This window comes from Bos taurus, chromosome 14, assembly GCF_002263795.3.
Source record: "Bos taurus isolate L1 Dominette 01449 registration number 42190680 breed Hereford chromosome 14, ARS-UCD2.0, whole genome shotgun sequence".
Classification (NCBI taxonomy): Eukaryota; Metazoa; Chordata; class Mammalia; order Artiodactyla; family Bovidae; genus Bos; species Bos taurus.
The window spans coordinates 60142600-61262079 of NC_037341.1; the positions used below are offsets into that span (position 1 = coordinate 60142600).

Here is a 1119480-nt window from a genome sequence, read left to right on the forward strand (position 1 = left end):
TTGAACCTGGGTCTCCTGCTTTGCAGGCAGATTCTTTACTGTCTGAGTCACCAGGGAAGCCTAACAAGCTCTTGTCAACCTAGCTCCTCATGTTTCATTTGAGGAGCCTGAGAGGGACTTGTCCAGACTCACACCAGAAGCTGGCATCAGAGCTGGACTAGACTCCTGATTCCCTTCCATGCCACCTACCTGCCTTTCTATCACTGATTCAGGTTTAACCTCATTCCCCTGCCAGGGACTTTGATACCAGTGAGGGCCAGGCGACCAGGGCTGCCCACAGCTCCCAGCAGGGGCATACTGGAGATGCCCAGCTCTGCCCCACTCTCTCCTTGTTCACTCTGGCTCACACACCCTCATCATCTCCTCTTTCTGCCCCATGGACAACTTTTCCTCGAGCTGGAAACAACTCCCTGAAACCCCCTCATAGCCACAAGGGCCTGGAGCAGGAGTGAAGATGGCTCAGAAGAACAGGGAAAGCAAACTCAGGTCCTCCAGGGTTGTGGAGGACTTAAATATGCCTGAACCTGGAAGGTTTGTTTCCCCCAAAACCTGAGCTGCTCAGAAAAGGAAGTCACTCTTTGCTGCTCGGCCTTTCTATCCCTTGAGACCATCAGTCAGAACTGGGAAAGCCTTCTGACTGCTCTCACCTACACACTGGAGAAGATCCTGATGTTGGAAAGACTGAAGGCAAGAGAAGAAGGAGAGAACAGAGGATGAGATGGCTAGATGGCATCACCGACTCAATGGACTTGAACTTGCGCAAACTCTGGGCGATGCTGAGGGACAGGGAGGCCTGGCGTGCTGCCATCCATGGGGTCGCAAAGAGTCGGACATGACTGAGCGACTGAATAAGAACGTGTTTCTCTGGGTTAAGCATCCACAATCCTTGTAACCAACCCTCCTTTAAAGTGAGTCTTCTGAGGAGTAATGGTTCCTCAAACACACTTTAGTATATTAGCCAGTAAAACCGATTCTCTAGCAAGAAGAAGGCAAAACAGCAGGAATCTTGCTTCCTGCCGTCCTCCAGTGACAATGCCATCAAGTCTGGGGTTGCTGTTTCCTGTCCACTGCGGCCCACAGTCTGGGTGTGGAGGTGGCTGAGTAGGGCAGAGAAAAGGGAGGTAAGGGGTCTCTGGACAAGCTTCCCTTCTGAGAACACTGGCTCAGACTCAGCCTCCACCAAGCAAGATGGCGGATACGGTCCGGCATCTGGACAGTGGTGAGCAGGAGGGGGCTGCAAGCTGGCTTTTCTCCTTAAACTCACCCTCCCTTCTGTGCAGTCAGTGGCTCTCTATGAGCTATTTCCCCTGCTTCAGTGACATTCTACAAACCCCCTTTTCTGATACAAGTTTGAGTTAATTAAATGTGGAGAGTTTGCGTTGGGTTGTGTTACAGGGCGCTTTGTGGTATCAAGTGTCTGAGATAAAGAAACCTTTGAAGTCATTCATCTGAGTAGTTTCATAAAGGATGTCACAACCACCCTGACACCAACCAATCTTATCTTCCTAGATTGTTGTTATGTGGGTAGCTTGGTGGAGTTTCATTATATTTATAATCATTCTTTTCACCTTTCCACAATGGCCTTTTGATAAAAATTGCATTACCTTCTTGGATTTCTTGTTCCTGGCTTGACTGCCAAAATCTATGGCACTCTATTGATGTTTCCTAATTTTTAATCATTTTGAGGTGTGTGTAATCTGAGACTTGAGGTAATCTTGCATTCCATTATTAAAAATGCCATCTCCGAGGTCACATGTGACTACTTAGTGCCCAGACTCGAAGGGTCTTCCCTTTCTCTGTCAGCTGATGGTTGAAAATGACAAAAGATCCAAAGGAAACCCGCTGAAGCAAACACTGGAGAGTCTGAAAGAGGGGTCATCAGACATGGTTGGCTTCAGGAGTGCCAGCATGTCATGAGAACCGGCCCCTCTCCATCTCTCCTTCCTGTTGTCTGTGCTGGCTTTGTTCATGGGACTACTCCCTGTTGTAGTTGACTCCCTCCAGGATTCAAGTCCAGCAGGAAAGAAAAAGCTTCCCCTCTGCTCAGCAAAAACAAGTTAGGATCTGCTCTCACTGAGCAGATTAGTTAAGTTAGTCTTCTTGGGACCCACGTCATCTCTGAGCACATCACTGTGGCTGCGATGACTTCCTGCCGTGATCGGGAGCACTGAGGTAAGTAGATCAGTCCCAGAGCCTGAGGCGCCATCAGTTCCACCAAGACAAGTGTTCTGAGAATGCACGTGGAGGATTTCCTGCCAAAGAAACTCCACTGACTACCGGCAGAAGGAGGATGAGAATAGACGGCAGAACAGCGCGCGTCCACCACTCTCCACCACTTCCTTTATGAGGGCACTTGATCTTGGTGCCCTTGAAAAATCCCACATTGCTGTCTTTCCTCACACAGGGCTCCTTGGACTCCCTTCTCTCTGACTGTCCCTCTTTGGTCCCCTCTTCCTGCTCCTCCCCTGAGAAGAAAGGGCTGGTCCACGATTGTCCAACCCTAACCCCTCAGCTTAACCACATGGGGGTCAGACTCAGCTTGCCATCATCTCCTCTGTGCCTTTACCTAGCTTGTTCCTTCACCTAGAAAGCCACCCCTCTCCCCACTCCTCCTCTCTCCATTCATGTCCTCTATGCTAGAGTTCAGGCTTCCCTGGTAGCTCAGCTGGTAAAGAGTCTGCTTGCAATGTAGGGTCCCCAGTTCAATTTCTGGGTCAGGAAGATCCCCTAGAGAAGGAATAGGCTATCCACTGTAGTATTCTTGGGCTTCCCTGGTGGCTCAGATGGTAAAGAATCCGCCTGCAACACGGGAGACCTGGTTTTGATCCCTGGGTTGGGAAGAGCCCCTGGAGGAGGGCATGGCAACCCACTCTAGTATTCTTAACTGGAGAATCCCCATGAACAGAGGAACCTGGTGGGCTACAGCCCATGGGGTCACAAAGAGTCAGACACGACTGAGCGACTAAGCACAGCACAACACATGCCCGAAGTCAAATACTCTTTGTGAATCTTCCATCTCTAATTTTCAAGGCAGAAATAAACTCTCCCTTTCCTCTAAACTCATATATTTACCCTCTCTCAAAAGTAGAAACTTCTGGTTTATGTAGTTATAAATTGAAATATGTATGTGTGTTACTGTTGTCTCTTAGTTCCCTGAGGGTGAGGATGTCATTTATCGTTGTTCCTCACATAATTAAGAATATTTAAAACGAAATCCAGATCAAGTGGCTCTTCCGGGCATGGGTATTTTCACTGTTGCAGAGATGTCTGTCTATCTGTTTCCCTTCCTCCCTCCTTCTGCCTCTGTCTGTGTTTTGGTACAGACACATTTTTCATAAAGAGAAGAGATGAGGTGAATTTCTTTCCCCAGAGTGCCTTTTCTTATAAAGGAAAACAAATATCCCTCACCTTTAAAACTACCTCTATGAAAAGGAAACCCTCCTACACTCCATGAAAAGGAAACTCTCCTTACATTCCTACACTCGGGAGGAATGGAAACTGGTACTGTCACTATGGGGAACAGTATGGAGGCTCCTTGAAAAACTAAAAATACAGCTACCATATGAGCCGGCAATCCCACTCCTGGGCATACAGCCAGAGAAAACCATAATTCAAAAGATAGATGTACCCTAATTCATTGCAACACTATTTACAACAGCCAGGGCATGGAAGCCACCTAAACGTCCACCACAGAAAAATGGATAAAGAAGATGTGGTATATACATATATAGAGTGGAATATTAGCCATAAAAAAGAATGCAGCAATATGGATAGATCTAGAGATTGTCATACTGAGTGAAGTCAGAGAAAGACAAACATATGGTATCACTAATATGTGGAATCTAAAAAAAATGATACAAATGAACTCATTCAGTTCAGTTCAGTCGCTCAGTTGTGTCCGACTCTTTGTGACCCCATGAATTGCAGCACGCCAGGCCTCCCTGTCCATCACCAACTCCCGGAGTTCACTCAAACTCATGTCCATCGAGTCAGTGATGCCATCCAGCCATCTCATCCTCTGTCGTCCCCTTTTCCTCCTGCCCCCAATTCCTCCCAGCATCAGAGTCTTTTCCAATGAGTCAACTCTTCGCATCAGGTGGCCAAAGTACTGGAGTTTCAGCTTTAGCATCATTCCTTCCAAAGAAATCCCAGGGCTGATCTCCTTCAGAATAGACTGGTTGGATCTCCTTGCAGTCCAAGGGACTCTCAAGAGTCTTCTCCAACACCACAGTTCAAAAGCATCAATTCTTCGGCGCTCAGCCTTCTTCACAGTCCAACTCTCACATCCATATATGACCACTGGAAAAACCATAGCCTTGACTAGACAGACCTTTGTTGGCAAAGTAATGTCTCTGCTTCTTAATATGCCATCTAGGTTGGTTATAACTTTCCTTCAAAGAAGTAAGTGTCTTTTAATTTCATGGCTGCAATCACCATCTGCAGTAATTTTGGAGCTCAGAAAAATAAAGTCTGACACTGTTTCCACTGTTTTCCCATCTATTTCCTATGAAGTGATGGTGGGAATACTAGACCACCTGACCTGCCTCTTGAGAAACCTAAATGCAGGTCAGGAAGCAACAGTTAAAACTGGACATGGAACAACAGACTGGTTCCAAATAGGAAAAGGAGTTCGTCAAGGCTGTATATTGTCACCTTGCTTATTTAACTTATATGCAGAGTACATCATGAGAAATGCTGGGCTGGAAGAAGCACAGGCTGAAATCAAGATTGCTGGGAGAAATATCAATCACCTCAGATATGCAGATGACACTACCCTTATGGCAGAAAGTGAAGAGGAACTCAAAAGCCTCTTGATGAAAGTGAAAGTGGAGAGTGAAAAAGTTGGCTTAAAGCTCAACATTCAGAAAACGAAGATCATGGCATCTGGTCCCATCACTTCATGGGAAATAGATGGGGAAACAGTGGAAACAGTGTCAGACTTTATTTTTGGGGGCTCCAGAATCCCTGCAGATGGTGATTGCAGCCATGAACTTATTAACAAAACAGAAAGTGACTCACAGAAAATAACAGAGTTACCAAAGTGGGGAGGGAGGATCAGGAGACTGGGATTAACATATACACCTATTATATATAAAACAGACAACCAAGAAGAACCTATTGTACCGCACAGGGAACTCTACTCAGTACTGTGTAATAACCTATATGGGAACAGAATCTAAAAGCCTGGATACATGTATAACACTCACTTCAATGTAGACCAGAAACTAACACAATATTGTAAATATCTTACACTCCAATAAAAGTTCATATAAATATCAGTTCAGTTCAGTTCAGTTCAGTCACTCAGTCGTGTCTGACTCTTTGCAACCCCATGAATCGCAGCACGCCAGGCCTCCTTGTCCATCACCAACTCCCGGAGTTCACTCAGACTCACGTCCATCGAGTCAGTGATGCCATCCAGCCATCTCATCCTCTGTTGTCCCCTTCTCCTCCTGCCCCCAATCCCTCCCAGCATCAGGGTCTTTTCCAATGAGTCAACTCTTTGCATGAGGTGGCCAAAGTACTGGAGTTTCAGCTTTAGCATTATTCCTTCCAAAGAAATCCCAGGGCTGATCTCCTTCAGAATGGACTGGTTGGATCTCCTTGCAGTCCAAGGGACTCTCAAGAGTCTTCTGCAACACCACAGTTCAAAAGCATCAATTCTTCGGCGCTCAGCCTTCTTCACAGTCCAACTCTCACATCCATGCATGACCACAGGAAAAACCATAGCCGAACTATGACTATGACTAGACGGACCTTTGTTGGCAAAGTAATGTTTATATGAGTTAATATAAATAACTTTTATATTAAAAGAAGTACCCAATAAAAGTTCATATGAATAAACTTTTAAAAATAAATTAATAAAACTACCTTCAAGGTGTTTCCCTCCTAATGACCAAGACCAACACATACACCAGGATTCAGAGCCCAGAGTCTGAGTTGCACTGACTTTTGGTTGCAACACCATCCTTTGGGCGCAGGCCCGGCCCCGGGTTGGCTGGCGGGACTGTGGTTGGAGATGGATACGCCCCTTCTCCCCGCCCCACCCCGCCCCGCGGCCGAGTTGATAAACCTGGACGCGGGGCCCCGGGGCTGTCCCCAGTCACCGAGGAGGAGCGCGCCCCTCGCCATGGCTGCGCGGTCGCTCCTCCTGATCCGCGGGGGGTGCGTCGTCAACGACGACTCCTCGCAGGAGGCCGACGTGCTGGTGGAGGACGGCGTGGTGCAGGCAGTGGGGCGCCACGTGCTGCCGCCCGGGGACGCGCCAGCCGGGCTGCGGGTCCTCGACGCCGCCGGCAAGCTGGTCCTGCCCGGCGGCATCGACACGCACACACACATGCAGTTCCCCTTCATGGGCTCGCGCTCCGTGGACGACTTCCATCTGGGCACCAAGGTACCCGCCCCCGCGCGCCCTTACACCCTGGACGTCCGCCCAGCTCTCGGCTGCCTCTCCGGCGGTCCCCGGACCCCGAGGAGCGCGCCGGGGCGACCCCGCAGGATGTCGGCCCCCAAGCTGAGCTCCCTTCTGGGTGGTCCTCCTCGGGGTGGCGGGGTGGGGGTGGGGCATCAGTTCAGCTTCGGCCGAGCCAGACACCCGTCTGATCCTCTCTTTGGATAATCTGACTCGTTTAAAGCAACCTATTCCCTCACCCCTGTTTCTCTACTCCTCTCCCCCGAACCCCTCCTTTTCTCTGGGTGTTCTGTGAAACTCCGAAATTCCTCCTTAATATGTTAGACTCTTTGTAGTCGACGCTCTCAGCCAAAACCAAATGAAAAATCCATTCACCCAGTAGTTACCGCCTTGACTCAAAAGTTAGCAGCGCACGGCAGGTGATGGTGATGAGCCCACGACATTCACAATTTTTACTGCCACCCGCCAGCCAGCAGAAAAAGTATTCATGCAAGGCCGACGAGGGTTTCCAAGAACGCTGTTGTAGAAACGGTCTCCCAGCGCTAGCTCTCCACCTGACCCCATCCCTTCTCCGACCTGCTTGCCTGGGGACATCAAATTCAGACCCTGATTCTTGGTGATTGAGCGCCTGTGGCTTTCACAGCAGGGTCGAAGGATCAGATTATAGATCTCCCCAGGTGAGGGAGGCCTGGGTTTCTCTAGACAAAAAGGCCTAAAGACTCAGCCTATGAAAATAACTAAAACGAAGAAAAAAAAAAAAAATCAGAAGATGAACAGGGCAGCTTACAGGAACCTGAAGTTAAAACTGCACACAGCTACTTTGGCTGGAGCCTGACCTGCACCCTTCTCGAGGCTCCCGTTGGGGCTGTGGTGGGAGAGCTGGCGCCTTGGAAAATTCAAGTAGCGATATCCTGAAGGTCTGAGCTCTCTGTAGGGGTTCTTTCTCGTTGACCGTGCTGTGATGTGTATGAAGCAAATCCGGCCGTTAGTCCAAATACAGGCTGTGCAGTTTCAAAGCAGTTATGAGGATTTATCCATTACCCTACCGATTTCTAACAGCTTTACTCTCTCTACACCTCTCTTCCTCCACGTTCCCAATCCTCTATGATTGACCAAAATGTTTAAGAAAAAAAGAACTATCTGACCTAGGTCTGGGGCAGGCTGCTGACGCCAACATTTGCAAAGCTTCCTCCTAGTTACTAATTATCAGGACAATGGTCAAGGTCTTTTATAGGAAAGATCAGTATCTGTTAAAGAGTATTCACTTCTCTTTTGCTAAAATGTGAAATTTGCTAAACTTCAACAACTTTATGTTGACATGTAAAATACATTTTTTTCAGATATCCAAGCAATTCACGATTGTAGAAAGTTGGGGGAAAAAAATAGGAAAGTAGAAAGAGGAACAGTATTACCCAGAATCTCTCACTCAGTGACAATGTTTTGGTTTAATGTCTTTATGATTTTCATATGCTTTATTTTACATAACTGAGGTGGTGGTGTGCATGTGTGTATAAGTGCGTGTACCTGTATATAGAAATCATGCACCCTGTTGTATTCAGTTATCATACATGCACTTTCTGTTGTCACAGACTCACCATTCACTCGGTGCATTGCTGATGGCAGGGCATTTCATTGACACCTTAGGGAGCTGCTGTTGCTGATCATCAGTCAGTCACTAGGCCCACTAGCATCATTCCCCTTGGTTATTTCCCTTTCTCTCATCCCAGATGAAGCAGCCAAGAAGGGTTAGGATGCTGTGGGAAAGGGACGTTCCTTCTCTCTCAAGATGATTGGTGCATGCCCAAAGATCCAGGGAGGTGGTTCGCAGTTTTCTACATGTTCTTGTCCATTCTGGGATTCCAGTTTGGAGAGGTTTACGATTCCATTACGGTAAAGAATCCGCCTGCAATGTGGGAGACCTGGGTTCGAAAGATCCCTTGAAGAAGGGAAAGGCTACCCACTCCAGTATTCTGGCCCAGAGAATGCCATGGACTGTATAGTCCATGGGGTCGCAAAGAGTCGGACATGACTGAGCGACTTGCACTTTCACTTCACTTCACACTTCCATACTTAGAAGACAGCTTTTTGTAGCATACTATTTAAAGAACTTACTGGTTGATTCTTTAGGTGTTTCTCACTTATAGAGTATAGTGAAGTCGCTCAATCATGTCTGACTCTTTGCGACCCCGTGGACTGTGGCCTACCAGGCTTCTCCGTCCATGGGATTCTCCAGGCAAGAATACTGGAGTGGGTTACCATTTCCTTCTCCAGGAGATCTTCCCGACCCAGGGATCAAACCCGGGTCTCCCACATCGGAGACAGACGCTTTAACCTCTGAGCCACCAGGGAAAAACATTAAAGGAAAACATGTTTTTCATGAGCTTAGAATTGCAGCAGAAAATGATATGGTCAGAGATAAGGTCAAAGACTGAGCAAAGACTAAATGCATGTTGAACATTAAACAGTACTCACAAAAGGGCAAAGTTGCAAAAGTTTACTTTGAAATCGGTTGGTTGGATCCCAGGAGATACTCACCCTCCTACCCCCACTCCCTAAACAGATGAGACTTCATAACAGGGAACCAGACAGGTAAATAGAGATAAACATGAGCATTAAAGTATTGGCCTGAGTTCTGAAAGAAGGCCATTATGAAGTTATTTTGTCCTCTTTTCTAGAGTCTTCACGATAATTCCCAACGCAGGGTTGGTGGTTTTGGGTTTGGGGAAATAGGGACAAAGAAGTCTTTTGTAAATGCTGGTCATATTTTATACTAAACTTGAAAGACATGAGTACTGTTGAGCAGCCTTTGCTTCATCAATCTGTGCTATGTTTTAGGCACCTTGCTAAGCTGTGCTTTGTCTTCCAACAATCCCAGGTGCCACTGTCTACCCTTTGCAATTAACGAAGCTGAAATGTAAGTCACGTGGCCATGGTTGCACACCTAGTAAGTGGCAGAGTGGTTCTTCAAATTCAGGACCGCCTGCTTTCAATACTAGGTTCTCATCCTTTCTGAAATGATGACTTTAAAAAAAAAATCTAAGGTTTAGATTCACCAAAGTGGCAGTAGGTAGATGAAAAACCTATATAAGTAAGGGGTATGTTACTGTGAGATGTCTTTTGTCAAAGACAGAGCAAAGTCAACCTTAAGATATACAGTAGCCTTTCACCTTCCCAGTGCTGCAGGCAGTTAAGGTTGTCAAAATAAATATACACTGCAGGGAGTGGGTTTGTGAGACATTTGTACCTGCATTTATAGCCACATCATCTCTAAGGGTACAGAAATGGGTACCTTAAGTACAGAAAGCCATAAAGTAAGAATGATATATCATGCTTTCAGGAGATGGGCCCCAAAAGGTTAGACCAAAGTGTGCTTCCTGCAAGCACCAGGCTGATCATTTATAATATCTGACAAACAGAAGGGATACTGTTTGTGGTGTTCTACGTATTGATCACTAGGTTGTGATGGAGCCAAATTTAAAAACTGAAATATAGGTCAACCAAAGGTTACATATGTTGGAAATCTAATTCATGTCAGAGGTAGGTTTAAAGCTTATAATTGATTTACTTAATTACAGGTAAAAGCCTTCCATCTGATATAACTAATGGTAATGGCATTCTGCTTTAAAGAAATCACATTTCATTTTGTTATTCTGTACTAGATATACAGTAGTCTTCCAATAATTTAATATTTGTTGTGAAAGACAATGGGATTCTTTATTCAAATGGGTATTGTAAATTAGATAAACTTGAAGGAATTATGATTGCTTTTACAACATCCTGTGATAAGAAAGTGAATTAAAAGAACTCAGTCAGTTTTCAAATATATATATATTTGTATTCAGACATAGACACAGCTTGGAGTGGGTGGACTCACATTAAAAACCTGGCAGCATCAGTGGCTGGCAAAAATATCATTTTTTTTTTAATTGAGAGAATGCAGAATACCTTTTATGTGAAGGACAAAAAGTCCTCAAAATGACCAAGAGAGAAAATTATACTTTGCTCTGGAACTTTTTGGTAAAATGCCATGATGGTGATTACTTATAATAAGGGAGTGGAAGGTATATGATTAAGCACACATTTATGGTTGTATTTATAGAGCTTCCTCACCTTGTAGAACAGCTGTGATTCAGAGAGTTTGGTTGCAAACCAAACCTCTTTTCTGTTGCCTCTCTTTTGGAGCGCCAGGATGGGTTTCAGAAGCTGTGCGGGCAAGTCAGTTCCTCTCTTGGTGTTGTCAATGCTTCCTTATCTGTAAAACAAAGCAATAATAGTGAGAACATCTTTGATTAAAAAAAATTTTAAGTAATGAAAAATATATATTCATCATTCAGGAAAAGGCTGGAAATTATAGTTGCGTAATATATATGAGTTGAATGAAGAAACTGCTCTTTTAAAAAAAAATAAAAGGAAAATACAAAAGAGTATAAAGAAAAATATAGCTAGATCGCCTACAGTTTCAACATTTTCCTTTCAGATTTTTCTTTTCTGGGAGGGACAGATGAACTTTTTGCCTTGTACTAAATTATGCCTTTGAAATCAGCCTTATTCATGAAACCTTTCCCCAGGATCTTCACTGTTGTCAGAGAATATGATTTCTGTGTCCTGTTGTCTTGTCCAAGACTGAGTCCCAGATCTTTCTCTCTGGTCTTATATCTCTTCTGCATCAGGCTTCCATTTCTGCCCGTCTGAATATGTCCCATAAGCGCCTCAGACTTCAAGTCCTCAAATTTATCCTTCTCTTCTAGTGCTTGCCCCATTTTTCTTCCTATCTTTCCCCTACTGTTAACAACTCCACTCTCACCTTGTTCGTGTTGGACATTTTGGTGGTATCCAGCTTTTTTTGGCTTGTGTATAACAATATAACGTAATTCATTGCTCAGATGCTTGATGATTGACGTGGAAATCACCCCACAGGGTGAAATGCCTGGGCCAGCATTGGATCCATCTTAAAAGAGTCTAACACAGACATCCAGATTGCCTTTCAGTTTATGCCCCAGTCCCCACCCACCTCTGCAGCAGCCTCCTAATTCCCGTTTCACTGCATCCTAGCTAATTGTGGATGTTGACTTTTAAAAAATTGATGCTAATTTAATAGGAAAAGCATAGAATTTCTTACTGTTTTTAAACAAGCATTTCTTTAATTGCTGGTAGCAATGGCACCCCACTCCAGTACTCTTGCCTGGAAAATTCATGGACAGAGGAGCCTGGTAGGCTGCAGTCCATGGGGTTGCTAAGAGTTGGGAACGACTGAGCGACTTCACTTTCACTTTTCACTTTCATGCATTGGAGAAGGAAATGGCAACCCACTCCAGCGTTCTTGCCTGGAGAATCCCAGGGATGGCGAAGCCTGGTGGGCTGCCGTCTCTGGGGTCGCACAGAGTCGGACATGACTGAAGCGACTTAGCAGCAGCAGCAGCAAGGATGAGCTTTGAACATTCTTGTGTTAATAGCTTCCATGTTCCAGCTGTAAAAGTGTGTAATTCTATGATTTCCATCAGTGGCTATTTACTGGTTACACATTTAATCTTTGTACTAATCAGAAAACAAAAATAAAACCATCTCAAAGATTAATTTGAAGCCACTCAGTATGAAGTAGGGCTTTGGCTCTATTGAGGGTGTTGTGTGTTAGGAAGCCTTTCACTGAATTTTATAGACTCTGGGACTTGCCTTCTTTCAGTTTTCATATTTGTGTTTTGCATGCTTTTCACTTCCACTTGTTTTCTCCTTCATTTATCTGGACCTCATGTCTTCAGGCTCTGACAGAGGTAGTCAGGAATCATGGTTTCCTTGATACTGCTATCAGGAAGGAAAAGTTTTCCTCTAACCACTTATGTTTAGTTTGGTGGGTAGCTCAGTCAGTAAAGAATCTGCCAGCAGTACAGGAGACCCAAGTTTGATCCCTGGGTTGGAACGATCCCCTGGAGAAGGAAACCAAGGCAAACCACTCCAGTATTCCTGCCTGGAAAATCCCACGGACAGTGGAGCCTGGTGGGCTGCAGTCCATGGAATCGCAAGAGTCAGACATGACTTAGTGACTAAAACCACCCTCTCAAAATAAACTGACAAAAGATAGATTTGAAAGAGAAAAGATAGATTTTTAAAATTCATGTACATTCAGGCCAAGTTCACAGAAAAATGTGATTCAAGAAGGCAAGTTAGAATTAGGGGCTTCCATATCACTTTGGGGCTTCCCCATGGCTTAGTGGTAAAGAATCCATCTGCCAGTGCAGGAGACACAGGAGATGCAGTTTCGATCCCTGGGTCGGAAAGACCACCGGGAGGAGGAAGTGGCAACCCACTCGTATTCCAGCCTGAAAACCTCCATGGACAGAGGAGCATGGCCCGCTAGAGTCCAAAAGGTCACAAAGAGTCAGAAATGACTGAGCACAGGCATGCCTATCACCTTAACATGGGAAGGGCACCTATGAGAAAACAAATGGCTTTTAGGAGAGACCGACAGGCTCTTAGGAGAATAGATGGAGATACGATATTTCATGACAAGATCTATTTAGTGTGGTGCAAGCTTCTAGTCTCAAGTAGTAAGAGTCATCTTCCTGGAAGGGGATTTATGACAATTCAATTCTTTTTTGAAAGGCTCTGCTTTCAGGCAGATAAAGGAGTTCAGGGAGAAAAAAAAAGGCATCTATTCTCAGATGCCTTCAGCTCAAAATGATTTTTATGCCACAATGGCATATTCTGGACCTCATCACTGCCATTTAATATGGAATAACCTTAAGTGATGGATTTTTAAAGTTCATAATTAGGTTCCATGAATTCAGGCAACAAATAGTTCTTGGAAACCCCCTAAGTGCCAGGCATTATGGTTGGGGTTATAGAGATGAAACCGTGATCTTTGTTCTCAATGGCAGACAGACTGGAGGTATATGGAGCTCTAATTTTTCCTGGCTTTGGTAATAAATTATATGCAGTGAACTTTTGGATGTGTAGGCTTAACTTGAATTTTGTGTGACTGTTTTTGAGTGAACACTTGCAATCTGGCATTTTCCCTTGTGCTTAGTAAACCAGTCATAATTGCTGACATCACTGGGCTACATTTCTGATAAGTGAGCTTCAGCACCTGCCCAGAGCCTTCCCCTCAACACTGCTTTGTCCTCTTCTTTTCAGTTGTCAAGTAGCAATCGAGGAAGGACACCTAACTTTTTCTGTTACATTTCATTGCCTCCAATAGAGAAATTGTGTTACAGTGATAGTAGTCATGAGTTCTGAGTCCTGAGGATCTGTTTACCCATAAATGCTTAAAATAAAATGAAGCAAATCATAATCTTAAAAAAAAAAACAAACAGGAAATTATTGGAGGCATAGATATAAAAATAGACTGTAATTCTGTTTCATTAAAAGTCCTATTTAACACTGATTAAGTAACTCAGCAATGGCCACAGGACTGGAAAAGGTCAGTTTTCATTCCAATCCCAAAGAAAGGCAATGCCAAAGAATGCTCAAACTACCACTCATCTCACACGCTAGTAAAGTAATGCTCAAAATTCTCCGAGCCAGGCTTCAGCAATATGTGAACCATGAACTTCCTGATGTTCAAGCTGGATTTAGAAAAGGCAGAGGAACCAGAGATCAAATTGCCAACATCTGCTGCATCATGGAAAAAGCAAGAGAGTTCCAGAAAAACATCTATTTCTGCTTTATTGACTATGCCAAAGCCTTTGACTGTGTGGATCACAATAAACTGTGGAAAATTCTGAAAGAGATGGGAATACTAGACCACCTGATCTGCCTCTTGAGAAATTTGTATGCAGGTCAGGAAGCAACAGTTAGAACTGGACATGGAACAACAGACTGGTTCCAAATAGGAAAAGGAGTTTGTTAAGGCTGTATATTGTCACCCTGTTTATTTAACTTATATGCAGAGTACATCATGAGAAATGCTGGACTGGAAGAAACACAAGCTGGAATCAAGATTGCCAGGAGAAATATCAATCACCTCAGATATGAAGATGACACCACCCTTATGGCAGAAAGTGAAGAGGAACTCAAAAGCCTCTTGATGAAAGTGAAAGTGGAGAGTGAAAAAGTTGGCTTAAAGCTCAACATTCAGAAAACGAAGATCATGGCATCTGGTCCGGTCACTTCATGGGAAATAGATGGGGAAACAGTGGAAACAGTGTCAGACTTTATTTTTCTGGGCTCCAAAATCACTACAGATGGTGACTGCAGCCATGAAATTAAAAAACCGCTTACTCCTTGGAAGAAAGGTTATGACCAACCTAGATAACATATTCAAAAGCAGAGACATTACTTTGCCAACAAAGGTCCGTCTAGTCAAGGCTATGGTTTTTCCTGTGGCCATGTATGGATGTGAGAGTTGGACTGTGAAGAAGGCTGAGCGCCGAAGAATTGATGCTTTTGAACTGTGGTGTTGGAGAAGACTCTTGAGAGTCCCTTGGACTGCAAGGAGATCCAACCAGTCCATTCTGAAGGAGATCAGCCCTGGGATTTCTTTGGAAGGAATGATGCTAAAGCTGAAACTCCAGTACTTTGGCCACCTGATGCGAAGAGTTGACTCATTGGACAAGACTCTGATGCTGGGAGGGATTGGGGGCAAGAGGAGAAGGGGACGACAGAGGATGAGATGGCTGGATGGCATCACTGACTCGATGGATGTGAGTCTGAGTGAACTCCAGGAGTTGGTGATGGACAGGGAGGCCTGGCGTGCTGCGATTCATGGGGTCGCAGAGTCGGACACGACTGAGCGACTGATCTGATCTGATCTGAAGTAATAGGCTTGGGACAAAACTGAGCATTCAGCTTTCAAATGTGCTTAGAGTCTACATTCCATGTTAACATTTCATAGAAGGATCTTGAAAACAACCCAGCCAGGGCTAGCAATTTTTTTGAGAAATGGAATTGTGCATGAATATGCAATCTGCACAGCTTTCCCACTTTGCTATTGGAGAAGTGAATCATCTTAATTATTCTACCTCATAATTTCTGGGAGAAATTCATTGGTCTCTCTTCCTTTCTCCCTTAAACATTTAAAGAATATTTATGTACTATAACAGGCATGAGGCATATGGTGATGAAACTACATCAACTAAATAAAAAAAATCTCTGGAGGATGGGATAAAAGTTCCCTAAAGCAGACCAGTAGGCCAGCCAGGGCTAAGATCATGGAACTGGGGACTTCCCTGACAATCCAGTGGTTAAGACTTCATCTTTCAATGCAGGGGATGCAGGTTTGATCCCTAATCAGGGAGCTAAGATTCCACATGCCTCACAGTCAAAAACCCAAAACATAAAACAGAAGCAATATTGTAACAAATTCAGTAAAGACTTTAAAAATGGTCCACATTAAAAAAAAAAAATTCTTAAGAAAAAAAGTCACTGGATTAGAGAAGGGACAAGGAGAAAAGAATGTGGGTGACTTGACTCTCTGATATGGAAAGGAACTCAGATCATGCAGAGCTTTATGAAGCTGTGTGATAACTGTTTTCCTTCATCCTAACAGTACAGGGAAGTCAATAAAAGATGGAAAGTGGCTAGCGTGACTGGGGACAAGGTGACAGTACACAAACTAACTGCTCTGGTCTGGTCAAGAGATGCAGGTAGCACTCTGAGCAGGGCTGGAAGTATGGTGACTCAGGGTGTATGTTGGGGAGGGGATACGTTTGCTGACGGATTGGATTTGGTGATACCAGGGAAGAAGAGAGGTAGACATCAAGGGTGCCTCTTGAGTCTGTGGTTTGCCCAGTTGGATGGGTGATGGTGTGATTAATATTTCACACTTGGGGAGGCAAGGAGTATGGCAAGGTACTGTGGGACATTTCTTTTAAAGTATTTTTATTTATTTTAAATTTCATTTATTTATGTTTTATTTTTGGCCTTGGTAGATCTTCGTTGCTTCATTCGGGCTTTCTCTAGTTGTGGTGCGTGGGTTCTCACTATGGTGGCTTCTCTAATTGTGGAGCACCAGCTCTAGAGTGCATGGGCTCTGTTGCCCCTCAGCATGAGGGATCTTCCAGGACCAGGGATCAAACCCATGTAACCGGTACTGGCAGGTGGACTCCCACCCACTGGACCACCAGGGAAGTCCCTGTGGAGGACGTCTTTTTACAAAGCTGGTTATGCTTCTGAAGTTAGAATATAAACTGGAATCATGAAATTTGCTTTCCTAAGTCTTAGTGACTATGAGAAAGTTGAAAATTCAGCCAAGTGTTTTTCTCCCTAAGGCTCAAATGTCCTGTTGGATTTCTTTTTGATTCATTTGGGTTGAGCAAGTCCTGTAATAAATTTTAATGAAACAAAGTCACTTATTCCAAGATGAGCTTAGAAATGAAAATTCAGCAGGCCCATAAAAGAAAACACTTGAGATGCTTTCAATAATTATTTATACTCTAATACAGTCTTAAGTAAAATCTTGTGTTATGTAATATTATAACCCTACTGTTGGTTAGAGTTTATCCCAATTTATGTTCGGTCACAGAAAGGAGATCAAACCAGTCAATCCTAAAGGAAATCAACCCTGAATATTCATTGGAAGGACTGATGCTGAAGCTGAAGCTCCAATACTTTGGCTAGCTAATGTGAATAGCCAACTCTTTGGAAAAGACCCTGATGCTGGGAAAAACTGAATGCAAAAGGAGAAGAGAGAGGCAGAGGATGAGATAGGTAGTATTGCTAACTCAATGAGATAGTATCACTAACTCAATGGACATGAATCTGAGCAAACTCCGGGAGGTGGTGAAGGACAGAGGAATCTGGTGTGCTGCAGTCCATGGGGTCTCAAAGCGTCAGACACGACTTAGAGACTGAACAATAAGGTTTGCACATAAGACAGCAAGTGCATGCTCTTCTCTCCCTAAGAGAAGGTTTTAGACAAATTAGAAGGTTTTCAAGGGAGAACAGCCAAAGTAATGAGGCGCTGAAAGAACTGATATATGAGCCAAGATTAGAAGAGGTAAATGCGTTTTGTTTGGCTAACTGACAAATAAAGGTGAAGTCAATCATCAGTAAGTACAAAGGAAACAATTAGGTTTTGTATGAAAATATGAAAGGAATTTTCTCTTTCCTGGTTTTCCCTCCCCTAAACTCTCTTTATTCTTCAAATGTTGATTCTGGCGAACATGTTGTGAAATGAATGTAAAGCAACGGATGTTAAAAGTAATTCAGTGAATACTGACAATCTACAAAGTGAGCTAGGAATGCAATGTTCTGATGAGTTGATTTGCTGGATAAAGTTAATTATCCTGTGAATAGTAGCTGTGTGGAAGCAAAAAGCATCAAGATAGAGCTTTTCCTTGTAACTCTTTCAGGAGCACATTATTTCAGTGACATTTCTCAAAATGATGAACATGACATGAGCTTAATAAAATTTCATTTCCTTTGTGAATTTACAATTCATAGTTCAATAAGATTTGTTTTGTTTTGGTATGGTCTTGGGTTTCCTAAATGGTTGATTTATTTTACCAACCTGTGCATTTCTCCAAGTAAAGACTCACTGATGCACTGGGACAATAGGCTGGAAACCGTCACACTGAATTGAAGACTGGGTAAGGGGACAAGGCCTGCATGGGGTTGAGGCACAGAGTAGGCAGAAGGTAAGACCTCCTGGACAAAGCTGCAGCCTCCTCCGTGTTCCCAATGAGAATTGCCAACTGTGTGACCCTGGAGAGCCATTTGACATCTCTGAGCCTCAGTATCCTCAACTGTAAAATAAGAAAAGCAATTTCTATCTCTCAGGACTGTAGCAAGGCATCATTCAATGAGTTAATGTACATAAGATGCTTAACACACAGAGAACAAGATGGCGGAGGAGTAGGTGGACGTGGAGTACATCTCTCTCCACGGATACATCAGGGATACGCCTTCAGACACAGAAGTGCATGCAGAACACCAGCTGAGAGCAGGCAGGAGTACCTGACCAGCGGAAAAGAAGATATAGGACCACACAAAACTCAGTAGGTCGAAGGAACTGGGGGGGAAACAGGAGTATTAGCAGGACTGGACCTGCCCTCGGCGGGTGGGGGAACTGAAGCAGGGGTCCTATCCCCACAGCAGGGCAACTGTCTGAGTCAGAGGAGAAACATTTAAGGCTGAGAGTGAAATAGCTGATCTGTGGCAGCCTAAATGGAATGAGAATCAGACGGCTCCTGCCACAGCCATACATACCCCAGACAGGAACACTGGTCTCCCAGAAGGTGCAGCAGCTAGGAGCTGGAGGGATTGTGGAGCAATCCCAGGGTGAGGGCTGCTGTGAACTGCAGAGAGACAGGTTGAGGGGATGTGAGGGAGGAGACCGTGGTGGAAATGCCAGTGGAGGAAAGCCAGGCAGCCATGGAAGCAAGGCGAAACTGCTGAGTCATGCATCAGGGGTGGAGCCACCACCATAGCCTCTCTCTTCTCACAGGCCAGCATCAGCAGCTGAACAATAGGGAGGCTGGCCCATCAAATGCCTGACACACTGAGCTACAGAGAAGGACCCCACCCAGGATGCCCCTACTCTGGGGTCTACAGAGTAGGACCACAGCCAGGGAGGGGCCCTGTATGTGCCTGATATGCCAAACAACAGAGAAGGACCCCAGACCAGTTCAATTCAGTTCAGTTGCTCAGTTGTGTCCAACTCTTTGCGACCCCATGAACTGCAGCACGCCAGGCTTCCCTGTCCATCACCAACTCCCAGAACTTGCTCAAACTCATGTCCATTGAGTGAGTGATGTCATCCAACCATCTCATCTTCTCTTGTCCTCTTCTGCTCCCACCTTCAATCTTTCCCAGCATCAGGGTCTTTCCTAGTGAGTCAGTTCTTCGAATCAGGTGGCCAAAGTATTGGAGCTTCAGCTTCAGCATCAGTCCTTCCAATGAATATTCAGGGTTGATTTCCTTTAGGATAGACTGGTTGGATCCCCTTGCAGTCCAAGGGACTCTCAAGAGTCTTCTCCAACACCACAGTTCACAAGCATCAATTCTTCGGCGCTCAGCTTTCTTCACAGTCCAACTCTCACATCCATACATGACCACTGGAAAAAACATAGCCTTGACTAGATGGACCTTTGTGGGCAAAGTAATGTCTCTGCTTTTTAATGTGCTGTCTAGGTTGGTAATAACTTTCCTTCCAAGGAGTAAGCGTCTTTTAATTTCATGCCTGCAATCACCATCTCCAGTGATTTTGGAGCCCCCCAAAATAAAGTCAGCCACTGTTTCCACTGTTTCCCCATCTATTTGCCATGAAGTGATGGGACCAGATTTCTAAAAGGGATTTAGAAGACAAAAAAAAAAAAGTTGCTTAACCAGGACTGAGTGTTTGAACAAGCTCTTCCTTGAGAGGCAAATACTTAGTGGGAGGTACAGGTCTCCTTCCTACGTCTGAGTGTCCCCTTTAATTGAGATTACAGAATTGCCGCTGTGACACATGGCTCCCTGGACCCAGTGGAAAGAAGGGAGTATTTCAGCTCTTGAAATCGTGTTCATGGATTTGAGATAACTTTGGGCTGCCAAAGGACTCTGGGTGACTAGAGAGACCAAAAGAGGCTCGAGGGACACAGGGAGGGATGCTGATGGTGCCCGACCACTGTTGGCCAGGTCCCAGGGTAGCAGCTAGGATCCTTGTGGCAGATGGATGGATGATGCCCTAGTGGTTTGGGAAAAGACAGATTCTGTTTTCCATCCATTGCCCACTCTGGCCCGGGCTGTCCTCTCCTAGGCACTTTGCTCCCATTTTGAGATTTGAGGAAATGGAGGAAAGTGGGAAAGAGAAACAGAGCAAGAAGAAATGAAAAAAGACAAATGTCTGCTCCTTTTCAGTTTATTAGGGATGTGAAGCATTTGTGATAAATATGTATTCATGATTAAATTATAGCTAGCCCCAGGAATTTTAATTTGCTGTAGTTTTAATAAAAGTGGCTGTTTGACCATCACATCTTCAGTTTCATAAGAGACTCATCATTACTTAGTTTATATGGCATATATGCATATATGAGTTTGTATCATATTATGTAAAACCTATACTTAATATAATACACCAGGCTTACCTGGTGGCTCAGATGGTAAAGAATCCTCCTGCAATGTGGGAGACCTGGGTTCATTCCCTGGGTTAGGAAGATCCCCTGCAGAAGGGAATGGCTACCCACTCCAGTATTCTGGCCTGGAGAATTCCATGGTCAGAGGAGCCTGGTGGGCTATAGTCCATGGAATCACAAAGAGTCGGACACGACTGAACACTTTGACTCACACTAAAACCATGTAAAATCTATTTTTTAATCTTTCAAAAGTTAGGCTTTTTTGTAGAAAATATAGCAACTATGGAAAATAAAAGTTAACTAGAGGGAAATGAAGACCCGTAAGCACGCCATCCAGAAACAGCCACTGAAAACGTTTCGTCCTGACTCCGTCTAATTTTGTTCTCTTGCTAAAGGCTGGTATGTTCTGGAGCGTGTTGCTGTGGCTTCTCTCTCTCTCTGGTTATTTCTGCCAACCTCAGGACCCCTCTAGCATCCTCTCCATGGTCACTGCCACATCCTTCTCCTTTCTTCCTCATGAGTGTCGTTCAGTCTCAGGGCTGTGTCTTTCTCTGTCCACAGAGTGGACATGTGCCCGAGCGCCTCACACGCAGGCTGCTCTCCACGGAACCCATGCTCTCTCCCAGGTGGGCTGCCCTCCTCTGTCCCTCATCCGCCGTGTCAGTCACCCCAGACCCCCATCACCCTTGCAGCCTCCACCGCCCTGCCTTCCTCTGGGAATCACTGCTTCACACATCTTGGTCATCTTTTCAAGTGTATTTATTTTTATCTGGAGGATAATTGCTTTACAATACTGTGTTGGTTTCTGTCATACATCAACATGAATCAGTCGTTCGTGTACATATGTTCCTTCCCTCCTGAACCTCCCTCCCACCTCCCCCTGCTTTTGAAGTACACTTAGTTGATTTACAATTTTATGTCAGTTACAGGTGTACAGCATAGTGAGTCAATGCTTCTGCAGATTTCACTCCATTATAAGTTATCACAAGATAATGGCTGTAATTTTCCATACTGTACAGTAGATCCTTGTTGCTGCTCTAGTTTATACATAGTGTTTGATTCTCTCAGCCCTAACTGTCCCTCCCTGGTTCCTGCTCTCCTTAGATAACCACTAGTTTGTGATCTCTGTGAGTCAGTTTCTGTTTTGAGATACATTCGCCCTTTACCACTTCTCTGCTGATTCTTCCTTGCAGACCCTTTTCTCAGAACTTCTGCCTGCTCTTGGCTGTTCCCGAGAGCACAGGCTCTGGAACCCAATGCCCTGGGTCCAGTCTAGCCTTTGTCATTCTCTAGCTGTGAGAACTAGGCAGTTATTTCATGGTGCTGGTCTCGGTTTCCTCAACTCTAAAACGGGGTTAATGATATGCCCTGCTGCAGAGCTGCTAAGTTGGTTTAAACACTTCGAACATCAGAATAGTTCCTGGAACATAATAAGTAGTCTCTACCAGTTAGATCTTATTACCATTAGTGGCAGCTTCGAGTGTATGTCCTGATACTAATTCAAATCCCAGCCTCCTCTGATTGTTTCCCTTGGGATTTTCCAGCAATCTTTTCCCTCTACCTCTTCTAGCATGCATACTAAGTCATTTCAGTTGTGTCCGACTCTTCGCGACCCTGTGGACTGTAGCCCACCAGGCTCCTCTGTCCATAGGATTCTCCAGGCAAGACTAGTGGGTTGCCATGCCCTCCTCCAGGGAAGTCTTCCCAAGCCAGGGGTTGAACCTGCATCTCTTATGTCTCTTACATTGGCAGGTGGGTTCTTTACCACTTAACACCACCTGGGAAGCCCATCTTTTCTAGGAGCTTAGCAATGTTAGCTTCCTTTTCACAATCCCTATACTGTGCTGGATCATGGAAAAAGCAAGAGAGTTCCAGAAAAGCATCTATTTCTGCTTTATTGACTATGCCAAAGCCTTTGACTGTGTGGATCACAATAAACTGTGGGAAATTCTGAAAGAGACGGGAAATACCAGATCACCTGATCTGCCTCTTGAGAAATTTGTATGCAGGTCAGGAAGCAACAGTTAGAACTGGACATGGAACAACAGACTGGTTCCAAATAGGAAAAGGAGTTTGTTAAGGCTGTATATTGTCACCCTGTTTATTTAACTTATATGCAGAGTACATCATGAGAAACGCTGGACTGGAAGAAACACAAGCTGGAATCAAGATTGCTGGGAGAAATATCAATCACCTCAGATACGCAGATGACACCACCCTTATGGCAGAAAGTGAAGAGGAACTCAAAAGCCTCTTGATGAAAGTGAAAGAGGAGAGTGAAAAAGTTGGCTTAAAGCTCGACATTCAGAAAACGAAGATCATGGCATCCGGTCCCATCACTGCATGGGAAATAGACAGGGAAACAGTGGAAACAGTGTCAGACTTTATTTTTCTGGGCTCCCAAATCACTGCAGATGGTGACTGCAGCCATGAAATTAAAAGACGCTTACTCCTTGGAAGGAAAGTTATGATCAACCTAGATAGCATATTCAAAAGCAGAGACATTACTTTGCCAACAAAGGTCCGTCTAGTCAAGGCTATGGTTTTTCCTGTGGTCATGTATGGATGTGAGAGTTGGACTGTGAAGAAGGCTGAGTGCTGAAGAATTGATGCTTTTGAACTGTGGTGTTGGAGAAGACTCTTGAGAGTCCCTTGGACTGCAAGGAGATCCAACCAGTCTATTCTGAAGGAGATCAGCCCTGCGATTTCTTTGGAAGGAATGATGCTAAAGCTGAAACTCCAGTACTTTGGCCACCTGATGCGAAGAGTTGACTCATTGGAAAAGACTCTGATGCTGGGAGGGATTGGGGGCAGGAGGAGAAGGGGATGACAGAGGATGAGATGGCTGGATGGCATCACTGACTCGATGGATGTGAGTCTGAGTGAACTCTGGGAGTTGGTGATGGACAGGGAGGCCTGGTGTGCTGCAATTCATGGGATTGCAAAGAGTCGGACAGGACTGATCGACTGATCTGATCTGATACTGTGCTTACTATGAAAGTGTACTTGCTACCTGTTATTACCATCTGATTATTTTATAATTGTTTGTTCATATTTCTGTCTCCCCCTCTACACTGTTTGACTATTCGTGTGTCTGATCATTTGTGTATCACATAGGGGAGTGACCAGGTGAGCCACTAGGAGTCTAGTTTCTTCCATTCAGTTGCTTAGTCCTTGCTCTGTGTAAGATCAAGGAGTGAGCAATGTCTAAACACAAGAAACTGGTGATGTGCGTTGCTTCCTGGAAGTCAGAATTGGAAGGAAGATTTTTTCATTGCATTGTGCGTAACCACCCCTTTCACTCCATGAAATAGCTTACATAGGGTAGACTTCTGGGGGGTAACAATTTTATTAAAATGTAATTCACATACAATGATATTTACTTATTTGGAATTTGCAGTTTAATGTTTTTAGTACATTGACAGAGCTGTGCAAACATCACCACAATTTTAGAACATTTTTATCTCCCTCAAAAGAAACCCAGTACCCTTTAGCTCTCCTCCCAACTTTCCCCACCCCCTTAACCCCAACAAACCACTGGTCTTCCTACTGTCACTGTGATTTATCCCTTTTGCACATTTCATGTAAATGGGATCATAGGCTATGTAACCTTTTGTGACTGGCTTCTTTCACTTAGCATCATGTTTTCAAGGTTCATCCGAGCTGTAGCAGATGTATCAGAATCTTATTCCTTTTTATGGCCAGATAATATTTCATTGTATGAACACACCACCTTTTGTTTATTCATTCAATAGTAGATGGGCATTTGGATGGTTTCCACTTTTTGATTATCATGAATAATGCTGCTCTGATTATCTGCGTACAAGTTTTTGTGTGGACGTGTTTTCATTTCTCTCGGGTATATACCTAGAAGTGGAATTGCTAAGTCGTATGATAACTCTACGAGGAACTGCCAAACTATTGTCCAGAGTGGCTGCGGCATTTTATTTATATTCCCACCAGCACTGTATTTAGTTTCCCACATCCTGCATGTGATGAGACTTTTAATATGGAAAGAATTGTTCTTTAAGCTTGATTTTCTAGTTCAATAGACACGAAAAAGGTATTTTCTTTCAACACTTTAATTAACAGCACTTTCTATTAGAAAAATGCCCTTCATCCTCCAGGGATAACGGTGAGAAGACATTTTAGAAGGAAGAAGGTGAGAAGATTAATCTACATTCAAATAAAAATACAGAGCCTAAGGAATTTTTTCTGGTACTCTCATTATACCCATAGGGATTTCTTAAGAAATGCAAATATGTATTGTTTCACCATGCATAAAGCAATCGTTATCTAAAGATAGATATAAAAGTACAGAATCCTGTATAAATAGTGAGATTTTTGAGAGCAGAAAGAGTTGGAGTGGGACCGAATGACTTAAGGAAAAAATAAAAATCCACTGAAGTAAGCACAAAAAAAGAGATGGAATACAGCTGGTGTACCTGCTGGAACGTGGGAGCACTCCTGGGAGCACTCTGTGTCTGGGGAGGAAGGCTGTGGGGTGGGGGGTAGGGGAAGGTGACATGTGGGCATACCTGGGAGAGAAGCTGGTGGCACTCCCTTCTGTGTTGTAACATGACAACATGTAACATTGTTTCCTGGTGATGAGATCAACTAACATATGAAAAGTGGGAAAATGCCTAATTCACAAAGGCTCATTGTGAGTTGAAGCTTATGAAGCACTTACCATGAAGCAAACACCGTACTAAGCACTTTATATACATCACCTCAATTTAATCTTCCCAGAGACTCTATGGTTTAGGTAAAATCCTCACTTCACAGGTTAGAAATCAGAGGCACCCGGAGGTTAAGAAGCTGCTGTCTACTTTCCCCTGTTCATTGCAGGATTATTCACAAGTCAAGATATAAATAAATTTACATGTCCATCTATGAATGAGTGGATAAAGGAAATCTGTGTATATACAATGGAATATCATTTAGAAGGAGGGAAATTCTGCCATTTGTGACAACAGAGACGGACCTTGAGGACATTGTGCTGAGTGAAATAATATGAACTCGCTTACATGTGGAATCTAAAAAAAACAAACTCAGAGAACCCAAGGGTAGAATGTGGTTGCCAGGGGCTGAGAAGAGGGTGCGGTGGGGGGAAAGGGGAGCTGTTGATCAAAAGACACAGACTTCAGTTACAAGATGTCTAAGTTCTGAGGACATGATACACAGGGCAATACCGTACAAGGAAGGAGGTACAAATAAACTAACAAAGGAAAGAGAATTTCCCTACTGGTCCAGTGGTAAAGACTCCACCTGCCGATACAGGGAATGCGGGTTTGATCCTTGGTCTGGGAAGAGGCCACATGCTGACAGGCCACTAAGCCCACGAGCCACCAACTACTGAAGCCCACACACACCTAGAGCCTGGGCTCTGCAGGGAGAGAAGCCATCACAATGAGAAGCCTGTGCAGCACAGCCAGAGAGCAGCTGCCTCTCTCCAAAACTAGAGGAAGCCCGCCTGCAGCAATGAAGCCCCAGAGCAGCCAAAAAATAAATAATAAATAAATTTAATTTTAAAAAGGAAAGGAGGAAGGAGTGAGGGAGTGAAGGAATTACTCGGAGTGTAATGTTGAAGCTGAGCTGTACCCTGGAACCAGTAAACCTGTGTGGTCAGTGCCCTTAACCCACGCGCTAGTATGTCTCTGCCTGTGTGTTCTTCTTCACCTGCATCATTTGAACTGTGGTTGTTGTTCGGTTGCCCAGTCGTGTCTGACTCTTTGCAACCCCATGGACTGCAGCATGCCAGGTCTCCCTGTCCCTCACCATTTCCCGGAGTTGGCCCAAGTTCATGTTCATTGCATCGGTGATGCTGTCCAGCCGTCTCATCCTCTGATGCCTTCTTCTTCTTCTGCCCTTGATCTTTCCCAGCATCAGGGACTTTTCCAATGAGTCATCTGTTCGAATCAGATGACCAAAATACTGGAGCTTCAGCATCAGTCCTTCCAGTGAATATTCAGGGTTGATCTCCCTTAAGATTGACTGGTTTGATCTCCTTGCTGTCCAAGGGTCTTTCAGGAGTCTTTTCCAGCACCACAGTTCGAAGGCATCATTTCTTTGGCATTCTGCCTTCCTTACAGTCCAGCTCGCACAACGGTGAGTATTCAACCATTGTTTAAATACAACAGTTAAAAACATACTTAACCATCTTGTAATAAAATCAGTGTCAATAATTAGTCAAAAACATTTGATTTAATAACTTAATAGTTTTTAATCCAGTCATATTGTAACCTAGTATACACCAAAGAGACTATAAGTCTCAAGGCAGATGATTCAGGGCCTTGTAGACCACGTGAAGGTTAAAGGCTATCTCAGGGGCAGTGAGAAGCATTCAGTTTTAAGTCTTGGAGTCAAAAGGTCACACTTGTGCTTTGAAATTTCCTTCTAATTGCAATAAAGGGGTTTGTATTGGAGGACGTAATAGCAAAACTGGGGGCGTAAGGAGCAAGCCGAGGGCTGACACTAAGGCCAGAGCACTGGAGATGGATTAGAGGAGACAGCTGAGGATTAAGGAACGATTCAGGAGTTGCCCGAACAAAGACCAGCTGGGAATCACGTGAGTCTTCTGAGAGTCTGTGTGGAACCCAGTGTCGTTAGAGATACAGTTCTCGAGGCTGATTCTAATGAAGTGGATTTTACAGTGATGAATATAGTTCTCTTGAGAAGAAAAATGTTTGAATCGTCTCCGTTTTTCTATTTTGGCTTTTCTTTACAGCCTCCACTCTCTTTTTTTTGGATCAAAGCCATTTTCATTTCACCAGACATGTCATTCTTTTTGCAGAAGCCCTTCCAGCTCTTTTAATGCTTCAGACTTTAATTTATGGAACATCTATTCATGTCTCTCTAGATCTTTTACACAGGCAGCATCTTTGTGCAAATACCTGGACCCGTCAAATTTGCCCAAATGCTTATAAATGCATGCTGTTCAAGGAGATAAATGACTCAACTGGAAAACCGATGGCTAACCTGTTGAAACTCTCTTTGTCATTTCAGGCTGCCCTGGCAGGAGGCACCACCATGATCATGGATTTTGCTATTCCACACAAAGGCCACTCCCTCATTGAGGCCTTTGACACCTGGCGAAGCTGGGCTGACTCCCAAGTCTGCTGCGATTACAGCCTGCATGTGGCAGTGACGTGGTGGAGTGACCAGGTGAACCATGCAGGGGTCCAATTTCTTCTAGTTAGTCCTTTAATCATTGCTCCGTGCAAAGATCAAGGAACGGGCAACGTCAAAACATAAGAAACCAGTGATGTTGGTTGCTTCCGGGAACTCACAATTGGAGGAAAGACTTTTCATTGCATACTCGTCTGTACCATTTGAGTTTTGAATCCTGTGAAATATTATCAATTGAGAAAACTAAAAAAAAAAGCATATGAAGATAATAGGATAAATCCCTTATACTGATTCACAATAGTCTTTCATAGTATTTAAATCATGAATTGTAAATACTTTAAATGCAATTTTTAAAAGTACTTGACTTTTCAACTTCAACATCTCCGGGCACTTTTAAGCAGTCTTTTCCCACAGATTAGACTTCAGTTAGATAAATGTTTTTAATATCTGGAAAGAAACCAAGGAAGGGACAGACCAGGAATGTGTTCCAGGCCTTCTTCCAGCTGTGCACTAAGCTGGTACTCTGTTAATATCAACTCCTGGTCAGATCATTTCAAAATCGAATTTCCACAGTCTTCTGTATCTGCTCATTATTTAGACCATGGCAGAAATGATAACATGACTCAGATAGAAAAGAAAGTTTTGTGAGATGTTAAAATATGCTTAGTTTCCCCATGAAAACATGTATGTGTACTTTGGAAGAAACCTTTATCTGTGATTTAAATCAATAGCATGTTTTCCACCTTGGACTTAATTCAGAAATCTTTTTGCTAGAAAGGGCTCATGGGGTGACTTTATTTGAAGTCACCATGTAACTTATGTCCCTGCTTCCTCCCAAAATTTGGGTTGTAGACACTAAGTTAATATAAAACAAGTAATCAGATAGTTCAGCAAACATAGTAGCAAGGTTTAGAGTCCAGAGAAAAAGTTAATCTTTTTCCAGAAACTGCAAAATTCTGAGTGAGGCATCTGACCTCCGTTGTGCATTTAAGGTCTTCCTGCCTTCCTTCTTCTCTCCGGCCCCTCCTTCTTTCCCTTCTTCCTTCCTCCTTTCCTCTCACTCTTGTTTTATAAGATAGCGCAAAGGTGAAGATGCTTGCTCGTACCAGCGTTTCTCACATTTTAATATGTACATAATTCACCTGGTGAATACTGGTAAAGTACAGATTATGCTCAATGAGTGTGTTAGTTGGCTAGGACTGCTTTAACCAAGAAAACAAACTGGGTGGCTGGAACAGCTGTCTCACAGTTCAGGAGATGCACAGCCTGAGATCGAGGTGTCGGTGCGGCTGGTCCCTTCTGAGAGCTGTCAGGAATCATCTCTTTCAAGCCTCTCACCAACTTCTGGTGGTTTGCTGGCAATCTCTGGTATTCTTTGATTTGTAGGAACATCACCTGAATCTCTGCCTTTGTCTTTCCATGATGTTCTCTGTGTGTGTGTGTGTGTGTGTGTGGCTAAATTACCCCTTTTTATAAAGACACCAATCATACTGAATTATGGTCCACCCTAGTAACCTCATCTTAATTGATTACTTTGGTAAATGCCCTATTTCCAAATGTTGACCTGAAACAAGGAGACTGCCTGATATTTCTCCAGCAAAGATGGGCATATTTGAGATCAGTAGAAGAATTGCAGTTCAGGGTCTACAAACATGTTGAGCCATGTGCAAGTCCCCACAGGGCAAGGGAAGGCGCAGGCTTTCCTAGAGGGGAGAGGGAAGCTGGGAGGCTCCAGTAAACAGAGTCCATGACTTTCATTGTTCTGGTCCTCGCCGAGAAAGAGAACCCTTTCTTCTGCGCTGACATGCAGGTATGAGAGCTCCCCCTTCTGGTCTCTTGACTCTACTTAATTGAGTGAGTGAAAATCACTCAGCTGTGTCCTGACTTTTTGCAACCCCATGGACTGCCAGAGTCGTTTGTCCAGGGAATTCTCCAGGCCAGAATACTGGAGTGGGTAGCCGTTCCCTTCTCCAGAGGATCTTCCTAACCCAGAGATCAAACCCAGGTCTCCTGCACTGCAGGCAGATTCTTCACCATCTGAGCCACCTTCTACTTATTACTTTTTTTATACAAGTCCGAGGTGGTCCTGGGCTTCCCAGGTAGTACTAGTGGTAAAGAACGTGCCTACCAAGGTAGGCGACATAAGAGATCCCTGAGTCGGGAAGACTCCCAGGAGAAGGGCATGGCGAGAAACTCTAGTATCCTTGTCTGGAGAATCCCATGGACAGAGAAGTCCATAGGGTCCCAAAGAGTTGGATGTGACTGAAGTGACTTAGCATGCATGCACAAGGTCACATTTGGTACTGGGGGCTAGGATTTCAACCTATAAATTTAGGGGGACACAGTCAGCCCATAGCAGTAGGTCTGGGGCAGAGCCTGGGGTTCTGCATTTCTAGTAAGCTCCCAGGTGATGTTGCTGTGGCTGTTCAGGTACCACACTTTTGCAATAGCAAGGCTTAAACTGCTGTGCCGGACCGTCGTGTAGTGGGACTCACCCTAGAATGTGGATGTGGGTGACAGTGATGTTTAACAAGGTCATCTGCAGAAAGGCTCTTCTACTCTGGGAGTCATGGGTATTTCACTTGAGCTATGTGAGTTGTAATTGGGAAGCCCGTAGTGTGAGTTTCCTAACAGTCTAAAGTGGTTTTTCCCCCGATATAAAAATAATAGACTCACGGTAGAAAATTAGAACTTGTAAAAAAGTGTTTTAAAAATGAGGCACATTATACCAAGTTCTACCCTTGCGGTTGTCACTTAATGCATCTTGAAACTCATTCCATCATTTCAGTGATGTTCACTCTCAACATTTGGGTGTTTTCTGCTCCTTTGCATTCATTATTCATCCAACAGAAAGTTTTTGAGTGGCCACTATGGACCAGGCACTGTTCCAGGATATAGCAACAGATAAACTATACAAGCTTAGCTTACATGCATGCTCAGTTGTGTCTGACTCTTTGCAACCCCATGGACTGTAGCCTGCCAGGCTCCTCTGTCCACAGGATTTTCCAGGCAAGAGTACTGGAGTGGGTTGCCATTGCCTTCTCCAGGGGATCTTCCCCACCCTGGGATTGACCCGTCCAGATTCTTTACCCCAGAGCCGCCTGGGAAGCCCAAACTGTACAAAGCCGCTCCTCATATGGGGTGGAAATCCTAGAGGAGGAGGCAGGTCATCAACAAGTAAACATATTATATGCCAGCTGATAAAGTGCCATGGAGAAAAGTGAGGAAAATTAGTAAAAGAGTAAACAGTGATGGAAGTGAGTAACTTAACGTGTGATATTGTCATTTTTAAAACTTTGCTCATATAGAAGGAAAAGATTGCTTTGTTTTATTTTGCACTTTTTAATGAGTAGGAAGGTTAACATTTTTTCCATGTTTCTTAGTCATTTGAATTTACTGTTTGAACTGTAAATAACATTTTTCATCTAGAATGTTAGGGTTTTTCAAGTAGAAGCAGCAATAACTCTTAACATTTTTATTAACTAAGCGATAGTTCTATCCTTATTACATATTTTTTATGTTTTATTATATATTTTTGTTCTATGTTATATTTATATGTGTATATTTTTTATGTGTATATGTGTATTTTTCAACTTGTAGAAATTGAAGCAGTTTTATTTGGTCAAATCTTCTGACTTTTCCTTTGAAGTTATTCATCATTGTTGAGACTAGAAACGGACCTGCAAAGGCAATTACCAAACTAGTTTTGATCCTATCTTGTCTCTTATCATTGGTATGATATTATTGTTTATAAGAAGAAATTCACATCTGGTCTTTGTCCCCATTTCTGGCACAGAGCTCCTAAAACGCTTGGAATTTCCTACATGATGAGGGCAATGAAAAGGTCTAGTATGTTAAGTGAAGTGAAAGTCACTCAGTCGTGTCTGACTCTTTTCGACCCCATGGACTATACAGTCCATGGAATTCTCCAGGCCAGAATACTGGGGTGGGTAGCCTTTCCCTTCTCCAGGGGATCTTCCCAACTCAGGGATCGAACCCAGGTCTTCCGCATTGCAGGCGTATTCTTTACCATCTGAGCTACAAGGAATTAAAGAGGTGATTTTTAGACACCACCTAAGGACAGGGGCGGAGAAGGCAATGGCATCCCCACTCCAGTACTCTTGCCTGGAAAATCCCATGGACAGAGGAGCCTGGTGGGCTGTAGTCCATGAGGTCGCTAAGAGTCGGACATGACTAAGTGACTTCCCTTTCACTTTTCACTTTCATGCATTGGAGAAGGAAATGGCAACCCACTCCAGTGTTCTTGTCTGGAGAATCCCAGGGATGGGGGAGCCTGGTAGGAGGCCGTCTATGGGGTTGCACGGAGTCAAACACGACTGAAGTGACTTAGCAGCAGCAGCAGCAAGGACAGGGGCTGATTGACCCAGGAGCCAACTGTGTGATTAGATGGTTGAAAATTTCAGTCCCCCCCAACTGACCTGTGAGGCGGGGAGAGGGGCTGGAGGTTGGGTTAGTTGCCTGTGGCTAATGCTTTAATCAGTCATGCCCGTGTAATGAAGCCTCCACGAAACCTAAAAGGATAGGATTTGGAGAGCTTCAAGGATGTGACCCAGTGGAGGTTTGGGAAGAGCGGTGCTCTCAGAGGACACACAAGCCTCGTGCCCTTCCCCCATTCCTTCACCTATGAAGGACCTCTTCCACCTGATGTTCGTCTGTATCCTTTATCATGTCCTTTTATAGTAAACTGGTGATCCAGTAAGTACAATGCTTCTCTGAGCTCTGTGAACCACTCCAGCAGATTAATTGAACCTGAAGAGGGTGCTGTGGGAAGCCCCGATTTATAGCTGGTTGGTCAGAAGTGCAGGTGACAACCTGGATACCTCATAAGACTGAACTCTTAACCTGTGGACCATGAGGCAGTCTCCAGGTAGTGTTAAAATTGAGTTAAGTTGTAAGATACCTCCTGGCTGATGTCTGGAGAACTGCTTGGTGCTGTGAAGGAACCCCCAATCTCCCCACTCACACACTGGAATTGGTGATCAGAACGTTTGAGTTGGCAACCCAGAAGGCTCCTGGGGCTTCCCACTGGTTCAGAATCTTTCACCTCCAGGAGCTGCCAGTGGGTCAGTTCACATCTTCCACCACCTCCATCTTCTAACTCATCCTGTGGGGTTCAGATGTGACCCCAAACCTTACTTCACATTAGCTCTGATTCCTTCCAGAGACATGACTGCTTCTGTTGCTGCCAAATGGTTGTCTTTTCATGTTCTAGAATAATTTCTTCCCATCTCAGTACCTGTTTCTCTAGATACTGAGAATTTCATATCTAAGTGTAAAAGTGAGGTATTTGGGGGAGGGGGAGTACTATTAACTCTTTCATGATTTAAAAGCATCATAGCCACAACAGTTCATCAGATGATGAAGTCTGAGACGAAGTCTGACTTAGGGGAACGATCGAGGCCTTAATTACATTTTTCTGGAGTTCAACTGATGTCCTCATTTTGCTTTGTTTTCTTCTGAATGCAGCACTTTGGAGAATGCTGGTATTGTCTTTAAAGGGTGACATTTTGCTGTGATTGTGGTGCCCTTTTAGGTTAAAGAAGAAATGAAAATCCTTACCCAGGATAAAGGTGTGAACTCCTTCAAGATGTTTATGGCTTATAAAGATGTGTACATGGTGAGGGATGTGGAGCTGTATGAGGCCTTCTCTCGGTGCAAGGAGATTGGAGCCATTGCTCAGGTTCATGCCGAAAACGGAGACCTAGTTGCAGAGGTAGGTAATTGCCGTTCAGAGCTTCCACAGAAGGGAAACTGCCCATGATTTAAGGGGAAGATGACTGGCCACAAGTAGGTAAATTCATTCAAAGGACTGAAGAAAGGAAATCCAGGAACTAATTTTCTGTGACTTGGAAACACTTGACTCCATTTACTTGCTGTCCTTGCTGAGTTTTTTGGGGTGGTATATGCGCTGGAATGAGGAGTTCCCTTTTTCAGAGCAGCCATTAGATCTCAAACAAGGTTTATTCTAAAAGCACAGATATTTTTCTTTGTGTCCCCAGCACTTTTTTTTTTTTTTCATTTAAAGTATGCTCAAGCTGCTGGTTCAGAAAGCCAAAGTGTGGGCATCAGTGTAATCTGATGACTTAGGCAGAGCATTAGGTAGCTGTTTTAAGCCCCACTCTTTTCAGAAATTGGGTATTAAAATGTGCTCTGGAGGAATCTAGATGGTATTTATTTCTCATATTAACTCCATCATTAATGCCCGAAGGGTATACCATCTGTAAGATTTAAAGAGCTGTCTCTTACCCTTTCTATTGGTTGATCTTTCTCTCTCCCTGGGCTCAGTTCCCATTAAAGTCTGTGAGAAGGTGGCCACATGGCCAGAAGGTGGGGGAAATGATATGAGGAAAGCATGAGCTGTAAGCTCAAACAGACCAGGGTGTAAACTGGACTCTTCCATGTCCTAGCTGTATGACACCGGGCAAGTCAGTTTGACACTCTGTCTTGACTTCCTGACTTTCTTGTAAGGAAGAAATAACACTTTCGGAGAGGAGAAATACAGATCTAATATCATTCTGTGGGTTAGAGGAGAAGGCAGTGAAGAGTATGAATTGGTAAAGAATAGAACTAACTGCATAATAGCATGAGTCATTTCAAGAAGAATCGAATATGGGGGACTGGAATACTTTGTTTTGTTTGTTCTGAACCAAAGTCTTAAATACAGACACTACTTCTTTTCAAAGGGGCTTCCCTGGTAGCTCAGCTGGTAAAGAATCCACCTGGAATGCAGGAGACCCCTGTTTGATTCCTGGGTCTTTTCAAAGAATGTGATTAGAACAGACCTCATATCTTCTTCACCTTTCCAATCAAAATAATTTAATTGTGAAATATGTATATGAAAAGTTAACAACATGCTATCAGAGTACTGGGGTTCCCAGATGGCTCAGTAAAGAGCCCACTTGCCAAGCAGGAAACATGTGTTCTAACCCTTGGTCAGGAAGATCCCCTGGAGAAGGAAATGGCAACCCACTCTAGCATTCTTGCCTGGGAAATCTCATGAACAGAGGAGCCTGGCGGGCTACAGTCCGTGGGGTCACAAAGAGTCAGACACAACTTAGCGACTAAACAGTAACAAATCAGAGTAGTAGATTATTTTTTACCAAAAACACACACTGTATACCCACACGTTCACACACACTTATGCCAAACAGATCTCAAATAAAAAGCTGGCAGTGTATTTATTTCACATAACGATGGAATTTGTCATTAGCAAAGCTTTCTCCCATGTATGTTCCTGCTGCCTTTTCAGGGAGCAAAGAAGATGTTGGCATTGGGGATAACAGGTCCCGAGGGCCATGAGCTGAGCCGTCCAGAAGCGGTGGAGGCAGAAGCCACGCTGAGGGCCGTCACCATAGCCAGCGCCGTGAACTGCCCTCTCTACGTCGTGCACGTGATGAGCAAGTCTGCGGCAAAGGTGGTGGCGGATGCCCGGAGAGATGGTAATTCCTGAACTGTACCCTCCTTACGACTCAGTACTGTTAGCTGAAGAGTAAGGTGAAACAATGGCAACCCCTATGAGAAAGCTGTCCATGCATTTCCATAGTTTTTCTTCCTGCCTTTTTATTAGCATCCTTTCTGTTTTCTCCCAGTCTTGCACAGGTCTGTCTGTTTTTGCCCTCCTTCAGTCACAAGCTCCAACCTTCACACCACTAACTACCAGTTCTCTAGGGCTTTCAAGGTGGCGCTAGTGGTAAAGAACCCACCTGCCAATGCAGGAGACATAAGAGATGTGGGTGCCATCACTGGGCTGGGAAGATCCCCTGGAGGAGGACATGGCCACCCATTCCAGTATTCTTGCCTGGAGAATCCCATGGACAGAGGAGCCTGGTGGGCTACAGCCTATAGGGTTGCACAGAGTCAGAGCAGTTCTCTAGTGAACTTCAAAGAAGCTTTCCTGTCTCTTAGGCACCTCCATTAACACTTCCAATACCTGAATCAGGGTCATGCAAGGCACATAGTAGGTGCTCAACACATTTCTTTTGAACCAAATTAATCTGTCTCATAGCAACTTGGGCATTGGCACAATGGAAATAATCATCCAGATAGTGTTTTTATTATAATTATTTTAAGGTTTTTAATACAAAGGTATTTTTACTCCAAATTGTTTAATTGCCTCACTTCTATAATTTAATATGTGGTGGTGGTTTAGTTGTAATCGTGTCCGACTCTTGCAGTCTCGTGGACTGTAGCCGTTCAGGCTCCTCTGTCCATGGGATTCTCCAGGCAAGAATACTGGAGTGGGTAGCCATTTCCTTCTCCAGGGGATCTTCCCGACCCAGGAATCAAACCCAGGTCTTATGTAATCATTAATCTGCTTTTGGTAAGACTTAAGGAAGGAAATAATTTCATTCATTGGCCAGTACTGGGAAAGGAAGGATGAAAAACAAATAAGATATATTTTATTCAACACTTTAGACACTCCTGGGAGATGGTTGTGGTTTCTCTCACTTTTAGGAAACCAGATAACCAGAAAGAATTGTATAACTCATCCTGGCTGCATTTTTATAATATAGATTTTTAAAACCATGAAAATAGACTTGGCATGTCCATAATTGACACTAGGATAAATTTTGTCAACGTTACTTCTTGCTGCTTGAATTTCACTAAGAATTTTGGGCAAGCTAAATGCACTTTTAAATGCAGTACATCAAATTAAGAGTAACCTCAGTTTCACACAGGAGTTGATAAGATCTGACTACCATCTCTGTCTTCTCTGCACTGGGAGCAGCTCTCCTGAAACAGCCCTTCATTCCCTGAAAATGTACGCTTGTGCCAAGTTTGTCTCCACTCCCTCCCTGATCAGCTTCCCAGGTAGCACTAGTGGTAAAGAACCCACCTGCTAGTGCAGGAGACACAGGAGATGGGGGTTCAATCTCTGGGTTGGGAAGATTCCCTGGAGGAGGAAATGGCAACCCGCTCCAGGATTCTTACCTGGAGAATCCCGTGGATGTGGAGAGAGGAGCGTTGTGGCTACAGTCCATAAGCTTGCAAAGAGTCAGACACGACTAAAGCGACTTAGCACGCAGGCATGCCCTCCTTGATCAGGAGAACCTCTTCACTATTGAGCCGGTCACTGTCTGCAGGGGTACTAAAAAGACCGGCGACACTGACAGCTGAAGGCCACAGTAGCTCAGCAGCCCCATGTTCCCGGACCACTTCACTTATTCCTAGCCACAGTTCCAGACTGGTGCCATTTCAAGGGACATTGACACAGTGGTCAAGTTCATTGCAGCTGGGGCTGCCACAGTAGGGGTGGCTGGCTCCGGGACTGGAATTAGGACTGTGTTTGGGAGTCTCAGGCTTCCCTGGGGGGCTCAGATGGTAAAGAATCTGCTTGTAATGCAGGAGACCCAGGTTTGATCCCTAGGTCAGGAAGATCCCCTGGAGAAGGGAGTAGGAACCCACTCCAGTATTCTTGCCTGGAGAATTCTATGGATAGAGGAGCCCAGTGGGCTGCAGTCCATAGAGTTGCAAAGAGTCGGACACAACTGAGCAACTAACACTTTCTACTTTCCTTTGGGAGCCTCATCATTGGTTATGGGAGGAACCCTTCTCTAAAGCAGCAGCTCTTCTACGCCATTCTGGGCTTTGCCCTGAGGCCATGGGGCTCTTTTTGCCTGATGGGGCCTCTGTCATCCTCTTTGCCATGTGAAGGAGCCATTTCCACCTCCCATAGTTCTTTCTCCCGTGTCTCCTTTTCCTGTACTTCTCCAGGAAGCCAAGGGAAGATGGTTGGCTCAGGGCTTGAAAGAAGGAAGACAAAATAAATACTGTATTCATAAGAAAAGAAGATCTTAGTACCAGCCATTTCTGGTTGCTTTTTTCTGCCATACGTAATTTCAGTATTAAAGAACACAGCACTTCAAAAAGAACCTTTACTTCAATTTTATTAATCGTTATAGCTTTAGATTTTGCCACCAGGTGGCGCTGTTGCTAGCTCTATGAAATTGGTTTTCTCTATTTTCTGGTAAGTGATGTACCAGGTCCTATAGCTTGTCAGTGAGGTCTGTAATGTAAGAATATGATTTAAGAAACAGCAAAATCAGCAGAAATGGTCAATCTTAACCCACAAGCGATCTGTGATTTTGACCATTCTGTCATGAAATTGTTTCTGGATCCTGAGTATTTTGATTTGGGATAGAATTCCATTAGCCGCAGAATAAGCCTAGGAAATATTTTAGAATGTAAATCATAGGTAGAAAATTATTAAAATTAATTATGAATATCTTAATATTACTTTAAATATAATTTTATATTTTGAACATGTAAAACATTTACCTAGTCCAAAAGTCAAAGTGATACATCAAAAGATGTGTTCTCAGAGATGTCTTGCTTCCTTCCTAGCTTCATCCCACATCCCATAGTTAATTATTTCATTAATTTATTTCTGGGCTACCTTTGCAGTGGTTTTTGTTTTTTTTTTTAAAGAACATATGGTTCTTATTTTTCTTTCTCTTCTACTTGAAAGGTAAAATAACACAGTGTTCCCTAACATCCCATAGTTAATTATTTCATTAATTTATTTCTGAGCTACCCTTGCAGTGTTTTTGTTTTTTTTTTTAAAGAACATATGTGTCTTATTTTTCTTTCTCTCCTACTTGAAAGGTAAAATACACAGTGTTCTCGATCTTGTTTTTTCCTATTTGAAAATATGTCCTAAAGGTCAGCCCATGTTAGATATGGAGAGCTTCTTCATTCTTTTTTACAGGTGCAAAGCATGGCACTGTGTTTGTCAACTAGTCTCTAATGATGGATATTTGAGCTGTTTCTGACTTTTAGTTGTTACAGATAAAACCACAGTGATGGCCTTATGCACATGTTATTTCATATATGTGGAAGGTATAGTAGTCTTGTATTACTGCTGTAACACATGATAGCAAGTGTAATAGCTTACAACAGTATAAATTTATTGTCATATAGTTCTGGAGGGTGGAAGTCTGAAATAGGTAACACTGGGCTGAAACCAAGGTGTCAGAGGGCTGTGTTCCTTCTGGAGGCTCCAGGGGGATACCCTTCCTTCTCTAGCTTCTAGAGACCACCTATATTTCTTGGTTCCTATCTCCCTTCCTCTTCTTCACAGCCAGCTGTGGTGGGTGGAGAACATTCCTTTGTTCTGATCTCTCTTTAAGGATCCTTGGATTATATTGAATCCACCTGTTTAATCCAGGATACTCTCCCTATCTGAAGATCTTTAAGATCTTTGAAGTCTCTCTGCCATGTACGTAACATACTCACAGGTGGTAGAGATTAGGTCATGGACATCTTTGGGGTATCATTATTCTATCCTCCACAATAGGGTAGCCTCACTAGAAACGGGACTGCTAGTTCAAATACTTTTTGGACATTGCTAAATCCCTTTGCAAGGTGGTTATAAGTATGAAATACTTAAAATCTCAACCCAAATGCTCTAGTTGAGTCAGACGTACTGTAATAACACTTGTGAAGGTATTCCAACATGCAATTGTTAGGGGCAGCGGAGGTCCAGAATAAACTAGCGTGAGAGATTATTCCATCACTGGCATGTAACTTCTCACAGGTGACCAAGCAGTGTCACACCATTCACATGGTGACCGCGTCAGCCAATCCGAGGGCAGGTCCACGGGGAGTACAGAGTGACAAGAGCTGGCGGGCACAGTGGCCTTTTTCAGTAGATTCATTTACTCCGTCCTTATTATCTCACATAATTTCTGAATGTAAAAGAGCAATACACATCTATTCATCATTGTCTTGCTTAAAAAAGGAATGATTCAGCCTTACAGATTTGCAATATGAAGATTTCCTATCAGTAAATCCTTTTGCCAGCCCATTCTGTCATCCAGGGCCTTGCCGCTCAGGGTGTGGTCCCTGGAACAGAGCATTGACATCCCCTGAGAGCTCGTTAGAGATGCGGATCCTTGGACCTCGTGCCAGATGCACTGAGTTGGAATGTGCCCTTATAACTAGAACCCCAGGTGATTCATATGCATATTAAATGTGAGAATCATTGCTCCCGGAGGCACAAAAGAGATCCAGTTATTAATCGTCTCTATTGTAGTTGCTAGAAATACAACACTCTCATTATGTTGGATTTTATTGTTATGTTGCCAGCTATATGCCCAGAAGATAGCAACCTGAGGGTGAACGATTATAACAACCAACTTTGTTTGTTGAGTGCTTAATACGCACTTGGCACATATTTCAATATATCTTGTTTCAAGTTTTAGTATATGTTATCTCATTAATACACCCTAACATACGTTATCTTTTCAAATTGTCATAACAATGCTTCAGGCAAAATTTTTCACTGTTTTGTGATTGATGAAATTGAGGATTGGGAAAGTTTGGTAAATTAAGCCCAAGTTCACTTTACTAGTAAGTGCTAAAGCTGGGATTCAAGTCTGTTCAACCCTAAGTCCACATTTTTAATTACTCTTTACTCTGTTCAAGAAGAAATTGGGTTACAGTGTTGGAAAATGCAGATGTCAAGTTTATATTTGATTGGTTTTGCTTATTGGCCTTACATTTTTTAGAAACATATTTAAAATGTTACTATCATTCTGTTATTTATCATTGTTAAAAGAAAAAAAATGCCAGAAATAGAAATGATGAAGACTGTATTAAGTAAGAAGTAAGCATTCTCTCTCTCAGCTCAGTCTTGGAACTAGAATTTTTTAACCATATCTATTTTTTGTTGGTGGTGGTTTCCTCCAAAATCCTAAGCCCTAAGTTTGTAAGCAGTGACTTATTTTTTGACAGTATAACTTGATTCTAAGTGGTGAAAAAAGAGCAATCTAACTTACATAAATCTAACCCTCCTGAGTTTTGTTAGTAGTAAATGTCACTTCAAATAATGTTACTTAAATTTATGTGTTTTGGCTAATTTTTTGTGTGGGATCTCCTTATCATCTACTAGGTTCAAAAGAAACCGAGAGTCCCAGTATTACCCTCTCTGTCTCCTCCTGACTTCTGTCGGTTCCGTTATTATCTTCACGTGGACGGGAGTTCCAGCGTTTGTAGTTGGCTCTATAACTGGGCTTCCCGGGTGGTGCTAGTGGTAAAGGAGCCACCTGCCAGGGCTGGAGACGTGAGAGACATGGGTTCGATCCCTGGGTCGGAAAGATCCCCTGGAGAAGGGTATGGCAACCCACTCCAGTATTCTTGCCTAGAGAATCCCATGGACGGAGGAGCCTGGCGGGCTACAGGTCATGGGGTCACTAAGAGCTGGACAAGACTGAGCACTTAACACTTTTTCCTGGATTATCTCTGTTTCTTACTGAGTCAATTTTTCAGTGTGTGTGTGTGGTATTTTTTTAAACATCTTGGCCCATCTTTTTATGTTGTTTGTTTTTTCAAGTGTCTGGTGATCCTGGGCTGTCCGTGTTATGACTGGACCCTGCAGGTGGTTGAGCAGGGAGCTGGCGTGGACTTCCTCCACTGTTGAGCAAACTCTGCCCCTAGTTGAGAGCACCAGCAATGAGACTATGGGCTTAGTGAGTGTAAATGGGGCATGGTCACTGCTGAGCTTCAGTTTCAGGTGTTGGGGCTTCACTCTGTAGCATCAGCACCACCTTAGGAAGCTTAGTTCCCTGGGCAGAGGTGGGGACAGGGGCCAACTGCCCCATCTCATCCCCTTCCCCATGCTCACTGCCCTCCCCACCCCAGGAAAAATGTCCGTCATGACCCTTCTGCCCCTTTGAGCTCAGGCTGTTGCTGCCACTACTTCCTGTTATAAGCACTGCAATCCCGTCTGCTTTCTGTCTTCCTACAGTCTGTCAGAACCTCTGGTGAGCCATGGTCCCTCTTTTGTTCTCAGCACAGCCCTGTATTTTGTTCATCTGTTGTACATCTTCACCAGCGTTTGATGTGAGCTGGAAAGGAAGAGAGGGGAATACATGTTCAGTGAATCAACTTTCATTCAAAGCCTGCCGTTTCCCTTTGTTCATACCTTGATATTTCCTTTTAGGGTTCAGCACCTGCAATAAAACGTGAAAAGCAGGTTATAGGAAAAAGAATACAGCTTCCCCGTGCACGCCATTGAAAGCTTGAGTTGCCTTTGACAGTTTGCAAGGAATTTCGATTTCGTGTGTATTTCAAGTCTCAGTAATCCAAGTTGAGCAACTAGATCTAGGCTAGTTCCCATCCACTCGTGCAAAAATGAGGCAAGGGGGTCAGAAGGCTGTCCCTAGAGTGTGTTTCTTCCAGAAGTAGAATTCCCCCTCCGTTGTTCCATACCTCCAGTAAAATGTTGGGTGAACCAGCTGAAATCGTACCTCACCTAGGAGTTCCCATCTGCCTACTCTCAGATCTCTTTCACTCACTGTTCACTCTTTGTCTAAATGGTACGGGCGTCTGTATATGTCATGTGCTTCAGTGACAGAGGTACTTTTTACGTTGGTTTGAGTAGCTTTGGTTATCCATGTTCCTTTTTTTTTTGCCACATATTGACACATGGGATTATTAATAGTGTTTAAAAATCATTGCTCACCTCTCCTTCCCACCTCCCAGTAGAACATGGATGCACATGAATTTAGTATTTTTCTGGTGCTTTGCTTAGAATGCTGGTGATTTCTCTCTGCAACGTACTTGATGCTCTCTTTGGTGTATATCTGTTATAATTTGTTTACCAATTAAATACTGAAATTTTTAATACTAATTTCTCTATATAACTTGTTTCAATTTGTCTTAATAAAGCATAATTCTGTTTTACATCCATATTCATGTCTTTCAGGTATAAATATGACTCTCACTTGAACTTTTTAATAAAATGTTTTGTTTATACTTCATAAAAAATGAAGTTATTGGATGCCTAATATATGCTTGACACTGCTCTTGGCATTGAATTTGCAAAGATGATTAAGATAATTTTGATTCTCAAGCAGCTTACAATGAACTGGGCTACATTATGGTTGAGTTTTTTTTGTTGTTCGTTTGATTTGATTTTGGTTTGACATTTGTAGAAAGCTTTATTCTTCAGGCTTATTGCTGTAAAACACAAACTTCTCTTCCAGGAAGGTTTAGATGTCTTATTTTCCATTTTATTTAAACTCTACCTTCCCTTCCTCACGTATTCCTCTTGTGTTGGGGACTAAGGGGGAGAAAGGGCCACACAGAGGCCTCTCTCTGCCCATGTGTTCATGCTGCCCCCTGCTTTTTGGTGCTGAGTAGAGTGAACCAACAGAGAAGGCAGTGGCAGCCCACTCCAGTACTCTTGCCTGGAAAAGCCCATGGGCGGAGGAGCCTGGTGGGCTGCAGTCCATGGGATCGCTAAGAGTCGGACACGACTGAGCAACTTCACTTTCACTTTTCACTTTCATGCATTGGAGAAGGAAATGGCAACCCACTCCAGTGTTCTTGCCTGGAGAATCCCAGGGACAGGGGAGCGTGGTGGGCTGCCATCTATGGGGTCGCATAGAGTCGGACACGACTGAAGCGACTTAGCAGCAGCAGCAGAGTGAACCAAATCTCACTTCCACAAGTACAATGAGCTGATGCTTGGTAACCGGTGCTTTTCCTAAGAAAAGATGGATGTATGCCTGAGTCAAGATGGATTTGAATCTCAGACTTCCTTTATTCTTTCCTGAGCATGAACATCTGAACCCTCCTTGTCCTTTAAATTTAGAACATGGTGTCTAATTGCAAACCAATTCAAGACTGCCCAGTTTATTTTTTTTTTTATTTTTTTTTAAGACTGCCCAGTTTAAAACACTGAAAAAAAAAAAAAGGAGAGAGAGAGAATTGACCATAAGAAAACTAATGTTTGCTGCTGCAATAAAGTACTACAGACTGAGTGGCTTAAACAACAGAAATTAATTTCCTTACCATTCTGGGGGCTAGAAGTTTAAGATCTGCGGCTTGGCGATGTCAGTCCTTTCTGCGGCCACTGAAGGAAGGATGTTCCAGACCTCTCTCCTCAGCTTGTAATGCTTGCCTCTTCCCTGTGTCTTCACCTTGGGTTCCCTCAGTGTGTGTCTGTGTCCATATTTCCTGTTCTCACAAAAACCCCAGTCTTATTAAATGAGTGCTCGCTTCTAATGACCTCATTTTAACCTAATTAGCTCTTTAAAGCATCGTTATCTCCAAATATAGTCACATTCTGAGATACTGGGGGTTAGGACTTTAACATGTGGATTTTGACAAGGGACACAGTTCAGCTCATAATATGAAGTGATTCCAGGATCCCAGGAAGATGCCAAGTACTTTCATATATGTTAATTTATTTGATCCTCACCAAACTGCCACACTAGAGGGACACTACAATCCCATTTTGCAGATGAGCAAAACTGAGACCAAGAGCAATGACTCTTCTTGCACAAGGTCACCAACTAAAATGAACAAAATCAGAATTTGAATCTAATCTGTGTGATCTACTTTATTATGCCCCTTCTATGTGTTATCCTTCTCAATTATTTTTTTTTTTCTTTATAAGTGTAATGTTTTGAAGCTGAAGTCCAGTAAGGTTCTACTCTGTCTTTCAAGCTGGGACAAATTTTTTTCATGAATGTGTTTGGTCTTCTGTTTGGTAACCAATGCTTCCGCTCTTGGGCACCTATGCCAGCTTTTCTGCATCTTTCAACCTTTTCTAAAAGATGCCGTGACTTGATTAAATGCAGCTCCCAAACGTAGACAAGATGTTAACATCTGCTTTCTCACTTGCATTTAATAAACAGTGATTTTATTAGTGTTGTCTGGCCAGGGATGGGGGCAGTGTGGGTTGATCTGACATGTTTCATTATTTAGAAATCTTAAGAATCTCTCAGAGAGTAGAACTCCTTCAACTGGGAGATTGCATCATAAGTGCAGATTCTTTGTTGGTTTTGAGCCAAAGGATGGAGAAAGAAGGAGAGAACATGCATGGGGAGACAGAGTACAACATACTGTGAAGCTTGCTGAGGCAGTGGGAGGACATTAGTGATGGAGATGTACTATCTCCCAAGGGTTGTTGAAACCATCTGCTCTCGAATATAATCAAGAGAGAACAGATCTAAGACTTTTCATTACCAACCTGTTAAGTATAGTAAATCAAACCAGTAAGTGAAATTGGAAAATTGCTTAACCAAGTCCACAGATCTTATGGTTGACTTTTGAAAATATATATGCTTTTTACCAAGAAATGAAAAATAATACTTTTCCCTGCTAACATAGTGCCTACGTGTGGTATGTTATTAGTGTACTAGGGTTCTATAATTCTCATGTACCACTTACTCCTGTGTCATGGATGAATTAGTCTTATTGGGGGTCAATTTTTTTTCTTTCAATTTTTATGTGGTCTATTTTTAAAATCTTTATTAAATTTGTTACAATATTACTTCTGCTTTATGTTTTGGGTTTTTGGCCAATGACTCATATGGGATCTTAACTTCCTGACCAAGGATTGAACCTGTACCCCCTGCATTGGAAAGCAAAGCCTTAACCACTGGGCAGCCAGCGAAGTCCTGAATGTGCTTCTTTATCTGTCAAACCAGTGTTTGGGTTTCCATGAAGGTCAAATAAGATACATGATCTTCAGTCTACATCTGCAAACTCCAGAGAGCTATACATAAGTTATATTTTTTATTACTACTTTATTTTTGGCTCCCAAATAACAGAACCCACCATTATGCTGAATTATCTAGTTTAATTTTTCACTTTATAGATTACCTAGGCCCCTTGTTTTCTTTTCACTGCTTTCCTGCTGTTTAGCCTTTTGAAAGTGTCTTAGAACCATTGTGAAATACAGGGAAGAGTAATTAGGAATTTTTACTTTTTTTAAGTATTTAAAGATACTTAATGGGGAGTCAGTTGAAAATAGCCCTATTAATGGAGAGTTTGTTAAGTGGCATATCACATTTTAAAGGTGCTAAGCCCTTCCAAGGAAATGGCCTGTCATCTGGTTTCAAAACAACCCTGGCAGACTCCTGGTAGATGCTGACACTTTTAATTTTTCCAGAGAGCTATTAAAATTGTAGAACTTTTGGAACTATATTCCCATACCACCTTGATGGGCCAAATGATTGAACAGAACATGTGATAAGAATCTTTCCTCTGTGACGAAGCACCATGAAAAATCCTGAGTTGGCAACTTGTAAAGTTATTGCAGATCAAGTATCTGAGTTTCTCATTGTCTAAACTATCCGTTAAGAGTTCTCTTGGACTAGGAAGTTCTCTTTTACCTGCAAATAAAATACCCTGTCTGTCCTGTTATCTCTCCAATAAATAGTGCATTACCTCTTAGTTTAGGGCTTTCCCAGTGGCTCAGCAGTAAAGAATCTGCCTGCAGTGCAGTACAGGAGACACGGGAGATTTGGGTTTGATCCCTGGTTCAGGAAGATCCCCTGGAAAAGGGAATGGCAACCCACTCCAGTATTTTTGCTTGGAGACTTCCATGTACAGAGGAGCCTAGCAAGCTACAGTCCATGGGGTTGCAAAAGAGTCAGACACGACCTAGTGACTAAACAACAGAAAGTTCTCAGAGGATAAATTTCATTGACCGTGGTTTGATACTGGGTTAGTTAAGAGGCAAAGTTGGTTAGGCTTCAAGCAGCTTTGTTTTCAGGGTTTTTCAAATTCCTAGGCTCACTGGAGGAAAATGGCTTGTTTGGGGGAGAAATGATCTGTGTGATAATAGTATGCTACGCTCCAATTCAGCACGACTCGGGCAGCTGGTGGCCATCCGCTGTCAGGACTCTCTGAGGACATCAGTGGATTTCAGTTGTATATCAGGATTTTAACTAAGGTCTGGCATCTGGTTAACCAGAGTGAAGTAACTGGGATGCCAGCCTTCTCTCTTCTCTGTATTCTCCTTCAAGACAGCTTGGATGTGATCAGGTGGATGCCAGAGAATCTATTATAGTGCTGACAAATGCTAATCAGAGATAGGCTTCTGATTTTAAATTTAAATTCACTATGCGCTATTAACTTTTCTAATATTGTGTGCTTTTGATAGTCTCATTTGCATGATTTTATAAATATGCATTTCTGGCTACAATTTATTATCTGAGTGTTCTTTTATTTAACGTTAAGCTTTTAGAGGAGGTTTTTTTACCTTTAGAGTGTGGAAAGATGATCAATCTATTTGTGGTTGGGCTCTATGTTGTCATTATCATCAGAGTAGTATAGTGCAGAGATTAGGATTGATGGAATGAAAACGCCTGGATTCAGATCCTACTTCCTCCCCCAACTTGTGTTGAGTTGTAGTTTAACTGTACAGAGGTTGTTTAACTCTACAAGCCTTAGCCTTGCCTTTTAAAATTTATTTATTTATTGAAATATAGTTGATTTACAATGTTGTGTTAGTTTCCAGTGTACAGCAAAGTAATTTAGTCATACATACATATATAGTATGTATGTATATTCTTTTTCAGATTCTTTTCCCTTCTAGGTTATTTTAAAATATTAAATATAGTTCCCTGTGTTATACAGTAGGTCCTTGGTGATTATGTATTTTTTATATATACTGGATTGGCCAAAAGGTTCATTCGGGTTTTTCCATAAGCTGTTAGGAAAAACCTGAATGAATCTTTTGGCTAACCCAATGGGAGTGTGCATTTGTTAATCCTAAACTCCTAATGTATCCCTCCATTGGTAACCCCTAAGTTTTCTATGTCTGTGTATCTATTTCTGTTTTGTAAATAAGTTCACTTGTATCTTTTTTTCTTAAGAGTCCGCACAGAAGCAATATCATATGGTATTTGTCTTTCTCTGTCTGGTTTACTTCACTTGGTATGATCATCTCCAGATCCATCCGTGTTGCTACAAATGGTGTGATTTCATTCTTTTCTGTGGCTGAGTAACGCTCCATTGTATGTATGTACCACATCTTCTTTCGTTTGTCAGTGGACACTTATACTGCTGCTATGCTTTGACTGTCGTTAATATCGCTGCAGCGAACATTGGGAATGCATATATCCTTCTGAATTATAGTTTTCTCTAAATATATGCCCAAGACTCTTCCTTTAATGGAGATAATAATAGCATTTTCCAGACAGGGTTTTTGAGAAGATTCCATTAAAATGGCATATATATCAGCCAGCTTTTGCTAGGTTATGCTCCAGTAACAAATTAACCTAAAATATCAATAGCTCACAGCAGCAGAGATCTGTATTTCATTCATCTGTCATCAGTTGGCTCTGCCTCTGCTCCATATTCTCTTCATTCTGAGACACACCTGAAGAAGCAGCTTCTACTGGTCTCATGACAAGACTCATTGTGGCTTTAATAGCTCCTGCCCAGAAGCAGCATGTGGCACTTCTGTTCATATTTAATTGGCCAAAGGAAGTCATGAGGCCAAGCCTAGTATCAGTGAGTGGGTGCAATCATCTACCACAAGCTGCAATGAACATTTACCATAGTAAAGGTTTTACTGACCATAGTAAAGGCTCAGTGAATAGGAGATTTTAGTTTTCAATCTAGAGCCACTGGAGAGGTCAAAGACAAAGGCACATGATGGTTTAGCTAGGACAGGGAGACTGATATTAGGTGTTTGTCAGTCAGATCTCTTAAGAGCAAATGGAGGTGCTGATCACTTCCTTTGAACTTTCCAGGGAAGGTGGTCTACGGAGAACCCATCGCAGCAGGTCTCGGCACGGATGGCACTCACCACTGGGATAGAGAATGGCTCCATGCCGCCCATCACGTTATGGGTCCACCCCTGCGACCAGACCCTTCAACGCCTGACTTCCTCATGAATCTGTTGGCTAAGTAATCAATTAGCAGATGACTGTGAAGTGTTTTGCCAAATTAAGATGTTTTTCAAGTCTTAAAATGTGAAGGATTTGAGTATAGGAGGTTGTGTGATACCAACTTCTACTTGACCTGACAGGCCCTGGGAAGTCCTGCAGTTGGGGACCAAAAAGTATTGGCTTCATTACGTTATGATGTGGTGTCAAAATCTCTCCTGACCACAGTGAAATCAGATCATTTTTCCTGAAGTTTTCCTCTGCTTTGATTTTTTTGTTGTCTTTTCTATCTCTTGTTGCTTAGGGCCAGGTCTCTTCCGTATGCCCTATTTTTATCAGACAGAATATTCTTAAGTATTTTCCATGTTGATATAACCCAGGAATTGGATATGCCTGTGGTAGAGATACAAAAGATGATGATCTAGGGAAGAGCCACAGGTAAAAGACAAAATCCTGCCCTCAGAGCAGGTTATCCCCATGAAAGACCATTCAGACCATTTACAGATGCTTTTTGGCATGGGGGGGGTGCATTATGATCATTTTTGTTGATGAATACACCATTCGTGGATATTTTGACATTCCCCATTCACAGATACTCAGATCTGAGTTAACAGAGAGCTTTTCCCAATAGACTGTACAAGAGTTCACTTGCCACTTCCTTCCAGCCTTGAAAAGCTGCTCATTCTCCATTGCGGTTTTCTGAGTTTCAGTTGAGAATGGGGTCAGGGTACCAGAGAAAGGTATGGTAGTTTCCTCCTGACATTTTCTATCTCCTCACCCACCCCTGCTCTCATGTGTGTCTCTTTTACAGCGATGACCTAACCACCACAGGGTCTGACAACTGTACTTTCAACAGCTGCCAGAAAGCTCTTGGGAAGGATGATTTTACTAAGATTCCCAATGGAGTGAATGGTGTTGAGGACCGGATGTCGATAATATGGGAAAAAGGCGTGGTGAGTGTCACGGAATTCAGTTTGTTTTGGTGAATTCTTCAATGAGGATCTGGTCTATTTTAGGACCAAAGTTCCAGAAGACTTCATGAGAAGCTTCTTGATTGTTTTCACAGAAGTGGCCACTGGGAATACTGCCGCATCACCACCTCCATGCCATCTCCCCAGATAATAAGGAAAAATACTTTTCTTCTCTGCATAGTTTAGAGGATGCTTTGCACCATGGTGCAGACATCAGAGTATAAGTTTAGATTGGGTACCAAGAGGATTGTTTTTGAAGTCTTTGAAATCTAATAGCCCTTCTATCTGATTTCCATGTTTGTGAATCCCAGTTCCTCATGTGTCACTGATATAAACACTTGGAATGATTGAAAAGACATGAAGGGTTTTTATTACATTTGTACCCCTTTTTCATATAAAAACATAAATGTCCCTTTTAAAGAACTTTTGAATATTATGGTTAAAAAGCTACTGTATGAGGTCACATAAATCATAAATCCAAAGCACAGACATTTTCTTTTAATTTCACAGTTTAGAAATTTCTACCTGAGGATGAAGAATAATCAAATGGCTAAATGTTCATACATGAGCCTATCCAGGTGGCTGACGAGTGTAGTTGTAAAGATCAGCAGTGAAGACTTGCTGGGTAGGACCTGAGGTCCCCAATGTCATGCCATCCTCATCCATCTCTCAGAACCCCTCCCTTCAATGATGTAGTAATCACATCTCTGGACTTTTTTTTTGAGGCAAAGACCCTTTGATAATTAAACAGACCTTAAGGATGCTCTTGCCATATAAGTGTGTATAGGGATAAACTCTCAACATTAAAAAAAATCATTTTAGAAGGATCACATCCCACTGAAATGTGTCCATATTAAAATCTCTTGCAGCAGACTGTCCATGACTGTTGGTTCATGTAGATTTTAGTAGAGCAAAAACTGAACCTCTTGGCTGATTTTTCTTTTTTTAAAAGTCTTGTCACCTGATTTATAGGCCTATCTTATTTTAATTCTGTAGTATTCTATATAATATCTACATGATTATCTTATACATCTTATCTATAAATCTTAGGTCTGCAGTAAATAATCCAGATCGTAAATGTAGCAGGTAGTGGAAGTATAAAGAATTGGAAGTCCTGTTACCAATGTTTAGCTCTTTTCTCTGTGATTCTGGGAAGAATGGGAAAAATTTGTGCAGATGTTTTGTTAAGCTGATAGGTTTTTGAAAAGTTACTTTCAGGCTTCCAAATTTAACCCCATTCATCCCCATCATTATCACAATGATTGTTTAAGATTTATCAGTATTCACAGATGTGTTTGGCCTCACAGTATACAAAATTAGGTGTGGTTCTATTTGGTTCTAAGAGATACAAGTCTCCTGCTTTTATCGATAAGAGATTTTTAGTGTTTTATGATTTATCAGAAAAAGAAATGTATTTTCTTCCTTGAATTGTTTTCCAGCACAGTGGCAAAATGGATGAAAACCGGTTTGTGGCAGTTACCAGCACAAATGCAGCGAAAATCTTTAACCTCTATCCAAGAAAAGGAAGAATAGCTGTGGGCTCAGATGCTGACATTGTGATTTGGGACCCAAAAGCCACAAGGTAAGCCTAAGTTTTTGTATTACTTGGCCTCTCCATGGAGAAAAAGCACTAACTTGCAAAGAAATTATTCATTGGCCTTAATCAGCCATTTCTTCTTCAGTGATTTATTTAGGCAGGCTCAGGTATTATAAGCACAGGGTACAGATTTGACTGTACAAACATTCTTTTGTTCTCTTTGGCATAGAAGATGCAAAAGTTGTGTTGCTTACCTTCTGTGGAAATGCATATGTGTATAAAACCAATGTGAATTTCCCAGTTCAGTGCTGGGCAAGCGCCTGAGTTCACAGGGAGGAAAGGTACAGAGCAATGAAGAAAAGGAAAGGCTTAGTTTAAAAAGGGTTGCATTGAAAACTCGAAATAATTATAGCCTTTTTCAAGCTTTCAGATAGAAAAATTCCAGCACAAAGGATGTCACTTTTAGCCACATTTTCCAGCTCAGTTCATCTTGAGCCTGTCGTTCCCAGTAGACTCCGGCTTTTTTGTTTCCAATTTCCATAATTCTATGTTAGTATGGCAGGTTTGGCCAATTCTACCAACTCAGAAAAGCATTCGGTAGAGACTGAAGCTTTGTTAATTTCTCCTGATAAGATGTTGATGCAGACAACATCTGCATCCTGATCGTGTTTTTCATAAACTCTGCAGCTGTTAATAGAGAAAACCCCACATACTTTCACATTGCACATGTGTGTGCACAAGTGCGTGTCGATGCACATGTGTGTGTGTAAATGGGGATAGGTAAGACCGTCTACTATTACCAAGAGACATTTGTTTAAAGGGTTTATGTGGTGGTAAACAAAAGTCTATGCAAACAAACCCTGTTTTATTGGACTTCAGACACGTGTTTTTAACTAATTGAGGGATTGTGGCAAACCTGCTTGGAGCAAGTCTGTTGGCTCCATTTTCCCAACAGTATTTGCTCAGTTTGTGCCTCTGCATCGTATTTTGGTAATTCTTGCAATATTTCCAGCTCTTTCATTATTATTGTGTTGGTTATGGTGATCAGTGGTCTTTGATGTTACTGTTGTAATTGTTTGGAGATGAGCTGAGCCAGTGTAAGACAATGAATTTGATACATGCTGTGCATGCTCTCACTACTCTACTCGATGGTCATTCGCTTGTATCTCCCCTGCTTCTTGCGCCTCCCATTCCCTGTAACACAACGGCATTGAAATTACGCCAGTTAATAACCCTATCAGTTCAGTCAGTTCAGTTGCTCAGTCGTGTCTGACTCTTTGCGACCCCATGAATCGCAGCACGCCAGGCCTCCCTGTCCCTATAGCAGCCTCTAAGTTTTCAAGGAAAGGGAACAGTTTCATGTCTCTTACTTTAAATCAGAAGCTCAAAATGATTAAGCTTAGTGATGAAGGCACTCTGAAAGCTGAGATAGGCTGAAAGATAGGCCTCATGCATCAAACAGCTAGCCAAGTGGTGAATGCAAAGAAAAAGTTTCTGAAGGAAATTAAGAGTGCTCCTCCAGTGAATACATGAATGATGAGAAAGTGAAACAGCCTTGTTGTTGATATGAAGAAAGTTTTAGTGGTCTGGATAGATGATCAGACCAGCCATAACAGTCCCTTAAACCAAAGCCTAATCCAGAGCTTTGCTGCTGCTGCTAAGTTGCTTCAGTCGTGTCCGACTCTGTTCGACCCCATAGACGGCAGCCCACCAGGCTCCCCCATCCCTGGGATTCTCCAGGCAAGAACACTGGAGTGGGTTGCCATTTCCTTCTCCAATGCGTGAAAGTGAAAAGTGAAAGTGAAGTCGCTCAGTCGTGTCCAACTCTTAGCGACCCCATGGACTGCAGCGTACCAGGCTCCTTCGTCCATGGGATTTTCCGGGCAAGAGTACTGGAGTGGGGTGCCATTGCCTTCTCCAATCCAGAGCTTTACCTCTCTTCAATTCTGTGAAGTCTGAGAGGTGTGAGGAAACTGCAGAAGAATATTCATAGTTTGAAGTTAGCAACGATTTGTTCATGAGGTTTCAGGAAAGAAGTTGTCTCCATCACATAAAAGTGCAAGGTGAGGCAGCACGTGCTGACGTAGAAACCACAGCAAGTTATCCAGAGAATCTAGCAAAAATATTTCGTGAAGGTGGCTACACCCCACAACAGATGGTCAATGTAAATGAAAACACATTATATATTCCTGATATCAGAAGAAGATACCGCCTAGTACTTTCATAGCTAGTGAGAAGTCAATACCTGACTTCAAAGCTACAAAGGGCTAATGCAGCTGGTGACTTTAAGTAGAAGCCAGTGCTCGTTCACCTTCTGAAAATCCTAGGGCCCTTAAAAATTATGCTAAACCTACTCTGCTTCTACTCTATAAATGGACCAACAAAGTCTGGATGACAGTACATCTGTTTGCTGAGTATTTTAAGTCCACTCATGAGACCTGCTTCTCAGAAAAAAAAAAATTCCTTTTGAAATATGACTGCACCTGGTGACCCAAAAGCTCTGATGGAGACTCATGCTGTTTTCATGCCTGCTAATCCAACATCCATTCTGCAGCCCATGGATCAGGAATAATTCCAACTTTCAAGTCTTATTGTTTAAGCAATACATTTGGTGAGACTATAGTTGCCCTAGATAGTGATTCCTCTGATGGATCTGCAAAGTCAGTTGAAAACCTTTTGGAAAGGATTCACCATTCTAGATGCTGTTAAGAACATTTTGATTCATGGGCTGTGGTCAAAATATCAACATTCACAGGAGTTGGGAAGAAGTTGATTCCAACCCTCATGGATGACTTTGAGAGACTCAAGACTTCAGAGGAGAAAGTAACTGTACATGTGGTGGAAATAGCAAGAGAACTAGAATTAGAAGCCTAAGGTTATGAAGTAATTGCTGCAATCTCATGATAAAATTTCATGGATGGAAAGTAGTTTCTCATGAGCAAGCAAAGAGAGTGGTTTCTTGAGATGAAGTTACTACGAAGGTGTTGAAATGACAACAAAGGATTTAGAATATTCTGTAAGCTTAGTTGATAAAGCAGAGGCTGGGTTTGAGAGGATCAACTCCAATTTTGAAAAAAGTTCTGCTGTAAGTAAAATTCAATCAAACAGTCTTGCATGATGCTGCAGAGACATTTTTTTTTTAATGAAAGGAAGAGCCAATCATTGCAGCAAACTTTATTGTTGCCTTATTTGAAGACAATTTCCAGACTTCTCTTGTGGTCCAGTGGTTAAGAATCTAACGCAGGGGACACGGGCTCCGTACCTGGTCAGGGAAGATCCCACATGCTGTGGGGCAGCTACTGAAGCCTGCACGCCCTGGAGCCCTTGTTGTGCAAGAAGAGAAGCCACCACAAGAAGAAGCTCGCTTGCCTAGAGAAAGTCCTCACAGAGCAGTGAAGATCCAACACAACCAGAAAGAAATAAATAATAACAAAAAAGAAGTTGCCACAGCCACCGAAGCCTTCAGCAACCACCATCCTAATCAGCCTGCAGCCATCCACATCCAAGCAAGACCCTCCATCAGCCAAAAGATTAGGACTTTGCTGAAGGCTCAGATGATGGTTAGGCCTTTTTTAACAATAAAATAATTTTTCATTAAGGTATGCATACTGTTTCTTTAGACATAATGCTATTGCACACTTAATAGACTACAATATGATCATGACTTTTATTTGCCCTGGGAAACCAAAAAAATTCATGTGACTTGCTTCATTGTGATAATCGCTTTATTCCAGTGCTCTGGAAGCAAACCTGCCCTCTCTCCAAGGTATGCCTGTATTCTTCCAGATTCATTATTCATGGAGTCTCCTCTTCAACCACCTATTCGACCCCATTTCTCACATTCTGCAGTTTTCACATTGAAAAAGATGAATAATGATAGTGCAAAAAATTCTGACTGTGGATTAGAGAAAATTCTTAAAGGGTTGGAGAAGTAAGATATAAGTCAAAGAAATCCAAAGAGAGCTAGATCATTTCAGTACATCCTGCCAAGTAAAGATAACATTTCTCTGTGTTTCAAAAGGACATTAAAATAAGAAAAGTTTGTTTGTTTTTTTAAGATTCTGAGAGTCAGAGAAATAGAACCCAGTAGTTCATCTGCCTCCCTGATCACCACAGGCAAAATAGCTGAGAACACCTAAAAATAAAAAAGTATTGCAAAGAATGACACCAGCCAAACTAGATAAATGTAAAATAACCATAGTAATACATATCTTATTTTGGTGTAACACTTTCTTAGGTTATAGAACGTTTTCGCATTTCTTATGTGATTCTAAAAAAAAACCATCTGAAGTAGGCATAATAATTATTATCAATATCTCATTACAAATGAGAGAGTGGACATTCAGAGACCTTAAATGATATGCCTGGGTCCTGCAGCTTAGCATTGATGACCTAGGATCAGACCTACACAGCAGGCTCTCAGGCTGTGCTGGTTTTCATTATGCTTAGCCTTTAGTTATATACAATAAGCAGACATCAAGAGAGAAGACTCAGAACTAGTAATCAAAGGCCAATATATAACCTTTCCCCAAAAGACACATATATAAAAATGTAAATATTTAATTTTCTGTTATCATTACTGTTATAAAGTGAAGGACAGGTATTATATAAGAAATATTAGAGAACTGATAAAAAAAAAGTGGTAGAGAGAAACTTAAAAGCACAGAGGCTTTTTGGCTTGACCTTAAGTTAGTTATTTTAGGCTAGAAATTAGGGAAATTAAGCAAGTAATATATAGATCTTTAAAAAGAATAAGAACTTAACATCTGGATCATTATAGGCTATTATTCTGAAACAAGTGAATAGGAAAGGAAGGACAAAGAATGTTATAGAAATCGGTAGCTAACACTGGTGAGAGAGTGGTCTAAATTTATATAGTCCAAAAACATGACTCAAAGAGACATAATCACAGCCTATAAATATCTTCCAAGCAACAATATATGTGTAAGTAAAGGAAGCGAATTATTCACAACCTGGAGTTCAGGTCGTTTTTCTTTGTCCACTTGTCTAAGGAAGACAGTGCTTTACACCTGAGCTGGTGTCATTCTCAGACATTGTAAGAACCAAGGAGACTCCTAAGGCTGGTACCACGGGAGATAGATATCCCGGAGAAGGGTTAAAGAGAAGATCCACAGGGACTGGCCTGCATATGGCTGTCCACATGGCTAGGAATTAGGACAGTCAACACGCAGAGTGTTTCCATTTCTCTCTTGTCTTTGAGGGGCTTCCTTGGTGACTAGACGGTAAACAATCTGCCTGCAATTTAGGAGACCCAAATTGATCCCAGGGTTGGTGAGGAAAATGGGAAAGATTTTCTTCAGCAAAGATTAAATGAGAGGAAAAGTGAGGAGAACATTATTTCCTCACACTTTTAACTTACTGCAAGTTATCAATAAATAATTGTTGAAAGAATGAATGAACAGAGATGAATAAAGGATAAAGGATTTTCTGAGCAAAGGAGGAGGAACTGGTTTACAGGTCTCCTTTTCCTTGTGTCCCCTTTAGTTTGAGGTTGGGAAGCAATTAGCTTTTTAAGCAACTCTTATAATAGGAAAAGAAAATGAAGTTAACAGAGAGCTATCTTCCTGGTTCATGCACGCATTCACTCAGCAAGGAGCGGCGCTGAGAGACAGGCATGAGGGTCAAAGTTATACAAGAGCCAGGCTCTGCCTTCGGGAAGCTGACAGTCTAGGAATGTGTTAAGAATACTGCATGCTAGGCAAAAACAAGGCACCACCGAAGTTCAGAGAAAGAAAGATCCTTCTTGTATTAGTGCAGTCATTGGCAAAAGACCTACAGGCCCACCATCAAGAGAGAGAAAACGAGACTTCTAATCCTGAGTGTGTGTCAGTCGCTCAGTCGTGTCCAACTCTTTGTGACCCCATGGACTGTAGCCTGCCAGACTCCTCTGTCCATGGAATTCTCCAGGCAAGACCCCTGACCTGAAAGTCGGATTAAACATGGAGGTCAGATAAACCGAGGCATGGATAGGAGGGTCTGTCTGGGTGGAGGCAGGTAAGGTTTGGGGTTACAAGGCAGAAAGAACAGGTTCAAGATGTGGAAGGGAGCAGAAGGATGAGGAGGCCGTGGGCTGCCTCTCTTCCAGTTTTAATTTTGTTTATTACAGTTTTAAATAGAGCTCATCTAGTGGGGAAACATTATTTAATTAAATGAACAAATAGATGTATCTATAGGTTTTTTCTTTTCAACATATCCCTTCTTATTTTACATGATTTTATTATTATCTGAAGGCTGGTGATGTGAAAGCTTTCTGTCTAACCACACCATTGGAGATTGGACAGAATTTTCCTTCCAAATTTCCTCAAAAGGTTTTAGCAAAAGCAATCGCCCCACTATGTCAAATGAGAGCAATGTGCATTTCTCCCAAGAGCCTGAAGGGGGAGCGCACAGCCCGCCCTGAGCTAGGGGCCCCAACGAGGCCAATCTAGCTGCTGGTTATGCAAGAACAAGCCAGCCCCTGGAGGATGGATGCACTTGCTAATGATTTTTGGCTTCATGGTACATAGATGTTTTCCTTTCTTTTTTTTTTTTTTTTAATTCTCATTACTTTTTAATGGCATGTGAGGTAAGTATGCTTGCAACACAATCTGTAACCTTAAAAATGGGTTGCATTAAAGTGACTGAGGGAGATGAGAAAGAAAAGCAGTACACCAAGCTTTTTTTTTTTCTTTTAAACTTGTAAAAAGCCAGATGATTCCAGAGTGAGGAATCTGACATGTGATGATGGATGTTGAGACAGGACTGGCAGTGGGAGTCTGTAGAGACGGTTTGGACATCCTGATGAAAGATTACCTAAGACGTTGCTAGCCTGTAAAAATTTCTGCAAAAATCAAGTGCAATAGCTCTTCTGTGTCATTGCACAATCAAAACAAACTGCATTTCGTGCTTATGGAGCATTCACCTTTTTTGGAAGTAAAAAAGAGTCTGCTGTATGCAGCATGACAGCCCACGGAGCCGGGGTCTATTGCTTGTTACAGAGGTATGTGTCCTAACACGTCACAACTTGAGTCAGAGCTTCAAATTTTGGACACGTTGCCAATCTAAATGTTTGGCCCATTTCTGCAGGATATCTTGGAACTTAGAATCAGGAGCACGAGATCCAGAGTGTGATTTTCATGTGATGTCAAGACAAAATCTTTCAGTATTACGTGGTGAAGACAGAGACCAGTCAAATTGGCCAACTTGTTAAAAACCTTATTAGTGAAGATGGCATGTAAGTTACTTGCAAGCCCATAGCAGCAGCAGTAACTCAGGTTCTGACAATTTAAGACTATCCTATGAGCTTCTGTTCTTCTGTATTCATTAAAGAGCACTTAGTTACTATGGCAACTGTCCCTTTTCAGTATTTATGAGCTGCAGGGTATCTCACAGAATCTCAAGCACACAAACACACAGCTAACCCATTGTGTACACTGGAACATTTCATGAAGACTCCTAGCCTGGACTGTGTTTTACAAAGCAGGCATACTTTGCTCACAGTTATTTGTGTGTATTATTTTTTAAATTCAATTATTGCAGGTTTTGACCTTGAATATGCCATTCTTGAAGGCATTGTGCTGTCTTTCCTGCTTAATTTCCTTCCCTTTCTCATTGAAGATAGAGATAAATGAATTTAACTATATTCAGAGAAGAGTAATGACTTGCAGCTTATGAAAGTGCCCTCCTAGATCTAGAGAGGGCCTTGTGTGTGAAAGAAAGCAGGATAAGAATGATGGTTTCATCCTTGGGCAGTGGGGATTGTGGGACTTGGGGAAAAACAAGAAATAGGGAGTAAGGTGCCCTTTGGTAAAGGGTGGTGACTGTGGTTGATTATTACAGCTGTGTCATCAGTGACTATTTCATGGAAGCTACCGGGCATTTCCCCTTGAGGTTGGACATTGTGTACCATTTAACTAATTTGTACACTATGCTTTTCCTTCTCAAAAGGAGTGTCAGCACGCCCACATACTAGCACACATTCACAGACACACAAACACAGCTACCGCGTCTCTGCTTGTAAACGCTGGTCAGCCTGAAGGCTCTGCTTTTAATGCCTGTTTCTAAGACTGTTTATAACTCACGCCTCCTCTAGTCCCCAAACCCACACTATTGCAGCACACATCCTGTGGGTGGAGGGAAGAGGGCCAAGCCTTGTACCAGATGGGCGATGGGAAACGAGGATGATTTACGCCATGATTGTTCACTGGGTTGCCTTGCAGACGTTCACGGGGGCAGCATGGCGTCCGGTGAAGGTCGTGCAGCCTCTGCTTTCGCACAGCTATCCAAGCACCCACAACGTAGTAGATCTACCATAGATTTATAGAGCAATTATGACAGTTCTCTGGCAAATGGTAGCAAAGTATCTTGAGGAATAAATGACTTTTGCTAGTCCACACAAAATCTAGCCTACCTGCTGCGGCAGGAGCAGAACCAGGTTGTAAAGAGAAAGCCTTGGCGGTTCGTTCCTTCTCTGTCTGCCACATACTGGGTATGACCTTGGGAATGTTATTTAGTTTTTCTGAATTTCAGTCTCTTTATTTGTAAAATAGGGATGATGATGATGTCTAATCTCATAGCATTGCTGTGTTTAAGATAGTGTACATAAAATGCTTGGTATAATAAACCAAATAAAAAACAAACTATTTGAAATGCTCTGTACATAATTAATGTTCATAATTAAATGCTGTGTACATAATTAATGTAGTGCCTGGCATGCAGGAGGTGCTCAGTAGTTGTAGGTAGTCAGTGGCAGTAGATGGTCAATTGATTAAATAAGTGGGAGCTAGTGTTAACTATAATTGTGATTCAAAAGCAGACTAAACAGTACTAAAATTATATGAGATCATATACCGTACAGTACTAATATTACATGAAATTATGCTAAAATCATGTGAAAGCTCAATCTCTTGTGTTTCTTACACACCTGCAACTCGCAGCAAAAAGGACTAAAATGAAGATGCTTAGATGGATTCTTTTGGCTAAGATAACCTGATTAAATCAGAACTCATGTGCCCCTAGAGCTGACTCCTTTAAGAGATTATTTGCAGTGAAACAGTTTCAACAAACCACTAAGATCCACTCTGTGACCTTCAGAAGATATTTGCTTTTAAAAAGTTTTGGACTACACGTGAGAAAAGCTAGCTTGCTGATTACATATGGATAAAATTTTCTCTACTATTTATTCCAGTTTGTTTATTTAAACATGTTCTTATGCAACTGAACCTTTCAAGTGAACTAGAAATGATTTCCAAGGACTTCACTACTAATAACTGCATTTTTTTCCAAATTATAAAATAAAAGCAGCTTAGAAACAGATCACAGTAACCCATCTATCACTGATGGTTTGCCTTTGCCAGAGTAAGCACAGTTTATTTTAAGCATTAGGATTTGGGCAAAAAATAAGCACCAAGGGGAGGTGGTTGTATGAAAGGCGTAGTCTTTTCTAACTAAGCACCTGCTATATTTTTCTTCCTACCACACATGTATCATACATTTTTCTGTCTTTGGCATTTGCCTGTCTTATTTACAGCTATATCCCTAGGTACCAAAACAGTGCCAGGAATACATAGCAGTTCAGTAGTTATTTGCTGAGTGACTAAACCAGATATTAATTGTCTTGGGCCAGTGAATAAATGTGACTTTAAATTTTTGGTTGGGCCTTGTTTATCTGTTCCTGAAACAAGTTCAAGATCCAGGTTTTACATTTTCCCATCTGAGTTGGAAAAAAAAGAAAGATCCTTGGCACTTCTGTCTTCTCCTTCCCCAAGGCAGTGCTCGACAAGGATACATTCCAGAGTCAGGGGCCAGTAGCATTGCCAGACCTAGCCTGGCCACGAATGTGGCTGAAGCCAGATTGGATTCTTTTATGGGTTAAATGATTCTGTGTTTTGGTCACAGACTCACCCCTGATTCTGGTTAGTTATCTTAAAAACATGGGCCCTTGGTTATGGAAGGGTCAGGAGACAGAGTGAAAATGGATGGGAGGAAATTTAATATCAGTACCTGCAAAGAATCCCAGGGGTCCTTGTGTTCTTAAAGCACAGCAAAGAGCCATAGCTTCCTACAAAAACCTTTAGAGAAAACATCAGTAACAATGCATTGTTCTCTGTGGAAGATGATCTCAGTGGAAGTCTATTTGGAGGCAGTGAGTCATTTAGGAAGGCAGTCTTTTTTAATGATCTGAGCAAAACTCAACCCCCCTCCCCGCCACACACACAAACCTTAATGTAAGCTGATTTACCTTTTTTTTTTTTTTTTAAATCTGGGGTCCTCAAAGTGTGGTCCCTGGACCAGCAGCATCAGAATCATCTGGGAATTTACTAGAAATGCAGATTCTCAGGTACCTCCTGGGCCTACTGTCTCAGAAACTGTGTGTGGAGCCCAGCAACCTGTGTTTTCACAAGCCCTCCAGGGATTTCTGATGCTTAGGTTTGAGCAGCACAGGTTCTCATCGTGTATGAGAAGACTTTGGAACTCAAAATCCAGTTAACTCCCCAGAGTTCTTTATAGCCCCATTTGATTATTACTCATTTTAGGGAACTTACTACCTAACCAAACAGCTTAATCTTTCCTGGGAAGGTTTTAATTGTTAGGATGTACTTACTTTGGTTGCATTAAAAAGTACCTCCTTCCAGTTCCTAACATGTTTGGCCTCTGAAGCTACAAGGAATGTGTCTACACTCTCAGATAATAGTCCATTCATTCATTTATTTAATCAAACACTTGAAGAAAGACATTGGCTCCAATAAGTCATCCCATCACCAGCTAAGCATCCTCAGATCCCTCAGTGGATCCTGAGGACCATAATTAGCAGAATCCCAACATCCTGGGCACACCTCTGCTCACCCTTCTCTTGACAGACACCTCTCCATATCCTACAAAGATGCAAGTCCCAGAACTGGATCTGACTCTGCTTGTAATACCACCAGAGCAGGAACTTGTGAAGATGACTGGTTTTATAACTAAGTAAAGAACTCTTCTGGAGAAAGAAATGGCACCCCACTCCAGTACTCTTGCCTGGAAAATCCCATGGATGGAGGAGCCTGGTAGGCTGCAGTCCATGGGGTCGCTAGGAGTCAGACACGACTGAGCAACTTCACTTTCACTTTTCACTTTCATGCATTGGAGAAGGAAATGGCAACCCACTCCAGTGTTCTTGCCTGGAGAATCCCAGGGACAGGGGAGCCTGGTGGGCTGCCGTCTATGGGGTCGCACAGAGTTGGACACGACTGAAGCAACTTAGCAGCAAAGAACTCTTCATTACCTTCATGACATTTTTCTAGGATATATTGTGGTGGCCAAAGGTTCATTTGATTTTTCCCATAACATTCTACAGTAAAAGCCAAACTAATCTTTTGGCTGACCCAATACCTTATGAAATTGCCATTTGTAGATTAAGAATATGAAATATGAGCAATTGTATGGAGTTTTAATATCTTATCACATTTATTCAGTCAATAATATAGAAACTTGTGTAGGCCTTCTCTGGTATTAATATTTATGTTAAGATGATAGGATTATACTGAATGGTTGTTTTTGGTATCACATTCTTAAGTCCACTTGAGCAGATAGTAATTTACAGTGTCCATAATCCTTCAAAGACACAATATTTAACATAAACAAAAGGTACAAAGAACAATGCAATGAACACTTGCATATTAACCTTCCCAAAGCCATCTCTCCCCTCCCCCAGTAAACACCTTGAATCCTGGATTTGATGTTTATTGCTTCCATGCATTTCTTTCTATTTGTGCAATACATAAATGCATCCCCAAACACAGTATATACACAATATATGTATTCTGTGTACTTTTGGCTTTATATGAATTGTTCCACATATGTACAGTGTATTATGTTTATGGCACTCATCTGTGTTGAAATGTGTAGGTGCTTCACGCATTTCCACTGCTGTATCATATTCTATTTTATGAGTGTAGCGTGATTGATTATATATGTGCCAATGCTGGAGGATGTTTAGGTTGTTTCCAGTCTTTCACTATTTCAGACGCTGTATCCATCCTTGGTACCCTGGGAGAGTTTCTACAGGACATCCATTTGTTTTATATCAAATGCTGTCAGATTTTTGCCAGTAGAAATATATACAATTGCATGATTCTTTGTAAGTAAACACAGAACTTTCCATTTGTCTGTAGTGCATTTTATCTTGTCCCACATTCATTTACTCAGTCATTAAGAATGGTATATTGGACCCCTTTGTTGTTCAGTCGCCAAGTCCTGTCTGACTCCTTGCGACCCCATGGACTGCAGCACGCCAGGCTTCCCTGTCCTCACTGTTTCCCAGAGTTTGCTCAAACTCATGTCCACTGAGTTGGTGATGCCACCCAACCATCTCATCCTCTGCCGCTTCCTTCCCCTCCTGCCCTCAATCTTTCCCCAGCATCAGGGTCTTTTCCAGTGAGTCATGTGTCAAAGACCACAGTAGGCAGCTGAAGACAAAAGTAAGACACAATCCCACTCTTTACTCGGGGGTAGGGGGAGCAGGGCAAGGCTAGTGGGGAGGTGGTGGCTTTTGCTTTTTTTGCTGCAGTTATTGTTTTCTGAACTGCAAGTGTGACATTCCAGGATCAGCCCTCACTAGCAGAGCGGGACAGAATGTGGAGCTGGGGTGTGGGTGGGAGGAAGTGGAGTTAGACAACTTGTGCTCAGGATCATTTCCTGTCCCTTGAGATGACGCAGCAAATATCCACCTTTAGACCTGGCCCTGTACCTATTTTGTTATTCTAACTTCATCCCTCATCCTCTTAGCCTTGATCCAGGACACATGCACACAGACATATAACTGTTTCCTATTCATCAGGGACTCTGGTTATAGCCTCACATGCTTTATGCAAACATACATGTTGGTCATGATTTCCCCACTCTCATCACGTATAAACTGAGATTAAATTTGTATTCATATATATACACACATGTATATGTATAGGTTCATGAAGAGCAGGCCACCCCAGACTTCAAGATCACAGCTTCTTCGCTGGGCTGTAGAGAAGCAGACTGCATGTAATGTCCTCAGTGACAAGTGTGTGCTTGGCCAGCGAGTGACATAGGTCCCTGCAAATCTGCCAGCGCTCTGGGACCGCACTTCCCAGCACATCCTGGTGGCTGGGGGATTCTCTGAACACCAGAGGACAGTTGACGTTTTCCATTTAAAAGGTTTCCTGCGCCTGCAGAAACTCTGCGCCCTCCCAGAAGAGTGGCCAGTGCAAAGCAGAAGCGAGCTGGGGAAGGAGAGTCAGGGTGCATTAGGTTTATTTTGCAGCTGCAGTTGGAGTCAAATTAAACCTACTGCCTAATTTCCTTTGTCTAACTTGTTTTCTCTTTGGCTGGAAGGCAAATGGATCAATATTGTTTTTTATGCAGAGATTATGTTGCCTGAAGGAAATTTCCCATCAGTTCCCTGTGCCTGCCTTGGGTCCTGTAATTGGGGCTGCATGCTGACCAGGCATCTGGGCACCCCCGGGCATGGACACAAGTCCCATCATCTGCATGGTGCCCACAGAGGGCGGCCTTCTGGAGGGGGTCACAGGAGCGGTGCCTCCAGGCAGAGCTTGCTGTTTGTGCCAGGCCTCTCTGCACATTCTCTGGCCATACGCTAACACAAACAGCTAATTTTATTTTTTCTTTTCTGTGAAGCCCTTTTCCCCTCTACCTTTTCTCTCTTTTCCTATATTTAGAATCCTCTTCGCCTCTCCAAAATTTCTTAAAGGTTGTTTCTTTACATTTCTGTGGTAATATTTTCTTCCTGTCTCCCTTCCCAACCCCGCCTCCAATGTGATTCTGTCCTTTTTTTTTTTTTTTGGTCACCAGGGAAGGAAATGTTTATACTACGCTCTGGGTTCTATTCTCCTACCCGGCATTTAAGAAAAGCTAAGAGTCTGGAGGCAGAAAAATGAGAAGGCAGTTTAGCCTCACACACAAAATTGGAGCACTCATCTGTGTAGAAGGGTTGCTGAATTCTTTATGCAGTGGAGGTGGGAGAGAAAGATAGTATTGACCAGTTATTTATAAACATGCATGTATTATATGCTCACTCAGTATAAGAAATGGCATTTGTAAACACTGCGGGGGACATAAATATAAGGTGTAACACCTGCCATCTAAAGCTGCATTCTGGTTGGATAGACAGATATAAACCTAGGAAAGGATAAGGGAGCTCTTGGAAGGGGAAAGTTATAACCTGTCAACACATCAGTTCCAGAAGAGGGCAGGGTCTCGTGCACTTGATTCCTACCAATGGATGGTTCAAATAACTGTCCTGAGTTGAGCACAGAAGATTGAGATGGGCTTGGGAAAGGCGTAGAACTAACTGAATCCTTGCGGGGAGGATCTGGACGAGTAGACAGGGGGCAGTAAAGCCCTCCAGATGAAGAAGTCTGGGCGAACTGAGGGAAAATGGAAAAGATAATTCAATAGGCAATCAAGAGACAGAAGAGGCTGGGCAGAGAGGGGTCAAGAGGGCAAGCAGCTGGAGACAAGATTAGTCCTGAAAACTGCCAAGGGCTTTGAGTGGTGGTTTAAGTCCAGCAGATTTTCTCTTAGGCAGCACGAGCTATTGAATGTCTTTGTGTGAGGATCTGAATTGATCTAAATCTGTGCCTCCCTATTTTTACATGGCATAAGTAGAAAATGGTTATTTGTAGAGTGCGTGGCAGTAAAGAGAAGGGGATCTGGAGACTGGAAGGAGAATACAGCAAAGTCGACTTGTCCTGGTTTGCCCGGAACCGTGCCAGTTTTCCAGTAACGCTGAAAGTCTCACATCCAGACAAAATCCTCAGCCTGGGCCTATGCCAGGACTGCTTGGCACTTGCGAGGATGCTTTTGGTCAAAGGTGACTAGCTTAGGAGCTCTGCCCACACTTGGTCACCCTGGGATCTCAGAGTTTCAATCTTGCATCTGGGCTCATCAGTTGGCAAACCTTGATTAAAGAGCATTTTAGGGTCATGAGTGTACAGGTGAGGTTGGAGTCTGGGCGAACAGTCAGAAGGCTATTGGTGGAGTCTGGCTTGAGTGAATAAGGCCTCAAACAAGTAATGGCAAAGAAAAGGAATGGAGGAAAAGGAATTGATTTAAGATATTTTTCCCTGGGGGACATAAAAGTCTCCTGACAACTTGGAGAAAGACTGAAAATTGAATGAAGTAGAAATGACTTCAAAACAACCGCAGCTTTTTTCATTTATGACCCAAGCATTTATTGAGTGCCATCTGGGTGCAAGACATCATACTCAAAGCTGAGTGAGAAAATGTGTTCCCCTTATGAGCTTAGAGCCTAATTGGACAGATTGAAACAAATCTCTTCATATTTACTATAAAGTAAAAGGTAAGGGTGTGTGGCACAGTAGTTAAGGGTCATGAGATTCAGAGCAAAACTGGGTCACTAGATTCAAATCTCAGATACTAGCTACATGACCTTGGATGAGTTACTCACCTCTTCAGGTCTCAGTTTCCTCTCAAACACAATAATGTAGATATGCGAATCATAGTACCAAGCTCTGGGGCTTGTTGGAGGAGGAGATAATACCTTTCACATGATGTGTGGCATAGGTAAAACTTGAAGCACGTTAATAGCTTTATCGGGCTTCCTTGGTAGCACAGATGGTAAAGAATCTGCCTGCAATATAGGAGACCTGGATTCAGTCCCTGGGTTGGGGAGATCCCCTGGAGGAGGGCATGGCAATCCACTCCAGTATTCTTACCTAGAGAATCCTCAGGGACAGAGGAGCCTGGTGGCGACAGTCTATGGAGTCACAAAGAGTTGGACACGACTGAGAAACTTAAGCACAACACAGCAATAGCTTTATCATTATCACATACAAAGTGATAAGAGATTTCTCAACTAGCAAAGAAGTATCAAAGTAAATGACTTTTATGATTCGAAAACCTATGGGAAATTTAAAAAAAGCTTAGAAGAATCAACAACGGTTTCAGAATTCCAGTTTGTTTCATCAATCATAGTTTCCATCCTGTTTACAAATCCTCTTCTGCACACTTAGTTTGTGATTGGCATGTCACTGGGGTGCAGTTGTTCCTGTGGTTTTTACGAAAAAACCCCCTTAGATGTCACATTGCAAAGCAGTATTAAGCAGCGATGGCTGTCTGACCATGTGGGGCAGTGTCTCCAGAGAAGGCTGTCTGGGTAATTTCTTTATGTTAGTTATAACTTGGAATACATTTACAGTTTTTAAGTCTTTCTCTCCCTCTCTCTCTCTTTTTTTTTTTTTGGTTTTAAATCCAAATTTCTGATTATTTCTATTGGCTGAATTACTAACAGCAGAATCACTACATCAAAGAATATATGAATTTAAGGATTCTCTGCATATGTGGTTACCTCCTCACTGTTCCTGACCAACTCTGAGCACAATCTTTTATTTTCTTTGATTTTTGCTACTTTTTTGGGTAAAAATTCTTACCTTTCAGCTACAAATTGCCTATGTTTGAACACTAAGGAAGTTGAATATTTTTTCATGTTTATTAGCCATTGGGCTTTTTTTTTTCCTTGTAAAGAAATATCTGTTCATGTGCTTTGTATATTTTTCATTTGGTAACATATTATTGTTTGTCTCTTCATTTAAATGGTCTGTCTTATTTTTTGAAAACTCTCCAAGTTTTCTTTTGAGAAATAAAACCTATAGTTACATGAAAGTGCTTTGCATAAACTGTAAAGCCCTATATGCACATTATTATTATTGAAAGATTGGCCTTGTTCATATGTTAGAGTCATACTTACAATAAAGAGGTCCTTGCAAATTCAGAAATAGGCTTGAGTAGTGTGAGCTTTATTCAGGTTGGAATTTTTGTCTGTTTTATTCGCTGCTGTATCCCCAGTGCCTAAAACAGTCCATGGCATGGAGTAGTGATCAGTAAATATATGTTAAATGAATGAGTATGAGATAAACACATAGATGGATAGAGATTTTCTACAATGTTCCACCAAGATGACTTCATTTTCTTTTTCGCCTCAAGCTGGAAGCAAATGGAGTTGTGGATAGCTGGCAGGTCAGGACTGTGAAATAGTATTCTTATCATTCTGGACTTAGGAAACTCATTTCTTAGAACCTAACTTTCTTTTTGGTAACATTGTAAGCCTAATTAGTAATTCTACCTCATTTATTTAAGTGATAAACCAGAGACAAGAAGAGTTTAATGACCCAAGCATGGCTTTCAGCAATATGATAAAAGACTCAAGTTGTTGCTTTGTTTTTATATAAGAGCATTTCTAATTCCTAAATATATGGCAAGCCTCCTAGTCTTCCCATGCCTCACTTGTTGTTTTCTGGCAATAATGAGAATAAACTGTTCACAAGGTCTAAAAGAAAACATGACAGAATGCCTTAGAATTGATTCATTCTTTGGTCGCCTAGTTTGGGGGAAAGGTTTTGCATAGAAATTTATGCTAATGAGTTTAATCTCCTGTATAGACCTAAATTCAACTACACACAGGTGCCTGGGACCATCTTCTTTTCTAAAGTTTCTCTGTTCTGTTTTTATCTCTAATTATCCTACCTCAAATTAGTTTTCCTTTTAAGGTGCTTTAGTGTTTCTGGAAGAACATGGGGTAAAATGTGCATTTTGCTCCAGACTTGTTTCCTGGATGGATCACTTACAGTGGGAGGCAGTACATGGTGGTTAAGTGCTTTGTGTTTGAGGCACACAGACTCTTATTTATGATCTTAGGTGAGTCACTCAGCTTCCCTGAGCCTCAGTTTATTCATTTACAAAATAAGTATTTTAAAAACCCTGCTCCTGTTGGATTGTGAGGATTAAATAAAATAGTGCATGTAAAGATGCTGGCATAGGGTCTGACAAATAAGCAAGCAGTAAATAGAAGCTGCAACGGAATGTTATTTATCATTGTCATGTTCATCATACATGGCTTGACCATGGCCCCTAAGCCACTGAGGTGCCATTAGTGACTGTAAGAAAATCAAGTGAAAATGTCAAAGCAAAAGCCAAGAGAGAGAGATCCCTGTAAGAAAAGATCCCAGAAGTAGCCCATCTAGGATATATCAGTCAGGGTTCAAACAGAGAAATGGAACCACCTGGAAATATAGATACAGATGTATACACACATGCATGTATACATGTGTATGAGCAATAGATATATGCTCACATGTATATATACATACATGGACTTCCCTGGTGGCTCAGTGGTAAAGAAGCCGCCTGCAATGGAGGAGATATGCATGCGATCCCTGGGTTGGGAAGACTCCCTGGAAAGGGATGTGGCAACCCACTTGAGTATTCTTGCCTGGAAAATCTTGTGGACAGAGGAGCCTGGAGTCAGAGTAGCTGATGGAGGCTGATGAAGACAGAGCAGGAGAACCCAGGGGGGCTTCTCACCCCTGGAGATGAGGTGGTAGATCATTTGACCCGCAAACTGGTTGCTGCTTCACTTCCACCCTCTAAAGCCTAGATGCCGTGATAAATGCGGGTGTCTGTTTTAAGATAAAAACACTGAGAGGTTCAGAGATGTTATTCATTAGCTTCAGACACACGGCTGAAAAGGGCAGAGCTGGGATTCAGAGCAGACCTGGTTGGCTTGTGTCTCATCTCTTTGACACTGCAAAGTGACAGCCTCCCTAGAGGGCAGGGAAGGAAGGTGCGCCTGCAGCATAGACGTTAAGACGTGGTCTCTGGACTGAGACCTCCCTGCACTCAGACCTCTCAGGTTTATAATTTGGCTTCTCCACTTACAGATGGTGAAATCTGGGTTGCGTTACTTAACCTTGGTTTGCTTCAATTTCCTCATCGTCAAATGGGCCTGATTATAATCCCCTAGTCAAAGATTATATGTAGAGTCAGGGCATTAATACAGGTGCATTCTCTGCAACAGTGCCCAGGGCTGTAAGCACCCTGTTGGCAGTTGTTACCCCAGTTTGCTCAAGTCAGCGGGTTTCTGCCCGTCTCTCTGCAGTGGCAGAGCGCTTGTCCGGCCGCCGCTGCCTTCGCTGCTTCACTATGGGTGAGCTGCCCTGAGGCGGCTCGGTGGCGGGCTCAAGCGCTGTCAGTTTCTCCCACAGCATTTTGTGCAACTTTTCAGCATCACCACCTTGGATTCTGAGCCTCGCCTGCTCGAGGAGGACAGAGGTGATGCTGCCGTGACCACAATTAGCCCCGGCGCCTGCTCCTTTGACCCGACAGTGCTCCCTTGAAGCAGCTGCCTTTTAGGTCCGGTCAAGTGGAAACTAGACTACTGTATTGCTAATTGGGACTTTGGGGTTGTGCTCATTCCTCCAAAATGCTCTATTTTTGGAGGGTCAATGAAACGCTCTGGTGCACCCGGACGGAAATAGATGATTAGCTGTCACCAGCATTCTTGCCCAGATGGAAAGCAGATACTCACTGTTGAAAGTCCCAAGTGTTCTAGTAACTTTGTCAATGAGTGAAGATTGTGATGCTCTCATCCTTGGGGCAGGGGGTGCTCATGGATGGTGGGGTGTGATGAAGGAGGGTGGAGAGGGAGGGGGTCAGTCTGCCAGTGTTTATTTCCTGCCCTGCCATATGTACTTCCTGTGCAACTCAAGCAAGTTTCTCAACCTCTCTCAGTCTCGGTGTCCTCAACTGTTCAACAGAGATAATAATCTGGGCTGTTGCGAAATGAGATAAGGCAGTGCACATGGAGGAAACTGGAATATAGTTTAATGGACACTGATCACACCTGGAATTTGCTGGATGGTCACAGTTGAGTCCCCTTCTGCCCACAAGTATTTGGTCACCCTTTTTGTCCTCCTTTGCACTTTTAAAATTATTATTTTCTTTACCCCTTTTCTTTCCTCTCTCTCTTTCTCCCCTGTCCTTCCATTTTTTCTTTCTGCATCTCTATCCCTTGTCAAGATTTTAGGTCTTTTTTATTTGTTTGTTTGTTTTCTTTTTGCTACAGGATGCATTTAGAGCTGGAGAAGGAAATGGCAACCCACTCCAGTACTCTTGCCTGGAAAATCCCAAAGACGGAGGAGCCTGGTAGGCTACTGTCCATGGGGTCGTGAAGAGTCCAACACGACTGAGCGACTTCACTTTCACTTTTCACTTTCATGCATTGGAGAAGGAAATGACAACCCACTCCAGTGTTCTTGCCTGGAGATTCCCAGGGACGGAGGAGCCTGGTGGGCTGCCATCTATGGGGTTGCACAGAGTCGGACACGACTGAAGCAACTTAGCGTCAGCAGCAGCAGCATTTAAGAGCAGAGGTCAGTGAACTCTCCTTTTGTAAAGGGCCAGAGAAAAAATATTTTAGGTTTTATGGTTGCTACTATTGTTGCTACCTCTGTTGCTACCATTCAACTCTGCCATTGTGATACAAAAGCAGCCACAAGTAATGTATAACTGAGTGAACATGGCTATGTGCTGCTGCTGCCGCTAAGTCGCTTCAGTCGTGTCCGACTCTGTGCGACCCCATAGATGGCAGCCCACCACGCGTCCCCATCCCTGGGATTCTCCAGGCAAGAACACTGGAGTGGGTTGCCATTTCCTTCTCCAATGCAAGAAAGTGAAAGTGAAGTCCCTCAGTTGTGTCCGACTCTTAGCAACTCCATGGACTGCAGCCTACCAGGCTGCTCCATCCATGGGATTTTCCAGGCTAGAGTACTGGAGTGGGGTGCCATCGCCTTCTCCAGGCTATGTGCTAGTAAACGTTATTTACAAACACAGGTTGTGGGCCTGATCTGACCTGCAACCTCTGATAGTTTTCCAAGCCCTGATTTAGGCTTTTGGGAGATTACAAACTCTTCTTAAACATCCAAGGTCAGCGCCTTCTCTGGACACCTGGGACTCTGGTTCACACCATGACACCGGGGAAGCCTCTGGTATCTGAGTGGCTCTTGTGGGGTATTATACCACAGCACAGCCTTTAGATAGAATCAAAAAAGTGATGGGGAAATGTTACTTTGTTATTCACAATTCATGTCTAAAAAATTTTAAGAAAATTCCCTTTAGATACTTGGATCATCAGTGACTCCATCCATTCAAAGCTGATTGATGGTGTTTGAGCAGTCAGCATGAGGGAAGACTTGCTAGCCATGGCAGAAATACATAAGCATAGCACTTTGCATAGTTAACGACCAATAGTCTCAGGCTACTTCTGAAAGAATGTGTAGAACCTGCATTGCCATTAAATCAAGCTGCTTTTCATCATTACGTGGAAGCCTTTTTACTTCACAGACTGAAGTTCAAGGTCTAGCTTTGTCACATGCTAGCTGTGTCCTGGAGAATTTAACCTCTTTTGACCTCAGTTTTCTCATCCGTAAAATGGGCGTAATGATAACACATCAATATCATAGACTTACTGCAAGGATTAAATGAGATAATGCTTTCAATGCCTATGACAGAGTAAATCCTAAGTATTTTGGTAATGGTTATTATAGCAGATGACAGTTTTGGAGTTTCTGAGGGCCCCTATTTGAAGGGACTTGGAAATGGAATCATGCGACATTCTATTTGCCTCAGGAATGCTGGAGGCCAGGGGTCCAATCTTAGGTTTGTGGAGCTGGAAATTCCCTCTGGCTTCTTCACATAGTTCACTGGCAGCCACGTCCATGGATCTCTTTCCTGGCTGTAGACTTTGCTCTTCTTTACTAACACATCTCACTCCTGGTTGTCAAGAAGTTATCTTCCAGTGTCATACCACATTCCATCTGCCAGCATTTCTGCTTACTACCTCTTTTTATTCGCTTCAGCAGGGATGGAGGGAAAATAGGTCATCTTTTTCCTTCCAAAAAAAATGTTGCGAAGTCCCTCTGACATTTCTGTTATCCAGCGTTCTCTTTTTCCATCCCTTTATTAAGAACCCTACTGTCTTCCCTTTATATTCCAGTAAACCTTTTTTTATTCCTAAAATATGTTATTAGAGCTGAATAATTATGTTAATCTTAAGGACCTGGCCTATTCTGATTTTCAGGAAGGATATTATGTGAATTTAACCTAGAGTATTGCTGTGTGGAAAACCTACACAGCTTCCCCAATGACTCAGCTATAAAGAATCCACCCATAATGCAGGAGATGCAGGTTTGATCCCTGGGTGGGGACAATCCCCTGGAGGAGAGCATGACAACCTACTCTGGTACTCTTGCTTAGAGAATCCCATGGACTGAGGAGCCTGGAAGGCTATAGTCCATAGGGTCACAAACAGTCGGACATGGCTATAGTGACTGAGAGAGCATGAATTGCTGTGTAGAAAAACCACGTCTTTTTCTGCCCAAGTTGCCCCCATAGTTAGTGTATCAGTGTCATCTTGCCAGGAGCAAGGCAGCTTCCCAGGAAGGGTAACAATGTAATTACAAGGCCAAGTCCACCCCCTCACCCCAGAAAGTTATTTCTGACTCAAAACCAATATGTTGAGCCCACAGCCAAGCCTTCTGAAAGCTAACAATCAAACCTCAGCAATAAGCACTTACCTGTTTACCATTCATGGGACATGCATCCTAGAATCATGCTAAACTTTTGCTGATTCACATTCAGCTCCTGTTCCTTTGAGACACTAAATTATTTTTAGTTCCCCACTTTCTGAAAACTACTATATAAAAGCATGAAATATTTATGTTAAGTAGTAATGTCAAAATTAGCTAATAACTTATTTTCGGATAAACAAATATGTATGCAAAGTGCCTTCTGTTTGCTCAGTGCTGTGTGAGGCACAGGGGGTGAAAGATGCAGTACCTCCTTCCAAGGTCAACTTGTTGTTGTATTTATTAGTCACTCAGTTGTGTCTGACTCTTTGCGACACCATGGACTGTAGCCCGCCAGGCTCCTCTGTCCATGGGATTCTCCAGGCAAGGATACTGGAGTGGGTTGCCATTTCCTTCTCCAGGGGATCTTCCCAGCCCAGTGATCAAACCCAGATCTCTCCCGAATTGTAGGCAGACTCTTTATCATTTGAGCCACCAGGGAAGCCCAAGGTCAACTTTCTAGAGTCTAAATCCAGTGTGTCTAAATGCAGTCTTTACCACTATCCATGACCTGTAGAATATAACTCCAAGGCCAAAATAGCTGGCTTACCTGATCAGTTTATTTCTGTAAGTCAATGTTTGGGCAGCATTTTTATGATTCTGCATTGAATGTTTTGTCATCCATGGAGCACCAATAGAGTTCCAAGTGATTGTCCAATTTAGATTTAATAACGTGGCTGAAGCAATTCCCATTTTCTCTTCTGTGGGAGGCGTTGCAGAAGTCTGCAGAGAGGATGGAAGATTGATGGGTGCAGTGAGCAGCAACTTTGCTTAATAATGAGAATGCACTTGAAGCAGCACCATTTAGCATTTCCAGAGAAGTGACTGCTTTGCTCCCCATTTATATAACTTGTCACATCCAAGAAATTGACAGAGAAGTAGTTTGAAATGGACAGTTGGAACACACATTAAAAAAAAAAAAATCTTCCACTGTGATCACCTGGAGAATGACCAATCTCAGTTTAAGGAATAGCATCCTAAACCTCTTGTGGCTAAACAGAAAACAGACTTAAGAAACACCAGGAAGTATGGGACAAGCTGCTTCCCATTTGTTTCTGGTGGAGGAAGAATGTTTTCATTGATTGCATGCTTTGCAAGTAACTTCTCATAGAGCTTTCAAGGGGCTACATTGTCTAGTGGTTAAGAGTCCAACTTCTTATCTCATGTGAGCTACATGAACTTACAAGCTGTGTAACAGAGCGTGAGTTACTCACCTTTTTGTGTCATCATCCTTGTCTATTGCATGGGAGAAAAAATAGTATCTACCTCATAGTGTTGTTCAGTCAGTCAGTTTAGTCGCTCAGTTGTATCCGACTCTTTGTGACCCCATGGACTGCAGCATGCCAGGCTTCCCTGTCCTTCACCAACTCCCAGAGCTTACTCAAACTCATGTCCATTGCGTCGGTGATGCCATCCAACCATCTCATCCTCTGTCGTCCCCTTCTCCTCCCACCTGCAATCTTTCCCAGCATCAGAGTCTTTTCAAATGAGTCAGCTCTTCGCATGAGGTGGCCAAAGTACTGGAGTTTCAGCTTCAGCATCAGTCCTTCCAATGAATATTCAGAACTGATTTCCTTTAGGATGGACTCCTTGCAGTCCAAGGGACTCTCAAGAGTCTTCTCCAACACCACAGTTCACAAGCATCAATTCTTCGGCACTCAGCCTTCTTATAGTCCAACTCGCACATCCATACATGACTACTGGAAAAATCATAGCTTTGACTAGATAGATGGACCTTTGTTGGCAAAGTAATGTCTCTGCCTTTTAATATGCTGTCTAGGTTGGTCATAACTTTTCTTCCAAGGAGCAAGCATCATTTAATTTCATGGCTACAGTCACCATCTGCAGTGATTTTGGAGCCCCCCAAAATAAAGTCTGCCACTGTTTCCACTGGTTCCCCATCTATTTGCCATGAAGTGATGGGGACAAGATGCCATAATCTTACTTTTCTGAATGTTGAGTTTTAAGCCAACTTTTTCACTCTCCTCTTTCACTTTCATCAAGAGGCTCTTTGGTTCTTCTTGGGAAGCTTTAAATGGTTAATATCCCTTCATGTTCAATATAGAAGGTGCCAGAACACAGTGTAGACAGATGAGGTGTATATATATATATTTTTAATTCATTTTTATTGGAGTATAGTTGATTACAATGTTGTGTTAGTTTCTACTGTACAGCAAAATGAATCAGCCGTACATGTACGAATATCATCTCCCTTTTGGACTTCCTTCCCATTCAGGTCACCACAGTACACTGAGTAGAGTTCCCTACACTATCCAGTACATTCTCATTCGTTATCTATATTGTACATAGTGTCAATAGTATATATGTGTCAATCCCAAACTCCCAATTCTTCCCACCCCTCCCTTTTTTTGAGATAAGATATATTTTTGAAGAAGCCACTAATAGACCTGAGACGATTCTTTTAACTTACTTTTGGTTCTCATGGTAAGAATCTATTCATGCCATGGACGAAGTAGCTGAGTTGGAGAAACGATAAGAAAACACCTACACAAGTGACTTCTCTGGGGTCAGGAAGACCCGCAGTTATTCTCAGGAATTCTCGTCCTCTCTCCAGTGTCCTCTCTGAAAGCACACGGACAGTGTTGCCATCTCCCGCAGGCTTTGCTTCAGTGATTTTCTCATCTGTAGGAGCACGCAGCTCTCTGATAGGAAGCTATTTGCAAAGGGACAGAATGTTTTTCTGTGGCTGTGATGTCAGTGGTATCAAAGTTATTGACTCAGTTGAAAAACAGCTTAATGTTATCTTCAGGGCTTCTGCTTTCCTGTCAGCTCAAGCCTTGGAGATGTGTATAATTGGGACTCGCTAAGACAACCTTGACACCCCTCTGCAGAGAGATGTGCCTGTTTGATACAGGCTCAAAGCTCGTTTGACAGAGAGCAGCTTTTCCCTTGGGGCAGGGTGACCACGGAGAATCTGCTAATGAAGAGTCAGTGGTCCAGGAACCCAGCCTCACTTCCCAGATGGGAAGACTTTAATCATTCTTATCTTTCCTGTCACCACCGGGACAGACCAAGAGCCTAGCCATCCAATCGATAATCAAAAAGAAGGTATTTCTTATAATTATTCCTCTCCTGAGCTGGCTTGCATATCATTAAGTTGAAAAAATGTTTGATGATGAATTTCACAGCTCTTTGGTTTGACTTACGAATGGAATCAGAGCACCACCCCACATTCACATCTATTCTGTGGACAGATGTGGTGGAAAGTAGCTTCTGATTTCTTTTTGAGTAATAGACCTTTTGAACTGTTCCTCAGACATCTTGGGCTTTTCATTACAGGAATTACTCTCCAAAGGCCAAAGTCTTTATCAGTCAGGGTCTTTGGCTGCAAACCAGAGCAAGTAACTTACACTCAGGTGAGTAAAAATGGTCTATGAGAAGGTCATGGGGAGCTCATAAATCAAAGGAATAGTCTATGGGCCAGGCTTTGAAAGAGCAGAGCCCAGAACAACCATGGACAGAAGAAGTTGATCTGTGTTCAGTGATGTACCCTCCAATCACTTTTATTTATTGGTTTATTTTGTCATCCTGCCAAAGATTCAAAGTCTTGGGAAACATTGAGTTTTCCCGTCTCTTAGCCAGGGAAGAACAGGGCACCATGTGTAGCCATCTTGCCAGATTAACTCCAGTGGGAGAGAGACATTTCTTTTTTTCTTTTTTCTTTGGCCACAGCATGCAGAATCTTAGTTCTCTGACCAGGGATTGAACCCACCACCCCTGCAGTGGACACACTCGGATTCCTAACCACTGAACCACCAGGGAATTCCTGAGAGGGTTTTCTTAAAGAAAAATCGGGGGTGGCTGAAACCACCGGAAGGGAGAGTGAATGTCAAGGGTTGAGACTACAGTGCTTGCTACACTGCATCTCTCGGAATAGGACCACGTGTGGCTGAAATACGCTGCAAAGCTCCCATTTGTCACCTGCTCCAGTTGGTCTCCCAGTGTTGCTGAACCTTAGGATGATGACATGTTCGTCCAATGACTGAATCCCTTTTAGTCAGAGCCCGGGCATGTTGTCCTTGCTTTCTTCTAAGATGGCTAAAAGAAAAAAGTGTATCAGGCAGGGTTCTTCAGCTGCAAGCAAAAGAACTCTAAGCTAGGTGGTTAAACAAAAGAGGAACGTGTTAAAAAAACTGGTGGCTCAGAGAATCTCCACGAGGGCCAGAAGACCAGGCTGAGAGGATGCGTAACTGGGACCCATGCCCCAGGTCTCCCACAGGATAGTGGAGAGCCCCAGGGCTGTCCCTGGGCTCAGTTACCATGGATGGTTTGACTGAAGCAGGGCTTGAACCCTAGTGCTAAACCTCTGTTACAGCTGGCCTGAAAAACAGGATTGATCCATCTCTACCTTCACCAACATGGATTCTGTGGCACCTGCTTCCTGAGCCAACAGCTTGCCATGCAAAGACTGGTGTGGGGGCACCATTTTGGAGGAGGCCAGGTCACGTGACGGGGTCAGCTGCAAAGGCGTCTGAGAAGTGTGTTGTGGCTTCTGCCTTAGAGCAGAAGGCCTCTGCCTTGGAGGAAGCATGTTCAAAGGGACAAGCGTCCTTACAAAAGCAATTGTGTGACTTTGAACTTATGCTTATTTCATCAGTGGACCACATCTTTCACGGTGGTAGTTTAGTTGCTAAGTTGTGTCCGACTCTTGTGACCCCATAAACTGTAGCCCGCCAGGCTCCTCTGTCCTTGGAATTCTCCAGTCAAGAATACTGGAGTGGGTTGTCAAGAATACTGGAGTGGGTTGCCATTTCCTTCTCCAAGGGATCTTTCCAACTCAGGAATTGAACCTGGATCTCCTGCACTGCAGGCAGATTCTTTACCAACTGAGCTATGAGGGAAGCATCTCCCATACTACACTGGTAATAAGTAGATTTTAAATACATTTTGTAATAATTTTATAAACCTTGTGATGATACTGTGTTGTATTTTTTTGTTTAAAACAAATATTGAAAATGTACCACAAGTTTTAAAATCTTCTTAAAATGGGGTTACAGATATACCAGTTTACTCAAAAAGAGGCAGTGATTACAACCTCTCAGAGGTTGCTTCAGTATCAAACTGGGCAAGCTCTTGCTGCTGCTGCTGCTAAGTTGCTTCAGTCGTGTCTGACTCTGTGTGACCCCATAGACGGCAGCCCACCAGGCTCCCCCTTCCCTGGGATTCTCAAGGCAAGAACACTGGAGTGGGTTGGGCAAGCTCTTACACAGCTGTATTTCAGTCTTGTTATCCAGGACATGAGGTGATAATACTTATCTATGGACTTGATCATGTTGACAATGTTGGTATTGCTAAGTATTGTTAGGTATTGATACACAAATGTTTCGCATAACTGGATACAATACAACTAAGAATGATAATTGTAACAATGTTTATTTATTTATTACTAATGAGCTAGTACAGTTCAGAAATGTTAAGTACACAACAGAACTGTAGGACTGGATGTTTACATTCCATTTAAGTCAGCATTCTATTTCCAAAACATACAAAACATAGTAACTGATTTAGATAATGCTAAACCACAGAGGAAAATGCCAAGTTTCACCCTGGGTTATCAGGGTTAGCTTCTAGAGGGACCAGTATTCTTTTTTCTTTCCTTTCCTTTCCTTTTCTTTCCTTTCCTTTTGTTTCTTTTCATTTCATTTCGCTTCTTTTCTTTTTCAGCTTTATTGAGATATAACTGACATGGAACCAGGATTTTTGAGCAGAATCTAGTTAGTGGAAGGTAAAAGAAGTTGGCATGGCAGGGGCAGGGAGAGGGCAGATGTGAGCAGTGAGAAGAGCACCCAGGGAAAGAGAAGATTCAGAAGTGTGAAAGCACAGAAGGAACTGGAGACTCTCAGCTCAGCGGGAAGGAAAAGCTGGGTGAGGAATGACACCCTGTCAGACACCTTCCAATGTGAGAGTGGAAGCACAGAGTTTTGCTGCTGGTGATAATGCCAAGAATTTACATTTTGTGTTAATTGGACCTCATTTACATAATGCCTTATAGCGCATCACTTAGATGTTGCCTAATTGCCCTCTTTCTCTTGCTAACCCCAACACTGAGAAAGTCAAAACCATGATCTTTATTTTGGCTGAGGCAGAGAAATCTGATTTGGTATTTTGCTGCCACAGATCTTTTGCTCTCATATTTACTTGTTTTTTGTGTGTTTGTTTTTCCTAGGCACACAAGCACTTTGTCTTGTATATTTCCTTGGCATTTGTCCACATGATATGTGTTCACCCATGCTTTCTGGGAAGTTAGGAAAACCCAACTTTTTTCCATTTAAATCTTTCCCAGTGTATTCTTAATTCTAGTCTTTCATAGATATGCCATATTCCATTGAGTAATCATTGGAAAATTGTTATGCTTCAGTTTTTCAATAGTTTAGATATTGTAATGGCAATTTTTGTGTATAGAACTTATTTCTTCTGTTAGATTATTTTCCTAACAGCATCTGTAACTCTTAACTTTCTGCTTAGAGAAATAAAGTTTTATAACTTATGGTTTTCTCTTTCTTGCCTCCCAATCTTGTATGTAAACAACCATTTCAGCATGAATTACTATGCATTTTATTTTCTCTCTACAGCAGCCTTACTAATGCATCAGTCTAGACATGCTTATGTAACATACAACAATATAAGCCCCAGAGCTTCTGCCATCAGTGTAACTGTGAAAAGCAGGAACCCAGTACCAGACTATGGCACTATCAGAGAGACTGTGTTGGTCATAAAAAAGTCACTGTAGCCTGAACGTCTAAATCTCCTTTATATTGTTTCCTAGATTTATTTTCTTTAAGTCTGCATCTTTTATCACCAACTCATAACTTATTCATAACTCATTCTATATCTACTAACCCTTTGACTGTTTTATTCATTTCCTTACGTTAATGACATCACTTGCTATTTGATCAGTACTCTTCCCGCCTCCTTAGTGTTTGAAATTATTGTTGTTGTATTTGTACCCACCTGCCAATCATTAGTGATCTTTTAATGTTTCTCTATATGAGGAAGTTGATTGCTAAGGATACTGAAAGCCGTTTTTTGGCAGTATACACTGGCCATATGACCCAGCAACGCCACTCATGGGAATATATAGTAGAGAAGAGCTCACAACAAATATGTACGTGAATCTTTATGACATCTGTATTCATAATCATCAAAAGTTGGAAACAACCAAAATGACCTTCAGAAGGTGAATGGAAAAGCACTCGGTAGTGCATCTGTACAATGGAATGCGTGCATGCTTGTGTGCATGCTAAGTTGCTTCAGTCGTGTCTGACTCTTTGCTACCCTATGGACCATAGTCTGCCAGGCTCCTCTGTCCATGGGATTCTCCAGGCAAGAATACTGGAGTGGGTTGCCATGCTCTCTTCCAGGGAATCTTCCTGACCCAGGGATCAAGCCCACATTTCTTCAGTCTCCTGCATTGGGAGGGGTTTCTTTACCACTAGTGCCACCTGGGAAGCCCATGCAAAGGAATACTACATGGCAATTAAAAAGAAATGAACTCCTGATACACACAACAACTTGGGTGAATCTCAAAACAGTTATGCCAAATGAAAGAAGTCAGATTCAAAAGGTTACCTACTCATTGATTCCATTTATATGACATTCTTGAAAAGAGACAGCTACAGTAACAGGGAATAGATCAGGGTTTTCCAAGAGTTATGGGGGAGGGGAAGTTGTGACTACACAGGAATGGTGTGAGTTATGGGAGGTGATGGGACTGTTTTGTGTCCAAAGTGTTGGGAGGATAAAGCTTCTATCCAGGTGTCAAAATTCACAGAACTACCACTAAAAAAGTAAATTTATTGTAGTTAATTTTAAAAATATAAAAAGGTTGCAGTTTCATCAAAGTAGTCATAGGTATTTTGACAAGTTATATAATCTCTCGAAGTCGCAATTTATTTACTTGTCAAGTGTAGAAAATACTCTCTATCTTGAAGCAGTGCTATAAAGATGAAATAGGATGTCATAAAGTATCCACCTGGCATAAGGAAGCTCCTCTCTTTTCCATGCTGATATTTCTCATTGGGAGCAGATTCTTTTTTGTGGTTATCATCATCTGGGCTTTTTAAACAGTTATTTGGCTTTTGGGGAACAGACTGGAGCTAGTGAGGGTTTCAAGCAGAAATGTGACCTGATGTGATACTCATTAAAAAAAAAAAAAATCATTTGAGCAGCTTTGTGGGGAGGGGTGAGGAGTGCAGAAAGGTAGGAGTTGAAACACGGAGGGAGCTCTCTGGTGGCCTAGTGGTTAGGATTTGGTGGTTTCATTGCAGATGCCCTGGATTCTATCCCTGGTCAGGGAACCATCCCACATGCAGCACAGTACAGACAAAATGCTAAAAAAAAAAAAAAAAATAGAGTGGAAACATGAAGAGGTGTTGAGGTTGTCCAGATGAGAGATGGTTGTGGTGTCACCGAGATGACTCAGTGGGACAACAGAGTGGGAGAAAAGTGGGCAGGTTTGAGATCTTTGGGGGAAGAGGTGGAATCAATAGGCTTGATGATGGTTAAGGATTGAGGAAACATAGTTGGAGGTAGCGTTTATTGAGATGAGAAATTCAAGAGAGGAGCAAATTCAAGTGTGTGGACTGTAGTCATCATAGAAAATCAAGAATTTGTTTGGACGTGTTAAGGAGTGGAAACCCAACAGGTAGTTGGGTACGGGGTTCTGGAACCCAAGACCAGGCCAGTGTGATCCCATTCATTTCCACTGGAAGTGGCTCTGTGAAGTTTCCCAGCTCTGACCCTCCAGATTAGGACTGCAGGGGAGCTGTTAGCTGCTATTCCTTCGACCTAACCTTGGGATTTTTTTTTACAAATCACTTTTGTTTAATCCATTCCTGAGAGCAAGCACTTGTAGAAACTTCAGGTTATGCTTGTATGGTCCAAATCCACTGCTGCCAGATTTTCTTTTTCATTTTCCATTTAATGTGATTTAGGGAAAGGAGACACCCAGCATTTCCAAATATCCAGCCTGGAAGTCATATTGTACATGATTGAGAAGTATTAATAAACTGCTGAGACAGCTGATGAATATGCAAACATGTGACAAAATATGCTAAGGGATTATATGCTAACATATTTTGTTATTTATATTGTGCTCAAATTTCCAGTTTTGCCACAGACAAGGGAAAGAAATTCAAGATATGATTTTCCTTGAAAGCTACCCTTTAACTATTACCTCTGGGAATGGAATGGAATTTGGGGAGAAGTATTGAGGAAGCCTCAACTGTGTCTGCAAAAAGTTAAAATTCTGTAGAGTTGGGTATTGGGTCAGTGTGTTCATCAGACTCATCTATTTGAAATATTTTATAATTAGTATTTTGTTCTTTAAACATATACATAAAAATAACTTAAAATCATAAACATGAGAGACAATGCCCTTCTTCCACCCACTCCACCTCTTTAATCACCATAAAGAGTGATCTACTGGGTTTTTCTCTCAGAAAATGTAATTACTTTGTAATGAAATGTTAATGCTATGTTCTATTCTTAAAGTCACTTGTTCCAGTAATAAAGCTATGGCTTAATAGAGTTGCTAAATTTTCTTCTAAGCCATTCTTTTAATATTTCATACTTGTCAAGTGAGCCAGGCATGATCAGGAGAATCTTTGTTTTTACATCAGGACCATTTCGGCAAAAACTCATCATCAGGCTGTCAACTTCAACATCTTCGAGGGCATGGTTTGCCATGGGGTGCCCGTGGTGACTATTTCAAGAGGCAAAGTGGTATACGAAGCTGGAGTTTTCAGTGTCTCTGCAGGAGATGGGAAGTTTATTCCTCGTAAACCGTTTGCTGAATATATTTACAAACGGATCAAGCAACAGGACCAGGTGAGTTTGGGCCTGCAGGGGCTGGACTGTCACGTGCTCCTGGATGTTGGTGCTGGTATTATCACATACAGTGGGGTAACATATTCCTGGGATGTCAGAAAAAGTTAGGGATACATAGAGCTTTCAAAGAAAAAATCATTACTGGATGGATGCATTTTCCTTTGCAGATTACTGCCTATTCAGGGTTTCCTAATGGACCAAGTCGTGTTTTCCTAGACAAGTTCAGGGCCGCTATGGACCTTTTGGCAATTGCTGTTAGTCAGGCTCGTCTCACAAGTAGCCATCCAGAAAGATAAAAGTGCCACCGTTTTACACCTGAGAGAAAAATGGGAGGGAAAGTGGGAAAGACTGTGGAGAGCCATCAGACTGCAACTCAAGCCCAACCCCAAGGAATGAGAGAGGGAGAAAAAACAGCGTGAGGAGCATCCTAGAATACCATCTCATACAAACTAACAAAGGTTGAGCAACCTACAGACAGCCCATGAGCCCGTTCCTGCGTCCAGCTACGTGGCGTGCTGTCATTGGCTGGGAGCAGCAGTGGGAGGCATGGCCTCCCCTACGAACAAAAACATGACATTCAAGCTCAACAACTGCCCCTTGAGAAACTACGCTCCCTGTAGTTGAAGGTCTGCAAGGTGCATCCTGGCTTCCCCGATAGCTCAGTTGGTAAAGAATCAGGCTGTGATGCAGGAGACCCCGGTTCGATTTCTGGGTCAGGAAGATCTGCTGGAGAGGGGATAGGCTACCCACTCCAGTATTCTTGGGCTTCCACGGTGGCTAAGCTGGTAAAGAATCCGCCTGCAATGCGGGAGACCTGGGTTTGATCCCTGGGTTGGGAAGATCCCCTGGAGAAGGGAAAGGCTACCCACCCCAGTATTCTGGCCTGGAGAATTCCATGGACTGTATAGTCCATGGGGTCACAAAGAGTCGCACACGACTGAGCGACTTTCACTTTCACGTTCAAGGTGCATTCACGGCAGGGTTTGGGGTCAAGTAAATATGAATTCTACCTTGACTTCACATTTCCTCGCTGTGTGGCCAAGCTTCTCTGTCGTCCCCGGGCTGCTTCCTCATCTCGAAATCGAGGATAGTGTTTTCTCCCCAGGAGATTGTAAGAGTCAAGTGAGATTGTAAAATATAAGGCACTAGTGGGAGGTCTATAAATATCAGTTCTGTCTCTTTGTTTTCCCCCTTTGATGACTGAATTTATAATAAAGTCTTTGTAATAATCCTGTTGTTACAAGAGAGGTATTAAAAGGTATGTTCTTTTACTATGTCTTGCATTTCCACGTTTGTTTATTTAGGTCATGCAGTGTTTTCAACAATTTTAAAAAGTCATTTCACTAAATACACTAACATATCAAAAATTTCAGATTAAAATCATCTAAACGGCTGGTTTGGAAGTGATGGAAGGCAACCAGTGCCTTCAATCTCACAGGGTAAGACTAGGCTAGAGCTGGGTGACAGAGCCCTGCAGAGGCAGCCTTTATGACTTTCATCTGCAGGCTTCACTCATTAATGTTCCCAACCTGACTACATAACCATTACAGTTTATAACCCTTGGATTAGTTCTAAGGCTTCCTTGTCTTTTTACATTTTAAAATACATTTCTCTTTTTCCAAAGTTCTCTAGCTGTTTTCTGATTCATTTCATTTGGATCTTGTAGTCTCTTTGATTTCTTCCCTAATGTCTTGTGAAATGTTTTTGCTTGTGGATTCTCAGACTTTGTTATAAATAAGATTCATCCTTTCTTCTTCTTCTTTAAAAATCACTTCCTAAAGCTTTGATTTAGTAAACAAGTACTCTGGAATGCTGTAAATTCTCAGAATGTTACAATTCGTCATCTACTGTATTCCAGTCAAAATATTTAAGGTTGCCATTTATTTTGTTAATTTGTAAATGTTGACACTGACAGGTGACAGGTAGGTAGAAACTATAAGGTTTCCATGTATTTCTAAATATCATATGGTAAATTACAGCAATACTAACATTTACTGAGCTCTTACTGAGGCAAAGCACAGTGCTAGGGGGTCTTGTCACTGTAACAACCCTGTGAGTGAGGGAGTATTTATTATTTTCCCCACTTTAAATATTAGGAAACTGAAGCTTCAGGAAATAAAGTTCGTAATGTCATACAGGTCATATGTGGCAGGACCAAAACATAAACTCTAGTTGTCTGACTCCAAAAGCTATATGCTTAAGCAATAAACCACATACTGTAAAACATAAAGGTTGACTTAAGTGAGTTAAGTAAGTAAGTGTTAGTCGCTCAGTCATGCCCGACTCTTTGCCACCCCATGGACTGTAGCCCATCAGGCTCCTCTGTCCCTGAGATTTTCCAGGCAAGGATACTAGAGTGGGTTGCCATTTCCTTCTCCAGGGGATCTTCCCAACCCAGGGATCAAACCTGGGTCTCCTGCACTGCAGGCAGATTCTTTACCTACTGAGCTACAAGGGAAGCCCTTAAAGTGAGTTCAGTTCAGTTCAGTTCAGTCGCTCAGTCGTGTCTGACTCTTTTCGACCCCATGAATGGCAGCACGCCAGGCCTCCCTGTCCATCACCAACTCCCGGAGTTCACTCAGACTCACGTCCATCGAGTTGGTGATGCCATCCAGCCATCTCATCCTCTGTCATCCCCTTCTCCTCCTGCCCCCAATCCCTCCCAGCATCAGAGTCTTTTCCAATGAGTCAACTCTTCACATCAGGTGGCCAAAGTTAATGGGAGGTAAATTATTCTGTACTAGGTTTGGGAAAAAATAATTAGAGACATTGATGGAAGCTAGTTCATTCATGACACTCGTAGTAGTAATACAAGGAATAAACAGAAACGTAGACTTAGAAGTGGTAGATCCAACAGAAAAAGTGAAAGGGTTAGTCTCTCAGTCATGTTGGACTCTTTGCGACCCCATGGACTGTAGCTCACCAGGCTCCTCTGTCTGTGGAATGTTCCAGGCAAGAATATTGGAGTGGGTTGCCATTTCCTTCTCCAGGGAATCTTCCTGACCCAGAGATTGAACCCAGGTTTCCTGATAGACTGTATTTAAAAGACTGACTTTGCCTAAGTCTTCCTCCTGTTGGGAAAATGTTTGAGGCAGCCAAGATCACCACATGATTGGCTTTATCAGTTCTCTATTTCAATTGTTGGGTGTTTTGTTGGCAAAATTAATGTCAGCGTCATTTTTTTCAGAGTTCACCATCAGTTTTGTGAGTTAGTTTCTTAATATTTTCTTCTGATCTCAATTTTGAAGGTATTTTAGTCCATGATTGCTTTTACAATAAGTAATAGTTGTCATTATAATATGTTGTTCTGAGTACTTATGATCTGTCAGGCACTGTACTTGGTATAATTAATAGTTTTTATTTTACTTAATCTGAACAGCAAGCCATGTGAGAGATAGCATCATCCCTGTTTTACAGAGTGGAAAATGACTCTCAGCAAAATTAGGTAAAATTTCCCTGGGCTAAGCAGTGAGGAATCATAAGAGCCAGGGTTTGTGATAATGCCTTCCAGATTCTCACTATACCATGGGATTTCAATAGAACAAGAAAAAAGAACATAATTGTGAAACCCAAATCATGGGGAATCCATTATTTTTAAAAGTGTTAATGTGGAGAAAGTATCAAATAAAGTGGATAAAAAGAGGTTTGAAGATTGTGTGGAGATGTTTCAGATCTTTTTTTTAAATCTCCATTAGGCAAAGATAATTTTATAGAAGAAACATATCACACTGAAGGTAAGAAAAAGAGCTGTTAAGAATCCTAGATTTTATGTTCACATGAAGTAATGAGAGCTTTTCCCTTGGTTTTCATTTAAAATGTTCAGACTTCTCCGTGAGTGAGGATAAGAGTTTGAAGGCAAGCAGGAACTGCGCACACCACTTCTCCTGCTCACCTGTTATCCTTCCCAAGAACATTAATCACTCGCCACTCTGGACTCCAAAGCACAGATTGTAGAGAAATGCCAGGGTTTCTCAGTCCCGGAACTCAGCTGGTCTCCTGGCTAGAATGTTAGTTCTTTGAAGAACTTACTTTGTTTATGCCCAATACTTGCTATCTAGTAGGTGTTTGATAAATAGACAAATTGCAAATGGAAGGAACAAAGACTATAGTTTCAGAGGCCATGGACAGGAATTTAGATTAATTTGCACAGAAGATTGTCCAGTGCCTTGTCCCAAACAGTGGGGTTATCTGTAAACTTGATTTCTATCGATGATTTTATGACTTAATAAAAAACTTAGTATCATGCTGTGCAGCTGTCACTGTTAACAGATATTAAAAGGAAGTCCAAAGGAGAGAAATGACATTTTAATGTAGTTTGACAGCTTCAGGAAATTGTTACTTTAACATTTAAACAGCGGATCCTTAAGGGAAAAAAATTAGATCAGGAGATGAAATATCAAACTTTATTTGATAAACATAATAATAAAATATATATTTCAATTCAATATAAAAAGTCACGTATGGAAGAGTACTGGGGGATTCAGGGAAATAAAAATAAAAGAGGAAGAAAAAAAGTACATTGTCCCTGGTATCTGTAGGGGTTTTGTTCTCAGAATCGGCAGGTACCAAAATCCACAGATGTTCTAGTCCCTTAGACTGTTGTCCCTTTCTATCTGTGCATTCAACCAATGATGCATATGGGGGCCACTGTAACAGCAACTGAGATGTTCGAGAACATTTTGAAAGAACAAAATCAATTCACATGTGATTCATTCTTTACCCCCCTCCAAAAGCTAGCTCTTTAGACTCAAATGGTTTATTATTTCTAGACTTTTTGTGTGTTTAGAGTGTTACATTTTTTTACCAAAGCTTGGAAGTATAGACATTTTTCCGATCATCCCCTCTTTTCTCAGTAGTAAGCAACCCAATCTCTTTTGTAAAATAAGAGTCATGTGGCATTTTCTGAAGAAGCAGGAATAGCTGCATGGAGTCATGCATGGTTTCAGAATACTGCTGCCCAAGCTTTTAAACTGGCTGTACCTTTGCATCTATACACATAATTTGCCATTTAGATACGATAAAATTGAGTGAATGGCTGATCTAATCTTTGAAATGGGTGTCCTCCATTTCTTAAATGACAGTTTTTCAATGTCTTTCTCAATGTGGTAGCTCAAGGAAAATATTAATAATTGAAGTCATCATCAACTGCCATATAATTCTAATTTTCCCAGATGGATGGCTAGTAATGAATAAAGTAAGTAGATCTCTTCTTACTTACACTTACAAAAGGTGAGCTGTATATTGGAGCCACATGTATGTATCCCACCCCAGCTCCTTATTCAGTGATGTTAGTTTGGTAGCTTGAAATCAGCCATGGTGGGAGCATTTACAGGACAGAAAGAGGCACGTGCATTAAGTCAGGGCTTTAGGAGTGACGAGAGAAAGGGAAGGTGGGTTGTCAACATTTACCAGCACATCACTGTGTACAGAGACTTTCTAAATGCTTTCTTTTCATATTTCATCTAACCATTTAACACTCAGTAAATATTTGCTGAAAACCAATTAGGTGTTCACGTTGTTCTGGAGAAATAGCTCACAGAGTATTTTGAACATTAAATAGAAACATTTGGTGGATTATAAAACATTATCAAAATGCGAATTTTCATTGTTATAGATCACCTCTGTTGAGTCTAGTGATTCACCATCCCTTGGCAAGCTCAGTTCCATAAGGACCTCTGAGAGCCTCGGCGTTCATGAGGTACTGAGTACCTGTCTAAATTCACCAGCCAGGTGTGGATTTTATTCTCAGACAGTCGCTGTTCCAAAGGAACAAAGGAGCTGCTTGGTGTTAGGTCAGCGTCTGCTTTTGGTATTTGGAAGTTCTGTTGTCTTTATTACTATTTTAATATCTTAGCCTCCATGGTCAGCATTGTATTAGGAACTCCATGGAATTCAAGATTCTTTTCTATGGTCTTGCTCATCAGAAAATCTAGCATCTTGGCATTCCACTCTCTGCAGACAATACAGTTAAATTTTCTATCAACTTTAAGTTTCCTCTTTCCCCTGATCAGCTAACTAAAATGCAGTTATGCAGGTATAATGATTACAATTAATATTTATTCTAGCACTGCATATTGTGATATAATTCTTTTTTGTCTTTCTATTAACTCATCATAGTAACAATCATCATTAAATACTGTGAACTCAAACTGAACTCTCATCTATGTGAGTAAACCACCAGCACCCTGCTGGGTGAGGTGCCATCCGTGTTTCCTGTATTACTTAGGATAGCCTTTCAAACTGTTTTACTCTCAAGCCCTTCTATTTGGTTGTGAATACATCAAGACAGGAAGAACTGCTGGCCTGGGCTGATCATCTAATTTTGACCAGCCTGTAACAGGGCGGAAAGATGCCACCACCCAGGTCAGTCTCCCAAAGCTGTACATTCAGAACCCTAGTCTCTTGAGGTGCTCCTTGAGAAAGGTGTCAAGTGATCATAGATAATGCTACCCTCAGGTGATTCTATCGCCCGATATCATCTACAAAGTTTGAGAAAAAAAAAAGTCCCGCAGTCAAGAAATCTTTCACTTAACAAATGTTTATTAAGCCCCAGATGCTATTTCATCTTCCATGTGTTGGGTATGATACAGGTACAACTAAGACAGCAGTTCCTAGGCTCAAAGAACTGTAATCAGCTATAGTTTGTTGCTGCTTAAGTTCTCATTCTGTTTGAGATGCTAGTTACGCCTCCCTGTGAGGAGGTCATTAGCCATTTGGATAAAGGAGTCTGGGATTTGGGAGAGATTGGGGCTGGACACAAGATTCAGAAATCCTGGCATATATAAGATTTAAAACCACAAGTCTGAGGCCACCAGAGAAGAAAGCAACCTTGAGAAAGAGCTCTGGGGCTGTCAACCTTCAGAGGTTGAGGAGGGTAAGAGCCAGCAAGAGAGCTGAAGAAAGCTGACGGGTGAGGCTGGAAGAAAGTCAAGAGAACACAAGAAGAGAAGAGACCTACTTCCTTTATTCAACCCAGAACCCTCTGATGCTTCATCCTGGCCTTTCTGTGAGCTTTATGCTGCATTAACATCCTCTAAGTAATAGGTGTGCCCTTAGTTGGGAGACTTGGGATGGAGTCCTGTCATTACTGTACTCCTCCTGGATACCCGGGAAAGAAACCCGCTTGATTTGGATTCCCACTCCTAGGACAGCCTCTGAAATTATGCCAGATGCTGGTGCCCCTTGGACAGTCTCCAGGACACCCCTAGGGCATGCCCTCTGAGGGCATGCCAGATGCCAGTGCCCATGTCCAGGCTGAGATGGAGACTTGCCGTTTGTCACCAGAGAGAAGCCACATGACTGCTTTTCCTGAGAGCTGCAGTGTCAGTCTACTTGGAAAACAAATGGGCAACTGAGCTCTGGAATAACGCAGGGACAGCTTCACATTCCGCAGCACCGGCACCGTCACCTTTCCATTTCATCAGAGTGAACATCACTGAGGTTCTAAAATGTACACAGAGTACAGTGCCCCGGGCGATAAACAGTACAAAGATGAACGAGACCTGGGTCTAGCATTAAAAGAGATTATGTAACCATGTCCGAGGATAAGAAAAGATGAAAAGGTTGAAAGGACTACAAGGCTTGAGATCAGAACTTTTCTTTGATCCCTGTCCGCTTGTCTATACAGGGGAAGGCTGTGACCTGTGGGGTGGCAGAAAACTCCCCAAAGAAGGTCAGTCTGTGCCGAAGTGGCCGTTGGCCATGGCCATTCTGGTGGGAAACCGGTCCCTGCCCATCCAGAGCCTCAGCGGCAGATGCAGAGGGAAGCTATGTGCAAGTGACACCTGGCCAGTCGGGTCAGAGCTGTTGGATGGGCAGTGTGACCACAGTGACCAGCCAGGCTGAGAGGGGCCTTGTGGCCTTGCTAGTACAGTGACTGAGCAGCTGGAAAGCAGTCTTAAGACAAGTGCAAAGGGCAAGTGCAACCTGGGGAGCAGCTCAGTGGTGAAGCAGAACAAAAGAAGATGAGGGAAACTGAGTCAGCTCTGGCCAGGACAACAGACGCAAAGAAGAGAGAAGCTCAGATGAGGGATCTTTTCCCACCAACACCCTCCACCCTCAGTAGGGACTTGTCAACTATTTACTGAATACTCGTTATGGAGAAACAGAGCAATACACTGTCCCTGAGTCTGCTGGAGGAGGCAGACTATTACACAAAACCAGAAAGTGGTAAGCAAGATACTCTGATGTGGCAGGCAGAGTTAAAGCTTCCTGGGCTGACGATTGTCTGGGCTGAGTTACTGAAGGTCCATTGCAGATATTTAGGTAAAAAAGAGGGTGGGCATGCCACAGTGGGAGAAGACATGTTCCTGGCAGAAAGATGTTAGGAAGGACCCTGATTCACCTGGTTTGAGTCATCCCTGAGCCTGCAGTTGGGTCCAGGGAAAGGATCCTTCAAGGGACCAGCAGCCAGCTTGTGGAACAAGCCCTCTCCTGAATGAGGATGGTAGGGCCCAGACTTGACAGCCCCATTTAAATCACCAGTGTTGTCCCTAAGGAGTCCAGGAGAGACCAAAAAGTACAGATGAAAACCACAGACAGAAAGGTTTCAAAGGAACTGTTGTGGGAACCGGGAGGTGGGAAGGGGAGCTGATGAGGAATACACAGCACAAAGGCAGGTGACACGGATTATCTGCCCACCGATGTCATTTTCTCCAAGGGCTGTGAAAAAGCTGATGATTGAACTGAAATATGCCACGGGTTTTGCCAAGTGCAAATAACCACTAGAAAAGAGAAAGACGTGAGACTTTAGATTGTCGGTAAGAGAAAGGTTGAAGGAAGGTGGAAACAAATCCTGGTTTGCTTGGACGGTCCTGGATTATGCCTGTTCATTATGTTTAGTACCCTTTACGCACTCAGAATGTCCCAGTTTAGATGGTAAATTTATGATCACTTTAGTTTCAAGTGTGCTTCCCCAGTGACTCAGGGGTAAAGGACCTGCCTGCAATGTAGGAGACACGGGACACTCGAGTTCAATCCCTGGGTCGGGAAGATCCCCTGGCGAAGGAAATGGCAGCCCACTCCAGTACTCTTGCCTGGAAAATGCCATGCAGAGAGGAGCCAAGAATTGGACAGAACTGAGCACACTCATGTTGCAGGTTGTGCTGCATGTCTTAGGTTTTTATACATACCGCTGGGCTTGGAAAGTGAACCAGGAGAAGGAAAAGCCTGGAGACTTAAGACCTGAAAGGGAGATTGTGATCAGAGAGTGGGGAATTACGTGAGTGTAAAGTTTCAGGTGTTGATGGGCTCCAAGTAACCATGATGTCCAGGGGCTGGGTGGCAGCCATGAGAGGTTGGTGTTTCATTTCTCTGTGTCGATGTTCAAGGTGATGACAGGATCCAGGGTGAAGGAAGGGACTTAGCTGACAGTGAGCCGAAGTGGAGGTTCAGCAAAGCATTCCATTGGACACAGGAAATGGACAGAGGCATGGACTTGTGTGCAGAGGTCAGGGGTCTTCCTATTCACTGAGTGATCAGCTTGCTTCAAATTCTGCAGCTGTAGGGATGGTCTCCATCTTGTTCTCTGCTTTATCCTCTGTGCCTGGGGCTCGTGTGTACTCAATAAATATCTATTGAATGAATGAAGAAAATGCTTTGTATCTGGGAAATCTCATGTGCCTGGGATGTGGGTTTTATTCCCTCCATTTCATAGGTGAGTAAGTAGGCTCAGAGGGGCTTATTAACTTGCTAGTTTCCTGTAGCCAGTAAATGGCAAAGCTATTATTCAGACTTAGACCTGCCTTTCTCTAAAGCCCACACTGTTGATCACTATCAGATATTAGTTTTGATGGTAAAAATAAGACAAACATACACACATACATACACACATACATATTTATTTGTTAAGAGCTTATTATACACTCGGCATTATTCTAAATGCTTTATTTACATATATTTAATCCTCTCAACATGTAATTCTCATAACCAACTTATAAATTAAGTGCTGTTACCATCCTCAGTTTACAGCTGAAGCACAGTAACGTGCCCAGGCAAGCTGGCTCCAGAGCCCATGCCCTTAATGATGGTGGTTTACAATTCACCTGACCTGTCAGGGAATTTGTTTCCACACTGATGAAGAATATAATTTACTTCTTATGAATCCCTTTGTTTAGATAGTCCTGATTTCAAAACTCTGGTCAAACACTGAATTAACTCTGGCTGAATCCAGGGTCCCGCTACCCAGTTGGCCAGCAGAGAGGTGTAGATCCAGATGGGAAATTCTGTGGAAGGCCCGTTACAAGCAGAGACGATCAGGAAAATGAGGAGACGTACACACAGATTGCTAGAATCTGCTAGAATCTGCCGCAAAATGCTGGAAGTCTTAAGACATGTACAACAAAGAACCCTGGGGACACAGACACCTGGGATTGAAGCCACGAGAAAAGATAAAACATTTGATAAGCCTGTACGGTGGTTATAGAACCCAGTGTGGGAGGGTATGGTAGAGGTCCCAGAGAAAGTTGCGGTGGAAAGAATGGTGTTAGCATGTGTTCCCTGGGCCTTTGTCTGATGCAGTTTAATCCCAGCCAGAGAAAGTGGGCTGACACAGGTACCTGCAGTCGCTGGGAATTTCTGTGAAAGGGTAAAGAGTACGAGGCACATGATAAATTCACTGCCTCGTTTTTGATCTCACAGTTCATTTAGATAGCAGAACTTAGCTTTGAATTCAAAAAGTCAATAAACCACAAGAGAAAAATGAAATGCTCTCTTTCAGACTTGCATACCTACCCCCGTGAAGCGCGAACCCTATAAAGGAGAAGTCATCACATTGACATCCAAAGAAGACTCCACACACGGGACCAGGAAGCAGGCCCAGCCCTGAGCCACGTGCTGTGGGTAAGGGACGGTGGGCACAGCAAGGTTTCCTGCAGCACAACATATGACATTGCTGCTGCTAAGTCACTTCAGTTGTGTCCGACTCTGTGCAACCCCATAGACGGCAGCCCAACAGGCTCCCCTGTCCCTGGGATTCTCCAGGCAAGAACACTGGAGTGGGTTGCCATTTCCTTCTCCAATGCATGAAAGTGAAAAGTGAAAGTGAAGTCGCTCAGTCGTGTCCGACTCTTAGCGACCCCATGGACTGCCTTCTCCAATGCATGAAAGTGAAAAGTGAAAGTGAAGTCGCTCAGTCGTGTCCGACTCTTAGCGACCCCATGGACTGCAGCCTACCAGGCTCCTCCGTCCATGGGATTTTCCAGGCAAGAGTACTGGAGTGGGATGCCATTGCCTTCTCCAACATATGGCCTTAGCCTATCTCTTTTTTCCTGAACGGTTGAAGAGTCCAAGATCAAGGTCAAAGACTTCCAAGTGACTTAAGATTCAAGGATAGTTTGGCCAAAGGGCAGACTGATAAAAGACCTCTTGACGCAGAACACTTGGGTGAGCCTCCCAAGTTGAAGAAGGCCTTGAGCTAGCTGGAGATTTATTCTCTGAGATGTTAGGGAACATTGCACAGAGGCTTGCAAAACCAGATATAAGCAAGAGGCTGGTAACACAGAGGGCCCTGCTGTTGAGGAAGGTTGCTACTACTTAATACCAAGAGTGCAAGTTTATAGTCAAAATGTATAAACTGATTAGGACTTTATCTGGAAGTAATGAATCTTCCTATTGTAAAGGCAACCATTTCTAGAAGCTAGAATGAGTGAAAAATGAATCGAATGTTGCTTTAGGTGTAATTTTTCAGGAAAATTATTTGATAGTATATGATAAGCTTTATTTCACACTTAGTTTTAGAATAATATTACAGATATGGTCATTAAAAAAAAAATTTGAGTGCTTCATCAGTTTTCTCTTTTTGCATTCAAATCTGTCCTCTTCAAGCACCTATGATCATCATCTTTGTCAATTTTCTTTTTCTTGTTTTTTTTTTTTAATTATTATTATTTTTTCAGTTGTTTTCTGGTCCCGCTCTGCCAGGTACCTATTTGGTTGGGCTTTGCTGTGATTTAAACATTTCTCTAACATCATTTCTATTGACTTCATGAAATCTACATGTTTTGTTTTGCAACTTCACTAGCCTCCATGTTTTTTTTTCTTTTTATTGTGTAATATAGATTCAGATTTGCAACATGTCACATCAGCAAAAGATTACAGAAGAGGTTGACATGACGGACAGGGAGAGGTGTTTGTGTTAATTAGGGACACTGTCTGTCAAAGGATTCATTTTACATACAAATCCAGTTAGGCATTGCTGGTTTGCACATTATGCTAACCTGTGCTTCCTGACATAAACCCTGAGACTGTGATGGGGTGCTGTGTACTCCCAGCCGTGTTCTCTTTCATTTGAATGTTGTTAAGTCTTTAATAATGCTGTGAAGCCAACAGTTCCAGCTTTGTTGTCATTTCCTGATGATTGGAATTATTCTTCCAATCCAAGAAAATTGTGTTAAAGGTTCAGAGGAAGATTAGCAAGAGGAAGACATTCTGTTGAATGGTGTAACATGCTATTACCAGCATTTGTAGGAGCAAGATTGGTGTTTACTTTGATTATAACATTTCTTGGGGGTTAGGCTTCGGTTCTGCATCTCTTTGTGAGGGAGAATGTTACACTCATTTCCTTTTATTCTGTTCAAAGGTAAAATCAGAGAAAAGGATGCTGCTGTTCCCATCCCAGTTAAATGCTGTCAACCCGTGGAGAAGCAAGCCTTATTTCAACTCCCTAAGATCCTTTTGAAAAAATAATCTCTCTAGGCTTCTTTGATTTCCTTTCAGAAGCAATTGCTGTCTTTCTTACTGTGACTTTGTTGCTGTGTAAGATTGAAGATATAAATGAATATTATTGTGAGATAAAAAGTCAGTGTGAAAATTCATTGACGATACTTTAAAATGTCATCTTTGCTTGTACCAGATTTCTTACTTTGAATTTTTAAAAATCACTTTCCCATTTAAAGTTTTATAATGACTACATTTATTTTAAAATAGCTAACTCTGTGATTTTACATTCTATTGTAATTCACAAGCATTTAGATCTTTAGTATAATTAATAAACATTTAGATCTTCATTTTATATCCTGTTATCCAGTCATGTGTATCTTCTCCTAACTAATGGGATTGGGAGTCTGGGAGGTTGGTTTTGATTCAAAAGCATAATTTCTTGAGAGACATCTGCTTCCAAACTCTTGGAAATCAGATTTCTCAGCAAACCCCATGTAATCAAATAGAATACTCAACCTTAGAATACCTCCAACGCAAATTATCCAATCACACCAATGAACACAGGATTTGAGGGCATTAAATGGAATCGGTGTGGCTGAAAGATGCTACAATGAAAACTTCCCTCCCCATGCTTCCTGGCCTATGCTGTGATCCTTCATGTATGCAGAGAAGCTGAGCTTATATTTCTTCCCCTGGGTAAATAGGCCAAGAGGGATTTTAAAAACATGTCGTAAAATCCAGGCACTTATGTTCTCAAGGCAGGCAAATCTGCCCCAACTTACTCACTTAGATGTGGGATGTATTCACACTTTTGAGAAAGGGTGGTAGAAATCCAGTTTTGTGCTGTTGTTCAGTTGCTAAGTCATGTGCAATTCTTTGCAACCCCATGGACTGCAGCATACCAGGCTCCTCTGTCCTTCTCTATCTCCCAGAGTTTGCTCAAATTCGTGTCCATTGAGTCGGTGATGCTATCTAACCCAGAGAACCATCTCAACCTCTGCCGCCCCTTGTCCTTTTGCCTTCAATCTTCCCCAGCATCAGTTCAGTTCAGTCGCTCAGTCGTGTCCGACTCTTTGCGACCCCATGAATCGCAGCACGCCAGGCCTCCCTGTCCATCACCAACTCCTGGAGCTCACTCAGACTCACGTCCATTGAGTCAGTGATGCCATCCAGCCAACTCATCCTCTGTCATCCCCTTCTCCTCCTGCCCCCAATCCCTCCCAGCATCAGAGTCTTTTCCAATGAGTCAACTCTTCACATCAGGTGGCCAAAGTACTGGAGTTTCAGCTTTAGCATCATTCCCTCCAAAGAAATCCCAGGGCTGATCTCCTTCAGAATGGACTGGTTGGATCTCCTTGCAGTCCAAGGGACTCTCAAGAGTCTTCTCCAACACCACAGTTCAAAAGCATCAATTCTTCGGTGCTCAGCCTTCTTCACAGTCCAACTCTCACATCCATACATGACCACTGGAAAAACCATAGCCTTGACTAGACGGACCTTTGTTAGCAAAGTAATGTCTCTGCTTTTGAATATGCTATCTAGGTTGGTCATAACTTTCCTTCCAAGGAGTAAGTGTCATTTAATTTCATGGCTGCAGTCACCATCTGCAGTGATTTTGGAGCCCCAAAATATAAAGTCTGGCACTGTTTCCACTGTTTCCCCATCTATTTCCCGTGAAGTGATGGGACCAGATGCCATGATCTTCGTTTTCTGAATGTTGAGTTTTAAGCCAACTTTTTCACTCTCCTCTTTCACCTTCATCAAGAGGCTTTTGAGTTCCTCTTCACTTTCTGCCATAAGGGTGGTATCATCTGCATATCTGAGGTTATTGATATTTCTCCCGGCAATCTTGATTCCAGCTTGTGCTTCTTCCAGCCCAGCATTTCTCATGATGTACTCTGCATATAAGTTAAATAAGCTGGGTGACAATATACAGCCTTCTTTTCAAATGAGTCAGCTCTTTGCATCAGGTGGCCAAAGTGCTGGAGCTTCAGCTTCAGCATTAGTCCTTCCAATGAATATTCAGGATTGATTTCCTTTAAGATTGACTGGTTTGATCTTGCAGTCCAAGAGACTCTCAAGAGTCTTCTCCGGCACCACAATCCGAAAGCATCAATTCTTCACCGCTCAGCCTTCTTTATGGTCCAACTATCACATCTGTACATGACTACTGGAAAAACACAGTAGTGTTTTTGATAATATGGATCTTTGTCGGCAAAGTAGTGCTTCTGCTTTTTAATATGTTGTCTAGGTTTGTCATAGCTTTTCTTCCAAGGAGCAAGAATCTTTTAATTTCATGGCTGCAGTCACCATCCACCAAAGAGATTTTGGAGTGCAAGTAAATAAAATCTGTGGCTGCTTCTACTTTTCCCCCTTCTATTTGCCATAGAGCGATGGGACTTCATGCCATGATCTTAGTGTTTTGAATGTTGGGTTTTAAGCCAGCTTTTTCACTCTTCTCTTTCACCCTCAAGAGGCTCTTTAGTTTCTCTTCACTTTCTGTCATTAAAGTGGTATCATCTGCATATCTGAGGTTTCTTGAGGTATCTTGATTTCACCTTGGGATTCATCCAGGCTCACATTTTGTATGATGTACTCTGCATGTAAATTAAATGTACAGCCTTGATGGACTCCTTTCCCAATTTTGAACCAAGCAGTTATTCCATGTAAGGTTCTGCTTGTTTTTGATCTGAGTACAGGTTTCTCAGGAGACAAGTAAGGTGGTCTGGTACTCCCAGCTCTTGAAGAGTTTTCCACAGTTTTTTGTGATCCATAGAGTCAAAGGCTTTAGCATAATCAGTGAAGCAGAAGTAGATGTTTTTCTGAAATTCCCTTTCTTTCTCCATGATCCAACAAACATTAGCAATTGATCTCTGGTTCCTTTGCCTTTTCAAAACCTAGCTCAGACATTTGCAAATTCTTGGCTCACTTACTGCTGAAGCCTGTCTTGAAATTAGTAATCATTCTCTGCTCTCCCACAGTAGCATATTGGACACCTTCCAATCCGGGGGCTCATCTTCCAGCATCGTATCTTTTTGCCTTTCATACTGTCCATGGGGTTCTCCAGGCAAGAATACTAGAGTGTGTTGCTGTTTCCTTCTCCAGTGGCCCACGTTTTATCAGAACTCTTCCCTATGACCTGTTCAGTCTTGGGTGGCCCTGCTTGGCATGGCTCATAGCCTCATTGAGTTATACAAGCCCCTTCACCACAGCAGGCTGTGATCCAGTTTACTCAAACTGTCATTTATCTTGACTGCAGAACAAAAAGGATGATGAACTATTGGGTTGGCCAAAAAGTTTGTTCAGGTTGTTAGTAAAACCGTACAGCTAAAGCTGAATGAACTTTTTGGCCAAACCAGTAAGAATGGATACTTTTGATTTGGGGTGCTGGAGAAGACTCTTGAGAGTCCCCTGGACTGCAAGGAGATCAAACTAGTCTATCCTAAAGGAAATCAACCCTGAACATTCATTGGAAGGACTGATGCTGAAGCTGAGGCTCCAATACTTTGGCCACTTGGTGCGAAGAATCTACTCATTGGAAAAAATCCTGATGCTGGGAAAGATTGAAGGCAAAAGAAGAAGGGGGTGGCAGAGGATGAAGTGGTTAGATAGCATCACTGACTCACTGGACATGAATTTGAGCAAACTTTGGGAGATGGTGGAGGACAGAGGAGCCTGGTGTGCTGCAATCCATGGGGCTGCAAATAGTCAGACACTACTTAGTGACTGAACAACAGCAACAATACATCTACAGAAGAATCACAGGGTTTTTTTTTCCTTGGGTGAAAGATACCTTAAAATATCTTACCACTTTTCTTCTCCATGTTGGTTGACAATAAAAAACTGGATAATATGATAACCAAATTCTCTGAAAAGAAAATATTGTTACTTTCTCATCTAGAAGCCAATTTTCACTCATCCTTTAGAATTCAGGTTAAATATCACCCTCACTCAGAGGTTTCCCCAGACCCAACACGGTAGGGTTAGGTCCAATTTCTGACCCTCCATATCAGGGCCACCATGTACCTGATCCCATAGTACCATGAGTGAGTGAGTGAGTGAAGTCACTCAGTCGTGTCCGACTCTTTGCGACCCCGTGGACTGTAGCCCCCCAGGCTCCTCCATCCATGGGATTCTCTAGGCAAGAATACTGGAGTGGGTTGCCATTTCCTTCTCCAGTACCATAGTGCCATAGCTACCTGTTTTACTTGTCAGCCTCCTCCAGGAAACTGAAAACTTGTTCAGGGAAGGACCATCTGGTCCACTGTTACTTCCCCAGCATCTACTAGAGTGTTAACTGTTGGGCATCTGATGGATCATTATTGGAGGACATGAAGGAGTTCCTGCTAAGTTCCTAGATTGATACTGTTAAAGTTAGTGTGAACTTTCTGTTACTTCCCCAGCATCTACTAGAGTGTTAACTGTTGGGCATCTGATGGATCATTATTGGAGGACATGAAGGAGTTCCTGCTAAGTTCCTAGATTGATACTGATGAAGTTAGTGTGAACTTTCAACAAAATAAGGATAAATGTTATGGAGTATTTTAGTGTGGTGGTGGTGATTGATTTAGTCGCTGTTATGTCTGACTCTTGGCAACCCCATGGACTGTAGCCCTCCAAGCTCATCTGTCCATGCGATTTCCAGGCAAGAATAATGGAGTGGGTTTTGTTTCCTCCTCCAGGGGATCTTCCTGACCTAGAGATCGAACCCAAGTCTTTTGCATCTCCTGCAATGGCAGGCAGGTTCTTTACCACCTGAGGGACCAGGGAGGGCTTTAAATGAAGAATACTGATTCATTACTAGTATTTGATGGATTTCTTTGGGAGAATGAAATAACCATAGGATCTGCAACAACAAAATAATTTGAAATGAATGTCAGGATCCCTTTGTTGCTCTCATTAGGTTTTGTCATGATAATGTTTATAGAAACATAGTTCTAAATAATGACATAAGGTGATGGAAAAACATAATGCCATGTTTTTCAGGATTGCTTCTGGTACACAAAATAAGGGTCCCTTACTCACTAAACAGTTACATTCTCAAGTCTTGTCCGAAGCCTAGACGGAATTAGTAGCTTTTTTTTTTCCAATATTCACTACTTCCTCTGATAAACAGCATGATATACTGGGATGCAAAAGTATGGGATCTAAACTTCTGTTTCCTAGTTTGAGGACTTAAGCGGTTTTTAAAATTAAAATACAAGATGAATTTATCAAAACATACAAAAGCAAAAAAAAATTGACATAATCACATTTATTTACCTATTATCTGTTTAAAAAATAAAAGTTTACAGCTGAAGAGCCTGTGTACCTCTCTATTCATTTCCCCTTCCTCCCTGAAGGTAACCAATATCCTGAATCTGGTATTTTACTCCCATGTACAACTTTTGTATCTTTGCTATATATGTATGTATCTCTAAGCATTGTTTTGTATGTAGTTAAATTTCATAAAAGCATTATAGGGACTTCCCTGGTGGTCCAGTGGTGAAGGCTCTGTGCTGCCAATGGAGGGGGTATGAGTTCAATTCCTGATTGGGGAATAAGATCACACATGTTGCTCAGCCAAAAATTTTAAAAAAACATTATATAGGATATATAGGTCTTTTCTAGGCTTTTTTTTTTTTTAGTATGTATTGTTTGGTTCACGTATTTGGAAGTTATTTGTTCTGATAGGTCTAGCGCTAGCTATTATCCATTTTATTGCTATCCAGTATTTCCTAGTATAACTGCACCCCACAGTCTACTTACCCACACTCCTACTGATAGACATTTAGGCTGTTTCCATTATCTTGCTACCACAAACAACACTGCTCTAAGCATTTTTGTACCGATTTCCTTGTGTTCACTGGACATTTCTCTAAGGTGAATGCCTTGAGCCAGACTGTTGGTTAGATACTGGCAAATTCTTCTTCAATGTGGAAACTTATGCCCTCCATAACAGGCTAAGGGTTTCTGTTCCTCCAGATTCTCACCAACATTAGATATTGTCCAACTTACCAGCTTTGCCAATCAAGAAAGTTATCTTATCCTGTCAAATTTATCTTATTGGAGATTTAATTTGCATTTTCTTGAGTGCTAATGAGGTTGAGTTCCTTTTCATCATGCAGTTTAATTGATCTTACTAAGCATCAGTTCCTTCATTTATAAGATGGAAATAATAGCATCTTCCTAATGCACATGGATGCTGTGAGGATCACAAAGCCCATACTGTGTGGTCAGCACAGGCTAGCTAGGACTACTGCTGATAGGAACATGATGAATTAATAAACAGCTCACTGCCCAGAGACTGCCAGAGTCTCGACTGTTCCCTTTCTGTGGGGAAGCTCACCAGGCTCAGGAGTGCCAGCTCCTCTGACAGCTGGAGGAGCATGGAAGCCAAGGCTGGAAGGGCGGAGTGAATGGGTACAGGGTGAGGGAACAGCGTGGGCCTGGAGAGAACTCTGAGGTCAGCGGGCATGCGGGCCCTGAGGCCTGGACCAGCTGAGAAATCAGCAGAGCTACAAGAGGACACACGGAGGATGAGCAGGGCCTGGCTCTCAAGCGACGCCTGCAGGTCCAGCAGATCCCAGGGCCGGCATCTGCGGCTCCACCTGGGACCCGCTTTTCAGCGTTTTCTCTTCCCCTCTGCCTGTCCACCGTAGGGGAGGCAGCATCCTGTGGGGGAGGGATTGTGGGCCTGTCACAGGCTTTAAAGTCACAGAGCTGGGTTTGAACCAGACGATCTAGATACTTGACCTTCCTGAGTCTGTTTCCCCATTGGTAAAGAGGAAAGAGTTAATAATACTTCCTCACTTGGGGCGCTTTTGAAGGGACTAATTGAGATGATATGGAAGGTGACTTCTGTGCTCTTTGCCCCTCCCGCCACCTGTTTTTACTCTTTTATTTGCCTTGTTTCTCATTTACCTGCTGTTGATTAGATTAATTAGATTTCTTTGTATCAAGCCCACTTTCTCCCTCTCCTTCTTTTTGGACAGTATCTATAGACATGTTAAAAGAAAGAAAAAGGCAGTGGGTCTATCATTTACCATTAAACGCCTACTGCTTATAGAACACAAACCAAACCCCTCAGTTTTTTGTTTGTTGTTGTTTAATATTTGTTATTTGCCCTGTCTTAGTTGCAGCCTGTGGGAACTTCAGGTGTAGCCTCTGTGGGTCTAGTTCACTGACCAGGGATCCAAGCTGGGCCCCCTGCATTGGGAACTCAGAGGCCTAGCTACTGGACCGCCAGGGAAGTCCCCCCAAGTCCCTCAGTTTTGGCTGCCACTGTCCCTCAAATGTACAGTGAGTAGCACAAAGAAGTGCTCAATGAATTCGTCTCAGGAAAAGAAGACAAAGAAGATGATGGTGATGGAGGAAGAAAAGAGAAATAATTCACAAATGAAGATGAACAGTATAGCAAACCATTATTTGTGTTCAGGGGTCAGGAAGGCATTTATCTCAGGAGCTATCCATAGGATATCAGGGAAGTTTATAAAATTAAAAATGACCAGTTGTGAAATACATTTGCCCACTTTTTAATTTAGCCTATACAATAATCTAGCATGATAAAATAGCTATGTTATATTTACTGTTCAAAGTATTTGCAACTGCGTTGTAATTGTAAGTTCCTCAAGGGCAGGGACGGTTTCTTAACAGCTCGTGCCCCAAACAACACCAATACAATGTTTTACTCAAGGCAGACCTTCACAATGGGCTTGGTGAACAAAAATTAAAGTACTGTGGCTGAGACAATTTAAAGGAAAATGTCTGAGTTTGGAAAGATTTGCTGAAAGACAAGGATTTTAAATCCTGTTGATGAAGACAGTCACACTTGGCAGAGGAGAAAAAGAAGGATGTTCTAGGAAAAGGAACAATATGGCCAGTATGGCAAGATCAGAGGTCAGCTCATCCAGGGCCATCCGCCATGGAGGTTCACTGGGGACAGGCCACTGTGGCTCTATGAGCCAACGGAGGTTTCCATAACAAGCTGTTGGAGTTAGGAAGCATTAACAGGGCTTTTTCAAGCATTGCTCTTCATCTTAGAATAGGATGTAATCTCCACAAGAACACAGAACCTTCAGCATTTTCTTTAATGATTTCTATAAACATGCTCGACTGACCATTAATGTAATATTTTTTAAGCCCCTATTGAAACCATGCAGGACCCTCTAGGGCTCCTGGGCGTAGAAGTCTTTCTGTGCTCCCTGTTTCTTGTTTATAGGGAATAGATTCCAGCCCCCATGACATTTCTTGATTTGCAAAGGGCAGATTGGAACTGTTGCTCATCAGGGAAGGGGGGGATGCAGAAACAAGGGAGGAGACCACCCGAGCCAGATTAAAGGAGTGTGGGCCCTGCACACACCCTGATCCTTATTAGCAACTCCACCCTTGAACCATTGCTATAAAACTCCACACCACATCCTCCTGGGTCGGGACACACAGTTTTTGAGGCATGAGACCGTTGTGTTCCCCTTTGCCTGGCCAACAATAACGCTATTACTTTCTAAGATTTGATTTAGGAACAGGTTCACAGATGAAGAGTTTTCAGCATCACTGTTAGGTGTCTAGACCACCATTGGAACTCCCCCATACCTCGTGTTTATGCCCATCCCATTCTCACCTAGTGAGACTCTGATGGTCAAGTCTCCATCTTGACCAGGTACAGCCCCCACAGGGCTGAGTGAGTGCCCACTCCACCCCCTCCAGGGGCATTTCCTCCCATCAGCACCCTGGGAGCTGTCCAAGCTCCACTCACAGCTTTGCAGACAGACATTTGGGAATTATTTATTCTCCACTCCCCCTTCTCTCAGGGCCTGTGTTCTTTTCTTAAGTGGTTTACAATTCTCTGAGTTGCTTTACACCTTATGGCCAGCTTGCCGTCAACTTGCCATAAAGCATTCTCTCGTCTGGGGAATTTTAGTAACAAGACCGCTTGCTTTCTCTTTTCTAAAAGAACACGCTGCACCCCCTCCAATCAATATTTACTGGGTGTAGGTCTGCTGAGAGGGAGAGAGGTTTACAGTGCATTAAGAAGATGTAGACACAGCCCTCAGGGAGCTTATAATGAAACTGTTATGGGGAAAGGAGTCAAAAAGTTACTAAGATTCTTAGGAGTGGATACTATGCCAGTAGTGCTGGGATTTTGAGGGAGTTGTCAAAAAAAAGGAATTTTCTTGCTATGTTTTTTTATTTTTTTCTTCTCCTCCTCCCTTTTCTCCTCCCCCTCCACCTTCTTATAGGCAACAAAAGAAAAATGAAGGTTTCTGAATCCTAGAATCTACCTTTATGTCACGGATCTAATTAAAGAGGAAAAATTGAAGATATTTCTCTTTATTGAAATTCGTTGGAGGACAATGGTTTAACACTAAGAAGGAAAGATTCTTAGAATAATTTGTGGGGGGGTAGGGGTGGTGAAGGCAAAGATTCAGAGCCCCAAAAGTTGTGCCTCATGCACCAGAGGGCACCTGACATGGACAAGGAGCCCAGGATTTGGGGTGAAAGGACAGCTTTCATCACAGTGTGCGGTCTGGGGCAAGTCTCTTTCAATCTCAATTTCTTGATCCATAAATGGAAATGGCAATATCTGCCCTGCTTACTTTATTGTGTTGAGCTGAGTGAAACTTGTGGACAATTAAACAGTATGAATGTAATGAGGATAATATGATTATAAACTCAATTTCAGGACCAAAAAGTCAGCTATTCTAGAAGTTGAAAAGTGAAAGTGTTAGTCCCTCAGTCATGTCCGATTCTTTGTGACCCCATGGACTTGTATCTGGCCAGGCTCCTCTGTCCATAGGGATTCTCTAGGCAAGAATACTGGAGTTGGTTGCCTTTTCCTTCTCCAGAGGATCTTCCCAACCAGGGATTGAACCCAGTATCCTGCATTACAGGCATATTCTTTACCATCTGAACTACAAACCAATTCTGAAAGTTGGTTTGTAGTAAAAAAAAAAAAAAAAAAAAGACTCAGAATGAGAGAGATTGTAAAGGCCATAGGAGACTTAAAAATAAACTGGTGAGATCACTGTCATAACAGAAGGGCACTTTTGAGGGGAGGGTGCTAAGAAAAGGAGAAAATAACTGAGAACTGAACAAGTTTAACAGGGCACAGAGAAGGAGGAGGTGTTGCTGGGTCCCACTGGAGGAAGCTGGAGGTATAGTTCACTGATATGCAGAGCAATTGGGGTTAGGGAAGAGCTTATAATGTGAGCATTTACTATGAGTCATTGTACCATCCCTATTGAGTGCCACATGCAAAAGCCAGATCCCAAAGGAGGCATGGCAAGTGGAGGCTAGGACGGCATTCAAGAACTCATGGAGAAGATGCACTGAGCTGGAAGAATCAGGACAGTGAAATGAGGGGGACACTGCAGGCAAGTTCTGAGAAAGCTCAACAGGAGGCCATGGGAGGGAAGAGGTTAGGACAAGCACGTGGATATCTGAGCCCAAAAGGCTGCCAGGAAGTACAAAGATCTGACGTAAGGATGGAGTTGGAAGCCAAGAAGATCAGTTCAGAAGGAGCTGGAATCCTAGGCGGCGTGACAAGGATGCTACTGGATCTGGAAGGAAGCTTGGCAGACACCCTGGGTTAGGACCAGAGCTGCCAGGCACAGAGAGGCTGGATTCCCAGGAACAGGACATGAGGACAGTGGTTAGGTCTTGTTCATCCAGAGACCTCAGTCTCCTTGTGACCTGGAACCACTGCTTCCTCCCTGTAGCCTCACCCACCCCGCATAGTGCCTGGCCTTCAGACTTGATCAATGTCTGTTGGAATGAACCAATGAATGAAAGACAAATGAGTAAAGTCAAGTTCAAAACACCCAACAAACCATGAATTTTATTCCCCTCTCTGGTGGCTTCGGGCAGCATCTGGCTCTCCTTCTAGTGCTACATAGTTCATGTGGAACCACCCTGTGATCCCTCCTGAGAACTCCTGACCATCTAGCATGTCTCCTTCCCTTCCCTTCACATGGTGTGTGCGCTCGAGATGGCCACGTTCCACTCAGTGGCTTGTCTCCATGGCAACTTGCTCCTTCATGATGCCACGCTCGCCCTGCCTCTCATTACCAAGCATTGCCGTATCCTTTTCAGATGTCTAACCCTGGCAGTTCCCAGTGTGTTTACATCCTGTCCGGATATAGAATGTCTTACATTAACAGAACATTGTCTTCTCAGAAAATTAACTTTAAAAATTGCATTTAAATACATTATGGCATGATTTCTTTTTTCCCACTAGAAGTAAAAATTTTCTCAACAACTTCTTTGCCAAGAAACAAGTTCCCTTGTCAGCCAGCCATGTTCATTGATTCCTTTCAAAACTTTTTTCTCCATGTGTATTGTAAAGCCCTGGAAAGAGTCTCCAGGAAAAGCATTTGGTTCCTGAAGTAACATATGGCTCTCAAACTCTCACCTACATCGGCAGACTCTTCCTCCTGCTGGTCATTGCCATGGGCAGACCGCAGCGACCTCAGCCTTGGCACTGATGAAAATCTGAACACCATTCCAAGAAAAAGGAGGTACAAAAGTCACAGTGCACGTAATGTTTTTCCCTTTTGTACCTGAGAAGGTCCATTTTTTAAAAAATTTATGTATATATATTTTTAATGTAAGACCACTTCTTCTACCTGTTTTTGGCCATGCTGGGTCTTTGTTGCTGTGTGCAGGCCTTCTCCAGTTGCGGTGCTCCAGCTTCTTGTTGCGGGCTCCAGCTTCTCGTTGCGGGCTCCAGCTTCTCGTTGCGGGTCTCCAGCTTCTCGTTGCGGGCTCCAGCTTCTCGTTGCGGGCTCCAGCTTCTCGTTGCATCGGCTCCTCTCATTGTGGAGCATGGGTGCTAGGTGTGTGAGCTTCAAGAGCTGAGGCTCAGGGGCTTAGTTCCCTCCCCACACCCACCCCAGCATGTGCAATCTTCCTGGACCAGGGATTGAACCCATGTCCTCTGCACTGGCAGGCGGATTCTTATCCACTCACAGTGCACATTTAATTTCATTTTATTGTGTCCTTTTTATTAGACTGGCCCATTTGTGTCTTAAGGCTCCCGACCTGCTTTCATCACTTTAATGAAGATGGATCTAGCCAATCTGTTCTTAGAATCCATCTCAGTCCCCTCGTAGCACGAGTCTCGACCTCAGTCTCTTTCTCAGCTGTCACCTATATTAAGAAACACTCAGAGGAGACCCACTAATGGTGGTTCAGGATCACATGATCTTTTCTTTTCCAAGGTGGATTTTTACATCTGCAAGGAGAACTGTCTACCACACACCTGCCACATGTTGCCAGTGTGGGTGGGCTTGTCCTTGGTGCAGCAGCTCATCCTGTTCCTCCAGTGGGGCCTTTCACCACTCCTTGCCTTCCTGCAAGATAACAGATGGATCGCTACACTTGGTGTCTCTCGCTTATAAGGTCCCTCAGCTCAGTGGATTGCTGGGATCTTTCATCTAGAGCTTTTCCTCAACTCCCAGTGAGCCTCTATTAGCAGACCATTTATTGTGGCTAAGATACAATTCCAAGTTCCATAGAGCAACTTTCCTCTGGCTGTACATCAAAAATTCAATTCTGAAGGACCTACTGTTAGGCACAAGGAACTCAATATTTTTCAATAACTGACATGGGAAAAGAATATATATATATATATATATATATATATATATATATATGAGAATCATTTTGCTTTATGCCCAAAATTAACACAGCATTATAAATCAGCTATGCTTCAATAAAAAAAAAAAAGAAAAAAATTTCAATTCTGATTTCTCCTAACTTCTTCGTATCTGAATTTAGCAGTAGAATGCATCAGAGGATAATGTAAAGTTTATCCTAAATGTGCACCTAAGCTATGACCCAGTAAGAGATATCTTTAAAAGTGTTGGTTCTGCATACTGTATATACCATACAAGGGGTAATTCCCTAAATGGGAAAGAGATTCTAAACAGAGCAAATGTATGTATATGTACAGTTGATTCATTTTACTGAACAGGAGAACTGAACACAACATTGTAAAGCAACTGTACTCCAACAAAAATTAATTTAAAAGTTTTTAAAGGCTTTAAAATAATAGTGAGCTTGCCTAAGCTCTGTGTGTCTAGCAGATCTGGGCAAGTCAGCTGACCTGGCAAAAGAAGGAAGAGCTGCCCTCTGTTTGGATGAGGTGGGCGTACATTGGTGTGCCCCTCCACCTGGTCAGCTTCCCTACAGATTCTCAACCTGGTCCCTGCCCGCCGTGGAGTCTGCCAGCCCTAGGAGGGGAGGAAAAGCAGGGGCCCTGAGCCCGAGCCCAAGTTCAAGGCCAGAGCTGGGATTGTTAATGGCAGGGGTGAAGGGAAGCCTACAAAGGAACCACAGGACAGGGAGGACCAGAGAACCTAGGTCACAGAAGCTAAGGTCTTGTCCAAAGATTCAGGGACAGAATTTTCATCTATTTTTAGATGAAGTAGCAGGATGTGGAAACCAAAAAAAAACAAAAAAAAATGGTCAGTTCTCCCATACTGCACAATGGTGATGACTTATGCAAAACATCCTCTTTTCCTATTTTTAACTAGATCACAGAAGCTGCGTCAAAGGACTGGCTGCTGACTAATCCTGTTGAGACACCTTTCTCTGAATTGCATAAATGCCATCTACGCTAGAGAACATTCGAGAAGGGGGAGAAAAACTGTTAAAGACTACTGCACACGGGGCATCCTTATAAATAGTCTTCTGAGTGGGATTGAAGTGTTCTGGGCCACAGCTTTCTGGGAGTTGTCTAGGATTTCATGGCTGAATGAGGCAGACATTCAAGGAGAAATCATTCATTTACTTAAGCTGAATTAATGGTCCCATGACTTTCTCACATTCCAAAGTACAGTGACGACTGTTTTTCAGTAGATTACCTGGAGAAGAATGCTGGTTTTTCAGAAAAACTATTATCTTGTGGTATAAATATCCCCACACCAGGAACAGATATTTTATTAGAGAAAAGGAGTCAGGAACGAAAGCAAAGGGTTCTCAGTGCTTTATGGATGAGAACCACGTCATGCCAATGGAGGCCCTTGAACATCAGCAGAGACCTGAGCCATCACGGAAGGCAGCCCTTCTCCACTGTACTGGAGGGGAGATGGCGCTGCTGGAGATGCTGTGGGGACCGGATTCCTCCTGCCTCCCCGGACTCACCACTTCCTCATGCTCAAGCAGACCCCCAGCGGCCAGTCTCTGCATCTCTTTGCCTGGGAGCTTTTTTCATAACTGAGGGAAGTCAGATGTGCCAGGGGATACACACCACCCAGAAGCAGCACCAGCCCACAATCAACAACTGGCAGGACTTGATGTATAAATACCCCAGGCCCTCACCCCTCAGTGGGGTAACCCCTAGGTATAGGGGCTCCAAGCTGCTAACACAAAGAGAAAGTGGGCTGCAGGCTGTGGTGGGTGGATGTTGGCTAGAAGTTAATGTAATAATGTTGGTTTGCTTTCAAGGTATGTATATGAGTCTCTGTGTATATCTGTATGGGGTGTGTGTGTGTATATATATATATGTATACACACACATATATGTATAGACATATTGAGTGTATTAATATATATGTAAGTGTATATATATATACATACAATAAATATTATATATGATGTTTATGTACGTTACCTTCTATTTACAGAAGGTGATACTGTTTTTCTGTTTGCAATGATATTACAAAGTTTCCCTTTAAAATAAACTTATTTAATAAAAAATGCTGGGTTGATTTAAAGCACATGTAAGTACATGATAGAACATGAATTATGCTAATATGATAAAAACTGGGGAAGGCTGTGCATGAATGACTAACGTTAGTCTGGTATCTCCTGCCTCAGATTCTGCTGGTGCTGCAGAAACTGTGGAGAGAAAGGAAAGCTGGCTTCAGGTCACCTGCCTCAGTTTCAAGCAGGGCAACTCTGTGTTTGTTGGGTTGGGAATCAGTAATTTAAAGATTGAATTAGGAATACAAGCTACTAGATATAAAACAGATAAACAACAAGGACCTACTGTGTAGCACAGAATTATAGAATTATATGCAACATCTGAATTATATCCAACAACAGAATTATATTCAATATTCCATTATAATAACCTATAATGGAATATAACCTGAAAAAAACCTGAATCATTTTGTTGTATACATGAGACTAACACAATATCATAAATCAACTATACTTTAATTTAAAAAATCCAATGTTGGCATTGAATTGTACATCTAAAAACTGTTAAAATGGCAAGTTTTATGTTATGTATATCTTGCCACAATACAAAAATATAACTTTTTTTAAAAAAAAGAATGAATTAGAGGAAGGGAGGTTTACTGCTTAAAGGAATATTAGTTGATACGTTTGCAAATTTCAGGAGTCCGGCATTCAGTTGATCAAGAAATTGGAGCCCAGAGAGATTAGATGACATTTCCTAGTTCCCACACAGAGGTTGTGAAGGGTGGGTTGCATTCTCATAACTCCCTCCCATGCTCTTCCCACTGTGCTCACTTCCTGAGGTAGTGGGACTTGAAGGATAGGAGGAAGTGAAAGAGGAGCAAAGACTGGAGAGCGCTTTACAGGTGGGGAGGTCCAAGAGCTCGAAGGTGTGAAGGCGGAATGCAGGTGACTCTTCCCAAGCCAGGTGGGAAGAGCTTTTTGACTGAAGGGAGGGTTGGGGCAGAGGAGGGGTGAGGAATAAGGTGAGGAAATAGGCTAGGATCAGACTGGAGGGGAGCTCAAATGCCTGGAGCTGACTCATTGGAAAAGACCCTGATGCTAGGGAATATTGAAGGCAAAAGAAGAGGGCCGCAGAGGATGAGATGGTTAAATGGTATCCCGGACTCAATGGACATGAAAAAATTTGAGCACACTCTGAGAGATAGCAAAGGACAGGGGAGCCCGGTGTGCCGCAGTCCATGGGGTCACAGAGAGTCGGACATGACTGAGTGACTGAACAACCAACAAGAAATGCCTGGTGTGTGTAAGTCGCTTAGTTGTGTCTGACTCTTTGAGATCCCATGGACTGTAGCCTGGCAAGCTCCTCTGTCAATGGAATTCTCCAGGCAAGAATACTGGAGTGAGTGGCCATTCCCTTCTCCTGGGGATCTTCCCAATGCTTGGGGAGGAGAATGTTAACTCCCCAGGATTTGTGATCCAAATCTCTGATCTGGGAATTGACAGATCAAAACCAGGCTATAGAATGCAGCATGGTAAAAAGTAACTGTGATCAAATATCGCTTCATGAACATACAATTTACTTAGCCTGTCTATGCCTTAGCTTTTTCATCTATGAAACAGCAACAGCATCAGAAGTTCCCACTTGAGATTTTGGTAAGGATTACTGGAAATTATATACCCCAAACAATGTCTGGTATCTAGTAAGGGCTCAGAAAATAATAGCTACCATGATCTCCGACTATGCCAAAGCCTTTGACTGTGTGTATCACAATAAACTGTGGAAAATTCTGAAAGAGATGGGAATACCAGACCACCTGATCTGCCTCTTGAGAAATTTGTATGCAGGTCAGGAAGCAACAGTTAGAACTGGACATGGAACAACAGACTGGTTCCAAATAGGAAAAGGAGTTCGTCAAGGCTGTATATTGTCACCCTGTTTATTTAACTTATATGCAGAGTACATCATGAGAAACGCTGGACTGGAAGAAACACAAGCTGGAATCAAGATTGCCGGGAGAAATATCAATCACCTCAGATATGCAGATGACACCACCCTTATGGCAGAAAGTGAAGAGGAACTCAAAAGCCTCTTGATGAAAGTGAAAGAGGAGAGTGAAAAAGTTGGCTTAAAGCTCAACATTCAGAAAACTAAGATCATGGCATCTGGTCCCATCACTTCATGGGAAATAGATGGGGAAACAGTATCAGACTTTATTTTTCTGGGCTCCAAAATCACTGCAGATGGTGACTGCAGCCATGAAATTAAATGACACTCCTTGGAAGGAAAGTTATGACCAACCTAGATAGCATATTCAAAAGCAGAGACATTACTTTGCCAACAAAGGTTCGTCTAGTCAAGGCTATGGTTTTTCCTGTGGTCATGTATGGATGTGAGAGTTGGACTGTGAAGAAGGCTGAGCGCCAAAGAACTGATGCTTTTGAACTGTGGTGTTGGAGAAGACTCTTGAGAGTCCCTTGGACTGCAAGGAGATCCAACCAGTCCATTCTGAAGGACATCAGCCCTGGGATTTGTTTGAAAGGAATGATGCTAAAGCTGAAACTCCAGTACTTTGGCCACCTGATGTGAAGAGTTGACTCATTGGAAAAGACTCTGATGCTGGGAGGGATTGGGGGCAGGAGGAGAAGGCTGGATGGCATCACTGACTCGATGGACGTGAGTCTGAGTGAGCTCCAGGAGTTGGTGATGGACAGGGAGGCCTGGCATGCTGCAATTCATGGGGTTGCAAAGAATCGGACACGACTGAGCGACTGATCTGATCTGATGATCTCTGAGGGGCTTCCCAGGTGGGGCTGGTGGTAAAGAACCTGCCTGCCAACGCAGAGGACGTAAGAGAAATGGGTTTGATCCCTGGGTTGGGAAGATCCCTTGGAGGAGGGCATGGCAACCCACTCCAGTATTTTTGCCTGGAGAATCCCATGGACAGAGAAGCCTGGTGGGCTACAGTTCCTAGGGTCATTCAAAGTTGGACACAACTGAAGCAACTTAGCATGCACACATGATTTCTGAGGTCTGAACTGACTCTAGAGATGGAAGTGCCTTGGCTGAGCTAGCTCATAGCAGAGCCAAAATTAGAAGTCAGATCCTATAATTTCTAATTCAACATTGTATCATATTTTAAAACAGTGGGTTATTTATTTTCTGATACAATTATTTATTTCTGATATGCATTAGCATTTCTACTTGCAAGGCATAGGGCTCTTATTCTTTGTGGGCAGTCACTACAATGGTTTCCTTTTAGAAAAAGAATTTTTATCAATATCTTTCATTCTCTAATTAATATATTACATTTAGAGTGAGTGCACTGTTTGCTTTGAAAAAGCCAGACTTTCCATTTTCAGCCAACTGATGTTGCAGCCTTACTTTAAACCTTATGAAATTATGACATTTAGAATATAATAACTATTCTGATTGTTTCTTTGTGTCTGTGGAGAAAACATTTATTTTGACCAAATGCTATCTTTTCCCTCTTTCATCAAATGGATCATACTTATGATCCAAGTGCATCTGTTGTTCTTTATGATTCATTGATCAACCATGAAAGAACAAACAAATCAGATGCTGAAACTTGGGTGGTAGGTTATCGGTGATTCTCTCCAGGAGACTGCAGTCTCCTAAAGAATCATAGACCTGAAGAGATGGCTTCTCACTGAGGAACAAAAGGTTTAAACTTCACAGTGGGAAGCCTCCACTTTTAAGATCTGCATCTAAGAGATGGGCTACCAAGACATCTAACTTTGAAAACCAATAAGGCTCTGTTCACAAGCCCCATGAGGCTATAGGGAGGTGGGCTCTTAAAGGGTTCCTGTCCTGGGATGCACCAGCCTGAAAGCTCAGGGTATAGGGCAGAGACAGAGTGCTTGGACTTTGTGAGAGAGAAGCCCAAGTGCTGATCTTGGAGTTGGCCTGGGGGCAGGCATCTGATCTGACACGCATTTGGGGGCCTGCTGGCACTCTGAGGGGGGAAGTTAGGGGTCTGGTGGCCACTGTCTTGGCTCTCACCACCTCTGGACCCTGGGATTCCCCCAGTGGAACTTTTATAGGCATCTGGCTCTCAGTCTTTGCAGCTGCTGTCCAGGGGCCACTCCTTGATTGCCTGGCTCTGATAGGCAGCCAGGCTTGCATGCCTGGATCCCAGGGCAATGTGGCAGTCTGCGAGATGGTTCTTGGTTGGTAGCCACCCGGGGCAGTGCACAGGTGGTGATCTGAGGTGCTCCCCCAAGTCCCACACGAGGCTCTCTGTCTGGGTGGCCTCTTGGCTGGTCCTGGAGCTTTGACCGGAAGGACAGGACCACCTGTAAGGCCCTGTGGATGCAGATGTGCTCTTGGGGCAGGTAGGCTATTGCAAAGCATCTCTGCGGCCTCCCACTGCCTCACTGTTGCTTGTGGATATCTCCCAGATGGAAGTGCATATGGTCATCTAGAGCCCCAGTTTGGGGGGTTGCTGCCCAGGGGACACCTCAAGATGATGGCCAGGGAGACATACCTTTGCAGTCCTGTAGCACTGGTATAGACTTACATGCTTTAAAGTTGCTGCCTGACAGTCTGGCTTCTTAATCACATACCACCACATGGCACGTTGATGCTGTTCAGTCACTAAGTTGTGTCCTACTCTTCATAACCCCATGAACTGCAGCACACCAGGCCTCCCTGTCCTTCATTATCTCCGAGTTTGCTCAAATTCATCTCCACTGAGTCAGTGATGCCATCCAGACTTCTCATCCTCTGTCACTCCTTTCTCCTCTTGCCCTCAATCTTTCCCAGCCTCAGAGTCTTTTCCAATGAATCAGCTCTTTGCATCAGTATTGGAGCTTCAGCTTTAGTGTCAGTCCTTCCAATGAATATTCAAGGTTGATTTCCTTTGGGATTGACTGGTTTGATCTCCTTGCTGTGCAAGGGCCATTCAAGAGTCTTCTCCAGCATGACAGTTGGAAATCATCAATTCTTCCGCCCTCAGCTTTCTTTATAGTCCAACTCTCACATCCATACATGACTACTGGAAAAACCATAGCTTTGACTATACAGACCTTTGTCAGCAAAGTGATATCTCTGTTTTTTAATACACTGTGTATGTTTGTCATAGCTTTTCTTCCAATGAGCAGCATCTTTCAATTTCGTGGCTGCAATCACCAACTGCAGTGATTTTGGAGCCAAAGAAAGTGAAACCTGAGACTGTTTTCACTTTTTCCCCATCTATTTGCCATGAAGTAATGGGACTGGATGCCATGATCTTCATTTTTGAATGTTGAGTTTTAAGCCAGCTTTTTCACTCTCCTCTTTCACCGTCAAGAGGCCCTTTAGTTCCTCTTCACTTTCTGCCATCAAAGTGATATCATCTGCATATCTGAGGTTGTTGATATTTCTCCCAGCAGTCTTGACTTCATCTTGTGAGTCATCCAGCCCAGCATTTCACATGAGATACTCTGCATACTAGTTAAATAAGCACGGTGACAATATACAGCCTTGACATACTTCTTTCCCACTTTTTAACCAGTCCATTGTTCCATGTCCAATTCTAACTATTGCTTCTTGTTCTGCATACAGGTTTCTCAGGAGGCAGGTAAAGTGGTCTGGTATTCCAATCTCTAAGAAATTTCCACAGTTTTCTGTGATCTACTCAGTCAAAGGCTTTACCTTAGTCAATGAAGCAGAAGTAGATGCTTTTATGGAATTCCCTTGCTTTTCCTATGATCCAGCGAATGTTGGCAATTCGATCTTCAGTTCCTCTGACTTTTCTAAATCCAGCTTCTTTATCTGGAAGTTCTTGGTTCTGCTGAAGCCTAGCTTGTAGACTTTTGAGCATAATTTTGCTAGCATGTGAAATGAGTACAATTGTATAGTAATTTGAACATTCTTTGGCATTGCCTTTCTTTGGGATTGGAATTAAAACTGACCTTTCCAGTCCAGTGGCCACTGCTGAGTTTTCCAAATTTGCTGGCATATTGAATGCAGCACTTTAACAGCATCATCTTTTAGGATTTGAAATAGCTCAGCTGGAATTCCATTGCCTCCACTACCTTCGTTTGTAGAATGCTTCCTACTGCCGACTTGACTTCACAGTCCAGGATGTCTGATTTTAGGTGGGTGACCACATCACCATGGTTATCCAGACTACTAAGACCTTTTTTACATAGTTCTTCTGTGTACTCTTGCCACTTCTTCTTCATCTCTTCTTCTGCTGTTAGATCCTTGCCATTTCTGTCTTTATTGTGCCCATCTTTGCATGAAATGAAAACTCTAAATATGAAAAATAATCTTCTACAATCTCACCAGCAATCACTGACTTTTTCATTCACGCCACTCTCTAATCTGTCCAGTTTATTTTCAGAATCTGTAATGACTTTCATTTTCTTATATGGTGATTTAAAAATACTATATTTGTTCAGTCAAAAAAAAACCCACCTCTCTTAAAAAGTTATGCATGTGCTTACTAAACACAGCATTAGTTTCTAATGTGTATGTCAGTGATAAATTTACGAATATCCTGGATTACCCTCCTTATTTTTTTCTTGTGCTCTCTTGCAATAGTTCCTGGACTGACTTTGCTAACTGGTGCTTGTCAAAATAGATATTTTATATTCACCTCTTCAATTCAAGCTTACTACACTTCACAGATATAGTGGTTCCAAACCATGATATAGTATAAATAACAAGCAATTAGCTTGTAATTTTATTTAAAAGTACAAAGTTCCAATTTCAAAAGTTTTGCATGCATTTTCCATAATTATATGAGAATCTTTTCAAAGCTGCTTTTTAATCTTTTGAGTTTCCCTGTCTAACTTTGCCAAATACATTGATAGTAGTAATAAATCTTTACAATAATTATTTTTAAACAAATTTGCTTAGATTTTAAGACAAGTTTAATTTTTGTAAGCAATTTTATAAATATAGAAAGATACTGGGCATTCTTGAAAGCAATGATTTAAAAAGCTGATCTAATAAATTCTCTGGTGTATGAACTTTGATGAATTTATATATGGTGTATGAACTTATATAAATGCACACCACTATATCTTATGTTATCATAAGGCTTAATGATTATGGTCTTAGGGTAACATGAAAGGTTTCTTTTAAGTAGTACCCAACATCTTTAAGCAGAGAAGGCAATGGCAACCCACTCCAGTACTCTTGCCTGGAAAATCCCATGGATGGAGGAGCCTGGTAGGCTGCAGTCCATGGGGTCACTAAGAGTCGGACACAACTGAGCAACTTCACTTTCACTTTTCACTGTCATGCATTGGAAAAGGAAATGGCAACCCACTCCAGTGTTCTTGCCTGGAGAATCCCAGGGACGGGGGAGCCTGTTGGGCTGCCATCTATGGGGTCGCACAGAGTCGAACACGACTGAAGCGACTTAGCAGCAGCAGCAGCAACATCTTTAAGAGAACAATTAACTGTCTTTACTTGGAGGCAGTGTGAAGGATTGGTGACTCTAATCATTTTTATCAGAGTAATTAAAGTAAATGAGTTAACCATATCATTAAAACTTATTTTGCCTTAAATGCAACAATAATAATAATTGACCTCAGTGGTCTTTGTCAGTATTACTGACTGGGTGAAAAAGTTAGTGCTTACTTCCTTAGACAAAAATGTATGATATGGGAAGATGTAAACATATCCCATATTATAATTTGGATTGACTAGGATCTAACAGAAAAAGCAGCAGATACAGAATCTAAGAGGAAACACAATATTTAACATCCTCAGTATGACAGTAAAAGAAATGTATTAGTATGAAGATTTTTAGAATTTTTGTATCTTATTGTCAAAGAGAAACACAACTGATAACAAATATGGAGTCAATGAGGGCATCATAATGACACTTATAGCAAAATATGGCCACCAAGTGCAGATTCATGAGATGAGAAAGAGTGATTTAGAACATGTGATACAGTTTATAAGCCATTAAAATTAGAGGTGAAAGGAAGTTGTATTAAATTACTTAGGGCAATATCTTTCTGCCTCTACAAGATTAAGAGAGCGCACTTCACAATAGATGTCTTCAGAAATTTAACTGACCATTCATTTAAATCTAAAGTGGATAAGCTGAAATTTAATAAGCATTTTATGTCCTATATTAGATTGGCCCTAATAAGCAAGTCTGAATCTTGTTTTCAAGAGGAAAATTGCCTTTGATGACCAGCACCTCTTTGCCTGTCTGTCCTTCCAGTAGGGACGAGCTCTTCAGAATAAGGGCAAGCATGCCTAGCAGATAATAACAGCAGGACATTCTCCAGGTGTCTGGCGAACTGTTCAAAGTCATGGTCCATTAGAAACAACAAAGGTAATTTGGTTTCAAGGAAACTGAGACCCCTTTACCAACGCCTCTAGTGCCCTTCTCCTAGAGAAGAGGGGTAAACAGAGCATTCAGTTTAGAGCGTTCAGACGAGGGCAGAGAAACAGGCCACTGTTCCCTGAAGGCACTGCCTGCTCCATGCCCTTGGGACTTAGCAAAAGCTACCACATATTATTGTTTATTGTCTAAGCATACGTCTGTCTTCCTGACTAGACTGAAATCATCCCAGAGGCAGGGACAAAGGTGAGTTATCTGGGCATCCCCAGCACCTTCTATGTGCCCTATGCAAATTTTTGCTGTGGATAAAGGTGATATTTTTAGGTAAATAAGTAAGCTAGTTAATTAATAGAATTTAGAAAGGATAAGGATCCAATTTTCTCTAAAAATTGAGTAGTAGTAGTAGTATTTTTAATTTTTCATTAAAGTATAATTGATTTATAATGTGTTCTTTTCTGCCATAGAGCAAAGTGATTCTGTGATATATGCACATTCTTTTTAAAATATTCTTTCCCACTATGGTTCAGCATAGAATACCGAATATACTTCTCTTTGCATACAGTGCATGTGTGCTAAGTCTCTTCAGTCCTGTCCAACTCTGCGATCCTTTGGACTGCAGCCCGCCAGCCTCCTCTGTCCATGGGATTCTCCAGGCGAGAATACTGGAGTGGGTTGCCACGTTCTCCTCCAGGGGATCTTCCTGACTCAGAGATCAAACCCGCGTCTCTACGTCTAAGCTGCAATGGCAGGAGGGTTCTTTAGCACTTGGCCGCCTGGGACGCCTGTGCTGTGCAGCAGGACCTTGCTTATCCATTCTATATAGAAGAGCTTACATCCGTCACCCCCATCTCCCACTCCTCCCCTCCCCAACGCCCTCTCCCTTGGCAACCACAAATCTCTTCTATCTGTCCTTGAGTCTGCTTCTGTTTTATAGATAGGTTCATTTGAGTCATATTTTAGCTTCTACGTAAGAGTGATATCATATTGTATTTGTCTTTCTCTTTCTGACTTACTTCACACAGTATGATAATCTCTAATTGCATCCACGTTACTGCAGATGGCATTATTTTGCTCTTTTTTATGGCTGAGTATTATTCCATTGTGCTGATATATAGGCACCACATCTTCTTTATCCATTCCTCTGTGGATGGACATTTAGGTTGCTTCCATGTCCTGGCAACTGTAAGCAGTGCTGCTATGAACATAAGGGTGCATATGTCTTGAATTATAGTCTTGTCTGTATATATGCCCAGGAATGGGATTGCTAGATCATGTGGTAATTCTATTTTTAGTTTTCTGAGGAACCTCCATGCTATTTTCCATAGCAGCAGCATCAACTTTCATTTCCAGCAACAGCGCAGGAGGGTTACCTTTTCTCCACACCCTCTCCAGCATTTGTTATCTGTAGACTTTTTAATGATGACTATTCTGAACTGTGTGAGGTGGTACCTTATTGTAGTTCTGATTTGCATTTCTCTAATCAACAATATTGAGCATCTTTTCATGTGTCTACTGGCCATCTGTATTTCTTCTTTGGAGAAATGTCTATTCGGGTCTTCTGCCCATTTTTTGACTGTGTTGTTTGGTTTTTTGTTGTTTGTGTTGTTGAGTTGTATGAACTGTTTGGAAACGAAGTCCTTGTCATTTACAAATATTTTTTCTCATTCTGTAGGCTTTTTGTTTTGGTTATCGTTTCCTTTGCCATGCAAAAGCTTGAAAATTTGATTAGGTCTCATTCGTTTATTCTTGTTTTTATTTCTATTGCCTTGGGAGACTGACCTAAGAAAACATTGGTACAATTTATGTCAGAGAATACTTTGCCTATGATCTCTTCTAAGAATTTTATGGTATCATGTCTTATGTTTGGGCCATTTAGAGTTTATTGTGTGTATGAGTGTATTCTAACTTTAGCAGATGATTTTTTGCCTTAGTTAATGTGGGGCAGATCCCTTCTCTAGGAGAAATAAGTGTCAAATGAGTAAAAAAAATCACATATCATATCAATGTATTAATATATATATTTGTTTAGAAAATACAGTAAAGCATAAAATCATTAGAATATTTATAAAATCCAAAACTACAAATTTATCTTCACCACAGGTCTTTTTTGGTCAAAAAGTTATGCTAATTAAATCAACACTTATCAGAGTTTGGGCTCTAGAGCTGGTCCTATGTGCTATTAATAGCTATTACAATTAAAATTGTACCAAAGTTTAATAATTTGAGAAAATTTGGGGTGAAACAAAATTATATGATATTCCTTTATTATAGGGTTTCTCAAAGATCTATTATTAAAGGGTTTCTTTTAATTCTTAAAAATTATGCCAACATGCTTTATGGATCTTCAAGGTTGGAAGGCAGCTGATACGGATTTATTAACATCATTTATCTCTTTTATGAAACAACTAAGGGATTAGTGGTTTGAGGAACACACTTTGGGAAATGCTGACTCAGACAGAATTCTAATGTAGGCTCCTTCTGCTAGAGAAATTTCACCATTGACGACCTGTATTTAAAGAACTGCAATGTAAAACTTCCTGGAATGATGGTTCTCAGCGCTGGCTGACCGTTAGAATCATCTGGGAACTTTAAACATGCGGAAGCCAAGACCCCATCCTAGGCAAGATAAGTCAGGGTTTCTGAGGGTAAGTTTCCCATCGAGAAGATAGAAATAATACTACCAACCTCACAGGATTATCATGAAACATAAATGAGATCATATGTGTAAAATGCCCACTCCAGTGCCCAAAACGAAAGTTGTCTTTGAAAAAAAAAAAAAAAAAGTTTCTTTCTAGGGATAATGTAGAATTTCAATTTAAAAATGTAGAAGATACTATGAAAATAGAAAATCACTATTTGGCTGGCACTGTTTTGCCTCCTTGAATGCAAAAACTAAAGGGTAAATGTATGATGAGAAACAGGATGTTTGCCTAGTCTCAAAGGATTTCCTCACGACATACTTATTCATTACAAAGGGAAAAGAGCGACTTCAACAGTGGAAGAATCTGCGGACCCCATCTTCATTAAGCAAAGAAAGGTTGCCTCACTAGTAAGGAGACATGTCAACATGACCTACCCCGATCTCGTGCATTGAGACGAGCATGTCAGCACTTCTGCAGTACCGTTGCCAAAAAATACGTCTCCAGGGTTTCCTTACTAGGAAACATCGGACAAACCCAAATCAAAGGACGTTTCACAAAATAACTGGCAGCACTCTTCGGAAGTGTCAAGGTCATGAAATAAAAAGAAAGACACACTAAGGAACTGTCCCTGATCAGACGAGAGTGAGGAGCTATGACAAACACCTACAATGTGTGAGGCTGGATTGGATCAAGGACCAGTCCTTGGGACATTAGTGGGATGTTAGTGGGACAATTGGTGAAAACCAATGAGTTTTGTAGAGTCTGCATTTTCCAAACGCTATTACCTGGTTACGACAATTGTGCTGCAGTTATATAAGATGGTAACTTTCGGAGATGAGGGGTGATAGGTAGGTGGAACGTGGTACTATTTTGCAACTTTTTTGTAAGGCTGAAAAATTTTCAAAATGAAAAGTTTTAATACATTTGATGTGTATTTCTTTCCTACTTGGACACTATATAGAAAACAGAATCAGTATTTTTTTTTCTTAGGTATTATAGAGGAAATATGTCTCTGTGCTCTACAGTGTATGTTGAGTATCGTGAAAAAGAGGCCCAAGGTGAACATTGTAACCAGTCTTTCATATGATGTTAATAAATGTGTTCTCTAAATAAATGTGGCTAGCGGATTTGGCAAAGAGGAAAAACCAAAGAGATCCAGGAAAGTAGAGGGTAGGAGAGAGGAGATGGTGGGAAGAAATTGGGAGCTGCTGGAACGGGTTTTGGAAACAGTTCTTGAGTAAGGCTGCAGGAGGCAGACAGACAGTTGCGAGAATAGGAAATAACCATGAAGGATATTAAGGAGGGCAGAGAAGGGACAGAAGCACTGAAAGATATTTTCCTGGCATCATACATGTATTTCTCCTTGATATTCGCTTGTGAGTCTATAGTAGAGATTTTTATTTTTTCTAAATTTTTCCTTTGAATATTAATCTGTGCTGAGACTCATCCTTGAAGGGCCTGGGTTATAGTCCTGTTACACTGACACACAGCCCAGACAGCGTGCCTGGTCTGTGAGACAGACAGCTTAACCGTTTACCTGGGAGCCCTTTATGGAAAAAGTAGCTTGACCCTGCAAACTTAAGCCGCTGAAGGATCCTGCTGGGCAGTTCTCTCTTGCTGGGGATGAGGAAGGGCTGCCATCTGTAGACTTGAGAAGGACTGCTGGCACAGGGTGGATGAAGAGCTGTGTGGGGTCTCTTCTGGGTTGTCTTCACTGGCAATGTCCATTTGTTTCTTCCCAATCATTTTCAAGACTGGAAGCCAGAAATGAATCTGAAAAGACACAAAGTTGGATGAATGAGCATTAGAATTATTTCAGCTGCCACTGACATAAACTTTTCAAAAGACTTTGAAAATGGCCAGAAAAACTTATCCTTAAGGATTGCCTTGGTCTTTCATTGTCTATGAAATATTTTCCGATTCTGTAAGTTGTAGATGGCTGATGGCAACAATGCAAATTATTCTTGTCCATAGGCATGCAAATGAATTTCACCCAGTAGGATACAACTCATCCTCCCATCCACCCTGTTGGAACAAGCCAGTTTTGCATCTATTAAGCAAATTAATTTTGGTCTTCTCAGTGGTTTGTATATATGTGTGTGATTTAAATTGTTCTTTGAATTGGTTGGAATTTCTTATTGTTCCCTTTTTAATTAATAAGCTGAATAAAGTCTTTGACAAGTGTTCATTTTATATGTGTGTGAAAGTCATTATGTCATCATACATATGTATAAATATACATATATCATATAAATATCATCATATATTTTTTAAAAACTTCAATGTTTATTTATGCGGCTGTACCAGGTCTTAATTGCAGCAGGTAAGATCTAGGTCCCTAACCAGGAATCAAACTTGGGTCCCCTGCATTGGAAGCTTGGAGTCTTAGCCACTGGACTACAAGAACAGTCCCTATGTCTTTTAATGCTGGACAATGAGCAAATTCTTTGGAGTTTACCAAGCTGTAGCAGATACTTCCCTTCTGTTCTTTGCTTACTCTGGTAAAATAACTCTGGGCATTGTCCTTTAGCAGCCATTAGAGGAGGCATTCCCAGTAGCTTCTCTTCAATAAGACTGAAAAACTCACTTGGAATCAGCGTTTTGAAGAATTATTCTTGCAGAATCTTCTGGAATGACCAGCATTATTGTATAATCTTCTGGACCTAGCCATGTGTGTCTGTTCCCCATCTTCACCCCCTCACCCCCAGGGTCTCCCCACCTGTTGCTGGGGATATAAGCCTTAACGTAAACCTGAAAGAGTGCTTTGAAATTCCATTTGCCCTTGAAGCTCAAAATTTCCCTAGTTACAGGTCACACCCCCATTTCAGCTTTACCTTTGTAAAGTACAGGCTCAGTTTCCCTTTTACTTCTCCCACTGGCCGCTTTGATCTTTTCTTCAGTATCTTTGCGTGGAGGTATTGCATGCGCTCCCTCTGCACGCTCGGGTAGAAGGATGCTGACACCAGGATTTTAAGTTGCATCAGGACGGAGGACAACAGTCCTAGCGTCACTAGGATCACGAGAATGATGCTGAGAGGAATCCAGGTCTTAGATAGAAGGAGCTTCGGTTTAGGGATGCAGGTCGGTTCAAACAGAGATATATTAAAGGAAGAAGCATGGATGATATCTTGAGTCCCTTGTTCCTAAAATGAAAGAATAAAAACATTAAGATCCATGCCATTTTCATACCCTGCCCTAGTCTTTTCTCTGTACTGCTCTGCAGCAGGTAGCATTTATCTTAAAACAGGCAGGGAGCTTTGGTGGAAGGAGCTATTCCAACTCCTTTTATGTGCAACGATTGGAGTAAAGAAGGGAGGAGTTTTCGTTGTAGCTACTGCAGTGTTTTGCAAAGTGGATTTGGGGAAATATCGATTTCTTTGAGAGAAGGATATCAGGTAAGTTTGTTTGCTCTGTCTCGTCTTTAGAGAGAAATGATGCCCACGAGACTGTTGAAGGCTCCAAGAAGAAAGCAGAGAAATTTGTTCACTTCAGCAAATCCTTCTCCTAATGATGTTTGAAAGGATTTTAAAATAATGTGTTATTTTCGTTTTGGCTGCACTGGGCTTTTATTGCTGCGCATGGTTTTCTCTAGTTGTGGCAAATCGGGGCTACTCTCTAGTTGCGATGCCTGGGCTTCTCATCGCAGTGGCTTCGCTTGTTGCAGAGAACAGGCTTTAGGCACTGAGGTTTCAGTAGTTGTGGCACACCCATGGGCTTAATTGCTCTGCAGCATGTGGGATCTTCCAGACCAGGGATCAAACTCATGTCCCCTGCACTGGCAGGCAGATTCTTAACCACTGGACCACCAGGGAAAAGAAAAAAGTGAAAGTCACTCAGTCATGTATGACTCTTTGTGTTCCTTGGACTATGTAGCCTGCCAGGCTCCTTTGTCCATGGAATTCTCCAGGCCAGAATACTGGAGTGGGTAGCTGTTCCCTTCTCCAGGGGATCTTAGCAAACCAGGGATCAAACCCGGGTCTCCTGCACTGCAGGCAGATTCTTCACCATCTGAGCCACCAAGGAAGCCCAGACCACCAGGCAAGTCCTCTTCTAATAATTTCGACCGCATAACCCACATATGGAACACCTGTTTCTATACTTCAGAGGATGTGGGATTCATGAAAAAATGGTTTTAGCTCAACTGGAAGAGATTTTTTTGTAGCAGAGCCCATCAAGACCCAGTCATAGACTCTGCATCTTGACAAATACCCCGTCAGCAGACCACAAGGTCATAACGATGTGGAGGCATTGAATTATGTTCTCAGTCACCCTTCTAGAGCTTGAAGTGGCAGGGATGGGGTGGAATTATTCTTGATGCAAGGATACTAAAAAGAGTATATTTACTGAAAGTAGTTCTAAAATCCTATTTATAGAGGTCTCAAAATAGGACAATTTCTCATCTCTCTTGGATGCTAGGAGGGGTACATTCCTTCCTGCTTGAAGGCAACAGAATAAACCAGCTGCCCTCATCAAACTGACCCAGAGGGCAGATGACATTGGGCCACCCAGACAAGCCACAGGCAGGAGATGTGTGTGCTGATTCAGCTCTTACTTTTCCCTGACCTGAGAAAGTCACATCATCTCTCAGTGGATCTGTTTTCCAATTTGGTAAAACAGGAATTAATGGACCAGATCCTGCCCACGAATAAACTACTCCCAGTGTAAATTAAGCACCTTGGGGATGGAGCATTAACCTTATAGACTGGAATACTTAGTAAGTTATTATCACCCCAGCGCCCCAGAGCCCTGGGACCCAAAAGCCGGCAATGACTTCTGAAAAGAACCCAACCACACCCAGAGAACACTGTGCACCTTGGATTCACCCCAATACCAGTGAAAAATCTGGAAACCCCAATCCTGGGACTTTAACACAAATGTCAAGTCCAATCTGCAATTTCCCCAGCACTGTAGCTAGGCGGGAGAAAGCCTTCTTGTTGCCTCTCCTTTTCTCTTTTTTAAAAAAGACAGTTTGCCTGAGATTAAGTAGAGAGTTTTCGGTCCCCAGAGCAAAGGCATGCACTCTTTTTAATACCGTTGAAGAAACAAACACATCGATTGAGTCAGTGATGAGAAATCCTGCAATAAAAAAACAGCGGGTGTCCGGTCTGGAAAGAAGTTATTTAGTTTAGGAATCTAACCGAGGATTTTGCAGTTGGGAATCAGGATTGAGTCAACACTTTTGTAAGGGCTTAATAGACGGTAGTGTGGAAGACAAACTCTCAAAATACAGAGCAATGTATTAAATGGTATTCCAATGTTTTAAAATGCGTTTGCCTCTCCCAAGTAAACAATTTGCCAGAATGGCATCAAGTCACAAACAAAAAGATTCGCTCAGGTAGCAGACAGTCCTAAAAAGTTAATGCAGAATGGTGTTGGGCACACAGTAGGCGCTCAATAAGTAGCGACCTAGTAGCTACTTTTTTCTTACAGTGCCCAGCCATCCAGCCAGGTCTAGTCACATCATCTGCCATCTTTCTTCTTTAAATAAATCATATGAAAGTGGGAGGAACCTTGAGCCAGTGTTTCTCCTCTTGCTTGCTGCTGCTGCTGCTAAGTCGCTTCAGTCGTGTCCGACTCTGTGCGACCCCATAGATGGCAGCCCGCCAGGCTCCCCATCCCTGGGATTCTCCAGGCAAGAACACTGGAGTGGCTTGCCATTTCCTTCTCCAATGCGTGAAAGTGAAAAGTGAAAGTGAAGTCTCTCAGTCCTGTCCAATTCTTCGCGACCCCATGGACTGCAGCCTACCAGGCTCCTTCGTCCATGCGATTTTCCAGGCAAGAGTACTGGAGTGGGTTGCCATTGCCCTCTCCTCTTGCTTGACTGCTTTGCAAATCTGCCCCACCTGAGGGACCAGAAATCTCCAAGGACATCCAGGAATAAGAGAGGCACTGCCAGTCACGTGGAAGCCAGCCGCTGGAGGCACGGTCTCCCAGGCTCCACAGCAGAGTCTGAGAGGAGCCGGAACAGCAGTCTCATACTCACATCTGTCCCAGCGCCCACTGCCCTGTTGTCCTTGTGAGTGTCTGAGTCGGCCTCCCCCTGCCAGATCATGAGGTGCTTGACGGTAGCCCTCACGCTTGAGACATCTTTGCATCCCCAGGACCCCCGCAACAACACCCAAAAATGTATTTGTCAGGACATTGTCACTGGGAAGTTTCTGGGCCTTTTTCAAAAGGCATAGATCACTTCTGTCTCCCACCGTCTCCCCACCCAACCCCCGTCTAAAACAGTGAGAATTCACAAACCAGGCATGGGTTTTGGCTGAGAGAGAAACAGATGAGAGAGGAGCAAAAAGAGAAAGAAAGAGAGGAGCTGGTTAAAAAAGGGACTACGAAGGGGATGGGGTGTGGGGAGGGAGGGAGGGGTTCTTTTACCAGCTGCCCCCCAGGATCCAGCCAGCCTGAAAAATCTTATTTGGCTTCCATCTGAGATGCTGCTTCCATTATCCACTCTGCTCCAGATATCTTGAGCAATAGGGGGTTCTTGTAATTAACTGAAGTCTTCAGGGGAAGGGAATGCTCAGAGTAATCAACTCTGAGAAGCAGCCCAGGAGTGGGAGAGACAGGGGCCAGACAGCACCTGCTGACCAGGAGAAAATGGAGGGAGAGTGTGGACACTGCAGGAGGAAGTGGGGTTTCAGAGGAGGGTTTCCAGGTCCCCTTCTGCCCTTCCCCTCTGAGATTTCCCCCGGCAGAGGCACAACCTCCTGTAGCTCCATAAAGAGGAAAGAGTCGGACACATGGAAACAGTGGACGGTATTTTCACCAGCCCAGGCTAGTACACACCACCCAGCGTGCATGACTTTCCTACACACGCGCATGTGCAAACACATACAGCCATACACATTGTGTGTGCACATGCACACAGACACATACACGAGACACACAAGTGCACATCCCACCTAGCTCAGCTCCACACTGACTGGGTTTAAAAACAAGTAAGACAAGTATCTGACAGCATGCAGATCCTCTGAAATGTCCAGAATGGGCTCAGTCATGTCTGACTCTTTGTGACCCCGTGGACTGTAGCCCTCCATGCTCCTCTGTCCATGGCAAATATTCCAACCAAGCATACTGGAGTGGGTTGCCATTTCCTACCTTAGGGAATCTTCCCAACCCAGGGATCTAACCCAAGTCTCTTGCATCTCTTGCATTGGTAGGTGGATTCTTTACCACTGTACCTGGAAAGTGGCAAGGGAAGCCCCCTGAAATGTCCACGTAATCATAAACTGCCACAGGGAAAAAATGGAAAAGAGGAAAGGTGGGATGAACAAAAACCATGGTCTTTTTCATTGGGACACAGCTGCCCCAGGAAACTAACGCAGTGATCAAAGACGTTCAGAACGTTATCATATAACACTGGGGTTTCAACTCAGTTTAACCAACTCATTTGGGGCTCTTCCTACATTCCAGGCTCCATGCCAGGCCCTGAGGATCCAGAAAGGAAATAAAACACTGCCCTTCCTTGGGATGTTCACGATCTTTTGCAAAGAGACAGCGAACAGCGAGGATACCAGGTGAGATGGGCCTGTGAGCACCTACCTGTCTGTGCAGTTTCAAGCGCACCTCGAGCCCTGGCAGGCTTTGGAAATGTTTGCTCATGGAGAAAATGAGCGAGTACAGCAGATAATCTATGGCTGCAAACAGCAGCCAGATATAGAGGTGGGTAAGAACCGGGAGGAAAAACAGGCCCAGGTTCCTCCTGTCTTTAGGAGTCAGCCAGAAAGACGGGATGACGACATACTTCTTCCTTTCCTGCTTATTCAGCGGGAGGACACAGGGCCTCTGTTCACGCCTCTCCCTTTCGTCCAGCTGAACAAAGTGCCTGGTGAGGTAGATGTTCTCAAACTTCCAGCCACAAGGGTCCAAGAATCGCTTCATGAAGAGGCCAGTGCCAAGCAGCACCAGCAGCAGCCCCGTGAGGGCAAGGAGCTGCCGCCCCAGGGAGCACAGCACCTCCGTCGCCATCACCATCTGGTACAAGACACCCAGGGCTTTGTCCGTGGTGTCGTTTAGCTGAGCCTCCAGGGCTTGGCTGGGACTGAAAAGAGAGACCTCCAGGGTCTGGTTCCAGGACACAAGATCATCAAATAGACTCAGGTGAGTGACAAGGCCGTACACCCACCGAATTGCTTCGATATATTTTTTCAAAAGTGGGAAATGGATGGCAAAGCTCTTTGCCCTCAGGTTGCAAGTCATACTGTCCAGGAGCCCTTTAAAGTTGTGAAAGATATTTTCCACGTGTCCGAAGATGACCACCCCTGTGCCCGCAGCGATCAAAGCGTTCCTGCCTTCACGGAGGCCGCACGAGAGGAAGAACAGCAGAATGAAACACCGTGCATGCTTGGAGCAGCACAGCAGAACGCACGTGGCCATCCAGGAGGTGATGAAGACAGTGAGTGAGGACAGGAACCAGTAGAAGGCCCCAGAGAGGAGGCCCACGGAAATGAAAGAGACAAAACAGCAGACACCCGCGTGCTGGGCAAAGGCCATCCATCCAGGGCTTCTTGGAGACACATACGTCCCCCAGAGGCTTAAGAAGATGTTGCCGCCTGAGGTCCAGACACCCATGCTCCCTGTGTCCCTGGAAATGAAAAAGAAACCAGGGTCAGATGCTGCTTTTAAGTGTCCTCTTTCACTTTGCAAAGGGCACGGTGATAGACTGATTGCAAAAAGAATGGCCATAATTCTTTACCCTTCTCAGTCTCCACACTGTTTTCAAACTTAAATTGAGTCCACTCGCCTGAACGTAGTAAAGCTAACCTACTGGCACCAGATTGTGGGGAAGGGAAGTACAGACTTTATCCCAAGGTCCCCAGGGTGGGGCCAAGCAGGAGAATGGGCAGCTTGAGTTCAAAAGACCCAAATTTGATATAAATGAGCTTATTTATGAACCAGAAATAGACTCACAGACACAGAAGACAAACATGGTTACCAAATAGGATCATGTGGTGAGGGGCGAAGGAGAGAGAAATTAATAGTTTATGATTAACATACACACACTTCATGTGTAAAAATAGATAAAAAATACAGACCTAATGTATAGCACAATTAACTGTATTCCATGTCTTTGTAATACCCTAGGGAAAAGATTCGGAAACTATATATATATATATATGTGCGTTTTCAGTTGTGTCTGACTCTTTGTGACCCCAAGGACCCATCCTACCAGGCTCCTCTGTCCATATGATTTCCCAGGCAAGAATACTGGAGTGGGTTGCCATTAAATTATGTATATACATACATATATGTATATAACTTAACTTGTATATATATAACTTAATCACTTTGCTATATACCTGAAACTAACACAACATTATAAATTAACTGTCAGTCAGTCAATTGGAGAAGACTCTTGAGAGTCCCTTGGACTGCAAGGAGATCCAACCAGTCCATCCTAAAGGAGATCAGTCCAGAATATTCACTGGAAGGACTGATGCTGAAGCTGAAACTCCAGTACTTTGGCCACCTGATTCAAAGAGCTGACTCATTTGAAAAGACCCTGATGATGGGAAAGACTGAAGGCAGGAGGAGAAGGGGATGACAGAGGATGAGATGGTTGGATGGCATCACTGACTCAATGGACATGAGTTTGGGTAAGTTGGTGATGGACAGGGAGGCCTGGCGTGCTACAGTCCATGGGGTCACAAAGAATCAGACATGACTGAGTGACTGAACTGTTAGTCACTCAGTCGTGTCCAATGCTTTGCTGAACCTCAATAAAAAACGTGGTTTTAAAAAAAAGGCCACAACTCCCCAGTGGCTTTTGGGGAAAAGCTGTTAAAGGCAAGATGGGGGAGAGGCTTGCAGGTGCTTGATCAGCTCATGTAGCTCTTAATTGCTTGGTGGTGAGTGTGACATTCTGGGAATGAGCATCATCAACCTGGTTCCAACAACCATCAGGTGGTTCCTGAGGTCCACCTGATGTGGTCAGCCTGCAGTTAACTTCTTTCACCTGATGGAGGTTTTGATGTCTACAAAACAACTCAAGGATATGGTGCTGAATATTATCTATAGCCTGTGAGGAGGAACTAAAGAGCCCTGACTTTGTTTTATGGCTAAACTCATTATTTTGTTTTTCTTGACTGTTTTCCTTCGTTTCTGTAGTTTCTCACTTTTCTGATTAAATTTTCTCTTTGGACTTGGAGAAGGTCTACGAGGGTGATGCTCTTCTACAGAGTTGGGGCACATGGGGCTGGTTCCTGGGAAGGCCCTGCAGAGTACTGCTCAGTTTCAACGCCTCCTTGCAAGGTGACTTTACTGCGTCTCCCATCAAGAGGTGAGAGAAATAGAATCCAGTGGTGGTGTTTATTTCTCTAGCCCTTGAGTTCTGGATGGCCTTGTGACAGCACTGGCCAGCAGAATGTGGCAGAAGTGACAGTGTGTCTCTTCTGAGTTTATGATTCCCTGCCGCTTCTCTTGGAACCCTGCTACGAACTTGTTGTTAACAAGTCCAAGTGTATTAGCCTCTATTACTGTTAAAGCAAATTTCCACAGCTAGTGGCTTATGAAAGTGTGAAAGTGTCAGTCGCTCAGTCATGTCTGATCCTTTGTGACTCCATGGACTATATATCCTTTGTGACTCCAGGCTCCTCTGTCCATGGAATTCTCCAGGCAAGAATACTGGAGTGGATGGGTTGCCATTCCCTTTTCCAAGGGATCTTCCCAATCCAAGGATTGAACCTGGGTCTCCTGCATTGCAGGCATATTCTTCACTGTCTGAGCCACCAGGGAAGCCCTTGTTAACAAGTCCAGGTGTTCAGTTCAGTTCAGTTCAGTCGATCAGTCGTGTCCGACTTTGCCTCTATTACTGCTATAGCAAATTTCCACAGACTTAATGGTTTATAGCAACACATATTTATTCTCATAACAGTTCTAAATTTCAGAATTCTAAAACTGGTCCAGAAGGCTGGAGTTTCCAGGGGAAAATTCATTCCATTGCCTTTTCCAATGTATAATGCTGCCTATATTCCTTGGCTCTTGGACTCTCCTCCATCTCAGAGAGAGCAATGATTCTTCCTCTTTTCTCTCCGACCTCTGCTTCCATCCTTATGTCTTCTCTCAGGACTCTGATCCTCTTGCCTTCCTCTTGTAAGGACCCCTGTCACTATACTGGGGCCACCCAGATAATCCAGGATAATCCCTCCATCTCAAGATCGTTAACTCAAGCACACATGTAGAATCTCTTTTGCCACGAAAAGATAACATAGCCACAGGTTCTAGGTATTAGGACATGGACATCTTTGGTTGGGGCTCGGGGTAGGGGGTCATTCTGCCTGTTATACAGGTTGGACTGCTGAATGACAAGAGGCACATGACCAGTCTGTTCCATCAACTCAGCCGATAGCCAGTGCCTGATATGTGAAGCAGGGTATCACATATCACATACCCACAACACACATCACATAGCCAGTCCTCAGCCCCCAGCTGATCGCAGATACTTGAACAATAATAGGAAATGCTGGTTTACTCTCAGGCCCCAAATTCTGCAGTGCTTTGTTAGGCAGTGGCTGTTCACTGCTAAGAGCAGTGGGACTGTGCCGTGGGTCTTATTAATTGAAACCAACCTTAGGTTGATGGACAGGCTGAAGTTTCCACAAACTGAAGTAAGATCACTTTCAGATAATCATCTATTTTCTTGTGCTCTAATTTTACAAAAAAGAGCGAACTGAAGGCATCCAAATTCAAACGTGGCATTGGACTGAGATCGATGTAGTCATCTCTGTGACACTGCCTTCCCTCCCTAGCTCTCACCCTCCAAGTTCAGCTCTCTCCTGAGAATCTTATAAGGAAAATGAGAATAATTTGTCACTGAGTTAATCATCTTTTCTTTTTTCCCAGATCTGGCATAATAAAATGAAGATGCTAAGGGGTTGCTACTGCCCTGACAGTCATGCAGATTTAGGTCCATGAGGCACTCAGACAGCCTTGGGTTCACTTGGAACAGTATAAAATAAATTTGAGCTCTCTTGATTGACATGAAAATATCTAATGAGCATTATACCGTATGTATGGAATTTTAATGAAGACATTGATCAATTATTAAATCCTCTCAAATAAATCCCTTTTCACATCAACTCTTGTGGGGCTGGATTTATGGAGTAGCTTAATATCATTCCAGCCAGTGAATTACACTCGCCATGTGAGAAAAGTGTCTGTGCATTGGCTGGAGGGCATGACCTGAAATGAAGAAATGACTTTCTTTCTGGGTTCAGGCAGAATGTGGTTAATGTAGGGCAGAAATGAGATGGGGAAATAGGCAGGTTAGGAACAAACCTGTGGAAATTGCTCCAGCAATAATATAGAGGCCTTGCAGCTCTTGGCAAGTAATCTGAACAGGAAAGTTCTGCGCAGAGAAGAGAAACAGGGAGACATTGTGTTGAAGAAGGGGCAGTACCATGTGGGACTGGCCTTCAGGGAGATTCAAGATCCTCCCCACGAGGGTGTTCTAACTCCATCTGAAGGAAAGCGGATGGGAGTAAATGATCATTAGAAGGGTAACCAGCAAAAGAACAGTTCTTTTTCCCCTAAGCTTGCTTCCTTTCAGAACTGGAGGTTGGTTTGGAGGCTGGCAGTGAAAAGTGGCACCCCACTCCACTACTCTTGCCTGGAAAATCCCATGGACGGAGGAGTCTGGTAGGCTGCAGTCCATGAGTTCGCCAAGAGTCGGACACGACTGAGCGACTTCACTTTCACTTTTCACTTTCATGCATTGCAGAAGGAAATGGCGACCCACTCCAGTGTTCTTGCCTGGAGAATCCCAGAGACGGGGAAGTCTGGTGGGCAGCTGTCTATGGGGTCACACAGAGTCAGACACGACTGAAGCGACTTAGCAGCAGCAACAGCAACAATGAACTTTCCCATTCAGATTACATGCCAAGAGCTGTAAGCCCTCTATATTATTGCTGGAGAAATTTCCACAGGCTTGTTCCTAACTTGCCTATTTCCCCATCTCATTTCTGCCCTACATTAACCCCATTCTGCCTGAACCCAGAAAGAGAGTAATTTTCTCATTTCAGGTTGCTCAGTTCATGCCAGTTTGGAGGCTGGAGGACTGATGCTGAAGCTGAAACTCCAATACTTTGGCCACCTGATGTGAAGAACCAACTCATTTGAAAGACCCTGATGCTGGGAAAGATTGAAGGTGGGAGGAGAAGGGGACAACAGAAGATGAGATGGTTGGATCGCATCACCGACTCAATGGACATGAGTTTGAGTAAACTCTGGGAGCTGGTGATGGACAGGGAGGCCTGGCGTGCTGCAGTCCATGGGGTCTCAAAGAGTTGGACATGACTGAGTGACTGAACTGAACTGAGTGATCCCATGCTTCCCTGGTGGCTCAGATGGTAAAGAATCAATCTGCAATGCAGGAGACCTGGGTTTGATCCCTGGGTTGGGAAGATGACCTGGAGAAGGGAATGACAACCCACTCCAATATTCTTGCCTGGAGAATCCCATGGACTTCAGAAGAGCCTGGCAGGCGGCAGTCCATGGGATCACAAAGAGTCAGACATGACTGAACGACTAACACACACACTTTGAGTGCTCCCATGCACCGACTCCATACCCACGCCTCTCTGACCCTCAGAAATCTTGTAGGGCCCCTGTGCTCCTGAACCGTCCCCAGCCTTGCCAGTGTGAGTCAGCCCTGCTTCACTGCTGGGCAGGAGGACTTGATCAGCCAGCAGTAAGCAGGTGGGCAGTTCACACAACGCCCAGCCCCAGTGCCATTGGGAGGTGCCGCCCCTCCTCCTAGGCCTGGCCCCAGTGCCTTCTTTTTTTACGGCTTTGGATTTGACCTCAAACCATTATGTGAGTAATTGGTGCACTAATGGGTATTAATTGTCTTTTGTGCCCTAGGGGCACTTTACAAATAGCCTCTCTGCATCCTCTCTGAAGCTTCTGGGGACAGATGTTCTTTGCATTTCACATAATGGACGCTGAGGCCCAGAGTGCTTCCTGAAATGTGTCAGTGACCACACAGAGCAGGTGGCACAGCGGGATTCAGGCCAGATCTCCCTGTCCCCCTGAACCATGCCCGGATTCTAAGGCTCTGGGCTCTGTTGTGTGACAGGGTGCTCAGTTCACTCCATCTGCTGGAAACTCATCACACTTCCTGTCAGTGATTCTTTAAGACATTGTTTGTATATCACAAACCCATTTCTAACTGCTAATTTTTTTTTTTTTTGCATCAAAATAGTTGACCCTTTCGGCTTTCCTGGTGGCAGAGACAATAAAGAATCTGCCTGCAATGCAGGTGACCTGGGTTCCATCCCTGGGTTGGGAAGATCTGCTGGAGGAGGGTATAGCAACCTACTCAGTGTTCTTGCCTGGAGAATCCCCATGGACAGAGGAGCCTGGTGGGCTGCAGCCCATGGGGTGGCAAAGAGTCGGACACGACTGAGTGACTAAGCACAGCACAGCACAGTTGTCCCTGTAAGCATGTTTCCCAAATCAGCAGATTTTTCTCTACAGCAAATCACAAATCCCAGCTGTTTTATGTTTTCTAATATCCTTTACGAGGTACCCTGTTGCTTGCTTCCTAAAAAATTAATAATGCCTATTTTACATTTGTTTTCCCCTTCTCTTGCCTTTATCCTTGTACAGTTTGTTCTTAATAAAGAGATTTCTCTGCAAGTGAGAAACAGATTTATGGATCCATTAAAATTTTAACATTTGCCAATAAAATCTAATAACAATTATATAAGATATATGCCTGCAATTTTGTCTTGTAAGAGGCACATGTTTTCTTAACAAGCAACAGATCTAATATTATTCCCATTTGTTTTGGGGTTGAAAACAGCACGTCACCAAAAGACACCAAAACTTTCTGCAGCAAGAGACCATATGCCTTCCCTCCTATTTATATTAATATCTCAAGCCACAGGGGAGAGCTTTGGACCACGAGCCCAGGACTGGTCTTCCACTCCGCCCTTCCCATCACTGTTGAATGTGGCCTTGATTTCTTCACCAATCTCTCTTCCTCATTTTCCCTACTTGAATAGAAGACATGCCTGAGCTCCTTCCTGGTGAGGTTTGAGAGGAGTTTTCACAAGCAGGTTAAGATGCCCTGGAGATAAGGTACCCAGTAAATGCAATCCGTTTCTTCTTGTTTCTTTGCTGCCACAGAAAATTGAACCTCTGTTCTCTGAAGCTCTTTAGGCAAGGCTTGAACACCTTGGATGGGAGGCTCAGAGGCAGGAGCTGGACTGCCCCGCCTTCCCAGGACTGACATTTGACACGGTGCCTTTATTAATAGACTTCTGTTCATTTCTATCCTCTGGTCCTGCAGAGGTACAGTCATTCTGTTCATCTTTCTTCCAATGGCCCCAATCCTTTCTTTTTAGAAAAAAAAAAAAAAAAAACCAGGGAATCAGGATTTGGACAAGCCGATTGCTTATTTTTTCTCAAAGACTTTTTCAGGCAGATACCAGATTTTTCAACTTTATTTTTAGAGCTGGAAGAAATCTTATAGGTCAGAGTTTCTTAAACTTGAGTATGTTATTGCTGGGGGAGTCGTGTCAAAACGCAGATTTTGATCCCAAATGTCTAGAATGGCACCTGAGCCCACATTCCTAACAAGTCTCGGGTGGTGCTGATGCTGCTGATCTGAGGACTGGACATTGGGTCGCGGTCTCTAGAATTCAGCACTGTCTGACAGCACCTTGAGTGACGATGAAATATACCGTACCTGAGCTGTCTGACGTGGTCAGCACTGGCCCTACGTGACAACTGAGCACTTGACCTAGAACTAGTGCAACTGAGAAGTTGCATTCCTAACTTTAGTTTTAATTCATTTAAATTTAAATAGTCTCATGTGGCTGGTGTCTGTGTACTGAACAACACAGCTCTAGATGACTAACACCTGGCCAGCTGGTTTCCACAGATGAGCAAATGAAAATCCAGAGAGGCTGCTGGACTTGCCAAGGCCATTCCAATTCTGGAGGCAGAGGTGGGAGGCAGACCCCAGTTTCCTGCCACAGGGTGACACATTTCCCATTCCATCAGCATCTCATTTCTGACTCTTCATGAAGCCCATTTTAAAATCCCTACCAGAGTTCCTAAGCAACAGAGTATCACATTTCCCACATACCAAATTTGCCTTCAGCTGTTACTAAATAAATAATTAGAAAAGAGGAACAAGCAAAATAGTAATAATAATAGATAATATTAATAGTGATCAGGTTGTTACCGAGAGTCTGGCCACTGTTATGGCATCTGAAATACATTATTCCCAATCTTCACAGCAGCTATGTATGATTATATTGATACGGTTTGGATGACACAACTCAGGCTCAGAGAGGCTGAATAACTTGCCCAAAGTCACACAGTGAACAAGCAAAAGAAACAGAATTCTATCTCATGTTTAAGTGGTACTGAGGATTCAGGATAGGCAAGCTTCTCAGATTCTCTTTCACATGATCCTCAAAGAGTAGTTTCTAAGTTGAATTGAACTTAAACCCCAAATCCCCAAAACCCCAATCTCTCAAGCATCATGAAATGCATATTCAACAACGCGGGTGTACGCTCTCCTTGCCTTGTCATCTACATTGGGTGTCCTCCGCCCTTCTCTGCCAGCACAAACGAGCTGAATGCTCCAGAGCCGACAACGGATTTCCAGCCAGGAGTCAGGCCCATCCTGGTCTGAGGTCCAGGCTCCCAGGCACTTGTTCTCCCAGGGTCAGGGGATGAGAGCTGCATTCAGTGTTGGCCCTGCCTTCTCTGTTGGGCTGGAGGTCAGGGTCAGGGTTTTCCCTGAGTTAGGGCATTAGGGCCCCGTGGGCAGCACTGAAGTTTTCAAATGCCTGCAGGGGTCAGACAGGCACCATAAAGAGTGAAGGAAATCAGGAGATAGAGACTTCCTGGGGTGGGCAGAGGTGTGGGGCAGTGGGTCTTGGGGGGTTATGATGCCCACGCCCCAGTTGAAGTTGCCAGAGCAGCAGTCCCACTCCAGCAGGTTTTCTTCGAGGTTGTACACAGACCCCGTGTAGCCAGATTTTCTGATTTTTTTCAAGAGAAGCCAGAAATCTCATTTCCTTTGGGTAGCATCTCCTGAGTTTTTCTCTTTTTTTAAAGTTAGCTCAATTTATTTTTAAATAGTCTGACAATGCTTTTGGACACTGGTCATCAGTTTGCAATCCTTGGCCTTTGGGGAATCCGCACCTGACTTCCTCCTCCTCTCTCTGCTCTGCCTTTCTCCTCCTCTTATCCTGCTTGTTCTCCCGTCATCTGAATTGCCTTTCTCTCTTTTTATCCCCTGAGACATTTTTAAAAATCATGCTGTAGGCCAGATTCCAGTGTCATGCATAAAGGTTTTTCTTTACGCCTTGGGAATATTTATTTCTGCCCAAAGATCTCCAGCCCTATTTCATTCCCTTCTCTTATGCTACTGGATTGAGCACCCCCTCTCCATTGCTTCTTCAGCAGGACCTAAAAGTCTCACCCGATCCCTTTAACCTGTGGTTCCCCTGTATTGTGCCTCTATTAGCAACAACGTTTATCTTCTGACTCAGTGTTTCCCCATGACCATGTTCCTGTTCTTTGCTTTTATCAACAGCAATATCCCAAAAATAATGACCATTTTTCTGCCTTTACCCCTAAACTCCAGTTTCACCACACCCTGGGGCCAGAAACCCACAGCTGTAGTCCACAGGAGACTATCGCTGAGGACCCATCTCTCTTTCGCGGGATGAAAGTCATTTTTGTGTGGTTGGGTTGCTGTGCTTAGTCGTCGCTCAGTCGGGTCCAACTCTTTGCGACCTTATGGACTATATAGCCCACCAGGCTCCTCTGTCTATGGGGATTCTCCAGGCAAGAATACTGGAGTGAGTTACCATGCCCTCCTCCAGGGGATTTTTCCAACTCAGGGATGGAACCCAGGTCTCCCGCATTATAGGCAGATTCTTTACTGTCTGAGCCAGCAGGTAGGAGGGAACAAGTTAAGAAGCAGGGGCAGTGATGAGAAGCACTTGATCCAAGCAGGGAGCCATGCAGAATGTGCAGTCTGTGTACGCAGCCTGAGCCCACAATTACCTGCTTCCATGCAGAGCTGAACCGTTGCCATGGGAAACAGAAGCAGCCAGGCTCCTCCATCAACCTGCACACGCCAGCAACCACTAGCGCAGAGGTGCATTCTCAATGGATTCGATGGTCTTTCCCAGGGCGTATATGTCAGGAGTCACAGCAAAAGCCCTGGCATGGAGGGCATGGGCTCCCAGCTCCCAGCCCCTAGCCCCAGAGCTCTGTTTACTCACTTTGTTGGGGTGTCAGGGAGATGAACATTCCAGTGTTGTCCTGTGATTCTTTTGGGCCCAGATTAACTCGAGAGGTGCAAGGTATGCATCATTGTTTCAGATACGAGGCCCAATCAATGGCCATGACAAAAACCATTAGAGCCTCTGAAGTGGCCCACCCTGGGAGTCTTCTGGATGGAAGGGTATTGAAGATGTATACATGTCACCAGTGCCATTCTGGGGCTGACAGACAGAAACACACAGGCTCTCTGCTTTTGCAAGTGCCAGAGAAACCGATGCAGGCGATGAGCACCTCAGCGTTGTTCTGTTTCTCCCCTCCTTCCCTGCGTGGGGAGCACTCGCCTGGCCTGATATCACAAGATCTCCAGTAAGGGAGACCAGCTCCATTGGCGCCTGCCCACCAGGCCCACTGCTGACGCACTTTCTCTGCTCCTCTAGCCCGTTCTGCTAATCCCCTGCGGAAACCTAATCTGCACCCATCGGCCTCTCGCTGACTTCAGGGCTTGGTGGGAATCTCATTCTAGAGGCAATCTGGAGAAAGGGCAGAGGAGGCCTAGAAAACAAGCGTGAGGCTGGGAGACAGCAGACCTGTGGCCTGGCCTGCTCCCCTGACCTCGCTGGGGACTGCAGAGGTGACATGGGCTGGCTGAGAAGCTCAGTTCTAAGGCTCCTCTAGCCCACAGTCTCTGGAAGGAAGGCAAAGGAGAGTGGCCGAGCCCGCCCTGGGCGCTGGCATTCTGCAGCCGCCCAGGAGCCCCCAGAGGGGGACATGAGGAGAATGGAGCATTTCTTGTCCTTTCTTTTTTTCTTTTTTTCCTTTTTTTTCAAACTCTTGCAAACTTCATAAATTGGTTGGGAACACACTGTTCTCTGAGCCTGCCAAAATAGCTCGAGCAGCGCCGAGAGGTGGAATGAGTTCCTCATCATTTTGTTTTCATCGCTCTTGCCTTGGGAAAGCCAGCGAACACCTTCCTCTCTGAAAGCAACCTTCACACAAGAAAGGAAAGATTAATGAAAGCTATCGGGATAAACCGAGCAGCGTCTACAGAACAATTCAGTCTGGCTCGGCATTGTCTGTGAGGCCTGGCAGCCCTTTCACAGCCAGTCCTGTTCCTCTCCTGGACCCGAGCCTTGGCTAACAGATCAATTCTTCAAAAGCCCGGGGTGGCGCAAGTCCATGCAGCTGTTCTGTTAAGAAGATGCTCAAGCTCCTGTCCTCCATGAGATGAGGGATTCAGATCCCTCAGACCATTGTTAACAAAAGCTTTCTTTCTGCCATTTCTGTTCATGGGTAAACTGTCAGGGATAGAAACAGGGACTTCAAGTTTCCTCTGGTCTCATCTGTTTATTCCAATTTTCTAATACTTAATTTTTTCTTAAAAAAAAAAAAAACAATTTCAAAGTCAAGATTATTCTGAAAGTTTACTTACAGGTTCCTCTCAGGTTCTCCTCTGGGTGCAGCAAGGCCCTTCCCAAGGGCTCTGAGTCTTGATATACAAGAGGGAAAAAGGAAGCAGAAGTAACAGGAGGGTCACATCGCCATGAATCAACCTCTTTAATTCCCCACAGAAGTGACTAAGTGATTTAATATTAACAAAGGGGTTAACTGATGCAAAGGAACTACTTATTTCTTTCTAGTGTTTTTCTCGGAATAGATGTTGCAGAAATCAGTTCTAGAAAATAATAAAATAGGGTATTTTCAAACACCAGGGAGTGAGTTATGAAAACTTGGATGGTCTCTTGCCTTTTTCCTCTTCTTTCATCACTCATACTCCCTACCTCCATCCCTACCCCAGAGAGGAGACCAAACATTCGCCATCCCCACTCCCATCCACAGATGAAGAGGCAAGAAGGAGCCGCCTCTGTTTTGAATGACCCAAGACACTGTAGAAATCTGTGTCATATGTCTCCATCTTGCTGGGACTTCCCAATGTAGACATTTAGATTCAATTCAAGAGAACCAGCTTGTGGGGTTGCAAGGAATTAGCAAAGCCCAAAACCCTTCCACAAAAGTGCTCTTCTCCTATTCACCAAAACCCGCAATATACCTGTAAGAACTTTTATCTTAAAAATGCACACATTCCAGTCAAAATGCAAGCATTTCTGAGAAGGGTCAATGCAAAGGAAAATCTAAAACAAGTAACTGTATAGCTGGGACATTGAAAACTCATGTCAAGTTCAGTGAAGATACACAAACATTTGATGTTTGGGAAACACAGCTGTCCATCAATAAGCAGTAGGGGATTCAGCAAATTTTGTGAGTAAATTAACATTACAAAAAGCCAGTGAGCCTCACTGGAGAGAGTTGGAGGGGAGTGAGTGAACGCAGGAACAGGCAGCTGAGTTAGGAGGTAGGACAGTGTATTAGTCAGGGTTCTCCAGAAAAACTGAACCGATAGGCTGTGCGTGTGTGGAAAGAGACAGGTTTATTTTGAGGAGCTGACTCACATGATTGTGGAGCTGGCACCTCTAAAGTCAGCAGGGTGGGCAAGCAGGCTGGAGACCCAAGGAAGAGTAATGTTGTAGCTGGGGTCCAAAGGTGGGTTGCAGGCTGAATTCTTTCTTCCTTGGAGGACCTCAGTCTTTTCTCTCCTAAGACCTTCAACTGATTGGACAAGGCCCACCCACATCCAAGAGGATAATCTGCTTTGCTCACAGTCTACTGACTTCACTGCCCATCTAGTCTTAAAAAACATCTTCAGAGTAATGTCTGGATTCATGTTTGACCCAATATCTGGGTACTGTGGCCTAGTCAAATTGAAACAGAAAATGAATCATCACAACCAGATTGAGTAATACTAAGGCAAGACAAAAACATAGGGCTCTGCTTGTTCACTTTAGATTGTAAAAGGTGAATGACAGAATTTGGTATCTGGGGGAGAGGGGAAAAAAGGAATCAGTGATGATCAGAGCTTCCCACCTGAGCCAGGTAGAGCATGGAAGCACTGGTTCCTAAGGAATGTGGCTGGAGAAACAAGGTCCCAGACAGATGACCAGATGGAAATATCCATCCTCTGAATGGGCAAGAATGTGGGCCTGGGCACAGGAGGGGACATGAGGCAGAAAGACAGAGCTGAGTTAGCCAGATGCCGGGAGCCAGTGTGAGGAACTCCGCCCATGGCAAAGGTCGTGAGGAAGGAGGCTCAGCATACGCAAAGGCGGGATTGAGCCTCAGGAGTCCCCCTGGAAATTCTCGAGCATCTACCCCCAAAACCAGAGTCTGCCTACTTTACTGCTTTATGCTCTCACCTACACCTCTGACTTTATGGGGGGTTGTCCCCCACCACCTCCCTCTGAAAAAGAGTTTACTTATAGCTCCAGTTAATAAAGTTCCTGGGTGTGACAAGAGTGTTTCAATCTACAAACTCCTTTGGAAGTCCTCCAGCCTGCCTGAACAGGTTCTTCTGGCCACATGTGATTGTTCACAGCCTCCCAACCGTGAGAGGCATGAGATGTTCTAAACTGTCTAAATACAGATTCCTTTGAGCTTAAAAGATTGATTAGAAATTGTATTGGTGAAGGGTTTTTCACTTGTTGGGCCAATGTTTGCTACCAAGTTTCCATATCCCTTACCTACTGTGTCCCTGGGAATGTACTGATTAATATAATTGGTGTAAGTAGTAGCTTTAATGTTTGTAACCTTGGACCCTTGAGTTAATTCTTTTCTTGTTATAGCCCACCACACCTTTGCCCTATAGGAATGCAACTTTATCTAATGCTTTTGGAGTGTGGCGCCTGACTTTAGAATAATCACCTTTAGAGAAAAATAAGTTTTCTGGATAAAGGATCTTAAAATGTCGACAGGCCCCCTGGCCAGAAGATGATGTAAATCACCTAAACTTTTGTATATGATAAGTTTGAAAGCCTGGCTCCGATAAGGATCAAGGACTGCTGACCTTCCCCCATTATCCTCTATGCATAACTTAAGGTATAAAAACTACTTTGGAAAAATAAAGTGCGGACCTTGTTCACTGAAACTTGGTCTCCCCATGTGTTCTTTCTCTCACCTTCTGGCTGAATTCTCATCTGGAACGTGGAGGCTTGTCAAGCCTACTAATTATGCCTGGGCTTCTAAGATCTGACGGGGGAGGCCTTAGTGTCTCCTCTCCTTCCGGAGAATGGGAGGATGCCTGCGGCCTACGTAGGTGACGCAAATTCCTTATTTTGGAACTTTATTAGCTTTCCACATAAACCAAGTTATTCAGCCTGTTTTCTCCACTGAATTTTCCTGCTGAGCTATCCTTATTCTATTACTCTTTATATCTCTCAGATCAGATCAGATCAGATCAGTCACTCAGTCGTGTCTGACTCTTTGCGATCCCACGAATTGCAGCACGTCAGGCCTCCCTGTCCATCACCAACTCCTGGAGTTCACTGAGACTCACGTCCATTGAGTCAGTGATGCCATCCAGCCATCTCATCCTCTGTCATCCCCTTCTCCTCCTGCCCCCAGTCCCTCCCAGCATCAGAGTCTTTTCCAATGAGTCAACTCTTCGCATCAGGTGGCCAAAGTATTGGAGTTTCAGCTTTAGCATCATTCCTTCCAAAGAAATCCCAGGGCTGATCTCCTTCAGAATGGACTGGTTGGATCTCCTTGCAGTCCAAGGGACTCTCAAGAGTCTTCTCCAACACCACAGTTCAAAAGCATCAATTCTTCGGCACTCAGCCTTCTTCACAGGCCAACTCTTACATCCATACATGACCACAGAAAAAACCATAGCCTTGACTAGATGAACCTTTGTTGGCAAAGTAATGTCTCTGCTTTTGCTATCTAGGTTGGTCATAACTTTCCTTCCAAGGAGTAAGTGTCATTTAATTTCATGGCTGCAGTCACCATCTGCAGTGATTTTAGAGCCCAGAAAAAGAAAGTCTGACACTGTTTCCACTGTTTCCCCATCTATTTCCCATGAAGTGATGGGACCGGATGCCATGATCTTTGTTTTCTGAATGTTGAGTTTTAAGCCAACTTCTTCACTCTCCACTTTCACTTTTATCAAGAGGCTTTTGAGTTCCTCTTCACTTTCTGCCATAAGGGTGGTGTCATCTGTATATCTGAGGTTATTGATATTTCTCCTGGCAATCTTGATTCCAGCTTGTGTTTCTTCCAGTCCAGCGTTTCTCATGATGTACTCTGCATAGAAGTTAAATAAGCAGGGTGACAATATACAGCCTTGACGTATTCCTTTTCCTATTTGGAACCAGTCTGTTGTTCCATGTCCAGTTCTAACTGTTGCTTCCTGACCTGCATACAAATTTCTCAAGAGGCAAATCAGGTGGTCTGGTATTCCCATCTCTTTCAGAATTTTCCACAGTTTATTGTGATCCACACAGTCAAAGGCTTTGGCATAGTCAATAAAGCAGAAATAGAATCTCTAATTAATATTTAATTAAAGCTATTGTATCCAGTTCGCTGATGCTGTCTCCACTTCGAATTTCCTGGATCCACCAGGGCTGGACCCCAGCAGCCAGACATAGGCTTGCAGGCTAGGTGGGCTTCTCAAGTGCCACAGTGACAAAGAATCCTCCTGCCAATGCAGGAGATGAAAGAGATGTGGGTTTGACCCCTGGGTTGGAAGGACCCCCTGGAGAAGGAAATGGCAACTCACTTCAGTATTCTTGCCTGGGAAATCCCATGGACAAAGGAGCCTGGTGAGCTACAGTCCGTGGGGTCACAAAAATTGGACATGACTGAGCAACTTAGCATGTGTGTGTGTGCATGCATGTGCACGCGCACACACACACGCACACACACACACAGGCTTTCAGGGTAGCACCCAAGCATATGGAAGCGGAGTGAGGATCTCTGTTTGTTGTGTGTTGGGTTACATGGTACCTTCCTGGTACTCAAGGGGCTGGGGCTGCTGCTGAGTCATTAAGCTCATAGAATACACTAGGGAAAGTTTTAGGAACGTGGCTGCCTGCCTCAAGGAGGAGAGGTGAGTGCAGTGGGAAGGGAGGCATTCCAGACAGAGGAGATGGCGCCTGCAAATGCAGGAGGACCAGTGAGAGGACTGCCGAAACTCTGGATGGGACTGAGGTGGAAGACGGTAGGGACAAGAGGCCACAAATGATGCAGGCGAGCCCACTAGGGCCACATCCTTGACAGCCCATCATGTCAGGGGGCCCACTTATTCCTGAAGGAAACGAGAGCCATCGAGGCAAGATGTTTTCATTCAAACAAGAAGGTCCAGACCGCAGCGCGAATGCCTGATTGGGTAATCCAGAAGCGATGTAGGGGTTCCAAGACAGGGATGCGTCAGGGAAGGGAGAATCGGAAGCTGGCTGGAGACTGTGAGGGCAGGAAGACCTTGAGGTCCCAGAAATGCCCCTTCAGTAGAAGGGGCAGGAGCCAGAGGTGAAGAGGGGAGGGGCAAGCCGAAGGTCATCACGTAGTGTTAAGAATGGAACCAGAGAGGTGAGGGCAGTAGTAGAGAGGCAATGATTTTGGTTTTTGGAAGAACAGAGAAAATTCAGCATATCAAGCTCACCAAGGAGATCAGATGTGGGGAAAAGGAAGAAAGCTGATGAGGGTGGTCTCAGCCCTCTTAGGGAAGGAGAAGAGGGGGTCTTCTGCTCAAGGAGGAGGGGAAGAAACAGAGGTTGCTGGCTTGAGCAGAGCAAATGTGGGAGCAGGTGCTGGAAAACGCCCTGGGAGGAGGGGGAGGGCCCCAGCCCCCAGGGGCATCACAGGGAGCCCGGGAGCATAGTTTGGAGAGCTGCCTGGCAATGCCCAAGCTAGGAGTGGGAGAAAACGGCCATCTGGGTTAGACCTTAGAGACTCCTAAAACTGGGTGCAGCTTGAGGTTGGGGGCCTGGAATGCAGGTGGATAAGATTCAGCTGTTGCTGCAAAATTTCTTCCTGGTGCATCCATTGAACTTAGAGAATAGAAAAGCTATGCTTAGCTAGGTAGTTCAACCTGATTCGGCTCATATGTTCTTCAGTGGCTTTGAGTCTGCAGTTGGTGGGCTGGACTCTTCGAGAGGGTCTGTACTCCTCAGATAAATGGCTTCAGAACAGCAATGGTATTGATATGCAGAAACCATCTGATTTCAATGCTGGGGCCGACTGGCCACCAGCTAACTAAGACTAGGGCCTGAACTTCCAGGGCCTCTCTAGAATTCTGGTTGGGATGGAACAGTCAGTCACTGCTGAAATGACTGTACAGTCCTAGAGTCAGGATCATCTCCTGTTCTTTCTCCCGCATCAGGAATGTCTGCCCCACAGAGGTGGTTTTCTTTTGGATGAGCCATGAACTCATCAAGTGAACTCCAGGGTTCACTTGAGATTCATGTGAGTCATCCAGCCCCGGGATCCCTCTGCAGAAAGAGAATGTGTTGTGAGGCTGCAGGGTCTGGCATGGACAAGTGCAGTCAATTTGTTCATTTAGTAGCTTTTAACCTCTTAAAAATTGTGGCAGTCTCTCCTGAACAACCTATTGAGGTAATAAGTTCCATATGTTGAATAAACAGAATTCTGTCCCATGAGGCCAGCTGCACTATCTCGGCTCTAAAACTCTCTCCTTTTCATTTCACAGTGATATTCCCAGGTCTATTTTTACTGCGCTTATCCCAATGATGTCCTTTCTAATTCCAGATCTCAATCATCTCTGCTGTTTCAATACTGGAGTCTTTCAGCATTTAGTACTCACTTCTGTAAGGACGCTGTTCCTCGGCCTCCACTTCCCACCCCCACCTTTGCCTTATATGTCCTCTCCGGGACCTTTTCTGGCTCCATCTGCTTTTTCTTCTATTCAAATTCACTTTTTCAAGGGTAACTGGGCTGGGACCTGGGACTCCCCTGATGAAAGAGGCATGATGCTAAAAGCTCACATCTGGCCGTTAAGACAGATGCAGGCATAAGGCAGTCTAGACAGAAGGACAATGATGTTATATAGAAAGACCTGCGGAAACCTGGATGAGCAACACTCTCAGGGGTAGAGGGTGGAGTAAGAGAGAGCCAGCAAGAGGAGGATGAGGCTGAGTGCTGCAGTTGGAGAAGTGGGAAGGGAACCAGCAGAGCCACGGTGCCCTGGAGGTGCCAGCAGAGCCCAGATGGATGCCCATGGGGAAACACTCCCCCTTCCCTTTCCCTGACTCCACACAGTCAGACCCTGGATATGGGACCCCACCTCAGCCAATGGGACCCTAGGAGAAATCTGCGAGGAGCTCACAGGAGAGTTTTCCTCTCTCTTAAAAAGACGTATGAAAGAAGAAGTAAGTTCGTCTTTACTAGACCTGGCTGGGCCTGCACGTGACATCTTGAAAAGTTGCATCCATTTTCATAACATGAGGGGAGACAGAGCCAAAGATAGGAGGAATCTGTGTCGTCAATATCATCTGCAGCCCCTGAACAAACCCTCGACCCCCTCTGCTCCCAGAGCCCTGATATGAGAGCCCAAACGTATCCCAGTTGTTCAAGCCAGTTTTTAAAAAGTAAACTTTACTTTTTAGGGCAGTTGTAGGTTTACAGCAAAGCTGAGCAGACAGTGCAGAGATTTCTCCTCTATACCTGGCCCCACATACCCCTGACCACCCCCACCGTCACCATCCCACCCCAGAATGGAAAATGTGTTACAACTGATGAATCTACACTGACACGTCACAACCACCCAGAGCCTGCAGGGTGAATTATGAATCACTCTTGGGTCCTGCATTCAATGGGTTTGGACACATGTGTCCACAATAACAGTGAACACTCAGTCAGACAGAACAGTTTCACTGCCCCCAAAATTCTCTGTGTTCTACCTGCTAAGCCCTCTCTCCCTGCAAACCTTTGGTGACCACAGTTCTTTCTATTGTCTCCATAACGTTTTGCCTTTCCACAACGTCATATAGCTATAATCACATAATAGGTCATTTTTCAGATTGGGTTTTTTCTTCACTTAGTATTATATACTTAAGTTTTTTCATCACTTTCCAAGGTCAGGTCACTTTTAACTACTACTTTATTGAGGTATAATGGACATACAACAAACTGCACATATTTAAACTGCATAATTTGGTTAGTTCTGATGTGTGGGGACACCTGTGAAACCATCGTCACAGTCAGGATAGTGAACACACCCGCAGCCTCAGAAGCCGCCTGGTGCAGCCTGTGAACCCTCCCGCCTTCCCCTCCCCACTCCAGCCCATTCCTAGGCCACCACGGATCTGCTTTCTATCACTATAGTTTGTATTTTCTATAATTTTATAGATGGAACTACACTGTATGTAGTCTTTATTTTTTTGTCTTTTTTCACGCAGTGTAATTATTCTGAGATTTCTCCATGTTGTTGCAGATAACAATAGTTCATTCCTTTTTATTGCTGAGTAGTATTCCACTGAATGGACACACTAGTTTGTTTATCCATAAACTGATTGATGGGCACAGGCAGTTTCCACTTGGAGGCTATTAAAAATAAAACTGCTATGAACTTGTGAAAATAAGTCTTTGGATGGACACATGCTTTCATTTCTTTTGGGAAGATACCTAGGAGTGGTATGACTGGATCATATGGTAGGTGTGTGTCTATCTTTCAAGTTTTCTAAAGTGGTTGCACCATTTTACACCCTCTCCAGCAGAGCATGAGGGGTCCAGTGGCTTCATGTCCTCACGAGCATTTGGTATGGTCAGTCTTTTTCATTTAACCCACTGGTTAAATGAAAAAGAAAACCCAGTGGTGTATCACTGTAGCTTTAATTTGCATTTGTCTAGTGACTCATGACATGGAGCATCTTTTCATGAACTTGTTTGCCATTCATATATCTATCTTTGGTGAAGTACTGCCACAATAACAATTTCTTTCTGTTAAAATATGAATCTTCTTTAAAAAATATGCACATTTATCATAGAAAATCACCCTTAACTTTACCATTCAAAGTAATTGTCTATTCATTTTATACATTTCAAATATTTTTCCAGTTTGCAATTTGCATCTTAATTTCATTTGCAGGTTTATTTTTTAATATATATAGATGTTTAAAATGCTACCACTCTTTGTCACTGAGGCCATAATTATAAATTCTACTCTCCCCGCAATGTATGTTTGTATGGTTTGCCTATTTAAATATTTAATCTATCTAATACTATTTGACAAGTTATAAACTGGATACTCATACTAGTTTTCTACAGATGTAGCAAATGGCCACAAATCTAGTGGCTTAAAACAATAGAAATGTATTCCCTTATAGTCCTGGAGGTCAGAAGTCTGAAATGGGTTTTAGGGGATTAAAATCAAGGTGTCAGAAGTGCTGTTTTTCTTTCTAGAGGTCCCAGGGAAGAATCTGTTCTTGCTTTTCCAATTGTCTAGAGTCTGCCCTCATTCTTTGGCCAGTGTCTGGGTTGATCTGCAAAGCCAGGAATCACATCATGCCAAACTCTGCTCCCATCCTTACATTTGTTCTTTCATTTTGAGCCTTCTGCCTCCCTTTACAACCCTTGTGACTACACTGGCCCCTCCTGGATAAACCAGTATAATCCTCCAATTTCAAAACCCATGATTCAGTCATATCTGTTTGCCATTGTAAAGCAACACACGCACAACTTCCAGGAATTAGGACACACAACTCCAGGGCGGGAGGCATTATTCTATCGCAGGATCTAATATTGCTTTGTATCCAAATGGTTCACCAGTTAGCTCAATATTCTTTACTAAATAATCAATCCATAATTCTCTACTGATTAGAAATGTCAGCTTCATCATAAAGAAATTCATAGGAGAAAACATATATTTATTTCAGAGCTTTCTATTCTGTTCCTCTGGTCATTACAACACATTTTTTCTAACATGGGTATATGGTCCCTATTGGTACAGGTCACATTTCAAACTCCTCTCACAACTCTTGAGATCTCCAGAGCCCACTTCTGTCCCTCTTCTCAGCCTCATTGCTGACCTGGGCTCCAGCCACAGCCAGGGGAGCCTAGTAACATAGTGACCTGTCTATCCTGTAGGTGATACAACTGTATAAGAGTACCGCCTTGTAAAGGGACACCAAAGTTAAAATACAAGATTTACGAGATGTGTAATGATGGAATGCCACCTCACACTCTGTGAAAAATAATGAACTGTATTTTGATGTTTTGCACTTCCCTGGTGGTACAGTGGTAAAGAATCTGCCTGGCAATGCAGCAGACAGGGGTTTGATCCCTGGTCCCCAACTCTTTTGACACCAGGGACTGGTTTCATGGAAGACCTTCTTCCACAGATGGGAGGAGGGCATGGTTTTGGTGCCCCCCACCTTCCACCACTCACCTCCTGTTACGTGGCCCAGTTCCTACCAGGCCACAGATTGGTCCATGGCCCTAGGGTTGGGGACCCCTGCTATAAAAGGAATAAGCTATCATCTTTGACTTCAAGGCATTCCCAATCTGATGGAAAGCTCAAACACATGAAATGAGAATTTTAGTACAGAGAGAGAGCTCTCGAGAGGAAAACAGCTCACCCACCAGGGTTGCGTACTTGTTTATCTTTTTCGATGTTTCCATTATGCTATCATTTATTAAGAACCACCACAGTACTCATTTTGTCAAACAGCAGAATCTGTCAAAATCACAGAGGGTTTTTACTAACATTGGGCTGTAATGATGTCCTTATAGTGGTCATTGGTAGAATTACTAATGAATGCCCTGAGCTCACATTGAGAAGCTGCCTGGTGTTTGCTTCCTCAGCCACAGAAGCTGCCTGGGGGCATAACGTCCAGCAGCCAGGATGAGAAATGCTAAGATCACTGTTCCAGTCATTGCAGATACCTCTGCCATTGACCGCCAAGCAAGACGCTCTGTGCTTCTGTTTTTCATTTGCAGTGTGGCAGGATAAAACCAGATGATCTCTAGTGTCATTTTCAGCTTTAAAATTCTATTCTACCAACTCTCACTTATTGCTGATGGAAGTGCAAAATGGTAAAGCAACATTGGAGAGCAGTTTGGCAGTTTCTTACAAAATTAGACATACTCCTACCATATAATCCAGCAAACACAATCCTTGGTATTTACCCAAAGATGTTAAAAACCTAAGTCCACACAAACACCTGCACAAGGATGTTTGCGGCAGCTTAATTCATAATTGCCAAAAACCTGGAGTCAACCAAGATGTCTTTCAGTAGGTGAACAGATAAAAAACCTGTGTTACATCTGGACAATAGAATATTTAGTGTTAAGAAGAAATAAACTATTTAGCCATAAAAAGGCATGCTGCTGCTGCTGCTGCTGCTAGTAAGTTGCTTCAGTCGTGTCCGACTCTGTGCGACCCCATAGACGGCAGCCCACCAGGCTCCCCCATCCCTGGGATTCTCCAGGCAAGAACACTGGAGTGGGTTGCCATTTCCTTCTCCGATGCATGAAAGTGAAAAGTGAAAGTGAAGTTGTTCAGTCATGTCCGACTCTTTACGACCCCATGGACTGCAGCCTCCAGGCTGCTCCATCCATGGGATTTGCCAGGCGAGAGTACTGGAGTGGGGTGCCACTGCCTTCTCCGTGAAAAGGCATGAGAGAAGCTCAAATACACACTACTAAGTGAAGCCACTCTGAAAAGGCTACATACTATATGATGCCAACTATATGGCATTCTGGAAAAGGCAAAACTATGGGGACAGTAAAAGATCAGTGACTGCCAGGGGTTAAAGAGGAGGGAGGCACGAGTAGGTGGAGCACAAAGAATTTTTAGAACAATGAAGCTATGTGATACTACAATGGTAGATACATGTCAATATGTTCAAACCCACTGAACGTACAACTCCAAGAGTAATTTATAATGGAAACTATGGACTTTGAGTGATCATGATGTATGAATGTAGGTTCATTATTGATTATAACAAATTTTCTCTTCTGGTGGAGAATGTTGTTAGTGGGGGAGGCTGTGCACATTTGAAGGCAGAGGGTATAGGGAAACTCTCTGTATTTTCCATTCAAAAAATGGAAAATAGTTTTGCTGTAAACCTAAAACCATTCTAAAAAATAAACCCTATTTTTAAAAATTCTGTTATTTCATAATCCCTATTACTGAGAAATCATGAAATAAATGGCTCTGAGTGACATCGAACTTTATGTTTATTTCCCAATATCTTTTCCCTGAACTCATAAGACTTTCGGTCTTGAAGCTCACTGACTTCTGAAAACCTGGTTTCTGCATATAGCAGGATAATTCCCAGATGGAGACAGCAATGAACCCAGTCCCATGGGAGGAGCTGAGGAGCCTTCCCTGCAGAAGGTCAGGACTACAGTCTGTAGAGCAAGCCAGACTGAAGCTGGGCAGAGACTCTGCAAACAGCACTCACGCAGGGTCAACCCTGGCATCTATCACCTCACTGCTGGTTATTCTCCAGCAAGAACCAACCAGCTCTTCAGCACTGGAAATTTACCCTAGACCCAGAAGATCTGGGCTCAAAATGGAAAGTTCACTTAGACAGAAGAGGAACTTTTAGCATAAATACATAAAATAGCAGAGTGGAGAAGCATTTGCCTCTTGAGATTAAAACATAGTTGAATTTAATATGTCATCTTCATATCATGGATCCATAAATAGAAAATGTGCCACCTCTTTATGCACTGAAGTGGAATGATCTCCAAGAAATACTGATTGGAAAAAAAATGAGGAGCAGAATGATATGGTATGCACCATTTGTATAAACAGGGGTAAAAAGAATAGGCGTATTATTTTTATCTATCCCGCTGTCTCTGAAAAGATACACAAGGAACACATTAGCCATGATCGCTCCTGAAGAGAGAAGGAACCTGGGTGGCTGAGGGACAAAGACTGAGGTGTGGGGACTTTTTACTGCACTCCTTTCGTATATTTTGAATTTTGAGTCAAATTCACTACTATTTGAAAAACAAAGAACACAAAACCTCAACAATAATGAAAGTCATCAACCGTAAAAGCATTTAATATCTTACACAATTTTACAAATAAAGCTCTGTTAATTATAGAAATATATTTACATAAGTATATGTCAATAACACTAAATACACTGTGAAAATAAGTAAACAATAAAGCAGATTGACTTGCATTTGAAGCCAGTTACTCGCTGGGTGCTCTTGGACAAGTCACTTACCCATTCTGAGCCTCTGTTTTGCTTTGAGCACAGTGATGTCTATTATTGTGCAAATTAGAGAATCTAGTGGACAGTTGGTGCAAGGGCTGGCACTGGGAACCCACGGGGAGCTGGTGGCTGGGATGTGGATCAGCCCCGGGACCTACTTTCTGTGGGGTGATGGGCAGAGGACCAGAGGGCAACAGAACACAGCCCTCCTGGCATGAGGAAAGCATCTCTGACCAGTGTTGCTACTCTGGGAAGCACTCCTTCTGGTTTCAAAGGCAGCTCTGGCCCAAATGCCTCAGCATAGGTCCGACTGTAGGACCTTCTTAGTCCCTGGCCTTCTCTCAGTCTTGTTCCTGCCAGCCATCAAGGTGATAAACACTTGAAATTTACATGCCCTTACGCACCTGTCCTAGATAAGGCAATGGCACTCCCACTCCAGCACTGGAAAATCCCAGTGGATTTTTGATTGCCTGGAAAATCCCATGGACGGAGGAGCCTAGTGGGCTGCAGTCCATGGGGTCGCTAGGAGTCAGACACGACTGAGCAACTTCACTTTCACTTTTCACTTTCATGCGTTGGAGAAGGAAATGGCAACCCACTCCAGTGTTCTTGCCTGGAGAATCCCAGGGACGGGGGAGCCTGGTGGGCTGCCGTCTATGGGGTCGCATAGAGTCAGACACGACTGAAGCGACTTAGCAGCAGCAGCAGGCACCTGTCCAATCCAGTCCTGACTGCTTCCTAGCTAGGGTGGGTGGGCAACTGAGAAGCCAGAAGGGTTGCTCAGACCCCCTCCCCATGGCCGAATTTCTCCTTCTTCCCACAGGAGTTGGGGCTCCTTCTTTTCCCAGTCGGACCCTCCCTAGGGCACAAGGCTGCCGGTGCCTTCCCAGCAGTTAGTTCTTCATTCTCCGGAAGGAGAGGGGTCATGAATCAACTCGTGGGTTGTGAGTTAGGGAAGTGGCTTCTTCTTTCTTTAGGTTTGGTCGTGGATAAAACTGAGACACCCAAGTCTGAAAGCAGGACAGGAAGGCTAGGCTGCAGGAACTCCAGCCTACCTCGACCTGTGCTGTCCTTCTAGTCCCTAACGCATCTGAAAAAAATCAAACTGCTCACAGATAGAACAAACCAGAGGTTACCGGGTGAGGGGGGGGCAACACAGGGGTGGGCAGTGGGTATCAGATAGGCTCAAGGATGCACTGTACAACACCAAGAACACAGCCAATATTTTGTAATAACTGGAAGTGGAAAGTAACCTTTTAAAACTGAATTAAATTTTTAAAATTAAAAACGTACAAACAAAATTAAGTAAAAGGAAATAAAAGATGGCTTGTTCTCATCTGGTCTCTGTATCCTCCCCCAGGCCTCCCCCTCACAGGCTCTTCCCCAATATAGTTGTTCAATTGAAACCACCAAGCTATTTATCAATAAGCAGTAGGAAGATGGATATGTCTTAATTTTTCCTTCTCTGTAGCATACCTGACTCACTCAGACTGGCCTCCCTTAGTGCCCTAAAGAGAGCTAGATTTAGAAGAAATATTACTTCAGCTCTCGGAATGGAAAAAAATCTAGCCAGGAGGCAGAGACTCTGGAAAATTGCTAATAAATTGTTATTGCCTGCTATTAAAAGGATCGATAAGATAAGGCCAGAAATAACTGATGGAAGGGACTTGTGCTCTGAGTACTAAGCGGGGAAGTGGTGCCTGGTGGCTCAGCACCTCTCTGGCGGCTCAATGCATGCCCCACCTTCTTCACCAGAGCCTTGGGCATCTTCATTTATTGCCTTGGAAATCAGTAGTTACTGATGGAGGTTATGAATAATTAAATCAAATATCACGGGGGATGGAAGTTCAGGTTTCAGGGAAATTGCCTACTTTATGAGTGTAGCATGGGAAATGCACCAGCATCCTCTTCTGTGATTTGATTTGGGATGTTCTCATGGGACAGAACTGGGATAGGCAGTGCTTGATCTTTGGGAGGCTTCCCCAGAACAGGAGGAGCCAGGGCATGCCACTGGCTCAGCGTCCCCTGAAGTCCTGCCTGCTGCTCTGCATGCCTGTCCATCTCATGTATCTTCTTCCTTGAGACTTCCCTGCCTTTCTGCAACCTTGGGAGAGGCACTATAGGCCCTACAACAGGACAGATGTGTGGTAGACCAGGCTTCTCTGTGGGACTAACCTCTCTTCCAGCCAGCACACCTCCTCCCAAGATCCAAGAGGATGAATCCATGCATTCAACAGCCCAATTTTTCAGTCACACACATCTTTGTTCATCTTCTCACTTTTTTTTCCCTGGTCACCAAGTGGGCCAGCAGAAAGGCCTATGGTGGGATTCCAAGGTGCCCCAGGAGCCTTGTTTGCTGGAAGTCCTGCCTGCCCCTTCCCCAATTCTTCCATAGAATTCTCATTCTTTAGAAGCTTCAGAATGCCTTGAACAAACCACATCTTTCTGGCAACCACCCTCCCAACACATGGAAGTGTTTGCAGTCTCAAGGATCAGCACAGGGAATCAGCTGTCCCTGCAAACAGCAAGGCCACGAAGTGCAAAGTGAGGGGCCAGGGCTACAGAAGGTGGGTGGTCAGGAGACTCCACAATCCAGAAGTTGCCTGAAGGTAAGCCATCTTTGGGCAAAAAAAAAAAAAAAAAAATCATTACGTTACGTGTGGCTCTCTTGCTATCTCCCCTTCACTTTCTTTGCCAATACTCTTCAATGTCTTGCTTTTCTGCTCCAGGGAGCTCTGGATAATTTTTTTTTCTTTGCTTTTTCAGGAGGTATCCAGGTTCATGGCCATTACCTTCCCTTTATCCCAAATTCAAACAAGTCCAGCATCCTTTCAGCAGAAGCCCAAGCTCACCAGTGGCCTGGGTGTCACAGGCATAATAGGAAATCATTTCACAGGCATCAGAGAAGCACTGAATGTATGCAGTGGCCTGGACTGGGGGCTCCTGGGTCATCACCTGCTCACATAGCTGTCACTCTCCTTACTGTGTGGGGAGCCTTCCGAGGGCTAGAATTATCCATTGCACAGGGCTGCTCAGCATCCCAGTTCTTGAGCCCAGATCAGGCCCCAAAGTCAGTCTCTGTCCTCTTACCTCACCCTTCCTCAGGGGCCTCAGGAAGATCAGTCTCTTAACAGGGGCAGAGAAGGCTCCAGAAGGGCAGGCTCATGACTTTGGGGCACAGATCCTTGACCTTTGCTGATAATGGCAAGTAAGACTCACAGGAAAGCCAGGACCTGAGGAGGTTGTAGCTGGGAAATGACCAACACCAAAGCCTCTGGCAATTCCTTAGATCAGTCTGGGGCTGCCTGGCCTGCCCGGAGCAGTGCTAGTAAACTCCTGATGGAGGGAAAGACAGCCTAAAACAGCCATTCTCCAGGCAATACAACCAGAGACTGACCAGGGAGAGACTCACAGGCAGACACAGGGCCTGGCCTCTCAGATGGAGGAGTCCAGGCCATGAGAGGCCCTATGTGGGGCTGGGAGTCAGGTTGCAGACGTGGATTTCGGATCACACCAAGGCTGAACACAGCCCTCAGGAGACCCACACTCCTGGGGTTCACCAGACCCACCTCAGCTTGCTAGAAGCCAAGTGCAGCCTGGAGCACTGACGTGCCCGCAGACTTCCAGTTGGCATTTCTACACTGTAGAGCAGCCAACTTGGGCAGCCGGCAAAGTGCCAAGAAAACGTTAGGAAAATGCCAGTGGGGATGGGGACAGGGGCTGACAGGGACAGCTGCACATCCTCCTGCCTGGGACCTCATGTGGTGGGGACAGAGGATTGATCCACACATGCCCACAAGCGAGGCCACTGGGCAGTCCCAGGGCACAGGCTCTGGGGTGAGGCTGGTGGCCCTGGCCATTGGGCAGGGGCACAGATCGGTGAGGCGTCTGATTCCATAAGGGTGGAACTGGTGGCCAGGCATTTCAGGAAGAGGCTCTGTCCTCCATGCTTGGCCTGAAGGCAGCAGCTCATTCTGTGTCTGGAGCAGTTGGGTGCTTCCTTCTTTGAGACCTTTAAAGTAGGCCAGCTTCTCGCTCCTGGAGCGTCTCCAAACTCTGGAGGTTATGAAACAGCCTTACTTCTGTTTTCAGAGATTCGTTGGTGGAATTAACGGCATCACCCAACACTCCACAGCCTGGAATGGCACAGAGTAGCCCCCTGGTAAAAGGGTCATCACCCCAAAGGGCCTTGCAGTCAAGCGTGTCCCTGGGGAGTCGAGCCAATGTCCATGTGAGCCCCTGAAATGCCACTGGCTTGTGGAGTGGCCTTGTCCCAGCAACTGAAACCTTCTGAGGATGAGAAAATTCCTGTGATTTCCTCCCTGCCTGCCTGCCCTGCTCAAATAAGTCATATTCCAGGAGTCACCAGGCCAAGTAGTTTGGAGGGATAAGGCTGGAACCTGTGAAGGAATGGAATGGAATGGAAGCACCCATTGGTCCAAGAGAATCCAGTATGTGGGTACAAAGCACCCAGTGGACGCAGCAGCGATGGCTGCCCCCCTCACACGCTGTGCTGCTGAGATGCAGGGCACACCCTGCTGGGCATTGTGGGAACTGCAGCTACAGCCTATGCATCCAGACAAGCCCCAGGCGAGACTAGTAACAGTAGTAACTAGACACCACTGCTGACAGGCTCTGCACCCCACACTCCTGCAAGCAATTTGTATCTTTATAAACTCACTTTTGGAGAAGACTCTTGAGAGTCCCTTGGACAGCAAGGAGATCAAATCCATCAATCCTAAAGGACATCAACTCTGAATATTCGTTGGAAGGACTGATGCTGAAGCTCCAATATTTTGGTCACTTGATGTGAAGAGCCGACTCACTGGAAAAGACCCTGATGCTGGGAAAGATTGAGGGCAGGAGGAGAAGGGGACAGCAGGAGATAAGATGGTTGAATGGCATCACTGACTCAATGGACATGAGTTTGATCACACTCTGGGAGATAGTGAAGGACAGGGAAGCCTGGCATGCTGCAGGCAGTTCATGGGGCCGGCCCCAAGCAAAGAGGCAGACACAACTTAGCAAATGAACAACAACAAATTCATTTAATGTCAACAACAGGCTTGTACCATTGGTACTCGATCTATAGATGATGAAACTGAGAAGTTAACAGAGAAGTTAAAGAACTTGCCCAAGGTCACATAGCTGGTAAGTGGCAGTTCTGAGATTCAAACCCAAGCAATCCAGCTTGGTTTGAGAAGGTGCTTTTAAGGACTAAACCAAGGTGCCTCTTAAAGACGCAGTGAGCACCATGGTCAACAGAAGCCAAGTGCAGATTCATGGAGGAGCTCGTCTTGGGGACCCAAGTCTGTTCTGTGTACAGAGCACAGGGCTCTGCACCAGTGCAGAAAGACCGCTCCAGAGACCAGGTGGCAGGCAGCAGAGCTAAAGGAAGCCTCCTTCTGGGGCTGGGAGGAAAGCGTCCATGGAGTGCAGCTTCCCCCGGATGTTGGGCCCCTCCTGTGCCCTTACATTGACCCTGAGCCCTGTTATTCTGCTCCATACCCCTCAATGGAGATGCACAGGCTCCTGACAAACCGCAAGGCCTGGGGAAGAATAGCAGCAGTTAGAATAATGGATGCCTCACTCCCAATTTGGAGCTACGTAAGCATTAGAATGGAAATTAAGTTGGAGAAGAGAAAGCTCTAATGGACTTCGGGAAATGTTGGTTTTCCTTTTTTTTTTTTTCCATTCCAGATTGCCTTTCAGAGAGAAAATTAAACATAAAGCAAATGTACAAGGGAAACGGGACTCTGTTTTCTGATTGGTCGCCCGATGCTCGGGGCCGGGCCTGCCTACGTGTCCCGGCCACTTTCTGCAGACAACTGTGGGCGTTGGGGGGTGAGAAGGGCATAGCTCTACAGAACCAACTTTCAGTGAACGGAGTGGGGGTGGGACGGCCATAACACATCAGCTGAAGCTATTAGAGCCACTAATGGCTGCCTGGATGAGCCGAGCTCTAAGTGGGGCTTTTATGAACCTGCGGCATCCCAGCGTCCTCCTGCGGAGAAGCGGCAGCCATTACACTAATCACCGCGTCCTCAGGCTGCGGCCCTCCCTGCCCCCGCCTCCGTGCAGTTCCCGGCCTCTTGCACCCGAATTATTCCTGGAGGTGGGAATGCAGAGGTTGGACTCTCATAATTATATTAAGGGCTTTTGACAGGACCAACCTTTCTGTCTTCTATTTCTGTCTTGTTGAAATTCTAGTGCACTGAAATAAATGTGAGGGGAAGGATCCATCAACTCTTTCTGGGCACAAGGACGACAGCCGAGTGTATTGCGTGCCCAGCACTCGCGTCCACGGGGAGATTTATGGCTTGTTCTCCTAACAGGAAGATTGCCCAGACTTAGGTCAGCTGGGGGTGGGAAACCACGTTGTCTCACTTAGACTTAAATTTATTGCATGCAGTTTTATGCCAATATCAAAATATAGTCTGAAAGGGACCCCCAAGGTGTCTCTGACCTAACCTCCTCATTCCTATTTCACGGGCTGGCTCTCTCCTTGCACCCCTGTTCTTGTCTTGACCTAATACTTGGTAGCTTGCCTTGTCAGGTATGAAAGAGTTAGTGCTGCCAAAGTCAAGGCCATTGGCCAGAACCTTCAACTGGCGAGTTGGCCAAGGTTCTGACTGCCTTCCATCCCCAACCACCTGCTTCTCTGATCTCAAGGGAGTTAACAGCTAGGAGCCTAATGGCCGGCACTGCCAGACTCCTGAAGGGAGCAGTGGAGCTGGGAGGCACGATGCTGAAAGGTCAAGAAAAGCACCCTGGACAAATAGTCACCTGCTCTCGCTGAAGACTCAGATAATAGCAATTATATGCCCTATGCTAGGTGCTGAGTTAAACTCATGGGCATCTCATTTAAGCTTCATCACAATGCCATGAATGAAGCATTATTAGCCCAGTTTAGAGATGAAGTAGAGGTTCAGAGGGTTTAAATAACTCATCCAGAGTCATATGGAGAGTAAGTTTCATGATTGGAATTGTATTCATAACTCAGTTGTGAACCCAGACTATCTGAAGGCTACACCCTTGGCCCCTGCGTTAAATTGCCAGTTATACACCCAACTGTTAAACAGAAGGGTGGAGGAGCAAGGAGGTGTGAGGCCCACCTTCCCACATCTCTTGGCACCCCCTGGTAAATATCTCTTGGGATCACAGCAAGGAACCACAGCCCCTGACAATTGTACTTCTTGGAGGTCCATCCATTTTAGTTCACATTCCGTGCTAGGTCCTTGATCTGCCCTTCACACATTTTAGTTTGGGAAATGAAACATCATATTTATCTGAGTCTATTAGTCATTTCCAAGAGTTTCATAGTCACATCTAAGAGCTTAATTCCTGGTAAATGCATGAATTCATATTTGGTACTTACTAATCTTTGCCAACAAAGGTCTGTCTAGTAAAGGCTATGGTTTTTCCTGTGGTCATGTATGGATGTGAGAGTTGGACTGTGAAGAAGGCTGAGCGCCGAAGAATTGATGCTTTTGAACTGTGATGTTGGAGAAGACTCTTGAGAGTCCCTTGGACTGCAAGGAGATCCAACCAGTCTATTCTGAAGGAGATCAGCCCTGGGATTTCTCTGGAAGGAATGATGCTAAAGCTGAAACTCCAGTACTTTGGCCACCTCATGCAAAAAGCTGACTCATTAGAAAAGACTCTGATGCTGGGAGGGATTGGGGGCAGGAGGAGAAGGGGACGACAGAGGATGAGATGGCTGGATGGCATCACTGACTCGATGGACGTGAGTCTGAGTGAACTCCAGGAGTTTGTGATGGACAGGGAGGCCTGGCGTGCTGCTATTCATGGGGTCGCAAAGAGTTGGACACGACTGAGCGACTGAACTGAACTGAACTGAACTGAATCAATAGATGCAACATGCCCAGGCCATCACAAGGTATGCTACTGCTCATTCTTGCCTATTAGGACCTGCATCAACCAAGAGTATGCTGGGCTGCAAGGGACAGAAAATTAGACTTACAGAGGTTTATACAAAGAAATATATATTTGTTGCAGACGCCAAGGAGTCTTTGGCAAGGTAGCTGATCAAGTTGATCCACTGATTCAATGATGTCAGGGTCAGCTGCTCTTGGCCTTTCTTACAAGGTTGCCGGATGGTTGATCAATCCCAGCCTTGACCTTGCTGATCTGGAACAAAGGTCAACAGAAAAGTAGGCGTGGGTTTGAATCCCAGCTCTGTCCACTTGGCCTGCCCTTTACCTCTTTGAGCCTGAAATTGTTTCCGGGCAAGGTAAGGATATCCTTTGGTTGCTGGCTACCTGGGGGAACAGGAGGGGAGACTTGAAAAGGACCGAACACAGAGCCAGGTGCAGAGGAAGTACTCAATACACTCAGTGTACTTTGTACCCCTGGCACATTCATCAGGGCTGCCAGGCTGTGATGTGCATGGCTTGAGGCACAGAGGTACTTAATATCTCTTCAGAAAGACAGCTGAGAGATTTCTTTGGAATTCTTTGACAAGGTGCATGCCTTATGAAATGGGACAGCACCACAGGCCCTGGGGCTCAGCCACGGTTGTGGGCCAATTAAGCAGAGAGGAATGGACGTGGGTGGTCACTCCAGCCCTGCCCTCAGGGGTCCGTGCTGGGAAGTGAAGCTGAGAGTCTCAGGGGTCATTGGCAGCCACACTGGCTCTGAAGCTCCGGCATTACACTTTATAAATCTTCCCACCGTGATCTGGGCCCCCTGTCAGTAAGGGGGGCAGGCAAGCAAGATGGTTTCTCTCTGAATCTTTTTCTGCACACAGATGAATTTTGTTCTATGGGTCAGGTAGGTCTCACTGTCATTCCCTGTGATTTAAAGGAGGAAGTGATGGGGGAAAATAGAGCTTTGCACCATTTAGCCAGAAACAGCAGTTTTATTCCTGGGGCTCAGTGATTTCTGCTGAGAGTTCATGGGATGACTCTTGCTGCCAGGACAGGACATTGGAGGACCCAAGGAGCCACCAGTCCAAGGAACGAGATACAGGTTTTGTTTGCACGATATAAAGGTTGAATCTGATGCTGTTTTATACCACCTCCTAGAAGCACTGTTTCTCAACTTACCCATTGTTATGCCTTGCTTCACCAGCAGTTAAAATGGACATCATTAGTGTCTGCAGTATTTGTATAAGCTAGGAGGAGTTAACAAAGGCCTTCCACCTCTGTTTTCCATCCAACATGCCCGAGGACTGGTTGGTAGTATGAATACTGGAAGAAATGAAGAAAGTGGGGTACAAAGAATTATTATAGAATATTCCTAAAGTCAAGTGAGGAAATTGAAGAAAGGGCTCCTACCTAAGTCCTCAGACCAGCTCCTTTACTGTTTTGATTTATTCACTAGCAAGTTTTGCCCCCACGCATGAGTAAGTCACGACTTGTCCCCTGTGCGTGCTTCGTCTTCTCCACCTGGGGCCTCACAAACACAGATTCCAGACTCAGCCCTGTGGTGGGCCTGCCACTACTTTGTGACCTTGGCACCGCACAGCTGCTTTCTGTCATCCAAATAGGGACAGTACCTCCCAGAGGATAATGTCACCAAGCACATAATAGGTGCTCGATAAATGGTGTCATTTGCCATTATTGTGGGCTTCCCTGCTGGCTCAGTTGGTAAAGTCTCTGGACCCATGGACAGAGGAGTCTCATGGGCTACAGTCCATGGTGTCATAAGAGTCATATGCAACTTAGTGACTAAACCACCATCAATTACATGACAGAAATAATACATTATTATCAATAATATCTCTGGAAAGTGAAAGTCACTCATTCATGTCCGACTATTTGCGACCCTATGGACCATAGAGTCCATGGAATTCTCCAGGCCAGAATACTGGAGTGGGTATTTCCCTTCTTCAGGGGATCTTCCCAACCCAGGGATGGAACCCAGGTCTCCTGCATTGCAGGTGGATTCTTTACCAGCTGAGCCATAAGGGAAGCCCAAGAATACAGAATACTGGAGTGGGTAGCCTATCCCTTCTTCAGGGGATCCTCCCAACCCAGGGATCGAACAGAGGTCTCCTGCATTGCAGGTGGATTCTTTACCAACTGAGCTATTGGGGAAGCCCAATAATAATATCTCTAATTCAGTCTTACTTAACTGGAATTAATAACTGTCAACAAGAATGACAGTGTTGTACTTTATGCATTTATTTAAATGAATCTATTTAAATATTAGATAATGACTTCATTTGAATGGAAGCCTCTGAAGTCAGAGATTCTCATAATTCTCTTTGAAGCCCACCCTCTCCCATTTCCTTATCTTCACAGCACCTGTCTTTTACATATTTATCAATTTGATCTAACTTAGGTCACAGACAGTTGAAACTGCTGAGAAGCATATGAATGAATGCAGTCAGTCCAAACAAATATCCACAAGAAAACCCACCAAAAGCTAGGTGAATTCATTCTAACCACTTCCGAGGAAAAAAAAAAAAAAGACCAGGTTGGAAAGCCTAGACCCAGTGGTTTTGATAAAGCCTTTTACTTTGGTCTGCAAGTTTTGCCCTCAGGCAAAGCCTGCAAACATTTCTGGCTGAATCTCTGTACTTCCTGGATTCTACAGCTGTGTCCTATGAAAAGGAAATGGTTTATCCGACAACCCAATAACCCACCTCCCACTGTTCTGTCTATAGAGTATCAGGCAGGCATGCATTTAGGCAGGCAGGGAGACAGCAAGCAGAAGTGAAGGCATTCCTCTTTAAGGATGTATCTCCTGGAAAATCATAATCAGGTCTTTGGAAGAAACCTCATTGGCACAGATGGTCCTGCCTAAGCCCCGCCAGCCTTTGGAGTGAGAGGTGAGACACACCTAACGTAACAGGACCTTCCACCAAGGTGAATAGGAGGTTGTGTTTCAAGGGGAAAAGATGTTTTAACCCTGAATATTCATATTCAAACCACTGGACTTCCATTGTATATTTTCCCCCTTCTTCTTCTATTGGATTCATTTTTCTAAGGTCTGCAGCAATTTTCTTGAAAGTGAATTTTTAAAACACTGCACCTTACTTGAGGTCATGGGGCAAGGACTTTTTTTTTTTTTTTTCTAAATTGGATCAACCATTTTGGATTATATTCGTCCATTATATTCATCCCTCTTGCCTCCAGACACCTCTCTCTCTCTCTCTCCCCACCAGCTCTGGGACAGGCCCAGAGACAACCACCCCCATAAGAAGCCATCTCTGGGTCAGCATCACTCCCTAGCACATCTCATTCTCATCTCTCCTTGTCAGTGATGGTGGAGAGATCTCAGGGCTGATACCCAAAGGATGGAAGGCACGGGGTGCACACCAATGCCGGGGTTTGTGTCCTGGCTCCCCGCTTAGAGCTGTGTGAGCTTAGGCAAGTTACTTAACCTCTCTGGGCTTCAGCTGCCTAGTTGGTAAAATGAGGAATGAGAATTAGGACAATTAAGAAAAACAAAGCATGCTTCCGACAGTGGCCAGCATGTGGGAAGTACTCAGTGAGTGGTATCTATTATTAGTAGCCATTATTAGCCATAGATTCATAACATAATCTCATAGATCTCCTTACATCATCCCAAACACAGATAGTGTGTTTGGGGATTATTACCTGTGGGCACAAGAACTGGGCATTGTACACTACACCATATGTACACACCATATCATGTATACACACTACACAGTGTGGGCATACCACACCATGAGATCTCAGAGAGGAGTTCCCTGAGGTCTAGAGGGACACCTTTGCTTGGCCAAGTGAGGCCAGAAGTGGAGATCAGGCAGCTTCATCCTCAGGCTGAAATTCATTAATTACCTTGAGATGTAAAAATTTTGGCCAGAGAAGAAGCACTCTCGAAATTCAAATCGCATGAAGCTGAGCCCGGGTATATGTGTTGTGCTTAAATGAAGCAGCTTATGACGTGGGTATTCAATTTCTATAATCTGTTCTAAATTTAATCATGCAAAATGTCAAGTTATCTCACTATTTTGTTTCAGTTAAAAAAAAAAAGTATTTAGATTTATGGTTGGATGTTACAAGAACTGCTGCTTCATTTCAAATCTTGGCAGGGCCCTCCAAAGCAGCAGTTGACCAAGAAGCCACTTCCTGAGCTGAAGGTCAGTGTGTTGGCCCTGGAATGAATATCAACACATCAATGGTAGGAGCCAAACCCTCTTTCTTGCCATTTTGGGATGGGGGTTGGGTGAAGGCCTTGAGGCTCCAGCTGCTCCTGGCACCACCTAGGCTCCCCATGTGGATCCCTAGCTCTTCCCACAAAGTGCTGCCGCAGAGCCCCATGGGGTACGCCTCCCAGACTTGGGATGCTCCATCCCCTTGCACTTGGTCCCTTGGCAAAGGTGTACCCATCTGAAAGGGTTCCCTGGACTTAGTGCTGGGGCCTAAGGGGCAGTACCTGGCTTGGGGATTCCAAGTGACTTTTAAAAAGTAATTAATTAGACCCAGGCCTCCTGCATTGGGAGCTCAGAATCTTAGCTACTGAACCACTAGAGAAGTACCCTGCAACCCAAGTCACTTTTAAATGTCCTTGCATGTCTTGGAATTCAAGAAGTTACCTATCAGGCTCCTCCATCCATGGGGTTTTCCAGGCAAGATTACTGGAGTGGGGTGCCATCGCCTTCTCCGCAAGAAGTTACCAGCATAGGTTAAATATGTATCTCCTGGTTTATGTTCCTAGGTATCAAATCGCTTATGATTATACAGTAGAAGTAGGAAATAGATTTAAGGGACTAGATCTGATAGACAGAGTGCCTGATGAACTATGGAATGAGGTTCGTGACATTATACAGGAGACAAGGATCAAGATCATCCCCAAGAAAAAGAAATGCAAAAAAGCAAAATGGCTTTCTGAGGAAGTCTTGCAAATAGCTGTGAAAAGAAGAGAAGTGAAAAACAAAGGAGAAAAGGAAAGATATAATCATTTGAATGCAGAGTTCCAAAGAATAGCAAGGAGAGATTAGAAAGCCTCCTTCAATGATCAGTGCAAAGAAATAGAGGAAAACAATACAATAGGAAAGACTAGAGATCTCTTCAAGAAAATCAGAGATACCAAGGGAACATTTCATGCAAAGATGGGCTCAATAAAGGACAGAAATTATATGGATCTAACAGAAGCAGAAGATGTTAAGAAGAGGTGGCAAGAATACACAGAAGAACTGTACAAAAAAGATTTTCATGATCCAGATGATCATGATGGTGTGATCATTCACCTAGAGCCAGACATCCTGGAATGTGAAGTCAAGAGGGCCTTAGGAAATATCACCAGCAACAAAGCCAGTGGAGGTGATGGAATTCCAGTTGAGTTATTTCAAATCCTAAAAGATGATGCTGTGAAAGTGCTGCACTCAATATACCAGCAAATTTGGAAAACTCAGCAGTGGCCACAGGACTGGAAAAGGTCAGTTTTCATTCCAATCCCAAAGAAAGGTGATGCCAAAGAATGCTCAGACTACCCCACAATTGCACTCATCTCACATGCTAGTAAAGTAATGCTCAAAATTCCCCAAGCCAAGCTTCAACAGTATATGAACCGTGAACTTCCAGATGTTCAAGCTGGTTTTAGAAAAGACAGAGGAACCTGAGATCAAATTGCCCACATCTGCTGGATCATCAAAAAATCAAGAGAGTTCCAGAAAAACATCTATTTTTGTTTTATTGACTATGCCAAAGCCTTTGACTGTGTGGATCACACATCTCTTCAAGAGATGGGAATATCAGATCATCTGACCTGCCTCCTGAGAAATCTGTATGCAAGTCAGGAAGCAACATTTAGAACTGGACATGGAACAACAGACTGGTTCCAAATAGGAAAAGGGGTACGTCAAGGCTGTATATTGTCACCCTGCTTATTTAACTTATATGCAGAGTACATCATGAGAAACACTGGGCTGGAAAAAGCACAAGCTGGAATCAAGATTGCTGGGAGAAATCAGTAACTTCAGATATGCAGATGACACCACCCTTATGGCAGAAAGTGAAGAAGAACTAAAGAGCCTCTTGATGAAAGTGAAAGAGGAGAGTGAAAAAGTTGGCTTAAAGCTCAACATTCAGAAAACTAAGATCATGGCATCCGGTTGCATCACTTCATGGCAAATACAAGGGAAACAGTGGAAACAGTGGCAGACTTTATTTTTTGGGGGGGTTCCAAAATCACTGCAGATAGTGACTGCAGCCATGAAATTAAATGACGCTTACTCATTGGAAGGAAAGTTATGACCAATCTAGACAGCATATTAAAAAGCAGAGACATTACTTTGTCAACAAAGGTCCGTCTAGCCAAGGCTGTGGTTTTTCCAGTGGTCATGTATGGATGTGAGAGTTGGGCTATAAAGAAAGCTGAGCACAGAAGAATTGATGCTTTTGAACTGTGGTGTTGGAGAAGACTCTTGAGAGTCCCTTGGACTGCAAGGAGATCTAACCAGTCCATCCTAAAGGAGATCAGTCCTAAGTGTTTATTGGAAGGACTGATGCTGAAGCTGAAACTCCAATACTCTGTCCACCTGATGCAAAGAGCTGACTCATTTGAAAAGACCCTATTGCTGGGAAAGATTGAAGGTGGGAGGAGAAGGGGACAACAGAGGATGAGGTGGTTGGATGGCATCACTGACTCAATGGACATGGGTTTGGGTAAACTCCGGGAGTTGGTGATGGACAGGGAGGCCTGTTGTGATGCAGTCCATGGTGTCTCAAAGAGTCCGACATGACTGAGCGACTGAACTGAACTCAACAGCCTTTTAGAATATCCCTTTTCCTTATCAAAGGTCTGATAAGAAATTTCCCGATGGCTAAAAATCCTCTTTACATAGACAAAGGAAATGGGACCAGGGAGAACTTTTTATTCATTTTTTAACCAGGTCTGGTTATACCTTCTGTCTGGTATAGATAAACAAACTTATTTACTTTTTTGTAACTTAGAGACAAGAGGGCAAAACTCTGTGGTGTATCTTGAACTTTCAGAGCCTAAGTAAAACTGTTGTCAATCACAAATTGTCAATTGCTCTTGAATCCCAGGAGTTGCACTCAAGGCCACCCTATCTAAAGCCATCCCTGATCAATTGTGGTCTCATTTTCCCATCTTATTTCTCAGCACGTAACTCCCTGATAGTTTTCTTGTTTGCTTATCTTCAGTCTCCAGAGCACAAGATGTCAACCTCAACTGCAGCTGTGTCCACAGATCTGTGTCCAGAGCCCAGAATGGTGAATTGTTCAACACTGAAGGCTCTTTGCTGCATTAACTCCTGTTATGAAAGAGAGACCAGGAAACAAGTGGAGAACCAGACGAGGAAGGAGAGCCCCATGGGGTATGGGAACATCTAGATATCTACAAAGTAAAGGAAGCTGCTTCCAGGGGGAAATTCCAGGAGGGAAAGGTCCAGAGCCTGATGACCATGTGGAGGTAGAAGAGGCTAGGAGAGCTGGCTTCCTCCTTTCTCCATCGCTGGACCTACAAAAATAAACAGTAGTTTCAAGTCTCAATGGAACACTTCAATCAAGCTTTTCTTCTGCAAGCTGCTTGATGTTCATATGATCCTCTTTTGCATTCTTGGCTCCCATAGTCTCCAACCAGCTGCTGGAATTCATCTTCCCTTCTGTTCCCATCGCCCCACATCACAGCCACAGATCCTGTGGCTATGCTAGGCAGTGTTGGGAGCATAACAAACTTGATGGTTGTCCATCAGATCAGATCAGATCAGATCAGTCGCTCAGTCGTGTCTGACTCTTTGTGACCACATGTATCGCAGCACGCCAGGCCTCCCTGTCCATCACCAACTCTGGGAGTTCACTCAGACTCACGTCCATTGAGTCAGTGATGCCATCCAGCCATCTCATCCTCTGTCGTCCCCTTCTCCTCTTGCCCCCAATCCCTCCCAGCATCAGAGTCTTTTCCAATGAGTCAACTCTTCGCATCAGGTGGCCAAAGTATTGGAGTTTCAGCTTTAGCATCATTCCTTCCAAAGAAATCCCAGGGCTGATCTCCTTCAGAATGGACTGGTTGGATCTCCTTGCAGTCCAAGGGACTCTCAAGAGTCTTCTCCAACACCACAGTTCAAAAGCATCAATTCTTCAGCGCTCAGCCTTCTTCACAGTCCAACTCTCACATCCATACATGACCACAGGAAAAACCATAGCCTTGACTAGATGAACCTTTGTTGGCAAAGTAATGTCTCTGCTTTTGAATATGTTATCTAGGTTGGTCATAATTTTCCTTCCAAGGAGTAAGCGTCATCTAATTTCATGGCTCCAGTCACCATCTGCAGTGATTTTGGAGCCTAGAAAAATAAAGTCTGACACTGTTTCCACTGTTTCCCCATCTATTTCCCATGAAGTGATGGGACCGGATGCCATGATCTTCGTTTTCTGAATGTTGAGCTTTAAGCCAACTTTTTCACTCTCCTCTTTCACCTTCATCAAGAGGCTTTTGAGCTCCTCTTCACTTTCTGCCATAAGGGTGGTGTCATCTGCATATCTGAGGTTATTGATATTTCTCCCGGCAATCTTGATTCCAGCTTGTGTTTCTTCCAGTCCAGCGTTTCTCATGATGTACTCTGCATATAAGTTAAATAAACAGGGTGACAATATACAGCCTTGACATACTCCTTTTCCTATTTGGAACCAGCCTGTTGTTCCATGGCCAGTTTTAACTATTGCTTCCTGACCTGCATACAAATTTCTCAAGAGGGCAGATCAGGTGGTCTGGTATTCCCATCTCTTTCAGAATTTTCCACAGTTTATTGTGATCCACACAGTCAAAGGCTTTGGCATAGTCAATAAAGCAGAAATAGATATTTTTCTGGAACTCTCTTGCTTTTTCCATGATGCAGCAGATGTTGGCAATTTGATCTCTGGTTCCTCTGCCTTTTCTAAAACCAGTTTGAACATCAGGAAGTTCACGGTTCACATATTGCTGAAGCCTGGCTTGGAGAATTTTAAGCATTACTTCACTAGCGTGTGAGATGAGTGCAATTGTGCAGTAGTTTGAGCATTCTTTGGCATTTCCTTTCTTTGGGATTGGAATGAAAACTGACCTTTTCCAGTCCTGTGGCCACTGCTGAGTTTTCCAAATTTGCTGGCATATTGAGTGCAGCACTTGCACAGCATCATCTTTCAGGATTTGGAATAGCTCAACTGGAATTCTGTCATCTCCACTAGCTTTGTTCATAGTGATGCTTTCTAAGGCCCACTTGACTTCACATTCCAGGATGTCTGGCTCTAGGTCAGTGATCACACCATCGTGATTATCTGGGTCGTGAAGATCTTTTTTGTACAGTTCTTCTGTGTATTCTTGCCATCTCTTCTTAATATCTTCTGCTTCTGTTAGGTCCATACCATTTCTGTCCTTTATCGAGCCCATCTTTGCATGAAATATTCCTTTGGTATCTCTGATTTTCTTGAAGAGATCTCTAGTCTTTCCCATTCTGTTGTTTTCCTCTATTTCTTTGCATTGATCACTGAAGAAGGCTTTCTTATCTCTTCTTGCTATTCTTTGGAACTCTGCATTCAGATGTTTATATCTTTCCTTTTCTCCTTTGCTTTTCGCTTCTCTTCTTTTCACAGCTATTTGTAAGGCCTCCCCAGACAGCCACTTTGCTTTTTTGCATTTCTTTTCCATGGGGATGGTCTTGATCCCTGTCTCCTGTACAATGTCACGAACCTCATTCCATAGTTCATCAGGCACTCCATCTATCAGATCTAGGCCCTTACATCTGTTTATCACTTCCACTGTATAATCATAAGGGATTTGATTGAGGTCATACCTGAATGGTCTAGTGGTTTTCCCTACTTTCTTCAATTTAAGTCTGAATTTGGCAATAAGGAGTTCATGTTCTGAGCCACAGTCAGCTCCTGGTCTTGTTTTTGCTGACTGTATAGAACTTCTCCATCTTTGGCTGCAAAGAATACAATCAATCTGATTTCGATGTTGACCATCTGGTGATGTCCCTGTATAGAGTCTTCTCTTGTGTTGACAGAATGTGGTCCACTGGAGAAGGAAATGGCAAACCACTTCAGTATTCTTGCCTTGAGAACCTCATGAACAGTATGAAAAGGCAAAATGATAGGATACTGAAAGAGAAACTCCCCAGGTCAGTAGGTGCCCAATATGCTACTGGAGATCAGTGGGGAAATAACTCCAGAAAGAATGAAGGGATGGAGCCAAAGCAAAAAGCTGTGGATGTGACTGGTGATAGAAGCAAGGTCCGAAGCTGTAAAGAGCAATATTGCATAGGAACCTGGAATGTCAGGTCCATGAATCAAGGCAAATTGGAAGTGGTCAAACAAGAGATGGATGGCAAGAGTGAATGTCGACATTCTAGGAATCAGTGAACTGAAATGGACTGGAATGGGTGAATAACTCAGGTGACCATTATATCTACTACTGCGGGCAGGAATCCCTCAGAAGAAATGGAGTAGCCATTATGGTCAACAAAAGAGTCCGAAATGCAGTACTTGGATGCAATCTCAAAAACGACAGAATGATCTCTGTTCGTTTCCAAGGCAAACCATTCAATATCACAGTAATCCAAGTCTGTGCCCCAGTCAGTAACGCTGAAGAAGCTGAAGTTGAACGGTTCTATGAAGACCCACAAGACCTTTTAGAACTAACACCCAAAAAAGATGTCCAGGGGACTGGAATGCAAAAGCAGGAAGGCAAGAAACACCTGGAGTAACAGGCAAATTTGGCCTTGGAATACGGAATGAAGCAGGGCAAAGACTAATAGAGTTTTGCCAAGAAAATGCACTGGTCATAGCAAACACCCTCTTCCAACAACACAAGAGAAGACTGTATACATGGACATCATCAGATGGTTGCCCATGCCTGCTACCTAAACTGAGAAGACAGCAACATGGACTTCACATGATTTTTAGAGCTGTAAGTCAAGAAACAGCCCATAGAGGGCAGGAGGGGGTGAGGCCTGAGGACGCTGCTCAGGGGCACAGCCAGATACAGACAGAAGGGGCTTTGAGCAGTGGATCGGTCAGCTCAGGCTGCATAACAATACACCACAGCTCCATGGGTTTAACAGCAGAAATTTATTTTTTCAGTTCAGGAGACCAGAAGCTGAGGATCAAGGTAGCACCAGGTTGGCTTCTTCTGAGGCCTCTGTCCTTGGCTCGCAGATGGCCACCTTCTCATGGTGTCCTTGCAAGGTCTTTCCTTTGTGTGTGCACCTCTCTGGTGTTTCTCTGTGTCTCCAAGCTCCCTCATTTCATAAAGACATCAGTCACATTGGATTATAACCCATCCTATTGAAATGGGAATCCGAGTTCTTGTTCTCGGAGCCGAAGAATGAACTTCAAGAACACACAAACACTCACAGTGGCAAATGAATAGGATTTATTAAAGAGAAGGAAAGTACAAACTTCTGAGCATAGACACTGAAAGGGGGTAAACAGTCCCCCAAAAGGTGGGAATTACAGCAGCTCTATATCTTTACCATGATTAATCTATACAATTTTGGTTGGCTCCTGTCCTTAAAATATGTCATATTTAACCAATCAGTTTAAAGGTCAAGATGCTTAATATCCTTTTGGCTTCTTTTCTCCTCAGATTAAGTCACCACTCTTTTCTTTGCCCCCTGGCCATGTTTCAGTGGACCAGAAGTATGGGTTTAAGATTAATGATCACCAGTTGTTTTTCCCTCAGGCATATGGAACAGAAGTTAATTACTGCCCTTCCCTGGATCTGAGTGCTAATTATTTATCAGATCAAGGGCACACTCCAGGAATTTGGGACAAAGGGTATACTTTTAGGCTAATTGAAAACAGATCAAGGTCTAAGAGTCCTACACTGACTGCCTAGCAATTCCTACCTCACTATTGACTTCATTTTAACTTAATCACCTGTCTAAAGGCTCTTCTGTCTCTAAATGCAGTCATCTTAAGGAGTATTGCTTGGAGAAGGAAATGGCAATCCACTCCAGTACTACTGCCTGGAAAATCCCATGGACAGAGGAGCCTGGTAGGCTACAGTCCATGGGGTCGCAAAGAGTCGGACACGACTGAGTGACTTCACATTCAGGAGTATTGAGGGTTAGGATTCAACATGTGAATTTAGTAAGGACATACTTTAGACCATAATAAGCAGTGTAGGAACATGAAACCATGCTGGGCACCACTGGCCTGGGAGGTTTGTTTGAAAGGATGGGAGATGAAAAGGAAAGATACAGTAGCAATTAGAATCAAGGGTGAGGTCTGGAGTTTAAAACCACTAGTTAGAACTGGGATTATTTTATGGGTTGATTTGTTCCTACTGCCCCTGCCCCCACAACTAAATATCTTGAAATCCTATCCTCTACAACTCCAGAATGTGACCTTTTTTGGTAATCAAGTTAAAATGAGGTTATTAGGATGGGTCCTGTGAAGAAAGCTGAGAGCTGAAGAATTGATGCTTTTGAACTGTGGTGTTGGAGAAGACTCTTGAGAGTCCCTTGGACTGCAAGGAGATCCAACCAGTCCATTCTAAAGGAGGTCAGTCCTGGGTGTTCTTTGGAAGGAATGATGCTAAAGCTGAAACTCCAGTACTTTGGCCATCTCATGCGAAGAGTTGACTCACTGGAAAAGACCCTGATGCTGGGAGGGATTGAGGGCAGGAAGAAAAGGGGACGACACAGGATGAGACGGCTGGATGGCATCACCGACTCGATGGATGTGAGTTTGAGTGAACTCTGGGAGTTGGTGATGGACAGGGAGGCCTGGTGTGCTGTGATTCATGGGGTTGAAAAGAGTCGGACACGACTGAGTGACTGAACTACAACTACTAATCAAATTTGACTGGTGTCCTTATAAAAGGGGAAATTTGAACACAGAGACACACAGAGAAGGAAAACTATGGAAATATGGAGGATTAGAGGGAGTGATCTATGAGTGTACTCAGTCATGAGCGACTCTGTGACTCCATGGACTATAACCTGCCAGACTCCTCTGTAATGGGATTTTCAGGGCAAGAATACTGGAGTGGGTTGCGTTTCCTCCTCCAGGGGATCTTCCTGACTCAGGGATTGAACCTGAGTCTCCTGCAGTGGCAGGCAGGTTCTTTACCACTGTGCCACCTGGGAATCCAATCTATGAGCTGCTGCTGCTGCTGCTAAGTAGCTTCAGTCATGTCCGACTCTGTGCAACCCCATAGACGGCAGCCCACCAGGCTCCACCACCCCTGGGATTCTCCAGGCAAGAACACTGGAGTGGGTTGCCATTTCCTTCTCCAACGCAAGAAAGTGAAAAGTGAAAGTGAAGTCGCTCAGTTGTGTCTGACTCTTAGCAACCCCATGGACTGCAGCCTACCAGGCTCCTCCATCCATGGGATTTTCCAGGCAGGAGTACTGGAGTGGGTTGCCATTGCCTTCTTCAAATCTATGAGCTAAGGAATGCCAAATATTGTCAGTAAACTACCAGAAGCTGGGAAGAACACAGAAGGATTCCCTTAAAGTTTTCAGAGGGAGCATTAGCTTGTTTTTTTGCCCTCACAATTTAGATATTATTTTTCATAACATCAAGGTTAGATTTTTCAAAATTTGGAATTAAAAAAAATTTTTACTTACCCTTTTTTCTTGTATCTCAGACCTATCGAGGATTCTTTCTCTCTCTCTTTATAGTATAGACTTTAGAATTTCAATTAGTAAGAGTTTGGAGGTCAACTTCCTCAGTGTTTATCTAAAAATGGCTTTATTTTGCCCTTGTTCTTGAGAAGTAGTTCTGTGAAGTATATCTATCTAGCGTGACAGCTGTCTTATTTTAGCATTTTGAAGATACTTTCTTACTATTTTCTAACTTCCATTGTTGCTGCTAAGTCAGCTGTCACTCTAATTATCACTTGTTTGTGGTTATCTTTCCTTTCTCACTGTGGCTGTCCTAAGGACGTCATTGCCTCTGATTTCTGCAGTTTTGCTATGATGTGTCTAAGTGCCTTCTTTTGTCCTCCTTCTTTTTAGTTATTCTGTTTGGAGGTCATAGGAATTCCTGAATCTGAGGATTTGTGTCTTTCATAGTATTTGGAAAATGACTTTGTCTCTCTCTCTCTTTTTTATGGGGGAGGAAATGTGCTAATCTAAGCAAAAAACTAAGAACATGTCATCTGGCCCTATCACTTCATGGCAAATAGATGGAGAAGAAATGGAAGCAGTGACAGACTTTAGTTTCCTGGGCTCCAAAATCACTGCAGATGGTAACTGCAGCCATGAGATTAAAAGATTCTTGCTCCTTGGAAGAAAAGCTATGACAAACCTAGACAGCATATTAAAAAACAGACATCACTTTGCCAGCAAAGCTCCATCTGCTCGAAGCTCTGGTTTTTCCAGAAGTCATATATGGATGTGAGAGCTAAACAGTAAGCAAGACTGAACACTGAAGAACTGATGCTTTTGAACTGTGGTGCTGGAGAAGACTCTTGAGAGTCCCTTGGACTGCAAGGAGATCCAACCAGTCAATCCTAAAGGAAATCAACCCTGAATATTCATTGGAAGGACTGATGCTGAAGCTGAAGCTCCAATACTTTGGCTACCTGATGTGAACAGCTGACTCTCTGGAAAAGACACTGATGCTGGGGAAGATTGAAGGCAGGAGAAGGGGACAACAGATGATGAAATGGTTGGATGGCATCATCACCTCAATATACATGAGTTTGCGAAAACTCTGGAAGATAGTAATGGACAGGGAAGTACCGGAGTCCAGCTCTAGCAGCCAGGGATTCAACCTGAAGAGATGGATGGTGTCGGCGAGAGAAATGAGGCAGCCTCTCAGTTTTCTTGGACTGCCTATTTATTTCAAGTTTAAGATTCTCTTTCATACTTTTACAAAAACATTAGGTCAGAGGTTTGACATTTTCAGTTCCTCACCCAGATTTATTATCTCCATAAATCATTGTTTCTCTTCAGAGTTCCTGCTTCAGGGATTCTCTAGGAATCAGCTTTACCATCTATTATCTACCTCCTCTAATGTGTCCTATAGTTAACTTGTGATTACATTGTAACTCATGCTACATTCCTCAGTTTACTACTTATCTTCCTAAATCCTGTTTGCCCCTAACATCCTGAGCTCAGTTCAGTTCAGTTCAGTTCAGTCGCTCAGTTGTGTCCGACTCTTTGCGACCCCATGAATTGCAGCATGCCAGGCCTCCCTGTCCATCACAAACTCCCGGAGTTCACTCAGACTAACGTCCTTTGAGTCAGTGATGCCATCCAGCCATCTCATCCTCTGTCGTCCCCTTCTCCTCCTGCCCCCAATCCCTCCCAGCATCAGAGTCTTTTCCAAGGAGTCAACTCTTCACATGAGGTGGCCAAAGTACTGGAGTTTCAGCTTCAGAATCATTCCTTCCAAAGAAATCCCAGGGCTGATCTCCTGAGCTCACTATGTCTTAAAAAGGCTTCTAGTTATAGTGTCTCTAAAAATTCCTAACTTCTATAAGCTATAGTAAAATACGCTAACTTTACAACATTCCTTAAATCTTTAACTTCTAACTGTTTTAATTATTTCTAAGCCCTCAATTCAGTAAACTCCTTTGCCATAAACATTCTCCTCACAAATAGGCTTCAGATAGCAATCCCTCCCATGGCCTCAAGCTACGGCCTATGTGCCCATCCTGGAACACTCTTTTGTAAAATCCTTGAACAAATGTCAGTGATTAATTTTATGAATTATTTTCTGAGCACAGCTGCAGAAGGCTTTGTGCCTTCTCATGCTCCTGTCAAGAACAATAAGCACCTTAATATTCCTTTTCAGTCAACTTAGCCAAGGAGAGGAAAAGACAAGTCAGAATTACAAGGCCTAACTCCTTCATCCCGGGACCGTGCCTACAGAATGAGGAGAGGGGTCTGGGGCCGTGCCTCCATTTTGTCAGTAATGCCTAATGTGGCTCCCGACAGGGAAGCCTGTCGTGCTGCAGTCCATGGAGTTGCAAAGAGTCAGACATAGCTGAGCAACTGAACCACAAAAACGTGCTAATAATTTTTTATTTTAAAACAGTTTTAGGTTTATAGAAGCACATAGATAGTGTAAAAATAGAAACTGGTACATCTACCCCACACCCAGTTTCCCCTATTATTAGCATTTTACATTGGTGAGGTGCATGCTCAACTGCTTTAAAATCTGCTTCTCATCAGTTCTTTTTGTCCTCTTCTCCTATAACTCTCATGAGATGTACATTGGCATTTTACTCTATCTTAAATGCTCTTAACCATTATTTCATAGTGTCTGTCTCATTTAATACCTGTCCTACTGTGTAATTTACTTAGACCTATCTTCCAGCTCACCAATTCTCTCTTCAGCTATGTCCATACTGCTGTTTAGCCCATTGATTAGTATTTTATATTTCATTTATAGTAGTCTTTACTCCTATAAGTTCTATTTGGATATTTTTCAAATTTTATCTGAATATTATTACTGACTGTTTGCTCTCTTTATTAGTATTTTTAAACCCTACTTTGTTTCTTTAAACATATTGTATTCTACATTTGATAATCCAAATACCTGAAGTCTTTGTCATTCTGGTCTTTATTTTTAATGCTGATTTATTCATAAAATATTGTTTCATTTTCTGTTTTGTGATTTTATTTTTCCTTTGTAAAAATATGTATATGCTATAAGTCTATCAATGACAATTAAGGCCTGGGTTGAGACTGCAACTAATGTTCACTTATGCAAAATGGAGGGACTACAGACAAGAATCACCTTAAGTGACAATACTTGGGTTGGGAGAGGAGGTTACTTGTCTCGGTCTGAGATAGACAATTGTCCCTGTTGTCTTTCTCTGAGTGCCATGAAGGGTTTTGTTTTTCTAACTTCCTCTTCTTCAGTGGGTATAACTCTTTTAAAAACCTATAAATACCTGTGATGGGTTTTGATCTGCCTCCTAGCTTTGAATTCCATCCCTCTGAACACTGATGTTCTAGATCGGTGGTCCCCAACTTTTTGGCTCCAGGGACTGGTTCCATGGAAGACAGTTTTTCCACGGATTGGGGGAGGTGGGGCAGGGGATGGTTTCAGGATGATTCAAGTGCATTGCATTTATTGTGCACTTTATTTCTATTATTATTACATTGGCTCCACCTTAGATCATCAGGCATTAGATCCTAGAGGTTGGGGACCCCTGTTCTAGACCAGTGCTCCTAGGGTGTTCTTGCTTCTCTATTGTGCTGACTTACCTTCCTGAATTCCTGCAGTTTTGTACCTGGCCACCACCACAATACTCTCTAAACCATACATAATGTATGTACTTTATATTTATTATAAAACAGCCCCTGCTGCTACTGCTAAGTCACTTCAGTCATGTCCGACTCTGTGCGACCCCATAGACGGCAGCCCACCAGGCTCCTCCATCTATGGGATTTTCCAGGCAAGAATACTGGAGTGGGTTGCCATTGCCTTCTCCTAGAAAACAGCCCCTAAAGTATATTTATCATTTATATTATATGTACATATTTGAATAACATATAACATATGTACATGTTTATGAATGAACACAATTGAGTGGTTATTAATGTTATGCTGAAGAGGATACGGAAGGAGAAGGAAAAAGATGGGTTTACTCATACTAGGGCAGCAATAGCAAAATAAGGGAAACAGTCATTTGTCCCATATATTTACACTCATGATGTAGGAACACCAGTGGGATATGTGTTTTAGCATTTGGCACGTTTTAAGGTAAATAAGAAGAAAAAACTTTCATTAAGAATTCCAAACATGCCAGCAATACTTTTTGGATGTCATGATTTTCACTCAAGGGAGGGGAGAGAAAGGCTGGGAGGATGGCAGGGCAGTTTCTCACCCACCCCCTACCTCCCGCCCCTCACTGCTCCTGACTTTGCCAGCACTTGAGCCCTGACAGGAAAGTAAAAGAAAGGTGATGTTAGCAACCTCAGGCACGTGACTTCTTAACCCAACACTTCTTAATCCACTCCTTAGCTCTGTTTTCAATCACACTTAGGAAAAGGGGCACGTTTACCTTCGCGGCTCATTATCTGAGCTGCCATTGTTTCTGTTTCTCTCAAAGTTGGTCTCCAGTTCTCAGAATCTCTCTTCTCAACTCTCCTGACAGTCCTTTTCACAAATATATAGACATATTTCTCTAGTTCTTCCTTGGATCTGTGTGCCCAAGTGACCAAGGCAGCACATGACTGCAGAATTGGCTGTCCCTGGAATGGGGTCAGACGATGAGAAAGGAGTGTGCTAAGGCCTCCAGTGCCTGGGGATACAAGGGCATCTTTATGTGTGATCTGAAGTCAGCTTGCCTTTGAATGAGACAGGTTTGAGCCATCGCTGGTGCTGAAATAAACTCTTTGTTTACTCCGAGCCCCAAAGGAACACACATTCAGCTCATCTCTGTTGAGAAGACTGCATCCCTGTGACAATCAAAGAGCCTTCACTGTTGGCAATGAATAGGAGGTTCTGTTATGGTGATGATGGTCCAGGACTTTTATCTTCCCTTTGTGGCATCTCAAAGCTGAAACCCTGGTGAACTTTTTCTTTCTTTTTCTAGGTCATAAAGAGGAAACCTGGATTCTAGATGACTGCAAAGAGGTAAAGTACCTCAAAAAAATAAAATTCTTTCTGAAAGATTTTAATCAGAGAATGGTGCTATGTTTTGTGAAATCATGTTACAAAATGAATTTTACCAAGATGGAGACACAAACAGACTAACAGCAATAAAAGCACAGGCTTACCTTGAAAGACAAAAAGATAAACCTTACTGGCCAATTGTAAACCTCTATAAATTCTCTGTTTATTTCATTTTTATCTTTTATTTTACTTTTTAAAAAAAGTTTGTTTATTTGGCTGCGCTGGGTCTTGGTTATCACACTTGGTTTATTTCTGGCCAAAATCTTGGCTTTCTCTGCTCACTGAAGCTGAATAAAAAGTACGGAGACAGAGTTTGGAGGAAGTAGAAAGGTGGCTTTAATTCTCAACCAGCGGAGAGGGGAACATAATAGACTCCTGCCTCAAGAACTGTGCCCCCTGCTTCCATGAGGAGTCTGCTGCTGCTGCTGCTAAGTCGCTCCAGTCGTGTCCGACTCTGTGCGACCCCATAGATGGCAGCCCACCAGGCTCCCCCGTCCCTGGGATTCTCCAGGCAAGAACACTGGAGTGGGTTGCCATTTCCTTCTCCAATGCAGGAAAGTGAAAAGTGAAAGTGAAGTCGCTCAGTCGTGTCCAACTCCTAGTGACCCCATGGACTGCAGCCTACCAGGCGCCTCCGTCCATGGGATTTTCCAGGCAAGAGTACTGGAGTTGGGTGCCATTGCCTTCTCCGTCATGAGGAGTCTAGGGGCTTACATAAAATAAGGGCTTGTAGTCAGGGGTCTATGACGAGGAACAAAGGTGTTAGAATTTTGATTTCTTCTTCTAGGATTGTTTCACAAACAGTAATAGGCTGGCATCAGTAACCCAGAAATTGGGTCTGGCAGCTTGGTGGCTCTGTGGTCTTCTTTCTGATGTATAACTACTAACTATGAGAGGAAGGGTGTTGTAAGGGTAAACACCAGATAGGGGATGTATTTAACATAGACTCAAAGGGAAATAGGTTTGAAGTGTAATTCCTGCAGAGTTAGGGGGCAGAAAAGCAAACTTACATACATGTTGCTGCTGCTGCTGCTGCTAAGTCGCTTCATTCGTGTCTGACTCTGTGTGACCCCATAGACGGCAGCCCACCAGGCTCCCCATCCCTGGGATTCTCCAGGCAAGAACACTGGAGTGGGTTGCCATTTCCCTCTCCAATGCATGAAAATGAAAAGTGAAAGGGAAGTCGCTCAGTCGTGTCTGACGCTCAGCGACCCCATGGACCGCAGCCTTCCAGGCTCCTCCGTCCATGGGATTTTCCAGGCAAGAGTACTGGAGTGGGGTGCCATGTTAGGAGCAGTTAAAAGTAAAAATAACAGAAATGTTCAGGCCTGCTTCTTGTTCTCTTTATCTTCTTTGTTCTCAGGAAAAGGAAAGAAAAACAAATTCATTCCTCTTTTTTTCCCTGTTTACTATTCAATCTTCCTGCAGTGTGGGGGATCTTTTTAGTTGTGGCTTATGGAATCTATTAGTAGTTCCCTGCTCAGGGACTGAACCATGGCTCCCTGCATTGGGAACAGAGTCGTAGCCCCTGGATCATGAGGGAAGTTCCTATGTCATTTTTAAATCTTTTTTTTTTTTTTTAGGTTCAGTTCAGTTCAGTCGCTTGGTCTTGTCCGAACCACCGCACTCCAGACCTCCCTGTCCATCACCAACTCCCAGAATCCACCCAAATCCATGTTAGGTTATCTTTTTTAAAATTCACCTCTCTTACTGATTTCCATCATTTGGATAATATTCTCCAACTTGGTGACTTTTTTTTTTTTTAAGACCTTTTTATTTTTTTACCAGAGAGGTTTTTAATTTTGTAAGCTCAAATCTGTCCATCTTTTTCTTTATGCCTCCAGAGTTTTTTGGGTTTTGGTTTTTCTTGTTTAGAAAGGCCTTTCTTATCTCAGGATTACAAAGAGATACTCTAATTATCTAGGTTTTCTTTTTGCACCTTAATCTTTAATCTATCTGGAATTTATTTTTGTGGATGGTATAAGGATCCAGCTTGACTTTTTTCCCTTTATGAATATCCCTCATTGCTCCTTACTGGCCTATTTGGCTGCCTTGAAAAGATAAGCCTGGGAATGATCAGCCTATTGTATAATCCTGAGGTCAGCGGCAAGAATCTGTTCTGTCCTCACTGCATAAGTGGTGGGGTTATTTTCAAGTAGAAAAAATGCAGGTGAAACCAACCATGGATGTTTAGTTGTAACAAACATGAGTAACTTGCTGTTTTCTTCCAAAAGATACTCTGACTATAGGACTCTACTGCTTCAAATTCATTTCCTTTCAGTTTCTAAAGGAATTATTATACATTTGCTTTGTGAATTGTGAATGATCATACAAGATAACAGCCCCTCTGCTCAAAATGCTTCAGTTCAGTTCAGTCACTCAGTCAGGTCCGACTTTCAGTGACCCCATGAATCGCAGCACGCCAGGGCTCCCTGTCCATCACCAGCTCCCGGAGTTCACTCAGACTCACGTCCATCGAGTCAGTTATGCCATCCAGCCATCTCATCCTCTGTCGTCCCCTTCTCCTCCTGCCCCCAATCTCTCCCAGCGACAGAGTCTTTTCCAATGGGTCAACCCTTCACATGAGGTGGCCAAAGTACTGGAGTTTCAACTTTAGCATCATTCCTTCCAAAGAAATCCCAGGGCTGATCTCCTTCAGAATGGACTGGTTGGATCTTAGTCTTATGGAAAAACCAACTGTATATCAATATCTGTATCTATGTAATATAAATATATACACATGCAGCTGAGTTGAATAAGCACTCTAAAGCAGTATATATTAATGCACTATGAGTGATCTAATGAATTCCTGTATCCCCTCCAAGTCCTCGAGAGGGTAGGATGGTGTCACTGTCATTTTCACCTGCCTGGAACAAAGTAGTAGGTAAGTAACTTTAGGTTGAATGGAATTGAAATAGTAGGTAGCATCAGATCTGAGACAAGAGAGAACTTCATGGTTTTAAAGGTCAGAAGATGCTTCCTAGAGGCAATGCTTTGCTAGCCTTATGGATCCAGGAAGATGGAAAAGAGGAAGGAGGGGCTGTCAAGGCCATCTGACCCTGAGTATTCCAGTGGTCATGTATGGATGTGAGAGTTGAACCATAAAGAAAGCTGAGTGCTGAAGAATTGATGCTTTGAACTGTGATGTTGGAGAAGACTCTTCAGAGTCCCTTGGACTGCAAGGAGATCCAACCAGTCCATCCTAAAGGAGATCAGTCCTAAATATTCATTGGAAGGACTGATGCTGAAGCTGAAGCTCCAATACTTTGGCCACCTGATGAGAAGAACTGACTCATTGGCAAGGACCCTGATGCTGGGAAAGATTGAAGGTAGGAGGGGAAGGGGATGACAGAAAATGAGATGGTTGGATGGCATCACCAACTCGATGGACATGAGATTGAGCAAGCTCTGGGAGTTGGTGATGGACAGGGAGGCCTGGCTTGCTGCAGTCTATGGGGTCACAAAGAGTCGGACACGACTGAGCAACTGAACTGAACTGAATTGTCTCCCTTGAAACCAATTTTCACTGTTCTCACATATTAGTTCAGGTTGTCTGGGAGGGAGCTGAAAAGCTGTGAACATGATGTTGATCTCCCTCAATCATCAAATGCTCCCAGAGCCCCGTAGCTTTTCAGACCTGTGGAAATAAATTCTCTGGGAGCAACTTCCCCACTGACTCTTCTCTCTGCAGGAGTGACCAGCCAAGCGTGAGGCTCATGGAGGACTCCATCTGTCACAGGGCATTAGTGCTGTGAGTACACATCGTGCTCACTGAGCAGAAGATACAAAACACCCTCCGCCGTCTCGGCACAAGCCTGAGTCTGACCTTTCCTCTCAGAGCCAGATCTAGTGTCAGTCACTCAACAGCAGCAGGCTTTCTGCCCAAGCACAGGAGCAACACAGCTGGCCCTGAAGATGCTGACCCTGCATGTCAGCTCTGAGGGAAGCAAGAAAAAGATGCTGAACACAACAGAATGGACCTCATGCCCTAGGTCAGAGCCCCCTGAATTTGCCCGGGACATTTCCTGGGACAGCAGGACCCTGGGACAGGAGGAGCGTGGCTGTGGTCTAAGCTGGGAGGATACAGGCCCATGCAGACCAATAGGCATCTTTCTCTGCTAATGAGGACCCTGTGCCCAGCCTGTTGGAGCAGGAAGGTGGAAAATGGGACATCCTCCTTATCTTAATTCAGATCATCATGGCCATGATGGCTGCTCTCCTAAGACCACTGGGGCTGGTCATATTGTTCAGCAGTATCGTTTAAGCTTCTCTTAAAAAAAAAAAAAAAAAAAACACCCAGAGCAGGCCCAGGAAAGTCTGCCCTCTGCCCATGGTCACATACGAGAAAGATTGACTTTATACAAATATTTGACCTTCATTTGCTAGAGACACTTCCATGCAAACACGCACACACACGCGCACACATAGCCAGCTACTTAAAATGTTTCTTCTAATACCTGTTTGGTTTTTTTTATGAGAAATTGATCTCAGCTTCAGAGATTCTTTTTTTTGTGTAAGTGGTTTTTTATTTATTTATTTGGTTGAGTCTGGTCTGAGTTGTGGCACACAGGATCTTCCTTGCATCATGTGGCATCTTTTGTTGTGTTGCGTGGACTCTCCGGTTGTGGCACATGGGCTTAGTTGCTCTGAGGCATGTGGATCTTAGTTCCCTGACCAGGGGTCGAACCCATGTCTCCTGAAAGATGGATTCTTAACCACTGGGCCACCAGGGAAGCCCCTCTTTCAGAGATTCTGCTTGCCACGGAGCACTCTGGCTCCAAATCTTTCCTTGGCTGATGCTTCTTGTCCTTTGCAGCTTCCCTGGTGGCTCAGATGGTAAAGAATATACCTGCAATGTGGGTGACTCGAGTTTGATTCCTGGGTTAGGAAGATCCCCTGGAGAAAAATTCTTGCCTGGAAAATTCAGCTTATATGTCACCCCCTTCTGAGAGTCCTTTCCTGTCTAGTCTAGGACATACCCTTCAGCCCAGACTCCCCACCCACCCTGAGACTTCATTTTTGAAGGAAAGGAAGAACTAGATATAATTTATTTCATTTTATCAGAACTAAATATAATTGGAAGTTATCTCTTTCACTCATTCATTCCTCTGCTCACTTGTTTATCAGACGCCTGCCTCCACTCGAAGATAAGCTTCGTGAGAACAGAAAACTTATCTTACTCACTTTCTCCCCAGCTCCTAAAACAGTGTTTGGCAAGAGTAAATGTTCAATAAACATTTGCTGAATGAACAAATGAAAACCTGTCAGACTCCATTTAGCAAAGCAGCTTTGATTTTGCTGCTACCTCAAGCGAACATCTTATTTCCCTTCCTTTTTTTTTCCCCCACAGCTCAGTGCTTTGTCTCCACTTTTGATAACTCCTTCCTCAGTCCGGCTTCATATCTGGCCCCACTGCCTCTGTAAAGCAGATCTTTTGAAGGTCACCTATGTCTCCTTCATGGTCAGACTCAGCGGCCTTTCGATGGCCTCTGCTTATTTGACTAATTTTCAGATTTGGCAGTGAGGACATTTCTTGCGAGGGTTTCCCAGGTGGCTCAGTGGGTAAAGAATCTGCCTGTAACGCAGGAGATGCAGGCAGACTCAGGTTCGATCCCCTGGTCAGGAAGATCCCCTGGAGGAGGACATGGCAACCCACTCCAGTATTCTTGTCTGGAGAATCCCATGGACAGAGGAGCCTGGTGGGCTACAGTCCTTAGAGTCTCAAAGAGTCAGACACAAGTGACTGAGCATGCACGCATACCCTTCTTGTGATGCTTCTCATGGTAGCCCTGGTAAACTGAGCCCTTGCTCTTCTCTGTGTTTTTATTTTGCCTGCTGTGTATCTGTTCTTCCTGAGTGCTCCTTTACCTTATGTCCTTATGGCTTTGTTTCCCAGTCTCTTTCTTTTTTACATCGTAGGTGGTATCTACTACTCTGTCTTCATCACAGGTCTCAGTTGCAGATAACACGTACAGGAGTCAGAATAGCAGTTCACAAATGGCATTTCTTTTACTCTAGCACATGGATGGTTGTCTTTCTGCATTCTCCTGAGCCCAAGGATGATCATGGGACTCACTTTTGCCAATGAAATGTGAAGGAAAGAAAGGCGCGTGTCACTTCCAGGCAGCAGTGTTCTGAACTGGCTCCTGATTGTCCATGTTCCCCTTGCCCAGTCTCTGTGGCCACTGAGAACACCCTAAAATGAAGCCACCATGAAACCACATCCCTGAGTAATTAGGGTGAACAGAGACTCCCTGCTGAATTGCAGTGGCCATGGAGTGTGAGTTATAAATAAGCACTGTTGTTTCAAGTCACTGGGATTTTTAGTGCTGCTTCTTATAGCAACATAACCTGGCCTATCCTGACTAATACAACAACTCAGTCTGACTTTTTGCGGAAGCTCAGTGCCCACTTCTCCAACTGCCTTCAAGATTTCTATCTGCTTTACTTAGAGAAGTATACACCTAAAATATCTGTATTTATAGTCATCATTTTTTTCCCCATCTCTGAAACATCCTTCTTCCCTGACTTTTCTTTTTTGGCTAATGGCACCAATACACTTCTCAAAACTTAAACTTATACAGCCAGTTGCCACGTGTTGTCCATCTTTTATTTACACCCTGCTGTGTTGTTCCCATTGGGCCCTCCCGGGTCTTAACCTTGGCTAGTACACAGCAGGGTCCACGCTAGACAGGCATACTACTGGATCAGTCCATCTCACTGTTTCCATTCTCTTTATAATCAACTCTTTTCCCTTTATCATTGGCTATTCATGAATATGATAAAAGTAAATATCCAGATTGTATTCCTTTGTTCAAAAACTTCAACGTGCCACCACTGTCTACTGAATCAACTCTCAGTTCTTGGTCTAGCATTTAGACCCCCTTTTTTCTCACCTCTAATCTGCTCTCTGACTACTCCTTTGCATGGATCTTACATTAGCAATAAAACACTTAACTCACTATAAATGAAATATACTCTGAGCTAGTTTGCCTCTGGTACACTTAGAATTAATTCCCTGCCCTTGCTTTTCTTTCCACATGTCTGTTGAAACCCAAATCCATCTTCAAAATTCTGCTGAGATGCCATTTTCTTCATAGAATCTTCTCTGATCCCTCCAACCAACAGTGACTCTACTCTCTTCTGAACCCTCAGGTACTAGCTTTGCTCAACTTCTTACTGTCACAGTAATTTCTGCAGGATTCTCAGCTCTCCTACAGTTACCTTTCCTCTTTGAACTCACCAAATCCTGAACACCTTTGACTTCCCCACAGAGCACAGTTCCTAACTTTTGTTGTTTTTCCATAAACACTAGTTGAGTGAAGAAGCTCCAGGACATGACCTCAATTCACAGAAAAGTTGTGTGACTAAGCGAAGTGAATGCATGTGGGACTTTCACAATTTGACAAAATGGAGAGCTGTATCAAGTCTAAGCAATAATCAGTGTTATTACTGTTGTCTTTTTGGGTCTGCATCTAATACAAAAATGGGCCATCGCTGGGCTATGAAATTTCATTTGATGTGAATTAGAGAAGTATTGCTGGTGGTAATGACCACCTAAATATTAGAAACATCTGTGGCTCACCATCATTAGCTGTTCCCAGTGTGGTTTATTAAAGAAATACTGTCAGATCCCAACTGTATACTTAAGGCTGTTTATTTATAGCACGGTAAGTACTGGAGAAGTAACTGGAAACCCTCAAATCTCCCTGCTGTCACTTGTTACAGGAAAAAAAAAAAAATCTTATTACTGAAATGACTCCTTTATAACCTCTCCTTGCTCTTGAATATCAGCTTTTCTCCAAACCCATCTGACCCTGGGAATATGGGTGGCATGTGTTGTAAAGTAATGAGTGACCACAGAGCTCATGACTCTCCAAAGGTGAGAAATACAAATACAGACAACCATGAACATGAACTTGCTCTGCGAACTCTCCACATCAGTGGCTCTTTAAAGTGTAGTCTCCAGACCAGTAGCACCAGCAGCACATGGATCCTTGTTTGAAATTCAGATTCTTGAGCCCATTCTCAGACCTACCAAGTCAGGAACTCTGTCAGTAGGGTCTAGACATTTGTATTTTAACAAAGTCTTCCTGTTAGATGGACACTCAAGTTTGAGAAGCACTGCTCTATACCATGTGTTAAGATCTCAAGTCAAGAGAACTGAGTAAAGTTCATTACTAGCAGGGTAAAAGATGTCTCTGGGTTTTAGATTATCTGTTCTTAATATATTAGGCCTATTACTGCACTGACACAGTTTGTGTGTATGTGTGTGCTTAATGAAAGTATTCATATGAACATTTTTGTGTTTTTTTCATATGAACATTTTTGATGAAAATACTGACATCACAGCCTAACAGATAATCTGAATTGTACATTATGTCACAGTTTTAGCTTGTCTCTTGGGTTAAATAGAGACTTATTCAAAGCAGCTTAAATTGGAGGGAGGAAATTACTGTGAGAAATCAGGTGAAGTGAGTAGGAGGTCCTTTGGATAGTTCAGAAGAGGAGATCTGAAACAGGGTGGAGCCTCACGCAGTCTGTAGCTGGCTGATGGCTCTGAGTTTAAGTTTGGTCAAAGTATCCTGGAAGAGCTGCAATACCACACCATGACTGTGATGCAATTGCAGTCTCATATGTTTGCTTTTTAAAAATCCCACTATCAACTTCCTCTGTTTAATCATGTTTTTTGTGCTCCACAATTGTGGGTTGTAGGGTTAATTCTTTCAGTGTTTTTCTTTTGAGAGAAAGAGTATGACAGGATCAACTTGTCTTTTGGGTCCCAAATTATTCGTCATTTTTGGTGAGAGTCAAATACTTACTTGATAACTTATACTGTACAGACCTAAACCAATCAAAATGGAGAATCAACATATTAGAAAAGATGCCAACCAATTAGAATGAGCACTGACTGTAAACACCTGGCTTGGCCATACCACTGCATACCTGCTGAATGTCAGGCTGAAAAAGAGCTGTTTAGATCTGTCCCTTTCGAATGGACTTTGGTCAGAGCAAAAGGATCAATATAAGCAGAAATTATAGGGATTTTAATGCTCAATAGCATAACCACAGAGCTCAGCACAGTGCCTGGCACATAGTAGACACTCATTAAATGCTTATCAGGGCTTTTAATTTGGAAACTATGCTTCTAAATATTTAAATAATACCTGTACTTAAAATTCAAGCTCTGAGTTAAATATTTTGTTCCTTTCTTACAATTGGCCCTTGAGTCTGCTTATCTATTCCTCTTGCCCTAACCCCTGCCTCACCAACATCGCATGGACCATTTCAACAACCTTCTAGTTCATCTTCTTATCTCTAGAATCTTTCTCTCTGATACAACTTCTATATTCTCTCCAAAGCATCCCTCTGTTGCAACATTTAAGTATTCCAGTCACTTATTCATTCTTCTGTTTGAGGATATGGTAACGAATAGAAAAAGTATAAAGACATACATAAAGATGACAAACAGAAATACAGGATTGTAGTTGCTTCTTGAGGTATAAGAAAGAGTTAGAGAAAGGTTCAGTCAGCTAATGTAATTCTTTATATGCTATCAATTTAAAATTAGTTTACATACTTATCCTTATAAAACACAAAAGCATTGATTTTTTAAATTTTATTTTTATTTTTTTATTTTTGGCTACACTGGATCTTGGTTGCTTTGCACAGACTTTCTCTAGTTGCAAAGAATGGAGGCTACTCTTTCTTGCGGTACATAGGCTTCTCAGTTGCAAAGGTTAGTTGCTCCATAGCATATGTACTCTTCCCGGACCAGGGATTGAACCTGTGTCCCCTGCATTGGCAGGCAACTTCTTATCCACTGTGCCACCAGGGAGTTCCAAAAGAGTTGATGTTATTGTGCTATTATTAGTAGTTCTACCATTAAAATCAATAAATAACATTTTAGCTGCAGATTTCTGCTTCTAGTCGTAGAAGTAATGCTGGACTTAACTTCCTTCTAAAAACAACTATAAAACTGAACAATATATATGAAGCAATGCTTTCCAGGTATGAAACAACGCTCAGTGTAGAACTGTGAGCTTGAGAGGAAGAAATTCATGGGCATTCTGGCTTTCTGTCTGGGGATACTTTCCTGGCTCAGCATAAGGAGGTGCAGACCAAGCACAGTTGTCATCCTGCTGAGCTAAGGAGTCAAGGAGCAGCATTCTGGGCTGCTGAAGCAGCTGGAATTTTTGGACAGGATACCTGAGAAAAGGAAGCTGTACAGAGAGGTGACCTTAGAAGTCAGCATGGTAATTCACCTCAGTTCCTTGGCTGAGGACACTACTGTGTACAGAAAGGCTAGACTTTAGAGATCAAATATTTTGAGGAGATTAGCTGAGACATGATGCTGGGAGATGTTGAATTGTAGATCAGCCAGAGTGGAGACTTCTCCTTGAGTAATTCGCACATTCAGTTGTTATTCTAGAAAAATCATGACTTAAGGAGAAGAGTCATGCTCTAAGACTAAACTCAAAACGGAAACAGACCCACCTACCATAGACTGAGACACATCTGATGTGACCTAAAGACTTTACCAGTGACTTAGCAGTAATTTAAATATAAAAAGAAGCACATCTAGGTAGAATGTAATCAAACCACTGAAAAACCAAAAATGAAGAGAAAAGCTTTAAAGCAGTCACATTTTTAAAAATGTGTTTAAAAATCAGGAAGAAGAGTACAAATAATGGCTGACTTCTCACCACAGATAATGGAGGCTGGAAGACAATGGAATGATATCTTAAAGTTCTACAAAACAAAACACAGAATTCCCACAATGTAGTTGTGATGGCAGGAGCTGTAGCTACCATTTTGTAACCAGGAAGTAACCTTGAAGAAAAAAATAGGCCTGTATTTTAAGGCTCCTTTTACTGGGGACTCTGTTACCTATGACAGAGCACAATATCTAATTAATATAGGAAGTAACTTTGGTTGAGCACTTATTATATACTGAGCTTTGTTGAATGTGGTCATTTCTTTTGTCATTTAAACCCCCAAAGCCCAGAAGTGGGCTTTCTATGCCTCTGTTTACAGATGAGTGCACTGAAACAGAAAAGTGAACAGTGAACAGAAAAGCTCGTCTCCTTTATGCAACCTTCCTAAAGAAAATTAACTAGTTCTTCCTCTGTATGCACCTGTCTAATATGTATCTTATCTAGCAACTGACATACAGACATAGAAGAAGATATTTGGGGCATTTTAGAGTATCGCTTTGCAGCCTGGAATGGTATCTGATTCACCATGGCATTGCAGGTACCTGAACAGAATTTAATGTATATTTTTTAAAAAGTAAAATCAAGAGAATGCACTGTCTTGCAGTATATTCTCTAGAGTTGTCACTGTTAAGAAGACCCAGTTGTGTAGTGGAGACAAGAACCAGTGGCAATCAGGGGAAAGTTTTACTACTGGGAATCTAAGAACTCAGAAGTTTTTACAATCTTTAGTCTCCCACCAGGACCACTGCTTGCTGATGTCTCAGTGCTTCTTAGACCCTTGAGTTCTATTCTGTTTCTACCAGAGTAATTCATTATATTAACAGAATGTAGGAGAAAAAAAAGCACAGACCTATCTCAGTTGGAAGGAAAAAGGCATCTGACAAAATTTAACATCCATTCACGACAAAAACCCTCAGCAAATTAAGGATAAAAGGAAGCATCCTCAATATGATAAAGAGCACGTGCAACAATCCTACAGCTAACATAGCACTTAATGGGTAAATATTGAATACTCACCCCTGCCAAGACTGGAAGTCTTGGGCAGGCCTTCCAGGAAAGCTTTCAAAATAGAAGTTTCTGCCACCATCACAAAGTAAAGCATTCCTATGAAATCTTATAAGCTGTAAAATGACTTAAAGCAAAGAAGCGATTACCTTAGGACCTGTCTTGCTAAGGGATGCACAGAATAAATGGAGGTAAAGCAAGGTGCTCACAGACACAGATGGTGAGTGCAGTTCCTGGGGAAGGAGCTTGGCAGGGTCGCTCTTGCTGCTTGGTGTGCTTACTGACTCTAGAAGTGAAAGTGAAAGTCGCTCAGTTGTTTTCAACCCCATGGACTGTACCAGGGAATTCTCAAGGCCAGAAAACTGGAGTGGGTAGCTTTTCCCTTCTGCACAGGATCTTCCCAACTCAGGAATTGAACCCAGGTCTCCCGCATTACAGGTGGATTCTTTACCAGCTGAGCCACAAGGGAAGCCCAAGAATACTGGAGTGGGTAGTCTATCCCTGCTGCCAGTGGATCTTCCCAATCCAGGAATCAAACTAGGGTCTCCTGCATTGCAGGCAGATTCTTTACCAACTTGAGCTATCAGGGAAGCCCACTGACTGTATGAGGGCTGCTGCTGCTAAGTCGCTTCAGTCGTATCCAACTCTGTGCGATCCCGTAGACAGCAGCCCACCAGGCTCCCCCGTCCCTGGGATTCTCCAGGCAAGAACACTGGAGTGGGTTGCCATTTCCTTCTCCAATGCAGGAAAGTGAAAAGTGAAAGTGAAGTCGCTCAGTCGTGCCCAACTCTTCTCGACCCCATGGAGTGCAGCCTACCAGGCTCCTCCATCCATGGGCTTTTCCAGGCAAGAGTACTGGAGTGGGGTGCCATTGTATGAGGGCACTGCAATCAAACGCTGAACACTATTTTTGCTTTCACTAAAAGTGAAAAGAGTACTAACGTAGGTTTTTCCTAAAGGTGAAGTGGTACCAAGTGGAGGACGCCTGTATTTCCCCACCTGACTGTGCCCTTTACTCCTCCTGAAGAACTAGATCTTCGGTTTTGTGAGTTTGGAATTATTTCTCTAACAGTCTTGAGGCACCAAGTTTGTACCTAAAGGTTGACTGCATGGTCAACCTTGAGTGCTCAGCACCTCTCAGAACTCAGAACATTCAGGATCAACCAGTCCTTCCTCTGGCCCCCATGTCCCCACATCATTGGGGATTTGAGGGGCTGCTTTGATTTCTGTTTGGTTAGTTTTGTTTACTATGTTACAAGCAACTTACATAAGCTTCCTGGCTGTTATCATCAGGGCCCCACTGGAGTCTTCAGGGATCCTGATGTTCGTGAGTAGGCACTCAAGAAATCTTTAGTCCATGGCAGCCCATCAGCCAGACTTATGACAGAGGGGAGCCCAGACTCTGGAGGTGAGACCCAGAAAAGAGCCTGACCTACTTCTTGCTTAGGAAGCATCCAGAGAAGCTGCATGAGCAGGAAAGTGAGGATCTGCCCACAGGGATCCTGAGGTCGCCCTGCTCCGATCTAGAGTTATCTTCCAAGAGCCAGGACTTCGCCTCCCATTGCGGATGCTCTGGGACACACAGAGCCAGCCCATATGGAGTGAACTCTCCCAGGGTATTTTTAAAGTCCTAGCTTTTGGATGACTGCCCAACTCTGCCTGGCCAGCTGCTCCCATCTGAGAAGGCCCTGAGCTACCTTCCTGCTTGAGATTTCTCACTGTCATCTTTCTCGTGTGCAGCCCTGACAGTGGGCTGCTGAATCCATTGGGAGAACCTTCATTTCCAGGAGGGGAATTGGACAAAGTCTGCTGTTAGCTCAGCAGAACTACCTCCAAATCCAGCAGTTAGTGCCCTGAATTTCCAGACAGACCTATTTGTCTCCTTAGGAGCACTTGTAACTTCAGTGAGACTGACCAGCTAAGAATGAAACACTTTTCAAGACATTTTAATTAATTGCTTACACTTAAAATAGTTAAGTTGGTGACGGACAGGGAAGCCTGGCATGCTGCAGTCCGTGGGGTCGCAAAGAGTTGCGACTGAGCGACTGAATTGAACTGATAATAGTTGAAATTTGCAAGCCCTTATTTTATACTTGCACGGTGCCGTGTGTTCTACATATGTACTCTCATTTAATCCTTATGACAAGCCAAAGCATTGGATAGTTTTACTATTTCTATTTTGCAGCAGTGGGAACTGAGACTCAGAATATAAATAATATTGTCAAGGACGAACACTAAGTAAGTGGCAGAACTGGGAACCAGCCAATAGAATGCAATTCTAAAACACAGAAACAAACAAAAACCCAAAACTAGTTTGTTGAGTAGAAGCTAGTCATTTACACTCTTGGGAGTAAGTCACTATTTCCACAGTGAGGAAGGAAGATACTGGTCATGATCAGACAGTGTCCTAGAGCTTTTAACTGATGTATTGAAAGATTAAGAGGATATAAGGATGGTTCCCTGGCAGGTGTGGTAATGGCCAAAGAAGCATGCAAAAACCAAGCAAAAACAAATCATCCTAATATCCCAACAAGAAAAAAGGGAAAGGCAGGTAAAACAGAAATATAAAAACCAAATATATAAGTGAAAAGTCTAATTACAGAGAGATGCCACTGATGAGCTCTGATGAGAAAAGGAAGAGGCAGGCGTCCATCAGTGAGGCAAGGGGCATCTGGGCGAGTATCTGTGGGAAGGGAGGCAGGGGCTGGAATATAGTGAACCGGGAAAAATGCTGATGGTAACAAAAATGGCTCTTTTAGTGCCGGGAGCCAGGGTGAGGAACTCCGCCCGTGGCAAAGGTCATGAGGTAGGAGGCTCAGCATACGCAAAGGCGGGATTGAGCCTCAGGAGTCCCCCTGGAAATTCTCGAGCATCTACCCCCAAAACCAGAGTCTGCCTACTTTCTGCTTTGTGCTCTCACCTACACCTCTGACTTTACAGGGGGCTGTCCCCCACTACCTCTCTCTGAAAAAAGAGTTAACTTACAGCTCCAGTTAATAAAGTTCCTGGGTGTGATAGTGTTTCAACCTACAAACTCCTTTGGAAGTCCTCTAGCCTGCCTGAATAGGTTTTTCCGGCCACATGTGATTGTTCAGAGCCTCCCAACTGTGAGAGGCATGAGATGTTCTAAACTGTCTAAATACAGATTCCTTTGAGCAGTTAAAAGATTGATTAGAAATTGTATTGGTGAAGGGTTTTTCACTTGTTGGGCCAATGTTTGCTGCTAAGTTTCCATATCCCTTACCTGCTGTGTCCCTGGCAGTGTATTGATTAATATAATTGGTGTAAGTAGTAGCTTTAATGTTTGTAACCTTGGACCCTTGAGTTAATTCTTTTTCTTGTTATAGACCACCACACCTTTGCCCTATAGGAATGCAACTTTATCTAATGCTTTTGGAGTGTGGCGCCTGACTTTAGAATAATCACCTTTAGAGAAAAATAAGTTTCTTAAAATGTTAACAGGCCTCCGGGCCAGAAGATGATGCAAATCACCTAAACTTTTGCATATGATAAGTTTGCAGGAAGAAAGCCTGGCTTACTGCATGACTCTACCCCTTCCCCCATTATCCTCTATGCATAATTTAAGGTATAAAAACTACTTTGGAAAATAAAGTGCGGGCCTTGTTCACCGAAGCTTGGTCTCCCCATGTCGTTCTTTCTCTCACCTTCTGGCTGAATTATTCAGCCTCTTTTCTCCACTAAATTTTCTCACTGAGCTATCCTTATTTGACCACTCTTTATATCTTTAATTACCATTTAAATAAGCTGTTGTTTCCTGATCGCTGATGCCATCTTCCCTTCGAATTCCCTGGATTCACCGGGGCTGGACCCCGGCATTTTAGGGCATTGGGGACAAGGAGTTTTCAAAGACCCACTGCTCAGAGGTAATGGTGGAAATATATGAAAGCATTTTCTAATTCTCTTTTGTTTCTTTTGTCTGAGACTGGGAGAAGAGTCTTTAATGGGAAATGGCAGGACAAAACAAAAACAAAAACAGCTGAAGAACAGGAGCCGATGCCCATGGTAAGGAAAGAGCTGCCATTAGTGAGTACCTAGTTCACGCCAAGCCCGTATCTACGTTCTCATCAGACTCAAATAATAGCTCAGAGAAGTAGGTACTATAACCAGCAATCCGCTCCTCCTGCCCCATCTCCCCTCCCACCCCATCTCCCCTCCCACCCCTGCGCTTTGCTAGCACCTTGCAGTAGGAAGCACATATAATAAAAGTAGTAAATCTGTATTTCAGCAAGTCATTTGAGAATGGCTCTGTGGATTGCCTGAGGATAAAGAGGGAAGATGCATGGTGGATGACGGTAAGGTGACATGGTCTCATAATTGATTGAACAACTCTGCTGTTAGAGGACCCCAGAGGTTTGCATCTGGATATACCACAATGGCACCCCACTCCAGTCCTCTTGCCTGGAAAATCCCATGGATGGAGGAGCCTGGTAGGCTACAGTCCATGGGGTCGAGAAGAGTCGGACACGACTGAGCGATTTCCCTTTTACTTTTCACTTTCCTGCATTGGAGAAGGAAATGGCAACTCATTCCAGTGTTCTTGTCTGGAGAATCCCAGGGACGGGGGAGCCTGGTGGGCTGCCATCTATGGGGTCACACAGAGTTGGACACGACTGAAGTGACTTAGCAGCAGCAGCAGGGCTTTCCTGGTAGCTCATCTGGTAAAGAATCTACCTGTAATGCAGAAGACCCCGGTCTGAATCCCTGGATCAGGAAGATCCCCTGGAAAAGGGATATTCCACCCCAGTATTCTTGCCTGGAAAATTCCATGGACAGAGTCTGGCAGGCTACAGTCCATGGGGTCCCAAAGAGTTGGACAAGACTGAGTGACTAAGCACAGCACAGCACAGCATACTCCTTATCAGATGGGAAACTTTGTTCACATTATTTAAACTCTCTGAGCTGCAGTTTTCTTATCTGCAAAATAAAGATAATAACACAATTTACTTCACAAGGATTGTTAGATTACATATATTAAAGACATCTTATGGCTCAGACAGTAAATAAAGAATCTGCCTGCAATGTGAGAGGCCCAGCTTCAATCCCTGGGTCAGGAAGATCCCCTGGAGAAGGGAATGGCAACTCATTCTAGTATTTTTGCCTGGAGAATCCTAAGGACAGAGGAGCTTGGTGGCTACAGTCCACAGTGTCACAAAGAACTGGACATGACTGAGTGACTAACACATTCGCTTTCTCAACTATAAAGTATTACATGTCAATAACTATTAATATCCAGCAATATTATCAGTAGAGGGTCAAAGCTTTGATCTTGACCCTATTTTAGTCAACATTTAATAATGGAAGAAAACAGAGGAAACACCTTTATCAAATTTTCAGGTAACCCGGAGCAGGTAGTGAAAGAAGATACATTTGATATTCTTAATAATTCAGAGTTTATGCTAAAGTTAGGCTGGAATATTCAACAAACCCAATAAGAGAAAATAACTTATCGGGAATGAACTTTTAGGGACTTCCTTGGTGGTCCAGTGGTTAAGAATCTGCCTGCCAATGCAGGTGACAGGGTTCAATCTCTGGTTAGGGAAGAAAGATTACAGCATCTGGTCCCATCACCTCCACTTACAGCAATTAGAGAAAGCTCGGGCACAGCAATGAAGACCCAGCAGGGTCTTAAATAAATAAAGAAGGTGGCTTCTGTGGTTGGCCAGAAACAAAATTCCACAAGGACAGAATGAGGAAGCTGTTCACTGAAGGAGGGCCTGGGAGAGTTGGTTGACCTCGAGTCCAGTCTGAAAGAGCTGTGTGAGGTGGCTGCATAGAAAAGCAAGAGAATTATAAGCTGTGTTTATACAAGTAGAGGCCATAGTATAGTATCCATACTGTTCAGCCAGTATCCATTTGGGATCCTCTGTTTAACTCTAGAGACCATTTTAAAGGACAAGCACTGATTTCTAGTCAATGAGAAATGGTTGAAAGGATTAGAAGTGCCTGGGAGAGAGGAGTAAATAGTGGTAGTGATAATTATAATCACCATCGCCACAGAATGGTTAATACTTACTGAGTACTTACTGTGTAGAATTAATATCTGTTATCTCATTTAATCCTCTCAAATACTTTGGGAGCTGGGTACCATTATCCTTGTTTCCCCATTTATTAGCTGATAAAGCAGACTTGAGAGGCTAGCAGCTCACCCGAGGTTATATAATTGGAAGTGAAGGAGAATATATTTGAATCCAAGCATTCTTATATAGAGTGGCTTCCCTAGTGGCTGAGTGGTAAAGAATCCACCTGCAATACAGGAGATATGGTCTGGAAAGATCCCCTGGAGAAGGACATGGCAACCCACCGCAGTATTCTTGCCTGAGAAATCCCATGGACAGAGGAGCCTGGTGGGTTACAGTCCATGGGGCTGCAAAAGAGTCAGACATGACTCAGCACGGAGAAGGCAATGGCACCCCACTCCAGTACTCTTGCCTGGAAAATCCCATGGACGGAGGAGCCTGGTGGGCTGCAGTCCATGGGGTTGCTATGAGTCGGACATGACTGAGCGACTTCACTTTCACTTTCATGCATTGGAGAAGGAAATGGCAACCCACTCCAGTGTTCTTGCCTGGAGAATCCCAGGGATGGGGGAGCCTGGTGGGCTGCCGTCTATGGGGTCGCACAGAGTCGGACACAACTGAAGCGACTTAGCAGGAGCAGCAGCAGCATGACTCAGCAACTTAAGAACAACAAAATTCTTATCTAGAATGTGTACTTTTAGCCAACTTGTTATGCTGCTTTCTAAGAGCTTGGGAAAATTACAATAGCTAACTTAAAATATTCTGTCATGTGGAATAGAGGTCAGCCCTTGGTTATATAGTTCTAGCATGCATACATGCTGAGTCACTTCAGTTGTGTCTGACTCTTTGTGACCCCATAGACTGTAGCCCGCTAGGCTCCTATGTCTGTGGGATTCTCCAGGCCAGAATACTGGAGTAGGTTGCATGCCCTCCTCTGGGGGAATCTTCACGACCCAGAAATCTCCTGGGGCTCCTGCCTTGCAGGCAAATTCTTTACTGCTGAGCCACCAGGGAAGCCTGTAGTTCTGGAAGATAATGCTAATACAGTAGGAAAGAAACTTTGTATTCTATCACAGGTTAATCACCAAAGGGATGTTGCCTATAAGCTTAAATTATACATAATGGCCCACGTCTGGGAACCCTGCCTCTCAGGTAATAAGCTTTAAGCTGAAAAGCTTTGTTTTGCTCACAAGAAACATCCCGACCAGGCCCACCTGTGAATGACTGCAGGGAGGAAGAAATTAACACATTCCCTGCAGAGGCTGATGGAAACTAGGAAGTGTTTGACTTTACATCCTCCCCTTTTAGTATGTGCCTGTGCTAAGTTGCTTTAGTTGTTTCCAACTCTTTGTGACCCTATGGACTCTAGCCCACCAGGCTTCTCTGTCCATGGGATTCTCCAGGCAAGAATACCAGAGTGGGTTGCTGTGTCCTCCTCCAGGGGATCTTTTAGACCCAGGTTTCAAACCCGAGTCTCTTTATGTCTGTCTTGGGAGGTGGGTTCTTAACCACTAGCCTCAATAAAAGAAGCCCAAGTTCTAACTCAGGCAAGATGGTTGTTGGGGGCATAGGTTCACCATCTTGCGGGTCTGCTGACTCTCTGAATCAAGTCACTATTCCTTGCCCCAACAGCTCGGTCTGTCATATGGCAGGCAGTATGAGCTTGGACTTGGTAACACTGAAGCCCAGCAGGTTTAAAATTCCAGAAGAGAGATTTAGGCTAGGTGTTAGGAAGGGGAGTCTAACTGTTAGAGACTATGTGATGGACTGCATTGCTGAGTTGCTCTCTCCAGTCACTTGTCAAGCAGAGGCTGAATGGCCAGCAGGGATTGGAAAATTTTCAGTTATGGCCCTAGCAGCTGCTGGGACCACTTGTCGTGAGGATCTTCACTCCAAAATTCCCCAAAGTAGCAGTGACTACTCCCATGTTGACACTTGGAGTGAGGAATCATTTGGTTGCTGACAAGCTCCGTTCAGCAGGGTAAGTCACTCCTGTGTGTACAGCTGGGAACTTTATGTTTGGGGTGTTTTTTTCGCTAGTATAAGCCAATTTGTTTTACATTTGAGTGGGGTGTCCTGTTGGAGAGAGGAAATAGTTGTTGGATTTCTACCCGATTTGTGAACCGGTTTGTTTATCTCTATGGAGGCTAGCATTTTATGTACGAGATTTGTGTTTTGTGTGTCTTGAATTTCCATCTTTAAAAATGGGGACTGTTTCGGCTGTACCTAAAGTCCTCTGGGCACTTTTTGGATAAGTGATCTGATTTGCAGCTGTGAGCCCATGGGTAAGAGGATCTCCACGAGGGGTTTAAGCAGGGTTATCTTGGCATCCTGTGCACCATGTGCTGCTGAGCTTGCTGTGTTAATTATGTAGTTTATGGTCTCCTGTGGTGTTGGTATGTGTAAAATCCCAAGCCCAAACGAGGTTTTACTTAGGATTGTCTGTTTGTCCTTTATTGTTTCTCCACTTACAGCCAAATCAGTTGTAATATTTAAAACTTTTACTAATGTCAAATGGAGGAAAGGAACAGAAAAAAAAAAAAAAGAAACCTGGTGGCTCTTGTCCAAGAGTGGGACATTCCCAGGAAGAAGAAAAAGGTTCCACTTGGTTCCTAAAATCACCAAAAGCTACAAATATAAATAGAAGTATCTTTTCCATAGATATTACTAAAAAGGGTTTAGTCATTCAGAAAGGTGACTTTGATTTGTCCCATCTGTCAGAAACCCAATTTTAACCCCGCTTCTTTAGTAACTGATAGGTTTTTCATTGTTTTACTCAATTCAGAGTTAAACTTTGGAACGGAAACTATGATGTCCTGTGTTTTTTATTTGTTTGTTTGTTTTTATTGGTTACTTTATATATATTTAGGTCCCCTGGTGGCTCAGACGGTAAAGCGTCTGTCTGTGGGAGACCTGGGTTCGATCCCTGGGTCGGGCAGATTCCCTGGAGAAGGAAATGGCAACCCACTCCAGTACTCTTGCCTAGAGAATCCCGTGGACGGAGGAGCCTGGTGCAGGCTACTGTCCATGGGGTCGCAAAGAGTTGGACACGACTGAGTGATTTCACTTCACTTCACTTATATATATTTATTTTAGTTTATAAAATGCAAACACAAAACTAGTTCATCTTCAAATATAGATTAATAAACATCTCAGCATCAGGGTATCATGCCTTGCATTTCCTTTGACATTCAATGTCAAATCATAAATGAACTTCTTTTAAGATGACTTTGCCCCTTTATATAACAAAATAGCTATTAAAATGTTTATGTTTTATGAAAATAACAACATATGTTAATGGCAAACAAAAAGATATAAAAATAAGACATGAATATATATTTATATGATATACAATATTTATATGATATATAATGTTTATATGGTATACAATATTATCTTCTATTTGGTATAAAGTTGTGTAAATTTTAAAAATGCTATTAATGTATATCAATCTTATATCTCACATTTTACAATCCAAACTTGGCTTGAACTCCAATTTTTTTTCCCAGTAGAAATGGGAAAAAGATTTTCCCTAGCTAATGGGAAATTCTTTAAAATATTGACATAATCTCTGTATGTTCTTCATTATGAAAATATATTTAGTATTTCCCCTTTGATCTCCACCCCAGCAATTTGATTAAAGCATCATCAGAATCCTAGTCTCCTGTGGTGCATTTTGTGTACTGGTATTGACCCAAGATGGAGAAGGCAATGGCACCCCACTCCAGTACTTTGCCTGGAAAATCCCATGGATGGAGGAGCCTGGTCAGCTACAGTCCATAGGGTCGCTAAGAGTCGGACACGACTGAGCAACTTCACTTTCACTTTTCACTTTCATGCCTTGGAGAAGGAAATGGCAACCCACTCCGGTGTTCTTGCCTGGAGAATCCCAGGGATGGGGGAGCCTGGTGGCTGCCGTCTATGGGGTCGCATAGAGTCGGATACGACTGAAGTGACTTAGCAGCATTGACCCAAGAGATTGTGTTTCTGATCGCCTCATTTTAGGTTTCTCTTCACATCTAGAGGATACATAAATACATTTTTTCTATGTAAATATGTTTAAAATGAAAATAGTCAACACTAGCCCTTTCATGAAGTCCAGATCTGTTTGCTTTCATGTTCATACAAAAATATTATGAGAACTCTCCAATACACAGCTAACAAAAAGGGTAATCATAATATCAATGATTCTAGTGCATTAACATAGCAGAAAACCTGTATTTCAATTGGAGTCCTTATCTTTATTTTGTCATCTGTAAAATGAAAGGTTATAGATCTGTCTGTCTGCTCATCTTTCTTCCTCTCATTAATTCTCTCTGCAGCCAACATCTTTAGAGAAAGATGCTCATTAACCGATGAGCATGCCCAAAGAGGAGTCCATAAACTCATTCCAAACTCCCTTGCTGCTAGGAAAAGACATGTTTCATCGACTCTGTCAAGTACATGTGCTCAGTCGCCCAGTCATGTCCAACACTTCTGTGACCTCATGGACTGTGGCCTTCCAGGCTTCTCTGTCCGTGGGAATTCTCCTGACAAGAATATTGGAGTGGGTTGCCATTTCCTTCTCCAGGCGGTCTTCTTGCCTTAGGGATCGAGCCTGTATCTCCTGCATTGCAGGTGGATTTTATACTGCTGAGGTACCTGGGAAACCCCTGTCAAGTACACATATGCATAAAAGAAAAATATGGGGAAGAACCTAATGCAGTTTATAAACTCATTTTGTATCAGAATGCTTAGAGCAATCAACTCATGTTTTTATATTTACTACTAGTTTATATCATACTTTCCAAATGCTCAAATTTTGGTACTTTCTGGGAGACAATCTTAAGGGCTTGGAATAAATGATCTGCATCAATAAAAATCTACAGTGACATTTTTTTCAAGAGTCAAAATATGTAGATTTGGAAAAGAAGGTGGAGAAGTATAAAGTATACCTCTATTAAAACTTCTGATCTATTCATCTATGAATAGGTGAATTTTTTTGTTCTTCATTGCAGCAATTTGGACTCTACTCTTTGTATGGTTGGGGTGTTTTTGCTCGGTTGATTGCTCAGTTTTCACTGCCTTGGCAGTAATTGCAGTTAGCTTAAAAGGTTTTTTTTTTTTTTTTTTAGTTTTATATTGGAATGGAGTTGATTTACAATGTTGTGTTTCAGATGTACAGCAAAGTGATTCAGTTATACATGTATCTCTTCTTTTTCAGATTCTTGTCCCATTTAGGTTACTACAGAGTATTGAGTAGAGTTCCTTGTGGTATGCAATAAGTCCTTGTTGATTATCTATTTTATATACAGTAGTGTGAATATGTTAATCCCAAACTCCTAATTTATCCCTTTCCCCCCACCTTTCCCCTTTGGTAACCAAAGTTTGTATTTAAAGTCTGAGTCAGTTTCTGTTTTATAAATAAGTTCATTTGTATCATTTTTAAGATTCCACATGTAAGTGGTGTATATGATATTTGTCTTTCTCTGTTGGATTTCGTATGATAATCTCTAGGTGCATGTTGCTGAAATGGCATTATTTCATTTTTTATGTCTGAGTGGTATTTCATTGTATGTGTGTACCATATTGTCTCTATCCACTCCTCTGCCGATGGACACTGAGGTTGCTTCTGTGTCCTGGCTATCGTAAATAGTGCTTCAGTGAACACCGGGGTGCATGTATTCACTTTGAATTATGATTTTTTTTCTGGATATGTGCTCAGGAGTACGATTGCTGGATCATATGGTAGCTCTATTTTTAGTTTTTAAAGGAAACTTCATACTGTTCTCCTTAGTGGCTGCTCCAATTTACATTCCCACCAACAGTGTAGGAGGGTTCCCTTCTGTCCACACCGTCTCCAGCATTTATTGTTTGTAGACTTTTTGATGATGGCCATTCTGACTTGTGTGAGGTGATGCCTCATTGTAGTTTGGGTTTGCATTTCTCTAATACTTGACAATGTTGATCATTTTTTTAATGTGCTTTTGACCATCTGTTTGTGTCTTTGGAGAAATGTCTTTAGATTTTCTGCCCATTTTTTTTTAATTGGGTTTTTTTGGTTTCTTTCTCTTTTTTTTTGGCACTGAGTTGCATGAGCTGTTTGTATATTTTGGATATTAATTCCTTGTTTGCACCATTTGAAAACATTTTATCCCACTATGAGTTATCTTTTCCTCTTTCATGGTTTCTTTTGTGCAAAAAGTTTAATTAGGTCCTGTTTGTTTATTTTTGTGTTTATTTACTTTAGGAACTAGGTCCAAAGAAATATTGCTCCGATTTATGTCAAAGGGTGTTCTGCTTATGTTTTCTTCTTAAGAGTTTTATAGTATCCAGTCTTTTTTTAATCCATTTTGAGTTTATTTTTGTTTATGGTATTAGAGAAAGTTCTAATTTAATTCTTTTTTGTGTAGCTGTTAAGTTTTCTCAGTATTACTTATTGAAGAGACTGTCTTTTCTCCATTGTGTATTCTTGCCTCTTTTGTCATAGATTAATTGATTATAGGTGTATGGGTTTATCTCAGGACTTTCTACCCTGTTCCATTGATCTAGATTTCTGTCTCTGTGCCAGTACCATACTGTTTTGATGGCTGAAGCTTTTAGTATATTCTGAAATTAGGGAATCTGATTCCTCCTGCTTCATTTTTCTTCCTCAAGATTGCTTTGTTTATTACGGGTCTTTTGTGTTTCCATACAAATTTTAAGGTTTTAAAAAATATATATACATTTTTAAAAAAACTTAAGTTCTTTTTGTTCTAGTTCTGTGAAAAATGCTATTGGTAATTTGGTAGGGATTGCATTGAATCTGTAGATTGCCTTGGGTAGTATAGTCATTTTGACAATATTAATTCTTCCAATCTAAGAACTTGATATATCTTTCTTTCCATTTATTTGTGTGTTCTGCAATTTTTTCATCAGCATCTTATAGTTTTTGGAGTATGGGTCTTTTGCCTATCTAGGTAGGTTTATTCCTAGGTATTTTATTATTTTTAATGCAATAGTAAGTGAGATTGTTCCCTTAATTTCTCTTTCTTTCATTATTAGCATATAGAAATGCAACAAATTTCTGTATATTAATTTTGCATCCTGCAACTTTACCAAATGCATTGATGAGATCTAGTAGTTTTCTGGTACCTTCATTAGGATTGTCTGAGTATATATTCATATCATCTACAGTGACAGTTTTACTTCTTTTCCAATTTGGATTTCTTTTATTTCTTTTTCTTTTCTGATTGCTGTGGCTAGGACTATGTTGAATCAAAATGGCAAGAGTGGGCACATTTTGTCCCTTTTCTGATTTTATTTATTTTTTGGCCTCCCCACATGGCTTGTGGAACTTCCTGACCAAAGATCAAACCCATGCCCTTTGCATTGGAAGCATGGAGTCTTAACCACTGGACCACCTGGAAAGTCCTTATTCCTGATTTTAGAGGAAATGCTTTTAGTTTTTCACTGTTGAGTATGATGTTTGCTGTGAGTTTGCTATATATGGCCTTTATTATATTGAAGTATGGAAAAAGCAAGAGAGTTCCAGAAAAACATCTATTTCTGCTTTATTGACTATGCCAAAGCCTTTGACTGTGTGGATCACAATAAACTGTGGAAAATTCTGAAAGAGATGGGAATACCAGACCACCTGATCTGCCTCTTGAGAAATTTGTATGCAGGTCAGGAAGCAACAGTTAGAACTGGACATGGAACAACAGACTGGTTCCAAATAGGAAAAGGAGTACGTCAAGGCTGTATATTGTCACCCTGTTTATTTAACTTATATGCAGAGTACATCATGAGAAACGCTGGACTGGAAGAAACACAAGCTGGAATCAAGATTGCTGGGAGAAATATCAATAACCTCAGATATGCAGATTACACCACCCTTATGGCAGAAAGTGAAGAGGAACTCAAAAGCCTCTTGATGAAAGTGAAAGAGAAGAGTGAAAAAGTTGGCTTAAAACTCAACATTCAGAAAACGAAGATCATGGCATCCGGTCCCACCACTTCATGGGAAATAGATGGGGAAACAGTGGAAACAGTGTCAGACTTTATTTTCCTGGGCTCCAAAATCACTGCAGATGGTGACTGCAGCCATGAAATTAAAAGACGCTTACTCCTTGGAAGGAAAGTTATGACCAACCTAGACAGCATATTGAAAAGCAGAGAGATTACTTTGCCAACAAAGGTTCGTCTAGTCAAGGCTGTGATTTTTCCTGTGGTCATGTATGGATGTGAGAGTTGGACTGTGAAGAAGGCTGAGCGCCAAAGAATTGATGCCTTTGAACTGTGGTGTTGGAGAAGACTCTTGAGAGTCCCTTGGACTGCAAGGAGATCCAACCAGTCTATTCTGAAGGAGATCAGCTCTCGGATTTCTTTGGAAGGAATGATGCTAAAGCTGAAACTCCAGTACTTTGGCCACCTCATTCGAGGAGTTGACTCATTGGAGAAGACTCTGATGCTGGGAGGGATTGGGGGCAGGAGGAGAAGGGGACAACAGAGGATGAGATGGCTGGATGTCATCACTGACTCGATGGACGTGAGTCTGGGTGAACTCCGGGAGTTGGTGATGGACAGGGAGGCCTGGCGTGCTGCAATTCATGGGGTCGCAAAGAGTCAGACACGACTGAGTGACTGAACTGCACTGAACTGATGTTACCTCTATACTTGCTTTCTGGAGAGTTTTTTTTTTAATCATAAATGGGTTTTGGATTTTGTCAAAAGTTTTTTCTGCATCTATTGAGATAACCATTTGGGTTTATTCTTCAATTCGTCAATATGGTGTGCTATACTGATTGATTTGTAGATACTGAAAAATCCTTGCATCCTTGGGATAAAGTCCACTTGATCATGGTGTATGATCCTTTTAATGGAATATTGAATTTGGTTTGCTATATTGTGTTGAGGATTTTTTGCATCTATGTTCATCAGTGATATTGGGCTGTAATTTTCTTTTTTGTGTGTTTTTTTTTTTTTTTTTCCTGATTTTGGTATCAGAGTGATGGTGGCTTCATAGAATGAGTTTGGGAGTGTTCCTTCCTCTGCAAATTTATGAAATAGTTTGAAAAGTTTGGTTGTTAACTCTTCTCCAAATGTTTGATAGAATTTGCCTGTTAAGTCTTCTGGTCCTGGACTTTTGTTTGTTGGGAGTTTTAAAATCACAGTTTCAATTTCAGTACTTGTGCTTGATCTGTTCCTATTTTCTATTTCTTTTTGGTTCAGCCTTGGGAGATTGTAACTTTCTAAGAATTTGTCCCTTTCCTCAAGATTGTCCACTTTATTGACATACAGTTGCTTGCAGTAAGTAGTCTCTTGAGATTCATTTTTGAGTTGTGTTTCTGGGCTCTATAGTGATAGGCAGGTAGGAGTGGTGTGCTCCCACTGAGAAGGAAGTGCCTGAGTGGGCCTTTGCAGCTGCTCAGCAGTGGGTGTGCTCCGTTGTCACCTTTCATCACTGTATGGGCTCACAAAGATGCACTGCCTGCAGCCCTGCCTCCGCCTTAGGAATGCCGGCATTGGCCCTGGTGTCCGTCAGGCATTGTTTTCATGAGGCCACCAGCACAGACGCACTGAAGTCCAGTTTCAGGACCACAGTAGTCATGCACTTTGACCTTCTGTGGGAGCTATGGAGGCAGTTTAACCCAAGCCTGGCCCTGCCCCGATGTGGCCCACAGCAGCCAGATTCATCTCAGCTGTGGAAGCGCCTATTGTCCATTCGGATGTCCTGCAGACACTGAATTTACAAAGCCGGTGGCAAAAGCGTGAGATAACGGCTCATGCAGTCGTGAGGAGAGATTTCAGCCCTACTTCCTAAGTCACCTGGCCTTGGGGCTCAGGTGTGATTGCAGCCCCACCTCTGTGCATGGACAGCCTGCTAGCATCTGGGGCCGCCCGGGTGGTGGCTGGGGCAGGGGCACTGGCGCAGGCCGTGGCTGGGGTGCATCCTCCTGGAGGCCGTGGAGGCTGGCAGGTAGAGAAAGAGGCTGCTGGGGGGCTCCTGCCCCTCCCTTCACTTGCCACTTAACAATGGTGCTTTGCTTTTATCGTGGGCCTGGCTTCTTCCACGAACACTCCCGGTTGTGACCGCACCATGCTCCAGCTCCTTCAGGCTGTCTCTGTGCCACCCACCCCAGTCCTCCCCACAGGTCTGTCCTGTAAACCACCAGTTCAGCCTCTGCTCACCCCAGCAAACATGTATCTCAGGCTGGGATGCCAAGGGCAGTGGCGTGACTGGCCGTCTATGCAGGTCACCCTCTGTTCTGCCTGCCACAAACCAATCACTGCACTCTCCTCTGAGCCTCTGAAGCCCCCTTCTCTGTCCCGACTGCTCTCCCTGCCAGTGAAGGGGCTTCCCGGGGGGCAGGGACATTTCCGCTTTTTCAGCTCCCTCCCAGGGGCACAGGTCCTATCTCACTTCCTCTTTTTTTTCCCCTTTTGTCCTACCCAGTTCTGTGGGAACTTTCTTGTCCTTTCAGGTATTTGAGGTCTTCTGCTAGTGTTCTGTAGGTGCTCTGGGAGAACTGTTCCATTTGTAGATTATTTCTGATGTATTTGTAGGAGGGAGGTAGCTTCCGTGTCCTTCTCTACCATTTTGATTAAAGCTCCTCCTGAATCTGATTCTCTAAGAGGACAAAGTCATCTTAAAATACTGAACTGCTTTTGGTAATTGTGAGTTTCATTGTTTAACTTATCTGCATTTGTCATTGAGATCTTTTATTATCATTGGTTAAAACTTTTGATATTTTGACAAACTTCCCCAAAATTAAATTATAAATAAAGTTTATTTGACCTGTAGCTAACTTTGAGGTTTTCCAAAGGGCCCTTGGAACATCTCAAATTATTTCCTTTCTCTCGAGAGGAACATTACTTAGGCTTTTTTAGTATGTTAAATTGAGTGGGAAGCATTGTCAAGTAAGTAGTGATAAAACTTCTTAGATTGTATCATATGGGTAAATATTATTAATGGACACATTCTAGAAATTATAACTCCTAAAATTCTGGTGTATCCTGGTAAATGGTATCATTCATAATTTTATTTTATTTTTTTAATTTAAATTTATTTATTTTAATTGGAGGCTAATAACTTTACAATATTGTATTGGTTTTGCCATACATCAACATGAATCCACCATGGGTGAACACGTGTTCCCCATCCTGAACCCCCCTCCCTCAACCCTCCCCGTATCCTCCCTCTGGGTCATCCCAGTGCACCAGCCCCAAGCATCCTGTATCCTGCATCAAACCTGGACTGGCGATTCGTTTCTTATATTATACATGTTTTAATGCCATTCTCCCAAATCATCCCACCCTCTCCCTCTCCCACAGAGTCCAAAAGACTGTTCTATACATCTGTGTCTCTTTTGCTGTCTAGCATACAGGGTTATTGTTACCATCTTTCTAAATTCCATACATATGCATTAGTATACTGTATTGGTGTTTTTCTTTCTGGCTTACTTCACTCTGTGTAGTAGGCTCCAGTTTCATCCACCTCATTAGAACTGATTCAAATGTATTCTTTTTAACGGCTGAGTAATACTCCATTGTGTATATGTACCATAGCTTTCTTATCCATTCATCTGATGATGGACATCTAGGTTGCTTCCATGTCCTGGCTATTGTAAACAGTGCTGCGATGAGCATTGGGGTACACGTGTCTCTTTCAATTCTGGTTTCCCCGGTGTGTATGCCCAGCAGTGGGATTGCTGGGTCATAAGGCAGTTCTATTTCCAGTTTTTTAAGGAATCTCCACACTGTTCTCCATAGTGGCTGTACTAGTTTGCATTCCCACCAACAGTGTAAGAGGGTTCCCTTTTCTCCACACCCTCTCCAGCATTTATTGCTTGTAGAGTTTTGGATAGCAGCCATTCTGACTGACGTGAAATGGTACCTCATTGTGGTTTTGATTTGCATTTCTCTGATAATGAGTGATGTTGAGCATCTTTTCATGTGTTTGTTAGCCATCTGTATTTCTTCTTTGGAGAAATGTCTATTTAGTTCTTTGGCCCATTTTTTGATTAGTAATTCTGTTGGATTTTGTACATCACAACAGTAACCAAATTTCTTTTCAATTGTACTGTAATCTTGGTTGGGATGAAAAAAGCATTCTGCTAATGGTTAGAGATGATCAGTTACTCTTTATGGCTTTATAGTGGCTTTTGATGACTCTGTAGCTATTTTGTGAAGAAGTAGGGAAGAATGATAAAATCCTTCGTGTGCAAGCACTTGTGGGAAAATAAGTACTTCAGGGAAAATAAGAAAAGGGAGGGATTGAAGTGAAGATATGCTTCTTCAGACCTCAACTCCGGCTGAGTTACCCTGCCCAGCTGCTCTGGCTGTTAGGCCAATCTATACATCCCTTCTCCCATTTTTCATTCTTTTCTAGGCCCAAATGCTGACACTGGAACTCAGGACTTCCCCTCCTTCTGGGGACCAATTAGAAAATCCTGGGTTAGTTTCTGGGGTGCAGGGACTTATTCTGGTATGGCGATACCATCTAGGACAGGACACGGCACTCAATTTGAGTCAGGAGCCACTTCCAGAGCAGGGCAACTTTCACTGCTGTTGTCTCAAAGGGGGCTAAATGCAAATGACCAGACAGCTAGCTTTTTCAGACTTCTTTAACTGGAAAGATCACAACCTTCCTTTAGAGAGAGGATCTTTTTACACCTGAAGCCCATTGGGCAGTACTCACATCTGGAAGAAATTGGGACCTCAGTGAGGAAAGAATGCCCTTAAAAAGTGAAAGTGTTAGTCGTTCAGTCGTGTCAGATTCTTTGCGACCCCATGGACTGTAGTCTGCCTGGATCCTCTGTCGTTGGGGTTCTCCAGGCAAGAGTACTGGAGTAGGTTGCCACTCCCTTCTCCAGGGGATTTTCCTGACCCAGGGATCAAACCTGGGTGTCCTGCATTGCAGGCAGATTCTTCAGCATCTGCACCATCAGTAGTGCCCTCCTGGAGTACTACTTATTAGTACATCTTTGCAAGGCAGGGGAAGGAAAGCAAAAGAGATTAAACAGAAGTCAAGAAATTTAGCCAAACAAATGAAGACTTCTCTGAATTTTTGTAAAGGATGTATCAGGCCTACAGACATCATACTAATGTGGATCCTGAAGCCCCTGAAAATATTATAATGATAAATTTGACTTTTTTTTTTCACTCGGGGAAATGTCCCAAATATCAGGAGAATGCTGCAAACATTAGATGATACATTTGGAATGAACAATTCTTAATTGGGAGATGTTGCCTTTAGTGTTCAATAGCGAACAACAACGGAAGAAAGATGATGCAAACAAAACACTTATTTTTGGCAGTGACATTGGAATTTCCTGAAGGAGAGTAACCTGAAGAGAGGTAAGCCATGATTGGGGAAGGAGCAATGTGCTTACTCTAAGGAGGAAGAACATTAGCAAACAAATTGCCCTAGGCTGAAACATAAGAAAGACAGTAAAAGACAGAGCCTCTCACCTCCTAGAAAGAGAGGAACACTTGATGAATGAATGAAGAGGTCCAGGGCCTCCCTTGGACTTGGGCTATTTCCCCACACCCAGAGCCCCAGGTAAAGTGGGGAATCAGCTGCAAGTTTGCTCGGCTGAAGTAGAAGATTGATCATCATCCTGGGAAAAAGCTGGAAGACGGCACCAAATTCTTGAAATCTGGTGATGCTGCCATCGTTGATATGGTTCCCAGCAAGCCCATGTGTGCTGAGAACTTCTCTGACTACCCTCTTCTTCTTGGACGACTTTGGTGGTGGTGACACGAGGAAGATGGTGGCTGTGGGTGTCATTTAAGCAGTGGACAGGAGTATAGGTAGAGCTGGCAAGGGCACCAAGTCTGCCCGGAAAGTTCAGAAGGCTAAATAAATACTATACCTGCCACCCCAGGCTTAATCAGTGCTGGAAGAACAGTCTCAGAACTGTTGGTCTCAATTGGTCATTTAAGTTTCATAGTAAAGGACTGGTTAATGACAACAATGGATTGTAAAACTGTCAGAAAAAGGAGAATGTTTTGTGGACTATTTTTGTGTGGCAGTTTTAAGTCATCAGTTTTAAAAATCAGTATCTTTTAATTAGTTGAAGGCCTTTTTAAGGCAATTCTCCCCTGATTTGGATTAAGGTATAGGAATTATATAAGGCTTCCCTGGTGGCTCAGACAGTAAAGCATCTGCCTGCAAAGTGGCAGACCCGGGATCGATTCCTGGGTTGGGAAGATCCCCTGGAGAAGGAAATGGCAATCCACTCCAGCACTCTTGCCTGGAAAATCCCATGGACAGAGGAGCCTGATAGGCTACAGTCCATGGGGTCGCAGAGTCGGACACGACTGAGCGACTTCACTTCACTAATGGCCCAACTCTAGGAACCTTGCCTCTCAGGTAATGAACGTTAAGCTAAAGAACCTTTGTTTAACTCTCAGGAAACATCCTCCCACCTGTGGACAACTGCATGCAGGAAGAAATCGACACATCCCCTTTGAAGGTTGATGGGAACTAGGAAGTGTTTGACTTTACTCTCTCCCCTTTTACTATAAAAGAAACCTGAGTTCTAACTCAGGAAGATAGTTCTTCAGAAAACAAGTTCACCACCTTCTCAGTCTACTGGTTTTTGAATAAAGTTGCTAATCCTTGCCCCAACAACTTGTCTATTTATTGGCCTGTCGTGTGATGAACAGTAGGAGCTCGAACTTGCTAACAGTGAGCCCAGGAAGTATAAAATTCCAAATGGGAGATTTAGGCTAGGTATTTAGGAGGGAGAGTCTAACTGTCAGAGACTATGGAATGGGTTGCTTTGCCGAGTTTCTGTCTCCAGGCACTTGCCAAGCAGAGGTTGGATGGCCACCTCTTAGATTGTTCTCAAAGACTCCTTCAAGATTCTATGATTCCATCAGCCTTGTCCTTGGCCAAATGTATTAATTAGGACTAATGACTTCGAATAGCAGACACCCAACTAATCAACAGCTAGAATGGATGGGCTTTCTTGGAAGAGCAAAGATGCAGCCAGTCTTCAACCATAATGGAACCAGGAACATGGAACCTGCAGGACTCTCTTCAATTCATACCTCCACTTAGCTTTGCTGACTTTTTCTATCAATGCAATTTCCATCATATAACAGAAAACATAGCCACTGATAGCTCTTGGTCTTTTTTTCCATGAAATCTCTGTCACGGGAGATGAGCTGCCTCTTTGGTGTCAAGGCAAAACAAGACAAAAGTAACAAATCTTCACAGGCAAGGGTATATACTGACCCCTTTTAGGAGTCTGCACCCTCTATACCACCATCAGTTGAAACCAGGAGAATGGGATTAGTTAGGAAATGGCAGATCTCTTGGGAACTCTGTGGATGGATCAGAAAAGGAGGCATACTGAACAAAATGACACCCTACTCAAAAGCACAATTACAGGGAGCTGGTGCTCAGGCGTTAAGAACATGACAGGTTTAGTCTTTCTGATTCAACCATATGCAAACTATTAACAGAAATTTAAGGACTCAGGAATTATTCATATTGATAACAGCAGTCTTTCCAAGAGTATCGGAAAGGGATATTCACTGTTACGTCTGAGTATCTGAGACCTGTAATCGCTTAGTGCTGAGCTAGGTCCTATGCTGGGTACAGAACTATAGGCTATGGTTCCTATATTCAAAGTTTAACAACTGAATGGAATTAGGACCGTGCATTCTGAGAATTATTTTAAACACAATTAAATAGAGGATTCCTGGGTAGGAAATGGCAACCCACTCCAGTATTCTTGCCTGGAAAATTCCATGGACAGAGGAATCTGGCAGGCTACAGTCCATGGGATTGCAAAGAGTCGGACATGACTAAGCATGCTGCTGCTGCTGCTAAGTCGCTTCCGTCGTGTCCGACTCTTTGCAACCCCTAGACGGCAGCCCACCAGGCTTCCCCATCTCTGGGATTCTCCAGGCAAGAATACTGGAGTGGGTTGCCATTTCCTTTTGGAGAAGGAAAAGACTAAGCATGCATGCATGCAAATAGAGGATTAGCCCTTATAGATGATGTCATTTACAAATAGTTCTCACATCAAATTTAGGTTATTCTTCTCAACAAAACTCTCAGTGGTTCAGAAATAGCTTAGGCTGCAGGAATCTGCATTCACTCATTTATTCTTCTGTTCACTCGTATGCATGTCTTATGAACTCACCTTTGCTTTAGCCACACTGTGTAAAGAAAATGGTAGAGCTGCAGTTCCTTCTCTCAAGTTCCTTAGCCGCTGTTCTCTGTCTGGAATATTCATCTAACTCCCACTCCCCAGGGCCACCATTACCTTGTGTTTAACTCCTGTCCGTTTTTATAGACAGGAGCCTTCCTTGTGGAGAAGGCAATGGCACCCCACTCCAGTACTCTTGCCTGGAAAATCCCATGGATGGAGGAGCCTGGTGGGCTGCAGTCCATGGGGTTGCTAGGAGTCGGACACGACTGAGCGACTTCACTTTCACTTTTCACTTTCATGCATTGGAGAAGGAAATGGCAACCCACTCCAGTGTTCTTGCCTGGAGAATCCCAGGGACGGGGGAGCCTGGTGGGCTGCCGTCTGTGGGGTCGCACGGAGTCGGACACGACTGAGGCGACTTAGCAGCAGCAGCAGCCTTCCTTGACTCTCTCAACTGGTTAAAACACTGCTGTATATTCCCATAGCTTTTTTGCCCTGGGAAAGGTATCTTATTTGTAATTTTTCACCCAATGTGTGTCTTCTTTATTAGAATGAAAGTTTCATGAGGACAGGGCCATGCTTTTTCTGTTTACTATAATGCCTAAAATTGTGTCTCAAAATAGCTGGACTAAATAGTCATTAACTTGGCAGATATTTATGAAGCACCTTTGTGTACAGCATTGTTTTTGGCATTGAGTATATAAAACAGGGGAGAAAATAGGTACGGTCTCATTCTTGAAGGAGCTTATAAAATAGTCAAAGTGTAGATTTAATGATGGAATAATGCCTAACTCAAACTCCTTGTGAAAGTCACTCAGTCGTGTCCGACCAGGGACTGAATCCAGGTCTCCCACGTGGCAGGCGGATTCTTTACCATCTGAGGCATCAGGGAAGCCCATAAATATGGGAGTCAGTTGTCACGCCCTCCCCTTTCCCAGATAAAGAACCGATTGCCAGAGAGACTCAGTGACTTAAGTCACATCATACAAAGAATTTGAGTGTCACAAATTGTTTTTGTTCCCTCTTACACACTGCTTCTCAATACACATTTCACAAACCAAAGGTGGATGTGTGAACTTCTATTCATTCGTGCATGGATGTTAGAGACTGTGTGAGTGGAGACAAACATTCAGAGAATGTGTTTTTATGTCAAAGGTTAAGGCACAGGCGGACGGCTTGGTGATTTCTTGGCCAGTTCTCTTGCGCTGGTGATCATGAAGTACTTTATCACTGCTTTTGAACCCTTGGTGTCTAGAGTCGCTGGGAAAATGAAGGTGTTGGTGCCAAGAGCATCCATGTGTTTAGGGTTTAGTTTGGAACTGCTATAAACTCAGTCTTCAGCTGGGAATTGCAGGGAGGGACTAACATGGATCACTTTTGAGAAAGTAGAAGGGCTTTTCAGGAGAAGGCATATAAAAAAGGCAAGGAGAGTTTTAGAATAGGAGTGTATGAATAGCAAAGAAATAGCTCACTAGAGCAGAGAGTATATATTAATGAAAAGATACTTTGGGCTAGGTATGGGGGACTGGGGTTCCTTGGAAATGGAAGAAATGGCTGGTTCAGAGGATGGAGAGAGGACTAAGTTTGGATTGCAGTTGGATTTCTTATTTATCAAGTGAAAGCGTGAGCCTCTCAGTCATAGCTGACTCTTTGAGACTCCATGGACTGTAGCCCGCCAGGCTCCTACATCCATGGGATTCTCCAGGAAAGAATACTGGAGTGGATTACCATTTCCTTCTCCAAGGGATCTTCCCAACTCAGAGACTGAATCCAGGTCTCCTGCATTGCAGGCAGATTCTTTACCATCTGAGCCCCCACGAAAGCCCATTCTAATTAATCAAACTCATTTTGCAGTTTGATGAATCGGCCTAGAAGGTATGGAGAGACCCTCTTCCATTCATATGTGACAGAAGCCAGTCTCTGGACTGGTTGTTATGTCAGTCATAGCTCAGTTGGTAAAGAATCCACCTGCAATGCAGGAGACCTGGATTGATTTCGGGGTCTGGAAGATCCCCTGGAGAAGGAAATGGCAACCCACTCCAGTATTCTTGCCTGGGAAATCCCATGGACAGAGGAGGCTGGTGGGTAACAGTCCATGGGGTCACAAAAGTTGGACACGACTTAGGGACTAAACCACCATATGTCAGGTTACCACATACAATTCCCCAACTGAAGATGCACCCCACCCTGGTCTCCCACGAAGCTGGACTGACACATCTGTGGAAACACAGCATAGAGCCAACTGTCACCTTGTCATCTCCTCCCAGGGAATGGCAGAGCTTGTACATGATTCTGACCCTGCTGTCAGTGGAGGCCACACTGACTCAGAAACCTCATTCATTTAAATTTGGGAGTTGCCAAGTCACTTCATCAGAAAGCACCTCAATGTGGAATGACCTTTTGAAAAGCAACAAGTTTAATGACGTGAGCTGAAATCCTTTGGCTTTTAAAAGAAGTGCTCTGCTGAGGGCTACATGCTAAGACCAGCGGTCTGCTTCTGTTACGGAGAGGCAGAAGATGATTTCAGTGTCTCTAAGTGATGTGTGGGTTCAGGAAAAGAGCTGCAGCAGGTTTGGGGATGCGTGGGGAGAAGAGAAGTCAGAAGGCCATGCATACAACGTCTGTAAAGAAAATGTTTTATTTAAAGTGTTAAATACCATCACCAGAATGAATTTGAGTTTTACATTAGTTGGTGTTCATCACAGGACTAATCTGCCCTTTTTAGTTTTTTCCAACTGGAATTCCCTTTACTTTTAAAACATATTATGTACAGGGCAGCAATGGTCACTGGCATAGTGCTATTTACATGACTAGGTCACAAGTTGAGGTGCAGACATGTGAAAATTAAAAAAAAAACAAACACCAACTTTAAAATAAATACTGCATAATGACAGGTATGTACAAATATTCCATACAGTCATGTCCTTCTTATTAAAATTAGAAATAATTTATATAGGAATATGCACAAAAGATTATGTGACTGCATCTTCGTATCAGGAAAATGTTAAACGTTTATTCTAAGGGATAGTATAGACGCCATAGGTCTATTAAATCAATTGTTGCTGGTACACAAGTGTCTAAATTATTTCAATAGTTTTATTCATTTATTTCGCAACTTTACCTGGGTCCATCGTAGGTCTCAGAATGTCAAGACACAGTCTCGGTGTATTTCATATTGCACCACATAAAGAGAAGGCATTTTTAGTGATACTCATTTTTAACTTTTGCACCATATCAAGCATGATAGTTTTTAATGGTCAGCATTGAATTTAAAAGGAACACAAAAGAGCAATTTTTGTGCATGGCATTAACTTAAACAAATGGTATGTATGTAGATTTCAAAAGTTGTTGCTAGAAGTTAAAATCAATCTATAAGAACATGTTATCAAAGTGTACAGAAAGAAACAGAAACTATGGGTGGCTTATTACATTACTCGGTGACTTTTCCTCTAAATAGGGGAACTTAAGAGAAATTTGACCTTGCAGCACCACCCAATGGTAATAACTGTCTGTAAAACCAAAAGCAGGGGTTTGATTTTAGAGCATTTGTGTGTAGACTTTTGGTGATGGCATCAAAGAACTGTTAACAGGCAGATTGACTTTCTTCGAATTACCTAAAAATTGGAGCTTTAAAATTATCTGTTGCAAATTTATGTTTGCTGTGTTTCTTTAGAAATATAATTTGTGAAAAATTGAGTTTTACTACAGAAAAATGAATTAATAAACTGCCCTGTCTTTCAGGGCTCCAAATTTTTAGCAGTGCTTCTATTCACATAGTAAATGGAAATTGGCTAAAGAAATTGCTTTTAATTAATTAAAAACAAAATCTAAAACCTTCTAGAAATAATACTTTAACCCCTGTATGAATAATGCTGGTGCTAAAAACAAATTTATTAGACATTACAATGGCCACATGATTTTAGGATTTTCCTGTAAACTGAACTTGGAAGGTGAAAATAAAATTACCATGCACTGTACAATAAATTGCAAAAGTTCAAATATCTTCTTTATCAAACACATGCTGACTTACTTTAATGTACTCCCAAGTCATGTTGCAAAATCCTTTTCAACATGCTTGAAATAAAGAAAGCTCTTAAATAGTTTTTTCCCTCCTTGAGAAATTCAGATGTATCTACAGCTCTGAATTGAACATGGGGTATTAAGAGAGTATCAGGTCAAAAAACTTGTCATTTTGTTTTTTAGCATAATGTTCACTCTGGTAGGGAGAAAGAAAATAAAAAGATTAAAAGAGGGAGAAAAGGAAAAGTGAGAGAAAGGAAGAAAGATGTGAACAATTTGCACATGTTGAACTTTGTAAGATTTGTATATTTACCATGGAAATAAATTGAATATATTATACTTATTTGTCACATAAAGAGAATTTTAAGTATTTTCTAGAAAGTATTTTCTTCTGCAATGTCTGCCAAAACACAGACTGTGATTAAAGAATAAACATGGTGTGTCTTTGTATCACCCTGCTGCATTCTCTCCCTTTTTTAAAACCATGCACTAGTGAAATTTATTTTTAAAAATAATATAAATTGTCAAAAATGGCTGATTTTTTTTTTTGCAAGTTGCAGCCCCAAGAAAATAATTTAAATATTCAGCTAATCTGTCCATGCAAAAAAAAGTTTAATTTCATTCAGTACAGTGTAGCCACAGAATTTTGTTTTTCAGAGTCCAACACAACTTGGCATTAGTGAATGACATGCCTGCTGGAGCTCCGAGGTCTGCCACTGCTCACGTCGTCACTTTGGACCGGCTGCTCCTGTCCAGTCCGGGGGAGGGCTGACGTTCTGCCCTAGACCTCGTCTTTGGTCTCTTGCTTTTCACCTGATGCTTCCCAGGACGTCAGTCCTTCACTTATAACATGGCTTAATGGCTGGATAGCTCCATTTCTGTGGCATCACAGGATTTTGGGGGTCAGAGAAATGAAGAAAAAGGAACAATAAAAATATAAAGGTGCCATTGAAAAGGGCTTTTGTTGCATGAAACTGACTGATTCTTTGATATTAATCCATGGCTTCAGATTGGACCAAAACTCGAGTGTTACTGAACCCCAAACCTGATAGTTCTTCATAGCTCCGCTCCTTCACCTGAGGGCCTCCTTTAGGGCACAATGTGTGCAACTTCCTCTGAGAACACAGGATCGCTTTGTATCCCTAGGAACAGGCTCAGAAGACACAACATTAAGCATGCAGTGTTACCAGGGTTTGCGACCTGTGATTTTTTTTTTTTTTTGTAACGCTGGTTGCTATGACAACAGTTTTACAGCTGCTATGAACGAGAGTAAGAAGGTCCAGTTGAACTTTCCAGAGATGATTGGGAAGCTCTTCTTGTCAGAGGGGCCAAGGTTGGATCTACTAGGGAGGAAGGGGGGAAGAGTTTGAACCAGCCGATCACCATGTTGGATAGCTCCAGTTCATCTAAAAGTATCTGGGCCACTCCCATAAAGGATTTGTGATCCATGCGGCCATAGTCTCCCCAGACAATGATCTGTTGGCAAAATTAAAAGAGCAATGTCAGTACAATCATGTATGTAAGAGCTTGTAAACCAAAATACAATCAATTAATGAAAGCTCAGTTGGCAAAAAATCCACCTGCAATGCAGAAGACCCCGGTTCAATTCCTGGGTCGGGAAGATCCTCTGGAGAAGGGATAGGCTACCCACTCCAGTATTCTTGGGCTTCCTGGTGGCTCAGCTGGTAAAGAATATGCCTGTAATGCAGGGAACCTGGATTTGATCCCTGAGTTGGGAAGATACCCTGGAGAAGGGAATGGCTACCCACTCCAGTATTCTGGCCTGGACAATTCCATACACTGTACAGTCAGTCCATGGGGTCGCAAAGAGTCGGATACGACTGAGCAACTTTCATACAATGTGTTGACATCAAACATCAAGTTATGTAGTTGTATTTAATTACTGGGATAGTTATCTTTACTGGAATTCAAAGGTATAGTCGGAAAACTCTACAGGAGTGTTAGGATCCTAAGCCGTTAAGGAAGATAAGAGCCAATGTGTGATGGGGGTTTACAAGTCTATAGTTCACTTTAAAGGAAACTGTGTTGGCTTTTTTTCATATTTTTTTTCCATTATGGTTTATTACATTCAGCATAGTTCCCTAGTGTGTACAGCTTTATAGCACTGGCCACTGCTTGGAAGTTCCCCAAGAATTTCAGCTGGGGAGAGGACTGGAAGAGAATGTTTGACTCCATGAAGACACCTTCTTAGGTAAGGAATATATAATTCAATAAATACCTGTAAAACCTTTCCTTGGGGACTTTCTTCAAAAGATAATAGTTGCTGGTAAAGGGGTTCCAGCGTTTTTCTTGCCACTTTTGTTTTCTTTTTGGCTATGCAGACTCCATTATCTAATAGATACACCTTTACGTATGGTGCTTGGGAAAGAAAACACACAGGAGAGTTAAGTGATGAGCTCTGGTTACAGAACACCCAACTTGTGGATGACACCTGCCACAGCTTAGTCACAGGTTAAAAGAGCCAGCAGTCAAAAATCACTGGCCTTTCCACATTATGTCAAAATTATTAGATAAACAATAGATAAATTAGATAACAATAGATTAGATATCAGTCATTCAGGTAGTTTTAGGCAGTTAACACAGCCTCTGAGTTGATTACTGTTTTGCCATCAACTGGTTTTATATACTGCTTTTAAAAGAGAAATCCTTCTGGTCCCAAACAATATCCAAGAAAGAGGTCTCACGCAGTTTTTCATGTGTCAATTCATAAATCTAGTTAAACGTTCTCAAAATCAAACTGTTTTACCCGTCCCCATGGAGCATTTATCACTCCAAAGGGCTTATTTATTGATGGTGTGGGTACAAGACAAGGGTGGGATTTGATGTAGTATGTTCAAATTAGCTGGAAAGAGGCAACTAATTATAAATACCATGCATTGATATTTTTCTGACAGACTCTTTATAAAAGCATTTTCATGCATGTACGAACCGCGGTATTCTTTCTAGCAATCAGGTGACTAACTCTGAGACCTTTATGAACACAACTGTCTTACTCAGCACTGCAAAGTTGTACAATAGGCAGCACCGGGTAAAAACGTGAACTTTTTAGGTTAGAGATTCAGAATTACAATTCGTTCAGTGGAGGTGCTGAGGTGAGAAACCAAGTTTCAGAACTGTTCTGTACATCAGGTCTGAAGTTGTCTACATCTCTGCACCAGGCATCTGGAATCTTTGGCATTCCCTATGGCTCTAAGCACCTTGGATTATAATATTTTGGTACAAAATGTGAGATTGCAATAAAAACTTATAATGGTGCCTCTCTATACACTCCAGGAAGTAAGAGTCTTCTAGCTAGAATGTCCTTCGTCTATGGGTTTATGCTATTTTGGGGACCTATATCTATCTATATTTATTCTAATTCCAGAATGCTAAGGATTTCTAAGGAGAATTCTGAAGCTCAGATAAACAGAATAACACAAAATACCAGCTAACAAGAACTTCTTAGGTAATTCATTTTGTGCGACATGTACATAAGTGTGATAGTTTTTATTTTGTAGGGTTTCTACCACATATGTACTTATTAGCTAATGACTTCTCCCCACCAGATCACCCTGACTGGGTGCTCACTCAGGAGAAATGCAAACTACTATAGATAACTGACTCATTTATCAGTACCCTTGGTTATCTAAAAACAAAGTTTTCAGCATCTCTTCAAAAACAAAGTCTCTGAATTGCAAAGTGTAGATGATGAACAGTAACAGAAGAAATCTCTTTTGTTCTTACCTGGCAGTGTCTTGGAACCTGGTTTTACAACAAGGCCACGGGCCCGAATTATTTCCACCTCCAGCTGTCCCTTTTTGTCCATCATTCCTACCTGAATGTCACCTAATAGGGAGTGAGGAAGAAACAAACAGGCCTTAACACACAAAAGCAAATGGAAAAATGCTTGTGTCAGATCTTGGTTTAACCTTGTTGGCTCATTTCCCATGTATTTTCCTACATTCAAATATATTTAAAAATGTATCAGTGATCTCTTACTTTAAAAAGCATATAAATTAAAATGGAAAAAGTTTAAGTTTATGTTGTTAAATATACTCATTCCAGATAATACTCCTAAAGATCTTATGAAATTGGGGAATGTGATTTTTCAATAAGCTAAAAGGGAAACAGCGAATCACATGACAGAAATTCTTACCCATGGCGGGTGTGGCCAGAGTTTGGCGCCCCACTAGCTGGGCAGGGCCAAGGCCATCCAGAAAATCACTGAATTGGCTATCCGAGGCCAAGCGGACACCAGGGAAGATCAGACTAAAAGCAAACAACACAGGATTATTTTGTGTTACCCTCCACTCCTGTTTCCATCTAACCCCTTGCCTGTGGCAGGAGAAGTTGGTAATCGCCATTTTGTCACATATTAACTGGATCCCAAGCGCCCCCTGCACCCCCACGGCCCTCCTTCCTTCTCCTCCAGCAGCCCTCGTCCTGCACAGCGCGCACACTTCTGTCTGTGTGCCTTTCTCTTCCTTGTCTGGAGGGCACGAGCTGTGAGTTCTACATACAGCACTCCTACACGCTGAGCACTTATTCTGTGACTGGCATGAGCATACTGAATCTCTCAGCTGCATTACGAGACAGTCTGTTATGTAATCCATTTTCATCAATGAAGAAAGCCTTCAGATTACTGCCATCAATACCCAAACACACTATTTCTTCCTCCTCAAAGAAATAAAAAATCCCTTTCCCAACACCCTTTCCTCTTCAGCTACAATCTCATTTCTCTCCCTGGAATTTCTTCAAAGAGATGTCTCTATGTACAATCTTTTCACTTTCTTTAATTTCTTTCTTTTTTTTCCTGCTGCACTGCACAGGCATGTGGGATCTTAGTTCCCGACCAGAGATCAAACCCGTGCCCCCTGCTTTGGAAACTCGATGTCAACCACCGGGCTGCCAGGGAAGTCCCTATCTTCAATTTCTTTCCTCTTATTCTCTAGTGAAACTGTACTCAGTTTTCCCTTGCTCTCTTCCAAGCTTTGTTTTTCTCTACTCCACCAAAACTTCTCTGATCAAGGTTACCTAATAACCAGAGTGGTAAATTTGATTGTTAATACTCTGTACTGGTCTAATTGAACATATTGGTCTCATTTGATCCAAATGATCACTCCCTCTCACTTGAAACACTTTACTTCCTGAACTCTGTAGTCTTCTGGTTTTCTTATGTAGCTATTTCACTGTTTCTTTTGCTAGTTCTACCACTAAATATAGCCACTCAATCCTTTGACCTCTTCCCTGTATGGCCCAATTCCCTTGGCAATCTCATCCCATCTCAAGGTTTTAAACATTGTCTGTAGTGACATTACCTTGACTGACATCTCCAGCTTGGGCTTCTCCCTTGGGTCCCAGACCTGTATTCTAACTGCTCTACTTACCTGCTTGAATGTCTAACAGGCAATCAAAACTCAACTTGTCCCACACTGACTCTCAACCCCCAAACAAACAGAAAACCAAACTCTGTTCTTCTCAAGAGGATTCTTATCTTAAATGGCAACTTCATTCTTTCAATTGCTCAGCCTTGCAATTGTCTTTCCTTTGGACAGACTGCTAAAGCTGTAATTCCCAGTTATGACTGTATTAGGAGGTAGAAACTTTAAAGGGATGGTTAAGGTTTTCTGGCCTCCAAAATCACTACAGATGGTGACTGCAGCCATGAAATTAAAAGACGCTTACTCCTTGGAAGGAAAGTTATGACCAACCTAGATAGCATATTGAAAAGCAGAGACATTACTTTGCCAACAAAGGTCTGTCTAGTCAAAGCTATGGTTTTTCCTGTGGTCATGTATGGATGTGAGAGTTGGACTGTGAAGAAGGCTGAGCGCCAAAGAATTGATGCCTTTGAACTGTGGTGTTGGAGAAGACTCTTGAGAGTCCCTTGGACTGCAAGGAGATCCAACCAGTCCATTCTGAAGGAGATCAGCCCTGGGATTTCTTTGGAAGGAATGATGCTAAAGCTGAAACTCCAGTACTTTGGCCACCTCATGCAAAGAGTTGATTCATTGGAAAAGACTCTGATGCTGGGAGGGATTAGGGGCAAGAGGAGAAGAGGACGACAGAGGATGAGATGGCTGGATGGCATCACTGACTCGATGGATGTGAGTCTGAGTGAACTCCGGGAGTTGGTGATGGACAGGGAGGCCTGGTGTGCTGCGATTCATGGGGTCACAAAGAGTCGGACACGACTGAGCGACTGATCTGATCTGATGGTTAAATGAGGAGAAGGCAATGGCACCCCACTCCAGTACTCTTGCCTGGAAAAACCCATGGACGGAGGAGCCTGGTAGGCTGCAGTCTATGGGGTCACTCAGAGTTGGACACGACTGAGCGACTTCACTTTCACTTTTCACTTTCATGCATTGGAGAAGGAAATGGCAACCCACTCCAGTATTCTTGCCTGGAGAATCCCAGGGACGCGGGAGCCTGGTGGCTGCCGTCTCAGGGGTCGCACAGAGTCAGACATGACTGAAGTGACTTAGCAGAAGGTTAAATGAGGTCATAATGGTGGGGCCCTAAGCTAATATGATGGTATCCTTAGAAGAAACGCCAGGGCTACATATGCAGAGGGGAAATACTATGTGAGGACCTTGTGAAAAGGTGGCCATTTAGGGGCCAAGAAGACGAGAGGTCTCAGGAGAAGCTAAACTTGTTGACATCTTGATCTTAAGACTTTCATCCTCCAAAACTATGAGAAAATAAATTTCTGTTGTTTAAGTGGTATTATTTCTGTGTTTTGTTTCTTTTCGTTTTTTTTAACAGTAGCCCTAACAAACTTCCCAGATAGCTCAGTGGGTAAAGAATCTGCCTGCAATGGAGGCGTCTCAAGAGACACAGGTTCGATCCTTGGGTTGGAAGATCCCCTGGAGGAGGGCATGGCAACTCACTCCAGTATTCTTGCCTGGAGAATCCCGTGGACAGAGGAGCCTAGCGCGCTACAGTCCATGGGGTTGCAAAGAGTCAGACACGACTGAGCTCAGCACAACAAACCAATACACAGTCTTTCTCTCACATTCGCATCAAATGCATTATTGAATCTTATTGGTTCTCCTGTCAATACCTCCAGAATTGACCTCGCTAATGCTACCATTCAGGTCCCAGCCATCATTTTCTCCTTCTGTGTTGCCGAGACAGCCTTCTGAACGATCCCCCTGTTGCCACTTCTACTCTCCACTCCCACAGCAACCAGATTGATCTGTTAGAGCTGAAGTCAGATAATGTCAGGTGTCTGCTCACTGTCCTGCATTGGTTTCTCACCCCAATCTGAGTAAAGCAAAGTCCTTGCAATGATATGTAAAGACAACACCAGCCATCCACCCCTGCCCACCATATCTCTAATTTCTTACCACTTCTGCCTCACTCCCCAGGATGCCCCCCCATTGTGGTTGCCAGGCAAGCTCCTACCTCAGCACTGCTTCAGCCTGATATGTTCTTCATATCCCCACAAGCTCACTAACTTCCTTCAGATTTTTACTCAGATGTGCCCCTTTCCCTGTCTGTCCTTCATAAAACCCTATCCTTAACCTACCATCTCTCTTCCTACCTTTATCTCCTTAGCACTCACACCACCCAGTCTATTATATATTTTACTAGATTTTCTTATATATGCACTTAAATACATTTTCTAGTTTATTGTCCATCTTATCTGTTAGACTGTGAGTTTGATGAGGGCAGGGTTTTTTTTCTTCTGTGTTTACTACTATATCTCCAGCACTGGAACCATGCCTGCAATACTGTATGTATTTATTAAACTCAATTAATGAATAAAATAAACGAATGATAAAAAATCAAATAAATAAGTGAATCTTAAAAAAGTACATAACTTGCCCAAATTTGTATAGCACCGAAAACAGATTAGCATTTAAGCCTATATGCTTCTAAAGCCTATGTCAAACCAGCAACTGAGTTTTGCTCCCTTGTGTGATTTATATCCCCAACTCATGGTGAAGCGCCTAGAACATTAGAAGGTATGGAAATACCTGTTGAGTGAATTTATGTGTATTAATCCCATTTCTCCAATAAGACAATAAGCACCTGGAGTGCAGGGGTCATAGTTCAAATGTTTAAAATCTCTAACAGTATCTAACACAGCACTTTGCAGTGATGAGTGCTCATGCACATTTCTTTTTTACTTGATTCTCCATCTCTTTTAAAACTTCCTTTATTAATGTCAAATCTGTTTCTTCCCCCAAGCTTAATTCCCAAATATATAATCTGAACATTTTTAATGCTTCCATAAATTATCACACATAACCTTATTTATAGATGTATGAAAACCATATACGTCTCTTGTATTTACATAACTATGCTACGCAAATGATTCCTAAGGCAAAATCATCAACACTCTGCCAGCCGCTCCCATGGCCACACATTTGTGAACTTGACTACACACTACGTTCCCTAAGCATCTGCTGCTTCCATAGTGATGACAGATGAGGTCACTAAACCCTCCTTTCCTCTATTAACGTCCTTTACATATCCATCTACAGCTCTGCAGTTGCTAATTACTGTTAATTCGTGGGTGACAGGGCTGTACAATCATTAGGAATGCCTTAAAAATACCTCAGACACAGTGGAGTCAAGGGAAAGCTACATGATAATTACATAAAGGAAAGGCTCAGCAAAGTTTGTGGCGTTTCTTTTTTGTTGTTACATTTATCCAAACTGTTACTGGATGCAACTAAGCATGTATCAGTTTTCTATATTTTTTAGTGATAACTGTTAGAGCAAAGATTTTCAAAATGAGCATTGTACATGTGGCATGGGCACTGGAACTTAAAGTGTTGCTGTGTTTTTATGTGTCATTTCAAGGTAGGGCAAACTTCCATTTGTGACAGCTATATTTTAGTATCTTGCCTTTAAAGTGAAACACTTTATCCCCAAACCTATGTCCATTGATATAAAAAGCCAGGCATGTCACATTTCTCAGTGGCAGGTAAGCAGAAGTTTTCTTCACAGCAAATCAGCCAGTGAAGGTTAAAGCAGTGCCCCGGAGCATGCGAGTTAGCGTCTGTGAAAGCAGAGAGAGGGGGAGAGAAGGAAGACTGCAGCGAGGCGTGGAGGAGACCACTGCTCGGCCAGCATCACTCACTTTCCTTCTGAGCTGTAGCTGTTCATGCTGCCGTCGGTAGATTCTCGGCTCGCTTGTCGAGTCATCCAGTTCCTCATTTCCACAGCCAAGCCTGTTTCTGTACTTCTCTGGACAGTGCTCCGTAGCTTTTTACCTCCGGTTTCTGCAAAGACAGAGAACAAAAGAGGTGATAGTTGTGTCATCACCATCAGGTAACAAATGTAGCAGCCAATGCACTGAGGTTCTCAGATGAAAGAAAAAAAACTGCGTAAATCTAAAGTGCTTTTATGAAGGAGACAGAAAAGGTATTTCAAATCTTGTCTTGTTGAGTGGGATGAAAATTTTCTAAAAAATTGTCAAGAAACACAAAATTCCATTGTTTTATTTCCATTTAAAACAGTGTTCAAATAGGTAACAAAAGGAACAAAAAGGTTCAAACTATGTAGAATAAAATAAGCTTTGTTTTCATCGTAATATTTAAATCAAGATTTAATTTATGCCTGTCTTTTTCTTTTTTCTTTCTGTCATAGTCAAAGAAGTAGGCCTTCACATTATTTCCAAAGAATAGGTGGTGAGTAATTCTCAATTCTACCTTCAACTTTCATAGAAAAACTTGTTTTTGTAGACTGATGAGTATTAGAAAGTATAGAGTATAAAGAAAGCTACACTTAGGAGACAGCTCTGCCTGAAAACACTTTTCACATCTGTTGGCAGTTTTCAGAGAGATTCTCATAGGGAATGCAAAACCCAGCATTCCCAAGTGAAAAAAGAGCTTTTAAGCTTTTGGTCATGGATAGTCATGTTCTTAGGGCTTCCCAGGTGGCTCAGTCGGTAAAGAATTCACAGAGACCCAGGTTTGATCCCTGGGTTGGGAAGATGCCCTGGGGAAGGAAATGGCTACCCACTCCCGTATTCTGGCCTGGAGAATCCCATGGACAGAGGAGCCTGGTGGGCTCCAGTTCAAGGCGTCGCAAAAGAGCCAGACACAACCTAGCAACTAAAGTACAATCACCACCAAGTCATGTTCTTAAGGATCTTTAACAGTCTGACTAGGAGCTTTGCTTATGGAAGCCCACTAGGAGGCCAAATAGGAAAGAAGCAGAGTCAAGACCGCAGATGTGACAGACGTACAAACTGCCATCTGCAGAGGACAGGAGGAAGGAGCTCCTGCTCACAGACGGGGTGGGATTTGAGACGGGCTTAAAAATTGGGCAGATTATGATCCAAGAAACAGCCCCAACTGTCAGAGACCTTACAGGTTAGAATGTGGAGCTGAGAGACAGCTAAAGCTGCAGCAACAGGGGGATGGCTCAAAATACTTAGATTAATTTACTCCCTGTCAGGCCTCACTATTTATCCACATTGACCATACATATCATCAGTATTTTGGGAGATGGTAAGCTCTTTTATTGCCTGGTATTAATAACTTCCTTTTAGATCAATAAATACTTGGTGATATTGCCAGTGACTTGTGGAAATCCTTTCCATCAAACCTCTTGAAATATATGCTCACCATTTTGAAACACTGCTTTAAATTTCATCTGTTCTCCACTTCCAACTTTAATGTACATCAAAATGCTTTAATAAGTACATATAAAACATGTAATGACTGATCTACAACTCAGTTCCATAGATCAGTAGATATGTAGAGTGATCTACAACTGAGGCTGATATTTTAGATAATTGATAGTTAAAACATGTTGTACTGATATGAACTATTAAGAGGAGATACATCACCGTCCATAGATGAGGGAAAGCACATCCTTCCAGAGAAATGATTAGTTAATATGTGTACAAAATGATAAAATGTTAAAATTACTCATTTGCAACCTCCAATGGAATAATTCAAATAAGACATATCAACGGATGCTAATGCCATTAAATAAAAGAATATTAACATAAGCCAAAAAAATCACCCTACAAATTAGTTCTAATCACTAAAGGAGAATACGTATTTTAACACGGGGAAACCTGGCTATCGCCATCTTAATCACGGGAGCCAACTTAGTGGCACTGATAGTGTGGCGATCGCTGTAGCACCTATCAGGTTGATCTGGACAAAAATGTACAACCTATTTCTAATCAGGTCTTGGTAACAATCTTCTAAGTTTTCAGAAATAGGAGAGAATAACAAGATAAATGATACACACACACAAAACCAGATAAACCCAGAACATGGGATTTTGTTCAAGAATCACTTAAAATTAATATCATAAAAACTAACAAGGTGGGAAAATTGTCCCAGATTTAAAAATATCACAGGATGTAACCATTAAATGCTATGAGTATACTTTGGTTTCTTAAAAAAAAAAAAGAAAGAAAGAAAGCCTAAAAGCAATATACTAAAAGGAATTTTAGGACAAGTAGGGGAAATCTGAATATGAATTGGATATTAGATAGGATAATAAAATCGTTAATTTTCCTAGGTAGATAATGGCATATATTATATAAAATTTCCTCATCATTAGGAGATACATGCTGAAGTATTTAGATCTCAAGACTTACATTGTTTGCAACTTACTTTCAAACAGTATAGCAAAAAATATGCATATTCATAAAACCAAGAATGAAATGTTAACAACAACAAAAAAAGGATGGGGATGAAGAGTAGATCTTGACAGTCATACACTCAATATTTATGATTTTATTTGAGAGTGATTCTCAGAATGGCCACATTAAATTTAAGTTAAGTCAAAGACAAATATCATATCACTTATATGTGAAATCTAAAAAAATGGTACAAATGAACTTATTTACAAACAGAAATAGAGTCATTACCAAGGAGGAAGAGGGGGAGGGATAAGTTGGGAGACTGGGATTGCCATATACACACTATTATATATAAAACATAATTAATAAGGACCTACTGTATAGCACAGGGAACTCTACTCAGTACTCTGTAATGACCTATGACAGGGAAAAGAATCTAAAAAAGAGTGGATATATGTACAGTATATATAACTGATTCACTTTGCTATACAGCAGAAATCAACACAACTTAAATTAATCAAAAGAGTAGGAAAACTTTGTACAGGTATGAGGAATCATGAAAGGTGCTGAGCTGGTGTGAGGGAGTCCTGGCCCCTCTGTGGAAGCTGCACTATTCGCTTCCGGTGAAGAATGCCTGAATGAAAAATCACCACCAACTAAGACATACAACTTCAGTGACATCTGAAAATTCAGAATGAGGGTATGCACAGAAAACATGACTTCCTAAAGGCCTCAGAACACAGCCTTTGCAGTGTCAAAAATCTACTATTTTTCATTTAATGCCTGACTCATCACAGCAAAAGTGACTTGAAAACCTGCTATTATAGGGTAAAGAGAACTAGCCACCATTTGACAAAAAATAACAGTACAATAAGCATGTAATCCTCTTGTTTACAGATTGCTTTTAACGTGTCCTCTTCAGAATTTTCACAATCCCCATTTTACAGATACAGTATCCCAGGGTCCCAGCTGTGACAAAATTCCCTGAAGCCATACAGAAAATAACCAACCGAACCAGAGTTTATACACAGTCTCCTGACTCCCAGTTCTCTGCTATTCCCTGATTTGTTGTCAGAATATAACTGATGAGTGGCCTGTAGCGCTGTTCAGGGAGAGGATACTGAGCTGTAAGAATATATGGAAGGCCCTACTAGAAGCAACTGCTGGGATGGAAAGAGCAGAGCACAGTGAAGAGGTTGGGCCCCGGTACACAACTGCTTCTCTGAATCCCTTAGAATCCTTACATTATCATGTACCAGCCGGCTGACATGAAGCAAGCTACTTTTTCTGTGACTCAGCTTTCTTAAACTGTAAATGGCAATGATAATAATAATGCCTACCTCCAGAATTTGCAAGGGTTAAGAAAAATACATTTAAAATGCTTAGGATAGTGCCTGCTATATAGAAAATCTTCAATTAATGATACTTAGTGGCCACAGGACTGGAAAAGGTCAGTTTTCATTCCAGTCCCAAAGAAGGGCAATGCCAAATAATGCTCAAACTACCGCACAATTGCACTCATCTCACACACCAGTAAAGTAATGCTCAGAATTCTCCAAGCTAGTCTTCAGCAAAATGTGAACTGTGAACTTTCAGATGTTCAAGCTGGTTTTAGAAAAGGCAGAGGAACCAGAGATCAAATTGCCAACATCCGCTGGATCATCGAAAAAGCAAGAGAGTTCCAGAAAAACATCTATTTCTGCTTTATTGACTATGCCAAAGCCTTTGACTGTGTGGATCACAATAAACTGTGGAAAATTCTGAAAGAGATGGGAATACCAGAGCACCTGACCTGTCTCTTGAGAAACCTATATGCGGGTCAGGAAGCAACAGTTAGAACTGGACATGGAACAACAGACTGGTTCCAAATAGGAAAAGGAGTTCATCAAGGCTGTACATTGTCACCCTGCTTATTTAACTTCTATGCAGAGTACATCATGAGAAATGCTGGGCTGGAAGAAGCACAAGCTGAAATCAAGATTGCTGGGAGAAATATCAATAACCTCAGATATGCAGATGACACCACCCTTTTATGGCAGAAAGTGAAGAGGAACTTAAAAAGCTTCCTGAAAGTGAAAGAGGAGAGTAAAAAAGTTGGCTTAAAGCTCAACATTCAGAAAACGAATAAGATCAGGGCATCTGGTCCCATCACTTCATGGGAAATAGATGGGGAAACAGTGGAAACAGTATCAGACTTTATTTTTTTTGGCTCCAAAATCACTGCAGATGGTGACTGCAGCCATGAAATTAAAAGACACTTACTCCTTGGAAGGAAAGTTATGACCAACCTAGACAGCATATTAAAAGGCAGAAACATTACTTTGTCAACAAAGATTCGTCTAGTCAAGGCTATGGTTTTTCCAGTGGTCATGTATGGATGTGAGAGTTGGACTGTGAAGAAAGCTGAGCACCGAAGAATTGATGCTTTTGAACTGCAGTGTTGGAGAAGACTCTTGAGAGTCCCTTGGACTGCAAGGAGATCCAACCAGTCCACTCTAAAGATCAGTCCTGGGTGTTCATTGGAAGGACTGATTTTGAAGCTGGAACTCCAATTCTTTGGCCACCTCATGCGAAGAGTTGACTCACTGGAAAAGACTCTGATGCTGGGAGGGATTAGGGGCAGGAGGAGAAGGGGACGACAGAGGATGAGATGGCTGGATGGCATCAGCGACTCGATGGACATGAGTTTAAGTGAACTCCGGGAGTTGGTGATGGACGGGGAGGGCTGACGTGCTGTGATTCACAGGGTCGCAAAGAGTCGGACACGACTGAGTGACTGAACTGAACTGAACTGAACTGATATGCAGAGTACATCATGAAAAATGCTGGGCTGGAGGAAGCACAAGTTGGAATCAAGATTGCTGGGAGAAATATCAATAACCTCAGATATGCAGATGATACCACCCTTATGGCAGAAAGTGAAGAAGAACTAAAGAGCCTCTTGATGAAAGTGAAAGAGGAGAGTGAATAAGTTGGCTTAAAATTCCACATTTAGAAAACTAAGATCATGGCGTCTGGTCCCATCACTTCATGGGAAATAGATGGGGAAACAGTGGCTGACTTTAGTTTTTTTGGGCTTCAAAATCACTGCAGATGGTGACTGCAGCCATGAAATTAAAAGACATTTACTCCTTGGAAGGAAAGTTATGACCAATCTAGACAGCGTATTAAAAAGCAGAGACATTACTTTGTCAACCAAGGTCCGTCTAGCCAAGGCTATGGTTTTTCCAGTGGTCATGTATGGATGTGAGAGTTGGACTATAAAGAAAGCTGAGTGCCGAAGAATTGATGCTTTTGAACTGTGGTATTGCAGAAGACTCTTGAAAATCCCTTGGACTGCAAGGAGATCCAACCAGTCCATCCTAAATGAGATCAGTCCTGGGTATTCATTGTAAGGACTGATGTTGAAGCTGAAATTCCAATACTTTGGCCACCTGATGCAAAGAGCTGACTCATTTGAAAAGACCCTGATGCTGGGAAAGATGGAGGGCAGGAGAAGAAGGGGAGGACAGAGGATGAGATGATTGGATGGCATCACCGACTCAATGGACATAGGTTTGGGTGGACTCCGGGAATTGGTGATGGACTGGGAGGCCTGGCGTGCTGTGGTTCACGGGGTCGCAAAGAGTCAGACACGACTGAGTGACTGAACTGAATGATACTGTCATTAATACTGAGGCTTCCCTGGTGGCTCAGAGGGTAAAGAATCTGCCTGCAATGCAGGAAACCCAGGTTCGATCCCTGGGTCGGGAAGATCCCCTGTAGTAGGGAGTGGCTACCCACTCCAGTATTCTTGCCTGGGGAGTTCCATGGACAGAGGAGCTTGACAGGCTACAGTCCACGGGATCACAAAGAGTTGGACACAACTGAGCAACTAACACTTTAACTTTTCATAAGTATATATATGGGCTTCTAGACAGGAAATTAGAAAACATGTTTTCCAGGCCAATCTCTACCACGGACTAGCTGGCTCTATGGTCTTCTCTGAGTCATTATCCCCCTTCTGAGTCTCAGATTCCTCATTTATGAAAAAAAGAGGAGGGGGAGGGTGACAGATCATCTCTGATCTCTTAGCTCTGAAGTCTGAGTTTCTATCATTCATTTATGACCATGACCATGATTAACAGCATATACTGAAGAGAAGGCTACTCACTGTCATTTGATGGAATCAAAGAACTCTAGGCATATGCTATGCATTTATAATAGCTTTTTAAAATACGCCTTCCAAATGTACTTTTATCTGATACATTCATAGGCTTATTTTAAAAATAAATGTATTTTTCAATACTGCAAATCCTTTACATCACATTCACAACAAAATTTAACCTAAACCAATTCATTATGATGAATCACATTTAATGTTTCAAATGCTTCATCATGTTATTCAACCTAAAAATCTATATAACAGAGAATGCCTATATAAAATATATTAGGCAGAATTCTAAGATGACTCCCGTGATTGTGCTACCTTACATGGCAAAGGGATTTTGCAAAAGGAAGTAAGGTTACTAGCCAGTTGACCTAAAGATAAGGAGCTTATCTCAGTGGGCCTAACATATCCACATGAACATTTTGAAAGCAGAGTGCCATCTCTGGCTGGTTCCAGAAGAGTCAACCAGGGAGACTTGAAACACAAGAAGGATTCAGTGTTCCTTTGTGTCTCGAAGATGGAGGGGACCATGTGGGAAGGACCTGAGAGTAGCCTTTAGCAGTGCCTAGCTGAAAGGCAAAAAGAAAATGGAGACCTCAGGCCAACACCTGCAGGAGTCTGTTCTCTGCCAGTACTCAGCCCAGCCAACATCCTAACATCAGCCATGTGATGTCCTGGGCAGGAACCCAGCCGGGCCAGACGTGTCCTACAGAACAGTGAACTAGCAAATGGGTACTGTTTTAAGCTGCTAAATGTGTAGTAGTTGTTAATTACAAAATGTAATTATTTAGATCATTTTTTTAATGGGATATGTATAAAAATAACCTGTTGTGACCACAGGAGTAGACCAATGGAAATTATTTGTAAGAACTCAACAGCCATAATAAGGAAAAATATATATTTTAAAACATATGTAAAAATATATACGAATGTGTACTTTGTCATGTCCGTCTCTTTGCAACCCCATGGACCGTAGCCCGCCTGACCCCTCTGTCCCTGGAATTCTCCAGGCAAGATACTGGAGTGGGTAGCCATTCCCTTCTCTAGGGGATCTTCCTGACCTTGGGATTGAACCCTGGTCTCCTGCATTGCAGGCAGATTCTTTGCCCTCTGAGCTACCAGGGAAGCCCCAGTATTAATAACATTATCCTCTGGAGAAGGGAATGGCTTCCCACTCCAGTATTCTTGCCTGGAGAATTCCAGGGACAGAGGGGCCTGGTGTTACAGTCCACTGGGTGGCAAAGATTTGGACATGATTAAGCACGCATTTGTATGTATATATACATTTATACACTGCACAACTGTCGTATACATGTATATGATATGTGTGGGGGGGAGTTAAAAGATGTTTAAAAATACTCAGGTAGAAAACTATAAAACTAAGGTCCAGATTATGTTGCTGTAGAGCTCTTAAACCATTCACTCTAGTGTTGGGTATTTTAAGACAGTGTATTTGGAGAAGGTACCTGTAGGTAAAAATCAAATTCTTGAAGTAAAAAACATCACAAGGAGAAAGCAACACAGGAGATGTCCCTGTTATTCTTCTTCGTGTAGTCTGATGACTCAATTGCTTGGTACCCTCTGAATTCAAAGAAAACCACTTGATTAAATAAACAAACAAAGTTTCAGTTTCCCCTAATAATAGCTGAAAACCAGGAAACCCTTTTCTGGTGACTTGACAACAAAAATCAAAAAGTCCTTTCTGCTGCAGATTTTAAAACTCTTCCAAGCCCCAAAAGGAGGCTCCCAGTCAAATGCCTAACAATCTCAGAGTGACTTTCCAAATCCTGTGTCCACAGAACCCATTCCTGCTTCCTCTTATCTGGAAAATCTCACCCCTTTTGGCAGACAGACTTATTTTAGAGTCAGGATTTTCCTGATGTTAATATGGAAAATGATTTATGGAAACAGGTTGAAGACAGATTGGTAGATCCTGAAAAATGACTTTAATTTTTGGTTTTGACCACAAGAGTTAATAAGCCTATTTACATATTTTATTGAAATATTTTGCAAGTATAATTTAGAGAATCCATTTGCATTTCATCTAGAGATTTAAAAAATGCATTAAAACATGAGAATTTCTAAAATTACTGATTTATAGAATTTCAAAAGCTATTATAGGGATCCAGTGTATCTTTGTAATTTTATGTACTCCCTTTCTATAGCAATGAGCAAGTTGAGGTTCAGAGTAGCTACTTTCTCTTTAATAAAAGATTTTTATCTTTAAAAACCAGCAATGATTTCAAATTGCACTTTAGCTGTCTTTTATTAATAACTTCTCTAATTTCTCAAAATTTCAAGTTGCCTCCAGCACTCTGGCTGGCTACTGTTTAGTAACTTCACATTGGTAGATATACCAGGATGTGAAAGAGGCTGGTTTATTTACGCACTTTGCCCAGCAAGACCTCAATATATGGATATTCCTAAGTAGATTACTATACGGTGTATAAAAGCTTGTGCACTCATATTTATGTTTGTTAGGGCTTCTTACTATAATAAACATAATTCAAGTCTCTGAAAGTCTAAGCAAAATAGGGACAAATATCTGACAATTTCTTTTGGGCTAATCCAGGATTTGCATTAACAACTAAAATAAATAGAAATTAACCATTGATTTTCAAAATTGTTTCAGAGTTTAACACAAATTCATTCATTTCATCAGCTTTGTCACAACTATTATGAAAGTTAAATATTAATAGCTTCAATACAGTAAGCTACAAGTAGAGGTCACAGTTATGGTAGACATTAGGGCTGTTAAAATATATTCACATTTCTCCCACTTATGAAGTTCAGTGTGGTCATGTGACTTTCTTGGCCAATGAAATGTGAGCAAAACTGGCCCATGTAACTTTAGGGCCAACAGAAGCTTCAAATACAACGATTTGTGAAAAAATGTACACCACGATGAAGAGGGATTTATGTCAATTATGCAATGCTGGTTCAATTTTCAAAAATCAGTTAAGGTAATCCATCATATCAACAGGTTAGAATAAAAATCACATGATATCAATAGGTATTGAAAAAGGATTCAACAAAATCCAGCACCTATTCATCATAAAAAACTCTCAATGATAAACAGTATCTACAAAAAGCTTACAACTAACATCTTACTTAATAGTGATAAACTTGAGCTTTCAAGATCAGATACAAAGCAAGAATTTTCCTTCTTACTACTCCTTTCAGCATCATACTGGAAGTTCTAGCTAATACTGTAAAAGAATAAAAGGAAATAAAAGGTATATAGATAGAGAAGGAAGAAATAAAACTGTTTTTGTTCACAGATGGCATGATTGTCTATGTAGAAAATCTGAAAAGAATTGACATTAAAAACTCCTGGAACTAGTAAGTGACTGTAGCAAGGGTGCCAAATACAAGTTTAATATTTAAGTCAACTGCCTTCCTATATACCAGCAATGAACAAGTGGAATTTGAAATTAAAAATATAATACCATTTACATTAGCATCCAAAAAATGGAATACTTAGGTATAATAGCTAACAAAATATGTACACGATCTATATGAGGAAAACTACAAAACACTGATGGGTAACATCAAAGAACAACTAAATAAATGGAGGGATATTTCATATTCCTGGATAGGAAGACGTAATATTGTTGAAATGTCAGGTCTTCGCAACTCGATCGGCAGACTGAATGCAATCCCAATCAAAATCCTAGCAAGTTATTTTGAGATCCTGACAAACTGACTATAAAGTTTACACGGAGAGGCAAAAGACTCAAAGAATAAAGTTGGAGGACTGACACTATCCAACTTCAAGACTTACTATGGTGTTCCAGTAATGGATCAATAGAACAGAATATACAGCCCCCAAATAGACCCACATAAATATAGTCATCTGATATTCGACAAAGGAGCAAAGGATTCGAATACAATGGGGCAGAGAGAGTCTCTTCAATGATTCAGCCAGAAGTACAACTGGATGTCCACATGCAAAAAAACAAAACTAGACACAGACCTTAAACCCTTTACAAAAATTAACTGAATCACAAGCCTAAATGTAAAATGCGAAACTATAAATCTCCTAGAAGATAACATGGGAGAAAGCCTAGATGACTTTGGGTATGGCGATGACTTTTTAGATACAACAATAGCATGATCCATGAAATAAAGAATTGATAAGTTGGATTTCATTAAAATTAAAAAGTTTTGCCTTGCAAAACACTCTGCCAGGAGAATGAGAAGATAAGCCACAGGCTGAAAGAAATAGTTGCAAAAGACATATCTAATAATAGACTATAGAGAACTCTTAAAACACAACAATAAGAAACCATACAACCTGATTATAAGATGGGCCAAACAGCCTGACATCTCACCAAAGACAAGATACAGATGGCAAATAATCATATGAAAATGTGTTCTAGATCATGTCATCAGGGAAATGCACATTAAAACAACGAGATACCAGGACACACCTACTGTGTGTGTGTTAATTGCTCAGTTGTGTCTGACCCTTTGCAACCCCTTGGACTGTAGCCTGCCAAGCTCCTCTGTCTATGGGATTTTCCAGGCATGAATGTTGGAGTAGGTACCCATTCCCTTCTTCAGAGGATCTTCCTGACCCAAGGATTGAACCTGGATCTCATGCATTGCAGGTGGGTTCTTTACCATCTGAGACACTAGGATTAGAATGGCCAGAATTTAGAACACTGACACCACCAAACGCTGCTGAGGAAATGGAGCAACAGGAACTCTCATTCACTGCAAAATGGAACAGACACTTTGGAAGACAGTTTATGCTTTCTTACAAAACGAAGCGATTACCTCAGAGAATCAGAACACTCAGCTCCCACTTGTTAATGTTGTTAATAATCATTAATCCTGATTTTAGCAAGAAATAAAACAAAGCTTATGACTTTTGCAGTAAGATCATTCTATTTTTTTCCCATAAAAGCGGAGGCTTACCACTTTGGTATTCCTAACACATTGAAGAAATTATAGCTCTCACTCTTACTCTTTTGGGAGTTGTCATTTCTATGGTACCTTCTCGTTCCCACTATCTGATGTTGCTATTATGACAAATGAAATTTATTTAGAAAATTGCTCCCCTTGCTTTTTTTAGCTGACAGGTCTGTCCTTGGTCACACATCAGTCCACTGATATTTTTGTGCCTGTTTCTCTCTGAAGAATGGACATGAAATATCATCAACCTCGTCTTAACTCTCAAGTCAGCTATTCTGAGGCAGCATTTTGTGGTGAGAAGAGCATGCCATTTTAGAATCAGATGATATGTGTTCAAGTTTTTATTTGATCATATGCAAACTTGAGATCAGATTTAGCCTATGTCACAGAATAAATGAAATGCAGTGGTATTTAATGAATAGTGATAAATAAGGATTGGATACTGTAATCTATGTGAAAGCGTTTTGAAAGCTGTAAAATGTTATACAAATCCTTCTTTGAAAAATGACTGGAATAATGTGAAATTATTCTAAACTTAAAGGGAGAAAAATATATATAAGTAAGTGGAGTCCTGCCATAGGAAGGAGAGCCTGCTGGCCAAACTGGATTTAGGAGTTGCTTTCTGGACGGGGGAGCCTGGTGGGCTGCCGTCTATGGGGTCACACAGAGTCGGACACGACTGAAGTGACTTAGCAGTAGCAGTTCTCCATGCAAACCCACTGTTTTCAAATGATACCAAGGCAGTTGCCATTAAGTTGAGAACAAAAGAAGTGGGCAGGGCACAGAGGCTGGAAACTATAACAGGATCTTGAGGCTAAAATCTTTGTCCAATGAGGTGTTTGGTTAGAGTCACTTACACTTGAAACTGACTGGAATCAAACAGCCTTCTGAATTTCTGAAGGATCTGTATAGAAAAAAATAATAACCAGTCCATTTATAATACAAAAGGTAACTACTTTTTTTCCTAATCTGTACTAGAGACAAGTGGGCTATGAAGTGGGCTATACCTTCTCTCTAATGCAAACCTTTGTGGCCATAAAGAATAAAGGACAAAGAAACACTTTCTGAAAACAGAAACCAGGGTCCCAGATATGTAAACCAAGAAATGTATTCTACTTTCAATCTTGACTATTCCCTCCAAATGGGATTTGAAAATTCCTGTGGATGACTGACTGATTGCTTTGTGTTTCTTATTCTCTCCTTTAGAAATGAAAATGTTTACTTTGGCTATCCTGTTGCTACCATTTAAACAGGATGTACTGGAGGCAGATAATATGTCTTACAGTTTACAGGTCACTATAACATGAAAAGCCATATGTGTTTATGAGGGAGAGGACTATACATCACTCAAAGATCCTAGACTTCAACCTTCAGGTAAGTGGATTACAGTTTAAGGTTGTCTTTCTTAGAGATTATCTATGTTCTATATGTAAAATTAGAATGTCCACAGATATCTGGTGGCTCACTCTGCTGGAAAAGTTAAAAGCCATACACTTCACCTTAGGTTTCTTCCATAGATTCTTTTACCATTCCTGTCTGTTTATCTTATTGAACAAAGAGGGAAATTACCAAATAACAAGCTAGTATTTTAAAAAACGACCCAGAGGGAGGGTATGGGGAGGGAAGAGGGAGGAGGGTTCAGGATGGGGAGCACGGGTATACCTGTGGCGGATTCATTTCGATGTTTGGCAAAACTAATACAATATTGTAAAGTTTAAAAATAAAATAAAATTTAAAAAAATAGGTAATTAGGCTGAGCTTAATAGTTTTTGTCCCCCACTGGTAATCATATCACTAGGTGGATATTTGTTAGTGTTTTGGGCTCACCAGCATTTGAACCTTCTTCCTGTGTTTGAGAAGCAACCCATCCTTTAACTGTAGAAGCTAATACTTTCACCTGTCATTTTCTCAACCTGCCTGTCAATGAGGACATGAGCAAATGGCCAAGGTTCTGCTGATCAGACATCATTGCTCCAGACTTACTGAATTTGGAGAGGAAGAACCAAAAAACTTAGTTTTACCGAATCACTGGGCTACTACAGGGCTTTGGAAGGTAGGGGAGCTAAACTGTAGGTAAGAACCAGATTGTGAAAGATTTTGAATGTCAGGCTAAAGGTTTTATTTAGTAGGAGATAGGAATCTACTAAAGTTTTTGTAGAAGGAGTAATGCAAGATTAAGATGATGCTTAAGACAATTGATCTGGGAACAATGAAGTTAGATTTGAGTGGGGAGATCAAGAAATGGAAGAGAGCAGGTTGGGAGATTCAGATGATTTCAAAGATGGACCAATACAGTCCTAAACTATCAAGGTAACAATGAAAATGGGGAGGAAGAAAAGACTGAGGAGCGCTGAGAAGGCAGCATCTCCTTTGTAGAAGGTGCCAGCTGGTGGCACACAGTTAAGCTACGCGTGGGCAACGTTGGCTCAATTATTGTTTAAATGTTTTCACTTAGGCACCAACATTTTAAAATGTAAAGGATTTAAGTAAACTGTCAGATTTATAGCTTCTCTTTGGGAAGAGAAGAATAAATTGCCAACACTGGGCTGATATTCAACTTGGCATCAATTAGCTAGAACTGAGTATTCACCATTCGTTTTTGGATGGATAAGCTTTCTCCAGCTTTTCAGAGTCCCTGCATTTTCCCTTTTGTATAGTATCTGGCCTACTTCACTGATGTATGTTACCTTCCTGGCCTTTGACTTACAGGAATAAGAAGAGAACAAGTGATCACTGGAAGAGCTAAAATAAATGTCCCTTTCATTTTAGTCTAATTAGGCATAATCTAAACCTTAAATGATTCTTCAAAACTAGAACTGATATAATCACTTTTGTGTTAGCTTTTTCAACTGGTCAAATAGTATTATACATACTATAGATATATATATATGTCACCTTGATATGTGTGTGTGTGTGTGTGTGTGTGTGTGTATAGCATTAGGTAAATCCCTTCCTCCCCAAATAAACATCATTGCCATATCTGAAAGATTATACGGAATGATCTTAGATCAATAATATGGCCTATGAAGACCAGCAGAGAGCACTTGACCATCGTTCTCGGCAGCACTGGGAAGCTGCCACTATGACTTTCTCGTGGGTTTCTTCTATAAGTCATTACACACAACATGTCTCAAGAGGGAAGCTTGTCCCCATTTTCTAGCTTTGAATTTAGTGAACCTGCTCAAGGATCATAGCAAATTGAGGTTTAACTTCACTTTTGTATTAAATTTAAACTACTTTAAGGGTATTATTTGGACACTTGGCAGTGAAAGATTTTTAATTTTTGATTAAAATGCAATATTGATAAGCATTGTGAGGGCACTGTTCTTTGATTTACCTTTTTAAATTCCAAAGTCTTTTGCCTCACTTTAGTCCATGGGGTCACAAAGAGTCAGACACAACTTAGTGTGACCTTAGTCAGACACAACTCAGTAACAATAAGCCAAAACATAAATCTAATATAAAAACTGTGCTATTGTTGAATATGATGTGGACTCATGTAAGAAGTGATTTACTATATAGAACCAATCACAATCTAGGGGACATTATATGTATAGTATCCTCTAAGAAAAGATATGTATTAGGACTGGTACTGTCTATTCATGTCCTGTCCTCAACACTGGCATTGTGAAAATACACAAAAGCTATGAACAGTGAATTTTAATAAGTCTAAATCACACATCATAATTTTAAAACAGTGTAAATATAGTGGCTAGCAGTCAGTTACACTGATATTCAGCTTGAAAAGAATGGTAAAACTATATACTGTTGTTATTAATAGTGGAATACCTACAGTGCTAGACATGATGTTTGTATTTAGGAGGATTATATTTAAGTGTATGAATAATTTTTTGTTCCAATGGAGCTTGAGTAAAGTGCTAAGCTCCATTTTAATCAAATGGGACTGCTTATTAAGAATTAAGTACACAGGGAACTACATTCAACATCCTGTGATTAAACCATAATAGAAAAGAATATTAAAGAGAATGTATATATGTATAACTGAATCACTTTGCTGTACAGCAGAAATTAACACAACGCTGTAAATCAACTATACTTTAATAAAAATAAAATTAAAAAATAAATATATCACTTAAGAATTAGAATAAGATAATGTCTTTTACCGATTGTACAGCCTCTTTAAGAGTGGAGGATAATTAAACAGGTCTTCTGAATACAGTCTATTTAGTTCCTTTTATATTAATTCCTCATAGCTTCTCTGTCACATGCAAAGACACTTTCCTCAGTTCTTCTGGTGATTTTTAAACTATTCTTATTTCTTGGATGGTTTTCCTGTAACTTAACTTTCAAAACAGTGGCATGTAATATAAATTTAATAAATTAATTTATTCTGTTAAATAATATTAAGTTGATAGGATCTCTCCTTCTGTAGGATTGCCAAATCAAATTTTAAACAAAGAAGGAAGAAGGCCACAAAATCAAGCAAATCAAATTCGTCACATACTATATGTATGTAATTGAACAAAAATCACTAGCCCAGAAACAAGTAACTTTAAGATATCTTGAAAAACCAGATCTAAAAATATTAGGATATATGCCATTTCCCTACATTACATGACCATAACCATTGCCCCTGGATCTACGGGTGGGAGACTTGCTTCTCCTACATGGAATGGTAACCATTTCAATGGTTTCTTCTTTCTCATAATTATTGTAATGTTTAAAAATTCTACAAACAGTAATATCCTATATTGGAGTGGTAGACTCAATGTTGGGGCCAAGGGGCTTACATAATGATGCTAATACTTAACTCAGAGAGTTCAAGGATAAATAAACATAATTTAGAAATAGTTAAATAACAAGTAGATGCTATTGTATTACTTTTATTTAAAATAAAACTATTCAGAGATTTGGAGAATAGTTATCTGGAATATATCCAGGGACAAAGAAGCAAAAAAAAAAAGAAAAGAAAAGAAAAAAGGAAAGCATACAAAAAAAGTAGTTACAAAGACCAGTTGACAATCTTATTTTATTTTGCTTATACTAATGACCCTTTCCTCCTCACTCAAGTCAGCCCTATTGAGATTTATAATCTGTGGCTAAGTTCCTTAAATATTCAGTCTCAGTTTTCACATGTATAAATTGATAATAATAATAAGTTCCTTGAAGAATTATCATGAAATCAAAGGAATGTGGCAAAGGAGAAGGTGCTCAATAAATGGTAACCACCATAATTGTTGTACTTGATTTTCAAAATATAGCACGTTGCAAGGAAATGCAGTAAAATAATGAAGAAACAATACACAGAATAGTTGGGATTATAAACTTCAGAGCCAGATTATGGGTTTTGATCCCAGCTCCACTTACTGGCTGTGGACTCTGGGCAAACTGCTCTCAAAGGTATGTAAGAGGCACTGAGAGCTATCACTGACACCTGAACCGACGTTTAACCCTCATTTCTCAGGATACCCTTTCTGTGAGTCCTCAGTTAGGCTTTCTTATCATCTTCTTATTGCACTCTGTACTTCACCTTCCTAAGCCCTGTCACAGTTTTAATTACATAGCTATTTCCTATTAATATCTCTCTCCATTAGACTGTGAGTTCTAAGAAGATAGGAAGCATATTCAGCTAATTAAGGACTACCACAGTGACTAACACATCTCAGAGCCTCAGGAAATATTTCTGAATGAATGAATGAGTAAATAGAATATAGTCTCTCCCTAAACATCTCAGCACTTCTTGTGTAAAATAATGCCTGGATGTGCTGTCCAAGAGAGAAATGAGAATATGGAATTGGAAGGCAGAGTACATTTGAGATTACTTAGCTGTTGCACTATTTCTGAAAAGACCAAAAAAAAAAAAAAAGAAGAGACTAGCTTTAAAATCAGACTGACTACTGAACTGATCAACTGAAAGAAGTGAAAATGTTAGTCACTCAGTCATATCTGACTCTTTGTGATCCCAAGGACTGTAGCCTGCCAGGCTCCTCTGCCCATGGAATTCTCCAGGTAATAATACAAGAGTGGGTAGCCATTCCCTTCTCCAGGGGATCTTTCCAACCCAGGGATGATTACTTTAGTTAAATCACACTGGCTGGTAGACCACTGCTCTCTTTTGAAAATCATCTGTTGTGATGGATTTTCTTTATAAATTAGTTTGGTTTCACAGTTATGACTATAATAACTTGGTCCTGAGTAAGCTTATGAGAGTATGTTATCCACATGAATTTTATGTGTCCTGTTGGGGTGTCTCAAGAGAAAAAAATTGCAGAGAAGCACCACTCCAGGCCAGTGATTTCTAACTTTTATAACTCTTCAGGGCATATTGAAAAACCCTCAACAATCTCAGCACTTTCAAGAGTGGAGTATAGCAGAATCAAAGAAGAAAGTTAGGATTTCTTCTCTTGGCAGTAAAATGACTATAACCCAGTGGAAAGACCTCTAATTTATGGGGAGTGCCTCCTCTCTGGTTACTTGTACAGAACTATATGTTTCATTTTAAAAATGCTGGCTTCCTTATGGAACATTTTGTCTTGGCAACTCAAGAAACCATATTATAGGACAGAAATCTATTCCAATTTCCCATGTGTAGATGTAGGAATTTCCTTTGGGATTAGTCTGTAAGAGTCAAGGTTAAGTCAATGTACTTAAAATTTAGAAAAATTTTCATTTACGTAAGTTTATTTTTTGTCTCAAAAAGGCTTTAGGATGGTATTTTGTTAATCCAATAATTGTAGCTACTACTTAAGAATGATGATAGCTTACCTGAAGCAAAGTCAAGACTGAAGACTTGGTGTAAAAATTCAAATTGAGAAATGAGTTTATAACAATGTGTCTTATTTAAATATGTATCTTTACATACACCTAGATTTGAGTTCTAGTTTCAACACTTACTAGGTATGTGATTGTGGCCAAGTGTATGCAAATAATAAACTCGTATAGCTTAATTTGGGTAAACAGGTTGTGTGATTGACTGGGCTTATATGCTGACTATTACCTACTATCTGGGTAACCTTGGGTAAGTTTCTGAATCTCTCTGCCTAGGTTTCCTCATTTGTTAACTGGGGATTATAAAAGCTCTGTCTCATAAGACTGCTGTGGGCCTAAAAGAGTACGTGAATGTCAGGTTTCTAGAATAGTGCCTGGCTAGTAACAAATACTGAAAGTTTTAGCTACAATTATGATCATTCCTTTTACCCAATTTGATTTTCTAATTTCTTGACTTGTTTATATCTCCTGAAATGTTAATCATTTAATAACAGAAAACAAGTAAAACATAAATGTACAAGAACAGTAAAAGATTAGTATGAAAATTAAAAGTTACATTTATATAGAGACATAGTACCATACCATTAAACCTGTATTAATCTAATGAAAACTGATACTGCAACAATAAGCTAGAAGAAACCTAGACAGCAATAATAGCAAGTTGTTCTGAAAAACACTTTTCAGATGTATTTTTAATCACCATTTTCCACCTCCTGTCCTCCACTGGGAAAAATGGAAAATAATTATTTCTACCTGTTCTCAGAGCAGGTAATTTCTTTCAAATTAGGGCTCACTGCAGATTTACAAATACGAAGTCATTGATTGTCACAGAATAAAAGCAAAGTAAATCCTAAAATAGAGGTAATATGATGATGATAACAGATCTACCCTGATATATGTGCAAAGATGGACAGTTTACAACTAGCTTATTAATAAATTGATAAACAGCATTTCAAATGTTGGGACACTATTATTTAGCAGCCAATTCTTACTTTGATTTACAAATTATGTTTCTAGTATTAGTTGTTAAATCTTATAGGAACGTTTTTCACAAAGAAAACCTATGTTGTGTTATTGAAAACTTCATGAAGGACTTCACATCACTTGGTGAAAAGTTTAAAAGTTGAGTCCCCTTCAGCTGTTTTTCTCATTAGCTCAATTAAAATGGCATCACTCAAACACCAGAGATTGACAACCAATGGTCATAGTATTGTGCCTGCCAACAAAGTTCAAGGGCCCACAGCACAAACCAGCCTTTTGTACCGTCAACTTTGACCCGTCCATTATATTACCCCCTTTCCTCATTCGGATCGTGTTTCAAAGCTCTGCTACTGCTTTTTCCTTTACTTTTTGATTATTTCTGTCCTTGAAATCAAATGCTAATACCAAGACGGCGGGAGGAAACGGAAACAAGACCAAGTGGGGTGCACCCAGTAGCGCCACCCTGCCACCCACCCCATCCTCATCCAACTCTCAGGCACTGTTGAAGTCAACTTCACTAGGAAAACCAAGTCAGCGCCTGTGGAGCTCTCCAAACCACCAATCAACAGAACTTCTCGGCCAGCCGGCGCTCTGGGGGTCTCTGGCCCCAGTCACGGACCGAGAGGAGAGGGTAGGAACACTGCTACCTGGAGTTCTCCAAACCCTGCCAACCCTCCAACCACCGACTTCTCCAGACGGGAGATGTACAGGCTGAAACCCCAACTACAGCCTCACCTTCTTCCTCCAGGGAGTTCATACAGGGAAAGTAGCCGGCCAGTGCCTCGAAGGAGGCGGAGAGGCTGCTCCGGCTCTGCGAGCGCTGCATGGAGCGCCCCGCGGCGCCGGCGCCCCCTAAGCCCTGCCGGCCCATCTTGGACGAAGACCCGCTCTTCCCGCGGTACAAGATACGAGGCGTCTTGGCGGCTGGGGCGCGGCGACCGCAGGGCTTCTAGGGCCGCGATGGTGCCGCGGGACCCCAGGGAACTGACCCCTGCCTCCCTGACCTGGTCTGGACCAGACGTGGCTTTCTTGGCTACCGAGGGTCTCCACTCTTTGGGGAGGCGGGGGTCGGGTAAAAGGAAGGGATCCAGGCAGTGGCGAGCGGGGACGCGGTTGCTCGATGGGAAAGTCCGAAGTCTCGCCAGGAGGGAGCTGAGGTTCCCGGAGGCTGTGGCTGCGAGTCAGTCTTGGCGCCCTCCCCTCTCCGGGAGATGCTGCTGATGCTGAGGTCCCCGCCAATCAGCAGCCGGAGGGGGAGGCAGCGGCGGCGGCGGCGGCTGCAGCACCTCGGAGGGCTGGCGGCTTGGAGCGCGCACCTCAGGTTCAGGACAACTGCGACCTCCAGTAGCTCCAGCTGTTTCCGCTTCTCTCCCCCCTCCCCGCCCCCAACCGCGTGATGAAGGCCAGAGAAGGGTCGTTAATTAAAACAATAGGTTAGGCATCGCAGATGGGTATTATCTCAAATTTTTGGTAGTCATTTTCCCTCTCCTCGGTCTCACTTAAAATTTATTAACGCTCCTAAAGAATAGACAGGGAATACTGAAATTTTCTCCAAATCATAAAACAAAGGCTCCCCAATTTTCAACAGGTTCCATAAAAGCCTACAATTAGCTTTCTCCTTTATCTGCTTTATTAAAAAGATAAAAAGTCAACAGAAGGTAAAAAAGGTTTTTAAAAAAAATCAAAAGCCTGAAAAAGCATCAACACAAAAAAATGGACTGTGATGTTTACCAATTTTGCTTTAATTTTAAGAATTTTTAATGCTTTTCCCCCCCAAATTAATGTGTTACCTATTGTTGCTAAGAATGATAATGAGCACTGTTAGGCTTTCAAAGGTAACATCCTCTTAACATAAACCTGGAAGCAACACAGACATACAGAAACACAACAGTTTGTAAGTGAAATAACATCCCATTCTGCAAATTGCAGATCTCTATTCCAGAACATAGAGCAACCGTGATTCCATTTTGCTGCTGCTGCTGCTGCTAAGTCACTTCAGTTGTGTCTGACTCTGTGCAACCCCACAGACGGCAGCCCACCAGGCTCCCCTTTCCCCGGGATTCTCCAGGCAAGAATACTGGAGTGGGTTGCCATTTCCTTCTCCAAAGCATGAAAGGGAAAAGTGAAAGTGAAGTCACTCAGTGGGAGAAGGCAAAAGACTGTCCTCCTTTTTGTAACCTTAGACAAGCCCCTTGACCTCTCAGTTTCCCCATCTAGGCAGGTGGGAAGTCAGGGAACAATGGTGATTCCAGACCTAACCATGTCACAGCTTGATTGCTGGCTGTGTGTTTTAGGGGATTTCAAAAGTGTTTGTAAAATGTAAATTATGCAATCTAAAATGGTTCTTTCATACCATAAGTATTTCCTGATTACTACATATGTACAAGTTCTTTGCTTGATATACTGGGAAATACAAGTAAAGTCACTCAGTCATGTCTGACTCTTTGCGACCCCATGGGCTGTAGCCTACCAGGCTCCTCTGTCCATGGGATTTTCTAGGCAATAGTCCTGGAGTGGATAGCCATTTCCTTCTCCAGGGGATCTTCCCAACCCAGGGATCGAACCTGGGTCTCCCGCATTGTAGACAGACGCTTTACAGTCTGAGCCGCCAGGTAAATACAAACACTCATTCAATTCATAGTAATTGAGCTCCTAGTGTATGTCAGGTACCTTTGTAAATACTGAGGGCATATGGTGACCCAAGCAGATAGAAATCCTTGCTCTCATAGAGCTTATAATCGCGTAGGGGGGAAAAGACGCACACACACAAATCAGTAAATTATATAGTGTTTATATAAGGGGTATAGGACAGCAATTCAAACAATAGTTGTCTGGGTGGATATCATTGACAAAGTGACATCTGAATAGAGGTATAAAGAAGCTGAGAAAGTAAGCCATTTGTATATGCAAGAGAGAGGGTTAGTTTGAGGCAAAGAGAGCCTCCAGGACAAGCTCCCTAAGATATGATGTCCTCATGTGTCCACAGAATAGCAAAGAGGCCAGGGTGGCTGGAGTGGAGTGAGTAGGAAGGAATGGAGGTCAGAGAGATGAGACAGAGAAGGGACAGGTTACACAGGGGTATGCGAACAACTTTGGCTATAGCACATCACAATTTAGACAGTACAAAACAATGCACTCATATAAGAACCCTCTCAAACCTTTCTAAGAATTAGGAAGCTTCCAGGACAACTAAGAGTGCTATCACATGACAACTTTTTGTTGCTTAGACTTAGGATCGGGCTTCCCTGGTGGCTCAGACGGTAAAGAACCCATCTGCAATGCGGGAGACCTGGGTCAGTCCCTGGGTTGGGAAGATCCTCTGGAGGAGGGCATGGCAACCCACTCCAGCATTCTTGCCTGGAGAATCCCCGTGGACAGAAGAGCTCAGTGAGCTACAGTCCATAGGGTCGCAGAGTCAGAACGACTGAGCAACTAAGCACAGCACACAGACTTAGGATCATCCAGGTTTCTTGCTTCTGTTTTTCTGATGGACTTTTTTTGTCCTTCCTGCTACTCTCTTAGTTCAATTTCCTATTCATTATTCACCTTCCTAAAATACCAGTGTTTCAACAGAACACTGATAGAACTAGGAACTCTATGAGTATTTTCTCACACCATATTGCTTTTATTCAGAGATAGAAATGTTTTTAATAAATGAAATTTTCATTAGAAGAATAAAGAGAGTCATAGCATTTTGAAAACTGAAAGGACTATTGGAAGTCATCTAATGTGTTTTTTAAAACTGGGGGTCACAAATTTTTGGTGAATCACAAAAATAACTTACTATTAGAATGAGCCCCATTCTAAAAAATAAAATCAGAGCGCAGTAACTAATACAATGCAGTTTTTGTAACAACAGGAGTATTAGGTCATGAATATGTGTGCATTTCTGTGTGTTTGTGTGTTTACATGTGTGTACTAAGTTGTGATCAAGAGAAATGTTTCAAGGAAGAGGGACTTAGTAGGAAAATCCCAGGAAAATAAATTGGCCAAGGGTGGAAAAGCTTTATTTTGGTATCCAGGACATCATAATGAGAGTTGAAAGTCATTTAGGAAGGGGGTTATCTTGGGTTCCTACCAATGACACCATAGTGATAGGAAATCTAAGACCTGGATCAGTGGTCACACCAGAGTTGCTTGGGTCCTGCCTTCTCTACATTAATAACCTGGCTCTATGCTCCAAGATGCTGAAGCTGAAGCTCCAATATTTAGGCCACCTGATGCAAAGAGCTGACTCATTGGAACAGACCCTGATGCTAGGAAAGATAGAAAGTAGGAGGAGAAGGGGACCACAGAGGAAGAGATGGCTGGATGGAATCACCAACTTGATGCACATGAGTCTGAGGAAACTCCGGAAGATAGTGAAGGATGGGAAAGCCTGGTGTAACAGTCCATGGGGTTGCAAAGAGTCAGACAAGACTGAGCGACTGAACAACGAATGGGCCAAGAAGAGTTTAGTCTGGAATAGCCCAGATGCATCTGTTTTTCCATGAGCATCACTTCTCTCTTGCAGATTCAGAACAAAGTTGTCCTGGGAAGCTTTTTGGTAATTTTTCCTATAGTTGGGATTTGAGAGATATAAGTAAGTCATAGAAGACTGACACAAGGAGAAACAGGAAGTATAAAGAAGAAAGAAGGAAAGCACCTTATTTCAGGGAAGGAAGCATCAAGGAGAAAGAAGACCATCGGCACACAAGTATCAGAGAGAGACAATAACGGCCAGGGACCTCTAGTCTTGAATGATAACATGTGGAATATATGGAACTTATTGAGAACATTCACAATTCCGCTTTTCTGGTCCTATGCTTAAATGTTTCCGTATATAATAAATATATAAATAATATTTCTGGTTTATATGTTTTTAAAAGTTGATTTACTATTCCTTATTCCATTCTGATAATATGTACTACCAACATACCAAAGGAATTTAAAATTTACATAAAAAGTACACTATTGATAAAAGATTGGAAATGTCATTTCCTCCAGAAAGGACATTCAAATGGCTTTGGATGTAGTTTTCAAATGATGGGCTACTATATTGTTTCATTATGTAAACTAAACCTAATTTCAGAATCATAATCTCGGAGAAGGCAATGGCACCCCACTCCAGTACTCTTGCTTGGGAAATCCCATGGATGGAGGAGCCTGGTGGGCTGCAGTCCATGGGGTTGCTAGGAGTTGGATACGACTGAGCAACTTCACTTTCACTTTTCACTTTCCTGCATTGGAGAAGGAAATGGCAACCCACTCCAGTGTTCTTGCCTGGAGAATCCCAGGGACGGGGGAGCCTGGTGGGCTGCCGTCTGTGGGGTCGCACACAGTCGGACACGACTGAAGTGACTTAGCATACTTATCACTTTCTTACTCATCCAAAGATAATCAGAGAAAAAGTGAGTCACAAATTTATATACTAATCACTTTCTAAAAGCAAATTCTGGCCTTGAAAAAAATACCACCAATATATATGAAAATTATATTTTTGAAGAAAAGATATATAGATTGATACAGCTTGCATGTGATATCATAACATTCTATTTGATGAATATGAAACATCACACCAATTATGCCATTTAATTCTTACATTAATCCAGAGTGTCATTATTTCTTTATAGATGAGTTAATGCTCAATAATATTGAGGTTCAATGCCCTATATACTGTATCACAGGTGTCTCACATATACATAAACACAGATGAAACATATGAAACAGAGATGATAGATACAATATGAACTATGTAGTAAATTATTTGGTTCAAAATAAATACTTAAAAATATATTTAAAACTATAATGTTTCTTCTAACAATATACTAATATTAAATCCATATTTGCTCTTTTAATCAAAACATTAATATCACATAGCCATATCAACCCTGAATATTCATTAAAAGAACCGTTGCTGAAATGGGAGCTCCAATACTTTGGTTACCTGATGCAAAGAGCCAACTCAAAGGAAAAGACCCCGATGCTCGGAAAGACTGAAGGCAACAAAAAAGGGCAGCAGAGAATGAAATGGTTGTATAGTGTCACCAACTCAATGGACATGAATTTGAGCAAACTCCAGGAGATAGTGGAGGACAGAGGACCCTGGTGTGCTACACTGCATGGGGTTGCAAAGAGTTGGACACCACTTAGCTACGAAGACAATAACAACAACATATGTATTTCCACTCAATTCTAATGGGACCAGAAAGTTACATGTCATTTATTTTATATATTTATTATTGTATACATTTATTATATGTATCATTTTTTATAATAGTTTCTCCAAAAAAAAAATCACCAAAATTTTAAAGAGTGTTAAATTAGCTTATTCCTGAAATAGAAGCTTGGTCACTGAAGTGAATGCATAAAGAGGTTATTATGCGAAGTAGTTACATAGTGTCTAGACCAAGGATTAGTTCAACTGGGAACACAGTTGTGCCTTTGGCAGCCTTGCTCTTTTCTATGCTAGAAATGATGTAGGCAATGATGATGAGAATGCAAACTACTAATAAAGGATAGGAAAGAGCAAGTAAGTCATTCTGGAAAGTAGGGAAAAAAACAAGTACTAAGGCCCAGAAATGCATATGCTAAAAAGACACAGAAATAGAATTCTTATTGTTGCTCCGTCACTATTTGGTGTATTCAGTCATCCCAGGAACTGCTGGTTGTTAAAAGAGATAGGAATTACTCAGAATAGGTATAAAGCCACATTGCAGACTGAACTAACCTATTTCTTCTTGATACACCTTTGCTCTTGATAATATAGGACTTCATCTCTACCTCAGTCTTCACGATAGATTTCAATTACCTTTGCCAATGTGGACCATTCCTCTCTGTGACCGCAAAGAATCCTATACCAAATAGGAATATTTGTGCATATATTTTGGTTTGTTTTATTCAAAACTAACTCTCAAAATATTTGCAAACAATGTGACCGACAAGGGATTAATCTCCAAAATATACAAACAGCTCATGCACTTCCAGTATCAAGAAAACAAACAATCCAATAAAAAAAATAGGCAGAAGATCTAAGTAGACATTTCTCCAAACAAGACATACAGATGGCCAAAAAGCACATGAAAAGATGTTCAACATCACTAAGTATTAGAGAAATGCAAATCAGAACTACAGTGAGGCATCACCTCATACCGGTCAGAACGCTGCTGCTGCTGCTGCTGCTGCTGCTGCTTAGTAGCTTCAGTTGTGCCCAACTCTGTGCGACCCTATGGACAGCAACCCACCAGGCCCCTCTGTCCACGGGATTCTTTAGGCAAGAATACTGGAGTGGGCTGCCATTTTCTTCTCCAACTAGTCAGAATGGCCATCATCAAAAAGTCTACAAACAACAAATGCCGGAGAGGGTGTGGAGAGAAGGGAACCCAATGACACTATTGAAGAGAACGCGAATCAGTGCAGCCACTATGGAGAATACAGAGGTTCCTTAAAAAACTAACATGTGAACCATCAATCCTACTCTTGGGCATGTATTTGGAGAAAACCATAATTCAAAAAGATACGTGTACCTCAGTGTCCACTGCAGCACTGTTTACAATAACCAAGACATGGAAACAACCTGAATGTCCATTGACGGAGAATGGGTAGTAGTATATACATACAAAGGAATAACTCTCAGACAGAAAAGAATGAAATGATGCCACTTGAAGCAACATAGGTAAACCTAGAAATCAATATACTGAGCGAATTAAGTCAAAGAGAGTAAGACAATATCATCTGATATCACTTACATGTGAAATCTAAAAAATTATATAAATGAACTTATTTACAAAACAGAAACAGACTCATAGACTTAGAAAACAAACAGTATTACCAAAGGGAAAGGATGAGGGAGTTTCCCAAAATTAGGAGTTTGGGATTAACATAGACACACTACTATTTATAAAATAGATAACCAACAAGGACCAACTCTACAGCACAGGGAACTCTACTCAGTACTATGTACTAACCTATATGGGACAAGAATCTGAAAAATAATAGATACAGGTATACCTGAATCACTTTGCTGTATACCTGAAACCAATACAACATTGCAAATCAACCCAGGAATCGAACCCGGGCCTCCCACATTGCAGGCAGACGTTTTACCATCTGAGCCACCGGGGAGCCCCTGTAAATCAACTACCTTCCAATATAAAATAAAAATTAAATTAAAAAACCCCAGTTCTCAGAGTCCATACATATATGTGTGCGTGTGTGTACATAGTCCTTTAAGACAATGGTTTCCAAGTTTGAGAAACTTCCTGTGCCAGTATTCTCTTCATTATTCCAACCAATGCTCTGGCTTTGTGATAAATTTAAACAGTCTTCATAGTAACATTCTCAAACATTTGAGAGAAAACAAGAAATATTTCTTACGAATCCCTTGAAATTCTAGATGAACATCATTTAGCTACTTCTCATATCATTATGAGATCAACAGCATCGAGATTTTGTGGGTATAAACATTCTGCACAAATACACAGCAAAATTTAAGAATTTTATGTACATTTCAGGTCCAATGCCAATAACTATACAATATTTATAAACTGTGTGCATTTCAGCAGCTTTATTCATTTATTATTCATTCATTCACTATTCACTTACTCATTACTCATTTATTTCTTAACCACAGTGTGATGAGAACAAATTAGGCATGCATGGAAAATAGAGGGAGTCTCTTAATCACAATGAAGTCTAATTCCTATTTGTTCATGTTTCTTCTTTTTCTTTATTGGCTAAAGCTTCACTTATTTATTTCAACATACATACGAGAAAAGGCTTCTGATTACCATTCAGTTTAACTGAATTGTACATTGATTGTACATCAGCAGTTATACACTGCTTAAACTGGTGATACCATGCTGACATAAAAATGGAAAATGGAACATCTTTCATAGAAATTTGGCTTAACTGTCTGGTTGACTTTTAAATAGGCATTTGGTTTTTCATTACATATTAAGGCATAAAATTTATAACAAAGTTACTTAAAGTTGTTAAAAATCAAAGGCAGTAAAGAAGATGAAGATTATCTTAAAGCAATAAAAATTGCAGGATTTTAAATAGTATATTGCAAAAAAAAAAAAAGCCCGTGAAAAACATTCATGGTATACAGATCCAGGTCAAACATCACCTAGATTGGGCATAAGTGAATTGCTGCCTGAAGGAAGTTCTATTTGGAGCTCTAGTACATTAGGTAAACAGTTCAGGCTGTGTGCAAAGTGGCCGACGTGGGTACCAAACTAAGCAACTCATCATCAGCTGACTCCCGTTTAAGGCACTCAGTGTTACAGACACCTTGAACGTAACAGTTTGTCTGTCTTGTTGATATGAAACTTCATAATAGGAAGTAACAATACAGATGAAACATGTTTTCCTCCTAAAATCCAATTCAAAATGGTTCCATCTAATATGCTTTAGTTATACTCCCCAAATAAGGTGAGAAGCTCAGATCTAACAAGACAGAGGCCTCAGGAAGAGGTCAATTTGTGGTGTCATACAGAAATTCTCTGAGATACAAGTAATTATAAAGAGGCAAATCAGTATGTGTTCTAGTTACAGGAATATTCTGTGATTCCTTGACCACTGCTTTATAACTTGGATTCTTCTGCTTGGCAACTCTTTCTGTAACTCAACCTAACAGAGTACTGTTTCAGATCTCAACCTCCTTTCCCATACTTGACACCAAATTGAGAAAAGACTTCCAGAGAGGACCCAAAAAGTCTCGATTAACAGCCTAAACAACAATTAAATATGCATATATTTACACACACATATGGGGCTTCCCAGGTGGCACCAGTTGTAAAGAACCCAACTGCCAATGCAGGAGAAGTAAGAGATGTGGGTTCGATCCCTGGGTTGGGAAGATCCCCTGGAGGAGGGCATGGCAACCCACTCCAGTATCCTTGCCTGGAGAATCCCAAGGACAGAGGCACCCAGCGGGCTATGGTCCATAGGGTCACAAAGAGTTGGACACCACAGAAGCTACTTAGCATGCATGCATGCATATATACACATATATATTTAAATTGGCAACACCATTCAAAAAGCCTTTCCAGAAATGTTTATTTGTAGTCCAGCCACCATTTATCAGCATTTGAACATAGAAAAAGTGGTGTAGAATTTCTGAGTTCCTTTATTTTCTGTTCTGCATTACTTTTTGTGTGTGATTATCTGTCATTTGATCTAACATCTAGAAAAAAGGCATTGCTTCATAATTCACTGTTATAAACTATTAATTTCATTTCAAGCAATACTGTATTTCACACTATGAAGGCAGCATTTTATGGGTTCTCTGGATGAGGCAAAAATACAAACTTTATGTCTTAATAAACCTTGTACTGCATCTGAATAAAGACCAAAAGATACATTTTCAAGGACAGTGATCTTAAAAAATGTAATTATTACATATTTTATCACAATTCAAGATAACTGCAATTTTAAACACATATAACATTTTGAGTACTATTTCTAATTTCATTTATTAAAAATGATTCATTTTTGTCCTCAATTTCAGATTATAGGTTAAGATCAGCTGACAAAGGGCACGTTTTCTGGCTTCTGTAACCACTTAGAAGGTGCTTGTCTTCTGGAGACCAGAGTTCTACTAGAAGAACTCTAGCACTGGGAAGTAAATAGAAAGTCACAGCATGAGTGAACAGTCCTCTGTCGACATTGTAAGCCACAGTGTGCTCCTGTACCCTGCAGAACCAGAGCTCCAATCACCCCCTTACTCTTAGGTCTGAGGCCCACCTCCATCCATAGTCTTAGCCCAGCTTTACTCTCAACCTCTCTCATTATTACTCTGACCCTGTGATTACCCCAGACTTACCACACTGTGTCTCCTTTGCTTACGCCTCTCTGCGGACGAACTTCTGACATAAATGACAGGAAGGTAATGTCCCCCTATGAATGAAGGTTCTTTTGGCCTCGATACATTACAGTACTCCTTTTGATATGAGGTCTCATGACAGAGAAAGATCAATTTTTTTTTCCTAATTTTTTTCCATAGTGGAGTATGTTGAGAAAAGTGTAAAACAACATTGGAGACTAAACAGCTCTATGAGACTATTATCAACATGTATTTCTCACTATAATGATCACAATAATTATAAGAGAAATTCTCTACATTATGTTTTCTGTAATGTTCTGAGTGTGCGCCAGTTTAAGAAATTAACAACAATGAAACAATTGTTGATGGTGTATCAAAACTACTATAAGAATCTCTATAAAAACTTTTCCTGTAAATGTCTTGCTTGTACTGGCCTCCATTCATTGTTTGTGTTCCATTTGCAGACTACTGCTTAGGATTTTAATAAGTTTCATGTTAAACACTTATTAGAACTCGTTCTTTCAGAGTCATTTTAGAGGGAGCAAGCCCCTATATACTCCTTGAGGTTACTAACATCATCTAGTATAAAAGAAAATAACTTGTTCCAGTTTTTAAGGGACAATCCAAGAAACGGAATAACTACTTTAGTTTACTGAAAACTCCATATGCAGTTCCAAATGCTCAGCTTCTGACATTAATTCCCCATGGTATAGTTTGCCCCAAGTTCTCCATATTACGTTTGTCTAATGCATAATACTTTTCTTTCATACAGTGACTTTCTCTCAAGTATTGCTTTCCAAAACCTATACATTCACGTCTAAAACATATCTGTGTAACTTGTCAGTGCTAGTCCCTATTTCATATGTGCTAAAGCATAAGGAAGATAAAAGGTTACAAATCCCTTAGTGATAGGATCTGGTGACTCCTGGGCAGTTCAACTATAGGTTTAAAACTCTGTTTACATTTCTGCACATGAATAATTGGTCACAAAAATATATGTCAAGGGTTAATGAATATGTTCCTATTAAAAGATAATCTATAGAAAACAGCCTAGTAGAACTAATTGACCACTCAACCATTTGATATTAAACAGTATTAAACAGATATCTATTGCCCGCCACCACACGCATGCACAGTGCTAAGCATGTAAAGTAGTAACAGTATCATTTACTAACTACTGATTACAGCTACTCATCCACTCATGTATTATTTTTCAACTGATAAATATAGAAACGCTAAGGAAATAGGTCAAGTAATGCTATGCAATTAAAAATAAAGACTGACATCATAGACTAGCATGTATTTGGAACATGTGTATGCAGCTCAAAAGCTTTTAACATATGAGCACCAAAGCAAAACAAAGACAGCTTAAGTACTCCTGTTTTGACTAGAGTAATGCTACACTTTCAAGATCATAAGACATTAAGTTTAAAAATTATAGTACTACCACATTCTAAAATACAAGTTTGGAAAAGCACAGTATTCAACAAGATCATGGGCTTCCCTGGTGGGTCAGATAGTAAAGAATCTGCCTGCAGTGTGGGAGACCTGGGTTTGATCCCTGAGTTGGGAAGATCCCCTGGAGGAGGGCATGGCAACCCACTCCAGTATTCTTGCCTGGAGAATCCCATGGACAGAGGAGCCTGGCGGGCTACAGTCCATGGGGTCACAAAGAGTCAGACACAACTGAGCAACAAAGCATAGCACACAGCACAACAAGAACACAGAACCAAAGGGGAAGTCTGGGAATAAATTACTTTGATTATTACACACACATATGCACACACATACACACATACACAAGCATTAAACTGTGGAGACACAAGTGACTCAGAAAGAATAAACTAACAAAAATATAATGAATTGAAAAAAAAATCTAAGAGCAGCGTTCTACCACTCTTACGTCTGAAAGCATTATCTTCTCTTGAATTCCATTATATTCTTAGAGTTTTACTCTCATTTCCCTTGCATCTCCTCATTAACCCTCATGGCTGACTATCAAATTTCTACCTTTAACATCTTTAACACATCCTGGGCCACCTTCTCTCATTATACTTGCTTCTTTTCTTATCGTCCCTCTCTAAATAAATTGACATCAGCCAAATGGCTGCTCAATCAGAAATTTGGACATCCTGTTTTATTCCTTACTTTCCCATACTGTATGTCTCTCTCATCCAATCATCACCAAATTCTATTGATTCTATCTTTAAAATAGACCTCATATCCACCCATTTCGCTAATCCTACTGCAAGCCACTTTCACTCTTACCATCCAGATATTATTCATAAAGCAGCCAGGATTATCTTTTTAAAATTATGTTGGGTCATGTCACTACCCTTCTAAAAACACATCAATGTCTTTTCACTGCAATTACATAAAACACAAACATATAGACTGACCTCCCTCAAGAATTCTATTAACTTCTTCATATCAAATGGTTTTATTTATTACCCAGTAAGACATCCATGTGGTGCCTGGTTTCTGTTATTTACTCCAAAAATCACTGAGTATCTTTCCCTACAGTGATTTTTCTTGTTTCTTTATAGTGATATCCACTACAGAAAGTATTCTGCAATTTAAAATAGACCTTTTCCTCCTTGTTTCTTATACTTCAGTTTAAAGGGAGCTATGTAAAGGTTAGTCAATTCCTACCAAACATTTCCCCAGGTCTCATGAAATGCACTGTATCTCTGGCCAGGAATTCTTCACAGCTGTATCTCAGCTTGGTGATTATTTAACACAACAATAACTTGTTGGAAGAGGATTTTGAAATTTGCACCTGCCTCCCTGAAGAACATGTGACTCATTTATGCAGTGAACTGCTATTACTGATGAGAAAGTACCCCATTCTTAAATAAAAAGCAGTGGCAGTAGGCTCAGAACCTCAGGACCATGATATAGGCCATCAAATATTGCATATTAATATTTAATATTAATATTTAACATTTCATGATTTAATAATATAATTATATTATTTGATCCCATCTACATAGCTATTAGGAATTCATTAGAATGAATTTTAACATTACAAATTTTTAAATTTCATCTCTCTTGTCCCCTCCAATGAAACTTGCCAGTCCCTCTGGGCTAGCTCTGCAGTTGGATGAAGAGGATGGTTATCCACGAGGGAAAGATGATTTGGTCTAGCACTAATGGTCACGCAGGCCCAGCTCTTGAAACTCTACAATGTAGAGTCGTCACCCCTTCTTTTAGGCGCTTGGCAGACATTTCAAGTCTCATGTCAAAACGAAGCCTGATTTTTATTCTGAAACTACAATTAAGTATCTCCTTAAGAAATGTGTAATTTTAGGCAAGTCACTGAATCTCTCTGTCCCTTAATTTCTTTCCTAAAAAGAGGTTAGATAATGTTTATATACTTTTATATACTTCTTTACACTGTTTAATAGAGATGGTCACAGAGCCCCCCCGCCTCCAGCTTTAATAATTTGAAATTTTACTTTCTGCTTTGTTCCATAGAGCACTGAGTCTCCACCCTCCTTCCCTCTTTGCACACTACATCCACTCCTTACTCAGAAGACATGAGGGCACAGTGGTTAATGGTGTGAACTCTGCAATTAGACAGGTTTGGGTATATAACCTAGCTCTTCCAGTTCTTAGCTGTATGACCATGGAGAATCACTTAAACTCTCTATGCTTCGGTCTTCTCATCTGTAAATGAGATATAATAAGAATGTCCTTGTAGGTTGTGAGAATCATCTCAACTAACAGTGAGCAGGAAGCAGAGGATGGGATGGTTAGATAGCATCACCGACTCCATGGACATGAATTTGAGCACACTCTGGGAAACACTGAAGGGCAGGGAAGCCTGGCGTGCTGCAGTCCATGGGGCTGCAAAGAGTTGGACGCAACTTAGCGACTGAACAACAACAACGAAGCTCATAAATTCCAAATCATCAGCTCCATATTTCTGCTCTTCCAATTAAGACTTCTATTCCTGAAGCACTGCAACCTTTAGGCTGGTTTTAAGATTAAAAGGAACTGGTGAAATATATTTGTCTTTCAGAGATATTTTCATTTTCAAACAAATGCTAAACTAATTCGTGAAACTTCAGGCAGTGCTACAAGGGATTTTTAAAAATACCTAGGCAAACCCAGGAAAGAACTGGTATGTTTTCTCACAGAGAAACAAGCCTCTCCTGAGATCTTTCTCTGGGCACAGTTCTATTGAGTATCAGCTTTGTTACAGCTTTTCTCTTCCCCCTAAAAGTGAACCAAGGTCAAATAATTTTTAAAAAAACATCAGGTGTTCTAGAAGCGTTCTACCAGTGGAGGTTGAGGCTTGTTTTTCAGACAGGCATTCTGTATGTTAAAGAACTATCTGTACATATATTTTTCAATATATTCAAATTTCATTAATACTACCTAAGAAATTTACCAGCAACCTCTGTGACGCACTCCTCTGAGGCAGAGGGAGAATGGCACACAGAAATATAACACATCAACCTAACAGCATTGTGTCAGACAAGATGGGCTTTTGATTCAACCGAGCCTGACAAAGCAGTCATCTCAAGGTGACTCATTCCACTTTCAGGATATAAGTGTATCATGTAGTTTGCATTTCCACATGACTGTGATGTGAACATCACAAAGATTATTAAAGTGTCACAAGCATTTACAGAAATTCAGAATTTCACCCTCACATTGTGTACATACAGAGACAGGTCCACAATACAGAACACGGTACAGTACATTTATTTATATTTTAATGTAAGTCCATACGTGAAAACTGCTCAGATTTTATTTTATTCAAGTGGCCAGATGGATTCAGGATAAATTTATGTCCCCAAATGATTCTGCTATGTTTTATCCAGCACTTTCTTGTGGGTGGAGTGAAAGGCAGAGGGTCTTACGCATCAACTACTCCTGCTGTACTGACTATGGAAGAACCTCAAAGACGTGGGAAGTGGCAATTCAAAAGATTCAAACTATTGGTTTTGTGTCTTCCCTTACTCAGTGAGAAGCAGTGATAGCTATTCTCTATTATAAATCACCAAACCAAAAAGGCGAAGTCTGAACTGAATGCTTCAGAAGTAGTTCCGAACAGGTGAATTCTTTCAATCATTTATTTACTGTAATTAAAAGTATAGCTCCTAGTTGCATGAAAAAAACTTGTACAACTTGTACTGAAAATTCAATTGCTATTGCATGGTTGAAAGTTGCTCTATTAACTTAGAACCCATCTGATCATTTAAATAGGTTTCTGCCTTTGGGTCACAATATATTTACAAGACATGATAACAGTTTAAGAAATTTACTATTTAAAAACCCTCTCACACACCTTTTCTAATATAATTGTTTTGAATATAACAGATATACATTACATAATGAAATTTTGTGCTATTAAAACTGTGTAAACTTCCATTCTCAAAATTAATTTGTTTCTGGCAAAAGAACTGGATAATAATATTGTGTGTTACTATCACAATTTTTTTATAGTGTCTAGACCTGATAAATAATTTTGTATTTAGGGGACTGGGAAGAATGATAGTTAACTTTAAGATCTGAAAATATCTTCAGAAGGTTCTTGTATAATTTCTGTCTGCAAGTACAACTTGACATGAAGCAATCAATTATTTTGTTGCTGTTGTTCATTTGTTTAAGTTGTGTCCCACTCTTTGCCACCCCATGGACTGCAGCATGCCAGGCTTCCCTGTCCATCACCAACTCCAGGAGCTTGCTCAAACTCATGTTCATTGAATCAGTGATGCCATCCATCTCATCCTCTGCTGCCCCCTTCTCCTCCTGCCCTCAGTCTTTCCCAGCATCATGGTCTTTTCTAATGAGTTGGCTCTTTGCATCAGTTGATTGGAGCTTCAGCATTAGCCCTTCCAATGAATATTCAGTACTGATTTCCTTTAGGATGGACTGATTTGATCTCCTTGCTTGTTCAAGGGACTCTCAAGAGTCTTCTCCAGACCACAGTTCAAAAGCATCAATTCTTTGGCACTCAGCCTTCTTTACAGTCCAACTCTCACATCCATATATGACTACTGGAAAAACCATAGCTTTGACTATACAGACCTTTGTCAGCAAAGTGATGTCTCTGCTTTTTAATACACTGTCTAGGTTTGTCATAGTTTTTCTTCCAAGGAGCAAGCATCTTTTTATTTCACTACACCAGTTATACTTCTAAATATTTGAAAAGATGCTTCCCAATCTCCTGTACCTCCAGGGTTATGGAAGTCTTAAGAGACACTATCCCTTACATTTCACACCAACCTTGGTCCTAGTAAATTGAAGAAAAAGTATTGTGATTCATATCTCTTATACATAATAGCACTACACAGGTGTTACAGCTGAACTGTGTTCCTGAAAAATTCATGTGTTGACATCCTGCCCCTAGTAGGTCAGCATGTAATTGCATTTGGAGATAAGGTCTTTAGAGAGGTGATTATGTTAAAATGAGGCTGTAATGAAGCAGTTAAACCTAATCCAGTATGAATGGTGTTCTTATAAGAAGAAATTTGGACACACACATTGACACAGGGATGTGTGTGCACTGAGAAAGGACCATGTGAATAGGCAGCAAGAGGCTGCCCTCTACAAGTCAAGAAGAAAGTACTTCCAGTCTTCAGAATTATGAGAAAATAAAAGTCTGTTGTTTAAGTCATGTCATCTGTAGTCTTTTATTATGGCAGTCCTAGGAAAGTAATATACTATCCCTTGAGATAAATTAAGTCCCCTATAATCTTTAGCTTTGCAGTGTTTTCAAAAGCTTTCATTTGTTTTCTAAAAAGTTAAGTTTTACTTAACATTATTTAGATCTATTCTAAATTTTTTAAACCCTTTGTACAATTTTGATGTCCCAATGAGCCAGGTCTCTTAGTATCTTAAAAGTTTAACTGTAAAGTGAATTTCCATAAATCAAATGGTATTTTCTAATTACTCCTGCTGTTTTAACAATTGTATATTTCACGCGATTTAAACAAAGGTATATTATTTACACAGTCTCTTAAAAAAACACACTTGCCAAAAAACTCACACACTCGTCACTACAATTTTTATATACATAAGACTTTTAAGTTTGTTAAGGGCAGAAATTATACTTTATTGATGATATTATTTGAATTCCTACCACAACGATCAAGGCCCAGCACACTGATTTGCTTCTAAGGACACTATTTATATAAATTCTGATAAAGGAGTTGTTCATTACTAACAGACATGCTCTAATTCTTATTTCATTATGTTAAAGAAAAGGGTTAAAATTAAAACTGCTAATACCAGCTCCTGTGGTGAATGTGAATGAATCATCTGACTACTATTACTGTGGATGTGGCTCTTGAAATTGATGTTTTTTCATTAGCATTCCAAATCATTACTTACAAATTAAATTTTTTTTAATATTTAAAATGCTCTACCAAATGCAATTATAACTTATTCAATCCACCAAAGTAAATGGATGCCCTGAAAACATCTTTTATTAGGAAGCAAATAAAAAGTAACATACATTTCTTACTTTCATCATCTGAGGTATTCAGTACTAGAAGCCAAGCTAATTTTTTAAGCACTGAATACATTAAAAATTAACTGTGTCATTTTCTACCTAGTTAATTAAGTATAATAGAAATGTAAAATCTTGCATTTCTACAATGTCTTAATTCAGTATCATCACTTACATGCGTGATGTTGAATTCTTTATACCCCTCCGTTGTTCACTTGCTTTCACAGCCATCTCTTTCTCCTAGACGTCATTAATGACATATATCAAATCGAAGTGAGTTAAAGTTTATTTTGAGACTATTTTGAAAATTTTGTGATAGTTCTAAAAGAATACAGAAACCCTGAGTGTTATTACTAAATTAGAGTTGGAATGCACTGATCTATCCATCTGTTTTGAAATTCTCATAAATTTAAGTATATATTTATGATCTTAAATCTATATCATGAATATATCTATATCTATATATATGGGCAAAAAATATATCTAATTATGTTCTTGAAATCATTTAAAAAATCAATTCTTATGCTAGGATTAAAACTTTGTTTCAGTGTGCATTGGCTAAGATAAATCAACTATAAATGCTGGTACCAACTCAGATTTAAAAGCAGGTACAATAAGCGTTTCTTCTTTTCAGCTTTCTGTTCCTATGCCCTGGCCCCAGCCCTTCTTACTTGTGTCTGGATCTTTCATAATCCATTCATTGGCATTCCTGCTTCCAGTCCCTCTCTTTTAATCCATTCTAAACATTTTTGCCAGGTTGATTTTCCTAAAAATATATTTATTAACAAGTATCTTATTAAGAAAAATAACGAACCAACCCTCAGTGAGTTGATAGGACAAAATGTATTCTACCAATCTTGAAATTCAGGGCTTCCAACCAAAAGAACATTCTAATTTTACTCATTTTCCAGATACATACAGTTTATCAAACTTTGCTATTCTATTTAGTGAGCCCCCAGCATACCTCTGCTTCTCATTTCTTATTTCCTTTCCTGTGGGACTGATGGTAGTGTGTGGAATTCATCTGCTTATCCAAAACCTCCTGTATGCTGTGCCAGAGCTAGATGGTCCTCTGACTATTCCTTTATCTCAGACCTGGAAGCTACTAGATTCCTTGTTCCCTTAGCCTCTAGATGCTCAGCATCATGACAGAGCTTCTAAGCCAACTCTGACTGTTGCAATCTCCAGGTAATTTCTCCTGTCATGCCCCTCTCTCCTTCCTTTTGCCAAGTGGGTCCCAGGTTCACTTCCCTCTTTTAGCAAGCACTTTTTGGACTGTGAGTCAGGGTGCTCAGGAAGAGGATCCAGCTCTTCAGCATCTCCAGGACCAGCCAGTTCAAGTCTCTTTCCTCCCAGGTTCCAGCAGCCTTGTAAAGTCAGAGCCTGTTAAAGCCACTACTGTGTGCTGGTCAGAATGCTCTCTTGCCTCTCTGTTTATATACACTGCCAATCTGTCAGGATTCAGTTTTATTCCACCAGCTCTCTGAATCCCTTGGTCCATAGTAATGCCTTCCTACTCTGAAATCCCTTTATCTCATTCACTCTTTGGGTTCTTATCACAGTCTACCTGCATTGTTGAATTTTTTCTTTTTCAACCACCTACTGCATATCTTTACTTGAAAGTTCTAGAGATATAACAGAACATCCCCAAACACCTCTCCTCCGTCTAACTTTCTAATTCTGTGTTCCTTCTCTTAGCTGGTGACAGGACCATTCATTCACTCAGTCTCTCAGGCAGAAGAGTGGGATCAACTTTGACTTTTCCCTTTTCTTCAAACCCCCATCCATCTCCAATCAATCATCAAGTCCTATTTCAGACCTAAATATCTATAATATGAAACAGATTCTTCTTCATCCCAAGTGAAGAGAAGTGGCTCAGTCGTGTCCAACTCTTTGTGACCCCATGGACTGTAGCCTACCAGGCTCCTCGGTCCATGGAATTTTCCAGGCAAGAGTACTAGAGTGGGTTGCCATTTCCTTCTCCAGGGAATCTTCCCAACCCAGGGATCGAACCAGGGTCTCCCACATTGCAGGCAGATGCTTTATCGTCTGAGCCACCAGGGAAGACCTGTTATATAAAAGACTCCTAATTTGTTGTTCTGGACTTGCCAGGTATCTCAGTGGTAAAAGAGTCTGCCTGCCAGTTCAAGAGCCACAGGAGATGTGGGTTTGACCCCTGGGTCAGGAAGATCCCCTGGAGAAGGAAATGGCTACCAACTCCAGTATTCTTGCGTGGAGAATCCCATGGACAGAGGACCCTGGCGGGCTACAGTCCCTGGGGTCACAAAGAGTTGGACTTGACTGAGCATGCATGCCCACAATTTGCTGTTCTCTCTTCACTCTAAGTACTTTTCAATCTATTTTTTCATGAAGCCAGATGATCTTATTTAAACAGCAAGTTAGTCCATGTCAACGCTCAGCTGAAAACTTTTCAGTGCTTTCCCTTCCCTTGGCCTCTATGGCAGACCTACTCTCCTTTATCTCTTGCTTCCTCCTGCCTCTCACTCCCAGCCCCAGCAGTACTGGACTGGGTGAGCTGCCCTGCACACTCCAGGCTACTTCGTACCTCCCCCGTGTATATGAAGGTAGGATCCCTGGAATTCTTCCTCCTACCTTTTCTCTTTACCTAGACATTTTCTGGGAAGCTACTTATATGTTCAGGTATTTCCTAGGGAACAAGTTCTAATCTTTTGAGGAAGCAAATGCTCCTCTGAGATTCCACAGTATCTGGAATCTACCTCTGCTACACAATATTAAAAGCAATAATTATGTTCATTCACTCATTCAAGTACTTACTGAATACCTATGATGGGTCAGACATCTTTTTGTGCTATGTAATAGGTATTCAATAAATGATTTTTGCTAATGAATGAGTGAATTTGCCCAGCTGAACTTTAAGAGCAACACTGTTATGTTTTATGTATTTGAATTTATTTCCACTTACCCTCATGTCCTTACTCTATGTCTATCATAGTATTTTATATATAGCAGTAGCTTAAGAAACACTTTTTTACATTTATTTTTACATTCAGTCTTAACATAAACATGTTTTTGAGAAAAAATTATCATTGATTACAAAACACCATGAAGATTTTGAAAAAGTATATAATCATACAAGTATAAATAACACACAATAACGTTTGTGAAATATTAACTGCTCATAATTTTGGTAAACTATGGCAAATTTTTGCAGAAAGCTTGCTTGCTCCAAAATGTGAATTTTGGAACCACAGTATCTGAAGATTACAGGGAATCATCTGTAACAAATAAATACAAAAGTAGAATACAGGAGCATTTTGGTAATATGAAAAAAGAAAGCTCTTAAAATATTGCTATCTGTTATGGGAATTTAATCTAAGCAGTCTGGGAAATACTGTAGCTATTGAAAAAGACAATTTAAACATCCTCATAGGCTTTAGGCCCTATGCCTATACTACCTCATGGTTAAGAGTCTAGATTTGAGGGGTTCTAGAGTCTTCCAGATTTTACCCCATCATATTCATAATGAAAAAAATCTTCCAGATGATAGATTGGGAGAACATTTGTGTAATATCTTACACTAAAAATGGAATTAATATCAGATACTCTTGAAAACCAAAATGATAAAGATTACAATCCCAACCAAAAAAAACAGCATAAGTTAGAAACAGACAATTCACGTAAGAGCAAACAAAAAGACTGATGTGCATAACGAGATGTGCAAACTCATTAGTTACGAGAGAAAAGCAATACAACAATGAGAAATCACTCATTGTTAATATCACTAATGCTAATCATCACTCACAGTGATATCAGAAATACTTGTATTAGCATATTAAAGATCAGGAAGTAATGCCAATTCTTGGCATGAATGTTGGGATATAGAGACTTTTATTCACTACTGTTTGGAAAGTAGACTAGGGCAGGAGATCTGGTGAAAAAGTTGGCAGAACCTGGCCAAGTTAATTAAACACACACTGAATAATTTGATAAATCTAGTTCTGGGTATATATAGATATATGTAAAAGAAGTTCTCACCCAGGCTCATAAGGAGACATATATGAGGATATTCATCTCATGTTATTTGTGGTGGCAGGAGTTGGAGTCTATCTGGATGTCCAGCATTGGAAGAACAGAGAGGAAAAATGTGGTAAATGCATACCATGAAGTACTACACGGCAACTAGAAATATAGGAATAAATGTACACACAGGTGCTCTGAAAACCACAATGCTCAATGAGAAAAGTAAAGAGGGAATGCAAATTGAAAATGCACAAACACATATATGTGTCTATAAAACAATAATGCACATTTTATAAGAGCACATACATACATTGAAGGTACACATTAAAACAGCCATTCTAACAGACGGAGGAAGGAGAATAGGATCAGAGGGCATTCAGTAAAGAGAGAGAGGGGAGAGGGAAACCCTTCTCTCAGCGTGGACGTGTATGACCCTTCTCCACCCTGTTTCTCAGTGTTTCCTTGCGTTGCCTCCTTTCAACTAGTCCACAGCATGAGAATAGGTTACATGTCTTTATAGCCAGGTCTTAATCCACATGCTGCTTGGTGCCATGTGTGTGTCTCATTCCTGCTCAGTACCCAGTACTATGCTTGCACACAGTAGGTATTCAAGGAATATTTGTTGAAAGAATGAATGAATGCACAATTTTATGTTGGCTGACCCATGTTACAATAAGAGAAAGAAAGCCAAAAGCTGAACTCACGATCTTGAAAAAAAAATTCACACAGATCTTTTCAGTGTTAAATTCCAGGCTTCATGTCAAGAAAGAAAAGTTCTTAGATTTCGTTCAAGTGAAGTGGATAGAGCAGCAGTTTTATTTTCAATGATACTCATATGTGGCACTGGCTGAACCACTTTCATATTAGGTAATACATTTAAAATGGAGAGAATAAAGATTTTTATCTTCAGCTTTTTTTTAATGTCAGCAAGGTAAAGAGATACTACTGTTCAAATGGCAAGAAATGCCTTTCTCTTTTAAAATTTAAAGCATGCATGTTATAATTTTCCTATCAACACAGGATTTTTATGTTCTTTTATATTGGAATTTCTCAGTGAGTTTTCCTTGAGCATGTAATATAACATTACAACCTGATTCAGAATCACACTTGACATACAAGTATGTGTGTACAATGTATTTTACTTATAACCAAATAATGTATTGCCAAAGAGATACTATAAAGGGCAGAACAAATGACCCTATCCTTTCAGTGCGGGTATTGTTGATCCTTGATTCTTCCACCGGAATTCATAAATGCCCATTCACCACTACCTGCAATTGAAGGAAGTCTTATCTATGAATAAACTTTCCAAACAATCTTTTAACAGCTTCAATACCCTAGCTTCTCTTTTATAGTAAAACTGTATTTTTTTGGCTCATACATATTATAGTGAAAATTTTCATTAGGCTTAATTCTTCTGGGAACAAACATTTTTCTAGGATAACTACTCTTATTGGGAAATGAACACATTTTCCATTTCTAAGATGTAAGATAATTTACTTAAATGGAAGTCTCTCATAGGGCTATGCTGATCAGCTCTAAAGTAACAAGACTGCAATGCACCATTTGATTGCTCATAAACCGATTAAAAAGAGTCAAATATTATAGGTTAAATACTAATTAATGCAAGATAATTTGTACTTAGATAATAGTTTCTTTGGAACTGCTAAAGCATCTAAATAATCTCTTTTGGCTTTTAAGTCATGTGTTATGTTAATACGCTTCCTTCCAAATCTCTCTATATTGTGGTCTTAAGCTCAATTCTTTCTTGGAAAAGCACAGAACTCACTCTAGTATGCATAGTGCCTCACTTAACTAGATCAGCTCTTTACTGATCTGAAAAGCCAGGGTCCTGAGATTGATATATGGGATTCCCAGGTGGCTCAGTGGTAAAGAATCCACCTGCGAATGTAGGAGATGTGGGTTCGATACCTGGGTTGGGAAGATCCCCTGGAGGAGGAAATAGCAACCCACTCCAGTATTCTTGCCTGGAAAATCCCATGGACAGAAGAGTCTGTCTTAGGCTGCAAGGAGTAGCAGCACAGGTTGGCAAAGAGTCAGACATGACTCCGAGACTGAGCAGCACACATGAGACTTATACACATGAAATAGGTAATTAGAAGAGGACTTGCTGCTGCTGCTGCTGCTAAGTCACCCCAGTCGTGTCCGACTCTGTGCGACCCCACGGACTGCAGCCCACCAGGCTCCCCCGTCCCTGGGATTCTCCAGGCAAGAACACTGGAGTGGGTTGCCATTTCCTTCTCCAAGAAGAGGACTTATTTCACTACAAAAAATATCTGTTAGGTAGAGTGTGCTGATTCATAATAATGGAAATTTACAAACAGGTATATTCTGTGCAGAAGCCTAGTCATTGCAAAGGCAGAAGCCAAGTCTTACAAAAGTAAGACTTCAAATGATAGGATTGATTGCCACTGTCTTGAGAAGGCCACCACAAATCCTACAGGAATACAGACTACACTTCACTTTACAGGTTAATTTGTTTAGTATCAAATAATGAAAATTAGATCCTGCTAAAAGAGAGACTCCAAAAAAAGCAGAATGTTTGTAACAAACTCTTTGTCTACTCCGGTTTTTAGAAGTCATAATTAAGAATTGATTGCATATCTTCTGCTTGATTCTATATACTACCACTTTTCCTACTCTTTCCCACCCCAGAAAAGAGAATAAAACATGCTCACAAGCAGGAAAAAGAAAGATTAAATGTAACATTTCTCAAATACTTGAGAAAGTGAGATACCTGAGGTATAGGCTTCTAAAATCACTGCAACTCTCTAGAATAACACAAAATCTGATAACAGCAACTGCTTCTTTCTTGATACTTCTTTGGTGGTTTGAAATAATCTATGAGATGGTAGGACTGTTAACTAGATGCCCCAAAAGTCAGTGTGCTATTAGGCTGCCAAAATATCTGCATAGTCTCAAACCTATAGAGAAGATGATGACATCATTGTCACTGTGCATCAGTGTAGTCACTGCACACTCAGAAACTTACTCACTTTTCAGTGCTAAACTTGAGAAATATAGGCAAACTTGAAATTCACTTGAAGGAGTAGAATCAAAGTACTTGGAGACTTGAATAGTAAAGGCAAAAAGGAGAAAGACTGAAAAGGAAACAGGCAGGATATCAGAACTGTCTTTGAAAATATGGAAAACCATCATATTAGAGTTACATGAGTCTGACGAGTAGAACTAGACCAATGGTTGGAAGCCACGGCAAGTAAAAAACAAGTCACAAAGCTCTCGGAAAGACGAAGTATGTATCCTTAACTTTTAAGTAGTGAATTCCCTGTCCCTGGATGTGGTTAGCATAGTACAATGACCCAGGAAACTGATAAGAGAAGATTCAAGCAACAAATGGGTAGTTGGATTAGATGGTACCTTCCAGTTCTGGCATTGTATGATCTCTAAAGCAAAGTGATGAATGAGTCTTTTATTTGTCTTCAAAGGGAGATTCATATTAAAAACTGGCTTGTTATGAAGCAGGGACCCAAAGCCGCTGCTCTGGGACAACCCAGAGGGACAGGGTGGGGAGGGGAGTTCAGGATGGGGGACACACATGTATACCTGTGGCCGATTCATGTTGATATATGGCAAAAAACATCATAATATTGCAAAACAATTATTCTCCAATTAAAATAAATTACTTTTAAATGGCTTGTTTCATAATTTAATAATTAATAAAAATATACTACCTTGAATTATAATTTTGCACCTATTATTTAGTATTACTTATATATGTGGATATATATACATGTAGAGCATACATTTCTTGCTTTTCATGTTGACATTTAGCCAGGACTTTCCAGAGTTTATGCTAGAAATCAAAGAATGTTATGATTTCATTCTTTTGGACCACTAGGGAAATAATAGGTCCAGTTCAACAATAAGGGGGTACCAGAGGTAACGGGAACACCCTTAGGGAGTACACAATACTGCCATCCCCAGGCCAGGAAGATGGACCAATGACCTTGTGACAAAAGCCCAACAATTTATCCCCCATCAAGACCTAAGCATGTACATGCTGGAATGTTTCTCTAATGCCAAAAGTTTTAAGAGGGAAGATGTTCTTTTCCAGTTCCTTTCTCCCATTTCTACTTCTGAAAACACACTGGAGGCTTCCTTTCCTTTCTTCGATTTTCATAGAAATAGCTATCCTGTAGAATAACTTATAAAAATTCTGGTTGTTTACTGTTCTTAAAATAATTATAAAAAAGCTGATTCACAGTTAACCTTTTGAAAGACAAAAATATAATTTAATTTAGAAAGCAACTAAAGTTAAGGAAGACTGAGCAATTTGTAGACATGGGCAAACCAAAAGAGGAATACTTAGGAAAGGCCAATATTTGTAATTCCCAAGACTAATTATGCTCACTAGCAATCCTATACAACTGTTCTTTTTCTTTTTCCTTTAAGACTGTAAAAGAATGCTTAATTTTAAAATATGATTTGTTTATTGTAGAAAACCTGGAAAATACTGAAAAGCCTAATGAAAAATAACCTTCATACTTTCACTACCTGAATGAAGGAAACTATATTTTGGTATATTATTATTGTTATCTATAATTAAATTTAATGAAAACTGAATCATGCTGTATAATTTTATGCCCTTTTAAAAAATTTACACATTGTGAGCCTTTTCTCAGGCAAACATTGCAAATTCTCATTTGGATATGATATTTCTCCACAATATCCACTGAGATTTTAATTATTTCACACCTCTCAGATTGGGCACATAATATATCTCACTTGATAGATTTTGAGTGTTTCATGCATGGGAAATATATAAATTTTATTTACATTTTGCAACCTAGGACTTCTATAATGCCTGGTACATAATGGATACTAGATATGTTTATTATTTACTCTTTATGAATTGAATACAAAAATCAACCTGAAATGAATACCGAGAATATTGAAGAGTTTTTAGCTCAGGATAGCTCCAGATTAAAAAAAAAAAAAAAAGATAACTACATACTTAGATGACTATACACACATGGAGACACATACCCTCTCTAAACAACTCAAAGTCCTGTATCTTTCATAAAACTTTCCCTGACAAATGGCACCCAAGTTGAAGTCCCCTTTCCGTAACTTTCATTAGCAACCAGTAAGCATTGTTCTATTGAACAGATGTGTTGCTGCTGCTGCGTTTTTCCATTGGTCATGTATGGATGCGAGAGTTGGGCTATGAAGAAAGCTGAGTGCCAAAGAATTGATGCTTTTGAACTGTGGTGTTGGAGAAGACTCCTGAGAGTCTCCTGGACTGCAAGGAGATCCAACCAGTCCATTCTAAAGGAGATCAGCCCTGGGTGTTCTTTGGAAGGAATGATGCTAAAGCTGAAACTCCAGTACTTTGACCACCTCACGCGAAGAGATGACTCATTGGAAAAGACTCTGATGCTGGGAAGGGTTGGGGGCAGAAAGAAAAGGGGACGACAGAAGATGAGATGGCTGGATGGCATTACTGACTCGATGGATGTGAGTTTGAGTGAACTCTGGGAGATGGTGACGGACAGGGAAGCCTGGTGTGCTGCGATTCATGGGGTTGCAGAGAGTCGGACACAACTGAGCGACTGAACTGAACTGAAATAACTGAAGCATTGTTCTATTTAACAGATGTGTTGCTGCTGCTGCAGCTAAGTTGCTTCAGTTGTGTCCAACTCTGTGCGACCCCATAGACGGCAGCCCACCAGGCTCCCCCATCCCTGGGACTCTCCAGGCAAGAACACTGGAGTGGGTTGCCATTTCCTTCTCCAATGCATGAAAGTGAAAAGTGAAAGTGAAGTCACTCAGTCGTGTCCGACTCTTCAAGACCCCATGGACTGCAGCCCACCAGGCTCCTCTGTCCATGGGATTTTCCAGGCAAGAGTACTGGAGTGGGGTGCCATTGCCTTCTCCGAACAGATGTGTTGGCTCTGCCAATACCCATCCTATAAATGATCATTTTTGATGACTCCTAAATCCTTCATACTATATATGCAACCCAACCCAATTCCCTAACTGGGGTATCAACTGCCTCCTAGGTTTTTCCATAGGAATTTCAAAACTCATCATTCCCAAGATGTAAATGGTATTTCTCTTCTTGCCCTCATTCCCTATTTTGATAAATGCTTCTACTATGCTATAGACTAAATTGTGTCCCTCCCTTAGATTCATATGTTGAAGCACCAACCCTCCAGTGTGAAAATACGGAGAGATGGGGCCTTTGGGAGGTAATTAGGTTTAGATGAGAGTGGAGCCCTCACGATGGAGTTAATGCCCTTATAAGAAGGGACAACAGAAAGTGCTTTTTCTCTCTCTCCCAAGCATTGGAGGACATAGTGGGTAGGTAGCAGTCTGCAAGCCAGGCAGTGAGCTCTTGGAGAATCAAATCAGCTGGCACCTTGATCTTGGGACTTCTCCGCCTCCAAAACTGCGAGAAACAAATTTCTCTTGTTTAAGCCACCCAGCCTAGGGTATTTGCTACAGCAGCCTGAGTAGACTACAACAGCTACTAAAGCATTCAGACATCTCAGATATGGAAAACTTTCTAGATTCTCCCTCACATTCACTTATCACATCTAATGTCTGAAGTTTAATGCTATTGTACCAATTTAGATTTCCTAATTTTGATATTATACTACATTTATTGAAGATATTACCACCAGGGGAAGCTGGATGAAGGATATATGAGACACTATACATTATTTTTCAATTTCCATAATTATTTCACAATAAAAAAGTTTTTAAAAAAACCCTTCTGTATCATTTAAACCCCTACTAAGAATTTCTGACAAAGAAGTGTGTGTGATATTGAAAGGTATTCACTGTTAAGGGAAGTGTGTTGGATTCAAGACTGATAAATGTTATCAAAGTGAAGACTTAAAGAATATGTCTGGCCTTACCTTTCACAGAATATCATAATTTCTAAGTAGTAAAAAATACACCTGAAATCTGATTACACTTCACTTCCTTAATTCCTCATAAAATCATTTAAAATAATTCAATCAAAATACAAGAAGGAAAGGAAAACCTTCAGCCAAACCAAATGGATTTCATGCCCCCACATAAAACTTTACGAAGTACACAGTGTTTTTCTTTTAATGTTGAAAGCAAAAGATTCAGTTTTCAAGTAGGTACGTATCTAAATAAAAATAAAGTTAATTCTCTATGCTAGGTTTGAACATAGTGATAGAACAAAAGACTCTAGCTTTGAAAAGTTTCAGTTTCACATACAGCTTTATTTTCTAAGGCTATTTTAACTCTGCATTGATATTTCACTAGCAGCAGGAAACTATTTTCCTGTCACATCACTGTGTTCTTTGAGATTTATTCTTAAACACACTATAGATTATCATCATTATTTTGTTCATATTATAAGCAATGAATAGAAATTCTTACAGTGGAGAGGAATAACAAACCACAGTACCATGTGTCTACATTTTGAATTCTTTTGGAATTTACAAGAACATATATTTTCTACACTTAAATTTCTGCAGAGGTGGCCTGCAGAATTCTGCATAGAGTTGGCCTCATGAAATCTATGAAATTTGAAAAGGCAAGAGTCATATAATGACTTTTGCATGGATTATCCTTTCTCCAAAGGCAAACATTTGACTTCTTGTAAGAGAAAGCATGTTAAAATCCTATAACTTAAGACCTGAGACTAATTATGGCTTTGTTCTATTTCTCAGTCTGTCACTACTGTCTTCTCATCCTTTCTTTTTCTCAAACCTTTTGTGAAAATAGTTCTTCCCTCTATTTTCCTTCAAGATATATTTTCCTTTTAATCATATTCTTTCCTGTACTTTGGAAAAACTAGTTGATTGCTGGAGTCATGCTAGGAGTATGGCCTTCTGAGGCTACAAGACCTTTCTTTTTTGACTCTGACTTGATCCTATAATAAGTAAAAGGACAAGGAGATGGAGTATCATATATTCTGTAATATAGATAATGAAAACTATCTGGCCTTATGTGGAGAAGCTTCCTGCACTACAACTCAGCAAACTGTGAGTAGGTGAGGCCTAAAAAACAAACATGTAGCTGATGGAAAGTATTAAAACAGAGGACCAGAGGTTTGACCATTAACATGAAGGGCCACAAAGAGCCCTTAGAGTTCTGAGACTAGAGTAACGTTGGTAGTCAGTGCTATAGACAAAGAGAATTATTACCACCCCAGCTTTTTCTTCCTCTTCTACTTTCAACCCTGGAAATGCTAGAAATTAGATCCCTGGGAGCAAAGAGTAGTAGAAATATAACTAAGGAGATCTTTAGTAAGGGAGAAAACCACGTCCTTATGTTTAACTTTTAGATGTTGATTACATTTAGGGTTTTAATGATAAATCGCTTTAATGTCTATTTATATCTCATAGCTGAAGGCTCTCTATAAGTATAATGTATAATAATGCAAATAATGCACTATTTGCATTAGTGCATTTGGTTAGGATTTGGGGCTACAGATAACACTGATCTAAGCAAACATAGAAAGAAAGACGACCTTAGGACCTCTGGAAATAACACCTATATATTATTTAGACATTCTAATTCTAATCAGAAAATTTAAAAAACTTAAAATGACAGCCTTGAAAGGTTACAGAGATCAGGGATACTAAAAAATTTATGTATAACCCATTACTAGCAGGAAGGAAAAACATAAAAGTTTAATGAATTATTTTTGTTTACAATAAATATAATTAATTACCAGCTTAAGCAAGATTTTATGCTTTATTCTCAGGGGTTACTGAGTTGAAATTAAGTTCCTGGTGTGAAATGTAAATGTTAACTGGAGAAATTTAAACATATTTTCATTTATTAATATGCATTAAAGAAATAAATATTCATTTTAATATGCATAAAATAAATTTTCATTTATTCATATGCATACATAAGGTAATTAGACTTTACACAAACCAGGGTTAAAGCTAAAAATACTTTACAACTCATCACTCAGAACAGATGCTAACCAGTACTTTTGGTGCACACAAAATGGCAGAAGTAAAACAAAAAACTATTTGACCACAGCTCATGAATTTTCTTTTTTTCTTCTCCACTATGAACTTCTGTGAGAATCTGACTTCTTATCATGCTACGTATGTACATGCCTCTCAACTAAAAAGTCTCTTAAACACAGTACTTTACAGAAGAGGTAGATGAGCCTCGACTGACTTGTTTTTGATTACTTCCAAAATCTATCTTTGATTTGGTAAAAATTTCTAGGAAGTATAGCACTTTATCTTAATTTTTACTGAATCTTTTAGGATTAACCAAAATAAAATAAAATAAAAAGTCATTCAGTAGCAACTACAAGAACATTGAAAATCTGGAAACAGTTCCCAACCTAGATATTGAAGAGAAATCCTAGAGGCTTAGGCCCACAGTCAGTGTGTACTTTCATTCTGATACTATCAGAAATAGCATTTATGACTAATCAAGTAAGACATATCTGTCATACTATCAAAAAAAATACCAGCTTAGATATGAAATAGGTAAAAAATTATAATAAATCATATTTTATTTCTGGCAGTTTTCTTGCTGGGTGACGAGTAACTCAAATTATATAAAAAATAATTACAAACAAGGTTGAGTATAGATGCTTTAAGAATAATAGTTTCTAAAGACGATAAAATCTTTGCACATGAGAAGCATATAATCTAATTCAGTACAAGCAATCTAAGGATAGTGTAGACGTGATAACCTTGAGAAAACACAGGCCATCAGAAATACTGTCTATCTAAATTTCATGTCATAGCACTGTTATCTTTTTTGTCCATGGTACAGAGAGAACCTGTTTTTAAAAAATCACATTATATACTGTTATCTACATAGTGAGGTAGAATACAGGTTATGACATAAACAGCACATTTTAAAAGTTTCTCTCTTTCCCCTTTCCTTCCTTCCTTCCTTCCATCCCTCCCTTTGGGAAACTTTCTACGTTTTCATAATCTTAGATGAGCCCATACCAAAAGCAAGATACTTCAATCCTAACTAAACCCTGAGGAGACCAAAATTGAAAAAGACACATGTACCCCAATGTTCGTTGCAGTACTATTTACAATAGCTAGAACATGTAAGCAACCTAGATGTCCATCAATAGATGAATGGATAAAGAAGCTGTGGTACATATACACAATGGAATATTACTAAGCCATAAAAGGAATGCATTTGAGACAGTTCTAATGAGGTGGATGAACCTGGAGTCTATTATGCAGAGTGAAGTCAGAAAGAGAAAGATAAATATCGTATATAACGCATATATATGGAATCCAGGGAGATGGTACCGAAGAATCTATTTGCAGGGCAACTATGGAGAAACAGACATAGAGAACAGATTTATGGACATGGGGAGAGGGGAGGAGAGGGTGAGATGTATGAAGAGAGTAACATGGAAACATACATTATGCAAAACAGACAATGGGAATTTGCTGTATGTCTCATGGAACCCAAACAGGGGCTCTGGATCAACCTAGAGGGGTGGGATCAGGAGGGAGGTGGGAGAGAGGTTCAAGAGGGAGGTGACTTATGTATACCTATGGCTGATTCATGTTGACGTTTGACAGAAAACAACAAAATTCTGTAAAGCAATTATCCTTCAACTAAAAAATAAATAAAAAAATAAAAAACAAAAATAGAAATAAAAAAGTAACAATATTTTTCTCCTTAAAGATTCCCATAATGTAAGACTTCTATTGAGTGTTATAGGAAGCTTTACCAAAAAAAAAAAAAAATGCTGTTTTCATAGTTTTTAGCTCTACTCTAGACTTCAGGAGATATCTGTACTGTCAGAACTTTGACTGCTTACTGCTTTCCCCGAAAGTCCTCCAGTGGTAAAAATACATATAATTAATGAGACTATCAGATATAGACTGTAGATTTAACTCTCTTACACATCATTAACTTGGTTATTGTAAGAGTGGTGGTGTTTGCATGCATGCTTCATTGCTTCAGTCGTGTCCAACTCTTTGTGACCCTATGGACCATAGTCTGCCAATCTCCACTGTCTGTGGGATTCTCCAGGCAAGAATACAGGAATGGGTTGCCATGCCCTCCTCTAGTGGATCCTTCCAACCCAGGGATTGAACCTGTGTCTCTTACGTCTCCTGCTTTGGCAGGAGGGTTCTTTACACTAGTACCACCTGGGAAGCCCATTAGATTAGGTGCCACTTTAGACCAAATCATTCCCAGTTAGATCACTGTACCTGTACTTCATACAAGTCTTTTTCTCTATCATTCATCGCACCTTTCTTCCTCTTACTACACCTCTCATCTCACTTATCAATGCAGCTAGTTCTGTGGTCTCTTCATGGTTCCGTGAAAAGAATGGAGAGACACATAAAACAGCTGAGAAGACTGTTATAGTCCTCAGTCATCAACTTAATGAAAAAATGTAACCAGAGATCTACAACTAGATAATCAAAGAAAAGTTTGTCCTCTGTTTCTTCCATCTCTATGTTTTCTTAGAAACATATGTTGCAATTTAAATTTGGGGATGTTCAGGTATTTTCCACAGTATTCCAAGGAATTAACTCCAAGATATGCTTCATAGACAAAGGGTTGGTCAAAGTGAGTCAGAAAGAAGTTACATATCCTTTCTTTATAAAAGTCACAAAGTATATAAACATAGCCAAGGGAAAAAACATATTAAAACTGTTTAACCCACATTTTCTAAACTTATTTGACCACAAAGCCCTATTTTTCTGCTTAACATCTCTTGGCATCCAGAGACGACTGTTCTGTGGTATACAATTCAGGAAATGCTACTTTGGGTGAAAACATTTTCCATTTTCATACCTGATATTGTCCATTTTTAACCAGTAACACATTTAAATAAACAAAGTTAGAATGCCACAGGCATAGAAACCTTTATTAAATATGCTTCTGATTACTTTTTCCCTTGTTCCTGTCACTTTGTTAATTCACTATTAAAACTTACTTTTTCATGTCTCTGAAAATACTAATAGCTGGAAATAGATCTTATATTGGCAAAAGACCCAATGTCATATCAATACATTAAACAGTGCAATGACCTTAAAAAGCAGTGAATCATAGATAAAAGTTTATGCTTCAAAGAGTTACACCGGATACAGTACAAAGGAAAACTGAATTTTGCTTTTTTTTTTGACAACATGAGTTATGTAAGCTTGGGGTTGGGAAGGAAAAAGTACAGCTTTTTCTATTCCCTCCTCTTTTAAAAAAAGCAGAGAGTCATATTGGTCTATTTTCTAGAGTAGCAGGGAACAAATGCAAAACAATTTCTGAACATATCTTAAGTCAATGCTCCAATTAATCTGTGATAGACCTAAGCAGATGTACCTTGAAAGTGCACCTGGAGGAGATGATTATTTTCAGAAGATGTGAGGTTATATTTAGGAAACCTGAAGAAAAAACTAGTAGGATTAAGCATTAACTAAGAATTAAGTATATGAGAAAAAAGTATTAAAATAAAGCAGAGTTCATTAGGTGGCATGATACAAGATTTAAATCACTATTTAAACCAATAATTTTAACAGAAGAATACCAAAAATAACCAGTTAGGAAATGTAATAGAAAAAAGCCATGGTATTTACAACAGTAATATAAGCTACAAAATGCCTATGAATAATATTAACAAGTTATGTCCAGAAGCTAAATGATGAAAATTATGTAATGTTACTGAAAGACTTAAAAAGAAGCCCTGAATCAATGGAAGGACATCTTATGAGTCTAAATAGGAAGACTCAACATTATAAATATGTCAGTTTGCCCCAAATTAGCCTAAATTTTGAGGCAACTTTAACTTGACAGTTTACCAAGTACAGAAAACAAGGGAGTTTAGATAAGAGAATATTGAAAATGAATAATAATTGTAGTCTTGCCTACAAGTTAGTAAAATGAATTAAAAAGCTAGAATAGTATTGAAAACTACTAGTATTTTAACTACCAACACTGATAGAACAGAGTAGAAAATAATCCAGGAAAAATAAAAAAGGACAATTTGATACATATAAAGGAAAAAAAGGGGGGGAAGGATTTAACAGAAATAAAGTTTGGATTATTCAATGAATTACCTAGGTCCAGCTATTTGGGAAAAAAAAATGTAGATTTCTAATTTTTTACTGTCTACAAAAGAAATTCCAGATGTATCAAAGATTTGAACTCATAAAAACTTTATACAAACATCTGAGAATAAAAATATAATGATATTTTTACAGTATTGGAGAGGAAAAGGGTTTACTAAATATGATGGCACAAAACTAGGAAAATGGGGAAAAAAACTATGAACAAATATTTCATAGGAAAAAAGAAATAAAAATGGTAAATAAACCAATAAGTGCACTGAAATATTTATCACCAATAGTCAAAGAATACATTCAGTGTTTATCAAATACTGAATAAAATAAAAATGAAAATTTATGCTAAAGTAGCAAAGATAAAAAAACAAACCCTAGTATGACCAAGAATGGGCAAAAATGAGCTCTCTCATACTCTCTTGGACAGGATATAAATAGTGAAATTCTATGGCAAGCAATTTCCAAAATTAATGAGCACACCCTTTTAGCAAGTTATTCTACTTGCAGGAATCACCCTACAGATAAGTTAGACAGCATATTAAAAAGCAGAGACATTACTTCGTCAACAAAGGTCCGTCTAATCAAGGCTATGGTTTTTCTAGTGGTCATGTATGGATGTGAGAGTTCGACTGTGAAGAAAGCCAAACACTGAAGAATTGATGCTTTTGAACTGTGGTGTTGGAGAAGACTCTTGAGAGTCCCTTGGACTGCAAGGAGATCCAACCAGTCCATTCTGAAGGAGATTAGTCCTGGGTGTTCATTGGAAGGACTGATGTTAAAGCTCAAACTCCAATACTCTGTCCACCTGATGCAAAGAGCTGACTCATTTGAAAAGACCCTGATGCTGGGAAAGATTGAGGGGACGACAGAGGATGAGATGGTTGGATGGCACCACTGACTCAATGGACATGGGTTTGGGTAGACTCCAAGAGCTGATGATGGACAGGGAGGCCTGGCGTGCTGCAGTTCATGGGGTCGCAAAGAGTCGGACATGACTGAGCGACTGAACTGAACTGAACTGAAGTTAGACATAGGTTGGATCTGTATAAGGATGTTCAGTGTAGCACAGTATAGAAAAAGCCTAAATGTCCCTCAGTAGGTCATGATGTTAAATCTTTGAGGTAAAAGAGTATTTAATAGAACTCCCTGAAAGATAAGAGAAATCTATACACAATGATGTGTGACGATTCCAAAATACATTTTTAAGTGAATAACCCAAAGCAAATTGCAATAGAACCTGGAGAATCCATACTGAAGTATGAACAGATGAAAGTTCAGATGATTAGATTATGCAACAAATTATTAACAGTGTTTGTCTTTTGAGATCAAAGGGAAGGATGTGGTTAAGTGAGGAAGCAACTTTTACTTTCTGTTATAGGTGTTTGTATTATTTTGTTTCTTAAAAAGGAAAAGCATTTTTTAAAAAGATAACACAGAAAAGCAAATATCTTTGATGCATGTTTTCCTGGACAGACAAGGTGATGATTATACTTGGTAGATGTATATTCATCAAAGATTTATAATTTGAAGATAATTTTCTATTATTTTATTATTATTATAAATAATATTATTTATTACATTTTCCTAGCCTATCCACTTACTTCAATGGCTCGGTTTACTTAACAACAAAATAGAAAGTTTTGTGTAATAAGTAATTACTGGTTACAAAAAATTCTGAATAAAATACTATATTTTATTTTATGAGGTGAAAATTGACTCTCCTTTACATTATTATTAATAAAGGCTAGTCAGATTATAGGAGAAATTTATCAGTACAAATCCAGAAAACATCTTCTTAGAATCCACTTCAATAAATATTAAGCACAAGCATGAACTGAGTAATTGCCAGAAGCTTACCATTATATAATAAAAATCCAATTATCTCATCACATTGAGGTCGCATATACACTCAGTATTACCAAACTATTAAAATGTAGGTCTGTTGTCTTTGAAATAAAAAGATAACCAAGAATATTCTGATTCTTAATTAGTAGGAGACATCTACTTTGCTTTTTGTATAGATTAACCTGAGCTGTTTTTATTGTTACGCGCAGCCTCCCCAGATCTCATGACACAACAGCAAAAATAGGAAGGCCATTAGTCACATCAGGACTATGGCTCAACAACCAAGAAAGCCTATTCAGGTAAGTGTCTAATAATTATCACACCATTTATCATGGTATTCCCTGCAAAGACACTAATGCCCTTAATAAAATAAAACCCCGGTTTCCCCAAACCAGCAATATTGTAAGAATTTCCACAGAGAGAGGCACATTTTGAGCACAGTTTCTCTTAGTACCGAAGAGCGTCTTTGAGATTTTCCTGCTAACTGCTATTGCTCGCCACCACACTGAACCTCTGCCAACTCTGTTTAAAGTATGTATGATTGAGTGTCCAGATTTTTCTTAACTCTGAGACATAGTAGAGAGATGACTGGAACAGTTAAATATGACTTCATAAATGCTTGTAATATCAACAACTAAATGTAGATTTTAACATAAAACTAGATAATCGCCTTTATAAAATATGACTCTGTTTCCAGGGTTCTGTGGTAAGCAGAATTTTAAAGATGTCCCACTAAAATTCCTACCCTGTGGTTTTTTAATCAAATATTAGCCTAGGTGCTGATGTTAAAACTAGGAGATTGTCCTGGATCGCCCACATGAACCCAGTGGAATTAAGTGAGCTCTTAAAAGAAGAGAAAGGCAGAAGAGTCATTTATAGAATTATATCAAAGGAGGGACGTGAAGGAGCGATGGGGCAGAAGGCGAGGTCAGAGAGACTCGGAACCTGATACGAACCGGACCAGCTGCTGCTGGCTTTGACAGTGGAAGCAGCTCTTCGCTAACCGAGGAATGCAGACGGCCTCCAAAGTTGAGCATGACCCCATCTGACAGCCAGCAAAGAAATGGGGACTTTGGTCCCACAGCTGCTTGGAATGAAATTTTGCCAACAATTAAAGAACCATGAAAGAAATGAGGCTGAAAGAGCATTCACGCCCAGAGCCAGCAGAAAGAAACAGTCCTGTGAACACCTTGATTTCGGGCTTGTCAGACTCTAAAGCAGGTAACCAGCTGAGCCACACTGTACCTGGACCCTAACGAAAGAACACATTTGAGAATAAATTTGTGCTGTTTTAAGCCTCTAAATTGATGGTAATTTGTTACGGTAGCCACATAAAACTAATATAATCTTCCAGGCTCTAGATCATTTCAGTTTCTTGCCTGCTTCCATGCGGGAGATCCCATCCATCGCTAGAGTTCCTATCTGTAGTTTTTATATCTTCCTTTAAGTCTGGAACCAAGAAAGCAAGGCCCAGAGAGAAACGCATCATGGAGACACAATTACCAAACACTGCCTTGCCTCAGTCTGTTACAACCTTATATGTGTATACAGTGTGTGGTTCTTCCTTCTTTGCCTGGTAACTAATTTGAAGAGATCTCCTTTAAGCATTATTAGTTTACCTTTACAATCATTTATGTTAGGAAACATTTTCAGAAGCACTTCATCTTGATTGACATGTAAAAGCTATAAATTGAGCATAAACTTGTGATATTAAACAAAGTTTCAATTTAGTTCTGAAAGAGGATTCACTCCCAGAGCCAGCAGAAAGAAACAGTCCTGGGAACACCTTGATTTCGGGCTTGTCAGACTCTAAAGCAGGTAACCAGCTGAGCCACGTTGTACCTGGACCCTAACGAAAGAACACATTTGAGAATAAATTTGTGCTGTTTCAAGCCTCTAAATTCATGGTAATTTGCCATTTTGATGTACTCCTTCTGAAAATAGCTACTATATAGACAATAGCTATGGATTTAAACAGAAATTTTCCTAGTAAAAAAGGCAACATGATCACATTATTAAACAACTAGTTTTGATCTTTTTGTTATTAATATCATTATGCGACCTTGAGAAAGTCACTTTTTTTTTAGCTTTAGTTTCATAATCACGAAAGGATCTCATGAATAAACATATTATAGTTGACTAACTCATACAATTTTTCTATGCACATGTGGATATTGGCCTTTCATATATCAATATAAATTCACTTGTTGAATTTGTGACATTTCTTACATACACTAAATAACCGTACTGCTTGTAGTTAAGCAAATATGTGTAAAGGTTACTAATGATAAAATAAGAGGAACACATAAAACCACATGCTTTCTGCCCTTTAGTTATTAGTTGAAAAGTATATATAACTTCTATATGGTTCAGAAATATTGAGAAAGTATGGTGCATGTAATATGACTATCACTTAATAATTTGATAAATTTATTTGTTTAAAAATAAAATTATCATCTAATGCTTATGTATCTCTTCATTATGCCTTACCTTGCCTCTCCACAGCTATGGTGAAACTTTACTTTCACTACGGAAATAGTTTCTAAACTTTTACATCAAAGAGGAGAGAATAAATAAACCAATAGCTTGAAGCAGCAGAATTAAAGCCAGAGTTAAGTTCCCATTATGTTACAAAGCCAGGCCAGGACTGGTATAATGGAATACATGGCAAATATGACGATGGTGGTGGTGGTAGGTGTTTAGTGTTATAGTTCAATCAGAGAAAATTTCAAAATTGTCCTTGATTTGGCATGTTATTACAATCAGAAGAAAAATGCTTAAGGAATCTACCTACTACCTTAGTTCTTTGGAAGAGTTTAGAATGCAAGACAGGAAAAGAAGCCAGAGCTGGAGATACAGGTAAGGACATGAATCAACCAGCCAAGAAGCCAGCAGGGAGGGAGCACACGCAGACAGCACAGCTGTAAGCAAGTTAGAGTAACAGATGTGACACTGTGGGGCCCAGGACTCGTGATACTGGTACATTTCCTGTCTCAGAACAAGATGAGAGTGAGAATGAATTTGTCATCCTGAGAAGCTGAACTGGTTTTGGAACACAGCTATGGATTTTATGCCTGTCCCACGACAAAGAGGAATATGCAGCTTGGCTGAGTTCTATTTCCCTTTCAGGGAAAGAAGAGAACATATATTAGTGACTGGCTGCCTCTAGAAACTGTGTCAGAACCTGGATGTATAGAAATTACCGGGTCTGCTCAGTGATGCTTCAGATGCTGCTATTTCTTCAAGCTTTACGGAAAGGCTTCCTGGTGTGAAAGCTTTACATGACTAACGATGGCACACTATTCTTTACTTGTTCTTTTTCCTCATATCTCTTCTTCAATACCCATACTGAGATATAGTAAGTTTATTGTACCTTAGAGAGATTTAATTTCTGATAATGTGGATAGAGAAGTCTCTGTGTTTGTTACTGCAACTTAAAAGTTACTGAAAAGTTGCTATGGTAAAACCATAATATTTTAGCAGATAACATATCTCCTGCTTAACAACAATGGCAGTTCTTCAAAGGTGAACTTGGGTATGGAACAGAAAGGAGGTTGTATAATCATCTTAGGGGTGATTTTGGAGATAAAGGGTGACTCTGCCTCCTCAAACTTTTTTCTCTGCTTGTTGATGCCTGAACTCTCACCATCACATTTTCACTATTTTGGTTTAAGACTTTCTAATTCTGAATATACAAATACTTGTAAAGGGCTTTTAAGCATTCTGAACTATTATTTTATATCCTAATTAGAATGAGTAGTCAATTATTTCCATTAAAAAAAGAAAAAAGTGAAAGAACCTGGAAATAATTAAGGAGGGGGGGGATCAGCTAGAGAAAAGAAGGGAGTCCATTCAAAGAGAATAGAAAGTAGAGACCATTAGTGAAAATTCTCCTGCTTCACAATTTTGAATATGACTTGGACAAGGCATTGTTCCTCTCCTTCCCCTACTATCTCCCTCACCATTGTTTTTATTGCCTCTTTCAGTTTCCTCATATAAAAAAATGAGAGGTAGGGATTATAATCCCCACTTCAAAAAGTAACTATGGGGATCAAAAGAGTTAATGTTAGGAAATGGTTGGTATTCCAGTAAATGTCTGTTACTTTCTTGCTGCTTCTCCTAGCTCTGTTTCACTTGGCTTAAGAAGAAAAGCATTTTCTCTTCAATGAATTTGACAGTAAACAAACAGATATCAAAAGGATGATATATTAACATTATTCCTAAACTTTTTTTTCTAGCCCTATGTGCCTTTTTAAGCCCAGACTCTTTCAACTTGCCATTCAACCTTCATCCCCACAGAGAGATTTCAGGAACCTATTATCAACCATCACAAGGCCTGCTTTAAATTTCACATAGTCAATTCCTTTTTGTCAAACATTTTTGTAATGGCTGAAATATTCCTTTGATGTTACCCATTATCTGTAATAGACAACGCATAATTTAAGAGCCCTAGAATCAGATTCAATTTTTAAAAATTCACAGAAGCTATAGCAGTAAAGATTTTAGGAAAGCAAGAGCTTGTACTTATTTTCTCATTAAAACAATTTTGTTTCACAACAATATATAAACTCATGATCAAATTCATACTAAAACATACTATTACTTCATTTTCATAATCTGATGTTCATTAAGGTAAACAATAGTGGTCAACATTAACCCACAATTATCCACAAAGAACAGAACTTCCCAAACTGCACATATCTGGAAAAGGCATAGTTAACTGCTATGATCATGTCATTTTTCTCAAATGCTGCCAAAATCCAGAGGGAATAATTCTAGGTTACAGGGTAAGAAACAAGATCTTCCAAACAGCATTCTGGACAAAGTGGAGAAATGATAACAAAGGATTTTTGCTATCCACTGCAAAGGATTTTTCTTTTAACATGTGAGTACTGAATTTGTTATATTTGTTTTACAATATTAAATGCATATGCTGTATTAGTCCAAAAAACAAAACGAGAAGATCAGAAGTTAAAGAAAGCACTGTTCAGTGAACCAGAGGCAGAGGTGGTAAGCAGCACAGTTGTTGATTTATGCAGTTGTTGCCAAGTTCCCAAGTTGCTAAGTCACTTCAGTTATGTCTGACTCCTTGTGACCCTATGGACTGTAGCCTGCCAGGCCTCTGTGTCCACAGGATTTTCCAGGCAAGAATACTGGAGTGGTGGGTTGCCATTTCCTACTCCATGGGATCTTCCCGACCCAGGGATTGAACCAGCATCTCTTATGTGTCCTGCATTGGCATCCAGATTCTTTACCCCTAGCGCCACCTGGGAAGCCCAATATGCAGGGCACACGACATGCAGAGCACCCAATAAATATGCTGGGTGGTAAATGTATGGACAATGACAATATTTTGAGGCTATTTTAGTGGAAAACCCCTTTCTCTCACAACAATGGAGCATTGTTTCTTGACTGGATAATCCTGGAGTGATCAGCTTTGCTAGAGTAGAGAACTCTTTTTGGAGTTCAAAAGAACTAAAAATTAAGCAGGAAAAAGAAAATTGGCTCGACTGTTATTTTTAAAGTCTTTTTATATTTGAGATTTTAAAATTATCCAATAAAAATGTTGGGGAGTCTCCTTCTACACTTAGTCATTTCCTCTTTTGTCTTCAGTTACTCCCTTCCCCTTATGTTTTGGGTGTGTGTGTGCAGTCATGTCTGATCTTTGCAACCTATAGCCCATCAGGCTCCTCTGTCCATGGAATTTCCCAGGCAAGAATACTGGAGTGGGTTGCCATTTCCTTCTCCAGCCTTCCCTTTATGTCCAAATATAAAGACTTTTTTCATCTTGGAGGGTCATCTTGGATCCCCACCTGTAACAAAACTAGAAAAGGGCTTGGTCAACTTTCCCAGTAAAGGACCAAATGGCTTTTTGGATCATATGATTTTCTCCGGCAACCACTCAGCTGAGCGGCTATAGCACAAAGTAACCATGGATAATACATAAACAAGTGAACTTGGTTGTATTCCAAAAAAACTTTATATTGAATGAAAAAAGTGATTTATCAAGAAAAAAGCAGCATGGCCACCTTGACCTGTGGTCTATAGTTTGCCAGCCTCTGAACTAGAACTTTTCCCCCTTTGCTTCTTTATAGCTGGTACCTCCAGATTTTACCACTCACTTCCTCTTTAAAGTCCTGATGATCTGGCTTTCTTTAAAAGCTAATATTTATTGAGGATTAAATTAGGTAATGTATTAAAGATGATTAATAGATAACGCATTGAAGATAGTGTGAATGAAGCTCTTAGCATGTGCATGCATGCCTTCTCAGTTGTTCAGTCATGTCTGACTCTTTGCAGCACAATGGACTGTACCCCACCAGACTCTTTTGTCCATGGGATTCTCCAGGCAAGAATACTGGAGTGGGTTGCCATTCTCTTCTCCAAAGGATCTTCCCAACCTAGGGATCGAATCCTGGTCTCCTGCATTGCAGGTGGATTCTTTACCATCTGCATCACCAGGGAAGCCCATGAAGCTCTTAGCACAGTGCCTGGCAAATAGTAAGTACTATTACAGAATTATATTTGTCAAAGTAACCTCATGGTTCTCATTGTCTGTCTCAATAAATAGCAAAACAGCTGTCTATCCAGTTGCTCAAGTCAGATTTTCAGATATTCGCTTTGATTATTCTTACATCTTCACCTCTAACTACCATCTAGTCCTATTGTTCAGTCACTAAAGTCATGTCCATCTCTTTGCAACTCTATGAAATGCAACACCTCAGGCTTCCCTGTCCTTCACTATCTCCTCGAGTTAACTAAACTCATGGCCATCGAGTTAGTGATGCCATCCAACCATCTCATCCTCTGTCTCCCCCTTCTCCTCCTGTCCTCAATCTTTTCCAGCATCAAAGTCTTTTCAATGAGTCTGCTCTTTGTATCATGTGGCCAAAGTATTGGAGCTCTAGTCACATCCATTCACATCCTCCCTCCCCATTACTCCCTGGTGGTCCAGGCCATTACCTGCCCTGAAAAGTCACTGTAAAGTTCTCCAGCAGCTTCTCCCCACCTCTAGTCTCCCTTTAGCAAAACTGTCAATAGGTTTAGGATAAAATTCAATTTCCTGAACATGACTTTTAAGATATTCCATGATCTGTCCTCTGCTCAACTCTCCATCCTCACATCTCAACTCTATCTCTTTTACTCTATGCTTCAGGCACCCTGATCATAGCTTAGTTCCTTGAGCATGTCATATTCATCTGTGAACACCCTTACAGATTACATTGCCTGACTCTTGCAAATATTAAAGGGCTCCAACTGCTTAGAAAAAAAGTTTAAAAACCAATGCTTGTGTCAAATTAGATCACTGACGTTTCTCTGATGCATACTCTGTTTTCCTGAACTTATACTACTAAATGTTTCTAGGCTTGATATGCACTCCTATATCATTTCATTCATCTTTAAATTCTGGCTCAAATTATAAATCTTTCAAGAAGTCATCCAAAATTTCACTCCAGTCAGAAGTGATCTTTCTGAAATCTTACAGTATTTTTTGCTACTGAAATGTTATATAACATATCTTCCCTAATAGATCTAAAGCTTTTTGAGGATATAGCTGTGATTTATATAATTTTTATACTTTCTGTAATATTTAGTTGTTCATAATACCTGCACAACACTCTTATTTTATCAGAAACACAGTTAATTATATTGACTGAATATTTTAAACATGTAACACTTTTAAAAAGTCAAAGTTTAGCACTAGTTTAATAGTCTATTTAAAATTTTAGGCAATAGATAAATGCAATGGAATTTTAACTGACCTTAGGATACTAAAATGTCTCACTGGAAACAGAATGAAACTTAATGGGGACTCTGATAAGAACAAAAATCAAATTATACCAAGAACAGATAAAGAAAGGATTAGCAATCATAAAAGACCAAAAAGATAAAGCAGATTAAAATTAAATGAACTCTGACAATTCTCTTATTCAAAGTGAATAGTCATGATAGATTTTAGAGTCACACAAATATTCCATAATAAAACCAAAAAAAGCAGTATTTTAATATAACATCTGTATAACTTTTTCCAGCTTGTTTCTAGTCATTAAGATAAATGCAGAATAAATACACCTCCAGGTATATTATTCAAGCATACTAAATATGCTTGAAAGGATTAAAAAGACAAATAGTCCATTACTCAGAGTCAGCGAAGAAATTTTACTGAAGTTAAAAGAGTTTATAACTGAGAATAAGAAGGTTAAATCATATCTAATATAGAAAATGTGAAGCACTTGGTCTTCATCACTATAAAATATAGAATAAAACAAAAAAGATTTGATTGTAAATGGGTTTAAATTCCAGAACATGATTCAAAGAGAGAGCCCTAAGTAGGTTTAAAATTGTACACTGTATTGTATGATTTAGAAGAAATATTATAATTCCTTGATGAAGGAAATAAACCTCAGCTTTCCATTTCAGTTGGAAATAAGAAATGGACTTTTAAACAAGAGTTATAGCTACTTAGTTATACGGTATGCCATCTCTCTCACTGTTCAGAACATCTATCATTTTGTTTCTAAAACGCAGATATTTTCATCTGTGCAAAAGGATTTCACTGTCCTTATTTTGGGGGGAGAAATTTTCAAATGAACAAATGAACACAGATTCTTACATACTGTTTGTATTTTTTTTAGGGAATCTATTTCAGCATATTGAAGTGAAACTAGCAAATTGTCATTTCCTATAAGATAATTTTACAACTGACCAGTTAAGTGAAGAAGTCAGCCTGGTTGACAGCAAGGCAGAAACCTCTGGTCACACATCTTCCCTTTGACACAGATAACTCTAGTTTCAGGAGAAATGACCACTGGCAGAGGAAGGAGGAAGGCACCGGGGGAGGCTTGTGGTGCTGTTCTACCGTTTGCTCCCACCTTTCCCTTGGAAAGGAGCGTTTGGATGAAAAGTGCTGAAGTAGAACGACTCAGTGATGAGCACATCCACTGCAGGTTTTCTATGGTTTTCTGCGATTATTTCCATGTCTCCACATATCTCTACTTTTTCTTACTTTCTTGCTGCCTCACCATCGATTTCCTCATCAGTATATTTCCTCCCTCATCTCAGACTCCATTATTAGTTATTGTCCCAATCTCATTTTGTAAGCCATCAAGAAGCTTGAAGTAAAAAGCAACGAGTTTCTCACATATTAGAACAAAATAAAAACTCAAACCCCAAACAAATCACTCTTTGGACTAAAAAATACAGAATTTACATTCTTATGTCAGTACCAAACTTTAATGCATAAGAGATTTATACTGGATCCATTTATCCACTGTTTCGAGTCCAAGCATATATCTAGGTTAAACTGGGATCTACTGCCTCTGTCCCTCAGAATATACACAGATACAAATTCGGATCTTATACAGTTGAAATCATATCACTTTTCAATTTGGCTTTGGTCATTTGGCTTTCAATTTTAAAAATTAATTAATTTATTTTCACTGGAGACTAATTACTTCACAGTATCATGGTGGTTTCTGCCACACATTGACATGAATCAGTCACGGGTGTACATGTGCCTCTCCGTCCCAAACCCACCCTCCCACCACCCTCCCCATCTCATCCCCCTGGGTCGTCCCAGTGCACCAGCTTTGAGTGCCCTGTTTCGTGGGTCAAACTTGGACTGGTCCTCTATTTCACATATGGTAATATACATGTTTCAGTGCTGTTCTCTCTAATCATCCCACCCTCGCCTTCTTTGCCATATGGAGATTATTTGTGGACCATATTTATAGATGCAGAGATGGCTGAATAAACCATACACAAAGGCAGAAGGGCCCTGTACATAAGTGCGTATCATTCAATAGGCATTTGTTGAAGCCCTACTATGTGCGAGAGACAGGGTGGAGGTAAAGACGAGCGAGACTAAGTTAGCATCTCCCATGATACACTTTCATGTTGCATGGTACTTTTCCATCAAGGAAACTTTGTAATTTTGACTAATTATTATTTTGTTAAGTCTTGTCTTTCCCACTGGAACATGAAAACCATGCAAGGAGGATCCCAGTTATTTATACAAACTCTGCTGTCTGCCATAGGGAAGAATTTTAATGCATGTTTATTAAATAACAATATAAGATACTATAAGACAGTGAAATAGGAGTGTCCGTTTTAAAGAAAGTCATACAATAAAAAGTTAGAAGGATCTGTCTTAGAGCAGCATCAGAGAGGAAATATGGATTCTGTCTTCGTGTTTTTCATTCTATAATGTCTGTTACAGCAAAGAGCTTTAAAAGTCCAAGGGGACAGTGAGTCAGCACTCCTACCTTCTTTCACATGTTGCAAAAACAAATGATCCTTACGCCTAGTAGAATTTTACACTGCTTAGCTTAGGGCTGTATTACATTTCTAACAAATACCTGCAACTGTCTCTTTGGAAGTCTTCCAGGTGGGTAATAGGAACAGGACCCACTGAAGGAAAGGCATACTGTAGCTCCACAGATCTATTCAGGGTGTGTGGGAATTTCATTAAAAATGGGCTTTACTTTAAATTACATTTTAATACTGTTTATACTCTGTGTTCAAAAACTATAAAGCACTTAATTTTAATAAAATTAAAAGATTTCTCTTCCTTAATATGTGCTGCTCAGCTTACAATTAGACTCATTATGGTTTAGCTGTTTACTAGGCCTTTACTGATTACTAGGATGTACAATCTAATTATTTGGCTATTTACATCTTCAAATTATGCCCAATTACATTAAATAAAACCTATATTAAATTAAAGTAGTTCCTTGAGAAACCTTTATTGTGAAGAGAACTTTTCCCTCCCCCTAATGAAACGGAGAAGGCAATGGCACCCTACTCCAGTACTCTTGACTGGAAAATCCCATGGACAGAGGAGCCTGGTAGGCTGCAATCCATGGGGTCGCTAAGAGTCGGACACGACTGAGCGACTTCACTTTCACTTTTCACTTTCATGCATTGGAGAAGGAAATGGCAACCCACTCCAGTGTTCTTGCCTGGAGAATCCCAGGGACGGGGGAGCCTGGTGGGCTGCCGTCTATGGGGTTGCACAGAGTCGGACACGACTGAGGTGATTTAGCAGCAGCAGCAGCAGCAATAATATAAAAAGAACTACTTATAAAAACATTATGTTAGCAGTGGGGCCACATAAGAGTGCCGGCTTTGGACTATATCTGTTCTCCATGCAAATTGTAAGTCTCAGTTTTCTAGTATGTGAAATGAGATGATAAATTATACATCTCAGGTTGTGAAAATTAACATGGTCAAACTACGCTATTGCTAATTACATTTTTTAAATGATAGACAGACTTTTCTTAATTTTCTATTGGGAAAAAGGCTGACATCTTTAATAACTGGTATGTGTTCTTTGGTCAGATACTATAAATTGTGAAAATTAACTTTTATTTCCCTTTTGCATCAACTCTCAGGAAGCACATAGGATGTAAATAATCATTTAAAAATATTTGCAGTATTTCTTGAATCTCCCCACTTATCTGTCTCCATCCACTATCATCATAGGAAAAATCACCCCTAAAGATGTCCATGCACTGTCCTCTGGAACCTAGAAACACGTCACATTATATTGCAAAAGGCACCCCGAGGATGTAATTAAGGTTAAGGAGCTTAAAACAGAGAGATGTCCTGGATCATCTAAATAGGCTCAGTCTAATTACATGAGCTTTTAAAAGCAGAGAACTTCATCTGGCAGCACATGCAGCTGAATGGGTATGCAGAGAGATAAGAGGCACAGGAAAGATTCAGTGTATGTTGCTGTCTCGACAAGGAAGGGGGTCAAGTGCCAAAGAAAATGGAAACCTTAGTCTTACAATGGAAAGGAACTGAATTCTGCCAACAACCTGAATGAACTTAGAAAAACAATCTTCTCCTGAGCCTTTAAATGAAAGCCCAATATTGGTGATACCTTGATTTTGGTCTTGTAAGACACACAGCAAAGAAACCAGCCCAGCTAACCTAGCCTTCTGACAGAATGGTAAATTTCCACTGTTTTAGGTAGCTATGTTCATCTGTGGTAATTTCTTAAGGTAGCAACAGAAACTAATACACCACTAATTAGGCCTGCATCATCTCTGCTCTAAACTAATAAAACTGTCTCTTATTTTTGATCTCAAGTCTTTACTGACAAAATCTTTTCAGCTGATTGTCATGCTGTGCTGTGCTTAGTTGCTCAGTCGTGTCTGACTCTGTGATCCCATGGACTGTAGCCCACCAGGCATCTCTGTCCATGGGGATTCTCTAGGCAAGAACATACAGAGTTGTCATGCCCTCCTCCATGTGATCTTCCCAACCCAGGGATCGAACCCAGGTCTCCCTCAGTGCAGGCGGATTCTTTACCATCTGAGCTGCCAGGGAAACCTGAGAATACTGGAGTGGGTAGCCTATCCCTTCTCCAGGGGATCTTCCTACCCAGGAATTGAACAGGGGTCTCCTACATTGCAGGCAGATTCTTTACCAGCTGAGCTACCAGGGAAGCCCCTGATTATCATGACCGTGCTTCAAACCCTGCAATAGCTCCCTACTGCCAACTGTATGGTTTAAACTCTTTCGCTTGGCTTTAAGTTTTTTGTAATCTTGCCCCAATCTATATCGCTCATGTAATCTCCCACTATATCAACTACTATTTGCTCTGCTCATACAAAAACTGCATTTTCATAGCTCTGGGTCTAATATTGACCATGTCTGAAATGTACCTGTTTATTTCAGCATCTTCATGAGTTTAAACAACATTAAAAACTCAAGGCTTAGATCAACTGTTATTTAGCATCAATGTTGAAAGTAATTTTCCACTAATGATTACATGATAATATTAATAATAACAGCTAAACTAATGTTAATAATATTAACAGTTGCAGCCTCCACTTATTGAGAACTTGTTGGACAACATTTTAAGTGCTTTCATAAGTGCTTATAACAACTTCATGAGGTAGGAAGATAGATTCCACTATCTATACAGCTGAGGAAGTAGAGGTTTAAAGAGGGTAAGTGACATGCCCAAGTAGCAGAGATGGGATCCAGTATCTAAAACTTTAAAATCTTTTTCTCCATTCTGCTACATGCCGTTATAGAATATTCTTTGTACCTCTTGCTTGTCTTTATCATGTTCCAACTTGTTTTATATTTATTCAGGCTTACAACTCATTTTTTTTCAACAGATTTTAAGAACAAATAAAAAAGCTATGAGAGAATAGGGACTCCACTTTGTGAAGTTTTATCTTTCACAGTGCCCACTAAGATGACCTTCCTTGCAAAGAGTGATAAAAATGTTTACTTAATGGGAACAGTAAGTAGCATAATAAATGTACAGTAATGTCTGTGGTTTAAGGAAATTATTAAAATACCATAGAATTCATTAGCAAATTTTTAATAATTTGATTAAGAGTATAATATTTATGCTTGGAAAGGGATAATGCAAGATAATTTTCATTTATAGATGTAAATGGATAGTTCCCTAATATCTTTCACAAATTCTGCTATTCTTTCCATAAATAATAACAAAACACTAGAATGTGAGATGAGAAATAAGAAATATTTCACATATATTTAATGATTATTTGTAGCTTTAAAAACTTCACTGCAATAGTTTAACATCTGGAGCAACATAGTTTTAAGTTATTTTATTAATATCTATAACAAAGATGTACTAAATCATTCATTCATTCATTCATTCATTCAAACATGTACTGAGTAGTTACTAGATATCAACTGTTATCTTAGGTACCATAGATATAAAAATGAATGAGATGGGTACCTACCATCAAGGATTTACAATCCAATGGGATTCAGAGAAATTTAAATAAGTTATATACAAAATGTTATTAATACACAAGTGACTTAAGAATCTAAAAACAGGCTTATATTTTTCTGCCATTAAAACAAAATAGTCCAATTAGAGATTGGGTTCCCTGTGTCATACAGCAAATTCCCCCTGCCTGGCTATATATGTTAATGTATAGGTTTCTATGCTACTCTCTTAAATCATCCCACCTCTCTTTTGGACTGTAACCAAAAGTCTGTTCTCTCTGTCTGCATCTCTATTGCTGCCCTATAGATAGGTTCAACACCAGACTGTATCCAAAAGCCTGTTCTCTCTGTCTGCATCTCTATCTCTGCCCTATAGATAGGTTCATCAACACCATCTTTCTAGATTCCATATATATGCATTAATATATGATATTTGTCTTTCTCTTTCTGACTTACTTCACTTTGTATAATAGGTTCTAGGTTAGACCACCTCATTAGAACTGACTCAAATGCATTCCTTTTTATAGGGGAGAATTATCCCACTGTGGATATGTACCATACCTTCTTTATCCATTCATCTGTCAATGGACATCTAGGTTGCTTCCATGTCCTAGCTGCAATGAACATTAGGGTACATGTGTCTTTTTCAGTTATGGTTTCCTCAGGGTATAGGCTCAGTAGTGGGATTGTGGGCCATATGGTAGTTTTATTCCTAGCTTTTTAAGGAATTTCCATACTGTTCTCCATAGTGAATTGTATCAATTTGCATTCCCACCAACAGTGCAAGAGGGTTCCCTTTTCTGCAGACCCTCTCCAGCATTTATTGTTTGTGAACTTTTTGATGATGGCCATTCTGACTGGTATGAAATGATACATCATTGTAGCTTTGATCTGCATTTCTCTAATAATGAGTGATCAGAGCAGAAATAAATGAGAAAGGAATGAAGGAGACAATAGCAAAGATCAATAAAACTAAAAGCTGATTCTTTGAGAAGATAAACAAAATTGACAAACTGTTAACTAGACTCATCAAGAAAAAAGGGAGAAGATTCAAATCAATAAAATAAGAAATGAGGAAGAAGTTACAACAGACAACACAGAAATACAAAGGATCATAAGGACTCCTATGAGCAACTATATGGCAATAAAATGGACAATCTGGAAGAAATGGACAAATTCTTACAAAAGTATAACCTTCCAAAATGGAACCAGGAAGAAACAGAAAACATGAACAGACCAATCACAAACATGGAAATTGAAACGGTAATCAAAAATCTTCCAACAAACAAAATTCCAGGGCCAGATGGCTTCACAAGCAAATTCTACCAAAAGTTTAGAGAAGAGTTAACATATATCCTGCTCAAACCCTTTCAGTAACTTGCAAAGGAAGGAAAACTCCCAAATCCATTCTATGAGGCCACCATTACCCTGACGTCAAAAGCGGACAAGGATACCACAAAATAAGAAAATTACACACCAATGTCACTATCACTGATGAACACGGATGCAAAAATCCTCAACAAAATTCTAGCAAACAGAATCCAACAACAAATTAAAAGGATCATATATCATGATCAAATGGGCTTTATCCCAGGGATGCAAGGATTCTTCAACATATGCAATCAATCGATGTGATACACCATATTAACAAACTGAAAGATAAAAACCATATGATCATCTCAAGAGATACAGAGAAAACTTTTGACAAAATTCAACACCCATTTATGATAAAAACTCTTCAGAAAGTAGGCATAGAAGGACTATACACGAATATAATAAAAGCCATATAGAACAAACCCATAGAAAACATTGTTAATGGTGAAAAACTGAAAGCATTTCCTCTAAAATCAGGAACAAGAAAAGGGTGCCCACTCTCACCACTATTATTTAACATAGTTTTGGAAGAGATTAACTCTTAAAAATTCTCACTCCAGGAAAAAAATTCTGTAACTATATAAGGTGATAGATGTTAACTAGACGTACTGTAGTGATAATCTCACAACATATAAAAAGACTGAATTTCATGTTGTGCACTTGAAACTAATATAATGTTATATGTCAATTATTCTTTGATTTAAAAAAAAATGGGCAAAGGACGCAAATGGACATTTCTACAAAGAAGATATACAAGTAGCCAATAAGCTCATGAAAAGATGCTCAATATCACTAATCATTAGGGAAATAGAAATCTAAACTACAGTAGAGACTACTTCACACCCATTACAATGGCTATTATCAAAAAATAACAAGTGTTAATAAGGATGTAGAGAAAATGGAACCCTTGTGTATCAATGGTGGTGATATAAAAGGTGTAGTTGCTATGGAAAACAATATGATGGCTCCTTAAAAAATTAAAAATAGATTTAGCATCAGATCAGATCAGATCAGTCGCTCAGTCGTGTCCGACTCTCTGCAACCCCATGAATCGCAGCACGCCAGGCCTCCCTGTCCATCACCAACTCCCGGAGTTCACCCAGACTCACGTCCATCGAGTCAGTGATGCCATCCAGCCATCTCATCCTCTGTTGTCCCCTTCTCCTCTTGCCCCAATCCCTCCCAGCATCAGAGTCTTTTCCAATGAGTCAACTCTTCACATTAGGTGGCCAAAGTACTGGAGTTTCAGCTTTAGCATCATTCCTTCCAAAGAAATCCCAGGGCTGATCTCCTTCAGAATGGACTGGTTGGATCTCTTTGCAGTCCAAGGGACTCTCAAGACTCTTCTCCAACACCACAGTTCAAAACCATCAATTCTTCGGCACTCAGCCTTCTTCACAGTCCAACTCTCACATCCATACATAACCACAAGAAAAACCATAGCCTTGACTAGACGAATCTTTGTTTGCAAAGTAATGTCTCTGCTTTTGAATATGTTATCTAGGTTGGTCATAATTTTCCTTCCAAGGAGTAAGCGCCTTTTAATTTCATGGCTGCAGTCACCATCTGCAGTGATTTTGGAGCCCAGAAAAATAAAGTCTGACACTGTTTCCACTGTTTCCCCATCTATTTCCACTGTTTCCCCATCTATTTCCCATGAAGTGATGGGTTTGGACCGGATGCCATGATCTTTGTTTTCTGAATGTTGAGCTTTAAGCCAACTTTTTCACTCTCCTCTTTCACTTTCATCAAGAGGCTTTTGAGTTCCTCTTCACTTTCTGCCATAAAAGGGTGGTGTCATCTGCATATCTAAGGTTATTGATATTTCTCCTGGCAATCTTGATTCCAGCTTGTGCTTCTTCCAGTCCAGCGTTTCTCATGATGTTAAATAAACAGGGTGACAATATACAGCCTTGACGTACTCCTTTTCCTATTTGGAACCAGTCTGTTGTTCCATGTCCAGTTCTAACTGTTGCTTCCTGACCTGCATACAAATTTTTCAAGAGGCAGATCAGGTGGTCTGGTCTTCCCATCTCTTGAAGAATTTCCCACAGTTTATTGTGATCCACACAGTCAAAGGCTTTGGCATAGTCAATAAAGCAGAAATAGATGCTTTTCTGGAACTCTCTTGCTTTTTCCATGATCCAGCGGATGTTGGCAATTTGATCTCTGGTTCCTCTGCCTTTTCTAAAACCAGCTTGAACATCTGGAAGTTCACGGTTCACATATTGCTGAAGCCTGGCTTGGAGAATTTTGAGCATTACTTTACTAGCGTGTGAGATGAGTGCAATTGTGCAGTATTTGAGCATTCTTTGGCATTGCCTTTCTTTGGGATTGGAATGAAAACTGACCTTTGCCAGTCCTGTGGCCACTGCTGAGTTTTCCAAATTTGCTGGCATATTGAGTGCAGCACTTTCACAGCATCATCTTTCAGGATTTGCAATAGCTCAACTGGAATTCCATCACCTCCACTAGCTTTGTTCGTCGTGATGCTTTCTAAGGCCCACTTGACTTCACATTCCAGGATGTCTGGCTCTAGATCAGTGACCACACCATCGTGATTATCTGAGTCGTGAAGGTCTTTTTTGTACAGTTCTTCTGTGTATTCTTGCCATCTCTTCTTAATATCTTCTGCTTCTGTTAGGTCCATACCATTTCTGTCCTTTATTGAGCCCATCTTTACATGAAATGTTCCTTTGATGTCTTTGATTTTCTTGAAGAGATCTCTAGTCTTTCCCATTCTGTTGTTTTCCTCTATTTCTTTGCATTGATTGCTGAAGAAGGCTTTCTTATCTCTTCTTGCTATTCTTTGGAACTCTGCATTCAGATGTTTATATCTTTCCTTTTCTCCTTTGCTTTTTGCTTCTCTTCTTTTCACAGCTATTTGTAAGGCCTCCCCAGACAGCCATTTTGCTGTTTTGCATTTCTTTTCCATGGGGATGGTCTTGATCCCTGTCTCCTGTACAATGTCACGAACCTCATTCCATAGTTTATCAGGCACTCTATCCATCAGATCTAGGCCCTTAAATCTATTTCTCACTTCCACTGTATAATCATAAGGGATTTGATTTAGGTCATACCTGAATGGTCTAGTGGTTTTCCCTACTTTCTTCAATTTAAGTCTGAATTTGGCTATAAGGATTTCATGGTCTGAGCCACAGTCAGCTCCTGGTCTTGTTTTTGCTGACTGTATAGAGCTTCTCCATTTTTGGCTGCAAAGAATACAATCAATCTGATTTTGGTGTTGACCATCTGGTGATGTCCATGTATAGAGTCTTCTCTTGTGTTGTTGGAAGAGGGTGTTTGTTATGACCACTGCATTTTCTTGGCAAAACTCTATTAGTCTTTGCCCTGCTTCATTCCATATTCCAAGGCCAAATTTGCCTGTTACTCCAGGTGTTTCTTGACTTCCTACTTTTGCATTCCAGTCCCCTATAATGAAAAGGACATCTTTTTTGGGTGTTAGTTCTAAAAGGTCTTGTGGGTCTTCATAGAACCATTCAACTTCAGCTTCTTCAGTGTTACTGGTTGGGGCATAGACTTGGATTACTGTGATACTGAATGGTTTGCCTTGGAAACGAACAGAGATCATTCTGTCGTTTTTCAGATTGCATCCAAGTACTGCATTTCGGACTCTTTTGTTGACCATGATGACTACTCCATTTCTTCTGAGGGATTCCTGCCCACGGTAGTAGATATAGCAGTCATCTGAGTTAAATTCACCCGTTCCAGTCCATTTCAGTTCACTGATTCCTAGAATGTCGACATTCACTCTTGCCATCTCCTGTTTGACCACTTCCAATTTGCCTTGATTCATGGACCTGACATTCCAGGTTCCTATGCAATATTGCTGTTTATAGCATCGGACCTTGCTTCTATCACCAGTCACATCCACAGCTGCGTATTGTGTTTGCTTTGGCTCCATCCCTTCATTCTTTCTGGAGTTATTTCTCCACTGATCTCCAGTAGCATATTGGGCACCTACTGACCTGGGGAGTTTCTCTTTCAGTATCCTATCATTTTGCCTTTTCATACTGTTCATGGGGTTCTCAAGGCAAGAATACTGAAGTGGTTTGCCATTCCCTTCTCCAGTGGACCACATTCTATCAGATCTCTGCACCGTGACCCGCCCATCTTGGGTTGCCCCACAGGCATGGCTTAGTTTCATTGAGTTAGACAAGGCTGTGGTCCCAGTGTGATTAGATTGACTAGTTTTCTGTGAAAAAAAAAAAAAAAAATACAATGGAATATTATCCAGCCTTAAAAAGGAAGGAAATTCTGACATATGCTACAACATTGGCGAACTTGAAGGACATTATGCAAAGTGAAATAAGCCAGTCACAAAAGGACAATCACTATACCATTCCACTTATATTATGTACCTAAAGTCATCAAATTCACAGAGACAGAAAATAGAATGGTGATTGTCAGAAGCTGGGGGAAAAAGCAAATAGGGAATTATTTCAGTTTTACAAGATTAAAAGAGTTCTGGAGATAGATGGTGATAATGGTAGCAAAGCAGTATGAAGGTATTAATGTCACTGAATTTAATGCCATTTAAAAATGGTTAAGTGGTCAATGGTAAATTCTATGTTATGTATATTTTACCACCATTGGGCTTCCCTGGTAGCTCAGCTGGTAAAGAATCCTCCTGCAATGCGGGAGACCCTGGTTCGATTCCTGGGTCAGGAAGATCTCCTGGAGAAGGAACAGGCTACCCACTCCCAGTTTTCTTGGGCTTCCCTGGTGGCTCAGATGGTAAAGAACCCACCTGCAATGTTGGAGACCTGGGTTTGATACCTGGGTTTGGAAGATCCCCTGGCGGAAGGCAAAGCAACCCACTCCAGAATTCTTGCCTGGAGAAGCCCCACCGACAGAGAAGCCTTGTAGGCTACAGTCCATGGAGTCTCAAAGAGTAAGATATGACTGAGCGATTGCTCAGGCAAAAAAATTGAAAGTTAAATTTTGTAGAACAAATGGTACTGCTGAACCTATCTGCAGGGCAGGGATAGAGACACAGACATAGAGAACAGGTTGTGGACACAGTGAGGGGAGATGGTGGGCCGTATTGGGAGAGTAGCGTTTAAACATAAACATTACCATATGTCAAACAGATAGCTAGTGGGAAGCTGCTGTCTAACAGAGAGCTCAACCCTGTGCTCTCTGACAACCTAGAAGGATGGGATGGGTGTGGGGTGGGAGGGAGGCTCAAGAGGGAGGGGACATATATATACTTGTGGCTGATTCACGATGTTGTATGGCAGAAACCAACACAATGTTGTAAAGCAAATATGCTTCAATTAAAAACAAATTTTAAAAAGATATGAAATTCAGTTTAAATTTAAGATATGTTAAATTAATTTCAGTAACAATAAAATTGCTCTTCCGCAGCCACTTGTTGATCCTAGTTTGCTACAGAAGTACTTTAACATAACTTATGCTAATAACAGCTTTCACTTATAAGAAATACTTTGTTTGCCTCATCTGTAACATTTGAACCACTTAAGCTTATTAGCAAATGACAAATAGTGACATGACTTTTAATTAATAATGGCTCGTAGAATTATAAGTGCTAAAGCATTATTATAATTTCAGTGGTGAGAAATATGCCTAAATTTAGTGTTAAAGTCACATTTTTTGTTAGCTTAACATGTTATGTATCCTTTAGTGTTAGTTTGGGATTTCTAATGGCATAAGGAGACAGTACTACTATTTAACATCTACATTATTCTTCATTATTACAAAGTTATCTCTTAATACACTTGTGAATTTAGCAAACATTCACTTAGAATTATTATATACTAGAACAGAGTACATCATGAGAAACGCTGGGCTGGAGGAACAAGCTGGAATCAAGATTGCCAGGAGAGATATCAATAACCTCAAATATGCAGATGACACCACCCTTATGGCAGAAAGTAAAGAAGAACTAAAGAGCCTCTTGATGAAAGTGAAAGAGGAGAGTGAAAAAGTTGGCTTAAAGCTCAACATTCAGAAAACAAAGATCATGGAATCTGGTCCCATCACTTCATGGCAAATAGATGGAGAAACAGTGGATACAGTGGCTGACTTAATTTTTCTGGGCTCCAAAATCACTGCAGATGGTGAGTGCAGCCATGAAATTAAAAGACACTTACTCCTTGGAAGGAAAGTTATGACCAACCTAGACAGCATATTAAAAAGCAGAGACATTACTTTGCCAACAAAGATCCGTTTAGTCAAGTCTATGGTTTTTCCAGTGGTCATGTATGGATGTGAGAGTTGGACTATAAAGAAGACTGAGCACTGAAGAATTAATGCTTTTGAACTGTAGTGTTGGAGAAGACTCTTGAGAGTCCCTTGGACTGCAAGGAGATCCAACCAGTCCATCCTAAAGGAGATCAGTTGTGGGTGTCCATTGGAAGGACTGATATTGAAGCTGAAACTGCAATACTTTGGCCACCTGATGTGAAGAGCTGACTCACTGGAAAAGACCCTGATGCTGGGAAAGATTGAGGGCAGGAGGAGAAGGGAATGACAGAGGATGAGATGGTTGGATGGCATCACCGACTCGATGGATATGGGTTTGGGTGGACTCTGGGAGTTGGTGATGGACAGGGAGGCCTGGTGTGCTGTGGTTCATGGGGTCACAAGGAGTTGGACATGACTGAGCGACTGAACTGAACTGAGAACAGAAGTTTTAAGCCTTTTGGAATTACACACTAGACAAGTTGTTTAAAATCTTTAAAATATTACATCCATTTCAGTAAAAAAATTAAAAGCAAATATATTTACTTTTTGAATACGTAAAATAATATACAAATATTTTAAAATACTACAATGCAATAAATATTTGTAAGTCATTATTCAAATGGCAAATTAATACTTTATCCTGTCAAGAAAAATGTTTGAAGTAATATTCATTTTAGTTTTTAAAAATACTGGTTTGCTTACAAAACTGTTTCTTCTCTTTCCTGAGCACTCCCTGGACTACATTTCCTAACCTCCCATTTTCCAATATCTTGTGACTGAGTTGCAGCCAATGAAATACAAGCAGAAGTGAGCTCACTATTTCCAGTTCTTGCTCATAAACACTTTCCCACGTGCTGGCTGAATACACAGGGCTCCAAGGCCCTACAAGAGGGTAGAGCCACGAGACGAAAAGAGCCTCCAACTCTGAACGACCACAGGGCAGGCCACTGCCCACTGGGAATAACTGATATTTGGACTGGTATCTGCTCAATGAATAAACTTCTTTTGTATTAAATTTTCACAGTTTATATTTTAAAGCAGCTGGCATTATGTTAGCTAATAAACAGAGCAATTCGAGGGTCTGGTTCCGAATTCAGGTTTCTCATACTTAGTTTTAATAATGTCATAGTTGAAAAAGAAACTTCATAAAGAAACACCGTAGATCATATAAAGTATAAATGTAAAGTTCATCATTAATAATAGTGGCTATAAATCTGTATTTTATTAATTTTCCTGAGAACTTACAATTTTTAGGGACTTGTCAGATCTTAGAGTGTCACTGCATTTGCTTCATCCGCACCTAATGAAAAGCTTGACATAAGGTTAGAATTTTCAGGTCTACCTTTTTCGTGTAGTCGCAGCATTGGTATTATACTCAATTCAGTTTCTTTGCAAGCCTCTTGCAATCTCTGTAAGCCTCTCGCCCACTTTCTCAGGGATAACGGAACTAACACCTCCAAAAAGGCATATGACACCTGACTTACACTCAGACCAACTGAGAAAACTAGGGTAAAGCCATATATTAAGTATGGTAGTGCTTAATTTCTTTTTCTGTCTTTTAGGCTAAAAGACAAAAATTAGTTCCACCATTTTCAGAGAACTTCATCATGAACTCCAAAGAAGTATATGGGCCTTTCATTGGAGATCAGTTTATTTGATATGAGCAGACACTGAGAAGGAGGTACAAAATAAGGAAAAAAAAAACAGTCTAGCCAAGAGATAAACAAATATACAAATGATTACAATTACTAAATGTTACAATTAGAGGAAATAAAAAGTACTACATGAGCTTAGAAATTACTACAAGGTGAAAAGAGTCGAGATCCCTGAGTGGCCACAGGTGATAACAGCTGATCTTTGCTTCAGCTCTGGATCTGAAACCCTCTCACCTACTCAGTATTCCCCAGAAGTATCCCCTCTGTTATTAAAAAGGCAAAAACTCTTCTTTGACTCTATTTCTTCCAAGCTATAGTCCTATTTTTTTATTTTCTTTTTTAAACCAAAATTCTAGAAATTGTTTTTATTTGCACCAACACAGTAGTCATCAGTCATATGTGCCTACTTAAATTAAAATTATACAAATTTAAAATGTATTAGTTAGTCACAGAAGCCACATAGAAAGTGATCAAGAGCCACATGTTGTATTGGATAAAGCAGATGCAGAACTTGCCAAAAAGCTAACAGTTCTATTTAACGGTGCTAGTCTAGACTATAACAGAATAATTAAGAATGAAGAATGAATATACTGCCTGCATTTCAATCCCAACTTTGACCCTCACCAGTTGAGTAAACTTGGGGAACTTACTCTTTTTGCCTACATTAGTTTCCTCATCTGTAAAATGAGGGTAATAGTAATTAATTCTTTCTTCATAACATTGTTGTGTGACTTACATGTAAAGTGCCCCCCAAAACTGCCTAACACGTGAAAGTGCTCCATAAGTATTAGGTGTTAAAAATTGCTTTAAAGGATCAGTCGCATTTGTTTATTTTTAATTGATTCTATTCACTCATTTTATTTTTGGCTGCACCAGGTCTCTGCTGCTGTGTGCAGGCATCCTCTCATTGCTGAGAACAGGGTCTACTCTGTCGAGGTGTGTGGGCTTCCCACTGAGGTGGTTTCTCTTGCTGGGGAGCAAGGGCTCAGCAGTTGCTGCACACAGGCTCAGGTGCCTGGCGGCATGTGGAATCCTCCTGAACCCACTGGCAGGTCAGGGAAGTCCATGTGTTATAACTTTTATTCTGGAAGTTATTCTCACAGTCTCTACCTCCTCTCTCATTTTTGTTAACCTGCTTAAATCAGGCTTTGTCCTCCATTGCAAGGTTTGTCAAGGTTTGCCAAATTCCTCCATCATGTGAAATCCAATGGTCAACTCCCTGTCTTCACCTTATCTGAATTACCAGAAGCACTTGACAGAGGTGATCATCTTCCTTAAGATAGTTCCTTCCTTTGGTTTCTAAGATACCATATTCTTCTTTTTCATTTTCTTTAATGGCTGCTCTCTCTTTAGTTTCCTTTAATGGACTCTCTTCCTGACTTCTAAATGTTGGTATATAACATGGCTCTGTTTTTATTATAGTTTTCTTCTTGATTCAAATTACACTAAGCAATATTATCTAGTGCCACAGCTTTAAATATTACCTGCTGATTACTCCCAAATTACATGTTTAGCTTGACCTACTAGACTACAGTTGCATATCTAATTAAACATATAACTGTACTTAGATGTTTAATGGGCATCTCAAAATCAACATGTCTAAAATAGAATTCCTGATTCCCCATATGAGGCTGAATTTGCTACTGATAGCTTACATCTGCAAAGTGATTTTTAAGTGCTGAAAGCACTTTCTTATACATTTAAAGTATGATCTTATAAAAACGCTGTTAGGACAGCAGGTGTTAATTCCATATGTCAGATGAACATTCTATGACTCAGATATGTTGGGTAGGTTTTTTTAAGAGGCCATATTTGATATCTTATATAACCCAGGGTAAGCAATAGCAACCAAGTCTCCTTATTCACTCCATGCACTTTCTACAAGGTTGTGATGTTTAGCAAGATATATTTAAGCTTTAAAAATGGTGAGTTTCCATTTAGCAGTCAAAGGATACAAAATAGCACGGGGATAAAAGAGAGATATGAGTTAGCTACTATGTGTATGAACCAACATATCTCTAGAAATGGTTTCCCCTTCACCAATTATTATTTATGTATGATTACTGATATAATTCAGAATAATTTCAACATTCTTTAGAAAGATACTATTTTGCTGAGCTTTCTACTCTTCAGAAGTCAAGCAAGCAGTCTTTATCTCATCTTGAAAATTCATACTGGTAAAATGATATTTAATTTTATGATGATAAATATCATTTTAAGAAGCTGAAGGCATTATGTATGATATATCATTCATTAAGTGATAACTCTACAACTTAAGTACATGCAGATTTCCACGAAGAGGCCAGGAAAATCAAAACAAAGGATCTAATGTAAGATCCAGCATCACAAATCCATTCATTGTTTTAGATAATGCTATCATATGATCAAAGTTTAGGTAATAAATTTGAAGATTTCAGTTTTAAACACTGTTAGAGCTTATTACTGTATTTTTAAAGAAAAGACAACATAAAAATCTTACTTGAAACATATACACATAAATACAGAATTTAGAAACCCAATGAAAGTTTGGAGTTCAATAATTACCAAACTATCTCTGTTGGCTATTCTACAGTTAAACTTGGGCTTTAAAGTGAGAGATACTCTGAATTCTATTGTCAATACAGGTCAAAGCTATACAGTGCGCAGATAGGAATAATTACACATTTTAAGATGATAAAAATTTTAACCATTACAATGTCACTGAATACCAATGAAGACCATAACAAAAAGAAACACGTTATTTTCTGCTATGCTATATATGTAAAAAGGGGCTATAGGATATAACAAGGAAAAACTACATTTTTAAAATCTGCCAGTATCACAGTGTTTCTGAAGATAAAAACCAAATCAGTGTATGGTCAACAGAGCTCTATCATTAAATAAAACACTGTCAAGGAAAGATATATGGGATATTAATGCCCAAACTACAAAGAATGAAATTGATCATTGAGAAATACTGACCATTTTCTCTTCAAATCTACATTCTTAGTTTCTGTGACACAGCTCTCTTCTAGTATTTGTTCTTTCTTCATGGTAATATCTCCTTGGTCTTCACCGGCTCCTCTTTCTCTGTCCAGTTCTAAAAAGTTAATCTTGCACAAAGTATTTTCTTCATCTACTGCTCTTTTATCTGTCGTGTTCTTTTTGGGCAATCTCACCCATGTTCATGGTTTCAAGCAACCTCTAAACTTTATGATTCTCACATTTATATCTCTGGTTCTGACATGAGCTTTAGAAGTATGTATTTAAATATGTTCTAGACATTTCTACTTGGATATTACATAGATATCTCAGATTCAAAGTGTCCTAAATTGAAGGACTCACCCTTCTTATCCCAACCTACTCCTTCTTTTATGCTTCCAATATCCGTTAATAGCACTATAACCATCCATCCGTGGATGCAAGCCAGAAACATGAGAATCACCTTAGAATCTTCTCTCCTTCACCTCCCCACATCAAACCCATCACTAAATTGTGTGACTGACTGGCCTCAAGGTATGTGGGATCTTAGTTCCTTGGCCAGGGATCAACACTGCACATTCAGTATGGGAAGACAGTCTTAACCACTGGGCCACAGGGAAGTCCCTGACACAGGATTTTGAAGTAATCTGTTTAAGTATATATCTTCTACTAGAGTATAAGCAATTCAGGTTATAAATGATTTCTGAATCATCTGTGTTCTCAATTTGCCTGGCACACAATAAGTGTTCAATATTTATCCAAAACCCTCAATGAACAGAATTAATTATTTAGTTTAACACCACATATTCTCTAGCTTGTAGTCTTATTAGAGTCTATTTTAGGTTCTTCATTTAAAACAATTAATAGACTTTATTTTTAGAGCAGTTTTAGGTTTACAAATGTAAGTTTTAAATAGAAAAATGCAATAAAGTTCTAACTGCTAGAGAAAGAAACCTCTCAACTTCAAAAGGCCAACATCTATCATTTTAGCACAACACAGTTAATTATGTATGTATAAATATTAGCAATTAAAAAAGTCATTTAGATATGATCTCTCTGTCCATACATTAAATCCCTAATTCTATATTAAAACACAAAATAACATTTTAAAACACTAAGTAAAAAATTAAACTCTAAATTAACATTAAACATAAATTAAAAATTAAACATTAAATAATAATTCTAACATAATCACAGTAAATATAGTAAGTTACAATCAGGATATAGGGAAGCCATCAAAATCTTATTTCAATATAATATTATTATATAAGGCTCAAAATCCAGAGTCACTGGTATAGTTTGTAAAAACAAGATTAGGCGGGTCCAGGAACTAACGTAGCCTTAAATTCTTCTGTGTTGCAGATTTATGTCCTGACTTCTCTGTACCAGAACCATAGTATTCAGACATAAATGAGATTTAATTCATTTGCCTATAATTTATTTGCTGTAAAAGAAACACCATATTACATGCTTTTGTTTGTGTGTTAAGTAGAAGATATGCTATTATTTCCCAGATACCAGGGACTGAATGTTTAATTATCAACACCCATTTGAAAAAAGACATTGCTTTGACTCACAAATAAATTCTTAATTGCTAACAGTGGTTTTTCTGAGTTAGGAGGGTGGTATCTAATTTATTTTTGCAGATGTGATTTAGAGACTGAATTTTCGAATAGCAAAGCTTTGAATATCTTCCCCATCAGCAGAAAATTCCTCCACCCCTGCAGCTGGAGAATATTGCTGCTTGAAATGTTAACTGGGAAAGTAAAAACTGCAGTGAGGAAATTGATACAACTGGTAAATGCTGCTTACAAACTGAAAAAGAAGTTAGGTTGTCAGCAATAAAAGAAGTATATTATTCACACAAAATATGTGGTGTCATCTTCATCGTGGTAACTTGCTGGGAGTGGAAATTAACTTGGTGGGTTCCAACTTGAGGAACCTAAAGAAAAGCAAATATCTCACAGATCAGAGCACCTTTGCAAAAGACCAGAAACAAATCAGGGGGACCACAGCTGAGCTCCTCCTTGAGGAGAAAAGACGTGAAGCGCATGTCAAGAACAGTAACCAAGGTTCACTTCCAAGCAGGTTCGCTCATCACTGAAAAACAAAGTCATGGTTATATTTTCAGAAAGGTCCACTAGCTTAAAACGCCCCTTTCCTTCTGGTACTTGTCATCATCCACACATTACTGAGGCCGAATGAGTAAGAGAAAAGATTATGTGTTTTAATTACAACTCAATTAGGAAGTCAACAGTAACATAAAAATGCCTACCCGTTTGGCTGAGCTGAGAAGCACTGCGGCTCTTCCGGGAAAGACCAACGATAGCTACCATTTTGGCCCCAATGCTAGAGCGTCGCTTCTTGCTGCTGGTGCCCAAGGCACCCACTGCGGTGTCCGACTGGCTGCCATCATTCTTCTCCAGCGAGCACATGTCTCCGCTGATGCTGGTGCTCTTGGTCATGTTCTTCCCTGAGATGCCCATTTGTCTGCTTTGCATTTTGGATGTAAAGACACTGTAGGCCCATGGATCATTAAAAGTGATGGCAAGAGCAAAAAGGAAAAGACAGAAAAAGGTATTTTAGATGAAATAGCTGGAGTATAATTCAATTATAACATTAATGGGACATGTTTTTAGGATTTAAAATTTTTCAAACACCATGGTCTTGAATGGATTTTACTATTCAGAGCCAACCTTAACATAAGTATCCAAAATCAGATATGTTTTCATTTCTGCTTTCAAAGAAGACACTGGTATGCATGGCCACAGTGGGGAGAAAAAAAGATCTGTGAAAAATAAGTGGGCTCATTTAAGAGAATACACTGTCTTACAAGTGCAATATGCTTTAAGGCAGTCATATAACAAAAAACAACAAAAAAAAGAAGTTTCCAAACCATTCTTCTCTAATTTGCTTTACTACAGCCATCAAAGAGAAATTTGACTGGGGAAATTTTACAAAAAAATGGCAAAAATGACAGCATCTACTGCTGAGTAGCTGTTTAATTTTCTCATTTTATTAATAAGATTTTTCTAAACCTTGTTAAATTTTCTAACAACAATTGATGTTTTCATTAGTTTTGATTTAAAAATAATTTATTTCACTTTACATTTTCATATTTATTGATATGTCTATATTCCAAAAATGAAGGAAAGATTTTCCTCTTGTATTCATTTGAAAGAAAGAAAAGTCATTTGCAGTTTTCTATACAATATGGTCCAGAGAAGGCAATGGAGAAGTACCCCACTCCAGTGCTCTTGCCTGGAAAATCCCATGGATGGAGGAGCCTAGTGGGCTGCAGTCCATGGGGTCGCTAAGAGTTGGACACGACTGAGCAACTTCACTTTCACTTTTCACTTTCATGCATTGGAGAAGGAAATGGCAACCCACTCCAGTGTTCTTGCCTGAAGAATCCCAGGGATGGCGGAGCCTGGTGGGCTGCTCTCTATGGGGTCGCACAGAATCAGACACGACTGAAGCGACTTAGCAGCTTACAATATGGTCAGAAGGCAATAATTTTTAAACAGTTTTTTTCCTCTATCTAGAGTAATATTTACTGAAAAGTAAGGACTAGGAATCAAACCTGGGCACCCCTGGCATGGAGTCCTAACCACTGGACTGCCAGGGAATACCTAACACGTTAGTTTAGGTATTAACCTATGTTCATTTTCTCCAAGTATTTAAGAGGGAAAAGACTCAGTGTGAATTTCTTAAAAAGACAGTAGAGTGTACTATTTTATCATTCATATTAATTTTAAGAAGAAATGAGGCACAAACAGACCAAGAGATAGCAAGAGAGGAGACAGTGTATACCCTTCTATGGTGACACAAACTAATCATTTTCAAGTTTGTTTGATTTTGCTATTTTTCAATAAGCAACTATAGAATAAAGTAGAAAGAGTTTGGAGGTAACAGATGGGCGCTACAATTCCAGCTTTATTGCTACTTAACTGACTTCCTTCAGAAAGTTTATTGCTTCTACTTGATCCTCAGGGTCCTCATTTATAAGAGAATATTTCACTGTAGCTTCTTATTTTAAAGAATAGACATAATAAGATTAAAATAAAAATTAAATAAATAGAAATGACAGCAATTAGGGAATATAGACAATACATAAAATAAGGCTAAAGCCCTTCAACATATATATGTAAATACTTAAAAGCATCAAAAAATAATCTTTATGATTATAAATTTTAAGACTTCGGAGAGTCAGATGTCTAAAATGGTTTTCATATAGCCAGCGTTAGGTGGCTATATGCAGGGTGGACTACACTGAGAGTCAGGAAATCTGGATTTGAATTTTGGTTTTACTGACTAATCTTAGGAGAGTTGTTTCCCTTTCTGGAACTTAACTTCCTCATTTAATAAATGAGAAAACTTAAGCACTAAGCAGAGTAGGAGACACATAAGAGCTCCAAAAATTATTCTCTTCCTCCTTCTTATTATCTCCACCACCGCTACCACCATCATCATCCATTAAACATCAATTAAACATGTTGAACTGCAATATCTATAAGGTCCCCTTTAATGATGAAACACTTTGCTCCCAGAGTATATCTTGTTTCATGGATTCTGGGCAAATGAACATAGAAATACAACATGATTTTAAGGTATGCCATCATCAGAAAAGGCATGGCATAGTCTAGAAAAGTCAAAGTTCAGTCAACACTAAGGCTTTCAAAATAATATATGTTCCATAGTCACAATAACTAGTACTCTCGTTTGTAGGAACTTTTATCCCAAGCATACTTTTCTAAAAGAACCACCTACTACTACCTACCAAGGAAGTTAAAGATACACTCTCAAAATATTATACCTTGTGACTTTTGCATTTTAATTCTCATGGTTGGATATTAGGGCATAAAGAACTTAGCCAAAACCAATCAGGATATAAAATACTAACTGAAAAGATAAACAAGTTTATAGATAAATGTTTTACTGATTATTTGGTTTTAAAGAAATGTACTTCTCTTCAATCTAACACCTTTGATAATGCATTATCTACAAGAAGGGTTATTAATAGTTTTGTAAGATGGATCTACTTCTCATCCCCTTAAAACAGAGATCATCAGGATGAGTTTGCGTAGTTGCTCTTCAGTGCCAGGTTTTGAAGGGAGGGTGACTGAGTCTAGGGTATCGCTATTGCTTTCTTCTACTTTCCTCACTTGGCCATCACCTTAAACTATATGCAAACAATACTGCAAGCAAACAAGCTATCAACCAACATATTAAAAGTCTTGTGACTCTTTACTTATAAAATATTTCATAGTAAAGAATCTGTAAACATGGGTGATCATTTGGAATACTTAGTGGTTAAGAAAACACAGACCCTATCATTATATTATTACTTTAAAAGAGAACATCTGTAAGGGTCTGGTAACAAGGTAAATTACCAATGTTGCTGGTGGGAGTATCAGTGATGTATCTCTGAAAGGCACCATGACAAAATGTATCAAAAGCGTTTAAAAAACATGCCTATCCTTTAACCTGTCACTTTTACTTTCAGGATTTACCCTAAGGGAAAACAGCAATGATCATAGATTTAGCAAGAATACTATTTACTGCAGAATTGATTGTAATAGTAAAACACATACATACACAAAGGCAAAACCCCCAGAAATGTCCAATGGTAGAGGACGTTTAAATAAGTCATGTTCATCAATAAAATAGAATATACCTTTGAAAATGCTGTTGTAAATAAATATTTATTAACATAAAATATGTTCTTGATATGGGAGAAAGGGTGAGAAAGCAGATATCTGCAGTTTAGGTTTGGCTGGCACACATACCAAATATGGATTCACTCTACCACTAGGGCACACAAGCAAATTCAAATCCCAGAGTGACACAGAGTCACAAACAGAAAAGAAAAGAAATTCATATAAATAGAAATAAACATATCTTGCTAAACTGGGTAGTTCAGGAAACCTAGATTCACAGATGACTCACTAGCTACCTGCACTAAAGGAATAAAGGGAATGTAAAGAAAAATAAAATATGTTTCAGATGTTTATGTTCTCAGGAAAAGAAGTACAAGTGTATACAGAAAGAAATCTAAAGGATGTACTGTGAACAGTGTAAAATGGTTTTAATTTTCTCTGGTTGGTATTATGCTTTTTAAAAATGTTCTTTTTTTTCTATTTTGTTTTTTCCAAAATGAACATAAAAGTTATCGGTAACCAGAAAAAAAAATTAAAACAATCAGACAAATGAAAAAAGCAAAGCAGGACTAAAACAACTCAATTTGCATAGTTCATTCCATAGGCTAAAGGCACAGCATGGCTTTCAAGCTAATTCCATGAGATTACTACACACTAATACTGGGCACTGATATAGGATGCTCAATTCCAGAAAGAAACAGTGTTTTCACATTCTGAATATGGTTTTATGCATGTTTCTGATTTTTGGCATTGGAAAATAATGAAAAAGTTTATATATGTAGTAGTCTTGAAATATGAAAAATTGTCAGTACAAGCAATTAACTGTAGTTGTTTAAAGTTGTATCCTGAAAGATTTTTTAAAGGGCAAATCTCGTATCACCTATAATTAGGAGAAAGGATTTCTTTGGAAGGAATGATGCTAAAGCTGAAACTTCAGTACTTTGGCCACCTGATGCGAAGAGTTGACTCATTGGAAAAGACTCTGATGCTGGGAGGGATTGGGGGCAGGAGGAGAAGGGGACGACAGAGGGTGAGATGGCTGGATGGTGTCACTGACTCGATGGACGTGAGTCTGAGTGAACTCTGGGAGTTGGTGATGGACAGGGAGACCTGGTGTGCTGCAATTCATGGGGTCGCAAAGAGTCGGACACGACTGAGCGACTGAACTGAACTGAATGAAAGGCGATGAAATACTTATAGTCTCCAAAGACTTAATTAGCATATTTAAGGGATTATAGGAGTTACTGATTAAACAAAATGTTTATAGATAAAAACTATTCATTAACAGGTTTAAATGAGTACAACTAAGTAGTTCGGCTGTTAAGATAACAAGCAAACACAGGACAAAGATAAACTCTTGAGTTTGTGAGAGTACAAACATAAGAGTAACATTGTAAATAAAATACACAGTCATGAAAAAATATTTCATCATATTGAGAGGTGGGAAGGTGATCAGGAGAGAACCTGCCCAAGGAATTAGAGACTGGAGTGACTCAGAATTGTTATGAATGAAGTAGAGAGGGCCTACCAGCTCCCAGAATGGAGTATGAGAACTGCAGTGCAGGGGCAGAAAAGACACTGGAATGGGACTATTTATAACATCTTAGGCTAGTAAGTGGTGCTAGAGAAGACTGCTGCTGCTGCTGCTGCTAAGTCACGTTAGTCATGTCCGACTCTGTGTGACCCCATAGACGGCAGCCCACCAGGCTCCCCCGTCCCTGGGATTCTCCAGGCAAGAACACTGGAGTGGGTTGCCATTTCCTTCTCCAGTTCATGAAAGTGAAAGGTGAAAGTGAAGTCGCTCAGTCGTGTCCAACTCTTAGCGACCCCATGGACTGCAGCCTACCAGACTCCTCCGTCCATGGATTTTCCAGGCAAGAGTACTGGAGTGGGTGCCATTGCCTTCTCCGCTAGAGAAGGCTGGGAGGATGTAAAAGTTAGAAGACAACAGGAATAATGATAGAGTAGGAAAAAAACCCCACAGAGATGAGCCAAAATCCCAACCATTATGCAACCTTGAAAGCCTTAATTCTCTTTCTTGTATTCTTGGAGGCATGTGCCAAGAGCTAACTGAATACCCATCACTACAACTCAGACTCGACTGCACCCATTGTGAGTCACTGAGTGGATATCTGGCTTTGGAGTGCCATTTCTTGATTCTGGCATATACCTTGTGGGGAGGGGGAAAGGAGGATAACAAACTCTGCTAAAACCCTGCTCTTCACCTCATCAAGTATTTTTTCTATATTAAATATTATTTCCTTCCTAAAATGTGGAATTCAAAATGATTATGATCCTACATTATAATTTAATAGACAATATTTCATTTACTCAAATGACCATCTACAATTTTAGGCTAGTGGAATAGTAACCATTTATTCAAATGTTTATTGCATATATATTCCCACAAATGCAGGGATACAAGAATGGTATGACATAGGCTCTTTTAATTAATGTACGCATAGATATATCAGCATGTAAAATGCAAAGATGGCTGCATGAGAATGTTTAGAATTAAGAGTCCAATGACCAGTTCTAATGTCATTAAACCTTAATTAAGTTAGATGATCAAGAAAAGATCTCTCTCTGAGGAGTATAAAAAAACTGAGTTCCTCATGCTAATTCGTTGATTCCTGGAGATGACCAGAATTTGAACATTTGGTATTTTTAACAATAATTCAGGTACTGTATATAAATCCATTCTATCAATGCACTATAATGTATCAGTATATTATCTAAGTGTACTTGAGTGTGTGTATTTGTCTATGCTACAAAGTTGATGTCTAGAGTTAGGGAGGAATATTTAGCTAATCAACAGATTGTTTTTTAGTCAAAACATCTTCCTTGACTATATCATTAGTAATGAAACTGTGTTTAATGTTCCTAAGTCCTGGATCTCAGGATAGGAAGCAGTGCCTTGCTGATTAAAGAGCTGATCCTTGCTTATTTGGAACGAGTGGAAATGAGTCCTATCACTTTTGGGCAGAAGCATTTGATTGGTTGTGTTCAACTCCAACTTCCCTTTCCCTCTGCTGCTGGGACTGTGAAAGGCAGAGCCTCTATCGGACTGAGCCCCTGAGTGACTATAATTTTTGTTGATTATGCAACTAAGAATTCAGGGTTGTTTATAACAGCAGCACAATTTAATATGTCTTGAATAGCAAAGTCAGGAGAGACTGCCTATGAAAAAATCAATTAGGAGTTTATAGCCTAGCAAATCCCATGGATGGACGAGCCTGGTAGGCTGCAGTCCACAGGGTTGCTAGGAGTCAGACATGACTGAGCAACTTCACTTTCACTTTTCACTTTCATGCATTGGAGAAGGAAATGACAACCCACTCCAGTGTTCTTGCCTGGAGAATCTCAGGGATGGGGGAGCCTGGTGGGCTGCCGTCTATGGGGTCACACAGAGTTGGACACGACTGAAGCAATTTAGCAGCAGAGCAGCAATAGTTCTGGGAAAGGAAATAGGAACTTAGGCTCCATTGCTACTACTAATGGAAAACAAAGCTAATGTAAAAGTTATCTAGAAGGAACCATCTATACAGCTTAGTATCTGGACCTAAGAATAAGATATAATCATAGCTCAAATTGATAAGCATTTATTATATTCCAAATGCTTGTCCAAGTGCTTTCTATGAATTAACTCATGTAGTTGTCTTAAAGAGGACTTTCATAGTGGCTCAGGAGGTAAAGAATCTGCCAGCAATGCAGGAGATCCAGGTTTGGTCCCTGGGTCGGGAAGATCCTCTGGAGAAAGCAATGGCAACCCATTCCAGTATTCTTGCCTGGGAAATTCCATAGACAGAGGTACAGTCCATGGGGTTGCAAAGACTCAGGCATAACTGAGAGACTAACATTTTCACTTTCAATTCTCTTAAAGAAGAGAAAATGGAGGCCCTTAGAGAGTATAGTGTTTGCCAAGTGGTACTGATTTAGGAAACAATAATCAACACTGGACCAGTGGAATTTCCTGATGGAGAGGTTCAGTGGAAGAACTAAAGAGCCTCTTGATGAAAGTGAAAGAGGAGAGTGAAAAAGTTGGCTTAAAGCTCAACATTCAGAAAACTAAGATCATGACATCTGGTCCCATCACTTCATGGCAAATAGATGGAGAAACAGTGGAAACAGTGGCTGACTTTATTTTTTGGGCTCCAAAATCACTGCAGATGGTGATTGCAGCCATGAAATTAAAAGACGCTTACTCCTTGGAAGGAAAGTTATGACCAAACGGGACAGCATATTAAAAAGCAGAGATATGACTTTGCCAACAAAGGTCCATCTAGTCAAGGCTATGGTTTTTCCAGTAGTCATATATGGATGTGAGCGTTGGACTATAAAGAAGGCTGAGTCCCAAAGAATTGATGGTTTTGAACTGTGGTGTTGGAGAAGACTCTTGAGAGTCCCTTGGACTGCAAGGAGATCCAACCAGTCCATTCTAAAGGAGATCAGTCCTGGGTGTTCATTGGAAGGACTGATGTTGAAGCTGAAACTCCAATACTCTGTCCATCTGATGCGAAGAGCTGACTCATTTGAAAAGAGCCTGATGCTGGGAAAGACCGGAAGGCAGGAGGAGAAGGGGAGGACAGAGGATGAGGTGGTTGGATGGCATCACTGACCTAATGAACATGAGTTTGAGTGGACTCTGGGAATTGGTGATGGACAGGGAGGCCTGGCGTGCTGCAGTCCATGGGGTCGCAAAGAGTCGGACACAACTGAGCGAATGAACTGAACTGAACTGAACTGAGGTTCAGTAGGAGCAGGCGGTACACTCAGGCCAAGTGCTCAAGGGAACAGTCAGGGCTAAACAGAGAGAACCAACAAGTATTTGAACAGGAGAGGACAGATGAAATTAGGATGGCCTAAAAATTAGGATGGAAATGGTCTTTCCATTCTTGAAAGTGAAAGTGAAGTCGCTCAGTCGAGTCGACTTTCCACCCTTCTTGGAGGAGGAAATGGAAACCCACTCCAGTATTCTTGGCTGGAAAATTCCATGGACAGAGCAGCCTGGTAGGCTGCAATCCATGGGGTTACAAAGAGTCAGACATGACTGAACAACTGAGACACGCAAGAACAAAGGCAGGCTAAGAGGGTAGAGAGAGAGAAATGAAAAAGATTGAAATGATAGTCCAAGGATTACTTATATTTAAAGATCAGGAAAAGAAGAGTGACTGAGGTGAATAGAGATGCATTTTTAGAAATAAGAATAATAGTATAGAGTCAAATTCCACAGAAGACAAGAATGAGGTTCAGGAAAGTTGTAGTGGTCAAATGATACAGAGTTAATTACCAGGAACATTTAAGAAAAGCTACAGATTTAGAGGTGTGGAGGACACAAACGACCCTTAAGAAAGCAGCTATTGAAATTCCTTCAAGATGGAGAAATACATGAGTTTAAAAACATGAATGTTTGATTTAGAACATTAAATTTTTATGCTGTGAGGAATTCTACTAAAGGGGAATAACAGGAATTCATCTGTGTATCTGTTAAATAAAACTGTCTTACCACAATTTCTAGAGGGTTACCAGAAATGTTTCTTTTACTCATTGGTCCTCTTTTTCCTAACTTAGCAAATGAGGTTAAAGATCATTGTTAAGGTACTTTTAAACTCTGGATTTTTATGACCATAATACCTCCGTTGAAGTGGTTTTTTAAATTAATCTCTTTCAAATTTTCATGGTTCTTTTTTTTTTTTAATTCAGCTTTGCCTATTGTTCCCCACAATTTTCCTTGATATATATATTTTAAGCAAAAACATGTCTCACTTCACAAGTTTTTAGAATAAATTTCATAATTCTAATCCATCAACTCACCATATATATAAAATCTCCTTTAATTTTTCTATTGGGCTTCTTTCATAGCTCAGTTGGTAAAGAAGTTTTCTATTATTTCATCTGAACTTTTCAGCTAACCTCATTATTTCTATATATAAATCTTTTAGGCAGAAGTATACTTCCCTCTGGCTTATTTTCATGTTAATTTGTTGTTGTTGTTGTTAACCACATGATTACATGGTACTTCTCAATAACAGGAAAAAGAAAAGCTCCATGATAAATTATCAGAAGGGACACTCACTGACCTATTACTTCAAGGATAAATTTACATTTTTTACCATTCTTACTAATGTCAAAGGAACACTAAGAGTTAAAATTTTGTGAAAAAAAGTGAGAACTTGATTTATTCTTGCTAATCATGCAGCTCTATAATCAGTGTATCAAGTTTTGTATTTAACAAATGATGAATATGCTGCACTATTGAAATGATTACAGTACATAAAAATTCACATTATGCTGCTAAAAATAGCACTGAAAGCTAAACTATAATATGAAAGCATTCTTGGACTATAACTAACCTATATAAAATCACTAAATATTGAGTTTCAAAATGTATAAAAATGTATAAAGTGAAGTGAAAGTCGCTCAGTTGTGTCTGACTATTTGCGACCGCATGGACTATATAGTCCATAGAATTCTCTAGGCCAGAATGTATAAATGGTTATAAATTAAGAATATTAATTCCTCAGACTTTAAAGTACAAAAGATATTAGTTCCATATTTTGAAAAATAGTGGATACTCTTGAGTTTTTTCTTTTGAAAACTTGATTGCAAATCAAATTCAAGTTAAAAAAAATCTACTTTGTATAATCACATTGCAACATTTCAGAGACTGAGAACATACTTTAAACCTACATCTTGATGAAATTTAATTACTATCTATAAATTCTTATATCTAATTAAAATTAATGTTTCAAGAAAAATCTACCAGATTTTCTAGTAGAAGAATAGAAGAATCTACCAGAATTTCTGGAGTCCTAAAGGATTAAAAAAAAAGAAAGAAATTCATTCTAGAATTATTTTCAAGAGGCCATATATACATCGTGTTTAGTTGCTCAGTCACGTCCAACTCTTTGTGACCTCATGGACTACAGCCAGCCCACCAGGCTCCTCTGTCCATGGGGATTCTCCAGATAAGAATACTGGAGTGGGTTGCCATGGCCTCCTCTAAGGGATCTTCCCAATCCAGGAATCAAATCCAGGTCTCCCGCATTGCAGGTGGATTCTTTACTTCTGAGCCACCAGGGAAGCCCAAAATATACATTACCTATACATTATACCTTTATATTTTGAAACAAGGATGCCTTGTTGGAAATTGTCTACATTTTCCTTATACTTGTCTGACAATAACTGAGACAAAGAAGTTGTTTCTTGCCCTTTTATCTTTCTGAGCATGTGTGGGAGTCAGGTAAAAAGATTTGTAAAGAACCAGAAATAACTTCCATGTTCCAAGTTCTTGGGATCTGTGGCATTTATATATATATATATATATATATATATATATATATACACACACACACACATTTATATATATGTGTGTGTAAATATATATATACACACATTATATAATATATATACATTTGTACAACTTAACACCAACCACAGCAACATATATTACATTATTCTCCTGGTGAGCTTTGCCTTGTTGCAGTAGTAAGGGCTTTCTTCTCAGAAAAGTTAGCCTTTTTCACAGAGAGCAGGGCTCAGGAGACTGGGCTATTGGACGTGGAAATGTCAGTAAAGAGGAGGAGCACACTGTGCTTCCTGAGACAGTGCTCTCGTTAGTTATCAGGTTTGCTTGCTTGCAACAAAATTAGGGTTCTGGTGCGAGCCTGTTCAGTCGCTTCAGTTGTGTCTGATTCTTTGCAACCCTATGGACTGTTCTATAGCCTGCCAGCCTCTTCTGTCCATGGGATTCTTCAGGCAATAATAAAGTGGGTTACCTCCAGAGGATCTTCCCAACCCAGGAATTGAACCCAGGTCTCCTGCATTACAGGTGGATTCTTTTAACACTAAGCCACCAGGGAAGCCCTAGGGTTCTGGGCTTAGAGGTCAAAAAAACAAGGAGCTTGTTCGTCAACAGAATGTACCAAAAGGCCAATGATTACAGATATTTAAAAATATCTAAACAGCAAAGCTCCAGGTGAAATTTTTTTGTATTTCTTAGTTCAGTTTTAGTGGATATTAAACAATTAAGGTCTAAACAGAGCGTGTATGTGCATATGTGTATCGATTATGTTCAGTTCAGTTCAGTCGCTCAGTCGTGTCCGACTCTTTGCGACCCCATGAACTGCAGCACACCAGGCCTTCCTGTCCATCACCAACTCCCAGAGTCCACCCAAACCCATGTCCATTGAGTCGGTGATGCCATCCAACCATCTTATCCTCTGTCGTCCCCTTCTCCTCCTGCCTTCAATCTTTCTCAGCATCAGGGTCTTTTCCAATGAGTTAGCTCTTCTCATAAGGTGGACAAAGTATTGGAGTTTCAGCTTCAGCATCAATCCTTCCAATGAATATTTAGGGTTGATTTCCTTTAGGATGGCCTGGTTGGATCTTGCTGTCTAAGGGACTCTCGAGAGTCTTTTCTAGCACCACAGTTCGAAAGCATCAATTCTTTGGCACTGAGCCTTCTTTATGGTCCAACTCTCACATCCAGACATGACTACTGGAAAAAACCATAGCTTTGACTAGACAGACCTTTGTCAACAAAGTAATGTCTCTGCTTTTTAATATGCTGTCTAGGTTTGTCATAGTTTTCCTTCCAAGGAGCAAGCATCTTTTAATTTCATGGCTGCAGTCACCATCTGCTGTGATTTAGGAGCCAAGAAAATAGTCTGTCTTTGTTTCCATTGTTCCCCATCTATTTGCCATGAAGTAATGGGACCAGATTCCATGGTCTTAGTTTTTTGAATGTTGAGCTTTAAGACGACAGCTTTTTCATTCTCTCCACCTTCATCAAGAGGCTCTTTGCCCCGAACCATCCTATGGCCTGTACCAGGCAACTAGAGACCACCCCTATAACCCAAAGCCCAGCTTGCAGAAATTATTCAGATTAGCCAATCTTAAACTTTATTCTGCCCTTTCTTATCTTTCTTGCCCCAATAAAGGTTCTGGCCTTGATTTTTCTCTCACTCCTGCCCCTTCTGCCTCCTGACCTTCCCAGTTGCTCTGCATGGTGTAGTATGCCTGCCTTCTTTTTCACGGGACAAAGTTTATTACAAACTTTGTTTTCCTGAGTCCCTCCTGTGTCCCCTCTTGTGGCCATACCTGACTGACCACCACACAGAACAAAGAACAATATGTATGTGTATGTATATAAAATAACCACACTTCTTGTCAAGGACCATGACTTATAGCCCTATTTAATAAATTTAGAAAAACTAATAGAGGGGATATGAAGCAAAACCCTCAGAAGCTTTAATGTGTAAATTACTTTGTAAGTATAGCATGGAATTAGGTTAAGTCTTAACTTGCATATTTTAAATCGAATTTAGGCATTTCATGTGGAAAACAAAATACTTTCTATAATAAGTAATTCTTTGTCATTAAAATATAACTTTTGTTGTCTCATTAAATGAATACTGGTAATTTCCCTTTGAAAAAATGCAGTGTTGATACATCTAATGTCTTGAAATGTCCGAGATTATCCCTTTATTCATCCTACAGAAAATTTTCATGTAAAAATGTGCAAATACATGATTTAGTTTAGTATATTTGCTTAGCTTGTGTTTGTGCATGTAGACAATGTTCCAGTCATCATTACCCAAGTATAAGCTTGCTTTTTACATGTCACTCAGAACTCATGAAGAACAGAAAGACTGTAGTCTGTTTCAGTGATTATAATGACAGTAATATTTTGACAAAATGCCCTGGGTCATATATACTGAATCTTCCTTGGAGCCATTTAGAGGAAAGCCTTCAGATTGTTAGAAATCTAAACTTATCTTTTCTTCTCAGATTTCAAGTCAGTCAGTTCTACAAAGATTGTGAATTTCTGTTCTGGAATGATGTCTTGGTACACACAACGCTAGTCTTTTAAGGCTGTTAGCATTTTTTAGTCTAGTGCGTGGTTTTTAAAGTTTCCCTTCTATTATGAGCAATTTGAAAGACAAAGACTAACATGATTAAACCATGAAGTATTATTTTTAAAAAGAAGCTAAATTTTTCTGAGCTAAAGTATGCTTTAATATTTAGGATATCTAATATAAATGTGAGGCATTAAGTATTGCATCTTTGGCCCCAATGAACAAATTAAAATATACAGTGAGAGTGTCAAAAATAAATCTATGGTTCTCTGAGTATCAGTATTTTATAAATTTCCTTTAGTTGGACTAATCAACAAAATGATTTTTTAGGTTTTTCTACATTTTGTTTGCCAAAAACAAGTTATTTTAAAGAGTTACTGTTCAACAAGCTTCAAAGAAAAACAAATTATATTTAAAATAGGCCTAATTCTTCATACTGGGGTGATGAGGGAGTTCTACTTCTCAGATTCTCTTAAGCTTAGGTCATGGTCTCTCACAGGAAAAGTTTTATACTTGATTCTTAGGTACTTGTACTTCAACAATATTAGTGATTTATTCAAGGCAACAAAATCTGATAAAAATCTGGTAAAATTAAAGAGGTGAAACATACATTTAGGTTCAAAGTCAGACACAGATTTCTATCCTATTTCTGTCATTTAATAGTTCATGACCTTGAGTTTACTTCTTAACTTGTTCTGAGCTGTTTCTCTTCTTTTTATTATATATCCTTCCACTTGAAGCTACATGGGGCAAGAACTTTATTTCTTTTGTTCACTGCTAAAGCTCAGGTTTCAAAATAATGTCCAAGAATCTACACTATAACCTGGGCACAAAGTCCTCACATGAAACATTAGACTATTATCTTCTAAGGTTTGTGTTGAAAACTGACAACAAAAATTAATTTAAGGATATTATGACTTCCACTGTGGTTAGCTACTTTATGAAACTAATACAGTCCCATTTTCTATTGATTTTGAGAAGCCAAAGGCTAGAAAATAACTTACATAATAAATATCTATTCACTATAATGAAATAATAAATGTGAATAGAATTTAAGTAGGTTGTAAATGTTGTCTCAAACATACTTCTCCTGCAGTGTATTTATAGGCTGCTTCTGCTTTCGTGGCTATTTATCTACTATAAGTTTTCTTTAATGAACATAACCTGCCACTTCTCTCAAAATCACAATGGTGATTTTAGATGGTGAATTTGGATGGTGAATAATGAATTGCACATACAAACGCAAATACAAAGTATTTTTTCACCTTAACATTTCTTATAGTATTCAATTAGAAGCATATAAAAAGCTTGATGTATTTTATGTTGCACTGAATATTTATAATATGATTTTGATTTTAAATGTTGAAACCAATAATGTTGTTAATTGCCATTAAGTGGAAACTCTAAATTTTAAATGTAAAAATGTAAATTTAAAATGCATCATTTATTCCATTCTATAGAATTAAAGGCTTTCTTGGTGGTTCAGATAGTAAAGAATCTGCCTGCAATGCAGGAGAGCCGGGTTCGATCCCTGGGTTGGGAAGATCCCCTGGAGAAGGGAACAGCAACCCACTCTAGTATTATTGCCTGGCGAATCCCATGGACAGAGGAGCCTGGAGGGCTACAGTCCATGGTGTTGCAGAGTTGGACATGGCTGAGCGACTTTCACTACTACTATAGGATTAAATCCTTACATTTAAAAATTCTTTTTTTTTTTTAAATTTTACTTTATTTTTAAACTTTACAATATTGTATTGGTTTTGCCAAATATCGAAATGAATCCACCACAGGTATACATGTGTTCCCCATCCTGAACCCTTCTCCCTCCTCCCTCCCCATACCATCCCTCTGGGTCTTCCCAGTGCACCAGCCCCAAGCATCCAGTATCGTGCATCGAACCTGGACTGGCGACTCGTTTCATATATGATATTATACATGTTTCAATGCCATTCTCCCAACTCATCCCACCCTCTCCCTCTCCCACAGAGTCCAAAAGACTGTTCCACAAATAGAAACTATAAATCTTCAGAATTTTTGCATGATTATGCTATAGAGTAATATACAATGAAACTATTAAATTGCCCAAGATTTATCATTAGTCTTTTAAAGTCAAATTTATATAAATCAACACAATTATGCCATATGTATGTGTGTGTGTGTGTGTGTGTATGTGTATATATATATATATATATATTTACAAATAGGCACATGTAAAAAGTTTAATGAAAAAAATTATGGTAAATATGACTATGGTAAAAGGATTGTTGATACTAAAAGAGACCAGAACTTTGTAGCAGTTTGAGCTTATTTACTTTTTAAAAAACTATTTTTCTAACAAGTAAGTATTTTTCCTTACCAGGATTTCTTAAGCTGCTCTCTTAGGAGAAACCCAGAGCTTAACTTTGTGTTATTTTGTTGAACTATACTTCCTGAAGTCTCTGGATCTGCACTGCCCAGTACTACTGGCACCGGCACATGTAGCTCATGAACACTTGAAATGTGCCTCCTCCAGATTGTGATGCACTGTGTCATACACACACTGGATACACTGCACACTGTAATATACACAAGGTTTAGAAGCCTTAGTACACTCCCCAAAATAATAAAATATGCATTAATCTTTTTGTGTGTGCTCAGTCGCTCAGTCGTGTTTGTCTCTTTGCCACCCCATGCACTGTAGCTCGCTGGGCTCCTCTGTCCATGGGGATTCTCCAGGCAAGAATATTGGAGTGCGTTGCCATGCCCTCCTCCAGGGGATCTTCCTGACCCAGGTTTCCTGCATTGCAGGTAGATTCTTTAAAGACTGAGCCACCAGGGAAGCCCATTAATCTTTTTCTATAGGTTAAAATTTGATATAAGAATATTTTGGATATACTGGATTAAATAAAATATATGATTAATTTTACCTGCTCCTTTTAATTTTTTAATGTCTATGCAAATATTTAAACTTAGAAATTTGGGCTTACATTATATTTTTCTTAGATGCTGCTGCTCTAGATGACTGATTTAAATGGCATATACAGATTCCAGCAAAATATTTGATATAAGATGTATTTTCCTATGTAAAGCATTATTTCCTTTTGATATTAATTACTGTTGTGCTGTGAATAGAGTGAACTAATGAAAAACTTTATAAAGGTAATTAAATGCTATCATATACAAAATATTAAGCTTAATACTAAAATTAACAACTATAATATCTGTGCATACTAAATGGCTTCAAGTTGTGTCCAACTCTTTGCGACCCTATGGACCGCAGCCTGCCAGACTCCTCTGTCCATGGGATTCTCCAGGCAAGAATACTGGAGTGGGTTGCCATGCTGTCCTCCAGGGAATCTTCCAAACCCAGGGATCAAACCTGCATCTCTTATATCTCCTGCACTGGAGCCACTTGGGAAGCCCCAACTATATAATGACACTCAAAACAAAATTCATTTGAAAGTGAAAATATAAAGCAGTAAATGAATATTTAACAAGTAAAATTAAAAAGATGAAGCAGACACATGCCCTAAAAATGAACAATCTATTTTTCTATTTTGATACTTATTTGGACATATGTATTTCAACTCTGTTAAGTATAATGATACCTTTCCTTGAACAAAGAATATCTATGATCTGCATATCTAGTAAGAAAAATAACTATCTACTGGGAAGTCAATTTAGTTTACTAGGAGACTCATATTCAAGATGCAGTGCATGACTCATGCTATAACTGAGCTGTCAAAATAGTTTGTGCCTCAGTTGCCCTCTTATGTAAAATGGGGAAAATAATACCCCAACCATATTCAGAAAGTTGCAAAGACGTTTTTCTATCTACTTTTTTTCTAGCTCATTTCATCAGCTATCCTTATTTTTAAATAATGTAAGACCTTTGATTTCTTCATTTTTTTCTCCAATTATCAACCCCCTCATCTTTACTTACATTTAACTTGACACTATAGCCCATCATTTCAATCACTCTTTTGCAAATACTCTCAACTTTTTTAGTATCCCTCCTCATGTAGCATCCAACTGGCAGAACCTTTTGATGAGTCCTACCATTTGTTTCTTCTGTGCCTACCTCTCAACGCTGCTGCTGCTGCTAAGTCGCTTCAGTCGTGTCCAACTCTGTGCGACCCCATAGACGGCAGCCCAACGGGCTCCCCCGTCCCTGGGATTCTCCAGGCAAGAACACTGGAGTGGGTTGCCATTTCCTTCTCCAATGCATGAAAGTGAAAAGTGAAAGTGAAGTCGCTCAGTCGTGTCCGACTCCTAGCGACCCCGTGGACTGCAGCCTACCAGGCTCCTCCGCCCATGGGATTTGCCAGGCAAGAGTACTGGAGTGGGTTACCATTGCCTTCTCCCTAAACAGCTGAGCACTGTTGAAAAAAAAGCAAAATTCAGTAGGACATATTGGTTCTATAATCCACTGTCACCAGCCTCAAGTTACTCTACACCCCTGCTCCCCACTCTCCACAATAGCCACATTTTTATTAGATGCTGCTGCTCTAGATGACTGGTTTAAAACGGCGTAGACAGATTCCAGTAAAATCTTATAGCGTTTTCTCAGACTTTTATGTCTCCATTATATAAATTATATCACTATTGTTTGCTTTCTTCTAGTGGAACTCAGTCTATTTTTCAGTGTATTTCAGCAGCCCCGGACCTGCTACTTGGCACGAAACAGCTCTAAAAAATAGAATTACCTGAATAAGTGAATTCAATAAATTCATGATATGAATGAATGCTCCTAGTAATGTAGGGATAATTAAATACTAATGTTTAAGCTGCATCTAGTAATTTTCATAAGTCATTTTGGTGCTCAATAAATATTTGCTCATGATAAAGAAAACAAAACTTCATAATAAATGCTTTAGAAATAGAAGTTAATTAATTTGTATATACACTATGCACAAAACACTGGAGTCAATACTATGGCAATTATAAAGAAAAATAAGACACAATATTTGTTCTAAAATCCAGTGTGCTAAGTGAAGCATAGAGACAACATATACCCTAGGCAACAGGGCTTCCCTGGTGGCTCAGACGGTAAAGAATCTGACTGCAGTGCAGGAGATCCAGGTTTGATCATTAGGTTGGGAAGATCCTCTGGAGAAGGAAATGGCAACCCACTCGTGTTCTTGCTTGGAGAATTCCATGGACAGAGGAGCCTGGTGGGTACAGTCCATGGGGTCACAAAGAGTAGGACACGACTGGAGTGACTAACACTTTCACTCTCATACCCTAGGCAAGTAGGGTATATCAAGTCTGTATCAAGTAAATCCTAAAGACACTAAATAATAAAGAATTTCAGATAATAAGTTAAGCAATGTTACTGATCTCCTCTGTCCATCTGTAAACTTCACAATAGTCCCCCGTCCCACGTCGACCATGCAGTTACTGGATGCTGCACCCATTTATGCTTCTATGCTGATACTGAAAGCATTGCACTAATTTGGAGAAGCTTCCTTCTTTCTCCCACTTAAAATAATCCTTGTGCCTTCCATTATATTTAGGTTACATCTTCCACAATGTGTGGATATTCAAAGCATTAAAAGAATCTAGTCTACACTGTTTTGCTTTGCTACTCGGTTGCTTTTTAAAGTAGGGATGTAAGGCATAATCTAAGGAAGAAATTGTATTTGGATCTAGAATGGAATAACACTCAGAATTGCTACATCAGATTACATTTTAGCCCATGGAGCCCAAGACTTTAAAAACAACAAATACATTTTTCCCTTTACAAACTGAAGACATTTAGCTAGGCTATTTAAAACAGGTGAAAACACTCTAATAAGACATTTAGCCACTCTGCTAAAATGCTACTTAGCCTAGTATTATCAAATAAACAATTTTAATGAAAGAGGGCACAGTTGACTAAATAGTACCACTGTTATGTCAGAGAAAGCTTATTTTTATATCTTAATTCCTCAAAGATTAGAAAATAAAATGACTTATACTTGAGTATTTCAAATGTAACCTTTTGGTAACATTTTGAAAAGCCAATTACTCTTAGAAATGTCCCTGGGAATTGATACTCCAATATCCAACTCACCATCACAGAGGAACTTCTAAATATTCTCCACAAAACAGAATAAACACATTCTTGCCTGTGTTAGCTGCATGATCCTTCTGATCAGATGGTAAGTGTAGAGACAGTAAATTCGGTGCTAGACCATTCCCACTCCTAAAACTGCCACAGCTGGGGATCTTCCCAGGTACAACCAATGAGTTGTCATTTCATTAGACTCAGAAGACCTTCCCTGTTTCACTTGTTTTAAACAGAGTGGCTAAATACCTTTTCAATTTATGAATGTTTTCTGTGGCTTATAGACTCTTGGGCTAGGTGGACTAAGATGTGTCCTGATGTAGCAATGTGTTAGAGTACTGTAGACTGGATTCAGAGACTCTCCCCCCTTTTCCAACCTGTGAAAGAAAGGCCTGCATATGATAGATATGGGCAGAGTCTGTATCAGTTGGCTACAACTGAATTATCAAGCTAGTCTTTATTCCTAGAAATTTTAAATTAGTAGTACACGACTTTAAATATTGGCATTTCACATATAACTTTTACCTTTAAAGTTATAGTTAATATTTCTTTTTTATTCTAGCATTTTAGGAAATAATTATCAGTTCTTAGTATGTGTCTCTGCTATACATGATTTGTTAATTTTCATTTACTTGATCTTCAAACAATCCAATGAGGAAACTGTTATTATTACAATTTTATAGATGAGAAAACCGGGCACTGAGAGGCTAAGTAAGTTGTCCAAGGTCTACGCACAGGCAAGATAGTAAGTAGTGGAGCCAGGATTCCCATCCAACTGTCTGATTCCACAACCTTCACTCTTACACATTATACTGTATCCCACACACAGTATTCTTTCCACTCACTTATCCATTCTTTCTAACATTCAGTGAGAACTTACAAGCACTGGGCACTGAGTAGGATACTCAGAAGATCTGTGTTGAATTAACGGTTTTACCTCAAGTTTATTCTACTCTTAGAAATCCTTAGGTGACTTCTGAAGTAACTGTAATTTAAATGAAAACAAGTACAACTTTAATTGTACTTTAAGGCAATATTTTGGCAATATTAGCCAAGAACAGACATATTTATAGAAAAAATTAATCTGAAAGAAGTGAATGTTACAAAGAGATAACACAACTAAAATTTTATATATATACATATACGTATATATGGTATTATATGGGGCCTCCCAAGTGGCTCATGGGTAAAGAATCTGCAGTGCAGGAGATGCGGGTTCAATTCCTGGGTTGAAAAGATTTCCTGGGTCGGAAAGATTCCCTGGAGAAAGAAATGGCAACCCATTCCAGTATTCTTGCTTGGAGAATCCCATGGACAGAGGAGCTTGGTGGGCTACAATCCATGAGGTCACAAAATAGTTGGACATGACTTAGGACTAACCATATTTTCCTACCTTTTACAAAAGCCACTGAAATAATTTAACTTGTTCTTGATGACTGGGATAATAATTATAAATATCAGTTATTATTCTATGTTTCAGATAATTTGGAATTTAGGGCTGAAGAGGCACTAGCTTCACAGTGATGAAAACAGATTTGAAAATTTGTACTTTTTCTTTGATCCCTTATCTCTGGAGGAAGTGTTGGTATATAAAATCAAAGATGAAAGCAACTTTATCACAGGATGTTTACTGCTTTAAAAAATCATATTTTCACTAATGTCATCAAAGTGCTTTGGATTTTTAGTTCCATTCAAAATATCCTTCTCATACTACTTCAAAAACAACAGCTTCTAACATCTAATATATTGAATGCTTACTCCATGCTAGCCATTGTGTTAAGCACCTCATGTATATTTTATCTCATTTTATATTCATATTGAACTTTAAGGTAGGAAATTACCCCCATGTTGCTGATAAAGAAACTTGATTATTTGGGAAGTAACTTGCTCATGCTGACAAGTTGATGAGTAGTTTTAATTAAAACCCAGGTTTACCTGGTTCTAGAGACCATTTGCTTCAGAACTGTCTTCTATTGCAGGTCTGATGTACCCACCAATAAAGCCTCAGAGCTTCTTCTAAGATCAGTTTATACCCATCACTTGACTTGATTGATTAGCACAATTTCTAGCCATCAAAGAGTGGAAACACACAAGTGAGTTTGGAAATTATGTTTCACTGAAGTTGCAAAAATGTAGAAGAACCAAACATTATTTTCCATTTATGCATTAACTTATTTATTTATTTATTGGTTTGGTCAGTCTTTTATTTTACATTCTGACAGTAATTTCTCAGCTTCCATACTTCTATTATTTTTCAGTAAGTAAAAGTTAGAATGGACTTGCATTTTACCACTTACAGTTAAGATATAAGGAAAATTGACCAAAGAAAATTCCAATTTCTCCCTACTAGAGAGAAAGGAATTTCTGGATCTGCAGGGGTCAAGAGAATACAAAAGTTGGCTTTTTTTTTGTGGCTGTGACACACAGCCTGTGGGATCTTAGTTCCCTGACCAGGGATTGGAACTAGGCCACACATTGAATGTGACAAGTCCCAACCACTGGACCAGCAGGGAACTCCCTAGAAGTTGGTTTTTATTAGGAAAATACTAGTTTTACTAGTATTTTACTAGTATTTAATACTGAAATAATTTCACTAGTCTACTTCCTAATTTCAAGCACAGAAACACTAAACTGTGCTTCTGAGGAAAATAAATTTTTAATACAAAGAGGGCCAGCAAAGATGAGTCTATTAAAATTTCACTTCTCACAAAGTTGGAAGAGACCCTCAAGATCAACAGCCATTCATTTATTCATCAAATATTTTGGAGCTGTGAATGCTTTTCCTCACAGATATGAAAGATTTTCATTTTTCAATGGTTAAATCTGTGACATTTTGGAAGGTCTAGGATTATAATTTTCTGACACTGGGATTGATGTACATTAAAAAAAAGATAATAAATTCTTATTTGTTTTCAAACTGGAGACACTTGGTTTACTGTCATGGTGGAAGTTGGCCATACTTATACATTATAATAATATCTTTATTCTCTAAGATTGTTCAGGAGATTTCCTGTGTTAATAGAAGCATTATTTGCAATGCCACAACATCCTTTGAAAGCTTTGACTGCTGACATTTTACTCAATTTACATAATTCTGTCTCTTAGTTTGAATAATAATAATGATAACAACAACCACTTATGTGCTATGCACTGTTTTATACATATCAAGTAATTTAAAGCTCTTAAAGGATCTATGATGTAAGTACTATTATTATCCCGATTAAAGAGGAGAAGACTGCAAAGTCATAAACCTTGAGGAAGATGAGGAATCACAGCTCCAGCAAAGGCAGTAGAACCCTGGAGCTTGTGCTGCCTCCCTTGAAGAGATGGAGCTCACCTTCTTAAAATACACGTCGCTCAGTCAACTGGCATTTAAAAGTGTTTAGACTTTCTACTTGACCAGAAGTAGAGACACTTTGTTTTCAACTCAATCACTCAGAGGTGATTGGTCTCCTGGTCTTGATTTATATATGTGCATAACCGGTCCTTTATCCAGGGGAGTACAAACTAATTTTAAGGAATGTTTGAATTTCAGTCTTTCCTTTGCTGCCAATTCTCCCCTCTGGGTGTCTGCTGCTGACCGGCTTCCACTGCCTCTGCACTGCGCCTGCAGCTACTCACCACTATCTTTAATTCAATCTCTGCTCCTGTCACTTCTTGGTTTTCATATTCAGTGACAAAGCATTTATAGACATGACCAGTCAGTCAGTGTTCCTTGTTGTCCATGGGTCAAGCTGACAAATCACAGAATGCTGACTGTAATCTTTGTAATCTTTTCAATTTCTTTTCCTGCAGCTTGGACAATCTGCTTCTCTTTTGGCAAGGCTTTTGGGGATAATTCCAGAAACTTGAAGATCCTTCAGGTGAGCCAAACAACAAGGCAAGCAGTAAATTTTGTTCTTGAATGATACTGTTCAATGGAAAAAGCATATGAAGTACACAATTTCCAGATGAATTAGATGAGCAGTTCTTATATTTTAGTTTTTTGCCAGAACCACCTGAAAGAGCTTTTCAGGAATACAATCTGCAGCCTAGTCCTGGAGATTTTAATATATTATTTCTAGCAAGAGAACCAGAACTCGCATTTTAAAGTTTCTCTGGTGATCTAATGCAGTGACCGTACAAACACCACAAAGAAACTCTGGTGTAGGCTAACAAAAAGTAATCTTATAAAATATCTTATTTAGGTAGTTTTGCCCTTTAGATTAGATAGAATTTTATGGTTAAATTCCCAAGTCTATCAGCAAGCAGACTGGATTACTGGATTTCTCCAGCTCAAGTTACTCACATTTTTGGAGCCATCTAACTAAAGGACTTCCCTGGTGGCTCAGATGGTAAAGCATCTGCCTGCAATACAGGAGACCCAAGTTTGATCCCTGGGTTGGGAAGATCTCCTAGAAAAGGAAATGGCAACCCACTCAAGTATTCCTGCCTGGAGAATCCCAGGGACGGAGGAGCCTGGTAGGCTACAGTCCATGGGATTGCCAAGACATGACTGAGAGACTTCACTTCACTTCTCTTCAACTAAAGGACATCTGCCTTATCTTTAATCAGTTCTTCGTATGCCTGGAGTCATGTTAGATGCCTCTTTGTGTTAAATTAGCATACACTTAAGAATCATTTTGGTTTGAAATGCTTGTTTTTCTTTCATGTATGGATATGATTGTATATCATTAAATATTTTTACTCTGGTTGATTTTAAATTTTGAGAAAAATAAAACAGTATTTTTGGTTCACCAGTTGGTATGATTGTACAAGCTTCATTTGGCTGACGGTGGTGGTTTAATCACTAAGTCATGTCTGACTCTTTGCCACCCCATGGACTGTAGCCCGCTAGGCACCTCTCCCCATGGGATTTCTCAGGCATGAATACTGGAGTGGTTTGCCATTTCCTTCCTCAGGGGATCTTCCTGACCCAGGGATCAAACCCTGGTCTCCTGCATAGTAGGCGGTCTTCTACATTGCAGGCGAATTCTTCACTGACTGAGCCACCAAGGAAGCCCAATTTGGTTGATAATTCCACACAAAAGGAGAAATCAACTTTGGAATTTTTTTTCATGTATTTATGTATAAATACTTTATTTGAAAATTAGCTAATTTTACTTTATATATTCTGTGTCTTATTAAATTTTTGACCTTACTATTTTCTTATGTTCCTGGAGTTAAAATAATTTTAACCACAGAAAGCTTTTAATATTTGACCATTTATATTTTGAGTTTTGAAAATAGTTTTAAGTTACTATGAAGAAACTTTAGACCTATATATTAAAACTGGTTTAAAAAAAAGTTAACCATCCTATGCAATTTTTCCCCCCCCATGGAACTGACTTTTATAGTCCAGTTTTTTTTTTTTTTTTTGAATTTTTTTTTGGAATTTTATTTTATTTTTAAACTTTACATAATTGTATTAGTTTTGCCAAATATCAAAATGAATCCATCACAGGTATACATGTGCTCCCCATCCTGAACCCTCCTCCCTCCTCCCTCCCTGTACCATCCCTCTGGGTCGTCCCAGTGCACTAGCCCCAAGCATCCAGTATCGTGCATTGAACCTGGACTGGCATCTCATTTCATACATGATATTTTACATGTTTCAATGCCATTCTCCCATTAAAAAGAATACATTTGAATCAGTTCTAATGAGGTGGATGAAACTGGAGCCTATTATACAGAGTGAAGTAAGCCAGAAGGAAAAACACCAATACAGTATACTAACGCATATATATGGAATTTAGAAAGATGATAACAATAACCCTGTGTACGAGACAGCAAAAGTGACGCTGATGTATGCAATTTTTTTGGTAATCTACCAGTGTTTTACATTTGGCTATATCCTATTCCTATATGAAATGTATTTAAGAAGTAACAGAAAGGTCTAGTTTGCATATCAAATGTTATTTTTTTAAATTAGCTACTATTATGTCTCAGTTTACGGTCCTCTTTCATTTCTATAATAAGAAATTTAGTGTAAATAATACCTGTCATACTCTTCAATTCTAAAGCACTACTTTAAAACTAGAGTAAATTTTTATTTCTAGAGGTTTTTATTTTTTAAATAGGAGAAATGTTGCCCAAGTAGAATGATCTGGGTGGCATTCCTCACTAATCTGTAGGACAGAGATGATTTTTTTGTGACTCAGATTTTTCAAAATTATTGCTTATAATAATTAGAATAAAAACTTTTTAGAGTTATTGAAACGTCACAAGGCCCCTTCATTTCCTATGATCCTACATTAAGTAAAATCAAGAAATACACAGGCGCTTCCCTGGTGGTCCAGTGGTTAAGAATCACCTGCCAGTGCAGGAGACATGTGTTCGATCCCTGGTCTGAGAAGATCCCATGTGTCACGGGGCAACTAAGCCCGTGCATCACAACTACCGAGCCCGTGTGCTGCTGAAACCCATGCACCGAGAGCCCGCGCTCCGCAAGAGAAGCCACCGCAATGAGGAGCCCGCACGCCGCAACCAAGAGCAGCCACTGCTCACCACAACTAGAGAAAGCCTCCATGCAGCAACGAAGACCCAGCACAGCCAAAAATAAATACATAAACATAAATAAAATTTTTATAAAAGAAATACACAGTGGAATGAAGGTTAGCATTATAAAATAAACATTTTATAAAAGGTAATTAAATGTATTTTTTCAGATGGCAAAAATCTAGCCACTCCTATATTCAAAATACAATATTTTCTTTGCTTAAAAATGTCATTCTAATTCACTCTAATTTATTGAACAGTTTCGTGAGATAACATTATATAAAAATAATGTGACAACAATGCAAAGGCCTTAACAAATTGAAAATTAAGATATCAAAATATAGTGTCATTTGGTAAATAATATTTTCTTTTCTTTACTCATCAGTACAAGAAACTTTCTTTAGATTCATGTTTCTTGGCATCCTGAAAGGAAAAGAGTAATTTTTTGATCGTTAACTACACTATTCATGAATTATATAGGGTAATAGGAAATTTACTGTCTGAGACCACAGGAAATTTAAATGTCTGCAGAGGAAATAGTTTAAAATAATCTGAAAGTGGTATACTTAATGCCTTATTTTTTATTACTATAGCTTTAAAAACTAAAGTTAAACATGAAGTTAATATTTATTTCAATGACAATAAGTGGATTGTTTCTTGTTTTCTTTTGACAGACTATACGTGTGAATCCAAACAGAAATATGCAAATCCACTCTCCAATTAGCTTCAAGCCAATTTCATGCCTTACTTTTAATAATTCAAAGTTTTACTCTCCATCTGTTAAAAAATACTAACCCTTTAAATTTCCCAACTTTGCTTTCAACAGTCATAGTTACTACATATGTGAACACTGAGGTTTCTGCATTTTCCTTTCCCTTTGCTCCCTACACTGGGGTGTAAGATCACCCCTCCATCACCACAGGCTTCAGGGAACTGGACCCTGGAACTCCGTGTGCTCCTGGTTAGAAACCCCAACCGCAGCAAACAGTCTCGCCCCCACTATCAAGATTAATCTCACTAACTCTACTTGTCACAATGTGCTTCCCATTTGTTAAAAATAGAAGTGCTTTACTGTGGTTAAATAAAAATGAGTCCCAAACTAGTCTTTTATTAAACATGACAGAATATCAGTCTCAATCAAAATATCTGTCCATATATGCACTGGCTTTTGCTGTTTAAGCAAAAGATACCAGTATGCCACTTTAGCGGACTCTAAGTCACTGTAATTTTTCAGTCACCAACTGTTTTATTTTGAGAAAGACTGAAACAATATGACAGGCAAGAATGGTTAAATTGCCCTTACTCAGCTTCAAACTGGGAGCACTTGATGCAGACATTAATCACGTAGAAACTGATTGCCAGAATAGACATGCTTTATTTGTATTATAAATTCTGTTCCAGAGAGAACACTGAGAAATCAAATTTAGAAGAAAATAAAAATGAATAACGTACCATAATTTTTAACTTAAAAATAGTTTTTTACAATTAACATTTAGACAATCTTACTCTAGTGAATAAGTGAACACTGGGGCATTTATAACTTATTTGAAAATTTTACTCTTCAAACTTATAGGTAAAGTGCATTTTGCCAAGTGGTTTAACTTCCCTGGTGGCTCAGCCAGTAAAGCGTCTGCCTACAATGTCGGAGACCTGGGTTCAATCCCTGGGTCAGGAAGATCTCCTGGAGAAGGAAATGGCAATCCACTCCAGTATTCTTGCCTGGAAAATCCCATGGCTAGAGGAACCTGGTAGGCTACACTCCATGGGGTCCCACAGAGCTGGACACGACTTCACTTTCACTTTCACTTCCCTTTTAACTGATACATATATATATACTGATATATATACATACTGTTGCTGCTGCTGCTGCTGCTAAGTTACTTCAGTCGTGTCTGACTCTATGCGACCCCATAGACGGCAGCCCACCAGCCTCCCCCATCCCTGGAATTCTCCAGGCAAGAATAGCATATTCTGTACAGAACTGCAATCCACTTCTACTGTGCTCTTGATATGATTCTAAACAATCTGTAGTCATAATACAAATGTCCCAGTAGGAAATTAATTCAATAATGCAAGAATTCCCTTAAAGTAAACATTTAGATATTTAAATGTATATAGACATTAGACAGCCTGCATGGAGCCAGAAACTTGATAACACTATATAGAAATTTCAGATTTCAGTATAAAAGAGGAGACAATATTCCACGTAACCAATTAATAGAAAATTTTAAATATTATTTTGCTCATAGTTACTCTCTGGAAGTTCTGAGATAAATTTTCTTTCAAAAGTGTATATTCCTAGAAAAAATTAAAATTCCATTACCCTAAAACTGTAAACTTGTTTGAAGGTATTATGAAATAGAGAAAATATGCCAATTTACACACTGTATGCTAACATATATCATTTGTATAATTTAAACATTAATATTACAGTGTGATGAACTTTGGATGAAGCTGAATTAAACTTGTGTAAATAAATAGCTGAGTTACTAGCTTAAAAAAAAAAGAAAAAGGAAGAAAGAAGGCAAAGCTGCGAACAGATTACCAAAGCATAGTTATTGATGTTACTCAGTTATTGAATTAACTAAGTTAATTCCAAGTTCATACAATACTTTATTATACTTAGAGTGATTAAGAAAAGGTCTTTATCATTTAAAAAGTAAATCTGAAATGTATATTATGATCCCTGTTTTTATCTGTTAGACCAGGTAGACCAGGTTTATACCTGTTAGAAAGATTAGTCTTTTTTTTTTTTAAAGAAATCTTATCTATCTATATAAATAATAATAAATATGCTATGCACATTTTGTTTTAGACACACATTTGATCAGAGTTAAAATCAAAATTGACTAAGTCACTTAGTCATGTCTGATTCTTTGAGACTCCATGACCTGTAGCCCACCAGGCTCCTCTGTCCATGAATTTCTCCAGGCAAGAATACTAGAGTGGGTTCCCATGCCCTCTTCCAGGGGATCCCCTCCAGGGATAGAACTAGAATCTCTGTCTCCTGCATTGGCAGGCAGGTTCTTTACCACTAGCGCCACCTGGGTAGCCAGGTAAATTAAACAGTATCTCCTAAATTCCAAAGATTACTACAAGTATCAAATTCAGCCTATCTCACTGTATTCCACATGAACCCTACAGCAATCAAGAATACTTACTTAATTCTGCATTTTAAAGAGCTGCTTTTATTAAAATCATTTTTAGAATTTAACTCTTCAATTTCTAGCAATTGCAATAAAGCTTGATTTACTTTCCCCTTAATCTAGTCATTTATTCATGTATTTTTTTAAATTACAAAACTCAAGTCCCTTTATTCACTTTCTAAAAAAAACACAAACATGAGAATAAAATAAACACACCCCACTTACTAGCCCTTGCAGGATAGGAAGCAGCCCTGGACAGATAGCCTGCAAATGTCTTTGCTTACACTTCAGTCTGCATCTCCTCAGGCATTCCAGGGGCCCGTGTTTTGACCCCTCTTGCAGGGGAAAGGAAGTGGAAACTAAAAAGAGTCACCTACAAGAGGGTCACAGTGACCTTACAGCTATTTGACGATGCTGCTACCAAGTCACTTCAGTCGTGTCCGACTCTGTGCGACCGCATAGATGGCAGTCCACCAGGCTCCCCCAACCCTGGGATTCTCCAGGCAAGAACACTGGAGTGGGTTGCCATTTCCTTCTCCAATCTAGTCATTTATAAAATAACAAAATACAGTTTTTCACATTGCCAACATCATTTATTTATACTTATTTAGCATTCTATAATTAGCTCCACTCTTGCACACTTAAAATCTTTTACAGAACTTCCTTTTGTATCTGTTATAGGCTTTATAGTATTATAGACAACAAGTCCACATAACTTGCTGTTATTTTGCTTATTAACTAGATGTCCATCGACAGATGAATAGATAGGGAAATTGTGGTACATATATACAATGGGATGTTCAGTTCAGTTCAGTAGCTTTAAAAAAGAACGCATTTAAAAAAAAAAAGAACGCATTTAAAAAAAAAAGAACGCATTTTTTTTTATTAGTCAGTTCTAATAAGGTGTATGAGCCTAGAGCCTATTATACAGAGTGAAGTAAGACAAAGAGAAAGACAAATATTGTATACGAACGCATGTGTATGGCATCTAGAAAGATGGTTCTGATGAACCTATTAGCAGGGCAGCAACCGAGACGCAGTCAGAGAGAACAGACCTGTGGACACAGCGCGGGAGGGATAGGTGGGATGAACTGAGAGAGTAGCATGGAAACGTATGCATTATCGTATGTAAAATAGATAGCCAAGGGAATTTGCTGAGTGACACAGGGAGCTCAACCCAGTGCTCTGTGAAAACCTACAGAGGTGGGATGGGGTGGGGAGGAAATGGAAGGGAGGTTCAAAACGCAGGGGACATATGTATACCTATGGCTGGCTCATGTTGATGTATGCCAGAAACCAGCACAGTATTGTAAAGCAATTATCTTCCAATAAAGATTAAAAATAAAATAAAAATTAATTAATTAGTTAAAAAAAAAAACTGGATTTTCTTCTGAGACTGTTTCCTTATCTTGGATAATGCTGAAAAGAGTCACTTGTCACTTCCTGCCTCAGTTCACTTATTCTAAATGTTTTACTGAAGGGAAATATTATCAAACCACATATTAAAACTACTTTTTTACACTTTTACTGTATATTGTAATCATTTATTTATTTGTCTATCTCTTTGACGGAAGGAATCAGGTCTTGTTATTCAATATTTTAGCACAGAATCCAAGATAGAGATGCAGATGATACCATTCTAAGGGCAGAAAATGAAGAGGAACTAAAGAGCCTCTTGATGAGGGTGAAAAAGGAGAGTGAAAAAGCTGGTGTGATTCTCAACATGAAAAAAAATTAAGATCATGGCACCCAGTCCCTTCACTTCATGGAAAACAGAAGGGGGAAAAGTAGAAGCAGTGACAGATTTTCTTTTACTGGGCTCCAAAATCACCGCAGAAGGTGACTGCCGTCACGAAATTAAAAAAATGCTTACTTGAAAGCTATGACAAACCTAGACAGCATATTAAAAAGCAGAGACATCATTTTGCTGACAAAAATCTGTATAGTCAAAGCTATGGTTTTTCCAGTAGTCATGCATGGATATGAGAGTTAGATCATAAAGAAAGCTGAGTGCCAAAGAATTGATGCTTTTGAATTGTGGTGCTGGAGAAGACTCTTTAGTGTCTTGGACAGCAAGGAGATCAAACTCCAGTCAATCTTAAAGGAAATCAACCCAGAATATTCATTGGAAGGACTGATACTGAAGCTAAAGCTCCAATACTTTGGCCACTTGATGTAAAGACTCATTGGAAAAGACCCTGATGGTGGGAAAGATTGAAGGCAAAAAGAGAAGGGGGCAGCAGAGGATGAGATGGTGAGATAGCATCACTGATTCAATGGATATGAATTTGAGCAAACTCTGGGAGATGATGAAGGACAGGGGAGCCTGGTGTGTTGCAGTCCATGGGGTCACAAAGAGTCAGACACGACCTAGGGACTGAACAACAACCGGCGTATAGAAGGTGTTCAAAAATATGTGCTGAATAAATGAAGACAATTTAAGGAATAAAATAATTTAAATTCCAAGACCATTAAAGGTCAAACTATGAAACATATCTCATAAAAATTTTCTAGAATCTCTACTACATTACTTTGTGAAATTTAATAAAATCTTTTCTATATTTCAGAAATTATTTTCTCCTGTACAAAGCATAAGAACAGTCTACCTTATTTTGAATTGTCATCTGGCAAAGTGTTATAGAAAAGTTGCTATGAAATATGCAGGTCTAAAAGCTAAAAAAAAGTGAGATTTTATAAACTTACTTTTCATCTCCTATCCTTTTCTTTTTCAACCCCTATTATATAACAACTTCTTGTCATGTGCCAGGAACGGTGTCAAAAGCTTTAAGGACATAATTCCATTGAATTTTGATGGCAACCCTGAAAGAATATTATTATTATTACCCCCAGTATATGGGTGAAGAAAGTGTTTTTTTCTTGCCCAAGTTTACATTATTAGGAACTGGAAGAACTAGGATTCAATACAGTTTTGTCTGAATAAAGAGCTAAGTTTTAATCATCATTCTATATTATCTCTCATGTATATTTTTGGAGGACTTTATTATTGCTTATTATAATACCAAAAATAAATTCTGGATGATGATAAGTGATATTATGCTTACTGTGAGTCAGTGTAACATGGCACCAAGTTCTTATTCACAACTTTGGAAAGCAAGCCATCTGAATCCCCAGTGTGCCAGACTGGAAGGCTAAGTCTCTGCACACGACAGGTGCACCATGAAATGTGCACTCATACTCCATGATAAACAAAATAGTAAAATTAAGTTGGTTAACTTAATTTGAAAAAGTTGGCTTAAAGCTCAACATTCAGAAAACTAAGATAATGGAATCTGGTCTCATCACTTCATGGCAAATAGATGGGGAAACAGTGGAAACAGTGGCTGACTTTATTTTTCTGGGCTCCAAAATCACTGCAGATGGTGACTGAAGCCATGAAATTAAAAGATGCTTACTCCTTGGAAGGAAAGTTATGACCAACCTAGATCGCATATTCAAAAGCAGAGACATTACTTTGTCAACAAAGGTCCGTCTAGCCAAGGCTATGGTTTTTCCAGTGGTTATGTATGGATGTAAGAATTGGACTGTGAAGAAAGCTGAGTGCTGAAGAATTGATGCTTTTGAACTGTGGTGTTGGAGAAGACTCTTGAGAGTCCCTTGGACTCCAAAGATATCTAACCAGTCCCATCCTAAAGGAGATTAGTCTTCGGTGTTCATTAGTAGGACTGATGTTGAAGCTGAAACTCCAACCCTTTGGCCACCTGATGCAAAGAGCTGACTCATTTGAAAAGATTCTGATGCTGGGAAAGATTGAGGGCAGGAAGAGAAGGGGACGACAGAGGATGAGATGGTTGGATGGCATCACCGACTCAATGGACGTGGGTTTGGGTGGACTCGGGAGTTGGTAATGGACAGGGAGTCCTGGTGTGTGTGCTGCGGTTCATGGGGTCGCAGAGAGTTGGACACGACTGAGCAACTGAACTTAAGTTGGTTAACTCTTAGTGTCCTGAAATATGTAGTTGCCTTTAAATAACTTCAGTATTAAGTGCTACATCTCATTCATTCCAATTATTTTGATAGAAAGTCTCAGAAGACTAATTTACAAGTTTCTTATTCTTGAGATCCCCAGATGATAGTCATTTCTCTCATCTTTGCACCTTTCAATAGGATTTTAGAACTTACTTTACACTATTTTTTGGGACACATTAAATTGGTATAAGTTTTTCTAATCTTTAAATACTATCTAATGAATGCTTTTATTTTCTTTTCATGTCTGTCTTCCCCCATTCTTGTTAGACTTTATGCAGGATTTGTATATATAAAAGGGCTTCCCTGGTGGCTCAGCTGGTAAAGGATCTGCCTGCAATGCGGGAGACCTGAGTTTGAGTCCTGGGTTGGGAAGATCCCCTGGAGAAGGGAAAGGCTACCAGGCTGGAAGAAGCACAAGCTGGAATCAAGATTGCCCAGAGAAATATCAATAACTTCAGATATGCAGGTGACACCACCCTTATGGCAGAAAGCGAAGAAGAACTAAAGAGCCTCTTGATGAAAGTGAAAGAGGAGGGTGAAAAATCTGGCTTAAAACTCAAAATACAGAAAACTAAGATCATGGCATCCAGTCCCATCACTTCATGGCAAATAGATGGGGAAACAATGGAAACAGTGAGAGACTCTATTTTCTTGGGCTCCAAAGTAACTTCAGATGGTGAATGCAGTCCTGAAATTAAAAGACGCCAGCTCCATGGAAGAAAACCTAGACAGCATATTTAAAAAGCAGAGACATTACTTTGCTGACAAAGGTCCATCTGGTCAAAGTTATGTTACTGGTCAAAGTTACGTGACAGTAGTCACGTATAGATGTGAGAGTTGGACTATTAAGAAAGCTGAGTGCCAAAGAACTGATGCTTTTGAACTGTGGTGTTGGAGAAGACTCTTGAGAGTCCCTTGGACTGCAAGGAGATCCAACCAGTCCATCCTAAAGGAAATCAGTCCTGAATATTCATTGGAAGGACTGATTCTGAAGCTGAAACTCCAATATTTCGGCCACCTGATGTGAAGAACTGACTCATTGGAAAAGACCCTGATGCTGGGAAAAATTGAAGGTGGGAGGAGAAAGGGATGACAGAAGATGAGATGGTTGGATGGCATCACCGACTCTATGGGCATGAGTTTGAGTAAGCTCTGGGAGCTGGTAAGCCTGGCGTGCTGCAGTCTGTGGGGTTGCAAAGAGTCGGATAAGACTAAGCGACTGAACTGAACTGAACCATATATATAAAATAATGATTCTCATTCATCATATATCAAATCAGTAAACCAACCCACCAACTAAATCTTTTCACACTAGAATACACATGTGTCATAAAACAAATTCCTCTGAGGTAAAAAACTCCACTGATTTCTGAAAGAAGTAAGTTTCTTTCCACTGAAGAAAAAAAGTGACTTCTTGGTCATTTTTGTCAAAGAGAGAGAGGAGCATGTTGGATACTGAACATGCCAGAAGCACTGTGATAGCAGCTCTTCACACCTCAAAACTGTCACTGCTTTATTACAATCTCATTTATTCATACATTCATCCTAAAACTTTTTTGAGTGCATACTATGTGTGAGGGATTGTAGATTTTGAGAAGTAAGACAGCAAAGAGATAAAAATAATAAATACATATCCTTAAGTGGTAACTAATGGTCAACAATCGTAGATTAAGTGGATACATAATTAACTATTTCACAGGGCAGGAAAATGAGCACCCAAGAGAAACTGTTACTGTAAAAGAATATTAGATAAATCATGAAGGAAGAGGAGAGATGGTGTCTCTTGGGTGAATCTGTACTTGACTTCGGAGAAGGCAATGGCACTCCACTCCAGTACTCTTGCCTGGAAAATCCCATGGATGGAGGAGCCTGGTGGGCTGCAGTCCATGGGGTCGCTAAGAGTCAGACACGACTAAGCGACTTCACTTTCACTTTTCACTTGCATGCATTGGAGAAGGAAATGGCAACCCACTCCAGTGTTCTTGCCTGGAGAATCCCAGGGACGGGGGAGCCTGGTGGGCTGCCGTCTATGGGGTCACGCAGAGTAGGACACGACTGAAGCGACTTAGCAGCAGCAGCAGTACTTGACTTGGGTGTTAAAGGATGAGCAGGTACTTTACTCAGAAAGAGAAAGAAACTGCGCTTCAGACATTAGAAGCAATGTGAATTAAAGGAATTATTTGTGAAACAAAGGAATTAAAGCAAGAGCCTTTAAAGAGAAGGGTAAGAGTAAGAGTGAAAAGCTGAAGTCAAGATAACACAAAACATTAAAGATTCCGATTTTGTCATTAAGGTTCTAAGGTCTCAGGCCAGGTGTTTGTGGATTTTCTTTTTTTTGAATTTTGCTTCCTTAAGATTAGATTCATCCTTTCTATATGGAAAATCAGAATCTGAAATGAAGTCTTACTATACCGTTCCACCCCATACTGATAAACTGGCATCTAACAGTGACACTCAACATGGGAATCCTTCGACTTCAAACTTGATCTTCTTTTTGTTATTTCTATAAAAATGTAACTTCTATATGTTAAAATTGTTCATCCTGAGGTATATCTGTGGTTCTATTAGGAGTCATTGGTTAGAATGTTGCATTTAATTTAGAATAACAGTTGTGGATTAATTGTCCTTTTGGCTTGTAAAAATAAATATTGAATATGACAGAAACTACTGCAGCAGTCTTTTCTAATGCTATTATTTTGTATGCTAGAAATCATTTCAATTTAATTATTTCTCTACTTTCACACTAAATTTATTTTACTAACATACAGCCTGTGTGGGTAATATTTTAGAAATAAAGTTAAAAATGGTAGAAATAAAAATGAGTTGAATCCATTACAGGAGACAAGTCTATATAAACATTATTTACCTATAATCAATAGTGGTGATGTCAGAAAACAAAAGTTTAATATGTAAATGAATGTCAATGATTATTTTAAATGTATAGAACCCTAAATTGTTACACTAACCAGAATGAAATTAATTCATCAGTAAAAATGAATCCAGGTAAGAATCTCAGGATAAGATTTCCCATGTTATAATAGGATAGAGTAACCAGTCACCACAGAAATACAAATTAACAGAAATTGCTAAAAATGATTATATAGTACAAAGTCGATTAAATTGTGTGCCTCTTAAAATTTATGTAAGATGTGGGAGTAAATTTTAATTAACACAGATCTCCAATTTCATACCCAAGTACTGAGATGTGGTATTGAATATAACTCTTTATGAGTCAGCTGTGAAGACCACTTGGAAAATATGGTGACACCAGCAAAAGCAAAAGCCAGGTGGTACTTTTACAAAGCTATGCCCTTACCACCTGTTCCCGGCCCTTTTCATTACCATCTGAACGGAAACCTGGTGCTTTCTTGAGCACTCTGCTTCTGCTGAAATCTTCTCTAGTGAGAAATACTTACCCTTCTTCATAGGTTGTCATATTTCTATCTACTGGCTACTTAAAAAATATATTTCTCTTCTACTTTAAAGTTAAACTTTCTTTGTTAAACTTTCTTTTCTTTTGACTTCTGGCCATGCTGACATATACTAACCGTTTTTTTCCCTTTCTTTCTGTCATCTGATGACCTCGTGGTCACTGACTCATTCACTGAAGTTTTAGAGCTGGCTTAGTTTTCTTTTCAATTCCCCAATTCTCATAGCCATATCAAATATAAGTATTCATCAAGAAGACCTATTAAATGGCTTTGTAATTCCAAAACTCACATATCTTGTTACCTTCACTTTTATTCTTTTCACCCACTCTGCTACTCACCCCAAATGCTTATGTCTTAGAGTTTGTCAATTAGTGAAAATAGCTCCACCACAAGATCTTAAGTTTCAACAGCATGCTCTACCTGCCCAACACCCTAAACTTCCTTTTTGACTACAAGGCCTAGCGTTCTAATTCTTGGATTTTCTCCGTATTTTCCTAGTCTCTAAGTTCCCATATGGACTTTTCCTCCTCCTTGTCTAACACTGACATTTACACAAGCACCCTCAGTTGCTTTCCACTGCTATTCTCCCAGCAACTCCATCCATCAAAACTCCCACTCCTCCACAAATGCTACAATCTGAATTGTGTTTCCACACTTGGATGGGCTCAGTGCTGCTAGGAATGATCACACTACTCTCCCACGCTGGTGTGTCTTGCAATTGCTGGTCTCCAACTTCTAGATCTGCAGAACTATTCATCAACTTTTAAATTTGTCTTTGGTAAGCTACTTTCTCCTATTTTCTTCAGTGATTATTCCAAATCTTCAAATTAAATCTCAAATTCAACTTCCAAACCCTTATATTCTCGCTTCTTATGTGTTTGAGAACATTAGGGCCAACAGGCAGTGACAACCAACTTCCCAACTCCCTGTCTAATAACTGATCTATTTTATTATCTGTCTTTTTTTCTGGTTTGAGCCAACCCAAAGTCCACCTTTGCTTCTGAACCAAGCCCCTCCTCCACCTCCAGGTTCTTACTCTAGAACCAGTGCCTTTCCTATCTTCAAATGCCCTTTCTCTTCAGACCACATACATGTTCAAATCTCAGATTTCTCCCTTTTGGTGACCCAAAACAGAGACTGGGAAGTCACAGCATGCTCAGATTCCCACACAAAGAAATTTTCCTAAATTTTTATGAAAATAGCTTATTTATGTATTAACTGAGGAATCTATCTATGTATCTATCTAGAGATAGATACAGAGACAGAGAGAGACAGACACAGAGAGGAGAGAATTATTTCAGAGTTTTAGGCTAACAACTAAATTTATGTGAAAAGGATAAATTTGAGGCTGCAAAAAAAAAGGAAAAAGAAAATTATCACCTTTTCTTGAGAACAAACCTGTATTTCATTCAACTTCAGTATTCTGGTGATATTAAAAATGTATACAAGAATTTAAAAAAGAGAGAGATGAAGATTTTATTGAAAAGTAGCTTTTAAGGAGTATTGGAATAGAAAACAAGACACGCTCAACAAACTTAACCCTAAACGAAGTATCACCTGCATTTTATCACCCCTATACTCATAATATTTACTGAAGAAGAAACACAGATCCCTCTTTTTTTTTTTTCAGAAGCCAAATGACCATTTTTAAAGTATATTCACATATCATAAAATTCATCCTTTAAGGGTATACAATTCACAAATAAACAACTTAAAAGAATTTGACTACTCATTTTTTATGCTATTAGCATAACGAGCTCAGATTTAAAGGCTATCATTTTTAAAAGATAAGATTTTCCTGTTAAACTAATCTACTGAACTAATCTCCATAAGAGATAGTAGTGTAGATAATGGAAGTAGATATAGAGTTAGGGAGAAATGGAATACTTCAGAGATAATTAAGTTTTAGGATCAATAAGACATGGTGACTGGAGGGAGGGAATTGTGCTCAGGGAAAGAACTAGTAAAGGGTGATGCTTAGGTTTCTGGTTGAGGCACGTGTGAGGATGCTGCTGCCACATATCGAGAGTACAAATGGGGAGTGGGTTACTAAATGTGGTCACCTGTTCTGTGAGAGGTATGATGAATTCAATTATACATGCTGACTTTGGTACATCCCCAGGACAGATAAGAAGATGGCCAGAAGAGGACTGAAAAGATCTGACAGATAAATAAGAATGGGACCTGGGTTGGAAATACAGATTTGGAAGCCATCAATCCAACCAGTCCATTCTAAAGGAGATCAGCTCTCGGATTTCTTTGGAAGGAATGAGGCTAAAGCTGAAACTCCAGTACTTTGGCCACCTCATGTGAAGAGTTGACTCATTGGAAAAGACTCTGATGCTGGGAGGGATTGGGGGAAGGAGGAGAAGGGGACAACAGAGGATGAGATGGCTGGATGGCATCACTGACTCGATGGACGTGAGTCTGAATGAACTCTGGGAGTTGGTGATGGACAGGGAGGCCTGGCGTGCTGCGATTCATAGGGTCACAAAGAGTCGGACACGACTGAGAGACTGAACTGAACTGCACTGAATACATAGATGCTACTGAAAGTCACAGAATAGAAAGCACCATCAAGATAGAACACGCAAAGGAAAGACAGCCTACTATGGGAGTCTGGAAATTATCAAGGGGCAAAGAGAACGCTCCCAAAGAAGACAGAAGTGATCAGAACGATGGATAGAAACCTAAAGGAGTGTACAATCACAAGAGTGCAGAGGAAAAAACATTTCAAGAAGAGAATGTAATAGGGCTGAATTCTAAAGGTGGAAAGGCTAGATGCAATATGAAAGCTCTTATGATTTAGCAGCATATACAATTTGAGACAGTTTTTTAGAACAAAGTTATATAACACAATTGTAATAAAACAGGTATAAGGAAGCAGAGTCTCAAAAAAGAGGAAAAGTAAAAATGTCAGTTATAGGTAATGATTTTAATACAATGTAGTTCAAGAAACTGATTAGAATTATCATGTCTTTGGCCATGAACTTGAACTTCCTGATAGACTAGATAAAGAAAACATACAATGGGCTACATTCTTTTTCAGTGACACAGACACATCTGTTCTTAAAGACAGCTACTCACAATTTTAAAATAAAGTTTTACACAGATTTTTTTTAAATGGATGATGACACAGGAGACAATGCCCTCAGAAATGCTTTTAGAGCTAATGTGTAATTCTATGTGGCTCTTTCTTTTCAAAACATTCCATGAGCATTTCTATTTAATATTGCAGTGATGGTTTCAGCCAGGTCAATTTGACAAGACAAAGAAACAAAAGGCATTCAGATCAGAAAGGAAGACATAAAATTATCTTTAGTCATAGATGACATGACCTCATATAGAACATCCTAAGGTATTAACTAAAAACTTTTAGAGCTAATAAGTGAATATAGCATGGTTGTAGGTTTCAAGATCAAGTTATAAAAATAAATTGTGTTTCTATATACTAGCAATGATTAGGCACAAATGAATTTAATAACAATTTCACTTCAAAAATAAAATATTTGGAATAAATTTAACAAAAGTAGTACAAGGTATGTATCCTGAAAACGATGAAACATCACTGAAAGAAAGTAACATAAGGGAACATCTTTGTGCTCATGGATGAGAAGACAACATTTTCTAAGATGGCAATAATCCCTAAATTGCTCTAATTAAACAATCCCAGTCAAAATCCTAGCTGCTTTTTTTCCCTTCGAAACTGACAAGCTTATCTCAGCATTCATGAGGAAATGTAAGCAACCCAAAAGAGAGGAAGGATACATCATAATCACGTGGTGGGGAGGGATTGTTTTTAAAATGCAAATTCCTGGGCCTTTACAGGATCAAAATTCTAAAAGTTGTAATCAAGCGTTTTTTGTTGTTTTGTTTTAAGTTCCCTTTTCATCACAATCATAAAACAGGATAGATGTTGCTTGGGTGTATAAGATTTTCAGTGGTATTAACTAGAAGATAGCTTCAATGAGAAGAGGAAAACACAAGCCATCAATAATCCATCAGCTGAACAGCATAATCCATCAGTATGCCCTCTGGGAGAGTTAGCACTGAGACATACTTCCAGAAAACAACAAAAACTCAACCTGATCAATGAAGTATTACAAAAGTCACCTAAATATTGGAATCATCTGCTAGGTGAGAGAAACATATGTTGAGCTGTTTGTTTTACTGGTGGTTAGCCACAGACCCAGTTATTCCTTGAATTCATGATGAAGACAAATCATTAGTATAACAGAAGATGCTTACTTTCCCTTTGCTGTGTATTACACTCATCTAAACGAGGAGTGTGAATCATTCATTCATTTATTTGACAAGTGAAAAAAGCCAGGCAAAGTGGCTAGGGACACGTAACAGAATCAGAATGAGAAAACAAGTATTTTAGATTCCTAATCCATAATTATTTTCATAAAACATACTGTTTGCCCTTTAAAGGTCTATAATATGAGTAAATACGTGGTAACATCAAGTTATATCACATAGTCAGGAAAATGTGTTATCACATTTTAACTCTGATCTATAAGTTAGCAGTAGTAAATATTTCATTAACAATTATTCTGCTTGCCCTTTTAAAGACTATAAGAACTTTTTTTGCTAGATAATTGAGATGGTTTCAGTTCGGTTCGGTTCAGTCACTCAGTCGTGTTCGACTTTTTGCGACCCCATGAATTGCAGCACGCCAGGCCTCCCTGTCCATCACCAACTCCCGGAGTTCACTAAAACTCATATAGAGTTAAGTTAAGTCTTAAGCTCATGGTTTAAGACTCTTAAAAACAGTTATTCATGAATATTTTGAATTGATGCCATCTTTTTCCTTTGAAAACTTTTCCTACCTCAAGAACATTTTCTTCAGAAAGAGAAAATATACATACCACTTATAGACATGCCTGAGAACTCATTTTCTTTTATTTTTGAAACTTTTAATTTATATTTTGGTCTTACAAATCATCATTTAAAATGACTCTTCTGTAAGAATGTAAAGCATAAAAATTTGCTAAATATCAGATAAATACAAATTTTCAAGGTTTTCTGTATAGTCTTCATTAAAACATGAATCTTTGTGTGAATGTTTCACTTTTACCTAAGACCTTGAACCCATTTTACAATAATGAAGCCATAAAGTTTTTACACAACTATAAACTATATCATTTGTATTAAAAGAAAGCTGAGTAATACAAAAATATGAGATCTGAGGAGCAGGCAATCTGTTGAGGTTCAGGATATCTTATTTAGCTATCTACACAAATTTGTAGATAAACGAGTTTCTTGAATTATTTTTTCTTTGGTCTTATATGCCCAGAACAGAATCTGGAGGGATGGATGAGTAATTTGATCACAAAGCTATCAGTGTTGTTAGTTTTGACAATACTGTACTTTTCAATATTTATTTTTCTATCTTCCACTGCAGATTTACTTAAGATCTCCACTTCTTATGCCAAATTCTTTCACCAAATATCCTTGTGAATATATTTATGCTTCTTGATGAAATTTTTTTGGATATGGAGCTATCCTTAAATATCCATCCACACAAGGCTAAGAAATTACTTGACCTTCAGACTTAGAAATTTAGAACTGCTTGATTTCACTTTTATCCCCAGTTCAAAGTACTCTGCCTGAGAAATTTTGTAAATAAACATTGGTTCATTGAATGATTTTTCATTACCTCTGAAAACTTTTTTCTGGGATAGCCTACCACATATATATATGGTACATAATCAGCAAATGTAGATAGCTATAAAATTTAAAGCATATCCAGGTACACAGATGGGAGAAAAATATTTTAAATGGTAAATCAGATTTTCTAGAAATGATTACTAGACAATCATTAATGATATATGGATATTTAACCAGACCAATCTACCTGTGTGGAAATACAAATAGCTAAATACAAATGTATTATTTATAAGCTACTTTGAAAAATATTATATTCAAATATTTAATGAACTTTTAAAAAATTTACTTTTTGCTATTCATTTTCTACTTGTACATTCAAAAGACTTTAATATGGTAACTATAACACAAACAATATAATTTTGTATCACACAATGAGATCCAATCACTATAATGAAAATAGCAACTACAATGGATTTGGTTCATTGCAGTTATTATGTTAATTTTAAATATACCAGCATTGCTATAGATATTAAACTCTGAATTCAGAAAATAATTTTTCTTTTACAAAACTTGGATTACAAGTAAACATCAATGGTGTACTATAGAATAAGAGTACTTTCAATAATGTTGCACAAGCATATTAAATTGTTTTTGTCATTTAAATAATCCATGATTATGTTCATCAACTACCAAAACAAAATGTTACTAGCAGTACTCAGACATATTTTCTCTCGGAATAAAGATTGCTCATTTTATTCTGAGATGTGAAAGCTAATTCAGGACCTTACGCTGCAAAAATTAATTAGTGGCACCAACATTTTCTCACAAATAACTGCAGTTGATACTTTTTGCCATCTTATAGAATATATGTTCCCTAAAGACATCAGCTGGGAGGGACTGGGGGCAGAAGGAGAAAGGGACGACAGAGGATGAGATGGCTGGATGGCATCACTGACTCGATGGACGTGAGTCTGAGTGAACTCTGGGAGGTGGTGATGGACAGGGAGGCCTGGCGTGCTTCGATTCATGGGGTCGCAAAGAGTCGGACACGACTGAGCGACTGAACTGAACTGAACTGAACTGAAAGACATCAGCCTGGCCCTGTGTAGTTTCCAGTTCTGCAAGTATTACATAGTTATATTTAAGCAGAGTACAGTGCCTTAAAAGACTCATTGCTAGGACTATACCATCCTTTTCTTTCCTGAATAAAATAATGTGCTTTTATCAAGACGAAAATGGTGCAGAAATTATTAAAAATCAAGAACTTAAAAATATAACCTCCAAACTTCTACCCACCAAGCCAGATATGCTAACAGAGACTTTGGCAACAGGCACACAGCAAGAGGCTCATATGTTCTGCTTTACACAATTTAAAGAAAGTAAAACACATTAGAGGCCCACATTTTGCTCTGCTTTTTAAAGAAAGGAAACTCTATGTCTCTTTCTAAGGAAATTTTCAAAAACTATTCTCTGTGAATTAATGATGAAATGACCCTATGCCAAATAAGTCAGAAAAATAGTCTTCATTAATAAAGCAATGTAAACAAAGAAAATAGACTTGAAATTACTAGTTCAGATTGGACTCACAAAATATGCCTAACTTAAAACTAACTTTTAGGTTTTGTGTCTGTTACATAGAAACCTTCATAGACCACAGATAGTTAAATATAGCAAACTGAGACAAAAATTGAAGTGTCATAGAATTAGACCACTGAATTGTATACCAAGGGGGTAAACATTTATGATGATTATCTTCTCATTAATTTTGAGTAAAGCATAAATTGAGATTGAATTTATATATAATAAAGCAAAATTTGGCTTGTAATTGGGTGTGCTTATTATGCCAACTTCATAAGAATACAAAATCAAATTCTGAATTGGCCACTAGAAACCCAAATTCCTCCAAACCATACATGCTTTGCCACTCTTAGTCTCAGAGAATTGTAGCTAGGGAAAGCTCATCTCCTCAGGCAGAGAGATGAAGTCTATGTGTGCTTGGGCTGATGCGACTTTCAGTACAGCACTGTGAAGACGGATTCATACTTATTAATGCATCACGTCATGAAAATGAAAACACACTTGGCTTTATGCCTTGCTGTTATGTTTTTTTCCATTTATCCTCTGTTCAAAGTTCCTTCTCTGGCAGTTTTCCAGCTGAATGAATTTCTAACCCAATATGTTTGCCTTCTAACAAGCCCTGAAGCCTCTATCCTTTCTTTTTAAAGGATCAAAGAACACTGTTCTTCACAATCTTTCTCAGGAATTAAAACTACACTAGAACCCACCAGAAAACTATAAGACAAAGGACTTGCTTTTTTATTCGAGGACAGAATAAAGCTTACATTTTGCTACCTATTTTGCCACTCGTTTTAAAAGTTCATTTCTAGTGTATAATATTTCTTGTAGAGCAGGCCACACTTTCCCAGCCCCTTCAGAACCTCATTTTAAAGATTTTTGACTCTACAAATTGGGAAGATATACAGTATTTCACGCTAAAAAAAATGGAAAGGGAAATTTACTTTAGATTTACCTAGTCAAAAAGGATTAAAAAACCCAATTAAATCATACTGAGAGCTAGTGTATACAAATTGAAGACAGGTTAATAAATCAATCTGTTTGATAGTAACTTGTCAACACATTAATTGGTTGTATTAGAAGCTAAATAGATAAAATGCAAGAAAATAAACCCAATGCAAATGGCAAAATAGGATTAAGAGAAAGGACATAACTAATGGGAAATGTCTATAAAAATAAGCAAATTTTACCTGTCATCATCTTGTGAGAATTGCTTTTGCAAATCCTCTTTATTCCACTGTTCTTTTTCTTTCCCTTGCTCAGGTATATCTGGTGTTTTTTCCTCATCTCCTGATTCTCTGTTTGTCTCCTTATTACACATGTTTGTAATGTTTTTCCCTTTCTCATTCTCATTAGTTCTTTCTTCCTTTACCTCTTCCTCCGCATGAACTATCTCTTCATGCTTATCCCCGTCTTTCCCTCCCTCTTCTAGTCCCTTTGGCCTTTTGAAAGCAACACAAATTGAAGGCATGCAAATAAACACAAAAAAGAAAGAAAATGTTAAGAAAAAAAATACATACAAAATTAAATAGAAAAGTAATGAAAATTACTAAAACATAGATAAAAATTACATCTTTTAAGCATCGAAAACGTTTTTTCCAGTGTATAACAGAGAAGCACTATGTAAGCAACAGTTAAACCAAAATTGCTTTTTTAAGTTGTGTTTTCCTGTTACAAAGTTGCCTGGAAAAAAGTTGTGGTCTCCCCATTACTGATTTTTGTTTTGTTTTGATCCAATAGGAGTTAAAAAAAAAAAAAAAAACTAATTTAGCTTAGATGCCCATAAAGTCTATAGATGAGGTGATAAATGAAAATTATACTAACATACATTTATAAATTTTTTGGAGAAACTTCCATACATTTATAAAAGTTTCAGGAGGACAAGAGAGCATCCTCCACAAAAAGTAATGTTGTGTTTTCTTAATCATTGAAATGTATTCATCACCTTCCAATATGATTTTTCATATTCCTTAGAATATTAAAAACATTCAAGTCTTCATTTAACCATCCCTTTAATCTCAGTAAAAATACAACAACAGAATTACTTTTTCAATAATAAACATGAAAAATAGCTAATGATACTATTTCAAATAATCTAGCAAGAAAATTATTATAAGTTCTACAAAACTTTTCTGTGTGAAAAAAGTATGAAATGTAGACCAAAATATTAAAAAAAGTAATCACAGAAGTTGTTTGTCTTCATGATATATATTAACCATTTAGAAGGAAAGGATTTTACATTTATCCAAAGAAAAATAAAGATATTCTAAAACATGTTTAGAATTTCCTTCTTAAAGCCCCCTACTCACCTGATTTTCTTGTTTCCTCTTGGCCGTTCTGATTGGACAGACATGTAGCTTGTGCTGCTGAAACGAGAAGCACTACTAGTCCTGGAAACCGCAGATATATCACTTACGTCACTGTCCGAAGATTTAGTGGAAATATTATCTGCCCCTCTATGAGGATCCCATCCCGATCGATACTGTTAACACAGATTGACAAACACGCAGAAGTTGTCAGTATTACCACACAAAGCAATTACTCGCTTCTCCTATTTCAGCACTTTAATTGTCCACAGAGGATACTGCAAAACCCCACTCAGTTGCATATAAAACAAAAGTGAATGGCAATTATCCTAAAAGAAAAATTCAATTTATATGAAACCCTTGTTTTCAGTAAAGTCAATTAGAGCTTTTTCACCACACCCCAATGAAGGCCATTAAAACAGTTTCACAAGAGCAATGGCCTCAGGGAAGAACATTTGGCCAAAATCTGGGAAATAAATATTTGGCTTAATATTAGGAAGCAAATTTTTTTAAATTTTTGAATAAAATTTTTTTAAAAGCATGATGAAGTTGCCACTGTAACTTATGAAAACCAATTTTAATAGCATAAATTTTCTCTTAAATCCATTATGCTTCAGTGAAAACCTAGAGGTAATACAAAATCTAATTATTAAAACACTAACTTTTTAAAGAAAGGCCAAGAGAAAAGAGAAAGTTTAATTTCTGAGTGGTTGCTGGAATTTTGATGAATCCTAGAAATACTAGAAAAAGTCATTATTATTTATGATAATTCAAACTTCCTGGAATTGAAATAATCAGATGATTATCTGACACAGCCAGGGTACAGGGTGTTCAAATATTCTGGTAGACTGAAAACCATCATAGAGGCTTTATGTTAATGACATATGGAATGTAAAAAAAGGATAGATTTTGAAGTCTTGAAAACCTGGAGTAAGGAAAACTATTACTAGCTGGGTAAACTTGAGCAAATTATTTCACCTTTAAAATCCTGTTTATAAAATAATAGGGAAAATAATGTCTTCCTTGCAGCATTGTTTTGTTCCTTGCGGCACTGTTTTGAAAATCAGAAATAATACATGCCTGGTATATGGCATAATACAAAATAATGCAGCCAGTACCTGATGGCTATTATTGGGCTAAGAGACTATTCGCTAATGGATTTTTCTTTGTTAATATCCACTTAAATATAATGGTAAAAATTCTTACCTGGTGAATTTCTTAATGGAGATTTTTTAAACCACAGATACTGGCAATATTAACAAATCATTACAATGATGATTATCTTATGCAAACCATTACTGTGACTTGAATAATCATTACCTAATAAATAATCCTATATGGGTAATAATTCACTGAAAATATTAGCTAGATAAAAATATTTTGGTAAAGCAAGTTGAATGGCAATAGTATATAGCATAAATAAATTAATTTAAATTTAAATCTAAATTAATTAGATCAATTCAACTGATCTGTTTCTCCCCCTCAACCTCTCCATCTCTCCCAGTATTCTGTTATATATTTTTGAGTTAATAACTGATCCATTTCTAAATGTAAAATATAAGAATTATTTCAAAGGTCCATAAAATGTTATAATCAAATCCTTTATCTGAAATATATAAATTAGGTAAAATATGGCCTTTCTAAATCCACTCTAACTTTTGACTTTGTTGGAATTCTTGATTATAAAAAAATACAGTAAAATTATTTTAAAAATCATTGTCTTTTTCCCAGGAAATATCTATGTAAATAGAACTATTATATTTGATTTTAAAAGAAAGTCTATTTATTTACAATGCATTTATTTAGAGAACATTCAGTCCATGATATTCTTTTTTCAAACTAAAGTCATTTTAAAATAATGAAAACAATTTACTTTAAATGACAATGTTTTCATCATTGCCCAGAATAACATTTCAATGGATGGATCCAACATTATCTATGTAAGCCAGTGTATTAAACATAAATAAATAAATAAATATATATATATACACACACATCCACACACAAATAACTAGTATATACTGGCTAGCATAGATAATGCTGGATACACACATATATGGATTTTTTTCCATGAAATTTATTAAAAGTAAATTTGACCTCAAATGGAAGAATTTCATTTTATTTATATATTTTTGGGACACTTCATATATATTAAAAATGGACAAAGAAACTTTTCAATATTATTAAATTGTTCAATAGATACTATATTATATTGGTGGAACTTTACTTTCTCATTCTTTTAATTTATAATAAAAAAAGAGGAACATACTGCTATTTATATGTTTAAAAATAATTTATCATTGAATAGAAAAGCAATTTTTTTTTGTTTTTACTTACGGGATTATTTATTATCAAAGTTCAAATGATAAGCCATAACTTTTAACTCAGGAACTATTAAGGTATAACCATTAAAAGCACATGCTCTGCAATGACATTGAATCACTAGTATGAATCCTGGTTACATAAATTATTAGGTTTGTGATCTTGGGCCAATTGCATCTATGAGTTTCAGCTTTTTATCTGTTAAAATATGGAGAACAATCACACCCAATTCCCAGGTTCCCCGCAAGGATGAAGTAAGATAATGCACATAAAGCACTTAGCGCAACACTGAACACCTAGAAGTGCTTAATAAGTGACAGATGATGACATGGATGATGATGATGGTTACAGAGCAGCTAAACACTGGCTTAGTACCAATTCCAGGAATATATTTACCAAAAGAGTTATCAGGTAAAATACCCAGCAGGAAGTTTATTATCTTAAAACTGCTCTAAGCTACAACAAAAATATAACTATTTCTATGTATAAGAGATTCATTTCAGAAAACATATTTATACAGCAGATGAAATATTAAATCAAACGTTCTGACTGACTCTTGGTATGTCCTCAGGCCTCATCTTTCACATTTGGCTGGGTTCACTTATATCCCATCACCTCACAGGGAACTACTGATTCTCAACTTATTTGACTTTTGTATTTTAGTAGTTAGGATTCTGACTTTGCAGCTTCTAGCCTTTGTCTCTTTAGGTCATCAAGGGTTTTGATCCTGATGTTATGATTCATAGGTGCAGACGGGCCAGCCAAAGGCTTGAAAAAAATTTTTTAAAACACATATGGTATACACAGCACATATCTTTGGCTAAGACCTCTCAGATAATCTAGTTTGCTGAGCTAAAATTTTGGATAAGCAAAATTTAAAGAAAGATAAGATTCCACACACTATAGTTTTATGCCTTTATATAATTCATCACAAGCTACCTTTTGTTATAGGTATGTGTGTCTATTCATATTTAATTTTCAAACCTTCTATTAGAATATGAGCTCTGAAAAGCCAGAATAATATCCTCCTTATCTTTGTAACTCTCTTAGCACCTAAGAGTCAAAGATTTCATTTAAAATCTAAGGTTTAGTTTTTTTAACCAGTAAAATAAGGATAAATCTCATTTTCAGAGTTCTTCTGAGGGGTAAGAGAAATAACATAATCAAAATACCCAATAGCATGCTTAGCACACAGCAGTTGTTCACTTCCAGCACCTAAAGCAGCAGGTCTAAATAAAAAAACACTGAATGGATTAGTTTAAGTACAGAAAGACTACAAATTAGCTAAGAGGTCAAGTTTGATGATGACTTTGCTGCCTCAATGAGGCCTGCACCAAATGCATTTCTCTATTCTAGTAACTGAGCATGTTTACCTTTGGGATATAGCTCAGGTTTCTATTACAAATAGACACATGATAAACAGAATAAGAAATTTGGAAAGTAAGAAACAATAGAAAAAAATTTATAAGTAAAACTTCAGAAGGACATATTTTTAATACATTTAGAATATAACATCTTCATGTATACAATTCCCCAAAACACCCAAATCATCAATTATTTGACCTATCACGGGAGTTTACTTTTAAAGTCATCCAATCTTTTTGCTTTTCCAAAAGTATGATAAATGAAAGTTATTTAATTTATATAATTTAAAAGTGAGACAGAAGCAGCCAAATTATTACACCAAGGTAATGAGTTATGAATGTGAATAAGTTCCTTTAGGAAATGGTTGATATTGCTTTGGCACTATACAATAAATAATGTCTTAAATGACCAGCATGTATTAGTTTACAGCTGACAGATGAAAAATAGATGACGTGCTCATCATTATCTTTAATGGAACAAAAACAAAGAAGGTTTCCTGCATAGGATTACAGGATCTCAGCTGAAAACTGTGCTGACTGGAGATCATTAAAGTCTTGGACTACAGTGAAGAAGCTTTTCCTGACAACATTTTGATGTTTTGTACAGTACTATTAAGCAGATCATAAACTAGAAAAATTTACAGGAAATTATTCTCCAGGATGTTCCAGACTCTAGAGTTCTTAAGTGGCCTGGAAAAGTTAATGTTCTCCCTATTTATCTAAATCAGTGGAAAGAAACAGAATATCAGCAGAGCTCTACTGCACAGAAAGTTATTATCAAATTTTTATAATAATATTCCTGAGGAAAAAACCCTCAAATTTCTAAGATGAAATTTTCATTTTCTCCAGTATATTCAAGTTCTTAAATTAGTAATTTCCTTGTTTGATTTCTCTGCAGCATCTCAGCAACTCATGTCATTTGAGCTTTGTATATGAACTTCTATGAGATTCCTGAAGCATTGCTTGTCTTCAGTTTATTGAATCTCACTGTAAAACTATAATCTCTTGTCCAAAACGCTAGCCTGAGAATTGGTTATGGCAAAATACTGGGAAGCAATAAAGTCCAAGCTTGAAGAAAAATATTTTAGATCATCAAGAAATATTTGGAGGAATATTCATATCATATTCAGAGATAAAACATGAATAGGTCAAATGGTAGGGAAAAATCGGGGCAAACAAAATCTGTGAAAGAGAAGAGGGAAGCTGAAGTTGTAGGCAGGGCTCTTGATACTGGTCGGGGGATCTAGAGGACACAGGAACAGAGTAGAGGAAATCTTGGCACTGTGGTAAATTAAGCAATCACAAGAGCAAGAAGATGCTCTTATTTGCATCACCTTATTTTCATTTCATGTAATAATTCAGAGTGGATGCTTTTGTTAGTACCACACCTGTAGGTACTCTCTTTTTAAGGAACTATTTCTAGATGTTCTTTTTTCTGTCCAAAGTTCTCATCATTGTCTGATTTGAATGTTGCACTGTGCAAAAATCAGTCAATAGATCATTTTGTTTATATAGGACTCCTAAAGAAGTTTGTGTGATAAATCCTCTGCTTTGGAGGGAGAAGACAATGAGGAAGGGCCAGAGAAAACTGAGCAATAATTTAAGATTTAACTTTGTAAACAGTACCCTGCAAATGAAATCCCAGCTAGAAAACTCTTAATTTCTTTCAAGAGAATTGGTCATTGCGTTGAGTGCTCCTAAACTACTTTATTCATGCCTTTCTTACACTTTTATCACATTTCTGTTTCTCCATGTCTCTGTCTCTTTCCTATCTATCTATCTACCTTCTACCTATCATTTTTTCTTGCTAGATTATAAATTCCTTGAGGAGAATTATTGTCATATTGATTTTAGTATTCCCATTATCTAGATCAGTAATGCCTAACTAGGAACTCAATGAATTTTTAATGAATAGAAGTGAATGGAATGGTTATTTTATCTGGGCTATATCCTGAGGTACTGTCTCCAATATAAAGTATCAAATTGGAGTATAAAGTGAAAAAGTCAAAGTGTTAGTTGCTCAGTCACGTCCGACTCTTTGCATCCCTGTGTACTGTAGCCCACCAGGCTCCTTTGTCCATGGGATTCTCCAGGCAATAATCCTGGAGTGGGTTGCCATGTCCTCCTCCAGGGGATCTTCCTGACCCAGGGATCAAACCTGGGTCTTCTGCATTGCAGGCAGATTCTTTACTATCTGAGCCACCAGGGAAGCCCAAATCAGAGTATAAACTACTGTAATGAGAGCTGAATAGAGTTTAGGCAGTTAATCCTTCATTCTCTTCATTCTCTGTAATGGGTATGGATAGGAAGTGGTGTGCTGATACATGTTTAACAATCAGCTATCCAAAAGGGAAAAATTCTGATTTACAGAGTTGGCTGACTTCTGAGAACAAATACTCCCACTATGGCTGATTTCCCCAGGTGGCGCTAGTGGTTAAGAACCTGCCTGACGATGCAGGAGACTTAACCCTGTGTTTGATCCCTGTGTCGGGAAGACCCCCTGGAGAAGGGACTGGCAACCCACTTCAGTATTCTTGCCTGGAGAATCTTATGGGCAGAGGGGCCTGGAGGGTACAGTCCATGGGGTCACAGAGTCAGACACGACTGAAGTGACGTAGCAGGCATGACTGATCTCAAGTTACCAACCAAGTGGTCACTGAATGAGAGGTTGGTGCATACCACCAGGGGTGGGGGTCTAGAAATAAATGCACTTTGTAGGACTCTCAAAGACATATAGGAGACAAGAAGTTAAGGACAATAAGATATCGTATCTGCAAAGTACTCGTCTTGTGAAAGATGGAATAAGAATAGCTTAAGGTAAAGAAACGCAGTTGTGGACAGAGTAGCCATTAGCTTGGAGGCCAAGACTTACTAAAGAGCCACTACTCTTGGTCTGAAAGAAACTGATAAGTTTCTTGGAGAATTTGTAGAGGAAGAATTAATACTAGTAGTCATGATGACTTTCCCAAAGACTTGGTTCTGTGAGAATTCTGTATCTGTTAGGAATCAGTGTTTCCTTGAGAAACCTCATCCTGTATTTACTTTCACTGATTCCTCACAATTTTCAGAGATGGAAATGCTAGTTCCGCGATGAAATCCAGGTGTAGAAATCTTATGTGGCTGTACAGCTTGTGCTTTTGCCTTTAACAAATGCATTTACCATTTTCTTTCTCAGGATCCGTAACTCTTCCCCCATTCTAACCTATTATTTATTAGAACTGTTCTCAAAAACAGACATCAAAAATATCCTAATTACCAGCCAGTAGTGTCTCTTTAGTTTTCTTTGTTTTTGATTTTGTTATTACATCTAATGCTATTGAAGTCCAGTCCTCTCTCTTCCTGAAGCTTTTCCATAACGGTTTCTCAAATAATGTCACTCATGGCTTCTCCCCTATCTCTCTATTCATTCTTAATCTCTTTTGCTGGCTTTACTTTTTCTTACTTGATTTTAAATTACACTTTTCAAAAAACGTCAATCTTTAGCCTTCTTTTCTTTTCACTATATATATTCCCACAGAATGATATAATCTATTATCTACTCAGGTAATGATTAAAAATCTTTATCTTTTACCTTTCACTTCTCTCCCAGGCTTCAGACTTGTATTTCCAGATGCTAACAGGACATTTCCCATATGTTGTTTTGTAGGTATATCAAATTTAATGTGGCCAAAACCAAATTTATTCCCTTTCACCCCTAACCAGCTTTTCTTGTATCTTTTATATTCCCTCTATTATTTAATAGGCTCAATAACCAACTAAAACCTAGAAATCTAGTGAGTTATCTTTGACTTCTCTTTGTCCAAAATTCCCCATTCTAATAAATCAGAATGTCTTGATATTTAGGTACTTGGGGCTTATGAATGGATCCTTGTCTTTTTAAAAAATTTTGTTTATTTTTAATTGGAGGATAATTGCTTTATAATGTTGAATTGGTTTCTGCCACATGAATCAGCCATAGGTATACATATGTCTCCTCCCACACCTTGAACCTCCCTCTCCACCTTCAACTCCTCTAGGTTGTCATAGCACCAGGTTTGAGCTCCCTGCATCATACAGCAAATTCCCACTGGCTATCTATTTTACATATGGTAATGTATCTGACTCAATGCTTCTCCAAGTCCTCAGATTAGAAGCTTGTAAGATCTAGCTAGAATTAATAAATAATCATAAGGAAACTCTTCTTAGCCATCAGAATTTCTGATATCTGTCCTTTGTACATATCTTTAAATATTACATGACTCATTATATAATTTTTTGCAGAATATTTATGTATTTTATTAGGACACAGGATATAGATATTACAGATACTGTAATCTGTAACATCCCAAAAGTTGTAACAGAAATAAGACATGAGAATTTAGCAGTAGGATAATGATCCTGGGAATCGGTAGCAGGAAGAAAAAATTTTTTTAAAGTAATGGATTGGAGATATGAAGCAGGGCTCCCTTTCAAATATTAATTAGGTCCTATCAGGGAGGGAAGCGGGAGGCATAAATTGGGAAACTGGGATACACATATAAACACAACTATATAGAATATATAATTAATAGCCTATTGAATAATACAAGAAACTCTATTTAATACTCTGTAATGATCTATATGGGAACAGAATCTTTAAAAAAGTGTATATATGTGTATATATAACTCACCCACTTTGCTACACAGCAGAAACTAACATAACACTGTAAATCAACTATAAAAGAAAAAAAAGTAAGTAATAAAGTAATTCAAGGTATTTGCCTTTTAAGAGAATCAGACTAAGTAATAGACTGAATAGTACTGAAAAAGCTAAAAGGGCTTGATAATTGCCTTGACTCATCAAATTTAGGCATGAGTGTGTGAGTGAGTGAAGTCGCTCAGTGGTGTCCGACTCTTTGCGAGCCCATTGACTGTAGCCCCCCAGGCTCCTCCGTCCATGGGATTCTCCAGGCAAGAATACTGGAGTGGGTTGCCATTTCCTTCTCCAGGGGCTCATCAAATTTAGGCATAGGGCAGATATAATTGCATTCTGTTGAAAATCTGGAAGAGGCCCACTACACGTATTTTTTTCTGTGAGAAGATAGTGAAGGATCACTTGGGTTTGGATGAAGATCATTTTAGATGGAGGCAACAATCAAACATGGGAAGGAATAACAATTATGTCTAGCTTGGACTATACCAATAGCCTCTGGCTGGGACTCCTTAACAAGGACTTAAATGGATCCTTTTCAAATCTGTTGTAATTATACCATCAGAGTTATATGCAAAAAACACAAATTTGTTTGTATTTGTGACTTTTTCAAAAATCTTCAAAGACCATAATTGTAAAGGAGAACATTCTAGATTTTTAACTGAGAGATTTAAAGCTCTCCACAATCTGGTCCCAAGCAATTTTTCCATTCTTACCTTCTAATATGTATCCCATTTTGTTTAATATTACTATTCTAAAGAACTATTAGCTGTTCCTTAAACATAGCTTGTGTTCATATGCTTTTTTTTTTAATTAATTTTTTTTTTTTTTACTTTACAATATTGTATTGGTTTTGCCGTACATCAACATGAATCTGCTATGGATGTACACGTGTTCCCCATCCTGGACCCCCTTCCCACCTCCCTCCCCGTACCATCCCTCTGGGTCAATGTTCATAGGCTTTTATGTTATAACTTTGCATAAGGACATGTCTGTCCTTCACCTCATATATTATTCTGTAATGTATTCCCAGATTTCTTTAAGCCAAATTAATATTTCTCTTTTTATTCTTCTTTTGCATGGTTTACTTTTATTATATTACTTAATATAACCTATTTTCTATGAGTAATACTTATGTCCATGTGATTCCCTGATTTGATTATGAACTCTTAGATGGGAAGGACTACCCCTGCCTGCCTTTGCCTTTGGAGAAGAAAATGGCAACCCACTCTAGTATTCTTGCCTGGAAAATCCCAGGGACAGAGGAGCTTGGAGGCTATAGTCCATGGGGTCACAGAGGGTCAGACACGACTGAGTGACTGAACACGCACACATGCCTCTGCCTCTTCTCCCACCCTCTATTTGTGTCATCCTCTCTCTTCTGTTTTTCATTTTTTCCTTCCTTTTTCCCCTCCTTCCATTATTCCTGCCTCCTTCACTTGGTCCTTGATTTTTTAAAAAATTATTATTTACTTGTTTCTCTGATAATTTTTTCTTTCAATGTTGCAAAACCAGAATTCACTTATAGCTGACCAGCTTTAGAAAACACCACAGGTATGCAGTTCAGTAACAGGAAAGAGAAAGTTTCTAAATGTCCCTTGAGATCACAAGATACGTTCAGACATAAAAAAGAGGACTCACACAACCACACTTTAAAAAAAAAAAAGCCCAAGAAAGGTATTTGATATTAAAAGCATACTTTTAGTTATTCACACATCACTGATTCATTCAAAAAAAATAACAATATTTTAAAGCTGGAAGTGACCTCAGAGAAGATGTAATATACTTTCCTTATTTTATAGATGAGAAAATTTAGAGACCAAGAAGTCAAATGAATTGACTAAGCTCATAAAACTTGTTAGTATTAGACTTTCTATTTTCATTAAAAAAAAATTTGCGAGCTACAATTTCACATTTAATAGGATACAAGGCAAGCATATTCAGAATCGAACCACTTAAAAAAATTCACATACTGTTTTCTTCTTTAAGTATATACTTTAAAATAAAGATTTTCTTTTCTGAAATTTTGAAAACTATATAAAATGACATGTAAAATCAGAATACAAAGCCAGCATGGAAATACTACAACACTTATAATTTATGTACTTATAACTATACTTCGATGAATTTTAAACAAGTAAAACTTTTAAATAATAAAAAATCACACAAACATATTTTATATCATATTGAAATAACACCTTCACATTCCATTGAAAATTCAAATAATTTTGTTTTTTTGGGGGCAAAAACTGAAAATGGGCTTAAGAAATAACTTGTTCTGTGATGGATTCATTTTGATATTTGGCAAAACTAATACAATTATGTAAAGTTTAAAAATAAAATAAAATTAAAAAAAAAAAAACCCCAAGAAACTTTTTAGGCAAAAAAAAAAAGAAATAACTTGTTCTAATGTGACTGAACCCTGAAGACTGTTAACCTTGGGGGGTGAATATGCCTAGTCATGAAAATGACCTGAAAAGGGCCAATCATAAAATCACAGACATTTTCTTTATTAGTACAAAAGTTATATTAAACTGGCGGGTAATGTTTTATCCATCAGAATGGAGTTCAACTGTCAGGTTTTTGTTATTACTCCCATCTCATTTGTTATAATAAATAACAAGAATAGCTACCATTATGGGCATTCCCACATGCCAGGGTGAATTCTGTATACTTTTACATATAATATTTCTACCTCATAAAATTATCACCAGCTAAAAGTTCCTTTTCTTGTATCAGTTACATTCTGAGGTTAGCTACATTATTTTTAGACTGGAGAATTATTTTATTATCTTCAAAAGTGATGAAATAGAAATTATCAAAATTCTATGCTTAGGAAAACATTAGTAAATTAATTTTGCTAATAAATAATATCTGTAATCCTCACAACTGATGAAAAATTATAAATTTTTGTGCTCATGAAGAAAGTTTTTACATAATAAAATTATAGATATGTTCAAATTATAATTAGCCAAATTAAACTGATATTAGAGATATGGAGGATTGCATGCTGCCCTAGCTAACTGAGTGCCTTAACTGAGTAAATGTTTTAAGTCTCACTTCAAACTTAGTTATAATTTATTTCATGTGAAATATGAGATAAAAACATTACACACATAACTTTATTCTCTAAATCATAATTATTACACAATAAGTTAGTTAAAAATTTCAATCATTTGTGAGAATACATTAAGTAAAGAGCCTGACACTGATCAGAGATTACTGAATCAATAAAGGAGACAACAGTAGATAAAGAAAATGAAATATAAAAAAAATCTAGTCCAAATCTAATTTTGAAGATTAGGCTATGAGATTAAATGATTTGCTTAGTTAGTGAGGAAGTTGCCTAAAACCCATGTGTTAATACCTAATGATTTTTTTTCTATGCAGCCTCCAAAGTACATTTACAGATAACAAGGTTCCCTCAATTTGTACAGAGGAAAAAGCTGGGTTGTGAAGAACTCTTGGGCAATTTACCCAATGTCTTAGCGCATAACTGGTAGAATCAAAATTAGAACCCTAGTCTTCCAAATTTTTCTGAGTATTCTTTTTCTATGATTAACTCCAGACAGAAACCAATAATCATATATCCATTAGAAAATTTGTTTTTAACTCTTAGGTAATAACCTACCCACACTCTCTCCAGAAATGTGTTTCTTGTCCCTGCTTTTCCGTGGAGAGTCTACAAAGATGAGTAAACTACATATCCATTCTTAAGAAGTGTATAGTTTAATAAAAAGGTGTGAAAAAAGCATCATATAAGACAGGATATATGTATTTTAAGAAGTGATAAGTGCCATGGTTGGTTCATAAGGTTTATATGTTTTCATATCTCTGTTGTTTTGAATATTCTTCTACTTGTAATTTTTATATGACTATACGTAACCCTTTTAAATTATATGAAATTTGAGTTGGAAAGAATGTTTTTGCCCTATTTGTCACATTTCCTTTTTTCCTTATTTCCCGTATCCTCCTTGATTCTATAGAGCAAGATCTCTCACCCCTTGGTGACCCGTATCTTTCATCCCTTGTATCCTCTGTAGGGCGTCCCGAGTTGTTCACAAGCCAGCAAGCCCGCAGGTCTTATGAAAGCAAAGGCATACATTTCTATTTTTGCTGAAGGTAAAAGAAAAATGTTTCCCTCTTGTGTTCTTTGGAAATATACTGAAAGAAATTATGCTCTTAGCAATAGCAGCTATTGTCCACAGGTTGACCCTTTTACCAGCAAGTAGCCAGATGCAATTTATTTAAAATTCTTTCTATATTTACTAAAAAAGGGAGAAATAAATGACAGTTCCTTCTGTAATCCTGTAGTGTTCTTTAATACATAAGTTGGTTCTACTCATCTCAAATGACTTCTTCATAATTAAAAAAAAAAATCTATTTTATACTTCCTGAACTGACATGTGGTTTTCCTGGCCTGACATGTGATTAAACAATAGGGGGTAGCAATTCACAAATAAAATGCAAAGAAAGAGGACACATGTTTAAATGTCTGCCTCAGAAAACATCTAAAATTTAAATGTGGTCTTATAACCAAAGGAAAATAATTTTTAAAATGAACTTGCAAACAGAATATTTCATATCCTAGGATGTGAGAAGGTAGTTGGAAAAACAGAGAACAGTGAACACGATTTTAAGAAATCAAAAAGTCTGAAACAAAATAGCTATAGTTTGTTGCCTAAAAACCCATATTTACATTACAATAAAATATGCTTTCATAATGCATTAAGGTAATAAACTAAATATTATTAACTACTTTGTAGAGATATATTATAACTAAACTGCATATCCTCAAAGTTCATATGTTGTAGTGCTAACTTCTAGTATCTCAGAATGTGACTGTTTTGGAGATAAAGCCTTTAAAGAAGTGATTAAGGTAAAATGAGGTCACACTGGTAGGCCTTAATCCAATATGACTGGAACACAGACACAACAGAAGGATGACCCTATGAGGACATAGCAAGAGGATGGCCATCCCCAACCCAAAGAGAAATAACTTGAAAGAAATCAAACCTGCCAATACTTTAATCTTGGACTTCTAGTCTCCAGACTGTAAGAAATTTAATTTCTGTTGTTTAAACAACCTAGTCTTGACATTTTGTTAGGGCAGCCCTATCAAATTAACATAAGATGTAAAGAAAAAAGAAACTTAAAGTTAGAAACTTTTACATTCAAAGATTATTCACAGATAAAAATATAAAAATTCTAAATTTCTACTATTAAGTTTTTAACTGTAGGTCTGTTAGATAAAGTGAGGTATATTGGTACCTATAAGATGAGGAAGAAATAAACAGTTGTTACTTCCATCAGTTAAAATATGGAGGAGAGAAATTTTCCTTTGGCTCAGAGCTTTAAGGATGTGTGTGTATGTATAGACATATACACAGAATTAAATTATCTACAAATGTAATTTTATCTCTCTGTTTTTAAAGTTGAAGTACATTCCAGCTGGCTAAAGAGTAGACATGACAAGAATAATAATTTGAGGCAGATCAAAAGTTAACTAACCTGATAAGAATGAGAGAACCCAAATCACTTTTTATGCTTTTTAGATTATCATTAATTTTTACACTTTTCCTTCCTTCCTACTCCCATATTTTTTGGGATTATTTTAGAGATATACTAATCTATATCTAGTATATTGTTGATGGCAACAAATATAGACCTGGGTAAGAGCAAGGTCTCTGTTGAAAATGATTTCTCTTTTTCTCTTTCTTCCCTATCACCATCATCATCATCATCCCACCATCATCATACTATAGCTAACATTTCCTTTTTCCTTAGGGCTTCCCTTGTGGCTCAGCTGGTAAAGAATCTGCCTATAATACAGGAGACCTGGGGTTTGATCCCTGGGTTGGGAAGATCCCCTGGAGAAGGGAAAGGCTTAAGAGTTATACATACAGATTCAATCTTGAAAACAACCCTTTGAGGTAGGTATTATTATTAGCACCCTGTGGTAATTTTGCTAAAGAGTGTGAAGCTAACTTATTGCAAGGTTATGCAGAAATGAGCACAACTAGAGAAAATTGAAAGTAGAATAGACATTTAGAGAAACGGTATGTTTTAGTGAAGAAATCCAGGTGCAGCCACTAGCATTCTCCCTGACATCTTCATCAGTAAGTGATAAGATTTCTTGACCTAGTTTGGGATGGAAACTTTAAGTAGGTGATCTTAATTCTGATTTTTAAAAAATGAAACCATTTTCCTGGACATCTGGCTAGACTAAGCCTAGCAGTTTTTTTTTTTTTTTAATGTGAATCCTACTTCCGTTTATAAAACGGTTGTACAGCTTATTCCAAGAAAGGATACTTCATTACTTCCTGTAAGACACCTTCACCTATTCCTTGAGGACCTCACAGAGTAGAGACTGGGTTACTAAAATCACTCTTAATTAGAATTCTCTTGCTCTATGTATCAGATGATTCCATCTAATGCTGGTACAATGGTGTCTGTTTCATACAAATATCAGGTTCTCTGTGTAGCTTAAGAATCAGTGATGCAGCAGCTCTTCTTCCAGTGGGCACCCAGCCCACATCAATTATACTATTGTTGGCCGGTGTCGTGTGCTACCAGAAACTCAACTTTTCCATTTATCTATAAAGAAAAGTTCCCTGTGATTTTATTTTAATCACTGCTATAAAATTATATCTTTCATTTCTTCACCTTCAATAAATATATGTATTTTCATATATCATCTTAGGGATTTGTATAAGGCTACCTAATCTACATTTTAAAATTTACTTTTTATAAATTTGGCTTTTCAGTTTTCAGATCCATTTATGTCACTGCTGTTACAGAGTATTTCTTTTAAAATACCTATAGCCATATTTCACCCATTAATCAACTTTCCAAGAACCAGTCAGGCTCATTCAAAGTCAACCTTGATAACATCATTTCTGAATTTCAGTAATTTAGTCTGTAATTTCTCATCATATGTTCTGTGCTCTTTTTGTCTATATACCCTTTGAAGATTCATAAATTATTTCTCCTTAAATTTTATTTTTTGGGGGGATCTCTGCTGCTTTAATCTATTTGAGAATAAAGGGAACATTCAATGATATGAGTTACACTAAAATCCTTTTCATTAGTTCAATTATTTCTTTACCATTTCCTTTTGACATTATCATATTCACACCTGGTGTCTATGAAACATTTGTTGTTATTATAAAATAATAATAACAAATATCTTTACCATTTATTAAGCAGTTTACTAAAAGCTAAACCATATATATACATTATCTTATTTCCTCCTAATCATCAACATATAAAATAGATAAGAAATAGATCTCAAAGCTTATTTAATAAAGAAACTGAGAAGAGAAGGTTAAACTACCCAAAGTCACCCAGGTGGAGTTTGCTTAACTCCAGGCTGGGTTCTCATCTTGGACACTGACCTCATTTTGATATTAGAGTCTTGAAGTACTCCTGACTCACAAACAACAAACATACAAGAATCACATATATGCCTCTCCTTACCAGCTCCTACCTATCTCCCCTCTTCTGGAGTCCCAACTGTTTGTGTGTTGAAAGTCAAATTAAAACATTTAAGGCTGGCCTTGAATGTGTATTTTCAGTGTTGAGAAGAGAATAAGGTCTAATAAAGGGAACAGCTTAGTTAACAACAACAATTTATTTGCCAAAAATATTTTGCCTTGAACTGTCTGAATTTTTTATATTGATACTGCCTACAACTTCATCTTGTGAGGTTTATTTGTATTTATAGATCTTTTCTTTTTTTTTTTTAAAGAAACTATCTCTGTGCTATGTAGTTCATATTGTAATGTAAATTACTTTCGTGGGCTTGCTTTCTTCCTAATATGCCTCTTTGAAACCAGTGAAAGTGTTAGTCACTCAGTTGTGTCCGACTCTTTGTGACCCCATGGACTGTAGCCCACAAGGCTCCTCTCTCCATGGAATTCTCCAGGTGAGAATACTGGAGTGGATAGCTATCCCCTTCTCCAGGGGATCTTTCCGACCCAGGGATTGAACCCAGGTCTCCCACACTGCAGGCAGACTCTTTACTGACTGAGCCACCAGGGAAGACCTGAAATTAGTGCACGTATCTTTAAAAGACAAGAAGCCTGGGAGAAGAGGTGTCAAGTGCCCCATTAGGTACATACAAAGAAGGATAAAAACTCTTTTCCTTTCTTTGCTCCATTGTACCCTGACCCCAGAACACTAAATGGATTAATATGAACTTCTGGTTCGCATCTGAAAAATTCTGGGAAATTTATTGACTATAATACTTAATTTTAGAGAGATAAACACCAAAAAAGAAAATTTTAGTTGCTAAAATAGGGATAAGATACTTTTGTGATAATTTTGTGAGAACATTAGCTCCAAAAGAGAGCATTTTTTCCTACAGGAAAATAAAATTTGATTTCCAAATAAACACAGTATCAATAAACTATAGTTTCCCTGTTGAAATCTTATGGACTACCCTTTAAAAAAAATCCTCTGAGTTCACTTAAAAACACTAAATATGGCTAATTTAAAAAGCAAACATCATGTTTAAGTATATGATGTTTGCTTTTTAAATTAGCCATATTCAAAAGCAGAGACATTACTTTGCCAACAAAGGTTTGTCTGGTCAAGGCTATGGTTTTTCCTGTGGTCATGTATGGATGTGAGAGTTGGACTGTGAAGAAGGCTGAGTGCCGAAGAATTGATGCTTTTGAACCGTGGTGTTGGAGAAGACTCCTGAGAGTCCCTTGGACTGCAAGGAGATCCAACCAGTCCATTCTGAAGGAGATCAGCTCTCGGATTTCTTTGGAAGGAATGATGCTAAAGCTGAAACTCCAGTACTTTGGCCACCTCATAAGAAGAGTTGACTCATTGGAAAAGACTCTGATACTGGGAGGGATTGGGGCCAAGAGGAGAAGGGGACGACAGAGGATGAGATGGCTGGATGGCATCACTGACTCGATGGACATGAGTCTGAGTGAACTCCGGGAGTTGGTGATGGACAGGGAGGCCTGGCGTGGGGTCGCATGGGGTCAGACACCACTGAGTGACTGATCTGATCTGATCTGATACACACTGTTTATCAATTATTGCTAATTATTGTAATCATATTACTCATGGAAAGGTAGTTGGCTTATGCTGAAGTATAACTCACATTGTTAAATGTAATAAATCACATTCTTCTAAACCAATGGGGAGCAGAGAATGTTGGTTTTAAGTTGATCCTTAAATTTATCTGAGAGTAGAATAGGTGAATCACATTTAAGCTGGGATAAAGAGAATGTAATAGGCATGAAAGGGTGCACAGGCTGGCTGCATAGTTAAATTCTGTTTTGAGGGGGAAAGCCCTGAGAATTCATCCACTGATGAAACAGGAATCATGTCTGCACCTGGATTTGATTAAATATTTAATTAATTAATTAGCTCTTATTAAATATAGGATGTCTACTTACAAATTTCCTAGTATATTTAAAATATACTTAGAAAGACAGTAACTTTAAAGGCACTGTTCTACAGGTACTTTCAAAGTGAATTACTAAGGAGATATTTTATAAATTAGTAATACTTGTTTACAACTATCAGTGCAGAACACTTGAGAAATTCAGGAAGGCAATGCCATTTAAAATATATAGTTTTTTAAAAAACTTCGTTAACAATTATATCGCATCAAAACTTCTTCATAGCTTCACTAGAATTTCAGGAATATAGCTCAGAGGTACAGCACATGCTCCATGGCTTTTGAACTTAATCTGTTATCTCAAAATTGAAAATGAGGTTAGCTACAAATAATACTTTCCATGATTTAATGTGAACTGGTGTAGATTACTTAATCTTTCTATCTATGGCTTAGTTCCCTTCCTTATTACATGATTTTTTCAAGAATGAGTTGTTATATTGAAAAGAATACTGGAGTGGGTAGCCTATCCCTTCTCCAGGGGATCTTCCCAACCTAGGAATTGAACTAGGGTCTCCTGCATTGCAGGTGGATTCCTTACCAGCTGAGCTATCAGGGAATCCCAATATATTGAAGCACATAGGTCAGCAGCAAATATTTAGCTGGTACTTGCTAATCAAACAAGGAAGAAAAGAATGGTAATATAGGGTAAATATCCCTAGTTAAAAAGAGAGGGATGTTGTTGAAAATTTTACTATAAAGAATTGTTAGTATGGAAATGAATAATAACTAAGTCTATACATGCACTTGACTGAAAAAGAATCCTCCGCAATTTTCTCTTTCATCCATGAGGGAGGTAGTCCAAAGTAGGGGTGATAGGCAGACAGATGATCCAGCAAAGACAGTTCCACATCAGGAAATTCAGAGTGGAACAAAATAGAGTCGTGTTTTGGATTCTTTTAAAATCTTAATGATTTGATTGCCTTTTTGGTTAGGCTGAATGCATAACTCCAGCAATTGAAAACAGATTTCTAAGTATTTGACATTCAATAGGTAGGATTCGTTAGAAACTGGAAGAGGGCTTGTAAAGATCAGATCACTTATTCTCAAAGGAAGTCTCCATTTTTAAGTGACATCATTCCTCATTGTCTTCTGAATAAAACCCTAAAAGAGGAAGTCAGTTACCTAGAAGTAAATTCTATAAGCAGCCTGTCTTAGAGCAGTGATGCTCAAACTATAGTCCACATCAGAATCACTTGGCAGGTTTGCTAAAAGACAAGAACCTCACTCCCAGAGTTTTGTTTAAGCTGTCTATGGGGTCGCACAGAGTCGGACACGACTGAAGCGACTTAGCAGCAGCAGCAGCAGCAGCAGCAGTTCTGGAGCAGGCCAGATAACTGATTTCCAAAAATTCTGAAGTGACGTTGATGCTATTGGTCTGGAGCTACAGTTTGAAAACCACTGCCTTAGCAAATACATAGGAAATTATGTTGCTTAGGATAATTAGTCTTTGCCAAGACTTAAATCTTCTCTAACCTAAAATAATTGGTGTCAAAGTTATAAAACTTTGAGGTCTCAAGCATTAATTTATGAACTGGAATGTAATCAAAACTTGGTTTTCTAAAAATAAATTTTGAGCCACACTTACAGTATTCCTTTGGTTCACTCTCTTGTAATAAATTTGTCAGGTATCCATAATAAGAATCATTGGCATTGCTTCTCAGGACTTACTGTATGAACAATGTAAATCCTATGAGTGATCCAGTTTCTCTTTCTGCCTTTGAGGCTTGTGAGGAAGCTCACAGTCAGAATATAAGCCCCACATGTAGCAGGCATAAAGCATCTTACACTATGCATTTTGTTCACAAGCTTTACTTCTGGTATTACCTTGTTGTGTCTTGACTTCATTTTCCCTTGATACTCATTTCTTCATTGACAATAGTATTATATGTATTTTAAAAATCACCTACATTCCTTCCTGAAGTACAGTGGGATATAAACAAACAAATGAAACAAATGTGTTATGCTATGTTTATGGAAGCTTTAATATCCTATTTTATCAGGACTTCATGCCTGATTTTTAGATTATACAAGATGAATAAATGAGAGATTAGGCATAGCAGATGCCACAAGAGATTATGCCTATTTAGCCCTGCTGCTGCTGCTGCTGCTGCTAAGTCACTTCAGTCATGTTTGACTCTGTGCGACCCCATAGACGGCAGCCCACCAGGCTCCCCCGTCCCTGGGATTCTCCAGGCAAGAACACTGGAGTGGGTTGCCATTTCCTTCTCCAATGCATGAAAGTGAAAAGTGAAAGTGAAGTCGCTCAGTCGTGTCCGACTCTTAGCGACCCCATGGACTGCAGCCTACTAGGATCCTCCGTCCATGGGATTTTCCAGGCAAGACTGCTGGAGTGGGTTGCCATTGCCTTCTCCGATTTAGCCCTAGACAGATATATTTTTAAAAGTACCTGGAAAGCATAGAAATCAGTTCTGATATCAAGCTCAAAAGGTTAGAGATGTATCTGAAATGTTGTATCATTACAAATCTATTTTCTATGAAATTTACTTTAGAAGTTTAGGGCCTGCAAAGCAAAGGCAAGGCTATTTTTTGTTGGTCTTAAATTTACCTTTCTCTTGGCTTTAGGCCTGTGCCATTTCCAGGACGACAGAACGCTGTGATGAATAATCCTGTATTCACCACATGGGTCAATATTCATGTAATTTGGAAAAGAGATCGCTGGTTTGGAACATGATGCTGATGTAAGAATATCTGTCTCCTCTAGGTCATATAATAGAGAAACTAAAAATGTGTGCTGCCTACCATATACACATATCCAGCATAGTCAGTTATGCTTTACTTAATAAATATTATTTTTACTGAAGAATGGGGTATAATTGAGAGAAACTGAACTTTCAGAAGGTAAGGATAAAACAGACCCAAGTACAGAAAAATCCAAACTGCTTTTCCCTAGTACACAGATAAATAGACCACAAATATTACATGACTATAATTATGAGAGTACCTAATAACTAAATGTTATGAATAAGCTTTGCTAGTTTCATCTTTTTGTTAAATCTTAAATAGGTACATTAGAGCAAAGTCTTTTCATGACTTTGGGAATGAATAATATGATAAACCTAAAAATGTTTTGAAAATATAAAGGCAATGAAGAACACGAACAATAAAAAGAATACTTTTTTTCCTATCTTGGAAGATTTCATACCTTAATTTATTACAAAAAAGTGGTTCAAAAAGATTCTCACTAAAAAACTTGTTGAATTCCTTACAACATCCCATGAGTATGTATTTTGTTTCAAAAACTTATTAAAAATCAGATCGAATTAAAATACTATAAATAATAACCTCTATATGTAGGAAAACCATAAGATGAAAATAGAAGTTCTTCCTATACATTTTAGAGGGTGTTAGGGCCTTTGTAGGTTTTATAAAATGAAAATTTCTAAAAGATTTGTTCTTTAGATCATTTAAGAGTTCCATTTCCTTAACCTCCTATATTATACAATGATTTTTTTCAAAAATTAAGGCAAATCTTTACCTAAAAGTTGGTATACAAACACATTATAAATTTTAGCATTTAATAATATCATGGGGCCATTGCACTATATGTTCGTTTCTGACTGATCTGCCTTCAGCAGTTTGAGAATCTAACGGTTTCATATGATTGATTATTTCACAACTTTTAAAAAGAAAAATGTCTTGCCTTTGCATGGTAATCTTGTTCCAGTCTGGGATCTGATCCGGCTACCTGTTTGTATTTGTTAATTTTCATTTGGCGATTTCTCTCCTCTATATCCATAGCACCTATCGAGTAGAAAAAAACCCATAAAATTAATGTTCAGTTCTTATTTCTGAGCCCTACTTACAGGATGTACCAAAAAAAAAAAAAAATGGTAGGCTGATATACCACTTTCACTCAAGGTAGTAGTACAAATTAAATGTATTATTTTTAAGATTTATTTAAGTATGCAATTTGGTGAATAAAAGCAGGATTATTAAATATGTAAAATAATTAAATCTGAATAAAGAGTAAAAACTTTTAAACAGAAGAGAACATATCTTCATTAGATAGATAATACTTTCTGGTAAATGTATGTCCAGGAGAATATATTTGACAGCACATAAACATGATAACAGTAATTTTATAAGATTTTTGGTCTGTAATTAATGCATCAAGATTAAAATTATTTACTGGAAATAGGCTGCAAGTCTAATAGTTTCAAACACGATTGTACAATTGCATTTTAAGTTATCAAAAAACCAGCTGATGTATCAAAGCAGGTTGTTCCAGCATCTACGTGAATGTAGCTATCAAGATCTTTGGAACATGGATTTTCTAGAGCTAGAATGAAGAAAGAAGCACTTGGAGTAATACTCTTGAAAACAAACCATGCCAATATAGGCACAAAGTATTACTGAAATCATTTCAGGGAAAAAAAGAATGTGAGGAGAAAATTTGAGATGGTAAGCTTATTACAAGATGAGACTAATGCTGTCTGTAAAAGGTGCTTCCTCAAAACACATCAACTATAGATATCAAGAGGGTTTTTAAAAACTTTGGTTAGAATAAGAACTAAATTCAGTGAACAAATCTTAGCAAACGTGAAAAAGCAAACATGAGAAATGAAAAAACATTTCTCATTAATATGCATAATGGAAAAACAAAATCTCAGTTGTATGCTACAAATCTACAAACTGGGAAAAATAATCATAATTTAGTAGGTTCAAGTGGTTTTCTCCAATAAAATGTTGCTAGGTAAATTCACAAACACTGAGTCTAGGTAAGACTGTAAACATACACACACTCCTTGCTTAAGATCATAATTGTAAAACTGTACTAAAGACATATGGACCATATTGTGACTATTCAAAAATAGGCATTTTAATACTCATCCTGGAAAAAATCTCACTGTATATTTGATAATTGCAAGCAAAATTTGTAAGTTAAAACTGATAACTAAACTAACATACAAAGGGAAGAAAATGTTTCAAAAAGGATTAAGAAAATCTTGACTAAAAGAATGTACAGAGTTTAGATTACATGACCTCTAAGTAAAAGTGCAAATTGAAGTCATCTAATCAGTGTGAGTCAAATTTTAATAATGATCTGAGTTATTCTGTACCAAATTATAAAATGGGGAATAAAAATATATTAATATAAATTGAGTGATACACAAAATGAATTGAGTGCTTCCATGATATGTGTTAAATATGGTCAGGTATAAATGTCTATTATTTATTAAAATACAATATTGGAATTGTTTGTACCTCAAGAGATAGTCTCAGATAAATATGTTTATTTCTCCAAAGTCAAGGGAATGAAAAAGCCATCCGAGCTTCAAAAAATTGTGTGCTAAAAAAATACTAGCTGTAAGTATTTGGGAAGGTTCTTTGAAGTTTTTTGACATTATAGTGGCAAAATAGTATTTTAAATATAAATAGCAACAATAGACAAAGTTTAAACACATTTTATACACATATATAGAAATATATATACACACATATATACACACATACACATATACATATATGCATTTTCTAATATCAAGACTACTTTCTGGACATCAACCTCCTATGACACGACAGTAAATCCTTCCTGATTACTGGATAATTATGGGATATATACTGACAGGTGTTGGGAAGCTTTTTCTGTAAAGAGCTCAACAGTAAACATCTTAGACTTTGCAGACCATGTGGTCTCTGCTGCACCTCTGACACTGTAATATGAATGCAGATGTAGACAACATATATATTTTATATACACAAAATGTATGTGTATATTCCAATAAAACTTTATTTACAAAATAGGCAATGGGCTGAATTTGGTCCATGGCCACAGCTTGCTGAACCCTGCATTGAAGCATTTTGGTAATTTTGCGATGAAGAGCTTTTTTCCTTAGTAATGGTTTGAAGATTTTGTAGAATCAGGTTTATGGAATATCATATACATTTAACAGATCACTGAGGGAATCTAAGAAGGATATTAATCTGTTTTCACTAAAAGAAAACAAAGATGCAAATAGAGAGAGTAATACAAACATTTAAATATATCAACTAAATTCTAATCTCAAACAAATCTTTCCAATCATCATCTGTATAGTCCTTAAATTGGAAAAATTCGTTAGAGTCTCTTTCCTTTTATTCCTTTTTTTCTGGCTAGGCTCTGGTATTTATTTATTTACATAATTTGTTTATTTTTACTTTGTTAGAGTCTTAACCAACGAAATCTCAAGGGACCATCTTAGTGAATATGCAGTAAACAAACTTGGGTAAGTATACTTTTAACTTAAAATTCTCCCAGGAACCTAGTCTGTAAGAAAAACAGTGCCTCTCTCCAATAGTATTTGAAGTCTTCCACTTCTTTTCTACATTTTTATCAAGCTATTTTCTTAAAGAAAACACTCCACAGATAATAATATCCTTAGAGAAGAAAGTATCCTGAGTAAAGAGAACTACTATAAGGGATTCTTCATCAACAAGATAATTTTTTGTTGTTCATTTTCGCTATGGGAAATAATTCAGAAATCATTGTTTTAAATACCAGTATTTTTTCAATCAAACTCAGTATTTTTTCTTTTTCCCATAAATGAAAAACCATATGGAGGAATCTATGCAAGTAGAGGAATTCTCAGCTGGTGCTAGTGGTAAAGAATCCATTTGCCAATGCAGGAGACATAAGAGACACTGGTTTGATCTTTGGGTTGAGAAGATCCCCTGGAGAGGGCATGGCAACCCACTCCAGTATTCTTGCCTGGAGAATCCCACATACAGAGGAACCTGGCAGGCTACAGTCCATGGGACTGCAAAGAGTCAGACGTGACTGAAGCGACTTAGCACACATGCACGCATGCAAGTAGAAGAGTCGCTTACTATCTGGTTAGGAAATAGAATATGTAATTTCTCAACTTTAATGTCCAAGGCTGTACTCTCCAAAGTACATTAAAATTAAATTAACGTGATAAGGCAGATTTCTCTCCATTTCCTTTCTCTCCTTCAAATCTACCCTAAAATTTGCATATACAAGGTCCTGAATATTCTGTAATAATGACTAATCATTTGATTGCAGATATCTCACTTTCCCACCTATTATCAAGAAATATCTTGCTGAAATAGTCTCAAAAATACATTTTGGGAAAGGCTGGTTCATAAGTTTAGAAGGTAAATTTATCTAGTAATCATTGAGTCATATTCTTATATGAGATGACACTATGCTTATTTGCAGAAGACATCTTAGTGGTTTGATATGATTTTGTAATTTAAGTACACTAAAAAACTTAGTCATTATAATGTTCAATATCAAATCAAATACCAATATATTTTCAAATTATAACAAAAGTAGATTAAAACGTTAATAAGACTATCAGTCTTCCTGGACAAACCCAATTCAACAAAAGTTTGCATATGTTTCTATTTATTAAAAATTATTAAAGATATTACACAGTAATATTCAAATTATCTCAAATTCTTGGTTATAAATTATTAAGTACACTGAGAAAATACTTCTTGTTTCAATGTCTTAATAATATAAGCCATCTAAGAAGTGTACTTATTCTTAAACCAGTAAACTAATTGTTGTGGTTACTTTTAACTTAAAAAGATTGTATTTTCCCAAAAAGTTAAAAAGTCATATTTATAATATTGGTATGGCAATTAAGTTTAAAAAGTTAAAGTTATAGGTGGATTTTGTAATCAGTGATGTATTGAATATGACCAGATTAACCAGCAGCAAGACAGTGGTTGCTTAGGTTTCTATATCTACAGTACCTCTTCAGTGATTTCTATAAGTTAAGTGTTAGTTGCTCAGTCGTGCCTGACTCTTTGCGACCCCATGGACTGCACCCCACCAGGCGCCTCTGTCCATGAGATTTTCCAGGCAAGGATACTGGAGTGGGTTGCCATTTCCTTCTCCAGGGGATCTTCCCAATCCAGGGATTGAACCCGGGTCTCCTGCACTGCAGGCAAATTCTTTACCAACTGACCTACAAGGGAAGCCCAGTGATTTCTGCAGTGCAGTGCAAACAATAGTTTTAAATTTGCTTTTCCAAGTGTGCAGGCACACACACACAGCTGTTGGTGTCCCAAAGCAGCCTCACACATCATACTTCTTTGAAGTAAGGACGTAAGTCTGGCAATACAGCAATCCATAATTAAGCTAAGTAGTGGTCAGAATATTGCAGGACTGCTGACTCAGGGACCCATCATGTATTCTTAAATAAAATACTTAAATCTGGGGATCTTAAGAGGGGAAACTCTTTTAAGTCCAACAGCAAAGCTCAAAGAAAGAAAAACCAAGAAAATAAATTAGAGAACCTATGATTACAACATCAAGGAAGTCTGTGCTGTGCTGTGCTAAGTCACTTTAGTGACGTCTGACTCTTTGTGACCCTATGAACTATAGCCTGCCAAGCTCCTCTGTCCATGGGGATTCTCTAGGCAAGAATACTGGAGTGGGTTGCCATGTCCTCCTCCAGGGGATCTTCTGACCCAGGGATTGAACGCGCATCTCTTATGTCTCCTGCATTGGCAGGCAGGTTCTTTTTTTTTTTTTTCAATTTTCAATTCATATTTTATTATGAGGCATTAAAATCTGGTTAGGAATAAACGAAATCAACAAGGAAGAAGGGAAGCAAAAAATGAAATACAAACAGAAACAAAGAAGGGCAGGCAGGTTCTTTACCACTAGCTCCACCTGGAAAACCCCATGGGAGTCAAAGACCATTTAAATACCAACAGTGTGGAAGAGGAACAGCCAAACAAAAGTAGCTTACAGACAACAATGATGACAGTGATAGAAACAACGTATTTCAGATGAACAAAGTTAAAAAGGCCAAATTCATGGACTCTCTAAATGCTGCAATTACCATTTAGGCATGTACCAAATTAAGAACAATAAAAAAAGATATAATCAGTGCATGCAGCTGTTTTCTCACTCTGAGGTAACAATGACACAAGAAAAAGCACAGCTATTGGCGTATTTATTTTCTAGATTCAGTAGGCAGACTATAAAAACAACTTAATGATGTTTTTCAAAAGTCAGAGGAGTAAGAATAGAAATTGTTAAAATGACTCATGAGATAAATAAGAATATGTAATATTTTGTCATGTTATAATTTTATTTTCAAAGGAGGTGCAATTCAAAAAGAAAGTATTCTCTTTAATTTTATTGAATATTTTAAGTACTTTTTCAATAATCTAGTAACAGAAAAAAATACATTTTAGATTGATAGTAATAAACTAGCTGTTGACAAAAAAATTCATGGTCATTTATATGAGTGTTTTCCAAAGTACCTTATGTATAAATATTAAAAGCAAGCTCCTTAAATTTTTGAACCTGAAATTTCACTTCCCAGGATCTTTCTTAAAGAAATAAATCAATGTACAAAGATATACATACATCTTCATTGCACTATTGTTTGATAATTTTAAAGACTGGGGAAAAGAACTCCAAATGTTCAAAACAGGGGAATAAGTACATGCATTTATGGCATGTCTACAGAATATTATACATTCACAAAAAATTATGTGAATAGTGCGTACATCCCTTCACCTATATAAATTATATAAAAGATATTATGAAATCTTAAATGATGGATATTGTACTATAGTTAGTAATTTTAAAAAACATACACTCATGAAAATATATATGCACATAACTGACACAAAAGACAAAGAGATGGAGTGAAAAAGATTTAAGATTTACACATCAGAGTACTTATCAGTTATCATTGGTTACCAGAAGTTAGTATAAGTGCTTTTGGCTTATTTGTGTTAATATATAGTTTATAAAGTATCCACAATGATCATACAAATACAGAAAAAAATATTATTTAAAAACACACAAAATATAATATTTATGTGAACAAAGACAAATTATTCAGTTTGAAAATATTTTGTCATGATTTGATAAAGTGTTTTGGAAATAAATATTAAGTAATTTTTAAAATGCAAATGTGCAATCATTAATTATTTATCTTAGGGACATACACTTCTGTTAAATAAAAGTATGTGGGTGTACTGATTAAAAGTGGTACAAAATAAGATATACTTCCAAATGTAATCAAGTGCACATCCTTCCAACTTTTATGTATATTAATACAAAAAGTGATTTGGCATGTTCTTAAATTTTCCATGTTTTTTTCAAGTGTAGGACCAAGAAACTGTTCAACAAAAACTTAAGTTCACTTTAAAATGATTTCTTCATAATCACTTGTCTGTAATGAATTTTCTCATTTTTTAAATTAAAACATTTATACTAGAGCCTCATAAAAAGTACACTTTTATTAGCCAAATTATTTACTAAAATAAATGTAATGCAGAGAATTAAGAAATATTGGAACAAGTTAAACTGAGAAAAGATTTGGAAATAAATACTGTGAAAAAATTATAAATTACGTACCTAATTATTCTGTACTAGTACTGGGGCAAATGGAAGCATTCTATTTTGAAGTGTAAACAAACATAATCTTAACATGAGTTTTGAGAAACAGTTATTTCCAAGTCAATCAATTTTGAGGATTTCTCCACTGTTGTCACTAGGAAGTAACACATTTGCAATGAAAGAAAGTATGATTTGGTTTTGCTTATATTGCATTTACTTATAAAATGATCTTGGCTCCTAGAAATGAAGGAAAACTGAACTTCATAAGTGCCTAAAAGTAACATATGGAATTAAATGAAACATAAGAATCCTAGAAACTTATATAATCGTTGTTCTACTGTGAGGTTCACAGTTATGGGCTATCGTCTCTTGAATTATGTTCTCAACTTTAAAGATCTGTGTTAGATATTTAGGTTACCTGTTACTGTGTATCTGTATGCTGTTTCTCTATTAACTGTCTACCATATTCATTAAATGATACTTCAGAGGAGATGCTCTAGACAAATTTCAAAGACTCCTTTCACTGTAGTCAAAAGAAACTGATATTCAAACCACTTTAGGACATATGTGATAAGGAGTGGTTTAGTGAGCTCAGGAAATACAGTATGTCTATTTTCAACATCTAAATTCAGTGAACAGACTTACTGAGATTTTATTATTCAGAGGACTTGGATTTTAGCACCATTTTATGCTTCAACGTGTAAAATCAGGATGTGCATGGAATCAGGGTAGATCAGGGTTTTGACCATGGAGAGTTCAGTGGAGGTAATCACCACAGTGTTGATAAGGCTTGGAACGACCCAGATTTAGGGTAACGAGTTTGTTTGTGTTATATGGGATTGAAGAAAATCTTAAAAACAGCACTAGTTTAAAAGCTAAGAGCCAAGGCTAGGGTTCAAGACTTAATTTCTCAAGCCTTATAACTGTCAGCACTTCATTTCACCTTTCTGGGCATAAAGTTCACCATCTGTAAAATAAATAATTTTGGATCAGATAGTCTTTACGATCCTTTCAGCTATATAGCTCTCTGACTGGTTAATTCTGAAGTCAAATAATATTTAAGTGCTTGTTCTTTTATATTGTAATACCTATTTCATCAACGTAGAAAATGTAAAGTGTTCTAAAAATTCTTGCTCTCTTTGCCCTGGCATTGCATTCATTAAAATTTCCTTTACTGAATCTGTGTGTGTGTTTGTGTGTGTGTGTGTTTGTGTGTGTGTGTGTGTGTGTGTATAGTAGCAGGGAGAGGAATGAGATGAAGGAATAAAGGGGGGAAGGAGAAAGGCAAAAAAGGGGGAGGGAGGGAGGCTGGGAAAGAGAGAGAGAATTGAAAAGCTCATTAAACCAAAAATTTTGTACAGAAAATAAAAAGATCATAAGGGCAATCTAATCTAGAAGCATCTTTCAGACTAGCTAAAATGTAACATTTTCTACAGTGTACATTGACATGTTTAGGGGGAAATGTTAGTAATCTAATAACTTAGTTACTTTAAACTTGTTAGTCAATTCCTTTATCTTTGAAAACACAAGATATATTTTAGAGGATAAACTAAATTTTAAAATGTAAGTCCCTCAAAGAAGGAATGTAATGATTATCATTACAATTGCTTTTAACAAAAAGTATAATAACCACGGATAAATGATAAAAACACGAGTCAGATTCATTAGGCTAATAAGGTATACCTTATACGTGTTAAGCACTTTGGAATGTTCTGACTTTTCATTATAGCTAAAATCTACATTATAGATGAGATAACCCACAGGGTAGTAAAGTCATAACACTACCATGAGTATGTCTTGTCCCCATCTTACTGTGTTTTGGTATGACATAATTATCATAGACCACACTGTGTCTGACATCTGGAGCCTAATTAACATATCCTTAAAATATACTTCAACTACATCCATTCACATATATCGAAGGATAGCACAGAAAGCTTGAAAGGAGTATAATAAAGAAATTTAAATACATCTTTACATTTGTTTGCTTAGAAACATATAGAAATTTAAATATACTTAGAAATATTGTGTTAATTTAAGAATCATAAACATATAAAAGTGTCCATCATATAAAAACTGGGATAAGACCTATGCTGGAAAAGACACCTATGTAATTTTTCTTATGTATATTAGTTTGGAAATTAATAACACCTAAATCTATATGCCCTTGATTGAAATATTTAGATATGTAGATTTTAAATAGTACCCATGCTTGGACATCAAGCTGTATTCTTTCTCCAAAGGTGCTAATAATGATTATTATTGGTCAATGGTGCAAGAATGACTATACAGAGTAATGTCACACAGTATTCAAAGAAATGTATCTTAAATGCCTTCATGAATAGGGACATTTTACGAAATATTCCTGTTTAGTACTGAGAAGAAAGACAATTTTAAAGTTAGGTGAGATCACTCTCAGAAAGAATGAAGAGGCACCAGAAGAGATTAACCTATGTTAATCTCTATGTTAGAGACTAAACTGAATTTCATTCAACTTTCCAAATTACACATGGGAATATCAGTTCCACTGAGGATCCTAAATCAACCCTGAATATTCACTGGAAGGACTGATGCTGAAGCTGAAGCTCCAATACTTTGGCCACCTGATGTGAATAGCCGACTCACTGGAAAAGACCCTGATGCTGGGGAAGACTGAAGGCAGGAGGAGAAGGGGGTGATAAGAGGGTGAGATGGTTGGATGGCATCACCGACTCAATGGGCGTGAGTTTGAGCGAGCTCTGGGAGATGGTGAAGGGCAGGGAGGCCTGGTGTGCTGCACTTCACACTGTCTCAGAGTTGGACACAACCTAGCAACTAAACAACAATCAGCACAGCGGTTTGTGGTAGGACTTTTTTTTTTAATTAGAAAATTTGTAAGATAACTGATTTGGTCTGTTTTCTAAAACTTATAATCTGAAATATTTAGTCATGAAATGACTCTCTCTTTCAACACACCACTCTCAGCTCGTTTAATTCTTTTCTCTTTTCCCAATGTTCTCCCTTTAAAAACGTCTCCTTTTTCTTTTCTAGCTACATCTCCTCTTGGCTAATTTCCTTTTTTGGCAATGCTTCTTCAGGCTATTTCCCTACAAGCCAACCTTAGACTGTGATATGGTAATTTTTAATCTGTAATCTTCTTTTTAGAGATTCCTTCTGGTTCTCTTTCCTATACTTTGAATTGGCCTATCAACCTCCTTTACATTCAGCACGACCTTATAACCTATGAGTAGGTTCTTCCTGTCAGTTGTGTCACATAATTGATTAATCCGATTGTTGTTGCTGTTCAGTTGTTAAGTCACGCCTGACTCTTTGAGACCCCTTGGACTGCAGCACACCAGGCTTCCCTGTCCATCACCAGCTCCCGGAGTGCGCTCAAATTCAGGTCCATTGAGTTGGTGATGCTATCTAACCATCTCCAATATTTCTATTTATTGTCATTTTGCTGTCCATTAAACTTTGGCTTTCCCATTATCAGTTCCCTTCTTCATCCCTCCCCTCATTTCCCATACCCCAGCCCTCAACATTTCAAGCAGACTGATAAAAGAAACTATTATCTGTCAAGTAACATTCTTCTCTCCAGTTAAACTATAACCTAATTTACATTCCCTTGGAAATTATCTCTTAATATATTCATGCTAACTTATTCTCTTTTATATGAAACCTATTTACTGCTCATACCAATCCATTTATACTACAATATTTTTATAGATATTAAACATACAACTTTAAATAAGCAAAGAGGAAGAAAGTTATCTGAATATATGCCTTTTTTCTGAATCTATTTCTGCCAGGTAAAAACTCTATGAGAATTTTAAGGCTCTTGGTTTATACTGAAAAAAACTGCCTTTTAGGAAGATTATATTAAACTATGCTACCACTCTTTTACCACACTCTCCCTAGTGGTTATGAAAGAAATAAAATATTTTTATATATTTATTGATCAATGAATTTCCTGTTTAGTAAAATTTCTGTATATGTCTTTTGCCCATTTTTTTATTAGAGCTTTTTGGAATATACAATTTATATTACAATTGATACTATTTGTTTCAAAGTGATTCAGATGTTAAGGCTCTTTATACTGAGTTGCTGCAAATACGTTTCACAATTTGTTGTCTGCCTTTTAATTTGTTTATGCTGATTTTGGTATTTTGAAGTTAATACCTGACACATTTTAGTCAGATCTCTCTTTTTAAATTTTTTCATTGCTTTTATTCTTAGAAAGGCATTCTCCCTCTAAAGAGAAACTCTTTATGCTTTCATCAAACATAATTAAGTCCTTAATCACATGCAGTTCATTTTGCTTAATAGGAAGTATAAGCAAGCAGCCCGAAGTCACATCTCTAGTGAGTGACAGACTTGGGTTAGAATTCAGACCTATATGGGTTCAATGTTCTTGCTGTTTCAATCCAACTCTCTTGCCTCAGAAATTATAAAATTCATTTCTGGTACAGCAGTCCTGATGTGCAAGTCTGTATGACAACAAGCTCCTAAACTGGTAGCCACAAACTAGTAATAAGACTTTTGCAATGAATACAACAAAAAGAATTAATGCTATCATTCTATCATATCATAGAAAGAATGTCTACACATCAAAATGCATGGGCTTCAATATAGTTGATCTAAAATAAAAACTGCTTTTTAATATGTTATATAATAATAAAATAACAGTTTCACTTACATAGTACTTACTATGTAACAGACAGTTTCTAGGTGCTTTACATAGTGTATATTAACTAATTTCATCACTATGAAAGCACTTTGACATGGTAATGTTATTATCTCCATTTTATAGGTGAGGTATCTGATAGCAACTTTCTCAGGATCACATATCAAATAAGTGGTGAAACTGATCAGGCAGTCTAGTACCACAGTCTTTGCTCTAATACTTCTTCTCAGACTATTTCTTACAGGAACACTATTCCCCCAATATCAGTACTTTTATGAAAGAAAATTAAAGTGACCAACTGGTCTAGGTAAAATTGAATATCATAGTATTAACAGTGCATGAAAACTATTTTGAAAATTTAGCAGTAACATCTTACAATCAGGATTAAGTTTTAAACTTAAAAACAATGCATTCTAACCCCCTTTTTAAATATGAAACAGCTGAAACCCAAAGACATTAAATTATGTCTGTAATCACAGCTTACTAGTAAGAATAGGACTAAAACTAAATCTCTTGACTTCTATCTAATAATCTTTCCAGTTTCTTCCACACTACCCACACAAGGAAGAAATGCTCAAGACCACGTTTATCCCATGTTTGGGTATTTTTGTTTCAAGCTCCAAGAACTTTCCTAACTCTATTATCTTATAGTTGAATATTTCTAGGCTTTAAAGAACTAAGTCTAAGTATTATACTCTATCTGTAGTAGTTTTCATACATGATGTGATGTTTTTATATATGTCTATATACATATATTTCATTCGAGACTTTTTGGTTAAAAATCACAATATTACTTAATAAAATGTTAAGCTTAAACTTACAGAAATTATTTCTCAAAGTTACCGTGTCTCTCATAACATCTGAGCTGTCTAACACAGTACTGAAACAGAGTTGACATCATGTGCCTCATTATGAACTGAGTGATTCACATTTTCTGTAAAATTTCACTGTAGTAACTAGAGTTACGTTTTCCCATGACTAATCAATCTTGTAAAATATTTTTTTTCCCCACGCCACATGGCTTTCATGATCTTAGGTCCTCCACTAGGGACTGAAATTGTGCCCTTATCAGTCAAAGTGCAGAGTCTTAACTACTGGACTGCCAGGGAACTCCCCAGGATTGAGCAATCTTGAGTGCCTGTGTCTTAGATTTTTGTTAATAATATTATGTCCATTAAAAACAGGATGTAACCAAGAATAGAAACTATCTATAAAATGGATAAAATATGTAAATAAAATGATTGGTAATAAATTGAAAACTTGGGGAAATTTCAAAAAGAGTTTATATGTACATTTAGATGTAAACACATATACACGTATGTCAAACTTCCCCTACAATGAATGTTACTTCTCTTACCATTTTAGGATACAACACAAGTAGAACAAAATGTCAAATGTAAGCTCATAGCACTGAAAATATGGTACATATGCCAAGCAAACATAATAAGAATTGAAGAGCAAATTTGAAATAATACATACCAATGAACAATATTCAGAATAACCAGATAAACAAAATGAAAAAGGAACCATTTTCATGCTTAGAATACTATAATTGAAATAATTTAGCTCAGACTTCTCTCCAGAGCTCCAGACCCATATATCCAAACACAGATATTAGATGAATATTCCAGAGAAACCTCAAACTAACCCATCCCCAAACTGAACTCTTTATTTTGCACCCTAAATTTTTGTTCAATTCATATTCCCTGTAAGATAAACTATACCATCACCTATCCAAACATTTCAGTCACCCAAGATTATTATCTTACTTTTTTCTTTTCCTTACAACAATAATGTCCAATTGGTAACTAAGTCTTATAGATTCTACATCTTTAAATAACTTCTCAGGAATCAACTGCCTCTACTGGTACCTTAATTCAGCCAATTTTGATCTCTCAATTGATTTACGCAGTATCCTCATAAATGGTATTTCTGCTTATATAGTTCCAGTCCATTTTTTACCAAGCCTCCAGGCAGTCTTTCTAGAAGCAAATATCTGATTGTGTCCCTCTCTTGCTTTATATGTTTCAGTAACTTACACAAAACTTCAGAAACCCTCCTCTGCCTACTTTTGTCTAAACAAATCTGAAGCCATTCCACCATATTGTTTCCTCTGCCTGATATATTCTGCACACATAAGGTCAACATATTCCTAGCTTTCAGTATTCAACTCAAGGATCACTGCTTCCATGAAGCCTTTCTTGAACTAATACCCACACTTCTCAGGGGGAAATGATAACACTATCCTTTGTGATTCCACTGTAGTCTACATATACATATAAATTATATGTATATATTTCTCATAGCATCTGTAATACTATTATGCTTATTTGTTAGACTCATACTAGAAAAAGTCCACAAGGAAAGGGGCTATTTTGTGTGCCCTGTGATTTCCAGCACCTAGAACAGTACCACACAGCGAGTACTCAGTAAATGAGTATTGAATAAATGTTCACTTTTTTCATGAAACTTTGTCTGGCCATCTATTCGAATCAGATTTTATTTGACTTTATACCTTTGTAGAACATATTGTTGAGTCATCCATTTTAGCACATCAACATAGCATGTTACCCACATATTTTAACTCCTCTGTGATACTGACAGCTTGTTTAGGGCATGTATTAGGTCTTTAATGATTTTCCATGTTCTAACACACTGCTGAACTCAAGATAGAAATAAAATACTTTTAGAATTATGTATTAAAAATTTTAAAATAAGTTTTAAGCCTAAAACAAATTGAAGTATGATTAATTTGTTAATTTAACCTACCTGACTATACATAAACATACATATATTTGAATCTGGAGTTAGTTACCCAGTTATGGAAAAAATGTATATATATACTTCTATGACATAAAATCAATAATTTAATTTTATTCATCTAATTGGAGCAGTTGCTGCTAAAAGATGAATATACAACTACCTAAAATAAAAATGCCTGCAGATTTAACATTTTGTTAATATAGGAAAAGAATGAAAAATTAGAAAATAAGTAAAATATAGTAAAAAAAAATTTCTAAGACAAGTTAGATAAATGAAAAATAGCAAAGAAAACAGTAGAAGAGACAGACCTGCATGTCTTCTCCTTGTGGCGTCCACGTCTTCTGTGATCACACCGTGTAATGGACAGACATAGACAAAGGAGACGGGTGTGAGTGGATGTACTCAAAGGTAAAAGTGACACTGAAGGAAAGGGCCTCAAACCATTTTGAGAAAGAATCCTGTGCACAGTTGTAGGGAAGACATAATCAAATACATACCATATTAAAAGAAAAAAAAATACGGAAGAACTGATGGTGAACTGGTTAAGCTACTATGGATTAGCAGAATCAGAAAAGTAAAGTTAGTATAGAAATAAAGAGGATTCAAATGTTGACAGTTATTTATGGACAGCCAATCCTGAACAGTGATGCTGAAGAAAGATATCATTAGTAAAAACAACAGTACTTGTAAGGCCATATTGTTTAAGACATTACTAAATCCATTTCAGATCTGTGAAAACGCTTTTAGAATTTTTAGTTATCATTGAAAGGAAATGATTTAATTGAATAATCTTCAAAAAGAGCAATAAAAATAATTTATTTCTATGCCCTTCAAGTTTCCTAAATTTGTCAGTACATATATGAAAATAAAGTATGACCATTAGGGCAATAATTCACAATACTTCAGTACAACATATTATGATAAAAATATCCTGCAGTAACAAATATAATAAAACTCATTATAACAGACTAGCTGAAATAAAAGGCTTTATTTAAATATTATAATTCAAGTTAATATTCAATTACAATAAATTTTCTTTGATCATATTCCCTTATAAGGCTTATTTATTCAGAAAATTCTTACAGACATCACAGAACAGATCATTGATGTTCGCATAGAAATTTGCCCATCCAAATCCAACACCTCCTATAGCAAATATGGCACGTATTTAGGAAACACTTCTTTATCCATTGATAGTGGAAAAGTTCAGAAGACATTTTATACAGTGTTGAAGCAGGAAATGTACGGTAAACTGAGCATTCTAAGAAAATTTTTTTTCAAAGATATTAAAGAGTTAGTATGACTGATACAGATAAACATTATAACACAAAATCAAAATGGCCTATTTTAATTACTTTCTTAGCTTCAAATCAGGTGATACAAATTCTTAAATCAAAACACCACACTCATTTCTGCAATACTTGTATCATGGTTTTTGAGTGATTTATAGAAAAACGTGTTTTATCAAAATATGTTTGGAATATTGATATACTGAAATTATAACTCTTGAGAGAAAGCATTCCTATAACAAATTTATCTTTTTGAATATTGGAAAATGAAAATTTTCCACTAGGAAAGAAGTACTGAGGTAACCAAAGCTTTATGTTTTAAGAGAGAAGAGAAATCCTGGTATGAATTCTAGAGATCTGAAAAAAAAATACACATTTTGAAACTTAATGTCATTTTGATTACTATGCAAGTACACTTTTGATCCAATCAAAAGTAGACAGTAAATCTCATCACAATTATAATACAAACTAGAGTTTGCCAATAGGATCGACCAATAGAAAAGTATTATCCTCTGAAATACACTCATAAATTATCATGCTATATACCATAGTTTGTTCTGCATCCCAGTCCACCCATTTCTCTAAGTAGATAAAATAGGAAAATATGAGCTATAGTAATACAATGGGTTAATGCTGAGATATATTAATATCATATTTGCATCATTTCCTACAGTAAAAACTTCCCTACATACATATTTACCACACTACTAAAGCAGCTTACACACACGTTAAAATGAAATTAGTATGAATTGGACAAAATAACCGCCTAAGTATATTCCACCTCTAAGAAAATATTTTATTTTTTTGCAGAAAACATAAAAGCAACATAAATAAGTAGAGCTTCTTTTGCTATCTAGCATTTTCCTGTATTTTGAGTATTTTATAATGGCATTAAAGCAATATTTCTCATGTGGTATGGATTCAAAACATTCAAAATTCTTTCTAACCCACTGAAGCATACAGACTTTGAGTGACTTACCCAAAGTCATAAAATAAGCTCAAGGCCAGAACCAGAAATAGAACACAGGTCTCCAACTACAGATCAATTTTCTTTCTACTAGATGCTATATGACCCAATAAAAACATGTGAAATAAAAAGTCAATTAAGAAAAAACTAATTTTTTTCATGGTAACACCTGAACTGGATATTTTATTATATTGTATTAACTAGATGCTTTTAAAAAGAGGTACATGGTACAACTAACTATGCAAGTAATTCACCAATGCTTTTTACTCTTGTGAAGAATATGGTAATACTTAGCACCAACAATTTCATTGTTTTGAGAAAATACTACAAAATTTATACTATAGAAAAGGATGAAATTGAAAGATTTTAACAATGACCTCACTATGAACTGAAAGTGCCTAATAATTCATTTTTACATTACTTATGTCAACATGATCACTTAATAAATAGATCTTAATCTTACATAAATATCACTTAACTTTAATTAGAAGACCGAATATTAATGTAAATCATAAAATTTCAATGAATAGCTTTCATTTATACCAAATATATTTTTTAAATGTTTGGCTTTCCTGTCTTCTTTGTGGATATAGCTTTAATTATATACTGTTTGTATTAGAATATCCACTTTTGCAAAGAGATGCTTATACTCTATATCCTTTAAACAGCTGTGTCATATTTCAATGGCAATAGCTATAAAAACTTATTTCACATATATTATTATAATAAATTACAGGCTTTTGTGAACCCTGAAGAAGCTAAAAGTACTCCCTTCACTTTTCCTTTAATCCTTACTTTGTGACAAACATTCTACCTTCAGTGCTGTTAATGGCAAGTCTAATCAGAAATCTTTCTAACACTTCATTTAACCAATAACCAGTTAGAGAGATTAAAGACAGTAAAAGTACACCCTCTCTTAGGGATCTATTACTGTCACACCATAGCTGGTTGTGATTAAGTAGATAGATCTATACAGATATAGATAAAATATACACTTACAGCCTTAAGACTTCAAGTGTATATTAGAACTTGCATGTAATTAAAAGTTAATAATAAGTATGAGGGCTTTTTTCTGGAGGAGGAAATGGCAACCCACTCTATGAATTCTATGAATAGCAGAGCCTGGGGGGCTATAGTCCATGGGGTTGCAAAGAGTCAGAAGTGACAAAGCATGCACGCATGAGGGTTTTTTAAAGGTCATAGGAGCCTTAGAATGTTTCCTTTGAGGGAAGGAGAGATATTTTTCAAAATAAAGCCTAAGCAAAGCATCTACTTAGTAGGTATCTCAACAATATAAAGATCAGGAAAGACCTAGAATAAAAAATCAAAATGTTTATCAAAGTTTACAGATTTCAAATTAAAATTTCCCTACTGTGACAAAAATATTGTTGAAAAACTCCTCAATCTAAGTGATTCAAATTTATTTTCTAAACTAGTTATTACTTTCCACAATTTTGCAACAACCTTCAGATTATTGAATATTTACACAAGTTTCTACCTACCTATTGGAATAAGTGAAGCATGATCTTTTGAAATATTAACATTTTTAAAGTTAACAAAAATATTTATCTTGTTTCTTATTCCTAGCTGTGCCAGTTTTTTTCTGATTCTATCCTTAGAGTCTTACTTGTAATGCAATTTTAAATGCAGAAGAAAAACATGCTTAGAGTACTTTTGAAGGAGTTTAAAATAATTGATTTCCAAACTATAGCATACTACTTATCATAAAAAAGAAAGTCACTTAAGTACAGGCTTGGCCTTATAATTTATCTGTATGTTTAATGAAAATGGAACCAACTTTAAATGAGCAAGTAAACTCATAAGTCACGAAATCTCACATTATTCCAGGAGAATATCCTTGTTAACAATGCTATATTTACATCTGAAGGTATCAGCAGTACTTAATTCTAAAATTCCCATCAGTTGATTTGCATTCTATAAAATATCTACTTAGTTTGTTTTATATCATGTTCTCCTGCCAAAATATATTCATTCTAAAACAATCCAGAAATAATTAGAAATTACCAGCCTGTTAATACTAACCAAGAATACAACCTTGATTCTTTTTCCCAGATAAGATGGATTAGACTAGCATTTAATTAAAGACTAAATTAAAACATTGATTTAGTCTGAAATATATTGTTTCTACTTTTAAGAAAGGTTAGAGTATTCAAGAATGAAAGAAAACAAAAGCACAAATATCAAAATAATCAAGGAAAAATTTTAAGTATGAAATTCACTAACATAACACACTTTTGAATATTTAGTTTGCCTCATGATAAATTTTATAAAGCATAACTCCAAAGGTTGAACTGAGTAAAAAAAAATCCCTGCCTTCACCATAGTTGCAGATCCATAAAAAATACAATATGGAAACTCTATTTTGGAAAAAACTAAAGGTTAATACATTAAATCATATAATGCTAAAACCAGGGGCTTATGAACAGAAAATGTTATAGCAAGTAGTAAAACATAACTTGTTACTTTGAATATTCTCAATTTCCAAAAAATTGTATCATCATACAGTCACCCAGGAAAGTGCTTCATTGCCCTCACTTTTCCAGAAAATCGTAAGCACTTATTTCCAGATAAGATACAGCAAGGTAAGTAGCACTGTCACGTTTCACGGTAATTATACAAAAAGTAGCTAAGTCAATTGTAGGTTTTCCTAGCTACAGCATACCTTCCACTTAGAAAAAGACAAATCAAGGTGGACAATCTTTTTTTATAGTTATCAATTAATCATCACATGTATCAGAAATCATTTATAATTACATCTCAAAGTATTGTAGATTCTGAACTATTTAAGTCCAAGAGTTTTTTATTCTGGAGAAAGAGAAATTTTATCAGTCTAAAACATTCATTAGTATAACTGAAGTTAGCTTTTGCAGCAAACTACTTTTGAATTTAAGTAAAATATAAGATAAAATATTTTATGTAAAACTATGCTCTTTTGCCATATATTATGCTAATTACTAGAAGAACAGATAACTCACAAAGTGAAAATAATAAATTTCAACAGATTAACTTTGTTTTCATCATTTAAAAACAGTATGTTATTGTAGGCATAGTATTCTAGTCTAGAATTGGATTGTTTATTGAGAAAATAAACAACAGATTTTACATGCTCGCGTGTCCTTGATTAGCATTAAGAATGGTTTGTTAACTTTACGGCCTACCCCAAATCTACGACACATTCTACATGAAGAAGATATTTAATGATTTACTCTGAAGATTAAACATAAAACCTAGGTTTTAAAATCATTTATAAAATTCTTGAATTTTATGATCACATCAAAGATACTAATTCAATAAACGTCATTATCCTTCCCAGGGATTTTCATCTATATTGCTGTTAGTTAAGTTAGATATACTGAAAATAAATCACACATTTGCTGATATTTCTCTCAGAACAACCTAGTTCAGAGATGTATTTTTATTTAAAGAAGCAGATACTAACCCATATTACTTAAAGTTCATCTAAGTTTTGTTAACCCATTTTCTAGTCTATATCATGCCATTTAGCACTCCAGATGCATAGTCATATTTAAAATAAAAATTTCAAGCAGTGTTTTAATTGTTAGTATACATCCTTAAAATGCAAAATTCCTAGTGTTGTTCTTGTATAAATTTTCGTAAGACAGCAAAAGAAAAAAATAACAATAAATGTGATTGATACATAGCCAACAATGCATCTCAGGTTTGGGTTCAAGCCTTTACAAATTTTTTCTAATGCCACAAGTTTACTACAATAATCCTTTGATTAAAAAACTTTGACTATTGATGGAAGATGATCTCTTAGATTTTAATGAATAAAAATTATATAGTAAACACTGATCATAATTACTGATAATTAATATGGTAGATATATTTAAATATAAGGAGTGAATCCAAAGAGGTCTTCTGTGAAGTCCAACTCATAAACAGGCTATTGAAATGCAATTAGGCCCACCTGATAATCAGCCCACTGTTTTCTACCCATCCTATCATTCCAAAGTTTCAATCATTAAAAATATTCTCAACATATTCTACCTTCCTTTTAGAAACAAAAATATTTATGAACAATAGAATTTAACATAGTATTTAATGCCTTAGCATATTGCATACTTACTCATGACATTTAGGGTTTGAATTCCCAGGAATTTCCCAGTATATAGGAAAATGCACAATTACCAAGGTAGGAAAATCTATAAACATTTTAAACCATGACATTAAGGCACTCTAACTGCATTAATTTTTCTCTACTGCATACATAGCTTATACTTAATTAAAGACTTAAGTAATAAAAATATATGCAATATATGAGAATATACAAATTAAAAATATCTAAAGGAAATTTAAGAAATTTCATTTGTGAGGCTTAAAAATATATTTGGCCAAATACTGTATCTTTTCATGATTTTAATATGAAATTAATCATGAAATTTTCATGATTTTTATGTAATTTATTTACATAAATAATATATGGCGACAAAGGTATTCATGACGGCAACCAAGAGAAATAAATAATAGTTTATGACCAAGGATAATCATATCACACAACACAACAAGAAGATATTTTTACACTAATAATGTTTGTTAAAAAATCATAACAAAATTATAACATAAATCATAATATAAATCATAACATAAAACCAATTTTATACTTTATTTTTTAAAGTCTTCTGAAATATATTAAGCTACTTGTTATTTTCCAAATAAACTGATTATTTACATATTTATTTTAAATTGAAAGATAATGATTTACAATACTGTGATTGGTATCTGCCATATATCAATATTTTGGTGATTCTTAGATGAAACAAGTGATTCTTAATTGAAGATTTGAAAAAAAGTGTAAGATATTTTTCTTACAACTTTATGAATATATTTAAATTCTCAATATGATTTCAGTTTTGTTTTTTTTTTAATTTTTAGAATTTAATTGTTTCACTAACAAAGAATTCACAGATTAAGCCTTTTGCACAAAGGCATTTTTTCCTTATGGGCTTTCCGGGTGGCTCAGTGGTAAAGTACCTGCCTGCCAATGCAGAAATGCAGGAGACAAGGATTCTGTCCCTGGGTTGGGAAGATCCCCTGGAGGAGGAAATGGCAACTCACTTTGTATTCTTACCTAAAAAATTCCATGGACAGAGGAGCTTGGTGGGCTACAGTCTATGCAGTCACAAAGAGTCGGACACAACACAGCACACATTTTTATCCTTGCCCGCCAGACTTATGTGACACAACACTTCTCAAAACATCCTATTCTCTTTAATAGCACTATCACAATTATAACTAAATCCTTAGTATAATTATTTTTAACTTATGTATTATTGCCAGAATGTAAGCTCTATGAGGGCAATTGCTGCATCTCTCTTGTCTACCCCAGGAACTGAGTGCTTACCATAATGTCAGGTGTACAACAACATAGCAATGAATACTTATTAATAAATTAGTTTTATTTATATATTGATATTTTATTTTAAGCCACATCTGTGGCTTGCAGGATCTTAGTTCCCTAACAGGGATGGAACCCAGACCCTCTGTGGAGTGAGTGAAAGTGAAAGTGAATGGGCGGAGTCCTAAACACTGGGCCGCAGGGAAGTTCCTATATTGACATATTTTAAACTACAGGTTTCAGAGATTTAACACGACCTGAACTTCTGCATAAAAATACATTAACCTTGTTACTATAAACATAATTTTTAAAGATGATAGTATTATAAAACACCATTAGCATTCTTAAATTTTGAATGAAATTTTCATTGTACTCTCATCCAATTACTGATTAAAAGTAGTGTTGATTATTCAGTTGACTTGTCTCTGCACTTTGCATCTCTTTCTTTTGCTTCTGGTTCAAGTTTTTGTCCTCTCCTACTTAATCATATCTCCCCAGAAAAAGAGAAGAAAGAAAGAAGAAAATAAAATCACTTTATTTCAATTTACTGGTAGAATTAATGGCTTGAAGAGACTATTGAATTCACATACTATGCCATCATTCTGTCTTGTTTGGGTTGCAATAATTTTAGCTCCAGAAGTTGTAAGTAAATCATTACCAATTGATATAATACCTTGATAGCATTTGCAATTAAATATAAGGAATGGCCTACAAAGACAAACTTAAAATATATATATACTGAGCTTTCTAGAGAACTTGTAAAGGGATGTAACACTTTTCATTTCATTTGGGTCTGAACAACCAAATATATGTTATTATTTGTGCTTAAGTTAGTCACCATTTCCCTAAAGAAATAATCTTAATAATAAAATTATTGCTTTTTTCAAAACATGTATAACTAGTTTTCTAAATAAATCTTGAATTGTTTTCACCATTCTAATCTAAACAAGCTCTACACTCTCTAACGTTCACACCAAAGTGAGAAAAACGAGGCACAACAGCACACACATGTTCAAAAAGCATGAAATGCAATGCTTATAGCCCCATGCTTTCAGCTGTTTTCCAAATCCTGACAAACCTGGCTCAGACTGGTGTTTCTTTGTCGGCAATAGTTTGTCATCACTTATTGTACCATTCACCTTTTTCTGCTGGTCTTCCCATGTAACTCTAATACAAATCAAAAAATATAATCAGAGTTGCCAGACATGTTAGATAATTTGTGTTCTAAAAACCTAAAAATACTTCAGGGATCTAATTTTAAAAAATTATTTTTCCTGTAAATTCTTCCATAAACTCTCAGTAGTATGCAGTTAATGTTTTAAATATAGACATATGACATTTAAAATTGTTTTATAGATTTCAAAATCCAAAGCACTTAAGTTTACTTTCAGGAAATTCTAAACTTTATTTTCAATAAAAGATTATTGAATGTATAAAGAAAATGATTTCAGTGATATATCAAATAAAGTTTTTTTAATACATATTGAATAATATTAATTTGTATTATAAATAAACATTTTGCTAAACATTAGTGTGGTAAACGAAATGTTTATATGGAACTAAAATACAGAGATTTTCATACAAATCAAGAGAAAATCTGTTACATTTAATATACAATAAGATAAAATGGTGATTTATTTACTACCATATTTAGTACTTTCATTCAACAACAGAAAAATACATGTGCTATGGAATATTATCTTAATAAAAATTAGTATCTTAATAAAAAATGAATATTAGGTTGGTATCATTGAATATGCATTATCTGGCTTACCTAAAATCATTTGGAATTATTTGTAGTATAATATAACATTCATTCATTCAACAAATATTTATTCAGCGCCTACTATAATCCAGGCATGTTTAGCCATTGGTGATATAACAACAACAACAAAAGACAAAAATCCATGGCTTCATGAAATTTATATTCTAGTGGGAGAAATGAATTATAAACAAGATAAATGAGTAAAATATGTTGTGACTTAGATACTGCTAAGTGCTAAGAAGACAAACATGAAGTAGGTAAGAAATAAGGGAACTGTGCAAGGTGTGATGCAAATTTGAATAGTTAGTCAAGGAAATTCTGATTAAGAAGGAAGGTTTTGAGTGAGGAACTTAAGGAAGTAAGGGAGTTATGCCTATGATTATTAAGGGAGGGCACTACAGGTAGAAGAACAGCACACACAAATGTCCTGAGGTGGAAGAATGTCTGATATGTTCTAGGAAAGCACAGAGGTCTCCTGGCTGGAGTACAGTGAAGAGAAAATGGAAAATCACAGAAGGTGAGGTTAAAGAGGTAGTGAAAAAGGAAGTGGAGGGAGTACGGATCACGTTGGGCCTTGTAGATCATGTTTCAAAAGATTCACTGGTCACTCTTCGATCTTAATCTCATAGTAGCATTCACACTTAAGTATACACACTTGCTTTTCTTTTTACTCACGTTTCTAAAGCTATAAGTCAAGTAGACAGTTACCATCTAAGGACATTTTAATCCCCAGGAGGTTTCACCATGCCATAAATGATCCTCTGGTACTTATTCACCTTTGGCCATAAATAATGGAATACTGGAATGAAATACTAACCTATTTTATAATATTAAGCTAAGGAGATCAGCCCTGGGATTTCTTTGGAAGAAATGATGCTAAAGCTGAAACTCCAGTACTTTGGCCACCTCATGCGAAGAGTTGACTCACTGGAAAAGACTCTGATGCTGGGAGGGATCGGGGGCAGGAGGAGAAGGGGACGACAGAGGATGAGATGGCTGGATGGCATCACTGATTCAATGGACGTGAGTCTGAGTGAATGCCGGGAGTTGGTGATGGACAGGGAGGCCTGGCATGCTGCGATTCATGGGGTCGCAAAGAATCGGACACGACTGAGCAACTGAACTGAACTGAACTGAAGCAAAATATAATCAGGAAGATAAAAAACACTATCAAAAATGAAAAAAAAATGCTATATTGCAACATCAAATATGGATGATTTTGAGTATACTACTATCTTCATTTACTTATATTGCTAGAATTGACTGCATTAAACATAAGGGTTTTTCAGTTCCTAGACCTGAAATATGTAAATGCTATTTAGTAAAGGCATTTTACTCTGGTCCAGCATAAATCAGCAGGAAATAAACTTCTTGCTTTGAGAGTATTTAATTTGTACTTTGGCATGTAGTTTACCCCCCTGATTTTCTAATTGATAATAATCTGATAAAGATGCAAAATAGCATTCCCAAATAGTAAACAATCTGGATAAAGACGCCATGTTTGAATCAACTGTTAGTGGAAAGAGAAATCTTAAAAGCCTTTTTTAAAGAATAAATTTTCTGATAAATTTCAAGACTCTAGTTAAATCCTCTTTAGTTAAAAGAACAAAGAAATGATGTCTTCTTAGTCAAAATTAATCTGTGGTTAACACAAAAACAACAGACTAATTTCCCTATGTTGGGGAAAATAATAAACTCATTTATAATACAATATTTCTTGATTTTGAATGACCAGCACTTTTGGTAATCTATCAATATATAAGATTTCACAAGCAATAAAGAGTTGGTTCTAAAATCAAATTTTCTAAAATCCTATACATTTGTCATTTAAAAAGCTATTTCAAATTTCACCATTTGGTAGAGTTTGTGATGTTCCAAAAAAGAATGATATGCTACCTTCTGAAGTAAGACAGTGTGTAGAAGTAGAAATAGCTTGTTTTGAAAATGGTTCAACTTTTCTATATGTTGGTAGAAAGCATATTCTGAAGTGTGAAGGAAAATATCCTAACACAAAACAGAGTTAGTTTTTAAACACTTTTTTGAGTTGACAAACATTTTAGTTGAAGAAAATCTATTACATGGAAGTAACAAAAAAAAAAATCTCATAACCATCCATTTATAAATACCAGACAATACAACAATGAAAGAAGACTTAGATCAAGGCTATCAATGATTGATAAAGGAGGTACCAGATATGTAACTGGACTAAGGTGGCTTTTAGGAACATTTCTGCCATTAACTAGGTGTATAACCTTAGACAAATTTTATAGCCCCTCTGCCTCTAATGTGTTACCTTCACAGTAAGGAAGTTCAAAGGTTAATGCCAGCTCTAAATTTATAGAGTTGCTCTGTCTTCTTACTACTGATTAGTCAAGATTTTGTGCGAGAGTACTTACACCAGAGACGATAAAATTAAGACACTGAATCTAGAAGATTTTCTAGAAGTTCTAAATGTGATTATTATCAAACCCTATGTTGAAACTCAAATGTCTATTTAAAACAGAACTAGTCATAAAAAGCACTGAACTGACTACCAAATAATTAATTCATCACTCCAGAAACAATGCGAAGTATTAGCCATACCTAGCCCTCTTTGAATTTATTGGTCATATAATTAAAATGAAATACTTAATGTCATTAAGAATAAACTATAGAAAATTTCAGGAAAATGTTCAAATTGTTTGAAAAGTGTTTTAGTTACATTAAAGAAAAATAGCAAAAAAGTGCTAAGCATGCAGCCCCTTAAAGACAGTCTTTTCTTTTGAAGGATTATTGAAGTATTGATTATTGAAGTATTGAAGAATTATTGTGGTAATTTAAAAAATAGTCTTCTTAATGTTAAATAATAAAGACCTTAAGATTTAAGTACAAAGTAGTAACCCATGATATTGTACATCTACTACCAAAGAGTAGAGGTGAAAAATCAGAGATGCATAGCAACTTAGTTGATAAGTATGAGTTCGAAAGAATGTCCCATTGCTCAGCTGCAAACTAGAAACCCAATCAAGTAAAGAAAACATTTTTTTCTAGGGGGATAATTGCATCAAGTAAACATTCAGTTATGAATTTAATTTGTAGATGGGGAAGCCTAAAGACTGACTTAATAACTATTAGATGATTTGAAGAAACAACTTACTCATGAAAATTAAACTGTGAGATATTTTTAAGTGATATTTTAAAAACCTACATGTCTACAGAATGCCTATATTCCAGCTAGTACAATCCTATATCAAGACAACAATTTAAAGAGCACAAATCCCCATGTTAAAAGACTGTATTTGTATGATACTATGCGTTTCAATGTACTTTCACATTCAGCATCATATCTGATCCTATAAACCACAGAAAGGACATTTTATCAGGTGTTCTCTACAGGTAAGAAAATAAAGAACTGATTAATAAGGATCAGAACTAAATAGTTGCCCAGGTTCACAAACAATTTCACAGGATTTACCTCATTTGATTTTCACAACAGCATATTGGGGATAAAAGATTATTCTCCAAATAGCATATTGGGATATGCTAAGATTTGCTTTTCTCAGATGAACTAACTTGACATAAGGACCTAGAGTCACAAGGTCGGCCCACTATAAAGGCAGGCCCTGAACCAAGGTTCCAAAACTTGTGGTCTTTATGTAGCACTGTCACCTTCCTAAGATTATGCTATTTTCACAAACAAACAGAAGATGGCTGTTTGTATTTAGGAAGCCAAAAATGGTGTGTTGTGGAAAAATGGCTGAAGTTTGCAGAAAGGTGTGAGGTAGGAGGGGTTCTCTCCCATATTAGATTAATTGAGGCTTTGGTAATCTAAAAGAAATAAAATGAGCAAAAGGGGAAGCAAACAAAAATAAGGAAGAATGGCTACCATGAAGGAAAGGGAAGATTAGGAAAAGAAATTAGAACATATTTGTTTACAAGTTAAGTAATAGAGGTCACCATATAGTTGCCTACTGAAATACCCTAAACAGTCACAAGTCCTCAGTCTTTCAAATCCATCTTGTTCACTGTCACCAAGCTATTATTCTATAAAACAGATGTAATTGAGTGAAATATATGATAAATTCCTTGCTATTTTAACGTATCCCTCAGTCTCTCCCATTTTATTTTTTGTCAAAGTGTTATTCATCCAAGTTAGCAGGGAATGCTGTCTTTAGGAAATATCTACCAATGCCATTATAAAATCTATTCCTATCTAGATATTATGCAAATTTGGAAATTAAGACATGGGTATTGGTACTCTCTTTACTCTAGAAGCATTTGTGAGAATACAGAGAGCCAGCAAAACGAAGCCTGTCCACACCGTCACCCTAAATGCTATCTGATTCCTTGAATACTTATAGAAGCAAGTATCCATTATGAAGACTGTAAAAGTTATTTTATTATTTTTGATTCCTTTGAAACCTGTATTTTTCCCCTCTTCTTCCCATCCTTCCTTCCTGTCTTCCTTTCTTATTTATATGGTTCTCTATATATGAAATGATGTAGGCAACTATACATTGAGACTCAAAGGAACAAAATATTTTTCCTTACGTCTCATTGTGTATCTTTAGGAACTTGACTGTGAAGGCAGTGTGGTAGAGTTTAGTTGATAATCCCACAGTGAATGGCTCACTAATGGACAATAGTAGGATATGGCCATTAAGTTTCCCAAAACAGACACAGTTAACAAAACACTAATAACATCATAAACTATAAATTAGGTAAAAGCTATTTGAGACTAACAATTTTTTAGCCACATCTCCAAAACACTTAGTCTCTGTTAAAGATCCTTACAGGTTAGTTTATTTACAGAAGAGGAAACTGAGGTTCAGAGAAATTACAACAAAAGCCTTGTCAGAGGTCATACGCATAAGAGTAGAAATGAGTTTAAAACCTGATGTATTGACTTCCAGTGGAGATCTCTAAACATTATGAAACTGGAAAAGTCCAAATGGTTTAAGCAATTTTAACTTAGAGAAAAGTATTCTAGACATTTGCATGTTGAGCTTTACATGTGGACTGAACCACGTACAAATGCTGCACAACATGCACCGATTCATACTGCAATTCAGGGAGTTTCTCTCCTCCTTGTACTGTTGCTTATGCAAATTACGTGACCAAGAACAGCATCAGGGCTACTATTTTCCTCAAAACCACTAAATAATACATATGAAATAATTGGTTCAGAGTGATCATAATCAGGTTTAGTTTCACCTGAAATCCAAATTTTCAGATTCTTGCTGAAAACACAAGATTATAGCAAGAAATAATAGTACTTACTTTGTGACAAGTATTACTGTAAGCAATTTAAATAAACTAAATTGAGAAGTTAATTTATAGCATATTTACATAGCAAGGAATGTTATTTAGAGTAGAAAGTGAAAGGGAAAGTCGCTCAGTCATGTCTGACTCTTTTCAACCCCATGGACTGTGTATAGTCCATGAAATTCTCCAGGCCAGAATACTGGAGTGGGTAGCCTTTCCCTTCTCCAGGGGGTCTTCCCAACCCAGGGATTAAACCCAGGTCTCCTGCATCGCGGGCAGATTCTTTACCAGCTGAGCCACAAGGGAAACCCAAGAATACTGGAGTGGGTAGCCTATCTCTTCTCCAGCGGACTTTCCCGACCCAGGAATCGAACCGGGGTCTCCTGCATTGCAGGTGGATTCTTTATCAACTGAGCTGTGAGGGAAGCCCATTCACAAGGGGCTACTTCAGGGCAGAGTTTATCATGATCACCCTCCCAAGGTACCAAATACTCATCCACATTTTCCAGCAGCTCTGTCCCCATACTTGACTTTCTCCATTCACAGGCTCTAACTTGTTTCCTTTGAAATTTCTATGTAATAATAACTCAGATCAGTCCCCTCAGGAAAATTTACATTTCAGTGTTCTGGAAATTCTGTTTTATAGTATTAAAATAATTAAGCCATTAAAGAATATCAGAATATGAAGTACTATCACAAGCAGTGGGAAAATATTTTGGCATGAAAACACACCCAGAACACTTCACAACTTACTTCCTCTGTATGTATCACAATCTTAAGAGACTCTATGTAAGTAATATGTTATAAATTTACCAACTATATTTTATTTGTTTTTATCATCAAATTATTATTGGGAGCTCCCCAAAGCAGGAAATGTATCTTATTGATCATTGCATTCTCAATGACTGCCTAGTACAACAAATTGGAAATAGCAGCTATTGGCTGAGGTGAACTTGACTAATATCTAAAACACACATACACACATGGTTGAAACACGTGCAAGGAAAATGCCATTCATCTGAAAAGGCATGGTATGTGCATGTATAACACAGGGAGTCATGACTAGAAATCTGCTCCTACGTGCACTGAAGAAAGCTAATCCTCTAGATTATGCTCTTTTATCAGTGAAGCAAAGCTGTTTTATCAGATTTATAAGGCTCCTTCCAAATCTAAGTCTTGATTCTAGATCTAGGAACAAAGCTACAGAACACGATACATATCTTGGCAAACTATAGGCAGATGACTCTAGAGAACAAATTAGCTGATCTAGATTTACAAGTCAAAGAATGAGCACAAAGTTTCCCACATATCTTTCATGTATTCTTGCTTGCTCCCCTGACTTTTCCCTTTAGTCCAGATTTTTATTTCCTTTCTTCCCTTTATAGCCAAAGGTGTCTATGTGGTGGTGGTTTAGTTGCAAAATCGGGTCTGACTCTTGCAACCCCATAGACTGTAGCCCACCAGGCTCCCCTGTTCATGGGATTTCCCAGGCAAAAAACCTCCATTTCTTTCTTTTAATCCACTCTAATCGTCCTTTTGGCTCAGAGGTAAAGATTCCACCTGCCAATGCGGGGAGCTTCCCAGGTGGTACTAATGGTTAAAGAACCTGGCTGCCAATGCAGGAGACATTAGAGAGGCGGGTTTGATCCCTGGGTTGGCAAGATCCCCTGGAGGAGGACACGGCAACCTACTCCACTATTCTTGCCTGGAGAATCCTATGGATAGAGGTGGGGTGGGCTACAGACCATGGGATCGCAAAAGGGTTGGACATGACCTAGCAACTAAACAACAACGATTGGCCGTTTACCCCTTACAACTCCACCAAAACTTCTCTAAAAAAAGGTTAACACAATGGTCTCCTATTTGCTAAATCGAGTGATTTTACCTTCTTGATAATTCTCTTTGCTTCAAGTACTTTATTTGCACTTAGGACGCTAGAATCCATGGCTTCCCCTCTACCTCTCCTCCTACTCTTTCTAAGTTTCTTGTTTCTTCAACCTTTCAACTTCTAAATAAGAATAGCTCAGTTCATAGTCCTCAGACTTCTTTTAGCTGTCTACACTTGTGATCTCTTGTGATCTCAATGGGCATCATGGTTTTAAGTCTCTCTTTATAAGGATAACTCATAAATCTAAAACTACATAGTCTGAATCTCTAAAGTAAAATCCAGAACACATTTCAAACTGCCTATTTGACATCATATCTTACATGTCTAACAACATATCTATCTTATATCTAAAATTGAGCACCTGATATTCCCACCAACTCTACTTTTCTCAAGTTTTTCCCTCTACCATTTAATAGAAACTCCATATCCTTCCAACTACTCCGGGCCAATACCTGGATGTTATCACTGCATCTCTCTTACCCCATCAGGTAACTCTGTTGGTTCTATCTTTGCACATCTATCCAGAATGGAATGACTCCTATTACTCTGGTATAAGTTAGCTACCATTACCTCTTTCCTGGGTTATTAGGAATTCCTCCTACTAGCTCTCCTTGTTTCTAATCTTCATTCTTTCGGGTTATTTTCAATCTAACAATCAAACTGATTTTTTTTTTTTAAAGAAACAGTTTTTGTGTCACTTTAATAAAAATCTTTCTTTTTCATTCTGTGAAAAGCAAAGTCCTACAGTGATCAATAGGTCATATATGGGTCACCTCCCCAGCCTTTCTGACCATACCTACCATCATTCTCCACCTTTCTCACTCTGTAGTACTCAGCTGACCTCTTTACTGTTCCTCGAACAAGTCAAACTTGCTCCCATATAGACCCTTCATGCTTGCTGTTCCCTCTGCCAGATACCCTTTTCTTACCTAGACCTTCACAATGGTAATTCAAGTCTCTGCTCAAATATGACATACTTCTCAGAAAAAATTATCAGGAATCATTTACCCTTACTCTCTAGAACACTACCTATTCCATTATCCTGATTTATTTTTTCTTTGTAAATGTCAGTATCTGAAATTATATGATACATTATTTATCACTTGCTTCCCCTAATAAATATAAGGACAATGAGGCAAGTACCTTGTTTTATGTGTACACTAGTATATCTCCAGTACTCCCAAAAGGAGACTGGAATATAATAGTTTTATTTGTAGAAAGAATGCATAAATTCTTTGTAGGAAGAATGAATAATGAAAAAAACTAGAAACTCGCCTCTTATTTTGTTCTTTGAGTTTTGTAGTATGATGCTACGGAGAAGGCAATGGCACCCCACTCCAGTACTCTTGCCTGGAAAATCCCATGTATGGAGGAGCCTGCTGGGCTGCAGTCCATGGGGTCGCTAAGAGTCAGACACGACTAAGCGACCTCACTTTCACTTTTCACTTTCATGCATTGGAGAAGGAAATGGCAACCCACTCCAGTATTCTTGCCTGGAGAATCCCGGGGACGGGGGAGCCTGGTGGGCTGCCGTCTATGGGGTCGCACAGAGTCAGACACGACTGAAGCGACTTAGCAGTATCATGCTATGGAATAAGCTGTCTCATTTTAACTCACTGGAGGTATGAAAAGCAATGTATCAAAAAGGATTGCCTTTAGGTAAATAATTATTTGAGAAAATTGAAACCAATTTCATGAACCAAAGAATTTGATTTTAATATAGGGTTAATGGAGAAGTTCTGGCTGATCATATATCTCGATAATCTGCAACATACACTACATCTATTCCAAAATGATATGTGGGCCCTTCACACCAAGAGACAGAATAAAGTTAGCTTCATTATTTCTTCCCTTTCCATACTAAATCAGAAGAGAGGATGGTGAAAGTCCATCAATGAGGAACTCAATGCTTGAGCATTTCTAACACACAGTTACAGCTGGAATTCACTATACCTGGAATCAACTATACTCCAACATAAAATAAAAATTAATATATAAAAACAATATTCACAGTCAATTAGAGGTCAGGAAACAAACAAAAAAGTCTGGTGAAAGTATTTCATTAGTTAAAATTCACTGTTTTCTCTTTCTATATAAGTAAAAGAACAAAGTAACAACACTTTAATTTCTATAAATTTCACTGATCCACAAACATGCTTTAGGCAATTAAAAAAACAACCTCCTACCTTAACCTTACTCATGAACTTTAATATGAGATTCAAAATAAACACTAAATTTGTCTCTCCCAAAAGAAATGCCAATAAGAAATATTAGACACCTAGACCTTAATTATAAGTAGAAGATGAAAAGATTAAACTAAATAAAAATGAGAGTTAGTCTTAAGTAAAATATACAGAGTTTTCATTTTTCAAATTTTCATCAATAACTCTTTCTAGGTCCAACTATATCATGAGTAGGATTGGTCTACATCACAACGGTGAGGTTTTGCAGTCAAGAGGCGTTTTATATAAATGATAAAATAAATAATGAACGTAAGTGACTGAGGTCCCAATAACCATTGTCACTAGAACCTTTACATGTAAGATTGAAAAGCTACAAATTTTAGTTTTAAACCTGTGAAAAATCTACAAATATTATAAATTTGTTTAATATTATTGAACTTATGATTAAGTTCATTTTTACTTTAAAATAGTTTTAAATAGTTCAATTTAAAAAATATTTCTGGATTGAAAACTATGTATGCTGTTTTTCTAAATGCATAATAATACAACCATCACTATTTCCCTCAGAATCTCCTTATTATTGGTCATAATTCCTTATTATGACCAATAAAGTAAAACTTTTTAATGCCATAAATTTAATAAAATAAGATTATACTAGGATCCAATAATAAGGTAGGTACTTCAAAAAAATTTTTGTATTCAGAAATATATTTTTAAAAGAGCAGAAAACGTTGGATAACTTAAGCTGGGACTACACTTGTATTTATACTTATTTAAGTAAAGAAAGCACATTCATGCACATCACAAATGTCAATACAGGATATTTAACATATATTAATGCACTATTAACTTCATATTAGACTTGCCTTTTTTTCCATTATTAGGTGGATTTGGTGTTTCTCCCTCATTGTCTTTATAACATTGAAAACAGACAACAGTGAATAATTAAGGTCATTAACAACCCAAATAAAATCAAGCACACCACAAAAGATGATATCACACACTAGAGAAACAAACCCATGCACTAAATATGACACCTTGCAGTACTGAGCTAAAGAGTAAAGTATACCCTTCCTAGCCTATAATAAAAATAAAATGAAGAATAACAAGTCATTTGATGTTAGGAAGATTACAGTTATGGTTTATTCTAATTTAAGAATGAATATAATTTACTAATTAAGTTGATTTTGAGAATCAAGCATAGGTGACAAACTGGCTCAATGAATGGGTTTCCTTATAACTAAGTTGAAAATAAATAAAAGTAAAATGAACTACTGCTGATGTCTCTAAACTAATGATAGCCCAAACAATGACTTTACTGCAAATGCCAATTCTTGAATGGTATTGAAAGACCTTCAGTATTTGTATGGACTAGTTTCAGAAATATAGCAATGGGCAAGCAGGGAAACTTTAACTATACAGCTGAATTAAAATGAAGCTCATTCTTACAGTATTCTCTTAAAAAAGTTATTCCTAAAGCACTTCAGGAAAATGGAAGATGTGTTACATTCTAGTAGTTAGTATCTGATATGTTCAGAACAGACATACTTACACTTTTCTATATCTAGGAATCTAAACTTGCCTTTGTTTTCATGACCAGATTTACACTGATAATTTTTCTCATCTTTATAACATTAAAAATCATTACTAAAAATTAGCAGTCGCAGCTTAAGGGGTTTTCTGCCTTAGACTACAATCACTACTGTAAGAATGCACCCATGAAAACGTATCTTATGCACAATATACGGAGTGGCACTGCTTTCACACAAGATAAAGGAGAGAACAAAAGGCACGTAGAGTCCACACTACTATTCATGAACACAATATACTGCTGAGTTAAATCCTTTCATAAACATTTTGATAAAGCAAAAATTATGATATGTAAACATAATTGAGGCTTAAAAATACCAAAATGAAGTGTCTTCATTCCATGTAGAAGGAGGACTCTTTGAAGAGAAATTAGGATTGTCAATAAATATTAGAGCAATACTGAGCTGGGATGAAGAGGAACCTACGGTTAATTGTTCTTTTTTTTTTTCCATTTGGATTAGTTGCCCCATGGCATGTGGGATCTTAGTTCCCCAAGCAGGCATCAAACCCACATGCCCTACATTGCAAGGCAGATTCTTAATGACTGGATCACCAGGGGAGTCCCTGACCTTATTATAGAGAAAATTTTATGGATAAATTATGATGGTTTCTAAAAGTTTCAAGAACTAAAATTTTAAAATTTATATTCTTCCCAAATTTACTTGTAATTTACCTCTAAAAAATCAAACTTGTTGAGAGGAGAATCTAGGACTTTAGTGTATCTGCACTCAATGAAACACGTGGCAAAATACAGTGTTTCAGTAGGTACTGCACGAACTGAATGTAAAGCTGGGGTAAAGGATAGGTATAAACCTTGGTCAGATGCATTGTCTATAATTTCACTTTGATTTAAACAACACGGAGAATGTTCAAACAGGTCAATTAAATATTCTGATAAGTTACTTAGCTCATGTACTATCTCTCCATCAATAAAATTAAGTAAGTATTTTAAAATTAGGACTGAACAATCTGTTCTCTATTCCAGATTATAAATCTAGAGCCTAACGTCTTCATGAAATAGAAAAGTCATACTTCTAAAACATTCGATTATTTATTTTAAACACACAGACAGACCTGCTTTGACCTCTTCACCCTGCTTTTCTCCCCCCTGCTCTTCCACATGTCTAGTTTCTTCATTAACTTCTGTATATGCACAAGTAAAGGAAAGGATAAGACCAGACACGTACATTTGTTACTCCTCAATAAAATAAAACAAAAACTTTCAAATTATTCATGATACAATGAGTGATTACAAGGAATTGAATAGATTATTTTTTAACAAGTTTCTGACATGTTAGGGAAACAAATAAGTATACTGTGAATAAGTTATCATACTGTCTCCTTTTATGATAACTTCGATTTGTAAAAGAAATTGTGGCCCATAAACATCTGTAATACATAATAACTGTAAGAAAGACAAAATACTTCATCTGTAAACAATATATTCTTAGAAAAATAATATAACTTTTCTTCTAGAGAAACAAAAAAATAACATTATAAACTCGTTCTTATTTTTATAAATTGCAGTACATCAAAGTTGGGGGAAATTAAAAATAATAATGTCTTACAGGATTTAGTACATTGTACTTTCTTTATATTGTTTCCATTTTCTCTCTCAGATTTTAACTAATATTGTACCACTGTCAAGACCAACACATATAAGGCTTTTAATTAATTTAATTAATAGATAAATATATTCCAAGTCAAAAGGAATTAAACTAGGACATTCTCATTTTTCAGCTATTGAACAGAATCAGAAGATAAACATGCCATTACTTTGATTCTAAAACAGTCACTGAATTATAATGTCTGACAACTTTTAAAGAGATAATCCAAACATAATCTAATTTAGACCATTAATCAATAGTCAACTTTGCATTATACCTTTACCTTCAGTTAGAAAAGTAGAATATATATAGCCATTAAAGCTAAACTAAATGATACAATCATGTATTTGCTGGAATCTTCATATTAATATTTATGAAAACACTGCTACAATCATCCACACTCTTAAGCAAAAAAAAAAACCAAACCCTCTCCAAAGCATTTTAATTTATACTGGAAAGAATAAAAGAAGTTTTTTTGCTCTCTTTCATTTATAAAAATGGAAAAGTCACAATTATGGACATTAAAGGAAAACTGTAGTTTTAACACATTCTATACGGCAAAAATAAGACAGTAAACAGAATGCTTGTTGACAAGCTCATTAAAAATGTCAAGTATCAGCTCTAATGTTAGTTTTCTGGTATATTTATTATTACAAAGCATGGAGCACTCATATTTCAAGAGAATATTGCTACTGAAGATATCAAAATTGAATTTAGAAAAAATTATGACATAAACTGTGTTTCTGACTTCATATGATAACAGATGATGCCAAAACTCTATCTTTAAAATTTGTGGGGAGAGGAGACGAATATTCCATATGTATTACAGAACTTCCCTTATGGAAAGTACTTTTAAAACTATATACTCCCATTTTTATGTAAATAATAGAGACTGCAGTAATGCTGCTAAAATATTTTCATCAGGCTGTATAACCATCACAATTGTGCTGAGTTGTTTAAAATTATAGTTCATAGTACATAGCAAATAAAAAGGACCACAAAATAGGAGTTGATAAATCATTCAACTGCAACTAACAAGAATACAGCCTGTTTTGAGTTCTGTAAGGCAATAAAAGTACTGCTGCCCAAATGCAATACACTTAAAAAAGTGTTACCAATAGGTTATAGAAATGTGAGTTTTACTACAAACATATATCGAATGACAAGTTTATTTTAATGGTACTTTCTATACTATTTGAAGTAGCTTTTCAATTTGTAAATAAATATTACATGCATTCATTCAACAAATATTTATTGAGCGCCTATAATGTGCCAGGCATTATTCTACGTGCTGGAGATTCACCAGTAAATAAAATAGCAGACAGTTCTTCAAAGTTACAACATCATCGGCAGAATTCTATAATCAGCAGAGGAATTTTTATTGTCTTGGTAAATGTATGACATTCCATATAGCAAGACTCAATATTTTTCCTCTTGAGTCATAATGTAGCATTGATAACAAAACGGTACATATTTAACTTTATTATACTATAAACAGTCTTGCTATAACATAAAAAAATGATGCAGGAAATATGAAGCACAATCACTATCTAATTAAAAAAACTTCCTTTTCTAGAAAGCCAAATTGAATAATTAAAAAATCATCATAAACACAAAATAAAATATATGATGATAATTATAACTAGACTAGGTGTATATCCTCAATGACATAAACACAGACTGCAATTGACATCTTTGGTTAAAGTCTTCCACAAAATATAAAATTTTATGTCAAAGCAAATTTAAAAAAAAAGCAAAATTTACCTTGTGATTGAAAAGGAGCTAAATTCTTTGTATTCTTACTTGACTGAATCAAAGAAATTTAACTCCTTTGTTTATTTTTGAAGTAAAACAAAAATTGAACACTTTATCAGAATCATAAAACAAAATAATTTTACTGTAATAAAAGTCTATACAGTGAAGGAACATCAATTGCAGTTGGGTTTATTTTTGCTCACATAGCCCCCCAAAAAGGCTATCAGCACAAAACAAACCCTCCTTTATGTACAGACCTTCATAAGGTTCTATCTCCTTGACTCCATTGTCTAGGAAAAACAAAATAAAAACAAAACAAAAAAAGGGAACCAAAGCACAGGGGTTAAAAACAACAGAAATTTCCAAAGGCACAGAATGTATCATCTATTAAAGAGAAGTTAAATGGTGACTTAAATATGCTTGTTGGTTTGTTGGTTTTGGCAATGCACATCCCATTACCAAATAAAGGGACCATTTAAAAAAATGACATTAAAAATCATTATATTCTATCGGCCATGCTTTTAGAGGTCCTTTATCCAAGACTTTATAGACCTTTGGGGGAGTATGTTTATCTGTGTATAAGCAAATAGGGTTTTCTTATGCAAAAATTTGAAAGTATTAAAAATATCAGTACAACATGCATCTTTCTTTGTATATTCATGATTACCTTTTTCTGGCACTCCAGTTTTGAGAAGGATCACCACTGTTGTGCATCAGCTAACCAGTCCTTTGCAGTGTGTGAAAATTGATTTGGCTAGTTACTAATAAACTTTATGTAACTATCAACAATTACATAAACTTAGTTGTAGCAAAGAAATATCATCCAACTGCTTATTTAAGATCATTAAATTTACTTCTTAAAACGCATTTATTAAAATTTGAAAAATGTGCAAGAGCAATGATGATAGGTTGCCTCCAAATATTATAGATTTTAAATGCAAAATATAGAATATTTATACATGTATTTGCAAATATAACTACTAAAAATGCAGCTAAGGTATTCAATTAACAAAAGAAGAAAGCTAATACAAAGGTAGTAAAAAAAAAATCTTGATTCACCTTAGCTTCCATGTGTATATCCTATATGACACAATTAGAAATAAAACTTACTTCTCTCCAATGTTCCCTTTGGTGGAAGCTGTGGGAGTTGTCGGCCCCTTCGTCCTGCCACTGGAGTACTTGATGGGCTTGTTTGGACAGACCCAGTACGAGGATGAGACCTACAAGATACATCATTAATACTCATTTTCAATAGAATTAGTTAAATATATTTAATATATTTGGTTCATATGATAGCTGTATGGTGCAATTTTAAAGGAGGTTTAGCTGCTGATTAAAAGGTTAGGAAAAGTAGGACAAAATATGGATATTTGAATGATTATCTAAATAGCAGAAGATGTTTATACTGTTATGTAATATGCATACATACACAGATACATGCACACAAAGTCTTACAGTAAAATCCATGGAATTATTAATGTAAACTGAAATTCTATCCATATGAAAGCAAGGAGAGAAGCCTACAGCTCAAAAAATAAAAGATAATGCTTCATATTTCTTTCTACCAGATTTCAAACTCTTTAACACTAACCTCCCTCCCTTGATCCTAAGAGATTTTTACTCAGGCTTATATTAGATATCCCTTTATTAGAAATTATCTCATGAAACTACAAGTAAAACCCTGAATAATTCAAAATTCAGCTAAAGAAGATATTGGTCAATACATATTAATAGTGATAGAAAGAAACTAAAAATCTAGTTTTAACTACTGTCATTAGGATGATTATCCAAAAGTGATGTCTAATGGACACAAACAATTTCTCATTCTGTAGGAGAAGAACATGATAGCCATGAGGTGTGTTATGTAGGGAATACCCAGGACTCCTGATAAATGAGAAATCACAAAACAAATGTGGTCAGGACAGTTAATAAACAAATTACAATGGTAGCCACACACTATTATATCCACGGAATATAAATAGTGTGCTTACACTGAAAAGGTTAGTGTCGATTGTTATTAGTGATCAGCCAAGGATGACAGAAGAGACCATTTAGCTGCTGGGAAAATAAAATGTGCTGGTGGGGCAAAGGGGAAGTTAGTCTGATTGATTTATCTTTCACCTCGATAAGGCAGGTGAAGGAGGGGCAGATCTTCCAGTCATTAATGAAGGCATCGACCTCATGAGGTTTGTATCAGGACGTTCAGTGGATCTGGAGCGGGTGGTGGTCCGCTCTAGGAGAGGCCGCTGTTCTGTTGATCTGGATCTGTGATATGGCTGTCTATCTGCTGCTTCACAATCCCTGAAACGTTAGTCAAAAAGCAGCTCAGTTGATCTTTAGTGCCTTTCTGCTATTTTGTTATGATGCATCAAACTGATTTTGAAAAAGGTAATTGTTTAAGATTATTGAGTATGGAAAAAAAAGTTCACTTCCCCAACATATGCTGCGTTAATTCTCACTAAACTCCGTAAGAATTCCTAAGGAACCAACATCTGCCTTTAATAGCAATTCCCAGTGAAGATAATAGGATTTGCTCTGTTATAATCAAAACAAAATTATCTGTTTTCCAAAATGAATTCCCTAAATGGAACATGTGAAATATGTGAAGTATTCTATTCAGAAAGAATTCAATGACTTCCCAACATTTGTAAAAGAGTAAAGAAAACCATAAAGGCACTAATTCTCAAGCTGCTAAGGCTGTTTATACTAATAAACAGTATACCAAGTAAAATTTAAAAAGGCTTTCAGCACAATTGTAGTATACTGATACATCTGAACGTTCAAATGACTGAATCCAAATGTTATGAGAAAACAGTGCAACTTTGCAGTCTGTAGCCATATTCAAACATAGTCCACAAGAAAAATCATTCTTCAGGAAACGGGTACACCAACCATTCTACATCGTTTATCTCATCACACTTTAACAATGCCAACCAATGCAATTCAGAATGAGCATTAATTGACTGAAATAATAACAGTCTGAAACAATGTGATTTCTTTGATGAGAAATAAATCCAACATCAAAATTTAAGCCTTCTTTAAAGAAGTATACTTAAGCAAGCTATCAGCACTAATTTTTGTATCCCTGGAGTCTAGCATAATGCTTTTACATCCAACATGCAATTTGTAAATGTTTCCTAAGATCAACCCACGATCTGCAGAATAGCCCCCAAAACAGTAGTTTTGATTCTAGAACTCCAAAGTATACCTCAAAAAAACTATTACCTCCCCATATAGTTGTAACAACAGTATTGGAAATGCTTATATATTATAAACACCAAAGAAAGCTTTAGTATCCCTCAAGACTAATGTACTAACGACTTCCACTTTACCTACAAATTCTCTCGATCTTATTTTTGATAATGAAAACTGCAAGTGCTTAAAGAAAAATAATATAAAGGACACAATTTTCCAAATGTAATTCATTACATGGCATACAATTTTGGACCAGCAGATATTAGATTAGGCTTCCCTGACAGCTCAATTGGTAAAGAATCTGCCTGCAATGCAGGAGACCCCAGTTTGATTCCTGGGTTGGGAAGATCTGCTGGAGAAGGGATAGGCTACCCACTCCAGTATTCTTGGGCTTCCCTTGTGGTTCAGCTGGTAAAGAATCCACCTGCAATGCAGGAGACCTAGGTTCAATCCCTGGGTTGGGAAGATCTCCTGGAGAAGGGAAAGGTTACCCACTCCAGTATTCTGGCCTGGAGAATTCCATGGACTATATAGTCCATAGGGTCGCAAAGAGTCGGACATGACTGAGCAACTTTCACTTAGATATTTAGACTTATGACTTTAGGAACTGAATAATAGATTTACTCTATAACATATTTTGTGATTATCTTACACTTTATATTCATATGGTAACATGAAGGCAAAAGATTTTTAAACTAGTTTTATGTTCATGTACTATAATATGATTGATTTCTTAAGATAAGTTTAGTATTTTTATATGTATATCCAAATATGTCAAAAAAGCTGTGTAAATACATACACAATATTCAATTACTTATCAAAGAGAGAAATGAAAAGGCAATTTGACAGGGTAAGAAATCATAATTCTATTTTTTCTTCCTGAAAGACTATTTTAGAGAGAACACTTCTCTTTAGAAATAAAAATGCTCAATGTCTATCAAATGTTGTTAGTATACATATCTTTGTATATCTTCAACACAATATATTTATATACTGCATGCGTGCTAATCCGCTTCAGTCATGTCCGACTCTTTGTGACCCTTAGACTGTAGCCTGCCAGGCTTCTCTGTCCATGGGATTCTCCAGGCAAGAGTACTGGAGTGGGTTGCCATGCTCTCCGCTAGGGGACCTTCCTGATCCAGGGATCGAACTCATGGTTCTATGCCTTCTGCACTGGCAGGTGGGTTCTTTACCACTAGTGCCACCTTGGAAGCCTAAATATATATTAATATGTATCTTAGATTCCTTAAACCTAGTTTTGAAAATACCAATCTTTACATTATTTTCATATTTCTTATTATCTGAAAATAACAATAATTTATTTCATTAAATAACATGTATTATGCAAAATCTAATTTATTCTGATTTCATTAGGCAATTTTTCCAAGTGGAAACTGAAATATTAGAATATACAATTTCACATCTTTGACACTATATTTTAATGATTGAAATATATAATTGTGAGTGAAATCTAGAGAATTATTTCAAATGTGTTGCTACATTCCATGTCCTTAAAAGAATACTATTATCTTTAAAATATTAATAAAGAAGTCACTCTTTAGGAAATATGCCTTAAAAAAAACTCTTTAGTAAAAAGTTGTATGAAGCTATAATCAGTGTTTTAAATTTTGCTTATATTTTTCTCACCATATTCATCAAAAGTATGAATTATGATTTCCATAAAAAATAAAAATGTTTAATAAGTGAAACATGAAAAGAACCATGGTAGAAGTTAGAAATGTATTGACATGCTCCACCACAATTAAGAAAGGGGAAAATCATCATATTTTAAACTTTGATAACACAGTAGAAGGTCAAGATAGACTTCTATTTCCACAAATGGCTAAAAATACGTCTTACTAGGTGAGAACTAAGATTATTGCTGAGAAAACTGAAAGCAGCAATGGTTAAGTCTCATATATAATACCCACTTTCATGGTAGGTTTTCTAAGGGATTGAGATATAAAACTCGACAGATCAGATCAGATCAGTCGCTCAGTCGTGTCCGACTCTTTGCGGCCCCATGAATCGCAGCACGCTAGGCCTCCCTGTCCATCACCAACTCCCAAAGTTCACTCAGACTCACGTCCATCGAGTCAGCGATGCCATCCAGCCATCTCATCCTCTGTCGTCCCCTTCTCTTCCTACCCCCAACCCCTCCCAGCATCAGAGTCTTCTCCAATGAGTCAACTCTTCGCATGAGGTGGCCAAAGTACTGGAGCTTCAGCTTTAGCATCATTTCTTCCAAAGAAATCCCAGGGCTGATCTCCTTCAGAATGGACTGGTTGGATCTCCTTGCAGTCCAAGGGTCTCTCAAGAGTCTTCTCCAACACCACAGTTCAAAAGCATCAATTCTTCGGCGCTCAGCCTTCTTCACAGTCCAACTCTCACATCCATACATGACCACTAGAAAAACCATAGCCTTGACTAGATGAACCTTTGTTGGCAAGGTAATGTCTCTGCTTTTGAATATGCTATCTAGGTTGGTCATAACTTTCCCTTCAAGGAGTAAGTGTCTTTTAATTTCATGGCTGCAGTCACCATCTGCAGTGATTTTGGAGCCCAGAAAAATAAAGTCTGACACTGTTTCCACTGTTTCCCCATCTATTTCCCATGAAGTGGTGGGACCAGATGCCATGATCTTCGTTTTCTGAATGTTGAGCTTTAAGCCACTTTCACTTTCATCAAGAGGCTTTTGAGTTCCTCTTCACTTTCTGCCATAAGGGTGGTGTCATCTGCATATCTGAGGTGATTGATACTTCTCCCAGTAATCTTGATTCCAGTTTGTGTTTCTTCCAGTCCAGCGTTTCTCATGATGTACTCTGTGTATAAGTTAAATAAACAGGGTGACAATATACAGCCTTGACAAACTCCTTTTCCTATTTGGAACCAGTCTGTTGTTCCATGTCCAGTTCTAACTGTTGCTTCCTGACCTGCATACAAATTTCTCAAGAGGCAGATCAGGTGGTCTGGTATTCCCATTTCTTTCAGAATTTTCCACAGTTTATTGTGATCTACACAGTCAAAGGCTTTGGCATAGTCAATAAAGCAGAAATAGATGTTTTTCTGGAACTCTCTTGCTTTTTCTATAATCCAGCGGATGTTGGCAATTTGATCTCTGATTCCTCTGCCTTTTCTAAAACCAGCTTGAACATCAGGAAGTTCACGGGTCACATATTGCTGAAGCCTGGCTTGGAGAATTTTGAGCATTACTTTACTAGCATGTGAGGTGAGTGCAATAGTGAGTTTTCATTTTATGGTGAAAGTGAAAGTGAAGTCACTCAGTCATGTCCGACTCTTTGCGACTCCACGGAATGCAGCCCACCAGGCTCCTCTGTCCACAGGATTCTCCAGGCAACAGTACCAGAGTGGGTTGCCATTTCCTTCTCCAGAGGATCTTCCTGACTCAGGGATCAAACCCAGGTCTCCTGCATTGTAGGTAGATGATTTACCATCATGTTGAATGACCATTTGCAAGGCATAAAGTATTTTAGTGCCTACCTGGGTTTCTGAATTTGGGGTCTGTATTTCAATATAAATAGTTTCCTTTGTAACCCTACCTATTTATTTTACTTTCTGCATTTCAAAATATTATTTGAAAAAGGGTAGACACAGATTTTATAAGATTGCCCGAAAGCAAGCCATATAAAACACCAGGAAACTCTCACCTGTAAATTTAAATTTTTGTTAGGTTAATAATTTGATTATCTTATAAAAGTGATTTAATATCTGTCATAACTCTATTTTTAGTTTACATTTTCTGGTATATATGCTTAAAATAGTTTAGAGTTTCTTAGAGTTTCTATGTGCCATTTACCTGGATAGATATGGATATAGTTCTGCTTATTTAGTGACTACTATTCTAAACTGCAAGCATTTGCACAGGATCCTCCACAGCTGAAGCTAATTCATGTTGACTGACAGTATTGTAACAAGACCTTGTATTGTATCAAGTCAGCTTTAAAATCATTTAATAGTATGTGCAGATTTTGATTTCTAAGGGGAAAATAATTTTATAATTATCTAGCAAAGTTGTCCATTTTCAATCATTTTCCCACTCATATAGTTGCTCTTAAAAATTTTTTTAAATTTTCAAGTATTTGGCACAGCTGTCTACTTATTTCACCATCCTTGTCACTTATTTCTCCCAGTCTCCAAGTACATGGAGTTATGCAGTGTCACAGAGAAGCATAGGCCAGTGAGCATTTTCTTTCATTTATATTCAACCATTGCAATAATGCAATTCCAGATCAACATAAACTCGATGTAGACTATCTCTTAAGTATGATAAAAAAAAATACCAAGATTACTAAAACAATGAAAAACAAACTGCACAATGCTTCAAAGTATTGTTCAGATATCAATGAAAATTGTCCTAGGACATAACTCAGGCCTTAGAATCTATGTTAAATCAGACAGATTTATTTTATATTTATATTGTAAAGATGTGGTAAGTAAATGTAATAGGGTTTCTTTCTCATAGGCTTACACAAAGTAAAGCTATTTAGGAATTATTTTTCTTCTTTATAAGGAAATAATTTCCTTGTAAGGTCGAAATCCTAATATTAAAAAAAAAAAATTTGGAGATATCTCCGAAGGACAAAAAGTATAATCTCAGATTTGGAGCAAGACATGACTTTCATAAATCTGTATTACATAATATAGCAAGCTGATTAACAGCAGCAGCATTATACTTTTCATTAAACACCTTCAATGTGTAGAGATTTTCTAAGCATTAACTACATAATTGAAGGAAGAAACAAGCACATTGTAGAATTTAAAAATGAGATATAGGGTAATTAATATGTTACATGCTGTATAATATATCAAGTAATTTAAAGCAATTATATAATTAAACTCTATAATTTTCTGGTACATCATATTGTGCGATGTATAAGTTTAACCTTTTAAAACCCAGTTTATATATTTTAGCATTGCTCCCAGAGTTAAGAGAATTGGAAGACCCAAAATACCATGGTAATAAATGAATATTTCTGAATATTTGTATCATGTGTATAAATAGAAATATTTTATTATTTTGGTGGAAGATAGATTAAATTTTCCTTGGACATGATAGATTTTTTATATCAGAACATTTCTGTTCAATTAAACATTAAATATGTATGTTAGTTAAAAGTAGATGAGGTTATAAAAAATAACAGTAATATCTAGAGTCAGCCAACTTAATAACAATCTAACATGTAAAAATGGTAATAATACACATATTGATGGGGAAAAAAACAAGACACTTTAATGTAGAAAAACATGTTACTATTACTCATAAACTTATTTTTATCATAAAAATAAAATGGTCCTTTATCTACAGAAGTATTATCATAAAACAGTCATTATTGTAAATAGCAAGAAGAAAAGATTATCGCAATTTTCTTAAGAAAACTAGGGACAAATACAATACTGAACAATAAAGATATATTAGTAAACATGCACACGCAAAAACATATAAAATATAAATGTTTGAGGATGTTTTGAGTATTTAAATAAGTATTCATAGTTATAATTCTCACTGTCACTTAATTTTTACTTTAAAAAACAACAGAAACAAAACCACAAACAAGCAAGGTTATTTACTCAGGAACAATTAAACACACAGTGAATTAATACATCTTTAAAATATGTATTTTTAAAGTCTTGAGAGATTATCACGTTCCATCTACAATATTCTTATTGTACTAAATAATTTTATTTTCAGTGGATGGTGAAGTATTAAAAGTGTTTTGTCAACTGTAAGAAATTCAAGCTATTTTGTCAAGGTATTAGCCCTATGGTTTCCTTTCCTAGGTCCTCAAAGAGTCCATAAAATAACAAACTTTTTAAAGATGCATAATGGTCATCTGAGTTAAATTCACCCATTCCAGTCCATTTTAGTTCACTGATTCCTAAAATGTTGATGTTCACTCTTGCCATCTCCCATTTGATTACTTCCAATTCGCTTTGATTCATGGACCTATCATTCCATGTTCCTAAGCAATATTGTTTTTTATAGCATTGGACTTTACTTCCATCACCGGTCACATCCACAACTGGGTGCTGTTTTTGCTTTGGCTCCATCTCTTCTTTCTTTCTGGAGTTATTTCTCCACTGATTTCCAGTAGCATACTGGGCACCTACTGACCTGGGGAGTTCATCTTTCAGTGTCCTATATTTTTCAGTTTTCATATTGTTCATGGGGTTTTCAAAGCAAGAATACTGAAGTGGTTTACCATTCCTTTCTCCAGTGGCCATGTTTTGTCAGAACTCTCCATGACCTGTCCGTCTTGGGTGGCCCTACATGGCATGGCTCATAGCTTCACTGAGTTAGACAAGGCTGTGGTCCACGTGATAAGATTGGTTAATTTTCTGTGATTGTGGTTTTCAGTCTGTTTGCCCTCTGATGGAGAAGGATAAGAGGCTTATAGAAGCTTCCTGATGGCAGAGACTGATTGAGGGGGAAAGTGGGTCTTGAAAGTTGGACTATAAAGAAAGCTGAGCGCTGAAGAATTGATGCTTTTGAACTGTGGTGTTGGAGAAGACTCCCTTGGACTGCAAGGATATCCAATCAGTCCGTCCTAAAGGAAATCAGTCCTGAATTCATTGGAAGGACTGACGCTAAAGCTGAAACTCCAATACTTTGACCACCTGATATGAAGAACTGACTCATTTGAAAAGATCCTGATGTTGGGAAAGATTGAAGGCGGGAGGAGAAGGGGACGGCAGAGGATCAGACGGTTGGATGGCATCACCGACTCAATGGACAGGAGCTTGAATAGGCTCCAGGAGTTGGTGATGGACGGGAGGCCTGGTGTGCTGCAGTCCATGGGGGTCACAAGGAGTCAGACACGAGGTGTGCTGCAGTCCACAGGGGTCACAAAGAGTCGGACACAACTGAGCAACTGAACTGAACTAAAGTTGTATCTCTGAAGAACCAAATTATGAATTGATATTGTTTGATAGGAGTAAATGTGATAAGGCATAGTCCTTACTCGAGAATATCTGAGTGTCGTGTTCAACACATTCATAGGTCAGCTTTGAACAATTCACTAGCATTCCTTTTGTTTTGCTAGTTTTACATGGATAGTGGAAGTTCCTCATATACACTGGTGCTTGCTGCCCTTCACTGCTACTTCATAATGTTAGTTCAAATCACATAGAATAGTGATTAGAAGACTGATTCATCCCCTCCCAAATACACAGACACACACACAGAACAAGAGGTGTGCACATTTTCAAGCATAATCCTCTTTGTCAGTCATGATATGATGTCTAACAGTCAAAAAAAAAATTACTGGAGACACCAACAAGCAAGAAAAACAAGGCCCACTGTCAAGAAACAAAGCCATCAACAGAGTCAAACTCAGATATCCACAGATGTTGGGACTATCAGGCAGGGAATTTAAAATATTGTATGACTGGTGTGTTAAAGACTATCTTAGAAAAGATGGAGAATATCTCTTGCATGAAAAGCTAGAGAAATATCAGCAGATAGATGAAGACTGTAAGAAATCAAATGGTAGACCTGTGGTGAAGAAGGATATGATGTGCTGTGGGGTCCTGGGCCTGGCAGACCGTGGGCAGTTGGAGGTGACTTTGGAGTAGCACTTGAAGGGCACAGTGAAGGATCCATCCATTGATGGAGTCCTGCTCACAGATTCACAAAGATTTAACCTGGCTTGCTGTGAGACCTAGTCAGATAAGCAGCCTAGCCCAGCAAGCAGCTAAGCTCACCTCTGACCCCACTGGTATTCCTGTGGTGTGTCTAGAATCAGACAATGGGAGTATCATTATCCAGAAAACATCAGCATCACAATGCTGTTGCACAAAATGACCTCCTGATATTTTGTATCAATCAGTTCTCCAGCAGCCTATCATAGGACTACAGACTGCCTTTGTTAATTATCTTAAAGAGTTTTTAAAGTTCAGTAGTTAGGCCTTTCATTTAATATGCATTGAACATTTTTCTATTAGCTTTACAGTAAGCACCTTTCAACATTTTATGGGATGACCTATCAAAATATTAATACAAAAAAGATTTTGCTTTGAAGCAACAGGTCTAGATTACTTTGTATATAGAATTTTCTTATGGTCAATAAATCTGGTTGGACAGGAAACACTAATCAAATGGAAATGTCAGAAATTATAGAAATTAGAATATGGCAAAATGTTGGAAAGTTTGAAGTTAGTTTATACAGATCTTAAATGTCTAGTTAAAAGGTTAAGATATGGTTTAATTTTCAATGACTGACCAAAAAGTTCTGAACAAAGGTAATATTTAAGTAATGAATTAAGAAGATGTCTTCAGGGGTAACATATGGAATAAATTAGAGTAGGAAGAGGCTGACTTGTAGAAAAAGGTTGGAAACAGAAGAAGGCATGGATGAGAAAAATAAACCACAATGTACAATATATGGAATTATACAAACATAATTTTAGGGCTAGAAGGAATCTCAGAAATTATTATTTTAAATTCCCTGCCTTATATTCCCAACATCTGTGCATCTCTGAGTTTGACTCTGTTGATTGCTTTGTTTCTTGCTGCTGCTGCTGCTGCTTGACAGTGGGTCAATCTCTCACATTTTTGAAATAAGCAAACTAAAGCTCACAGAAACTTGATAAAAGTCACACAATTTGTTATTTTTTGAGATGGAATTTGAATTGCTCTTTCTTGGTTCTAAAGCCTATTAACTTCTTTGGAAGCAAGGATAGAGTTTTCCCTACATGTAATGCTTGGCAAATTGCCATATGAATTAAGTGAAAGAAATGAATAAAGAAAGAAGCTGATATTCCCAGCTTCTAAAATGAAATGATGATATATTAACAGAAATAGAAGAATTCTTGAGAAGAAGGAGCCTAACTTCAGGTTTGGACCTAAATTTGTGAAGTGTTGCAATGATACTCTTCTATAGATATGTCAGATAAAGAAATCTGATAGTTTGAGAAGTCACTGTACTATATTAATACTTCACTGTTCATTGATTCACTAATTCTTTTAAAGGTATTTATTGTATGCATGTCATGTGCCAGGCATTATACTAGGTATTAGAAGTTCTGGACAAAGTCATAAAGATGACAGAATGTAGGATAACATACGGTCAAGAAGTTGAGAACGTGAGAAGTAGGAATAAAGTGAAGGAAACAGAAGAGCAGTCAAGGGGTAGAACGAGAATCAGGAGAGTTACTGTATTAGAGAGGCTAAAAAGATTAATAATGGCAGACACAAGGACATAACAAGGATAAAAGTGTAAAAAGATACAGCAAATGATAACCATGGAAAAAATCATTTAAAACAAATTGCTGGAAATAGATGTCAAACTGTAGAGGGTTAAAGCTTGGTAGCTGATGAAGCGGAGAAGGTGAAGGCACCCCACTCCAGTACTCTTGCCTGGAAAATCCCATGGACGGAGGAGCCTGGTGGGCTGCAGTCCATGGGGTCACGAAGAGTCGGACATGACTGAGAGACTTCCTTTTCACTTTTCACTGTCATGCATTGGAGAAGGAAATGGCAACCCACTCCAGTGTTCTTGCCTGGAGAATCCCAGGGACAGGGGAGCCTGGTGGGCTGCTGTCTATGGGGTCCCACAGAGTCGGACACAACTGAAGCTACTTAGCAGCAGCAGCTGATGAAGAAGCGGGGAAAGCATATGTGAAAATACATAGTCAAGAAACATGACCTAAGTAAGAGAGAGAAATCAACCATTCTCTAGGGAGCTTGAAGGTGTGGCAGATTAGAAAGAAGATATACTATTAAGGAGATATCAACATGTCTCTTTAACAACAATTTGAGGAAAAACAAAATGAGTAAAATAAGAAAGACTGAAATGTAAGAGAAATAAGACATAATTAACAGAAGTAAATTTCAGAGAAATTAAGAATAGTTATAGTCAGAAACACAAATAGATTACTTGTAATGTAATAGAAGATCACTTTCCTCTTAGACAGGCTTCTAAGAGGAAAGGAGAAAGTTGGTAACAATGCAAAGAAATTATGGCAAAAAGATGAGGAGGTAGATCAGGAAGTGTGAATTAGTTGGATTTGATCAAATTCATTAAGGGTTCTCAGTACTACTTCTCAGGGCATCTACGGGAAAACACTCTGTATTTCACACAAGAATCTCATCCTCCTGTGACTCCACTAGTTTTGTGAGAAAAAAGTGTGAAAGTGTTACTCGTTCAGTCATGTTTGACTCTCTGTGACCCCATGGACTATAGCCCACCAAGCTCCTCTGTTCATGTAATTCTCCAGCCAAAAAAACTGGAGTGGGTAGCCATTCTCTTCTCCAGGGGATCTTCCCAATCTAGGGATTCAACGTGGGTCTCTTGCACTGCAGGCAGATTCTTTACTTTCTGAGTCACCAGGGAAGCCCTTTTTTGAGTTTTGTGAGAATGCTTTCTCTGACTTGGGTCCTCATCATGACCCCAAATACCTTAAGATAAGACCACTCGCTGCCTCTCTCCAAACGTGATGGCATTTCACAGTACTACTCTAGCCCCAAGTCAGACCCTTCCCAGAACCTTACTCCATTCTGGCACCAAAACAACTTAGGATACATTTAGATGTCTTAGGTACATCACTTCTATTTAAGCATCTTATTTGTATAATTCTTAGTATCAAGTACAGAGAAAGCCCAGTTGTCCCTTGACAGCTTCTTCTAAATTCTTCATTTCCTCTATTATCTTCCGTACCATTTTAATTTTCTTTATTCTCTTAGCTGTATTTTCAAGAATCTTCATCTATTGTTAACTAACTTCCTTATGTCATCAGCTTTTCTGCAGAATAGTTTCTGCATATCCCTATCTCAAATAGCACTTAGCTCAACCCTGCAGATTCTCCTTCCAGGGTAACTCTCACCTGCAGAAGCTACTTATTCTTTCACATTTCATAGTCCATGGATTCAGGAGAGACTGGCTCCCTGGAGACACTCTGGCCATGTTCTTCCACTGTAATATACATGTCCTTATTTCTATCAAGGATGCCACTTGGCTGTAAGATCCATTATTAACTCAGGTCGCTAATAACTATCAACTTCCTGTCAATATCCCTTAGTCATTGATTATTTGGGGAATTTTTATCAGCCATTTTCTTTAGATAAATTCTATGGTGATTCCAGGAGATTTCAATGTACATGCAGGAAATCGTTCAATAATCTTGAACCATAATTCTTTGAAATGTCAATAAGCCTCACTTTTCCCCTGCATCAGCACTCCTTTCTGGGGAAATACGGTGAATCTTAGAATCCAGTGAAACTAGTCAAACCCTAAAATACTAAACTCTAATATCAAACTGATGACAATCATTAATTATTTCAGGTGTTTTATAATCTCACTTCCACTTTTCTTGATCTCCATTTGACACTTCATTCCATGAACCTACCAATTTCTGTCAGAATATAGTACCTCTTTACTTTTCTTCCTTCCTTACCCATCTTAGACTCTATGATTGATCATCTGAACCATTTCTATAACAACAGATTCCCTTCTATCCCAAATCTTCCAAACAGTCATCAAAACCCTAAAATTGGTTCAATGCCATAATGATTTTTCTATATTTAGGCAACTGGATATTTCTTAAGCAAAGCATGCATTCATACAGGTTCAGTTCAGTTCAGTTCAGTCGTGTCCGACTCTTTGCAACCCCATGAATCGCAGCACGCCAGGCCTCCCTGTCTATCACCAGCTCCTGGAGTTTACTCAGACTCACATCCATCGAGTCAGTGATGCCATCCAGCCATCTCATCCTCCGTCGTCCCTTTCTCCTCCTGCCCCCAATCCCTCCCAGCATCAGAGTCTTTTCCAATGAGTCAACTCTTCGCATGAGGTGGCCAAAGTACTGGAGTTTCAGCTTTAGCATCATTCCTTCCAAAGAACACCCAGGGTTGATCTCCTTTAGAATGGACTGGTTGGATCTCCTTGCCGTCCAAGGGACTCTCAAGAGTCTTCTCCAACACCACAGTTCAAAAGCATCAATTCCTCGGTGCTCAGCTTTCTTCACAGTCCAACTCTCACATCCATACATGACCACTGGAAAAACCATAGCCTTGACTAGATGGACCTTTGTTGGCAAAGTAATGTCTCTGCTTTTCAATATGCTATCTAGGTTGGTCACAACTTTTCTTCCAAGGAGTAAGTGTCTTTTAATTTCATGGCTGCAGTCACCATCTGCAGTGATTTTGGAGCCCCAAAAGATAAAGTCTGACACTGTTTCCACATCTATTTTTCATGAAGTGATGGGACCAGATGCCATGATCTTTGTTTTCTGAATGTTGAGCTTTAAGCCAACTTTTTCACTCTCCTCTTTCACTTTCATCAAGAGGCTTTTCAGTTCCTCTTCACTTTCTGCCATAAGGGTGGTGTCATCTGCATATCTGAGGTGATTGATATTTCTCCCGGCAATCTTGATTCCAGCTTGTGCTTCTTCCAGACCAGCGTTTCTCATGATGTACTCTGTGTATAAGTTAAATAAGCAGGGTGACAATATACAGCCTTGACATACTCCTTTTCCTATTTGGAACCAGTCTGTTGTTCCATGTCCAGTTCTAACTGTTGCTTGCTGACCTGCATACAGGTTTCTCAAGAGACAGGTCAGGTGGTCTGGTATTCCCATCTCTTTCAGAATTTTCCACAGTTTATTGTGATCCTAGGCTTTGGCATAGTCAATAAAGCAGAAGTAGATGTTCTCCTGGAACTCTCTTGCTTTTTCGATGATCCACAGATGTTGGCAATTTGATCTCTGGTTCCTCTGCCTTTTTTAAAACCAGCTTGAACATCTGGAAGTTCACGGTTCACGTATTGCTGAAGCCTGGCTTGGAGAATTTTGAGCATTACTTTACTAGCGTGTGAGATGAGTGCAATTGTGGGGTAGTTTGAGCATTAGCACTTTGCAAATTCATAGTTTCTAACATCTGCTGTGGTGGTATCATTAGCAATTTTTCTACTTATATTTAATCAGTTCCCATCAGTTTTTATACAATGAATATTAAAACTTTCTCATTTTCAATTAAACATCATATTCAACCTTCGGGAATTTGTCTCAAAAATAACCATATAATCTCAATTATAGCAGCAACAAAATTGAGGTTATCAAATATAATTACCTTCGATTAACATCCTTTAAAAATTTACTTAGTTCCAACTCTGTCATCTATTTCCCTCCTGTCTCAATGGTAAATAAGAACTTTTTATATTTAGAAACTCCATCTGTGTGGTTAGCCCCACACACTGCTCTAAGACTTTTCTTCTAGTCATCCTTTCTTTTTCCCTTTTTTCAACCTATTCTTTTTTCCCCAAAGGATTTTTTCCTCCAAGCCTATAACATAAGATGTATTTCTTACTCTGAAAGAAAGAAACCTAGTCTGACATCATATGCCCCTACCCAATATTTCTCCACACTCCTTTGATGTATTTATTATCTTCCAATCACATGATGTATTTATTATCCCCCAATCATGCCTCAGGCCCTGCAATCTGCTTTTCTCCTCTCATCATCTTTCCAAAATCACCTGAGTTGGAATCATCAATGACTTCTTCCTTGACAAATCTAATGGTATTTTTCATATACCTTTACTTTCATTTATTTTTACTGTTGATATTATCTCTTCCTTCTTCAAATTATTTTTTTAAGCTCTGTTCTTCTTACTTTTCTATTCTTCCATCACTATGTCCTTCAGAAGCTTCTCTTTCTCTGTCAATTTTCCATGGCAGAGGAAAACTCCTGGGCCTTCATTTGATGGGTAGTATCTCTGGCTGATTTCACTTTCATTTTTGTAGCTACTTTCCACGAGTAGTAAATTTACTCCTAAATGATTATACATAGCCTAAACTTCTTTAAGCTTTAAAATTATTTAATTTACTTCTTGCTAGAAGCTTCCCCCACCCTTCTCAATAATTCTAAAACCGAACTTGTCTCTCAACTAAACTGATTCCTCTCCGAACAATTCCCCCATCTCTGTTAAGGTACCACATGCACCCAGTTACTCAGCCAATAAAACTGGAATGTTTCTTGACTCTTGGCTTCCCCTCAACATCCAAATCTGATTATTTACCAGGTAATATTGAATTTAATTGATTGGCTCTCATCATTTATCTCTCCAGCCACTACCTTACTTAGTTCAGACCCTCAAAGAGCTTTTGTTGTCCTGCTGCTGCTGCTGCTGCTGCTGCTGCTGCTAAGTCGCTTCAGTCGTGTCCAACTCTGTGCGACCCCATAGATGGCAGCCCACCAGGCTTCCCCGTCCCTGGGATTCTCCAGGCAAGAACACTGGAGTGGGTTGCCATTTCCTAGACCAAGGCAAATACCTCAGTATGTGTTTTTCTTTTTCATACACTTTTCTCTCATCAACCATCCCCATAGTCTCTAGAGTGAATAAATGTACTACAGCCATCCTGAAACTAAAACTCTTCAAAGCGCTTCTATCACAGTCTTAGATTTAAGTTCCTTAACAGAGGATACAAGATTATTCATAATCGGGACTATCTTTATCATTACAGATTCATCCCTTGCTATTCCCTGCCTTGTAGTGAATGCTCCAACAGCACTAAAACACAGTGTTTATTACTCCAGTAATTTTGCTTATGCATACATGCATGCTAAATTGCTTCAGTCGTGTCCGACCCTTTGCAACTCTATGGACTGTAGCCCGCCAGGCTCCTCTGTCCATGGGATTCTCCAGGCAAGAATACTGGAGTGGGTTTCCATGCCCTCTTCCAGGGGATCTTCCCAACCCAGGGATCGAATCTATGTCTCTTTTGTCTCCTGCACTGGCAGGCAGGTTGGGAAGCCCAACTTTGCTCATACATTTCTTTAAAATTTCACCAAGATCCTACCTTACTCTACCTAAATATTTCTAATTCTTCCTTTAAGATATAGCCCACCTATTATCTCCTCCATCACATCTTTATGCAAAATGCCATGTCCACCATCAATGTTAGTAGTTCCTTAATATGCTATGTAGCTTTGCATGTGTGCATGCTACATCACTTCAGTCGTGTCTGATTCTGACTCTTTGTGATTCCATGGACCGTAGCCCACCAGGTTCTTCTGCCCATGGGAGTCTCTAGGCAAGAATACTGGAGTGCATTGCCATGCCCTCCTCCAGGGAATCTTCCCAGTCCAGGGGTTGAACTTGCATCTCTTACATCTCCTGCATTCGTAGGTGGGTTCTTTACCACTTGCACCACCTGGGAAACCCCATGTATAGCTTTAAGTAAAGATAAATACTTGGGGGGAAAGTAAGATATGAGGATAGATTTTAAAACATAAAAGATATATTTATTGAAATAAAGGATATATCTTAGAGGGATATCAGTAAAAGGTAACATGATATCCATTCCAAATATGTTTGTTTAAATTTTGAATGTGTTTTAAAATATGCAATGATCAAAGATAATTTTGCCCTGGTCAGTGTAACTTGTCCAGAGGAAAAAAGTCGTGATCCCTAATATTAGTTAAATATTTGTTCCCTGAAGTGATATAAAAGAAGTTTAGCAAACATTAAGCTTCTATTCATCTGTTCCAAAGAGACAGCATGCTGCTGCTGCTGCTGCTAAGTCGCTTCAGTCGTGTCCGACTCTGTGAGACCCCATAGACGAAAGCCCACCAGGCTCCCCCGTCCCTGGGATTCTCCAGGCAAGAACACTGGAGTGGGTTGCCATTTCCTTCTCCAATGCATGAATGAAAGTGAAAAGTGAAAGTGAAATCGCTCAGTCGTGTCTGACTCTTTGAGACCCCATGGGCTGCAGCCTACCAGGCTCCTCCGTCCATGGGATTTTCCAGGCAAGAGTACTGGAGTGGGGTGCCATTGCCTTCTCCGAAGAGACAGCATACATAATATCTTATTTTACAAATGTGAAGTAGAGAGGCCAGTGGTTCTGATTCTTCACATATTGAGGATGCCATGTTGAGTTAACTATTATACATTTATTCCATTCAGAAAATTCCAGATTTTATATAGCCAAACAGTGGTCCACTTGGAACTATTAACACATATTTATTCACAGAAGGGGAATTCCCAGACCATGACAGTAAATGCCACCTTGAAATATAGACTGGGAAACTGAATGCTTAGAAAGTTGGTGCCAATTTCTTTTTATTCTTTTCACAATCCTCAATAAAGAGGTCACTTTTCCTTTGGATGTTCAGTCATTTTTTTCTTCAGTAGGTAATTAGAGAGAACTTGGATAATTTAGATCAAAACCATCTGTCAAGAAAGAGATTACTCCAGACTTGGACTTCGTCAAAAATGTAAAAGAAGAACAATGAAGCAAGGCAACTGAACTGAGGATGTTTCCAAGAAAGGATTCAACCTCCAAATATGTAAGTAAAGTGGAGGCAAATTGGGAAAGGTAAAGGGTGGATAAAAACAGAGTGGATAAAAGAATCAGCGAGTTAACAGTAACTCAGTGAAAGAATAAGAAAGAACCATGTGTAGTTATTGTCCAAGACTGAAGCATTTGCAATAACTATAAATGGAAAGTAATCTTTAAAAGTTATATAAAAAATTAATTTAAAAAAAATTTCACAGGTAGAACAGTTTCAAGTGATGATAATATTCAGAGCATGGCCATGGGAGTGAGTAACTAAAGCAGAACTGAGAGTAAAGCTCACTAACTCCAATTTGAGATACTCCAGGAAGTGAGTGGGTGTTAAATAGATCATTCAGGTGAATGCTAACATTGCCAGGAGAAGGAAATGGAAAACTACTCCAGGATTCTTGCCTGAAGAATCCCAAGGACAGAGAAGCCTGGCGGATTACAGTCCATGGGGTTGAGAAGTGTTGGACATGACTGAGTGCACACACACACAACATCATTCAGGTACATGGCAGGAATTATGATAAAGAGGGAGACTAAAGCCACATGCTAAAATCTTCAGTAAATAAAATAGTATAATCAAGAAGTCAACAGATGATATCAACATGTAAGGGAAATGCATGGCTGTGTTCAGCTGCAATATGTACAAAAGTACAGGGGTTAAACAAGATGCATTAAACATTATGGTAATAAATAAAGGAGAAGGGATAGCTGACTAGAAGAGTTTTTGTATCTTCAATAATCCCCAGAATCTCATAGTGGACTAAAATGGGAATCAGAAGAACTAAGTAACTCAGAAAGTTAGGAGAGAGAAATCAATGATCAAAGTCACTTAAAAAAAAAACAAAAAACAAATGAAGGAAATGTTAAGCTGAAAATTCAATACAGCCTTTACTATTTCTGTGGAATACAATAGGAATGCAATAGGCAAGAAGCCTAGAGGTAGATGAAGGAATATTAACTATATATTCTGGTTCTTGGTATGGGTAGTAGATTCCTAAATGTTTATTTTACTACTATGCTTTGAAACATGCAGACATGCTTTTGTATGAATCAAACTAATAATAATAAAAGATAATATTATTGAAAGCAACTAAAGAACTGCATTCTTACAATGTCTATCCAATTTTTCCAGAGTAAGTATACACTAGACTCACAAATTTGAATCATTTAAGTGACAACAAATCTTAGAGTAAGTTATTTGACAATTTGTTTTCTAAAACTGATTTTCCTGTGTTTTCCTTTAATATAAACATCAGTGATATTGTGGGCCCTGACCACAAACTAAATTGTGGTACAAAAGACAATTCAGAAATCTCTCTTTCAAAATAGCCCAGCTAGGCTGAGGTTGAGAAAATGAGTAAGAATATGAAATTGATAATCAACCTAGAGCTGTTCAAGGACTGGCTCTATCTATGTCGGTTCACTGAAAGAATAAATAATATGAAGCAATCTACTTATTGATAACTAAGGAAAACATAGGGCATAAAAAAACTAATGTGATGCATGATTTTAATTTATGTTTAAGTGGAAGGATACCGGCATAAGAATTCCATAGTCAATAATATCTCATTCATGCCACCCACCTTCAAAAAGGTCTTACCCAATTATAAGGATAGGTATATAACTATTTTTCACACTTTTGTAAGATAAATGTATAACCATTGCAGCCAAAAAAGAGTTTGAAAGTAATATACAGCAATAAGAAAGATGACAAACACTAACAATAAAAAAACAAAAGCTATTTAGTATTGAAGCAAAATAATAGAAAAAGAGACTAAGAAATGTAAAGAAAACATAGCAATAACCACTACCGTATAGTAGCCTTGAAGGCACTAAATTTCAGATACACGTACAGAAAGACATCACAAAACTTGAATTATTAGGAATTTACTGTTGATACTATCTCTTATGTTTCCTTCCATATTTGTCTAAATGAATTCAATCTTAGGTATTTACCCACTAGTTTCAATTATTTTTTCTAAGCTCTTTCATTATCAACTCTCAATTAACTAAACTAATAGGATAAAAGTGGCCACAAAGAACCCAAATCACTCTGAAACTATAGTGAGAGTGAGTACAGCACATTAATTCCCTATCTGTATAGCTGAACCCACAACCACATTATCATTGCTGTTCTTTTCTCTGCCTACAGGGCCTCAAAATGTTGTCACTGAACTGGCTCAAATCCCTACAGCTATGTTTAGCCTTGAGAAATTGCAAGCTTTAGAGACCTTCTTTCCCTCCTAGATTTCCTTCTGGGAACAACTAGAGAGGTAATCCTCCTTTCTGTTAAATGCCAGGCAATTTATATTTTTCTTCAATACAAGGAGAATGGTGGGAGAGTAGAAAAGAACAAGGATGTTCTCACAAACTCAGTATTCTCCAGGGATCCAGATTCATCTACTATAACCAATGAGTAGATCACAGAAACCCTTGATAAAGTAACTGTAAACCTGAGTTCAGCCTCATAAACCTCTGTTCAATCTAAGCATTTTTCAAAGGCTGATTTGGAGAGAGGTAGAAGTGGGTTGTTATCAACTAGTGCTGTCTGGATATCTGATTATGAACTCTCCAGAGGAAGATGAGCTGTCAACTGTATTAATCTTTAAAAATATTGTTATTCTACTTTTCCATGTAATGATTCAAAAGCAATTTCTGGTGAATTACATTTTTAGAATCATCACAGAGATGACCCCAGCCCAATACAATTAAATTGTTTATATATGCTTTATTTTCTACTTTTTACAAGGATAATATTTCATCAATAACTACAAACATATATATATATAAAATAGAAGTGAGTTAATATCAATAGACAGGCACATGCAATTCTACAAACAGACTCAATTGTAAGAAAAAAATACCTGCCATCCCTGTGATGATGTTCAACGCTCTGACTGTATCTGGAGCGAGGTAGAGTAAGAAAATGACTGCAAGCATGGCAGAAACAAGAATATAAATGAGACTCAGGAAAGAAATGAAGACGGTATCGTTTAATTTTTAAAAGTGAGATTCAAAAAAGATAAGCAGAGAGCAAGCAAAGCAAATGAAAGTCGTTACTGGAAAGTTTGCTCCTTCTTCCCAATGTCCATTGTAATACGGCAGTGCTAAAGGTTAAAATGGTCTAAATATTCTAAAACAAAACACAACAGAATGTAACGAATTGAGATTTAAACAAATAATATTTAAAAATAAAACCTTATTGATTACCACAAACATCTTCAGCATCATCTATAAAATGTATTATAATATAGATGCTTCCTCATTTTGGGGGAGGAAAGGCAGGGAAAGAAAAATAATAAAATAACCAGAAAGCTTGAGAAGAAAATATTAAAAGAGATAATTTCTAATAGTTATCACACTTAGGGGATTTCATAAGGCAATGATTTCTTTTACAGTCATTACTAATTAAAAGTAACTGAAAGAGTTTATAAAATTTCATTTAGTAGGGAACAAACTGAATACTTCATTTGAATATTGCTTTATTTTAATATTACTTTATTTTGAATACTAATTATTTGAAATTAGTTTATTCGAATATTAATTTTATTTTTTAAATGTATTGGATGCTATTCCATTTTCCAGTCACTGTTCATTACATGCTATTGATTCTGCTGCACTTCATGCCTCATGACTTACCATAAGCCATCAAAGCAGTACATTTTCATTTTTACCCCTCTGTAGCTGATTCTCTTATTTCCATAGCACTAATATAATTTAAAAAAAATTTTAATCTTTCATGTCAAAACACTTAATTTTGGCAGATTATCATTACGCTTCAGTAAAAAATGGAAACTCACCTTGATCTCTCTCAACATCTCTAAAGAGGACATATACATTTGTATCTTCACTTGTCCTATTCTTCTCCAAAAAAGGAATAAAATTCCTCTACTTGTAATCCTACTTCCCATATGGCCTTGCTTCATTCATTTTTGTCTCATGCCTTCCCTTCCACAATCACATTTAATTCTCAAAATAAAAACTTCAACAACTTTGCCTTCCTCTCTCTTTTTTCATCAAAAAACATCTTTTAGATGTATCTACAATTCTTGCTATCACATTCTCACTTTTCAGTCATGCTTAAAGTTTACTGTAATTTGACTTCTGCCTCTACTATTCTCTTCAAGGTATTCTGTGAGTTTTATCTGTGAAATTCTAAAAAATCCTTTAATTTCTTCTTGATCTTCATTATGCTCCATTTATCTATGGCTTTAGACACTGATTTTCAACCTCTATTTCTTGACACTCCTCTTGGTTTTTGAAACACTATTCTCTCAGGCTATTACAAATTTGTGTGTGAGCTCAGTTAGTGTAGCCTGCCAGGCTGCTCTGTCCATGGAAATTTCCAGGCAAGAATACTGGAGTGGGTTGCATTTCGTCTTCCAGGGGATCTTCCCAACCCAGGGATCGAACCCTTGACTCTTGAGTCTCTTCCATTGGCAGCTGGATTCTTTAATAGTGTCTATTAACACTTAACTATGTGCCACATACTCCATTTAAGTTTTGTCTATGTCTCACTACTCATAACAACCCTTCGAGACAGGGTCTAGTACTCCCACAGTCAGAGAAAACTGGTTGTGAGTGCTTGCACACAACTGTAAAGTAAGGAGCACAACTGGCTTTTAAACTCAGGGCTTCCTTTAGCCAAAACATAGGCTCTTAACATGTACACATTGGCCTGGTCTCCTGCCTACTAACTGTTTCCTTATCCATTTCACTTACTGATTCCCTTTCTTTTATTCCTCAGAGGCAGTGGTTTCCCAAGATTTTTCCTTGACTTTCTTCATACTCAAACACATTCTTTCTGGATAATACTATTTGTTTTTATAGTGTAAATTCTCACTTTGGTTTAACCTTGATTTTTCTTTGGGTTTCACATTTCCAGCAGCTTCCTGAGATCTCCACATGGCTGCTTGAGTGTCACGTAAGCATTTCAGAAAAACACATGCTAATTGTGAGATGTGTAAGACATTGGCCAATTTGAACATCTGGAGCTGCAACTGTAAGTAAGACAGCTGGAGAAGTAGCTTTCCAACATTCTTTTTAAGCAGAAGACCATTTGTTTTTTCATACAAAATTCATGTCAAACCAATATTTAGGAATCCAATAAAATCAGAATGGCACTGTCTACAGAGGGAGGACGAAGCCTAGATCCTGCCCATTTGGCCTCATCCTTACCTCCCAGAGCAGTCCTTCACATATCTTTAGAATCTAGAACCCTATCATTTTAAAGGGCCTCCTAGTAGTTAACTATAATTCTTTAATCCTCTTTGGAATTTAATATAACACTTCAGCTATTTGTTTTCTTGTAATCTCAGTTTCAACTGAGAATTTAAATATTTAATAAACCAAGCTATAAAGTCTCAAAATTTAACTTATCCATTTTCCCTATTTTCTACATTCAACTGATTTATAACCATTGCTTATTCTAATCCCTAAATAACTCAGGTTTATCCCTTGTTATCCTTTTTTACTGCCACTATCAGTTCATTCAGTCGCTCAGTCGTGTCCGACTCTTTGCGACCCCATGAATCGCAGCACACCAGGCCTCCCTGTCCATCACCAACTCCCAGAGTTCACTCAGACTCACATCCATCAAGTCAGTGATGCCATCCAGCCAATTCATCCTCTGTCGTCCTCTTCTCCTCCTGCCCTCAATCCCTCCCAGCATCAGAGTCTTTTCCAATGAGTCAACTCTTCGCATCAGGTGGCCAAAGTACTGGAGTTTCAGCTTTAGCATCAGTCCTTCCAAAGAACACCTAGGGCTGATCTCCTTCAGAATGGACTGGTTGGATCTCCTTGCAGTCCAAGGGACTCTCAGGAGTCTTCTCCAACACCACAGTTCAAAAGCATCAATTCCTCGGTGCTCAGCTTTCTTCACAGTCCAACTCTCACATCCATACATGACCACTGGAAAAACCATAGCCTTGACTAGATGGACCTTTGTTGGCAAAGTAATGTCTCTGCTTTTCAATATGCTATCTAGGTTGGCCATAACTTTTCTTCCAAGCAGTAAGCGTCTTTTAATTTCATGGCTGCAGTCACCATCTGCAGTAATTTTGGAGCCCAAAAAGATAAAGTCTGACACCGTTTCCACTGTTTCCCCATCTATTTCCCATGAAGTGACGGGACCAGATGCCATGATCTTAGTTTTCTGAATGTTGAGCTTTAAGCCAACTTTTTCACTCTCCACTTTCACTTTCATCATTTCTAAGCTACATTCAATCTTCATCTCCTATTACTTCTCTTTTCCCATACCATGACTTTTTATCTAGGTTCAGCAGACTAAGATTGTCTAAATACATTCCATACTTTCCTGACTTTCAGACTAAGTTCATGCTCAACACTCATGCTCCACAGTCTGCCAAGAATGTCCTGTCCATCATCCCTCTCTGTCTCCACTTCATTGCCTTTCAAAATTCTACTAATTTTTAAAGTCCAACTTCTCTTGGAAGCTCTTTCCAATAGATTCAAGCAGGTCCTTTCCTCTCCAATCTGTTCTAATACTATTATGCTTAGGCCTCGTGGTCTTTTACGTTTTATAACTAGTTACTATATTGTATAATTACTTGCTATAATCAATTGGATCACGTGCTTATCTAGACCAGCATAATGCCTACTCTAAATCTTTGTGCAGAACGCCTAACCCACTCAATAAATATATTTTGAGTTGAACTCAAAAGTAAAGCAGAATTATGATCTTTTCATGTGGAACCTACTGTTTAAAGACAGCAGTCATTCATATAATCCCAGAAACACTCTAGAGCTGTAAACAAAAGATTAAAAACCTATGCAGTATAAGAAATAAGGAAAACAGTATCAAAAAGATTTTTCTGGCTTTACAAAGAGTAGAAAGAATACCCAACAGTAGTGATGTTGGGATTTACTGCATTAAAAAGGAATAGACTGTCTCTGAAAATTACTTAAGGGTAACAAAAATGTATAAAATTCAAAGCTGTTAAAATTTTCATATTCATAGAGCACATATATATATAATCACCCAACTTTTAATATTTTCCTTGAGAAGCTTATAATTAATTTCATCTCTGTAAAGCCAAAGAAAACACTATACAGGAATCATCATCATCACGCAACAGTTTGTTTTATTTCCCTTTTTGTGATGGTCAATTTTATGTATCAACTTAACTGGCCAAGGGGTGCTCACCTTAAACATTATTTCTGGGAATGTATGTAAAGGTGTCTCTGGATGAGATTCTCATTTGATTCAGTGGAATCAGTACATTGCCCACTCCAGTGTGGGTGGACATCAGGCATGAGCTTGACGTCTCATAGCTCTCTGGCCCTCTGACTGAGATTGATTAATGCACCACCGGCTCACCCGGTTCTCAGGCCTTGTACTCTGACTGAATTATACTACCATTTCACAAGTCTCCAGCATGCAAAAAGCAGACGGTAGATCTTTTCAGGTTGTATAATCATGTGAGCCAATTCCTCATAATAAATCTATCACCTATCTATATATTTATCTATCTATCTATTATCAATCTCTCTCTATCCAGCCTAACAATTCTGTTTCTCTGGAGAACAGTGACTATATGCTTTTCCATAGACATGTTATACCTCTTAACATAATCTGGTCATGATTCCCCTTGGAGTAATAGTATAAAAATGCATCTGTGAATATTACAGTAATTACCCATACTATTTTAGTAAGTCCCCTAAAATTCACCTAAGATACAGAATCATTTGCTGCATCCACTTACAGAAATTTAAAAACATTTTATTTATACTTATCCATTAAAGCATGCTTACTTTTCTCCCCAAATTAATGGACAGTATAAAACCTATGCAATAAATAATGTCCTAAATGTAAATGACGAGTTAAAGTAAGTTATTTTAAATATTGCATTTAATCCAATTTGTTTGAAAATTTTAAAAAATTGAGCAGAACTTTAACTCATTGCAAAATAATAAAACAGGAAACCAAAACATGACTCAATTTTTTTTTTTTTGGTCTAACCCCCTTTACTTCTTTAAAAAAATTACATTTATTTATTTTTAATTGAAGGATAATTGCTCTACAATATTGTGTTGGTTTTTGCCACACTTCAGCATGAATCAACCATAGGTCTACCTATGTTCCCTCCCTTTTGAACCTCCCTCCCACCCCTCTAGGTTGTTACGGAACCCCAGTTTGAGTTACCTGAGTCACAGCAAATTTCCATTGGCTATAAATTTTACATATGGTAATGTACGTATTTCCATGTTATGCTCTCCATACATCCCACCCTCTCCTTCCTCCCACCACACCCGTGTCCATAAGTCTGTTCTCTATGTCTGTGTCTCCATTGCTGCTCTGCAAATAGGTTAAACAGTACTGTCTTTCTAGACTCAGTATATATGCATTGATATACAATATTTGTTTTTATCTTTCTGACTTACTTCACTCTGTATAATAGGCTTAGAACTAACTGAACTGTGTTCCTTTTTATGGCTGAGTAATATACCACTGTATATATGTACCACTGCTTCTTTATCCATTCATCTGTCTATGGACATCTAGGTTGCTTCCATGTTCTAGCTACTGTAAACAGTGCTGCAATGAATATTGGGGTACATGTGTCTTTTTCAATTTTGGTTTCCTCAGGGTATATGCCTAGGAGGGGGATTAGTGGGTCAATGCAGCAATTCCATTGCTTTTATTCCTAGTTTTTTAAGGAATCTCCATACTGTTTTCCATAGTGGCTGCATCAGTTTACATTACCCCCCAACAGTGCAAGAAGGTTCCCTTTTCTCCACACCCTTTCTAGCATTTATTGTTTGTAGATTTTTTTTGATGATGGCCATTCTGACTGGTGTGAGGTGATATCTCATTGTAGTTTTGATTTGCATTTCTCTAGTCTGAGCGATGTTGAGCATCTTTTCATGTGTTTACCAGCCATCTGTCTGTCGTCTTTGGAGAAATGTCTGTTTAGGTTTTTGCCCACTTTTTGATTGGGTTGTTTGTTTTTCTGGTATTAAGTTGTATGAGCTGCTTGTATATTTTGAAAATTAATCCATTGCCACAAAATGTGACTAAATTTTAAAAAAAGATTAATAAAGGAACTTATAGATTCTCAAATCCTGATAAAAAATTGGACTATCCAAAGAACTAAAAAAGATTATTGATCTAATTTCCTTACACACTTTGATTCTTACTAAGAAATTTAATTTTTGAAGATAAAACAAAACTATATTTATAATGAATTATCCTTCCATTGTATTTCATTAGCCTGAATATTCCCTTTTCATTTCAGTTCAGTTCAGTCGCTCAGTCATGTCCAATGCTTTGCAACCCCATGTTCCCTTTTAGGAACTACCAGCTACACAAAAAGGACTGTAAAAAAAAGGGAGATAAAAATCTCACTCTTAAGTAATCTGCGGATTTTAAAAGCTAAATTTCCAACAATCTCAATTTAATACCAAACTGTCTTTAACATTGTCATTATTTTGATACTTTATAGTTCCTAAAATATACTATGATTTAAAAAGTAAAACTTTAATCCTGAAATATAATAAATAAAAAGTTGCATTAATTTGTAGGATGAGTTTTCTTTTTCATTTACTTTCTCTATGCTTTCAAACTTTCAGAGATATATTTCTCTCAAAGCTGATAACTGAAATGGTTTGGTAATTTCTGGTAGCTGACAGCCTGTTAAAGAATAGTGAAACAGCATGTATTTGAAGTATTTCAGAAATTCATATAATAGGGCAAATATGCCCTGTTTTATAAAATATTATAGAATATAAATGCATTAATTGAATGAACAGAAGAAAAAAGTTTATGAAGTAATATATCTTCTGCCAGTATTATTTTTATTCCTTATTAGGCTGAAAGTATACTCTATGGAATTAAATGCAACTAATATATTTCAGTCTCTATGATAGACATAAAAAATGTGTACTGTAAGATACCTATGACATATTATAGAAATAGCATCTAGTACTCTATACTTATTCTAGTAGTAAATTAACTCCTATAATAAATAAGCTCTTGAAATGATTTCTAATACTAAAGTCACATAGTTTGCTCCAGAAAATGATGTTCTTAGTTGTAGTAGTTATCAGGATTTCCCAGAGAAATAATGATACAAAAAAGTAGGAGGAATGAAAATGAAGATGACTATTAATCATTTTTATTTAATATCACTGTATGGAAGTTTCTGAATTACTTGTAATAAACCTTCTTTCTTTTCAAAAGAGAAAAGGAATTTGACTAGTACTAATAAAATGAGATGTGCAGAGAAATGAAGATCCAATCAAAATTCTATGTATAATTCTTCGTATATAATCTATAAGAAAAGGATATCTCTTTCTTACACCATGTAAGTTTAAACAAGTGTGTGTATGCATGTTTAAATCGCTTCAGTCGTGTCTGATTCTTTGTGATGCTAGGGACTGTAGTTCAACAGGCTCCTCTGTCCATGGGGTTCTCCAGGCAAGAATACAGGAGTGGGTTGCCATATCCTCCTTCAGGGGATCTTCCTAACGCAGGGATCAAACATGACTCTTATGCCTCCTGTGTTGGAAGACGGGTTTTCTACTACTAGCACCACCTGGGAAGCCCAACCAGGTATACAAATTAATGTCATACAGTATCATTTATTGGGGCTTCCCTGGTGGCTCAGACAATAAAGAATTCACCCACAATGTGGGAGACTGGGGTTCCATCCTTGGGTCAGAATATCCCATGGAGAAGGGAATGGCTACCCATACCATATTCTAGCCTGGAGAATTTCATGCACAGAGGAGCCTGGCAAGCCACAGTCCATGGGGTTGTATCATTTATCACCCAACGTGGCCGATGTAAAAGCCATTATCTTTTTTTTTTTTAAGCTATTATCTTTATTCACAATTTTCTAGTATGCCCCTAGTCTTTCATCCTTCTTACTGGGTCTTTCTGATAATATATGTATATTCTGGCTCTGTATCTTTTGTTGTTGCCTAAATAAACATGCTCATTTTTCAAGGTCCAACACATATCCTACATCCTCTACAAGCCACTTTAAAAAAACAACTGAATTGACTGACTTCTCTTTTCTCTGCTTAATTGATGAGCACATTAAAATGTAAATTATTTATAAGCTAAAAGATCCTTTTCAAATGTTAAGAGGTACTTTTTCTGAGTACATACCATTCAATTGGTGGCACTGTTTCACTTAATCTATCCAACAACCCTATAAAGTTGGTATTAATATTCTAATTTTATAGATAAGAAGTCAAGTAGATAAGGAAATCAAATCAAAGATATACAGGGATCAAGTAGTAAAAAAATTCTAAATTCAAGCCCAATGCCATTTGGTTCCAAATCCCATGAAAAAGAATACATTTCATGAAATATTCTAGTCCAGTGTGTCAATTCTTACTGACAAGCAAGATTAATGCACTACTCAAAATAACTATATTTTACTTATTATCTCAAAGGAAATTATTTTTTAGGCTTTTAAATCAACAGTATTATTTATCAATTCTATAAAATACAGTTCATGAAAATTCACTGTAGGAGGTTTAGAGTATTCTTACCATCTATTATAAATAGTACATAAAAATAACAATGCCTTCATATGCATTCTATTATGTAAAATCTTTTAGAATATTAGGATAAAACAGAAATTAAGAACCCATTGTTTAATAATGTGATAGACTATTTTCATGGATAATACCATGCTTTTCATTTTTGATTCCTCATGTTAATGAATAATGATTGCAAAAATACTCAAAATTTATATAGAAATGGTTTTATAGGCCTATTTAAATGAAATTCCATTTTATTTATTTCTAAAAGGATTTAAAACAGCTCACAATGAAGAGTAATTATGATCTGGTAATGTACAAGACTCAAAAACAGAAATGAAATCATGTGGATCAATTTCCCCACAAAATCTCTGAATTACTTGAACGTTTTTGCCAAATTAAAAGATTCATAATGTTATAAAGTAAACAATAAAATATGACATTTCAATTATGACTAATTCAAATATTAACTAATACCAAGGATTGAATAGCACTTTTCAGGTCATTAATCTTAGGGCTCTTTGTCTCAAAATATCAATAAAATATTATGTGCTTGTCATGACAGTAACTATTTTTGTTTATAATTCTGGAGGTCAATTTTATTCTGTTCTTCCCTGCAAGATTTAGCCCAGACCATACTGCCTTCAGAGAACATATCTAGTTCATTTTACATAAACTTGGAGGATTTAAAGTCATTTCAGACTTTCCTCCCTGATCATATGCTTAACATGCCTTCAATGTGAACAAGGAGTTTATGAGTCACTACATGAAAAATTTCAAGATATTATCAATTTTTAAAAATTCTACTAGGTAATGAAAAACTCATTCATCCATCCTAATATGATGCATTCCTAATCATTCTAATAGAGTTACCTTTTTCACAATTATTGTACTTGATAAGTATCCATTTTTGTAGGTAACATGCCTATAATTACTTTAAAGATACAAACCCCTATGAAAAAGTCAAATAAATTAAAAATAAATAAAACACTACACTAACTTTTATTTGACACTAAGATATTAATTTATTCACTTCCTATTTCTTCTTAGATCTCAGACACAAAAGCCAATAGCTGATTGACACTATTGAAGACTAAGATATTCCCTATATTTCTTTTGAAAAAGTGTACTCCAACACAATGTTATAAGCATGAACTGAGTTAGAGTTAGACTATATTTGGACAAAACAATTTATAAGTATTGACAAAAAAATTTCATATCAATTGATTGAATCTCCACCCTTCCCCCCAGTGTTTTTACTAAAATCAGTTTAGGATGCATATAAAGAAATTTCTGAGTTCCCTGGCTATTTCATCATAATATTCTCTGAACAGCAAATTAAGCTTTCTATTCTAATCCTTATCTTAAACCCACTTGGTAGTTTTGGGGAAATACCATAGCATTTTTCATTTCATATGTAATCAAATAATGTATTAGAGGATTAATCAATTAGCTTGTTAAAAAAATTATTAGTAATTAATGTATGTACTGAAACATGCCTAAGTATATCACATTTAATAGAGAAAATTCAGAGAAGTCTTCCAAGCACAGCAGTCAACAAGTATAATTCTTTAAGCTGTTTAAAAGGTTTACTGAAAGCCATGAGGAAAAACCTCTTCATGAATCAGTTTTTCTGTCTGTTTAAACAAACCAGACTTGTCTCAACATGACTATATATAAAAAGTCACACTGATTTACCAGATGAATGTAAAAGACTTTAAATCTACAGTCTCATGAAAGTATTTTTCAATATACTAATTGGTTATGATAAAGTAAAAATAACAAAACATCCTGTTTTCCTTATGATTGTCATTATAATTTCATGTGCAAGTTCACTAACTTAACTGGCTTGATTTAACAAAGTACCAAAACTGCAAGAGCAAAATGAATTTTTTTTCTTAGCAAACAAAAGGTTGTTTTTTGTTTCTTTAATTTTTTAAAATGATGTGATAGTCATAAGAATTAATGTAGATGTTGTAAACGAAGCACATGGTTTCAAAAACTAAGAAATACCCAAGTTCAGGATGAAAACATTTTATGGTAATCTTTCTTCCTGTAGGCAGCAATTATAATATGGTCTCACAGTATTTGATTAAATTTACCTGTCTCTGTCTGGAGAATAATGGTCATCCATGACACGGTGTCTATCCATTCGGCTAATTGTATTATAATGTCCTATAGCAGAGCGTGTCCCTCGAAGTCCCTGCTCCACATTTCGACTGAAATAGCAAGATCCATTAAATATCTTAATAAACCATAATCATATATTATACTAAAAAATAAAGTTTTTTAATAAAGACAGTATAAAAAGACAAAAGATCACTGTAATGTCAGCCTCAAGATTTTTGCTTTGTTTTAACTAATTGCACTTCTGGCTAAATCTATAAATTTCACATGGAGATTGACAATAAAATTAGGAGATTGCTGCTGTAACAGGTGTGTGCCTGCTAATTGCTTCATTCCTGTCCAACTCTTTGTGACTTGCATGGACTGTAGCCCTCCAGGCTCCTCTGTCCATGGGATTTTCCAAGCACAAATACTGGAATGGGTTGCCATTTCTTCCTCCAGGGGATCTTCCTGAGCCAGAGATGGAAGCCGGATCTCTTACCCCTCCTACATCTCCTACATCGGTAGGCAGTACCCACTAGTGCTGCACAGGAAGCCATAAGAGGTCCGGCATAAAATTAAGGCAATATCAATGGGAATGAAGATAGGGATTATGAAAACTATTAATGGATGACTCCCAGGTGTATGGGAGAAGGCAATGGCAACCCTCTCCAGTACTCTTGCCTAGAAAATCCCATGGACAGAGGAGCCTGGTAGGCTGCCGTCTATGGGGTCACGCAGAGCTGGACACGACTGAAGTGACTTAGCAGCAGAAGCAGCAGCCCAGGTGTATAGTAGTGATAATAAAATATGAAATATAGGAGGAAGTATAGATTTGTGTGGAGAAAATGAGTTCAGCATGTTGCTTATAGACAATATATTTGCCATCTTATTTTAGGGATAATAATTGTTTATTTTTTTAATCTAAACTGATATTTTTATAACCGATCAATGACTATTTTTTTAAGCTACCATTCTTGGCCTGGGTTGTTTACTAATCTTACGGGCTTCCCTTGTAGCTCAGTCGGTAAAGAGTCTGCCTGCAATGAAGGAGACCTGGGTTCAGTTCCTGGGTTGGGAAGATCCCCTGGAGGAGAGAATGGCAACCCATTCCAGTATTCTTGCTTGGAGTACCCCATGGACAGAGGAGCCTGGCAGACTACAGTCTATGCAGTCCCAAGAGTTGGACATGACTGAGTGACTAAGCACATTCTTTTCCATACAGGCTTTCTGTTAAGTGCAGGTGAATCTAATCTAAAATCCATGTCTATTTTCTACTGGTGTGTTCAAATATTCATTCTTTGATAAGTCAAGAATTCCTTTTTTTTTTATGAGAAACGGTTTAATTTACTAAAACTACAAATTTAAAATCTTATTCTCTCTTGCACTTTAAATGTCAGATTACAAATCTTATTATTCTACTGATAAGTCTACCACATTTAAAGTTACTTTTCAGAAGACTTTTAATAATTTTAGTCCCATTTACAATCTTACCTAAATCTTCAAATGTTTTTTTTCAAATATTTTAAACTATGTTTATAAATTTAATGTTAAATTTTCTCTTTAATTAATTGTCTAAATAAACATTTAAGTACTTAATATCCTTCTAATTAAGTTAAATTTATAAATATAGTAAATCTTGTTCTCTTAGACAGTCTAATGCCACGTATAAAATTAAGATGACAACCTAAAATTCTAAGTTTAAATGTCTAAAAATAACTCCATTACTCATTTAAAATAAGTGTTTTAAGATTGTCATTCTAAAGGTTCAAATTGCCTTAAACATTGCAAGTATATAAAATGTGAAATTATGCACATATTTCCTGTTCAGAAACATTATTTCCTTGGTTCTTACTCTAGTAAGCCTTTCTATAACTTAATTGGATTGATTCGGAAACATTTCCATGGTTCTTACTCCATTAAGCATTTCTATAACTTAACTGGATTGATTAGAGTTTTCCTCTAAATATAAGTCCTGGAATTGTAGATTTCCAAACAATTCTTCCCACTGCTCATGCATTTCCTTTTAGTCTTCTCATGATTGTTCTTAACTGTATTGCTCCAACAAATGTTTATTCTTTCCTATTTCTTAAAATGTCAATATCATTCATGAGTACAATTAGTTGGGTCTAACTAGATCTGCTCAATATATATATGAGACTGGAATTTGTATCTTCTTTATGACTATGAACTTAAAATAAAATCATATTTAGGTCATCCAAAGTTACAAAATAGCCCATATTTTGTATTACTCTCATTATATAGGCTATTGACTAGCACATATGTTTTCCCCTAAATAACTTTTTTCTGTAAGAACCTATCTTTATAAATTTCTAATAATATTTTAAGATAAATAGGCTTATAATATCATCCTATAAAATGTTATGCTGTCTTACCTCTGTGGAGGAGGGACACTGGGTGACCAAGATCTAGTCCTTCCTATAACATCTACTCGGTGTGGAGACCCTGACGGCGAACAGTGGTTGGATGACATTACTTGTTCTGGCACTGACAATGTTGAGCTTTGAAGATCCCGACCATTGTGTCGATAATCTAAGGTGGAAATATTAAGATTACAGTTATCCATACACTAAGATTTTTAGTATTTTGTAATTTACTGAAAAACATAAAATGTTAGTGAAAGGCTTTAAATATAGTAAATGTAAAGCATAATGAATAAAGCACAATGCTAACATAAAATAATATTTTATAAACACTTAAACTGAGGAGTGACAAATATTCAAATATTTAGACAGCTACTATGCTCACTTTTTTACACAGTTAGTAATCTTCATTAAAAGAATTAAGCTTATTCTAAAAACATTTTCATCTCTTCATTGACCAAAAGAGCTTCAAATAGTTCTCAACAACTATAAATATTTAGAATAATTAACCTGACAAAAAGTTCCTACTTTGTATAGTGCATGCATGTTCAGTTGCTTAACTCGTGTCCAACTCTTTGCAACCCCATGTACTGTAGCCCACCAGGCTCCTCTGTCTATGGGATTTTCCAGGCAAGAATGGTAAAGTTGGCTCAGTTGGTAAAGAATCTGCCTGTAATGCAGGAGACCCAGGTTCAATCCCTGGTTCGGGAAGATAGCCTGGAGAAGGAAATGGCAACCCACTCCAGTATTCTTGCCTGGAGAATTCCATGGACAGAGGAGCCGGGCAGGCTACAGTCCATGGGACTGCAAAGAGTCGGACATGACTGTGTGACTAACTTTCACTTTCAGGCAAGAATACTGGAGTGGGTGGCTATGCCTTCCTTCAGGTGATCTTCCCAAACCAGGGATCAAACCTGAGTCTCCCGTGCCTTCTGCGTGGGCAAGTTGGTTCTTTACCCACTGAGCAACCTGGGAAGCCCAATTTTTATAGTCTATATAGATACTTCTTTAAGAAATAAACAATATTAGAAAGCATTCTGAATATCACTTGAAATAAACATTTAAACTTTGATTCCAAGTATTTGAAGTTATCTCAAAAATTACACTTGATTTCAAAATAGTAACACAGAGGATATTATACAGCAGTATTTTTTTTCCCTCAATGGATTATTGAATGAATCACCATATAGCAAAAAAAGTTAATAATACTGAGATAAGAAACAATGATGTTTTATGGCGGTAAACAATAATGAGTCCAGGATAAACACTTTGTATTGTGTAGGCTTGCTAAATAATATTCTGCAATAGCAAAGATTATTCCAGAAAGTAGTAACCCAAATAATGAATGATTCCTGAAAAATTTTTTTCAAAAGATATATTCTTTAATAAAATGGAAAAAAAAAACAATATTTTTTTGTCATTCTGGAAGTAGAAAATAAAAGAACTGAGATATGCCCCAAATGACATCAAGACAAAGAGCTTTAATGACCTGAAGAAAAATATTTGGGTTAAAAAATCTGATGTGGCTAGATATTTAATAAAGAGAAGAAGTTGAAAAGTCAATTAATAAATGAATAGAATACAAGTAGGGGAAAATGCTAACAATCTCCAAGCAAGGTATCATGAGAAATATGACTTTATTAAGATTCAATTCACAAATGATAAAACATGAAAAATATTTTTGTAGTCTTAGTGAATTAATATATTATTCACCTTAGTGCAAAAAATAAAGGCTAAAAGGATTGTATTGAGTTTTTTAAATGCAGTACACTGAAAGCAAGCAAACTGACTCATACTGTATCAAAATTTGTCCAACAAAAATTATCAGTCACTGATGCAATTGTAGCACATCTTACATACAATAGAACATAAATATTTTGTTCATGATAAAATTGGCCATGCTTATGAAATTTGCTAGGCTAATTAACCTTTAAGCAGAAGAGAATCAAACATTTTTATAATGGAGTATATTATATTTAAAAACATTTCCAAAAATTATAAAAAATAGCTACTTAGCTAAATTATTAAATCATCAAATTTCTAGCCATAAGTGAGGCAATATTTTAAAACTACAATATCACAATTTCAAAATGCAGCTGTACCTGATACTTAACATAACAACAATGTACAAAATTTTCAAAAAGTGCATTCAAATATTTGATACATGTGGCTGTTTGTGATTGTAAAAAATTTTTTCCACATTGTTAGTGAAATATAAAGAAGCTTTAGTTATACAGTAACTTCTCAAACTTATAATGAAATCCTTATTATTTAGTAATTTAAAAATAGAAAATTGGTAAGTACTTATGAGACATCTTTCAGTAAGAATATTCAACCTAACAATCCATACAGATATTCCAGCAACTGGAATCATTCAGTTTAAACTGCCGAAAGGCTGTTTTGGGGGTGGGGGATAAACAGGATAGTTCTTTTGTAACTCATTATATTTATCTGTCTATCTATTTACATGTTCATTGGTAAATAACTTTACAAATGGAAGTGATTATACTTCCTTCTTATTACTATAAAATTCTTACCTGATACTACACCAATTCCATCATCACAGTCATAATCAGAGACCTCACTATCACTTATTCTCTTTGATCCTATGAAGCAAACAATAGCAATAATTAAAATCACTGATCATTTAAGGAAAAGAAAAATCCTCACCAACCTAAAAAGCGAATGAAAGGATTTTGAGGGGAACACTTGAGAATAAAAAACAAGAAGAAAAGTCATCATAAACTCACAAACACTCATTTTCACGTATATTTCATTATGTGAGGATATTATTTTTAAAAGTGTAAGATAAAGTTCCTAAAAGGATTAAAGTTTGAAATACTATTAAACATTAAATAATATGTTAGTGATTTCATGCTAATTGATAAAAATCTATTGAACAAAAAGCCAAGTCAAAAATAGCTCAATCAGTTTTAGATGCTTTTAGACAAATGCACTTAAATCTAGGCAAATTTCTAAGTACAAACAATGTTATAGTCAAAGACGTTCATGTGTCTTTTTCTAATATGCGCATGACTAATGAATTAAATATACCCAATTATTTATTTTTCACGTTTATGGAGAGGAAGAATAATTTAAGACATCTTAAACATCCTTCCTTTACTATTACTTTAGTTGTTTCTCTGTTGCTTTAAGAAAGATATGAGAAATAAATCATCCACAAACTAACTTATGCATTGTGAACTGTGTTATATTTTCTAGGAAACAACCTAAGATAGAATAATAATAATTATTATAAATCAATAGTCCTGTGCCTGTTTTCCTTACAAATCTGTAACAAAACTTTAAAAGTTAATCATGCTATGGCAAAAATCACATTAAACTGAATTAAGGAGAGTTTGATTGACTAAATGGCTAAAGCAGATTGCCCTTGCACTTAACTATGACATATATCACATATACAAATAAAAACATTATAATTTTGTAATCTTTTCTGAGAATCTTTTACTAAAGCACTTCTTTTTTTTTCTTGGTATCAGAAAATATTTAACGACAAATGAAGACAGTGTTTCTATTTCAAGAGGACTTGTTTTGTCTGTCTACTTACACAACACGTTACTCATTACATAGACGAAACTCTTGAACACATGTATACCTATGGCGGATTCATTTTGATATTTGGCAAAACTAATACAATTATTTAAAGTTTAAAAATAAAATAAAATTAAAAAAAAATAAAATAAATGCTTTCCTGTAAGGTTTATAAAACACTGAAAGCTCATGTTGTGTAAAATAGCAATAATTAAACTGTTCAGTCACTGACGCAATTCCTTTCAAGGAATGTCTTCCAACATCTGCAACCGCTCCCTAGAAATACACTCTCTCTATATTTTGCTTGTTTGTTGTCCTGCCCTCTTGGGAGAGGAAGAGTCTTTTTTTTTTTTTTTGATACGAACGGCAGTTCTTGTTTTTCTCCTTTTAATGGTTAGGTAGAAAATACCTATCTTTTTTGGTCATGTGGTCCCACTGAATTAACTCACCACTATTTTCCTTACAAATCCATATGTCATAACGTTTTAGACCCAATTGAATCTGAGGCTCTTATTGTTGCTTTGTCGCTAAGTCATGTCCGATTCTTTTGTGACCCCATGGACTGTAGCCCGCTAGGCTCCTCTTTCCATGGGACTTCCCAGGCAAGAACACTGGAGTGGGTTGCCATGTCCTTCTACAGAGGGTCTTATAGCACTGGTTAATATGGAAACCACAGTTATCTGACAACATCTCAACAGAATGGTCACAAAAGGAGTTATAGAATCAGGACAGACATTGTAAATAAACTTATGAGAGAGGAAGGATAACACAGATGAGGCTCTGGAGGAGAGAGTTAAGAACTGCTCTGCTGGTAGTAAGATTTCACCTTGTAAATGATCAAGGAAAAAGCAATGATTATTTTAATGCTACTGGTTCAGCATAGAGCATAAAGATTACATAATTTTTGTCTTGGTCAAGGATAAGATCTGCCTCTAATGTAAGATAAGAATGACACCAACATAAGAATGAAGCTCATTTTATTAGCCTTTGTGTGTTGTCCTGTGTGTGTGAGACAGTAGGGGTTGGAGTCGGAGGTAGGGCATACACGTGGCTTGTAAATGCTACTTCCTTTCAACTCTTGATCACTTTCCTGAAGGAAGTCTTGATTTATTTTGATATTAGTCCTACAGAAGTTAAATATATTGCAGTTATGTTCTCTCTATGTGGATCTTGTCTTTTCATATTCTGATGAATTCAAGTACTTAAGTTTAATGGCACTGAATATATCAATCTTTTCTTCTAAAACTGTTTTCAGGGTCTCCTTTAAGAAATTTTCTGAGCTTATATACAAGTACAGAGATACTCTTATTTCCTTCTGAAAGTTTAAAAATGTTGCTTTGTGCATTTATATCCTTGTCCATCTTGAAATGAGTTTGTGAATGACAGGAGATATGGATGCAAATTCACTTTTTCAATATGGATAACACATATCTCAGCATTGTTTATTTAATCATCCTCTTTCCACAATGATCTGCAATGTTACTTCTTCTGTTATAAATAAATGTATTCTATCTGCTAGGACTTGTTTGGTTCTCTACTTGTTTTCCTTGTACAAGCTGATTATCTATAAACCAATAACTCACTGTCTTTGTTATTACAATGTTATATATTGAAATGCAAATAATTCACCTAATTATTCATATCTTTGATCTTTCCCCTTCACTCTTTGCTCTTCCATTTAAATTTGAGATTCAGGTTATCAAACTGCACAACAAACATTCTATTGGGATTTTGACTTGATAAATACATTAAATTGAAACATCAATCAGAGAGAAATGACACATTTTACAGCATTGTTTTACAAGCTATGAATATGGCATTCTCTTCATTCAAGTTGCCTTTAGGATCTCTCTGAAATTTTTTAACTTTGGTCATTCAAATTTTCCTTTTTTGTTGGATTTATCCTTTGTATCTTATCATTTCTATTGATTTTAGAAATACTGTTAAAATGATGTTTTCTAACCTAATTGCTCATAAACAGAAATGCAGTTTTATTGTAAAACAATGATAATCAGCCAACTTGTTAAAGTCTCTTTTTCCCTTGTAGTGGTAGCGCACTAACCATGCGTGCATGCTCAGTGGCTAAGTCATGTCCGACTCTGTGACCACATGGACTGTAGCCCACCAGGCTCCTCTGTCCATGAGGTTTTTCCAGCAAGAATACTGGAGTAGGTTGCCATTTCCTCCTCCAGGGGATCTTTCCAACCCATGGGTCGAACATGCATCTCCTGCATGGGCAGGCAGATTCTTTATCACTGAGCCACCTCGGATATCCCTCCCCCCTTATTTTTAATGGTTTTGTTAGTATTTTCTTATGGAGACAATCTTTCTTTCCAGTCCTAAAGCCTTTTCCCTTTTTCTTGTCTTTCTATGCTAGTAAGTTCAATACTGGAAAGAAAAAGAACTTTTACATTTCTTTCTAATTCTGATTTTAAATAGAATTTTTCTAATATTTCTCCATTAAAAGTGATATCTGCTGAATTTACATCCTATCAGATTGAGGAAAATCTTGAAAGTTCAGTGATATTTCATAAATGATTTTCAATTTTTATTTACAATTGATTCTGGCCCATTTCCTTCCTTGTACTAACCTTTCGGCTTAAAATCAAAGTTACACTAGCCCAACTAAATATAGAAAACTAGTCCTATTTTAATCTCTGGGAGATTAATCTGTAGATTAAAAAATTCTGTTCTTTGAAATTTTGATAGAACTTATCTATAAAATTACCATTCCTTTGTGGGAATATTTTAAATTACTAATTCCATTTTGTAGTAGATGTAGAATGATGTATTAATTCAAGGTGTAGTAAATCATATATTTTAAAAGAATTTCTTCACTTTAAGTTTTCAAACTGTTTGCTACAACATTTCTAATTTTATTTTTTAATGTATTTTCTGATATATCAATCATATTATTATTTGAATACTAACTGTACCTTCTTTTTAATCTGCCATAAATTTCATCAGAGGTTTATTTTGTAATTCACTTAAAGGATTAAATTTTGGGCTTCATAATCCTAACTAGAAATTTGTTTCTTGTTTTATTGATTTTTGCTCTTACTTTAAGGCCTTCTTTCCTTGGATTTTTATGACAGAGGACAAGATGGTTGGATGGCATCACTGACTTGATGAACATGAGTTTGAGCAAGCTCCAGAAGTTGGTGATGGACAGGGAAGCCTGACGTGCTGCAGTCCATGCGGTTGCAAAGAGTCGGACAAGACTGAGCAACTGAACTGAACTGATTCTTTTTCCTAAAAAACTGGATGAGTACATTATAATTATCAAGCTTTGAACACTTTGTTAATGTAAGCATTCCCCTGAGTACTTCTTTGCATCACACAAATATTTGTATGTAAATATGCATTAAATTTTCTTCATGGGTCTAGAAGATATTTCCGTATTTGATTAAATTTAAGACACTATTGACTGATTTATCCATGGCAGATGCAGACATAACAGATTTTGAAAAAAATGTTCTTTATAGTATGTGTCTATTTTTAAAATTTATCAAGGGTATGGGTATAATATATCTCTTTCTTTAAAAATTGACATAGTTGATTAGCCTAAATCATATCAATTCTTTGAAATCTGTCAAAAAATGAATTATTGAATAGTATATTAATAATTCTTTAAAATGTTTCTTGTATATAAGAGAGGAATATGAATTCGTTAAATGTTAGGTTCAGAGTTCTTTAACCATGAGATAAATTTGTTAATTCCGTGGTTTATTTTGTATTGTCCCTAAATTTTTGTTTCCTTGACCAATAAATGGTTGAGAGAGAATTATACTGCACTTTCTTTTAATGCTTGTAAATTTGTTGATTTTTCTCTCTAGCTCTAATTAATGGTTACTGAAGCTGTTTCATTTATATACGCAAGTTTTAATTATTTTAATAGACATAAATAATCATTTAAAAAATTTTAACCTCCATTATGACAAAATGTCTCAGGAAACTAGTAAGAAGGAAACTTCTTAAAACTGGTAAGAGGTGTTTACAAAAAACCTGCAGCTAACATAACCCTTAATTATTAAATACAGAATGCATTCCCCCTACAAGAAAGAACAAGCCAGTGATGTCCACTACAATCCCCTTTGATTCAATATTGTACTAGTAAAATACAAGGGAAATAAATGAAAGGCATACAGACTAGAAAGCAAGATGTAACATGGTCATGTAAATTAAAAATCTTAAGGAAACTATAAAAAAGTTATTAAGACTGATTAATCAATGAATTTAGCAAAACTCTAGGATACAAAGTCAACATACAAAAATGATCGATGAAAAATTAAGAAACTTGTTTTCAAAACCACTATCATTCACAAAAATATCCAAACACATGAAATATTTAGGAATACATTTAACATGAAATGTATAAAGCATGTATGGCCCACACCACAGCACACCGCTGAATTAGTTTCATATTGCTGCTGTAACACAGTACCGAACACTGTGAAGTTCCAAACAACAGAAATTTACTGTCTCACAGGTCTGGAGAGTAGAAGTCCAAAATCAGGGTGTCAGCAGGGCCGTGCTCATTCTGATGTTGTGCTCAGTCTCTTCCTAGGGAGGAATACTTCCTGTTTCTTCTGGCTTCTCGTGTTCGCCCAAGCTTTGGCATTCTTTCGCTTGTAGCTCCATCACTCCAGTCACACGGTCATTTTCTCCCTGAATGTCTTCAGATTGTCTTCCTCTGTGCATGTCTGTCTCCATGTCCAAATTTCCCCTTTTTATAAGGTCACCAGCTGTATTTGATTAGGGTTTGCCCTCGTGGCCTCAGGAAAACTTGATTACCTCTGTAAAGACTCTATTTCCCCATAAAGTCACAGCTGAAGGTACTGGTTAGGACTTTTAAGAACATATTTGGGGAACACAATTCAGCTCATAACAACTGCTGAAAATTAAAGAAAATTTAAATAAATGAAGAGATTTTTCTGCAAAGTTGGAAACCAGAAGTTGTTAGAGTAACATTCTAAGGGGGCTAAGAGAAAACAAAAATCATTCTCGAATTTTATATAAAGCGAATCTTTCCACCAGGAATGAATAAACAAAAATACATGCAGAGAATCAAAGCCTGTTTCCAGTTCTTCATTGAAAGAACTTCTTAAAACATGTATACCTAAAAATAGAGACATTAATCCCAGAAGAAAGGGATGAAAAAAAGGAGAGCAGAGAGAGTTTTAAAAAAATAAATAGAAATAAACTCTGAATTAACAAAATGTCAGTAATTATAATAATTTCTAATGTAGAAGCAGAGGTAAAATCCTGGCACTAATGTTTTAAATGGTAGGAGTGTGGCTGTGAATCAGATTGATTTTTAAAAAGTTTTGATTTGGTTAGGAAAAAAGGTAGCAATGTTAGTATTACTTTGTTAAGGGCCCATGTTAGGATTTCAATAGTAATACTAAAAGAATAAAGATTAAAAATAAAAAAGCAAAGTGCACAGAATATGTTAGAAAAAATAATTACCTATATATGTATTTGTTTGTGTATGCACAGAACATCTCTGCAAAAATACAGATACTGGTAACAATGGTTCATTCAGGAAAAGAGAACTAGATGTTTGAAAAAATAAGGGCAATAGATTTTTCTTTTTTACTATACACACTTTTGAATTTATACCCTACGAATATATTAATTAAAATCAGTAGCAAAATTTTACATGTTTAATCTGTAGATGAAAAGCATTTATGTTCTCTATTTGTTGAGAATATGTTCTATTAATTCAAGTTGGTTAACTGTGTAGTTCAAATTTCTGGGAGGTTGTTACTATAACTTTGTTTTTTTAACTTCTCATTTCAATTTTTTCTGATTTTTATAATAGGTGTGACAACCAAGTCACCTCCTTAGGCTCCTACGGCTTCTTTGGCTCGTTTGGCTTCTGCCGCTTTCTGAAGGCCTGTGTCAAGCTCAGTTGCACACAAAAGACACCGGCTTCTTCAGTCAGTCACCCACAAGATCACTGTTAGAGACAGACACTGCTTCTAATTTGTCCTCATAGGTTCTAGTTTTCTTTGATTAACCTGGTTTTCATGCATGCTTTCTTTCCAACCTGACCTATGACCCACCGTAAACTTTGGGACCCCCTACTGGGTGAACTCTACTTTTCGCTAGCTCCACTTTGTGGTCTCCAGCAAATGATTCTACTCAGATTCTTCATTTATATGATTTGCAAATACTTCATTATCTTAACAGTGTCCTTTAAAGAAAAAAGACAAAAACTTTTTTTTTTCTTTGAGGAAATCCAATTCATTAGTTTCTAACTTAATGGAACACGATTTTGGGGGTCCTAAGATATCTCTGACTCACCAAAGGTGACAAAGGTTTTTCCTAGGAGTTTTATACTTTTAAGGTTTGTGTGTGTGTGTATGCTCAGTCGTGTCTGACTCTTTCTGACCCCATAGACTGTAGCCCACCAGGCTCCTCTGCCCATGGAATTTTCCAGGCAAGAATACTGGAGTGGGTCACCATTTCCTTCTCCAGGGGATCTTTGTGACCCAGAGATCCTGCATTGGCAAGCAGATTCTTTACCACTGCACCCCCTGGGAGTTCCATAATTCTAAGGTTTACGTTGATCTATTCTGAGGAAACCTTATAATGGTGTGAAATGTGGATAGAGGTTCATTTTTAAAATCACTTGACCTTTTGTACCTGGCACTTGATTCAGCACAATTGTTTTTTAAATTCAACCACATTGTTGCATGTATTGTACTTTCCCCCCTGTTATTAATAGTAATCTGCTGTATGAATACTACTTTTTGTCCATTATGAATAATGCTACACACTCATGTACAAGTCTTTGAGTGGATATTCATGTCACCTGCCTGTCAGTGAGTTGCTAGGTTATATGGTAAATTTATTTTTTTTTAATAAACCATCAAACTCTTTTCCAAAGAACTGTACCATTTCATATTTCTAGCAGTAAATATATTAGGGTTTCAACTTCTCAATATCCTGGCCAAATTTGTATTATTCTTCTTTTGTATTTTATTGATTCTAGTTGGTATGAATTTATAATTTCATGTGGTTAAAAACTATATTTCACTAGCAAATAATGATTTGGGGCATCTTTTCATGTGCTTATTTGTCATCTGTACATCTTCTTCCATGAAAACACAATACATATTTTTTTGCCCACTTTTTGATTGCATTATTTGTCTTGTTATTGAATTTTAAGTTTTGTTTATATATTGTGGGTGCAAGTCCTTTGTCAGATATATGATTTGCAAGTGTTTTCTCCAAAATACTTCGGAGTGGCTCATCTTTTTTACCTTCTTAATGGTGTCTTGAAACAAAACATTTTAAAATTTTATGAAGTCAAATTTATTTCTCATTCTTTTATTGATTTTGTTTTTGGTATTGTATTAAAGACATCTCTGCCTAGCCTAAGGTAATATAGATCTCTCCTATGTTTTTTATTAAGAGTTTTATAGTCTTAGCTTATAGTCAGGTCTTTGATACATTTTTAAGTTGATTTTTGTGGATGGTGTGAGATAAGTTCTAAAATAATCTTTTAACATATGGATATTTGATTGTTCCTGCACTATTAGTTATAAAGACAATACTTTTCTCACTGGGCTTCCTTTGCACTCTGTTGAAAATCAGTTGACCATAAATATAAGGGCTTATTTTTAAATTCTAAATTAGATCACATTTATTTGTAGTTTATCATTGGGCCAGCACCATACTATTATTATTACTGAAGCTTTATATAAGATTTCCAAATTTATATTTGTTTTGGCTGTTCAGGATCTTTTGAGTGTCTATATAAATTTTAAGACCATTATACAGAGTGAAGTAAGCCAGAAAGAAAAACACCAATACAGTATACTAATGCATATATATGGAATTTAGAAAGATGGTAACAATAACCCCGTATACGAGACGGCAAAAGAGATGTATAGAACAGTCTTTTGGACTCTGTGGGAGAGGGAGAGGGTGGGATGATTTGGGAGAATGGCATTGAAATGTGTATAATATCATATATGAAACGAGTCGCCAGTCCAGGTTTGATGCAGGATACAGGATGCTTGGGGCTGGTGCACTGGAATGACCCAGAGGGATGGTATGGGGAGGGAGGAGGGAGGAGGGTTCAGGATGAGGAACACATGTATACCTGTGGCAGATTCATTTTGATATATGGCAAAACCAATATAATTTTGTAAAATTAAATAAAATAAAATTAAAAAAAAATTTATTCCTAAGGAAAAAAAAAATCAGCTTGATAATTTAAGCAAAAAATATCCTGCTTAGATTTTGATATGGGTTACATTGAATCTAAAACTCAAACTCAGGAAAACTGCCATCTTAATAATACTGAGTCTTACAATCCATGAATGTGAAATATCTCTCAATTTATGTAAATTATCCATTAATTTTTCAACAATTTCTGTGACTTCTTTAGTATGCAAGTTTGCACTTATTTTTGAAATATATTCACAAGTATTTTAATTTATTTATTTTAAAATGAATAAAAATATGCTAAATTTCCTTTACAAAATGTTAATGGCTAGTATAAAAGATCAATTGAATTAAGATATTGTCCAATTATCTAGGAACCTTGCTGACATTGTTTATTAGCTTCCGTAGCTTTCTATGGATTCTTTACAATTTTCTATATACAGCATCATGTTGTTTGTGAATAAAAACAATTTCACTTCTTCCATCGCATTTTGAATGTTTTTTATTTATTTTTCTTGCTTCACTACTATTAACTAGAGTCTCCAATCCATTGCTGAATAGAAATGCTAAGATGAGACATCCTTGCTTTGTTAGGGGAAAAGCATTCAGTCTTTTTCAATTAAAAATGGTGTCAGCTGTAAGTTTTTGTAGGTTCTCTATATCAAATTGAGGACGTTCTCCTCTATTCCAACTTCACTGATAGCTTTTTTCATGAGTTGGTGTTGGATTTTGTCATAGCTACTTCATCTTTTCATAAGATTATATGGTTTTTGTCCTTTTTTCTATTTATATGGTGAATTGATTTTTAGTTAGTAAACCAACTTCACATTACTAGGATAAATCCTTCTCAGTTATAGTGTATAACATTGCTGGATTTGATTTACTAATATTTTGTTGAGGATTTCTTGTTAAGTTCATGGATCTTGACTTCTAGATTTCCTGTGACATATTTGTCTGACTTTGGTATCAGGATAATATTGACCGAATGGAATTAATTGGAAAATAATTCCTTTTCTATTTTTCTCAAAGGGTTTGAGTTGTATTGGTATTTATTTTTACACGTACCATAGAATTCATCATGCTTATCACTGGTAAAGCCACGAAGCCTAGGCTTTTATTTGTGGGGATATCTTCATTACTGATTCAACTTCTTTATATGTTATACATTTATTCAGATTTTTTAATCTGTTTCTGTAATTCATGAATCTACAAATTTTCCCATTTCATCTAGGTTGTTTAATTTCATAGCATAAAAGTGTTCATTATATTCCTATGTGATTCTCCAGAGTATTCCCTTAAAATTCGGTTAAATTAGTAGTGATTCCCAAAGCATTTCAGTAATCTGTGTCATTTTTCTTGGTCAATTTTGTTGAGCTATTCAAAAACCATAGTTAATTCCTTTTTTGTTTTTTAAAAATTAATCTAGTCTAACAATCTCTATAAATTTTCTCTAAGTAACTTGAAGATTTATTATTACATGTTTAAATGTTGAGAATTAGTATTATCTCTTGATCAATTTACCCTTTTATTATTATAAAATAAACATTGTCCCTGGTAATATATTTGCTCTAAAATCAAATTTGTCTAATATAATATAGATAATTCATATTTCTTTTAATTTATATTAGCATGCTATCTTTCCTATCCTTTTCATTAAAACCCCTTGTGTTTTATATTTATAATGGGTTTCTTGTAGGCAGCATATGGCTGGGTCTTAAAATCCAATCTCTGCCTTTTTATTGGGGTATTTTTACTATTTACACTTAATGTGATCATTGACTTTCTTGGCTTATATTGTCAACTTACTATTCATTTTCTATTTGCCCCTTTGTTCCATTTTCCCTCTTTTTCTGTATTCTTTTGGATGAAATGGTTAATTTTCTGGCTTCATTTTCTCTTTTCTCCTGGCTTATTAGCACTAACACTTTATTTTGTGGTTTGAGGGCTTACAGTGAAAGTGAAAGTGAAGTCGCTCAGTCGTGTCCGACTCTTAACGACCCCATGGACTACGGCCCACCAGGGCCCTCTGTCTATGGGATTTTCTAGGCAGGAGTACTGGAGTGGGGTGCCATTGCGTTCTCCAAAATTATTGCAATCTACATTTAATACATACACTCAGTAATCCATAAATACACTACAGTCATATACTTCTATTTCTCCTCTCTTTACCTTTCTGCTGCTATTGTCATATATTTCATATGTACTGCAAACCCTATACTGTATTGCTATTTGTTTAAATAGTCAATTAAACATATTTAAACAAGAAAAAAATCTTATATATTTATCCATGAAGTTACCATTTCTGATATTCCTCTTTGTTTTAAATACATTCATAGTCTGTATCTCTGGTATCATTCTTCTTCTTTTTGATTGTAGAAGGATTAAAGGGCTTTCTTTAACATTTGTTATGGTGCAAGTCTTCTGGTGATGAGCTCTTTCAGCAGTTGTGCGTTTGAAAAGATTTTATTTTGCTTTCATTTTTGTAGGAAATATGAATGGGCATGAATTCTAGATTGACATTTTTTGAGTATTCACACTGTTTCCTATGAAAAATCTGCAGTCATCTTTACCTTTATTTCTCAGTTATGTGTTGAGTTTATTTTCTCTCAATGCTATACGATTTTCTATTTGTGATTAGTTTTAAAGAACATAATTTTAAGGTGCCTTGATATATTATTTATGTTTCTTGTGTTTGGAGTTCAGTGACATTCCTGGATATGTTGGATTATGGGTTTCCATCAAATTGGGCAATTGATCAGCCATTATTTCTTCAAATATCTTTGTGCTTCCCCCTCTCCTCTCCTGTAGGGACTTAGGGACTTAAATTACCTGTGTATTAGATAGCTTCAAAGGTCCATATTGTCAAAGCTATGGTGTTTCCAGTAGTCATGTACAGATGTGAGAGTTGGACCATAAAGGCTGAGTGCCGAAGAATTGATGCTTTTGAACTGTGGTGCTGGGGAAGACTCTTGAGAGTCCCTTGGACTGCAAGGAGATCCAACCAGTCCATCCTAAAGGAGATCAGCCCTGGGTGTTCTTTGGAAGGACTGATGCTGAAGCTGAAACTCCAATACTTTGGCCATCTGATGCAAAGAACTGACTCATTTGAAAAGACCTTGATGCTGGTAAAGACCTTGATGCTCGTAAAGACTGAAGGCAGGAGGAAAAGGGGCTGACAGAGGATAAGATGGTCAGATGGCATCACTGATTCAATGGATATGAGTTTGAGTAAGCTCCAGGAGTTGGTGATGGACAGGGAAGCTTGGTGTGCTGCAGTTCATGGGGTTGCAAAGAGTCGGACACAACTGAGCGACTGAACTGAATTGTTATACCTCTTATTTAATTTTGGTTCATTTATGTCCTTTTAATGATTCTTTTTTTCCTTTTCTACATGCCTGGTAATTTTTAATTGGATGCCAGCCACTGTGAATTTTACATTGTGTGTTGGATGCTTTTATATTCCTTTAAATATTCTTAAGCTTTCTTCTACATGAAGTTTTCATAGAAACACTTCGTTCCTTTCAGTTCGTGCTTTAAAATTTTTTTAACGTTATACCGTGTTCTATAGCTAACTATTCTTCACTACTGAGGTCAGACATTTCTGCATACTCAACACAATGTCCTGTGAAACTTGATGTTTCCAGACTTACTGGAAAGGAAAAAAAAAAGACCCTATTCTCAGGTATTGTTACCTCTAATCGTTTTGGGTGGTTCTTTCCCCAGCATTGGGTAGATTCCTCCATTCATTCATTCATCAAACTCGTCTGAACACTTGAGAGGGATCTTCTGTGGATCTTTGCGTTACCTCTCTGCATAGTTCTCTCCTTTCCAGTAGTCTGTCTCCCTGAATTCAGCTCCATCGCCCTAACTCAGGGAATCTGTTGGTTCCATCTGGGCCCCTCACCATATGGTGTGTGCAGGAAATTCTCTCAAAGAGAATCAGGCAAGAGCAATTATAGGGTTCAGCTCATCTGAGTTCTCTTAGCAGTAGCCTGATGCCCAGTGTCAAACAGTTGTTTCTTGTACTCGTTCATTTTTGTTGTTTTAAGGTGGGAAGGAAAGTCCAGCCCCTTTTACTCGATTCTGGTTGTAAACAGTAAGTCTTTCTTCATTTACCTCGTTTTCATTTAGGGACTGAAAATTCAGTCCACTATTCCTGTGGTTTTAAATAACTTTTTTTCTAATCTTACTTAAGAAGTTAATTTTTTAAATATAAAAGTTCATTAGACTAAATTTAAAATGTTAACCTTATTAAAATTGTTAAAAACCAAGAAAGAGCTCAGTAACCAGTTAAAAAACTTACCATTAGTTTAAATAGCTTGGCATACACTCTGTGCATGTATGAATTTAAAAGTCATAAAAACCTAAATCTATTAAGTTTTCCTTAAAAGATATGAAAAAGGAGCTAAAATGATGGAAACTACAGCAAACATTTCAGTTTTAATTATATTTTAACATACTTAGAACATTTAACACTATTCCTTCATAAGTCAAAAATATAGCAAATTGCATCCATATATATTCAAAAGTTCTGAAATAGTGCACATGATAACACAATAATACACTAAAACATACTTCATTGATGAAATAATACCATACTAAATGAGACAAGAGCAGACACACTAAAATCACAAATCACTATATTTCCACAAAAGGTTTTTAATACCAAATAATAAAGATGTCAACATGGGAGATACTGGAAAAGCTCTATAGGTAGAAAAAGAAAGCTAGTGACATTTTGTTTAGTAATTTTACATATGCACAATAGCCAGACAAAGCACAAAACAACAAACCAATTAAACTGTGCATATGAATTCATGCATTAAACACTGTGCATGCTAAAATTTACCTGAATTATATGAACATAAGGCTTTATCTGGAAAAAAAATTAAAATGTCAAAATAAATTTAAAACTCTTTATATGCAAAAGGGATATTAAAATCTAATTTCTGCTTCACACTACAGACTCTGATTTAACATTTTCATTTAAAAATTTAAAAGGCCATACTAATCAGAATAAAATAATGAAGGAAGACACATCATATCTAAATTAGTAAAAATTTGAATTATAAATTTTAGTAGGAACTTTGAACACATGAAACTATTAGAGGCTAAGAGAGAAGCACAAATTAGAGAAGGTACATAAAATAAAAAAATTAATAATAGGCCTGCTCTGCATACTAATGATTATCAATTCTATTTTATATTATATGGCCATATAACATACCATTAAATGTAAGACATAACTGTTACACACAGAAATTTGGCACACAAGAAGAACTAATAAACTTAAATTGAAGAGATAATAGAGAAACATTATTAATTTTGGAATTTCTGATTTTGGAAAAAATATATCTTAAAACTGATTTCTTTTGTACAAATAAAACTGAAAATTTGTAAACAACAAGCTATTTTGACATTCTCATTCAATAAAAAATATAATTCGTAGAAATCATCACAGTTAAGCTGCTGCTGCTGCTGCTGCTAAGTCGCTTCAGTTGTGTCTGACTCTGTGCGACCCCATAGACAGCAGCCCACCAGGCTCCCCCGTCCCTGAGATTCTCCAGGCAAGAACACTGGAGTGGGTTGCCAATTCCTTCTCCAATGCATGAAAGTGAAAAGTGAACGTGAAGTCGCTCAGTTGTGCCCGACTCTTAGCGACCCCATGGACTGCAGCCTACCAGGCTCCTCCGTCCATGGGATTTTCCAGGCAAAAGTACTGGAGTGGGTTGCCATTGCCTTCTCACAGTTAAGTTAGCAGAATACAAATTTAGTTAGATTCATCTATTTCTAAATATTTACCAAGTTTCAAAAGGTAGCATAATATTAACAAATTGTTTTTACATTTAAAAGAAGAGTAAATTATCATCTGAATATTAAAGGAGTCTATGAACTAACATGCCCCCAAAATACTAATTAGTGAAAAAATGCCATATTATCTGGAAAAAAGTAAATATTTATCCTAACACATCTACGTTGTTAGCTGAAAGTCAATGAATCACAGGAGGACAAAATAATAGGTTCTCTAGTTGTTATGGAATTAGTTTCTAATGTTTAATTAAAAATTTTAATGTGAATGACAATTCTAAACTTTACTTAACAGATAGAGAAGTAGTACACTATCCAGTACCATCCATGATTAATCTGTCTCATTGGTAATCTATACATTGCTGGAATTATATATAGTATTTTGAGAAAAAAAACTTTATTCTGGACACTATAAAGGAATTTCATAAAACATAAATATAAAATTGTGGAAATCAGAAAATAGTAGTTAAATAATTTAAGTGCATTAGTTAAATAGTTAAATAATTTAAGTGTATTAACATTTTGTCAAGGGCATATTTTCATAAATGAACAAAAAACTGAATCAAGTAGATTAGGATTTTTAAAAAAATCAACACAAACTCTAATTCATTTTAGAAACACCATTAATCTATCTGGTTTCAAACTTACCTTACAATATTTTCAAAAAAGAAAGACTATATTCGCCATAAATTTTTGTAAGTTTGAAACCAGATGAATTAATAGTGTTTCTCATATGAATTAAAATTTGTGTTGGGTTTTTTTAAAAATCCTAGTTTATGATAATCTTCTCTCAGTTTCTTTCTATTACTTTCATATATCAGCTTGGTTAAATATTTATGTTTCCCAGTCCCTTAACATTTCAAATTTTTTAAATTCTGAAATTAATTGTAGTATACCATATAAGGCCGTGGTGCGCTGGTAAAGGTTAGACAACTATCTCTCTGGTAGAAAAAAAGCCTCGTAACACATGCCTATTTCCATAATGTAAAAACTCCCATACAGCCAGTTTCAAGCTACCAAAGTCACTGCATGTGAAGGGAAGAGATGAATATACAATTGGCTCTATCTCCAGCATACTACTGGAAAAGAATTGTTGACCATACTGAAATTAAAATATAATTGGAAGAAATAATCCCAGAGGACATTACTATGGTAAACAAAGTAAAAAGGCTTATAAAAGATTCTTCAAGATGTTTAAAATTCTTATTATACCACAAAGGAAAAAGACAACTCTGAGAGTAACAGCAATTTTTATCCAAAAAAGAAAGACAAAGAAAATAAGAAGAGATAAAATTCCAACAATTTTCTAAACAAGAAAAAAGGCAGAAGAAAAAGCAGTATTTTAAAAACTGTACAAAAACATATCACAAGTAAATAGCTGATATTTCAAAATTGTCATATAAAGAGGTAATCACAAAGCATGCAGCAAAAAATTGCAGGAAAATCGTAAGAGTTAATAAATAAAAATAACATGTTACTTTATAAAAGATTTAATTGCTACAGTGTATGCCTAGCGTTCTGCAGTCCATGGGATTGCAGAGTTGGACACGATTTAGCGAATGAATAACAACAACGAATAAAATTTTAAATTGTAATATGAACTGTTATATAATATTTCCTTAAAACATTGAACATAATTGTAAATCTAACTAAATATCTATATCAAAAAACTATTTCACATGCTGATACAATTAACATTTTCACTGGTTTTAAAATTCTCTGTAGATATCAGTATCACATCAAATACTGTTTATCAGATATTTAGAATGATGATATTTATAACCATACTTATTTGCCATATGCAAAATCATATTAATATATCCAAACCCTAGTATTTATAATGGATATATATTTACTAAAAAATATTTTTGAAATGTTTAGTAAAAAATAAAAATATATTTTTGGAATGTTTTCCCTTCTTCATGTCATTCTGCTGTCTGTGTTCTTCAAAGGTAACTTTGAATCTGAAAATTTTGTTCTTGGGAACAATATCCAGATGTAACAATGAGTCCTTGATAAAACTGAGAGTACCTGCACTGATAATATATAATGCCTTTTTTCTCAAGAACATGATGATGAAAGTATAATTTCATATCCTTTCTCCATCTTGAATCATCTGGACATTATGGGTTAATGACAGATTGAACTGATCTAAGTTTACTAAAGTGAAAGTGAAAATTGCTCAGTCTTGTCAAACTCTTTGCAACCTGGTGGACTGTAGCCTACCAGGCTCCTCTGTCCATGGAATTCTACAGGCAAGAATACTGGGGTGGGTTGCCATTCCCTTCTCCAGGGGATCTTCCAGACCCAGGGATTGAACCTGGCTCACCTGCTTTGCAGGCAAATTCTTTACAGTCTGAGCCACCAGGTGTACTGTGCCCTTCTTTCTTTCAAAGGTATTTGAGAATTGTCTGTGAAGCACTCTGCTGTTAAGAGGACCCCTCATAGTTTGTTAAGTCATTTACATCATTATTTCAATTATATACCACTCAGAGATGGTCTTATGTGATTTTCTCTTTTTATTACAATTGGTCTAATAAATATGCCCTTGGGAAGAAAGGAACAATGAAATAATCAGTCCAACTACCAAGAAGTATAAGGCTTAATTCATTTTTAGTTTATAGAAATGCAAGTGATTTCTGTGTATTGATTTTGTATCCTGCAACTTTGCTAAATTTACTGATTAGCTCTAGTAATTTTCTGATACTATCTTTATGGTTTTCTGTGTATAGTATCACGTCATCTGCAAACAGTGAGAGCTTTACTTCTTCTTTCCTGATCTGGATTCCTTTTATTTCTTTTACTTCTCTGATTCCTGTAACTAGGACTTTCAGAACTACATTAAATAACAGTGGTTAAAGTAGACACCCTTGTCTTGTTCCTAATCTTTGGGGGAATGCTTTCAGTTTTTCACCATTGAGAATAAAGTTTGCTGTAGACTTATCACATAGGGCCTTTACTATGTTGAGGTAGGTTCTTTCTATGCCCATTTTTTGAAGAGTTTTAATCAAAAATGGGTGCTGAATTTTGTCAAAGGCTTTTTCTGCATCTATTGAGATCATCATATGGTTTTTATCTTTCAATTTGTTAATATGGTATATCACATTGATTTGTATATATTGAAGAATCCTTGCACCCTGGAATAAACCCAACTGGGTCATGGTGTATGAACTTTTTGACGTGCTGCTGAATTCTGTTTGCTAAAATTTTGTTGAGGATTTTTGCATCTACGTTCATCAGTGATATTGGCCTGTAGTTTTCTTGTTTTGTGTTGTCTTTGGTTTTGGTATCAGGGTGATAGTGGCCTCATAGAAAGAGTTTGGAAGTATTCAATGTAAGTTTTCACTGTTAGTATTTAGAATGAAGCATTTTACAAGTTTAAGACAAATAATCAAAGGATTATACTATTTCTTAAAACTGTATAAAGGGCATTACTATAGTCAATACAGAACAAAAGACACTAAAGTTTTCAAACTCCAGCTCTTTCTTCACAAATATTGTAAAATACCTAATATTTTAAATGATTTCAGAGAGTGAATATGAGTGTTTTCTGTCAAGGATATAGTTCCTCTTTTTAAAATTAAAATTTATGTTCATTATTTTAAGAATCACAATTTATAAAAAAGTTTTCAAATAAGGAAAACAGATTAGATGTAAAAATATTGCAAGATACTAATTAAAGCTTACATTTTTATTGCAGATATTTTCATAATAAATAGACAAATAGAGAAAAGCCATTTCCCCCTAATTTTTTCACTGTAATTTACTGCTTTCTCTAATATTTACTACATTTAACTTCCTCCAATTCCAAAATACACATCTACATTTATAAGCAAGATAGACATTTGTTTGTACAATACAATGAAGAGAATCCCCTCCCCTCAAAGCACATTTTCCCCTTGTTGTAGCACATCAGGAGAAGTAATAAATCATGTTAAGATGCTATTCCTTTCATTCTTCTACCCTCAGGTTCTATTTAAAAATTAAAATCTCCTAATCCTTAGCCTGGTACACAATGCTTTCTGCAGTAAGTCTCATCATAATAAATTCCCTTATGTCTCTACTTTCCCAAACGTACAGTTCACTTCCCTTACCTCCATTTATTAAAATTCGACTTAGTCTTTCATATATAGCTAAAATGCTCATCACAACTTGCACTATTCTCATATTCCTAAATTACTACACCACTCCACAAAAGCTTACAGTTTTAATTTTATAACCCTCCTTCTTATATATGATTTTAAAAATTATACAAAGTTAGAAATTAATTATTGCAAGACCACATACAGGGATAGAAATTATGTTTTATTATAGACTTTTGTGTTTCTTTGAATTAGGGACATATATCTTTCAGGATGGAAAGCTATGAGAGATGAAGATACTACAGGCTTACTAATGAGATTATGCTAAAAGACAGAAACAAAGAGGAGTGTAGATGGCTAAAAAGAAGGCAAATGCCGCTAAAGGACATGATTTGGCAGAATCTGTAAGGAGACAATGGTTAAAGAGCCTTGTAAATAATAGGAACCCAGGCTCTAAGACTTCTCCAGAGTCCAGTGATATTTTAGGATTCCAGGATAGTAGCTACATGAAGTACCTCAGAAGTTGGATGCTAAGCACCATAGCAACCAGCATTAGTAACAATTTCTATGTGCAGACCTGGTTTCAGAAACCAGTGCACACTGGGACATACCAGTGAACTCAAAGGAATAAAAAGTAGTAGGTTTTTCCTGAATGTTGTCCTTTTTTAGGGTTTTCTAGAACCTCGGTTGAGAGTTGAGAGTAGGTAAGAAGAAGGAATGACTGCTATTTGACTACAAAAATGGGAACCTAAGAGTCAGATTAAATAAATTTTTTTAAAAAGTGTATTTCACAGACAAGTTTGTAAATAACGGTTTTGCTTGCTACTTAGGTATTATGTATCTTTGGATCAATCACAATGTCAAGCACCATAAGCATAACAGGTGACTATTTGTTGATGTCATTAAAATAATGTGGATCTTGAAAGAAAGTAAGAAGGGAGAAAAAAGACAAATCAAAATTAAATGATGTATAAAATATTAAGCAAAATTTATAAGAAATTACATGTTAATTTATAAACTATCCCAATAAAAGATAAACTTTTCCAGATGGATTTTAGAAAATAAAGTTTACATTGTTTTCAATAGACAAATCTTAAATACAAGTATACAGAGAGCTGAAAATAAAAGGATTGAGAAAGTTATACCATACCAAAAAAAAAAAAAGCAGCTGCAGCAAGAGTAACATCAAAGCATATCTTAAGGAAAAAGTATTCCTAAGAGAGGCATTATGTAATGGTACAATTATCAATCTATTAGGAAAAAAATATAACAATTCTAGTTTTGTAGGCACCTAATAACATATCCTGAAAATATATATAACAAATAGTGACAAATCACGGGTGGGGATTTTAATATACCTCTCTTAATCACTGATGAAGTAATCAGATGAAAAATCAAGGGAAAAAACCCAGAATATTTGAAAAATGAAGTTAATAAACCCAATAAACAACATATGTTGAACACATACCAAACTATGACAAGATAAACATTCTTTTAAAGAACAATTACCAAAATTGATTACATACTACACCATAAAGCAAACAGTTAATGTTAAAGACTGAAATTATTCAAAGTGAATACTCCTACAAGACGGTTATTATGCTCAATTTCAATGTTTTACAAAATCCTAGAAAATCCCTAAAGTTTGAAAATTTAACAATATATTCCTAAAAAATCCACAGGTAAATGAAAGTACAATAATATATTATAACACCACATTAAAAATTATCTATGTATCCTTCTGAAGAGATGACGAGAAACAAATGAAACTTAAAGGAAAAGTTTCCTATTAAGGAGAACTTAAGTAGGAAAATGGAGAAGGCAGTGGCACCCCACTCCAGTACTCTTGCCTGGAAAATCCCATGGACAGAGGAGGCTGGTAGGCTGCGGTCCATGGGGTCGCTAAGAGTCGGATACTACTGAGCGACTTCACTTTCACTTTTCACTTTCATGCATTGGAGAAGGAAATGGCAACCCACTCCAGTGTTCTTGCCTGGAGAATCCCAGGGACGGGGGAGCCTGGTGGGCTGCCGTCTATGGGATCACACAGGGTCGGACACGACTGAAGTGACTTAGCAGCAGTAAGTAGGGAAAAAAAATAATGGAAAAGAAAAGAAATATACAGCCTAAAAAGTAAACAAACAAAAAGTTTACTGTTTGAAAGACTAGTAGATTGATAGCACATCAGCAAATCTGACCAAGAACAATAAAAGGAAAAGGAACAAATTACCAATATAAGGGAAAAGAGGACATGACTACACACTCAATAGACATTAAATAGACAATAAGATGCTATTATGAACAAATTTAGTGCAAATTTTTTTTCAAAATTGGAGAAATATTCAAATTCCAAGAAGAATCCAACCTAACAAACCTGACACAAGAAAACATAAAATTTTGAATAGTTTTAAATGTAGTACAGAAACTGAAAATGTAATTCAGCACCTACAAAGAAATTGCCAACCCTGGTAACATAAATGGTGAATACTTCTAAACATGTACAGGAAAAAAATACCAATAATATACACATTCTTTCAAGCAACAGAAAATGAGGAAGAATTTATGAAGCCAGAGAAGGGCTGAAATAAAAGCTCAACAAGGATATTACAAAAAAGGAAAATAAAAGACATCAAATAAAGAAAGAAGTAAAATTTCCTAATATTTTGTATGAACCCAGCAGCAGAATATGGATAACAAAAGCAAATAAGTTGTTACAAAAAGAAAGAAAACTCTTCTCCCTTCTCTCTCTCTCAGGAATACAGATGCAAAAATTCTACACATATTAACAAACTGAATCCAGAGACAGATAAAATGATAATGCATCATGAGATACTTGGGTTTATTAAAGGAATGCAAGATAACTTTAACATTTAAAATCAATACAATTTACCAATTAGAACAAGACTATATATCATATATTTATATCCACATACACAGAAAAAAACTGATATAATTCAAATCCATTCATGATTAAAACTTTTCATTCAACCAGGAATTAAATAGAACTTTCGGAATCTCCAAAAGTAGCATAAAAATCTTATGAAAATATCAAGAAATATAAATGTAATATAAATATAAATAATCCAAAAGAAAAATGAGCAAGAAATCTGACTATATTCTCCATAAAAGAAGATATCTAAATAGTCAATTAACCTAAGAAAAGGCTATTAGAGAAATGTAAATTAAAGCCACAGTGAGGTAATACTACACACCCACCTGAATGAGTGAATGAAAAGAACTAAAAATACCAAATATAAAGTAAGCATATAGGAAAACTCAAACCCTCATTCACTGCTGTAAGAAGTATACATTTGGATAGTTTGGGGAAACTGTAACACAATGTCTATAGCAGTTGAATATATGTACAGCCTCTTACCTACCTACTCTATTATTAGGTATATCCAGAGCAAAAATGAACACATGTGATTACCAAAAGGCATGTTCAATAAGCACTCTCGGGAACAGTCAAAATCTGAAAGCAAACTGTCAATCAATTGTAGGCTTTTTTAATTAAATAAACAATTTAATTCCCCAAACTAGTGATTTTAACTAAATACCTTCACATTATAACCTTCTTAGAAGGCTGCTAATAAACAATAGAGTATCAAAATTTGTAAATAGTTTAAATCACACTTTAAAGCCAAGATAAGCAATTCCTTTGTATAGTTATTACCTCTGACCAAAGCATAAAACTCACTTAGACAAATAGCTTTCATAACCAACCTAAAAATAAGATATATTGGTGTATATTTATAGAAATAAATTGCATATGGCAATGAAAATGATAAACAACTTCAATTATATGCAACAATATTTATGAGTCATACAACATAGTGGTAAGGGAAAAAGTCACATATTATATATGTGATACAATATATAAATACATTGTGTAATCTCGTTTCTACAAAATTCATATATGTGTGAGTATTCCATTTATATGAAATTAAAAATAAGTGAAAGTATTCGGTCATATGTTATCTTGACAGTGGGAATAATTACTGGAAGAGAGCAGAAGAGAGGCTGGAAAGATGCAGATGATATTTTATTTCTTGATGTGGATGTTAGGTACATGCTGTGGTTTCTTACTCAAAATTGATCCATGAGTACATTTAAAATTTACACATGTTTCTATATGAATTCTATACATCAGTAAAAAGTCTATATAAAGATGTAGAGTTCTAGATTTATGGACACAGCGGAGGAAGGGGAAGGTAGGACGAATTGAGAGAGTAGCACTGAAATATATATATTACCATGTGTAAAACAGATAGCTAACAGGAAGTTGCTATACAATGCAGGGAGTTTAGCCGGGAGCTCTGTAACAACCTAGAGGGGTGGGATGGGGTAGGAGATGGGAGGGAGGTTCAGGAAGGAGGGGACATATGTATACCTGTCGCTGATTCATGTTTATGTATGGCAGAAACCGACACAACATTTTAAAGCAATTATCCTCGAATTAAAAATAATAATGTAGAGTTTTGCTTCTTAGAATAATTGGGTAGCTTATATCAAACTAACTCTCCTGTCAGTAATAATTCTAAATTCTGGAAAAATATTTTAATACAAAACTATTCAAAGACACCAGAGAACAAACTCAGGCAGAAATTCGCAATATGAGCCTTGAAATAAAAGAAAGAAAGTGAAAGTCACTCAGCCATGTCCAACTCTTTGTGACCCCATGGAGTATAGTTCATGGAATTCTCCAGGCCAGAATACTTGAGTGGGTAGCCTATCCCTTCTCCAGGGGATCTTCCCAACCCAGGGATCGAACTGGGGTCTTCTGCGTTGCAGGAGGATTCTTACCAGCTGAGCTACAGGGAAGCCCAAGAAAAGGATCTATTTAACCAGTTTTCTCTTAATGGCCTTCCCCATAAGGTTCACTGCAGAGAAATTACAGATCAGCAAAATACCTCAGTCTTACAAGGCTGAGAAGCCAGAGATCAGAATTCAGAATTGTGAGAGCAGCTGTGATTGCACAGAAATCCTGGAATGGAGGGAACCAGGGAAGGAGGAGACGAAAAACTTACACTTAATGGTCCCCAAAATTCTTGCCTAAAATTATAAACTGCAGAGAGAAAAACAAGAAGAAACCTAGCAGAAAGCCACAGTCGAAAGGCTAAACGGTCTGCAAGATTTCAGCAATGCCCTGATGTATAGGAAACGGAGTTTGGAGTTTAAATCTTATTAGTTATAGGTTTTGGCCAAATTTTGAACTCTGTCTAGAGTTCAGAACTTAGACATAAGAACCACAAATTAGACTAAGGATTATAACTTAGAACTATGCAAAGGATCAAAATAGAACAAAAATAAAAATGAAACACATCTTCCATTGATATTAAGTGATACTTTAGTAATTTCACTGTCTGCTAAAATAAAACACAATATTCTTCAAAATTCAGTCTCTAAAGTATATTAAACACAATGTCCAGTAATCTACTACTACAAAACATTAGTAGATATATAGAACATACAGAATGTGATCCCTAGGCAAAGAAAGAAAGAAAAATATTAATAAGCCCACATAAGACTAAGATGTTGGAATTAGTATACTTTAAAATAAATACTATATAGAGCTGGATGGCTGGATGGCATCACTGACTCAATGGACATGAGTTTGGGTAAACTCTGGGAGTTGGTGATGGACAGGGAGGCCTGGCGTGCTGTGATTCATGGGGTCGCAAAGAGTCAGACACGACTAAGCGACTGAACTGATAGATAGCTTAAAGAATTTATAGTATTATACATATAGATATAAATTATATATTATATGACATATGTATTTATATCCACATATGCGTATATATAATATAATCCTATAAATTCTTTAATATATCGACATACACCTACACATGGGCTTCACAGGTGGCTCAGTGGTAAAGAATCTGCCTGCCAATGCAGAAGATGCAGGTTCCATCCCTGGGTAGGGAAGATCCCCTGGAGAAGGAAAGGGCAACGTGCTCCAGTATCTTTGCCTGGGAAATCCCATGGACAGAGGAGCCTGGTGGGCTACAGTCCAAGGGGCTGCAAAGACTCTGACATGACTTAGAGACTAAGCAAGCACACATCTGCCCACACACATTTGTTTGTACATACATACACACATATAATAAAACAAAGGGAACAGGAAAGATACAGTAACTTCTAAGAAAACCAAATATAAAACTTAAAATGAAAAATGTAATGTATTTAATAAGATAATTCACAGAATTTTTTTTTCTGGAAAATTGAACACTGTAGAACGAAATATCAGTTAACTTGAAGATAGGTAAATAAAAATAATCAAAACTGAGGAAGAGAGGAAAAAATTATAAAACAACAACATAGACTCAGTAACCTATGAAAAACCGTCAGAAGATTTTATATATGTAATCCCCATCCAGAAAGGAGAGCAGGGAGGCAACTGGGTACAGAACTGAAAGAAATATTGACCCCACTGCCCCCAAATAGTTGGAATCCTGAAAGACTTTAATTATAAGGTCATGTCTCTTTTCTCTTATACCTTTCAACAGTATCGTTTTAGTTCTAGCTCTATGATTTGTTTGCATTCACTTTTCCATGAAGACTTGTGGTCATGAAGGTGAATAAAACTATAGTAGATATAATGCTTTCTTCTTTAAAGAGTAAAAGAGGTTTAACATTTGAGACATCAAAGAGAAGAATCTGGTTATTATGAGAGAAAAATAAGAATGAAGTACCAAATTAAAGAAAACTCTGATTGGATCTTTATGGTTCAAATTGTGATGAGAATAAGATGTTAATAATGTTAATAATGTTATTTGTTAAAAGATATTATTTCTCAAGAAATAAATAAGTAAAGGAAGATTTTTACCTTAAGATACTATAAAACTTTAAATAAATAAAAGTAAAGAATATAACAATAAAATGTAAATATCAAAATATATTTTCCAATCTCTTTATGTTTCAAGAAAGTTATGAATAGTTTCTCATCAATGAATCAAAAATAAAATGATGTGAATATGTGAGCTATTTTGCCAACCTCATTTCTCTATTGATGCATTTTAATTATTTGAGCTTGTAGCTTCAGTCTTGCTGACATATTTTTAAAGATGCTTAGTTAATCACTCTTTGAAATATCTACTGCTCTCTTCCCCATTCTTTGGTGTTATCAAAACAACAATGTCTGTGAAGGGAGTGGGCAACAGTAGCCTGAAGAAAAAGTGTTGTAAGAAATGTTAATTCCTCATCATTAAAGTTTTGACTCCTGACAGCCTAATTTCATTAGACTTTTGAACAACAAGCATGTAACCATTGCTATAAATTTTCTAAAACACAACATTCTTATTTTGCAACATGCAGGGATACCGGTATAAAAGGTCATCTATTTCAAATACTTTCACCAATCATTTGTGAAATCACTTAAAGCTTACAATCAAAGTTGTCTGGACAGCATCTCAAAAACATTTTTTCAGACTATTTAAACTAACTACAAATGCACGACACAATTATTTTTAGAAGAGCTTTCAGATTTTTAAAAATATATTATTAAATGATAAATTACTAATATCTTCTTAATGAGATACTGCTTTGAATAATCTGAATCTACAAATTTAAAATAGAAAATCATCAGAGGAAAGAACAGAATCCCAACATTATCATTTATTCACTTTAAAGAACAACAAATGTCCAGGTACATTTAATAAATTAATAGCTTCAGAATCCTATTCATAAGCTTCAGAGATTGAATTACCAAAACTTTTATTATGTGGATGTAGGGAATAAATAAGGTGTTATTATACATTTTTGATGGCTAGTTATTCATACATATGTGCATGCGTGCTCAGTCACTTTAGTTGTGTCAGATTCCATGTGACCCTATGGACTATAGCCTGCCAGGCTCCTCTGTCCATATGATTCTCCAGGCAAGAACACTGGAGCAAGTTGCCATGCCCTCCTCCAGAGCATCTTCCCAACCCAAGAATCGAACCCATCTCTCCTGTGTCTCCTGCATTACAGGCAGATTCTTTATCCACTGAGCCACCTGGGAAGCCCATTCATACATGTATGTTCCCTCAAATAAGTTAATCATATGATCCTTGACAATTTAAACATACTTGTAAATAATTTCCATATAAACCTTTCCATGGAGAAAAAAACCTAAAGGAGGTTCTATTCATCAATAAAATCTTAAAATAATTAATATACTTACTTACTAACACCCTAACTTGAACCTGTCATTGATGAGCAACATATACTTAGCCAATGGTAATATCTTTAACTTTCTGACTACCCCTGAGTATTATCTCCTAATCTTCCTTTAACACACCATTTTTACCAATCTTTATGCCTACACATTGCTAATAAATTATAATAAAATTTTAATGTAAAACACCAAATTCAGTCATATATTCAAATATTGAAAATTAATTTTATTAGAAGTTAATTGATAGTGGCGAGACTCATACAGTACAACATGGAGTTATTATTTCACCCAGGGGTTAATTTAATATTATTAATGATTACTTAACAGAAGAGCCATTGTAAGGATGGAAAATATTAATATCTGCAAAATTGATTAAATTAATTTCAAGAATATCCATGATTTATACAGATAACTAGAAAGTCCTCTATTATCATACCTCACATACACTATTCTTAGCTAGGGAGGGAAAAAATGAAAATTATTCATAGATTTAAGAGTTTCAGATACTAAGAGTCATCAAACCTACTCTTTATTACAATAACAACTAGAGTAAATAGAGAAGGGGCCAGTGCTGCAAGAAAGGGCAATAGAAGCTAGCATTAATAGCCTATAAACCTAATCTACAGGAATTAGTACAAAATGAATTATACTAGCAACCTTCATGCAGTAACTCATCAACATACATTGTGATTTAGAGACAATGTACTGAGTAGATTATAGGGTTAGAAAGAGCAGACACTCTAAATTTAGTCAACATAAATTTCATGATAATGTAGTTACAACAAACAATGTTGTGATGACAACTGCAAATAAAGATGTGTCGGTGTTCACTCTGGGGGGAATTGAAAAAAGTGAGTGCTGTAAAATTAGTGTTAAATTAATCCCCTCCAAGGGTAAGAGGTTGTATCTAATGGAAATAAAATTCCAGTAATTAGATTATTTTAAAAAGAAGTTAATACACATCTCTATGCTTTCCTATGACTAATTATTCCATAAAGTCAATGCTTTGCTCTAATTCTCTATTCAACAAACAACCTTCTGATATGTAATTTAGCCCTCTATTCATCAAAAAGGCTGTGATTCATTTATACAAGTTATTTGTTATATGGTCAAGTATCTTTACCATGATTGATGTCATGATGACATAGCATTTATGCTTATAAATTTGTACTTCTGAAATTTAGTTAATCTCAATCAGTTCTCCATTACTTGACAAAAAAGTTGCTAAACGTGAAACTCGATGGCTCCATGAATACTATCCAAAGCCAAAAGCATCCACTTCACCTATCACAAAGATTCATCAGAAAAAAGCAAATAAACCTGAGCTGCAAGATCAACAAACCAACAATGCCATTTTCCATCTTCAATGTGGAAAATATTTCTAAGTTTCCTTTAAGATTCTCTGAATAATCTATTTTATAGTTTGGACTATGCAAAATTCAGGATAAAATGCAAACGCTGATAACAACAACAATAATATCAGTTTATACTCCTGACATTAACTCTTAGAACTGTCCTGTGACGTATTATTTCCATTTTCTAAGTGAAGAAAGTGAAACAGAGAGAGATGACCTACCTCAAGTCATACAATAGTTAAACGAGAGAATTAAAACTTAAAGTTTATCTGAGTAATGTTCATAGACGTGGTTTCAACCACTATGCTATACTTTTATCCTACATATTCCTAAAAAATTTGGCTTAATGAAGGTAGAAATCATAATTTCAGATATCTACAGCTACATGACCAAATTCTACTACATTAACTATTTCATTTCAATATTTTAGATTCTAAGAGGCAAAGTTAAAACACTGTGAAGTTTTAACCCAGTGAAGCAGTGTGTCATACTGCGATACGTGAATACGACATGCATTCAGTTAAGTGTATCAGTTTAAAAGCTTTAAGAACAGCCGTGAAAACACTAATAGATACCTGCTAATACCCATAATGGTATCCTTAAATTCTCTGTCATATATATCATTCAAGATGTTTCAATAAATTTATGAAAAATTTTACTGAAAACTTACTTTGCAACCTCCGTGTTGGGCTCTCTCCATGGAGTTGTCGTCGTGGCATATATGGTGAAGGATGGGGAAGTGGCAATGAAGAAACATCGTGAGTCTGAAGTTTGTACCAATGTGGCTCATCATCTAATAATGCTGTTTCTAATTCAATTAAAATCTACAAAGCCAAGAGACAAAGAATTGTCATATGACAATAATATAGAATTTCTCTTAAATGATTTCATTATAATAGTAATATTGTTAGGTCAAAAGCAAGGTTATGCAATAGAATTGCCCATATGCTTGACACTAGTTAAATATATAAATATTTATAACTTATTGATGTAATAGCTTTATATACCTAAGACATTTATTTTGTAGATTTTCGAACTACTGGAAGCTGTAGGCAGACTCACTACTGCTGCTGCTAAGTCACATCAGTCGTGTCCGACTCTGTGCGACCTTATAGACGGCAGCCCACCAGGCACCCCCGTCCCTGGGATTCTCCAGGCAAGAACACTGGAGTGGGTTGCCAGTGCCTTCTCCAAGACCCTCTACTAGAGGCTGTTAAATATGACATTGATGAGATGTTTGGATGGCATCACCGACTCAATGGACATGAGTTTGGGTAAACTCCAGGGGTTGGTGATGGACAGGGAGGCCTGACATGCTGCAGTCCATGGGGTTGCAAAGAGTAGGTTGACTAAGCGACTGAACTGAACTGAAAGAGAACTTATTACTAAATGTCGGTAATTATAACTAATATATGTATACTGTTTTACAGTTTAAAAAGCATTTCACTTACATTCATTAGCTTAACCTTTACAAATTCTGAAATGGGGATATAAAAACAAATTAGAAATGCTTACTGTGTGTTAAGAACCATGTCATACATTATCTTAATTCTTGGGTAAAATCTACCAGGTTTGTCTTATTAGTCAACTTTTTACAGATAAGCATACGAAGGTTGAAAAAGATTAAAAAACTTGTTTAAGTCTGCATTGCTGGTAAGTGAAAGATATGCAATATAAATCAAAGACTGTCTTACTTAGAACTTTGTTTAATGTATCATGATACTAAGGATTCAAACAGGAAAGAAAAAAAGAATGGATTTTTAAGTGGCTCAGCAGTAAAGAATCTGCCTGCAATGCAGGAGATGCATGAGACATGGGTTCAATCCCTTGGTTGGGAAGATTCCCTTGGAATAGGAAATGGAATCTGCTCCAGAATTCTTGCCTGGAAAATTCCATGGACAGAGGAGCCTGGCAGGCTACCAGTCTATGGAGTTGCAAAGAGTCGGACACAACTAAGCACCCAACCACATCACATCATCACATATTATAACATGAATATGTAATACATTTGAAAAGGAAATCAGTCCATAGAAATAAATGATTCTTTTTATTATCTTTCAAAGTCATGCAAATACAACAAGGTCTGTGTCTAAGGATATGAGAACTGTTAAATAATAATAAATCGCTATATAGCTATGGGAGGTAAAAACGTTAAACAACTAAGGTATTCTTCATTCTTCCTAAACTGTCCCTAGTCATTTTCAAAATTATAGGCATGTGTTTTAAATGGTTACACACACACACACACACACATTTAATCCTCACTCTAGCCCTTCTCACTCTACTGAAGAGGAAACTAAAGCGCAAATATATTAAATAACTCGCTCAAGTACCAAAGTCAGGAAGTAGCAGTGTCAGGAATGCACAACCAGGGAGCAGAAGCTAGTCTCTGATTCTAGCAATTATGTTCCCCTTCTTTCCAACTCTTTGATTCCTTAGCTAACAACATTCAGTTGAATATTTCTATGGATTGTTGTTTTACCCATGATATTACCATTTAATTCACTCAGGAAAATCAACCATGCTGAAAAAAGCTGAAAGCAGTTATCTTGGTATGTTAATGGTGGGAGAATTGCCTCTCATCTGTTCCCTTCAATTCATCCTTTACCTTTCAGATAGAAATATTTTCTCAAGTATAAAGGAAATCAGGTCATGCTCTTTCCAACCTGTCATTTGTTCCCATTATCTACAGGATAAAATCCAGCCTCTTAATATGATACATGAATGGATACAATCAGACGTCAGTTTAGCTTTCAAGTCTAATTTCTTACCACGTTCCTTTCAAATTTCAATGCAGTTGTCCAAGAACCCCATAACTCTAGTATCCTGTATTCCCTCTGACTTTGCTAAATTCTAGTTTCTTTGTGGAGCCTTCCCTGGACCACCTACTTCCCCTTCCCTGCACAGCAATTTTGTACTCCTACTGCACTTTCCCATAGCACATCTGTCATGCTACGTTATAATTGTTCATTCTCTTATATGTATTCTAGTGGATTATAAATTCTTTAAAGAGAGGAATATACCTTGTCTGCCTTTGAAACCTCAGTCCCTAAATTTATCCATGGATAAATGATTGAATTACTATTGGTACAACTGGTTTAGTAAACTAAAACGATATACAAATACTATAAAAGCATCAATAAGTTTTTTTCTTAAAACAGCAGCTAAATTCGTTCTGTTAAATTATGTTTACTTTCTCAGGTATTCAAAATATAATATTTTACTGATAGTCATATAAGCAAAAGTATTCCGGATAACATGAATAGTCTAAGCTTTAAAATAGTTCCAGATACCTCTCCTAAAAATTCACTTTCTTCCTCTCGAACTCGAGCTTGATCCCAAAGGGTAATCTCCAGCATCCGTTCCCGAAACTCTCTTCGGTGGACTGGAGAATAAATGAATGTTTGGTTCCATTTGGGTTCCAAAGTTTTCTTCACTGTTTTAGTTCTTCTCTTGTTTTTGTCACTAAGAAGAAAACAAGAATATATGAACTTACATAAACCTTCATTTTAACTTTTTCCCTAAAATGTATTAATTTAAAATTTCGCAGGAAAGAAGTGAAGTTTTCCCATAAATTTGTCATATATTAAAAATATTGTAATCTTCAAAATTACTATTGAAATGTATAAGGCACATCATTATGTAACTTTGATTTAATAACAGACTATTACAATAAATATGAAAATTTTCCATGATAGATAATTAAAAACAGTCTTTCACAAATTCTAAATAAAACCAGACTAAAGAATCTTTAGCTCTCATTTTTTTTTTAACACAGTGCCCTACTAGAAACCTTTAAAATGGAAATCAACCTATTGGCTACATACACTATTACTTTTAATATTTATACATATGCAAATTCTATATACAGTATTTGCAACCAATATACTATTCACTTAAACTACAGAAATTCTTTGTATAATAAATCTAATAAATTGTTATGCTCATGTCTTTATATCCATGCAGTTAAGCAATGAGCAATTGTAATTACATATTCTCAAATTATTTTCTTATATATACACACTTGCTCATTTGACATTTATAGGTCTTTATAAACATAGTAAAATTATTTCTGTGTGAGGTAGCCGCTATAGTCTGGGCTGGAAATGCAAGTTGGCCATCCTGATGGACAGAACTTCCAGTTCAGAGGCTTTCGTACTTTTTTCTGCTGCATATTTCCATCAAATTAATGTTTTTGATTATGCATTCCATTATACACACATATATTTATAAATTATATGCATGTATTACTATACTGTTATACTAATATATTGCATTCATTGGTAAATATACAAAAATAGGAATAAAAAATAGATGAAAATAAAAATACAAACATTTCTTTCTGAACTCCAATAGATTGTTTGATACATTCCCTGGGTACATCCATTCTTTTTGGAGATCACTACTCTAGCTTATTAGGGAGGATCAATGGCTGAATAGGAACAAAGAAAATCATCAAAGAAAGTAATGTTAAGCTATCAGAAGAGGCTATTTGAAGTGAGAAGTGGCAATGAACAGAAAGTAGAACTGTATTAACTTCTTCAAATTCTCTCAGCACAGCACACTTATAAGAGTTTTGGGAAACAGGAAGCAGTTTGAACTAAGAAGGGATAGACTGCCTCTAAATGAGGGAGTCTTTGTGACTCCTCCTAGCTGAAAGCAGAGCTTGCTGTTTAATACAAGGGCTTCCCATGGTGTGAGTGGTAAAGAATCCTCCTGCCAATGAAGGAGATGCAAGAGATTTGACTTAATGAATCAAAAGCATGTATTTAATGTGGCCATTTAAAAGCAATGTGTCTTTATTAATTTCTATGGTTTCCCTAGGAAAATAACTTTGGAAACCCATGTAGGAAATCTTATCTCCATTCAAATTTATGAAAAAGAAGTGGCACTGTAAATTAGAACAACTAAATAATAGAGAAATAATGACAAGGACTATGATTTATGACTGTTACTTCCTCCTTCCAAAACTTTAACAAATATTTGTAAAGCATCTACTTTATATTCTATCCATAAAAGAATGAATTATGATACCCTGTCAGAGATAAAAATTCCTTCCACCAACATCAGAAAGAAAATATTTAGATGGAACCTTGCCATCTAATCCAAGAATGGTTTATAGTGCTTCCTATGACCTGTGGCTTTTCTTCCAAAAAAACAAATAATTCGAACTAAAAGCACAGTCCTTTATTCATGTGTAAAAACTTACGTCAACAGAATAAAGAAGGTTGAGATGATAAAGTAGCTATGTGAGTTAACCAGAGAATTCTGTTTTCCACTATGGATAAAATCCTGACACAATTCTATTAATAAAGTGAGCAGCAAACTTGCCTAAATATTCTTCAAATTCCTGATATCTGACAAGAAAACTCAGCTGAGAGATAATCTGAGAAAAAATTTCAAAACTTTCTCAATTTTTTGCTGTTGAGAAAAGATAAAAATTCTATATTGGGGAATACAAAGGAGTCTTTAAAAGAACTTTCTCATCCATCTGAGCTCTGTCTGCTCAGAAAGTGGGGAGAGGCATGAAAAATAAACTAAAACTAAACAGTCAACAAAAAAACAAATAATCTGAGAGACTTTTATCATCTTCAAAAACAAGAATTTTTCTTCAGAGCTCTGAATAAACAGAAACTTGTTGAAGTGAAGTGAAAGTCGTGTCTGACTCTTGCAACCTCATGGACTATGTCCATGGAATTCTCCAGGCCAGAATACTGGAGTGGGTGGCCTTTCCTTTCTTCAGGGGATCTTCCCAACCCAGGGATTGAACCCAGGTTTCCCACATCGCAGGCAGATTCTTTACCAGCTGAGCCACAAGGGAAGGTGAAGAATATTGGATTGGGTAGCCTATCCCTTCTCCAGTGGATCTTCCCGACCCAGGAATAGAACCGGGTTCTCCTGCATTGCAGGCGGATTCTTTACCAACTGAGCTATGACTTGTTATGTGCTTGCTTAAAATTGTGCATATGTGGGAATGCACAATTTTCTGCAAGTTTTTATGATGGCAATCTAAGGATGCTTAGACTAGTAAACTCACTGCACTCTTAGAAGCAAAGTAACGTGGCCTCCCTGTGAGATGGTAGATAATATGGCTGTGACATCTGTCATCCAACTGAAGTTTTAAGTTGGATTTACCATTTTAGCTATTGCATATCCTCATCTTCCCTTGCAGTTCAAAGTGTATCCCTCCCCAAAAGACAATCTAAGTTGTTACAGAACAATCTTCTCTAAGTAAACTTTATAAGATAAAATCATACAGCAGACAGTTTCTAATAGTTTAGGAGGCTGTGGCAACCTCACATATTTTCTGAATAATTTGTTTTACTAATTTTTTTTCCAAAATATGTATCAAAGTGTAAGGCCTTTGTTAACTGCCTACTTGTTATTTTCTTTGTTGAGGCTATTCTTCAGATGATACTGTGGCATCAATACTGATGACTTTAAGTTAAACCAAATAAGAGAGTGTGCAGAAGTATACAAATACGTTTAAAATCACATCTGTACCTGGCCACTTCCATCCTGAGAAAAATGATCAGACCAGCCCTAGAAACCAGGGATGCAGAACAGCTAGGGAAGGGAAATTAGTGTACTACTTTTTTCCTTTTTCATGATGTTTATTGAATAATTTCTTTCACTTGGCATGTGCTTGAAATTAAGAATGATTAGATGATTTTTGACAAGCTATTTCTCTATCCTGATTTCTCTATTTAAATCAGGGTAGATTAATAACATGCATACTGATCAGCATGGACACAAAGTAAATGACACTTTAGGGAGCTAAATCTTGGCCCAATGGTAGAGATTCCTTGATGATATGGGTAATTAAATATAAAGCATGTTCATTAATTTTACAGAATGTAGAGAAATAATATATTAGTAAGAGAAAGTAGAAATTGTAGAGGAACGTGATGAATATCCTTTAGTACCATTTCCAGCATTTTGTCTCTGTGGTTTATGTTTAAAATGTATTTGATTTAAAGGTGCACAATTTTTAATGAATTTTATAAGTAAAAACATACTTTATTTAAGAAGCAATCCACACAATATAAAATTGATATAGAATAAAATCATCTATATTATAAACATTTGAAATGGGTTTAAAAAAAATAGCAAAGCATTTACTGTCACTGTTTTGATTCCTAGGAATCATTATGCCTATGTTAAACTTTATAAGTATCTAACTGGTATGATATTTAAAAATAAATGACACAAAATCAAAACACGCCCTGCTATTAACATTTCTCATCTGTTTTCAAGAATATTTACTTTTGTTTCATATCCTTACCTTCTGTCTGGAAGAAAGTAAATTTTAACATAAGGATTCCTTGGCCTCCCATCTTCCCTGGAAGGGAGGTCTTTTGCTCCCAAAATTGTAACTATTAATTGGTGACCAACCTTGTCAAACCACAGTTTTATCTGAAAAGCAAAAATATTTATTTATCAGCTTAACCATTTACTAATATAACAGAATGCTTACATTCCCAACCTTTGGCCCATTCTCTTATCCTGATATTAGCACAGAATATAAACTTCACTTAGTAAATTGCAGTTAACTTAAAAGGATATGCTATAATAACTTCAATGAATGGAGAGTTTAATTCAGATATTTTACTTTGACAAATCTCTTGAAATTTTTATGATCTAATTTGATAGTTTATTAACATGCACATAATAATTACATTGCTATAATAAGGACTTTATATAGGATTGTTCTCTGTCTACATTTATGCAGGAATAACTGTAGTTCATTTTGGTTCCCCTACAATACTGAATTCAGAATAAGTGCTCAAAATGAACTGAACAGATAAGTTGCTCATACGGCATTCATGGGAATATTTTCAGCAAATGTTTTATGTTATATCACAGCAAAGATCTTTCGAAGATTATAAGTAACTAGGAATTACTAGAAGACTTGTAAACAGACTGCTTAAATTTGTATTTAAAACTATAATAAATTCATCTTTTAAAGTTTTTTATACATAGTCTCTTTTTCATTTGTGAAGCAAATGTATTCATCCTTAGAATAAAAGGGTATATTTTATAATTCAAGATGAGAAAATTAGAATAATTTGCCTATGTCATAATTAAGGATTAGATCTTCACATCCAGCTGTTGAATTCATTAGACTTAACAACTGTCACCTCCCACACACATCTCACACTCCCACACCTAGTTATGATGACTATGATTCTGATTCACATTTGGTTCAGAATTTAGCACATCCCTGGCCACTATCTTCAAATTGAAATTGAACTGGAAATTTGGAGATTGGGGAAAAGTTTTGTTTACGTAATATGCATATTTTATTTTCAATGGTTTGATTTTTTTCTTTTAATTTGGATGCACAATGTTTGCAGCAGCTTGGAAGACTTAAATATATATCTCATGTCAGTCCTTTCCTCTCCGCTCCAAAGCAGACAGTCAGGGCTGGGCCAAGCTCTAGGATATATACATAAGACCATCCACATAAAAAAATATACAGATAAATATATATATGATATGTTAGCAGTTCAGTTCCAATTTTAACACGGTGTTCTTGAGTCCCTCACTTCATATCCTAAGAGGATGAGAGGCCAAGCAAGAATTTTGAGTCAGAAGACTAATGGCCCAGAAAAGTATATAAAATTATTTATACACTTTTTTTTTGGTTAAATGAAATTAGTCCTCTTATAAGAATAATTATTAGAAATGTTTAAATTTTACAAATGGTACTACTACTCTTTATATTAAGTCCTTATATTTAATGCAGGTATTATTATCTTGAGGCTCTACAACAAAAAGTTTTTTGAATTGACTTGCTAAGTACAGACCCTAGTCAGGTGGTTTTCAAACTGTGGTTCATAAAACTCCTGCCACAGTATCATCTGACTCATCTGTTTAAAAGTTACAAATTCCTGTGGCCCACCTTTCAGCTACAGAACCAGAATGGGGCCCAGAAAATTTGCATTTTAACAAATCCTCAGGTGATTCTCATTTCCATTAAAGCTTGAGAACCACTGCTTTAGACTAGGGAAGCAACAACCTGGAAAAAAGCACCTGATATTTAAGTAAAAAAAAAAAAAGAGTTCAGCACCTGAAATTAACTGGAACATTCTAAACTATACTCCAATATAAAATGTTTAGAAATTACTATTAAAAAAAGAAAAAATTCAAGTATTTCTTGCCCGACAATACTAAAACAAAGATATAGATGAGAATAGATGGAAAAAAGAGACATTCAGGCAAAAGATATGAGCGGGAAGAAAAAAGTAGGAAATACAAGTGTTTCATACATGAGATGAAACAGATGTCAGAAAGATTCGAAGTTCCTCTAAGTTTGTGACCAAATCACACTACTTTCTGTATTCTTTATTTTCTATAGCAATAAGAGCTATGGCTTTATTTTCCATGAGGTTAAAAATCCTTCTCGGAGCATCATGACATCAATATTAGACACTTCAAAAAAGAAAAAAACTTCTGAAAGGCTACAAAATTGTTTTCCAATAAACAGTGCATTTAAATAACAAAGAAAAATAATAAGTAGTGTTAGACTAAGTTCATAATTAATTATTGGAGCAAATTACTGATTTCTGTGAGTACTTTTTTAGGGATTAACACTAAACCTTTGTTGTCATCTCCACAGGCAGTATTTTTGCTCTTTTAAAATCATTACAGCTAAATCTCCTCAAGATATATATTTCAAATGCTTGCTAAATAGTATTATTTTTAGATTTTCTTATGCCATGGAAAACCAAAAATATCATTTATTAATAATATTCATTCTTCACACAAACAGATATTAGGTACTAGCTTTCATATTTTCACATTAATACTTTACAGTTTATTAAATTATACTTAACAAATATATACATATTAAAATAATATAGATATGAAACAGGCACACTTTGTACTGATTTTTTGATGAAAATTATATGTTTTAATAAGCTGTCAAACTGGGCATTTGATCAATAGTCCTAATTTTCATTTTATATTATGGGACTTGCATTGAAGTTTTTAATAGATATCCAGCTCACAGTATCAAAACAAAATTATTTTATTTGCTAGATTATTAGTCACATTCCTAAATGTGCTTTTTAAATGAATGGTTGGAATATATCTGTTGATTTCTCAAAATAAAACAAATATATTTCCACAGTTCTAAATATGATATATTTATTTTACGTCATTTTCATTAATAAAAATACTGATATCATTTTACTTGCTTTAATACAATTTTCATGTGCCACTTTTAAGTTTCCCAAGCAGACTCTGAGCAGTCTAAGTAAATATTTTACACTAGATAGTGTTAACTAGAACAACTTCAATTTTTTTTAATTTAAATTAAATTAGCATTATTGAAAACTGATAACAATAACAACAACAACAAAAAAAAACCCATGCAGCAAAGCAAGGAAAGCATAATACTACTTTTTTAAAAAACACTATATTAACATTACCTTTCCATATAGGGATTTCCTAATGAAAAGTGGCAAAGAACTTGTACCCAAGTATTGCAGTAAAAGCAAATAGAATTATAATTACATAATGTAAACAAAATAAACCCAACACATTTTACTTGGATTGTGATTTTGTTCTATCAAAGTCCTATAGTTTTCGAAAGTTGAACTTTATATATAATATGCAGAAAATTCATATTTTAGATAAGGTACAAATTTATTTGCCAGTCTCCTCAAGGAGTAATTGCTTGGAAAATGCAAGAGAATGTAGATGTTAAGTGATATAATGAATGATTTAAAGAGACAGTAACCTTAGTGTAATAAAAATGTCAACAGTATAAAATCAGCTATTTGTGTCAATATTACAGATATAAGTGGAATCTACATTAAATGCCAACCTGAAACTTCTGAGTTTTAGTATTCAGTCCATATAAAATCACTAACAAAGATTGTCTCTTTAAATTTTTATTGTATTTTAATCCCCATGCAGAATTTTACAAGCTGGCTCATAAAATGATTTGGAAGTCAATAATATGGTTTGGAGCAACATACCAAATAAAGTTTTCCTACTATGCATTTTCCAAAAACATACAAATAAGGGTTAAAACACAATTTTAGATTCTATCAGGCAGACAAGGCCTTTACCTGAACCCTAGGAACAAAAGGCGTTGTTCTTCTACTAAGGCTTTGGCTCTGGTAAGCAAAATTAAAGAAAAAAGCAATAAAACAAAACCAAAAAGGACAACACGCTGGAACTAAAAGACCAAAAGTAAAAAACACATACAACTATCCCTTAAATCCATTTTTCCATGACAATATATATCTAAATTAAGTACTTCAACATAATGAATAATTTTCCCAAAATTATAAAACAGATTAAGAACCATATAAAATCTGAGAAGTTTTAAACCAAATTTTTTAATGTATCAACATAACAGGAATTAAGACTGAATGTAAAACAATATAATCGGGCTCATATATTCTGAAAGAATGAATGTAAACATAAAATACGAGAGTCAAGATATTTCAGATATCATCCTTAAACATGCTACATAGAAAAAAACATGGTCCAGGAAGAAGTTAGATAAAAATACATTAAAGAATTATTAGTGAAAAGTCATCTATAGAAGTAATTATATAACTTTCCAAAGGAATATGGCTGAAAAAAAGTCTAAAAAATATTAGCCAAGTCAGCTTTATCATTTCTTAAAAGAATAAACACAGAAAGATAAAAGTGTGCTGGAACACACTGGATTAATCCGTTGCTTCATACTTTAAGAATCTATACGAGGAACTACTATTTAACCATCATTTTCAGACATTTACTATGTGCCACCTGAGATAACACTATTTAGAGCTAATCACACTTATTAATGACAATAATAGTTTTCTTTTTATTTATACAATTCTTTATATATTTTCAAGTTTCAATAACAGTTTATTGCAAGTTTATTGCTTAAAACAATGCTAGAAGTAGTTGATGTTATCTCCAGTATGTAGAGGAGGAAACAGAGACATTAAAAAAAAAGCCTAGATGGACTTGTCCAATCTCAAAAAGTAAGACAGTTTTAAAGGTAAATAATAAAGCTCAATTCTGGTTAAAACACTCTTCCAAATTCGTAGAATAAAATCAAATTTCTTTTCTCTTCTAACTTTTTTTTTTTTTTTTTTTCATTTTGAAACAGCTTCCCAAAGATACCACAGCCACTGGGACATTGTGCCTCTATTAAGATGTGCCAACAGTTACAAGAGGAACAAAATCGGATTCAAGTTTCTGGGTTTGGAAATGGGTATCAGGGCATTTACTTTTTGTTCTTTCACCAAGATTCCATCCCATCTCTCACATTTTTCATGCATGTCTCTCGTTTAATTAACAGTTGTGAACAGTTAAATGTTTCAGACGTTTCCACTGCTATACGGAAACAGATAATAAGTACTAGGAAGACTGCTGTCCAGTGTAGCCATCATCAGACAAAAACCTGATGATAGTTTAAGACATAATCTAAAACCCAAAGGAAAGTGAATCTTTAAAGCAGACTTTCATTCAGCCATATGAGTCATCTTTATCTCCGAAAACCAAGACAGTCTCAAATCTCAGTTGTCTTCTCTTTCATGAGGGACGTTTAGATATGGAGTATGTTCCTGGTATCTGTCTGCATAACCCTAAATGGATAATTCTCCAGCCAAAGGGTAAGGGATGTGTGAAATTCACAGAGATTAGCTAGGCATGCTGAAGAAAAGGGCTAACAATACACTCAATTTAGAAATATATCTTACTTTTCTTGCCTTCCCAACTGTCCTACCTGTTGTTGACCAAAAATATCAAGGTAATGAAAGATTTTTGCAAGTAAATATTACTTCAAAACTAAAACATTTACTTTCAAAGAAATAGTCCTTTGAAATAAAGTAATCCTTTAAGGTCAACATTTTTCCATCTTTCAAAATGACCTCAAATGAGCAACTCATAGATTTTTTAAAGCAACTGTCTAAAATCTATGCCAGTTTAAACTTAACCTTTACCCGTAAGCTTATACATTAAACTTGGCTATGTAAATGTATTTTGTTTTGTCAGATTATTTTAAATTCAGATGAGATTAAAATAACATGCATTAACCATTTTAAAGTGTTGATGTATAGCAAAACCAATACAATATTGTAAAGTAATTAGCCTCCAATTAAAATAAATAAGTTTAAATTTAAAAAATAAATAAAGTGAACAATTCAGTGGCATTTAGAGAATCCACAATACTGTGTCACCACCACCTCCTTCAGGTTTCAAAACTTTTTCATCACATCAGAAGAGTCATGTTTCATCACATTCTGTATCTATTAAGTAATCGCTCACCATTTCCCCATTGCCCCAGTTTCTGGCAACCACTAAGCTGCTTTCTATCTCTATAGATTCTGGATATTTCATCAAAAAATGGTGAAGTATTATGCATCTCATTGCAATTTGTGATTAATACGAATTCATTTATTTTAAGCATGAAATGTCTGATAATATCTGTAACAATTCAGATTCATACAAATTAAGAATTTGACTTTGCACACTATGATTTATTTTGCATTTTTAATGTCCCTTCATACTTCATTCTGCACTACCAACTTCAGGACATTCTTCTTACATAATACTTCTAAAATAACAAGGTTGTAACAAAGAAATAGAAAAGATAAAAGCTCAAAGAAAAAATTTTCATTTATAGAAAATTTGAAAACAGCTATTGAATTTCTAAGTAGATATAAAGAATACATACCTATTCTTCAGCTAGTTAGTCCCTTCAAATGGGCATAAAATGGATATGTACAATATTTACAAGCTCATCACTAAAAATGGAGTCAGAAAAATATTAAAACAAAGTAACTTAGGGAAAAACATTGCAGCTATTAGTTAGCCACAGACTCTGAAGTAAAATAATGATTGTCAATAAGAATTAGTGTGTTCCTAGAGATAAAATTCTGAGTCACTTCTCACTTTTGAAATAGTTAAAGGCTATATCTTAATTTAACACTCTATCAAAAAACTAGTCAAAGGCTGAAATTAATTTTAAAATATTGAGACAATTACAGAAGCAATCCTTCAAATAAGGAAACTGCTAAATTACGGAAGACCAAAAATTTAAAAAAGAATCAAAATAAGGGATTGCTGACACTGAAAAGACTAACATAACAGTCCAGGTGTCATAAACCTAAGCTCATACAGATTTTCTCACCAAACACATTAATGGCACTTTCATAGTTATGCTTGAGAATAATAACAAGCTAACAGTACAATTTAAGCATGAAGAAATAAATGGAATAATAGTTTTAAATTCATCAACAATAGCCTTGTGCATGAAAGTTTAAATAATGTGTTTTATATATATATATATAAAAAATATATTTGAGAAAATACCAGTCCATGAACAGACATAAATATATTAGGAAGGAAAGCTCACATAATATACAAATTATCTTGTCAGATATTATATTAGCAGACATTAACAATGTCATAATTTTATAAGTGAGTTATGGACCCAGGTAAAATCTCATCGAAAATCAAAAATACCCAAAGGTAGAACAGAAAGATACAGGAAACATAATGTTGCCTTATGACTTCCTCGGTGTTTCCCTGAAGGATGATATAAGTGGACAAATGTTTTCCCAACCTCTGCATCATTACAGCAAACCAAAAATTGTCTCCAGTTGGCAGAAATGGGGTTAAATATAAAGGAAAATACTATATCCAAAAGGGTATCTTGCTTAGTTTTGCTGCATGAATAGAATGAAGGCAAAATTAAGTTTCATGAAGGTAAAATCCTCTGCTGTATTCTCTCAGCTACTAGTATTATAACTGACAAGGGGATAGAGCTTCACATATATTACTTGAATTGATAACTGTAGTTTAATTTGGCAAAAATATGTTGGAGGAAAGTTTTGGCAAAAGATTTCAAGAATCTTAAACTTTTTTTCTTTCACATTGTAATTTTATATCCAGACAAAAGTTATCCCGACAAAAGAATTTTGTCCTAACAAAATATGCAAGATTTATATTCAAGGATTTCCATGGCATCATTATTTAAAATACTATAAATTAGAAACAAGCAAGATATCCTATAATAGCAAATTAAGTTTAAATGGGGTATTAAATAGTAATTAAAATCATTTTAGGATGTTTTTTTTAATTAAAAGAAAATGTATATGATACATTAAGTAAAAAAAAGCAAGTTTTAAAATAGTATACACAGATTTATTATAGTTCTGTTTAAAATTTTATATGTATGTGAATGATTATGCTTTGGTGGCAAGAATATAGGTGATTTTAATTTTTTATTTATCTGTGCTTTCTTGATTTACTAAAAGAAATATATATCTTATTTATAAACATTATCTTGCTGGAACACACTTCTTCTAGGTCATAAAAAAATGATAAAATGGAACACGTGTTAAATTACAATTATATAGATTTAAACCATCACTTACAAACACAAGTACTATATACATTTGTTTATGTTTTCCCCAAATATTTAACAGTCTTACCTTTCTACCAAATTCACTTTGAACCATGAAGAAAAGTAGTTGAATTTGAAATCTGTCTAAATGCCCACACTATGAACCCTTCGTTCCTAGTTCAATTTCTAACATAAACTTGAGATTTCAAAAGAGGCAGCAACAAAGTGGTACTTACTTATTATGGGAGTCTAACTTTCACTCCCTCATTCTCCAACTGAAGCTAACTAAATACACACACACACTCACACACACACTCACACACACAGATTTAATATATACTGGCATCATCAGCCACCCAGTGCTTTACTTATACATGAAGCTATCTAAGGGAAGCCATGATTAAAAATTAAAAGCTAACATTTACTAACACTTTCTAAAATGGTGGGAAAAAATACACATACACTTGTAACCATAAATGTCAACATTTGTGCTGTCAATGTATGTAAGAGAGTAAGTAGAAAGATGCTACTTATTGTGGAAAATGGAAAAAACACCACTGTCCTCAAATGAAAAAGTTCACTCTGTTTATGAAAGAGAAAGGAAAAGAAAACAATAAGGAGAAGAAATCCATTTTAGTAAGACATTTACAATCTCCTAATAGTATATCGTATTCTGTTATTCTCATATTTGTGATCAAAGTAGTCTCAGAACAGATGTGCCTAATGACTTTTACTGTTATTTCTGCTTATATTTCCTGTATCTTCATCTAATTAATGGAAACTCTTAAGAAAAATAAAATACTTCTCCTTCCCCCAGAAAATAAAAGGACAAAATCGGTACCTAATTTAATAAAGCTAGAAATTGCTTTTAAATTAGACCAAGAATAGTTTTGTTTTAACTATAACAGTAACAATTATCCAAAATTCAATGTCTGAATTTTGAGAATTAAAGAGTTCTTAATAGTCATAAAATTTCAGGTTAGGAACTCATCAGAACTAGTATCAATATTAATCTGTTTGTTTCTAAAATATAAGTGGATAAATTTTAATATTTTTAAATGGTTTAAAACAGAATGACAACTTTAGAAATTAATAAAATGTGAGGGCCTGAATTTGCAACGCTCTTCTAATATGGGTATATGAGGGATAACTTAATTTTTAACTTTTATTATAAAATGTTCAAATTAGGGGTCACTTAATATGAAATCCACATGATATACTCAGTAATCTATTATATATTTCCCAATTTTCTTAGCTGAGTGAAAATCATGACCTTGAATTTTGGAATAATATTACTTACTGAAAAAGGTTTTAGATAGCATTACAAATTCTAATTCTCACCAAATTCCAGAAAAATGTAGCTCTAATAAAGAAAGTATTCTGTTAGATAATTATAATTGAATTTAAATTAATTAAAATTACTAAGAATGACAAAGTTGATGGTAAAAAGCACAATTATATTCTAAATAGGACTTGGTTCACAAAAAAATGGCATCATCTAGTAGAAATACTACTTGCTATCCCAAAAACAGAAATTAATCTAGTGAATACATACTGAAAGTTGTCCAGATAAGAACTGTGGAACATCCCTCAACATGCCAGGACTCATGGGAGATGTAACAGAAATAGAAGGACGATCCATTTTTTGAGATTCGAATGAGCTAGAACCTGAAATGGCAATTATACATAAAGAATAACAACAATGACTCTTCATTAGTATTTAATAATCTTTACCATATATCTTAAGTTATTTTTAATACCTACAAAATTCCATTATATAGACCTTTTTCTTAGCCACAATGTTCTAAATATACTTAAAGGGTTTCTTTAAAAGTGTAAGTGCAGCTTAGGGATTCTTGAAAGACCAAGGGTGAACCATTTTCTGTGCCAATTATAGTAGAGACAGACCTCAGAACCTAGTTACTTCATCTGTTCTGTGTTCTAAACTCATATCTTACAATAATATACTATGGGCTTCCTAGTGGCTCAGACGGTAAAGCGTCTGTCTGCAATGCAGGAGACCTGGGTTCAACCCCTGGGTTGGGAAGATCCCCTGGAGAAGGAAATGGCAGCCCACTTCAGTATTCTTGCCTGGAAAATCCCATGGACCTGGAGCCTGGTAGGCTACCGTCCATGGGGTCGCAAAAAGTCAGACACGACTGAGCGATATTATACAATAATATACTAGGAAATTTTAAAAATAGAAACTTAAGAAGGAAAAACCCAAGCCAAAACTTAAATCAATAAAGCAACTCAAACATGGTCTAAACTTGTAATGCTAAAAACGTAATTACTAGAATGTTAACTGTGAAAAGTTTTCAGCAGTGGTTTCTAACCATATCTGGAAGAATATAATAAATTATATGGGTAAAAAGAAAGTGAGGAGCTATGAGAAAAAGATATAGGAGATCAGGAAAAGCAGAACTTCAATACCTAGAAGTTATATGTATGAGTTTATTTGTATGGAGAGGAATGAACAAATTGCAAAGTGAATAAAATGGAGCTAATGAGATACTGACAGAATTAAATGCCTGGAATTCTGGGCTGCAAATTTTGGCACTAATAAAATATCCATGCTAAATTTTTATGAGTTAGGTAATAAAAACTGCATTTGAGAAAGATGTCTTTACCATTCATTTAAAGTTTCTGAATTGAGCGAGATGAAAAATAGTTAAGAATAAGTGGAATTCAATAAAATATAAAAGAAGAGGAATGACTGGAAAATGGACTGAAAAAGAATTGAGGCAATGTCACAAAATTAGAAAATGAGGACTCAAATTAATTAGATAAGGAAATTTCCAGATTAAGGAAAAGGGGGGAACGTTAAGATTTCAAGGGTTATAACCAGATATGGTCCCCTATGTCTTGTTCTCTGCACAGGACAGAGCAGATATTCCCTGGATGCAGAACTCTGGAGAAGTTCTGTGTGTAAAGGAATGGTTGGAGAAGTTAATTTGGAACCTGTCACAGTGACCCTGCGACACCACAAAGACATCCAAGGGGAAATGTAAAGCAGGTAACAGATGTGCAGATGGGGCCAAATGTCGAGTAGATATTAGTGTTAGAAATTAAAATGCAAACTGTCACCCTAATTGGGGTCCTAAGTGGATAGTATTCACTTCCAGAGAGAATACAGTGTAAAATGAAGGGGGAAACGGTAAGCCTTGGGATCAGAAGTAATGGTGATACCTTCATAGCATTTAGAAGTGGAAAGAATACTGCCTTTATATTAAGAAATAAGCTAAGCTTCAAGTAACAGGAAGACAGACACTTAGAACATATTCTTCAATATTCTTTAAATATCCAGGGCTGTAGGGACAATGATAGATCATTTTGATAATGTAACTTAGGAGTCATGTGGCAATTAAAATTATATGAAGAGAAAAACTTGCTGAGGAACTAAAAATAGAGGTTAAGAAACAGGCCTTGGAGAAAGCTACTCTTCCACTTCTAAAGCAAACAGGATTCAATCTTATTTGAGAAAGGACCCCTGCCCTAACAGAAACAATTTCGGAATTGTAGCCTAGGGGTTTTTCAAATAGCTACAATAATATAAAGGATTCCATACTGCTTATATAATATCTGGGTGATGTAAGTGAATAAAAGTTTTACCTACATCATAGACTGCTGTGAAAATTAGTATAAGTAACAATATCAAGCACAGTTCCAGGCATCCAAAATAGGAGTGATGATGATGATGACATTATATATAATGATAATTATTATCATTATGCTAGCACTTATAATTTTATGTGATCATAATATTATTTTGGATAAAATAATTTAGCAACCAGCCAAAGGTACTAAAGCAAATCTATCATATAATCAAATTTTAAAATTTAGAGCTAAGGCATTCCAAAATGACTTGACCTCTCTGGTAAAGTTTTTCTTTTTTTTTTTTAATTTATACTCATAATTATAATATAAATGTAAAAAAAACCATCTATTTTAATAGTATTCTGTTAATTGACATGTGTATAAAGAATCCAGTCACTTCTCACGACCTTCATTGCAACCACCATGGTCTAAGTTACCGTTGGCTCACCACTCAAATACTGAAATAGCCTTCTCACTCTCTCTCTGCTTTCACTCTGTTTAGTCTATTTTCAACATAGCACCCAGATTGGAAAACATGTTTCTCCCCAAAAACATCCTATGTAGCTCCTGATTTCCCTTAGAGTGAAAGCCAAATTCTTTACAGCGCCTCGTAAAGTCTCTGCAGTTTGGCTGCCCGTGACCTCCCTGTCCTCCCTCCTGCCGTTCTTCCCTTTGCTCACTCTTGCAGCCACAAGTCTTTTTGCTTTTTCTTAAATGCATCTTAGGCTTTCCTGGCTTAGCACCACTGAACCTCTGCCCACTGTACCCGAAAAGCTTTTTCCTCAGATTGCCACTCTGTCCAATCTTGCTCCAATTCTTCCATCTCAATGTGTCTATCCTGATCAACATATTTCAGACTGCAACCCTCCTCTCTTCCTTCACAACATGCCTTTCTATTAATCAGTCAATGAATTGGAAAAAATTTGTTTGCTTAATATCTGAAAGTAGCACTCAAACACAAGTAATTTAAAATGTCTATGTAATTTTTAAATGTCTATATAATATATAAAATTGTAATAATTTTAACTTATATTTGCCTAAGATATTTAATATCTGAAGTAGCACTCAAACACAAGTAATTTAAAATGTCTATATATTTAATGTTATTTCAACTTAAATGTCTATTGTTCCATTACTACTTTGTTAAATCAGAACTATTACCCATTTTCTGAAAATATAAATAAGATATATATGTAATTATTCACTAGATTGTCCTCAAGATTCCCCACACTTACTGAGGATTAGGTTACAAAGCAGTAAATTTTAAAATTAGGTGAAATTTGGGGAGAGGGTGAAATTTTGAGTAGTGAACTTACCTAACTGTGCATTTGAAATATCTTCAGTTTATAGTAATATACCTTACTACAGCTATCTAAAAAATACATGGTAGTTAAGACAGTGTAGTTTAAAAAAATCATCTTAAGATATAGACTCTTGTACTTTTTCCCACAATAACATGAAATAATACTAAATCTTCCATCTTTATACAACTGCAGACTTGACAACAGTACTATTATATGTCTTACTTTGTATTAATAAAGAGTTCATTTGACTCAGATGATGAACGACTTTATTAGTGACATTTTCTACTAAAATAAATGAAACTTACTGGACTCCAGCTGTGTGTGTGTGCTGTCAGGTATTCTAGGTATATCTCTGAAACGACAGAAAAAGAAAAAAAAAAAACAAGAAATTGTTTAAAAAGTATTAGGAACTACTATTATGACAATTATCAATCTATATTATAACAGGACAATGCAAAATGAACAAAACTGTGTATGAGAGAAGCATTATATAAATAAGGAGAAAAAAGTCATAGCACTCGTAGAACACAATCAAAGTTCGCAGGGCTGACTCCTACTACTTAAAAAAATGAAAAATTACATGCATTTGGAGCAGATTTATGAAAATATACAATTCATTTCCTACGTGTTTTACTATACAATTTTCCATTCAAAAAATTTCTATACTCAAAACAAGGTAAGTTTTAGAAATATATTTTAATTATACTCTACTCTTTACATTGTACCTGCTGTTGTTCAAATCATAACATTGAAATTCAAATAAAAATATCACCAAAATGAAAATTAAAATATTTGGATTGTGACTGAAATTTTTTTAAACATAATAATTCTACTAAGAAAAAAGTAAACATGTTTTTATTGGACTTAACATAATTGCTCTGTATTGCATTTACACCTAAAGTATGTACATTTTTGTTTGAGGTTTGCCAAGGAGAAGGCAATGGCACCCCACTCCAGTACTCCTGCCTGGAAAATCCCATGGACGGAGGAGCCTGGTAGGCTGCAGTCCATGGGGTCGCTAAGAGTCGGACACAACTGCGCGACTTCACTTTCACTTTTCATTTTCATGCATTGGAGAAGGAAATGGCAACCCACTACAGTGTTCTTGCCTGGACAATCACAGGGATGGGTGGGCTGCCGTCTCTGGGGTCGCACAGAGTCAGACACGACTGAAGCAACTTAGCAGCAGCAGCAGCAGCAGCAAGGATGATATACATTAATGGCTAAGCTCATTCAAAAAGTTGCATCAATAATACTTAAATATTAAAAAAAAAAATGTGATTGGAGAATTCCTTAATACCAAGAAACAGATTTGATTAATACCTTAAGGTAATAGTTTAACCATATAGCAAAACTATGAAAAGACAAAATAAAAAATAGATACAATTTCATGTGGTAGATTCATTACTTTTGAAAGGAACATTTCAAAAATTAAGTTACCAATTGAAGTAATTTCCTTCATGAAAATTTCCTTCATGAAGCAATTTCATCATGAAAAACTCATATAAATGACTTAAAAACTAGGCATTAGTATTCTATAAGAAGGAAAAATTTCCAGTTTCTACCCTGGAATACTTTTACACCAGACATTCATTTAATAATTCACTGCCAGTTTATATATTTTTCTATTGCTTTTTTAAGTTATAGGTTTCTCTTTTACATTGGCTTAGAACACAAGCTTCTGTAAAGGAAATACTCCTGTGGTATTTCATGAGTATTTTTAACATAATTAAAAAGTAAACATAATTATTCACTAGATTAAAAAGGATTATATTTAAAATAATAATAAAAATAATAAAATGGTTAATAATAAAATAATTATTTAAAAGCATTATATTTATTGCCAATTTAAAAAAAGTCAAAGAGTAATTGATGTTTGCTTACTTTTTATCTGTTAACTTAAAGATGTTCATTTTTCCTTAAGTGGTTGCCTCCATCTAGAAACAGTGTGCCCTTAACCTATCTCTTATTTTTACATTAAATCTCCGTTTTGGAAAAAACATAAAATGCATAGAATATAGCTGATTCTTGTGCAATGTACAGAACCACAGATTATGAAACTTCTTTTGAGAATAACTGTTACTATAGTCCCCTTCTGCTAATCCTTTAGCTATCTACTGAGTTACTAAGATAATAAAAATTATCTTAAATATTTAAAAAAAAATACAGTCCATGGAATTCTCTAGGCTAGAATACTGGAATGAGTAGTCTTTCCCTTCTCCGGGATCTTCCCAACCTAGGAATTGAACCCAGGTCTCCCACAGTGCAGGCAGATTTTTTTTACCAGCTGAGCAAGAAGGGAAGCCCAAGAATACTGGAGTGGGTAGCCTATCCCCTCTCCAGGGGATCGTCCCAACCCAGGAATCGAACTGGCGTCTCCTACATTGCAGGCGGACTCTTTACCAACTGAGCTATCAGGGAAGCCCTAAGAAAAATTATAAACACCTAAATTTTCTTCCTTTGTAATTAACTATATATTCTAGCATGATCAGATAAAAAGATGTCATTTTTGATAAGGTGTTTTTAGTAAAGGAGAAAAAAGCACTGTCCTCAAAAAATTTAGTTTTATAAAGTAATCAGATATTATTGAATTGCATATTACAAATTGTTTAATAGTAGTCAATTTTATGACTTCCCAGTTGGTGCAGTAGTAAAGAATTCACCTGCCAGCACAGGAGATAGGAGTTTGATCTCTGGGTAGAGAAGATACCCTAGAGGAGGAAATGGCAACCTACTCTAGTATTCTTGCCTGGAAAATCCCATGGACAGAGGAGCCTGGTGAGCTACAGTTCTTAGGGTCACAAGAGTCAGACACAACTGAATGACTGAGCATGCACACACAGTCAAATTTACACATGTGTAAAGTGTTCAGCAAGGAGATGCAACCAGTCCATTCTAAAGGAGATCAGTCCTGGGTGTTCTTTGGAAGGAATGATGCTAAAGCTGAAACTCCAGTACTTTGGCCACCTCATGCGAAGAGCTGACTCATTGGAAAAGACTCTGATGCTGGGCGGGATTGGGGACAGGAGGAAAAGGGAACGACAGAGGTTGAGATGGCTGGATGGCATCACCGACTCGATGGACATGGGTTTGGGTGAACTCTGGGAGTTGGTGATGGACAGGGAGGCCTGGCGTGCTGCAATTCACGAGGTCGCAAAGAGTCAGACACGACTGAGCGACTGAACGGAACTGAACTGAACTGAAAGTACTCAGATTAACTCACCCAATAGGCCTTGAAACAACAAGCTCCACCTGTGGTTCAGGTTTGGATTCCAGGATGATGTTATATACTTCTTCAAATGTGGCTCCTTGTAATAGTCTTCCATTCCACTCTAGTACTTCATCACCTGTGGTGTGTGTCAGCAATGATAATCTTAGAAAGAAAACCTAACTTCACAAAATGCACTCGAAACAAATGCAATCTCAAACTGCAATCAATTTTGTAGAACACAAGCACCGTTATGGAATAAGAAACATACTGAGAACAGCTCCAATGGCATAAAATATGATGACTGGGATGATTAGTAAATTTCACACAAAAGGACAAGGAAAGGCCAGAGGAAAAAATAACGTAAAAGTCATCTCTGTGATTTCTGGAATTGTTTTCAATAGTGTCCTGTCCCTGAATAGTTGTTAGTTGTTCCTGCAAGGGGAAGCAAGTTGGGAACAACCTACGTCTCCAACTTGGTGACATCACTCTTGTCTGTGATTTCTTAATAGAAATTACAATTCTAGAAACTATCATGATCCGTTGCCTCTTTGAAAAATGTATAACTCTGTATTCTATGATCCTCAATATATATGTAGTTGAGCACTTGTCTAATCTCTTTTACGAAAAGTTTAATACTGACCATTCACTGGATCTTCTCCAAGGCATTCAAGGATCTCTTCAATAGTAACCATTATCATAGACATAAGGAGTGACACATTTCAGGAAAAACATATTTATCCATGAAATTTGCTTTCTAAACTATACTGGAAGTGCTTCAAAAGAAATAAGGCTTATGGGAAACAAATTATGCTAATCTGAGATACAGACTAGGAATATCCATCAACAAAAAAATAAGATCAGTAAATATAAAAATCTTTTATCTACTGTGACTCAAGAACTAATAGTTACAACTTTACATTGATGAATAAAAATTAATATATAAGTTAAATGAACTTTTGGTTACAAGTGAAGTCACTTCCAAATGAGACAACTTTTTCATAACAAAGGTCTGTCTAGTCAAGGCTATGGTTTTTCCAGTAGTCATGTATGGATGTGAGAGTTGGACTGTGAAGAAAGCTGAGCACCGAAGAATTGATGCTTTTGAACTGTTTGTGTTGGAAAAGACTCTTGAGAGTCCCTTGGACTGCAAGGAGATCCAACCAGTCCATTCTAAAGGAGATCAGTCCTAGGTGTTCTTTGGAAGGAATGATGCTAAAGCTGAAACTCCAGTACTTTGGCCACCTCATGCGAAGAGTTGACTCATTGGAAAAGACTCTGATGCCGGGAGGGATTGGGGGCAGGAGGAGAAGGGGACGACGGAGGATGAGATGGCTGGATGGCATCACTGACTCGATGGACGTGAGTCTGAGTAAACTCCAGGAGCTGGTGATGGACAGGGAGGCCTGGCGTGCTGCGATTCATGGGGTTGCAGAGAGTTGGACACGACTGAGCGACGGAACTGAACTGAACTGAAGTTTAACAGTTTAAGTGTAAATAACCAAAAATTGAAACCTACCTGGTCTAAGATGTCCTACAGTATCAGCTAAACTTCCTCTTTTAACTTTGGTTATAAATGCACAGAGCCGACCTGATTCAGTCATCTTTCCTCCTACAACCTGTTTAAAAGAAGAAAATGTTAAAACAGGCATATTGTTCAATTGAACACAGTTGAAGATTCAAGTAAAAAATAACTAGATAATTTGCAAGTTTTGAAACTATAATTTAATATGTTAAAATAATTTTAAAATAATATAGTGTTATTATTAGGAACTGTGTATATGTCAAGGACAGACTCTTTACATACTCCAAATATTTTACAATTTAAGCAATTATTTGTTGAAAATGTTGCATACCTTAGAAACAATTTATAATTTCTGCCTTTATTACAGAATTCTTACTTTTGCCATTTCTAAAAATATGTTACTACACAATACTACATAATTACATATAATTACATTAACATTTCTAACTACAAATTTCTAGTTATAGATGTCAAGTATCATACTACATATTTTGTTACTTTTACTATAATTATGATATCTTCTAAAATTTTTATTAGTTGGTAATCTTTGGGGCACATTGATAACATGCATGATGATGATGGATTTTTCCTGAGAAAATTACAAAATTTACTTAATCTCATCCAAATTAATGTAAACTTTAGACCATCTGCCTCCCAATTTTTCTGTTTCTATTAACACATGTTTCAGAAAAAGAAAAAAACAAAGGTTATCATTAATGCAGTGGAATCATATGTGAAGCTATAAGACTAGTCTCCTAAATTAATGCTTTGATTCTCAGAACTGCCAATCAATCAATATATCAACTTTGTAGCAAGTTATGCAAAAACTAGTAACTAATTTCATTGACTAGATTTTTTTCCCTCTTCTCAATTGACTGAATGACACAGAATTTAAAAATTATTGATTTATCTTACTCCATTTATTTATTCCCCAATTGCAGTGAATAACAGTCAGAGGCAGTTCAGTTAACATTAACTAATTATTCAAATGTTTGGTTCTGAAAATTACATGTATAGATAATATGGGCTGAAATCCCTATGTTAAGATATTAAAACTTTCTTGACTTAATAAATTTTAATAATAATTATACTGACTATAATTATTATTATTGAAATCTCAGAGTGCCAGGCACAATACTAAATGTTTGTATATTGCTTTATTTAATCTTACTAGATAATAATTCTCAGTATTATTATCTCCGCTGTACAGATGAAGGATCTGAGGCTAAGAGAAGTTTAGTTGCCTAATGTCACATAGCTAGTAAGTGCTATAAACAGAAGTCAAGCCAAGGCATCCCGACCTCTATACTAAACTGCAGTTCCAACTCTACACTGGGCAGATCTGGATTTAATTCTCACCTTCATCACCATCTTTGAGACTATGAGCAAGTTACAAGACCTTGCTAAGCTTATTTCTTATCTGAGAGTCAGTAAAATGATAAAGTGTTCAGATGAGTACCAGCCACACGGCAACCACCCAATAAATGATGCACAATTTTATTTACCATCAAAATTTTCAAATATCTCTTCCTGGATTCTATACAACTACTTCTGTAGCAATGATTCAATTCTAAAACTCTCTTCGTATTTCAGTTTTTAATTCACTTTACGGATACACAAAAAATCAACAGAGCCTTCTTTGGTGTACTTAAATAATTGTCTGGTATTTTACAGTAAAATACAAATCAGCATTTACATTAAATCTCCTAACATAAGTATTTCTGAGTTTTTAGACTTCAAACTTTATTCTCTTTCTCTCTCTCTCTCTCACACACACACAAAAAAAACACATACATATTTTGCTACGCTAATACAAATTATATTCCTATGTAATACATGTTATATTTCCCACATTTGCACATTTAATAATTGAACAAAGCTATCATTTTAATAGAATATAAACACATACATAGACTTGAAGGACAACTACAGGTAAAATAAGCTTGAGCACTGTATTTAGAATTCAAGTATATAATTCAAGTTCTATTTTCCAAAATTAAATAAATATGTATTATTGTAAAATAATGGCAACTTCTTAAATAACACTTGGAAATGAAAAGTTTTCGAAAAATGAGTGCAAATATTTAGGAATTCTTGAAAATGGAAAAAAAAACACTAAGTTGGTATAGAGTTATTATATCTTTTGCTTTTCTGATAAATCTATAAGGAATATAGAACATCTCACATATTTCATCACATACCTTCAAGCCAAGCATTGCTCCTGAATCTCGAGGTACACTTCCATCTTTTAAACGCTTATTTAATAAAATGCGACCAATTAAACGATCTCCATCTTTAGATGGCTGCCACGTCACAGGGTGCTGATATATTGCATCAATAAACACAAAAATTAATGTTCTTTTATGACAAATGACCCTTTATTGTACAATCTAGCCAAACTTGCGATTTCCAAAGTGTTATGATTACACAAATCAGCTTTCAGTCAAAATATTGATCAAAAATTTAATAAGATGATAAGATTATGCTTATAATCTTATTTTAATATCTCAAGTTTTTTTAAAAAATCAGTTACTTCAAATTCTAACATGCTCTAACACAACACTGAAGTTATACAGTTCTAAAAAAACTGATAAACCTTAAAAATATATGCACACTCTAGTTTAATTATCTACATACTACAGATTAAAAAACCATAGGCAGAAAAGAGACTCTAATTCTATGCAATTGGATTCATTTAAAAATGAGAATTTAATCTTCAAACACTTCTAGAAGACTTTGAAAGACTTTATTACAGTAAAAGTTAAAAGGTCAAGCTAAATTAAAATAGAAAACTGAAGAGGGTTTTCTTGAAATAGGTTTCTAGATAAAAATTATTAAAAATACACAGGGCTAGGTAACTTTCCAAATGAATGCACATGGGAGAAACAGGTCCAATTCAAACATGAGGACAGATTACATTGCTCATTTTTTGGAGATTTCTTGACTCTTTCAGGTTTCTGAACTATTTGATAATTCAATGGTACTGTTAAACACTGTTCAACAACCTTGAAAATATTAGTTTTTCTCAAGCCTTTTCTAAATCATGACACAATTCCATTACATGTTATATGTCAAATAACAAAGTAAATGATTTGTGTAATCACAGTTCCACAGTTATCTAAAAGTTAACATGCACATCTTCATGCAAAATTTAGCAGGCAAAAGACAAGTTCCAGTAAATCACATCTATATGATAAAAAGATTTCAAAAGTTTCACTATACTAAAAGCAAACAATAAATACCAAAGCAGATGGCAATGGCTCTAATACTAATTGACACTACATTAAAATGCTATGACAATAAAACAAAAGAGCAAAATGACAGTGAAAGGGAAAAAAGAAAAACAACTTTTTCTGTGCAAACAGACCCAATTATCTCCCTTTTACCTGGGATTCAAACTGTTAATAATTTAATTTTCATCCCAAGGAAAATATATGCAAGCAGTCAAATAAGCCAATCCAAAAAAAAATTCTTTATATTTGTGGTTTATAATAACATTACCAAGTTCTTTCAAGCGACCATAAACAAAACATTCTATTGTTCCTAATTTTTATTTTCATTTACTTATTTTTTGGTATGCCGTCAAACAACAAAAACAGCAAAGCAAGCAAGAAGTACTTTGGTTGATCGATTTGTTTTGGTTTTGTTTTTCTTTTCTGCACCTTAAGAAATGCTATATTGACCCCTGAAATGCCCTGTCCTTTTATTATGTTCTGTTTGAATGAGTGACAGAGAGCAAACGAAGACCAAATGAGCAGGTTAAAAGGCAGGCTCCACAATCTCAGTACCTTATCACTATGGCTATGCTCCTCATTAAGGGTTGTGCTACTACACGTATCTACCCCAGAGTCCTTAATCTGAGGCTCAGACCATTCCAAATCCTCTTCCAAAGAGTGGCCTCCAAAGTACATCATTTTCTTTTGTCTCTCAGACCTGGTGTTAGAGTCCGACAAAACTGCCTGCTCACTAGTTTTTCTTTTTCCCTTTTGACTGTCCCCTACAGGTGTGGGATAAAAAAAAAAGATACAAAAAGAAAACATGCAAAGGTGTAAATCCAAAAGGAAAAGTGAAATGATAACAGAAATTAGATAGTAAGGCCCCACATGTCTCACCAAAGACATTGGGGATGCCTCACTGCTATGCCAAGACGTATGGTCCAACCAGTTGTGATCCACGTCTCCTGTGAGAGTCAGACAGACAAAAGAGGGAAGTAAAGGAGACGGCGAAAGAAAGGGCAGACAAAGACATAATCAACATTTTAAACTGTGTGATCCCCTCTAGTTTGAAGTACTTTATCTGTAAGCACTCACTATATATACCAAGAGAAAGCTAAGATTTCAAGTGAGTAAACTTATAGAATGCAGAATACTTATGTACTCTAGACAAATCCTACAGAACAAAACTGCTGAAAGAAGAGAAACAGCTACTAATAAACAGGAATATAAAGGAAAAAAATTATATATTCTGAAAAAAAGAAAAAGACTTTCAGCAATGTCTGTTACTCATGCTATTTTTTTGATGCTGGCCTACAGACATGAGTATGTCCTCCAAAGATTAAGATGCATTTTAAAAATTAAACAGTGGATTGCTAATAACCACTATAATGAAAAATTAAGTAATTAAATGTTTCTGGAATATAGTATGATATTCTTTAATGCTGAAACCTCCTAAAAATTTTGATTAAAAAAAAGAATTGGTTACACAAAAGATTAAATCTATATGAAAATGACAAAAGAGGTTCACTCAACTTCTGTTAGTAAATATAAACTTCCCTTAAATATCATGAATTACTTGATATTATTTTGAAGCAATTTTTCAAGTTTTTTTTTCAGAAATCGCATTCGTCTAAAAATAAATTTTCTACTCAAATAATTTTTCAGATAATTTATGTAATTGGCAACTCACAATAAATATCCATTTCTCAAACTTATGTGCTCCTTATTTGTCTTACCTTTGGAAAAGAACTTTTTCAACTATATGTGCACATCTTGTTAAGCTCTATTCATATTTTCATTTATTTAAAAATATTTACTAAACACCTTCATATTGCTGTGCATTGTGCTAAACCTTAAGGTAAGGGGTAAAACAATGAGACATTCAGCAGAATGGAGATAAACATAAATAAATCATCAGTGTCATATAGGATGTGCAAAACACTGTAAGAGTATAATAACAGTTAATTTAGATTTTGGGGTCAGCAAACACCTCTAAAGAAGTGATGTTTGAGAACAGAAATATGCAATCTATAAAGGACAGATAAAGATACAGGCAGATGGAAAGCGGAGGAAAGCATTCCAGGAAGAAGTAACAAGATGGCACTGCACAAAACACCAATGGAACACCAGTGTGTCTGAACCAAAAAGAATGAGGGCAAATGCGGTGCTGAGACTGCAGAGGCAACACAAATCAGCTTAGAGAGCCCTTCTCACACCACATTAAAGATTATGAATTTCAGTCACTGAAGGATTTTAAGCAAGATGGTGACATGATCTGATTTACATTTTAAAAAGATGAATCTAAGTACTAAAGAGAGATTGGGTTGGAAGACACCATGAGTTAAAAGACAGTTGTAATAACTCACAACGGGCGATTATGACTTGAACATAGGTGATGGTATCAGACATGGTAAGTAAAGAGGAAACTGAGAGATGCTTTAGGGGTATAAATGAGAGTGTTAAGCAAGACAAGCATCAAGGATAACCCTCAGGTTTCTGACATTAATAACTAAATGGAAGTAAAGACCATTTATGAGAAGGAGAAGCATTTTTTAGTGAAGGGAGAGAAAAGAGTTATTTTATTTCATGGAATCTGTAAGATTCAAACACATTAAAATGATAAAATATGCATCTTAGGTATTATTCCAAACACCTATAAGTTATTCAGGAACTCAGTTAAATTATAATAAAGCTTAAAGGGAAAATCTGAGCTGGAGACATAAATTGGGAATTATTAGATCATTTGATCTAGGAATAACTAGATCATTTAGGAAGAGAGGGTAAAATAAGATATGAAGAGGACCCAGAATGAATTCTAATAGAGTTTGATTCGAGATAAAGGAATGAGAGAGACTGAGAAAGACCATGCAAAGATAGAAAAAAGGAGGGAGGCAGAGACAGAGGTCTCCAGACCAAATAAAAACTGAGTTTCTTAAACAGGAGGAGAAAACAGCAATAAAATGATTTCTACATGTCAGGTAAGATAAGGAACTGAAAATTATGCATTTGATTTGGCAACATTAATACCAGGAAGGATGTTAGAAAAAGCACTCTGGATAGAAGGATGAAATTGAAACCAAACTGAAGTAACTGAAGAATCAAAGAAAGATGAAGTAGAAAAATTCTGTGTAGATGACTGGTTCACAAAATCCTTAAAATAACATAATCAACATTGCCCAGGGACTTGTTAAAAATGCAAATTCTTGGGTACCACCTAGATTTAATCAGAAATTCTGTAGGTGTTTTAATAAGAAATTCTGTAGCCTTTGTTTTAACAGTCCACCGGGTGATTATGATCTCACTGTTGGAGAACAACAGGAGACAATTTTTTTGAGAAGTTTATTTGTAAAGAATGATAAAGCTGTACTTTCTAACATGCCCAAAGTTCCACTGGTACAGAAAAAGAACCCATTCTTCAACCTGTAAACTAGAGAAGTGCTTCCCAATCTTTTTCATGGCACAAATAGACAAAGAGTTTACAGCTACCCAAAACCCTGAGCATATCTGAATCTCAGAAAACTTATCACTCTTTCAAAATACATTATTGTTCCACAATAAAGCACTGATAAATCTCTGAATTGGAATAAAGATGGACATCATAAATAATCATTTTTGACCGCTTTATGTGAAGATGTGAGAATTCAGCTTGCAGTCTCACTTCTTCCCCTGTGCCTGCAAACTACCGAAACTGCAGAGAGAGTTTTTCCAAGAAATCAGCCATGTAACCATTTGAAGCTAAACTGAAAATATGTGACTAAAAAAAAACCAAAATTGTCACAAATGGTAAGCCATCAGTAAACATTTCTTACATGAGTAAATATTGGTGTTACTTTAAGAATTAAATAAGGTTATCAGTGCAAAACATATAGAAAATAATCCTCAGGACTGCTAGCATTTAGATAATAATACTTATCACTTACTATTCTTATTTTATTTAGCTTCAAAGGGCACAACTAAGATAATAAAATGTCCTTCCTTTAGTAGCAGTACAAAAATGTACTGTTTAACTTTCTAGCTCTAGAACAAGACATGGAAGACAAGAGGACCAAGTGGAAATTTTAGAATGTTTTGAAAAATGACTGAAATTTAAAAATCAAACGGATGGATTCAACAGCAGAATGGAAAGGACAGAGGAACAACAGTGAACTTGAAAATAGAACAGAAATTACACAATCTGAAAAACAGAGAGAAAATAGTAGAGTAAAAAATAAAATAAACAGAGCCTCAGGGACTTCAGGGTTTATAATCACATAATTAAAATAATGAAAGATTCATGCCATCATAGTTCCACGGGAGGAGAAAGATGGAGTTGGAAAGTATTTGAAGAAACAATGAATGAAAATTTCCCAAATTTGCAAAACATGTAAACCTACTAATTCAAGAAACTCCATAAGCCTCCAAACAAGAAATATGCAAAGAAATTTGTGCAGAGATACATCATAAACAAACTAGAAATTAAAAACAAACTGTTTTGGTTTTTTTTTTTTTTGGAAACCAGCAAGAAAGAAACAACACCTTATATAAAGGGGAAAACCAATTCCAAAGACAGTGATAAATTTTCTCATCAGAAACCTTGAAGGCCGGAAAGAAATGCCACAGCGTTTTTCAATTGTTTAAATAAAAGAATTGTCGACTCTGAACACAAAACATGGTGAAAATATCTTTCAGAAATGAATGAGAAATAAAGACATCCTCAGACAAAAGAAAACGAAGAGAATGTGTCACCAGCAAACTTACCCTAAAAGAATGGCTAAAGGAAGCTGTGGAAACTAAAACAAAACAAAAAGAAGGAACCTGACAATATCAAGAAGGAATAAAAAACACGGTAAGTAAAACTATGGGTAAATACAATAGGCTACCCTCCTCTTTAGTTTTCCAAATCATGTCGATGTTTGAAACAAGAAGTATATATCATCTGATATGCGTTTCAACACACATAGAAGAAATAGGTAAGATAATTACATTATAAGAAGGGAAAGGTAAAAGAAATTAAAGTATGTAAGGCTTCCACTTTTCTCTCTGACTAGTAAAATGTCAACAGCAGCAGGATGTAAGTTACACATATGTAATATGCAGATTCTTTACCAGCTGAGCCACCACGGAAGCCGCATAGTACCTACAGCAACAACTAAATAAAATTCTTTGCAAAGAAATACACTGAAAAACACTACAGATGAATTAAAATGCAATTTTTAAAAAAAGTTTAAATAACCTATAGATAGCAAGAAAAAGAAAATAAAAAACAGACGAAACAGAAAAAAAAAAAGGCAAACAAGAAAAATGCAGACCAATCCCCTCATGAATACAGATAAATCCTTAGCAGAATATTAGCAAATGTAATTCAGCAATATATAAAAAAAAAATATATATATATATATATATATAAACACTCTGACCAAATGGGACTTTTTGCTGGCATGCAAGGCCGGGTGAATATTAAAAATCAGTGTGAGCTGTCATATAAGTTAAAAAAAAAAATCGTGATCCTATTAATTGATGAAGGAAAAAAAATCAGAATAAGAAAAACAGAAAACAAGAAATGAGGAGAACTTGCTCAAATAAATAAAGGACATCAACCAAAAACTTACAGCTAAAATCATATAGTACTCAAAGGCAAAAGGCAAAGTGCTTTATATGAAGAGAAATTTCATGAAAAAGAATATCTCTATTTGTAATAGTGAAAAAGTGGAAACAAGCAAAATGTCCTTTAATAGGCAAATGGCCATGTCAATGTATGGTGGAACCACTACAATATTGTGAAGTAATTAGCCTCCAGTTAAAATAAATAAATTTATATTTTAAAAAATAATTGTGGTATAACTATACCATGGAATTTTACTTAGTAATAAAGATGAAAAAACTATTGATACATACAACACAGATGCACCTCAAGAGCAATATGCTGAGTGAAAAACAATCACATGCCACATGATTTCATTTATATAATATAAATAATAAAACTGGAGAATGAACTAGTGGTCAGCACAGGGTAGGGCTGGAGGGGGAGGGAGGAAGGTGTTACTGTAAAGGGGCAGCATGAGGAAGATCTCTCTGATGGTATAGTAGCTCTGTAACTTTGTAACAGTAGTGCTTACATGAATCCACGTATGTGATAAGATGTCACAAGCCTATACAAATACATTGTTCCAACGTCACTTTCCTGCTTTTGATATTCTATGCACAGTATCATTATAGAAAATGTAACCTTTGGGGAAAACTAGGTAAAGGGCACATGGGATCTCTATGCACTACCTTTGCAACTTTCTGCATACCTATAATTATTTCAAAATTAAAAGTTAAAAATAATGTGTTGCTGCCTTCATAGGTATTGATAATTCCATCACCGGCAGAATTTAAAGAAAAGCTGGAGTACCACATGTCAGCATGATGTAGAAGAGGAATCAGGGTTTTAGAAAGTTACATTAAAAGAGCACTAGGACTTTCCCGGTGGTGCAGCGGATAAGAATTCACCCGCCAATGCAGGGAACACGGGCTCGATCCAGGAGGATTACACACGCCCCAGAGCCACAAGGCACAAGTGCCAGGACTGCTGGGCCTGCACTTCAGAGCCCACGGGCGGCAACTACTGAAGGCCACGCCCCCTAGAGCCAGCGCTCCGCAACGAGAGAAGCCACGCGATGAGCGGCCCGCACACAACAACTACAGCACCCCCCAGCGGCCTTAACTAGAGAAAGACCACGGGTAGCAACAAGGACCCAGTGCAATAAAAAAATAAATAAAAATTTAAAAAGAGAACCAAGTCTTACTGAACTGTAATATTCAATGATTCAGAGTATATCATGAGAAACGCTGGGCTGGAAGAAGCACAAGCTGGAATCAAGATTGCCGGGAGAAACCAAATCATCCCCCCACCCCCCTCCCACAGAGTCCAAAAGACTGTTCTATACATCTGTGTCTCTTTTGCTGTCTCGCATACAGGGTTATCATTACCATCTTTCTAAATTCCATATATATGTGTTAGTATACTGTATTGGTGGTTTTCTTTCTGGCTTACGTCACTCTGTATAATCGGCTCCAGTTTCATCCACCTCATTAGAACTGATTGAAATGTATTCTTTTTAATGGCTGAGTAATACTCCATTGTGTATATGTACCACAGCTTTCTTATCCATTCATCTGCTAATGGACATCTAGGTTGCTTCCATGTCCTGGCTATTATAAACAGTGCTGCTATGAGCATCGGGGTACACGTGTCTCTTTCATTTCTGGTTTCCTCGGTGTGTATGCCCAGCAGTGGGATTGCTGGGTCATAAGGCAGTTCTATTTCCAGTTTTTTAAAGAATCTTCACACTGTTCTCCATAGTGGCTGTACTAGTTTGCATTCCCACCAACAGTGTAAGAGGGTTCTTTGGAAGGATTGATGCTAAAGCTGAAATTCCAATACTTTCGCCACCTCATGCAAAGAGTTGACTCAAATGACTCTGATGCTGGGGGCAGGAGGAGAAGGGGATGACAGAGGATGAGATGGCTGGCATCACCAACTCCATGGACATGAGTTTGGGTGAACTCCGGGTGATGGACAGGGAGGCCTGGCATGCTGCAATTCATGGGGTCGCAAAGAGTCAGACACGACTGAGCGACTGAACTGAACCGAAATATATTTAAATATAAAACCTGATGAAAACTAATCAAAAGATTCACATTGCATGTAAGATTTTCTCCTTCAAATATCTCTACTGCAAAACATAAACTAACCCAATAGTACATGTTTGTGTTGTGTGTGTTTGATGCACAGAGGAAAACAGTTCAGATATCCTATCTGTAATATTTTTCCTACAGTCATTAAATGAATACAAGAGTTTATAAACTGTTTTATGTCACAGTTTTTCATTTGCTTAAGTTAATAAATGTTTTCAATTAAATCACATACTATACAAAGGTAGTCTTCAACATCTTCATTTTAACTTAATCATGTTTATAAAATCACAGCATGTTGTAACATAAAGAGTTTTATAGCTGGAGCCACAAAACCTACATTAAACTATTGGCTCCACTCCTTATTAATTTTATGACTTGGGCAAGTCACACAATACATTAGGCCTCATTTACTCATTTGTATAAAAAGAGATTAATTGTGACATCTTACAGATTGTTGAGAGGCTTAAGTAAGATAATGACTGTGAAAATGCTTGGCAAATTATAGAGTCATCCCAGTGTTGATGATATCATAACCATCTTTATCATTATGAAAGTAAAATAACCATAACTTTCATTCTAAATAGAAAGGGAAATTTATCTATGGCCCTTTTATTTTTCCTCTCATTTTTCTTCTTGTTATTTTACTTTCTTCCTCAGCTTGTCAGGCTATCTGTGTTGGCATTTTCCAACAAGAAACACTGCTTCTGTAAATGTTAATAGGCTTGAGTGATATACAGGTCCTTTAGTCAAATAAGCTTAGAAAACTCTGGATCAAATGTAATTAAATAGATGTTTTGAGTGCAGAATTTTCCCTATAATAATGACAATATACTTCTTTACAAGAATTATGTTAACACACAGCTTCTGCAGACTTAATTGGAACACTAACTTTTCTCACAGGACAAGTGTTACAAGAACTATATTTTGATCCATAATGCTGAAACCATCCGGCAGGGTCATTTTTCCCAAGATAGCCATTAAAATTGGTAAGACTGAAGTTCTTCAAGTCAAGCAAAATTGTCCTTATTAAGGGAGACTAATAGCCCAAGTTATTACAAGGTTATATATATTACAAGGCCGTATATTTTCACCCTGTTTATTTAACTCATATGCAGAATATATCATATGAAATTTTGCTGGGCTGGATGAAGCACAAGCTGGAATCAAGGTTTCCAGGAGAAATATCAATAACCTCAGATATGCAGATAACACCACCCTTATGGCAGAAAGTGAAGAGGAACTAAAGAGCCTCTTGAAGAAGGTGAAATGGGAGAGTGAAAAAACTGGCTTAAAACTCAACATTCAAAAAACGAAGATAATGGCATCTGGTCCCATCACTTCATGGCAAATAGATGGGAAACAATGGAAACAATGAAAGACTTTACTTTCTCGGGCTCCAAAATCACTGAAGATGGTGACTGCAGCCACGAAATTAAAACGACACTTGCTCCTTGGAAGAAAAGCTTTGACAAACCTAGACAGCGTATTAAAAGTAAGAGACATACTTTGCTAACAAAGGTCCATCCAGTCAAAGCTATGGTTTTTCCAGTAGTCACGTACGGGTTTGAGAGTTGGACCATAAAGGCTGATGTCGAAGAACGGATGCTTTTGAACTGTGGTGTTGGAGAAGACTCTTGAGAGTCCCTTGGACTGCAAGATCAAGCCTAAAGGAAATCAATCCTGAACATTCATTAGGACTGATGCTGAAGCTGAAGCTTGAAAATTTTGACCTCCTGATGCGAAGAACCAACTCATTAGAAAAGACCCTGATGCTGGGCAAGATTGAAGGCAGGAGGAGAAGGGGACGACAGAGGATGAAATGGTTGGATGGCATCACCGACTCAATGGACATGAGTTTGAGCAAGCTCTGGGAGATGGTGAAGCACAGGGAATCCTGGTGTGTCACAGTCCATGGGGTCACAAAGAGTCAGACAATGACTGAGCGACTGAACAACAATAGCCCAAGTTAAAAAAAAAAAAAAGTTATACACAGAGGATATTATTGAAGGCAATGGTTTTCATGCTGCATGGAGTTACCTCAGAGACAACTATGGGGTGAGTGTGGAGAACTGAGTCTAAGGTGGTGCCCATAACCCCCACCTCATGTCTTTGTACAGGATCTGTGACTTGCTCCTCATCAAGGTGGTGGAATGGCTAAGTGGTGGTATTTCACTCTTATGATATTAGTAAAATATCTGCCTAAAGAGTCAACTTGCTCTAAGACTCCCTTTGCCTATTCAGTGAAGTAAGCAGTCATGATGAAAAACCCACATGGCAAGGAATAGGAGGCAACCTTTAGTAACCACGGGCACCATCTGGGAACTTCAAGCGGCATCCAGTCACAAAGAAATGAATTTTGCCAATGAGTCTCATTGAATCTGAAGTTAGATTCTCCCCTCATCAAGCCTCTAGGAACACAGCCCAGCCAGCAACCTGATTGGAGCTTGAGACCCTAAGAAAAATACTTAGTGAAGCTATGCTGAGACCCCTGAACAACAGAAATTGTAAAGTGGTAAATATGAACTTGAAAGCCACTAATTTTCTGATAGAGTAAATTTTAAATTAGAATAATTTTAACTTGCATCTTATTAATGCAAATCTCATTTAATGTGTTAAATGAGAAGGAAAGGAGAGCAATATAGCTACCAAAAGAAAGCATTATGACCCGACCCAGGGATTGAACCCGGTTTGGTCTGCATTGTAGGTGGATTCTTTACCAGCTGAGCCACCAGGAAAGCCCATCATACATACACTGATGATCTCCAAATCAATGTACCCCAAATCTAACTCCAGATTAGAATATATACTAGGTTATCACCATCTCCATTAGATACATAATAGGAAAATCAAATTTAATATGTATGAAACTGGACAGCTGATCCTCCCTGCCCATCCCCCCAAAACTGTCTGCTGTAATTTCCTTATGTTAATTAATGGCAACTCTTTCCTTCAACTTACTTAGGCAAAGATCTCTGAAGTAATCGTAACTTACTCCTTTCTTACTGTCACACCCACCTGTAAACTACCAGAAAACTCTGGTGGCTGTACTTCCAAAATACATCCAAAATCTGACTACCTCTCTTCACTTCCACTACTACCACATTGGTATGAACAGCCATCACCTCTCATGAGCAATTGGATTAACCACCTACTGCTACTGCTAAGTCACTTCAGTCATGTCTGACTCTGTGCGACCCCACAGACGGCAGCCCACCAGGCTCCCCGGTCCCTGGGATTCTCCAGGCAAGAACACTGGAGTGGGTTGCACTTCCTTCTCCAATGCATGAAAGTGAAAAGTGAAAGCGAAGTCACTCAGTCGTATCCGACTCTTAGCAACCCCATGGACTACGGCCTACCAGGCTCCTCCGTCCATGGGATTTTCCAGGCAAGAGTACTGGAGTGGGGTGCCATTGCCTTCTCCATAACCACCTAACTGGTCTCCTTAAATTCATCTTTGCTCTTCTCAACTCTGTTTCCAATACAGCATCAAGAGTAATCCTCAAAAGGTAAATCAGATCAAGTCATCTGGCTTCTCAGCTCAGTTAGAATGAAAGCCAAGGTTCTTGAAATGATATACAAAGCCCTACATGATCTGGCCTCTTACTATTTTCAACCTCAGGTAATCTGCCTATTTTTTTGTTTAACTGTTGTAGCCTCTGGTATATGTAGAAGTGCCCGGAGCATAAAAATCAGTTGAATAAATTAGTTGATGAACTGAAATATCAGGTCATCATTTTCACACTTCTTTATGCAGTAGAGTCTCTTTCTAACAGAACTGCCAAATACAAAAGTGACTAAGAGCATAATCTGGTGGAAACAAACTCAGAGATCCCAGATGCTCACCCATGTGCAAGTGCCCTCTGATCCTCTTTAGCAGTTCCAGAAACACTACCACACAAATCTGGTGCTCTATTTGGCATAGTTTTTAAAACACTGAGTCTATTTTCTTTATTTTTAAGAGGAAATAAAAGACCAGAAAATCAAATAACCTTTCTATGATTACAATGGGATCACTGGAAAAGCCTGGAAAAGAAATGGGTGTGTGTATTTTCAACTCATTGTTCCACTATACCACATTGCTTCTCTATTTAAAAAAAAAAAAAGGATAATTAATAAATCCATCAACCACACTAGCTCTTGAAAGTCTTATGAATTTCTTAAGGGAAGGAAATGGCTTTTTTCATCTTTGCCCCCCTCCAGTGTCAAGTAATGTCTGCTGCTGCTGCTGCTAAGTCGCTTCAGTCGTGTCCGACTCTGTGCGACCCCACAGACGGCAGCCCACCAGGCTCCCCCGTCCCTGGGATTCTCCAGGCAAGAACATTGGAGTGGGTTGCCATTTCCTTCTCCAATGCATGAAAGTGAAAAGTGAAAGTGAAGTCACTCAGTTGTGTCCGACTCTAGCCACCCCATGGACTGCAGCCCACCAGGCTCCTCCATCCATGGGAGTTTCTAGGCAAAAGTACTGGAGTGGGGTGCCATTGCCTTCTCCGTAAGTAATGTCTAGCAAATAGTAAGTGATCCATAAAAACTGTTTTTACTGACATAATGGGTGAAGTCGAATGTGTAGAATGACCACCCTGTCCCCATCCAATACCTTCTTTGTTCTGCGGGAAAATTCTATTCAACTTTCTAAACTCAATGCACATAGCAACTCCTTTGTAAAGCCCTTCCTAATAAGTCAAGTTAGAATTATCTCTTCCTTCTCCAAATTATATCAATATCTCATATTTAATTATTTCATATATATCATACAATATTCCTCATTTGCTTACATGCTTATCTCTTGAGCAGAGTCCTACTGTATTATCTTATACATAGCACTTAGCACAGCAACAGGCACACAACAGGCATGAAATACATTTTTTTCATATTGAAGCGTATTTCATATGAAGAGTCCCTTGGACAGCAAGGAGATCATGGGGTCACAAAGAGTCGGACATGACCTCAGCGAATGAACAACAAAAACAATTTACTAAGCATACCTAAAAAGCATTATTATTTTATATATTTATAAATATTTGAATCAGATTTTAATCCATTATTATTATTAAAATTCTACATTAATTTTTTTTTACAAACTATTCCCCCAAACTTTTAATTTACCCTTTTTTCTTTCTAGTTCTACATGCATATGTCATTTTAACATAGCAGACATAACTTTCAATTCAGCTTCTGTTTACAGAAGTTTACATTATTGCCTGGATAGTATTCTTTGTGACCACAGTCTCCATAATTATCCAAATTTCAAATAGATTTCCGTGATATGGTACTTAAATTTAACAACCTGCTTCCCAGGGTGAAAACAAGACTTGTTTTGTAACGTCTGTCTATTTCCATAAACCAAATACTTTCACTTAAGCCAATTTTGACCTACCAATACTAAGTCATTGAATGTGGGAAGAGATGCAAACAATTGGCTTTCACAAGTTGGTACCAAACAACTCCAGCACTTTATTTCTGGACAGGTGGCTTTTTTTTTTTTTTTTTCCCAGTTTTGCACTATTATAACCCTTACAATAAATACTTTTGGCAGGCATAATTGGCTCTCTATCCAACAATCACTTTCTGTCCCCTTAGAACTGGGAACTTAAGCCAATCTTGATAATTTCAGCACTACTGTCAATGATTAACTGGGAACTGCGTGAGTAACAATTATGGCCCCAAAACATATGAAGTATACAGAGAAGGCTTCTAGAAAAATTTCCCTCAGTTTCCAAAGGTTATTTGAGTACAGAATGCTTAAAATTGTTATACCCCTCTCATAAAAACAAGGGGACAATACTCAGAACAAAATCTTATTGGATGTTTTTGAATATCATCCATATGAACCTCTCAGAACTGCACTCACTCCTCAAACTGCCCCAAGTGTTGCATATTCAGTGCTCATGGCAGAGTCCTTTATGTAAGAAGTTATGGTCCCTCCCCAGGGGGCAGCTATGTGGAGCCCTCCTGGCTCCTGCCTCAACTAGGTCATCCTTACAGATCTACACCCGCTTCAAACTCCAGTGGGTTTGGAGAAGGTTTACCTGCTCAGAGTTTAATTTCTCTTCCATTATCTTCCTGCCCTTATATCCTCACAGGTATTGTTACTAATTTATCAAGTTCTAACAGTGGTACCGACTGCCAGTGCAGGAGACATGGGTTCAATCTGTGTGTTGGGAAGATTCCTTGAAGCAGGACATGGTGTAGTATTCTTGCCTGGGAAATCCCACGGACAGAGGAACCTGGTGGGCTACAGCCCATGGGATCACAATGAGTCGGACACGACTTAGCAACCAAACAACAACGACAGTGGTCACTATAGCAGTCCCCAGTGGACAGATCTGGCCTCTGGAAGAACTAAGATTCCTTGGCCTGTGGGATTAAGAACTGTCATTATAAGCCTACTGGAAGTCTCTGAAAACACCCTCCCTAACTGGTAAAGATTAAATAAAAAATAAGGATGTAAGATGATTCACCCTTATTTTTTAACACATTAAGTTCCAATTTTATTTCATTTTGTATTTTATTAAAGTATAATTGACTTGCAATACTGTATGAATTTTAGGTGTACAACTTAGGGATTCAATATTTTTATACATTACAAAATGATCAACACAGTAAGTCTAGTTACCATCTGTTGCCATACAAAAAATTATTACAGCTTTTTTTACTTTATTCCACATAGCACTCTATGAAGAAGAAAATTATGTAGTTGAACCCTGCCTGAATTCCAGATTCACAAAATCATGAAAACAGGCAGGGAGGAACTTCTGGCTTAGTGGCTTGAAGTGTCAACTAGTTCCCTCACAAAAGTTCAAGTAGAAGCCAGGATGAAATTGTCAAAAACAACAAATGCATGGCTATGGAAATCAAAGGCTCGTTAAAAAATTGAAAAAAATGCTACAGTTCCAGATAATAACAGAAGCCTTCTCGCCTAGGGCTGCCCCCACAGCCCCCTTCCGGTATAGTATATTTGCCCAGGTGGTCCAGTCGTAAAGAATCCGCAGGTCAATGCAGGAGACGCAAGAGACAGTGTTACGACCTCTGGGTCAGGAAGATCCACTGGCAACCCACTTCAGTATTTGTGCCTGGAGAATCCCATGGACAGAGGAGTCTGGAAGGCTACAGTCCATGGAGTCTCAGAGTCAAACCCAAATGAGCACGCATACACACAAAGGATCAGTAGCTTTAGCAGTGTAAGGCTGGCTGGGAAAGTCAGCAGCTTTGTTACCAGCAGCTTTGCACCTTGATTTGGGGTGGGATAAAAAGTCGTGGCTCTGTCTGCTAAAAGTAGTAAACCCAATAGGAAACAACAAGAGAACCAGCAGCTTTATTAGGTTAAGACTGCAGTCGTATATAATGTGAATGGCAGATAGGGAGACCCTGGAAATAAGACAATCACAGAAAAAAGCTTGATAAAATTCACACATATCACACTGATAAGGAAATTATACCATGTTCTGGGTAGATCTGGAGAGATTCTAGTAGAAAGCAAAATTCAAGCAAGTGACTTGAAAACTGGCTGAACTCTGAATATGTCCCCATACACACACACACAGATTGATTAGCAGAGAGTGAAAGCCTTAAAAGCTGACTATATTGAGCAAAATTTCTGTTCAAATCTCTAGCTGACAATTAGACTATGCAGACACAGGAGTGACCAAAAAGAAGGTAAAACTATTATCACCAGAAAAAAATTCAATGACATACAAAGCACTCAAAGAGGGGGAGAGATTTTGTCAACCAGGAATTCTATATCCAAAGAAATTATTCTGCAAAAATAAAGGTGAAATTTTAAAAATTTCCCAGATTAAAACAAAAGCAAAATAGTCATATGCCTTTTATGCCACAGGATCCAAGTACCTAGCTTAGTGGCTGGAAGTGGTTCCTTAAATTTGCTGAATCAAGCAAATAAAAAGATAATTTGTGGAATTTAGAAAGAGGGTAACAATAACCCTGTGTACGAGACAGCAAAAGAGACACTGATGTATAGAACAGTCTTATGGACTCTGTGGGAGAGGGAGAGGGTGGGAAGATTTGGGAGAATGGCATTGAAACATGTAAAATATCATGTATGAAACAAGATGCCAGTCCAGGTTCGATGCACGATACTGGATGCTTGGGGCTAGTGCACTGGGACGACCCAGAGGGAGGGTATGGGGAGGGAGGAGGGAGGAGGGTTCAGGATGGGGAACACAGGTATACCTGTGGTGGATTCATTTTGATATTTGGCAAAACTAATACAATTATGTAAAGTTTAAAAAATAAAATTAAAATTAAAAAAAAAAAAAAAAAGATGTTCACAACCCAGATAATCACGATGGTGTGATCACTGACCTAGAGCCAGACATCCAGGAATGTGAAGTCAAGTGGGCCTTAGGAAGCATCATTATGAACAAAGCTAATGGAAGTGATGGAATTCCAGCGGAGCTATTTCAAATCCTAAAAGATGATGCTGTGAAAGTGCTGCACTCAATATGTCAGCAAATTTGGAAAACTCAGCAGTGGCCACAGGACTGGAAAAGGTCAGTTTTCATTCCAATCCCAAAGAAAGGCAATGCCAAAGAATGCTCAAACTACTGCACAATTGCACTCATTCCACACGCGAATAAAATAATGCTCAAAATTCTCCAAGCCAGGCTTCAGCAATACGTGAACTGTGAATTTCCAGATGTTCAAGCTGGTTTTTTAAAAGGCAGAGGAACCAGAGATCAAATTGGCAACATCTACTGGATCATGGAAAAAGCAAGAGAGTTCCAGAAAAACATCTATTTCTGCTTTATTGACTATGCCAAAGCCTTTGACTGTGTGGATCACAATAAACTGTGGAAAATTCTGAAAGAGATGGGAATACCAGACCACCTGACCTGCCTCTTGAGAAATCTGTATGCAGGTCAGGAAGTAAAAGTTAGAACTGGACATGGAACAACAGACTGGTTCCAAATAGGAAAAGGAGTATGTCAAGGCTGTATACTGTCACCCTGCTTATTTAACTTATATGCAGAGTACATCATGAGAAACCCTGGGCTGGAAGAAGCACAAGCTGGAATCAAGATTGCCAGGAGAAATATCAAAAACCTCAGATATGCAAATAACACCACCCTTTTGGCAGAAAGTGAAGAGGAACTAAAGAGCCTCTTGATAAAAATGAAAGTGGAGAGTGAAAAAGTTGGCTTAAAGCTCAACATTCAGAAAACTAAGGTCATGGCATCTGGTCCCATCACTTCATGGCAAATAGATGGGGAAACAGTGGAAACAGTGGATGGTTTTATTTTGGGGGGCTCCAAAATCACTGCAGATGGTGATTGCAGCCATGAAATTAAAAGATGCTTACTCCTTGGAAGGAAAGTTGTGACCAACCTAGACAGCATATTAAGAAGCAGAGACATTACTTTGTCAATAAAGATCCATCCAGTCAAGGCTATGGTTTTTCCAGTAGTCATGTGTGGATGTTAGAGCTGGACTATAAAGAAAGCTGAGTGCCAAAGAACTTATGCTTTTGAACTGTGGTACTGGAGAAGACTCTGGAGAGTCCCTTGGACTGCAAGAAGATCCAACCAGTCCATCCTAAAGATCAGTCTTGGGTGTTCATTGGAAGGACTGATGCTGAAGCTGAAACTCCAATACTTTGGTCACCTGATGCGAAGAACTGACTCATTGGAAAAGACCCTGATGCTGGGAAAGATTGAGGGCAGGAGGAGAAGGAGATGACAGAGGATGAGATAATTGGATGGCATCACCAACTCAATGGACATGAGTTTGAGTAAACTCCAGGAGTTGGTGATGTACAGGGAGGCCTGGCGTGCTGCGGTTCACAGGGTCGCTAAGAGTCGGACATGACTGAGTGACTGAACTGAACTGAACTGAACTGAATAACATTACTCCTTTGAGAAAATACATAAAGTTTACAATTAGAAACACTTATTTCCTGTTTCCTCAGTAAAATTTAGAGACTCAGGCCCCTTTCATTATCTCAAAGAATAAGATACAAGGCACAAATTTCAGGTCAAAACCTAGATATCCTTAATAAAAAAGCAAAGCGAAATGGTCCCACGGAAAATTACTTTTTTCTTTAAAAAACTCTCAACATATATAGAATAGGATATGCTGAAATAAAGTGGCTTTTACAATCATCTGTAAGAAACTCGACTGAACTGCTGACTCTTTCGACACTGTGTGCACATTCACACATGCACACACATATTTCTGAATATGTTTATTTTGTAAAATATAATCATATCTAAAATGCATTTGGTTTGAAGAGACTGAAATATATTCCATTCATATTCATTTATTCTAAACTTAGAGTTTTAGCAGCCTTGTATTCTCTGTTTTCTTTTTTGATGCTTTTCATCTTACATATCATAACATACATATCACCGTATATATCACAACTTGTTCTTATCATTTTGGTCATTCATTAACGTTCACAATTTTCATACATCTTACTATTTAATTCAACAATCTATTCCATGAATTAATTAAGATAAATATATATTTCAAGATTTGAACAAAAGTATCAGGAGCATCTTAGATTCCTATGTAATGAAACTTTTCCTTATATTTCATTAGATCCTCTGCTGAAAAAAACAACAGTCTTGTACTCTAGGATTCCATGCTGATTGTGTCAGGCTCACTTTATTTGCTCCTGAAAGAGATCTTAATCACACTAAGCTTTACAAAAAGAGACAGAGAATCAGTACAAGGAAGAATGGGGTTAAGAATGGCAATAATTTGAGCTGTCATTTTGCTCTGAAACACAGCTACCCATATCCCAAATAATTTCTCAAGAAGCCCTTCTTATAGATAAATCCTCCAAAGGAAAACAGACAGCTTCAAGCACACACTAACAAAAACAGAAGCCAATCCAATGTACAATTTTCTTAGATGAGTCAGTTAGCATAAATGCAGTCATTTGGATCACAAGTTCTTACACCTGTTCCACAAAGCTGCAATTCTAGGGTGATAAAACAACGCTTTCATAGTTCATGTTTCATACTCTAATACTCTAAATCATTGCTATTTAATATATTTTGGTTTAATGATATAAAGAATGAATGAATGAATCTACTGTATACTTCTTAAAATACTGAAATAGATGCAACTTTTCTGCTATTTCAACCCTTTGTAAGTCAAGCAAAATTGGTTTGTACAGCATTTGTAACACCATTAGGGTATTTGCTCTGATATCTTCTTACCAGTTAAGAGCAATGTCTTTTCCAAAATTGTGTATTTTTCTGTCCATTGAATGAATTTCATTATTAAAATTTTAAAGCCATACTAAATAGAAATATCTAGGCACTATCTACTATATTCTAGTTCAATTTAACAGAGACTTCATTATAAATTAAATGTTACCCTTTACTATTTACCAAACTAATTTCAACAACTAGTCAATAATTTAATTTGCTGTTAATTTTTCATTCAACTAGCTAAACACCCTCTCAAATATCCCACAAACTGAAATTTGAAGAAAATTTTCCCTTAATATATATACCTGACATATTTCTTGGATACTAAGTTTTCCATTAAACATAATCCTTTTTTTTAGGCAAATGTTCAATACACTGTTTTATCCATAATTAACAAGAAAATATTTTTACAACTAGAAGGAATTACTATCTTAAACATTTTACATGTTGCAATTTATCAAGAAACAAAAACTCTCCTTTATCCTAGTTGTAAATCTACCTTCTGTCTAGTCACTTCACAAATTAACTTTGAGTCAGTTTAGCCTCTTAAACAGCTTATATTTATGTTACATAATTTCAAGTCAGAAATCACCTTCATAATATGTATTTGCAACTTGATTTATCAGCTCATAAAAAGTATACTTTTAGAAAAGACAATGAAACAATTGTGCAATGCTGCACAATATAACAGAATAATTATATACCTATATCTTTGATGTGATTGATTTTTTAAAATTCTGTAGTGAAGTTCTAAGACTCATGTTACAATTGGAATAATTACTTAGCATAAAATTATTTTACCAGTAGATTGAGTGAATATAAAACAAAGTAATAAATCTAAAAAATTTTACTTGTGAAAGTGTTAGTAATAAACACCTAACTGAAGATTTTTAAATCTCCCCATTACTAGACCTTATTAAAAAGAAAAATTTAGTTCACATAGTTAACAATTCCCTTCATGTTTAATTAGTCTCAAATACCATAAGTCAAGATTTTCCTCAAGTTTCTAATGTATATTGCCTATCATTTCAATAGTCTCTTTTCTTTATAAAGACATACAGTAAATTAATTACTTAAAAATTGCAAGAAACTTGAGATGATATAGGGGGATAAATTTCACAATGGATACTGACATCTAAACTCAGATATAAATACATAAAGTTGGTATCTTTGGGGGTTTGCCTTTAATATTTTAAAACACCTATTTCTATCTGGAGGTTTGCAGTCTGTCTTCCCTTCCTCCTATTCTGGTCTGTTCTGTAAATTACCCCACCTTCATATCTACATACACTCTCTCCCAAAAATAAATAAAAGGAAGCAGTTGTGTCACCTTAAAGATTCTAACGACATCAGATATTTCACAATTTATTGCTCAGGAAACTGCCATACGCATTTTTCTTGCATTTACTAACCCAGTCTCTCAAGAATTTACACAGAAGCAAGAGACCTACAACAGTCAAACAAAATCAGTCAGATCAGGACCTGGAAGACAGAGGAAACTAAAACTCTCCACAATTGATCTTAGATAAAAGATCAAACTGCACGTCTTCTCTGCAACTGGACAAATGGTTGACAACATGTAATTTAAAAAAAAGCAAATCCCATACCCACCAAGTGGCTGACCCATAAACTGGAGAACAATAATACCAAAGAAGTTCTCCTACTCTTGTGAAGGTTTGGAAAACCACTTCAGGCTTCCCACCTGGGGACCCGACAAAGGGACTGGGAATCTTCAGGGAATCTGACCTTGAAGCCCAGAGGGATTTGATTACAACACTTCCACAGGACTGGGGGATACAGGGACTCCAGTCGTGGAGGGCACAAACAAAAGCTTGTGCACACCAAGTCTTAGAGAAAAGGAGCAGTGACTCCACAGGAAACTGAGCCAAAACTACCTGCTAGTGTGGGAGGGTCGCCTGTGGTGGCGTGGGCCAGCAGGGGATTGCTGCAGGGATGAGAGGACTGCCAGCAACTGTCTAGAAAGGTCCCTTTTGGTGTAAACACCCTTGGAGATTGCCATTAACCTGACCATAGAGCCCAGGGCTGGCTTGCCTCAGGACATAAAACTGCCAAGGAGGGAGCACAACTCCACCCATCAGCAGGTAATTAGATTAAAGCTTTACTGAGCAAGGCCCTGCCCACCAGAGTAGAACCCAGTTTTCCCCACCACCAGTCCCTCCCATCAGGAAGCTTACACAAGCCTCTTAGACTCCTTCATCAGAGGGCAGACAGAAGAAGCAAAAAGAACCACAATCCCACAGTGAATAAAATGAAACCACATTACAGAAAGTTAATTGGGATGAAAGCAGAAAGTTATGACCCAAATGAAGGGACAAGATAAAACCCCAGAAAAACAACTAAATGAAATGGAGACAGGCAACCTTCCAAGACATTACTTTAGCGACAAAGATCTATACAGTCAAAGCTATGGTTTTTCCAGTAGTCATGTATGGATGTTAGAGTTGGACCATAAAGAAAGCTGAGCACAAAGAAGTGATACTTTTGAGCTGTGGTACTGGAGAAGACTCTGGAGAGTCCCTTGGACTGCAAGAAGATCCAACCAGTCCATCCTAAAGGAGATCAGTCCTGGGTGTTCATTGGAAGGACTGATGCTGAAGCTGAAACTCCAATACTTTGGCCACCTGATGCGAAGAACTGACTCATTAGTAAAAAATCCTGATGCTGGGAAAGACTGAAAACAGTAGGAGAAGGTGACAGAGATAGTTGGATGGCATGACCAACTCAATGGACATGAGTTTAAGCAAGCTCCAGGAGTTCGTGATGGACAGGAAAGCTTGGCGTGCTACAGTCCATGGAATCGCAAAGAGTCAGACACAACTGAGTGACTAAACTGAATTGAGTCAACCTTCCAGAAAAAGAATTCAGAATAATGATAGTGAACATGATTCAGGATCTTGGAAAAAGAATGGAGGCAAAGATTGAGAAGATACAAGACATGTTTACCAAAGATCTACAAGAACTAAAGAAGAAACAGTGATGAATACTACACTAGAAGGAATCCACAGCAGAATAACCAAGGGAGAAGCACAGATAAATGACCTGGGAGACAGAATGGTAGAAATCACTGCCTCAGAACAGAATATAGAAAAAAGAATGAAAAGACATGGAGACAGCCTGAGAGACCTCTGGAACAGCATTAAATGCATGAATATTTGAATTATAGGAGTCCCAGAAGGAGAAGAGAGAGAGAAAGGACCTGAGAAAACATTTGAAGAGTTAGCTGAAAACTTTAGTAAAATAGGAAAGGAAATAATCAACCAAGTCCAGGAAGCACAGATTCCCAGGTAGGATAAACCCAAGGAAGAGTCTACCAAGACACACAGTAATCAAACTGATAAAAATTAAAGACAGAGATAAAATATTAAAAGCAACAAGGGAAAAAAGACAAATAACATACAAGGGAACTCCCATCAGGCTATCAGCTGATTTCTCAACAGAAACTCTATAAGCCAGAAGGGAATGGCATGACATATGTAAAGTGATGAAAGAGAAAAACCTATAACCAAGAATATTCTACCCAGTAAGACTCTCTTTCAGATCTGATGGTGAAATCAAAAGCTTTCCAGACAAGCAAAAGCTAAAGGAAATCAGCATCACCAAACCAGCTTTACAATAAATGCTAAAGGAACTTCTCTAGGCAGAAAAGAAGAGAAGGAAAAGCTCTACCTACAGAAAATAAACCCAAAACAATTAAGAGAACAGTAACAGGATCACATATATTGATAATTACCTTAAAGGCAAATAGGTTCGATGCACCAATCAAAAGACATAGACTGGCTGAGGAAATAAAAAAGTGTGCATCTATGCACTTCCACTTATCACAGCACTCTGCTTGACCCCTCAAATTGTATGTAATTATTTTGTTTGTTTTGTTAGGTTAATCACATTTCCATTATGGCTTGCAATTGTAATTATATTTTTGTCTTGTTACTGATTATGAAAACTGATAAACGTCCTTTATTATTAAACATTTTAATATTATATTATAACATTAAGATTAAAATATATCAAATAAGAAAATGTATTATGCCCACAATACATCAATTAGCCACTGAACACTATTCTTAGACCTTTTTCCAGGTAAGTCTGGTAGAAGAGATGGGAGAGGCAGGAAATACTATGATAAGTGAGTCACAAAATCCTAATAAAAAAGTAGCTTTAAAACATTCTTGGCCATGATCCACAGTAAAAATATATATTTTACACTGTGAGCCTAAAGAACACATGCAACACTAAAATAATACTTTACAGATGTGCAATTCACTTTGATATTTTCTACTCTGTCTTATTCTGGTTTCCCCTTTTTTTTTTAATACCAGTCATGACTCTCTCAATGGATTCTGAAAGGAAGAAGGGAAGGAGAATAACAGGAAGGCCTAGGGATGGAGGATATCCCACAAGGAATAACTAGCAATGTCTGGAGATACTTTGGGTTGTCACATTTGGGTATGGGAATGCTGCTAGCCTCATTGACACTTTTTCCAAAAATAATAAAAAAAGGCTAATGAAGAAAAGTCAAGATACAACACAGTTCAGTCTTTCCCATATTATTCTAGTTTCTCAACAGCTACAATTTCTCCTCATATTGGAGATAATGTCAAATGGGAAAAGGTTATTTTATTTAATTTCCTCCTCCAAAGCTGAATTAAATTATGATTGCCCACTGGAAGAACATGTTGGCAGAAATCATACTCTGAAACAAATTATTAAGATGAGAAAGACTATCTAAAAGTGGTCTACTACTTCAAGTTAGGAGAAAAAAGTGATGTGAATGAGTATAGTTTCTTCTCATGCTTAAGCAGTATTACATAGGATTTTAGTTTAACTCATACATAGCTTTATATTTATGTGAGATATTTATAAGTGTATACTTCAAAATCCTGAAACAAAGCATAAGCCCTTAGAAGAATATTACATATAAAAAGCTTTCAAGAATTGGACCGGTGCATTTGTTTTGCTTTTTCCATCTATGTGGTAAAAGTAAAGGCACTGAGTTAGCAAAAAATAATATAAATAAATAACAAAATCTAAACCAAACTACTATAGATAACAAAACTTATTTTTCTTAGGTATTGTGATACATTCAGGCAAATATGGAATGTGACCAAAATAATGATAATTAGATATACCTTAGGAAGTAATATATTTTCTGGGAAATAAATTTTCTATATGATCTATGATAAAATTAAGATCTACAACTTCTCTATATAGACTTTCATATTTTCATAAACACAATTTTCCTATCATTTATCACTTAAATGCAACTTCTATGAAATAAGGCTTTAACTTGATTTTTTTCACTGTATATTCATTTTCCCCAAGAGATAACATATCTTCACCTTCAGTTTGTAATGCATTCTGCATCTCTCATTTGTTTTTTTATTTTGTTTGTTTCTTTTTTTTTTAATTGGAGGCTAATTACTTTACAATATTGTGGTGGTTTTTGCCATACATTCACATGCCAACCCTGGCATAAGGATTATTTTGAGCTGAAGATAATTGAGAAGAAGCAGATATAAGGAAAGTTCCCTGTCCTCCCCACATAGGCCTAAAAGCAGGACATAAATTCGTAAAGCTGTTCCCCTCTGCCCTCTATACCAGAAAGGACATTATTTCATTACTCTGTATCAGCCCAGAGATGGCTCCAGAAGAATATGCGTAATAAAGTTTACTAGCTAGCCCTTATCTTCCACTGGATTCCCCCTCCAAATTTACCTTCCCACAATTGGCAGCTCTAGAAACTCAAGAAGTCTCTTGCCTTTCTTCTGTCATCTCTTTAAAAACTGTATTGTTCTTTGTTAAGATGCTATATGAACCTAAATTCTAAACACTTCTTTGAGTTTCTTATAGCTGAGTGAGCATATGTATGCAAAATGCGCATGATGATTAATAAACTTGTTTTTCTCTTATTAATCTTTTATCAGCCTAATTCACACAAGAAACTAAAACACACAGATGGAAACAAAATGAGCTGTTTTTTTTCTCCTCTACAACTTTCAGATTGACTTTAGAAATAGGATACTCCAGGCAACCAACTGGGTTATGACTAGAATGTTACTACCCCCAACAATTGTTTGGAAAGAACATGCATCTTTATAGTATTTAGACTTCCCAATAAGGAACATAAAATGAATCTCTACTCACATCTTCTTTTATGGTGCTCAGTGAAGTTGAATAGCTTCCTTCATGTAGGCCTCTCATATTTCTTATTAGTTATTTTAAAATCACATTTTCTGTTTTCAGATCAGATTGGAAACCACCTTTCATTTATATTTCTAAGTAACTATTTTAAGTAATTGTAAGTAATTATGTTAAGCAATTTAAGTAATTATTTTACCATCTAAGTGGCTCAGATGGTAAAGAATCTGCCTGCAAAGCAGGAGACCTGGGTTCGATTCCTGGGTCGGGAAGATCACCTACAGAAGGGCATGGCAACCCACTCCAGTATTCTTGCCTGGAAATTTGCATGGACAGAGCAGCCTGGTGGGCTGCAGTCCATGGAATCACAAAGAGTCGGACCCGACTGAGTAGCTAACACTTTCTTTCACTTTCTTTAGAACAAATTTCAGAAAGATTGAAAAGTCAAAATTTTTTAAAAAATGAAATAATAAAAATATGAGGAGTATACAGTTAAATATTTAACTGATTTGGTGATAAATAAAGAGTTTCTAGGGATAAAAGGATGGAAAAAAATCATGAAATATGCAGTTAGCTATACTAAATTCAGTATTTCCAAATGACCAAAGAAAATTACTAGCTCAACATCAAAATGGGAAATATATTTGGAATATATGACAGCTAAATGAGTAAAATTCTAACCATTTAAAAATATCTCATCAATCAACAAGAGCAAAACCAATTAACATGCAATAGGATCTCGGGCAGAAGCAATAAAAGGAAAGAACAGACAATTCATAGAACAATATAGCAAAACATTCATCTTCACAATCAAAATAAAATGACAAAAAGATAGTATTTTTTGAGGTCTATTCAAATGGCAAAAATTTGGAGCATTAAGACTGAAAACTCAAGCACATCTGACGGAACAGAGTGTTATAATCTTTCTGCAGAGCAGGCTGCTAATCTGAATTAAAAGCTTAAAAGATTCAAAGCACAAATAGGTATCCGTGAAATACTCAGAAAACAGGCAAAAAATTATGTACAAAGGTAGCCATTATAATATCATTTACACTAGCAATTGGAAGCAGCTGCAACGACATCAAGTAGATGAATAATTAGTTTGTGGTTCTTCCTTATGATAGAACACTAATGCAGTCATTTAAAGCATTTCTGAAGAACATCTGAAGGCTTAGAGAAAAGCTAATGATACACGATCAACTGAAAAAAATCAGAATAGAAAATTATATAGTATGATACCAATTTTGTAAATATGCAAAATATATATGAACTGGAAGAGGGAATACAACAAAATGTTAGCAACAGCTATATCTGGCAGAAAGGACTAAGGATAGCTTGTATTTAATTCTTTATACTGAGCAATTTTTCAGATGTTCTGTAATAAACATACTGTTCCTTTTAAAAGGAAACACAAAAGATGTTATTTTTACAACTATAGCTAACAGGCATTTTAAAATTTGCCATCAAGTGATGCAAGAACATTTTCAGAAACAAAAACTAATTTCAAAAAATCAGTAGACTTTTCTTCTATGAAAATTAATTACCAAAGAAATTCACTTTTTATAACTTCAAATTTTATTCACATAATTAGCACCATTAAAGAACTTAAAAACAAAGGTTGTAATACCTATTAAGGGACTACTCAGAAATACAGCCTAAAAGAAAAACTCTTATTAATTACAGGCAAATGTATGATTAGAATATAGTGCTTACCTTTTTCACTCACACTCTCACTTTCAATCTCAACATCATCGCAACTGGTATATTCAGGTGTAGAAGCTAATTCCTCCTCTGAACTGCTCAATGAAACCTGGCGCATTTTACCTCCTTTCTTTGATTTATGAGGCTTTGGTGGTGGAGGTCTCACTGACTCTGACTGGTCAGAACTGAGAGAATCATTCCTTAACATTGTTTCCATTTTTTCCCGTTTCGTTTTCCTTACAGCAGAACTAGGATCTAGGTGGTGTTGTTTCCTTAGTGAGTCAGTACGTCTCACGTCTGGTCTATCAATGGGTATTGGACTCCTCCGGGGGGTAGGAGGACTATGGTTTGTGGTCCTTTGTGGATAAGAACTTGGTCCCTGAGCCTCTCGAGTTCTTTCCATTGAATAAGATCGCTGATTTTCCATGGCAGCTCTACGTTCAGATATAGACCTTTGCCTTGATGGTCGTTCCATCCTTAGCATAGAAATCCTGGAGTCTTCCAATTCAGCATTTGCCAAAGAAACATCACTGTGCCTTCTCTCATGCCTGGCTCGTGACACTTCAGCATGGATACGCATTTGTTCTTCATAGGGCTGTGGCTTGACTGGATAACGGGCCAAATTCGGATCACTTCGATAGCGCGCCTGGTATTCCTCCTCTCTCCTCTGTCTTTCATATTCATCTCTACTCTCCACATCCTTGTCATCTACAATATATTCTTTGGAATGTCTATGACTTCTCCTGTTGGAGTCCCTATAATTTATATGATCAGACTCTTCATAAAACTGAGGTTCAGGTTGAGACCTCCTATCAGCATAATCTGATGGAGATCTAGGCATTGCGCTGTCCGAAGTAGCATACTGTGAATATTCTTCTCTTTCTTCCCTTTGGTCGTATCTTCTGTTCTGATCTCTGGACACTGATGGACTTCTTTTCCTAAATAACCAAAGAAAAAGAATGATAAGAAGAGCAGAATTTAAGCAATTTCACATTTTACTGATTCACTGGAAGGTTGGATGGATAAATTCAAATAGTTCTTTTGCTTCTTTTTTTTTTTTTTTAATTTTGAAGTCATGCCATAACAAAAGTTTTACTGATACTCATTTTATTCAGTTCAAATAGGAAATTTAAAAGGTACTTTTAATATGCTTCTTCAATGGCATACCCTGTATGGAATATATATATGCCCACAAATCAAATAATCAACATTTCATCTTGCTGCTACAAAATAGCCTTTATTCTAACTTTTTTGCTTGGCTCAATACCCTTATGCTATCTCCCAATTGTTATTCAGAAGCTTAGAAAAATTTCATCTTCTTTTCTCTCTATTCCTGATACTTTGATTTCATAGTTACTTGGAAACATGATGAAGCTAAACTGATTGATCTTTAGTTGTTTGGTCAATAGTCTAGTCAACATTTTTTTACTAAAAAGTTGACTCTTAAAAGTCATTTTTCACTCATTATCTGCCTAGATCATGCTAGTACTGGTTCATCTAAATCTTCATCTTATCATTATATTTCCAACCCTTTACTGCCTTAACTTGAGATAAGCAGTGTAAATAAATACCAACTATGATAATTTATTCATTTCAAAAAGAAATCAGAAAGATTTGCTACGTTCATTCCATCTTCATTAAATTAAGGCTGGCTCCATGACACTTCTGTCTTCTGTATCTATATGTCCTTAGAGCCTCAGAGAAACAGTTGTTCATTCAGTTTTCAACCTGCCCCTCTAACGCCATTCAAGCTGGTAGACCTTGCAATCACACAAATAACTCTTTGTCAACAAAATGTTCATACTGTCCTCTTCTCTGGCACAAACTCAAATAACAGCAATCACTAGACATGAGAAGCAACGGAACTGGAATCGTGAAGATGTCAGGAAAGGTTTAGAATAACTGTTATAGAGATTTTGCCAGGACGCATGAAAGGGTGGGGTCAGTTGCAGTTAAAGACGACAAAGATTAGAGAGCTCAGTTGAGAATTTCTTAGATAATATTTTTTGATCCAAAAGAAAGAGCAGAGAAAGGATACATGTGGAATGACTCAACGTAACAAAATTATCATTCTCGTCTAAAAATCTCTTTTCTATCACCAACCCCCCATATCAGGAATGCAGTCTGTCAATGTATCAGTTAGAGTCTGTTAATAAAAACAAAAGTCACTCTAGGTTTTCCAGAGAGTCAGGGTTTCAATATAGAAATCAAAACTACACAATTGCTGATCCTGCTAACTAATGAAGGTCAGAGACATTAATGTTGTTCTCAGCCTGGAGAACCAAGGACAGGAAACGGCTCTTAGGAAACTTCAGTGAATTCCAAAAGTCTTCAGGAATTTGCCACCAATTATCTCAGCTGATTACCACATTAGGGTAGTCAACTAACAGAAGCTTAATCCAGGAGCCACTAAAACTTTCACATCTGGCCATCTGCCTGCCAGCAACTCTGCTTGACAATAATGGTTTCTATCATCTCTTCTACCTTTCAAACCTCATACATGTGCATTGCTAGGGTTGACTCTAACCTAGAACCATAAAGGGAAAAGTACTATAGTAAATGAAGGAGCTGGCCTGTTGCCTTAAATGTTTTATGGTTAAGCAAGTGTATGTACTTAAAAAAAAAAAAAAAAAGGACATTCGCTTACATATTTACATATAAAACATTTAGGACTTAATCACAAATCTTTTAGGTTTGTGATTTACATAACACCAGACTCCAATAGTTTAAAATATACAATCAAAACAGAGCACTCAAATTATACAGCATTAACTTACGTAATATCCTATTTATGTGTCTATTCTGCATAATTCATTTTCTTTTTGTCATTATTTTTATACATATGAATAAAGAAAAAATATTCTAGAATGGGAGCAATGTATCATGAAAAGAACACTGGAGTTAAGGGATCTGGGTTTCTTAGTCCTATTTTACTATTAACCAGTTACTCGAACCTTTACAGACATTTAATCTTTGAGCATGTACTTTAAAGTGAGAGATACAGATTATACACATTAACTCAAATATTATTTTAACAAGTATGTATTAGATAAAAACTTAATGCCATGTAGTATAATATAAATTAGGAATACAGAAATGATTAGATGACCCTTTGTTACAAGAAGCTGAGTGATTCTAAAATCCTCTTCCATTTCTTAAGATTATGATCTTATATCAGTACCACAACTTCATCAAGTTAATATGCCTAAATGAAAGTTTAAAGCATTGCAAAAAATAATGATAGTCTTATCAAGATGTAATTAACTTACTAGTGCCAATTTTTAAAATATTCACATCTCATTATCTAGCTACTTATCTACTTACTACACTACAAATATATATACTGAGATAAATGAAAATTTCTCTAGGGAACTCTAAAGAATAAGCAATTAAATAAGCTCTTTCTCAAACTGACCATCTGACCTCCATTAAATGCAGACTTTATGGAATTCAAATACATTTCAGTGTTTAAATAACAAATTGTTCCAACCTAAGTTAATAAATATATCTGTCTCTAAAAATAAGAAAGAATTTTTAAAGTTTCATTTAAAGAGTGCTTAACTAAGTTTTAATTTTATTACAATTAAATGTGTATTGAATAGAAATTTATGTTTCCCCAGCACAAAATACTATTCATTCCATTCATAATTACTTAATTAGCATTCAGTACTGATCATATTTCCCCAGCATACTACTCATTCTACTTTAAATTACCTAATTTTAAGTACTATCCACTAAACCTTAAATTTTAACATACTTTTATATCTCCATTATTTGTTCAATCACTCAATAAATATTTATTTAGTGCTGACTATGGGCCAGTTATGATGCTGGTTGCTGGAAATACAACAGAGAAAAGGCACATAATGTGTCTGCCCTCAAGAAGTTCTTTCTAAGTGGGGAAGACAGTCAGCACACAAACACATTAAGCTAAATTCATATAGTAAGAAGACCTATGGAAGAAAATTGGAACAAGGTAAAATTACAAAAGTGACTGAGGGAAGCGTTCAAGAAAGACAGTCTTTCTAAAAAAGTACATTTGAACTAAGACCTGAATAACATAGTTACACTATGTCTAGCCCGTTCATGTAAAACATAGCTTTGCTGGAAATGTCTTGGGGATTCATTTAGTTGCTACTCTTTCCCGTTGTTTTTTTTTAACTCAAAGCTGTTTTATGAAATATAAATGTACTGAATTCTTCACTGTTATTTTATTAAATCAAGGATTTTCCAGGATAGTTCATCTCTAGATTCCATCTAAAATCAGGCCACTAAGCCTTTTTCACATGCTCCTCCCTTTCAAAAAATTTCAGGCTTCCAAACTGAGTAAATTGGAATTTATTATACTTGGTAAATACCTCATTATATTTTGTCTCATCTCAGTTGAAAGTCAAAAGAAAAAGAAGCAGACTAAATCAGAATGAATGGACATTGGTTTTACAATATTATCAAAATACTTTCATGCCTAAGATTACTAATACAAATTAATCTCTCAAATGTGGGATTTAAGACTATAAGTAAATGAAGTAAAAAGTTGCAGAAAATGTTCACAGAAAATTGGATATTCTGAAGGAAAATAAACTTAGTGATGGTCTTTATCCTTACTGCACTCCTCTAGGTAATCTTACCCATTTCTATCCAGAAATATCTATAATACTGCTTAAATGTTATATTTCAAGAAGACAGGCTCCGTGGATCTAAGGAGGGTGGCACATAATAGGTGCTCAATCTGCTGAATGAAAGAACTGATTGAATACTTGTCTCTTAGGTTATCTCTGCTTTTCATGGCTTGCTCTCTTCTTCAGTACACAAACCCACTGATATGCTAAAACAGTCTAGTTCTTCTCTTTCCCCTACTACTCCCAAGGCAGTAATTATATGTTAATTATTGTATGTTCATTTTGCTTTTGTTGTTGGACTTCAGACTATTGTCTATAAAATGACTTCTTTGGCAAAAATGTATTTTGAGTGCCAATCCCTTTAGAATTAAACATTTAGAACAAGATCTCTTTGGAAATGAGGAATTTCTAGTAATATATTTAACATCATTATGGTTATTATGGGACAGAGACAGGAAGGGAAAAGGAATACTTTATTCCCTTGAGGAGTTAACTTAAATTTCTGAAAGTAAGAAGGGTATAAAGTGAATACAGTGAAACTTTATAATCCAGGAAATATAGATTCTGTTTATTGATAAGAATACTTATTCATTACAGAATTCAATTCTAAAAGAAAGTATATTATTAAGTAGACCTTGCTGCTGCTGCTGCTAAGTCACTTAGCCAGCTATTTAAGTGCTTTTTAAAAATCATACCTTAGGAAAACTAAATTCAATATTAAAGCCAACAATTACTTTGTTCTAGAGATTATGAAATTTGCCTGAAGCATGTGAATCACACTGTGGATGTTGATTTTTCATACTATTTAAGTAAAACTTGAACATTGGTCATGATTTCTGAAATTGGGCTGACTATTGTCAGTTACTTAACATGGAATTGGGTTGTTAAAAATATGCTTTGAGGTAGAGTACCTGAGAGTATTAAAGCCATGCTAGAAGCAGGGCAAGATACTCTAAGAATATTCTTACCAAACAATGAATCTGCTATCAGATATTCCAAAATATTCAAATACTCTGTCAAACAATTTTTACCAATTATATCATTAGAATTATTTCATATATACTTTCTTTAAATTAAAATTGCTGTATTTCTCAGACACTATATTTTTTCAGGGACTGAAGAAAATCCATGAAAATGTAACTACTGTACCTCTAAACTCTGCCTTCACTACTGGCCTTTGTAAGCCGGCCTTAGCATTTATTATTATCAGGTGGCAAACACTGAATAGGAAAAAGAATATAGTGGTAACTTGTACACTTCTCTAGACAATCATAAAGCATTTAACAGTATTTAACCCATAAATTTTAATTCAGAAGAAAGCAACAATTCATCTAAGATGTTATATTTCACTTATTCCTTCAAAGGCCCTGAGAAATTAAAAGGCACAATCCAGTATTATGACTTTTTTAGAATAAAATGTATTTGTGACATCATGCAGTGTTTTAATTTTTACTACTATGCATCAATCTCTATTTTTAATATATAACAATATCAATATCTATTTATATTACTCTGTATTTACCTAATATCTGTTCATCTTACTTCTCTTAACTGAAACTTAAGTTGATACAATTACTTTCTCTTTCACCATATTATAGTGGTCTTAATTAGAACTTGGAGAAGGAAATGGTAACCCACTCCAGTATTCTTACAGAAAATTCCATGGATAGACGAGCCTGGTGGGCTACAGTCCACAGAGTGGCAAAGAGCCAGACATGACCGAGCACACAAGCAATTTAACTGTAACTAGTTTATAGAAAATCATGTGCAGAAATACCTTAAATCTACTTTAATCAGCAGCATTCTTTGTCAACTGCTTTTAATTTTTGTCATCTGAACTAACGAGTCAATCTATCTCTAAATATTCGAGCTATACATTCACACCTGATACTTCATTATAAATGTTAGGCATAATAGTTTGAGCAAGAAACTCTAATTAGTCTCTTTAAAATTCCATGTCTAAAAATCATATTGACTAATAGTAAAACTCCAAATAAAAAGATTTTTCCTCAAATAAAGCCACTTTTAAGAATATCCCAAAGGTAGCTCAATTTATATACTGTATATTAATTCATGATGCTTTTAACATTAGTTTCTATTTTAATATTTATACCCTTTAGCATCCTATGTGGTTTGTGTTACTATACTACCTACAATACTTACTATATATAAATCATGAAGTGGCTGAAAATGTAATCCAGTAAACATTTGAAAACATTTATAAGAACAGTGAAAGATTATACAAAAAACTTAACCTTTAATATTTATAAATTTTTAATTCTGAAAACCTATGGAATTTTTAAGAATCATAGTGACATTGAGAGAAGAATGAAGAACTTGAAGTTACTAATTTCTCTAAATGTAAATCTGTATTATTACAATTAATACTACCTATATGAAAATCTCTTACCCATGTTTTTAGTAGAGATTACTGAATAATTATCACTATATTAGCATAAGAATAGAAATTATATTTGAAGAGTCAATAATCTGAAAAAGTCTCCAACTTTAGAAGCTAAATACAGCATGATAATGCTAAAATAAATTGAAATGATACTTCCTTAATTGAACTACACAATGCTAACCATATAGTTTAAACATAACACTGTAATAAAATTCCAAAATTTGAAGCTGGTAAGGCACATTAAATCAAGGATTTAACAGATGCATACAATCCTGTAAAACATAAAATATGTAGGTTCTATCCCTATAATTCCTACAAAAAAGGAATTTTAACAAATCAAACAATTTATATTCATCATAAAACAAGAAAAAAATCAATCTTTTTTTAGGGTTCACAGTATACAACACATTTTTTATAGTTTTACCTTTCGCTCAACCAATGCACATCTGTCGAGCATGAAGCATCATGTTGACAAAAATACATCAACACTGTTCCAGGGAGTGCTTTCATTTAATCCTTCTAGCTCGGGCAAAATCATTGGAGCCATCCTTAATCAGATGATTTGAAAGTCTCTATTTGCTTACAATCATTATATTTCAAAACTCAATTACTAAAAAGTTACACATAAAACAAAACTCATTTGCGGATGGAGTCATAAAATCCTCTAGTGATAGGCCTGTTAAGAAAAAGGTTATTCTTTAATGTCGTTACTATGTGGCTGTATATAGCTCAGGTCAAGTAAGAATGTACTCTGTAAGAAGGATTATGGTACTTAGCTGATTAGTGCCTCACAATACTGAAAACTAAATGCATCCTACATCCAAGGCATTTCTGGGCACTATACTGAAAACAGACAGATTCAAAAATCATAAACCATGTTCTCCTATATGAGTTACAGTATTTCTAAAATAACAGGATTCACTGTGTTTGCCATTGATGTCTACCACACTGCTGTCACGATAAAATGTAGAGGGGTAGTAAAAGATGGTGATGGTTTAACAGGACTACTCTGTCATTTCTTTTCAATTATTCAGTAAGAAGTTTCTTAATCTTCATGAAAAGAGAGTGCTCCCCTAAAGGCGTAATGAAAGAGGAAGTAGCAGTTTCTATAAAAAATTAATTTAAAAAATGTGCTCCATAAGCTAAGAATTTGGTTAGACACTCAGTTTAAATCAAGCTTTGCTCACTTTTATCACTTCAGTGCCTCTATTTAGTCATTCAAAAAACTAAAAAAAAAAAAAAAGATAACACCATGGATTTCTTTCTACCAAAAGCCAAATACCTAGATGTTAATATTATCCTTTTGAGAATTATATTTAAGTGATTCCAAATAAACATATAAAACTGAGAAAAAGTCAGCATTTGTAGAGTAGGGAGTGTGTTGTGTTTTCGTCTCCAGTATTTTAAGTTTAAATGAGGGTTTAGGAATATGTCATAACACTGCAGGGGAGGGGAGGAGTAGAGACAGACAAAGTCATTTTTACCCCCAAGATTCCTAATGAAGATTTGTAGGTTATCAAACAGAAAGGAAATAAAAATTCAAGTTAATTCATTTTCACAGGAATATAAACCAATAATAAAATTCAACCACTTAGACCCCACAGTTCATATCAAACTGAAAAACAATTCCACACAATACTTGATTCTTCCAAGCAGTTAATTCCAGAAGATTTCAGAAACAACATCACAGCTGATGGATATAGCAAACTCTCTTCTTTCCTTTTCCTTCCATTCACTTTTAACCCCTCAGTGATCTCTTGGCAGTATTTTCCCAACTGCAACGCACAGTCTGCTGCCCTTCTTCTCTCTCCTATCAACCCTGCTTCTCTCGTTTGTCCATCTCAGACTGTCATTTGTATCATTTCTAACATCACTGCTGCTTTCCTTTACTCTCTAAAGAATGTTCCAGGTCTCCAATTTCTTCTTCCCCACCCTTTGACAGTGATACTGTCTTTTTTAACTCTTTACTTCGACTGTTTTTTCTCAGTTATTCCCTAGGTAAGTACCTATACATTCAAATTTATGAAAGTCCAATTTGGGGTTTAAACAGTTTTCATGGGACTATTACAATTTTAGTATCCATTGACCACTTCAGAAGTACAAAATAAGAAGACGACTCTATGAATTAGATACCAGCTTAATTTTATTTTATCCATAACAATATTTTCAACTTATATTTGAGAAATGAAGACCTTGTATGTAAATCTCTAGAAAATGATGCACAAATGATGCTACCTAATAGTTACATATTTGGGCCATGCCCCACTCCAGCTATCTTTCCATATTACCATATCAAAAATACATGATGACTAAGCACCATTCTATACTAGAAGATAATTTAAACCAGTAGTAATTTTCTCTTCAAGAAAATTAGAGATACCAAGGGAACATTTCATGCAAAGATGGGCTCAATAAAGGAGAGAAATGGTAGGGACCTAACAGAAGCAAAAGATACTAAGAAGAGGTGGCAAGAATACACAGAAGAACTATACAAAAAAGATCTTCATGACCCAGATAATCACGATGGTGTGTGATCACTCACCTAGAGCCAGATATCCTGGAATGTGAAGTCAAGAGGGCCTTAGGAAGCATCACTATGAACAAAGCTACTGGAAGTGATGGAACTCCAGTTGAGCTATTTCAAATCCTAAAAGATGATGCTGTGAAAGTGATCCACTCAATATGCCAGGAAATCTGGAAAACTCAGCAGTGGCCACAGGACTGGAAAAGGTCAGTTTTCATTCCAATCCCAAAGAAAGGCAATGCCAAAGAATGCTCAAACTACTGCACAATTGCACTCATCCCACACACGAGAAAAGTAATGACCAAAATTCTCCAAGCCAGGATTCAACAGTACATGAACTGTGCAATTCCAGATGTTCAAGCTGGATTAAGAAAAGGCAGAGGAACCAGAGATCACATTGCCAACATCCGCTGGATCGTCAAAAAAGCAAGAGAGTTCCAGAAAAAAATCTACTTTTGCTTTATTGACTACAACAAAGCCTTTGACTGTGTGGATCACAATAAACTGTGGAAAATTCTTAAAGAGATGGGAATACCAGACCACCTGACCTGCCTCTTAAGAAATCTGTATGCAGGTCAAGAAGCAACAGTTAGACATGGAATAATGGACTGGTTCCAAAATGGGAAAGGAGTACGTCAAGGCTGTATACTGTCACCCTGCCTATTTAACTTATATGCAGAGTACATCATGTGAAATGTTGGGCTGGATGAAGCACAAGCTGGAATCAAGATTGCTGGGAGAAATATCAATAGCCTCAGATACGCAAATGACACCCCCCTTATGGCAGAAAGTGAAGAAGAACTAAAGAGCCTCTTGATGAAAGTGAAAGAGGAGAGTGAAAAAGTTGGCTTAAAACTCAACATTCAGAAAACTATGGCATCCAGTCCCATCACTGCATGGCAAATAGATGGGGAAACAGTGGAAACAGTGACAGACTTTATTTTCTTGGGCTCCAAAATCACTGCAGATGGTGACTGCAGCCATGAAATTATAGATGCTTCCTCCTTGGAAGAAAAGCTATGACCAACCTAGACAGCATATTAAAAAGCAGAGACATTACTTTGCCAACAAAGGTCTGTCTAGTCAAAGTTATGGTTTTTCCAGTAGTCATGTATGGATGTGAGAGTTGGACTATAAAGAAAGCTGAGCACCGAAGAATTGATACTTTTGAACCGTGGTGTTGGAGGAGACGCTTGAGAGTCCCTTGGACTGCAAGGAGATCCAACCAGTTGATCCTAAAGGAAATCAGTCCTGAATATTCATTGGAAGGACTGATGCTGAAGCTGAAACTCCAATACTGAACTGAACTGAAGATGCTCTATCTACGTCTATGGCAGCCTTAAAACAATCTGACAATAAATAAAGATTCATTGGAATCAATATAAAGAAGTACAATGAGCAAGATAGGAAAAATAGAAAATTTTAAAAAGAATAAATAAGTTAACCCACCAACTACCTTCCATAATCACAGAAAGTCTCTAGAGTTACTTCATTTTATTTTTTACTGATATTTATATTCTTTTAATGCTACTGTCCCTTTATTGAACTTCAACTATTGGTTTTATATACTTGTTCTCTCCCCCTATTTCTATTTGCTCCAAAGGGACAAAAGATTTTTGGTTAGGGCCTGTAATTACACCTAGACAAAAAAGAGAAATATCTTCCTATAAAATGAAACAAACATATCTAGAAGTATACATCAAATTCAAAAAGAAATGCTGTTTATCTGCAAATCAATCATATGTATAATTGATTTTCATCTTAAATGCTTAATTCCTTACTGAGAAAAAAACCATACAGTGTTTTAAAATATGGAAAATTCAGATAAGTGGAAGAACGGCATTTTCTGTTTCCATTAAGGGTAATTCTTTCCTTCCAGCTGTTCACCCAATCCATGAGGAAATTCTGCTAGATCTACTTTCTGAATATATTCAGAATCCAAACACTTCTCACCAGCTCCACGAGTACAAGCCTGGTTTCACCAGTATTTCTCATGTGAATTACTGGAAAACTTCCTGAGTGGTCTCCCTACTTCTACAATATCCCTTCAGCTCTCTCTTAGCACAGCAGCAATAATGTACCTCATATCATATCATTAACATGCTTAAAACCCTTCAACAACTTCCCATTTTGCTTACCATGCCTAGAGGATCCAGCACCCATTGCTCCTTGTCCTCCTCCCCAGCTGCTTGCCCCGGCTCACTCAGATCCAGCCATGCTGGCTTCCCTGTACATTTTCACTTAAGATCATTGCTCTGCCTAAAATGCTGTTTCTCCAGAAATCAGCGGAGACATCTAGTCTTCTAGTCAGTAAAAAGCTTCTTTTAATTCTTCTCTCATATCTCACTTTCTCAGAGTGAAACCTGGTCTCAAGAAGGCTTCCCCTGGTCACCCTGTTGAATACTTCAATCTCCATCTCTACCCCTCACCTTCCAAATCCCAATCCCTTTAACCTGCTTTACTTTTTAACCTTTTTCATAACATATCTCACCTTCTTATTATGATATTTTAAAATATTTTTATTGGAGTCTAGCTGATTTACAATGTTGTGTTAGTTTCAGGTATATATCTCAAAGGGAATCAATTATACATATATCTACTCTTTAGATTCTTTTCCCTTATAGGCCATTATAGTGTATTGACCTATACAGTGTTATACAGTAGGTTATACAGTGTTATACAGTAGGTTCTAATTATTAATAGCTATCTATTCTATATATAGTAATGTATATACATCAATCACAATCTTCCAATTTATCCCTCCTGCCCTCTTATCCCCAGTAACCATAAATTTGTCCTTGATATATTTTTTGTTTATCATGTTTACTGTTTGTTTCCTCTTGCGTAAGTTTCACAGGCATGGAGCACCATTTTGGTTACTTTGTTGTCGTTGTTGTTCAGTAATTTAGTTGTGTCCAACTCTTTGCAACCCCATGTATTGCAGGCCAGGCTTCCCTGTCTTTCACTATCTCCTGGACTTTGCTCAAACCCATGTCCATTGAGTCAATGGACATCCAAAGGATGCCATCCAACCATCTCATCCTCTGAGGCCCACTTCTCCTTTTACCTTCAATCTTGCCCAGCATCAGGGCTTTTTCCAATGAGTGAGCTCTTCACAACAGGTGGCCAAAGTATTGCAGCTTCAGCTTTAGCAACAGTCCTTCCAATGAATATTCAGGGTTGATTTCCTCTAGGATTCACTAGTTTGATCTCCCTGCTGTCCAAGAGACTCTCAAGAGTCTTCTCCAGCACCACAAGTCGAAAGCATCAATTCTTTGGCACTCAGCCTTCTTTATGGTCCAACTCTCACATCTGTACATGACTACTGGAAAAACATAGCTTTAACTATATGGACCTTTGTCAGCAAAGTGATGTCTCTGCTTTTTAATATGTTATCTAGATTTATCACAGCTTTTCTTCCAAGGAAGAAGCATCTTTTAATTTCATGACTGCAGTCACCATCTGCAGTGATTTTGGAGCCCAAGAAAATAAAGTCTGTCATTGTTTCCACTGTTTCCCCATCTATTTGCCATGAAGTGATGGGACCAGATGTCATGATCTTAGTTTTTTCAATGTTGAGTTTTAAGCCAGCTTTTTCTACTCTCCTCTTTCACCTTCGTCAAGAGGTCTCTTCACTTTCTGCCATTATGGTGGTGTTATCTGCATATCTGAGGTTATAGATAATTCTTCTGGCAACCTTGATTCCAGCTTGTGCTTCATCCAGCCCAGCATTTCACATGATGTACTTGCATATAAATCAAATAAGCAGGGTGACAAAATACAGCCTTGACGTACTCCTTTCCCAATTTTGAACCAGTCCATTGTTCCATGTCCAGTTCTAACTGTTGCTTCTTGAACTGCATAGAGGTTTCTCAGAAGGCAGGTAAGGTGGTCTAATATACCCATCTCTTTAAGAATTTTCCAGTTTTTTGTTATTTGGTCACTTTATTCCCAAATAACTGGCCTACTGTTACTGCTACTAAGTCGCTCAGTCGTGTCTGACTCTGTGCGACCCCAGAGACAGCAGCCCGCCAGGCTCCCCCGTCCCTGGGATTCTCCAGGCAAGAACACTGGAGTGGGTTGCCATTTCCTTCTCCAATGCATGAAAGTGAAAAGTGAAAGTGAAGTCGCTCAGTCGTGTTCGACTCTTAGTGACCCCATGGACTGCAGCGCACCAGGCTCCTCCATCCATGGGATTTTCCAGGCAAGAGTACTGGAATGGGGTGCCATTGCCAGTATGTGCTCAATAAATTGGAGAAGGCAATGGCACCCCACTCCAGTACTCTTGCTTGGAAAATCCCATGGACGGAGGAGCCTGGTGGGCTGCAGACCATGGGGTCGCTAGGAGTTGTACACGACTGAGTGACTTCACTTTGACTTTTCACTTTCATGCATTGGAGGAGGAAATGGCAACCCACTTCAGTGTTCTTGCCTGGAGAATCCCATGGACAGAGGAGCCTGGTGGGCTGCTGTCTATGGGGTCGCACAGAGTCGGACACGACTGAAGTGACTTAGCAGCAGTAGCAGCAGCAGCTCAATAAATATTTATTGAATAAGTAAAGAAAGCTACAGAAGCAAAGTATTTTTTACACTATGATTAAACATAAATGTCATTCACCCAACTTGCCCAACTTAGCTACAATAAAAACTTAATAGAATTAGAAAAAACTCACATCATTTGTTTTCCTTTTTGTATTTTAACTTGAAAAATACACTGACAAAGTACTCAAAACATTACTTTCAGGTGAACAAGCAAATATGTGCCTTGATTGAAGGAGTTTTGAGAATACTGACCTCTTCACTCTCCCAACTACTGGATGTTTTTGTCCAATTTTGTTGACTTTTTAAGAGTGATTTAAGAATTTAAGTGATCTTTCAGAGATATAGAGAAAACTGCATTGGTGAAATAGGGAAAGGCGAGGAGTTAAAGAAAATCTGTTTCTTGATAGTAGAAGAAAAAGAATATTTGAAAATAGAGAAACAGAGCTAGTTCTGTCAATTAGCCTGCCACTAATCTGCATGAGAATACCACTCACTTATATTATTTTAGAATATTGCAGGTACAAAGAAAGCACTTTCTGAACAAGATTTTTCTTGGAAGAGAATTCCTGACAACCAAATCAATACAGTACTGTTTGGAGCAACTGCCATGACAAATCAAAACCAAATAAACAAAATATACTGTATCTAAATGTGGGAAACTTCATTACACAGCATTTGTGATAACAGAATTTTTCCTATATGATTCCTGTGATTTTATGTGCCAAATAAATACCCTTATAGCATGTTGTATATCTTGATAGAAAGCTGAAAAAACTTACACAAAATACTTCTACATGATCTGCACTTTCAGATCTGACTCAATTAGATTTATTAAAGAAACTGGATTTATCATCCAGTTAAAGAATGCTCTTTCTCAAACAGAGAAAACAACACCTAACATCTGCATCTAGCATGATACTTTGGGATCCTTAGTTATCTATATTAAATATTACACTGCTTCAAATCATGCTTCAATCAGCACCACTGTTTACATATGCAATGTATTCTCTGGAATATACATACTGTTGATTTCTTAATTCTTCAAGATGAATAAAAGACTGTCAAGTGGAATCTTTAGCAGATTGTCTTCAAAAGAGGTTGAAAGTAAAATATAATTTTTCTTGGGGCACCATTCTTTTCACTCCATTCCCAGTCTCAGAAAGTCTACCCCAAACCCATATATTTACATGAGTTTAATATTAAAATATGATGTAAAATATAAGGAAATTTTACAAAGGAGGTAAAGAAGATCTTCTTTTTAATAATTCTGTTCTTTACTTGAAGTAATTTTCCCTTCGGTAAATCTCTCTTAGCCTCTTATCAGCTGTCCCCTCCCCCACACTCTTCTACAAATTCCCTATCAGTGATATAATACAGACAGGAGAAAAAAAAGTCTGATGTTTGCTGATGCCAGGCCCCAGAGAAGATGAGACAGAGTGTGATGGATGCCACTGGTGGGACTGAGTTATGAAGGAAGGCTGTCAAATGTTAACAAGTGTTGTTCTGTGGTTTTATAATATTTAAAACATGATATCCTCTTTTAAATACCACATTAATAGAGAGATAAACCATGCGAATGATGAGTCACCAGAGTAGACACTGGAGTTAGGCCTTCCTTTTGAATGCAGGAATCCAGATAAATCATGTATTTTACCACTTTCATAGCAAAGTTTCTTTAGCAATGTTAAAAGTAACTGGTAGAAAATAATACCACACACAGTGAAATTAGTTGCATAACCTTTTATTTATGCTTTGTCTCTAAAAATGTGTTAGGTAACAAGTTAAAAATAGGTGAATTTTTAGGTCACTTAAATTCTTCTGAATGAATAGAAAATGCACTCTGCTAACAACTGTGATGATAACTGTCGCTAGCCCTCTGTCATCTACTTCTCTTCTCTCTTGGGAAAGGAAGAAATGTCTCTTCCATTCTCAGCTTTGTAGTCTGGTTTGAACTGAACCGGCCTCACATGTCCTAGGGATGAGCCATGGTTAGCAAAGACCATCCCTGCATGCACTATTCCTGTTACTATGATCAGCACAATGACCTAAGCTGGACCAATTGCCATTATTCTTAAGGATATTTCACTGTCAGTGGTGACACAGATTTCCTGTTTTGTGATTGAGAAGTCACATAACTCTCAGAGCTACTGAAGTCAACTTGGGGTTATGAGTTGGGAAAGTCTCCCAAAATGGGGTCAATATCCACCTAGTGACAATTAAAAATAGAAAGAACGAACTAACACAATGTTGTAGACCAATTATACTTCAAAAACAAAACAATAAACTCAGAGAAAAAAAGATGAGATGTGTGGTTACCAGAAATGAGGGATGTGAAATTGGAAGAAGGCAAGTCAAAAATTAAAAACTTCAATGATTAAAGAAAATGTCAGACAATTATTTAAAATGTGCTAGTTTTTCTGGATTTTACCATGATTATGGTATTTGTCAGCCTTTCAAATTTGTGATTTCTATGATTTATTTTCCCTTTCTAAGTAAATATTGACGTTTGCACCTAATTTTGAATTTGTGATTTTGATTTCTTTTCTTCAAGAGGGTCACACAAATTTGGTAAGCTTCAGGCCCACAAGTCTGGACCTGATTCTGGTAGAAGATGAAAGATCATAGAGATTTGAAGATGTATTCAAGCCTTGCATTGGTACTTAAAAATTTTTTTAATAATAAAAATGAGTTACATGCCTTCAAAAAAGTTATAAACATAGAGTTGTAAGATAAATAAGTACTAGGGATGTAATGAACAAAATGATAATTAACACTGCTGTATATGTTAAAGTTGTTAAGAGAGTACATCCTAAGAGTTCTCACACAGGAAAAATATTTTTTATACTTCTTTAATTTTGTATTTATGAGATGAATGGTCACTAAATTTACTGTGATAATCATTTCATGATGTATGTAAGTGAAATCACTATTGTTGTACAGCTTAAACTGTATGTCAATTATATATTAACAAAACTAGAAGAAAAAAATTAAAAACGAAAAGAAGGAAATTACAACCTAAGTCACATTCTATGATATTCAGGATCAATCCTCACCTGAAGCAACATGGACCTCTGGAGCTTTGATTCTGGTAAACCAATAAACTCTTATTTTTTAAGCCAGTCACAGTTGAGTTTTCTATTACTTGCAACTGAAATCTTCTTGGTTGGCACACAATCTCTAATACAGACTCTGCTGCTGCTGCTGCTGCTGCTAACTCGCTTCAGTCGTGTCCGACACTGTGTGACCCCATAGACGGCAGCCCACCAGGCTCCCCTGTCTCTGGGATTCTCAAGGCGAGAACACTGGAGTGGGTTGCCATTTCCTTCTCCAATGCATGAAAGTGAAAAGTGAAAGTGAAGTTGCTCAGTGGTGTCCAACTCTTAGCGACCCCATGGACTGCAGCCCACCAGGCTCCTCCGTCCATGGGATTTTCCAGGCGAGAGTACTGGAATGGGTTGCCATTGCCTTCTCTGAATACAGACTCTAAAATCTGTTTACTACTTTTTCATCAGCTGTCATGATATTTATGAACTCTGTTTCTATGGAAATTGGTTTTTCCTTTTTGAAAAGCAAGCACACTGGGACTTGTATTCTATAGTCATGTTGTTTCTTTAAAGTAGCTTTACACTAAAAACAGCCATCTAATGAGATCAAAATCTTTACTGGGATCAAAAACCACAAGACTGGATGTTTGGTATTAAATTTCATTTGATAATTATGACAGTCGACTGATTCTATTTAAGGCTAGAAAGCAATAAAAACAAATTACATTCCACATGGAAGTAATTCGCATGAAACTATCTCCCACCCAACTTTAAAGCTAATTCAGAAATACATAAAAGAGGTAGTAGACAGCAAATGGCCTCTTATTTCTATTACTGATAAAGCTGAAATTGGAAAATTGACCTACACAAACCCTAGAACATTAAGTCTAGAACTGTGTTACCTTAAAGCAGCTCTATTAAACATAGGACTTCATGATGTAGGGTTCAAAAGACACTTTGCTTAAACTGTAAGTCAATGAGACAGCAGTAGAGATTTAGCTTTACAGAGTTCATAGAGGTGAACCAGGACTAAAGGCAAAAGAGAATATGGCAGACAAAGTTGGTTGTGTCTTTTCTTTCCTACAAATAGAATCAAAGTTTTATTCAGATCAACAGTGTGCTTAGGATAAAAAAATTATTTTTCAGGGGCTTTTATGGCTAGAGGTGGTTATATGACATAATTCAGGCAAATAATATTTAGAGAGAAGTTTACTAAGTACAGCTTCTATCAAAGCTATTTATTCCTAAGTAAGAGATAGACCCAACTGTCATGCACCTTTCATATTAATACTTTGTCCTTCCTCCGTTATGACTGGAATGTGGTCGTACTTCCTATAATTCAACAGTCCTCTTTAATCATAAGTTTGAGAGCCACACACTGTAGGTAGTAGAGCAATGAGCAAGAAAAGGGAAATGAACAGAAAAAATAAATGCTTAGGTCTCTTTTGATTTCCTTCAGCAGTCTATTTCCAGATTTGTTTTTACATGAGAAAAACATAAACTCGTTTATTTAAATGTTGTAGTTATAAGTGTTACATATAGCTAAATACAATGCTGAGGTCAGAGAAAGATTTGCTTCCAGCGAGAAGTCTAAGATAACTGGTCATTAGCAACCTGGCTGCTATTTAAGTAGAAAATAAAGTAAATCAGAGGCTCCCAGAGATGAGAAGGTCTAGGGAAAAAAAAATAGGTGCAGGTTATGTACTGCATATAAGCCAAGGGGAAGGTGATTTCAAATGAAAGAAGCAGACTAGTACAGTGCAGATGTTAATTCATTATCCAGCACGGCCCTGGAGCCAAGAGCCCACTGTAAACATCTCCTCCCCACTCCGTTGAGTGATGTCACACTGGCAATTTAAAATCAGCCATGTTGGCAGTGTTTACATCATGAAAATTAGCAAATGCTGCAAATCAGGATTTCTTTATTTTTTCCTTTGGAAAGCTGATTGTCCAATATTTACCAGCACATCACTGGTTATACCCCACTGCTCAGCTAAACAAGAACCTAAAAAAAAGTGCAATGGTTAGCCAAAGAGCTATCATGATTCATATGAGACTTCATTAGTGCAAAGAATACCTAATAGAGAGCCTGACATTTAGCAGGAGTTCAGTCACTGTTTGGGAAAGTAAGAGAAGAAAGGAGAATAAAACAATTCTCTCTCGGTTATAGATTATTATAGAGTTAATTTTAGATTTCAAAAGAACTGAAAATAGGGTAACAAATTCCTCAGGTTTTAACTTAATGATACCTGAAATCTTTGCAATTCTTTGAAAGTGCATTCCTCTCCTGATCCTACACTATTCTCTTTGAGTTGCATGTTGTGACAGAGTTTAAGTGTATTTATAAAGTCAGAACATGTTGGAGCTTTAAAAAACCTTAGCAAGCATGATTCCAAAGATCCAATCGTCAGTATAATGACAGAGACAGGGAAAGAGGGTGTCAAGGAGCATTTAAAGTTCCCTGAGTTATTGATCCCTGAATTGGGAAGATCCTCTGAAGGAGGGCATGGTAACCTAGTCCAGGATTCTTGCCTGGAGAATCCCGTGAACAGAGGAGCCTTGTGGGCTGCAGTCCATGGGGTGACAAAGAATCAGACATGACTGAGCAACTTTCGATTCACGAGTTATACAGAGAAAACTGAAAGTGGTTATCATTAGACGGCACTATATTATAGAACAGAATCTACATCTTGAGATACCCAAAATAAAGAAGTATGCTTGTTTTTTTCATTATTCTAGATTTGAATAGTATATAAAATCCCTTTACATCATTTTATTTATTGGAATTATTTATCGTAATTCTTGGCACTAATAATTTTAGATGGCACAAAAACTAAAATACAGAAAAGAATTACATAGAAACATAAGGCTGGAATCAAACTGGGCAGTGACACAGGGGGCCAGAAATAAAAGCTGGTGAAGATTTAGAAGGCTCATGTACCATAGGCAAAGAAGAGGTCATCAGATGTTTTCTGTTAGTGAGTTAACTCAACCAGTAATCTGGTTAAACCAAGGGATAGGAGTAAGTCTAGTGGTAGGGAGATCAACTGCATTATTCCACTGATTCTGGTAGGAAATTATGGGGCCCTTAATAAAGTAGTGGAAGGAAATGAAAAAATATATTTAGGAGGTTAAATTGTGAAAGTTTTTGACAGATTCTATGCAGGAGGTAAAAAAAAAAAAGAGAGAGAGAAACAAAAGCTGACTATCAGTTTTATTCCTTTGCTGCTACTGCTACTGCTAAGTTGCTTCAGTCAGGTCAGACTCTGTGCAACCCCATGGACTGCAGCCTACCAGGTTCCTCAGTCCATGGGATTTTCCAGGCAGGAGTACTGGAGTGGGTTGCCATTGCCTTCTCTTATTCCTTTAGGGATTGAATAAATAAGATTTAGAGCACAGGAAAAGGAAAATGTTTGTAAGAAAATATATATTCTATTGTCCAATGAATAAATGTGTTTCATAAATGAATCTGGCAGTGTTCCTCCATCACTAAACAAAAGAGAAGATATCCTAACTATCCAACATGAGTATTTTTGTCTACTGGTAGACTCTATTTTTATAGTGCATATATGAGTGCTTGAATATGTTATGCCATAACTTAATGTGTGTGGTGAAGAGTATTATGTGCTTAGTCTTTGCAACATCATAGACTGTAGCCAGCCAGGCTCCTCTGTTCCATAGGGATTCTCCAAGCAAGAATACTGGAGTGGGTTGCCATGCCCTCCTCCAGGGGATTTTCCCAACCCAGGGATCGAACCCAGGTCGCCTGCATTGCAGGTGGATTCTTTACCATCTGAACCACCAGGGAAGCCTGGAGGGTATTATAAATTACTGATTTTATCATTATGTGGTGGTGGTGGCTGCTTAGGTAAACTGAGCATTGACTGTACCAGATAATTTTACATGTATCCACTTTCAAAACAATCCTGTGAAGGAAGCACTCTTATCATTACCCCATTTTTCTGATATGTTAACTAATAATCACAAAGTAATTTAACTTTGCCTAAAATCACACAGCTAGGAAAGGGTACAGGAAGAATTTAAAACCAGTAAAAGAAAAGGCTGCCCTTATAGCTATCAGCTTGTAGCTGGCCTAGTTGCTATTGGTTAGGCTCTTATATGCTCCCAGTAAATGAAAAAAATTTCATAGAACATTACCATCAGATAAGCGCTTTCTGTTACTATTATGGAACAAAGCAAAAACAATATCACTCCATAATCAAGCCTGAACACAGATAAAAGCAAACGCACTGTGTAATGAAAATGGGCAAACATTCTCTTCCCCTAAATGCAAAATGACTCTGTTTCTTCTCCAGTAGCAGTGCTAAGTAAGGTTCTGTTCATTCCACCTCCTCTCCCAAACCACCTAATACAAGTGCAAATCCTGTAACAAGCTTCCCTTAACCACTTCTGGCAAACACAGCCCACAGTTTCACAAGGCATGTGGTTTTCCCTGCTGCAGCAAATAATAACAACCAACTTCGCTTGACTAAAGATGTGTTCTTGGTTGGGTTTGGTTAATGGATAACAATTCAGGCTCCAGGGTTTCTGCCTAAACACTATGCTGTATGTGAACACCCCTCATACATGAAAGGTATGAGGGAAATTGTCAGTCTTAAAGTCAACTAAATAGCTGGGAAAAGTAACAAATAAAACTAAAAACTAGTGGATTTGATTTAAAAATTTATGCACTTGCCGTTAAATGTTTAATATATAGGACTAATTAATAATGATGATGCATGAAATGTTATATGCTAGATTTTTTAATGTCTTATTCCACATTAGAACTATATACTACATTCATAACTACTTACAAAGAATGAAAATCTGATCACATGTTAACAAAATAACAGGCAATATCTGTTTTAAACCTAGCTCTGTATTAGCAGTTTCCTGATCTACTGATGGGAATAAGAAATACAAAAAAGACTAAATGAGACAAAATGTACTCAGTCACAATAGTTGGCACACAGTATACGAAAGGCATTATTTTGGGATGTTTCTGGTTACTGGGAATGCAGAGATCACACAGTATAAAAAACAAACTTTTTATCTCTACTTGAACCTAAAAGAAATGTTGAATCTTTTAGAATTTGTGAAACATATTTTCTGACATCTTTTACTCTATACCTAATCTACACTTAGTTACCCTTTCCTTTAGCCCCTAAAGATCTAACCACCATGACAGCCATTAACATTTATTGAATACTTAAATACTAAATGGTACAGGAATTTACTATACCCTCTCATTTACTGATAACAACTCTATGAATAAAGTTCTATTACAATAACCTGGTGAAAATAAGGAAAGTGAAACTCAGAGAGATTAAGTAAAAGAAAACAATAAAGGATCAATAAAGCCTGAATTTGAACCCAGTTTATTTCACTCTAGAACCCGTACTTTTAAGACAGTCCATTTCCTCACATGTGCAATTTAGTGAGCTGTCTCAGCTTCCCAGGGTATACATATGAAAATGTTAATATTTTTCTCCAATCTCTGCATTCAACCCTGTTCTGTTGAATTTTTCTTCCTCATTCCATAATGACATCTAGAATAGCTCAAGGAAAGTCACCTTTAATGATGTTGATTTGACCTATGGGAAATTCGTTGTGGTACATACTACCAGAGTCCTGTGATACCAAAGTATCCTTCCCTTCTGACTACACAGAAGACTTCTCATGTCCTTTATCCAATGGGAGTGGCCAAGTGATTGATCCCATCCAGTGAGCACTGAGAGAATGTGTTCCACTTCTGGGTTGAGGTGGTTTAAAAAAAAGTTCATGCACAATTCTCCAGCATCTCTCCCTCTGCCCACAGATACTAGATAATACAGCTTCAGGATTACAGAACTGGTATGGCTGAATCACATGTGAAGAAACTCCTCTGGAAAATTACCCTTAGCCATAGTACCACACTGCACCATACTACACTAAAACCAGACCAAAGTCAACATTCAAAAACAAAGATCATGGCATCCAGTCCCATCACTTCATGGCAAATAGATGGGGAAACAGTGGAAACAGTGTCTGACTTTATTTTGGGGGACTCCAAAATCACTGCAGATGGTGACTGCAGCCTTGAAATTAAAAGACATCGGAGAAGGCAGTGGCACCCCACTCCAATACTCTTGCCTGGAAAATCCCATGGACAGAGGAGCCTGGTGGGCTGCAGTCCATGGGTCACTAAAGAGTCAGACATGACTGAGCAACTTCACTTTCACTTTTCACTTTCATGCATTGGAGAAGGAAATGGCAACCCACTCCAGCATTCTTGCCTGGAGAATCCCAGGGACAGGGGAGCCTGGTGGGCTGCGTCTACAGGGTCGCACAGAGTCGGACATGACTGAAGTGACTTAGCAGCAGCAGCAGCAGCAGCTCCTTGGAAGTAAAGCTAAGACCAAACTAGACAGCATATTAAAAAGCAGAGACATTACTTTGCCAACAAAGGTCTGGCTAGTCAAAGCTATGGTTTTTCCAGTGGTCATGTATGGATGTGAGAGTGGACTATAATGAAAGCTGAGCACCAAAGAATTGATGCTTTCAACTGTGGTATTTCAGAAGACTCTTGAGAGTCCCTTGGACTGCAAGGGGATCCAACCAGTCCATCCTAAAGGAGATCAGTCCTGAATATTCATTCAAAGGACTGATGCCGAAGCTGAAACTCCAATACTTTGGCCACCTGATGCAAAGAACTGACTCATTTGAAAAGACCCTGATGCTGGGAAAGATTGAAGGCTGGAAGAGAAGACAACAGAGGATGAGATGGTTGCATAGCATCACCGACTCAACGGACATGAGTTTGAGCAAGCTCTGAGAGTTGGTGATGGATAGGGAAGCCTAGCGTGCTGCTTGGGGTCACAAAGAGTCAGACACAATTGAGTGACTGAACTGAACTTACAGACACCATACTATACAAGACCAAGAAGTAAACATTTTTACATTAAACATTGAGATTTTAAGAGTTGTTCATTACTGCTATATAACCTTGCCAATCATGAATAAATACACTTACATATTCCCTTCTAGGGAAATACAGGCTGTTCTCTGACTACAAATCCCCTACTTCCACTCTCTTTCCAATTCCCTTTTCCTCTGTTGAAACAGACACAGGTTAGTTAAATCAATAACTCTACTACCTAAATACTTAGCTAACCAGAGAATAGAATGTTACCATCCCCCTCCTGATGAGAACCTCTAATCGCTACAAGTAATTCAGAGATTCCCTTCACTTGGTTTTTGGTAGAGAAGGATACTACACGTGTCTGCCAAGTTGCTTCAGTGGTGTCCGACTCTTTGCGATCCTATGGACTGTAGCCCGCCAGGCTCCTCAGTCCATAGGATTCTCCAAGAATACTGGGGTGAACTGCCATGCCTTCCTCCAGGGTATATTCGACCCAGGGATCAAACCCGTGTCTCTTATGTCTTCTGCCCTGGCATGCAGGTTCTTTACCACTAGCGCCACCTAGGAAGCACAAAGGATAGTATATTCCTTCCCAAAGTAGTAGGAAGGGAAGGAGAAGGTCTCTGCACTCCTCTCTAGGCTCCAGACTGATTATTTGCATTAGTTTCTTCCTCCTTCCTTCTCCCTAGTCTCTTATCACAGAACGTGAAGATTCCCCTGGGGGTGATGACTGAAGGTAGCTGCCAGTTTATCTACTATTGAAAACTCTGAGAGAAGAATTGGGTCCCAATTATAGGCAAGATTGTTGTTTAAAGATGGGGTATTTAATACTTTGTGTTCACACATTAGGTTCAGTCTCTAATTCCAAAGCAACAGAAAAAGATTCACTTCAGTGTCTCATGTTATCACAAGCTATCATTTTTAGTACTTATTTGAGCTTATTCAATATTGACATTTTCTTCAAGTCACAATTACCTATTTCAATTGTATGTTATAAATAACCACTCAGATTGAATCCATTTATACACATGTTTAAGTGACAAAAATATCCTCTAAGGAGCCTCTATTTCCTTTCTCTGTAAGATCCATAATTCAAACTAGAAAGTGAAGATCCTTTCTAGTTCTTCTTTTTGCAATCCTGTAACACTGTATACTCTATTGTTGTAAATAATTATCCTATAATACTAAATGCAATGTTATAGGATTTTTACTACTCATTTAGGAGAAATACACCACGATAACTTTAGGTAATTAGGTTCTGAGTTAAGGTTAGCCCAGCGAATAATTCAATGCTTTTCTATATATCAACATTAAAACAAATTAGAAAGGTCACGTTTTTACTTTACTATTTAAAATTTAATGAGCATTTTCCTTTACAATTGAATAAAGGTCCACAGGAGGCTTCCCAGGTGGCTCAGTGGTAGGGAATCCACATGCCAAGCAGGAGACACAGGAGATGCAAATTCAATCCCTGGGTCAGGAACATCCCCTGGAGGAGGAATCGGCAACCCACTCCAGTAATCTTGCCTGAGAAATCCCATGGACAGGAGGAACCTGGCAGGCTACAGTCCAGAGTCAGCCACCACTGAGCACACACACACAGCCACACACAAAGGCACACAAGATCCAATGACGGCTATCAAAATGAACACCAAATTTTTAAATACATAACACAAACTTTAAAAAGTTAGTTATTAACATTAACTATAGTACTTGGTAAATAATAATGTCAGCAGCAACTTTCATGTGTTCAGGGTTTCTAAACTTCCTACTATGGGTAGGAGGTTGGTATTTTCATAAACTAATATTTTCCTGGCTATGCTAAAATTAATAGAGTCTTAGATGTTTTGGTTTTTTGGAAAAAAAGCCAAAACATAACATTACAAATATAAAAAGAGTAATTATACTATTTGGGTTTTTCTAATGTACTCTCCCAGAATTTTAAACTGTTCGTTAATAGTTCCAACCAGTCCATTCTGAAGGAGATCGGCCCTGGGATTTCTTTGGAAAGAATGATGCTAAAGCTGAAACTCCAGTACTTTGGCCACCTCATGCGAAGAGTTGACTCATTGGAAAAGACTCTGATGCTGGGAGGGATTGGGGGAAGGAGGAGAAGGGGATGACAGAGGATGAGATGGCTGGATGGCATCACTGTCTCCATGGACGTGAGTCTGAGTGAACTCCGGGAGCTGGTGATGGACAGGGAGGCCTGGCGTGCTGCGATTCATGGGGTCTCAAAGAGTCGGACACAACCGAGCAACTGAACTGAACTGATACACATATAATGTACAAATGTTATTTTCCTAATACAAATCTTTATTTAAAGGATTTTAACAGAACTAACAACTGAATATGGGCTTCCCAGGTGGTGCTAGTGGTAAAGAAGCCATGGTGCCAATTCAGGAGACCTAACCGACACAAGTTCGATCACTGGGTCAGGAAGATCCCCTGGAGGAGGGAGAGGCAAGCCACTCTAGTATTCTTGCCTGCAGAATCCCGTGGACAGAGGAGCCTGATGGGCTACAGTCCATGGGGTCACAAAGAGTCAGACATGACTGAAGCAACTTAGAACCTGCGTCCGCATCCAATAGGGCTTCCCTCGTGGCTCAGCTGGTTAAGAATCCACCTGTAAGGGAGAGGGTGGGAAGATTTGGGAGAATGGCAATGAAACATGTAAAATATCATGTAGGAAACGAGTTGCCAGTCCAGGTTCGATGCACGATGCTGGATGCTTGGGGCTGGTGCACTGGGACGGCCCAGAGGGATGGTATGGGGAGGGAGGAGGGAGGAGGGTTCGGGATGGGGAACACATGTATACCTGTGGCGGATTCATTTTGATATTTGGCAAAACTAATACAATTATGTAAAGTTTAAAAATAAAATAAAATTAGAAAAAAAAAAAAAAAAGAATCCACCTGCAGTGCAGGAGACCTGAGTTCGATCCCTGGGTTGGGAAGATCCCCTGGAGATGGGAACAGCTACCGACTCCAGCATTTTGGCCTGAAGAATTCCTTGGAATGTATAGTCCATGGGGTCGCAAAGAATCAGACACGACTGAGTGACTTTCACTTCACTTCACTTCACACATGCGATAACTGAACATAATATACAATTTTGTGATTCTTCAAATTTTAAGACTAGATTTAACCCCTCCTAATAAATCCTCAGAAAATTTCCTTCTTAGTTTTTCTGCATTGACTCAATTCTGTTCAGTCATTCACTAGTGGCTGACTCTTTGCAACCCCATGAACTGCAGAACTCCAGGCTTCCCTATCCATCACCAACTCCTGGAGCCTACCCAAACTCATGCCCAATGAGTCAGTGATGCCATCCAACCATCTCTTCCTCTTTTGTCCCCTTCTCCTCCTGCCTTCAATTGTTCCCAGCATTAGGGTCTTTTCAAATGAGTCAGTTCTTCGCATGAGGTGGCCAAAGTATTGGAGTTTCAGCTTCAGCATCAGTCCTTCCACTGAATACTCAGGATTGATTTCCTTTAGGATGGACAGGTTGGATCTCCTTGCTGTCCAAGGGACTCTCAAGATTTCCTGAAATCTAAATGAAATACTCTTTGAGAATTTTCCACAGTTTGATGTGATCCACACAGTCAAAGGCTTTGGCATTGTCAATAAAAGAGAAGTAGATGTTTTTCTGGAAATTTCTTGCTTTTTTGATGATCCAGCAGATGTTGGCGATTTGATCTCTGGTTCCTCTGCCTTTTCAAAAACCAGCCTGAACATCTGGAAGTTCACAGTTCACATACTGTTGAAACCTGGCTTGGAGAATTTTGAGCATATTGCTAGTGTGTGGGATGAGTGCAATTGTGCAGTAGTTTGAGCATTCTTTGGCATTGCCTTTCTTTCTTATTGGAATGAAAACTGGCCTTTTCCAGTCCTGTGGCCACTGCTGAGTCTTCCAAATTTGCTGGCATATTGAGTGCAGCACTTTTACAGCATCATCTTTTAGTACATGAAATAGCTCAGCTGGAATTCCATCACCTCCATCCACTAGCTTTGTTCATAGTGATGCTTCCTAAGGCCCACTTGACTTCACATTCCAGGATGTCTGACTCTAGGTGAATGATCACACCATCGTGGTCATCTGGGTCATGAAGATCTTTTTTGTATTTTTCTGTGTGTTCTTGCCACCTTTTCTTAATATCTTCTGCTTCTGTTAGGTCCATACCATTTCTGTCTTTTATTGTGCTCATCTTTGCATAAGATGTTCCCTTGGTATCTCTAATTTTCTTGAAGAAATCTCTAGTCTTTCCCATTGTATTGTTTTCCTCTATTTCTTTGCATTGATCGCAGAGGAAGGCTTTCTTATCTCTCCTTTACTAATCTTTGGAACTCTGCGTTCAAATGGGTATATCTTTCTTTTTCTCCTTTCCTTTTCACTTCTCTTCTTTTCACAGCTATTTGTAAGGCCTCCTCAGACAGCCATTTTGTTTTTTGTCATTTTTTTTCTTGGGGATGTTCTTGATCCCTGTCTCCTGTACAATGCCACAAACCTCCATCCATAGTTCATCAGGTACTTCAGATCTAATCCCTTGAATCTATTTCTCACTTCCACTGTATAATTGTAAGGGATTTGATTTAGGTCATACCTGAATGGTCTAGTGGTCTTCCCTACTGTCTTAAATTTAAGTCTGAATTTGGCAATAAGGAGTTCATGATCTGAGCCACAGTCAGCTCCCAGTCTTGTTTTTGCTGACTGTATAAAGCTTCTCCATCTTTGGCTGCTGCAAAGAATATAATCAATCTGATTTTGGTGTTGACCATCTGGTGATGTCCATGTGTAGAGTCTTCTCTTGTGTTGTTGGAAGTGGGTGTTTGCTATGACCAGTGTGTTCTCTTGGCAAAACTCTGTTAGACTTTGCTCTGCTTCATTTTGTACTCCAAGGTCAAATTTGCCTGTTACTCCAGATACCTCTTGACTTCCTACTTTTGCATTCCAGTCCCCTATAATGAAAAGGACATCTTTTTTGGGCGTTAGTTCTATAAAGTCTCGTAGGTCGTCATGAACCGTTCAACTTTAGCTTCTTCAGCATTAGTGGTTTGGGCATAGACTTGGATTACTATGATATTGAATGGTTTGCCTTGGAAATGAACAGAGATTATTCTGTCATTTTTGAGATTGCACCCAAGTACTACATTTCACAGTCTTTTTTTGAAATTGGTAGAGTTCAACAAAAGACTCTTTTGTAGAAATTGGTAGATTTTGTGATGGTAACAGATTCTTAATCATTCAACAGGGCCTTCTTTTTCTCAATACAGACCATCAACTTTCAATTTTCAGCTTTCAACCATCAATTTTCTCAATACAGACCAAAAATTAAAAATTTTCAGCTGTAATTCTTCTGATAAAATACCAGTGCAATAAAATAAGCTGTGTATCTTAAAGCATAAGTATTTTAGTAATTTCATTAGCAAGTCCGTAAAGTCACTTTCTTAACACTAGTTTTTTAGTGTATAAAATAATTTCATTCAATAAATTAGTGTAGAGTCTAATCTGTATAAAAGCTTTTAAGGCAAATATATTCTTAATGTTAAAATCAGAAATAACATATTAATAAAATTTATTGTAGGCAATACCCAATTTATATATTGTTTCACTCAAAATTTTATTCCTTTATACATATCTTAATTAATTACTGCCACCAAGCATTGTACTAGACATGACTGGAATTAAAGATGTTAATAAAATAGTGTTCACTGTATCACAATGTTTTCTGAGGTTATACATAAAAAGGTTACACAGGTCTAGCCCATGACAATGTCTCATGCCTTTTTCAGCAGCAACATACATTTTTTGAAGCTCACCTCTAAAAGCTAATCTAATAATCAGTTAAGATTACATTTGGCTACAAATTCCCAAAAATCCATTAAGCAGCATTTTTAACAGGAGAGGTATTTATCTTTCTGGCACAAGAAGAAGCTAGTCCAGGGCTGGTGCAGCACTAAATGATGCTGCCAAAGCACCAAACTCTCCATAACATGTTGCTCTACAATCCTGGACTTTGGATCCTGCACCTCAGGTACTTTTTTCATATGCCAGGAACAAAAAAGGGAGAAGCCAGAGTGGCTGCAACAGTAGACTAGGCTCTCTTTGTCTAGAACTGAGTCAAGGCTGTCGAAAGCTACAACGAAAAGATGAGCTTTTCATTCTGTAGGTTCCACAGTAGAAAAGAATATATAGCAGAGGAACAGAGTAACTAAAGAGCTACAGTGGACACTTAGTAAGATCACAAAGAGTATCTTTATGCTCATGATCTGTTGACTATTACTTTGATTTCCCAAATAAATGTAATTCTAAAAATAATAAACTGAATAGAATACAACAATAATCATAGTAAAAATTGAAATAGTAAATATTCATATCTAGGTGGGAAACTGATGATCATGAAACACTGTGAGATGAAACTAAAAATTAAAATACACAACCTCATATAAACATACATTTAAAAATAAAACCAAAATATCCCAAACCATATATCCCTTCATAGCTCAAAAAACTGTTAAATGAAGACCTTTAAAATAAGCATGATATTAAATACTGAGTTAAATGTTGAAAAAAGGATTTTATTATAATACATATGAGCAAGAAGTTGCTTAAGAGTAATCACAAATATGAAGAGAGTGAGCATGGTTATACATCACTGATTGGAAGAAGCATTTCAACAAGCCAGAAGTGTACAGTTCCATTTTAAAATAAGAAAATGGCTCAGTGAAAGACACTGAGGCACTAGACATGTCCTCAGAGTCTTCATTAAATGCAGCATATATTTGAAAACTTGAATTTGGCTATTAATAACTCTTGATTTCTTTTCTATTCAAGTTTGGTAACAGAATCATGAATTTCCCTGAGCAAAATTTTATATAAAAGTATAAAGTAGTCTGTGACCTATTATCAAATTTTCTAAGAAAAGATTCTGCAGATTTGGAAAGGAAAAACCTCAAAGTTTACTGTAGCAATACTGAATGTCTCTACCTATTACATGAATATCTAAAGGGGAAAAAAACCTCAGCTCACACTTCTTTAGAAGTTTTTTACAGATACCTGTGTGACCTATAGTTTGCCACCAACTTAAAGCTGGTAACTCAGTTAATGGAAATACTTAATTGATGTTTATTGTAGCTAGTATTAGATATAAGCTATATTTACCATGAGAACAATTGGTGTTTTGGTCATTTAAAAATGAGTATTTCACTACTATATATAAGGTAAACAACTAACAAGGACCTACTGTATAGCACAGGAAACTCTACTCAATATTGTGATAACCTGTATGAGAAAAAAGTCTTAAAAGGAACGAATATATGTATATGTATAACTGAATCACTTTGCTGTACACCTGAAACTAAGATAACACTGCAAATCAAATATATTCCAATAAAATTAAAATATTTTAAAAAATAAAAATGAATGTTTTTAGATACATCCTGAAAACTATAAAAGGTCTTCAACTTTCTCCTTTCTTGTGTCCAGTTTCATCCCTTCTTTTCAAATTGCCAGGCAAACTTGTTCCCAGTAAATTCAGACAAAGAAAAACTTTTTCTGTGTTTATTTCATTGATAACTAAACTGCTAAAATTGGTCCAGTTCTCTATGAGCCCGGGGCTATTACATCCATACTGTGTTCTGTTTGTCACTAGCCGTGTTTCTTAATTCTATTGGTGCTGATTCCGCTCATGCAAACTAGCTGCTATGTCATAAGAAAAAGTATACAAAAACAGATCCTGGTCTTGCTGCCAGTTGCAACCACAGTCTTAACTGTCAAAGTAGCCTCTTCACTCTCCAGTAATTCAGGGGGAAACAGTCATTAGTATCTATCCTATCTTAGAGTAAGGATATAGAAACTGCAGTGGAAGATTGCTCTAAATATCCATCTGCCTGAATATCACTCGCAGCATCTATACAGGAAAAGATAGGGAGCTACAATACAACCCAGATGTCTCTGACCTTTCATTGGCTCTTTGCAGTGCTGAATAATAAAATATTTAATTATTTTTCTAAAAGTATAATTACATTCATGTGTTATTTACCCTTGCTGCTAAGTCGCTTCAGTCATGTCCGACTCTGTGCAACCCCAGAGATGACAGCCCACCAGGCTCCCCCTCCCTGGGATTCTCCAGGCAAGAACACTGGAGTGGGTTGCCATTTCCTTCTCCAATGCATGAAAGTGAAGAGTGAAAGTGAAGTCACTCAGTCATGTCCGACTCTTAGCGACCCCATGAACTGCAGCCCACCAGGCTCCTCCGTCCATGGGATTTTCCAGGCAAGAGTACTGGAGTGGGGTGCCATTGCCTTCTCCATATTTACCCTTATAATACAATCAATAATACAAACAGAAAATGAAATCATAACATATATTCAATCCCATTTTTGACATCAATATAAATAATCTCTTTGGCTTTATTTATTTAAGATCAAGCTATGCCATCTTTTTAATCTTCAGCGTTTGGGCTGGACATGTGCGTGTGTGTGTTACATGTATCACATACACACATATACATATACAATTGGCCTGCAGGTAGCAACTGTAAGAAGAGTGAAGTTAAACTATTTTCCGAATATGAAGAAAAAGAAAAAATACATACACAATGGTTAGTCACATATTTGAAAGCTCAATGTTTTATCTACGTAGAAAACAACTTTTTTTTTACATTCTTTTTCTTTGATTTTTTTAATTCCACTCATTTCAAGGATTCTTTCTCATAACATTATCAGACTTTTCAGATGTTATGGATATTACAAATATTTTTAAATTATCAAAATTACAGGGAAACTTTACAGATAACTAGAAAAACATAATAACAAATAGCCCATAATTTTTACCAAGAATATACCAATAGAAAATTCACAAGCTTTTTAACAACTTCCCTGGTTCAAAAAATAATAAGAAAATTGATATGGAACTATTTGACTGTGACTGCACTTTTTATCTTCCTTTTGATCTACCATATTGCTTCATAAAGAAGAAAACTTTAAATGATATAAAAAGTTACTCACTAAGCACTGTGCCCTTCAGGTCTGAATGTAAAAACTCATATCAGGTGTGACAATAGACAATTTAGAATGTGAAACTATAAAGTACAATGAGAGTTTAAAATTGATTTTCCAAAACTCTGACAAAGCGAATAAATACCTAGGATGTCTTTAATGTTTATCTAAAAGTTGCCAGTACCTTGCCCCACTCAAAGACATCACGTATTTAATATAGAAAATTATATAGTTGATATACTTTATACTCAAGAATTAGTTATCTTATCCAGTAGTAGATACTGAGTAAGAAAAAAATACAGGATTCTAAATATACTTCCAGATAAGAAGATCATGTGCAACAGGGCAGATCCAATATATTTCAATCATTCATATTAAAAATACATGACTTACCTACTAAACCCCAAGCCTACTTTTCTTAGCTCTGCTCCCTTTAGAGCCGTTAACAGGAGATACAAGTGCAAAGTAAAATTAGTACGTCATAGTCATGCAGAAAGAATATGTGGCTATTAAATATAAAAAGATCACAATGAGGGTACCTCCAGTTTCTTAACCCTCAACCAAAATCCAGAGCATTTGGTCTCTGCCATTCACTGGAGAACTAAAGAGACACCAGGGAGCAACCCAGGAAGATGATCCTTCCTCCAAGATAGCAGCCTCTGTAACAGGACTCCAAACGGCACACGCACCAGAGGAAATTACTGAGCTGTCAAAGACTTAGGGACTTCAGAGTGTCAGGGAAGGAGAAGTTGGTTGTCAACTTATTATCAATGCCAAGTTTATATCACATTTAAAAAATAAATACCAATACCAAGTTCATTAAAATGCTTTATTAAAACGGGATAGTATTTTATTCTCTTCCTCTACAAATAAGTTACAATGTACATCTTGGAGATTTTTCATATGTAGTGATGTGATAAAATAACTACACTTAAATAGTGAGTATCCCATCACTAATGGTATCTTCAAGTATAAGAAAAATTTCTGGAAAAGTTAGTGAAAAGAAAAAAAAAAATGTTAGCAACTTACTAGTTAAGATTTTGAAAAATTTCCCAATTTTAAAATATTGCTATCCTTGCAGTACGAAATCCATTCAATATTTGACTTTTTCTACATTCATTCTCTTTACTCAAGTTATATGTAAACACATATTTAGATAATTTTTTGTTTTCAACACTTTTTGTCACTCACTACTCTATGCTATATACATATAAAATAACCAAAACAGCCAATTCTATGTAAAAGGATAAAACACTAACATCAGTCCTTAAGTCTCTTTATTCCAAGAAGTGCATGTAATTTTTCTTTTTCCTTACGGCAGACACTGACTGTTACTGTCCTTCCCAGCTCCCCTTCCCCAGGCTGATGAAGCCTTTCCCCAGAGCTGTGTGTGCTGGCTGCTATAAAGACATGCATTCCCCACCTCAGCAAACTGTCCTCCTTAACTAACAGGAGTCGCCTTCTCTGGAACATAGTGCTGACATTTCCATCCCAGTATGGCCCAGAGCCAATGCCCTACTGAGATGGGGATGCCAAAGTCTACCACTCTTGCCTCAAAGGAGAAAACACTGTCTTATGATTAACTCAAGATTTAAGCCTCCAAACATACACCTTCCCATACATACACATACCCAGACTAGGCTACACTCAGCCAAGGCGAGGCTTTGCTAGAGACCACTTCAGCTGACCATCCCTCTTCAGCTGTTTCCCCTTCCTTAGCCTGCTTCTATCACTTCCTTAAAGGTTGTTTCTGAAGAACAGATCTTCAACAAATCATGTTGAAATTTGTTGCCAGACAGAGAAATCCCTGTCTCAGGCTCTGCTTCTAATGAACTTGACCTAAATAATAAATGGGCTTTCCTGGTGACTCAAACAGTAAAGAATCTGCCTGCAATGCGGGAGACCCAGGTTTGATCCCTGGGTCAGAAAGATCCCCTAGAGAAGAAAATGGCAACCCACTGCAGTATTCTTCCCTGGATAATTCCATGGACAGAGGATCCTGGCAGGCTACCATATATGGAGTTGCAAAGAGTCAGACATGACTGAGCAACTAACATACATGGGACAATAAACACCATGGGTCAGTCTAGGAGACAGACTCTAAGAAAGATCTGGAGTTGACTCACTCACTAGCTAACTGGAAATGAGTAACCTCTTACTGGTGTAAGTGGAACAATGGTGGTCCTTGACATGCAGTGGTGATGAAGTTGTAAAGATTTTCATCTGCAGTAAACTGCATTGGATTATAGGTGGAAAGGGATACATTCAATTGTGTAATATCTCAGTCATTTAAAGAATATGAGAAAAACTAACTATAAAGACTGAAATTGGATGGCTGTTACTGAATGCCAGACAGATGCATTGAAAATTTGAAAATGACAAGCTCAGGGCAGCCAGTCACCAATATAAAGCAAAGTGTGAGAGTCAAAGGGCCTCCCTAGCCTCATTTAAAGGGTCCTCTTCCCTTAAAGCCAGATGAAAGAGCCAAAGACTAGTTCAGAATTTAATTATAAGAGTGAAAGAATTTCAGAAAAAGCTAAAATCTCAGCCTTTTTCATGTCAAAGTGAGGAGCAACAGAAACATGAGACTTGAGATGGGACTCCCTTAAGGAGATAAACAAGAGATCACTGAAACTCATTCCCTGAATCCTTTAGAGCTATGGAAGTGACCCACTGTCCCCACCTCAACTTATTCAAAGACAGATGACCCCCTTGACTGAAGACTATGAAGAAGGCTCAAGGGATATACAGGCCTCCCAACACTGCGCTGGTTTCCCTCAGGATCTGCCACCTGATCAAAAAGGGTCAAATCTTAATAAAACCCAATTGAGATAGTACTGGCTTTGTGAAGGATAAAAAGAGATTATACCCCCAAACAGAACCTAGCCAACACATACCAATAGGAACTGGGAGAGTATGACTGGCAGTGAATCCTAAAAGTGCTAGGTCAAAGAGGGTAAAAAATATAAAGCTAGATAAGAGAATTTAGATAAGACAGGATTTTTAACTCTGGCAACGGCCACAGCAGATGCTATTAATATGCAACTAGATTGCTCCTGAAAGCTTAAAAGTGATGATCCGCATTAAATGAAATAGAGATGCCAGCACTGCCCTAGAAAATTGTTGAAGGAGGTATCAAAAAACTTAGTGAAGTGTGTATGATGGAAGAGTTTAGCTACAGAAGACTGAAAAATGTACTGGCTATGTTCCTCAGGAGAACTCAGAGGACTCACCAAGTTGGTACAAAAATACACTGGTGAGGCAACTGTTGTCTGCAGCCGCAGGCTAAAAGCAGAAGGTGCTGTTGGAAACTGGGCTCCCTAGTATCAGCGGAAAGCATGGGAATGATCCATGTGGATGCTGACATCCAGGATCTAAAGCACCATCGTAACCCCACCACCACCAGTTAGAGAAGGGGTGAGTAGTGTCAATAATACATGGAGTCCCAGCCCATGTCTATCTCACAGTGGACCCATGGGTTATCTACCTGATTTCCAAATGTATAAAAATCAGAATAGATGACATACTCAGCAGTTGGCAGAAGCATAACATTGATATTTTTAACCTGGAGAGCTCCTGTTACCTCACAGCCACCGTCAAGATGGTAAATGAGAACCAATTTGCATTTTGAGGGAAATGTCAGTGACTAGGACCATTCTCAAAGACTTAAATGGTGGCATATTATGACTCCTATAACACGCCCACTTAATTCACCAGTCTGGCCTTTGCCAATCCAAATAGACCATGGGAGATGATGATATACTACTATAAACAGTATACTAGATTCAACTGCTGTGCCAACCATGGTGTTTTTTTACTAGAATTGATTAACACTGTATTGAGTAAGTGATGTGTTGTTATTCATTTGGTTAAAATAATTTTCCACCATCAGAAAGGAAGATTTGAAGCAATTTACATTCACATCGGCCAAACCACTGTATACATTCAGACTTACCCTAAATAAATGTTAATTTTCCTGTTCTCTGATATATATAGTCAGAAGGAAACTTACTAACTAAATACATGTTTCACAGAATCACTTTGGCCAACTATTTTGGTAACAGCCTGTTAAGTGCACCAGAACAGCAACTTGATAGTAATTCACATGCATTCCAGAAGAGGAAGTAAGAGAGAAACCTCAAAAGCTTAAGTTTTTAGGATTTCAGGGTTATGGAACACTCCAGAACATCTCTAACATAAAGGAATGTTGATTGCACCTTAGACCTCTGAACACTAAGAAAAAAATATCTAAAATTTGTTAGACAAATTTTATCAGTTTTGAAGGTAGCATATTCTGTACTTGAGAATACTGCTCTTCCCCTGAGAAAAAAGGGGGCTGCGTATTGTGAGTAGGTCGAGAGCAAAAAAAAAGAGACTTGCAGTGCATCCAGGCTGCTATACCACCCCATAGAGCGCATGGTAGAGAGATATCTGTGGTAGAAAAAGAAGCCATGTGGAGTCTGGAAAGTCCCAACAGGAGAACTCCAACACAAACCCACAGGATTCTAGAACAAGCCCAGCCTATCAAAGCAGAGTTAAAAAGACGGCTTCTGTCATACTACCGGGTCCTGGAGCAGACAGAACATCTGATCTTGAGATATCAAATGACCATACATCCAAAAAAGCCCACTAAGAGACTAGCAAACCATAAGGTCAGACAGGCGTAGCAGCATCCCACAATAAAATGAAAGCAATTCCCCTAGGATTAGGGTTGAGCAGGTGCAGAGGGCATGAGTAAGTGGCCCAGAGAGGTGGCCCAGGCTACCAAGTCACTTAACGCTCTTACATCAGTGCTTCCTCTGAAGTTCATGCTCACTTACAATCAGCTGAAGAGGAAAGAATAAGGCTGGCACTGGATAATGAATGGGTCAGCTCAGTATGTGAGTATAAGCTAAAAATGGAGTGCTGCTGGGCCTCAGATTCAAGGTTGGCCCTGAAAGGCATTGATAAGGGGAAATCCTCTCAACAGACAGACCTTATCCACTTTGTGTGATGAGGAAAAAACATATGGACTGATGGATAGTGGTGAATAGCTTAGCTGATAGGTTAGGGGCCAGAATAGAAGCAAGACTGAAACATGTAAGACAAGAAGTTCCAATAAAGAAACCTGTGGATAGAACTACCAGAGTGCATTAAAGGTATCTTTACATCTGCTACAAAAGAGGCATTAAGTAACCAAGGAGAGGGCTTCCCTGGTGGCTCAGAGGTAAAAAGAAATCATCTATCAATGCAGGACACAGGGTTTGATCCCAGACCCAGGAAGATACCACATGACACAGAGCAACTAAGCCCACGCACCACAACTGTGGTTCTGTGCTCTAGAGTTCGGGAGCCACCATTACTGAGGCCACGCATTGCAACTACTGAAGCCCACACACCCTAGAGCCCGTGCTCTGCCACAAGAGAAGCCACCGCAATGAGAAGCCCATGCACTGCAACTAGAGGGTACCCCCCACTCGGCACAACTAGAGAAAAGCCATGCAGCAAGGAATACCCAGCACAACCAAAACTAAAGTAAAAAAAATTTTTTTAAGTAGACCAATGAATTGGCCCAGGCTGTATTCTCACCAACCCCACCTACCTCCAAAAGTGAAATAAAACCATGGTGGCAGATTTGTAAGCTATACATGCGTTCTATTTTTACCATGGTTGATAAAACCACTCCACCTGCTGAATGTCTGACCTGTCAAGGACAGAACACCTGCGATATGATTCCATTCTTCAAAGAGAACGACTGGACATTTGGTAATAAATTGGCTGCACTGGATACTTTACTCCCTATGCTGCTGCTGCTAAGTTGCTTCAGTCGTGTCCAACTCCGTGCAACCCCATAGACGGCAGCCCACCAGGTTCCCCCGTCCCTGGGATTCTCCAGGCAAGAACATTGGAGTGGGTTGCCATTTCCTTCTCCAATGCATGAAAGTGAAAAGTGAAAGTGAAGTCGCTCAGTTGTGTCTGACTCTTAGCAACCCCATGGACTGCAGCCCACCAGGCTCCTCCATCCATGGGATTTTCTAGGCAAGAGTGCTGGAGTGGGGTGCCATTGCCTTCTCTTACACCTTATAAGGGCCTATAATTTGTTGAAAAAGGCATAGACAGGCATTCAGGTATGGGTTTGCCTTTCCTTGTCCAAGTGCCACAGCAAGTACCACTATACTATGAGGGTCAGTCTACATACCAAGCAGGTCACTTAGACTCAAAGAAAGGGGGCAGGGGTGGTGGGAAGGGGAGGTGGGAAGTATCAATTATGGTCACAGAGTCAACTGCAGTGGTAGGAGAGAGAGTGAGTCCTCCTATAAATTGTTACCGAAATTGTGAACACAGAACCCTGGTGGACCTGTACCTGAATGGAGTAAACTTAATCATCAGAGGCAACTGTTTCCAGATGGTGCAAGGGTTACACATCGTTGGTGGCCTGCCCAAATGCCCTTTGTCAGGCCAGTACACCCATCTTCCAGCTGCCTTGAGTGTTGACTGCTAATTGCTCACAGCTACCTTTTTTCACGAAAGAAATGTCCCCAAATGATGACAGCCATCTCACCCAGGAGGGTATCCTCATCCAATAGATAGCACTAAACCAGTGAGGGACTGGGAGACGAGTACACAGACTGGAGGAACAATGCTGAGGAATGACTCATGCTCAAGGGACTCCCACCCCAGTGGACAGACTTAACCTGAAACCACATCCTTGATTAGCTCTGCCCCACCCTGCTTCACTTATTCCCCTATAGTTCTCTCCTAAAAAGCGCTCACTCAGAAAAGTGTGTATAACCTGCATTCTTGTCAGGCTCTGTTCCTAGACAACTTGCACCAAGATAATTTCTCTTTTTCTAACTCGTAGCATAAATTCTAACTCATAGCATAAATGACTATCAAATATCCTTGCAAAGGCTATGAATTCCTTTCTGACTATCACCTCTCCTGCTCTTTCCTGCATTTGTTTTATGTTGCAGTCTGTATATTCAGATCCAAATATCTACTTACTTCTCTTTTAGTTAACCAACCATTATGTTTCCTTCTGCTACCAACAAGCTAGCAGCAATGGGTGCATGCCATAGAACAAACATCTGAATCAGGAATAGTATCCTAATCTAATCTGGCTGGAGTTCTTTTCAAAGAAATCTGAACACACCAAGAGACACTAGGGATGCATGCTCACAGAGGAAAGACCATATGAGCTCACAGAGGAAAGACCATATGAGCTCACAGAAGGAAAGTGACACATCTGCAAGCCAAGCACGGAGGCCTCAGAAGAAACCAAACCTATAGACACCTTGATCTTGGACTTCTAGCCTCCAGAAGTATGAGAAAAAAATTGTCTGTTGTTTAAGCCACTCGGTACCATCTGCAGTACTTTGTTATGGCTACCCTAGGAAACTAATACAATACAGATTGTACATGAGGTGGTATTTCTTTTTTTTTAAGTATTTCAAAATTTAATAACTAATGAAGTTAAAAATAAGATAATATGAAAGCAGCCAATGCCAATTATGAAAAGCAATTTTATGTGTTCATTGTGGAAATGTAGTTAGTTTAACCTTTTTTAGGAAAGCAATTTGGCAATAATAGGAGTCTTAGAAAAGATGATAGAGTTTGACCTCGTAATTGGACTTCAGGGAATCTTTCAGAGTGAAATCCTGCATACAGAAAAAGGTGTAATTAATAGCAATTAATTACCATTATTATTATTGGGCTTTCCAGGTGGTGCTAGTGATAACTCATCTGCCAATGCAGGAGACCTAAGAGACCAGGTTTGATGCCTGGGTTGCAAAGATCCCTAGAAAAGGAAATGGCAACTCATTTCAGTACAGAGGAGCCTGGTGGGCTACAGTCCATAGAGTGGCAAAGAGTCGGACATAACTGAAGCAACTTAGCAGGCAGGCACCATTATTATTATTATTTATGTAGTGTTTATTATTTGCCAGGCCATGTTCTAAATGTTTTCATATTTTAGCTCATTCAATTTTCATAAAATTCATTGTAACCTTGATTATTTTTAAGTTAAAATTTAAATTATAAAACCCAAAGCATTTGCTGTTAATATTTTGGTATCTTTTCCTCATTTGTTTTTTCTATGATTTTTTTCTTATTTGTATAACAAAAACAAAAAGCACATAAATGTTCTTTTTTCACTTGACATGGGTGAAGGAAGTCACAAAGTATTATTGTATTAATAAGTCACTGAAAGTATAGAGGAAATCAATAGAAAAATAGGATTTTGCTTTATGTGCAAGATTTTATGAACCCACACAAAATGAAGTTAAGCTCTTTCTTTGAATACTCTAATCTCATACATTTTTATGTTTGTTTTTATTTATTTTTCAGTTCAATTATAGCTACACTAGAAGTAATATAAGTATTGGATAAGACAAAGTTATTTCTTAATGCCAATCCTCAAATGTCTACAGATGTATAATCAAGTGTAACCACAAATAGGATTCAAACAAATTTGGAGAAAGCATTTTGAGAATTTTAAACAGATGCTAAGAAACATTCAAACCATCTGTAAGATTGGATGGAGGAAGATGGCTTAACAAGTCTCACCTGCATTTCTACATGAGAGGCAATGAGACCGTGTACCACCAGGCTGGGAGGACTGAAAATCCTCCACTGACTCACTTGCTTACATCTTACTGCTAATAATGGAGATGCACACTGACCGAAAACTAACAAGTCTAGCTTTTTCAGTGCTTCACAATAAACATCCAAATAAAAAAGATAATTCTAAAGTAACATCAGGTATAAGAGAGAAAAAAGGGGGAAAAAAAACATTTTCCAGAGGTAATAATAAAATAACAATTTCAAATGTGGAAACAAGCTTTATAGATTTCTCATTTATTGTTTCATATAAAAATAAGATAAAAATCAAGATGAAATTAATTTTCCGACAGACATGTGTAGAGAGAGGGAAATTGCGAGAACTAATTAACTGAGAATAAACGAATAATTCCCAGATGATAGCATTAAAGACCTAGGTATGCCCCCGATAGCCTAGTTTAATATCAGTATTGACAACACAGTTTTTCTCAGCAATCTGGAAACTTTTCTCTATAAAAATGCTAGACCTGGTGTCAAGGCCTGCTCTACACCCACTACTCCTGCCTATTTCAAATGTCCTACCTCACTGAGGAAGTCTTATACCTTGCTTTGGTGGGAAAAAAGAAAGAAGAAAGGGGAAGGAAGAAAGAAGAGAGGGGGATAGGAAGGATGGATTAGAGAAAGGGAGGAAGAAAACTTCTGGTATGAGCACTCATTTGAAATATATTAATTCTATGATTATTTTCCTCTAATTACCAAGCACACCTCCTGGAGACAGCTATGTTTAAAAAGTGTTCAGCTTTTTCTATTAAGGTTTTACTCTTGAATTGTTTCATTTCCACTTATGAATTCATTGAACTATTACTGCCTAAAAAACTTGTTAGAAAACACTTTGGTATTATGTCTTAAAGTTGAACATAAAAATAGAATACATCTAAGAGAAATTCCTACATACATAAAACAAGAGAAGGTCACAGCATCATTTTTCACAATAGTAAAAATTTAGAAATAATCCAAATACACATTAGTGTAAGAGTGAATTAAAAAGTGTGATATAGTAATACTATGGACTATCACACAGTAGGCAAAGTAAATGAACTACCACAACACATAGAATTATGATGAAATGTAAAATTACATGAAAAAAAACAGAAGAATTTTATATAAAGGACACTAGTGCTGTTTAAGAACAGGTACGTATTTATCTATCTATGGATATTTATGAAACCTATATAAAAAAGAAACCTAAGGAATGATGAACGTGAGTTCAGAATAATAACTGCCTCAAACTGAAGGAGTCAAGGAAATGGGATGAGATAAAGAAATAATTCTATTTAAATTACTGCCAAGGTTCCATATCTTGTTTGACATGGAAGGTTCACAGGTGCTTATTAAATTATTATAAAGTAATTAAAAGATTCCCAAGTAGCAAGTATAAAGTTTTCCCTTCTTGCCATAAACTGCAAAACTGAGCAGAAGGGATGACACAATCACTTTAGGGCATGACACAGATTGAAATTCTTAAGAAACAACCACAATTTAACATCAGCTTCACTCTACATTTCTGCCTGGAAACAATTTCATAACTATAGCATGAAGAATTGGAAGCCCAGGCAGAGAGCACAATATTTACTAGGCATATGAAACAATCTGGTGTTAAAAGTAGGGAACTCAAGCTTGCTAATGCAGTGGCAACTTGTGATGTAGGTTACTACAGAGAAGAGAGCTAAGAGCAAAAACTCCAGAAATATAGTTTTTACTCAGGTTCCTACCCAAATTGGGAAAGGAGTACGTCAAGGCTGTATATTGTCACCCTGTTTATTTAACTTATATGCAGAGTATATCAGGCGAAATGCCGGGCTGGATGAAGTACATGCTGGAATCAAGATTGCCAGAAGAAATATCAATAACCTCAGATACACAGATGACACCACCCTTATGGTAGAAAGTGAAGAGGAACTAAAGAGCCTCTTGATGAAAGTGAAAGAGGAGAATGAAATAGTGTGCTTAAAACTCAACATTCACAAAACTAAGATCATGGCATCCAGTCCCATCACTTCATGGCAAATAGATGGAGAAACAATGGAAACAGTGACAGACTTTCTTTTCTTGGACTCCAAAATCACTGCAGATGATGACTGCAGCCATGAAATTAAAAAATGCTTGCTCCTTGGAAGAAAAGCTATGACCAACCTAGATAGCATATTAAAAAGCAGAGACATTACTTTACCAACAAAGGTCTGTCTAGTCAAAGCTATGGTTTTTCCAGTGGTCATGTATGGATGTGAGAGTTGGACCATAAAGAAAGCTGGGTGCTGAAGAACTGAAGTTTTTGAACTGTAGTGTTAGAGAAGACTCTTGAGAGTCCCTTAGGCTGCAAAGAAATCAAACTAGTCCATCCTAAAGGAAACCAGTCCTGAATATTCATTGGAAGGACTCATGCTGAAGCTGAAGCTCTAATACTTTGGCCACCTGATGTTAAGAACTGACTCATTGGAAAAGCCCCTGATGCTGGGAAAGACTGAAGGCAGGAGGAGAAGGGGATGACAGAGGATGAGATGGTTGGATTGACTCGATGGACATGAGTTTGAGCAAGCTCCAGGAGTTAGTGATGGACACGGAGGCCTGGCATGCTGCAGTCCATGGAGTCACAAAGAGTCAGACATGACTGAGTGGCTGAACTGACTGACCCACCCAAATCCTAACTGGACTTACTTTAAGCAGGAACTCTGTAGCACCTATTGAAGGCTAAGAGATCAAGAGAAATTTCAAAAGCCACTGATTAAGTAGGCTTAGAGAGATGTTTGCAAAAACTCCAAGGTTTTCAGTTGAGACACCAGAAAATTCAGGCATCAAGAGTAACAAACCATGCCCTAGAAGTAAGAGTGGTGACGTGAAGTGAAAGTCACTCAGTCGTGTCCGATTCTTTGTGACCCCATAGACTATACAGTCCATGGAATTCTCCAGGTTAGAATACTGGAGTGGGTAGCCTTTCCCTTCTCCAGGGGATCTTCCCAAACCAGGGATCAAACCCAGGTCTCCTGCATTGCAGGCAGATTCTTTACCAGATGAGCCACAAGGGAAGTCCAAGAATACTGGAGTGGGTAGCCTATCCCTTCTCCAGGGGATCTTCCCAACCCAGGAATCGAACTGGGGTCTCGTGCATTGCAGGCGGATTCTTTACCAACTGAGCTGTCAGAGAAGAAGTAAGAGCAGTACCCCATGACAAAAAAGGAATGAGTACAAACAAGGTTTACCTGATGGCTCAGCGGTAACAAATCCATTTACAATGCAGGAGACCCAGGTTCAATCCCTGGGTTGAGAAGATCCCCTGGAGGAGGGCACAGCAAGCCACTCCAGTATTTTTTCCCAGAGAATCCCACTGATGAGAAGCCTGGCAGGCTACAATCCACAGGGTCACAAAGAGTCAGACACAACTGAAGGAACTGAGCACGCATGTGCTGTCCAAACAAACCTCAAAACCAACCTTGGTGACCCACTTTGATTTACCTGCCTGACGAGATTTTTTTTAAAGTAAATTCTTTAATGAAAACATAATATAGAATCTCTGCAATGAATAATTTACAATGTTCAGCATACAATGAAGTATTAATCAATGTGAAAAGAGGGAATAAAATGAATCCATAATAAAGGGAACAGAAAGTCAAGAGAAGGAGTTCTAAAGATGGACAAGAAGCTCAAAATACCTACAGTGAATATGTCAAAAAGAATTTAGTGGGGAGGTGAATACAGTAGGTAAACAGAGAGGGAATTTCAGCAGATTGATTAAAGCTTGGGGGAAAAAAAGTGTCAATTCTAGAACTGAAACTGTAATAAAAGAAGTATAGAGTACATTACACATGCTCAACAGTAGAGTGGATAAAAACAGCAAAGAGTAAACAGATTAAAGTAAAGACACAGAAAGAGAAAAAAGAAAACAGAAAAGCATGCAAGGTTGGTGGGGCAGTATCAAACATTCAAACACATATATTTTTGGAATCATAGAGGAAAAAGGGGAACAGATGGAGAAGAGGAAATATTAAAAGAGATAATGACCAAATTTTTTTTAAATTGGTGACAAATCATTTCATACAGCCAAGCAACTCAGTGAACCATGAGAATATAAAGAAAAACACATCTAAATACGTCAAACTACTAAAAACAAAAGGCAAAGAGCTATCTTAAAAGCAACCGGAGAAAAAGGACACAATACCCATAAGGGGAAAAAAAAAAAAATGAAATCACAGCTGACTTCTTTCCATGAACATTGAAAGCCAGAAGACAACTGAATGACAAGTCCAAAGATATGCCCTATGAAGCCTAAGAATGACATATGTTAAGAACGATGTCTCTTAAGAGAGAAAGAAAAAGTTCACCTAAATCTATATCTAATCTGTAATTAAGCACCCTTCCAACAAATGAAGGCAAGAATAAAGACTTTTTTAAACTACAAGGCTGAAAGAAGATCAACCATACAACATGCATACTAACAGAAGCTGGAACAGAAATGATAACAGAAAGAGGCCCAAATATGGAGAGAAGAATGAAGATAACCAAAAACAGCAAATATGTGAGTAATTATAAAAAAAATTCTTTTTAAAAACCAAAAATGTTGATAACTGGATGAAAATTTAGAATGTACGGTAATGTTTCTAATTCTTGTGTATGGTAAGATATATAACGACAACAGCAAAAGTACAATGGAGGTAAAAATGAAATTAATTATAAGATTCTAATATTAATTCATGGTAGAATTATAAATTAAGAATGCACAGTATAATTCCAAGAGTAACACTTCTAAAAAGTTATAGTTTAAAACGTATTAAAGGAGATACGATGGAATACCAAAAATTAATTAATAAATCAAACAAAAGGATTTTTAAAAATGGAAGAAATAGAAAATAGCTAGCTGATAGATTAAGTCTAACTACATAAGTAATTATATGAAATGTAAATGGAAAGCATTCCAATTTAAAAAAAAAAAAGGGACTGGAGAAAAATCATATGCTGTTGCTCTGCCTCTCTGTTTCTCTCTCTGTCTCTCTATCTCACACACATACACTCTAAATATAAGGAATCCAATAGGTTAAGAGAATGGGAAAGGATATTCCACACACATACTCACCATAAAAAAGTCAATGAGTATACCTATGGCTGATTCATGCTGAGGTTTGACAGAAAATAACAAAATTCTGTAAAGCAATTATCCTTCAATAAAAAAATAAATTAATTTTAAAAAGTCAATGCAGCTACAATAATAGCAGATAAAATATAATGCAAGGAAAATATTACCTGAGTTACAGAGGAAGATTTCACAGCAATAGATATATTCTTTAAAAAATGATAACTCTAAGTGCTAATATATCCAATAACAGAAAAATAAAATACATAAAGCAAAAAAATGACATAGGACTATAAGAAACAGACAAATATCCAATCATGTTTGGAAGTTTTAACACTCAGTGTTAAAAGAAAGACAATTAGTAAGGATATAGAAAATGTAAGACAATAAGAAAAATAAATAACAGGTCATATACCTGCTGAACAAACCTGCAAATATCCTCAAAAAAATTAGCGAATGACTTCAACAATATATTAAAAAAAAAAAAAAAAAAACATATACCATGATCAAAGTGATACACCATTCAACAAAACTGATGGTACAACAATTAACAAAATGAAGGATAAAATTTGATCATTCTAATAGACACAGAAAATGCATTTGACAAAATACAACACTTATTCATGAAAAAACTCTCAACAAAGTTCAAAGAAAACATACATCAATATAATAAAGGCTATGTATGACAAGCCGACAGCTAATATTATACTCAAAGATCAGGAAGAAGACAACGTGCTCCTCCTTACCACTCTTATTCAATGTAGCACTATAAGTTCAACATAGTACTATAAGTCCTAGTCAGAGTCAGGAAAAAGATATGGAAGGAACACAAAGCAGAAAGAAAGAAGTACAACTGTCTTTATTTGTAGATGACATGATATCATATATATGTATGTGTATGTGTGTGTGTGTGTGTGTGTATATACATACAGGAACTCCCTTAGCTCATATGGTAAAGAATCTGCTTGCAATGCCGGAGACCCAGGTTTAGTCCCTGGATTAGGAAGATCCTCTGGAGAAGGGAAGGGCAACCTACTCCAGTATTCTTGCCTGGAGAATCCCATGGACAAAGGAGCCTGGTGGGCTACAACTGGTTCCAAATAGGAAAAGGAGTTTGTCAAGGCTGTATATTGTCACCCTGTTTATTTAACTTATATACAGAGTACATCATGAGAAACGCTGGACTGGAAGAAACGCAAGCTGGAATCAAGATTGGCGGGAGAATATCAATAACCTCAGATATGCAGATGACACCATCCTTATGGCAGAAAGTGAAGAGGAACTCAAAAGCCTCTTGATGAAAGTGAAAGTGGAGAGTGAAAAAGTTGGCTTAAAGCTCAACATTCAGAAAACGAAGATCATGGCATCCGGTCCCATCACTTCATGGGAAATAGATGGGGAAACAGTGGAAACAGTGTCAAACTTTATTTTTCTGGGTTCCAAAATCACTACAGATGGTGACTACAGCCATGAAATTAAAAGACGCTTACTCCTTGGAAGAAAAGTTATGACCAACCTAGACAGCATGTTCAAAAGCAGAGACATTACTTTGCCAACAAAGGTCCGTCTAGTCAGGGCTATGGCTTTTCCTGTGGTCATGTATGGATGTGAGAGCTGGACAGTGAAGAAAGCTGAGCGCCGAATAATTGATGCTTTTGAACTGTGGTGTTGGAAAAGACTCTTGAGAGTCCCTTGGACTGCAAGGAGATCCAACCAGTCCATTCTGAAGGAGATCAGCCCTGGGTGTTCTTTGGAAGGAATGATGCTAAAACTGAAACTCCAGTACTTTGGCCACCTGATGTGAAGAGTTGACTCATTGGAAAAGACTCTGATGCTGGGAGGGATTGGGGGCAAGAGGAGAAGGGGACGACAGAGGATGAGATGGCTGGATGGCATCACCGACTCGATGGAAGTGAGTCTGAGTGAACTCTGGGAGTTGGTGACAGACAGGGAGGCCTGGCGTGCTGCGATTCATGGGGTTGCAAAGAGTCAGACACAACTGAGTGACTGATCTGATCTGATATATATATATATATAAAGCTCTATCAAAAATAGTGTTAGAACTAAAAAACAAATTCAGTAAAGTTGCAGGAAAGAAAATCAATATACAAAAATCAGCAACACTTGTATACACAAACAACAGACTATTAATATAAGGAAGAGAAATTAAGAGAACAACCCCATTAACAACTGCATCCAAAAACAAAATACCTAGGAAAAAAATCTGATCAAGAAGATGAAAGGCCTATACGCTGAAAACTATAAAACAATGATGAACACATGCAAACCCATGGCTGATTCATGTCAGTGTATGGCAAAAACCACTACAATATTGTAAGTAATTAGCCTCCAATTAAAATAAATTAATTTTTTTAAAAAACAGAAATAATGAGGGACTTCCCTGCTGGTCCAGTGGTTAAGAATCTGCCTTCCAATACAGGGGATGTGGTTCGATCCTTGGTAGGGAACTAAGAGCCCACAGGCCACTGGGCAACCAAGCTGGCACACTGTAACTACTGAGCCTAGGATCTAGAGCCCATGCACTACACAGAAAGACCTCAGATGCCACAAGGCACTTGTGTGCTGCAACTGAGACCCACTGTAGCCAAATAAATACAATGTAAAAATTAAAAGAAATAAAAGAAATAATGGTATAAGTATATTCTCTAGAAGCATGGAGGTAAGGGCCAGAAGAAACAGCTAAATAGAAGTTTAAAAGTGACTGACCTCTGAAGAATGGGGCTGGGGTACAGAGAAGGTGACCAAGGGATCTATTATTTTTATCTTGAGACTATTGGTTCTGTTTAATACTTTTAATCACAAGTATGTTTTACATTAATAAATATTTATTCATTTCAATACATAAATATTCTTAATGATGAAAAATAAATTAATAAAAATAAAACAATGATGAAAGAAACTGAATAACAAAGAAAAAAATTGAAGTATACACAAATAAATGGAAAAACAGTTGATGCTTATGGGATAGAAGCATTAATATAGCTAAAATTTCCATGTTACCTATAGCAATCTACAGATTCAATGCAATTTATATAAAAATTCCAATGGCATTTCTCACAGAAGAAGAAGAAACATTCCTAAAATTAGTATGGAACAACGAAAGACCTCAAACAGCCAAAGCAAACTTGAGGAGGAGTAAAGCAGGATGCATCACACTTCAATTTCAAACTATATTATAAAGCTACGGTAATCCAAACAGTATAATACTGGCATGAACTAGACATTTAATTCAAAGGAACCGAATAGAAAGCCCAGAAATAAACCCACACATAAGTGGTCAATTAATTTATGGCAAAGGAGTCTGCTATACAATGGAAAAATGATAGTCTCTTCAATAAATGGTGCTAGAAAGACTAGACAGCCACACACAAAAGAATGAAACTCGACTACTCTCTTACATGATACACAGAAACCAACTCCAAATGGACTGATGACATGAATGTAGGACATGAAGCCATAAAACTAATAGAAAAAAATCACAGGGAATAAGCTCCTTGACATCGATTTTGACAATGATTTATTTGAATTTGACAATAAAAGCAAAGGAGAAAAAAGCAAAAGTAAACAAGTGGGATTACATAAAGCTAAAAACCTTCTGTACAGCAAAGGAAATTATCAGGAAAAACGAGAAGGTAGTGAAAGAAAATACTTGCAAGTCATATGTCTGAAAAGAGGTCAATATGCAAAGTATACAAAGAACTCATACTATTCAATGGGAAAAAAATCCAATTAAAAAAATGGACAGAAGATCTAAATAGACATTTTTCAAAGATGACAACAAATGACCAACAGGTCCATAAAAAGGTGCCCAACATCACCAGTCATCAGGATATGCAAATTGAAACCACAATGAGATATTACCTCACAACCTATTAGAATACCTATTATCCAAAAGACAGGAAATAACAAGTGATGACATAAATTTGGAAAAGAAGGAATCTTTTTCTGCATTGTTCGTGGGAATGTAAATTATTTCAGCCACTGTGGAAAACAACATAAAGGAGCCTCAAAAAACTAAAAACAGAACTACTATATGAATCAGCAATTCCACTTCCAAGTACTTATGCAAAGTAAATGAAAATACCAACTTAAAAGGATATATATGCAACCCACATTCACTGCAGCGTTATTTACAACAGCCATGACACAGAAACAACCTAAGTATCCATGGATGGATAGATAAAGAAAATGTCCAATATATACACAATGGAATATTATTTAGCCTTTATTTTTTTGTTTTGTTTTGTTTTTATTTTATTTTTAAACTTTACAATATTTTATTAGTTTTGCCAAATATCGAAATGAATCCACCACAGGTATACATGTGTTCCCCATCCTGAACCCTCCTCCCTCCTCCCTCCCCATACCATCCCTCTGGGTCATCCCAGTGTTATTTAGTCTTTAAAGAAGGAAATTCTGCCATTGACAACAACAGGGATGGACCTTGTGGGCATTATGCTAAATGAAATATTCAGATAGAGAAATACAAATGCTGTGTATCTCATGTGTAGAATCTAAAATTCATAGATATGAAAGGAAATGGGTCGGTGCCAGTTGAGGTCTGTAGGAACAGGGGAGAGAAAGCAAGGGATTCAAAAGATATCAAGCTCCTGTTACAAAATAAATAAGTCCTGAGAATGTAATATACAGCATGGAAACTATAGTTAGCAAAACTGTATTTTATATTTAAGAGTTGCTAAGAAAGTAAGTCTCATCACACAATTTAAAAAATTGCAACTGTTGTGGTGATGGATGTTAACAAAACTTATTTGGTAATCATTTTGCAATACATAAATATATGCAATCATTGTATTGTGTATCTACAACTAATACAATATTTTTTCAATTATATCTCAATTTTTGAAGATTATTAAATAACAAAAATTTCAAAATAGAAATCGACAAAACTACTAACTAAGGAACATAAAAAGCCTCTACAGGCTGACAGTAGCTCCCAGCTGACAGCCAGCAAGGAAATAATGATCTCAAGTCCACAACACAAAGAACTGGGTTCTGCCAACAAACTTAATGAACTTGGAAGTAGATTCTTCCCATGATCTTCCAGATAAGAGCCCAGGCTAGCCAATATCTTCAGTCAACCTTGTGAAATCCTAAGTAGAGAAGCCAGAACTCACCTAGATTTCCAACATACAGAGCTGCAGTTAATAAGTGGGTATTGTTTTAACTTACTAAGCTTGTGGTAATATAAAATTAATACTGATATTAAGTGTTTTATATAGTAATGAACTTTCTTTACATAAGCCAACATGAATAAAAATAACTAATAACTAATGTGAGAAATAGCTCGACTGGAATTCCATCACCTTCACTAGCTTTGTGTATTTCACCCTGCTTATTTAACTTATACACAGAGTACATCATGAGAAACGCTGGGCTGGAAGAAGCACAAGCTGGAATCAAGACTGCCAGGAGAAATATCAGTAACCTCAGGTATCCAGATGACACCACCCTTACGGCAGAAAGTGAAAAGGAAATAAAAAGCCTCTTGATGAAAGTGAAAGAGGAGAGTGAAAAAGTTGGCTTAAAGCTCAACATTCAGAAAACGAAGATCATGGCATCCAGTCCCATCACTTCATGAGAAATAGATGGGGAAACAGTGGAAACAGTGTCAGACTTTATTTTGGGGGGCTCCAAAATCACTGCAGATGGTGACTGCAGCCATGAAATTAAAAGATGCTAACTCCTTGGAAGAAAAGTTATGACCAACCTAGATAGCATATTCAAAAGCAGAGACATTACTTTGCCAACAAACGTCCATCTAGTCAAGGCTATGGTTTTTCCAGTGGTCATGTATGGATGTGAGAGTTGGACTGTGAAGAAGGCTGAGTGCCAAAGAATTGATGTTTTTGAACTGTGGTGTTGGAGAAGACTCTTGAGAGTCCCTTGGACTGCAAGGAGATCCTACCAGTCCATCCTAAAGGAGATCAGCCCTGGGATTTCTTTGGAAGGAATGATGCTAAAGCTGAAACTCCAGTACTTTGGCCACCTCATGTGAAGAGTTGACTCATTGGAGAAGACTCTGATGCTGGGAGGGATTGTGGGCAGGAGGTAAAGGGGATGACAGAGGATGAGATGGCTGGATGGCATCACCGACTCAATGGACGTGAGTTTGAGTGAACTCCGGGGGTTGGTAATGGACAGGGAGCCCTGGAGTGCTGCGAATTCATGGGGTCGCAAAGAGTTGGACATGACTGAGCAACTGAAGTGACTGAATGAGAGAAAAAAAGATTCATATACTCATGCAAGTGAAGAATTCCATATAATCTTTGGATAGTATAATCAAATTGTGGTAGCCTTTTTCATTAAAATTGCTCATCTACATGCTTGTTGCAATGGTAAAGGATATAATGAATATTTTCAAGCTCTGTGAACTTCATGGAAAATATGGTAATTGCCTTTGAAATACATATTGCTCTAAGCATATTTCATTGTCAGATTTATATTTTTTGCAAATAGTTTAATTAAAAAAAAAGAAAACTGTTCAATTTCTTCAGAAAAGGCAATGTATGCCACTTCTATGTTCACCAAGTCGTTTCAAAGTTAAGCTATAACTCAGCAGATCCAAAGAAGTAATGTTCACAAAAATGTTCATGCAAAAAATGCACTGTGACACTGGGAAAATTATCAATTTAAAAAATAGGCCATAATTACAAATCATTATCAAATTTTAATCACATATTTTTTATTTTTTATATTGTGATTGACACCAGTTGAAGAATCAATTGGTGACTACTCTCACAAAGATGAACTTCATCTTTAGCCTACTTATTGTCATCACAAACATTATCAAATTTCCTTTAAAAATTCCCTATGGAAAATATCTTTGAAATGGATGCTCATCCAACTAAAAGATAAAGAATAAATATGATGATTTTTGTGTCATCCAATCAGACAATTTCTCAATTTCTCTTTCTGGTCTGTTAGACCAGTTATATCAATCTTATGTTTTCTACCAAGAAAGCCTATGCATACACTGCTCTTATGGATCAAGTACAGTTGTAAAGAAGGGCTTCCCTGTTGGCTCAGACAGTGAGGAATCTGCCTGCAATGAAGGAGACTCAGGTGTATTCCCTGGGTCAGAAAGACCTCCTGGAGAAGGGACTGGCTACCCACTCCAGTAATCTTGCCTGGAGAATTCCATGGAGAGAGGGGCCTGATGGGCTACAGTCCACGGGGTCACAAAGAGAGGGATACAATTGAGCAAATAATACTTTCACTTTCACAGCAGTAAAGTGGGCTTCCCAGGTGACGCAGTGGTAAAGAATCTGCCTGCCAATGCAGGAGCTGCAGGAGTTGTAGGTTGGATCCCTGGGTCGGGAAGATCCTGTGGAGGAGAAAATGGCAATCCACTCCAATATTCTTGTGGGGATAATTCCATGGACAGAGGAGCCTGGCAGGCTGCAGTCCATGGGGTCACAAAGATTCAGACAGGACTGAGCACACATGCCTGGACAGTAGTAGAAAAAGACTAAGCCACCAGTCATAGCTGCCAAGCTCTGAAACGTAGCTGGTATAAATCAAGCTGCTCTGCAAGTATGAAATACACACCAGATTTTGAAGACCTTTTACCAAAAAAGCCATAATCTAAAATAGTTCATTTATTGTTTTACATCCATTATGTGTTGAAATGGCAATACTTTGGATCGTTGTTGTTCAGTTGCTAAGTTGTGTCCAGCTCTCTGTGAGCTCATGGACTGCAGCATGCCAGGCTCCTCTGTCCTCCACTATCTCCTAGAGTTTACTCAAATTCATGTCCATTGAGTCTGTGATGCTGTCTAACCATCTCACCCTCTGATGTCCCCTTCTCCTTTTGTTTCTGGATAGACTGAGTTAAATAAAATACATTATTAAAATTAATTTCCAGGGAACTCCACTCAATACTCTATAATGACCTATATGGGAACAGAACCTAAAGAAGAGTGGATGTATGTATATGCATAATTGATTCACTTTGCAGTACAGCAGAAACTAACATAACACTATAGATCAACTATACTCCAATAAAAATAATTTTAAAAAAATAAAATTAATTTTGAAAAATTTAAAAGTTACATATTCTCTATATATTCCTATGATAATTTAATTAATATATGAGATTCCTAATCAGTCACTAGCCAATGATATTTGGAAAAGCACAACAAATTATAGAGCATGAAGATGAAGTTATGGAAGAATCTATAGATATAATTTCTGCCAAGATAGCACTTAACAAATACAATTAAAAATACTAAAGAACAGATACCTCTTTTGATAATGGCCAAACAGCTGCCATCAAATGAACCATCCCACAGATAATGTGTTCTGGGCAAAATGTGAACAAAAGCTACTTGAAGGCCCTAGATAGTAACAAAAAGAAGACAGACACTGGGGTGCAACTGACATTTGGAAGGAGAGAATGACACTGATTGAGTTTCCCATTTTTATGGCTTTTAGTCAAATCTAATCAATACCTAAAGGCTAAATCTATATTAGAAGACTCAGTTTTAGCTTGAAAATGAGAAGAGTTTGAGCAAATAGAGCATTTAGAAAGTGAGGACAGAATGACAAAAGAAAGCTACAAAAAGAAAAACTTAAATTCCATGAATAATAAACACTGTCCAAATCTCATGTATGCACAGGAAGAATTCAAACAGTTCAGTTAAAATTAAAATAATTAAACCAAAATTCAGCTGTTGTACCTTAGGGGAAATAAAGTCTGTAGCTCAAGTTCTGCCAAGTTAACTTGCTTTAAAAATAATCAGCACTCAGAACAGATTTCAGAGTCTCTATCTAGAAAGTATTGTTAAACATGTCCAAGATACAACTAAAAATTATTCGATAAATTAAGGAATAGAAAATCATGATTCTTACTCAAGACAAAAAAAAATATAAAGAGAGACCGAGAGCTAACCTAGATGCTACAGTTAGCGGAAAAGGGTCTGAAAGCTACCACAATAACTGTAGTAAAGAAAGTAACGATAATATGCTCATAATAGTGAAAAGATAGGAGATCTCAACAGAGAAATGATGACTATTCAAAACAACCAAATGGAAGTTTTAGAATGAAAAATAAAATTTCTGAAATTAAAAATCCACTAGATGAGCATGTAATCAGATAGAGATTATGAAAGATAGATCCCATGAACTCGATAATTACATAATCTGAAAAAGAGAAAAATTTTAATTACACAATATCTGGGATAATTTCTAAATAGTTTAAAATACAAATAATTGAAAAGAAAGTTAAGATAAAAACATCACTTACAGAATGGGAGAAAATAATAGCAAATGAAGCAACTGACAAACAACTAATCTCAAAAATATACAAGCAACTCCTACAGCTCAATTCCAGAAAAATAAATGACCCAATCAAAAAATGGGCCAAAGAACTAAATAGACATTTCTCCAAAGAAGACATACAGATGGCTAACAAACACATGAAAACATGCTCAACATCACTCATTATCAGAGAAATGCAAATCAAAACCACTATGAGGTACCATTTCACGCCAGTCAGAATGGCTGCGACCCAAAAGTCTACAAGCAATAAATGCTGGAGAGGGTGTGGAGAAAAGGGAACCCTCTTACACTGTTGGTGGGAATGCAAACTAGTACAGCCACTATGGAGAACAGTGTGGAGATTCCTTAAAAAACTGGGAATAGAACTGCCTTATGATCCAGCAATCCCACTGCTGGGCATACACACTGAGGAAGCCAGAATTGAAAGAGATACGTGTACCCCAATGTTCATCGCAGCACTGTTTATAATAGCCAGGACATGGAAGCAACCTAGATGTCCATCAGCAGATGAATGGATAAGAAAGCTGTGGTACATATACACAATGGAGTATTACTCAGCCATTAAAAAGAATGCATTTGAGTCAGTTCTAATGAGGTGGATGAAACTGGAGCCGATTATACAAGTGAAGTAAGCCAGAAAGAAAACCACCAATACAGTATACTAACGCATATATATGGAATTTAGAAAGATGGTAACAATAACCCTGTATACGAGACAGCAAAAGAGGCACTGATGTATAGAACAGTCTTTTGGACTCTGTGGGAGAGGGAGAGGGTGGGATGATTTGGGAGAATGGCACTGAAACATGTATAATATTATATATGAAAGGAGTCGCCAGTCCAGGTTCGATGCACGATACTGGATGCTTGGGGCTGGTGCATTGGAACGACCCAGAGGGATGGTATGGGGAGGGAAGAGGGAGGAGGGTTCAGGATGGGGAACACATGTATACCTGTGGCAGATTCATTTTGATATATGGCAAAACCAGTACAATATTGTAAAGTTAAAAAATTAAATTAAATTAAATTAAAAAAAAAAAGAAAGAAAGTTTAGCAGAGTTGAGTAGCCTTGTGTGCTTTGTGGCCATTAATGTAAAAAGCTTTGTGTAAAAACCAATGCAATATTGCAAAGTTAAAAAATAAAATTAAATTAAATTAAAAAAAAAAAAGAAAGTTCAGCAGAGTTGAGTAGCCTTGTGTGCTTTGTGGCCATTAATGTAAAAAGCTTTGTGTAAAAACCAATGCAATATTGTAAAACAATTATCCTTCAATTAAATAAATAAAAACTTTTGTCAGTACACACACACACACAAAAATCACTTAGTAAAACAATTGACACAAACAGGAGAGAAAATGAACAGAGCTTAAAATTTAAAAATAAACCAATCAAGCAAACAAGAGGAAGTTCATGAATTAAAAAATATCAATATCAAAAATAAAAGAAAGGTTAACAGTATCAATTCCATAGATATTAAAAACAATAAAGGAAAATTATGAAATTTATACCTTTCTAAAAACTGTTAATAAACAAATGGGCTATCACAACTTCTATTTACCACTGTACTATCTGTCCTATAAAAGAAGAAAAAGAAACAAAAAGCATAAATACTGGATATGAAGTAGAACTATATCTATCTACAGATGACATGAATGTTTACATAGCATATTGTAATGAACCTAAAATAATTATCACAACTAATAAGTAAATTTGGCAAGGTCAAAAGATACAAGGTTAACACTGAAAATAAATTTACATAGAAGTTGAAAACAACTAGAAACTGAAATTTTAAAAATAATTCTATTTATAGTATGATCAAATACTTTACATGCTTATGAAAAAAATAGTCATTCAAGATCTCTAAGCTTAAAACTACAAAACATTCTTAGATGATCTAAATAAATGAAGAAACATCCAACAGGAAAAATTAATGTTTTTAGATGTTAATTCTCCCTAATCAATGCACAGAAATACAATGCAATCCCAGACTCAATCCTAGCAAACTTTTAAATCAAAATTAACAAATTGATTGTAAAATATATATGAAAATGCAAAGGGCCTAGATATCCAATATCACAAAGGTGACAAAGCAATCCAACAGAGAGTATAAAATCTTTAAGTATTTTTAGCAAATTGTGGTAAAACACTGAATAACAACCAGGAAAATTACGAATCTTGACCCCTACCTCCCACCAGTCACACAAAAAATAATGTGCAATGGATTGTATACCTAAACTGAAAAGCTAAAACTAAACCTTCTCGAAGATATACAGGAGGATAGTCTGACAACTTAGGGACTGGCGAAACGTTAGCACAAAGAAAAGAAAAACCATAAATAAAAAAATCGGTAAATTCAATTTTTATCAAAATTAAAACTTCTGCTCATGTAAAGGGAATATTAAGAAAATAAACAGGCAAACCACAGACTGGGAAATATATTCACAAAGCATATATCTGACAAATGACTGATCCCTAGAATAGATAAAGAATTTTTGCAACTCATTAATAAAAATAAAAACAACCTAATTTTTAAAAATTGAACAGACACTTCACAAAGGAAGATATACAAATGACCAATCTGTATATGAAAAAGTGACACTGTTGGTCACCAGGCAAATACTACCAAAGGAGTTGCTATTATAAATTCATTACAATGACAAACAATTAAAAGACATATATCAACAAATGTCAGAAAGTGTGAGGAACCACCAAAACTCTCAAACATATTTGGTGAGAGTTTAGTTATTTTTAAAAAATGATCTGGCATAATAAAACTAAATACACACCTCTCCAAAGACCCAAGAATTTCTCTTCTAGATATTTATCCAACAGAAATTAAAATGTATGTCCACAAGATTAACATGAGTATAAAATATTCATAAAATAGGGAACTACTCATAAGGAAAGGGAAAACTAATCATAAATGCACATGAGTGAATTTTTTAAATTATGTTAATCAAAAGTCTTTCATAAAACTGTATCACCTACATGGTTTCAATTACATGAAGTTCTAGAACAGACAAAACAATCTATACTAAAAAAATAAATAAATAATCAGAACAATACTTGGTTCTGGAGGCTGAAAAGAGTCAGTGTTGACTGTAATGAATCATGGGAGATGTAACTGTGGGAATTCAGAGGTTAAAAAATATATAGCCTCTAATTCAATTTCAGATCAGATCAGATCAGTCGCTCAGTTGTGTCCGACTCTTTGCGACCCCGTGAATCACAGCACGCCAGGCCTCCCTGTCCATCACCAACTCCCGGAGTTCACTCAGACTCATGTCCATCGAGTCAGTGATGCCATCCAGCCATCTCATCCTCTGTCGTCCCCTTTTCCTCCTGCCCCCAATCCTTCCCAGCATCAGAGTCTTTTCCAATGAGTCAACTCTTCCCATCAGGTGGCCAAAGTACTGGAGTTTCAGCTTTAGCAACATTCCTTCCAAAGAACACCCAGGGCTGGTTTGGTCTCCAGAAACTCAAAAGGCTTTTAAGGTTCTTCAGACTGCTCTCCTGCAAGCTCCAGCTCTGAGCTTGCCCACAGGGTCAGAATTTAATTTGTTTGTCACTGAAAGAAAAGGTGTGGCATTGGGAGTTTTGACACAACCCTGAGGGCCTCACCAGCAACCTATTGCTTATCTAAGCAGAGAATTAGATGTAGTTTCACGTGGGTGGCCCCACTGCCTAAGAGTAATTGGGGCAGCGGCTTTATTAGCACCTGAAGCTTTAAAAATAATTAATGGACGAAACCTTACTGTACTGACTTCTCATGATGTGAGTGGAATCTTAAATTCTAAGGTTAATATTTGGATGACAGACAGTAGGCTTCTTAAGTATCAGTCATTGTTGTTAGAAGGACCAGTAACTAAGCTTAAAGTTTGTGGAAATTTAAATCCTGCCACTTTCCTTCCTGAGAAGGAAAATGAAACACCTGATCACGATTGTTCTCAATTCCTAACTTTATGCAGCTCGGGAGGATCTAAAAGATACCCCATTAGACAATCCTGACATGGAAATATTTACAGATGGCAGTTCTTTTGTTCAGGATGGAAAGCATAAAGCAGGTTACGCCGTGGTGACTGCTGAACAGGTTTTGAAAGCAAAATCTCTCCCCTAGGGAACCAGTGCTCTGTTAGCGGAGCTTGTGGCTCTGACCCAAGCTCTAGAGTTAAACAAAGGGCAGCGGATGGGCCTGATAATCTATGTGAGTCTACTTCTGCTGACTCCAAAAATCCTGAGTCTGCAGTTTGATCCTCAAGACAATGTCTTCCTGTCCTGGGCTCACTCCTATGCTGCATTCCACAATCGGTCTAACTGCTGGGTCTGCGGAGCGCTCCCCTCTTCGTCAGTGGAAGGCTTCCCGTGGTGGACATCCCCACTTCAAGGAAAAGACTTTCTCCAAGTCTGTGAATACCTTCGACAACATCACATGTGATGCCTCTTCGTCATCTGATGACATCTACCAACCCTAAAATGGACTGGTGCAACACTTTGCACATTAACTATGGACATAATGTGACTTTTAATTTTGATTCTGATTGTTTTGTTCTTGCTGTCTGCACCCTGCATCTGTAACTGTATAACTGGATTTGTTTCTAGCCGCATGAAAGCTTTTAAGTTACAAATGGTTGCTCAAATTTCTGCTACTGCTGTAGCTTCCTCCAGCTACTATTTGGGGCCCCTGGATCAGATATCCTCAATATGAGGATTAGGAGAATATGTTGCCTCACCAATTTAGGGACAACGCCCCTTGTCAGCTTGGAAGTAGTTATGGAATGAGAACGTCGCCCCTTTCCCCTAGGCAACATAATTCTCCTAAAAGAAAAGGGGGGAATGAGAGAGTCATTTCCTAGGCAGGTTGATAGGGAGTCTAGGGGTCCCCAAGGAGAGAGGGGTCTGGAATTCTCAAGGAGGAAAAAAAGACAAACTTTTTTTTCTTTCTCCACATTCCTTAGGATTATATACCAATAATGTATCCTGCCTAAGGACAGTCTTTGGATTCAACCTTCTGTTATTTTAAAATGTTAATTATGGGAGTATACCTGGTCTTTACAAGGATGTATCTTGCCTGAGGACAGTGTTATCTTAAAATGTAAATTATGGGAGTAGGTCGGAGGAGGTCTTTACAACCTCCAGACATTCTTTGGATTATATAACCTCATTGTTAACACTAGCAAGCGGGTACTCTTTCTACCCCCTTCTGATGCCTATGTCAGAAGCTTTCTCTATCTCCTTTATACTTTAATAAAACTTTACTACACACACACACAAAAAAAGAACACCCAGGGCTGATCTCCTTTAGGAGGGACTGGTTGGATCTCCTTGCAGTCCAAGGGTCTCTCAAGAGTCTTCTCCAACACCACACTTCAAAAGCATCAATTCTTTGGCGCTCAGCCTTCTTCACGGTCCAACTCTCACATCTATACATGACCACAGGAAAAGCCATAGCCTTGACTAGATGGACGTTTGTTGGCAAAGTAATGTCTCTGCTTTTGAATATGCTGTCTAGGTTGGTCATAACTTTCCTTCCAAGGAGTAAGCGTCTTCTAATTTCATGGCTGCAGTCATCATCTGCAGTGATTTTGGAGCCCAGAAAAATAAAGTCTGACACTGTTTCCACTGTTTCCCCATCTATTTCCCATGAAGTGATGGGACCAGATGCCATGATCTTCATTTTCTGAATGTTGAGCTTTAAGCCAACTTTTTCACTCTCCACTTTCACCTTCATCAAGAGGCTTTTTATTTCCTCTTCACTTTCTGCCATAAGGGTGGTGTCATCTGCATATCTGAGGTTACTGATATTTCTCCCGGCAGTCTTGATTCCAACTTGTGTTTCTTCCAGTCCAGCGTTTCTCATGATGTACTCTGCATATAAGTTAAATAAACGGGGTGACAATGTACAGCCTTGACGTACTCCTTTTCCTATTGGAACCAGTCTGTTGTTCCATGGCCAGTTCTAACTGTTGCTTCCTGACCTGCATACAAATTTCTCAAGAGGCAGATCAGGTGGTCTGGTATTCCCATCTCCTGAAGAATTTCCCACAGTTTATTGTGATTCACACAGTCAAAGGCTTTGGCATAGTCAATAAAGCAGAAATAGATATTTTTCTGGAACTCTCTTGCTTTTTCCATGATCCAGCGGATGTTGGCAATTTGATCTCTGGTTCCCCTGCCTTTTCTAAAACCAACTTGAACATCAGGAAGTTCATGGTTCACATATTGCTGAAGCCTGGCTTGGAGAATTTTGAGCATTACTTTACTAGCGTGTGAGATGAGTGCAATTGTGCAGTAGTTTGAGCATTCTTTGGCATTGCCTTTCTTTGGGATTCGAATGAAAACTGACCTTTGCCAGTCCTGTGGCCACTGCTGAGTTTTCCAAATTTGCTGGCATACTGAGTGCAGCACTTTCACAGCATCATCTTTCAGGATTTGGAATAGCTCAACTGGAATTCCATCATCTCCACTAGCTTTGTTCGTAGTGATGCTTTCTAAGGCCCACTTGACTTCACATTTCAGGATGTCTGGCTCTAGGTCAGTGATCACACTATCGTGATTATCTGGGTCGTGAAGATCTTTTTTGTACAGTTCTGTGTATTCTTGCCATCTCTTCTTAACATCTTCTGCTTCTGTTAGGTCCATACTTTTTCTGTCCTTTATCGAGCCCATCTTTGCATGAAATGTTCCTTTGGTATCTTCTGATTTTCTTGAAGGGATCTCTAGTCTTTCCATTCTATTGTTTTCCTCTATTTCTTTGCATTGATCGCTAAAGAAGGCTTTCTTATCTCTTCTTGCTATTCTTTGGAAGTCTGCATTCAGATGTTTATATCTTTCCTTTCCTCCTTTGCTTTTCGCTTCTCTTCTTTTCACAGCTATTTGTAAGGCCTCCCCAGACAGCCATTTTGCTTTTTTACATTTCTTTTCCATGGGGATGGTCTTGATCCCTGTCTCCTGTACAATGTCACCAACCTCATTCCATAGTTCATCAGGCACTCATCTATCAGATCTAGGCCCTTAAATCTATTTCTCACTTCTACTGTATAATCATAAGGGATTTGATTTAGGTCATAGCTGAATGGTCTAGTGGTTTTCCCTACTTTCTTCAATTTAAGTCTGAATTTGGCAACAAGGTGTTCATGGTCTGAGCCACAGTCAGCTCCTGGTCTTGTTTTTGCTGACTGTATAGAGCTTCTCCATCTTTGGCTGCAAAGAATATAATCAATCTGATTTCGGTGTTAACCAGATGGGCGCGCTAAAGCGCAGGCGGCTGCGACGGGTGCGCAAAAGCGTGGCTGAGAGGAGCTACGCCACGTCCGAGGTCAGGGGCAGAAGCCGGGAGGACCCCATGCCCGAAGGGCAGCGGCCAAGACGAGTTACCCCGCGTCCGAGGTCAGGGGCAGAGGCCGAGAGTGCCAGACTGCGACGGCACAGAAACGGCCGAGAGGACCTACCCCATGTCTGAGGTCAGGGGGGGCCACCGAGAGGAGATACCCAGCGTCCGAGGTCAGGGGCCATGGCCGGGAGGAGATACCCCACGCCCCTAAGCCCAAGGCCAGGGGCGGCGGCCGGGAGGAGCAACCCCACACCGTGGCTGTGCGGGCACAGGAGGGCCTAGAGGAGCTATCCCACGTTGAAGGTCAGGAAGGGCGGCGGTGAGGAGATACCCCTCGTCCAAGGTAAGGAGCATTGGCTGTGCTTTGCTGGAGCAGCCGTGAAGAGATACCCCACGCCCAAGGTAAGAGAAACCCAAGTAAGACAGTAGGTATTGCAAGAGGGCATCAGAGGGCAGACACACTGAAACCATACTCACAGAAAACTAGTCAATCTAAGCACACTAGGACCACAGCCTTGTCTAACTCAATGAAACTAAGCCGTGCCCGTAGGGCAACCCAAGATGGGCGGGTCATGGTGGAGAGATCTCACAGAATGTGGTCCACTGGAGAAGGGAATGGCAAACCACTTCAGTGTTCTTGCCTTGAGAACCCCATGAACAGTATGAAAAGGCAAAATGATAGGATACTGAAAGAGAAAGTCCCCAGGTCAGTAGGTGCCCGATATGCTACTGGAGATCAGTGGAGAAATAACTCCAGAAAGAATGAAGGGATGGAGCCAAAGCAAAAACAATACCCAGCTGTGGATGTGACTGGTGATAGAAGCAAGGTCCGATGCTGTAAAGAGCAGTATTGCATAGGAACCTGGAATGTCCATGAATCAAGGCAAATTGGAAGTCGTCAAACAAGAGATGGCAAGAGTGAATGTCGACATTCTAGCAATCAGCGAACTGAAATGGACTGGAATGGGTGAATTTAACTCAGATGACCATTATATCTACTACTGCGGGCAGGAATCCCTCAGAAGAAATGGAGTAGCCATCATGGTCAACAAAAGAGTCCGAAATGCAGTACTTGGATGCAATCTCAAAAACAACAGAATGATCTCTGTTCGTTTCCAAGGCAAACCATTCAGTATCACAGTAATCCAAGTCTATGCCCCAACCAGTAATGCTGAAGAAGCTGAAGTTGAACAGTTCTATGAAGACCTACAAGACCTTTTAGAACTAACACCCAAAAAAGATGTCTAATTCAAGAGGCTCACCCTATAGTGATTACTCCAATATCACATGGTCAGTAAGTAGCAGACCCAAGATATGAACACAATCCCTGTGTTCAACACTACACAACATAAAGCTACCCCAATATATGTAGAACAGTCAGGCACAAATCACCTGCTGACTAGACACGGCAGCTCTCCTTGCCAATTTCCTTTATCTCTATATCTGACATGTCAAAGGTCATGCAATGAAATGGAAAGTTTAAAGGAACTTAACTGAGAAGTCCTGAGTTTAAGTAAGCAGCTGAAAACTGTTATTTCCTAGAGCCTAATTTGGGTCCCATGTCCCAATTTCTAAACCAGAGCTGCTCTACTTTTAACTATTTTACATACCGAGATTTTAAAGGAAATGTTCTCAGCTAAAATCAAAAGACAGACAAAAATCATGACTTGAAAAACACTAGACAAAGAGCCCTCATAGTTGAAGATACCACAATTTTAACTTGTAATGGTTTTTTAAATTTTGCCCCAAAAGAACTGCTCACAAAGATTTCAACTCGGATGGATCCCAGGCCTCCCACGTTGCAGGCAGATTCTCTATCAACTGAGCCACAAGGAAGCCCTCTGAGATCCTTAAAACTTCTCAAATGCAGAAGCTAAATTCCTAGATCAGCCTTAGGAATTATTTTCTTGGGGACATGAATCTTTGTCAGTAATTCATAAATGGATGTGAAGGGTCCATAGCATATACGAAATGAATTCATTTTTCTAGTCAGTGAATTAAACAAAATGAGTTTACCAGTAATTAGCTTCTTCGAGTTTTCTAAGATTCCTTACAATCATATAAAAGGTGACAATAAAAAAGTATAGCTAACTTTTACTTGTCAGTCATCAACAAAAGCAGTAACGTTATAAATACAAGTTCTTTGAATAGAGAAAATAGTACTTAGTGACTGTATATCAGTATCAGAGCAAGTATCTATACTCATAATTTTGGCATATGGCTACGATTCACAGTAAATATTCCAGTAAAAGTATTAATCATACATATCTAGAAATCAAAAGACATTCTGATTTGAAATACAGAGAGTTGTTAAGATAAGCTTTTATTTCTGTAATATAACTATTAGCATTATAATATAATGCTATATATTATAATAATTCTATTATAATTATATTAATTATTTATTATAATAAATAATTATAATAATTATTATATATTTAACAAGGTTTATAGATACACTCTGGAGCTTCCCTGGTGGCTCAGCAGTAAAGAATCTATCTGCAAAGCAGGAGAGATGCTTTGGGTCAGGAATATACCCTGGAGAAGGAAATGGCAACCTATTACAGTATTCTTGCCCAGGAAATCCCATGGACAAAGGAGCCCGGTGGCCTACAGTCCATGGGGTCACAAAAGAGTTGGACACGACTTAGCAACTAAGTAGCATAAATATAGATATGTGTGTATGTTTGTGTATGCACATGTGTACATTCGTATCCACCTCCTGGGTGCTTTATCTTTCAGAATATAGACTATTCACGAAACACTCTTCCTGTCATGAAAAACTGATGTGCTGTGATCATACCAACTAAAAACAATGCACACTGAGCACACTGTGCTCCCAGAACTATGAAAACTAAGAATGCTGTTCTTTCTATGTCAAAGTAGTGGTTAACGTGCCAAGATGAAAAACAGGTGTCCGTGCCAAAAATTCTGAGCACAAATTGATGGCTTCATTACAAACCAAAGCAATAGTAAAAAGCTATATAAAGGTCTAAACACTTCTAACCAAAAATACTACTAGATGAAACAATTAAATATTTACATTGTGAAATCAAATTTTATTTAAGATAATATTAATGTTTTAGAGGGCTTCCCAAGTGGTGCTAGTGGTAAAGAACTCGCCTGCCAGTGCAGGAGACCTAAGAGACTCAGGTCCGATCCCTGAGTTGGGAAGATCCTCTGGAAGAGGGCATGGCAATCCACTTCAGTATTCTTGCCTGGGGAATCACCATGGACCGGGCAGCGTGGCGGGCTACATGCAGAGTACATCATGCAAAAATGCCAGGATGGATGAAGCACAAGCTGGAATCAAGATTGCCAGGTGAAATATCAATAACCTCAGATACACAGATGACACCACTCTTATGGCAGAAAGCGAAGAACTCAAGAGCCTCTTGATGAAAGTGAAAGAGGAGAGTGAAAAAGTTGGCTTAAAACTCAACATTCGGAAAACTAAGATCATGGCATCCAGTCCCATCAGTTCAAGGCAAATAGATGGAGAAACAATGGAAACAGTGAGAAACTTTATTTTGGGGGACTCTGGAGAAGACTCTTGAGAGTCCCTTGAACTCTAAGGAGATCCAACCAGTCCATCCTAAAGGAAATCAGTCCTGAATATTCATTGGAAGGACTGATGTTGAAGCTGAAACTCCAATACTTTGGCCACCTGATGCAAAGAACTGACTCACTGGAAAAGACCCTGATGCTGGGAAGGATTGAAGGCAGGAGGAGAAGGGGACAACAGAGGATGAGATGGTTGGATGGCATCACCAACTTGATGGACGTGAGTTTGAGCAAGCTTTGGGGGTTGGTGATGGACAGGGAAGCCTGGGGTGCTGCAGTCCATGGGGCTGCAGAGTCGGACATGACTGAGCAGCTGAACTGAAATGAACTGAATGTTTTGGAGGAAAAGAGCCCATTTACACTAGGTGAATTCAAGCTTTACATTTCAGTTTTATAATTAGAGTGGATCTGTAATTTATTGTCAAATGACAACACTTTTGAGAGGAAAAGCAGTAGCGACAATAATCAGTGGGAGACAGCAGGCATAAATGGAGGCCAGCCCAGCCAAATCTGATCACATGGGAACCTTACTTGTGATTGAAAATGTCAACAAATCCGAATCTTCTTTGATCTACTAGGTTTTTTAAATTTTACTTTTAAATATTAAAGCCTGTGCATAGCTCATTATATACAGATGGAAAGGAGAGAGAGAGTGTGTGTCTTTAATATCCATTCTGAATAAATTACAGCCCTATTATGCCCCTGTGTGGCCAGCCGGCACAGCAAACTCACTGACATACATTAAGTGACAGAGAAATAATTACAAGGTTTGGAGGAAAAGAACAAGAAATATTACTAAAAATCAGAAAAAGCAAAACTTAGAAAATATTAAGTACATTTTCTCCACAAATTGTATTACAAAAGATAATCATCATTATCATGTTATTTAAATACTGCTTAAAGCAAATGATTACTCAAGGCACTGAACACTGTTAAAAATATACCTTCTAGCATCCCAACATTTTTGTTTGCTTCCAAAGATAAGATCACAAATTTAGATTCCATAATGAACTTAGTACTTCAGAATTTTGTTGCTGGTAACAAAAGGAATTATCTTTGTATCCTGATCAAGTCATTTAATTTGGGGGAAAATGAGTTTAGGGTAAGAAATTTTGATAAGAATATAAATGAAAGTGTCATTTCATCAAAACCTAACAAGTCGATTTACATCAGATGCAGACACAGATTTTTATTTTTCTTGTTGGAACTTTGGTTTTGTTATTTTAATTATAAAAGAAGAGGGTACTCTGCCACCTCTTTTACGTACAAAAATGGTACTTAAGAAGCACAAGATAGGAGAGTCACATAAGAAGTTTCAGTTTAAAATGTAAGAGCTATATTATATCGTTTCCAATAAAAAGTCCATCTAAAATATTTTGATTATTTTCAAACAAAAGAAATTTCAAATATTCATTAGATAATACAGTATTTTATCAATCTATACATATCTCTGGTTTAGTGACTTATGATACATCAAATATTATTCTGTATTGAAAATCTTCACTTCTTTGACAAGCTGAACCTAAAAATGCTTTTGGAGTAATTATTATGGAAGATTTTAATTTTTTAACTTTTTATTGCTTATATGTCATAGAAGTAATCTGCCCTAGCACCTGAAAATCTGATGAAAGTTAAGCTGCAGATTTAGGGACAAGATTAGTTACCTAGAAAAAGCCTCAAGAAAACTATTTGAAAGAGTCCTCTTTCAATAATAGATTGTCTACAATTGACGTGTTGTACTATTCTAGTAATTTCTCCTGGAAAGTAATTCAGAATAAAATATAATGTGATTGTTCATACCTATCATGTTATGTTTCTGTCACTTTAAAGATCATACTTAATGTCACAATACAATAACTGAATATTCCATTTCAATTAATACCTTTAAACAATAATTATTCATGTAATAACAACCAACACTATACTTTCCAGAGTGATACTTATAGAATTGATGCTTCAACTTTAAGATCATTATTATGTCCAGTCCACAAAGCTGAAAGGCCTATTATTTAGATACATTTTTAAAGTTGTTGTAAGAGTACGTCTGATGACATACTCAGATCATCTTTGTTCTATAAATTTTTCTTCAAGGATGATTTTTTATTCTACATCTTACTTTCTGATTTAATGTTTAAGCAAAGTAAGAATTTTAAGACTACTGTATCTGATTCAAACACAAAGAAACCAAAACATTAAAATATGTGGAGATACTAATTACAAGCTCATATAAACTCATTTTCATCTATCATATTTCTTAAATAATAACTATTTGCATAACTGGTTTTGCTTACTAAAAGTAAATCAAGTAGTTTATGAAGATCAATAGATTGACAGGTAAAAAAATGTCATGTTTTCTTAAGACTAACAAGTTAAAGATATATAAGGACAGGGGATTTATTCCTCCTAAGACAGAATAAATTCTTCATTTACTAACTGGTAGTTTCAGATACTTTTAGATGAAATATTTTTAAAGTTAAATAAGGCTGATCTCACAGAAGCATTAGAAACTTCACAATTTGATGTTTAACTGCAGCAACCTAAAACTCCAGGTTTTTAATAATTTCATGGCAATTATGAACATGCCCATTACAATAGAAACTTGAAGCCAAGCAAAAGAATCTTAGTAAGGATACACAAAATTCCCTCAAGAAATAGATTTTTTTCAAATTTTAAAACTACTAACATTTATTTTAAAACAAATTCCATACCATGCTGTTAAGAGCACAACTTCTAAAGTGAAGTGTACTCAGTCCTATCATTAATAAACACATAAGTTTTTGGCATTACAAAAAAAGAAACCAAAATCAAACAAGGAAAAGATGTATAAAGGATAAGCACCCATCCTAAAAGTCTGATAGCTTCAGATCATGGAAATTTTAAGAAAGCCATGCTGCCTCTTTTACATAAATGTAAAATGCAATACAGATTATTTTTATCATTACAGAAACTCAAGCAATGTATTTCTAAACTAAAAAAAAAAGTATCTTAAAATATAGACAGCCTCTTTTAGAATATCACAGAATTTCATAACTCATATATTTTTAATTAGTCCAAAAACTAAATGTAAAAAAAAAAATCAAATTAGTTAATTTAACAGAACAGTAGGAGGAAAGAAGTGAAATTTTATAAAAAACGGATGTTATTCCATATTTCATGAAAAGGTCATAGATAAATTTATCATCAGTAAACATTTTAATTTTCAATAAATTCTAAAAGCTTCCTTTCACCTGCTAAGTTAATACAAATACTGGGTAATAGGTATTTTTTTAATCCTAAAATAGCCTGCCTCACACTGTTCAGAGATCCTAGAGAGACCAGCAAAAATCATTCAATATTCTATGCACTCTTAGTTCCCCCTCAATTTCCAGAAGGTTTCAGTACATTATCATGTTCACAGTATTTCTTTCTCAGTCTTTCTCTACACATATTTAGTTAAAATGGGGTCTTTCTTAAACAAGGTATATAACATCAGAAATACTCAAAAGGCAAACAACATTTTTATATGAGGGAAAAACTGCGTGATAAAACTGCATTTCAAAAGCATTCTTTAATAAGCTAACTGTTACAGTGAAAGCCAGAGAAACCATCTAAAACATATGTCCGTGATTTAACAACCTTCACCATACACACATATACACACACCGAAAAAGAGCAAGTTGAAAAAGCAATAGGGATTTATAACAAAGCATCCTTCCAAACTAGCCGATCTCATACAAAGCATTATTAGCAGTTCCATAACATAGCTTGTTTTAAAGTGATTATTGATCTACCCTGCATAGAGAAATGTCTTGAACCTAGAAAACGTCTTCTGCATGTTTTACAAAAAGCATGCATGACTGCTAATTCACATTTTCCAACAAATCACATATGATTATATAGCCCCATCCTTACATATGCAATGCAATCACTGCCGTGATCACAAAGGAATAAAACCTATCAGACATTTTAAATTAATCATTTTATTTATTAGAAAATGAAATCATGAAACAGCCTGTATTATATTTCAGAGGTCAAGCTAGTTAAATTTAAGATGTTTTTGTGCTTTGAAGTAAGCTTATTTTCCTTTTAAAAATCAGTTAAGAACTACATAAAATTTTATGTTTAAGATTAAAAAGACGACACCCTTATAATACTAATATTTCAATACAGAACAATTTTACAGTCTTAAGATTCTTACTCTGAAAATATCAATTCTAAAAGAATATATAGTTTAGCTTTACTCACCTTGCATTGTTCAGCGTTTGTCCAAAAAGCTCATTTTGTAAAATATTTGGTGGGGATGAAAAAACCCCATGAAAATGAGATAAAACAGAATTGCAGACCTGGCGCAATGTCTCAAATTGCATTTTCCTTCCTTTTTTTTTTTTTTCTCCTTCTCTTATTTTTCCTTACCACCTGTCTTTAAAGTCATCTATTTGCAGACACCATCAAATAAAAACATGCCAATCAAGTTCCATATTTCTCCTGAGCTCTGTAAAAACTGTGCTTAAATGAGCAGAGGTTGATAGTTAATTGTACAGTCATTATTCTTCTAATTCAGTCGTAGAAGATTCAGTACCCGTGCAGCTTTCGGCTTTCTCCTGACTGTAGCAAGAATTCTAAACAGCAGTAAGCTTTTTGGGCATTCCCAGCTGAAGTGTGAAGCTGAGCTGCTTTCATGTACTCTACTCATATTTCTCTAAGCCTATTAAAAACACGCAATGAATAGATGCTGTCGTCAGGAGTTTCAGCACATCTGGCTGCCAGCAATAAAATCTCAGACGTAATAAAAATGGGCCAAGGTATCTTCCCAATGTTACTACTGGGTAAGAGGGGAAGAAATTATACATTCCCCAACCCTTTTCTCTTTCCCTGAAAAATGAATAACTCCAGCAACTGAGTATATAGGTCTCATTAGTGTATAGGCTACCGCATAGGGCCAAAACATTCAAAAAATAAGCAGCTGATCCTTCTTTTGATATCACGAAATAAAAATATAACAGACAATAGGGGTTTTATTGCCTGCATTTGTAATGCCATACTTCGAAAGAGACATTTGGAAAACATGTACTTAGCTGTCTTAATTTCCTATTTAATTTTAAAATGTCTTCAGCTACTTATTTTTAAAGGAAAGTGAATAATGTTCAGCTGGGCCCTTTTTAAAGGCCATACATAGTATGAAAGTGTTAGTCACTCAGTCATTTCCAATTCTTTGCAACCCCATGGACTGTATAGCCCACCAGGTTCCTCTGTCCATGGGGATTCTCCAGGCAATAAAAACTGGAGTGGGTTACCATTCCCTTCTCCAGGGGATCTTACCAATCCAAAGGTTAAACCTGGATCTCTCTCATTGCAGGCAGATTCTTTACCATCTGAGCCACCAGGGAAGCCCATACATAGTATGATCTACATGCTTAATCAAGTAATGCTAGAAAAAAATTGTACCTTATCAATTAAAACTGAAACAGCACACATAAAATATGAACTTGCCCACAAATCAAAAAAATACAGCTAAGGCTAGAGAGACTTTATCAACTATTATTTATTCCAATAATGGCGGTCACAGTATTTTTTAGGATATTTCCTGAAGGCGCCAATGGTCTTAGAGTACCACAGATCACCATCCATTCTAAATGAGTAACTCTGGTTTAACTAAAATCTTAAGTTACTCTACATCCAGGATCATTCATCTTTCTACAAAAGATGCTCTATAAGTAGTGTAAACCAAATTTTAAAAATCAACTCACTTATAGGATGACCAATATATTTAATTGATCTTTAACTGCTCCTAAATCAAGACATTTCTTTAACAAATACATCTTTTTTAGCCCCTTTTCTCTCAACTTTTAGCCTTAACTTCTTCTATCCCCTTCCATACACATACCACTATCAATAAATAAGCACTTACATGCCTACTTAAATACAGCAAAACTTTTTTATAAACTAGTGAATTCTTTTTGATGCGAATAAACACGTCACAAAATAACAACATAAAAGAAACAATACTAAAATTTTAAAAGATAAAAAGTAAACATGTAACAATATAAATTTTTAAACAACTAATTTACTTTTTTAATAAATTAAAATCTTCAATAATGGGTTTGTCCTCAACTAAGAGAGGTCTGGTATAAGGACTTCTCTGGTGGCTCACACGGTAAAGTGTCTGCCTACAATGCGGAAGACCTGGGTTCAGTCCCTGGGTCGGGAAGATCTCCTGGAGAAGAAAATGGCAACCCACTCCAGTATTCTTGCCTGGAAAATCTCATGGATGAAGGAGCCTGGTAGGCTACTGTCCATGGGGTCACAAGGAGTTGGACACAACTGAGCGACTTCACTTTCTTTAAGAGTGCTCCTATTTTGCTTATTATTTTAGATTTTAATAGGTATACACTAATATGTTTATGAAATACATACACACATAATAATCATAAATTATTTTTGGCTTATTAAGTATTAATACTTCTAAATTTTTTAATATTTAGAAAACATTATGAACAAGTGATTGTTGCTCCTATTTGATGGATGAAAAGAAACTAAGGTATTAAGGGATTAAAGATCACACAGCTTGTAAAAGAGTATTTGAATGAAGGTCTTTACTTTGGGCTCCATTTCATATGCTTCTTGCCTATTATTCTATCTTCCATACATGTGCACACATGGGTACCCACACATACACACACATACACACTTGTATTTGTAAATAAAAAATAAGTGAAAGTGTTAGTCATTCAGTCAACTATGACTCTTTGCGACCCCAAAGACTGTAGCCCACCAGGCTCCTCTGTCCATGGGGATTCTCCAGGCAAGAATACTAGAGTGGGTAGCCATGCCTTCCTCCAGGAATCTTCCTGACCCAGGGATCAAACCCAAGTTTCCTGCATTGCAGGCAGATTCTTTACCATCTGAGCCACCAGGGAAGCCCATTTGTAAATAAATCAGCCTCAATACATGAATAAGAAACCTATTTCCCAGTGATGCAATCAAGTATATTTCAAAGTAAACAATGCAAATTTTTAAAATTCACAAATAATTTTAAGTGGGTTTCTTCTATTTAACTCAGACAGAAGCAACCTGATGTGCTTCAAATTGTTAAGCCTTTGACTACAAGTTGATTTTTACATCTATGAAAGGTCAATTTCTATAAGTGGAAATATACATTTTTAAGTTCTTAATTTCTGAAACTTATAGTATCTGTGATATATCCATCCATACACACACACATATATATATGTGTGTGTATATATATATATATATATATATACACACACACACATATATATACCCAACGCCTTGTGGGTAGACTCAATTTTTATAAACAGGAGACTTCCCTGGTGGTACAGTGGATGAGAATCCACCTACCAATTTAGGGTACACAGGTTCATTCCCTCTTCCGGGAATATTCCACATGCCATGGAACAACTAAGCCCAGGCACCACAGCTACCGAGCCCGTGTGCTGCAAATACTGAAGCCCAGGGGCCTAGAGCCAAAGAAGCCCCAGCAATGAGAAGCTTGCTCACCACAACTATAGAAAGCCCATGTGCAAAAATGAAGACCTAGCGTAAGCAAAAGTAAATTAAATATTTTTCTAAATTCTTATAAATAATCCAAAGCCATTTTAAAGCAAGTCTATTAAATAAGGTGACTAAACTGCAAAATAATCTGTCGTCAAAACAATTTTTCTTTTGTATTTCAAAATTAAATCTTAAGGCAAGCTCACAGAAAGTTTCAAAAATGGTCTAAGCAATAGAAAGACTACTGGAATGAGCCTCAAAATGGCTTCTTCGAAGTAAATAATATAGCAGCTGCCTTCCTCGGAGCCTTATTTTCCAGCTGTCACCATATTCCGCACAGTACTGGTCGGCTTCCTCACAGTTTCTTCAGCATTCCAGAAGAGATTTCTCCCACTTCCCTACCTCACTATCACCTTTCACCTTCTCACACTCATCCTGAGGGGCTCAAATGTCACTTTCTCAAGAAGACTTTCTTTAACCTAGATTAGGTCCCCCCTTATCCACTATCATGGTACCGTATACTTTTTCTTCACAGCATTTGATAAAAGCATAACTATATATTTACTTGAAAAAAGTCTGTCTTTCACTCTCAGTTCCATGAGATTAAGATGCACGTTTGTTTTATCTGTCTACCACAATGCCTAGTAGAGAGTAGATGTTTAATAAATAAGAAGCATAAGTTTTACGAAATTTTATAAATTTTATGTTTTAGTCACATCACAAATTAGTACAGGAAGCTGCTCAGGGCTTAATTTGGTTGTCAGTTTCTGTGTTTGTTTTTTTGTTGTGGCCTGCCCTATCATGTTACAAGGTTCATAAATACAAGAACAACCAATATTCGCAACCAAAAACCTTGTGCATTGGATGGACCTTGTAATTTGTTATAAATATCCTAAATATTATAAAGAGTGTTTATAGCTAATATTTGTTTTAAATTTTCTATATACTGAAGGCTCACAAGTAATATAAAATATCAGAGGCTTCCATAAGGACAGAAGAACATAACACTTGAAGTCAAATGGCCTGGATTTAACTACTGACTTCAACCCTACCTAGCCATAAAACCTCAGGATGTTGTTCACTTTATATATCTGAGCTATGTTTCTTCAAATGTAAAATAAACTACATCACTTACTTAGGGTATTATTATATCAAAACAAATGTATTTTATAAACTGTAAAGTATGTTGTATGTGGGAGTATCCTCACTGTGAACTAAGGAATCAAATTATTGGAACCAAGATTCTAACAATGACGTTCCTACTGCTGCTGCTTAGTCATTTCAGTCGTGTCTGACTCTGTGCGACTCTATGGACTGTAGCCCGCCAGGTTCTTCTGTCCACGCAATTCTCCAGGTGAAGAGTACTGGAGTGGATTGCCATGCCCACCTTCAGGGGATCATCCCAGCTCAGGGATCAAACCAGCTCAGGGTCTCCTGCACTGCAGGCAGATTCTTTACCACTGAGCCACCAGGGAAGCCCAACAATAGCATTAGGTATCTTTTATTCATCATATTTATTTATGAAACAAATATTTATAGGATTTCTTTGTGCAAAGTTCTGTATCTCTGTTCATTAGATGTTGAAGGGATAAAATGCTTATGCTTACCCTTTTCTGCAAAAATGAGATAAATTCACAATGTCCTTCAAGTAAGGTCAGTTCCATACTTACATCTAGTCCTGCAGAGGCATTAACAGTCACAAATGGTGTAGCTGGTAGCAAAAAGCAATTGTTTTCTCTGTGGCCATTCTATTAAAAAATTTAGCCCCTCAATGGAAATAACAGTGTTAGCTAGAGTTCCCACAGAAGATGTTAAGAAACTTTAAGCAGCACAGGCAATTTCATTAAAGATGACAGGAAAAAAGTCAATCAACACTAAAAAGTTAAACCTTTTTAAAGCAATCTTAAATTTTCAAATAAAAATGATAACATAATTTATTTTGCCCATTAAATTGGCAAAGTATTGGCTAGAAAGTCATAGAATGGCCATGTAAATAAACTGCATTTATTGTCAGGACTGTATACTGATAGAACCTTTTGAGAAATATTAAGTAGTATTTGGCAAAAACTTTTAAAATGCTCAAACTCAGAGAGCACTAGGAGAATAAACAATGAAATGTTGATATTGACTATTCTGGGTGAAAATATCACAAATTGTTTTCCATTATTCTGTAGCTTTTGGTACGCTATCCACAAGAAAGACTAAAATGTAAACTATGTAACGTGGAGAATTCTACAATTACAGTGAAATCTTTAACCATAATATACTATGATGCTGTGTTCCTGCCTGGAGAATCCCAGGGGCGGCAGAGCCTGGTAGGCTGCCGTCTATGGGGTTGTACAGAGTTGCACTCAACTGAAGCGACTTAGCAGCAGCAGCAGCAGCAGCCCATAAACTTTTGCTTAGCAGTGCTCAAGTAAATCAAATACTAGATTATTAGTTTTCACATGATTGGCTATCATATTCACATGATTGGCTATATCCATCTCTGGGTCAGGAAGATCCCCTGGAGAAAGAAATGGCAACCCACTCCATTAGTCTGCCTGGGAAATCCTATGGATAGAGGAGCCTGGGAGGCTACAGTCCATGAGTTCCCAGAGTCAGACACAACTTAGTGATTAAACAATAACAAATTAGCAGTGGTATCTGTTTTCTTCTTTATCAATAAGTTATTAAAATTCTGTAATCAGTAAAACTGCTTAATTAGTACTAAGAAAACCCAAATGAATGAGAAAACAAAATTTAGCACTAACTTATTTACATATCTTCAAAAATATTTGACGTATAAGTCTTAAGATTATTAATATTTAAGAATCTTGGTTTACAAATTTCTAGTGTCAATAAGTGAGACATCTTAAGAAGTTTAATGCAAACTCAAAAATTAGGTGAATGAGTAAAAATTAGGGAATTATACTCTTCTTAACAGTGCATGTGTCTAAGGCACAAACACTTATGGCATATTTAAATTTTATGTTCTAAAGATGTCTAGTTCCAAACATGTCTGGATTTATTTCTAATGTTTAAGAGTACCAAAGTATTTCTATTAAAATGCTACACACATGAAAACATCTAAATATTACTAATCAATTAGTGAAATTGTTATATAGTATGTATAATCCATAAGAAAAATCCCTGAAACATTAAAAGAATCTTTCATTTTCTTAAAATATAGATCTGTAGTTCTATCTATATAATTATAACAACTGCACTCTCTCTTCTATTGTAATATTCTTGGTCCATTGACTTTCTGAAGCATCTGATAAAAATCTAAGGCTTATAAGAAAGATGGTCCAGAGAACAAGGTGTCTTTATATGCTTTGCAAATAAAAGTCCTGCATTGTAAATATGTCCCTGAGGCAAGACCATGAAACCATTTACCTAAGGGATAACAAATAAGCAAATAAATAGGAAGAAGATGAAATTTCTAACCAAAAAAAAGCAAAGAAAAGACGTTCAATAAATGTAAACCGGCCTCTGCTTCAACTTAGGGTGGGCCATATAGTACATCCAGGAAAGAAACCGAGGAAGAGTAGCCCGGATCTAAGTAAGTACAAAAGTCTAAAGATTTCACACAAAAATCAGAAAGGAGTTTAGTTCAAAATACCTACCGCAGTTTTCATAATCAGCTTTTTAAAATGTGTTGATAGTGTTGTTTTCAGTTGTTTTCTGACATACGAAAAAAAAAATTCTGTAACACTTCCCGGAGCTTAAACTCTGTATCCAATCTCCCTAGTTTTGATCACTGCAGCAGAACAGACTCAACAGTTTCTACCATCTAATTCAGAAAGGAAAGGAAAAACAGTGAAAGCATCCACAAATGTATGAAGTCCCACCATCATTCTTATCTCCCTGATCCCTCTGTCTAGACCAAATCTATAAGGGCTAACACCACTGTGCTGTAACCAAGTTGCAGAGTTAGAGGAAGGACTTCAGGGCTGCTTCAACAGTTCAAAGCAGCGCTTACCAGAGCAGTCTCCACACTTACAAGCTGGCAACAACAGGAATACGTTTCCTATCAGATCCAAGAATTAGGCTACAGGGTAACCAATTCTAGATTTAAACTCCAGGATGAAAACATCCAGAGTGATTGTCTGCTCTGACACCCAAAAGGTCTATCTGTTAGAGGAAAGAGAACCAAGATCTCAGAAAATACAATCTGGTAAGTCCCTCCAGTATTAGGACTGCTCATTCTGAGTAAATATTCCCTTGATAACCATCAAGAGAATAACTGGAAGCAACACTACAACTTCAGGGAGCAAGATCCATATGAATAAGGTCCAACTCCACTTCTAATGGCTCCACTGTCTGGGAACCTCAGTACAGAAATGATGATAGCCTTGGGACTCCAAGCACTCAGCCTCATCTTGCAAACTGCCTGCATAAGGCACTCTACTACCTAGTAAGTTCCAAGTGTCCATAGATTCTTCATGAAAGAAATGCTGACTGCATATTGTCATCATATGAAAATGAAAAATGACAATCATTGGCACAACTATAAATGTGTTTTAGCAAAATAAGGGCGACAATGAAATACTGTGCAATAATACTGGCCTCCAAGAGTTCCCATCCACAATTCTTTTCTTTCTTTTTTTATTCTTTTCCATCATGATGGAAGATAACATATTGATATTGAATGTACACACTTCATTTCTTTCATACAGTTTCCTTCTACTCATTATTTCATGAAATAAAGGAGGAGTTGGAGATACCATAAATACACCAAAAAATTATCTCACCACATGTGGATGCAAGAACATCAACTAGAAAGCTAATAAAGTAGCCAAAGCAAGATAATAGTTGGCTTGAATTAAATATAGCAGTAAAATGGAGACACAGGAAGACAAAAAGTAGATGTTAAATCAACAAGACACAATGACAATTTGCCACAGGAGTGGGAGGGGGTGTATGAAGGTCAAGAGAGGCATCAAAAATGACTCTCAGATGTCTTTCTTAAGTAATCAAGCAGAGAGTCTTAACATTTCCTAAGGCAGAGAATGCTAAAGGAGAAGCAGATTGAGGGAAAGGAAAGGGGAAAATGATGAGTTGCTGAATTTAAGGAGCATGTAAGATAGCTAGAAAGACAAATAAGTAAGCAATTGGATATGTCACTCCAGAGTTCAGAAAAGAGTTCTCAGCCAAAGATATAAATTCAGGAAGCATCAGCATGTTAGTAATGATTTCAACCAAGCAAGCAGATGAGATCACCCAGAGAAAGTTCAAAATGGTTTAAAAAAAAAGCATAAGACAGTGCACCAGGAAACTAAGTTCCACACTGTCATCAGATACAGAAGAGGCATAAAGGGTAAAGATGAAGAGAAGCCACAGAGGTGGGGGGAAATCAGGAAAGCGTGGTGGCCTCTAAGTCAAGAAAAGACAACATTGTAAGAAGAATGATATGACTGACTCTGTATTATATGTTCTGTCACCTGGAATTAGAAGAGTCACCCCTTGTAATGCTGTGCTTCATTACAAGGGGTGACATTGTAAAAACAGACATTACAAAACAGCTCTTTTACCTGAAATCACTTGCTCTATAGCACCCAGACCTAGCTATGAAAATGGACTGTGAGCAGACATCCCTAAGCTTCCTTCGTAAGTCCTCTTTCCTCCCTTGGAAGCAGGTAAGCAAACGAAATGTTTAGTCTTTGTTCAGCCAAAGCAGGAGACTCTGTGCAAATAAATGCAAATCTACATGTATTTTAATCCAATTCTACCAACTAAAAAATCTAGTTAGATATGCATGGTCCTTAGAAATGGACAGAAATCAATACTAATCAGAGAAACTAGAGCTACTTATGAGTGAATCTGTTTAAGCACCAAATTTGAACGTAGAAAAGAAACTAAAATATAACAAAGAGCTATTCTAGCAATTTTCCACCTAGCTTCCTTTTTTCTTACTAACTCCTTCCTAAAATATCTAGCTTACTTATTATTAACTCTATTTTAGAACCCTCTTGCTCTAGTAATTTTTGTTGTTTTTGTTCAGCAGCTAAGTTGTATCGACCCTTTGCAACCCCATGCAACATGCCAATCTCCTCTGTCCTCCACTATATCCCGGAGTTTGCTCAAATTCATGTCCATTGAGTTGGTGAGTAGGTAATGCTATCTAACCATCTCATCCTCTTACACTCCCTTCTCCTTTTGCCTTCAATCTTTCCCAGCATCCGGGTCTTTTCCAATGAGTCGGCTCTTGGCATCAGGTAGCCAAAGTATTGGAGCTTCAGCTGAATATCCAATGAATATTCAAAGTTGATTTCTTTTAGGATTGACTGGTTTGATCTCCTTGTAGTGCAAGACACTCAAGAGTCTTCTCTAGCACCACAATTTGAAGGCATCAGTTCTTAGGTGCTCAACCTTCTTTATGGTCCAACTCTCACATTCATACATGACTACTTGAAAAATCATAGCTTTCACTATACAGACTTTTGTCAGCAAAGTGATGTCTCTACTTTTTAATATGCTCTTGAGGTTTGTCATAGCTTTCCTTCCAAGGAGCAAGTGTCTTTCAATTTCATGGCTGCAGTCACAGTCTGCAGTGATTTTGGAGCCCAAGGGGGGAGAAAAAAAATCTTTTACTGCTTCCACTTTTTCCCCTTCTATTTGCCCTGAAATGATGGAACTGGATGCTGTGTTTTTTTAATGTTGAGTTTCAAACCAGTTTTTTCACTCTCTTTGAATAATATTTGTAATGACAATAAATAATATTTACTTTATGTGTGAAGTAAGTCACCAGGGGTTGGATTAATATATTACTCCCTATCTTGAAAGGACCTCCCTTGATGTCATATTCTGTTCTAGCCACTGCCCCATTTTTATGCTCCTCTTCTCAGCAAAATGTTTTGAAAAAGTTGTCAACAGTTGCTGTCTACCTCCTCATTTCACATTCTCTTCTCAATCTATAACAACAGAGTTTCCATCACTAATACGCCACTGAGATGGCTCTCATTGGTGACTTCCATGTTGCCGTATTCCAAAACAATTCTGTTCTTTTCTTAACACAGCTTCACTCTAGCATTTGACATTGATGCTATGCCATCCGTAGTTCTTAAACTATCTTCACTCTTTGCTCCTGAGACATATTCTCCTTATTTTCCTCTTCTTGGTGGCATTTTTTTTTTTCTCAGCCTATTTTGCTGACTCTTACTACGCTCCTTCAATCTCTAAATATTGGAACTGTCCAAGGCTCTATTGTGAAATATGTTGTAGGTTGCTTCTGTTCTTTAATCTAATTGCTCTTCCTAAGTGACTTAGATCCCATGACTTTAAATATCTTATACACGTTATACCTTGCCCTTACCTTTACTGAGAACTTTAAACTCATGTGTCCTAAAACTCCAAACTCCAAATTCATGTGTCCATCAACTTGACATCAACAAATGGAAGTCAGAAAGTCATCTCAAACATAACATGGCCAAACAGAATTCCTCAGGTTTTCCCTTCTTGGAACAACACTACTAGGAGTTTTCCTTCATCTTTTCCTTTCACATTCCACCACATATATTCAGTCTATCAGTAGTAGATTGTGTCAACTTCATCTTCAAAATGGAACACAAGTCCAGCAACATCCATCTTGTTGCTACAATTCTAGCTCAAGTCACCAACATCTCTCTCCTAGACTACCTCGATAGCCTAATTTCTCTCTGTATTAATACTTGTCTCCTACAAACCATTCTTACATAACAAAATGACCCTATGAAAATATAAATAATATCACACCACTCCCGTATTTAAAGCCTGCAATGGTATCCTATTACATTTACAACAAGATCTAAACTTCCTCACTTGACAGAAAGGGAGATGCTCTTTTTTTTGTCCTAGTGTTGGTAAGAGTTAGAGTGGGCAATCACCTCTTACTCCTTACACAGTACCACCATGTCACTGTTATTCAGAAACTCCTATGGATGCTCTCGTTTAAAATGTAAGCTACTTTTACAATTTATAAGTGTTCCCAGAATGCAAAAAAGAAAAGGTAATATGAAAATACAAGTAAAAGACCACTTTAGGCCTTAGATATAAACATAACCACCAAACCTCATATTTGTTTTTGAGAGAACAAAACGCTAAGGTGCACTTAAGCACTGGATCAAAATATATTTAGGCAGAGGGGGAAACACCACAATGAAAAAAAATCAAATTTTCCTAAGTCTCCCTATTCACATGACTCTAATTCTTATTAAGCAAAGTCAACCAGAAGAAATGGGAGTCTTAGCACTTTCCAGACAAAAATAATAAATCAATCTCAAAACTTTCAACCATGTCAAATAATTTATACAAATGAATTTCAGATCTATACCACTAAAGTGAAAAAGTTATTTTACATCACAACAATCTTGAGTTCATATATTCTGCACCCTTGCAGTCTTGGTTGTATGAAAAAATATTACACTTTTCCAGATGGATGTAACTAAAATTTGTCAATCCTGCTCTATAGACACAAACCAACTCTCACACAGAGAAAAGGAAGACTAAAATAGTTTTAAAGATTAGATAAATAGAAAACTCAATAAGAATTTGAAAATATTACTGAGAAAAAACAAGTTAAGAACTAACATCTAAGAAACAGACAAACAAACAAAAATGCTCGGGTGGAAACATAATAAAAGAAAGAAGTGGATGAGGGCCGCATCACTAGAGAGGGGAGGTCACCCTTAAGTTTAATTTTCCAGTTCAAGCACTGTGTAATTAGGCAAGCACAGTGAGAACTGTTCCACCAATAACCTTCAAACCAACCTTGAAAGACCTTTCCAGACAAAGAGCTCCAAATCATACCACAAGACTTCCAACTGTGTCACATAATATATACAAGCATCTCTTGGGTATATATCACAGAAACAGAAATAGCTGGTTATAGGTAATAACAATTTTGATTCTCTACATTATCTATTTTTGTTGCATCATTAGTTTAAAAAAAAACTAGAATAGCCACAGATTACTAAAGAAGAAATCCACACGATTCTATATTAATGCTCCTAACAGCAAACTGTATTTCAAATCTTAGGACAACAGCAATTTATCATGTGTTGAGCTATCTTGAGATGCATGAGACTAATTCATTCTTTGGACAAAAGAGATTGCACAAAATTAAAACAAAAACACTTAAGAGAAATACACACTAGTGCCATTATTAAATACAGCATGCATACAAAAATGAATATGCATAAAGATTAAAATTTCTATAAATTTCTTACAAATTAAAAAATACATTTTGAAAACTGTTCCTGAGTTTTAAACCAAATTTCTCAATGGCTGCAGCAACTCTGCAAATAAAGGCTATGGTCAAAAGATGTCAGAATTATTTCAAGAAAAACCTCTATCCCAACTCACTGTATATTAAACTTAGCCCCCCACCATTCCTCTTAGAAAGTAAACTCAGCAAAGATCTTTTGCATTTGCTTATCATGACAATCAGAGCATAGACAAACTCAAGGACAAAAACAGAAATCAAACAAAAAATAGGCAAGGTAACTGAGAGTTTGAGTTATCTTCTACAATCCTGTCAATACACAAACACTCTGTTGGTGATAAGGTGGGAGACTACCTTTAGTCTAGCAGTTATAGTCTAGCAATTTTCAAAATTGCAGTGCTCTAGTGACCCCAGGGGGTGTACCCAAGACTTCTTCAGAGAATCTGCAGAGCCAAACTATATTCATAACAATACCAAAATATTATTTGCCTTTTGGACTTTCATTCTCTCATGGGTGTACAGTGGGGTTTTCCAGAGGCTACATTATATGTGATATCTAAAGATAATGAATACACAAGGAGACAAAAGTCTCCAGCTGTCTTCCACTAAATCAGACACTAAAGGGGTATGAAAAAATGCAAAATAACACCAATTTTCTCACTAAATTTTTCTTTTCTTTTTGCAATACTTGAAACACTAGCTTTTATTTATACTTTCATTTAAAATATTGAAATAGTTATTGCATATTGCTGCAAAACACATCATCACAATCTTGGTGGTGGCTTATTAACAAAACACGTATTTATTATCTCACACTTTGTTTTAGGCCAGGAATTCCAGCATGATTTAAGTGAAAGTGAAAGTCGCTCAGTCGTATCCGACTCTTTGCAACCCCATGGACTATACAGTCCATGGAATTCTCTAGGCTAGAATACTGGAGTGGGTAGCCTTTCCCTTCTCCAAGGGATCTTCCCACCCCAGGGATTGAACCCAGGTCTCCCAAATTGCAGGCAGATTCTTTACTAACTGAGCCACCAGGGAAGCCCAGCCCATGATTTAAAGGGTGTACTCAAAGTGATGGCCAGGCCACGTTTCTTTCTGAAGCTCAGGGTCCCTTTCCAGGTTCATATGATTGTTGGCAGAGTTAAGTTCTTTGTGGCTCTAAGAATGAGGCCCCATTTTCCTGCTGGCTATCAGATAGGAGGACTTCCCTGGTGGCTTATCGGTAAAGAATTTGCCTGCAGTGCAGGAGGTGTGGGTTCAATCCCTGGATTGGGAAGACCCCCTGGAGAAGGAAATGGCTACGCTCTCCAGAATTCTTGCCAGGAAAATCCCATGGACAGAGAAGCCTGGCAGGCTACAGTCCATAGGGTCACAAATAGTCAGACACAACTGAGCGACTGAACACACGCATGCATTAGACAGAGGATGCTCTCAGCTCCTAGAGACTCCCCCACAGATCCCTGCCATGTGATCCTCTCACGGCCCTTTCACAACACGGTACCTTACTTTTTAAAGCAAGCAGAAGAATCTCTGACTTCAGTCTAAGACAGAGTCTCACACAATGTAATGTAACACAGAAGTGACTATCTCATCATTCTTGTCATACTCTACCAGATAGAAACAAGTCACAAGTTCCATACATACCCAAAGGAAGGGTAAAACTCACGACAGCTCAACTTAGAATTCTATCTACTCGATATGGTCAGTCAACATGCAGTGGGCTTATTGTTATTTTTAAATTATTTAATAAAGGTATATTCTCGGAGAAGGCAACAGCACCCCACTCCAGTACTCGCCTGGAAAATCCCATGACAGAGGAGGCTGGTGGGCTGCAGTCCATGGGATCGCTAGGAGTCGGACATGACTGAGCGACTTCACTTTTCACTTTCACGCAATGGAGAAGGAAATGGCAACCCACTCCAGTGTTCTTGCCTGGAGAATCCCAGGGATGGCTGCCATCTATGGGGTCGCACGGAGTCGGACACAACTGAAGCGACTTAGCAGCAGCAGCAGCAAAGGTATATTCGAATTTTTTGCTTTTATTTCCAATATGACAAATATCAATAAATATAATCCATATAAACAAGCTCTCTGAGGTCCTCAACCATGTTTAAGATTATAACGAGATCTCAATATCAAAATGTTTGAGAACCATTGCTTTAATCTAAGTTGCCTCTTGTATTTGCTGCCTCTTATATTCAACACACAGATAAGAAAACTTACTCTCTGCAAGCAGTGTTTTAATTTTAAAACAAACAGGCAGTACCTATGATCCCAATATAAAATGAAATATTTGAGTAAATTTTTGAGTAAATAATTGAGTAAATGATTCAAGATATTTAGCTTCCCATATCATTTAGCTTGAAAATTTGAACAATAATCATTTATTTTTACAAATGTTTAAATATTCCCCATCCAATCTCATACTTTGACATTTCAGGGAACTGTAGGAGCAACCTTCATGAGTAGATAAAAATAGGGGGTCCTATGTATAATTGGAACCGGGACCATTTGTCTATAGTAAAATGCAGGATGGTAAACAATATGAGCACATATATTTCAATGTAAATGAGTATAAAAAAATTCAAAGGCCCCACCATGAGGCTGACTATTATTATTTATGTTATTAAGGACTGATGAATTTAGATGCCCGTATCCTTGAACAAATAAATATATCAAATAGGAAGATGTATCTTTATCTTCATTTAAAGCTTGGACTCCAAATCCCTATTTTTTAACTCTAGTGAGATGCTAGACTTTATATGAGCCTTAAAAAGACTGCTCTTGCTCCTGAAGCTTCAGTACTAGATAAGACAAACCTAGTGACCGGCTCCTTATTCTCACCCTTTTCTTCTCCTTTGATCTAGCAAAGGGTACTTCCCAATTGTTTCATCTCAGGCCTGTCTTATCACATCAGCTATAAGAGATGAAAATACTGAAAAAAAATTAAAGTGGGCGCTTATTAACACCTCAAGGCACTTTCATTGATTATCACTTTACTCACTTTACTAAAAGATCTAAGAGACACTTTCACGTTTACCAATCCCACCTCAATATCGCAGTTCAATTTTGTAGCCCATATCTATCACATCCTTGACCAACATCAGAACAGCTTCACTTGTATGTATCAGGAGAGCCAAAGGCAAGGGGGGATATGGTGAGCCCCTAGAAGTAAATAAGTACATGACATTAATATTGCCTTAAAAGTCAGACTAGAAGCAATATACCCCCACAGTTGACCGTGGAGACTACACATACACGACTACTGCCAATTTATCTGTAAAAATGTTATATGAACACTTATGCTGATAATAATTAAAACTTTATTAAATTTTATTAAATTTTATATGTGTAATGCATAAGTAACCTAAGTATTCAAGATACATATTATTGTTGGAATTTTTAAAAAGTCTCAAGAATTGTCATTTTGGTTTTAACTGATTGTTTTCTCAGCAAGAGCATAAAAAAAAGTGCTGCTGGCTAACAAAACTACCACCAATAGCTAAGAAATAACCCCCATGTTAATGTCCTCTTAGCTTTCCTCTCCTTCTAATTTTACTACTAAAGCATTTTCCTTGATATTATAAAAACCAAAACAGAACTATATTTTACAAATGAATAAAAGGCACTCAAAAGAAACTTGTTAAAAAATAAATTTATCGACACTTTCAAGAAATAGTAAGTAATAAGTACAGAGTCTCAGTTAATTAAATGCCACTGATAAGGAGAATGGATATTCATTTATAATATTTGAAGTATGACTGAAGAGTAACTATTTCAGAAGTGACAAATATAGTCAAGTCATACTCTAAAGCAAGTGGATAACAACCTCCCTAGACTTGGAATAAGAAGAATGAAACAAGTACACAGTAGACTGAAAAGCAAAACTTTTATAAGGCAAAGTAATTATGATCGAATGTCACTACACAAAAATGTAAAAAGCCACCAAATCCATCCAGAGACACAGAGGAATGAATGGTGACCAAAATTATCCCAAAGATACCAGCAGATATAAAAGTGAGTTGAAATTGGAATAAAATAAAATTCTAAGGCATAGATCAGTACAGAGCATGGAAAAGGTTAAAGTGGAAAGAAGTATCGTATCAAAATGCCTTATTCTGTAGACAGAATTCTATCTTCTAAAAGGAAGACACAATGATTTTCAAATGATTAGTGAGACATTCCTGTAATGAATACAGCTGCTATGGCTTATAAAACTATATGGTAAAAATATCCATATGCTCAATAATAAGAAACCTGAATAGTTCTATAGCTATTGAAGATACTGCTTTCATAGGTTAAAAATCTAGCCACACAAAAGCCTCTAGCCCCTGCATCAAAGACAGATTCTACCAAACATTTAGAGAAAAAATAATGAGAGTTCTACACAAAGTTCTTTCTATACAAATTTGCAGAAGATTGAAGACAGAAAAGCACATTGTAACTCATCTTCTGAGACCAACATTCCCCTGATTTTAAATCAATGATGTTTTAGGAAAGAACACTAAATACCAATATCCTTCATAAATAAAAAATTATCTAATAAAATATTAGTAAGTCACGTTCAGCAATAAATAAATACAGTAACACCATCGTGAGGAAGAGCAGTATACCCAGGAATGCAAGGTTGGTACATTTTAAAACAATCAATGTCATTTCATTCTACAAACAAACCAAAAAAGAAAAATCATATTATCATCTCAATAGAGGCAGAAAAAAAGTAAATGACAAAATTCCACAGCTATTCATAATAAAAAAGAAAATTCTCAGCAAACTAATAGTAGAATAGAATTTCCTCAATTTCATAAAGGACATCTATGGAAAAACCTAAAATTAACATCATTTGATTGTGAAAGACTCAAAGGATTCACCCTGAGACTGGAAATGAGACAAAGATGTTACTCTGACCATATCTATTTAACACTGTCGTGGAGGCACTAACCAAACACTATAAAAGATGGAAATAAACAGCTTACAAGTTGAAAAGTAAGAAATAAAGATGTCTTTTTAACAAGTGACATAATCATCTATTAAAAAAAAAAAGTCAAAGCATGTTTATAAGAGCGTGGTACTATCACAAGATAGACAATTAGACCGATAGTTCAGAACAGGGAACTCAGAAATGGCCAAACTATAGTCAGGCACTCGCTATAAACAGAAGTACTGAACACCAGCGGTGTGCAAACGAACTGCTTAACAGCAGCTGCTGGTAACACCGACTCACTATCTGGGAAAAATAAACTTGAATTCATACTTTACCACATCTGCAAGTGAACTCCAGGTTGATTAAAGACATGTATGAAAAGGTAGAACTCAAGGCCAACAGTACAAACTGTAAAAGTATATTTTTAGGCTGTTGAGTGAGGTCTGACTTGTTAATCATGACTAAAAACCTCAAACTGCAAAGTAAAAAAGCAATAGACTTTACTACATCAAATAAGAATGTCTCTTCTACAAAGAGACTGTAGACAAAAATGATAGGGAGCTATTTTTTTGTTTTTCAAATGGGCTAATGAAATAAAAAAACAGTTCAGAGTAATATGAATCCAATAGCTAGCAAGTGAAAAAATGAAGAAATGCTTCGCTCTATGAAACTAGTAAATGCAAATAAAAACCAAAGTATCCTTTAATATCCACCAAACTGGCAAAAAGCCGAAGTCTGAATAATATTAAGTATTAGTAATGATAGGGGAATAACAAACTTTCCAGCACTGCAGGTAGAAGTATGGACAGAGTCATTACTGACAACAGAAGCAGTGACATAAATTTACACACACGGCACGCGTGCTAAGCTGCTTCAATCATGTTCAACTCTGTGGGACCCGACGGACTGTAGTCTGCTAGGCTCCTAGTCCATGGGATTCTTCAGGCAAAACTACTGGAGTGGGGGTTGCCATGCCATCCTCCAGGGGATCTTCCTGACCCAGGGATCAAATCTGGGTCTCTGGCATCTCCTACCTTGGCAGGCAGGTTCTTTACCCCTAGGTGCCACCTGGAAAGCCCCTACACATACCCTATGTCACGTTAACTCCATATTTAGTTATACAGACTACAGAGAAAGTCTTGCATAGGTCTACAAGGAGACATGTTACAAGGATTTTCATTGGTTCACTGTTTGTAGTAATAAGGAGTTTTCACATAGCCCACATTGCCCATCACTAACATAATTTCACAAATACGGCTATTGCCGCCCTAACAAGCTACCACAAATTTAGCAGTTTAAAACATTAGTTTATCATCTTACACTTCTATAGATCAGAAGTCTCCTAGAGGCCTCAATGGATTAAACTTCAAGGTGCTAGCTGAGTTCCTTTTTTGAGGCTCTAGAAAAAAAATCTATTTTTCACTCAACAATGTTGTTGGCAGATTTCAGTTTCTTGGGTTGTAGAAATAAGGTCACCTTTTCTCCCTGGCTGTAAACTGAAGGTGGTTCCCACCTTCTAGAGGTGGCTGAATTAACTCATGGTCCTTCTGTTCCATCTCCAAACCCAACAATGGCCAGTCAATCTGTCTTCTGCTTTGAATCTCTTTCCCTACTTCCATCATTTCTCTTTGACCTGGTAAGGAGAGGTTCTCCACATGTAGACTAATGTATTCACAGGCTCCCAGGTCTCAGAAGGTGAATGTATTTGGAGATCACCATTCTGTCTACCACAGAGTATGGTGCAGCATTCCTACATGAATCAATCTTTTAAAATGCAAGATCTAAAGCACCATTTCATTTACGGAATTTAAAATACATACATACACAATGAAACAATTTTTTTATTACTCAAAGATACATATTTAGGTAAAAGCACACAATAGAAGCCTTACACAGATGACTGAAGTGCCATAAACTGATAAAAATGATTAACAAAACTCACTACATCTGAGGACCAAATAAAACAAAGAGTGGCAGAAGAGACACTGATGACCTAGGAACACATACATTACACAAAATTGTTTTCCCACTATTTTTACATCATGCTGTTATCTTCTGTCTTTAAAATTCCTTCATTAAAATTCTGTTGAAGCTCTAACAAATCTACAAAACCTCCCCTAAGCTGCCATATTTGGTTCCATCATTTAGATTTATTCACTTAATTCTCTATTTCCATATATTTCTAAGTAATATTTTGTTTTTACCAGTTTCAGATAGTTACGATTAATGTACATCATGAATTCTAATGTACTTATTAGATAATAAATTCTTATGGCACAGCATCTTCTACGATCTTTGTATTTCTCCATATAAACTAGTGCTGTGAATAAAGTATATACTCAATAAATAGTGAGGCTAAGCTCTCGAAGTAGTGTTTGCTGCAATATAGCTCCATGGGGAACTTTCCATAAGTCTAAGTACTACACAGCGTTTTCAGCAGTTACCACACAGAAATCCTCCAAGAATAGGACATCGTGTAATTTATCCTCCACACAAGGATACTTTTGAGAGTGAAACGGATATTCTTAATAATTATGCTGGAATAAAAGGTATAAGCCAGGATAGGCCCTGATAAACTGGGACATAGGTCACCCTACTCAAAAATATGTTGAAGAACATGGAAAACAGCAATATATTAAATCAAATTCTCTAAAGTGAAGCTAAAATGTGACAGGTCAAAGCAAACAGACATAGAACTTCTTTTAAAATATATTAAAGCACTTAAAATTCCCCATCACCACTGCAGGTATCTAGAAAACAATAAAATTCTGGAAATCAATATTACGTATCAAACCAAGAGTTAGTTCTCTTATACAGATTAACATGCTTTTACAGAAACATTACCATAAACAGGGGGATCTAAGAGACAGAGGAAAATACAGTATTGGATTCTGTGAGTAAATTTAATTTTGTAAACACAGGTTAATTGCAGCATATAAAAGTTATGGAAAAGATAACTATTTGCTTGTCTTTTTAGTGATTCAATTTATTTTACTTCATTCCTATTCAACTAATATTCAATGAATGCCTGTGATTTCTAGAACCTAAGCTAGGCATGTATGGACACAAAGATATAAAAGAAAATATGCCCTCAAATTGTTCAAAGTTAGGTAAGAGGGAAGGAAACGCTGACAAGTACACTGAAGATGAGACAGTGGCAAGAGCTCAAGTATACAAAGAATAGATGTATATATGTGTATACATATATGTGTCTAGGTATGCACACACATATAAAGGTACCAAACATACAACATATATATAAAGGTACAAGAAAAAATATAATTCTTACTGGGAAAAAAAAGTAAGAGAAGGCTTCATTTAAGTAGGGTCTCCCCGCTGGCTCAATGGTAAAGAACCCACCTGCCGAAGTAGAAGATGCAGGAAAACAGAGTTGGATCCCTGGGTGGGGAAGATTCCCTGTGGGAGGAAATGGCAACCCACTCCACTATTCTTGCCTGGAAAATCCCATGTCCTGGGGAGCCTGGCAGGCTACAGTCCATGGGGTCACGAAGAGTTGGACATGACTAAGCAGCTGAGCACACATGCAGGCTCATGTAAGTAGAGACAGGGGTTGAACTTTGAAGAAAAAGTAACATTTAGGCAGTTACACCAAGAGAACACCCTTACTTAAATTAACCATTTTGAAAGTGAAAGTCGCTCAGTTGTGTCTAACTCTTTGTGACCCCATGGACTCCATGGGATTTTCTAGGCCAGGGTACTGGAGTGGGTACCCTTTCCCTTCTCCAGGGGATCTTCCCGACCCAGGAATCAAACCGTGATTTCCTGCATTGCAAGAGGATTCTTTACCACTGAGCTATCTTGCTGCTGCTGCTGCTAAGTCGCTTCAGTCGTGTCTGACTCTATGTGACCCCATAGACGGCAGCCCACCAGACTTCCCCGCCCCTGGGATTCTCCAGGCAAAAACACTGGAGTGGATTGCCATTTCCTTCTCCAACTGAGCTATCTTGGCCCTTGCTATTTTTCTGCCTGGAGTCTTCTTCCCCCAGATGACTTAACTTAGTCATCTCCTCCAAGTCTTAACTCAATATAGGGCATTCCCTCACTTCTAATTAAAAATTGTTAACCTTCTCCCCACCCACCTCCCCCTCTCCTCGCAAAAAAATCCCCTTCCTTCCTCCCCAGTATTAATTTTCTCCATTGCACTTGTCGTCCTGGCCTGGGAGGTGCCAGCTACAGGTTGTGCCACTCACAAATAAGTGAATGGCGCCCTCTAGTGTTCTTCTCCGCACAGCCCATGAAGTCGAATGAACAGGCCTCACGCTATATTGCTATCCAATGTATTGATATTAGTTATTCTTATTCCTTTCCCCAGCTGAAAAGCAATCTCCACGACAGATCTTATTTTGTTCATTGCTATACCCTCAGTACCTAGAAATCTATATCTCACATAATTAACATTCCAATAAATATCTGTTGAATTACTGTAAACCCAATAGGAACAGAATTCTAGGTAAAGAGGAATAGCATGAGCAAATACTTAGAATTTTAATAATGAAGGATTTTTAAAAATTCATTAGTTATCTACTGCAGCTGTAGGTTGTGGGGGGAGAGAAAAAAGTGATGAGAGATGAGGTTTAAAAAGACAGATGATAGTGAGCCTCAGAAATTAGAATGATAGGGTTTTTAGTCAGAAAAAAAAAAATTGTTTCAATTTAAATTTTACTTCTAATTTTGTAATCTTGAGAAATCATTGCAGTAAAAAAAGGGATCTCTTAAACCCCACCTTACAACATCATCATGGAAATTAGAATTCAACGTCTTAAATTTTTTCACACAGCATAGAACAGAGTAGGTATTCAATAGATGCTGGTTTCCTTTAGAAAACTAAGGATTGAAGCTCTAAGTACAAAATGGAAGGCATCAACAGTGAGCAAATGAATGACTTTATCACAGCTATATTTCAAAAACACGATTCTGAAAATAAAGTAGAATATGTAAAAAAAAGGCAAATAAACTGAGAAACAGGAAGTCAGAAAGCAAGACACAGGTAATACCTAAACAGAGTAGTAACAAAGGTGGAACTGACCAAAACCTTTATAAATAGTCATTGAATATGAAAATCAACAGGGAGAGGATTAGGAAGTAGTATCTAAGTATCTTAACTTGGACAGAGGATGCCTGGTGGTAAAACCAGCAGGATAAGGGAATGACAAAGAAGCTGCTACTTTGGGAGGGAATAGACACAGATTGAAAATACATTGTGAAAGTATCTGTGGAACAAAAGCTCAGACTGTACAACCTGCAGATGAAAATACAAGTCTGGTAGATGAAGACCTCAGAACAGAAGATAAACATTTTGGAAATAAACATCATATTCGAATATGAAAGGCAATGATAGGCAAGAAGTCCTATATCTCACAATATCAAATGCCAACTTAATCCTCATATTAGTCTATCAAAAGTTCAAAGTGTCCAAAGTGAAAGTTGCTCAGTCCTAGGCGACTCTTTGTGACCACATGGACTGTAGCCCCCAGGCTCCTCTGTCCATGGGGATTCTCCAGGTAAGTATACTGGAGTGGGTTGCCACCCCCTCCTTCAGAATCATCCCAACCCAGGGATCGAACCCACATCTCCCGCATTACAGACAGATTCTTTACCAACGGAGCCACCAGGGAAGCCCAGAATTAGTCTATAACCAGCTATTTATCTAGTTCAGGTGGAGTGATCATAGAATTAGATTTGCTTTTGAGAAGTACCTGCGCCATCTGGTGGCAAAAATAATAAAAACAGATTAATTTGTAATCATTCAAATTACTTGTCATGTGGTTTATCAATAGCATTTCCAGCAATAGCATTTCGAAGGAAAGGATCTTTCATTATTCATTTCTATCATAACTACTATTTCTCTCCTCATGTTTTAGTATGGCCACTAATGCATTCAAATTATATAACTGGAAGAAGTATTATTGGCAAAAACATAAGCTTCCAATTCTCCAGGACTTCACCACTTCATAATTCAGTCACTCCATAGTCTAAATACTCCATAAGACAGCTAAGTAACTATGAAATTAATAGTATTACTAAAGTTCATGTTGCTTTCAACAACTAATAGTGTGGATTGTTTAAGGAATAAAATGGCTTTTTAAAACTAGATATATGCTTTGAACAGACTTATCAATAGAACAGTATAGAATATCTACACTGTAAGATATAATTAAATATATGGTAAAATGACATCTCAAATCAGTGGAAAGGACCAATTATTTAAAATAAATATAGAAGTCAAAGGAGTAATCGTGAAAAAAAGCCAGGTTGGATCTGCATTTCACATCATACTTCAATACATTTCAGACAGGTCACTATTTCACAGTTTAAAAATAAAATCATAATAGCTTTATAGGAAATCATACTGATAATTTTTTTTTTTTGAACAAGAGAAAATCACACAAAATTTAATAGCATGTATACATGGATGTGCTCAGTCGTGTTCAACTCTTTGTGACCCCATGGACTATAGCCTGCCAGGCTCCTATGTCCATGGAATTTTCCAGACAAAGAATACTGGAGTGGATTGCCATTTCCTTGTCCAGGGGATCATCTCAACCCAGGGTTCACACCCACATTTCTTAATCTTAGAGAGATGAGGGCCACAACAAAGGATTAGACACTTCTCCATTAAAAATATATAAATAGCCAATAAGCACAAGGAAAGATGATCAACATCATGAATCGGGAAATGCAAATCAAAACCACAGTGAGACCAAAGTTCACACTCACTAGGATGACTAAATCAAAAAGACAAACACAAGAACTGAAACGTATGTCCACACAAAAACTTGCGTTACAGTATTTTTCATAATAGACAAAAAAGTGGAAATAATTCAAAAGTCCATCAACTGATGAAGGGAAAAGCAAAATATTGTATATCCACACTCAGTCATAAAATGAACAAACCACCAATGCATGCTTCAACATGCATCTTGAAAACATCACGCTAAGTAGAAGAAGCCACACACGAAAGGCCACATATTGATTCTTCTTATGAAATGTCCAGAACAGGCAAAACCACAGAGATCTAAAGTAGATCAGTGGTGTTAGGGAGCTGATGGCAGGGGAGGATGGGATTGACTGTTCATGAGTTCAGAGTTTCTTTTGAGGATGATGGAAATGTTCTGGAATTAGACAGCATTAAAGGTTGCACAAATTCATTAATATATTAAAATCCACTGAGTTTTATACTCTGAAGGGGTGAATTTTTTACAAGTGAATTATATCTGTTTGTTTAAATATAGAGACTCATATAAGAAAAATACTCCAGTATAAGATGCATTTATGTTTATATGAAAAAGAGAAACATAGGCATAATCATAAGATAACAAACTGGGAAAAAATACTAGCAATCTAAGGAAAACAGAATTCCAAAATAACCCCTGAGATTCCCACGACCCAGTGTACATACCTTGTTATCCCCTGCCCTTGAGAGCAGACAGAACCTGTGAATATGATGGGATTTTACTCCAGTGATCAGGCTACATCATATGACAAAAGGAAGGTGATTCTTTGTATATGAAGTACCTACTCAGCCTAGTCTAAGTTAATCAAAAGGAAAATTATGGAAGGTGGGCCTGAGAGTTTACAGAGGTCAGAGAGAGAAGTCAGAGAGATTCAGAGCAGCATAGGCTTTCTGTTGGTGTAAAGAAAAACTGTCACGCTACAGGGAAGGACAAATGGCAGGGAATAGTCAAAGTGTTAGTCACTCAGTCATGTCAGCCTCCTTGCAAATCCATGGACTACAGCCTGCCAGGCTCCTCTGTCCTGAGATTCTCCAGGCCAGAATACTGGAGTAGGTAGCCATTCCCTTCTCCAGGGGCTCTTCCCAATCCAGGGATCGAACCTGAGTCTCCCACATTGCGGGCAGATTCTTAACCGTCTGAGTCATCAAGGGGAACAATGGGTAGCCTTTAAGAGTTGAGGGCCTCAGTCTAACACCTAACTGCAAGCACTGAATTCTGCCAACAGTTAGTGAGGCTGGAAAAGGTCCCTGAGCAGCAGAGGACCTACAATCCCAGTCAGCACTTTACCTGCAGCCTAGTGAGACTCTGAGCCAAAGATCCAGAATAACCTATACCCGGATCCAGTTGAGCACTTCTGCACATGTTTATTATAATGCACTATAATTTTACATAAGTCAGACTGGTAAAGGTCAAAGTTTTATAACATTGTACTGGCTAAAGAATTAGAAAATAAGATTCCTAATAATTGTGATCCAAGTCTATGCCCCAACCAGTAACACTGAAGAAGCTGAAGTTGAACGGTTCTATGAAGACCTACAAGACCTTTTAGAACTAACACCCCAAAAAGATGTCCTTTTCATTATAGGGGACTGGAATGCAAAAGTAGGAAGTAAAGAAACACCTGGAGTAACAGGCAAATTTGGCCTTGGAATACGGAATGAAGCAGGGCAAAGACTAATAGAGATTTGCCAAGAAAATGCACTGGTCATAACAAACACCCTCTTCCAACAACACAAGAGAAGACTCTACACATGGACATCACCAGATGGTCAACACCGAAATCAGACTGATTATATTCTTTGCAGCCAAAGATGGAGAAGCTCTATACAGTCAGCAAAAAACAAGACCAGGAGCTGACTGTGGCTCAGACCATGAACTCCTTATTGCCAAATTCAGACTTAAATTGAAGAAAGTAGGGAAAACCACTAGACCATTCAGCTATGACCTAAACCAAATCCCTTATGATTATACAGTGGAAGTGAGAAATAGATTTAAGGGCCTAGATCTGATAGAGTGCCTGATGAGCTATGGACTGAGGTTCGTGACATTGTACAGGAGACAGGGATCAAGACCATCCCCATGGAAAAGAAATGTAAAAAGCAAAATGGCTGTCTGGGGAGGCCTTACAAATAGCTGTGAAAAGAAGAGAAGCGAAAAGCAAAGGAGAAAAGGAAAGATATACCCATTTGAATGCAGACTTCCAAAAAATAGCAAGAAGAGATAAGAAAGCCTTCTTTAGCGATCAATGCAAAGAAATAGAGGAAAACAACAGAATGGGAAAGACTAGAGATCGCTTCAAGAAAATCAGAGATACCAAAGGAACATTTCATGCAAAGATGGGCTCGACAAAAGACAGAAATGGAATGGATAACAGAAGCAGAAGATATTAGGAAGAGGTGGCAAGAATACACAGAAGAACTGTATAAAAAAGATCTTCACGACCCAGATAATCACAATGGTGTGATCACTGACCTAGAGCCAGACATCCTGGAATGTGAAGTCAAGTGGGCCTTAGAAAGCATCACTACGAACAAAGCTAGTGGAGGTGATGGAATTCCAGTTGAGCTATTTCAAATCCTGAAAGATGATGCTGTGAAAGTGCTGCACTCAATATGCCAGAAAATTTGGAAAACTCAGCAGTGGCCACAGGACTAAAAGGTCAGTTTTCATTCCAATCCCAAAGAAAGGCAATGTCAAAGAATGCTCAAACTACCGCACAATTGCACTCATCTCACATGCTAGCAAAGTAATGCTCAAAATTCTCCAAGCCAGGCTTCAGCAATACATGAACCGTGAACTTCCAGATGTTCAAGCTGGTTTTAGAAAAGGCAGAGAAACCAGAGATCAAATTGCCAACATCCGCTGGATCATGGAAAAAGGAAGAGAGTTCCAGAAAAACATCTATTTCTGCTTTATTGACTATGCCAAAGCCTTTGACTGTGTGGATCACAATAAACTGTGGAAAATTCTGAAAGAGATGGGAATATCACACCACCTGACCTGCCTTTTGAGAAATTTGTATGCAGGTCAGGAAGCAACAGTTAGAACTGGACATGGAACAACAGACTGGTTCCAAATAAGAAAAGGAGGACATCAAGGCTGTATATTGTCACCCTGCTTATTTAACTTATATGCAGGGTACATCATGAGAAATGCTGGGCTGGAAGAAGCACAAGATTGCCAGGAGAAATATCAATAACCTCAGATATGCAGATGACACCACCCTATGGCAGAAAGTGAAGAGGAACTAAAAAGCCTCTTGATAACAGTGAAAGTGGAGTGAAAAAGTTGGCTTAAAGCTCAACATTCAGAAAATGACAATCATGGCATCTGGTCCCATTACTTCATGGGAAATAGATGGGGAAAGAGTAGAAACAGGGTCAGACTTTATTTTGGGTGGCTCTAAAATCACTGCAGGTGGTGACTGAAGCCATGAAATTAAAAGATGCTTAGTCCTTGGAAGAAAAGTTATGACCAACCTAGACAGCATATTGAAAAGCAGAGACGTTACTTTGCCAACAAAGGTCCATCTAGTCGAGGCTGAGGGTTTTCCAGTGGTCATGTATGGATGTGAGAGTTGGACTGTGAAGAAGGCTGAGCGCCGAAGAATTGATGCTTTTGAACTGTGGTGTTGGAGAAGACTCTTGAGAGTCCCTTGGACTGCAAGGAGATCCAACCAGTCCATTCTGAAGGAGATCAGCCCTGGGATTTCTTCGGAAGAAATGATGCTAAAGCTGAAACTCCAGTACTTCAGCCACCTCATGCAAAGAGTTGACTCATTGGAAAAGACTCTGATGCTGGGAGGGATTGGGGGCAGGAGGAGAAGGGGACGACAGAGGATGAGATGGCTGGATGGCATCACTGACTCGATGGACATGAGTCTGAGTGAACTCCGGGAGTTAGTGATGGACAGGCAGGCCTGGCGTGCTGCGATTCATGGGGTCGCAAAGAGTCGGACACAACTAAGCGACTGAACTGAACTGAATAACTGTGAACCGAAGTATAAATTGGTACATTCTCTATAGTAAACAATTTGCCAATGCCAAAAAAAAAAGTTTAAACTGCACGTATTTTTTGCCCAAGTTATTCCACTTGGGAATTTACCTTACAGATTTACTCTTGTACAAGATTTTATATATACACATATATGTGTATCCACATATTTATAAGATTATTTATTACAACAGTGTTTGTAAACTAAAAAATTTTGGCAATAACCTAAGTTTCCATCATTAGGAACTAAATAATTTTGACACATCCATTAAAAATAATGGTGAAATGGGAGTTCCCTGGCAGTCCTGTGGTTAGGACTCCACGCTTCCAATGCTGGGGTCCAGGTTCAGTCCCTGGTTGGGGAACTAAGACCCTGCAAGCCATGAGGCAAAGCCAAAAAGTAATAATGAAGCACAGTCATTTATGTATTGGTAAACATATGTTATTAAATGAAAAAAGAGACATAGAATACTATATATATGCTATCATTTTAAAGGAAAAAACATATATTGTCGTTGTTGTTTAGTGTATCCAACTCTTTTGTGACCCTGTGGACTGTAGCCAACCAGGTTACTCTGTCCGGGATTTCCCAGGCAAGAATACTGGAGTGGGTCACAATTTCCTTCTCCAGGAGATCTTCCTGAATCAGGGATTGAAGCCATATCTCCTGCATTGGTAGGCGGATTCTTTACCACTGAGCCACCAGGGAATCCCATAAATATATACACATATATAATATATATACATATATTTTATATGTAAAATAATGTATGTATGTATTTATATATGAAGAATATATTATTGTATTTGCAGAGAATAGGTATAGAAATGCATACAAAAATAGCACCAGTGTTTGTAGAAGAAAAAGAAACTGAGTGGCTAGGATATGGAGTAGGTATATAGAACTGGGACATAACACACAGAAGAAATACACTTTGAAGCATAAGACAATCTTTCCCTATGACCTCAGAAGTTTTCAGATTTACTCAAAAATCAAGAGTCCAAAACAAGATTCAAATAAAAAGTGTGGCTGATTATAAACTGTATTTTAATTAGCACATAAACTGTATTTAATTAGCATACATATTTTTCAAATAGCTATCAAAGCTATCTCTATAGAATAATTCAATGAATCTAGAATAATACTAGGTCATTTAGGAGAAAATAATTTCTAACACTTGCTGATAAATTAAAAATAAATTTAATCTAACTTCACTAACAAGTATATGCTATGAATGAGTTCAGAAGTTGCTCTTGATTTTGCAGCCAGTTTAAGAGACCTGAAACATAAAATGCTATTTATATCCTTTTAGACTGGGTAATATTTTTATGGGCCACTGGCAAGATCAATTTTGATACTGAATGTCAGAACAAAATGCACACAGCCCCTCCTAAAATACTCTTATATATGTACCATTATATAGTTAAATGTTGAGGCATTTTAATAGGTTTCAAATGGCAAGAATTTATACTTCATGCTCTATCTCAACCCTAAGTAGCATAAATCCCAGTTCAACTATGCGTTATCTTAGACTTTGTAACTGCATTTTCATAGCAAAGTTTTGTTTCCTAACTACTCAATCTCTCTACATCACTTTTCTTTAAGTTAACTTACCATATAAATCCCCAAGCATTATGTAAAATTATGATAATATACTGGTTTTCAATATGAAGGCTACTACAATATTCCTTTCATTCATTTGTTCAACAAATTTCTATTGATGGTCGTCTTTCCTACCACACAGAACAGCTGAAGAGTAAAAACCATTTTGGAAAGACACAAGAAAGAACAGTTAGGATGAGAAGTAGAGAAAAGACAGTGAGATAAGAGTTTGTAGAATTTGAATCCATAACTCCAATTGTTCATAAAGTTTATCCTCATTCTTTTCCTGGGGTTCTGTCAGACATCCCCATGCCCTTATAGATCAGCCTTCTTTTTCCTTAAGCTATTTTATTATTCCATTCATTCAGGTTTTCAGTAACTGTTCCCCGAGCACATTGATACTGATTGTTCAGTCGCTAAGTCGTGTACAACTCTCTGCAACCCCATTGACTGTAGCTCACCAGGCTTCTCTGTTCATGGGGATTTCCAGGCAAGTATACTGGAGTGGGTTACCATTTCTTTCTCCAGGGGATCTTCCCATCCCAGGGATCAAACTTCCATCTTGGGGCAAGACAGGTGGATTCTTCACCACTGAGCCACCAGAGAAGCCCTTCACTAAGCACACTGTATCAATTACTGTGTAAGGCGCTAGGACTACATTGATGAAGAAGATACCTGACTCTTACATCATGAAATCTGTTTAATTTGTTCATTTCCTCCCTTACTTTTTGTAGGGAAAATTTTCAGTGTCTTATAGTTGATAACCACCACTTTCCAAATTCTTTTTAAAAGGTCAACACTTACCAGTGCAATGGCGTTCTTATGTTAATGAAGCCAGTAATTTACTTTTTGAGCACAAAGAAACTTGGAATTCAAAATAAATAAAATTAATCTTAAAGCAGTCATTTCATGTAAAATAAATGTTTCTCAAAATGACATGTAAACTATACCATCTATATATGTATTATTCTGTGATTTTCGGTTCTTCTTAAAATAACTATACTAATTTTTGAAATAGATGCTTTTCCACCAGATATTTTGTTTTCTGCAGTGATATATTCAGTGACTATGAGCCCCCTAGTGGATGGCAAGTGAAACAAAAATTTTGTGCGGGTTATACACAGTCAAACACATTTTCAATTTTTAGCACCTTGCTGATGAAGTACTCATTGCAAAAGCTTTTTAAATTACCAAATAATAAAGTATATAAACATTTACACATTTAAAGTCTACAATAAATGACAATACCACTATATAAAAAACATCCAAACTGTAATCTAAATTTTCCAAAGACTATGCAAACTTTGATTTCTGCATCTCAAATGCCAAAGAATGAGCCATGACAAAGTTGGTTTATAACCACAGGGTAAGTGGGACAGTGATATTAAATACTTCTCCCACCACCACCTTTCAACCACACTTCATTTTGTCCACAAGCGCTTACATCCTGTCCTTGAAAGAGGAATGTTAACTATCTTATGTCTGAAAAGTTGGGGAAAAGATAGACTGTTGCTGGCTGTATTTCAGATCAGAACTTTGTTAACTGCACATATGTTCCACACAGAATTAAATCATGTCAGAAGCTAAAAGTATAAGGTGGAGACCTATCAAACTCAAGCCAGTTTATAAGGCAACTCAATGAAATATTTCATATAAAAAAATCCAGGATAAAAGCCAACCTGTGCAGGCTGCCAGGAGAGCAGGTGCAAACTGGACTGTCCTGGGCAAACTGGCATATATTGCAATTCCATTTATGTCTCTTAAATGAAAGAAACTTGACAATGGTTCAAGTTTAATTCAACTGAAAACAGAAAGCATTTACTCTCACCAGCAGAGTAAATGAAGTAGAGGAAGTATACTCTCACCAGCAAAGTATTTGAGATCAGATTAGATCAGATCAGATCAGTCGCTCAGTCATGTCGGACTCTCTGCGACCCCATGAATCACAGCACGCCAGGCCTCCCTGTCCATCAGGGTTCTCCCTCTGAACTCACCAGTCTCAGAGTTCACCCAGACTCACGTCCATCGAGTCAGTGATGCCATCCAGCCATCTCATCCTCTGTCGTCCCCTTCTCCTCCTGCCCCCAATCCCTCCCAGCATCAGAGTCCTTTCCAATGAGTCAACTCTTCGCATGAGGTGGCCAAAGTACTGGAGTTTCAGCTTTAGCATCATCCCTTCCAAAGAAATCCCAGGGCTGATCTCCTTCAGAATGGACTGGTTGGATCCAATTGCTCCAAATCCTCACAGATGTTAAATGATATCATGGTTTTCATTTTTGTTTTACAATTGTAGCTTTTCCAAGTGAGTGCATCTAAAGTGTCTCATTGTTGTCTTGCTTTGCATCTTTCAAATGAATAAAGACAGGACATTCTCCTTGTAGTTTTATCAGGTTAGCAGCCATTTGTGCATTTCTGTCGTGAAGAAAATACTTTTTGCACTTTTAGGGCTTTTGTTTTGTTTTTCAATTGGGCTGTGCCTGGCCTCTCAGTTGTAGCATGTGACTCTTAATTGCAGCATGTGGGATCTGCAACCCAACCTGGGATTGAACTCAGATCACCTGCATTGGGAGATTGGCGTCTCAGCCTCTGGACTAGCAAGGAAGTCCCTTATTTATATTATTTAAAGGTAAGTGTTCTTTATATTTCTTTTTCAGCTACATGTATTGCAAATATTTTCTCTGGAAATTTCTTAAAGTTTAATTTGGTTATACATTTTCTTAGTATCTTTTAATGAACAAAGTTTTTATTTTGATGATGTCTAGTTTGTCATTGTTTTGCCTTTTATGGTTAGCACTTTCTGTGTTTATCTATGGAATCTTTGCCTATATCATGAAGATAGCCTCCTCTGGTTCTTCCTAGAAGCTTTATAGTTTTAGCCCAAAGCAAGGTCACAATGATTTTCTTCTACATTTTCTTTGATAAGTTTTATACTTCTAATTTTTATTATTATAGCTATGATCCATTTTTGGTTATTTTTATGGTAAAAAAGCAAGCTTCAAATTTCATTTTTAAATGGATATTCACTGTTTCAGCACAATGAGACTTGTTTAAAGGACAGAATACAGTCTATCTTCTTACTATTCTTTGTACCACTAATAAGAATGAATATGCTATTGTTGTTTGCTGGATTGTTCTGTAAATATCAATTAGGTCAGGTTGATTGATACTGTTTTTCAAGTCTACTATATCTTTGATGATTTTCTGCCTACTGGTTCTATCAGTTATTGAGAGAAGGGTATTTATAACTCCAGTCACTCCAATCACAACTGTCAGTCAGTCAGTCAGTTCAGTCGCTCAGTCGTGTCCGACTCTTTGTGACCCCATGAATTGCAGTATGCCAGGCCTCCCTGTCCATCACCAACTCCCGGAGTTCACCCAAACTCATGTGCATCGAGTTGGTGATGCCATCCAGCCATCTCATCCTCTGTTGTCCCCTTCTCCTCCTGCTCCCAATTCCTGCCAGCATCACAGTCTTTTCCAATGAGTCAACTCTTCTCATGAGGTGGCCAAAGTATTGGAATTTCAGCCTCAGCATCAGTCCTTCCAATGAATACCCAGGACTGGTCTCCTTTAGGATGGACTGGTTGGATCTCCTTGCAGTCCAAAGGACTCTCAAGAGTCTTCTCCAACACCACAGTTCAAAAGCATTAATTCTTCAGCACTCAGCTTTCTTCACAGTCCAGCTCTCACATCCATACATGACCACTGGAAAAACCACAGCCTTGACTAGATGGACCTTTGTTGGCAAAGTAATATCTCTGCTTTTTAATATGCTATCAAGGTTGGTCATAACTTTCCTTCCAAGGAGTAAGCGTCTTTTAATTTCATGGCTGCAATCACCATCTGCAGTGATTTTGGAGCCCCAAAAATAAAGTCATCCACTCTTTCCCCATCTATTTCCCATGAAGTGATGGGACTAGATGCCATGATCTTAGTTTTCTGAATGTTCAGCTTTCAACATTCATAATTCTGAATTATGCTTCCCCATAATGTGTCAGAATTCTACTGTTCATTTGGGCTAGTCCTTTGTCAGTGAAAGAAGCATCAAGGGATAATATTGAAAGAAATATATTTGTTTTTACCACCTTCTTCAAAGATTAGAGATATGCTTCTAATTTCCCTACAATGGTGAAGTAATTACTCATAAATTTGTTGGGTTTATTTTTAACGTCCATAACCTCTTAACAATATGCACTCCAAAGCTTAATAATCTATTATGTGATCCAGGCTTCTAATATTTCCTTTTTTCTTCCTAAACCTAACTTTCTAGAGTCCAAAGGAAACTATCTCATTCAGCTATCGAGTTTTTGAAGGAGTCTGCTTCCATTATCCATTTTATTACCGTTTATTCATTTAAAATCCTAGCTCCATTGGTTATCATCTATTTTTTTCATCAAAGTTCATATACTTTGATCATTATACTTGCCATTTCACAATTTTTCCTGATTCATGAAGTCCTTGTGTAGCAGACACTGCTGCTGTCTCAACCCACATTGCCTTATTCCTTCACTGTTCCCTACATAGTGATGCTTTCTTACTGTATTTGTAATATTCTGCCTGACTGTTTTCTCTGGCACAGGAATATGCTTGAGCAATGAGTTCCAGAGAGTTAATACCCACCAGAAATAGTCTTAATCCAACAACAAAGGAAAGTTATGGATAAATACCCGCAGCCTCCTTACCCATTGCATGGGATAACTCTGTGAAATGATACTTTGTCTCCCAAAAGTACCAGTAAGATTGAGACACAATTGCTAAGAGGTTAAGGTCTTGAATGCATCCAATATTGTATTGCTTCCTTAACTGGATCATTTCCCACATCCCTACAGGCAATGCCTTGGATTGCCTTACGTATAAAAAACTACCTGCTCTTAAATTTTTGTGTCCTCAATCTAAGATGGTCCTCTAAGCTTAAAATTCCTGAGTTCCTGAGATTTTGCACTGAGACGTGTTCACAACATACCAGCCATGAAATCACCACTGTTTTGCCCAAGATAGGATTTACACTGTCTGTTTCACTTTTGCTAGTTTTCAAACAACCAGCACAGCCATCATTTCATTATTTTCCTAAGATGTAGCATCACCAGGGTGATGGCTTCAGGCATCTTCTAAAGTGACTCCCCCTGGAAAAGGAAACGGCAGCCCATTCCAGTATTCCTGCTTAGGAAATCCCATGGACAGAGGAGCCTGGTGGGCTATAGTCCATGAGTTCACAAAGAGTTAGACACGACTTAGCGACTGAACACCAACAACAAAGTCACTCATAGTTACCTTACCTGTCATAATTGAGTGCTCATGGAATAGAGGCAGGCGTGCCTCAGCTAAGCTGGACACAGAAGGGGCGTGGGTGATGGGGCTGAGGGCACGCCTCCAGGGGCATGTCTGCTAGAGGCAGGCAAGGCTCTGAGAGCCAGCAGAGGAGTCGAGATGGCCAGACTCCAAACAGCCATGAGCCTGGAGGGTCATGGACACCAGGGGACAGGTCTTGCTGGTAGCCAGCCTGGCTTGGGTTCTTCCGCCTCAGCTGAGCACCTTCCCCACCCTACAGACATGGAGGATCACAGTCCTCCAGTTCTCAGCCAACGCTCCCCTCTTTTTGATTTCGAGTCTGAGCTTTTCCATTCCTGGCACCTGGCGGGGTGTCCAGCCAGAGAAGACTGACTGGGTGGCAGACAGAGGTTGGAGGGCATCACCATCCTACACTGGGTCAGACCTCAGGCCAGCGGCCAAAGTCCAGGCTCTGCAGAAAGATAGTTAAGAGCTGTCACTGTGAAAATGGGCGGGGGTCAGCTGTCCAATCCTTGGGTCAGAAAGATCCCCTGGAGACGGAAATGACAACCCACTCCAGTATCCTTGCCTGGAGAATCCCGTGGATAGAGAAGCCTGGTGGGCTACAGTCCATTGGGTCACACAGAGTCAGACACAACTGAAGTGACTAAGCAGAGGCAGCAGGTGTCCTCAAGTTGGAGGGGGATCTACATCACAAAACGTAAGTCAAATTCTGTTACTAAGAAACTCCTACTGAGCAGAATCTGATGTTAACTTTAAAGGAGAGATTTGTTCCTTGCCTTCAAATTGTAATGGGGGCAGTGTGGGCAGGCAGCCCTTAGCACACCACTCTTACCTGGCCAGCGTGTGACCATTAGCACAAGACCCTTAGAGCAGTGGCTAGAGGTCCCCTCTGCCAACAGTCAGACTCCAGTGATCCTCCAAGCAGAAAGGGCAGTGAGAGGTGGGTTGTGCCCTTTGCCCCAGGTCCTCCTGGGCCTCTGGCCTGGGGACCAGCAGATGAGCTGGGGTGGCTTGGGACAGGCTAAGGGCTGTGCCCTGCCAAGTTCCAGAGCCCCTGCCAAGTCTGCCCAGTGGCTGGGCCCAGGCCTTTACCAATGGCGGGGGCAGTCTCCATGAGTCACAGTCCATGGAGGCCTCAGCACCTGAGTATGTGGATACTGTCATTAAGGTAACAGCTTCAGTCTGTCCATTTAAGTTTCAAAACTGGTACAGCTTGATCAGTTGTCTACCCCTAGGAGGTGGCCAGAGGTCGGGATTAAGTTATAAGAACACCGTACACCATTACTTCAGGTCCACCTCTGTGGTTGGGGCTCTTCTCAAAGAAGGGCAATTGTTGTGAGCTGGGAATTAATCTGACTGGCATTTGCCACAAATGATTCTCTCCAGTTTAAATGAAAAGCCTGCAGTCCTGGGCACTGGGTTCCCTCAGTGATGACGGCCACGCAGGGTCTGGGGACCCATTCCTGAGAGCACTGCCAGCCTCATCTGCCAGGCCCGGACCCCGGTAGGAAGACCTAGACCGGGTGCTGGATGTGAACACTCCTGGGCAGGGTAACCAGCCCCCTTCTCTTAGCCAGGGCCTGGAGCTCACAGAGCAGAAGTTGAGACTCGGGACCTTGCCTTTTCTTGTCAGAACAGAGAATATCATTTGTTTTGGTGGAGGTTTGTGGGAATATTCTTACCCAACCATGATCTGACCTCAAGAACAAAGGATCTGACGCTAACTACACCCCTCCCTCACCTTTCCTATGAAGGGCTTTGGTGAAAGCTTTTGGGGTTCTGAGGATGTGAGCCACCTGTCTCCTCTCATGGCATCGCAATATATCTTTCTCTGTTCCAGACTCCAAAGCTTTGGTACTATTTGGCCTCACTGTGCGTGGGGCACACAGACTTGCATTTTAGTAACACTCAGAACCGACCATCCTGTAAGCACAATTTAGATTTGTGTTTCAACAAATGCATGACTTTATAGTTGTTCACATGTAAATGCATCTGCCACTTCCAGATAACATAGTGTGAACTAGATTTTTTTTTAAATTGTCAGTTCAAACAGAGGAATATGGTATAGAAAAATAATCTTCCCAACAAAACTTTTCATTCTCCCTTTCCAAAATTAGGAAATCTAAGACTCATAAACTATTTTTAAAAGTCTAACACTTTGAACATAGAGAAGCCCATTGAACTGAGCCAAAGAGTTAATAACAGAGTTAGTCAATGGAAAAATCAAACTATGAAACCCTTTCATCAGCTGGAAAACCATTTCATGCTTCAACCTGAGGTAGAACCTTTGGAAACGTGATTAATCTTCCCTATTCTCTCAATTCCTCTTCCAGTTGGTCCCATCAATCCAACCTCTCCAAAGTGTCTTAAAAACCATCTCCTTCATTCCCATTGCTCTTATGCCCATTTGTCTTTCCTGGGATCATGACCTCCTACCAAGGCTCCCTGTTTCATTTCACTTCTTTATTCTGGAACAATCTGACACTCCTTCATCAAATCTACGACTGTTCAAACATATAAGAGCTCAAGTCCTAACATCACTTTCAGCATTGCTACAAAACATATGGACATTTACATTATATTTAGACAACTCATTTGTTGCCTAAACATGTCATGTATTTTTATTTCTGTTTGGAATGAAGTTTAAAAATAATATTTACCTAAAGATTAAGCAAAATGTTTACCTGTCTGAAGCTACGTCACTGGCAATTTGGTGCTTCACTCCTGACCCATTTTTAATAGAATCCTGTCTTGTGAGCCCATGAGATCGACTTTTCTCCACTGCAGGTACAGATAAGTCACCTGAGGGTCCTTGGAACTGGGCCTGCTCATGCAGTTTTGCTTTCTTCTCCTGAGGCGCCTCCTCATTCCGCAGTCCTCGGAGAACCTTTTGATCAGGTTGCTGTGGTGTATTAGATCCACTATTATAAAACCATGCTCCGGATTTAGTGAGGATTTCTTGTTGTTTTCGGCACAAATTACATACCCACATAACCTGCACGTGAATATACAGGGAAAAGAAATTAGTGTTTCCAAAGTTAAAAGCAAGTAAAAAGAGAGACAACAACTCAAGCTAATATATATATATATGTATGTATGGTCATTCTTTCTAAAGTTAAAACACAATCCAGATTAACTACTATTGTTAATTAAATTACGTATCTTTTAACTCTGTCAAAATAACTATAATGAAATAGACAATATTTACTGGCAGTAGAAATACCAAACTAGAATGTATAATTACTATTTGTTTCTTTGTATTCTTTAATTGCTTTTTATTTAAATTAGAGGCATAATAAAATACACAAAAAATGGATTTTGAGGCTAGAAAAAATTGGATTTAATACCAACTCCAAGGAACCTTGGCAACCATTTTTATTTTGTTCTCTCTTCAAATTGGATATACATTACTCTTCATTTTTCTCCAACTAAATTCCAAGTTCAACAAGGTACTGAACCTTCATGTTTATAGAACTTAGTTCCCTTAATGATAAAATAAGAAATAGGGATATTAATATTCATTTTCCTGTTGTTGTTTTGAGGATTGAAATAATTTATATAAAATGTCTGGCACCATGGCACAATGCCTGGTTTATGTTGGACTTTCAGTAGGTTACCTACTAATAATAGGTTAATCTTTTATCACCAAATATATTACAGCTTCTTGAGGGGCTTTTATTTCTTTTGAGTAGCTCTTAATGGCTAAAATAAAGCTTAGGAATATTGCTGATTAATAGAAACCTAACACTTTCATAATTTTACTAGGACACTTCACATAAAATGCACAATTTAACCATTTTTAACTGCACAGTTCAGTAGTATTAGGTATATTTATATTGGTGTGAAACAGATCTCCAAAATTTGTGTGTCTTGTAAAATTCAAAGTCTATATCCATTAAACAGCAAATTCCCTTTTCTCCCTCCCATCCCCTGGTAACCATCATCCTACTCTTGATTTTTTAATAGATGCGTTTTTCAGACTCCAGGAATCAAAGAATTTTAAAACTAACATCTGTATGGGCAGATAAACTTTTATCTTCTTCCAAAAAATGTTTTTCAATTAATCAAAAAAAATCAAGTGATTTTAATGTCATATTTATGTCAAATACTGAATCTTAAGGCTCTCCAGATGGCTAAACATTTCTCCTTGGTTTGAATCAATTATAATAATATAGATAATCACAGTAAAAGAAAAATTCAACATGCTATTTTCAACCGATACAAGGATGCTTTTGTAAAATGCAATTTAAAATTTTTGCTTCATTGCCCATTATTTCAGTTCACATTGTTTGTACAGTCTATATCAAACAACACTGTACTTGATCATTTTTATTTTGTTCTCTCTTCAAACTGGATATACATTTCTCTTCATGTTTCTCCAACTACATTCAAAGCTCACTGGGGGCAACATCTATGTCTTCTATTTGCATAATGTGCATGCCTGCATGCTCAGTTGCTCAGTTCAGTTCAGTCACTCAGTCGTGTCTGACTCTATGTGACCCCATGGACTGCAGCACACCAGACCCCCTGTCAGTGACTGAGTCAGTGATGCCATCCAACCATCTCATCCTCTGTCTTCCCCTTCTCCTCCTGCCTTCAATCTTTCCCAGAATCAGGGTCTTTTCAAATGAGTCAGCTCTTTGCATCAGGTGGCCAAAGTATTGGAGTTTCAGCTTCAGCATCAGTCTTTCCAATGAATATTCAGGACTGATTTCTTTTCAGATCAACTGGTTGGATCTCCTTGCAGTCCAACGGACTCTCAAGAGTCTTTTCCAACACCACAGTTCAAAAGCATCAATTCTTCGGTGCACAGCTTTCTTTATAGTCCAACTCTTACATCCATGCATGACTACTGGAAAAACCATAGCTTTGACTAGGTGGACATTTGTTGGCAAACTAAAGTCTCTACTTTTTAACATGCTGTCTAGGTTGGTCATAACTTTTCTCCCAAAGAGTAAGCGTCTTTTAACTTCATGGCTGCAGTCACCATCTGCAGTGATTTTGGAGCTAAGAAAGTAAAGTCTGCCACTGTTTCCACTGTCTCCCTATCAATTTGCCATGAAGTGATGGGACTGGATGCCATGATCTTAGTTTTCTGAATGTTGAGTTTTAAGCCAACTTTTTCACTCTCCTCTTTCACCTTCATCAAGAGGCTCTTTAGTTCTTCTTTGCTTTCAGCCATAAGGGTGGTATCATCTGTATATCTGAGGTTATTGATATTTCTCCCAGCAATCTTGATTCCAGCTTGTGCTTCATCCAGCTCAGTGTTTCTCATGATGTACTCTGCTTATAAGTTAAATAAGCAGGGTGACAACATACAGCCTTGCCGTACTCCTCTCCCTATTTGGAGCCAGACTGTTGTTCCATGTCCAATTCTAACTGTTGTTTCCTGACCTGCATACAGATTTCTCAAGAGGTCAGGTGGTCTGGTAGTCCCATCTCTTTAAGAATTTTCCAGAGTTTGTTGTGGTCCACACAGTCAAAGGCTTTGGCATTGTCAATAGAGCAGATGTTTTTCTGGAACTCTCTTGATTTTTCGATGATCCAGCGGATGTTGGCAATTTGGTCTCTGGTTCCTCTGCCTTTTCTAAAACCAGCTTGAACATCTGGTAGTTCACAGTTCACATACTGTTGAAGTCTGGCTTGGAGAATTTTGAGCATTACTTTACTAGTGTGTGAGATGAGTGCAACTGTGCAGTAGTTTGAGCATTCTTTGGCATAGCCTTTCTTTGGGACTGGAATGAAAACTGGCCTTTTCCAGTCCTGTGGCCACTGCTGAGTTTTCCAAATTTGCTGGTATATTGAGTGCAGCACTTTCACAGCATCATCTCTGAGGATTTGAAATAGCTCAACTGGAATTCCATCACCTCCACTAGCTTTGTTTGAGTGATGCTTCCTAGGGCCCACTTGACTTCATATTCCAGGATTTGGCTCTAGGTGAGTGATCACACCATCATGATTATCTGGGTCATGAGGATCTTTTTGTATAGTTCTTCTGTGTATTCTTGCCACCTCTTCTTAATATCTTCTGCTTCTGTTAGGTGCCGGGAGCCGGCATATTGCATATTGAGTGCATATTGCATATTGCATATTGAGTGCAGCACTTTCACAGCATAATCTTTCAGGGTCTGGAATAGCTCAACTGGAAGTCTATCACTGCCAGGAGCCAGCGTGAGGAACTCCACCCATGGCAAAGGTCATGAGGAAGGAGGCTCAGCATACGCAAAGGCGGGATCGAGCCTCAGGAGTACCCCCTGGAAATTCTTGAGCATCTACCCCCAAAACCAGAGTCTGCCTACTTTCTGCTTTGTGCTCTCACCTACACCTCTGACTTTACAGAGGGTTGTCCCCCACTACCTCTCTCTGAAAAGAAGAGTTAACTTACAGCTCCAGTTAACAAAGTTCCTGGGTGTGATAGTGTTTCAACCTACAAACTCCTTTGGAAGTCCTCTAGCCTGCCTGAATAGGTTTTTCCGGCCACATGTGATTGCTCAGATCCTCCCAACTGTGAGAGGCATGAGATGTTCTAAACTGTCTAAATACAGATTCCTTTGAGCAGTTAAAAGATTGATTAGAAATTGTATTGGTGAAGGGATTTTCACTTGTTGGGCCAATGTTTGCTGCTAAGTTTCCATATCCCTTACCTGCTGTGTCCCTGGCAGTGTATTGATTAATATAATTGGTGTAAGTATTGAGTGCATAGCTTTAATGTTTGTAACCTGGGACCCTTGAGCTAATTCTTTTTCTTGTTATAGCCCACCACACCTTTGCTGTGTAGGAATGCAACTTTATCTAATGCTTTTGGAGGGTGGGTCCTGACCAATCACCTTTAGAGAAAAATAAGTTTTCTGAAGAAAGGGTCTTAAAATGTTAACAGGCCTCCGGGCCAGAAGATGATGCAAATCACCTAAGCTTTTGCATATGATAAGTTTGCAGGAAGAAAGCCTGGCTTGCTGCATGACTCTACCCCTTCCCCGATTATCCTCTATGCATAACTTAAGGTATAAAAACTACTTTGGAAAATAAAGTGCGGGCCTTGTTCACCAAAACTTGGTCTCCCCATGTCATTCTCTCGCTCACCTTCTGGCTGAATTATTCAGCCTCTTTTCTCCACTGAATTTCCTCACTGAGCTATCCTTATTCTATTACTCTTTATATCCTTAATTAACGTTTAATTAAGCAGTTGTTTCCTGATCCTCGCCTACGCCGTCCCCGCTTTGAATTCCCTGGATCCACCAGGGCTGGACCCCGGCAGTTAGGTCCATACCATTTCTGTCCTTTATTGTGCCCATCTTTGCATGAGATGTTCCTTGGTATCTGTAATTTTCTTGAAGTGATCTCTAGTCTTTCCCATTGTATTGTTTTCCTCTATTTCTTTGCATTGATCGCTGAGGAAGGCTTTCTTATCTCTCCTTCCTATTCTTTGGAACTCTGCATTCGAATGGATATATCTTTCCTTTTCTCCTTTGCCTTTCGCTTCTCTTCTATTAACAGCTGTTTGTGAGGCCTTCTCAGACAACCATTTTGCCTTTTTGCATTTCTTTTCCTTGGGGATGGTCTTGATCCCTGCCTCCTGTACAGTGTCACGAACCTCCGTCCATAGTTCATCAGGCACTCTGTCTATCAGATCTAATCCCTTGAATCTATTTGCTCAGTCAGTTGCTCAGTCGTGCCCAATTCTTTTGACCCTGTGGACTGTAGCCCACCAGGTTCCTCTGTCCATGAAATTTTCCAGGCAAAAATACTGGAGTGGGTTGCCATTTCCTACTCCAGGGGATCTTTCCAACCCAGGAATCAAACCAGTTCTCCTGTGTTCCTTGCATTGGCAGAAGGAGTACCACTGAGCCACCTGGGAAACTCTATTTGCATAATAAGACATTATACATTTTAGAACAGTAAGACCTAAATTTTTGCTAACTTGAAATCATTTGAAATCTTTCTGGGGGATGTAATGTAATAAAATTTTTATGCTATTACACTAAGATTCATGTTCCGTCTGTTTCCAAAAGAATTAATCATCAATAACATTAATTTTTGTTACTATCTAATTTTTATAATAAGAAAGCATTTTTTATATTAAAATATCAAAATCTCACTCAAATTTTAAAAAATACATCATAGTTCAAATTTCTTTTGGTTTGAATACATATGAAACATTATACATTTAACTCATCAATAGTCTCAAAAATCAAATTTCAACCAAAATCTTCAGCCTTTAAATGCCATCTTGTGACAAATGTAGGTACTGCAGATCTCTTTTAAAAGTGAAAGCAACTAAATATAGAACCAGAAAATAACATTAAAAATTAAATTTGAATTTTTCTGGTTTTTTAAAAAAAATTATGATTCATGTTAACAGTGATAATACATCTATATGATTTTATGATATGAAGTTATCTGGACTAAGTCACACTCAGAATATTGAAGAATAACATCCTTTTGTACCTGATAATTGATAATGAAACAGAAATGAGAGTTTGTGAGACAGACAACTATCTAATCATGATCATTTGCAGAAACAACTTACTGCTGCTTCATTATTTGTCACAAGGTAAGCAGGTTACTTAAGCTCTTCCAGAGAGTTTCAAGAGTATCCCTAGAACAGCAGCCTAAGTATCACCTGGAAACTTTAGAAGTGTACCTTTTCAGGCTACACCCCAGACCTACTGAATCAGAAACTGGGAAAGAATGCAGAAATATGTTATTTTCTTTTATTTATTTGCCAAATCCTACAGGTGATTCTGATGTTTGGTAAAGTTAAGAGAGCCATCAGGGCAGCAATTCCCAACTCAGTGTGTTCAATGAGTTACAAGTGTGTTCCTCAGAATGACTAGGGTAGGTTAGAGGAGGCTATAACCAGCCCTACCCAGTGCAAACTAGATAAATGTCTGATACTATGTGTACAAATTTATAAATTTAAGTTAACTCATTGTACAAGCAGTATCATTTCCAAGCAGCACAAAATGAAAAAAAAAAAAAAAGAAGAACTAGAAGCACTATGAGCTTAGTTTTCCTTATCTGTTAACACTCAGTGGATATTAATACATAAAATAAATGACTGCAAGGTGTGAAGGATGCTGTCTGATTTCTATTAAAGACACTATGTATTAATACTTTCCCATCCTCTCTGGGCTATCCACATTGTGCTGTGCTTAATCACTTAGTCGTGTCTGACTCTTTGCAACTCCATAGACTCTAGCCCACCAGGCTCCTCTGTCCACGGATTCTCCAGGCAAGAACATTGGAGTGGGGGGGGGGGGGGGGTGCCATGTCCTCCCCAGGGAATCTTCCGAACCCAGGGATCAAACCCAGGTTTCCCTCCTTACCGTCTGAGCCACCAGGGAATTCTGACTAGATCTTATGTTCCTTCCTAAACTGCTGGCCTCTAGTAATCCTCATATCCTAATACCCAGTTACCCTTCTCTCACTATCTCCTCCTACTTTCGGATTAAGAATCTATTAATCTTTAAGGATCAGAAAGCCTAAATCCACTCACTTAAATTAATACAGAAACTGACAATTTCACTTAAAGCCCTTTACATACACTGCAACTCATCAATTGCTGATACTGAACAACGTCTTACAAATACATAGATGTGCTGTGAAGTGAATTTTCACTAACTGTCTGTGAAACAATTGATGTCTATTAGAGCTGAATTCTGTGTCTGTGGAAAAAAATTAACTAATTTGGGATAAAATAGCAGGACTTTTGTTAATGGAATCCTTTAGCCAGTTAAGTTAACCAGCAAATGTACCTTATGATAAATGCTTTTAAAACATCTTAGAAATATATATGCTCATAAATCACCAAGGTTAAAGCTTATTAGTATGGCTGGTCATCATTTATCAAAACAAAAAATCTAGGCCCTGAGAATACAAAGACACAGAGGATTCAAAATTATAAGGTATTATTACTTTCAGTTCTAAATATGCCAATATTTTCAAAGTAATATAGCAATATAAGAGGTGAAATACTAGTGACCCAAATTTGTCCCTTATTACCATATGTTCCATTCCACAAACATCCTTGTTGGGGTTAAAAAGGGGAAAAAACTAAGGAAAATAGAAATATCTCTTCAAAACCATAAAAATGGTAAATGTAATAGCTAAACTTCATAGTCACAAACCAAACTATGTTAACTGCACACAACAACTTAAAGGAATGTAAACCTCTGAAAACTCTGATTTTCATCTAAATAGGGATAATAAATAATAGAGTATTTCAGAGAAATGAAGGATTACTGCTTAGAGACTGATGCTAATGAGACCAAGGCAAAGTTGATAAAACCAGCTAACTTTGCACAGAATAAAAGAATTTACTAGGCTCTACCACTAATCTATAATGCTTATCAATGTGTGCATTTGTCAGAAATAAAGTGTTAAATTGATTGGTTTGACCCTATCACATGACTAGAAAACTGTGGAAGACACTGCTGCTGCTGCTGCTGCTAAGTCGCTTCAGTCGTGTCCAACTCTGTGCGACCCCATAGACGGCAGCCTACCAGGCTTCCCCATCCCTGGGATTCTCCAGGCAAGAACACTGGAGTGGGTTGCCATTTCCTTCTCCAATGCATGAAAGTGAAAAGTGAAAGTGAAGTCGCTCAGTCGTATCTAGCTAGCTATTAAATTTATTTCCTTTGTCTCTTAGAAAATTACATTTCCCAATCTCCCTTGTAGAGATGGCCATTATTATGTTCTGGCCAATGGATTACAAGCAAAATGATGTGTGCCATTTCATGACCATTCAAAACTCTCATATGCTATGATCAAGCTCTTCATTCAAGACCCTGGGGGATAAAGGATCCATTAAAAAATAGAAGGAGGCTGGGAATCTGAACGACTACTTGGAAGGGAGTCTCTGATGATCAGCCACAGACAGTAGTGTGGACTTCACACTGTGAGAAATAAAATTCTATTATGTTGAGCTACAGAAACTTTCTAAGTTTATCATTTGCAGTTGACTAATTCAAAATCTTTCTAAAGCACATGTTCTACTGAATGCATCACCAGCATACTCTTTATATGAACAATGCATTACTAAAAAGGCATAAAAATGTGCTTCAACGTTGATCTGGAGCCAACTTTCACTGAGTCTTAAGAACAGCTTGCGCACATTTCTTCTCAATTCTGCAATCGATGAAGTAATCTGAGTTACTTGAAAGCAGCCATTGTGGACGTTTTTATAGACTATGAAAATTGGAAAATACCACCAACCAGGACATTTTCTTACAGAGAGCCTGTGGTTAACATTTATCAGTACATCACTGAATATATTGTATCTAATATAATCTCCTAAAAGATTATACATTTAGCATTAAAAGATAAGCTTGGATGAAGCTGTAATTTACCATAAAATTAATTCAGACCATAAAATTCTAATTTATTTATAGATGTGCAAGTAACTACTAACACTAACTCATTCATTATTTATTCATTCACTCAGTATTCACTAAATGGCTAGTGTATGCCAGACACTACCTAAGAGCTGGCAAATACAGCTCAGCAGACATAGATTTTGCTGTGGAGTTTAAAGTATAGTAAGGAAGACAAATATTTGCAAATGACCATACAAATATTCTTTAGATTACTATTATGAGAAATGCTACAAAAGGAATACAATCACACCAAAAATCCCTGATGCTTCCTCTCCCCAGGCCCAGGCTGCATATGGGAAAAAAAAGAACTCAGAGATCTGCAAGAGGCCTGGAAATCCAGAAAAGTCAATTACAGCATGACCCTACTGTTCCCATGATTAGATCTGTGGTGTTTCTGTCCCTCAGAAGGTAGAGTTCAGTGGCACTGCAGGCTACTAACCTACATGTCCCTTCCCTAGCGCTGTCATGGTACAACTGGCAAGGGAGTACCAGACCATATTTTAAGAGGATTAAAGTTTTTCAAACATGTTCCTTAACGAATTAAGAGATCAATGTAATTTCAATGTAATGGGCTTATAGATTACAAACAAGTATCAGAAAATTTCTTCCATCTGATAACCCCAAGACAAGCAGCCAGACTTTGCCAAATTCCCCATGAACCACAAGCATGGCATCTCTAGCCAATATACAATCATATTTGTCAGCTGATACAGGAGAGTTCAGCGGTGTCTTCATTAAGTCCCTCAGGAGACAGCAGCAGTACAGAAGAAATTTTTACTTGGAACATCTCCAAGTCTTAGTTGGCTATTGATAATGGCTTTGAAAAATTACTCACAAAGAAACATAACTTGTTTCTTCTCTAATTATTTATCTGATTTTCCTCAACAGCAGATTAGCCAGATTTCTTTTAAAACTATGTACTCAATTTTAGCCTGATAAATAGTTCCTTTGGCTAAATTCTTTATGCTTTACATTTCTACCCCTTCCCCTGCTGTTTTCCAAGAAAGCATCTGGGTGTCCCATGGAGCTTCTGCTGCTAAAATCTGCAGCTCATCTAACTCATAGTCTGGTTCTTCCACTCTATTCAGACAGGACTGCACTCCATTGTTAACTTGATCTCACTTTAGCTCCCAAGGCTCTGTTGACTCCTCCTAGTCTCTGAACAATTCTCCATTCAGTCATGGCCCAAGGTAACTGTACTGCAGTCTCTACTGAAAAGTGGCCACATCCCTCATCCCTCACCATTGGGGGAGTATCACAGCAGGGACATGCAGCTACTTCTGTGTCCTCCATGCCCCCCTGGAACTGAAGATAGTTCTGGAAAGCTAATGCTGGAAGGACATCCAGAAAGATATCTCTTCCAAGAACCTCAAATACTAGTAAGGGTAAAAGTTGCCCTTTGACTTAACTAATAAGCATCCCCATCCTGAGTCAAAGACTAGAAAGAACAGACTAGAACATTACTCTGATCATTTGTGCCTTCCTACTGTTGTTCTTCTTCCTCATCATGTACAGGGATAGAAGCGTCAGACTTCCTTGACTGTGTACCTTTTCTGTGTACCTGACATTTTCCCCAAGAACCCTCAGGCTTGGACTTAGGACTGTGGCGCCCCCCTTCACCATTCCAAAGCTTCCCAAAAGAAGCCAGCTTACTGATAAAATAATCTAAACCAAGAGGCACTTCGAATATACTATACCTATTTCTCTGTGATCTGAATACTGTCAGTTATGGTCAAAGATTAATATTTGCCAAAGTGCAAAGTATGAACCAGAACCACACCTAGAAAAAGAAGAACTGGGAACTTCTAGTTTCTGATAAAATGGCTGGTTCCTCTGCTCTGGGCAGGGTGGGAGGCTGCAGAGCACAGAAAAGGAACCTACTCTTTTAAAACACAGGAAATGAAGTGAAAATGAAAGACAATTAAGTTGAAAATACAGTCATTTATTGTATTGCCATGCAGTCAATATTACTAAACATTTTAGGTATCTGTACTTTTATCAATACAAAACACACAACTGCTGAAAAAATGAAATTTTAACTTATCCCTAAAACCCTAGGGAAATTATTATAGAGAACTAAAAACTATAGTAACCTCGACCACTCTGCCTAAACTTAAACTTTTAAGCCTCTTTCTACTTTCCTTAAACTCTCATTTTTATATATTACTTTGTTTCATGGCATGATATAAATCTTAACTTTTAACATTTTTCTGCTAAAATAGGTATTGCTTGTATAGAAAGATTTTTGTTTCTGCATCCAGAATTTTAGCTTATAAAAAGTAGAAATAAACTAAGTAAAATTAAAACAAAATGAAGGTAGGAGCAGAGCTAAAGCCTTAGGGCCACTGTGCCCCCAGCCAAAAAGCAGGCACCAATGGCTGAGAACGGAGCTCTTTAGGATGAATGAACTAAATATGCTCCTTGTAAAATGAAAACTTGGAGTCAAGATTCATTCTTGATGCCCAGAGGATTCATTAATAAAAGAAGCTGGAAAACACTATAGAAAACTGCCTCAACCTACAGATCACACACAGCTGTGAGCTCAGACTTGTAACAAGACCCTGAACAAAGCCAACCATGACCTTCGTTTCTATATAAGAATTTGCAAGATCATTAATTAAAAATACCACTAATATGTTAATTTGCAGTATCACTAAATATCAAGATGGAAACAAGATCCCAGCTCACTTCTAAAGACCTGGTTCTGCATTGGAACGACCAGACACTGCATGAAGGCAATCACAAAATTGTTAATAAGGAAAACATAAGCTCAGGGGAAAGACAAAAGGGAGGGAAAGAGGAGAGAGAGAAAAGGAAAAAACTACAGTGAAAACTTAAAAAAAAATCATCTCACCAAAAAAGAAATGGGGTCTAGATGGTTTTAACATTTGATGCCCACCAAACACTGAAAAAGTGATCACAGACTTTTTTGAACTATTATTGAAAGGAGAAAAAAGGTAACTTCCCCAGTGCAATTTATAAGACTAAAAAGATTTTAACAGCAAAAATCAGAAAACAGCAGTAAATTAGCCTCATATGGCTGCTGTCACAAATTAACACAAACTAGAAATACATTCTCTCAGAGTTCTGAAGAACCAGAAGTCTGAATTCAAATTCAGCATCAATGGACCAACATCAAGGTATCAACAGGGCCTTGCTCATTCAAGAGACTCTAGGGAAAATCAATGCTTTGCCTTTTCTGGCATTCAGCTTCTGATGGCTATCAGCATTCTTTGGCTTGTGGTCACATCAATCCATTCTGTAAGGACAGCATCTTCAGATCTCTCTCTGCTACATCCTCACATCACCTTCTCTCTGTGTGTGTAATCCTCCTCTTATAAGGATGTGTGCAAATGCTCAGTCACTCAATCATGTCTGACTGACCCCATGGACTGTAGTCCACCAGGCTCCTCTGTCCATGGAATTTTCCGGGCAAGAATACTTGAGCAGGTTGACATTTCCTACTCCAGGGGATCTTCCCAATCCAGGGATTGAACCCACATCTAGCATATTCATACAGAAGAATTATATTCAACAATCAAAATGAATGAATTAGAAGATGTAGGTGGATCTAAATCTCAAAGTAGATAAAGTTTCAGAAAAATATATACAGTATGATCCATAATATAAGGTTTAAAACCTTGTAAAACAATGCTTCATATGGTTTAGCAGTGTTTAGGTATAAGCAGTGTTTATAAACTATACAAATAAAAACTTATGGAATAATAATTATGATAATTATGATAATTATTATGACAATTATGATAATAATAATAAGATAATTATGCTCTCTCAGAAAAAAAATACAAAACATGGGAACATTTTAAGATTTGTATAACTTGCTTGGTAGTCTCTAAACTTCTTGACATGTTTGAAATATTTCAAAATGAAAAAGAGAGAAAAGAGAAAAGTGGTAGGAGATAGAGGAGTATGTAACCAGGTGTCAGACTAGAAACCAATTAAGGTTAAAATAAATATATTAGTTAACTGAAAACTAATCATTGAGTTTTCATACAAATACAGTTTTTAAAATACAGTACAGCTTACTTTCAGGGTTTTGTTTTGTTTTTTATGGGATGATGTGAATAAAGAAGTCAGGTTTATGTAAAAAGGTACCAATTAGCCAAATATATAAACAAAATTACATATTTTGTAGTGTTGCTTTTATTTTCTTTCCATCAAAGCACCTGATTCATTTTATAAACTCTCTGTTCTGAATTAAATTTTATCAGAAAACTAGAAAAGTGGTTTCAAAGTAAACTAGTCATTGAGGAGAATTTAATTGTATATTGCTTATTATCAGAATAGGTAGCTACTGCCTTCATAATTGGAGAAGGAAATGGCAGCCCACTCCAGTGTTCTTGCCTGGAGAATCCCAGGGACAGAGGAGCCTGGTAGGCTGCCCTCTGTGGGGTTGCACAGAGTCGGACACGACTGAAGCAACTTAGCAGCAGCCTTCATAATAAATATTTGACTTTTAAATATTACCTTAATTCAGAATCGCATTTTAAGTTTGAATTTCTCTAAGTGTGTGTGTGTGTGTGTGTGTTTTAAAGAAAAGACAACTCTTAAAACAGCAGGCATATCCAGCGAGTTTAAGGGAAGTGAACATTTCTGCAATTATTAAGTTTACCCACTAGTCTGCGCTATAGCACTTTGTTCAATCTGAACTGCTAGTTTTATATTATCACTACACTGTTAATGTAATTTTTCCCTAAAAATAAAATGTTTCAGTTAAAAATATAGTAACTTTCATAAAATTAAGAGTATCATTATTCTACATTATAAAATGTGATGGTATTAATTAGAATCATTATTTTCCACTGCATCTTTATTTACTCAAAAATTCAAGAGAATAAATATAAACATCAGTTGACATTTTTCTTTTCCAACACGTAAAACTTAAAAGTTATGCTGTATAAATTATAGAACTATAAAGTCATTTCAATAAATTTAAAGTAAATGACTTGATGTGAGCTCAGTCACTTCAGTCGTGTCCAACTCTTTGCAACCATGGAACCTGCCAGGCTCCTCTGTCCATGGGATTCTCCAGGCAAGAACACTGGAGTGGGTTACCATGCCCTCCTCCAGTGGATCTTCTCCACCCAGGGGTTGAACCCGAGTATTCTGAATCTCCTTCATTGCAGGCAGACTCTTACCCACTGAGCTACTTGGAAAGCCCCAAATTATGGCTTAAATTGATGGAAAGCAAGCTTAATTTTTCTTAAAATAGAAAGCATAGGTTTCACTTAAAATGGAGAATAGAACATACTTTCACGTAAGTTTCACTTAAAATGGAGAACAGAATATACTTTCTGAAGAGAACATCTTATAAAAGGGAGAGGTCAGAACATAAGTATATGAAGATTACAAAATGATGCTTTATCTAAACTGAAAAGAATTGGGGATCTAAAACTAGAGGCTGCTGCTGCTGCTAAGTTGCTTCAGTCGTGTCCGACTCTGTGTGACCTCATAGACGGCAGCCCACCAGGCTCCCCTGTCCCTGGGATTCTCCAGGCAAGAACACTGGAGTGAGTTGCCATTTCCTTCTCCAATGCATGAAAGTGAAAAGTGAAAGTGAAGTCACTCAGTCGTATCCGACCCTCAGCGACCCCATGGACTGCAGCCTACCAGGCTCCTCCATCCATGGGATTTTCCAAGCAGGAGTACTGGAGTGGGGTGCCATCGCCTTCTTCGAAAACTAGAGGAAACAGTAACAAAACACTAACAAAATATGGCAATATGGAAATTACTAGAACACTCTAGCAAAACAGAAATTTTTAAGGAAGAGGCATTAATTCAGAGAAAAGAGTTCAAAGTATAAAGTTTCATTTACTAGTTTCTCACATTCTCACTAATAATTGTTTAAAATTTGAATGGATAAAACAATTTGAGATCCTTGCAGTAAACTGCCAGAAGCCACGCACTGCTATATGGACTTCCTTTTGCAAACTGTCCTTCTTGCTCCTGTAACTGCTAAAAGGCAGTCCAGTTCAGTCGCTCACTCGTATCCGACTTTGCAACCGCATGAATTGCAGCACGCCAGGCCTCCCTGTCCATCACCAACTCCCGGAGTTCACTCAAACTCACATCCATTGAGTCGGTGATGCCATCCAGCCATCTCATCCTCTGTCGTCCCCTTCTCCTCCTGCCCCAATCCCTCTCAGCATCAGAGTCTTTTTCAATGAGTCAACTCTTCGCGTGAGGTGGCCAAAAGTATTGGAGTTTCAGCTTCAGCATCAGTCCCTCCAATGAACACCCAGGACTGATCTCCTTTAGAATGGACTGGTTGCATCTCCTTGCAGTCCAAGGGACTCTCAAGAGTCTTCTCCAAAACCACAGTTTAAAAGCATCAATTCTTCGGCACTCAGCTTTCTTCACAGTCCAACTCTCACATCCATACATGACCACTGGAAAAACCATAGTCTTGACTAGACGGATCTTTGCTGGCAAAGTAATGTCTCTGCTTTTGAATATGCTATCTAGGTTGGTCATAACTTTCCTTCCAAGGAGTCTTTTAATTTAATGGCTGCAGTCACCATCTGCAGAGATTTTGGAGCCCAAAAAAAGAAAGTCTGACACTGTTTCCACTGTTTCCCCATTTATTTCCCATGAAGTGATGGGACCAGACGCCATGATCTTAGTTTTCTGAATGTTGAGCTTTAAGCCAACTTTTTCACTCTCCTCTTTCACTTTCATCAAGAGGAAAGCATCACTAATCACATAGTCATCTGGTCTACTTCAAAGCACAGTTCAATGTGAGGCAAGTTCAACTCAGCCCACCCAAGGGAGATTTACTATTCTATGAAAGCTAAACTGTATCATAACACTATCACAGTACAAAATTAAAAGCACTTTTATCTAGCTTCAGTGCCTCTGTATCTTGATTCATCTCAAAGGTCGAAACTGAATTCCAGACCTTTACCTCCAAACTACTGCATTCACAGTTTTACTCAAAGTGGTTAATGGCAATTCCCCATCCTCCTGGTTTACCTGGGGCCAAAAACGTTGGAATAATCTTTTTCTTTCATATCCCACATACATTCCACCATAAAATCTTTTAAATTCTTCTCTTAAAATGTATCTACAGAGATGACATCTCATCATCTTCACCACAACCACTCTAAGTCACCACCACTGCCAGCCTAAATTATTTTTGCTAGTGTTAGTTGCTCAGTCATGTCTGAATCTTTGAGACCCCATGAACTTTGCAATCCCGTCAGGTTCCTCTGCCCATGGAATTCTCCAGGCAAGAATACTGGAGTGGGTTGCCACTTCCTTTTCCAGAGGCCTAAATTACTTAAATATCCTCAAAACTGGTCTCCTAGATGCTATTCTTCTCTCACTCTCATTGCCCTATCCCAACAAAACCATCAAAGCAAACCCTTCAAAACGTTTTGAAGCATGTCATGTCACTATTTTTGTCAGAACCTTTTCACACTCCCCATTTTGCTCAGAATAAATGCCAAAGCCCTTACAATGATCCAGAAGGTCCTCTGCAGTCTCATCTCACCCACTTGGGTCTTTGTGTCTCACTATTCTCACCCACTTGCTCTGTTCAGCCACACGAACTTCCCTCCTATTCACCCAACATGGAAAGCATGCCCCTACCACAGGACCTCTGTATCCACTATTATCTAAGCCTAAACTGCTTTTCCCCTAAATATCTGCAATGCTAGCTCCATCATCTTTTTCAAGTTTTTTAAGTTGCTGCTCAACTGTCATTTGTCAAAGGCCATTCAAATCAATATTCCAACATCATCCAAAATTAAGCATCTAGATTTTCATTTTCTCCAGGGCACATACACCTTCTAATATTTATCTTATTTGTTATATACATCTCCTAATTAGAATATACTCCCCAGAAAGGTAAGAGATGTTTGTCTATTTTAGTTCACTGCTATATCCCAATCACCTGTAAAACACCAAGAGATATTCAATAAGTGAGTGAAGTAATGTATTAATGGTAAGGATATAATAGTTATACCTTACTTTCTTTAAAATCTGTTTGCCTAAAAAATTTCTATAATCCAAATACCATGAATCTCAAGAAATTGTCTTTAAGAAAAAATTAAATAGCATTTAAGAATTTTCCAAATATGTGTACTATTATGAAATTTATATTTTCTTATCATAAGTCAAAATGTACAAAGTATGTGAAGATTATTTTTATATGTATTAAAATTGCTTAGATATTTAAATGAAAGTAAAATATGTATAGCTTACCTTAGGGGATTCAGACTTGTTAAATCAACGTCCTCGTTTAGATCTAACCCAACAGATTTCAGAATATTACTAGGTTTTTTATTGGGGGTGAAAGAGAGATCACATTGAATGATGTGCATGCATCTGTTCATTTTGGAGGTGATGGATATGTTTATCACCTGGATTGTGGTGATGATTACATGGCTATATGCATAAGTTCAAAGCCATCAAACTGTATACATTAAACATGTGCAGTTTTTGTACAACTGTTCTGCAAAAAAGCTGTTATAAAAATGAAAAACAAAATTGTCGGAACAGCAGTGGTTAAGTTGAGAATGGCAAAATGATGTAATAGACCAATGCTTCTCAAACTGTAATGTGCATTCCAATCACCTGGGATCTTGTTAAAATGCAGATTCCAATTTCTAAGTCTGGGGGCAGAGAGGCAGGGATTCCGAATTTTCAACAGTCTCCCAGGTGATGTTGCTTCTGCTGATCCGCAGACCACACTTGGCACAGACTGGACTTTGAGTCAAACTTTAGGCTTTAGCTAATACCCTGGTACGACTGCTACTAACACCACCAACACCACCACCGTCACTGCTACTAACAGCAACAATAACAACAAGAAACAGAACTTCCTGAGTTCTCCCTATGTTCTACTGCTACTGCTGCTGCTGCTAAGTCACTTCAGTCATGTCCGACTCTGTGCAACCCCATAGACAGCAGCCCACCAGGCTCCCCCATCCCTGGGATTCTCCAGGCAAGAATACTGGAGTGGGTTGCCATTTCCTTCTCCAATGCATAAAAGTGAAAAGTCAAAGTGAAGTCGCTCAGTCGTGTCCAACTCTTAGCGACCCTATGGACTGCAGCCTACTAGGCTCTTCCGTCCATGGGATTTTCCAGGCAAGAGTACTGGAGTGGGGTGCCACTGCCTTCTCTGCTAATTCTTGCTATTACCTCGTTTAATCTTTAGTAATGGATGAAGAAACTGAAAATTGCAAAAGTTAAGTCACATAGACAAGGTCTTATAGCCAATAAGTAATACAACGAGAATTCAAACCCCGGGTCTCTTATGACCTAGGACACTATATTTTTTTGTATGAAGTCCATCCTAAGTCTACGTTGCAGATGGTTTTGATACTCCTTGGCTCACATCTGATTTCAGCCACATCTACAGTGGACAGAGATGGCAGCAGATCAACTCAAAAGAACTGCACACTCCCTAGGATAGATACAATGATTTTTTAAAAAAGAAAATAATAAGTGCCGGTGAAGAGACAGAGATATTTTAACCTCTGTACATTCTTGGTACACATATAAAGTGTCATATAAAGTCACTGTGGAAAACAGTTTGGCAGTTCTTTAAAAATTAAAAAATAGAATTACCATATGACCTAGCAATTCCATTACTAAGCAATACCCAAGAAATTGGAAATATATGTTCATGTAACTTGAAAGCATATGGTCTAACAACATTATTTACAATAGTCAAAAAGTATGAACAACTTAGATGTCCTTCAGTTGGTGAGCAAATATGCAACATGTGATATAGCCACACAATGGAATGTTATTAAGCCGTAAGAGGAATCAAGTACTGATTCTTGCTATAGCAAAGACACCTTAAAAGCAGTATACTAAGTGAAAGAAGCCAGACACAAAGGGCCACATATTGTCTAAATCCATTTATACACAATGTCCAGAATAGGCAAATTTCTAGAGGGAAAAAAGAGTGGATTACTGGGTGCCTGGGTGTACAGTGAATGGGAATGATTGCTAATGGACACAAGGTTTCTTTTCAGGGTGATGAAAATGTTCTGGAATTAGGCAATGGTGATAGGTGCACAACACTGTGGATATACTAAAAGCCACTTGAAAGTGGTGAATGTTATATGAATTAATCTCAATTTAAAAATGGTTAATACCTCTTCTACAGAAAATCTCAGGCTAAGATGGTGTTTCCTGTTTGGGGTTTCTCCACAATCAGATCCCAAGCCAAAGATTTGAATGCAAAGTAGTTTGTTTACTTGAAAAATGATACCAGGAAGTACAGTGACAGAGAAGGGAAGTGCAACATGGAAAAATAGCCAATAAACAGTCACTTAAAGAGTAGGTTATTTCTGGAGGCAAATGGAGCTTGGTCTTGATGGAACTCTCTTAAAATCATCCCACTAAGGGCAAGGAGCCTGGGGTATTTATCAGTCAGTTCACTGGCACTTCTCTGCCTCTCCTTCATGTTAAGCCTATTTCTTTGGCCATGAAATGCCCTGAGGCAGAGAGATGCAGGAAGCTTTTGGTTTGTTCAGGTACCATTTGTAGGTGTCATCTGGGGTGGCTGAAGGCTTTTGAGTAGAGTACCTAGAGCAACTGCTACAATTTTACAGGCGAGTTCCACCAAACTTTTAAAGGACCATTAATTCTACAATTTATGACATAAATTATTTCATAAAATTAATTTTAGAAAAGAACAAAAGTCATATAGCTCATTTTCTGAAGCAAAAGTAATTATGACAAAAAGCAAGAAAAACACAGGTGAACTTCATTCACATATATACAGGGTGAAAACATAAACTAAAACTTAAATAACAAAATCTAAGACAAAAACACGTTATATCACTATCAACCACAATTTAAACCCAAGGATATAAGGATAGTACAATACCAGAAAATCTAGTTATGCAATCAATAAAAAAGAGTAGAGAAGAAAAATCATACCTCAATCAATGAAGAAAAGCATTTAATAATTCAACACCTGTTTATGGTTTAAAGTAACTTGGAAAATCAGGAATATTAAATTAACTCCTTGAAAAACTAGTATTCCTTTAACTTGATAGTCAAAGTAGGAATAAAAGGGCATTTCCCTAGGTTGGTAAAAATTATATATCAAAAACCCTCAGCAAAAATTATACTTAATGGAAAAGTTTTAGATACCTCTGACCTAATAGAACTCTGCTTTCTTTCTCCAATACTTCCTTAGGGTATAAAGTAGTATGCCTTTGCAATATAAAAGTATGCAGAAGACTCTGCAATATCAACAGAACCAAAAGACAAATAATCCAGAAATATAGATCCTGACTGTTTACAGAAGAAGAAAGAAATGAGACTCAGTTCAGTCATGTCATACTGTTACTGATCTTGTTAAGTGAATAAGTTGTAAATAAACTATATGTAATGTGATTTTTTTTGTCATGCCAATAATCTGGAGTTACCAATTTTAAGAGAAAATTTTCACATCAACACTAGCATCACCTCGATGGAATAAAAACTTCAGATGAGCAAATCTTTTTCTTCATGAAATCATGATTTTCTTAATCTAGTTTCTCCAAAAATCTGTAAAGTATTTACTGTAGATAATTGACAAATAGCTTGAGAAGAAAGAAATATGTGGCTACTTCCTGTAATAAATGCATGATACAAGTAATATACTTGCAGAAGAGATATTGATATAAACAGAGATGTGTCAACAGCTAATGCCAATACTAGCTGACATGTGCAGAGTTTTCTTCCATGTTCAGAGAACATTAGGGACGCTACAAGTATACAGCTATGACTAAAGAAGGTACTGGCTGAACTTCGAAAAAAGCCATAGACAGAATCTTATTGCAATAATACTAAAAAATATAATTTAAGGGTAAGAAGCAACTAAATTATCATTTTTAAAGAGCAATGTTCTTTATAAAAATATTTTAATTGCTAATAAAGCAGACCATTCCTTATAAAGCCTGTTAGTGATAAACCACCCAACAATAAACTAATGCCATTTAATAACTTGCAATTTGTTAAAATCCATACAGAGTTAAGAAAGGAGGTATGGGAATATATAAAAAAGATGCTCTCGGATATATTAATATACCCCTTCTGGGAAAGTGACTCCAAAATGTAAAAGAATGCATACTCCAGAAAGACAAAGAAAGACTCTGCTCTTGAGACATTACTATAAAGCAATAGCATGAAACCATCACTCTTGCTACACATCCTTTTTACTCGCAAAACATTCAAACCTTAAAGAAATCTATTAATATTAGAAGAATACTCAAGGTATTAGCAATTTACAAGCAGAAATCAAGACTGACTTTGGGAAACTTTTACAAATTAATATGGCTCACAGAAGCAATAGTATTAAAACTAGAAGATCCTATATGACAAAAGAAGTTGCTATTTTGCTCTACAAGGAAATGGCTAAAAAGATGATAGCTGGTAAGTCCATCAGCACAATTTCATTAGACCTTTACAGATACCACCATACTTTGTAGATGTCATAAAATTCCAGGTGGCATTGTTCAGCAGACTGTGACAATAACTGTGGTAGAGAGAAGATATTACTTACAGGCTGATTAATTTATAGATGTCTCCAATCATTCACAGTTTTACTGAAAACAACATAAATGAAGAAATTATAACACACAGCAACTTGCCCAGGAATCAGCTGGTGAAGAGATTTCAAAACTGTGAGTACCAACATTCAGATTGTTTGGATTGTAGGATCAAAACAACTTTGTTGGCATTGTAGGATCTCTATGAATAGAGTTGATTCAGTGAGCAACCCCAAGAAATAGCTTTATGGATAAATCCTATACTTTAAACTCTTTATTGAGAACAATCTATTCATAAAGAAACTGTTCCCAAAAGCTGAGTCTTTGTGTATCAGATGCTATCATTAAAATGGGAAATATTATTACCATAATATTAATATGTAATATTCACATCTTTTTAAAGTGGCACAAATAAATGTGTCTCAGACCTGAATTTGAGCAAACTCTGGGAGATAGTGGGAGGACAGAGGAGTCTGGCGTGCTGCCGTCCATCAGGTCACAAAGAGTCAGACATGACTTAGCAACTGAACAGCAACATAAACAGCTTTTGTCACATTTAAGAGATCACATTAGAATTTTTAACTGAAAAATAATGTGAGACTTTTTCAGAAATTTTCATTTTCCTAATTGATTTGATGACAAGGACTAGCTCCACCTATTAGTTCACATGTTCCATATTTTCTATAAACTAAGCTAAACTCGATGGATATGAGTTTGAGCAAGCTCCAGGAGTTGGTGATGGACAGGAAGGCCTGGCATGCTGCAGTCCATGGGGTCACAAAGAGTCGGACATGACTACGTGACTGAACTGAAGTGAAGCTAAATATGCAGTTCTAAGATATTTATAAAAATAATTTAAAACACATGGAAAGGCAAAATGACTTTATCACTATAAATTAAAATTGGCAGGTACTAAAGTTAATATTTTCCAAATTATTTTTAGTATACTGGTTTAAACAAGACATCTCTAAGTTAAAAAGTAATAAATAGTCAATTACTTATTGAATATTCAATAAATTCAAGAATATTAAAATATTTAATAAATATTATTAAAATAGCTTAATAATAGACTAAGTGGTCACCTGATATATAATTTAAAATCATTTTATAAGTTTATTATATTTCTATTAATAATTATCATAATTAAACTCTATCAAAAATTTTTCAAAATTTTAAGCCTTATGGTCACTGAAGTATTTTAAACATATATTTAATATATATTTTTTATTGGAACAAAGTATAAAAGGTGATTTTTTTTAAGGATTTCTAGTGAAAAATATATTACATGAGGATAAACTATTATAAGTGAAGTGGAATATAAATACATTTTCAAGGATAAACAAGAAAGAAACTTTCTATTGTTGAAAATGAGTTTATTCATTGTTTGATTTTTAAGAATAATGGAAGTTGTCAAACATGCACTATTTTAAAAGTATTACATGTATTTTTTAAGAAGCTATAACAGCTTTACTATAAAGTGTAGGTATTAGTATCAATAACATGCTAGAAAACTATACTCTGCAACCATTTAAACACACAATGAAAATGTTAGATGTCATCTTAAAATATATGTGATGAGGTAAAAAGTTTTTAAAAATTAAGTTGGAGACTTGAAATAAACACATTTCAAGATCAATGTCTGAACTACAATTTCAGCTACTGCTTGTAATATTCAACCTCCTCCACTCCCAAATTTCAGACTAATCAGTTCTCCAATCCATAGTGATCATAGTCATTTTATATTGAGCTAAAGTGCACAATATTTTCTGAGCAGAGTCCTGTAGGCTACAGGTGATCATCCTCTACAACAAACCCTTATGAGCCAGGCCTTGCCAGTTGAGGCCTTTTTACTCTTCCCCACCAGCTGACTGCCAAGAAGCCAACAGGCATCTAGGTTAAGTCAGTATGATTTATGCAGTAATGCCCAGTAAGATTCTATTTAATCACCACTTATAAAATTGCTTCTTCAGCAAAATATATTTTGAGTTCCAACTTGGCATGTAAAGAATATATATTCTTCCCCTCCTTCCCTTCACTGGCCCCAAATCTGAGTAGTGATTATTATGACAAGAAATGAAAAGCTGCATAATCCTGAACACCAACAGAATGCAAACTTGACATTTTTAACAACAACAACAATAACAAAAAACTAATTCAATCATTTCCCAACCATTCTGAATTAAGGTACAAAGAGCATACAGGCTCTCTGAGCCAGAAACAAGGTTCATATTTATAAATCATCCTTGCTTAAAGGTTTAATCAATCCACAGGCTATCTGTACACAATTTTATTCTTCACATATATTCTATCTTTGAAAATCTAGAATTCGTGACATACTGATTTCTGAGTACATTAACACTGACAGGAAGGCAGTGCTTCAAGTTTTAAAAGGAATGATGTTTGTTGTTGTTTGGCTGCTGAGTCACATCCAACTCTTGGTGACCACCATGGACTGTAGCATACCAGGCTCCTTAATACTCCACTATCTCCTGGAGTTTGTTCAAGTTCATGTCCGTTGAATCGGTGATGCTATCTAATCATCTCATCCTTTGAAACCCCTTCTCTACTTGCCTTCAATCTTTTCCAGCATCATGGTCTTTTCCAATGAGTCAGCTCCTCACATCAGGTGGCCAAAGTATTGGAGCTTTGGCTTTAGCAACAGTCTTTCCAATGAATATTCAGGGTTGATTTCCTTTAGGATTGACTCGTTTGATTTCCTTGCAGTCCAAGGGACTCTCAAAAGTCTTCTCCAGCACCACCTTTCTAAAGCATCAGTTCTTTGGCACTCAGTCTTCTTTATGATCCAACTCTCACATCCATACATGACTACTAGAAAAAGCATAGCTTTGACCTTTGTTGGCAGAGTGACGTTCTCTGCTTTTTAATACTCTGTCTAGGTTTGACATAGTTTTACTTCCAAGGAGCAAATGTCTTTTAATTTCATGGCTGCAGTCACCATCCATAGTGATTTGGGAGCCCAAGAAAATAAAATCTGTTAGTGCTTCCATTTTTTCCCCTTGTATTTGCCATGAAGTGATGGGACTACCTGCCATGATCTTAGTTTCTTTAAAGTTGAGTTTCAAATCAGCTTTTTCACTTTCCTCTTTCACTCTCATCAAGAGGCTCTTTAGTTCCTCTTCACTTTCTGACATTAGTGAAGCATCATCTGCATATATGAGGTCATTTAGAGTCTCATAAATTAGTGGTGTCTGGGAGGGATTAGGGGCAGGAGGAGAAGGGGACGACAGAGGATGAGATGGCTGGATGGCATCACCGACTCAATGGACATGAGTTTGGGTAAACTCCGGGAGTTGGTGATGGACAAGGAGGCCTGGCATGCTGCAATTCATGAGGTCACAAAGAGTCAGACATGACTGAGCAACTAAACTGAACTGAACTGAATCTTGATCATGCATTAGAATCATCTGAGTAATATTATAAAAATAAATATTCTGGGGATTACTCAGATATTCTGATTCGGTCAGTCCAGTGTGCATAGACATGTGTAATTTTATTTTAAAGCTTCCCCAGATAATTCTGAGAGAGCCAATAAAAGGATAAGCATTAGGGAACTCCTGAGTCTGGTCCTTATCTTGGTAGGGGGATTCTGGGCACATTACTATTTGAAGCTCTGTTTTCTATATTTGAAAACATATATAGATATAGATATACACAGATAATTGAGCTCATGAGGAAGAAAGACTGAGTCTTACCCAACTGTATAATCCTGAGCACAGAACCTGGTCATTAGTAGCTTCTAAATAAGTATTGTTGATATACTGCATATTTAGGTATCCTTAAATACAAGTAAATTCAGTCTACTCTTTCTATTAAGGAATACCTGCATACTGTTTGGGAATTTTAAATTCTGGAGTATGTTTTAAATGCACAGCAAAAAATTCTCAATTAAAGAAAAACTGTTTCTCTAATGCTCTCACCTACCAATGCTTATCAACTGGTACATGTATGTATTAATAAAGGCATAATGGCTGTGCTAGTATAGATTATAACAGCTATAATATTTAGGAACTCTAAGAATGGACATACATCTTTCATTTTTAATGAAAACCACTGGAAAATGATTCAATACATATAATTATCTTTAGAGACAGTTTTTCAAGACCATATTCTTTTTTTATCTTTTAAGATGTACACATGGTGTGCAATTTGAAAAAACAGACTTGGTATTAACACCATTTTTAATATAATACAGAATACACTTAAATGAATGTTCATCTTTATTAATAACTCTGACACTAGAAAGGAAGAATTTGTTACTATAAAAATATATAAAAAATCAAACTGAATCCATATAAAATGAATTTTGGTGGTAATATGTAGTGCAGAGACAAAATAACAAGTTTATGTATAAATCAGAAAATAACTTAGCTTTCTAAAATTACCTTTCATTTCTGACATCTCCCAGTTCTTAGAAAAGTCTCAGGCTCAAGTGAGGCCATTCTTTCACCCACAGAGTTGGCTATCCATTAGGCTTGATGAGGCAATTATATATTTATTCTGTTTCTTAATTGTGTAAGAAGACCTTAATCATGTTTGAGTTAAAATAATGATGGAAACATTAAAACTCTTTCCCTCACAGCTCCTATGATCCTACTGGTATTTAGTTGCCAAGTCGTGTTCACAGCTACTATAGAGCACAATAATTAAAAAAATAAATACATACAAAGAAAAATAAGAAATTGAGAGATTATAATGTTTTCCACAGAAGTAAAGAAAATTATTTATCTTAGCTTCTTTCTTCTATTAATTTTAAAGCAGTATTAGGGAAGATTAGCAATGTCATTTAATAGTACAGGAGGAACAACAATCATACAGAATGACTACATAAAAGGGGAGGAAAAGGAAAAAAGGTTTTGCCCATTCATCATTCATTCACTCTGTGGGCACTGACTAAGCACCCAGAATGAATACACAGCCAGTATATGAAAATATGGAATAAATGTCATTATCTATTTGGATTAGTCAGTTATATATTCTGACTCATTCATGTCAAAAGGCCTGCTAATTGTAAAATAATTTGACTATCAACTGTGTAAGATTTCCTCTTAGTAATAAGATAGTAAGATTTTTTCTTATTAAATGCTTATGATAAAGAAATTAACAAAATGTAATCTTTGCCCTCAGGAAACCAACAAGCAAGAGATACAGATAAATGAATCAATTATAGTAAAACCTGATAAGGACAGTAATAATAACATTCAGAAGATACTGAACAAGAACTTTTAAAAAACCCTATTGTTGTTGTTCAGTCACTAAGCTGTGTCCAACTCTTTGCGACCCCATGGACTGCAGCACACCAGGCTTCCCTGTCCTTCACTATCTCCCTAAGTTTGCTCGAACTTATGCCTAGTGAGTCAGTGATGCCATCCAATCATCTCGTCCTCTGTCGCCCCCTTCTCCTCTTGCCCTCAATCTTTCCCAGCATCTGGATCTTTCCCAATGAAAGAAGAAACATCTAGGCTGGATTTGGAAGAAACTAGGTGAATTTCTTAAATGGACAAAATAGAGAAGGGGACACTAGACAGAGAAAATAATGTGTAAAATAGACACATTAAAGAGTATCTCTTTAAAAAGAGAGAGGTCTCAAATTATTAAAATCATAAATGAAAGTAGGGACATTACTACTGATTCTACAGAAATAAAAATGATTGAGAGAGTAATATGAACAAGTGTATGCCAACAAATTGGACAACACAGATAAAATAGTCAAGTCCCTAAAAATACATCTAACAAAATGAAGGATCAAGAAAAAACAGACAATCTTAATAGACCTATAATGAGTAAGGAGATTTAATCAGTAGTCAAAAATATCACAACAAATAAAAGGCCTGGAGCAGATGGCTTCAATACTGAATTCCATCAAATACTTTAAAAATTAATGCCAATTCTTTTCAAACTTTTCCAAAAAATTTAAAAGGAGGGAACACTTTCTCACTCACTTAACTTAAAGCCATCATTACCCTGACAACAAAGACATAATAAGAAGAAAACCTATAAAGCAATATCTCTTATGAACATTGATGAAAAAATCCTCTGCAAAATATTATACTAGCAAACTGAATTCCACAGCATTTTAAAAGGATTATACACGATAATTAAGCAGAGTTCATTCCTGGAATATAACAATGATTCAACATGTGAAAAACAATCAATGCAATACACACATTGACAGAATGAGGGGGGAAAACATATGATTATCCAAAATGATGCAGAAAAAAGCATTTGACAAAATGATGAGATACTTTCATGATTAAAAAAAAAAAAAAACAGTGAACAAGGAATAGAAAGAAATTACCTCAACATAATAAAAGTCCTACGTGAAAAAATCACAGTGAACATTATACTCAATGGTGAAAGACTGAAAGCTTTTTTCCTAAGATCAGGAACAAGGCAATAATGTTCACTCTCATCACTTCTATTCAACATAGTACTGAAGGTTCTATCCAGAGCAATTAAGCAAGAAAGAGAAATAAAAGGCAATCAAATTGGAAAGAAAAAAGTAATACTATCTCTGTTCACAGGTAATGTAATCTTTTATGTGGAAAATGCTAAAGATTTCACACACACACACAAAACCTCTTAGAACTAATAAATGATTTCAGCAAAGTAGCAGGATACAAAGTCAACACGCAAAAATCAGTTCCATTCCCATGCATTAACAATGAATGGTTGAAAAAAAAATTACAAAAATAATTCCAATATGATGATTTTATCCAAAAAATATTTTTATTATTAGGAACTAACCAATGGTGTGAACGTCTTACACAATGAAAACTACAGAATATTGTTGACAGAAATTAAATAAGACATAAATAAATGGAACACATCCCATGTTTATGGATTAGAAGACTTAATATTATTAAGATGTCAAACTTCCCTGAGGAAGAAAGAACATATCCTGACTCGTTCTTTAAGGCCACCAATACCATGATACTGGGCTTCCCTGGTGCCTCGGTGGTAAATAATCCACCTGTGATGCAGAAGACCCAGGAAACCCAGGTTTGATCCTTGGGTTGGAAAGTTCCTTGGAGGAAGGCATGGCAACCCACTCCAGTATTCTTGCCTGGAGACTCCCATGGACAGAGGAGCCTGGCGAGCTACAGTCCATAGGATCACAAAGAGTCAGACATGACTGAAGCAACTGAGCACTCATGCACCATGATGCCAAAGTCAGACAAAGAAAAGAAAAATACAGATAAATATCCCAACACTCCCCAAAGAGGCCTACAGAGTCAATGCAATTTCTAACAAAATCCTGATAACATTTTTTGCAGAAACACAAGAGCCCTTCTTAAAAGTCTTATAGAATCTCAAGGGTCTCTGAATAGCCAGAACAATCTTGAAAAAGAACTAAACTGGAGGACTCATACTTTCTGATTACAAACATTACTACAAACTACATTAGTCTAATAGTGCAATACTGGCAATAAAGACAGCCATAGACCAATGAATAGACAAGAGAGCCCAGAAATAAACTCTTACATATATAGTCGAATGGTTTTTGACAAGAATGCCAAGACCCTGCCACAAGAATAGTACATTCTTTTCAACAAACAGTGCTAAGAAAATTGGACATCCATATGCAAAAGAATGATGTTGGACCCTTAGTTAATGCCACATGCAAAAATTAAATAAAATCGACCAAAAACCTGAATATAAGATCTAAAATTGTAAACTTCTTAGACTACAACATAGGGCAAACCTGCACAGCATTGGATCTGACAATGATTTTTGGATATGACATCAAAAAACAAGCTATGAAAGAAAAGAAAGACAAATAGGACTTCATTAAAATTTAAGATTTTGTCCATCAAAAAACAGAGTAAAAAGGGAATCCCAGAACGGGAGAAAACATTTGCAAATCATTTATCTGATAAGTGATTAATATACAGAATCTACAGAGGACTCCTGAAACTCAACAACAACAAAAAACCAATTCAAAGTAGGGAAAGGACTTGAATAGACATTTCTCCAAAGAAGATATACAAATGTCCAAGAAGCACAGGAAAACATGCTCAGCGTCATTAATCACTAGAGAAATGCAAATCAAAACTCTTGTATGATACCCCTCAAACCCATTAGAAACAGAAAATGGCAACAGTCGATACAGATGTGGAGAAACTGGAACGTCTGTGCACTGTTGGTTGAGATATAAAATGGTACAGACCATATGAAAAACAGTATGCCGGCTCCTACAAAAATTACAGATAGAATCATCAGATGATCAGCAATTCCACTTGTGGGGATCTGCCCATAAGAATGGGAAGCAAGGCCTGAGGAGGTATTTGTAACATTCAGGTTCATAGAAGCTTTACTCACAATAGCTAAAATGTGAGACAACTCAAGGGTCCATTAACAAATGAGCGGATAAGCAAAATGTGATGTCTACAAGGGAATATTATATAGCCTCAAAAAGGAAGAAAATTCTGACATATGCTATAATACAGTTGAACTTTGATGACATTATGCTAAATGAAATAAGCCAATCACAAAATGACAAATACTATATGATTCCACTTACATGAGGTACTTAAGTGTGCTCAAAATTCACAGAGACAGAAAGCAGAATTGTGATTTCCAAGGGTTGTAGGGTGAGAGGAGTTATTGTTCAATACATACAGAATTATTGTTTTAAAAAGTAAAAAGAGTTGAATGATGTCTATGATTGTACAACATTATGAGTATATTTAATACCACTAAACTGTACATTTTGAAATGGTTTAAGATGGTAAATTTTGTTTGTGTGTTTTACCACAGTTTAAAAAAAAATGTTTTTTAAAAGAGAGGGACAGAACCAGAAAAAAAATTCTATTTATGAAAGGTCTTATTCACCATTGCAGATAAATCCCAGTAGCAATTACTAGCTTTCTCTTGACCTCGTCCTCTCCTCAAACTAAATATATTTAATCAAATCAGTAGTCCTTAGGTTTTCATAAGCTCTGTTTGGCTCTTGTATGGGTTACTTTTGGTGCATTCCTAGTGAAATTATCTAACTTTTAGCTGGCCATTTCCCTGCCTTTTCAACATCACAATAAATTCTAATTCAACACTATTAGACTAACACTAGCCTCACCTGGTGCCATCTTCAACTAAATACACATACCCCCAAGAGTCGAGCACTTCTGAGCGATTTCACTTCCACTTTCACTGTCATGCATTGGAGAAGGAAATGGCAACCCACTCCAGTGTTCTTGCCTGGAGAATCCCAGGGACGGGGGAGCCTGGTGGGCTGCTGTCTATGGGGTCGCACAGAGTCAGACACAACTGAAGTGACTTAGCAGCAACTCCCAGAAGCAAAATGTGCTGGCATTTTTAAAAGGCACACACACAAACAACTCAGCAAATTCTTTTATGGTAAATAACTAAAAATAACCCAATGCACATCCCCAGACACAAGTCCCTGAGGAATCACTACCTATTCTCTCAAAGCCCAGTTCAGTTAGTCTGTGGCTGCCTAGAGTGAACGCAGAGCTATTCTTAGAGATCCAATTTGGTCAGCTCCCAGGTTGATTATACTCTGGTGGGCTAGACGGCTCCAGACCAGAACAAACCTTTCTCATTGATGACTATTTTAATCCAGTGTCTCCACGCAATATACAAAGAGCAACCCTCAAAAACTGAACAGACCCTAAGATACATGACAATGGAACTTAGAGACCTAATCTATGAGCAGACTTGAGGAAAGGAAAGCACTGTATTTTGTTGCTGGAGACTACCAGTCCCCAAGACACAGATTTTAAAAATCCCTTAGAACGATGCTGAGGAGTGAGATAAACACAATAAAGAGCTCATAGTCACAATATCTAATTGAACTGTTCACTTTTATTGTCTCATTTCTCTTAATAGCAAATGACTGAACCAAAAATTGAAAAACTGATGTTAACAGAAGAGTCGTCACTGGGCCTGATGCAGCCAGTAGTCTCCTCTGGGCTCACTCGATATGCCTGATCCACTTTTTAAAATGTGAAATAATACTGGAGCTTAAATCAAAGTAATTGAAATTTAAAAATCTGTCCACTTCAACTGGCTTTATGATGCTGTTATTTCTTTAAAATAATAGAATAATTATCTCATTTAAGTCTTTTTTTATTATTTCATCTGCTCATTTTGGGTTGAGGGAAGAGAAAATTTAGTGGTATCAGAAAATATCTATTTCATTCAATCACTTGGTTATTCACAGATTCACAAAGTTATTGAATACCTCCTACTATGTGCCACATCCTATTCTGCTTACTAGAGAAAAAGTGATAAAGAAGTCAGAGAAGTTCTTTTCTTATGGGGCTTACAGTCTACTGGGAAAGAAAACAATAAACAACTAAACAAACATATAAACAAGGTAACTATACACCTCTACTTTGGAGAATCGATTACTGATATGATAGAGAGAAAGTGGTCTTGAATGGGAGTAAAACCCTCCAAAGGGTAGGTCAGAGAAGGCCTCTCTGAAGTGATGACAGTGAACTGATACCAAGGATAAGGTGAGCCTTTCATGTGAAAAGCTGGTGAAATGCATTCCAGGTGGAAGAAACAGCATATGTAAATGTCTACAGGTGGGAAAAAGCTTTGTGATTTCAGGGACAGAAATACCTGGGATAAAAAGCAATGAGGGAAGAAACAGTATGCTAAGATATTAAAGCCAGATCCTGAATTACCGTCCCTGTGTGCCCCAGAAAGAAATTGTGAGAAAGCACTTAAGGGATTTAAGCAGAAGAATGACATAATCTGGTTGCATTTTTTTAAAAAGATCACCCTATCACATATATGGAGACTGGGTTGGAGAAAGGAAGAAGAGAGAGAGAGTTGTCAAATAGAGTTGGATATATGATTCAAGAGTCCAGCTCAGGACTAGACTATACACATTCAGAAAAAATTAATTGCTATGGACTGAATATCTGTGTTTCCTCAGAATTTGTGAGTTGAAATCCTCACCCCCAAGGTGATGGCATTAAGACATGAGGCCTTTGGAAGGTCACCAAGTCTTAACGGCAGAGCCCTTGGGATGGGATTTGTGCTCTTAAAAGAGGTCCCAGAGGATTGGTCATTTCTCCCATCACATGGTATACAGAGAAAAGACACTATCTAACAACCAGAAAGTGGGTCCTCACCAGACACAGAATCTGCTAGCACGTTGATCTCGGACTTTCCAGCCTCCAGAACTGTGAAAAACAAACTCCTGTTGCTTATAAACAGCCTAATCTATAATATTTTGTCATAGCAGCCAGGCTAGGCTAAGATATTAGAATACAGATGATATTTAAAACCACTGGAGTGTCCCATAGTCCACTCTCTTATCATTAGAGTTTGGTTTACATTCAGCTAATCCTAGAGGTAAAATGGAGTAGTAATCTAACGAAAACAAACCTGGTAATTCGTTATACACTCCTGTTCACAAAGGCTTATAAGATTCTGTTCTAGTTAAATATCACCCTGAGTACAACACAAAGGAAAAGAAAAAAACCTTCAGAGAAGTCAGTTTTAGTGATAAAACTCAAATTTAGGCCATTGTATTATGCATCAAAGAGTCTGCTAAGTTCTCCCAAAAGTATACCAAAATGCTGTTTCCATACAAAAACCAATTCTCAAATTAAAATCAGTCAAGAACGAAAACTGAGCCAAACCTTGAGCAACACTAAAGAAAAAGAGGTTTCTTAAATTTATTCCCGTCAATCCATAACTGCTCATCATAAGTCAAAATGAATCCAAAAGTGAAAAGTGAAAGTGAAAGTCACGCAGTCTTGTCGGACTCTTCGCAATTCCATGGACTATACAATCTAAGGAATTCTCCAGGTCAGAATACTGGAGTGGGTAGCCGTTACATTCTCCAGGGGATCTTCCCAACCCAGGGATCGAACCCAGGTCTCCTGCATTGCAGGAGGATACATTACCAGCTGAGCCACCAGGGAAGCCCCAATTAATCCAAGGTAAAGGCTAAAAGAGATCAAAGCCATAGTCTCCCCAATACCAGAATAGACTTTTGTGTTTCTGTGCTTTGCTAAAGAACTTGAATATATCGCTTTTCTCAATGAATAGACTCGCAACAAGGGTATTTTCAAAGCTAGGTCTGTTCTGGCCAGATCTTTCAACACCAGTGACAAAATGGAATAAGCTATTTGGTTCTCGCCTGTCTCTTCTTTTATTTTTTTAATTTATTTTTTAATAGGAGGAAAACAGCTTTACAATGTTGTGTTGGTTTCTGCCATACAACAACATGAGTCAGCCATAATTATACATGTATCGCCTCCCTCAGAGCCTCCCTCCCCTCCTCATATCCTACCCCTCTAGTTTCTCACAGAACACCAGACTGGGCTCCCTGAGTTCTATAGCAACTTCTCAGCAGCTATCTATTTAACACATGATATATATGGAACCTAGAAACACGTTCTCTTCTTTTAAATGTGTTTTATGAGTAACAAGTCTTTGATGTAAAAAAAAAAAACAAAAAAACTAGATTATCAAAACAAAATAGATATTAAGACTCTAAAAATAGTCTAACCACCACAAGGAACTCAAGTCAAAATTCATACTTAAAACAAGCACAATGGACATAAAAATATGAAAATGATTCAGAAAAAAATCTGAAAATAATATACAACAAAAACACAAATTATTTTAACCAGAAAGGTAAGCTGGGTTTCCTGGTGGCTCAGTGGGTAAAGCATCTGCCTGCCATGTGGGAGACCTGGGTTCGATCCCCTGGTTGGGAAGTTCTCCTGGAGAAGGAAATGACAACCCAATCCAGTACTCTTGCCTGGAAAGTTCCATGGACAGAGGAACCTGGTAAGCTACAGTCCATGGGATTGTAAAGAGTTACAAACGGTCGATAGGAAAGCGTGGGCTTCTCAGGTGGCACTAGCGGTAAAGAAAAGACCTGCCAGTGCTGGAGACATAAAGACTCAGGTTCAGACCCTGAGTCAGGACGATCCCCTGGAGGAGGATGTGGCAATCCGCTCCAGTATTCTTGCCTGGAGAATTCCATGGACAGAGGAGCCTGGCGGGCTACAGTCCACAGAGTCTCAGAGTCAGACACAAGTGAAGCAACTTAGCACACAAAGGTAGGATCACAAAATAGGAAAAGCCAATATTCCAAAAAAGACAATGGGTTTACAAACCAGAGTGGTATGCTTAAAACTGACATTTTGTAGTTTAAAATGTTAAGGCCTATGCATGGAAAACATAAGGATTTAAAAAAAATGAATAAAAACCTGGGCATATAAGGGCCAAATAATTGAATTTATGATGATGTATAATCCAAAATACTGAAAACTGTATCTTCAGTGAAAGAGTAAACTACAAATATTTCATCTACTAACAAGGGAAAACACAAGGAAGTATGAAGTCTCTGCTTATACAATGGACAAACAAAAAAAGTCTCCCCTAAGAATTCAAAAAAATTGCCTGCACCTCACATAGGTTTGTAATCTGCAGCATGATCCAGGAACCCACAAACCAAGAAATTATCATGAAAACTGATGCCAGAACAGAAATTTTACAAAAAAATTCCAATCTTACAAATTGGAAGAAAACCAAATTAACTGCTTGAGAGAGATACACCACCAACAATGGCTGCAAAAGATACCCATAGACTGAGGTCCTCTGAAATCACTTGCTTCTCCAGTAAACATGGAACATTCACCCAAAAAGACACACATTGTCTCAGTAAATCCTAAAGGGTCAAAAATTCACAGAGCTGTTCTCTCACTACAATGGCACTAAATTAGAACTCCATTAGGTATCTAAAAATTACTCAAATACTTGAAAATAAAGCAACATGTTTTAAAATAACCCCAGCAATACGTGAACCGTGAACTTCCAGATGTTCAAGCTGGTTTTAGAAAAGGCAGAGGAACCAGAGATCAAATTGCCAACATCCGCTGGGTCATCGAAAAAGCAAGAGAGTTGCAGAAAAACATCTATTTCTGCTTTATTGACTATGCCAAAGCCTTTGACTGTGTGGATCACAATAAACTGTGGAAAATTCTGAAAGAGATGGGAATACCAGAACATCTGATCTGCCTCTTGAGAAATTTGTATGCAGGTCAGGAAGCAACAGTTAGAACTGGACATGGAACAACAGACTGGTTCCAAATAGGAAAAGGAGTACGTCAAGGCTGTATATTGTCACCCTGCTTATTTAATTTATATGCAGAGTACATCATGAGAAATGCTGGGCTGGAGGAAGCACAAGCTGGAATCAAGATTGTCAGGAGAAATATCAATAACCTCCGATATGCAGATGACACCACCCTTATGGCAGAAAGTGAAGAACTACAGAGCCTCTTGATGAAAGTGAAACAGGATAGTGAAAAAGTTGACTTAAAGCTCAATATTCAGAAAACGAAGATCATGGCATCTGGTCCCATCACTTCATGGGAAATAGATGGGGAAACAGGGGAAACAGTGGAAACAGTGTCAGACTTTATTTTTCTGGTCTCCAAAATCACTGCAGATGGTGATTGCAGCCATGAAATTAAGACGCCTACTCCTTGGAAGGAAAATTATGACCAACCTAATATTCTAAAGCAGAGACATTACTTTGCCAACAAACGTCCATCTAGTCAAGGCTATGATTTTTCCAGTGGTCATGTATGGATGTGAGAGTTGGACTATAAAGAAAGCTGAGCGCCAAAGAATTGATGCTTTTGAACTGTGGTGTTGGAGAAGACTCTTGAGAGTCCCTTGGACTGCAAGGAGATCCAACCAGTCCATCCTAAAGATCAGTCCTGGGTATTCATTGGAAGGACTGATGTTGAAGCTGAAACTCCAATACTTTGGCCACCTGATGCAAAGAGCTGACTCATTTGAAAAGACCCTGATGCTGGGAAAGATTGAGGACAGAAGGAGAAAGGGATGACAGAGGATGAGATGGTTGGATGGCATCACCGACTCAGAGTCTGAGTGAACTCCAGGGAGTTGGTGATGGACAGGGAGGCCTGGCGTGCTGCAGTTCATGGGGTCACAAAGAGTCAGACATGACTGAGCGACTGAACTGAACTGAAAGATCCAATTAAAAATTAATAAGGAAAAAATATTTAATATTTTATCTGATGACAAAATGTAAGCATGCATATCAAAACGTAGGTGCTAAAGCAGTTTTTAGTAAGAGACTTATGGTTTTAAATGCCTGTGTTAGAAGAGAACAGTATAAAATTAATAAGGTATGCTTCTACTTTAAGATGCTAGAAAAGGAAACAAAACAAACCCAAAGCAAGTAGAAGAAAGGAAATGAAGATAAAAATAGGAAACTGAATGAATAGTAAACAAAACAAAAAATAAGTAAAACCAAAATTGATTCATCACTACATGGCTGATTGTGGAAACAAACAGAAACAGACAGAGAGAAAATGCAAATTATCACTATCAAGCATGAAGAGTGATATCTCTAAAGATCATGTCAACATTAATGAATAACAAGTACATATAACAGCTTGCTAGGCTTAGGTGCTCAGTGGTGTCTGACTCTTTTTGACCCTTTGGACTGTAGCCCATCACGTTACTCTGTCTGTGGGAATTTTCAAGCAAGAATATTGGAGTGGGTTGCTGTTTCCTTCTCCAGGGGATCTACCTGACACAGGAATTGAACCCATGTCTCCTGTGTCTCCTACATTGCATGTGGATTCTTTACCCACTGAGCCATTGAGGAAGCCCAACAAATAGCTTAGTGGCAATAAATTCAACAAGTTTGATAAGATGGACAAATTCCATCAGAAACAAAACACACAATAAGAAATAATCTGAATAGCTCTATATATCTTTTAAAAATAGAACACATAATTTTAGAACTTCTGCAGAGAACTCTACACTTAGTCAACCTCATTGGTGAATTTTATCATGTGCTCAGGAAAGAAATAATACAAACTCTTTTGGAAAAATAAGGGAGAAATAAAACCATTTTATGAGGTCATCATAACCTTAAAACCAAAACCAGAAAAGAACATAGAAGAACAGAAAATTATACACCAATATTCTCAACAAACATAGGAGAAATCCTTAACAAACTAGTAGCAAATAAAATCCAAATGCAGATATATAATTTTTGTAATATATCATAATCAAGTGAATTTTGTCCTAAGGATGCAAAGCTCTTATGAAAATCAAGAATTTTGGTTTACTATATAACAGATTAGGGCTTCCCAAGTGGTGCTAGTGGTAAAGAATCCACCTGCCAATGCAGGAGACTAAAGGATGCAGGTTTGATCCCTGGGTCGGGAAAATCCCCTGGAGGAGGAAATGGCAACCCACTCCAGTCTTCTTGCCTGGGGAACCCCATGAACACAGAAGCCTGGCAGGCAGTGCATAGAGTCGCAAAGAGTAGCACACTGAAGTAACTTAGCACATAACAGGTTAAAGGAGAAAATCATGGGACAATATCAATAGATGAAGAAAACAAATCCTAAATAGAAACAAAATCAATATGAAAATATTTTATGACTTCTTTTCAATGTCCCCTTTGGTCTTTGTATAAATTTTACATCAGGTTAAAAATATCCATTTTTTTATCCTCATACATCAAACCCTATCTTAACCAATTCCTCATTAAGTGGCCAAAAAATCTTATAACCAGCATGTCTCAATGACTATTCTTAGAACTGACTCTAGCCAAAAGGTAGCAAAAGATAAGAAAGAGTTAGATGGTTTATAACCCTTAAAGACCATGAAGTAGTCTTTAAGAAACCTCCAAACAAAACTGGAAAAACTCTCCACCAGAAATGGAAAACATGCAGTGGGGGCAGGAGGATAATTTGAAAGTAGTTATACAATTTTAAAAAACAACAAATGACAAGTTATATATATTATTATAAATGTGAATATATTTTTATTTAAGACTGTTTTGAAGGTTCTGGTTAATACAGTTATAAAAAGAGAAATAAATGAGAAAAGAGTTAAGTTATTATTATTTTCAGGTCATATAGTTTTAGAATGTTAAAACTCAAAAGAAACAACTAAAAATTCTAATAAAAAATATAATTTAGAAAGGTGAGTGCATACATACAAAGATCAATATATTACTGGGTAAAAGTAAGTTTTAAAAGGACTAAAATATTTCATTTATAATTCTAAAATAAATTACTGAGAAATATCAAAATTAATATAAGTAATGCTACTGAAAGATATATGAGAAGACAAATCAAAAATCATATTCTAATTTTGAATATGAAGACAATACCATAAAAATTACAATTTTTTCCTAGTTTTTCCATAATTAAATGTGGTCTCAGTAAAAAAAAAAAAAAAGCCCTATATGATTTATTTAAGATTAAACAAATTAATTCTAACATGTAGACAGAAAAATAAATAAGCAAATATAGCCAAGGGCATACCTTTGCAACTCTGGGATAGGCAAAGATACCTTAGACTGCAAAAATCACTAATCATGAAAAAAAGGTTAGCAACTTCAACTTCATAAAAATTAAAATTTCCTATTCTCTGAAATAATGTCATTTGTAGCAACATGAATGGACCTAGAAATAATAATACTAAGAGAAGTTAAGTCAGACAGAGATAGACATATTATCATGATATATCAGCTATTCTTGAGATCTTAAAAAATGATGCAAATGAACGTAATTACAAAATAGAAAGAGACTAGCAGACATAGAAAACAAACTTACAGTTACAAAAAGGGGTAAAGGGGAGGGGAGGGATTAAGAGTTTGGGATTGATAGATATATACTACTATATAAAAAAGAGATAAACAATAAGAACCTACTATATGGCAGAGGGAATTATATTCAAAATAATAACCTAGAATGGAACAGAATCTGAAAAAGTATAAAAACTGAAATCACTTTGCTGTATACCTGACACTAACACAGCACTGTTAATCACCTATGTGTATGCTTAGTCACTCGGTCGTGTCCGACTATCTGCAGCCCAACTGACTAAGCCTGACAGGCTCCTCTGTCCATGGAATTTTCCAGGCAAGAATTCTGGAATGGTATTGCCATTTCCTACTGAAGGGGATCTTCCCATCCCAGGGATCAAACTCCATCTCTTGCATCTCCTGCATTGGCAGGCATATTCTTTACCACTAGCGCCACCTGGGAAGCCCCAATCAATCCACTATACTTCGATTTAAAAATTTTCCGTTCTCAAAAATACACCATTATGAAATGAAAAGGCAAGCCACAGACTGCAGAAATTCTCAACACATATATATATATATATGATACTTATATTCAGAACATATATAAGGAAAATGTCTGCAAATAATGAAAAGACAAAAAAGAACTTTTCAAACAGGCAGTTAAGCAAACATTTCACAAGGGAAGTAGTATGAATGGCCAATAGACACTAATGATGCTCAACCATTAGACACTAGGGAAATGGAAATAAAAGCCAAACCATTTCATACTCACTAGAATAACTTAAATGAAATGACAGCAAACGCTGGTGAGGTTGTAGAGAAACTAGAACTTTCTTATATTGCTGATAGAAGTGTAAAATTGCACATTAACTCTGGAAAGCTGTCTGTAATAAAATTTAAACAAATATCTAACATTCTATCCCAGAAATTTTACTTCAAGGTGTTTATCAAAGAGAAATAAAAAATAAATGCCCAGAAAAAGACCCATAACACAAATATTTATAGCAGCTTTATTTATTATAGCCAAGAAAAAGAGAAAATCCACATGTCCTCAACAGGAGAGTGGATAGATATATTATGGTGTATCTACACAATTCACACAATTAAAACAAACAATTGCTACAGGCAATGACATGCATTAATCTCTAGACTCTGAGTTGAGAAAAAGAAGAGAGTACATGCTATAAGATTCTATTTATATGAAGTTCAAGAACAAGCCAGGCTACCTATGGTAATAGATATGGTCAGGAAGGCGATTGCCTATTGTGGGACAGAGGGGGTAAACTTCCCAAGAGAATAGAAACAATGTGTATCTTTGTGAGTGCAATGGTTACATGGGAATATACATCTTGAAATTCATCAAACTATACTTAAATCCTGTGCATATGATTGCAAGTTACACTTACTTTCTTTAAAAAAAAAATAGAGATAATAGAGAATAGCCAATAAATTTTTAAAAAGAAAAGAAGAGCAAAGTGAGGAAACCAGCTCCAGTGGAAGGGAGTTAGGAAGGTGATGTAATCTGCTCCAAAGGGAAAGAGTATTTTATTATCAAGTGGTTTAGAATTGCCTGAATACGGAGATTAATCATAAGCAGGCCAATTGTTGTTAGTTTTATCACTTTTTTAATATTCTCTGCAGACACTCCCCCACCTCATATTGTCTGTAGCCAGGGTGGTCCACGCCCACCGCTCACTAATACGCCACTGGACCAGCACTACAAGCTGTGAGTAACATATTTTTAAAAAGGTACAGTCCTTAAACTATGTTATACTTGGTCCTGGCTCAAGAATAGAAAAATCAATATGTAAATTAAAGAGACCAGAAATGGACCATAATGTTTATGGGAATTCCATATGTGAAAAAGGTAGCTATGCATATTAGTGAATAAAAAATGAATCATGCAATAAATATCATTACGACAAATAAGTCACAATAAGAAATAAAGTTGATCCATACCATATAACCTACACCAAAATGAATTCTGAGTAAAGCCAAAGTCCTCAATATTAAAAAAAAAAAAAAAACTGAATACCTCTCCCCAACAAGAAAAGCCATGATAGAATATGGGAAAATTTGCTTTTGGAATTTTGGATTTAAACTGTAACTATGATGTACGATATAAAACATATATTCTAAAAAACAAGATATAGTTAACTACAAGGTAATTAAACATTAAAGAAAAAGCAACAACTGAGATGTACAGCATGTCATAAACAATTACATTATTTAACATAAAAAGGACTCATTAAAAATATATATATATATTACAAATGAGCAAAGAAACAGTAAAGAATAAGAACAATACAAGCTGCAACATGATTAGAAAAAATATGAAATCAGAACTAAAGTCTCCCTTTACTAAAGGAATAGGATTTTTATTAAAGGGACTTAGTAAATGCCTTATTAGTTATAAATACCCATTATTTGAACTAATTAGACTAAAATCAAATGTGTTGATTCAAGTGAGATTTTCCTATATACTATTTCCCATCATGAGTTTCACCCTCCCTTATTTTTCCTGACAATTAGTATCAAAGAAGAAAAGAGCTTTCAGATGTACTACTGAATGTGTCTTTAATCTTTAAAAATATAAATCCCATCTTGTATACATTGTATACACTTTTAAGTTTTTAGAAATATTTGAAACAATTTAAAAATAAAGGCAGGAAGTCATAAAACAGCTAAAATGGCTAACAGTAACGGTCCATAAATTGCACTTATTTAAGAGATACTTTTGCAAAGAGCTTGCTAGACAAATTATTTTTAAATACTCATGAGGAAAAATAAACATGGAAAGTTATCATAGAATTTTTTTAAAACAGAGAGGAATTGTCTTTTTTTCTCTTATTCTAGCCTCCTTGGTCTTCAACCTTATATTTAAAAAGAGTGAAACATCCAGTGTTTTTATAAAGAAACTTGCTTCAATATGAATACATAATAATAATAAAAGTACTTTAGGTGATTTCAGAAGCTAAACACATTGCAGAGCCTTGCTCTTCTTTGAAAGCATGAACAGACAGTAAAAAGAAAACACAAATGTTTTCTAAACATGAAAAGATGCTCAACATCACTCATAGTAAATGTAAATTAAAATTATAATAAAATTGGGAAGATTAAAAAGCTGGATACACTGTATTGTCAAGGATGTGGGAATGAGCATTCTCACAGGCTGTTAGTGGAAACAGAAATTAATACCACTTTAGAGAGGGCAGTGTGGAATACAGAACAAAATTTGAAATGCTCTACAATTCCACGTGAAGGAACTTATCCTATAGTACACTTGCACATAGGCAATGTGACATGTACAAAAATATGTTTATAACAGCAAAAGAGTAGCTATAATTTGGTTAAATAAATTATGACATAACCAAAGTAATAATGAGCTTGTTAATATAAATGTAATAATTCTATATACACCAATGTAGAAAAATCCAAAATATACAGTAAGAGATAAAATTAAGGTACAGAACAGGTGTATGAAAACCGTATGTCTACATAGTATCTGTTAGAACATACAGAAAAAGTGGTAACCGACTGTCTATGGGGAAAGAACTGAGGGACTAGGAAACTGGGAGCTTGACGACCAGAGTGGTATGCTTAAAACTGACATTCTGTAGTTTAAAATGTTAAGGCCTATGCATGGAAAACACAAGGATTAAAAGAAAATGAATAAAAACCTCGGCATATATAGGCCAAATAATTGAATTTATGATGACATATAATCCAAAATACTGAAAACTGTATCTTCAGTGAAAAAGTAAACTACAAATATTTCATCTACTAACAAGGGAAAACACAAGGAAGTATGAAGTCTCTGCTTACACAATGGACAAACAAAAAAAGTCTCCCCTAAGAATTCAAAAAAATTGCCTGCACCTCACATAGGTTTGTAATCTGCAGCATGATCCAGGAACCCACAAACCAAGAAATTATCACGAAAACTGATGCCAGGACAGAAATTTTACAAAAAAATTCCAATCTTACAAATTGGAAGAAAAACAAATTAACTGCTTGAGAGAATACCACCAACAATGGCTGCAAAAGACACCCATAGATTGAGGTCCTCTGAAATCACATGCTTCTCGAGTAAACATGGAACATTCACCCAAAAAGACACACATTGTCTCAGTAAATCCTAAAGGGTCAAAAATTCACAGAGCTGTTCTCTCACTACAATGGCACTAAATTAGAACTCCATTAGGTATCTAAAAATTACTCAAATACCTAAAAATAAAGCAACATGTTTTAAAATAACCCCAGCAATACGTGAACCGTGAACTTCCAGATGTTCAAGCTGGTTTTAGAAAAGGCAGAGGAACCAGAGATCAAATTGCCAACATCCGCTGGATCATCGAAAAAGCAAGAGAGTTCCAGAAAAACATTTATTTCTGCTTTATTGACTATACCAAAGCCTTTGTGTGGATCACAATAAACTGTGGAAAATTCTGAAAGAGATGGGAATACCAGACCACCTGACCTGCCTCTTGAGAAACCTGTATGCAGGTCAGGAAGCAACAGTTAGAACTGGACATGGAACAACAGACTGATTCCAAATAGGAAAAGGAGTACGTCAAGGCTGTATATTGTCACCCTGCTTATTTAATTTATATGCAGAGTACATGATGAGAAACTCTGGGCTGGAAGAAGCACAAGCTGGAATCAAGATTGTCGGGAGAAATATCAATAACCTCAGATATGCAGATGACACCTCATGTATGGATGTGAGAGTTGGACTGTGAAGAAGGCTGAGTGCCGAAGAATTGATGCTTTTGAACTGTGGTGTTGGAGAAGACTCTTGAAAGTCCCTTGGACTGCAAGGAGATCCAACCAGTCCATTCTGAAGGAGATCAGCCCTGGGATTTCTTTGGAAGGAATGATGCTAAAGCTGAAACTCCAGTACTTTGGCCACCTCATGCGAAGAGTTGACTCATTGGAAAAGACTAATGCTGGGAGGGATTGGGGGCAGGAGGAGAAGGGGACAACAGAGGATGAGATGGCTGGATGGCATCACTGACTTGATGGATGTGAGTCTGGGTGAACTCCGGGAGTTGGTGATGGACAGGGAGGCCTGGCGTGCTGCGATTCACGGGGTCACAAAGAGTCGGACACGACTGAGTGACTGATCTATGGCAGAAAGTGAAGAGGAACTCAAAAGCCTCTTGATGAAAGTGAAAGAGGAGAGTGAAAAAGTTGACTTAAAGCTCAACATTCAGAAAACGAAGATCATGGCATCTGGTCCCATCACTTCATGGCAAATAGATGGGGAAACAATGGAAACAGTGACTGACTTTATTTTTCTGCAGATGGTGATTGCAGCCATGAAATTAAAAGGTATTTTTTAAAATGTCTGTTCGGATAGTGATTAAACAGGGTCTAGAACAGTCTGCTTTCAACTACTCACAATTTCCATGCATATATTTTACATGTAACATATCCCCCACCCAAGGGAGAGAATTCCCAACTCTCACTTAGTTATAAAACCTAGCTCTGAACGTAGGATCTGTGAAGCAGAACAAATCTTTGTATACAGTCAAGTGCAGATTATTATAAACAACTGATAATTGTAAATCACTGTATACAATGAGAAAGCAATGGCACCCCACTCCAGTACTCTTGCCTGGAAAATCCCATGGACAGAGGAGCCTGGTAGGCTGCAGTTCATGGGGTCGCTAAGAGTTGGACACGACTGAGCAACTTCACTTTCACTTTTCACTTTCATGCATTGGAGAAGGAAATGGCAACCCACTCCAGTGTTCTTGCCTGGAGAATCCCAGGGACAGAGGAGCCTGGTAGAAGGCCGTCTATGGTGTCACACAGAGTCGGACATGACTGAAGTGACTTAGCAGTAGCAGCAGCAGTATACAATGAAAGCCAAGTTATCTGTTCTCAGTACATCCAATACAAAATGATATAACTGCAACAAAAACTCTCATTCAAAAGCAGGAAGAATGAGAAATATACCCATGGCTGATTGTCTGCGGAACACAGTAATCCCTACAAAAACAATACCTTAATTTCCTTGGTTTTTCTACCTGGTATCTAGGTTCTCCATTGACTATTACACTTATTATCATCATATGCCCTGGTTCTACCCTTTGGGAGGATGTCCCTTGTCCATTATCCTTCTTGGCTATATATGAGGTTGGCAATGACACTTACCCTTCTGTGTTCTGTCCAGTTACATCTCCACTGACAGTACACACATCATACTGCTACTCTGAGTGCAGGGAACTGCCTTAGAGGTTTAATAGTCAGACAGTGCTTGCTATCCAGACTTGGGCTCTCTTTAGCCACTAGCCGCATACAACTATTCAAATTTGATTAAAATTAAATTGAAAATTCAATTCCTCAGTCACACTGGCCACAAATCAAGTGTTCAATGGCTGCATGTGACTAGCGCCTATAGTATTACAGTAAAGACATAAAATATTTTCATCACTGGTGAAAGTTCTATTGAACACTAGTGCAAAAAGAATATCACAGAAAGACTTGTTAAATTTTAACCGCAATGCTCCAAATCCACATAAAATTAGTATTGTTTTATCTGTTAATCAATCCATGGCTTAAAATATAGACTGCTACATTATGAAATTGTGTCAGTACATGAAAATAATTTCTATAGCTGAACTACTACTATATGTCTCATTACTGGGATAGGTGTCAGAATTCATTGTGAAAACTACAGACAATAATCAAACCATTATGTACCCTGTGTTAACTCTAGACACAAAAGTTGCAGCAGAGACTCTAAACGGCTTTGAATTTCCTGAATTGTACTATGTGAGAGTCAAATAATACAGCTGACTGGTAGAAAGCTGGCAAGTTTTTCAGAGGACCTGCTCTGGGTTAAAGACTATACCATCTGGGTAGTCACGGTATCTTTTCTTTTGCTCAGAGGGTTCATATTCTAAACTCACATCAGTATTTGCCAATGTCTACATTATCTCCAACCTAGTAACTGAAGACCAAAGAGAATGAAGAGGCTCCAAATGACAAGAAGGCACTATTTAGAAGACCTCAGCTAAAGGATATTCCCTTTGGGTTTTATGCCAATTTGAATTTGGAAAACTTGAAAAGACTTCAAGTTTTAGTCTGATTCATCATAAAGAATCAGAACAGAAAGATCTATCTGTGTTTGCAGGAAGTCACCAGGCTCCAGAGCAGATCCAAATTCAAATCAGACTTCTAACAGATATCAGCAGATTATTATAATCTATTATCAAATTTTATATTTCTAAGAATTTGTAAATTATAGTTATATATAATATTCAACATGAGGATAAAAAGCATTTTACCAATCTCTAAAACATATTTTGAGAAAAATTAAAATATATTAAATACTTAACTATGATTATATACTTCGGAAAACCCATGTTCAACGTTATTGTGACTCATTATTACAAAAACTGAATGTTTATACTAACTCAGAAACTTATTTTAAAAATTCTGACCAGTACAATGATCAGTTTAGGGGACATAATAAGATTAAAGGAATTCTTATCACAATGAGAAATATTATAAATATTATAAAAACACATTTCCTTTAAAAAATACTAAATTCTAAAAAGGCAAGCTTCTTTAAGAATCAAGTAAAATAATCAAATTGTCACTATAATATAATAAACTAAATGTCTCTGTAAACTCAGCATGCTTAAAATATATCTTACTGTTTAGCAATTATCATGCACTACAACTGTAACAAAACACTTGAGTAAATAAATTAAATATAACTATAAAATTAAATTAGCATTAATAACAATAAGAAAAAAATAATATTAGACAGAAAAAAGACTCTAACCACTTTGTCCTCCTGGTGTGAATATCCACGAAAGCAAGTTAGAAAGGACAGAAAAGACAAAACAAAAAATAAATAATTAATTCCATTCTTAAACTTTTTAAGACAATGAAATTAAAATTCTGGAAAATTTTAAACTACATTTTGACCAAAATATAAACATTAAGAGGAAAAACTTTTCCATACATTTCAAGCAAGAGCACGCTATATACTAGAATATATTAAGACATATAAAGAGAACAATTTCTACAAAAGCAAGTAAATATCCAAACATCAGAAAAAGGAGAATGTTCTTTCCACAAATAAAATCTTAATTGAGCACTCAATTAACTCAAAGGAAAAAACTAAAAAACGTTAAAGAAAAAAGCTTTTATGTACAAAGATAATAAAACACAGTATCAATGTTTAATTTCATCATATACTATCAAAAACTGACAAAATATAATTCTACATGAATTATTCATATTACTTCTAAAAGTTATTTGTCCCATTAATTTAAGCCTTCTAAACTTTATAACTTAAAAGAAAAAATAAGTAGAAATAGTCATTAAAGACAAAATATTATTGATCACAATTGGTAATTTGGGGTTATAGTTTCCTAACATTATAAATGTAAAAAATAAAATAATATGTAAGATAACTGAGTTTTAAGGAAAGAATATAAAAAAGAATGACTACATGTATAACTGAACCCCTTAGCTATACACCTGAAACTAATACCACATTATAAATAAGCTATACTCCAATAAAATAAAAATTTAAAAAGATGTGGTACATATATACAATGAAATACTACTCAGTCATTAAAAAAAAGCAATAACGCCATTTGTAGGAACATGCATGGACCTAGAGATTATCATACTAAGTAAAGGAAGCCAGAAAGAGACAAATACCATATGATATCACTTGTATGTAGAATCTAAAATATGACAAAATGAACTTATCTACAATACAAAAAACAGACTCTGACACAGAGAACAGATTTGTGGTTTCCAAGGGGTAGGGGAGATGAAGGAGGGATGGACTGGGAGTTTGGGATTGGCAGATGAAAACTTATATAGAATGGGTAAACAACAAGGTCCTAGTGTATAGCACGTGGGACTATACCCAATATCCTATAATAAACCACAATAGAAATGAATATTAAATAAATAAATAAGATGCATGATTTGGTCAAGAGAACATATTTAAATAGGGTAAAGTTTAAAATTATTACATTCATCTCTAATTAAACATAAATAATGATCATAATACTTCATAATGTAATAATAATGACCTGATATATTATAAGTTATATAAATTAAAAATTAAAATCATGTCTTTTTAGGCATCATTGTTTCTCTGAAACATTTCTAGTTGTATACCTTATGCAATTTTCTTAAGCTCTCTAGACCTTTACTTCCTTATCTGCAAAATAGGAAATTAATATTTACTTTATACAGTTTCCTGAGAATTAAACAATATGAAAAGCTCTCCATATACAGTGCCTGACACACAGTTCTATATCTGATACTCTAGCTGATTAAAACACAGGATATTGTGTAGAAGGGATAAGATGCATCCTCTGTATTATGATCTTGACTGATTCATTTGTTACAAATGTTAAAACTACAGGTCATATAAAAGCTATTGTAAAAAAGAAAAGCAATTGTATGCAGTCAAAGAAAACTACTGGTGACCATTTAGTTTAACAAAAATCATTTATGGAGCACTCACATATATGTATCAGGTACTATATTAGATTTATGAAACATAAAAAGTGAGTAAGACAGTTCTTGCCATCAAGGAACTAAATGTATTGAGAGGGAACTGAACAAATCACTGCAGAACAGAAAGCTGCCTGAAAGCAAGTGAAGAATAAGACACTATGGAAACACAAATGACTGATGAGATAACAGAACTTGGAAAAAAAATTGAAAGCTTCTGAGATGTAAGTAGGCCTCTAAAGAATGTTGGCAAGACCAGTGAGGGAGAACATTTTATGCAAAGAACATGGAATATGTAAAAAGTACAAAAGCTCAAACGTGCCTGGCATATTTGGATACAAGTTAGCTGGGAATGACCCCTGGGTTAGGAAGACCCCTCAAGGAGGGCATGGCAACCCACTCCAGTATTCTTACCTGGAGAATCCTCAGGGACAGAGAAGCCTGCAGGGGGCTACAGCCCATGGGGTCACAAAGAGTCAGACATGACTGGGCAACTAAGCACAGCACGGCTGGGAATGACTAAATTATATCTGACATGTATGAACTAAAGTCTTCACAGTTAACTATGTTAGTAATCTGGCAAAAGCTTAGAAGCATAATACTTTCATAAAGTAACTCACATTGCAGAAATTGTTCTTAAAAAGAAAAAAAAACATGAAGTCTAACTAATGAATTTGCTAATAGTTAATCCCTCTTAGGGCTTCCCAGGTAGCACTAGTAGTAAAGAACCCACCTGCCAATGCAAGAGACATAAGAGATGCAAGTTTAATCTCTGGGTCAGGAAGATCCCCTGGAGGAGGGCATGGCAACCCCCTCCAGTATTCTTGCCTGGAGAATTCCATGGACAGAGTAGCGTGGGGGGCTACAGTCCACAGGGCCACAAAGAGTTGGACACGACTAAAGCAAACTGGCACACACTCAATCCCTCTTAACAGATAATACAGGTTAAATTTTAGCTATAACATATACGTGGAAAATTTAGCTATAATACACATATGAAATATTACTCTACCATTGTATCTTTACTATCTTCCAGTAAGGATAAAAAGTCAACACAAAATCTAGTACATAATTTATAAATAAGGCACAACATTGCTACTATTTTATAAAGTGTTTACTTTGCTAAAATGTGCAGACAGACTGGAAGAAGAAAAGTCCAGAAGCAGAAAGAACAGTTAGGAAGCTGTTGCAATACTTCAGGTAAGAAACATATGTGATAGTGGTATGAACCATAATAGTAGCAAGAGAAGAAGTAAACTGATTTAGGAGATATGGAGAAGTATGGCCCCTCAAGACCTGATTGAGGAAGAAAGAGAATCATTCCCAGAGCTTGGTTTGAGCAACCAGGTGAATAAGAAGGCAATTCCTTGAGAGAAAAAAACACATGAGAAGCAGATTTGGTGGAAAATAATGAATGCAAGTATAGATAAGGTGAATATGAGGTGACTATTAATTCATCTAAGCCTAGATTTTCAGCAGGAAGCTACATAGATAGACTTGTAGCGCAAAAGAATAATCCGGCTAGTGAAATCACATCGGTAAATCATCAGCATATAACAGAATCTGAAGCTATGAAAATGAATAAAATCTCCCAAGGAAATTGTTAAAGGAAAAAGGAAAAGTAAGGATAATGACCCAATATCAACAAAATACCTCTTCTCTTTGAACTGGCAAGCCTCCAAGGGAAAAAAGTTCAAAAAAAAAGGACGAGCAATCTCTTCTAATCAAATTTTAGTAACACAATTTAAAGTTTCACTGTATTTGTCCAAAGTGATTTTAATCAAACTAGAATTGAGTTGCTTGAAAAACAAAGGTAATGTATAAATATGAAATATTATCAAGGTCCTTAAGACATTAAAATCTCATGTGAAAAATAAAAACCAGCTGTGGAGTAGTAGTTTAATTTTAAACAAATGGAAAATCTGGATATTTTAAAATGACTACAAATGAATCTTCAATTGAATCATTTGAATATTTATTTCAGTTTTACACTTAGTCTGTGTTTAAAAAAAAAGACTAAATGGTCATTTCAAAGATTAAAGATTAGAATTACCTTATATATTTTACATATATATTCATAATGACGGAATCAGTTTAGGTGTGCAACAAGGAACACACTAACCCAATATAAAATATGATCATTTAATTGAATAAGAAAACATATGTGAAAGGTTCTTTCATGGGACCCTACATCCCTGTTAGGTAAGAAGCAATACTATAGAAATTACTGCAAAACACTTTAAAAGCATTCAGTGAGTATGCCAGGTATATGCCTAAGTGTTGCACAAATATTAACTCATTTTGTCCTCACAATAGCCTTGTAAGATAGGTACTATTATTACTTCTAGTTACAGGTGAAGAAGCTGAGGCAGAGAGACTAAGCATCTTATACTAGGTCACAGAACTAGTAAATAACAAAACTGGGATTTAAATTTAGTCTCACTTGGGCAAGAAGAAAAAACATAAACAATGTTACTACTACCCATAGAAAGTTGGAATGGTTATAGTAAGATCAGATAAAATACAATATTTCAGAGCCAAGAATATTTCCAAGAATAAAGAAAGTCATTTCACAATTATGCTATGCTATGCACCACCCTTATGGCAGAAAGTGAAGAGGAACTAAGAAGCCTCCTGATGAAAGTGAAAGTGGAGAGTGAAAAAGTTGGCTTAAAGCTCAACATTCAGAAAACGAAGATCATGGCATCCCGTCCCATCACTTCATGGGAAATAGATGGGGAAACAGTGGAAACAGTGTCAGACTTTATTTTTTTGGGGCTCCAAAATCACTGCAGATGCTGACTGCAGCCATAAAATTAAAAGATGCTTACTCCTTAGAAGGAAAGTTATGACCAACCTAGATAGCATATTCAAAAGCAGAGACATTACTTTGCCAACAAAGGTTCGTCTAATCAAGGCTATGGTTTTTCCAGTGGTCATGTATGGATGTGAGAGTTGGACTGTGAAGGAGGCTGAGCGCCGAAGAATTGATGCTTTTGAACTGTGGTGTTGGAGAAGACTCTTGAAAGTCCCTTGGACTGCAAGGAGATCCAACCAGTCCATTCTGAAGGAGATCAGCCCTGGGCTTTCTTTGGAAGGAATGATGCTAAAGCTGAAACTCCAGTAGTTTGGCCACCTCATGTGAAGAGTTGACTCATTGGAAAAGACTCTGATGCTGGGAGGGTTTGGGGGCAGGAGGAGAAGGGGATGACAGAGGATGAGATGGCTGGATGGCATCACTGACTCGATGGACATGAGTCTGGGTGAACTCCGGGAGATGGTGATGGACAGGGAGGCCTGGTGTGCTGCTATTCATGGCATCGCAAAGAGTCAGACATGACTGAGCGACTGAACTGAACTGAACTGAACTGATGCTATGCTAAGTCACTTCAGTCGTGTCCGACTCTGTGTGACCCCATAGATGGCAGCCCACCAGGCTCCCCCGTCCCTGGGATTCTCCAGGCAAGAACACTGGAGTGGGTTGCCATTTCCTTCTCCAATGTATGAAAGTGCAAAGTGAAAGGGAAGTCGCTCAGTCATGTCCGACTCTTAGTGACCCCATGGACTGCAGCCTAACAGGCTCCTCCATCCATGGGATTTTCCAAGCAAGAGTACTGGAGTAGGTTGCCATTGCCTTCTCCATTAACAATTATAAAGGGGCCAATTATTTGATAGGATGTAATGATCCCAACTGCTTATGCAACTAAAAACAGAACTTTAAAATATATAAAGTCAAAGTTGATAAAACTGAGAGTTACTATTTGAATACCCATCTTTTAATAATTGGTAGAAAAAAACAATGTGGAAAATAAACAAGGATTTAGTAGAATTGAACAACTCTATTAAACAATTTGACCTACTGAACATTTAAAACCACTGTCAAAAAATAACAGAATATACACTCTTTTCAAGAACACACAGAACATTTGTCAAACTAAAGCACAGTCTGGGCCATAAAATAAGTACCAGTACATTTCAAAGGACTCAAGGCATACGAAGTATATTTGGGACCACAACAGAATGAAATTAAAAATAATGAACAGAAAGATCTCTAGAAACTTTCACCTCAAATATTTAAAAAATAAATAACATACTTCTAAGTTATTCATAAGTTAAAAAAAAAGTAAAATTAGAAAATGTTTCAACTGAGTGAAAATGAAAAGACAACGTATTAGAATTTGAGAGATGCTACTGAAGCAGTACTTAGGGGAAATTAATAGCACATGAGGCCTGTATTAGAAAAGAAGGAACATCTCAAAGCAATAACCTCAGCTTCCACCTTATGAAACCAGAAGAAAGAAGAGACAATTAAACCCATAGTGAGCAGCAGAAAACAAATAATAAATATGAAATAAGAAGTCAACAATTTAAAAATCAATAAAACAAAAAACTGGTTCTTTGATAATATCAATAAAATAGGTCAGTATCTGTCAGTCTGAAGAGGGAAAAAGAGAGAAGATACAAATTGCCAATATCAGGAATGAAAGAGGCAGCATCACTACAAATTATACAGACATTAAAAGAATGATAATGGAATATATGATACTAATAAAGTCAACAACATACGAGGAACTAAACAAATTCTTTGAAAGATACAAATTACCAAAGCTCATTCAAGAAAAAAAAAAAAAAAACAGATAACCTGAATAATCCTATATCTACTAAATTGAAACTGTATGTAAAAACTTTCCCCCCAAAATATAACCGTTTGCCCAGATGGCTTCACTGGTAAAATCTATAAAACATTAAAGGATAAATGATACCAACTCTACAGAAACTCTACTAAAATACTGAAGAGAAAGAAATACTGCCCAATTCATTTTATCTGGCCAGCATTACTCTAATACCAAACTCAAAGACAGACATCACAAGAAAAGAAAGCTACAGATATTAACCTTCATAAACACAAAAGCAAAAACTGTAAACATAATTTTATCTAATCCAACTAATTAACATGTAAAAGATATAATCCATCATAACCAAATGGATTTATTCCAGGAATACAGAGTTGGTTTAACACTTCAAAATCAATCAAAGTAGTTCACCATATTAACAAAGAAAGCAAAAACATATAATCAATCACAATAGACGGAGAAAGAGTATTTGACAAAATTCAACATCTATTCTTAAGGTAAACAAACAAACAAAAACTTTTAGCAACATTTATGAAGAGCTGACAGCTAACATAATACTTAATAGTGAATGCTTTCTCCACAAGATGAGAACAAAATAGGAATGTCTCTTCTCATCACTTCCACTCAAAATTCTACTAAAGTTTCTAGCCAACACAACTAGTCAAGGAGAAGAAAAATAATCAGGTAACCAGGGAGAAAGATAAAGAAAAGTTATTAGTTCTGGGTAAAACAAAAGAATGAGAAAAGGGAAGCAATGAGAAAATGGAGAAATTAAATCACAAAGGGTAACAAATTCCCATTATGCCTAAGTAATGTATGTAAAGACATCAGCTTCATATTTTTAAGCTCCCTAAGAACTGGGTGATAAATATCTCCTACTAAGAAGGAGATAAATGCAAATTATAAAGAACTAATTGAGACCATTTAAAACACTTCTTTTGCTAATTTCAGCATAGCATTCTTTGGGAAATATTAATATATTCCCTAAAGTGGATGGATAAACTACAAAAATCTAGAACAGGTGTGAAACCCAGCCTGAACATTTCTTCTTTAAATTCCATATTCTAATGTTTTTTTCATTAATGTTAAAACAAAAATAAAGGGTATTGTAGCCTCAAAAGCTATAAAATTATGAAACATAGAATCTCAAAGCCAGAAAGAGCCTCCTTCAGAAAGAAAGGAAATACAGGCCAAAGAAGAGCAGATCTACCAAGTTGATAAAATTATGTGAGGTAATCGAAAAAGCTGTGACACAACTCAAACATTAACCAGCTGTGTGACTTTAAGAATGAACTCTAGTGTTTCTGGATCTGAGTTATCTACATCTATAAAATAAGGAATTAGGCCAACTGATCTCTAAATTCTCTTCATCTTTGAACGTCTAAGATCCTATGAGTCTAAAAGATCATAAGCTAAAGACAAAAACAATGAGATAAATACCTTTTTAATTCAGAGGAAAGTTTTTTTAATTCTTTTATCTGACCTGAAGACACTAGGGAAGGTTTCTGTTCATTGATTAACCTGAATGCTAATTTCAGTTGTCTATTTTATTCACGATGAGCTTAAGTATGAGAGAATTACGAAGTTCAGCTTTCATCCTGTACCTTGTTTGAGCGTAACGACACGCGACCTCCACAGCGAGCACAGAACTTGGTTTGGCAATATGAACAGTTATGGCCACATCCGTCAGCAAACTTGGTTTTGTGGCAGATGCCACAGGTTGGAGCATCACCCTTCTGTTCTTGTTGCTGCTGTGATTCTTCACCCATCTTCTTTACCTGCTCCTTATACATTTCAAACTGCTGATGAAGTTTTCTGCAGAGAACACAGACAAGAAAAATTTGGTTTCCTGATGGTCTCAAAAAATAGTAATAATTACCACAATCTGTGGACACAATTTTATACCTGAAAAATCCATGTGAGAATAAAGAATAAAAATTTAACTTTCTGTTGACAATAACATCTTTTATGGCACACAACATCGTAAAAGTGTAACTAGTTCTAACTTCTGATATACATGCTAATTTGATAAACAGTACAATTAACATACTTCTTTGAAAGGTAATTGTAAAATGTCTACCAACTATCTGCAATATGTTTTCAATCATATACCATGAAATATTTATAATGTTACTTTTTCAAGAGTTTAGCTTCAGAAATAGACTGAGCGATATGACTTGCACAGGGAAACCAAAACCTATCAACTTCAAATCACTGAGACAGAATCTCAACTGGAATGCAATTAAGAATCAAAACAGAGAGGAAAACATTGGATGAGTGGTCTCATTAACTATCCAAATCTATTCAACAGCCTGGACATTAGTTGGCTGCAAAGACACTTGAAATATTAGGAGTCTACCAAATAAGGCAGTACAAATAAAAGTAAGGCTGTTACAGATTCTAGTTAAAAATAAATAGTGATAAAACTTTTACTATTATCTCTATAAAAGATGGTTTTAAGTGATTAAAACTATAATTTTGATTTACAAATCAAAGTTCCTAGTCAGAACTAATGCATAAGATTTACAAAGCTGCAAATAATGTCACTCTCATCCTAAAAAGGACAAAAGGCTAAATAATCTACAAAAGCATAACTTCTCTTGATCCCATCAGAGAGTTGAGGGTTATAAGACAAGCAAATAATCTGAACTCCAAGACAAACCCTTCCAAAGAACAATGGGACACACTATTTCACCTTTGGCAGAGCATAGGAGAAAGAGGTGGCCACCAGACAGTTATGAGGAAATTCACTAAAATTTTATTTAACAAATTGTAAAAGTCAAGTGTGGGCTAACATGACAATTTGGAATAGCTATGGGCCCAGGATCACAAGCACTCTTCCACATACCTGTACTGGTTATTCATGAGGAACAATGAGAGCAGGACATAAAAACAAAAAGAACCTTTTAGGGGTGCATATGTACAAATATAACAGAAGTGACTGACTAGAGGCTACTACAACACAGGAATTCCCCAGACTATTTCTCCTAAAAAAGCCAAAGCTGTAAGCCACAGGAAAAGGGAGTAAACTCTGTCATCCCCAGGACAAAGGCAAAGATCTACTACAGTTAGGGAAAAGCTTGGGAGGGGAAAACCCCTCTTTTCATGAAGGAGAGACAGGAAATCATCTTCAGCCAAGAGCTTGCCCACAGATCAAAGGCTTTTATCACAAAGGGGGAGGTAGAAACTCCTGCCCTAAACCATTCAGAGACGCCAAGCCAACTTCCTTACTTGGGAAAAAGGGAATAAGAACTCTGAGCAGGCCTCATCCCTGAGGCCCTCGTAGACAGAGCCTGTCAAAGATGGAAGATGAAAAACACACAACAGAACACCCCAACCCTATCACAAGCCCATATCAAGAAATAAGCACCAGTATTCTGCTGCCAGGGAATGGGCAAGAACATGGAGAGAGGCCCTCTCCCTCTGTGATGTAAGTGGGTAAGAACAGCTGAAGGGGTACCAAAACATAAAAAAAAACAAACAAAACCAAACAAACTTACAGTACTCCTGCATTCACCCCAAGCAAAAAGCAGCAGGAGCTCTCTGTTAGAGAAATCTGAAAACAGTAGTGCCCTAAAGATACGGACACCATCCAGACCTATCTGAGCCCCTGACCTGACTAGTGATTTCACACCCAGTGGCTCAGCAGTAAAACATTCACCTACAATGCAGGAGACGCAGGTTTGATCCCTGGGTCAGGAAGATTCTCTGAAGGAAATGGCAACCCACTCCAGTATTCTTGCCTGGGAACTCCAATATTCTTGCCTGGGAAATCCCATCCCGCCAGAGGAGCCTGGCGGGTCACAGTTCATAGGGTTGCAAAGAGTCAGACATGACTTAGCAACTAACAACAACAAAGGGAAAGAACATATGATTATGTCAAAATATGCCGAGAAAGTGCCTAAATCAGCAAACTAGGAATAGACAGAAACTTCCTTAACTCAATAACAGCATCCACAAAAGGGTTGTATTTGAAATACTGAGTGCTTTCCCCCTAAAATCAAGAACAAAGCAAGGTGGTGTCTCTCACTACTCCTAATCAACACTGGACTAGAAATCCTAGCTAATGCATTAAAGCAAGAAAAACAATAAAAATTAAACCATAGAGGTTGGAAAGGAATATTTTTAAACTGAGCAGATGGCATAATTGTCTATGTATAAAGTCCCAAAGAAACTATTAAAAAAAACTCCTATAATAGATGAGTCTAGCAAGGTCACACAGAGAAGGCAATGGCAACCCACTCCAGTACTCTTGCCTGGAAAATCCCATGGACGGAGGAGCCTGGTAGGCTGCAGTCCATGGGGTCGCTGAGCGACTTCACTTCTACTTTTCACTTTCATGCATTGGAGAAGGTAATGGCAATCCACTCCAGTGCTCTCGCCTGGAGAATCCCAGGGATAGGGGAGCCTGGTGGGCTGCCGTCTATGAAGTTACACAGAGTCAGACACGACTGAAGTGACTTAGCAGCAGCAGCAGCAGCAAAGTCACAAGATACATGCTCGATATACAAAAAACAATTGCATTTTTGTATACTAGCAATAGACAGTTGGAAATCAAAATTTTTTAAAGTAGTATGCAATAGGCATCAAAAATAAAAGAAAGAAAAGTCTAAGGTATTAATCTAGCAAAATATAAGCAGACTTTCTTTGGTAAGAACTATAAAATACTAAGAATTAAAAGAGATCTAATTAATAGGAGAAATATTCTATATTCATCATGAGAAGTTTCAGTACTGTTAAGATATCAATTCCCTATAAATTGATTCAATGTCATCTCAAATCACAATCTCAGCAAGAATTCTTTAAATAAATTGACAAGCTAAATCTAAAATTTGTATGGAAAAGCAAAACTCTCCAATTAGGCAACACATTTTGAAAAAGAAAATAACTGAAGAACTCACACTACCTAATTTCAAGACTTACCATAAAAACTACAGAAGTAATCAAATATTGGTAAAGCCTAAACACACATACAATAAAACAGAGTCCAGAACAGTCCAATACTTAAATGGTCACTACTTTTTTAAAAAGATGCCTACATAACTCAACAATAAAGTATAGTCCTTTAAAACAATGGAAAATCCATGTGTAAAAATAGTAATTGGAAATCCATTGTGTAAAAAAATAAACCTTAACCCATACTTCATACCTATATGAAAATTAACTCAATGTATTACAAAACTGCAAACAATAGATTACAGAACTAAATAAAATGACTAAAAGTATAAAGCTTGTAGATGAAAACATTGAAGAAAAGTGTGGCCTTGGGTTCAACAAAGACTTCTTAGCTAGGTTAGGCAAGATATAGGCTCTAGACCTTCAACACAATTTAAAAAGCATGAACCAGAAACCTGCCAACAACAATATGTAAATGAATGGATATAGCTATGCTCCAATAAAATATTATTTATGGATGCTGAATCTTGAATTTCATGTCATTTTTATAATCTCAAAATATTATTAAAAAAACATTTTTTTTCAACATTTTTTAAATGTAAAAGCCATTCTTAATTCACTGGTTATACAAAAACAAGTAGTGGGCCAGATGTGGCCTGTGGATCACAGATTGTCCAATCTTATATGATATGATTTAATTTATGTAACAGAAAAAGACAAAATTATAAGGACAGACATCAGATCAGTGGTTGCTAGGGAGTGGAGTAGAACAAGGGGACTGACTACAAAGGGATGCAAGGAACGTTTGGGGTGAGGAAAATAACCTATGTCTTGATTATGGTGGTAGATATTACTGTGTATGTTTTCTAGAACTTACTGAAGTGTATGCCTCAAAGGAGTGGATTTTACTGGTAATAAATATAACCTTAAATAAGTTTAACTTTTAAAAAAGTCAGTTTCGAAGTGCTAACCTATAATCAGTGTGTGCGCTCAGTAGCTCAGTCATGTCCAACTCTGCAACCCCACGGACTGTAGCCTGCCAGGCTTCTCTGTCCATGAAATTGCCAGGCAAGAATACAGTAGCAGGTTGCCATTTCCTAATCCAGGGTATCTTCCTGACCCAGGGATTGGACCCACATCTCTTGCACCTCTTGCATTGGCGGGTGGATTCTTTACCACTGCATAAGATGGGAAGCCCCCAACCTAAAGTCAGTAGGTAAATTAAAAATAGAGCCATATAAGTCCTTTTATCTCTGCAACCACAAAAGCATATTTCCATTTTCATATCAAATATTAATAAATTCAAACAGCTATGCCGGGGTTTTTTTCCTATAACTTCAGATAACATACTATTTTTCCCTGATGGTCTTTCACCAGGTTTAAGTGAATCTCTAGTAACACAAAATAAGCATCACTACAAGAGACCTAAGTTCATAAAACATGTACAAGAACAAGCATGATTTTAAGTGGACCATGAATGAGCTCTGCATCAGAGCTTCTCCCACCATTTGGAAGAACCATCTTTCTATGTGTGAGGTGACTATACATTTCTACTATATACCTGTTTATACACTTATGATCTCTGGCATGATCGCTCAGTATATGGCTGAACCTCTCTGGGAGAAAGAGAAAGAAGAAGAAAATTAGAGCAAATGCTTTGTTTTAGTTCTAGAGGCACTGGAGTACTAGGCAAGTTACCAAGTCAAGTTACACTGGAACAAAAGTAGAAATCTTTTCGTAGAAGCAAAAAGTAGAAGCAAACTGTGCTACATAGGGCCTCCAGGGAAATAGAAACCCCAGTTTTCACACATAGGGAGAAGGCCAGTAACATAAGTAGAGAAATCAGTAATTATGTATCCCAAAGTGCTAGATTAGAGCTATTGAAACCACTCTCACAATAAGAACTGTAGCAGTCCCTGAGACTGTAGCATTACTGGGGCTGTGGGATGGGATCAAATCTTTCCTGCTGTAGGGAGCAGAGAGAGAGAGAAGTGAAAAGTTCAGATAGGACTAATCTATAATAGTTTGAGGAGGTAAGAGAGGACTTTTAGAGAGATTTTTTTTTTGTAGTCATCCTTCCAGTCCTATAAAATGAGAAACTATCATATGTAGAAGTGATGGTGTACAAGCAGATTCAAGAGCTCAATCATGTTCCTTGCCAAAGAGATCATTTTTCCCCTTCCCATTTATACATAGACCAAATTCTATCTCTGCTTCCTCATCCCAGTCATCTTCAACCAACCTAATCTGGTTTCTAGTCTACTTCTTAATCCTCACAAAGTTTACCAACAGCCTCCCTGTACCTAAAACTAACAGACAATTTTTTTTAGTCTCCATCTTACTGGGTTCTCGACAGTACTTGAAATTATGTTCACTGCCCACTTGGCCTTCATTATATTTTTCTGGTTTTCTCCTTGTTTCTCTAGGCTTTCATGCTCTTTTTCCTTTGAAGGTCAAGATTCAGGCCTCTCTTCTCTTTTCATTCTGTGTCTGCTTAGGCAGTGTTACCCATGCCTGACTTCACTTTCCTCCTACACATAAATGTAAATCCTCAGCTCAGACTTTTCCTCTGAGCTTCAATATTCAATTGCCTACTTCCCATCTGTATTGGGAAGTCTCGACGCCACTTGAATTTCAGTGCATATCAAAGTGAACTTGTAATTTTCCTATTAAGCCAAATTCCCTCCCAGTTTTTCCTATTCCAATAAATTGTGACACCATTTAATCATGCAGGCCTGAAATATAGAACTATTCTAGAAATACCTTTCTCCTTCAAATGCATAGTTAATCTATCATGAAGTCCTTTCAATTTTACTTCTTAAATGTGTCCTAAATCCTTCCACTTGTCTCTATATCCATGCTCAATACCATAGGCCTTGTTATCATCAATGCCCACCTAGCCTCCCAGCTAGGCTACTCACATTCATACTTCTCCCCTTCTGCATACTACAGAAAAATTATCTTGTCATCTCACTGCTTAAAATACTCTAATGGCTTATGATTGCTTTCAAGAAAAAGAAAAAACTTCTTATGAAGTCTGTTACAAAGTCTTGAATGTTCGCCCACACATTCACCTCTTCAACCTCATTGTTTGCACTGTTTCTTTCCCTTCTTTCTGCTAAAGCTACTCATCCTTTAGACTCACTATGGTGCATCTCATTACAGGATGCATTTTATACATCCTCCTGCCTCCTCCCAGAATAGATTGCAACACATGCCTTTTTTTTCTTTCTCTCTTTTTAAACTTTAGGTATCCAAAATAGAGTTGATCATGAGGTTGCTTCGCTGATTCATGCTTGGCTCCCATTTTAATTAATTGTTTTCCCCTTCCCCAATGTGACTTCCTTTCCCTCAGGAACCAGTCTTCAAATTTTTCTAGTAAAATCTAAATAGACTATAGCCAATGTGTCTGTGGCTTATTTTGTATCAGATAGATAGGTATTATTATAATTATTCTATTATTCCTATTCTACAGAGAGGCTATTTTTGCTTACAGTCACACTGCTAGTAAGTAAAGCCAGATCCAAATTCAGCTGCAGAATCAGAGTGCTAACCACTAGAAGTTCACACTTGAATGGATATATAATTTTCCTTATTTACATTTTATTCATCCCTTGTTTTTTAAAAGTTAGCACTTTATTCTGGAAAATAATAGACTTGACATGTATAACTGAATCACTGTGCTGTACACCTGAAACAAATATGAATTTACAGCGCTCCCCATCGGTCACATTACTGTCTGAACTCCACCTCCTATCAGATCAGAGGTGGCATTAGACTCTCATAGGAGCATGAACTGGAACCCAACAGTCAAGGTTGAAAATCATGAGTAAAGTGAAGTTGCTCAGGTGTGTCCGACTCTTTGAGACCCCGTGGACTGTAGCCTGCCAGGCTCCTCCATCCACGGGATTTTCCAGGCAAGAAGACTGGAGTGGATTGCCATTTCCTTCTCCAGGGAGAATATCGTGAGACTGCCACAAAATACGGAGAAGGCAATGGCACCCCACTCCAGTACTCTTGCCTGGAAAATCCCATGGACAGAGGAGCCTGGTAGGATGCCGTCCATGGGGTCACTAAGAGTTGGGCACGACTGAGCGACTTCACTTTCAACTTTTCACTTTCATGCATTGGAGAAGGAAATGGCAACCCACTCCAGTATTCTTGCCTGGAGAATCCCAGGGACGGGGGATCCTAGTGGGCTGCCGTCTATGGGGTCGCACAGAGTCGGACACGACTGAAGCGACGTAGTAGCAGCAGCAGCAGCAGCAGCAGCCACCACAAAATAGAAACAAAGTGCACAATAAATGTGATGTGCTTGAATCTCGCAAAACCATCCCCCTACCTCCCAGTCCCCGGAAAAACTGTCTTCCCCAAAACCGGTCCCTAGTACCAAAAAAGACGGGGACCGCTGCTCTGTAACGTGTGTCAGCCAAAAAGTTCGTTTGGATTTTTCCATAACATCTCACAGATGAATGAACTTTTTGGCCAACCCAGTATTTCCAATAAGTTATAATATTTCTGTAATGACATATTTACAAACACATACATGTTTTTCTCTGAGGAATGTATGCAGGAATATAATAGATATACTCAAGTTCAGTAAATACTTCTAAACTTCCTTCTCAAATGGCTTAACTCGGCACACCTGCAAGCAGGGTATGATGGTTCCAGTTTCCTCTTATCCTTGCCGATACGTGATATTATTCAACTTAACAAAATTTTACAGCTTCGGTATATGAAACGTTTCATTTTTTTAAGTTCACGTTTTTCTGACTCCTAATGAAGTTCAGCCAGTTGGACTGTCCCACCTATAAACTACCTACTCATGACATCCTTTACCAAAACTCTATTGGATTTCCTGGGGGCCTTTTTTGTTTGTTTTGCTTATTTGTAGAAGAACTTTGTATAGCCTGTATGCTAATTCTTTATAAATTGAGCATAGCAAAAGTTCTAGTCTGACAAATAACTGCTAATTCTTTGTTAAGCAGAATTCTTTAATTTTGATGCATTCCAATACATCAGTTTATCCCTGTATGGTTTGTGGTTTTGGTGGCCGGCTATAAAAAAAATTCTTACCCCTAAGTCAGTCACAAAAAAATTCTATAATTTCTTCTAGGAGCTTTATAATTTTGCCTCTCACATTTAGGCTTTTAATCGATCTGAAGTTTATTTTTATATGTAATGTGATGCAAGAATTTAATTTCAATCTTTTTCACATAGAGAGTCTATTTTCCCAGTACCATTAAATAGCCCATCCTTTCTTCCACTGATTTGTAATAGCAGTCTATCATATATTTAGTTCCTACATGTGCAACGGTCTATTTATAGAGTCTGTATTTTGTTTCATTGGTTTTTGGTTTGTTCCTACTCCAAAACAACATTGTTAGAATCCAAACTCCAAATATAATGAAAGGTATAAAAGATCTTAAGAATATAAACATATATTTAAGCTTATAAATATAAATATAATGGTAAATATGTAATTCCCAGATAGTAGATATTGTAGGCCTTGTGGATCTGTCACAGCTACTCAACTTTGCCAAACAGATGTGAGAATAGTCACAAAAAAGCAAACAAAGAAATGAGCTTGACTGCGTTCCAATAAAAGTTTATTTACAGAAACAGGCAATGGGCAGGATTTGACGTAGAGGTCATATTTTGTAGATCCCTGATATAAAGAGTCAAAGATAATTCTCATATTTAATTTAAAACTTTTCTTACAAATATTTAAAGACATATGCAATAATATATCAACTTAGAAATAGTTTTTTCCACTTTGTCAATTCAAAAAGCTATTTCATCCAAATTTTTCATGTCTATTTTCTCCATCCTCACCAAAGCAGCTCATTGAATTCACTGTTTTCAAAAGTAATTTCTTCATTCTGAGTTCTTTAAGAAACAGACATTATTCAGTATGTTAGTTCCCAGTAATCCTGCTGTTCCCTGGTAATTTTATGCCCAGTCACATAGTTTTTTGTTGCTGTTGTTGTTTTCCCATTCATCTTTTTGGGGGGTGGGGTTCATGATTTGTGTAACACTGACTTTCATCAGATGATGAGTTTTAAGTTGTGCTTTCTATAAGCTCATGGCATACAGTTATAGAATGTAACCATTAAATGCAGTCACACACATTACAGAGTGTTTTTCAAACAGCAGAGTGCAACCCAATACAAGGACATAAAATAAATTTAGCAAGCCAGGACTCACAGTTTAATGAACTATATCAAAACATTGGAAAGAGTATAAGATTTCTTATAAATCTTATTTCTATTACATATATATGTATGTAGGTATGTATATACTGGGTTATAGTGCAAAATATATTTTTTATGAATGGAAGCTTTTTAAAAAAAGTATGAAAGTTACTGCTTTAATAATCAGCTGAGAGTAATAATAATAATAAAATAATAATAATAATAATTATTATAAAAGAATAAAAACATATGTCATACAGCTGGCCATCCCAGTCACATACCAAGTCTCTCCTCTGAATTTCTAAAGAGCTGCCTAAGCGACTATTACAAATGTAATGTGTTTCTAAAATACGGATCTGATCATACCATCCTGTTCCTCTGCCTGGAATGTCTCTCTCTCTCTCTTGGTCAGATGCAGAGGCACTGAAACATCAAACACTAGGGCACGGACAGAAACAGTACCTACAGTATTATCAAATAAATAAGTGGGAAACTAGAGATACGGACATAGTAACTAGATTTAATGTTTGAAAATATTTTTAAATAGCTGAAGTACTTCACTGTTCCAAATAACTGAAAAATTTTCCAAATAATATGAGAAATACTGGCATCAGAATGTATATCACAGCACTGCTGCTGCTTCTGCTAAGTCGCTTCAGTCATGTCCGACTCTGTGTGACCCCAGAGACGGCAGCCCACCAGGTTCCTCCATCCCTGGGATTCTCCAGGCAAGAACACTGGAGTGGGCTGCCATTTCCTTCTCCAATGCATGAAAGTGAAAAGTGAAAGTGAAGTCGCTCAGTCATGTCCAACTCTTAGCGACCCCATGGACTGCAGCCTACCAGGCTCCTCCGTCCATGGGATTTTCCAGGCAAGAGTACTGGAGCGGGGTGCCATTGCCTTCTCCGATATCACAGCACTATTCACAGCCAAAAATTGGAAACAACCCCACTGCACAGAAATAGTAAAACATAAATAAATTGCAGTATATCCAAATACTAGAGTGCCATACAGTCATGAGAATGAATGAAATGCAACTAGATGCAATCATATGAATGGATCTCACAAACACATTAAACAAAATATTATAGACACAATATACCATATGATTCTATTTGTTTGAAGTCTAAATATAAATATGCAAAATATCACGTGGTGTTAAAAAAAATTCAAGTTAAAAAGTCACTCCCAGGGGTGAGAGAGAGTCCTCCATGGAAGAGAGCATGAGAAAGAGATCCTGGAAGTATGGCAATGTTCTGCTTTTTGCATTCAGTGATGGTTTCCAGATATATTCACTGTCTGGCAATTCAGTGAGCTATATATTTTCAAACTATGCACTTATCACTACATATACTATGTTTTAATAAAAACTTTACTTGGCAATAAGCACTTTGGTACTTTTATCAATTTTTCTAAATGCACTGTGTGAACAAGTGATCATCACCATTTTTCTTTATTTATTGACTTCTTTTTTTTTTGCTTTGAGCCAAAAGGAATTTAAGGTGGTTCTAACCTAAGGTACATGACAGATGTAGTCAATTTTAGACCACTCAGGTTGAAGAATATCTATGCTGGACCTGGAAACATATTTATGTGGAGAAACTGCTTTCACTATGTCACAAGTTCGGTCAACTGCTTTGATTAGTCAAGTATCAATAGCTTACAAGAAAACATCTTTGTCCATATCATCCTCAATCTTTAAAAAAATACAAGTAGAATTTTTTTAATTAAGTGAAAGTGAAGTCACTCAGTTGTGTCCGACTCTTTGGGACCCCATGGACCAGACCGTAGCTCACCGGGCTCCCCGTCCATGAGATTCTCCAGGCAAGAGTACTAGAGTGGGTTGCCATTGCCTTCTCCAGGTTTTTAAGTAAAATTAACAATACTTTCAATGACCCTTCAATTTCCATTGTCATTAGCCTTCCAAAGAATAAAATCAATTTTGAGGCAGGTCCATCGACTTTCTTATATAACTTAATAGTAAGCTGCCCACACATTAAGAAATTTCACTTTTGACCCTAAAATCAGCCCTACTGCAAGTTAACATGATTAAGCAAAGGGATCAGGTTATACACTTAGTCTTATCAACAACAGGTATAAGCAGGATTTCCAAAACATCCTTCTACTGCTAAGTCACTTCAGTCGTGTCCGACTCTTTGTGACCCCATAGACAGAAGCCCACCAGGCTCCTCTGTCCCTGGGATTCCCCAGGCAAGAACATTGGAGTGGGTTGCCATTTCCTTCTCCAATGCATGAAAGTGAAAAGTGAAAGTGAAGTCGTTCAGTCGTGTCTGACTCCTAGCGACCCCATGGACTGCAGCCTACCAGGCTCCTCCGTCCATGGGATTTGCCAGGCAAGAGTACTGGAGTGGGTTGCCATTGCCTTCTCCTTCTAAGGGACACTCTATGACATGAAATCTACAGATTTCGCCTTCTAAAGAGAAAGCAGAGAAAAACTACCTCAGGGTTATGATGGAAAAGACTGTAATAAGTCACATTAACAATTAGCACTTCAGCAAAAGCCTCAAAAATGTTGATCCTTAGACTCACGTTTCACAACTAAAAAGACACAAACAATTTTGCATGAACTGTTGGAAATTTGCTCTGTCAGGAGACCTTAAATAAGAGTCTTAAGAATCTCCCAGAAATAGTCTTTGAAGAGAAAGAGCTAACCAACTCTTGGATCAAGCAGATAACACACCAAAGTAGACAGCTTCCATCCAAGAACAGAAGAATGATTTTCTAGTATCTCTGTTCCTCCTTTAAAAATTACTTTGTTAACTATCTTCTTTATTATTGTTCCTTGGAATCTCTAATGTCCTCAGTATGCTTTCATATACTTTCACTGTTAACCCATTTTTAATCTCCTTTCACTGCCACCTGCATGTGTGCAGCCTCAGTTGTGTCTGACTCTTTGCGACCCTGGGGGCTGTAGCCCGCCAGGCTCCTGCTGCCTAGGAGAATGCAAAAAAAATCTCCTTGTAATCCCACTGACAAAATTGTAGGGGTACTCCTTGAAACACTACATACCATTAATTTCCTTTCTGTGAGAGGATACTTCTGTATTTGAATTTTCTTCACATTATTAACCTTAACTTTCAGTACTGTACAAATCAGACCTTGATCTCGAGTCATTACAGCAGTTTCAGAAGAACCAAGAGAACTAAGAGTGGGGACTGGAGTTATCTTTGCTACAGCAGCATTCTTTTGGCAAGTTTTTATCTTTTGGCATGCAGAAATTAACACCTCATTGCAATAAATGAGAATCAAACAAAACCTAACTGCAGTTGATATTACTGTGTGGGTTCAATCACTTTAATTGTAGCTGACTCTTTTGCAACCGCATGGACTATAGCCCCCCAGGCTCCTCTGTCCATGGGATTCTCCAGGCAAGAATACTGGAGTAGGTTGGCATTTCTTTCTCCAGGGGATCTTCCTGACCCAGGTATCAAACCTGTGTTTCTGCATCTCCTGCATTGCAGGTGGATTCTTTACCCACTTAGTCACCTGGGAAGCAGTCGATGTTACTAGTGCTCACTATAAACAGAGTTGCCTCTCTTCATGAGGACATGGACCTTCTAGATTTCCTTGCAGTTAGTTAAGAGCCTTGTAACAAGCTTTGGGCAATGAACTGTGAGTAAAGGTAACCTACCACACTTCCTGTTTTACATAATTAAGAATGAATGTGAGTTCTCCCTTCTCTCTCTCTTGCTCAGATGCAGCAAACCTAATAGCTATGAGTTCTAATTGGCTTGCCAACAAGAGGGAAGCAGCCTGGATTGCTAAACTGCCACGGGGAAGAGAAGAATTCTAGAATCCCATAAGTAAGTCTTAAATTTTTTCAGGGGCTACTGCCCCTGGTCTATGACTGTCACAAATGCTTCTCAGCTTTTTTTCCCCTTTTGGAGAAACAGGAAGGTTAGAGAGGACTGTAATTAGGTTATTTCTCTACTCTCATGTTGGTTGGGCTCTGGTTAAGTAGTTTCCTTTCAGAATGAAAATCTCTTGGAATATGTCAAAAATGGTTGCTTATCCCATCCATTGCTGGAAGTAAGAGAGAATTTTTCACTGAGCTTGAGAATTTGGTAGAGCTCATGGACGGCTTCCCTGGTGGCTCAGCTGGTAAAGAATCCACCTGCAATGCAGGAGAACTGGGTTCGATCCCTGGGTTGGGAAGATTCCCTGGAGAAGGAACAGCTACCCACTCCAGTATTCTGGCCTGGAGAATCCCATGGACTATATATATATAGTCCACGGACTCACAAAGAATGGGACACAACTGAGCAACTTTCACTTTCTTGGGCTTCCCTGGTAGCTCAGCTGGTAAGGAATCCACCTGCAATGCAGGAGACCCAAGTTCAACTCCTGGGAAGGGAAGATCCACTGGTGAAGGGATAGGCTACCCACTCCAATATTCTTGGGCTTCCCTGGTGGCTCAGCTGGTAAAGAATCTGCCTGCAATGCAATGGGTTCCATTCCTAGGTTGGGAAGATCCCCTGAAGAAAGAGTGGCTACCCATTCAAGTATTCTGGCCTGGAGAACTCCAGGGACTGTATAGTCCATGGACTCACAAAGAGTCAGACACAACTGAGCAACTTTCACTTTTACTTTCTTGGAAGTAAAACTCATAAATCTAGGGTGGGGGCTCCCTGAAGGCTGGACTTCCAGGAATCTTTAACTCCTAAGTTAGTCTACACTCAGCTTTCCGTATTTCAACAACTTCCTACCAGTTCTTGGCCCCAGTGGGTTCTACTCCTAGAAATTCTCTCTATTTACCTCTCCTTTCAGTTGTCAGGGCACTCATTTGTCCCGTGACCTCACTTTTCTGATGGATCAAAGAAGAGTTGATTTTCAGTTTGTTCGGTTTATCCAGCTCTTTTCTTGTAAGGATAGGAATGACAGCTTCCAAATTCTTTGTATATCAGGGAGGAAACCAGAAGTCTCCACAATATTGTTTTTCATTACTTATCAGCATGTTTGAAGGTCAAACCTTTGAGAGCAGGAACCATAGTCCTTTTACCCCTGGACTCCTAGTAACCTGAGTTGTTCTGGGCTCATCAGTCTTGGACATTCTTATCTGCTCTTCATCACACACTCTCTCACTGGGTCAGCTTCTCTACTCTTCAAGCTTTATACACCATACCGACAACTCCAGAAGTTTTATCTCCAGTTAATCCATATCGTTCCTTTAAAGTTGGTTGACTTATTAGCATCTTAGACTTTTAAAATTTAAAACTTCAGCTTTAATTTCTACTTCTAACCAGTTCACCCTTTCTGCTTGTTGATCATAGTAAATGGTATCACCACCCAATAAATTCTTCCAGTCAGAAATCTGGCAGTCCTCTTTGGTTCTTTAATCTTCCTTACTAACTTCCTCTAAATCTACTCCACTAACAAATTACATCATTTCAACCCCCAAATATACCTCTAATCCACTTCCCTCCCTCTTCAGTGTAATCAACCTGGTCCAAGCCATCATAATCTCTAGCCAAGTCCTCCACAAAAGCCTCCTCGCTACTCTCTCAACCTCCATCCTCACGCACGCTATCCATAGAACAGCCAGATTGATTTTTATACATAAATTAAATCATATCACTCTGATGTCTAAAATTGTTCAGTATGTTCCCTTTATACTGAGATTCAGATCTAAACTCCTTCTCACTCTCCGGAAGAACACTGCCCTGTCTGAGTTCTACACCTGGTCTCGCATTCCCTCTTGTCCACTATATTCCAGCCACACTAGTCTTCTTTGTGTCTCTCAAACCCTTCGCTACTAAAACTTTCACCTGTCATGTTCCCTAAGCTTAAAAAATTCTTCCCCTTACCATTTTTTTTCCTACTATTTCAAAAGTACATTTATTATTTACCATGTCACAACCTGAATAAAACACGATGGTTCAAAGTCAAACTAATCCAATTGGTTAGTTTATTTGTATCTTTGATACTAAGTTACATATTGGGAGCACCAAGTTAAAATAACAGTTGCATTAAAAATCATTTATATTTTTTCTGAGTATACCCTTTATAATTATTCAAAGACTTGTTTTACACTCTACATATAATGTATATTACATTGCCTTACAGATAATTACATTTTGATGTTAAACCAAAAAAGTAGTGAAAGAAAGAATTTAAAATTACTTAATTTGTATATTAGGCAATTTCTGCAAAGGCTGAATGAACTGACAACTGAAAATCAGCTCAATCCAATTTCTATACTTTAATATTTATGGAAAGTCAAAGTTGGATACATTATTATACTTATACCTACATTTTCACATGAAATACCCAAATCAAAATTATATTACATTCAAAATCCAAAATTACATTCCTGTTACATTTTTTAAAAACATCTATGAAATAAACAAGCTTCAAAATTATGGACTTCAAAGAACCTACATCATTAAACTTTTAAATAATCACAACATGGGATTTACAGGAATTCATTAAAATGAAATTACTATTCAGGAAATATTAGATTTTCAATACTGAGAGAATACTTACTTATTCTACTGTGAAATGTTTATACAAAATATGAAAAGCATAAGTTGTACTTTCTGACATTTATAAATTAAAATGAATACCTAGAATACAATGCTCCAAAATAATTTAATAGATAAGTGAACAAGCAGATTGGATGCTATCCCACTCAAATGGTAGTCAAAGAGAGAAACCTTGAGATGATTTGGAAATAAGAAATCCTAGACTCTGATTGAAAAGAAGATGAATTAAAGAAGATTCAGAAGAAACCCTCATCTGTAGATCAGAAAGATAAAAGGAAAGCTACTAAAAACTTATGTATCAGAAATCTTTAGCACAATAAGACTGTAAGATGAAGAGATGTAAGAGAACCTATTAGTTCTGATTTTTTAAAACTGTATAGGTCACAGAACAAGGAAAATGAATTAGTTGTCCAAAAAACTTTAATGGAAATAATATTTATTAATATAAAATTAATTTTTAAAACATCACAAAGTACTAGTCTCTTCTCCTAAAATATTCCTAGCCAAAAATCAAAGCAAATTGTATTATTTTTATTTTGAAATAAAGCTATTTCATTTCAAATATGCCTTGATCTCTTTGCTTATGCCAATCAAATGTTATTTTGTTTCAGTAATTAGAAATCACTTCTTAAGTTTACTAACAAAATATCTATTTTATTTAATATCTACTGTAATCTACTAAATAATGTAATTTAATCTTGATTATTTTCTAAAACATACAAAGAAGATACATAACTGACATCATTTTAAATTGAGACAAAGTTGCATCTAATTATACTTTGCTATTGATTTTACTCTGTTACCATGTTTCAGTGCCTTAGAGAAAAATGAGCAAAACAATAATATTTTGTGCAATTTTAACACTATTTTTGCTGATTAAAGATATTATTTCTATCCCTTGGAACACATTATTCTTGTAAGAGAATAAAACATATAAAATCAGTTGTGAAGACACATTTATTGAGTTCTTACTGTGGGTCAGGCATTCTGCTAGATGTCAAAGATAAAATGTAGACAAGACAAACACAGGTCTTGATTTCAACTGGCTTAAATATAGCAACAGTCTCAACTATACATCTACATTATCAACTATTAGGAGGAGCATATCACAATACAGTTATCTACTTCAACTGAAACTGAAACACTGACAAAATTTAAAATAAAATGCATACAAGAGAACACAAAATGGATGAGGGAGTACCCTCAACAATAGCAAAACAAAAAGACATTACCTTCTAGTTTGGATTAAAGGCAAAAATACTAATGTTTTTCTGAATGTTTCATCTTAAGGTTCCTGGTAGCTATTCTCCTAAAGCTCGTGTCACTTTTCAACCTGCCCATTCCTACAGCCAAACCATCTTCTCCACAAACATAATTCCTACTTTTGGAAAGCACAGAGGCTGACTGGTAACAGCATTTCTGAGTAAGATGGCAATTATCATGGGGAGAGTGGAACTTATATCTACACAATCTTTCTCACATTCTCCGAGTAACTTCCACTTTACAACATAAATAATATTTCTTGCACAAAGTTAAAAAGATACAAGTATGAACAACTTTTTAAAGAATGTGTTTCAATCTAGAAATAACTGAAATAAATGGAATTGACATATTTTAATGTTTCAGACCGATGTGAGAATAAATTGCTGCATTTCCCAAATTATGTTTCATAATCTAATGAAATGTTCAGTGAAAACAGGACTTAGTGGTCACAGAAATTTAATTAAGATTATATATTCTAACTAACACCTTTGTAGCATATTTAGACACTCAGAAGTATTACAATAAAGAAATTCTCCTAGCCTTTAAAAAAAAACACCTGTATAAACTTGAACAAAGATTGAATCAGGGGCTGTGGGCAGGGGTGGGGGAGCGGGGAGGTGGTGGTAAATACATCTTATGTCTTCAGGAATTATTTTTGAATGAAACATGCTTTGGAATATATTGCATTATTGGAGATAATATTTTACTGGATAAATACAGATAATGTAATTTATATTAAAGTTGGGGAGAGAATTACCTCTTTATTCTTACTACCCTATAAATTACCCTGTTTTCTTTTAATATTTCCATGGAATATGAAGCATAAAAGGTGAAAATATCATCTTCATAATCTAACAATGTTCACTTCTGAGGAATGCTATTTCGAGGGCTGTATTTTAATACCTACTCTTCAGTATGTTATGCTATCAGAGATAATATTTAGTCTGTACAGATCAGCTTACTTACGTCTGGGGCTCCTTTTCATTTTGTTGTTTTTGCTGGGGCTGAAGAACGTTATTTACCAGTTCAGTGATCCCACTAAAGGGAAACCACCTGTTTAAATAAGCAAATAATGTGACTGAATAACCAAATGAATAAAACAACTGTAGGAATATGTTTTCTTATCCATACTAATAAAAATACACAGGCACAGAAGCTACAGCCAATGGAAATATGAGCTTCAGTTATCATCCAGGCAGTCAGAATATAGGGAAATTAAGTTTGAACACTTAATCAGTCCACAAGCAGGCAGCAAAAAACTACATCTAGTCAGTGTAAGGATGAAGTAAGAAGCTGCAGGCAGCTCTCTTACAAGCCAGAGGGTCAGAAAGCAGACACACTAGCTGCAGCCTATCCAGTATTAGTGTGAGCTAATACCATCCAAGGCGCAGAAAGCAGAATGTGGCAAAGGTACAGAAGTCAAGCCTACTGAACTCTTAAATACGTTTACTTACTGTGTCGTCTGTGGTTTGTGTTCTTCTTTGACCCTAAAAAGATAAGTTTGCACAACTGAGTGCACTGTACTAGGAAGAAATTTCTATCTACAGATCTGTGGTCAGATAAAAATGAAAAATGAGGTCTGTTACATAGAAAAGCTTAATGCTTTGCCATATATTTGAATTATACCATATATTTGAATTATGCCATATATTTGAATTTGAATTAATATGACACAAAAGGAAAAGTTGAATCGTTTGTTTTATTAGAGGGCTAATATTAAAATTCTTCTGCTGTCTTAATGATTCCATGATTTGTCCTCAAATTTTCTGCATACTTGTATTAATATTGAAACTGAAGCATTTAAAGTATTATATTAAATAGTTACATTTGGTCTACTGAAGATGAACAGATTTCCTCTTTATTTTAAAATTTCTTCCTTAATATAATTGAAGTAAAGGTATAAATGTTTTAAATAAAATGTAAAGTTTTATAAATGTATTTTTAAAGCCTCCAAATGGATTTATTTACTTCACAAAGGAGCAGATAAAGAAGTTGGGGAGTTATGCATCCAATATACCTAAAAATAGTTACTAAGATAATTATGTGTATTAAATTTAAAATATTCATAAGCTAAAGTAAATTATTCATAAAACTATAAAAGACTGAAAATGCATTTACCCTGTAATCAACTCAATGCTTCACTGTTTAGCTGGACATTTAAAAGTAGAGAAAGCTAAAACACAAGGATAGAGATGCCTCTGAAATGTGGTTCCCACACTTTGCCTGGGACTGGTCCTGAGAGGTAAACCTGTGATAAGTGATCAGTTGATTAGTTTTACTTTCCCAAAGAAAGACTAAGGATTGGTAACTAAAATGGATCCCCAGAATCTAGGACTTTCATTAGGAAACTATATTAACACTGTAAATTAAATTCTTTTTTAAAATTAAACTGATTTTTTCCAGAGTGTTTTTATTTTAAATGATCTAATGATTTAATGAAAGGGTATACCCTTATACATTTTTGTGTCTCAATGAATATAATTGGTATTTATATATCTCTATTAACTAAAAAGAATATCTTCTGTTCTCTGCATAAACTTCAAAAAGTACAACAGTTTTAGCCTAGATCTAAGGCGACATCATTTAGTATTTAAACAGAGATATAATGGAATATTAATAAAGGATTATATTTAGCACCAAATATATAAGCAAACAAATACAAGCAAACTATAGTGACAATCTATCTAGAAAACTTATCATTGTATTTCTTTGAGAATAAGACATAAAAATCTCTTAATGTTTTAGAACAAAATAGGTCCTATATAAAAAATTTACCAAACCAGCTTATCAAAATGGAGAACAATTCAAGATTATCCTTCATCAAATAATATGTATGTTAAAAACAAAAACATTAAAATAAGTTCATGAAAGAGAAGAAGATATCTGAAGACATCCTAGGTGATTCTCTATAAGAAATCATATTTGCTCTTAATTAGTGATAAATGTTTTTATCATAAATTTACATTAATTATAAATCAGTTTCTAATTTTAAAATGTAAGTTGAAATAATTAACAGACACAAAAATGTAAATTACCAATTCAGAAATTGTTTATGGGCTTTGTAAAATATACGTGAAATATATAAACATTTGCATCAGCTTCCCAAATAAAATACGTATCACAAGCATAGCAGTATAAATATTTATCATCTTTAAATACAATCAAGAATATAAAATTATCCTTCTTTTGTCCAATATATTAGATGAAATCAAACCTCAAGAGTATCTGACCACACTTAAAATTCATGCTGAGATAATAGTTTAAGCACTGGTAATATGGAAAAGTAATTATATATGTCTTGGACAGTACCTTAACATTATTAACAATAAACTCCCACATTCCTGCATTCCAGAAACTATATGAGGGGCTTCCAGTTTCCAATAAAATATATAAATAGCTTGGAAATCATCACTCCCATCCTTGCAAGTAAAAATGCTGAACAGATTGAAAATCAACAACTCTTCTTAACTCAAACAATTTTGGAGTGGGCAAACTGAAAACTAGAAAAACTGACAAATGGGGACAGGCTATTTAGTGTTTACCAATAGTACAAGCCCAGGAGCAGAGGCCCACACACGGGGCCAGTGTCTTTTGGAAGACTTTTAACATAATTGACCAACCGTTAGAGACTCTCCTTGGACTAGATAAAAAGTTTAAAATTCCAAGGAGTCCAAGTTTTAGGCATACCACCATACTTCCACAAAGCCCTACCAGCTGCTCACTGTGAAGATCAGAGAAAAATTTCCTCCAGCATCCAGCAGCAGGAGCGGGGGAAAAAATATTTTTTTGAAATACTCCCAGAGCTCTCTACTCTCTTTAACAATCCTTACAGAGTGAAGTAAGTCAGAAAGAAAAACACCAATACAGTATACTAACGCATATATATGGAATTTAGAAAGATGATAACAATAACCCTGTATACAAGACAGCAAAAGAGACACTGATGTATAGAACAGTCTTTTGGACTCTGTGGGAGAGGGAGAGGGTGGGATGATTTGGGAGAATGGCATTGAAATACGTATAATATCATATATGGAACGAGTCGCCAGTCCAGGTTCGATGCACGATACTGGATGCTTGGGGCTGGTGCACTGGGATGACCCAGAGGGATGGTATGGGGAGGGAGGAGGGTTCAGGATGGGGAACACATGTATACCTGTGGCGGATTCATTTCAATGTTTGGCAAAACCAATACAATATTGTAAAGTTTAAAAATAAAATTAAATTTAAAAAAAATAAAAAAATAAAGGACCAGTGCATTTTCCCCACAACTTTCATTTTTCAATTCCTCCCTGCTTTGGGAGCCAGACTTTAAAGAAACTTAAAGTAACTGCATACATGAGAAAAAACAGAAAGTCACTACACTTGTCCAGTGAAAGGGGCAAATTCAGAAAAGACTGAGAAGATCTCAAGTTTATAACACAAGCCTGATCCTCAGAAAGACACAGCCTACAACAAAAAGGAATAAAATTAAATAAAAACAATAACAGAAAGTAACAAAAATTAGTGAAGGGGGAAATATGATTTCCAGACTTACCACATATTTATATTAATACGACCAGTTTCCTGACTGAGAGCAGACTGCCCCAAGATATGCACAATGGCATATAGATTATTTTGAATTAAAGCTACTTGACAAACAATGAGAAAAAAGTGATACTGAGAGAAAAATAATACTCTGATCATTCTCTTTCCCCCGAAAGTAAGAAAGAAATCTCCAGTATGAAGGTATTCCCCCATACCCAAAGTACAGAAAACATACTCACCAACAGAATTAGGACATTCAAGGCAAAAGAAAGTTGTATGAAAAAATCTGTGTGACTTCTTCATTGGTCTGCCACTACAAGTAAAGCCCTTATGTTAACTTGTCAAAAATAACTGTCTTTGTGTAAAATGAATATATAAACAGCCTGACTTGGTCACTTTAAGGGTTTCATTTCTATGTGACCTCTGTGCAAACAAATTTTTTTTCTCCTGTCAATCTGCCTTGTATCAAATTTTAGACCAGACAAATTTCCCCCTTCCCAAAAAAAGTACAAAAAGTGACATGAAAAATTCACTAGAAGAATGCAAAGGCAGATTTCAAGAGGGAACAGAAATAATCAGCAAACTTGAAAATGTAACAATAAAATGCACTGAATCTGAAGAACAGAAAGAAAACAGATTGAAGAAAAGAGAGTCTAAGGGAACTATGGGACACCATTAAGTAGACCAACATAGGTTTGTTGCAGGAATTCCAGAAGAAGAGAGAGAGAATATTTGCTGAAATAACGGCTAAAAGTTTCCCATATTTGATAAAATACATCAATATAAACATTCAAGAAGATCAACATATTCCATATAAGATGAAGTCAAAGAGACCCACACCAAGACACAATAAACCAACTAAATCAAACAAACATATATAGACTATTACACCCAAAAAGAAAATCACACACATTCTTCTCAAGTGGAAATGGGGCATTTTCCAGAAAAGACCACGTCAGGCCACTAATTAAGTCTCAGTAGACTTTAAAATAGAGAAATCATATAAAGTATCTTCTAAAATATAAGAAATATCCTCAGATATGCAGATGGCACCACCCTTACAGCAGAAAGTGAAGAACTAAAGTGCCTCTTGATGAAAGTGAAAGAGGAGAGTGAAAAACTTGGTTTAAAACTCAACATTCAGAAAACTAAGATCATGGTGTCCAATCCCATCACTTCATGGCAAATAGATGGGGAAACAATGGAAATAGTGATAGACTTTATTTTATTGGGCTTCAAAATCAATGCAGATGGTGATTGCAGCCATGAAATTAAAAGACGCTTGCTCCTTGGAAGAAAAGTTATGACCAACCTAGACAGCATACTAAAAAAGAGACATTACTTTGCCAACAAAGGTCCATCTAGTCAAAGCTATGATTTTTCCAGTAGTCATGTATGGATGTGAGAGTTGGACTATAAAGAAAGCTGAGCACCAAAGAATTGATGCTTTTGAACTGTGGTGTTGGAGAAGACTCTTGTGAGTCCCTTGGACAGCAAGGAGATCCAACTAGTCCATTCTGAAGGAAATCAGCCCTGAATATTCTTTGGAAGGACTGATGCTGACGCTGAAACTCCAATACTTTGGCCACCTGATGGGAAGAACTCACTCACTGGAAAAGACCCTGATGCTGGGAAAGATTGAAGGCAGGAGGAGAAGGGGACGACAGAGGAAGGGATGGTTGGATGGCATCACCGACTCAATGGACATGAGTTTAAGTAAGCTCCGGGAGTTGGTGATGGACAGGGAAGCCTGGTGTGCTGCAGTCCATGGGGTCACAAAGAGTCGGACACGACTGAGCAATTGAACTGAACTGCGTGAAAATACAAGAGGATAAAGTGAGAAATTGAAAACAAAAGGAAACCTAGAGAAATCATAAATTTTTAGAAATTAATGAACATACACTTTAAAACAATGAGTAAAAGAAAATACAAGGAAAATTAGAAAATACTCAGAGACAAATGAAAACAAAACAAATGTACCAAATTTTATTAGATGCAGCTAAAGCAGCGCTAAGCAAGAAATTTCTAGATATAAACAATTACATTAAAAAACAAAAAACAAGAAAGACCTCTCCAGATATATGCCCAGGCATGGGATTGCTGGGTTGTTGGTAGTTCTATTTTTTAAGGACCCTCCATAATGTTCCATGGGATTCTCCAGGCAAGAAGACAACCTACTTAAGCTTGTTCTCTACATCTGTGTGTCAATTTCTTCTTTGCAAATAAGTTCATCTGTATCATTTACCTAGATTCCAATACAAGCAACATATAATATTTTTCTCTTTCTGACTTCACTCTGTATGATCTAGGTCCATCCACATCTCTGCAGATGGCACAATTTCATTCCTTTTTATGCCTGAGTAATATTCCATTGTATATAGGTATCACAACTTCATCCATTCATCTGTTGGTGAACAGCAGGTTGCTTCCATGTTCTGGCTTTTGGAAATAGTGCTTCAGTGAACACTGGGGTGCATGTGTCTCTTCAAATTATGGTTTTCTCAAGATAAGGGGCTTCTCTGGTGGCTCAGATGGTAAAGAATCCACCTGCAATGCAGGAGACCCAGGTTCGATCCCTGGGTTGGTAAGATTTCCTATGGTAAAGCACTCCAGTATTCTTGCCTGGAGAATCCCATGGACAGAGGAGCCTGGCAGGCTACAGTCAGTGGGGTCGCAAGGACTCAGACATGACTGAGTGACTAACACTTTCACTTTCACTTTCACTTTCTCCAGATATATGCCCAGGCACAGGATTTTTGGGTCATATGGTAGTTCTATTTTTTAAGGACCCTCCATAATGTTCTCCACAGGGGCTGTATGTCTTCAGATTCCTACCAATAGTGTAAGAAGTTTCCCTTTTCTCCACACCCTCTCCAGCATTTATTGTTTGCAGATTTTTTGATGATGCTCATTCTGACTGATTTGAGGTGGAAGGTCATTATAGTTTTGATTTGCATTTCTCTAATAATGAGCAATGTTGAGCATATTTTCATGTATTTGTCAGCCATCTGTATGTCTTCTTTGGAGAAATGTCTATTTTGATCTTCCACCCATCTTTTGATGGGGTTGTTTCTGAAATTGAGCTACATGAGCTGTTTGTATATTTTAGAGATTAATACCTCTTCAATTGCTTCATTTGCAAATATATCCTCAACATGGTACTGTATGACAACCAAGAGGGGTAGGATGGGGTGAGGGTGGGAGAGAGGTTCAAGAGGGAGGGACATGTGTATCCTTATGCCTGATTAATGCAGAAGCCAATACAATATTGTAAAGCAATTATTCTCTAATTAAAAATAAATAAATAAGAAGTTTAAAAAAAGAACAGATGAGTAGTGTGAGCAAAGAAATAAACTGCTTAAGAAAGAATGAAAAGGAATTTCTAGAAATTAGTGACACTGTAACAGGAATGAAGAATGTTTGTGATAGACTCATCAGTAGACTACACTCAGCTGAAAAAGAATAAATGAGCTTGAAAATATGCCAATAAAAACTTCTAAAACTGAAAGACAAAGAAAAAAAGATGGAATAGAATGTCCACGAACTATGGGATAATTAAAAAAAAGATATAATATACATGCAATGGGAATGTCAGAAGGAGAAGAAAGAAAGGGACAGAAGAAATACTTGAAGTAACAAAGACCGAGAGTTTTCCAAAATTAATGACAGGTTCCAAGCCATAGACCTAGGAAGCATGAGGAATACTAAGCATGATCAATAGTAAAAAAAAAAATATATATATATATATAGATACACCTAGGCAAATGCTACTCAAACTGCAGAAAACCAAAGACAAAGAGGAAATTCTGAGAAGCTGGAAGGAAAATAAACATCTTATCTACAGAGAAATAAACGTAAGAATTACTTTGGACTTCTCTTTAAAAACCAAGCAAGAAAGAAGAAAGTGGAATAAAATATTTGAAGAGTTGAAAGAAAAAATGACCCACTAACCTCGAATTCTGTGTGCAATGAAATTATTCTTCAAAACTAATCGAAAAATATACCTACTCAGACAAGGAAAAAATTAGGTAATTTGTCATTAGTTCACCTGCCTTTCAAAGAATGTAAAAAGGGGAGAAGAAAATGATATAAGTTGGAAACTAACATCTATATAAAATATAGGAAGAGCATTAGTGAAGGAATGCTGCTGCTTCTGGTAAGTCGCTTCAGTCGTGTCCGACTCTGTGCGACCCCATAGACAGCAGCCCACCAGGCTCCTCCGTCCCCGGGATTCTCCAGGCAAGAACACTGGAATGGGTTGCCAAAGGAATAAATGAGAGTAAAAAAAAAATATTTTATTTTTCTTATTCTTAATTGATCTAACAGAAGTTTGTTCAAAATAATAGTAGTAACACAGTTTTTAATGATTATAGCTTAAGGATAAGTGAAATGACTAATACCAATTTTTAAGGTACAAGAGGGAAAAATCAGGAATACACTTTTATAAAGTATTTGTACTACCCCTGAGGTGGTATGGTGTTATCTGAAAGTAGGCTTGGATTAGTTGTTCATTTATGAATCAGTAGCAAGCTCTCCAACAACCATTAAAAAACATTATTTTTTAAAAAATACGTTAAGTGAGGAAAGAAAATGGAATCAAATCATATAAGATGCTGAACTCAAACCAGAGAGAAACAGTGGAAGACCAAAAAAGTAAACAAAAGAACAAAGGCAATGATTGGAACTATTACAAATATGATAGCTATTAACTCAATTATATCAATAATAATTTTAAATGAGGATGATCTAAATTCACCAATTAAAAAATAGAAATTGTCAAAGTAGTGTGTATATGTGCGTGCACGTGCTCAGTCATGCCCAACTCTTTGCAACCCCATGGACTGTAGCCTGCCAGGCTCCTCTGTCCATGGGATTTCCTAGGCAAGAATACTGGAGTGGGTTGACATGTCAATTTTAAATGTGGATGATCTAAATTCACCAATTAAAAGAAACTGTCAAAGTAGATTAACCAAAAACAAAAACAAAAAAGAGTGTCAACAATGTGTTTTCTATAAGAAACCACTTGAAGTAGACACAGTAAGGAATGAAGAAAGATAAATCATTCTAACAGTAATAAAAAGAAAGCTGGAGAATCTACATTAGTTTCAGACAAAGTCACCATCAGAGCAATGAAAATTGTCAGAGATAAAGAGGGGCACTCCATAATGATAAAGAAGTGAGTTTCCCAAGAACACAAAATAACCCTTAATTTGCAGAACCTAACCACAGAATGTCAAAATACAAGAGGCACAAGAAATATACAAATCCACTATTATAGTTAAAGATGTTACACTTCAATCAGTAATTGACAGATCCAGTAGGCAGAAAATGAGCAAGGATATAGCAGAACTGAAGAGCATCATCAGTAGAATAGATATAATTGACATTCTATAATACTTCATCCAATAGCAGAATACATACTGTTCTCAAGCTCAGTGGGATGTTCGCCAAGACAGACCACATACTAAACCATAATACACTAGTCAACAAACTTAAAAGAACATAAGTCATATATAGTATGCTCTGAGTTCACAATCAAATTAAACTAGAAATAAATAACAGAACTGTAGTGGGAAATCAAAATGTCTAGAAACTAACACACTTCTAAATAATGCAAAGGTCAATGAATTATCAAGAGAAATTTGAAATTTTATGAACTAAAGTGAAAATGAAAATGTATCAAGATTTGCAAGATGCAGTTAAATATGTGCTTAGATGAAAATTCCTAGTACTAAATGCATATGCTAGGGGAAAAATAAAGATCTAAATCCATAAAACTAACTTCCACCCTAGGAAAGCAGGGTGGGGAAGCAAATTAAGTCTAACACAAGAAGAAAAGAAATAATAAAAATTAGCAGAGTCATCAGTGAAATTTAAAATAGGAAAGCAACAGACAAAAATCAACAAAACCAAAATTTGCCTGTTTATAAAGAACAATAAAATTATAGACTCCTAGAGCTCGACTAGTCAAGAAAAAGAAGACACAAATTACTAATATCAGAAATGAAAAGCAGTCTATCATTACTGATCTAAAAATATTAAGAACAATTATATGCCCAGAAATTTAATAACTTTCTGAACTGGACCATTTTCTTAGAAAATATAATCTACAAAAGTTCACAGAAGGAGAAACAGATAATCTGAATAGGTATACATCTATTAAAGAAATCGAATCAGTAGTTAATAACCATACAAAACAGAAATCATCAAGGTCTAGACAGTTCTGTCAGTGAATTCTACCAAACATTTAAAGAGGAAATGGTACCAATCCTCTACATTCTCCCAGAAAAGGAAGCCCAGGGAACACTTCTAAACTCATCCTCTATAGCAGCATCACCTTCTTATGAAAACCAGGCAAAGACATTAAAAGAAATGAAATTTATGATGAACATCTCTCATGAACACCAATGAATGTATGTTCAACTACATACTAGCAAATTGAATCCAACAGTGTACAAAAACAATTGTATAGCATAACCAGGCTGGATTTAACCCAGGTATGCTAGCTCAGCGAAGAAGGCAATGGCACCCCACTCCAGTACTCTTGCCTGGAAAATCCCATGGACGGAGGAGCCTGGTAGGCTGCAGTCCATGGGGTCGCTAAGAGTCGGACACGACTGAGCGACTTCGCTTTCACTTTTCACTTTCATGCATTGGAGAAGGAAATGGCAACCCACTCCAGTGTTCTTGCCTGGAGAATCCCAGGGACGGGGGAGCCTGGTGGGCTGCCGTCTATGGGGTCGCACAGAGTTGGACACGACTGAAGTGACTTAGCATAGCATAGCATAGCATGCTAGCTCAGTATTTGAAAATCAGTCCATGTAATCAATCACATCATCAGGCTAAAGAAGAAAAATCATATGACTACATCAAGAGGTACAGAAAAGGCATCTGACAAAATTCAAGAACCATCCATGATAAAACTCTCAACGCAAGAAATTGAGGAAATGTCCTCAATTTGGTAACAACAACAACAAAACTTACAGCTAACTTCAGACTGAATGATGAGAAATTAAAAGCTTTTCCCTTAAGATCCAGGAGGAGTTAGCAACAAAGAGGTCATACAAGGGAATTTTTAGGATAACTGTTGAAACTGTTCGGTATAATACTGTGTGGCTGGATATATGACAATATATAGTTGTCAAAACTCACAGGGGAAAAATACACAAAACCAACAAAAACATGACAAAGAGTAAATCTTAATGTATGCAAAATTTTAAAAAGTCAACCAGGACAGGAGAATCCTAGGATGGAATGAAGAACATGACAAATGAATCTTTGCATGGAAAATGTATAACACAACCTCACTGACAAGGATGGGTGGGGAAAGTTGCTAACCTAATTAACATTAGGAGAGAAAAGTTTAGAAAACTGTAACACTAAAGCCTAAAAAGAACTATACATAAATACTGTAGTCTAACTGGCAAATTTGTTTCACACTGCACAGGTTAGCAATTCTGATTCTATTGTACATGTAAGCCAGGGTTGAACAATAAGTAAACAAATCGTTGCTAATGAGTACCAGATTTTTCACCGTCAGGGAAAAAAGTTACAAATAAGCAAAGAAAGGAGGCTAGAATGGACCCTGCCCGCCCTGCTGGGTTTAGAGTCAGCCCTGCTGGGTTAGAGTCAAAGATATTATGCTTAAGTAGCTCTAGAGTCGGACACGACTTAGCGACTTCACTTTCACTTTTCACTTTCATGTATTGGAGAAGGAAATGGCAACCCACTCCAGTGTTCTTGCCTGGAGAATCTCAGGGATGGGGAAGCCTGGTGGGCTGCCGTCTATGGGGTTGCAGAGAGTTGGACACGACTGAAACGACTTAGCAGCAGCAGCATCATATCTAAAAAAACAATGTACATACCTTAATTTAAAAATACTTGATTTCCAAACAATGCTAACCATCATCCGAGCTTTCAGCAAGTCATAGTCATAATCTTTTTGCTAGTGAAGAGTTTGTAATAGTGCATGAATTATCAAAATGTGACACAGAGACATGAAGTGAGCACATGTAGTTGGCAAACCTGGCATCAATAGACTTCCTCAAGGTAGAGCTGCCACAAACCTTCAGTTTGTAAAAAACTCACTATCTGCAAACACAGTAAAGTGAAGCAGAATAAAATGATGTATGCCAATGGACAGACATATCTTCATTTGATCTTCATTTGTATTAGGTTGGTACAAACGTGATTGTGGTTTCGGATCATGAATTTCAAATCATTATAAGTAGGCTCAAACACATCTTTATTAGTCAAAATAGGAACCTTCGTAGCCCAACTTTTGAAGCACTGGTTGTGTGATGTGCAGTCGAGCGTTGTCGTGGAAGAGAACTGGGCTCTCCCTGTTGACCAATACTGCTGCAGCTGTTGCAGTCTTCACAGCATCTCATCGACTTGCTGAACCAAATTCTCAGATGTAACGGTTTCGCCAGGATTCAGAGAACTGTAGTGGATCAGAGGGGCAGCAGACCACCAGACAGTGACCATGACCCTTTTTTTGGGTGCAATTTTGGCTTTAGGAAGTGCTCTGGAGCTTCTTCTTGGTCCAATCACCGAGCTGGTCATTGTTGGTTGTCATATAAAATCCACTTTTCATCACAGGTCACAATCCAATCAAGAAATGGTTTGTTGTTGCACAGAATGAGAAGACAACACTTCAAAATGACAATTATTTTGATTTGCCGTCAGCTCATGAGGCACCCACTTATCAAGCTTTTTCACCTTTCCAATTTGCTTCAAATGCCAGCTGACCATAGAATGGTTGACCCTGAGTTCTTGGGTAACTTCTTGTGTAGTTGTATGAGGATCAGCTTCAGTGATCCTCTCAAATGGTTGTTGTCAACTTCCAATGGCCAGCCACTGCATCCCTCATCTTTAAGGCTCTCATCTCCTTTGCAAAACTTCTTGAGCCAACACTGTGCCATACATTCATCAGCAATTCCTGGGCCAAATGCACTGCTGATGCTCCAAGTTGTCTACACTGCTTTAAGACCCATTTTGAACTCAAATAAGAAAATCACTCAAATTGGCTTTTTGTTTAACATCATTTCCCTAGTCTACAATAAACATAAAATACACAGCAAGTAATAAGTCATTAGCAAAAAACATAGAGCAAGAAATGTGCATTAAAATGATGTATAACATAACCACATTTATTTAAGAATGCATTCCAGTATCAAATAGCAAAGTTCAACAATGCAAAACTTCAATTACTTTTGCACCAACCTAATACATGCTATCTTCCAACCAAAGAAACCAAGACCACTTCAAGAAATGGCTAATGTGGTGTTACAGAGGAAAAATACGGGTGAACGTAGACTGTCTTGTAATGCCAGAATGAAAGAAAAAGAAAATGGAGCACATTAATAACACATAGAAGTCAACTGGAAAGAGCTCCCAACTGGCCAAAGCTGTAACAATTTGAGAACAAAATAAATAATAATATTGATTATTATTGTTGTTATTTAGTTCCTAAGTCATGTCCAACTCTTCACAACCCCATGGACTGTAGGTTTCTGTACCCATGGGACGTCCTGGGCAAGAATACTGCAATGGGTTGCTATTTCCTCCTCTAGGGATCTTCCCGACCCAGGGATGGAACCCGCATCTACAGCAACCCTTGCATTGGCAGGCAGATTCTTTACCAACAGTACCACCTGGGAAGACCATAACCCCTCAAAAATAAATATCCATGAATACATATGGGCTTCCGCAACAGCTCACTGGGTAAAGAATCCGCCTAGCAATGCAAGAGACATAAGAGACATGGGTTTGATCCCTGAGTCAGGAAGATCCCCTGGAGGAAGAAATGGCAACCCACTCCGATATTCTTGCTGGGATAATCCCATGAACAGAGGAGCCCGGCCAGCTACAGTCCAAAGGGTCACAGAGTTAGACACAACTGAGCAACCAGGCATGCACATAAACACACATTGATAAGAGAAGGGACATATCTTCCTTACAGAAGAATTCCAAATAATAAATGTAAAAGGTATGAGGCAAACAGAAAATCACCATTTGGATATTGTAGTAATAACTGCTGCAAATAATATAGTGGTCAAAACTTAAAGTAGAAAGAAAATGTTTGCATAGCCTCAAAATATCCCCAAAATATTTATTACCATGGTTGTAATATATGTCCACAAACTCTTATGATATTCCTCTATCAAAAATGGTGGAGCAACCCCTCTCCCACCAAATGGGGACTAGAATTACTGACTTACTTCTAACAAAGAAAATGGAAAGGGAAAAAATAGTAACTTTATAGTGGAGAAACTTGACAGACATCACTCTAACTATGGGGTCAAAATTAACCCTCAATATAATGTAAAACCACTGTGGAATTCTTCCCAAAATTCATAATCCCAGTCTAATATAAGAAAACATTAAAAAAAATTGAATGACAGTCTATAAAATATCTAGTCAGTACTCTTTGAAAAGTGAAAATCATGAAAACAAAAACTGACTGAGAAATTGTCAGAAATTGGAAGAGCCCTTAAGAGACATAACAACTGAATGGAAATCTGTATTCTAGATTGGATCCTGGAATAAAGCCATTAACAGGAAAAATGGTAAAATTCTAGTAAAGCCTATTGTTTAGTTACCAGTACTTTTTTCTTCGCTTTGATAAATACATCAAGGTTATATAAACTGTTAACACTGCAGAAAGTTAGGTGAAAGGGATACAAGAATTCTCTATACCATTTTTGCAACTTTTCTGTAAAATCAAAAATTACTTCAAAATGAAAATTTGGAGGGAGGGTGGAAATATCCTCCAACAAAGAAAACTCCAAGCCTATATGGCTTCGATGTTGAATTCTCTTAAAAATTTAAGGAATAAATATTTTTCACAAATATTCATCTTTCATAAAATCATACATCTCTCAAAACAGAAGAGAACACTTTTCATCTCGTATTGTAAAGCCAGCATTATCACTCTGAAACAGTCAATTCAAGAAAAGAAAACTACGATGGCCTACAATCTAAAAAGCAGAACAGACTAGAGAACATGTACCATCTGATCAGAGTTCTGAAACAGATAAGATGTGCCACTCACTGAGTTATTTCCCAGCTCCAAACCTACCCTCTGCACTTGACTCTGATCCTGCTGCTGGGCTATCTGCCACCACCCACTTGTGCTTTGTCAGCTGGCCTCACGTTAGGCTCTGCCACTAGGAAGTGCTGGTTGGAGATTACAAGACTGGAAGAGAAAGAACTTGAACCTTCCTGGTTTTTCAAAATGTGTGCTTTCTGTTGCCTTTCCTCCTGCTTCATGTTCTTGTTAGCAACATTTTCTTCTGCATATTGTGACAGTTATTATATATAGACATAGGGTTTTACACAAATGGTCTGTACCTTAATTTTATCTCTTCCTTGTATATCTTGGATTTTTTTCTATATTGATGCATATAGAATCACCACATTTATATTATTAAATTCACTATTACTTTGTAGAGATATGCCATAGTTTATTTAACTAGATTATAACTGATCTTTTGCTATTACAAATATTCTTTTGTACATGTCGCATTCCACATGTGCAAAATACCTGTAAGACTGGGCTTCCCTGGTGGCTCATCTGGTAAAGAACCGCCTGCAATGTGGGAGACCTGGGTTCAATCCCTGGGTTGGGAAGATCACCTGGAGAAGGGAATGGCTACCCACTCCAGTATTCTGGCTTGGAGAATTCCATGGACTGAGTAGTCCATGGGGTCACAAAGAGTCAGACATGACTGAGCAACTTTCACTTTCACCTGTAAGATAAGTCCTTTGAGGTGGAATTGAAGAACACTTCAAATTTTGTTCAGTATTCCAAACTGCCGGCCCTAAAGCTGTATTAATTTGTATTTCCACTAACAGCACATGAGAATGCTCATTCCCACATCCTCAACAAGACAATGTATACAACTTTTTAATTTTTACCAATTTTATTGTAATTTTAACTTGCACTTATTTTACTGTGTTTCCTTTTCTTTCCACTGTCTGTTTATGCTCTCAAAGAATAGCAAAGTTCTGCAATGTGTTTGGATGTGTAAGCAAGCATGACTATGGGTCTCAAGATAACAGCAAACACGCTAAGAACAAAACTAGCAGTCAGCACATTAAACAGGCAGTTTCTCAATAAGATCCATAGGAACCCCAGCTGGCTTCTCAGTGGTGAGTTCAGCAGAAACCCCAAGAAAAGATATCCAGTGAGTTCTGAGGGTGTTTATTCAGTTTTCCATAAGATTCAATAGCACATTCCACAAGGGACTTCCTTGCAGCTCTCCAGGAAGTCAGCCAGTACCCCAGCCCCCTTTCCAGAAAGTGCAACAGTACTTCCTGTAAAAGAGATTTTTGGTGAATTTCATCAATACTCCAGCATGCAGTTTCGCTCCTAATAGCCTCCAATGGAGGGTTTCCTCCCTACAACTGTGCTGGCCCGTGGTAGCCTGCCCACCCCTCTCATCCTGCCCACACCTCAGTGGAAAGCTTTCAACCCACCAACCCTGGACTGTGGTTCTCCTCCCACCATTCTCCCTACTGACAGTGGGCCAGCTCTGGCCTAGGGCAATCTAATAAATCCCCTCCACTAACCAACGCACTACAACTCCACCCTCTCCAACAAGCTCTGGATCCCAGCCTTGAGGAGAGACCCTGGCTTCCAACTTTATTCTTTCCTTGAGCACTCCTTCAATCCTAGGCTGTTCTCTTTTATCCCTGTTTATGGTTTTTCCAGCAGTCATGTATGGATGTGAGAGTTGGACTGTGAAGAAGGCTGAGCGCCAAAGAATTGATGCTTTTGAACTGTGGTGTTGGAGAAGACTCTTGAGAGTCCCTTGGACTGCAAGGAGATCCAACCAGTCCATTCTGAAGGAGATCAGCCCTGGGATTTCTTTGGAAGGAATGATGCTAAAGCTGAAACTCCAGTACTTTGGCCACCTCATACGGAGAGTTGACTCATTGGAAAAGACTCTGATGCTGGGAGGGATTGGGGGCAAGAGGAGAAGGGGACGACAGAGGATGAGATGGCTGGATGGCATCACTGACTCGATGGACATGAGTCTGAGTGAACTCCGGGAGTTGGTGATGGACAGGGAGGCCTGACATGCTGTGATTCATGGGGTCACAAAGAGTCTGACATGACTGAGTGACTGAACTGAACTGAACAGAACACTTTTCCCTATATATAGTTCACTTGTTATATGAAAACTTCCCTTTTGAAACATCTGTTATCTCCTGACTGGACCCTGACTGATAGCTGACCAAACAGTTAAGGGGACAAAAAACTACTTAATCTACATAAGAAACAACAAAAGAAGACATAGGCATCTTACTCATATATGTATCCATCCAAATACATCAAAGAATAAACAGAAAAATCAGCAATTATAACTGAAAACGTAAGCAGTCATCTCAGAAACTGCTAAAACAAGTAGACAAAAACACACAATAGAAAAAAAAAAACACAATAGAGAGAACGAAAAAGGAGGGAGAGAGGAATACAGATGATGATGATAGATAGATAGATAGATAGAATGTAACTAATAAGCCAGAGCTATCCCATGGATGGAGGAACCTTGTTAGGCTACAGTCCATAGAGTCAGACACAACTGAGCGACTTCATTCACTCACTCATTATGCTCAAGTTACTAGATTAACCAAGAATGAAGTTATGAACAAACGCATTTCATTTTATTCTGTTCCAAAAACTACCCCAAAGAAAAAATAATAGTGTTTGTTTGCTTGTTTATCAGTGGAATGGGTTCAGATCTTTCACGGAGGAGGAAATTTCCCCAGTACACCCTTTAAGTTCTTTGGGCTACTCTAATAATTAAATATAAGACAGATTAATAGGAGGAAAAAACTAATGCCTATGCATGAAAGTCCCATAGAAATGGTTGCTCTGAAGTAACAAAAGCAAACTATTTATCATTCTTAAACAAAGAAACAATTATTTGTGAAGGTTTAATAAAACAAAATGACTTGTGTTTGGAGTTGCAGGCTCATGAAGATGTAAACAAATTTGTTTATACAGCTCTCTTAGCCTTTTCCCTAACCACTGATAATAAAGATGCTTTCTAGTCTATAAGAAAGTCTATGCTTTCCTGCTATAGGAAAGACACCTTCTCAAGGGAGGTTATTTCCTCCTTTGAGCCAGAAAGAGAAGCTCAGAGGATTTTTTTAATATCATTTTTTTTTTACCTGCTGTTTCTCAAGTCACTTTATAATAATCAATATGCCTGGAGGCATATTTTGGGGCAGCCAGCCCTAGGCCCCAGCAGATCCAATGGTAGCAAAACTCACTGAGTTGCAAAGCAGGCAGACAACTGGTAACCGACTTCAGCAGGCCCCAAAAGCTGAAACTTAAGGCAGCAGTGAAGAAAGCAAAGGAGCAAATTAACATCATGGAACCCGTTTAGGCACAAAAATTGCCTGCACCGGGTATCTCTAGAAGTAGAGAGTTAAAACTGGGACCAAAATGAAGTCTCTTAAGAACAAGATCAGGACCCAGATTCCCTCACTCAACCCATGCCTCTCCCCAACCTCAGCAGAAGTTTAGCAGCGTCTTCTCTGGAGAGGGTAAAACAGAGAGTGATTAATCTAGTGGATACCAAGCAGAGATGAGGGCAAGAACAAACACTGACACTGAGAAGGTCAGTATAATCTTATAAAACGAATGTTAAAACTCTAGCTTACCAACATGGCACTAGCAGCCAAGCATATGTCCTCTAGCATTAAGTCTGGAAGATCCTACTCTGGGAAATCTAGATCAAGGAAGCAGCCCAGCTATTTCCCAAATCTTAGAAGGGAACCAACGCCTAAAGAAAGAGGGGGCTAAGGATCTTATGACAAGATAGTGAAATAAAATTAATCCACCAAGTATTTATAATATCAGAATTACAAAAAAGGGAGAAGGATCAAAGAAAAGAAACCAAATAACAAAAGACTTCTACTCTCTAACATAAATGTAAACAAAATGAAGTAAGACAGAACAGAGACCAAAAACGTAGCAGTTGCCTCTGCCTCTGCCTCTCCCATCAGTATTTAAAGCTGCCACACCACCTGCCCACATCTGTTCTGGATCCCATTGAATTCATACTTCAGTCACTTTGGCTTTCTTTCAGTTCCCAAAACAGGTCAGGCACCTTTCTGCCATAAGATCTATGTAAATACTCAGACTTATTCAGGGGGAAAATATGAATATTTCCATTAATAACCACATAACTTTCCATATAATGCCAAATATTTTAATATTTGTATACTTCTATAAATGGACCATTTTTTTTTTTCTTTTGCATGTTACAGCAAGCAGATCAGTGTTTTAGAAATGATGGTTCCAGAACCTTGGCTGTTACTACCTTTGTCTGTAAAAATGAGCCACTCTGCTTATGAATAATGGAAGGGAACATTTGTCAAGCTGTTAGTCAAAAGAGTGATCGTAAATGAATGCTGAAGTCCTTTCCATACTAAGTTTAGTGGAGAAACGTTTACACAATCAGTCTGGATTATATATGTGACCACTTTTCAATGCCAAATTGTTCTTCCCTGACACCAAAAGATGTTCCCTCACGGCCACATAGTATTTGCTCAAGGAGTGCAAACTTAAAATTTTTTTAAATTTAAATATGTAGACAACAATGAATCCATAATAGAATGTAAATTTAAGATAAGATGATTTTTATTTCCTCTTTTATATTAACATGAACAATGAAATATTGGGTCATTTAAAAACTATGATCTTTTTTTCATACATCTTTTCCCAAATTTCTTTCACTAGTTACTCGTTTATCACTATCAGTTTAGGGTAAAAATCTATTTCTTAACTGTTTCTGAGGGAAAAACAATGATAATCTTTTAATGTAAATGCAATTGAAATTCCAAAGCATTAATTTGTGTAAGATAACTGATGAACAAAGAGAATGAGTCAAGAGAATTTAGATGAAAGTAGTTCCTATTTCTTGGAGAAGGCCACTCTAGTACTTTTGCCTGAAAAATCCCATGGACGGAGGAGCCTGGTAGGCTGCAGTCCATGGGGTCGCGAAGAGTCAGACACGACTGAAGCGACTTAGCAGCAGCAGCAGCAGTTCCTATTTCTTAGCTATATTACCTGGTATTCATGAGATCATGATCAATTTATTTTATTTCATTGACCCTCCATTTTTAATTAAAATTGTGACAAGACTAGATAAAGGATTAAATAAGATATTTGGAAAGTGTCTGGCACACAGTGGTAATGTAATAAACAAAAGTACATTTTTTTAAACTGAACTTCCTTTTCAAAACTAAAGTCAAAATTTTAAAACTATCTCTGCCTTTAAAATATTTACATTTCATTTCTATGAATATATTCTCTTAGGAGAGAACAACAGATAAGCGAGAAAAAGTTTTGGAAAAGAAACTTTTCATGGTATATTTTTATAACTTTTGTACTATATTGCATTTTATTATATTATATATATGTATTAAAAATAAATCAATTAAATAGTAAACCAATATATTCAAAACTATTGAATAAATGTAGCATATAAAATCCTAATAATTTTATGTGAGACACTTGCAGAAATTATGTTTTATTCATCTTTGGAACCCAAGAGTTTTAAACAATTCTAAGTACATAATAAATATTCAAAAATATCAGGATTAATAGATGCATAGTTGAGACTTCTATGTGTATTATGGTCATATTTATATGGTAGCAAAAATGAAACTGAAAATGGCTCTCTAGCTACCTAAATTACATAACAGAATATGAGGACAATGTAATTAGCAGTGCTATCAGGGAAACCAAAAATAATTGATCCCCTAATGATATAATTTAACAGCTGTATACAGAGAAACAATATAAAATATATGGTAAAAAAATCAAACTTTTTTTTTAAACTACCATTAATTTTTAGAGATTTATAGAGAAAAATACACTTCTCAAAACTCTAAAAATTGCTCACAAGTAATGTCATTACTTCCATAACTGAGAAAAGCAAGTAATTCATAAAAAATGAAAACTGTTTTTCCACAGCAAATTACAAGAATTAATAATTCAGACTGGACAAGGCAATAAATTAGTCCATGACACAAACATACACGTTTTGAAAATCCTTGGCATTGTCATGATAAGTCATATATCCTTGGGTCTAAAAGAGATGTTAAGATATTATCTGGAAGATTAGCTCTAAGTTTTTTGGCTTTTAATGCATAAGATTTTTTTTTAAAGAAAAGCACAAAATATTAATATTCTTATTAGATGGCAAGATTGTGGGTGATTTTACTCTTCCTGCTTCTATTTCCCAAATTTTCTCTAATGTATTAATAATTTTCTTGTAATTTTCTCATAATAATATATATATGGTATTTTTAAGATATTACCTGGTTTAAAAAAGAAAGCATCCAGTGTACCCTGTGTTTATAGGTTGTTTAAAGATTAAACAATCTTACACATAGATACATAATCCAGTTTGAAAGTCCCCAAGAAAAGGGATGTACAGTTAGCACCACCTGTTCAGCAAGGGCACTTGTAAAATAAGCTCTTCCTGCCTTCATCACAGTGACTTAGATTGCTCAAAGAACATAAATAAATTATATGTATTTGTGCTCTGACCCCCTGAAACCTTCTGTAAATGCTCCGTGGAGATGGTTAGAGGAGAAATGGTGATAGGATTCAGTACACCAGTCCCATTAGAGAATCCTAATTTGTTCTCCTGCCCTCTCTGCTATCAAATGAAACACTGTCCACGGGCAGGTAGCCAAGCAGCCAGGTGACCTGCTCTAGTCACTCAGGCATCTGCACACGTCTAAAACACTTTATATCCTTTTATGATAAAATTACCCAAAACATAAAGAAAGGAAGCAGGAGCAATAAATCATGTTGGCATAGCACAGTTTATTTATTCTGAACAGGATGGCTGACAAAGGAACCTGCTGTTACAACATATGAGAGGATTTAAAATAATGAAACTTAAAAAAAAAACTTAAAAGGAATAAATAAAGACACTAAGTGTCTGATCCCATTCACAATATGCTCTCAAAGACAATGAGATGATAAACATATTGATTTGACATTCTGGAGGTTAATAACATGATATCTCAATTTACTTTTTCAGTTTTTATATGGAACAGTATGGCCTTTCAAGTCAAGCACACTGAAGTCTGAATAGCAGCTCCAATGTTCACTACCTGGAAGTTACTTAACCATTTTATAATCTACTTGTAGAAAAAAGTGAAAGTCGCTCCTTCATGTGCAACTCTTTGCGACTCCATGGACTATACAGTTCATGGAATTCTCCAGGCCAGAATACTGGAGTGGGTAGCCTTTCCCTTCTCCAGGGGATCTTCCCAACCCAGGGATCGAACCCAGGTCTCCCACATTGCAGGTGGATTCTTTACCAGCTGAGCCACAAGGGAAGCCCACTTGTAGAAATGGGAACTAAAATAGCTAGCTACCTTAAGAATATTCCAACTACTGTACAGCTATGCTCATTTCACATGCTAGCAAGGTTATGCTCAAAATCAAGCTAGGCTTCAAGCTCAGCAGTATGTGAACCAAGAACTTTCAGATGTACAAGCTGGGTTTAGAAAAAGAAGAGGAACCAGAGATCAAATTGCCAACATTCACTGGATCATGGAGAAAGCAAGGGAGTTCCAGAAAAACATCTCCTGCTGCTTCACTGGCTACACTAAAGCCTTTGATTGCGTGGATCACAACAAACTGTGGTAAATTCCTGAAGGGATGGGAGTAGCAGACTCCCTTACCTGTCTCCTGAGAAACCTGTATGCAGGTCAGAAGCAACAGAACAGGACATGGAGCAACTGACTGGTTCAAAATTGGGAAAGGAGTAAGACAGCTATATATAGTCACTATATATTTAACTTACATGCAAAATACATCCTGCAAAATGCTGAGCTGGATGAAACACAAGCTGGAATCAAGATTGCCAGGAGGAATATCAACAACCTCAGGTATGTAGATGACAACACCCTAATGACAGAAAGTGATGAGGATCTAAAAAGCCTCTTGATGAGGGTGAAAGAGGAGAGTGAAAAAGCTGGCTTAAAGCTCAACATTCAGAAAACGAAGATCATGGCATCCAGTCTCATCACTTCATAGTAAATAGATAGGAAAAAGTAGAAACAGTGACAGATTTTATTTTCTTGGGTTCCCAAATTACTGAGGACAGTGATTGCAATCATGAAATTAAGACACTTGGAAGGAAAGCTATGACAAACCTAGATAGCATACTAAAAAGCACTTTGCTGATAAAGGTCTGTATAGTCAGAGCTATGGTTTTCCATTAGTCATGTGAGAGTTGGACCATAAAGAAGGCTAAGCTCCGAAGAATTTCTGCTTTTGAATTGTGGTACTGAAGAAGACTCTTGAGAGCCTCTTGGACTGCAAGGAGATCAAACCAGTCAATCCTAAAGGAAATCAACCATGAATATTCATTGGAAGGGTTGACGATGGAACTGAAACTCCAATACTTTGGCCACCTGATGCAAAGAGCCAACTCTGGAGAAGACCCTGATGCTGAGAAAGATTGAAGGCAAAGGAAAAGGGGACAACAGAGGATGAGATGGTTGGATGGCATAACCAACTCAATGGATATGAATCTGAGCAAACTCCAGGAGATAGTGGAGGACAGAGGAGCCTGGTGTGCTAAATAAAGCCCATGGGGTTGCAAAGAATTAGATACGTCTTGGTGACTGAATAGCAAACAACCTCACAGAGTGGTAGTTAGGATTAAGTAAAACAATGGGCAAAATTGCATGTTTATTATTCTCTAAATGTTTCTATATATTTGGGATATTATAAAAACATGCATTACATTGAGTGCCACAATGGACTCTCAATAAATGTTGGCTCCCTTCCTTGATATACACCTAAGAATTTTTATTTAAAAAAGAAAAAAGGAAGGGACAGAAGAAGGTCACTAAGTTCAGACCTCTAGGCTGATTTATCACATTAAATAAACATCATCTGATGACTTTCAGCACAGGGTATAAGAGGAACTTTTCTCAGTGCCTAAGAAAAAAAGATCACAAATAGGAAAATATTGATCAGTTAAATCTATTTAACTTACCAATTTAATAGACACAGTTGATGCCGATTGTAAAAAGGAGCCTGCTTTTAAGGACTCCTGCAGTTTAAATGGCTAAAACTTAACAAAAGCCATACTGGTTAAAACAAACAAAATCCATAGAATAGGAAGTATCACAAATGAATAGGAGAAAAACATGTAACGTTTTCATTGATGATATCACAGAAACTAACTCACTGTAAGAGGAAAAGCGAAATTATGTGTATCTTTACGCCAGGGGTGGGCAAATTATTCTACAGGGCCAGAGAGTCAACGTTTTATGTTCTGCAGGTTATACAGTCCCTGCTGCAACCACCCAATGCTGCCATTTCAGCAGCCACAGACAATACATAGACGAAAGAACAAGGGCTGTGTTCCAACAAAGCTTTACTTCTGAAATAGTGAAAACTGAATTTCATATAATTTTCACATATCTCAAAGTATTATTATTCTTTGATTTTTTTTAAACATTTAAAAATAGAAAGCCAGTCTTTATCTGTGGGCTGTACAAGAATTCAGTCAGATTTGAGCCAGCGGACTGTAACTTGACAAGTCCTGCTTCACACTAAAAAGAAAAAAAAAAATTAAAATTGGTTATAAAGTACTAAATGAGAGAGATAAAACTATAAAACTAACATAAGAAAGTAAAGAAAAACATCTCATTAACATCTTGCAGTGAATAAGGATTTCTTAATACAACAGCAAAGTAAAAAATTATTTATTTGACGTTATAAAAATTAAAGATATCTGTCAAATGAAGGATATCATGGAACACCTTCTATAACAGGAAGGTAACATACTGAGGGAAAGTATCTGCAACATTAAAAAGGCATTAATGTCTAGAATATTCAAAGAACTCATAAATCAATTAACAAAAGAAGGGAAACCCAATTGTTTTTGAAAACTGATTGATGCCATGTACTCTCAGAATAACAAGGGGAAGAATATTTTTATGCTTTATTATTTAACAAAGTTCATTATTAGAAATTCTTAAAGGAATAATCTAGCCTCTGGTGTATATGTGTATGTAATATAATAGAGGAAGTAATCTGAATAGAGGAAGTCATCCACTTGTAGGATTTTATTCTATTTAGTACACAACTACATAGTGATTCATATGTACCAGGCACTGTTCTAAGTAATTTACAAACACTAATTCATTTACTCTCTTAATTCTAAAAGAGGTACTATTATTATCCTCATTTTGAAGATGAGTCTTATGAGCAGTTTTTGTCTTTATACTTATTTTTATTTTCGAACTTTTAAGCAATATACATTTATACCTACATATCCACACAGAAATAAATAAAATAGTATATAGAAAAACACTGTGTCCTCTTAGGGGGAGGAATGTGAAGGGCCAAGGGAAGTACAGGATTTTAACGCAACACCTATAGGACTTGAGTTTATGCTTCATCACACCTTTGTATATAATTGTTTTCTGTTTCCAACTTGGCTACTTTTCCTGTTCCTTCTGCTATAAACATATATAAATGTTTTGAGGGATAAGGTGATGAGTATGTAAAGGGCTGAGTGATTTTGTTTGTTTCAGAGCATAATGAAACCTTCTAACTACAAAACAAAGCTGTCAATCAACAAATATTTTTCAAGCACCTGTTATATCAAGCATAGTTCTACGCAGTAAGGATTAGAGTAGTAAGCATGACAGATAATGATGTATTCTGTCTTCATCTGTTTTGATTACTACTCTATCCTTGGTGCCTAAGAGATGACTTACTGTCTAGAACTACTTACTGTCTAGAACTAAAATAGATGCTACTCAAAGAACTCAAATTCTAGTTTAACAGTTATAATCTAGATCAGAGTACTGCAAAAGCAGAAACTGAGAAAACGGATTTAAAATAGGACACTTTGCTTTTCTGCCTTTGTATTCATATACAAGGTAAAGGATAGGATTCTTTATATTAACTAACATAGTACCTTAAAGTTTATTAAAATGTTCTCCCATGCTTTAATTCTTTCTAACAAAGCCCAATCTATATTGAAAACTAATGATCATATACTTTAAGTGGTATCTTCAAGATCACAGTTTTGCTAATGGGTATAATGACTTTTAACAAAAGGAAAAATAACTAAATATTATCTATGCTAATTCAGTTAACACTTGAAGTATTTATTGTGTGTACACAGGTCTGACATTAATATTTATAGGTGTCATATGTATAGGTGTACATTGATAAAATATATAGATATATTGTATATATCTGCTGGCCTTGTTTAATAATTCTATTCATACACGTTTATGTATGTACATACATACATTTTATATGTTATATATTAATACTATTTTATAAATATATATATATATACATTTTTCATCATTTCCACTGTATAATCATAACGGTGATGAATAAAGAAGGCTTAGTGCCAAAGAAATGATGCTTTCAAACTGTTGTGCTGGAGAAGACTCTTCCAAGTCCCTTGGACAGCAAGGAGATCAAACCAGTCAATCCTGAAGGAAATCAACCCTGAACATTCATTGGAAGGATTGATGATGAAGCTGAAGTTCCAAAACTTTGGCCACCTGATATGAAGAGAGGACTCATTGGAAAAGACTCTGATGACTGGAAAGATTGAAGGCAAGAGGAGAAGGGGGTGACAGAGGATGAGATGGTTGGATGCCATCACTGATTCAATGGATATGCGTTTAAGCAAACTCCAGGAGATGGTGAAGGACAGGGAAGCCTGGAGTACTGCAGTTCATGGGGTCACAAAGAGTGGGACACGACTTAGCAACTGAACAACAACAATATATATACATATGGATACACATTACTAGAGCTTCTTGTTGAAATATTTATATTCCTCAATAGGGTATGAACTCATTTCAGCAGTTAAGAATCCACCTTCCAATGCAAGGAACACAGGTTCGACCTTTGGTGGTAGAACTAAGAGCTCACATGCCACAGGGCAACTAAGCCCATGCTCCACAAGAACAGAAGCCTGTGAGACGCAGTGAAGAGCCTGTGTGCTGCAGAAAAAACCCAGCACAGCCAAAATAAAAAATACTTTTTTTTTTAAAAGAAAAAGAATAGGGACCATGTCCTAGTCATTTTGTGACTCTAAAACCTAACACAATGTCTAGCATATAATAAGTGTTAAATAAAGATTAAAGGAATGAGTGAAATATTAATTTCCCTATATTTTAATACTTTTAGTAGTACATTATCAGAAAGGGGATAGATTTAAATGTATGGGTTAACCCCTAAGAGGTATCTCTTTCAGATATTTTTATTAAGATAATTTTTAAAGTATAATACTTGAATTTTGATTCATAGACTGAGAATAATCAATTCATAATAAAGCATGATTATAAAGCTGTCACCCTTTTCTGTTACCAACTGATTACAGTCATTTACTCCTGCCCATTTTTCTTTGATCTGTATAGAAACTTAATAGGGTAGTCATTGAAGAATACACTAGCAGAAGACAAGAAAGAAAATAATAATAACAAAGTAGTCTATTAATAAAAGCAAATAAAGGAGTGCAACTGCAAAAATCTGAACATCGGCTAAAAATTATTACAATTATGTGGTATGCACACAATATACAAAACTACAAACAAGTTTAAAAACATTCAAAATAGCTGTTTCAAATAAAGACAATACAGCTGAATAATATTCAAGAAAGTATATATCACTATAATATAAAAAATATTGATGTTTTTCAGCAGTACATCAAAAAAAAAAAAGTTCTCAATTTTACAATGATGAACAACTGACTTCTCGTTTACTGTAAGACAAAGACAGTCAAATCAAAATAGAAAACAGTACTGAGGTAAGGCCATTTTATTCAGAGTAGAAAGTAATTATACTTTTTATGCTTTAAGTTTAGATAAAGCTTTAAATGTATGCTAATCTAGTGCCTTTGAATGGAGAAGGCAATGGCACCCACTCCAGTACTCTTGCCTAGAGAATCCCATGGACGGAGGAGCCTGGTGGGCTGCCGTCTAGGGGGTCGCACAGAGTCAGACATGACTGAAGTGACTTAGCAGCAGCAGCAGCAGCAGTGCCTTTGAAAAACCTAAATGCACCTGCTTTTTTTATATAACTGGGTACTCAATTTGCAACTCTTTTCATGGGTACTGGCTCTCCAAAGTTAGAGAGATTGAATATATATTAACTAGATCCATTTAACAATTTCACAATCCAGTATTATCTGTGACTTCTTTGTAATGAATCCAATATTATTGCAAATTACATAGCGAATGGAAATGCACTAGGGAAAACAAATATGGTCAGAAAACAAAAGATAAAAAGAACAAAAAGACAGTATGGAGAACAGTATGGAAGTTCCTTTAAAAACTAAAAATAGAGTTAACATATGACCCTGTGATCCCACTTCTGGGCATAAACCCAGAGAAAAACATGGTCCAAAAGGATACATCCATTGCAATGCTCATTGCAGCACTGTTTACAATAGCCAGGACAGGGAAGCAACCTAAACGTCCATCAACAGAGGAATGGAAAAAGAAGATGTGATACATATATACAAAGGACTATTACTCAGCCATGAGAAAGAATGAAATAATGCCACTTGCAGCAACATAAATGGACCTAGATTGTCATACTGAGTGAGTTAAGTCAGACAAAGAAGGAGAAATATTCCTGACATGCGGAATCTAAAAAGAAGATACAAATGAACTTGTTTACAAAACAGAAACAGACTCACAGGCTTAGAGAACACACTTATGGTTGCCAGGAGGGAAGCACGGGGGGAAGGGTGAGGGAAACAGACAGCTGGGAGGCTGGGACCTACATGTACACACCACTGTATCTAAAATGGGTAACCAACGAGGTCCTGCATGTAGTGCCCGGAACCCTGCTCAATCATATGTGGCAGCCTGGACGGGAGGGGAGTTTTGGAGAGAATGGATTCATATTTATGTGTGGCTGGGCATCCAGTCCCATCACTTCATGGGAAATAGATGGGGAAACAGTGGAAACAGTGTCAGACTTTATTTTTCTGGGCTCCAAAATCACTGCAGATGGTGACTGCAGCCATGAAATTAAAAGACACTTACTCTTTGGAAGGAAAGTTATGACCAACCTAAATAGCATATTCAAAAGCAGAGACATTACTTTGCCAACAAAGGTTCGTCTAGTCAGGGCTATGGTTTTTCCTGTGGTCACGTATGGATGTGAGAGTTGGACTGTGAAGAAGGCTGAGTGCCGAAGAATTGATGCTTTTGAACTGTAATGTTGGAGAAGACTCTTGAGAGTCCCTTGGACTGCAAGGAGATCCAACCAGTCCATTCTAAAGGAGATCAGCCCTGGGATTTCTTTGGAAGGAATGATGCTAATGATCCAGTACTTTGGCCACCTCATGCGAAGAGTTGACTCATTGGAAAAGACTCTGATGCTGGGAGGGATTGGGGGCAAGAGGAGAAGGGGACGACAGAGGATGAGATAGCTGGATGGCATCACTGACTCGATGGACGTGAGTCTCAGTGAACTCTGGGAGTTGGTGATGGACAGGGAGGCCTGGCGTGCTGCGATTCATGGGGTCGTAAAGAGTCGGACACAACTGAGCGGCTGATCTGATCTGATCTGATCTGGGTCCCCTTGCTGTTCACCTGAAACTATCATAACATTGTTAATGAGCTATACTCCATTATAAAATAAAGCTTTAAAAAAAGAACAAAAAAGAAACTATGCCTAACTCCAGACAAAATGGAATAAACACATGCCATACTATTTCTCCTACTAATTACAATTTGTGAACTCCCAATAAAATTCAAAAAGCAACTGAAGAAGACCCTAGTAGACAAAGAAAAGAACATGGACTGGATAAGGACCTTGAGATTCAAGGAAAACTCTCGAGGAATAAGATACCCGAGGCCTTTCCCCCGGGATTTGTGTCCTGTATATCCTAACATGAGCACTAAAGAGACTCACAACCCGAAACACCAGCAGGCACAACAGTAACAACAAAAAGTCCCAAGAAAGTCTGATACCTCTAGTCAAAGGATCAGGGGAAAAGCAGTCCCGCAGAACAAACATTTACAGTACCTGCCCTACTCCAGGCAAGTAGCACCAAAAAAAAAAAAAAAACCACAGACTACATCTCTCCACTCTCTACTAAGCACTACCGTGGCAGAGATCATGTCTGGTATCTCCACGGTACCCCTCCCCAGTTGGGATTGTGAGAAGAGTCCAGTCTTTTAGCCTCATCCTATAATAATGAAACAGTACCTCTCCCAGCTACAGGCTCTGACTTGTCTTGTATCCTTGCTTTGCAACAATGAAACAGTACACGTTTCTTCCTGCTCTGGCTGTGGCAGAGAGGTAAGAGCCCTTTCCTCTATATCTTTGATGTAATGAGGAGGCAGAACACCATTCCCTCCCAAGTGGAGACTGGAGGAAAGACTGTCAAGAGGAAGGGATTAGAGGAAGGGATTTTCTAAATCAGCATAGGAAGCCCTGGCCAGATCTATGTACAGCCACTGCATAAAGTTAACCAAAATTAACACAGCAAACACTTTGAGAACCACCCAAGTTCCACACTGACCTCTGGATAACACATGAGTAAGGCAAACCAGAAGAACACTGGAAAGGTTTCAGAAACTAAATTGACATTTTAACCATAACCCAAAAAAAAAGTGGGCCAGGAGGCACATATACTGAACCTAAACAGGTTAAATACATGCTAAAATAAGCAAACAAACAACAACAACAACATGGAAGAAGGGGCAGAATAGGGTTGGAAGGCCTTCAAAGCTTCCTTTCCAGAGACATGTCATTATTTGACCCGTCGGTGGTACCATTGAAGACCCCATTTACAAGGCTGTCTTTATTGTACCTGACTTGGAGCTGGCCCCATACAAAAAAAAAAAAAGCCTTTTCCCTGGAGGATTCTGTCAAAATCAATTAGAAGCAATGTATGACAACTGGAGCAAATAATAGGCTAACCAGAAAGTTCAAAAGGAATGACATGTTCACAGGGGCTTCAAAAGATCTAACATATTCCAGGGACTCTAGAAGGCCATACATGTGCATAGGCCTGTGCTTGAGCTCAGGAAAGACTGGAGAAGGCTCTAAGCTCTCACTTTTGGCTGATCTTTGGGACAATGCAAGCAGAAAGTGCAGGCAAAGGCAGAGTTGCCAACCTGCTCGGCTCAATGTTAATGGCACGCCTCAACATTCACACAGAGACCCTTAGCAAACACTGGGGATTTTTCTGTCACAAATCTCTGTCCAGTCATTAGCTGACCACCAAGCTAACCAAGTGGCTTCACAAGTGACACAATGGTAAAGAATCCACCTGACAATGCAGGAGATGAAAGAGACATGGGTTCGATCCCTGGGTCTGGAAGATCCCCTGGAGACGGAAATGGCAATCCACTCCAGTATTCTTGCCTGGGAAAGCCCATGGACAGAGGAGCCTGGTGGGCTACAGTCCATGGGGTTGCAAAGCGTAAGACACCACTGAGTACAGCACACACAAGTTAATCAAGTAGGGACGTCAGTAATCATCCATAACACAGAAAACAGACTTTACAGAATTAGTTCAGAAAAGTCATCAAACAAACAAACAACAGTAAACAGGAAAAAACAAACCCTGAGGAAGGGGGAGAATCTGATTTCTGAATCTGCCGCAATATATTATGGTCAGTTTTCATCAAAAACTTGTGAAGTAGTGATGAAGAAGTAGAGAATGGACATCAGCACACAGTGGAGTAAGGGGAGGGTGGGACAAATTAGGAGATTAGGATTGACATATATATATTACCATTTGTAAAACAGATAGCTGGTGGGAACTTGCTATAAAGTACAGGAAACTCACCTCAGTGCTCTGTGATGACCTAGAGAGGTAGGGTAAGGGGTGGGGGGTGGGGTGGGAGGTCCAAGAGGGAGGGCGTCTATGTATACATATAGCTGATTCACTTGGTTGTACAGCAGAAACTAACACAACATTGCAAAGCAATTATACTCTAATTAAAAAAATATGAGATATGCAAAGAAATAAGAAAGTATGGCCCACACACAAAAATCACTCAACTGAAATACTATATTCATTTATTGTTGTTGCTGCTTAGTCACTGAATTGTTTCCAACTCTTGCAACCCTGTTAGACTCCACTATCTAAGGGATTTCCCAGGCACGAATACTGGAGTGGGTTGCCATTTCCTTCTCCAGGGAATCTTCCCGACCCAGGGGATTGAACCCACATCTCTAGCACTGGCAGGCAAATTCTTTACCAATGAGCCACTAGGGAAGTCCATATTGATTATTACATGTACATATAACTACAATATGTGAGGTTATACTAGATAAATTACTTTAAATCTTTCCACATCTAAGAGTTCCATCTTGGATATCCTATTTCAGTATAAAAGCAGGCCACAGAACTACCTGTGGTCAGCGTTAGGACTGTTTTCTTTTTTTAAAAGAAGCTCTATCTTAAGGTTTTAAGCAAGTATTTAGCTGAAACTCCAGATTTCTGTACCTTAAACTATGGAAGAAATGCTCTTGATTTGAAATATTTTGAAAATAGGACTTGCAGCTGAAAATCACGTTCCTGTGATAGTGTAAGGGTCAAAGAACACTCCCTTTTCAGGCAGGTGACAAATTACATCCTGGTCCAGGACAGAGCATGGGGATAAGGTTTTGTTTCTGACACTATTTGTTCTTATTTGTTGGAAATTTGCTGCCACTTGAGTCAGCCAAATTTCTGGTCCTAACACAGGACACAATCCTCTACTGCATATTTTTCTGACAAAAAAAATCATTACCTCAATGAATCTAATTTTGTAAGGCTATGAATAGGAAGGTGAATAGGACTTCAATATCTGCACATCTTTCAGCATACTTTTCTTAACCTAGTCACTTCCAAATGTAGCACAGGATCAAAGGAGCTGCAACAGAGTTTCAAATACCCGCATGCTGCTAAATTACTTTGGAATCCCAGCTTCCATAGTGGTGTCACCAAATTAAATGCTGAATCAGGCATCTCAGAGACGGTAATGTTGTTCTGGGGCTCAAGCAAAAGTTTGTGATAGAATTCAAGGGCTTCTACTGTAAAACTAATTTAGTTCAAATCCACTCTTTCAAGTCTTTTTATATATATTCTTGTAAAGTTGATCACAACTATATGGATTGACCTCTTTGAATAAGTATAATCAGAAAGCAGCCAGACCAAAGTAAATTGTCTACTCAATGGCATTCAAAAAACTTTTAACATGACAGTAAGAAATACATTTTGCATATAGTATACACATTTATGGGGCTTCCCTGATAGCTCAGATGGTAAAGAATCCGCCTTCAATGCAGGAGACCCCTGTTCAATTCCTGGGTCAGGAAGATCCCTTGGAGAATGGATAGGCTACCCACTTCAGTATTCTTGGGCTTTTCTGGTAGTTCAGATGGTAAAGAATCCACCTGCAATGCAGAAGACCTGGGTTTGATCCCTGGGTTGAGAAGATCCCCTGAAAAAGGGCATGACAACTTGCTCCAGTATTCTTGCCTGGAGAATGCCCATTGACAGAGGAACCTGGCGGGCTACAGTCCATGAGGTCACAAAGAGTTGGACACAACTGAGCAACTAAGCACAGCAAAGCATATACAGTTATATAAGTGCACATAATTCCTTAACACAATATTTCCTAAGTGTAATACATAATTATATTGTCTATTTTTTTCAATTTACTATTTGTTTTATTATTTTATTTATTTTTATTTTTGGCTGCACTAGGTCTTCGTTGCTGTGCATGGGCTTTCTCAAGTTGCAGTGAGCGAGTTTCTCAAGGCAGTTGCTTCTCTTGTTGCAGAACACAGACTCTAGGGCACACAGGCTTTAGCAGTTGCTGCTCATGGGCTCTAGGATGTGGGTTCAGTAGTCATGGCACACGGGCTTAGCTGCCCCACAGCGCGTGGAACCCTCCCAGCCATGGATGGAACCCATGTGCCCTGCATTGGGCAGGCAGATTCTTAACCCCTGGACCACCAGGGAAGTCCTATTTAATTGCTAGTCGTACTTCCAATAAATTGATTTTATGACCCACAGTTTGAAAAACACTCTTCTAGCTACCCTGGTGGCTCAGTGGTAAAGAATCTGCCTGCCAGTGCAGGAGATGCCAATTTGACCCCTGGGTCCGGAAGATCCCCTGGAGAAGGAAATGGCAACCCACTCCAGAATTCTTGCCTGGGAAATCCCATGGACAGAGGAGCCTGGCGGGCAACAGTCCATGGGGTCGCAGAGTCAGACACAACCTAGCAACTAAACAACAAGAGCAACTACAGTTGATTATATCTTATAATTTCAGGCCAAATCCATTTCTTCTGAGTTCCTCATGACCTTCAGAATATCCCCAGAGTTTATTTAGGAGAGCAGATTAAGATTCAAAAACAGCCAAATAACATGAGGGTGCCTTTATAATCACCTAACATACATGCAGATATGATAGGTTGTTGGGTCCTCCTACAGGTTGAAATCATTGCAATTCTATGTGTGCAGGAGTGCAAAGGAAGGTAAGTCACAAGAGGAGGCCTTACTAGGGCCATAAGGTAGACATAAGCTTTAAGCAGAGAAAAAGGAAATAAACATTAAGTAGGCTGAGAGGCAGGAGGTGTCGGACCCACTGGGCAGACAAAGGAAGCAAAGAATAGAAGATAAACACAGCCAGAGCCAGGAAAACAAGTAGAACCTGAAGCAGGAGGCTAAATGGAGCCAGAGCCAGAAGGGAAAGCAAAAACAGGCACACAAGTGGAAACAAGGCCAACAGAAAATAATGTGTTATGCCAGAAAGGAAAAAAGGCTGATGGCATTTGGCTGCCTCATGCATGAGAGCAGAAAAGCATGGAATGTGCTACTACGTGTGTTCTCTCAGGCTATCAGAGAACTAGAACTTTCCATGCAGCTAAAATTCAGTGTAGTCAAAAAATATGGTCTTGGTTTATCATGCTCTATTAATTAGCATTTCTTTCCTACCAATAATTTTGACCTATTTTAATTAAAATGCTTACTCGAGTAAATAAGCATATGTTCTTTATCTACTTGATAAGTTTCAACTGCCAGAATTTAGAATCAAATTTAATTTCTGCCACATTGTTTTATAATTCCTTACAAATCCAGTTTCCTAGTTTCTTTAATACTTCATGCATACAACTATGCTATGAAAATACCTATTCTGTTTTGCTGGAAAAATACATTAAGATTCATATGCTGCTGCTGCTTAGTCACTTCAGTCGTGGCCGACACTGTGCCACCCTACAGACACCACCCTACAGACAATAGACACCAGGCTCCTTTGTCCATGGAATTCTCTAGGCAAGAGTCCTGGAGTAGGTTGCCATGCCCGTCTCCAGGGGATCTTCCCAACCTGGGATCGAACCCTGGTCTCCTGCACTGCAGGCAGATTCTTTACCACTGAGCCAACAGGGAAGGTCTAAGATTCATATGACAAGGAGCTAATTTTTATTTATTTTATTCTTAGTCTTTACTAATAAAAAAACTATTTGCAAGATAATTCAATAAATTAGTGATGCAATTGCTATACTTATCACTATTTGCCAATACTTAAGTTGTATCTTTGATAAATAACTGGATTTTTTTTTATTTTTTTAGAAAAGAATAAGAATCAGTAACTGTAACAAATTAAGGGAAAGTTTAAATTGAGGTCAGATTTAACTTAAACAGAATCAATCAGACATTTATACTTATGAGAAAAACTAAATCACCACCTAGTACAATTCACCAAAATCTATTCATTCAGGTTTATCATTAGGCAAATGTTCCAAAAACAAATTTTATAAAAGGCCTAAGTGGTATTAGCTATCATATTAACTGATGAACAACTAAAGGAAATCTCTCAGACAGTAAAAAATCTACCTGCAATGCAAAGATCCAGGTTCGATCCCTGGCTCAGGAAGATCGCCTGGAGAAGGGAATGGCTACCTACTCCAGTATTCTTGCCTAGAGAATTCCATGGGTAGAGAAGCCTGGTAGGCTATAGTCCATGAGGTTACAAAGAGTCAGACACAGACGCGACTGAACGACTAACACTTTCACTTGAATTAACTGGCAAAGAATTAATTCACAGTCAAATTACATTAACACGCTAACAGAATAAAAACAAATACCAAATTTAGATAATTAAGACAAAATAAAATTCATATAGCACTAATAATATTAACAATTTTAAAATGTAGAAACTGTCCCTAATCAACTGACATTATTTAAACAGAAAGGTATAAAGGGGACTCCCCAGATGGATCTATTGGTAAAGAATCCGCCTGCCAATGCAGGAATCACAAGAGATGCAGGACTGATCCCTGGGTCGGGAAGACCCCCGGAGTAGGAAATGGCACCGCACTCCAGTATTCTTGCCTGGAAAATTCCAAGGACAGAGGAGACCAGCAGGCTACAGTCTATGGGGCCACAGAGTCAGACACGACTGAGCACACACACACATATAAGAAGTCACAAAAACTTTTATAAGTAAAAAGTTTTTATCAAAGAAAGAAAGACATAAAAATAAATTCAATTTAAAAAAAGTCAGAAGAGCAATTTAGAAAAACTTAAAGGAGGAAAAGTTGCAAATACCCTACAATCAAAGAATGTACGAGCACTGCCACAGGTTTATAAGAAAGATATATTAAAAATAATCTGTAGTAGGAAATAGGTTACCAAAAAATAACCACATCACCATTTTTATTTGTGTATTTGTTTGGTTTGGGTTCTTTATTGAAATACATTTGATATATAACATTGTGAAAGTTTAAGAAATAAAACATGTTGATTTGATACATTTATATACTGCATTTGTGTACTGAGCACAAACTTAACATCAGCTAACACCTTTACCACATCACATAATTATCTTTCATGTGTATGTGTGATGAGAACAATTGAGATCCAGTCTCTTAGCAACTTTGAACCATATGATATGCACTCTTGACCATAACCACTATGTTGTGCATTGGATCTCCAGAACTTACTCATCTTTTTTTATAATTTATTTTATAAATATAATTTATATATAAAACATGATAAATATAATTTATTTTATGATTTATTTATTTAATTGAAAGATAATTGCTTTACAGAGTTTTGTTGTTTTCTGTCAAACATCAACATGAATCAGCCATAGGTACACATATGTCCTCTCCCTTTTGAACCTCCTTCCTATCTCCCTCACCAACCACCTGCCCCCCACCCCCCCCACTGCCTAGGTTGATACAGAGCCCTGTTTGAGTTCCCTGAGACATACAGCAAATTCCCATTGGCTATCTATTTTACATATGGCAATGTAAGTTTCCATGTTACTCTCTCCATACATCTCACCCTCTCCCAATGTCCATTTTCTATGGACATTCTCTGTTTATCTGTTCTCTATGTCTGTTTCTCCATTCAGTTCAGTTCAATTCAGTCTCTCAGTCGTGCCCGACTCTTTGTGACCCCAGGAATCACAGCACGCCAGGCCACCCTGTCCATCATCAACTCCCGGAATTCACCCAAACTCATGTCCATCGAGTCGGTGATGCCATCCAGCCATCTCATCCTCTGTCGTCCCCTTCTCCTCCTGCCCCAAATCCTTCCTAGCTTCAGGGTCTTTTCCAATGAGTCAACTCTTCACATGAGGTGGCCAAAGTACTGGAGTTTCAGCTTTAGTATCATTCCTTCCAATGAACACCCAGGACTAATCTCCTTTAGAATGGACTGGTTGGATGTCCTTGCAGTCCAAAGGACTCTCAAGAGTCTTCTCCAATACCACAGTTCAAAAGCATCAATTAATTCTTCGGCGCTCAGCCTTCTTCACAGTCCAACTCTCACATCCATACATGACCACAGGAAAAACAATAGCCTTGACTAGACGAACCTTTGTTGGCAAGGTAATGTCTCTGCTTTTGAATATGCTATCTAGGTTGGTCATAACTTTCCTTCCAAGGAGTAAGCATCTTTTAATTTCATGGCTGCAGTCACCATCTTCAGTGATTTTTGAGCCCCCAAAAATAAAGTCTGACACTGTTTCCACTGTTTCCCCATCTATTTTCCATGAAGTGATGGGACTGGATGCCATGATCTTAGTTTTCTGAATGTTGAGCTTTAAGCCAACTTTTTCACTCTCCTCTTTCACCTTCATCAAGAGGCTTTTGAGTTCCTCTTCACTTTCTGCCACAAGGGTGGTGTCATCTGCATATCTGAGGTTATTGAAATTTCTCCCAGCAATCTTGATTCCAGCTTGTGCTTCTTCCAGCCCAGCGTTTCTCATGAAGTACTCTGCATATGAGTTAAATAAGCAGGGTGACAATATACAGCCTTGACGTACTGCTTTTCCTATTTGGAACCAGTCTGTTGTTCCATGTCCAGTTATAACTGTTGCTTCCTGACCTGCATATGGGTTTCTGCAATAGATTTCTCCATTACTGCCCTGCAAATAAATTTATCAGTACCATCTTTCTAGATTTCATATACGTGTGTTAATATATGATATTTATCTCTGTCTTTCTGACTTATTTCACTCTGTATAATAGGCTCTAGGTTCATCCACCTCATTAGAACTGACTCAAATGTGTTCCTTTTTATGGCTGAATAATAAATATTCCATTGTGTATATGTACCACAATTTCTTTACCCATTCATCTGTCAATGGACCTTTAGTTGTGAGTTTGTACTCTTGAACATTTCCCCAATATGTATACCCCCAGGTAATGACCATTCTACTTGAGCTTGACTTTTTAGATTTCATATGTAAGTGATAGCATACAATGACTGCCTTATCTGTATGACTTATTTCACTTACATACTGCCCGCAAGGTCCATTCATGTCATCACAAAAGGCAGGGTTTCCCACTCTACTACGTGTGTGTCTGTGTGTATGAATAAAGTCGATCTTCTTTATCCATCCATCCACTGATGGACACATAGGTTGTGTCCATATCTTGGTCACTGTGAATAATCGTGCAATGAAATTGGGAATGCAGACTTCAATGTTTATTGCAACACTATTTACTATAGCCAAGGCATGGAAGCAACCTAAATACCCATCAACAGAGGAATGGATAAAGATGTGGTACATATATACATTGGAATGTTACTTAGCCATAGAAAAGAAAGATTATTTCATTCTTAAGGGAATACCCAAAGAATTTGCTGCTGATGTCACCTCCCCTCTCCTCTAATCACAACACCCCTGGCCTGCATTTACTTCATTAAATCCATTTACATTAACCACAGTGATGTAGTTAAACATGAACAATATTACCCTTAAATGAGTTGGCCTCCATCAAAGATCTGAAGACAGCATTCCCACAGTAGAGTAAAATTTCCCTCACTTGTGAACATCCACTCTGTTCAGGATCTTTGATACACTGGAGTACAAAAAAATAACAGCACAATAATACAAGGACTACCAAAGGAAAAATTTTCATCAAAAGAAGTAAAAGTTCATCTCCATGGCCTGGACCTCCCCTCTGCCCTGTGGGCTCTGAGGTTTCACCGTCCTTGTGATCACTGGCTACGGCTTCTTCACAACTTGAGCCCAGTTGCTGCTGGAGTCATCTACACTGGTCATCCACGATGAAGGGAAAGGAAGGAGGGAGAGAGGAAGGAGAGGAAGGGGTGTGGTGCTGGCTCAAACTGTGGAAAATTCTTCAAGAGATTAAGAATACTTGAAGGAGTACTAGACCACCTTACCTGTCTCTTGGGAAACCTGTATGCAGCTCAAGAAGCAACAGTTGGAATGGGACATGGAAAAACTGACTGGTTCAAAATTGGGCTGCATATTGTCACCCTGCTCATTTAACTTATATGCAAAGTACATCATGCTAAATGCTGGGCTGCAGGAGTCACAAGCTGGAATCAAGATTGCCAGGAGAAATATCAACAACCTCAGATATGCACATGATACCTACTATTCTGATGGCAGAGAGTGAAGAGGAACTAAGAGCCTCTTGGTGAGGGTAAAAGAGGAGAGTGAAAAAACTGGCTTGAAACTCAACATTCAAAAAACTAAGATCATGGCACCCGGTCCCATCACTTCACGGCAAATAGATGGGAAAACAATGGAAAAAGTGACAGACTTTAATTTTCTTGGGCTCCAGAATCACTATAGATGGTGCCTGCAGCCATGAAATTAAAAGATGCTTGTTCCTTAGAAAAAGAGCTATGACAAACCTGGACAGCATATTAAAAAGCAGAGACATTACTTTGCCAACAAAGGTCCATCTAGTCAAAGCTATGGTTTTTCCAGTAGTCATGTATGGATGTGAGAGTTGGATTATAAAGAAAGCTGAGTGCCGAAGAACTGATGCTTTTGAACTGTGGTGTTAGAGAAGACTCTTGAGAATCCCTTGGACTGCAAGGAGATCCAACCAGTCCATCCTAAAGGAAATCAGTCGTGAATATTCAGACTGATGCTGAAGCTAAAACTCCAATATTTTGGCCACCTGATGCGAAGAACTGGCTCACTGGAAAAGACCTGATGCTGGGAAAGATTGAAGGCAGGAGGAGAAGGAGGCGCAGAGGATGAGATGGTTAGATACCATGATTGACTCAATGGACATGAATTTGAGCAAACTCCAAGAGATAGTGGAGGACAGAGGAGCCTAGCATGCTGCAGTTGAGGGGGTCGCAAAGAGTAAGACATGATTTAGCAGCTGAATAACAATAACAACAATTAACCAAAAAAAAAGAATGAAATACTGCCATTGGCAGCAACACGGGTGGACCTACAGATTATCATATTAAGTGAAGTAAGTCAGACAGACAAAGAGAAGTATCATATGCTATCACTCCTATGTGGAATCGAACTTAAAAAAAAAAGAAATGAACTTATTTACAAAACAAAATCAGATTTATAGATCAGAAACAAACTTATGGTTATCAAAGGGGAAGCAATAGGGTGGAGAAATAAGTCAGGAGATTTGGATGGACATACACACACTACTATATATAAGATAGACAACCAGCAATGACTTACTTTAAAACACAGGAAACTCTACTTAATATTCTAGAATAACCTATATGAGAAATGAATCTAAAAAAGAATAAATATATGTATTTGTATAACTGAATCACTCTGCTGTACACCTGAAACTAACACAACACTGTAAACCAACGATGCTCTAATAAAACTAAACTTTTTTAAATTGTGAGTGCAGATATCTCACTGATACCCTGTTTTCATGTCCTTTGCCTATATATCCAGGAGTGGAACTGCTGAATCATAATGGTTCTAGTTTTAGTTTTTGAAGTTTTTGAAGAACCCCCATGCTGTTTTCTAGAGTGGCTGTACCAAATTACATTCCCACTAACAGTGCCAAGAGTTCCCTTTCCTACACATTCATGTCAATGTCTGTTATCTCTTGTCTTTTTGATGATAGCTGTTTTAACAGATAATCAGTTGATATCCCATTATGGTTTTCATTTATTACTTCCCTGATGATTAGCAACGTTGAACATCTTTTCATGGACCTGTAGGTCATTCGTATACCTTCTCGGGAAAAATGTCTATTCAATTCTTCTGCCCATTATTAAACTGGATTGTTTGTATTTTTGCTATTGAGTTGTATGAGTTCTTTAATATTTTGGATATTAACACTTAATCCATTATATCATTTCAAATATTTTCTTCTGTTTCATAGGTTGCCTTTCCATCTTGTTAACTGTTTTCTTTTGCTGTGCAGAAGCTTTTTAGTTTGACATAGTCCCAACTTGTTTATTTTTGCATTTGTCATTATGTTTTTGGTTGCATATCCAAACAAAAAATCATTGTCAAGACCAACATCAAGAAGCTTACCTCCTATGTTTTCTTCTTGGAGTTTTATGGCTTCATATTTTACATTTAAGTATTTAAGCCATTTTGAGTTGCTGTAAACAGTAGGAGAGAGATGACTAATTTCATTCTTTTGCATGTGGCTGTCCTTTTCTCCAACATCATCTACTTAACAGACTATCCTTTCCCCATCACACATTTTTGGCTCCTTTGTCATAAATTAATTGACAATATATATGCATGGGTTTATTCTTGGCTCTCTCTTCTGTTTCATTGATTTATGTGTCTGTTTTTATGCCAATACCATACTCTTTTGATTACTACAGCTTTGTAATATAGTTTGAAATCAGGACATGTGATGCACCCAACTTTGTTCTTTCTCAGTATCGCTTTGGCTGATTTTATGGTTCCATACAAATGTTAGAATTGTTTTATTTCTGAGGAAAATGTCATTTGATATTTGATGTGAATCTATAGATGGCTCTGGGTAGTACAGACATTTAACATTAATTTTTCCAGCCCTTGAGCACAGAATATCCTCCTATTTATATGTGTTTGTATTCAACTTCTTTCAGCAATATCTTATCGTTTTCAGTATACAGATATTTCACGTTTGGTTAAATGTAATCCAATTTTATTCTTTTTGAGGTAATTGTAAGTGGGGTTGTTTTCTTAATTTCTTTTCCTATTTCATTATTAGTGTATAGAAACACAACTGATTTTTGTGTATTGATAATGTATCCAGCAATTTCACTGATTAATTCTAACAGCTTTTTGGTGGATTTTCATGGTTTTCTATATAGAGTATCATGTCATATTCAAATAGTAACAATTTCACTTCTTTCTTACTTTCTGATGTGGATACCTTTTGTTTGTCAAATTGCTCTGGCTAGGACTTCTAGTATTTCACTGATTAATTCTAACAGCTTTTTGGTGGATTTTCATGGTTTTCTATATAGAGTATCATGTCATATTCAAATAGTAACAATTTCACTTCTTTCTTACTTTCTGATGTGGATACCTTTTGTTTGTCAAATTGCTCTGGCTAGGACTTCTAGTACTATGTTAAATAAATGTGTGAGAGCTAGCACCCATGCTTTTTTTTTTTAAGATTTATTTTATTCTGTTTTGCTTTAGCTGCACTGGGTCCTCATTGCTACACATGGGCTTTCTCTAGTTGTGGTGAGCAGGGGCTACCCTTCATTGTGGTGCAAGGGTTTCTCACTGTGGTGGCTTCTCTTGTTTCAGAGCACAGGCTCTAGATGTGTGAGCTAAGGAGTTGCAGCATGTGGGTCTAGTTGCTCCACGGCATGTGGGGTCCTCTCAGATCAGGGATCGAACCCATGTCCCCCACATTGGCAAGAAGATTTCCAACCACTAGACCACTAGAGAAGCCCAGCATCCATGTCTTATTCCTGATCATAAAGGAAAAGCTTTTAGCTTTTCACCAACAGTATGATGTTAGCTGTAGGCTTGTCAAATATGACCTTGATTATATTAAGATATGCTCCCTCTCTACATAGTTTGTAGATAGTTTTTATTATAAATGGATGTTAAATGTCATCAAATGCTTTTCTTACATACAATGAGATGATAATATGATTTTTATTCTTCATTTTGTTAATGTGGTGAATCACATTTATTTGGCTTCCATGTGTTGAACCATCCTCCCATTCCATGAATAAATCCCACTTCATCATGGTGTATGACACTTGTAATATACTGTTTAATTTGGTATGCTACTACTGTTGAGGATTTTTGCATCTATGTTCATCACTCATAATGGCCTGTGTTTCCTGTAGTGTCCTTGTCTGGTTTTGGTACTAGGGTAATAACGCGGGTCACATATAATGAGATTCGAAGCACTTTCAATTTGGAAGTTTCTTCAATTTTTAAAAGAATTTGAGAAGGATTAGTAGTACTTTTGCCTGGAAAATTACATGGACAGAGGAGCCTGGTAGGCTGCAGTCCATGGGGTTGCTAAGAATCGGACACAACTGAGCAACTCCACTTTCACTCGTTGGAGAAGGAAATGGCAACCCACTCCAGTGTTCTTGCTAAGAGTCGAACACAACTGAGCTACTTCACTTTCACTTTTCACTTTTGTGCACTGGAGAAGGAAATGGCAACCCACTCCAGTGTTCTTGCCTGGAGAATCCCAGGGACGGGGGAGCCTGGTGGGCTACCGACTATGGGGTCGCACAGAGTCGGACACGACTGAAGTGACTTAGCAGCAGTATTAATTCTTTAAATTTTGGTATAATTCATCAGTGAAGACATCCGGTCCTAGATTTTTGTTTGCTGGGAGATGTTTGACCACTGACTCAATCTCCTCCCTAGTAATAAGTCTATTCAAATTTTCTGTCTTCATGATTCAGTCTCAGAAAGTTGTACTTTCTAAAAATTTTTTCATTTCTTGTAGGTTGTCTAATATAACTGCTCATAGCAGTCTCTTATGATACACTGTATTTCTGTGGTATCAGCTGTAACATCTTTTCTAATTTTATTTATTCGAGTCTTTTCTCTTTTTTAATTGGTGAATCCAGCTAAAGATTTGTCGTTTTTAATCTTAAGCAACAGCCCAGTTTTATTGATCTTCTCTATTGTCTCTCAGTCTCTATTTTAGCTCTTCTCTGATCTTTGTTATTTCCTTCCTTCTACGAACTTTGGTCTATATTTGCTCTCCTTCTTCTAAAATTCCTGGAGGTGTAATGTTAAGTTGTTTGAGACTTGTTTCTTGAGATAGGCATTTATTACAATGAACTTCCCTCTTAGAAATGCTTTTGCTATATTCTTTAAGTTTTTATATGTCATATTTCTACTTTTGTTCAAGATATTTCTCAATTTTCCTTTTCTTTTTTGACCCATTCGTTGTTCAATAACATATTGTTTAATCACCACATTTCTTAAGTTTTGCAGTTTTCTTCTGATAACTGATTTTAGTCTCACACTATTGTGGTTGGAAAAGATGCTCAATATGATTTTAATCTTCTTAAATTTATTAAGACTTGTTTTGTGGCCTAACATACGATCTATCCTGGAGACCATCTCATGAAAAGACTGTGTATTCTGCTGCCATTGGATAGAATGTTCTGTAAATGTCTGTTAGGTTCATCTGGTCTAATGTGTAATTTAAGTCCAAAGTTTCATTATTTATTTTTCTGTCTGGATGATCTATTATTAAAACTAAAGTCCCCTACTATTACTGTATTGATGTCTATTTCTCTCTTCAGGTCTTTTTACATTTGCTTTAGATACTTAGGTGCTCCTTTTACAATTTTAGGATTCAAATTTTCCCTTCACTATCCAAATCACAATAGAAGATACCAACACATGCCCATTTCTTCACTATACTTGACTTTTGAAATTTAGTCAATTCCAGGTCTATTTTCATTACATAATTTCTCTTGTTCCCTCTTATTGTTATTTGGCTTTTTTAATGCTTATATTTCATGAGTACTGTCAAACATGCCTTTAATCAAGCAGATTCTGTACCTCTTTGTAGTAGATGCTGTGGTGCACTACTATTCAGATGCCTCCTCAGCAGGCAACACGCTAATACATTCAAGAGTATTGTCTGTTGACAGCTTACAATGAAAGGCTTCCCCAGAAACTTCCCTCAGTTGAAGGGAACTTCCTCACCCAAGTTAACCAAGAGCAACTCACATCCAAAGACACATGGATAAGGACATACAAACGTCCAGCAACTTTGCCTCAAGTCAGGGCAACTCTGAAGGGCCATTTCACCTCCAGAACAACCCTTGGACTCAGTTAAGGACCTTGTTACAACGGCATCACATTTCAAATTCTTCCTCTACTTAGTTCTGCTTCTTTCATTCCCTCTCCAGGATTACCAAGAGCACTCTCCAGTAAACTCCTGCAGACAAATCTCTGACTCAGAATCTATTTCCTCAGTAATCCAACCCAAGATTCCTTCTCTAGTTATTCTGCCACAATGCCACCAAAATTGGTTTTTCTACTTGTATCATAACTATGTTCTCTTCCTAAACATCATTTCAACTAATTTCATTTCCCTACTCTCTATAACTCACTTCTCTTGCCCCCTCATCAGTGACATTTAACTCCATAAAGTTGACTGAAAAAGAATCGGTAATTCCCCTAAACAAACACTTATAAAGTGTAGTCATAGCAGAGTTCCTTTACTGGAATATAATATGAAAGTGCACAAATCATATATGTACAAGTCAATTAAGTTTTGCACAGTGATTACACCCATGTGATCAGAATGAAAATCATGAAGTAGATTATTACCAGCACTCCAAAGGGTCTCTTTGTGCTCTGTGTCATTAACACTTTCCAAAGTTAACCACTTTGCTGACTTCAATAGCTATAGGTTCTTTCTGCCTTCCTTTCAATTTTATATAAAGAGAACCACAAAATATATATATATGTATTTTTATATCTGGATTCTTTTATAAACACTATGTTTGTGAAAGATTTAGCCACATTTTGGGCTTTAGTATTAGTTCTTTCATCTGCATTACTGTTTGCCATATAATTTTACGAATATCCTACTGTGCATTTATCCATTCTATTCTCAATGAACATTTAAGTGTTTCCAGTTTGGGAACTGCAGTAGGCCAAATAATGACCTTTCAAGATGTCCACATTCTAATTCTCAGACTCTGTGAATATATAATCTTATGTGGGAAAAGGAACTTTCCTGGTTTGTTTAAGTTAAGGATCTTGAGATGAGAACATATTCCTAGACTATCTGTGTGGGCTAAATGTAATCAGCAGGGTCTTTATAAGAAAGATGCAAAACAGTCAGAGAAGATGATGTGACAACAAGAGCAAAAGGAGAAAAGGCAACACAATATGAGATTACAAACCAAGGAATGAGGATGGCCTGTAAAAGCTAGAAAGGGAATGGAAAGGGATTCTTCTCTAGAAGCTCCAAAAAGAAGAAACCTGACAACACCTTGAGTTTAGCTCAGTGAGACCCATTCTGAACTTCTGGCATCAAGAACTCTAAAATAAAATTGTGTTGCTTTAAAAAGCCACTAAGTTGGTGGTAATTTGTTACAGCTGCAATAGGAAACTAACATAGGAACATTACATACAATGCTGCTATGGATGCTCTTGCCTTTTCTTTTAGTATAGTTACACACTCATTTCTGTTCTATATATACCTAGGTCATGGGATACCACATGTCCATGTTTATTTAGCACGTATTTTCTATATTTTTCCAAAGCAGTTGAACTCATTTAAATTTCCAAAATTTGTATCTGAACTGCTGTTATTTGATATCCTTGCAACACTTGGTATTGTCACATTTATTATTATTATTATTATTATCCTTCCTTATAAAAAGCTTTAAAAGCTACAATACTGACATGATTTGCTATCATAAGCATTCACTGTAAAATGGCTAAAAGCCTAGATTAAAAAGTACTTTGGAGCAGGGACTAAAAATTTCTCCTATCTCCTTTGTTTCCTCTGAAGATCCTAAACACTAAGTGTACATTTAGTGCACACTGAGTATACATACAGGCTTCCCTGGTGGCTCAGGGGTAAAGAATCCACTGGCCAGTGCAGGAGATAGAGGTTCAATCCCTGGGTCAGAAGATTCCCTGGAGAAGGAAATGACAACCCATTCTAGTATTATTCCCTGGGAAATTCCATGGACAAAGCAGCCTGGTGGGTCACAGTCCATGGGGTCACAAAAGGTTTGGACTCGACTGAGCAACTAAACAGCAACAACAAAGTGTGCATAAAAATAAGTCTCCGAAGGTAAATAATTCATTTATATTCCAAAGTAAGGACCTCCTGGTAACCAGCTAAGTACTGAAACTCAAGTAAATGTATACACCAGGCCAAGTACCAGGAAATCCCAGGAACCAGGCAGGACAAAAAAACATATTTTTACAGGGTAATCAAAGACATCTTATAAAAAGAGAATAAAATTGCAGTGAATATAAACATTAACGATGTTATCAAAGTAGTTTACACATCAGAGGAGTAAAGTAAGGAAATAAAAAAGAAAATGAATCTCTTGAAATAGGAACAATTCAATCATAATAAACTAGGCCAAGGAATTCAGGATAAGGCTATGAACAACATCACAGCTAAGTGATACCTGTTTTTATGAGACAAGTTTCAATGAAAAATATATAAGGAAAGACTGGTGTAGGGATGCATGGTCTAAAGATTGACTCCTGTAAGAATAATAAAAGCATTCCACACCAGAATTATTATGGTTTTTAGAAATACCTTTGGTTCAAGTATCTCTATACTTAATAAACAGGGGAAGCGTAGGACAAATATGCAATTTTTCCTTGAATAGCATCCAAAGGTGCTATCTCTTCAATAGTTCCAAATAGATTACAATAAAAGTGAACGGCTGACTTCACAAAAGAATGAAGTCTACATATACTAGCCAGAGGAAAGTCTTTTTCATAAGGAAGGAAAAAAAAAAAAAACAGCTTACTGGAATCAATGACCAATTGAGGAAATTCATGGAAAAGATACAGAATCCTGAAACACAAAAACACAATATTGACATACTAGTTGAAAATAATACAAATATCTAAGAAAAGTTCTGTGTAAAGGCAAAAGACAAATCTTATCTCAGTTTTCTTATTCTAGTCACTTGCTTAAACAAGCTTGATCTTATCTAGACTGAATTTCAATATTTTTTAAAGTATAAATAAGATTTTGAAAACTACCTTTTGTCCAAATTTTATCTGCTTCATTTTCCTTTTCTCCATCCAAAACAAAGTTATTATAAATCAAATTTATTTTAAAATACAGATTTTAAAGCTGTACAAAATACAAAATAAAGTATTTTGAAACTGTGAAGAGATTTATTTTAAAATTTTCACTAGTCTAAGATTTTCATAATTTAACAGTGTAAATAACCTACCACTAGCAAATAGTCTCAAAAAAACACAACACATTTAAGAAGTCTGTAATCAAAACTGACAATACTGTTGGCCTCTGACAGTTGCAGTTGCAACTTTCAATGTTTAATATGGAACTCTCTGTTGCTAAGCAGCACGGTTAATAAAATATTTGTTTAGTGGACACGTGTTTTTTAATACGTCCCAGATCCCTTTCCTTAGGGAATCACCCTCCCCTACCCTGTGTGGTTCTAATAAGGCTGTCAATGGGCTAGGAAGATAACTCAGTTCTGAGTAAACATGGGATCATTATTTCTTTACACAGAGTGATTGGTCTGAGAATGGGCACATTACAAACGCAAAGACAATGAGTTTTTCCATGAGTTGATACTGGGCAGACAGTATAGCATGGTAGTAAGCACATACAGTCTGCTTGGATTTCACTTGACTAGCTGAATGATTAAACAAGTTACTACACTGGTCTGTCTCTTAATTTCCTCATATTTATAAATAATACTTTCCTCACAGAGTTATTGGACTTCCTGGTGATTCAGTGGTATAGAATCAGCCTGCCAATGAAGAAGATGCAAGTTTGATCCCTGGGTAGGGAAGGGAAGGGAAGAGAGAAAAAAATGGCAACCCCCTCCAGTATTCTTGCCTGGGAAACCCCATGGACAGAGGAGCCTGGTGGGCTACAGTCCATGGTGGGTCACAAGAGTTCAAACACAACTTAGTAACTAAACAACAACAACAACACAAAGCTATTATGAAGACTAAATACTGTGAAACACGTAAAGAACTTAGTATAGTAATTGGCATACAAAAAGAATTCAATAAATGTTAATATTAACTACTAATGACATTATTATTACTATTGTTAGTACTTTTGTTATCAGTGTTATAAACAAATTGTAAGATTGCTAAGTTTAGACAATATGCCTTATATATACCAGAAATCAGTCTCTGCCAGTTGTGGAACAGATAGAAAAAAAAAATTTGAAGCCAACTAAAAAAATAAAGCAGAACCAAGAGAATACAGAAGAGAAAACACGTTTCTTTGAAGCCATGGGTCCAACCACTTCCTAGACTTGCAATAATTTTTTTCCCTTAAACTAACAATTTTTCTAATTCAAAGAAAAAAGTACTGACTATTAAAACATTTTATGTCTAGAAATCACAAAGTGAATGAAAATGTACACAAACATACACATCAAATACTTGGGTTTTAATTATTTGTTGCTACAGTGTATACATACAAGCACACATAGGAACAAACACACAAAAGGAAAGCATCATTATTCCACATACCCAGATGGTAAAAAGCTGAATGTACCTGGGTGGTAATATTTGTTATCTTATGTTGTTGTTGTTGTTGTTGTTGTTCAGTCTCAAAGTCGTGCCCTACTCTTTGTGATCTCATGGACTGAAGCATGTCAGGCTTCCCAATCCTTCCCGATCTCCTGGAGTTTGCTCAAATTCATGTCCATTGAGTCAATGATGTCATCCAATCATCTCATCCTGTTACCCGCTTCTCTTCCAGCCTTTAATCTTTCCCAGCATCAGGGTCTTTTCCAGTGAGTTGGCTCCTCACATCAGGTGGCCACAATACTGGAGCTTCAGCTTCAGCATCAGTCCTTTCAATGAATATTCAGGGTTGATTTCATTTAGGATTGACTGGTTTGACCTCCTTGCTCTCCAAAAGGCTCTCGAGAGTCTTCACCAGCACAGTTCGAAAGCATCTTCTTCATTGCTATGTTTAGCCTTTGTTATGGTCCAACTCTCACATCCATACATGACTACTGGAAAAACCATAGCTTTGACTAGACAGACCTTTGTCAGCAAGTGATGCCTCTGCTTTTTAATACGCTGTCTAGGTTTGTCATCGCTTTTCTTCCAAGGAGCAAGCGTCTTTTAATTTCATGGCTGAGGTCACCGTACACATTGATTTTGGAGTCCAAATGAAATTTGACACTGTTTCCACTTTATCCCCATGGAGTACAAATGGTGCTGGAAAAACTGTATATCCACATGCAGAGGAAGATACCTACCTCGCATGATAAAATTAACTCAAAATGGATAAAAAGACCTAAATGTTAGAGCTAAAACAATAAAACTCAGAAAGAAAAAAAAAGACACACAAATTTTCATGACCCTAGGTTAGGCAGCATTTCATGGATATTTCACTAAAAGTAAAGGTTTAAAAAAAAAAAGATAAATTGAACTACATCAATATTAAAGACTTCTGTGTATCAGTGGGACAGCATCAAGGAAGTAGATAAACAATCCACAGACTGTGAAAAAATGTTTGCAAATAACAAATCTACTAAGGTACTTGTATGCAAAATATACAACCATTTTTTAATTAATAAAACCTGATAATAAAAAGATAACTTGATTTAAAACTGAGCAAAGATTTTGAATAAGTATTTTTATGAAAAAGATTATTTTTTTTTTCCCAAGAACGTTTTTTTTTTTTTTCTTTTTTTTTTGCTGTTTCATTATTATGAAAAAAGTGAAAGTTGCTCAGTTGTGTCCAACTCTTTGCAACCCCATGGACTATACAGTCCATGGAATTCTCCAGGCCAGAATACTGGAGTAGGTAGCTATTTCCTTCTCCAGGGGATCTTCCCAACCCAGGGATCGAACCCAGGTCTCCCATTGCAGGTGGATTCTTTACCAGCTGAGCCACAAGGGAAGCCCAAGAATCCTGAAGTGGGTAGCCTATTGCTTCTCTAGCGGATCTTCCCCACCCAGGGATAGAACCGGGGTCTCCTGCATTGCAGGTGGATTCTTTACCAACTGAATTATATAGGGAGGTTGTACATAAAAGCTGAGTAGCCAAAGGGGCAAACTGTGCCAGTTACTGATCAGGTGCCTCTCAGAACCACATCTGTTGCTTTGTCCTGCCTAGGATGCTGGAGACAGACCCTGTAAACATTTCTATCTTGCCAGCTGGCAGAGTGCTAGGCGGTCAGTCACGGGCACTAGAGGGTCACTGTAAGACACGGTAGAGGACAGGACGCCCCTTCCTCTGCACTGTGTGATTCCCACCCCAGTGGCTGCAGTCGCCAGCAGTGTATGGGACACCCGATGTCACTCACCCTCAAGTGCACTACTGGCACATCAGTGGCCCAGCTTCAACCTGCCAGCTCCCCAGCAGGTGGCTTCTTTTTTTTTTTTTTTTTTTTCAGGTTAGGGATAAGTTTCTTTTTCTTTTCTTTTTTTTTTAATTTTACTGTGCTTTGCTTTAGTGAACTTTATAGATACATGTTTTTTTTTTTTTTCCTTGTTAATTTTTCTGTTTAGTTGATCTATCCATAGGTGTGAGTGGGGTATTAAAGTCTCCCACTATTATTGTGTTATTGTTAATTTCTCCTTTCATACTTGTTAGCATTTGTCTTACATACTGCGGTGCTCCCATGTTGGGTGGATATATATTTATAATTGTTATATCTTCTTCTTGGATTGATCCTTTGATCATTATGTAGTGACCTTCTTTGTCTCTTTTCACAGCCTTTGTTTTAAAGTCTAATTTATCTGATACGAGTATTGTGACTCCTGCTTTCTTTTGGTCCCTATTTGCATGGAAAATCTTTTTCCAGCCCTTCACTTTCAGTCTGTATGTGTCCCCTGTTTTGAGGTGGGTCTCTTGTAGACAACATATGTAGGGGTCTTGTTTTTGTATCCATTCAGCCAGTCTTTGTCTTTTGGTTGGGGCATTCAACCCATTTACATTTAAGGTAATTACTGATAAGTATGATCCTGTTGCCATTTACTTTATTGTTTTGGGTTCGAGTTTATACACCATTTTTGTGTTTCCTGTCTAGAGAATATCCTTTAGTATTTGTTGGAGAGCTGGTTTGGTGGTGCAGAATTCTCTCAGCTTTTGCTTGTCTGAAAAGCTTTTGATTTCTCCTTCATACTTGAATGAGATCCTTGCTGGGTACAATAAATGGCCAATGAGTACATGAAAAGATACTCATCATCATTAGTCACTAAAATGACAACAAGTACATGCACGCGTGCATGCTAAGTCACTCCAGTCATGTCCAACTCTTTGAGACCCTATGACAGTAGCCAGCTACGTTCCTCTGTTCATGGGATTCTCCAGGCAAGAATACTGGAGTGGATTGCCATTTCAGGGGTAAATTGCCACTTCCCAACCCTGGGATCAAACTGGTGTCTCCAGCACCTCCTTCATTGGCAGGCAGGTTCTTTACCACTAGCGCCACCTGGGAAGCCTCCAGTAAGTACATACCTACCAATAATTACATTAAACAGACTGAACACACCAATTAAAAGACCAATAATGGCTGAATGGATTTTTAAAAGCAGGGAGGAAAGAATTTGAAAAAGAATAGAGTACTTCCCTAGGGGTTCCCAGGTGGTGCTAGTGGGAAAGCACCTGCCTGCAATGCAGGACGGACACACAGGTTCGATCTCTGGGTCGGAAACATCCCCTTAAGGAGGAAATGGCAACGCGTTTCAGTATTCTTGCCTTCAGTATTCTCCCATGGACAGAGGCCCCTGGTGGGCTACAGACCATGAGGTCGCAAAGAGTTGGACACAACTGAGTACAGAGCACAGAGACTTCCCTGGTGGTGCAGTGGATATGAATGTGCCTGCCAAAGCAGGGGATACAGGTTGGATCCCTGCTCTGGGAAGATCCCACAAGCAGTGCAGCAACTAAACCCATGCAAAATAACCACTGAACCCACGCTCTAGAGACTTCGAGCCACAACTACCACGCCCGCACGCTGCAACTGCTGAAGCCCACACATCTCGGGCACGTGCTGCCACTACTGGGCCCATGGAGCCCACACACCTGCAGCCTGGGCTCTGCAACAGAGAAGCCACAGCAACGAGAAGCCCATGCACAGCAACAAAGAGCAGCCCCCGCTCTGTGCAACTGGAGAGATCCTGCTCAAAGCAATGAAGATCTACCACAGCCAAAAATAAATAAGTAATTTTTTTAAAGAAAGAAAAACAATAGAAAAAATTTTAATAATTGTTTGAAAAATAAAAAAATTCAAACTTAAAAAAAAATAGAAAAGTGCTGCCTACAGAAAATGAGATCAAACTTGCAGTTGCCAGGGGCAGGGGGGCGGCGGGGGGTGAGGTAGGGGAGTGGGAAGAGATGGATGAAATAGGTAAGGGAGGTTAAGAGGTACAAACTTCTAGTTATTAAACAAATAAGTCACATAGATGTATTATACAGCGTAGTGAATATAGTCAATAACATTGTAACAATTTTGTATGGTAACAGATAGTAATTAGACTTATCATGGTGATCATTTTGTGAAGTATAAAAATACTAATCACCATGTTATATATCTGAAACTAATATATAATATTTTAAGTCAAATATACTTGAACTTTTTAAATGTTAATAAAAAAATGAAATGGATAAATAAAATTCAGTATACCGATTAACTGGACTATTCTCCAGGCATGTAAAGAAAATAAAATATAAATGTTATGACATGGGTGCATTTTGAAAACATTATTTAAAAAATAATTAATTAATAAACATTATTATTTTATGTAGCTTAAAAATATTAAGCTAAATAAAAGAAGCCAGACATATTTTGTACAGCAAAGGGAACCATAAAAAAAATGAGAAGACAACCTATGCACTAGAATATTTGTAGATGATGTCACCAACAAGGGCTTAACTTCCAAAATACACAAATAGCTCATACAACTCAATAACAAAAAAACAAACAACTTGATTTAAAAATGGGCGAATCTAAATAAACATTTCTCTAGAGAAGACATACATATAGTCAGCAGGCACATGAAAAGATGCTTACTGGTAATTATTAGAGAAGTGCAAATCAAAACTACAATAAGGTACCAGCTCATATACACAGAACAGTCATCACTAAAAAGTCAATAAATAAATGTTGGAGAGGATGTGGAGACAAGGGAACCCTCCTACACTGTTGCTGGGAATGTAAGCTGGTGCAGCCACTGTGGAAAAGAACATGAAGGATTCTCAAAAAACTAAAATGAACTGCCATATGACCCTGAAATTCCAATCCTGGGCACATATCCACAGAAAACTGTAATTTGAAAAGATATAAGCATCCCAATGTTTACTGCAGCACAATTTACATTAGCCACAACATGAAAACAATCTAAATGTCCATCAGCAGATGAATGGATAAAGCAGATGTGGTGTGTGTGCATGTGTGGTGTGTGTGCATGTGTGGTGTACGTGAATGGATAAAGAAGATGTGGTGTGTGTGCACAATGGAACACTGTTGTTGTTCAGCTGCTAAGTCACGTCTGACTCTTTGTGACCCCGGGGACTGCAGCACACCAGGCCTCCATGTCCTTCACTACCTCTCAGAGTTTGCTGCAATTCATGTGCAGTGCGTCAGTGATGCTATCTAACCAACGCACCCTCTGCTGCCTCTTCTCCTTTTGCCTTCAATCTTTCCCAGCACCAGGGTCTTTTCCAATGGAACACGACTCAGCCATAAAGAAGAATGAAATAATGTCATTTGCAGCAACATGGATAGACCTAAAGAGGATCATACTAATCATGTATACCTGTGGCGGATTCATTTTGATATATGGCAAAACCAATACAATATTGTAAAGTTAAAAAATAAAATAAAATAAAAATAAATAAATAAAATCTCCACAGACAAAAAAATAATAATAAAGTAAATCATAAAGAGAAAGACAAATACCATATGATATCACTTGTATGTGGAATTAAAATATGCCACAAATGAACTTATCTATGCAACACAGACTCACAGACATGCAGAACAGACTTGTGGTTGCCAAGGCAGGAGGAATGGATAGGGAGTTTGGGGTTAGCAGATGTAAACTATTACATATAGAATGGATAAACAGCAAGCTACTACTGAACTATCAGGGAACTATATTCAATATCCTGTGATAAGCCATAATGGAAAAGGATATGAAGAAGAATATATATATTATATATATATACATGAATTACTTGGCTGTACAGCAGAAATTGACACATTGTAATTCAACTATACTTCAATAAAATTAATTTTACAAAAAGAAATCAAACACAAAAGACTTCATCTTATATGATTCAATTTATATGAAATACCCAGAACAGGCAAATCCAAAGAGCAGTTTGCTGCTGCTGCTAAGTCACTTCAGTCGTGTCCGACTCTGTGCGACCCCATAGACGGCAGCCCACCAGGCTCTCCCGTCCCTGGGATTCTCCAGGCAAGAACACTGGAGTGGGTTGCCATTGCCTTCTCCAGCAGTTTAGTGGTTGTCAAACTAGTGGCTGGGGGAGGGGGTGATGGGGTGAGGCTTTAACAGATACAGGGCTCTCTTTTTATGTGATGAAAATGTTCTGGAACTAGATAGTTGTGACAGTTACACAACATCATAATTGTACTACATGCCAGTGAATTGTATACTTTAAAATTATTAAAATGGTAGATTTTGCTATATGTGTTTCACCCCAATATGGGAGAAAGAGAAATGATGTATTGATACATGTTACAGCATGGATGACCCTTGAAAAAGTTACACTAAGTGAAAGAAACCAGTCACAAAAACAACATATTGTATAATTCTATTTATACAAAATGTCCAAACAGGCAAATCCATGAACAGCAAGTGCCCCCTTAGGAAGGGGCAAGTGCTGAATGAGGGCCAGTAGGTACAGGGATTCTATTAGGAGAACAAAAATGCTCTATAATTAGACCATGGTGATGGCTCAACTGTGAATATACTAAAAAATACTGAATTGTACACTTTGAAAGAATGGTTTGTATACGTGCGTTATATTGCAATAAAGCTGGAGAGAGGCAGACAGACAGAACTAAGAATTAGCCCCCAAAATGAAGGGTTAGTATAAAATAGGAATAATCAAAACATACAGAACAAGGATATAGAACAAGATCACCACTGCTCTTGAACATTCCCTAAATTTTATTCCAGAGTAATCAAATCCTAAACTGTAAGATTAGGAAACATAGGATGGTTAGGAGAAATAGGAATATATCCTGGGGGAAACAACAAACAAATGTTCACCACAAAATATAAATATAGGTAAATATATACAAGCAAACATTTAATAGAATTATAAAAATGAGAGAGTTCATGTGTTATGAACTCCATTTTCCCAATGAAGTACGAAGTCAGGTCCCAATTAAGAGTGAAGAGTATGGGAAGGGAGGTGAAAATTTAAAGAGAATGATAAAAGTTTGTTTGTCCCTGAAAGACTTGGAAAGGAGAGCCCTCTTCTTGCTTTCTGACACTCTAAAAGATTATAGCACCAATCTTGATGTTTTTTCACCCTTAGTAAAATCTACATTTTAGTCTTCTCAATTTTCTATTTTTTAGAGTTAAGTAAAGTGGAATTCCCAGGTGGTGCTAATGGTAAAGAATCCACCTACTGATGCAGGAGATGCAAGAGACACAGGTTCAATCCCTTGGTCGGGAAGATCCACTGGAGAAGAAAATGTCAACCCACTCCAGTATTCTTGCCTGGAAAATCCCATAGACAGAAGAGCCTGTGGGACTATACAGTCCATAGGGCAGCAAAGAGTGGGCACGACTGAGCACATGCAAGGTGGCACTAGCAGCAAAGGACCCGCCTGCCAATGCAGCAGACATAAGACACACAGGTTCCACCCCTGGTCGGGAAGATCCCCTGGAGGAGAGCATGGCAACCCACTCCAGTATCCTTGCCTGGAGATGCCCATGGACAGAGGAGCCCGGCAGGCTGCAGTCAATAGAGTCGCAAAGAGTCGGACACAACAGAAGCAACTTAGCATGCCATCTTACTAATACAATTGTAAAGTGTCAAAATATTTTGCTGAAAAACTAAATAATGTCACAAAATCAGAATCAAGATTTCCTTCTCTTTCCCTCTTTCACTTTAGCACGCTACTCTTAACAAAAACCACTGGAACTAAAGAGAGTTGCTGGAAGACAACTTTGTGAAAATGTATCTAGACTAGTCTGTCCCTAATCAGTGCACGGATGCTATGTATTCCTATCGGTTCAGTTGCTCACCAGGCTTCCCTGTCCATCACCAACTCCCAGAGCTTACTCAAACTCATGTCCATCAAGTCAGTGATGTCTGACCATTTGAGACCCAATGGACTGCAACACACCAGGCTTCCCTATCCTTCACCATCTCCCGGAGTTTGCTCAAACTCATGTCCGTCGAGTCGATGATGCCATCCAACCAACTCATCCTCTGTCATTCCCCTTCTCCTCCTGCCTTCAATCTTTCCCAGCATCAGGGTCTTTTCTAAGGAGGAAGTTCTTCACATCAGGTGGCCAAAGTATTGGAGCTTCAGCATCAGTACTTCCAATGAATATTCAGAATTTATTTCCTTTAAGATTGACTGGTTTGATCTCCTTGAAGTCCAAGAGAGTCTCAAGAGTCTTCTCCAACACCACAGTTCAAAAGCATCAATTCTCCAGCGCTCAGCTTTCTTTATGCTCCAACTCTCACATCCATGCAGACTACTGGAAAAACCATAGCTTTGACTAGACGGACCTTTGTCAGCAAAGTAGTATTTCTTCTTTTTAATATGCTGTCTAAGCATTCCTATGCTAAGTATAAATCTTGATCAGATATAATCAACTTCTGTACACATACATGTCTTTAGTCCATATGTCCATCAAGTCTCAGTTGAGAGTCCAAACAGGACCCAGTCAGCATGCCCAGTACAAAGCTTCTCTAAAAGTTTGGCTGAAAACAGGAAGATGGTACTTCATCACCCAACAGTGGAGCTCTCTTGCTTCACTTTTACTCTTTCTGTTCTTTCACTCCGTCTTTCTTGGTTTCACTCTTACAAAAGAGGCCCAGGTCTAATCCTTTACAAATGTGAACAGTAATGACAGAATAGTTGGAATAAACCTATAGTCTCCCAAGATGGTCACTTTAAAGGAATACATATTCGTTCAAAGGTATAGGATCTGATATTTATTTAAAAACCAGTTCCTTTTCCCTATAATCATATTTCAAATAAATATACATGAGCTAAGAGTTGAACAGAGAGATTAACTTTAATGCATGTATTACAAATGCTATGTTCCTTCTCCATACAGCAGAATTAGGACCAAGAATGGGCAACAGACATAAACACTGCTTTGAGGACACAAAAACAGTGCCGGGGAAGACACGAAGATCTGCCTACATAAAGATCCTGAGTAACCAGTCAGGTCACGGCTAATTCATTTTTATGGCTGTCAAATAGCTAATATTTATTAAGTCAAGATATATTAGGGGCATACCTTTTTGTTTGGTTGCTGTGCTTGTATTTCTGTTGCTGATAATGTGAGTAAGGAAGTACATTGTTTGGGATTTTTTTTTTAAGGGAAATGTTTCTTACTGGATCAGGACTTTGTTTATGTACTTATTGACTTCCATAACAGTAATATATTACAAAAGTAATAAATCAGATGTCAAGATGTAGTGACTGCCAGTCAGAATGGCCATCCTCAAAAAGTCCACAAATAATAAATGCTGGAGAGGGTGTGGAGAAAAGGGAACCCTCTTGCACTATTGGTGGGAATGTAAATTGATACAGCCACTATGGAAGACAGTATGGAAACTCTTTAAAAATCTAGGAATAAAACCACCATATGATCCAGCAATCCCACACCTAGGCATATACCCTGAGGAAACCAAAATTGAAAGAGACACATGTACCCCAATGTTCATTGCAGCACTATTTACAATAGCTAGAACATGGAAGCAACTTAGATGCCCATCGACAGATGAATGGATAAAGAAGCTGTGGTACATATACACAATGGAATATTACTCAGCCATGAAGGAATGCATTTAAGTCAGTTCTAATGAGGTGGATGAACGCAGAGCATATTATACAGAGTGATGTAAGTCAGAAAGACAAAGATAAATATTATAAACTAATGAATATATATGGAATCTAGAAAGATGGTATTGATGAATTTATTTGCAGGGCAGCAATGGAGAAACAGACATAGAGAACAGACTTATGGACACGGGGGCAGGGGAGGGGGGAGGAGAAGGTGAGATGTATGGAGAGAGTAACATGGAAACTTACATTACCATACGTAAAACAGTCAATGGGAATTTGCTGTATGACTCAGGAAACTCAAACAGGGACTCTGTAACAACCTAGAGGGGTGGGATTGGGAGGGAGATGGGAGGGAGGTTCAAGAAGGAAGGAACATACGTATACCTATGGCTGATTCATGTTGGTGTTTGACAGAAAACAACAAAATTCTGTAAAGCAATTAACCTTCAATTAAAAAATAACTTAGGCACTTCCCTGGTGGACCAGTGGCTAAGACTCCAAGCTCCCAGTGCAGGGGGGGCCAGGTTTGATTCCTGGTCAGGGAACTAGATCTCACATGCTGCAACTAAGACCTTGCACAGCCAAAAAAATAAAATAAATAACTTAATTTAAAAAAAGAAAAAAGAAAAAAATTTTAAAAGAAATGTAGTGATTGGGTCATATACCAAATGCTGAAGTAGCTGTCAGTAAGTGTAAGCATTACTTCTTTTATGCCTAACTTTTCGAAATTGACACAATGAGCACAGGTTTCTTATTCTAAAAATATACTGGAATTCCTATTTTCTATCTATCTAGATGAAAGTATCTAAAATTAAAAGTGCATAAAAACTGCTCTTCATAAAGCCTATTCTAGATTGTTATTCTTAAATATGAACAATTGACATAATGCCTTAAAATGTGTATATTTCAGATTCTGGATCACAGAGAAGAAAAAAACGGCAGGAAGCTGTGCTCTGTTAAATTAAGCTACATAGTATAAAAAGCTCATGACCAATTATTTGGAACAGCTGCAACTGAGTCACTGTGCTAAATTTTAAAACCAACCTAACTCTGTCAAACAAATTCCAAAACACATTTAAGAATTTAAAGATACAGACAGTAATTTTGGTTGCTGGTTTGTTTTCATTGGTCTTTGATATGCAGAGTTTTGTTGTTGTTGTTGTTTTTATTGGTTTGTTTGCAAGCAGTACTAGTCAAGCTGCTAATAACCAATGCCAATGTTTCACAGGGTTATATCTATATTCATTAACAGAACCTCAAAAGAACATAAACATAGCATCTGGGGTATCGTTTCATTGAGGTATTTGAAAAAGTGAATGAAAGTCTTGAATAAGTTTTTTAATTTAAAACATCTTAAATTTCATGATTGTATGATATGTTCAGCTTGTGTTTTTGAACACTCTCTAAATCCCCAGTGACATGCAATCTCATTACTTTATATGTAAATCACTTGAATTATTATATAAGCTACCTTTCCACCTCCCTTGATTCAAAATGTAAATATAATCAAATGTTTGATATGTTCATTCAACAACATTGAAGAACTTACTTAAATACTAATTTCAGAGTGTACTCTTTTCTGTAGGTTTTTATATAAAGGTCACATGTTTATCAGTTTCTAGTATTTCAGTGAATAGAGATAGATGAAATCTGAATGTGCCTTTTCATCCTTTAAATAACAATAATTCTAGTATAGAATTTATGCTGAGAGACAGTTCTCCATGAGTCCCTCTTTTCAGCCTGTCTCATGAGCAGAGGCACTGACTTCTCATTCTCTTGCACTAGCTTCTCAAGAATGTCTGTACAGAAAACGGAACTGGAAGATAAGATCTGCCTCGAAAGACAAGGGCAGATACGGTTACAGCCTGAGAAGAAAAGAACGTCTTCTTCCAGAGCAAAGGAAAAGCGTGCTTACTCCACAGAATAAAAAACTGGAGGTTCCAAGGCTCAGAGTTCCTCTCCTATAATTCCCATATTATCTGGCCCTCTTTATACCACCTTGTGAGAACAGGAGTTCAGAAACCGGCACAAATGATCACAGTCTAGCTACTGCCATTGCTATAAGTAATAACTGTCCTTCCTCTCTGACCCAGAGTGTCATATTTTCTACCAGCATCCGTGAAACTGTAGCAGGCTAACTTGTAACTAGAGGAAAATCTCAAGACAGTTCATAGACAATCCACTGACTCAGTATCAGTAAGTACTTATCGAATATCTATTATGCACTTAGTACTATGCTAGGTAATATGGGGTTGGTTTTTTAAAATTTCTATTCACACACACCTATTCTTGAAAACATGCAATAATGGCCAGCAACAGAGAAAGGGATTTCTTTAAACCTAAAAGCTAAAGAATGTAGCATCATTTTAAAATCGTGCTTCTCTACCAAACCTTTTTTTGCTCTGTATGCTTTTACCAAATTTATTTAACCAATATTGAGGTTCTTGGGTATTTATCATAAAAGATAATGTTCCATGATTATATCTTTGGTTAAATCCTTACCTATAACCAGGATGGAAAAATTGTAAGTAGAGATGCTGAAGTATACAAACTTCAAAGATGTAAGGATTTTGGTTTATCAGTAGCCTTTTGACCTTGTCTCTTTGATTCTCATTCAGTATAGCTGGTGTAGTTGATACAATTTTAACTTACAAAGAGTAAGATTGAATCCTGGATTCTCAATGAGATGATAGTATCATTAGAACAATAACACATTCCAAAGAGAAGCTATTCTTTATACATACTTTATTAAAATTTTAGAATCACAGAAATTCTTTAGAGCTGAAGGAATCTTAGAGACAATCCAATTTTACACTTGGTTGGAGGAGTTGATATAACCTGCCCAAGCTGTACATTTAGTCAGAAGAGAGAACCAGAGCACAGATTACCCACTTCCAGTACTCCTTCTACAATACCTAAATATACTATACATGCAAATACAAACTATGTTGTTATGCTTGACTTATATATACTTTTAAAAATTGTGGCCTGTTAGGTCTGAATTATAACTGAGTGTTGAAAAAAGCAAAAATGTATAGTCAGAAAATTGGTACCGTCATTACTTAAGGAAATAATATTGGTATAGAATATGAAGTCCACAAAGGGAGAAATTATTGAAGGGTTTATTTGATGGCTTCGTCCACCACAGTGTCCCATAGTTCCAGAACAATACCTAGAATATAAATATTTGCTAAGTTATATACAAACCTTGATGCTTTAAAATATCACATTTAACACCAATATATTACTATGTTTACTATTTTTATTTTGCCTAAAGTTGGGGAAGAATAAGAAAATCAGAAGGAATACTTACAGACATTTTTCTCAAGAAAGACAAATAAGGAAATGGTCAAAACAAATGGACCATTAGATGCTGGCAGTTAAGAAGAGCCTTGAAAAGCTTTTGACAACACACTGTCAAGCAGCCTGGTGTTAAGATAAGGTTGTTCTCTGTGCTATATGCTGCTGCTGCTGCTAAGTAGCTTCAGTTGTGTCCGACTCTGTGCAGCCCACCAGGCTCCCCCGTCCCTGGGATTCTCCAGGTAAGAACACTGGAGTGGGTTGCCACTGCCTTCTCTGTGCTATATAGGAGGTCCTTATCAGTTATCTACACCTGAAACACAACACTGCAAATCAACTTTACTCCAATAAAAATTTTTTAAAAGAAAAAATAAAACATATTATATAAATAAATAATAAAACATATTATATAAATAAAAAGATAAGGTTATTCTGTCCTAGTCAGGAGACATAATGGAGATTATATAAAAGTTGTGGAGGTAATCATTAAGGATCAGAATTATGGGTAAAAAGAAGAAAGGTGCTATCATTCTTTAAGAATCTACAAGCAATGACAGAGGAAAGCACCATGTTAGGTACTTTATGTATATTATTTCATTTTATTCTCACCAGGGAAAGGTAAGGCTTCTATCTTAATTCGTATTTTCTGTATCACTGATCCAAACTCTATTTGTACAAACAGTCTCCAGTCTTCAAATGGATTATACTCCAAAATTATCTTTCTTAAACTGTTTGTAACCTAGAATTCATATCCCCATAGAAGTATCTTTTGGTCCCTAGACCTACCCACAAAAACTAAACTACTGCTAAATACTATAAGGTTATGATGAATGAGAGCAGGAAATCCTGCTTAGAAGTCTCACTGTTTATTGGGCAAGTTTTTTTTTGTTGTTGTTCACCTAACTTTTATCAATAACATCCTTTTCCTTCAGAAATACAAATATGGTGTATGAAGGAAACAAACACAGAAATATTGAGAACATGTCTAATTGCTGGATAATGAACTGTCAACAACATAAAGGAAATAAGATAATATGCAGAATATTGAGTTTTATAAGTAACTTGATCTGGACATAGCATGTGCTGGCTGAGCTAATACATAAATTTCCCATGAAGGAGAAGCATATATAAACTCAAAAAAACTTTGATCAAGTCCTGGCTCTCCCAGAATGACACTGGATGTCACCCAGCTAATTTAAGTCTGTTTCTTCATCTATTTTTCCTGCTTTAAAGAAATACAATAAGGCTAATTTCACATGTTCTCTGTAAAAGAGAAACTGACTTCATTGGCCATAAACTTCTACAGTTATCTTTCTTTTTTGGCAAATAACCAAAATATAACACCAGACTGCCACAGGGTTACTTCTGTACAGCTAAACATCTCCCATCCCCACCATTTGATGGAAAAAAATATGCCACAGGAGACTAACACTTGAATGTCACCATTAGTTGAAAAGTTAAAGAAAGAGACCAGGGGAAAGACTATAATCAAGCAGAAATTGGGGACCATTAGGCTACTACCACGGAGAAGGCAATGGCACCCCACTCCAGTACTCTTCCTGGAAAATCCCATGGACAGAGGAGCCTGGTAGGCTGCAGTCCATGGGGTCGCTAAGAGTCGGACACGACTGAGCGACTTCACTTTCACTTTTCACTTTCATGCATTGGAGAAGGAAACGGCAAACCACTCTAGTGTTCTTGCCTGGAGAATCCCAGGGACGGGGGAGCCTGGTGGGCTGCCGTCTATGGGGTCACACAGAGTCGGACACGACTGAAGCGACTTAGCAGCAGCAGCAGCAGCAGACTACTACCAAGTATCGATACTAAGGTACTAAAAATTACAATTAGACAGCCCCTTTACTGTCTACCAGATCAGGCATGTTAACTACTACCCTATTAAGTTAAGTACTATCAGCCCCATTTCATATGAGAAGAAATTACGTAATTTGAAGGTAACTGGAATTTGGTAATTGGATCCAAATCCAAGAGATTAAATCAATACATATTATAATTAGAATCACTGTTGACTTCTTGGTCTCCTTTGCTAGAACTATGTTATTAATTGACTATTATGTGACCAAGTGCTTTATAAGAATTTTAATATATTATCTTATGCAAAACTCACACAAAAATCTTTTAAAGTTAAGTATTATAAACTAATTTCAAGAATGAGAAAACCATGAGTAAGACTATGACAAAGGCCATGTCTTGTTCATTTTTGTGTTCCCCAGCACCTGGCAAAGATGCTGTTGCATGGTGGAGATAAAAGATGAATAGATCAGTGAGTTAATTAATCAACTGTTTTTGTTTTACCGCCTATTAACATATGAGACTTTCCTTTGGTTGATTTCCTTTTATCTTTTCTAACCTTTACAATTCAAAAATAGACATTACACAGTCAGTCTGACCAGTGCATATCTTGAGATTATTCCACAATTTATATGTACTATATTAATACTATCTCATTAATTCTTTCTTATTGCTTTTCCTTAGATGCCTGGAGACTGCTTAAACCTCACACATATAGCACGTCTACAAAAACACATAAACAAACTTTAAATTTTTTCTTATGTAAAAGCTCTCTTCAATCCCATACCCACATAAGTGCCCTTATATGTTTCTACTAAGGCAAAGTCAAAAGACTGTCCTCCTAGAGTTTAACAACCGAAATAGAGTCAAAATATTCTCTGCAGTTCCATTTCCAGGAAAAAAGTTTGGATCAAACACAACTGGACTTCCCAGTGAAACAATATGTGATGAAGCTGAAGTCAGAGATGTACCAAACTGCTGTTTGATTTCTGGCTATTTCTCCTGCTATAGTATCTACTTGTCACAACTGTATCATAAGAGTCAAGTACTTAAGACAGATGGACTAAGTTCTAATCTACTATTAATAGTTACTGCTTTAAATTACTTGATCTCTGAGTTTCATCTATAAAATTTGCATGATAGTATCTCACTCCCAGATTTTTTGCTGTAATTTCATAAAATGATACATGTAAAGCACCAGCACAGTGTCTGCCACTTTATAAATTTCAGTCCTTCCTTAACTTTGCTTCTTAAGCCTTTTCATATTCTCTCTTTCACTCTAAGATTAGAGCATGCAGAAGTCTGTCAAAGTTCTCATAGACTTAGAGAATGAACTTATGGTTGCCAGGGGGAAGAATGGGGAAAAGGGATAGTTAGGGAGTCGGGGATGGACATGTACACACTACTATATTTAAAATGGATAATCAACAAGGACCTACTGTATAGCACATGGAAGTCTGCTCAATGTTATGTGGCAGCCTGGATGGGAGGGAAGTTTAGGGGAAAATGGATACATCTATACATATGGCTGAGTCTCTTTGCTGTTCACCATAAACTATCACAACACTGTTAATAAGCTATATACCCTGACACAAAATAAAAAGTTAAAAAAAGGGTAAAAAAAAAAAAAAAGATTGTCAAAGTTGAACCCTAGTCATCCTGTCACATTTAACTACTGAAAAGCCTAACTCATCACCCCTTGCTAACCCTATCACCCATCAAAATGCACCAAATTTTTGCCTCACCTTTTGGCAAGAACTGAAAGTGCAGAAGCAGACCAGATGGCCAAGGTTCACCACTGGCTCCTGGAAACTAGTCAAAAGCTAATATAGAATTCTGGCAAAGCTCTGCAGGCATTCAAAGCAGTTCTTTTGGCTGTGATCACCTCAATGATGGTGTTAAACATAATATTGAAATACTGGAGATATATCTGAGCCTGATACGCCATTTATGGAATGATAACGCATTTATGAACAGGGCTGTTGGTAGTTTCTAATATCAGAGTCAAAACTTAGAATATGGTGTAGATAAAGCTTTTCTAGCAGTGCAGCTCATTGCTAAACTATTTATATGTAATTAAAGGTGAACTGATTGGTTGTGTAACAAGGGAGGAAAAAGTACTTATACTACTCCTCCACACCTGCTCTACTCCTACTAGCCTAATCTCTACTAGAGCTAATTCTCACAATGAGAGGATAAAATGTCATCGGGAGAAAGGAGGTCTGACTTTCAGAACTGATGATGAAGACAGTTGTCCTAGTTCTGTCCATAGTTTACAGTTGTTTTTGGTTAGTCCACACTTTATAAAGGACACAAATAAGGATGTGATAACGTTGAAACCAACCATATATAATTATATTCTGTAGTTGTAAATAACAATTTACATTCAAAGTTACCTCAAGAAAATTCTTTTAGCCAGAAAGAGGCAACAGTAAAGTAGGTATTTCAAACTTAAAATTCCTCTTGATTACTCAAAGAAGAAAACCAACACAATGTACAGATTTCAGATTAGTATCTACTGATATTTATCAGTCTAAATCAAAGGTCAGCAAACTTTTTCTTTAAAGGGCCAGACAGTAAATATTTTAGGCTCTGGGGTCAAAAGACAAAATTGGGGATCATACATACTACAAACATAACAAAAGAATAAACACATTTCCAAGTATCCTTATTGACAAAATTCAAACAGTTGAGTGCAATAATACAGGTCTATTAACGAGAATATATGGAATTCTTCTAGGGAAGAATAACACTTTAATTTGAGCTCCCCCGGTGGCTCAGTGGTAAAGAATTCACCTGCCAATGCAGGAGATGCAGGTTCAATCCCTGGGTTGGGAAGATCCCCTAGAGAAGGAAATGGCAGCTCACTCCAGTATTCTTGCCCGGAAAATCCCTTGGACAGAGGAGCACAGTCCATGGAGTCACAAAAGATTCCAGCACAACTCGAAACTAAACAACAACACTTTAGTTGGGATTCAGAGTTAGTACTCCAAACATCCAAATCAATAGAAAATGTTCTGCTAATGCTGATCTGTAATACGTGTGTGTTAGATCTGTAACACAATTTTAAGTATTTCATGTTAAAAATGTCTTTCACACAGATAAGAAATATCAAGTACTGACATCAATCCATGAAAATATGACTTAATTGACTACATTCATCACTAAAAGGACACAGGAAAGTGAATTAGCTTCTTCTCTTGACATTTGCCATTTAGCATGTCATTACATTGCAGATTAAGGTTGAGTGATAGCTCTTCAATTGTATAGTTAAATGAAGTTTTCCAGTAGTCCTGTATGGATGGGAGAGTTAGAACGTAAAGAAGGCTGGGCACTGAAGAATTGATGCTTTTGAAATATGGTGTTGGAGAAGACTATTGAGAATCCCTTGGACTGCAAGAGCAAACCAGTCCATTCTAAAGGAAATCAATCCTGAATATTCACTGGAGGCACTGATGCTGAGGCTGAAGCTCCAATACTCTGGCCATCTGATGCGAAGAGCCTACTCATTGGAAAAGACCCTGATGCTGGGAAAGATTGAGGTCAGGAGGAGAAGGGGACGATAGAGGATGAGATGGTTGGATGACATCACCAACTCAATGGACATGAGTTTGACCAAGCTCTGGAGATGGTGAAGGACAGGGAAGCCTGGCTTGCTCCAGTCCATGGGGTTGCAAAGAATCGGACAGGACTGAATGACTGAACAACAACAACAACAAAAAGAAGCTTTAAATATGTAAATTTTTTGCATTTGCATCAAAGCCAGAAAAGTACTGTTGGCACCAAAGTTTGACCTGAGAAAACAGATCCACCAAAAAACTTGTATGGGAATGAAGAGTTTGCTACTTGCTTTGACTTTTGACAACATATTTGTTTTAACTTTGGAAACATATAAAGCAACTAAAACTATTTGTGATAAATATTAGTTGTCATTGAAATGACTTTACCACAGTATAAGTTCCACATATAAGCACAGTTCTGCCTTGTAATTATAGATTGAACTCAGAAACTTCATCAATTCTGCAGCAAAAGCAAATTTCCAAAGCCATTCAGTGTTCAATAATAGTGGTTAAGGGTGTTATCTCATGCAGACACATGTAAGCATTTGTACACAGTTCAAATGTAAGCCCTAGTTCAAAAAATCATAATAAAATGTTAGCACTTCTGGGCCATTAAACTTCTGTGTGATGGAGTAAGTCATGATAGTCAGTTTCTATTGCTGACAAAAATGCACAGAACTAATGCTTACATCCACAAGACAGAATGAAGTTTACTGTTGACACTACTGATTCAATAATCCATGAATTTAATTTAAATATTTAATATTTAAATATTTTCTGCCAAGTACTCACTCACAAATAATACAGTAAATAACCATGGGCTTTAAACATCTTCTATTTTCAGTCTTTGTAAATGTGTCCAACTTAGCCTTTTTCTATCTATATATATTTTTACCATCATCATTTTTAACACATCTTAGCAGATTTCACTTCAGATCATACAGAATTCACGTTTTGTCATTTTTTTTTTAAACTGTTGTCTCTTGCTGTTCACCACATTGACTGTTCATATAGGTTTATTCTTCAGTCACTTCAAACATTAAACACTAACTAGAACCGCCCATCCTGGCCAGGCAGGACAGTAGCCACTTGCATGACAGGACGTCCTAGAAAGGAATTTGGAACTAATAAGCTGCCACCAACTGGAAGAATTCATGAAAGGTCAAAAGGAGAGAGGAGACACCAATCGATATGATCCTACAAACCGCCCAGAATCTTTTTCATTGAAATTCACTTTGGCTGAGAGATGCACAGGACACCAGGAAAGATCCCGAGTCAGAATGATTAGCCCAGTTGTTGTTGTTCAGTCACTCAGTCGTGTCCAACTCTTTGCAACTCCATGGACAGCAGCACACCAGGTTTCCCCGTCCATCACTACCTCCTGGAGTTTACTCAAACTCATGTCCATTGAGTCATTCATGCCATCCAACCATATCATCCTCTGTTGTCCCCTTCTCCTCATACCCTCAATCTTTCCCAGCATCAGGGTCTTTTCCAATGAGACGGCTCTACACATCAGGTGGCCAAAGTTTTGGAATTTCAGCTTCAGCATCACTCCTTCCAATGCATATTCAGAGTTCAATTCCTTTAGGACTGACTGGTTTAACCTCCTTGCAGTCCAAGGGACTCTCAGAGTCTTTTCCAGAACCACAGTTCAAAACCATCAATTCTTTGGTGCTCAGCCTTCTTTATGGTCCAACTCTCACATCCATGCATGACTACTAGAAAAACCATAACTTTGATTATACAGATTTTGTCAGCAAAGTAATGTCTCTGCTTTTTAGGCTGTCTAGATTTATCATAGCTTTTCTTCCAAGGAGCAAGCATCTTTCAATTTTGTGGCTGCAGTCACCACCTGCAATGATTTTGGAGCCCAAGAAAATTAAAGTCTATCACTATTTCCCCATCTATTTGCCATGAAGTGATGGGACCAGATGCCATGATCTTAAATTTTTTGAATGTTATTGAGTTTTAAGCCAGCTTTTTCACTCTCCTCTTTCACCCTCATCAAGAGGCCCTTTAGTTCCTCTTCCCTTTCTGCCATTAGTGGTATCATCTGGATATCTGAGGTTGCTGATATTTCTCTCAGCAAATCTTGATTCCAGCTTGTGATTCATCCAGCCCTGCATTTCTCATGATGTACTCTGAATATAAGTTAAATAAGCAGGGTGACAATAATCAGCCTTGTCATACTCCTTTCCCAATTTTGAACCAGTCCATTTGTTGTTCCATGCCCATTTCTAACAGTTGCTTCTTGACCTGCATACAGGTCCCTTAGACAGCAGGTAAAGTGGTGTGGTATTTCCATCTCTAAGATTTTTCCACAGTTTGCTGTGATCCACACAATCACAGGCTTTAGCATAGTCAATGAAGCAAAAATAGATTTTTTTTTTTAATTCCCTTGCTTTTTCTACAATCCAATGGATGTTGGCAATTTAATCTCTCATTCTTCTGCCTTTTCTAAATCCAGCTTGTACATCTGAAAGTTCTTGGTTCATGTACTGCTGAAGTCTAGCTTGAAACATTTTGACCATTACTTTGCTAGCATGTGAAGACAACCCAGAAACTAACCCTATTACCTTAAACCCAAGGCTGGGAGCCCCGTGGCAGAGCAGTCCTCCTGGGTTCCTTACCCTGCTGCTCTCCGCTCGGGTGCACCTTCCCAAGTCCCTTGCTTTGTCAGCACATGCCTCCCTGGACAATTCATTTCCAAGTTAGACACGAGTCCCTCTTGGGCCCTAGAAGCAGTCCCTCTTCCTGCAGCACAAACAGTACTGACTTCTCAAATAAACAGCAGAGCAGTACCAGTAACACCTGTCAACTTCGAACGGGCCAAGAAAAACAATTCAAAATTGTTTGCCTTGTTTTTCAATTGACCATAAGATGTTGCTGCTAATGCACTCAACTCTGACAATCTGTTCTCATCGAAAGGGTTAACAGTCTTAAACAAGTTTATTTTCTCTGGGTACATTTTTTTCAGTTGCTGCAATCAAATGTTACTTAATTAAATCACCATGGTAAATGGATTGGCTAACAAATTAGTCATTCAGAAACTTTTTGATTCAAGACTCATTTTCATTTTTAAAATTTTCTAATTTTCTCTAGCTAGCATGATTGTGATAGGTGCTTAGTAAGGTAATATCTATTATACATTGTATTCTTTTAGCATACATATATTCAATACATAATAAACACAATGTTTTGTCATCTAACTTGATAACAAAATAATCCACACTCTACTAGGCTTTAAGAGTACAACAGTTGAAGTCTACATTTCTCATCTCTTCTTGTTTTGACAAGATGCTTATGCACTGGTTAAGTAAAAAATAAATACAACTAAACATCAAAATGGCACTCCACTCCAGGACTCTTGCCTGGAAAATCGCATGGACAGAGGAGCCTGGTGGGCTGCAGTCCATGGGATCGCTAAGAGTCGGACACGACTGAGAGACTTCACTTTCACTTTTCACTTTCATGCACTGGAGAAGGAAATGGCAACCCACTCCAGTGTTCTTGCCTGGAGAATCCCAGGGACAGGGGAGCCTCATGGGCTGCCGTCTATGGGGTCGCACAGAGTCCGACACAACTGAAGCGACTTAGCAGCAGCAGCAAACATCAAAATATAGCAGGACACATAGCACTCATTTAATCACTGTCCCAACTACTTAACTTTGGCGTTACAATGCAAAACGTCCATAAACAAGACAAACAGATGAGCATGCTTGTGTTCCAAAGGAACTTTAATCATAAAGACTGGAATCTGAATTCCATACACGGTTTTCCATGAGCCATAAAATATTCTTCTTTTAAGTTTTTTTAAACACTGAAAAATGTAAAAAGCATTCTTAACTCATAGGTCATACAAGATGAGTGAAGCAGATTTAGCTTATGGCAGTACTTTGCTAACCCCTAGCCAAAACCCATCTATGGAATGAGAGATTGAAAAATCAGAAAGTCCTAGAGAACTTTTTCCTTCACTCCTAGGACCACATTTTAGACATAATGAATCATTAAGTTTGTGGTATAATTTGAACGAAACAGAGGATCATATTTCTGGACAATAAAGAGCCAAAATATGAAAGAAGACAATCTGACTGGCACCATAATAAAGCAATTTCCTTCAGCCACACCTGGCTGAGCACTTCTCCGTAACTCAATGAAGAATAATCACAAATTAACACTAAGAGCACACAATAGTTTTATCTGTGCATTATTGTGCTTGACTATATATATATATATATATATATATATATACACACACATATATATACACCTAAATTAACCTTATTGAACATTGCATAGTGTGTCATTTCTAAATATTTCTCGTCTTTATGTAACCTCAGGTAGAGAGCCCCTGGGGCATTGTGGAGAGAACAGAAGACAAAATAAATAATGATTAACTGTAAATACTGTGGCTACACACTGTATTTGGCAGTTTATACAGTTTATCACTTAATTCTTCCAGCCCTGGGTAGACACTTTTACTTTAAATTACAGTCCCTCAGGGTAAATAACTTACTAAAGGCCAAACTAATAGATGGCAGAAGAAATATTCCATACCAGCTTTGTCTGCTTCTAAAACCGGGGGCTTCCCTGGTGGCTCACTGGTAAAAAATCCACCTGCCAATGCAGGGGACACAGGTTCGATCCTATGTCCAGGAAGATTCCACATGCTGTGGGATAACTAAGCCCGAAGTCCACCGCTACTGAAGCCCATGCCCTAGAGCCCATATTCTGCAACAAGAGAAACCACTGCAAGAGATACTTGTGCACTGCAACTAGAAAGTAGCCCCAGCTCATAGCAACCGTAGAAGGCCCAGCACAGCCAAATACATAATATTTTTTAAAAATAAATAAATAAAACCAGTGTTGTTTATCTGAATCCAATAAAGCAAATCAACATTATAGTAAATGTCCTATTGTTCAAAGCATGATCATTTTTTTCTTACAGTTTTTAAATAATTTAAATGACAGGAAGTAGTGATACTAAAGTATCTTCTATAGCAGATACAATTTTTAAAGTCATAACCATAGAACACAGAATGCTCCAATAATTAACAGAAATTGGACATGTACTCTTAAAAGTTACATTTCAATCATCAAAAAAATCTAAAGTAAAATTCATTGGCTTCATAATGCAAGAAGCAGGTAAAAACTAAACAAGTTTCTACTAATAGAATTATAGCACATTAGAAGTGAAGAAAACATCATAGAGATAATCTAACCCAGCCTCTTAAATTTACAAATGAAGGTGTAAAGGGCCACAGAACTAATGGATGGAAGAGGTGGGACTAGAGCCCAGATGACCCGATTCCTAAAGCACAAGCGTCATTTGTATTCTTTATTTACAACTACAATTCTCAAAGGAAACTGTGTAAACTCTTTACTATTTTCTAAATAAAGGTATAAAAGCTGTCTTTCCAGTATGCAAGTAAATTGAGTTTGGCTAACCAGAAATGTAACATCACAATAATCACGCTTACAGTTTGCCCCTAGTGGTATCATTGCCAGTCTAAGTCGGTATTATTCATTTATCTATCAAACAATAATGAGTTCAAACTACATAATAAATAAAACAGAAAACTACATCATAAACGAAGTGAAGTGAAGTGAAAGTCGCTCAGTCATATCCGACTCTTTGCAACCCTATGGACTACACAGTCCATGGAATTCTCCAGGCCACAATACTGGAATGGGTAGCCTTTCCTTTCTCTAGGGTATCTCCTCCACCCAGGGATCGAACCCAGGTCTTCCGCATGGCAGGTGGATTCTTCACCAGCTTAGCCACAAGGGAAGCCCATGTAATAAACAAATCAGAGCAAATATCTTAAGTATCTGAGACTCATTATAGTAACATAAGTAGAAATGTAAAAATGCACAATCCCTTTGGATTAAATATATTGTTATTCAATAGAATACTTAAATAAAGTAGGTGCTTTACCAGAATAAAAGAACTTCTTAAGATCCCATTTGAGCAACTGTACTAATGAATGTAAAAAATAGGTCATTAGATAAAGTATCTGATATAATGCATATCATACAGTAATCTATGCTAAATTGCTTCAGTCGTGTCTGATTCTTTGCAACGCCATGGACCCCAGAGGGCTCCATCAGGCTCCTCTGTCCCTGGAATTCTCCAGGCAAGAATACTGGAGTGGGTTGCCATGCCCTTCTCCAGGGGATCTTCCCAACCCAGGGATCAAACCCATATCTCTTATGTCTCCTGCACTGGCAGGTGGGTTCTTTACCACTAGCACTGTGTGTGTGTGTGTGTGTGTGTGTGTGTTAGTCACTCAATCGTGTCCAACTCTTCGATCCCATGGACTGTAGCTTGCCCAGATCCTCTGTCCATTGAATTTTCCAGGCAAGAATACTGGAGTGGGTTATCATTACTTTCTCCAGGGGATCTTGCCAAACCAGGGATCAAACCCAGTTCACTTTCATTGCAGAAAGACTCTTTACCATCTGAGCTATCAGAGAAGCCCATAAATCATCATATTTTAGATTTATTTTCTGGTGCTGTTTTTATATAGAAATATACTTGATTCCTATCTATTAACTTTGTATCCAGAAATCTTACTAAAATCCTTATTAATTCTAAAAGTATATTTTTAGTTGTTTTTTTAATTCTCTCCATACTAACAACTCCAGGGTTGTTGTTGTTTTTTCCTTCCCCATCCCTATACAATGTATTTCTTTTTCTTATCTTATTGTACTAGTTAGGACTCAACAGAAGTGGTGAGAGTGGGCATCCTTTTTCCATTCCCTATCTCAAAGAGAATGTTGCAGCATATTAACATAAGTAGGATATCTGCTTCAGAATCTTTGTAATATTTTTATCAGATTAATAATGTTCCTATCAATTACTAATTTTCTAAGACTTTTTATCAAAAATGGATAATGTATCTTATTAAATATATTTTCTACATCTAGTGACATTATCAGTATTTTTCTTCTTTATTCTGCTAAAGCTGTGAATCACTTTGATTTTCAACCTTATATTCCCAGAACATACACAATCTAATCATGTTCCATTATCTTTTTTATTTCTTGATAGATTTCATTTTTATATAATTTATGGACTTACATTCCTAAGAGAAGTTTAAACTATAATATTTTATAATACTCCTTTATAGTAAAGAGATGGGAATACCAGACCACCTGATCTGCCTCTTGAGAAATTTATATGCAGGTCAGGAAGCAACAGTCAGAACTGGACATGGAACAACAGACTGGTTCCAAATAGGAAAAGGAGTTCGTCAAGGCTGTATATTGTCACCCTGTTTATTTAACTTATATGCAGAGTACATCATGAGAAATGCTGGACTGGAAGAAACACAAGCTGGAATCAAGATTGCCAGGAGAAATATCAATAACCTCAGATATGCAGATGACACCACCCTTATGGCAGAAAGTGAAGAGGAACTCAAAAGCCTCTTGATGAAAGTGAAAGTGGAGAGTGAAAAAGTTGGCTTAAAGCTCAACATTCAGAAAATGAAGATCATGGCATCCGGTCCCACCACTTCATGGGAAATAGATGGGGAAACAGTGTCAGACTTTATTTCTCTGGGCTCCAAAATCACTACAGATGGTGACTGCAGCCATGAAATTAAAAGACGCTTACTCCTTGGAAGGAAAGTTATGACCAACCTAGATACCATATTCAAAAGCAAAGATATTACCTTGCCAACAAAGGTTCGTCTAGTCAAGGCTATGGTTTTTCCTGTGGTCATGTATGGATGTGAGAGTTGGACTGTGAAGAAGGCTGAGTGCCGAAGAATTGATGCTTTTGAAGTGTGGTGTTGGAGAAGACTCTTGAGAGTCCCTTGGACTGCAAGGAGATCCAACCAGTCCATTCTGAAGGAGCTCAGCCCTGGGATTTCTTTGGAAGGAATAATGCTGAAGCTGAAACTCCAGTACTTTGGCCACCTCATGCGAAGAGTTGACTCATTGGAAAAGACTGATGCTGGGAGAGATTGGGGGCAGGAGGAAAAGGGGACGACAGAGGATGAGATGGCTGGATGGCATCACTGACTCAATGGACGTGAGTCTGAGTGAACTCCGGGAGTTGGTGATGAACAGGGAGGCCTGGCGTGCTGCGATTCATGGGGTCACAGAGTCGGACACAACTGAGCGACTGATCTGATCTGACAGTAATGTCAGGCTTGAGTATCAAAGTTTTGCTTACCTCATAAAATGAATTTTTAAATTATTCTCATTTTTTCTATTTACTGAGTTTTAAGTATTATTTCCTTTTTAAATGTCTAGTAAGTCATCTCATTTTGAAGTTTTCCTCGTGAGAAAGTCCTTCAATTACATATTCAATTTCATTAAAAATTATAGGATAGTTCAAGTTTTCTGTTTCTTCTTTTAGTAATTTCAGTAAGCTTTTAGTAAATTGTTTTTAATCTAAGAATTTGACCATACGAATTAATTTTAACTGTACTGTCATAAGGTTGATCATAATATCCTTTAATTACTTAATGTCCATAGCGTCTATAGTGATGCACTCTTTTGCATTTCTGATATTGGTTAGTTCTGCCTTCTCTTTCTTTCCTTTTTTTTAACAGTGATATCCATGATACTGTCTTTAAAAGTTTTATTAACTTTTTATTTGTGGATCTTCTCTATTTTAGGTTTCCTTTTCCTTTCAATGATTTCTAATCTTTATTATTTACTTCATTTTGCTTTCTTTGGGTTTACTTTGTTGGGGATTCTGTTTTCTTGAGATAAATGCTTAAATGATAAATGTTCAAACATTCTTATTTCATAATATATGCCCTTAAAGCTATTAATTACCTTCAAAGTACCCTCACTGCATCATACAAATTTTGACAAGTTGTGTTTTCATTATAATTCAGGTAAAATATCTTTAAATGTTTATTTTTATTTTTCTTTAATCCTTGAATTTTCTGAAAGTGGATTTTTTTATTTCTAATATAAGGGATTTTTCTAATTATCTTTTTGTTATTGATTTCCAGCACTGTAATCAGAGAACATACCTTGTATATTTAAACTGTCTGATTTTGGGGGGAATTGCTTTATGATCCAGTGAAAGTAGAGTGAAAGTTGCTCAGTCATATCCAACTCTTTGCAACGCTATGGACTATACAGTCCATGGAATTCTCCAGGCCAGAATACTGGAGTAGGTAGCTGTTCCTTTCTCCAGGAGGTCTTCCCAACCCAGGGATCGAACCCAGGTCTCCCACACTGCAGGAAGATTCTTTACCAGCTGATCCACAAGGGAAGCCCAAGAATACTACAGTGGGTAGCCTATCCCTTCTCCAGATCTTCCAGACCCAGGAATCAAACCAGGGTCTCCTGCATGACAGGTGGATTCTTTCCCACTGAGCCACCAAGGAAGCCCTTATGATCCAGCATATAGCCAATTTTGGTATTCCATGTGCATTTGAATGGAGAAGGCAATGGCACCCCACTCCAATACTGTTGCCTGGAAAATCCCATGGATGGAAGAGCCTGGTAGGGGCTCCTCCTTCAGTCCATGGGGTCACTGAGTTGGACATGACTGAGCAACTTCACTTTCACTTTTCACTTTCATGCATTAGAGAAGGAAATGGCAACCCACTCCAGTGTTCTTGCCTGGAGAATCCCAGGGACAGCGGAGCCTGGTCAGCTGCCATGTATGGGGTCGCACAGAGCCGGACACGACTGACACGACTTAGCAGCAGCAGCAGTGCATTTGAAAAGAGTATGCACCCTACAGCTGTTGGGTGCAGTGTTCTAATATGTCAAAAGGTATAGCACATTAATCATTTTGTTCACATGTTCTAGGTTACTATTAATTTTTTGTCTGCTTGATCTATTGCCTGAGAACTCCATTATCTGAATCCCTGTGAGTCTGTTGCTATGATCTTTGTTTCTCTGACTTGCAGTCATATGATCCTTTCTCCTGTATGACCAGTTATTTTTTGTATGCATGCCAAGATATTTTATGCAAGTTACAGAAATTATTTGAGGCTTAGGATGATGTTATCTTCCTTCAGAGAAGATTCATTTTTCTTATAACAAATGGCTACAATCACTTATAATCCTGGAAATATTTAATCTAATCAATGACATGGATGGTTCTAAATTAGATTTTATTTTATCAGTAGATCATTCTACTTCTGACTCACCCTTACTCCTAAGGCATGGCCCTTCAGGGTCCCAAACCAAAGCATGGATGATTTAGCAGGAAATCTCCCCTCTTGGTGGACCCTGGACTCAAACTCTTGCTCCCTTAGTCCACCCTATGAGCATGTTGAAAACTCTTCTCAGCTTCTCAGATGTTCAGCCACCTCTGCCTGAAACATAAGTTTCTCCTAAGGGGAAAAAGTCTCACATGCCTCGCTCACCTCTTTGGACTTCCTTCTTCTCCAGGATCTTGTCCCCACAGTCTTCACTGATGTGTTAGCTCTCTGATACCTTCAAACAGATGATTTTTTATATTTGATCCAGCTTTTCTAGTTGTTCTCAGTGGGAGAGTTAGTCCAAATTGCCTAATCCACCATCACCAGAAGTGCACCTCTCAATTTCTCTCATCTGTAAAATGAGGATAATAATGACAACGTCCTCAAATATATCATCAAAGGAGATCAGCGTGCCTATCGTATATTAAGTGCTCAAGAACCTTGACTATTGTCTCAAGCTACCTATGACTAATGCAAACAAGCCCCAGTTAATAGTTATCTTGTGGTTTTACCTGCTGAGTATTCATTCTCCTCTAACAGCTCAGAATTCCTTTAATAAACTACCCTTCAACAATCAAATAATCCTGATGTAGCTGTCAGTCAAGGTATCATGTCATCCTCTGACCAATGGTGGGTAACCAACCAAAGGTAGGCCAGTCTGCTTCTCTACTGGTAATGTGAACCATACGCAAAAAAGCCAGTCCATACAAAAAGCAAGTAACACCTTGAAGAGGCATCCATTAGCTTCTATCCAGATCCATAGCTACCCCAATTTCTATCTTTTCCAGGAACTTCTTAAGTTAACCAGGATCCATTTTTTTGTTCTTGATATTAAAATACTCTAATTGAAATCTCAATGGAAAACTCTCTTACTTTCAAAGGTTTTCTACCATCCCTATAACTTCTTTCAACTAGAAAAAAAGGATCTTGACATTACTCAGAAAAGTTGCAAAAAGGATTCTTTTCTCTTATGACTGAAGAATCAATATCCTATAACTTCTCTCTATGCCAGTTCTTTGTTGGTTCTCAGCTTCATTCCTGCTTTTCCATTCCCTTCTGTACTTCTAGGGGCTAGAAGACTGCAGACTACATTTCCTTAATAGCTGGTTTCCAATCAAGTTCTACCACTGGGAAACACTGGTAAAAAGCAGATGGCAGGAGAAAATAAACCATTTTACTTTCTTCCTTCTGTTTCTAGTTCCTGCAGAGGCATCAGCAGTAGTCTCGGATCCTCAGCAAAAGTTTGATCATGGGCTCCGGCTCCAGCAGCAGTAGCAGCACCAGATAACTATCATGCAAATGCTGGCTACTACAACAGAAATGCAGTTCTGGTAAGGGTAGTAGTGGGTGACTGCAGGCTCCAGCATCCTCTTTGGTGAGTCCTGCATCATCAACGGACTTTACAGGTTTTCAAACATCATTAGAAGCACAAGTTCCTGGGCTTCCTGCAAAGCAGCAGCAGCTCCCAAGGGTAGCAATAGTACTTCAACAATCTCAGCACTACAGTACATGTGAGCTCTACATAACATCATTTTCTTTTTTTCTCTCCTAGCCCTAGGAATGGTATTGACTTCTTGCAGTTGCTGATTTTTTGGTAAAATCATTATTCATTTTTTGTTTCTTCAACCTTGCCAATACTTTGGTAATTAATTCTCTATATTAAATTCCTTTCATTTGAAATATTTACAGCAGGTTTGTTTTCCTAGTTGCACAATTTCCAGTGGCATGGGCCTCTTTTTCTATTTCTCCATTTTTTAGTCTTTTTTGTCCATGCTTTCTCTTTCTCATTCATTCATTCCATTTCTCTATCCTCTCTCTATTCATTTTTTTTTCTTTCTTCTGGACCTATTCCTTAAGTATATCAATAATATTTATGTCATTAATATAATGACACTCAGGGCAAAAAAAAGGTGGAACATTTTCAATTTAAATAACAGTACAAGGACAAACACAATAACTTTCTAGAAACCATAACTCTTTATTAGAATCCAATTTGTATTATAATTACAATTGTCAATACCTAAAAAATATTTTCTATAAACACTACAACAACTCACCACTTGAATAAGTAACATCATCTTAGCCCAAAAAACTTAAGCCAAGTAACAACTGTAATTCAAATAGAAATTATGATTCATAGCTTTAGGTTCATGTTTCATTTCAAATGCATCATCATTATCACATAATAAACCAGAAAAACTCAGTATATGTTTTAGAAGATAGTGATAAGGCAATGTTAACATTTTAACTCATCTGAAAAGTTGAAAAAAAAATCAGTTGAGATCACAATCAAACTTTACATTTGTTCCAAACAGAACTCCTGCTTGGGAGAGAAGTATGCTACTTCTCTTGTTGTTGTCGTTCAATCACTCAGTCATGTCTGACTCTTTGCGACCCCATGGACTGCAGCACGCCAGGCTTCCCTATCCTTCACCATCTCCTGGAGTTTGCTCAAACTCATGTCCATTAAGTCAGTGATGCCATTCCAACCATCCCATCCTCTGTCGTCCCCTTCTCCTGCCTTTAACCTTTCCCAGCATCAGGGTCTTTTCGGCTACTTCTCTTACGCAGCTCTGAAACACTCTCCACCACCACTTCCCCCACATCATACCACTCAACTCTATCCACTTAAATTGTCATTCTATTTAGAATACAACTGAACTCTTTGTCATGTCTTATCTCTGCCTGGCTCCTGCATACTGGTCCATCCTCAACTTATCCACTTAACTTATTCAGTACAGAGATAAGGAAAATAACCAACACTCACAGAATGACTCAATCCTAACTCATCACACCCACATACACATGCACGCACAAAATCCCTTCCAGTCCTCGGGCAAGACCCTCCTATGCACTCTAAGTTCCCCTCATCCAGAAAAGTGGATAGAAATCAAGGTCAATCACATCTTTTCTAGACAAACAATAGGTGAGAAGTAAGTTAATGCTCAATCCAAAATTGATGGTGGAACCTGTATAGTTCAGCAGGAAATCCATTAACATAGAATGGATACTGAAGATTCATGAGATTCATACTTACTCCTCTATGGTGAAGAGTAAACCATTTCTCATGAGCTTCCCCCATATGTATCCATGTATGTATGTTTGTCTCTCTGTCTCTCCCATACACACACACACACACACACACACACACACACCTTCATTTCTGGCTACACCAAAATGATTAATTCTGGTTTACCTTCAGGGTCAGCTTTTAGAGTATTCTAGTACTACTATAAAATTCCCTGTCACTGTACCCCTTCATACATTCTATCAGTACCTTGAAAACCCAAACTAAACAAAGCATCTTTAGCTCCTTCATTACCTTATTACTGAACACCTACTATGTGCTAGGTACTATGCTAACTAACCTCAAAAAGGAATAGAGTTATCTATCATACAAATTCTTGCCCTCAGTCTTCTCATACTTATAACTATAACTGGCTTAACCTATAAATACGTATCTGCTTAAGATTATAACTTTATTATTAGCCATTTGGAATTTTTAAGGTTCTTTTTTATTATTTGCCATATGAGAAAATATAATTGATTACTCTTTTTCTACATAATAGAGATGAAGAAGGTTAAAGAATAGGACAGCAGTAAATGCTCAAAGAAGTCATTCCCAAGTGGAGAAACATTTATGATACCCTATTAAGTAAAAAACATTTATAAGCAAGTACTAATTAGAATATAAAATTACACATGCAGGACATCCCTGGTGGCACAGTGGGTAGGAATCTGCCTGCCAATACAAGGGACATGAGTTCCATCCCTCGTCTGGGAAGATTTCACATGCCTCAGAGCAACTAAGCCCCTGCACCACAGCTACTGAAGCCCACGCCACACCCTAGAGCAACACACCACAACTACTGGGCCCACATGCCACAGTTACTAAAACCCACGCACCTAGAGCCTGTGCTCTGCAATAAGAGAAGCTACTGCAACGAGGAGTCCACGCACCACAACAAAGAATAACCCCGGCTCTCTGCAACTAGAGAAGGCCCGTGCACAGCAGCGAAGACCCAGTGAAACCAAAAATAAAAATTAAAAGGAATTGCACATTCACCATAACTGCATATATGTAAAACATATTATGCATATAAATGAAAACGATGATAAAAGAATATCTAAAAAATGAACAATTGTGGAGGGCAGTGAGAATATACAGAACTTTGCCTTTTTTCAAAAATGTTTATTATTATTATGCTTTATAATCAAAACTGAGATAAAACAGTCTCTAAAGTTTTAAAATATTTATTTACTTATTTGGCTTCACCAGGTCTTGGTTACATCATGTAAGATCTTAGTTGCAGCCTGTGGGATCTAGTTTCTCTGAGCAGAAATTGAACCTAGGCCCCTTGCATTGGGAGTGCAGAGTTTTAGTCACTGGACCACCAGAGAAGTCCCTAAATTTTTATTTGTATAGAACATAATCAGTGATCTAGGTGAATATATTTAAAAGATAGTGATTTCAGCACCTAGGATGGTCAAATAGAATTAATATAAATTTAGGAATACTACTATTTTGATCAATTTGAAAAAGTTATTAACAGCTTCGAAATACATACTTGTCAAACCACAAATTAATTCCATAGAGGGCTTAGATTTGGATGAACTGCAGAATTTAAAAAGCAATTGTTTACATTCTATTACTTTTTAGTTATAAAAAGATTTTAAGATACAAATACTGGGTTACTAATGGCAAGTAGAGAAAAGCTAAGGATTCTGATTAACTATTTTCAGCATGTTACTTATTTGTAAAAGATGCTCAACATCACTCATTATCAGAGAAATGCAAATCAAAACCACAATGAGGTACCATTTCACGCCGGTCAGAATGGCTGCTATCAAAAAGTCTACAAGCAATAAATTCTGGAGAGGGTGTGCAGAAAAGGGAACCCTCTTAAACTGTTGGTGGGAATGCAAACTAGTACAGCCACTATGGAGAACAGTGTGGAGATTACTTAAAAAACTGGAAATAGAACTGCCATAAGACCCAGCAATCCCACTGCTGGGCATACACACCAAGGAAACCAGAATTGAAAGAGACACGTGTACCCCAATGTTCATCGCAGCACTGTTTACAATAGCCAGGACATGGAAGCAACCTAGATGTCCATCAGCAGATGAATGGATAAGAAAGCTGCGGTACATATACACAATGGAGTATTACTCAGCCATTAAAAAGAATACATTTGAATCAGTTCTAATGAGGTGGATGAAACTGGAGCCTATTATACAGAGTGAAGTAAGCCAGAAGGAAAAATACCAATACAGTATACTAACGCATATATATGGAATTTAGAAAGATGGTAACGATAACCCCGTATGCGAGACAGCAAAAGAGACACCGATGTATAGAACAGTCTTTTGGACTCTGTGGGAGAGGGTGAGGGTGGGATGATTTGGGAGAATGGCATTGAAACATGTATAATATCATATGTGAAATGAATTGCCAGTCCAGGTTCGATGGCATGATACAGGATGCTCGGGGCTGGTGCACTGGGACGACCCAGAGGGATGGTATGGGGAGGGAGGTGGGAGGGGGTTCAGGATGGGGAACACATGTACACCCATGGTGGATTCATGTCAATGTATGGCAAAACCAATACATTATTGTAAAGTAATTAGCCTCCAATTAAAATAAATAAATTTATATTAAAAAAAAATTTTAAACCACCTTTCAGACTCATAAAGGTAATTTGTTATACTCAAACAATCTAAAAATTCCTTTAGTGAAGAAAATGTTCAAGGACAAATACCCAGATGAATTTCACCTATGTCCTTCTCACTTCCTCTCACCCTAGTCTCATCTTCTAACCTCAAAACTGACCTTCATATAAACAAATATAATTTCATACAGGAATGGCAAGCACAAGATTGGTAGCAGAAAAAGTAATCTAAAGAGCATGGTGCCTATTTTTCCCTATTAATGTTTATCATAAATTTTCAGTGTACCAGGTACATTAAACTTGCATCTCACTACAACCCTATGAAACAGGCATTATTGTCCTCAATTTACAGTTAAAGCAACAGAGAGGCGAGGAGATTAAGTGAATTGCCTAAGGTCACACTGTATGCAGGTCAAGAAGCAATAGTTTGAATCCTGTAAGGAACAACTGACTGGTTCAGGATTGAGAAAGGAGTATAACAAGGTTATCTGTTGTCACCCTGTTTATTTAACTTACACACTGAGCACATCATGAGAAACGCCAGGCTGGATGAGTTACAAGCTGGAATCAAGACTAGCAGGAGAAACATCAACAACCTCAGATATGCGGATAATACCACTCTAATGACAGAAAGTGAAGAGGAACTAAAGAGCCTCTTGATGAGAGTGAGGGAGGAGAATGAAAAACCAGCTTAAAACTAAATATTTAAAAAAACTAAGATCATGGCATCCAGCCACATCATCACTTCATGGCAAATAGAAGGGGAAAAGGTGGAAGCAGTGACAGATTTCTTCTTCTTGGGCTCTAAAATCACTGCAGATGGTGACTGCAGCCATGAAATTAGGAGACGATTGCTTCTTGGCAGGAAAGCCATGACTAACCTAGACTGTGTTGAAAAGCGAAAGACGTCACTTTGCCGACAAAGGCCCATACAGTCAAAGCTATGGTCTGTCCAGCAGTCACGTATGGTTGTGAGAGCTGAACCATAAAGAAGGCAGACTGCGGAAGAATTGATACCTTCAAACTGTGGTGTTGGAGAAGACTCTTGAGAGTCCCCTGGACAGCAACAAGATCAAACCAGTCAACCTTCAGGGAAGTCAACCCTGAATACTCTCACTGGAAGGACTGATACTGAAGCTGAAGGTCCAGTATTTTGGTCACCTGATGCGAACAGCCAACTCACTGGAAAAGACCCTGATGCTGGGAAGGACTGAGGGCAGAAGGAGAAGAGGGTGTCAGACGATGAGATGACTAGATGGCATCACTGACGCAATGGACATGAATTTGGGCAAACTCAAATTCCCAAAATTTTGGGAGATGGTGAGGGACGGGAGACCTGGCATGCTTCAGTCCATGGAGTTGTGAAGAGTCGGACACAACTGTGCAACTGAACCACAACTAGTAACTGGCAAACTAGGATATGACCCAGAGCTGACTAATGCCAAAGCCTCCTCTTTACACTGCTGACATACAGTGCTGCCTTAACTCCTTGAAACCAGCTAAGGGAACACAGAATTAAAATAAGCAGAAAAATCAATATTTTCAGTCATAAAAATCCAGCTACTTATATAAGCTATCTGAATTGACTTAGGCTACACAAATTCCCCTAAATTCTAGCCAGATAAAAACAGGATCCGTAAGAGAAATTTTTACTAGAATTCCATCCTATATTATTAAAGGAACCAGCTCAGCTCTAAATCATAATGTTTCTGACTCTGATTACTTTCAACAGAAGTAAAAGACAAGTGGCAAGCTCTGAAGAACTGAGATTAGACTGCTGAACATAGATCAGGAATCAAGAGTTCTGAGGATAAAGCATGGCTTATGTTAATAGCCTAGAAAAGGGTCCAGGAAACAAGGAACAATAGAGAATTGATTCTAAACTGGAAGGCTATAAAACAAAGATTTTTCATGAATCACAGAAATGAATGAGAATTACAGGGTAAAGCTGGGACAGAGCTGAGAAATGTGAACTAGAAAGGGTGGGAAAGAGGAGAGTGTTTGAAAACATTGGAAATATTGAAACATATGGTAAATTGTGAGACAGTTTGAGCTATGGCATGGTTATATAAATTCCTCCTGCAAAATCTGGTGGCAGATTGGAAGCATGTGTTCCAAAATAATTCCATAAGATTTCTATTGAAGTTGAAGAAAATGAGTAATGAGAGTTTTACATACTTAGCGGTATCTGAGTGGTCCCTTCAAAAGATGGTTTTAGCAAAACTTTTTAAATGAAGGCACCACTGAATCATCCCCAATTTCAAATATTTAATATACACAGTATGTATATTAACTCACTAAACTATATATTTCATACATATATAATAGAGTCCCTTATAATAGAGTCCCCCTTTCCCTACTTCAGTGTTCCAGGAAGAGTGAAAATTTTGTAGCTAAAAGAAAGATCTATGAAAGGGAAAGGCGGACAGTGAGCTGGAAAGAAGGCTTAGGCAGAGACTGTGAAGGAACTTGTATACAAAAGGAAGGAGTCTAGATTTTATCCAAAGCAGGAGGAAGCCTAAAGAATTCATCCTAGTTTAGACTAGGAGATGAATGATTTAAATTTTATTTTTAAGATGGTACTCTGGAACTATATAGAGGAGAAATCCAGGATAGAACCATAAGATCAAAAAAAAAAGAACCATAAGATCCCAGAATACAAGACAACAGCAATACCAGTGTAAATACACTAGTGAAAATTCTCACACTAGCTAGACCTTCTGACAGTAAACCAATACAATGTACAGACATACAAGCACTACCGTGCTCTTATTTCCAAATCTTAAACTGCAATCAAATGCTGCTGCTAAGTCACTTCAGTTGTGTCCGACTCTGTGCGACCCCAAGACGGCAGCCCACCAGGCTTGCCCCGTCCCTGGGATTCTCCAGGCAAGAACACTGGAGTGGGTTGCCATTTCCTTCTCCAGTGCATGAAAGTGAAAAGTGAAAGTGAAGTTGCTCAGTCGTGTCCGACTCTTAGCGACCCCATGGACTGCAGCCTACCAGGCTCCTCCGTCCATGGGATTTTCCAGCCAAGAGTACTGGAGTGGGGTGCCATTGCCTTCTCCGCAATCAAATGCACCAGTGAGACAAATTCAAATTTCTTAACAAACCATAACGTATGCTGCTGCTGCTGCTGCTAAGTCATGTCAGTCGTGTACAACTCTGTGCGAGCCCATAGACGGCAGCCAACCAGGCTCCCCCGTCCCTAGGATTCTCCAGGCAAGAACACTGGGCAAGAACACTGGAGTGGGTTGCCATTTCCTTCTCCAATGCAGCAAAGTGAAAAGTGAAAGCGAAATCGCTCAATCATGTCCGACTTTTAGCGACCCCATGGACTGCAGCCTACCAGGCTCCTCCGTCCGTGGGATTTTCCAGGCAAGAGTACTGGAGTGGGGTGCCGTTGCCTTCTCCGAGCATAACGTATAGATGGTTCTAAATATTTAACAACTGACACAACCATATAAAATATGTGTCAATATATAAATTAACATTAAAAATAAATTTCTTTTTTCCAAATAAACTGTATAGAATTCTGCTGTGTTATAGTAGTCCCTCCTTATCTGCAGTTTCGCTTACTGCAGTTTCAGTGATACACAGTCAACAGCAGTCCAAAAATATTAAATGGAAAATGTTTATTTCAAAACAAACAATTCACAATTTTAAACTGTGCACTGTTCTGAACTGCATGATGAAATCTCAAACTGTCCTGCTCTGTCCCATCCAGGATGTGAATCATCCCTTTGCCAAGCTCACTCTGCCAATTTGTCACTTGGTAGCCTGCATGGTTATCAGATCAACTCTCACAGTGCTTCTGTTCAAAATAACCCTAATTTTACTTAATAATGTCCCCAGAGCACAAGAGTAGTGATACTGGTAATTTGTAAGTGCCAAAGAGAAGCCATAAAGGGTTTCTTTATGTGAAATGGTGAAAGTTCTTAACTTAATAATAAAAGAAAAAACAGTAGGTTGAAGTTGCTAAGATCTACTGTGAGATCAAATTCTCTGTAAAATTGTGAAGAAGGAGAAAGAAATTTGCGCTAGTTTTGCTGTCGTACCTCAAACTTCAAAAGTTTCGGCCATATGCATGATAAGATGGAAAGAGTGTTAAATTTATACAGAACTTTGACAGAGCACATTCACCTAACCTTTATTACAGTATAATGTTGTACGTTCTATTTTATTATTAGTTATTGTTAATCTCTTATTGTGCCTAATTTATAAATTCAACTTTATAATATAGAAACTATATAAAACAGGAAAAAAACATAGTATATATAGGGTTTAGCACTATCCACAGTTTCAGACTTTCACTGGGGGCTGGGGAACATATCCACAGCGGATTAAAGGGGACTAGTGTAATAAGAGCTATAGCAACATTATACACTAGTCATTTTAACAGTTTCCAAATCATTTGTTAAATTTTAAAAGTTGATTTAACCTGTCTAAAGGGGCCATGATTTGATATTGGGAACCATACCAAGCTTTTCCCAACATCTTTCTCATTAAAACGATTGTCACTAGTCGCTGCTACTGCACTTTGCTGAAGCTGTAAGGAAGCTGGGCCTGCTGCCTGTATGTCACTGTCACACAGCCTACAGAGGCTAGTGCTTCCCATAGTGCATGAAATCCGTGTCACAGGACCCCTCCCCCAAAAAATGGTGCCACAGAAACGACCTGCACTGCAGCCTGCCCCATGACCTCCAGCAACAGGGAACACACTAGGCAGGCTCCAAAGTTCCAGCTCCAGTCACTATGGGCCTTCCAAGGACCGTGTTAATCCACACCATGCTCACAGACTGCACTGCACAACGTAACATTCTCTCAATAAAAGTCACCAATATGCACGAAAGTGATTCAATATTTTAATAACTCGGGTCTCTGTTACCAGTACATAACAGCTGAATACCAGTCCTTCATACAAGGTCCTTTACAACTGACCCCTGCCACCTAGCTTCCATGCACCTATCAATATAGGAATATTCTAAATGGCTGGCGACAATGAGCGCATCAGTTGGCCACTGTAGTTATGACAATTAACATGTTATAGCAATTTATGGCTCGTGGGCACTTTCATTTACAGTGTCATCGTAACCCTGTCAGAAAGATACCACAAACCCTAATTCCTTACCCATGATTCCAAAACCCAAAAGCTCTGAAAACAGAACTTTTTTTGCAAGTTTGGGCCAAAATTCTTGATCTAAATGAATTATTAATAGCATGAGGCTTTATGTAATCTCTATTTAACCTACTTATAAATATTCACATGTTTCACTAGAGAAACATAAATGCACTTGCTTAGGGGCTGCTGTCCTGATCCACTGAGAGTTACATACTTCTGTGGTTGCACCTTTATGTTTCTAAAACCAAAAAAAGGGTTGTTGTTGTTATTATTTAGTTGCTCAGTTGTGCCCGACTTCTGTGCAACCCCAGGGACTATAGCCCACCAGGTTCCTCTGTCCATGGAGTTTCCCAGGCAAGAATACTGAAGTAGGTTGCCATTTCCTTCTCTAGGGACTCTTTCGGACCCACGAATCAAACCTGCATTTCCTGCATTGCACACAGATTCTTTACCGCTGAGCCATAGTGGAAGCCCCAAAATAGAATTCAAAATACCTGAATTCTAAACCACATCTGGCACCACGGAATTCAGTTAAGGAATGTGGGATGTGTGTTTTCAATCTCCATTTCCAGAGTTTAAGGAGCTGAAGTGACTTCGTCAAGATAACACAGCTTGTAAATGGTGGAGCCAGGACTCTAATCCAGACACCTAAGTCTTGTTTTATCCCCTATGCAAGACAGACCATAAATGAAAAAAGAAACCTTTCTCTGCATAAAAAGACACATCTCACATTTCACATAATATCATGTAAGCATAAGTTAATATAAAAATTGTAATGCAAAAATTAAAAAACAAAGTCTGTATCTAATCTTCAAAAAATATATTTCCTGCTGCTTAAATATTAATGTTTCACCTTATTTTACACAAAGGAATAAAGTCATTGTCAGATTTGGAGTCACTCTTCCAGAAGTTAAGAGCACCATCAATTTTAATGTTGATACTATTTTTCACTAAAATTCCTAAACACTACATAACAAATTAAACAATTTTAAAAGAGAATTATAATTATCCTAGGAATTGACAAACTTTCTAATACCAATCCTGTCAATTCTGTGGTAGTTATATTTTCAACAAATACTCAGATTCTCCTTCTAACCATGGTAGGACTACACTTTTCTACCAAGTTAGGCATGATCATGTAACTTACTATGGCCAGTGAAATGTGAACAGCAGGTATATATATATTTCTGAGAGGAAACTTTAAGAGACAATCTGCAATTCACTAGTTTCTCTCTTCATCTGCTCTCAATGTTCCATACATGTTCTCCATCATCAGCCTGTGTTCCAGAATGAGAATGACACGGGGTAAAGACCCCAAGCAACCCAGATAAAAATATACAACATGAAAAAGAAACTTGTATTGTTTTAAGCTACTGAAATTTGAGGACAGCAAAGCCTACTGCTAATTTATCAATGTATTGCCTCTTAGCTCCTAATCCATCTTTCTTCTTCCTACTTAGTAATACTGAATCTGGACTCTACAACCATTTCTCCTTTACCAGTCGGCGCAATTTTAAGCTTCGTCAGTAGAGGGAGCTGGAGCAAAAGGAAGAAGGGGCTTCTCTTTCTGGATTTGGGAATTCTGTTGTTTTCCCTATGATGCTTGGCTGTCAGGAGCTTACAGGATACCCAGCGGCACTCACTCTGGGCACTCACTCTCACCAGCATGCAACACGTTTCACCAGCACCCAGCAGGAACTGATCCAGAAATTTCAATAGCATCTCAGCAGGCAATATCCCAATAAGTCTCACAGACACCCTATAGGTGGTTTCCCAGTGACTTTGGCTAAGCACATTAGCCAACCTCTCAGCAGCCCCACCGACACCCCCACAGATGATTTCCTGCCTGTCCCAGCTGGTGGCAGCTCAATGGGACATTGTCACACCCTCCAACAAGGGCTGAATTTCAGCCTTAGCCATGGGGGAAAGGGCCTCTTCCAAGTTTGTTCTTTCCTTGAGCATTCAGCCTCAGCCCTAAAGAAGGTGGCTGCTCTCTGCTACAAGTTAATAATCCTTTATATTAAAATTTCCCTATTCAAATTATTACTGCAGTTTCTGTCTTCCGATTGGACTGTGATATCTAGTCTACTCCAACATATAAAACTCATGCTGTAACATGAATTTGTATTAGTAGTTTTGAAGGATAACTTTGGTTATTTTCTTTTTCTAGCTATTTCATAGCTCTTTTTAATATTTTATGTATCAAAGTTAAAGCAATTAATGATATTTTGACCACTGACATAGAATTTAAATCATACTAAATACTAAATATTTCCCTTGTGACTCAGCTAATAAAGAATCCACCTGCAATTCAGGAGACCTGGGTTCGATCCCTGGGTTGGGAAGATCCCCTGGAGGAGGGAAAGGCTACCCACTCCAGTATTCTGACCTGGAGAATTCCATGGACTCTGTATAGTCCATGGGGTTGCAAAGAGTTGGACAGGACTAAGCTACTTTCACTTTCACTTTCAAATACTACATGCTTTCATTAAATCAGATTTATGGCTAAAAATTATAAGAAATAAAAATAATATATGAAAGCACATTTATTGTGGGGTAAGAAATAGTTCTTCAACCAAACATGTCAAGGAAAATTATATTCTTGTCAAAAGATTAAATTCAAATCTTTATTTATTCATACTACAATAAAAAGTTTATACTGAGTCTTTTTAAATCAGTTTATACTGAGTCTTTTAAAATCAGATAATGAAAATATTGCATTTGGAAAGGTTTCAATACTCTTCACTATGTTAGTCATATGGCAAAATTAAATATTCCTCAATCTATAAAAATAAATCCAATTATTAACTAAAAAGACTACTCAGGAAGAGTACTTAAGTGTTTCTTATGTACAGAGCCAAAAACAATTCTCACTGCTTGCCCCCAACCCCACTTCCCATTAGACCAGTAATTTAATTCAGGAGGAAACAAATGAAAAGTGAAGAGCACATTGGCAGTAATTTGAGGGCAATAAAGTATTATAAACCTATGGAAAAGTAAAACTATAAAATATTATTTCAGAGATAGTCTAGAATGTATGTCTCTAATACAAAATACATTTTTTTAAATGAGTAGCTCAATGTCTCCTTTATAAAAGACATATATCCAAACTTATATCTAGTGGCACTTACTAAAGAAGTATAAAGAGAATAATGACCACCAAAGAAGTTCATTTTCTAATCCCAGGAAGGTGAATATATGTATCCTTGCGTGGTAAGAGATTTTCGAGATGTGACTAAGATAGGAAGATTATTCTGGACTATCTGGGTGAGCCCAATCTAATCATAGGAATTCTTAAAAGAGAAAAATCTCTCCCAGCTGTGGACAGAGAGAGAGGCAGTGACAGAAGAAGGGTCAGAAAGATGGCATCATGACAAGAATTCAATGCTCCATTGCTGGTTCTGAGATGTAGGAAGCTATGAGCAAGACTAGAGAAGAGGTCTCTAGGAGGTCAAAACAGCATTCGGCTCATAGCTGAAGGAAATGGGACTCTCAATCGTTTAACTTCAAGGAACTGAATTCTTTCAACAGCCCAGAGGAGCAAGAAAACATTCCCTCCCACCCCAGCCCCCAACCGCCACCACCCCCCCCACCCTCACCCCCACCCTAGGTAGCTTCCAGAAAGAAATACAGCCAGTTCTTTTGATTCTATGCAGTAAGACCTATGTCAGACTTCTGACTTACAGAACTGTATGATAATAAACTTGTGTTGTTTTAAGCCAGTAAGTTTGTTAGTAGCAGAAAACTAATACAAGGGACACTATTTATAACTTTGGAAGATCTAGGTCACACTTTATTAAAGAAAGTAGCAATGTCTTTTCAACAGGTATTAAAATATTGGGCGTTCATAAAAGTATTTACTGAAAATAAGGTAGGTTGATTCCCAGGCAAGAATACTGGAGTGGGTAGCCATTCCCTTCTCCAAGGGATCTTCCCGATCCAGGGATGGAACCCAGGTCTCCTGTATTACAGGAGATTCTTTACCTTCTGGGCCACCAGGGAAGCCCCTTTCATAAAAGTATTCATTGAAGATAAAGTAGATTGATAGTCTCTATAGTTACCAATGCTTCCTTCTTTCAGCTAAATTATTTATTTAACAAACACTTGATGTTTACTATGTGCTAAGAGCTCTTCCAAGGGCTTTACAAATGTAAACTCAATCCTCATAACAGCTTATGAAGTAGGTATTATCCCCATTTTACAGATAAAGACAGTAAGGTACACCACTATCAATCCCAGTTTGAGCTGGGATTCAAACTTAAGCTTGACTGACTCCAGAATTCAAGTGCTTCTGCACTGGCTAACTATTTTCCATACGAGACGCAACAGCAATGTAATAGAAAGAGATTGGGTTTTGTAGTTAAAAAGATCTAGGCATAGATCCGTATTCTGCTACTCATAAGCTTTGTAACCGGGATCCTAGCACATAATGGACACTAAAGAAATGTTCATTCCCTCCTTCAACTCCTGCTTCCAGTGTAGAGATACATTCAAATTCAAAGAAAACCCTATATGGAATAGGCTTAAGAAAAAAACTGAACACTAATCTTAACTCCCAAATTTGCACTTCTCTTTCCTCAGGTTTACACATTACTTTTCAGATCTCAGCTAAGACAACCAATGGTGTTAACAACACATTTCTAGGGGTACTCTAGGCTCTCACTATCATACCAACAAAAATATATTGGAATTTTACCATAAAAACAAACTTACAAAAAAAGGGGGGAATTTTTTTTAAGATTTAAACATGAGGTAAAGGTAAAGTTTTTTCGATTGAAGGTAATCTTAGCCATAGAATGAAATTAAACAGCTATCACACGCACCTTCTGGTTCACTTTTTGTCTCAAATGGGGTTGCAAAGAGTCCGACACAACTGAGTGACTTCACTTTCACTTTACCTTGTTCTTGTTAACATGTTTGAAGAGTGGTCACTGGCCATATATTAATACTCTTTATGCTAATATTCTTTATATTCGTTATCACCTAGAAATCAACTTTACCATCTCATATTCTAGACAGTGAACCTGGTCTTAACAAAGACACTTTGTCCCCAAGGCTGTCTACCCCTGCAATACCACCACTATTATTGCCCAGAGAAATCTTTTTTGAGGGAGGTAGAATTTTCTAAAATGCTAACTACTATTTCAAATAAAGACATACTTGACACTATAGCAAAAAAAGTATCTACTGGAACATCAGCAAAAGGTAGCTTAATCTATCATGCTGTGCTGTGCTTAGTCACTCGGTTGTGTCCGACTCTTTGTGACCAACCCCATGGACTGTAGCCTGCCAGGCTTCTCAGTCATTGGGTTTCGCAGGCAAGAATACTGGAGTGGGGAGCCATTCCCTTATCCAGGAGGTCTTCCCGACCCAGGGATCAAACCCGAGTCTCCTGTATTGCAGGTGGATTCTAAGTACAAATTCTGGTGGAATATGTCTGCTTGGGCTTACATCTTAGCTCCCTACTGAAAACTCTGAGCATCCAACTTAAGTCTTCATTTTTTTTCATCGGTAAAACTGGGAAAGTAATAACTATCTCATAAGATGGTTGTAGTGGTTGAATCAGATAACAAATACATAAAATAGCACAGTAAGCATTCAACAAATGTTGGCTGTTGAGTATTAAGGTAGTAAGAGTATAATAAAAGTATATAATAAGAGTTATATGAGCACAAAGAATCATCTAACCCAGTTTCCAAAAGTTGGAAACCTGAGATGAATCTCAGTTAATCAACAGGACTTAGCCAGAGAAAAGCGGTTAGGGCTTTCTAGTCAAAGAGAACAGTATATGCCAAACTACAACAGAAGATGAAAAAAAAGAACAGGGAACTCACTTCAATACAATTAAAACAGATAGGGCTCATGAAAGATCACCAGGATTTAACACTGATAAAGCACTACAAAGGGACTTCCATGATATACCTAGAAGTTTGGACAATATCATAAGTGCAATGGGAAAGACTAAAGAATACTAAGGATATTAAAGTTAAACTGTGTCAGAGTGTAGTACTATCACAGAGAGGCTGGACTAGAGGAAGCGAGCCTCAACTAAAGATCCTTGTTTAGAAATGATTAAGGAAAAGACAATAAAGGCATGAAACAATGCAGTGACAATGAAGATGAAGAGAAACAGATTTCAAAGATATTTCAGAGAAAATAAAGATAGGATTTGGTAACTGATTATATTTGAGGGCTGAGGAAGAGTGAGGAAGTTAGAATGACTACCATGACCACCATGTTTTATTAACAAATGTTTATTGACTGACAACTATGCCCCTGGTACTACACTAGGCATAAAAAGATGATTAAAACTTGGTCCCTGACATCAAAGAAACCAGTTATACTAAGAAAAACATAGAGATCAGTAACTAATATTGAATATCAGAAACATTATAAAAATTGTTTACAGAATGATACAAAAATTGAAAGGAGAGACACCCAACTAGTGGAAATACATCAAAGAGATGTGTGTCTTCACAGCAACGGAGCTGGACACAAAACAGCACATCGGGAAAAGAGCAAGAGGATGTGCATAATCAAAGAACATGATACAGAGAAGGATTTGTAAAAAGATTACTATGATTATATAGAAGGAGGTGGGTTGTGAATGCCTAAAGTTACGATTCATTCACATTCATAATCCAAATAAATTTTTACTGATCTACAGTGTATCAGTCTGGGTCCTGGCAGGAAACAGATGGCATAAACTGAGTAACTAAGGAGAGCTTAATAAAGGTACCGTTTTACAAAGATGTGAGCAGGATTTAAGGAAACCAACAAGAGATGGTGCAGTATGACGGCTAGCAACACAGGAAAGCAATTTCCAGAAATGGAAGAAAATAGCTGTATAAGAGGGCCACCAGATTAGCATGGAGGAAACTTGGGAACAAACAACCTGACGTCATTCTCCTTCCATACAATCTGCCAGTGTCTCACATCAACAGAAACCAACTGGAGGTCTAAGAACAAGGAGACCTGCGGGTGCAATCCATAGAGGTCAGCTCCTATAGTATTCAGCAAAGTGGGGGAAAGTGAGTAGATCTGGAATGGTGAATGGGGAAATATGTAACATGCAATGATAAAATTCAACAACATTCAACTGTATAAAAATTCACCTCCCAGTTCTATAACTCTTCCTACACTTCAGTTTGGAGACAGAGTTTATTAGCCTTCAACCTGCAAAACTTTTAACATGAAGCTTCAATTTGTTCTAAAATGGATCCTTAGCATTGTGAATTCTTCTGTCTCATCATAAGTCTATATGCTATTTTAACTCCCTGAGCAACTATCTCTGTTAAGGTACAGTGTAAGCATTTTCTCAAACCTTCAACAACAAATCCTCAGTTGGGGTACAGCCAGCAACTTGTCACCAAGAGGATGGAAAAGACATGTCCTGATAAATTCTGCATTCAAGAATCAGTGGCTGCGTTAAGACTTTGGTTAGCTTAGACCAGACAATCGTTGAAGAGAGGTCAATTTGTGATAATAAAATTCAGTACCCAGGTGGCACTACTGGTAAAGAATCTGGCTACCAATGCAGGAGATGCAAGAGATGCAAGTTCAATCCCTGAGTTGGGAAGATCCCCTGGAGAAGGGCATGGCAACCCACTCCAGTATTCTTGCCAGGAGAATCCCCATGGACAGAGGAGCCTGGCAGGCTACAGCCCATAGTGTCACAAAAAGTCATCAGCCAGAACTTAATTACATGAACTCATCTAGATACAAGGGGAGATGGAAAAGGTAGGACTAGACAGCTACTGCACAGAAGCTCTATGAAAAAGGAATATAAATCTTTGAGAAACACCTAGCTACCTCCACAACAAAATTCACTTTGACAGAAAAAAAAAAAATGTGTTAATAAAAGCATTAACTATTTCAGCTTTTGGTCAAAAGGAATTATGTGTGAGTGATATGTGATGAAACAGATTTTTCATGTATGTGCCCGAGAAGCAAACCACTACAGCAATTACTATAATAGACACCTCATATGCCAACAAAACAAGAGGAATGTTAGCATCATCTCCACCTGTCAACTGAACAATACCAAAGTACTAAGTATCAATAAACACCATTGTGATTATATTGCTACCTAGCTACATTATTTAGTGTATCCTTTTTTCCTAGTGTTAGCATCCCAGAAGCCTAGTTGCAGGATATGTGAAACTGTTATTTCTCCCTCCAGATGAACATAAGTTTTCTTGGAAGAAAAAACACTAAAAGGCATAGAGAATTCCATCCTCTTTCTGTGCGTAAAGGAGCATTTATCCAGCATCTCTGTTTAGCAGAACCTATATGTGTGTTACATAAAAATATTAAATGTTTATAATATATAAACCCTATAAAATTCTCAATTCTAAATGCCTTAAAAAAGCATTTAGCGAGCATTATGTTGTTTGGAAAATATAAGTTAGAGCTTTTGAGATGCATGTATATAAAAGTCACTCATTCTTAGACTAATTTATACTATCTAGTTGTCCACCAGTTTTTTGGTAACAATTTTAGACAGAAAGTAGGTGAAACAATATTATATCACTCCTGGGTCAAAACCCATTCTCAACTTTTCCCTTTCTAATAACCCTACCTCCAATCATATTTCTAGAATTTCCTATCACAAAATCCAACAAAAATTATCTCCCTTTCATAATAAAACACTTTTTGAAATTCTGCAGTAATTCAGTAAGCTCATATAAAGAGAAAGAGAATCTTCAACTGTAACATATCATTTCCAAGGCTAATCTCCTTTCTATATTTTCCTAAAATACATTCACATATCCAAAAGTTCATTGGAAGTGATGTAAGAAGATATATAAAAAAGAAAATATGTTCTAGTTAAATCCAACATATATAATAAAGATTGTGTAATAGTTAAAAAGAAAAAAAGTTATGACCAACCTAGATAGCATATTAAAAAGCAGAGACATTACTTTGCCAACAAAGGTCCGTCTAGTCAAAGCTATGGTTTTTCCAGTAGTCATGTATGGATGTGAGAATTGGACCATAAAGAACACTGAGCACTGAAGAATTGATGCTTTTGAACTGTGGTGTTGGAAAAGACTCTTGAGAGTCCCTTGGACTACAAGGAGATCAAACCAGTCCATACTAAAGGAAATCAATCCTGAATATTCATTGGAAAGACTGATGCTGAAGCTGAAGCTCCAATATTGTGGCCACCTGATATGAAGAAGAGTCAACTCATTAGAAAATACCTTGATGCTGGAAAAGATTGAAGGCAGGAGGAGAAGGGGACGACAGAGGATGAGATGGTGGATGGCATCATCGACTCGACGGACATGAGTTTGAGCAAACTCCGGGAGATGGTGAAGGACAGGGAAGCCTGGTGTGCTGCAGTCCACTGGGTCTCAAATAATCAGACACAACTGAGTGACTGAACACCACCACCACCTTAGTTATCAGTCTCTTTAATAATGGTTTCTGTTAGAGAAACTGCTTCCAATTCACCTTCCCTCTCCTTGTCCCTAGCTTTCTAGACAAAGAATGTGTGTACTTAGTCTCTCAGTTATGTCCAACTCTTTGGACTCGATGGACTATAGCCCACCAGGCTTCTCTGTCCATGGGGATTCTCCAGGCAAGAATACCGGAGTGGGTTGCCATGCCTTCCTCCAGGGGATCTTCCCAACCAGGGATTGAATCCTGCAGGCAGATTCTTTACCATCTGAGCCACCAGGGAAGCCCATGAATACCGCAATGGGTTGCCTATCCCTTCTCCAAGGGATCTTCCCAACCCAGAAATCAAACCAAGGTCTCCAGCACTGCAGGCGGATTCTTTACCAACTGAGCTACCAGGGAAGCCCTTGACAAAGAATGAAGTCAGCTAAAAGTCCTCCAGGCATATTTTGACTTCCTAGTAGGCAGAAAAAAGCAACTCTCAAAAGAAAGGGCAGGGGGACAGATTTCGTCCAAGAGTGCTATAGAATTAAGGTTTAGAGACCCCTATCTATAGTCAGTTAGTAGCAATGATTTATTGCATACCTACTTGTGCCAGGACACCTGGTATATATTGATTACAACAATCCTTCAGGACAGGTGTTATTACTCAGATAATACAGATGAGGAAACATGGCCTCAGAGAGCTTATTAGCGTAAGCAAGACCTTACAGTTATTAATTAGTAAAGTAAGGTTTCAAGTCAAAATTCATCTGGCCTATCACACTTGCCTCCACTACGTCCCTCTTCATCATATTGTACAATCAATTTTTATCAATATATATTGTCAACAAGAAGATACTATTTAATTGTCCTAATTAAATTATAGAATATATATGAAAAATTTATCAGGTATTTTCTCATAAAATGGCAATGTTTTAAAATGCATTTTGAATCCTTAGAAACTACAGAGTTTCAATTTTGGGCAATGACCATGATTACTGCATGTACAATAATGATTTTTATTTAAGTCTTCATGATTAAATTACATAATTTAGATGACATGCCACACTTAAAATTTCATTTAGCTGTAAGAAAAAATATGGTATTTTAAATATCAGAAAGAGGAAGATCATTCTAAGCATATCACAAAACCCAAAGGCAATCATAATAATAATAAATTTAAATACATTTTAAAAAATCTTGACTGGTAAAAAAAAAAGGCATAAACAAGGTCATAAAACAAATGATAAATAAAGAGCTTCCACAAATCACTGAAAATGACCAACAGAAAAAGAAATACAAAAGGCTCTAAACAAATGTAAACGGCTCTCAACCTCACTGATAATAAGAAAACTGCAATTAAATTTTAGAATGGCATATTTTCCACCAAAACTATTGGCAAGACTACCACATACTGAGTTAGCAAGGATATATGAAAATCTCCCTAGCATTTGTCACTTATGCATACTTCCTTTATGAAAGTAAATGTGACAATAATAAAATTTAAATTTTTTATTGTATACATTATAAAAATATAAAGGTTACACTTTATGACCTTTTGAACAATCTCATTCTAGGAATTTATTCCAGAGACAAATTCATGCATACGGAAAATGATATATGTACAAATGCAAGAGATGTAAGAGACTCAGGTTTGATCCCTTGGTTGGGAAGATCCCCTGGAGAAGGGAGGGCATGGCAACCCACTCCACTACTCTTGCCTGAAGAATCCCATGGACAGAAGAGTGTGGCGGGCTACATCTATAGGGTTGCAAAGAGTGGGACATGACTGAAGCGACTTAGCATGTACGCACATGCACACATACAGCCATTAAAATGAATTCAGTTCAGTCGCTCAGTCGCGTCTGACTCTTTGCAACCCCATGAATCACAGCACGCCAGGCCTCCCTGTCCATCACCAACTCCCAGAGTTCACTCAAACTCATGTCCATCGAGTTGGTGATGCCATCCAGCCATCTCATCCTCTGTTGTCCCCTTCTCCTCCTGCCCTCAATCTCTTTTCCAATGAGTCAACTCTTCACATGAAGTGGCCAAAGTATTAGAGTTTCAACTTCAGCATCAGTCCTTCCAATGAACACCCAGGACTGATCTCCTTTAGGATGGACTAGTTGGATCTCCTTGCAGTCCAAGGGACTCTCAAGAGTCTTCTCCAACACCACAGCTCAAAAACATCAGCTTTCTTCACAGTCGAACTCTCACATCCATACACGACCACTGGAAATACCATAGCCTTGACTAGATGGACCTTTGTTGGCAAAGTAATATCTCTGCTTTTCAATATACTATCTAGGTTGGTCATAACTTTCCTTCCAAGGAGTAAACGTCTTTTAATTTCATGGCTGCAATCACCATCTGCAGTGATTTTGGAGCCCCAAAAAAATATAGTCAGCCACTGTGTCCACTGTTTCCCCATCTATTTCCCATGAAGTGACGGGACCAGATGCCACGATCTTCGTTTTCTGAATGTTGAGCTTTAAGCCAACTTTTTCACTCTCCTCTTTCACTTTCATCAAGAGGCTTTTTAGTTCCTCTTCACTTTCTGCCATAAGGGTGGTGTCATCTACATATCTGAGCTTAATATCCCTAACATATCCCTAAAATGAATTAGGGAGTTATATATTCATGGGTATGGAATTGATCTCCTAAAAATTAAACTGCAAGACATATTTGTACCTTTTATGCTTACACACATAAGTCCATACATGTGTATACACGTATATATATACATATAGAGACACACAATATTTGATATACACACATATCTACTCTTAAGCATAGAATATTTCTGAAAGAGTATAAAACAAGCTGGCAATAGGAGTTGCCTCTAGAAAGGGAAAATAGATAGCTAAAAATTTTGTACCATATGTATATATTACCTATTAAGTAAAGAAGTTTATAAACTGACTTTAGATAGTACTTTAAAATTGAAATATTAAAAAATATAAAACTTCTTACCTATGTTTTAAATATAATCTAAATCATTACCTTGATCTATCATGCAAATTTTTATTTATCATTTTCTTTTATTAGGGGAGCAAATTATCCCTTTGACATTAACAGAAAATCTAAACTGTGGATGAAAAGATAATTTACATGGCAAGAAACACATAATTTCTAATTTGTTTCAAAAACATCTCATCTAAAAGACTATGATACAAGGATAGCAGAAAGCTCAATAAATATTTACTGAAAATACTTTTCTATTGATTTCAGTGGGTTTACTTTACTCATCGATTTTTTTCACATCACACCCAAAACAAACAAAAAATAGTAACAAGAACAAAAACTCACTGGAAAATATAAATTTTAAATAAATTACTCACTTTGTCCAAAAAATTTCATTTTTCCAACAAGTTTGGTAAGCTACTTGTTAATGAACATTACTCGAAGTTAAAGCAACATTGCTTACTAGATACCTACCATGTGCAGGTGTTAAGGATACTACAAAACAGAGACTCCAAAGAGGAGTACATTTTTATTCCTGCCCTCAAGAAGTTTACAGTCTTGAAAGACAAGGCTTTAAAACTTTAATCAACAAAAGAATATTATAGATTTTACTGATACACTGAGTTATCCAAACTAAAACTGTTAAAGGCATTCACGTAAGGATTAAAAAAAAAGTAATTGTTGATCCACTGAAGGATCTATTGGATATAAAAATGCTTCCAAAGTCCTAATATCTCACTCATATGTAAAACTGTAACATTTGATGATGACCAAAGACTTCCAGAATATGTGAATATTCACCTAGGCCATGAAGAAACTGCTAATGATTAAATATAAATATTTTAATTATCCACGCTCCTTAGAAGAGAATTTACTGCAATGGTCTCAATCAGTTTTGATCGCTCACCTTTTTCACTAAAAATATGTCAAGCATTAACTTCTTAAAATATGTATATTTACTTATATGCATCTTCACATTGTCAATCTATATATTAAGTATCAATAAAACTTAATTTCTGTCTTTTTCAAACAGACAAAAATTTAAATATAAGTTTTATTTTCTTCTTGTAATCTAGTACATCATCTTATGATGCCCTTGGGTATCCACATTCTGCTCTGTATGAATACTTAATATGAATATTTAAACTCACAGATCATGCAAAAATATTTTCATCTAATGGTTTCAATTTTTCACACAGCAAACTCATTTTTTAGCATAGCTGTTAAAAGGCAGCAGACATTAATTTCAATTTCAGTTTATTTCTCTCTGCCCATGACCTTCTCTCAGAATAAATGTTAACATGCAATTAAACAGACATCACTAAAGAGAAACAAAGTATAGTCATGACCAAGCAAATGGCCCCTAAAATTTAATGGCAAATAGCAATCATTGAAGAATATTAGTACTATTTTTTTCTTTTAAATAGCATTTGTAACTTAATAGTCAATATTGAAAATATTAGTAAATTGTCAAAATCTTCAAAACAATCTGTCTCATTTTTATCATTCTATTATAAAGTCTATTCTTTTCCTAATCTTCCTTGTCTAATCTTATTTTATTATGAAAGCCAAAAGTAGTTTTTATTTACTTTTAATAGAAGGGTAATTGCTTTACAATATTATGTTGGTTTCTGCAAAAGTATTTTTAAAGAACATTAAAAATTAAAGTTTCAAATATATTATAATTTAACCTCCAAAAAGTTTCTTGTTAAAATGAATACAAAAATAATTCTGAAACCATGTATATCATTTTGAGGTATGACTCCTTCCAAGTCTAAGTTAGGTAAAGATGCAAATAGATATTTTACATAAACACAAACAGATTTTTCATCAATATAATTTCATAGACTATATGACTATGTTCTTAGAGAATGCTTGTTTCTACCTAAACTATGCAAATATGAATGCACAAACTTTATATGCATTTGCACAGTATGTAGGTTTACACAGGAAAGTAAAATACTCACACGTACCTATCTGAAAAAACCCTTTCACGTTCTCCTAATATAACATATAGTTCACCTTAAGAAATTCTTTATTTAGTACTCAAAAGTTCATTTACGTTTCTATGTATTGGAACAATAAATAGATTTGGAACTACAGTGAACTAGCCAATAAATACCATAATTCCACACACCATAAATAAATAAAAACACTTCCTACAGTTAAATATGAGTCCAACAAATAAAACCACATTTAATTTGAGCATCATTTTGGCAATACTTATAACAATTATAAGAAAATACAGATTAATATATCCAAATATCAAACTCTAAGTCATCAAAAGCTTGACATTGTAGTAAAGTTAAGCAAAAGTTAGAAGTATGCTCAAAAAGCTCTTTAAAATAATTGTTTTATTTTTTACTAGTTTAAACAAGCTACTTAAATCTCTTACTATTTTTTCATTACCCAAGCGTACTAGTAAGTCACATTGCCAAACAACTATTGAAACCCAGAAATTAGTTTTGAAGAAGCAATTCTTTATTTCAGTTTGTATGTTAGAAGCACATTTGCTCTTAGTCCTTCAGTATTTTTTGAGAACTAGTATTTTTCTTGGACATGTAAAGATATTTGATAAGTTTGTTATATAATTTAAAGTAGTATTTTTCATTAAAATATGTAAATATATATGTGTAGAGAGAATTGTTTCTTTGTTAAGTGCTAAAGAATACTGAATTCAACAACCTGTTTTTTGGAATTTACATGATTAGAGGTCAGTGTGTTAGTTCCGTCCCAGAGGAACTCTACACTTTCAACTATGTGTTTCTGTGGAGAATATGGGAAAAGCATAATTTAGAAATAGGCGACACGAAAGAATTGTCGCATATTTGGTATATCAACTGTACAAATTAATCTTAATGAATAATGCATTTCTAGCAAAAAATGAAAGAATTGAGCTGGAAAAATATTTTTAAAAAAAGGTTGCACATGCTCTGCACAATCTCCTTCACGTAGTAACCGAGAAGTCAAAGAACCGTAAAACATTTAAAAGCAAACCTGCTGAAACACATCTCTTTGCTAGACTGACAAGAAAAGGAATCTCAAACGCCTACAGATCTCTCGCTCTCTCTCTGGACAGTTCCCTGGTGCTGAAGTTACACCGTCACTAAACTGTGTTGGGTGCCTGGGTGCTGCTTTCACTGTCCCACCCTCCGCAAGATCCCGCTGCCTAGACTACGAGCACGAGGAGCAGAACTTCACAAGGTAGGGAGCATCCCAAGCTGCAGTGACGGGAGGAACTGGAGTCCTTTCGGAGCCTCTTCGAGATTAAGCAGATTTACTAGTTGCAAATAGGAAGAGTGGCAAGAGAGCAGGGTGTTACACACCCGCCGAGGGGGAGGGGCTGGAAGATGGCGGCGACCGCACACCCACCCGAGACACGACAGCGCTTATTACAGGCCCCCCTCGCCCGCACCGCCGCCCTCCTGCCCGGGGCGACAGTGGGCAGCGCTGCTCTTCCCGCAGTGGAGGAGGTTGGGGGGGGCAGAAGCGCCCCGCGGAGGCGGGGCCCAGGGGCCCCCCGGCGGCGCCCTCCTCCCCGGCCGGCGCGCCTCCGCCCGGGTCCCGGCCCGGGGAGCACCTGTGCACGGCCATATTGGATTCCTCGCCCCAGTCACTGCCTCCGCGCGGGGGCGGCGGGAAGCGACCAGGGACGCGCGGAGAGAGCGTTCAGCCCAGAGCCCCGCCGGGGCCCGCAGCCGAACTGGCCCGGCGGGCAAGCCGGAAGGACGCCGGGGGGGAATTACAACGCCCACAGGCTCGCCGCGGCCGGCCTCGGCGCTCTCCCTCCCCGATACACACACCCCTGCGCTCTGACAGCCCCAACAAGCTAGCCCCGGCGGCCGGCGGTGGTCGCAACCCTCGTGGCTCAGGCGCCGCCGGCGGGAAGGGAGGGCGGCGATCCCCGGGCGCGCCGGCGGCCACAGGGCAGCGACCGAGGTGGGGGGGACGGCGGAGGGCAGGGAGGGAGGGAGGCGGGAAGATGGAGTCAGATCCTTACTTCAGCACCGACTGCTCTTTCTCCTCTTCTTTCTTCTGCCGATCCATGACGGCCAGGATGATTTTCCTCTCCTCCTCCGTGAGGTGGCTGAGGTCGGGCATCTCGGGCTGCAGAGGCGGCTGAGAGCCCGCCGGGGTGGGAGCCGGGCGGCCCCGCGGCCCGACAGGAGCCGACATGTTTGGTGGAGTCCAACCACCCTAGGGAAGCCGGGAGGCAACTCCACCGGCGGCGGCGGCGGCACCCGCGCGGGCGGCTGGGGCAGCCTCCGGCGCCGGGACAAATACATACAAATCAATGGCCTTCAATCCCAGGCGACGGCCCCCCTCCCCCAAGATGGAAAAGGGAGGGGGGAAGGGGAGGGGAGGGCGAGCGCGGCGGGATGGGGGGAAGGCAGGGCTGACGAGTGCGCTCTGAGAAATGTTTCTTTTTCCCCGGGGGGCGAAGGGCTGGCAAGTGAGCTGTTGGGGCCAGAAGAGGAGCGGGAGGCCGGGCCGGGCCGCGGAGGGCGCGGAGCGGCGCGGGGAGGGTGGTGGAGTAAGGTGGCGGGGACGGCGATAAGGGTGGGGTGACTGGAAGGAGCGGGCGGGAGGGCGGCGCGCCGGCCCGGGGCGCAAGGGTGTCCGGCTGCGGCGGAGGCGGGGGGCCCCGCGCGCGCCGCTCGGGAGCGGAGACAGGGGTGGCTGCGACCCAGCCCCCTGGGGGGAGTCCCGGGAACTCGCTCCGAGTGCCGGGGAGGCAGCGTCCCGCGAGCCAAGAGGGGCGCCGAGGCGGGAGCGCAGAGGAGAGTGAGGAAGCAGGGGCGAATTTCCCAGAGAAGCTGCCGAGCCGTCCCACCGGCCGACGCGTCACTGGGCTCCCGGCTCCGCGGAGGGAGGACCCCCCTCCAGAAACGACGAGGAGAGGGCCAGGGGGCGGGGCGGGTAGCCTTGAAGACCACCCCTCTGGGCTAGAGCGGGGAAGCGAAAGCGGAGTAGGGATGACAAGGGCTAGTGGCGGACAGTCCGGAGGCCGGGGCTTCGCGGCTGCCAGCGCCCGGATCCCAGCGACCTCCGACGCGCAGCAGGGTCGGGCGCGGGTCCTTCCCCATCAACGCGCCCGTCTGGAGTCCCTCAAGCTGCCACCGCCCCTGTGGTCCGTGGAGTGGGTGCAGAGGGCCCGCTCCCTACGCCGCCGCTGCTGCTGCCGCCGCCGCTCGGTGCCGCCGCCCGCGCCTCCTCCGCCTCCCCAGCTCCTCCCGCGGGGCCCGCGTCACCTCTTGGCCGTGGAGGCCCGAGCACCGCGGACGCCCGGCGGGCGGCGCCCACCCTCCCGAAGGCGATCAGTGGACTGGGGCCGGGCGGGGAGAGGTTGGGGAGGGTGGGAGGGAGGGAAGGAAGGGAAGAGAGTGAGCTGGGCGGAGGAGGAGAGCGGGAGTTTCAAGGGCGGGGGTGTGGAGAGGGGAGCTTGAGAGCCGGCGTCGGGAGAGAGGGAAGAGTTAAGAATCGAGGTGGATGGAGAGCCCTGTGGGTCAGCTGGAGAGGTAGAGAACCAGGAGCGCAGGGACCGGCGACGGGCGTGTCGGGTCCGGAGACTGAGTGAGATCCGGGAGTGAGGGCTCGCAGGGGTTTTGAACCCGGAATGGGGCGGGAGCGGGGGGGGGGGGGGGGAGGGGGCGGGAGGCGGGCGGCGCGCAAGGTGTCAGGCTGGAGGGGGAAAAAGTATGAGCGCTTGGAGGGGCTCTTGAGCTGCCAAGGGCGGAGTCCTGGAAGGAGGGAGACTGTAAGTGTCGGGACGGATTGGTTCCTCGGGGGATCCTCATGGCGGAAGAAAGCGCAGGAGAGGCTGGAGAAGTGGGAGGTGACACTGGGAGAGTTAGGGTTTGTCTGGGAAAGGTGTGCGGATGAGGAGGAGACCGGAGGCTGTAAATGTGAAGGCGAAGAACTAAGGATCGGTCGGAGAATGGGGATCAGCCGGTGCTTGGGCCAAGGGCTTCGTTCTATTTGGCCCTCTTTGGCGGGCCTTATCTAGAGAGTTAGTGGCAGGGAAGCCAGGGGATAGGGTTAGTGGGAGAGTCTGGTTTTCCAAGCACAGGGACGGGTAAGATGAAAGAGGTTGAGAGTGAACAGAAAACCAGCTCCTGGAGAATGGCAGTGGCCGCCGCTGCCCTGTGTTTTGGGTAGGGCTGAGCCCCGCCCTGACAACCCTCTGGGTATGGTGGAGTGGGGCGGGACTGGGAGCTAGTGGAGAGGGGTAGAGTTGAGGCCAGCGGGACTGGTTGCCAGGGATCACCCCTTCTGCCAGCTCTTGGCAAGCGCAGTGGATGACTGAGGTGGGGTGCGTGTACGTGTGTGTGTATCTACGTATACGTACACACCCCTACCCCGCCTTCCACGCTAGCTTTGTTTAGTACCAGGCCAGATTATCGTCTGATGAGTAGTGTAAGGCCTTGGGGACTTGTATTTATCTTCTTGGTGTGTAGCAAACTCTCTCCTCCTCCCGCTCCCCGTTCCCCGGGTAGCATCTGACTAGCTCCCAATTTAAGAGACCTGGGAATACACAAAGCTGCCTTGGAAGTCTCTTGTGGTTTCTAAGCATCAATGTCCTCTGTTTCTTTTCTCCCACCCCTTGTAACAAGGGAAAAGTTTACTTAAGTGCTTTTATTTATTTACTCATTTATTTACATTACTCACCTACTTCAAATCAAGCTCTCACAGCCCCAAGTAATTCAGTTTTCATCTCTTTGGAGTTAGTTTGATGAGATCATATGAATCCAAATTTATGTGATTTTGTTGTAGAATTAGGGGATTATTATATATCTCTAATCCAGCCTCATCATTTTATGGGAACTAGAGGACTAAGGTCAGCCAGCTAGTAAATGGCAGCACTGCAACTAGAACCTAGATACTTTTACTCCTGCTTGAAACCATTGCAATTTTAAACCCTAGCTGCACCTTTTTAAAATATCACCTGAGTCTAACCCTAGATCAAATGAATCAGTCTCTGGCGTAAGGACTCTGGTCAAGAGTATATTTTGAAAATTCCTAAGTACATAGCAAAGGTTGGAAACTATACTAAGTGCATTACAATAAAAGATAATGGAGGAGAAACTGGGAAGTGGAAAACAAAAAGAACACTTCTAGTGAGACTGATTTTTTTACCTAAAATTGGAATATTGAGTTTTTAAATAACATCCACACTTTCCTTTTCACTAATATGCAACGACAGGTAACAGTAAATACACATATCTATGACCTTTACCTCACTGCCACTAAAATACACTAAAAGCTCCTTTAAAAGAAAGGAGAATAGAGCTAAAAACAAAAAGGATGGGTGGAACACTCTACCTTATTCACCTATTTCTGAGCCAGATTTTAAGCACCACCACGTCCATTCCCCAGCCAGCTATCAACCCAAGTAGAAACAGACGGCTAAGTTGCTAAGTTGCTTCAGTCGTGTCTGACTCTGTGCGACCCCATAGACGGCAGCCCACCAGGCTCCCCCATCCCTGGGATTCTCCAGGCAAGAACACTGAGAGTGGGTTGCCATTTCTTTCTCCACTGCATGAAAGTGAAAAGTGAAAGTGAAGTCGCTCAGTCGTGTCTGACTCTTAGCGACCCCATGGACTGCAGCCTACCAGGCTCCTCCATCCATGGGATTTTCCAGGCAAGAGTACTGGGGTGGGGTGCCATTGCCTTCTCCAAGAAACAGACTACCCGGAGTACATAAAATGTGAACTTAGAAGAGGTTGTCCAAACTGAACAATTTTGGCTTATTTTATAGCAGAGTCACACCCTGGGCCACGCACTGTTTTCTACCAGTCACAAAGTATGCTGAGTGCCTGCAGTTGTGTCTCCCAGAACCCCTCCTACCTCTCACCTGCCTAGAGATAATGCCAGCATATAAAATTCAATGTGCATAAGCTGGTATCACAGGGACACCTGATTTCTTATAGGATTGGATAAAGCAGAAGTGTATTTCCTTTTTACATTTCTTTACTACAAACAACTACATGTGTTTTTCCTATTAAAGGGAATGCTTAGCAGTGGAGGTATCTTAAAATCATCTTCCACTCTGATTCATACACCTTTTGAAAATAAAAATTTGTCACAGTATTTATATAACATACAGAATCCCATAGAATTTGAAATGGGCTACTTTTCAAAGCAATAGACCCAAGTTAAAGTAAGATTGGTATGCTGAGAACTAAAATGCTTTCCAAAGATCTCTTGTCTTTTGATCTCTGTTTTGTTTTGTTTGTTCTGATTTAGTATTTAACCTAAAATGTTTATCTCATCTCATTATATCTTGTAAGGCATTATGGTTTACTTAAGCATGCCCCTCAAATATATGAACACATTTGAAGTTGAGTTGAAAGTGAATTGTTCTTACTTACCTTTAGGAGTAACTCTCCATGTTCATCTTTGTTCTTCATTGAGTTCTCAAGGTCTTCTTGACAGGCCACAAACTAACTCAGAAATGCAATCCTTTCTTTAGTTCCTATAGGAGCATAAGTTTGTGAAGCCTGTAAGCCTGTGGACTTTGAGTTTTGCATAAGGGTACGGATTCAGAAAATGAAGATCATGGCATCCGGTCCCATCACTTCATGGGAAATAGATGGGGAAACGGTGGAAACAATGTCAGACTTTATTTTTCTGGGCTCCAAAATCACTGCAGATGGTGACTGCAGCCATGAAATTAAAAGACGCTTACTCCTTGGAAGGAAAGTTATGTCCAACCTAGATAACATTCAAAAGCAGAGACATTACTTTGCCAACAAAGGTCTGTCTAGTCAAGGCTATGGTTTTTCCTGTGGTCATGTATGGATGTGAGAGTTGGCCTGTGAAGAAGGCTGAGTGCCGAAGAATTGATGCTTTTGAAGTGTGGTGTTGGAGAAGACTCTTGAGAGTCCCTTGGACTGCAAGGAGATCCAACCAGTCCATTCTGAAGGAGATCAGCCCTGGGATTTCTTTGGAAGGAATGATGCTAAAGCTGAAACTCCAGTACTTTGGCCACCTCATGCAAAGAGTTGACTCATTGGAAAAGACTCTGATGCTGGAGGGATTGTGGGCAGGAGGAGAAGGGGACAACAGAGGATGAGATGACTGGATGGCATCACTGACTCGATGGACATGAGTCTGAGTGAACTCCGGGAGTTGGTGATGGACAGGGAGGCCTGGCGTGCTGGGATTCATGGGGTCGCAAAGAGACGGACATGACTGAGAGACTGAACTGAACTGAAGGGCTAATTAGGGCTTCCATGGTGGCTCAGTGGTTAAGAATCTGCCTGCCAATGCAGGAGACATGAGTTTGATCGCTGGGTAAGGAAGATTCCCTGGAGAAGGAAATGGCAACCCAGTCCACTATTCTTGCCCGAAAAATCCCATGGATGGAGGAGCCTGGCGAACTATGGTTCACTAAGGCAGACATAACTTAGTGACTAAACAACAACAATGAGGGCTAATTACTTGTAATCTACTAAATAAGTTATAGGGGGCATATCTAAACTAAAATCAAAACTGTAATAATCAGTAAAATTTACTGAGGACTCAGTACTCTGCTGGAGAAGGCAATGGCACCCAACTCCAGTACTCTTGCCTGAAAAATCCCATGGACAGAGGAGCCTGGTAGGCTGCAGTCCAGGGGTTGCTAAGAGTCAGACACGACTGAGCGACTTCACTTTCACTTTTCACTTTCATGCATTGGAGAAGGAAATGGCAACCCACTCCAGTATTCTTGCCTGGAGAATCCCAGGGATAGGGGAGCCTGGTGGGCTGCCGTCTATGGGGTCCCACAGAGTCGGACACGACTGAAGCGACTTAGCAGCTGCAGCAGTACTCTCCTAACAGATCTGGCTGCCTCACAATGCTTAGAATCATTGCAGCCCTCAGTTCTCCTAACAGATCTCCCTGCTTCTGTCCTTGCGGCTTTCAGTCTTTTCTCAACACAGCATAAAGACAAATCCTCCTAAAATATTAGTCAGATCATATCACTCTACTGGTCAAAATCCTGTGGTGGCACCCTAGTTGACTCAGTCAGAATTTAACCCCTTAAATGTCCTGCAAGTCCCATATAACCTCTCTGACCTCATCTACTACTCTCTTGTTAGACTTTCCTCTAGCTGTTCCTTCTGCCCAAAATACTGTTCACCCCGATATTCACATGGCCTACTCTCCTTCTGCACATTTCTGCTTAGTTTTCCATCCTGTTTAATGTTCCAGCCTGCTTCACCTGCTCCCTGGTCACTCTAGTCTCCTTTACCTTACCCTGATTTTTCCATGACATTTGCCACTCTCCAACTTTTACTCCAAGTTGAATAATAACCCGGCTTTTTATGTTTATCATTAACCTTTAACTTCCCGCACAAGAATATTTAAGCACATGAACAAAGTAAGATTTTTACTAATGTAGCATATGGACCTAGAACAGTACATCACATGTAGTAGGTATTCCAACAAAAATAAATACTCGTTGAGTTAATTTCTGGGAAGAGAATCTTGTCATGATTGGTTTAAGTTGGGTGGGAGAAAAGGAAATGAGTGCATGCTCAGCCATGTCTGACTTTTCTGTGATCACATGAACTGTAGCACACCAGCCTTCTCTGCCCACGGAATTCTCCAGGCAAGCATACTGATTTTGGGTTATCCATTTCCTACTCAAGGGAATCTTCCCGACCCAGGAATCGAACCCATGTCTCCTGTGTCTCCTGCATTGGCTGGTGGACTCTTCACCCCTGGGTCACCTGGGAAGTCCAAGAAAAGGAAAAAGCAGCTTCGAAAGGAAGAAACATAGGTGGAAAGAAATAAGATCTAAAGTCTTTGTCTGAGGTTCCTTTAGGATTCCACTACTGCCTACCTCCGTAGCCTTATCTGCAACTCAGCCTACCAACACACACCCCTCTTCAGCCATGACAAATGACTTGTACTTTATTGAACATATAAAGTTTCTCATCTTTAGGACTTTCTTTTATATTCCCCCAACTTGAACCACCCTTTCTGCTCCATCTGCCATAACCTTCCTCTCTGTCAGTAACTTGTCTTCTCTACCGTGTGCTCATCCCTTCCTTTTTTGTGCTTCCTCCTGTTTGCCCCAGGCTCTCTTAGCACTGTACTGCCTTACTCACAGATAGCACATGTCACACAGGGCTGGACCCGTTTATCTCCGTCTGGCTCCTCAACCAGGCCATGAATGCTTAAGGGCAAGGAATATGCCTTTCACTCCAGTTTCCCCAGGGCCTATCAGACTGTCTCATGTATTACAAACTCTTGATAAATATATGCACAATTACATGAGCAGTCACAAAATAATGAGAAAAATCACTGTTGCTGGAGAATGAGGCAGGGAGTTGCAGCAAGAGATAAAGCTGGGAAAATAGGCAGTGGCAACATTATGCTATAACCTTATGTGCTCTGCTGAAGAATTTGAACTTATCCTATAGTCATCAGATAGGCAGTGGAGGTTTCTTTATTCAGAGAACTGACATGATCAGCTTTGATTTTCAGAATATCCTGCCTTCACTTCTTCATGCATATCCAAAACACCTGCTAATAGAATTACTGAAAGGACACAGATGTGCGGTGATTTAGGCATGGAGACACAAATAGCAGAATTTTTTACTTCCTGCCTTCAGAATTTATTTTTCTGGCTATGTTACTCAGTAGATTATAACAGCATGATAATGAGGCCAAGGTCGTGGTTTAAATCCCTGGGTGAGTCAGTCAGTGCAGTGGCCACAGCTGACTGTTAATCTTTGCCAGTTGTCAGATGACAACATGTTATTTCTTGACCAGGAACTGGGTGGAAGGATATGACTGGTTCATCAAAAGTTAATCAGCATTATTGGAAAAATAACTCAAAGTGCTTAGCTATGACTGTAGGACCATACTGTCATTTTAAATCAAAATAACAGTATTATATTAGTGATAACAAAAGAGCATGGCATCAGGGAAAGAATATATTGTTTGTTGCTAGAAAATAAGCTAGAGATTAGAACAGTTTAATTATTAGGATTTGAAGCCAAGAAGTAATGAAAAACTTAGAGGATGTTGGTGTAGATAAGCTTATTAATTACTTTTTTGTGCATCTAGCAATATAGGAAGTTATTTCTTAATTATTATGTCATAAAACCCATAGAGCCATTTATATTAAAAAGGGGAAATCATATTCTAATCATCTTTCATTTATAGCATTATAAAGTTATTTCTATTTTTATTCCCTCCTAGCAATCAATAAGCACATCTTTAAAGTGATATAGGATAGTATTCGAGGTTGGGCCATATAGACATAATCAATGTAAATATTTTCTTAATTACATCTTCATCTTAATTACAACTCTGACCACTTTCAGAAGTGAAAAAACAAGTGAATTTTATGAGATCAGAAATAAACACAAAACCCTTAATGAACAAATATAGCTAAGCATTAAATATCAATTAAATAGCAACAGCTGCTAACGTCATAAAAGATAATCAACTAGGCATTATGTGCTTCCTGATAGAAAAATTATACAACTATATGTAGAAGTTGTTTTCCCCCCCCACCAAAAAAAAAAATCAAACCTAAATTTACAACACCTTCTAAATACATCAACCAATTTATAGGAAATAGAACAGAGAACATATTAAACTATACCAAGGTCCCCTACTAACTGGTGACCTGGAGCAAGACTGATCTCCTGGAGCCTCGGTCTTCTCACACATGACCTTGTAAGAAGTGCCTCCTCACAGTGTAGTTATGAGGACTGAACAAGTGTGCTGAGAGCATTATGCAGAATAGCAGACATAGAATAAAAGTGAATGAATCCCTTCTCAAAGCTATTTCTCCATCAAGTTCCATATCTCAGTTTCCATGATCCCTTTGACTATATTTATTTATACCTGTTTAGGTTTTTGTATCCCTTGACTATATTTATTTATACCTATTTAGGTCTTTGTATCTGTCTCATCTCCCCAACTTCATTTTAAATTCAAGGCCAAATTTTACTTTCCTCATTGTAAACAATATTAATAGTACTTAAGAGCCATCCCGTGTGTCAGATAGCATGCTAAGCTCTTCACTTACCTAATCCTAACAATGATTCAGATATTAACCCCATTTTAGAAACCTACAAAGGGAGGTGTATTTCAGATAACTACTGAGTGATGGAACCAGAATTGACAATGAAGTATCTCAATTCTAATCTCTGCTCTCATAAGCATGGTACTTCTATCCCACTCAGGCACATTGTAGGAATGCCATGGGAGTCTTTGAAAATTGCAAGTAGACCCAATGTATGAGTTACCATATAAGACATACAAATGTGCATCTTAATGACAAAACTTACTTAAATAAGACTTGTATTAGAGTCAAATAAAATTTATTCTGCGAGTAAACTGCACCATGGGATTTCACTCTGTAGAATACTCTACAGAATATTTTACAGGGCAAAACCCAGATTTGGGTTTTGTTTTGTTTTGTTTTGTTTTTGGCCACATCTAGTCAAGTCTATGGTTTTTCCAGTGGTCATGTATGGATGTGAGAGTTGGACTGTGAAGAAGGCTGAGTGCCGAAGAATTGATGCTTTTGAAGTGTGGTGTTGGAGAAGACTCTTGAGAGTCCCTTGGACTGCAAGGAGATCCAACCAGTCCATTCTGAAGGAGATCAGCCCTGGGATTTCTTTGGAAGGAATGATGCTGAAGCTGAAACTCCAGTACTTTGGCCACCTCATGCAAAGAGTTGACTCATTGGAAAAGACTCTGATGCTGGGAGGGATTGTGGGCAGGAGGAGAAGGGGACGACAGAGGATGAGATGGCTGGATGGCATCACTGACTCGATGGACATGAGTCTGAGTGAACTCCGGGAGTTGGTGATGGACAGGGAGGCCTGGCATGCTGGGATTCATGGGGTCGCACAGAGTCGGACACGACTGAGCGACTGAACTGAACTGAACTGAACTGAGAGACTTGCAGAATCCTAGTTCCTAGACCAGGAATCAAACCCAGTCCCCAGTAGTGGAAACGTGGAGTCCAAACCATTGGACCACCAAGGAATTCCCCAAAACCAAGTTTTTTTTACAGCAAATAAATTTCAAGGAAAAAAATTAAAAAGAGGTGAAGAGGGGATCTATACTTTAAATGAAACTTAAAAAACATCAACCAAGTGCAAGGATTCATGGACCTCATCTTTTAAAAAATGAGTGGAAAACTTTTATAAGAGACCAGGCAATTTGGACAGTAACGAGGCACCTGATAATAATAGAGAATCTTTGTTGCTTTATTTGGTTAATAATGATAATGTGATGATGTTAGAAAAGTAAAGAATCCTTAGTGACACATACTAAAATACCTATAGATGAAACTATTTGATATCTGAGATTTGCTTCAAAATAATATGGATGGAGGTGCGAATGGGGCAAAACTGGCCATGAAATATAGTAAAAAATAAAATCTTTAAAATAAATGTTTTTAGAAATATTTTCTTTCCAAAGAAGTCTCTATCTTCCACTCTAGCTGCCTTCATTAAACTAGAAAATCAACAAAATCAGATAATCCTTTATCAAGCATTTGTTATTTGATGAATAGATACTATGTTAGTGCTTTCACATTTTTTACCACCTTCTTCTACCAACATAAGAAGAATAAGTATCATTACATTTTATAGGTAAGGAAACAGCCTGAGAGGTTTAGGGATTCAATCAAAGGAAGAGATTGAATTTTAAGGCAAATTTTCAGTCTGACTTTCAATCCGGTATTTATGCCTCTATACACAATTGTTTATTATAGCGGTATGTATATATTCCGTTTCCCTGACTAAAATTTGTGTGTGTATATGTGTGCGCGTGCATACGTGCATGTGCAAGTGAACGCTAAGTTGTGTCTGACTCTGTGACTCAATGGACTGTAGCCCGCCAGGCTCCTCTGTCCATGGAATTCTCCAAGCATGAATACTGGAGTGAGTTGCCATTTCCAGGAAGATTTCCAGGGGATCTTCCTGGCCCAAGGATCGAACCAGCGTCTTATGTCTCCTGCATTGACAGATGGGTTTTTTTTTTTACTGCTGTACCACCAGGGAAAGCCCAAAATCTCAATACACTTTACTATAGTGTCTAACATACAATAGGCATAGTTATATTTAACCCAAGCTAGTCCCCAGTAGGAGAAAGCAATGGCACCCCACTCCAGTACTCTTGCCTGGAAAATCCCATGGATGGAGGAGCCTGGTAGGCTGCAATCCATGGGGTCGCTAAGAGTCAGATATGACAGAGCAACTTCACTTTCACTTTTCACTTTCATGCTTTGGAGAAGGAAATGGCAACCCACTCCAGTATTCTTGCCTGGAGAGTCCCAGGGACGGGGGAGCCTGGTGGGCTGCCGTCTATGGGGTCGCACAGAATCAGACACGACTGAAGTAACTTAGCAGCAGCAGCAGTCCCTAGTAACTGTAATATTTAAAATGCCAAAAAAATTTACAAGAGAAACTAATGTTTTCTTAATGTTCCAGTTTGCCCAGGATGCTGCTGTTGCTGCTAAGTCACTTCAGTCCTGTCCGACTCTGTGCGACCCCATAGACGGCAGCCCACCAGGCTCCCCCGTCCCTGGGACTCTCCAGGCAAGAACACTGGAGTGGGTTGCCATTTCCTTCTCCAAAGCATGAAAGTGAAAAGTGAAAGTGAAGTCGCTCAGTCGTGTCCGACCCTAAGCGACCCCATGGACTGCAGCCCTCCAGGCTCCTCCATCCATGAGATTCTCCAGGCAAGAGTACTGTAGTGGGGTGCCACTGTGGTCCTTGTTTAATCTGTTGATCAGATGTAGGTATTAGTTGTTGCTCAGTTCAGTTCAGTTCAGTCGCTCAGTCATGTTTGACTCTTTGCGACCCCATGAATCGCAGCACGCCAGGTCTCCCTGTCTATCACCAACTCCCGGAGTTTACCCAACTCATGTCCATCAAGTCGGTGATGCCATCCAGCCATCTCATCCTCTGTCATCCCCTTTTCCTCCTGCCCACAATCCCTGGCAGCATCAGGGTCTTTTCCAATAAGTCAGCTCTTCGCATGAGGTCGCCAAAGTATTGGAGTTTCAGCTTCAGCATCAGTCCTTCCAATGAACACCCAGGACTGATCTCCTTTAGGATGGACTGGTTGGATCTCCTTGCAGTCCAAGGGACTCTCAAGAGTCTTCTCCAACACCACACTTCAAAAGCATCAGTTCTTTGGCGCTCAGCTTTCTTCACAGCACAACTCTCACATCCATACATGACCACTGGAAAAACATAGCCTTGACTAGATGGACCTTTGTTGGCAAAGTAATGTCTCTGCTTTTGAATATGTTATCTAGGTTGGTCATAGCTTACCTTCCAAGGAGTAAGCGTCTTTTAATTTCATGGCTGCAATCACCATCTGCAGTGATTTTGGAGCCCCAAAAAAGAAAGTCTGACACTGTTTCCTCATCTATTTGCCATGAAGTGATGGTTTTCGTTTTCTGAATGTTGAGCTTTAAGCCAACTTTTTCACTCTCCTCTTTCACTTTCATCAAGAGGCTCTTTAGTTCCTCTTCACTTTCTGCCATAAGGGTAGTGTCATCTAAATATCTGAGGTTATTGATATTTCTCCCAGCAATCTTGATTCCAGCTTGTGCTTCTTCCAGCCCAGCATTTCTCATTATGTATTCTGCATAGAAGTTAAATAAGCAGGGTGACAATATACAGCCTTGACGTAGTACTTTTCCTATTTGGAACCAGTCTTGTTCCATGTCCAGTTCTAGCTGTTGCTTCCTGACCTGCATATAGATTTCTCAAGAGGCAGGTCAGATAGTCTGGTATTCCCATCTCTTTCAGAATTTTCCACAGTTTATTGTGATCCACACAGTCAAAGGCTTTGGCATAGTCAATAAAGCAGAAATAGATGTTTTTCTGGAACGCCCTTGCTTTTTCGATGATCCAGCAGATGTTGGCAATTTGATCTCGGGTTCCTCTGCCTTTTCTAAATCCAGCTTGAACATCTGGAAGTTCACCATTCATGTATTGCTGAAGCCTGGCTTGGAGAATTTTGAGCATTACTTTACTAGCATGTGAGATGAGTGCAATTGTGCGGTAGTTTGAGCATTCTTTGGCATTGCCTTTCTTTGGGATTGGAATGAAAACTGACCTTTTCCAGTCCTGTGGCCACTGCTGAGCTGTCCAAATTTGCTGGCATATTGAGTGCAGCACTTTCACAGCATCATCTTTCAGGATTTGAAATAGCTCCACTGGAATTCCATCACCTCCACTAGCTTTGTTTGTAGTGATGCTTTCTAGGGCCCATTTGACTTCACATTCCAGGATGTCTGGCTCTAGGTGAGTGATCACACCATCATGATTATCTTGATCCTGAAGATCGTTTTTGTACAGTTCTTCTGTGTATTCTTGCCACCTCTTCTTAATACCTTCTGCTTCTGTTAGGTCCATACCATTTCTGTCCTTTATTGAGCCCATCTTTGCATGAGATGTTCCCTTGGTATCTCTAATTTTCTTGAAGAGATCTCTAGTCTTTCTCATTCTGTTGTTTTCCTCTATTTCTTTGCATTGATCGCTGAGGAAGGCTTTCTTATCTCTCCCTGCTATTCTTCGGAACTCTGCATTCAGATGCTTATATCTTTCCTTTTCTCCTTTGCTTTTCACTTCTCTTCTTTTCACAGCTATTTGTAAGGCCTCCACAGACAGCCATTTTGCTTTTTTGCATTTCTTTTCCATGTTGTTTAGTTGTTGCTACTCATTTCAAAGTATCCCAGTTTTCACCCCAAATTTTATGATCAGGCTATATTAGTGTAATATCTCAGTTGGACAATATATAAATAAAATTCAAACAGTATTCCCCAGGTCTATGTCATAACCATCCTGTGATACCATAGTATATGCTAGACATTTAATAAATTTGGTTGGAGTTCCTGTGTTCTCCATTACAAAGGAGTAAATTTTTTTTTAAAGTAAATCACTTTGGTTAATACTAATATTAATGTTCTCCCCTCGGACAAGATTTTTGTTTTTGTTTTTTTTTAACCCTAGCTGGAATCCAGAAATAGCTAAAAGGAATACCAAGAAAATGGAGCCCTTCTTTTAACAAAGAATCATGACTAAACGAATGAAGCTGCCTAGGATTTGTAAGACAAGCATAATAAATTGATACAGAACTCATCAATATAGGCTGAAATACTGTACAAGAAGATAAGTTTTAAGAATCTTCCCAACTAGGAAAAAAGATAACCGTTTTTATTTGAGAGCAGGTTAAGAAGGGACTCTAGAAGTCTGGCCAAAATCTAATGAGGTAGAAATAGCCTGTAATCCAAGATTTCCTACAGTATTGTGGCTCTCAAAGACAAAGGGTCGGTTTATCTTTTGCAACATGAACTGACTACTGTATACTTCAAATGTCTCCCTCTGCCTACGAGAATTGCTTTGGTCTTATCTAGATGGTACCTGGTCCAACTGCTTTCATCCAAGTCCTTTACTCCACCAGACACTGAAATTCAAGAAACCTCATCTTAGATCTGATGAAAGGAGATGCAAAGCTTACTATCAGCTGTGTACTAATGATACTGCATCCCTAATTACTTCACTATCTTCCTGATTAGCGTCATATAACACTAAACTGAAAGAGAGATAGAAAAGAGTCCTGTCATTTCCCACAAGGGAAAGGTGAGGAAAAGATTAGCAGAAGAGATACAGAATAATCCAAGTTTGTTAAAGTCTTTACCTTTAGTCAAGGGAAATTTAGTTCATCCAAAACCCAGAGAGAGAAAAATCAGTTTATCATGTTTATTGGCTGGATATTTTATGAGGTGCCTACTATTTATATATGGGTTTCCCAAGTGGCACCAGTGGTAAAGAACCTGCCTGCCGATGCAAGAGACATAAGAGACACGGGTTCTATCCCTGGGTCAGGAAGATTCCCTAGCGGAGGGCATGGCAACCCACTCCAGTATTCTTGCCTGGAGAATCCCATGGACAGAGGAGCCTAGCAGGCTATAGTCCATAGGGTCACAAAGAGTCAGACAGGACTGAATCGACTTAGCATGTACACACACGTGCTATTAATATTTACAGAGAAAAATGTCACCGTGCTAATAACTTGGAGAAAGTCATTCAACTTTGGGGCCTCAGTTTCTCTCTTGTAAAATAAAATTTCTCTACAAGGAATCTTTTCTACCTTTTAAATGTAGTCATTCTATGAAATATTGCAATTATCTAATGCTCACTTCTGGAACATCATTCAAACAGCAAGCATGGATCAGGAACTATTGAGAATAGCATAACTATATGAAAAATAAAATGTCTACCTCAAGAAGTTCACAGTGTAGTATGAGAGACATGCAAATATTTATAACCCATTTGATACATGCTGTAAGAAAGGTATCTATAAAATTATGCAGAGTACAGATATACCTAACTCTTATGAGAAACCATGGAAAGAAAACTTTTAATGGGTATTGAAGACCAGAAAGAAAGTTTGTTATGCAGCAGAGAAAAGATGAATACCCAGAATTGCAAATCATTTTGTACAAGATTGAATATGGGTTTTAAGAGATTGGGAAGGGGCAGTTGCTGGAGATGATACTGGAAACTGAGCTAGACCAGAACCTCTAAGATATGTTAAAGAGTTTGGACTTCATCCTGCAACAGTGCTTCTCAAACTTGAATGTGCATATAAATCATCTCTATATATTTCATTAAAATGCAGATTCTAATTCAGTTAGTTTGGGTGGAGATAGATTCTGCATTTCCAATGAGCTCCGAGCAATGCCTCCTATACTGCTGATCTATTTTGAGCATGAAGGGTATTCTAAAGCAGAGATGTGATGTGGTGAGGTTGTTTTTAAAAACTGTTACTCTATAAAGGTCTTCCCTGGTGGCTCAGCAATAAAAAATCTGCCTACAATGCAGGAGATGCGGGATCTATCCCTGGGTCGGGAAGATCCCCAGGGGGAACTGAGAAGGACGCACCCTGTAAAAATGTAGGAAATGAAGAAAAACAAGTATGGTAGTCAACAGAAAAATTGGGAAGCTATTAACTCTCCTCAATTAATTTATTTAAATGAATAAAATCTCATTAGATCAATGTTGAACTGCATCTCAAAGATAAGAAAACACTGTAAAAGTACACTCGATTTGAGAATCCCCTAGCGGTCCAGTGGTTAGGACTCGGATTCCATTGTAGGGGGCATGGGTTTGATTCCTGGTCAGGGAACTAAGGTCCCGCATGCCATGTGGAATCACCCCCTCCAAAAAAAGTATACTTGTTTGGCTACAACAATCTTTTGCCATTTTCCTGTTTAACTCTTTAATAGTCTAAGGTTGATCTAGAGCTATGTTGTCCAATGTGGTAGTTACCAGCCGTAACTACACACAGATGGCTATTTAAATTTTTATTAATTTATTGTTATATTACTTAAAATTAAGTAACATGAAAAATTCAGTTCTTGGGGACTTCCCTGACAATCCAGTGGTTAAGACCCCAAGCTCCCAATGCAGGGGGTGAAGGCTGGATCCCTGGTCGAACTAAGATCCCACATGCAGCATGACACAGCCAAAAAAAAAAATTAAATTCCTCATATGATCCAGTGATCCCACTCCTAGGCATAGCTGGAGAAAAGTATAATTCAGAAAGATATATGCACCCCAGTGTTCACAGCACCACTATTTATAATAGCTAAGACATGGAAGCAACCTACATGTCCATCAACAGATGAAGGAATAAAGAAGATGTGGTATATATACACAATGGAATGTTACTCAGCCATTTCCAACAACATGGATGGACCTAGAGATTATCATACTAAGTGAAGTAAGTCAGCCAGAGAAAGGCAAATGTATCTGCTTATAGATGGAACCTAAAAAATGATACAAATGAACTGATTTATAAAACAGAAACAGATTCACAGACAAAACAAACTTATGGTTACCAAAGGGGAAAGGCAAGAAGGGATAAATTAGAAATTTGGAATTAAAATATATAACTACTATATATAAAATAGATAAATAACAAGGACCTACTATATAGCACAGGGAACTATACTCTTTATCTTGTAATAACCTATAATGGAAAAGAATCTTTAAAAGGATGTATATATATATATATATATACATATATATATATATATATACATACACACACACACACACATATATATATATATAACTAAATAACTTTGCTGTACACTTGAAAGAAACACGTTGTAAATCATCTAAATTTCAATAAAACTTTTTTAAAAATTCATTTCTTTAATTACACTAAACACATTTCAAGTGCTGTACATAGCTAATGGCTACCATTTTGCACAGCATCAATATAGAACATTTTCAACTCAGAAGAAATTTCTATTGCACAGCACTAACAGAGGCTCAGCTAGGCATCTGTAGTCTAAGGAGTCAACATTATGAAAAACATCTCATTATCTCTATTCTTTGTTTATTTCTTTTAGAATGTATCCTCTCCTTCTTGAAAGATTATTCAGTACTTTTTAAATGTGACAATGAATTAAGAAAGGGGAACATTTAAAAACCATATTGAAGGTGAGGACATCTTGGCAGACTCAACAACATCGTTTTCCTTTGAGAAACAACACCAAGATTTGGAACTCCCAGAAGATGTCTCAAGATCATAGCACCCTTGAGAAAATGAGCTAATTTGTAAGTAAGTCTGTGAGAATGATAATAAATACATTATTCCCCATATGTAAACAGTAAATAAGTTTAAGACTAAGTTTCAAAACCTTATGCAATTGCCATGATTAATTTAGTCAAGAATAAAAAACTGAGTATTGATGTTTAAAGATAGAGTCTGTGCTTAACATATCGTCATATCCAACTCTTTGTGACCCTTTGAACTGTAGCCCACCAGACTCCTCTGTCCATGGGATTTCCCAGTCAAAAACTTGGAGTGAGTTGTCGTTTTCCTCTTCCAAAGGATCTGTCCAACCCAGGGATCAAACCCAAGTTTCCTGTGTCTCTTTCATTGCAGGTGGATTTTTTACCCGATGAGCCACTGGGAAAGTTCCAGGACTTTTCCCCATAACAACTATAAGCTTATCAATGGAGAAAGAATGCTTTACCTCAAGAGATGCTTTCTGTTATGTATACAAACAAATTCAACACAAACTGATAAATAAAGAAACTTATTGGCTCATTTAACCAGAAAAGCCAGAAGTGTATGTGATTTCAGAATTGATGGGTCTAACAGTCTAGCTATTTTTTTTTATCAAGGACTCAATTTCATTCTGAATCTATCCGTGGTGTTGACTTAATTTTAACAATGATTACTTTCACTGACATAGCTGACAAAAATAATCAGGGCCTTTTTATATCTAAGCTGGGGCTTCCCTGGTGACTCAGACAGTAAAGAACCTGCCTGTAATGAGGGAGCCCCGGTTCGATCCTTTGGTGGGAAGATCCCCTGAAGAAGGGAATGGCAACCCACTCCAGTATTCTTGCCTGAAGAATTCCATGAACAGAAGAGTCTGGAGGGCTACAATCCATGGGGTTGCAAAAAGTCGGACACGGCTGAGCGACTAACACTCTCACTTTTTCACTTTCATATCTAAGCTAGTCTGCTCCCATATTCTTTCAATAGAGTTCTAAATTGTGCACTGATTAGAGCAATTCTCATTCATCCCTGTGGCCAGGGCAGTCCATGACTGCTCTGATGACTTAAGTCTGACTAATCTGAATTCATCATTGTAGCAAGAAGCTTGGTCCACTCAAACCACATGGCTGCCATATAAAAGAGGAAGACAGAAATAAATGTTGGGGAAAGAAACAATGTTTACCATGTCACCAGAAAAAGAAGATTAGTTTTTGGTTCTCATTTATATCAACTTATTTTTTAAATCCTTACATTCCAAGTCATTTTTTTCTTGATAAGAAAAAACTTTGAAAGTGGGCAAATGAGGTTTCAGATTCACAGGGGGAGAAAAAATCACATTAGAGAAAGCATAAGGAAGAAAATAATGGCATGAAGGTCAATTTAATTTTTACTGCAGCCACAAAAAGTGGGGGAAATAGAATCAGAAAGAATTAATGGCATAAGGATTATTGGGATATATTCTGATTTTATTCCTGTTGTTTGTGGAAGAGAGAAATTCTTCCCAGCATTACAAATAAGAGTCCTAAAATTCAACCAGACTGGTTCATAGTCTCTTCTTACCCCACCACACTCAGCCCCAACAGAACAATAATATGACCAGGAAAAATGGAATGTGCCAACCATTAGCTTAAACCACCATAGATCTTCCTAAAGCTTGAGATGGGATCAGGTTCCCCCCAAATACTAGAGTTTATGGTAAAAGCTATTATCCAAGCTCAAGTCTGAATTCTCTTAATAGTGAGAAAGCAAGTAATGAAGATTGGTATGAAGCCAAGAATGTCCACTCCACCATCCCTAAGGCCCAATTAAAGACTGTCTCTTGTATTAATTCACAGTGTTGCCCTAGACACAGGCATTGGCTTCTCTGTGATTCAGTGTCCTGGTTTCTAAACTAGAAGTAATAGTTCTTCCTTCACAAAATTTTTGACAGGCTGCGATGCCATGATTTCAGTAAAATTTATCTTGTAAACTGAAAAAAAAAATACTATCTCTTTGAAAATGTTAGTTTTTATAAACGCTGCTTTGACTTGCTTTATACTATGTATATGTCTTGCCTCCCTCAGTGGATTATTAGTTCCTTGAAATCAGGGACATTATATCTCTACTCAAGCACTGAGCACATACAGAGAGCACTGACTAAAGGATAAAATAGTTGAATGGTGGGGAATCAGTGCTATATATTTGGAAAGTGGAACTAGGTCATTGAAAGAAGTGGAGTGGGTAAAAAAGAATATCACAGCTCTTAGAACTGTTCTAGGGGAGAGGCACAACTTAGGTAACGGATCCTGGGGTAAAATAACTCAGGCGGTTTCACTCCCCAAGACAGGAGCCCACAGAATCCCATTTCTACTTGCAGATTTTCTAATAGCTGTGTTTGATGATCATATTTAATCATCAAATAAATTTGTGCCTCTACAAGTGCTTTATGGATTTATGCCTCCACAAATGCTTTCTTAGTCTTGACAATCTCAATTTAAGTTTCTTATTCCTTTTGGATCTTGTGAAGTGTTTCTCCTCACATAGCATCTGAGAAAACATATTCTATTCATTTACTTCATAACGGCTCCCTTGAACTCTTTGTTGCTTCCCTAACCATTAGAACCTAAGATGTGCTTGCAAACAGGACTTATTATTGACAATCTTCATCTTTTGCAGATGGAAGTGATGACAGACCCACTGCTTTGTATAAAAATATTTTGCTATTTCTATACAAAATATTTTATTAATGGAAACCACACATTATGTTATATTGAAATATTATGACTTGAAATTTGAGTATCTAATGTTGCTTGTAGATCTGCAGCTGGCTGGTATTTTAATTTTTAATTTAAATATGACTGATCTGAAATATTAAGAAAAATTCTCCTTGGATCATTGCATTTCAAAGAAGAAAGCAAACCAGTTGTTTAATGATGATGCAATCTTTTATTTATAAATTGAGATCATTAGCACTCACCTAATGCTTTCTTTCTACTAAGTATATTCCTAATAATGCTAAATAAAATAAAGGCTCTTTATAATGTTAAATTCACCAGAGCAACATAGCAAAGTATGGAGGTAAGAATTATTAATAACATGTTAAAGGAAAAAACTCATTTCTAAAAACAGTTTCAATGAGCGATAATTATGCAAATAAGCACTGATTTTTAGGTAATAGTTCCAAAGTTGTTCCGTCTTCCCCACTGAATTTTGAACGCCTGCAGGTATGTGAAATGCCTTATTCTTATTATTCACCAAATTCTCTAGCATAGTGCCTTCTACACCGTTGACTGCTTATTGAATCTAACTAAAAATCAGTAAGCTCTGCTAATAAACCCACAGTAGATAGGCAGTGTTTTGACTTAAAATATTGACACTTGAAAGAAAAATATCTAAGCATAAGAATGTGATTTTCCTCAATTAAAATGTTGAGATTTTTGACTTCCCTGAAGGTCCAGTGGTTAAGACTCTGAGCTTCCACTGCAGCAGGTGAGGGTTCTACTCCTGAGCAGAAAACTAAGATCCCCGCTGGCCAACAAAAGATCCTCAGTGTGGCCAAAAGTTGAAAAAAAAAAAAAGCTGAATTTTTTTTCCTTTTACTTTTAATCTTTATTGTCAACATAAATATTGGGGGAACAAAGTGTGTCAATATATCTGGTTAGTGAAAACCACAGTATCAAATTCTAACTCACCTTCATTTAGTTTTAATGTACTTTTTCACTTAATTTTATTTTTTTAGAAAAAGAAAAAAATGATTAAATTCTTTTCTAACACTGAATATAGAAGGTCTTAATTTTCTGCTACAGGATTGCTGATATTTATTTTCATTCTTCATCCCTGTGTGTTTCTATGAAAGGACTATTCTTTTGTTAGTGTGTATATGTTATAGTGATATGATTAAAGTCATATTGTGATGATGATAACCCTTTAGATCACTCCTCACAGAATGTTCTAGAAGTTGGCAGATCTGTTAACCTCAGCCAGAAAGGTTTAGATATTGTATGAATTCCAAGAATCCCCTACAGATAAGGTATACACCTCAGGCTAAAAACTTGAGCTGTGTGAGAAGACCTTAATTAGTCTGAGACATTTAAACCAGTCTCCTAAACCTTACTCCAAGAATGAGTCAGTATGTCATGAGAAGAGCTCTCTTGTGAGGGTAAATGAGTTGCCTTGTCATATGGAGGCAGGGAGATGAAAGAGAAGGGAACTGTGCTTGCAAAATTGATCTAATCCTTTAAGCTTGCTGTATGGTTATAATTACCTATACAGTCCATGGAATTCTCTAGGCCAGAAAACTGGAGTGGGTAGCCTTTCCCTTCTCCAGGGGATCTTCCCAACCCAGGGATTGAACCCAGGTCTCCTGCATTGCAGGCAGATTCTTTACCAGATGAGCCACAAGGGAAGCCCAAGAATACTGGAGTGGGTAGCCTATCCCTTCTCCAGGGGATCTTTCCCACCCAGGACTCGAACCGGGCTCTCCTGCATTGCAGGTGGGTTCTTTACCGACTGAGCTATGAGGGAAGCCCGTGGTTATAATTACTTCATAATAAAAAACATCTTTTACACTTGAAGTGGTTTTTTTTTTGCTTTTTCCCCCAATTTTTTGTTCTATCTTAATATTTAGTGAAGTTTTCAACATGACCACTTATTTCTTCTGTCCTGTGGAGAACCAAGGAAGGAAATATTGTTCACATTTGGACTCGAGTTAGGTACCCAGCATAATTCAAAGTGGGACAGCACAAATCTTCCCAAGGGAAGATGAAAATGGAGGTGAAATAATTAGAGTCATTTACTTGGCTTCTCCTAGAGATTTTCCTTCCAGAATTTTCACTGAAAGAACTTCAGGTTTTGTGTTTTAGCTTTTATAAGAAAACGGTTGTGACATGACATACAATATTTTTATAATATTTTATAAGATAATTCTTAAGCATGAGTTAAGTACTCTTAACTCATGACATTTCTCTAAGAGGAGGAAGTAGCAAAAATTGTGAAGAAAATCTCAGCAAAACAAGACTAGTACCATCACCATCATTTAATTATAGATCCCCATCGTGCCTGATGATTGCTTTCTACTCCGCATGATGCTATGCTAGGCTGGTACAAAAATAAGTCCCCAGTGGCTTCAAATATGTAGTAATGATTGGGAGTATGAGATTTTACAGAGTTGAAATAATATTGAGAGATAGAAAAAGAAGATATAACATTCAGTTAGAGGAAAGTTAAGAGGAGTAAAAAGAAGTAATGCTGAGAGCAAGAGGAATTGTGGGTCGGGTCTTTACAAATATAACTGAGGGGGAAATGACATAAGAAATGTCTGGGGGAAAAAATGTTTATATATTCCTGAATTTGAAGGGAACAAATTATACTCAAGAGGTACAAAAAGGATGGAGAAATATGATCCTCATTAGTTTCAATACATCAGTTGACAGTGTCATCTAGAGCATTTTAATAAATTTTTCTAGGCTTGCAAGCCTAGACTTTTACAGACTAGAAATGAAAACTACCTTTGATTCCTCCACTGGGTCCTTTATGTCTGTACTGTCACTAAATCCTTCTTCTTTAACCATTTTCTCTACTTTTACTTTTTTCTTTCTTTCTCCACTGCCACTTCACCCTACTTCAGTCTGTCTTAGAAAAGGCCAGCAGATTAATATTCCTAATTATTTTCATCATGTTGCTACTCATCGTCTCAAGAATCTACGTTGCCTAGGATATCAGGGCCATGTTCCTCTTTCTGAGAAATAAGAGCCCTCCAAAATCCAAATTTACCCTGCTTGCATAAATTTTACTTCCCAGTACTGCCTAAAACATATACTCATTTCAGACAGGGACATTTATCTAAGCACTTCCCACACAATGCCAAGCCCATTCCTGCTTTAATGCCTGTGCAAGTGCCAGGGTATTGCTGAAATGACCTTGTTACTACCCTCTTCACTAAATTGTCTCCTTTTGAAGTTCAGTTCAAATCCCACTGCCAGAATGAGGCCTTTTTCAGGTACTCTGGCTCTTACAACACAGATTCATCCTTTTCCTGAAACCATCCTATCCTTAGAGTTAGTGAAAATAAATATTTCTTTTTTTTTTTTTTTAATGCTTTACTAGGAATGGCAAGCCACTCCAGTACTCTTGCCTAGAAAATCCCATGGATGGAGGAGCCTGGTAGGCTGCAGTCCATGGGGTCGCTACAAGTCGACGCGACTGAGTGACTTCACTTTCACTTTCACTTTTCACTTTCACTTTTCACTTTCACACAATGGAGAAGGCAATGGCAACCCACTCCAGTGTTCTTACCTGGAGAATCCCAGGGATGGCAGGGCCTGGTGGGCTGCCGTCTATGGGGTTGCACAGAGTCGGACACGACTGAAGCGACTTAGCAGCAGCAACAGCAGCAGGAAGATTGTAAGCTAATTAAAGCCATGTTTTTAATTCCTTTTTTCTCCAATAGTGTATAAAATGAGTTGGGCCTTTGTTTCTTCCTAATGCTTTGACTCACAGAAAAGTTGAAATTGAAGTTTGAAGATTATAATTTAGGAAAAATTTTTTTAGGAATTTGTACCAGTTTAGAAACGTATTTCGGAGAAGGCAATGGCAACCCACTCCAGTACTCTTGCCTGGAAAATCCCATGGATGGAGGAGCCTGGTAGGCTGCAGTCCATGGGGTCGCTAAGAGTCAGACACGACTGAGCGACTTCACTTTCACTTTTCACTCTCATGCATTGAAGAAGGAAATGGCAACCCACTCCAGTGTTCTTGTCTGGAGAATCCCAGGGACGGGGGAGCCTGGTGGGCTGCCGTCTATGGGGTCATACAGAGTTGGACACGACTGAAGCGACTTAGCAGCAGCAGCAGCAGAAATGTATTCAGTATTTGTGTGGTATAAGTTTTTACTATTTACATTAAATAACTTTTTCAGTTCAGTTCAGTCACTCAGTAATGTCCGACACTTTGTGATCCCATGGACTGCAGCACGCCAGGCTTCCCTGTCCATCACCAACTCCCGGAGCTTGCTCAAATTCATGTCCATCCAACCATCTCATCCTCTCTCATTCCCTTCTCCTCCTGCCTTCAATCTTTCCCAGCATCAGGGTCTTTTCCAAAGAGTCAGTTCTTCACATCAGTGGCCAAAGTATTGGAGTTTCAGCTTCAGCATCAGTTCTTCCAATGACTATTCAGGACTGATTTCCTTTAGGATGGATTGGTTTGATCTCTTTGCAACCCAAGGGATTCTCAAGAGCCTTCTCCAACACCACAGTTCAAAAGCATCAGTTCTTTGGCACTCAACTCTCTTTATAGTCCAATTCTCACATCCATACATGACTACTGGAAAAACCATAATTTTGACTAGATGGACTTTTGTCAGTAAAGTAATGTCTCTGCTTTTTAATATGCTGTCTGGGTTGGTCATAGCTTTTCTTCCAAGGAGCAAGGTTTCTTAAAAGTTTATTAAAAGCTATTTTGCTATAGTCATAGCAAAAAGAAAATTCAAGTTTTCCTTTTTATCACCAGGCATCCTGTCCCCAGTTTCATTTTACATAGGTAGCCATTATTAACAGTTTCTTCCAAAATCATTCAGAATATATCTATGCATGTACAATATGTACTTAAGGCAAATGAGATCATAATTTACATACTGTTCTGCCAATTTACATTTTTATTTAAAAGTATATCTTGGAACTCTTTCCATATTAGTACTGTACATTTCCATCATTCTTAATATTTTTCAGTTTTCCATTTATATCAAAGCTCCATAATTTATTGAACCAATGCCCTACTGATGGGTATTAAAGTTATTTCCAGTTTTCTTGCTATTATAAATAGTGCTACTATTTAAACCTTGTTATAATAATGTTATAGTTTAAAGAATGTTATAAACATTCTTTTTGCACATTTTTGTGTACTCATGCAGGAATACCTTAGAAAGCAAGTTTCTAGGTGAAATGGTAAACATATGTTACTTTCTCTTTTTTGGCTGCACCACACAGCTCACAGGATCTTAGTTCCCTAACCAGGAATCAAACTCAGGACCAGGCAGTTAAAGCACAGAGTCCTAACCACTGGACCACCAGAGAATTCCTTGCTACCTTTTTTTAATAATTGCCAACGCTGTCTTCTAAAAAAGATCACACAAACTTATGCTCCCACCAACTGTGCAGGAGTGTTTATTTCCTACACTCTTGGCAGTACTGGGCACTGTAATCGTTGCCACTCCAGTATTTGAAAAGTAATGTCCACCTGCTTTTCTTTAATTATGACTAACAAGTGTTTATAAGTCATTTGTGGAGAGTTACTGCAAAATGTCTTTGCCACTCCCTTTTTGTCTTTTTCTTACTGATTTTTCAACATTCTTGCATATGATGGAAACTGGTCTTTTTCTGTCTTATGTGTTGCAAATGTGTTTTCCAGTTTGCCTTTTTTCTTTTAAATATATTTATGGTATTTTTCTCATATTACCATTTCAATTTTTTATGTTGTCAACTACATCAGCATTCTTGAGCTATGTAGTCTGTACTTTGTACCATAGTAAATGCCTTCTCATTTTTAAAAGTATTTTCAAGAATTTATCCATTTTCTCATTGGACTTATCATGGTTTCATTTCTTTCTCTTTTCTTTGGTTAACTATTTTATCTATATGAATTGGGCAAGGGGGCACTGTATGAAATGAAATATACATTTTTTTCTAAAGAGCCAATTGTTCAAAAATGATTTATTAGATAATCCATCTTTCCTGACATATTTATGATGTGTGTGTGTATATATATATACACACACACATACATATATATATACAGGTTAGCAAACTGTGTTATTAGCTATTTTATTACTGTTGAGTACAAAACAAGATCTGACTAACCAGCCAGGAAAAAAACAATAAGCCTTTTTATTAGATTCAGACCATATATGACTTACATAGACTGCAAAAGAAGGAGTATATAAAGGTGCCAGCTCCCCATGGACCTTGTTCATGGCAACACCAAAACATAAAAGGCCAGATGACTGCCACACAAATGATGGGACACCGTGTTGCTGAGAAGCCAATGCTACCTTGCAACTAAGCAGTTTTACAGGCTGTGGCTGTGCCCTAAGTAAGGGGTGGGGGTTGGGATAAGGCAGAAAGCCTCATACCTCATCAGAACCAGGAAATGGTTTCATGACACTCTCCCTGGAGATAGGGGATGAATAGGAAATGGCCATATAGAAACAATTCACAAACCTCCCGTGCTCCTATGTTCTGGGAAAATCACAAGACCTCTGCCAGGATCGCTGACGTTCAGTCTTCTTCAGTCTTGTGTGGCCGATGTGGGTAAAGGCAAGGTTGCCAGGATCCAGCACGGGACTGAGTCCCCTCAGCAGCCAGTCTCTCCTTGCTGTTGTCTTATGGAACCTGGAGCCCCAATACATAGGGTTCAGTTCAGTTCAGTTCAGTCCTCAGTCATGTCCGACTCTTTGCGACCCCATGAATCACAGCACGCCAGGCCTCCCTGTCCATCACCAACTGCTGGAGACTACCCAAACTCACATCCATCGAGTCGGTGATGCCATCCAACCATCTCATCCTCTGTTTTCCCCTTCTCCTCCTGCCCTCAATCTTTCCCAACATCAGGCTCTTTTCAAATGAGTCAGCTCTTCGCAGCAGGTGGCCAAAGTATTGGAGTTTCAGCTTCAACATCAGTCCTTCCAATGAACACCCAGGACTGATCTCCTTTAGGATGGACTGGTTGGATCTCCTTGCAGTTCAAGGGACTCTCAAGAGTCTTCTCCAACACCACATTTCAAAAGCATCAATTCTTTGGTGCTCAGCTTTCTTTATAGTCCAACTCTCACATCCATACATGACTACTAGAAAAACCATAGCCTTGACTAGACAGACCTTTGTGGACAAAGTAATGTCTCTGTGTTTTAATATGCTGTCTAGGTTGGTCGTAACTTTCCTTCCAAGGAGTATTCATCTTTTAATTTCATGGCTGCAATCACCATCTGCAGTGATTTTGGAGCCCAAAAAAATATAGTCAGCCACTGTGTCCACTGTTTCCCCATCTATTTCCCATGAAGTGATGGGACCAGATGCCTTGATCTTCATTTTCTGAATGTTGAGCTTTAAGCCAACTTTTTCACTCTCCTCTTTCACTTTCATCAAGAGGCTCTTTAGTTCCTCTTTACTTTCTGCCATAAGGGTGGTGTCATCTGCATATCTGAGGTTATTGATATTTCTCCCAGCAATCTTGATTCCAGCTTGTGCTTCATCCAGCCCAGCATTTCTCATGATATACTCTGCATAGAAGTTAAATAAGCAGGGTGACAATATACAGCCCTGATGTACTCCTTTTCCTATTTGGAACCAGTCTGTTGTTCCATGTCCAGTTCTGTTTCTTCCTGACATGCATACAAATTTCTCAAGGGGCAGATCAGGTGGTCTGGTATTCCCATCTCTTTTAGAATTTTCCACAGTTTATTGTGATCCACACAGTCAAAGGCTTTGGCGTAGTCAATAACAGAAATAGATGTTTTTCTGGAACTCCCTTGCTTTTTTGATGATCCAGCAGATGTTGGCAATTTGATCTCATGTTCCTCTGCTTTTTTAAAAACCAGCTTGAACATCTGGAAGTTCACCATTCATGTATTGCTGAAGCCTGGCTTGGAGAATTTTGAGCATTACTTTACTAGTGTGTAAGATGAGTACAATTGTGCAGTAGTTTGAGCATTCTTTGGCATTGCCTTTCTTTGGGATTGGAATAAAAACTGACCTTTTCCAGTCCCGTGGCCGTGGCTGAGTTTTCCAAATTTGCTGGCATATTGAGTGCAGCACTTTCATAGCATCATCTTTCAGGATTTGAAATAGCTACACTGGAATTCCATCACCTCCACTAGCTTTGTTCATAGTGATGCTTTCTAAGGCCCACTTGACTTCACATTCCAGGATGTCTGGCTCTAGGTGAGTGGGAGTGATCACACTATCATGATTATCTGGGTCGTGAACATCTTTTTTGTACAGTTCTTCTGTGTATTCTTGCCACCTCTTCTTAATATCTTCTGCTTCTGTTAGGTCCATACCATTTCTGTCCTTTATCATGCCCATCTTTGCATGAAAAGTTCCCTTGGTATCTCTAATTTTCTTGAAGACATCTCTAGTCTTTCCCATTCTGTTGTTTTCCTCTAGTCCTTTTCATTGATCACTGAGGAAGGCTTTTTTTAATCTCTCCTTGCTATTCTTTGGAACTCTGCATTCAAATAGGTATATCTTTCCTTTTCTCCTTTACTTTTTGCTTCTCTTCTTTTCACAGCTATTTGTAAGGCCTTCTCAGACAGCCATTTTACTTTTTTGCATTTCTTTTCCATGAGGATGATCTTGATCCCTGTCTCCTGTACAATGTCACGAACCTCCATCCATAGTTCATCAGGCACCCTGTTTATCAGATCTAATCCCTTAAATCTATTTCTCACTTCCACTGTATAATCATAAGGGATTTGATTTAGGTCATACCTGAATGGTCTAGTGATTAACAAACCCATAATCACTCAGACTTTTTTGAGATTTATATCATATGGTTGAATGACAGTATTCTCTGGCCTAATTAGGGGGAAGCAGTGGGAATGAGATGAATACACTCCCCAAGTTAAATGATTTGCTATTAGACTTTTCTTTAAAGAAAAGATGTGAATAGAAATGTTGAATTGTGTACAAAGAGGAAAACAAAGTATCTAAGTACTAAGTATTTTCCTAATTAAAGGCTAAATTGACTTGTAATTTATATGAGTAACTTTTTTTTCTTTAATAACATATCAGTGTATTATCATAAGTAAAACTGAGAATTTGATGGAAAAGTTTCAAATGACTACACTAATTACTATTAATATCTTTCTTTCCTAACTAGCATATTCTGAGATTTTAATTAATTTATTTTAAAAGTTTTAAAGTAGTATCGTCTTCTAAATATTAGTACATTTGTATAACCACATTAACTAGAATTATAAATCTGTTGATTCCTTAAGAATCTTAAATATACTGAACAACTTTTTAGTGCTAAGGCTTCCCTGGTGGCTCACTCGATAAAGAATCTGCCTGCAATTCACGGGACCTGGGTTTGATCACTGGGTTGGGATGATCCCCCAGAGAATGAAATAGCAACCCACTCCAGTATTCTTGCTTAGAAAATCCCATGGACAGAGGAGCCTGGCAGGCTACAGTCCATGGGGTCACAAGAGTCAGACATGACTTAATGACTAGACCAACACTCCCTTGCATATGAAAATTTTCAGGCAATGTATTTTTCCAATGTTATAGTTATCAAATGTCATATTAAAAGTATCATTCATTTAAAAACAAATTAATATTATAAAATTTATCTGGCCCTATTATTCTAAATTAAAGATTCCTTAAAACATATTTATACATTTTTATGAGAATATTTCTAAATGAAAGAGGAAAACTTTAAAATATTAGCCTGCTTGATACAAATTCAACATATGAACATCTATATTTACAGAAAAGATAATTAAGACATGATAATTTGCTCTGCAAACATCCCTTTTGTAAGAAATACAGATTCAAGTAATATCTTTCAAATTCTTTCTGTATGACAATCATATGCCTAGTGTTTTCAGACAAAATATCTCATGTGATTCTCATGAGCCCACACAAACTCAACCTTTCTTTTATCTTTTAATATAATTTGAACATCTGCCTAACCATGGGGAAGAAACAAGAAGTGTCAATAGACTTTGCAGTGTGGATTAGGCCAAAACCTAAGTGCTTGCTGGGGGTGAAGTTGGTGGAGGAAGAGCTTCAGGAAGGGAAGGTATTAAAGAGAATGCAGGAAACTCAACCCTAGAACCATGGAAAGGCTTCTCCTTGATTGTCCAAGATATAACAAATGGCAGAGTAAAGTTTGGGGCTGTAAGGAGGATTGGTTGAAAAATCTGGACAGAAAATGATTAGACTTCCTAGGTTCCCTTTTCAAGCCCATGTAATTTATGACTCCACATCCACTACCCCCCATCCTCCACGCATACCATATTCCCAAACACTTCCATCAAGATACCACCACTATATGGGGACCCCGAACCAAAGAGGCCCTGACTTTTGTCCAGGCTTAGGGGTGAAGTAGGAAAACAAAGGGCTAACAGAAGAGACTAAGCAAATCTAATGGACCCCCTTGCCCTCCCCTAGTTCCAGGAAAATAGGCACCAATACCTATTATAGTTGATTGATTTGTGTCCTCAAAAAAATTTATGTACACCCAAAACCTTAAAATATGACCTTATTTAGAAATAGGGTCTTTGCAGATGTGATTAAGATGATGTCATACTATATTAGGGTGGGCTCTAAATTCAGTGATTGGTGTCCTTATAAGAGGAGAGGACACGCAGGGACACATGCACAGAAGACCAAGTGAAGGGGCTTCCCTGGTGGTCCAGTGGTTAAGAATCTGCCTTGCAATGCAGTGAACTTGAGTTTGATCCCTAGTCAGGAAAGTAAGGTCCCACATACCGTAGAGCAACTAAGCCCACGCACCACTAGAGAGTCCATGGGCCACAACAAAAGATCCCACATGCCACGACTAAGACCTGACATGGTTGAAGAAATAAGTAAATATTTTTTAAAAAGAAGACCAAGTGAAGATGGAGGCAGAGACTGAAGTGATACAGTTACAAATCAAGGAATTCCAAAGATTGCCAGGAGCCATCAATCAAAGATTGCTGGGAGCCATCAAGTCAGTTCAGTTCAGTCACTCAGTTGTGTCCAACTCTTTGCAGCCCCATGGACTGCAGCACACCAGGCTTCCCTGTCCATCACCAACTCCTGGAGTTTACTCAAACTCATGTCCATAGAGTCAGCGATGCCATCCAACCATCTCATCCTCTGTTGCCCCCTTCTCCTCCTGCCTTCAATCTTTACCAGCTTCAGGGTATTTTCCAAGGAGTCAGTTCTTCACATCAGGTGGCCAAAGCATTGGAGTTTCAGCTTCAACATCAGTCCTTCCAATCAGTCAGTTCAGTCGCTCAGTCGTGTCAGACTCTTTGCGATCCCATTCACTACAGCATGCCAGGCTTCCCTGTCCATCACCAACTCCCGGAGCTTGCTCAAACTCGTGTCCATTGAGTTGGTGATACCATCCAGCCATCTCAACCTCTGTCGTCCCCTTCTCCTCCTGCCTTCAATCTTTCCCAGCATGAGGGTCCTTTCCAGTAAGTCAGTTCTTTGCATTAGGTGGCCAAAGTATTGGAGTTTCAGCTGCAACATCAGTCCTTCCAATGAATATTCAGGACTGATTTCCTTTAGGATGGACTGGTTGGATCTCCTTGCAGTCCAAGGGACTCTCAAGAGTCTTCTCCAACACCACAGTTCAAAAGCATCAATTCTTCGGCTCTCAGCTTTCTTTGTAGTACAACTCTCACATCCATGCATGATTACTGGAAAAACCATAACCTTGACTGGATGGACCTTTGTTGGCAAAGTAATGTTTCTGTTTTTTAATATGCTGTCTTGTTGGTCATAACTTTTCTTCCAAGGAGTAAGCATCTTTTAATTTCATGGCCACAGTCACCATCTGCAGTGATTTTGGAGCCCCCAAAAATAAAGTCCTTCCAGTGGGGCCATCAAACACAATGGCTAATCCTTAAGCCTTGTATTGGGGGATATCTGTTAAAATAACTTAGCCTCTCACCTACTAATTCAGTACTATTTAGTACTTTAAATTACTTTGATAGAGGAAAAAAGTTTATTTGGAAAGCAAGAAGAGGTAAGGAAGGAGTCTTCCCTAGAGCCTTCAGAGCATGGCCCTGACAGCACCTTGAATTTTTTTTTTGACTGCACAGCAGGGCACGCAGAACTTTCCCAACCAGGGTTTGAACTTGTGCCCCCTGCAGTAGAAGCATGGAGTCTTAACCACTGGATCACCAGGAAGTCTGACACTGGAATTCTGACTTTCAGTTTCCAGAACTGTGAGAGAACGGATTTCCACAGTTTTAAGCCACCCACTTTGTGGTAATTTGTTACTATAGCCCTAAGGAAACCAATACATCAGTCCTTAGGCAGAACTGGAAGACTATTTTCTGGAAAAACTGATCAGCCCCAGAGAAAAGCCTTACAAATATTGACATTTAGAAGTTTAACACATACAAGGAAAAAGCTGTCAAGTGAACAAACAGTGAAGCTTAAATCTGCCCACGTACTGCTCACTACCACAGCTCAGTCTTCCAGAGGCCCCAGTGCCTCATTCTTAGAAATGGATAGCTGAGAGCCAGCAGGCATTGCAGGAAGGCCTCAGGCACCTGGGACAGGGCCGACGATCGTTGCTAATATTCATTCTTCTCCTTTTTCTTGTGTAATAGAACCTCCTGAATTTTTGCTGGACACATGAATATTCAGTTAAACACTGTTTCCCAGCTCCCCTTTCAGATAACGTGGCCAGTGGATATGAAAAGAGAGAGGAGGCTCCTTCGAATTTATGTCCTTAAAAGGAAGCTGCTCGGTGTTCCTCGCTTCCTCTTCGTTCAGACTTGGTGGTGAGCTAGTTTCAACCATGCAGAAAAGAAAAATACTTCAGGAGGATTTGGGAGTAACATGGTAGAAGGGTCCCCGGATGACTCTGAAACAGAGCTACCCACCCTCTTGGACTGTTAAATGACAGAAAAATAAATTTCTATTTTACTTGAGCCTTTGTATTCAGCATTATCTTTGTTACAATAATTTAACCTCTCACCCAAGAATTCATTATTATTTAACTCTTTAAAATTACATTGAGAGAAGTAAAATTTCATTTTTAAAAACAAATTTAGTTAGTCTCTGAAGTACCTGGATGACAGTATCTAATGCACATTTCTTGAGTTGTTTTACAGGCTGAAAACTCACACCACATGGAAGATATTAACTACCTGATGGCCTCCTAGAGCCTAAGGACTGATAATGTTAACCCCTGTGACATTACTCTATTACCTCACCAATAACTGATCAGAGCATTGTGCACAACCCGATCACACACTCTGCAAACCTCCTTCCTCACTTGGGCTTTAAAAATGCTTTCCTGAACCTTATTGGGGAGTTTGGGCTTTCTGAGCACAGGTTGTCCTGAACTCCTTGCTTGGCGCCCTGCAGGAAGCACTGTACTTTCCTTCCTCACAACCCCAGGTCAGTAGATTGACTTCACCATGCTCAGGCAAGTGGACCCAAGTTTGGTTTGGTAACAGGAGAAATTGTTAATTGAACCCCATATCCATTTTCCTTGCTTACTTGGTATTAGAACATTTAGCTAGGCATACATAAAGATGACATTTTCCAGCCCTGTTTATAGTTCATGTGGCTTGTGTGGCTAAGCTCTGGCTAATGGAATGTAAGTGGGAATCTCCTTGTTGGCAGTTTCTGGGAACCTCTTAAGAGAAACCTGGAGCTTGCTCTTGGCTCTTCCTACAGGCCCTTCTGCATGCTGCTGCTGAAATATAGATGCCACCTTGGACCTGAGTATGAGGGTGTGTATCAGTTAGAGCTCTCCAGAGAAGCAGAAGCAAGAGGATCTATCTATCTATCTGTATTTATATTTATTTAATCACCACGTGTCCAACAAATATAAATGAAGTACCTAGTACATCCAAATTATTATATTAGGCTCACTATGGGCTACAAAATGAAAACCTTACCTTCAGAGAATTTACCATTAGCATCAGACGTAGTATTAACAAATTGACATTAGTAAATAACCACAACTATTCAAAGAGAAAGTTTTGGCATTATACTGTCCTTAATTTTTCAAGTCCTTCATGAATATCTCTTAAAATTCTACAAAATAGTATACACTTATATTTATAGTTTGTATTATAAAATCTGATCTATAGAAATATTCTGAACTGGCAATGAGTTTGAAAAATGGATTAATCTCTGTGTTACATTTCAGCCTAGATTGTTCAATCCAGTACCACTGAGCAGTCAACAAGCACAACATGTGGTTACATAAAACCCTCAGGAAAACCTCCTACAGGAGTGGGCAAATTCCTCACAGATCTTTGTTCTTCTCACGAGAAGCAGATGGGATCAGTAGACCATGACGATTGTCTACTGCTATTTAGCAACATAGAGTAAATTTTTCTGTGTTGCTTCCAAAAAAAGAATAAGCTGTATATCTGCACCAAGGAAGAGAAACATGTGAGCCCTACAATATATAATATACAGTATATATTATATTATATATATTTCTTCATAAATAGGAGAAATTGATCTCTTAGGATTCCAAATAAGGGAAAATTAGGTTGTCATTGGTTGCTAGTATGTGCCAACAATTTCTACCCTAGGAAAAGTAATAAAAGGCCGAGGTAGGGGAATTGCCTGGCAGTCCACTGGTTAGCACTCACTGCTTTTACTGCCATGGCCCAGGTTCAGTTCCTGGTCAAGGAACTAAGATTCCAAAAGCCGTGCAGCTTGGGGAAAAAAAAAAAAAAAAAAGCAGGACAATACCCAAGCACTTCATAACCAAGCAAACCCTCCCAAAGGGATCCAGAACATTTTATCAAGAGTTTCACCTTTGGTGAAGGGTTGAAAGCCTTTGAGGTAAAAGAATTAGAATGTAATTAATGGAAAAAGATGGAAAGCATCCTTAATTTGGGAGGACTCCAAAACTTCATAAAAAATGCCCTCTTTGTATTTTAAATTATATATTTAACCTTTCATTTCCACTTTGTTAGCAATGTGGAAAGAATGTTAAATCTAGTACTGATGTGAAAGGAACAAAAGAGCTTGGATTCTAGACCCAAACTGGATTCAAATTTCAGCTCTATCACTTACTGACTGTGTGGTCTTGGGAAGTGGGCCTCAGTTTCCTTATCTACAAAATGGACAGAATAATAGCAGTCACCTCATAAGGCTCTTCTAAGGAATATGTAAATTAACACATATTCACTTAGAAAAGTAGTTGGCACAGAGTAAAGATTATACAAAACCTCTTAGTGTTATAAATACTTTGGCATCATTTGGGAAGGGGGACATGGTATTCTGTTACCTTGCCGAATATTAAGATTGATTGGAATTCTATCAAATTTTTAAACGCCCAGCAGAATATTTATGGGCCTTCCCCTTTTCCTGCAGTTTTTCTGGCATCAGGTCACCTGTTCTGTTATGGTTAGGCCTTGGAGGAAAAGGAAAAGGGATACAAAGATTGTCCAGAAAAGGCCCTCTTCTTATGCAGTGAGACCAAGAGTGCAAGGGTATCATATCAGATACGATTCTATACATTCCTGCTATTCCTACCTCACTGCAATTTTTCCTTGTGCTGCTGCTGCTGCTGCTGCTAAGTTGCTTCAGTCATGTCTGACTCTGTGCGACCCCATAGACGGCTGCCCACCAGGCTCCCCCATCCCTGGGATTCTCCAGGCAAGAACACTGGCGTGGGTTGCCATTTCCTTCTCCAATGCATGAAAGTGAAAAGTGAAAGTGAAGTTGCTCAGTCGTGTCCGACTCCCAGCGACCCCATGGACTGCAGCCTACCAGGCTCCTCCGTCCATGGGATTTTCCAGGCAAGAGTACAAGCCATCAGAGGACAACCAGTAAATAGGACTGGTAGTAGGAACATCATCTTACTGTGTACCATGCAGTGGGCTAGGTGCTTTAAATATTGTATACCATTTAATTCTCACAAAAATGCTCTAATGTAGGTGCTGTTGCGAGAGGGGATGTTGCATGATGATTTGACTGAGGGCTTTAGAGGCAGGCTTGCCTGGGATTGTACCCTGGCCCTGTCATTGACTGGCTGTGTCTTGTGTGCATGCTCAGTTGCTTAGTCATGTCCAACACATTACAACCCCATGGACTGTAGCCCACCCAGCTCCTCTGTCCATGGGATTTTCCCAGCAAGAATACTGGAGTGGGTTGCCATGCCCTCCTCCAGGGGATCCTCCCAACCCAGGGACAGAATCTGTGTCTCCCACATCTGCTGCACTTCAGGGAGATTCTTTACTGCTGAGCCACTGGGGAAGCCCAGCTGGCTGTGTCATCATGGGCAAATTACCTAAACTTTCTCACCCACAGAATTAGGATAATGATAAGACTTATCTCACAGGGTTTTTGGGTGAGCATTTCATGAATTAATACATATAATGTCCTCCAATTTGGACTGGTTTCGAATGTGGACTCTTGACGCCAGGCTACTTGAGTTTACATCTCAGCTCCATTACTTAGGAGCTAAGTGGCCCTGGACAAGGTTTCCTCCTCTGTAAAATGAATGTGGCCGGAAGAGTACCTAACTTAAACAGCTTTTATGAGGATTTAATTAGTTACATCTGTAAAGTACTTTGAGCAGGGACTGGCAATAATAAACTCTCTCTCTTATCTCTTAGGACTCCAGCTACGCAAGTTAAACCTATTCTCTGTGTTCCATTTATCTTTTTCTCTCTTTTTCATCCCTTTTGGCGCTTAAGTCAGAGTACTTTCTTCTGATCTTTCTTCCAATTCGTTAAAACAAAAAATAAATATTTATAGGTACTTTGTTGTCTAAATACATAACTCTGTGCACTCTCAAAATAAAAAATAACTGAATAAATGAGTAAATACTCTGTACATAGCAAGTATTTGACACGCATTTGTTGTACTTATTAACTGCTATATAATATGAGAGGAAACTGAAACTTGAGGAGATCAAATAACTTTTCAAGGTTATATAGCTGGCGAGTGATGCAGCCAGTATTTAGACTCAGAGTCCAGACCTGAGTCTGGATTAAAGTAATTATTTTAATTTTCATACTATGTTACTATTGCTGGAAAACTAGTAGGGCACTGCAGATATTTGGTGATTTACCTTCTTTTCGAGGGTGGATACTGGCTTTGTTACCTAGTGTGTGTGTATATGTGTGTATATTTTAAGGGCTTTGTTGGGGTAGGGGGTGTCATTTCAACCTAATCCACCCTACCTACATCATCCTTAATTTTGCCCCAAATACCTAATTCCCAATTAGAAAGCTTAATTCTTACCTATCATTCTGCATATGCGAACAGTGGGAGTTCCCCACTCAGAAGAGCAGAGCAGTGAAACTAACCATTCTTGGGCAAGCAGCCTGTGTTTCCAGAATTAACCTCATGCTGCTGCCATCATGAGCCCTTGGGCTGAGATGTGACTCTGGTGGAGGAAATTAATGAATCACCACTAAGTTTTCTTGTTAGTCTTTAGCTATTTGGAGCGGCACCACTTTAAATAATTAATGAAATTTGAATGAAAAAAATAAAAGAATTAGTGAGTTCTTTTTTTTGCTGATAAAGCCAGGATGCATCAATATAAACTAGCTAAGAAGGAAGAGAGGAAAAACTTGGAGATGATTTTCTAGGAATAGTTCTACTTAACTAAAAGGCTCAGATAGCAGGAAACAAATATAAAACTGGAATGGTAGTAGTCTATAAAGAAAGCATAATTATTATTTTGTTCAACCATCCACTTCCTGTCAAATACACACAGATACACAAACATTCTTTTTACAGTAAGTTCAATTATTTCATTTTGTCCCCATTAGCTTTTTTTTTTTTTTTACCAGTTTATTCTTCCCCTAAAATATCATCTATTCTATCCGTTTTGATGACCACATCTACAGGTGACATCTGAATTTTCATGTTGTGTGTCTAACATTTGTAACTACTTTTTAGGAATATCTGCATATTATCCTGCCATCAGCCCAAATAAACTATATTTAAAAGTAAACATAATTCCACTTCTATCTAGGACAGAGAGCTGAAAAGAATATTATTTCCACCTTAATAAAAAGAAAAGAGAAAACAAGGTAATAAACATAATCATTCCTTTTCTTCAGCCCATCAAACGACTGATATCACAGGGCAAAAAAAAAGTACACTGAAATCAAAAGAAAGACAGAAACCTCCAAGGATAGAGAAGCTGAGAACATTGTCTCACTTGTAGCAGAGCACAAAAGGAAGTAACTCCAGGTGCAGCACAAGCAGGTAAGAAGGCTACAGATAATTTTTTTTGGGGGGGGGGAATTGCTAAAGTCTAGTGTGGGCTAGTGAAAGAATTTAGAACCCCTGGAAGCTGCAGACACCAAGGGAGATCACAGCCACCTGCAGGTTCTTCTCCATGAAGACCCACTGATTGTATCAGTATACATAGTGGAGAATACATGGTGTCTGAATGGGGCCATTCTGTAGGGACAGGAAACATTTACAGATGAGCATCAGTGACCCCATGGTGGGGGAAAAAAGAAGTCACAGAGGACTAAATAGCTTGAACATCATGTACACACATGTGTTCGTGTTTGGGAAGGAAATTGGAGGAGGCAGGAGAGGGACATGAATTTTCAGTTTGCCTTGGAGATGAAAGTTTTAGGTATCAGCTATACTGTGACTCTTTTTTTTTTTTCTTCAATAATGCTCTATAATGAAAGTTGGTGGTTGTTAAAACCATGATGGGAAGAAGCAGTGTGAAATCAAGACTGAGAAGCAGTTGAGACCAAAGTGTGGCAGCTTTTCTATGTAGCTGTTTCCTTCTCAGCAAAAGCCTTATCCATCACCCCTACCCACTCCACTTGCTCCCTTAGACTTACATGTCAATTTCTACCTACACTTCTTGTGCCAAGTGTAGTTTATGAAATTCTTGTCTTATTACCTGCAATGTGAACCATCTCTTCCTCCCTTGTCTGACTGCCCCCTGGGTTTTCATCCCACCACAGTGCATGGGGGCAGGGCACCAAATAAAAGTGTGGGAGTGTTCTCAGGTTTGCTTTATCTGGTTGATGGCTGTCTCTGGACCAGACGCCATCTTTTACTGACACTTGACACAGATACCAGTCTCCCATTTCTGAGATAGCACAGTGTCATATGCCCTGTTTTCTTTTGTTCGCTTAGAGAGCAGTTTCTACCACCCAAGTCACTGGGTCATAATAAAGTTCCAAATCTTTTCTACATTCTAAAATCAAAACTCTGTGCCTATGTTAACCACTGGCTTCAATTAACAGCTTTGTTTTAAAAACAAACAAAACCTGTATTTTAAAATAGAATTGGTCTTGGGGGAAGATGAACTCAAAGAAAAATGTATTTGGAGTTTAATCATACAACTGACAAAACAGTTTAAAAGTCACATGAAGACTGTAGAGAACCCACTTGTGGACACAGACAGGGAAAGAGAGAGTGGGATGAATTGAGAGAATAGCACTGAAACATACGCATTGCCGTGTGTAAGACAGAGAGCTAGTGGGAAGTTACTGTGTAACACATGGAGCTCAACCCAGTGCCCTGGGACAGCCTAGAGAGGTGGTTGCGACTCAAGCGGGAAGGCATATACGTATACCTATGACTGACTCATATTGTTGTATGGCAGAAACCAACACAACATTGTAAAGCAATTTTCCTCCAATTAAAGATAATTTAAAAAAAAAAAGTCACTTGAAGTATAAGCAATCAAAAACATACCATTGCTCACCAAACCTAAATGGCTACATGAACCTCTACCTGTAGGGAAGAACAGAAAAATTATGGTAGAAAGAAAGAGAATAAAGAATGGGGACCTATGTTTCTTTGGTTTAACCTCAGATGTGGGGAAAATTTGATTTGAAGGAAAATATATTTAAAACTTTTCACTTATGCTGCAGTTACACATTGGATTTTGGTGTGCGTTGGGGGAAAAAGATGCATTTTGATCCATTCAGTTCATTCTCAAGACTAGACACAGCATGATTTGAAGGTAACTAGAAAGATCTCATATTTCCAAATAATCCTTTTTATTCTTGGGACAAAAATATATCAGAATAACCCCTAGAAAGTATTTTCCTAGAATTCCCTGACAGGTAAGTTTCAGCATCACCACCTGTCATATGGACTGTGGCTGTTCCTTTAATTGATTAATTAAGTCTCTAATTTCCCCTCTTTTCTGGGTCTTGTTAGCTCAGGGCAGTCAGTCACTTAGATTTCAGCATGGCTTGGTTCTGCAGTGAAATTTCAGTATATAAATTATCCAGAGTGATCGGAGTACAGTCTGGCTACTTAAACCAGTTTGATACTTCTTAACTCATTAAATCCAGTTTTAACTGTTATTCAAAATTCATTGCCAGGTCAGTTGGTGATTCAGCTCTGTTCTGGCCACTAGGCACTGCCCTTGGTCACAACTGAAAACAGCTTTCCCTCTGCAACTTCAGGATATGACTTGAACAGTTCTCTTTAGAGTCTATCCTAAATCTCTTTATCAAATTTCTCATCTCAAGAGCCCTAGGCCTATTCAGGTGACATGACTGAAGCTGCTTCTTCATTTTTCTAAGCCTTATCTAGATAATGTATCTGTATAAAGCTAATATATTTCTCCCCGTGGACTCTCCTGGCAGCCTTATAACCTACTATTTCCACTTTGGTTTCCCATGCTTCTTTCCCCAAGTGAGAACTTTCCCCAAGTGTGTCTAAGTAACTTCTACCTTTCATTTTTCCATCTTTTCCTCTTATAGTTATAACAGAATCTTCATCCTATCCTTCTTGATAAAACATAAAACCCATTTACATTTCAATTATTCTTTCTCCCATATGGATAAGAGTGCCATATTCTTTTCATACTGTTCATGGAGTTCTCAAGGCAAGAATACTGAAGTGGTCTTCCATTCCCTTCTCTAGTTCCATAAAAACATCTCCATCTGCTTTATTGAGTACGCCAAAGCCTTTTGACTGTGTGGATCACAACAAACTGGAAAAATCTTCAAGAGATGGGAATACCAGACCACCTTACCTACCTCCTGAGAAATCTATACGCAGGTCAGGAAGCAACAGTTAGAACTGAACGTGGGACAACAGACTGTTTCCAAATTGGGAAAGGAGTGCATCAAGGCTGTATATTGTCACCCTGCTTATTTAACTTATCATGCGAAATGCCAGGCTGGATGAAGCACAAGCTGGAATCAAGATTCACAGGAAAAATATCAATAATCTCAGATATGCAGATGACACCACCCTTATGGTAGAAAATGAAGAGGAATTGAAAAGCCCCTTGATGAAAGTGAAAGAGGAGAATGAAAAAGTTGGCTTGAAACTCAACATTCAAAAAACTAAGATCATGGCATCCAGTCCCATCACTTCTTGGCAAATAGATGCGGAAACACGGAAACAGTGACAGAGTCTCTTTTCTTGGGCTCCAAAATCACTGCAGATGGTGACTGTGGCCATGAAATTAAAAGACGCTTACTCCTTGGAAGGAAAGTTATGACCAACAAGACAGCATATTAAAAAAACAGAAACATTACTTTGCCAACAAAGGTCCATCCAGTCAAGGCTATGGTTTTTCCAGTAATCATGTATGGATGTGAGAGTTGGACTATAAAGAAAGCTGAGAGCCGAAGAATTGATGCTTTTGAAGTGTGGTGTTGGAGAAGACTCTTGAGAGTCCCTCGGACTGCAAGGAGATCCAACCAGTCCATCCTAAAGGAAATCAGTCCTGAATATTCATTGGAAGGACTGATGTTGAAGCTGAAACTCCAATACTTTGGCCACTTAATGCAAAGAACTGACTTATTGGAAAGGATCCTGATGCTGGGAAAGATTGAAGGCAGGAGGAGAAGGGGAAAACAGAGGATGAAATGGTTGGATGGCATCACCAACTCAATGGACATGCGTTTGAGCAAGCTCCGGGAGTTGGTGATGGACAGGGAAGCCTGGCATGCTGCAGTAAATGGGGTTGCAAAGAGTCAGACATGATTGAGCAACTGAACTGAACTGAACCATATCCTTAAATCTACACATTCACTGGGGAAGGGTTATGTTTTTTTAGTCACAACTTTAATTATAAAAAACTTGTTAAGTCAAGATTGCTTTACATTTGGGCATCTGATTAAGAAGGGAAGACTCTATCATCGGGCATGGACTAGGATCATGATGCAGAGATGCTTAGGAACCACAAGGGAGAGTATAGTAATTCATTAAGTCCCATATAAAATACAGCTCCAGAATTTGGGGATGTGATCATGGGAAGGTTAGCTTCTGATAAACAGAAAAAAAGTTGGATAGGACTGCATCTGCAGAAATGACACACTTTCACTGATTTAATATGATGTCCCAGATGGAGCCATTGTTTCTTAGCTCAATTAAGAAATTCTTTGGATTTCTCAAAAAAAAAAAAAAACTGTAGTCCACCCAGTGATATTGTCAAATGCCTCAGATTTCTGTTGTGCTGTCATAACAGGAGGATTGGAAGTCTGCCTTAGACCTTAGGAAAGGAAAGCCAGGGAGCAAACTGATATTAGTTTTACCCAGGATCCCCTGATGGCAGGACACTTGACTTCAGGGGACCAATGTCAAATATTTAGTTAGAATATACCTAGAATAGAGCAGGGGCAAGCTACACTTAATTTTATAAAAATAGCAGTAATTACACCTAACTATTTTTGTTGTTATTATTTTCACCATGTGTTGCAGGAGGCAGAGAGAACTAGGAAGAGGAGTGGATAAGAATGTCATGAATGGGGAGACTAATGTACATTTAGCACCAGATAGGAAAATAAATTGCTAAATGGAAGTTTTAAGGGACAGGCAGCTCAGGAGTGGATGAAAAGAAAGACTAGGAAAAAGGCAAGGTTGACCTACTGATAAGAGAAAGTAAGGATGAGGCATAATCACAAGGGAGTGCATTTGTAGATAACAGCTGAATCTAAATGCCTGAATGAAGAGGAAAATTGGAAGAAGACATCCCATGTAGAACTTGCCATAGTAAGCATTTTTTCCCCATGAAGTTGATACTTTGTGATGTCAAGCAATTGAGGGGTGAGTATTTAGAACCAACATATAAGATAGGGAATAGCATGTGATTAGTTGGAAGTATTAAATAAGATATCAAGACATTACATAAATGCTGCAAAAACTTTGTTACTTAATACAATCAATATGTTCAGGGTCTCAAAATTTTAGCCTTTGGGCCCTACCTTTATCATCTTTGCCATATCCTCATACCATTTGTATGTTGTTTCATGTAATTCTTAAAACAATTTTTTCTCACTTTAGCTTCATCCTAAGCAATAGTATCTGTAGCCCCATGAGTTTGATAAGCTAGTTGTATCATTTTCTAACATACATTAGCATAAATGTATAACCTTAAAAATAAAAATTCTTCATCCATGCAACAGCTGAAATCAACTGGTGTACAACTGGTGATCACAGATCCTATTCTGAGAAATCCTAAGACATATGTATTTTGCTTGTCTACAGTGATGTTGTGGTTTAGTGTGTAAGAAAGGAAGTACTAAATGCAGTTTATGAGTCACTTTTTCTTCAAGTTCGTTGCCTTTTGAGAGGGAAAAAAATGGAGGAAAAATATAATATCTTTAATTTCCTCCAGTTAACGAGTGGCTCGGGGGTTTATTTTTAAATTATTGAAAACACCAGATTGCTCAAAGTGTAAGGCATGGGGTAGCCATTTGTAAGAGGGCTTTAAGTTGATAGAAGAGAAATCTCTCCCCTGGTATGGAAGGGACTGTACATCAGCTGAGAGGCAGATAGAGCTGTTGCTCTTCAATACACTAAGTATGCTTTTATTCAAGCTACAACCCACGAAAAAGAAAAGCTATGGATGGGAATGAACAGTGTACCTGTTGAGAGACAGACTCTCTTTGGAGAAAACATTTATATTCAAGTATCCTGGTGGGCTTCCGGGTGGCACTAGTGGTAGGAACCCTCCTGTCAAAGCAGGAGATCCAAGAGATGCGGGTTCCATCCCTGGGTGGGGAAGATCCTCTGGAGGAGGCATGGCAACCCACCCCAGTATTCTTGCCTGGAGAATCCCCGTGGACAGAGGAGCCTGGAGGGCTACAGTCCATAGGGTCTCAAGGAGTTGGACATGACTGAAGTGACTTAGCAGGCACGCATGCACCCTCATACTATGAGGAACAGGTAAAGATCCTTCCTACCTGGACCCACAACACACATCATTACTTTATTTCTGCCAAGATGTCACACCAACATTTTGTCTCCCAATTGGATTTACCACTAAGAGAAAGAAGTTGGAGCAAATAGCCAATGCTGACATCTGGGTAGATATAAATTCTATAAATTCTGAAATTGGCAGCTGCTGTGGAAAATCATGTGGTAGCTCCTCAAAAAGCTAAACATAAAATTACCATATGCCCAGGTAGGGTACCATATGCCAGCAGGTCAACTCCAAGGTATGTAGTCAAAAGGATTTAATGCAGGTACCCAAATAGATGCTCTTACTTAAATGTCTACGGTAGTACTATTCACAATAGCCCGAGAGTGGCATTGAAAGTGAAAGTCGCTCAGTCGTGGCCGACTCTTTGCAATCCCGTGGACTGTACAGTCCATGGAATTCTCCAGGCCAGAATATTGGAGTGGGTAGCCTTTCCCTTCTCCAAGGGATCTTCCCAAACAAGGGATCAAACCCAGGTCTCCCACATTGCAGGCAGATTCTTGACCAGCTGAGCCACAAGGGAAGTTATTGATGAATAAATGGATAAACAAAATGTAGTACATGAATACAGTGAAATACTATTCAGCCGTAAGAGAAATAAAGCACTGGTGTGTGCTATGATGTAGATAAACCTCAGAAACATGTTGCTAGGTGAAAGAAGCCAGACACACAAGGTCATATATTGTATGATTCCATTTATATTAAATACCCAGAATAGGAAAATTCATAAAGACAAAAAGCATATTGGTGCTTACCTCAGGCTGAAGAGAGGTAGTGGTAAATGACTATTAATGAGCATGGGTTTTCTTTCTTTTTAATAGGATTTTTTAAATTTAAATTAACTTATTTTTGTTTAAGTTTATGTCTGCACTGGGTCTTCACTGCTGTGCTCGGGCTTTCACGAGTTGGCGTGAGCAGGGGCTACTCCCTAGTCGCACAGCACAGGCTCTAGGGCTCACAGGCTTCAGTAGTTGTGGTACATGGGCTTAGTTGTCCCACAGCATGTGGAATCTCCCCAGATGAAGCACCAAACCCATGTCCCCTGCACTGGCAGGCAGATTCTTAACCACTGGACCACCAGGAAAGTCCCTTTTTCTTTTGGGGTGATGAAAACCTTTTGGAACTTGATAGAGGTAGTGACTGCGCAACATTGTGAACATACTAACTGCCAGAACTGTACACTTCAAACTGGTTGTTTTGATGTTATGTGGATTTAACCTCAGTTTAAAACAAAAGCCATTGATGATTATTACTTAATGATCTGACATGCAAATTTGAAGCCAGAATCAACAGAATGCAGCATTCTTATTTCCATAATTTCTGATGACATATACAGTTCATTGAATTGAAATAATTTTTCAAAGTATAAAAATCTATCTTTTCAGGGGAATCCTTTTTATGAGTGTGTATGCTCAAAGTTTAGCTGATATCTGTTAAATAGCAGTTTAAATTATTTAGTGTTGTTTCCCCATAACTGATAAAGAATTGATTCAGAACAAGTGACATCAATTTGAACATGACTGGCTGACCGAAGTGACTAGGAGATCCTGGGGAAATTGATAGTGTTAGGTGATGAAGCTGATAGATCTGTGGCCATGCAGCTGACAGCTTAGAAACTATAGAAGTGTATCTACTATTCTGAGGAGTGCTAATTAGAGCCAAGGAGAATCAAGAGGAGTGCTTTAGAAGAGTTATATACATCACTCTACCGAAAACAGGTGAATCTGCCAAGAGAGCAGGTTCTATTCCCAGGGATACAGAATTGGGGTAGAAAAGCTAATAATCCTAACAGGGAAGATGTGCTTTCTAGTCTATGAAGTCAGTCTCATTAACTTACACACAAAGGAATGCCTTAAATGAGCCAACTGAACCTCTGATTTAAAGGGATTAACTTTAAATTTGCTCTTTTCTGTACCTGGCCTCATTTCCCAAACTAGTTAAAAGTTATTATCACCCTAAGAATGATTTTTGAACTGTGTTACATGCACATCTTGATAACGTGCTAATGTTTCCATCAGTCAGTTCAGTCGCTCAGTCATATCTGACTCTTTGTGATCCCATGGACTGCAGCACGCCCAGGCTTCCCTGTCCATCACCAGCTCCCGGAGCTTACTCAAACTCATGTTCATCGAGTCGGTGATATCCAACCGTCTCATCCTCTGTCATCCCCTTCTCTTCCCACCTTCAATCTTTCCCAGCATCAGGGCTTTTCAAATGAGTCAGTTCTTTGCATCAGGTGGCCAAAGTATTGGAGTTTCAGCTTCAGCATCAGTCCTTCCAATGAATATTCAGGACTGATTTCCTTTAGGATGGACTGGTTGGATCTCCTTGCAGTCCAAGGGACTCTCAAGAGTCTTCTCCAGCACCACGGTTCAAAAGCATCACTTCTTCAGTGCTCAGCTTTCTTTATAGTCCAACTCTCACATCCATACATGACTACTGGAAAAACCACAGCCTTGACGAGACCGACCTTTGTTGTTAAAGTAATGTCTCTGCTTTTTAATATGCTGTCTTAGTTGGTCATACCTTTCTTCCAAGGAGCAAGCGTCTTTTAATTTCATGACTGCAGTGATTTTGGAGCCCAAAAATAAAGTCACTCACCGTTTGCATTGTTTCCGCATCTATTTGCCATGAAGTGATGGGACTAGATGCCATGACTTAATTTTTTGAATATTGAGTTTCAAGCCAACTTTTTCATTCCCCTCTTTCACTTTCATCAAGAGGCTCTTTAGCTCCTCTTCACTTTCTGCCATAAGGGTGGTGTCATCTGTAAATCTAAGGTTATTGACATTTCTCCCGGAAAACTTGATTCCAGCTTGTGCTTCATCCAGCCTGGCATTTCACATGATGTACTCTGCATATAAGTTAAATAAGCAGGGTGTCAATATACAGCCTTGACGGCACTCCTTTCCCAATTTGGAACCAGTCTGTTGTTCCATGTCCGGCTCTAACTGTTACTTCTTGACCTGCATACAGATTTCTCAGGAGGCAAGTAAGGTGGCCTGGTATTTCCATCTCTTGAAGAATTTTCCAGTTTGTTGTGATCCACACAGTCAAAGGCTTTGGCATAACAGAAGTAGATGTTTTTCTGGAACTCTCTTGTTTTTTCAATGATCCAAGAAATGTTGGCAATTTGATCTCTGGTTCCTCTGCCTTTTCTAAATCCAGCTTGAATATCTGGAAGTTCATGGTTCATGTACTGTTGAAGCCTGGCTTTGAGATTTTTGAGCATTACTTTGCTAGCATGTGAGATGAGTGCAATTGTGCAGTAGTTTGAGCATTCTTTGGCATTGTCTTTCTTTGGGATTGGAATGAAAACTGACCTTTTCCAATCCTATGGCCACTGCTGAGTTTTCCAAATTTGCTGGCATATTGAGTGCAGCACTTTCACAGCATCATCTTTTAGGATTTTAAATAGCTCAACTGGAATTCCATCACCTCCACTAGCTTTGTTCATAGTGATGCTTCCTAAGGCCAACTTGACTTCGCATTCCAGGATATCTTACTCTAGGTGAGTGATCACACCATTGTGATTATCTTGGTCATGAAGATCTTTTTTGTATAGTTCTGTGTATTCTTGCCACCTCTTCTTAATACCTTCTGCTTCTGTTAGGTCCGTACCATTTCTGTCCTTTATTGTGCCCATCTTTGCATGAAATGTTCCCTTGGTATCTCTAATTTTCTTGAAGAGATCTCTAGTCTTTCCCATTCTGTTGTTTTCCTCAATTCCCTTCCATTGATCACTGAAGAAGGCTTTCTTATCTCTCCTTGCTATTCTTTGGAAACTCTGCATTCAAATGGGTATATCTTTCCTTTTCTCCTTTACTTTTTGCTTCTCTTCTTTTCACAGCTATTTGTAAGCCCTCCTCAGACAGCCATTTTGCTTTTTTGCATTTCTTTTCCATGGGGATGGTCCTGATCCCTGTCTCCTGTACAATGTCATGAACCTCTGTCCATAGTTTTATTACTTCAGGCACTCTGTCTATCAGATCTAATCCCTTGAATCTATTTGTCACTTCCACTATAATTTTAAGGTATTTGATTTAGGTCATACCTGAAAGGTCTAGTGGTTTTCCCTACTATATTCAATGTAAGTCTGAATTTGGCAATAAGGGGTTCATGATCTGAGCTATAGTCAGCTCCTGGTCTTGTTTTTATTGACTGTATAGAGCTTCTCCACCTTCAGCTACAAAGAATATAATCAATCTGATTTCAGTATTGACCATCTGGCGATGTCCATGTGTAGAGTCTTCTCTTGTATTGTTGGAAGAGTGTGTTTTCTATGACCAATGCATTTTCTTGGCAAAACTCTGTTAGCCTTTGCCCTGCTTCATTTTGTACTCCGAGGCCAAATTTGGCCATTACTCCAGCTATCTCTTGACTTCCTACTTTTGCATTCCAGTCCCCTATAATGGAAAGGACATCTTTTTCTGGTGTTAGTTCTAGAAGGTCTTGTAGGTCTTCATAGAACCATTGAACTTCAGCTTCTTCAGCATTACTGGTCGGGGCATAGACTTGGATTACTGTGATATTGAATGGTTTGCCTTGGAAATGAACAGAGATCATTCTGTCATTTTTGAGATTGCATCCAAGTACTGCATTTCAGACTTTTAGAAGAAATGAGGGCTACCCCATTTCTTCTAAGGGATTCTTGCCTACAGCAGTAGATGTAATGGTCATCTGAGTTAAATTCACCCATTCCAGTCCATTTTAGTTCACTGATTCCTAAAATGTCAATGTTCACTCTTGCCATCTCCTACTTGACCACTTTCAATTTACCTTGATTCGTGGACCTGACATTTCAGGTTTGTATGTAGTATTGCTCTTTACAGCATTGGACTTTACTTCCATCACGAATCACATCCACAACTGAGTATTGTTTTTGCTTTGACTCTGTCTCTTCATTCTTTCTGGAGTTATTTCTCCACTGTTCTCCAGTAGCATATTGGGCACCTATCAACCTGGGGAGTTCATCTTTCAGTGTCCTATCTTTTTGTCATAACGTAAAATAATTTTTCCATAACATAACATAATGTTTCCTTATGTTTAGGCAATCGCACTAATTTGTAAGAGTCTAGTTTACTTACCAAAAAAAAAAAAAAAAAGAGCTTATAATGATGATTACTACAGATGGAACAATATCACCCAAAATAGCCAGGTAATAAATATATTAGTTTATCCTTTGGTGTGGGGTAGGGGATGCTTAGATTGAAACTCAAACCAAGTCTTGCATCAGTTAGTATGTTTTTTTGGCTGTAAGTATTCAGAAAATCAAATTAACAGTGGCTTTAACCAGTAGGGATTTATTTGTCTCTAGAATTAGAAGACAAGAGGTCAGATCTCCTGCTGAATGATGTCATCAGATACCTTGGCCTTTTCTATCTTTCTGTTCCCTCATACTTAGCCTCACACCTTGAACCTCACACTTTGGACTCACATATCATGGTCATAATATGTCTACCACAGTAACAGATACCACAGTCACATTTAAAACATAAAAGAAAGATGGGTGAGGGTGGGAAGGAACAAGGTGGCATCAACGAAATTTCTCTGTTTTTAGGAAAGAAAAGCTTTCCTGGAAGCCTCATAGTAGATCCTTGTTTAGGCCATGTTGGCCAGAATGGGTCACATGGCCAGCTGCAAGTGTAAGGCCAGTAGAAAGAAAATATTTTGCATTTCTAACCTCTCCAGTAGAGAGTTGGGAATGAAGAAGAGGAGGGGAGTGGGATTTAGGCTGGTTGTATTTTACTGTTTGCCAAACTTTTTCTTGTACAAACATTAAAAAGATTCTTAGGTGAGGAAATAAAATAACTGATTTTATGGGTAATAAACAAGAATGTGGACACTGTACAGCTCCTCTTCCAACTGTCTTAATCTAGGAAGGTGTGAGGTTGCTTAAATTTCCACTTCATTTCAGAAAAAAAGAAAACATATTCTAACTTAAGTAGTTTGTGGCCTTCCTTTTCAGGTCATAAAAGATCTTCATGCGTATTGACTCATTTGGTTTTCCTATACTTAAGAGAAAGACAGTGGAGACTGGGGATGATGGGGAGATGAGAAACAATTTACTCACCAAATTCAGAAATTTAACAGGTCCTGATCTGGAATTCAGGGTATTTTAGCAAAGTATTTTGTCTCTACTATTTTTCCTCCCTGTAAATGCCCAATTAAACATATACACTCACACACACACACACACATACAGATTATAAATAATCACCACCAGCATAGGGGAAAGAAGAAGCAATTACCTAAACCTTGGCCTGGGCAAAAGAAGGTCGTGACTGAATACCCAATGCCAGGAAAAGAGGGAAATTATTATTGCCCTAGGGAATACAAATCTCTTTTAAGTTATCACACTTGAAAAATGGATTTATGCAGCAATATTTCAGGGAACAGTGGTCAGATTTACGATGACATAAAATTCATTGAATTTACAAAAAAATTCAGCTTCCTCTTTGTTATCCACAGAACCTATCTTACCCAACCAGGCAAAATAAGCTTAACCTTGACGAATTGTCTCCCTGAAGCAAATGCTTGCATCAACTGGCAGATTTTCCCAGCTATGGATTGTAATTACTTTCTTAATTTTGAAGAACAGATTAAATGGCTGCATAAGGATCTGAATATTACCATCCACAAATTTTTCTGCTAACTGATTACTATGAGTTATCACTAAGTGGGCTTTCCATGTTTCATAAGCATTTCCTGTGCGGGTGCATCCTTTGTGATACTACACATTGCCTCTGACAAATGATTCAAAAATAAAATATGAGCCTCAAAGAAAATGAAGCCAACTGTGTGGTAGAATAGATTTCAAGGAAGAGTTTAATACCATCTTAGGGTGAGGAACTTTAAAAAATACATTTTCTGAGGCAAAAAGATAGTAGCTTTAAGGTTTGAATGTAAGTGTTAAAATAAGTTTTAGCAAAAGAACAAAAGTCTTCATAAAGTGCAATGTTTATATGTTTTGCATTTGAGCTTTAATAACTTGGGTGGCAACTATGATAGAAATAATCTGTGAATGTCACTCAAAGGCAAAATACATTCTCTTCTCCTAGGCTCAAATGCACTTCTAATCTGCTAGCCAAAGGGCATACTCTAACTATCTCTGTGGCAACCTTTTTTTTCTTCATTTATCTCAGTGTCTGAAGAAAGAACACACTGCGTACAGCTGGGTAATGCAGTTGTCTCAGACTTCAATAAATTCGCTTTTACATGCTATTTACAGATTTCTATCATATCTACAATCTCAGATATTAAGGTTAGAGATACACAGGGTCTTCATAAAGTTCTTCTCCAGATATCTGGTTATATTAATTCCCTTTGACAAACTCTTATAGTCCAATGCTTTATATTTGGAAAGAACATCCTAATCATCCCCATTTATCTTTCCAATATCCGTAAGAATGGAGTAAGCTCCAGACAGGGGAAGCATTGGCTACTATTGAAGGCACAAGAGTCTGCTGACCTTTTTTTACAATTGGAAGAAGACAGAAAATCATCTTGTGGCAAATTCCATAATAAAGAAGGACAGCCAAAGATGCAGAAGGGAGACTCAAATACTGGAAACAAGAGAAAAAAAGAGTCAGACCCACTAGCTTCCAGACTTGGAGACTAATAATAGCTAGCCCGTAAATGGTGAGCTAAGAGTGCTGGGCACTGGGATAAATACTTTTCATGCTTTGTTGTTGTCGTTTAGTCATTCAGCCATGCCCCTCTTTTGTGACCCCATGGACTGTAGCCCACCAGGCTCCTCTGTCCATGGAGTTTCCCAGGCAAGAATACTGGAGTGATTTGCCATTTCCTTCTCCAGGAGATCTTCCTGACTCAGGGATCAAACCGCATGCCCTGCATTTCCTAAACTGGCAGGCGTATTCTTTACTACTGTGCCACCTGGGAAGCCCATGATTGTCTAACAAATTATGATCATTCATTCAGTCATTCTTGATTTCATGGTGTAAGTATTTAATGGACGACTGCTTAGTGCTAGGTATTGTGCTAGTGATTGGGAAAACCAAAGTAAACAAGACCACGGGTTCCCCTTGTGGTCCAGTGGTTAAGAATCTGCCTGCCAATGCAGGGGACACAGGTTCAGTCCCTGGTCAGGGAAGATCCCACATACCTCAAGGTAGCTAAGCTAGTGCACCAAAACAACTTAGCCAAAAACAAATAAATAAATAAATCTTAAAAAAAAAAAAAGAAAGACCAATATAAACCCTACCTTCAAAGGGTTAACTTTGTTAATCTAATGTAGTATAGAGTCCATGTTTAAGAAGTGATAATAAGTAATACATGCGCAGTATGTGTTACATACTAGGCACTTTTTTGACAAATGTTATTTCATTTAATTCTCCCAACATCCCTACCACTTTACAGATGAAGAAACTCAGTCAGAGCTAGAGGTTGAGTAATTTACCCAAGGTTATAATCCTTGTGATTGGCAAAGTCAGGAATTTGAACCCAAGTATTCACTTTCACTTTTCACTTTCATGCATTGGAGAAGGAAATGGCAACCCACTCCAGTGTTCTCGCCTGGAGAATCCCAGGGACGGGGGAGCCTGGTGGGCTGCCGTCTATGGGGTCACACAGAGTCGGACACAACTGAAGTGACTTAGCAGTAGCAGCAGCATTCTAACTTGAGGGACCATGGTCTTAATACTGCACTATTATTTCTCTTATTGAGAAATTGCTTGTTGAAATAGGTTGATTAGAGACCTCTCTCATTGACTCTCAGAACTGTTGGATAACTTTTGGATACATTTTGCTTAGAGAAAGTCCTAATGAGAAAAGAATGGAAGAGATAACATCTACTTGGGATATAGGGAAGATGGGGGTTTTGAAGGATGCAACAAAGTAGAGAAGCCAGGGAGCTGAGAATACAGCTGAGGATAAAACAAACATGGTCTACACCACTCTTGAGCACTCAGTTAGAGAAGCTCTCAGAGATTTCATAATGAGAGGCCTTCCTGACTTGTGGCGTCCAGAAAGTTTTCTCTGAGGAAATGGTGCTTGAGAAAATCTGAAGAATTTGGGACAAGCCCTTAGGATAGAAGAAAAAGTTTGTGGACATTTTGAGGCAGGATAAAGCTCAATGTGATCAAAGAACTGAGAGAAGATCAGTTGTCTGAACACAGAGATGGAGGAGTTTGGCATGAGATGGTGATGTGATGTTGGTTGAGAGAGCAGACCATGCTGAGAACGTTGGACTTTCTTTTAATGGCAATAGTCAGCTACAGAAAGGTTTTTAAATGTAGGAGAATCGTGGTGAAATCTGCTTTTTGAAAAGATTACTTTGGCGAAACAGTAGAGAACAAGTTAAAAGAAGGATAAATTTATGTAAAAAGGCCTATTAGGGAGCCACTGCTTCCTAATTGTACTTTGAGTGAAGTTTGGTGGTAGGCTAGATTGGGATGTTGACAGTGGAGATGCAGAGAAGAGGAAAGACTCAAATATAATTAGAAGATATTTAGGACTTAATCACTAATGAAAAAAGATGGAAGAGCCAGAGACATCCAAAGGTAGAAATCTAACATTTGGGTAATAGTGAGCAATGCTAGCAAGTTGCAGAGCAGACGGAAGAAGCCGGAGGTTGCATGTAGATGATGGTATGACAGGTGGGGGAGAAGGCAAGGACTGATGCCTAGGATGACAACAGGAAGAGAAGTGTGGGTGGGGAGGTTCCTAAAGCTTCTTGGCCATTTTCAAAAATACTTCTAAATATTTTACTAAAATTCACTTGAGCTCCCTGGTGCAGATATACTGATAAAGGTAGAATTTGAGCAGATATTTTTAAATGGAGAGAAGTCATTAACCAATTCATATATTCAGTTCAGTTCAGTTCAGTTGCTCAGTTGTGTCCAACTCTGCGACCCCATGAATCGCAGCACGCCAGGCCTCCCTGTTCATCACCAACTCCCAGAGTTCACTCAGACTCACGTCAGACTCAGAGTCAGTGATGCCATCCAGCCATCTCATCCTCTGTCGTCCCCTTCTCCTCCTGCCCACAATCCCTCCCAGCATCAGAGTCTTTTCCAATGAGTCAACTCTTCGCATGAGGTGGCCAAAGTACTGGAGTTTCAGCTTCAGCATCATTCCTTCCAAAGAAATCCCAGGGCTAATCTCCTTCAGAATGGACTTGTTGAATCTCCTTGCAGTCCAAGGGACTCTCAAGAGTCTTCTCCAACACCACAGTTCAAAAGCATCAATTCTTCAGTGCTCAGCTTTCTTCACAGTCCAACTCTCACATCCATACATGACCACTGGAAAAACCATAGCCTTGACTAGATGGATCTTTGTTGGCAAAGTAATGTCTCTGCTTTTGAATATGCTATCTAGGTTGGTCATAACTTTTCTTCCAAGGAGTAAGCATCTTTTAATTTCATGGCTGCAGTCACCATCTGCAGTGATTTTGGAGTCCCAAAAAAATAAAGTCTGACACTGTTTCCCCATCTATTTCCCATGAAGTGATGGGACCAGATGCCATGATCTTCATTTTCTGAATGTTAGGTTTTAAGCCAACTTTTTCACTCTCTTCTTTCACCTTCATCAAGAGGCTTTTTAGTTCCTCTTCACTTTCTGCCATAAGGGTGGTGTCATCTGCATATCTGAGGTTATTGATATTTCTCCCAGCAATCTTGATTCCAGCTTGTGCTTCTTCCAGCCCAGCGTTTCTCATGATGTACTCTGCATATAAGTTAAATGAGCAGGATGACAATATACAGCCTTGACGTACTACTTTTCCTATTTGGAACCAGTCTGTTGTTCCATGTCCAGTTCTAACTGTTGCTTCCTGACCTGCATACAGATTTCTCAAGAGGCAGGTCAGGTAGTCTGGTATTCCCATCTCCTTCAGAATTTTCCACAGTTTATTGTGAAACCCACAGTCAAAGGCTTTGTCATTGTCAATAAAGCAGAAATAGATGTTTTTCTGGAACGCCCTTGCTTTTTCGATGATCCAGCAGATGTTGGCAATTTGGTCTCTGGTTCCTCTGCCTTTTCTAAAACCAGCTTGAACATCTGGAAGTTTACGGTTCACAAGATCCTGTTAATATTTTATTTGAGCCCCTTTTTCTGGTGAATGGGGCAAGAATACTGGAGTGGGTTGCCATTCCCTTCTCCAGGAGATCTTCCCAACCCAGGGATAAACTTTGAGCTGAAATCTCTTTTACTTACTAGATCATCACTGCCAACATGGGCACTGAAAGAGCAGTGTCTATTTTACCTGAAATTCCCATACAAAAGTTTATTTATAAGACTACTATTTGAACCTTGGAAAACAATTTCTAATAGAACAAGTTATAAATCGTGAGTGAGTTCCCAAACCAGCTTGTAAAAAGTTATTTTAAGCCTTAATACAGCTAGAATAGAATATCAGGGCTTCCCTGGTAGCTCAGTTGGTAAAGAATCTGTCTGCATTGCAGGAGACCATGATTTGATTCCTGGGTTGGGAAGATCCACTGGAGAAGGGATAGCTACCCACTCCAGTATTCTTAGGCTTCACTTGTGGCTCAGTGGGTAAAGAATCCACCTGCAATGAGGGAGATCTGGATTCAATCCCTAAGTTGGGAAGATCCCCTGGAGAAGGGAAAGGCTACCCACTCCAGTATTCTGGCCTGGAGAATTCCATGGATTGTATAGTCCAGATCAGTTCAGTCACTCAGTCGTGTCTGACTCTTTGTATAATCCATGGGGTCACAAAGAGTTGGATACAACTGAGCGACTTTCACTTGCTACTTGCTTGCTACAGCTAGAATAAGAATCTATATAAATCATGTCCAAGAGATCCATCACATTTATTCAACAAGCTCCATCAAGCATCTGTTAGATTTTATTTATGTGCTGAGAAATCAATAATGAACAATACAAGGGTCTTCGCAGTCTAGTTGGAAATAAAGGGCTGAGAATAGGAGTGATGACAACAAGAAGGTTTTCTTTACTCTTCTACATTTACCCCTTTCTCATTTCCCTACCCCAAGAGTGAAAAGCAGGAACTGCCCAGGGAATATAAGAGAGTGAAATTTAGTAAAGGTAAATGTGATAGACTTTCCTTCCTGCCCCTCCTCCCCTTCCCAGATGCTGCCAGAAATTCCTTTATGCTCATTCTCTCTATGGAATCTCTTTTCCTGGACTATGTGGGGTAAATCTGTGGATCACTGGCAGGAATGCGGAGTAGGGCAGTGATTGAGCAATGAGAAAAAATAGTCAGAGAAGAGGAAAGACTCAAATATAATTAGAAGATATTTAGGACTTAATCACTAATGAAAAAAGATGGAAGAGCCAGAGACATCCAAAGGTAGAAATCTAACATTTGGGTAATAGTGAGCAATGCTAGCAAGTTGCAGAGCAGACGGAAGAAGCCGGAGGTTGCATGTAGATGATGGTATGACAGGTGGGGGAGAAGGCAAGGACTGATGCCTAGGATGACAACAGGAAGAGAAGTGTGGGTGGGGAGGTTCCTAAAGCTTCTTGGCCATTTTCAAAAATACTTCTAAATATTTTACTAAAATTCACTTGAGCTCCCTGGTGCAGATATACTGATAAAGGTAGAATTTGAGCAGATATTTTTAAATGGAGAGAAGTCATTAACCAATTCATATATTCAGTTCAGTTCAGTTCAGTTGCTCAGTTGTGTCCAACTCTGCGACCCCATGAATCGCAGCACGCCAGGCCTCCCTGTTCATCACCAACTCCCAGAGTTCACTCAGACTCACGTCAGACTCAGAGTCAGTGATGCCATCCAGCCATCTCATCCTCTGTCGTCCCCTTCTCCTCCTGCCCACAATCCCTCCCAGCATCAGAGTCTTTTCCAATGAGTCAACTCTTCGCATGAGGTGGCCAAAGTACTGGAGTTTCAGCTTCAGCATCATTCCTTCCAAAGAAATCCCAGGGCTAATCTCCTTCAGAATGGACTTGTTGAATCTCCTTGCAGTCCAAGGGACTCTCAAGAGTCTTCTCCAACACCACAGTTCAAAAGCATCAATTCTTCAGTGCTCAGCTTTCTTCACAGTCCAACTCTCACATCCATACATGACCACTGGAAAAACCATAGCCTTGACTAGATGGATCTTTGTTGGCAAAGTAATGTCTCTGCTTTTGAATATGCTATCTAGGTTGGTCATAACTTTTCTTCCAAGGAGTAAGCATCTTTTAATTTCATGGCTGCAGTCACCATCTGCAGTGATTTTGGAGTCCCAAAAAAATAAAGTCTGACACTGTTTCCCCATCTATTTCCCATGAAGTGATGGGACCAGATGCCATGATCTTCATTTTCTGAATGTTAGGTTTTAAGCCAACTTTTTCACTCTCTTCTTTCACCTTCATCAAGAGGCTTTTTAGTTCCTCTTCACTTTCTGCCATAAGGGTGGTGTCATCTGCATATCTGAGGTTATTGATATTTCTCCCAGCAATCTTGATTCCAGCTTGTGCTTCTTCCAGCCCAGCGTTTCTCATGATGTACTCTGCATATAAGTTAAATGAGCAGGATGACAATATACAGCCTTGACGTACTACTTTTCCTATTTGGAACCAGTCTGTTGTTCCATGTCCAGTTCTAACTGTTGTTTCCTGACCTGCATACAGATTTCTCAAGAGGCAGGTCAGGTAGTCTGGTATTCCCATCTCCTTCAGAATTTTCCACAGTTTATTGTGAAACACACAGTCAAAGGCTTTGTCATTGTCAATAAAGCAGAAATAGATGTTTTTCTGGAACGCCCTTGCTTTTTCGATGATCCAGCAGATGTTGGCAATTTGGTCTCTGGTTCCTCTGCCTTTTCTAAAACCAGCTTGAACATCTGGAAGTTTACGGTTCACAAGATCCTGTTAATATTTTATTTGAGCCCCTTTTTCTGGTGAATGGGGCAAGAATACTGGAGTGGGTTGCCATTCCCTTCTCCAGGAGATCTTCCCAACCCAGGGATAAACTTTGAGCTGAAATCTCTTTTACTTACTAGATCATCACTGCCAACATGGGCACCGAAAGAGCAGTGTCTATTTTACCTGAAATTCCCATACAAAAGTTTATTTATAAGACTACTATTTGAACCTTGGAAAACAATTTCTAATAGAACAAGTTATAAATCGTGAGTGAGTTCCCAAACCAGCTTGTAAAAAGTTATTTTAAGCCTTAATACAGCTAGAATAGAATATCAGGGCTTCCCTGGTAGCTCAGTTGGTAAAGAATCTGTCTGCATTGCAGGAGACCATGATTTGATTCCTGGGTTGGGAAGATCCACTGGAGAAGGGATAGCTACCCACTCCAGTATTCTTGGGCTTCACTTGTGGCTCAGTGGGTAAAGAATCCACCTGCAATGAGGGAGATCTGGATTCAATCCCTAAGTTGGGAAGATCCCCTGGAGAAGGGAAAGGCTACCCACTCCAGTATTCTGGCCTGGAGAATTCCATGGATTGTATAGTCCAGATCAGTTCAGTCACTCAGTCGTGTCTGACTCTTTGTATAATCCATGGGGTCACAAAGAGTTGGATACAACTGAGCGACTTTCACTTGCTACTTGCTTGCTACAGCTAGAATAAGAATCTATATAAATCATGTCCAAGAGATCCATCACATTTATTCAACAAGCTCCATCAAGCATCTGTTAGATTTTATTTATGTGCTGAGAAATCAATAATGAACAATACAAGGGTCTTCGCAGTCTAGTTGGAAATAAAGGGCTGAGAATAGGAGTGATGACAACAAGAAGGTTTTCTTTACTCTTCTACATTTACCCCTTTCTCATTTCCCTACCCCAAGAGTGAAAAGCAGGAACTGCCCAGGGAATATAAGAGAGTGAAATTTAGTAAAGGTAAATGTGATAGACTTTCCTTCCTGCCCCTCCTCCCCTTCCCAGATGCTGCCAGAAATTCCTTTATGCTCATTCTCTCTATGGAATCTCTTTTCCTGGACTATGTGGGGTAAATCTGTGGATCACTGGCAGGAATGCGGAGTAGGGCAGTGATTGAGCAATGAGAAAAAATAGTCTTGAGAAAAGCAAGTTGTTGTTCAATTGCTCAGTAATGTCTGACTCTTTGTGACCCCATGGACTGCAGCACGCCAGGCTTCTCTGTCCTTCACCATCTCCTGGAGTTTGCTTAAACTCATGTCCATTGAGTCATTGATGCCATCCAACCATCTCATTCTCTGTCATCCCCTTCTGCTCCTGCCTTCAATCTTTCAGTCTTTTCCAATGAGTCGGCTCTTCCCATCAGGTGGCCAGAGTATTGGAACTTCAGCTTCAGCATCAGTCCTTCCAATGAATATTCAGGATTGATTTCCTTTAGGATCAGCTGGTTTGATCTCCTTGCTGCCAAGGGACTCTCAAGAGTCTTCTCCAGCACCACCATTCAAAGGCATCAAAAGCAAGAGGTGCTGTGCTTAGTCGCTCAGTCATGTTTGGAAAGCTCACTACCCTTCCCATATACCTCACTCTATATATTGTATTGATTCATGAGGCCGCTCATCTGAATCCTTTATGATAATATAAATTATTATATTAATATTATTGTTTAGTCACTAACTCATGTCCAACTCTTTTGCAACCCCATGGACTGTAGCCCAGCATTCTCCTCTGTCCATGGGGATTCTCCAGGCAAGAATACTGGGGTGGGTTGCAAAGTCCTCCTCTAGGGGTTCTTCCCAACCCAGGGATCAAACCCAGGTATCCTGCATGGCAGGTGAATTCTTTACCATCTGAGCCACTAGGGAAGCAGAGTTACAAATGAAAAGAGAAAGGGAAAAATACATCCCCAATAGGGGGAAAAAAAATCCCCATTGAAATCAGAAGAGGAGGGCTTCTCTGGTGGCTCAGTGGTGAAGAATCCGCCTGCCGATGCAGGAGACATGGGTTCATTCCTTGGTCTGGGAAGGATCCCACATGTCTCAGAGCAACTAAGCCCTTGCACCACAACTGTTGAGCCTGGGAAAAGCAACTACTGAGCCCGCGAACTCTAGAGCCCGTGCTCTTGAACAAGAGCAGCTACCACAATGAGAAGCTTGCACACCACAACTAGAGTAGACCCTGATTTCTGCAACTAGAGAAAAGCCTGATCAGCAATGAAGATCCAGTACAATTAAAAAAAACGTCAGAAGAGGAGGCTGTTCATATGCAACATACCCCCAAATCAATACAGGGCTTCCCGTTCTTTGTAGGGTTCTCACTCAACTGTTTCGTTGTTGTCATTGTTGTTTTTTTAAGAAAATTAATTCTCCAAAAGGCAAGATTTACTTAATGAAAACTAATAAATTAGAATCATTCCTAATGTAACAACCAAAAGGCAATCTCCTATTAAATTAATTAGCCAAAAGCTATATGCTTGTTCTTGAAAACAAACAGAAACTGACTATTGCTAACTTCAGCAGAAAAGGAATTTGTTGGAAAGATAGAGGATAGGTTACAGATTGGATGGGAGGGCTAGACTCCAAGCTTGGAAATTTGAGAGGAGCCGGAAAAAGTCAGGGAGCAGGAACCAGGCCAAAATCCCACTGCAAGAAAGGTCTATTTGTGATATCTCAGTGGACATGACTGCCATTTTTGCCCTAGGCTGCTGCTAGATGCACCTCCACGTGTGAATTCAAAACTGCCCCTGTATAATAGCTTCACTAGCCTCAAATTGAAAGCACTGATCAGGAGCATCCAATTGGCTTTTCCCATAAGGGAATGGGGAGAGGAAATGCCTGGCTCCATCACTTTCAATAATCACACAGTGTGGATTTCATCAGAGTAGATACTAGGCAGCCACAAACAGGACACACTGTACTCTGCTTCTGGTAATTTACTAAAGTGTTATTTTAATGAAAATGTCGAATTTCAGCCAAGGATTTCAAAAGTGTTTGTAAGAGCAGCAAAGAAGTATTGCCTAAGGGTCAGCCACTGGCTGACTCAAATAACAAACACCACCCATGTTTACCTTTGATTCTTAGATCTTGAAACACAATTCTTTGTCAAGATTGCCATTGCCTCCATAGGTATATCATTTTATATACCCATTTTACATATGATATGACGGAATCTCAGGGAGGATAAAGCATTTTGCCTATAATCACAAACTATAGGCCTAATTGGTATTATGCAATATAAACAGATTTGTGTAATTAATTCTTCTACTCTATATACTCTAAGTAAAACATGATTAATAAAATTACTTTCAAATATATATTTCATCTATAGGGAACATTTCACATTTTTTCTTCATAAAATGAATAGTAGTGATTTGAAAATCCTTGATGGATGAATAGGAAATTTCTTCTCTACAATAGAAATTGAGCCCATTAATTATAAATCAGAATGGATAATGCTATTCAAAGCTTCACATTTCACCTGGAAGGAATCTAATTAACAAGAGTGCTTTTTATAAATTAATTTCTGACCTAGTTCCTTATAGAATTGAAATGACTCAAATGTGTTTGCTCTAGTTAGTTGTTATATTTGAGCTTGAAACTTTCATATTTGGGATTCTATGTACAGTGATAACACATGTAAGTCCAGATGAATTTTTTAATTAAAATTACAAATGATGAGAAAAATAGCTGAGGAATGTATATTACCATCCTGCCAAACTCAATATTTCAGCTTAAATTCTCTACCAATTCTAATTGTTGAAGGGAACTTTTTCACAAAACTAATGTGATTTTTGAATAAGAATCCTTAGGGAACTGTTTCTTCATAAGGAAATTCAAGGTGTTAAAGCCAACAAAAAGCTTCAGAAATCATGCAAAGCAAGGTTTCCCGAATGTGTTAGCAGGACAACAACACCTCTGTACAGAGTTTCTATTTTATCCCAGTTAAGGTGAAGATAAAATCTCCTTTGAGGTAATTCTGAAGTTGGGAAAGTTTGTTCTCTGGTGCAAGACCTGCTGGGACCTGAGCAGTGAGAAGGTCTGACCTGACAACACAGGGGCTCTAGGTGCTGGTAATGCTGTAGTGCTCTCAGAGATGCTGTGGTTTAGCAAGCTTGAGAAGAATTCAGGGGCTCGTAGTTGGTCAGAGCACAGAGGGAGGGTTTCCAAATGGTGTTCAATGTAGGAGCCAGAGAGGACACCTATCAATGTCTATTTTGCCGGTGAGTGGGGCCCAGCTTGCAGGATTCAGCCGTGTGGGAGGCCAGTTTAATAGGAACTAGTTAGAGTTCCATGGCAGTACTCACTACTGGGACTCAGGGTGAAGCCACAAGGAGAAAGGAGGACTGGGGTCTACACCCAAACCCAGGGAGACATTAGGGTCTTAGAGAGTCTAACTGACTTTGAAGCCTTCCTTGTATTTCCTACCTCAGTTAGAAGCGGCAAATGCAAGACTGGGATGTGTTAGGGGGAGCACCAGGAGACCTGGAGTCAAGGGGCTAAGAAAGCAGAGGCAGTCAAAGTCAATTGAGGCAGACATCAATCTCCTCTTTCTGTGCCCTTATATCAACTCAGGAATGACCTGCCCACACTGTACACTCCCAAGTCCTTCTTCTTTTCTTCACCTCCTATTTTTTTCACCTCCTCACCCATATCGAAATACTGATATGGCTTATTTTGATATGATTGCTGATATGATTGCAAAATACTGATTGCTATTTGTTTCAGTAAGTAAGTAAGTGAATGGTCTTAAGCATCTGAGGGACTTGCCTCCCCAGAGCTCATTCTGAAGCTGTCCCACCTCTAATCCATGCTGCGAGAGTGGTCAAGGGCAAGGTCTGCTGACCAGGGTCTCTGATGTGACTCTGCCACAAAGGACTCCGCCCCCAAGTAAGTGATTCCAACTAAGGCGTTTTCCTCTCTTGAGAACTGAAGTTGAGAGACTTGGGTAAGGAGCCAATTGATGGGTCACTGAAAAGCCATGTTGGATCAGGCCAGGGAAGCCATTTGTGGACTTAAAGAGTTGAAGTTACAAAAGAGCAGAAATTACAAGCAATGAGAAGGCAGCTGGTAGAGAACAGATGGTGCAGACGCTGAAGGAGTCCCACTTCCTCGTGGCTCTCCAGCGCCCAGCTCCAGAGCCCTGGCCTCTGACTCAGCTGTACTGGGGTCTTATCCTTGGGTTTCTGCAAGATTCCTTCCCACGAATTTCTTGAACTGCCTTGGGGAAAATACTGTTTCTTGTAACAACATTACCCTCAATCTACAACAAAACTACAGTGTGTTTAAATCAATGTATAAGCCAATCCCTGTATTTTCAGTCTTTGTGTTTAATTACAATAAAGAGGTTTTTTTGTTTTTGTTTTTGTTTTTTAAGTGGGGCAGAGGAGGGGAACCACAAAATCATTTAGGCCTATTTTTAAAGCTGACCCTAAAAGTAAAACTGCCCCCCTCCTTGTTTGGATGAATTATGGGTATAAAGATCAGAAGACGTCTTCCCTTTTCCCTGCAGCCAGCCTGCTTCCTCATCCTTTGAGCACGCAGCTGCGTGTGCAGGCATTTGCCATTGGCTGAGCTTGCCTGGGCCATCCACCCAGACCTGCAGAGCACCCTGTTCTGGCTCAGCACCTCCACTGCTCACACCCACCTTTATCTTTCCCTACCACTTGCCTTTTCTGTCCTGTGTCCTAAGACCCTCCCCCCGCAACCAATATGCTTTTGTGCTTTCTGATCCTTAATCCTTAGTGCCTAGTCAAATGCCTATCCCTAACTCGCTTATCTTCCTGGAGAATATTAGCCCAAACCTTATATGTTATTAGCCCTAGGTAATAAGTTGGTGGTAACATAGCAGTGCTGTAACAGTTGCTTTCCTTCATAGTGATATATCTGAATGAGGAACGACAGATTTATTTTGAAAACAGCCCTGCTGTGTTCCTACTCGCTAGGCAACATGCCAGAACCACCAGCGTTGGATGGTCCTTGTTCACCTCTGGAGGCTTCTTCATCTCCAGCAGGAAATTAGGCCCTTCCTCTTGGGAGCTGCCATAGTATCCTACAGGCATCAAAATGTACTGCAGTGATTTGTTTTCATGTACATGTCCTTTAAGATTGCGCTCCTCCTTATGGCCTTCTTCTGGGGGGTTCTTAGGAGAATTGAAAGTAAATTAATTTAAAAGCATGCAAGGCATTTGCAATGTTGTGAGTGTTCCATAAACATTAGCAGCTATTGTTACTATTCCAATTATTATTAATTACAAAGTTTGCTTCCTTCCACCTAGGTTTCTGTCTGGGTATCTCTGTGGGTGATGTGCTATTCAAAAATAGGGAATTAAAAAGGAGGTGAAATTTGAGAGTTGGAGTAAAATAATGAGTTCATTTGGGGACATTAGCTTCAGTGCTTGTGAAGAGACCCAAGTGTGAAGCAACTTAAAAACACACACTTCCTTTGCTGGAATAAATGCTGACTCTGAGAGAATGGTCATTCATTCATTCATTTGTTCAATGAATGAGTTCTTGGCCCTGATTTAACTCTAGCTGTTCAGTAACTTTATGGGATAGGATCAAAGTAAATGTAACATTTATTTTTAAATGTATATACCATTAGCACTACTATGAATATTATAATACCAAAAAACTGAACAACACTGGTCAATTAAACATTTTCAAATTCTTTTCTCCAAATAATTAAATTTTTATTTAGTACCTTCTAACAAGTAGGCTGCGGCCATGAAATTAAAATACGCTTACTCCTTGGAAGGAAAGTTATGACCAACCTAGATAGCATATTCAAAAGCAGAGACATTACTTTCCCAACAAAGGTTGGTCTAGTCAAGGCTATGGTTTTTCCTGTGGTCATGTATGGATGTGAGAGTTGGACTGTGAAGAAGGCTGAGCACCGAAGAATTGATGCTTTTGAACTGTGGTGTTGGAGAAGACTCTTGAGAGTCCCTTGGACTGCAAGGAGATCCAACCAGTCCATTCTGAAGGAGCTCAGCCCTGGGATTTCTTTGGAAGGAATGATGCTAAAGCTGAAACTCCAGTACTTTGGCCACCTCATGCGAAGAGTCGACTCATTGGAAAAGACTCTGATGCTGGGAGGGATTGGGGGCAGGAGGAGAAGGGGACGACAGAGGATGAGATGGCTGGATGGCATCACCGACTCGATGGACGTGAGTCTGAGTGAACTCTGGGAGTTGGTGATGGACAGGGAGGCCTGGCCTGCTGCGATTCATGGGGTTGCAAAGAGTCGGGCACGACTGAGCGACTGATCTGAACTGAACTGAACATGGGGCTTTAAGGTCCTGTATAAATCATCAGTGTTCACTGGGTAGCAATCAGTTTTAGATTCATTACTCAAACATCCAAACTGACCATGAATGTTCTCTAAAGGCTTAAGATGCCTGATTTCTTGATTATCCCTTGACCATAACCAGTCCTCAAGTCTCCTTAGTACGTTGATGTCACACTAGTTATAAAAAAATCTCCCTAATCTGTTCCATAATTGTAAAACTGTAGAAGCAAATGAAGGAGAAGGAGGAAATGGGGGAGGTGGAAGAGAGAAAGAAAGGAGGGAGGAGGAAAGAAAGGAAAAGACAGAAAGACTGTTCTATGTTCACATTTTTAAGTGGGTGGCAAGGAAGGGAAATTGTTCTTTTCCCTTTCTTTTTTCTGAAAATAAGATAATGAGTGGAGATTATTTAAAAAAAAAATACATTCAAGAACAATCTGAGTCCTCTGGCTCTATCAGAGAAAATTGTCCTGCCAGTGACTAAGTGGTAAGAATTAATAACAAGGCATTTGATGCAACCTTTCTTTCCTGATGGGCTACTGTAAATCCTTTGCATTTACTAACATTTCTCTATCTTCTTAAGCAACACTTTCGTATCACCACCATTCTTATTTTCTCTCTCAGTGTTCTATCCTGATAACCTCACTTTTCAAACATCTCTGTGCATTTTAGTCCAAAAGATTTTGACTGGAAAAGTTATTATGGTCAAAATCATGCTCCCATTTCTAGATTAGTAAAAAGCTCAAATTAAAGGAAATCGCTCATGTCTCTAACCAGTCAGGTTCTCTTAAGAGCTATTCCCTGAGATGTCACTATGGAAACCACGGGTTGTATCAGGAGGTCGTGCCAGTGACTCAGCAGGTGGTGCTTGCCTTCAAGTCAACAGTACCTCGTGCCCTGACAAGGTGCCAGACAAACAGCACACTATGGGTGTTGCATTCTTTAGGTGGTATATACTCTGATGTTCACTGGGCTCAGATGCAACCAGATTTTAGACCAGCCCAAACTCAAGCAGGACAAAAACCGACAAAGAGAAAGACCCAATCAAGAAGGAAAAAGAGTTAAGCAAGCTACCGTTCTACTCAGTTTTGTAAATCACTTAAAAGTTGGCCTCAGTGATGGAAACTGGTTACTCCGGGGAGGCAGTAAGGGGAGGATGTGCTTTCATGTTAGGCTCTTTCCTGCCTGGAGTCTTTTTTTTTTCTTAATGAATTATAAACTGTTAAACATTTGCAGTTTTGAATTCTGATTAAAAAAAAAGAAGAATCTGGGCTTTCCTGGTGAAGAATCTGCCTGCCAATGCAGGAGACACAGGTTCAGTTCCTGATTCTAGAAGATCCCACATGTCTCAGAGCAACTAAGCCTGTGCCACAACTACTGAGCTCATTCTCTAGAGCCAGGGAACCACAACTACTGAAGCCTTCACACCTAGAGGCTGTGCTGCACACCTAGAGGCTGTGCTCCGCAACAAGAGAAGCCACGGCAATGAGAAGCCCAAGCACCACCACCAGGGGCTGGAGAGCAGCCCCAGTTCACCACAACTAGAGAAAAGCCTATGCAGCAACGAAGACCCAGTACAGCCATAGGTAAATAAATAAAATTATATAAAGTAAGGATCTCCATTGGAATTTCTGTAGCAGCTTGGTTAAATATGAAGCAGTCTCTTGACAGTGGCACCATTGACATTTTGGACAAGATAATTCTTCCTCATGGTGATGCTGCTTTACGCATTGTAGGATATTAGCAATTCTCTCTCAGGCTTCTACTCACCAGACGCCAGTGACAATGTTACCAAGCCCAAGCTCCCTCTGCTCGCCACATGACAGGCCAGTAAAGTGGGAGATGAGTTGTTGGAGTAAGGAATAACAACTTTAATCGGAAAATTAGCAGATGGAGAAGATGACACTCTAGTATTTCAAAAAACTGTCTTTGCTCAAGTCTGAATTTCTCAGTTACTTTTATACAGATGAAGGGGAGGAGGAGGGGCCCACTGCCGTTCCAACCAATGGCTGAACAGGACCACTAACCGTTGCTGGTTGACAGTTGCTCCCAACGGTCACTTACTTGGGGGAGAGGCCCACTGTGACACAGACCAATGGTTGAGGGAGACTGCTTCCCTCTGCCCCGGGCACCTGCTACTATTACAACCTTCTACCCCTACCCAGTTGGTTGTAACAGTAAAAAGTGTTTCTGCTGCTGCTGCTGCTGCTAAGTCGCTTCAGTCGTGTCCGACTCTGTGTGACCCCATAGACGGCAGCCCAGCAGGCTCCCTCATCCCTGGGATTCTCCAGGCAAGAACACTGGAGTGGGTTGCCATCTCCTTCTCCAATGCATGAAAGTGAAAATTGAAAGTGAAGTCGCTCAGTTGTGTCCGACTCTTAGCGACCCCATGGACTTCAGCCCACAAGGCTCCTCTGTCCATGGGATTTTTCAGGCAAGAGTACTGGAGTGGGGTGCCATTGCCTTCTCCCAAAATTGTTTCTAGACATTCTCAAATGTCCCCAGGAAACACAACTGCTCCCAGTTGAGAAGCACAGGACAAGATGTAAAAAGTCTTGCTCCCAGCTGATTGGGAGCTGTGAATCCAGATTCTCCTTTAACATTTTTGAGGAAAAAAAGTAATTTTTGTAGATCTGATAGAGTGCCTGATGAACTATGGACGGAGGTTCGTGACATTGTACAGGAGACAGGGATCAAGACTATCCCCACGGAAAAGAAATGCAAAAAAACAAAATGGCTGTCTGGGGAGGCCTCACAAATAGCTGTGAAAAGAAGAGAAATGAAAAGGAAAGATATAAGCATCTGAATGCAGAGTTCCAAAGAATAGCAAGGAGAGATAAGAAAGCCTTCCTCAGCAATCAGTGCAAAGAAATAGAGGAAAACAACAGAATGGGGAAGACTAGAGATCTCTTCAAGAAAATCAGAGATACCATGGGAACATTTCATACAAAGATGGGCTCAATAAAGGACAGAAATGGTATGGACCTAAGAGAAGCAGAAGATATTAAGAAGAGTGGGCAAGAATACACAGAACTGTACAAAAAAGAGCTTCATGACCCAGATAATCACAATGGTGTGATCACTGACCTAGAGCCGGACATCCTGGAATGTGAAGTCAAGTGGGCCTTAGAAAGCATCACTACGAACAAAGCTAGTGGAGGTGATTAAATTCCAGTGGAGCTACTTCAAATCCTGAAAGATGATGCTGTGAAAGTGCTGCACTCAATATGCCAGCAAATCTGGAAAACTCAGCAGTGGCCACAGGACTGGAATAGGTCCGTTTTCATTCCAATCCCAAAGAAAGGCAATGCCAAAGAATGCTCAAACTACTGCACAATTGCACTCATCTCACATGCTAGTAAAGTAATGCTCAAAATTCTCCAAGCCAGGCTTCAGCAATACGTGGACCGTGAACTTCCAGATGTTCAAGCTGGTTTTAGAAAAGGCAGAGGAACCAGAGATCAAATTGCCAACATCCGCTGGAACATCAAAAAAGCAAGAGAGTTCCAGAAAAACATCTGTTTCTGTTATTGACTATGCCAAAGCCTTTGACTGTGTGGATCACAATAAACTGTGGAAAATTCTAAAAGAGATGGGAATACCAGACCACCTGACCTGCCTCTTGAGAAACCTATTTGCAGGTCAGGAAGCAACAGTTAAAACTGGACATGGAACAACAGACTGGTTCCAAATAGGAAAAGCTATATTGTCACCCTGCTTATTTAACTTATATGCAGAGTACATCATGAGAAACACTGGGCTGGATGAAGCACAAGCTGGAATCAAGATTGCCGGGAGAAATATCAATAACCTTAGATATGCAGATGACACCACCCTTATGGCAGAAAGTGAAGAGGAACTACAGAGCCTCTTGATGAAAATGAAAGAGGAGACTGAAAAAGTTGGCTTAAAGCTCAACATTCAGAAAACGAAGATCATGGTATCTGGTCCCATCACTTCATGGGAAATAGATGGGGAAACGGTGGAAACTGTCAGACCTTATTTTTCTGGGTTCCAAAATCACTGCAGATGGTGACTGCAGCCATGAAATTAAAAGACGCTTACTCCTTAGAAGGAAAGTTATGACCAACCTAGATAGCATATTAAAAAGCAGAGATATTAGTTTGCCAACAAAGGTCCATCTAGTCAAGGCTATGGTTTTTCCAGTGGTCATGTATGGACATGAGAGTTGGACTGTGAAGAAAGCTGAATGCCAAAGAATTGATGCTTTTGAACTGTGTTGTTGGAAAAGACTCTTGAGAGTCCCTTGGACTGGGAGGAGGTCCAACCAGTCCATCCTAAAGGAGATCAGTCCTGGGTGTTCTTTGGAAGGACTGATGCTGAAGCTGAAACTCCAATACTTTGGCCACCTCATGCGAAGAGTTGACTCATTGGAAAAGACCCTGATGCTGGGAGGGATTGGGGGCAGGAGGAGAAGGGGACGACAGAGGATGAGATGGCTGGATGGCATCACTGACTCGATGGACGTGAGTCTGGGTGAACTCCGGGAGTTGGTGATGGACAGAGAGGCCTGGTGTGCTGCAATTCATGGGGTTGCAAAGAGTTGGACACGACTGAGCGACTGAACTGAACTGAACTGAATTTGTTTCAGTGCCAGAGGAAGAAGACTCATAAATTTTCTCCCTTCCTAGGTACTTGCAATATATGTACCAAGTATAATATATGTATAATATTTATAATAACTGTATACTACTTTAAAAAAAAATGCTTCTCCTGTTCATTTTATCAACATCTCTCTTTCACTTTAAGTTGAGAACTCTATCATCATACTTGACAATAAGCTCTGTGATCATTCACGCTCCATTTTTCCTCTTTACACTCCCCCAAAGTAAAAATGAGAGAGAATGATGGCAAATATGGAAACTCCAAAGTGGTCAAATGGCTTGTTGATAGGACAGAAACTTGCACCAGTAGTTTTCCACTATTGAAGACCCTTGCACATCCAAAAAGAAAAAAAAAATCTGTGGTCCTTTTTTTTTTTTTTTTTTTGCAAAATTTAAGAAAAAATATATTGTGGTTAAAAAGAAATCAAACAGAAGGGAAAACTAGGACTTTGTTTCTTAACTATGTGGCCTGATATAAACACTCTCATCCCCTTTCCCTTAAGAATCATGATGTTGGTGGTTTAGTCACTAAGTCATGGACTGTAACTTGCCAGGCTCCTCTGTCCATGGGATTTTCCAGGTAAGAATACTGGAGTGGGTTGCCATTTCCTTCTCCAGTAGGAATCATGGCTGGGTTCTGTTTCAGTTATAGTGATTACTCTTCCACAGAACAATGACATCAGAAAGGTACTTTTTAAACATCTATTTGGGCTAACTTTAAATATTTGACTCCATTTTTGTACATGGATATATTTTCAATTATTTGAATCAATTATTTCATTCAAATTGAGGTGTGATATGGGTGAAAAGATAGCTTGAATATTTTCGTTAAAATGAATTTAACCAGTTATAATGCATAGTTGTGGAGAATGGCTTCCCACTCCAGGATTCTTGCCTGGAGAATTCCATGGACAGAGGAGCCAAGCGGCTACAGTTTAAGGGGTCAAGAAGAATCAGACACAACTGAGTTACTAACACTGCCACAACGCATAGTTCGGTGGCTTGAATTTAATTAACTTTTTGTTTTATCAAATATATTTTTTGATATTAAAACCATCAAAAAATTGAGCCATATATTTTTTATTCATGCTTGTGAACAATACTTTTTAACATTTTAGGACAAAATATATTTTAGGGCAGCATTCTTCTTAAATAGGGACATTCTGCATTCCCAGGCTTATGGAGGACAAAGGCATTAAGGAAAAAGAGTTAAGTCATGAAAATATATAACTAAAATCATCAGCAAATATTCTACCAGGAACACAAGTCTGGGTTTCTGTCATGACCACAGCACTTACTGAGCACCCACTATGTGCCAAGTGCTAAGTGTTGAGCTTGGCTCCTTTCTCTACACTCATTTCCAATCCCATAACAGTTAATATCACTTAAGGTCAATATTAAATTAATATCACTTAAGTGAATACCACTTAAGAACAATATTTAAATAGCATTTTGCAAATGAATTGCACTTTTACTTAATTTCAGGATAAGTAAAAATATTAAATATGCACTTAGCAATGATCTGATATCTCCTATATAGCAATACAAGTCGATAGTAAATCATGACAACGAAAATGAAAGTGGGTGGCTGTGGCAGCCATGGAAATGTACCACTCGGATTTCCTTCAAGAGGATTGGCAGGGGGGAGCATCGTTTTCTAAGAACTCCAGCTGCAACCCCCTGGATCCACCACCAGGCTTCTGTCAAGCTATACTTTCCTGAGCTGTTTCAGTGACTGAGTATAGCAGGGGTCTTAGCCTGTCCTCTCCGACTCAGGGCTTCTCTGAAGACAACTTTGGCTAAAGGACTCTCCTTTGGCTTGGCTAAAGCCTTCCTAAAGCTGCCTTGCAGTCCGAGGTGCTTCCTACCCAGACCTTCTTTCTGTCTCCTGTCCCATGTGTCAAGTCTTCCATGCAGGTAGAAGGCTCTCACTGCCTACTGCTCCTTCGCCTTCACACACAGTTCCCTCCCATAGATCTCTTGCTTGTTTAACCTTGACTGGCACCTGTTTCTCAGAGAACTTGAACAGAACCAGGTGATACTGGGAGCCATTCAAGAAAATACATAGGCAATAAGATGGAGTTTGGAAGTAGGCTCACTGCCTGGCTGATAAAAACTATGCTGAGTGGCCCAATTGTTGAAGATTTCAGTGGTGATGACCTAGAAAAAGATCCTGATAGAAGAAACTACCATTGCAAGTGTGATGAGTCAAGCCATCTGAAAGATATGAGGGGCATAAAGTCTGTAAGAATAGCAGACTCACCAGCTATTAAATTGTATTGGTGCCCTGCAGGGCAATAATGAGGACCATTGACGATTATATGTAAATATGAGAGCCAGAGACCCGAGTCTTTGCTAGCTTCCAAAGAGGCCCTCAGCTTCTGCAGTGAAAGTGTAGACAAAGCAAATAAGCAGACAAAGGATTTGATAATGAGAGTTGTAGAGCCCCTGGGACATTTAAATGCTCCACCAATGTAGGTCTGTTATGCTGAGGACAAGACTCAGGTAGGGAAAAAAAAACAACAGGACCTTGAAATATGGGGTGCTCTAATGATGTCCCAAGGATTTGGGCACTGCAAACCTCCCTGATCCTTTTGAACTGTGGTGTTGGAGAAGACTCTTGAGAGTCCTTTGGACTGCAAGGAGATCAAACCAGTCAATCCTAAAGGAAATCAACTCTGAATATTCATTGGAAGAACTGATGCTGAAGCTGAAACTCCAATACTTTGGCCACCTGATGCAAAGAACTCACTTACTGTAAAAGACCCTGATACTGGGAAAGATTGAAGGCAGGAGAAGGGGACAACAGAGGATGAGATGGTTGGATGGCACCACTGACTCAATGGACATGAGTTTGAGCAAGCTCCGGGAGTTGGTGAAGGATAGGGAAGCCTGGCATGCTGCAGTGAATGGGGTTGCAAAGAGTCGGACATGACTGAGCAACCGAACTGAACCTCCTTGAATCCCTAGAGGCTGGAGTGGTGGTCCACTCTAGCAGGAGCTAGCACTTCCCCATATGGGAAGATACTGCACAAGCTTCTCCCCTGCCACGCAGCAGGTATGGAGATCTATCCATCTACACTGCATGCTGCCAGCCCAATAACTAGAGTTACATTCCAGCATTTCTTTTCTGGGGATTCCATGACAAAGGAGCTGTGAGAATTAGCTAGTGTACACTGGCAGGAGCAAGGCAAGTGCTGCTGGGATTGGATTCTGAGGATACTTGATTAAGGGGACAGGAACGTAACACTGAAAAAGGAATAATGCATTTATAATAATAAATATGCATTTATAAAAATAAATAATAATGCATTTAACTGAGGGCACTTTCTTTTGTCATGGGATTTAGCAGCCTGGCAAGGATGCAAGAGATGGAGCCAACAGGTTTGACTCTTAGAAGCCTAGAGAAAGTGATCACCGATGTTGAGCAAAGTGGAAACACTTGTGTTGTTTTGGTAGCCTATAAAGGAAGAAACAAAGAGCTGAAGGAACTTGGCATGCTGGATGGATATGTTAGGCTAAAAGATGACCTGATGTACCATGGGAAAGCCTAGAAGACACACCATTCACCAAGGTCAACAGGAATGTGCTGGTGAGAGGAGTACTAAATCACCAAAATGCTCCTCTTCAGGCCAGAACTGGGCTCATTAAAATCTTTGGTGTTGGAACTTCTTGGTGGTCCAGTGGTTAAGAACCTGCCTGCCAATGCAGGGGACACAGGTTCAGCCCCTACTCCAGGAAGATTTCACTTGCCGTGGGGGAAACTGAGCCTGTGAGCCACAGCTACTGACCTTGCGTTCTAGAGCCTATGAGCCACAGCTACTGAGCCCGTGCTCCGCAACAAGAGCAGCCACCGCAGTGAGAAGCCCAAACACTGCAACTAGAGAGTAGTCCCTACCAGCCGCAACTAGAGGAAGTCCACGAGGAGCAATGAGGACCCAGTGCAGCCAAACATAAGTGAAGAAATACAATTTTAAAAATCTGTGGTATCCAAACCCTTGCCCTCAAATATTTACCAATAATAGAGGTCAGGGGGTGGTCCTTCACCATTAGAAGCCAGGTGACTATACTGATCAGCAAGGCTGAGGGACAGGCAAAGAGTCTTAATCTGCAGGGAATTGTGAAAACAAAGCATGATGTCCTTTAGGCAAAACAGATGAGCATCCAATGAGGGTACTCCTTGACATCCACAACCAGAAAAGGGCAAGACTGGAGGAGTAGGGTGGAGTAGGGGCCCAGGAGGAGTCACAATAAGAAATGCAATCTCTTGCTGTTGCCAGACCTGAGCTAATTTTCATATCTGGAATCAGAGACTGGAGAGGTGGCTGAGTCCCTCAGAGGAAGGACCTTGCAAAACCACTGCAAGTGTATGCAGCAATGGTTCCTCCAAAGGACCTCTGACCATTTATTCAGGGAACTGTGAGAAAGGGGGAATACCGAGATATTGCAAGGACTATGGGATCCAGAGTTTGATTCCTGAAGACCTAGAGTCATCATTGTCCTGTTAGCATGGCAGCTCATGAGGGCCACTTAATAAATAGAGATCTATCTAAAATCTGGGTAAGTTATAAGTCTGGGTATACGTTATAAGACTAGGTAAGTTTTAAGTCCATGGACTTACCCAGTTGTCATTTCCTCAGTTCTCAAATGCATAAATGGGAATGATATAGCTGGAGTAAGCACCATATTGAATCTTGTCCTATAGGTAAGAGCTAAGACAGTAAGGAAAAACAAGTAAAAACTTCTGACTCTTTGCAACCCCATGGACTGCACCATGCCAGGCTTCCCTGTCCTTCACCCTCTCCCAGAGTCCACTCAAACCCATTCTGTTGAGTTGGTGATGACATCCAACCATTTTGTCCTCTGTCACCCCTTCTCCTCCTGCCCTCAATCTTTCCCAGCATCACGGTCTTTTCTAATGGGTCACCCCTTCACATCAGGTGGCCCAAGTATTAGAGCTTCAGCGTCAGTCCTTCCAATGAATATTCAGGGTTGATTTCCTTTAGGATTGACTGGTTTGATCTCCTTGCAGTCCAAGGGATTCTCAAGAATCTTCTCCAGCACCACAGCTTGAAAGCATCAATTCTTCAGTGCTTGGCCTTCATTATGGTCTATCTTTCACATGTGTACACAACTACTGAAAAAAACCAGAGCTTTGACTGTATGGATCTTTGTTGGTGAAGGTAGCTGCGTTAGAGACATATAAAGGGGTGGGCCTTGAAAGAGAGTAGTGAGGGAAAAATCTTCCCAATGGGCAGATCTAGGAACAAGCACTTGGTTGTAGTTTTATGTAGAAGTGGACTTAGGGGAGATTCCTGGGCAGTGGTCTATGGCTGGCCATTTGGTGAGGGTGTAGAAGAGTAACAGCTTGAATATCAGAGACATGGTTTGAGGTACAAGTATGTGGATGGATGAGGATGTGGGCATAAAGAATAAATATGTTTGTATAACCTGTTAATGTCCACAAGAAAGCATCCACCATAGAGGCGGCACAAAAACCACCAAGTAGATAAAATGATTCCATCACTTGACAATGGCCAGCCTAGAAGAGGCACGATGGGCATGTGGATGGAATGGCCTGTGGCAAAGACAGAGGCTCTGAATGAGCCCAACAGATAAACTCCCCCTTACCAAAGCTGATCTAGCTATTGTGTTTCTATCCAATCTGTCAGCAACAGAGATGCGACGCCCCCAGTATGGCACTATTCCTTTAGAACAACAGGCCACTTGGCGTCAACTTTACTACACTGGATCCTTTTGATTCTAGAAGGGCTAGCAACTCAACTTCACAGGAACATCTGTTTTGATATCCCCAGATACCAGGGCTACATGTCTCAGCCAGCACCTCTATTTGGATATTAATGAAATGCCTAATTCTCAGGCATCAATCCCACCCCAATACAATTTTTCTTAATTTTTTATATATTTATTTTTGGCTGTGCTGGGTCTTTATTGCTGCACAAGGGCTTTTCTCTAGTTGCTGAGTGAGGGCTACTCTCTAGCTGCGGTGTGTGGGATTCTTACTGCGGTGGCTTCTCTTGTGGTGCACAGGCTCTCTAGGTGTGCAGGCTTCAGGAATTGCAGCTTGTGGGATCCAGAACACAGGCTCAGTAGTTGTGGCACACAGGCTTAGTTGCCTCGTGGCATGTGGGACCTTCCTGGACCAGGGATTGCACCCATATCCTCTGCATTGAGAGATGGATTCTTAACCACTGGACCACCAGAGAAGTCCCCCACCCCCCAATAGTTTTTATCAGGGGATCTATTTCAGTAAAGAAGTGAGAGTGGGCCCAACCACAGTACCCATTGATCGTATCACATAAAGGCAATCCAGAAATATGCCATCTCACAGATCACTGGAGTGGCCTGCTAAAGACACAGCACCAGCTCAGAGGCAACATGCGCAAAGGACAGAGTGCCATCCTTCAGGATGCAGTATATGCATTAACTCACAAGATGAGAGGATACATGTGATGGCTCCAATTACCATCACTTCCAGTGACTCACTGGAGGATCTGGTTACCATTCCTGAAACTGGGCTCTTCAGGGTCAGAAGTACTGGTCACCAAAAGGGGGCACACTCTTAGTAGGGTACACAGCAAAAGTCCTACTGAATTACATGCCATTGTCACCAAAGTACTTTGTACTTATGTCCAGGGACCAACAAGCTAGAAAAGCAGTCATCCTCCTGGCAGAGGTCACTGGCTTTATCAGCAGGAGGTGGTGGGGGTGGGGAATGGGAGAACTTGTGCAGAACACAGGTGACCCATTTTGTGCCTACTGGTATTCCCTTGCTCCACTGCAACTGTAAACAGATATGTGTAACAACCCCAGCCTGATAAGGGTACGATCAACAAAGGTTAGACCCCTCGGGAATGAAGGTTTGGGTCACAAGATTAGGTAAGTCACCAAAATCTGCTAAAGTAATACCTGTGGATGAGAAGTATTTAAAATGGATGATGGAAGACAAGGTAAATACCAGTCATTGCCCTTCAGTGACAGGGAACATTGATGATCCTCTTCAATTCCTCATTACGTACACGGAAGTCATGGAGTTGCTCCCCAATCCTGCAAGAAGTGGGTCTGTGTGGTGCAAAAGGTACAGCTACAGAAATGTTGTTTGCAATTCCTTTGAGAGAACTGGTTGCAGGAAGCACAGCTAACTGAGTCCCAGCTGAGGAGTCCTCGCTGCCACCCCTCTGGACTCACCACTGCATTTGCTGCATGGCCAGGCTCCCCTGGGGCTGCTCCCTGCCACTGGCTGGGCCCAGAGAGGGCAGCAGCACTGAACCAGTCTCACACAATGTGGGACTCGTCTGACAAGCAATTTGCGCTCAAGAACACCCCAACAACCTGGTCCAACCTTTGTAGTCTGAGGCTCCACGTCAGGGAAGGGTCCTCCTGCCTTCCTGCTCTCCTGCCCCAGAGGTCAAGCCTACAGTACAGATGGAAGTCTCTACCTGCCTCTTCCCACTTCTCCTCTTTATCCTTCAAAGACAGTCCCCTCCAGGAAATCTCTCACATGTCTTCCATAGGCACCTGCTTCTTGATGGATTCAAACTGACACAGAAGCTCATGTTTATGGATCAGTATATTTTCTTTGAAACCACACCCAAACAGCAGTGGAAGATGTACAAGAGAACTTGGTTCACCTTATAAATCAAGCATTTTGAGTCCTACAGTACTTCCAAAGGATTAAAAGACAGATGGTTGATGTCTTTATCAGCTTTGAGAAAAACATGATGAAATATAAACACGAAGAAAGCATAAAAAATAATAGAATGTACACACAGCTGAAGAAAGAAACCTTATCAAGAGTTAAAATCTCCCATGTATCCCACCCTGATTGAATCCTGCTCTCACTTTCCAGATTTTGATATTTATCATCACTTCTGTATTTTAAATATTTTTACTACAAGCATTCTTAACATATTTTTTCCTTTGGATTTTTAATTTCTTTTAAACATAATTTACTAAAAATTAGTTTTGTATGTATTTATAATACTAAGCTGATGATGGGTTTTAAAAAAAAACCCAATCTATGTCACACAGAGCTATTTATGATTACTGAGATTAAAAATAGATGATTTAGCAGAAATGGAACAAAGTTATAATGCTGAGAAAAAGGATATTTTATAATCTTGTTTGTAAGTTAATTATTTATAAAAGTTATATAAATGTAGGCTAATCATCTATACAGTCTCAAAAAGCCCAATGTAAATAAAACACAGAAAATAAGTTCAACTGAGACAAGTTCAGACAAAATTCTTCTATGTGTCATATGGAATCCTAGGAAGAATCACTGCAATAATTATCCAAAGTAACATTAAAGGTAACACAAGAGATGTTTGGTCTTAGATGTAAATTCAAATGTAGAGTGTCTAAAATAACAGGTCAAAGTGAAAGTACATCTGTAATTTCTAACAGCAAAAAATAAGTTTGTAAATTCTGTATTCTTCAATGAAGAAAGAAGATCAAGGATAACATGTTGGATAGTCTTATCAACCAGGTCACCTTTAAAGATAAGTTTTCAAGACAGCAAAAATGTGCAACAATTAAGCTTTACACATATAACTAAAACATTGGCTGTTATAAGAGGGGCAGCACTTTTCTTTATAGAGTTCACAAATCAACATGTAACAATCAATCACACGTTAGCCTTGGTAAGAACACCAAACATTGGCTGTTATAAGAGGGGCAGCGCTTTTATCTATACAGTTCACAAATCGACATGTAACAAACAATCACACGTTAGCCTCGGGAAGAACAGCAAACGTTATTTCACAACCGCCACTACGTGCTTTTTCTTCTCTGACACCATCTGCACAGATCCAGGCTTGCTATGTTTGATACGATTCAGTTCCCTAGAAATTAAACAAAATACACAAATTTTAAGTTTATGACAAGTCACTTTAACCAAAGAAAACTTTCTCAGAAAAATTACATGGCATTTTCTTTCACCACAAAACTACCCACTGAAAAAAAGTTTTCACCAGAGTAGGTAAGAAGTAGCTCTGAAGAACGGAATGGCTACCCACTCCAAAATTCTGGCCTGGAGAATTCCATGGACTGTATGGTCCATGGGGTCGCAAAGAGTCAGACACGACTGAGCAATTTTCACTTAGAAATCAACTTTTGTTAACTTACTGGCTTCTTCTCTTACTACATCAGTGTCCTTTACTAAGTTTAAAAACCTGCTGCTGCTGCTAAGTCGCTTCAGTTGTGTCTGACTCTGTGCGACCCCATGGACTGCAGCCCACCAGGCTCCCCCGTCCCTGGGATTCTCCAGGCAAAAACACTGGAGTGGGTTGCCATTTCCTTCTCCAATGCATGAAAATGGAAAGTGAAAGTGAAGTCGCTCAGTCGTGTCTGACTCTTAGCGACCCCATGGACTGCAGCCTACCAGGCTCCTCCGTCCATGGGATTTTCCGGGCAACAGTACCTGCTGCAAGTTATTAAAATGTTTAAAACTGACTCAACTCCAACATCTATCCAACATAACAAAATAACAATTTGCATTGCCTAACTAAAAAAAACAACTCTTTCTTAGAATTTCTATAATACATTACATGAATTCAAGGATTGCACAGAGAAGAATATTCTACAGGGGAAATGATGGTGATGGTGGAAACTTTTTCTTCAGAGGCAAAATGTTAGATTCCAAATGCTATGATGAAGCAAGCATATTAGATAAATTCTTTTTTTTTTTTGATAAATTCTTATCTAACAAATATTCTTGCCAGTCTTTAAGCTAGAAAATACACATTACCTCAATTCCAGCTACGTTGGAAATCATTTTTTTACACTATTTACAATAGTTTCTTTAGTGTGAGTAGAGCCTTTTCTAATTTTGATATGTATGTTTCCTTTAAACATATTCCCAAAGATAGGTAATGAAAATTCTCACCATGTTAGATAATCATAGCTTCCCCTTTTATCAGGAAAAAGCCCAGAGGAGTATTCAAAACCACCTCTGATGTATAACAGCACATAAACTATTCCTTTGACGGGCACATTTTTTGTTTGGTTTTGGTGGGATGTGAGGGGACAGCTAGAAAACGGTACTGAGAGAGACACAAATGCTCCAAAACATACTTTCGTCGACGAGCTTCTTTCATGATGCGCTGTTCCTGAATCTGGCTATAGATAGATTTTGGTAGATGTCGGTGACGAGAGATACGTTTTATATGAGGATGATGTTGAAATTTCTCCTTTAACTTCTGGTTATAATCTGTGGCTGCTCTTTCTCGTGATGTAAGCTGAAAAAAAAATACATTTTGATGTTTTCGCGAATGATGTGTTCTTTTTGCTTCAGTACAACAGAGTTAGGAAGAAACGTTTCCCCAAAAAACTATCAACATTTATGACATGCAACCAAAATTACTAATGTAACTGTACAGTTACATTAAACTGTACCCATTATAAGGCTATGTTACTGATACCAGCTCTGCTATGTCCTTTTAGTCAGGGCGCCTACAACGTATTGACGGATGGGTGCCACCAAGTGCAAACGAGCAGCGCCTAGGGAGTCAGGTTCTGTGGCCCTCTGAGTTGGTCCACGTAACACAGAAAAAGCACTTGATGAATCACTCAAAAATTTTTTCTGTAAAAATTATTGAAACAGAAACAAAAGTGATGACATAATAACCAGCCTTTGTCTAACAGTTGTTAAGGATGGTATGATTTAGAGGAATATTTAATGATGAAGATAAACCTAGGCATAGTGTAGTACTTTAATAATCATTAAACCTAAAATAAATTTATCTTTAATTACTTATTTTCGTATCTTGCTTTTCCTTCCAGGGCTAAGTAGAAAATAAACCACACTTAACCTTTCCTTATTAAACTTACTATTTGCTTCAGATATAAACACCCTGTATATTTCTTACAGAAAACATGAGACATTTAGAAAAACATTAAGAACAGAAATCAACCTTAACTCACAACCCAGAGGTTGCTAGTCAACAGTAATATTTGTTATATTTTCATCAAATCTTTCTTAAGTCTGAAGCTGTTAATTTTTTTAAGTGTTTCACTGTGTCTTTGATATTAAAATATTAATACCCCCCAGAGGCTTGGAGCCTTTGATTTGCCTGATTACTATTCCTTTGACAGAATACGTATTCCAAGTTCTAAGCCTCTAGTCCCTACATCTTCTCTCCCTACCTCAAGGAAAATACAAAGAAACAAGAAGGCTCAAATGCGATCAAACATTTGAATTAACAAAGCCCTCTGGGGGAGTTCTCTGGTGGTCCAGTGTTAGGATGTAGCATTTGCACTGCTAGGGGGTCCAGGTTCAACCCCTGGTCGGGGAACTAAGAGCCCACAAGTCATGCAGTGTGGCCAACAGCAAAAACAAAAACAAAGAACTCTGAACGTGCCTTTGACATGAAAAACGTAAACCTCGATACACCCTTGTCTGTTTCCTTTCATCACAACTAAAGCACTTGAAATAAATTCTCTTTATAATATAATGATATTCAATAACACTATAAACAAGCTGCGTGATAATGAAAGAAAATAGGATCTCTTACCACACCCAACTTTTCAGAAGCATTAGCTTTCCATAGACGAATGTTCATTTCATCAGATCCACACATAATGTACTTGCTGTCAGCAGTCCATTTTACACAGATAACATGCTGCATTCTCTTTGTGTGATAGACTTCCCTACAGAAGAGGAACTAAGTTAAAACATTTAGGAATCTGGTACAGATTTTCTTTAACCAACTACCTATCAAGTATCAGGGTAACATTTTTTGAGTCCTGAAAGAGTATAAAAGAGAAATTAAAATACACTTAAATGTATTTTTTTGGAGAAGGAAATGGCAACCCACTCCAGTGTTCTTGCCTGGAGAATCCCAGGGACGGGGGAGCCTGGTGGGCTGCCGTCTATGGGGTCGCACAGAGTCAGACACAACTGAAGTGACTTAGCAGCAAATGTATTTTTATTAAACCATACTGCTAAGATTCTATGCTAAGAGCTGTGGAACATATTAAAAAGTCCTGCCCCCAGAGAAGTTATAATGCAGTAAGAAAAGTAAGTATAAACAAACCAAGCAAAACTAGATATCCAGAAAAGATCACAAAATAACTGTGGGCATATAACACAAATAAAATACACTGAAGCTGGAATAACTATAAGATCAACCACCACACTTCTTTGGGTTTCATTTCACTGGGAAAAAAATATTCAACGGCATTCAAAGAACATATCCTGATATGCTGATCCTAATGTCTGATTTCTGTTTTGGTCAAATTGTTGAAAAAGTGTAATTAATTAAAGTGAGAGTGGATGACTTACATATGTGACAAGAAAGAGAGGGCTACAGAAGTGATGAGTTGAGGTAAGGATCATTTAGTAAATGGAGATGTCAAATATCATACCTATCTGGAAAGGTGTGAAACATGCTAAGTGAATTCACAGAAGATACTATATTAGGAAGTGTTAAGCAAAGCATTAAAAAGCAAGTAAAAGACAAGGTCAGAAAAAATTAAAACATGAGACTCCTGGAAAAGTAAAACTTCCTTATCTGGATTAAGTGATTCAGAATGCAGACTACAAAGGAAACACACTCAGCCAGTTCTGCACAGTAAAAGAAAACTCACGTAGGATGATGAAATCAATAGATTTTGTGTAAAGACATTTCTGAAGTATACTCAGAAAAGTGGTCTATTATGCTATTTCTAACGGATACATTTTGAGCTCTTGAATGAATATGTAGATAAACCATATGACACAATTCTAAAAGACAGGATGGTTAGAACGAACATACTATTGAAAGAAAAAGTGGATCAGACAGACTGCTTTTTCTTCTCTCAATGCTCTGCTTCTACAAGACTCAATTCTTACAACCTCTACCTATTTAAGATCCCCATTTCCCCATAGCAATATACTGAATTTAAATATCAGGAAATTCAATTAGGCTTTGGTAACCACTAAAAATAACCTGCATATATTACATCAGTTCATGTACTGATATTAGACCAGACAAATCCAGTGGACAGTTACTTGGCCAACTGAGAATCCTCCTTAATGGTAAACTACAGAGTTTAATATCTAGATATGTTTACACTTGTACATAGAACAGATACATAAAGTTCATTATAAATTATGCTATTTGTGGAGATAAATAATTTAAAAACTTAAATTCTTTACATACATAGTCAAGCTAAAAGAACTGTTCCATGTGAATGCAACTGAATTTACTTGTTTGCTAAGTAAATACTGAATAAAATCCATAGAAGTTACCTTCGAATATTGATTTAACTGTAGTTTTTGAAAACCTACTCAAAATTTATTTTTTAAAAAAAGATTTATTTTTATTTTTTGGCTGTGGTGAAAATTTACTTTAAAAATATATTTCAGTGACTTTAAGTTCTTTGAAAGGCAAATATTTTAAAAAATACAGATCATTCAAAGCACTGCCTGTATTATTTGATGTTTTTGTAATGATAGGAAACTAGAGCAGACCATGGAAACAAACCAGAAGCAGCTTTCCAGCAGATGACAGTAATGGTCAGAGAGAGTATTGTTTATATGGTTTATAACTAAACCCAACAGGAAGTAACACGTATTAAATTGTGATTACAAAATCTTCAAAAAACATCAGGAGACAATTCCTAGAAATGGGATATAAGAACTCACTTCATACAATTTTGGAATAATCTGAGCTTTTAACTAGACTTGCATTTAATTGCCCATGCTGGTTTTAGAATAATCAGTTTGAACTCAGCGATGGGGCTCTTGGCATCACGGGTGCCTAAACTTCCCATTTCCTGTACTCCTCCTTTGACCCTTATGTCTGCTTACGCATCATGTTAGAACTGTCCTACTTAATACCTCTGGAGGTCCTGGTGTCAAAAATGATGGAGGGCCACAATCTCTTGATTTTTTTCCAGAGAAGTGAAAAGAATAGAAACTATCAGCCTTGCCTTGGGCCTAACTGAACAATTACCATTACCAACAAGAGTATCATGAATTACCATTCATGACAAGAGTATCAAGTTAGTTTCAACAGTCACATAGGAACCAACCCCAGAGTCCAGGATCAAAGTCACCAGAACACCCACTCAGTATACTTTTGATTCAAATACCTTTTTAATCATACACATGATGATGATGACGACAGTTATCTATCTGCTAGCAATTCATGATGATATGAAAAAGTTTAGGAATTAATATGGCTTCCTCAAGTCAGAGAAGAGAAAGATACAACTATCACACGAAAAAACACCAAAGAGTTAGACAAGCAGATTGGCTATTACCAAAAAACATATGGAGCTGTGTGACCCTGAAGAGGCTCTGTGGGCAAGATCTTTTGGTTGTGAACACAAGGCTGGGACAAGGGTGAGGCAAATGAGGTGCCTACAGTGTAAACTCTAAGGAGGCTGTCACTTTCAGGGTGATGCAGATACAGGCTAGGCACCTGCAAGAGTCCTGAGTCAGGAGGATGTGCCTGTGAAAACAAGTATCACTTGCTCAGGAAGATCAGACCCCTTCAACACTGTACACGCTAGGTTAGTTATCATTAAGAGTAATGATCAAAATTCTCATCACTGCACTTAAATGGTGAAATTTATCCACCCTGTTATAGTTACAACACCAAACTGAATGCTCTTTCTCTAGCTTTAAGTGAAGGAAGGGTCCCATAAAGACTTTATCAAGCTGGGGAAACTGTTTCACCAGCTCCACGCTACCGTTCTCTAGCACAGATCATCACCTTCCAGCCTCAGCATACAGATTCTCTGGTCTTTCTTTTCCCTGATTCTGCTTAGTTTTCTCCTTTCCTTTTCTATGGCTTCCAATCATTCTGTTATCTTTCACCATGTGCATTTTCTCCAACACTGAATCAAGACAAGGTCATCCAAGCAAGTATACATATAAATGTATATCACACGTCTTGCGTATGTTGGGTGGTTGCTCTCCCAAACTTGCTTCCCTAGTGGCTCAGCAGTAAAGAGTTCACCTGTAATGCAAGAGACGCAAGAGATGTGGGTTTGATTCCTGGGTTGGGAAGATCCCCTGGAGAAGGAAATGGCAACCCACTCCAGTATTCTTGCCTGGGAAATTCCACGGACAGAAAAGCCTGGCGGGCTACAGTCCATGGGGTCGCAAAATAGATGGACATGACGTATGTGTATATACGACATATATATGTCACATATCATGACATGACATATGTGTATATATGTATAGTATTTTAGAGAGAATATATGTTCTTTTTAAATTCTAATGTTCCTACTTTTACTGAATCAAAATGGAGGTGGTTGTATCTTCAAGAGTGAGTGACACCACCATAATCCTTTATCATTTTTATGGGAAGATATCTTCTAGTTTACTTGGATTTGCCTTGAATATGCATAAAATGCTCTGTAAATCACAGCATACTAATATAAGGGGCTGTATCTTACAGGAGTTAATTTTTAAAGTTGGCAAAAACTCAAATGCAGTCAAAAAGTATTCCTGAAAACCTTTAAATGCCAGTTTACTATAAACTACCTCAATACAATAACACGTGAAATAATATAACACAGTGGTACAAGTATATACACTACACTCAGTAATGTGTGTAGCAGAGGGCCAAGCTGTATGAAACGAAACACCTTAAACACTAGTTACATTCACTGTACACAAACAATGACACACACACACAGCACAGGACAGCTGAGTATTTCGATCTCCCGTCTCCTGGTCATTCCAGAGCATGTGTCTACTAGATGAGGATGGAGGGATACCTGTCCTGACCATTTAAACCGTAATTTTTCTCTTTTTCATTTTTGCCTTAGTGTATGAGAGTTGAATTTAAATAAGCACAAAACAACAAATATAAGGTATTATTAACTGCTCTTAAACTGTATTAGGGGAAACTTTAAGTTCTTCCTTATCAAATTAAAATCTTTTTTCAAGTTTACTCTATCTCATGGCAGTGAAAATACTCTGCATATTATCATGATGGATATGTGTCATTATACATTTATCCAAACCCATAGAATGTGTGATCCGAAGAGTGAATTCTAAGGTAAACTATGGATTTGGGGTGATTACGATGGGTCAGTGTAGGTTCATCCTACATTTTGGTGAGGTAACAAAAGTACCACCCTATGTGGAATGCTGATAATGAACAGGCTCTGCATGCGTAGGAGCTGGGAATATATGGGAACTCTACTTTCCTCTCAATTTTGTTGTAAACCTAAAATTCCCCTAAAAAAAAAAAGCCTTTATTTTAAAAAATTAGTATAAAACACTCAAAAAGGTTTTGCCCTAAGGCAAAGATTTCACATCAATAAATTATATAAAGCTAAAAAGACTCTGATGCTGGGAGGGACTGAAGGCAGGAGGAGAAGGGGGACGAGAGGATGAGATGGCTGGATGGCATCACTGACTCAATGGACATGAGTTTGAGTAAACTCCGGGAGTTGGTGATGGACAGGGAGGCCTGGCATGCTGCAATTCATGGGGTCGCTAAGAGTTGGACACGACTGAGCGACTGAACTGAACTGACTATCCTGTTCAATGAAGAATCTGCCCTGTAGGCCGATGTTTTTGCTCACAGATGCAGAAGGTGGCAGCCCACATCACAACACCTGAGTGTGAGTCCCATCATATACACAAAACCAGCGTGTGTTAAGTCACTCAGTCATGTCAGACTCTTTGCGACCCCATGTACTGGAGTCCACTGGCTTCTCTGTCCACCAAATAACCTTTAGAAAAAGATACATGATGATCTAGGCAGGGAAAAAAAGTCAAACAGAAACAAATGTTTACTGGTAGTAACATACCTGCTTCTACTTTTGTCCACAGGAAAGATTCGAATAGATTTATCAAAACTAGCTGACACAAACTCTCTCCCAGTGGGAGAGTAATCCACATCAAGCACCGCAGATACATGATCCATATGCACCATTACAGGAGTGTCCAGGGCTCGCATATCGAAAGTATACAAGCTGTAAAAGAGTTTTTAATTATTTGATACAAGTTTCTACTAAAAAATGCACATGCAGTATTAAGAGACATTACTGAACTTAAGAGGCCTAGCTAATAAATAAAGCACATCTAAATACATAGCTCAATTCTTCACATGGCAGATAAGGGATAGGGAAAAATATCAACAGTTTTATTATTCCTTAAGATTATATACTTACACACTTTAATCCTTACAAACAGAAATCTCATTGTAGAAAATGTGCAAACACCAAGACCATGAAGAGTACAAAACTTGCATTTAATTTCACTACCCAGAGAAAGTCAGCACAGTGTAAATGTTTCTTTTAACCATGCTATTTAATTATATGCCTCTTAATACAATTAAGATATTACTGTATAAAGCTCTATATTGATATTTCATGTAGCATATTATGAGCATTTATTAATATCTGAACATATTTTAATGTTTTCATATGTAAATGAGTTAAAATAATTAATAATCTGTTTAAATTTATATTTAAATCTATTTGTTAGTAAAGTTTCCCATGTTTTATTTTAACTTTTGATATTTAATGGGACAGATTCCTACAATTAGAATTATTAAGTTCAAAGGCATAAGCATTTTTAAGGTTTTTGAGTTGATAAATCACTTCCAATGAAATCACACTAATTTATACTCTATCAGTGATACATGAGAGCAAGCACAGCTTTTCAAAGGGTGTACTAAAATTAGAAAACTATACTTCATGCACAATTGGCAAGAACAATGACTTCGTGATTTTCGAGGTTTAAAATTTTTTAACTGACAGCTAGAAGAACAGTGCTTAAAATGAACCAACATAAATGATGGAGAGTAGTAATACAGAATTACTGTAACCAAGTTCCTAACATCAAAATACTTACAGATGCAAATATTAGCAAGGGGAAAAGTTTAAGGAGAAACAAGATATCCACAAAATTTTAAACTATCTCCCCACAGATATGTATTAATTACAGAAGAAAATAGTAACTTTAGTAGGGAAAGCTGGTAGACACCACCTTAACTAAGTGATGAAGGTCAACATTACTAGTAATAAGATGTACCAACGTTATGTATTCCTGGTTTGATGCACCAAGGAGGGGATATCAATTTTGTGGTATTCTTGCCAAAGATGCATAATCTCAATGAAATAATGAGAAAACACCAGTTAACCCAAGTTAAAGGCAGTCTACAATATAACTGACAAGGAAGTCCTTCTCAAAAGTACTAAGGTCATAACAGAAAAGGGAAGACTGAGAAAGTCAGTGAGCAGACATGGTAATCAAATGAAAATACAATGTAGGATCCTGCAACAGTAAAAGAACACTAGTGGAAAGACACGTGATGGAATAAAGTCTACAGTTTACAATATTGTACCAATGTTAATTTCTTGGTTTTGCTAACTGGACTATGGTGACCTAAGATATTAACATTTGGGGAAATTGTCTTACAGGTACCTTTTTTGTAACTTTTCAGTAAGCCTTTCCAGTGGTCATGTATGGATGTGAGAGTTGGACTGTGAAGAAAGCTGAGTGCCGAAGAATTGATGCTTTTGAAGTGTGGTGTTGGAGAAGACTCTTGAGAGTCCCTTGGACTGTAAGGAGATCCAACCAGTCCATTCTGAAGGAGATCAGCCCTGGGTATTCTTTGGAAGGAATGATGCTAAGGCTGAAACTGCAGTACTTTGGCCACCTCTTTCGAAGAGTTGACTCATCGGAAAAGACTCTGATGCTGGGAGGGATTGGGGGCAGGAGGAGAAGGGGACGACAGAGGATGAGATGGCTGGATGGCATCACCGACTTGATGGACGTGAGTTTGAGTGAACTCCGGGAGATGGTGATGGACAGGGAGGCCTGGCATGCTACAATTTATGGGGTCACAAACAGTCGGACACGACTGAGCAACTGGACTGAACTGAACTGAACTGAAGATTACTTAAAAACAAAAATTCAAAAAAAAACTTCATAAAGATTATTTTCTAATACCATTATTAGAAAAAGTCATGGATGCTAAAGGTAACAATTTTCAAATAACCATGAAATTCTCATCAAGAGATGAGTCATTGCTTTCTTTTATGATCTTCAAACATAACACAGGATTGTCAATCAAGGTCATACTGATCACTGAAGTTAAATTTCTGAGCTGACAACTGCTGTATATTCCCTATCTAGAGCAGTGGTTTTCAACCAGGCTTGTTTTTAGCAAATTTTTGTGTTTTTTTTCTTTTCTTTTCTTTTTTAGTAAATTGTTTTAATTTTAAGAACTTATTAGAATTCCAAGCAAATCAACCCATCTAGATGGAAAATGTTTTTGTAAATAAAGTTTCAAGTCACAGTATTCTTCAGGAATAACACAGTTCAACCCTATTACCTGATGAAATTATGGTATAGACTAGTTTACATGACTTGTCTAAATTCTTACAATAGTTACTGGTTGGGTCTACACTTGAACTTGGATTTCTAAATCACAACAGGATTATTTAAAGGGCAATAAAAGAAATAAAATGTTAAAAGATATTTTACACAGCAAAATCACATTCAAGTAAGAGCAATTACGGTACTCTAACAGTCACTTCTTGCAAGTGATGTACTCTTTGTTTCAGCTTCCATATATAATTATTTCCAAGGCAAAAATTGAGAAATTCTAAAGATACTCTGAAAAAAAGATTATTTTCCCCAAATAACTAATTACAGCAAACTTTAGAAATGTTAGTAAGATTGGTCAGCAGGACTTTTTTTTATTGCTTTTAACTGGAACAAGGGCATTTAATTTCAAATACTAATAAAGGCTAAAAGAACTTCAATTAAGTGGTTTGAGTTGATGAGAGCTTCGTTTTAGTACAGAAAAGTCATAATTGATGCTTTTAGTTTAATACCACTAAAGCATCATGTAATAAATCCTATTTCTGAGCTAATTTATGCTTTCTTAACTAACAGTAGTGGAAAGAACAAAGAATTTAAATACAGAAGATCTAAAGTTCAATCCAATGACAAATTTCCACCTTCTGCAAAAAAACACGTATTAAGAATCCATCATGTACACAGCACTACAATAAATGCTTGGATAAAAAAATATGAATAAGATATTCTTTCCTCATTAGGAGATTAAACTCCCTGCATCAATACCCTCATCTATAAGAAGGGGATAACATACATGTCTTATTCACCTTATGCTGCTGCTGCTGCTGCTAAGCCGCTTCAGTTGTGTCTGACTCTGTGTGACCCCATAGACGGCAGCCCACCAGGCTCTGCCGTCCCTGGGATTCTCCAGGCAAGAACACTGGAGTGGGTTGCCATTTCCTTCTCCAATGCACGAAAGTGAAAAGTGAAAGCGAAGTTGCTCAGTCGTGTCTGACTCTTTGCGACCCCATGGACTGCAGCCTACCAGGCTCCTTGGCCCATGGGATTTTCCAGGCAAGAGTACTGGAGTGGGGTGCCATTGCCTTCTCCATTCACCTTATAGGGATATTGAAAAGATAAAGTGAGCTAATGTCAAATGCTTCAGCAAGTTTTAAAGCAGTATATAAGAAATCACAAAATTCCATCCAGGTCAAGAACATAAGGCTGCTAAGTTACTCCTTTACAAAGAGTCACAAATAAACATATCTGTAAATATTAAGGTAAAGACTGAAACTTCAGGTTTTCCTTTCGTCTTACTGAAGTAACAGTGGTGGCGGTAGCATGACTTTAAGGTAAAGACTGGAACTTCAGGTTTTCCTTTCGTCTTACTGAAGTAACAGTGGTGGCGGGTAGCATGACTTTAAGGTAAAGACTGGAACTTCAGGTTTTCCTTTCGTCTTACTGAAGTAACAGTGGTGGCGGGTAGCATGACTTTAAGGTAAAGACTGGAACTTCAGGTTTTCCTTTCGTCTTACTGAAGTAACAGTGGTGGCGGGTAGCATGACTTTAAGGTAAAGACTGGAACTTCAGGTTTTCCTTTCGTCTTACTGAAGTAACAGTGGTGGCGGGTAGCATGACTTTAAGGTAAAGACTGGAACTTCAGGTTTTCCTTTCGTCTTACTGAAGTAACAGTGGGTGGCGGGTAGCATGACTTTAAGGTAAAGACTGGAACTTCAGGTTTTCCTTTCGTCTTACTGAAGTAACAGTGGTGGCGGGTAGCATGACTTTAAGGTAAAGACTGGAACTTCAGGTTTTCCTTTCGTCTTACTGAAGTAACAGTGGTGGCGGTAGCATGACAACGTGAGTAACAACCACCTGCCTCCACATTTTGCAGGCAGACATTTTTAGGTTCTTAAAACATGTATGATTCAGTCATTATTTACTGATATATGGTTAATGTCAGGGAGTAGCCAACTTTTTCTGTAAAGGGCCGAATAATCAACATTTTTGGCTTTGTGGGTCATACGGGCTCTGTTCCAACTACTCAACTCAGGCATTACAGCACAAAAGCAGCCATATTCCATACATAAATAAATGTGTCTACGGATGACCTAGAGATTGTCACACTGAGTGACGTGAGTCAGAAAAAGAGAAATGTACTAATGTATAGCATATGGAAGTCTGCTCACTGTTATGTGGCAGCCTGGATGGGAGGGGAGCTTGGGGGAGAATGGATGCATCAAGATGTATGGCCGAGTCCCTTTGCTGCTCACCTGAAACTATCACAACACTGTCAATCAGCTATGCGCCAATACAAAATAAAAAGTTTAAAAAGTGAAAAATAAATAAATGTGACTATATTGCAATAAAACTTTACAGAGACAGGTAGCAGACAGCACTGAGTCCATAGATCAAAGTTTTATTGTCCCTGATCCATATCATTTTGAAAACTAAGAATACTTTTTAAGAAGCACTTCTCTATTTTGGGAAATCTTTTTTTTTAATTTTAAGCAAAACAAATGGTAATTTTTCTAATGTGTATGAAAGAATACTACCTAGGAAAATATATTTCATTAATAAGACATATACAGTTGAGTCACTTCTGATAGAAATTAAGTTATAAGAAAAGGGAAACTTACTTGTAATCCTCGTTTGCTGCAGTAAAAATGAATGCTTCCATAGGGTTCCAGCAAATTGTATTTGTTCTCATATCTAAGATGACCTGAGAAACACACACTAACCCATTACTATGAAATTAAGTCCCTCTAAAATGAATAAATTCCTACTTCATTTCCTTTTCTTCATTTTTCACTGATTTAAGCAAATACTTCAGTAAACACCTATCATTTGCACAGAATTTGGCTCAGTGCAATAGGAAAAGAAAATCAATAATTAGTTTCCTGAACACACAGGCAGTGCTAAATATTGAAAAATATAAAAATGCTTAATAAATGGTCCCTTGACCTCAAAAAGCTTATAGTGTAGTTGGGAAAATGAGACATATGTAAGAAAAGTTCAACCCCAAAGTAGTAAAGTACAATATATTATTAACAACTGAGAAGGTAGGGTTGAAAGTGGCAGAAACTGCTATTTATTAAACTGGTCCTTTGGTGCAGGGGTGGAATCAAGTAGGAGATGGAGACTGACGTACACGCACTACCATGTGTAAGACAGACAGCTAGTGGGAACGCCTGCTGCACAGAGCAGGGAGCTCAGCTTGGTGCTCTGTGATGACCTGGGTGGGTGGGATGAAAGGAATTCGGACGGAGGTCCAAGACGGAGGGGATGTATGTATACACTCAGCTGATTCACTTGTATAGCAGAAACCATCACAACATTGTAAAGCAACTATACCCCAATAAAAAAGACAAAAACCAAATAAACGAAAAACTAGCACTTCCATGGTAACATTCTGCTAAATCCTTAATGTTTTATTCTTACCACTGGGCTGTGAGGCAGTTATTAATATCACCATTTCACAGAAGAAACACAGATTAAGTTACCTGCTTAAAGTCTTAACACCAAAGTTCATGCATGTTATTCCCACCATATGACATGGGTGAGTGAAATTTGGAAAGATTATTCTACTTATTTAGCTCAAATGTCAATCAATATATTCTACTTCTAATATTTCTGAATTTAGTACATGTTATAAAAATGATTTGATAACAACAAAAATATTAAAAGCATCTCTGTTAGGTATGGCACAGAGATGTCTATGATAACAGACCTGAAGTCCATTAACAAGGCATAGCTCTTCTGGTACTCTCTCAATTCCAGCACTTGCAATCAACTGTATACTCGTTTACTTATAATGGCACTCGTCTCTTTACTAATAGTATTCCCTCCCTCTTTATAATCAGCTTAAGGTTTCATTAACTCTGATATCTAAGTCCTGGAATGACTGCTTCAGAACTGCTGGGAAATCTGACACCTTGAACAGGATAGTGCCTGTCTAAATAAAACGTCAAACTGGTACCCACTGGTGTGTAACTAAACAAATAAAGGTGATTATGTGAATTAGTTATAAAACTTTCTGGAATAAAATACCATGTGTGTCACTATGATAATCACAGGGCCTGACTAATAGGATGCAATACTGAAGAACTTTCAATTCACTGAGTACAAACTAGATGTCTACAATATTCTGGCAGTATGGCAAACGGAAGACTGGAAGAGAGTAACTCATGGAAATTGACAGGTCTCTAAAAAGCAACAGGGAACTGAGGGAATGCCATTATGACCACTTGGGTTCTAAGAACATCTCTATTAAAAAGAATTTTTTTTTAATTCTGAAAAAACATTTGCTCTGTATTTTCAGTCACTCGATTCACAAAAGGATGCATTAACAACTATATAAAGTAAAAGACAAATTGAAACTCACCTTTTTCAGAGGAGTAGCTTGTCTCATATCATATAGTACTATATTCCTGTCAGAAGCACAACTTCCCAAGAGAAATGTCTAAAAATAAGTGTAACAATTATCAGTTAAAAGCCAGGTTTGGCAGCAAACCATGTCCATTCCTGAACAAATGATTTAATTACCTTTAAGATACAAAGTTGTAACACTAAAGTCCATTGTAAGAGGGTACAACAAATCACTCATAATCTTGGCAACCAAAGCCAAAGATCTTCATGATTAAATCCCCATGCCTGTATTTTAGATGTCTGAGATGTAGGTATTCTGCATTCTATAACAATATATTTTACTTACCCCTTCTTCACTTAGACCTGTTTCCTGTTCTTCCATATTATAAATAACACTTCAGTAAACATTTGAATACATTTAGATCTTCTTTTCCTAAGGGTAAGGTTTTAGTAGTGGCATCACCCTAATCAAAAAGTATGAATAATTTTATAGCTTATGCTATTTAGAGGTAATGGTTTTTCCAGAGTTATAGCAGTAAGCGTTGCAATGTGGAAATATATTAATTTTACTACACTGGGCGGCAATATTAAGTATCATATAAAAATGCCTTCTGTAACCACAGATGCAGAACCCATGGATTTGGAGGGTCAACTGTATAAATTATTGCTTTATTAACAATTAGACATTTCCTCATGGTTATTAACTCTGTATAAACTAGGCCTGTCCTTTGTCCAACTGTGGTTTCAAGATGTTTCATATATTTATTTGTAAGTCAATTATAAATGTGTCAAGTGGTTACATGATTCTTGGTATTAAGTGAAAATAAGCTCTCCACCTTCCAATGGAATCCCAAATCCCACCCCTTGTAGCACCGTTCCTCCTCACCCATCGTTCCTGATCTAACTCCTGTCTTCTGCTTATATTATTCCCACTGCAAGCGTAAGAGGAACCAGAAGAGTTACTTACTACACTGCTATATAGCCACATTTGTGTATACTCTTTTTAAACTGCTTCCTCTGAGCTTTTCCCCTACTGAATGACTCCTCTCAACCTTTCTTAGTTTCTCATTATTTCACTCTAAGGTCTGACCAGGTACTGTTTTCAAAAAGTAAAGACCTGAATTTGAGCAAAGCAAAAAATTCTACCAAGAAGGAAAGCTGATTTTAATGCTATAAAATGTAGCAATTCTCAGAATAAACTTTTGGCTTTATCAGAACCCTCAGCTTCAATATTTTTACAGAAAAATAATTAGTGATGATTAGAGGAGACAAATACACTCCATTTGTTCACAGCAACATGCCCTCCCCATTAAGTTTAATAAAGGGTCAGGGTAAGAGACATCCACACCATTTGCTTTTACCACCAAGTCAAGGTCATATGGTTAATAAAACACACATACACACCTAGCTGAACAAATAAGAGTTTTTATACATGCTAATTTGAGAAACATGGTTGCTAGGTCATCACTAATCATTAATTATGATTTTAGGATTGGCCATCAGCTCTACTGACACAGGTGTTCACCAAAACAGAGAAACAAAAGATCTCCTTTACCCATTAGGGAAGAAATCAGTATCTGTTCCGTTTTTGTTTTTTTTTTAACAGCATAACACCACCATCTTAAACTTGGGTAGCACCTTTTAAAAATATTCACATATATTATCACATTTGACACTTGCAACAAACCTAAGAAGTACACTGGAAGACATAATTAATCTCATTTTAAAAATAGACAAATACAGAGAAAAATTATGACTTGTGAAAGGTCAACACAAAGGCGTACTAGCAGGAAATATAGTTCGAGCCTAGGTCTGCAGCAAGGTAAGACATTAAATTTTCTCACAGGTCACCTGTGTTTGTAGTCTGCTTCTGCCCAGTGGCACTGTGGCCTGGTCTACAAGGCTCACTTCGCCAATCAAGGGCAACTGAGGGAAGGGAGATGGAGGGTGGCGTGAGGAAGATACAGACAAAACAGACAGATATTCTGTCCCAGCGATCGGCAAACTTTTTCTGTAAAGGGTGATAGAGGACATAGTTTAGGCTTTGTGGGGCCATATGGTTTCTGCAGTTTATTAAACTCTACTTTGTAGTGCAAACTCAGTTACAAACAATACATGAGCTAAAGGGCACAGCTGTGTTCCAGAAAAAACTTAAAAACAAGGAACAGGCAGTGGCCTCACAGACTATATCTTGCCAACCCCTGCTCTAACCCTGCAGCTTCTCCCAGAAGTGTGTTTACCAGTGTGGGCTGAAGGAAGGGGTATCCTTTGACTGATTTCTCAGCAGGACTTCAAAGCCAAGTTCACATCATACTACAGCATCTCACTCTTTTTTAAAAATACTTTTATTTTTATAATTTCATTTGTTTATTTTTGGCTGCGCTGGGTCTTCTTTGTTCTGCAGGGTTTTCTCTAGTTGTGGTGAGCAGGGGCTCTTCATTGCGGCGGCTTCTCTTGTTGTGAGCACAGGCTCTAGGGTGCATGGGCTTCAGTAGTTGAGGCTCCCAGCCTCTAGAGCACAGACTCAATAGTTACTTTCTGGCATATGGGATCTTCCTGGATCAGGGATTGAACCCATGTCTCCTGCACTGGCAGGTGGACTCTTTACCACTGAGCCACCAAGGAAGCCTTATACCCTGCTACTTTGACTCAACCTTTTATTCCTCCTTTTGTCAATTAGAGTCTCTTAAATGCAAAACTTGCAGATGAGAATTTCCTCTGCGACCACCTAACAAGATAATCTCCTGATAACTTCTAAAACCAGCTCATACACAGTGATTTCCTTTTCTTCCTTCAGGAAAAGGCATGTCGACTGAGTCTTCTGGACACTGAGTTTATCAGTTACTATGCATTCAGAAAAAGCTCAGGGAAAGGCCTGGAGTCCAGGAGCTGGCTTAGCCTTCAGGGCAGCCTCCGTTACCAAGTTTGGACCTAAATAAACAATAAGTAGGCTAACCTCTAACTCTTCCCTTAGATCTGGAAAGAATTAGGAATCACAATTTAGTCTTCTGAGCAAAGAAAAATAGAATTATAACGAATTATCATGTAGTAGAAAAATAACCACGCATATTATTTGGAAGCACTGATGTCCTTGTAATGTACAAATAATTAAAGAAAACAATGCTCAACACTTCTTCTTCTGACCTCTAACAGAGTTAAGAAGAATTAACTTTTTTTTTTAAAGGTAATCTGTGGAACATGGGGCTTCCCTTGTGGTTCAGCTGGTAAAAAATCCGCCTTCAATGCGGGAGACCTGGGTTCGATTCCTGGGTTGGGAAGATCCCCTGGAGAAGGGCAAGGCTACCTACTCCAGTATTCTGGCCTGGAGAATTCTGTTGACTGTATATAGTCATGTATAGTCATGGGGTGGCAAAGAGTCGGACATGACTGAGCGACTTTCACTTTGTGGAACATGAGTGCTGAGGGTACAAATAAAACTGAAAGTTTCTTAGGACCATGTGTGCTTGAGTTCTACCCCCACAACCACACGCCTCTCACAATGCTGAACACCAGTGTCCGGGGCTAAACTGTGGTCAAGCATGTCGAGACCTGACCAAAGAAAGTGGAACTCAGACCAAATGGGAGAACACCACTAAAATTCAGAAAATTCTTGGATCACATATTCAAGTTCTTCCTGAATAGAGTTGAAATTATATGATAATAAAGAAACAATAAGCAGAACATATTTCAAAAAGGAGCATTACCTCAATTGGGTTAAATTTAACACTGCTTATACTGTCAAATCCCCAAGTCATTGAACATATAGGACTGGTTCTTTGTTCATCCCAAATGTCTACTTGCTGTCCACATGTGGCAAAAACAGCTTCTCTCCAGTGATGATCAATTCCTGTATACACTGTCTTTAGAAGCAGAGAGGTTGTTACAGATGAGTCTTTTCATTGGTACTTCAACTCTACAGAATAATATCTTAAAATATATTTCTCTACACTCTCATGTGCTTAAGAAAATCCCTGTTCACTAAGAAATTTCTTTAAAGCCTTTACTTAAAGGAGAAAATTCTACCATAAGAAGTGATGTTCCTGTCTACGGCCATACCACCCTGAACGCGCCCGATCTCGTCTGATCTCGGAAGCTAAGCAGGGTCGGGCCTGGTTAGTACTTGGATGGGAGAAGTGATGTTCCTTATCATACATTCTGGGAATAAAGAAAAATGTTAACATGGGATGTATTTAATTAAGTTTGAACACATAGCACTGAAGTAATTTTTAAATCTTACTGGGTATTGAAGGATCTTGGAATCAACTAATGAAACACAAAAGGTAATTTCTAAAAAACTTAATTCCACATTTAACATATAAAATACTGAGTCCCAGGAAAGAAACACAGATACAAACAACCGTATCAAAATTTGGAGAGAGAAACAAAATTAGCAAGTGTGGATGCTAAGGTTGTTAAAAGCAATAAAATCTCATAAATTTGGTATTATTTACTTAAAATATGTGACTCATCTATTCAGGGTCAGATTAAAGTCTACCTTTGTACTAGACAGTAAAAAATGTTTGGAAAGCAAATTAAAGGCCACTATTTAGCCAATACTTTAAGCTTTTAAGAACTCTTATCAGCATCTGCAGATTTAGAATTATTTCTATTCAAGTCTCTACAAACTTCTGCACAGTAAGAATTAACCCCCAGTACCACAGCGAAGGGGTAACACTAAATATTTCAAAAATCTTTGGAACTCCTAGCTAACGGACATTTTACAACAATGAAACAAATTTTCTTTCAGGAATTACTAATTTTTTACCATCTGCAAACTATTTCCATTTCACACTAATATACCACCTCCACATCCCTCAAGAACATTTAGATCGACCATTAGAATTCAGCAAAGTCCTGATCATGGGCCAAACCTCTCATTAAAAAAAAAAAAAAAATTTAGAACTTCTTGAAGCCTAAAGAGCAGAATCTAAATATACACTAAATACTAAAATGACAAAAAATTTTAAAGATGAAATATTTAAAGATTAATTCTAATTTTAGAATTTCCCTTAGTATCAAAACATAAGGATTAAAAAACATAGGTAGAGCAAATGATCCAAATTATTAAGCTATAACTTAAAGTTATAACTAAACTATATCAAGTGATTTGCAGAATGCTGTTAAGAAATGTAAATAAGATTTATATAGAAAGCACACTATTAAATTTATTAATTTCCTAAAGAATACTTTCAAGTAAATGCTCAGCTCTGGGAAAGATCCATGATATAAATGAGAAGCTGAAGCACTGTTTTTTTCTGACCTTTTATTTTATAGATTTCCCCCCATGTTCTCGCTATAGGAAATGCTCCACTGCCTCCTCTAACTAAAAATAGAAACAGAACCCTATTGCAACGAACACCAAAGAACTGTTCAAATTCTTTAACTGCAAAGACCCTTTGATTGCATTAACTATTGCTTAAAACAGGTAAAGTATTGCAGCCTAAACTGTCTGATTTCTTACACCTTTTTATGAAATTGAAACTATGAAATAATTGTAGGTAAAAGAGAAGAATGTTAGTAGCCCAAGTATGGGTCAATTTATTTTTGTACCTTTCCTAATATTGTATGCAATGGCTCCTCCTCCTCTCCACAGCTTGGTCCGTCCATTTTCCATTGCTTCACAGTTTTGTCATCACCCACCTAGAAATATTTACAATGATAATGAAGAACAGTTATAAACGGTAAGCTTGCCAACACATACATCAAATTATAAACATCTTTAGTTTAAAAAATAACATATACCACATTCTTCCAGTAAAGTATTTATTGATTCATTTATGTCCCACCTTGTTAAAGATTTGTGATAAACATATAAAACGCATAAAATTGAAAATAAAATACGATGAATATAGCAAAACAAGAGTTAAGGGTAGAAATAATATTACATCATAAAGATGGTAAAAGCTGCATGTTGTAATAAGGATGACATTTCAAATTAGGAAGAAAAATGAATTACAATAAAATGGTATTGTGAGATCAGGTTAGTCATTTAAAAAGTATGAACCAATGTGACACCTGATAAAAAAATATAATTCCAGATAACTTTAAATGTAAAACATGCAACAAAATCCATAAAGATACTAGAGACAAGGCATTTTTATAATCTTGGCACGAGAAACGTCTTTCTTTGTATGACTCAAAACTCTAGAAACTATCAATATTAAGGCAGAGGTTTTCAAACTGTAAAATGTAGACTTCTGAAGGATCCTGAGAATTTTTCAGGAGTCCACTAGGATAATATTATTTTCATAATGTTAGTATAGGCATTGCTTGCCTTTTCACTGGCCCTGACGATTACAGAGATGGTGAAAGAAATGGTGGGCAGAACTGCTGGCACCTTAGCCCAAATGAAAGCTAAGGAAACAAACTTCGGTAATTCAGACTTTGGGACATGGCAGATATGTTCAAGATGTCACGTAAACGTGGATTTTACTAAATTTTTTTGAATATGTTTCCTCAAGCAAGGAAAACAAACGGGATTCCATCAAACTAAAAAGCCTTTGCACAGCATAAAAAAACTATCAACAAAGTAAAAAAACAAGATATCTGCAAACAATATATACAATAACGGATTAATATCCAAGTATACAAAGAACTCATACAACTTGACATCAAAAAAACTCAAAAAATAGGCAGAGGCTCTGAATAAACATTTTTTTCAATGATACATAGATGCCAAATAGGTACATGAAAAGATGCCCAACATTACTGCTCATCAGGGAAATGCAAATCAAAACCACAATGAGGTATCACCTTATACCTGTCAGAATAGAGAATGGTTATTATTGAGAGAGTCAATTCCTAGGTAGGTTGATAAGAAGTACAGGGTCCCCAAGGAGAAGGAAGGAGTCCAGAGTCCTTTAGGAGGAGAAAGGGGTCTGGGGATCTCAAGAAGGAGAAAAGGACAAATGTTTTTTTCCTACATTGCTTTGTCTTAGTCAATATAACAATATATCTTGCTCCAGGATATGTTTCTCCTTCTTAAGAATCTTCTGACTAATCCTGTCATCTTCAAATCTATGGGAGTGGGTCTGGTAACATCTTTCTATCAGTTAGTTCTAATCTTGTTAATTTAAGATGTATGTTGTGGGAGGGGGTCTGGTAAAAGCATATAAGGCCTTGCATAGACTAGTGAGCGAGGGTGCTCTCTGGCCCCCTTCTGTGTCCGTGTCAGAAGCTTTCTCTGTCCCTTTTTCACTTTAGTAAAACTCTGCTATACAAAGTGATCAAGGCTTGAGTGATCAAGGCTTGAGTGATCAAGCCTGGTCCCTGGTCCTGAAGCTAAATCTTCTTCGGAGATCACGAATCTCACATTATTCACGGTAAGCTATCATTATCAAAGCCAACAAGTAACAAGTGTTGGTGAGGATGTGGAGATAGGGAACCTTTGTGCACTGCTGGTGGATGTAAACTGGTAGAGACACCATGGAAAACAGTATGGAGGTTCCTCAAAACATTAAAAATAGAACTATCATATGATCCAGCAATTCAACTCCTATGTATTAATTGGAAGAAAACAAAAGCACTAATTAGAAAAGATATAAAGATATGTGCACCCCTATACTCACTGCAGCATTAGTAACAATAGCCAAGATAGGGAAGCAACCTAAGTGCTTAACAACAAATGAATGGATAAAAAAAATGTGTTCTATAAACATAATGGAATATTACTCAGCCTTAAAAAAAGAATGAAATCTTACCATTTGAAAGAACACTGATGGACCTAGAGGTATAACGCTAAGTGAAATAAGTCAGAAATAGATAAACACTGTATGATTTCACTTACATGTGGACTCTAAAAAACAAATGAATAAACATTACAAAATACAAACAGAATTGTCAATATAGAGAACAAATAGGTGGTTTCCAGCAGGGAGAGTAGTGGGGAGATGAGAGAAGTAAGTGAGGGAGATTAGAAGGTATGAACTTCTAGCTGCAAAGTATGTGTACAGAGTGGAGTATATAGTCAAAAACTACGGATATCTATGTATGGTGACATATTGCAACTAGACTTATTGTGGTGATCACTGTGAAATGCACAGAAATATTATCACTATGTTGTACACAAAGAACCAACCTAGTATTGTAGGTCAATTATACTTCTAAAACAACAGAACAAACTTACAGAAGAAAAGATGGTACTTGCGATTACCACAGGCGTGGGGTTGGGGCAGTGGGTATTGGAAGAAGGCAGTCAAAGGTGCAGACGTCTAGTTATGAGACAAAAAAGTGCTAGGGATGTAATGTACAATGTGACAAATATAATTAACATGATTTATGTAACATAGGAAAACCGTTGAGACTAAATCCTAAGAGTTCCTATCACAAGAAAAAAACTTTTTCTCTATTTCTTTAGTTTTGTATCTATATGAGATGATGAATGTTCAGGAAGCTCACTGTGGTGATCACTTCAGGATGCATATAACCACTGTGCTGTACACTTTCAACTTACGTGGTGCCAGCTACACTGCAATAAAACAGTTCCTAATTCTAAAAATAAAAATGTTGTTAAACCTAACAACTACTTTCAATTATTTTCACTCTCCAGAGTTGACTCTATTATTGCTTATGCAGACTATTAAAACTGCCTCCAAACTGATCACTCACAGCTGTCAAATTAATCCTCTCAAAGCTCAACTCAGACTCCGTCATTTTCCTATTAAAAGCTTTCAATGAACTTTCAATATCTGCACACCACAGTAGATTATTTGCAAAGGCCAAAGGTAGAAATAACCAAAACATCATTAATGGATGAGTGAATAGACAAAATGTGGTATACACATACAATGGAGCATTAGTCTTAAAAAGGAAAGAAATTCTGACACGTGGTACAAAAAGGGTAAGCCTTAAGGACATTATATTAAGTGAAATTATCAGACACATAGGGACATACAGGGACATAAAGCACAACAGTAATTACCAGGTAAATTACTCAAGGGTAGGAGGTAAGGGTGAGAGATGTGGAGTTACAGTGTTTAACAGTTACACCTATCAGTTTGGAAGGTGAAACAGTCCTGGAGATGGATAGTGGTGATGGATTTACAATGATGTGAATGTACTTAATGCCACTGAAATGTACACTTAAAAATGGCTAGAATGGTAAATTTTAGGTATATTTTATCATACACAAAAATCCTTCAATGACTTATTGCTAACCGACAAAGGAAGTACAAAGGACTCATCTTGCTTTAATCCCACTTCTAACTGTTCTATAGGATATTAGTTCAGTAATATGTATTTGGGCTTCCCAGGTGACACTAGTGGTGAAGAGCCCGCCTGCCGATGCAGGAGACCTAAGAGACGTGAGTCCAATCCCTGGGTCGGGAAGGTCCCCTGGAGGAGGGAATAGCAACCCACTCTACTACTGCTGCCTGGAGAATTCCATGGACAGAGGAACCTGGCTGGCTACAGTCCACTGGGTCACAAACAGTCAGAAATGACTGAAACGACTTAGCACACACACATGTAATATGTAATTAGGTATAAAAAATTTTAAAGTATGGGAAAGGGTGGATTACATAAAGAAAACCAAAACTTATCTGAGTTTTAATGTTATTTTGCATTGTGAAAATCAGAAAGGGCCTTGGATCACATAAATGAACTCAGAAAATATTCAATTAGATTAGTTCTACACATGTTGAAAAGAGTTAATGACCTAACTGTATTATACTTACAGTAAAAAAAGATGTCCCACAAAAGCGGGTACATATTCCTCGTACAAAACCTTCATGTGCTTGTATCGTACGAATACATTTTCGTTTGGTCAAGTTCCAAATTTTAACCTATAATAAAACATACTAGGAAATTTCAGTGAAGTATAAATAAAAAATGTTCAGGCACAGAAGTATTACATTCCAAGAAAAATAAGTTCAACACTGAAAAGGCTGTAAATCACTCTACCAGATGGCTATAAACAAAATCCTCTAGATCAAAATAATGCAATGCTGAACCTTCCTGGTAGTCCAATGGTTGGGGTTCTACCTACCAATGCAGAGGACACGGATTCAATCCTAGTCAGGGAGGATCCCACATGGCACAGAGCAACTACAGAAGCCCGTGCACCCTACAGCCTCTGCAACAGGAGCCACTGCAGTAAGAAGCCCCAGCACCACAATAAACAGTAGCCCCCTTCCCCACCCGTGGCAACTAGAGAAAGCCCACACACAGCAACAAAGACCCAGTATAGCCAAAGATAGAATAAATAAATAAATAAAATAATTTTTTTTTTAATTTCACAGAAGAATGTCTGTTGCGCACATTGGAAAAAAAAAAGCAATGTCTATGGATACGAACATCAACAAGCAGAAAACTGAATCTCTTAAATACTCTGTTGATTCTAGTGTAAAAGTGCTTTAAAGCTTTTCTTTCCTTGGCAGAGTGGGAAATAATTGTGTTGAATTGTTAATAACATACTCTGAAAAAACTCACAGCTAAATATCTGTATTGTAAACATGCCTTATTACTTACTGTCAAACAGCCGAAAGCGACTACATTTTTAATTTCTTAGGTTTAGATAAGAAACTACTGAAGTTACTGATTCAAAGAAAATTTAGTCTTGAGAATTAAAAGAAAACAGGACATAGAAAAATGAAATCAAACCAATTAAAACCCACAGTAACTCACAATTAAAGGAAGAATATTTGCAACATAACTATTTTCAGTTTAAAATGTCAGTGTTTAGTGATACTTGCCTCTCCATCACATGCCCCAGAAAGGACAGTAGCCAGGCTCTTTGGATTCTTTGCCAAGCAATTGACTCCATCTCGGTGACCATCCAGGGAGGCAAGGAATGGTTTTGCAAATACCCGTTCCAGTTTGGTAGCATTTAAAGCTCTTATATATTCTCGTGGGACCTCAAAAGGATGTAAGGTAGGATCATAGTTTCTTGGAACTGAAATAAGAATGATTTCTCTTAATAAAATAATTCACATTTAATACCTCCTGTGGTATTCCTTGGCTAATCATTCAATATATTATTCAATAAGCCTTTATTAGGGACACTGACTATGCAGAGGACTAAAACTAAAAACATTGAAGACCTTTTGTCCAGAACCTTTCCAAAATGACCAGAAAGTGATAAAACACATACATCTTGCAAAATAACTAGACTCTATACACATACACACACAACTTTTCCTTTTCTATGTCCTACTACGCTCTTCAACTGGGTTATAAGCCTTCACCTGCAGGGCTTCCACTACATTCTTCATTACATTTCTTATACCGAGCACAAAACAAGTGCATCATGAACATTTGCTCAACTGACCTCTTAAGCTCCTTACTGGGTGTGTGTATGCATGCTAAGTTGCTTGAGTCATGTCTGACTCTGTGCAATCCATTGAACATAGCCCACCAGGCTCCTCTGTCCATGGGAATCTCTAGGCAGGGGATCCTCTTGATCCAGGGATCAAACCCGTGTATCTTGCATTTCCTGCACTGGCAGATGGGTTCTTTATCACTAACGCCATCTAGGAAGCCCCCTTACTGGGCAGGGAACACTAATAATCTCCAGTGCTGATCACTGTACTGATAAGTATACAATGTAGTGATGATGATTATACTATTTATTGAGCACTTTCAGTGTCTGATTTTGTGTGTGCGTGTTAGTGGCTCAGTTGGGTCCGACTCTTTGCGACTCCATGGACTCTAGCCTGTCAGGCTCCTCTGCTCGTGGAATTCTCCAGGCAAGAATGCTGCACTGGGTTGCCTTTCCCTTCTCCAGGGGACCTTCCTGGCCCAGGAATTGAACATGGGTCTCCGCAGATTCTTTACCCTCCAAACCACCTGGGAAACCCATGTGAACCCTACACATCCTTTAAAAAAAATTCAGCTTAAATCTTGTATCTTCTATAAATTTTTCCAAATACCCATAATTATGCCCACCTCTAAATTCAATGTGGTCAACAATAAACATTCAACAAAGATACATGGAACACCTCCCATATACCACAAGCACTCAGGACATCAGAGCAAACAAACTCACGGTACATATTTATGTACGTTGTTCTTATACATTTGTATGTTATCAGCTATATTACCAACAGAGTTTTACAGATTCCCTGATGCCCACACCCCAGATCTATGAGTCAGAATACTCAAATAAGTATTTGAATACTGCACAAAATTTACAAAGACCACTTAAACAAAAAAATCTATAACCAACCAGTTACCCATTCCTTCATTCAGACATTAATAACGCAACTACTAGGTGCCAGGTGCTGTCTAAACACAGGGGCCATAGAAACAAACACGACTGGGCCACTCTCTGCAAGCTCAATCTGATCAAAAAAAAAAGACTGATAGTCACAATAATAATGAGACAATGTAATAAACACTCTGATATTAGTATAAAAATATGAAACAGAAGCATAGGAGGGTGCCTACATGTGTACAGGATGGGGGGAAATCTGCAAGGGACAGTGACTGGGTAGAGGTGTGTGCCATCGCATGCCTGAAATGCACACAGACTAACAAGAGCACATGTACACTAGCTGTGGGAAAAGTAGTCATCCATGAAAGGAGAGAGGAAGATGGGACCAAGTTCAAGGAGTAGGGATGATGTCAAGTCCGAGTGACATAATCTACTCTGCATTTTAAGAACACTGTTGTTTTGATACTTAACCCGTAAACATCTTGTGAGCAGAGACCATTTAGTTAGCACTGCTCACAATATATACTGATAAGCTATATGACTCAATCATACGGAAATATTGTTCCAGCCTCCCCTTCTATGGCTCACCCCTACCTCAAACTCCAAAGATATGGCCCTTCTCTTATGCCTTAAGTTTATTCCTGCCTTAAGGCCTTTGCACTTGTTATTCGCTTCACTTAGAATAGTCTATTCACACATGCTTGGTCACTTACCTATAATTCATTAAGTAGTCAGCAGGTTAATGGGGGAACAGACCAGCAGGTTAATGGGGGAACAGACCAGTACAGATAAAATCCATTAATTTCATTTTAGTCATTCCCCCACTAAAGTTCTCCACAAGAGTTTTTAAGAGAAAACTGACGGCTTTAAGTGTCACCTTTGTCTGTTCCCACATCCCGAAGTACGTAACTTTAAGTACGTAACTTTAAGTAGCAAAGTTATCGAAAGTTAGAGTAACAAGGAGAGGTTTAAAGATGTTTGCTTAATTGTTAATTCCTTCACAATCCACGAGTTTGGCTCATTCAAGTCCACGTTCCCCCCAACAGGACCCTGAGAACATTCAGAGAGCAGCAGCTGAAAGCGGTGTAGACGGAATCATTTCCCCATGTAACTAACTTGCCACTGACCACAAGACAAAAGTTATGAGGAAAGGGATTTGAAGAGCCAGAAGCGCTTTATAAACCAAGAGCCTTAGGGAAAGCAAACAGGTAAACAACGAGAGTGGAACACCAGCCTCCCCTCCCCGACCAGCTTTACTCGGTGGAGCCCAGGCCGGATCCAAGGCTGTCTAACTTGTCTCACCTCGCTGTAAGTCCAATTTGGTTTCGCGGACATAGTGGTCGGGGTTCCGACTCAGCATCTTCACCTTCATCTTGCTGCCAGTTCTCCAGGGATCTCACAACCCTTTCTCTCCCGGCCCCAGTTACCGCCACCACAGCCGCCTTCTCACATGCCACTTCCGCTTCTTCCCGACTACTTCCTGTCATGTGACTTCCGCGGAGCGGAAACCGGCTTCAGGTGGGCTCTGCGGCGCTCCGTAGTCGTGCGGACAAAGGTTGGCCGGGGGCGGTGCTTCATCTGTGTTCTCAGATCCGCGCAGTTCAGCCTAAGCCCAGCCACGGAGGTGGGCGAGGCGGGGCGGGGCCTTGACCGAGGCGCCCCGCCCGGCTGCCCACTTTCCCTTGTCCGCTTGACGTGCAGCGGCGCGTCTCTAGTCAGTCACTCGTGCGCCTAGGTCTCTCGGCTTCACCCTCGCCTCCACGAGTGTGACTGCACGCGCGGGTGCCGGAAGTGGGCTCGTGCCCTGCGGTTTCTGCTCCAGCGCGGCGACCGTCGCCACGGTGGCGGCCACTGCATCTCGTCCCACGCCCGCGGTATCAGCGGACCCTGAGCCCATGACAGGCCAGGGCCAGTCGGCGTCCGGCTTGTCGGCGTGGAGCAGCACAATATTCCGCCACGTCCGCTACGAGAATCTGGTGGCGGGCGTGAGCGGCGGGGTCCTTTCCAACCTCGCGCTGCACCCGCTTGACCTCGTGAAGATCCGCTTCGCCGGTAAGAGACCAGTCAGACTCTGGGCTTCTCCTTGCGGTCACCCGGAACCGATTGATAAAGACGCAGAGGGAGGGCTTCGTCCTCACCTGCCTCTTGCGTACTGCAGGCGAGGCGAGAACTAAAGAATACTGTTTGCCCGGGCTCCTGTGGGGCCAGATTTGAGGAAAGGGAGTCTGGTTTAAGCGGTCTGGCTGCCGGCGTCCCCTTTCCCCCGGTACTGAGGGATGAGGAGAATGGATATAAAAGTCTGAGAAAGGTCCTCATTGGTATAGAACGTGGAACTCAAAGGCATGCTTTATAAAATAAGAAAGGATTGATCACATTTCAGGGCTTAAAACCTCACACGTGCAAATCGTTCACCCTTGGAGATACAAGAACCCGCCACCCCCCACCCCCACCCCCAGCCTTTCGAAAGTTCGCTTCACACCACCTAGCTTTTAGGAAAGGCTTTCATTAGTAAGCCTTTTCCCGCTCACCCTCAAATCGCAAAGAATGGAAAAGGATTTTCGCCATTACAAAAAGAAGGCGAAAATGGAGAATAGCAAGTTCAGCGTTTGTTTTGCACCAAGCCCTAGAGAGGCAGCGTGCACCGCCAGCAGCACGAATGGCACCGCCAGCTCCTTTCCCGAAAACCACACTCAGCATCTCAGCGTCAATCAATCATAGCTTTGAACTGTTTCTGTGAGCATCTGTGCTTTATCTGGATTTATTTTGTGCATCCTTTAGCAAAGTGCGTGTTAAGGTAATTGCTCCTTCACATTATGCACTTTTGGCCTATATTAACTCTTTCATGCTTTACTTTAGCATAGCCGGGAAACCTGTACTTGGAAATCTTAGAATAGACACGTGTTTGCCCTGTGGGCTGTGAGGGAAATCCTGGAGTAGGGAGGAATCACATTGCTAGGAATGGGGTTGGTACAGAATTCTCTTGAAACTTTGTTGTTGTCGTGTGTAGTCTGGTACGGGTCCTTGTGAAGGAATAAGTAGCTAGAATCCAAATAGTACAGGCTTTTGTTTAGCTTTATTGAATTAAGTGCACTAAGTGAATTAACTGTATGGAAATTAAGAAAATAATTTAAAAGTTAAACTCAACATAAAATTCTGAAAAAGATAACTTCAAAAAATGTTTTTCATAACTTTATTTGCAAACTATTTTCTGGTATTTCAGTTCTCTTACTGAAAGTGGGGTCCAGCTACTCACGTCTCAAAAGCAAATAAAGAGGCAAAGTTGATAGAAAGGAAACTTTGCTTTATTTTGGAGGTTTGAACTGGGGGCAGGGGCAGACTCATGTCCCAAGGCTGAATTCCCTCCCTGCAATTGACAATCAGTGGGAAAGGACGTTTATAGGTGGAGGAAGTGGGTTACATGTAAAAACAGCACAGGCAGCCAGACAGTCTTGTTGAAATTGGTCATGCAGCATAATCTTGATTGTTTTAAGTACAGCAAGTCTTCAGTTCAAGGGTCCATTTGTTCTCCTTTCTTTGAGGCCAGTTGTGGCAGCTAATGTCATGGCTACAATTTTGGTCATCATGTAATTATCTTCTGCCACCAGCTGGGTGTTTCAGTATCTATCAGTTCAGTTCGGTTCGGTCCAGTCGCTCAGTTGTGTCCAACTCTTTGCGACCCCAGAATCGCAGCACGCCAGGCCTCCCTGTCCATCACCAACTCCCGGAGTTCACCCAGACTCACGTCCATCCAGTCAGTGATGCCATCCAGCCATCTCATCCTTTGTCATCCCCTTCTCCTCCTGCCCCCAATCCCTCCCAGCATCAGAGTCTTTTCCAATGAATCAACTCTTCGCATGAGGTGGCCAAAGTATTAGAGTTTCAGCTTTAGCATCATTCCTTCCAAAGAAATCCCAGGGCTGAGCTCCTTCAGAATGGACTGGTTGGATCTCCTTGCAGTCCAAGGGACTCTCAAGAGTCTTCTCCAACACCACACTTCAAAAGCATCAATTCTTTGGCGCTCAGCCTTCCTCACAGTCCAACTCTCACATCCATACACGACTACTGGAAAAACCATAGCCTTGACTAGATGAACCTTTGTTGGCAAAGTAATGTCTCTGCTTTTGAATATGCTATCTAGGTTGGTCATAACTTTCCTTCCAAGGAGTAAGCATCTTTTAATTTCATGGCTGTAGTCACCATCTACAGTGATTTTGGAGCCCAAAAAAATAAAGTCTGACGCTGTTTCCACTATTTCCCCATCTATTTCCCATGAAGTGATGGGACTGGATGCCATGATCTTCGTTTTCTGAATGTTGAGCTTTAAGCCAACTTTTTCACTCTCCACTTTCACTTTCATCAAGAGGCTTTTGAGTTCCTCTTCACTTTCTGCCATAAGGGTGGTGTCATCTGCATATCTGAGGTTATTGATATTTCTCCTGGCAATCTTGATTCCAGCTTGTGTTTCTTCCAGTCCAGCGTTTCTCGTGAAATACTCTGCATAGAAGTTAAATAAGCAGGGTGACAATATACAGCCTTGACGTACTCCTTTTCCTATTTGGAACCAGTCTATTGTTCTATGTCCAGTTCTAACTGTTGCTTCCTGACCTGCATACAGATTTCTCAATAGGCAGATCAGGTGGTCTGGTATTCCCATCTCTTTCAGAATTTTCCACAGTTTATTGTGATCCACACAGTCAAAGGCTTTGGCATAGTCAATAAAGCAGAAATAGATGTTTTTCTGGAACTCTCTTGCTTTGTCCATGATCCAGCGGATGTTGGCAATTTGATCTCTGGTTCCTCTGCCTTTTCTAAAACCAGCTTGAACATCAGGAAGTTCACTGTTCACATATTGCTGAAGCCTGGCTTGGAGAATTTTGAGCACTACTTTACTAGCGTGTGAGATGAGTGCAATTGTGCAGTAGTTTGAGCATTCTTTGGCATTGCCTTTCTTTGGGATTGGAATGAAAACGGACCTTTTCCAGTCCTGTGGCCACTGCTGAGTTTTCCAAATTTGCTGGCATATTGAGTGCAGCACTTTCACAGCATCATCTTTCAGGATTTGAAAGAGCTCAACTGGAATTCCATTACCTCCACTAGCTTTGTTCGTAGTGATGCTTTCTAAGGCCCACTTGACTTCACATTCCAGGATGTCTGGCTCTAGGTCAGTGATCACACCATCGTGATTATCTGGGACATGAAGATCTTTTTTGTACAGTTCTTCTGTGTATTCTTGCCATCTCTTCTTGATATCTTCTGCTTCTGTTAGGTCCATACCATTTCTGTCCTTTATCGAGCCCATCTTTGCATGAAATGTTCCTTTGGTATCTCTAATTTTCTTGAAGAGATCTCTAGTCTTTCCCATTCTGTTGTTTTCCTCTATTTCTTTGCATTGATCGCTGAAGAAGGCTTTCTTATCTCTTCTTGCTATTCTTTGGAACTCTGCATTCAGATGCTTATATCTTTCCTTTGCTCCTTTGCTTTTCACTTCTCTTCTTTTCACAGCTATTTGTAAGGCCTCCCCAGACAGCCATTTTGCTTTTTTGCATTTCTTTTCCATGGGGATGGTCTTGATCCCTGTCTCCTGTACAATGTCATGAACCTCATTCCATAGTTCATCAGGCACTCTATGTATCAGATCTAGTCCCTTAAATCTATTTCTCACTTCCACTGTATAATCATAAGGGATTTGATTTAGGTTAGATAATACTGCTTAAAGGATATAGCTCAGAATATTATCTATAGCCCTTGAAGAGAAATGAAAGGTCCTTGACTTTGCTTAGTGATACACTATTAGTATTTGGTCCTGTTGTCCTTTGCTTCTTTATTTTCTCACTTTTTCGATTAAACTTATTTGACTAAAGTTTTTCTACAGATAGAAGCCTGGTGGAGGATGGAGTTGGAGGAAGGGAAGGACTAGACAGTCCTGCTCTATTTAATTACTACAAGTTAAGGTCTACCTTGAGAATTAGATCTGCAGAAGTGGTTTATCTCATAGAGTTAGGAGATTGTCTTCTGTTCACTTATATCTTAGCCTTTTAACATTTGTATAGGTTATAGAAGCACCTACATAAAGTTCTTGCCTTCAGGAAACTTACACTGTAATTTTAGGCTTGCTGCTGCTAAATCGCTTCAGTCTTGTTTGACTCTGTGCGATCCCATAGATGGCAGCCCACCAGGCTCCGCCGTCCCTGGGATTCTCCAGGCAAGAACACTGGAGTGGGTTGCCATTTCCTTCTCCAGTGCGTGAAAGTGAAAAGTGAACGTGAAGTCGCTCAGTCGTGTCCGACTCTTGGCGACCCCATGGACTGCAGCCTACCAGGCTCCTCCATTCATGGGATTTTCCAGGCAAAAGTACTGAAGTGGGTTTCCCTTGCCTTCTCTGAATTTTAGTCTTGAGACTCATTCAAATAAAAAATAACTGTAGACAACATAAAATTAAGGTCAAAATGGAATAAATCCAATTACCAAAACAGGAGTAGTCGTAGACTGTTAAGAAAGTTATAGATTGATGATGGCCATATTCTTCTGTATCTGTAAAAGTCTGATTAGTCTTGAGGTTCACCAGAGAAGGACTAAAATTTTGACAGCTGGAGAGGAGATAAGAAGCCATTGAAAATTAGTGAAAATTATGGAGTGTTCTCCCTAGAAGAGAACCCACAAAGATATGTAATTTCCATGGAGTTCCATACATGCACAAATAAGAATTACGACAACAAGGAACATTCATTGAGTGTTTACTTGCAATAAGAGCAATGAACTAAGAACTTTTCTTGCATTAGATCATTTACTACTCTGAACAACACTGTGAATTTATTATTCCCGATACACAGATGAGGATAATTGGAGTTGACTAACGTGCCCAAGTTATCTGAGATTTGCATCTACATCTGAATTAGGTCTAACTCAAAACCCTCTGGCCCTTAAGCCTTACCCCAGGAATTCCTGGTAGACTGTGACTTGAACATGAAGGCAGGAATTCTGGATTTGGCTGCAGGTGCAGACCTATATGACTTGGTATTTCTCAGTTTTATGTAAGAGCAAAAGAGGTGATGGTTGAGATGATCATTTTAGAGTGCTTGGCCTGGTGAGTTTAAGACAGTCTGCTGTGGTGCAGACTATGCCTGAGAAAAGGGGATTCTTGTACCTGAGAATATTGGTAATATTAATTAAATGGAGAGCATATTAGGAGACCAGTAGGACTGAAGTGATAGTTAAGATAATCAAGATAGGAGGACAAAATTAAAGATCTAGGAGTTGAAGCAGGACTGTGTAACAAGAAACCCCCAGTGTGGCTGTGCCCGGCACAAGTGTGGCTGTGAAATGGTGATAGAAAAGAAAACTTAGGAAGATGGATAACTGAAATAAAAATATTATATAGTTGACCGACCACCTGCATTAATGCTAGGATTTTTAATGCTTTCATTAAAGTAAGCCCTTTTAATAAAATTATAGTACTTAGTGATAGGGATGTTAGTCTTGACCATTAAACCAAACCTGCAATATTTCAATGAGTTCAGGTGCAAATTGGAATTCAGAGGTGTCTGCAATAGTCGAAGGAGTAGAAATCATTTTCTTTGAGAAATAACTAAAGGAACTAGTTTAACTTAGGACATGGAAGGGACTTAAGGTATTTAGAGAACTGCCATGTGAGAAAGGGTGCCTTATTGCAGGTAATCTGAAAGGCAGAGGTTGGGTGGAAATTACAGGGAAGCAGTTTTGGCTTGGCAAAGTGGGTGGTGCTCAGAAGTGAAACTGGCAGTGAATACTAGTGGTTCAGCAGTTGGATGACAACGGCTAGAAAACATTCTTGTGTTGGGTGGAAAGGTCACTTGAGGTGATTATTGAGGCCCCTTACTACTTCAAGATACCATTTTAAGCCATCAAGAATGTTGAGTGGGCGCCTCAACAAAGAATGTGAAGTAAAAATAGTAATTTTCTAAATTAACCTGAAATCCTAATAATGTGTAGATTAATCTAAGGAACCTAAGTGTAGAGCGCCCTTAACGAGAATAGCATACAGTCAAGTTTTGTATGTATATGGTATTGCAGGACCTGATAGCATAAATAATAACTTACTGACTGCTTGCTATGTGCCAGGCATGCTTTTAAGACTTGCTTTATATGTATTAACTCACTTAATTCTCTCTTTTATGAGAGTTTGTTTCTGTTATTTTTCTCCATTTTGTGCATGAGAAAACTCAGGCACAGAGTAATCTAGTAACTTACTTGGGGTTACAAAGTGTTGAAATAGGGATTCAAACTCAGGAAGTCTGATTCCATAGCTTTTGCTGTTAGACTGAAACCCTAAATGGGTAGTTTGGTATATCTAAAGGGTAAAATGCTAGAGGTTGAAATGAAATGATTCCAGAAAGTTAAGCTTCCAGATTGACACATCTTTTATGCCATGTAAAAATGGATGTTAGGAATGAGATCAGGACTGTTGTTCAGTTGCTAGGTCATGTCTGACTCTTTGACCCCATGAATTGCAGCACACCAGGTTTCCCTGTCCTTCACCATCTTCCAGAGTTTGCTCAAACTCATGTCCATCAAGTTAGTGATGCCATCCAACCGTCTCATCCTCTGTCAACCCCTTCTCCTCCTGCTTTCAATCTTTCCCAGCATCAGGGTCTTTCTTTTCCAATGAGTCAGTTCTTCTTATTAGGTGGCCAAAGTATTGGAGCTTCAGCTTCAGCATTAGTCCTTCCAATGAATATTCAGGACTGATTTCCTTTAGGATTAACTGGTTTAATCTCCTTGCTCTCCAAGGGACTCTCAAGAGTATTCAGCACCACAGTTCAAAAAAAGTTTGAGATCATAACTGGAGTTGTAGAAACCAAAGCATGAGGGTAGAAATTGAAACTACTTAGTGATTGAGAGACTACCCCTGTTGAGTGGAAAGAGTGCCTAAAAACCAGCTTTTAAAGGATGGGTAGGAGAGAAGGAAACTGCAAGAAAATTTAACGGCCAAAGAAGTAAGAGAAAAATCAGAAGAGAGTGGAACTAGCCCAAAGACGTATGTTTTAGGAAACTATGTCAGATGCTGGTCAAGGGATAAAAAGAGAGAAATTCCAAAGTGCACATGGAGGTCTTTAAACTGCAGTAGCAGGTGGAGGCCAAACCAGCCTCCAGTGGATTGAGAAGCAACGGAGGTGAGAAAGTCCAAGCTGAGATTGTAGTTTTCTCTTCCAGAAGCTTGACTGACAGGGAGACACTGGGATCTGAAAGGAGACACTCAGGAGATGAGATATTTGAGTTTTTATTTTGTTGGGAAAAAACTAAAAATGAAGAAGAGATTCGAGATGGAGGCAAGAAGATAATTAGTGAGATTTCGAAGGGGTTCTAAGCAAAGAGAATCTAGAGCAGTCTCTCTCAAACTTTTCTGGCCACAACCCTCAGTAGGAACTTTTTTTTTCTTTTTTTTTCCCAAAACTTTTTCTTTTCTTTTGGGGTATAGCTGATGAACAATGTTGTGGTAGTTCAGGTGAACAGTCAAGGGACTCAGCCATACTTATCCATTCTCCTCTAAATGCCTCTCCCATCCAGGCTGGCACATAACATTGAGCAGAGTTCCATGTGCTATACAGTAGGTCCTTGTTGGTTATCCATTTGAAATATAGCAGTGTGTACGTGACCTTCACAAAGTCCCTAACTATCCCTTCCCCCCGGCAACCATAAGTTCATTTTCTAAATCTGTGAGTCTCTGGGAAATAAATTTTTATCTTTGCTATCTGATGCGAGCACACACATATTACTGAAACAAGTTTCATAAAGCAATACTTACTCTTACTGCTTGTGATATCATTTATATTGTCTTCTACTCCAGTCTCTTGGTGGTGGTGATTTTTGTTTTGTTCTTTTTTTTTTTTTAATAATCTGCTCAATCAGTTTCTGGACCCATCTGCAGCTTTCAAAATGCTGAGATAGAGTACAAGTAGAGGGGATTGGTTTTATTTATTAAGAGGGACCAGCTCTTCAGTGTGACAGAGGAAAGGAGGGATAAAACTAGCATGCAACAACTGAAACAGGTTGTAACAGGGTAGTTAAAATTAGTGTCCCCTGTCTGGGCTCCCTCTTGCTCAGCAAACTTTTCTGTCTTCCAGTTACGTCTGCTGGGCTTCCCTTGTGACACAGTTGGTAAAGAATCCCCCTGCAATGCAGGAGACCTGAGTTTGACTCTTGGGTCAGAAAGATCCCCTACAGTAGGACATGGCAACCCACTCCAGTATTTCTTGCCTGGAAAATTCCGTGGACAGAGGAGCCTGGTGGACTACAGTCCATGGGGTCGCAAAAAATCACACACGACTGAGTGCACATGCACACGATTGTGTCTGTTGGCATCTTTTAGTACTTTCATAGGCCACTGTAACAGTTATGCAGGAAGTATTTAGATATAACTACAAAATTCTCAGTGGCAAGTGTTTTTGAGACAATTACGAGGCCATTTAGGCCAAAATATTCACTGTATTTTATTTATATAGCAATTGTAATTCGACTTTAGAGAGGCCCAAATTCAGACCCTCTTCATCTCAGTAACTGTGCAGTCGTCTCTTGTTTTCTTGCTTCCAGGTTTTCCACCTTCAAATGCATTCCCCCCAGGGTACCAGGGTCTCCTTTCTAAACACATATTTGATTATCTTAGGTACATCTGAACCCAAGTTTGAGAAATATGGGACTTTGATCATAGGTTTGATCATAGGCAAATGTTCTTTTGTGATTTTCAGGAATGTTTGCAATTATCCTGTCTTAGTCTGCTAGGGCTACCATAACAAAATACCACAGGCAGGGTGGCTTAAACCACAGAAACTGATTTTCTCCTAGTTCTTGGGGCTTGAAGTCCAAGATCAAGGGACCAGCAGGGGTGGTTTCCAGGTGGAGCCTTTCTCCTGGGCTTGCAAATGACTGCCTTTTAACTGTGTCCTCACAGGACCTTTTCTTGTGCATATGCATTCCTTCTGTGTCCTCCTCTTTATAAGGACACCAGTGCTACTGAATTAGGGTCCCGCCCTTAAGATCCCATTTAATCTTAATTACCTCCCTATAGGCCCTATCCTTATAGGGCCACAGCCTTGTCTAACTCAATGAAACTAAGCCATGCCTGTGGGGCAACCCAAGATGGGCGGGTCATGGTGGAGAGATCTGACAGAATGTGGTCCACTGGAGAAGGCAATGGCAAACCACTTCAGTATTCTTGGCTTGAGAACCCCATGAACAGTACGAAAAGGCAAAATAATAGGATACTGAAGGAGGAACTCCCCAGGTCAGTAGGTGCCCAATATGCTACTGGAGATCAGTGGAGAAATAACTCCAGAAAGAAAGAAGGGATGGAGCCAAAGCAAAAAGAATACCCAGCTGTGGATGTGACTGGTGATAGAAGCAAGGTCCGATGCTGTAAAGAGCAATATTGCATAAGAACCTGGAATGTCAGGTCCATGAATCAAGGCAAATTGGAAGTGGTCAAACAAGAGATGGCAAGAGTGAATGTCGACATTCTAGGAATCAGTGAACTAAAATGGACTGGAATGGGTGAATTTAACTCAGATGACCGTTATATCTACTACTGCAGGCAGGAATCCCTCAGAAGAAATGGAGTGGCCATCATGGTCAACAAAAAAGTCCGAAATGCAGTACTTGGATGCAATCTCAAAAACGACAGAATGATCTCTGTTTGTTTCCAAGGCAAACCATTCAGTATCACAGTAATCCAAGTCTTTGCCCCAACCAGTAATGCTAAAAAAGCTGAAGTTGAATGATTCTATGAAGACTTACAAGACCTTTTAGAACTAACACCCAAAAAAGATGTCCTTTTCATTATAGGGGACTGGAATGCAAAAGTAGGAAGTCAAGAAACACCTGGAGTAACAGGCAAATTTGGCCTTGGAATACGGAATGAAGCAGGGCAAAGACTAATAAAGTTTTGCCAAGAAAATGCACTGATCATAACAAACACTGTCTTCCAGCAACACAAGAGAAGACTCTACACATGGACATCACCAGATGGTCAACACCGAAATCAGACTGATTATATTCTTTGCAGCCAAAGATGGAGAAGCTCTATACAGTCAGCAAAAACAAGACCAGGAGCTGACTGTGGCTCAGATCATGAACTCCTTATTGCCAAATTCACACTGAAATTGAAGAAAGTAGGGAAAACCACTAGACCATACAGGTATGACCTAAATCAAATCCCTTATGATTATACAGTGGAAGTGAGAAATAGATTTAAGGGACTAGATCTGATACATAGAGTGCCTGATGAACTATGGAATGAGGTTCATGACATTGTACAGGAGACAGGGATCAAGACCATCCCCATGGAAAAGAAATGCAAAAAAGCAAAATGGCTGTCTGGGGAGGCCTTACAAATAGCTGTGAAAAGAAGAGAAGTGAAAAGCAAAGGAGCAAAGGAAAGATATAAGCATCTGAATGCAGAGTTCCAAAGAATAGCAAGAAGAGATAAGAAAGCCTTCTTCAGCGATCAATGCAAAGAAATAGAGGAAAACAACAGAATGGGAAAGACTAGAGATCTCTTCAAGAAAATTAGAGATACCAAAGGAACATTTCATGCAAAGATGGGCTCGATAAAGGACAGAAATGGTATGGACCTAACAGAAGCAGAAGATGTTAAGAAGAGGTGGCAAGAATACACAGAAGAACTGTACAAAAAAGATCTTCACAACCCAGATAATCACGATGGTGTAATCACTGACCTAGAGCCAGACATCCTGGAATGTGAAGTCAAGTGGGCCTTAGAAAGCATCACTACGAACAAAGCTAGAAGAGGTGATGTGCCGGGGACCAGCCCCGGCTGATCCAGGGTATTCGAAGGAGAGACGGCATAGGCGAGGATCAGGATACAATAGCTTCAATTAGATATTAATTAAAGATATAAAGAGTAATAGAATAAGGATAGCTCAGTAGGAAAATTCAGTGGAGAAAAGAGGCTGAGTAGCTTGGTTTACGCGGGAGACCAATAAAACTTCAAGACAAGAAGTTTGCACCACTTACGTAGGCCGCAGGCGTCCTTCCGTTCTCCCGAAGGAGAGGAGACACTGAGGCCTCCCTGGTCGGATCTTAGAAGCCCAGGCATAATTAGTAAGCATGGTGGGTTCCGCGCTCCAGATGGAGACTCAGCCAGAGTGAGAGAGAGAGCGACATGGGGAGACCAGTATTTCGAGAAACTGATCCCAATTCTTTATTTTCCAGAGTCTGTTTTTATACACTGAGATGTTATACAAAAGTCACGTGGGGACAGCAGTCCTGACTTTTATTAAAGTCAGGTGCTTCACACAAATGTATACAGAGGTCTTAGGAGTGTTACATCATCTTCTGGCCAGGGGGGCCTGCTGACAATTTACGACCCTCTCCTTGTGACAGCGGTCAGTCAATCAGGACACTTATTTCTCCAGGGCTGATTATTCTCAAAACAGACGCCACTCAAATAAAGTTACATTCCTACAGGGTGAGGGTGTAGTGGGTTTTAGTTAAGGAAAGAATTTACTTAGCCTAAGGTCTAACGTGATTAATATCAAAGGTTAATTCTATATATTCATTAATGTGTGTAAGGGCAGGGGATGTGGAGACTTAGCAACAAACATTGGCTCAACCAATGAAAAACCCTTCACCAACACAATTTCTAATCAGCCCATTATACTTATACTAATAGTTTTCTAACTTCTCTAAAGAACCTGTTTTTAGAGGGTTTAAAGCATCTTGTGCCTCTCACGGTTGGGAGGCTGTGAGCAATCACATGTGGCTGGACGAGCCTGTCAGGCAGGCTAGAGAACCTTCAGAGGAGTTTGTAGGTTAAAACACTCTTATCACGCCCAGGAATTATTATTAACTGGAGCTCTAGGTTAACTCCTTCTCCGAAAGAGGTGGTGGGGGACAGCCCCCCGTAAAGTCAGAGGTGTAGGTAAGAGCACAAAGTAGTAAAGTAGGCAGGTTCTGGTTATGGGGGTAGACACTCGGGGATTTCCAGGGAGACTCCTGAGGCTCGATCCCGCCTTTGCGTATGTCGAGCCTCCTTCCTCATGACCTTTGCCATGGGCGGAGTACCTCACTCTGGCCCCCAACAGTGATGGAATTCCAGTTGAGCTCTTTCAAATCCTGAAAGATGATGCTGTGAAAGTGCTGCACTCAATATGCCAGCAAATTTGGAAAACTCAGCAGTGGCCACAGGACTGGAAAAGGTCCATTTTCATTCCAATCCCAAAGAAAGGCAATGCCAAAGAATGCTCAAACTACCGCACAATTGCACTCATCTCACACGCTAGTAAAGTAATGCTCAAAATTCTCCAAGCCAGGCTTCAGCAATATGTGAACCGTGAACTTCCTGATGCTCAAGCTGGCTTTAGAAAAGGCAAAGGAACCAGAGATCAAATTGCCAACATCCGCTGGATCATGGACAAAGCAAGAGAGTTCCAGAAAAACATCTATTTCTGCTTTATTGACTATGCCAAAGCCTTTGACTGTGTGGATCACAATAAACTGTGGAAAATTCTGAAAGAGATGGGAATACCAGACCACCTGATCTGCCTTTTGAGAAATCTATATGCGGGTCAGGAAGCAACAGTTAGAACTGGACATAGAACAACAGACTGGTTCCAAATTGGAAAAGGAGTACGTCAAGGCTGTATATTGTCACCCTGCTTATTTAACTTCTATGCAGAGTACATCATGAGAAACGCTGGACTGGAAGAAACACAAGCTGGAATCAAGATTGCCAGGAGAAATATCAATAACCTCAGATATGCAGATGACACCACCCTTATGGCAGAAAGTGAAGAGGAACTCAAAAGCCTCTTGATGAAAGTGAAAGTGGAGAGTGAAAAAGTTGGCTTAAAGCTCAACATTCAGAAAACGAAGATCAAGGCATGTGGTCCCATCACTTCATGGGAAATAGATGGGGAAACAGTGGAAACAGTGTCAGACTTTATCTTTTTGGGCTCCAAAATCACTGTAGATGGTGACTGCAGCCATGAAAGTAAAAGACGCTTACTCCTTGGAAGGAAAATTATGACCAACCTAGATAGCATATTCAAAAGCAGAGACATTACTTTGCCAACAAAGGTTCGTCTAGTCAAGGCTATGGTTTTTCCTGTGGTCATGTATGGACGTGAGAGTTGGACTGTGAAGAAAGCTGAGTGCCGAGGAATTGATGCTTTTGAACTGTGGTGTTGGAGAAGACTCTTGAGAGTCCCTTGGACCACAAGGAGATCCAACCAGTCCATTCTGAAGGAGATTAGCCCTGGGATTTCTTTGGAAGGAATGATGCTGAAGCTGAAACTCCAGTACTTTGGCCACCTCATGTGAAGAGTTGACTCATTGGAAAAGACTCTGATGCTGGGAGGGATTGGGGGCAGGAGGAGAAGGGGACGACAGAGGATGAGATGTCCGGATGGTATCACTGACTCAATGGACGTGAGTCTGGGTGAACTCTGGGAGTTGGTGATGGACAAGGAGGCCTGGCGTGCTGCGATTCATGGGGTTGCAAAGAGTCGGACACGACTGAGCGACTGAACTGAACTGAGACCCTATCCCAAGTACACTCACATTAGGGGTTAGGGCTTCAATATATGAACTAGAGGAAGGATGCAGTTCTGTCCTTAAAGAGTCCCTTGTCCTTCTTCATAAGCTCATTTCCTACCATCCTTTCCCTCTAAGAGCTGTGTGCTTCAGCTGTACTATGTCCCCAGGATTCTCCCCCACAGCGCCAGGTGCTGTGATGCTTCATATATTTGTATGAGCTGTCTACTTGTCTAGAGAGAAATTTTCTTTCCATTTCCCAAAGAGAAGTTTCTAATCATCTTCAGGACTCTCCCCTTTATCTGCTCCCTCGCTTTCCCTGTCACCCTCCTGCCTCTCTCCAGGTGCTCCTATATACAGTGGTGAGCATGTTTCTTCCTTATTCCCATAGCTCTTCATAGGTGTACCACAGTGCTTATGACTTTGTCATGAGACTGTTTGTCCATTTTGCCTTGAGAATTTTATCTTCCTCAGAGTCAGAGTTGTGTCATACTTAGGCTTATATTCCTTCTTTGCCTGGCAATGATAAGGAATCAATATTGTTTTCTTAAATGTTTTTTTTTTACAAAAAATTATCTGTGAATAAATGAATATTTTTCAAAATTAAAGATTTGATCCTAAATATATGATAAAGTAGATAAGGTTACAGTATTAATGAAGTATAGGGTACAGAATGATGTTGCCTATTATTGAGATACTTCATACTCTATTTCTAGGATTAAATGACTTCTCAAAACAAAGGAATCATTGGTTCATATATGAATCAATGATTTTGTGTGATTTCTTTTTGTTTTGTTTTTTTTAATCTCAAAAGAAAAATTGTGTTGTGAGCTTATTGAAAGGAAAACTTACTTAGAAGGCATTTAATACAGGAAAATGAGAGCCATGAAATCCAAGGGAACCACCAGAAAGATTATAAAGTACACAGCAAAACATTTCTTGAGAACCAGTTACTCAGCTACATCCCTTTAAACTTATCTTTTATAAAACTCACAACAACCTGTGAGGTAGGGAATATTTATTCCCACTTTTTTATAAAAGAGGATGCTAAAGTTCAGTCGCTCAGTCATGTCCGACTCTGAGACCCCATGAATCGCAGCACGCCAGGCCTCCCTGTCCATCACCAACTCCCAGAGTTCACCCAGACTCACGTCCATCGAGTCAGTGATGCCATCCGGCCATCTCATCCTCTGTCGTCCCCTTCTCCTCCTGCCCCCAATCCCTCCCAGCATCAGAGTCTTTTCCAATGAGTCAACTCTTCACATGAGGTGGCCAAAGTACTGGAGTTTCAGCTTCAGCATCATTTCTTCCAAAGAAATCCCAGGGCTGATCTCCTTCAGAATGGACTGGTTGGATCTCCTTGCAGTCCAAGGGACTCTCAAGAGTCTTCTCCAACACCACAGTTCAAAAGCATCAATTCTTCGGCACTCAGCTTTCTCACAGTCCAACTCTCACATCCATACATAACCACAGGAAAAACCATAGCCTTGACTAGACGAACCTTTGTTGGCAAAGTAATGTCTCTGCTTTTGAATATGCTATCTAGGTTGGTCATAATTTTCCTTCCAAGGAGTAAGCATCTTTTACTTTCATGGCTGCAGTCACCATCTACAGTGATTTTGGAGCCCAAAAAGATAAAGTCTGACACTGTTTCCACTGTTTCCCCATCTATTTCCCATGAAGTGATGGAACCGGATGCCATGATCTTCGTTTTCTGAATGTTGAGCTTTAAGCCAACTTTTTCACTCTCCACTTTCACTTTCATCAAGAGGCTTTTGAGTTCCTCTTCACTTTCTGCCATAAGGGTGGTGTCATCTGCATATCTGAGGTTATTGATATTTCTCCCGGCAATCTTGATTCCAGCTTGTGTGTCTTCTAGTCCAGCGTTTCTCATGATGTACTCTGCATATAAGTTAAATAAGCAGGGTGACAATATACAGCCTTGACATACTCCTTTTCCTATTTGGAACCAGTCTATTGTTCTATGTCCAGTTCTAACTGTTGCTTCCTGACCTGCATACAGATTTCTCAAAAGGCAGATCAGGTGGTCTGGTATTCCCATCTCTTTCAGAATTTTCCACAGTTTATTGTGATCCACACAGTCAAAGGCTTTGGCATAGTCAATAAAGCAGAAATAGATGTTTTTCTGAAACTCTCTTGCTTTGTCCATGATCCAGCGGATGTTGGCAATTTGATCTCTGGTTCCTTTGCCTTTTCTAAAGCCAGCTTGAGCATCAGGAAGTTCACGGTTCACATATTACTGAAGCTTGGCTTGGAGAATTTTGAGCATTACTTTACTAGCGTGTGAGATGAGTGCAATTGTGCAGTAGTTTGAGCATTCTTTGGCATTGCCTTTCTTTGGGATTGGAATGAAAACGGACCTTTTCCAGTTCTGTGGCCTAAGAATGCTAAAGCTTTAGCTGAGGATTCTAAAGCTCAGGAAGAAAACACCAGGTAGCTAATGAGGGAAGTTAAATATCAAAACCTGGGTCTTCTAATGAAAGGCTGTTGTTGAATCACGCGAATACACCAGGATTCTTGGCCCCCGGAGGAGAAGAATTCAATCCGGGGCCAGAGACGAGGCTTGATCGCTCAGAGCTTTTGTTTAATAAAGTTTTATTGAAGTATAAAGGAGATAGAGAAAGCTTCTGACATAGGCATCAGAAGGGGGCAGAAAGAGTACACCCCTGCTAGTCTTACCTGGATGTTATATAGTCACTAGCAGTCTGTTAATGAAAGAAAGGAATGTCTTAAAATTCAGAATGGCACCAGGCCCCTCACCCATTATAAGATGCATTTTGGGATAATCTTGGCACCAAATGGTTTATCCTGGGCCATAAAATGATTAACTTGAATCTTGAAGAAGGGCAGACCACCATACAAATAGTTTCATTTACATAGATTAGGGGAACAATGTCCATACTGGTTTGTCAAGTAGGTTCTGGGCCAAGAGGCGGAACCGACTTGGAGACAGAGTTTGGGATAAAGGCATAGTACATTAGCATAGCTTAAGACAAACATTTCCATAAGAAAAAGGTATTGGTTATCTCTAGGCTCGGGAATAGCTAACTTCAGGCGAAGCTGGGTGTCATTATGGCAACACAATATTTTAAGAGAAACCTCCATTTAAATTTGTATAGAGAAGGAAAAAATATTGCTAGTTTGTTTCCTCCTGCCGCTTAAGAGAGATAAAAATGTCTGACACTTGCAGGCTATTTCCTCTATTTGGAGACCCCTGGCCTTCCTGCCTGTTACCCTCTCACTAACAAAGCCTAGTGTACTTTATCTCACTTCATGGTGTAACATTGTTAGGTTAATGATGAAAGAAACTGGCTTTCCCCCTTCGCCTGGCATTGGTATATAGTGTCTCTTTGCCAGGGTGCAGTATGCACAAAAGTAGTGGCAAGGGCACACTGAATTAGGCATGCCTGGATATGACTAGTGGACTGTAATTTGTATAAATTTTCGGGGGGGACAGTTTTCAGTGTGAAATTTGTAACCTTAAATTTATACCCTTTAACCCCTTCTAATTCCCCTTCTAAGTATATAAGGATTTGTGCAAATTGTTGACAAGAATATTCTTTAGAGACCTTTCGATAATAGCAAAGAGAAAAAAACAGTTCACATGTCAGCCAGAGGGCTGTTTGTACGAATGATGGGATATCTGTGAGAGGCAGCACCATCATATCGTTGTTCAGATCTTAGTTTTGAAAGGCTTTAGAAATCTTTTTTGGGGGGAACGGGGGGATCTTTTGGAAATCCTATTTTACCATATATTTATTTTATAAAAACATAATCAGTATTGTAAATCTGGAATTCTCTTTCATTCCATTTCCCTGTAGGAAACAGAAGACACATTCAAAATAGGATAGCTGTTGGAGCATTGTTGTTCAGTGGCTATGTTATATCTGACTCTTTGCGACCCCATGGACTGCAGCACTGCAGGCTTCCCTGTCCTTCACTGTTTCCGGAAGTTTGCTCAAGTTCATGTCCATTGAGTCAGTGATCCTATAACTATCCCATCTTTTGCAACCCTCTTCTCCTTTTTCTTTCAATCTTTCCCAACATCAGGGTCTTTTCCAGTGAACCTGCTATTCACATCAGGTGGCCAAAGTGTCGGAGTCCTTCGGATGAATATTCAAAGTTGATTTCCTTTAGGATTGACTGGTTGATCTCCTTGCAGTCCAAGGGACTCTCAAGAGTCTTCTCCAACATTACAATTCAAATGCATCAATTCTTCAGTGTTCAGCTTTCTTTATGGTCCAACTCTCACATCCATACATGACTGCTGGGAAAACCATAGGTTTGATTATATGGACCTTTGTTGGACAAGTGCTGTCTCTACTTTTTAATATGCTGTCTAGGTTTGTCACAGCTTTCCTTCCAAGAAGCAAGCATCTTCCAATTTCATGGCTATAGTCACCATCCACAGTGACTTTGGAGCCCTAGAAAAGAAAATCTGTCACTGCTTCTACCTTTTCCTCTTCTATTTGCCTTGAAGTGATGGGACCAGATGCCATAATCTTACTTTTTTGAATGTTGAGTTTTAAGCCAGCCTTTCACTCTCCTCTTTCACTCTCATCAAGAGGTTCTTTAGTTCCTCTTCGTTTTCTGCCATTAGAGTGGTATCATCTGTATGTCTAAGGTTGTTGATATTTCTCCCAGCAATCTTGATTCCAGCTTGTGCTTCATCCAGCCCATCATTACACATGATGTACTCTGCATATAAGTTAAATAAATATACAGCCTTGTTGACTGTATATATATTGACTGTGACAATATACAGCCTTGTTGTACTCATTTCCCAGTTTTGAACCAGTCAGTTGTTCTATGTAAGGTTCTAATTGTTGCTTCTTGACCCAAATACAGGTTTCTCAGGAGACAGGTAAGGTGGTCTGGTATTCCTATCTCTCGATAAATTTTCCAGTTTGTTGTGATCCACACAGTCAAAGGCTTTAGCGTAGTCAGTGAAGCAGAAATTGATATTTTTCTGAAATTCCTTTGCTTTCTTTATGACCCAGTGAATGTTGGCAGTTTGATCTTTGATTCCTCTGCCTTTTCTAAATCCAGCTGTACATCTGGAAGTTCTTGATACACATACTGCTAAAGCCTAGCTTGAAGAATTTTGAGCATAACCTTACTAACATGGGAAATGAGTGCAATTGCCCAGTAGTTTGAAAATTCTTCAGCATTGCCCTTCTTTAGGATTGGAATGAAAACTGAGCTTTTCCAGTCCTGTGGCTACTGCTGAGTTTCCACATTTGCTGGCATACTGAGTGCAGCAAAAAGATGTAAGTGCAGCAAAGATGTAAGCAGGTTAGTAGCACAAGGCTGTATGTTCTCACCCTGTTTATTTAACTTATATGGAAAGAACATCATGCAAAATGCCAGACTGGATGAATCACAAGCTGGAATCAAGACTGCAGGGAGAAATATCAATAACCTCAGATATGCAGACACCACCACCCTAACGGCAGAAAACAAAAAGGAATGACAGAGGCTCTTGATGAAGGTGAAAGAGGAAAGTGAAGAGGCTGGCTTAACACTCAGCGTTCAAAAAACTAAAATCATGGCATCTGGTCCCATCATTTCATGGCAAAATCACTGTGGATAGTGTCTGCAACCATGAAATTAAAAGATTCTGCTTGGAAGAAAAACTATGAGAAACCTAGACAGTGTATTACAAAGCAGAGACATCACTTGGCTGACAAAGGTCTGTATAGTCAAACCTATGGTCTTTCCAGTAGACATGTACAAATGTGAAATTTGAACCATAAAGAAGAGAGCATCAAAGAATTGATGCCTTCAGATTGTGGTGCTGGAGAAGACTCTTGAGAGTCCCTTGGACTGCAAGGAGATCAAACAAGTCAATCCTAAAGGAATCAACCCTGAATATTCATTGGGAGGACTGATGCTGAAGTTCCAATACTTTGGCCACCTGGTGGGAAGAGCTGACTCACTGGAAAAGACCCTGATGCTGAAAAAGATTGAAGGCAAAAGGAGAAGAGGGTGGCAGAGGATGAGATGGTTGGATTGTATCACCAACTCAATGAACATAAATTTGAGCAAACTCCAGGAGATAGTGGAGGACAGGGAAACCTTGCAACCATGGGATCGCAAAGAGAATGACTTAAGGCACTGAACAAAAACAATGCATTTTATAGGAAAACCGCAAGGAATAATGCAGTATTTTGGGACTAGAAACAGTTTGGGCTGTTGTCACTTGAAGGGCCCCAGGACAGGGAGAGTCATTGAGAGAGGGCCACCTTGAGAGGAACTGTGACCTTCAGTAGAAGAATGCAGCCTACCAAAGGCAACCTCTGCAAGAATAAATATTAATATCTGCATCTGCTCTCTTCTGTCCCTTTCATCTGCCTGGGCTCACCACCAACCCAACTCAACTAGAAGCTAGAGGCAACATCAGACTTCTAGGGCAGAACATGGTAGAGAAGAGTGGACTCTGGTTCTGGAAAGGAAATGGAAGACATTTAGGCTATATCAATTGAGCACATATATTTTGAGAGCCTACAATGCACAAAGCACTATGATTGGAGTGTCCATATTGCTATGAAAAAGTAGTCTCTGCTCTCAGAGAGCAATGAGAAGCCAGGATAATTGAACAAAACAAACAATCCCACAAATTATTGCAACAAAGAGTGTTTTATTATGGTAGGGAATGTATGGTATGCCATGGGAAACCACATCTAGAGGGAATGAAGGGATCCCCAAAGGAAGCGATTGTTAAACTGAGACCTGAAAGAGGAATCAAAGTTACCTGTGTGAAGGAATAGGTAGGAAGAGAGTTTTTGTAGCAGACCATCAATAGCCTGTGCCAAAGTTTTAAGGTCAGAGGCTGTGTACGTACTGAAAACTGTTGAACATTCTAGCAATTTTCATCAAATATTTTTGAAGTGTAGGTTTCAGTGAGCCAAGTACTATGCAGTAAGTTCCCTAAGGCAGCTTTGTTGAACAGAGAGAGAGAATGAAGAGGAGACTGGGGCTTGTGGCAGAAGAGTAATGGAGGGTCTTATGTAATGTGTTAACGAATAATGTTATTTCTTGTTTGGGGTGTAGAATAGTTTTAAATATAATAAGTGACTTATTGAAATGCACGTTTCTAGAAAGCTTTCTCAACCTGCAGTGCAACTAGTGGGACGAGGCAGCAAAACTGAGATAAGAAAGCTAATTTAATTTCTGTTGCTAGTGATGGTGTTCTAAATGGGCAACAGCAGTGTGGACTGAGACACATGGACGGGTCCAGGAAAGACTTGGGGTGTAGAATCAACAGGGTGTCTTAATTGGTAAGAGGTTGTGAAAGGAGGAGTCTCAAGGCTTCTGTCTTGAGCATCTGTATAGATGATGTGTTAGTTGCTAAGCCGGGTCCAACTCTTGAGACCCCATGGACTGTAGCCTGCCAAGCTCCTCTGTCCATGGATTCTCCAGGCAAGAATACTGGAGTGGAGAATACCATTCTCTTCTCCAAGGGATCTTCCCGACTCAGGGATCAAACCAGGGTCTCCTGCATTGCAGGCAGATTCTTTACTGTTTGAGCTACCAGAGAATCCCTGTTTATTGACCAACACAGAGTAGTGAATAAGAGCATCTTCAAAAGGGGTGGAGAAAACTAGTTCAGTTGTGGATTTGTTCAAGCTGCAGTGTTTGTTAGTTGCATCATTTATGTAGATTTGAAGATCAACAAAAGGGTCTGGTCTAGAGGTAGAGGACTGGCATTTATATCCACAGACAAAAGAAAGGGAGGAAATATAGTACAATAAGGGCAGTCATCTTGGAGTGGTGGCATTGTGCGTGGTTTTTATTTTCTTTATGCCTTCCTGTTGGAGAAGAAAATGGCAACCCGCTCCAGTATTCTTGCCTGGAAAATTCCATGGACAGAGAAGCCTGGCAGGCTACAGTCTATGGGGTCGCGAAGAGTTGACCACGACCTAGTGACTGAGCACGTGCCTTCCTATATTTTTTAAATGTTCTGCAGCATACATGTTTTGCTTTTTTAAACACCATTTTTAATGATTGTATGCTGAAAGTGAAAGTGAAGTTACTCAGTCGTGTCTGACTCTTTGCAACCCCATGGACTGTAGCCCATCCGGCCCCTCTGTTCATAGAATTCTCCAGGCAAGGATACTGGAGTGGATTGCCATTTCCTTCTCCAGGGGATCTTCCCAACCCAGTTATTGAACCTAGATCGCCCACATTGCAGGCAGATGCTTTACCATCTGAGCCACCAGGGAAGCTTTTCCTTCTCGAGGGGAATCTTCCCAACCCAGGGATCAAACCCAGGTCTCCCACATTGCAGGCAGATTCCTTACCAGCTGAGCCACAAGGGAGGCCCAAGAATACTGGAGTGGGTAGCCTGTCCCTTCTCCAGTGGTTCTTCCCAACCCAGGAATCGAACCAGGGTCTCCTGCATTGCAGGCGGATTCTTTACCAACTGAGCTATCAGGGAAGCCCAATTGTATGCTAGTTTAATATTTATTACATGAAGAAGGTTTTAAAAAGTACTTCTATTGGAGATGTGAAGCATCTGAAAATGTTCTTGGGTGAAGGGTAACAGAAATAAAAGTTAAAAAGTTTTCCCTAGACCTGCTTCGTTTTATTTTATTACAAAAGGTACGTCATCATTGTTTACTTTACATCGTCGAATTTGTATTGTTGAATTGTCGTTATCATTCTTCCCATGTAACTACTCATAACCAGTCTCATTCTCTGCAGATAGCTACTATTAACCACATGCAGTGTTTCACTCTATTCCTTTTATAGCTGTCAATCTTTCTGAATACTTAGAGTAGTCCACAATATAAATATATCATAATTTATCTAAACGTTTCCCTGTTTTTGGATGTTGAAATTACTTTCACTTTTGCCATCACAGAAGATGCTTCAGTGAACCTCCTTGGATGTGTATCTTTGTAAATTTGGGGCCATATTTAAATAGGATATATTTGTAATGGAACTTCTAAGTCAAAGAATAATTGCATTTGAATTTTTATTCAGTCAGTTCAGTTTAGTTGCTCAGTAGTGTCTGACTCTTTGCGACCTCATGAACCACAAAATGCCAGGCCTCCCTGTCCATCACCAACTCCCGCAGTTTACCCAAACCCACGTCCATTGAGTCAGTGATGCCATCCAACCATCTCATCCTGTCGTCCCCTTCTCCTTCTGCCCTCAATCTTTCCCAGCATCATGGTCTTTTCAAATTAGTCAGCTCTTTGCATCAGGTGGCCAAAGTATTGGAGTTTCAGCTTCAGCATCAGTCCTTCCAATGAACACCCAGGACTGATCTCCTTTAGGATGGACTGGTTGGATCTCATTGCAGTCCAAGGAACTCAAGAGTCTTCTCCAACACCACAGTTCAAAAGCATCAATTCTTCTGCGCTCAGCTTCTTTATAGTCCAACTCTCACATCCATACATGACTACTGGAAAAACCATAACCTTAAAGTAATGTCTTTGCTTTTTAATATGCTATCTAGGTTGGTCATAACTTTCCTTCCAAGGAGTAAGCATCTTATTAGATAGTGTACAACTTCTCTCCAAAAGGCCATGGAAATTTCCCTATAACAAATCATAAAGCTCTTTTAATTCTGAAGGTAAGAAAAGAGAAAAATCTACCTTGTCTAATTTGTATTTTATTGGTGAGGTTGAAAACTCAGTGCTTTTTTATTGAATACAATATTATATATTACAGGTGTACAATATAGTAATTCACAGTTTTTAGAGGTTATACTCCATTTATAAAATATTTGCTTAATTTCTCATGTTGTATGTGTGATATCCTTTTTTAATTTTTTTTATTTTATATTGAATATAGTTCACTTACAACATTGTGTTAGTTTCAGGTGTACAGTAAAGTGATTCAGTTACATACGTATGCATGTATCTATTCTTTTTCTATATAGGTTATTAAAGAGTATTGAGTAGAGTTCCCTGTGCTCCACCCTTAGGTCCTTGTTGATTATTTTATATACAGTAGTATGTGTATGTTAATCCTAGCCTTCTAATTTACCCCTTACCCTCACCTTTCCCCTTTGGTAACCACAAGTTTGTTTTCTAAGTCTGAGTCTATTTCTGTTTTGTAAATAAGTTGGTTTGTATCATTTTTCTAGATTCCACATGTGAGCAATATCATATGATGTTTGTCTTTGACTTCAGTTAGTATGATAGGTCCCTCCATATTGCTGCAAGTGGCATCATTTCGTTCTTTTGTATTATTCCATTGTGTGTGTGTATATCTGTGTGTGTGTGTGCTCGGTTGCACAGTCATGTCTGACTCTTTGCGTGTATATATATATCATTATCTTTATCCATTCATCTGTCGTTGGACATTTAAGTTGCTTCTGTGTCTTGGCTCTTGTAAACCATGCTGCAATGAACATTGAGGTGCATTTATCTTTTTGAATGAGAGTTTTCTCCAGATACTTGCCAAGGAATGGGATTACCGGATCCAAAAGCTTTCAAGTATAATTAAGTCCTCTTTGTTTATTTTTGTTTTTATTTTTATTACTGTAGGAGGTGGATCCAAAAAGATTTTGCTGCAATTTATGTCAAAGAGTGTTCTGCCTATGTTTCCCTCTTAAAGAGTTTTATGGTATCCATTCTTAAATTTAGGTCTTTAATCCATTTTCATTTTCTTTCATGCATGGTGTTAGCAAATGTTCTAATTCCATTCTTTTACACATAGCTATCCAGTTTTCCCAGCACACTTATGAGGGGACTGTCTTCTCCATTGTACATTCTTGCCTCCTTTGTCACAAATTAACTGGCTATAAGTGGGTGGATTTATTTCTGGCCTGTCCATTCTATTCCATTTGACCGTGTGTAATTTTCTGTGAATCAGCAGTTTATGTAATTTGCCCATAAAAGTTTAGGGACTGTTTGTCATTTTCTTATTTGTGAATCCTTTTTTGTAAATTAGATATATTACATCTGTATTACTCTTTTCAATCTCTTCTTGGTTTGTGGAATCTTTCATAAAACAGAAGTTACTTAAAATAAGTGTTATCTTTTAAACTTGCAAAACATTCTTATGGAATTCTTATTTAAAAAACATAGAATGTGTATTGTATCACTTAGTTTTTGTTTTACCCTATCATGTTTTATTAATTTAGAACTTTTGAGAGAAAAGAATGGATGAGATTTTCTACTTTCTCTTCTGTTGATGTGTGTGTTGGTAGGGATGGTGGCAAGAGAATTTCCAGAAACATTTATTCCATTCTCTATATTTTCTTTCTTTATCACTGCTCATATTTTTATCCAAGTTTTTATTGAGAGCATACTAAGCACTTAAAACTTGGATAAATATATGAATGTATTAGTTTTAAAATGTCAAATCCTGGAAAATAATTTTATCAACAAAAAATGATTTTCTTTTGAATTTACCTCCTTTATATGACTGGTTGTGTGACATATGTTTATAATTCAGAGCTAGAACTTTGCTTCCACCTAACTCTGTGTATCCTTTACTGCAGTGAGTGACGGATTGGAATTGAGACCAAAATATAAAGGAATTTTGCATTGCTTGACCACCATTTGGAAACTTGATGGACTACGGGGACTTTACCAAGGAGTAACCCCAAATGTGTGGGGTGCAGGTTTATCCTGGGGACTCTACTTTTTTTTGTGAGTAGCTCTGGGAGATTTTACAGTTGTAAATAAAAAGGAATTTTTGTTTTTAATTATTTTTTAAAAAATCAGTTGGTGAAGCAAAATGATCATTTAAGCAGTTTCTCTGACTTCAAGTGTTAGGAAGCATAGAATGCCTTATTAGTCTCATTTTCTGTAAGCTTCAATCATTTATCAGAGGCATTTGGTTTGGGAAAAAGTTCTTAATAGGAAGAAGGTAAAAGGATGAGATGGACACTCTTGCAGAAACCATTTCTGTGAGATGAATCAGGAAGGTGGCTTCCCAAAATACATGTGATTCATACTGAAGTTGAAAGAGCAGAAGTGGACAGATCTTGCAGCCCTCATCAGAACATGTATCACAGGACAGCACTTTGGGAAAAAAAGTCAAAACCAGTGCATGACTGAAAGAGTCTTGAGGCATGTTTCTTCTTATCTCCTGTTTGACCTGCTCCTTCATCTTCAAAGCTCGTTCATTTCCTCACTCCTTTACTGGCATCATGATTTGTTTTACCCGCCAGTGGATGCTTACTGAAGAAGCCACAGGCAGTGCCTGTGGCAGCCACATTCAAGTTAGGAGTGTTCAAGGGTGAGGAAACAAAGCGTTATAACCCTGAGGTGGAGGAGCGTGTGCTGCCCTGAGCTTGCCTCTGATGCTTGAAACTGAATCCATGAATGGGGAGGCTTTTGTTTAATACATGGCATTTTAGGGAAACATCAGTTCAGTTCAGTTCAGTCACTCAGTTGTGTCCAACTCTTTGTGACCCCGTGAACTGCAGCATGCCAGGCCTCCCTGTCCATCACCAACTCCTGGAGATCACTCAAACTCATGTCCATTTAGTCAGTGATGCCATCCAACCATCTTATCCTCTGTCATCCCCTTCTCCTCTCACTTTCAATCTTTCCCAGCATCAGGGTCTTTTCAAATGAGTCAACTCTTCGTTTCAGGTGGCCAAAGCATTAGAGTTTCAGCTTCAACATCAGTCCTTCCAATGAGCATTCAGGACTGATTTCCTTTAGGATGGACTGGTTGGATCTCCTTGCAGTCCAAGGGACTCTCAGGAGACTTCTCCAGCACCACAGTTCAAAAGCATCAATTCTTTGGTGCTCAGCTTTCTCACAGCCATACATGATCACTGGAAAAACCATAGCCTTGACTAGACGGACCTTTGTTGGCAAAGTAATGTCTCTGGTTTTTAACATGCTGTCTAGGTTGGTCATAACTTTTCTTCCAAAGAGCAAGTGTATTTTTGTCTCATGGCTGCAGTCACCATCTGCGGTGATTTTGGAGCCCCAGAAAATAAAGTTAGCCACTGTTTCCACTGTTTCTCCTGGTATATTTGCCTTTTCCTCTTTTGTGTCCTGTAGTTTACCTTATCTCTTATAATCTTATGGCAGTATCCAAACCAACCTTAAAATGTTTTGTAAGTGAACGCAAAATAAAAACCAGCCTTAATATTGTTTAAATATTTTTCTTATTTTCAGTTGTAAGGAATGCTTAGATGGGTGAAACCCTATGTATAAAATTTATTGTGTTAATAACTTTAGAGTTGTGTGGATTCTTTAAAGTTTGTAAGGGCAAGCCATGTAAGGTTTAATGTGTTGAAATCATCATATAATAAAACAATATACTTGTTTTATGATGAAATGGATTGGTCAAGTTTGGAAAGATTTATTTAGTTGAAGTCGTCTTCCTGGAAGAAGATAGAAATTGGAGTTAGAGAAAAAAGGAGATTGATAACTCCCTTAACTCATAAGTATTTTGTGGCTGTTTTCTGCCAAGTAAAGCAGAAATGTCAGTGTTTCATTCAAGTGTGGCTAAACTAACCAGGTCTTCCCATCCACTTCCCATCACTTTACTCATGCTCCTGCCTGTTTCCCCATACCGGTTTCTCCATACTTGGCTGCACCTGTTTCTCCATACCTGGCTCAGTGCTGCCTCCTCCACAGAGCCTTCTCTGATGAGTAGTAATTTCTGAATCTCTCATGATATCATCTGTGTTTTCTTTTGTTATGATTAACAGTTGAGTGTGTGGTGAAAATATTTTACATATGTATCGCCAGCCTTCCATATTTGGGGGGAGAGATGGTGTTGTCTTCCAGTAAACCCATTATTTGAGAAAGGTCTAATTTTGTAGTTGGATTATGCATTGACTTCTACTTTTTGGATATTGTTAAATTACCCACAGTTGAAAATGGTATTTCCTGCTTTGTGACTCCCATTCAAATATTTATCCAGGTGTTTTTGTTTTATTCTTCCAGTTACAATGCCATCAAGTCATATAAGACAGAAGGCAGAGCTGAACGGTTAGAGGCAACAGAATATCTCATCTCAGCTGCTGAAGCTGGTAAGGCGGTGTGTGAAATATAAAACATCAGCTTCCAACTTGGTGTTCACTTTTGTTCTTTATTTGCCTTTTTCCCTGTGAACATCTGAGTTTAAATATGCTCCTCTAACTATGCTAATCAGTTATCACATGAAATTTCTTAGAAGGCAAGTATACTCATGGATTACCCTGAGTAGATTTCAAGAATTTTACTTAGCACAAAGGATATAACATTTAGAGTGCTTATGACTCTGATTTAAGATGATTTGATTGAGTGTTCTTCAATTAAAGTATGATTTCAATCTTCAAATTAAACAATTTAGTAGCCTTGTTTAATTGCCTCATGTATGTATAATATTCAGACTTACGGGGGTGCTCAGGGGTTGTACCTACACCTGTAAGATGTGGTCCCTTAGGCACAGGGTTAATGAATGGGACTTATGAGTCCTGCTTTGACACCTTGATATCTTGGTGGTTTGGGGGTTGGTGGGGGGAGTAGGAACATCATGTCACGCCACGCAGTCTGTGAGCACTTAGTTCCCCCACCAGGTGTAAAAGCGCTGAGTCCTAATCACTGGACCACCAGGAAATTTCCCCACCCTGGTTTCTTAATGTTTACTGAATGTTTACTAAAATTTTTAAATTTTAGATTTATTTTTTAATTGAAGGGTAATTGCTCTACAGAATTTTGTTGGTTTCTGCCAAACCTCAACTTGAATCAGCCATAGGTATACATAGGTCCCCTCCCTCTTGAACCTCCCTTCCTTGTTTACTGATTGATTTTTTATGGCAAGAATTATCTTGCTCATTTTTGAATACCTAACTGCTGTCAGAGACCTAAGTCACATAGGACTCAATATTTGTTGAATAAAGAACTACTTAGGAAATGCAGCAAATGAGAAACTAAACCAGATTATTTATTTATTTATAAACTTGTCACTTTCTGTAAAGAATGTAAATATTACTTTTGTCTTTATGTAGTTGGGTTTGAGGAAGATTGTGGTGCAGTTGAGGTGGGTATATGTGTACACATGCACAGATGGCTGAGATGCTGGTTTCCTGGTCCTTTTCCCCAGGCTTCAGTCCCTCTGGCTTGTACTGTGTCCTCCTCTTAAGCGTCTGTATCTCTTCATCAGCGTCTGCTTCCCAGGACCTCCATCCATTCTCCACACCTGGTTTAGGAGCCAGGACATCTTTGTTGTCCTCACACCTCTCAAAGGGAGTGTTTTACATTTTATCTCCTTTTAAATTTACTTCTAACTACATGGAGGACTTTTTAAGACCACCAAAAACTATGTCTATCCATTTGTTAACCCTAGGTCTGTGCCTCAGAAACCACATCTTACACTTGTAGGCACCACCCCCAAGCACCCCCCATTCTTTATATAAACAGACTGTTCTTAATTTGGATTGTCAGAAGTGAGAAAGTATCTGTATGCTGAGTAATAATAGTATTTAAATCTGATTTCAGGAGCCATGACCCTCTGCATCACCAACCCACTATGGGTAACAAAAACTCGCCTTATGTTACAGTACGATAGTGTTGTTAATGCTTCACAGCGGCAATATAAAGGAATGTTTGATACGCTTGTGAAAATATATAAGTATGAAGGTGTGCGTGGATTGTATAAGGTAATAAATTATCATCAACATATTTCTAAATAGCTGACAATTGTAATTTCCCTTGGCTCTGTTGTCTGAGTTCTGAATGACCTGTCAGTAAGTTCAGTCACTCAGTCGCGTCCGACTCTTTGCGACCCCATGAATCGGAGCACGCCAGGCCTCCCTGTCCATCACCAACTTCCGGAGTTTACCCAAACTCATGTCCATCAAGTCGGTGATGCATCCAGCCATCTCATCCTCTGTTATCCCCTTCTCCTCCTCCCCCAATCCCTCCCAGCATCAGGGTCTTTTCCAGTGAGTCAGCTCTTCACATCAGGTGGCCAAAGTATTGGAGTTTCAGCTTTAGCATCAGTCCTTTCAATGAACACTCAGGACTGATCTCCTTTAGGATGGACTGGTTGGATCTCCTTGCAGTCCAAGGGACTCTCAAGAGTCTTCTCCAACACCACAGTTCAAAAGCATCAATTCTTCGGCGCTCAGCTTTCTTCACAGTCCAACTCTCACATCCATACATGACCAATGGAAAAACCAAAGCCTTGACTAGATGGACCTTTGTTGGCAAAGTAATGTCTCTGCTTTTGAATATGCTATCTAGGTTGGTCATAATGACCTGTAATCAGTCCTGAGAAGAAGCCAAATTTGGGCAAAGAACAATTTATGAAAACTGAAGTCTGCATTGAAATTGTACTTTAAACCATTGTCCTCATTACCAAAAGTAGTATCATGACACTGGTGGGTGAGAAGCACTGTCTAAAACTTTGAATAACCATTTCTCTAAGTCACACGTTGAGGTCACCTGTTCCTTACTCCCCTCCCCGTAAGCTGTGGTCCTTTGGAAACTTGGTTAGTTTAGCCTTTTTTTCTTTATCTTTTTTAGGGGTTTATTCCTGGGTTGTTTGGAACATCACATGGTGCCCTTCAGTTTATGGCATATGAATTATTGAAGTTGAAATACAACCAACATATCAATAGATTACCAGAAGCACAATTGGTAAGATGAATTTGAAAAAAAAAAAAATTGGTATTTACTTTTATGGGCATTTAATAGATGGAAATTTTATCATGCTTAGTAGTATTGCTATGATAATGAGTACCAACTCGGCCACTAATTTAATTTATAGCTAAATACTTTATAGGCTAATGACACATAAATGTTAAAAATAGAGCAGATAAATGTTAAAAACAGAGTTTGTGTTAAGAGAGGAAACCAGTTTTCACTTATGGATCCACTTCAGTGTTTTCCCATTTTATTTTTAAAGAAATTCCATCTAAAAAAAAAAATGTCTTATATTGTCATTTTAGAGCACAGTAGAATATATATCGGTTGCAGCACTATCCAAAATATTTGCTGTGGCAGCAACATACCCTTACCAGGTTATAAGAGCTCGTCTGCAAGATCAGCACATGTTTTACAATGGTGTATTGGATGTTATGACAAAGACATGGAGGTAAGAGCACGTGTATGTTAGAATGGCTCTTAGGAGGTACCTTATAAATCTTAAACTATCCAACTGACGTTAGTTTTATAGCAAAGACCATGTCTGTGGTGAAGACATGGCTGATGGCTCCTTCCTGAACATATCCCATTTACTACGTGAGACTTGACTTCATTTGTAAAATTTGAATTTCTGTGTTAACAGAGTTGTTTATAAAAATCAAATAAGATATGTGAAAGTGCTTTGACAAATTAAATTTTAGGTGTTGTAAACTATTTGGATGGCATTGAGCATAGGGAGTCATAAAAAAACCTAATTTAATATAATTAAGAAGGCTCCACATCTCTACTGGTATCAGGACTTTTGCAAGTAACTTGTTTCTGTATGTGGAAGAGATGCTTGGTCTTCAGTATGGGAATCCTTAAACTGTTATAGGTAGACATCCCCATGTTTCTTTTTAATTCTAAAAGGTCAGAACAGAATATTCAGCATTTCAATTCAGTTCACTTCAGTAAATCTGTATTGAGAACCTAAGTGAAAAGTTTCAAGGCCGTATTCCAACCATAGGCATGAAGGAAATAAAGTTTTATTTTTGTGTGTGCTGTTTTTAGTATTGTCTAGATACCCCACATCCAAGGTAAGAGAAACCCAAGTAAGATGGTAGGTGTTGCAAGAGGGCATCAGAGGGCAGACATACTGAAACCATAATCACAGAAAACTAGTCAATCTAATCACACTAGGACCACAGCCTTGTCTAACTCAATGAAATTAAGCCATGCCCTGTGGGGCCACCCAAGACAGGCGGGCATGGTGGAGAGGTCTGACAGAATGTGGTCTACTGGAGAAGGGAATGGCAAACCACTTCAGTATTCTTGCCTTGAGAACCCCATGAACAGTATGAAAAGGCAAAATGATAGGATACTGAAAGAGGAGCTCCCCAGGTTGGTAGGTGCCCAATATGCTACTGGAGATTGGTGGAGAAATAACTCCAGAAAGAATGAAGGGATGGAGCCAAAGCTGGGAGGAATTGGGGGCAGGAGGAAAAGGGGGCAACAGAGGATGAGGTGGCTGGATGGCATCACCAACTCGATGGACGTGAGTTCGAGTGAACTCCGGGAGTTGGTGATGGACAGGGAGGCCTGGCATGCTACGATTCATAGGGTCGCAAGGAGTCAGACACGACTGAGCAACTGAACTGAACTGAGCATTTATTTATGAAATGTTTAATGCTTGTGTTAGATCAGTTAATACTCCTATATGTTCATATACTTAAAGGCATCTGGAAGATGGTTATGATTAAAGCGCTTTTTAGTTCATCTTGAGGTGTCCCTGCCCTCTCTTCCTCATTCCCACAAAAGGCATATAAGCCCTACGAATGGTTCATAAACTGTTACTTCAGGACATTGAAAACATGAACTCAAATCCCAGAGGTTTGAATGCTGGCTCTGCGCCCTGTCTGCTAAACTTCTGTGTCTTCAGACTAGTTCTGTAGGAAATTAAGTGTGTATGTGTGTGTGGATATATATTTTTTTTTTTTTTTTTTTCTTTTTCCCTCTCTCTCTAAAGGAAAGAAGGCATCAGTGGATTTTACAAAGGGATTGCCCCCAATTTGATTCGAGTGACTCCAGCCTGCTGTATTACCTTTGTGGTATATGAAAATGTCTCACATTTTTTACTTGGCCTTAGAAAAGACGACATAAACTAAGAGAAGATAATTACATCTGCCCAAGGCAGCAACATGCTCCTTTGTATTTGAGACATAAAACTCAGAAGATTACTGCACAGCAACATGGCTCATAATCAAACTTGGTGTATAATCATTAGAAGTCACAGAACAGCTCAGTCTTCACTATGTTTTTCTGCTTTTGCCTTCCCCATGGGTATGGGACTTGGCTACCTCTCCCTGAAATGGCTGCCAGCAACATAACAGTAAAATTGACACCAAGTGGAGAATTTCGCAAATTTTCTCCGTTTCATTGTCCAAGTAGAAGCTGATTTGCAGCATTTGCTGGATGGATTTGAAGAATGCACTGCTTTTTCTGAACTCATTTGCCTGGATTGGCTTTAAAAATCAACCTCTGTGCAATAGCAAGAAAATGGCCTCTTAAAAGATGTCATTGATATTTGAAGAGTAAATTAAACGTTAAAGATTTACTGTGAAAGATATTCCCCAAATCCTGACCATTTTTGAATTGGGAAAGTTTGGTAGGGGGAAAATAAATCCTCCATAAATGTGCTTTAGTTTTAATTCAGCTGGAATGCATTTGAAGTTTGAAAAATTCAAGAAGTTATATACTTCTTTTACTTTGAGAAATATCTGACTTGTGTTGTCATTCCATCACTACTTTTTTCCCAGAGGCTGGTTTCATAATTTAAAATGTAATTCTGGATCCCACTATTATTTTTTGGCATAGATACTTACTGTCTTTTTATTTATAAAATCAGAACAAAATCGGGCAATATCAGCCGTTATTTAGCCTTCCTGACCATAAATCAGTAGCTAATAGATAAACTTATATAGATACTAGATGATTGGGGGTATATTTGTTGACAAACTGAAAATGAAAAGTTTTAACTTTCACTTCAGATTTCAGATGTGTGGTTTCAGATCCCAAATAATTGATCAATCTACATTGGTTGCTCAAAGTCAGGTTTAATACAGATTACTCTAAAGGCCATTCTTGATTTTGAGTTATTGTAATTGTCTATAAATATAAAGGCCTCTGCCCCAAAAGGATGCCAGAATGATCCAAATGTCAACAAATATACCCTCAATCATCTAGTATCTATATAAGGGGACCTATTAGCTACTCCAGTAAGTAATTTTTATTTACATATGAATGCTTTTTTGCACTACCATCTATTTGTTGTAAATAAAATATTGTGGTTTTCAAAGCCATATTTAAATGGTTCTTGGAAAAGAGGTCTATTTTTTATATTTTAAAAATGGCTTTGTTTTAAAAATAAAGATGAAATGATCAGTACTTAGTTGTATTTACTTTGTTATATGCAGAGAAATGCATTATAAATGTGATGTATTTTCCTACTTTTGAATTAAACTATAATTCATATAAAATCCTGATAGTAGTCCCTGTATGGAAAGACAAGTTGGGTTGGCATTTGGGATTTTAGAGGTAGTGTCATTTGAATGCCTCCTGTGTACCCCTAAATTAATAAGGCATAATTCCTGTTCTCTAAGGGCATACAGACTTGCAGGATGAATCAGCATTAAACAACTACAGTTCTAGATTAAGAACATGGAAGATTTCTACAAACCCTGCAAGAGTTCCGAGCATTCATTCCCCTTGAACAATGGTTACAGCACCCCTTGCTGCTTTGTGCCATCCATGTATGCTGCCGCACATGAGGATGGAGCATTGAGTGAGCTGCACAACATTCCTGCCTTTAGGGAACGCTCATTTTTGTGAGTGATCAAAATATGCATAATACAACTTCAGATATTAAATGCTAGAAGTAACTAAGGAATAGTGGGAATAGCATTGCTATGTCACGTAGGCCGGTTGAGGTCGGGAAAGGTCTCTTTGAGGAGGTAGTATTTGAAACATTGACATAAGTGAGGAAGCAAGTCACTATGATATGTCAGTGTATGAAAACGAGTCAATCTAAGAAACTGAAACTTTTATTTGAGTCAAATTTGAGGATTAAACCCAGGAGGAGCATATCAGAAAGCTCTCACAGTGAAGTAAAGGCACAGTTTTGGAAGCTTGTTGAGACAGAGCTGTTCCTTAAGTGATGTATTATTGACAGTTCATACAATCCAGATCTAAGCATCATCATGGCCCCTTGTAAGATCAAGAAGGAATGTTATCTTTTAAGGAGCTGTCTTGGTGATGCTAAGAGAATATTTCTCTTTATGGTTGAGCAGGTATTTCTGCTGATGAGAAAGTTTGGTGGATGCATAATGCAGATACACAATGCACAGTAGAGGGGACAGAGGCTACCAAAGGGCAGAGAAAAAATTTAAATTTTTCTTGTCTTGCCATAAAACAGGAAATTTAATGATCAATGGGGGGAAACTGCGAAGTAATCTTTCACTAGAAAGTATTAGGTGATCAACCGTTTGGTCACTCAAAACCAGGGTCACTGCTTGCCTGTCCTAGGGTCTATCATGTCCCTCCATGTCAAGTTCTAATTGTCCGATTCTCTCCTTTCCCGGGAACTGTACTAGCAGGATGTTTGGCAAGGACTGACATTCAATTCTAAGTTGTCCCATAAACCTTTTAAGCCCACTTTCCTCACATGTGTGTTGTATATATCCATGATTTTATAGAGAACTGCAGACGTGATGATTTTATAGAGAACTGCAGACGTGGTCTAGAATTTCAAGTCATTTAGACATTATCTTAGTATAAGTAGGTGACACAGCTTGAAAGGCAGGAAAATATCAACTTACAAGTTCCAGAAGCTAAATTGATAGTGGTGGCAATATCATCAGCAAAGATTTAAGCCAAAATCCTCCTGAATCAAATCATTTTCCTTGTATTTTCCCTAAACTTGAAGTAAGAAGATGGTTCAGAACAAAAATTTGACACTTCATGGGTCATAAGATGAGTTAACAAATAAGACGGTATCACTTAGTGGTATTGGTGGTAACTTTATATTGCACAGTGCTAGAATTAATTTTAAAATAAAATGTTTAGGGACCATTTTGGAGAAGAGAAATCCTTCAAGGCAACCTGGGAATACTGGATGTAGTTAATTGTCCACAGATCCAGCACTTGAATTGATATTTGAAACTTGCATGTGGTTGAGCCCAAGAAATACAGTTGGCTCATTAGCAAAATTGTGAGCAGTTGTCAGAGTAGTCAGTATACAGGCCTTCTCTGACATTTTGGGTTAGCTGTCTACTTCAGATAGTATCTTCTCAAACTGGTCTGGTAGTGCTGGTCTTATCTAAGTCAAGTGTTGGAAACAGGAGTTGCAGTTCATTCAGCAGAGACCTGATAAGGTCCCTTCAAAAGTGGCCAAGTCCTTTGTCTGTCTTTTCCAGTATGCATAATCTGGTTGCAGGTCATGGTGCATTATTGATTTCTTCCAAAGTTAGATTACTGTGATAAACTTTGGAAACAGAGGGTCTTTTTAATGACTAAACTTTATAAGGCATTATCTGGAAGGTGAGTCTTAGTCTCCTTAGTAAATACAGATCTCAATTAACAAAACTAGAATTCAGTGTTCACTGAAACAATATTTTTTTCTAAAGGTACCCTCACTTCTACCAAATATAGCCAAATTGAAACTTACTTGTTCATAAAATAAGTCTGGCTAATTGACTATGGAGACTTCTAAATTGGCTATGCTGGAACCTGTCGTGAAGACTCAGATTGAGCTTTAAAAACCTCAAGGTTAGGAAAGCCATTCCAAAGGTGTGTCAGCAGTAATATTTCAGACAAAAATTATAACCATACTCAGTTCACCCAGTCCTATATGACTAATCCTTGACCTTTATTTTCTGTTAACAGTTATATGAAGCCATCCAGTTTTCATTAGAATTCTTTCTTACCCAGTTCAGCAGTATGATATGAATATTAATCAGAAATTTGTACTTGTCAAGAAGTACTTTGTGAATTTTCTTTAAGGATGAAACTTTTTGCAAAAAGCAAAGTACAATGATAACTGTCTATAAATGACAAAAGACTTTAAAAGTCAAGGTTAAACATATGATTATAATGCAACTGAAAAACTTGGTTACTGCTGTGACATACAACAACTTAAGATAATTACTAAAATGACTGACAGTCATTTACTAGGACCTATCAGAATTTTAGGAATTCCATATGATTTCTAGAGTATGTGTATTAATGTTGCTGCTGCTGCTACTAAGTCGCTTCAGTCGTGTCCAACTCTGTGCAACCCCATAGACGGCAGCCTACCAGGCTCCCCCGTCGCTGGGATTCTGCAGGCAAGAACACTGGAGTGGGTTGCCATTTCCTTCTCCAATGCATGAAAGCGAAGAGTGAAGGTGAAGTCGCTCAGTCGTGTCCGACTCTTAGCGACCCCATGGACTGCAGCCCACCAGGCTCCTCCATCCATGGGATTTTCCAGGCAAGAGTACTGGAGTGGGGTGCCATTGCCTTCTCCAGTGTATTAATGTTAGGTAGGTAGAATAGGAAAAAGGAATCCAGAATGGCGGTGGCTAAAAGACAAAGGGAAAAGCCTGTGAAAATAAAACAAATGAAGGTCCAAGGGCCAGAGCGTGGACCTCAGGTGAAACAAACAGCCCTCCTGGCTAGCCCAATTTACATAGGGCAGGCTCAGGGGGAGGAGAAAAAACATATAAAAAGAGGAGCCAAAATTGGGGGGTGGGGGTTGCTTCTCTTCTCTTCGCATCTTTTGGGTTGGCCCACCCTCACGCCTCAAAGATACATTTTCCTTTGTTTGCCAAGTAAAATTGAGCTGTAACACTGGTCCGTCCATCACTTCAAATCTTTGCTGCGGTGAGACAGAACCAAGGAAATTACACACTCCACCGATATAGTGCTGTGACTGGGATTTAACCTGGCTGAAACAACCTCAGCTCTGTCCCCACAAGACGGAGACCAAGCACAGCAGAAGCCCAACTCGAAAGCTCCTGTGGTGGAAGCTGGATGTGAAGAAAACCCAGCACGGGGGAAGTGACAAGAAGCCCAGTGTGCAAGAAACCAGGACAGCAAAAACAAACTCAGCAGAAGGCTCACACGGCTGTCTCAGGTTCCAGGAGACCTCCGGTTGGGGTAGGAAGTTCTTGCCCCTGTGGCTGGAAAGACACGTGGCTAACAAAATCTTAATTCCTTTACAATATCTCATTCCTTGTTTCCTCGAACCCCCTGTGAACAGATGAGTGGCAGCGGGTGCCCCAAGGTGTCCCAAAGCCTCTACTATCTGCCGTGCCTTAGTAACTGTTGCCCATGAGGGTAGGGGTTCTTCTGTCCTTAATCTTCTTTGTGCCAAGGATCAGGCCAGTGAAAACTGTGAGCACAGGTCAGGTATTTAGCAGATTTTCCAGCAGGTTATGATGGAGAAGACAATGGCAACCCACTCCAGTACTCTTGCCTGGAAAATCCCATGGACGAAGGAGCCTGGTGGGCTGCCGTCCACGGGGTCGAGAAGAGTCGGACGTGACTGAGCGACTTCACTTTCACTTTTCATTTTCATGCATTGGAGAAGGAAATGGCAACCCACTCCAGTGTTCTTGCCTGGAGAATCACAGGGATGGGGGAGCCTGGTGGGCTGCTGTCTATGGGGTCACACAGAGTCAGACACGACTGAAGCGACTTAGCAGCAGCAGCCAGCAGGTTATGAAGGGGATTCCTCAGTACATTTTCCCACTGCTTTTTTCTCCTGTCCTTCAGCTCCTCTCTACTGGGACTTGAGCCTGGCCAAAACCCAAAGTGCCTGGTTTTAGGACCTAATGAAGCTCAAACTCTTGATGTCTCATTGCAAAAAATTCAGTGAGAGAGACAGCAATAGCTAAGAGGTGGATTTGTTCAAATTCAGAGAGAAGCACATGCCAAGAGTGTGGGCCATCACAGAGGAGAGGCCATGGAATATGATGTTAGTTTTTGAGGGCTGGGTGATTTCATATGCTAATTAGTGGGAAGATTATTCCATTGGGGAACCACCCACTCCTCCATCTTTTGACAGTGACTTGGAACTGTCCTGGCACCTCTGGGTGTATCATTTAGCTTGCAGATTGAGGATCAAGGTTTAGTTGAATTTGACTTGTCATCTTGGACCCATTTGATTTTAATCAGTTTATGTTATGCCCTTGGGCTATGTCATTCTTTCAAAAGTTGTGCCCTGCCCCCTTCCCTCCTGTTTCATGATCTTTTCCTGAGTCCCCTCCAGGCCCACAATGTTGCTCTACAATCTTCTGGAGGGACAACCAGAAAATAGCTGGCCCTTGGGTGAGAAATGCTATGTAATATCCAATCTCTCCAGATATTCAGGCCTTCATCTTCCATGTTTCCTACAACATGTGGGACAACAGCACCTCTCAGTGGACCCAATAGTGTGGGTGACAGGCACATAATGCCTGCTAGAAGTCATCTGTTGGTGGCATCCCTTCCAAGGGCAGTTGGGCTTCTGGGGATAATGTTTGCCACTTTGGGAGTAGCCCTGCAGGCCGTTTGGGCCCAAACGGTTACCACCCTTCTCCTAAAGTTACAAACATACCCCCAGATCAAATCTCCACCCCACATTTGTGAATATCTGGTTTGTTGCCTCTTATCAATTTGTTCTTAAGCCACTTACTAACTCCTCCAACCAGGGCCCTGCCCCCTTGTCGGCAACATCGTTCCACCCTGCTTATTAAAATACCCCTAATGCCCCAAACAGGACCAGATAACCTGCTCCTTTGTCATTACTTCTGTTAGTACCTAGACTGGGTCTGTGACAATGAAATGTTTACCACTGGAGACACCCTAAACTGCCCTTATGAAAGACTAGGGGAGGAAATCAGTGACTTACATTCCCTTAGAGCAATAAGGGGATAAGTCTTATGGCTGTTTCACCAGGTTCCCAGTCTCAAGGCACAGACTTGCATTGCTTTACATGATGATATCTATTCCTATCCCTGGTGAACAAGCCAGCAATGAGTTAAGATTACAACCCCTTAATCCTACGCAGCACTGATCACACTGGAGACCTTGGGGATGCCCAACTCCAATCCGGGGGTCCCAGGAGGTTGACCTGCCTCGACCTGCTTAGGGGTCTAGTCCTTCGGAGGTCGTCACACCTCAGCCTGCTCAGGGATCCGACAGTCCAAGGGTGCCAGGAGGTCGACATGCCTCAACTTGCCCAGGGACCCAATTCTCAGGAGGCCGACATGCCTCCACCTGCCCAGGGATTCAATCCCCAGGAGGTTGTCATGCCTCGACCCGCATGGGGATCTGCATCCTGAGCCAGGGATGCCTGGCTCTCAGGTTGCAACAATACTGGATAGGATAAGCTTCGGAAAGACTCACCCCTAAGGAAGTGCACCCATGGAAATAGAAAGAAGCTTATTAGTTGTGAGACTGTGCCTGGTCTCAGCAATAACTTAGGAGTGCAAGGAGAACCCTATTGCCTTCTGGAAAGTCTAAAAGAGGCCCTCCAAAAGTTAACCAATCTGGACTTAGACTCTTATAAGGGACAAGTGATTTTAAAGGACAAATTCGTGTCCCAGTGTGCATTATCCATCACGATAAAGTTACAACAGCTACGGCAGCAGGACCCTGCTGCCTCTTTAGATGAAATGGTCCAGATAGCCACCAATACCTTTTATAACAGAGAACAGGAGAGGAAAGCCAATGCCCAGGAAAAGGAGAAAAGGAAAGAGACAAGCCATGCCCAGATGCTGGCCGCCCTCCAGAGAAGCTCTATGGCAAACCCCGAGTCCTTGAAGGACAAGGCACAAGGCAAATGCCTAATCTGTAGACAGGTGGGACATTGGGCCAAAGAGTGTCCAAACCATGGCAAGTCTCTTAAAACAGCTTCCTACAAATGCCAATGGTTGGGACATCGGGCAGCACTCTGCCCTAGGGACCCAAGAGCCTCAAGGTCAAGCGCCAAGCCTTCCCTCATGATGATTCAACAGGACGGAAGCAGCCCACTCCACCAGCCCGCCTGTCACAGATAACCATTACAGGGCTGGAGCCAAGGATGCAACTGGATGTGGCAGGTAAGTCCGAGAATTTCTTGGTTGACACCTACTCTGTCCTGACCTCCTGCTCCAGAGCCTTCTCCCCCCAAACCTGTACCATTCTGAGTGCTACAGGAAAAACAATTACGAAAAGATTCACCTGATCACTTCTTTGTTGCTGCAATGGACAAATATTTTCCCATCAGTTTCTAGTGGTTCCTGAGTGTCCTACGTGCTTATTGGGAAGGGATCTCTCTCTGCCTTTGAAATCTTGCAGCTATTACAGTCCTGATAAAAGATGCTTTAAAACTCTCTCTTGGGGGCAAACTATTTTTACCAGCCATCAAGTAAAACAACTCCTGAATGGGAGAGGCCATTTATGGATGTCTGATCAAAGAATCCTCAGATATCAAGTAGTGCTGATGGAAAATCCAGGCCTGACTATATCTCCCCTTGTGAGGTTCTTAACCCAGCTACCCTCCTGCCTACCCCTGAGGGCTCTCTCTCCTTTCACTCTTGCCTAGAAACCTTGGACTATGGACAAAACCCTGAAAGGGATTGTCAGAAGATCCTCTGACCAATCCTGAGGAAATTTGGTACATTGATGGAAGCAGGTTTGTCTTGGGTGGAAAAAGAAGAGCTGGATATGCAATAGTCTCCAATTTTGAGACCATAGAGGCTAAACCTTTGCCACCAGTTACTTCAACCCAATTAGCTGAGCTTTTAGCCCTGGCTCGAGCTTTAGAGCTGGGAAAAGGAAAAAAAGTAGCCATTTACACTGACTCCAAATGTGCCTTTCTGGTGCTACATTCACATGCTGCTGTTTGGAAAGAAAGAGGCCACTTGACCACCTGAGGGTCCCCAGTCAAATATGGTAATCAAACCCTTAGGCTCTTGGAGGCAGTCCATCTGCTCGCTGAGGTTTCAGTCTCCCACTATAAAGGACACCAAAAAGGAAGCATGGAAGTGGCGCAAGGGAACCAAGCAGCTGATCAGGCAGCTAAGAGAGCAGAATTACAGAACAATGCCCTAAAAGGGGTTGCCACCTTAGTTCCACAGACTAATTTGCCCAAAACTCCTTCATATACTGAAGGTGAGACTCTTAAAGCTAAGAGTGAGGGCTTTCAAGATCATATGGGGTGGTTCCAAGAGGAGGGACTCCTTTTTCTTCCTGGAACCTCCAATGGAATTTGGTTAACTCCTTACATGCCACCACTTATTTAGGGGAGAAGGCCCTCCAAAGATTACCAGAAAGGTCCTTCAGAGAACAGGCCTCCAAATGACTATAAGGCAAGTGGTCTCCTCTTGTCGCACTTGCCAATTAACCCCTAAGGAGCTCGAAGACCCCATCTGGCCCAGGCCATCCAATGATATGGGGCCTACCCAGAAGAGGTCTGGCAGATGGACTTCACCCTGATGCCAGTTTCTCAAGGGTATAAATACCTATTAGTCATGATAGATACATTCACAGGATGGATTAAAGGCTTTCCCACCCAGACTGAGAAAGCTGAGGAGGTGCTAAAAAAAACTGCTCCATGAAATCATTCTGAGATTTGGTCTGCCCCGGTCATTACAAAGTGACAATGGGACATCATTTACTTCTAAGGTCACCCAAGGGGTCTCTAAAGCATTGGGCATTACTTATTATCTCCATTGTGCCTGGAGGCCTCAGTCTTCAGGAAAAGTGGAAAGAGCCAACCAATTCTTAAAATCAGTGATAAAAAAGATAACCCCAGAGACCTCCCTGGGATGAAAGGAGGTTTTACCAATAGCTCTCCTCCACACCCATATTGCCTCTAAGGAACAGGTTGGTCTTAGTCCTTATGAGATGCTGTATGGGAGACCTTTGTTTATGTCAATGACCTCTTCCTAGATCCAGAGCTTCAGATCCTCTGGTCTTATACCCTGCTCATTGGGCAATTCCAACAAGGTATACGCTTGTGGGGTGTCAACTGGACCCCAAATATTCTAAAGAGCCACCACTGTATGCTCCAGGGACTCAAGTCCTAATTAGAGTCTGGAAAGATGGGTCGAAATGCTCAACTCCAGCCCACATGGAAGAGCCCCTACCCTGTAATACTCTCTACCCCCACAGCAGTGAAGGTTCCAGGACACAACTCCTGGATTCTCTACTCATGAGTCAAGCCATGGAAGAAAACAGAAGAGGACACTCAATACACCTGGGAGCCCCTGGGAGATCTCGGGTACCTATTCAGGACTACAAATGAGTGCCATTCTAATGAACACCCTCAAAATTAAGTTTCTGGGCATAAGATTTCTCAGGACAGCTCTAAAGAGGCAACACAGCTTGGCAGGGGTTATACTCCAAAATAGCCAGGAGATAGACCTCCTAATCCCTGAACAAGGAGGGACTTGAGCCATCCTGAATGAGACGTGTTGTTTCAGGGTAAATACCTCCAACCAAGTAAAAGAAAGTCTCACAGTCCTCAAGAAAAACATTCAGATCCTACAGGATTTCAAAGAACGAGCTGGAGAGTTCTCGGGGTGGCTACAATCTCTCTTTGGGGAAATCCTTCTTCTGGTGAGAGGGAATTTGGAGTTGGCTAATGCCCCTACTAATCCCTGTCATCACCATATTGATGCTGCTTATGATTGCTCTGTGTATTATCAATTGTCTAACCTGTTTTGTCTCTGCCCAGGTCAACAAGCTACAACATGCCGTGTCAGTCCAAAAAGGATATATAAAACTACACCCAACCATGGAAAATATCACTCACCCTTAGATGGACACCGCTGTAAGGACTCTGAGGCTTGAGACTAGCAAGAGAGGGAGGCCCAATACCCCTCGCCGTCCCAGTTCAGCAGGAAGTAGCCCGAGAGACCTCAACGGCCCTATTCCGAAAGAATTGGGCCTCCCATCTCTTGAGGGAGGAATGTTAGGTAGTCAGAATAGGAAAAAGGAGTCCAGAATGGTGGTGGCTGAAAGACAAAGGAAAAGCCCATGAAAATGGAACAAAAGAAAATCCGAGGAGCAGAGTGAGAGCCTCAGGTAAAACAAACAGCCCTCCTGGCTAGCCCAATTTGCATAGGGCAGGCTCAGGGGTAGGAGAAAAAAACATATTAAGAAGAGGAGCCGAAATTGAGCCGGGGGGGGGGGGGGGGGGGGGGCGCGCGCGGTGGGCGGGGGGGGGGGGGGGGGGGGGCTTCTCTTCTCTTTGCGTCTTTTGGTTTGGCCCACCCTCACACCTCGAGGATATATTTTCTTTTGTTTGCCAAGTAAAACAAAGCTGTAACACTGGTCTGTTCATCGCTTCAAATTTTTGCTGTGGCAAGAGAGAACCAAGGAAATTATACACTCTCTTGACATTAATAACGTTTACCCATAGAATACAGTCTAAGAAGTTTTATCACTACTTATTTGACAATGCTTTCCATGTAATTTGGCATACCAAATAAGCCTAATTAGTTTAATATTCCTCTCTGAGATGGAGAGAAAACAAATTTTGAGGTGTTCCAGGAACCCTTTGTAAAACTTCAAAATTAGCTGGAGGTCACATGAGCCTCATTTAGGATTTTATCTTTGGGAATTCTGTCAAAAATACCAAGAAGTTTTAAAACACTTGGTCAAATAGAAACACAGGTCACTAAATAAAATGAATACGTATTCACAACCAAGGTGACAATAAAAGATTTCACTGGCAAATACAGATCATTTAAATACGAAGAAACTCACAATCTATTACCAAAAACAATCCAAAATCTTAAGAAAACTTTATCCTCTTAGATAATCAAATTCAGGTTTTGTACCACTTTAAAGATTTTTTTTAATGAAGTTCAATATTACCGAAGCCAGTCCTGACCATGTACAAACCTCTTAGTGTTCTTTCCACAAATCTTTGACAACTTGATGTATCCATTTAGAAACAACCAGCTCTGTAACAAAACCACTTTTTTTTTTAAACAAAATGTATTTCTGTTCCTCTTACCTTCTTTGCTGAAAACACAGGTCCTACTTTCCTTGCATACTAAAATGTTTCCCTTATAATTCTTAACCTTAAACCTTAATCTCTAGCAAAAACCAAGAAGCAAGTAATTATAAACTGTCATACCAGCACTTCCTGATTGGCATTTATGACTGTATTTTATAACCTCTAGAAACATACATCTTCCTTAGAATTTCTTTCCACAATGTGGTACAAAACATGTATCTAATAAGCCCAAACAACTTTAGTTTCTCATAAGACAAAAGTAGGTGAACTTAGACCTGCCCAGCAATTAATGTCACAGTACTTTATCCTACTTATAATGACCCAGACAGTGAAGGAATTTTCACGTTTAACTTAGTTTTGTTTCAGGTTACCAAAATCTGGAGATACTATCTTTAGAGTAGACATTCCTAAATCAGATATTCCTTAAGAGTTTACGTAAAGTTCTTGTCTCACTTACCTCTATTTACTTAAAAGTTATTTTTCTTGCTGACAAATTTTGTAACTAATAAGGTTTTATTTGATTTCTAGTAAACCAAGGTACAGTAAAAGTATATTTAATATTGATGACTCTAAAGACATGTCTTTATTAATCAAACCAACAAGCTTAAGCTAACTTAATCAAATATTAATTCAGTACTGAATATTTTCCAGATCATATGAACCTGAAGTTCATTCTGACCAGTTTCATTTATTTTTCCAAGTATTTATATAAGCATTTAATTTCCTTTAAGTCAATTAAATAGAGCTCTTTTAAAAATTAATTTTGACAGTAGCATGTATCTACAACACAGAGAGATACTTACAGAGACTGTCACAGGGAGAAAGCCAATTCTGACTCCCTGTTGCAAACTGTTACTTTGACTTGCTTTTCATTGCTTTTGTCATTGTAATTATACTCAATGGCTTGTCTGGAGGACCCTGCCCTTCTGCTTGACTGTAAACTAAAGTGCCTTTGTTCAGCTCCTGGAAAGATAATTTGTCCCTGCCCACCTGTGAATAGTAATGTAATGTCTCTGCTTTTGAATATGCTATCTAGGTTGGTCATAACTTTCCTTCCAAGGAGTAAGCATCTTTTAATTTCATGGCTGCAGTCACCATCTGCAGTGGTTTTGGAGCCCCAAAAAATAAAGTCTGACACTGTTTCCACTGTTTCCCCATCTATTTCCCATGAAGTGGTGGGACTGGATGCCATGATCTTCGTTTTCTGAATGTTGAGCTTTAAGCCAACTTTTTCATTCTCCACTTTCACTTTCACTTTTCATCCTCTTCACTTTCTGCCATAAGGGTGGTGTCATCTGCATATCTGTGGTGATTGATATTTCTCCTGGCAATCTTGATTCCAGCTTGTGTTTCTTCCAGTCCAGCGTTTCTCATGATATACTCTGCATAGAAGTTAAATAAGCAGGGTGACAATATACAGCCTTGACGTACTCCTTTTCCTATTTGGAACCCGTCTGTTGTTCCATGTCCAGTTCTAACTTGCTTCCTGACCTGCATACAGATTTCTCAAGAGGCAGATCAGGTGGTCTGGTATTCCCATCTCTTTCAGAATTTTCCACAGTTTATTGTGATCCACACAGTCAAAGGCTTTGGCATAGTCAATAAAGCAGAAATAGATGTTTTTCTGAAACTCTCTTGCTTTGTCCATGATCCAGCAGATGTTGGTAATTTGATCTCTGGTTCCTCTGCCTTTTCTAAAGCCAGCTTGAACATCAGGAAGTTCACAGTTCATGTATTGCTGACGCCTGGCTTGGAGAATTTTGAGCATTACTTTACTAGCATGTGAGATGAGTGCAATTGTGCAGTAGTTTGAGCATTCTTTGGCATTGCCTTTCTTTGGGATTGGAGTGAAAACTGACTTTTTCCAGTCCTGTGGCCACTGCTGACTTTTCCAAATTTGCTTGCATATTGAGTGCAGCACTTTCACAGCATCATCTTTCAGGATTTGAAATAGCTCAACTGGAATTCCATCACTTCCACTAGCTTTGTTCGTAGTGATGCTTTCTAAGGCCCACTTGACTTCACATTCCAGGATGTCTGGCTCTAGATGAGTGATCACACCATCGAAAAGCAGAGACATTACTTTGCCAACAAAGGTCCATCTAATCAAGGCTATGGTTTTTCCAGTGGTCATGTATGGATGTGAGAGTTGGACTGAAGAAGGCTGAGCGCCGAAGAATTGATGCTTTTGAAGTGTGGCGTTGGAGAAGACTCTTGAGAGTCCCTTGGACTGCAAGGAGATCCAACCAGTCCATTCTGAAGGAGATCAGCCCTGGGATTTCTTTGGAAGGAATGATGCTAAAGCTGAAACTCCAGTACTTTGGCCACCTCATGCGAAGAACTGACTCATTGGAAAAGACTCTGATGCTGGGAGGGATTGGGGGCAGGAGGAGAAAGGGACCACAGAGGATGAGATGGCTGGATGGCATCACTGACTCGATGGACATGAGTCTGAGTGAACTCTGGGAGTTGGTGATGGACAGGGAGGCCTGGCGTGCTGCGATTCATGGGGTCGCAAAGAGTTAGACATGACTGAGCGACTGAACTGAACTGAACCTGTGAATAGAAGAGATTAACACACCCCTTCCAAAGGCTGACCATTCTCTTGGGGATGTTTTGCAAGACTGAAGACCCTTTCACTTTACTTCCCCACTGCCTCTCCCTCCTATTCTGCCTTTTGACTTTAGTTCCTCATTGCTTCTTTCTCTCTGATCTATAAAAGAACCTGGCATCCACACCCCAGTTAGATGGTTATTTTGAGGCGCTAGCCTGCCATTTTCTAGGTCTGCCAGCTCCCCAATTAAAGTCTCTTCCTTGCCTCAACACCTCAAGTCTTGGGTGCATTGGCCTGTTGTGTAGCAAGCAGAGTGAGCTTGGACTCAGTAAAAAGGCCCCACATTCCCATTCCAAAATTTCAGAATCAGGTACAACAGTATAACAAAAGAGGTTAGACTCCAGTTGGGTTTCTGACAAATGGAACGAATCAATGTCACCTGGGTGTATGGCTAACTCCTTTCTGTCATGGTCCGTGCACGGGTTGGAAAAGAATTTCCAGACAAGAGACAGGATGAGAGGGAAGTAAAGTTTTTTTAGAACAGGAGACGCTATTAGAATAGCAGGCCAGCTCAGGGGAGAACTGACGTTGAACAGGGGTCCTTAGTCCACTTTTATACCCAGGGTACAAGGAGTGGGATAGGGGTCTTGCGGGTCATTTGCTGATTGGATGAGGCACGAATACTGGGTGGGGGGGAAGAGTAAGGCAAATACCTTCTCCCTATGGCGTAGGAGGGGAGAAAGTTATACTGCTCAGGAGGACCTTACAACATGGGGGAGGGAAGGACAATAAGGGTCTGGTTTTCCTGTTCCTGCATTCCAAGACCTTCCTTGGTTTTATCTGCTCTTTTGTCCTTGGGTCACCACAGTTTTTACTAATATTTATGGAAAAGACACTTAACATATCCATTTGTCCTTGACAAGTTCCAAGCTTGGAAGCTCTCTGGCATTCATACCTCTGATGGAATCAAATTTAAAGGCAGGACAAAAAACATTAAACCCAAAATCCTGTTCAGGCCTTTATTACACATTAACCAGACCTGCTCAAAGACAGGAATGTCTGCTCGACCCTAAAGATCAATTTTTTCTTCTTCTTTCTTCTGACACTAACAATGTAACTTAAAAAAAAAAAAAAAAAAAACCCGTTGGCTGTGTCACACAGCATGTAGAATCTTAGTTCCTTATCCAATGATTGAAACAGTGCCCCTTGCACCGGAAGCACAAAGTCGAAACCACTGGACTGCCAGGGAAGTCCCGAGCAAGGTAACTTCTCCAAAGAATAATGTTCTTTTCCAGCTCTGCTGGGGGTTGTGGTGACTTGCTGCTCGCTTCATTTGTGCTTACCCAGACTATATGTCCTTCATGAATTTTATGTAAAATATCAGCATGTCATTTTGATGTACAATTCTTTGTCTCAAAAATGTGTATCTATGCCTTCAACTTCTAACCGGTGGGACAGTTCTCAGAGGTTTCTAAGAATTTGCTTTCTGGGTTAGACTCCTCAGTTTGGCTCAAACAGAATTCCTTTTTAAACTTGATCATTAGTTGACTTTTTTTCATTGGAAAATGTGTATTTGCAGATGACACTGGGTGGTGAGAGTTTGCCAGGTTGCCTGTGTCAGAACTTGTTTAGAATTATCTGATAAACAGTGATCACCGAGGGCACAGGCAAGCCAAGGAATGTGAACTGGTTGCTGAGGAAGCCAAGATGTTTCTGCAGGTGGTAAGCCAGAGCAGGCATTGTCCGCCTTGGAAAGGTCTCAGGAACAACCCTGCAGTGGGCAAGAAAGTCAGGAGTCATGCTTGGGAGTGTGTGTGATGGGAGACAGAAGGTTGCTACAGCCTGAGGCCAGAAGCATGTGGTGTGCCTCTTACAAGACTCTTAGCAAGATGATCACCAGGCCTCCTGGGCTGGGGCTGCAAGATAGCTGAAGGACTGCACATTCTGGGTGTGCAACTGGAGAAAGAATTTAGAGTTAGGAAGCATAAGCTTATGACCAGATCAGTCGACCCCTTTGACTCTTCAACTTTCATATGCACCATTCTACACCTGTTTCAATACCTGCACAACAATTAACTACATTTTTAGCAAGAAACAGTTAACCCTGTAATAAGTGAAATTCTTGCCCTCCCTGCCCTTCACCCAATTAAGACCCAAAACCCCAATGGTCAGTGAATTCACTGCTGCCTATATTAATTATGCTTCAATCTCAGTCTTGGTTCCACTAAAGGCTATATTTTAAAGTTGACCTCCACCTAGTTTTATATAAAATTAAAATGGGAAGTAGAAGAGGGTTAGAATGTACAAGCACATACAAATAACAGAAAATATGCAGTTACCCTTCCTGGTTTCTGTAATTGTTCATGGCATCAGAGTTGATGTCTATAGCTTCCACTTCACCTGCTTATTCCCTGTTTTTCTTGCCCCCAGCCAGAACCCACAGCCCTAGATTCTTTACCAGGGAGAATGACTCTATCCTTCCCTTCTGAAGGGTCTGACTCCTCAATTACCCTGCCTTTCTTTTTTTCAGTTCCTGTAGCTTTTCATTGACCTTTACTGTGAGCGTGGAAGTACTGAGAGGAACCTCAGAAAATCTCCTGGGTTCCAGACAAAGTCCTCCTTGCTTCCATTATAGTAGCAACCAATTTCCTTTGATAATTGGGATCATTACAGTTAAATTAGTCTTTTTCACCTGTTGGTTCGTGGTATAAGGTGTGTAAGAGGGTCAGGTGGCCATATGTGGTATGCAAAATTCTAAGAGGGACCCCACAATTCCTGACCCCAGGGTAAACACCAGTATAATTTCCTTTTGAACGTTGTAGGGACCTGTAAATACGGTTGGATATCATCTCCATGATTATATAACAATATAGCAAAGAGAATTTTGCAGGTGTAATTAGGGTCCCTAATCAGTCAACTATAATCCAAAGGGATATTATCATGGGTGGATCCAACCTATCTAACCAGGCAAGTTTTCCAAAAACAAAAGTTCTATCCTCCAGGATATATCACATGCTAGACCACAAAACAAGTCCCACTAAATTGAAGATTTAAATCATACATTGGGTTGTACCCTGCAGGCCTGCAAGTCTTGCAGTTGCCCAGCCTCAGGACTGAAGAAAGAGCCTCAAGATAGCAACAGAGTCATCAATGTCTTATTTGATAGAAGATCTTACACATCTGAAGCAAGGTCCTGGAGCAGCACCTCACTGTGTGTGGCAGACAGCAGACAGGATGTGGCAGCAGTCTTTGCTACTCGGGGAAGAAGGAGACTACCATTTATAGGGGGAATTAATGTCAGACTGGCTCATCAATTACCAGGGAAACCAGCAGCTGGGACAGGGAGCAAGCAAGTAGGCAATTACTATTAAGCCCTATAATTAAGAGGGTTGGATAGTCATGTGAGTGAAGCAGGGCCTGTTTGAGGAGGAGATGTACAGACAGCAAACAGCCATCCTGAATTGCCTAGTCATACATTCCACCCATACATGTGTGACCCTTATAATCTCAGCCCATCCCTCTTGTGCAATATCCCTGAGGATAGGTAGATAGAGGTGCATTGCAACCAAATACCACAAATGCCATACAGACCATCCAAGAGGCAGGCAAGCTTTGGAGTCAAGTGCTTAGCAAGTCAATTTTTCGGGGAACTTCAGAGGTCGACAATAGCTCCTTTTGCTGTAGACTCACCGATCACCTCATTTTGTGGTGAGGCCATCATTGTCACCCAGTTCACAAACAGATTCCCTTCACTCAGAGCAGGATGAGTTGCAAGATGTTTAACAGGCCCAATACAGGAAGATCACAACTACTAACTACTAAGCAAATACAAACAGTAACATCGTTCTGAGATAACGGCACCCCTGCCTAAGGGTTTTGTCCTGGCCTGCAATACTGTACCACCTGCCTATATTTAGTGCGCATCAGTTCAGTTCAGTCGCTCAGTCATGTCCGACTCTTTGTGACCCCATGAATTGCAGCACGCCAGGCCTCCCTGTCCATCACCAACTCCTGGAGTTCACCCAAACTCATGTCCATTGAGTCGGTGATGCCATCCAGCCATCTCATCCTCTGTCATCCCTTCTCCTCCTGCCCCCAATCCCTCCCAGCATCAGAGTCTTTTCCAATGAGTCAACTCTTTGCATGAGGTGGCCAAAGTACTGGAGTTTCAGCTTTAGCATTAGTCCTTCCAAAGGACACCCAGGACTAACCTCCTTTAGAATGGACTTGTTGGATCTCCTTGCAGTCCAAGGGACTCTCAAGAGTCTTCTCCAGCACCACAGTTCAAAAGCATCAATTCTTCGGTGCTCAGCTTTCTTCAAAGTCCAACTCTCACATCCGTACATGACCACTGGAAAAACCATAGCCTTGACTAGACGAACCTTTGTTGGCAAAGTAATGTCTCTGCTTTTGAATATGCTATCTAGGTTGGTCATAACTCTCCTTCCAAGGAGTAAGCGTCTTTTAATTTCATGGCTGCAATCGCCATCTGCAGTGATTTTGGAGCCCAAAAATAAAGTCTGACACTGTTTCCACTAACCAGTGTCAAATACTGAAGAGGCAGTGTAACAGACCAGACCACAGAGTTAGTATAACAGTGCCTTTTTCCAGGTGGGACCAGGTAGAGGACAGGTATAAGTCGCTTTCTGACTCCAACAAGGTTGTAAACCCAAATCACCGGGAACTTATCTGCCAGTCCCACGGGCTATTTATAATCTGTTCCTCTGGGGGTAGATCCTGTGGCAAAGGCAAAACTGAGTTATTGCCCTGACCTATAGTTGTCAACAGTTCTTCAGTGGTCAACAGTTGAACCTGAGTGGTATTGACTGTTTGTCCCTGGGTTTAACATAGCCTTGGCACTGAGATGATTGCTCCTGGGATGTGCCCACGTGCTGAGAGTGAGTTTCCCATCTCAACTCTTGTTTAAGTAGTCTATTCATAGCCCAGCAGCAGTGGAGTTGAAAGGCAGGTGCAAATGCCCATGTATGTCATTTATAATGGCCCATTCCTGAACTTCTTGCCTAGAGAATCCCATGGATGGAGGAGCCTGGTGGGCTACAGTCCACAGGGTCGCAAAGAGTCGGACAGGACTGAGCACCTTCACTTTCACTTTCACTCCTGAACTTCACAAGAATTAAGTAGATTCCTTGGTCACTATTGATGTCCATGGGGACCCTATATGTCGCACATAAATGAATAGTGGTTTTTGTGTAGCTCAAAGAATCAAGTATTTTTTTGGTAATGTCTCCCATCTGTTGTAATACATCATAGACTGCATATGGCTGTTGTTCCATCACGCTCTACCTGGAACCAGAGGCCCAAGGGCACTCTTGCTATTTTGCGGTTGCTATAGGCTCCAACCAAACCTTTCTGGGTAACTGGCCATGTTCAACTCACAGATCTGTCTCTGAATTAAAAACCCTAAAGCCTGTGTCTGTAATTGTTTAGGGGTGGTAGGTAGGGAGTGTCCTTGAATTTCGTAGATAATCCGGGCCCTTGCATTTTGTCTGTATTCACCAGCCACCCCTGGGCAGTCAGATGAACCAAGAGCACAGGGCTGCTACTTTCAAATTGGAAAAAGACTGAGGTTAACAGGATATAATCAACATGATAGAAGAAAAAGATACCTCTCGTGGTACACAGCTGCCACAGGGCCCCGCCTGCTACTGGATGGCCTCCTCGGAATCTCCCCCACAGCCTTCTTTTCCCCCATCCCTTGTGTCCTAATCTCAGCTCCCGGGGGTTTCCTCATCCTGAGAGGGCAGCAGAGACATCAGTGACTTACTGGACAGAGCAACTTACAGTCTGAAGGAAGGTCCTAGACCACCACTGTGTATGGCAGATGGCAGACAGGACTGCTAGCTGGCAGCCATCCTCACTCCTCCAGGGAGAAAGAGGCTACTAGTCATAGGGGGAAATGACGTCAGATTGGCTCATCAATTACCAAGGAAACCAGCAGATAGGGCAGAGAGCAAGCACCTGGGCAGTTACTAATTAAGCCCTATAATTAAGAGGATTGAAGAGTCATGCAAGTAAAGCAGGGACCGGTTGAGCAGAGAATGTACAGAGAGCCAGAGAACAACCATCTTGAGTGGCCTGACCATACTCCATAGCAAGCATCTTTTCTGACCCCAAGGCTATGAGCCTGGAAATCAACTACAAGGAAAAAAAACAACCCCAAACACAAACACCTGGAAGCTAAGCAGTATGCTAACCAATAGGTCATTGAAGACATCAAAGAGGAAATAATACCTGGAGACAAATGCAAACACAACAATCCAAAAAATGTAGAACATGGCAAGACCCTGAGAGTGACTTCAGGTGCTGAGAGTTGTCCTCAGGCAGCAGCAAGAACACAGGGACATTAATCACTCAGCTGCAAGGCCCTGAATTCTGCTAACAACCACGTGAGCTGTGAAGAGGACGCTGAGCCCCAGATGAGACTGCAGCCTAAGTCAACAATTTGATTTCAGAGTGGTGACACCCTGAGCAGAGGACTCAGCTAACCTGTACCTAGGTCCTTGATCAATAGAAGCCATGGGATAAACACATTTTCTGTTATTTTAAATACATAGTCTCATCTTCCCTGATGGCTCGGAGGGTAAAGAATCTGTCTGCAATGCAGGAGACCTGGATTTGATCCCTGGGTCCAGAAGATCCCCTGGAGAAGGGAATGGCAACCCATTCCAGTATTCTTTCCTGGAGAGTTCCATGGACAGAGGAGCCCGGCAGGCTATACAGTTGATGGGGTCTTAAGAGAGTTGGACAAGACTGAGTGACTAACACTTTCTCATCTTCTAATTCAGCGGAACTCTTATTGTGTCCCCTGTGGAAGCTTACCCTTATTGGATACTAAGATCTCCAGACCAGCAGAGCTCAAAGTTATCAGGACAGGAAGCAAAAAGCCTGCAAATGGGTTATTAGATGTAACAGTGAGAGAAGCCACTCCAACTACTGCTGCTTGCATTCTGGCTGTAGGAGCGAGAACACCTTTCTGATCCAAGAATACACTGTACCTATAAGACAGAACCCTATTCTTGCAGGATGCTGTCTACCAACTGGTACCATAATGAGACCTCAGTAAGCCATTCCTCCTTTTGTTTAGGCCAGTCACTTCCAGGTGGTGGGGGGATGTGTAAGACCAGTTAATTCCATGGGGCAAGCCCCATCGCTGCTCTTCTTTGCTGTGATATGAAGTTTCTTGATCAGAAACAATGCTGTGCAGAAAGTAAGATGGTAGATAAGGCATTCTTGTGAGTCCACGGATGGTAGTGCTAGTGGGGAAGGTCAGTCTGTATCCAGAATATATATTTCCATGAGAATGAATCTCTGCCCCTCCATGATGGAAGTCCAGTGTAATCTGCCTGCACTTAGGTAACTGGGAATGATGCCATATTAGGGGCTTATTTTGGACTCTGCTGTTGCCCCATTAGGCACCCAGCACTGACACTAACCAGGCCAGCCTCAATATGGGAAATTCCATGTTGTCGAATCCATACATCACCTCCATCCTTACCACCACAGCCTCTCTGTTTGTGGTCTATTGAACTAGCACTGGAGCGCTGGGGAAAGAAGCTGACTCACATCCACAGCGAGTTATTTTGTCCACCTTGTCATTAAGAGCCTCCTCTGCAGGGGTGACCTTTGGTGGGCATTCACATGGGATACAAATGTCTTCACAATCTGTGCCAATTCGAAGAGATCTTAACTAATGTTCTGGTCTCCACTCAAAATGTCCTTAATCCCAGTCTCCATCTGTCACAATTTTTACCCCCCTTGGTCGACTTCTACCTATCTTCAACGTTATCTCATCCAGACCTCCTGTCACCCACTCTTCCTTTCAAGGTCGTTCTGAAGCAAATTCCAGACATCATATCCCTTTATCTTGAATATTTCAGTTCCAGACATCATATCCCTTTATCTTGAATATTTCAGTATCTCTAAATGATAAACGCTATTTTAAAATAAACACAATACTATTTTACACCATGAAATGACTATCCCAAGTAGCCAAATAAAGTCCAAACATTGAAATGAGTTAGTATCTCTCAAATCTCTTTCAATCCATGTTTTCCTTTTTCTCTTTTGTTGCAATATATTGAAGAAACCCAGCTGTCTTTCAAGTTTTCCATAGACCTGATTGGCTGACATGTCAATTAACATATTCTTCTATCCCCTGTATTTCCTAAAATTTAGTGGTTATATCTGGAGGTTAAATCAGGTCCAGGCTTGATTTTTTCTTTGCAAAACAACTTCCTGGGTGGTGCTACGTGCATTCCTTAGGGGGCACATAGCCTTTCTCTTATTTTGGAATATTACCGGTCATTGATGGTCATCACCAGAGCCCTTTACTCTTTGTTAAATAAAGATTTCTAAGGTGCTAATATTAACATATTTCCTGGCACATAAATGCTTCTTTCTCTTTGAATCTCTTAAAATATGGAACAGTACTATACATGTACTAAATTGAAAATAAGATTGTTAATTGGATAAATAAAACTTTCCAGATATAAAGTACCAGAAACCCTCCTTTTAGTAGCAATTACATTAAAGATAGCAAGGTTGTTTGAAATAAGTTTTATTTCACAGATATAAAACAATTCTGAACATTTACAACTTGTACAAAGACTGGTAGCTTTTATATTTTAAAAAGTGCTATAGTAAGAGAACAGGAAAGAAATGAAGACCATAATAACATTTCAAATTACAGGTTCAGGGAATGGGAAAATGAAGAAAGTATTTTAATCAACTACAAAATCTCAAAACTATAATTTTGATTGAAGGAAAACGAATAATACTGGATCTAAAAACAGTGTGAAATCACACTTTGGTCTGTAAACACACTTAGTCATGTTCCTTCACTCAGAAGTGCAGGCAAAAGGAAAAGTACAGGCAGAGGATGAGATGGTTAGGCAGCATCACCGACTCAATGGACATGACGCTGAGCAAACTCCGGGAGATAATAAAGGACAGGGAAGTCTGGAGTGCTGCAGTCCAGGGGGTGGCAAAGAGTTGGACATGACTTAGCCACTGAACAACAACAATGTACACATAAAAATTATATAAGGTGTCACTAAAACGAACCATTCAAAGGTATAATAAAAAAGAGGTAGGGAACAAAAATGAAAGGATTTATTTTGGGAGCTCTTCAATAATGATACGAGACACCGAATTCCACCCTGTGGAGGCATCTCCTTTCGGGTAATCTGAGCAAGTACCAACCCAGATAGCAATGTCCACCAGGCCAGCACCAATGCCTTCACAGAGTCCTTCCACTGCAAAACAGAGATGAGAGTTACAAACCTCTTTGGAATATAAAGGCAAAAACTTTCAGCTCAATTTTATCATTTTAGCATGCCAGTGATTAAAGCAAGTTAAGGTACAGTAAATTTAAAATGCTAATATTTAATAAGGGTCTTATAAAGATAAGTTCTCATTTTCCTAGCTCATAAGTATTTAAATATATATCCAGGGCTTTCCTGAGAGCTCAGTGGTGAAGAATCTGCCTGCCAATGCAGGAGACACAGGTTCGATCCCTCGTCTGGGAAGATCCCATGTGTCACAGAGCACCTAAGCTCACAAGCTGCAACCAGTGAGCCCATGTGCTGCAACTGAGGCCCATGTCCTGAGAGCCTGTGTTCTGTAACAAGAGAAGCCTCCACAATGAGAAGCCCATGCACCATTACTAGAGAAAAGCCCACACAGCAACGAAGACCCAGCATAGCCAAAATAATAAGTAATCTTTTTAAAAAAAAAAAAAAAAAAGACATATACATATCCATTCTATGGTAAAAGCTCACAGGAAATTGTCTTTGAGGTTTCAGCCATAAAGGTAGAATTTGTTTACTTATGGAGATGACCTAAAACAAAAAAAGTAATTTATTTATGACTAAATAAAGGAAGCCTACATTTATTTTTTTTCTTTTGGCCACACCATGTGGCTTGTGGGATCTTAGCCCTAGCCACTAGGAGTGAAAGGGAACTTCCCTGGTGGTCCAATGGTTAAGAGTCCATCTTGCAATGCAGGGGATGAGGATTCGATCCTTCACTAAGGAACTAAGATCCCACACGCCCCAGGGTAAGTAAACTGCTGCACCGCAGCTACTGAAGCCTGCGTGCTCTGGAGCCCATGCCGTGACTAGAGAGTCTGTGCACCTCAACAAAAGATCTCACATGACACAAAGGAAGATCCTGTGTGCCACAACCAAGACTCAATTCAGCACCCCCCAAAAAATATATATATATAAAAAATTAAATAAAGTTGTATTTTCTTTAAAAAAAAAGATGTTGATGCGATATGTAAGCTTTTTTTTTTTTTTAAAGAAAGACCTTTCCACCTGAAGAAAAGAGCACTGGAAGATGAAAATACAATTCTGATTATAAGCTGAATCAGTAATTTATGTAGCCATTTGGGACAAGTTGTTACACGTGAAGCCTCCATATTGTAATTTTCTATCAGCAGACCAAACTGAAAACACCTTATAAAAGATCAAATTTTAAGTAATTAAAATAATGTCTCATTTTAAGAGTTAAAAAAATAAAGAGAGCCCTTTCCTATATATACTTGATAGTACTAAGTAGAAGAAACAACTTCCATAATGTCAAAAGAAATCCTAGCATTTTATAGTCCCATCATTATACTAGTCCTTCAACCTGGAATCCCGTTTTACATAGAAATTCCTCCACAGTGAAAAAACAAGCTAACTAAATCCTGTTTTTCCTCTGTGTTTTGTTTTTTGCTTTATAAACATGTGCCTTTTCACAAGTCCTCCAGACTTTCACATACTAATATATATATAACCTGCATTCCATCTTATCAAGCCTCTTCTCCAACATTAAAAAAATATTCCCCTTACTGTTCATTTTAATAGGCAAAAGTTATACCCCTCTGATGTCTGTGTCAGGGGAAAAAGGAACCACAGGTTGGCAGATTCTTTAAGAAAACAGGTATTGCCACATAAGTAGGGTGGGGATGATCGCATGTGACTGGATTGTCTTCCTATCTGGTTGAGGTTAGTATATTCAAGCTGAGCCCAGGGATGTAGGCCTGAAACAATCTGCTTCTACCAGCTGTGACATCAGTGAATTGAAGGCAAGTCCCACTGAATCCAGATACCTGTCTCTGGTTCAAGACCCTTTCCAAGTTGGGAGAACTAAGCTGTGCGTGCCCGCAATACCCATGGCCTAGAAATGTGTTCACTTCCCTCCACAGGTCAGACAAGGTTGGGTCTGGCATCATCCTCACACAGGGAGAGTCAAATGGTCACTTTATGGTCTTTAACAAGTAAAATAATGTTTTTTGAACAAACGAACATTTTTTGCTGTAATAAGGTAGTAATAGCTTATTAAGCACCTAAAAGATGTTGAATTAAAGGTTCTTAACCTGTTTTCCGCCTAGATCCAGGTAAGATGATATCCTAAACTCTGATGGGCATATTTAAGGCTTAATGTCATCCTCTGATGTGCAAATATAAGTGTATCCCTTTTCTTTCTCTCAAGAGAGTATCGGTGTGCAAGAAAAGTGAATCACTACTGAGGCAACATTTAATTCATCTTAAGACAAAATCTGTTACGAATAACAAATTACTTCTGACATTTTACCCAGTGATCATACCAAATGAGTTTCTACAACGTGGTTGGTAAATGCTATGTTAAATAATTTATGAAGTGTGTGTAGGTATAGGTGACAGTTCCTGGGCCTGAGGGCTTACATTATAGAAAGATATTAACATAAAAACTTTAAAGATAATATAATAGAAAGTAAGTTACTTATATAAACTGTTTTTTATTTATTTTTATGGATTTCATTTTTTATTAACCTTTTTGGAGCATAGTTGCTTTACAACATATCTTTTGACGTTTATAATTTAATCTTTAAAATGTAAGTATAGTTAAATTACAGTGCTGGGCCAGTCTCTGCAGTACAGCAAAGTGACTCAGTTATACGCATTCTTTTTTTCACATTCTTTTCCATTATGGTTTATCATAAGATACCGAATATAGTTTCCTGTGCTATCCACTAGGAGCTTGTTGTTTGTCCATCCTATATATAATAGTTTACATCTGCTAATCCCACACTCCCAGTCCTTTCCTCCCCCTTGGCAACCAAAAGCCAGTCCTCTATGTTGGCGAGACGCTTTCTGTTTTGTAGATACAGTCATTTGTGCCATGTTTTAGAGTCCACATATTAGAGATATCTGATGGTATTTGTCTTCACTGAGTCTGATAATCTCTAGATGCATTCAACTACTATTTAAACACATACCAACTTTCTAATCAAATTTTAGATTTTATACCACAATTTTTAAAATTTTAGTGACTGCTTCTCAGATGGAAAGCACGTCTTCCTTTACAGCACAGAACTTAGTGAAGACGCTTTTCATTCTGATCAAACCTTGTCTTGGGAGATGAGAGCACGGCTTGGTTTCCATTCACCAGGACACTGATTCTCCTACTCAGGGTACTTCCTTTCCCTGGGCCTTCTCTATGTACAAAGAGAAGAGGTTAAAATATCTTCTTTATGTCTTGAGGATATTGTGTGGATTTGAAGAAGAAAATGGAAGGAATGCCCTTGATTCCTTAGCAATAAATGTGCTATATTAATTTTGGGGACCATCTGGCTTGGGTCCCTAAGAATGCTGAAATATTTCTTCTGATTAGCAGTGAGGGTATCTCTTCTCTTCCCTCTCCATTCTAAAGTATAAGATCAGAGAGAAATTTTTTCAAGAAATCTGGGAAATGAAGCTAGTGATATATACACCTTGTGATTCCCCTAGTACGTGCTGTTAAGGTAGGTCACTCCCACACCTCACCTGCCACACACACACACACACACACACACACACACACACACCACATACACACAACAACGCAAGAAAGCAAAAGAGCTGGCAGCCAAATACTGATAGTGGTGTATCTGAGTGATGACATTAATATTAGGTTGATGCAAAAGTAGTTGTGGTTTTGCATTGTTGAACTTTGCCATTAGATATTGGAATACATTCTTAAATAAATGTGGTTATGTTAGACATCATTTTAATGTGCATTTCTCACTTTATGCGCTTTTGCTAATGACATTCTTCAATTCAGTCGCTTAATCATATCCAACTCTTTGCGACCCCATGGACTGCAGCATGCCAGGCTTTCCTGTTCATCACCAGCTCCTGGAGCTTACTCAAAATTCATGTCCATTGAGCTGGTGATGCCATCCAACCATCTCAACCTTTGTCATCCCCTTCTCCTCCTTCCTTCAAACTTTCCCAGCATCACGGTCTTTTCCAATGAGTCACTTTGCATCAGGTGGCCAAAGTACTGGAGTTTCAGCTTCAGCATCAGTCCTTGTAGTGAATATTCAGGACTGATTTCCTTTAGGATGGACTAGTTGGATCTCCTTGCTGTCCAAGGGATTCTCAAGAGCTTTCTCCAACACCACAGTTCAAAAGCATAAATTATTTAGCACTCAGCTTTCTTTATAGTCCAACTCTCATATCCATAGATGACTACTGAAAAAACCATAGCTTGACTAGACGGAATTTTGTTGGCAAAGTAATGTCTCTGCTTTTTAATATGCTGTCTTAGTCGGTCATAGTTTTTCTTCCAAGGAGCAAGCGTCTTTTAATTTCATGGTTGCAGTCACCATCTGCAGTGATTTTGGAGCCTCCAAAAATAAAGCCTCTCACTGTTTCCCTTGTTTCCTCATCTATTTGCTATGAGGTGATGGGACTGGATGCCATGATCTTAATTTTCTGAATGTAGAGTAATCACTTATTGCTGCCTGCTGCCAAGTCACTTCAGTCGTGTCCGACTCTGTGCGACCCCATGGACTGCAGCCTACCAGGCTTCTCTGTCCATGGGATTCTCCAGGCAAGAACACTGGAGTGGGTTGCCATTTCCTTCTCCAATGCATGAAAGTGGAAAGTGAAAGTGAAGTCACTCAGTCATGTCTGACTCTTAACGACCCCATGGACTTCAGCCCACCAGGCTCCTCCATCCATGGGATTTTCCGGGCAACAGTACTGGCATGGGGTGCCATTGCCTTCTCCAATCACTTATTACTTGTAGTGTATTTTACGTATTTTAGATTATGGAAATGATGTTAGACAAAAATCAAGCTTGAGTGAATTTCTTATTCAAGTTCAAAATGGGTCATAAAGCAGCAGTGACAGCTTGCAATATCAACAATGCATTTGCCCAGGAACTGCTAATGATCATACAGTGCAGTGGTGGTTTAAGAAGTTTTGCAAAGGAGATGAGAGCCTTGAAGATGAGGAGTGCAGTGGCCAGCCATCGGAAGTTGACCATGACCAGCTTTGATGACCCTCTTACAGCTTCCCAAGAAGTTGCCGAGCTCAACTCAATGTCGACCGCTCTACGGTCGTTCGGCATTTGAAGCGAATTGGAAGGGTGAGAAAGGTTGATAAGTGGGTGCCTCATGAACTAACCAAAAATTTAAAACATTGTCACTTTTGAAGTGTCATCTTCTCTTATTCTATGCAACAACGACGAACCATTTCTCAATCAGATTGTGATGTGGGAGGAAAAGTGAATTGTATATGACAACTGGCAATGGCCAGCTCAGTGGTTGGACCAAGAAAAAGCTCCAAAACACTTCACAAAGCCAAACTTGCACTACAGAAAAGGTCATGGTCACTATTTGGTAGTTTGCTGCTGGTCTGACCCACTACAGCTTTCTGAATCCTGGGGAAACCATTACCTCTGAGAAGTATGCTTGATGAAAGTGGAAGTGTTAGTCGCTCAGTCATGTCTGACTCTTTGTGACCCCATGGACTGTAGCCCATCTGGCCCCTCTGTCCATGGAGTTCTCCCGGCAAGAATACTGGAGTGAGTTGCCATGCCTTTCTCCAGGGGATCTTCCCAACCCAGGGATCAAACCTAGGTCTCCTGCATTGCAGGCAGATTCTTTACCATTTGAGCCACCTGGGAAGCCCGAGAATTGATGAGATGCACTTAAAACTACAATGCCTGCAGCTGGCACTGGTCAACAGAATGGGCACGGTTCTTCTCCACGACAATGCCTGACTGCACATTGCACAACCGCCACTGCAAAAGTTGAATGAATTGGGCTGCAAAGTTTTGCATCATCTGCCATATTTACCTGACCTCTTGCCAATCTACTACCACTTCTTCAAGCATCTAGAATTTTTGCAGAGTAAACACTTCCACAACCAGAAAGAGGCAAAAAAAAAAAATGCTTTCCAAGAGTTCATCAAATCTCAAAGCACAGATTTTTACACTGAAGGAATAAATAAATTTGTTTCTCATTGGCAAAAATGTGTTGATTATAATGGTCCCTATTTTGATTAATAAAGATGTGTTTGAGCCTAGTTATAATGATGTAAAATTCACGATCCAAAACTGCAATTACGTGTGCACCAACCTAACAGGTAGTTTTTTTCCCCTTCTACTTTTTCCTGGCTTCTAAACTCTATCAATGAACCTTAAAATACAATGAAACAAATCAACCCTCCCCCCAAAAAAAACATAAAAACCCCAACAGTTTTACATTTTTTTTGTTTGTCTGTTTGGTTTTTTTGGTTGTGCCGAGAGGCATATGGGATCTTCCCGACCAAGGATGGAACCTGTGCCCTCTGCATAGGAAGCATGGCATTTTAACCACTGGACCACCAGCGAAGTGCAAGGTTTTTTTTTTTTGTTTGTTTGTTTTTAACAAAACAGCAGTTCAAGTGAATTTCTTATTCAAGTTCAAAATGGGTCATAAAGCAGCAGTGACAACTTGCAATATCAACAATGCATTTGCCCAGGAACTGCTAATGATCATACAGTGCAGTGGTGGTTTAAGAAGTTTTGCAAAGGAGATGAGAGCCTTGAAGATGAGGAGTGCAGTGGCCAGCCATCGGAAGTTGACCATGACCAGCTTTGATGATCCTCTTACAGCTTCCCAAGAAGTTGCCGAGCTCAACTCAATGTCACCCACTCTATGGTCGTTCGGCATTTGAAGCAAATTGGAAGGGTGAAAAAGGTTGTAAGAAACTAAGTAAAGCCTAAGTAACCACTGGTTTAATTGAATGTCCCTTCTCTCATACCAGTAGAAGCAAGCAGAGAATACAGAAACAATATAGAAAAGTTCTCTCTTACAAATGCAGCAGACTGTACCTACTATTTTAAAGAACAAGGCAGAGAAATCAGCCTCTTTATCAATCTATGCCAGTGGTTCTCAACCTTGGAGGACATTAGGATAACCAGGAGAGACTTGGGAAGTCCCGCCACCTAGGATGCAACCAGACCTATTAAGTCAGACTCTATAGAAGAGTGGTACCCAGGCACGGCGATTTTTCAAAGTTCCCCAACTGAACACAAGGTAGAGACAAGGTTGAAAACCACTGCTCTATGGCAATACTGGCTATTTTACCATTTCATCTAATTCAGTGATTTTCCACCTTGTGATCTTTTTAGAAAAAATACAGCGGCTGGGTTCTAACCATGAGATTCTGATGCAGTTGATCAGAGATGGGATTCAGGTATCCACATATTTTTTAAAAAGAGCTACAGGAAATTCTGAAGTGCAACCAGGGTGGAGAACTATACACAGAAAACCTGTGATGACCTACCATTACAGTGGACTCAAAACTAATCTTTGCTCTCTAAAGATCTCAGGCACGTTGTGCAACGCCACTATTCTACGTACCAGAAGAAGTGCGATGAATATTAATTGTTGAATTCAATTCAGGGCTTCCTTGGTCCAAATAAATTATGGCTTCAATAGGAAGAGGTCCTGAACACTCAGCTCCATTGAACGTGAAATACCAACGCTGACAGCATGCACTTCTGCATTTTAACCGAAGTGAGCCGCTGAACAAAACTCTTAGGGCACTGTTTGAACGCATCTTTGTGAATGTACATTCCTATCACAAACACAGAAATAGGGTTTAATTAGCATTTTCATTTTTAATTTAAAAGATGCTTTCAAACTGTATCGTGAATTTTATTCAACTATTCTTTTCCCCAAAGTACATTTAAAAAGCTCAGCTTTTACAGAGGGAAACCAGTTCTCTGCAAGATGGTAAGAGACACTGATATTAGAAACTCTAAGAAAATTGAATTATGGCTTTCTTAGAATTATTCACTCCATTGAGGGTATCTCTCAGTTTTACAAAAACAGCCACCTTTCAGAATTTTAGACTAAACCAATCTATATATTTACTTTTCTTTTTCTTCCAAAATTATTTCCTATATTTTGGATGCTTTCAGATTACAGCAGTAAACCAAATGGAATCCGTGCCATCATGGAACTTACATTCTAGACTGCTGCTGCTGCTAAGTTGCTTCAGTCGTGTCCGACTCTGTGTGACCCCATAGACAGCAGCCCACCAGGGTCCCCCGTCCCTGGGATTCTCCAGGCAAGAACACTGGAGTGGGTTGCCATTTCCTTCTCCAAGGCATGAAAGTGAAAAGTGAAAGTGAAGTCGCTCAGTTGTGTCTGATTCTTCGCGACCCCATGGACTGCACCCTACCAGGCTCCTCCTTCCATGGGATTTTCCAGGCAAGAGTACTGGAGTGGGGTGCCATTGCCTTCTCCCTTACATTCTAGACTAGCACTGCCCAAATATATTACTCTGACCTGTTTCTTTTCAAGCACCAGAAAACAGTATCAGGAGTAAAGTGCAGGCGGGGTTTTTAGTCTTTAACTCTGTGACACAAAGATAAGACCCAGGGTTTCTTCCTCTAATTGGTCTTTGCAAAATTTGCCTACTGACTCTTGGTGCTACTCACTTTTACTTGCAAAAGGCTCCCAAACCCATTCTGACCACCAAAAGGAAACTGGAAACATATTAATAATTCAGAGTCGATAGGGAAAGTTTTTAATTTTGATGAACTATAAAAAAGCAACCAATCTATAATGTCAAGTGTTTAAAGAAGTAGGCAACACTAACAAAATGCTTTCTAAGAAATCATATATGAAAGTATAACTGGTCATAGTTCCCAAACTATGAAAGCTAAATGGATATTCCATCACACAGAAATCCAATCGAGATCATTTCAAACATTTTTATAAGTAACAGAGCAGATATTAAAGAGCTGAGATGAGGAGCAAGGATAATATACAGGTTGCTACTTAGAACCTGAGCGTTTTTGGGAAATAAAACTTCTTCTATTTGCCTGGTGGTAGTAGTGGTTAATCGGAGAAGGCAATGGCACCCCACTCCAGTACTCTTGTCTGGAAAATCCCATGGACGGAGGAGCCTGGTAGGCTGCAATCCATGGGGTTGCTAAGAGTAGGGCACGACAGAGCGACTTCACTTTCACTTTTCACTTTCATGCCTTGGAGAAAGAAATGGCAACCCACTCCAGTGTTCTTTGCCCGGAGAATCCCAGGGACGGGGGAGCCTGGTGGGCTGCCATCTATGGGGTCGCACAGAGTCGGACACGACTGAAGCGACTTAGCAGCAGCAGCAGCAGTAGTGGTTAATATCAAGGAATAATATATTGTGGATATGGAACCATGTATAGAGTTGGTCAGCAAAAGAAGAAAGAGGCTTGAAATGGCACCAGCTTCAACTCTATGCCATCCAAGGGACTTGCCAGTTACTTTGGAAGCAAACACTGAACAAAGTAATTATTCTCCCTAAATATTGCTGAATAATTTTAAATGATCATTGTAGTACATCTCTGGTCCATTCTACTCCCATCAGGCCAAAGAATTTTAAGCCGAATCTGCTATCCAGATTAAGGACAAATACCACTGGATTTCCCACCTCTAGATAATTCCAATCATGCAGGAATTTCTTGGAGATTTCTTTCCACCTTTATGTCTGGAACCATAGCAGAATTTCTTGAATTAATTTAAATTCACTTTAGGACAAGATTGGAAAGCTACTTACTGTCCAACACAGACAGTTTCCATTAAAAAAAAAAAAAAAGAGTAAGTTATTTTAAGTGTTCTTAGGGTTGAAATAATTCAGTGACATATTTGTCTTAGAAATACTTTTATACAATTAATTCTGAAGTTATCAATTTTTTCATTAATTCTAAGTTGAAAGTGACATGGTACCCATTCCTTAATATTTTTTGTCTTTTAGGAAAAATAAAATAAAATCTCACCTAAAATGATCACTCAACTATGAAAACCTTTAAGTTTTATTTCAACCTTAAAATAATTCAGACTAGACTTACAGCAATTTTTCCAAGATCTATGCCATAATTCAGGGAACTCCATGAACACTGCTTGTAGTTAGGCGTCCAGGACTCCTCGAAGACTTCCCTCAGGCATTCCCCCTTCTCTCCTTTGAATCCATCTCGACCTGGGATCCCAGGGGTACCAGGGATGCCATTGGCCCCGGGGCTCCCGTCTCGCCCAGGCACCCCCGCAGGCCCTTGTAAGCATACGCCATTGTACTGCAGCAGAAAAGAGAAAGGGGGAAAATCTCTCACCACCTAAGATTCAAAGACTCAGTCTGATTAGAACCGCACTTATTTTGAGCCCTAGGAGTCAAGAATCCCTTCAACGGGAACCAGTTGCCGGTGTTCCAGATAAGTCAATGTGTGTGTGTGTGTGTGTGTGTGTGTGTGTATATATATATATATATATATATATATATGTGGTTTTAGTTCCCTGACCAGGGATCAAACCTGCACCTGTAGCATTGGAAGCTCAGAGTCTTAACCATAGGACCACCAGGGAAGTCCCATATACATAAAGAACTGATTTTTAAAGGTATTCCTAAAATTATGGAATTTCTTTCCTATTCTTTTTTTTTTTTTTTTGCACAGACTTTACACACACACACACACACAATCAAACAAAAAGAAGAGAAAATGTTTTCATTTGTCTGCTTTGCCCTACTGCTCATTGTCATTGTTGTTTTAGTCGCTAAGTCGTGGCCAACTGTTTTGTGACCCCATGGACTGTACCCCACCAGGCCATGGGATTTCCCAGGCAAGAATACTGGATCGGGTTACCATTTCCTTCTCCAACTGCTCATAAAAAGTATACATAATTTTTAAATGGCTGTATTCCAAAGTGAGCATAATTTGATATAACGCTTATTCTTCTAACCCTATATATTGTAAAGGGACTTAGATTTCAGAACTACAGTTTTATGTAAACATTGCACTAGTTTGGGATTGCTATTTCTATTTGTTCTATCATAATGAAAATCTTTATCTACATAGCTTTATTCTTTTTTGGAATTATTTCCCTAAGATAAATTCTTAGAGATATAATTATAAAATAATATCTTAACTCAATATTTATTTCATACTGGCAATGTCTCTAAGCTGGATAAGCAAACCTTTTCCTCCTCTTATTTTCATGTGGAGGAAGTGTCACTAGGGGAACACTTCTGGCCTCCAAATCCACCTAGCCCACCCTGCCAAGGAGTAGGGGTAAATGACTTCATTGCAAGTGTCCATTAGTCTTTAGAGGGGAACAGTAATCTATCAAAAAAATTTTTTGGTAACTTGATTTATTTATGTAGGTTGTGTTGGGATCTTCATTGCTGTGCAAGCTCTTCTCTAGTTGCAGCGAGTGGGGACTACTCTTTAGTTAAGGCGCCCAGGTTTCTCGTTGCAGTGGCTTCTCTTGTTGCGGAGCACCGGCTCTAGGTGCACAGGCTTCAGTATGTGTGGCTCATAGGCTCAGTAGTTGTGGTTTCCAGGCTCTGGAGCACAGACTCAACAGTTGTGCACAGGCTTAGTTGCTCTGCGGCATATGGGATCTTCTCTGATCAGGGAACGAACCTGTGTCTCCTGCATTGGCAGGCGGATTCTTTACCACTGAGCCACCAGGGAAGCCCCTATCAAACTCTTCAGTGCTATGATTCTCTCTCTTTCTCTTGGGGAGTGGTGCAGTAATATGATGTAGAGGTTAAGCGATGGATTCTAGAGTCATATTCTCTGGATTTTAATCTTGGCTCTACCACTTATAAGCTATATGAGATAGGACAAATCATTCAACACTTTAATGCCTGTTTCCTTATCTAAAATGCAGGGGAAAACAATAAAGACTCTTACCTTGTAGGAGATTTAAGTGAGATGATACATAAAATGTGCTGGAGCAGTGCCTGGCACACACTAAATATTGTATTTTGCAGCCATGATTTTTCTTATTATTCCCCCAAGACTGTGTGAGGCAGTTGCCCAGGGCACCAGACCTGGGGAACAGAGCATTAGCAAACTTGCCAGCTAACACACATAAGCCATAAGCCACACACAGCAAAACAGTTGCATCAGTGGTAAAACTGCATCTCCATCTGCCTAATTCCCATACCTATCCCTGAATTGGTCCATTTATTAGACCCTTCAAGCCCCAAACCCAATTTATTTAAAATTTTACTTTAACAATCCCTATTTGTATAAATGATCTGATACTATCATTCTGTATAAATCTATTGTCCAGTGAGAACAACAACAAAAAAATCAATATTCCTTACATATTAAAATAACTTCAAATCTTATTTTTGAATTTTAGCACCTAGGATTAGATATGGTCATATTATAAAATTCAGGCATTTCCCTGGTGGTCCAGTGGCTAAGACTCCGAGCTTGCAATGCAGGGGACCTGGGTTTGATTCCTGGTCAGAGAACTAGATCCCATATGCCGAAACGAAAGATCTCATATGCCAAAACAAAGATGGAAGATCCCGTACGTGGCAACTAAGACCCAGTGCAGCCAAATAAATAAACATGTTTTTAAAAAGTCAGTAATGATACTACCTGGAAAAGGTCCTTATTATCTAATGTTTGCTGGTCAATCTCCTCACGTCACCAATTTGAATTTTACTTTGCTAAATGATTTTTGTGACTTCAACTACTGATATTTTCCTGACTTTAGGGAAAAAAAAAAGGAGACATTCCTATGTATTTACTGCCAGAGAAATAAGAAATGTATTTAACAAAATTGCAAAAGTATCTGAAGACATGCCAAAGTACAAAACATTATAGTTTGGTTTATTTTATGCTTAATTTTCATTTTTTTCATAGATATACATTAATCTTATTTTGTAGATATGCTTTAATTTTCATTTAGTAGACATGTTACTTTCAGTAGCAGATATATGCAATATTCAGACACAGATTTCAGGTGGGAAGGGAGAAATAATAACATTTCTGGTATTTAAAAAAAATTTTTTTCACTATTATTTCCCTGAGAGGAAGATGTTACACATCTTATTTTTCTATATATAAATTCTCAACGGGGAACAAAATTGGATACCTGGATAACAGAGGCTACCTGGCAATGTCTGAAGACGTTTTTGGTTGTCAGGACTTGGGAAGGAGGGATTGCCTGGCACTTGGTAGATGGTAGTGAAAGTCGCGCAGTTGTGTCAGACTCTTTTCGACCCCATGAACTATACAGTCCATGGAATTCTCCAGGCCAGAATACTTGAGTGGGTGGCCTTTCCCTTCGCCAAGGGATCTTCCCAACCCAGGGATCGAACCTAGGTCTCCTGCAATGCAGGAGGATTCTTTACCAGCTGAGCCACCAGGGAACCTCAAGAATAGCGGTGTGGGTAGCCTATCCCTTCTCCGGGGGATCTTCCTGACCCAGGAATCGAACCGGGTTCTCCTGCATTGCAGGCGGATTCTTTACCAACTGAGCTTTCAGGGAAGCCCCAGATGGTAGGGATGTTGCTAAGCATGCCAGATGCACAGCACTGTCCCCACAACAAAGAATCACCTGATTCCAAAAGTCAACTGTGCTATGGTTGAGAATTTTTATTCACCTTTTTTATCTAAAAAACTGCATTGAGAGACCGCATAATTTTACTGAATTCGGTTCCACAGGTATTAATCTGTCTTCTTTCATTTTGAAATGCTAACCCAGCACATGATCGGTACCAGGCAGGGCTTCCTCTAAGGTCTGCGGAATGAACCCCTGTTTCTTTCACTGGCCACCAGGGGGCAGAGCTTGCTGGACGCTTGAAAGGAAGGCTTTGAAAGACCCTGTACAAAGAAGCTGCTTTATAGAATCTGTTGAAACCTTAATGACTGCGAGGATTCTTTTCCCCCAGCAAAACCAAATCCAATCTACAGGATGCACCTGAGCCTGGCTGCACAATAAACTTTTCCAAGTCGGGCTAGAGTTGTGGGAAACCTCAGGTTCTGTAAATCCTTGGAGGGAAAGGAAAAAAAATTGCTGGCTTTATGGGGAAAAAGGGTATTTTGTGTATCATAACTACAGACTCGTAAAATGCAGACTGCACATGAACCACATTCATTTGGTACAGTTTAAAACAATTTAGACACTCAAAATAGAACTATAGCCCTGAACACATAGTCTGCTTTGTGGAGGAAAATTACATAGTACATCACCAAAAAGTGCAGTGTGGAAGGGCAGGAATTTTTTTCCTGAGCTTTTGAATCTGGCATAGAACTAGCTGCCAGGGAGCTTGGTTTATTAGCTCAGTTTACAATGGCAACTTAAAAAATTCAAAACAGTTTGTTTTTATTTTAAAATTAAAAAAAAATGCCCCTTTTATGTCCTGCAATGATTGTATAACCCATATTGGCTCAATGACTGAAGTTTATTATATGCCAAGGAATGTGATCGTTTTGAAAGGATCCTTCTTGCTACAAGGGCAGAAAACCACTCTGCCCTCCAATGGGTTTGCTGACTTTTAGAAGGAAAGAGCTTTAAGCAAACAGACCTGCCCATAGATTAGCCCCTCAGAAATCACTTGGGTGACTTCCCTGGCAGTCCAGTGGTTAAGATTCCCCACTTCCAGTGCAGGGCACATGAGTTCATCTTTGGTCAGGGAACTAGGATACTGCATGCCATGGGGGCCACCAAAGAAAGAAAGAACTTGGGCTATTTATTGCTCTCCTGGAAACTGTCTGATCCCTCCGTTCAGTTGTCATGCTCCTACCTGTGGGCACCTGAAGACCCAGCTTGTCTGGAAAGACTGACTGACCATCTGCCTAAATACAACAACGAAATGGGTCCTTGGAGGGCTAGTGCTGGGCCCCTTCATTTTCTCTTCTGATCAGAAACCCTCTGAGCTATTTCTGGCCCAGCTGTGACAAAGTAAACTGCAGCACATACTCCCTAGGAAGTTGACCGAACATGACTCACTATCATCAAGTTACAAAGAGTTGGACCGATACTGGGTGAGGGTTGTTATTCTATCCCGCTGGCAGACGTGGCCACCAGCCCCAACAAAGGACACGTTGCAAGTCCCTGGCCCAGGCCCACCCAGGGGATTAGCGAGTCCAAGGTCTCGCTGACAGCTCCTTGGCCTACGTTCTAACCTCCCAGCTCCTTATTCTACTCTCATTGTAGCCCAAACCCTCTCTCCCTAGGGGCGGGGGCCGAGGGGGGGCGGCGCAGAGGTCAGAAATTATTGGGCGACTCCTTGTACTCCCGGCGTCCCACCCAACCCACGGCGCATCCGAGGTCCACGATGGCCCTCTCAGATCAGTCTCCCTTGCGAGTTCCAGGACTCCACCATCCGCAGAGCCCAGGTCCTTTCTTACCCGCAGACTCAGACAAAGCGGGACCCCCCCAGGGGCACGCAAGACCCCCACCCCCTTCCCTGGCCCTGCTCCGCGGCTCTGTCCCCTACACCCGACTCACCAGGTCCACCACCTCCCTCTGCCGGAGCAGAGCCTTTTGCTTCCCTTTGGGGGTGTCGGAGGCGCTCGACGGCGCCCGCAGCTGCAGCAGCAGGAGCAGCAGGAGGCCGAGGAGCCGCCGCGGGGAGGCGGCGGGGCCCTGGGGGCGCATGGCGCACGGCGGCCCCGGGACGCTCGGAGCTGGAGAGGAGAGACCCGGGAGCCCGGACGACGTGATCACAGTCTGGCCCCGCCGCGCTCCGAGGCCACCACCGCCGGTTGCATGAATGCGCCTTTCACTCGCACGCTTCCCTCTTTTCCCCCTCTCCCTCCCGCCCCTCCGGACACCAGAGTTTCCATCCAGTAATAGGTCGGAGCCCCCACCCCGATCCCGAAGTGGGGCGGGCCGACAGCCGAGCCCGCCCAGTCCTGCGGCCGCCCAGCCCGCCGGGACCCTCGCGGGGCTGTGCAGACCGCGTGGATCGGTGGCCGGCGGAGCCGGGGGAGGTGGGGCGGGGGGGTGGGGAGGGCGGTGTTGCCGAGGTCAGCGAACCACACAGGTGGAGGCTTTGAGGACAGCGTGGAGATGGCACGGCTTAACTGAACACTGTAGAGACATTGGGTCCAGGAACACCTGGATCAAACCCCGGCACCATGGACAAGTTCTTTTTTAGGAGATGACATTTGGGGGCGGGGTGGAGGGGATAAGGGAGATGAGAAGGAATCATAGGTATCATCGGATTCAAAGCATTGATCCTACTACCTCTGAATACATCATCCCAGGGACCCATGACTCAAAACTTAAGAACCCCTGCTTCATAATGAGTGATAAAACTTGCAAAACTCCAGGAACCAAATAGTCTTTCACACACACACTCTGTCCTCTTGGCAAGCCTGTGGAAATGGAAAGACTCTGATGCTGGGAAAGATTGAAGGCAGGAGAAGAGGGCGACAGGAGATGAGATGGTCAGATGGCATCACTGATTCAACGGACATGAACTTGGGCAAGCTCAGGGAAATGGTGAGGGACAGAGAAGCCTGGCGTGCTGCAGTCCTTGAGGTCACGAAGAGTTGGACACAACTTGGCAACAGAACAACAACTGCTTGCCCCATTCACAGATGAGAAAACTGAGGTTCAGGAGGCTAAGCAACATTCAGTGGTAGAAGTCACTCTTGACTTCGCATTGATAATTATCTTTTTCTAACCTCTTCTGTCCTCTGTGCATTCTGGAAGAAAGCATCCTCAGATACCCTGGTCACCCACCAGCTAGGGTCAGGCTGGAGTATGAGCAACTTTCCTCACCTCTGGCTGGAGTTAGGCAGGACAGAAGTGTTGCTATACCAATAATCGCAATGTGGAAGTTTCCAACAGAATGGTGATGCTACTGAGGTCAGATTCAGCAGCAGGTTCTCTTTACATACCCAGCCAGATTCTGGGAACTTACGGTGGGCTCAACAGATGGATATTAATGAGAAGGAACAGTCTAGCAGAGGAGCAGTTCAGGGCAGTTCTAGGATTGCTCATCGGGCCAGTGACTAATCTCAGGTAAGTTCCATTCCTGTTTGTCAGAAGAAGCAAACATCCAAATGGGTTCTAAAGCCAGGACTGGCTGCCTGTGTGGGGCCCAGTACAAACTGAAAATGCAGGGCCCTTTGTTAAAAAATTATTAAGAATTTCAAGATAGTGGTAACAGAGCAATCCACTAGGCATGGGATCCTTCTCAGTGCAGCCACATGGGTTGTTTACCCATGAAACCAGCCCTGTGTAAAGGTGATGCCCTTATGTAGCCAAACCAGGGTGGTGGCAGCAGTCCACAGGCTGCAGAGAGAGGTGGGCAACACCAGAGAATCTATCTTCTATTCAAGCACAGTTCTTGCTGCTGTTACTACCACCCAGTGACTTCAGATGGCCCCTCTCTGTGTAAATTTGAGGTCAAGATTGGGGTTTCAGCAATTAGCTAATACTGTATTAACATCCATGCATTTTTTTTCTAAAGATTTTTTTGGGATGTGAATCATTTTTAAAGTCTTTATTGAACTTCCTACAATATTGCTTCTATTTTATGTTTTGGTTTTTTTGGCCATGAGGCATGTGGATCTTAGCTTCTTGACTAGGGACCAAACCCACACCCCTTGCATTGGAAGGCGAAGTCGTAACCGCTGGACCACCAGGGAAGTCCCAACATCTATGCTTTTTTAATCTACACATAGCTAATTAAGTTACACTGTAAGACAAGTAAACCAGATATCATTGTCTATTTTTCAAAGATAATCTATAATAATGTGTAAGTGCTTTACAGCTCTCACATATCTGATCTCCCAGACCCTATAACTCCATGGGTTTGCAAAGTCTTTTATCTTGCTACCTCTGAAATTTGAGTTTTCTTGGTTTAAAACTTAGGCCCATTCTAACTAAATAGGTTTTAGCTACAGTTGGGGATTCTGGATTAGTTCAGAGTCCTAGGTGCTATTTCCAGAGTGATCCTTCCCAAAGATTTCCAAATGTCTACATATTTTCTGTTCAGATATTTTTCTTTTGAACTATTAATGCATTTCTTATCTGTCATAAAAACTCCTTTAAGAGTGACATCTTTAAAATGTTTAATCTTCCCATTTAGAGACATAATATAGCTCCCTGTTTTTCCAAATCCTCATTTATGCATAGGTAAAATTTTTCTTTATATAGGTCTTATATATTCCTCATTCTGGCTGTTATGTATTTTGCTGCTGTTGCAAAGGGAATCTACACCTCCTTACTGATTATATTATTGTTACATTACCGTGTAACAAATTGCCACAATCTTAGTGACTTAACATGAATTTTATTACCTCCCATTTTTGTGGGTCAGGAGTCCAGCACAAGTTAGCATCGTGCAAAGCTGAAGTCATCATGCAAAGCTGAAGTCATCATACAAAGCTGAAGTCAAGGTGTCAGCTGAGTGAGTCCTTATCTGGAAGCTTGGCTGGGGAGAGATACACATCCAAGCTTCCTTAAGTTGTTGGCAGAATTTATTTCCTTGTGGTTATAGGACTGAGGTCCCTGCTTCCTTGTTGTCTGCCATCTGGGGATCATTCGCAGCTTCTAGAGACCACTGTCAGGTCTATGCCATATGGCCCCTTTCACAGATCCTCTCTCACACTTTGAATCTCTGACTTCAGGAAGGGTACAGTCTTTTTTAAGGGCTCACACAATTAAGTCATACTTGCCTAGGATACTCTCCCTTTTGAGTAAGTCAAAGTAAAATGATTAGAGAATTTAATTCCACCTGCAAAATTCCTTCTGCCATATAAGGTAACAAGGGAGTGAAATCCATCATATTCCCAGTTTAGCTCATACTCAAGGAGAGGGGATTATATACCATAGGACAGAAATCTTAGTGGTCATTTCAGATTTCTCTCTACCACGTGTATCAACTGGCTATAGCTGGCAGCTTTTGATTTTTATCACTTGCCTCCTTATGCTACCAAAAGCAAGTTCTTGTGCCTGATGCACAGTGAGGCCAGACAATACTGAAATGTGGAGTTTGGAGAGAAGAAAGGTTTATTGTAGGGCTAAGCAAGGAGAAGGCAATGGCAACCCACTCCAGTACTCTTGCCTGGAAACTCCCATGGACGGAGGAGCCTGGTAGGCTGCAGTCCATGGGGTCGCTAAGAGTCGGACACGACTGAGCGACTTCACTTTCAATTTTCACTTTCATGAATTGGAGAAGGAAATGGCAACCCACTCCAGTGTTCTTGCCTGGAGAATCCCAGGGACGGGGGACCCTGGTGGGCTGCCGTCTATGGGATCACACAGAGTCGGACACGACTGATGCGGCTTAGCAGCAGCAGCAGCAGCAGCAGCAAGCGAGGAGAAAGGTAGCTCATACCCCCAACCTCCCTGAACTCCCTGAAGGGTTTCAGCAAAGCCTTTATAAAGGCCAGGTGAGGAGGGGCTTTCCAGGATATGTGGTCAGCTCATGCACAATTCTCTGATTGGTTGATGTTTAGGTAACAGAGTGGTTTACAAACATTATCAGTTCTTAGGGGCCAGTAGGTCTGGGGCTATGTACTTGTGATCATCAAGTAGTTAATTTCTTCTATTTGGTGGTGGTTTTTAGCATCTGAAAAACTCTGGAAATATGCATCAGATATTATTATCTGGGTACTTCAGAGAGGAGCTACAGCAGAGGATATGGGGGAAGGGCCCACCTAGGGAAAGCCCAATAGGGTCCTGTTCAGTTGCACTTATAGAAAGCAACCAGCCTGGTGGATGGCAAGGTCAGAAAGTGTGGGGAGCGAGCTCCGCCCGTGGCAAAGGTCATGAGGAAGGAGGCTTGACATACGCAAAGGCGGGATCAAGCCTCAGGAGTCTCCCTGGAAATTCTCGAGCAATCTACCCCCAAAACCAGAGTCTGCCTACTTTCTGCTTTGTGCTTTCACCTACACCTCTGACTTTACGGGGGCTGTCCCCCACTACCTCTCTGAAAAAAGAGTTAGCTTACAGCTCCAGTTAATAATTCCTGGGTGTGACAGTGTTTAACCTACAAACTCCTTTGGAAATCCTCTAGCCTGCCTGAATAGGTTTTTCCGGCCACACGTGATTGTTCAGAGCCTCCCAACTGTGAGAGGCAGGAGATGTTCTAAACTGTCTAAACACAGATTCTTTTGAGTAGTTAAAAGATTGATTAGAAATTGTATTGGTGAAGGGATTTTCACTTGTTGGGCCAATGTTTGCTGCTAAGTTTCCATATCCCTTACCTGCTGTGTCCCTGGCAGTGTATTGATTAATATAATTGGTGTAAGTAGTAGCTTTAATGTTTGTAACCTGGGACCCTTGAGTTAATTCTTTTTCTTGTTATAGCCCACCACACCTTTGCTCTGTAGGAATGCAACTTTATCTAATGCTTTTGAAGGGTGGCTCCTGACCAATCACCTTTAGAGAAAAATAAGTTTTCTGAAGAAAAGGTCTTAAAATGTTAACAGGCCTCCGGGCCAGAAGATGATGCAAATCACCTAAGCTTTTGCATATGATAAGTTTGCAGGAAGAAAGCCTGGTTTGCTGCAAGACTCTACCCCTTCCCCCATTATCCTCTATGCATAACTTAAGGTATAAAAACTACTTTGAAAAATAAAGTGCGGGCCTTGTTCACCGAAACTTGGTCTCACCATGTCGTTCTTTCTCTTACCTTCTGGCTGAATTATTCAGCCTCTTTTCTCCACTGAATTTCCTCACTGAGCTATCCTTATTTCAGCCTCTTTTCTCCACTGAATTTCTTCACTGAGCTATCCTCATTCTATTACCCTTTATATCCTTAATTAACGTTTAATTAAGCAGTTGTTTCCTGATCCTCGCCGACGCCATCCCCGCTTCGAATACCCTGGATCAGCCGGGGCTGGTCCCCGGCAAGAAAGGCCAGTGAAAGTATTCCAGGGACTTCGCTGCTCCACCAGTGGCTGGGACTTTCCTTCCAATGCAGGGGTGAGGGTTCAGTCCCTGGTCAGGGGAACTGGTATCCCACATGCCTCATGGCCAAAAAACCAAAACAAAAAACAGAAGCAATGTCACAACAATGTCAAAAAAGACTTTAAAAATGGTCCACATCAAAAAAATCTTAAAAAAAAAAATTAGTCTAATTACATTAGAGGTTGGAGTCAGCCAACAGAGTTCTGTATTTCTTTTGTAGGAAAACAAATACAGGCAATTCTCAGCTTGTAAACTGGTTAAGCATTCACATATCTCTCCATCACCCTTTGCATGCCAGGTGTATCTTTGACGCATCAGTTGATGATAAGCATTTCAAAGTATCACATGATCACTCCCTGCCAGTCAAATTTTTCATTTCAGCAGCATTTCTATCTTTGTAACATTATTTGTGCAATTATTTTACTTTTTTGTTTTTGTATTTTCTTCTAAAGAGCAGAAAAAAAGAAAAGTAGTGATATTAATAAAGTGCTCATAAACAGTATAGTCGAAATAAATATAGAAATAAATGGTCTAAACGTGCCAATTTTTTAGAATCAATGGGACATTTACTGGAATTGAGGTAGAAGAACTTAGTTATCAGTCAAGGTCTAGACAAGATAGCATAAACCATACCAGATATTTCAACCAGAGGAGGTTTAATACAGGAGATTGGTCACCTACATGTTGGAAAGCCAGGCCTTGGAGGTAAACCAGACTGAAGGAAGCAGCTACCACCCCTAGGGCTGGAATGCAAAACAGGAGTCTCTGGGGGAGGTCCTAGAAGCTAGAGCTTGGGGGAAGTGGCAACCCTATCTCAGGGGTACGTCACTGGTTCTTAGACTTCTGGTTGGATAGTATTTGGACCACCAAGGAGGTCATGGGTAACTAACTGGTGCTTGTACCTCTGAGGGAGTGTAGCATGGTCAAGGGAAGCTGGAGGCAGAACTGTAACTATCCTCTGCTGAGTTCCTTACTAGGTACTTTTACCTGGTACTTACAAGGTGCTCAATACACTTTAGCTATTATCTTTCTTTAAACATTCGCCTGCAGTTTATTTTGGTTTTTCTAAATAGACAATCACATCTGTAAACAGTAGGATTTTTGTTTCAGCCCCAATCCCCAATTCCTTACAACTTTTTGTTCCTACATATTGACTAGAACTGCCATTGTTGTTGTTTAGCCATTAAGTCGTGTCCAACCCCTGCCAGTCTTCTGTGTCCATGGGATTTCCCAGGCAAGAATACTGGAGCGGGTTGCCATTTCCTTCTCCCGCATTAGCTGTTATTATCTTATTATAAAAGTAGGAGATTTGGGGGCTTCCCTGGTAGTTGAGTGGTTAAGAATCTGCCTTGCAGTTCAAGAGACACGGGTTCAGTCTCTGGTCCGGGAGGATCCCATGTGCTGCAGAGCAACTAAGCCAGCGTGCCACAACCACTGAGCCAGTGCTTTAGGGCTCGTGAGCCGCACCTACTGAAGCCTGCGGGCTCAACAGCTGAAGCTAGCGTGCCTAGAGCCCATGCTGCCCAACAAGAGAAGCCACCGCCGTAAGAAGCCCACGCACTCACACCAGAGAAAGCCTGAATGCAGCAAGGAAGACCCAGCGCGACCAAAAAATAAATAGAATACCTAAATCTTTTTTTAAAAAGGAGATTCTGTATAAAATTAAAGGAAACCATGATTTAATAGATTACACAACCCACAAAACAGTTCTACCACTCAGGATCCAATTAGGAAACAGAAACCACTCTCGGTATTTGAAAGAAAAGGAATTTAATGTAGGAAACTGACCACAAAGTCTAGAAGCTCAACAGGGGACAGTGAAGCAAGCCCAAACTGGCCATAGCTGTAAGCTGCTACCACCCCTAAGCTGGAGAGACGTAGGTGCCCGGTCAAAGCTGGAATTATACTGGGCTTGTCCATTGGAAGCTCGAGCCAAGAAAGAGACAAAGCCAGTACCAGAGAGGAAAGATGATCAGTACCTGGCTTCTCCCCTCTTGCCATCCTCCAGTCTCTGATGGACTAAATGCAGCTAGAGGGGAAAAGAAAGGAAGGAAGGAAGAAAAAGAGAGAAAGGTAGGGAAGGAAGGAAGGGATAAGGAAGGAAGAAAGAGAAATTTATCGATAAGCAGTGATATCAATGCTATCTGGGAAGCAGAGAGGAGCCTGGAAACATCCTGCAGAGGCCACCTTCCTGGGATACAGATCAGGGCAGGGGAAGGTGGTACAGAGGGCAAACAGCAGTGATGTCTTGAAACAGGGGCTAAATTCCTCCCTCCACTGGCTCAAGTTCGCATGTGCAAACACAGCAAAAAATCCAGCAGTGCAGTGGCTTCATCTGCATTCCTAAATCCCTCGATTACCAAACTGTTCAGATCAGTATTAAATGGTTAATCTACCCACATCTTGCACTGATAGACATTAAATACACACTTCCTTTACCAGCTCATGAGTGACTGGAATTTTTATAGTTTTAAAAGAATAAAAGTTGATGGAAAATTATAGAACCTAAAAGTCACTGATGAAAGAGGAGTAAGAGTCCCTTGCCTGCGATCATGGCAAGTACATTTTACATGCATCCTGTTTTATTTGTGCAAATGTGTGTAACAAGTTGACTCATTGGAAAAGACTCTGATGCTGGGAGGGATTGTGGGCAGGAGGAGAAGGGGATGACAGAGGATGAGATGGCTGGATGGCATCACTGACTCAATGGACGTGAGTCTGAGTGAACTCTGGGAGTTGGTGATGGACAGGGAGGCCTGGCGTGCTGCGATTCATGGGGTCGCAAAGAGTCGGACACGACTGAGTGACTGAACTGAAATGAACTGAACTGATATAACTAGAAGCTGGCATCCTTTGCACTGCTTGAGGGCAAGCACTGCTCTGTGTTAGACCAGACGAGGTTAAATTACGTTTCGAGTTAACATTTCATTTATTCTGAGTCAGAGCCTGCCACATGCTTTCTACTTGGGTAGTCTTTCATTCCCGTCCAATTTTCTTCCTTTTTCTTAAGTTACCGGAAGTTATGTGTTTTCTTTTCCTCTTCGTTATGCCCTGTGTACAGAGGTTTTGAAATCAGCATCCTCCGAACAGACTCTGCATTGTACGAATTCCTCAGAAAATTCTCCACCATGGAAATCTGTGTTTGAAAATGGTCAAGATTAAAGACATTTCTGGGCAGTTCAGATGACTCTTTGCAGCCTGTGTCTCTTTCAAGGCACAAAGAACTGCCTGTTTTATGATAAAAGAAAGCCAAAGTAAGCAGGATATTTGGAATTACATCTTAAACATTTAGGTTTACAAAATACATCCAGGTCTCCTTGTCTCCCTCCATAGATCTCAAACTCCATCAGCTAAAATGTGGTTTCTGGTTGTTGTTTTTTTTTTCTCCAGGTCTCCTGACAACTACAGATATAATTGCTTTGTTGATATAAAGTCAGACCATAGCCGGTAATTAAATTGAAATAAGCCATTAATATTTATCTCTTTCCTTAACTATCAGAGCTTTTACCAAATGACAAAGCAAGCTGAATACAGTTTGACCTGTCCCCAGAGTTGCCAATAGAGGATGCTAAACAGTGATAAAATGGAAATTGACTGGTGACAGGAGAGAAAAAGAGACCAAGAAGTTTGGATACAAAACACAAATGTCCAAAGAAAAAACAAAAGTTGGAATAATTTATTGTCAGTTATAACATATTTAATAGAAGTTAGTTGTTATAAGACTTGCTACCCACTGTGTAGAATTTTAAAATTAAATCTAGACAAACTTTCTTCCCAGGCTTCCTACCATGATTTGAAAATAACCCTTTGGCAACATTGATTATCTTTGGCAGTATTAGCAGAATCACCACAACTACAGAATTCTCAATAATATCCTCTTAACCACATTTCCTTTTAACTCTTAGGTAGATTAATGATTCCTATTTTTATGGACACTGCCCTCCCCATTTATTCATGGATTCTGTTTGAAATGTGTAGATGACCCAAAGCTAGAAAAGATAGCTGAAGCTGCTTGCACTAAAGCCAGATGGGAAAGATCTGACTTGTAGCAGTTTCTGAGAAAAAGGACAGAGAAGTTAGGCCTAGGAGTGAGGGGAGCAGGGTAGATGCTGTACCTGCCGTGTGGGTCACACAGTAAAGAAGAATTACATGGACAGAGGAATCTGTCCCAGATTTGATCCCAGGGTCGGGAAGATCCCCTGGAAAAGGGAATGGCTACCCACTCCAGGATTCTTGCTCAGAGACTTCCATGGGCAGAGGAGCCTGGCAGGCTACAGTCCATGTGTTGCAAATAGTCAGACATGACTGAGCAACACTAAGGGAAAACCAAAAAACTGTACAGAAGAACTGTACATCTGATACTGAATAATAAGAGAAAATAAAAAGTCTCACTTAGGGACTTTTCTAATGGTCCAGTGGTTAAGACTCTGTGCTTCTACTGCAGGGGATGAGGGTTCGATCCCTGGTTGGGGAAGTAAGAGCCTGCATGCCATGTGGCATGGCCAAAGAGAAAAGTCTCACTTACTCACTAAACAGAAACGTCTATTGATCCCTTCTTTTGGATTAAATCCACCAATTAGATGCTGCCGCTAGCTGTGTGTGACCCCCATACCAGGAGTGATAAGAAATGCCTGGAAGCTTGACCCCTCTCAGGGTTTCTTTGTGAAATCTCTTCATTAGGTAACTGGGGTCTTTGGCATGGACCTTAATTTTTAAGTGATTGCTCCCTTGAGTATCTCAGGAAATTTGTACTAGTACACTAGTCCTTTCTACTCCTTTTGTTTAGGTAGGCTTCTTCTGAGAGTCAGGCCACATCTCTGCATCTACTTCTTGGTAATCCTTTATTAAGGGTCTGATGACATGTCAAAGTTGTGTTTGGAATATCAGACTCCTGGTGATCTCCTAGTTACCTTGCTTCCCCAGCTCGTATTCATGCATGCAGGCAAAGGGGATGTCCTGAATTTCTGTTCTGATTACAATTATATGGCTTCATATCTCACAATTATCCAAGGCCAGAATGATATGGCTACTATGGTGGTGGTTTAGTTGCTAAGTCATGTCCAACACTTGTGACACCACAGACTATAGCCTGCCAGGCTCCTCCGTCCATGGGATTTTTCCAGGCAAGAATACTGGAGTGGGTTGCCATTCCCTTTTCCAGGGGATCTTTCCAATCCAGGGGTTGAACATGGATCTCCTGCAGGGCAGGCAGGTTCTTTACCAACTGAACTACCAAGGTAACCTTGAAAGTGAAAGTAAAAGTCACTCAGTTGTGTCCAACTCTTTGCAACTCCATGGCAGTAGCCTGCCAGACTCCTCTGTCCATGTAATTCTCCAGGCCAAAATACTAGAGTGGGTAGTTGTTCCTTTCTCCAGGGGATCTTCCCAACCCAGGGATTGAACCCAGGTCTCCCTCATTATAGGCAGATTCTTTACCAGCTGAGCCCAAGAATACTGTAATCAGTAGCCTATCCCTTCTCCAGGGGATCCTCACAACCCAGGAATCGAACTGGGGTCTCCTACATTGCAGGCAGATTCTTTACCAGGTGAGCTAAATTTAGTGTCATTATAACCACTATAAGAAACAAAGTCATTGACAGATATACATGTCCTGCATGGTGAAAGACTTGCTGGAGCACTGTATTCTCTTCTAGGCAACATATTGGGTTGGCCAAAAGGTTCGTTCAGTATTTCCTAAGATGTTACACAAAAACGCAAACGAACTTTTAGACCAACCCAGTATTTTTAGAGGAATATTGGCAAATACAGCACAGAAATGTTTCTATATAGTGTGAGCATGATTGTAAGGGGATTTAGGAACCACCTCAAAGAAGGAACACTTGAAAATCAGAGCTTTGTGGCTAAGAGCAGACAAGATGCAAAAATACGAAGGGCTGTCACAAAAGGGAGAGAAGAACCTTGGTCTGTTGTACTAAGAGGCTGGTGTAAACTTCCTTGAGAGTAAGTTCCAGGAAATGCTAAGAGTGGAAGTGATCACTGAGGATGATGCTTGCATTGCAAGAGACATCAGGGTCTCCTGGCTGTAAGTAGGCAGGAGCAGAGGTGCTGATAGAAGGTGCAGTGGTACCTCTGTGAAACCTTCTTTCTGGGGTTGGTTCACATAGGGCAATTGCAGTTGATATGGAAGACCAAGACTACATTCCAGAAATAGAAATTCCCCTGCCTCCAACCTCTCCACAGAACTAGGCTTTCAGAACTGTCTAACTGGAGATCCAGCCCTTACTCTGGTCTGCTATTTCCTTTACATTCCCACTCTATTTCTAAAGTACATGACTTTATTAGATTGTGTTTTTGAAACTCACCTACATTTTAAAAGCTGGTCCCTTCCAGTTCAAGGACAGATAGACTTTAGACTTCAGGACACATGCTGGGCAATGAAGATGTATCAGTTGAATAACCAAATATAGATTAGCATTCTTCCAGAGGCAAAAATGTGGAATGACCATTATGCATTCCCTTTCAAGGGTAACAACATGCTTTCTGGACTCCTCCCTGTAGACTTCCTTCCAGTCTCATTGGCCAGGATTGTCTCACATGCATGTTATCTAAAACAAGTCTCTTTGGCAAGAGACATTAACTCCTTGGGGCTAGAAAGAGATTGTGCCCCCCCTAAATAATATGGCTTCTTGGAGGACAGGGAACAATATTTGGGTTCTATTAGTAAGGAAGAAGGGTGAGTGGCAGGCATAGTTGGTTGACTGTTGGATAGACCTGAGAGTATCTGCCACAAAATAAGATAAAATGAAATCCTCACAGTTACCATTTCCCGCTTCCTGTCAACCTTTGGAAAGTCCTTGGTTTACTTATCCAACCTACAATCAGTCATTTCATTTCTGGATGTCTTTTGGAAACGGGAGATTCCTGGATTACAGGGTCTTTTGCTTGTTTGTTTTTATCTTGTCTTTTTTGTCACGGCATAGCATGTGGGATCTTAGTTCCCTGGCCAGGGATCAAATCTGTGCCCCTTGCAGTGCAAGTGCATAGTCTTAGGACAAAACACCAGAGTAAGTAAACCCTTAAGTTCAAAGGATGTATCACCAAGTTCCATTCATAGATATTAATTCATGGTACCTACTCTTTTCTTGAACTGGTAATGTTTCGAGTACACAAAGGCTAATCAGAAAACCAGCTCAATTTTTAGGGAAATAGCACCAACTCAATGTGGTTGCAGTGGAAATTTCGTGAGAAGATCCATTTTTATGAGTGTTTTATGCAAAGTCCAAGAAGCTTGCTCTGCTTATTCAACATCTTGTCTGTAATATTTGCTTTCCGCCTCCGCAGCAATTCTAATCTCAATGGAATGTGCCTTTTCTTCCTAGGGTGAGCATTGGCAGGGCGGGGGGCAGGGGGGGGCACTTTCCAAAGAGCCTGTATAAATCTGGTAAATGTCACCAACGAGTGAGAATTTTTTGGTCAATTCTTCTTCCACAGGGATTTTGCTGTCTCTTGATAAAGGCTCAGATGAAACTTAGGCCCTTTCCTGATGCTTGTATTCTTTCTTTGGCTCATTACAGTCTCTATGTTCCGGAAGGGCTGGTCCATTGGTAGAAACTCAGTTATGAGGCATTGGTTTCCAAATTGCTATCAAAGATGGTTATCATGCTTCTGCTATAATAATTATCATTGTACTGTGGTTCTCTGGTTGATTGTTTCCACACTAGTCTTTTTTTCCCCCCACTGATGACGTGGTTTTTATTTCCAAACCCAATAAGAAACTATGAATCCTTGTGATGTTTTTTCCACTTTATATAATTTCTCCACCAATTTGTCTTTCTGAAAGAGGTATCAGATGATTGCTTCATTCCTTCTTCTATTCTGTTTTCTTGTAGTTCAGTACACCAGTAAAAATGATATGTATATGCAGTTTATAAGTTTATAGAGTAATAGTTCTCAGTAAAGTACCATCTCAATTGATCATCACCTTTCATAAAATGTATTTTAAATGTATATAGGTAGAAAATTTAATTTTTAATCAGATAAAAAAGTCCACAGTAAGTACTTGGGATAACATACATTTGGCAATTAATCTTTTATACCCTTCAGTGTTGTCTAGTTATTTTAGTTTCCATATTTTTGGTTTCCCTGAAGATTGCCAAGATGGCAAGGACTGTATCTGACATGTATTTGTATCTTCCACAGTGCTTAAAACAATGTATGTGGGCACATAGTAGATGTTAAATAATGTGTATTATATCAAACTGAAATTCTAACTTTGCCTTCCTATGAGTTGCAGAGTAAGCAAAATAGATGGATGAGGATCAGTTTGTTTTGAAATCTGTCACCAAAGTAACGCTTAAAATTTGGCCCAACAATGAGAAAACAAATATCCCAATTTTAAATTGGGGAAAAGATTTTAAATGGGCAACAGATTCTCACCAAAGCTGTATAGATAACAAATAAGTATATGAAAAGATGCTCACATCTTACGTCATCAGAGAACTGCAGACTAAAACAACAGAAAGAGACCACTACATACTTATTAAAATGGTCAAGATCCAGAACGCTGACAATACCAAGTGTTTATGAGGATGTGGAGCCTTAGGACCCTCATGCATTACTGATGGAAATGCGAAATAGTTCAGTCATTTTGGAAGATAATGTTTTTTCTTAGAAAACTAAACAGAGTCTTAGCATATGATCAAGCAATCATGCTCCTTGGTATTTATACAAATTTAAATGAGTTGAAGCTTGATGTCCATACAAAATCCTCCACATAGATACTTATAGCAGCTTTATTCATAATTTCCAAAACTTGGAAGCACCGGTGATGCTCTTCAGTGGGTTATTCCAAGTAAATAACAGTCCAGAAAAGGCAAAACTATGGAAACAGTAAAAAGATCCGTGGTTTCCAGGAATGGTAGGGTTAGAGGAGGAGGGAAGGGTGAACAGGCCGAGCACAGAGGATTGAGCAGGGCAGTGAAACTGTTCTGTATAATACTAAAATGGTGGATACACGACATTATTTGTTAAAACCCATAAAATGTACAACACCAAGAATGAACCCTAAATTGAAGTATGGGTTTTGAGTGACAATGCTGCAACCATGTAGGTTCACTAGTTGTAACAAATGTACCATTCTGGCGAGTGGCGGTGACAACGGGAAAACCTATACACGTGTGGGGCAGGTGGTATGCAGGAAACCTCTGTACCTTCTGTTCAACTTTGCTGTGAACTTAAAACTGTTCTTTTATAAGTCTGCTTTTTTTTTTAATTGGGTATGATTGGGTAGACTAGCACAGTGTTGATTAAGGTCCCCATGAAATTATGGCTCTAGGTCACTGTTTGAACAAAGGCTTCCTAGACTTGCCATTTCCTCCGCTGCAAAAATCACTTTGGCTACAGCAATAGGCAAAGCAGATCTGTATGGAGTGGCACTGCTCTAAGAATGTAGAAAAGAGCACAGGAATGTAGGGCAGAGCCAACAGCTTTAAATCTCTCATCTAAGGCTCTGTATCCATTCTGTGTGTTCTCACCAGACCTCAGACTAGGATAAGCTTTCAGCTTATCACTAACTATTCTGCTCTGCCATCATTTCACCATGTTTATAGCAGACTTTCCCAGGATTTCATACTGAAGGCTGAAGTCCCTGTAGACGTAAACCACATCCCCCCAGACAGCTGGTTACTGCTGCCTTCCCCGCTGACTCCTGATCGTCACTGATGCCCCGATGAGCTCACTCCATATAAACCCTGCTATGTCCTCTTACTTTGCAACTCATTCTGCAGTATAAACAAGCTAAAACTGAGTCATATTGGGTGGAATGACATTACTCCAGTGGAGATCATCAGAGGTCTGACATATATATTCTTATACTGTTTCAATAAACATTTATTGAATGTCTTTAGTGTGACAAGCACTCTATGTTGGGGGCTATGTATCACCCCCCAAGGAGTTGACTCTTACATCAGTCAAGATGCTTTTAGCAGCAAGTAACAGAAAATTGTGTGGCTTAATAAGGAAATTTCTTTTGCAAGGGCTGTTTCATGTGACTCAACTACATCATCAAGGGTTCAGTTTTTTTCCCACATTTCTGTTCTTCTACTCAGGGTTTTGGCTTTGTTCTCATGTCATTACTCACTGAGGGGAGACAGCTGGTCCAAGCGTCCCTGCTGGATGCAACGATGTCAAGAGGAAGAAAAGGACATACTCTTGTGATATCCCCTTTTTAGGAGGAAGAGAATATTTTCCAGGAGCTTCCAGCCCTTTTACATCTCATTGACCAGAAGACTGGGATGGTTACATACTCAACCTTAAAATAATCTTTAACAAGGGGAAGTTGATAACCACAGACTTCAGCACTTCAAGAAGAATCTCCAAGTAGAATAGAATTGCTATGTGAGTAAGGAGGGGCAGTTGGTAATGAAAATGGGTGGAGGAATGAATGCTGGGTTGGTGGCCAACAGCATGTGGTTGAAGATGCAAGTATGTATGTGGTTGTGATTTAGTTGTTAAGTCGTGTCCAACTCTTTTCGACCTGATGGACTGTAGCCCACCCGGCTCCTCTGTCCATGGGATTTCTCAGGCAAGAATACTGGAGTGGATTGCCGTTCTCTTCTCCAGGGGATCTTCCCAACCCAGGGATGGAACCCAGGTCTCCTGCATTGCAGGCAGATTCTCTACCATCTAAGCCACCAGGAAAGTCTACAGCTATATAAAACAGGATGGTAAAGATGACTCTTCCTTCCCTTTTCCTCAGAACTTCGGATAAAGCCTGAGTAGAGGGCACACCCCCACACGTCTACAGGGAGAGGCTAGAAATGCCTGTAGCACAGCACTTGACTCCTTAGCAGGCCTAGCCTCATAGGCACCCCCTTCAGACAGTGTGCTTTTTGTAAACTCATGGCTCTGGCTGCCTTTGCTGAGCATATTTTTGAGATCCACCTATTATTATAAAATCAGTAGTTTGCTTCTTCTTATCACTGAGCAAAATTGCATGGTTTGTTTATCCATTTATCAGAGATTACTCCCCATTAACATTTATAATTTAGGCTGAATGAGTATGGGGCTTCCCTGGTGGCTCAGCTGTAAAGAATCTGCCAGCAATGCAGGAGACCTGGGTTTGATCCCCGGGTCAGGAAGATCCCCTGGAGAAGGAAATGGCAACCCACTCCAGTATTCTTGCCTGGAGAATCCCATGGACAGAGGAGCCAGGTGGGCTACAGTCCACGGGGTCGCAGAGTCAGAGACGACTTAGTGACTAAACAACAATAACAAGTGAGTGTATCAGCGCTTTTGCTGAGAGCAGGATTTGGCCCTGGAGGCTGGAACTCTGGGGTGTTCCCACTGCAGAGGGATGACCCCCAAGGCCAGGAATGTGCTGAGAGCAGATGACAGTGTGCCAGCAGACGAGTGTGCCAGTGAGCTGCGTCTACCAGTGAAGGGGGCCCAGAGACACACCCTGGGGGATGCCAGGGGATTCCCCAACATGGTGAAAAAGTAAAAGATTTCCCTCTCCTTATAATTTGTCACCAGGGCTCCTTTTGTTCTGAGGTTTTTGGACTTTGCATGAGGAGCAAGAATCCAAGTTATACCATGGGCTGCTGCAAAGTACTTTTCCCCCTTCTGCCTGACAGAATCCTGGGAAACAGAAGGCAGAGGGAGACAGGGAGGCTCCCCTCCAGGGTCAGCCCAACAGGGTGCATTATTAGCAAACTCTTGGCCTTGAAGTTAGGAGTCAAGTCCAGTGTATCTATTTCAATTCCAATTTTCTGTTGGAGTTACAGTAATTCTAGACCTCAGCACAAGCTGAACTATGAGCTAAACATTTAATTCCTCAATATATTTAACTCATGTGGTTATGAGTCATGGTTAATACATTCAACAGATACTCTGGTCTCCAAACTGAATATCCAAAGTCAGGGTTTTAATTGTTTTTCTTAGTGATTTGCTCATGTCTGCATACCAGCCATCAGGCTTGGCTGACCAAAGCCATCTTGCAATATTTAACTTTGAATTCAGGATAGGACTAAAACATGCCAATTATTTCTAATAATCTCTATCCAGAGACATGGATCACTCAAGTCAAGTTCTAAAACAGGTTACAGTAGGAAGTAAAACCAACCAACTGTATATTTTATACAGTAATATTACACATGGAATGCATTAAAATTTACACACTATTGGGAATTTTTATGCATGTAGAAACAAGCATATTGTGTCTTTTACAAAATTGGAAAAAAATAAATATATATGCTGCTGCTGCTAAGTCACTTCAGTCGTGTCCGACTCTGTGCGACCCCATAGACGGCAGCCCACTAGGCTCCTCTGTCCCTGGGATTCTCCAGGCAAGAATACTGGAGTGGGTTGCCATTTCCTTCTCCAAAATATATATATGGTGAGTAGTAATTTGGAAAGTGCTAGAATAATATTGAAGATAATGAAATTCATAAAGCTGCTTATTTTCGTATTCATGTACATCTTAAAATACAATATACCTTTATTTACCTGAAATGCCAAAATAGTTTAGCAGGTAATATAAGTTAGCAAAACTAGCTATTGTTTCTTACCAACCGGAGTGCCCCCTCACCAATCTTGCAGGTGCGTGGGAGATAGCATATGCTCATTTTGAAATCAGACAATACAGTGTCTGAAGCAGAAAGTCAAAGTTTATTAACCCTCACCAAAATCTCACTCCTTTAAAATAACTTTTTTTTTTTCCTGTAACCACAAGGCAACAACTGCTGGTGTCTGGGTGGTGAGGGATGGTCTGCCATCCCAATTGCCTTGGAGATCTCATCCTGGCTCTGGCCTGGTCCTTGCCCTGTGGTGGGTAGCTTGGGTAGGTACAGGGTGGGGGCCACATGTGTGAGATGGACAGAGGTACAGTGGTGACCTCGAGATGGTCAGTCTAGGTGTGGAACGGAGAACAGGGTTGCTCCCCAGTGGAGGGAGGGGTCAGGGAGCCAAAGGTGGGGCATTTCACTGGGGCCACCCTACCAGCCAGCAGCCTCGCATGGCCAGCACTGCCCTGGAGACTTGAACCTTCAGCCCTGATGCCACTGGGAGCCAGTAAGTGTGGAAACTTTTTGACCTGGCTGAGTCGTCAGAGACACCGTCTTCCCTCAGGGGTGTCCACCTGTTGCCCTAGTTCCATTAGTCATTAAACACACACGACAGATGTGAATATATTGATGTATGGCAAAACCAATACAATATTGTAAAGTAATTAACCTCCAATTAAAATAAATAAATTTATATTTTAAAAAATAATAAAAAATAAACTAAATAGGATAATTGTATACACATATGATATTGTGACTTTTACTAAGAAGTGTATATTTGGTATTTGTCCCCATTTTGGACCCAGGACCCCTAAAGCCCTAGGATTTCCCAAAGTGATAAGAGCAATAAAGGTGTCTTAATGTTTATAACAAACTCCTTTCAACCACATCTGAGTTTACGCTAAAGAGGGGACTTTTAGAAAGTACCTAAGTGTAGGGGCCGATTGCCAAGGGAACCAACCACAAGATTAGCAGGCTGGATGTTTTAGTCCCATCCCCGACCTCCGCTGGAGGTCACTGGTGACCAGTGATTTAATCAGTCCTGACTACATAATAAAGCCTTCATAAAATCACAAAAGGATGGGATTTGGAGAACTTACAGGTTGGTGAACAGGCAGATGCTGGAAGAATGATTGCTCAGAGAGTCTGGAAGCCTCACTACCCTTTCCCACATACCTCACTCTATATATTGTATCGCTCCCTGTGGTCACTTTTCTGAATCCTTTATAATATAAATTATTATATTAATATTATCATTGTTTAGTTGCTAACTCATGTCCAACTGTTTTGCAACCCCATGGACTGTAGCTCGCCAGGCTCCTCTGTCCATGGGATTTCCCAGGCAAGAATATTGGAGTAGGTTGCCGTTTCCTTCCCCAGAGGACATTTTATTTTTTATTTTATTTTTATTTTTTTCCCAGAGGACATTTTAAATGTAAGTAAATGTTTATTGGAGTTCTTGAGGTACTTCAGCAAATCAGTTGAGCCCGAGGAGGGATCAGGGGAACCTCCAACCTATAGCTGGTGTGTTGGAAGTGACCACCTGGACTTCTGACTAGCAGCTGAAGGTGGGAGGCAGTAGTCTGGGATTGAACCCCTAACCTGTTTCCATCTCCTAATAGAGGGTGTCAGAATTAAATTAGTTGCTTAGTGCTGTTGAAAATACACACACATATTTCCTATCATCTGTTTTCTTCACCTGTGATATTTCCTGGACTTCTTTTCCTATGAATACTTAGAGTTCCACTTTGTTCTCTATAATATTTTCACATAGTCCATTGAGTGGAATGAATTATATAACCAGTTGCATATTTGTAGACACCTGTTTCTGTTATAAGTGAAGTGAAAGTGAAAGTTGCTGAGTCGTGTCCGACTCTTTGTGACCCCGTGGACTATACAGTCCATGGAATTCTCCAGGCCAGAATACTGGGGTGGGTAGCCTTTCCCTGCTCCAGGGGATCTTCCCTACCCAAGGATCGAACCCAGGTCTCCCGCATTGCAGGTGGATTCTTTACCAGCTGAGCCACAAGGGAAGCCCAGGAATACTGGAGTGAGAAACCTTTCCCTTCTCCAGTGGATCTTCCCAATCCAGGAATTGAACTGGGGTCTCCTGCATTGCAGGTGGATTCTTTACCGACGGAGCTATGAGGGAAGCCTTCTGTTATAAAAGATACTTCAATTAACACCATTGACTAATATTCTAGAATAAAGCTTACTTATCACTGTCTGAATTTACCTTGTTTGTTTATTCGGTTACTTGCATGTAGCCTTACACGCCCCTGGGATATGGAGCAGGGGTTTGTCTCTTGTTTCTCATTATAACACTAGCACCCAGGACAGTGAATATTATCTGCTGTTATTACTAGGAACTCTTGACATTTCCAGATCCCTTCCAGGAGGCAACAGAGCCTAGGGGAATGTAGGGGAAGTGGCCACCTCTGGCCCTCTCCCTGCCTCTTTCCCTCGCTTGGCCGCTTAGAACACTTTTCTGCCTCAGGAGCCTGGGCCGACTGCGTGGCTCTGTGTTGTTGTTATTCAGTTGCTAAATCACGTCTGACTCTTTGCGACCCCATGGACTGCAGCACGCCAGGCTTTAAGGGGTGGGTGAACACACGGGGCAAAGTCGCTAGAGAAAAGCAGGGGTCCGCCTTCATCAGAAAATCACATACACTTCAGATTCACCCGGACCTTCAGATCCCAGACTTTAGCTTTCACTATTGACCCGCTTTTCAACCTGAAATTCATGAACACAGAAACAAATGGTATGTGGAACTACCCTCTGCTGGGGCACTCGAGGCAGGGTGTCTGTGTACGGGGGTGAGGGGTGGGGCGGTGGAGAGAAAGGATTTGCCATTGTGCTCGTTCAGCTGAATCCAGCCTATGGCAGCCTCTCCTCCTTTGCTCGTGTACCCTGTATCACATTCTGGGTGGCTAGTCCTTGGACATCCTCCATCTCCCAGTGCTGGGTTAAGTCAGCAGGCCCAAGCTTTATTTGTGGGGATGCAAGCAGGGTTTGGAGAAGGGACTGAAGCATGGACACTCTCAAAGCCCCTGTACTGATTGCCAGCCAAAGAGAAGACTGTTTCGGGGACACAGAGAAGCACAGGAGGGAGGAAGCAAACAGAGTCTAAACCAGATGAGCTGGTGGCCTTTCCAGGTCTCGGTGGTGTGGGCTGCCCCTCCCCTGCCCCCGGGCATGCACATCGGTGACACGAAGACCCTTGCAGCCAGATGTGGCTGAACCCACTGTGTCATCATTAGCTAGACACGTGCTTGGTAGATCTTCTATTAAAAAATTAATGCTTATACCAGGTGATCTATTAATAGATATTCCTTATAAAAATGTAAGCATTACACATGTGCTAAGTCACTTCAGTCACATCCTTGTGTTCCTATGGACCGTTGCCCCCAGGCTCCTCTGTCCATGGGATTCTCTAGGCAATAATACTGGGGTGGGTTGCTTTTGCCTTCTCCAGGGGAATCTTCCCAACCGAGGTATCGAACCCAGGTCTCTTATATCTCCTGCATTGGCAAGTGGGTTCTTCTTACCACTAGCACCACCTGGGAAGCCCTTAAACATTATAGATCAGGTTCAAGTCTGCTTTGATCATCACCTATGATGCTGATCCCCTCCACAGAAAATATTATCACATTTTCCAGAGTCCCTGATTATGTAACTGTAGAAAACATAGAGCATCATCCTGTGCGGTGAGGGTTGTTCACATGCGTGGTACCCTTATGCATTTAGATACATGTTAGTATAACAAGAGGAAATATATAGACTGTCCTGTGGGGTGACAGTTGTTTACATACATGGTGATATCCTGGGAGTATAGTTTTGCCACTTGCTTTTTTGTGTTGAGCAATATATTGGAAGACTTCCATGTCAATGTATTTAGATTTCACGCCTTGTAACTAACTGCTAATTCTTCAAATGTTCTTACCTCTTGCCTGTGCAGAGTCAGCCTCTTCCGCCAGGCTGTATACTTGCTGAATCAGAGGACAGGAGCTTGCTTCATCTTCAGTCTCTTCAGGGCATCCAGGGTAGCCAGGCTGGGCCCTGCCTCCACAGTCCCTAAGGTACCCTCCCCCTGAGACAGGGAAACCCAGGACCCTTTGCTGCAATGCTTGCACCGGAAGGAATGTCTCCTTGAGCAATGGATTACGAAGAAGCTATGCCTGTGTGCACAGTCACTTCAGTCGTCTCCAACTCCTTGCACCCGCATGAGCTGTAGCCCGCCAGGCTCCTCTGTCCATGTGATTCTTCAGGCAAGAATACTGGAGCGGGTTGCTGTGCCCTCCTCCAGGGGATCTTCCCCACCTAGGAATCGAACCCATATCTCCTGTGTCTCCTGCACTGCAGGCAAGTTCTTTATCAACTGAGCCACCTGGGAAGCCCCACAAAGAAGCTATAATGGACTACAAATGACCACGTGATGCACATGGTGGTCAGTCGCTAAGTTGTGTCCAGCTCCTTGGGACCTGGATAGACTGCCGCTCCCAGTTACCTGGAGGCTCCTCTGTCCATGGGGTTTTCCAGGCAAGAATACCAGAGTGGGTTGCCATTTCCTTCTTCAGGGGATCTTCCCGACCCAAGGACTGAACCCACATCTCCTGCATTGCAGGCAGATTCTTTACCACTGAGCCTCCAGGGAAGCCCGGTACATGCGCAGATGGGGCAAATAGTGAACAATAAAATACAAAGCGTCAAAACTCAGCTGCTGCATCTGAGCTGTTGGGAGCAAAAGCAGAGGACTGCACTGTGATCTCTGCACACAGCACCACCCAGACCACTTAAGCCACTCCAGGCCAACTGGCCAATCCGCCCCCACTCTCACCTGACTCAGGGAGCAAGCAGGAGCACCTGTTGCTTGTTTTCCCCTCGCTGGTGCTGCAGGGTGTGTCTTGATAAAGGCTTGTCTGAACTTCTCGTCTTGCCTCTTAGCCATTTCTATTGATTAAGGACTCCAAGAACCCTGACTAGTAACTCCTCCGTTTGGGATGTGCTGCACGTACCTCTCGGAGTAGGCAATGGCACCCCACTCCAGTACTCTTGCCTGGAAAATCCCATGGACGGAGGAGCCTGGTAGGGTGCAGTCCATGGGGTCGTGAAGAGTCAGACACGACTGAACCGACTTCACTTTGACTTTTCACTTTCATGCATTGGAGAAGGAAATGGCAACCCACTCCAGTGTTCTTTCCTGGAGAATCCCAGGGACCGGGGAACCTGGTGTGCTGCCGTCTATGGAGTCGCACAGAGTCGAACACAACTAAAGTGACTTAGCAGCAGCAGCAACAGCACGCACCTCTCCTGGTCTGGGCTTTCCTGAAGAAAACCTGTGGACTTTTTCAGCGTCTACAAGGCCAGCCTGGAAAGCCCTACCTGGAGTCTCAGAACTAGTGACAAAGAGGCAGTGATGACTGTCAGTCGAGGAAACACAGTCCTCCTGTTTTGTTTTACTGTAATTTTTATTTGCTCACAGCCTGCCAACAAGGTCAGCTCTAGAAACACAGCATGCTATTCTTTTTCACTTGGACTCTGCACTGACAGAGGTGGCAGCTGAGAGGCTAGAAATGCCAGCAAGGGGTTTTGCCAATGGTCAGCTTGGTTTACAGGCTCTGGAGCTTCCAGTTTTACGAAAGTTTTCATTCAGGCAGTAGACCGGCTGTTCAGAAAGACTGGAACCACCAGGGGAGCTAGTACTTTGTCGGTGACTTTTCCTACATAAAGTCTGGAGTCTCTATATATTCAGATTCATACATTTCCTGACAGTGAAACTAATTCGATCCTAGAATAGGCCCCCAAGGAAATAATTCAGCTTCATCCCCCTCTCACCTCCTCCTTTTGTGGTGGAGAATTAGAAAATGTATTCTTAGAACATTTTCCTAATTTTCCCTTTTTTTCTTCTTGAGATGGAAAAGAAAAACCTCAGATTTGGCTGCTAAATGTATTCATCTAGCAATTACTTTTTCTTTTATTTTAATTTCTAACTGGTGTTTACCAGTTCCAGTTCTGCCTTCTTTTTGTATCTTCTTTAAAAATATATTTTTTATGTCTCTATTGAATTTGTCACAGTATTGTTTTCGTTTTATGCTTTGGTTTTTTGGCCCAAGTCATATGGGATCTTAGTTCCCTGATCAGGGATAAAACCTGAACCCCCTGCATTGGAAGGTGAAGACTTACTTAACTACTGGACTGCCAGGGAAGTTCCTCTGCCTTCCTTTTCTTTTACCATCTTTCTTTCATATTGTTTCGGTTGGTTTCTGCTCCTCTGGTTATGTTCATGACAAACTTACTATGCCATTTTCATTAGTGTTTAGCTCTGGGTCCCAGTGTCTTCTGAACTTTGGGATTAGCCCTTTAATCTTTTCTTTTTAATTTATTTTAATTGGAGGATAATTGTTTTACAATGTAGTGTTGGTTTCTGCCATACATCAGCATGAATCAGCCGTAGGTATACATATGTTTCCTCCCTCCTGAACTTCCCTCCCACCTCCCACCCCATCATCCCCGCCACCCCCGTGTTGTCACAGAGCACCAGATTTGAGCTCCCTGTGTCATACAGCAAATTCCCACTGGCTAATTATTTTACATATGGTAGTGTATACATTTCAAAGCTACTCTTCTGTATGTCTTCTTTGGAGAAATGTCTAAGTCTTCTGCCCATTTTTTGATTGGGCTGTTTGTTTTCCTGATGCTGAGCTGTATGAGCTGTTTATTGTTGTTCTAAGTCATGTCTGACTCTGCAACCCCAGGGACTGCAGCACGCCAGACTCCCCTGTCCTTCACCATCTCCTGGAGTTTACTCAAACTCATGTCCATTGAATCAGTGATGCCATCCAACCATCACATCCTCTGTCACCCCCTTCTCCTCCTGCCCTCAGACTTTCCCAGCATCAGGGTCTTTCCCAATAAATCGGCTCTTCACATCAGATGGCCAAAGAATTGGAGTTTCAGCTTCAGCATCAGTTCTCCCGATACATTTTCAGGGTTGATTTCCTTTAGGATGGACTGGTTTGATATCCTCGCTGTGCAAGGGACTTTGAGGAATCTTTCCTTATATTAGCCCTTTAATCTTTTCTTCTCTTTCCTCTTTGTTGATTCATTGCCATTGTGAGTTAATGAAAATGTGATTCTTCTGCACGTGGTAAGTCCCAGTGGTCACTGTTAAAACCTTTATCATCTGGAATTTTAAGTCTTTGACACGTGAGCAGTAAGGTATTAACGATGATAATATTCAGGCAGAAAAGTAACAGCAGAGCTCCTGCGGTTGTTAAAAAATTACATCTTTCATTTCCTGAGTACTGGTATTTAACTGCCTTGGCAATGTTTAAACTTTCCAGCGGTACTGGTGGAAACACCCACCAGTGGTACACTTCTGAGAAGTAAAGAGGCACTAAAACTGTGATTTTGATGATGGGTGGCAATTACAAGCTGTTTTTCGTCTAGTTTTTGAGGAAAGTCTAGGGAAGATTCTTTCAGTACCGCGAATAGCCACGATGGATCCCAACGGGGTCTGTCTTTTTGAAAGATGGCATTCCACCAAGTTCTGTTCAGGATTTGTGGCTGATTTTCATAGTGACAAATGCTGCTTTATCATACCTTGACTGCAGTTGAATTTAGCTGCATATGGCTCATGCCAACTTCATTATTGTAAATGTAAACATAGTATGTAATTTAGGTCAACTTTCTTGTTTAAAAAAGGTTACGTAAATTCTTATAAAAATTAACACCACTGGGACTGCCCTGGTGGTCCAATGGTTAAGACTTCGCCTTCCAAGGCAGGGGGTGCGGGTTTGATCCCTGGGTTGGGGAGCTAAGATCCCATATGACTCATGGCCAAAAAATCCAAAACATAAAACAGAAGCAATATTATAATAAATTCAATAAAGATTAAAAAAAATTTATGTCACTTACTCTGAAATAGCAGGCTCTTTTTACATCGGAGATGCTGGTCCCATGAAAAAGAGAAACTGCTTTTTTCTTTTGAATTAAGAAGATGGTTTTAAAGTTTGTTATTAAAAATGAATACTTAAAAAAATTCAAGCTTACTGATTACAAACATTATGCCCATGGTTCAGACATCATTTAGAACATAGGTGGATATAGAAAGTGTTTAAGAGCAATTAGTTATTCAAAGCATGAAAGGAAATCTTATATTAGGAAAAGTGCTGACTGTATCACAATTGTAGACTAAAACATTGCTGTTGAGTTGCTCACTGAGGCTGTTTCTTCACCCTCTCAGATGCACACCTGGACCACATTTCTCAGCCTCCTTTGGAGTTAGGTATGGATCTGTGCCTGAGTTCTGTCAAAGGGAATGTAGCTGAAAGCGAAGCAAGCCAACTCCCCGCTCAAGCCATATTTTCCTGTGTGCAGGTGGTTGCTCTTTCTCGCTCTGCCTCCACCTGCTGGCGGGGTGCAGAGAAATCTGGAGGAGAATCTGAAGCCCTAACAGACAGCAGAGAAACCAGACAGAAATGATGGGGGCTTGAGGACTCACTTGGCAGACTAACTCAAGAACATCTGCATTTGTCATGTGAGTGGTAATGAAGTAATGAAGTCGCTCAGTCTTGTCCAATTCTTTGTGACCCCATGGACTGTAGCCTACCAGGCTCCTCCATTCAGGGGATTTTTCCAGGCAAGAATACTGGAGTGGGTTGCCATCTCCTTCTCCAGGGCAGCTTCCCAACCCAGGAGTCGAATCCAGGTCTCCTGCATTGCAGGCAGACACTTTACCATCTGAGCCACCAGGGAAGCGTGGTAACAGATTTTAGAATACTAAATTTAAAATAAAAATCATTGCAGTATAGTTGATTTGCAGTGTTGTGTTAATTTCAGGTGTACAGCCACGTGAATCATTTATACATGTATCCATCCCCACGGACAGAGGAGCCTGGCGGGCTACAGTCCATAGGGTCACAAAGAGTCAGACACGACTGAAGTGGCTCAGCACTCACTTTTTAGATTCTTTTCCCATCTAGGCCATTACAGAGTACTGAGTAAGAGTTCCCTGTGCTGTAAGTAGGTCCTTATTATTACCTATTTTCTATGTATGAGCTACTAAAATTCTGAGGATTGTTTGTGACAGCAGTTAGCCCCCTTAACCAACACTGGTAGCAAAAGGCATTTGATAAAATTCAACACCTACTGCCAATTAAAAAAACTGTCAAATGGAACAGGATTTTTTTTATTGTTAAAAATACCTACCTTATATCAAATGCCAACATTGTTATCCATAGGCATTTTCATTAAAATAAACAAGAATACCTGCTACTATTCACTATTAATGATTACTGGCTTCCAGATCAAGTTAGTTAAAAGGTGAGAAATGAAATTATCATTATTTGTTACAAAAAGCTCACTTACCTAGAAAATCCAGGGAAAAATCAACTACAAAATTATTAGGGCCTAAAGGACTTTAATAAGTCATCTGTTACAAAATAAAAATTCAACATTAATATATTTTCTATGACCTTTAAAAAGCAAATTATGTATCTTTCAATGTAGGAAGATTGCATACATAATTTCAAAAATGGCATACATAATTTCAAAAAGAGTCATGAAAACAGGAAGGTACTACAAAATGCTCTGTGAAATTAAAAAATGATAGCCAAAATAAAAATTCAACAGGAATTTAGAAGATAAGCTCGAAATGTTTTCTTAGAGAACAAAAACTCAGACACGAACAAAAGGAGAGGAAAAACAAGAAAACTGGAGCATCCATCTATAATGTCCAGCAACTGATGAAAAGGAATGCCATTGACATAGAGCCAGGAGAGGGGAGGAACTTATTGCATATATAATTAATGAGTATTCCACTGAACTGAATGACTAAAGCCCATGCTTTATTCGGATTTTGTTAGTTTTTATCTAATGTAGCTTTTCTTTTCGAGGATACTACATTACGTCATGTCTCCTTGGCTCTTCTTGGTTGTGAGTTTTTCAGACTGTTTTTGATGACCTTGAGAGTTCTGAGGAGTACTGCTGGTCAGGTATTTTGTAAAAACTCCATCTGCCTAGATTTGTGTGACTGGAGAAGTCATGACTAGAGTGAAGTTAGAAATTTGGGGGGAGGAAGATCACAGAGGTCAAGTGCCGTTTTCAGCACATCATATGAAGGGTACGTACTTTCAATATGACTTATCATTGCTGACACCGACTTTCACCTGGTGGAGGTAGAGTGTGTCAAGGGAGGAAGTCAGTATGTGCTGATGAGACTGAAGGAGTGGAGGGTTATATACTGCATGTCAAGGGTAGTGTATCCTTATAAATCAGTTAAACACCTAGGAGTGTGATTGCTGGATCATATGGTAAGACCACATTCAGCTGTGTGAGAAACTGCCCAAATGTTTTTAAAGTGCCTACACCATTTTGCATCCCATCAGCAACAAATGAGAGCATCCTCAGCAGGAATTGATGTCAATTTCTTGGATTGTAACCATTCTAATAAGTGTGCAGTGGTACCTCACTATTGTTTTCTTTTTCTTTTCTTTTTAAATTTTACTAGTTTAATGAACCTATGCCTGGCAATTTAGGAGTATCTCTCAATATTTTTCTCTTGTCTGATGTTTGTACCAATTCTTGTTCATGTATTGTTTTTGCATATCTGAGTATGTCTGAGTATATGATGGACACTGTATTTGAAAAAGTATCCACAGAGTAGGTAAAATGACATTTTCTTTCTCCAGAGAAAATTTTCATTTGCTTCTGCCTGGTGCCTGATGGTCAGTTATCCAAAACCACGTTATTCTAATTCCAGGGTTAGAGACTTTTCTAGTCCACCCAGATAACAAAGCAGAGTTGCTTTCCTTATAGTTCATCCTACCCTAGGATGCCTCCCTTTGAGGTCACAATTCTGACTCTGTTCTCCTTGTCCTCGTCCTCCAGAATTTGAGGCTGATAACGGCACCGTTCAATGTCTCTGCCAGGTTTTCTGAATTGTCAAATGCTTCCTAAGCAAAAGAAGCTCCAAATGTTGGGTTTGGCAGTGTGAATTTCTCTTCTCCCAAATCTTAACCTGGCAATTTCACATGATGTTATTAGGTTTTTCTAATGTTTTCAGGATGATCTTGTTTTATTTCCCATTGTCAGGAGTGAAAGCAGGGTCCTGGGTTCCCTTTGCTTTATCCCATATCCCAGTTGGCTTTAAAAAGTTATGACAAAAACAGTTCTATAATTATACTGCTGCTGCTGCTAAGTCGCTTCAGTCGTGTCCAACTCTGTGTGACCCCATAGATGGCAGCCCACCAGGCTCCCCTGTCCCTGGGATTCTCCAGGCAAGAACACTGGAGCAGGTTGCCATTTCCTTCTCCAATGCATGAAAGTGATAAGTGAAAGGGAAGTCACTCAGTCGTGTCCGACTCTTCGCGACCCCATGGACTGCAGCCTACCAGGCTCCTCCGTCCATGGGATTTTCCAGGCAAGAGTACTGGAGTGGGTTGCCATTGCCTTCTACGATAATTACACTATACATCACCAACTCAACAGACGTGAACTTGAGCAAACTCCAGGAGATGGTGGAGACCAGGGAGGCCTGGCATGCTGTAGTCCATGGGGTTGCAAAGAGTGGGATGTGACTCAGTGACTGAACAGGAAATATACTTTAAGAAGAAACTGTGACAAAGAAGAAATAACACAAGCCTTGACTGCCTTTTGATTCTCCAGGTAAAAAAGAGCCTATTCTGGCTTATTAGTCATGGAGCCACCAATCTGAAAAACTATACCACTTCTTGGGCCAGAACACTGTGCATAACCATAGATTACTCTATAATCTCAAATACAGAGAACATTTTATTACTGAAAAGATCACAAAATTTTTGTATACAAAGTTAAAAAATGTGGAAAAGTTAATATTTACATTTTTCATACAGTACACGATGATTTTCTTTTTATGCTTTAACAGAATGTTAAATAAGAGAAAAAAACCAAAAGTATAAGAAAGTTTCGTTCAGGAAAAGATATTCATTGAAAACAAAATTAAGAAAATTCTTTAATATTTCAAAGTATGTTACATGAAATACATTTTATTCTGTTTATTAGGACTATATATATACTTTTTCCATTTGGCACTAATACTGCTAGCACATGTTTGAATATTCAGCAAAATCTTATTTAGCTGCACAGATGAATTCTACATTATGTCTGAGAAAGACACTGCAAAAATGCAAAGTCTGTAGTATTCGAAATGTTTAAAAAACAAAAGTTAAATGTATAAGCAATTGTAAATGGTCATACAAACACAATCTTGGGTAGTCATGATATATTAAAAAAGGAAATCAATTGCACTTGGCTTAATTTATAAAACAGTAACAATTCATCTTGCACTTGGCTTAATTTATAAAACAGTAACAATTCATCCACTAATCCTTCAGAACATTTCATTTTAAAAAATCAGAAGGATCAGTCAGCAGCATAATATTATCAACATTGGACACTCAGTAAGCACCTTATTTCAGTTGCATAATAGATCTGTGAAATTCCTAAAACAACTAGACTTCATAAAATTCACACATTGAAGATGATAAGGCAAATAGATTTTTAAAGTTGAATTTCCATTATAAATGAATTTCAGTGTATCATCTACTTTTCATACTACAAAAGATACTTATTTTCTTAGAAATTCAATGTAAAAGCTACCAAAATAGTGCTAAAATCAGCTATTGGAATAACATAATAAAAATATCTGAATAGACTTTAGGATTTCTAAAAAAAGTTCAAAACATAAAAATTCATTTTCAAATATATAAAAATGATATAAAGATAAGTTTTAAATACTTCAGCAAAGAAAAATCTTGACTTTATACTAGAAAAGTGAAACAGCATAGTACAATTTAAAACACTTTTGACACAGAAGAATCTTCATAAATAGAAAAGGAAGATTCCTCTAACAGTCTCTCCCCCCACACAACTTGAAAAATATTATTAACCTGCACATTCCCATTTGGGGGGGTATATTGCTGCCACTAACCTCTGTGTGAAATGAATCATATCCTCAGAATCTACTGGTTTCAGTGTAACAAGAGGCGATGTAGCTTTAAGTGCAAAAGAAGACTGTAACAGTGATTCTTGTTAGACAGTGTGCTGTCACCTCCAGTGTAGCAGGAATCCACTTCTCAGTAACACGATGACCTGGTTTTCAAGTATCTGAACGACCGCCAGCGCCCTGCTCTTTTCCAACTCCTGAAGCCGAGTGAACAAGCAGTGATGTTGAGCCTTTGAGGCTGCTTGGCTCTGGAGAACTGGACGCCTGCATGCTGTTGCTCTGCACTGGGCCACTTTCGGGGACATCACTCTTCGGGGTTACCCTAGGTAAAACAACAAAAGCTGATGTACATACACACCAAAGCACAGACGTGATGCTGGTTGTCCTTACAAATGCTATTTCTCTTTCCATGAGTTTTAACTGCTAATCGGTAACCACTTTTATCAGAAAATAATTAACTCTTAATACCTCAAAGTACAAATAATTTATTTTCAAAAACAATTTTTGCTAACTTCAGAAACGTCATCAAGCATCACCCCTGTACGGGCTAAGCATGGTATCTTATGGGGAATAAGACAGGATTCCTGCCCTTAGTTTAGCAAACCTTTTGTTGATTCTCCCCCATGGATTAGACCCCGTGTAAGAGGCTGGGAGCACAAAGATGAGAATGACCTCAGCTTCACCTCTGAGGAGTTTACAAATCTAGGGGACAATAAAGGCATTTATCTAATAATACATAATCTAGTATGCAAAAGCTGTTGGAGATACATTTGGTCTAGTTTGGGAGGATGAGGTAAGACAGCCTTGAGACCTTAAAGTAGTCAGCTGTCAATATTTTGGCTAATTCAGTACTTACCTGTGTTTGGATCACTTATGATCATTTGGAAAAATTCATTAAAGGTAATGTCAATATCCTTTCACGTTCAGAAAATAAAAACATTTTATAATCAAACTCATATAAAATGACAAATACCTTTTAGACAGTATTATAATGTGGGGCTAATTGAAACTTAATAGCCTGTATTTTACATGAATCAAACATTTCCCTAAATTTGTAAGCAACTCTTAACAATTACCATAGAACTGAACATTACTTTTCTATTTGAACAATATACGTAAAAGGCTCTTCCCAATACTAAGAATTAAACTATAAAAGAGCATTTATAGGCAGAATCCAGACTTCTTAATCCCAAACTGACTTGGACTAAAAATGTATAGACCTGTCATCTCAAAGAATGCATGTTTTGCTTTAATGTTATGCTTTAATGAAAAATGTGTAAGGCAGTATTTGAAACAGTCATATGATTTAAGAGAATCAAGTCCAAGCTCACCTTCCTTCACTCCGCGCACTTTCAGACACACTGCTCTTGTCATTCACCTTGCCTGCCCGGCCGTGGCCTTTCTTGTCCATCTGCTCCCCGCAGAGTTTGGAGCTGGGTGCTGCTGAGGAGGCAGGCTCCTCACAGTCCCGTTCTCTTAATTTGGGGGTACTCGCTCCATCCCCTCTCACCTCTCTCACTGATGTTTCTGGTGAAGTTTGTATTTCTGTCAGAGTTTCTTGTCCTAAGTAATCATGGTTAGTGATTGCTACTGCAGAAGTACCATGATTTGCCGTCGCTCCTGTGCTGGTTCCCATGGATTTGGAAATGACCTTCAGTTTATGTGAACTTGGCTTGTAGTGCTTCTTTTTGTGTTTAACTTTAGAGTTGTGCTTTAAGAAAAACTCACATGACTCCTGTAACACTCTTCGACTTTCACTGATTGGACTGGAAGAAAATTCAAGAAGAGAGTTTACTGGATAAAGGTTAAGTGTTATAATAGAAACCGTAAAGCATATCACACATCTTGTGCCAAAAACCCTTATTCATTCAAGTTAGATTCTATATGATTTACACTATTTATAAAAATCTAGGATTATAAACACTATGAGATATCAGTAGATTGCCATGAAGTGAAATCTTTTGTGCATACACTGTCAGTGGCTTTTGTCAGCATAAATAGTAGAAGGAAATTAAATATGCAAAATCAAAAGATAAGGGCAAAAAAACTCAAACTGGCATAAAGTAGGGGATTATCTGTATGTGTATCATAAACAAAGATATAAAATATGAAAGTAAACCAGAGAGAGAGAGAATATAGAATAGAATTAATGGTCTTTGTTTAAATACAATTGCTTTCTTTCTAATATTCAAGTTATAGCAAGTTATTCTGAAGTTAGTGTGGGCATATAAATATGGGATGTGCTTAGTCACTCAGTTGTGTCTGACTCCATGTACTGTAGCCTGCCAGGCTCCTCTGTTCATGGAATTTTCCAGGCAAGAATACTGGAGTGGCTTGCCATGCCCTCCTCCAGGGGATCTTCCTGACCCAGGGATCCAATCCAGGTCTCCCGCATTGCAGGTGGAGTTTTTATCCACCTGCAATGCGTCTGAGCCACCAGGGATAGAGATATAATAATAGTTCAAAGAAATTAAAGTCCCGTTAAATGAATTCTTCAGACTTCAAAAATTAATTTGTAAAAAGGTTCTAAAATTTTTACCACAAAAATGTTCACTAATCAAACCAATTGGAAACAGTTAAAAAACTTTGTATTACATTGATAGCACACAATTTATAACATATATAAATAATAAAGTTAACTATTTACTCATAAATGTAAGTCTACTATGTTGTTAAAGAATATTCCATAAGTTGAAATTTTTACCATCTTAAGGCAAATAAGTGACATGTTAAGTCAGTACTATGTGTAATAAAATTTAAAGGTAATGATCATATACCACGTTTGAATCATATTCTATGTTGCTTAATATATATTGATATTTGACCCATTTCATCTTTTATCACTGATTAAAAAGGATAAAATTATTTACAATGCTGAACCCAAAACAATGAATTCAATGATAGCAGTAATAATACTGGATATATTATAAGCCATGAAAAGAAAATGTACATTTTACAAACTTTGTATTTATATTTCAATAGAATAGTATATGTCAAAGACTACTGTAACAAATACTAAAATAAAGCATCTCTCTCCATGAAAAAAAACTTCAAGACTTTCAAAAGACTTTGAAAAACCAGGTAATATAATGAAACTCTGGTACAGTGATGATTTGAATAGTTCCTTGGTATTTGATCTATTTATTTTAAAACAATGTCAGATAATTCAATAGATGCTTACTCTTTCTTGCGATTTCGTTTAAAAAATCCAGCCCATTCTGTGCATGTCTTTTTGCTTCCAACCCAGAAGACAGCAGAGATGCCAACAATTAATGTCATCAGATATTTTATCATAAATAAAGCCAATTCTGGTCGAGTTTCTGTATTTGCCTACAAAAAAATAAGAAGAATTTCAGTGATAAATTTAAAGTAAAAAGAAATCTATACAGTTAATGCAAAACTTGAACAAAAGTATAAATCAGTTGGTCTTATGAAATGTTTGATATGGCATAATCAATAGTGATATAAGTGTAATACATTCCTCACGGAAGTTCTGAACAAAGAACTTTTATCAAAATATATAAATAGAAAGGGAATAACACATCAAATGTATTTAGGAAGGATGTCTTTACATCTGGGCTTGATATCTGGTATTTTTTTTTCCTGTAAGTATAGCAGCCTCTTATAATTCCCAAAATATGTGCCTCTCAATATTTACCTATTTTCCTTAACTATGATCTATTAAAAAATACATTTAAACTCATTTTTAAGAGCATACTATTTCAGAGTCTTTATGCACTATTGATGTTTATGTTATAAAAACTAGGTTGGTGAGAACAAAGTAAGCATCAGTAAAATGAAAAAAATGTGGAAATTTTGTAAAAATTAAATTATACTTTTCTTTCAAGCATAAACTTTCAAATATTTTTAGAATGTTATACAATATCAAAATACTATACATTATGCATTATATCTTTCTTTTTACACTTACTAATATTTCTTGGAGACCATTCTATATCAGTGTAAATAGAACACTTCATTCTTTTTAAACGCTGCTTCATTGTGTGAATAAACTATAATTTTTCATGAGAAACGCTGGACTGGAAGAAGCACAAACTGGAATCAAGATTGCCGGGAGAAACATCAATAACCTCAGATATGCAGATGACACCACCCTTATGGCAGAAAGTGAAGAGGAACTCAAAAGCCTCTTGATGAAAGTGAAAGTGGAGAGTTAAAAAGTTGGCTTAAAGCTCAGCATTCGGAAAACAAAGATCATGGCATCTGGTCCCATCACTTCATGGGAAATAGATGGGGAAACAGTGGAAACAGTGTCAGACTTTATTTTTTTGGGTTCCAAAATCACTACAGATGGTGACTGCAGCCATGAAATTAAAAGACACTTACTCCTTGGAAGGAAAGTTATGACCAACCTAGATAGCATATTCAAAAGCAGAGACATTACTTTGCCAACAAAGGTTCGTCTAGTCAAGGCTATGGTTTTTCCTGTGGTCATGTATGGATGTGAGAGTTGGACTGTGAAGAAGGCTGAGCACCGAAGAATTGATGCTTTTGAACTGTGGTGTTGGAGAAGACTCTTGAGAGTCCCTTGGACTGCAAGGAGATCCAACAAGTCCATTCTCAAGGAGATTAGCCCTGGGATTTCTTTGGAAGGAATGATGCTAAAGCTGAAACTCCAGTACTTTGGCCACCTCATGCGAAGAGTTGACTCATTGGAAAAGACTCTGATGCTGGGAGGGATTGGGGGCAGGAGGAGAAGGGGACGACAGAGGATGAGATGGCTGGATGGCATCACCGACTCGATGGACATGAGTCTGAGTGAACTCTGGGAGTTGGTGATGGACAGGGAGGCCTGGCGTGCTGTCATTCATGGGGTCACAAAGAGCTGGACACGACTGAGCGACTGAACTGAACTGAACTGAACAGTTGCTTTCCCCCCTAGTTTGCCAAAAATATGAGGAATCTAGGACAAAATATGGCAGGATCACTTTAAGAGTACTTCCTTATTGATTATATAGTAAAAACAGATGATGGATAACAGACTACGAACAGGCTGTAAGGCAGGTGAAACCATTATCCCCATGTATCAGTATGTAAAATAGGTCTCACTGTTACAGTGCAATAACTTTCTAGAATATAAATTACTACGTAAAATAATTCAGTCCATACATTGCTTGATCTGATACACTGTGATGATATAGCACTCACAAGTAACAGGAGTCAGTACCATATATAGATATTCAAGAAAAAATTATAAAATCTATTAAAAACAAAGCACAAAACTTCTATTTTAAAAACTCAACTAAAATGCTCTAAGAGATTTTCTATTTTCAGATACTTTTAAATCTTAAAATCACAACTTTAATCAGAAGTATCAGAAACACATAAATCATGTTTTAATTGTGCTTTTTTCATAAGAAATGACAGGATAGTTTAGGCAAAAATTCTGTTTTTAAAAGTATATATGAGTAAAATATAAAATGATACATTACATATCATGTTATTATAAACACAAAGATTTTCTCAACTAACTAAAGAATTAAAGTGAAAGTGAAGTAAAGTAGCTCAGTTGTGTCCGACTCTTTTCAACCCCTGTGGACTGTAGCCTACCAGGCTCCTCCGTCCATGGGATTCTCCAGGCAAGTATACTGGAGTGGGTTGCCATTTCCTTCTTCAGGAATCTTCCCGACCCAGGGATCGAACCCGGGTCTCCCGCATTGCAGGCAGATGCTTTACCATCTGAGCCACCAGGGAAGTTGCAAGAATTAAAAGCTACTCCCAATTCAGCAAAAGTTACTCTTCTTCTCCATATGAGAAGAACCTGTTCTTCTGACTCTATTCTTCAGTATCATTCATCTGCCTTTGCAATCTAACTTAATTTTTAAAAGATCAGCTAAAGGAGGCACTTTACTATCAGCGTAACTGAAGCTAAAACTTGAGGAAACAACTCTTAGGACACTCATCCCAGTTTCAGCTGATGCCTAGGGAACATTTCCCTCTATTGGATTTTCTCACCTGAAATCTAATTTTAGCTTCATGATGAATTCAAAGGTATTTCCAGGGAATGCCATGTTAAAATTAAATAGTGAAATAATACAAATGATAGCTTTTACCTGATAAGGACATGGGATGTGGTACTGACGACAGTGGTCAGAGACCCAAGTTATCTCCCAGGTAATCCTGTTTACTTGCTCGTAGACGTAGCATCCCAGAAGAGTTACTAATGGCACGAGATACAGGCCACTGAAGACTCCAATTCGAATCATAAACTTCTTCAGTTTCTCTTGGTTCCGGCCATCGTGTTGTATAACTTGTCGAACGTGATTTAAGGAAATAATGCCAGCTAAGAGAAGAGACAGCCCGACAAACACACAGAGGCAGAGTGGCAAGAGGACGAAGTAGCGCGAAGCATCCAGGTCATAGAGGCCGACAAAGCAGACGCCGCTAATGTTGTCTCCTTCAACTTTGCTCATGGCAAGAAGCATAATGGTGAGAAAACCTGGTATTCCCCACGCAACAGCATGAAACCACACTGCGTTTTGTTCAATGGCCTCACAACTCCATTTTCTGCCAGCAGCTAAGAACCAAGTAATGGTGAGCATCACCCACCACACAGTGCCAGCCATGGTGAAAAAATACAAAAACATGAACAGAATGGTGCAAGCCTTATTTTGAGAGCCTAGAACAACTGTGTCACCAAGTTCCAGTTTCTCATCTGCCTTATTGCACGCTGTGCTGTTGCCTAGCAAGAATCCGATAAAGTACATAAGAGATACAATGCTGTAACAGACAGAGTAATATATAATAGGTCGCTCTGGGTATCTGAATCTTCTAACATCAATTAAAAAAGTAAGGAATGTGAAAAGCGTTGCACAGAGGCAAAATATTGAAACTATTCCAATAAAACTTTTTGCAAACTCTAGCTCATCGCTTTTAAAATACATGTTGGGGCATGGAGGTGCACATTGGTCAATTCCCAGAAACTTATAGCCTTGTCCCCCAGAAGTCTTAAGATGCCTTGGACACCAAAATCCAATGTCTCTTCGGATTTGTTCTGATTTCTTGTGAGGACCAAGAAGCTCTGTGTGTGGGTTAAAAGTTGCAGGAACAGACTCATCACAGTACTGTAATCTGTAAAGATTTAACAAAAAATAAAAGAAGCCAACATTTTTGAGTTACTAGTTTAATGCTATACTTCACAACTATAAAATATTCCTTATGCATTCATTTTAAAATTATTTTACTATTATTATCATTTTAAAATCTTTTGGCCCAGCCACATGGCATGTGGAATCTTAGTTCTCTGACCAGGGATTGAACTCACACCCCCTTTACTGGCAGCATGGACTCTTAACCACTGGGCTGCCAGGGAAGTCCCTTCTTATGCATTCATAACTGATGGGGAGACATACAACCTTAAGCAGATACAGGTTTACAGTTGGGGAGGAAGTTTTGAAATTGACTAAAAACTTGTAGTTGTTAATGGGGCCCCAATACACTAACATATATATTAAGTATCAAGCACGTGAACATGAAAACTCCCTTAATTGGAAAACGATCAATTAATAACTGTTAAATAAATTCTGATTTCAAGGCTAAGTGTTTAAGAAAGAATTTATCTTGATTGGTAGTCTCTAGACAAAAAGATGCTGGCTTATCTGTTTGAAATATTTTGAAATATAAGTCTTGGGGAAATGGATTTTTATTTTCTAATATCCATAAGCAAAGTAGATCAGCCACATAGTAAGGTGATGATAATTAAAATGAATGAAATGAGAGCATTCCCTAGATGGAGAAGACCAAGTTCAAGTGATCTCTAAGTTTATGAAGAAGGGCAAGGAGATCACCAAGAGGAAGGCTGGGCCCAGCTGAACTCACGTCACCATTTCGCTGTGGTATGGTTGTTTGCCTCCCTGTTCAGGGCAGTCAAAAATGATACAAATGATGTTTCTGTTTTGTGCAGAACTTTATCACTGAGTTTCTACACACCAGAATTATTTTGGGGGAGCTACATGGTTTAGAAATTAGTGGAGGACCTCCCTGGTGGGTCCAGTGGTTAAGATTCATGCTTCCAACACAGGAGGCATGGGTTTGATCCCTGGTTGGGGAACTAAGATTCCACATACCACATGGCCAAAAAGTTTAAAAATTAAAAAAAAAAAAGAAATTAGTGGAGATTTTAAAGGAGAATGCATTTTAAATATGCCTTAGAAAGAATAGAAAATAATAAAATATATGCCCATATAAAAACATGGATGTATCTACTAGTTTTTTCAAAAGGTAGTATATCAGTTTCACTTTATTACAGATACCGTTGGGACCCCTTCTCCTATTCTCTTTTCTCTCTCTCTTCCAAAGTATTCATTACTATGAGTTCAGTTTTTATTTCTCCTCCCTTACTATGCTTTTTCCAACTATAATGTTACACAGTATTGTTTTACAGGTTTTGAACTTTTTTGACATGGTGCTATATACATCATACTTTTTTTTACTTATAACTTTTAGATTTATCTATATTGACAGATGTAGGTCAACCACACTCATAACTGTATGGCAGTATTCTAGTATGTAAGTACATCACGACTTATTTATTCTTACAATGGACTTTCAGACTTTTTCTCATTTAAAAAACCTTTTATTTTTTTGGCTGTGATGGTTCTTCATTGCTCTCGAGGGCTTTTCCTAGTTTCAGAGAGTGAGGGTTACTCTTTGTTGGTGTGGGGGCTTCTCATTGCGTGGCTTCTCTTGCTGCGGAGCACAGGCTCTGGGAACATGGGCTTCAGTAGTTGCGGCTCATGGGCTCTAGGGTGTGGGGTCAGTAATTGTGGTGCATGGACTTAGCTGCTCTATGCCATGTAGTATCTTCCCAGACCAGTGTTCCTTGCAGTGCAAGGCAAATTCTTAACTAGTGGACCACCAGGGAAGCCCCCAGACTTTTTCTCATTTAAAAAAATCATGAGTAATGCTACAATAAGTATTCTTGCATATGATTCCTTGTTTGGGGAAAAGTTTCCATATAAGGGGATTTCCTAAAATGTACAATAAGAACACCTTCACTTTACTATGTATTATCAGTTGTTCTAGAAAATGATTATACATCTAGCAGAAGTGGATGAGTTCCACAAAGGCTCTAGAGATTCTTTAGTCTATGGATAAAGAAACAAAAAGAGATCTGTCACCATCGTTCCCAGATTATATGAGGTCTCATTATGTGAGTAGAATATTTCAAATTACAAGCGTCCAATGTCTAAAGATTAGCAGATGAAAGTAATTAATCAAGACATAAACAGAAAGGTCCATGAGTTGATAGTAATGCCAGTTCCCCCCAGTTTAGAGCAAAGGCATCTTCATTCATTCTCAAAGAACTTTGCACCCTCACTCACTGTATTAGCACAGGCGTAATTGTGCATTTAATTTTATGCTTATTTGATTACTCTCTATTCCTCCCACCCCACTGTAAGTTCTCTAAAAACAAGAACCAAGTCTGGTTTTGCTCACCATAGTGTACAGTGCTGATATACAAGTGCCTAACATATATTACAATGGCAACTCATTCCAGTACTCTTGCCTGGAAAATCCCATGTGTGGAGGAGCCTGGTGGGCTGCAGTCCATGAGGTCCCTGGGAGTCAGACAGTCCCTGAGCGACTTCACTTTCACTTCTCACTTTCATGCATTGGAGAAGGAAATGGCAACCCACTCCAGTGTTCTTGCCTGGAGAATCCCAGGGACAGGGGAGCCTGGTGGGCTGCCGTCCATGGGGTCGCACAGAGTCGGACACGACTGGAGCGACTTAGCAGCAGCAGCAGCAACATATATTAAGTGTGCAATAAACAGTTGTTGACAAATAATGAAAGCTTGTCACTAACATTCTTGAAAATTAATACCAATATGAAAATACCATTAGTAGCTTTCAGCTGAAAACATAATTTACCTATCACACTCAAGTTCCTCAGGCCATCGGATCCCAAAAGTGTCCATTAATTTCTTGCAATCAGAATACACTTTCTCACAAAATTTCCGACAGGGTGGAACCACATGAATTTGCTCAGTGCAGGTTGGTACAAAAGCTTTGCAAAGGAAAGTTTCAACATTTGGTGAACATTCCAGATTTGCAAGAGGAAGAAAAATCTATTAAAAAAAATAATAAGAGGTTAGAAAACATTTTAATACAACAAATGAATTTTTTAGCATATACTTTTTCACTTAGACTCCAAAAGAATTTTAAATCTCACTCTCAATACAATCAAATCTGAGGAGATAAGTGTTTAATTGGACATAAGAACCCTTCATACACAGTGGAATATTAATTTATACAATTATGCATTTTTAAAGCAGACATTAGGGTTAAATCAAAAGTATGAGTTGATTGGTAGATGAAATAAATTATACAAATATTCAATTTATAAGTATATGCTCCCTGGAGGAGGAAATGGCAACCCACTCCAGTAGTCGTGAATGGAAAATTGCAGGCACAGAGGAGCCTGGTGGGTGATAGTCCATGGGGCTGCAGAGAGTCAGACATGACTGGGCATGCATGCAAGTATATCTTAAAATATCCTATCACTATACTGAGCATACTGGAGAATAAAGGAATGTTTGGGGCGGAGGGAACAGCATGAAAAATGGCATGAGGATCATAAGAATATGGTGGATTCAGGGAAAGAAGTTCAGTATTACTAGAATACAAGGTCAAATACTTGAAGTCAAGGATGTAGTAGACAGAGATGAGACTGAAGAAGAGGTTCCTTGACCTGATCACAGAGAGCACAGATGACATGCTAAATTGCTTGGATTATAAAAGAAGGAGTGGGATACTAGGAGAATTTTAAGCAAGAGATGTCTACAGTCTGACAGCTGTGTTTGAATGCTAGTTCCACATTTACTAGTTTTATAACTCTGGCAGGTAACTTAAATTCACTGTGCCTTAGTTTCTTAATCTGTAAAACGGCAATAATAATAGTACTTGTCTCACAAGATTGTTATGAATACAAGGTTAATAAATGTAAAGCGCTTAGAACAGTGTCGAGCATATAGTTACGTACTCAATATTCAACCTAGTGGCTCAGAAGGTAAAGCATCTGCCTGCAATGCAGAAGACCTGGGTTTAATTCCTGGGTTGGGAAGATCCCCTGGAAAAGGGAATGGCAACCTACTCCAGTATTCTTGCCTGGAGAATTCCACAGACAGAGGAACCTGGTGGGCTACAGTCTGTGGGATGGCAAAGAGGCGGGCACGACTGAGTGACTAACACACACACACACAAGATTGTTATGAATACAAAGTTAATAAATGTAAGGTGCTTAGAACAGAGTCTGGCATAAGGTACTCAAGAAATGTTAGTTGTTGTGACTATTACCCTTTAGGGAGTGTGGATAGGTTCTGGAAAAACACGGTAGACTGAGCACACATGTTTATCTCCTTTCCCCCCTCCCTGCTTCCTTATTAACAGGACAGATCCATTAGTAAGCGAACAAGAGAAACTACTTTAGCATATCAGAGTTCTCCAAAGAACAAACATGAAACAAAACAACAAAAAAGAAAGCCCCAAACGTTGAGCGACAGAAAGCTACTAGAGGAGTGGTAAGTGACTTAATGGGACAAAGCTGGAGTGGAGGGATTCACATGAGAATGAGCTGATTCGTTTGCCCTAAAGAATCTGAGAGTCTCAGTTCTTTGAAGCACAGAGTAGCATAAAAGGCTACAACTGGAGGAACGTTTACATATTAGTTCCTCATTATGTCACCCCCCGCCCCTACCCAGGCAGCCAGATGACCACTGCATTCTACCAAGGTTGTTTCCAGAAGAGATGGAACTTGGATGGAACGTTCGGCACTTGGGTATCAGGCACAGAGCAGGGCAAAAGCATGATCCACAGTGAAGGGAGGGACTGAGGAACAGGCTGCCTGTGGAAACGGGAAGCCCTCGCCTTCTTCTGCTCTGTTTCCCAAAGGCCGGCAAACGGGCAGATACCTACCATCCCCAAAGTTTGGGAAAAACCCAAACGCTTTGGAGAAAAGACTTCTACACACTGACAATGAAAAAGCTAGTTGCCCACCAGTAACAAGGCCCATTCACTCACACAGAGCTTTTCAGTGCCCCACACAAACATACCGGGCAGCCAAGCATCATCAGGCATCTGAAGAAAACAGCACAAAAGACAGAAACTAAAATAAGCAAGCGGATAAAATGAAATGTGGAGGAAACAGAGGTTATCCAGGGAATAGAAGAAAACAAATCACAAAACAAACAAAAACCTTAATAAGTTAAATGAGAAGCTATTGCTTCCATTAAAAAGAATAAGATGGTAAGAAAAATTAAACAACAAGATAGCTGAAATTAAAAACTCTATAGAAGCACTAGAAGATAAAGCTGAAAGAAGAGACAGCCCATAGGAGTACCAGTCCACGCGTTCAACTCCTGACTAAAGGACTTTCAGAAATAAACAAGGAAGATGGGAGTGGGAGTGACAATCAAATAAAGAAATTAAGAATATTTTTCAGAACGGAAGGATGCCAGTTTCCACATTGGAAATGTTGGCAGCACATTGCAATCCTGCCACTAAAACATGTCTGGGCTAAAATGTCAGTCAACAAACTCTTTTACATTCTCTTCTCAGGTGATGACTTTATTCCTAGTTCACTGAAAAGTCAGAAATAATCAGAAGATAATTTCTACTAACCTACTTTATCTATATTCCCTTTCTTCTACTATTTCAATGGTTGAATGGCTTGAACTCATAACCAAGTCTTGCACTTGTACACTGGATCCCTTCCCACTTTTCTAATCAAGGACTTTCCTCCGGTAATGGTCTCCTATTCTTGCAATAATTTCCCCCCTCTGTTACAGTGATTCCATCATACAAACTTACTCTATTATCTCTAACCATAAAAAAAAAAAATCTTTCCTTGACTCCATATACCCACTCCAACTCAGGTATCATTTCTTTTTTTCTTCCTCTTTATTAAAAAAAAAAAAAAAAAAAAACACCTGAAAATAGTTACCTTTACCCACTTTCTTCAATTCTGCTTTTCCATTTCCTTTCGAGCCCACTCTCCAATCTGGTTTTGTCTGCATACTTCAGTGAAACTGCTTGTCAGAGTTACCAATAAGCTTCAAATTGTCAAATCCAATGGTCAATTCTGAGTCCTCATTCTACTCAACTCTTAACATTTGACACAGTAGATCCTGCCCTCCTCCTGAGATACTTTTTTCAACTGACTTCTAGAATACGAATTTTCCTGAATTTCTATGGATCTCATTCTTCTGATTTCTTCCATTCCTCTTCTGATTTCTTCCATTTCCCAACTGGAAATATTGAAGTACTCCAGGGCTCACTCCTCAGACCTCTGTCTACTCTCTGTATACTCAACTCCTCAGGAGAAACAAATCCAGAATCACGGTATTAAACACCATCTCTCCATGAAGGATTCACAATTTCTGGCCTCTATCTTGCCTGTGAATCCTAGACTTGAATGACCATTTGCCTTGTGGACAGCTCCACTTGGATGTCAACATGCATCTCAAACCTAACACGTTGAAAACACAACTCAAACCCACTGAGCCCTATCCGCCAAACACTGCCTTAGTCTCCCCATCTCAGTGAGCTGGTGCCACCATTCGCCAAGTTACTCAGGCCAAGAATCTAAAGATTCATCCTCCAATTAAAATAAATAAATTTATATTTTAAAAAAAATAATAAAGATTCATCCTCTAGTCCTCTCCTTTTCTCACTGCATAGCCAATCCATCAGCAAATCCATTGGCTCTCCCTTCAAAATATATCTCACATGTGACCATTTGTTGTTGCTGTTGTTTAATCGCTCAGTCATGTCTGACTATTTGCAACCCCCATGGACTGCAGCATGCCAGGCCTCCCTGTCCTTCACCATCTCCCGGGGCTTGCTCAAACTCATGTCCATTGAATCAGTGATGCCATCCAACCATCTCATCCTCTTCTGTCCCCTTCTCCTTCTGCCTTCAATCTTTCCCAGCATCAGGGTCTCTTCCAATGAGTTGGCTCTTTGCATCAGGTGGCCAAAGTATTGGAGTTTCGGTTTCAGCATTCAGTTCAGTTCAGTTCAGTTGAGTCGCTCAGTCGTGTCCAACTCTTTGCGACCCCAAGAATCGCAGCACACCAGGCCTCCCTGTCCATCACCAACTCCCGGAGTTCACTCACACTCAAGTCCATCGAGTCGGTGATGCCATCCAACCATCTCATCCTCTGTCGTCCCCTTCTCCTCCTGCCCCCAATCCCTCCCAGCATCAGAGTCTTTTCCAATGAGTCAACTCTTCGCATGAGGTGGCCAAAGTACTGGAGTTTCAGCTTTCGCATCATTCCTCCAAAGAAATCCCAGGGCTGATCTCCTTCAGAATGGACTGGTTGGATCTCCTTGCAGTCCAAGGGACTCTCAAGAGTCTTCTCCAACACCACAGTTCAAAAGCATCAATTCTTTCAGCATTAGTCCTTCCAAAGAATATTTAGGACTGATTTCCTTTAGGATTGACTGGTTTCATCTCCTTGCAGTCCAAGGGACTCTCAAGAGTCTTCTCCAGCATCACAGTTCGAAGGCATCAATTCTTCGGCGCTCAGCCTTCTTTATGGTCCAACTCTTACATTACTACTGTAAAAACCATAGCTTTGACTATATGGACTCCCTGTTATTAAGTTACTACATCTAAGCCAGTATATCTTTCACCTAGACTACTGAAATAGTCCTAACAGATCTCACTGGGCTTCCCCGGTGGCTCAGTGGTAAAGAACCAGCTTCTAAAGAAGGAGTCTCGGAGAGAAGGTTCGATCACTGCATCATGAAGATCCCCGGAGAAGGAAGGGAATGGCTACCCACTCCAGTATTCTTGCCTGGTAAATATGAGGGACAGAGGAGCCTGGCGTGCTAATCCATGGGGTTGCAAAAGAGTTGAGCAACCAAACAACAACAGGTCTCACTACTTACCACTCTTGCTAATCTTACAGTCAATTTCTCTGATTCTTTAAAATGCAAATTTATCCTTGTCCAAAAGACCCCAAAGGAAAAAAATTTCAAAGTCCTTATTAAGTCCTATAAGGCCTTAAGTTCCCTGACCTTTGGCTATGTCTCCAGTCTCATTTTCTAACTCTTTCTCTTACTCCACTGCCACCAGACTGGCTCTCTGCCTCTCAGCATCCCATGTATATGTCAGGATCCTGCATTTGCTTTTCCCTTCATCTGGAACACTCTCCTCCAGGTAGTCACACAGCTTGTGTCTTGGCTCAACTGTTACCTCAGAGAGGCATACCCTGCCAGCCCTACATAAAAATTATACTGTCTTTCTCTGGTTCGTTACTATGTTTTATATTTCTTTATAGTCCTTATCATTATTAGACATCTCATTATATTACCAGTTTTATATATTCTCTAGTTTATTTTTGGGCTCCAAAATCACTGCAGATGGTGACTGCAGCCATGAAATTAAAAGACACTTGCTCCCTGGAAGAAAAGCTATGACCAACTTAGACAGCATATTAAAAAGCAGAGACATTATTTTGCTGACAATGGTCTGTCTAGTCAAAGCTATGGCTTTTCCAGTAGTCATGTATGGACGTGAGGGTTGGACTATAAAGAAGGCTAAGAGCCAAAGAATTGATGCTTTTGAACTGTGGTGCTGGAGAAGACTCTTGAGAGTCCCTTGGACTGCAAGGAGATGAAACCAGTCAATCCTAAAGGAAATCAGTCCTGAATATTCATTGGAAGGACTGATGCTAAAGCTGAAACGCCAATACTTTGGCCACCTGATGCAAAGAGCCAACTCATTGGAAAAGATTCTGATGCTGGGAAAGATTGAAGGCAGGAGGAGAAGGGGACGACAGAAGATGAGATGGTTGGATGGCATTACCAACTCGATGGACATGAGTCTGAGCAAGCTCCAAGAGCTGGTGATGGACAGGGAGACCTGGCATACTGCAGTCCATGGCACTGGAAAGAGTTGGACATGACTGAGCAACTGAACTGATATATTCTCTAGTTTATTTCTTCCTTCACTGTCAGAAGGTAAATTTCACAAAGGGAAGGGATTTCGTCCGTTTTTTTACTGCTGTATCCACAGTGCCTAGAACCATTTGGTGAGTGTAGAACAATGACAACCCACTCCAGTACTCTTGCCTGGAAAATCCCATGTATGGAGGAGCCTGGTGGGCTGCAATCCATAGGGCTGCAAAGTGTCAGACACGACTGAGCGACTTCACTTTCACTTTTCACTTGCATGCACTGGAGAAGGAAATGGCAACCCACTCCAGTGTTCTTGCCTGGAGAATCCCAGGGACGTGGGAGCCTGGTGGGCTGCCGTCTATGGGGGTCACACAGAGTCGGACACAACTGAAGTGACTTAGCAGCAGCAGCAGAGTGATTTATCTATAAATATTTACTGAATAAATGATAACTATCCAGAGCAATGAATGAACAATGACAAGGCATGTCAAAAAATTTCAAACCACCAAAATGAAGAAAAGATCATAAATATTTCCAAAGTATCAAATATTCTGAATATTTGATAATATCAGATGTCAGAAGACAATGCCGAAATAATTCATAAAATTCTGAAGGAGCATTACTTTCAATCTAGAATTCTACACCCAACCAAACATTTAGGTGACAGTAAAATAATGACCTTTTGGGCCCTGTGAGGAAGCAAATTTTTAACTTTCAAATATGCCTTTTAAGGAAGCAACTAGAGGATATAGTATTCCTAAAACCAACTGAAGGAGTATATGAGTAAATCAGGAAGGAAAATGACATGGGACTCGGGAATTAGTTGACCCAACACTAAGAATGGCAAGAGGAAGCCACAGAACAACAGCTGAGAATCTAAATCAAGCAGCCAGAGTGTACTGATAAGAGGACAGGCAGACAGCAAAGGAGGAAGATCTCCAAGGGGCTGGAAGTGGGGGACTGGAACTGACAGATTATATGATATTCTGAGCATCTGGGATAATTACTGCTATATGTCTAACAGGCCTGCTGGAACATCTGAAAAAAAAATCAGCCATAGGTACACAGGAAACAAAGCAAATGGGGAAAGATGCAAATGCTGCATTAACTGCGGGGCGGGGGTGGTGGCAGAGGAATTACAGAAGTAAATGTAATCAAAGTATACTGCTTGATTCAGCAGTGCAACATACTGTATTAGGTTGAGAGACATAAAAGTGGAAGAATAAGATAAATAAATTATCAACTACCATAATGGAGGAAAGACTGAACAGATACTGCCTGAAGTTGTAAACTCATTAATCAATAAATAACAAACTAAGCATATTAGGTAGAATATGGCCTACGTAGCAAGGGAATACTCAAAAGAGCTCAAAGTACCTGCCACGGGGGAGGAGGATTGGGTGGAGATAGAGAATAGTGGGCAAGGATTGTTGTTTTCCTGTTAAAAGTCCTTAATTCTGAGAGTTTTTTCCCAGCTTTATTCAGGTATAACTGATGTATGATAAACTGAACATGCATAAAGTGCATTCCTTGATAGGTTTTAAAATCATTGCCATAATCAAGGTACCAATTATCCATCACTACCACAAGTTTCCTCTTGCCTATTGGTAATCCCTCCCTCCTATCCCCTCTCTCATCAACACCCTCTCTCCCACCCATAACCTTCCCTGGCAATCACTAATCTGTATTCTATTGCTATATAGTGGTATTTTTCTAGAATTTTACATAGAGGGAATCATACAGTATGTATTCTTTTTTGTCTGGCTTCTCTCACTTAGCATCATTTTGAGATTCATCCATGTTGTTCTGTACATCAACACTTCATTCTTTACAACTGCTGAGTAGTTCTCTACTGTACTGGGCTTCCTGATGGTAAAGAATCCCTGCAATGCAGGAGAACTGAGTTTGATCCCTGAGTCTGAAAGTTCTCCTGGAAAAGGGAATGGCAACTCATTCCACTATTCTTGTCTGGAAAGTTCCATGGACAGAGGAGCCTGGCAGGCTACAGTTCAAAGGATTGCAAAGAATTGGACACGACTGAGAGACTAACATAAACACTCTATTGTATAGCTATATCAAAATTTGCTTACCCATACTCCTGTTGATGGACAGTAAGAACTGCCCATGGGACATGTGAATGTCTATATCTACTAACAGGAAGTTAAATAAAAGGAGCTCTTCAGGTAAGAGATTAGGTTAAGGTTACAGATTTGCAAGTCATTATAAAAATGGTAACTAAAACTATTGAATGAAATTATCCGAAGAGAACATGTAGAGTAAGATGAAAAATCTGAATCAAGGGGGAATGCACTGATCTTATAGAATATATTCTTTCTTTCCAAATGCCACTGAAATGTGAGAAAATGTTTAAAGATAAAAAAGAAAATCTATAGAAAATCTATAGCTACACAAAAAATAGGGAAAGGGTCTCATCAGTGAACTATGAACATTGAACTATGAACACTGAGACATCTCTGAAAAATAAAAAGGAGAATGAAGACTTCTACTTTCAGCACTGTGACCAATTAGACATCTCTGGCTACAAAACATTCAGATTCCAGACAAACTGCAACAGATAAACTTTAAAATACACTGCTGAGCACTGCATTAACCTAATAAAATGGCACAAAATATATAAGATGCAAAGCAACAAATCTACAAGGAGAAGTGGATAATTCCATGATCACAATGGGAAATTTCAATGCATAATTCTTAGTAAATGAAAGACCAAGTAGACAAAAAAATTAGTAAGTAAATATGAGATGTGATTCAGTTCAGTTCAGTTCATTCGCTCAGTCATGTCCTACTCTTTGCAACCTCATGAACTGCAGCACGCCAGGCCTCCCTGTCCATCACCAACTCCCGGAGTCCACCCAAACCCATGTGCATTGAGTCAGTGATAACTCCAGCCATCTCATCCTCTGTCGTCCCCTTCTCCTCCTGCCCCCAATCCCTCCCAGCATCAGGGTATTTTCCAATGAGTCAGCTCTTCGCATGAGGTGGCCAAAGTACTGGAGTTTCAGCTTCAGCATCAGTCCCTCCAATGAACACCCAGGATTGATCTCCTTTAGGATGGACTGGTTAGTCCTTTAGGATGGACTGGTTAGACCTCCTTGCAGTCCAAGGGACTCTCAAGAGTCTTCTCCCACACCACAGTTCAAAAGCATCAATTCTTCAGTGCTCAGCTTTCTTCACAGTCCAACTCTCACATCCATACGTGACCACTGGAAAAACCATAGCCTTGACTAGACGGACCTTTGTTGGCAAAGTAATGTCTCTGCTTTTGAATATGCTATCTAGGTTGGTCATAACTTTCCTTCCAAGGAGTACACTGCAGTGAACAAGTCTGGCTTAAAGGCATGCCCAACTATTAGAGGACAAGGGCTGTGGAGGACTTTGGACCAGTACAGAGTTCATCTTGCCCTGATGGGGCAAGTGACTGAGCAAAGAGAGGGCTGCCATGATTATACACTGAAAGTCAAAGTTGCTCAGTTGTGTACGACCCTTTGCGACCCCATGGACAGTATAGTTCATGGAATTCTCCAGGCCAGAATACTGGAGTGGGTAGCCTTTCTCTTCTCCAGGGGATTTTCCCAACCCAGGGATCGAACCGAGGTCTCCTGCATTGCAGGCAGATTCTTTACCAGCTGAGCCAAAAGGGAAGCCCAAGAATACTGGAGTGGGTAGCCTATCCCTTCTCCAGCAGATCTTCCCAACCCAGGAATCAAACTGGGGTCTTCTGCATTGCAGGCAGATTCTTTACCAACTGAGCTATGAGGGAAATAAGGGAGATACACTGCATCTCCCTTATTTGAATGATCCTGAAGCCTAAACCACTAACAGGAGCTAGCTGGAGAGCGAACAGTAGAATACTTTTTCCATTTTCTCTGTCCCGAGGGGGAGAATGCCCAGCCTGTGTGGGTATCCTCTTCTGGGACTGAGGTGGAACAGGGGAGGCGTGAGCAACTTGTAGCATTTACCTCTTTGTTTGCTGTCCCAAGAGAGCCTGCTGCTGCTGCTGCTAAGTCGCTTCAGTCGTGTCCGACTCTGTGCGACCCCATAGATGGCAGCCCACCAGGCTTCCCAACCCCTGGGAGTCTCAAGGCAAGAACACTGGAGTGGGTTGCCATTGCTTTCTCCGCAAGACAGCCTAGTTCCTACAAATTCTGAGTCTCTGGAAATTGAATCTTATGATGGAAAGAATTAAAACACACTGTGTTTAAGTCTTCTAACCCAACAGCTATAAATAAATTGAGGGTCAGCACTTTAGAACTATTATTGTCCTGGGTGGACAAAATGAAACTAACACATGTACCTTTTGCGGCTGCTGCTAAGTCGCTTCAGTCATGTCTGACTCTGTGCGACCCCATAGATGGCAGCGCACCAGGCTCCCCCGTCCCTGGGATTCTCCAGGCAAGAACACTGGAGTGGGTTGCCATTTCCTTCTCCAATGCATGCAAGCGAAAAGTGAAAGTGAAGTCGCTCAGTCGTGTCCGACTCTTCACGACCCCATGGACTGCAGCCTACCAGGCTCCTCCATCCATGGGATTTTCCAGGCAAGAATACTGGAGTGGGGTGCCATTGCCTTCTCTGGTACCTTTTGCTACATTAAAACAATTTTCTTATGGGGCAAATACGGCAAGTCACATCCTCTGTCTAATCCTTCTACAGTGTCAACACTGGTTAATCCAATAACGTTGTTTATGCAGTCCACAGGGATAAATCAGATGTTGACAACTCAAGACACCTTTAGTGGCCAGACAGATAAATTCAAAAGGGTAGGAGTAGTTGGGTAGCAGCTGCTACTCACTTCTAGTAGACTGTTACCAGGGAGTGGGAACACAGAACTCTACAGTATTTCAAGTTTTCATAAGAAAACAGAATCTGGATTTGTATGAAAAATCTCCAAATAAAAAGAAAACTTAATGTGAACATGTAAAATAATGTACAGGACAAACAAAGCATGTCTTCAGGTCTGATCCAGTGTGGACTACTAATGTTCACGCTCCGTTACAAGCTAATAGCTGTTTAGAATTTTAGACTTGGGAGGGACTTTGTTTTTAAAACGTGTGTATGTATGTGTGCATTCTGCCAAGGAATAGTTTCTTTAAGAGGTACAAAGAGGCGTAAAACATTCAGTAAATAAAAGCACAGCTGCACTGGCCGAACAGGAAGCCCTCCCTCTGAGACACCTCTCACTGTTCCCCTTTCCCTCCAGTAACCTCAGAGCACCTCCAGAGACCACGTCTGAAAAGTACCAACCTAATCCAAACCCTCAGACTACAAGTGAAAACATGGAATCCAATTCTTATGGAAATCGTTATTGCAATCCCCACAACCAGTCTGAATTAGACTTTAAGGGCCTTATCCCCGAGCTAATGTTACTGATAGTAAATGAGAGCTTTGATTTATTCAGCACCTACCATAAACCAGCACCTACCGTAAACTGTGCTTTTTCATATACCAGGTCTTTTCACAGCAAGTCTGTGAGAGGGACATTCTTATTTCCACCTCATAGACGGGGACACAGACATTCCAAGAGCACCTTTTATAGAGTCAGTAAGTAGTAAGCGGCAACCAGGACAGGAACCTGGGTCCATAAGACTCCAGATTTGTCCTCTGTAACCCTGATGCTAAGCTGCCACCCAGCTCTCCCTGAAAACTACTCTTCCCCAAAGCACAACACAGGCAGGAATGCCAACGTGAGTGGAGGCGAAGAAGGATATCAAAAGAGGGCCGAGTCGTCTAACATAAAACAAAACCAAGGTTCACAGGACACATTACTCAAAGACAATAAAACCTTAAACTATGTTTATCATATTCTGGATGATACATGCACCTCCTGAAGCTGGTAATTCTGGAACAGGTAATTTTATAACACATAATAGCACTTTAAATAATGGGTAGTCAGCCCGTTAATGAACTCATCCCAAATGGTTGTTAAAACAGAAGCATATTTCCCTCTTCTTTTAAATAAAATTCTTGATAGAAATCATCTATGTTCTTCCATAAAATGTCCTGGGTTTCATTATCAGAAACCAAACCTTGACTGAGGCAGAAAGACTACTAACATGACTCACTGTGACATTTCCTGTGTCCTTAACCTTGTACTCAGGATATCATCATGTTATTTAACTAGTATTTAGCACGGCAGGATTTTATCTAATTCTTTGCTGGAAATAACGCCAGCGCTGTAGTTATGGTCCCAGCTCTGCCGTTAACTATTGGTGTCACCTCTGGCAGGAAACTTTCTGTCTTTGAGTCTCAGAACATTCATCAGGAAAATAAATGTGACGAACTCCAGGATGGCCTCTGAGGACACTTTGTGTCTCAAAAAGTTTATGAAGAAGCTGACAAAGACGTGAATAGCAGAGGTAGACATACATTTCAAAGCAACTGTTGGTACTACGATGAACATTTCTCCTTGTCAGTTAACTAACTCTGTCTACTGAGCTCTAGGGTGAACATTTTCATTTCCATCTGCCCAGAAGTACAATTCTGGGGAATCCCAAAGTAGGTGGAACGCTGCACAAACTCAAGGATGGATGCAACCTGACAACAAAAATACAGACACAAAATCTAAGCTAGGCCATTCTTCCAGGTGTTGAGATTCTTGTACAAAAGAACAGTCAGATTCCTTGATGCATCTGCAGTGGGATCAGTAATATGCACGGGGCCAAAATAAGTGTCCAGAGACAATGGTTCAGGAAGTGCCCACTGGCGCTGGTGATGGGCTGATCTTGTGGCATGATCTTAACTGTGTGTTGTTCCTCTTTGCTTCTCTCTGGTTCTCCAGCCTCTCCAATGATCCGACAAGCCACCCAACATCCATCCATTTTCTGCTTCAGTTAGTCAAAGTGGGGTTCTATTGTTTGCAACCAAGAAGACCAGCCAGCATGGCAATAATATAAAGAATGAGTTGTAAACGACCTCAGTGAAATGAGAAGAATTCTAGAACTAGTTTTCCGGCCTAACTGGGGCCAAAAGCGAGTGAACGTTCTATTAGTGTTTAAAGATGGAAATCTGGAAGCCCGTGGTATGTAGCAGAAAAGCAATTAACTGCGTTATCTTATAATCACTCAGATTCAAAGAACTTCTTAGAATGATGTGCCCAGTGGAGACAAGGCTGAGTGGTTGCTACCACAGAAGCCGAGAAAGGTATAAAGAGTGTCATGTACTCAAGGCCCGTGGGCTGAAGTGAGTGCTTCTAAGGGCACTGTTCGGCTTAGGAAGACAGTGACAAACTGGCACCCCTGAATTCTCGGTTCAAGGTGTGGGGTGCAACACAAGGATTAAAGGCCACTCCAGACTGGTAGGTGCCACCTTTAGTAAGCAAGAAAACACACACGTGAGGCCTGTCTCGGGCAGTTACAAGATGACCTCCGCACCTGCCCGCCAGAATCTTAACTGGGCTCAGTCACACAGACCATCCACTGGCCTCAGTACCGCTTTACTGTCTCAAGGCTGAAGGTGAAAACCAAAGGTACGGACTGATCCTGCAGGTTGCCAAATTACATCAGTTAAATTTGCTTCCCTTTCGTAGAAGAGATCTAATGATATAGTGATAAGGAGGGATACTGTGATGAGTGGGACCTCAAGATGTGACATGGGGATACACGACAAGGTTCAGAGTACCCAGGCAGGATTCTAAACCCACAGCCCTCAAGGCAGACCCTCATCCCTTGTCTGCTGGGGCACTCCTCTGAAAGATATACTTTGTAACAAGAAAATAAATAGCCTCATACCCCATTCCCACCATTCTTCAATGTCTTCATCTGTAGGTAGAGTTCTACCCACTGTGCTCTGGAAAGGTCAAGTCAAACTTAAATCTGGAAAAAGGATTATATATTGTTTATAAGACACTATACATTTACATTGGTTTGAGGGTGCTAGATTATGGAGGAAAGGACGAAATTTTAGATGGGGCTAAGATATACTGACATAAATGTATTGATTCTGGATTCAATGTTGTAGCTTCAGAGCTGGTCTTTTGGGGGTTAGATGATCAGTGGGTTTTTGACAGGGGCTTGGTGGGATCTTGTTGGAGGAGATAATGGGGAGGACGTGACCCATGAGCTAGACCCTGGCAACTGGAGGTCTCTCATCCCCTCTCCTGTCCTTGGAAGTTATGTTCACTGGCTTTCCCAGCCCTAGAAGCTGCCTAAGACTCATAGTCTGCCCAAGTACCATACTGGCTTCCCGGATAAACATTTTTATGGTTGAAGTAGCCAAATTAAAAATATTAGAGATCTCCCTCTACCATGGCAGGAAATCAAAAGCAATACTGCAGATGGGGCTTTCAGAGATAAGTAATGCCCATCTTCATGGGTAGCAATTCTTGGCATTTGTCCATTTTAACTGGATATGTTATTAATATATTGTCTTGAGCAACCTTAATCAAATGTATAAGGTAGTTTTACAGATGTGGTCTTTTTAATGCAAGAAATCAGTACACCCTTGGCAACACATATGCAGCTTGAATTTGGCCAATGCTTTTTCCTCCAAAAGGAATTTCCTTTCACCCTAGAAAGGAGAGCAACACGTCCTCACCAACTTGCCTCAGAGTGTTCTCAGAGTGCTCCCTGAAGCAGCAGCAGCAGCAGCAGCCCCTGGAAACTTGTTAGAAAGGCAAATTCTCCATCCCGCATCAGACCTACTGATTCGGGAGGTGGGGTCAGTGATCTGTGTTTTAACAAGCCCTACAGATGATTCTGATGCACACTAGAGGGTGAGGAACACCGCCCTGGAGTAACATCAGCTCTTCAGCTCTGTGCCTTAATTTCATTTGACCAGAGACTAGAGACTCTAAGCATATTACTGTTTCATAGGCCATCACACTAGCCCATCTTATTTAGGACAGAAAGCTGGTGAGGTCATAGATACATCCCAATGAGGATATGAACCCTACATAAATAAAAGGGGTCTTCCACCTTGATTCTACTAACAGTTCCTGGCAGACACGGGGCACATCTATGGAACACCTGTAGATAATCAGCCCAAGACCGCTCATGAACTGGGTGTTATCTGGTGACCTACTTATGACATCAGGTGTAGCCAATAGCATTCCTTCTTCAAGTGGCCGGAGTAGAACTTAAAAGACAAGGGAAAGCTACTGCTCATACCCTCAGAATGCCTACTTCTGCCATACGACACCGACACCTTTTCCTTAAAACACACTGGCTAGCTCCCCATGCTATAATGACATGATAATGGAAAGAACCATAGCATGGACCTGGGCTTGCTGTTGCTGTAAGATTCTGAAGAGAAACTCTGGGTTAGAAGGCTAAGAGAGAGGAATCTAAAGAGGAAAAATATTTTTATTTTAAAAAATATATAAAATATATAGAGCTAAGCCTCTGCAGAGTGCTCTTGTGGTAGCGTCTTGTCTATACCTTGCCTCCCTTTGTACTAAAGCTGCAGATTATATAAACATTTGTCACTTTTCTGAAGCCCCTGGTATGTGGAAGAAGCCACTTTACTAGTGACCAAGGCCAAGTGACTGTCAAGCATCTGATTCTGAGCTTAGGATTTGTGCTTTCTACTTCTGGTGACACACACAGTAACTCAAGAAGTGGTAAGAGCTTTATTTCCTACCTTAATATGTCACCAAAAAGAAATCCAATTTCCAGTGACAGTAATGAAAACAGAGAAAGTGAAGAAGTTTAAAAAATGGTTGAAACAAAAGTGGTGCGCCGTAGCTAGGAAACAGACTCACTAAAGAGCTAAAGGGGTCCTCAGCCGTTTACACTTCACAGAGCAAATACTTTCAAAGTGGCTACAAGAGTCTAGAGTAAATTCTTTGAGATTGTTAATTGACTAGTATATAATCAAGTGGTGCAAACTTTGCCACTTATTATCATGAATGTGACCAATCTCAGGCAAGTCAACTTCTTTTTTAAAAATGCAAAGCAGGGCATGGGACATAAGAAAAGAATAATAAGCAGAAATGTGCATTATTTCCACAACAGAAAACTTATTACTTTTAAAGTACTTAGGTAGCTCAGTGGTAAAGAATCCAGGGGAGACATGGGTTTGATCCCTGGGTCAGGAAAATCCCCTGGAGTAGGAAATGGCTGCCTCCTCCATTATTCTTGCCTGGAGAATCCCATGGACAGAGGAGCCTGGCAGGCTACAGTCCATTGGGTCGTAAAGAGTTGGACATGTTGAGTACAGCATAACCACAACAACAAAGCAGTGAGCACTATAAATTTTAAACTATTTCTCCAAATGAGCTTTCCTTTGGAAATTAGACAAAATAATCTTGGCACTGCAAAATAATCCATCCACTAAAGAGTCAATTTTTAAATTTAAAAATTGTTACTTAAGGGGATTTAAGTAACAAATTTAAGCAAAATTAAGTAACAAATTTAAGTAAAATGTGTTACTTAAGTCCCCCCTACTTAGAGGAACTTCCCTGGTGGTCCAGCGGCTAACACTTGGTGCTCCCAGCGCAGGGGGTCCAAGTTTGATCCCTGGTCAGGAAACTAGATTCCACATGCCAAAACTAAGATCTGACACAGCCAAACAAACAAATAAAAAGAAATATTAAAAAGAAATAAACTTATAACTTAGAGAGTGTGGCCAAGATGATGGAGCAGGAAGACTTTGAGCTCACCTCCTCCCACAGGCACACCAAAATTACAGCTATGTACACAGAATCTACTGATGAACATGACCTGAAGACTAGCAGAAAAGATTTTCCACAACTAAAGACATAAAGAAGGAACCACAATGAGACAGGTAGGGGAGGTAGTGATACAGTACAGTCAAGATCGACTCCCCAGGCTAGGCAACCCACAAACGGAAGGATAATCACAACTGCAGAGGTTTTCCCCAAGGAGTGAGAGTCCTAGCCCTACATCAGCTCCCTAACCTGGGGGGTCTCACACTGGAGAGATGAGTGCCCAGTATGCCTAGCCTTAAAGGCTAGCAGCACTGCACACAGGAGAGCTAGAGAGATGCAAGAAAGAGACATTCCACGCTCAAAGGGCACATACAAAACTTCACAAGTGCCAGTGCAGAGGCAGTAATGTGACCGGGTAAGACCACCTTGCTGATCTTAGAGAGCCTCGCAGAGAGGCAGAAGGCAAGGGACGCCTCCTGGGGAAACAGACACTGGCGGCTCCCATTTGGGAAGCTCATTCTACCATGAGGACAATGGTGCTGGCAAGTGCCATTTTTGAGTCTTCCCTCTAGCCTCTTAGTGGTGGGAGGGTCCACTACCACTGGTGGCCACCAAACAAGGCAGGGATGTGGCAGCCAGTAGGGCCAGGGACCAGACCCGCCTACCAGGGTGCCCACAGCAGTCAGCCCTGTCCCATCAGGAGGACCCACACAGTGGACACCCTCAGAGCATATGGCCCTGGTGACCAGAGAGGAGTGTTCTGCCAGGCCCCATGCGATGTCTCTTACATAAGACCAGTTCTCCAAGACTGGGAAACATAACTGACCTACTTAATACATAGAAATAAACACAAGGAATTTGGCAAAATGAAGAGACAGAGGAATATGATCCAAATGAAGAAATAAGACAAAACCTCATAAGAACTAAGTACAGTGGAAATACGCGATCTACCAGATAAAGAGTTCAAGATAATGACCACAAGATGCTCAAATGAATTCAGAAGAATGGATAAATACAGTGAGGAATTTAATAGAGCTTAAACAAACTACCACACAATTGCACTCATTTCACATGCTAGTAAAGTAATGCTCAAAATTCTCCAAGCCAGGCTTCAGTAATATGTGAACCGTGAACTTCCAGATGTTCAAGATGGATTTAGAAAAGGCAGAGGAACCAGAGATCAAATTGCCAACATCCACTGGATCATAGAAAAAGCAAAAGAGTTCCAGAAAAACATCTATTTCTGCTTTATTGACTATGCCAAAGCCTTTGACTGTGTGGATCACAATAAACTGTGGAAAATTCTGAAAGAGATGGGAATACCAGACCACCTGACCTGCCTTCTGAGAAATCTGTATGCAGGTCAGGAAGCAACAGTTAGAACTGGACATGGAAGAACAGACTGGTTCCAAATAGGAAAAGGAATCCGTCAAGGCTGTATATTATCACCCTGCTTATTTAACTTCTATGCAGAGTATATCATGAGAAACACTGGGCTGGAAGAAGCACAAGCTGGAATCAAGATTGCCAGGAGAAATATCAATAACCTCAGATATGCAGATGACACCACCCTTATGGCAGAAAGTGAAGAGGAACTCAAAAGCCTCTTGATGAAAGTGAGAGAGTGAAAAAGTTGGCTTAAAGCTCAACATTCAGAAAACGAAGATCATGGCATCTAGTCCCATCACTTCATGGGAAATAGATGGGGAAACAGTGGAAACAGTGTCAGACTTTATTTTTCTGGGCTCCAAAATCACTGCAGATGGTGACTGCAGCCATGAAATTAAAAGACGCTTACTCCTTGGAAGGAAAGTTATGACCAACCTAGACAGCATATTCAAAAGCAGAGATATTACTTTGCCAACAAAGGTCCATCTAGTCAAGGCTATGGTTTTTCCAGTAGTCATGTATGGATGGGAGAGTTGGACTGTGAAGAAAGCTGAGCACTGAAGAATTGATGCTTTTGAACTGTGGTGTTGGACAAGACTCTTGAGAGTCCCTTGGACTTGCAAGGAGATCCAACCAGTCCATTCTAGAGGAGATCAGCCCTGGGTGTTCTTTGGAAGAAATGATGCTGAAGCTGAAACTCCAATACTTTTGCCACCTCATGCGAAGAGTTGACTTATTGGAAAAAACTCTGATGCTGGGAGGGATTGGGGGCAGAAGGAGAAGGGGACGACAGGATGAGATGGCTGGATGGCATCACCAACTCGATGGATGCGAGTTTGAGTGAACTCTGGGAGTTGGTGATGGACAGGGAGGCCTGGCGTGCTGCGATTCATGGGGTCCCAAAGACTTGGACAGGACTGAGCGACTGAACTGAACTGAAAATTATAAAGAAGAATTAAACAGAACTGAAGAATATAAGAACTGAGAGAAAAAAATATACTCCAAGGAATAAACAGTAGATCAGATAATACAGAGGGCCAGATCAGTGAACTGGAATACAGAGTAGTAAAAATCTCCCAAGCTGAATTGAAAAAAAGGAAAAAGAATTTTTAAAAATGAGGATAGTTTAAGAGACCTCTGGGATAGCATCAAGTGTACTAACATTTGCGTTATAAGGGTACCAGAAGAAGGAAAGACATAAAGGGGCAGAGACTTTACTGGAAGAAAACTTATAACTTGAAAGACTATAATTCACATTCAGGTACACCTTGAACAAACATCAATGAATGAATACATAACAAATATACAAACTAGAGTAATAAAAATATAATATCTACAAGCTGCATTCTCAAGGAAAGGTGATAATCACAACTCAACAGTCTTCCCATGGTCTAAAAGAACCACATCCCTTTGTGGAAGGCTCTCCTGAAATCATAACTAATATCCTAGACTGTGGAATGTCAAGGAATGGCCCTAGGAACCTTGTGCCTATCAGCAGAGACTCCTAGGAGAAATATTGTCCCTTGTTTCCATACAGGTCTAACTTGATTCTGCAGACTCAGAAGTGGTCAAGGCGCTCTTTCTTTTAATGCAGAACAATGTCAGGAAGGAAGGTAAGTTTATATCTTTGTTTAAAATGCAACAGTGGCCATTATACACACAACTGATCTGGAATACTTTTCCATATCTATTTCACTTTAAATGACTCAATACATGACTTTCAGAATAGTTACACTTATTTTCAGAAAGTCTTCCCTAAAAAAATACAGAGGTTAGTCATATTAAACATTTTCTTTTGCATGGGATAGAAGCGGGGTCCATTAGACTCATTAAAAAGCAGATGAGTATGTTTAAAAACCAGTGCCCAATAGAAGCTGACTCTTTTCTTAAAAGTTTGTTTATACAGTTTTTCTCCATCCCCTTATTTCTAATTGAATAGAGACATTTGAATAGTGCGTATTAACAGGTGAAAGGAAAGGGTTTTTTGGGCTCACTTCCCTTTAGACCTTTCAAACGTGGAACCACCACGTGCTGTTCCAAACACAATACTTGACTTAGCTTTTGCCTAGGCCTTAACGTAGGCAATTCAAAAGAAAAACACAATATTCCGGTTTCCATTTTCCCTACATCAGTCTCAGCTCTTTTTGGATGAAATTAGTCTCTCAAGGGACATCAACCTCACAATTTGAGAAACAATGCTCTAGATATGAAACAAAAAGCAACACAATGGAAAACCAGCAACCATTTGTTTTTACACTTGGAGAGTTACACTGTACAACATCCTTTTCATGATAAAGCCAAGTAACTACTCAGAATTGTAAATTAACTCTTTGTAATACAAATCACTTCAGCCTCAGACAATAAAATAAGGGGAAAAAAATCAAAGTCCTTTATTTCAGGTAATCTCTGAAACAGAACTAAAGGACCAGGATATTTTGGTCAGATCCTTTGGTTTGTGATAAATTTGACTTAAAAAATTTTATCTGGAAAGTAAATAACATATAGCACATATGCTGCTGCTGCTAAGTCGCTTCAGTCGTGTCCGACTCTGTGCGACCCCATAGATGGCAGCCCACCAGGCTCCGCCATCCCTGGGATTCTCCAGGCAAGAACATAGAGTACTTTAACTGAGACCTGAAAAGACTGAGCAGATGAAGAAGGGTAGGTATTGAGGCAGTGGATACAATATATGCAAAGGTATAGAAGTGAGAGGGGATAATATGAATCTGAGTTCTACAAACAGGTCAGTTTGACTGAAGCAGAGTGTATAATGTGGCAAGGGGCAAGACGGGAAGCTGGACAGGAAGGCAGGGTCACATACAAAGAACGTTGGGTGCCATGCTGGTCAGGTCTGTATTTTTCTGGCTTTAGGGAAATAAAGAATTTTAACCCCAGAGAGGACTGCACATATTTGCATATCAGTAAAATCGCTCTGGCACCACCACAGGGGACAGACTGAAGCCATAAGATTTTATTTTCGATCTAAAAATTCTGACAAGACTTTGTACCCAAGACATGGATGAGAAAGAGAAAGGTAACACTGATTAGAGGTTAAAAAAAAATCTCCCAGCTTAATTTTTATTGAAGTTTATAAAGAAGCAGCAAAGACTGAAATTAACACATGACATTCTAATCTTAGGAAGTATTTTGTTGTTGTTATCTAATAAGGTCAAGGGTAAAAAAAAAATACATAAAATAGTTTAAAAATGACACTATGGTCCATGGTGACAGAGAAGACTGCATCAGACCATAGTCTCAAATCACAAGCAAGTCACAACTTCTTGGGGCTTCAGTTTTTCACCTATATAATGACAGGTTCAAAGTTTCCTAACCTGGGCTATAAACAAAAGTATATTTCAATATAATTGGTTTCCTTTGTAATCCTACTCATTTTATTTAGAATTCTGAGAATGCATCAATGGCACAAAAGAGGATAAGAAACTCTGCGTGATATTTAAGTCACTTGCGTGCATGCTAAGTTGCTTCAGTTGTGTCCAACTCTGTGACCCTACGGTGGCTACGTAGCCCGCCAGGCTCCTCTGTCTATGCGGATTCTCCAGGCAAGAATACTGGAGTGGGTAGCCATTCCCTCCTCCAGCGAAGCTAGAGCTGAAGCTCCAACACTTTGGCCGCCTGATGTGAAGAGCCGACTCATTGGAAAAGACCGTGATGCTGGGAAAGACTGAAGGTGGGAGGAGAAGGGGATGACAGAGGATGAGGTGATCGGATGAATTCACGGACTCAATGGACATGAGTTTGAGCAAGCTCCAGGAGATAGCAGACTACAGGGAAGTCTGGCATGCTGCAGTCTATGGGGTTGCAAAGAGTCGGACAGAACTTAGCGACTGAACAAGAACAACAAAGACTGACTTAGGTTGATATTATTTTGCCTTTCCATTTCCCTTTCTTCTTTTGTAGACTTAGGTTAATGCTGATATTAAATGACTGCTTGGTATCTTTCTTTTACATCCTTAAACCAACTGAAAAGTGACTTATGGAATAAAACTCAATAGTAAGGGGTAGGAGAAAGTTTAGTGCATGAGGAAGATTATATAATGAAGAAATTAGTAGTGTCAGCAATCAAGTAAAGGAGGACATTTCTTGGGTATGTCCACACACAAAACTACCTGGGAAAGAAGCTAGGTAAATAAAAAAATAACTCTTTCAGGGGGTCAAAAACAATTGGTTTTAAAAAGACATGCATGAAACAAAACCTCATTCTTATCATCTTAAAACTACAGTAGTAGTAGCAGGGAGGCATCTCTCTCTCTATTCATAATGGTACTTCTCTATGATAAGGAACTCTAAAGAATCTGAATTTTAAGGTCAATGTCAGCATTCTAACTCCAAATGTATTAGCTATTACACAAAAAAGGAAACCAGATTAAAAAAAATTTTTAAGAACGCTATAAGAAATGAGTTATAAAACACATATTAGAGAAAATGTGAATGAATGTTATAATTATTCCTTGAAGTTACTCACACTACTTGATTTGATCAGATTAAACAATCAAAATGGTTCTGATTAGCCAATGGAAATCTCACCACATCATCTGTTCAGTGCTCAAAATGACAACTTTGCACTGGCTTGGAAATCTACTGAAAGATTACAGTAATACACTGATAATTTGCCATATCTTTTAAAAGTACTTCTACTCAGTAATCAAAAGCCCTCCTATTTCAGACACGAGTCTACAATGAGGTAGCTGGACAACTATTCCACTAAACAAGGGAAGACTGCAAAATCAAGCCTAGTCCGTTTTTAAAGCTGTGTCTATATTAAAATTGCCGGGGTTTCAACTCTTAGAAACAATCTGAGGAAATAAGTCTTTACCTTTCTCAGCCTTTCTGGAGAAAATCTACAAAAAAATTTGTCATCTTACCTTCACAAAATTTATCATCCTAATAGATCTGTAGGAGAGGACAGGCTCCTGTCTCTACAGGTAACTCTTTCTTCCCACACCTCCCTAGCCATCTGCATATCTCTAAAGCAGACGCAGGCAACTGAGGCACCTGGGGCAATCTTTACTGTCACTCTGCTCCTCCCTGCCGTGAGGTTTCTTTTAAGGTCGGGCAGATCTCAGGGAGAAGGAAAAGGCAACCCACCCAGTACTCTTGCCTAGGAAATTCCATGGATGGAGGAGCCTGGTGGGCTACAGTCCATGGGGTTGCAAAGAATCGGACACGACTGAGAGACTTCACTTTCTTTCTTTCTTTTTACAAAGACTACTTAAGCACTATACTTAAAAAAGACACTTCTTAGCAAAACACTATCTACAGCCCCCAAATCCCCAAAATCTTCTAGTCACTGATTTGCTTCAGACAAACAGGCCCAAGTGAACATAACAACTACTCATGAAAATATATGTAGTCCAAGCACTTTAGTCCAGGCAATAGAAGATTATATGTTCACGGAATTAGTAAAAATTCAGAATTCACATTTTTTACCATGAGGAATTACCAAATTGACTCAGGAGAGCAAAATATCTGCCAGGTGCACGATATTTCAAAATCATTCACAACTATAATTCATAGAGAATGAACCCTATCTTAGGCAAATCCACTAAACAAAGCCACAAATGTACACAAAATATAAGCCAGTAGGGAGATTTAATTTTCAAAGGCATTTATTCAAAGTAGGACTTATTTACAACTTGAAGAAATCCCTTACTGTTATCTTTTTCAAAAAAAGGTTGCATTTATAGCTTATTCCAGAACAGAGCATAAACTATTCTTCCATAAAGATATGAAGAACTACTCACCTCCATTTCTACAGCAGCAATACTCTGGTCATAATGACCCATCAGATTAGGGAAAAATGTCATGTTGTAGGCCATTTTCATACATCTGGGAACAGTAATTGGTTCACAGGTGAAAAGACTGTGCCCTCTTACCAGGGGTAGAAAAATACATGTCCACAAAAATGTAAATGTTTCCATTCTCTTCAAATTCCTAATTTCACCACATGGCTTGGATTAATCACTCTTCATTCTCAGATTTCCATCCAAAGATAAAAATGTTCAAATTCCTCATTTGATTATTTTACCATTTTGAAGGAAGCTCTTTTTCCTGAAAATGAGTTCTGGGTCAATTACTGTAAAAACAATCAAAAGGGTGTATCAGCAACATTTGTTATCGACTCAAATGCAAACGTCAAAGTGCAGAGTTTCATGCTAGGTAATTAACACTGGGAAAACGACGGAAAATTTCGTCCCATCAATTACTGTTCCACCTGCCTTGGCACAGAATCTGTGACTTGCGGAGGAAATCTCATCTCTAGGGACCGGATGACCGGAGGTTCGTGCTGTATGGAACACAGGGTAAAAGCGGGGCACTGGATGAGTGAAATGGAGAAAATGGTGGGGCTGGGAACAAGTTAATGAGGATTAACAGAACTGTAAAATCTAAAAGGCCCTGTCGGGTGTTTTATTACGCACAAGAAAACTGAGTTGCAGGGAAGATCTCACGAGTTCTTAAATTCTTTAAAGACTCTAAAAGGGCCAGCTTTTGTGGCACTCTTCTGGAGACTAACTTTTGTCTTTAAAAAGGCCAACCAGAGGGAGACTTCTAGGATTCCTACTGCGGAGGAGCGAAACGAGTGTTCAAAAGGCTGGGGAGGGGGAGGGGAGTAGCGATCTCACAGAAAAGAAAAATGAGCAAAGCTGTCCCGGGAGGCCGACGGAGTTTCGGTGGGAGGGAAGCTGTGGGCACTGAGCCACGAATCGTCGCACCCGTCACCCCATCCCCCCAACACACACACACACACACACACACATGTACGTCCCGGCTTCCAGCGCCGGGCAGGGCAACTCACCCCCTCACCCCATCCCCCAAAACACACACACAGAGCCACGAATCGTCGCACCCCCTCACCCCATCCCCCAACACACACACACACACACATATAGCACCGGGCAGGGCAATGCGCCCCACCCCCGGGCACCTGCCCCAGGCCCAGCGCCGTGCTCCGCGTCCCTGGCCCCGCGGGGACCAGCATCGCAGAGCCCCAGCTTCCTGGGAACCTCGGGCCGGCGCGGACCGTCCGGCCGCAGCCTTTCGCGCACCTGCGGCTCGGAGCACGCGCCCCCTACCCACCCCGCACCCCTCCAGGCCCGCCCCGCTCACCCCGCTCGCCCTGGCGCCCGCAAGCCCGCCCGCCCGCGGCCACTCGCCCAGTTGGCGTCCGAGGAACCTCACCTCGGGCGGCGGTCGAAGGCACCCGTTCCTCCCCGTCCCCGTCCAGCCCACCGTCCCCCTGCGGCCAGCGACGGCTCCAGGGAGCGTCCGGGACTCCGGCCACCACGGGAGCCGGGAGTCGCACGGCCGGGCGAGAGCTGAGCAATCCCGCGAGACAGCGCCGCCAGGTCGGACGGGCAGGTCCCGGCTCGCGGCGGCGGCGGACCTGGCTCTCCGCCCGGGCCCCACCCGCGCCGCGCCGTCCGGGTCTGGCTCTGGGCTCGCCCCACCCGGCAGGGGCGAACAGTGTTGCGGGGGCGAGGTCCAGCTGCGGGGCCTGGGGGCCCCCTCCACCTCGCCGTCTCTTCTGTGCCGTCCGCAGGGGTTCAGCCTAGAGGGTTTTTGTTTTTTCTTTTGAAGTTCTGATTGAGTCCCAGATAAAACTTCTTTTAGAAAAACCCAATTTATTTCGAATTTCAGGAGCCAAGAATTTTTAAACGGGGCCAGTTTGCTCTGTAAAGTCCATTGCCCAAGTGACCTTAGAGGGTGGGTAATTTCCTGGGTATCTGTCCTAAAAACAAAAACAAAAACACCTGTATAATTTATTAATTCAGGGTGTCTGGTCACTAACTGGAGACACAGGTGGCAATGATTTCAGGCCTGGCAGGTCCTGTGGTTTACTGATGCAGAACCGTATTAGAAAGTTGAACTGCTCTAGAAGTCAACCCAGTTTTTAGTACCAAAAAATGGCAACCCACTCCAGTGTTCTTGCCTGGAGAATCCCAGGGGCAGGAGAGCCTGGTGGGCTGACGTCTATGGGGTCACACAGAGTCGGACACGATTGAAGTGACTTAGCAGCGGTGCCACACATCATCTCACGGTGCTTCCCTGTTCATCCCTCCTTCCCTCTTAAAGTTGGAAAATCACCAGATCTTACTGTAACCAAGTTTGGTCTTTTGCAGAATGTCATACCCTTCTTTTTGTCCAGTGGAGTCAAACAGTATGTAGCCTTTTCAGACTGGCTTCTCAGGCTCTTTCACGGAGTAATATTCCTTCATGTCTTCTTGCGTCTTGATAGCTCATTTCTTTTTGGTGATAAATAATATTGTATTGTATGGATGGACCACAGGTTATTTATCCATTCACCTACTGAAAGACATCTTGGTTGATTCCAAGTATGAGCTCTTATGAATAAAGCTGTTATAAACATTTGTGCACAGGTTTTTGTGTGGAAGTAAGTTTTCAGTTCCTTTGAGTAAATACCAAGGAACCAGCTTGTGTGGTAAGAGTATATTTAGTTTTATGTGTTTTTAAAAAGTGCCAAACTGTCTTCCAAAGTGGCTCTACCACTTTACATTCACACCAGCAGTGCTTGAGAGTTCCTGCTTTTTCACGACTTGCCAACATTTGCTATTGTTAGTGTTCTGGATTTTGGCTGTTCTGATAGGTATTTAGTGATAGCTCTGTTTTAATCCCAGGGACGGCAGAGCCTGGTGGGCTGCCGTCTCTGGGGTCGCACAGAGTCGGACACGATTGAAGCGACTTAGCAGCAGCAGCAGCTGTTTTAATTTGCATTTCCCTGATGAAATTTGATGTGAGCATTTTTTCATGTGCTTTTTTGTCATTTGAATATCTTCTTTGATGAGGTGTTTATTAAGGTCTTTGGCCTATTTTTTAATTGGGTTGTTTGTTTTCTTATGGTTGAATTTAAAGAGTCCTGTGTATATTTTGGATATCAGTTCTTTATCAGTTATATCTTTTGCAAATATTTTCTCCATGTCTGTGATTTAACGTCTAATTCTCTAGACCTCATCTTTCATAGAGCAGAAGTTAATTGATTTTAATGAAGTACAGTTTATTAATTATTTCTTTCATGGATTGTGCCTTTGGTGTTGTATCTAAAAAGTTGTCACCAAACCCAAGGACGTCTAGATTTTCTCATATGTTATCTTCTAGGAGTTTTATAGTTTTGTGTTTAAATTTAGGTCTGTGATTCATTTTTAGTTAATTTTTGTGAGAGCTGTAAGATTTGTGACGTTGATTTCTTTTTTCTGCATGTGCACATCTAGTTGTTCCAGCACTGTTTGTTGAAAAGATGGTCTTTTCAACTTTGTCAGGGATGAGTTGATTTTCTTTATATGGGTCTGTTTCTGGGCCCTCTGTCCTGTTCCACTGATGCATTTGTCTATTCTTTCACCAATGCCGCACTACGTTGGTTACTGTAGCTTCGTAGTGAGTCCAAGTTGGTAGTACCTGCTTCCAACTTTGTTCTTCCTCAATATTGTGTTGGCTATTCCGGGTCTTTTTCTTCTCTGTATAAACTTTAGAATCATTTTGTCAATATCCACAAAATAATTTGTTGGGATTTTGATTGGGATTTCATTGAATCTCAATAGATTTGGGAACGAAGATCATGGCATCTGGTCCCATCACTTCATGGCAAATAGATGGGCAAACAGTGGAAACAATGGCTGACTTTATTTTGGGGGGCTCCAAAATCACTTCAGATGGTGACTGCAGCCATGAAATGACCAACCTAGACAGCATATTAAAAAACAGAGACATTACTTTGCCAACAAAGGTCCATCTAGTCAAGGCTATGGTTTTTCCAGTAGTCATGTATGGATGTGAGAGTTGGACTATAAAGAAAGCTGAGTGCCGAAGATTTGATGCTTTTGAACTGTGGTGTTGGAGAGAGCTCTTGAGAGTCCCTTGGACTGCAAGGACATCCAACCAGTCCATCCTAAAGGAGACAGTTCTGAATATTCATTGGAAGGACTGATACTGAAGCTGAAACTCCAATATTTTGGCCACCTGATGCAAAGAGCTGACTCATTGGAAAAGACCCTGATGCTGGGAAAAATTGAAGGCGGGCGGAGAAGGGGACGACAGAAGATGAGATGGTTGGATGGCATCACTGACTCAATGGGCATGAGTTTGAGTAAACTCTGGGAGTTGGTGATGGACAGGGAGGCCTGGCGTGCTGCAGTCCATGGGGTTGTAAAGAGTCAGACACGACTGAGCAACTGAACTGAACAGAACTGAGATTTGGGAAGCACTAGTTGGAGAGTGCTAACATCTTTGCAATATTGAGTCTTCCTATCCTTGATCATCAGGTATCTTTATTTCTTTTTTGATTTCTTTCATCACAGCGTTGTGGTTTTCCTCGTTACAATCTTATTTACACTTTGTTAGGTTTATGCTCAAACATTTCATTTTTAGATATGCTATTGTAAATGGTATTGGAATTGTTTGCTTTTAATTGGTATTGTACTTTTTATTTCAAATTCACTTGTTCATTGCTGGTACATAGGAAGGGAATGGGATCTGTGTTAACCTTGTATCCTGCAACCTTACCTGTAACCTTAGTTACAGGTGTTTTTAATAGATCTTTCCAGATTTTCTACATAGACAATCATGGCATGTGTAAACAGAAACAGTTTCATTTCTTCCCATCCAATCTGTATACCTTTTACTTTTTTTTTTTTGTCTCATTGCCTTAGCTGGGACTTCCACTACAATGTTGATAAGGAATAGTGAGAAGGAACATTCTTCCCTGGTCCCTGATGGTAGCAGGAAAGCTTCTAGCATTTAATATTATGTTAGCTATAGGTTCTTTAGTAGAACTTTTATCTTAAATGGGTGGTAGATTTCATCAAGTGCTTTTTCTGCATATATTGATAGGATTACATGATTTTTCTTCTTTACCATGTTGATGTGATGGATTGCATGAATTTTCAAATGTTGAATTAGTCTTGCATACCTGAGATAAATCTGAAGTCTGCTCTGCTGAAATGAATATAGCTACTGTAGCTTTCCTTTTTGGAGAAGGCAATGGCACCCACTCCAGTACTCTTGCCTGGAAAATCCCATGGATGGAGGAGCCTGGTAGGCTGCAGTCCATGGGGTCGTGAAGAGTCGCACACGACTGAGCGACTTCACTTTCAGTTTTCACTTTCATGCATTGGAGAAGGAAATGGCAACCCACTCCAGTGTTCTTGCCTGGAGAATCCCAGGGACGGGGTAGCCTGGTGGGCTGCCGTCTATGGGGTCGCACAGAGTCGGACACGACTGAAGCAACTTAGCAGCAGCAGCAGCTTTCTTTTTATTTATTTACTTCTTTTTGGCTGTGCTGGGTCTTTGTAGCTGCAAGGGCTTTTCTCGTTGCGGCGAGCGGGGGCTACTCTCTACTTGTGGTGCGTGGGCTTCTCATTGTGGGGGCTTCTCTCGTTGCAGAGCATGGGCTCTAGAGCAGGTGGGCTTCAGTAGGCTCAGTAGTTGCGGCTCCCGGGTTCTAGAGCACAGGCTCAACAGCTGTGGTGCACCAGCTTAGTTGCTCCTCGGCCTGTGGGATCTTCCCAGACCAGGGATCAAACTATGTCTCCTGCATTGGCAGGTGGATTCTTTACCACTGAGACACAGGGGAGCCCTAGCTTTCTTTTGATTGGTATTAGTATGGCATATCTTTCTCCATTCCTTTACTTTTAACCTATATGTGTCTTTATTTTTCAACTGGATTTCTTATGGACAACACATTGCTGAGGCTTGTGTTTTGATCCATTCTCATAACCTCTGCCTTTTAATTAGTATATTTCTACCATTGATGTTTACAGTGATTATTGATATGGTTGGGTTAATATCTGACATTTGATGCTGTCTTCTATTCATTGACCTTGGTCTTGTTGTTATTTCTGCCTTTCACTTTTTTCCTGCCTTCTGTAGTTTTAATTGAGCATTTTGTATAATTCCATTTTCTCTTCTTAGCATATAAATTATTACTTCTTTTCCTACTATTTTTTTAATGGTTGCCCTGGAGTTTGCAATATATATTTACAACTCATTCAAGTCCACTTTCAAATAACACTGTGCTGCTTCAGGAGTTGTACAAGTGCCTTATAATAACAAAGTATTCTTAATTCCTTTCTCCCACCCTTTATATCATTGCTATCACTCATTTCACTTACACATAAGCTATCATCATTGAATGAGTAGTTGCTATTACTATTTTGAACAAACTATTATCTCTTAGATCAACTAAGAATAAGAAAAATAAAGGTTTTAGTTTGCCTTCACTTATTCTTTCTCTGGAGAAGGCAATGGCACCCCACTCCAGTACTCTTGCCTGGAAAATCCCATGGACGGAGGAGCCTGGTAGGCTGCAGTCCATGGGGTCGCCAAGAGTCAGACATGACTGAGCAACTTCACTTTCACTTTTCACTTTCATGCATTGGAGAAGGAAATGGCAACCCACTCCAGTGTTCTTGCCTGGAGAATCCCAGGGATTGGGGAGCCTGGTGGGCTGCCGTCTATGGGGTCGCACAGAGTCGGGCACGACTGAAGGGACTTAGCAGCATTCTTTCTCTAATGCTTTTCCTTCCTTTGTTAGATCTGGTTTCTGACCGATATAATTTTCCTTTTATCTGAAGAACTTATTTTAACATTTCTTACAAGGCAACAAATTCCCTCAGTGTTTGGCTGAAAAAGTCTTTATTTTTCCTTAGCTTTTGAAGGATGATTTTGCAGGATACAGAATTCTAGGTTGGTGGGTTTTCTTTTTTCTCTTAACACTAAATATTTCATTTCAGTCTTTTTTTGCTTGCATGAATTCTGAGAAGTAAAATTTAATTCTTATTTTTGCTCCTCCATAAGTATGATTTTCCCCCCACTCTGGCTTCAAGATTTTTTCTTTATTTTTAATTTTCTGCAATTTGCATTTTCCATGCCTAGGTGTAATGTTTTGTTTTCTGCATTTATCCTGCTTGGTATTCTCTGAGCTTCCTGTCTCTGTGGTTTGGTGTCTGACATTAAAATGGGAGGAGTTTCTCAGTCATTATTTCTTCAAATATTTCTTCTGTTCCTTTTTCTCTTTCTTCTCCTCTGGTATTTCAAAATATACTTTTGTAGCTGTTCCAGAGTCCCTAGACATTCTATTCAATTTTTTTCTCAATCTTTTGTCTCTCTTTGCTTTTCAGTTTTAGAAGTTTGTATTGATATATCCTCAAGCTCAGAGGTTCTTTCCTCAACTGTGTCCAGCCTACTAAAGAGCCCATTTCTGTTACACTGTTATGTCTATTTTTTTAATCTCTAGCATGTTTTTGTGATTCTTTCTTAGGGTTTCCATTTATCTGCTTACATCATCCATCTGTTCTTGCATGTTGTCTATTTTTTTCATTTAGAGCCCTTAGCATATTAATCATAGTTATTTTAAATTTCTAGTCTGATAATTCCAACATTCCTGCCATATCTAAGTCTGATTCTGTTGCTTGCTCTGTTTCTTCGTATTGTGGGTTTTGTTTGTTTTTTTTTTTTTTGCTTTATGGTATGCCATAAAACTTTTTGTTAAAAGCCAGACATTATGTACTGGGTGAAAGGAACTTAGGTAAGCAAAGCTTTAGTGCTGTGATGTTAAGGTGGTGGTGGTAGGGGAAGCATCCTATAGATGTATGATTAGGTCTCAGTCCTTTAGTGTGCCTGTGATCTTGATCTATGAATTTCTCAGTTAATACTCCCATTAGGTGGGATAGTATGGCTAGAGTGGGCTGTCATGGAGTGTTTCTCTCTTCCCAGATCAGTTACAACCTTCACGGAGATCCAGTGTTTGCAGCATACCACACTTCTGAGAGTTTTATCTTCTGAAGCTCTACCAGATTCTCACAGTGAATATTAGAGGAAAAAAAAAACGCTCACATTTCTGGCAGGGTGGAAAGAAAAGGTAGGATTTTGAAACATGCTAGAGAATTCTGTTCTTAACAGTTGAAAACTTAAGTTAGGCTCTGATGAAGCCATGAAATTAAAAGATGCTTGCTCCTTGGAAGAAAAGCTATGACCAACCTAGACAGCATATTAAAAACCAGAGATATGACTTTACCAACAAAGGTCCTTCTAGTCAAAGCTATGGTTTTTCCAGTAGTCATGTATGGATGTGAGAGTTGGACTATAAAGAAAGCTGAGCACCGAAGAATTGATGCTTTTGAACCGTGGTGTTGGAGGAGACGCTTGAGAGTCACTTGGACTGCAAGGAGATCCAACCAGTTGATCCTAAAGGAAATCAGTCCTAAATATTCATTGGAAGGACTGATGCTAAAGCTGAAACTCCAATACTTTGGTCACCTAATGCAAAGAACCGATTCATTGGAAAAGACCCTGATGCTGGGCAAGATGGAAGGCGGGAGGAGAAGGGGATGACAGAAGATGAGATGGTTGGGTGGCCTCACTGATGCAGTGGACATGAGTTTGAGTAGGCTCCGGGAGTTGGTGATGGACAGGGAAGCCTGGCTTGCTGCAGTCCATGGAGTCGCAAAGAGTTGGACACGACTGAGTGACTGAACTGAACTGAAAACCCCAAAGGTTAGTTTCTGGTAAGATAATTTCTCTAGAGGGCAGGACTTGTTAAGAAAAGAATTCTGTACCATGTTTCAAAATTTTACCTTTTATTTCCACCCTGCCAGAAATGTGTGGGGTTTTTTTTTCTAATATTCATTGTGAGAATCTGGTAGAGCTTCAGAAGATAAAACTCCCAGAAGTGTGGGTATCCTGCAAACACTGGATCTCCATGAAGTTTTTAACTCTCAGAGTCATTGGCACTGAGTTTCCAGAAATTCATCTATGACAGTTCAGGTTTTTCATACCCCATACTGGTTCCCCTGGAGGTTTCTGCCCATGGGTTTCTGCTCCAGTAAGTTGTGATTCTCTGTTTCTACCCATTTGTCTCTCCAGTTTTAGGAGCAGCAGTTTGCTTTGTGATTTCAATCCCTGAAAGATCTAAGAGTTGTTGATTTTCAGTTTGTTCAGCTTTTTACTTGTTAGGATGAAGTAATGGCTTCTATACTCTTTATGTCCCAGAACAGGAACCCCAATTCTTCATTTTCTAAAATAAGTATTTTTTTAAGAATCTTTTTGGAAATTTCAACTGCTACTGAGCAGAAAAAAGTTTCTCCGAAAGTTGAACTTAAATTTAAAAATTCCAAAGCTACCATATTATGTTGTTTGGCATTATTGTTAATAGAACACTAGTTATATGAAAAGTATAGTTAAAACAACTTCCTTAAGTTATTTTGCTGAAATGAAGGGGAGAAAAATTCATAGAGTAAGTTGTATGAGTTTTTATTTTGTTAATATTACTTATCCAAACATCTACAGCCCATCATCAGGCTTTGCAGGAACTCACAATAATTAAATCTTGTCATCACTGCCCATACTCATTAAAATGCCCATGAATCTGCCCATATTCATTAAAATATAGCTTTATACATAATAAAATTTTATCTTAGGATAAAGGTAGAAGGACTGAACATATTTTATTTAACAGTTTGTTAGCTTGATTTATAACTTTTAACTGTGTAAACATAGAGGTGCAACCACTACAGAAAACGGTACTCAGGTTTCCAAAAAACTAGTTACCATATGCTCCAGCAATTGCACTCCTGGATGTATAGTGAGACAAAACTATAATTTGGAAAGTTACATGCACTTCAGTTTTCATAGCATCACTGCTTACAATTGCCAAGACATGGAAACCATCTAAATGTCCGTCCATGGATGAGCGGATAAAGAAGATGAAGTACATATATACATGAGGGAATACTACTCAGCCATAAAAAAGAAGGAAATAATGCCATTTGCAGCACCATGGGTGAGCCTAGAGATTGTTATGCTAAGTCAGTCAGTCAGAGGACATATACTGTATGATGTCACATATATGTGGGATCTGAAATATGCTACAAATGAACTTAATGAAATAGAAACATCCTCACAGACATAGAAAGCAAACTTCCACGGTCACCAGCAGGGAAAAGGGGTCGGGGATCGACAAACTAGGAGTTTGAAATTGGTAGATACAAACCACTGTATATAAAAGATAAACAACAAAGTCTGTATAGCACAGGCAACTATATTAGTAACCTGTAATAAACAGTAGTGGAGAAGGATATGAAAAAGAGTATGTATAGATATCAGTATGACTGAGTCACTTTGCTGTACACCAGAAACTAACACAACATTGTACACCAACTGTATTTCAATAAAAAGTAAATAGAGTACGTGCCCTCCTTTGTACTCTTGCCTGGGGCCTGCAGACATGTGGATAGGCCTGCTTGTGACCGCCCCTCAGGTGTTAAGGGACCGGGGAGCAAACAGCATTAGGGGGATTCCTGCTAGAAGAGTCTGGCTGAGCAGAGGCATAGAAGAGAACAGAGGGAAAGAGAGGAACTTGGGCTGCACCGGACCTTCCCTCCTGAAGTTTCTGCCTAAACTCTTCTTGGTGTAACCCTTGGAAGAGCTCCCCATGGCTCCAATCCCTACAGGTGATATGTGTGAATTTGATGGCTTATTGACTTAATTTAGAGGAGTCTACAAGCACAACATCCTGGAGGAGGGCATAGCAATCCATTCCAGTATTCTTGCCTGGAGAATCCCCATGGACAGAGGAGGCTGGTGGGCTATGGTCCATGGGGTCACAAAGAGCTGGACACGACTGAGCGACTAAGCACAGTACATGATCACAACATTAAGCATAACCTTTATTTAAAAACTTTCACTTGAAGTATGTTGCCTGTCGAGCCCCGCTTTAAAAGCTACTTACTGCAGTGTTTGTAGCAAAACAATTAACCTTTTCTGTGGTTGTATCCATTATGGTTGGCCAGAAATAATATACCTTCTAATTACTACCTCCTGTATTACTGGAAAATAAAAATTTCAGTAGTAACATGACACTGCAGGAGAGAGCCACATATTTTCCTGACAGTTTGATGTATAAGATTGCCTCGTTGGAGCTCTGGAATTGTCATTTGCAAAGAAAGAGATTCATAATGCTAAAGAAAAATAGCTTCAGCTTTGCTACTTCTTTAAGTTACGTTTTGTGCCTATGATTTTACCCTGCTTGGTTTTGTTCTTAGTGGCTTCACTATCTACCATCTGGTCATCTTTAAAATTTAGTATTTTACCACTTTTTATAGCAAAGCAGTATGTTAAGTCAGATATTAGAAATTATATTTTCCCTAAAGCTTTTTGCACCTAGAAAAGGACTTCTGCCTCAAACTTAATGATTTAGATAATAACTAATGTCCTTTGATATGAAAAGCCAACTTTATTCCTAATTGTGCTTCATGGGCTGCTCATGACTATATGTCATTTTCTAAAATTGCCTCAAACCAAGTGGGATAAGTATGTTGTTACAGGGTGATAAGTGAAGGAAAATACAGAATTAAATTTTAGAGAAAACGGAATGAAAGAAATATTAGTTTTTGCTGTTCAATAGGAAAGATTTTATAGAGGACGTCAGCTTTTGGAAACAACTTGAATATAAATTATTGAGATATTTGTTGTTCCAGACATGGCATGTGGATTGGGAGACCGGATAATTTCAAACAATAGACCGTGTGTGTTTTCACTGGAAGGCAGAGGCAGATTTACCATGAAGCTAATGAAGCTTAAGTCTTATAGTTCCATTTAATTTTTTATTTGAAATCCAACTTTCTCTTAAAAAGAGTCCCTAAAATTTGTACGCTTCAAGAAACTTAGAGTTCACTCCTCTTGGAAGGAGAAAAAGAATAGTTTGGAGACCAGGGAAATGGAGCAATTCAGGTGGATTTTGAGGTTTCAGTCATGTTCGACTTTTTGTGACCCTATGGACAGAAATGGAGCAATTCAGGTGGATTTTGAGGTTTCAGTTATGTTTGACTTTTTGTGACCCTATGGACAGTAGCCTGCCAATTTCCTCTGTCCATGGGACTCTCCAGGCAAGAATACTGGAGTGGGTTGCCATGGCCTTCTCCGGGGAATCCCAGGGATCAAACCTAGCATCTCTTAATGTCTTCTAGCATTGGCAGGCAGGTTCTTTACCACTAGCACCACCTGGGAAACCTGATTTTCAGGCAGTTAATGACAATTAAGAGTCTAACTTATTTCCTCTAGGTAAGGGGAAATGATGGGAGGTGAGGTTGTACCTACCTATGTTCTGATTAGTACTAAACCTGGGTTTCCCTTGTGGCTCAGTGGTAAAGAATCTGCCTGCAATGCAGGAGGCCATGAGACTCAGTGTTCGATCCCTGGGTCAGGAAGATCCCCTGGAGTAGGAAATGGCAATCCCTAGTATTCTCGTCTGGAAAATTCCATGGACAGAGCAGGCTATAGGACTGTGGCGGGCTATAGTGCAAATTTAGTGACTAAACCATCACCACTTGTAGAACTAGTTAAATTTTGTTTGTATAACTTTGGCAAAACTCAAAACTTTATTTTATTTGAGAAGAAATGGAGCACTGAGCAGTACACATCCGTTCTTGTTGCAGAAATCTTCCAACCAGGGAAAGCCCTGGCCATCTTTAGCCCTCCACCCCTTCTTCCAATCTAGAAGTCCTTGCTGCCAAAGGCAGCGTTCATGGGAAAAGGAAATTATTCTCCCACATTGCTTGGCCTGGCCCTTCACTTTCTCCATTAGTGATGAGAATTTCTTCCCACGGCGGTGGACTGGGGTCGGGGGGTGGTCTTTGTTACCCTCTTCCATTGGTTGGATTTTCTTTCCCACATTGCCTTATCTGAGGGTAGAATCCACACTCAAGGTGGATTCAGCCTCCAAAAAAACCTACTAATGAACAACCAAAACCATAATAAAAACTTGACTTGATTTCAGTCTCTTTTTAAGTATAATTTCAGATGACCTCTTTCACTTTTAATTTAAACATACTTTTTACTTAAATAACTATGTTTTTGCTCAAATTGAATGGATTATCTTAAAAAGAGAAAGCTTTAAACAGGAATTTTGTGAATAAAATATTTCCATTTTAGTAAAAATTCTGGATAAAATATTGTATTTTAATTGATAAATAAATCCATTGTTGCAAAAATGATAGAATCACATGGGCAGTTCAACAACCAGAGACATCAGAGATTGTAAAAGCAATTCTCTGGGCTTACTATAATTATAAGATAAATACAGAATGTTTTCCTACATAAAATTATTTAAACACAAAAACACTGACAGGTCTAGGCTTGAGTGGGGTGAGATCAAGACATGGTGGAAGGGGGCTTTCTTGGTGGCTCAGTGGTGAAGAATCTGCCTGCTAATGCAGGAGATATAGGTTAAATCCCTGATCCAGGAAGATCCCACATGCCATGGGGCAATCAAACCTGTGTGTCACAGCTGTTGAGCCTGTGTTCTAGAGCCCGAACTGCAGCTACTGAGCCCGAGCACCCTAGAGCCCGCGCTCCACAAGAGCAGCTACAGCAATGAGAAGCCCACATACTGCAACTAGAGAGAAGCCCCCAATTGCCACAACTAGAAAAAAGCCCGCACAGCAACGAAGACCTAGCACAGTCAAAAATAAATAATAGATAAAATTATTTAAAAAAAAAAGATACGGCAGAAGGAATAGAGATTCAGAAGAGAGGTAAAAAGATATATTTCTAGGAGGTATAGGAAATTGTTGATGTTGGGTCCCTTGTGGCTAGCTAATAGTCAAGTCTAAGGCAGAGGCTGGTGTGCAAAGGGGATTTCTGTAGAGCATATATTACTTTTATAAAAACATTTTGAAGGAAAATAGGAAAATCTTACTGTGTAGTGCATATACAATAGAAAAACAAAAACAAAAAATACAATACAAAAACCAACAATTAGAATCCACTATTCATGGGAAATAGATGGGGAAACAGTGGAAACAGTGTCAGACTTTATTTTTCTGGGCTCCAAAATCACTACAGATAGTGACTGCAGCCATGAAATTAAAAGACGCTTGCTCCTTGGAAGGAAAGTTATGACCAACCTAGATAGCATATTCAAAAGCAGAGACATTACTTTGCCAACAAAGGTTCGTCTAGTCAAGGCTATGGTTTTTCCTGTGGTCATGTATGGGTGTGAGAGTTGAACTGTGAAGAAAGCTGAGTGCTGAAGAATTGATGCTTTTGAACTGTGGTGTTGGAGAAGACTCTTGAGAGTCCCTTGGACTGCAAGGAGATCCAACCAGTCCATTCTGAAGGAGATCAGCCCTGGGATTTCTTTGGACGGAATGATGCTAAAGCTGAAACTCCAGTACTTTGGCCACCTCATGTGAAGAGTTGACTCATTGGAAAAGACTCTGATGCTGGGAGGGATTGGGGTCAGGAGGAGAAGGGGACGCCAGAGGATGAGATGGCTGGATGGCATCACTGACTCGATGGATGTGAGTCTGAGTGAACTCTGGGAGTTGGTGATGGACAGGGAGGCCTGGCGTGCTGTGATTCATGGGGTCGCAAAGAGTTGGACATGACTGAGCGACTGATCTGATCTGATCTGATCTGATACTTCTATTAAAATGGCCAAAATCCAGAACACTGATGATACCAAATGCTTCCAAGGCTGTGGAACAACAGGAACTCTCTTCAGCTGCCAGTGGCTATGTAAAATGGTTCAGCTACCTTGGAAGACAGTGTGACAGTTTCTTACAAAACTACACAAACTCTTAAGTGAAATAGGATAGGGCCTGTACCTGGGATGTACCTGGGATGTAGCCTTTACTGGATGGAGTGCTTGCACCTGGACAAAGGTCTTCTTGAGCAACAGAATACAAAGACACTACAAGGGACTAAAAATACCTCATGAATTTGCAGTTGGGGCAAATCATGAGCAAGATACAAAGCGGCCAAACCCAACTGCCACTTCTGAGAGGACTTTACATGATTGATCTCTGCACCCAGCACCAGCAAGGGGGTGGGCAGACCACCTAAAGCCACTCCTCCCAGCTGACCCACCAATCTGTCCCTTACCCTCATCCCTTCAGGGACCAGCTTGCCCCTCTCAGGGTGCAAGCAAGGGCAGCTGTTACTTGTTTTCATCCCCTCATGCTGCAGTGTGAGTCAAGCCTTCCCCGAATTCCTTGTCTGACCTCTTACCAATTTCTACTAACTTAAGAATCCAGGGATCCTGATCGGTAACTTTACCATACTACCATATGGTCCAGCAATCATACCCCATAGTATTTACCCAGATAAGCTGAAGAATTATTTCCACACAAAAATGTGCAGTCAGATGTTTATAGCAGTTTTATTTGTAACAGCCAAAGCTTGGAATCAACCAAAATGTCCTTCAGTGTGTTATGGGCTTAATGTTCGTGTTGCCCCTCTCCCCCCCGGCAAAAGAGTTGAAAACAACTCAGTGACTCAATAACAACAACATTCCAAATTCATATGTTGAAGCCCTACCCTCTATAGTGATCTTACAGGAGTGGGGTCTTTGGGGGCTATTAGATTTAGATGAGGCATGAGGGTAGAGCCCCCATGATAGGATTCGCTTCTTGTGAGAGAAGGAGAGAACCAGAGCTTTCTTTTTTCTACCATGTAAGGTGACTTCCCCAGAGAAGGCAATGGCACCCCACTCCAGTACTCTTGCCTGGAAAACCCCATGGGGTTTTCCATGGGGTCACTAAGAGTCTGACATGATTGAGCGACTTCACTTTCACTTTTCACTTTCATGCATTGGAGAAGGAAATGGCACCCCACTCCAGTGTTCTTGCCTGGAGAATCCCAGGCACGGGGGAGCCTGGTGGGCTGCCGTCTATGGAGTCGCACAGAGTCAGACACGACTGAAGCGACTTAGCAGCAGCAGCAGCAGCAGCAAGGTGATTTCCCAGGTGATGCTAGTGGTAAAAGAACCTGCTTGCCAGGAGGAAACATAAGACACCTGGGTTCAATCCCTGTGTTAGGAAGATTCCCTGGAGGAGGGCATGGCAACCCACTGCAGTATTCCCACCTAGAGAATCCCATGGACAGAGGAGCCTGGTGGGCTACAGTCCATGGGGTTGCAAAGAGTAGTACGTGACTGAAGTGACCTAACACACACTCACACACAAGGAGACAGCCAGAAGGAGGCCATCTGCAAGCCAGAAGAAAACTGAATCTAGGTGCCTTTATCTTGCACTTCTCAGCCTCTAGAACTGTGAGAAAGAAATTGTTGTTTAAGCCACCAAGTTTATGCTGTTCTGTTATAGCAGCCCAAGGTGACAGAGATAGCAGGTAAATGGATAAACTATGATACATCCAGATGATGGAATAGTATTCAACACTAAAAAGAAACAAGCTATCAATCCATGATGAAACATGGAGAAAACTTAAATACGTATTACTGATAGAAGCCAATCTGAAAAAGCTATAGACTATATGATTTGGGGCTTCCCAGGGTAAAGAATCCTCATGCCAATGCAGGAGACATAAGAGATGCAGGTTCAATCCCTGGGTTAGCAAGATCCTCTGAAGAAGGAAATGGCAACCCATTCCTCATTCTTGCCTGGAAGATCCCATGGACAGAGGAGCCTGGTGGGCTATGGCCCATAGGGTTGCAAAGAGCTGGACATGACTAAAGCAACTTACCACACATGGTATGATTCCAACTATACGACATTGTGAAAAAGGCAGAACTATGGAGACAGTAAAAGATTGGCAGTTGCCAGGGGTTATTGAAGAAGGAGGAATGAATAGGTGGAGCACAGAGGATTTTTAGGGCAGTGAAACTTTCTGTTGTTGTTATTGTTCAGCCACCAAGTCGTGTCCAACTCTTTGTGGCCCCACGGACTACAGCACGCCAAGCTTCTCTGTCCCTCACCATCTCCCAAAGTTTGCCCAAGTTCATGTCCATTGTATCTGTGATGCCATCCAGCCATCTCATCTTCTGATGCCCTCTTTTCCTTCTGCCCTCAATCTTTCCCAGCATCAGGGACTTTTCCAATGAGTCAGCTGTTTGCCTCAGATGACCACAATACTGAAGTTTCAACTTCAGCATCAGTCCTTCCAATGAGTATTCAGGGTTGATTTCCCTTAAGATTGACTGGTTTGATCTCCTTGCTGTCTAAGGGACTCTCAGGAGTCTTCTCCAGCACCACAGTTTGAAGGCATCAATTCTTTGGTGCTCTGCCTTCTTCACCGTCCAGCTCTCACAAACTATTCTACGTGCTACTATATCAGTGGATAAGCACCATCAGACATCTGTCAAAACTCATAAAATGTAAAATGCCAACAGTGATCCCTAATGTAAAGTGTGTCTCTGAGTGATAATGATGTCACTGTAGGTTCACCAACTGCAACCAACTGTACCGCTTTGCTAGGGGATGCTGATATGTGGGGGAAGCTTATGTGTGTGTGAGAGCAGGGAGTGTATGGGTCCTCTGTGTACTTGTCCCTCTATTTTGCTGTGAATCTAAAGAAAGCCTGAAACATAAAGCCTATTAAAAGAATAAAAAAGGAAAGAAAAAAAAAAAAAGATTCCAGGAAAACTTCCCAGAAGACTGCAGTCTTGCTTTTGAGAGCCCACTGGTTAGTCTAAAGGGGTAGGTGAAGTTAGGAGTTCCCATTGAGACCTTAAGAAGCCACAAGCAAGAAGGAGTTGAGAATACAGAATAATATAATCAGGCAAATGGGTAAAATAAAAGGACGGTCTGCATATAGACACACAGGCATTCCCACTACTCTGCCAGGGTCAAGTTCCTAGCAGTGGGATGGAAGTGGGAGGTGGTAGAGGATACTCACTTTCCTGCAAGAGATATCTAAACACACACACAATGGGAGGGAAGTGAGTGATACCTCCGGTTCTAATGGAGAAACCAGATAAGGCAAGAAATTGCTAGAAAAGTGTGTATGTCTTGCATGTTTCATCCAGTTTGGCATTGCAGTTCTCTCAGAGAGCTACACACTACCAGACTGTAAAAAAATGTTAGTTAGAATGGATACATTCCTTGGCTTTTTTCCTGTTGGACTGGTTTTACTATGTTTGAAGTGTTTGTTGGCAGTCCATTTTACTCAACAAGAAGAAAGGTGATTTGAGACATTTTGTAATTATCATGAGCTGCAGGGAAACTGTATCTTGGAGGGAAAACCCTGACATATCTTGGACATCAAGCATGACTATTAGATCTGCTTTTATCATTTTATTTAGTATTTGATTCCCAGGTTAAACCTTTTTGCATAAGCCATCTCATGTATTTTTCTAAACCTAATTTATGCACATTTTCATTTCTTGGTAGAATGGAAACTCTCATAGTGGAAAATTGATTCTCTTTTGGAAAAGGAGTTTTCTTTTTTTTCCCTCTAATTGCTCCCATGCTTTGAATAATGAGTCTTCTTAAATATTTCTCCCGATCATGGTTCTAAACTTTAAGTCTAACAGTGAAATTTCTTAGAAACGGGGGAAAAAGAAAAACAACTTTGAGATGGAAGAAGTGTGGAAAGTGAATGAGGTATTTGGTGACATCCCAGGCTCTGTAAAGAGAGCCTGGTGAAAGGCACTGGGGGAATATTTACAACTACCAGGTTTTGTGAAGATATTTTTAGTTCCTGCAGACAATCATCTACTTTACATCCAATAGCAAGAAGCAGAGGAGTGTGGCTAAGACCTAGGGCTGTAGCTTTGTGCTTCCTGAGTTCAAAACCTAGGCTGGACATTTACTCACTCTGTACCTTAGGTAGGTGTCAGTTCTCTGGCCTCGTTTTCTATATCTGTCAAATCAGTTCAATAATAAAACATTTCTGCTTTCCACACATTCCCCGCTTCCCCCACCTGCTTGAGCTACACCAGGCTCACTCGGAGCTCGGGCTCCTGCTAAGCTAGCGGGGCAGTGGCCATCATGGTCACCTACCGGGACCCCGTCAGGCATGATGGGATGTTCTCCAACATCTACGAGATCTAGGAGGTCGCTGATGGGCTGTGTCTGGAAGTGGAGGGGAAGCTGGTCGTAGCACAGAGGGTAACACTGATGGCTCGGCTCATTGATGGAAATGGCTCCACTGAAGGGGGCGAAGGTACCTAAAGCACAGTAATCACTGGTGTCCATACTGTCATGAAGCATCACTTGCAGGAAACAAGCTTCACAAAAGGAGCTTACAAGAAGTACATTAAAGATGACGGAAACCTGAAGTATAGAGACCAGAAGAGTAAAGCCTTTCATGGCAGGGGCTACGGAACAAATCAAGCCCCTCCTCACTAATTTCAAAAACCGTCAGTTCTTTGCTGGTGAAAACACGAATCCAGCTGCATGGTTGTGCTGCTGGACTTGTGTGAGGATGTTGTGACCCCGTATATGATTTTCTTTAAGGAAGGTTCCGAAATGGAAACATGTTAACAAGTGTGGCTGTGACTTTGGATCTAGCACCTATCTTCATAACTGGCTGGCAGCTGCTTTTCATCTACCAGGACTGAGACAAATGGGACTCAGGTCAACTTGAGCTCTTTATTTTGACATTGATTTATCTGGAGTAGAAGCATTATTTTTGAGGGGGGGGTGGGAAACATACAACACATCATGTAGGTTGTCTAAAAATAAAGTTCATATAAATTCAAAAAATAATACATTTCTCACTAAGTCTTTTGAGGCTTAAGAATTAATTTATATAAAGCATTAAAGCCATTGTCTGGCAAATAGTAAGATGCCCAATTAACACTGACCACTAAGTCCATTGAAAAAAGTCTCTGGAGGCCTTTTGGACACTGGTAGATGACGGTGGCACAGCCTGTTCTAATCAGGACATCGGGCATTCCCTATCTCTTCCCTTCATCTCAGACGGTGCTTTTGAGAATCACACAGCAGCCATTAACTGTGTGAGTCATTGCCTATGAATTTACAGATTAAGCTCACTTAGGTGTCTGTGGAGAGCTTATATGTCAGCTAAGTGGCTCTGCTTCCAGAGTTTGGATGGCTACTAGCTATGGTACTTCACCATAGCTAGTGAAGTCTGGTATTCTCTCAAAAAACTAGTCTAGCTAGGGTTTATTCATATGGGTCTCTGAAATTTCTAGGAGAATGAAACTATGCAAGGCCTTTTGAGACCTAGACTCAGAACTGGCGTGGTATTGCTTCTGCTGCATTTTGTTAGGTGAAGCAGTTCATAAGCCCAGATTCAAGGGGTGGGGAAATGCCATCTCTCACTGGGAACTATTTCAACGTCATCGTGCAAAAGGATATGTAAAAAAGGAAGAGAATAAGTGCAGCTGTTTTTGCCGTCTTCTACGGTACCCAATTTGTAGCATTTCTTCTACAGCATTTCTGGCAGGTGGTCATGTAGCTGAAACACCTTCAAAAACAGGGAGGTCACTGTTTTACCAGGCAACTCAGTATTGTTGAAGTGCTTTTATTATGCCTCTGTAGAGACACTGACTTCACAGAATTTTTTAATCATAGAATTGAAGGTCATCCAGGCAATGACATTTTTGAAGCCAGGTTTCTGTACAGGAAGCCACAGGAAGCCTGCAATTTCCACTGATTTGTCCCCGTTCTACCTCTTGGAGCAAAACAATATATTATGTATTTATTACTTCTTTGTTTTCAAGAGAGTCTAACTAAGGCCAGCTTGAGTATTACATACCAGGTGCATGTTCCCATTCATTCATTGTTTTCATTCACTTGTTCTTGCATTTAATATTTATTAAACAGATTCCATGGGCCAGGCACTCATTTTAAGATGAATAAAGGTACGGTGTCTCAAAGCAGTCATATTTAATACAAAGTTTCATTTTACCACTTGCCAAGTGTGTGACTTGGGAAATTTTAATTTTCTAATTTTCAGTTTCTTCATGTGAAAATTGGGTATATATTTCCTCATACTTTCAATTTTTAAAATATTTATTCACTTATTTTTGGATTGCCTGCCCTAGTCTTAGCTGTGATACACATGGTCTTCGTTGTGGCAGGCAAGATCTAGTTCCCTGACTGGGGATGGAACCTGGCTCCTGTGCACTCGGAGTATAGAGTCTTGACCACTGGACAACCAGGGAAGTCCCTATGAAAAAATTGGATATATAATATCTCTACTTCACAAGGTGGTTGCAATAACTAAATAAAATAAAATGTCTGGTCTTTAATAGGCCCTCAGTCAATGATAGCTGTCAGCTATGATTAAGGTTATTAAGGGATAATTCCTGTCCTGGATATGTTTCCTGGCATTTCTCCACATCTTGGTAATGCTTCTTTCTTTATAATAAGTTACGTTCTACACAGATAATATCGTATGGTATAGCACTTTGAATAAGTGGCCTTTGCATTCAGACATAACTAGGTGTGAATCCTCACTTAGCCATATACTAGTCTGTGACTTAAGTTCTCAAAGCCTCAGTTTATAAACCTGCAGACTAAGGGTGATAATAATCTTAGACTTGGTATGAGGAATATATGAGAGAACGTACATACAACATTTAACATGGTGCCTGACACTTAGTGAGTCCCTCCACTACCCACTCTCCACCAGATGGAAGCTGTGAACTTTATTTGATACATTTTCATGATTTGTAGCATGGTGTCATGAAAAGAATCAGGAGAAAACTTGGCCCTGGATTTCCCTGGTGGTACAGTGGATAAGAGTCCACCTGCCAGTGCAGGGGACACAGGTTCAAGCCCTGGTCCGGGAAGATTCCACATGTCTTGGGCAACTAAGCCCATGTGCCACAACCACCGAGCCTGCACTCTAGAGCCTACGAGCTGGAACTAGTGAGCTCCTGCATTGCCGGAGGCCACAACTGTTGAGGCCTGTGCATCTAGAGCCTGTGCTCTGCAACAAGAGAAGCCACCGAACTGAGAAGCCCAGGCACCAATAAAGAGTAGCACTGGTTCACCACACTAGAGAAAACCTGCGTGCAACAGCAAAGACCCAGCATAACCAAGATAAAATAAATAAATTAAAAAAACACCTCAGTCAGGCCACAGTAGCTCTTGGGGGTCTTTGCCTCAAAGTATAAGGGAGGGGATGGATTCTGTGGTCCCCAGGATAGCTCACAGCTCCAGTAGCTTATTCCTCCAGGTTCTCTTCCTCCTTTGATCAGAAATAGAGTTATGTTCGGAGAAGGCAATGGCACCCCACTCCAGTACTTTTGCCTAGAAAATCCCATGGGCGGAGGAGCCTAGTAGGCTGCAGTCCATGGGGTCGCAAAGAGTCAGACACGACTGAGCAACTTCACTTTCACTTTTCACTTTCATGCATTGGAGAAGGAAATGGCAACCCACTCCAGTGTTCTTGCCTGGAGAATCCCAGGGACGGGGGAGCCTGATGGGCTGCCGTCTATGGGTGGCACAAAGTCGGACACCACTGAAGCGACTTAGCAGCAGTAGCAGCAGCAGAGTTATGTTGGGATGAGTGTAAGAGTGCAAGAAAATGGAGACTCAAAGCCTTTCCAAGATTAAAAATCTCATATTGTGAGTCTCAGCTCCCCACAAATATGCCAGGCCACCCTGTTGTTTATAATCAAGTATTGTGGTCCAGAGAGCCAAAGTCAGAGAGAAACTGCCCTCCTTCATCCAGGCCTCATGCCAGAAGTTTCACTCCATGCTGTTCTGAATACTGGGCATCACAGCAGCTGTAACTGAGGGGACGGCCACAAGATAGAGTCTGTTTGCAAAGTTGTAACAGCACTGTCAGATGTTACAGGTAAATGCTTAACAAACTTTCTTACATTTTCCTTTCTGTGTCCTCCAAAGGTAGGAAAACAACTGTTTGCCTCTCCATCTGCATTTGCTCATGTGCTTTCTTCTGATTTTCTTCAAGCGACAGCCTCATATACATAACCACTGTGAAAATAACTTAAAACCGAAAGACAACACCAACTGATGACCTGCAGCTAATCTCCCATCACTGGCTCAAATATTGTTCAGAGTTAGAAAGAAGGTAGTGAATTATTGACTTCTATGTTCTAGCGCCTCAGAATACTTAAAAACAAAAACTGATTTTAGTCTTGGCAAATGATAGCTGCCATTAAGGACCATCCTCCCAGATATGAGGACTAGATCTAATATGAGAGGGAAAGAGTGGCAGAATCGCAGGCCTTGTGACCTTTTTTTTTTAACCTTAATGTAAAGAGCTCCCACTAGTGTTAATATCAGATCCACAGGAAAAATTCAGAGCAATACACGACTTTGACTGACTTAAGTGCCTGTCGTGGACCTGTCTGTCGTGAGGGAGTACTAACCATAGCCCACTTTGGCCGCATGCCGCTTCATCTGGTTATTGCTCTGCTGCTGCTGCTAAGTCACTTCAGTCGTGTCTGACTCTTCGAGACCCCATGGACTGCAGCCCACCAGGCTCCGCCATTCCTGGGATTCTCCAGGCAAGAACTCTGGACTGGGTTGCCATTTCCTTCTCTAATGCGTGAAAATGAAAAGTGAAAGTGAAGTCGCTCAGTCGTGTCTGACTCTTCATGACCCCATGGACTGCAGCCTACCAGGCTCCTCCGTCCATGGGATTTTCCAGGCAAGAGTACTGAAGTGGGGTGCCATCGCCTTCTCCGTATTGCTCTGTTAGGTTCCATTTAAGGCTCAACGTTCCTTTTATGTTTACCGTTTCTTCAGAAGCCTCTCTTGTAAGTCATCTAAGAAATGCACCATATTTCACAATGTAGTTAACAATAAAAAATATATTTATGTATATTTTTCTCTGATAAGAGAAATATTTCACTCCCAGATGTGTCTCATTAACATTGTTTCTGACTTGAACCAAGATAAGATGCTCCTTCAACACTCTTGGCAAGATGGTTATGTCTTGTGAAATTCTGGTCATTTTCAATTGAAATGTCTCTAAGCAGCTGACAATATATAAGCCATATCAAACTTACTTGTGTAAAAAAAGAGAAAAGTATCTAGATGCTAGTCTGCTTGTCCAAACCACCAAAAGAGCAGAAGAGATTGTGGGAGAGAGAGCTAGTTCTGGCCCCAAATAATATATTTTATAATAAATTAGGCATTGCATTAGAACTATCATAAAACATTTATAAATATTTACAAGTCTTTCCTGTCTTTAAGAATATGATAAGGAAAAAGTTAAACATGCAGTATAATAATGTTATGATTAAAGCCTCACAGCGTGTCATAGTGATGTCAGAGAAATCACTCTGGGAACAAAAAAATACAAAGTGAGAAAACTTCTATCACTGTGTCAAATCCAACAAACATTATTTTGGCATAATTGCAAACTTTCATAGAGTACAATGAGCTTCCCTGGTAGCTCAGCTGGTAAACAATCTACCTGCAATGAGGGAGACCTGGGTTCAATCCCTGGGTTTGAAAGATCTCCTGGAGAGGGAAAGGCTATGCTCTCCAGTATTCTGGCCTGGAAAATTCTATGGACTGTATAGGCCATGGGGCCACAAAGAGTCAGACACGACTGAGTGACTTTCACGGTGTATGATAATTAAGTCAGTTTGCCATAACAGTATGATCATTGTCAATCAAATTAAAAAACAAACCAAAAAACCCAGCAGTCTATATATACTAGAAGAAGGATGTGAAAGTGAAAGTTACTCAGTCGTGTTTGACTCTTTGCGACCCAATGGACTATACAATCCATGAAATTCTCCAGGCCAGAATACTGGAGTGGGTAGCCTTTCCCTTCTCTAGGGGATCTTTCCGACCCAGGAATCGAACTGGGGTCTCCTGTATTACAGGCAGATTCTTTACCAACTGAGCTATAAGGGAAGCCCAGAAGAAGGATAGAAAGACTAAAATCTCTTGCTGGACAAAAAGATCAATAGAAAAGAAGGGAAAATGTTCAGCAAGCATATTAATAGAATTATAGCTCTAAGAAACATTGGGAGATGAATTAGACTACCATTCCTCTAAAGGCTTCCTGTATCTTACCCTCTCCCTCCCAATAAAAATTTTATAGTATTTATTTTAGACGGGATAAGTATAACAAACATTTATTTGATAATTTCCATGAGTCAGGCTAGAGAAGGAAATGGCAACCCACTCCAGTATTCTTGCCTGGAAAATTTCACGGACAGAGGAGCCTGGCAGCTTACAGTCCATGGGGTAGCAAAGAGTCAGACACGACTAAGCCACTTACACACTTCCATGAGTCAGGCATTGGTTGAATGGTTGCATTGTCTTGTTTGGTTCTGCTCATAACTCTATAATCCGAGGAGGTAGGTACTGTTACCATTGCCATTTTTATAGATGGTTTCTAGAGATCAGTTAACCTGACCAGCGTTGCCCACTCATAAGTAGATACCAGATGGAATCCAGGTCTCTCGACCTTTGACCCTCTACCAGTCATTCCCCTGTTTGCTCTCAGCTCCAATCTAGCCCTTCCGTGATCTGCTCTGCAATGCAGGATGCCAAATCTGCACTGTGCAATACAGAAACCACGAGCCACATGTGACTCTCCAAGTTATGCTAATTTAAAGTGAAACAAAATTTGGAATTCCATTCCTTGGTCATAGCAGCCAGTATAAAATGAAATACTACTCAGTCATAAAGAATGTCACAAAAGACTGAATACTACTCAGCCACAAAAGAATGAAATAATGCCATTTGAAGCAATGTGGATGAACCTAGAGTTCACCTAAGTGAACTGAGTCAGAGAAAAACAAATACATGCTATCACATTGCAGAGTCTGAAATATAACCCAAATGAATTTATTTACGAACAGAAACAAACTCACAGACTTAGAAAACAAACTTAAAATTATCAAAGAGGAAAGGGGGTGAAAGTGAAAGTGAAAAAGAAAGTCCTTCAGTCGGGTCTGACTCTTTGCGGCCCCATGAACTATACAGTCCATGGAATTCTCCAGGTCAGAATCCTGGAAAGGGGTGGGGAGAGATACATTAGAAGTTTGGGATTAGCATATAAAATAAAGTCCTACTGTTTAGCACAGGGAACTATATTCAGTATCCTGTAATAAACTATAATGGAAAAGAGTATGAAAAAGGATGTGTGTATATATGTATAACTGAATCACTTTGCTGTTCAACAGAAACCAACACAACATTGTAAACCAGCTCTACTTCAATAAAACAACAACAACAAACAAAGTGAGCCTCAGCACTGACCGTGAGGAATGACTGATGGGCCTGGTCACATCACTTCTTTCTTTTTCTCTACCCTTGCGGGTGGTAGCAGATCCCGGCAGTTACTAATCTCTGTTACCTCACTGTCCCTGCTTTGCTCCTCTAACCCTTCCAATACTTTGTGACTCTTCCTTTTATTAAATTCCCTGTATGAAATATCAAGAATGTTTCTGACTAGATTTTGATTCTAAGTTCTTAACTTAAGCTATGGTAGAAAGGAAATGAGGATAGAGAATGATTAGTGCATCTCCCAGATGGCACTAGTGTTAAAGAACCCATCTGCCAATGCAGGAGACATAAGAGACACAGGTTTGATTCCTGAGTCAGGAAGCTCCCCTGGAGGAGGGCATAACAACCCACTCCAGTATTCTTTCCTGGAGAATCTCATAGACAGAGGAGCCTGAAGGGCTACAGTCCATAGGGTCACACAGACACGACTGAAGCAACTTAGCACAGGAGCACATAGAATGATTACTATCTAGACTAAAACTAGAGTGATTACTAACTAAAGTGAGTGCTTACACTATGAAAAATAATTTGTCGGAGAAGGGAAGATTTAGTTTTTTTCCCTATGATAAGTGTCATTACTTACATTATTTTAAAACATTTAAAACTTTAGTTGACTCATTGGAAAAGACTCTGTTGCTGGGAGGGATTGGGGGCAGGAGGAGAAGGGGACGACAGAGGATGAGATGGCTGGATGGCATCACCGACTCGATGGACGTGAGTCTGAGTGAACTCTGGGAGTTGGTGATGGACACGGAGGCCTGGCGTGCTGCGATTCATGGGGTCGCAAAGTGTCGGACATGACTGAGCGACTGAACTGAACTGAACTGAAAGTTTATAGACCTGCCCTTGAACTTAACTGTTACCTTCAACATATTTACCAAAAACTAAAACCAGATTCTTAGGAATGGTAAAACAACTAATTAGGCTAATTCTGTGATGAATCAGTTAATCTTAGCCCCAAGAACAACAACATCCACAACTTACACCTACTGCAGTTAATATATTCAAAGTTAATACTACTCCCTAGTGATCAAATGGGCTGGGGGTACAGAAGGTGTGAAGTCCTAAAATGTTTCCCTATTATATATAAGTCCCTACCGCAGGACCGAGGCCAGGGGCGGTGGCCAGGAGGACCAACCCCATGTCCAAGGAGCCATGGCTGCGTGGGCGCAGGAGGGCCTAGAGGAGCTGTCTCACATTGAAGGCCAGGAAGGGCGGCGGTGAGGAGATACCTCTCGTCCAAGGTAAGGAGCATTGGCTGCGCTTTGCTGGAGCAGCCGTGAAGAGATACCCCACGCCCAAGGTAAGAGAAACCCAAGTACGACGGTAGGTGTTACAAGAGGGCATCAGAGGGCAAACACACTGAAACCATACTCACAGAAAACTAGTCAATCTAATCACACTAGGACCACAGCCTTGTCTAACTCAATGAAATTAAGCCATCCCTGTGGGGCAACCCAAGATGGGCAGGTCATGGTGGAGAGATCTGACAGAATGTGGTCCACTGGAGAAGGCAATGGCAAACCACTTCAGTATTCTTGCCTTGAGAACCCCATGAACAGTATGAAAAGGCAAAATGATAGGATACTGAAAGAGAAACTCCCCAGGTCAGTAGGTGCCCAATATGCTACTGGACATCAGTGGAGAAATAACTCCAGAAAGAATGAAGGGATGGAGCCAAAGCAAAAACAATACCCAGCTGTGGATGTGACTGGTGATAGAAGCAAGGTCCGATGCTGTAAAGAGCAATATTGCCTAGGAACCTGGAATGTCAGTTCCATGAATCAAGGCAAATTGGAAGTGGTCAAACAAGAGATGGCAAGAGTGAATGTTGATATTCTAGGAATCAGCGAACTGAAATGGACTGGAATGGGTGAATTTAACTCAGATGACCATTATATCTACTACTGCAGGCAGGAATCCCTCAGGAGAAATGGAGTGGCCATCATGGTCAACAAAAGAGTCCGAAATGCAGTACTTAGATGCAATCTCAAAAACGACAGCATGATCTCTGTTCGTTTCCAAGGCAAACCATTCAATATCACAGTAATCCAAGTCTATGCCCCAAGCAGTAACGCTGAAGAAGCTGAAGTGAATGGTTCTATGAAGACCTACAAGACCTTTTAGAACTAACACCCAAAAAAGATATCCTTTTCATTATAGGGGACTGGAATTCAAAAGTAGGAAGTCAACAAACACCTGGAGTAACAGGCAAATTTGGCCTTGGAATGCGGAATGAAGCAGGGCAAAGACTAATAGAGTTTTGCCAAGAAAATGCACTGGTCATAACAAACACCCTCTTCCAACAACACAAGAGAAGACTCTACACATGGACATAACCAGATGGTCAACACCGAAATCAGATTGATTATATTCTTTGCAGCCAAAGACGGAGAAGCTCTATACAGTCAGCAAAAACAAGACCAGGAGCTGACTGTGGCTCAGACCATGAACTCCTTATTGCCAAATTCAGACTGAAATTGAAGAAAGTAGGGAAAACCACTAGACCACTCAGGTATGACCTAAATCAAATCCCTTATGATTATACAGTGGAAGTGAGAAATAGATTTAAGGGCCTAGATCTGATAGATAGAGTGCCTGATGAACTATGGAATGAGGTTGGTGACATTGTACAGGAGACAGGGATTAAGACCATTCCCATGGAAAAGAAATGCAAAAAAGCAAAATAGCTGTCTGGGGAGGCCTTACAAATAGCTGTGAAAAGAAGAGAAGTGAAAAGCAGAGGAGAAAAGGAAAGATATAAGCATCTGAATGCAGAGTTCCAAAGAATAGCAAGAAGAGATAAGAAAGCCTTCTTCAGCAATCAATGCAAAGAAATAGAGAAAAACAACAGAATGGGAAAGACTAGAGATGTCTTCAAGAAAATCGGAGATACCAAAGGAACATTTCATGCAAAGATGGGCTCGATAAAGGACAGAAATGGTATGGACCTAACAGAAGCAGAAGATATTAAGAAGAGGTGGCAAGAATACACAGAAGAACTGTACAAAAAAGATCTTCACGACCCAGATAATCACAATGGTGTGATCACTGACCTAGAGCCAGACATCCTGGAATGTGAAGTCAAGTGGGCCTTAGAAAGCATCACTACGAACAAAGCTAGTGGAGGTGATGGAATTCCAGTTGAACTATTCCAAATCCTGAAAGATGATGCTGTGAAAATGCTGCACTCAATATGCCAGCAAATTTGGAAAACTCAGCAGTGGCCACAGGACTGGAAAAGGTCAGTTTTCATTCCAATCCCAAAGAAAGGCAATTCCAAAGAATGCTCAAACTACCGCACAATTGCACTCATCTCACACGCTAGTAAAGTAATGCTCAAAATTCTCCAAGCCAGGCTTCAGCAATATGTGAACCGTGAACTTCCTGATGTTCAACTGGTTTTAGAAAAGGCAGAGGAACCAGAGATCAAATTGCCAGCATCCGCTGGATCATGGAAAAAGCAAGAGAGTTCCAGAAAAACATCTATTTCTGCTTTATTGACTATGCCAAAGCCTTTGACTGTGTGGATCACAATAAACTGTGGAAAATTCTGAAAGAGATGGGAATACCAGACCACCTGATCTGCCTCTTGAGAAATTTGTATGCAGGTCAGGAAGCAACAGTTAGAACTGGACATGGAACAACAGACTGGTTCCAAATAGGAAAAGGAGTTTGTCAAGGCTCTATATTGTCACCCTGTTTATTTAACTTATATGCAGAGTACATCATGAGAAACGCTGGACTGGAAGAAGCACAAGCGGGAATCAAGATTGCGGGAGAAATATCAATAACCTCAGATATGCAGATGACACCACCCTTATGGCAGAAAGTGAAGAGGAACTCAAAAGCCTCTTGATGAAAGTGAAAGTGGAGAGTGAAAAAGTTGGCTTAAAGCTCAACATTCAGAAAACGAAGATCATGGCATCCAGTCCCACCACTTCATGGGAAATAGATGGGGAAACAGTGGAAACAGTGTCAGACTTTATTTTTCTGGGCCCCAAAATCACTGCAGATGGTGACTGCAGCCATGAAATTAAAAGACGCTTGCTCCTTGGAAGGAAAGTTATGACCAACCTAGATAGCATATTCAAAAGCAGAGACATTACTTTGCCAACAAAGGTCCGTCTAGTCAAGGCTATGGTTTTTCCTGTGGTCATGTATGGATGTGAGAGTTGGACTGTGAAGAAGGCTGAGCACCAAAGAATTGATGCTTTTGAACTGTGGTGTTGGAGAAGACTCTTGAGAGTCCCTTGGACTGCAAGGAGATCCAACCTGTCCATTCTAAAGGAGATCAGCCCTGGGATATCTTTGGAAGGAATGATGCTAAAGCTGAAACTCCAGTACTTTGGCCACCTCATGCGAAGAGTTGACTCATTGGAAAAGACTCTGATGCTGAGAGGGATTGGGGGCAGGAGGAGAAGGGGATGACAGAGGATGAGATGGCTAGATGGCATCGGTGACTTGATGGACGTGAGTCTCAGTGAACTCCGGGAGTTGGTGATGGACAGGGAGGCCTGGCGTGCTGCGATTCATGGGGTTGCAAAGAGTTGGACAAGACTGAGCAACTGATCTGATCTGATCTGATCTGATTATTATTGGGCTTCCCGCAGTAGCTCAAACAGTAAAGAATCTGCCTGCAATGCGTGAGATCTGGGGTGGATCACTGGGTTGGGAAGATCCCCTGGAGAAGGGAATGGCAACCCACTCCAGTATTCTTGCCTGGAGAATCCCATGGACAGAGGATCCTGATAAGCTACAGTCCATGGGGTCACAAAAAGTCGGACACGATGAGCGACTAACACTTATTATTTGCTCAAGAGAACCTTTACACAAAGGGAAGACATTTGATCATCAACTGCCTATTTACCCATGGTCCTCCCACCAACGCCTGTTAAGGGATGAAAAAATGAGAAGGGAGCCCAAGGCTCCCAAAATTATTATTCCAAAATAATAGATTAAGGAGCTCTGAAGACCCTTTCCCAAGGGAAGCAACAATATCACTGGTAGTTCAAAGCAATAACCCGATTGTTAATATACCCTGTACTTGCTAATTTTTAAATAATATGGACAATAGTCAAAAGAGAATACCAAAAGAAAGAAAAATCAAGTACAAAATTGTATATATAGAATGATTTCAGTCGTATGCACATGTGGCTCAGTGATTAAGAGTCTGCCTGCAATGCTGGAAATGTGGGTTCAATCTCTGGGTCATGAAGATCCCCTGGAGAAGGAAACGGCAACCGACTCTGCTATTCTTGCCTGGGAAATCCCGTGAATAGAGGTCCCCGGAGGGCTATAGTCTGTGGAGTCACAAAGAGTTGGACGTTTAGTGACTAACAACAAATGTACACATAGACACATATCTATAGAAATATGGAAGGAAAGATACCAAATGTTTACAGTGGCTATTTCTGGGTTTGATAATTATCTTAATTTTTCAATTTGTCCAAGGTACACTGCACCACTAATGATTAACAAATCATTATATGTTAGTTTAGATGCTTATAAAATACTTTGCTTTCATTTCTGTTAAATTTACGTTATCACAGCGTAAAGCAATAGTTCTCAAAGAATGGTCCCTGGACCAGCAGTATCAGCGACACTGGGTAACTTGTTGGAAATGCAAACTATCAGACCCACTCAGGACCTCCTGAGGGCAGGGCCCAGTAGATCTGTGTTTTCAGAAGCCCCACAGGTGGTACTGACGCACACTGAAGTTTTCGTTCATGCGTGCCAAGTCGCTTCATTCGTGTAGCCTGCCAGGCTCCTCTGTCCATGGGATTCTCCAGGCAAGAACACTGGAGTGGGTTGTTATACCCTCTTCCAGGGGATCTTCCCCACCCAGGGATCAAACCTGTGTCTCTTATGTCTCCTTCATTGGCAGATGGGTTCTTTAATACTAGCACCATCTGGGAAGCCCTGAAGTTTGCCTAGAAATTGAAAGTAAAAGTGTTAGTCGTTCAGTCATGTCTGACTCTCTGTAACCCATGGACTATAGTCCACCAGGCTCCTCTGTCCATGGTATTCTCCAGGCAAGAACACTGAAGTGAGTTGCCATGCCCTTCTCCAGGTTACCACCCATCTAAAGACAACTTCTGTTACTCGTACCTGTAAATCCCCCTAGTGTTTCATAAGTGAAGTCCAAAACCTTCAGTCATTTAAAGTGCAAGATTGCATTATTGTGGGATTAAGGAACTGATTGGGGTGAGCCTGCTGATGAGAATGAAAACTGATAGAGTTGTGCTGTCTGAATTCATTGTGGGGCAAATTATGCTGGGATTTTATGAAAAATGTCAGCCTAGAGAGTGCCCTCTATATTGAAATCCATGGTGCCTTTCATAGATAAAATGCTAGACTGATTTAAATAGAACTCAAGTTCATGGAGGCCACTTGACATCTGCGATGTTTTACAGAATTGGAATAAATTAAAAAAAAAATTCCTATCTCTGCTTGTCTGATGGTTTCACCTTCTCAAGTTTGATGTCCCCCCGCCATAATTCTTCCTTCTCTCCTCCACCTGTACAAAGATAGCTGATTTCCTCGTTTTGTGGGAAAGATCCATTGGCCTCCTGGATTGGAGAGGTTCCTATCTCACCTCCCCCATGGAGTCTTTGTTTAGCCCAATGTGTTACATTTAGTTGCTTGTAGATCTGTCATCCCCCCACTAAATGGAGGACCTGAACCCTTGTGAGAAGAGATAGTTACTTGCCCCTCCCTACATCTCTAGTTTTTTTTAGTCACAGGGCCTGGCAGACAGCCAGAGCCCAAAATGATGGTTCAATGAATGAAGCTATGAATAGAATGTTACAATTTATGAAATATACCCATCTATTCAACATCAAATGTTTTGCATAGCAAATTTTAATATAAGAAATGCAGGCCAGGAATTTTACCTACATTAATTTTAGTCTGGAAGGAATACATGTAGTACTTAAAATATATGTACTGTGCTGCTCATCTGATTCATCTTAACCTCATCAATTTTTCAGGAACTTCCAGCAGATGGCACCAATAAATACTGTCAGGGGACTGAATTGGAAATTGGTTGATATTTTTCAACATGAGCTTTAAAAAAGCAAGATAAACACAATTTCTTTAGTTCAACTGATAATAACTAGCATCTGTTTAGTATTCTCCAGTTAGCAAAGTGCTTTCATATCCTTGTCTCAATTCTGTCTCAGATTCTGTCAAGGTACTGAGAAAATTTTATTATATACTTTAGATTTTTGTTGACATGTCGTTTAGTCACAGTAGCAGGATAATTTATGCCAGTTAATGACTCCATTAGTAGTTTATATTTATAACACACACCAGTCTTTTAAAGATCAAAATTTTCTTAGGAAAAAAATAAGTTCTTTGGAATATTTGGGCATGATCCTACTCATGAGAACTGAACAGTAATCCAGACCACTAATAATTTAGTGAACTGTTTCCCTGGCTCATTAAACAGTAATGATTCCTTTCATTTATATGGTATACTGTGAATAAAAGCACTTGCTTACACATAGATTCTTTGATCCCTGCAACAGCTGTATGATGTGACCCAAGCAAGTATTATTTTGTAGGTGAACAGACAGTAGTTCTCTTCCCCTCCTTCTTTCCCATTCCTCATCCCTCCTCCTGGGCCCCATTGCTGCCGTTCCCAGCTTGACCAGCTCAGGCTTAACATGTCATAAACCCAGTGATGCATGAATTTCATATAACATTAGCTTCCCTTATGTGAATGGACCTAGAGTCTGTCACCCAGAGTGAAGGAAATCAGAAAGAGAAAAACAAATATTGTATATTAACATATGTATATGTAGCCTAGAAAACTGGTACAGATGAAGCTATTTGCAGGGCAGGAATAGGGACGCAGGCATAGACGATGGATGCGGACACAGAGCAGGAAGGGCAGGGTGGAGTTGAGAGTGTAGCACTGACATACGTGTACTAGCATGTGTGAACTAGGTAGCTAGTGGGAGGCTGCTGTGTAGCACAGGGAGCTCAGCTCGATGCTCTCTGATGGCCTAGAAGGGTGGGATGGGAGGGAGGCTCATGAGGGAGGGAATATATGTATACTGACAGCTGATTCACTTTGTTGTACAGCAGAAACTAACACAACATTGTAAAGCAATTATATTCCAATTACAAAAAAACACATTAGCTTCACTTAGAAAATCTCAAGGAAATACTTAGGTTAAAACTCGGTTTGGTGTTTTAAGGATAATCCACTATATGGGAAAAAATAAGAAACAAAATAGGAGTCACAGAGTCTTTATAGTGTTAGTAAACACTCTTATACGGGAGACTCCAGTTTGATCCCTGGGTTAGGAAGATCCCCTGGAGAAGGAAATGGCAACCCACACCAGTATTCTCGCCTGGGAAATTCCATGGACAGGGGAGCCTGGTGGTCTACAGTCCATGGGGTCGCAGAATCATACACAACTTAGCAACTAAACAACAACAGCAACAATCACGCATAAACTTGAGATGTGTATTAGTTCAGGCTACCATAACTAAATATCATAGACTAGGTAGCTTAAACAACAAAAGTCCATATCTCACAGTCTGGAGGTTGGGAAGTCCAACATCAAGGTGCTGACTGATGCAGTTTCTGTAAGAGTGCTCTTCTTGGCTTGCAGACTGTGTTACTCACATGACCTTTTCTCAGTGCATGTGCTGAGTGAGAGAAGGAGGAGGGGAGGGGGGTTCCCAGGATACCCCCTGGGAAACAAGCTCTCTCATGTTTCCTTTTATAAGTTTCAAGGGCACCAATCCCATCATGAAGGCCCCACCCTCATGACCTCATTTAATTTTTTTTACTTCCCAAAGGCCACATCTCCAAATACCATCCCACTGGGAGTTAGGGCTTTAACATATGAATTTGGGGATGCTACAAACATTCAATCTAACAAGATACAAACATTCCATCTAACATTCAACCCTTAACAAGGTATTACTGACTTTAAGACAGACAAGGGCTGATTTGGAATCCACAGATTCTCCCCCATTATTTTCCCTTGTCCCTTTAATACTCAACTGTTTTCTTCCTGGTGAGCTTGTTCTGCAGAGTATTCCTCTCATTTTAGAAATGGACCACTTTCTCTTTCACACTAATTACAAAACCAGGACCATAAAGTCACCTGACAGGAAACACAGCCCTTAGTAGAGCATTATCTGCGCCGTATTTTGAAGTCACACAGTTCAGACCTAGTGCACACCCAGGCCCTGGAGTATTGCTGATTGTTTATTGATTACAGATACAGCACGTACTCACAAATTCCAGAAGTAGAATGAAACCGCTCACCCAGGAAGACTTTGCGTGCTGTAAAAGAGGTAGAACCAGCTGTTTATCATGTTACATAATTTTACACACCCTCTCCCCTCTTGTTACCTGAAGCAATTTGGAGCCTAACAGACCTCAGTTCAAATCCTAAGTCTGAATCTTAGCCCCTATGTGGCTTATGTAAACTCTTCAAGTCCCACATTCTACCAATATAAAATTTTCTTTGTGGACCTTTGAAATATAAAATATTTCAAATATAAATATTTGAATAAATATTGAATAAATAAAAATATAAAAAATTTCAAATATTTCAAATATAAAAAATTCTCAACTTTGTGGACCTTTGAAAGATTAGATGAGCTGACACAGGCCAAGTGTTTAGTAGAATGCCTAGTCACTTAGCCAGGGTTTAATAAATGAAGTTGTTTTAAGTTATTTTTCTCTTTCTCCTTCAATATTAATTGTTTCCTCTATGTACCAAACATACACTAAACGTAAGTGGTGAACAAAGCAGATGTCTCCTTTCCCAACAGAGTTTAAAGGTCAGTGGGAAAGACAGACACAAAAGTTATAAAACAAGTTATCAGTTACAAATAGTCCTCAGCATGCAGAAAGAAAAGACCCTGGAGCATGGGGGCCGACTGAGATCAAGTAAAGGGGCTTTTCTGAGGAGGAGCCAGTTAAGCCTAAAAGACTAGAGGGAACCACCTGGAAGAAAGGGAGGGAGCAGTTGGGAGGAGTGTTCTGAAATGGGAAAGAGCTTGACGTTCTCGAGTGCGGATGCAGCGTATGAAGGAGGGAGAAGGTGGCTGAGGCGAAGGACAGAACCCAGAAAGCTCTGTCACGTGAGAGGAAGAGGGTGAGGAGGGAGGGGAAGGATGGCTGAGATTCACGGGCACTACATGTGTGCAGAGTTCTTTTGTTTGTTTGTTTCTTCATTTTTTTTAAAAATTAAAATCTTTTTGGAGTATAGTTGTTTTAAGCACAATTCTAAGTTTTACAATGATTAACTTACAAAACTGTAGAGAAAGGTCTGATATTATAGACCACATAAAGGAGTTTGTTTTAATTTTGAGTGTGATGGAAAACCCACTGAGAGATTCTAAGCAGGAAAGATATGATCAGATTTAAATTTCACAAAGGCTCTCCTGCTATGTTGAGGAAGGATCAGAGATGTGCAGGAGTAGAAGCAAGTCATTAAATATCCACCCACCCAAAATTTTGCTCTTCCCCCATACCTTGATGAGCTGTTGTATATAAAGTGCCTTCCAAAGGATGGGTAAAATTATCATAGGAAGTTTACTGCTAGTACAGCAGAAAAGTAGAAGTAAAAATGTAAAAAACTGCAACATACGATAATTTTATTACCTTCTATACAGCCCTGTGGGTGAAAAGTTGCTATTGGGATAAGAAGCCAAGTTTTGAGAGGGTGAAAAAGAGGATGATGTGAATTCTTTGGTCTTCTAAGAATGCGACCTTACAGAATAGTAATCACATTTACATGAAGAGGCTGAATTGTACTTCTTTTGCAAGTCAGAAAAGAATTTTTAAAATGAATCAAAACTGGTGGTATAAAGTACCTACAAAGTCATGAGAATCAGGTTAATGAAATATACAGAATTTCCAGGATCTCATGTATACAGCATTATGCCTATGGTTAACAGTATTGTATTGTATACTTGAAAGTTGCTATGAAAGTACTACTACTACTAAGTCACTTCAGTCGTGTTCGACTCTGTGCGACCCCATAGACGGCAGCCCACCAGGCTCCTCCGTCCCTGGGATTCTCCAGGCAAGAACACTGGAGTGAGTTGCCATTTCCTTCTCCAATGCATGAAAGTGAAAAGTGAAAGTGAAGTCGCTCAGTCATGTCCGACTCTTAGCGACCCCATGGACTGCACCCTACCAGGCTCCTCCATCCATGGGATTTTCCAGGCAAGAGTACTGGAGTGGGGTGCCATTGCCTTCTCCGAGTAGATAGACCTTAAATATTCTCACCACACCCACACAAAATAGTAATTATATAAAGTGATGGAGGTGTTCACTGAATTTATTGTGGTCATTTTGCAATATGTATAGGTGTATCAAATTATCACATTGTACACCTTAAACTGACACAGTGTTGTATGTCAGTCATATCTCAATAAAGCTGGAAAATAAAATTTTAAAATAAATAAAATGGAAGAAACAATGTGTGGCACTTCCCCACGAGTGTCCATGCCACTGCCAGAGGCTGGGGCTTATCAGTGTGTGCTAACCAGCTTACTGAGTCTTAGCAGAAATGCTGCTAAATCAGGAGAAATATTCACTTTAATATCTAACACTGGTTCCTTACACATGCATAATCCAATTTAAAGAATTTAATGGGCATGTCTGAGTTCACATCAAGGGCTGCCTACACTGAGATTTCATGGTTTACTTTCCTCCCTCCATGCTTGATTTAGCAAATTAGTGACCTTAGCCTGCCATCTCTTTTCCTTTTCTACCTTTCATAGTGAATTAATTTTTAAAGGCTTAAACAAAAATCCAAAAGGAATGGCTTTGAAGTTGATTTCTTTGAAGATGCGTGAGAATTTGAAGACTCCGTTCTTCTAGATTGTCTTAAACCTCTCAGTATGGCAGGACCTGGGCCTCTGATTTTAGCAATCTTCACGAGGCTCAGGTGGTTTTGCTACGTCTAGTGTTTCAGTTTGTAATCTATTAGGGTGAGACATTGTACCGGGGATGGCTAGGATGATCACCATGAGTTTAAAGTCTGTTTATTTCCATCTGTTAGAGAATCAGATTTTGCCTCTGTTGTATACAGTTAGAGCCAGGCTTATTGTTATGATGGAAAGTAGGATGACATCATTTTCCTGCTGACTAGCAACTATTCAGGAATGTATTGATAGAGTTTTCTACAGTTGTTTATAAGTGTTTTGCTTGTAAATGGTTGAGGTGTACAAGAGCATCTTTGTCCAGACAGGCTTTTGCACCCATGGGAAATTTCTCCTTTTCTTTCTCTCCTGGTCCCTGAGATATGCACACACTCTTTTCCCACTTCTTTTACCACTTCTCAAAACCTGTGATCCAGTGTCCTAGGATTTATCAGTCGGGATTCAGTTATAAGTAAACAGGACACACTTTCATTGGGTTTAGCAGACAGGGATTTAATATTAAAAATTGGGCTTCCCTTGAGGCTCAGCTCGTAAAGAATCTGTGTGCAATGAGGGAGACCTGGTTGGGTTTGATCCCTGGGTTGGGAAGATCCCCTGGAGAAAGGATAGGCTACCCACTCCGGTATTCTCAAGCTTCCCTGGTGGCTCAGCTGGTAAAGAATCTGCCTGTGATGCGGGAGACCTGGGTTTGATCCCTGGGTTGGGAAGATCTCCTGGAGAAGGGATAGGCTACCCACTCCAGTATTCTGGCCTGGAGAATTCCATGGACTGTATAGTCCACGGGATCGCAAAGAGTCGGACACAACTGAGTGACTTTCACTTCAGAACTTCTGGAAGGGCTGGAAGGGTAGATTCTAGGCTAAGCCTCTCAAGGATGAGCTGTAGCTCAGAACTAATGTGGCCAGGGAATCGCTGTAAAAGAGGAGAAAAAGCTAAACTCTTGGTCAAAGCATATGCCATGAATTTATCACTGATTAAATATATGGCCCAACATGTTTTATTATGGTAACGTTGGGGAAAAAACTGACCTGACTCTTAGTACAACATGGTCCACAGACCTGTAGCATCAGATCCCTGGGAGCCTGTTACAAATGCAAAATCTTGGGCCTCAACCCCCATCCCTACTGAGTTAGAAGCTCTGGGGTAGCCCAGGAATCTTGCTTAACTCGTCCTCCGAGTGATTCTGACGCAAGGGCGACCCACCCTCCTGGTTTCCCAGGGACTACGGAAAGGATTCCCAGGACACAGGACTGCTATTGCTAAAACCCAAAGAACCCTGGGCAAGCCAGGACACACTGGTCACCTTCGATGCCAGCTCACATTTGAGAAATACATCTCAGGCCGTCTGTGGAGCCACTTGTAGACGGGGATGGGGAGGGTGTTTGTGAGTCATAGATAGGAGCCACAGTATAACAATGTGGCATTGAAGCAGTGTAACAGCAAAATCCTGCTCTCTCAAAATAACTTCAGTTGAAACAGCAAAACACTCCTTTGTCACTACTTTTCAGGCACGGATGAAGAAACAAGGTGCCAAATTTCTGAGCTGAACGACTGCCGAGAGCGAGACATGCAAACTGAGAATGCGTGTGGCAGATGAATTTTCACAAGTCATACACTCATTTCTTTTTTTATAACTGAGCTTAATTTTCATCTCATGTCCCCATTCTGCCTGACAGCAGAAAGTAATCCTCACCGTTTTAAAGACAGACTTAGTCAGATCGGAGTTTTCTCATTCAAAGCAGGTGTTTTTCAGTCAGTTCGTGGTTTTTCCCACCACCCCATTCCCTGGATTCAGTCTAAATTCTGGAGACCGTTCACAGAGCCACAGTGTTGGGAGGAGGGGGAGGCATAGGTTCCTGCTGGCATCTATAGAGATGTACCTCATCCCTGCAGGAAATATCTAGGACATCTGGGTTCTCCATCTGGTTTCTGGTGGTTGGTCCAGGAAGGTCACCCTGAATCCCTCTCATCAAAGTCTCAAAGCATCTTCAGGCCTGCTGGCCTCCCTCAGGTGTTCCTCCCCTCATCACCCAGTCCAAAGGAGGTTTCATCTCATCTGGGGTGAGAAAAACTCATTTCTGCATAATCAAGGTCCATTCTCTATTTAGATTTATGGTTTCAACTTTACACCTTGAGTTCTTCAGGAATGTGGCAGAGATTTCTATTTGCAAGCTTTTATCCATTCTCCCTTTCTACTTCCCTAACAGTGTTATTTTATTTAGGTCAGTTTTGTGCCCTACAAAAGATTATATTTTTCCAGGGTCCCTTGCAGCTAAGCATGGCCATGTGATTAAATTCTGACAGTGATATATAAGCCTAAGAGTTGCGTGGGACTTCTGAGATGGTTTGTGAGTTGACTCAGTGGGAAGGAATATTCTTTGCCTTTCCCTAGTTCCTATTTCCTCACATGTGACATAATGGTTGGAACTCTATCAACCATCTTGTACCAGGAGGTAATCCTGCAACTGCAAGGAACAAGGACTAGGAGGGAACTAAAACATAGATGAAGTCTGAGAATCTGATAACAGTACCAGTCTTACACTATCAGACTGGTTTTATAAGAGAGAAATAAATTTCTATATTTACAATGTTTTATTTTTTATTTCATGTAGCTTAACTAACTCTAACAAGGGACTTGGTTTTTATTCTTGAAAACCCTTTTCAAGCTGTTTTCTCTGTCATGCATTTCAAAGGTCTATATAGCTAAGCTAAAATCAGATTCCTTTTGCTTCTTTGCATTTATCTTGTAACAATCTTTTCCTAAGAGCCATGCAGAGGACATCTTGCTGCCTGAAGGAATAGAAAGAAAGAAGCAAATGTTAATAATATTCCCAAATGTTACCTTCATACATGAAATTTATCCAAATAGCTACCATGCCTTGGGTTAAAGCCTTTAATTTAGAGCTTTATGGATCTAAGAGATGCCATAGAGAGAGATGAAAGATTTTCAATAAATTTGACAATCTCTGAAACTTTTTCAATAAATTTGACAGTGTCCATCTCTACAGGAGTTTGGTTGAAAACACGTGTCTGCAGATAGCATATTCTGAGCTTTCACTTGCAGCTGCTGCTACTCAAGCCTAAGAGTTATCCCCTCAAGAGTTGAAGAGTCAATATCTGTATCATATTTCTTTGTATCTCCTGCAGAATTTCACAGTAAACCCTTAGTTAACTTTTTAAAATTGATCTGGGGCCTGTCAGGTTGTCCCTTCAGTGAATGGCATCAACCTCATGAATAACTCTTGAATAACTGCTGCTCCTCTGTGTTGATGAGTGTAGCAAATTCTGTGCCTTCTTAAGGAAGTAATGCTTATTCCACCATGGTTAACTAAATTAAGTTTCCTGAAATAGATATGTATCACAGAGCATGTCTGTCATTCTTAATTTTATTTTCCTGCAAGGTTGTAATTAATTTGGTTAACTAAGTTGATAGAATGGATGTTGATTTAGCTCAGGAATCTAGAGAAGTAGAATTAATTCCAATAGATATTCAATTTGTACTAGGATATAATCAAATAAAAGTAAAGATGTTTATGTTTCATCACCAAGAATACATTCCCCTTTGAAGATCTACTCCCTTTCCTTTTATTAGATATTTATAAGACCTAACTTCAAGTTTTTTGTGTGGTGTTTCATTTTTATTATTTATTTGTTTTTTAAATTATCATTATTATTTATTTTTGACTACACCTCTCGGCATGCAGGATCTCAGTTCCCCGACCAGGGATCGAACTTGTGCCTTCTACAGTGGAAGTGTGGAGTCTTAACCACTGGACCACCAGGGAAGTCCTCACTTTAAATTTTATACTATCAATTTATATGAATTAACTTGATTCTTTGATCAGGCACCTGTACTGTGACCATGTAGACAAGGTGGCCACGTGATATATTTTTTCAGGGCAGTCCTGATTTTTGTTTAATTATTATACATTCTGCCCCAGTCCACAAAGAATATGACACCACTCACAAGAATGTACACAATATTACCAATAAAATTCAAATACAGAATCAGGATCAAGGAAAATAAGGAGAAAAATCAAGATCAGATAAAAGAAAACTTAAACATATAAAACCCAGGATCCTGAGCCAGCAATTGTCCCTTTTGTCTTTGAGCTTCCGGAAAGGCAAAGCAAAAGAAAAGGCACAGTAAGTCACATAATCCTCATTATTAGAAAAAAGGAAGCAGACAACTTCCTCAGGAGGTGCATATTTTATCCTGGAACCAGATTCTCAGAGAAATTTATCTTTGGGAATTTTTTAAGGGGCCCTGAGTTGCATGATGGACAAAACCCTCAACAGTATTCACAAAGTAACAAATTGTTTATGACTCACTTTGTTTTACTTTAAATCAAAGCTGAGGAAATAGTTAAAATTCTGCAAATGACCTCCTGAATTGATATTCTAGGGAGCAATGTTCTGAGGATATTAGTAGGAATGTCACTTAAAAAAAAATGTGTCCAGGCTCAAACAAGTTAATCAAAGTCAAGTCGATCTTTTTGTTGCAGAATTTCTTGCAAACTTTGATATGTAGATATGCAATGTGAGTCTCAAAAACAAAACAAAACAAAAAAGAATACACAATATAGCAGCTCTCATTTTTGGAAGCTTTTCTTTTGAGGTTCACTTTAGCTCTGTGCGTCCAAGTTCTGTGATGTGTGGTTTGGAAGTAAACTGATAGAAATCCAATGATGCGAGGGTAAGGCAGTTACTTTTGCGATTAAGAGCATGTGCTTTGATGTTGGGCAGATTTGGGTACAAATCCTGTCTCTGACACCTACTGGTTGTATGACTTTGAAAAAGTTACCCAAACCCACTGCATTTTAGTTTCCTCATTTATCTTAACCCTAACAAGTGCATAATTAGAAATACGTTTGGCTACATGAACAAAAAACATTTGTCAGAGTTACTAGGTATTTATTTTTCTGATCTAACAACTCCAGGATTGGACCATCCAAGAGCCAGTAAAGCTATTAAAGAGTGTTGTCTGGGTTCAGGCTCACTCTGTCGTTCTGCTTTGATATCGTTAGCATGAAGGCCTTTGTCTTCGTGCTTGTTGCCTCATGGTTGCAAAACAGCTGCTGTACCCTCATCCTCAAACCAGCATTTCCCTCATGGAAAACAAAGGGATGTAAATTACTTTGGAGTAGCCATTCCATAGTGTCAGCCATAGGGAGATAATAAGACTCTCCCTCAAAGAATTATTTTGAGAAGTGAGATAATGAGTGTAGCATGCTTATATAGTGCCTGGCACTAGTTAGTGCTCAATAAACATCCGTTATTAATATTCATATATAGCCTTGGAATATATAATGAATATATGAATATATAATATTCATTTTTCACCTTCAAGGTGATACAATTCTAGCATTTAGAGTTCTGAGAAGGTTGAAGAACACATACTTCAGCCAGTGATGAGGGGTCATCTCTTTTCTCAGTGGGGCTTAACTAGAAGCAAAAGATCAGACTGACACTATTCTCATAAAGCTCTGGATTACTGGCAGGTACAGAGGCTGTTTGAGAGCAGATACTCTAGGAATTAGACAAGTAGGAGGAAAGCAGGCATCCGACTGCACAAATAAGGAATCTACAAGGACTTTCTTCAAGAGGATATATATATATATATATGAATATATATATTTGGCTGTGTCAGGTCTTAGTTACAGCACCCAGACATGTGGGATCTTTCTTTGCAGGGCACAGATTCTCTAGTTGTGGTGTGAGGACTCAGTAGGTCTGAGGCAAATGGAAACTTACTTCCCTGACCAGGGATTCGAACCTGAGTCATTCGAATGATGTAATCCATCATTACAAAATGGATTCTTAATCACTGGACCGCCATGGAAGTCCCTCCAGCTAAAGGCACCTTATGTGGTTCCTAGGGCAGAATTTGATTACAAAGCAATTTTGATGACAAAGCTTGGTGATGGTTTAGTTGCTAAGTCATGTCCAATTCTTGCAACCTCATGAACTGTAGTCCACCAGGCTCCTTTGTCCATGGACTTCTCCAGGCAAGAATACTGGAGTGTGTTGCCATTTCCTTCTTCAGGGGATCTTCCCAACCCAGGAATCAAACCCTGGTCTCCTGCACTGCAGGCAGATTCTTTACTGACAAGGGAGACTTGACAAAGCTTGGTCATGTCCAATAACTACCTAAAGCACAGTATGTAATCAGGATGATTTTGGGACATCTCAGTTCTAAATGTTCTGGCCCATTGTCAGATCATGTTTATAATGATGTATCCTGACTTTTGGGTCACAAAATACAGTAACTGTAGAGATAAGATTTTGAAATGTTAACTGACAATTATGTATTGAGTATTTACTGTGAATCCAATGTTGTCTCATGGTCACGGAACTGATGAATATTTTTTGAACCATTTAGGGAAATATTGGGATAAATATAATACCTATTAGGAGAAACTCATTGGCAATTGGAGGGAAAAGTAAGAAAAGCACCATAGGAATGGCTTAACTTGGGACTAAACATTGTCATAGGTAATGAAATCCAAGCTAGTAGAATGGTGAGGAGGAGGCTGAAGACCGTGATCACAGCGAAGGCTTAATCAGCAACTATTATGAGTCAGACACTGTTCTTAGTGCTTTGCTTTCCATATGTCATCAATTCTAAATGTGCAATTTTCTTCACATTTGAAACATCAATAACTCACTTGGAGTGTCCAGCACCAGCATTTTATCCATACATCAAATCTATGATGTGGATTTGCATAATTATCACATGACTGGATTTATCTCAAGCATCGAATCATACTCTTTCTTTCCATCTCTCTTCCCCAACCTGCTCTTCCTCAGTCCTCTGCCCACTGAATTCTTTATCCCTACTGCCAAGGAATCCTCAAAAATGTAGGTATCATGGAAGGTGAGTTATATTCTTGCCTGCAAACCTTTTGTGGCTTCCTGGTGGCCTGGGTGGCAGCACCTTCCTTCACAACTTTTACTTCAAGGCATTTAGAGAGCAATTTCAGGGCCATTTCCACTTAGGTGACAAAACAGGAGTTTAGAGCAACAACGAATAGCTGGAGTATCTTAGATACATTATCTCTTGCCAAAATAAGAAAACAAAAGTTATCTTGTTCCACTAGATATTTTCAAATATTGTTTTGTTCCTTAAATTTGTAAAATTCCTCCCCCTCTGCTGCAGCAGGGGCCCCAGTAAAGCCTTGACTGGAAAAAAAAAGTTGTAAACTTCCTACTGATAGCCACCGTCCAAGAATAAGCACATAAAAAAGTACATGGAACAGAAAATCCGAGTAATTTGTGATATTGAAAAACACCTCAGAAGAACATTGTTAGATGTGTAACCTAAAATATGGATGCTCTAGCATGGTGCCAGGCTTCCCTTGTAGCTCAGTCAGTAAAGAATCAGCCTGCAATGCAGGAGACCCTGGTTTGATTCCTGGGTGAGGAAGATCCCCTGGAGAAGGAAATGGCAACCCACTCCAGTATTTTTGCCTGGAGAATCCCAAGGACAGAGGAGCCTGGCGGGCTACAGTCCATGGGGTAGCAAGAGTCAGACACGACTTAGCGACTAATCGCCACCACAGTATGGTGTCACATAGCAAGTGCTCAACAGACTGTGTGCTATGGAGCTGAGTCCCTTATGATAAAATGAGTGTCCAGATGACTTCACAGACAAGCACAGGAGCATCTCTAACATGGATAGACTGGTTCCAGAAGCTACGGAGATAAAGCTGAGGCTCTCAGAGGAGCGAGGGATTACACTGGTTTAAGAGGATTAAAAAATTTCATTGAGGAATGAGGTAGCCCTGGAACTGACCCTCAGAAGGTAAGAAGGATTCCCACAGCAGTGGAGAGGGAGGCTCCAGTGGAGATCTGGGTCAAAGGCGGAAGGCTAGGCATTCAGAGGGCTGCAAGCAGCCTGATGGGGAGCACACAATGTGTGCAAGTTGGTCAGAGCTGCAGACAGCCAAGGCTCTGAAAACCAGGCAGACCAAGAAGTTCATTCTGAAGTCTGGCAATGAGAGCTACTGAAAATTCAGTAGCAGGGAAGGTTCACATTGAACTAATGTTTATTTACTGAGTGCATTTTTTTACAGATGAGGCAAATGAGGCTTGGACAGATTAAATGACTTGCCCACAGTCAAATGGATTAGAAGGAGCAGACATGGGGTCTTCCCTGGTGGTCCAGTGGCTAAGACTCCATGCACCCAATGAAGGGGGCCTGGGTTCATTCCCTGGCCAGGGAACTAGATCCCACATGCTGCAACTAAGAACTGGTGCAGCCAAATAAATAACTATTTAAAAAAGAAAGAAAGTGGCAGACATGGAATTGTACCAAGTCCCCTCACTTCAGTACTTGGGACATTCACTGTGCTGCAAGGTATGAGCCGGACTAAAGCTAGGGACAGCAGCTGAGAGCAAATGAAGGATGTTTCCTCTGCATTGACCCACCGAGTCACTCCCACAAATGAAGCATCTCAAACGTAAGCTCATCATGGCCCACCTTCCCAATGAGAAGAGGCAGAAAGATTTTCTGATCTGAATGTAGAAACTGACTGAAGATGATGGAAGGAGCCAGATGTTCAAACAACTATTTAGTCAGCTTAGCTTTACTACAGTCTAAACCTTGAGGGCAGCAAGTACTCTGATCAGACTTGCATTTTTGAAAGATAATTTTGTTAGCAGTGTAGGATCTGGATTAGAGGCAACATGGGAGGCAGAGAGGTAAGGAGACTTGCAGAGATCCAGATTTGGTGGCCTTGGGCTAAGGAGTAGAAAAGACAAATATGAAGCAGCTAGGAAGTGTACGAGACGAAATTTGACAACAGAAGGAGAGGAGATAGTCAGAAGTGACTCCAGAGTGTCTGATTTGAGCATTTGGAGAAGAGTCATCCATTGATTGTTGGATGCAAGGCACATTAATGAGGACAAATTTATAGAGCTAGGAAATGGTTATTAGGAAAGGAGAAATAAAGAAAAGAGGATGGGAGAGAAAAGATGTGACAGCCATACAAGCAGAAGAGTCAAAAGGAGTCACTGGTCAGAAACAGCAACTTAGCTGGGGCAGAGGCTGAGCTCTGTGTGGGGATCTTACTTCTCTTCTGCCCTCTCTCACCAGCTTAGACTTCAACATTGTCTTGAGGGTTAATCATGTGTTACCATCAGAAAGTTTCTCTTTCCTGCTCCCTAATTTCCTCTCAGGAAAAGCTAAATCTCCTTCAAAACGAATATATTCCGAATGACATAAAAAATTGAGCAAAATGAAAACAATCTTCCTTTGAAGACACAAATAAACAAAGTCCCCAACAGTAAACACTTCTGTCACCAAAGGAGAAAACGTCTGGAAGACTGTTGGTTTAGGAATAAGGTGATCAACTTGTCCCCAAATCTAGGAATCATTTTTGATCTCCTCACTTGTTCTCTGACACAAATCTAGGCCTAAAACCAAATTCTGGGAGCTCAACCTCAAGTGTATCCAAATCCATTTACTTCTCCAATCAGTAGCCGGGGCCGGGGGGCGGGGTGGTGGTGGGCTTTGAAAAATAACTCCCAATTCCTTACCACAGCCCATGAGGCTTTCCAGACCTGGCCCCGGCCTGGCTCTCTTATCTCATCTCATCTCCCTCCCTCGGCTCCAGTCACATCCAGAGCCTTCTCACTTGTCCTTCACTTCTCCTGGACTCCTCTCTGCTCTGAGCTCCAGGAGGCTGGCTCCCTCTGGTCACTCTGGTATCAGCTCAGATGTTTCCTCAGTAGAGAGACCTGTTCTGACCACGTGTCCTGTACAGGACAGATGCTGCCTGGGGAGCAAGAGCTGGACTGGAGCCTTTTGGACCCTTGCCCGGTAGAACAGCTTGGGAGGGTAATGGGCTTCAACAGAAGGCGTCTGTATGGAGGGGAGCCCTGGAATCAGGGGCAGAGAGGCGGAGAAAGGCAGCCACATAGCCCCCAGCACAAGAGTGGCAGCTGGAGAGGCCCAGCGAGGGGGTTTATGGAGACACAGAGAAGTACTCAGGGAACAAAAACAAGGAAGCAAATAATAAGAATTTAGTGTTCGAAGACCCTGACAACTGGAAGCAAGCTTCTGACTGCCAAGTAAGAACTCTTGATTCTTTTTCTCTTGAAGTGAAAGTGAAGGTCACTCAGTCATGTCCCACTCTTTGCAACCCCATGGACTCTACAGTCCATGGCATTCTCCAGGCCAGAATACGGGAGTAGGTAGCCTTTTCCTTCTCCAGGGGATCTTCTCAACCCAGGGATCGAATCCAGGTCTCTGGCATTGTAGGCAGATTCTTTACCAGCTGAGCCACCAGGGAAGCCCAAGAATACCGGGGTATCCTTTCCTCTTATTCTTCGGCAAATTCCAGAATGGAAGATGAAGGAGGTAAGCAGAGAAGGGATGGTAAGTGCTCAGAACCCCTCCCTATGGCAGGGTGGCCGCTTCCTGCAGGCCCTAACAAAGGACAAGACCAGAAGAAATCTCTCTTGGAGTGCAGGCTGATGAGTTGATACATTCATAGGACTTGCCATTCTGATTTCTGAATTGAGAGATGTTGCCTGTTTGTAAACTTTCAGTGACTGCAGGGCTTTCTGCTACCTAAGAGTACTCTGAAAGATCTTAAGAGCTGCTGGAAACATCAGGTGAAAACCTAACTTAGAGATAAAAATAAAGCCATACTGTGATCATGTCCCAGGAGCCGTGCTACCACCAAGCTGTTTACACTGACTAGCAGCCCAGCCTGGAGCTGAGCCTGGATCTGTGTGTTTCCTGGGCCCTCAGCCTGAAGCTGTAAAATGTGATCAAGTCTTCAATAGTAAGTATAGGGTGACCAGTCTCATCTACTCCATCTGTTTTGTTCAGAGACATTCCCATGTTTTAAACATTAGCCTTGATTTTGCTCAAGAAATGGTAAATGAACTGACTCTATTCTTCTTTAGGAATTCTCAAAGCTGTTTTGGAAGGATCTTGTCATTTTTTTTTTCCTTTTATTTTAAAGGATTTGATTTTCTGTGCTCATTCAAGTGATGTATTTGAATATACACATTTCTTTGAGTCTTTCCTGTCTGAGCCATGAGAGGGTCTTAAATCAGACCCCTGGGTTTGGATCCTGATTTCACCACTTACTACTTGTGTGACCTTGGATAAGTCATTTACCCTGGTTGCCTCTTTGTGAAATGAGGCCAAGAGTATCTCATGGTGTAACCAACCAGGGTTCTTGGCCTCCTTAAAAATAGAAATTGATGAGGCCAGATAAGAAATTCAGGCAAGGCTTTATTGGGGCTCCTGCTTCAGCAGGGAGGAGTGAAAACAAATACCAGGTTGCTTTGCTCACTCCCAGAGTGAGGGCAAGCTGGTCCCTTAAATGGGTGAGGGTGGGAATGGATTATTGGGTGGGCTTGGAGGGGTAGTTAGGTGATTGGCCCGCCCTCTTAGTGGTGGTGGTGTGTGCAGAGTGCATGCATGCTGCTGCTGCTGCTGCTAAGTCTCTTCAGTTGTGTCCGACTCTGTGCGACCCCATAGACGGCAGCCCACCAGGCTCTGCCATCCCTGGGATTCTCCAGGCAAGAATACTGGAGTGGGTTGCCACTTCCTTCTCTAATGCATGAAAGTGAAAAGTGAAAGTGACCGACTCTTAGCAACCCCATGGACTGCAGCCTACCAGGCTCCTCTGCCCATGGGATTTTCCAGGCAAGAGTACTGGAGTGGGGTGCCACTGCATGCATAGCACCCTACTTTTGCGCTCAGCTCCTCAGAAGTGGCAGTTGGATGTTTTGTCTTTTTGTATCTTTTTGTACATAATTTAGGCCAACTGTGCATGCACAAAGTTATTCTTACCCTTAAAGTTTCTTTGTATCCTGTTGCTCAAGCAGACAAGCACTGCCGCAAGGGATCCCAGGTCCCATGTTTCAGGTCCCAACCTGACTCATGATAGCGGAAGGATTTAGTAACGATGTGTATCTAAAGCGCTTAGCACGGTGCCCAGCAATGAACAAACACAAGGTTGTTTGTTACTGTTGAACTGTTATCCAACCCTGAAATTTCCAGGATATGGGCAAGACTTGGCATATAAAATTCAGCTCTTAAGGGTAAATGTACCAGAGAACTGGCTTCTTACTTGAGTAATTTGTTTATGTACCACAAATATATCTTTTTTCCAAGATAAGCACTTCTTATCCAATACAGAATGTACCATGGGCACCATGAGATGAAGACAGCAACCATTCTCACGAATGATTTCTCACAAAACCTTACTAAGAAGCTTGGGCATTGGGCAGATGCATGGACTCAGGATAATGCAGAGGAAGAAAGCTTGCTTAGTTATTGATAGTTTGGGGTTCTGGAAACTTTATATTGTCCCTTTAAACATGTCTGAGATTTTGTTGGCAAATTCTCCAGAGGGTGTGTGTGTGTGTGTTAGTCACTCAGTCGTGTCTGACTCTTTGTGACTCCATGGACTGTAGCCCACCAGGCTCCTTTGTCTGTGGGATTCTCCAGGCAAGAATACTGGACTGGGTTGCCATTTCCTTCTCCAGAGGGGGGCTGTCCCCAAACTGGGGATTTTCAGAATTGCTGAGATAATTTAGGAACTCAAAGCAAGGGAGACTGGGAAATACAACCCAGCTGAGAGAATCACCTGCCCTTCAAAGAGACCCAAACAAAATTTTTCACTTC

At 39.0% G+C, this 1119480-nt stretch overlaps 7 protein-coding genes, 1 long non-coding RNA gene and 2 pseudogenes across 56 annotated transcripts; 5 read left to right on the plus strand and 5 right to left on the minus strand.

Moving 5' to 3' along the window:
* The first annotated feature begins 6121 nt into the window (after positions 1–6121).
* On the plus strand, positions 6122–96656 carry DPYS (dihydropyrimidinase). Its single transcript, NM_001192214.3, has 10 exons — positions 6122–6394; positions 27406–27564; positions 33083–33262; positions 34799–34988; positions 48048–48204; positions 48994–49135; positions 50593–50735; positions 82786–82993; positions 93711–93832; positions 95571–96656. Exons 1-9 carry the CDS (start codon positions 6131–6133, stop codon positions 93816–93818), a joined length of 1551 nt encoding a protein of 516 aa, NP_001179143.3. The 5' UTR covers positions 6122–6130; the 3' UTR covers positions 93819–93832; positions 95571–96656.
* An 11346-nt stretch (positions 96657–108002) lies between these two features.
* DCSTAMP (dendrocyte expressed seven transmembrane protein) lies at positions 108003–142182 on the minus strand. Of its 6 annotated transcripts, none has more exons than XM_025001867.2 (6): positions 141935–142182; positions 140917–140973; positions 128775–129816; positions 124067–124375; positions 122770–123005; positions 108003–121805 (listed from the first exon to the last, which is right to left on the minus strand). In XM_025001867.2, the coding sequence occupies exons 1-5, from the start codon at positions 142180–142182 to the stop codon at positions 122811–122813; spliced, it is 1851 nt and encodes a 616-aa protein (XP_024857635.2). In that variant the 3' UTR covers positions 108003–121805; positions 122770–122810. The 6 variants fall into 6 exon arrangements, with proteins under 6 accessions (XP_024857635.2, XP_059730445.1, XP_059730444.1 ...); XM_059874462.1 differs by lacking the exons at positions 108003–121805; positions 141935–142182 and adding exons at positions 133509–133690; positions 139487–140473 and having other exon boundaries at positions 122565–123005; positions 140917–141273; XM_059874461.1 differs by lacking the exons at positions 108003–121805; positions 141935–142182 and adding exons at positions 133509–136571; positions 139266–140473 and having other exon boundaries at positions 122565–123005; positions 140917–141273.
* A 74359-nt stretch (positions 142183–216541) lies between these two features.
* On the minus strand, positions 216542–825433 carry RIMS2 (regulating synaptic membrane exocytosis 2). Of its 41 annotated transcripts, XM_025001653.2 has the most exons (32): positions 824879–825433; positions 720336–720368; positions 719848–719934; positions 701630–701840; positions 647074–647384; positions 538251–539176; positions 512119–512327; positions 510532–510651; positions 508325–508424; positions 506821–506944; positions 503903–503949; positions 500252–500364; positions 494414–494461; positions 490618–490748; positions 486626–486797; positions 484003–484156; positions 454731–454799; positions 452206–452362; positions 449806–449922; positions 439054–439119; positions 418815–418994; positions 417804–417913; positions 416951–416983; positions 378922–379022; positions 357485–357657; positions 356366–356617; positions 311674–311915; positions 227039–227180; positions 222098–222210; positions 221686–221787; positions 220181–220320; positions 216542–219417 (listed from the first exon to the last, which is right to left on the minus strand). In XM_025001653.2, the coding sequence occupies exons 1-32, from the start codon at positions 825052–825054 to the stop codon at positions 219199–219201; spliced, it is 5178 nt and encodes a 1725-aa protein (XP_024857421.1). In that variant the 5' UTR covers positions 825055–825433; the 3' UTR covers positions 216542–219198. The 41 variants fall into 41 exon arrangements, with proteins under 41 accessions (XP_024857421.1, XP_024857422.1, XP_059730446.1 ...); XM_025001654.2 differs by lacking the exon at positions 439054–439119; XM_059874463.1 differs by lacking the exons at positions 356366–356617; positions 416951–416983 and adding an exon at positions 393334–393366.
* Positions 427254–427718, plus strand: LOC132342239 (ragulator complex protein LAMTOR5-like; annotated as a pseudogene).
* Positions 825434–826304: 871 nt separating the features above from the next.
* Positions 826305–843042, plus strand: LOC104974100 (uncharacterized). Of its 2 annotated transcripts, none has more exons than XR_003038098.2 (3): positions 826305–826452; positions 842285–842492; positions 842824–843042. It is a non-coding gene; the product is annotated as an uncharacterized lncRNA (long non-coding RNA). The 2 variants fall into 2 exon arrangements; XR_811280.4 differs by lacking the exon at positions 826305–826452 and adding an exon at positions 826537–826636.
* Positions 843043–902617: 59575 nt separating this feature from the next.
* DCAF13 (DDB1 and CUL4 associated factor 13) lies at positions 902618–932313 on the minus strand. Of its 2 annotated transcripts, XM_059874487.1 has the most exons (11): positions 932146–932313; positions 929384–929583; positions 928367–928474; positions 924243–924332; positions 922397–922552; positions 918709–918786; positions 916964–917046; positions 911822–911986; positions 906574–906709; positions 905135–905298; positions 902618–903903 (listed from the first exon to the last, which is right to left on the minus strand). In XM_059874487.1, the coding sequence occupies exons 1-11, from the start codon at positions 932213–932215 to the stop codon at positions 903816–903818; spliced, it is 1338 nt and encodes a 445-aa protein (XP_059730470.1). In that variant the 5' UTR covers positions 932216–932313; the 3' UTR covers positions 902618–903815. The 2 variants fall into 2 exon arrangements, with proteins under 2 accessions (XP_059730470.1, XP_059730471.1); XM_059874488.1 differs by lacking the exons at positions 928367–928474; positions 929384–929583.
* A 106-nt stretch (positions 932314–932419) lies between these two features.
* Positions 932420–966374, plus strand: SLC25A32 (solute carrier family 25 member 32). The gene is made up of 7 exons (XM_003586903.6): positions 932420–932895; positions 957851–958001; positions 960267–960352; positions 961803–961963; positions 962832–962945; positions 963257–963402; positions 964957–966374. The coding sequence occupies exons 1-7, from the start codon at positions 932739–932741 to the stop codon at positions 965093–965095; spliced, it is 954 nt and encodes a 317-aa protein (XP_003586951.1). The 5' UTR covers positions 932420–932738; the 3' UTR covers positions 965096–966374.
* A 21701-nt stretch (positions 966375–988075) lies between these two features.
* Positions 988076–1004335, minus strand: CTHRC1 (collagen triple helix repeat containing 1). Its single transcript, NM_001081536.2, has 4 exons — positions 1004067–1004335; positions 998666–998887; positions 996180–996396; positions 988076–988788 (listed from the first exon to the last, which is right to left on the minus strand). Exons 1-4 carry the CDS (start codon positions 1004214–1004216, stop codon positions 988646–988648), a joined length of 732 nt encoding a protein of 243 aa, NP_001075005.1. The 5' UTR covers positions 1004217–1004335; the 3' UTR covers positions 988076–988645.
* Positions 1004336–1033787: 29452 nt separating this feature from the next.
* On the minus strand, positions 1033788–1070261 carry FZD6 (frizzled class receptor 6). Of its 2 annotated transcripts, none has more exons than XM_003586904.6 (7): positions 1070134–1070261; positions 1068699–1069005; positions 1044891–1045087; positions 1041072–1042089; positions 1038179–1038327; positions 1036329–1036763; positions 1033788–1035319 (listed from the first exon to the last, which is right to left on the minus strand). In XM_003586904.6, the coding sequence occupies exons 2-7, from the start codon at positions 1068873–1068875 to the stop codon at positions 1035151–1035153; spliced, it is 2145 nt and encodes a 714-aa protein (XP_003586952.2). In that variant the 5' UTR covers positions 1068876–1069005; positions 1070134–1070261; the 3' UTR covers positions 1033788–1035150. The 2 variants fall into 2 exon arrangements, with proteins under 2 accessions (XP_003586952.2, XP_010810460.2); XM_010812158.4 differs by having other exon boundaries at positions 1068699–1069030.
* Positions 1070262–1087691: 17430 nt separating this feature from the next.
* LOC783954 (translationally-controlled tumor protein-like) lies at positions 1087692–1088244 on the plus strand (annotated as a pseudogene).
* Positions 1088245–1119480: the final 31236 nt, after the last annotated feature.

Bases quoted from the DNA above. Each gene is read 5' to 3' on its own strand.
- DCSTAMP (XM_025001867.2), bottom strand. From the start codon at position 142,182: ATGTTTTTTAAGACTAGATGGGCAGTGAAGTCAGTAGACTGTGAGCAA. The intron at 140,974-141,934 runs GTGAGTCAGCTC...TTGTATATCAAG, and splicing joins GGTGCCAGCTCCACAATCAT to ACTCAGAGCCCTTGGGAAGG. The intron at 124,376-128,774 runs GTAGGTGCTCAC...CTTTCATTTTAG, and splicing joins GCTTGAAACTGCACAGACAG to GAACAAGGGACTCAAGATAT.
- FZD6 (XM_003586904.6), bottom strand. From the start codon at position 1,068,875: ATGGAAACATTTACATTTTTGTGGACATGTATTTTTCTACCCCTGGTA. The intron at 1,036,764-1,038,178 runs GTAAGCATCTAT...ATTTTCTTCCAG, and splicing joins AAACGAAATCGCAAGAAAGA to TCCAATCAGTGAAAGTCGAA. The intron at 1,035,320-1,036,328 runs GTGAGCTTGGAC...TGTTTTACCTAG, and splicing joins AGTGCGCGGAGTGAAGGAAG to GGTAACCCCGAAGAGTGATG.
- DCAF13 (XM_059874487.1), bottom strand. From the start codon at position 932,215: ATGAAGGTGAAGATGCTGAGTCGGAACCCCGACCACTATGTCCGCGAA. The intron at 917,047-918,708 runs GTGAGTTTCAAT...TGTGTTTCTCAG, and splicing joins AAGCTACTCCTCTGAAAAAG to GTCATCTTAGATATGAGAAC. The intron at 906,710-911,821 runs GTATGTTACTAC...CCTCTTCTGTAG, and splicing joins GTGGACAAAAGTAGAAGCAG to GGAAGTCTATCACACAAAGA.
- DPYS (NM_001192214.3), top strand. From the start codon at position 6,131: ATGGCTGCGCGGTCGCTCCTCCTGATCCGCGGGGGGTGCGTCGTCAAC. The intron at 34,989-48,047 runs GTAATTCCTGAA...TGAACTTTCCAG, and splicing joins GGCGGATGCCCGGAGAGATG to GGAAGGTGGTCTACGGAGAA. The intron at 49,136-50,592 runs GTGAGTGTCACG...ATTGTTTTCCAG, and splicing joins TAATATGGGAAAAAGGCGTG to CACAGTGGCAAAATGGATGA.
- RIMS2 (XM_025001653.2), bottom strand. From the start codon at position 825,054: ATGTCGGCTCCTGTCGGGCCGCGGGGCCGCCCGGCTCCCACCCCGGCG. The intron at 418,995-439,053 runs GTATTTTTTTCT...CTAACGTTTCAG, and splicing joins CATCATCACAGGGATGGCAG to GGATTGTGAAGCAGCAGATA. The intron at 311,916-356,365 runs GTAAAATTTGCT...ATGGGCCTACAG, and splicing joins TTCTCACAAGATGATGACAG to TGTCTTTACATCCAAAATGC.
- SLC25A32 (XM_003586903.6), top strand. From the start codon at position 932,739: ATGACAGGCCAGGGCCAGTCGGCGTCCGGCTTGTCGGCGTGGAGCAGC. The intron at 958,002-960,266 runs GTGAGTAGCTCT...TTATTCTTCCAG, and splicing joins TGGGGACTCTACTTTTTTTT to TTACAATGCCATCAAGTCAT. The intron at 963,403-964,956 runs GTAAGAGCACGT...CTCTCTCTAAAG, and splicing joins GTTATGACAAAGACATGGAG to GAAAGAAGGCATCAGTGGAT.
- CTHRC1 (NM_001081536.2), bottom strand. From the start codon at position 1,004,216: ATGCGCCCCCAGGGCCCCGCCGCCTCCCCGCGGCGGCTCCTCGGCCTC. The intron at 996,397-998,665 runs GTAAGTCTAGTC...TGTTTGTGATAG, and splicing joins TAGATCTTGGAAAAATTGCT to GAATGTACATTCACAAAGAT. The intron at 988,789-996,179 runs GTACGTAGAATA...TCTGTTTTGCAG, and splicing joins TATTCATCGCACTTCTTCTG to TGGAAGGACTCTGTGAAGGC.